Source organism: Ambystoma mexicanum, chromosome 6q (assembly GCF_040938575.1).
Source record: "Ambystoma mexicanum isolate Mex_15411 chromosome 6q, UKY_AmexF1_1, whole genome shotgun sequence".
Classification (NCBI taxonomy): domain Eukaryota; kingdom Metazoa; phylum Chordata; class Amphibia; order Caudata; family Ambystomatidae; genus Ambystoma; species Ambystoma mexicanum.
The window spans coordinates 977,383,670-978,537,102 of record NC_090937.1 but is presented as its reverse complement, the minus strand read 5'-3'; the positions used below and the strand labels follow the sequence as shown (position 1 = coordinate 978,537,102).

The following is a 1,153,433-nucleotide window of genomic DNA, read 5'->3' as shown; positions in this document are numbered from 1 at the left end:
ACCCTGTCATAATATACTATGCTTCTCCCAGGACCATTCTGTAACCAGGCCCTTCAAACCATACTGTAATGCACCATTCTCACTTACCTGTATGTGCAACATTCTGTAACCACTGATGTACTTAAGGATTAGCGCCCAGCTACCCGGGGGTTTCGGCAGCGCTCTACAAATAAACAAACTAAACTAAACTAAGTGCTCTGGCCGTGATCTGCTATTCGCCCCCGGGGAACTGCGGTTATCCAATCTGGTGACTGGAACAGCAGGGAGAACACACCTTCCCCAGGCGTCCCCATCTTGATTGAGGGGAGACAACACACTTCCACCCTCTACTCCACCCCAAAAACATATTACACCTGTCCCCCTCTCGCTCCCCACTTACCTGCTGGACTGCAGTTTTGTGTTCCGGTCTAGTCCTGGTGCTCTTCCCGTCCGCAGTGGCTGCCATGGACTAAGTCTCTTTTACTATGGTGGCAGCCATCTTGTTTTTTTATGGGCGATTGGGCTCTCGCAATAAGCGCCCCACCCATCTCTTGTAAAAACATTTTTTTTAACCATTCGCACTCTGGATGAACCCTGGGGTGCGAATGGCTACCAACCCCTTGTCGGGTGTGTACATGGCCGGTAACAACCCACAGCCCTTGCACGAGCCAGGATGTGTGGGCCTGGTGGAATTGCTCCATGCAGTATTATATAGGAATTCCATAAGAATACTTCATGCTGTCACGGCGCTGCCTTCTTATATTTGCCGCACTGTACCCTCATGGCAACTGACCTGGCAGCTCAGGGACAGGCAGGGGCACCTGCAGCACTCTCTGCAGCAGCAACATTGGTTCATGGGGCCGCCATCTTTCACCCTGTGCGCATGGGCACAGGTCCAGCAGCCGTTTCCGTGCATGCGCGTGTGAAGCTGGTATTAGCGGTTGCCCATGGCAACGGGCATACACACGTAGGCCTCAGAGAGTATAATAAATCCACCCCGGACCAGCTCACTATGCATCGCAACCTTTCCTGAAAGGGTCGCTAGTTGCTGCTAGTTCTGCCGGCTGCTGCTTTCCTTGCCTTGTGCCTTGTGCCTAGCCTGTTTCTTTGCTGCCTGCCCTGCCTGCTGCTGCTCCCCTTTGCATTACCTTGACAGCTCCTGCTGTTGCCTGCCTTCCTTGCCTTGATCCTGCCATCTTTATGCTCTCATTCCTCTGCACCCCTCTTGGGTGCCCCTTTTCCCTTTTTCTCCTGCCCTGTCTTTCTCTTCTGCTCCTTGGGCCAGAAGGGGCTCCCAGTCCTGCGCTGTTGATACTCATAAATGTTCAAAGACCTGGGTTCCGTGGGTTTGTTTCCGCATTGCCATATACTGGACCGGATTGGACATCGGGCTGAAGACCTACCCTGGACCGACTAACGGGCAAAACATCAGGTACGCGGGAGTCACAGGGGCACAGCTTGACAAATTCAGTAATTATTGGTGTGTTGTATGAGGTCAAATACCTCATCCAAGATATAAGGTAAACATTTTAAAACTATCCTAAAATTCTTTTTCCTGTATTGATGAGAAGCCCAAGTACTTTTCTTCAATATAGGGAAAAAGGGTTTTCGAATGGTGAGATTTAAAGAGGGGTAAAATGGGCCTCAATGACGCGGTCGTCCTTCGCAACCATGGTACTCTGTTGATCTCAGAGCAGCAAAACTTAGTGTTCATCAAGCTGAGCGCAAATGGCGCTTGTCGTATAATTTGACTGACAAAGCTATATTTTCCTCTCTATCCAGAAAATATCATCTACTGATTGACTACTAAACAGTTGTTTTTTACAAACAGTATAGAAGCTGCCCTAAATCAGTCCAGTGAACTCTTTTCGGTTGTAAAACCTTTTTCTTCAACTGCACGTTTTCTCCCCACAGCCCTGACATCCCAGTCTCATTGTGAGGCACTGGCGGATTTCTGCCATTCAAAAATCACTATAATTTGTGATGATATTGAATCCTCACAGTCTGGAACACCTCATTGACATCAGTGCTCCAGCCATCGTTAGCTGGCATACATTTCCGGTGTTCACTTGATGAGACGGTCCTGTCTGCCATCTTACGTGTTAAATCGTCAGCTCCATCGGACCCAGTGCCCTTATCTGTCTTGCAGGATCTCTTCTATAGGATCATTCCTTTAGTGACCCATGCAGTAAACCTCTTTTGCAGTAGTGGGTTTATCACGGCTGAGCTAAAACAAGCCACTGTAGTCCCTTTACTTAAAAACAAAATAATTGGATGCCTCCACCTTGTCTAATTTCCATCCTATTTCTTTACCTCCATTCTTCATGAAGCTTTTTGAAGCCATGATTTCTCCTCTCCTTTCTTCCTTTCTGGAGTTTCTGCAATTCTCGACCCTTTTCAGTCTGGTTTACGGCCGGGGAGGGGTACAGAAAGTGTTTTAGCATCAGTTATGCACTGATGACAGGATTTGAATCTCTAAATCCCTTGAATTGTGTCAACTTTTTTTTATTTTATTTTTTACATTTGTAAAGCGCACTGCAGCCCTAAGGCATAGAGGCGCTGATAAGCGGTGCGTAAGAAGGCTTGATTAAGGGTTACAAAAAAGCCACCCCAGAAGAGTTCTTAGAATATACATACAGTGTTACAGCTTTACTTGGTGATACCTCTCAAATAGTCTTGGCTTGTTACTAGTGAGATAAAGTATTCTCTCTCTATCTCTTTCAATCAAACAAAAAAGGATTTCTCAATAATTCCTCTCTGGGATATGATATTATCTCGCAATCCCTTAAAGAAGGTTTCTCAATGATTCTTATTTTGGTTCCCTCGACACGTGTTTCTCCATCTCATGTCTATAGATGGTTCATCAGGAGGATTCAGAATAAAGTACCAGTTTGGTTGACCTAAAATAAAACGGATACAGAATAATATGTGTACATTTAGCTACTACACCTAGGTTTCAGGTTCAACTCCAAATGATAAAAAATATTTGTACTCGCTATTGACAGGGATTATTGTGGTCTAGAGTGGATGCTTCAGTGCTCATCCCTCGCTTTAGAATCACTTTGTTATTTAGCTGTATAACTGGTACACCCCGCATTTACAACTGGCAACAACATAATATACTGGGGATGGTATATTGATGATATACTGATAATTTGGAATGGCAGCCAACAGCAACTCCAAGAATACCACAATTACCTCAATGTAAATTATTACAACCTTAGATTTATCTTACAAGAAAGCACTTCAGCAATAGATTTGTTTGGATCTGCACCTGTACATAGACAACAGTACCATTCATAGAACCCTTTTTGTAAAACCTACAGCTGTGAACAGTATTCTTCATGCTACAAGCAATCACGTGAATCATGTGATTTCAAATATTACATACAGTGAATTTTTAAGTCAAGAGAAATTACACAAACAATTCCGAATTTGAGAAACACGTAACAGACTCTATACGCAAATTCAAACTAAGAGGATATAATCAAAAACATCCTACCCAAATGTATAAGACCAAGCAATGCACAAGATCAGATCTACTCATCAATACACCCAAATCAAATGGATCAGCAGTCACAACTAAGAAAAGGTTTGTAACTACTTAGAGTAAACAATCAGAAAGATTTTGTCAACAAATTGTGACATTTTACAACTAGATGCAGATCTCATGATGAGTTTGGACAGTACACCCTGTTTGACTTTTCGCAAATCCAATAACTTGAAAGACATGTTGAGCCCATCGCACTTTATGGCCAAAAAACAAGCCAAGGGTCTACCACAAATGGGGACTCATCAACCACTACAAATTAAATATAAGTGTGGCAATTGCCACGTATGTCCGTTTTCAGAAAATGGCAAGAAAAACATCTGGATGCGCAATGGAACAACTCACAAAATTAGTCACTTCAAAAACTGTAATACACTGTAATACTATATATGTGGTGTATGGGATCCTATGTATCTGCGCCAAAATGTATATAGGTCCCTAAAAATCAGAATAGGTGAACATTTGAGATCCATCAGAAACAAGGACCTTTGTTTCCCTTTGGCTTACCACTTTCAGCAAGAACATAATGAAGAATCTATGGACAATATACGTTTTATTTTTTACTAGAGAAAATTCACATGCCTCCCAGAGGCTTAGATACAAAGAAGCGTCATGGATTTGCTTGATGCACACCTGTCTCACAGGGTTAAATGCAGATATGGAGATGCACCATTTCCTTTGATCATCTCAGCAAGAACTGTTACAGTCTATTTATTAACCTGGTCAATTTATCTCAACATTGATTGTTATCTCATTTTGTTTTTCTGTATCTTTTCATGTTCAGCCTTTTCATTGTCTTTTTGTTTATTTCAGAGTGCATTTAAAACCTGTTATCATATACAAGCATTGTATTAGACTGCAACAGCATGAAATTTATTCACACTATCTTTCATCACAACAACAGAGCAAGTGTTCTAATCAGATGCGCAATATTATCAACAATTTCTACTTTCAGGTTCGTGATTTAAAACATAAATTGCACATGTATTCAAGTTTCAGGTTTCAACCCTTATAAGCTTTTCAAGTTTATAGATAAAAACCGAACATAAACCAAAGAAAAGAAGCGTGGTTTCTAAACACATTAGAATACGCGCTTTGTAGGATAGTGCTCTTACGCATCCCAAAGCAAAATGGAGGCTAAGTGATGATGCAGTCACGTACAACTCAGGTGACCGCGTCAATACTTAAAGCGGTGTCATGATCTCTGCTTCCAAAAGGTCAGGGTTTTCCCAACTCCCTTGGAAGCAGATCCATAACCCAGGTTCCGAGTGCCAACCAGTCCCAATTGGGACCTTTTGGACCCAGTCCTGGCGCCAGTGGCACCAGGCTCATAAATATGCCCAGTCCCAGCGCTGGAAGCGCCAGGCTCATAATGCTTGGGTGGACTTACCTGCAGCAGACCATGCTGCTTACTTGCCTGCCAGTTGAGCCTCTGATCCTCTTCTGTTTGGAACTACTTTTCCTGTTGGGTGGGGCAGGAGCCACTCCCTAGATTCAGAACACTGGAACTCTTCTGGAAAGCAGGAACTCTTTTCTTACCTAGGCATGGCTGTGGAAGGAGACACCTAAGCACTACAGGAGGCTATTTAAACCACACCCGATGGATGAATCTTGCTTTGCGTTATTCTGCATCCTCTGCAGCAGAACGCTCATCGTGTCTTCTGCATCTGATCCTGGGCCTAAGGAAAAAGGCTTACCATCCTGAATCCAGTCTTCAGCAACACCTATAAAGACAAGAAAGAACAGGTTAGTATTACGGTCTTCAGTGACAGCTCTTCACTTACCTGGTCCATCGGCTGTCAACAACGCCTCGTGCTGCATTCCGGCATCTGAAAGACAAAGGCTTACCTACTCTTCGTGCGCTCCGGAGGCCTTCGGCGCTGCATCCCGCATCTGAAAGACAAAACAAGGTGCGTTTAAAGACATTGGGGAACTTTAATACTCACGTGCCATTACTCCTTTCCACATCTAACCCAGTGGGTATTCCGGCACCCTGCAGCCGCTCCGAACTTGTACCTGCAAAATAAAAAGACAGTCAGAGCGCATCGTGAAGCAGGCAACAAGCGCTTACTTACGTGCTTCCAGGTGCTTCTATTCATCACACGGGCTCCATCTTCAACTCACTTCAGCCCGTCATCCGCCATCGCCGGAACCCTGCAAAACAAGAAACATCATTACTAAAGACTTTAAAGACATTAGAATTACTCGAAACTTACCGTTCGTGCAGTAAACGACGGACAGCAGTCCTCTGAAGTCAAGAGGCCTGCTCCCCTTATCCAGTGAAGAAACTGGTTACAGCACCCTGCCCCGAGGCAGATGGAGAGCACAGCGTTCACTTACCTAAGGTGAGAGCGTTAACCTTTGGGGTTCTACAGGAGAAGAGAAAGGGAAGAAGAGAGAGACATTCAATAACCCAGTTCCTTAATCCCATATTTTTTATCTGCAGACATCTTACCCTTCGAGTCGGACATACAGTGCACAGAGGTCCAGCCCAAAGAGCCAGCCGTGTGTTACACATCACCTTTGAAGATACGGTATACGCCCAGTCAAGAGCGGCGCCTCTACGGGAATCAGGTGAGCGTTACAGAACGCAAAGCCTACCACAAAACTCCCGTCCAGGCGCTATGGAAACCTCGGATACCGACCAGCTAGCCCAGTTACTTGGGGAACTAAGGGCAGAAGTGCATGCAGCCCGTCAGGAAACGAACGCTCTAAGAAGGGAACTGATTATTTCCAAGGAGCGAACAGATGATCTCGCTAGACAATTGCTACAGTCACAAGCCGGACAGACCCCGTTACCCGCATCTGGGGGAAATCTTCCTTCTACATCCTCTATGAATCCAGTGCAGATCAACCTACCTGGGAATGTACCTCTAGCTCCGCCCGAACGATTTTCTGGTGACCCAAAGAGGTTTGCAGTATTTATCAATCAGTGCCGGTTGCATTTCTTATGCCGGCCAGCAGCCTTTCCAACTGATCAAGCTAAAGTAGCTTTCGTGCTTTCGTACCTTAGTGGCAATGCGGCAGACTGGTCGATCCCTCTAGTAAATCAAGATGATCCGGTCCTCCATGATTTTCAAGCTTTTCAGCTCAGTATGGAAAAACTGTTCGCAAGACATTCACAGGGGCAAGCCTTGGACAATGAGCTTCTTTCGTTGCGACAAGGTAATCAAGACCTTTTGGCTTATATTGCGTCTTTCAACAGACTGATAGTGGAAACTCAATGGCCTGAGGACAAAAGGATTACGCTGTTTTATAGAGGTCTACGTGGAGAGCTCAAAGATGTGTTAGCCCAAGTAGTGAATCCCCCACAAGATTGTTCGGACTATATAGACTTAGTCGTTCAAATAGATCACAGACTGCAGAACAGGAAGGCCGATCGTTCCAAATTTGATGCTCGAGTATTTTCCAAACCGCCAACTCCTTCCAAAGGAGTAGACTCCGGGGAACCCATGCAAATAGGGGGTCTGAAAGGTCCTCTAACACAAAAGGAGCGGGAAAGGAGAAAACAGTTGCAATTATGCCTCTATTGCGGAAACTCAGGGCACTTTCTTCGAGACTGTCCGGTGAAACCTGCCAAGAAGGCAGTAGGAGCTGCAGTTACCAAAGTTACAAACTCTGAGCAGGGAAACGACCTCGCCCGACAAGAATAGAGGTCCTCTTGCCGAGCGTGAAAACCAGTTCCGTGACCTCGCATTTCGTGAAACCTATGGTCCTCATTAGCCCTGATAATCCGGATCGATTACATGCAATTGAAGCTTACGTCGACAGCGGTGCCATCGGCAATTATGTGGATCATGAAATGGTTTTGAGGATGAATCTAACTCTTTGTCCCAAGGCTGTAAAGGACGTCATTACTACGGTGGATGGTACGGAGATAGCCTCCGGGCCAGTAACGCATACCACTCAAGAGGTGACGCTAGTAAGTCAAGATGGACACCATGAGAAGATCGTGTTCGATGTGATCAAGGCCCCTCGGTTTCAGATTATTCTAGGAATACCTTGGTTAGAGAAACACAATCCTCTGATCGATTGGCGAGCATGAACGGTCCAGTTTCCAGAATGTGTCTCTACTTGTCACCCTCCACCTGGTGTTGCACTGGCAGCAATTTCTTCAGAGACTCCCCAGTTACCTCCCGAATACCTAGAATACCAAGATGTTTTCCGGAAGGATCAGGCTAACTCTCTACCTCCTCATAGGTCTTATGACTGCCAGATAGACCTGATACCTGGATCTACTCCTCCTTGTAGTAGAATGTATGCCCTCACCGAGCCTGAGAACCTTCACCTTCGACAATACCTGGATCAATACCTGGCAAATGGGTATATTCATCCTTCCAAGTCCCCTGCTTCTTCAGCTTTGTTCTTCGTTCCAAAAAAGGAAGGAGACCTTAGAACTTGTATAGATTATCGCTCCCTGAACCAGATCACCGTTAAGAATAGATATCCGTTACCTTTGATCCCTGAACTCCTGGACCAAGTCAGAAAAGCATGCATATATACAAAGCTGGATCTTAGAGGAGCTTACCACTTGGTACGAGTAAAAGAGGGCGATGAATGGAAGACGGCCTTCCGCACCAAGTATGGGCTATTTGAATATCAGGTCATGCCCTTCGGACTTTGCAATGCCCCGGCCGCCTTTCAATATTTTATGAACGATGTCCTCAGAGAGCTCATAGATGTGTGTGTTGTTGTTTACATTGACGACATCCTCGTTTATTCTTCATCGGAATCTGAACATCAGAAACACGTGAAAATGGTCCTCGAAAGATTGCGTCAACACAAACTTTTCGCTAAGTTGGAAAAATGTGTTTTCAACGTGACTGAAGTTGAATTCTTGGGATTCATATTATCACCTGGCGGAGCGCGTATGGATTCAAAGAAGGTCGATGCAGTTCTCAAATGGCCATCACCATCCTCCGTAAAAGGTGTGCAAAGCATGTTAGGCTTCGCTAACTTTTACCGCAGGTTTATCCTCGAATTCTCTCGAATAGTCCAGCCCATCACTGCCTTGTTAAAGAAAAACAAACGTTTTGAATGGTCTACCGAGGCGGAACAAGCTTTCCAGGATTGGAAGACTAAATTTATCTCTGCACCAATCTTAAAACACCCTCGCCCCGAACTCCCCTACATCGTGGAAACTGATGCTTCAAGCCTTGCCATGGGGGCAGTTCTATCACAAAAGGACCCGGTAACCAATCAGTTGCATCCCGTGGCATTTTGGTCCCGCAAATTCTCGCCTCCTGAAATCAATTACACGATTACTGACAAGGAACTTCTGGCTATCAAGTCTGCCTTTAAGGCTTGGCGGCATTATCTGCTGGGGGCCCGACACACCGTTACTGTGACTACGGATCACCGAAACCTGCAATATTTGAAAACCGCAAAAGCCCAATCCTCTAGACAACTCCGTTGGGCATTATTCTTTGCCGAGTTTGACTTCATAATTACCTATCGACCTGGTACAAAGAACGGTAAAGCTGATGCCCTTTCTCGGATGGGAGTGGAAGAACACTTGATCAACCCTAAACCTGTACCAATCATTCCCGAACAAAGAATTCTGGGTGTAATCGCCACAGAATCCATAGAGGAAGTTAAGGATAAAGCCAGGCAACTTGTAACTCCAGCAGACATACAGAATTGGCATCTGCAGGGAAAGGACTTTGCAGTAAAGGACAACTTATTGTATTTCCAAGAACGAATATACCTACCCAGCACAGATTTACAGAAAAAAGTAATCTCTTGTTATCACGATTCTTTAATGGAAGGACATCCCGGTATGGCCAAGACCTCAGAAAAGATCAAGCGCTACTTCTGGTGGCCGTCTTGGAAAAAAGATATCAGAGACTTTATAATGTCCTGTGGAGTATGCGCCCAAAACAAGAGTCAAAAGGAAAGACCAGCAGGCCTTTTACGCCCTATTGACATCCCACCTCGCCCTTGGCATACGCTTTCTATGGACTTCATCACCGATCTACCTCCATGCTCCGGATACAATACGATTCTAGTAATCGTGGACTTATTCTCCAAGATGGCGCATTTCATTCCGCTCAAAGGCTTGCCAACAGCAGCAACTCTGGCCCGAGAATTTCTCGAAAACATCGTCCGACTGCACGGTTTTCCTTCGGTTCTAATTTCGGATCGAGGTAGTCAATTTATTTCTCATTTTTGGCGAAGTTGCTGTCGGTCGGCTCAAATTGATGTGAGACTATCGACCAGTCACCACCCTCAGACCGACGGACAAACCGAGAGGACCAATCAAACTCTGGAACAGTATTTACGCTGCATGCTGCAACAAACTGAAAAAACTTGGAAAGACATCCTTTGGATAGCCGAATATGCCTACAATAACTCTGTCCATTCGGGAACTGGGAAAACCCCGTTTTTTCTTTTGTACGGCAGTCACCCTCGAACCTCGGAGTTGGATCCCCTCCAAGATCTTGAAACACCAGCAGTAGACTACCTGCATTCTACAATCACCCAAGCCTTTAAGGAAGCTGTTTCTCACCTTCAAAGGGCTAAAGAACAATACAAGAAAGGAGCAGATCAACATCGGAAGGAAGCCCCTCAATATCAAGTAGGGGATCAAGTCTGGTTATCCACCAAATATCTACCTCTAAAAGGGCCACGCACATTCAACCCAAGATACCTTGGTCCCTATTCCATCACTACCATAGTAAACCCAGTAGCGGTCAAGTTGGACTTGCCCCCGCACATGAAGATACATCCGGTCTTCCACGTCTCTCTATTAAAACCTGTGCAACCTCAAACCCGACTAACTAAATCTCCAAAACCTATCCTAGTTGATGGAGAACTCGAGTTTGAAGTCAAAAGCATTCTGGACTCCAAGATCTCCAAATCTAAACTATTTTACCTAATTGACTGGAAAGGCTACGGCCCCCAAGAGAGATCCTGGGAACCTGCTGAATATGTCCATGCTCCTCGCCTAATCAAAAGATTTCACCGAACATTTCCTGACAAGCCAAAACCCCCGGAGAAGCCTGGTTTGGGAGGGGCCTTGAGGGGGGGTACTGTCATGATCTCTGCTTCCAAAAGGTCAGGGTTTTCCCAACTCCCTTGGAAGCAGATCCATAACCCAGGTTCCGAGTGCCAACCAGTCCCAATTGGGACCTTTTGGACCCAGTCCTGGCGCCAGTGGCACCAGGCTCATAAATATGCCCAGTCCCAGCGCTGGAAGCGCCGGGCTCATAATGCTTGGGTGGACTTACCTGCAGCAGACCATGCTGCTTACTTGCCTGCCAGTTGAGCCTCTGATCCTCTTCTGTTTGGAACTACTTTTCCTGTTGGGTGGGGCAGGAGCCACTCCCTAGATTCAGAACACTGGAACTCTTCTGGAAAGCAGGAACTCTTTTCTTACCTAGGCGTGGCTGTGGAAGGAGACACCTAAGCACTACAGGAGGCTATTTAAACCACACCCGATGGATGAATCTTGCTTTGCGTTATTCTGCATCCTCTGCAGCAGAACGCTCATCGTGTCTTCTGCATCTGATCCTGGGCCTAAGGAAAAAGGCTTACCATCCTGAATCCAGTCTTCAGCAACACCTATAAAGACAAGAAAGAACAGGTTAGCATTACGGTCTTCAGTGACAGCTCTTCACTTACCTGGTCCATCGGCTGTCAACAACGCCTCGTGCTGCATTCCGGCATCTGAAAGACAAAGGCTTACCTACTCTTCGTGCGCTCCGGAGGTCTTCACACTGCATTCCGGCATCTGAAAGACAAAAGCTTACCAACTCTTCGCACGCTCCGGAGGCCTTCGGCGCTGCATCCCGCATCTGAAAGACAAAACAAGGTGCGTTTAAAGACATTGGGGAACTTTAATACTCACGTGCCATTACTCCTTTCCACATCTAACCCAGTGGGTATTCCGGCACCCTGCAGCCGCTCCGAACTTGTACCTGCAAAATAAAAAGACAGTCAGAGCGCATCGTGAAGCAGGCAACAAGCGCTTACTTACGTGCTTCCAGGTGCTTCTATTCATCACACGGGCTCCATCTTCAACTCACTTCAGCCCGTCATCCGCCATCGCCGGAACCCTGCAAAACAAGAAACATCATTACTAAAGACTTTAAAGACATTAGAATTACTCGAAACTTACCGTTCGTGCAGTAAACGACGGACAGCAGTCCTCTGAAGTCAAGAGGCCTGCTCCCCTTATCCAGTGAAGAAACTGGTTACAGCACCCTGCCCCGAGGCAGATGGAGAGCACAGCGTTCACTTACCTAAGGTGAGAGCGTTAACCTTTGGGGTTCTACAGGAGAAGAGAAAGGGAAGAAGAGAGAGACATTCAATAACCCAGTTCCTTAATCCCATATTTTCTATCTGCAGACATCTTACCCTTCGAGTCAGACATACAGTGCACAGAGGTCCAGCCCAAAGAGCCAGCCGTGTGTTACACATCACCTTTGAAGATACGGTATACGCCCAGTCAAGACCGGCGCCTCTACGGGAATCAGGTGAGCGTTACAAGCGGCCATTTTAGTTTTCCAGCGAGAAAAACTTATCAGCTCAGGAACCTGTTTATGCCGAATTCAAGGTAAATGAGAATTAGATCAGATATATATTTTCTGACAACACAAGCTTTCATTTGTAACATAGCACTTAATTTATAGTGTGTATTATACAAAGTGATTCTAAAGAGAGGGATGAGTGCTTAAGCAGTCATTCTAGACCACAATACTCATCGTCAATAGTGAGTACAAATATTTTTTATTATTTGGAGTTGAACCTGAAACTTAGGTGTAGTAGCTAAACTTACACATATTATTCTGTATCCGTTTTATTTTAGGTCAACCAAACTGGTACTTTATTCTGAACCCTCCTGATGAACCATCTATAGGCATAAGATGGAGAAACACGTGTCGAGGGAACCAAAATAAGAATCATTGAGAAACCTTCTTTAAGGGATTGAGAGATAATATTACATCCCAGAGAGGAATCATTGAGAAATCCTTTTCTTGTTTGATTGAGGGATTGAGAGATAATATCATATCCCAGAGAGGAATTATTGAGAAATCCTTTTTTTGTTTGATTGAAAAAGATAGAGAGAGAATACTTTATCTCACTAGTAACAAGCCAAGACTATTTGAGAGGTATCACCAAATAAAGTTGGCACAATTCAAGGGATTTAGAGATTGAATCGAATCCTGTCATCAGTGTTTAACCAAAGAATTTCTGTATTCTGGAAATTGTATCTATAATTACTCATTAAAACAACCAATTTTGGTGCAACAAAACTGACCCTTTTCTTAATGTTCTTCAATTAGTGTACTAGGTACTGGAGGACAGCCTATGTACCACAAGGACCCATTATTGCTGCCGATTTCCACATCCATTTTCTCGGAATCTTAACAACTTACACAATTGGGACTTGCCAACAGCTGTTTAAGGCTGTGTTCATACACTATTTAACTAGTATCAGTTATGGAGAACCTTGTCAGGTTGGTTAATAGTGGTGGAGTGGGGGCCCTGATTTTACTCTGCCTTTCCGCGGCTTTTGATACTGTCAATCACCCCCTTCTCCTTTCCTGGCTTGCGGCTGTTAGGGAGAATTCTCAAGAATGTGCTAATTTCCCTTACCTTTTGAGACTCCCAGAAACTTTGCTGGATTTCTAGGATTTTAATTTTCACCTGGAAAGAGCATGAGCCTTTGTTCCCACTCTTTCATGTATTTTGATATGTGTTTTACTTTTGTGTTCTTTGGATATGGAGTTTTAGATAACTCCATAGGCATAATCTTTTTCTTGTGTGTCACACAGCACCCTCAGTGCAGTGGCACAGGGGTGTCTTTCAGACTCCCCAAGGTTTAAATACCTTCTCTGGGACTGACTAACGTCTCCCAGAGCATGTGAAGTTAAATTGACTTTACTAGTCCTTTTAAATTCATAGACCCAGCACACACTATCTTCCTATAGAGTGCTGGAGGGGTTGCTTAGCATTCCCTGTGTCTAAACACTCATGTAACAGTCAAATGTTATCCTTTCCTTTTGAAATGGCTGGTGGCAGTGGTTTTAGTACAAACTACCATGATTTTTCCCAACCGCGAACACCGGTAGCTAAAAATCGGGTCAGCCATGTTTTTTCAATATGGCGCCCATGACCCCTCTATAAAAACAGACTCTGGTGATCTTTTTTTGCCGTTCCTTTTAGGAAAGGTCCTTCCTGTGTTTAACTCTGCGTGCCAAACCAGCTTTGGTCCCTTTGTTCGATGCCCTTTGGTGGGCTTCACTGCTGAAGCCCTCCTCTGGCGCCTGAGTGTCTGGGGTGGACAGGATGTGAGGCAAGTGCCCGAAACACCCTGTGCTTAGTCTCCTAGGAAACCTGAATGCACTCTGGCGTGATTGGCTGGCTGACTGTCCAGCAAGGACAGCCACCCTGCTGGGTGAGTGACAGCTAGGCTGGGATGAATGGGAGAAAAACTGTTTAAAAGGCGAGTCTCCAGGACTGGAAGGCAGAGTCGACCACTGGAACGAAAGAACCAAAGATGAGCTGAAGGAAGACGACTGCTGCAACTCCTGGACTATTGGTTTGCCTGGTGAAGCCCTGCTGCAGGTCTGAATTGCCTGAAACTCCATCGACAGAGAAGCTCCTTCAAGGATGACTTCTTCCCTTGAGCTGGTGGGAACAACCAACTTGTAAGCCGCCTGGACACCGTCTCCATACTGGTTGAAATTTCTTCAGAGTGCTGTTGAAAACCAGATAGCCAGTGAGAAGGATACCAGTTTGTGGGCTTTAAGGCACTCACTCCTTAAACCGACGCTTAGCCAAGCTTATGGTCTCTTGCCTGGGCAGTGCAGGAACCTCCCAATGTCCTCCTTGTTCCCATGACTGAAGCTCAGGAACAGCAAGATCTGCAAGAACTGCTTCAGCTACAGCTTTTCTTCATCACTAAGGTACTGTGCAAACGCGGTGTGGAAATGGTTTCTGCCGCGGTGAAAGTTTGTGAAACTTTCCCAACTTTGGGACCTTGTTCGCTCCTAAACCGACATATAACTCTTTTTCTGGCAAACTACTTCCTCGAACATTGGCAAAGACTTTACCGTTTACTACCAGAACTGTGCTATCCTATCCAAGACTCTGAACCATTGACTTTGGGCCAGGCCTATTGAAATGAATTGCTGGTTGTAGTGAACTGAAACTATTTGCCCTGCCTATGAAAGTAATTGTGCTTCAACTTCTTTTAACCTTGTCTTTCTACCCCTTTTGAAAGTATCTGAAGTGCCATATTGCTCCCACTTCAGGGGAGATTTACTTGTTCAGAAACTTATTGGTTGTGTACTGTAGTATATTAGTGTGTGATATTGAGCTGCTTTCTCACTAGTGGAATGTTTTCCAAATAACTGTGTAAATAAATGTATATTCTTTTACCAAGAAACCTTGAATAGTGTTTGTTTGAACTACTGTGATTGTACATCCTTTGTGCAACATCTTGTACTGCTCACATTACTCTTGAGATATGTCTAGCTGCTCAGCCACTGCTACCACATAACTGTGTAGTACAGGCTTGTACCAAAGGTGAGATTGTGCTTACACCTGTAGTCTTAATTGTGTGTAGTGTTCCACAGCGGCTTTAGGAATATTGTGCCCTGTGTTGGCCTGTTTCACCTCCTTTCTGACTGGTTGAGGCCAGTCTGTTTCTCTTCCTCTTTTTCTGCCTTCTTTTCACTCTCTGTTCTGTGGGGTTCCCCAGGGTTCCGCCTTGTCCCTGATGTTATTTAACATCAATATGTGTTCCCTGATTGCACTTATCCGCGCCCATGGCTTTAGGTGCTATTCTTACGCAGATGACATGCAAATCCTCATCTGTTTAGCTCTTGACCGTGACAGTGTGTCATCTCGTTTATATGATTGCTTCTTGGACGTGGGGGATTGGATGGGCACCAGTTGGCTCAAGTTAAACTGGGACAAGACGGAGGTCCTGGTGGTAGGATCTTCAGTCACGTCTGATTTGTGGTCTTCTTCCTTCTGGTCTGCTTATTTGGGTGCTCTTCCCATTCCAGTGACAGTGGTGAAGAACCTGGGGGCTCTACCTGTCTACTTCACTTTCTATGGTGGCACAGGTTAGCGCAGTATGCCATTCAAGTTTTGTTGTGGGTTCTTAGTAAAATCCTGCCCTTTCTTCCTGCCTGACTTTTCCCGCCGGTGGTGGCCGCTTTGGTCTTGAGCAGTATTGATTATTTTAAGGCTCTTTCTTTGGCCCAGCCAGTTGGCCTGATCCGCTGCCTGCAACTGCTCTGAATTAAGCCACTCGAGTTGCTACTGCAACCCCTTATGGCGCCCACATTAGTCCAGTACTGTGCCATCTGCACTGGCTTCCAATGACAACAATGAAACGCTCAACTTGACGCTGTGGCAACCAAGGATCCCGGGGCCCACCAAGTGCAGATGGTGCGGTGGTGCACATCACGGAAGGAGAAACTGCCCAGCGCAAGGAACCACGTGTGGAGCATGCAGCCGCAAGGACCACTACGCGCATGTCTGCAGATCCTCAGGGCAGCCTTAACGCCAACAACCACAACCGCAACAGGCCAAATCTTTCTCCAAGAAAAAGAAGCAAGCGGATACGTGTTATGTAGCGGCCAAGGACAACTCGTCAACAGACGAATTCGATGACGACCATGGAGAAACAGCAACAGCTGTTGGGACTGGGAGAACGAGAAGGAGGAGCAAAATCCACCTGATCTCATCACTGGACCACGGAAACACTGAGCCAAAAAAGAAACAGAGAAGACCCAAATGCCTCATAAACATACAGGGTCAAGAGACACTCATGACAATAGACACAGGAGCATTGGTAGATGTAATGCCAGCCACCATGTTCCAGACGCTGCATCCTCAACCAGATCTCAAGTCGACCAAAACACTCCTATTTGCCTATGGCAGCACGACGCCACTCCCGGTACATGGGTGTTTCAGAATGGAACTAAGCAAAGGTGAGACTGCCATCAAATAAAAGATCTACGTTGTCAATGCTGGAATCGAATGCCTACTTGGCGGGGACGCAGCTGAAGACCTAGAACTGATCCATTGAATTTGTAATGTCGCAGATTCCACTGACCTCACTGACCTACTAGCCAAACACCATGGCATCCTTAAAGACATTGGATGCCTAAAATGGAAACTCATAAAATTACATATTGACCCCACAATACAACCCTGGGCTGTGCGCCACAGGGGAATTCCATTTCACATGAGACTTGGTGGCAAAGGAGCTACAAGAACTAGAAAAGGGTTGTATCGAACAAGTGACGGGACCAACACCCTGAGTATTGCCCATGGTGGTCATGAAAAAGCCAAAATAACCCAGGAAAGTAAGGATTTGCATAGGCATGCGCTTACCTAACGCAGCGATTAAAAGGGAGCGGCACATCACCCCCACGTTAGATGAGATAGTCACGGACCTCACAGTGTTGAGGATTCGCCCAGAAATGGTGGTCAGCAGGCTGGAAACTGCAGGCCTCACCATTCACTGAGACAAGTATGAGTTCCTAAAAGAAGAGATAACATTCTTTGGGTACGTCTTCAACAGTGAGGGGCTATCCGCTGACCCACAAAAGGTAGCAGACATAAAAGAGGCATCCCCCGACAACACCCACGGAAGAATGCAGTTTCATGGGGATGGAAACATATTGCAGCAGTTTCATTCCTAACCTGGCGACCATGTCAGAACCGCTCAGGGAGCTCACCAGATTAAACGTCAAATGGGACTTGAGCCTTGAATGCCAGGAAGTGTTTGAGTGAATCAAGACTTCTCTCTCTTCGGACACAATGATGGCCTATTACGACCCAACCCTAGCAACAGAACTGTATGTCGACGTGAGCCCTGTTCGCCTCGGGGTCATCCTTGTCCAACAGTCACGGACAGGGGAAACCAAGCCCATCGCATACGCTTCCTGAGCCTTCACACCTACCGAACAGTGGTATTCACACATCGAGAAGGAGGCTATAGCGGTACTCTGGGGTGTCGACACTTCCATATCTACCTCTATGGGTGAAAGTTGAGGGTTTACACAGACCACAAACCACTCATCCCGATCTTCACAGGGTCAGCAGCACACCCTTCGGCTCGAATTGGGAACTACAGGGACGCCCCGCAGCTCCACCAACATACCCCCGGCAGACCTCATGTATGAGACCATGGTGAAATCAACCATACCACATCACCCTAGCAGGAGGGTGGACGTTTTCGACAGCGACCGCACTCAAAGGAGAAGTGGCAGCAAACAGTCATATGAGCGACATAAGACACGTAAGAAGATCCAAGCACAAGGTCAGAGATCATGTACTGGTATTGCGAAACCCCACTAAGTCCAAGCTGGAAACATGCTATGACTACGCACTCTGGACAATGACCTGCACGGAAGGAACAATGGTGACAGCGGCATGAGGACGGGAGACAATCACCAGAAACGCATCCTGGTTCAAGAGGGTGCCCAAGCAAATGTGGGCAGACAGGGAGAGACAGTCACATGAAGACGATGAGCAGTCACAGCATACCCCGAGTCACAGATCCAACGAAGAAGCGACACAGAATGGAGTACCAGGGGAGCCGGAAGAAGAAGATGAGGAGGTGTATCCAGAAGATGGGGGTGGGCCACAGGGGGGAGATAACTCAGAGACAACACCCCGGCAGAGGCCCAATAGGTACAACCTAACGGCAGCCCCGAAGGCCCCAGAGAGAATAAGAGACTATGAATGGTGTGATAAAAGACAGAGAGTATGCACCTGTGCCAGACTAGATTTGCACAGGGGAGTTTCTGATGTTTCTTGAATACTGTTATAGAGTTGGGTTTAGTTTTTTTATTCGAAAAAAGGACGAATGTGTTATCCGCCTCGCGTCCCGCATGCACAGTGACGCGCGGCGCAATAAAGGGCCCTCCCGCCCTTCTGGAAGGGAGGCAGTTCCGGGCATGATACCAAACTGGTGTGACGCATGTTATATAGCTCCTGCGCCGTAATGGCGGCCTCCCCATCGCTCTCCGGGACAGCACCTGCAGGAGAGATACAACAGGGATCTTGTCATTTTATCTAGACACTGGGCCATAAACTGCTTGTTTAACAAGAAAGTGTGCTAGATTGGAGTCTGATTAAGAGGTTCTAAGCGCACGCCAAACACAAATGTGAATCTCTGATTACAGAGTTGAAACACATATATCATCAGTGCATCTTCAAATATCTTTCTTGTCAAAACATAAAATGTCTCAACTTACATAAACAATCCATTACTGCCACCTTGTGGACACATTAGAAAACGTAATTTCACAGCTCAGATACCACTCTATCCTAGCGATCTGTTTGTTTCTGTAACCATGTCAGTCTATCAAAAACTACTTGTTTCGTTTGCACAACTATCAATCTATCTTTGTCTATATCATTAGGAGGAGTGTGTTGTGGCACAGAGCTGCTACTCAGACTATACCAGCAAAAACAGCACCGAAACATGAGGTGCTTGCTGTACATTCAATATGACTCTGTGTGGGGCTCGCACCCCTAACAACAAGGATATATATGATGAGGCAAGGGGTGGGAACTTGAAATTGGCACAGTCTTGGTCCTACTCTCTGTGCTGTCGAGGTTCACATATTTACATGACACATTTATACTTTCAGGCAAATACAGTGGGTGTGTGTCTGGTCCTCAAAGCACCAGCCCCTCGCTCGCTCGTTGGGATGTTTAGGAAATGTTGCAACACTTGATATGCACATCGTGAAAAACTCGTCATTCTATTTATTGATATTTATAGAGCCCTTCCGCAAAGAGCTGAACATACAGTACATGTAACAGTGCAAACAAACATGAAAGAACATTTATTTTTTGTCGGATCCGGAAAAGTTGAAGGGAAAATATTCAAGTAATATAAAAACGTGCCATCAGTATCGCGCTGATTTAAGCCATAATCCCCACATATTAAAGTTTGCTGCTGCTTTGCCTGCTTTTAAAGCAGTGCTACCGAAACTCAGGATTATTGAAAGCACGGAAACACAATAGTAATGGCGCACAGCCAACGCTACTGGTGCAGCACACTTCCAGCTGAACATTCGCGTTAAGCCCCAGCAAAACGACTAGGGAATCACCACTGTAAAGAAAATACAGCGACTGCAATCGAGCAACAGCATTTGCAATCCAGAAAACGAGCGACTATGGTTGGTAGGCGCTCCCGCAGACACACCCAGCACACACTCGTGCAATATCCGCCTTGGCGAGGAGCACAAGACAAAATACATGGAGTAGTGGCGCCCGTGGCAGCCTAGGCAACAGGAACAGTTAGAATATTCTCCAAGGGCCGAGGCCTCTACGTCTGCCTGGTGTCTATCTAGTCAGACTCGGAACTGCTGGTGTCAGATAAGTCTGCAGGCATAGAATTGCTTTGGCTTTTAAACACAGAACACATGTAAGAGTCTGAGCGCCTTTGAGTAAAGCTCTTGAAAGGGTGCTAATGATTTGGTGATTGCAGCTACCACCTGAGCATCTGTTGTAAAAGGCCGCAGACAGCTCTGTTTAGCCGGCCTTGCTGTGAAGCGTTTCACCTTTAAAGCGAAATCACTGATGCAACCACCGTCTTTAAACGGCCTTGAACTTCAAGTGTTTTTCGCATTAAAAAAAACAAGCTTCGTGGCTGTATAGGCAGAAGGGGAAAGGCAGGCAATCCACAGATGAACATCTGCACAACTTTGTCTAAAACTGCATGGCACACTAACTGTGAGGAATTCGACCAGCTGCACGGTGGGTGTGCTCTCAACTGGGCTTTTTTTTAATTTTATTTGAAATTACGTGACGGTAGATCTACCTCTGGAAAATGTGTGGGTTAATCCGCTCGCATTTTCCTATGCTCACAGCATGACATACACATAGACCTGTGTACTCTGGGTGGACACAACCGATAGGCGCTGTCCCCCTGTCTATTTAATTGGGATCTGACACGTGGAGTACACAATGCATCTCAGAAGGGGGAGGGCCACGCCTTCCTCCTCCCATGGCCAGCATAATTAACTAACAAAGGCTCCATGGATCCACCCTTTCCTTTTGTGAGCCCTGCAGATGGTGGCAGCGATTAACATACTTAATGTACAAATAGAGTGTACTTCACACAGGCCCACACGGGGCATGGTTGCAGAGGCTAACAAAGGACACAGGAAACCCAACAACCTTTGATATGCACTGTGTCAACCTGAAGCCAGTTCCCGACCTTAGTATCAATGGACAATGGAATGTCATGTTGGAGATTGATTGTATTACAGTAGTCCCTGCAGGGTGACCCCTTTCAAAAGGAACGAGTATGTGGACTGACTGCGCCAGAAAGTCTGGTCCTACCACAGCTTCAAGGGAGACCTGCCGCTTTAATCAGGAACCACAGAGAACTCCATTGACCGAAGAGACCCTTTGATCCACAACAGACAGGAAGAAGAGTGGGTCTTAGTATTACATGTTTTCACCCCTTTACTTTTTCTGTTGCAAAGTACTCTGGTTATAAGCTCATGCATACAGGAGATTGTTGGTGGGGACCCAGGATTGGTTCATTAAGCCTACAAGCTTAGCCTACACCATTCACTGTGGCCCGTTTGGCTTTAAAAGTGGGCTGACTCCCTATTTTGGCAGATCATCTGAAGACTTTGCAAGGAGTAACAAGAAGGATGCAGCATTGGACCCTTTCTGAAGGTACAGTCTGCCTTACATCTTCCGCCAGTGAAGGAAGGCCAGGATATCCAAAGAGCAAGATCCCTCCCCTAAACTTCTCCCAGGGAACAGATGGAGAAACAGAACTCAAAGGACCCTCCCGCTGCTCCAGAACCGGTACCTAGCCAGCACACAGCGTGCCATGCTAGGCTCTGCAAGCAAGCTTCCTAGGTGGGAAGTGCCAGAGAGTCTCTGAACGAAACCAATGACAAGGCAGCTGCCTGCAACAATCTCCTTAGCTTTGGGCCGTCCGCCTTAAAAGACAACACAAGCCAAGTGAAGAAATTAGGGGGAGTGCATCGACAAACATCTAATGACATCTGCCTTAAAGGACATTCCCTAGCCAGTCGAACCCCTCGATCTGCAACTGCCTGCACCTCTGACTGTTGTTACGCTGCAGTCGCTAACGCTGTCCGGGACACCTTGACCAGTGCTTCAGAACCGCCGACCCGCACTGAGGTAATGATTCCTGACCCTGAGTCACCATGTAGGCCAGCCTGCAGCCATCCATCCAGCCTCGCTCACCGAAATAACTGCGCCTGATACCCATAGCTGTCTCCCATCTTGAACTCTGTCGCATAAGCTGCAAAGCACCCTGAAACCGACTCGACCCTGTCGAGCACCAAGAACATCTACAGCACAAGGTACATTGTGGTTCGGTCCCCCTGGCCCTTCTCCGAAGGCCCTTAGTGACATTTTACAACCCATTGCTCCCTTTGTGTTGAAACCAAGTATCCTGGAACTACTGTGATTAATTACTATACCGACTAGCCTCCTGTCAGTATCCAGAGTGTATCCCTTTTCATTCTTCGAAACTGTCTGTCCTCTGCATTCCTTTACAGGCTGGGCTGTATTTTGTAGTGAGCTAGAACTGTCTGTTGTGGTAATAATAAAGTAGATATTTGTATACAACCTTGACTGGACAGTCTTTTTATCACTGAGTAATAAATTGTATTTTAGCTGGGTTGCAACTAACCAATGATTCACGACCTTGCAGAGATAAGCCTGTCGTTCTGTCCACGTTACCAAAATTGGACAAGGAGGTATTATAATTGACTTGTGATTACAATCTGTTTGGATCCCTTTTGGTGTACTAGAGGTGTGGGTCTGATTGATGGTTTAGAAACCAATATTCACCCCTGGACCACTGGTGCCCCGGAAGTTGCTTCGTCGCACTAACCATGAGCAAGTTTACAATAGTGGCCTAGGGCTTGGGGGCAGAACAAGAACAAAAGAGGAAGGGAGGCTGTAGGTGTTTTGTTGACCAAAGAAAAAGAGCCTGGTGTGACCCTGACAATCCATAGAAAAGCAGACCTTTGTGTTGCTTTTTTCACCAACCATAGCCTCACTCACCAGCTTGGAAATGTCCTCCTAGCTTCCTTAATGCCGGTCTGGCTTAAAAGCAGTCATATGTCCGAGTCCACATTGGTCTAGAGGACAAACGTGTTGCTGAGAGCCACTTAAAGGGAGTGTCTTTCAGTCCTTGTCACGTAGGGCCCATCAGAAGCTTTTCACACCATTTGATCGTGTGGGTTGATGTCCAGCATCCGGGACGTGTACGGGATTTAGAGCCATTCTTGAGCATTTCCTCTTTCTTGCAGGTCATGACACAACAGGTGAGCAGGAGTCCCTATGTGTCACCTGTTGGCCTGGTCCCCAATGTGGTTCTTCTCGGATTGGCTGTCTAACATCTATTATTGATTGGGCACATGACCCGACCGGGTAATATCATGCAGAAGGGGGCATAGTCTGTAGGGCCGTCAGTATGCAGGTTAAAAAAATGCATGTATGCAGGGCTTTTAGTGGGCCAATGCCAGCCGGGGCCGAGTCCCGGCTATCTCCAAAAAGTGGGGCTCAGCTGGGGCCCATCGGTCCCTCAAAGCTGTGGTGGGACTTTTTACTGCGCGGCAGCCTGCCGTGCGGGAAACGCTGGACTGACAGTGGTGCCAACTAGTGTTGTGCAAACTGGAACTTCCTCTCATGACCTGCGAGCACCTCTAACTTCAACTTCCTCTGGTGACCCTTCATGAGGTCTATAAGCCTTGCGAGGGGTCGAAAGAGGAAGTTGTAGCCCCAAGTCCGGGGCGCCATTAGCCTTTCCACTAGCTGTGCTGTTGGCGTCATTTAGTTTTGTCACATGTTATATTTCTCCCAGGGTTAGCTCTGTCTACAGGTAAGGTGTTTTCCGTAAAGTACTGTCTGTTGTTTCTGTCAGGAGGAAGTGGTCTGGTCTGTATTGACCTGCGTGTACCGCGCTGGCTGTTCCTTTTGCCCTACCAGATGCCGCCATCTCGGCCGGGTGCTGAAGATGAGCGCTGCAGAGCATCCGGCTTCTGCTTTGCTTGCTCTTTCCTGCATCTCTTTCCTGCTTCTCTGGCTCATAGCGCTAGCGGGGCCTGGTGTTGCGCGCCTTTCCGATTGGCTGCCTGGGCCTTCCTTCAGCAAGAGCCTATGTTATATTATGTTATTTAAACTTATAGAGCGCACGTTCGCCCAAAGGCATCTTGTTGCTACATCAGCAGAGAAACAGCAATTTTATTCACAGCCTAGAACAATAAGGTTTTAAGAAAACGACGAAAGATAAGATAATCAGAAATAGCTTGGAGAGAGTGAGGCAGAGCATTCCAGGCCTTGGCAGCAGCTTGTGCTACTCATGTACCTTGAGGCTGTCAGTGCTGAGACTGCTCAGTGTTTTCGCAGTAAAACCAAAGTGTATCTGTGACTCCCATCCTTATTCTCCCCCATAGCGGGGCTCCAGCGACTGTCATTTCAGTTCCTGGTTGCGCTGCTCTTGCAGCCGGAAAGTTGGTGCCTGGAGCTAGGGTGGAGGAGGCATGCGAGGTTCAGCGCCCCTTGCAGTACTTCCTAGCCCACTGCTGCTTCCCGGGATGGACGACCCCAGGCTGCTTCTACTCGTTCAGGGCACAAACCCCCCGGGATGAAAGGCAATAGCACAGCACTTATATATGTAAGTTTGGTGGTATTTCTGCTTTACAGAACTGCAGGTAAGACACAGTGCAATTATATGATTTGCCCAGGATCACACACTTTGGTTGTAGCAAGCAGACGGTATTGCGATATGCACTTAAGTATGTGGGCAGGGTCCGCCTGGGCCATAAAACTATCTCGCACACCAATGAAAAAGTGGCCCACAGTTGCAAATGTCTACTCATTCCTTTTGTGACTCTGAATAGTAACCAAAGAGGAGTATTTTGATGAAATGTAATGCAAATTGTGAATTTTAAAGAACATGTATTCAGCAACACTGGCCAAAACTACTACCCTACAGAATAAATTAACTAATCAAATTGGCCTAAATTGGCCAAAAAAAAGTGGCCCACTTTGACCAAAAACACTAGCCCACACCAGCATTTTCGGTTTTTGGTGGCCATAGGCCTATTGCCCTATAGGCCCATCCGAGCCTGTATGTGGGGCAGACCACCCCTGTGCATTTGTACATGTTCTTCTTTAGTCCACGCCCATCAAGTCTTAGACCACGCCCATTAGGCAAGCCACGTCCCCAAATGAGGGCACCCACTCAATTTCTAACCCCACTTAAAGCACTGAATGCATGTCTCATACTGAGGCAGGGTTGAGGCGAATCTGGCATCCAGGGCGAAGTGTCTGACAAAGTGTCCCGTGAATGGAGATACATTAAATCCACACAAGACAGAATAATTCATGTAGGCTCTAAATGATCCCTTTCAGGAGCCCGGGGAATCATTGGCAGCGGCTCCTGTGTATGTTTATCTACGTTTCATACTATTATTATACTATAGGTATGTTCAGAGTGACATTTCTATTGTTTTTCTCTCCCGAGAAAAATTGGTGACAGTGCGTGGTACAAATACCTTTAACATTTAACTCATCCCTGATGCGGCTGATGGAGCTGCGTGGTTCGTTGCCTTGTCTTTCACCTCCAGATGTCTCATTCTCAGATTTGTTCAACAGGCCTCATCCTCACTGCGCGTGCACACACTGTCTACAGTGTGCACAGGCGTCATGGTTTGAATGTAGGTTCCTGCTCTCGGGCACGTGACCTTGCCAGAGCGCTTGTGGATCCGATGTTTAAACACCCAACTGCAAGATTAGCAGCCAAAGGAGATGTGAGCAGTAGTTGTCTGTTCAAACCTCCCCACCAAAGTTCTCATTATTAATTATAATAATGATTTGTGCAAAATAAAAGATGTTTGCACTTTTCAAACTGTTTAGCTTTTTTTGAGTTTTTACGAGATGATGGGGAAAGGTGGTTGAAAAGATCTTGGAGGCAGGTGAGGTTGTTGACATTCATTTACTGACAGTTCTTATCTTCGCCCACCGGCTCCTTCACACAGCTCATTACAAATCCATCAACAGCAAACCTAGTGCATCTTTCCATTCATATTCCATGCTCTACATTCCACACTCCATGCTTACCTCACATGGAGTGTTGAATGCATAGCTTGGAATGCTACACGTGCTCTCTTTTTTACTCTACAAAGTTGCCAATTTATTTACAAGATCACTTATTTATATTATAAAAAGGTGGATTGTACTTTCTTCTTTACAAACGGTTGAGAACGTATTGCACTCTAAAATGAGAGCAACGATAACTAAATTACAATGAAGCTTTAGCACATAAGAATATAGTTATAACACAATTCTAAAGGCTCTTATGAAGATTTGATATATTGGTGGACTGACACAATATCTAGCTCAACTATTCATATAGCAAAAAGTATGTAGTAAAGGTAGATCAAATGCGCAATTCCAAAAATTACACCGTCACATCAGAAAGTGAAAACAAGGTTGTCTGCTTATATGCAGGATTTATTATTCATGGACGGCCGACACGTGTTTCCACCTCTCCGGTCATTATCAAGGCTGTAATTTGAAAAACACAAGATATCAATATAGTATATGCATTTGAAAACAAAGGTAGGTGTTATTGAAGACAATTCATTCACAGGTATTATAACAAAATCATCAAATACAGAGTAAAAGGAACATACCAGAATGTCCAGAATGTTTGTAGAATGGAAGGGAAGGGGACAATTGGTAGTCCATGGTGAAATACAAAACACAAATTAATAATGAGAACCAAATTGGCTGCCCATAAAAATTGTGAGAAAAGTCATCAAGGTACATGAGTGTGCACGTGGGCTAGTAAAACATACCATGAGTCCACTGGGAAAATGAATAGATGCTCTGAGTAGTTAGAAAGTAGTAGATATGTAAGCAGGATAGATACCTGAAAGAAGTAATGAATAGATTTCTAAGTGAGGCTCTTACAATTAATAATTCTTAGACAAATTGTAGAAAAAGGCGGCCCAAATAAAGGCACTTACCACCAATGGTATAACCTTGGAAAAGTCAATTGGTAAGAAGATCTAAATAGAAAAGAGCAAAACCGGAGGGAAGTGTAAGGAATAATTCCCATTCATATTGCTGATTGCCAATAATTAAAAATAAGCAAAATGTCTGAGCATAAAGATACCTATATGGCATATATGCTAGGTGAAATCAAGGGGTCTAATCCCCATAATCCATAAATGTTGAACCCCGTTAGTGCGTGGACAAAGCCAGACAAGCCAACATTAAATGGCTGCTGACTTCGTCGCAGAGCGCATGTGACGTCACGCACATGTGTGGCGCGTGTGACGTCAGTCGCGTCATTACGGCCAAAATAATAAACAAAAGTCTGTGGGAGCAGTTGTATAAATGTGCAAGTTTAGTCAAGGCACCAGTGATAGAGAATGACTAGAGGAAAGTTCTTACAGAAAAGAAAGAATGCCAACAGCACATCATGTAACTTACGCGAAATTAATTTGCAATGTCTTATATATTTTTGTGGAATGACTAAGAAAGAAACATTTTTATATGTAGGATGACTAAGAAAGAAAAATTCCTGAGGCAGTATGGGAGTAATGCATTGCTGTGCCAACACATAATTCAAGAGTGAGAGCAGTGTGGCTCTCATTTCAAAACAGAGGTCCAACACTAAAGACAATCTATTCTATGTGGAATATCTAGGCAGAAAAATATATACAAAGATTCAAAGGGCAGTACAGGAGCTTGTAACAACACATAGTTCAAAAAGTGATACTCAGTTCAAAACATAAGTCAAGCATCATAAGGATTAATTTAACTTTGAAAAGTCAAAGTTAGTAACTGCATAGGGTACACTGTGGTCAGACATTATATTAGTATAAGACTTAAGCATCATTCAAGAGACACTGTATTAAGAGCAACAAAAAGATGTTCATGCGTCTATAACAGTATTAGTATGGGATCATGCCATGGTCAGACTTTGTGTTGGTATAAGAGCTAAGCATCATTCAAAAGGCACTGTGTGAAGAGCAGCAAAAGGGTGTTCATGTGTCTGTAATTGTATTAGCATCGGATCACTAATATAAAATAACTGATATGTATCATGGGCAAATAGCCTTAAAAGCATACAATAGCACCGGACTGGTGAGAAACGGGTTTTGGCAAGGTACTCTAAATACATGTTAGAGCAGAGATAAAATAATTACAGAAAAACATGCATTTCATGATCCGAGTTCAAGCCAACAGTAGTGCATCTGAAATAACAAATAAGCTTGCATTCCAATTGTCTCAACTTCATACACAAATTACCCCCTCGTTTACTAGGTCTCACTTTCGCTAAACCTATAAATCGTATGTCAGATTTACAACAAAGTATTTCATTCATGATTTCAAGAACTAAGAATTTTGAAATTATGAATTAAATACTTTGTGAATACCAGGATGAGATCAAGCTCAGAAAATGTTGTAAATATTTCCGAGATGACCAGGACTACAGGCAAGATAGGGTCTACACATTTCAAACTAAATATGACTCTGCCCCTTCCAGATCACGAAGTAGTACTGCTAACACTAGCCCCACTAGCTCTGATCCTGACTCGGATGGTGACACACAATCTCCCACTACTGAAACTTCTAGTTCCAATGTTGAATCTTCTAAATCTGACACAACTATTATTAGCGGAAAGGGTTTTTTAGAACAAATCAGACGCTACAAAAAGGGCAGCCAGCCATCTGGCAATTTCAAGCAAGTCAGATTCCGAGACCCTCTGTTAACAAATACGCCAACACCCATTTCCACACCAGGGGCAGTAGGGGAGGGAAACCCAAACCTAGAATCTGGCCGGACAGGAATTTTGACAAGGGCCAACGCCAGGAAACAACTGACCAAAAATCTAGTTAATCTTTCACATCAAATTTTGACAAGAGAGCAAGTTAGGGTTCTTAATAAAGGACTCTCTTATGCTCCTTCTACTGGTACTGACTATGTTCAATTTCAAATCAATCTTTTTAAATTCACTAGGAAACTGAAACTAAAAATGTTTTTTGCTGCTCAAGTCAAAACTTATGTTCCAAAAGCGCCAATTTCTCCTCTTAGTGAGCATACCATGCAAGATTTTGATCATATTGAGACATTGTTATCTCTTACAACAGATTCACCACCTGACAGACAGCTAGTTATGTCAGAATTAGATGTACAAACCAGACACTTGAACATTACTGAACTTAAACCTAAATCCAAATTTACACCAGTTTTTGGTCCTGACAATTTCATTGATACTTTTTATAAGGCTATGATTACAGACATACACAAACTGTTGGATAGACCACATAGAACATCATATCGTTCCAATTTGGATCAGCAAGAATTACTAGCTTTGAAACAATTAGAACAAGACCCAACCATTACAATCAAAGAAGCCGACAAAGATGGCAATATTGTAATACTCAATACAGAACATTACATTACAATGGCAAACAAGCATTTTGAAACCCCTGGTTGTTACATTCAACTTAGCCGTAATCCAACCAAACAAATTGTATCGGATCTGAAATCCCTTTTAGACCAATGGTATGCTTCTGGATATTTAACTGACAATGAAAAAGAATTTCTGTCCATCACTGAACCAACAATGCCCACTCTTTATTTTTTGCCAAAAATTCATAAACATTTTACTGATCTTCCGGAAGTCAGGCCTATAATGAGTGGCATCGGATGGGTTACAGAAGCCATATCGCAATATCTTGACCAAGTGTTTCAACCATTTGTCATCAAAATGAGCACCTACATTAGGGATAGCACTCAGATTCTACAATTTTTACAAACTATAACATGGCAACCCACCTTCCATTTGGCTACTTTAGATGTTACAGCGCTTTATTCCAACATCAGGCATGATCTAGCAATGCAGGCAATTGACTATATATTCCGGGATACATCTGTTTCATACTATAGTCATATCCAAATGATTAAATCATTTCTCAAGTTTGCTCTCATAAACAATGTTTGTCTTTTTAACAATATATATTATTTACAGTCCAAAGGCGTGGTCATGGGTGCCAAGTTTGCACCATCTTTGGCAAACCTCTTTATGTCTCACTTTGAGGAAACTCACATATTGGACAAACCGCAATTTCATGACCAACTGGTGTCTTGGAAAAGACACATAGATGATATTTTTATAATTTGGCAAGGGACTAGTATCTTCTTTGATGAATTTGTCACTTATGCCAATCAGAATACTTTTGGGATTACTTTATCAGGACAGTCCAGTTCCACTCAGGTCACCTTCTTAGATCTGGAAATTTTTGTTGAAAACAATGAATTGCAAACTAGAACTTTCCACAAACGCACAGCAGCTAATGCTATATTACACGCCAAAAGCTGTCATCAATGGGCCACAATAATGAACATCCCGAATGGTGAATTCTATAGAGTAAGGAGAAACTGCTCAAACGATTCTGACTTCACAACAGAATGTAAACGAGTGATCAATCGCTTTAAGCAACGGGGCTATGACGCCCGTGATTTACACAAAGAATCTCGTAAATATTCATCTACAAGCCAGGTTGATCTGTTGGGTGCAAAGCCTTCAATGACATGAAAACCAGCGAGTCTCTATTATCACACAATACACAAGAGACTCTTCCACCCATTACAAATTGGCTTCCAAGCATTGGCATCTCCTACACTTAGACTCAGATCTAACGCCTTTCATCTCTTCCAAACCCCAATTCACATTCACCAAAGCGAACACCCTTCACAATAGATTGAGCCCCTCATTTTTTGACCCACCTAATATTCGGAGACCAACAACTTGGTTGCAACAGCACAAGGGTTTTTTCAAATGTGGTAATTGTAACCAATGTCAATATGCTTATCCGAATTGTCAACAGTTTTCAGATCTTAATGGGATCAAGACTACAATCAGGGAATTTATCAATTGCAAAACCAAATTTGTACTTTATGCAATCATCTGTGTTTGCAATAAGATCTACATAGGAAGTACAATCAGGCAATTAAGGGTACGCATTCGAGAACATCTTTCTAGCCTCAGTAAAACTGACGACAACCTGCCAATTCTACACATTGGCAAACCAAGCACCAACTAGCCAATAAATCTGATGTACGATTTATAGGTTTAGCGAATGAGAGACCTAGTAAATGAGGTGGTAATTTTTGTATGAAGTTCAGACAATTGGAATGCAAGCTCATTTGTTATTTCAGATGCACTACTGTTGGCTTGAACTCGGATCATGAAATGCATGTTTTTCTGTAATTTTTCATCTCTGCTCTAACATGTATTTAGAGTACCTTGCCAATACCCGTTTTTCACCAGTCTGGTGCTATTGTATGGTTTTAAGGCTATTTGCCTATGATACATATCAGTTATTTTATATTAGTGATCTGATGCTAATACAATTACAGACACATGAACACCCTTTTGCTGCACTTCACACAGTGCCTTTTGAATGATGCTTAGCTCTTATACCAACACAAAGTCTGACCATGGCATGATCCCATACTAATACTGTTATAGACGCATGAACATCTTTTTGTTGCTCTTTATACAGTGTCTCTTGAATGATGCTTAAGGCTTATACTAATATAAAGTCTGACCACAGTGTACCCTATGCAGTTACTAACTTTGACTTTTCAAAGTTAAATTAATCCTTATGATGCTTGATTTATGTTTTGAACTGAGTATCACTTTTTGAATTATGTGTTGTTACAAGCTCCTATACTGCCCTTTGAATCTTTGTATATATTTTTCTGCCTAGATATTCCACATAGAATAGATTGACTTTAGTGTTGGACCTCTGTTTTGAAATGAGAGCCGCACTGCTCTCACTCTTGAATTATGTGTTGGCACAACAAAGCATTACTCCCATACTGCCCCGGGAATTTTTCTTTCTTAGTCATCCTACATTAAAAAAAATATCTTTCTTAGTCATTCCACAAAAATATATAAGAAATTGTAAATGAATTTCGCGTAAGTTACATGATGTGCTGTTGGCATTCTTTCTTTTCTGTACAAACTTTCCTCTAGTTATTCTCTATCACTGGAGCCCTGACTCAACTTGCACATTCATACAACTGCTCCCATGGACTTTTGTTTATTATTTTGGCCGTAATGACGCGACTGACGTCACACGTGTCACACGCGTGCGTGACATCACACGCAAAACGTGCGTGTGACGTCACGACCGCTCCGCAATGAAGTCAGCAGCCATTTAATGTTTGGCTTGTCTGGCTTTGTCCACGCACTAACGCGGTTCCACATTTATGGATTATGGGGATTGGACCTCTTGATTTAACCTAGCATCTATGCCATATAGGTATCTTTATGCTCAGACATTTTGCTTATTTTTAATTATTGGCAATCAGCAATATGAATGGGAATTATTCCTTACACTTCCCTGCGGTTTTTGCTCTTTTCTATTGAGATCTTCTTACCAATTGACTTTTCCAAGGTTATACCATTGGTGGTAAGTGCCTTTATTTGGGCCGCCTTTTTCTACAATTTGTCAAAGCATTATTAATTGTATGAGCCTCACTTAGAAATCTATTCATTACTTCTTTCAGGTATCTATCCTGCTTACATATCTACTACTTTCTAACTACTCAGAGCATCTATTCATTTTCCCAGTGGACTCATGGTATGTTTTACTAGCCCACGTGCACACTCATGTACCTTGATGACTTTTCTCACAATTTTTATAGCCATCCAATTTGGTTCTCATTATTAATTTGTGTTTTGTATTTCACCATGGACTACCATTCGTCCCCTTCCCCTCCATTCTACAAACATCCTGGACATTCTGGTATGTTCCTTTTACTCTGTATATGATGGTTTTGCTGTAATACTTGTGAATGAATTGTCTTTTCTTCAATAACACCTACCTTTGTTTTCAAATGCATATACTATATTGATATCTTGTGTTTTTCAAATTACAGCCTTGATAATGACCGGAGAGGTGGAAACACGTGTCGGCTGTCCATGAATAATAAATCCTGCATATAAGCAGACAACCTTGTTTTCACTTTCTGATGTGACGGTGTAATTTTTGGAATTGCGCATTGGATCTACCTTTACTACATACTTTTTGCTTCAAGTTTTCTGGTGCCTACAGGGGGGCGCCAGCATAAGGTTTCCAACGCAGCAGATCCACATACTTATATTAAATAGTGGCATTCACTGGCGCACTACTACTTCACGACCCCCAGGTTTTCCTTTGGCTGATCTATTCATTTAGTTGTTGCTTTCAATCCACATAATCTATCAAATAGGAGGGTCTCCCAGATATTCGTCTAGTGGGAGTCAAACTCGGAGCCTTTCTTGTATCGCTCTCATAACAGCATCTTCTTTCCTTATTCATCTCTTTGTTAAAAGAACTGGTGTCTTTCTGCTTACTATTCATACACTTGAAGACCCTATTAACATTCCACATTCTACCATTTGAAACTTTCACTGCTCTATGAAATCTTTGGATAACGTTCATGGGTTCTGACCAACTGGCACCTTTTTCCACTCTGACATGAGGGAACTTTATACATACCCAGTCACCCCTTTCCACCGGACATTTCTTTACAGCTTTCCTAGTATCAAAGTTAAATGTATTACATATTTGTCTCTTGGTGATATTCTTTTTGACAATGTAAAAATCATTACCTTTCTGATATGCTCTGACCAACCAAGGTGGACACACTCTAGTGTTGGGTTTCCTTCCCCTTAACATCTCAAAGGGAGAAATTCCTGTGGTAGAATGAGGAGTAAACCTATGTGCCACCACTGTCTATACTGCTGCCTTCCCCCAATCACCATTTTCAGAGATAGCACATTTGATGCTATTCTTAATGACCCCATTGAATCTCTCAACAATCCTGTTGGTCTTGGGATGATACATTTAACTAGTTATGTGCTCTATGCCATTCTTCCTAAGAAATACCTCCATCTCTTCAGACACAAGCTGTACTCCATTATCTGTCACTATAGTGGTGGGATAACCTTCTCTTTTAAATATGTCCTCCACAAATGTAATGATATCCTTGGAACAGATATTCTGCACCCACGAAATCTCTCCCTTCGGGATAACATATCCACTTAAACAATGCAATACCTTAGACTTACTTGATTCCTTACAGGCCCCACAATGTCTAAACCCACACGCTCCCAGGGTATGGATGGAATGGACATGACTGTCATCAGTTCGACTCTCGCAACACACCCTTTTGCGGAATCCTCACAAATGTGGCAATCTCTAATTAACCTCTCCACTTGCAAGTTCATGCCGTGCCACCAAGAATCTTGTCTTATGTTTGATCTTTGTCATTCATCAAGTAATTCATCAAATACATGTCTCACAGCATCGGGCGCATCGTTCTGTTCCTGATCTCACTACATTTGATACTGCTTTCATGACGCTCTTTGACATCACAAAGTACTTCATCTGCTAACATTGCTTCCTCCCTCTCCTTTTCTGATACAACTTCTTGACTAATATTTATTATTTGATCCTCTTCATCACCCTTGTTGTGCCCATCCTCTACCACATTTGTCAATCTGGAAAGACAATCTGCAACCTAATTCCTCACTCCTGGTAAATATTCAATTGCCCAATTATAGTCTTGTAAACATGCCACCCACTTGTGTATTCTCAAATAGAGTTTATCCAAACCCTTTGTCATTAAAATCTCTTTTAAAGGCTTGTGGTCGAACCACACTACCAAAGAAGGTCAGAACTTGTCATTTGCCCATTTGATCACTAGTAACTCCTTTTCAATCATTTAATAATTATGTTCCTCTGGATGCAAATGCAATGGGACATTCTTTTCCCTCACAACTTTGAGAAAGTACTGCACCCAACCCATGATTATTTGCATCTGTTGTGAGAATTATTTTCTTGTTAGGATCAAAACATTTCAAAATGGGAGCTTCACTCAATGCACATTTTATCTCATCAAATTCACATTCACATTCTTTATTTCATTGAAATCTTACTCTTTTCTTAACAAGTTTCCTCATGTTAAAGGTTTTACTCGCTAAATCAGGTAGACATTTAGCATAATACCCAGCCATACCTAAGAAAGAAATAATGTTTTCTTTGTTGGTGGGACTGGGAACATTTATAATGGTATTTACTAAATCTTCCTTTGGCCTGAACCCTTGCTCTGATATATCATGTCCTAAATATTGTATGGCTGACTTATAACATTTACACTTGTCCTTACTAAGTGTCAAACCTTCCTCTTTAAATGTGTCTAATACCATATTTAAGTGAGTATTGTGTTCTCGTAATGTTCCCCCATAAACTAACACATCATCTTGAAAACACAAAACGCCTTCCATGTGGTGAAACAGCTGATACATAATGCATTGGAACACGGCTCTGCAGACACAAGACCAAAAGGCATGTATTTACATTTGAATAACCCTTCTGGAGTAATAAAAACTGTCACATTTCTAGACGATTGGTGAAAAACAATTTAGTGATACGCAGACTTCAAGTCTAGGGTGCTCATTACTTTTGCCCCATTAAAGGTACCAAACATTTCCGTTATGTTAGGTAGTGGATGCCTATCTGGTATAACACATTTATTTACGGACGTCAAATCGATAGACAGCCTAAGTTTGTCATTGGGTTTGTGGACAACAACTAACAGGGAGAACCACTCAGATGATTCGATCCGTTCTATCACACCTTATTTTTCCATTTGATCAAGCACATTTTTCACAGCAGCCCTGATAGCTAAAGGTACTGGCCTCATTTTCTGTACTACTGGAACGGCATCAGCCTTCAAATGAATCCTGTGCGTAAATCCTTTCAAATTGCCCAATTGATCATGGAAAACCAAGTGTTGAGTAATTAACTCTTGTGATTTGTCACCATTAACAGCATAGACTGCCTCCTCAGCATTAGGGTCAAGTTTTATCTTAAGTCTCTTTTGATGTGACCAACTGAGAAGTGGGTATGCTCCTTTGCTTGACACATATTTCTTTCCTTTTGCTGATCTGTCTTTGAACCTAATGCTAGACCAGAACCAACCTTTCAAGTCAATGCGTTTTCCTACATAGGCCACAGGTTTAACATCTACTGCGTTCAGTGTGATCTTTTTTCCCATTTTTGCTTCAAGAATGACCCTGGGTAACAATGTATACTTGGCTCCCGAGTCAATTACCATGTCCATATTGGTGTCACCAATCTGTATGTCTGACATGGGCTTCTCTGCATCGGTAACTTCATCTTCTATGTTGTTTACTTCATTGCTTATGTTGTCGATGGTAAATGTACATTCTTCTAACTCTTCACACAACTCATCAACGCAGTTAATATTTTCAATCTTTGTCTTGCAACAGTTGAAGAAGTGTCCCCTTTTGTTGCACCTCTTGCACATCGCTTTAATGCCAAGTCATTTATCACTGCTAGCTAAATTATACAAACTGTAAGAGCAAAAGCACCTTCTCGTTTCGTTCTCATCTCTTGCTTCTTTGAACCTTCCTGTCTGTTTTCTCACCGCACTTTCTCTCCTTTGTTTTTTTTCTATATTGTATCCTAGTATAGCCACGACTTCCATTACTTGTGGGACTTCTTCTTTTCCTGTTTCCGGTTCATTTATTTTCTCTAATTCCTTTACGCACTTGTTGGTATGTACAACCTCCTTCACAACTTTGATCACTTCATCAATAGATGGGCTGCCTTTTGACCATAAAGCTTCTCTTACTTTCCCACCATTGTTTTCTAACATAAATTGATCTCATAACCTTTTATTAAGGGTAGTGCCAAACTCACACGCGGATGCTAAACCTCTCAGAGTCATAATATATTGTTCAACTGTCTCTCTATTCTGTTTTTTCCTTTTCCTAAAATGATGCCTCTCCAATATGATACTAACGGATTTGTCATAGTGTTCGTCAAGCATCTTGATAAATTTTTCATATTCTGTGAGATTGAATCTTCATCTGAGAGTTGTGGAAGGTTCTCTAATTTCTCCTGACCATAATGGACCAAACGGTGTGCAGTCATAATGTCGACATCAATAATGTCGACAGTCAAAATGTCGACAAATTAATGTCGAAAAACAATAATGTCGACAAACAAAAATGTCGACATTATTCGATATTTTTTCGACATTAATTTAGTGTATGCATAAATACATAAATAAATATATATATGATGTGTTGAGTATGAGGGGTGGTTGGGGGGGTGTGGGGGGGTGGCAAGGGGGTGTTGGGTGAGGGGGGGTTGGGGGGGGGACCCCCCCATAGTAAATACAATTTTTTATTTATTTAATTATTGAATAAATAAATAAATAAATAAATAAATAATTGGTATGTGTTGAGTATGAGGGGTGAAAGGGTGGTTGGGGGGGTGTGGGGGGGCGGCAGGGGGGTGTTGGGTGAGGGGGGTTGGGGGGGGACCCCCCCCCATAGTAAATGATCATTTTTAGGTTATTTATTTATTGAATAAATAAATAAATAAATAAATAAATAAATAAATAAATAATTGGTATGTGTTGAGTATGAGGGGTGAAAGGGTGGTTGGGGGGTGTGTGGGGGGGGTGGCAGGGGGGTGTTGGGTGAGGTGTTGATAGTTTTAAGGGTTTATAGTCATAATGTCAAAAAAAAAAATGTCGACATTTTTTTTTCGAAAAAATGACTTTTTCCATTATAAGTATAGGATGTCGACATTATTGTATGTCGACATTTTTTTGTCGACATTTTTGTCTGTCGACATTTTTTTTTCGACATTATGACTATAAACCGGACCAAACAGTGCATAAGGAGCCATTTTTTTTGTTCACTTGCAAAGTTTATGCCGTGTACTTTAAACACATAGGGGGTCATTACGACCCGGGCGCAAAGGGATACCGGGCACCAGTAATGACACCGGTGCTGGTAATCCCTTTATGCCCTATTCCGAGGTCCCTTTGCGGCCTGGTTTTAGCAGGCATTAAGGACGGGACCCGCAACGGGACTTCAGAGCTAATAACGGTACCATAATTTATGGTACCGTTATTAGCACCCTCCCCATTCCCATTGAGCCCTATCGGGGCTCAAATGGGAATGGGGATTGACATTTTCAGTGGGGACTTTCCGGTCCCGCAAAGCTCGGACTAGACCGGTAAGTCCCCATTGAACCAGGGCGGACACGGTACCGGTAATGGTGCTAGTCATGGCGCTAATAGCGCCATGACTAGCACCAACCTCTGAATGAGGCCCATAGTGATCAGAGCGCCTTTTCCAGCATTTCCATGGTATGTTTGGTTCACCTATGGTATCCAGAAAATAATTGGGAGGAGGTATGCCTTGCATGGTCTATTCTTTGCTTTAATGTTCTTTCCCTAGGAATTTATAGAAGTCCACTTTACTGTTGACCTTAATTATCTTATCTTCAAGTGACACATTTCATACCACATTCGTATGGTTGTTGAAGGTACCTTGCATTTTGTAATTCGTTATGGAAGCAATGTAGTTGTGAATTTGCACTTTAATAATGGCTTTTGGGATTTATTATTGTTCCATTTTAATTAAATCCTGTATTGCGGTTAAAGAAACACTGTGATTCCCTTGCTTTATGCGGATGCTGTATTGTTTGTATATCGGTTTCCACAGAAACCACAATGACGGCAACGGGCGTGGTGTAATTAAGGTCCTTTCCTTTAATGAGTGTGGACACTCGCTCTTGATTCTCACGCTTGCTACCTTCCTTAGGACTCGTTCGCGCGTACTGGGAAGCAATGGAGTTTGAGGTTGATTGCACCTGGGGTAAAGCTTTGCAGTTCTCGCGCCTTTTGGGGTTCAGCCTTATACGGCTGTTTCCCCCCTACTGATTGATTTGAGGCTTGTGGCAGGCGCAGGAAGAAGTGGAGCTTCTCACCTTCTCATTTGTGCCAGCTCGACTGCATTGCACTCTTTCGTCCTCAACTGTATCAGTCACACTGGAGCACAAGAGGTTCCTGTTGCATATGGCATCCTACTATTTGACGCGTCATTATATAGGAACTGGCGTTTGGCTGATCCTTCACTCTGTGCTTTTCCCAAAGTCGGATGAGAAAGCTGGGTCCACTTGCATGCGGCTACTCTGTGGGATGCCGCACAACTTCCTTGTCGCCACTGAAAAGTTCTTGGAGGCAGGAAAGGTTGTTGACATTCATTTATTGACCGTACTTATCTTCGCCCACCGGCTTCTTCACACAGCTCTTTACAAATCCTTCAACAGCAAACCTAGTGCATCTTTCCATTAGCATTCCATGCTCTACATTCCACACTCCATGCTTACCTCACATGGAGTGTTGAATGCTACAGTTTTTCCTTGCATTCTGTATTTTGTAGTCCTGCATTTATAATCAGAACCCACCAGCTTGAAAGGATTTTGCGATCGCAGAAAACAATTCACAATCTAATTTTAAAATCAAAAAAATCTGCCTTTTTTTTCCAAAATTGCAAAATCGTCTATTTATTTTTGTATCTTATAATTTTCTTTCTTTACCACACCACCCTTTCTCGGTTGGAGTAATGCAGTAGCATGTACATATACATATAATTAGAACATTTCTTTTTGTACAATAGGGATAAATGTGCAAGTCACCCAGGTCAGAAACCGTTAAGATAGGTGTTACACATTAATATAGTCCTTACAACTTGTGTCCCGGTCCAGGGGATTTTCGTTTTGCATTGAGGTGTAGTGGAGGCTCTGAATGGACTAACTGTGTCTGCCATGCATTCCTGCAGCGCATAAAGCAGCAGGTGGTTTAACTGCAGCATACATTGGCATGCTTGCATGAAACCAATGCACTCCTATTTAAATCACCTCTCTTTTACACCTGGTAAAAGCAGGCTGATTCCATCGAAATTCCGTGTAAGTGCCTCGCAGGATTTATGCCGTTTGAGCACTTATTTTAAGCTTAGAAAGGAGTAAAATGGCCTGGTGGGGACTTTTGTGTGGAAGAGCAAATGTAAGTAGTCCCCTCCGTGAAAGTTACTCTTCAAATTAAAATGACCCCCAATCACTTGTCACATAACATATAGTAATTACTGACATATCACGTTGTGTATTTCATCACCAAAACATTTTTGTTGCCATCGCCATATAATCTTAAATATCTTTTTTTTAATTTTAACACAATTCAACAGATTTTCATGGTAGATGCACACACTATTGTCCTTTTTTTCCATTTATCCATTAGTCTATGCACAAATTGTCTGCTGCTGTTTTTTACCCTACCTAGTGCAACCTGTCTCTATATCATCATGAAAAGGAAATAGCGAGCAAAGAGAGTAGTGCAGGATTCAGGGAGGGGAGTATTTTATAAGTTACTAGCAGAAGTACCCATTCTCCGAACGGGTTCTGTTGACACGCATGATAACATTAATCCTGTAGGTCGCTTTTCTGATTCGCTTATCGCTTGATGTGCTTTGCACCCTTAAGTAAACTGCACTGAGCATGGGTGTGTGTGGCTTGTTGACATACCCCGGAGAAGACATTGGGGGGAGGTAAGAGTTAGTTTACTGTTCCATAGTGTGACCGTCTGTGCTCTCTCCCCACCTGTCGCCTCACCCTGGCGTGGCGCATTTCGTTGCAGTGCATTGCGGTGCAAATATCTTGAACCGTGCAACCTAGGGCCTGGACCTCGAGTCTTGGTTCCTCGTGTCGGGACCAGTCCTTCGACAACCACATTGATGTTTTGCCAATTTCAGACAACCATCTCATGTGGGAAGGTGATGAGACCCAGGGGAATTTGGGGTGTCCAAATGCCATGTAGCCAGTTATGTCTACAGGGTCCTAACAGGTAACTATGCAAAATTTGGTGCATACGAAGAAGGTGTGGAATTGTATAAGGAACAATGCTTCGCCAAGCCACAAACTCAGACACTTTAGACTTGTACTAAAATATGGGGAACGGGGTGGGGTTTGCAAATGTCATATAGCCAGTAATGTCTACAGGGTCCTAACAGGTAACTATGCAAAATTTGGTGCAAATTGGTGAAATGATGTGGAATTGTATAAGGAACAACGCTTCGCCACATATTCCTCCACAAACTTTGACTGTTATATACATAGATTCGTTCTGAAAAATGGCCTTAGATTGGATAATAGGGAGAGTGAGATGACATTAATAAATGTCCTGCAACTTCTCCCTGTCACATAAGCATATCATCCCAGCAGTCTGTTTTACACTAGTCTAAATATGCATGCATACATTGGCTTAGTGCTTGTGACTATGTATTTAATTTGTAACGTTGGTCTGCCAGAGAGTGAGGATTGCTCCCCACCATGTCGTTCACTGTGCTAGAATCACTAATCCATGCTCTTGTGTTGAGGTGCCGGAATGCAGAAATGCCCTATTTGCAAACCTCCCCGTGCGGCTCCCACGGAAACCTCAGATGTGCACTGCTGCTACGCAAATGCTACAGTGCGATCCAAGCATATCCCCCCGCCCCGCCACTCTCTTGTGGTATCTACACTGGCCAGACTTTATTTTCTTTGGAACTGCAAACCGGCCATTAAGGTATTTAAAGCTTTATAGGGAAATGGTCCAAGTTCTCTGCGGTCTCGTGTGAGCTTGGGCAAGTATGCACAAGCTAAGGTCCTCAGGGCAGATGAGCCTGGGTGTTCCAAGGGTATTTTTCCCAATGCTGGGAGGGCAGGACATGTCGAGTGCAATGGCAGAGATTTCGAATGCTCTGCCCCAAGAGGTACCCAACGATGTGCCTCTTTTTGGCGTACGGTTATACATACTCATTCTATTCCATTGGACATTTCCATCTGGGTGTTAATGTTATTGATTTGTTTAATACTTTCTTTATACCCTAGTACAGTGTCTTCATGCCCCTTCAAGTTTTGATATTGTGCCCATCAGCACTGCCGTGATCTTACGCCACCAAGGCGTTTTTCCAGATAGTGGCGTATTGTGCTCTCGCCTGGGGAGAACCAGACTGTGGTCTATGGAAGGAAAAGAAATGGGAAAGGGGTGAGAAGGTGAGAGAAGCGGAAGTAGTCGAGAAACAAACCGCCAAATGGAAAGGTACATGGTGATTGAAGGGGAGGATGCACACTTATGATAGTATGATCAGGGATGTCATTTCACCAAAATGAAATATGTAGCGGAAGTGGCATCACACGACTGTTGACCTCTGATGACATCCCAGGAAGTGATGTCATTTGACCCCAAAGCGATGGAACACGAGCTTTCACTGCTTGACAAACCAGGAAGTGTTATCACATAGCATTGTTCCTAAGTACACTATGAAAAATATGGTTACGATATCACTATAATGTGATATATATTTCATACAGGAATGGATCACCATATGTTTCAATAATATCAGTGTGTATAGGCCCATATTACCAAATTACTGTGAATGTAAGCAGACATCCAAAGCCAAATGATAATGATGTGTTATTATATAACACTACGCTTAAGCGCTTTATATAGAAAAAAAATACATACAATATCACCCAGCCTATGTTGGTACTCATTTATCGACCGGTATCCACAAAACTAGAACCTGGATTGGGAATGAATACCTCAAATCTTCCCTGTCGTCGTATCATACTTTGATTCGAGTCAATTTTATTGAACTATTACTTCTTTTTTGGAGTTAATCCATAGTGTTAAGTTCCTGTATTTTGCATTCAGGGTTCCATACATTCTGGTTTATTTTTTGTGTTGTTTTCCAAATAAAGATTTATTTTTTTTAATTGCGTTTTTTGGAGTGCAACCAATTAAAAGAGGGATATTGGTCTACTGTCTCTCGATGGAGGAGGAGATTATATGAATCGAGAGACAGAGCTTGTGAATTTACTTCACAAAAATATTTAAAAAGCGAAAAACCTGTGTGTTTGGAATATTAGACCTGGATCAAAGATAGTCAAATACAACTGGTAGTCAAAGGTAACTCCTATTTCTTTGGGTTTGGAGGTCTGTTTTTGGTATGAACTCCGTTCCTAGGTTTATTAAGATCACAATCCCTTTTTGATACTGGGATCAGAATGCGGCCTGATGTAGGGATGTCCCTGATCCGTATTTGTCTACTCAGGTCGCAAAAAGATCCAACCGGTTTCAGTGGTATAAAGGTGATTGTCACCACTTTCTTTAGGGCTAGGGACACACACCGATTTTGTGTGCGGTCTGATGTATTCTTCTTATGCGCCTGAATCTCTACTATTCAGAAATAGGAGGTCGCCCTGCATAGTACAAGGAGCGGGGTATGGGAGGGAGATAAAACAGGGGGAGAGTGCCGTTGGGAACATATCCCACAATTTACCTCAAGGAGATAGAGAGACATGATGTCTACATCTTACCCAACAGAGCTGAAAAAAGTCCCATGTATCAGGGTCCTGGATTCGAGCAGGTACAATTTCTTACAATGCTTTGGGACGACCGTTGCGCGTTCATTACTCGGGTGGGGGTAAGCGAATTTCGAACACACTGTTGGTATCGCGCAGAGAGCACACTCTCCCCTTTTCCATCTACTTTGCCCTCTCCTCCTCCATCAAGAGACAGTAGACCAATATCCCTATTTTAATTGGTTGCACTCCAAAAAACTCAAATAAAAAAATGAATGTCTATTTGGAAAACAACACAATAAATAAACCAGAATGTGCCCTCACTTGTCTTCTGTAAAAAGACAAGTGAGGGCAAATAAAACCACAGGCATACTTGAGGTTAGCAAAAACAGCAGTGCTGATTGACAAGACCTTTTCCCACTCTCGCGAAGTATATTGTGTAGACATTGGGCCTCATTACGAGCCTGTATGGCCATGCTCGCTACCGGCACCGCCTCCTGCGATTGGGCAATAACCGGCCCATTACGAGATGTGTGGGCCGGTAATTGCCGATTCTCGGGTGGCGGTAATGCCCGGCTCCCGATCCCCATTCTACCCTATAGGGCAGAATGGGGTTGGGGAGCATGGTTGTTATCAACGGTGCCGATGCAATCACGAGTTCTCCTCGCGGGTGCCGTACAGCCCGCCAGGTAGACCTGGTGGGCTCTCGGGAACCCGCAAGCAGAATTCGTAATGCGGCAGCCCGGTATGAACGGTGCCGGTACCTTACCGGTACCTTTCATACCATGGCCGCCAGCCTTATAATGAGGCCCATTCTGCCCAAAAGTCATTCAACAATGGGCATAACAAGATATAATGGGACATGGTCTCGAAACCTCCACACATACATTTACAATCTGAGCCCCCCAAGCCAAGGCTGTGTAACTGCCCCCACAGGTAGTATGTACAATCTGGATTTCATAAGGAGGGCTTTTTGCAAAGACAGAGTCACCAGTCACAGATAATCTGCAGGCCCATTTAAAGGGGCAGGTAAACCCTTAGCTGTGTTCTAAGCATCAGTTCATCTTCCCTCCCTGATGGCAAACATGGAACAGCCCTGGCTTTTACCAGCATCTTGGAGGTTTCTTTATTTTCTCCTGGATCATCAAAGTATATTGTCCATGAACGCTTATGTAGCAGGGACTTGTGAGCTGACCAGCCTACTTTACTGCAACCATTTAGAGTGATTAGGTTCATAATTATATATTTTGTTAGAGGGCTGTGAGTGATGGTCCAAGTTAGAATAGGTCTCACGCATATAGTATCAGCAATGTATGCCATAGCTGTTTCCAAGTGCATAGAATACATTGGCCCTCATTACGACCCTGGCGGAAAGGGGTTTACGCCGGCGTAAACCATGGCGTACCTTTCCGCCTGACTACGAGTTCCCGTAGCGCCATGGTGATTTTTACGCCTGCTTTTTGCAGGCGGAAAAATCCATGGTGCTACGGGACTTGTCGTTAATTACGCCACCGTAATTTACGGTGGCGTAATTAACGCCTTCCCCACTCCCATTATACCCTATGGGGCAAAAATGGGAATGGGGAAGGGTAAATGGGGATTGGGGACTTACCGCCCCGCCAAGGTCGGAATGGGGCGGTAAGTCCGCCAACCCCCATGGCGGAGTTGGCAGCTTTGCGCCATGGACCATGGTGCAAATTGCACCATGGTTCTCCGCCAGGGTCGTAATGAGGCCCATTGTGTTGAAGGGGGTGGAGGTAGAAGCTGTCTTCTTAAAAATACATTCTCTACCTTTTGCAGAGAAGTAGCCCTTGTGTAGCCCCATTTTTGGGGATGGTCTTGCCATAAAGAACCTTAATCATGTGATCCGCAGCTGAATGTCTCCGGTTCTTCGCTAGTCTGAAGATGCCCGCTGTGGTCTGACTCATCCTAACGCTTAGCTTTGTAATATTGTCATCCCACTTCAACCTGTTATTAAATCCTACTCCTAACTAGTAAAAAGAAGAGCCGCATTCCAGTTGTTTTCCCTCTAAAAACATCAGCAGGCACCGTTTGGGCTTCCTCGAAACACACATTGTAAAACACTTCCAACTATTAACCCATAGACCCCTATCCCTCATGTATTTACCATATTCTGTAATCAATTCCAGTAATGATCTAGGGCTCTTTGCCAGGAGAACAGCGTCATCAGCGTGGCTGAGCACTGGCAGTCTCTTGGAGCCACACTAAGGGGCAAGGGTTTTAACATATAAATTAATATAAATTAAAAAGGATGGGTGCAAGGAAGCATCCTTGGCGGACCCCCTTCCTTACCACTAGAAAATCCGAAAATTCTCCATCTAGGCCATAGTGCACACAGAGTAATCTCCTGCACACATGCTCAAAAGTCAAACTAAGGTACATGAAGGCCACGTAGATAGGAGAGCCCAAAACCTGTACATGTTTTGCCGAAATAAGGTAAAAATGTAGGCAATGATGTGTCCTAGCAGTGACTGGACGAAAGGCTGATTGCGTGTCTTATAAAATACTGTGGTCGGTCAGTCAGACCTGCAGGCTCTTCAAAATGATGCCAGAGAACAATTTAGATTTCCTGTTTAATAAAGTAACAGATCTGTATAAAAAGGATAAGGATTTACTGCTTGTTCCAAAAAGTGGAACGATAATCCCAGTTTTTCAGCTATCAGGTATTTGTTCTTTCCTAATAATAGTATTGAACACCTCTAGCAAGAATGGTCTACACATATTCAGCAAAGAGCAGAATATGTAATTTGGGATACCATCAATTCCCAGAGACTTAAACAGTTTCCATCTTTGAAGGACAGAAACCACCCCCTCTGAATCACCGGGTCTAAGTGCCCCTCAGTGCCTAACCACCCCAGAATGAGGTTGCCGGTGGCGTTCCTAACTGTGTTCTCACTACAGAACAGCTCCTTATAATGTCTTAGCCAGGTCACTTCCACCATATGGAGTCCGGAGATACCTCATGTCCAAACCTCCCATATTTCTGGCCTCAATACTCCATAATGTTTTGGAGTCTGATCTCTCTGCTGCCTCGCACAGATATTCCCAGTTTGAGATAGCAATTTCCCTACTGCTATCTGATAGGGCGGACTTGTTTTCCTGGCGCTGTTGGGAAGGAGAGAGGATCTTCCCACGCCCCCCACCCCCTAGCTGATTTTGAATGAGAAACAAATGATAAACCATGCTGCGAGAGATCACGTGAGAAGGGGCGCTGGATGCAGGAGAGTGCACGATCACGTAGCGCATGCATTAGGAACTATATAGTAAAGGCAAGTGTAAATGCCATTATAGTTATTGGCAAACATTTTGGAATGAAGGCCCAAGCGCAGCGAAAGCACAAAATGTTTTAGTATTAGGCTTGCATTATTAGCACGGACATAACCCACACCACGACAGAGCATCAGGGAATTATATGCCTTTCATTGTCTCAGAGGCTGTAGGCCTTTGCGCCCAGGACGTATGTGCTCTGCAAGGCCACGAGAAGGGAGCAAAGAGCCTCTTGGCAGTTACCATCCCATTATACAGACAGCATGGCCCGTCTGCCCCAACACCCCTTGCGTCAGAGCTGCAGCCCTCCTATGCTTTGATACCAGACCCCCACATATCACGGTGCCAGCCAGGCCTAGACCACCAAACATAAAGCGGTAAGACTCCTGATCAAAAAGCTAGGCTATCTTGCTTTCACATTTGGGTCACGTGATTTGTGCTGCAAGGTGCCAGGGAGGGATGAAATTATAGCCCAAAATACGGGTGGAAGACCTTGTAAGGTCGCTGCTGCATCTGGGATTCAGTAAAGTATGCAAGGTAATATGACCTCGGCCCTCCCCCTGGGCCCATATCTGTGTCTGCCAGGTGCACATTTACAGTGATAGAGTAGCATTGTTTGCAAAGTAACGAATTGCTTATTAGGCCCTGTTCTACTGCGGATAGTGAGCCCAGCAGCTCCCATGTGGACAGAGACTGACAAGAAGGCTGGGGCCAATGGCCTAGTATCCCCTATGGAGTGGGCTACCCATGTATAGGGCCTTGCCAACCAGCCTTGCCACTTTTCACTGTATGTAATGATGACAAAGATGACGCCAGATGCCTTTTTTGCTTGCTGCTCACCGTTAATTTGGCAGCAGGTTCGGCGGCAGCAGAATTCTTTATTGGTGCACTTCCTTTTGTAGAAATAAAAACTTGTTATCCTTGCAAGCAGTGTCCCTTCCACATGTCTGAGAACAGGCCTCTAAAATGTCCATACACGCCCTGCTAAAGTATCCAATTACCCTGGTGATAGCATCCGCCTTGGACTCACTGTGCAAGCATATCATCAGTTCTGTCCTAGCATCCTTGATAATTCTAACTCCCAATTCACTGTCTTTTTCTGCAGTTCCAGCATCTCAACCTGGACCTAATCCCCAATTTAATAGCTGCAGAATGGGAATTATCCTTCCCATTTGTATCCTCATGTATTGCCTATTTGAGGGTTAGAGGGTTGTGGTCACATTTGGGTCTTTTGTGAATTTCCAGACCAAGTTTGCAACCCCACCACCTCATTGGTACGAGTACGTAATCAATAATGCTGTGAGATCGACCATTATCAAATGTATAGTATCCAGTTGTACATGAAGTGAACCCATCATTTACAGCCCTGCAGCCTTACTCGTCCAAAATTTCCCATAAATACAGTTCTTTATTGAGAGTAGTTGAGTCAGCCAGAGGGGTGGTGGGTAGAGAATAGGCTCTCTTTTTCTCTGGGAGTGTGAATATATCCTCTCCCGTCCTGGGATGCACGTTGAAATCTCCCTTTTCCCCCCAATATTTGGGAAATTAACCTGAGGATCAGCTGGGTCACTTAACATACATTCCCTGAGTGATGCCAACAGTTCTATAGATCCCTTCCCTATTTTATTATTGTAAAACCTAACCAGCCCTAGCTCTGACACTCTTTTCCCCAGAGAATCAGAAACTGCATATTGCCATTTGTTCGAGTGTCTGGCTTCCCATGTTCTATTCACCGAAACCTAGATTGAAAGTCCTCCCGATGAGCGCCCTCTCAGACTACTTTTCATGGCTAGAATAAATAAATTATGAATATCCTTGCAAATGGATTGATTCCAGTAGCCATGTCGCTTGGAAAAGCAGTATATGGTCGCTCATAATGAAGAAGATCCAATCTGTATCCATAATTCTCAATCCCAACCCCGGAACATTCCAAACCAGAATATTACTGTGTTGCACCCCCATATTGTCTGGGGCCAGCCCCCCGCTTTCCCCATAGCCACCACATTTTCGGCATTTTTTATGTCACTGTAACATCCATGGAGGATGTTCAAACCATGTTCGGTATCAGTGTGTCAATCTATATTTTCCAGAGGCTCAGAGCATGTAAACCTATTACTCAGGGAAATGGAGCTTTGAACTAATCCTGTTTGGGAACAACTGGGCTCATGATATGATGTTTCCAAGGTTCTCCCCATAGAGGGTGCGGATGTGTACCAAGTATTATTGTTGTGTTTTGCCATAGGCCTCGGGATAACACCCTGATCGGGTTGATAGAAAAATACCAAAGGGTAAAACCCATCCTCGGATTGTGCAATACGACCATGAGTGCCTTTCCATAAGAAGTCTGCCGCATTAGTAGGATTGTTGAGGGTAATAGAAACATAGTCCCCACTTAGGCACTTGGTCCCCTGCAAACTCCAGATAGATCCTGGAGACATCCCTTCCCAAAAGGAGCTCAACATTTCCGATCCTTTTTTATAGAATGGGTTACTTTGTTTATGCAGCCAATTGTGTGCTCTGTTTGGTGACTATCCAGCATAGGGACATTTGTCAGAATCACAACCATAGGTGCAGCCCGTGGATGAAGGTTAAGTCTAAAGCCAGGCACATCCAGTGCATTCTTCCCAATCTCTAATGGCCTTAGGGGCATAGATTCCTTGCTGGCCCTCATGTCATCTCTCGTCACGCTGGGTTTAGCCTTAGTAAGATTTATAACCTAAGTATCCTTAGTTCCCGTTATCTAACTCGGGCAAACCTTTGATTACTCCATTAGGTTTTCCGGCTTTCTCAGACCCTTTAATAGTAAGAGGATTTGGATCCTCTTTTCCTGTTAAGGGCCTTTCACCTGAGACTGTTCAAACCCCAAGCAATTGAATACAATCCTCCTCCCTTATACTGTTAACTGGGGTCCCTTTTTGGAGGCCCTGGATATCCTGTTTGCCTACCTGAATAGAAGACTCTAATTTACACAAAATATTATTCATTTTATTATCCAGCTTCAGCAAACGTTCAGGTATATTCCATATCTGACTCTTCATCAGTTCTAACCTTTTACTCTATGTGTACTCTGGGCATGTCTGCTTCTAACCTAAGAGATTCCTAAGGCTACCCTCTGAGCCATGTCCTTCCACAGGGCCCATTTTCAACCTTGTTACAACCGGGAACCTGGGCAAACTCTTCTGGGCTCACTTCTGGATTTGCCGTTTTATTAGATAGTCAGTACCAATGCACTATGTGGAAACTAAGATCCTGAATATCATTTACACCAGCTTCTGTTTTCCCATTCCTTCTGACTGTTTTCTCACCCAATTGAATGTTGGCACCCAGGGCACCCACACTGTTCCAGGTATTATTCCTTATGTAGCGCTCAATTTGTTTACTTCAAGGTGTTCTTGGGATCCACCCCACCCCCTATAACTGGCCAGAGAATTTAGATTTTCTATCAGATAACCCTGCATTTTGATTCCACATATCCGGTGGCTTCCTTTTGCTCATCCTGTTTAGTCAATATGGTGAGACAAATGTAAACCTCTGACCACAAGTATCCTAGAAGGTTTCTTTCCCAAAGTGCAAGTGCTTATGGGAATGTCCCTGAGGATTGCTTGTAAAGTGCAGAAATATGGTCTATTTCCAAGGCTGAAAACTGTCAACTTGCACTTATTAGTTATTACTTGTTAAAATATAAATTCGTAAAACCACTTTGTCCCTGAGAGTTACTTTCAAAGTGCTAAGTCCCGAGGTACGGTCTGTTTCCAAAAGCGAAAACTGCAAATTACAAACTGTAAAACAAAGTACGGATGCTTATCTGGTCACAGCTCCGATAGACCTGCAATATAATACAAAACAGATACATAATTAAAAAAAAGAATCCAGTTTAAAATATGTTCACACTTATTAATAAAAAGTGAGTGTATAAAAAAAGATCAGAAAAAATACAATATCATTAATAAAATGTAGCAATCACACTGTATCAGATTAAAAGGAACATTAAAAGAGTCTCATATCTGCCCAGTTTGTGTTTTTCGAAAAGAGGACCCGGGTATAAACACTTAGAAGGGGCACAGGGGGAACCTGAGAGGCCTCCTCTGGACTAGCTCTAGGCCAACGCTACCCCCTCAATTGCTACACAAAGTAAATTCTCCAAGAGAGGGGAATGCCTGATTGGTGTGGGAGGCTTTGTCTATTCTGCCCCCCTGGCCCCGACCCTCTTTTATAGTTCCTTTAGGTCCAACGGGCGAACAAAGAAAACTGGGCGACTGGGAAACAGGGTTATCAGCGGTACCCACATAAACTGTGTCAGAGTTGATTGTCTAGCGGAAGCCCAAAGAACGACGCAATCACATCTGCTGGGGTCACAGACTATGCAGCTTTTCAACTATTGACTAGGGGAGGTACAAGGTGAGTACGTGAGTAGCCTCGTAACCATCTGCTTCCTGCTTAAGTCACTGACCCAGTAATCTTAAAACACCCTTACTGCGAAGCAGCCACTCTGGCTTCTGACCCCAGCCTCTTCAAATAGATCACATGTGTCTCTACTTTAATTTTCCCTTAGTTTCCTTTTATTTCCTTACCCGTTAAACTTGCCATTTCACTTGCAATGCCCATTATCCACTGTTTCACAATTCCAGAACAAGGTTCCAGAACAGGTTCACTGTTAACTTGGATTCAAAAAACACTTTTGATTCACTGAGCTCTTCCATTCTACATGGTATTTTAAACATTGTTGTATTAATTGCTGCCTTTGCAATGATAGTTATTTTTCTGTCATGCTATACTAAACTAAACAGGTGTCTCACATGCCCTCCGGGGCCAGATTGCTGCCACTTGAAATAGCGGCATCTCTAATTAAGGAGGATGCCTTCAATGAACAGGAAATGGTAGGTGTGCTCTGACAAATGTCCAATGCCTATTTGTTTGAATTTTTTAATTTGAAACTTAGAGGCCGACGATCTATATCTCTGAAGCAACATCCTTTCTGTGACAATCCCTGTGCCTATCCATGCTATATCTATGTCCCCAGTGTACCTGGGCATCTTTGATTGATGATATGCCCCTGTCTCAGGGACGACCAAACGTGGGGGCGGGTTGATGTGGCAGGATTGTTATGCTATGCTATTGCATGCTATGATATGTTATTATATGCTATGCAATCTTGTGGTATGCTACCTTATGCTCTCTCATACATGTAGGCCTCATATCGTCCATTTTGCCTTTCACCCTGTTTCCCTCTGCCTCCCTCTGTCTCTCTCTGCACTCTGCTCCTCTGACATGCCCAAACCCCTCCTGGAACAGATTAGACCAAGACTCTGTAACAAGGCAAAGGGACACATAAAACCTTCTCTTCTGCTTGCTCTCTACAAGTACAGCATTAGCACCATATATGGTAGATAACAGTAGTGTGCCTGCGAATGCCGCTTACCCATAGTACAACATGATGTACCCAGCCGATATGCCCGAAAAGCTTTGTCACATGGTCACAAGTGGGATGCTGACAGCTATTGCCAGATGTCTGCAATTTCATGCCAAGTACCTCCCACCATTGTGCAAATGCTATAATATATTAGTGATTGCATAAAATATGCTATATAATCTGCACTTTAAGGGCTGTCTGCCACTTGCCCTGTTGTATTTTTCTGCTTATCAGCTGTTCACTCTGTATGTTGTGTATTTTCTATCTAAAACAAAAAGCTTGGTTTACCCATCAGTCTGTGTCTAATCTCCTTATTTGCTGCATGCCAAGGGAGAAGCCAAAGTGATTCTTGGGGAGAAGCCGCTTTAGCTACCACACCAACAAAACTGAATTGGTCTCAGTAGGCTTTCTGAATGTTTTGGACATGATTGTATCCTCCTTCACATGAAGATTTATGTCAAGGAAGTCAATTTCAGCAGGATGGACAGCACCAGTGAATTGGATGCCAAAATCATTATCATTCAAGTAGCATACAAACCCCATACATTTTTCTTCATTGAATTCCCAGATTAGGAAAACATTGTCAATGTACCGGGCCCAAAGTTCAATACCTGATGTAAATGGATTATCAGAATATACACGTGTGTCCTCAAAGAATCCTATAAAGAGATTAGCCAAAGTTGGTGCATAATTTGGCTCCATGACCACACCTCTAGTTGGCCTACACACGTTGTCGTTGAATAGGAATATGTTGTTACGTATGGTGAATTCCACCAGTTCTTGAAGCATTTCAATATGTAAAAGATATGATATAGATCTATTAACAAATGTATATTCTATGGTCTTCAATACCATTTTGTGCTCAGTGGGCGTGTATAAGGCCTTCACATCCAATGTTGCAAGGCAGAAGTCTTCTGCCCAATCAACATTTTCCAATAGCTGTAATAGATGCATTGTGTCCCTCAGAAACGCTAGTAATTTAGGGACTTCTTTGTATATGTTGACATCAATATATTTTGAGTATTTCTCAGTTATCCAGCCCATTACACTCACCATGGGCTGCCCTTCTGGTATGGAGTCAGAAATGTTATGTACCTTAGGTAAGAAGTATAATATTGGTAATTTCTGACTTTCTAATGTTAGGTATCTTTTGTCTTCATCAGTAAGTAATCCTCTTCTTCCCCATTTTCCAACCAAGTTATCTGCCTCTGTCAAAATATCCTTGTTTGGATTTTTCTTTAATTTCTCATAACAACTGGGTATATTTAGATGAGACTCTGCCATCACTATATGATCCCTTCTCTCCATCACTACTAGATTGCCCCTCTTGCCTGCTTGTTTGATCACAATTTGGTCGTCATTCTTGGGAGAGACAAAAGCTTGTCTCTCAGCCTTGGTCAAATTATCAAATCTCATTATACATTTGTCATTATCAGGCCAGTCACCCCTGTCTTTTCCTGCCCTCATTCGTTAAGCGCTGCTGGGACTAGCAACATCTTTGTCGCAGCAAGTGCCTCACAGCAACCCACTGAGCCGTTAGACACCACAAGTCCTTTGAAGATGCCGCCATGGAGCGCGAAGCCGAGATCAGGCTCCATCAGTGTCCAGGAGGGCCTTCCCCCATTCTGCATCCTGATTGGAGCATGGATGCTGGAAAGGAAGCAGCCCGATCGAGCCGGAATGTGAAACCGGCCCAGCTCGAAGGGCCGGCTATAAGGCCAGTCATCCCTGTCTTTTCCTGTCTTGTGTACTAACTATCACACAAATATTTTAGCACGGCTTGAACAAAAAATAGGAAACACCTACCTGAATCTTTTCCTTGAGACTAGGACGAGAATGGGGAAATACCTAGAAGTCCCTCCGCTGACCGGAACTACAAGGTCCAGCCAGGGGTGAGCCCTCCAGGGAAAACCCCCGTAGGGGAAAAAACCCTGTGCCGAGAAGAGCTGCTGGGGTTCGAGGTGTCCAGATAACAGCTCCCCAGGGATGATCTGGATGATATGGATGTTACTTCTCAATGTAATAAATGATCTTCATGCAGTCAGTAAGGACTACTGGAAACGGGTAACAATATAAGAGAACATTAAAGTTTAACCCACAAACACATTCATCTAAACAATAAATGGAGTATAAGAAAGAGGAACTGGGAGGCTTACCCAGAACTAGCAAAAGATAAGCACTGAAAGAGGAAAGGTGTGGCCCCCGATCTTAGACAAGGGATGTTAGTAGGAACTGACCAAGAGGTTGTAAAACAAGCAGAAAAGTATGAACCAGGTAGAAGAGGGAACTGAACTAAATTCCTAGAGAAACTCTTGGAGAATCTTACCCTCAGAGAAGGATGGTGAGAAGAGCTCCGCTCCGAACGTGGGTCGGAGAAAATAGCTACGAGAGTCGCATCCCTTGTGGACGAATTGAAGCTTTTGCCTGAAGAAAAACAGTGAATGAGACCTACGTATGAAGCCACAAGATCTCTCACCGCTATATGATGAGAGAGCAGATTGGGAGAATACGAAGAGACGTACCCGCTCAGCGAGCGTTTGTTGTCAAAGGAGACGTCTCCGCCACGCCGTGCTGGCGGAAGTATTCTGGAGCGGAGAAGGGATTCCTTTCCAGATAGCTAGGAGAAAAGGTTGGGACGAAAGCCAGAACAAGGGTTAAAGTGCCTATCAGGATGGATGAGCTAGAGAGATAATTCTAGGTATGGCAAGGAGAAGTAGTAAGTAGTTAGTAAACGAACTCACGAAGCGTAGCTGGGCTCTGTGGAGAGTAGCAACGCACTGAACTGCCGTCGCCATCTCATGATAAGCACTGCGTGCTAGGGGGGCGTGGCCATGGATAGGTCAGTCACTGCTTGCAACACTAGTCCGCCGCCTGCAGTACTGAAATCCACGATGTTACAGGAAGGAGACTGGTAAAGCGCTGCCAGATCGCTGCGCCGTGTCCACATCCGGACGGTGTTTATTACAGTATGCCCCCTCCTAAGGGTACCGCCCCCTGGCTTGTTAGGATGCTTTAAATGAAAAGTACGTACAACTTTGGGGGCATGAACAGCCTTTTCTGATTCCCAAGTTCGGTCCGAAGTGGGGTACCCCTTCCAATCAACCAGATACTGTAATCTCCCATGGTGAAATCTGCAGTCACAAATTCCTGATACCTCATATTCTGAACCTGCTTACCCTCGTAAAGGGGGAGGACGTACCGAAATATTAGGATGAAATGTGCTCCGGAGATCCGGTTTTAATTGGGAGACATGGAACACAGGATGAATTCTGGACCAGGTCCTTGGGAGTTTTAGTTTGAAGGCGGCTGGACCCATAGCTGCCACCACACGAAATGGACCCAGAAATCTCGGTGAAAGTTTTGAGGGCCGAAGATGTCTGGGGAGAAAACGAGAGGACGACCAAACCCAGTCACCAGCTTTGATAACCGGAGATGGGGTCCGGAGGCGATCAGCGAACTTCTTCACTTTTTCTTGAGACTCCGTGAGGGCTTTTGAGGCAGCGAGATGACCATCATGAATCTGTACCATCAGCTGTTCAACGTCAGGGAACTTGACATCCGAGTGTTTGTTCTTGGGGAATGCGGTCGGATGGAATCCATATGAACAGAAAAATGGTGAGGTTTTGAGTGAGGAATGGTAAGAATTATTGTATGCAAATTCTGCTAGTGGTAATAACTCCGACCAATTATCATGAGCAGCTGAGATGTAGTTTCTCAAATAACCTTCCAAGATCTGGTTGAGCATTTCAGTCTGGCCATTGGTTTGGGGATGATACCCCGAACTTAAAGCTCGTGAGATTCCTAAGATCTTACAAATCTGCTTCCAATATTTTGATGTGTACTGTGACCCTCGATCAGAGATGATGACTTCCGGTAATCCATGCCTGGTAAATATTTTGTCAATAAACTTCCAGGCCATTTGAGCTGCAGACGGAAGTCCCTTTAGTGGCTCGAAATGTGCCATCTTAGTAAAAGTGTCAATGGTTACCATAATGGCCAAATGACCTCCCGAGGGAGGTAGATCTACCACAAAATCAGTGGAGATAATTTGCCATGGTCTTGTGGGTAAAGGCATCTTTACTAATGTCCCTACAGGATGTTGACGGGGACTCTTAGTCTGAAGACACGTAGGACAAGAATCGACATATTGTTGCACATCCCTTCTTATCGTCGGCCACCAGAAATAACGGGAGATCAATTCTCGGGTGGTAATGCGTCCTCGGTGACCCGAAGTTTTGGAATCATGACACCATTTCAACACTTCCTTCCGTAGAATCTTGGTTGGTATGTAAACCTGAAGACCATGGAAATAGCAACCCTCCTTTCTGGTCAGCGTCTTCTGGTGGGCCGGGGAAAGTTTCTTCAACACTGTCGGTCCAGACTGTTGTTTCAGACGTGTCACAAACTCGAAGGGTTTGCTTACCTTCAACGTGGAGCAAGAAAAGATGGGTTCTGATCGGAAGAGGCTCGAGGGAGTAGGGTCCTTTCTAGACAGGGCATCCGCTTGCAAATTGTACTTCCCAGGAATAAATGAGAAGGAGATCCGGAAAGGGGAGAAAAAGTGAGCCCATCGAGCCTGTCTGCTGTTGCATGTTTAAGCATATTGTAAAATACGCAGGTTGTGGTGGTCTGTTCTAACCTCCACTGGAATGACGGCCCCTAATAATAAATGTCTCCATTCTTCGAACGCTCTTTTGATAGCCAGAAGTTCTTTTTCCAAGACAGTATAGTTCCATTCGGAAGGGGATAGTGTCTTAGACAAATATGCGATAGGTCGTTCTTGGCCCTGATCGTCTTGTTGTAGCAAGACTGCTCCTAAAGCATGTTGGGAGGCATCAGTCTCGATGATAAAACCCTGAATTTGATCAGGAGTCTTCAGTATAGGAGCGGTGGTAAACCGATTCTTTAATTCCTCAAAAGATTCTTGAATAGACTTGGTCCAGACAAATTGAACTCCTTTCTTTAGTAGATTAGTCATGGGTTGTGTAAGGGAGGAGAAATTTGGAATAAACTGCCTGTAGAAATTAGAAAATTAGAAAATCCCACAAATCTCTGGATCTCCTTACAGCTTGTGGGTACAGGCCAATCTTTGACGGCAGAGACCTTCTCCAGATCCATCGAAATACCTTAAGCAGACAATAGGTACCCCAGATAAGTCACCTGTGGTTGATGGAACATGCATTTCTCCATATTGCAGTATAAATGGTTCTGGTATAGTCTGCTAAGGACTTCCTGGACCTGGGATTTGTGATCTAGAAGATTGTCTGAGAAAACCAAAATATCGTCAAGATAGACGATAACGGAATGAAGGAGAAGGTCGGAGAAGAGATGGTCCATGAACCTCTGGAAAACTGCCGCGGCGTTCGAAAGACCAAAGGGCATCACCTGGTATTGCTAGTGTCCAAATGGAGTCCTGAAAGCAGTTTTCCATTCGTCCACTTGTCTAATTCGTATTAAATGATATGCCCCTTTCAAATCAAGTTTGGTGTATATCTTGGCCCCTTGGACGGCTTCTAATATATCAGGAATTAGGGGCATTAGATATTTGTCCGGAAAGGTGATCTTGTTAAGGCCCCTGTAGTCAATACAGGGTCTGAGCTCTGAAGAATTCTTCTTTGGAATAAAGAATAATGAAGCCGCCGCCGGGGATGTGGACTCAGTAATCAACCCGTTCTTTAAATGAGTGTTTAAATATTCTCGAAGTACTTCTTTCTCGGTGTTAGAGAGAATATACATTCTTCCAAATGGGAGAGGCTGTGCTAGAACCAGCTCAATGGCGCAATCATCGGGATGATGAGGTGGTAGTTGTGTATATTCTGAGGTAGAAAAGACGTCAGCGTAATTCTGATAGTCCTTCGGTAAACCCGAAATGTAGCTGACAATCTTAGTCCTTGGACTCTCTAGGACTGAGAATTTTGGAGCTTCTTTGTTCTTCCCTGGGTCTCCAATACAATGACCCACACAAAACTCTGACCCTAAGAAAAGGGATCCTGCCGTCCAATTAATGAAAGGGCTGCGTTTTCTTAACCAAGGCAACCCTAATATAATGGGATAGTGGGTGGCACGGATTATGTCCAGAGTTATGATTTCATGATGAGTGGATATTGACATAGACAAAGGATTCGTCTGGCTCATAATTGGGCCAGAAATTAGAGGACTCCTGTCCACACTCTCGACAGGAATAGCTTCGGGTTTTGCCGAACGAGGTATGTTCTTTTGCCTAGCCCATTGGTCGTCAATGAAATTACCAGCGGCTCCACTGTCCACCAATGCTGAGATCTCGGGAAGGAAATGTTCTCCGAATCTTAAAGTTACTCTTAGAACCAACATATAGGTCAGAGAGGAATCGAGACAAAGTGAATATTGCAAATTATGTGAGGAACCTGAAACTAGAGAGGGTTCCCGAACCGTGGTTCCTCCTACGGCCGGGCGCTGGCGTTTCCCGATTTTCTAGGGGGAGCGACGGGACAATCTTGGACCACATGAGTATGTGCTCCGCAATACATGCACAAGTTATTGGTTCTCCTCCGGGTACGCTCCTCTGTGGACAAAGGACCTCGAGGGGTAGTGGTTCCCAATTGCATAGGTTCTTCGGTACTGGGTTTGTTAGTGGCCGATGAGGACTGAGAAGGAAACGGGCGCAAGACTCTGCCTCTTCGTCTTTCATTGTTCCGTTCTCGAATTCTATAATCCAACTGCATAACCAACGCCACTAATTCTGCCAAGGATGATGGGCGAGGTACCCTGGAGACCTCATCTTTTAGCTCCTCGGACAGACCTCTACGGAAACCTGAGCATCGTCTGACCATGTTGTCTCGCTAGCCATCTATTTAAACCGGGTGATAAAGGTTAGTATGTCTTGGTTCCCTTGCTTGAGATCTAGCAAATGTTCTTGAGAGGCCACCCTAATTTCCTGCCTAGCGAACATGGTTCGGATGCTGTCACTGAATGCCGTGTAGGAGTCAAGAATTTGATTATTGGAAGTTACCAATGGGGTGGCCCAAGCTAAGGCTGGTCCCGACATTTGAGAAATCATATAACCAACCCTGTCCCTATCATTATGAAAAAAGGCATGTTTGAAAGCAAACTGTACCGTACAAGCATCGAGAAATTCCTTTACCCGATGAGGGTTCCCATCAAACTGTCCCCCTGGTAGAGCCCCAGGAGGAACCTCCGAACACTGAGGGATCCTCCCGCTTGCAGCCTGATGTGCCGCCTGCTGTTGTGTAACTTGTTGCTGGGCAGCCTGTTGGGCTGCCTGCTGCTGATTCTGTAATAGTGCAGCATTTTCCTGCTTGAGGGTCTGAACTTCTGAAGTTAATGCTTGTACCGCAGCTATTAGCTGCTGGATTTGCTGATCTATCCTACTCAAGGTGTCACCTAGATATGTCCAAGCCGTGTCAAAATACTTCTTTTTCTTTTTAGGCGTTGCTAACTGTAATAACTATCACACAAATATTTTAGCACGGCTTGAACAAAAAATAGGAAACACCTACCTGAATCTTTTCCTTGAGACTAGGACGAGAATGGGGAAATACCTAGAAGTCCCTTGCTGACTGGAACTACAAGGTCCAGCCAGGGGTGAGCCCTCCAGGGAAAACCCCCGTAGGGGAAAAAACCCTGTGCCGAGAAGAGCTGCTGGGGTTCGAGGTGTCCAGATAACAGCTCCCCAGGGATGATCCGGATGATATGGATGTTACTTCTCAATGTAATAAATGATCTTCATGCAGTCAGTAAGGACTACTGGAAACGGGTAACAATATAAGAGGACATTAATGTTTAACCCACAAACACATTCATCTAAACAATAAATGGAGTATAAGAAAGAGGAACTGGGAGGCTTACCCAGAACTAGCAAAAGATAAGCACTGAAAGAGGAAAGGTGTGGCCCCCGATCTTAGACCCGGGATGTTAGTAGGAACTGACCAAGAGGCTGTGAAAAAAGCAGAAAAGTATGAACCAGGTAGAAGAGGGAACTGAACTAAATTCCTAGAGAAACTTTTGGGGAATCTTACCCTCAGAGAAGGATGGTGAGAAGAGCTCCGCTCCGAACGTGGGTCGGAGAAAATAGCTACAAGAGTCGCATCCCTTGTGGACGAATTGAAGCTTTTGCCTGAAGAAAAACAGTGAATGAGATCTACGTATGAAGCCACAAGATCTCTCACCGCTATATGATGAGAGAGCAGATTGGGAGAATACGAAGAGACGTACCCGCTCAGCGAGCGCTTGTTGTCAAAGGAGACGTCTCCGCCACGCCGTGCTGGCGGAAGCATTCTGGAGCGGAGAAGGGATTCCTTTCCAGATAGCGAGGAGAAAAGGTTGGGACGAAAGCCAGAACAAGGGTTAAAGTGCCTATCAGGACGGATGAGCTAGAGAGATAATTCTAGGTATGTCAAGGAGAAGTAGTAAGTAGTTAGTAAACGAACTCACGAAGCGTAGCTGGGCTCTGTGGAGAGTAGCAACGCGCTGAACTGCCGTCGCCGTCTCATGATAAGCGCTGCGTGCGTAGGGGGGTGTGGCCATGGATAGGTCAGTCACTGATTGCAAAACTAGTCCGCTGCCTGCAGTACTGAAATCCATCATGTTACAGGAAGGAGACCGGTAAAGCTCTGCCAGATCGCTGCGCCGTGTCTACATCCGGACGGTGTTTATTACATCTTGCCAGGATTGCAATATGAAATGCAGCTCTTCAACTCCTATTTCTCCACGTTCCGTTACTGGCATTCCCTCTGCCCCCCTGCTACCTAAGTTTGCATACCAGGTAAGAGGGGCCTGATGACCCCCTCGTAGCCTTCCGACTCCTCCTCTATCTCGCCATATGCGCCATTGAACTATCCTTACCATCACTGACCCCCGCACCGAGCCCTACTTGCACTCCATCACCCTCAAACCAATATACAAGCATATCCTGCGTCACTTCGGCCTTGACCCACTCGCATACATTATCACTTGCGCAATCAGCACTCACTGCCACCTTCCTCGGTATACGAGCAACACTGCTTGCACGCCTATGTGTCGGATCTAGAAAAGGTACAGCAGCCTTCTATACCTCTCTCATTTTTCCCGGTAGTAGCCCCTCGCTCGATGATCTGAGGTCGCTCATGACTTGTGCACACCGTCAGACTGTAATCTTACCCAACCACCAATGTGCATCATCCCTCCTATATTTGCATGCCTGTAGGAACCCGCTCCAGGAGGACTAGATCTGCCTGTCTACCCTCAGCCTCAACTCTACACATAACAACTGGAATGACTCTTTAAACTTGCGCTGTTTCTCAAACTTAACCCACATGGTTAGTCTGGATTATCACCTCCATTGTACTGGTACTCCGATGTATCCCCTTACCTTCAGCTGCAGCCTTTCCAGTCTGCATATGTAGTTCATCCTGACCTATTTGTACTTGCTTTTCTGTATAGCTACCCCGTAACATGAGGTGTGGCCTACCAGTTGCACATGTACCTTTATCTTGTCCCATTTGCACTTGATTTTCTGTTTAGCTACCCCGTAACATGAGGTGTAGCCTACCAGTGGCACATGTACCTTTATCTTGTCCCATTTGTATTTGCTTTTCTGTATAGCTACCCCGTAACATGAGGTGTGGCCTACCAGTTGCACATGTACCTTTATCTTGTCCCATTTGCACTTGATTTTCTGTTTAGCTACCCCGTAACATGAGGTGTAGCCTATCAGTGGCACATGTACCTTTATCTTGTCCCATTTGTATTTGCATTTCTGTTTAGCTACCCCTTAACATGAGGTGTGGCCTACCAGTTGCACATGTACCTTTATACTGTCCCATTTGTCCTTGCTTTTCTGTTTAGCTACCCCGTAACATGAGGTGTGGGCTATCAGTTGCACATGTACCTTTATCTTGTCCCATTTGTACTTGCTTGTCTTTATGGCTACCCCGTACAATAAGGTGTTGCCTACCAGTCTGCACATGTGCCTTTATCTTGTCCCATTTGTACTTGCTTATCTTCACAGCTACCCTGTACCATGAGGTGTGGCCTACCAGTGGCATATGTACCTGTATCCTGTCCAATTTGTACTTGCTTGTCTTTATGGCTACCCCGTACAATGAGGTGTTGCCTATCAGTCTGCATATGTACCTTCATACTGTCCCATTTGTCCTTGATTTTCTGTTTAGCTACCACGTACCATGAGGTGTGGGCTACCAGTTGCACATGTACCTTTATCTTGTCCCATTTGTACTTGTTTATCTTCACAGCTACCCTGTACCATGAGGTGTGGGCTACCAGTTGCACATAGACCATTATCTTGACCCATTTGTACTTGCTTATCTGTATAGTTACCCTGTACCATGAGGTGTAGCCTACCAGTTGCACATGTACTTAAGCTAAGTTTACTTCTACGCACTCTGTAACTATCGCCCTTATACCTGAAAGTTTGGTACTGCTATAAATGTAAAAATAAATAAATAAATACAAATCTGTTCATCTATGTCTAGAGTAACAGCTTTGTGGAACAGCTCAATTGCATTTTCAGTTAAAAAAAAAGGGTGTGAACCTTGATTTGTCTTTCATTTCTACATTAGTGAGGTGCTTAGGGCCTATATCCAATTTTTTCAGGGTATCCAACTCCTGAACATTCTCAGTGTCCTCAAGGGACATCAATAGCTCTGTATTTGTAATGTCTGTAACCGCAGGTCACTATCTGGTCCCCTCCCCTGTTCTCTGAATGTTTCCGATGGTCTCTGATGAAAATAAAAATGTAATTTAAGTTTTCTAATGATTTTTGTAGAGATCTACTTGTGTGTTGATCCAATCATTTTGTACATACAGTCAGAGTGAAAGATAACCCTTTATTGAGAACTGATATTTCTACATTTTATAATGTCCTTTTTGACAAATTCATCACGGGATTCACTGTCTTCTCGTCGTTGCTGTCTCTGTGTCCATTATCTTGTCACTATGTCCTTACATTCTGATCTCCTTCCTCGTCCTCTTCTCCCACCTCTGGTTCAACGTCTTGTCCTGAATCGGTTAAAATATTTGTGACAGGTGGGTCTTCAAATTGTACCCTCTTGTTTGTTTCCTTGAAATTGCCTTTCCTGATTCTTTTTAGTTGTTCTAAAACACGTTTTTTGCTTGGTGCATCTTGCACAGACGTTCTGATGTTCTGACGTCATTGTCAATATAAATACATGCTGAAAACAAATTGGCAGCACCCGCTGCCATGCGGAACACCGCAAACATTTGCCACTGGGATGATGGGCGTAACAAACCCATCCTAAATAGGTGATTGGATCTCAAAAATTATTTTTATTGATGAGAGGTGCTGATTGATATAGAGTAAGCAGATTGAATGATGAATCTTGAACTAAAGGATTGATGTAAATATTTTATTTCAGACAATTGAATTGCCGCTTTCCTGACATGTTCCTATCTGCAAAGTATTATAGATGCATAGTGATTAGAAACTTTGAATAGAAGGTAAGAAGAACATCAATTATTTTGGGTGGTTTGGTGACGGCTGTTGCATGATGCATAGTGTTGACTGCAATTAAGATTAAAATCTTTTTATTATGGTTGAATTGGGGTTGTTTGTTCATGTGAAAATTGTTCGTGGTAAACGGACCGCAATAAATGTGCTTGCATCAGCAATTTGTTTGTAAATGTATGCATATCATCGCCACCCTAATCCCCCTCCCCTACTTACCTACTTGCTCGCCTCCGCTTCCCCCATGGTGTCAGATCCGTCCCTCTAACGCGGGTCAGATCCAACGCTGCAGGGTCCCTTTTTCTTTTTTCCCCTTTTTTTTGGGTCCCCCGCCTCCAATGTTCAGGAAGCAGGTGACATCCCTGCAAGGTCAAGAATACCAAACTTGTGGATCGGGGGACACCCCCGCAACTCCTGCTCCACATGTTCAGTATTTTTTTATTTTTTTATTTATTTTTTTTTTTTTATTGTAAAACTTCAACTTGATATGATATATCAAGTTTTTGTTACATATCGGTAAGTCGTGGAGAAGGACAAAATGCTCAACTCAATCGCACACTTCATCTTTTCATTAGATGTTACCAAAGTTCTGGTAAATAATTCCACATTGTAGTCATTTCGTTTATCCGAATTGCCTAAGCCATCTGATGTGTGGGCACTGAGATTAGGATTTCATCGAAGAAATTAATTAAGTTGCAGGACAACTTGATGTTGTGTCCTGCCACAGCATAGTCCCACCAATCGTCTTCCTCATTAGTTAGTGATTTAAAGTCCTTTAGATGTTTTTCGCGTAAGTTGGTTAGCGAAGGACATACTACTGCGAGATGTTTTGAGGACTCGATTGCTGATGTACTACAAAAGCGACATTTGTTGTCGGTTGCGTCTTTGTTCTTACGCAACCAGAGCATCTCATTGGTATTTAGAGCGTTTAGGCGTAGCTTCAAAAATTGTGCCCTATGATGCCGCGAAGGACAGTGTGTGAGAAATTTTGGTTGGCAATGAAGCTTGACTATGCTTCTCGAAGGAGGTAGCGTGGATTTAAGAGCTGAGCGGTTGTTATAAGTTGTAATCCAATCCCAAAAGGCTAATTTTTTTTTGGCATGTTGGGGACGTTGGATTAGCTCTTCCTCGGATATGCCTGCTTCAATTATGATCCTATTTAGCTTACTCCTCCATACATTGATCAGCACATTTGTCGTCGCATCTTTGCTTGATTGAAGAATGTTATAAGCAGAAGTAGAGGAGCCAAGTTGTATCTTACGCAGCAGTGATAAAGATTTCCAAACTACTGACATATAGATTGAGTTTAAGGCTAACTCATATCTTAATGCTGATATTGAGATGTAGTTTGGAAGATTCAGAGCCCATCTCCAAAACTTTCCTTCTAGTCGACTCCAGACATCATGGTTGATATTCAGCGCAGCTTCGCTCCCGAAAGTGATTGTTGGGACGACTTTTTGTAAATAAAACATTATGACGGGGGTGATGGAAAATTTCCCGTAATCAGAGTTAATTTTAGCCGCTTGAAGGCTTAGGATCTTTGTTTTAGCTGTCAGCTCTTTAATCCAAGCAGTTTCTGAAAGTGAGTCATTGATCATGACGCCTAAATAGCGGATCGACTGGACGACCTCAAGTACTTTTTCGTCTATATGCCATCTAAATGCTTTATCTTTTCTTGACATAGATCGACCAATACACAAGATCTTTGTTTTCTCAGTGTTTATGGTCAGCTCGTTTGCGGATAGGAACTCTTTCAAACGGGAAAGAAGGTGCTGAAGGCCAATTTGTGTTTGATCTACCAGCACTATGTCATCAGCATATACCAGATGGTTAATGACCCGGCCATTGAGTTTCGGAGGAAAGCAGTGAGTAGATTTCAGCCAAACTGGTAGATCAGCACTAAAGAGTTTGAAGAGGTCTGCTGCAAGCGGGCATCCTTGTTTAACGCCTCTATACGTTCTTATTGGTTCTGTGAGGTCTCCTTGTGAGTTAATTCTGATTTGAATTGAAGTATTCGAATGTAGGGCAATGATTGGTTCTAGCAGATGGTTCGGACAATCCCACAGATGTAATTTTGCCCACAACTTGGTCCGATTGATAACATCGAAGGCTTGACGAAGGTCAATAAATGCAAAGAAGATTTTTTTCTTCGCCTCCATTGCTGACAATTTCAGGAACGATAGCAGTGTGAGGTTTGCGTCAGTTCCCACATTCTTCGTGAAACCTGTTTGTCGAGGATCGAATTTTCCAGATGAGATAGCCCAATTTACCAATTGTTGCCGCAAAAATGATCCGAAGATCTTACTAATTGTATCCAGAAGGGCGATTGGGCGATAGTTCACAGGATCAGCCCGACAGCCTTTCTTGTAGATTGGAACCACTATGGCTTTGGACCATGAAGAGGGAATCATCTTGCGGAGTGTAATCTGAGAAAAGAGTTCGTAAATGAATACGGCCCAGAGTACTCTATGCTTTTTCAGCGTCAGATTTGAGATTTGATCGGGACCCGCAGCTCTGGAGTTGTTGAGTTTAGAGATTGCGAGCTCAATCTCATCGCATGAAGGTGTAATGTTCCACCTAGAGCTTGATAAGGTGGAAGGCGTGAAGACTTCGGACTCAGAGTTTCCATATATTGAGGTAAAATGGTCGTGCCATTTTTCACTTGATATTTCATTGAAGATTGCTGGATTAGATTTCGAGCGACCTTTGTTTAAGATAGCCCAAATGTCACGAATATTTCTATGAACCAGTAGTTTTAACATAGTTTCTGCTCGTCCTTGATCGATTATTACAGAATGTGATCTTAACCAATTGCGATAGACTTGCCTGCGCCTCTTTATCTCCATAACCTTGGAATTTTGATCACGATGTGTTCTTTTAATCGACTTGATGTCTCTTCTCAATTTTTTTTTTGCTTCTGCAATTTCCAGACTGTATAGATGTTTCGGAGTTGTTCCAACAACTCTTGAGTTAAGATTTATCTGGGTGAAATCTGACAAGAGTGGAGTGTATTCCACGGTCTGAAGAGTATGCAGGCTCCGGCTTATGTGGTTGATCTTTGGACCACTTACTCTCAATCTGTTTCCTGCAGCAGTTGATTGGAGTGGAGCTGGATGTTTTTTTGGAGAGTTACCGAGGTCCTCACACCAGGCTAGTCGCAACAAGTCATGATCACTCGATGTCGTTTGCAGCACATTTAGAGAGGTTGCTTTTTCAAGCACATCAGACGAGGCCCAGATGTAATCCAACGTGTTTTTCCGATTCATACTGTGCCATGTTGTATTTGCAGGAGAATCGCCTCGGATTGTTCCATTTAGCATGTAGCAATTGCGATCTAGAAGATCTTTCGCCCAAAGCTGTCCCCTCGAGATGACATCGGAATCTGGGAGCCGAGTATTTGATTTAGAAGCAGGATCAAATTTAAACCAGCTGCAATTTAGATCCCCGCATATTATTACTGAAACATTTTCGTGCTTCAGAAAAGCATGATCAATTTCAGTCATAACAGATTGGATGAAGGCTGTAGATGAAATCATGGCGGGATTCCAATAGCCATTTACGATCAAAATATTAGAAACCACGGTTTTTGATGAAAGTTTGATTAGGGTACTTTGCACGAACGGATTAGGGTTCGTGGATTTGACCAATGACCACTGATTCCCAATTTTTAGAAGAGTTATTAGACATGCAAATGGTCTTCCTTTAGAGTTCTTTTCAGCTGGATTGATTAGGATAGCAAATCCGTCGCAGATAGGTGGATCGCGTAACCACGTTTCTTGTAGGCATATGATGGAGACTTTTTCTAAGGGTTCCTGAAATGTATTAAATAGATGTTTGAATCCTCTGGTGTTCCATGACAATAAGATTAGCTCCTGCTTGGTCGTTTGTTGTTTGTCGTTGTTATTTGCGTGGGCCTTGTGGATATCTTTTGAAGATGTTGGCTCTTCTTTCAAAAGATTGGTGCATGGCAGCGTCTAAGATGTCCGGGGAGGAGACTAGAGACTGACGTAGGGCTGCACGCACAGCAGCTCTGCGATTTGCCTCGAGGGCCATCTTAGGAGCTGATGAAAGAGTTGGTCCTAGAGCAGATGGTTCAAGAGTGAGATCGAAGCCGTACACCAAAAGATCTTCATTTGCTTGGAGTAACATGTTTTTTACTGCTGTAGAGGCAATGTGCATTATCACATGATCAAAAGCTAATTCGGATACGTATTCCACGATTTTGATGTCGTCAGATGATATGGCTCGCAGCGGTGGAATACATGCGAGCAGTTTCAAGATGTTTCTTCGATTTAGATTGACTTCATTTCCGTCTGAGTGAACATTTTGGAGACGAAGTTTCCACTTACAATTTCTGGCTTCAGGATTTCCAAGGTGTGACGTTCTTTTGGTTGGAAGTACGTGCGTTTTTAATTGATTTGATGTTTGTTTGGGATTTAACCTTGCACTTAGCGATTTTTGCTGTGCTTTATTTAGAGCAGAGGTAAGATGGTTAACAACTGAGTTTTCTTGTGGTAGCTTTGTGCGTTTGCCTGCCTCTTCAATTGTCCTTAAGCGATCATCAAGTGGTTTGACAATTTGAGATACTACAGAAGTAGGAGTGGAATTTCCAAGGTCGTCCGAATAGGTTGATAAGTTGCATAAGTCAATTGCAGAAGCTGAGGAGCCATGAGCAGAGGATGACAGACTCGAATCGATCCGCCTGCGTTTTGCCGCTAACTTTGGCTGGTTCACATTGGTACGCGGTGAAGTTTGTTGCTTATTGCCTACAGTACTTTTGACAGATACAGTAAGAGATGGTCTTAAAAATAAGCTTGACTTCTTTGGAGTAGTAAGATTTCTTACAAACTTGTTCGTCATTTGTTGTGATTGTTTCGGTAAAGTACTTTTTAGTGGATTTGGTGTGTGTACTTGTTTGCTACGTGGCTTTTTCAGTTTGTTTTTTGTCGTGATAGTAATAGATTTTGCTGAACCCTTGAAAATGTTAAATGAATTTACTGCCATAGCAGTTGGTTTTGTTTCTATGTTACCTGTTGAAGATGCTTGAGATTCGAGATTATTCATATGTAGGCTTGTGTCCTGAATGATTGGGACTGTTTTTAAAGCATCATGAGTTGAGATTGGCAAGCTCGGAGCAGAGTCAGATTGTATAGGTTTAAGTGAGGCTGTCACTGAAGCTCTGGTTGGAATAGAGTCAGCAATTTCAGGTGACGTGTCTCGAATCGCCGAGTGATCAAGAGCTCGGGTGGATGCATTCTTCCGCATCCACTTCACTGAGTCTAAGAGACCCTCCATTAGAGCATCGTTTTGGCAATGATGCCTTGCAGCAAGATCGCTCAGCCTGTCCTGCCATCTCGTGGCAGTCTCGGCATTGATTGACATTTGGTCTTGAAGAAAACTCGAGAAGTGTTCTAGCTTGTCAATTTTAGACATTAGATTGGATATTGCAGTGCCTTGATCGCTGATTGTTCCAATGAGCGATTCAAGAATTTTTGTGAATGGAGCCAAGGCAATCGCCGAAGCAGCCAGTACATTATTATGGATTTGAGTGAGGGCTTCAGTTGGGATCCCAGGAGGTTGTGATTCGAATTCGTGGAAGGACGAAGAACAGTTAGAGTTATCTAAATTATATTGTAATTTAGCTGATCCATATTTCTGCGCAGGATTCGAAGAATGAGCTTCCTCGCCCAAATGGATGTTTATGGCATGCGGAGTGCTTGCGTTCTGAGTGGGGTGTCCCAATAGAGGAAGTTTGATGTGAATGCTTTTCTTCTTGAGCTCAGCTACTCTTTGTAGGCGGCTGGCACGCGCAGCTACACTCCGCTCCAAGTGTGTAGACAGTGGGTTAAGAGACGGTACTAACGGATGAATAATGTTTTCAATGTTATTACCATGTTGCTGATTGCTGATGATTGAAGGAGGGGAGTCCTACCTCCGGTGCTTGACATGCTAGACCACTGTTGTTCTCATGGTCTGAGAAATCAGGAATAATTCCTGAGGACTGAGGACAGTTTGAATTGACTTTCAGATTGCAACGGATATTTTCCTGGTGTGGAGGAGGTGCGACAGATACTTTCGAAGTTTGTGCCTCCAAGGGTGTTAGTGGTGATTTGTTACTCACGGCATCGTTAGAAGACGAAATCTTAGTCACTGGATAGTCCAAGTCTGAATTGGAAATTCTTAGCAGTTCCTCATCGGATACCAGATTTGAGGGGGAGCCTTTGTCTTTCCAAGAGTCGGCTTCATTCGTTGGTTTGCCAAAGTTGAGAGATGGAAGAGTCGCCGGAATCCGTGTCGTTGGTTGAAAGGGAGGTGTAGAACTTGTGTCTGACAAAGGAGCTGCAGTGACAGATACAATATGAGCCGATTGTGGTTGATCGACTTTTGTTATTTTAGGTACAACAGAAGCAAAGGTGCTGACGTGCTCACAGTCACAAGAGGCATCAGTAGGGGGTGAGTTGTTAATAGATTTGAGAGCACAGGAGCAAGATGGCACTAAATTAACTTGTGGGGTTTGGAGGACACCTGAATGAATATTAGACAGTTCTGATAGACTCGGTGCGTCTTCAGGTGTAAATGCCTTATCAGGGCACACAAGTGTCGGAAGTGACAATAGTTGACTGGCCCCAGTAATTATTGGGCTTGATAATGTTTGTGATTTATTTACAGCCAGTAACACACGTCCTGTTGATTTGCTTACCTTGGATCCAGCCGTACCTTTCATCATCGACCAAGGATTTATCGAATGACGATGTTGTGTGGTTTTCTTTCCTGTTTGCGGGCCTTCTGCTCGTAAAGTCATTGTTAATGTCACTCGAACAGGAACAGCAGTAAAGCAGCAAACAGCCAAACAGTAATGTTCTTGCAGTCGCCCTTAACGCAGCCGGGCTTCACTTATAATCTATCGAATGGTACTGGACGAATTCAGCCAAATGTTCCATTTGATTGATTATATTCGAACAAATTGGCTAATTCCGAATTACAGGGTTTCTATTTGTCAAAATGGACTTGTTAAGTTAATGAATTCTGAAGAACTGCCTAGTCATATTTTGAGAAACTCCTTAGACACTGAAGTTCAGGTAACCTTCTCACAATTACTGTAGCATCACAAGGGTGCTCTGATAAACAAGAATGGGGCAGGCTAGCAATATTACTGTTGTCTGTAAATATGCTAACAGGGTGTATTGGCGAGTAGAAACCCAAAATTGGCTCTTGCATATTGGTGATGGTACACAATTGTGAACGGAGGAGCAGATAGTACATAACAAAATCCAACAACTTTGTATCTATCAGTTAGTTAGATCTTGATTCAATCCTCTTTTGGACACAGTGAGGGGGCACCAGTGACATTGTAAGTGAAACACTTTAACCATTGGACACCATGGGTGCTACCAATTTTAGTTGAATACACATGACTCTGTTTAAGGGGTGATCAGAAAGATTTTATATGTGACATTCTCCACGTGAGATGCAAATCAGGCCCATTGGTGGTAGTAGCATGATCATAATGGTGGATGAGGATATCTCAGAGATATAATGACACATGGTTGAGCACTGGATATGCAAGTGCTATTTACTTGGCTAATGAACCAGTTAGATCAAGTAAACTAATTGAATGTATCAATGTATCTTTCACCCTTTTTCCCATAATTTATGATGGTTACCTCCTGTGGATTACACTGACATGGCATAAGGATATATCCTTTTCTATGGAATGTGAGTGCAAAGTTATTGCTAATGTATAAAATTGAAATTATTTGACGTTTTCTTTTCATGTATTTGCTTGTAACAATTTTGATTGATTTGTTGGGATGTAAAGTCCTGAGGAAACCTGTTTAGGTCGAAACACGTGTTGGCTACCCAGTAAAGAAAAATGCACAGAAAATTGATGAGTCTTTTGTGATTTGGAACACTGTTGCTTGTGAATGGACAATTCTTAGGGTGCAGCGCAATTGGTCAGGCATACTATTATATGTCCCTTCAGGGAAACCCCCAATGTTTGGTCTATTGCTCAAAATACTTTTTGCCAGAATAAGGAAGCTAAAGGGCATTCCCAACAGCATATGTATAGGGACCGCTCATCCCACATCCCCTTCAGCAAGAACTATTGCTCTTTTTAGCTTGCGTCGGGTACCAGTATGATCTATGTCAAATATGGTGTAAAGTCTAGCGTGTATTCATGTCTTTTGACTTTGCCATTCAAACCGTCCACAATTTCTTACCATATTCAATTGTTGTAATTAACATGAATCTGTCCCCCTCCATTGCGTTTTGAGGCCCGGCAGCAGTTTTCCAGACTTGTCCAGTTCCAAATGTTAGACTCTTGAGACAGCTCTCTTTCCCTTGGTTTTTATTTCCAGGAATCCTTTAAAGGTCAAAGACAATAGGTCCTTCTTTAAGTAATAATAAGTGTGGTTCCTTCAACCAGCTTTGCAATTGTAAGTGCTTCCAAAAGTCCTGCCTTGGGAGACCAAACTTCGTCAACATGTTTTCAAATGAGCACAAAAAGCCCTCCACAAAACAGTGCATTAAAAGCAAAATGCACTTTTCATGCCATAAACGCCAATAGAAAGTTTTCTTGCCATAAACTATAACTCCAAATCCATGCTTTGGATGTGAGCCTTACTCTTATGCACCTTTTTGTATGAGTCGCCACCAAACCACTGCAGAATGCACCAATAGTACATTTGGATTTTGCAGAGGACTACCCAGATGAATACATTCGATTGTGTTATGTGGGTGCAATCGAAAGTCTATGTAAGAAGCCTAAGAGGGCATTCACTCCCCCATATACCAGCTTTTGCCAACTGCACTAATATAGTAGCCCACACTCACTATGTCTGGAAGGAAGAAGTTCCCTATCGCTTATACCTACATCAGTGCTCCCTCCAGACCGACTCTCACTGAAATCCTCTTTGTCGTTCCCTCACCAGACCTATAGACCCCTCATAGGATCTTGGTTCGCTCTCCTATCTCTTCCTCTCCCATTAATGGTGGCACTCAGTGGGAGGTCCTTTTGCCATCCTTTGACTCCTCCAATACCATTATTAATGTCTATATGGATGGCACATCTTGGTCGAGGGCCCTCTGCCCAATTGCCTCCTTTTCGATAGGTGTCTCCCATGTCTTATCACCTTCCTTCCTTCTCCTGCTACTCCTACTAGCACCTCTCTGGCTACTATCCCACTTCCTGCTACCTCCTCTGCCCACTCTCGGGCCCCTCAACCAATTCCGCCAGGTGCACTTCTAGCCTGTACCCCACCCCGGAAGACTTTCAAATGTGGCAACCTGCTCCACGCCGCTACTCTCCACTCTGCTGCCAAACACTCCTCTGACTTCTGCCACCTCCTACAAGAGCTTAACTGGATGTCCTCACTGTCACTGAGACATAGTTCAGGGCCAGCTCTGTCATGGGTTTTGACACTCTCCTCCCTGAGGGATACAAGATCCTCTCCGAGCCTATAGCCAACCAACCCGGAGGTGGAGTAGCAATGATATTTCTGCAGTGGGTCCCTGCCTTTGTCATCCCTACGCAGGGTTACTCCACCTTTAAATGCCTGATCTGCAGACTCTCTATCTCTCCTGGCCTCTCTCTGACTGTGCCCACCATATACAGGCCTCCCGGCCAGGATGCCCTCTTTCTCTCAGAGTGGGCTGACCTTTCCTCCTCTCTCCTTGCCTCTTTGCTTCTACCTCTCAACTTCTCCTCAGAGAACTCAACATCCATCTGAATGCTTCTAATACCTCCTCTGGGCTCTTCCGCAACCTCTGCGACACTCTACCTCTTTCCATTCTACCCTCTGGTCAGACACACTCTGCCGGACACACCTTGGATGTTCTCATCTCCTAAGACATCCCCCTCTGTAACCCTCTCTTGGACTGACCACTTTCTGCTCTCCTTTCACCTGAAACTATCTGTCCCTCAAGCAAAGCCCGCCAAGCACTGTCACCTACCTTCTCGGTCATTCGGCCCATGAAGCTTGTGTCAGTGGATGCATTTGCCTCTACTGCCTCTGCTCCTCCTACACCTGCGGCTGACTCTCTTCCTGACACAGACCTCTTTAACCTGCATCTTTCTATCTCCAACGATATGGACATCCTTGCTTCTGTCATGAGAATCCGTCTGAAGCCTACCTCCAAGGGCAACTCGTGGTATGTCTCTGACCACACCGCCCTGAAGTGCAGGGTGGCTGAGAGGAAGAAGAGGGCACTGGGCAGGTCCTGTGACAAACTGCCGCCTGCTCCAAAGGCAATACAGACTCCAGCAGAGAGTCCACATCCAAGCCTGCGCTTCTGCAGCCTCTAACAACAAGGCCAAACTCTTTAGAATCTGCAAGGCGCTTGCCAATCCTTCTGCAGTCGCCACCTCTCCTGTTCCCTCACAGGGCCTCTGTATGGCTCTGGCCTCTCACTTCACCACTAAAACTCAGGATATCCTGTCCTCTCTCTCCTCCTCTCTCCTACCTCTCTTGGCCCACCTCTGGCCGCTTCTCCCTCTCCTCCTTCTTTCTAATCTTTCTCTCTGACTACACCTGACAAGGTTTCTAGACAAGTCCGATCTATGAAAGTGAAGTCCAAACAAGTGCTCCCCCGCTCCTCTAGAAGCATCAAGGACCACATTGACAGCCTCTCTCCAGTCTTGGGCAATTTCTTCTGCAATCACTCTTTCGCCACTGGATCTTTCCCCTCTATCCTTGAGCACTCCCTTGTGCACCCTCTCCTTAAAAAGCCTTCTGTCAATCCTACCTTTCTGGCAAACTATTGCCTGATCTCTATCACTCATTTCCTGGGCAAACTCCTGGAAAAGCTGGCCATCTCCCAGCTTACTCTCCACACTGAATCTATTGGCTGTCTCTACGAACATCAGTCTGGCTTCAGAGCAGCCAGAGGCACAGAAACTGCAATTTTGAATACCTGTAAACATCTGCTCACTAATCTTGATTCCAGCCTTCCTACTGTCCTCATCCTCTTTGACCTTTCCTCTGCTTTTGACACAGTCAATCATGCCATTCATATCAATTGACTCAGTGAAAACTTGGGCATCACAGATCAGGCCCTGGAGTGATTGACTTCCTTCCTTCTGGACTGACCTCCCAGGTCCAACTTGGTGTCTTTCTCTCCATCACCTCTCTAACCACGTGTGGTGTTCCCCAGGGCTCTCACCTCTCACCCCAACTCTAGAATCTCTACATGGTCCCTTTGGCTCACCTTATCTCTACCTTCTCCTCTAACTTTCAGTCTTACTGTGGATGACACTCAGCTCTCTTTCAGGCTCCCCTCAGCCTCCTCTCCTCTCTCGCTCATTCCTGACTGTCTATCAGCGATTCAGGGTTGGTGCGCCTCCAATGATCTCTGCCTTAATGCCAGTAACACTGGGATCCTTCTCATTGGGAACCCTGCTCCTGCTTTTCCTCACTCACATTGTTCGCTCTCCTTGGGCCCTCTTCCTTCGCCCTCCTGTGAGGCAAAAAAACTTGATGAGACTCAACTATCTCCTTCTCTCCTCACATCAAGGGCCTGGCCAAGAAGGCCAACTACCAGCTGCACCTCCTCAGAAGTATTCTTCATTTTCTCATGTTCCCCCAGAAGCTTACTGTCTGAAGAGCCCTGGTTCTCTCTAGGCTGGACTAATGCAACAGCCACTTTCTCAATCTACCTTCCTGTACTCTTGGGCTCTCTGCAACTAATCCAGAACAGAACTGCAAGACTTGTACTTGGCCTCCAACTCAGGGACCATAACTCTACAGCCCTGAAATCTCTCTACTCCTCTCTACTCGCTCCCGGTGGCTGCAATGATCAAGTTCAAGACCCTCTGCATTGTCCGCAAGGCTTTCTTGGGCCGGGGCCTGCACTACATCCAACTCTCTATTTCAAACAACCTTCATTCTCGAGCCCTTTGCTCATCTACCTTTAACTCTCTGACAGTCAGACGCTTCTCCAGGCAGAGAATGAGGTGTAGATCTCTCTCCTCTGCAGGTGCATCCCTCGGGAATGGCCTCACGTCCCCTCTCAAAATTGAGCCGGACCATCTGAAGTTCATGAAGCAGCTCGAGACCTTCCCTTTCTCCTCTGCTTTCTCTCTCGCTCTCTCTCTCTGTCTCTCTCCCCTGCTGTCCTACCTGTCTGCTGTGCCGACTGGTTGCTTGGCTACCCTCAGATTCTCACTGGGTACCAGGCTCCTCCACGATTAGTGTCCTCTGCACTGCCTCCGGCCCACTGCGCAGTAAGAGGCTGTAACTGTAACTCTGCAGTACCCTGCCTCCTTGCATTTACCCAGAGCTGCGCTGCTCTGGCTGCACTTACTCAGAGCAATGCTGCCCTGATTGCACTTCCCCATTCCCTCTCGCTCGCACTTCCCCCTTCCATTCTCCCTGCACTTTGCACTGTCGCACTTGCACGATCTGAATGACACAAGGCCGAGATAGATCGTTTGTCTTGTCCTCCCTCTGTCTTCCCTTTCTTGTCTTGTCACACATAGAAACACTTGTGTACAGGCGCATTATAGATGACTTATCATATCATATCGCACATACATTTTAGCATTGGGAAAGTTTAAACCCTCCCACCCCCAAGTTATATTTCTGTACATCTTTTCCATTTTAAACCTCGGTATCCCTTTTTGACACAATAAGGAGCTGAGCATTGAGTGCATCTTCCTAAAATAAAATAATGTGATTGTGCATGGACGAATACTAAATAAATAGTTTAGAGAGAGAAATAATGTTATATAGAAATATGCTTCCCATCAGCAAAAGTGGTAGATTTCACCAATTCCTAAAATCTTCCATAATACAAGACCTGGTCGTGTCCAGTTTGACCATGGCAGAGATTGATCTGCACAGCATAAACCCCAAATAAGTCTGATTATCTGTCAGCTGGAGGTCAGGCATCACTGGGAAGAACAGTTGTGTAGCACTCCCTTTAAGAGGCAACACCTCTGCCTTTTTCCAGTGTATCTTGTAACCTGGTAGGTTACCATAGTCTAAAGTAATTTCTATAATTTTAGCTAAATCTTTCTCTGCTTCTGCTACTGTAAGGTGTTGTCTGCATGCATACAATACAAGACCTGGTCTTGTCCAGTTTGACCATGGCAGAGATTGATCTGCACAGCATAAACCCCAAATAAGTCTGATTATCTGTCAGCTGGAGGTCAGGCATCACTGGGAAGAACAGTTGTGTAGCACTCCCTCTAAGAGGCAACACCTCTGCCTTTTTCCAGTGTATCTTGTAACCTGGTAGGTTACTATAGACTAAAGTAATTTCTATAATTTTAGCTAAATCTTTCTCTGCTTCTGCTACTGTAAGATGTTGTCTGCATGCAAAAACGTTTTGGAAACCATCTCTCCCATCTTTAGACCTAAGATGTTGACCTTCTTTCTAAACTTATATGGCAGGGGTTCTAAAGTTCTAGCGAAAAGGAGGGGTGACCAGGGGAATCCCTATATTGTCCCCCTCGCCTATATAAAGTAAGAGGATGTTACACCACCAGTGGCAATCAACCCCTTCAGGTATTTGTATTATGCTCGTACCCAGCCAATAATTTTTCTATGGAAGCCGTACTCTGACAGAATGCACGCAGGAAAAGGGCACATCAGCCTATTAAGGGCATTTTCCACGTCCACAAAGACTAAAGTGGGTTTACCGGCAAAGGTTTGTGCTGATGCATTATATGTGTCAATCTGGGCATATGATCTGTTGAAGATCTCTTTGCGATGGAACCCCCTTAGTCTGGGTCTATGATGTCCCTGACGTGCTTGTGTGCTCTTTTAGGCCGTCTGCCCACATTTGTTGGACGTCTGCCCTCACTATAGCCATGTTGGAGACTCTCATGTCGATGCAGAGTCTGATCTTCTTTCCCTCTTTAGGTACCACTACAACTGGTGATATCCATGGTGTGGGACCAGTCACCCTTTCGATGCTCTCAGTGTCTGTTAATTGTTGTCATTCGTGAGACACTGCCTACTGTAGGTGAAACCCTCCTGTCCTGCAGTGCTGAGGGACAGGTCTCACGTTTTTGTTAATGTGGGCAATGGATTGGGTTCTAGGTGGCTCTGCACTGCACCAGACGACTTTGTTGTCTTGGTAGTGAATGTCTATCAGTCCCAGGGCCTTTGCTGTGCGATAGCTGAGCAGTCACTTCCCGTTGACTGGGCTTCTGAGTAAATGGATAACTGTCTCAGTTGTTTTCCTGTTGTGCGTGAGGGTCCTCCGGAATTGTCCTAGAGATGGCAGTGGGGTGCTGGCTCCCCACTGGAAGATGCATACTTTTGATTGGTTTAGCTCCCTTCTGTTTCCCATTTGCACGAATTCCAGTTCTCCAATTATGTTGACTGTAGCGCCAGTGTCTATCAGGAAGCACTGTGTCATTCCCCCCATGTTGACCATAACTTTCGGGGCCTCGGTGCCCCCTTGCTCACCATGTATCAGGTTTACAAATTCATCAGTGTAATCAGGGTATGGCTCTTGTGAGTAATCATCATAATCATAGTATGGCTCACCTGGTTCTCCATGTTGTCCCAGGTAGTAACCCATCTGCAGCAGGAGCGCCTCGCTGTGGGGTTCCCTGTAGTCCTCGCTTTGCTCCATAGCTCTAATTAATTGTCTCAGCATCTGTGTGTAGGACGGTGTCTGTCTCTTCTGGTGCTAAGGGTTCGACCTCACTTGCGAGCACCAGATTGTGAGCGTTGCTTGAGTTTGTCATCTAGGCGGGAAAAGTCTACCCTCCCGACAAATGTTGTAGAAATGGCTCTCTCTGCCACACCTCAAACACCGTTGGTTGATAACCGGGCATGTGCCGGGGTGTGGGAATAGCTAGCCACAGCGGTAGCATAGCCTCAGAGTTGGGGGCCCATGCAGGCTTGCATGAATCCATCCCTCTGCTGCCCTCTCACACTGGGTTGGTTTGTTCCTGACCCTCGCTCCGGGTTCCCGGGCATCGAGAATTCTGCAACCATCTCTTCCTTTCTCTTCTTCAGTGCTTCCATGGCATTCACCTGAACCTCAGCCCTTTTGTGCACCTGCACCATTTCTATGACCTCATCAATGGTCAGGGGCTTCTTCAGGAGCTGTTTCCTTAGCGTGGATGACACACAACCCTCAATGATACGATGGCGGACTGCTTCCTCAACGGAGAACTGCGAGAATTGGCAGTGGATCTGTTTCTGCCAGAAGGCGGGTGATAAACTCCTCAACCGTCTCGTGCAGTGACTGGTGACACTGATTGAACACATATCTTTCATCATCTCAGTTAGTTTGCAAAACCAGTGTTTTGTTCAAAGCCACGTGTTTGTCATAGGTAGTTGTTTCACTAGCTGGGGATCATAGTATGGATCACATGGGTCTCCATGTTGTCCCGGGTAGTAACCCATCTGCAGCAGGAGCGCCTCGCTGTGGGGTTCCCTGTTTTAAGTTCAGGACAGCCAGCTGCATGTCAGGACCCTCTGGAAAGATAGGGCAGGTGTCTGGTCACGCCACTCTCAAGGATGGCCTCCCGCTCTCCACCATAGAACCCAGTCAGCGTTTAGGCCTTTCTAGCAATAGATCTCCACCCAGATGCACTGTCAGCAATCTCTTCTGGTGTTTTCTTGCAGCTGTCAGGTTGTAAATTGCATCAGCACTCTTTTGATGGTAAATTGCAGCAGCTCTGTCTCTTCCTCCTAGTGCAGTCCCGCTTATAGCAGTGATGACACCACCAATTTTATAATCTTGGGGAGTGCCCTGCAAGAGGTCACACAAAATAGGATTGGACAGTTACCCTTCTCTCTTCTCCCAAACCCAGCCTCCTAGTCAGGGTTGGGTTAGGGGTCTGGAACAGACATATGTTGTTCTCATGTCAAATTGTTTTGCAAAAATGTAGTTTTGTGGCACAACATCATAATTTTATAGCAACTGCCATAACATATATATTTTCCTTTTCAGTTCATCATGGGGAATTAAAAAAGACGACAGCCAGGTCCGCACCATTTTGCACGGCCATTTGGAAATTTTCTGCCGTTTCCGTTGAAAGCATAATAGTTATGAATATGCAACGTATTACACATATTCCTAATTGTATCCTCCACCCATTCTCCAACTCTCACATTTGGAAAATGTTCAGATCAGCCAGGAATCTAGTTTAACTGGCCATTACAGTTCCCTAACTCGTAGGTGCATGCATTTTATATCTCCAAAATCGCCTGTAAATTACCTAAAAAATTGTACATAAATGAAGAAAATCTCCCTTATGGTTGCTGGGGAAAAGGCCTAAATAATACTAGTCCTTTTAAATTAATAGTACATTTTCATGTGGGACAAATGGCAATTCTCCCGCCTTCAGGGCATATGGGCTCACTGGGCTGCTTGTAACCAGAGTTTTTTTCTTTTCAGTCTCTTTGAAGTGGGTTACCTGTTTGAAGTTAGAGTTTCAGGCTCGCTTAATTGAATTGTCTTCACAGCTCCCCTCTTCACACCTACTGTCTACACTGTGGTCATACATCAGCCATGGTCCTGCAGAGACAGTCAGTCTAAAGAACACTTGGCTCTCCACAACTTCCAGAGCAAGCCATATTGTATTGCAGTTGTAAACACTAGGATGCTAGCCTTCCAGTGTTGAAGTTCCTTGTGACATGTGCCCAACAGCCAGCAAAAAGGTTTGCATCTGGCCTACAGAACTTTTCCAATTGAAAACAAAGTGGCTTTTCAAATGTCACTGGCATTTTGTATGCAAAATATAATAAACATTACTTTTTGTCAACACACACTATGCCTTTTTTCCTGACATGTCTCCTGTTAGTGGTACACTTTTCACATTTAGGGCCTCATGAATTTGGCAGTATCCTGCCTGGGCAAATAGCGCTACCGCCAACTGGTCCGATGGTAATACCGCCAGATCACAGGTTCGGCTTTAGCAGTAACTTCCCATTCCCCATTGGTGGTAATTCGGTAATTTTGCTTTCAGCATATTTAGCTCAGAGCTGACCATGGAAGCTTTTTTAGTGTGCTTGGCAATCTCTGCTTCTGACTTTGTTCATTTTCTACTAGACTATCATCTGCCTGGCCCTTATATGCATTTCATGCTACCTTTCCTGGAACTCGTGACTTGGTTTCACCTGAAATATGTAAATCTCAAAGTGCTAGGCGACTTTAATATCCGCTTTAACAACCCTCCTCTTTTCCCGACTCTAGATGCTTTTTTGAGGGTTTTGTGGATCTGGGTTTAGCCCAACATGTCACTGAACCCACCCATCTTCTTTGAGGATCCTGGATCTTAATTTATTTGCAGTCCCAGGTCTGGTCGGCATCTCCTTAGTGTCTGTCCCTTGGTCCAACCACTTTCTGATCCCTTTTTCAGTACCCCTTGGAGTTTCCCCTCCTACACCATATAGATGTACAGTTCTTAAGAGGAAATGGCATGACATTGATAAGCCTGTCTTGGCATCTGCTATGAAGAATACATGTCCTGGTGACTAGCCTGTGGATTTTATCAGCCTATCTCAGGTGCTGATAGCTATTGCCTATCAATTGGCACCCTTTAAAACAATGCAGCTGCATGGCCACCCGTCTGAGGGATGGTTCACGGAAGAACTGAGAGTGGCTAACTGGGGGTTCGCCAATCAGAGCGCATGTGCCGCTCTTCTTATAGTTCTTGTGATAAATTGGGCTTCGCCTCGCTCTCCAGAAACTATCATCTGGCTATTAAGTCAGCCAAACAGAAATGTTTTACTCTCAAGATTGAAACAGCACTCAATCAATCGAAGGAGCTATTTGCGGTCGTTAAATCATTTTCGTCCACAGAACGCTTTCTTTCCACAGCGCCAGCTTCCCAATCACACTGTGATGCACTTGCTGGGTTTTTCCATACCAAAATTGTTAAAATTCAAAACAATATTCATCTCACGCAGGTTAGCCCTGGTGTGACCGTCATGGGGCACAGCCAGCAGGTACCTCTGGGTGGGCTACTTTCCCTGTATTCTCTGATGAGCCATGCTGAAGGCCATTGCTCACCTGAAATCTGCAGACCCATCCAACCCTAATCCTCTATTTATTCTTAAAGATCTCTTGCCTGAGATTATTCCTCTGGTGACCCAGGCGGTAAACCATTTTTGTTGCTCTGGTGTGATCCCTAAAGAACTTAAACAGGCAATCGTGGTCCCTCTTTAAAAGAAGCCGTCACTGGATGCCTCTGTTCTGTCCAACTTCCACCCTATCTCTGTACTTCCCTTCTTTATGAAGCTTCTTGAGGCCTTGATATCTCCACTTCTTTCCAGTTTCTTGAGTCCTCCTCTGTGCTTGACCCCTTTCAGTCAGGTTTCTGCCCCGGGAGATGTACCAAAAGTGTCCTAGTTTCAGTAATGGATGATATGGCCAGGCTGGTCGATGGAGGTGGTGTGAGCGCCCTAATTCTGCTCGATCTATCAGCGGCTTTCGACACTGTCGACCACCCCATACTCCTATCCTGTCTGGTCTCTATCGGCATCTTGGATCCTGTCCGGGCGTGGTATACCTCTTTTATGACCAATCAGGGACAATCCGTATTTTACCTCCTTTTCTCTCTTCCCTCTATTCTCTTTCCTGTGGCATCCTTGATGGATCTGCCTTGTCCTCGATGTTGTTTAACATCTATGTGCAGCCTTTGGATGACCTCATCCGCTCTCACGGCTTCAGGTGCTACTCATACGCAGATGACATGCAGATCCTGGTCTCTTTAGATCAAGAACGAGAGGAGGTGTCACCCCGTCTGTGTGACTGCCTGGCGGCCGTGGGGTAGTGGATGGGTGCCAATTGGCTCAAACTCAATGGTGACCAGACTGAGGCCCTAGTGGTGGCCGCCTCCCCTGAATCCTGTTCTTGTTCCATGGCATTCTGGCCCTCCTCACTGGGTGACTTTCCTATTACACTGACAGTAGTTACAAATCTTGGAGTCTATCGTTCTGCTTCTCTGTTCATGTAATTACAGGTGAGTGCAGTGTGCCAGACTGGCCACTTCTTACTGAGGGTCCTTCGGAAGATCCTGCCTTTCTTCCTCCTTCTCTTCACCCTCCAGTTGTGGCTTCTCTTATTTCCAGCAGGCTGGAATATTGTAATGCTCTCTACCTGGCCCAGCCCTCGGGCCTAATCCATTGTTTGAACTGCTGCAGAACCTGGCTGCTGGGACAGCCACAGCCAACCCTTATGGTTCCGACATTAGCCCAGTGCTACGTTCTTTGCACTGGCTCCGGTGAAACAAAGAATAGTCTTTAAATCTCTCTGTCTTGTTCACCGGGCATACTACCAGGATGGTGCCGATTTCTTGTGGGATAAATTCACTCCTTATATTCCTGGCCGCCCTCTTCGGTCAAGCAGTGGCTGTCTTGTTGTTGTCCCCCGATTTCGTCTTCAAAGAGTGGGCTGGCAAGCCTTTTCAGTGGCTGCTAGTAAGCTATGGAATGGTCTCCCTCTAACTTTGAGGCTGACCACGAACCACCTGCACTTCCATCGCTTGTTAAAAACTCTGCTCTTTCATTAGTCCCCTAGATTGATGTTGTACTACTGTGACTATCCTCGCGCCAAGAAGCCTTCGGTGTACGTGTGCATTATAAATCTGAGTAACATAACATAACAGAGCTGGGGGTAATGCTGCCAGACTCGTGATAGGGCCAGCCCTTAAATACAACGGTAATACTGTTACTGCTGCATTTAAGCACTATCACCCAACTCATGATGAAACCCTTAAACTGCAAATACACATGCCTAGCCATTTATGTGACAGTGTTTAAAAATCCTGTTTTTCATGTGAAAGGGACCTTGATTTTTCTCTTTGCTTTGTAAATTAAAATGCTGCTTTTCCTTAGGTAATGACAGGTAGGTATTTTTCACATGGCCCTTCAGTTTTCATTTGCAATCACACATGTAAAGCCATTTTTCTGTCAGTATTGAACAATCCTGCTTTTCAGTTTGGGGCCTTTAAATGCAGCCCACAACTTTGAGAATTATTTAGGAGGGTGAACCCAGAACACAGGGGTCTTAAGAGTACATACAGTATTTCCTACAGGAATACCACATGCTGTATTTCCTGTTACTGCATGCAATATACTGAGAGATTCACACATATGATATGGCCGTACAAATAAAAAACACATTCCCCCGCCCCTGTTTCAGGGATGGAAATGCATAATGGTGAAGCAGCAATGCATATACTTCTTCTGTGCCGGGAATAAGATTGTGCAGATGCGTCACCAGTGGCCCTCCTGCTCATTGTACAAGGTGGACAGAGGGTATCAGAATGTATGCATCTCTGTGAACGTTCTGATGTACCTTGGGTGGTACATTTTTCCCTGAAGCAAAGAGATGCTTCAGTGCATTCCTTCATTTGTGGGGAAATATGTTTACCTCCATCACCAGCTTCTAGATGAAGGTACAACATGGGGTACTTTTGTTTATTCGTTTCTGACAGTGGCGTGGCTTAGTCCTGCCAGCCAATGAAAAGGATCAGAACAGGGACTTTACCACATGTTATAGCCCCCGCTCAAAGCCACCTCAGAGCTGGAGGCCACCATCTTCCCGTTCCGAATCACCGGTAAGTGCAAGCTCCCTCCATGGTCTGCTTCCCCCTTTTCCACATCACCGCTCGCCCCCACGCTGCACGTACCTGCGCTTCTCCATCCTTCTCCTGCGCCGGCATGTCACTGACCTGGTAATGACCGCCATGGACATGCCGTAGTGGCCATCTTGTTTGTTTATATTTCCCACTTTCGAATGGCCGCCATGGAAAGGGAGAAAGGACTATGAATCCCGTTCCATGACGGACATTTATTTTTCTTTTTACAGTTGCTAAACGGAGAAGCGTTTCACAATTTAAAAAGTATTAAGTACTCCATCTAACGGGTCAGGGTACTAATTAAGCAATAAACTCTGATTTGGGGGGGCATTACCGCTTCAGGTAATGCTCTGGGATCCATATTTATAGGCCAGAGCGAAACATTGTAGTGCCATCCATGCGTCAAAACCTATTTTGCAGCAAAGTGCTACCTATGAGCCAAAACTAAGTGTGGCACCAAAGCACTATTAGCTAACTAATTGTGGCACTACGGGGCCACCAATGTACCAAAACTAATTGTACCATTAAAGTGTTACCTGTGGGCTGAAAGTAACTGTGGCTCTTAAATGCTACACATAATCCAAAACAAATTTGTGTGCTAAAGTGCCATCCTTGAGCCAGAACTAATTTGACCATCGCTCACAATAATAGCCAGTGTTCAGGGATGGAAGACTATGGTTGCTGATAGCTGACCATGGTCAATTCTTATTGGTTATGGTCGACTATGGTTGGAGATGGAACCAGCCAGAGTGCATGCCTATGGCCTGACTATAGAATTCCTATGCTACTGTCCATCGAACAAAAATAAAAATGTAATTTAAGTTTTCTAATGATTTTTGTAGAGATCTACTTGTGTGTTGATCCAATCATTTTGTACATACAGTCAGAGTGAAAGATAACCCTTTATTGAGAACTGATATTTCTACATTTTATAATGTCCTTTTTGACAAATTCATCACGGGATTCACTGTCTTCTCGTTCGTTGCTGTCTCTGTGTCCATTATCTTGTCACAATGTCCTTACATTCTGATCTCCTTCCTCGTCCTCTTCTCCCACCTCTGGTTCAACGTCTTGTCCTGAATCGGTTAAAATATTTGTGACAGGTGAGTCTTCAAATTGTACCCTCTTGTTTGTTTCCTTGAAATTGCCTTTCCTGATTCTTTTTAGTTGTTCTAAAACACGTTTTTTGCTTGGTGCCTCTTGCACAGACGTTCTAATGTTCTGACGTCATTGTCAATATAAATACATGCTGAAAACAAATTGGCAGCACCCGCTGCCATGCGGAACACCGCAAACATTTGCCATTGGGATGATGGGCGTAACAAACCCATCCTAAATAGGTGATTGGATCTCAAAAATTATTTTTATTGATGAGAGGTGCTGATTGATATAGAGTAAGCAGATTGAATGATGAATCTTGAACTAAAGGATTGATGTAAATATTTCATTTCAGACAATTGAATTGCCGCTTTCCTGACATGTTCCTATCTGCAAAGTATTATAGATGCATAGTGATTAGAAACTTTGAATAGAAGGTAAGAAGAACATCAATTATTTTGGGTGGTTTGGTGACGGCTGTTGCATGATGCATAGTGTTGACTGCAATTAAGATTAAAATCTTTTTATTATGGTTGAATTACAGGATTGGGGTTGTTTGTTCATGTGAAAATTGTTCGAGGTAAACGGACCGCAATAAATGTGCTTGCATCAGCAATTTGTTTGTAAATGTATGCATATCATCGCCACCCTAATCCCCCTCCCCTACTTACCTACTTGCTCGCCTCCGCTTCCCCCATGGTGTCAGATCCGTCCCTCTAACGCGGTCAGATCCGACGCTGCAGGGTCCCTTTTTCTTTTTTCCCCTTTTTTTTGGGTCCCCCGCCTCCAATGTTCAGGAAGCAGGTGACATCCCTGCAAGGTCAAAAATACCAAACTTGTGGATCGGGGGACACCCCCGCAACCCCTGCTCCACATATTCAGTATTTTTTATAATCTATCGAATGGTACTGGACGAATTCGGCCAAATGTTCCATTTGATTGATTATATTCGAACAAATTGGCTAATATCGAATTACAGGGTTTCTATTTGTCGAAATGGACTTGTTAAGTTAATGAATTCTGAAGAACTGCCTAGTCATATTTTGAGAAACTCCTTAGACACTGAAGTTCAGGTAACCTTCTCACAATTACTGTAGCATCACAAGGGTGCTCTGATAAACAAGAATGGGGCAGGCTAGCAATATTACTGTTGTCTGTAAATATGCTAAGAGGGTGTATTGGCGAGTAGAAACCCAAAATTGGCTCTTGCATATTGGTGATGGTACACAATTGTGAACGGAGGAGCAGATAGTACATAACAAAATCCAACAACTTTGTATCTATCAGTAATTATAGTTAGATCTTGATTCAATCCTCTTTTGGACACAGTGAGGGGGCACCAGTGACATTGTAAGTGAAACACTTTAACCATTGGACACCATGGGTGCTACCAATTTTAGTTGAATACACATGACTCTGTTTAAGGGGTGATCAGAAAGATTTTATATGTGACATTCTCCACGTGAGATGCAAATCAGGCACATTGGTGGTAGTAGCATGATCATAATGGTGGATGAGGATATCTCAGAGATATAATGACACATGGTTGAGCACTGGATATGCAAGTGCTATTTACTTGGCTAATGAACCAGTTAGATCAAGTAAACTAATTGAATGTATCAATGTATCTTTCTCCCTTTTTCCCATAATTTATGATGGTTACCTCCTGTGGATTACACTGACATGGCATATGGATATATCCTTTTCTATGGAATGTGAGTGCAAAGTTATTGGTAATGCATAAAATAGAAATTATTTGACGTTTTCTTTTCATGTATTTACTTGTAACAATTTTGATTGATTTGTTGGGATGTAAAGTCCTGAGGAAACCTGAGTGTTTAGGTTGAAACACGTGTTGGCTACCCAGTAAAGAAAAATGCACAGAAAATTGATGAGTCTTTTGTGATTTGGAACACTGTTGCTTGTGAATGGACAGTTCTTAGGGTGCAGCGCAATTGGTCAGGCATACTATTATATGTTCCTTCAGGGAAACCCCCAATGTTTGGTCTATTGCTCAAAATACTTTTTGCCAGAATAAGGAAGCTAAAGGGCATTCCCAACAGCATATGTATAGGGACCGCTCATCCCACATCCCCTTCAGCAAGAACTATTGCTCTTCTTAGCTTGCGTCGGGTACCAGTATGATCTATGTCAAATATGGTGTAAAGTCTAGCGTGTATTCATGTCTTTTGACTTTGCCATTCAAACCGTCCACAATTTCTTACCATATTCAATTGTTGTAATTAACATGAATCTGTCCCCCTCCATTGCGTTTTGAGGCCCGGCAGCAGTTTTCCAGACTTGTCCAGTACCAAATGGTAGACTCTTGAGACAGCTCTCTTTCCCTTGGTTTTTATTTCCAGGAATCCTTTAAAGGGCAAAGACAATAGGTCCTTCTTTAAGTAATAATAAGTGTGGTTCCTTCAACCAGCTTTGCAATTGTAAGTGCTTCCAAAAGTCCTGCCTTGGGAGACCAAACTTCGTCAACATGTTTTCAAATGAGCACAAAAAGCCCTCCACAAAACAGTGCATTAAAAGCAAAATGCACTTTTCATGCCATAAACGCCAATAGAAAGTTTTCTTGCCATAAACTATAACTCCAAATCCATGCTTTGGATGTGAGCCTTACTCTTATGCACCTTTTTGTATGAGTCGCCACCAAACCACTGCAGAATGCACCAATAGTACATTTGGATTTTGCAGAGGACTACCCAGACGAATACATTCGATTGTGTTATGTGGGTGCAATCGAAAGTCTATGTAAGAAGCCTAAGAGGGCATTCACTCCCCCATATACCAGCTTTTGCCAACTGCGCTAATATAGTAGCCCACACTCACTATGTCTGGAAGGAAGAAGTTCCCTATCGCTTATACCTACATCAGTGCTCCCTCCAGACCGACTCTCACTGAAATCCTCTTTGTCGTTCCCTCACCAGACCTATAGACCCCTCATAGGATCTTGGTTCGCTCTCCTATCTCTTCCTCTCCCATTAATGGTGGCACTCAGTGGGAGGTCCTTTTGGCATCCTTTGACTCCTCCAATACCATTATTAATGTCTATATGGATGGCACATCTTGGTCGAGGGCCCTCTGCCCAATTGCCTCCTTTTCGATAGGCGTCTCCCATGTCTTATCACCTTCCTTCCTTCTCCTGCTACTCCTACTAGCACCTCTCTGGCTACTATCCCACTTCCTGCTACCTCCTCTGCCCACTCTCGGGCCCCTCAACCAATTCCGCCAGGTGCACTTCTAGCCTGTACCCCACCCCGGAAGACTTTCAAATGTGGCAACCTGCTCCACGCCGCTACTCTCCACTCTGCTGCCAAACACTCCTCTGACTTCTGCCACCTCCTACAAGAGCTTAACTGGATGTCCTCACTGTCACTGAGACATAGTTCAGGGCCAGCTCTGTCATGGGTTTTGACACTCTCCTCCCTGAGGGATACAAGATCCTCTCCGAGCCTATAGCCAACCAACCCGGAGGTGGAGTAGCAATGATATTTCTGCAGTGGGTCCCTGCCTTTGTCATCCCTACGCAGGGTTACTCCACCTTTAATTGCCTGATCTGCAGACTCTCTATCTCTCCTGGCCTCTCTCTGACTGTGCCCACCATATACAGGCCTCCCGGCCAGGATGCCCTCTTTCTCTCAGAGTGGGCTGACCTTTCCTCCTCTCTCCTTGCCTCTTTGCTTCTACCTCTCAACTTCTCCTCTGAGAACTCAACATCCATCTGAATGCTTCTAATACCTCCCCTGGGCTCTTCCGCAACCTCTGCGACACTCTACCTCTTTCTCCAGCATGGGGTCTGGCATGGATTCACATGCTCATGAATATTCCCCGTCGTCAGGCTGGGAATCCTCGGTAAAGAAAAAACCAGTATCAGTTTCGTTTCTGATCTGTCTTTCGTAGTAATAACCAATCACTGGTCTCTGCGTCATACTGACCACAGCCAATGACTGCCCTCTACCTAAGCACCGCCTCTGGCAGCCATCTTCAGATTTTTACCGCACGTTCATGTGTTGGGATCCTCGTGCTATTGCTCTCGAGCGTTAGTGCTATTTTTCGCGCTTTTTCACAAAAAACTTCGATTCTTTCGGTTAAAAGAGCCTCAAGCTCCACCGATCCTACATCCGATCAACGGGGACCCGTGTCGGATTCATCTGTGCCCCTCAAGGGTGAAGATTTCGTCGAGCTACGCTTCGGAGGACTCCAGAAGCTTCTCAGGCCCGGTCTCGGAGATGGCCCAGGAGAAGGGAAGCTCGACGCCCGGAAAGCTGTTCAGGGTCTGCCCTGGATGCCAGCTGCAGAACGTCTTCAAGGAGGACGAACACTCTTTCTGCCTTTACTGCCTTCATGAGGACAAGACGCACGTGGAGAAGGACTGTGCGTTTTGCGGCAACATGTCGGAACGGACCATGAAGGACCGCCATCAACGTCTCGCCAACTGGCTGGAGGGTAAGAGCCCGTCTGGCGAGAAGAAGAAGAAATCCGAGTGGTCTTCTAAGACCTTTGAGGGCGCCCCGGCGACGGGGGCCCAACATAAGGCCAAGCACCGCGAGTCCGCTGGCACCGGGAGCGCCGAACGGTCGGGCTCTACGGGCGCCAGGCAGGGCGCACCCTCCCCGGCACCATCAACCACGAGCCAACGCTCTGGGTCGGGTAAGAGGAAGGCCGAGCACCCGGCGAAGCTCCTGGAGAGGCCCCGGTCGAGCTCTAAGGCAGAGGAGGAGCGTGGCAGTGCCCCCTCCCTCAAGGATAAGGCGGTGAGCGCACCTAAGGTGGTGAAGGCCTTGATCCATCCGACCAAGCCCTCTATCGAAACGGTCGCGGCGGCCCTGGCTCAGCCTGTGGTGGCTACACCAGTGGTGGCGACCTCAGGGCCCAGAATCTCCCTGCCTCCGCGGAGGGAGTCTTCCTTTGTGCCCATCGATAGGACCCCCGTGAAACCCTCCGTGGGGAAGAAGAAGGGGGGGCAGGGCGTCGTCGTAGATTCGGCCTCAACCTCAGAAGAGGAGCTGATCGAGGTCTTAAGCCACGGCCTAGGCGTGGAAGAAGGCCAGCCCGTCGGAATGGACCCCGACGCAGGTGACGACGACGACATCGTCGAGGAGACCGACGGGGCCCCTGCTCGCCCGTCGGATTCCCCTCTGCCAGCGCCGCAAGACAACTCGGCGGCCATTTTGTTGGCCATACAGTCCTTATGCTCCGAGATAAGGACGAGGCTACCGTTACCGACGGAGGAACCTCTCCCGTCGGGGGATCCAGAACCGGGACCTTCTGGTGTTCCCCCCACCAAGAAAAGAAGGATCCATCCACCACCTCCTTTTCAACCGTCGCGCCCCGTCCAGCCCTCCTCCCCGTCCACCCGAGGGGATGATACGGGGACTGACACGGCAGCGACGGGTACGGACGACGAGGCATACGACGAGGATTTTCCGTCGTCGCCTCCCACCAGGGCTTCTCCGCCCGACGAGATCGGATCTTTCCACTCCATGATCTCCAGGGCTTCCGAGCTTTTCCAACTCTGCCCTGAGGAGAAGAAAAAGGAAGGCTTCCTTTATCAGCGGCGCGAGGCCAAGAGGAAGACGGTCCTCGCAGTGCCTCTGTTGGACGACATTTGGGATGAGGGCCTTTCCCTCCTCAAGAACCCTTCCACGACGCCAGCTAGAAGAGACCGGTACGAGAAAAAGTACCGGGTCCCGGACACGGCCCCCCTATGCCTCCGGGCGCAGCCTACCCCGGACTCCGTCGTCTCCGCGGCAGCCAGGAAGAAAGCGGGGGGGGGGTGCGGCCTCCACATCAACTTCCCCGCCGGACGGCGAGGGAAAGAAATTGGATGCTATGGGACGTAGAGTCATCTCGTCGGCAGCGACGACGATTAAAGCGGCCAACGCCTTGGCTATCGTGGCCCGCTACGACAGGGAGCTCTGGTACAAGATAGCTCCCCTGCTGGATTTTCTGCCGGACGACAAGAGGGCGGAGGCCCTTGAGATCCTGCAGGAAGGTGAGGTGGCGTCGGACCACGCCATCACCGTGGCGACGGACATCGCCGACACTGGGTTCCGCCAGCTGGGCAACGGCGTTTGCCTTCGACGTCGTGGATGGCTCAAAGCTACAGACTTTCGGCAGGACGTCCAGACCAGAGTCCTGGACATGCCCTTCGACGGGAACAACCTGTTTGGGAAGACAGTGGACGATTCCCTTCAGGCCATCAAGGCGGATACTGAGACGGCCAGGGCCCTTGGAGTCCTGCAGCAACGACGAACGCCCTTTCGGAGCGGCGGAGGCAAGGGCGCCTCCAAAGGTTCCGGCGGCGGTTTCGCTTCCTACCGTCAAGCGGCCCGCTCGTCGTCGCAAGAGGCCTACAGAGGACGAGGCAAGTCTAGCGGACCCCGCCGTCGTCGCCAAGGAGGTCAAGGCGGCAAGGCCGCGTCCAAGCAGGATTGAACCGGCCGTGGGGTCGGGCCCCCACCGAAGCACCCCGGTGGGAGGCCGGCTGGCGGGCTTCGTCAGCGTGTGGGAGTCCATCTCCACCGACCGTTGGATGCTGGACGCCCTGGCCCGGGGCCACGCGCTCGAGTTTCAAAGAAGGTGCCCGCGCGTCCCCCCCGTGGCCAGGAAAGAACTTCACGTCCCTCAACTTCTCCTGGAGGTAAAGGCGATGCTCAGAAAGGGCGCCATCGAACTCGTCCCAAAGAGGCTTCGGGGCTCCGGAGTCTACTCGCGATACTTCCTCGTGAAGAAGAAGACGGGAGGATGGCGCCCCATCCTAGACCTGCGACGTCTGAACAAGTTCATCAAGGCGCAGAAGTTCCGGATGGTCACCCTCCAGCACGTCCTGGGTCAGCTGGAGGAAGGAGACTTCCTATCGTCGTTGGATTTGGAGGATGCCTACTTCCACATTCCCATCCTAAAGGGGCACCGAAAATTCCTCAGATTCGTGGTCCAAGGGCGTCATTACCAGTTCAAAGCCCTCCCCTTCGGACTACGGTCGGCACCCAGGGTATTCACCAAGTGCCTCGCACCGGTGGCGGCGCAGCTGCGCCGCGAGGGGATTCACGTCTAGCCCTACCTGGACGACTGGCTCATCCGCGCCAAGACGAGGGAGCTCGCCGTGGTCCACACGGCAAGGACCGTCCAACTCCTCACGGACCTGGGATTCTCCGTGAACTACGCCAAATCCCACCTGGTGCCCGCGCAAGTTGCACTGTTTCTGGGAGCGAGGCTCGACACAGTGTCCCTTCTGGCCTCCCCGTCGGAGGAGAGGACCAGGACCATCTTGGGCAAGGTGCAACGGATGTTGGTGGCCGACGCGGCCAAGGTGAGGTCCATCAAGTCCCTCCTCGGGATGATGTCTTCCTGCATCTACCTCATTCCCATGTGCAGGCTCCGGATGCGCCCGTTGCAAGAATTCCTGGATGCGCGCTGGATCCAGACGACGGGCAGCTTCGAGGAAAGGATCAAGCTCGACGAGAGTTTCCGACGAGCGATACGGTGGTGGGGCACCCGCGCGCATCTGACGGCGGGCATGGACTTCCAGACCCCAGCCCACCAGGAGACTGTGACCACGGATGCCTCCCTGGAAGGGTGGGGAGCGCACACCGAAAATCTGCACGCAAGGGGACTCTGGCTCCCGACGGAGAAGTCCCTGCATATCAACGTCCTGGAGCTACGTGCAGTGTTTTGGGCCCTCAGGTCCTTCCTTCCGTCCCTCAAGGGCAAGGTGGTGAGGATCTTCACCGACAACACCACCACCATGTTTTACATCAGGAAACAGGGCGGAACCAGGTCCCCAGCGCTGTCCAAGGAGGCGCAGGACCTGTGGCATTGGGCCGTCGCCCAAGGGATTTTTCTGGTACCGTTTCATCTGGCAGGGATAATAAACACCATCGCCGACTCACTCAGCAGGGAGCTGCGCTCGTGCCACGAGTGGGAACTACGGCAGGATCTGGTGGATCGCCTCTTCCGACGGTGGGGCACACCCCAGATCGACCTGTTCGCGACGGCAACGAACACCAAGTGCCGGAGGTTCGCCAGCAGGTTTCCCCAGACGAGGAGCATGGGCGATGCTTTCTCGTTCCCCTGGGAGGGCCTGTTCCTCTACGCGTTCCCTCCCTTGCCTCTGCTAATCCGGCTCGTCAACCAGCTCAAGAGGTCACGGTGCAGGATGATCCTCGTCGCACCTGCGTGGCCGAGGCAGATATGGTTCCCGGACCTTCTGGACTTGTCAGCGTCCCCGCCGATCAAGCTGCCGGCGGACGCGGATCTACTCTCCAGGGAAGGAGGCGCCATCCTCCACCACGACCCGAAGTCGCTGAACTTGCAGGCCTGGCTCCTGCAGCGCTAGAGTTTGGAGGATACGACATACCGGCCGATTGCAGAGAGGTTCTTGCAAAGGCCAGGGCGTCCTCGACTCTTAAATGCTACGGACACAAATGGAAGAGGTTCTCTGTCTGGTGCCACGCACAGAAGATTAACCCTCTACGGATTACGGCTCCCCAAGTACTGCCGTACCTGCTGACGCTGGCCAAAGCTGGTCTGGCACACGCGTCCATCAAGATTCATCTTGCTGCGATCTCCCGATACACCAGAACCACGGGGCGGACGTCCTTGTGGTCTCATCGTCTGGTGAAGGAGTTCATGAAGGGACTGTTCAGATCGTTCCCGCCGGTGAAGGCTCCGGCCCCGGCGTGGGAGCTCAACGTGGTGCTGACCAAGCTCATGGGACCTCCGTTCGAGCCTCTGCACTCGGCCCCGTTGAAGTTTCTATCGTGGAAAACAGCTTTTCTTGTGGCCATCACCCCCGCACGACGAGTGGGAGAGATCCAGGCCCTTTCCTGCAAGGCCCCGTACTTGACTTTCCACGACACGAGGGTAGTGCTCAGGACGCACCCCTCCTTCATGCCCAAGGTGCCGTCGGACTTCCATCTCAACGAACCCTTGGTGTTGCCTGTGTTCTTCCCGTCGCCTTCGTCGCCGGCTGAGAGGACTTTGCACTCGCTGGATGTGGCTAGAGCGCTGAAGTTCTACGTAGACCGCACGAAGTGTTTTCGGAAGACGTCACAACTCTTTGTGAACTTTGGACCTGTCAATCAGGGGAAGGCTCTCTCGAAGGCTTCCATTTCCAGATGGCTCTCCGGCTGTATCATGTACTGTCATCGGTTGGCAAACCGACCGCTGCCTGGCCGTCCGAGAGCCCATTCCACCAGAGTGATCGCAGCTACCACGGCGTTCCTATCTGGTGTGCCCCTGCTGGACATATGCAGGGCTGCTACGTGGAGGTCGACGCACACCTTCACGAAATTCTACTGCGTCGACCGGGATTCCAGGGAGGAGTCCAGGGTCGGCCAAGCAGTGCTGCGCAACCTGTTCGCCTGAGGTGAGCCTGGTGAGGAGGTAAGATGCTTAATGTTGAGTTTATGTGATGCTTAATGTTGAGCCTTTGCCACCTCCCGTGGTTGTGCATGTGTGTACTGCTATGTATTCTTTATTCATGAGCATGTGAATCCATGCCAGACCCCATGCTGGAGAAGGAACAAGTTACTTACCTTTAACTGTTGTTCTCCAGCATGGGTCTGGCATGGATTCACATGCGAACCCTCCCGCCTACCCCTCTGCGGCTCTTCACTTGGTCATACTGCCACTTCACGTGCTTCCAAATCTGAAGATGGCTGCCAGAGGCGGTGCTTAGGTAGAGGGCAGTCATTGGCTGTGGTCAGTATGACGCAGAGACCAGTGATTGGTTATTACTACGAAAGACAGATCAGAAACGAAACTGATACTGGTTTTTTCTTTACCGAGGATTCCCAGCCTGACGACGGGGAATATTCATGAGCATGTGAATCCATGCCAGACCCATGCTGGAGAACAACAGTTACAGGCAAGTAACTTGTTCCTTCCATTCTACCCTCTGGTCAGACACACTCTGCCGGACACACCTTGGATGTTCTCATCTCCTAAGACATCCCCCTCTGTAACCCTCTCTTGGACTGACCACTTTCTGCTCTCCTTTCACCTTAAACTATCTGTCCCTCAAGCAAAGCCCGCCAAGCACTGTCACCTACCTTCTCGGTCATTCGGCCCATGAAGCTTGTGTCAGTGGATGCATTTGCCTCTACTGCCTCTGCTCCTCCTACACCTGCGGCTGACTCTCTTCCTGACACAGACCTCTTTAACCTGCATCTTTCTATCTCCAACGATATGGACATCCTTGCTTCTGTCATGAGAATCCGTCTGAAGCCTACCTCCAAGGGCAACTCGTGGTATGTCTCTGACCACACCGCCCTGAAGTGCAGGGTGGCTGAGAGGAAGAAGAGGGCACTGGGCAGGTCCTGTGACAAACTGCCGCCTGCTCCAAAGGCAATACAGACTCCAGCAGAGAGTCCACATCCAAGCCTGCGCCTCTGCAGCCTCTAACAACAAGGCCAAACTCTTTAGAATCTGCAAGGCGCTTGCCAATCCTTCTGCAGTCGCCACCTCTCCTGTTCCCTCACAGGCCCTCTGTATGGCTCTGGCCTCTCACTTCACCACTAAAACTCAGGATATCCTGTCCTCTCTCTCCTCCTCTCTCCTACCTCTCTTGGCCCACCTCTGGCCGCTTCTCCCTCTCCTCCTTCTTTCTAATCTTTCTCTCTGACTACACCTGACAAGGTTTCTAGACAAGTCCGATCTATGAAAGTGAAGTCCAAACAAGTGCTCCCCCGCTCCTCTAGAAGCATCAAGGACCACATTGACAGCCTCTCTCCAGTCTTGGGCAATTTCTTCTGCAATCACTCTTTCACCACTGGATCTTTCCCCTCTATCCTTGAGCACTCCCTTGTGCACCCTCTCCTTAAAAAGCCTTCTGTCAATCCTACCTTTCTGGCAAACTATTGCCCGATCTCTATCACTCATTTCCTGGGCAAACTCCTGGAAAAGCTGGCCATCTCCCAGCTTACTCTCCACACTGAATCTATTGGCTGTCTCTACGAACATCAGTCTGGCTTCAGAGCAGCCAGAGGCACAGAAACTGCAATTGTGAATACCTGTAAACATCTGCTCACTAATCTTGATTCCAGCCTTCCTACTGTCCTCATCCTCCTTGACCTTTCCTCTGCTTTTGACACAGTCAATCATGCCATTCATATCAATTGACTCAGTGAAAACTTGGGCATCACAGATCAGGCCCTGGAGTGATTGACTTCCTTCCTTCTGGACTGACCACCCAGGTCTAACTTGGTGTCTTTCTCTCCATCACCTCTCTAACCACGTGTGGTGTTCCCCAGGGCTCTCACCTCTCACCCCCACTCTTCAATCTCTACATGGCCCCTTTGGCTCACCTTATCTCTACCTTCTCCTCTAAATTTCAGTCTTACTGTGGATGACACTCAGCTCTCTTTCAGGCTCCCCTCAGCCTCCTCTCCTCTCTCGCTCATTCCTGACTGTCTATCAGCGATTCAGGGTTGGTGCGCCTCCAATGATCTCTGCCTTAATGCCAGTAACACTGGGATCCTTCTCATTGGGAAACCTGCTCCTGCTTTTCCTCACTCACATTGTTCGCTCTCCTTGGGCCCTCTTCCTTCGCCCTCCTGTGAGGCAAAAAAACTTGATGAGACTCAACTATCTCCTTCTCTCCTCACATCACGGGCCTGGCCAAGAAGGCCAACTACCAGCTGCACCTCCTCAGAAGTATTCTTCATTTTCTCATGTTCCCCCAGAAGCTTACTGTCTGAAGAGCCCTGGTTCTCTCTAGGCTGGACTAATGCAACAGCCACTTTCTCAATCTACCTTCCTGTACTCTTGGGCTCTCTGCAACTAATCCAGAACAGAACTGCAAGACTTGTACTTGGCCTCCAACTCAGGGACCATAACTCTACAGCCCTGAAATCTCTCTACTCGCTCCCGGTGGCTGCAAGGATCAAGTTCAAGACCCTCTGCATTGTCCGCAAGGCTTTCTTGGGCCGGGGCCTGCACTACATCCAACTCTCTATTTCAAACAACCTTCATTCTCGAGCCCTTTGCTCATCTACCTTTAACTCTCTGACAGTCAGACGCTTCTCCAGGCAGAGAATGAGGTGTAGATCTCTCTCCTCTGCAGGTGCATCCCTCGGGAATGGCCTCACGTCCCCTCTCAAAATTGAGCCGGACCATCTGAAGTTCATGAAGCAGCTCGAGACCTTCCCTTTCTCCTCTGCTTTCTCTCTCGCTCTCTCTCTCTGTCTCTCTCCCCTGCTGTCCTACCTGTCTGCTGTGCCGACTGGTTGCTTGGCTACCCTCAGATTCTCACTGGGTACCAGGCTCCTCCACGATTAGTGTCCTCTGCACTGCCTCCGGGCCACTGCGCAGTAAGAGGCTGTAACTGTAACTCTGCAGTACCCTGCCTCCTTGCATTTACCCAGAGCTGCGCTGCTCTGGCTGCACTTACTCAGAGCAATGCTGCCCTAATTGCACTTCCCCATTCCCTCTCGCTCGCACTTCCCCCTTCCATTCTCCCTGCACTTTGCACTGTCGCACTTGCACGATCTGAATGACACAAGGCCGAGATAGATCGTTTGTCTTGTCCTCCCTCTGTCTTCCCTTTCTTGTCTTGTCACACATAGAAACACTTGTGTAGAGGCGCATTATAGATGACTTATCATATCATATCGCACATACATTTTAGCATTGGGAAAGTTTAAACCCTCCCACCCCCAAGTTATATTTCTGTACATCTTTTCCATTTTAAACCTCGGTATCCCTTTTTGACACAATAAGGAGCTGAGCATTGAGTGCATCTTCCTAAAATAAAATAATGTGATTGTGCATGGACGAATACTAAATAAATAGTTTAGAGAGAGAAATAATGTTATATAGAAATACGCTTCCCATCAGCAAAAGTGGTAGATTTCACCAATTCCTAAAATCTTCCATAATACAAGACCTGGTCGTGTCCAGCTTGACCATGGCAGAGATTGATCTGCACAGCATAAACCCCAAATAAGTCTGAAGTCTGATTATCTGTCAGCTGGACGTCAGGCATCACTGGGAAGAACAGTTGTGTAGCACTCCCTCTAAGAGGCAACACCTCTGCCTTTTTCCAGTGTATCTTGTAACCTGGTAGGTTACCATAGTCTAAAGTAATTTCTATAATTTTAGCTAAATCTTTCTCTGCTTCTGCTACTGTAAGATGTTGTCTGCATGCAAAAACGTTTTGGAAACCATCTCTCCCATCTTTAGACCTAAGATGTTGACCTTCTTTCTAAACTTATATGGCGGGGGTTCTAAAGTTCTAGCGAAAAGGAGGGGTGACCAGGGGAATCCCTATATTGTCCCCCTCGCCTATATAAAGTAAGAGGATGTTACACCACCAGTGGCAATCAACCCCTTCAGGTATTTGTATTATGCTCGTACCCAGCCAATAATTTTTCTATGGAAGCCGTACTCTGACAGAATGCACGCAGGAAAAGGGCACATCAGCCTATTAAGGGCATTTTCCACGTCCACAAAGACTAAAGTGGGTTTACCGGCAAAGGTTTGTGCTGATGCATTATATGTGTCAATCTGGGCATATGATCTTTTGAAGATCTCTTTGCGATGGAACCCCCTTAGTCTGGGTCTATGATGTCCCTGACGTGCTTGTGTGCTCTTTTAGGCCGTCTGCCCATATTTGTTGGACGTCTGCCCTCACTATAGCCATGTTGGAGACTCTCATGTCGATGCAGAGTCTGATCTTCTTTCCCTCTTTAGGTACCACTACAACTGGTGATATCCATGGTGTGGGACCAGTCGCCCTTTCGATGCTCTCAGTGTCTGTTAATTGTTGTCATTCGTGAGACACTGCCTACTGTAGGTGAAACCCTCCTGTCCTGCAGTGCTGAGGGACAGGTCTCACGTTTTTGTTAATGTGGGCAATGGATTGGGTTCTAGGTGGCTCTGCACTGCACCAGACGACTTTGTTGTCTTGGTAGTGAATGTCTATCAGTCCCAGGGCCTTTGCTGTGCGATAGCTGAGCAGTCACTTCCCGTTGACTGGGCTTCTGAGTAAATGGATAACTGTCTCAGTTGTTTTCCTGTTGTGCGTGAGGGTCCTCCGGAATTGTCCTAGAGATGGCAGTGGGGTGCTGGCTCCCCACTGGAAGATGCATACTTTTGATTGGTTTAGCTCCCTTCTGTTTCCCATTTGCACGAATCCCAGTTCTCCAATTATGTTGACTGTAGCGCCAGTGTCTATCAGGAAGCACTGTGTCATTCCCCCCATGTTGACCATACCTTTCGGGGCCTCTGTGCCCCCTTGCTCACCATGTATCAGGTTTACAAATTCATCAGTGTAATCAGGGTATGGCTCTTGTGAGTAATCATCATAATCATAGTATGGCTCACCTGGTTCTCCATGTTGTCCCAGGTAGTAACCCATCTGCAGCAGGAGCGCCTCGCTGTGGGGTTCCCTGTAGTCCTCGCTTTGCTCCATAGTTCTAATTAATTGTCTCAGCATCTGTGTGTAGGACGGTGTCTGTCTCTTCTGGTGCTAAGGGTTCGACCTCACTTGCGAGCACCAGATTGTGAGCGTTGCTTGAGTTTGTCATCTAGGCGGGAAAAGTCTACCCTCCCGACAAATGTTGTAGAAATGGCTCTCTCTGCCACACCTCAAACACCGTTGGTTGATAACCGGGCATGTGCCGGGGTGTGGGAATAGCTAGCCACAGCGGTAGCATAGCCTCAGAGTTGGGGGCCATGCAGGCTTGCATGAATCCATCCCTCTGCTGCCCTCTCACACTGGGTTGGTTTGTTCCTGACCCTCGCTCCGGGGTCCCGGGCATCGAGAATTCGGCAACCATCTCTTCCTTTCTCTTCTTCAGTGCTTCCATGGCATTCACCTGAACCTCAGCCCTTTTGTGCACCTGCACCATTTCTATGACCTCATCAATGGTCAGGGGCTTCTTCAGGAGCTGTTTCCTTAGCGTGGATGACACACAACCCTCAATGATACGATGGCGGACTGCTTCCTCAACGGAGAACTGCGAGAATTGGCAGTGGATCTGTTTCTGCCAGAAGGCGGGTGATAAACTCCTCAACCGTCTCGTGCAGTGACTGGTGACACTGATTGAACACATATCTTTCATCATCTCAGTTAGTTTGCAAAACCAGTGTTTTGTTCAAAGCCACGTGTTTGTCATAGGTAGTTGTTTCACTAGCTGGGGATCATAGTATGGATCACATGGTTCTCCATGTTGTCCCGGGTAGTAACCCATCTGCAGCAGGAGCGCCTCGCTGTGGGGTTCCCTGTTTTAAGTTCAGGACAGCCAGCTGCATGTCAGGACCCTCTGGAAAGATAGGGCAGGTGTCTGGTCACGCCACTCTCAAGGATGGCCTCCCGCTCTCCACCATAGAACCCAGTCAGCGTTTAGGCCTTTCTAGCAATAGATCTCCACCCAGATGCACTGTCAGCAATCTCTTCTGGTGTTTTCTTGCAGCTGTCAGGTTGTAAATTGCATCAGCACTCTTTTGATGGTAAATTGCAGCAGCTCTGTCTCTTCCTCCTAGTGCAGTCCCCCTTATAGCAGTGATGACACCACCAATTTTATAATCTTGGGGAGTGCCCTGCAAGAGGTCACACAAAATAGGATTGGACAGTTACCCTTCTCTCTTCTCCCAAACCCAGCCTCCTAGTCAGGGTTGGGTTAGGGGTCTGGAGCAGACATATGTTGTTCTCATGTCAAATTGTTTTGCAAAAATGTAGTTTTGTGGCACAACATCATAATTTTATAGCAACTGCCATAACATATATATTTTCCTTTTCAGTTCATCATGGGGAATTAAAAAAGACGACAGCCAGGTCCGCACGATTTTGCACGGCCATGTGGAAATTTTCTGCCGTTTCCGTTGAAAGCATAATAGTTATGAATATTTAACGTATTACACATATTCCTAATTGTATCCTCCACCCATTCTCCAACTCTCACATTTGGAAAATGTTCAGATCAGCCAGGAATCTAGTTTAACTGGCCATTACAGTTCCCTAACTCGTAGGTGCATGCATTTTATATCTCCTAAATCGCCTGTAAATTACCTAAAAAATTGTACATAAATGAAGGAAATCTCCCTTATGGTTGCTGGGGAAAAGGCCTAAATAATAATAGTCCTTTTAAATTAATAGTACATTTTCATGTGGGACAAATGGCAATTCTCCCGCCTTCAGGGCATATGGGCTCACTGGGCTGCTTGTAACCAGAGTTTTTTTCTTTTCAGTCTCTTTGAAGTGGGTGACCTGTTTGAAGTTAGAGTTTCAGGCTCGCTTAATTGAATTGTCTTCACAGCTCCCCTCTTCACACCTACTGTCTACATTGTGGTCATACATCAGCCATGGTCCTGCAGAGACAGTCAGTCTAAAGAACACTTGGCTCTCCACAACTTCCAGAGCAAGCCATATTGTATTGCAGTTGTAAACACTAGGATGCTAGCCTTCCAGTGTTGAAGTTCCTTGTGACATGTGCCCAACAGCCAGCAAAAAGGTTTGCATCTGGCCTACAGAACTTTTCCAATTGAAAACAAAGTGGCTTTTCAAATGTCACTGGCATTTTGTATGCAAAATATAATAAACATTACTTTTTGTCAACACACACTATGCCTTTTTTCCTGACATGTCTCCTGTTAGTGGTACACTTTTCACATTTAGGGCCTCATGAATTTGGCAGTATCCTGCCTGGGCAAATAGCGCTACAGCCAACTGGTCCGATGGTAATACCGCCATATCACAGGTTCGGCTTTAGCAGTAACTTCCCATTCCCCATTGGTGGTAATTCGGTAATTTTGCTTTCAGCATATTTAGCTCAGAGCTGACCATGGAAGCTTTTTTAGTGTGCTTGGAAATCTCTGCTTCTGACTTTGTTCATTTTCTACTAGACTATCATCTGCCTGGCCCTTATATGCATTTCATGCTACCTTTCCTGGAACTCGTGACTTGGTTTCACCTGAAATATGTAAATCTCAAAGTGCTAGGCGACTTTAATATCCGCTTTAACAACCCTCCTCTTTTCCCGACTCTAGATGCTTTTTTGAGGGTTTTGTGGATCTGGGTTTAGCCCAACATGTCACTGAACCCACCCACCTTCTTTGAGGATCCTGGATCTTAATTTATTTGCAGTCCCAGGTCTGGTCGGCATCTCCTTAGTGTCTGTCCCTTGGTCCAACCACTTTCTGATCCCTTTTTCAGTACCCCTTGGAGTTTCCCCTCCTACACCATATAGATGTACAGTTCTTAAGAGGAAATGGCATGACATTGATAAGCCTGTCTTGGCATCTGCGATGAAGAATACATGTCCGGTGACTAGCCTGTGGATTTTGTCAGCCTATCTCAGGTGCTGATAGCTATTGCCTATCAATTGGCACCCTTTAAAACAATGCAGCTGCATGGCCACCCGTCTGAGGGATGGTTCACGGAAGAACTGAGAGTGGCTAACTGGGGGTTCGCCAATCAGAGCGCATGTGCCGCTCTTCTTATAGTTCTTGTGATAAATTGGGCTTCGCCTCGCTCTCCAGAAACTATCATCTGGCTATTAAGTCAGCCAAACAGAAATGTTTTACTCTCAAGATTGAAACAGCACTCAATCAATCGAAGGAGCTATTTGCGGTCGTTAAATCATTTTCGTCCACAGAACGCTTTCTTTCCACAGCGCCAGCTTCTCAATCACACTGTGATGCACTTGCTGGGTTTTTCCATACCAAATTGTTAAAATTCAAAACAATATTCATCTCACGCAGGTTAGCCCTGGTGTGAGCGTCATGGGGCACAGCCAGCAGGTACCTCTGGGTGGGCTACTTTCCCTGTATTCTCTGATGAGCCATGCTGAAGGCCATTGCTCACCTGAAATCTGCAGACCCATCCAACCCTAATCCTCTATTTATTCTTAAAGATCTCTTGCCTGAGATTATTCCTCTGGTGACCCAGGGCGGTAAACCATTTTTGTTGCTCTGGTGTGATCCCTAAAGAACTTAAACAGGCAATCGTGGTCCCTCTTTAAAAGAAGCCGTCACTGGATGCCTCTGTTCTGTCCAACTTCCACCCTATCTCTGTACTTCCCTTCTTTATGAAGCTTCTTGAGGCCTTGATATCTCCACTTCTTTCCAGTTTCTTGAGTCCTCCTCTGTGCTTGACCCCTTTCAGTCAGGTTTCTGCCCCGGGAGATGTACCAAAAGTGTCCTAGTTTCAGTAATGGATGATATGGCCAGGCTGGTCGATGGAGGTGGTGTGAGCGCCCTAATTCTGCTCGATCTATCAGCGGCTTTCGACACTGTCGACCACCCCATACTCCTATCCTGTCTGGTCTCTATCGGCATCTTGGATCCTGTCCGGGCGTGGTATACCTCTTTTATGACCAATCAGGGACAATCAGTATTTTACCTCCTTTTCTCTCTTCCCTCTATTCTCTTTCCTGTGGCATCCTTGATGGATCTGCCTTGTCCTCGATGTTGTTTAACATCTATGTGCAGCCTTTGGATGACCTCATCCGCTCTCACGGCTTCAGGTGCTACTCATACGCAGATGACATGCAGATCCTGGTCTCTTTAGATCGAGAACGAGAGGAGGTGTCACCCCGTCTGTGTGACTGCCTGGCGGCCGTGGGGTAGTGGATGGGTGCCAATTGGCTCAAACTCAATGGTGACCAGACTGAGGCCCTAGTGGTGGCCGCCTCCCCTGAATCCTGTTCTTGTTCCATGGCATTCTGGCCCTCCTCACTGGGTGACTTTCCTATTACACTGACAGTAGTTACAAATCTTGGAGTCTATCGTTCTGCTTCTCTGTTCATGTAATTACAGGTGAGTGCAGTGTGCCAGACTGGCCACTTCTTACTGAGGGTCCTTCGGAAGATCCTGCCTTTCTTCCTCCTTCTCTTCACCCTCCAGTTGTGGCTTCTCTTATTTCCAGCAGGCTGGAATATTGTAATGCTCTCTACCTGGCCCAGCCCTCGGGCCTAATCCATTGTTTGAACTGCTGCAGAACCTGGCTGCTGGGACAGCCACAGCCAACCCTTATGGTTCCGACATTAGCCCAGTGCTACGTTCTTTGCACTGGCTCCGGAGAAACAAAGAATAGTCTTTAAATCTCTCTGTCTTGTTCACCGGGCATACTACCAGGATGGTGCCGATTTCTTGTGGGATAAATTCACTCCTTATATTCCTGGCCGCCCTCTTCGGTCAAGCAGTGGCTGTCTTGTTGTTGTCCCCCGATTTCGTCTTCAAAGAGTGGGCTGGCAAGCCTTTTCAGTGGCTGCTAGTAAGCTATGGAATGGTCTCCCTCTAACTTTGAGGCTGACCACGAACCACCTGCACTTCCATCGCTTGTTAAAAACTCTGCTCTTTCATTAGTCCCCTAGATTGATGTTGTACTACTGTGACTATCCTCGCGCCAAGAAGCCTTCGGTGTACGTGTGCATTATAAATCTGAGTAACATAACATAACAGAGCTGGGGGTAATGCTGCCAGACTCGTGATAGGGCCAGCCCTTAAATACAACGGTAATACTGTTACTGCTGCATTTAAGCACTATCACCCAACTCATGATGAAACCCTTAAACTGCAAATACACATGCCTAGCCATTTATGTGACAGTGTTTAAAATCCTGTTTTTCATGTGAAAGGGACCTTGATTTTTCTCTTTGCTTTGTAAATTAAAATGCTGCTTTTCCTTAGGTAATGACAGGTAGGTATTTTTCACATGGCCCTTCAGTTTTCATTTGCAATCACACATGTAAAGCCATTTTTCTGTCAGTATTGAACAATCCTGCTTTTCAGTTTGGGGCCTTTAAATGCAGCCCACAACTTTGAGAATTATTTAGGAGGGTGAACCCAGAACACAGGGGTCTTAAGAGTACATACAGTATTTCCTACAGGAATACCACATGCTGTATTTCCTGTTACTGCATGCAATATACTGAGAGATTCACACATATGATATGGCCGTACAAATAAAAAACACATTCCCCCGCCCCTGTTTCAGGGATGGAAATGCATAATGGTGAAGCAGCAATGCATATACTTCTTCTGTCCCGGGAATAAGATTGTGCAGATGCGTCACTAGTGGCCCTCCTGCTCATTGTACAAGGTAGACAGAGGGTATCAGAATGTATGCATCTCTGTGAACGTTCTGATGTACCTTGGGTGGTACATTTTTCCCTGAAGCAAAGAGATGCTTCAGTGCATTCCTTCATTTGTGGGGAAATATGTTTACCTCCATCACCAGCTTCTAGATGAAGGTACAAAATGGGGTACTTTTGTTTATTCGTTTCTGACAGTGGCGTGGCTTAGGCCTGCCAGCCAATGAGAAGGATCAGAACAGGGACTTTACCACATGTTATAGCCCCCGCTCCAAGCCACCTCAGAGCTGGAGGCCACCATCTTCCCGTTCCGAATCACCGGTAAGTGCAAGCTCCCTCCATGGTCTGCTTCCCCCTTTTCCACATCACCGCTCGCCCCCACGCTGCACGTACCTGCGCTTCTCCATCCTTCTCCTGCGCCGGCATGTCACTGACCTGGTAATGACTGCCATGGACATGCCGTAGTGGCCATCTTGTTTGTTTATATTTCCCCACTTTCGAATGGCCGCCATGGAAAGGGAGAAAGGACTATGAATCCCGTTCCATGACGGACATTTATTTTTCTTTTTACAGTTGCTAAACGGAGAAGCGTTTCACAATTTAAAAAGTATTAAGTACTCCATCTAACGGGTCAGGGTACTAATTAAGCAATAAACTCTGATTTGGGGGGGCATTACCGCTTCAGGTAATGCTCTGGGATCCATATTTATAGGCCAGAGCGAAACATTGTAGTGCCATCCATGCGTCAAAACCTATTTTGCAGCAAAGTGCTACCTATGAGCCAAAACTAAGTGTGGCACCAAAGCACTATTAGCTAACTAATTGTGGCACTACGGGGCCACCAATGTACCAAAACTAATTGTACCATTAAAGTGTTACCTGTGGGCTGAAAGTAACTGTGGCTCTTAAATGCTACACATAATCCAAAACAAATTTGTGTGCTAAAGTGCCATCCTTGAGCCAGAACTAATTTGACCATCGCTCACAATAATAGCCAGTGTTCAGGGATGGAAGACTATGGTTGCTGATAGCTGACCATGGTCAATTCTTATTGGTTATGGTCGACTATGGTTGGAGATGGAACCAGCCAGAGTGCATGCCTATGGCCTGACTATAGAATTCCTATGCTACTGTCCATCGAACAAAAATAAAAATGTAATTTAAGTTTTCTAATGATTTTTGTAGAGATCTACTTGTGTGTTGATCCAATCATTTTGTACATACAGTCAGAGTGAAAGATAACCCTTTATTGAGAACTGATATTTCTACATTTTATAATGTCCTTTTTGACAAATTCATCACGGGATTCACTGTCTTCTCGTTCGTTGCTGTCTCTGTGTCCATTATCTTGTCACTATGTCCTTACATTCTGATCTCCTTCCTCGTCCTCTTCTCCCACCTCTGGTTCAACGTCTTGTCCTGAATAGGTTAAAATATTTGTGACAGGTGAGTCTTCAAATTGTACCCTCTTGTTTGTTTCCTTGAAATTGCCTTTCCTGATTCTTTTTAGTTGTTCTAAAACACGTTTTTTGCTTGGTGCCTCTTGCACAGACGTTCTAATGTTCTGACGTCATTGTCAATATAAATACATGCTGAAAACAAATTGGCAGCACCCGCTGCCATGCGGAACACCGCAAACATTTGCCATTGGGATGATGGGCGTAACAAACCCATCCTAAATAGGTGATTGGATCTCAAAAATTATTTTTATTGATGAGAGGTGCTGATTGATATAGAGTAAGCAGATTGAATGATGAATCTTGAACTAAAGGATTGATGTAAATATTTTATTTCAGACAATTGAATTGCCGCTTTCCTGACATGTTCCTATCTGCAAAGTATTATAGATGCATAGTGATTAGAAACTTTGAATAGAAGGTAAGAAGAACATCAATTATTTTGGGTGGTTTGGTGACGGCTGTTGCATGATGCATAGTGTTGACTGCAATTAAGATTAAAATCTTTTTATTATGGTTGAATTACAGGATTGGGGTTGTTTGTTCATGTGAAAATTGTTCGAGGTAAACGGACCGCAATAAATGTGCTTGCATCAGCAATTTGTTTGTAAATGTATGCATATCATCGCCACCCTAATCCCCCTCCCCTACTTACCTACTTGCTCGCCTCCGCTTCCCCCATGGTGTCAGATCCGTCCCTCTAACGCGGGTCAGATCCGACGCTGCAGGGTCCCTTTTTCTTTTTTCCCCTTTTTTTTGGGTCCCCCGCCTCCAATGTTCAGGAAGCAGGTGACATCCCTGCAAGGTCAAAAATACCAAACTTGTGGATCGGGGGACACCCCCGCAACCCCTGCTCCACATGTTCAGTATTTTTTATAATCTATCGAATGGTACTGGACGAATTCGGCCAAATGTTCCATTTGATTGATTATATTCGAACAAATTGGCTAATATCGAATTACAGGGTTTCTATTTGTCGGAATGGACTTGTTAAGTTAATGACTTCTGAAGAACTGCCTAGTCATATTTTGAGAAACTCCTTAGACACTGAAGTTCAGGTAACCTTCTCACAATTACTGTAGCATCACAAGGGTGCTCTGATAAACAAGAATGGGGCAGGCTAGCAATATTACTGTTGTCTGTAAATATGCTAAGAGGGTGTATTGGCGAGTAGAAACCCAAAATTGGCTCTTGCATATTGGTGATGGTACACAATTGTGAACGGAGGAGCAGATAGTACATAACAAAATCCAACAACTTTGTATCTATCAGTAATTATAGTTAGATCTTGATTCAATCCTCTTTTGGACACAGTGAGGGGGCACCAGTGACATTGTAAGTGAAACACTTTAACCATTGGACACCATGGGTGCTACCAATTTTAGTTGAATACACATGACTCTGTTTAAGGGGTGATCAGAAAGATTTTATATGTGACATTCTCCACGTGAGATGCAAATCAGGCGCATTGGTGGTGGAAGCATGATCATAATGGTGGACGAGGATATCTCAGAGATATAATGACACATGGTTGAGCACTGGATATGCAAGTGCTATTTACTTGGCTAATGAACCAGTTAGATCAAGTAAACTAATTGAATGTATCAATGTATCTTTCTCCCTTTTTCCCATAATTTATGATGGTTACCTCCTGTGGATTACACTGACATGGCATATGGATATATCCTTTTCTATGGAATGTGAGTGCAAAGTTATTGGTAATGTATAAAATAGAAATTATTTGACGTTTTCTTTTCATGTATTTACTTGTAACAATTTTGATTGATTTGTTGGGATGTAAAGTCCTGAGGAAACCTGAGTGTTTAGGTTGAAACACGTGTTGGCTACCCAGTAAAGAAAAATGCACAGAAAATTGATGAGTCTTTTGTGATTTGGAACACTGTTGCTTGTGAATGGACAGTTCTTAGGGTGCAGCGCAATTGGTCAGGCATACTATTATATGTCCCTTCAGGGAAACCCCCAATGTTTGGTCTATTGCTCAAAATACTTTTTGCCAGAATAAGGAAGCTAAAGGGCATTCCCAACAGCATATGTATAGGGACCGCTCATCCCACATCCCCTTCAGCAAGAACTATTGCTCTTCTTAGCTTGCGTCGGGTACCAGTATGATCTATGTCAAATATGGTGTAAAGTCTAGCGTGTATTCATGTCTTTTGACTTTGCCATTCAAACCGTCCACAATTTCTTACCATATTCAATTGTTGTAATTAACATGAATCTGTCCCCCTCCATTGCGTTTTGAGGCCCGGCAGCAGTTTTCCAGACTTGTCCAGTACCAAATGGTAGACTCTTGAGACAGCTCTCTTTCCCTTGGTTTTTATTTCCAGGAATCCTTTAAAGGGCAAAGACAATAGGTCCTTCTTTAAGTAATAATAAGTGTGGTTCCTTCAACCAGCTTTGCAATTGTAAGTGCTTCCAAAAGTCCTGCCTTGGGAGACCAAACTTCGTCAACATGTTTTCAAATGAGCACAAAAAGCCCTCCACAAAACAGTGCATTAAAAGCAAAATGCACTTTTCATGCCATAAACGCCAATAGAAAGTTTTCTTGCCATAAACTATAACTCCAAATCCATGCTTTGGATGTGAGCCTTACTCTTATGCACCTTTTTGTATGAGTCGCCACCAAACCACTGCAGAATGCACCAATAGTATATTTGGATTTTGCAGAGGACTACCCAGATGAATACATTCGATTGTGTTATGTGGGTGCAATCGAAAGTCTATGTAAGAAGCCTAAGAGGGCATTCACTCCCCCATATACCAGATTTTGCCAACTGCACTAATATAGTAGCCCACACTCACTATGTCTGGAAGGAAGAAGTTCCCTATCGCTTATAACTACATCAGTGCTCCCTCCAGACCGACTCTCACTGAAATCCTCTTTGTCGTTCCCTCACCAGACCTATAGACCCCTCATAGGATCTTGGTTCGCTCTCCTATCTCTTCCTCTCCCATTAATGGTGGCACTCAGTGGGAGGTCCTTTTGGCATCCTTTGACTCCTCCAATACCATTATTAATGTCTATATGGATGGCACATCTTGGTCGAGGGCCCTCTGCCCAATTGCCTCCTTTTCGATAGGCGTCTCCCATGTCTTATCACCTTCCTTCCTTCTCCTGCTACTCCTACTAGCACCTCTCTGGCTACTATCCCACTTCCTGCTACCTCCTCTGCCCACTCTCGGGCCCCTCAACCAATTCCGCCAGGTGCACTTCTAACCTGTACCCCACCCCGGAAGACTTTCAAATGTGGCAACCTGCTCCACGCCGCTACTCTCCACTCTGCTGCCAAACACTCCTCTGACTTCTGCCACCTCCTACAAGAGCTTAACTGGATGTCCTCACTGTCACTGAGACATAGTTCAGGGCCAGCTCTGTCATGGGTTTTGACACTCTCCTCCCTGAGGGATACAAGATCCTCTCCGAGCCTATAGCCAACCAACCCGGAGGTGGAGTAGCAATGATATTTCTGCAGTGGGTCCCTGCCTTTGTAATCCCTACGCAGGGTTACTCCACCTTTAAATGCCTGATCTGCAGACTCTCTATCTCTCCTGGCCTCTCTCTGACTGTGCCCACCATATACAGGCCTCCCGGCCAGGATGCCCTCTTTCTCTCAGAGTGGGCTGACCTTTCCTCCTCTCTCCTTGCCTCTTTGCTTCTACCTCTCAACTTCCATCTGAATGCTTCTAATACCTCCTCTGGGCTCTTCCGCAACCTCTGCAACACTCTACCTCTTTCCATTCTACTCTCTGGTCAGACACACCTTGGATGTTCTCATCTCCTAAGACATCCCCCTCTGTAACCCTCTCTTGGACTGACCACTTTCTGCTCTCCTTTCACCTGAAACTATCTGTCCCTCAAGCAAAGCCCGCCAAGCACTGTCACCTACCTTCTCGGTCATTCGGCCCATGAAGCTTGTGTCAGTGGATGCATTTGCCTCTACTGCCTCTGCTCCTCCTACACCTGCGGCTGACTCTCTTCCTGACACAGACCTCTTTAACCTGCATCTTTCTATCTCCAACGATATGGACATCCTTGCTTCTGTCATGAGAATCCGTCTGAAGCCTACCTCCAAGGGCAACTCGTGGTATGTCTCTGACCACACCGCCCTGAAGTGCAGGGTGGCTGAGAGGAAGAAGAGGGCACTGGGCAGGTCCTGTGACAAACTGACGCCTGCTCCAAAGGCAATACAGACTCCAGCAGAGAGTCCACATCCAAGCCTGCGCCTCTGCAGCCTCTAACAACAAGGCCAAACTTTTTAGAATCTGCAAGGCGCTTGCCAATCCTTCTGCAGTCGTCACCTCTCCTGTTCCCTCACAGGCCCTCTGTATGGCTCTGGCCTCTCACTTCACCACTAAAACTCAGGATATCCTGTCCTCTCTCTCCTCCTCTCTCCTACCTCTCTTGGCCCACCTCTGGCCGCTTCTCCCTCTCCTCCTTCTTTCTAATCTTTCTCTCTGACTACACCTGACAAGGTTTCTAGACAAGTCCGATCTATGAAAGTGAAGTCCAAACAAGTGCTCCCCCGCTCCTCTAGAAGCATCAAGGACCACATTGACAGCCTCTCTCCAGTCTTGGGCAATTTCTTCTGCAATCACTCTTTCGCCACTGGATCTTTCCCCTCTATCCTTGAGCACTCCCTTGTGCACCCTCTCCTTAAAAAGCCTTCTGTCAATCCTACCTTTCTGGCAAACTATTGCCCGATCTCTATCACTCATTTCCTGGGCAAACTCCTGGAAAAGCTGGCCATCTCCCAGCTTACTCTCCACACTGAATCTATTGGCTGTCTCTACAAACATCAGTCTGGCTTCAGAGCAGCCAGAGGCACAGAAACTGCAATTTTGAATACCTGTAAACATCTGCTCACTAATCTTGATTCCAGCCTTCCTACTGTCCTCATCCTCCTTGACCTTTCCTCTGCTTTTGACACAGTCAATCATGCCATTCATATCAATTGACTCAGTGAAAACTTGGGCATCACAGATCAGGCCCTGGAGTGATTGACTTCCTTCCTTCTGGACTGACCTCCCAGGTCCAACTTGGTGTCTTTCTCTCCATCACCTCTCTAACCACGTGTGGTGTTCCCCAGGGCTCTCACCTCTCACCCCCACTCTTCAATCTCTACATGGCCCCTTTGGCTCACCTTATCTCTACCTTCTCCTCTAACTTTCAGTCTTACTGTGGATGACACTCAGCTCTCTTTCAGGCTCCCCTCAGCCTCCTCTCCTCTCTCGCTCATTCCTGACTGTCTATCAGCGATTCAGGGTTGGTGCGCCTCCAATGATCTCTGCCTTAATGCCAGTAACACTGGGATCCTTCTCATTGGGAACCCTGCTCCTGCTTTTCCTCACTCACATTGTTCGCTCTCCTTGGGCCCTCTTCCTTCGCCCTCCTGTGAGGCAAAAAAACTTGATGAGACTCAACTATCTCCTTCTCTCCTCACATCACGGGCCTGGCCAAGAAGGCCAACTACCAGCTGCACCTCCTCAGAAGTATTCTTCATTTTCTCTTGTTCCCCCAGAAGCTTACTGTCTGAAGAGCCCAAGTTCTCTCTAGGCTGGACTAATGCAACAGCCACTTTCTCAATCTACCTTCCTGTACTCTTGGGCTCTCTGCAACTAATCCAGAACAGAACTGCAAGACTTGTACTTGGCCTCCAACTCAGGGACCATAACTCTACAGCCCTGAAATCTCTCTACTCGCTCCCGGTGGCTGCAAGGATCAAGTTCAAGACCCTCTGCATTGTCCGCAAGGCTTTCTTGGGCCGGGGCCTGCACTACATCCAACTCTCTATTTCAAACAACCTTCATTCTCGAGCCCTTTGCTCATCTACCTTTAACTCTCTGACAGTCAGACGCTTCTCCAGGCAGAGAATGAGGTGTAGATCTCTCTCCTCTGCAGGTGCATCCCTCGGGAATGGCCTCACGTCCCCTCTCAAAATTGAGCCGGACCATCTGATGTTCATGAAGCAGCTCGAGACCTTCCCTTTCTCCTCTGCTTTCTCTCTCGCTCTCTCTCTCTGTCTCTCTCCCCTGCTGTCCTACCTGTCTGCTGTGCCGACTGGTTGCTTGGCTACCCTCAGATTCTCACTGGGTACCAGGCTCCTCCACGATTAGTGTCCTCTGCACTGCCTCCGGCCCACTGCGCAGTAAGAGGCTGTAACTGTAACTCTGCAGTACCCTGCCTCCTTGCATTTACCCAGAGCTGCGCTGCTCTGGCTGCACTTACTCAGAGCAATGCTGCCCTGATTGCACTTCCCCATTCCCTCTCGCTCGCACTTCCCCCTTCCATTCTCCCTGCACTTTGCACTGTCGCACTTGCACGATCTGAATGACACAAGGCCGAGATAGATCGTTTGTCTTGTCCTCCCTCTGTCTTCCCTTTCTTGTCTTGTCACACATAGAAACACTTGTGTAGAGGCGCATTATAGATGACTTATCATATCATATCGCACATACATTTTAGCATTGGGAAAGTTTAAACCCTCCCACCCCCAAGTTATATTTCTGTACATCTTTTCCATTTTAAACCTCGGTATCCCTTTTTGACACAATAAGGAGCTGAGCATTGAGTGCATCTTCCTAAAATAAAATAATGTGATTGTGCATGGACGAATACTAAATAAATAGTTTAGAGAGAGAAATAATGTTATATAGAAATACGCTTCCCATCAGCAAAAGTGGTAGATTTCACCAATTCCTAAAATCTTCCATAATACAAGACCTGGTCGTGTCCAGTTTGACCATGGCAGAGATTGATCTGCACAGCATAAACCCCAAATAAGTCTGATTATCTGTCAGCTGGAGGTCAGGCATCACTGGGAAGAACAGTTGTGTAGCACTCCCTCTAAGAGGCAACACCTCTGCCTTTTTCCAGTGTATCTTGTAACCTGGAAGGTTACCATAGTCTAAAGTAATTTCTATAATTTTAGCTAAATCTTTCCCTGCTTCTGCTACTGTCAGATGTTGTCTGCATGCATACAATACAAGACCTGGTCTTGTCCAGTTTGACCATGGCAGAGATTGATCTGCACAGCATAAACCCCAAATAAGTCTGATTATCTGTCAGCTGGAGGTCAGGCATCACTGGGAAGAACAGTTGTGTAGCACTCCCTCTAAGAGGCAACACCTCTGCCTTTTTCCAGTGTATCTTGTAACCTGGTAGGTTACTATAGTCTAAAGTAATTTCTATAATTTTAGCTAAATCTTTCTCTGCTTCTGCTACTGTAAGATGTTGTCTGCATGCAAAAACGTTTTGGAAACCATCTCTCCCATCTTTAGACCTAAGATGTTGACCTTCTTTCTAAACTTATATGGCAGGGGTTCTAAAGTTCTAGCGAAAAGGAGGGGTGACCAGGGGAATCCCTATATTGTCCCCCTCGCCTATATAAAGTAAGAGGATGTTACACCACCAGTGGCAATCAACCCCTTCAGGTATTTGTATTATGCTCGTACCCAGCCAATAATTTTTCTATGGAAGCCGTACTCTGACAGAATGCACGCAGGAAAAGGGCACATCAGCCTATTAAGGGCATTTTCCACGTCCACAAAGACTAAAGTGGGTTTACCGGCAAAGGTTTGTGCTGATGCATTATATGTGTCAATCTGGGCATATGATCTGTTGAAGATCTCTTTGCGATGGAACCCCCTTAGTCTGGGTCTATGATGTCCCTGACGTGCTTGTGTGCTCTTTTAGGCCGTCTGCCCATATTTGTTGGACGTCTGCCCTCACTATAGCCATGTTGGAGACTCTCATGTCGATGCAGAGTCTGATCTTCTTTCCCTCTTTAGGTACCACTACAACTGGTGATATCCATGGTGTGGGACCAGTCGCCCTTTCGATGCTCTCAGTGTCTGTTAATTGTTGTCATTCGTGAGACACTGCCTACTGTAGGTGAAACCCTCCTGTCCTGCAGTGCTGAGGGACAGGTCTCACGTTTTTGTTAATGTGGGCAATGGATTGGGTTCTAGGTGGCTCTGCACTGCACCAGACGACTTTGTTGTCTTGGTAGTGAATGTCTATCAGTCCCAGGGCCTTTGCTGTGCGATAGCTGAGCAGTCACTTCCCGTTGACTGGGCTTCTGAGTAAATGGATAACTGTCTCAGTTGTTTTCCTGTTGTGCGTGAGGGTCCTCCGGAATTGTCCTAGAGATGGCAGTGGGGTGCTGGCTCCCCACTGGAAGATGCATACTTTTGATTGGTTTAGCTCCCTTCTGTTTCCCATTTGCACGAATCCCAGTTCTCCAATTATGTTGACTGTAGCGCCAGTGTCTATCAGGAAGCACTGTGTCATTCCCCCCATGTTGACCATAACTTTCGGGGCCTCGGTGCCCCCTTGCTCACCATGTATCAGGTTTACAAATTCATCAGTGTAATCAGGGTATGGCTCTTGTGAGTAATCATCATAATCATAGTATGGCTCACCTGGTTCTCCATGTTGTCCCAGGTAGTAACCCATCTGCAGCAGGAGCGCCTCGCTGTGGGGTTCCCTGTAGTCCTCGCTTTGCTCCATAGCTCTAATTAATTGTCTCAGCATCTGTGTGTAGGACGGTGTCTGTCTCTTCTGGTGCTAAGGGTTCGACCTCACTTGCGAGCACCAGATTGTGAGCGTTGCTTGAGTTTGTCATCTAGGCGGGAAAAGTCTACCCTCCCGACAAATGTTGTAGAAATGGCTCTCTCTGCCACACCTCAAACACCGTTGGTTGATAACCAGGCATGTGCCGGGGTGTGGGAATAGCTAGCCACAGCGGTAGCATAGCCTCAGAGTTGGGGGCCCATGCAGGCTTGCATGAATCCATCCCTCTGCTGCCCTCTCACACTGGGTTGGTTTGTTCCTGACCCTCGCTCCGGCTTCCCGGGCATCGAGAATTCTGCAACCATCTCTTCCTTTCTCTTCTTCAGTGCTTCCATGGCATTCACCTGAACCTCAGCCCTTTTGTGCACCTGCACCATTTCTATGACCTCATCAATGGTCAGGGGCTTCTTCAGGAGCTGTTTCCTTAGCGTGGATGACACACAACCCTCAATGATACGATGGCGGACTGCTTCCTCAACGGAGAACTGCGAGAATTGGCAGTGGATCTGTTTCTGCCAGAAGGCGGGTGATAAACTCCTCAACCGTCTCGTGCAGTGACTGGTGACACTGATTGAACACATATCTTTCATCATCTCAGTTAGTTTGCAAAACCAGTGTTTTGTTCAAAGCCACGTGTTTGTCATAGGTAGTTATTTCACTAGCTGGGGATCATAGTATGGATCACATGGTTCTCCATGTTGTCCCGGGTAGTAACCCATCTGCAGCAGGAGCGCCTCGCTGTGGGGTTCCCTGTTTTAAGTTCAGGACAGCCAGCTGCATGTCAGGACCCTCTGGAAAGATAGGGCAGGTGTCTGGTCACGCCACTCTCAAGGATGGCCTCCCGCTCTCCACCATAGAACCCAGTCAGCGTTTAGGCCTTTCTAGCAATAGATCTCCACCCAGATGCACTGTCAGCAATCTCTTCTGGTGTTTTCTTGCAGCTGTCAGGTTGTAAATTGCATCAGCACTCTTTTGATGGTAAATTGCAGCAGCTCTGTCTCTTCCTCCTAGTGCAGTCCCCCTTATAGCAGTGATGACACCACCAATTTTATAATCTTGGGGAGTGCCCTGCAAGAGGTCACACAAAATAGGATTGGACAGTTACCCTTCTCTCTTCTCCCAAACCCAGCCTCCTAGTCAGGATTGGGTTAGGGGTCTGGAGCAGACATATGTTGTTCTCATGTCAAATTGTTTTGCAAAAATGTAGTTTTGTGGCACAACATCATAATTTTATAGCAACTGCCATAACATATATATTTTCCTTTTCAGTTCATCATGGGGAATTAAAAAAGACGACAGCCAGGTCCGCACGATTTTGCACGGCCATGTGTAAATTTTCTGCCGTTTCCGTTGAAAGCATAATAGTTATGAATATGCAACGTATTACACATATTCCTAATTGTATCCTCCACCCATTCTCCAACTCTCACATTTGGAAAATGTTCAGATCAGCCAGGAATCTAGTTTAACTGGCCATTACAGTTCCCTAACTCGTAGGTGCATGCATTTTATATCTCCAAAATCGCCTGTAAATTACCTAAAAAATTGTACATAAATGAAGAAAATCTCCCTTATGGTTGCTGGGGAAAAGGCCTAAATAATAATAGTCCTTTTAAATTAATAGTACATTTTCATGTGGGACAAATGGCAATTCTCCCGCCTTCAGGGCATATGGGCTCACTGGGCTGCTTGTAACCAGAGTTTTTTTCTTTTCAGTCTCTTTGAAGTGGGTTACCTGTTTGAAGTTAGAGTTTCAGGCTCGCTTAATTGAATTGTCTTCACAGCTCCCCTCTTCACACCTACTGTCTACATTGTGGTCATACATCAGCCATGGTCCTGCAGAGACAGTCAGTCTAAAGAACACTTGGCTCTCCACAACTTCCAGAGCAAGCCATATTGTATTGCAGTTGTAAACACTAGGATGCTAGCCTTCCAGTGTTGAAGTTCCTTGTGACATGTGCCCAACAGCCAGCAAAAAGGTTTGCATCTGGCCTACAGAACTTTTCCAATTGAAAACAAAGTGGCTTTTCAAATGTCACTGGCATTTTGTGTGCAAAATATAATAAACATTACTTTTTGTCAACACACACTATGCCTTTTTTCCTGACATGTCTCCTGTTAGTGGTACACTTTTCACATTTAGGGCCTCATGAATTTGGCAGTATCCTGCCTGGGCAAATAGCGCTACCGCCAACTGGTCCGATGGTAATACCGCCAGATCACAGGTTCGGCTTTAGCAGTAACTTCCCATTCCCCATTGGTGGTAATTCGGTAATTTTGCTTTCAGCATATTTAGCTCAGAGCTGACCATGGAAGCTTTTTTAGTGTGCTTGGAAATCTCTGCTTCTGACTTTGTTCATTTTCTACTAGACTATCATCTGCCTGGCCCTTATATGCATTTCATGCTACCTTTCCTGGAACTCGTGACTTGGTTTCACCTGAAATATGTAAATCTCAAAGTGCTAGGCGACTTTAATATCCGCTTTAACAACCCTCCTCTTTTCCCGACTCTAGATGCTTTTTTGAGGGTTTTGTGGATCTGGGTTTAGCCCAACATGTCACTGAACCCACCCATCTTCTTTGAGGATCCTGGATCTTAATTTATTTGCAGTCCCAGGTCTGGTCGGCATCTCCTTAGTGTCTGTCCCTTGGTCCAACCACTTTCTGATCCCTTTTTCAGTACCCCTTGGAGTTTCCCCTCCTACACCATATAGATGTACAGTTCTTAAGAGGAAATGGCATGACATTGATAAGCCTGTCTTGGCATCTGCGATGAAGAATACATGTCCTGGTGACTAGCCTGTGGATTTTGTCAGCCTATCTCAGGTGCTGATAGCTATTGCCTATCAATTGGCACCCTTTAAAACAATGCAGCTGCATGGCCACCCGTCTGAGGGATGGTTCACGGAAGAACTGAGAGTGGCTAACTGGGGGTTCGCCAATCAGAGCGCATGTGCCGCTCTTCTTATAGTTCTTGTGATAAATTGGGCTTCGCCTCGCTCTCCATAAACTATCATCTGGCTATTAAGTCAGCGAAACAGAAATGTTTTACTCTCAAGATTGAAACAGCACTCAATCAATCGAAGGAGCTATTTGCGGTCGTTAAATCATTTTCGTCCACAGAACGCTTTCTTTCCACAGCGCCAGCTTCCCAATCACACTGTGATGCACTTGCTGGGTTTTTCCATACCAAAATTGTTAAAATTCAAAACAATATTCATCTCACGCAGGTTAGCCCTGGTGTGACCGTCATGGGGCACAGCCAGCAGGTACCTCTGGGTGGGCTACTTTCCCTGTATTCTCTGATGAGCCATGCTGAAGGCCATTGCTCACCTGAAATCTGCAGACCCATCCAACCCTAATCCTCTATTTATTCTTAAAGATCTCTTGCCTGAGATTATTCCTCTGGTGACCCAGGCGGTAAACCATTTTTGTTGCTCTGGTGTGATCCCTAAAGAACTTAAACAGGCAATCGTGGTCCCTCTTTAAAAGAAGCCGTCACTGGATGCCTCTGTTCTGTCCAACTTCCACCCTATCTCTGTACTTCCCTTCTTTATGAAGCTTCTTGAGGCCTTGATACCTCCACTTCTTTCCAGTTTCTTGAGTCCTCCTCTGTGCTTGACCCCTTTCAGTCAGGTTTCTGCCCCGGGAGATGTACCAAAAGTGTCCTAGTTTCAGTAATGGATGATATGGCCAGGCTGGTCGATGGAGGTGGTGTGAGCGCCCTAATTCTGCTCGATCTATCAGCGGCTTTCGACACTGTCGACCACCCCATACTCCTATCCTGTCTGGTCTCTATCGGCATCTTGGATCCTGTCCGGGCGTGGTATACCTCTTTTATGACCAATCAGGGACAATCAGTATTTTACCTCCTTTTCTCTCTTCCCTCTATTCTCTTTCCTGTGGCATCCTTGATGGATCTGCCTTGTCCTCGATGTTGTTTAACATCTATGTGCAGCCTTTGGATGACCTCATCCGCTCTCACGGCTTCAGGTGCTACTCATACGCAGATGACATGCAGATCCTGGTCTCTTTAGATCGAGAACGAGAGGAGGTGTCACCCCGTCTGTGTGACTGCCTGGCGGCCGTGGGGTAGTGGATGGGTGCCAATTGGCTCAAACTCAATGGTGACCAGACTGAGGCCCTAGTGGTGGCCGCCTCCCCTGAATCCTGTTCTTGTTCCATGGCATTCTGGCCCTCCTCACTGGGTGACTTTCCTATTACACTGTCAGTAGTTACAAATCTTGGAGTCTATCGTTCTGCTTCTCTGTTCATGTAATTACAGGTGAGTGCAGTGTGCCAGACTGGCCACTTCTTACTGAGGGTCCTTCGGAAGATCCTGCCTTTCTTCCTCCTTCTCTTCACCCTCCAGTTGTGGCTTCTCTTATTTCCAGCAGGCTGGAATATTGTAATGCTCTCTACCTGGCCCAGCCCTCGGGCCTAATCCATTGTTTGAACTGCTGCAGAACCTGGCTGCTGGGACAGCCACAGCCAACCCTTATGGTTCCGACATTAGCCCAGTGCTACGTTCTTTGCACTGGCTCCGGTGAAACAAAGAATAGTCTTTAAATCTCTCTGTCTTGTTCACCGGGCATACTACCAGGATGGTGCCGATTTCTTGTGGGATAAATTCACTCCTTATATTCCTGGCCGCCCTCTTCGGTCAAGCAGTGGCTGTCTTGTTGTTGTCCCCCGATTTCGTCTTCAAAGAGTGGGCTGGCAAGCCTTTTCAGTGGCTGCTAGTAAGCTATGGAATGGTCTCCCTCTAACTTTGAGGCTGACCACGAACCACCTGCACTTCCATCGCTTGTTAAAAACTCTGCTCTTTCATTAGTCCCCTAGATTGATGTTGTACTACTGTGACTATCCTCGCGCCAAGAAGCCTTCGGTGTACGTGTGCATTATAAATCTGAGTAACATAACATAACAGAGCTGGGGGTAATGCTGCCAGACTCGTGATAGGGCCAGCCCTTAAATACAACGGTAATACTGTTACTGCTGCATTTAAGCACTATCACCCAACTCATGATGAAACCCTTAAACTGCAAATACACATGCCTAGCCATTTATGTGACAGTGTTTAAAAATCCTGTTTTTCATGTGAAAGGGACCTTGATTTTTCTCTTTGCTTTGTAAATTAAAATGCTGCTTTTCCTTAGGTAATGACAGGTAGGTATTTTTCACATGGCCCTTCAGTTTTCATTTGCAATCACACATGTAAAGCCATTTTTCTGTCAGTATTGAACAATCCTGCTTTTCAGTTTGGGGCCTTTAAATGCAGCCCACAACTTTGAGAATTATTTAGGAGGGTGAACCCAGAACACAGGGGTCTTAAGAGTACATACAGTATTTCCTACAGGAATACCACATGCTGTATTTCCTGTTACTGCATGCAATATACTGAGAGATTCACACATATGATATGGCCGTACAAATAAAAAACACATTCCCCCGCCCCTGTTTCAGGGATGGAAATGCATAATGGTGAAGCAGCAATGCATATACTTCTTCTGTCCCGGGAATAAGATTGTGCAGATGCGTCACTAGTGGCCCTCCTGCTCATTGTACAAGGTAGACAGAGGGTATCAGAATGTATGCATCTCTGTGAACGTTCTGATGTACCTTGGGTGGTACATTTTTCCCTGAAGCAAAGAGATGCTTCAGTGCATTCCTTCATTTGTGGGGAAATATGTTTACCTCCATCACCAGCTTCTAGATGAAGGTACAACATGGGGTACTTTTGTTTATTCGTTTCTGACAGTGGCGTGGCTTAGGCCTGCCAGCCAATGAGAAGGATCAGAACAGGGACTTTACCACATGTTATAGCCCCCGCTCCAAGCCACCTCAGAGCTGGAGGCCACCATCTTCCCATTCCGAATCACCGGTAAGTGCAAGCTCCCTCCATGGTCTGCTTCCCCCTTTTCCACATCACCGCTCGCCCCCACGCTGCACGTACCTGCGCTTCTCCATCCTTCTCCTGCGCCGGCATGTCACTGACCTGGTAATGACCGCCATGGACATGCCGTAGTGGCCATCTTGTTTGTTTATATTTCCCCACTTTCGAATGGCCGCCATGGAAAGGGAGAAAGGACTATGAATCCCGTTCCATGACGGACATTTATTTTTCTTTTTACAGTTGCTAAACGGAGAAGCGTTACACAATTTAAAAAGTATTAAGTACTCCATCTAATGGGTCAGGGTACTAATTAAGCAATAAACTCTGATTTGGGGGGGCATTACCGCTTCAGGTAATGCTCTGGGATCCATATTTATAGGCCAGAGCGAAACATTGTAGTGCCATCCATAAGTCAAAACCTATTTTGCAGCAAAGTGCTACCTATGAGCCAAAACTAAGTGTGGCACCAAAGCACTATTAGCTAACTAATTGTGGCACTACGGGGCCACCAATGTACCAAAACTAATTGTACCATTAAAGTGTTACCTGTGGGCTGAAAGTAACTGTGGCTCTTAAATGCTACACATAATCCAAAACAAATTTGTGTGCTAAAGTGCCATCCTTGAGCCAGAACTAATTTGACCATCGCTCACAATAATAGCCAGTGTTCAGGGATGGAAGACTATGGTTGCTGATAGCTGACCATGGTCAATTCTTATTGGTTATGGTCGACTATGGTTGGAGATGAAACCAGCCAGAGTGCATGCCTATGGCCTGACTATAGAATTCCTATGCTACTGTCCATCGAACAAAAATGATACTTTTTTTTATTTCTTTATTATTTTCTTAACAATACAACAGACATGTCATTACAGGATGATTGTCGCATCACAAATAACTCCGCCCCCATCCCTCCCTCCCAACTTTCCAAGACCATACGGTACAGCACCGCAAACTGTGCGCCCCAAAGGTTCTCATGGGCTATTTGTGTCCTTGTAGGAGGAACTATCCACCTTCGGGCAGAACTGTGAGTGCCACCCATTGGAGAAGGTTGTTAGAAGTGTCTGTTTTTTGTTGACGTTGGGCAGTCTCCCAAGCCCCTGTTTCGGCAGCCAACCATCTCCGAAGGTCCTCCCACCATAGTGTTACGCTTGGGGCTTTGGGGCTTTTCCAGCCCATGGCGATGCGTCTTTTCGCAAGGATGTACATTAGGTCCTTGAGTTTATTTAAAGGCTTGTTCTTTTTGTTTCTAAGGTATCTCCCCAGGATGCATGCTTTAGGTGTCTGTACCTCTAAGGTGACGTCTGCCTCGGCCATCTTGGCTTTGATTTGTGTCGAAAAGGTTTGTATTGCAGAGCATCCCCAGAACATGTGGGTCATCCCAGCCCGGGGTTCATTGCATTTGGGGCACACCTTGGTTCTGGCTCCACTGAACCTGGAGATGATGTCTGGGGTGAGATATGCTCTATTGGTCATGTAGAATTGTATAAGCTGGTTATTTGTTTATGGTAGTGCATTATGGCTTCCCATTCTGTGTCTTCAAACTGCAGGTTGAGTTCCTTTTCCCAATTCTCCTTGCACTTAAGATCATGCTGGGTGATGCAGTCGAGCAGTGTTCCATAGATTCTGGAGGTTTCGTGGCCCCCCTCTATTGTGCTCAGCAAGCTCTTGATGCACTCATGACCTGTGTCGAGATTCTTTGTTGTGGGCCAGCGGCCTGCTAGTTTCTTTACTACGGCGTTGTGTAGTAGGAACTGTCCTATTGGTATCCCCGAGGACTCCTGTAGCTCGGTGAACGTTCGGATACCCTGGTCATCCACCAGATCTCCTAGGGTAGAGACGCCAAATGACTCCCATATGTCTCTGATCGTCTTTTGGTCTCCTGGTCTGGTTGACATGATTGTCGCGATCAGGATCTGTGGAGAGATGGGGTAGGACAATTTGCAGTTTTGCAGGCTCGTTTCCACATCTGGGTTCCAAGTTGAATTAGATGTGTGTATTGTTGTTTTGTTCCAGGTGTGCTCCAAAGCAGATCCCTAAGTAGCATTTGGGGGATTGCGGGCTGCAGTAGGTGAGTGTCAGATGAGGCATCATCAGCCATCCACTGGATCACATGTTTCAATTGGCCAGCCAAATAGTAGAGTTCGAAATTGGGGACCTTGAGGCCACCTTTGTCGTAAGGTCTTTTCAGTGTTTCCAAGGCGACTCTGTGTCTTCCATCTAGCCACAGGAATTTCCTGCAGAGCTTATTCAGGTCCTTAAAGAAATGTTGCGGGATATTGTATGGGACATTAGTGAAAAAATATAGAAGTCTAGGTAGCGCAACCATTTTGAGGAGACTTGCTCTGCCTGCGACCGAGAGCGATAGTTTGCTCCAAAAGTCCATTGATTTCTCCAAGCCTTCTTTTGCTCTTACTGTATTCAATGTGTGTTCCGTCTTGGGGTCTCAGTGAATCGTGATGCCTAGGTATTTGAAAGAGATGGGTTCCCATTTAAGATCTAGAGTTGGGAGGGTTTCAGCGCTGGACTTGCTGAGGGGAGCCAGGGGGTACAGGCAAGATTTATTGTGGTTGATCTGAATCCTAGTATATCTATAAAATCCCTCCAAAGTCTCCAATATGTAGGGTAATATGTGTACGGGGTCATTAAGGTATAGAAGCATGTCATCAGCATACATAGAGACTAAGTGAGTTACCCCGTCTATTACTATGCCTCCATCTCCGTATTCCTGTCTGAGGTATGCTGCTACTAGTTCGATAGCTATGATGTATAGCATGGGGGATAAGGGGCATCCTTGCCGAGTGCCCCGGAATAGACTCCATTTGTCAGAGTAAGTGTTGTTGGTGCGCACTCTGGCAGCGGGGTTGGTGTAGGTGAGCATAACCCATTTAATGAAGCCTGGCCCTATTCCCATCTTGATCAGAGAGGCATGAAGCTATTTCCACCGGACCGAATCAAATGCTTTAGAGGCATCTAAGGACACCACTGCACTCTCTTCCGGTCTGCTTTCTGTACTATATATGACATGGTGCAGCTTACATAAATTTGCAGTGATGGATCGACCAGGCACGTATCCGGTCTGGTCATGGTGGATTAGGAGAGGGATGGCTTTACGCAGCCTCATTGCCAACAGCGCTGTCAGGATCTTGTTATCCACATTTAGCAAGGGCAAAGGCCTGTATGAGCCGCACTCCGTGCTGTCTTTGTTGGGTTTTAGTAATGGGATGATGACGGCTTCCCTCATGGTGTCCGGGAGGTGGCCTAATTCATATGCCTCATTAAATGCTTGGGTTAATGGTGGGGCGAGTATGTCTTCGTAAGTCTTATAGAACTCTCCTGGAAGTCCATCTGGTCCTGGTGCTTTCCCGGAGGGCAGTGATCTAATGACGGCCATGACCTCCTTAGGGGTGATAGGTCCCTCAAGGGTCTCTGCTATTTGTGCGTCCAGGTGCGGTAGTCTGATAATGTCTAAAACATGATCGATATCGGTGTCAGTTGGAGGTGAGGGGTCGGTGTAGAGTGCCTGGTAGTACTCTGTGAATGCCAAGTTAATTCCAGCTTGCGTATGTGCGTCCTGGCCGCCTGCGCCTTGGACTAGGAAGATAGGTTTTCTGGGGGTTTTGCGCTTGTAAAGCCACGCTAGTAGCTTTCCCGGCTTATCGCCTAGGGCATGGGTCCTTTCTGTGTGTTTCACTAGTGACTCCCAGTGTGTCAGGCAAGCCTGTTTTAGTTCTACTGTTCTATTTATGTGGCATGGGTCCGAAGAGGCTAAGGTTTCCAATTCCTTCAGCTCTTCTTTGGCGCGCGCTAGCAATGCCGTGATTGATCTTTGGGCCCCCCCTTTAGCAGCAATCATTTCCCCTCTTATCACCACTTTGTATGCCTCCAATACTGTGTTGATGTTTTAGACACTATCTATATTTGTCTGCCAATAATCTATTGTGCCTTGACTTATTTGATTGCAAAAAGCTTTGTCTAACAGTGCCTCCCCTCTAAGTCTCCACGTGGGTATAGGGGGTCTGGGCGCAGTAATTGTCCACATGGATGTCAGGGGGGAGTGGTCCGAGAGCACTCTGGCCAGGTATTGTGTGCCTTTGAACGCGTCTAGGTGTTCCTCTCTCACAAAAATGCTATCAATTCTAGTGTGTACGGCGTGAGGGGGTGAGAAAAAAGGAGTAGGTTCTATTTTCTGGGTTCTGGTTACGCCATAGGTCTTTCAATGCGTATTGCTGTATGAGGGCGTTTAGTATTTTGGTGGGGGGGATGGCCGGACGTGCTTACTGTCAGATCTGTCTATACGGGGATCTAGGGTACAATTGTGGTCGCCCCCCATATTAATATGCCATCTCTGCATGGGCTCTGCCGGGTGTACAACGAGCCGAGGAAGACTGTGGCGTCGTAGTTAGGGGCTTAAGTGTTCACCAAGCAAAGTTCCCTGCCTTCGATGGTGCCTTGTTTCAAGGTCATTCTACCTTCGTTATCTGTTTTGGTGTGGATCAGATTAATGGGGATGGAAGGGGCAATCCAGATTAGGACTCCTTGGGCGTAATTGGAGTATGTGGTACCTATTAAGGTTCCTCTCCATACTTTAGCCAGCGCTAACAACTTTTGTGCGTTTAGGTGGGTCTCTTGCAGAAGGGCGATTCCTATTTTGTGGCGTTTCAGGAAGGTTTGGATTCGGCGTTGCTTAACATAGCTGTTCAAGCCTCTAACGTTCCATGATATAATTTTAATTTTGTTTGCCATGAGCGTAGTGTGGCTGTGAACAGGTGGGTGGCCTACTAGGTGGCTCGATCTTCTGGACTAGTGGTTTATGGTGCAGTGAATGGTCTTGGTGTTCCCTTTGTGCAACTCTGAACGGGATCCTAACGTGTGGGTTCCATTCCCCATTAACTTTGAACTTTGAACTCCCTAACAACAGAAAAACTAGTCTAATGGGGTTTCTCCCAATCTGACTATCCGGTTTCCGCTCCATTCGACCTAGGTCTACTGGTGCCCTACGGGCGGGTTAACTACCCAAACTAATTCAGGGGGCACGAGAAAGGCTTCTTCAGTGGGTGTCGTTATCTGAGCAGGTCGTGTTCAGTATAGCTCCAATGAACTCAATGTTGCCGTATTATATGCGTGGTGCAGTGTTTTCCTTGCACTCTGGTTAGGGCGTTGTGGGTGGTAGCTAGGGCGCTGCTTGCCGCTGTCCCCATTGCCTCACCTCGACGTTGGGGATCTGTTCCTTGTCCATCTACTCGCAGACTTCAGCAGGTGTGTCGAATAAGTAAGCTTTGTTGTTGGTGAGGACTTTTTTAACCTAGCCGGGTATAGAAGCATGTACCACAGGCCTGCATTTTTCAATCTGACTTTGGTGTGGATAAATTGGGCTCTGCTCCTTTGGACCTGGAGGGTTTAGTCTGGGTAGATGGCGATTTTCGCAGAGTCCCTTTGTATGCAGCCGCCCAATCTTGAAAAGGCTAGGATCGTTTCTCTGTCTCTGTAATTTAGCACTTTGGCTATTATCGGTCTGGGCGGGTTCCCCGGGGGCGGCCTTTTTATGAGGGATCGGTGGGTCCTCTCGATAGTGAAGCCTTGCGATAGTTTCCCGGCTCCTATTTCTTGGAGTAGGAGGTCTTCCACGTAATTAGTGGGGTCATTTCCCTCGATTCCCTCTGGCAGGCCTATGATTCTGATGTTGTTTCGGCGCGCGCACCCCTCTGCCTCATCTGCCCTGTCTTCGAGGCTTTTTACCTTTTGAACTAGAATGTCCACCTCCTTCAGAAGCTGCGTTTTTGCTTCCGAGTTCGCCTTCACCTGGGTCTCCAGAACCTCTGTTCTGCCTGCTATGGATCGTACATCTTGGCGTAGCAAATTTAAGTCAATAGCAACGGCGTCGATTTTGCTTTCCATTGTCTTTTGTAGTGTTGTGGTGGCCTCCAAAAGCTGAGAGTTGGCTGGTTTGGGAGGCACGGCACCCAAAGTGGTCGTGGAGGTGGAAGTAGCCTCTGGCCTTGCGGCACCCGTGGCCGCATAGGTCTCCATGGTTGTTTGCTTGTGTTTATTTCTGGCCCCTTTAGTAGTCATCCCTTCGCTTGCAGGTGGGCCTGCGGGATCTTCCCACCAGCTGCCCATGTAGCATTCGTGGTGGTCGACTTAGCAGTGGTGTTGCTTTGGCTCATAGTATTGCTTCTCTGTGGCCCCGGCGTGTATGCTCCTCCTATCTGGATGAGCTCAGGGTGAGGCGCCTTAGCTGCGACTGCTCCACCGTGTCCAAGCCCCAGTCTAGCGCTGGGCCCGCGAGGATCCCAGGGGGGTAGAGGCAGGTCCTTAAAGGAGGCCACCCAGATCTTGTGCGTTGCTGTGCTCGTTTTAGGTTCGGCGGGCCCTCGGTTATCTGGCGCTGTTGTGCCGGGGTCAGGCGAGCTGCATTTCCTGGGTTGTGGGTATCGGGCAGAAGTTGTCCAGTGCTTGGTGGCCCCGGTGGATCGTGGTCGCCAGCAAGGGAATGCCAAGCGTCACCGTGTGCTGTGCAGAGGAGCCAAGGGTGGCGGTCAGGGAGCGCCGCTTTAGCGCCAAGCTGGGGGTGTTATGGCGACCCAGCCTTCCTTCCGCGCACCCAGCCGATGTGGATTGCAGCGGGTCAAGCTCCACGTGTGGGCCCAGGAGACTGAGTTCTCTGTGCGGGGGTTAATGGAGGAACGGGCGGGGGGCGCCGCTCCTGTACAGTGCTATGATGACTAGGCGCTCTGGCCCCCTCGCCTCCCGCTCCATAACTCGCGTCCCCAGGTTATCTTGGCTGGGATCTTGGTGCGCCGGTGTCAGTCAGTGGCCGCTCTCCGACTCCCTGGTGTACTTATGCAAGGCAAGCCGCTTCCACTCCTCTGCTGGTTCAGCGGCACTCGACCCTCCCTCTCGCTCCTATCTTACGGGTCCTCGCTTGTGGAGAGCTCTGGCCCACGGATCCGGGTGCTGCTGTGCAGTTCGCCGGGTCTCTCTTCTTCCCGCTGTTTGGTGTGTGCCGCCCTGACGCTCGCTGCCCCACAGCAGCGGCTCTTAAGTCACGGCGGGTTATGCCGGGCTTGCGCCTCCGTTGATCCTTGCTGCAGGGCCTGGCTGGCAGTGTGTTTATATGGTGGGCGCCGTTTTCCCCGAGTTCGCCGTGCCTCGATCCTCGATGTGCCGCCTCAGCAAGGGTTTGCAGCCATCTGAAACGTCAGGCGAAGGTGTAGCCAGCTATCATCTACACGTGGGGTGATTTCCAGGAGAATTTAGTAGAGCAAAGTTATAGATTTACGGCAGAATGTTGGGCGCATCGACAGAGCTGTCTGAAACACGTCTTTCTCATATGGCGGTTAGCCACGCCCCCGAACACAAATGATACTTGATGCCTGTTCCTACAATGCCATCTAACTTGGAAGCAAGGCAATGCAACCAGACATCATCCAGGATCTAGAGCTACTTCTGGCATTCACTACACATCTATGTTCTTCATCTTTCAAAGCCCAATTTAATGTGCCAAGTCCAAAAAGCCAGTGAACTACTAACCTAAGCCTTCATACTCATTGCTTTAGTAGTAGTAGTCATTTATATAGCGCCTTTTCACATTTGTATGGTCTCACCGCGCTTGTAGTGGTAACACCCTCTGGGACCAAGGTCCAGGTATGGAAACATTCTCATAAAAGGCTTAGAATGCAGGTGTGCATTTGGCCAAGATTAGGAGTTAGGTGGGTTGGCTAGTCTCCAGTACGCAACCCAAGAGGTCAGGCATGTGGATGGATGCTGAGGGAGGTCACAAGAGCGCGCTAGTATAAGAAACTCGATATATGTGTCCAGATAGACCGAATATTGTTGTGGGTTTTCACTGTATTCTAATGGCAGAGACAAGTCTGGTGTAAGGAGGCGAAAATTGTACGTGTCTAGTTTGACCGAATTTGTTGTAGTCATAGCTGCGTTCTAATGTGCGTGGATGAATAGCCGTGCCTGCAGCAGATGTCCACCAAAGTGGTGCGTTTTTACATAAGTTAAGGTAAGATGAAGCTTACCTTGGATCTCGCTGTGTGTTCAGATCGTCTGTGTGGGAAGACAAGCTACCCCCATTGGTGCTTCTAGGCACTAAAGACAGGCTACCCTCAAAGCCTTCTAAGAGCAAATAGACCGGCTATCATAAACCGTCTTCTAAACGTGGATGACTTATAAGTTCCATGATAGGTTGCCATCAGGCATCTACTAAGTGCAATATAAAGGATACCTGTATATATCTTTCAAAGCATGCTAGTAGCCGCTACACTGTTTTCTATCTGTGGTTCTACTTGTTTTAGCTGCAGGTGTGAAGGTCAGAAAGGCTATCAGGATTTCAAACTTTCTCTGTGGAAAGACTCCCAACATAGCTCAGAACCTACCTTATAAACGAGTCAGGGAAAGGTGCACTTTTCCCATTTTCTGAAAAAGGCCCCAAATGTACCTGTGCCCAGGACCCAAAAATCCTTCGAATGGCTGTGGTGATCGCTTTTCATACTGTGATATTTGTGTTTTTTTATTTCGTATTGTGTAGCTTGATGTCCAGTGTTTGTGGCAGCAAAGAGATTGTGATGTTTATTTAGGTTGATGTTTTTTATCAAGTTGTAACTTGATGACCTTTCACCTGAGAAAACCAGCATGGCCCCACATTTATAATTACAAATAGTTGTGAGGCTATCAGATACCAATTTGCAGTTTGCAGCATATTACTAGCCTGGAAATGGCTACTTAGTATTATTTAATTACATGGTAAACCCATTCAACTTTCCCTTTGGACTTCCATCCTAAGCCTTTCCTAAATGTTACTTCGTTGTAATTTATTGCCTTCCCTCCCTGTGGCCAAGAAAAAGTTTTCTCTTAAATCTCGTGCTCCCATGCCGTGGCATGTTGCTGGCATGTCACGTGCCCTGGGGCATCCCTGCGGAGGCAAGGCCGACTCTAATTACTGTACACAAAGAATAGTTTATGAGCATTTAAAACGCATGAATTGTTGCTGCTATAGTTAAACCAATATCCTGAACCGCCAGAATACTTCAGCGGGATAATCTTCCTTTACTCTTTTTCTCTCAAAAGCACTACATTCTTTTTTTTGCAAGAAACCATAATGACACGTTTCAGGTTCTGAAGCCAAATGTCTAAACTTAGCGCACGCATTTTTGGAGTTTATAACTTGGGACATTTTGCTGCGCCACAGGAAAGAGGCCCGGAGCCACCAGCACAGCTGCGCGCCAGTCCAGCTTCGTTATTTGGACGAGGTAACCTCGATGTTAGGCGTGAGAATTATGGACAGGCGCTTCAGGCTGTTGGCAGGCTGCCCACAACGGCAAACACAGGCCCGAGGCCCCACTTCCACTGCGAAAAGCAGCAAAATGAAGGCAGCGGTGGAGCCAGCGTCAAGTTTTGGCTGCAGGACGCTTTTTAAAAAGCGTGTCACGAGTGAGCAGCAGAAACACCCAATGCCACTCCAAGTACCTGCATGACCACTTTCAATTCTGCCTTTGTTCGCTATGTCTTTGGTAATCTAACCCCTGGCATACTTAAATTGTCTCTCTGCTTACAAATGTATCGAGCAAAACAGGGAAAAAAGGGAAGCACGGGGTTACTGTTGGTAAGTTACTTGTGTTGTGAATCCAACAGGGCGCATTCTCAAGGTGGTGTGAGGTGAATACAGGCTCCAGCATAGCAAGCGAAAACACATGTGCATCTCACCAGGAAGTATATATGTGGTCTGTCGGTCTCACACACACACACATTTTTCTGAGACACAGAGACCAGGGTCAGACTAGGACAAGAAATAGGACCGGAGTCCCAAAAAAAAGTGGGCCAACCTTCGCCTCAAAAAAGTGGGCCAACACTTGCCTAAAAAAAGGAGCCCTCAACCCATCATCTGTGAATCACGTCAATTCACGACTTTTCAGAAAATGCTATCCCAAAAACACACCTGGATAAATTGCCCTTTTCAATAGGGTGGTCAACTTTTCAAAATGGCTTTCCAGGACACGAGGAGGCTCAAAAATGGTTTGTAGCGTGCAAGATTTTATACAGCTCCATTTGTTCGTGCCAACATATGGATACTTTTGTTTACATATGACTTTTGTGATGTTTAAATGTCCTGTCCTCTCTGGGTGCAGAGCAGTCGACCATTGACTGATGACTGCACACCTAGTGCACATTATTTTATAGGCTTAGCCATTCTTGTATGTCACATATGTTTTAGGCCTGGCCGTTTCAGGTCTGTTTTTGGTCTAGTTTTGCCATAATGTGTCCATGGGTGTGTAATACATGGAAGGGGACCTTAATGCCTGTGCCCTCCGGGCTCGGGCCACACCACAACTCCAGGGGGAACCTGAGGCAAAATGGTGTTGCCCAGCACCCTGATCCGCCAGAGAGAGATTGTGGTTGGGTGTGCATGGCAGAGAGGGGGTTGGCCTTATGATTTGAGTACTTAGCATAGCATGCGCTGTCCTTATCTCTTGTGCTGTGAGCACCTGGGCATTTGATGACAATTCCTAGAAAGAAAGAAAACAATTTCTCTATGCATAAGATGTTTTATCAAAATTGTTTACTAAAAGTTTAGCAGAAGTTAATAAACCAAACTACTCAATAATGCTCCTTTTATTGCATCCAGTCAAACTGCTTGGCTAACATTATTTGTATTGTCAGAACTTAAAACATCCAGCAATCAGTGGTCAAAGTGTACGAAAAGAAGTAGTGGAACTATGTTCCCTACTGGCCTGCACCACTCCCCACAAATCCCATCGCCCCCCCTCCTCCCACGCACAATACAAACCCCAAAACACATGCCCCTGCTGTTTAGGGAAATATTCAGTGCACTGCACTGAAAGCACAAGTTTCAACTTCTTTGTACACTTTTATTTTAAAACTAAACCATTCTGGAGAGATTTCTTTTTAAATTAAAACCACAGGAACAGAACAGTAAAACTGAATTTAAAGAAAAGTGCTTACCACTTACCAGTAGTGACGGTGACAGTGCTCGAATGATAAAATGCGGTGCTTCCTATGTCCGTGTGCGTGCTGAGTCCGATGCATTGTGTGCCCCTTGCAGTGTCCCCGGACTTGGGCAGGAATCAGGTGGACGCTTCATTTGATTCTAGTGACTCTTGCTCAGAAGGTTCTAAAGCGGCTCATGCGGTGAAGGCACTATTCACGCTGTTCTCGAGAATGACACTGGCACACAGTCACACAACTCGTTTGCAGGTGCTGGGAACATCTATGTGCAGTGCTCTGGAGGTCAGGGGGTTCAGGAATTAGCCAACAGCAGGAAATAATATCCACTGGGGGACAAACCAAAAGGAGAATTTGGGTGCAAGGAACTCTGTGATAACTGTTTGTGCGTGTATGCCTGATACGAGCACTGTCATAGGACACGTGGAAGAGAGAACCCGAGGGTGAAGGGAAATAAGAGAAGGCCAAAGGGGTGATTCCACTGCTGAACCCCTCTGCTGGCACTGTGCCTGGCGCTCAGCATAAGGAAGTAAGGCCAATAAGGCAGAGTGTGGCAGGAGTGTGTTGCCTGTGAGGAGTCCTATGCTGTGAGGACTGAGAAGCAGTATTTTTTCCAGCTTTACCAAAAGGTGGAGTCACCACCATAAAACATCCGGCTCCACGCGGAGCGTCGCGGAGTGTGGCAGGAGTGTGTTGCCTGTGAGGAGTCCTGTGCTGTGAGGACTGAGATCCAGTATTTTTTCCAGCTTTACCAAAAGGTGAAGTCACCACCATAAAACACCCAGCTCCACGCAGAGCGTTGCGGAGTGTGACAGGAGTGTGTTGCCTGTGAGGAGTCCTGTGCTGTGAGGACTGAGAAGCAGTATTTTTTCCAGCTTTACCAAAAGGTGAAGTCACCACCATAAAACACCCAGCTCCACGCAGAGCGTTGCGGAGTGTGGCAGGAGTGTGTTGCCTGTGTTCCCTGGTGGGCCACAGGGGGCCACATGAATATTGGGAAGTCAACATGAGTCTAAGGACAGGAATCCCCGCCACCCGCACCCAGGCAAAATGTTCCTTAAAGTAAACAATGTCCCTCCTGAATTATGGCTTGAAGCAGAGAATACAGGACGCTGAACTAGCTGAGAAAATACCTATAAATATGGTGGCTAGCGCTGTGGATATACCCGTAAACTTTGACCAACAAGTAAGTGGCAAGGGGGTTGGAGGGAAAGGAGGAGGAGGAGCAGGTGTACCATTGGCCTCTAATTCACAAGAGACTGAGACTATGCAAGACATTACATCAAACATTGTTAACTCCATCAGAGAGTCCTTACAGCAATCTCTGGCGGCGCCGCATGCCCTGCACATCCCCTCGGACTCTGTCTTCAGGCTCAGTGCCGTCTCCCTTCTGGGTTGCGGCGATGATGATGGCGGTGGCCCTGGCGGTCTCATGCCGCTGGTGGGAGGAGTGGGAGGAGTGCAGCCGTTCGTGCATGGCGGCGAGTGCTCTTACACCACAGCATGCGAAAAGGAGGTGCACAGACCTTGCTTGAGAACGTAGCTGCGGGAAGAAAGCGAAAGTGAACATTACGCGCAAGCCTGCGCCGCACCCAGAATCACTAACAACTGCAGGCAATCCTCGGTGGTGATCACCAACAAGGCGAAAGGGTGGCTGGACAAAAGGAAATCTGATGTCTTTACCAGTATGTATGGGGAGGATGCTTGGAGTGAAAGTACCCAGACAACATCCCGAATACAGCCATCAACGAAAAGCCGAAATAGAGCAACTATCCCACCATTAAAAATAATGGCCTGGAAGATAGTTGCAAATTCATACCCCCAAAAAAAGACTGCTGTTATTCAAAAATCCAGCCAGCTTACACCTAACAGGGGGTTGTGTGCATTACAAGCCCAGATGCATGCAATACCTATGGTAGCCTCGAATAATTTGCCCGAGGAAGAGGGACCTGAGGAAGTATGGGAACCTCTTTAAATCCAAGCGAGCATACTTAGCGTGGGCATCCCAGTGCCTTGTCCTCCCCCTCTCCTCTATGCCCTGGCCGCCCCTCACTCCCCCCCCTCAGGCCACCCGGCATATGTCATACATCACATGTTGGAAGAAAAACTCAGACACGTTGTAAAGTTGGAAGATTAAAATGCCTCAGCAGCTTTATTTTGCATAAAGTCTTGGAGTTATCTTACAGGTGATCTGTAATTCACCACCACAGGTATACTACTCTGTGTGCGGCTACCTAGGTATCCCTTGCCCTCCCCCCCCTCTCCCTTACCGTCCTCGTCCGGTGGACGCCTCAGGTTGAGCCCGGCCCTTGCTAATACCCTCTCTCTACCCCCGGCCGTGTGTAGATTTCCCATGACCGTATTTCCATATGCCCCCAGTTTGATCTAGGTCTTTGTTGGGAATGCCCTGCCCCCCCCTCCAACCCTGACACTTATGCCATGTCCTGGGTCTGGGTCTAGGTAAAACCGGCAGCCACGCAGTGCCTCGCTAGTGTTCAGGTTCCTATACCGGCACCACCACAAGTGCCCCACCGCTACACATTTTTCACATTCGTTGTTGAGGCCGACACCGCCCTCCGGTGCCGGCACACACCTTTCTGCCTGCCTATATGGTCATCGCTTTGCGATGTCCGTCTATTTCGAGTCCTTTCTACTCTACTCTGCCCCCCCCTTCGTCCCCCAATAGCCGCTTGCCCTGGAAGCCCAATCCTAACCATGCTACGCTGCCCCCCATGTTTCCCTTCCATCTTGCCGCGCCCCTAAGAACTTCCTCACCCCCAAGGCCTCTCGGTGAAGTCTGACCCCGTGCCCCCCTGCCAGAGTAATGTCTTTTCCGGGTACCCTATCCCTTCTCCTTCCTCCCTTTCCCAAGCTTGCTCCTCCACTCCCCAGGTCCCCCATTTTTGTGTCCCGCCAAGCCCCTCGTCCGTCGTTTCTGCCCCTCCATATCCTGGCTCCATTTCCCCCCAGAGGCAGCCTTCCCGGCCCTGTTCTTCCGTACCCCGTCTCCTGGCCCCCCAGCTTTTGGTCCTTGCCCCTCTCCCTTTTCTTGGGACTGGCTTCCTCCCCCCTGTTCCCTCGATTCGCCTTGCCGCCCTGTCTTGGATCCCCCATACCTTCCCCCTCATGCCCCCCTCCTTCCGTGAAGACTTCCCCTTGCTGTTATTTTGTCACCGTTACCTGACCCCCCCGTAGTCTCCTCTTGTTCCCCCCCCGGCCGTCTTCCCTTGATGGCCTTGTTTGTGAGTTTGTTATTCGTCCCCCCTCCCGCAGATTTTGGGCTTGCAATTGGCTCCCAAGTCCCCTATATCCCTCCCCTTTTTTCCCAGGGCCTCCCCCGAGCCTATTACTCCTGGGGCGCCGTGAATCTAATCTGTTGGCTGCTCACTCCCCTATGGGTCTGCCAGTGCTTTGTTAAAGGGATCGCAATGTAACTCCGCTGGGCGACCTGTAAAACAAAAGACAATTCATTACAAACATTTTGTTTTTTGGGAGGGCGGGTGGGAAACAGAACCACGATACGGCGGGGCAGGAAACCGAGGGAGAATGTGCTATTTTCTTGAAAACCTGTGCCTTTATGGGGCCTGCTTCTCCCTCGGGTTCCTGTCCCGCCCCTCGCGTTTTCGAGCGCCCCCGTCCGCTTCCGGTGGCGGGGCTGACGTGTTCCTCCCCCGTCCCTGCCCCCTGACCTGTGGGAGTCGTGGGGGAAGAGGTCGGCTGGGCAACCCCCACTAAGAGGCGGCGCCCGCCATGCCATCTTCGCTGGCGCGTTCACCCGCCATAGCGTGGGCATCCCAGTGCCTTGTCCTCCCCCTCTCCTCTATGCCCTGGCCGCCCCTCACTCCCCCCCCTCTCCGCCCCTCATGCCACCCGGCATATGTCATACATCACATGTTGGAAGAAAAACTCAGACACGTTGTAAAGTTGGAAGATTAAAATGCCTCAGCAGCTTTATTTTGCATAAAGTGTTGGAGTTATCTTACAGGCGATCCGTAATTCACCACCACAGGTATACTACTCTGTGTGCGGCTACCTAGGTATCCCTTGCCCTCCCCCCCTCTCCCTTACCGTCCTCGTCCGGTGGACGCCTCAGGTTGAGCCCGGCCCTTGCTAATACCCTCTCTCTACCCCCGGCCGTGTGTAGATTTCCCATGACCCTATTTCCATATGCCCCCAGTTTGATCCAGGTCTTTGTTGGGAATGCCCTGCCCCCCCCTCCAACCCTGACACTTATGCCATGTCCTGGGTCTGGGTCTAGGTAAAACCGGCAGCCACGCGGTGCCTCGCTAGTGTTCAGGTTCCTATACCGGCACCACCACAAGTGCCCCAACGCTACACATTTTTCACATTCGTTGTTGCGGCCGACACCGCCCTCCGGTGCCGGCCCACACCTTTCTGCCTGCCTATATGGTCATCGCTTTGCGATGTCCGTCTATTTCGAGTCCTTTCTACTCTACTCTGGGCCCCCTCTTTCATCCCCCAATAGCCGCTTGTCCTGGAAGCCCAATCCTAACTATGCTACGCTGCCCCCCATGTTTCCCTTCCGTCTTGCCGCGCCCCTAAGAACTTCCTCTCCCCCAAGGCCTCTCGGTGAAGTCTGACCCCGTGCCCCCCTGCCAGAGTAATGTCTTTTCCGGGTACCCTATCCCTTCTCCTTCCTCCCTTTCCCAAGCTTGCTCCTCCACTCCCCAGGTCCCCCATTTTTGTGTCCCGCCAAGCCCCCCCTCCGTCGTTTCTGCCCCTCCATATCCTGGCTCCATTTCCCCCCAGAGGCAGCCTTCCCGGCCCTGTTCTTCCGTACCCCGTCTCCTGGCCCCCCAGCTTTTGGTCCTTGACCCTCTCCCTTTTATTGGGACTGGCTTCCTCCCCCCTGTTCCCTCCATTCGCCTTGCCGCCCTGTCTTGGATCCCCCACACCCTCCCACTCATGCCCCCCTCCTTCCGTGAAGACTTCCCCTTGCTGTTATTTTGTCACCGTTACCTGACCCCCCCCGTAGTCTCCTCTTGTTCCCCCCCCGGGCCGTCTTCCCTTGATGGCCTTGTTTGTGAGTTTGTTATTCGTCCCCCCCCCCTCCCGCAGATTTTGGGCTTGGAATTGGCTCCCAAGTCCCCTATATCCCTCCCCTTTTTTCCCAGGGCCTCCCCTGAGCCTATTACTCCTGGGGCGCCGTGAATCTAATCTGTTGGCTGCTCATTCCCCTATGGGTCTGCCAGTGCTTTGTTAAAGGGATTGGCCTGTGACACCTCCAAGACTCTCTGCTGGCTGCCGGCGGCGGAGAGTTCCCCCCAGCCTGCACAGGGCGATCCCCTCTGTATTCTTTGCGCATACGTTCTGATATAGCGTGAGCCCCCATTTCCCCCCGCCTGCCACCACTTCTGTTTGCTGTTCGTTCGTTACGATGTTTGGGCGATGGGGGGGTTGTAGGGGGTGGCATAGGGGGAGAAGTTGACTCCCCCCGTGACCCCTCCTCCCCCCCGCCCCCCAGTCTGTGCCCCATCATGTGCATCCTGCATTTGTGAGTGCCGTCCTCCACTCTAAAGACATTATTGCTGTGCCCACATCGGACAGGTGAGTTTTGTCTTTTTCAAAATAACCTGGTACCTTTAAGGACCATTATAACTCGTGTGGTAAATTTCCCCCCCCCCACATGTATTGCCATGCGTTAATGGCGGCACCCTAGTAGTACTATGGGCCACTCCACAATGAAGTGAGGGCGTATTTATCTAGTATTCGGATTGCCTATTGACACCCATGCTCAACCATACTTCGGAAACCACGTGATGCCTTTGATTTATTCATTGAAAAAGGCACCCCCCCCCACGGTTTACACCCAATTGTGTGTCAGAATGCTAACCGCCTCCTGTGAAGTCGTGATGCAGGCCCAGAGCATCATTATTGTATTCAGTAGCCTTATTCGACGCCCTCCCGCCAACTTCAATTCGTACCCAGCAACAATACATGCATTAATGTCCCCCGCTCCTGTAGCACCAGGCGTACGACGGCCACCACCCATCGCCCCGCCGATGGTACTACCACAAAGAGGAGATTAACTTGTTCTCGTAGGTGGTACGATCCCAAACACCCCCCACCCAAGGATGAGCGGAATTTTGCATCGCCCTTACATCTCTACCCCGTCCCGAGAGAGATGAAGTGCGCCGAACTCCAACCCCTCTTTGCTGCGGTTTAAAACCATCCCTATCACATTGTCCACGCCACGCACCCGCACGACCTTGCTAAATGTTAAACATTGTGGCTGCTTTGTACCCCTTAACTTATCCGGTGCATCTCCTTGGCCCAACGACCCGGCCCCTTCACTTGCTGGCCTTTCTGTCCCTTCCTCGCCCCTGCAGTGCAATTGAGCCGCCGCCCCTCTAACCCTGTCCCTTAATCTGAAGGCCCCGGTCTTGCGTACTCTTACTACCGCCGCGCTCCTTCCCCCTGCTCCATTGCCGCCCTTGGCACATGCGCCATGTTTTGCTTACCCGAAATGCAACATAGCGCTAACCGTGAGGTTTCGTGGCGCTATGTCTAACCTGCAATTGTTATTGTTTCCCGAGGTGCCAACTAACCACCGCATACCACCTTCCTGTTACCACCCCTAGTGACCTGAAGCTTAGCTTCATCGCGGTGGCTTTGTGACTTACATCTTTCACATTTGGCAACATTTCACATTGATAACCTCTGGCCCCGAGGCTGACTACCACCAACCCTTCCCCCACCAAACGGACCATTGAAGGCTGCGCTCCGGGTATGTGACCGTCTCCGCACCCCTTGGCGTGCACGTATCATGCAATATAACTAACCCGCCGGTTGCCCATTTGTAGTGGTTGAAGTGCACGAAAAGGAATGGTGGAACAATGTTCCCTATTGGCTCCCACTGCTTCCACCCCCTACCCCCTTGACGCAACCCCTCCCGTGCACAATACCAGGCCCAAAACACGTGCGTCTGATGTCTAAGGGAGCAACCTGTGCCGTGTATTGCAAGTGCCAATTTTCCCTCCCTCCTACACCCCTATTTTAAAACGAAACCATTCCCGAAAGGAACGGCAGAACCGAATTAAAAGAAGTGGTGATGCGCCGCTCTCACCCCACTTCGACCACTGCATATTGAAAACTCCTCCCCCCGCCAAAAGCCTAGAAGCGCGAGACACACATACCTCATGCTACTGTTCTGACACCCTTGTCTTCCGGCACCGTGGCCCTGTTTGATGAAACATTGGTGCTAGTGTCGCTACGGGGCTGTGGCCATCACGTAGCGAAATATTGCAACATCTCTCCCCCATTAACGCTTCTCCTCACACCCCCTGTGCTGAGCAAGTATTGGGCCAAACTATACGCCCCTAATTCGACGTGCATTCTAGGTAAAACAATTATGCATTTTTTCTCCCAATACTAACCATCCCCCTCAGTACCTTGCCGTGTAGTTCAATCCGCTAAAAGTAAATCACCATGGTCACGTTTCAGCATGGGTATTTGCTCATTGCCCTGTGCATCTTTCCCCCGCACCCTGGAAAACCAGCAGTCCGTCTAGCACCACGAACAAATTGAGGATTTACTCGTTTACCCCCGAAATAAACAAAAGCTCCGTCCGTCCCGCCGACACCCCACGCGGCCATTGTTCTTCGCATGCGGCCTTCGCAGCCCCCCCTCTACCTCTCTCCTAGTCCAGCTGCTAGGTAACGATCCCCGGGGCCCAAAACCCGCCCCCCTACTGGACCGCAGCCATATCCCAAGCACCCCCCTGTCCCCCGCCCCCACCCCTGGCCGCATACCCGCACCCCGTCCGAATCTTGTCCCATCAACCCTGTGACCTTGGGCATCTGCTTGAATGCTCCCTCGCCGAGCCCCTTGCGCGACTCGCCTTGGCCACCAGTAATGAACCCCTAACGTTGCATAACAACGAGCAGCCCCACTAGACCGCCTTGCGACCGTGCCCATGGAGTGCTGCCGCCATTGCCACGTGCGCGTTAACTGATACGAGGATACAGCCCCAAAGGCGGCGGTGGCAACATGATGCTCATTATCAGCGCGGCGAACCTCCCGTCCTCTTTGCCCGCGCTCTCTTGGCTTCCCCCCCCCCATCGATCGGATTCCGGCATCCCTCTCTTTTCCTAGCCCCGGTGCACTGTTGGCTTTTTGCATGCGAGCCAGAAGGGCCCCCTTATAGATGGCCCCGCCGTCACGTTACCCCCTCCCTTTGCGCACTCCCCTGCCCCCTTGCCTGGCCAAATGCAGTTTCATTCGGAGCAACGGCCCTACCCTGCCTGTCCCACACAGCCGCCCCATTATGGAGTCCCTGCGCTCCCCACCCCTCCACCTGCATCTATCAGGCCATGATCCATTTTGAAACGCTAGGACACGTTTGTAACTCCGGGCTCTGTTTGCATTCCCATGCGCCAACTACATTTCCTCCGCCTCGCATAAACCTATTCCCCCCATGTTCTGCTTGCCGCCCCCAAGGCTGTTCCCCAACACGGCATAGTGCTCTCTCCGACCCTGGTACCCGAACCACTGCCCACTCCTGTAAAATGCCCGGCGTCCAGCCTCACTGCACATTCCCTCCCAGCAACTACTTGTCTCTGACTAGGCCGTACCTTTGCTTCCGCTGTGCTGCGACACGAACGCTCCGACTTGAACCTATCCCTCCTTCTGGAACGAAGCGCCTTCCTCTGCACACTGGAAAAACTCGTCTGGACTTCTTGCAGCAACAAAACACGAACTCCAAAGATCTCTTCTTGAGCAGGATATGCCGTGAGGGAAACAGAACCACGATACGGCGGGGCAGGAAACCGAGGGAGAATGTGCTATTGTCATGAAAACCTGTGCCTTTATGGGGCCTGCTTCTCCCTCGGGTTCCTGTCACGCCCCGCGCGTTTTCGCGCGCCCCCGTCCGCTTCCGGTGGCGGGGCTGACGTGTTCCTCCCCCGTCCCCGCCCCCTGACCTGTGGGAGTCGTGGGGGAGGAGGTCAGCTGGGCAACCCCCACTAAGGGGCGGCGCCCGCCATGCCATCTTCGCTGGCGCGTTCGCCCGCCAATCCGACGCCATTCACTTATAATCGCTGACCAGCTCACATTGAGAATTGTAAAATGGTGAAAGAGGGTCATTCTTGGGCCTGGTACCCCGTGCGGGCTGGGAGATATTGAAGGGAAGGGCGTTAAACATGTTACCCTCATGTCCTGGATACTAGTGGCTTCCCCTCCTTCATGGAAACACAGGATTGTCAGGACCACAGACTAAGTGGCTGCCACTGATGGAGAGGAATCTGAGGCCAGAGCTGGCCACAGTGATGGCCTTCTGACGTGTTGAACACAGAGCTGAAGGAGAGGAAGGAGGAGCAGACGACGACGTGGCGGGCGGCTCCGGCTCCTGAAGATGGCGATGGCATGGGTTAATGCAGGCCAGCCACCCAAAAAGGCCTGCTGTCCTGCTGTGTAAACATAGGGCGGCGGAACCGGAAGAGCGCTCATGGCGGCAATGAGCTGCTCCGCTCCCCCCTACTCCATGCCGTTGCAGGTGGGGTTTTTTTGTTTGTTTTATTTCTCTTCTTGCTCAAACCAGCCCAGGCGTGGGCGGAATGAAACCGGCCCCAGAGACTGATTTCGGCCCGGCCGATGGACCAATCCGACCCTGCAGGAGACATACACCCACACACCTTCCTACGAGCCCAGGAAACAGACAGAGAGACAGAGACACACACACTTTCTCAAAGACCAGTAGACAGACACACACACACATGCATGCTTGGAGAAAGCTCCAAGTCCAGGAGAAAGATACACCCACACACACACCTTTCTCTGAGACCAGGACACACAGACACACCTTTCTCTAAGACCTGGAGACACCCTAGCACACGCACACACACCTTTTTTCTGAAACCAGGAGGCTGAATATTGTTTTTTTCAGGTCTGTTTTCTTTGAGGATATATTTCGTTTCAGGAAGAGATGCTGGGAGGTGTGAGCCATGTAAAAGAAAGCAGCTCACAGGCTCGCATCGGCAAACAGGGCAATGTCGCAGTGTCGGCGCAAAAGATCAGCAAAGGCCATTTTTCGGGTTCATTGGAATCTCTTAGTGCACTGTATCTTTGCTAGTTTTGACCTATTTTAATTGCCTCATGTGCTTTAACTGTCAGATTTCACACACACGTTGCCTGAAAAGGTGCTCCAAATGACCATTCAAGTGTTTCTTCATGACAAGTCATCCATTGTCATTTTTAAATGTGGCCCACTTTTTTTATGTCCATGATATTTGATAACCCAGTCAGACCCTGGCAGAGTGGTTAAGGCTTTAACAGGCATCATTGTCGAGCACACGTTCACCCCCAGAGGGGCATCTTGGCGCTATTGACAGACAACAGATGTTTATTGTTACCCAACTTAATGGTACCCGTTTTATTGACCTCAGAATGACCCAACTTAATGGTACTCATGTTTCGACATCGTCAGGATGAAGGGCTGAGTGGACCTGCCAGGATTCAAACCTGTGACCATGAGGTAGTGGTAGTGGATGCACTTGTCCACTGAGCCACAGATCCGTCAAGATTCAGCTTCATCATGGGGCTATATTGATATGGTCAGGGCGGGCTTCTGTCCTGTACCACTGCACATGTGTCGCTGCTGTCTGTTAATGACTGTTTAAACACTCTCTGCCCTCACTGGTGATAGATCTGACGGGCTCTTCCTAGAGTGTCCCTTGCCCCATTGACACCCCGGGCTGAGCCTCATTGCAGAGTGCTGCCTTCTGCATTCAAGCTCTTAATTTTGGGAGGGCTTTAGGCCTGCAAGCCAGTGTCTGGTCCGCCACTGAGTGAAGGGCAAAATCGTACCCGCTGTCGCATCGCCTGGCGAGCAGTCTAGAAAGTCAGTTACTCTACCTTCCTTAATAGTGAGCATCGGAGAACTCTCAGCCAGTGCAAAGAGCTGGACACAGACAGGCGTGGATAGAAAACTCCACCAAGCCAATGTAAAAGGAGAGATACCTTGTGGATGCTCTGAAAAAAAGTGAGACGCTGGGCAGTGAGAATGGCGGGAAAGTCTGCTTGCACGCCAGCGAAGCATTGCGCCTTAGTGGCGTTCTGCATATGAATATATGTGAGGGCACCGATGTTGCACATCTAACAAAAATACCTGAAGGAGATTTACATAGTATGACGTACAACTGGAGTGTATGTGCACCTTGAACTGGGACAGAAGTCAATTACTAATCGTTCTTGGGCAAGAGGGAGGCGGGCAGGCAGTGAATCCTTGGCACTCCGGTGCACCAACTCTATTAGAGCCCCTTTTCCCCGCTACACATTTGCTGCACTGCCTCCCTACACCCTCACCTCTGTGTTGCCCCCACGGTGCCTTTCTCTGACCTGCCCAATCCCCTCAAGTCTGCAGTGCACCAGTGCACCTCAAGTCATGGCTTTGGGACTCAGACTTCCTCCACCGGGCCCAGAGCTTCACACCATACCCGGATGCTGCACCCGACCTTGGGAAACCTGTCTGATAATCTGGCCTTCCTAACCCTGGCCCAGAACTTATTTCTGGTCCATTGCATGGTTCAGTTGAGTAAGGTTTGTTCCGTCACAGTGGTGGCAAGGTTATTTGAGAGGTCACATAGCCCGCAAAATCACCCGCAGTGACACAACTGGAAGCACCTTTCAAAGCCTGAAATGTGTGTTTTTCTCTTCTCCCACCCACCCTGCACAGTCCAATCATATCCCGAAGTGGGTTTTCCCTCGGCTCATGTCTCAGCCATAGGGACTATCTTTGCTCTGATTCCACCCCTCATTGTACTCCTCCAGGCATATTATTATCATCCATTCCCGCACATCGACTATTTTTGACACACAGAGTTAAGTGGACTTTTTTTTACTCAAAGGAGGTCCCTTAACTTGAATGGGGAGCGCCAAACACAAATAATCCTAAAGAAAACAACACGTTATTGTAGGACTTCCCTCCCTCCTTCCTTGCCCCTCCTGCTTTTTTGTATTTTCTATATGCATTTGATTTATACAGTGCAAACCTAACTAGGCAGACCCTCCAGGATATTGCGGCATGAAATGGAAAATTTTACGGCACAAAAAAGAAAAAATTGCGGCACACAACTGCATTTTTTGCGGCATTATTTATTGTCGAAAAATACATCATTTAACATCTTTTTTATCCAAAAACAGAGAACCTGAACAGTACAGAGTGTTGCACATTGAAACAGGAATGTTTGAGGTGATGTGGAGAACTTTTAACAAACCTTTGGGCTAACTTTATCCAAACTGTGAGCCTGAAATGCCCGTCATTGTTTTTTCAAAGCAGTCTTCTGAGTTAATGCCTTCTGCCACTTGATTTATAAGCACTATAATGGCACTGATTGCATAGCTTTCTGAGCACCCCCGTCCATTCCTGAGCTACATCAGTTTCAGTACTTGGTCTCAATCCCATCTCCCCTAATCACATCAGTCCTGACTTGCAGCTCCTCTTTTATTCTGTGGGTTCCTAAATATAGCTCTACCAGTCGACCTCAGTCCTGACTTTCAGCACTCTACGCAACTCCTGCTTTGGTACCTTCATAATGCTGCCCAGCTATAACCCCTGCATTTTCAGTACTGGGATGTAGACACATACAGGCACACACGCACACAGCTCTGCTGATCTACCTAAATTCTAAAATGCGCCCCTTCTGCTATCCCCCTACTGAGATCCTCTCACACAGGTGCGTCCAGGCACACCTGTCCCTAGTTAAGGTAACCTTTATGGTCCATTTCTGGAAGCCCATCACTGCTTCACTACCACTCTTTAGTCATGGCATGTGAACCCAATGTGTACGGGCAGTCCTCCGGGGTTAGGTCCACACATTTCAAAACAATGACATTGAAGTGGAGCTAAACACCCTCAAAGCTTAAATTGGCAGATAAGTACCAAAATCGAAAATTTTAAAAGATTGGGGAGTGAAGCGTTGGGTATAGATAGTGGGTGAGTGCAGTGAAGAAAGAGGAAATCCAAAGATGGCATGGGGGTGGTGGGATCCCTATAAAAGTAAATGGAAGGTGTATCTTAATTAAAGATGACAACGTCGATACGATAATCTCAAAAAGACTCAGTCTCCCATCCAAATGAGCCATGAGAATCCTCCCTTCAGCGGAGGACAGGAGCATCCTCTGCAGGCCATCTGGTTTGCCTCCAAGGCTGAAGGCACTTCCCTCGCCAGCATTCGTCCCCCAGATCTATACTCCCAGTCAGTTGCTGCGCACTACTAGAATTGTTTTGCATAAATCAGGGCATTTATGTAATTCCTTTAGCTCTTAGTCTTCACTGTGGGTCACCTGCGTCTGAAAATCACCTCCTTCCCAGTTCCTATTCCAGCTTTCTACCAGATTCACTGCCTGCTCCTCTGGAAGCACTCTCGAAACCGCATAACACTCTGAGGTGCTCCCACAGTCGGTCCATCGCTACTAGTGTTCTGTGAGTTGCTCCCAAAGCCTTAATCCTCCACAGCAACACTGTGTTATTTGGGGAAGGGGTCCCTCAAGATGCTTCTTAAGCTCAAGGGATCCAGTAAGCGCTCTTGCCAGTAATCCTGCCAGGTTTCCTGGCACCTTAAATCCTTTAAATCATTTAGTGCGGTGGACAGGCCACATCACTAGTGAGGGTGACAGCACAGCTGTGGCAGCAATGCGCTTTACAGGAGCTTGCTGCCATGTGAAGAGGATATGGGATACTGCTGTTGCCGAAGCTTGGTCTCGGCAAGCTTGGTGTCAGTGCAGACCCTCCCTAGAATAACTCTGTTACACTTAATCAGGTCCAGTACCTCTGCCAAACACAAAACGTGGGTTCCTTCCCCAAGATAGTTTCTATGAGTGTCCTTCACTGAAGTCCTGCTAAAAACAAGCATTTGCAAATCCAACAGTATTGACTTGATTTTAACATAACTGTGTATAGGAATTGCCAGCTGCTGCTATGGTAATTAATTGCAAGGCCTTTGTCATTTGTGTCCCGTTCTGTCTGGCCACGCTCTTTAGGACAGCCAGGCTGAGTCACCACAGCCTAACATTTTGGGGTGTGGAGGGGGGAGAGGGCTACAGCTTGATCAGCTCCATGGAGGGGCTTGAATTCAAAGGTGTCAACCCTGGTTCACACCTTTGAACTGAAGCCCCTCGGTTTATTTGCTTTTTGCTCAGTGGAGTTGTTAACCTTTGAGCTGCTGCAATTGGCAACCCCTCTGTGGATGCTATAAATCATTAAATGAGCGTGAAAAAGATACATAAAGCTAATGTGTCTTTTTGCGCTCATTTAATGATTTATAGCGGCCATAGCGGGAAAAGGCAAATTTTGCGTTTTTTTTGCAAATCGCAAAATCGCCATAAGCTGGGTGGTCTGACTAGGAAGCACCAGAGCGCTCTACAAGTAATTTGAAGTTAACAGAAGTTGGTGGAAGGGGGGCTTACAGGATAAGTCACCTTGGGTTGTCTCGGGAGGATAGCTCAGGGCAACATGCTCGCCTTGGAAGCAAGATGACACGGAGCAACACAGATTTGATCGCCGGGTCCGCTAAGCACGTTATAAATAACCTACATATCATACTTCTAGGGTGGTATATAACTAGGAGTAGCAAGTCCTAAGAGACCCCTAGGTATTTCCTGAACTGCAGGAGCATTAGAGTGGTCCAGATCACGACCAGGATGGTGTTCTAGTCAGTGAGGTGTAGCAAGCAAAGGCCCTTTTGTCTTTGTGTACCTTTTTAGTCTGAAGCCTCATAATGGTCCGGCTCCTAGAGGAGCATGTCCCCTCTGAACCCATGTGATGTGTGGCTAGGTAGGCTTGTGATCAGATAGTGGTTGCCATGCATGGCATGGGCGTGGGGCAGTGGCGTGGTTTGACAGAGTTGGAGGTTGTGTGAAAGTTGAATATAGAAGAGTGGATGTGTATGAAGTTGGAAAGTTTGTATCAGGCATAGTTATTGGTGTCCGGTGAACTGTGGATGGATTGTGGAATGGATTGTATGGACAGGAATCCAGGATGGCCGTTGTGGTCCGATATGGTGCAGTGTTGGGGGGTTTCGACATTGAATAATAATGTGAATTGTGTTGATTCTGTGATAGTTGGTGTGATGAGTTGTGAACGCATGGAACTGATTATTGCTTTTGTGGTCAAGGCTCTGGTTGCAAGAAGCATACTTGCAAGCGCAAGAATGTGGAGTTTGTGTCCAAGACGGCATTGGATTCCTTTATGCCCCCCACTCCTGGCCCAGGGATGGAAGAAAAGGAGGCATGGAAAAAAGGGTCATATTCCACCCGGCATCCACTCTGTGCAGGAGCCATCCTCAGCAGAAGAACCCCCTAGTGAGTTTTCAGGGAGTTGTTCCTGTGCACAGTCCTTTGACTCAAACGCTCCGGCATTTACTTTTGGGTTCTTTTCCGTCGTCTCCCCCTAGTCCGCCATCCATTACTCCCCATTGGCAACCCACCAGCCCTGTGATTGGACTGGGAATTGGGTCATCTGACCCAGGACAACAACTACTCGTTTCTGCACTGCAGGATTTCTCCCTCTTCTGTCCGGCATCCACTCGGTGCAGCAGCCATCCTCAGCAGAAGAATTCCCTGGTGAGCTTTCAGGGAATTGTCCCTGTGCACAGCCATTTGACTCGAACGCTCTGGCGATCATTTTTGGGTTCTTTTCCATCACCTCCCCCTAACCCTCTCTCCAGCACTGCCCTTGGCCGGGCCTCAACCCTGTGATTGGCCTTCGGATTAGGTCAGCTGACCCAGAAAAGCACTGACTTAAGCAGTTCCCCTAGCGCAGCTCGCAAAGGGCTAAGGTAAAGGGCACCTTCCTTGGGAACCTTCTACACCTGTTTGTATTTTAGTAGTGTTGTAGGCTTGCATTTTGATTCTCGCTGTTTGTATTGTGCCACTCCCCTGAATCTTTTTCCACAGGGATAGTGATTCTCTGGTACTCCTTCTCAATGGAACATAGCTGTTTCCCTCCCGGGACACAGCTACACACTCACAAACATCTGCAATAATTCACTACTCAAATTCATATCGCACATCACCTCTGCCATTAGAATGCAGCTGAGTTCCACGAAAACAATTTGGTTCAGCTGGGCACATAATCAGTCTCCTTGACTCGCTTACCCTCCTGACAGCCTATAACAACACCCATCCACTAACTTGATCTCGATGGGTCGCTAGCAGGGACCTAGTCCCCCCTCCCTACCTTCAATTTGGCTAAAAGGCACACAAGCATTCTAAAAATCCTCCTTTCAATTCTCATACCTCGGACTTCAGTCCTCCAAGGGTGTTCCCTCCACAGTGCTTTGCGGCCATACCAATGGACCAGTGCACAGTCCTTTAACTCAAATGCTGCAGCATTCATTTTTTGGTTAATTTCTGTTGCCACCCACTAGCTTTCCCTCAATCCCTCCCCTTGGCCGCCCCTAAACCCCATGATTGGTCTACGGATTGGGTCAGCTGACCCAAGACAACAATACTAGCTTCTGTACCGATCGATCTATCCCTCTTCTGTCCGGCATCCACTACGTGCAGGAGCCATCCTCAGCAGAAGAATCAGTTCATTATTTTGTTCTTTTCCATCGCCTGCTCCTAGCCCTCACTCAAACCCTCCCCTTGACTCCCCCCAGACCTGTGATTTTCTGATGGATTGAGTCAGCTGACACAGGACAACAACTACTTGCTTCTGTACCGATGGATCTATCCCTCTTCTGTCCAGCATCCACTACGTGCAGGAGCCATCCTCAGCAGAAGAATCCCGTGGTGAGCTTTCAGGGAATTTTCCCTCTGCACAGTCCTTTGACTCGAACACTCAGGCATTCATTTTTGTGTTCTTTTAAGTTGCCTCCCCCTAACCCTCCCTTCAAACCTCCTCTTGGCCGCCTCCCAGCCCCATGTCTGGTCTATGGATTGGGTCAGCCGACCCAGAATAACGCCAATTTAAGCAGTTCCCCTAGGGCAGCCCGCAAAGGGCTAAGGCAAAAGGGACCTTACTTGGGCACCTTCCACACCTGTTTGCCTGTTTGCCCTGGACAACCCATCCCCTGCCAAGCCTTGAACCCCTGCCTGCTGCGACAATCAGGTTGGAGACAATGTTTCTGTATTTTAGTAGTGTTGTAAGCTTACATTTTGAATCTTGCTGTTGTTTTGTGCCACTCCCCTGCATCTTTCTCCACAGAGATAGTGATTCTCTGGTACGTACAGCACTCCACCTCAATGGCACATAGCCGTTTCCCTCCTTGGGCACAGCCACCCACCCGCAAACATATGCAACAATTCACTACTCGACTTCATATCTCACATCACCTCTGCCATTAGAATGCAGCTGAGTTCTACGAAAACAATTCAGTCCAGCTGGGCACTTAAACATTCTCCTTGACTTACCTACTCTCCTGACAGTCTGTCACAGGACCCACCCACTAACCGGATCTCCATGGGTCGCTAGGAGGGACTTAGTCCCCCCTCCCTACCTTTGTTTAGCTAAAATGCACACACGCGTTCTAAAAATCCTCCCTTCAATTCTCATACCTCAGACTTCAGACCTCCAAGGGCATTCACCCCACAGCGCTTTGAGGGTATACCAATGGACCAGTGCACAGTCCTTTGACTGGAATGCTCCAGCGTTCATTTCTGGGTTCTTTTCCCTCACCTCCCTATAGCTTTCCCTCTATCCCTCCCCTTGGCTGCCCCAACCACTGTGATTGGCCTACGGATTGGGTCAGCTGACCCTGGATGACAACTACTCGCTTCTGCACCGGGAGATTTCTCCCTCTTCCGTCCGACATCCACTCTGTGCAGCAGCCATCCTCAGCAGAAGAATCCTCTGGTGAGTTTTCAGGGAATTGTCCCTGAGCACAGTCCTTTCACTCGAATGCTGCAGCGTTCTTTTTTGGCTTTCTTCCATCACTGTCCCCCTAGCCCTCCCTCAATTCCTCCCCTTGGCCGTCCCCAGACCCGTGATTTGTCTACGGATTGGGTTAGCTCACAAAGGACAACTACTCGCTTCTGCACAGAGGGATTTCTGCTTCTTCTGTCCGGCATCCACTACGTGCTGGAGCCATCCTCAGCAGAAGAATCCCCTGGAGAGTTTTCAGGGAATTGTGCCTTTGCACAGTCCTTTAAATCGAACACTGCGGCATTCATTTTTGGGTTCTTTTCCGTTGCCTCCTCCTAGCCCTTCCTTCATCCCGCCTCATGACTGCCTCCCAGCCCCGTGATTGGTCTACGGATTGGGCCAGCTCATCCAGAACAACACTTATTTAAGCAGTTCCCCTAAGGCAGCCCGCAAAGGGCTAAGGCAAAGGGCACCTTCCACACCTGTTTGCCTGTTCACCCTGGATGAAACCGCCCCTGCCAAGCCTAGAACCCAGTCTGCTGCGACAATCCGGTAGAAGACGACATTATTGTATTTTAGAAGTGCTGTAGGCTTGCATTTTGAATCCCGTTGTTGTTTTGTGCCACTACTCTGCATCTTTTTCCACAGGGATAGTATTATAGGCTTGAATTTTGAATCACACTGTTGTTTTGTGCCGCAACTCTGCATCTTTTTGCACAGGGGTAGTGTTGTAGGCTTGCATTTTAAATCTCGCTAATTGTCTTGTGAGAATCGCCTGCATCTTTTTCCTCAGGGATAATGATTCTCTGGTACGTATAGTACTCCATCTCAATGAAACATATCCTTATCCCTCCTGGGGCACAGCCCCCCTCCCTACCTTTGTTTTGGCTACAATGCACACACGCATTCTAATAATCCTCCTTCCAATTCTCATATGTCGGACTTCACTCCTCCATTGGCGTTCACCCCACAGCGCTTTACAAATGCCATATAACATAACATAATATACATCTGATGCAGGCAGGTTTAAGGAGTATTTTGGCAGGTATGGGTAGCCAGTGCAATTCTCTTAGCATGGGGGATATGTGGTCACATTTCTTAGTTCCCGTCATGAGGTATGTAGCAGCATTTCTAAGGGCCCTAAGGGAAGGCCAAGTATATGGCCTGAACGCAATGAGAAGGACGTTTCATCCATCGAGTTACCAGGGCCTGGACCATACTTTTGAATTCCGGCGGATTGGTGAAAGCGATTTATCTTCTGGTGAAGTGTTATTGGATACATAGAGGTTTGAGCTATTTTGTTGATATGTTCCTGCAAGGAAAGATTGCTGCCGATAATGAAGCCTAGTGATTTTGCACATGATCCCAACTGAGGTGTGCATGTCATTCACCCATCCTTTAATGACCTCCTTTTTAAATTTTTTTATAACGTATATTTTATTGAAATTCCGATGAGCAAAGTACAAGGTAACTTCATATGAAGTTCAAAGAAAACAGCATCACATCAGAATTTCGGTTTTGCAAGTGAATAACTTGTGCTTCATACAGTCATACAATCATTGGGAGGAAATGGAGGGACAGAGGTGAAGAACAGAGACAATAGGAGAGGTGAGCAAGAGGGATGAAGGGAAGGAGAAAAAAAATAAAATACAGAAAGTAACGCATTGCCGACAGTACGGTCTTTCACTTGAGCATGATGAAGGACTCAGTCCTTGGGTTCACCCTCATGGAGTCATAGTTTCGTGAGGTGCTTCCAAAGCAATGGCTCAAAGAACATCTGCTCTTGGTCCACCACATTTTCCAGAAAGGGCCCCCATATACGTGGGAATTTGGGCAACCTTCCTTCCGCTAATACTGTGAGTTTCTCCATTCCCAGCAGTTCCCACACCTTCACCCACCAATAATGACCGCCTTTTTAGATGGAAGGCTTAGTAGGACCAATTCGATGTTGATGGGATTGAGTTTCAGGTCAGTGATTTTCATCTAAGCTTGAATCGATGTTAGGCATGCCTTAGAAGTGAAATCCCTTCAGTATAATTCACTTTAATTTGTAACTGAATATCTATGAACAGGTGAAGGTATAAATTAGGATTGTTGAGAAGTGACCTGAGTGGTTCCATAGAGGAGCATGTTGATACCTGTGGGACCCCGCCGGTATCTGGTTGATGATCAGATCTGAAGTTAACCCTCAAATGGCTTGGTATTCGTCCAAGAGGTAAGAGGCCTACAGAGTTGGGGTCTGTGAAATCCATTCTATATGCGAGTAGGCTTATTTTCTTCTTTTTTTTATTTGTGATCTGGTTTAATAAATTAAAACTTTCCATAGATGTAAAAAGACAATATTGCTTAAAATTCATTGCATACAAATTCAACAAAATCACAATTTAAGAAATTCATTAAGTCACTGTAAAAATCGATAAAGTGCTAATAACATTGAAATATTATGTCCTCCGATGAGGCGAGCCTACCGGGATCCCTGTTTTTGGGCAATAGATCACCAAATGTTTAATAGTTTCAAGAGTAGCCTCTGATCCACACAGTCTATATGTTCTATCTCCCAAACTCAATCCTGCCCTAGGGCCAATGCATTCAAGGGTGGATAGTTAATTTAGTTTACATTTGATGTATTGGGCTCTCACATAGTTACATGGAAATAAGTAAATATATTTGGATACATTAGTTCTCATCCTTCTAAATCTAGAGTATTCAAAACAGAGCAGATACTGACCCAATTTATCAACGGTTTGCATCCAGTCTGCCTCATAAAGTCTCATTTTTGTCTTATGAGGGTTAGAATCAATCTCTATAAGGGGATCATCTAGATCAAGACTGCATTTATTGAGAAACGGAAAGATCTCTTGGTTAAAATTTTATGAAAGCCTTGAAAAAGGGAATTGGACGAAGGATCGATCATTTTAGCACAAGGCACAATTTTTTCCGCCTGACTATAGAGTCTCATGAAATCAGCCCTAACTCATGTCTAATGACACATTTGGGTATGGAAAGTGAGAGCCTTATGCTCTTTTTCCATATAATACCCTGTGATGTGTTGAGATATGACCCCAGATCTGCAAGAATGATGTATAAGCCGTAGGTCAGGGCAGGCGCAATTTTGGCTGTGTAGAATTACGGGCAGATGGAAGTGAGTATTTACAAAGACTGAAATAAACTTTCTTAAGTTGTGCAACCAATGGAAGCATTCTGGTTCTTAAACTTTATTTCTTGTATTGATGTAGAATTAGATATAATATATCCCTAATATCTAATAGATGTTAATATTTCCAATATCCTTAATACGGTCCTGGTGCTGTCACTGGACTACGATTTTGAAACCTTAATACCGGGGGAAGATATCCTGTTGGACGATCTGCCTTGTTCTGAGAAGAAGTGGTTATTAAGAGCGGCTTTGATGGCTAAGAAGCTAATGCTGTGAGTCTGGAAGTCCACCACCCGTCTGTCTGTGGATGTGTGGATAGAAAAGATGCGCAAGCTATCACTCATGGAGAAGGTTATATACAGGAGAAGGGGTTGGGAAGAAGGAATGCAGGTGGGAGAAGGTTGGGATTTCTGGTTTTGGTTTTAATCTTGCTATATATTGTGCTTCCTGATCTATATTCAAAATCTGTTTTAACCTGAACTAAAAAAAGACTATCGGATATGTACAAGTTAAAGAGCATTGGTGTCATGATTCCTGCCCCTCATGTCCCCAGCCCTCCAAGATGTCAGGCTGGAGCCAGGCCACGATCACCTACATGGCCCTCAAGGGCCTCTCCATCCCTCCAAAGACCCACTTGGAGTCAGACTTGGCGCTTGTGGCACCAGACTCACTCACTCCCATAAGATAACATTGGGGATTGGACTTGTAGTGCTTTGATGGGGACAAGATGGATGCCCCCACATATTTTGGTTCCCAGAACTGCATGTGCAGTCTAGTCTTTTGGGTGTGGTTCAGCCCAGAGACACCTGGGATATCCAGAGACTATTTAAGCCACGCCCAGGCTGAGAAACGTGCTTTGTGTTTTCTGCACCTGCAGCATGACAATCACCGTGTTTGATCAGTCTCCAGTAGGCCTGCATCTTTCTTCTGCGCTCAGCTCCTGCAAGAACAAGAACACTGTTAGGCACAGCCTTACCTTGCGGTGCTTCTGCCCATCATTCATCGCTTCTTCTGTTCTGTGGGCATCTTTGACGGTGTCATTCCCATCCCGGCACGCCGCTTCCTAAGGAAAAGGGAAAAGAACAGAAAAAAGGCATTAGTAAGCATTCAGCAAATCTTTGCTTATTTTTAAAGACTGTACGAGCTTCAAACGCTTACCTGAATCCCAGCCGCTCTGGGGGAACTCTGTCTCTGGAACTTCTCATCCATCTGCAAGAGGGAAAAGACACTCCAGGTTAGCGTGGAAACATCTAGAGGTGCTGCATACCGCGCTTACTCACCGAATTTCTTCTTCATAACTGGCATCCACGCTGAAAACGTTGCGGCACCTAAAAGACACAGAAAAGGAACTCTGTTCAATACAAATACGAAAGGGTCGCATCGCGCATCGTGCTCTCACTCACCTTCAGCGCTAGTCATCTCAGCAGCACGTTGCCATCCCCGGACACCGGCCATCATCTAAGGAAGGAAAGGAACGAAGTTAGAGAACTGTTCAAAAGACTCATTATACTTACCTGTCGGACTCTTGCCAGTGAAGTAACTAGGCAGCAATGAGCCTGGCTCAATCAATGCGCTCCTGTGCTGAAAGCAGGACAGAGAGCACACTTTCCAAGAAAACAAGGTCAGCTGTGGATCAAAGGGAAGGGTTGGACCCCGGGGAAGAAGGGGTTCAAGCACACAGAGACAATAGGGAGTTAAACTCTACCAATCCTGTGTTTCAGGCCCAGTCTCCAGTCGAGTAGACTCCAGGGTAGGGTTTGAGGTCGTAAGACGTCAGAACAGGCTGAGTGACGTCCCCGGGGATACCAGGTAAGCGTTACAATTGGAGCCAGAATGCACCCTTGCCTTAGTCTGAGGTAAGTATCAATAGGTCTACTAAGAAGACCATCATTCCCAAATTCTCACCTGGGCATTCTCATGCAGCACAGAAATAAGAGTAAATAGTGCATCTGGAATACCACATGTTCTAATTTTAGCACAACGTTGTATGTGTATAACGCAATCAATTCAAAGGATTACACAGACTCACTCATGATGACTACACAGCTGAGCCTAGACAATTCTTCACTGTATCCTCTATTGTCTTTGTTATGTGTGCTTGTTATGTGTGCGCACTGAGGCCCATGGGCGTGATGCACTTTATAAAAACGTAATGATAATAATATTGCGTTAGATACTTCCATACTGCTAATATATATTGAATGGGCGGCTTTCCTTTTTCCCAGTGCCTGAAAATGGGCCATAATCATGCCATTTAAGAAGTTCCACTTTTTTGTGAAAATCTACCTAAAACATTCAAAGAATATTCAATTTGTCAACCCATGATTACAGTTCCCCAAGCAGAAGAGATGCAAAATTCTCACTACAGGCATCTAAAATGGGAATAGGGTGATAATTCTCAGGTTTATGTCTATCCCCATGTGCCCCCTTTTTAAAAATAGGTATAATATACAAAGTATGCCAAGATCGTGGAATAACTAGGTTCTTCACTATTATGTGAAAGAATTGTAACAAAATATCCATCCATAGCTCTGGATCCTGCTTAATTGCGATAGGGGCAATATGATCAAGGCCAGACGCCCTCAAGGATTTCATTTTACCAATTGCTGGACCAATATCCTTAGCAGAAGAGGAGATCACCTGAGATTTCCCTGCATCTTTGGCCTTAAAGTGACTTGTCGTAAGGTTATGTATTTAGGCATAACTTTTTTTCATAATAGGCTACCCAAACAGATTCTTCTATAATATTAATATGAGGAATCAAAGTGGTAGTCACCAATTTGTTTGTGAGTTCCCAAAACAGTCATGTTATTGCCCTGAATAAGATGTAGCATTTTTTGGCTAACATTCATGGACAGTTGTATTTTTAGTCATTTAGTTAGATATTTCTGCTCTTGGGAAATCTTCATTTTTGCCTGTGTATAGGCATATATGTCCATAGCCAGAAGTGGCTTAAGTTCTCCAAGTAATCCTCTCTTTTTTTTGTTGCTTCCACGATCCTAGCATCATATACATGTGTAATCAAATTCAGAGACGGACAGTTCTCTTCTTAGCCTATGCAAACAATGTTGTTCAGTTTAGTTAATTGAACTTTAAAATAGTAATCATGATTATGTATCAAATGATCATAAAATAACCTACCAAGATCACCTGAAAATGTATCTAAAAGGGCCATATTCCATTTGATCATTGGTCTCTCTCAAAGAGGAACCACAAGGACTAACAAAGGCATAACATAGTCGCTATCACCAACAATGTTTATCGATAGCAGAGAACAAAGAGGAAAAAGATGTTTAGAAACAAAGACATGGTCTAGCCAGGAGGACGAAGTCCCTCTTTTCCAAGTAATGGTATTAACATTGGAGGAACTTACAGGAGGCAGTACTAGTTGTAAATCCCATGATTTCAGTATAGACACTCAGTGAACCATTCTAGAGTTAGAATCAAAGGATGACCCATCAATTAGATTAAAAGTAAAATAATTCAATTCATGGTATTCTGCAACACATCTCAAGTTAGAATCACCACGTATTGTCAAACGGAAAATCATATCGTGCCTCTTATACAGTATGCATATATGTATATTGGCCTAAGCCAAGCCGCTTCGCGAAGGAATCCGCGTTACAAGGTCTTGATCTTAGATCAGTGTAAGCTGCCATTTTAAGTTCACCCGCCATTTTAGATTCTCTCTTTAAAGTCACCCTGTGTTCCAAAATGGTGGACAGTGTCATTCCAAATTTAACATGGCCGTCTTGACCTCTGTGTACAAACTAATATGTAACTTGCCTGCAGGTCACATGTTGGGGTCATGAACTGAGACCTTGTCCTTCGTTGACCTGTGTATAGAGGATTACCAATGCCAACGAAACTAATCTGCGAGCATATGTTAAACATAATATATTCAAATATTGAAATGTGAACACTTGTTTAACTGCATTGTATAAAGATGTTGAGAAAGGCTAAACGAGAAATCCGAAGACACACCGTTGTCATTGTAACTTGTTGGTGAATGTATTAATGGTAAACCCTAAATGTATAGATGCATGAACTCGACATGAACCCTAGATCCGTGATGTATTAACTTGCAGGTGGGCTGGACATCATGTTTTGGACTGTATAAAAGGTGCGACTATTACAGTCCCACTCACTGAGCACACCGAACAGGGCTGGAGTTTGCTGTGTTGTACTGAGGGCCGATAGGTATCTGTTGCTTTGTCCTTTGAAACTGTTCAGTATAGAATAAAGATCTCTGTATCTTTCTTTGTAACCCGCATTTGGTTTATTTCCTTTTGGGGTACTCAGCCTCGATATCTTCTTTTTGATTTCATAGATGGCGCCCGAATAGGGACCCTCAAGATTGATTCCAGCTCGTTGAAGGTTGAAGCAAGCTATCGGACCGGGATCGGACGGTGTCGAAAAAAGGGAGCCCCTTTCTGAATGAGGCGCGACACCTCAACAACGCTGCACGGCCCGATCCCTGGACGATGAGCTCGCGGTCCGAGTCGGCATCTTGACGTAGGTCCATTTATCGAGGCGGGCAGATTTGCCGAAATCACCAAGCACGAGGTAATATTCATTAGAAGAACTTTGTAATCTGATCGGACCTCCTTACGATTGATCAGGTGAGTTGTGACCCGATTCTTAAGTATCCTGATAATTTGTTTTGGCGCATTGTATTTGCAAATACAATTATTGACCAGGTAACACCAGTATTCTGATATGCCTGGGAAATTGTCTACCTGCTTCAGGGCGTTATTCCGCAGCGATAGACAAACTTTGCAATTTAGTCGTCCGGCACCACAAGAGGGGTCACCGGATTGTTCTATGTACTGTAAGCATGGCATAGGTAGTATAGTGTTTAATGATATTTGGCACAGACAAACTAGACATGCTTCCGAACTTCAGTAGCCGGTCAATGGTAGTTTTGAAATCCCTCGCATTGAGTATTTATAGTCAATTTTATTAAAGAAAAAGGCTAGACCTGCAGCATTCGATGTATTACAGAATTGGAAAAAAGAAGCTTTACAGCAGCTTAAGAGTTCAGAAAAACAAGCACGCTGTCATAAGCCGAATGCCGAAAAAGCGTTGTTATAAGACCAAGATAAACAGTCTGAGTCAGCTAGGAATATGGATAGGGCTTTCTCACTTGGCATTCAGAAAATCTATCCTTCTAAAGATTTTCATGTTTCCGACAAATTTATCGACAAATTGTTAAATGAACAAAGGCCTGGTGCCACTGCGCCACCTTCGTATGTTCCTCTTCCTGCTGGTTTACCTCCTCCTGCTGTTCCTCCCATCCCTCCTGTTGTTCCTCTTCCTCCAGTCATTGTTCCTCCTTTTGTTGCTGCTCCTCCGCCTGCTTCTACGTTCTTTCCTGTTGTACCAGTGATAACACCTCTGTTGAATTTGCCTGCTCTCCCTCTTCCAAGTGGTCCTGCACCGCTTGTAGTAGATCAGGGAGCGGGATCGAGGGTTGTCACTCGCAATACTGTACCTCCAGAAAAGAAACGTGAGTTAATTGCGTGGGCTAAGCATTGTATGGAGGGGGTGATCGAGCTAATGTTTTCGCCACACTTTCTAATATGGACAATTTTTTCCTGAGAAAAATGTTTTTCTTGAGGGGTTAGGTCGCCACTTGTGTGTAATGTGGGACAGATTAGACAATACAGATCTCCCACAAGGGTTGAGGGATCTGAACACTTTAGCGTTTTCTAGAGACACTGTGGAGAAAGTACAAGAGCATGTTGAGAAGGTATTTGAGTATAGAAAGGAGTTGGAAAGATTACAGAATGAGGATGAAGATGAAGATAGTTTGGGCATTATGTGTGTGCAGAAGCGATTCCTCCCTTGTCGTAAATCGATATCTCAGGAAATGCGAATTTGTACGAAAGACGCGATTAGATGGATCTCAGACTCGTCAATAACTCCAGTTGAAGTATATGACACGTATAGTCAGTATACATCAGAAATGCAGAGGAAAGTGATACAGGTAATGGTAGAATACCTACAGAATGAGTGTGTAAAAGGAAAGACTAGTTGTCCCACAGAGTTATTAAGTATTTATAAGAGAGCTTTTTCACTTGACACATCTTCGGCTGCTTTAGGGCTCGATTTGGCTCTGTTGCTTAGTAAGCGTTCGGAGTTGCCTACTTCTCAGTTGCCAATGAGAGAGGTTCCTCCGACATTTTTCCCAAAGGTTGAGATCCCCGCTAATGTTGCAGCGGGTACAGCTGCCGAGGAAATACCTGCACATTATGTGTCTCAGTTTGTTCACGTCCTGTTCTCAAGACAAGAGGTGAACACTATTAGACAATCTATTCCCGACATTAGGAAAAATCCGACAGGGTTCTATAAAGAAATAGAGTCTGTTTTGCAATCCTCAATATTCACTTTAAGTGATATTGATTTGTTATTTCCCGTACTCCTGCCTATGGATTTGTGGAAACAGGTCACGACTATAGATGATGTAGCAGGGTTAGGAGATACATGGGCTAACATAATTAGACTCGATGGAGAAAGGCCAGCTGGTGAAAGACCGCCGCAGGTGATATTAACTTTACCTGACAGAATTGTTGCGAACTTTGATTCCCGAAAAAAGAATTATTTGGGACAAGCCTACCGCCTGTGTCCAAGGGAAGTCTGAGGGTGCTACCGAGTTCTTCAATCGGTTCGAACAAGTGTTCTCGGATTTCAGTGGACAAGATTTGAGCACAGAGTCTGGGAAAAGATTATTTGTAGACAAATTTGTGCGTGGATTGTTGCCTGACATCCAGTCGCAAATTATGTCTTCTGAGAGCGCTTGGCAAGCAAAGTCTCAATCAGAAGTACTGCACATGGCTCAGTACTATGAGAATCGTGTCAATAATGAAAAAGAAAGAATCGAAAAGAGAAAAGGTGATTTGAAGACAAACGTATTATTACAGAAAATTGTTAGAGGCCCTAGAGGGGGTAATTCGCAGTTTAGAGGTCAGTATGTTCCACAAGGAAATGTGCCCTTGGGTCCTGTAAATATTAATCAGTGTGCCTATTGTAGGAAAGAAGGTCATTGGCGTGCACAATGTCCGGTTCTTAGACAGAGGTCAAATAATACATTTGGAAATATGGGTAGACGACCCAGAGGTCGCCCGGGTGTAGGGGGCCCTGATAGAGGTCAGTTTTCACAAGATTCACAGCAACCTTTTTCACAGGATAATCAGGCACCAAGTATGGATACTAGAAACATATTTGATCATCCTTCTGCTGCTTACCTCTCTGAAGAACTTCCTTTCGATGATATTCTGTTTCGCTAGGATTGCCCGAAGCAGGGTTTGGAAACTACGCCTATTCCCGTTGATCAGAAAGGCCCCTATGTTGAAATGATAGTGGGAAGTAGGAACCATCTATTCTTGATAGATACAGGGGCACAAAAGTGTTCCATTGATCATTCTCGGGTTCCAAACATTCCACTGTCAGGGCAAACCAATGTTTCTGTAGGGTTTTCTGGCACACCAGTTGTCTGTCCGGTTTCTTCATCGGTGCCTATCTCTTTGGGTCCGTTTGCGGACCACTGTCCATTCCTTTTGTCGAATTGTGGAGAGAATTTGCTGGGGTTGAATCTGTTGAAGGAATTAAATGCGGTAATTCATTGTTTTTCTGATGGAGTGCGTTTGACGATTTGACCACAGCAACTTTCTGTCTCTCAATTCCTGACTAGACCTTTGCTGCCGGAATTTGGTACTGTTCCAGAGTGTTTATGGGCAATTGACGACAATGATGTCGGTGTTTTACAGATTGAGCCTGTTAAAATAGTCTTGAAACATGGAGTGAAGCTGCCATGTATTCCACAATATAAGATTTCCGTCGAGGTTGAGCAAGCTTTGAAATGCATCATCTCCAATTTTGTGCATCGAGGGGTGATTGAGGAAATTGCAGGTAGTTTGTGCAATAGTCCGATTTTGCTGTGCACAAAAAAGGCGATAATGCAATTCCATTTAATTTCATAATTGATTTACGTGCCATCAACAAGATCGTCGCTCCACAATTTCCAATTGTGCCTGATGTGACGACAATATTAACCATGATCCCGGCTTCAGCTACTTACTTTAGTGTTGTGGATCTGAAGAATGCTTTCTTTAATATCCCTATACACAAGGACAGTAGATACCTGTTCGCGTTCACCTTAGGGGGACGCTCGTTCACCTTTACCCGTGCACCGCAAGGTTACACGGAAAGTCCTAGCATTTATAGTAGGGCTTTGAAAGAACAGCTTGATACTCTTGAATTGCCCTCCACTTGTACACTGCTTCAATACGTTGATGACCTGCTTTTAGCTGCTGACTCAGAGAGCGCTTGTAAGGAGGGCACTGTGTTGTTGCTTATTCATCTGGATAAACATGGTCACAAAGCTTTGCTTAAAAGGTTTCAATATTGTTGTCAGGAGGTCGCCTATTTAGGCTACCTCCTGTCAAAGGAGGGAAGAAGATTGACACCTGAATGGATAAAACTCATTTCTGGCATGTCTGTCCCAAATACACAGAAGGAAGTTAGAGCCTTTATAGGAATGACTTCTTACTATAGGCAGTGGATCCCCAATTTCTCCTTAACGATTAAGCCGATGTTAGCTCTGACAAAGAAGGGCATTTCTTCGCCATTGCCGTGGAACATGGAGCACCAGCGTGCATTTGATTTGCTCAAGACTGCATTGTGCTTGGCACCGGTTTTGGGCACACCAAACTATGAAAAGGCTTTTGTGTTGTTTGTGCATGAATGTGATGGATGTGCTTTGGCTGTATTAACGCAGGAACATGGAGGGAAGAATAGGCCTTGCGGTTACTTTTCTTCTGCCCTTGATCCTGTAGCATGCGCTTTACCAAGATGTTTGCGAGCTGTCGCTGCTACTTCTGCGTCTGTAAAACAGAGTGAGGGAATGGTCCTAGGCCATGATCTAGCCCTGATGGTGCCTCACTCTGTAGATGTTCTACTAAATAGAACTCAAACGCAACACCTCACTTCCGCACGGTTGACACGATATGAATTGATCTTGTTTGCACCCCACATACAAATTAAGAGGTGTTGTGTTCTTAATCCGGCTGAACTCTTACCTTTCCCGCAAGGTACTGCTTGCAGTGAAGAAGAGTCACATGACTGTCTTTACACTACCAAACAAGAGACAAAGGGTAGAATTGATCTAAAAGATACTCCTTTGAACAATCCACAAGGGGAGTTCTTTTGCGATGGCTCCTGCTTCAAACTTCCGGATGGTACATCCACAGCCGCTTACGCAATCACTACGTTGAGCACGGTCGTGGAGACCAAGAGAATCACACATAACTCCGCGCAGGCCGCAGTGATTATAGCATTGACCAGAGCTTATGAACTTTCTGAAGGGCATTCCGTAAATATATACACTGACAGTCAGTAGGCCTTTGGGGTGGTTCACAACTTTGGAAGACTTTGGTCAGAAAGAGGGTTCTTAACTTCACACGGTACAAAGATCCACCATGGCTCCTTGATAGTACGGCTACTCTAAGCGCTTGCACTCCCTACTCAGTTAGCTATTGTGAAATGCGCAGCGCATCAAAAGATTGTAGATGATATATGAAAAGGGAACGCTTTCGCTGATCAGATAGCAAAACAGACTGCCACCGATCTCTCTGCAGACATGTACACTTCAAGGGAGACCGTAAATGCCTATGCAATGGATGAGGGTGTCGATTCTGTGAGGGATATCCAAGCCGATGCCACGTTGGAAGAGTCTAAAAAGTGGGCTCAGGGCTTGGGGAAACTTGATGATGATGGGTGTTGGGTGGACAGAGTTGATTGGAAAATGGCTACTTCCTGATGCGTACATTATGATGATGGTCGTTATGGCTCATGGCCTTACACATATATGTGCCCGCAAGATTACAAAAATGCTGAAAAATGTATGGGTAAATGACAAAATCTCTAAAATAGCTGAACGTTTTGTTGAGAACTGCATGATCTGTCTACAGCATAATGTGGGAAAGGGAACATCAACTCCCAGGGGAAGTTTTGGCCCACCTTCTGTCCCCTTCGAGGTCATACACTTTGATTTTATCGAAATGGAACGATGTAAAAACTTGAAATATGTGCTAGTTGTCATTTGTGCTTTTAGCAAATGGGTTGAGGCTTTTCCTATTAAAGACGCTACAGCCATGACTACTGCAAAGACAATGTTAAAAGAATATTTTCCTAGGTTCGGGCTACCAAGATTCATCTGGTCGGATTATGGTCCCCATTTTATCGATGCTGTAATTCTGCAGATATGCGCAGGATTACAGATCGATAAACGGTTCCATTCAGCCAGACACGCTCAGAGTGCTGGATTAGTGGAAAGACACAAAGGAATCATCAAAAACAAGCTCGCTAAGATGTGTGCCGGCACCAAATTAAAATAGCCGGACGCCTTAGCGATCGTGTTGTTGTCTATGCGCACAACTCCTCAAACTAAGACTGGGCTCTCTCCCTTTGAGGTGGTAATGGGGAGACCTGCTAATATCTGGAACCTTCCAAAATATTGTTCTTTGAGAAATATTGAAAATGTACTTCTTTCAGATTACTGTAGCCAGTTGACTAAAAACCTGTATTTAATTTATCACCAGGTGCAAGAGGCTTTACCTGTACGATACGAGGGCCCCGTTCACAGCATTCGGCCTGGTGACTGGGTTTTGACAAAGGCATTTGAGCGATCCTCTTGCCTTGCACCTCGGTGGCGGGGACCCTTCCAAGTCCTGCTGGTCACACAGACTGCGGTGCGGGTTGCAGGATGGAAAAACTGGATCCACGCGACCCACGTCAAGAGGATTTCAACACCAGTGCCATACGATACAGAAGAAACAGAACCCCTCACCAGTACTGCAACCAACAATCCCGAAACAGTAAACAGCGTTGAGAGTGTGTCAGAGACTCTCTCTGAGCCCGTGAGGCCTGGGGAAACAGCCATTTTGTCTCCACACTCTCCAAAGGTTTTGTTTCCAGAAGCTGTTGTTCTGGATCTTTCATCTTCACATGCTCTTGATACGTTGCTTCCAACGGGAAGTGCCGACACGTTGTTCTCGGATCAATCAGTACCAGGGACATCGAGGTATAATCTGCGTCCAAGGAAATAGACTTATGGCACGGTTCAGCTGGGCATTCGGAGAAGAGGGAAAACAAATCATCAAGGGCTTGCTTTCGGCCCAAGTAATTGTTTGAAAAAGGGGATTCTGTTGGCTAGGGTTTGTGGAAGGACTAAGAAGTCACTCGGCCAGGAGGTCGCCAGCAAATAACATTGACGTGATTGTTTGAAGATTACAATGCCTGCAACCGCTACCGCTCGTACAGGACTGATAAATGAACATGTGACCAGCTGTAAAAATTGACAAACTGTTTGGGCCCCGAGAAGGTACTGCTGTCTTTTTATAATGTTAATTGGTTTTATAATAGTCATTGTTTTAGGCTTTTGGTATCTAGAAGAAGTACATCCGTTAGAAAATGTGTTACCGACTGAAAATGTACCTACTGTTTCTACTCCTTTCATGCATCTGCACACTCTGTCTCCTAGGGGTTCTCAGCACAGACAGAGATACCACAATAATACATTATTACTTATCATGAATGCTACACATGCTATTTTTAATAAATCCAACTGTTGGGTCTGTTCACATTTACCGCAACATGGGGATAAGGGGCTAGGTTGGTATATTCATCCTTTACCTTTGACAACTGCTTGTCATGCTTCTCTTAGAGAACTGTTCTTTGGTCGCTGGAACGACAGCATCTCAGGGAACTTTGATGGGACTAATTTGAATCAGTTCGAGAAACGTGTTTTGGCTCCCTTAGGATGCTCGCTTTTTGCAAATAGGAGTAAGCTCAACGTTGCTTCTATTAGGCCTTCTGATAGACTGTCTCGTCCCTACCAATCTTTGATTTCTTTTAAAATGGCTCCTATAGACAATAAGGATGCCACGCCTCCTTCTTACACTGTTAACCATAGCCCGACTCAGTTTCTTTCTGCATACAGAGGAATGGTACTCAGTCAATGGGAGATTTTAAAGGTTGCGCCAACGTTGCGAATTTGACTGGGGAAGACAGACCTTTGTATGTAGGCGAACCTGTCTACTTTGTTTGCAGTAATGTAGCATTTCCATGGTCACCCAGGGACTGGCAGGGAACTTGTTATTTAGGGATCCTGTTACCTGGGGTATTCATAGCCAGTACTATAGAGGTTGCAAAGGCTCGTCCACGGCAGGACGAGGACGGTGACACTTCAGCACAAGTTCTGGGAGACGTAGCGAAATCCTTTGTGCCATTTTTGGGACAAATAATGAACTCTGAAGATATCAGGAAACTAGCAAGATTACTGGAGAGAACTATCAACTGGACCACGGAAATACTCTATAATATGACATTTTAACAGAAAGCAATAAGATTAGTAGCACTTCAGAACAGGATGGCATTAGATGTCATTCTGGCTGAACGTGGTGGAGTGTGTAAATTAGTGGGGTCCGCTTGCTGTGTTTTCGTGCCAGATTCCTCCCCAACTATCTTCAAGGCAATACAAAATCTGCACGTCCTAAGTTCAGAAGTGCACGTTCCCGAGGGAAACTGGGATTTTAGCGCTTGGTTCTGGGACTTCTTGCGATCTTGGGGTTGGAAGGTAATTTCGGTCTTGCTGACCATTTTGGGAATTTTGTTGTTTCTTTGTTGCTGTATACAGTGTCTTCCTAGTATATGTTCAATGTTAGGGGGATGTTGCGCACAGGCGATGGGTACATTAAGACGCAAGGTACACGCCCCATACAAGAACTCCAATGAAAGTGAGTAGTTTGGAATGCCTCACTATCTGCGCTGCCAACCTAGATCAATGTGAATGGTATATTACAGAGCTCCTAGTAATTCCAGGTAATGCAATTAAATATGAACTTAAAATCCTTGAGAGTTACCCAATTAGTGAATATAAGGTAAAATAAATTGAGACTATCATACATTCAAAAAAGGTTCACAATGATCTTATTGGAAAAGCATTTAGTCTACTTAGATTTTCCAAGAAGTGATTTTTAATGTTCCATAAGCTTATTCAGCAGAAACGTTAAACTTAAACATCAAAGAGTGCCGCTAATTAAGCAATAATGCCAAAGTTAAACAACAAAAAACGCCAACACGTGTTTCAACCCTAAACTGGGCCATCTTCAGGGCGTAAGAAATATATGGCTACCAACAGAAATAACAGTTTGTACATGTTTAAACACATAAATCATTGACATTATTGTAGGTCAAAAACCAGCAGTTGTGGAATTTCAGTGAAGATGTAGAGGCATGAATACAGAAGAGGGGTAAGGGAAGGGGAAGGGAAAACAAAAACAAAAGAAATAGTCAGCGAAAAAATGCACTGTCTTAACTGTATTATTTCATTAATGTGATATTGCAGTCAAAAAAAATTAATAATAGGTGGGCATATCCACATCACAAAGAGAATAACAGTCTAAACAAAAGGGGGTACCTGATAAGTGGAGCACTTGGTGCTGGCGTGTGCCAAGAAATGTGTATGGTTGGGTGAGCTGATCAGCTAATCTCTGCGAAACATCCATGCGGTTTATTGGATCTGTGAAGGCAGACATGGCTGCTATTATAGTACTGAGTCAGTAGTCCAATTTCCCAATGCTAAGTAAAAATGAATAGTGATCTCCAGCTTACCTGTGAAACACAGGATTTATGCAATAAATAGCACAAAGTCATTGCAATGCATTTGGATGTCCAATTTTAAACTTTGCCAAGTCATGTCGTGTGGTCCAGTTGCCAACTCGTGTACTAAATAATAGAATAAAACAAGAAATGAGGAGGGGAAAAGGCCCGTAAAGTTGTGTCAGTCCGTGTAGCTTGAACATCAGGCAGGAAACGCCATGTAAAATGCAGTTTACAGACAACGTTTCGTAGGCTTACCAATTAACTGCTTGAATGCGTGCGTGACTGAGGATTACTGCCGTCTGGCCGGTAGCAGCCTTGTGGAATGTGGGTGTTGTCTGGGCTGTCCTATAACAGCTAAGCATGTAGATATGGTCACTGGTCATGTGACCGGGTTGAGCACTGGCTGACTAGCAACCCTGTGCTGTGCTCCCACAAAGACGCCCTTTTTAGAACTTCACTCGTCTTCTATTTACTGATTAGCAAAGAAAGTTTTTCTTCCCAAAACAAAATAATTATCCTAAAAAGCAGAGCATTTTTCACACACGTCTATTTTCAAGACGCATGGTTCGTAAAGCTGAGTAAAGAGTCGAACTGTGATTGCAAACCTCTGTAATATGTTAAGTAAATGCCTGAACTTTCATTAGGCGAACAAAGTACATAAACGAGCCGTGTTTTGCCACCATTTGTCTATGTTGGATTGGCGCCGAACAAGTTATGAAGCAAGCAGGCAGTGCATATTTTTCCATTTTCTGTTTCGCCCACAGTGCCCCGATCGTGACCCCGCGACAAGGGCTCTACCCCCTAGCTGCTTCTCCACTACCAGCAGTGTGGGTGCCCCCACACTCTACCCTCGACACTTCTGAAGGCTACAAGTGCAAATCATTTTGGCCCCCACCAGCGTAGCATCACTACCTGAAGGATCCCTCCACCAATATAGGGCTTTCAGGTAAGCAACCCAGCAACTCCATTTGCTTTTGTTTTTGTTTTTACTTTGCATACCAAACCAAAGCATGTCGCACTCCCATTACTTACACAGGGTTTGACTACCTTTCTACTATTTTAAAGATGGTCCCTCTTGGATTTGTTTTTAGCCCTGCATTCTAGACCTACGGGGTGTCTCCTGCTGTTTGAACATGGCTCTAGCAGAATAAACTATAAGAAGATAAGCAAAAACACAGGGCACACCTATGATTTAACAAAAGAGTATTAGGGTATTTTAGAGTAACCTTTATAGAGTTAGAGATAATTTGAGGTGCGGGGGAGAAAAGGCTCAACCTTGGCAACTAAGTTGGGAAAATGGAGGACAAACAATGGTTGTTCCTAAAGAATCTAGGAACTCCCGTCCCCTGCACACTGTCTGATATCTGCAAAGCAGATCAATAACGTTCGTGTTTTTTTGTTTTACTAAATTTCATAACACACAGTTCAATAGACAATAAGATAGGTGGAGCAGTCAAAATGAATAACAAGCTCACAAAATTTATATAGACAACAAACATGATATTTATTGTACAATATCTCTGGGCCCGACGCGTTTCGAGTATAAACTCTTCTTCAGGGGCAAAAACATATTTCACAATTTACAATTCAATTTCTAGAAAAAAGTAGAGAAGGGTACAATTTAGTATTTTGCATATAATTCAATTATTCATACAAACTTTCAAAACATTAAATCATAGATGTAGTTTGAATCATTGTCAAGAGATGTCTGGGATAGTACCTAGTAGCTCAGTTTAGTATAAATCCAGTCAGTTAAGTAGTATCTCTAACCAACACGAAAAGGATTTATAATTTGTGGGATAATGACAAGCTAATCTATTTTAAAAAAACAAAAATTAAAAAACTAAAAAACGTATATACAATTATGGCATAATCCATGCATATAGGTAGTGTGCCACTTACCAACTATGGAGTAGGCATAGTTGAAAAAACATATACGATGTCCATGGATAGCGGGTGCTTTAGAGAGGTAGCGTGTGCATCCACACTAAGTAAGAAATGTGAAAAGTCAATAGTATACTTAAGGTGCAAGTATAGGTAAAGGTAACGGTAACGGAGTTCCATCAACACTTACATTAGTTTCCCAAAAGGATTCCTGCAAGCGGTACGTGGACTGAGTCAAAAGGGACAAGCAGTTTGCGCTAGTACATAAATCTGTATAGAAGTAAAGGAAAAGGTAGGAGGAGGTGAATAATAGTAAAAAAGTTCCAGGTCTCAAGAGTGTCAAAAGAAGCAATCTCCTTTAACTTTTCATGGTAATAAGATATCCTTTCCCCCAGATTTCTCAAAAAGTACTCAGAACAAAAGGAAAAGGTTTTTGGAGTTGAAATCAACACTGAAAAACCGGGACATTAAATATGCCCTTCTGGAGCCAGTAAGAATGATCATCACTCCTCCTCATGGCATCCAATGCTTCTCCTTCAACGACGTGCTCTAACTTGCAACAACCTCTACACACACACCCAGCTCTGTTAACTATAATAAGTTAAAAACAGGCAAATTTCATCATTCTAAGAATAAATTTGATCTCAAATCTTCATCAACTCTCACTGTGCCCCTGATAAGCAGAGAGACAATTCATATCCCTTATAAAACAAATAGATCCTTATGCTGCAGCCTCAAAAAAATATCTGTTTATTTTGTTTTACTGATTTTATTGCTACTTTTTCTTTTTAAGTAAGGTTAAATATTTGCTAATGTGGTCATAATGTCTTGTTATAACTTTTGTCCACATTACTTGGTCGGGTACCTGTGGGTTCACAATATCTCATCTTGTTCTCGTCTATTACTGCTCCAACAAAATATTTATTTCTCTATATTATCGTTTCATGTTTTCCTACCTATCACACTGTTCTCATTCATCAATATTTGATTCTCGTCCTTTTTTCTGTTTTCGTCCTTTCTCTGAAATGTTCCCTATCCTTATTTTTTCCCTCCCTTAACATTTTACTTATACATTATACAAGCTTTCATTTATTTTAATTCATGATATGATATGATATGGCATTTGTAACGCGCCTATACACAAGTGTTTCAAGGCGCGACGAGGCAAGGGGGGAAACAAAGGGAGACAGACAACGATCCTACTAGGCCAGGTGTCATTCAGATCGCGCAAGTGCAAGGGTAGAGGGGAAAGGGAGAAATGCAAGGGGGAAAGGGAGAGGGGAAAGTGCATTACAGGGTCAATCGCATACAGGAAATAACAAGGGCCAACTAGTGGCAGTGCAAGTAAGTGCAGATAAGTGCTGGGAAGGGGGACTGTGGGATACAGACACAGTCCTGTAGTGCAGGGGGTGCCAGGGAGGCAGTGCAGGGGAGAGTGGCTGGGCCAAGGACCGAGAACGGCGAGTGGCCCAGTTGCAGATTCAGTGCAGTTTCAGTAACTTTAGCAGGGGAGAGGAGGAGAGAAAGCGGAGGCGAAGAAGAAGGTTTTGAGGTGCTTCCGGAACCGGAGATGGTTCTCCTCAAGTTTCAGGGAGGCAGGAAGGCTGTTCCAGAGGGAGGCCCCTGCAGCGGAGAGAGATCTGCCATCAACTCAATGTTTTGAGAAACGGCTGACCCTGAGGGAGTTGGAGGCGGATGAGCGAAGAGCTCGAGAAGGAAGATATTTAGGAAGAGAGAGTTGAATGTATTTTGGCCCAAGGCCCCAGAAGGCCTTATGGAAAATGCAGAGGGTTTTGAACTTGATCCTCACAGTCACTGGGAGCCAGTGTAGTGATTTCAGTCCTGGAGAGATTCATTCATGCCATTGCATATTAAATGAGCTTCAAATGCACTTGTTGGTGGTCAAGTTATATTCATATAGTTTGCTTACTGAGTACACAATTATAGTTATGCTAGAATTAGTATTAAAATTGTCTCTTGGAATTTAAAGGGGTTACATCTTCCTATAAAGTGCCAAAGAATTCTGAGTTATTTGGACAAAAACTAAGTTAATATTGTTTGTATTCAATAATCCTACCTAGATTAAATTAGACTTTGGGTCAGTCATACTCGTTTTGCTCCTGCCGTAGGGAAAAAAGTCAGGGTTAGCATACTTATGAAGAAATGAACCAATTTTCAACTGGTTAAGGAAGAACATGAATTCACGGGTCGTTGGCCGTTTATTGAAGCAAGTGTTAATAAACTAGAGGTCACTATGGGCAATATTTATGGACCTAATACCCCGATCTGCAATTTTGGATGAACCTGAAATTGAAAATTGCTGAATTAAAATATGAATGCATTATTATTTGTGGTGATTTCAATCACTTCTGTGAATTTGTTCTTCACCGAAAATCTGATATCAAATATATTAATTATATATCACATAAACAATTTATTAACTTTAAAGCCAATTTAAACCTCATTGATACGTGGAGTTTCTATCACCCTCATTTAAAAGATTATTCCTTCTACTCTCCTCCACACAAATCTTTATCTAGGCTAGACCACGTCTTCATTAATACATTTTTGTTGCTACCACTATTCTCCACTCAGAAATTGGCCCAACTGTCATATCTGACCATACCCCAGTTTTCACTGTCCTCGAGTGGGATCTTCAACCTAGCTTCTCTTCCAGATAGAGATTTAATTTGTTCTTATTAAATGATCCCACTTTTCTTCAACAAATCCAAACATTTTGTACTGAGTTTTTTATTAATGGCAAACCACAAGACACTTCTGTACAGAACAATTGGGATGCATTCAAAGCAACTTTGCGTGGCTTTACAGTACAATATGTTGTTTCTAAAAAGAAAATGATAAAATCTCAAACGAATTACTTAGATCAATTACATTATTGGAATCATTATACTTTAATAACCCCAGATACTACATTTAAATCCCTTTTAGCTAAACACGTTGCATTTAATAAATTATGCTCCAGCAGAGCCTGTTCCTCTTGATTGAGAACTGAAGCCAAATATTATGGAGGATCTAATAAAGCCAGTAAATTATTAGCTTCATACCTTAAAAAGAAGAAATACAAAACTATTATTACCTCTATTATTAATCAACAAGGCATTAGTCACTAATGCTAATCAAATTAATAGCTATTTTTATGATTTTTACTCTGATCTTTCTAAGTCCACTTATGCCATTGATAATGACAACTTTCTCCAAACAAATAAGAAAATTATATACAATCCAGTAGATCTATCCTTTTTGGACCCTTCCATTTCTTAACAAGAAATCAAAAGCTATTCTTAATTTTAGGATTGTCAAGGCTCTTGGCCCAGGTGGGTATTCTATTATTTTTTTATCATTCTTTTTCAGAGCTCTTTCCCCCAAACTTCTTCAATTATTTGATTATTCCTCTTCTCAGGGTCATAGTTTGGGTTTTCTTTTAATTCTGTGTCTGGGATTTTTTTTTTATTCTGTGTCTGAAACAGGATAAACATCCCTCCTATGTCAAGAATGATCACCCCATTTCCCTTATTAATTGTGAATCTAAACTTTTCACGTAAGTAATTGCCAACAGATTTGAACAGGTAATGCCCAAACTAATCAATTTAGATCAATCAGGCTTCATTAAAGGCGGATTTGCTTATTCAAACCTCTTTTTAATGTCCTCTCTTATGTTCAAAAGTCTTCAGATCCTCTTATCCTTCTTACACTTGATGACGAGAAAGATGTTGATCGTGTCTCATGAACTTTTATGTTGGAATCTTTGAAATGGCATGGTTTTAGCTCTAGCTTTGCTAAATTTATTAAACTTCTCTATTCTTCACCCTCTATTCAAGTTTTTATTAATAGTAATTTCTCTCAATCATTCCCTATTACACGTTGTACCAGACAAGGATGTCCATTTTCCCCATTATTATTTATTCTGATTTTGGAGCCCTTTTTTCAAAGCATTAATTATAATGATCATATTAAAGGAATTGCTATAAAAGATATTTCGATCAAATATTCTGCCTATGCTGATGATATATTTTTTTATATATTTCTGAACCCTCATCATCCATTCCTTTATTTATGAATATTATCGATAAATTCTCCACATTTTCTGGATATAAATTACATTTTGATCAATCTGAAATCTTCCCTCTGATCCCTATATATGGTATGAAATGGTGCACATCTTTCATTTAATATTTAGGCCTCCTTATATCAAAATATATTTCTTTCACTTTTTCTCTTTTTTTTAAACTTTGTTTATTAAAATCAGATTCACGTCACATATACACAGCTTTTACCAACAGATACATGGGTCAGTGCAAGTTCTCATTGTAGTATACTAATACAGGAATGGTGTTGAGATGACAAGCATTATTATTTATGCAGCCCTATTAGGTGAATGATATCTCAGCATCCGGTTTCGGACACTGTGCCAGTGAGATATCAGGGGGACCCATGTGTCTTTGGGTCTCAACCCGGGGCCACCAAGCAGTCCGTAGTCCTTATCAAGTTCACTTGCCTTGGTCAGACTATCGAGGCATGTACGAGCATTCAGGGGAGAGTAGCTGGTCCACCGTGTCAATATACATTTCTTAGCCACTATCATGCTTGTAGCCAACAGTTTCCTGCTTGAGGCCGGGACCTCCAGCAGCCACCCAAACACGTAGCATAACAAATTGCATGGTACATTGTTGTTCAATACCTTGGTAACAGTACTCGTCACCTCCCTAAAGAACTCGCCCAGTTGAGGATAGCACCACAATATGTGAAGAAAGTCTGTGGCCAGCCTCTGACATCTTGGGCACTCATCACTTTTACATGTGTCAAACAAAGCATGATGAGCTGGCGCCAGGTACACCCCATGAGGAGTGTTCGATTGAATTAGTTGTAAGCCAGTATTGAACGCTCCATTGTGAGACATCAAGCACAGCATAGCCCAATGTTTATCTGTAAATAGGGCAACAGCATCCCCCTCCCACTGCCCTCTACACTTCAACATCCCTTTGCAGGAGTCCTGTTGAATAATTTTGTAAATGGTGGATACCACACGCTTGGCAGATGCTGAATGAAGAAGATACTTCAAAAGTGGGAGGGGTGGGGGAGAGCCGGGAAAGTAGTGGACCATGCTTTAAAAGTGGTCCTAATGCGGAAGTACTGCAGCTGTCTAATTAAGCCCCCCTTATTTTAGCAACAAACTGCTCCACGGACACAAACTCCCCATTTGGATATAAATCCCTCATTGTGCCTATCACCTGCCCCATGCATTCGCTCTCCAACACCTCATCACAAGTGGGGCCAAGCCACTCAATCCTCCAGAGATGAAGCCCTGGGTCAAATGGGATCTCAACCCCCAGTCTCCAAAGAGCCCTGTTCCATGCATGTGACTGGTAAAATGTTCAGTTATCTGCTACCTTCCTTGAAACCATAACCCCCTGGATGGCATGCGGTCGCACAGAACATTTTTCAATATGGGCATGGGGGTACAGTGGCAAACCCGGCATCCAAAATGAAGCAAAATGTAATTGGGCTGCAACAAAATGTAACTCCATTTCTTGTGCTCCTATGCCACCTTGGTTGCATGGGAGAACAAGTTTATTCCACCCAATCCTAGGGGGCCTGCGGTGCCATGCTAGTCTAACCATTAGGGACCTCAGATTACTGAAGAAGGACACTCCAGGACACACTGTGATTTTCTGGAACATATACAATATTTTAGGGACCACCAACATTTTAGCAATAGCGACCCTCCCCAACAGCGATAAGGGTAGTGTGCACCATCGTCCACCTTCTTCCTCAGGACCTCCAAGTACGCTAGGTGATTCTTTGCCAGGAGAGACTGAGGCTCCCTACTAACCTTCACACGCAAGTATTTGACAGAGACTTGTTCCCATTTAAAACCTTCCAGCTTCTCAGGTTTCTCTGTTACCGCAGTTAAAGGGAATATTATTGATTTAGACCAGTTCACCCAGAGGCCCGAATACCTCCCAAACTCTACCACTTTGTGTGCCAAATAGTGCAAGTTCGTCCAGGGGTCTTTAAAATAAAGTATTGTGTCATCAGCATATAGAGACACCAAGTCCCTCGTAACCACTAGTGCTAACTCACGGTTAATATGAAACTTCCACAGTCTGGACGCCAGTGGATCTATTGCTAAAGCAAAAAGGAGTGGGGAGAGCGGGCAGCCCTGCTTTGTACCCCTACCCAGGGAAAATGGCTCCAAGAGCTTCCCGAACAGACCTATCCTCGCTGACATGCCTGAATATAGTAGCTTCACTGCTGAGAGAAAGTATGTCAGGATACCTACAACCCTCAATATCTAGAAGAGAAGCCCCATTCAACAGAGTTGAAGGCCTTTTCCATATCCAGAAGAGCCGCAACAGCGCGTACCTTAGGATCAATCTGAGCCAATAGGGAAAAGAATCTGTGAAGATGTAATGTCGTTCACCTCACCGGATTAATACCGGATTGATCCACATGCACCAGACCTGAGACAAATGGGAGCAGCCTATCCGCCAGGACTTTCGCAAAATTCTTTGTATCCAAATTTAAATTTAAAAGAGAAATCGGACGGTACGATGCACACTCTAGGGGGTCTTTCCCATTCTTCAAAAGCAGGATTATCACTACTTCACATAGCGAGGGGGTCAGCCGACTCACTCCCATTGCCTCCTCCCAAACCGCCACCATATGTTTAGCCACCTCTGGCCCCATCTCCTTGTAATACTCCATGACTATCCCATCCGACCCGGGTGCTTTAGCCGAGGGCAGAACCTGCACAGCTGCCAAAATATCATCTACAGTGATTGGCTTTGTCAGAGTTTGTCTTGCCTCTGGGCCAAGTCTAGGCAACTCTGCATAAACTAGATATTCGGCAAGATCCCCGGCCTCCATGTCTCCCCTAGACACGTAAATATCTTTAAAATAAGGCCCAAAGGCATCCAATATATCCCACGATGCCATTATCATTACCCCACCCGGCCTGGGTATCGCCACTATATCCGGGGCCCCTGTCTCCATACGTAAGATGGCAGCTAGCAGTTTCCCGGTCTACACCCCTCGCCATACCTCCTGGCCATTACCAGCCATGTCAGATATTTAACCTCCTGTTCGGCAAGGTCTTTGAACCTGGCCAGTTTTATCTTCATGTCATCCCTGGTCTTGGCATCGTCGTCAACAGCCAGCGTAGCTTCAATTAACTGAAGCTCCCCTTCCAGGCTCGATAGTTGACTCCTAATTGTTTTCAGCATACCAATTTCCAGGGACATACACCTCCCACGCAAGACAACTTTAAATGCCTCCCAGACGGATGACATTGAATTAACAGAGCCCACATTCTTGTCAGTCCAGAAAAACCAAACACCCCTTGAGGGTCGGAAATGAATGATAATTGATTGGCCGAAGACCAACCGCCTCATTTACAGTGTAAGAATATATATTCATTAGTCATTAGTTATTACGTAGCTATTAGTTCAACTAGAGTGGAGCCATTTTAAGATGCCCAGAATCGCCATTTTGTTTTCTCGCTCTGCTCTCTTTAACGTTGCCACTTTGCCTCATGTAAAACTGCTTTGCTGTAGATATTATTTCGCTTCAATGGTCCAAGGCTAAGAAACATATTGAAACATTACACTGGAGAGCCAGACAGAAATGCCTGATTCCCTCCCTCACGTATCCTTGAAGGCAGGGAGCAAGGCATTTAATCAGTACACGAATGCCAGCGAGTCTCCTGAAAGAATAGCAATGTACAAAACTAGCATTTAAAGAGTTGAATTATGATCTTCTTTACAGCCCCCCTTTCTGAGCCCAGTGAGGCCCCGGAGAGGGGGCTGACTTCTAGAGCGAGAATCGAAACTTAGAGATAGTGAGGCCTGATATGTGCCAGTCTCCTTTGCACAGCTTGCCCATGAAAAACAGAAACGCTGTGTTCTCGCAAACAAAGAATGGTGTCTGTAAAACTGGAGATTGCAAACTGTTACTAAATATGGCGGTCTAAGGTGTCATATTTGTCACGATGGTCAATCATCGCCTCTAATTCAAAGGGAAATGAATTGAGGGCGGCATTGAATGTGTCATACTGTGTCATTGCTGATTGTAAGGTGATCCGTTTGTATATATGTAACTGATGTACGTCTCGCACTCTCTTGCGTCCCCCCGTCCCCCGAGGTCTGTTAGACACACGTCGCGGGGTGTGGGACCACTTGGCCAACTGGGACTATTTTGTATTGCAATAAACCCTAGATTTTGGGAACAGAACCTCGTGTTTGGCGTATCTATTCGTGTGTGGTGACTGTGCCTTGTTTCCACATCCGAGGGGCCCTCAGGGGCCCTTCATTCTCTTTCAAATATACTTGCACCACCTCGGCCAGATCACTGCGAAACTCTATGTCTGCCAGGGCTACTGCTTCACATCTCCACTCAGGTCTGGATACCATCTTCCTCCCCAGTTCCAAAGACCACAGGACCGGGGAATGATCTAAAAGCGTTCTTGGGAGTAATGTACAATCCTTCGCCATCCTCATTAAGTACGGAGCTCCACAAATATAGTCCAGCCTGGATGAGGTACCGTGGGCAGACAAGTATAAAGAGAACTCCCACAGCCCTGGGTGCAAAACCCGCCACTCATCCACCAGGCCCAGCTCTACCAGACTCCCCCCTACTTGGACTGCATCTTGAGAGGCCGGGCGGGCACTCCCAGCTGGTCTGTCCAACGACGTCTCCAAAATAACATTCAAATCCCCTTCCCAGACAATATGTATGCACATACTTGTAGCAGCTAGAGAGTAGGGATGCAAAGAAGCCGTGATTGTCTACATTAGGCCCATAAATATTCAAAAATGTCACCAAAACATGAGCCCAACTTCCAGACACAATAACACATCTACCCCCTGGGTCAACCACCAGCAGGTGAAACCGTATTGCCTTTTGAATCAATGTCATAACCCCAGCCGAGTAATTAGAATACGAGGTGTAGTATTTGATGGAACCCCAGGATTTAGCAACCCCATCGTTAGCTCTCCCCATCAAGTGGGTTTCCTGCAACATGATCACCCTGGCCCCATGTCTCTCACAGTAATTAATCACCTTCCTAGATTTCCTCTGGTTATTTAACCCTGTACATTCCATCTTAAGATGGTACAATCTGCCATTCCTCTTGAGAACTCTAGCATTTCGGTTTGTGCCAGCAGTTCATGAGATTATGTGAATCTTTTTGTTAATCAAACCACTCCCTCAACATCCCTCCCGTCTCTCACAACCCCATTTGAACACCCATCGTTCTTCGGCACTCTATGCCCAAAACCACCCTCTCCCACACTGCCCAACAACCCCTAGCAGTGTTGACCCCCCCTCCCAACCCTAACACCAACAACATTTAACTAACGGACAACTACCCGGGGGTGCCTGAAACTACAACCTAGCCCGCCCAAAACCCCATCAGCTCCACCCTGCGAGGGAGATGACCTATTTCAACATTATACGGAGCAAATGGGCCATTTAGTTACAGTAACTGGCTGTTTCAAGCCACAAAAGAACCCGATCCAGTGGGGATCATAAAGCAGTACACCTCCTGTTAACGGCACAGAACAAATAACAGTTAGAGGGCCCAGTCCAGAGACCCCCCAGACCATCGCAGGGTGTTGTCAGAGGGTCTGCAAAAGCAACAACTTCAGCGGGATGCATAAAAAAAGGGTTTTATTGTTGTGCACAATTCTCAGTTTTGATGGGTACAACTTTGCATACTGTATCTGCTTTTCACGTAGCCTACGCTTGGCACCAGAAAGGAGAGCCTAGCCTTTTGTATAGATGGAGTAAAGTCTTGGAAGAAGGATGGTCACAGGCTTTTCGCAGGATGGTGTCTCAGTCACGGTAGTTAAGCACTGTCATAATGACCGGGCGAGGGCTCGGGACTGGTCTCGGCACCTGACCTGATATCCGCTGGGCTCTCTCCACCATAAACTGGGAGGAAAGTAGGAGATTTTGCAACACCTCCTTGACAAATGATTCCATGTGTTACTCCATATTGCCCGACAGCACCATCTCCGGTATTACCATGGCACAAAAATTGCTGTGCAAGATTTGGTTGTAAGAAGCAAGAGTAAGCACAGCTTACAACCAAAAATAGCCATCTAAATTCATAGATCTATTAATGCACTCCCCATCCACCAAAGCATCTAAACTATACTCAATTCTCAAGCAACCCAAAGGAGATGATCCATTTAATTATAACATTTGTAAACAATAGGAATTAGACTGGAATCTACAACCTTCACCAGACATTTGGGTAACATTTTGGAATCAATCTATTGCTTCATCAGTGACAGCTAATCTCATGCAGTCACACTATTTTATCTTGCATAGAGTCTATCTAACACCAGGCAGAATATCAAAAATGTCTATAACTACTCCTAATTTATACTGGTCTTGTCAATCCCCACTTGCAGATTTAATTGATTCCATTTTCAAATGTAAATATGTTTACATTTACTCTGAAGAAATGTGGAAATGTATGCAGCACATATTTCCTTTTCAGCAACCATTAACTATGGGTAATTTATTTATTTATTTATATTTATATAGCGCGCAAGCAGCCCAGTGGCATTGAGGCGCTGTTACTTGCAATAGCTTAGTTACATGGTACACATGATAGTGATTGTTGACACATTATGAATACTACAGGAAATCATACTGTTGTTACAAATATTGCATTTGGTCGTATATTACAACATATATGATAAGTATTCGTGCTGATGTGTCAGGTCTTATGTGAAGAGGGTAGTTTTCAAAGTTTTGCGGAAGGTGGTGAGGGAGTCCTCACCACGGATAGTGGGAGGTAGGGCATTCCAATGAGTGGGCGTGAGATAGGGGAAGCTGGATCCGCCCGCTTTTACTCTTTTTACTAGTGGCACAGAGAGCATGTTGGTGTACGGTGATCTGGTTGGCCTGGTAGTGGAGACAGGGTGGATCCTTTGAGAGAGGTATGCTGGAGCAGTGAAGTGAATGCACTTGTGGGTCAGTGTTAGGGCTTTGAATACGATCCTTTCCTTTATTGGGAGCCAGTGGGCTAGTTTTCTGGCTTCAGAGATGTGTTCTCTTTTAGCAATGCCTTGGGCTGCACGGAGAGCATTGTTCTGTATTACTTGTAGTCTCTCTAAGTTTTTGTTGGAGGTTCCTAGAAAGAGTACGTTGCAGTAGTCTAGCCTAGAGCCGGTGATGGCTCTGGCTATGTTGGTGCAATTCTCTTTGGAGAGAAAGGGTCTGATTGCGTTGATAAGTTTGGCATGATATGCAGCTGCGGATGCTATTGCGTTGACTTGTCTATCCATGGATAGGCTGGAGTCCAGGTAGACTCCCAGAGTTTTGACAGAATCGGAGACCGGGATTTTAATGGAGTCAATGGTGAAGTGGCTGAATTGGGCATCTAGATTTTTTAGCGTGTCGGGGGAACCTACCAGGAGGAGTTCCGTCTTGTCAGAGTTGAGGCATAGTCCGTTGTCTGCCATCCAGGCTTGGATGGTGTTGTAGAGGTTGTTGAGGGTCAGGGAGTCGGTGTCATAGTTACCTGTGAGAGTGAGGAGGATCTGAGTGTCGTCGGCGTAGTCGAGGATGAGGAAGAGGGGTTGTGTGAAGATGTTGTACAGGGTGGGGAAGAGACAATCTTATGGTTGGTGTTTTGATTAACTATTATATGATCTCTATACAATCTCCAGATTTGTTCTGCTTTTTTATCTATGTTGCTTTTCACTTTATTGCTTCAAACTGGAAAACTGCTCAGAAACTGTATTATAATCTTTGGTGGAACTCTATCTGCTCTTTTCACAGAATTGAGAAAATGTATGCATTATACTGCAGGGATTTACACATTTTTAACAACAAATGGAGTATTTGTACTGCATATTTAACGTAGAATTATACTTGACTTTTGGTTACATTGCATTCTCCCTCCTCTTATTTCCTATTGCTTCCCTTAGTTTGTCCAGTGTGTCTCCCCCGGTGAGTCATATCTCCCATACTTAACATTATCAATTTAAATCATTTTATATTCTCAATCGAATAATTTATTCTAAACTATACACAGTTTTGATATTTATTCTGTAGTATTATATTACATTTGATAAAATCTTCCATGTTATTGATTATCTGTTATCAATATGTATATTCATCAATTTATATATCTGATCATGAAATTATCAATACAAATAATTCAACAAAAAAGAACAGTGTTTCACTGACACAAAGTGGGGTTTAATTCTGTTAGTGACTATCCTAATCCTTGTGGAGTTAGATTCAGCTTCAGATTAAGTGGTATATGTCTGACGAGTACTGTAAAACAACTTTAAGGTGTGGAGATCTTTGCGCGTCTGTTTTGACCAGAGTTAAACTTGTGTTCAGATGTGTTTATTGTCATAGAAGTCTTGGGCATACCATGGGGTGAAGTGTTTAACCCTGGTGTGATTTTGTTTCAGGGCAGCATGTCTACCAGTTCCTTCATGTTTTCTTTTGAAGATTGACAATAAGGGATCAATGTTGGGGTTGGTTGGGATACTAGCATTGCAAGACTTTGTTCTAGTGGTTCCAAGGGAAAGTTCCTAAAGGAGTGACAGGAAGGAATAGTGGGCTTACCCTTTCTGTTATCATTTCTGCTAAAGAAGGATAGAGTGGCAGCATGGTTTGCCAGTCAATTGCGATCAGCATGAGGCACTCTAGCTTCTGGCCAGTCATAAGGAGTGCAACCACCCCCAGCCACATCTTCAATCACCTTCTAACAGTCAGAGACATCTGAATACCTAGAACCTTTATCCTTCTGGACCTCTCTGTGGTACTCTAAATCGTTGGTCATCGTAACCTGCTATCAGGCTTTCCTCAATCAGCAACATCAAGAATGAAAACTTGCTTGGGTTCAGTTATTTTCTTTTGGAACACTTGTACACCACTAAATTAGCTATTGCACTTCATTCAACTGCACTTTTTACTGTGGTGTCTCCTCACTCCTCCATGATTCTTTTCAACATCCAAGTCAGACCTCTTGCCAACCTACTATAAATCTACCTCAGTTTCCATCTCTATGCAGATGGAACAAAATGTACCTCAAGTTATACACAGCTCATGAAGAATGTCATTCAGTTCCTGAATGCCTTAACACGATCAGTTCCGCATGAAAAGTAACTGGCCATGCCTCAATCTCACCCTCTAAAGCTGCCTCTGCAAAGGAATATAGGAGATATCCCCAAACCTAGCTATGGTTTACCTCATAACCTGCATGTCAGACCCTCCACCACAAAGATGGTCTAAATGTCCACCTGCGGCTGTGGCAGGTCTTGTGGCATAGGATAGTGATGTACCCAATGCAAGGCTCTGGAGAGATTTGAATCTCTGCACTTAGTGCAAGGGAATCCACTACCCCTCAGCACCTGACAGGCTTACTATTGGATGCAATGTTCTTGCAAGTATACCTCTAAAGTATCAAAGAACCATTATCCGTGTGTTAGAGATAAACATTAGACGTTATCGATATCTTCCCTGCACAGTTTTATCATTAAACCAAAAAGTATTTACACTTGCAGTATAGAGTCTCGTGTATAGTGGGACTCATAAAAGGAAGCACGCTAAGAATTCTCTCACTCTCCTGTTTAGCATGTATGTACATTTATTCTCTTGCAGGGATGATATACACACATACAAACAGCACAGTCAAACAATAAGCCGTTCCCAGAATTAGCAATAAGGTAGCTGAATAGAGTACTAGCAGCCTACTCTTCTATTCACTTCTTAAATATTAAAGCACCTTACTACCAATCAGCAATGTGATGTAGCCATTGCAGCACAGCAACACTAAAAATGATACTCACAGTAGTGCTATCAGTATTGGCAATCCAGAGGACAGGTGCAAAGGGTTACAATAATCTGTCAAAGGTCCAGAGTAGTCCAAAGTAGTTAATTAAGAACAACCTATAAGTAATCTAAGCCATGGGTTAAACATGTTATACGCAAAGCATTTAAATCCCCCTGCAACTATTCTATTTTCCGTCCTCTGTGCTGACCAAATAAATACAAAGTGCAGCAGAGGGTGGTACTGTGTGCAGCAACAAAACTCAGTATCACGTTAAACACAGTTTGCCACCTGCACATGGATGCTTTTCTAAACGGTGTAAGGCTGGAAAAGAAAAATGTGTTTCAAAAATGAGAAAAAAAGCTTATTTCAGTCCCCAAAATATTTAAACAGTCAAAGAATTACAGTTTACCTTTTGGACTTTTGCCAAAGTGCAGAGTTGTAGGCCAATGAGCACATTTTGTGAAGGCAGTTGAAAGCTCCCTGCTTTTTCTCATCAAAGCAGCTCTGTAATTTAGTTTAGCTATCCAAATATTGAAACAAGTACAAACATATGGAATAATTGTCCAAGTGCCAATTCTAGGTCAATAGACAGTACTATTGTCATGACCCATATTTTAAAATAGCTGCCTCCTTTCTCTTCACCAGGCACTCCAACTTGTAAATAATCTAGGCTTCCAGCCCTGCCCTATCTAGCATTTTCAGGAAGGCGGCCCGTGGCTCTCTCTGGGATCTGTGTGTCACTGATGCCTTTGCAGCTAGTTATATAGAGTGTAAGCCCACCCCTTGTGCTCAACTGAACCACCCTCTGTTGCTGGACAGCAAATCCTTACTAGTGCTGGTTATTCATTAAATCACACATTTTGATCAGCTGCCCTTAGGGATACGTTTTTCTGTCCATTGGATAACATGTGTTTTTGCAATATAGTTTATATTTCAAGTGTCCATCTTATCAACACGTCCAAGAGGCAGTGTGCATATCATGTTGATGGCATCCCACGTCCCATAATATTGTGATCAGAGCTCTTTGAACTTCGATCATATGATCTTGGACACAGGATACATTTGTCAACAGCTTCAGTGGTGATTGAAGAAGGGTTATCTGGGGAAGGCACTGATGTGGGAACCACCTGTCTATTATAACCCCACTGATGCCAGTGGAAAGGGGTTGAGAGTGACCTAGGGTCACCTTGCAGCTCATGGTAAGTGTGCAGCCAATCAGGTTCCTCATCCTTCCACTTGGAAAGAGCTTTACATTGTGGTAACAGCTCTGCTTTCAGCCCCTTGGGTCAGGTTGGCCATTGTTGGTCCTATCGAACAACATGGTCCCCGAGGTCTACATCAATAGGTGGGGTGTGGACCAGATCCCACTTGTTTGGTTTACTTTCAGCTCAATTGGTGCGGTGGGATGTGGATCACATTTTGTCCCTTCCAGCTGTCCGCTTCAGCAGTAGATCACATAAGTCAGGTGCTATCCTTCTGCTTGGGCTATTGCCTTTGGAGCAAGGTATGCAAGGAGATATGCTGAAGATATGGGATCCCCTTGATGAATCTTTTTGCGTGCTTCTTGAATCACCAGGTCTCACTATATTGTTCGAGATTCAACTATCCTATGGCCGGGAGGGTGGGGTGGATGCCCTGTCCTGAGGTTGCAGAATGCTCTTTTGTATATTTTCCCACTCATTCTGGGGAAAAGCTGGAAGGAAAATGAACTAAGGTTCCTTCTCAGCCCTTTAAGATGGGTTAGCAACACCTTAGAGATGGACAGTGGACTTAGAGTTTACTCAAACATCAATAATAGAAGCAACTCAGGTAGTTGGCAAAGATACTGTTATAATATCAATTATCTAAAACAGGGAGTACAACTGATATCAACAGACATCCCTCATCATGATCTCTCTCAAGACTTCTCAAAGCATTTCATAACAAATTACATTTTTATAGTAAATAATCATCATAGATGACTTTAACCTGCGTATTACTAACGTCATCCTACATGGCAAACTACAAAAACCTAATGGTGAGTGTGATAGATTCTACAAGGATCATCTAGGTATACAATCCATAATTGTGTAGGGCAGTGGAAGAAAATGATTTGTTTCTTAACATCAGGTGGGGCAACTAAGCCCTTCCCCTAAAATATGTCACTATGAACGTCATTAAATATATGACGTCTAATTGGCTACCCAACTATAGGATTCTTGATCATGCAGTCCTCTATCATTGGTTACTTTCCAACCTCCGTCAGTACCCTCCCAACCTACGTTGGCGGTGTTAGGGAGAATTCTCTGTTAAGGCTAATTTCCCAAACCTAGTGAGTCCCCCAGCAGCTTTGCTGGATTTTTGTGGTTTATTTTTTTCTCCTGCTAAGAGTGAGACTCTTTTTCTCCCACTCTTACACATGATTTGAGATATCCTTTGACTTTGAAATGTGTTTAATGGGCTATGGGGTCTTTTACTCCATAGGGTTTCATGTGGTTTTTGGTAAGTGTGTTACACAGCACCCTCAGTGCAGTAACACAGGGGTGTCATAGTGACCCCCCAAACACAGACTCCATACCCTGGGACTGACTACTGTCTCCCAGGGCATGTAAAGTCACCATTAACTTTACTAGTCTTAAATTGAGAACAGAACCAGTACAAACCATCGTAGTGTGGAAGTACTGGTAGGCGTAATTAGATTGCCCCTGGGTCTGTTTTTCGAGGGGGCACTGTGCAGTCCCCCCTCGTCGAGTTTCTGGCCAGTGGCAGTGGTTATTTTCCCATTCATTTTAAACGCACCACTTTTTGGTGCAATGTTAAAGATACCGCCGGGTTATTTATTTAATATTTATTCCCCGGTTGGGTCTTTTTGCCAGGACTCGGTTTTAAAATGGCGTTTGTGTTCGCCTCTGTAACTCCAACCCAAGTCGAGCCCTCTGTTCCACTTTTTGGCGGGCTTCTCCACAGAAGCCTCCAAAAGTGGTGCCACTCTGTCTGGGTCTACAGGATGTGTGGGAGGGGGGTTTAGGCACCCTGGACTGAGTTGCCCCAGCAACTCAAGTCGCACTCTTGTGTGATTGGCCCAGTGGTGAGCCGCCCGGCTCACCACATAGCATGTTTGAGTGACAGCTAGGACTGATGAATGGGGGTTTTCTGCATAAAAGCAGGGCTTTGGGGACTGGAACTTCAGAAGTCGCCACAGGACCAAAGAATCCGAAGAGGGAGAAGCTGAGCCGACCTGCAATGACGACACCACCGGTGGAGCCCTGCTGAACCTCCTCACCACTTCTTCCAATGACAGAGGAGATCTTCATCCTGAAGAGTCTTCTTCCTTTGACTGGTGGGGATAACCAGTTTGCCCGCCTCTTCGCCTTCCCGGATCATCTCGTGGCCGCCTTGCCTGTGCCAAGCACCCCGGCAACCGGGATACCATGTTTTACCACTACCGCAAATAAAAGGGTAGTACCTTTTAACCGGAGAACTCCGCGGCTGGTTTCTTCCCTGGCAGTGCAACGACCTTCAGCTTTCCTCCACGTCGAGATCATCTCTTCCTCTGGATGACGCCGTGGCTTGCACCCGCTGCCAGGAACAACTGCCCCCGCTGGAGGATCCTCTCCACTTTCAAGGTACTGTGTCCACCTGGCCTCCCTCGCAACGGTCTGTGTGGGGTGTCTCTTAAATCCTCAATTTACCACTTGGGTTGGACCTAGGCTGGCTAACTGAACTTTTCTGAGCTGAACTAATTTCTTTCTGAACTCTCTGCAAGACTTTTCAAGCCTCTTAAACTGTGTGATCTTAGGCGCATTGGTGCTCTGTTCTCTCTGAGAGGGAACCTGGCCTCTTAACCCTTTGCTCACAAGTAGACTTTGACTTTCCTGCCTTGCTGGGTGCTTCTAAAGTATTAGTGTTGTGTGCTTTTCTAATTTCTGCCTTTTCCCTCCCTTTTTTGATAACTTATTAGAGTGCCACCTTTAGTTAAGCGCTCACCTCTGTCTGAAAATAAGTGGTGTTAACTAAGACTTGTCTAATAAGGAATAAGGGATGTATATATATTAATAGTGACTGTGTTTTGAACTTGCTTACAATAATAGTGCTGGAGTGTTTCTATAAGTGTGTCTTTAAATAAATAATTATATACTTTGATACCAAAGCTCTGGTCAGTGTTTGCTTGTGCTACTGTATTTGGTACCTCCCTTGTTTACTCTACATACTGTCTAACTCTTCTTGAGAGAAGTCTGGCTGCTCAGCCACAGCTACCAGGTAAATCTGGGTGGTACAGACTGCTACCAATTGGGTTTACTGCCAACACCTGTAGTCTTAAGCCGTTTGCAGTGGTCCCTAAGGGAACTGCACAGGTTTCTGCCTAACAAGGTGGTACGCAGGCTGAAAGTCCAGGTGCAGATGAGCTTGTCAGAGCTTCCCACCAATTAGCATATCCATCCATCATAACCTCAGTCGTCCACTGTCAATTAAGTCTTTGAACTCAGTCTTGAACATGTTCTTTGCTCCAGGGAATCCAGGGGAGTGAAAGCACACTCTGCCCTCGTGCGTAGGTGTGACCATCATGCTCATTCAACTTCTCCTCCCAACGTGACTAGAGACCACGAATTTGAGCTTTCAGTGTATTAAAACACTATTCCTTAATAGACCTCTGACATCTTCTTGTTTTTGTCCATGCCTTCTGAACAGGAGTTTCGTTCTTTCACATAATTTGTATCTAATGTCTATTCATCCCAGTTTGATACGACCATGGCTTCTTGGCTCATCCAACCTTGCCTTTCTGAGTTTCACCCTTGTTGATTCACTTGTTTTCTAATTGCACCACACTTGGAAACTGGAAAAAGCGGCCTTCCTTCATTTCATCAGCACTGCTATTGTATGTGGTGGAAACATCCATCTTCTACTGACTTATATATATATATATATATAAATATATATATATATATGTTCATGTTGGCGCATGCCACAATCTATTCACTACCGAGGTAGCCTTTAAGAATACTTCATCTGTTTGTGTTTCCTTGGATGTGTAAACATGTGAAATAGCTTGATCTCTTCATTATGTCTGCAGCATAGGTTTCTTCATCTTGATACTTTCTTGATGCCCTGTAGAATTGTCTACATTCTCTATTCTCTGCATCTCTTCCCTATACGTCAGATTTGCTCTGTATGACGGTGATGGTGATGACGTCAGCATTCTTCTTCATGATTCAACTGTCCTGCTTCTTCTGGAATTTCATTCAGATGACCATCGTATTGTCTCGTATGAAAATATGGTTTCCTCAATGGAACCTTGCTTCCCAGATTCTCCTTGGTATCAGTATTTTCACTGGTACTGCACGTGTTTCACACTCCGGCATCCAACTTACAGGTGCCGTGGGCGAGATGGTTGAGGTGGGGGTACTTAGCTCCTCTACACTCCCCCCTCTGGGCGATTCATCAACCACTCTCCCCTCAGTCTTCATCTCTAGATATCCTTTGCTGAAGAATTGTTTATTTGGGACCCATATCTTTATGACTCTTTCAGGCATCCAGCTGATTTCACATGCTCATCTTTATTCCAATTCATGAGCATGCACTGTCCACTTGGACTGCAATAGATCCATCTTCCCACCTACCTCTTATGGTTCTTTGGATACAGAAACTTCGTTCCCTCAGGTGCATGGATACTGGCCTCCACAAAGTCTCTGATCTCTTCATCTGTTAGATCTCTGGCCTTCCATCCTTATTCAACATCGATCATGATCTTCATCCCTATGGCTTTCTTTGCTGTCTTCTTGCATTGTGTGATTATTATCTTGATCACACAGATCCCGAAAATATTAAAACGATCATGGCTTCAAGGAACTTGAACATGTCTGCCAGCCACTGTGGAACCCAAGAAAAAAGTGTTCCAAACCAGATGTCATCAGCAATATCTTCTACTTCGTCTGTCATCTGGACATGTAGCTTCGTTAGCATTTCCATGGCCTCAGTCAATGTGCCATTCTCATTGTCGTGAGAAGGTTTGAATGTGCACCATGATTCTCCGATTTTTGCACAAACACCTCCATCCATAGCTGTGATAATGTCTAGGACGTATCTGTTCTGAAGAGTCATCAGGGGTATGGCTCTCAGTTCTTCCTTTATAGCATTGAATCCCTTTATGGTAGTGTTGATTGTCTGCAGCAATTCCCATCTGGGTATCTGTAACCATTTAGTATTTGTTCCAACCTGGATACACGGCAGGAAAATTATTGTGAACACTGATGACGTCTGGCTGAACAGTCTGTGCTCATACAGGATAGAGTCAAAAGCTTCTATTGACTTGGCAGATAAATAGTTCTCCTTCTTTATTCGATGAACCAGTTCTAAAGATCTCTTCTTCCTTAGATGAGCATCTTCGTTTGGGAAACTGTCAATATTCAGGTCACTTTTAGGAATCACCAATGCAGGAACATGAACATTCACCAGTGTGCATATTCTTCCCAGTCTTTGGGCAATTTCATATATGCTTTGAATCCACAAGCCCAATGATGATCCATAATTATGACTGTTTCATTCCTGGAACACTAAAGATTTGACCACAGTTCTTATTCTCTCCAACTTTTCTTGTGCTATTGTTTCTGAAGCACAACTTTGATTTTTCCAACGGCACTATCTGCAAGGGTCCGCCTTTGGAAGGGATCAGGATATTGCTCTCTTTTCCAATTGTCGAACAAGAATTCCAAATCTGGCATACTCTTCTGTTTACTCAAGGCTTAAATGTGCCTCAGTCCAATGTCAACAATCTCTTGTGGCTCAGGAACCAATATCTTCCCTATTTTTAGTAACTAAAAGAGTGTCTTGAAATAAGCCACAGTTCAATGAACTCTTTGCCTTTGCTCGACTGCTTCTGCTTCCTTCTTCTTCACCATGGATTTATCCTTCATGTGCTGTGGTTCTTCCCCGATGCTTGCTTCCAATGCTTGCTTCCGATGGGTGTGGGTGTGCTGTGGGTTCTTCAACCTGGATCTTTACATTATAGCAAGGAATTGCCAAGCACGTCTGCCTTACACCGTGACTGCAGACGGTATACTGTCCTTCACTATAAAGGGGCTACTTGAGCAATCATGCCACTTTTTCAACAAAGTTTGTGAGTCTATGATCGGATTTCCGGGAAAAAGTTTGGAAATACGAAACTCTGCATCTTCAGTTGTTGCAACATCTCCTTCTGTGTTCTGCACTGCCCCACACCCTTGTCACTTGAGTGAAGCTGAAATGACAGAAATACTTGAAGTAATACACATAAAAAGACACACATATCTCCTTTCCTAGCAATTATATTGTTTGCTGGGCATCACTCCTAATCCTATATAGAGGTGTGAGAAATATCCTTATTCGCCTCTTTGTCACTCTTGCATGAAACGAGATGGTTTCCCTAAACCCATTCAATTTCTTAAAGCATATAATGCCGGTGATAGGCAATGCTACCTTTCTTCAGGGTCTTTTTAATTTCTCTATTCTCTTCCTTAAGCAAGCTATTAAGTCCTCTTACAGACCTTATTCGCCCGCTGGTGACCTTGTCCATTGAAAATGTGTGCCTTTCCTGAGCAACAATCTTAAGTAGCCACAGACTTTTGCACTCGCTGCAGTGAGTTTATTTGCTTTTTTCTAATGACCTACACAGGTAGTGTAGCTCATTCCAACGCCACCCTTAATAAGGCTTCAGGCATCACTGGTTTACCAGTACTGTCTTGTCGCCGCAATACTTTAGAGGGGTTTAAAGAACACGTCCACAAGTCTTTCTTATCTTGAGGCACTTCTCCTTAAGTCTTTATTCATTTAAAATGTAAACATTTATCACAATAATTCAACATACTCAACATTATCATACTTCCATCCACTTCTAAACATTTCAACTAACATACCTACTTCAATACATACAACACATTCCCTTTCTTTTCTGCTTTTCTAATTTCCATATAAACTAAAATCTACCTGTTTAATGTAAACTGTGCATGTTACAACTGCAATTACTATTGGCAGTTGTAGTGCTCTAAGGAGTCTGTCCAATAAGAATACGTGCCGCAGCTCAGAGCTGCCCTCTTAGAGGTGGCCCTTCCCTTTTTCCAATGTGCTAACCCTACATGCACCGTCGACATCACAAAGGCGGAGACACTGTACACCATTACTTCCTGGTCTGCATACTTGTCGAGCGTGACAATCAGCGCCACCAATTCTGCAGTTTGTGCTGAAAAGTGAGACGTAGTCATACACTGGATACTCCTTCAAACTCTCAGTTGGCAATGTGCTTTACCCAAGTTGATCCCCTATATCCTTACCCATTCATCAATTCTAAACGACTCTTCAAATAAAAGGACATTCCTCGGCTATCAATGCATTTCCCTTCACCTTTGGGATAAAGTTCCCAACTCAATCATATGAGTGGTCACCCTCTGCTGGTGATTTAAATACAAACAAGACAGGGTTCATTACTCTACACTCAATCTTTTTAATCACTACACGCAATATAACCACCCCATAAGCAGAGCCTTCTGAGATGTCAACGCACCTTTAGGCTTTTCCTTCATGGCGAATAATACATATTCAATAACTAACGTCATAAAGACATCTCATTAATACACTGACAATCCTCCTAATGGCGAAGGCGGCGATCGTCAACATTTTGTTCATACTGAACATCATACTGAACATGACCCCATACTTCTGGATCGAAAATCCTTTCAAAAATATACAAAAACAATATAAATCCTTTATAATAACCCTTTTTGATTTTATCAATGCTCCTCATATAGCCATCCTTATTAAACATACCATAATACATTAATTCTCATTTAATCAATACATTCTTAATAAAAATGTTGTGCCTTTATCTAATAACAAAAAATAAAAATCATCATACTTTATTTTGTCATTTAATTTTACCCCAATATATAAACCTTTATCTGTCTTAAATACAACAGAAAAATAACTCAAACATGTCTCAATCCTATACATGGGCATGTTAAATCCGTATTTATGCTCTTTCATGTCTTCATAAGTGACTTACTGGATTCCAAGAGGGTCGCCGTCATGGGAACTGAAATGACTGCTGAAGCAGGATTCCCGTCAGGAATAGCCGTTGCAGCGATGTGAAAGCAGCGGGTGCAGCTGCGGGAATTGAGCTTGGCCTGCAGCCCTGGTGGCGCCGCCTCGTGCGCGAAGATAGCAATTCGCTCGGGGGAGCCCTCTGGCCCCCCTTTAGAGGATTGGGGTGAGGCGTCGGGTGTCTGCAGACCGAGAGGACGCACCCGCTGTGCAAACGTCTGGAGCAGCGGAGGGCTCGGGGAGCCACTGACGCAGCGTGAAAGACAGCAAACGAGGGCGAGTGATCTGCGGGTGTGCTTCCCTCACGCCACTCATCGGAGCGGTAACTGGCCAGAGCTCTTGGGACATCGACATCGATGGGCCCGGATTTGAATCCCTGAGGTCCGGGGTGGCCACGTTTGGGGCCCAGGGAGCCGGCTGAGTGGTGTCGGGCCGGCCCTCCCCCATTTTCATCATTGAGCCGCAACAGCTTAACAGGGCCTCACGGCGAGATGAGCTCAGCACAGCCGGGTAAGAAGAGGGGACGGCGGGTGATCCATCCAGGCCGGGGTCGGGAGAGGGGGTGTATCCCCCACCATTCTTCTGCAATAGACTTGATAGACTGGGGGGCTGGCATCTTGGTGCGCCTGGTGACGCAAAGGGGCCCAGCATAAAAGGAGGAGATGGCGCCCTGGGGCCAGCAGACAACAGGGAAGGTCATCACATCAGAGCCAAGGGCAATCCCTGCAGGGGGCCGCTCAACAGGAGCTCGGGAAGTCATTTGGGGGGGTGAAACAAAGAGGACAGAAGGAGGGCAGTCGGGGATACCGTTGGAGGGCGGCCATCCATGATGAACATAGCCTAATGTAGGCATCCCAAATCAGCTGATAGGAGGAGTGGTGACCTGCACCCAAGTAAGGATTCAGGGCCCCTTGGTGGGCAAAGCTATCGGGCCCCCTTCGAAGACCCAGTTGGGTCATACAGAGTCAGCTAATCGGGCTGGCACACCTGGTGCTGGTGGGCATTTGAGGTAGAGGAGAGATTCCTGCCAGTAAGTCATCGCTAAAGGCAAGTGGAGAAGGGGGAATCCTGAGCTTCTACTGGTGGGGTCTGGTGACGAGTTCAGTTACGGAGTTAACCTACCTGCGGCCAGGGCCACCAAGGAATGTCACGTAAGAGGCCCAAGGAACCTAGGGAAGGCACAATAGTCTCCAAAGGCACGAAGAAGCAAGAGGGGACGCTACCTGGCATGTGGAGGAGACAGGGGAACAACCCTGTTGAAAAGGGGCTGAAAGAGATGGAAAATCAGATGCCGGAGATGCCCCCCCCAGTGGCTCCAGGCCAACAAATCACAAGTGAGATACCCCAACAATGCTTTAAAACCTTCAGCAATCAGATGACTGCCACTCTGCAAAGCCAGTTCGGCCGAATCTGCGCCAAACTTGCCCAGTCAGTCCAAGAAGTCAAGAAAGAAGTGGCAGAGCTGGGGGGCAGAGTGTCCACGAATAAGGACCAGATACAGGAACTGTCAGAGGACACCAAGAAAATTGATGCGCTAGCGGAGCAACTGGCAGTGGCAATGCACAACCTCGAGCTACAAGCCGAAGATGTAGAGAACCGCTCGAGGGGATCGAATATTAGGGTGAAAGGGCTGCCTGAGAGTGTTCCTGACTTTGAGCTGCGGGAAACTATGCAACTGGTGTTCAAGGATCTGTTGGACCTGGAAGAAACAGGGGGAGTAATAATCGATAGAATCCATCGGGTGGGACCGCCGCAGGTAGAGCCAGGTGCCAGGCCCAGAGAGGTGGTGATGGCCGCGCAACGTTACGACCAGAAAGAAAGAATTCTGCAGGCGGCAAGGAAAGCGCTGCCAATAAAGGTAAATGGTTGCCCCATTGAACTTTATCAGGAGCTCGACAAAGTTATGCCCGACCAAAAGGAGAAGCATAGGGAAGCTCAGACGAGGTACAGGTGTGCCTATCCCTTTGGGTTGGTCTTCAGGTGGGAGGACCGGCAACACTGCATCTCCACATTGGTGGAGGGACTTAGGATCCTCAAAATCGAGGGGTAGGAAGACACTAACACAGGGCAGGATTGTCAAGCGAAGGGGGAAAACCACAGGGCGAGGCCTGGGGCGTGGGAGAAAGTAAAGGGCTCCAACATGAGGCAGACTACTCTACGGGGACCCGAGGGGTTCAGATCTAAGGCACCAACCTAAAAAGGTAACCCTGGCCATGTCGGCCAATGTATGAACTAAGCTCCCAATTAGAGAGTTCATATGTACAACTCAAAAGGGGAGGTCTACCGGGAGGCAGGGAGGATGGTATTGTCAATTGGAATCGGGAGAGTGGCAGAGGTGCCCTTCCTGCTTAGTTAATCTCCGGAGTTGGAAGGAGACTCGGCAACCCGAGATGGAGTGCCGTCAAGGGGAGGGAGAGCCGAATCTATCCAGAGGGGGAAGAAGGGGAGGGGAGTAGGGCATGAGGGGGGCTCACAGGTACAGGCCATATTCACGGGAATCGACAGCTATGGGTAATCTCAGGGGGGTCCACATCCTTTCACTCAACATAAGAGGGCTAAACACACCCATCAAGAGGCTGAAACTTGAGAATTTCCTCCACGTGACAAACCAGAAGTAGTGGCACTTCAAGAAACGCATATTTGCCTGCAAGGCGGATCTACGTGATCCGACCGCGGCTGATTTTGCCGCGGCCGGATGGTTTGCATGAGAAAGGTGCAAACTACGAAACGTTTGCACCTTTCTCGTGCGAACACATGTACATACCCACACCCCCACCCACACCCATAACACACCCACAACACACCCATGACACCCCCTCACCCACACCCCCAACATAAACAAACCCCACTTACCTTCTTCTTCACGCTGGGTCCCTGCGGCACCAGTTCCCTTTCACTTCCATGATCGGGAACTGGCACCGCAGGGTCCTTTCCTTCTTTTATTTTCATTTTATTTTTTACGCAAGGCTGCAGGGGTTCCCCTTGCAACCCTCACTCACTGTACAGTAAAGTATAGTGAGCGGGGCGATGCGGGGGTCACCCCACAGCCCCTGTTTCTTTTTTTTACAATGCTACAACCAAAGGATCGAACCTTTGGTGTCGAACCTTTGGTGGTAGCATTTTTAGATCTAATGGTTCATGCGAACCATTAGATTTGGTAAAAAAGTACAAACCCTGCAAGACAGACAAAGATTCAAACTTAGGCGGCATCCACATATCATCCAGGCTAACAATAGGGCCAAAAGGAGAGGGGCCATAATTGCGTTCAGACATAGTCCGGGGGTTTTGATTAAGGAGGTTAAGGAAGACAAAGAGGGGAGATTCCTATTCATGTACCCGCTTTGGGGGGTTAGGCCCATTACGGTAGCTATGAAATACATGCCCAATGTGGGCCAGGATGGGTTTTTAAGAGGGGTAATGGAGAGGTTAGATGGCTTTGTGAGGGGCCCCTTAATAGTGACTGGGGATTTCAACTTGGCCTAGCGTACCCTCACGGACAGAAGTGGGCGTGTCGCAAGCGAGGGGCACTCCGTCTGGTGGGTTGGAGGACCATGTGGAGAAACTCGCTATAGTGGACGTGTGGTATAAGCTCAAAGGGGAATCCAGGGAGTACACTTTCTACTCCCACGTCCATAGAACATTCTCTCAGATCAACTATATGTGGGCGTCAGTTACCCTCCTAGGGCACATCCGAGATGGAGAGGTGGGGCCGATTACGCTATCCGATCATGCTCCACTGCAAACGGAGCTGGACTCGGATAGAGGGGATTCGGGGCTGTGGTGATGGCAGTTCCCCTGCCACCTCCTAAAGGACGTGGTAATTTGTGACGAATTAAGCAAAGAGATGCACGATTTTTTTGCGGACAATAGGCAAGCAGAGATCCAGGAAGCGGTGGTGTGGGACGCCTTCATGGCAACCTTGCGGGCCTTTTTGATAGCAAAGCAAGCCCTACAAGCCAAACAAGAGAGAGCCCTTCTAAGCGGCCTAGAGGATCGCCTGAGGAAGGTGATGGAGAAGATGGAGACGGATAAGGGGGCCCAGACAATGAGAGAGTACAGACACATCAAAGGGCAGTTGAGTATGTTACACATGAAGCCCAGCAGGTTAGAAGGAGGGAGGCGGCAGGCGTGATCCGGCGCATACAAGTTCAGGGGGGGGTAAGAAACTATGCAAACATAAGAAATCATACATGCGTTCTCGCGATTCTTCACCACCCTGTACACATCCGAACACCCAGATGGCGAGCTCCATAGGGCGTTTCTGAAATCCTGCCTGTTAAAGCGCTTAACTCAGAGCCAACAAGAGGCCCTGGAAAGGGCAAGTGCAGAAGAGAAGGTGAGAGCGACAATCAAATCATTGCCCCTCAGCAAAGCCCCTGGGTCAGACGGGTATCCAGCCATATTTTACAACACATTTCAAGGGGTTCTCGCCCCTCGGCTAACATCCCTGTTCAACACATTTGTTGACAATGGCTCCATATCTCAGGCAATGGAGGAGGCCAAAGTGGTCCTCTTCCCCAAGCCCAATAAAAATCCCACCCTTTGTAGCTCCAACCGCCCCATTGCATTAATAAATATGGACGCCAAACTATTCACTAAGGTCCTGACAACGAGATTGGAAGACATAATCCCGGAAGTAGTGCAACCGGACCAGGTGGGGTTTGTCAAACGGAGGCAAATGTTCGATAACACTCGGCGCATCGGCCATATTATTGAGAAAACCAATCGAATGGGCTTGAGGGTGGGGGTACTAACTCTCGATGCCGAAAAGGCGTTCGACCGGGTCGAATGGTCTTTTCTGTTTGCGACAATGGAGGAGATGGGATTCGGCCTGGTCTTCCTTCGCTTAGTGCAAACCAATTACAAGTTCCCGAAAATTAGGCTAGCCATCAACGGGTCCCTATCCCGGCTGATAGGGATAAGCAGGGGAACTAAACAAGGCTGCCCCATGTCCCCAGTTCTCTACACCCTGTTCCTGGAGACTTTCATAGTTAAAATAACACAGGAGAAGTGGATAAGGGGCGTCACTTTTGGAGTGGAAGAACACAGGGTGATGGTGTTTTTTGATGACCTACTAGTGGTGCTCACTGAGTGGGAGAACTCTGTCAAGGAGTTTACGGTTCTCCTAGAAGAATTTGGCAGGGTAGCAGGGTTAAAAATCAATATCCAAAAATCGTAAGTGCTGCAGCTAAAGGGGGGCGCGGCCGACCTCCTGTTCGAGATGGGGCAATTCACTAGAGCGAAGGGTGTTACTCTCCCTAACAGCAGAATTAGAGGGCCTATACCTGGATAATTACCCCCACCTCCTGGCCACAATCAAAACATGGCTAGCAGAGAGGAGGCTCCTCAGTTTGTCGTGGCAGGACGCATTAGCGTTGTTAAGATGGTGATCCTTCCAAGGGCGCTCTATTTCTTTCAGGCTCTCCCAATCGCAATTCCCGGTAGCTTCTTCAATAAGCTAGATGGGCTGCTTCGTGATTATATTTGGCAAGGGAAGAGACTGATGATGCTGTGGGCGGTCATGACGGCACTGGTGGAGGCGGGAAAAATGGGAGTACCCAATTTTAGAATGTACTACCGGGCTGCCCAGCTGAGGGTAATCAGAGAATGTTCGCAGGGAACCCCAATTCGATATGGTGCAAGATGGACAGGGCGGTGGTGGGGGCCCCACTGGGGGAGGTTCTATGGTGACCCAAAGGAGATAGGCCACCCAATATGTACAGGAGCGACATAACAGCCCTGGTGGGGGAGACTTGAGACACTATGGTGGAGGAGGGAGAGATCTCTTAGTTTCCATCTACATTTACCCCACTTTTCCGAAACCCCCAATTTACTCGGGGGCTTGAAAAAGGGGCCTTCGTTAGTTGGGAGGAGTCGGGAGCTACTCGGGTAAGGGACATGATGGGGGGGCAAGAAGTGAAGTATTTTCAGGAGTGCAAGGACACCATGGGATTGAAGGAGGAAGACAGGATCCAGTACCTTCAGTTACGGCACTGGCTAATGTCCCATGACATTAAGGAAGCGGCTGTCAGGGACTTTACCCCTTTTGAAAAGTACCTCCTAACAAGCTCTGGGTATAGGCAGGTGATTAGCAATCTATATAGAATATTCACAAAACGGTCGACCTTGCCCCAGTGGCCCTATATGAAAAAATGGACGGACACGTTACCCCTCCCGCTGACCGTGGAACAGTGGTGGGAGGTGTGGCAGTGAATCCTGAAGCTCATGAGAAGTATGCAAATTAGAGAAATGTGGACAAGAATCATGGTTCAATGGCATTTAACACCCGAAAGGATGCACAAAATATTCCCTAAGGTAACTCGGAATTGCTAGCGGGGGTTGTGGGATGTTCTTACCCATGCATCCAAGCCCTACCTCAAAAACTGTGCAGTACTGACATGGAAAACATCATGATGGCCAGAGCTTCCCAGAAAATGCACAGGGAAATGCATGAAGAATAGGCTGCCACTCATTTTTGTCGATGTTATGGGCACAGAAGGGCACTGCCTAAAACCACCATTGGACTACCCACACAGTAGTCTGAAACCATTGGGAAAGGCAATGCTGATTGCCAAAAGCAACCTAGAATTGTGGGGATTGCATTTTCTTAAATCCCAAAAATGGGTGCATTACCAGTACTCACCACTATCAGAAAGCCGGCGTTTTAAAACCACCAGATTTTTTTGTTTTGTTTAAAACTGAATAGATGAACCCAAAGCAGGCCAAAGAAAGACTTACTGAGAGGTAGATACAATCTAAAGTTATATTCTGAAGTGACTTGAAGGTTTATAACAAGACTGGCTGAGCTGTGGATTTCAGCAGTTTAAGTAAATTTGGACTGAAAGACACTAAAAATCTAAATGTTTAAAAGAAATGAGTGACCTACTTTGAGTGTCACATAGGTTGCAATTGTTTAAATGTCATAGTTTAAATTTAGAATCAGCATCCTAGCTGCATATGTAAAAAATTGTCTTGACTTAAACTGGGGAACAAAAGTGACATTTTATCTGAAACCTGGCTTAAGGAACTGAATTCTGCCCACCAGCTACCCCTGACAGGAGTTGAGACTTGCCCAACAGCTGTGTTCCCAGGCCGACCTGCATTTTGCTGCTCCCACCAAAAGGGATATGACACTTCTCTGATTGAATTACCTGGGCTCTGCAGGAAATTGAACAAAGCCCTGTCCTGACTCAGGCAAATGTTTTAATATGGGGGCCATAAATGGCTTCCTCTTGAACAATGGGCCTTGCAGGGCCCAGGCAGATGGTTTATTGCAGGGGTAATAAAAATGGCTTCCTCTTGGCAGAAACTGGGAGGGGGAGAAACTGGAGACAGAGGCTGAGCTTGAAGAAAGTGGAAAGACTGGTTTCTGTACCATGTGACCTGAAAAGACACACCCCTGTAGCCAGAATATGGTTTTAGAAAAAGATGAATAACTCATAGTACGGACTTGTCATAATTATTTAAATGATACCATAATTCTTGTGATTTTTCTGCCCACATTTTAAGAGGTTTTTAGAACCGGTGGCATGATCTGGGGGCAAACTAGCAGTTAAGAGGGTATTACTTAAAATGTATGCATGTTAAAAATCTGACACTTCATCAAGTAATGTCCATACTCCTTGTGCACATGTGTATAAATTTGAGTAATAATCTGATATTGGTAAACTGACCAAAAAGTGAAATATGTTGCCATTTCTGAATGCAAGCTCCCAGGAAGAGCAGATTTGGACAGGGTATACCTCCTGTGATATGTGATGGGTGCATGTAATTTTAAACAAATGTGTACCTGTGCCAATATGTCTTTTGGGTCAAAATATAGATTGTGTGTAATTTTACAGGGATGGGTTCTCTGTACCATAAACAGACCTCATCATGATGACACTTTATTTCATTCCCCCAATCAAGGGGAAGAGGATGAAGTGGCCAATGACAAGTGGAGAGGGGTAGAGCCTAGTGATGCTGCACACACACCCATTTTCAAAACACATAAAAGCAGACAGACAGGACAGATAGGGACATTCAATTCCATTTGCTGCAACGCGCTCTGCCGGACCATACAACATCCAGAGATCCAGACTTCAAATCCATCAATCTCCAGAATCCAGAGAGGCTAGACCAGCAGAGCAGAGCTGACCCAGATCACTGTGAAGTACAGAGACCAGACCAGAGTCCAGTCTAAAACCTGACCAGATCCGTGGCGAGGCCCATTCTATTTCTAAATATATTGTGAGTACATAGCAAGACTGTGCCGAACCAATCTCTTAGTTAAAATAATATAATTCAATCTATTTTAATCTAACCAGAACTGCCTCCTAGAAGTTGTCACCTGTCATTTGCAAAGCTGTCACTTGTCATTTTTAGCTGCAAGTTTTTCAAATCCGAAAAACAACCTTCACAAAATCGTTCATAACTCCGTAACCGTTTGTGAAAGCTTAGAATCTCAGCTTTTCAACGAACTTAGAACCGCATTCCTATTCCATACACTTTCGCCGCAATCGCGAACAACGCACTCGCGAATTTGCCGCGATTTGCAAAATTCTCCACGTGTGAAAACAGCAGTTTTCTTGCTTTCATTTGCCAAAAATTATTTTAACCTGCTAGTTACTCCTAGATCCTTGCTAAAGTGAGCCTGAACTCATCCCAAGTATATTTCACTCACCCTGAACCTCCTAGAGGGAATTAAAAGCATTTTAGCATATTTTTCACTTCATTGCCAGCACATATAAAAGCATTTTGGGCCTGTGTTTCTAAACTTCTGTAGTCTAAGCTTGCTGGGGTGAACGGGATTACATTTGATTGCATTTCTGAGAACTGTGTGATTTCCTTCCATTTCCTTGCATTGCATAAAGGGGGGGAGGGGATTGCCAGAGAAAAGTGATTACATTGTTTTGTTAAAATCATATTGAGTATTTTCTGTATTGCATTTTTCATTCAACATTACATCCATCTGAACTTATATAAAGTATTCTCTACCACCTTATTCTTCTGTTCCTATTTACAAGTGTGCTAGTGCCAGACTATCCATTATTGATTACTGATCAGAATAAGTGTGATATCCAATTATTAATTTATTATAAAGTGTGATATATATCTATATTGTTTAAATTCTCAAATAAACCTTTTAAATTGCAAAACAGAACTACTTCTTGGCTCAGTGGGATCAGGGGGATTCCTAGAGAGGGGTGTTATATAGGGGTAGTCATCCAGAACGCATGAACTGGACATAAAGATATATCAATAAGGGTTTCCATTCAGTATCCCAGACTAGGCATTGACTTAGCTGTAGTGTTGAATTGAATCCTCTTACAAATTGGGGGCTCGTGCCGGACGTTTGGGTTAGATCTACCATTTGTGCAGATTAATACAGTGTGCCAGCTGACCAGATACACATATCCGGTCGGATCACCACGCTGTGTTACGCTGTGAAGCACTCCTCAAAGGAACGCTCTAAGGAAAAGTTCTGTTTTGCAAAAATAAAATACAAACTTCTGTAAGTCAGGAAGGAACTCAAATTCCAGAATGACGACCTTAGTAGACATGAAAATAGCCAGAGAGCACTTCTTACATAAGTTATTTGTGAGAGGTGAGTGGACTCACCAGGACCAGACGGTCTGGTTGCAAGCAATCGCACCCCAGATCACGGAAACAGGGTCAGATATATGGAGAGATCAGGGTCCCTTACATGTGGCCCTGAGTGAACTATACATGGCTCCTAAAGCTAAGGATGAACAAGACAAGATGGTTAGGATAGCGGCATAACTGTACCTATATATGGGAGACATGCAGGATAAATGTACTGAAAGCCAAGATCTGGCGAATAAGCGACAGATGGCGTTAGAGAAGGTCCAATCTGACCTGGTCTCTTCTGAGCAGAGGCTGCAGGGGAGCCAGGAGTCAGAAAATGATAGTAGGCAGTATATCATTAAAATAAAAGAGGACATGGATATACTGCAACAGGAAAAGACAGACCAGGATACCAGATTTCTGGCTTTGCAGAAGGAACGCCAAGACAGTTTGGACTCCCTACTGCAGAGCCAGAAAAAGCTGGAGCAACAGATCAATTTCAACAGGGCATGCACAGAGCAGGTAGCCACCCTGCAAATCCAACTAGACAGAGAGAAAGAGGAGAGCAATAAACTGATCCTGAAAGACCTGGATACCCAGGCAGAGTTTGATCAGGAGCGCCAGAAAGCTGGTGCCTTCCAAAGGCAAAGGGACGACCTGGCGTCACAAATTCAAGCTCTTGGTCAGGAAAGGGACACCTTAGGCCAGGAAGTCTGCCACTTAAGGAGAAAAATGGAAGAAAATCACCTGGCCCACCAGGGACTGGGTGACCTCCAAAAAGAACACCAGGACTTGCTAGAGCACACCAGGAGGGTGGAGGAGGCTCTGGCAAGACAGGAGCAGGCCAATAGGGACACAGCTCAGGAGGTAACCCTCCTGCAGCAAAGACTGGCCCAGTGCTCCAGGACCAATCAGGAAACGCAGAGAGAGAATGAGGCTCTCTGCCAGCACAATGATAGACTCCAACAACAGGTAGCGATGCAGGAGAGACTGATAGAGTCTAGTAAGGCCTTAACTGAGGAACTGAAGGCGCAGGCTCTTGCATTGCAACAGGGAGCAGGGGCGGATATAGATGAGGTTCGCTGGGAAAGAGAAACTCCTGAGCATAACCCCAGGAGCCCTAGTACCAGAGGCCTTTATTTCTCTCAGTCCCTGGACTCTGCCACCCCCATGTCCCCTGGCGCACATGAGCACAGGGCCACAGGGATGGCAGATTACTATCCAGCCAGAGGCATGGGGCTCATAGGCCAGTACCACCCAGGAATGGAGGGGCGGGCATCCGGGTATGGGCACCCAAGCACAGTGCAATTTGATGGGGAACCCCAGGTGAGTAGGCCCATTAGGGGCATCCTGAAAACCTCTGCCCAGTTAGGTCAGTGGGGGGGTACCCATCAAATCCTGGCAGCAAGGAGGGATCTGAAGACTCCTCTGAGCGGTACAGGACACAGGAGACCAGGTCCCCACATTCTGCCAGCCATTCCCAGGCTCGCAGAATTCGGGAAAACCTGGAAGAACACACGGGAACCTCTGGGAGCAGTGCCTCTGAGTCAGAAGATGAATGGACCAGGGTTACCCGGACCAAAAGGGCCAATAAGACAAAAAGGGCCTTTCTTAAGGACCCCTTAAAGCAGATTAATGCAATAAGGAGTGTTATCACGCCTTATCATAAGAACGCCAAGTATTCCGTATGGGAACACTTGGAGCTCTATGAGCAAATGATGGAGACTTTTCATTTGAAGGACAGCCAAAGCTGTATCCAATATGTAAAGTGGACATTCTCCCCAGAGTACTCCAGTTTCTTTGCAGGGCTGGAGGACCAAAATCATTCCAGGTGGTCCACCTATAGGGCGGCCATATTAAAACATTTTTCTGTTCACAGAAATCCCCAAGAGGCTCGCAAGGCAGCCTACAATTTGCAGTGTGGGGAGGATCAGGCCCCACAAGAGTTTGTGCAAGAACTGAAACGTGCCTTTTCGCAGACCACCAGAAGGGTGCGCACGGATAGCAGAGAATTTATTAATACGTTTTTCCATGCCTTGCCCAAATACATAATGACCCAGCTCGTGAGGGATTTTCAAGAGAAAAGATCTTTAGACTGGGTCATTGAACAGGCGACCCGGATCTATGAGGTGCAGAAGCCAATAGAAAATAAAAATAATGCGCCCAAAAACCTCAAAGCCAACAACACCCCTGCTGCTGCCAAGGTGGCAGAGGTAAAGGTCACCCCCGTTTTAGAGTTGGAGATGGGGGGGCCTAAAAACCTACCTGCACCTAATAATGCTAGGCCCAGAAGGTCCTCGGGCCAGTCACAGACAGGGAGCCAGATAGGCAGCCCCACAAATGGGGTCCCTCGCTCTCCTGATTATGTAAGCCCCCGTTACAAGGGAAACAGACCCATCCTGGGTTATGTGTGGACTCCTCCAGCCCAAGGGGGGGATCCAGCCAAGCACCTAACCCAGGGAACTTCCCTCCTAACTTCCCACAGGAGGGCAGAAATTCTCCAAATCCTGGGCAGAACTTTTTCCCCAGGTATCCACCCAATTTCCAGCCCCAAAATCCTCCACCCTTCTTTCCCCAATTCCCTGAGCCCAGACAACCGAATCCGGGAGAGGGGAGGCCAAGGGTGGAGGGGTATCAAAATCTTCCCAACCAGGGGTACTACCAGAGAAGGGATAGCTACCCTTCCCGGGATCAGCCCAGGGGAGAAAACAGGGCCCCGTATCAGCCTGAGCGGGTTTCCCAGTTAGAGCGCCAGGTTCAAAACATGGCGCGGGATCTGAGTCACATACTGAGGGCTCAGCAGAACCCTCAGATCGGCATGCCGGCACAGAACGCACCCAACTCTGGACCTGGTGCTCCAGAACAATGACGGGGGCAGCACCCCGATAACTCACCGGTTCCCAGGGAGGAGGCACAAAGGGAAGGGGGGTGTAAAGCCTTGGAGGAAGCTTCCTTCCTCACTTGTAAACAGCCCCTGGAAACCCAGGAACCGGAAACAAAATCTCTTGCCCCTGAAAGTCTGCCTCCTAAGGAGCAGAGGGGGGGTAGGAGAAACAAAAGATCCAAACAGACTCAGTTTGAGGAGGAGGTACAGATCTTCCAATTTGAGGGAGAGGGATCCTCAGAGGATCCTGGGAAAAGGATCTTCTCCTTCAGAGAGGGGGGAACTCCTCCCAAAGAAAAATGGGTCCCTAGGGATGCAAATCCAGACTGGGGAGATATGGAGACTGAGCTACCGCCGCCCATCATCTCATCCCAGAACCCACAATACCAAAATCCCCTGGTTCAAACCCATCCTGATGACTGCCTCCAAAAAGGGGGGGGCGGCCCAGAACCGGAGCCAGGGGAACCCACAATGGCTCTGATCTCCAGTTGCCAACTTTTTTCTTTCAGATTCCCAAGGCTCTCCACAGAATTCTGCCCAAATCTCTTCGCTAGCAAACCAGAAAGTTAGCCCACCAGTTGTCCAAAAATGTACATTATCTGTGCCCCCTTGAGGAGAAGGAGGGAAGATACTATGCCCCGGTACAAGTACAGGGGCAGGGTACAATTTTGGCACTGGTGGACACGGGATCTCAAGCTACCCTTCTGTCCAGAAGGGCCTTTGATGAACTGAATGCAGGAAGGGGAGGGAATTACCAAATTCCTCTCACCTCACTTCCTGGACAACTCCAGAACTTTGACGGGAAGGAAATTCCCGTCGAGGGGACGGCAGACTTGGACATTAAAATTGGGCGACACAAGTTGAAACACCCAGTCATAGTTGTGACTCCAGAGGGCACCCCTTGTTTACTGGGGAATGACCTCCTGAGGAGGTTGTCACCCTTAATAGATTGCGTAAACAAGGTGCTCTGGACCCGGACTAGCCGGCCAATAAAATTAAAACAGAGTGTCAACCATGTTAGTTTAAACGGCACCTGCCACATGGTTGAACAAAAATCTGACCAAGTAGAATTTCACTTCCAGAATAGCCAAATTCCAGACGTGACAGTAATAGCAGTAGGACAACAGACTGGTGATGGAGGGTCCTCTCTATTTCTGAAAATCAACCTTCCTTCCAGTCTAAAGTGGTACTCCACGCTGGAAGGAAACACTCTGAGATTCTATACTAATCCACAATCAGAAACTCCCACTCCTATAGTCCAGAAAGATGTGAAATCAGCTCAGAGCCTGGCTGATATTCAGCAAATTGGAGAGCAGTTGTTCATCCCTGTCCAATTAAATGATGGGAAGGACTCTGTTCTCGCTCGAGTGTGTGTGAACAACGGTAAGAGCTTCATCAGCGAAGCCATGTTCCGCCAACTCCCAAAAGATCCAGCCATTCCCACATTCAAACTGATAGACAAATGGGAAATGGACCTGGAAGCGCCTAATTCCAAACATCTCCTGCCAAGCAGGTGTATGCTCGAAATTTCCATTGGCAACAAGAGCATAGTCCATAATTGTTGGGTCGTGCGAGACGTCACTGCCGCCTTTTACTTAGGCAGTGACATTCTCAATCGCTTTGCCATTAGTTTGGACCTCATAAACTTCAAAGCTTGGTCCCGATTAGCGGATAATCCCATGGGCTTTGATGATCCAGAAAAAGCATTTAGGTCAGCTCAATTGCTACCTTATGCAGTTGAAATTCAGATCAAAGAGGAGGTCACCATCCCAGAAAGGACCCGACAATTCTCCCTGGAAGTGAAAGCTAAAAGAGGACAATATTTGCAAAACCCTGATGCTTACATACATCTAAATGCTTCTCTCCAACAGCAAGGGTTGGGGGTAAACCCAACTCCATTAGTCAACATCGAACATGACACCATTCCAATAGAGGTGGATAACAGCGACTCAAAGAGTATTACTCTAGCCGCAGGCACCATTATTGGAATGGCGGTTGATGACCGACATTTTTCCATAGATTTAGGTAATGAACTGTTAGGGCCAATCCCCAAGGACTGCTTTGACAGTGACAGTGATGACAACACAACACCAGACAGGATTTTTACCCGGCATGGGGGGAACTTCCTGGTGTACACTTCTTGCCCTTATGGTAAGGAAGATGTGACTTGTGACTTCAGGAGGGATGAGGTGATTTTCCAGGTCCATGAGGGCTGCCTTTCCCACCTGAAGCCTCCAGTCCAAATCAGCACTCTGACCAGGGACTTCTCCACCCAGCTGGAGGAGGCCGCTGAAATAGCCAAACCAGAAGTCTTTCCAGGCTTCAGGCAGATGGTGGAAGAGAGAGTCAACCTAGCTGATGCCTGTGTGACTCTGGAACAAAAGCAAAAGTTGAAACAAGTTTTCGTGGATTTCCAAGATCTCTTTGCGGTAGACTCATATGACTGTGGTCGCACTGACATCCACACAACAACAATCCCCACGGACCCTGGCATGACTCCTGTGTTTGTGAAGCAATATCGCTTGCCTCTCGCATCAATGAAGTCCCTTACTGAAATAATTAAGAACCTTGAGTCCCGGGGAATAATCCATCCAGTCCACAGCACCTTCAATAATCCGGTGCTGGGAATATTAAAGCCAAACGGCCAGTGGAGACTCTGCGCCGACCTCAGGGAGCTCAACAAACGGGTCCATACTTCCCGATGGCCTCTGCCCTACATTGACCAAGGGCTGGCCCAGATCCAGGGGTCACAGGTATTCACTGCAATAGACCTGACCAATGGATACTGGACCGTGCCGGTCAGTAGGGAGGACCAATACAAGCTGGCTTTTACCTTTGGGGGCCAGCAGTATACATGGACCCGGACTCCCTTCGGATACCTCAACTCCGGCAATGAATTCAACATTTTCCTACATAAGGCCATGCCCGACCTGGGTGCGAGGGGTAACCTGGCTTATGTAGATGATGTCCTCATCAAAGGTTCATCTGTGGAGGAACACATAGCGGGGATCCGTTATGTTCTGACGCAGTTGAGGGCCACCGGAGCAAAACTTTCCTTTCAGAAAGCACAGTGGTGTAGAACCCGTGTTAATTTCTTGGGGCATGAGATTACTCCTCAGGGTCTCTGTCCCCAGGAAAAGAAAGTGGAAGCACTTCAGAAACTGAAAGACCCCACAACTCTGCGGGAACTAAGGAGCCTCCTTGGACTGACTAATTACAGCAGAAAGTTCATTGAGGGCTACGCAGAGATCACAAGACCCCTGATTCATCTCCTGAAGGGGGGGGTCAAGTGGGAATGGGGTCCAGAACAAGCCGAGGCAGTAAAACAACTCAAAAGAATCCTCTCACAAGCGCCTTGCCTAGCTTACCCTGTCAGAAACAAGGAGTTCTTCCTGGAGACAGGGTTCTCGAATACATGCTTGACGGCAGTAGTATACCAAAAGCATGACAAGGTCAATAAAGTAATCTCCTATGCGAGCAAAGCTTTATCCTCTGTGGAGGAAAAATTCAACGATTGTGAGAAGGCACTCCTGGCAACGGTGTGGGCATTGAAGAATAACCGCCCGTTTATCCAGGGGGAACACATCATAGTGGAGACTCCACACCAGCCTCTGCAATATCTCCAAAGTGACAGAATCCGGGCCGGAAATGTGAGTAATTCCCGAATTACTTCCTGGATTCTGTCAATGCAAGGCTTTCCTGTGGAGGTCAGATATGGCCAAAACAAGAAGAGTCCCCTCGCGCAAGGTCTGGCTGACTTGCATGATTGTGCCAGAGAAAACTGTCTCAAGGACGAATGTCTAAAGATAAAGGACAACATAGAGGCATACCTTAATTCCCCACACAAAGTCTTTGAAGAGGACAAGTGTGAGGGAATGCCCACTGTCTATGTGGATGGATGCTCTTACCATGTTGACAACGACGGGGAGAAAGAACTGGTGGCTGGCGTAGGGAATGCATGGGTGAAGGAGTTCCCAGAACCCTCTGCTGGATACAAAATTGGTCCCCGAAGTAGTCAGGTGGCAGAATTGATGGCGGTGCATCAGGCCATCCTCACTGCTGTCCAGCATCAACTCCACGAACTGGTCATAATCACAGATTCGGATTATGTACGGAATGGGTTCGTGGAGCACCTGGTTAATTGGAAAGCCAGAGGCATTTTATGTGCTAACAACAAACCCTTGAAACATGGGAAGTTGATCCAAAACATTGATGATCGGTCACCTCGAATGAGATGACCATCTATTGGAAAAAGATCAAGGGTCATTCCAAAGTAGAGGGACCAGACAAAACTGGAAATGACTTAGCTGATCAGCTGGCCAAAACCGGGGCCATCCAAGGGGATCTAATTGAGATTGAGTCCCTGTTGGGGGAAATCCGGGTCACTGCTATCACTAGGTCCCAGACAAATGCTCACGACGACCTTTCAATTGCACAATGGAGTAAGGATACCCCTGATGCTGATTTGATTACAGCTCAGAAGGGGGATCCAATTATTGGTAAGTTTTACCAACACCTTGAGGACCCTGAGAACTTTCCCCTGACGGAGACCGATTACATTGGGAAGGAGGACCTAAGAGTGTTGATGAAATGTCCAAAAATGTTCCGAATCCAAGACGGTTTGCTGGTAAGGAAATCCAAAACTGGCCACGATCAGTGGGTGGTTCCTACCTCATTCCGAAGCCTGATGTTAAGTCACGCCCATGATGCGGCCACCGCCGGTCATAGGGGGTTTCACACAACATTGGAAATCTTAAGAGAGGTTGCATACTGGCCACACATGGGGCAGGACCTCGACCAATATTTGAAGGGGTGTCTTGTGTGTGCACAATTTCAGCCATCATCCCTCACGCACCGTGCACCTCTCCAAAAGAGGGGGATGACACTGCCATGGTCAGATTTACAAATCGACTTTGTAGGCCCCGTGATTCGCTCTGCTAGGGGGAATAAGTACATGTTGACTGTGACATGCTTGTTTACCAAGTGGGTGGAATGTCTCCCAGCCCCAAATTGCAAGGCAGAAACTGCTGCTGCCCTGATGATTAACCACATCTTTTCCCGTTTTTGTCTACCTCAAAGGATTGAGTCAGACAGGGGTAGCCACTTCACCAGTGAAGTAATGACAAAGATGTGGGAGATACTGGGGGTCAAAAGGAAGTTGCATATTGCTTACCGGCCAGCTTCTTCTGGGGCAGTAGAGAGATATAACCGAACCATTGTGAGCATATTAAAGAAGTTTGTGGCAGATTCTGGGCCAAGTTGGGACATCCGATTACCTCTGGTCCTAATGGCCATCAGATCTACCCCTTCATCTGCAACCAAAATGTCACCATTTGAGTTGATGAATGGGCGCAAGATGGTGCTTCTTCAGCATTTGCTCTACAGGACCCAAGAGCAGACACTGATAAATGCCTCCACAACTCATGAGTATGTGGAGAATTTAAGGAAACACCTTCAACATGCTTTTGCTTATGCTCAGCGGAATCTAGAAAGATCAGCTGATAGCATGAAGACCCACTATGACCTGAAGACTTCCAGGAAGGAATATCAGGTGGGGGACCGGGTCTATCTATACAATTTCCAAAGGAACCAGGCCAAACAGCGAAGATTTTTGCCTACATGGAAGGGACCCTTTGAGATTATAGACAAAATCTCCCCTTGGCCTACAAGATCCGCATCCCCAAAGGCGGTTTGGCAGAGGGGGAAGACAAGTGGGTCCACATAAACCAGTTGAAGTGTTGCCATCCCAGGCACACTCTGCAACAACTGGAGGAATCCTCTGGAATCCTAGAGGGTACTGTCTTAGATTAATTCAGTTCTAACTTAAAATATCCTACATATCACCAATCAAATTCTGAGTTTCTCAATGTGGGTGTTTTTGTTTTTTAATGCAAAAAGAAATGTGCATGTGCATATCTGTTGAGTTCTAAAATTCATATGCCACCCCACTATATCAATGGTGGGGGAAAAATGTCTATGAATAGGTATTGCCGCTCTTCCTTTGTCGTCCTAGGAGAAAGAAAACCCGGAGACGGGCCAAGGAGGACGATCCGGAGACCGGGAGCAGAGACGCAAGGGGCCCGGGGTACCGCCCAATCTTCCCATCAGGACCGGAGAGGAGAACCGATCGATCCGACCGGATGGAGAAAAAGATGATGAACTGTGCCATCTATTGGAAGAAGATGAGGAAACATCCCAGGTCTTGCGAGTTCCATCATTGAAACAGAATGGCCATCGCAAGAGGGGGGCTTGTGGGATGTTCTTACCCATGCATCCAAGCCCTACCTCAAAAACTGTGCAGTACTGACATGGAAAACATCATGATGGCCAGAGCTTCCCAGAAAATGCACAGGGAAATGCATGAAGAATAGGCTGCCACTCATTTTTGCCGATGTTATGGGCACAGAAGGGCACTGCCTAAAACCACCATTGGACTACCCACACAGTAGTCTGAAACCATTGGGAATGGCAATGCTGATTGCCAAAAGCAACCTAGAATTGTGGGGAATTCATTTTCTTAAATCCCAAAAATGGGTGCATTACCAGTACTCACCACTATCAGAAAGCCGGCGTTTTAAAACCACCAGATTTTTTTGTTTTGTTTAAAACTGAATAGATGAACCCAAAGCAGGCCAAAGAAAGACTTACTGAGAGGTGGATACAATCTAAAGTTATATTCTGAAGTGACTTGAAGGTTTATAACAAGACTGGCTGAGCTGTGGATCTCAGCAGTTTAAGTAAATTTGGACTGAAAGACACTAAAAATCTAAATGTTTAAAAGAAATGAGTGACCTACTTTGAGTGTCACATAGGTTGCAATTGTTTAAATGTCATAGTTTAAATTTAGAATCAGCATCCTAGCTGCATATGTAAAAAATTGTCTTGACTTAAACTGGGGAACAAAAGTGACATTTTATCTGAAACCTGGCTTAAGGAACTGAATTCTGCCCACCAGCTACCCCTGACAGGAGTTGAGACTTGCCCAACAGCTGTGTTCCCAGGCCGACCTGCATTTTGCTGCTCCCACCAAAAGGGATATGACACTTCTCTGATTGAATTACCTGGGCTCTGCAGGAAATTGAACAAAGCCCTGTCCTGACTCAGGCAAATGTTTTAATATGGGGGCCATAAATGGCTTCCTCTTGAACAATGGGCCTTCCAGGGCCCAGGCAGATGGTTTATTGCAGGGGTAATAAAAATGGCTTCCTCTTGGCAGAAACTGGGAGGGGGAGAAACTGGAGACAGAGGCTGAGCTTGAAGAAAGCGGAAAGACTGGTTTCTGTACCATGTGACCTGAAAAGACACACCCCTGTAGCCAGAATATGGTTTTAGAAAAAGATGAATAACTCATAGTACGGACTTGTCATAATTATTTAAATGATACCATAATTCTTGTGATTTTTCTGCCCACATTTTAAGAGGTTTTTAGAACCGGTGGCATGATCTGGGGGCAAACTAGCAGTTAAGAGGGTATTACTTAAAATGTATGCATGTTAAAAATCTGACACTTCATCAAGTAATGTCCATACTCCTTGCGCACATGTGTATAAATTTGAGTAATAATCTGATATTGGTAAACTGACCAAAAAGTGAAATATGTTGCCATTTCTGAATGCAAGCTCCCAGGAAGAGCAGATTTGGACAGGGTATACCTCCTGTGATATGTGATGGGTGCATGTAATTTTAAACAAATGTGTACCTGTGCCAATATGTCTTTTGGGTCAAAATATAGATTGTGTGTAATTTGACAGGGATGGGTTCTCTGTACCATAAACAGACCTCATCATGATGACACTTCATTTCATTCCCCCAATCAAGGGGAAGAGGATGAAGTGGCCAATGACAAGTGGAGAGGGGTAGAGCCTAGTGATGCTGCACACACACCCATTTTCAAAACACATAAAAGCAGACAGACAGGACAGATAGGGACATTCAATTCCATTTGCTGCAACGCGCTCTGCCGGACCATACAACATCCAGAGATCCAGACTTCAAATCCATCAATCTCCAGAATCCAGAGAGGCTAGACCAGCAGAGCAGAGCTGACCCAGATCACTGTGAAGTGCAGAGACCAGACCAGAGTCCAGTCTAAAACCTGACCAGATCCGTGGCGAGGCCCATTCTATTTCTAAATATATTGTGAGTACATAGCAAGACTGTGCAGAACCAATCTCTTAGTTAAAATAATATAATTCAATCTATTTTAATCTAACCAGAACTGCCTCCTAGAAGTTGTCACCTGTCATTTGCAAAGCTGTCACTTGTCATTTTTAGCTGCAAGTTTTTCAAATCCGAAAAACAACCTTCACAAAATCGTTCATAACTCTGTAACCGTTTGTGCTAGGAACTTGGTTCAACTTTCCTCTGAAAGCTTAGAATCTCAGCTTTCCAACGAACTTAGAACCGCATTCCTATTCCATACGCTTTCGCCGCAATCGTGAAAAACGCACTCGCGAATTTGCCGCGATTTGCAAATTTCTCCACGTGTGAAAACAGCAGTTTTCTTGCTTTCATTTGCCAAAAATTCGTTTAACCTGCTAGTTACTCCTAGATCCTTGCTAAAGTGAGCCTGAACTCATCCCAAGTATATTTCACTCACCCTGAACCTCCTAGAGGGAATTAAAAGCATTTTAGCATATTTTTCACTTCATTGCCAGCACATATAAAAGCATTTTGGGCCTGTGTTTCTAAACTTCTGTAGTCTAAGCTGGCTGGGGTGAACGGGATTACATTTGCTTGCATTTCTGAGAACTGTGTGATTTCCTTCCATTTCCTTGCATTGCATAAAGGGGGGGAGGGGATTGCCAGAGAAAAGTGATTACATTGTTTTGTTGAAATCATATTGAGTATTTTCTGTATTGCATTTTTCATTCAACATTACATCCATCTGAACTTATATAAAGTATTCTCTACCACCTTATTCTTCTGTTCCTATTTACAAGTGTGCTAGTGCCAGACTATCCATTATTGATTACTGATCAGATTAAGTGTGATATCCAATTATTAATTTATTATAAAGTGTGATATATATCTATATTGTTTAAATTCTCAAATAAACCTTTTAAATTGCAAAACAGAACTACTTCTTGGCTCAGTGGGGTCAGGGGGATTCCTAGAGAGGGGTGTTATATAGGGGTAGTCATCCAGAATGCATGAACTGGACATAAAGATATATCAATAAGGGTTTCCATTCAGTATCCCAGACTAGGCATTGACTTAGCTATAGTGTTGAATTGAATCCTCTTACAGGGTGCAACGAAACTGGCACCTGGACCCATATCTGGTGGCATTGTCCTGTCCTGAAGCCTTTCTGGGAGGTGGTCATCAAAGAAATGAGGGGTGTCTTTGGACCTCAAGTGATGAAGGATATTGGGGAGGCTATGTTGTGCATGGGTGTGGTGCTGGATCCCTTGTTACCAAAGCCACAAAGGAAGGCCTACATTATACTCCGCTTAGCAGCGCTATCCCTAATAGCACAAAAATGGAGGCAACCCTCAATACCCAGTGAGTAAGACTGGCTAACCAAAAGTTGGCACTTCGCCGCTCTAGAGTGGGCTACCTACTCGGTCCAAGGGGACTATCTAAAGTTCAGAGTGGAATGGGACCTGGTGTTAAACTGTTTACACAAAGACTATCGGGAACAATGGTGCCCCCAGAAACTGAGACTATTGGACATCCTCTGAATAATAATTGCAGATGCATTGAGCTGTTCCCTCATAAAGCTCTTGGCTTGCCGATCCTAGGGCGGGGAGGAGGGGATCTGGGAGGGGGGAGGAGCGGAGAAGGGGGCTGTTTTTTGTTATAGTTGGAAAGTTGAAATGCCAATAAAAATAAATAAATAAATAAGTGGATTACTGTGTCTGAAAGTTTTACTGCACGCTCGACGCTTGTCTACTGCACCTTCTGATTCTGGACAAACTCAGCTTCATTTTACTGCTACTATACAGGCGGGTTTTACAGGCGGGTTTTCCAGTCCCTCCTCTGACCGTGGGACTGCTATTTTAAGGTTGATTTAGCCATGTCACTAAGTTTGACGCCCTAAATATTGGGATCTAAATCCGACCGTCTTACTTTCTTACTCCTTGAGTGCTTTCCACAAGGCTACATATATTACCTATCTCTTCATAAATATGCTCTCTCTCCCCTTTTGCCATATTCCATTCTCATCATGTATAACCCTTCGTTTCATCATCTCTTAGTCAGAGTAAGTCTGTTTTAAAAGACAGCTGCTCAGGTTTTACGCTGTGTGAGGCTTTCTTCATGCCATATTACAGCGTACTATTGAATCGATCATCTTTACCCTTCCCCTACGGGACTTTCTTAGCTCTCGTGTAATGATAAACTTTGTTGGGAAGGAGCCTAGTGCTTCCCTTCATTTCCAAACTTTCCAAGCGCTTTAGAATTAGGCAAGATTTCTGGTAACTGTTTTCTAAGCACTACAAGAGTCCAGGGGGGAGGAGGGTCACTAAATAAAGATAGTTAGAATGAAAACAGAAGTGCAAACAACTATTCAGATGGATATATATATGGAAAACAGTTAAATTGTAAGTTAGCTTTGCTCAAAGCACAAGGTAAAGTCAGGCTGTGCTAAATATAGACTACAGGCAGGCTGGCAGAAAGCACCAGGTAACTCGGCAGCTGTTTCTGTCAATCACAAGCCAATGGAGAATAAAAAAGATTTGAGGCACGACAGAGTACTATGGGAAAACAGGTTTTATTGTCGGAATTACTGGACCACATCAAATATAATTATGTTGAGTAATTGTTGAAATAATGGCGGGAGATGTGTTTATGTATGAATGTTTATAACATAGTAAATTATGCTAAACAAGAGCAACAAAGTATTCCTGCATATGCAGCATAATGTTATGTAGCTTGTTCCAAACGGAACCTGGCCATGCACACTGGCGACTCTGCAGCATCCCTTGTATGGCAAGAAAGACAATTTTGGAGGAGCTCTGCTGCTATCCAGTGACCAAGTGAAGAGTAGTTAAGCCCCAGGTCCAGCATCAGTCTTCAAGACCTGGGAGCCAGCGCAGGACGACAGAATGCTGGTCTGAAAAGGCCGAGTCCTCTGTCATTTCCCCAATCCTCATGATCTGTAAAGATTAAAGTTTTGTTATCACCTGCAAGATAGACTCATAGCTTTTAATTCCCTAGAGGGGTGCATTTACTCTGATTTGAGGGTAATGAGGGGATAAGCCAAAATATTCAAGGGGCGCCCCTGTAAATTGGAGTTTGCTTCAACTTTGTTAGTCTCGTCCCCAATGCTTTTCAAGTCTGTCTCATCCTCCAAATTCGTTTTGGACAGATCTACTTATGAACTTGTGTGTCAGGAAGAGCTCTTCTAAGCCTTCCCTTGTCACTGCCGGGTTTAGGATTCATTACTTCCTTTTCCATAATTTCAGTGCCGTGTGCTCTCATGTCTTCAATGCTCTTATCACTGAGTCTGTGCAAACTCTGACCACCCATTCATTCGTTCTGTATATTCACTAGCCCATCAGGTTTGTCTTTTTCCTTCTTAATATCCCTTTTATATCTAAAGATATTCTCAGCTATTGCTCCTTTGTCGTTGCTTCTCTCCTTATCTTTTGGGACCTTAGAGATCACATCTTTCTTCCAGTATGTTTCTCCATGTCCTCATAGCTGCTTTGCGCAAACGACTCATTACCCCAGTCTTCTATTACTGCCTTGAGCTCCCTTAATGGGTACAAGCCCATCCTTCTATTCATTATCGCCATCTGTTTCACCCCGGAAGTCTCCTCACCCCCTTCTGTGCATATATTAACTATTTGATCACTAGGAGGCGACTCATCTTTTACCTCCTGATCTATATTTTAAAAGCGCTAGCTCGCCAGTCGCTTGTCTAACTTTTTTCATGCAAATACGTCGGCATGCACTGCAGAACTGCCTTTAAATGGCGATCTTTCTTGCGGTTATGACATGCATCTTTCGTCTGTAGTTCCTCTACCTTATTCCTCGGTGTACTTTTTTTCTTGCATATGCATCATGCAAAAACGTTGGCATGCACTGCAGAACTGCCTTTAAATTACTATCTATGCCCAAATGTGTGTGTTTTCAGCAGTGTATAAGCAGAGTAATATCCTCCATATTTGACACGCCACTCCTTGACTGTCCATACTCACTGCTTACTCTTTGCAAAATTCAACGTTACTTATTCAATGGAAAACAACATAATATGAGCATGCACCATCGTTGCATGCTCTAAACCCTCTCTTTATCACATGTTTTACTTTAATCTGCTAAAAAACATCATCAATACAAATTCATGTTTTTAGATACACGCTTAGTTAATAATAATAATAATTTTGCATTTATATAGCGATATGAACCCTCAGGCATCTGAGCGCTGCTTATTATTACCCACGGTGTGTGGTGCTCATTTATCGACCTCAGAAGGATGAAAGGCTGAGTTTGGCCTTGCCGGGATTCAAACCTGCGTTAGCAAGCTCTGCATGGATGTCAAAGTGAGCGCTCTACTCGCTGTGCCACTTGAATGGCGAACTCTCTCGTTTCTCTTCTTTATTTTTATCGACTTCATATACTATTTCATCATCATTACACATCACATTAAACAAACAAACAGACATACTCGGCCGGTCACATACCTTTTGTCTTCTCTCATAAGACTAATTTTACCCCAAAAAATACTCCATACGGAGTGTGAACAGACCTCATTAGGTTCGCCTTTAATCAAACCCGTCTCCTACGGCTTCCTCTATGGGATTTTAGGTGCTGTTCCTTCTGTTACGCTCTATAAAGCGCAGGCACTGGGTATACGCTTAACTGTGGCACCTCCTCATGATACTTCTTAACTTGCTTGGCCTCCCCTCAAATCAATTTCTACTCATTTTTAACGCTCATCGTTCTTCAAGTTACATCATCCCTACCTCCCTCTGTTACATATTTTCCCCTTATCGGTCTCTTTACTCACTGCCCATTCACTCTTTTGCCACCTCGCTCAATTTTTACTCACCATTCGTGTTTTTTCAACTTGCGATTCTCGGGATCGCACACCACTTCAATAGCCTCTTCCAACCTTCCGTTCATTCAGCTTCCTGTAGACGTCGGGAAGGGTTTTCGGGGAAACCGGGGAGCCCGTCGTACCCTAGCTTGTACAAGTCTTACTTTACTCTAAAACCGCTATCAACGGGGAGCTTCACATCGTTCCAACCGAATGGCAGCGGTCATGTGATATTGCCGGGACCCCAAAGCTTACTTTTCTTGATGGGTATATCTAACCATCCAATTTCTGCTACCACGTGAACTGAGGTTCCTTCTCAGCCCTTTAAGATGGGTTAGCAATACCTTAGAGATGGACGGTGGATGCAGAGTTTACTCAAACATCAATAATAGAAACAACTCAGGTAGTTGGCAAAAGATACTGTTTTAATATCAATTATCTAAAACAGGGAGTACAAAGGATATCAACAGCCATCTCTCATCATGATCTCTCTCGAGACTTCCCAAAGCATTTCATAAAAAATTAAATTTTATAGTAAAAAATCGGCATTGGTGACATTTAACCTGCATATTACTAACGTCATCCTACGTGGCAAACTAAAAAAACCTTATGGTGAGTGTGATAGGTTCTACAAGGATCGTATAGGTATACGATCTATACTTGTTTAGGGCAGTGGAAGAAAATGATTTGTTTCTTAACATCAGGTGGTGCAACTAAATAAGTCACTATTAACATCACTAAATATACGACATCTAATTGGCTACACAACTATAGGACCATTGATCATGCGGTCTTCTATCATTGGTTACTTTCAAACCTCCGTCAGTACCCTCCCAACCTACGTTGGCAGTACGCAGGCAGAACGTCTAGGTGCAGATGAGCTTGTCTTAACCATAGCTTCCCACCAATTAGCATATCCATCCATCATAACCTCAGTGGTCCACTGTCAATTAGGTCTTTGAACTCGGCCTTGAACATGTTCTTTGCTCCGGGGAATTCAGGGGAGTGAAGGCCTGCTCTCCCCTCGTGCGTAGGTGTGACCATCATGCTCGTCCAACTTCACCTCCTCACGTGACTAGAGAACACGAATTTGAGCTTTCAGTATACCAAAAAACTATTCTTTAATAGACCTATGGCGTCTTCTAGTTTTTGTCCATGCCTTCTGAACAGGAGTTTCGTTCTTTCACACAATTAATATCTAATGTCAGTTCAGCCCAGTCTGATACGACCTTGGCTTCTTTGCTCATCCAACCTCGCCTTTCTGAGTTCACCCTTGTTGATTCACTTGTTTTCTAACTGCGCCACACTTGGAAACTGGAAAAAGCGGCCTTCCTTCTTTTGCTCAGCACTGCTATTGTATGTGGTGGAAACATCCATTTTCTACTGACTTCAATATTATATATATATATATATATATACAATGTTTTTTTGTAGTGATATATATATATATATATCACTACAAAAAAACATTGTTGAAGGGACGTTATGGTTAAGTTGCCCTATTAAAAACCTATGCCATTCTGTACAAATACTTTGTAAAAAGGATGTTATCATTACAAGTAAAATCTAAAAAACCCTGAAATTTGGGAGTTATGGTAGGCTAATCACCCATTTTTACATTTTTACCATCAGCACTCTCCACTGCTACCACTACCACCCCGAACATAAAAGATGCCACCACACATGTCATTGATGCCATCACTGACGCCATCACATCTTTAGCCCCTTTCTTTTATGTCAGCTAAGCAACCATAACTTGCGCCACCACCGTGCACTGCTAAGACTAACACCCAGGATATCAAAGATGACATGACAGCAACTTAACCATAACTACCGTGGCCATGTAGTTATGGTAAAGTTGCTGTTTCCATAGGAAGAGCACTTTTTGGGCGGCTTATAACTCGGCTCCCCCTGGAGAATCCTTACCAAAGTTTGCAAAAAAAGTATATGGGCCACTCTGAATTTATATATAATCTGTTCATGTTGGCGCATGCCGCAATCTATTCACTATTTAGCTAGCCTTTAAGAATACTTCATCTACTTGCGTTTCCTTGCATGTGTATACTTGTGAAATAGCTTGATCTCTTCATTATGTCTGCAGCATAAGTTTCTTCATCTTGATCCCAAGATGTCATTCATCTCGATACTTTCTTGATGCCTTATAGAATTCTCTGCATTCTCTATTCTCTACATCTCTTCCCTATACGTCAGCTTTGCTCTGTATGACGATGATGGTGAGGACGTCACCATTCTTCGTCATTCAACCATTCTGTTTCTTCCGGAATTTCATTCAGATAACCATCGTATTTTCTTGTATGCGAATATGGTTTCTTCAATGGGAACCTTGCTTCCCAGATTCTCCTTGGTATCAGTATTGGTACTGCACGTGTTTCACACTCTGGCATCCAACATACAGGTGCTGTGGGCGAGATGGTTGAGGTGGGGGTACTTAGCTCCTTCTCTACACAAAGGAGGGGTTTCTGATATTCACCCCCTGTTGGATCAGGGGCACCTGGTATTCAGTTCAAATGGATTGAAAAATAGATACAGTTTGGATTCTGGCAGTGTCCACTTCACAGCCCATATTTGACACTCAAGACCCTGAGGTAGCTCAGGTTGAGGTCTGGAATTTGAAAGGCATGGCCTGATAGAATGGGATTATTGAACAAAGTAAATGAGACCATTCAGAGATCTAGCAGGCTGTCAGTTGGGCATTCTTACAATCACCACTGCATGCCCTTATGTGATTGGAAGAATTGAAACATCACTCCCTTCTCTAGCATCCCTGCATCAATCACTGAGCTTCCAAGTGTGGCATTTGGCCAAATAGATAAATCCTCTGTTCTGTTCTTCTTCCCTTTGATCATCCTGGACTTCCTCCTTGAGGGGTCTGGCATTAGCCACAAAACTGGGCCAATAGAGTTACCTTCAATGACCTGGAGACAGTTAATTTGGTATCTCTGCCTATCCTGAAAACCTACTCCCTTCATCATCCTTGTTTCCCTAAGTGTTTATTTCAGGTGGTACAAAAGTATCAAAAGAAAGGTTTACCTATGCATAATTTGGAACATAAGGGAAATTACTACCCGGCAAGGGGGGGTGGCAATAGACGCAGTACGGGGTCTATACCACACGGTAAAGACGCTGCTCCGAACCTCCTCAGAGCAGGAGGCCGCCATATCCACTCGCCAGGAATCAGGTAAGTGTGCTCCCCCTCATGCCCCGTACCCCTTCCCCATCCCCCTTTTCCACATCTCCAACATCCCCCCACCCCAATTACTTTGCGCTGTCGTGTCACTCGTAGGTGCCGGGAACACTGGTGTTCCTGGCACATCCCCAATCCGGAAAATGGCCACCATGGAAATTGAGAAGGGATTACATGTAGTTCCCGTCTCCCCGATCCATGGTGGCCATCTTGATTTGTAGTTTTTATCTCAAGCTGAGAAACAGCAAACACGTTGTTTCTCAACTTGAAATAAAAACACTATTAGTACGCCGGTACAATGTGTCGGAGTACTGATAGCAATATAACCCTTGCAGTGGGGCATTACCAGTCAAGTAATGGCCTGGGGCTAACGTTAAAGCCCTCACTTTGCTCAGGCTTGTAACTGATGCCCCGTGGCATTTCCTGACTTTTAATACCCCCATGCTCGGGTTGTATTGCTTAAATGGGTATTTGCAAGACGGCGGAAGACATGAGTGAGGAAACACGTTCAGTTTTATAATCCTAAATCAAGTGTTATACTGGAAATATATCACTTTGGCATGAATGCGACAGGGTGAGGGGGAGTTTGTTAGGGCTCTTAAGTGTAGTGATGGTGAGTAGTACGATGAACCTGTAAGTGACTAATTTATGCTGATGTCCTCTATTATCAAGTTATGGGAAAAATGTTGGATAGCATAGATCCAAGGTTAGAAGCGGTTATAGCAATAGCTAAATGTATGGAACACACATTTTTAAGCATGATGGGAATATTGATGTTGGAGATGCTATGTTCCCAAAATAAGAACTAAGTCAGACCATAAAAATACATATAATAAAGTTAGGATGAAAAAAGATAAAGTTGTAAAAAAAAGTGGCAACAGCAGCAAGTGTATTTTAAGTGTGGTAATCCACAACATTTATCTAGTCCCAAAAAAAGACTCTACCTCGAGTGTTATGTCACAGTTGCAATAAGAGAAGAGACACTTTTTCCTAATGTCATGCATTTAAAGGCAAAGATAATAAAGTGAGAAGCACAGGTAATGCAGATTAGAATGTTTCAATGATCTATGCTGATTGTTGCTGCCCATATGCCTTAGCTAGTGTGGATGATTTTGGCATATGTCCGTTAGCAGAAGCACAGGTTCAGTGCACACTTATTTGTAAAGATGTATCAGAGGATTACTGGCTGAGAAAGATTAACAAGAATCCATCTTTCAACATAAATCTGGGAGGATATAACTGAGATAAAAATAATCAAATCCTAGGTTTATGTTACAAAGAAGGGAGCAGCCCTACATGTTTGGAATGTTGTGTTATGTTGATTTATACCGTGCACTGCTACTACCCAGGGGCAGTCTCCAGGCGCTCGTGTGCGTCTGCAAGAGAGGGGTTTTGGGAGGTTATTGGGGATAGGATGAGATGATAGGTTCAGAACCAGGGGGAACTGGCATCTGTGAGTGTTGTTTTGCATGTGGGAGTTTGTGAGAGAGGCTTTGTGCATTTTAACCGTATGGGTAAGATTCAGTGCCTCTGGTGTGTGGTAGTATTTTGTGTTGGTGTCAGTGTGTTGTGTGGGGTTGTGGTGGGTTTGATTGTGCATACTGATTGGATAGTGTTCATAAGGGATCAAAGGTCACGGGTGGCCGCAACTGTAGGATAGTATCTTAGTGTGTAGTTGCGTTGTTGAAGGTTTTATGGACTGTGTGGGTGGTTCACTCAAGGTGTGCTTCGGCATCTAGAGGTGCTGGGTGTGAACATAGTATTGATTCTCTGAATTGTTTATGTGTAGTCTGGATAGTCCAAGAGCTGGTGTAGTGGCGTCAGTTTTGTTGGAGGAGCAGGAAGGAGAAAGTGGGTTAATAAGTCAGTCAATTTGTTGGCACCTCTGGCATGGATTTTTGGTGGCAGCTTGATGGTATCTAGCCAGGCTCTTGTTTGCTTTTCTTTGGCCCATCTTGTCTTCTCTCTAGTTGTATGTCTGTGGTGTTTTTTTGCTGGTGTCCCTTCGAGGTTGTCATTGCCTAGTGAATAGCCAGGTTTTGAGCAGTTTCCAGAAGGTGATGTGGCCTTCTTTGGTTCTAATTTCTTTAGGCATGTTGTTCGAGATATTAGCAATTAGACGTGGGAATGCTGTTCTGCTGAATTTCCTTTTTTCGTAGTGTTTTGCCTTTATTTGTAGGTTGTTGCTGGATCTTAGTTCCTGTCAGGGCGATACCAGCTAATCTTGTCTTGGAGGAATTCCGCTCCTTGTCTGTTCAAGGCTTTGTGGTCGATGCAGAGTGCTTTGAATTTGATGCGCTTTTTTACTGGTAACCACTGTAGGCTTTTCAGTGCTGGGGTGATGTGGTCTCTTCTGTTTAGTCTTAATAGGATCCTGGCTGCTGTATTTTGCACCCTTTGGAGTTTCTTAGTAAGTCTTTCCAGCATTCCTAGGTATAGGCTGTTTGTGTAGTCAATTCTTGTTAGTATCAGGGATATGATTTTGAGGTTTCTGTGGGGGAAGGAGAGGTAGGGGAGTAATCCTCTGAGTAGTCGTAGGAGGAAGAAGCATTTTTTGCCAATTGCATTGACTTGCGGTTCCAGTGATAATCCATTGTCCATGAGTATACCTAGGTTATTTGCTACATCAGTAGTCTCTGGTTGCGTTCCCGTGCCGATCGGCCAATCCAGTTGTGGGTTCCCTCCATTGATTCCTACTGGTGAGAGCAGTATTTCCATTTTTTGCCGGGTTCAGTTTAAGGTTGTTCTTAATCATCCAATTGTAGATGTCTTTGAGGCAGTTGTTGAGGCTGTTCTTTTGTTCCTAGGTTCCGTTTGTTTTCACAATCAGTTGTATGTCGTCTATGTAGTTGTAGGCGGTAAGTCCGTGGGTTCAAATGATTTTCATCAGTGGGCACATGTAGAGGTTGAAAAGCAGAGGAGAGAGGCTGGATCTCTATGAGACTATATTTTTTGTTCTTGAGGTGAACGGTGGTAGGTAGGTTCTGTCGGTTCGGTTTGTTAGGAATGAAGGAAGCCACTTTAGTGCAGATTCCTGTATGCCACATTCCATCAATCTTTTTATTTGTGTTGCTTGGCGGATTTTGTCAAATAGCGCTGATTTGTCCAATAATATGAGGCTGATTGGGCATTGCAAATGAAGGATAAAAACACTGTTGCCAGGCGCTCCAAACATACATTTATTTAGTAGTAACTGTTATCTTCACAGCTTAGTTGTATTTCTTTCTCAACTTCTGAAGGTTTACATTAATGCCCTCAACACCTGTTTCCCCACTTTACATTAGTGGTTCATCAGGAGGGAAAGTAAATTTGTATAGTCATGTTTTAGTGATTGTCCTCTTGTTATGGAAATAGTTACATTGTCATATTTGTCTTGAATTGAATTAGTTCATTTGTCTTGCATTGTAATTCTTAAATGTATCCTTTTGAGGGAAAGAATCCTGTGAGCTCCTTATAGTGGTATACAGTTCCTGGATTTCGTAGAGGACTGTTGATTTGTATAGTTTGAGTTGTCTTTGGTTTTTCATTTTGTCTCATCAGATGTAATGTTCTCTCCATTTATTTTCCATTTTGTGGTTGTCTTTTTTTAGTTCTTTCAGTTCTCCCGTGAACCATTTTGCCGCCAGTTATTTTGGTGTTGCTTTGAATGTTTTTGCTTGTGCCAGATGGTCAAGTGTCTTGGTGATCCATTTTTTGAGTGTGTCTTCTGCTGTGTCTATGGTTGTTTCAACGGATCCTGTTTTTCTTGGGATGGTTGACTCCAGAAGGTTTGTAAGGGCCTCTAGGTCTAGGTTTTTCCAGTTTATGTACTTGCTGGTATGGAGAAATTCCTTTCCGGCTGGTAGGCAGGTTTGGGATGTGATATAGAATGGCATTAAGTAGTGGTCACCCCATCACATTGGTGTAGGTGGCACGGATGTGCATGGACCTTCCTTGCCAAAAACTTCATCCAGGGTGTGTCTGGCATCATGGTGGATCCATTTACTATTTGCTTGAAATGCAAAGTTTCCAGGAGTGTGCACCGTGAGTGTGCTGTGGACTCGTTTTCTTTTTCGAACCATATGTTGAAGTCTCCCATTCTGACTAGGTTGTCATGGTGGGTTGATAGAATGACGGCCGTGTACACTCGTTTCATTGCAAAGTTGGGATTGTAAGAAAGTGGTCTGTAGATCAGGAGGAATACTATGTTGGTTTGGTCATTGAGATCCATCTTGATGAGGATGGATTCATAGTCTTCTGCATTGGTTGTGATTCTCAGATGTGTTCTTTGTGTATGATTGCGATTCCGTCTACCCTTTGGTTTTCTCTGTTGGTGTGTACTAATTTACAATTGTCTGGTATTGCTTTGTTCGCAATGGCTTTATAGTTGTCTGATAACCAGGTTTGGTCATGGATTTCTAGTGAGCGTTTTGCCATGGATCTAACATTGAGAAGTCTGCAGTGTACATTCTTTGATTTTCCCATCGGGTTGATGTTTGTATTGTTTGTTCTGCCCGATGTGATGTTGGTTGGGTTTCCGTTGCGGGTGGATTTTTCCTGGTTGAACCTGTTGGGCTGTGTGGTTCTTTGGTTATCAATCTCTTTGTCGAGTAGACTGGTAAGGTTTATAGCAGGGTGTGTTGGTTTTGGTTCATTCGGGGTGGTAAAGTGTAGGTACCTGTCCATTGTTCCAGTCTTTGGTGATGTAGTACGTCTAAAGGGTGATGGATTGCAGCTTGTCCCTGATTCTGGTTGGGGTATTGTACATGGTGTACACCAGGTTGGAGTGGTTTATTAATTGTCGTGTTGCGTATGGTGTCCTGGTGGGGTCTGTATTTGTAATGCTTGTTGGTTGTCGGTACGTTGTTGCTGGGCCGTTTTTGCTTACCACACAGTCATATGTGAAGAGGTAGCGAGCGATGTATTCTGTCTTTGTTCTGTTCTTTGTATGTCTCCTCAGGCCATCTGGCATGTTTTTTGTCCATTTTCTCAGAGTTGTTGGATCAGGCTTCTCAATACCTTTCCAAGGGTTTTGGGTTTTCTTATTATTTCTGTGGTCTTTTCTGGCATCTTTGTCTTTCTTGTGGTGAGGCATGATATTTGGGTTCTGGATTGTATTCCTTTGAGTGGCCGTCCTCTTTGCATTGGTGTGTTTCCTGGTCCTTGGGGTTTAGGCTTTGCTGACTGTGGTTAGTTGTTGCTTGTAGTTGGTGAGGTTGCATGGGCATAATTCGACTATACCTGAATGCTGACAGGCAGGTTATGTTGTCCACAGAATTGGGGGCAAAAGATGAATTTGTCAAGATTATTTCTTTTATTTTTTTTATTTCTGATAATATAAGCTGATTGAAGGGAGATGCTCATCACATTCTCAAGATAAAATGCAATCTTCACTGATTCCAAAATTAGAAATGTTCTTGTGGACCTAAAGAATTTATTTACCAAAGTGTTTAATATATTGGGTGTCTAGGGCATAATTGAACATGTGGTTTTCTACCTTGGAGGACGCATGCAAAGAAAGTGGTGACATTAGACTTTGTGCAGATTCTGGGTAGACATGAGGAATTCAAACAAGACTCTTGTGGTGAAAACATAGAGACGTGTCTTTTTTCAGTGCCCATTTATCGTGATGCATGTTTAACGCGAGACACTTCAAAGCAAGAAAAACACACACAAGCAAAACAGATAGGAAAGGGGGACAGGGGACAGGTGCCACTAAAAATGAGAGTTACAGGGCTCTTTCCCTGTCTATACAAAAAAACAAAAATCAAAATAATGTACACGTTCACAGAGAAAAAGTGGACCAAGAAAAAAGAACCCGGGTCAAAAGACTATGAACAGGGAAAACCCGTCTACCCAGCATAAAGGGGATGATTGACCTGACAGAGAAGGTTAAACAATGTCCATTATTTGCCCAGTATATGCATGCAAGTAAGTGAAGTTATAATACACTGTAAACCAGAATTGTGTCTGCTTTTGTGATACAAAAGGGGTTCTTTCAGTTTCACTATATGCGATTTTGGCCACTGCTGTTTTTGAAAAATGAATGCAAAACAATCTGTTTTGGAGGCTGTGCGGGGTGCACTGTTCCAGGATGATAATTTTGTTGGAAATAAATATGATTACTTGGTTGGAATGAAAAACTGCGTTTTACAGACGTAACAGCACATAGAGTTATGAAGAAAGTTTAACAGTTGGTTTGCTCAGAATTACATGTAACATAATTTAGTGAAAGGAAAAAAGATGAATAGTTGGCAAATTAACAGGGTGAAGAGAAAATCGTTTCTTATTCTTTCAGATAATTCAAAGGTTCTTAGATTTGCTATTTGGGGAAATCATTGTGTTGCATGTGAGCTATAGAAAATGTGGAGGGGAGGTTTTCTCGTGGGAGGGGGCAGAATTTGTCTACATAACCACCACAAACCACTGACGCTTGGCATGAACAACACTTCTAGTTCCATATGCATCACTAATCAGGTAGCATGAAGGCACAGGAGCAACATTGAATGAAGTAAACCAGGCTCCAGGGTGACAACATTGAGAACCCTACAGTGTGTCCCATCTACGTCAGGAAGAGGCACATAACAAATTGAACAGTTTTTCCTCCCCACTGATGGCATCGTCCCAACGAAAGATTGTACCCTGGAAGGTTCCCCATACACATGATTCAAGAGGTAACAGAGATCAACCGAGGCAGGCCAAACATTCAGACATGTGTGCAATGGAACATTCCAAGATGTTACCTGGTGAGAGATGGGCAGGGCTGCCAGAGCTTTCACCCCGCACATGACAGCCGTGCGCAACTGCGACATGGAAGCCATATAGGTACAACTAAAACTAAAGGCCATTTAAGGGATAATTGGTCGGAAAGATTTAATGTTGATGGCTAAAAAATTATCTGTGTATAACTGGTTAAGGATTAAGGGGGTAATTCATAGAATTCAGCGCACAAGTGGCGCACGCGGCTGGCGCACAGTGTGCGCGTGCGAATCCCTGCGCCAGCCGCGTGCGCTAAAATACATTTCCGCGCACAGCGTATTCATGGATTCCAGCCGCCAAAACCAGCCGTGGCGCACAGTGGCGCAGCGACCCTGCAGCAGCGGCAGTTACGCCCCCAAGAACGCCCCTTGCGCAGTGAAAAGCCATCAAAATCCCCAATCCAGCGCAAAGGGCTGCGCTAACCCTGTACCAGCACGGCAAGCGGGGTACGTGTATCACTGGGGTGTGCGGGAAGTTCCTCACGTGATTTCAGCTGGGTACGTGTATTTCAGGGGTGCGCGGGAAGTTCCACACGCGATTCCATCAGGGTATGTGTATATCAGGGGTGCGCGGGAAGTTTCACACGTGATTTCAGCTGGGTACGTGTATTCCAGGGGTGCGCTGGAAGTTCCACACGCGAATGTCCTGGGTACGTGTATTTCGGGGTGCGCGGGAAGTAACACACGTGAATTCAGCAGGGTACGTGTATTACTGGGGTGCGCGGGAAGTTTCACACGCGATTGGCCCTGTGCGAGCGTGGTACGTGTATTACTGGGGTGCGCGGGAAGCTTCACACGCGAATTCTGCAGGATACATGTATTTCAGGGGTGCGCGGGAAGTTTCACACGCGATTCTATCAGGGTACGTGTATATCAGGGGTGCGCGGGAAGTTTCACACGCGATTTCAGCTGGGTACGTGTATTCCAGGGGTGCGCTGGAAGTTCCACACGCGAATGTCCTGGGTACGTGTATTTTGGGGTGCGCGGGAAGTTTCACACGCGATATCAGCAGGGTACGTGTATTTCAGGGGTTCCGTGGTGTAATTCACGTGAATTGGCTGTGTGGGTCCTCCCAGGTGTTCGCTCTACAACCTCCACGGCCCCTGCAGGCAGCCCACACCACGGGGGACTACCCTGCACCCCCACTCATGTCCCCCAGCACCCCCACCCCCCAGCAGTGCAAGGCACCCTCCACCAGGCCCCCAACTCATGTCCCCCTGCACCCCCACCCCCCAGCACTGTGGGGCACCTGCCAGCAGGCCCCAACTCATGTCCAACTCATGTCGCTCTGCACCCCCACCCCCAGAACTGTGGGGCACCCTCCACCAGGCCCCCACACATGTTGCCCTGCACCCCCACCCCCCAGCAGTGCAGGGCACCCTCCACCAGGCCCCCAACTCATGTCCCCCTGCACCCCCACCCCCCAGCATCCAGGGTCACCCTCCACCAGACCCCCACCCATGTCCCCCTGAACCCCCACCCCCCAGCACTGTGGGGCACCCTCCACCAGGCCCCCACTCATGTCCAACTCATGTCCCCCTGCACCCCCACTCCCCAGCACTGTGGGGCACCCTCCACCAGGCCCCCACACATGTCATGGGTACGTGTATTTCGGGGTGCGTGTGAAGTTACACACGTGAATTCAGCAGGGTACGTGTATTTCAGGGGTGCGCGGAAAGTTCCACACGCGATTCCATCAGGGTATGTGTATATCAGGGTGCGCTGGAAGTTCCACATGCGAATGTCCTGGGTACGTGTATTTTGGGGTGCGCGGAAAGTTACACACGTGAATTCAGCAGGGTACGTGTCTTTCAGGGGTGTGTGTGAAGTTTCACACGCGATTTCAGCTGGGTACGTGTATATCAGGGGTGCGCTGGAAGTTCCACACGCGAATGTCCTGGGTACGTGTATTTCGGGGTGCGCGGGAAGTTACACACGTGAATTCAGCAGGGTACGTGTATTTCAGGGATGCGCGGGAAGTTTCACACGCGATTCCATCAGGGTACTTGTATATCAGGGGTGCGTGGGAAGTTTCACACGCGTTTTCAGCTGGGTACGTGTATTCCAGGGGTGCGCTGGAAGTTCCACACGCGAATGTCCTGGGTACGTGTATTTCGGGGTGCGCAGGAAGTTTCACACGCAATATCAGCAGGGTACGTGTATTTCAGGGGTTCCGTGGAGTACTACACGTGAATTGGCCGTGTGGGTCCTCCCAGGTGTTCGCTCTACAACCTCCACGGCCCCTGCAGGCAGCCCACACCACGGGGGACTACCCTGCACCCCCACTCATGTCCCCCAGCACCCCCACCCCCCAGCAGTGCAGGGCACCCTCCACCAGGCCCCCAACTCATGTCCCCCTGCACCCCCACCCCCCAGCACTGTGGGGCACCTGCCAGCAGGCCCCCACTCATGTCCAACTCATGTCCCCCTGCACCCCCACCCCCCAGCACTGTGGGAAACCCTCCACCAGGCCCCCACACATGTCCCCCTGCACCCCCACCCCCCAGCATCCAGGGGCACCCTCCACCAGGCCCCCACCCATGTCCCCCTGCACCCCCACCCCCCAGCACTGTGGGGCACCCTCCATCAGGCCCCCACTCATGTCCGACTCATGTCCCCCTGCACCTCCACCCCCCAGCACTGTGGGGCACCCTCCACCAGGCCCCCACACATGTCCCCCTGCACCCCCACCCCCCAGCAGTGCAGGGCACCCTCCACCAGGCCCCCAACTCATGTCCCCCTGCACCCCCACCCCCCAGCATCCAGGGGCACCCTCCACCAGAACCCCCACTCATGTGCCCCTGCACCCCCACCCCCCAGCACTGTGGGGCACCCTCCACCAGGCCCCCACTCATGTCTCCCAGCACCCCCACCCCCCAGCACTGTGGGGCACCTGCCAGCAGGCCCCCACTCATGTCCAACTCATGTCCCCCTGCACCCCCAACCCCCAGCACTGTGGGGCACCCTCCACCAGGCCCCCAACTCATGTCCTCCTGCACCCCCACCCCCCAGCACTGTGGGGCACCCTCCACTAGGCCCCACTCATGTCCCCCTGCACCCCCACCCGCCAGCAGTGCAGGGCACCCTCCACCAGGCCCCCAACTCATGTCCCCCTGCACCCCCACCCCCCAGCATCCAGGGGCACCCTCCACCAGGCCCCCACTCATGTGCCCCTGCACCCCCACCCCCCAGCACTGTGGGGCACCCTCCACCAGGCCCCCACTCATGTCTCCCAGCACCCCCACCCCCCAGCACTGTGGGGCACCTGCCAGCAGGCCCCCACTCATGTCCAACTCATGTCCCCCTGCACCCCCAACCCCCAGCACTGTGGGGCACCCTCCACCAGGCCCCCAACTCATGTCCCCCTGCACCCCCACCCCCCAGCACTGTGGGGCACCCTCCACTAGGCCCCACTCATGTCCCCCTGCACCCCCACCCGCCAGCAGTGCAGGGCACCCTCCACCAGGCCCCCAACTCATGTCCCCCTGCACCCCCAACCCCCAGCACTGTGGGGCACCCTCCACCAGGCCCCCAACTCAATTCCCCCTGCACCCCCACCCCCCAGCACTGTGGGGCTCCTGCCAGCAGGCCCCCACTCATGTCCAACTCATGTCCCCCTGCACCCCCACCCCCCAGCACTGTGGGGCACCCTCCACCAGGCCCCCACACATGTCCCCATGCACCCCCAACCCTGAGCACTGTGGGGCACCCTCCACCAGGCCCCCGCTCATGTCTCCCAGCACCCCCACCCCCCAGCACTGTGGGGCACCTGCCAGCAGGCCCCCACTCATGTCCAACTCATGTCCCCCTGCACCCCCACCCCCCAGAACTGTGGGGCACCCTCCACCAGGCCCCCACACATGTCCCCCTGCAGCCCCACCCCCCCAGTGCAGGGCACCCTCCACCAGGCCCCCAACTCATGTCCCCCTGCACCCCCACCCCCCAGCATCCAGGGGCACCCTCCAACAGGCCCCCACTCATGTCCTCCTGCACCCCCACTCCCCAGCACTGTGGGGCACCCTCCACCAGGCCCCCACTCATGTCTCCCAGCACCCCCACCCGCCAGCAGTGCAGGGCACCCTCCACCAGGCCCCCAACTCATGTCCCCCTGCACCCCCACCCCCCAGCACTGTGGGGCACCTGCCAGCAGGCCCCCACTCATGTCCAACTCATGTCCCCCTGCACCCCCACCCTCCAGCACTGTGGGGCACCCTCCACCAGGCCCCCACACATGTCCCCCTGCACCCCCACCCCCCAGCAGTGCAGGGCACCCTCCAGCAGGCCCCCAACTCATGTCCCCCTGCACCCCCACCCCCAGCATCCAGGGGCACCCTCCACCAGGCCCACACTCATGTCCCCCTGCACCCCCACCCCCCAGCACTGTGGGGCACCCTCCACCAGGTCCCCACTCATGTCTCCCAGCACCCCCACCCCCCTGCACTGTGGGGCACCTGCCAGCAGGCCCCCACTCATGTCCAACTCATGTCCCCCTGCACCCTCACCCCCAGCACTGTGGGGCACCCTCCACCAGGCCCCCAACTCATGTCCCCCTGCACCCCCACCCCCCAGCACTGTGGGGCACCTGCCAGCAGACCCCCACTCATGTCCAACTCATGTCCCCCTGCACCCCCACCCCCCAGCACTGTGGGGCACCCTCCACCAGGCCCCCACACATGTCCCCCCGCACCCCCACCCCCAGCAGTGCAGGGCACCCTCCACCAGGCCCCCAACTCATGTCCCCCTGCACCCCCACCCCCAGCACTGTGGGGCACCTGCCAGCAGGCACCCACTCATGTCCAACTCATGTCCCCCTGCACCCCCACCCCCCAGCAATGTGGGGCACCCTCCACCAGGCCCCCACACATGTCCCCATGCAGCCGCACCCCCCAGCAGTGCAGGGCACCCTCCACCAGGCCCCCAACTCATGTCCCCCTGCACCCCCACCCCCCAGCATCCTAGGGCACCCTCCACCAGGCCCCCACTCATGTCCCCCTGCACCCCCACCCCCCAGCACTGTGGGGCACCCTCCACCAGGCCCCCACTCATGTCTCCCAGCACCCCCACCCGCCAGCAGCGCAGAGCACCCTCCGCCAGGCCCCCGCTCATGTCCCCCTGCACCCCCACCCCCCAGCAGTGCAGGGCACCCTCCACCAGGCCCCCAACTCATGTCCCCCTGCACCCCCACCCCCCAGCACTGTGTGGCACCCTCCACCAGGCCCCCAACTCATGTCCCCCTGCGCCCCCACCCCCCAGCATCCAGGGGCACCCTCCACCAGGCCCCCACTCATGTCCCCCTGCACCCCCACCCCCCAGCACTGTGTGGCACCCTCCACCAGACCCCCAACTCATGTCCCCCTGCGCCCCCACCCCCAGCATCCAGGGGCACCCTCCACCAGGCCCCCACTCATGTCTTCCAGCACCCCCACCCCCCAGCAGTGCAGGGCACCCTCCACCAGGCCCCCACTCATGTCCCCCTGCACCCCCACCCCCCAGCAGTGCAGGGCACCCTCCACCAGGCCCCCAACTCATGTCCCCCTGCACCCCCACCCCCCAGCACTGTGGGGCACCCTCCACCAGGCCCCCACACATGTCCCCCTGCACCCCCACCCCCCACCAGTGCAGGGCACCCTCCACCAGGCCCCCAACTCATGTCCCCCTGCACCCCCACCCCCCAGCATCCAGGGGCACCCTCCACCAGGCCCCCACTCATGTCCCCCTGCACCCCCACCCCCCAGCACTGTGGGGCACCCTCCACCAGGCCCCCACTCATGTCTCCCAGCACCCCCACCCCCCAGCACTGTGGGGCACCTGCCAGCAGGCCCCCACTCATGTCCAACTCATGTCCCCCTGCACCCCCACCCCCCGGTACTGTGGGGCACCCTACACCAGGCCCCCAACTCATGTCCCCCTGCACCCCCTCCCCCCAGCACTGTGGGGCACCTGCCAGCAGGCCCCCACTCATGTCCAACTCATGTCCCCCTGCACCCCCACCCCCCAGCACTGTGGGGCACCCTCCACCAGGCCCCCACACATGTCCCCCTGCACCCCCACCCCCCAGCAGTGCAGGGCACCCTCCACCAGGCCCCCAACTCATGTCCCCCTGCACCCCCACCCCCCAGCACTGTGGGGCACCTGCCAGCAGGCCCCCACTCATGTCCAACCCATGTCCCCCTGCACCCCCACCCCCCAGCACTGTGGGGCACCCTCCACCAGGCCCCCACACATGTCCCCCTGCAGCCCCACCCCCCAGCAGTGCAGGGCACCCTCCACCAGGCCCCCAACTCATGTCCCCCTGCACCCCTACCCCCCAGCATCCTGGGGCACCCTCCACCAGGCCCCCACTCATGTCCCCCTGCACCCCCACCCCCCAGCATCCAGGGGCACACTCCACCAGGCCCCCACTCATGTCCCCCTGCACCCCCACCCCCCAGCACTGTGTGGCACCCTCCACCAGGCCCCCAACTCATGTCCCCCTGCGCCCCCACCCCCCAGCATCCAGGGGCACCCTCCACCAGGCCCTCACTCATGTCCCCCTGCACCCCCACCACCCAGCAGTGTGTGGCACCCTCCACCAGGCCCCCAACTCATGTCTCCCTGCGCCCCCACCCCCCAGCATCCAGGGGCACCCTCCACCAGGCCCCCACTCATGTCTTCCAGCACCCCCACCCCCCAGCAGTGCAGGGCACCCTCAACCAGGCCCCTACTCATGTCCCCCTGCACCCCCAACCCCCAGCAGTGCAGGGCACCCTCCACCAGGCCCCCAACTCATGTCCCCCTGCACCCCCACCCCCCAGCACTGTGGGGCACCCTCCACCAGGCCCCCACATATGTCCCCCTGCACCCCCACCCCCCAGCAGTGCAGGGCACCCTCCACCAGGCCCCCAACTCATGTCCCCCAGCGCCCCCACCCCCCAGCATCCAGGGGCACCCTCCACCAGGCCCCCACTCATGTCCCCCTGCACCCGCACCCCCCAGCACTGTGTGGCACCCTCCACCAGGCCCCCAACTCATGTCCCCCTGCGCCACCACCCCCCAGCATCCAGTGGCACCCTCCACCAGGCCCCGACTCATGTCTTCCAGCACCCCCACCCCCCAGCAGTGCAGGGCACCCTCCACCAGGCCCCCACTCATGTCCCCCTGCACCCCCATCCCCCAGCAGTGCAGGGCACCCTCCACCAGGCCCCCAACTCATGTCCCCCTGCACCCCACCCCCCAGCACTGTGGGGCACCCTCCACCAGGCCCCCACTCATGTCCCCCTGCACCCCCACCCCCCAGCAATGTGGGGCACCCTCCACCAGGCCCCCACTCATGTCTCCCAGCACCCCCACCCCCCAGCAGTGCAGAGCACCCTCCACCAGACCCCCACTCATGTTCCCCTGCACCCCCACCCCCCAGCATCCAGGGGCACCCTCCACCAGGCCCCCACTCATGTCCCCCTGCACCCCCACCCCCCAGCACTGTGTGGCACCCTCCACCAGGCCCCCAACTCATGTCCCCCTGCGCCCCCACCCCCCAGCATCCAGGGGCACCCTCCACCAGGCCCCCACTCATGTCCCCCTGCACCCCCACCCCCCAGCACTGTGTGGCACCCTCCACCAGACTCCCAACTCATGTCCCCCTGCGCCCCCACCCCCAGCATCCAGGGGCACCCTCCACCAGGCCCCCACACATGTCTTCCAGCACCCCCACCCCCCAGCAGTGCAGGGCACCCTCCACCAGGCCCCCACTCATGTCCCCCTGCACCCCCACCCCCCAGCAGTGCAGGGCACCCTCCACCAGGCCCCCAACTCATGTCCCCCTGTACCCCCTCCCCCCAGCACTGTGGGGCACCCTCCACCAGGCCCCCACACATGTCCCCCTGCACCCCACCCGCCAGCAGTGCAGGGCACCCTCCACCAGGCCCCCAACTCATGTCCCCCTGCACCCCCACCCCCCAGCACTGTGGGGCACCTGCCAGCAGGCCCCCACTCATGTCCAACTCATGTCCCCCTGCACCCCCACCCCCCAGCACTGTGGGGCACCCTCCACCAGGCCCCCACACATCCCACACATGTCCCCCTGCACCCCCACCCCCCACCAGTGCAGGGCACCCTCCACCAGGCCCCCAACTCATGTCCCCCTGCACCCCCACCCCCCAGCATCCAGGGGCACCCTCCACCAGGCCCCCACTCATGTCCCCCTGCACCCCCGCCCCCCAGCACCGTGGGGCACCCTCCACCAGGCCCCCACTCATGTCTCCCAGCACCCCCACCCCCCAGCACTGTGGGGCACCTGCCAGCAGGCCCCCACTCATGTCCAACTCATGTCCCCCTGCACCCCCACCCCCCAGCACTGTGGGGCACCCTCCATCAGGCCCCCAACTCATGTCCCCCTGCACCCCCACCCCCCAGCACTGTGGGGCACCTGCCAGCAGGCCCCCACTCATGTCCAACTCATGTCCCCCTGCACCCCCACCCCCCAGCACTTTGGGGCACCCTCCACCAGGCCCCCACACATGTCCCCCTGCAACCCCACCCCCCAGCAGTGCAGGGCACCCTCCACCAGGCCCCCAACTCATGTCCCCCTGCACCCCCACCCCCCAGCACTGTGGGGCACCTGCCAGCAGGCCCCCACTCATGTCCAACTCATGTCCCCCTGCACCCCCACCCCCCAGCACTGTGGGGCACCCTCCACCAGGCCTCCACACATGTCCCCCTGCAGCCCCACCCCAGCAGTGCAGGGCACCCTCCACCAGGCCCCCAACTCATGTCCCCCTGCACCCCTACCCCCCAGCATCCTGGGGCACCCTCCACCAGGCCCCCACTCATGTCCCCCTGCACCCCCACCCCCATGCACTGTGGGGCACCCTCCACCAGGCCCCCACTCATGTCTCCCAGCACCCCCACCCCCCAGCAGTGCAGAGCACCCTCCGCCAGGCCCCCACTCATGTCCCCCTGCACCCCCACCCCCCAGCATCCAGGGGCACCCTCCACCAGGCCCCCACTCATGTCCCCCTGCACCCCCACCCCCCAGCACTGTGTGGCACCCTCCACCAGGCCCCCAACTCATGTCCCCCTGCGCCCCCACCCCCCAGCATCCAGGGGCACCCTCCACCAGGCCCTCACTCATGTCCCCCTGCACCCCCACCCCCCAGCACTGTGTGGCACCCTCCACCAGGCCCCCAACTCATGTCTCCCTGCGCCCCCACCCCCCAGGATCCAGGGGCACCCTCCACCAGGCCCCCACTCATGTCTTCCAGCACCCCCATCCCCCAGCAGTGCAGGGCACCCTCCACCAGGCCCCTACTCATGTCCCCCTGCACCCCCACCCCCCAGCAGTGCAGAGCACCCTCCACCAGGCCCCCAACTCATGTCCCCCTGCACCCCCACCCCCCAGCACTGTGGGGCACCCTCCACCAGGCCCCCACATATGTCCCCCTGCACCCCCACCCCCCAGCAGTGCAGGGCACCCTCCACCAGGCCCCCAACTCATGTCCCCCAGCGCCCCCACCCCCCAGCATCCAGGGGCACCCTCCACCAGGCCCCCACTCATGTCCCCCTGCACCCGCACCCCCCAGCCCTGTGTGGCACCCTCCACCAGGCCCCCAACTCATGTCACCCTGCGCCCCCACCCCCCAGCATCCAGTGGCACCCTCCACCAGGCCCCCACTCATGTCTTCCAGCACCCCCACCCCCAGCAGTGCAGGGCACCCTCCACCAGGCCCCCACTCATGTCCCCCTGCACCCCCATCCCCCAGCAGTGCAGGGCACCCTCCACCAGGCCCCCAACTCATGTCCCCCTGCACCCCCACCCCCCAGCACTGTGGGGCACCCTCCACCAGGCCCCCACACATGTCCCCCTGCACCCCCACCCCCCAGCAGTGCAGGGCACCCTCCACCAGGCCCCCAACTCATGTCCCCCTGCACCCCCACCCCCCATCACTGTGTGGCACCTGCCAGCAGGCCCCCACTCATGTCCAACTCATGTCCCCCTGCACCCCACAACCCAGCACTGTGGGGCACCCTCCACCAGGCCCCGACACATGTCCCCCTGCAGCCCCACCCCCCAGCAGTGCAGGGCCCCCTCCACCAGGCCCCCAACTCATGTCCCCCTGCACCCCCACCCCCCAGCATCCAGGGGCACCCTCCACCAGGCCCCCACTCATGTCCCCCTCCACCCCCACCCCCCAGCACTGTGGGGCACCCTCCACCAGGCCCCCACTCATGTCTCCCAGCACCCCCACCCCCCAGCAGTGCGGAGCACCCTCCCCCAGGCCCCCACTCATGTCCCCCTGCACCCCCACACCCCAGCAGTGCAGGGCACCCTCCACCAGGCCCCCACTCATGTCCCCCTGCACCCCCACCCCCCCAGCACTGTGTGGCACCCTCCACCAGGCCCCCAACTCATGTCCCCCTGCACCCCCACCCCCCAGCATCCAGGGGCACCCTCCACCAGGCCCCCACTCATGTCTCCCAGGACCCCCACCCCCCAGCAGTGCAGGGCACCCTCCACCAGGCCCCCACTCGTGTCCCCCTGCACCCCACCCCCCAGCAGTGCAGGGCACCCTCCACCAGGCCCCCAACTCATGTCCCCCTGCACCCCCACCCCCCAGCACTGTGGGGCACCCTCCACCAGGCCCCCACACATGTCCCCCTACACCCCCACCCCCCAGCAGTGCAGGGCACCCTCCACCAGGCCCCCAACTCATGTCCCCCTGCGCCCCCACCCCCCAGCATCCAGGGGCACCCTCCACCAGGCCCCCACTCATGTCCCCCTGCACCCCCACCCCCCAGCACTGTGGGGCACCCTCCACCAGGCCCCCACACATGTCCCCAAGCCAACATGTCATCACAATCTAGATCCCTGGCCCTTATGGTCAGCCTCCAAATGCCAAACACCCACCCGAGTATTGCATCCACCCACTTAGAAATGGCAATAACATGATAGAACCCCAATTGCAAGTTTGGAAATTAACACATGTCCCTCACATACACCCAATGGGTGTCAGTGAATCTCAAAACCCATATCATGATATGCATGAAACCAATGAGATGATACTACACATTAAAGTTTGAACAAAAAATATGTATTAAAAGCAACATAAATTGAATAAAAAATAAACAAACAAAAATGGGAATTTAAAAAAATTAAAACCAGCATGTCCGTGAAATAATGCAAAACCACAAATCATAATCCAAAGGAAAGGTGTCCAAAGTCACAGTCCACAAAAGTAAATCCAATGGAAAATTAAAATCGAAAACCATTGCTCCATGGGTAAATCATAAAAAAAAAATGACTATCCAACAGTCAACTATATACAGATAAACAATCCAGGGTCCATGATCCCAACAGAAGAAATGAAACTATCTAATAACACTACCTAATAAAAAAAAACTATATACAAAAATGTGGCCCATTGTCCAAAAGGTCCACAATAAATGCAAAACCAAAGGAAACCTAACACTAACTACAGAACTATTTACAATGGCAGCGGGCTAGTCCGACGGCTCACTTTTGGATGTCCCGCGCCAGGGCATCATCGAACTCCTGCTCAATGTCCCGGAGGCGGTCCTCCTCCATGGTCCCGAGGGTCCGCAGGGCTGTCGACGTGTCCACCTCCAACCCCCTGCGGATTGCCTCGAGGCACTCGGCCCGCCTCAGGGCCCTCGGCATGGAGTTCTCCGCCCTGACCATCGTGAGCCGTGCCTCTTCCGCCCGCTGCCGCTCTGCATCTATGGCGTGGCCCAACCGCTGCCAAACGGAAGACACTTCCCGTCCTGGGTCCTCCTGCCCTCCGGCCGATGCCTGCCCCTCCGATGTCGAAGGCCCCGAGCCATCATGGCTCCCACCACGTTGCTGCTGCTGCTGTGCCTCTGCCCGTGCACTGCCTCCTGCTGCCTGCACATCCTCCGCTGGCTGGGGTGCAGTCGTTGATGTGGCCACCCCTGCTGGACGTCCGACTCCCGACTGTGGCAGGGATGCCTCTTCCACCAGCCTGGCCGCACCGTCAGAGGCAGCTCCACAGGGCACCCAGGTGACTAATGGGTGGGAAGATGGTACGGAGGAGGACTGGCGCATAGGGGGTTCAGTTGAGGAGGGGGTCGTAGCAAGCCCCATCAAACGGAGGAATCCGGCCTGGGTGACCTGTCCCAGTCGGCCGACGTGGTCAACGAGCCATTCGAGATGACGTGCAGTCTCCTCATGAAAAGACTGCAGGTCACCTCGCATGGCCTGTTGACGCAACGCCACACCAGTCAGGACAGGCTCAACCCGGACCCGGATAGCCACGTCCGCAGGCAGAGGAAGGCCAGTTGTCGTGAGCTCATCCCCTGCCTGAAAACGGGTCTGGACGTAGGCATCCCTGCTGGTGCAAGATGATGCAGTGACAAGATCAGGGACAGGATTGCACACAGGCACCTCCGCGGCGGCCTGTGCTGCCTCCTGTCCCTGGTCCTGCACTGCACCACTAGCACCAGTGGAATCCCCACCTCCAGACCCCGTCTCTGTTGCTTGCACGGCCTCCTCCTCCACCAACCCCCCACCAACCTGGATGACTCCGTGCCATCTTCCCCCGTTGGGCCCTGTGGGGTCCCAGCTGCCCCTTCTGCTGCCGAGGAGTCCAACTCCAACCTCCACCTCTTGGACCTCCCCCCGGCAGGTGCAGCCTGGGACGCGGCACCGGACTCCTCACTCCCTGACGCGATCACAACCTGGGAGGGGAGCCGGGCCATGCGTCTCTGGCTGGCGGTGCGATCCCCTCCGCTGTGCTCCACAGCACCTTCTCCGCCCTCTTCATCAGTTGACGCTGCAGACAGGAAGAAATAAAACACAGGCATCAGGGTACTGTACAATGGACACATACACACATGACAGTTGTACATGAGTAGCATTGGCAAACCTCAGACATGCCATCACAATCCCCAACACACATGTCATTTCAACTTCCACACATGAGCCATACCACAGCCATACCACAGCCATATCGCAACTGCCAGCACCATCCATACACATACAAAAGCATGACCAGGCAAAGGTGAGACAGACATCACATGCAACACAGGGAGTGCACTACACATGCACGCACACCACAACACTTGCATGCATGTGTACACCTCTGCCAACTGTCGCAGTGTTCAGATGGGCATCCATGTCACATCTGCCAATCAGGCTTCCACATCCCGCTGTCACATGCATCCATGTTGCATCACTGTAGCACCCTTGTCAAATACACACACATGCACATGTACACAGTGCTGATACATGCAGCTGAAAACAACATACATGCGTGACATCACGAACATGCCTACTTACATACACATTCATCCAAACATGTGTGCCCACACAACTGCTTTTGCCATGCAAGCCTACACACACAAGCACCATCCATGTCTCACACATGACAGCCCTCGCATGTGTTAGCCTCACGGCCCTGTACACCCCCACCCATACTCGGCCCCATACAAACAGATGTGCAACCTGCACACTACTGGCACATCACCACACGCACAGCTTACAATCATGATGCATGTACACTTACCGCTCGACTCCAGACGGGTCTGCCTCTCAAGGACCTGGACGTGGAGCGCTGGGGATATGCGTTCCAGGACCCTCATCTGATCTTCCGACAAGTGGCCCCGGCGCCCCTTAGCATCCGCTGCCTTCAAGAGGCGCCGGGCCTTGTTGAGGGTCCTGGACCTGAAGTCCTCCCAGCGCTTCTTGACATGTTGGAAGTCGCGGACTGCCACCCCCTCCGCGTTGATGGCAGTCACGATGTCCGTCCAGATCCGAGTCCGTCCTTCCTTGTCGGCGCGGGAACTTCCGAAGAGGGCATCATACTGCCCCAGGACTTGCTCCGCCAGGACACCAACTTCGGTGGCAGTGAAGCTGGTGCCCCTCTGCCTCTCTGGCCGGGGGTTGTCAGTGGTGCCAGATGTTGCAGTGCCCGACATGACAACCCCAGAGGCAGGAGTGGGTGGGCAACTGGGTCCTGGGGCTGGGCTGTGGAGCGATGGAATCCCAGTCGGGAGTCTTCGGTTCCAGCAGGGGTGGTCACAGCAACAGCACCCCTGGCTGATGTGCAGGCAGCAAATGGCAGGGCACGTGTGCAGCAGGCAGTCAGGCAGCAGCAGATGGCAGGTGGGAGCGTGCTCGGGGATCTGGGGGGCAGTAATTCGGCCTCCTGGGCAGGAGCGTGGTCTTCCGTGTGCTTACGTGTGGCCAGCTTGATACGGAGTGATTTTGCACGTGAAAATTCTGCACGTCAGAGTGTAATTCGAGGAAAGGCCCTTAGCGCGTAAGCGCGTCTGCACGCATACGCAATTTCATTGGGCAGAAGGCCCTTCAAGCGCAAGCGCCTCTGTGACGTGACGCGCGGAGGCGTGCATGGGCGTTTCAGCGCACGTGAAAAACTGCACGTCCGCGTGTAATCCGAGGAAAGGGCCCATGGGCGTAAGTGACGTGACGCGCGCAGGCGTTTCCCTCAGCACGGGTTAAAGGTGAGCGGGGCCAGCAGTTCGCTGTACGTGCCTTTCGTGGAGACCGACGTGTGTTGCTGCTTCCTGTTGTTTCGCGCGCCATCACAACTTCACAGCTATCAAGGACGTATCTCTTCTTTTGGTGGGGGTATTGGCTACGCGTGTTTTTCTGCATCGCGCTAGTCAGACGGTGAGTCGCACACAATATTTTTCCCACTGCGGGTGCCCCTGTGTATCGCACCGATTTTCGATGTCATAATAGCCTGCGTGTCCCACGCGTACGCGTTATTCGTGTTACTGGGTGCCACCGCGTACTGCGGGAGGTTGAATCCACGCACGTAGGCTGCAGGGTTGCGTGCACGGTTTTACTGCAGTTTTGGGGTGCCTGAGCGTTGCGTGACCCGTCACTACATCACCAGGGTCATATACAGCCTTGCAAGTGCAGGGGGGCTGTTAACATCTTGCTTCCCACCCCCTTCACCCCAATTGCCCAGGTCAATTGTGGTGTACACCTCCCATTGGCACTACACCATCTGTGCCGGCACTACTACATCTGTGCCATGGTTGGGAGGACACCAAAGATGAGGGGCGCCTCAGCTGGGCGTACTCCTCGTGGCGGGCGTGGTCGGGGACGTGGCCGTGGTGACCAGGGAGTAGGGGGACTCCAGGGTGTCCAGGGCGGCCACAGAGGGGGAAGAGGCAGGGGTGCGCCACTTGAGCACAATGTTGTGCCATGTGTCGGTGCAGTCATGCCACCACCCCCTGTGGTTCTGGGGGATGCAGCTTCTGCATCTGGCACTGGCACCCGTGTGACCCGGCAGTCCGTTCCATCGACTGCCACGGGCCCCAGGGTAGTGGTAGCTGCAGGTGCAGCTGTGGACACCGCCACCCAGGCTCAGGGTCTGCCACCGCAGGCTGCGTTGGCACTTGAGGAGCCCTTGGTAGATTTCCAACAGGCCAGGAGGGAAACCATAAGGGTAGGCCGGGCTGCTCAGACCAAGACACGTGTCCCTGGGGCAGTTATGTCATCTGCTGCCCCGAACAGCCGGGTGTTGGCAAGTGCAGGGGCAGATGCACCAAACAACACCACGGTTGTGAGTCTGCCAACCAGGACCGTTGCGGTCAATGACCCTGCCACAGCTGATGTTGCTGCGCAGGGTCCATTAGAGGGCACCCAGATGTCACTGACACAAGTCAGGCCTTTGGTCGTCCCTCCACCTGCCACTCCCTTGGCTCAATCTACCGAACCCACTGGCCATACTGGTCAGGGCGGCATTAGCCAGCCAGGGTCTGCGCCACAGTCCAAGAGGAGGAAGGTTGCACCTGCAACACAAGCTGGGACCCCACACACAGCCACGACCTCCTGCACGTCGAGGAAGAAGCCTTTCTGCAAGCAGGAACTGGACTTCCTCGTGGGCTACGTGCGGGGCCACAGCCGTGACATGCTAGTGGGTGCCAATAGTCAGACTACGGCTGCCCAACGTGACACCCACTGGAAGCATGTTGCGGAACATGTCAGTTCATTCGGCCATGAGATGCGCATGGCGCAAGATTGCAAAAAGTGTTGGAATGACATCAAACGCAGCACTAAGGCTAAGCGTGCCTCTAATTACAACTTGACTCTGGTGACTGGCGGTGGGCCTGCACCAGAGGAGGAAGAGCTCACTCCGCATGAGGCACTCGTTGCGGAGTTCATACCACCTGAATTGGTCGAAGGAGTGGGAGAGATGCTTGACTTTGATGCCCAGTCCAGTGAGTGTTGATGTGTGTTTGTTGAGGACGTGTGTGTTTCACTTGTGGGATGTGTTGTGCATGATTGCCACTACATGTGACGTGTACATGGTTCTGATGTGTAAGTAATGCAATGCTTCCGTGATGCATGTCTGCTCTGCTGGATGGTGGATATGTGGAGCAGACGGGGACTGTCCACATCACCACTATTGCACCCTACTGACATGCTGGTTACAAGTATGCCCCTCCGGTCCATGTTCCAGCTCACTGGCCCTTCTGCATGTGGCATGGGGTGACCTTCCTCTCAGCCCAGGAACAATGTCATTGCATGACTGACGTGCATGTCTCCTCTGCCTGCATGCGGGGACTCCATGTAGGCATGCTCCCTTGCCCCTCCTCCGCCACTCTGCACCCCAGTTTCACCTTTGCACTGGTCTGCTTCAATCTTGCCAATGTGTACTTTCCTGTTCATGCGTCCTGTGTAGATGCTAACTTCCAGCGTACAATCTGCCAGACATATGCCGTGTGGTACAGCCTTAGTACTTGATGCAGGGTATCTCACTTGTACTGTGCATAGGTCAGATGTCCCGCAGGGACAAGAGTGCCCATTCATGCTCCATGTGCATTGCACGCATGCCCCTATGTGTCCTTGACTGGATGATCACTGTAATTCAAGTCCTGGGTGACATACATTGCATGGCATCTCATCAGCCTTCCCAATACAACTTTGGCTCAGTACTGCGTTGCACACATGTTTAGGGTCTGACAATCTGTGTGGCTCACAGGCCTCAGCCTGTTCAATGGCCAATGACTCTGTCCAACTGTTGTTGTGTCTTCTTCACATGTGGGCGGCCTCCAGAGTTTTCATCATGTCTCCTGCTTACTGTCCCATCATCATTTGCAGTGTTGTCACTTGAATCACATTAAGCTGTTGATGCCAGTCAACACTGCCTGTCAATACACAGGTGTATGGTCAGCCTTTTGATACCATGCTAGGCATCCCTGCTTTTGTACTGGGGTCGAGGGGTGCTTGGCTTCTAGATATGGTACACATTGAATGCACAATGCACGTGATGCCTGAATTTGACCTTGCACTGCCTTCACATTTCCTGGCACACACCATGGAGTCCTTGTACATGTAGGTAGTGAGTGGCGTACACATTTTCTGCACTGCATAGACCCACTTCCATGGAAACTGCCACCTTTCAACAGGTCTGATCACAGAAGCAATTCAAAGTTGACCCAGCATGCATGCCAGGTTATATGTTGTGTGTCACATGTCTGCCTGATGCGTTTGTTGTCGGTGTGTGTGTGTGTTGTGTGCTTCTGACATGTGTAGTGACCTTTTTTCTCTCTATTTTTCAGGTGATGACGCAATGGAGACGGAGGATGGTGTTGTCATGCCAGATACAGGGTTGTTACCACTACATCAACCCGGCACAAGTGGGGGTCGTGGGGTGGTAGGCCACGAAAACCCCCAAGTGCTACAGTCCATCTTGTCTCTGGCTGCCTATGAGTCCAGCCTTGATGACGACTCTGACGTCCATGTTGAGTTGGATGAGCATCAAGTCCATGTGTCAGGGGTGAGTGATTCTGATGTGGACACTCCTCTGTCTGCGACACCTGCACTGAGGGATCAGACAGTCTTGGTTCCTCCGCCCGTGGTGGATCGGGACGCAGGGTCACCCTCCACACCAGTCACTGATGTGCCTGGGACATCACGTCGACGGGGGCATGTAGTCGTGCAGCCGCGGGCGGTGCCAACACAGCGAGGACCCCCGGTCCTTGGGTCCCGCAGGGGTCAAGCCCGGCAACGCGGTCGCCGCGCGCAACCGCAGTATACTGAGTGGGAGCAAGACATGACTGCCAATTCAGAACGGCAGGAGGAGCAATGGAGAACATCTCTGAGAGCATGGAGCGTGTGGCCCGATCTGTGCTACCCCCTGCTAGGCAGGTGCTTCTCCAGCACAGGCGGCACGGTCCATGGCCCGCTTGCTCAGGCTGGGCATGGCGGCCTCAGACAGGGCACGCCAGGCTGAAATGTCGTCTCTGCGTCAAGCAATTGCTGCTCACGCAGAGGCGCACATGGATGCCCTGAGGGAGGAGTATGCTTCCCTCAAATCCACTCTGGGTGTCCTTATGATGTCCGAGAGGCAGCGGGTAGAGGAGAGGTTTGTACAGCTTGAGCGTACCATCTCGGCTGAGCTACAGGCTTGCCGGGAGGTGCAGCGGTTGTCCAGCCAGGCCTTGCAGGAGGTACTCCGTGTTACACGTGCTACCTTGCAAGAGGAAGCACGTGTATCACGTGAGGTTCTGCATGCAGACCTACGTCACATCGCCACACAGAACCAGGCTCACCCGTCCGGCAGACTTGCTGCCGACAAGGGGCAAGCTGCGGTTAGGCGTGGCCAGGCTACTGTGCCACGTCCTCCTTTCCAGGATGAGCCAGACTCGGACGACCATCTATCTCCCACATAGGTCAGTCTGTGCAGGCGTTGAGTCCATGGAGGTTTTTTTTTTGGCTCAGCATCATCACATGTGGGTGTTCAGCAGCACCCTGTACCTCCCCCCTCCTGGGTGCCTCCCCCCCCCCCCCCCCGGGTCGTATGTGGCCATTTTTTATTTTTATTTTAGTTTAGTTAGTTAAGTTTCTGTTTAATAGTTAGTTTAATTAGGTAATGTAGGTTTTTCATAGTTAGTGTAATTAGTTAATATAGTTTAAAATTGCTTGTCTATTGTGCTTTCATGTGACGGTGCGGTGCTTTGTGGCTTTTGAAGGCATCCACTGTCTGTTCCAGATGGGCCCTTCAGGCTTGTCTTGTGTATGTGTTTGCTGCTTGGGGTCCTTTACTCACATATGCCACTCCTGCCTCCCTTATCCATGGGCTCGCAAGGATGGTTTGGTGTGACAACCTATTACACAAGGGCTTTGGACTGTCATATCTGTGGCATGTCTGGTGCTGTGTGACTTGTGTTGACACCCCTAGTGGGGATGATTGCGGTGTTATTGTCCACTGTTCAGCTTTTGCTAGATGGGGTGTTTCAGGATTAATGTGTGCATTCATTGCTATGCATTGTGTAGCATGTTTCTTATCTTTACTGTACACGTGCTTGTTGCAATTCATGCCATAGATAGTGTGTTCCACACTTTGGATGTGAAAGACGGACTGATGGTGTGATTTCTGATGTAAGTCTCTGACATGGTCCAGTAATGAGATGCCTGAAGAGACACACACAGATGACTTTAGAGCATTAATCATGTGTCTCATGCCCTTTCTGCAGGGGGATGAGCCTCCAGAGCACCTTTGCCAGCAGACATGGCCCATTGGATGTCTGAATTCTGGACACGTTTGTTGGTGCCCACATGCACATGTGTGCACAAGCAGAGGCACAGGGATTGCAGACCTATATCCTAGAACTGCTGACGTGTTCCAAGGAACTCCAGGCAAGGTGAGCAGCACAGGGGGGCCACAACACAGCAAAGCTTGCACCAGGCGAGTTGCACATGCAGGCTTAGTCACAGCACTGAGGGTGAGCTTGGACGAATATTGGTGTTGAAGCACACAATGCAGCTCAGATGTGTTGGTGGACTGATGGCTGTTGATTGTAAGGTTGTCTGGGACACCTGCAGGGGCAGTGGCACATACCCTCTGGTACACCAAGGTCCATTGAGGCACTTGTATCAACCATGTAGCCTTCCGAGACATGGAAAGGGGCAGCTCACAGGGACATACAGCAAGGGACATACTCGGGTGCAGTGCATTTCATTTCCATGTACATTTTGATACATGCACTGCCAACTTTGTTTCGGTCATGGTGGAACACGACTTGTTCTGAAGTCATGCCTTGCTATATGGGTCTGTCTGCTTACCCAGGGAACATTGCATGTTGTGTGAATTGTGACACATTGGTGTTCCATTTGCCACGCACCCACCGGCGGCTGACTTACTGCATTGACTGTGTATGACCCATCACAGGGGTAATGTTATATATGGGTACGAAGCATCTACACCAGATTGTCTGTTTGTAGAGTAGTTTGTTGCTATGGGGCATGTTTGATGGTGTGTTTTTGTGTAATGGGCACATACAGATTATTAACTGTGGCTCTCTTTGCAGCATTGCAGTGCTCCTGCAACCGGACCTGAGAGTGCGCAGGCAGGAGGCCAGCACTCAAAACCAGAGCTAAGTGTCTTGTTGTTTTTCTTTCAAACTGCTCTGCATAGGCTTGCTGGGGGGTGCACTAATGCATGGATGAATGTGTAATTCAATTTGGTATGCTTGTTTTCCCCTAATCACCCGGAGTCCTATCCAATTTTAAACCCTGTACCCTCTACCCGGTGTTCCTGCTTCCCGTACCTATCCAAGCAACATTCCCTAACCCTCTTTCCCCGCTGGGGTTGCGGATGCCTGTGTAAGCCCCAAACATGCAGGCACCAAAACCCTAGAGGGGGTGGTTGGTTCGTGCCACTCCTATGCCTGGACTACAGAAGGCCATGACAATGATGTCCAAGTTTGTTCGGATTGTGTATGTGTTCATGCAGGTAATACATTTTCGTGCATTCCCTACTTTCATGTGTCATTCCTCCTCCCCTCTCCTGCCACTCATTCCAGTTATCCAGTGTGCCAACACCTGTCCCGACTGCATATCCCTGACCCTCCTTCCCCACCAGGGTCTCAGAGGCCTGTGTGAGTTTGACCTTGCAGGCACCCGGGACACGGTGGGGGTGGTTGTTTCGTGACACTCCCGCGCCTGTACACGGGACCTGTGAGAGTACACATCCGTTCATGGTGCATCATTCTATGTTATGTACCACACACGGTTCCCATCCTGTTGTGACATTGTTTTACTGTGCTACCTTGGTTGTTACATCATTGTGGTAGTACTTGGCCTTTGTGAGGTACTGCTACGTCAAGTCATCTACTGGAGGGTGTTCTGGCTCGTTTTTCTGGCTTGGATTTTGTGATTTTACAAATGAGGGTGGACTCTGAGGGTGCAGGCACCTTTTTACACACAAGGTGGGAGATGGTGACGAAGGGGAAGGGTGATCCTGTGGCCATGAAATTGAGGGTTGAAGGTTCCATGACCCAGGTGCGGTTGTTCAGTGGGTCATGGTCATTTGTGAGGGAGGGGGGGAGGGATGTTGTTGATAGTTGCCTTGCCCTGCAGTGTGATGGGAACCCCGACAATGTAATGGTGGTATCCTATGTACATGTTGTGTTCTGCTGATCAATGCCTGTTCATGTGTTGTGTTTACCTTTCAGGTGTGAGGGGATAGTTGTGGTTTGATATGCTGGGGTGTACACATGGTGAATGTTCACATGTGATGTGTAGAGGACACTGATGGTCACTTGATTGCACATGCATATGTTGAGTGCATGTCCTTACTGACCCACACACTTGCACTATGATGCACTACATGTACAACCACCCTTGCATATCCACGTGTACACTCTGTTTGCCTTCTGGTGCCCTCTGTGTCCCTGCAGCACATGTTCTGTGACCAATTATGGATCCTGTACATGCCTAATTTGCTTTTTGATGTGGTCTGTCGCTTAGATGTGATGCTCAGGGTGTGCATCACACACAATGGCTGTTCACTGTGCTGTGCGCTGAGCAGTGTGTTGCAGGAGTTGGACACAGCACACAGAAGCTGCAGTGTTGATTTTGCAATGCACAATGTGCATGTAGACAGGCATTCATTGTTATGTTACGTCTACAACTCTTGTAATGCATTTGGAAATGACTTATTTTGGGTGGGAGGTTGTCGGTCAGTCATTTCATCTGATTCCATGTCAGGCATCATTGTCTGATGCCACTGTACATTTTTGACATGGCAATGTGTACCTTATTGGTACTGTGTTGGTGTATGGGTATTGCTTGCCATGTCATGTTGTGGTTTGGGAGGGTTTGAGTGACATAACAGTGATGGCCATGGCCTTTTTTGCAGGTGTGTGTGATTCACACCTTGCATGTCAGGGTCATCCGCTTCTCAAAGCAACCAGCTGGGGGTAGATCTCTCTCCGCGGCAGGGGCCTCCCTCTGGAACAGCCTTCCTGCCTCACTGGAACTTGAGGAGAACCATCTCCGGTTCCGGAAGCACCTCAAGACCTTCCTCTTTGCTTCTGCTTTCTCTCTGCCTCTCCCTTGCAAAATTCTTCACTGGAACTGCACTGGATCTGCAACTGGGCCACTCTCACCGACCTCGGTCCCTGGTCCAGCCACTCTCCGCTTGCACTGCCTCCCTGACAACCCCTGCACTGCGGGACTGTCTCTCTATCCCTACAGCCCCCCCTTCCCAGCACTTGTCTGCACTTACCTTTGCAGTTGCCACCAGCTGGCCTATTTATTTGTTTTTTTAGTCTACTTACCCTGTGCTGCACTCCCCCCCTCCCCTACCCCTTGCACTTTTCCCTTCCCCCTACCCCTGCACTTGCACAATCTAAATGACACCTGGCCTAGTAGTATCGTTCTCTGTCTTCCCTTGTTCCCTCCCTCCCTGCCTCATCGCACCTTGAAATACTTGTGTATAGGCACGTTACAAATGCCATATCATGTCATGTCATATGTTTGCCTTTTGGTCACACAGGATAGCTTGTGTTTAAGTAGCTAGGGATGCAGACAATGTGGCACTTCCATGGCAACTATCTCAGGGTGGTAGGGTTGTGACAGTTGACTGTCTCTTTGTCATCATCGATTGTCACCTGGTATGTGCCAGGCCTGTGTGCACTCCGCAGGGGTGGGAGTTTAGGTGAAAAATGTGGCCACAAGCTGGGTCCGGGCTTCCTCCCCACGTGCCCTGTCCCCTCCCATGGGCAGCGCCTGTGCCTGTGGTTGGGGATGTGGGGGCACCACCATGTCCACCGGTACGCCCTGCCGTGTTGCAACATTGTGCAGGACACATGCTGCCACAATGATCCTGCACACTACTGGGGGTGCATAGAGTAGCTGCCCGCCAGAGCAGTCAAGGGAGCGGAAACGTGACTTGAGCACTGCAAATGTGCGCTCCTCTATGGCCCTGGTTGCAATATGGGCGGTGTTGTATCTTACCTGGGGTGGTGTGGTGGGGTTCCGGATTGGCGTCATCATGTGGTTGCTCAGAGGGTAGGCACTGTCCCCTGGGGAGGTGTAAATGGTTGTGATTATTGGGGTTTGTGTATTTGTGTGTGTGTGTGTGACATGCATGCATGTGCAAGGGCATTTGTACTCACCTAGGAGCCATGTGTCGCTATGCTGCCCAGCTTCCAGGGCACGGCTCAGGGCGGACATTCTGTATATGAAACTGTCATGGGTGGAGCCAGGGTAGTTTGCATAGATAGAGGTGATGATTCCCTTTGCATCGCATACCACCTGTACATTGATGGAATGCCAGTGCTTGCGGTTTCGGTAGATGTGCTCAGTGGCCCTAGGTGGACGTAGGGCCACATGGGTGCAATCTATGGCACCGAGCACTTTGGGGAAGTGTGCCACCCTGAAAAAATCCAGGACAACGGCCTGCCTTTCTGCGGGTGTTCTGGGCATGTATATGTGCCTGCGGACTGATGGGCGCGCTGTCATGATTGCCAGTACCTGGTGTAGGCAGCGTGACTGCGTGGCCTGTGAGACCCCCCCACTATGGCAGTAGTCCGCTGAAATGACCCAGTGGCCAAAAAATGCAGGACATTGAGCACCTTCTCCAAGGGGCTCAATGCTTGGGAGCAAAGGGTGGGGGATGTAAGGTCATCTTCCCACTCCCTGACCAGGTCTAGGATGATATGGGGTGGAAACCTATACCTGCCCTAGACCTGGTCGTCAGGCATCCCAAAAAGGCTTGTCCATGGTGCGCAAATGCGTGCCCTGGCTATTCTCCTCCTCCTGCGGTGTCCCGTGATCTGTGCTGCGACAAATGGGGCATTCATCGTTGCTGTATATACGTGTTTGTTGTTTGCGCGCACTTTTATACTGTGCGCGGGAATGCTTCCGCCTGCGTTCGTGTGGCGGACGCGTTGACGCCTGTGTGCGTCTTTTGCCGTGCGCGGGTTTCCCGTATTCAAATCCATGAATACGGGTTGTTCGCGTGCTTGTGGGCATTCCGTGTAGTTCCCTGCAGTACTTCCCCAGTTACGCCTTCTTTTTCACGCGTTATTCCCCATTCCGCGTGTTACGCCCACTGTTCCGCACACTTTGGTTGTGTGCGCCGCGCTATGTGCGCTTTTGCTGTGCGCGTAGCACACGCCGTGTGTGCCCGCGTGCGCCATGGCAGGATTTGGCGCACGGACAGCGGGAAACACGCGCAGCGTCTTCCTTGAATTGCACGCGTGCGCGTGCGCTGGTTTGCTCACGCTTGCGCCACCTAGCGCCTGCTTGCGCTGGGATTTTCGGCGCACGTTTGCTCCATGAATCGACCCCTAAGTGTTTACGTCTTTCAGTCATCCCATGGGCTTAGGAATGTATTCAACTTACCTTGGGAGGACAATGGCCCAACTATGAGTATCCTTGGTACATTTAAAATCCTAGGTGGTGAACAACAGTATCTCATTGGTCTCTTGGTTATGTTTTCAAAGTGGGTTGATATTAAGGTGACAACCCCAATACAGTAATTGCCTTCCTTAAGGAAATCTTTCCTAGAAAAATGGTCTCCTTGCTACCTTCTCACTAACCATAGCGTGCAGTTTGTCAATAGGTAGATGGCAATTATTTGGAACCTAATGGTGTCAGGAATAAAATGGACCTTGTCACTGCACTCGGAGCCCACCGATTTCATTGAAGAAGGTAGTCATTGGATTATGGAAGGATTCAGATTATCAATGGCAAACGGGGAAGGATGTTGACGGAAGGATCGTAGCATTGTGGTTTTCCTGCCATGACACCACAAGCACTGTCCCCTCTGAAGTGTTAAGAGGGTGTAATGCCAAAACCATGGCATTGCCTGTGTGGATGGAGGGAGTATGCATGGTACCATTTGAAGTGGTCGAAATTGAGAGAGTGGGGAAAAAAGAAAGACAAGAAGATTTTAACATTACAGGACAACTGTCCACACAGCCAATGTTCATGCTGGTGTCACTGCCTGGTAAAGATCCATAGTTTTGCTCTTAAAGGTAAATTTATGGACTCTTTGTATATTCATCGCCTGTTTTTTTCTGCAGAGTTGTTTGGTGAAAAAATCATAGAAAAATATGGGGGGGGGGGGATAAAGGGATATAAGGGGTAGGGTGGTGTGGGGAATAGGTTGTAAATTGCTCGAAAGAGGGTGTGTGGGGGGAACGTCCGAATGAAACGGTGGCAAAAAACTCCCCCCAAAAAACGGGCTATGGAATGACATAGAATCGATTCTTTATAAGCAATGAAATACATAATGGAGAATTATCTCTAAAACAGTCATGGAAATGTATGGGATTTGTATAAAGAACTCACTGAGACCCTGATTCTGAACTCTGTGTGAAATAAGAAAAGTGTAATCCCATGATGGAACAACACTTTTCTGATTTGTGCCATATTCTGTAACTATGTAAATATAAGCACATAATAGGGAGCAAATGAGGAAAGTGTTGTTCCATCACAAACTACGCTTGTCTTATTTTACATAAGTACTATTCAAGAACTGTATTCTCTCTATTTTTTCTTTTCCCCTTGTACTGTGTGTGCTCACGCATAGGTGCACGTGTGTGGGTCTTTAGCCATCTTCAAGACCACTTGTGAATGTGGCTCGGGGCTGGCACTGCAGAAAACCAGATAGACACACACATAAAGACAGAGCAAAAGTAAACTTTTTATATCTCACGTGTTGGTGTTAGGGTAGCTTCCAGTTAAAAGAAGGTGATCCACCGTAGTTTAAAAAGGCGCTGAATGTTTAGTACTTGGGCCTTGCTGTCGCCCACTATTACACTGAAAGTTGTGCTGGTGTATAGCTCACAGGTTAAGTACTCACCTCTGGCATGGGGCAAGTCTGTACTTCGCAATTCTGAATCACGTTAGACCTTTATCAATCTGATGTGAACTAATTAAGTACCATTAAATGAGGATATGATAACATTATTACATCACTTAGAAGTGACGGGGGGGGGGGGTGTGGGCGGGTTGTCCATGAAGTTCTATTTAGAAAACTGATATTATCTGTTGAGGTGTTTAGAATGTTCCAGGAGGTTTGCGCTTAAATGATAGATTTTCTTTCACATGAGAAAAATAATGTTACACTTTAAGATGTGCCAAGGCTTGACAGCTAACAAGGCTCACGCCTTTCGATACATATGCAGTGTAAACGAGTCATACTTCAGCCCTAAATAGATGTGTATGGGATTAGGACTCTACACTATTCAGGGGCAGCTTCCTAGCAGTGTTAAGAAAATGGGCGCTGGTAAGCAAAGCAACAGACAGGCACACAAACAAGACAAAACCGGGGTGGGTGAGCATTCCTTGAGTAACATGGCATGATTACATGTATGCTTCTTGCAGAATTCATGGCTACCCGGATCAATGTCAGGTTTTCAGGATACCCCTCATTAATATTAATGAGATAAATGGCCATAAAATGATTCTAAATGTATGCACATTTTTCCTCATGAATATTAATGAGAGCTATCCTGAAAACCCTCGAGGCCTGGAGTTGGACAACCTAGCATATATTTATAACTTCACCAGCCAATCTCCATGACATCCTCTGCAAAACGTCATGTTGTTCTCTGCAAATTTCCCCGATGTGCCCTGATGATCACCACAATGGACTCACCAAATCTCCATGACATTCCACACAAATATGTCTTCTGATCCCTATAACCTTTCCTGATGATCTCTTCAAATTTCCTGGTGTTCCCTCCAAATCTCACTGATCGTCCATGCATAGCTACATAATGTCTGCTGCAATGTATGCAGTCTGCCCTACAAATCTTATCACTCATCTCTGCAAATCTCTCTCTCATGCAAATCTCCCTTATGTGTAACCACTTATATACTCAGTCCTGCTGCTCTGCAACTAAGTCTCGAATGAACATTACTGATCAAAGGCCACAGGGAGGGAGTGTAGGCTGGTGGCGCTGTGTTTGCACTAATTGATGCTGCCTGATGATGGGGAGTGTGGGCATGTGTCACGAGGCCGAAAAGTGGAGATTCCAGGTCCAGGTTTTGCAGTTGACTAGTATTGAGCATTCTGGGAGATGTAGTGTTTGACTGCATTGTATCCACTATTACAGTATGGGAAAGGTTTATAAGTCCAGGTTCATGTTCAAGCTCTTCCATTAGACCAGCACAGTGCGTTGTGGTGGATGCAGTTCTTAAAATCACATATTCTGGATCCAGGTCTTGTGAGAGATATCAGCGCTCATGTTCCTCGTGGCATAACATGACATTAATGTGTAAAAGTCATGCGTACAAATGTCATGCGTTCGCTTTACGTTACTCCTCATTTTCATAAATTGGTATGGCGGAGAGGGCGGACAGATAGCAATGTACGATTCCCTTCCCCCATTCCCTCTGCCATACAGATGCGATCAGATTCATGCCAGCATGCCCGGGAGGGCCAGGGGGATATCTTAGGGGCACTGAGTTTGTCTTGGACGCAAGACAACACAGAGCAACACAGGTTCGATTTCCAGTCCCATGCTTAGAGCCTGGTCTACGGTATACAGCACTTTATAAAATATTAATGAATGTGTGCCTTTTTCATGCTGGCATAACTGCTTTGGATAGGATTCCTATGGAATCTATGTGTTTTTACACCAGCAAAAATCTGTCAGATTCCAGAGGAATCTACTCTAAATCCTTCCTGTCATGCATCAATGGCGGGCACGTTTACGCACTTAGGTCTGCAGACCGCAGAAGGCAGGTGTGAAGGCGACTTCACCTCCACTTTACGTCTCCCTTTTGCACTCCGATGTGCGAATATTGAAAATGTACCAGGGCCCCTGCGCGTAATGTACAGAGATTTTGAAAGTGAGTTCTCTTACCTTGGGTGTGCCAAATGGCAGCAGTTAATGATGAACTCTTCTTGGGAGCAATCCTTTTGAATTTGCATTCCCGAACTACGAAACTATCCCAACTCTTGCTGGTGACAGACCCAGATCCTAAAACCCGTCTACTTATCCCAGAATTGACTCTGCTTCGCTCAGTACACATATCCTAGGTCCCACATTGTACGTGGTATGGAAGATGGTGAACAGCAGACGGAAGAGTGGAATCCACATGATTCCTCACTGTAACACATGAGTTTGCCCACCAAGATCCCCATTGGTTGAGCCTAGAGTGAGGCATGTCATTGCCACAGCCAATGGTTGTCATTTATAGGAGGTGACCAGCCAATAGAGATAAAAATGACAGGCTTCCTCCTTCTGCCTTACCACATGTACTCTTTCATGGATTGAGACAGAGTGACCAACCATTACAACTCATGCACCTTCTGCTTGCAACAGTTGACTCCTTTCTGGCACTCTAAACCCCTTTTCTGATCAGTTGTCTTACTTTTTTAGATACATTGGTTCTGGCTGCCTTATGCCAGGTCTACAAACTGCTTCTGGAGCTCTCTCCTGGAATTTCTCCCTTTAAGTGCTAAGGGCGTGTATGCTCGTCCTGAATTCCCATAGGGAATCACTGTAGGCTCCGTCCCCTCCGGCAGTCAAGTGAAAACCATTTGGCCATCATATCTTCGATTCTCCATCACATTCCTGCAGCAGCAGTGCTCATTCGCTCTGTTTGTATTTACACAGTTTGTCAATGGTATGATCATCTGAGCTGTATAAAGGATTATAAAGAATCGCATGTCTCAGGATCTCATATGTTAACGCATTCATCTTTAAACTATTTGTCTTGTAAAATGTACAGCCTCCGTTCATTTTTCTACACTTTCTATATTCCTGTTCTTTTTCAGAATCCTTTTTCATTAAGGTTTAGTTTTGTGTGACTTCATTTCTCGTAATCCAATGATTTGGTAAAAGGTATTCAATGGATCGCAATGGAAGACAAGACTGTGGGCCTCACTACGACCCTGGAGGTAATCATGCTGCTTTTTTGCGGCATGGCGACCCCCATTCCGGGTACCGAGTCCAGGTTCTCTGAATGGGGAAATACCGGCCCATTCCGACCTTGGAGGGCCTGGTATTTCCATTCGAGGAACCCAGACCCAGTACATCCCCATTCCCAGTTCAGCCCACATAGGGCTCAATGGGAATGGGGATGATGCTAAAAACGGGCCCGTTAATGACGGGCCCGTTGTTAGCATCCTGGTCTGCTCGTGGGACCCACTAAGGACACCTGGTTTTAGCCCAATCTCTTTCATCAACATCATGGATTCCACAAGCCATCTCAAATGCTTCAATCCATTGGAGGATATCAGAACCCTCAGCATACACACCAACCAAATCTTTCACAAACGTGTTGGCAGGGGACCTGACACTCTCAACTGGTTTGGCTCAAGTCTCCACTCTAGCTTTCTCTAGTTGGATTTTCTGACATTCAGTGTCCTTGTCTTTGAGTTCAAGATCCCTATTCTTGATTATCACTTGTTGTGCCAACTCCTCCTTCTTAAGTTCAGCTTCTGTTTGCAACTTCATATATTCAAAGGCCAATTTCATCCTCAATAATTCAAGTTCCAAGGGATTCGCTGAAGAAACACTGCTGGGGTTCAGAATAGAGGCAGCAAGAGTGGTGGAACTCCCAGAAACAGATTCAGTAACAATCCCAGGGGCAGGGAGCTCAATGGTTTCATCCCCCCTTCATCAGGAGCTTCACAATCAGTCTGGTAGTCCACCAGGGCAGCTAACAGCTCCGCCATAGACTTATCTTCCAAGCCTAACTCCCTGGCTTCACAAGCACTCTGGAGCGCCTCTAAGCTCATCCTAGTCAATTTACCATTTGCAATAGATTCCATTGCTTGTAATGTAGTTATCTAGTACACCACCAAACCTCAGTTTAACAAAGTGTAGATATTTTGTAAGTGGCAAGGTTACATACTGATTCTTAAAACCATTAGCATCCCACCGCTGCCATCAGTGTAAAGGACCGGTGGGGGGTATCTGTACTCCTAATCCCTATATGGCAGAGTCGAGGCACAGAGTACCCCAGCCAAGATTCTCTATTGTTGGTAAAAATGGATGAGCAATCAAGGCTTAGCTCTCAGGAGGTGATGCAGGCTGGTTCTTAAGTACAGTGTAGTCCCCAAGCCCCCACAAAGGAATATCCACACACTAGGTTAGTGATAACACAGTCTTAATATGAATAAGGTTCAAGGTTATGTACACAATCACAATAACACACTTTGTACTCTGCAATACTATAATGGCAAATATATACAAATGTACGAATCTTATACATCGACTCCTTTGAAATGCATCAACTGCTAACAGTTCAAATGACATACGAATCAGATTGTAACATGAATCAACAATAGACAACAGAAAGAAGGCAAGATAAATCAAGCAGTGGCAGAACAGTCTATCCCACTACCATCAGACCATTCTGTGCGAGGATCCCCCCACCCGGGCAACCTGCAAATATAGTGTATTGACAAGACCAGTCCAGTGATACTTAATGTAGTCTTGATTCCTTCTAAAGGTTCTACAACCCCAATGTACCTGGTTTCGTAGAGTTCTTCGATGAGTCATCGACAGGCCCTTCTTGAGTGAACTCCCTTTAAGGGTGGAGCCACGGGCCGTCGAGATTCCTTGATGAATGAATCAAGTTATATTTCCGGCATGCCCGGAAATATAACTGTTAGCAGAGAGGAGGACAAGAAAAGATAGAAAAAACATAGGGCGGAAGAAAACATATTCGATTAGAATAAGACCTTTTCTTTATTATTAGCAGTGTGTATGTAAAAATTCCCCGAACACGACCCGGCCTTGTGGAAATATAGGGACACAATTGTTAATGAGCGGTCGAAATATGGCTCTACATGTTGTGTTGATTATAAGAGACATTTTAGATCTAAGATTGCCTTGGTTCCCTCAATGACTTGGGACCAAAAGAACATGGAGGGTTGGGTCTCCTTCATGGGTGATAGGGAAAGTGCCAGTCGGGTGTCAGGTGATGTGCCAAAGGGTTTGCGGAAGCCATGGTATGGTAAGTATGAGCACAATCACAAGTCGAACGGGCAGCCCTTTCACCAAGGCCCCCAGAGACAAGGGGGACAAGATCATGGGCACAATAATGCAAGCTCGGGCCAAGGGCTTCAGAAGGGCCAAAAGCAGGGGGCTACCCATGCCGTTCTTTTAACAAGGGCAACTTCAGCTGGGGACCCCGGTACAGATATGCCCATGAGTGCGCAAAATGCGGGAGGCTCACCCGGTGGCAAGGTGCATCAAAAGCAAAGACGCCACTAAGGGCAGGGGCCAGCGCAAAGAAGCTCAGTAGTGGTGAATGGACCAAAGGTCTGTCTCCTGTAGACCCACATGTGTTGCAGGAGTACTTGAACGAGTATCCTAAGCAGCGTGAGAGAGATTAATGCTTGGGGGATTTATGGTAAAGTTCGGCATCCTGTACGAGGGCCCACTGACGGTCCGGGTGGCTAAAAAATCTACTTTCTGCACTAGAGCAGCCCATGGTTGTGCACGAGAAAATATTGAAAAAACTGGAGCCCGGTAGGCCCCTTCTCCCACCACCCCCTACCCAACTTTATAGTATCTCCACTGGGCATTGTGCCCAAAAAAGAACCAGGCAAATTCAGGTTGATTCATCACTTGTCATATCCCAGAGGGGACTCTCTAAACAGCTTGTTCAACCCAGAGCACTGCCGGTGCACTATGCTTCCTTCGACCAGGACATGGTCTTGGTGGCTGCAGGGCAGTTTTTATGTGGATAAATGCATGCCGATAGGTTGCTCGGTGTCATGTACACTATTTGTGGCTTTCAGCACTTTTCTGGAATGGGCAGCCCATAGGGAGGAGCAGAGGGGTGCCATCATCCATTACTTGGATGATTTTCTGTTCATGGGGACAGAAGGGTCTGCCGACTGCAACCACATGCTGTCTTCTTTTCAGGATTTAGTGGGCAGGCTGGACATAACATTGGCACCCGAGAAGACTCAGGGCCCCTCTGACGTGTTAACATTCCTGGGCATAGAATTCAATTCCAGGGAGGGCAGTTGTAGGTTGCCACAAGACAAAATTGAGTGGCTGCTTGCCGAGATTGAGAACAATTTATCTAAAGAAAGGACCACCTTGGAAAAAATCTAGCAACTATTGCGCAAGCTGAATTCTGCTCCAAAAGTAATCCCTGCAGGCAGGGTGTGTGCACGCAGGTTGGCAATGGCAACTGCAGGGGTTCAACAAAAACCCCACATCCGCCTCAGCTCTGGCCTGAAAGATTTAATGGGGTTGAGCTTTGGAGGACACCCTGGGAGACAAGTGGGGAGTTGCAGATGTATTCAGATGCATCAGACAGTGAAGACTTTGGGGTTATCTTGGGGCAGAGGGGTGTGCTTAGAGGTGGCCCAGCAACGGCATAAAAAGTGCAGGACAATATCATTGTATTGGAACTCTTTCCCATAGTGGTAGCTCTCATGTTATGGACAATGGAATTTGGTAACAAAAGGGTGCGTTTCTGGTCAAACAACAAGCCATAATTTACATTCTGCCTCTTGCGTGGCTGTGCTGAGCTTGTTGAGAAAATTGGTTGAGATTTGCTTATACAGAAATAGTGAGTTTAGGGTCTGGCATGTTCAGGGTGTTGTGAATATTGCTGCTGATGCTTTTTTCGATTTCAGTGGCCAGGTTTCAGAATGCCCATCCTGCAGCCAAACTGAGAGGGGCACAGTACCGGAGCAAGTGGTGGCAGCTAGTAGCGTGTATAGGGTGCTCTGTGAATTGGGGAGCGATCAGTAAGTTCCTGAGTGTAACTATGGCATTGGAATGCGTGGAATGCACTTTGGAGGAGCAGGTGCGCGGATTTGTGGTGGGGGCACATAGGGAAGGAAAATCCAAGAGCTGGGCAACAGCCTATCTGGCAGCAGTGGCATTTTATAGAAAGTTGGGGGATTGGGTGGAAGCGGACCCCACAAAGGGATTTTTGGTGCGCGCAGCATTGAAGGGTCGGGGCAGGATGGAGGGCCCCAAACAAGACAGGTGCAAATCCATTGATTTTGATTTACTTCAGAAATATTGACTGGCTTGGTGGGAGTGTGCTTCAATGCTTACAAGCTGTCTCTATTTAGGCTGGCCTTTGCATTGGCATTTTTTGGTGCTTTCAGGATCAGCGAGCTGGTCGCGGCTGGAAAAAGTGACAGCTCAGGGAGGCCCATCGCAGTTGCTGAGGTTTAATTCTTTAACAAGAATTGGAGTAAGAGGATGAGGATTAAGCTGAGGAGATGTAAAAGTGATCAGTCAGGAAGGGGTAAATGGGTGGAGATGCATGTGTCCCCACTGTAAGACAGCTGCCCGGTCCACCTCTTAAGGTTCTTCGTACCCAATAGACTTGTGGGCAGTGGCCCACTACTAGGACATGTGGGTACAACCCCCCCTCACCGTGTTCCAATTTAGGAAAGTTTTGTCAGCATCCTTGAGGGCACTTGTCATCCACGGTAAAGGTTGGTCTCCACACATTTTCAGGATCGGGCCGCCACCACAGCATTCCTGTAGGGGATGTCATCACCAGCCATCGTGAGAATTGGCAGAAGGGAATCTGGCCACTGCAAACTTCACGTGAGGCCCCAGGGGTACCCTACTCTCGGGACTAAGTCAGAGGGGGACCATGTTTGGGAGCACCCCATTTGATGTATGTATGCAGGAAATTTTGCACGTCGGGTAGTGTCATAAAAACATATTGCATTGACCCCATTATTTGTACCACCAGATGATGCGGTTTTGGATGACTGGTCATTCTTTTATAGCACGAGCAGACAAGAAGGCCCGGCAGTGAAAAGTAGGCCCCAACTTTGAATTTTGGGAGTATGCCTGGGTACCCGAGGGATGAGGTGCCATCTCCTTGTTACCCACAATTCTTTTTTTTTAAATATGTTTATTTTTGAACAAGGCAGGAAAGCATTACAATCATTTGTATGCATTATTACACGAGAATATTATGTCCCCCTCCTCCCCGAGTTCATCCCGCAGTCAAGTCTCCTTCTTCTTGTTCCTGTCCCTGTGGGGCGGGCCAGCTCTCTAGGACCCTTCTGGCCAGCTGGGGTTTGTATGTTAATGCTGGGAAGTCTCGATCAAATTCGAGGACTGGGTTCCAAATGTTATGGAAGCGGTGGAGAAGACCTGCTCTGGCCGCGGTCACCTTCTCTGTGATGAGCACATCCCACAGTTTCACCCACCACAAGGGCAGGAGTGGTCCCTCTGCCAATTTCCATGTGCGGGTCACCACTATTCTACCCGCCAACAGGCAGTGGGACAACAGTTTAGCTTTGGGGCCTGTGCGCGGATAAATCCCCAGGACCGGGGCACCCAAGAGAATAGGTTCGGGCTCTAATGGGAGCATAATATGTGTGAGTTCTGCAATGACCGCCAGGCATTCTTTCCAAAAGTTCTGGACCTTGGGATAGGTCCACCACATGGTGAAGAAGGATCCCACCTGGCCGCATCGTCTCCAGCAGGCCGGGTCCACCGAATGATTCATGTGGTGCAGTCTTAAGGGGGGGTAGTACCAGCGTAGTAACATTTTGTGGGCGCATTCTCTATTCGTAACACAGGTGGATGCTGATTGGGTGCGAGTCCAGATATCTACCCAGGCTTGGTCCTTTATATGGTGTCCCAAGTCTGCCTCCCATTGTGCCATGGCCCAGGATTTGGAGGTGAGAAAGTCCTTTTGGAGGAGCTTATATAATGTGGAGATCTTACCTCGGAGTGGAAGGTCTTTGAGCTTAAGTTCTATGGGTATGGGAAGGCGGATTGCCGCTTGGCGTGTCTGTGAGTGGGAGCACCAGTGCCGTAATTGGAGGTAAGTGAACCTGTCCATCTCTTGCAGGTGGAACCTTTCTTTACATTGTTCATAAGAGAGTGGTTGTCCTCACTCGAAGAGTTTCCCTATAGACTCTAATCCGCCCGCAATCCTGTTTTTGACGTTTTTGAGAGCTGTCCCCGGGGTAAAAGCCGGGTTCAGAAAGACCGGAGATGAGGGGTTAAGTCCCCTTGGGATCTTCTTCAGCTTCAGTGTTTTGCCCCATATGGCGATAGTATGCTTGGTGGTCAATAATAGCTCCTGCCATGGTCATCTGGTTGCTGGTGGGATGTGGGGAAGAAAGCGTAGGGGAAGAACTAGGCGCGATTGTTCCATGTCCACCCATCTAGGACGATTGTTGATTATTTGCCATGCTTGGGTGCACGCTAGTTGGGCTGCTTTCTGGTACTTCTGGAGGCCTGGGACCCCCAGGCCGCCAAGTTTTGCGTTCCCCATCATCGAGTCTCTTGGTATTCTGGCTTTTTTCCCCCTCCAGATGAATTGCAGCATTTTCCTCTGTAAATTCCGAAGTGCAGGGGTCGGGATCATCACCGGGAGGGCGGAACATGCATACAAAAATCTTGGGAGCAGGTTCATCTTGCATGCTGTGATCCTGCCCATCAGGAAGATCTCCTGGGATGCCCAGCGTTTCAGGTCTGTCTCCAGTTCTTGGAAGAACGGAGGGAAGTTCCTGCTGTATACATCGGTCGGTTTGGCTGGAATCTGGACCCCCAGGTAGTTGATAGCCTTCGTTTTCCACTGGATCGGGCACATTGAGATGAGGTCTTCTCACTCTCTCAGTGAAATCTTTATTCCCAGCGCTGCTGATTTATTGAAGTTAATAGTGAAGCCTGTAACCTTACCGTAGTTGCTTAGTTCGGTTAAGACATGTGCCAATGAACTGCGGGGGTCAGTGATGGTCAGAAGACATCGTCCGCGTAGAGGGCCAGTTTATGGTGTGTGGGGCCTACCTGGAGCCCCTTAATGGAATGGTTTCAGTCTGATCCGTTGGGCGAAGGGCTCCATGATCAAGGCAAATATGAGTGGGGACAGTGGACTTCCCCGTCTTGTTCTGCAAGTCAGCGTGATAGGGGCTGAGAGATTGCCCTTTATTCTCAGTAGGGTTCTGGGCGCTTTTTAGTTGGCTAGGATCATCTTGCGGAATTCCAGCCCAAATCCAAGGACTCCAGGGTAAGCCTCATAAATGTCCAATCAACCTTGTCAAACGCCTTGGTTGCGTCCAATGCCATAAGCACCATCCCTCTTTCTCCACGTGTGGCTAGATCCACTAAGTTCAAAGCTCTGCGAATATTGTCCGCCGCAGATTGGTTCTTCAGAAAGCCGCACTGGTCGGGCTGGATGATATCTGGGAGGGTGTGGGCTAGCCGAGTCGCCAGAACCTTAGAGTAGATATTGGCGTCAATGTTGAGGAGGGCGATAGGTCTATAGGAGGCTGGACATCTCGGGTTGCCTCCAGTTTTGGGGAGCAAGACGGTGATCGACTCTTGCATGGAAGGGGTTATCACGCCAGTCTCTCTAAAGGAGTTGAACAGCTGGGCCAGTGGGGCGAGTAGTTGGTACTTGAAAACCCTGTAGAACCTGGTCCTACAGCCTTCCAGACCTAGCGCATGAGATTTAAGTGCTTTTATGGCTTCATCTACCTCATCAGTGGAGATTGGTGCGTCCAGGAGTTCTCATGTAGAGCCTGGGATTCAAGGGAGGGCTACTTTGCAAAGGTATTCCCTTTGTTCGCCCACATCCTGTGGTGGAGCAGTCATTATCTGCTTCAGATGTTCAGCTGCCAGGCATTGTTTGTGCTGTTCTGCGTATTGGATTCGACCATGCGTGTCCCGGAGCCCAATAATTGTGTTGTTTCGTTTTGCTTTGGCTAGTTTGGCCACCAGTAGTTTATTTGCTTTATTGTTTTTGCATTAGTAAAATTGCGTGGCCTTTGCCATTTGGTATGCTGTATGATCGGCGTAGTGGGCCTCAACCTTTTTCTGTGCCGTGCGAATGGCTCGGTGAGTTCTTGGGGACCATCCTTTTTCTTTATGAATTTGCTCTGCTTTCCGGAGGTCTTTTCGAGGGCCAAGCGGGTTTGATGTCTGGCTTTGTGGAAGGCAACTCCCCGCGCTATTAATTCCCCCCTCACTACCGCTTTCATGGCGTCCCAAGTGGTGGCAGGTGATGTGTCCGTTACAGGGTTTTCCAGAAAGAAATGTTTGATCGTGGTGGCAATCGAGTCCCTAAGCGGCATTTCATTTAGAATTGGATCATAGAGTGTCCATCTACGTCGGGCTGGGTGAGGAGGGTCCTGGGTTCGGATTTCCAAGGACACTGGGCCATGGTCCAATAGAATCCGTGGGCCTATGGAGACCTCGTTGGTGAATGAGAGAATTCGAGGGGAGACCAAAAGGAGATCAATCCTAGAGAATGTTCTGTGGACGTGGGAGTAGAAAGAAAAATCTTTTTCGGCGGGGTGAAGAAGCCTCCACACGTCCACCACTTCCAGGGTCCTGAATAGTCGTAGAAGTGCTAAAGCTAGGGTGAAGTCCCCGGATGATGGGGGGTGGGATTTGTCTATCGTAGGGTCCGGTACTCCATTGAAGTCGCTGCCGATGATAACTTGGCCTTCTAGAAAAGAGGGGAGAGTGGCGCATAGGGAGTCGTAGAAGGCGGCTTGAGCCGAATTGGGAGCATATATCGACACAAAGGAGTATAGTTCCCCAAGTAGTAGGCATTTCACCGCAACAAACCGGCCCTCTGGGCAAAGCTTTGTGTTGAGGATCTGGGGGTTCAACCCCTTCCCGAAGAGAATGGCCGTGCCCCCTTTTTTGGAGTTTCCAGATGCAATAAATTGTTTCGGGAAAAAACGGGAGCGTAGATGTCCAAAATTAGCTGGTAGTAAGTGTGTTTCCTGCAGCATGGCTACCGTGGCCCCTTCGTTTTGAAGTTTTTGCAATATTGACTTGCGTTTGGCTGGGGAGTTTAGACCTCGAACATTCAGTGAGGCGAAATTCAGGATGGAGTGATCTGGGGAGCTAGGCGTGGGAGTCGCTATGTCTGGAGTGGGCACGGGGAACGGGGTTGGGTCAGCCAGCATCTCGCGGGTATTGCGGATGCGTGCTTCCCTGCCATTGAGATTTTTGCTCCGGCCTCCAACAGGGAGGTGGAGATTTAACTGAAGGGGGGGCAGGTTTGTGTGTCCAGCACCCCCCCTTGGCCAACATGGCCACATAACTGTTCATAGCCAACATGGCCAAATGTAGGTATCGCCTTCCAAGGACTTAGATGGTTTGTTGCATGAGCCGTGGGTGAGGCCCGCCGCCACGACTGTCGGCGACCTCTTTCGTTTCTTAAGGACGATGGGGTTCCTTTAGGTATGGCTATTTCTTCCTTCTGAACCTCGGGACTCTGGACCAGGAGTTTGCCTTAGCGATGGGCGATTTTGGAAGGTCAGAGTCCGAGGCCCTCTCAGAGTTCATGGGTGACCGCGCTTCAGAGGGTGTCGGGTTCATGATCTTTTTGGCGTCTTCCAGGTGGCTGATTCTTCTTTGGGTGCCTTTGTAGGAGAATTGAAGGGCCGTGGGGAAGAGCCAGCGATAACGAATTTGTTGGTCTTGTAAAAAGAGAGCCAGGGGTCGAAGGGCTCATCTTTTCTGAAGGGTGAGGACGGATAAATCTTGGTAGATTTAGATGGGGATGCTCTGGAAAGTTATTATATCATGAGAGTGACTGATTGCAGAAATGGCTTCCTTTGTCGTGAAGAAGTGCACTCTGGTGATGACATCTGGTGGGGAGTCCGCTTGCACTCCCCGGCTAGGGCGCATCCTATGAGTGTGGTCCAGGAGGAGTTGTGACTTTTCGAAATCTGGTAGGAGAGCTTGGAACAGGTCCCCCACGTATTCCGCCAGGTTTCTGTCCAGAACTGAGGTTGGGACCCCTCGGATGCGCAGGTTGTTGCGTCGGGCCCTGTTTTCTAGATCTTCTTGTTTGAATTCTAATATTTCACATTTATCTTGGAGGAGTTTGACTGAGCGCTGAACCTCCGCCAGGGTAGATGTTTGGTCCTGTGTCCGATCCTCTATTTCTCCCAGCCTCTGTTCGGCATCTGTTACCCTCTGGTCGGTGTTTTCCAATTTGGTAGATAGTTCCAACATGCATGATCTGAATTCTGATTTAATGTCCGCCATGAAGGCCTTGATATCATTTTTCGTGGCGAGGGCACCTTTGTCTTCCGGGGCTTCTAGAGAGGTGGAACCATGGGGTTCCTGTTTTTTAGCTTTATCTGTCGACATCAGCATTGTTGCAATGTCTGTGGTTTTGCCGGATTTGGTTTGTTTAGACATCACGTTCCCCCAGGGGACGTGGAGCTCCTGGCTCCTGTATACCTCGGAGTCGAGGGGAGAATTGCTGCGATGATGAGGGCCAGAAAGACACAGTGGGTAGATAGGGGGTTGCAGAAGGTGGGCCGGGGCGCCCCAGTAAGATGGAGGATCACTGCGTGTGACCGGTAGGTAAGGGAGGCAGTCGTGTCCTCCTGCTTGCCGGCGGGAGCTCACCAGGCCCGTTCAGGAATCGATGTGTAACTCCTAGCTTGTTTTCAAACTGTGCCTTGTCTCTCTCGGAAGCTGATCGGATGAGCAGCAGGGGGAGAGCGGGGGAATCAGATTTTACCCCCTTCCCCCGGCTCACCTTCTCTCCAGGCCGGGGCTTCTTCGTTTGTTCTCGGCCCGGCAAGACGCGTCTGAAATGGGGTCTTCCCGGTCACTTTCTGTCCGTCCAGAAGGGCGGACCGCCGTCGGTACCCTGCAGCCAGAGCCAGGGGGAGGGCCCATGTGCTTCGGCCAGGCCACACTGCTGCATTGAGATGCTGAGTCATGGCCCACAAGCCGGGCAAGGGGAGGAAAGGGAGGCAATCACTGGCGAGGGAAGTTGTATGTGCGGGCCGCTGTAGTGGGGGGGATCGCAGTGGAGATCTGTCGGGAGCAGGAGCTCCTCCCCCTTTCTATGCCGCTCCCCGGCTTCTGCGATCCTCTGGGCCCCTGTCCGCCATCTTGAAGGAAGGTGCGGGCGGAGAGATTTAAGCCTCGTATCTCCGCGGCAGGACTTCGGAAGCCTCCCGGAGCACGGCCACCGCTGCAGCAGGCTTTCAGCAAGCCTCAGTCATGTTATGGTCCATCTTGCAAGCCTAATATTGGCCCCAATTCGTCGCGGCAGCGGGCACCCCATGGAGGCCATCAAAGGAGCAACCGCATCGACGGCGCTCCAGGCCACGCCCCCCGTTACCCACAATTCTTTGGAAGCTGCAGTGGAGGCCAACACCTAGAATGTTGGTCATCCATCTGGGCAATAATTACCTCACCAAGTTGGGGAGGGGCCGTTTTTTGGCCCAGGTACAAGTATCTTGGCTCAGGAGCTGCCGGGCACTGACATATTTTGGTCCGAGATTGCTCTGGGGCAGCTATGGCATGGGGCCTCGTCACATGAGGGGATGGAAAGATCTAGGAGACGCCTGAACAGGAGCGTAGAAAAATGCTCTATAGCCGAGGGACTTGGTTTCATTAGGCATTGCTATCTGAATTCACTTACGTCACATTCTGCAGCAGACGGAGTACATTAGTCAGACAAAGGAATGGATGTCTTCCTCACAGCAATCCAGGTGGCATTAAGAAAGGCTGGCTGCAGACAGGAGTATTGGTGAGTATGTCCTGGAAGTGTGGGTGCATTGGGGGCAGTGGGGAAGCCACCCCCAAAGCGTGGCGGAGTGTCGGGCGGTCCTAGCTAGGGATGAGTTTTGACAACACTGCGGCTTCAGCCGTGAGCGATTCAGGAATGGCCACCTCGAGCCAAATCCTAGCGACAGGCACTGACTCCCCCTCAGGGACAGTTGAGACTCCATCATCTGATGTCAATGGCCCTGATAATGATTTTCTGACTGGCAGTGCAGAACCAGAAGTGTATGTCCGCTTTGTTGCCAAGGGCAAACAGGGAATGACACAGGTCATCCTGGAAATGTATTTTACTTTTACAGAAGTGGCTGAGACTACCCCAATTCATTTGCTCCAAATAAACTGCGATCTTTGTGTTTCCATAAACGTTACAACCGTTTCTGTGGTTTTTTAATGAATAAAATTAACATGTTTCTCATGCTGTGATCACATAAGGAGGGTGGGGTTGGTCAATAAGGGAGCGCCGCGCTAAGAGGCTGACCGGTCCCCGGAGGGGGAAATAGAGGGACAGCCTACATAGCGGGCTGCCCCTCTGGCTACCCCACCGCAGGGTTGGTCAAACTCCTCTCCTTGGAGGCAGAATGGGCGTCCCCCAGGAACTGACACATTCGGTCTCGGGCACCTGGGGTTGCTCATAAGGCGGGGCTGCAATGGTGCAGTCACTTTGTTGGCAGCCCCCGCCCGTAATTCCCACCATCCCTCTACCTACATTAATGTAATAGTGACATGTTGTGGGATTGTTATGTCATATGATTAAGAAAATGTCCCTGTGTATAGGAAGTTGTGTTAAGCTTTATTTTTCAGATGATGCAGTACGGTGGTTATGTGTTTTGTAAGGAACACATGGTGGCAACTGTAAAGACAGACACAAGTATGCACAGTTCAAGGGTGTTTATTAAACTGTATAGGTAGGTTGGAAAAACACCTAATCTAAACCTAAATCTAAGATGGGAGCAAGCTATGACCATTAAATAATAATAATAAGGCAGTCCTAGTGGCATCTTATCAAATAAAAGGGCCTATACAAAAAAAAACTGATATGGTTCACAAGAAAGAAAGAAGTGTTCACAAATGCTAAGTCAGGATGTGGAAGCAAGGGGTCTCCCTTCCGCATGTTTTTGAGCATGGTACAAAGTGGGATTCCGGAGCACAGCACATGCTAGAGCTTCCCCTGCACGAGACGACAGTTCCGCTCTCAGATACCCGGACCTTCGGTAGTTAAATCTCTTTTCTGCAAAAATTCTCTTGCCTCCGAGGATCTGATGTGTTTAAAATCATAAAAAAAAGTTCATTTCTGATTGCAATTGGGTGATGATTCTTCATCCCTGGGTCCCCCTCTTCCGGGCTCAGACCCCTCTCGAATATCGACCTCCATCTGTCAAGTTCACTCGGGCTTGTAATCAAAACATTCTCGTCTGTGGCATTCACACGTCTTAATGTCTTTTTAAAAAGTTCACTGTGGACATCCCTCTGTCGGGTACACTTTTGTTAACACACTGTTCATTGGGACTTTAGGATTCGCTCCTTTCCATCGACATACCTCCGTCAGGTTCACTCTTGCCAACTCTTGGCAATCAAACAGTTCTTTCTCTTGAACTCACTATGTGGGATTCATCTCCCTTATCTTTTCAATTACGTGCCGGTCAAATACTTTCGACTTTACAGGTGGATTTGCTAGTCACCTGTATGACCATTTTGACCTTTTCCTTGTGGCTCACCTATGGCCTTCTGGTATCGGTAGTTTCAACAAACGTGGGATCAACCAGAGTCTCTCGAATTAGCACCCATGTGGTCCCAGACCCCTCTGCAGCTGGTTTTCCGTTAATGTCAACAGTTCTTTGAACTTCCCATAATTAGCCATTTGTGACTTTTGCTCAAAACAGTTCGGTTTCTTATCAGCTCGCCCCTTAACCCACCGGCTGTGATGAACTGCTTGGCTTTCCTTGTCTGTAGAGTCAAGGCCGGTACCATGGTAGCAAGCATCTCTCCCTGTTCTGATTATCAGTGTAGGCGCGCTCCGTGTACTGTTGACATCTGCTGTAACACATGCTGGCTACTGTTCGCAGTCTTAAGATTCCTTCCACGGAGGCTTCGCGGGCCTGGGTCGGAAAGGGCAAGGTTGCTTCTCTCCTTGTCACCCTATCGGTTCTCGCCACCTTTCTTCTCCTCTTGAAGTGCTGTGCTTGGATAGCTGTCTCATCATGAGATCTGTGTGCTCCACCTTTTTTTTTTTATTTTTTTTTATTTTGAAAACAAATAAACAATACAAACCAAACTTGCAGCATTATTTACAACAGACTTGTGAACATCAATTACCTCATGTTACTGCTCCCCAAATCCCCCCTCCCTCAAGAGCTTATTTGCGTTTCTCGTTCTGTATCCGCTGCGTGTGGCTGGGTATCGCCTCCTTCCAAAGCTGCAGAATCCACTACTGCGCCAAACAGTCCTGTTATTAACATTCTCCAAGCCATCAGGTTACCCACTTCTTCTTCCCCGCACTTGCTATATGCCTCCTGCCACACCACCGTTTCAGCCTCTGCCCATTTTTGCAAGTCCCGCCACCATACCTCAACCCGTGGCTTGTGGCTCTGCTTCCAGCCCATGGCAATCCTTCTTTTAGCAAGCACATATGCCAGGTCCCTCTGTTTCCCAAGATGTTTAGTATTCCGTGGTCTGGGAAACCCTCCCAATAGGCAGGCCCAGGCCGTATCTATGTTGAACGTGACCCCTTTATCCACTAGTTTCCGTGCCACTTCCCCCAAAAGGCTTCAATCACTGGGCAAGACCAGAACATGTGTGTCATATCAGCATCTTCCTCATCACATTTTGGGCATGCTTGTCTTCCTGCGTTTACAAACTTGGATATTCTCTTCGGGGTCATAAAGGCTCTATGCGTTATGTATAACTGTATCTGCTGCAATCTGGCGTTTCTGGACACCTTCTTATGGTATCCTATAGCACGTTCCCACATTCCATCGGTCATCAGTGCCCCCACCTCCGCTTCCCAGTCCAGCCTCAAATGAGTCAAATCCTTCCCCACCCGGCTCATCACCATCTCGTACAGTCAAGAGATCTCGTGCCCTCCTTCTGATATGTCATATATTGTTCCCATTAGGACGTCTGGCTCCTCCGCCAGTACAGTCTCTGGCCAGGTTTTACGAATAGTCTGCACTAGCCTAAGATACGTGACATATTGGCCTCTATGCAAACCTGTCTCTTCTCCCAGTTCTTCGAAATCTTTGATAATCCCTTCTTGCCATACATCTCCCAATGTGACCAGCCCAACCGATTCCCAATAGGTCCTAATTATCATTCTGAGTTGGTTGTCTCCCCCAGCTAAGGCGACTAGCGGCACCTGTGGGGAACACGGGCACGGGTTCTCCATCAGTTGGCATACTCTGTGCCACATCTTCCACCCAAGCAACAGCATACCCGGGCGTTCTTTCATTTCGAGTCTAGGCACCCAGATAATCTCATTTAGGTAAAACGGGGTGCAGTCCTGCCCAAACAGCCTAGATTCAGGAGTTACTTCATCAGAGAGCCATTTGGTTACATATTGCAACTGACTAGCTACATAATAGGCCTCAAAATTCGGCAGCTTAATGCCCCCTCTATCATGGAAGTTCTGTAGCTTCCATAGCGCCATTCTATTGCGAGTGCCATGCCATAGGAAGTCCCTGCACATGCTGTTCAGTTTGACAAAAAACTTTCTGGGTATCAAGTATGGTATATTACTAAAGAAATGTAACAGCCTGGGCAGGACCACCATTTTCAGCATCGCCCCCCGTCCCATCATCGCCAGCGGCAGCTTCTCCCAAAACTTCATATTTGTTCGGATTTTTTTCACAGCCACCTCAGTGTTATGCAAGTGTTCCACCTCCACCGTATGATACACATCTATTCCGAGGTAGCGGAAGGAATCAGCCGCCCAACGTACGGACAACACTGGCAACCGTTCCTGAGTGGCTCCTATGTAGCTCCCCAATGGGAACATGCTCGATTTTTGGGGGTTTACCGCTATGCTGGACAGTTCTGCATACTTTTCCATAACCTCTAGAATATACTGAAGATTTTCTTCTGGATATTTCAAATATAGTAGTAAAGTGTCAGCATACAAGGATATTAGGTGTTTCTCTCCCCCTACCTCAATACCGACCATGTCATATTGTTGTCTGAGGTACACTGCCAGGGGCTCCAGGGCTAGAATGTATAACATCGGGGACCAGGGGCACCCTTGTCTGGTGCCTCTACTGAGTTGCTACCTCTCAGATATCACCGATCCTGTGAGTACTCTGGCGAGTGGTTCACTGTATAGTAATTTTGCCCACCTAACATAACCCGGCCCCATCCCGTATTCTTCCAGGGCCGCCAGCAACCATGGCCACCTCACTGAGTCAAAAGCTTTGACTGCATCTAGGGACACCACCGCCATTTGCCCCTCGCTCCTGTTTCCCTCTTCAATCACCCGGTGGAGTCGCCTGTGGTTGTGGGTTATATTTCTGTTGGGGACATAACCTGTCTGGTCCGGGTGTATCAGTTTGCTAATAACCCTTCGCAGCCTATTGGCCAGGACCGCCGTCAAGATCTTGCTATCCTGGTTCAACATTGACAACGGCCTATAGGAGCCGCAGCTATGCCCTGGCTTGTTGGGCTTAGGGAGCGTCACAATTAATGCTTCTCTGAGCGATTCCGGTAGCCGACCCATCTCAAAAGACTCATTGAGCATCTCTAGCATAGGGAGGCGCAATTCCACTTTATATGTTTTGTAAAACTCGCCAGGGAATCCGTCCGTGCCCGGGGTCTTGCAGGTGGGCAGCTGCTTCACCACCTCCTCTAATTCCTCTAAGGTAACCGGTGCATCCGGCTCCTCCCTTTCTTCATCACTAATCTTAGGTAACTCCATGTCTTTTAGAGTTTCTCTAATCTCCTCCCGATTGTCCCCTCCTCTGTCCTCATATAATGTTCTATAATAGTCCAAGAATGCCTCGTTGACTCCCTCCTGGGTGTCAACCACCTCCCCGTCTTCTCTAGTTATTGTCCTAATCGGGGGCCTGGGGGTTTCGCTCTTATATAACCACGCCAACAAGCGGCCAGTTTTATCCCCACCTGCATGTTGCCTCTCGACATACTTCTTGTAGTTAAGGTTGCAGAGCCTTTCCCAAAGCTCTGCGCACCTCTGCTGCAACTCGAGTACAAGTTCCTCATCCCCTCCCGCCCTGTTGCTTTCGCGCTCCAGTTTCTCTTCCGCTTCCTCTAGTTCCGTTAGGACACCACCCTGTAGGCCTTTTGACTTAGCAATTGCAGCACCCCGCAATACGAATTTGTTGGTCTTGTAAAAAGAGAGCCAGGGGTCGAAGGGCTCATCTTTTCTGAAGGGTGAGGACGGATAAATCTTGGTAGATTTAGATGGGGATGCTCTGGAAAGTTATTATATCATGAGAGTGACTGATTGCAGAAATGGCTTCCTTTGTCGTGAAGAAGTGCACTCTGGTGATGACATCTGGTGGGGAGTCCGCTTGCACTCCCCGGCTAGGGCGCATCCTATGAGTGTGGTCCAGGAGGAGTTGTGACTTTTCGAAATCTGGTAGGAGAGCTTGGAACAGGTCCCCCACGTATTCCGCCAGGTTTCTGTCCAGAACTGAGGTTGGGACCCCTCGGATGCGCAGGTTGTTGCGTCGGGCCCTGTTTTCTAGATCTTCTTGTTTGAATTCTAATATTTCACATTTATCTTGGAGGAGTTTGACTGAGCGCTGAACCTCCGCCAGGGTAGATGTTTGGTCCTGTGTCCGATCCTCTATTTCTCCCAGCCTCTGTTCGGCATCTGTTACCCTCTGGTCGGTGTTTTCCAATTTGGTAGATAGTTCCAACATGCATGATCTGAATTCTGATTTAATGTCCGCCATGAAGGCCTTGATATCATTTTTCGTGGCGAGGGCACCTTTGTCTTCCGGGGCTTCTAGAGAGGTGGAACCATGGGGTTCCTGTTTTTTAGCTTTATCTGTCGACATCAGCATTGTTGCAATGTCTGTGGTTTTGCCGGATTTGGTTTGTTTAGACATCACGTTCCCCCAGGGGACGTGGAGCTCCTGGCTCCTGTATACCTCGGAGTCGAGGGGAGAATTGCTGCGATGATGAGGGCCAGAAAGACACAGTGGGTAGATAGGGGGTTGCAGAAGGTGGGCCGGGGCGCCCCAGTAAGATGGAGGATCACTGCGTGTGACCGGTAGGTAAGGGAGGCAGTCGTGTCCTCCTGCTTGCCGGCGGGAGCTCACCAGGCCCGTTCAGGAATCGATGTGTAACTCCTAGCTTGTTTTCAAACTGTGCCTTGTCTCTCTCGGAAGCTGATCGGATGAGCAGCAGGGGGAGAGCGGGGGAATCAGATTTTACCCCCTTCCCCCGGCTCACCTTCTCTCCAGGCCGGGGCTTCTTCGTTTGTTCTCGGCCCGGCAAGACGCGTCTGAAATGGGGTCTTCCCGGTCACTTTCTGTCCGTCCAGAAGGGCGGACCGCCGTCGGTACCCTGCAGCCAGAGCCAGGGGGAGGGCCCATGTGCTTCGGCCAGGCCACACTGCTGCATTGAGATGCTGAGTCATGGCCCACAAGCCGGGCAAGGGGAGGAAAGGGAGGCAATCACTGGCGAGGGAAGTTGTATGTGCGGGCCGCTGTAGTGGGGGGGATCGCAGTGGAGATCTGTCGGGAGCAGGAGCTCCTCCCCCTTTCTATGCCGCTCCCCGGCTTCTGCGATCCTCTGGGCCCCTGTCCGCCATCTTGAAGGAAGGTGCGGGCGGAGAGATTTAAGCCTCGTATCTCCGCGGCAGGACTTCGGAAGCCTCCCGGAGCACGGCCACCGCTGCAGCAGGCTTTCAGCAAGCCTCAGTCATGTTATGGTCCATCTTGCAAGCCTAATATTGGCCCCAATTCGTCGCGGCAGCGGGCACCCCATGGAGGCCATCAAAGGAGCAACCGCATCGACGGCGCTCCAGGCCACGCCCCCCGTTACCCACAATTCTTTGGAAGCTGCAGTGGAGGCCAACACCTAGAATGTTGGTCATCCATCTGGGCAATAATTACCTCACCAAGTTGGGGAGGGGCCGTTTTTTGGCCCAGGTACAAGTATCTTGGCTCAGGAGCTGCCGGGCACTGACATATTTTGGTCCGAGATTGCTCTGGGGCAGCTATGGCATGGGGCCTCGTCACATGAGGGGATGGAAAGATCTAGGAGACGCCTGAACAGGAGCGTAGAAAAATGCTCTATAGCCGAGGGACTTGGTTTCATTAGGCATTGCTATCTGAATTCACTTACGTCACATTCTGCAGCAGACGGAGTACATTAGTCAGACAAAGGAATGGATGTCTTCCTCACAGCAATCCAGGTGGCATTAAGAAAGGCTGGCTGCAGACAGGAGTATTGGTGAGTATGTCCTGGAAGTGTGGGTGCATTGGGGGCAGTGGGGAAGCCACCCCCAAAGCGTGGCGGAGTGTCGGGCGGTCCTAGCTAGGGATGAGTTTTGACAACACTGCGGCTTCAGCCGTGAGCGATTCAGGAATGGCCACCTCGAGCCAAATCCTAGCGACAGGCACTGACTCCCCCTCAGGGACAGTTGAGACTCCATCATCTGATGTCAATGGCCCTGATAATGATTTTCTGACTGGCAGTGCAGAACCAGAAGTGTATGTCCGCTTTGTTGCCAAGGGCAAACAGGGAATGACACAGGTCATCCTGGAAATGTATTTTACTTTTACAGAAGTGGCTGAGACTACCCCAATTCATTTGCTCCAAATAAACTGCGATCTTTGTGTTTCCATAAACGTTACAACCGTTTCTGTGGTTTTTTAATGAATAAAATTAACATGTTTCTCATGCTGTGATCACATAAGGAGGGTGGGGTTGGTCAATAAGGGAGCGCCGCGCTAAGAGGCTGACCGGTCCCCGGAGGGGGAAATAGAGGGACAGCCTACATAGCGGGCTGCCCCTCTGGCTACCCCACCGCAGGGTTGGTCAAACTCCTCTCCTTGGAGGCAGAATGGGCGTCCCCCAGGAACTGACACATTCGGTCTCGGGCACCTGGGGTTGCTCATAAGGCGGGGCTGCAATGGTGCAGTCACTTTGTTGGCAGCCCCCGCCCGTAATTCCCACCATCCCTCTACCTACATTAATGTAATAGTGACATGTTGTGGGATTGTTATGTCATATGATTAAGAAAATGTCCCTGTGTATAGGAAGTTGTGTTAAGCTTTATTTTTCAGATGATGCAGTACGGTGGTTATGTGTTTTGTAAGGAACACATGGTGGCAACTGTAAAGACAGACACAAGTATGCACAGTTCAAGGGTGTTTATTAAACTGTATAGGTAGGTTGGAAAAACACCTAATCTAAACCTAAATCTAAGATGGGAGCAAGCTATGACCATTAAATAATAATAATAAGGCAGTCCTAGTGGCATCTTATCAAATAAAAGGGCCTATACAAAAAAAAACTGATATGGTTCACAAGAAAGAAAGAAGTGTTCACAAATGCTAAGTCAGGATGTGGAAGCAAGGGGTCTCCCTTCCGCATGTTTTTGAGCATGGTACAAAGTGGGATTCCGGAGCACAGCACATGCTAGAGCTTCCCCTGCACGAGACGACAGTTCCGCTCTCAGATACCCGGACCTTCGGTAGTTAAATCTCTTTTCTGCAAAAATTCTCTTGCCTCCGAGGATCTGATGTGTTTAAAATCATAAAAAAAAGTTCATTTCTGATTGCAATTGGGTGATGATTCTTCATCCCTGGGTCCCCCTCTTCCGGGCTCAGACCCCTCTCGAATATCGACCTCCATCTGTCAAGTTCACTCGGGCTTGTAATCAAAACATTCTCGTCTGTGGCATTCACACGTCTTAATGTCTTTTTAAAAAGTTCACTGTGGACATCCCTCTGTCGGGTACACTTTTGTTAACACACTGTTCATTGGGACTTTAGGATTCGCTCCTTTCCATCGACATACCTCCGTCAGGTTCACTCTTGCCAACTCTTGGCAATCAAACAGTTCTTTCTCTTGAACTCACTATGTGGGATTCATCTCCCTTATCTTTTCAATTACGTGCCGGTCAAATACTTTCGACTTTACAGGTGGATTTGCTAGTCACCTGTATGACCATTTTGACCTTTTCCTTGTGGCTCACCTATGGCCTTCTGGTATCGGTAGTTTCAACAAACGTGGGATCAACCAGAGTCTCTCGAATTAGCACCCATGTGGTCCCAGACCCCTCTGCAGCTGGTTTTCCGTTAATGTCAACAGTTCTTTGAACTTCCCATAATTAGCCATTTGTGACTTTTGCTCAAAACAGTTCGGTTTCTTATCAGCTCGCCCCTTAACCCACCGGCTGTGATGAACTGCTTGGCTTTCCTTGTCTGTAGAGTCAAGGCCGGTACCATGGTAGCAAGCATCTCTCCCTGTTCTGATTATCAGTGTAGGCGCGCTCCGTGTACTGTTGACATCTGCTGTAACACATGCTGGCTACTGTTCGCAGTCTTAAGATTCCTTCCACGGAGGCTTCGCGGGCCTGGGTCGGAAAGGGCAAGGTTGCTTCTCTCCTTGTCACCCTATCGGTTCTCGCCACCTTTCTTCTCCTCTTGAAGTGCTGTGCTTGGATAGCTGTCTCATCATGAGATCTGTGTGCTCCACCTTTTTTTTTTTATTTTTTTTTATTTTGAAAACAAATAAACAATACAAACCAAACTTGCAGCATTATTTACAACAGACTTGTGAACATCAATTACCTCATGTTACTGCTCCCCAAATCCCCCCTCCCTCAAGAGCTTATTTGCGTTTCTCGTTCTGTATCCGCTGCGTGTGGCTGGGTATCGCCTCCTTCCAAAGCTGCAGAATCCACTACTGCGCCAAACAGTCCTGTTATTAACATTCTCCAAGCCATCAGGTTACCCACTTCTTCTTCCCCGCACTTGCTATATGCCTCCTGCCACACCACCGTTTCAGCCTCTGCCCATTTTTGCAAGTCCCGCCACCATACCTCAACCCGTGGCTTGTGGCTCTGCTTCCAGCCCATGGCAATCCTTCTTTTAGCAAGCACATATGCCAGGTCCCTCTGTTTCCCAAGATGTTTAGTATTCCGTGGTCTGGGAAACCCTCCCAATAGGCAGGCCCAGGCCGTATCTATGTTGAACGTGACCCCTTTATCCACTAGTTTCCGTGCCACTTCCCCCAAAAGGCTTCAATCACTGGGCAAGACCAGAACATGTGTGTCATATCAGCATCTTCCTCATCACATTTTGGGCATGCTTGTCTTCCTGCGTTTACAAACTTGGATATTCTCTTCGGGGTCATAAAGGCTCTATGCGTTATGTATAACTGTATCTGCTGCAATCTGGCGTTTCTGGACACCTTCTTATGGTATCCTATAGCACGTTCCCACATTCCATCGGTCATCAGTGCCCCCACCTCCGCTTCCCAGTCCAGCCTCAAATGAGTCAAATCCTTCCCCACCCGGCTCATCACCATCTCGTACAGTCAAGAGATCTCGTGCCCTCCTTCTGATATGTCATATATTGTTCCCATTAGGACGTCTGGCTCCTCCGCCAGTACAGTCTCTGGCCAGGTTTTACGAATAGTCTGCACTAGCCTAAGATACGTGACATATTGGCCTCTATGCAAACCTGTCTCTTCTCCCAGTTCTTCGAAATCTTTGATAATCCCTTCTTGCCATACATCTCCCAATGTGACCAGCCCAACCGATTCCCAATAGGTCCTAATTATCATTCTGAGTTGGTTGTCTCCCCCAGCTAAGGCGACTAGCGGCACCTGTGGGGAACACGGGCACGGGTTCTCCATCAGTTGGCATACTCTGTGCCACATCTTCCACCCAAGCAACAGCATACCCGGGCGTTCTTTCATTTCGAGTCTAGGCACCCAGATAATCTCATTTAGGTAAAACGGGGTGCAGTCCTGCCCAAACAGCCTAGATTCAGGAGTTACTTCATCAGAGAGCCATTTGGTTACATATTGCAACTGACTAGCTACATAATAGGCCTCAAAATTCGGCAGCTTAATGCCCCCTCTATCATGGAAGTTCTGTAGCTTCCATAGCGCCATTCTATTGCGAGTGCCATGCCATAGGAAGTCCCTGCACATGCTGTTCAGTTTGACAAAAAACTTTCTGGGTATCAAGTATGGTATATTACTAAAGAAATGTAACAGCCTGGGCAGGACCACCATTTTCAGCATCGCCCCCCGTCCCATCATCGCCAGCGGCAGCTTCTCCCAAAACTTCATATTTGTTCGGATTTTTTTCACAGCCACCTCAGTGTTATGCAAGTGTTCCACCTCCACCGTATGATACACATCTATTCCGAGGTAGCGGAAGGAATCAGCCGCCCAACGTACGGACAACACTGGCAACCGTTCCTGAGTGGCTCCTATGTAGCTCCCCAATGGGAACATGCTCGATTTTTGGGGGTTTACCGCTATGCTGGACAGTTCTGCATACTTTTCCATAACCTCTAGAATATACTGAAGATTTTCTTCTGGATATTTCAAATATAGTAGTAAAGTGTCAGCATACAAGGATATTAGGTGTTTCTCTCCCCCTACCTCAATACCGACCATGTCATATTGTTGTCTGAGGTACACTGCCAGGGGCTCCAGGGCTAGAATGTATAACATCGGGGACCAGGGGCACCCTTGTCTGGTGCCTCTACTGAGTTGCTACCTCTCAGATATCACCGATCCTGTGAGTACTCTGGCGAGTGGTTCACTGTATAGTAATTTTGCCCACCTAACATAACCCGGCCCCATCCCGTATTCTTCCAGGGCCGCCAGCAACCATGGCCACCTCACTGAGGCAAAAGCTTTGACTGCATCTAGGGACACCACCGCCATTTGCCCCTCGCTCCTGTTTCCCTCTTCAATCACCCGGTGGAGTCGCCTGTGGTTGTGGGTTATATTTCTGTTGGGGACATAACCTGTCTGGTCCGGGTGTATCAGTTTGCTAATAACCCTTCGCAGCCTATTGGCCAGGACCGCCGTCAAGATCTTGCTATCCTGGTTCAACATTGACAACGGCCTATAGGAGCCGCAGCTATGCCCTGGCTTGTTGGGCTTAGGGAGCGTCACAATTAATGCTTCTCTGAGCGATTCCGGTAGCCGACCCATCTCAAAAGACTCATTGAGCATCTCTAGCATAGGGAGGCGCAATTCCACTTTATATGTTTTGTAAAACTCGCCAGGGAATCCGTCCGTGCCCGGGGTCTTGCAGGTGGGCAGCTGCTTCACCACCTCCTCTAATTCCTCTAAGGTAACCGGTGCATCCGGCTCCTCCCTTTCTTCATCACTAATCTTAGGTAACTCCATGTCTTTTAGAGTTTCTCTAATCTCCTCCCGATTGTCCCCTCCTCTGTCCTCATATAATGTTCTATAATAGTCCAAGAATGCCTCGTTGACTCCCTCCTGGGTGTCAACCACCTCCCCGTCTTCTCTAGTTATTGTCCTAATCGGGGGCCTGGGGGTTTCGCTCTTATATAACCACGCCAACAAGCGGCCAGTTTTATCCCCACCTGCATGTTGCCTCTCGACATACTTCTTGTAGTTAAGGTTGCAGAGCCTTTCCCAAAGCTCTGCGCACCTCTGCTGCAACTCGAGTACAAGTTCCTCATCCCCTCCCGCCCTGTTGCTTTCGCGCTCCAGTTTCTCTTCCGCTTCCTCTAGTTCCGTTAGGACACCACCCTGTAGGCCTTTTGACTTAGCAATTGCAGCACCCCGCAATACCACCTTAAAGGCTTCCCAGAGCGTGCACGCTGAATCTAGGCTGCCTGTGTTTACCTCAAAGTACTGTGTGATCGCATCCCTGATATCTTCCCTGAAGACTGGGTCTCGGAGCGCCTCCGCTCGGAGGCGCCATGTCGGTATCCGCGCCCTGGGGCGGCAGTACTGCCAGCTCAGCACCGGAGGCGAGTGGTCCGACAGGACCCTCGCTCTATAGTCTATTTGGGTGGTCTCTATCACCACATCTGGCATGGCAAAAAAGTAATCCAGCCTGGTGTGCAGGTGCTGCGGAGCTGAGTAGTGCGAGTACTGTGTTTCATTAGGGTGTTTCAGTCTCCAAACATCCGCCAGCCCAAAGTCATCTAGTAATGTCTGCAATACCCTGGCCGCTGGGGTGGGCCTATCAATCTTCCCATCAGATCTGTCTGCCTTTGGGTTGAGCGCGCAGTTGAAATCCCCTCCCCAGATAACTGCTCCTCCCATACACGCGCCCAGATGAGTACACAGGGTTCTAAAATACGTTGCAGTGTTTTGGTTGGGGGCATACGTGTTTATAATGCACACCTCTCTATTCTCTACCAAAGCCTTTAATATGACCAACCTCCCCTCCGTGTCCACCACCTCTTGGGTAAGTTGAAGCGGCACGTGTGGTGCTACCCAGACCAGCACTCCCCTAGCGTAGGCAGAATACGAAGAGCCTACTACAGTACCTCTCCACTTCTTCCCCACCAGTTCCAATTTTTGCTGGGTCAAATGTGTTTCCTGCAACAACGCAATATCAATCTTCTGTCTTTTTAAGTACATCATGACTTTGTTTCTCTTTAAGTAACTGTTCAGTCCCCTGACATTCCATGTTACGATCTTAAGGTCCCCCATGGCTCATGAGTGTCTTCTTGCCTTTCCGTGTAGCGACTCCCCTTTGCCCACGTGATACAGATACAGCTCTCCATCTTTGCTTGTAGCTTTTCGTACCAGCTCAAACTCCCCATAACTATGTACACGGCAAATTCCCAACTTCCCTCCCCTCCCCCCACACGTCCCTTCCCCAACATCACATCCCAACTGCTGCCCAGCTCCATTCTCGGAACTCAGGCACCCCCACATCTAGCCCTGCAAGCACCAAACAATGCACAGAGCTCAGTAGGGTGAAGTCGCCCTAATGGCCACTTAACTAAAGTTGTTGTGGGGTAAAGAGAACCGCTCTGTAAGGCTCCCGTTAATTCAATAATAACTACAGTGCTTGTAACATTTAATGCAATAGTCTGACCTTCTCTACTGAAGGCTGCGCAAACGACTATATTCAGGTCCCACGTGCCGCGCCATCTTGTGGCACCTTCTTTGTGCATTACTTATCTCTTCCGTGCTCTTTCTCCGTCCGAACTTCGGACTCCTGGGGACATCCTTGCGCATCGAGCCAACTCATGGCATCCTCCGGGGTCTCAAAAAACAAAGTTTTGTGTTTATGAATGACTTTCAATTTTGCCGGATACAGTAACATATATTTGTGGCCCGCCTCTCTCAATCTCCGCTTTACCGTCCCAAAGTTCATGCGGCTACGCTGCACAGACAGGGTATAGTCCGGGTAAGCCGTGATGTTTGCCGCTCCTCGTGTAATCGGTCCTCCGTTACGAAAGTGTTCCAATATCCTCTCCCGATCTCGGTAATTAAGAATTTTGGCTATCACCGGCCTAGGCGGGTTCCCCGGCGGTGGCCTCCTTGTTAGAGCTCTATGTGCCCTTTCCACTGCAAATCCTTGGGATAGGGCTCCTCCGGGTATCTCTTGCAGTAGCATGGATTCAATGAATTTCGTGGGTTTGTGGCCCTCCAATCCCTCCAGCAGGCCCACGATGTGGATGTTGTTTCGTCGGGCTCGTCCTTCCGCCTCCTCCGCTCTGCTCTCCAAGTTGCCCACTCTTTGTATCAGGGGAGGCAATTCGGCCTTATGGGAGGCGCAATCCGCAGTATTCGGGCTAACTTCCTTCTCAAGGGACTCTGTGCGCTCCGCCAAGGCCTTGACATCCTGTCGGAGTAGGTTAACATCCTCCTGCACCTCTCCGACCTTGAGGTCCAGTGCCGTTTTCAGTTCAGTGACGGCTAGTTCGAGTTTAGATTCCCAGGCCGCCCTTAGGTCCGCAATCGCAGCTAGGACTTCTTGGTTAGCGCCCGAAGTCGTCATGCCGCTTGCAGACGGCTTGTCCCTGCTCTTGGTATTGTCTTGACCCGGGGACGTCTTAGCGAAGTCGTTTAAGGTGGGCTGTTTCGCCTTCGGCCTCACCGTTCTATTCGACATGACCCAGAGGACCTGTATTTCGCACAAATGACAAATGTGCACTCAGTACGCCCCTTTCGCTCGGTCACCGTGCGGCCTGCTCCTTCCTTTGTTCCAGACATTGGTCGGCCATTTTGTGTCTTTCGTCTCCGGCGCTCCTTATCTTTTCCGCACAGATCTCTGCCGTCGTTCTTCCTGCACCATCCAGGAGTTCACCACACGTGGCCCAGTCATTCACACACCGACATGTGTATTTTCAGCGGTCGTCGGCCCATCATTACGCACTTTTTCACCCGGATCATTACAGGTTCTCGGGAGCTCCTCGAGATCGCGTCCTCCTACATGGCTCACGTAGCTACACCCCTGTGCTCCACCTTTTATCCCTGTGGGGAAGGGAAAAGGCAGTTGGGTGTGTGCGGTTCTGGTCAATTACCTGACCCTTATATTGGGACATGTCAGGTAAACGGCTCTAGTTTTAGTCCGTTGTCTTTCGTGGTGTAAGAAAGTGTTTGTTACAGAAAGGGCGGGGGGGGTAGTGTCTGAGTATCCTAGATGGTACAATGTGGAAAAGGTGTAACAAGAAGGGGGATACTGCGTCTCACCCGTCGGTGTCCCACTTCTACTCCCCAAGGAGCCCTCATCCAGGAGATCCACCCTCACTGGTCCACTCCCAGGAACAGGATCCAATAGCGAATGCCTTGTCCTGGCCACCTGGATTACAGATACCTGGGGACTAGTCAGGGAGACACCTTCAGGTTTCTCACAGTTTGCATGATCAAATTCGAACTACCTTTGTTTTCAAGTTGTCAAGTCTCTATTCATATCAACAGGGTTGTGTCACAAGATGTTTTACTTTGGTTATGTTTTCGCGTAACAGGTTCAAATTGTCTTTTTCTGTCACAGGCGGAGTGTCGGGCGGTCCTAGCCAGGGATGAGTTTTGACGCTGCAGCTTCGGCTGTGAGCAGTTCAGGAATGGCCGGACTCTATACAAATGCAAGTGACGGGCACTGACTCTCCTTCAGGGACAGTTGAGACTCTGTCATCTGACGGCAGTGGTCCCGATAATGATTTACTGACTGGCAGCACAGAAGAACAAGTTACTTTCTTACCTGGTAACGTTCGTTCGATGGGATGGTCCGACGACGTATTCCATATCTATGACATGTAATCACCACAGCTGTGCTGCTTCGGAAACTTTTTTCGGCGTCTGCGTCCTGCGTCGATGATGTCGATGCGCCGTCGTTGAGGACCTCCTCTGACGTCTGACGTCATCCGATGTGATAAGTAGGACGCACGACGCCCGTAGGCTCAGTTGTAGTTTTTTCCCCAGAACGTGTGACACTAGCCAACTGCCAGTCAGACACAAAGCCTTGCGGAACGTAAGCTGCAATCGCAAAGAAATTCTGCAGCGGGGAAGGCAGGGCGGGAGCGATATGGAATACGTCGTCGGACCATCCCATCAAAAGAACGTTACCAGGTAAGAAAGTAACTTGTTCTTCGAGGGGATTGGGTCCTCCGACGTATTCCATATCTATGACAGACTCCCAAAGCAGTACCAGAGCAAGGACGAGGGAAAGAATTTAGAATCAAAATTTAGAATAGCCAATCAAATAGCAGAGCAAAGGACCGCCTTGCCAAAGGCCAGATCCTGTGCTCGGATGGAATCGAGGGAATAGTGACGTACAAATGTATGAACTGAAGCCCAGGTGGCTGCATCACAGATGTTGCGAATAGGAACACCCCGCTGCAGGGCAGTAGATGCAGCCATACCCCTGGTAGAATGGGCCCGCAAGCCTGCCGGTGGGTCCTTACCCGCCAAGCGGTAGCACTCCGAGATGGCCAAAATAATCCAGCGAGACAAAGTCTGTTTCGTCACAGCTTGCCCTAAACACTTTCCAGCGTAACCAATAAAGAGTTGATCGTCCACTCTGACCCGGGACATGCGTGAAACATAAAAGCTTAAAGCTCTCCTAGGATCAAGCCTATGGAGCCTCTCCTCTTCCTTACCAGGATGCGGAGGAGGATAGAATGCCGGAAGAACAACCTTCTGGGCCAAATGAAATTCTGTCACTACCTTCGGAAGAAAAGAAGGACGAACTCTAAGGACAACCCTGTCCTTGTGAAATACAGTGAAGGGTGGCTTAACTGAAAGTGCCTGTAACTCACTCACTCTGCGAGCGGAAGTAACCGCAACTGAAAACACAGTTTTCAGAGTTAACAGCCTCAAAGGGCAAGAATGTAAAGGCTCAAACGGAGCACCCATAAGAAACTTAAGAACAAGGTTTAAATCCCAAACGGGCACCAGGAAAGGTGACGGAGGGAACACATTAGTGAGCCCTTTCAGAAACTGTGAAATTAAAGGGATTTTAAAGTAAGAACACTCTCCAGACGAGCGCTTAAAGATGGACAGCGCCGCCAGGTAACCTTTAATCGTACCCACTTGCAAGCCCCTGTGGGCCAAAGAAAGTAAAAAGGACAGAACCATGGGGATGTCACATGCAAAAGGGTCCACATTCTGAACTCGGCACCAGTCGCAGAACTTACGCCAATGGCAACGGTACAGAGACTTTGTTGCTGGCCTTCGGGCCGAAAGCAACACCTCCATCATGTCTTCAGGGAGGTCCCAATCCTTATACCTCAACCTTTCAGAAGCCAAGCGTGAAGGTTGAGGGATCTGACCTCTGGATGGAGAACCTGACCCCCCTCCCGTGAGAGCAGATCGTCTCGGTAGGGAAGACGATGCGGAGGGCAGATGGACAAGTCGAGAAGGTCCGGGTACCACGTCCTCCAAGCCCACACCGGAGCAATGAGGATCATCCGGGAACCGAACTTCCGTAACCTCCGCAGCACTTGCGGGATGACGGGGACTGGAGGAAACGCGTACAGCAGCGGGAACGACCACTCCACCACGAACGCGTCTCCTAAGGCTCCTTTTGGAGGAAATTCCCGCGAGCAAAACCTTTCGCACTTCCGGTTGACACTGGAGGCGAAGAGATCCACTTGAGGGGTCCCCCAAAGGGCGAAGATCTCCAGGAGAATCTCCTGAGCCAACTCCCACTCGTGAGAGATCGTGCTCTGCCTGCTCAGAGCGTCCGCCGTCACGTTTTCGTCTCCGGCCAGATGAACTGCCGAGATCGAAACTTCCTGCTGGATGGCCCAGAACTCGAGCTGCATCGCCTCCCTGCACAGAGGAAGTGACCCTGCCCCCCCCTTTTTGTTGAGGTAGTGCATGGCCACTGTGTTGTCCTTCAGGATCAGGACACTCTTTCCTCGCACAGTCGGCAGAAAAGCCTTCAGGGCTAGCCTGACGGCCCTCAGCTCCAACAGATTGATATGGAGTCTGGACTCCGACGGAGACCAACGACCACTGACTGTCAGCCCGTTGGCATGAGCTCCCCAACCCGTGAGGGATGCATCCGTCACGATCGTCACCTCCGGCCAGGGAAGCCAAAATGGAGCCCCCTTCATCAAGTTGCCTTCGACGGCCCACCACAGAAGGTCCCGGGCGACCGAGGGCGGCACCTGAACCGGGTCCGACATCCTGCCGGAGGACTGCAACCATTGCGTCTTGAGCGCCCACTGCAAAGATCTCATCCGCAGGCGAGCCTCTGGCACCAGAAGAATGCAGGATGTCATGAGGCCGAGCAACCTCAAGAACTCGAAAGCTGGGAGCGTCTGGGCCTGCTGAAACTTGTGCACCATCTGCTGAATGTGAAGAGCCCTCACCTGGGGAGGAAAACACTGCCCCAGGGAAGTGTCGAGCACTGCTCCGATGTACTGGAGCCGCTGTGTCGGCGTCAAATGGGACTTCTTTAAATTGAGGGAGAAGCCCAGCCTGTGAAGGGAGTGGCAGGTGACGGACAGATGATCCAGGACTTGCTCGGGAGAGCTCCCCCTGATCAACCAATCGTCCAGATAGGGGTAGACGTGAATCCCCCCTTGCCTGAGATGCGCTGCCACCACCACCATGAGCTTGGTGAAAACCCTCGGGGCGGAGGTCAATCCGAACGGCAGGACCCGAAACTGAAAGTGCGAGTCGCCAACCGCGAACCTCAGGTACTTCTTGTGCTTGGGATCGATCGGCACATGGAAGTAAGCATCCTTGAGGTCGAGTGACACCAACCAGTCCTGAAGCTGAAGGGGCTGGAGGACTTGAGTGAGAGTAACCATCTTGAACTTGTCCTTCCTGAGGAGTTTGTTCAAACCGCGCAAGTCCATGATGGGTCTCAATCCCCCGTCTTTCTTCGAAATCAAAAAATAAGGGGAATACCAACCCTTGTTCCTCTCCGCTACAGGCACCAGTTCTATGGCGCCTTTCTCCAGCAGGGCTTGAATTTCCTGCGCAAGGAGCGGATCTGGACTCTGCAAAGAGAGGTTCCCCGGTGGATTGTCGCGAGGCCTGTGCCGAAAGGGAAGACAGTAGCCGTGGGTTATGATCTCCAGAACCCACACATCTGAAGTAATGGCTTGCCACTCTACGAGATGCTGCGCCAGCCTTCCCCCAACCGGCGAACCATGGGACATGGCCTCATGACTGAGTGGGAGCGGCCGCGGCATTACCTGAGGGCAAAGAGGCAACTGCCCGAGCGGCCTTGGCACCACGGGTACCCTGTCGTCCACCTCTGGTACCCCTGCGTTGGCCTCTTTGACTGCCAGCTCCTCTCGCTTTACTGAAGGACGAGTAATAGCGAAAGGAACCACCCCTCCACTGCTGTCCCCTAGGACGAAAAGGCGGAGGTTGGCGAACCGCAGCGCCCAACGACTTCGCTGCAGCTTTCGAGGTCTGCAACCTCTCAAGGCTCTCGTCAGCCTTGTTGCCAAAAAGGTGTTCACCGTCAAAGGGCATTTTGAGGAGCCGAGACTGCACATCAGGAGCAAACCCCGACTTCCGCAACCATGCAAACCTTCTCTGTAAAGCCATATGGAACCCTAGTACCGGATCAGTTGGGGGACCAACATCAAGGATGTCCGTCAGATCATCCTGCACAAACTCCCCTGAGGGAGCAGACCATCCCAAGTACTCAGAAACCCTAGCCATAAGGCGCCGGTACGAGGAATCGGCATGAGAGCCAGGCTCAGGCCTACAAAACTCCACCTCCGGAGAGGTGTCCAGTCCACTGGCATCATGCAGTGACTGTCTGAAATCGTCAAACTGACTATGGCCCGAGACAATTTCATCTGGAACCTGACTAGGAACCAGGCCATCAGAATCCTCATCCGCCTCTGAAATATAGTCCAGGTGGCGAAAAGAAGGCACCCGAGAGTGCTTGCTCTTAACCAGAGCCTTCCTAGGGGGTTCTCCCGTGCCACGGGGTACCTCCGACACGAAAGGCGTCGATGGCGTCGAGCGAATCGGCGCCGGCGTCGAGAGAACCGGCATCGGCGCCGAGAGGGTCGACGTCGAGGAAATCGGCGTCGACGTCAGATGCAGGGACTCCAGCATCGGCGGCGTCGACACAGCCCTCGAGGCCGGAGCCCCGAGCGTGTCCCTCGACGACCTGAGCGTCGACGGCTTCGACGACTTCCTCGGAGCCGGAGCCTCGAGAAAGCCTGTCGACGCCCTCGACGCCTCAGACGTCGATGTCTTCCTCGAAGACCTCACAGGTGCACACGGTCTCCAACGCGTCGAGGACCGGGACCTGGAACGGGTACGTCGAGAACGAGTCTCCTTGTCCGAACGGGACCTCTCCCGTGACTCGTGCCGACCACTCTTGCGAGCGGTGTCTCTCGACCACTCACGACCGATCCCACTCGGGGGCGCGGACGGCTTAGTACCCTGCGACTCAAGAATCGCCAGCATTTTCTTCCCGAAGGAAGCCCATTCCTCCGGCGTCGCACGGCTGGTGGGGTAAGCGACGTGCCGGGCAGAGTCCTCCGAAGAGGACCTGGAAGACGACCGGTGTCGGCGCTTCCGAGAATGCCTCGAAGAGGCTGAGGAGTGGCGAGACTGACTCCTAGAAGGAGACCCACGAGACTTCCGGCGATGACGCGGAGAGTCACCCCTCGAATCATCCGTCGAAAGCCCCGCAGACTTCGACTTCCTGGGCTTGGACACCCGACCTACCGACAACAACTTCTTACGTTCGCGTAAGGCTTTGGACGTGAGCGACTGGCAGTCGATACAGTCATCCGTGTCGTGGGCCTCCCTGAGGCACCAGAGGCAGGCGTCGTGCGAGTCCGTCACCGACATCTTGGACCCACACTCCCCGCACTTCTTGAAACCCGGACGCGGGGTCGAAGACGAAGTAGAAGACATCTTCACACAAAGGATTTTCACAAAACGAACAGGTTCGAAGAACCGAGAAGAACAGAACTCTAAAGAGTCGAGGCGTGAACCGAGAATCACGAAGCAACACGTTCGCAGAAAAAACGGAACTGAGGCTACGGGCGTCGTGCGTCCTACTTATCACATCGGATGACGTCGGACGTCGGAGGAGGTCCTCGACGACGGCGCATCGACGTCATCGACACAGGACGCAGACGCCGAAAAAAGTTTCCGAAGCAGCACAGCTGTGGTGATTACATGTCATAGATATGGAATACGTCGGAGGACCCAATCCCCTCGAACAAGAAGCGTATACACGCTTTGTTGCCAAGGGCAACCAGGGAATGAGACGGGTCACCCTGGAATTGAATTTTATCTTTACTGATGTGGCTGGGACCGCCCCAATTTGTTTGCTCCAAATAAACAGTGATCATTGTGTTTGCAAAAACTTTACAACCGTTTCTGTATTTTTTTTATAAATAAAATGAACATGTTTCTCATGCTGTACTCACATAAGGGGGGGGCGCGGTCAATAGGGGATTGCCCCGCTTTGCGGGTAGGGTCATTGAACTACCAGCAGTCCTGACCTGCCGGTGGTTTAGGCCCCTAACGGCAGATAACTCACTGAAGCACTTACACCGTTAACAACTATGCCGGTGCTTCAGTGGTTCGCATCCCATCGGAAGGGGAACTTACTGTTACTCCTCTGCCTGTAATACCCCGGTAATACTGGGATATCGGGCGGCAGAAACAGTAAGCTGAGATTGCTGGTGAGCCGCCGGTACTACTGGCGGCTTACCAGCAATCTTGTAATGACCCACAATGTGCGCTTTTCGCAGACGTTTATTTCCGAAATTGGGTGAGATTAATGGGTTGTTCAACCTTGTTAGCAGATCGGCAATGGAGAAGGGTTATATCAAACACATTTCTCTAAATAGGTTTATTGACTTGATATGATCCAGGCATAATGTGAAATTTCTCTAGTGTAGTCAGACTATCTTGTTATAATGTCTGCTTACACGCAGCCAACAGCTTGTGTTCAGTGATCTATGTGATGTTTGGATAACGTATTTTCAACAAATGCTCTAGCCAGAACTCAAAATGGTTTGATAATGGGTAAACAGTAACTAGCAGAATCTCATTGTTCTTACCCTTGTAATGCTGTTACATTGCTTGAAATAGTTTTATATCAAGCAGGAAACGTATACCCTTATATAGTGTCATCTTGAATATATACATATTGGTAAGATGTGTTGTGGATGTTCTGTGGTGTCGCACAACGTGCATTTTGTATGGGGCATGGTGCAATGTGTTATTGGGGAATATCTGGTCTTTTTCACAGCAATTTCTTAGGTATTTCACACATGCTTTCTACGAAAGAACTGCTCTAGGTGGCTAACACAGAATAGATCGATTGCTTCATTGTCCGCCTTTACCACTCTTGGTGAGTTATCTTGGTGAATGCACACACCTTTGCATGCGCAAGCACTTTCAATCAGTTTACTAGTTGTGAAGTTGTCATTATCTCAATTAAACGTTCTTCAAATTGAATTTTTCAATCTCTTTTGTATTGTGTCCATCCCCTGCATATTGTAATTATTATACTTTTTAATTTTCTCCCATGTCCTCTCTTCTTCACTTTATCTTTGTCCACTTTTGGCAACATTGGCATACATGGTACGCTTGTTTTCATTTATGTGTTCTTGCTCACGTCAAATTATGCTTGTCTATTATGATTTCCTGTATGCTTCACAATAATTGTGATTTAAATTACATTGAAATAACTATTTTCTGTTGATGCATTATACCAATGGTTATCTCCTTGTCGACATATACTATTACAACTCATTCATGTGCATATTTGTATCGTGTATGTTGTCAATGTGGGTTTATTTACCCTTGGTCTCATATCATGTTGTCTGTATGTACCATATCACTTATTTCCATCAACAATACAATAGCCCTGAGGAGGACCTTATTGGTTGAAACACATGTAGGCAGTTGTATGAATCTCATTGATTAAATACATATGGCACCATTTGGAGAGATTGTATTGATTATTGCTAAGCACAGTGAACTATTTCAGTAAAACATATAACACAAAGGAATTCATTTAATGAATCAAAGTGAGTACAGGTAACAGGAGACTGAACTTCACTGTCAGTTACCCTATTGAATGAAATTCAGTTTTAGTACCGATGCCGGGAGTATGAAAAATTGAAGGTTGACAGGTGACGCCTCTGAGGCTATAAATAGGCTGGAAAAAGGTACAGATTGGACCATCTTCGTGGCCAGATGCAATTGAACAGTGATTCATTAGTAATATTACTCAACAGCCTGCTGCCACAGTCGCTTTGCTTTTAAATCGTTGGCTTTTGATGTTTTTGGATTATGTGCAATTTTGATTTATATTTTATTTTTGTATTTACTCACTTTGCTCTTGGACTGCACGACAAGATGGAGCCGGATGTCTTTTGCCGTTAACGGCTACTTTCCAATGCTTAGGTCTGCGAGGTGCAGACTCACGCTGATCCCTGTTGTTAGTCATCTGGCACCAGGAGGGATGCAGAAGGTAATGCAGTCCTGCCGATGCTCTGCCCTGACCGGACGGCTGCTGTGCCTGCCGGATATTGCAGGGGTGGTCATAGAGGGATCTTTCCTTTTTTGGGCAGAAAGACTGACCCAACTGCGTGCGCGTGCACACGCTCGCGTGGCTGCTTTACTGAAGTGCACCCAGCTCGGACGTGCCTTCCCTACGTTTTATGGATATGATCTGCATGGCATCTTGACATCCATGGATGATCTGATCTGCATGGCATCTTGACATCCATGGATGATCTGATCTGCATGACATCTTGACATCCATGGATGATCTGATCTGCATGGCATCTTGACATCCATGGTTGATCTGATCTGCATGACATCTTGACATCCATGGATGATCTGATCTGCATGACATCTTGACATCCACGCCGACTCCTAATAAGGCTGCAGGTGAAAATGGCTTGGATGTCATGTAGTTAGTCGGCTGGAAGGCCCCGTTTTATATACTTGTGAGGTCTACATTTCTATCGGTTCAGGGCAAATTGATGCAGTCCCTGCATCTTGGTTGGTAGTGTGGAGCAGCAATTCAGCCTTATGTCTGGCTTGGGCCGCATATGATTTTGTGAATGGAGAGTGCCTTGACTTGTCTGGCACTGCACGCAGTATCTCCTGGGAACTGGAAGCAGAGCTGGAATACAGGGGAAAGCAGAACTCCTGTCGCGAGACCTGTCATGTACACAATCCTGGAGTATATGAGAGTGCTGTCAGTCCCCTCTATATCAGGCCGGGACGCCTATGGGTACAACTCATCATATGGCGATCACCTTTATTCATGTGCGGAGGTTTCCTGACTTACTTTGTGCTCCACCAGGGGCGTCCTGTGGAGTCCTTAGCTTTGATAAATGGGGGTGCGCTTATCATGATGAACTTTCTTCATTTCTTTTTAACCCAGTTAGTTTTTGGGGAGGAACAGCTTACAATCGCACCTCACGAGCACTGGACTTGTAAACCAGCCGTTGGATTGCTGTTTTTCGCACCATGTTCAATGTCATGCTTTTTTGGTTTTGGTTGGCACTGGGGATTCAGAATGTGCATTTATGTGATACATTGGTACTAGGGACGGTTAATATGGAGAGGCACTGGGGGAATGGCTGTGTATGCTGAGGCTTCTCTATGGCAGCGGCAATGTAATACCTATCCATTTATGTACGCTAATTCGGTCAATTGCTGCTTTAGTGCTTGGACTTTCTGCACGTGTTGCACAGGTCACATGTAAAATGGTCCTATGGGGCGGGGTTTGACATTGGTTGTTGCGTAGTATTACCCTCATTATGAGGTAAGCAAGTTCTGAGGATATATTCAACTTACCAAACAGGAGTTTATATTCTCTTAAGTGTTGTTATGGTGCAGAATGTTGTGGGGTGGGCTCCTCTTGTGTTGCATTGTGTGCTTATGTGTTGCGATGTTGGCTTGTTAGATCCTTCTATTTAGCACAGTCCAGGAGCCATGTACCTTGGATATGTGGGGGGTGATGGCTATTGTTGTTGAGGATTCAGATCCTCCGTACAAGGGTTTAAGCATTGCTGTGGTGCATGGATTGCGCTTAGTGGACAGGGTGAAACTGGTGTTCTCTATTGTAGACCTTAGCCGTGTATATGACCGCTCTATTGTAGACCTTAGCCGTGTATATGACCGCGAGATTAAGTCGGTATATAGGGGCTGTGGCATATTGCTGCCGATTGCTATTTCTTTGGCCAATGTGTTAGTAGGGGTTATTACTGAGGTGTCTACTCTTGACTCTTATTATAGGCTGATGGGGTGTTACCGTATGCTTGCCCTGCAATTGGTGCTTGCATCTGCCTTTGATCAGGGGTGTGGGGGGTGCATTTTATTGGGTGACTACTTTTACACCTTTTTGTAAGGATGGGGCAACATTGGCGCTTGTTTAATTTGCACTACTGTTTGGAGTCTATCGATATCTTGGATGCCACTCCCCCGATGCGGTTTACTTTATCTGAAAAGGGTAGAGGGGGCCTTCAGTTTGGGAGGAGGGGGAGATAAAAATCTGGTTGTGCGTGGTTAGCAGTGGGCAATGCAGGTGTTGAAGTTATTGTTGAATTCCATTTTTGTTTTGGTATTCATCTACAAAGGGGGCAGAGTTTATTTGTAATGTTTTACATTCACAGGTTGGGTCTACAGACTGGTGTTGTCTTAAGGGGGTGTTGGGTGGTTCTTCTTTTCAGTGTTTTAATTTTAGATAGTACCTACAGATAGGTTGTTCGGCCAAGACACAGAGGAGATGTTTGCCTCTGGGGGAGAATTGCAAGTTATATCCTGGAATGTCAAGGGGGTTAACCATCCCTTGAAAAGGAAGCAGATTCTTAATCACTTCAATAGCCTGATGTATGATGTAGCCTTTTTACAGGAGACTCATCTTACTGACGTAGAGACCGATAAACTACAGCGTAGTTGGGTAGGACAGGTGTATAGGTCCTCGTTCAACTCACGCTCGAGCGGTATGGCTATACAGATTCACAATAATCTACTAATACAGCTGCTCTATGAAAGGAAGGACAGGTAAGGCACGATGATAGCTCTCTCGGTGTGCATGCAGGGGTTAACATTTATGCTATGTGACATTTACGCCCCGACGGTGGATGAATGGTCATTCTTTAGAGAGGTTGCCCAGGTTTTGCAGGACCAGAGGTGTAACAGTTTTATTCTGGGTGGAGACTTCAATGAAGTGCTGGATCCATTGCTGGATAGAAGCAACAAACGTGTGTTGGGGTCTAAAGGCCATCAGGCAGTTGCCTCGCAGGAATTGATCTCTGAACATAAACTGATGGATACCTGGAGACTTGAGCACCCATCTGAGAGGGACTCTAGTTTCTATTCTAATGCCCATGACACATACTCACTGATTGACCTGATATTGACATCCGGTTTTGGCTACTACGAACTATGTGGAAGGAGAAATTAAGAGTACTCACATATCTGACTACACTCCTGTTGAGGTGGTTATTGCACTCCGATTTTCTACACATAGGAGTTCACTCTGGAAACTGAAAACTTCAATTCTGGAGGAAGATGAGATTGTGGAGAAGGTAGTCAAGGAGGCAAGTTACTTTGTGGAGGAGAATCATGCGGGGGATATGGACCTGGGTAGTCTGGGAGGAATTCAAATGCACAATGAGAGGCCTCCTGATCGGTTTGTCTAGCAGGCGGAAGACACACAAGGAAGAGGTGATTAAGAAATTGGACATGAGGATTAAGGATATGGAGGAGGCAATGCTGAATCTAGATAGTGTGGGCGGAAGCACGAGCTGCGCCAGCTTAAATGCAAGTTTAATAAGATGGTGTCCGAAAGGGCCGATTACATGCTATTTCACACTAAATTAAAGTACTATGAGAAAGGGGAGAAGTGTGATCGTTGTTTGGCACATAGATTTTCGGATTCAAAAGGTCAGAGCCATTCCTTCCATTGAAAGGCCTGATGGTTCAGTGACGTTTGACCCGAAAGAGTTTAACGGTGTGTTTAATGACTTCAATAAGAAGCTCTACACTGTGGGGGTGAGTGCTAAGGGAGATTTGCCTGACCATAGGCCAGTCGCAACACTTCCAGAACTATTTTATGAGAGGGCAGATTTGGATGAGGATTTTTCGGTTGATTTGCGGAAATCAGCTTTGAGTATTAATTACATAAGGTGTCCAGGCCCAGACGGGTTACCCATGGAATTCTATAGGATAATGCTGAATTCTGTCTATGAACTTCTGAGAGACATGTACATGACATGTACATAACCTCAAGAGACATTGGGATCCTTACAGCAACAACTCGCCACACGTCCAGTTTGTTGATCCTGAAGAAGGATAAGGTTCCAACATCTCCAACAAACTACCGCCCTATTAGTCTCATTAATACTGATAATAAGATTTTGGCTAAGTCTCTGGCGAGGAGCCTGGAGGCGGTCTTGCTATGGTCGATACACTCAGACAATTTTGGCTTTGTAAAAGGGAAACATGCCATGACCAACAAGCGGCGGCTGCTTCCAATAATCACACAGGCGAATGACATGGATCAGGAAGCAGCAGTCTTCTCCTTGGACGCAGAGAACGCGTTTCATTGGGTTTGATCGGGTTAGCTGTAACTACCTGTTTGCTGTGTTGAGGAACATGTGCTTTGGTGAGTCCTTTATGAGCTGGGTTAAGATTTTGTACGCAGGCCCCACTGCTGACCTGTCAATTAACGGGGTTCGCTCTGAACCCTTTGGTCTGGAACGGGGTACGTGCAGGGTTGCCCTCTGTCACCTTTGTTATGGGGGTTTGCGATAGAGCCCCCGGCCTCGGATAGCAGGCTGAATGTGAAAGTAAGAGGGGTTAATTATGGTGGGGTACCCCAAAAGCTCTGCTTGTATGCAGATGATTTACTCTTGTTGCAGAGACACTTGGATAGCTCATTGCTGGCATTATTAGAACTGATTACTGAGTTTAACGTTTTAAACATCATGCAGTCTCCCGAATTCACCGCTGCCAAGAATGTCTTCTTTGCCATAATTAAAAAATTACAGCAAAACGGAAAGGATCAAGCACAACACAAAGCACCAATCACCTCCAGTGATCTTTCACAGCTACTTTTAATGTACACTTTCCAATACAAAGTATGGTTTGACATACAAATCAATTTTGCACGGCGCAGACGTGAAGATCTTCGATTACCACCACGCAATGCATTCCACACTGTTACAGATGAAAATGGGAAACAATAGGCAACCCTGACATACAATGAATTAACTAAAAACCATCACAAACTATATGACCAACAACGCAGCCACCTTCGCGGAAGAATGTACGCCATTGCCACTGATCCCAATTGCCCAGTTAACTCCCTACTTCTCTACATGTCAAAATTACCTGTTGACGTCTCATGTTTTTTTTAAATGCATCGACGCTTTCTGCACAACCAATGCAAAGATGAAGACATTTGGTACACGAATCACCCTTTGGAAAAAACACTCTTGGATCTTTGATATGATATGGCATTTACAACGCGCCTATACACAAGTGTTTCAAGGTGCGACGAGGCCAGGGAGGGGAACAAAGGGAGGACGGACAGCGATCCTACTAGGCCAGGTGTCATTCAGATCGTGCAAGTGCGAGGGAAGGGTCAGTGCAGTACATGGGAATAGGTAATAATAATAAGTAAAGTAACGACCAGCAAGTGGCAAGTGCAAGGGTAAGTGCAGACATCAGGTGTCAAGGTCTGGGAGGGGGACTGTAGGGATACAGAATATGTCCCCAAGTGCAGGGGTTGCCAGGTGGGCAGTGCAGGTGTGACGCTGGTGGTGAAGGTACCAGGGCCTAAGATCAGAGGGTGTCCAGGTAGCCAGCACAGTTCCGGTTACAGCCAGGAGGTGAGCGGAGGAGAGGAGGAGAAAAAGCAGAAGCAAATAGAAAGGTTTTGAGGTGCTTTCGGAACCGGAGATGGTTCTCCTAAAGTTTAAGGGAGGCAGGGAAGCTGTTCCAGAGGGAGGCACCAGCCGAAGAAATCTAGCACCAACTCGCTGCTTGGTGAAGCGACTGACCCTGAGGGAGTTGGAGGCGGATGAGCAAATAGCTTGAGAAGGAAGATATTTAGGAAGAAAGAGTTGAAGGTATTGAGGCCCCAGTCCCCAGAAGGCATGGTGGACGATGCAGAGGGTTTTAAACTTAATCCTTGCAGCCACTGGGAGCCAGCGCAGAGATCTCAGTCCTGGAGAGATACGAACCCGGGGCTTGAGGCCAAGGACAAGTCTCGCAGTCATGTTTTGGATGAGTTGCAGAGGGCGGAGAGTAGAAGCAGGCAGATTTAGAAAGAGGCTGTTGCAATAGTCCAGCCTAGAGTGAACCAGAGCTCTGGAGACAGCGAGCTTCTAGGGGACGGAGAGGAAAGGAAGAATACCTCTGAGGAGATGCAGTTGGTAGTTTGACTTCTTAGAGATGTCAGAGATGTGAGGAGAGAAGGAGACTGTGGAGTCGAAGATGACTTCGAGGTTTTTAGCCTCGCAGGTGGGAGCAGGAAGAGGACCAACAGAGGTGGCCAGAGAGCTACAGGAAAGGAGGGAACGGGTGTGCCGATGAGGAGAATCTCAGTCTTAATGGCATTAAGGCAGAGGTCGTTGGCGGCACACCACTCCTGGATAGCAGACAGGCAGTCAGAGATGAGGGAAAGAGAGGAGGAGGCCGAGGGTAGCCTGAAAATTAGCTGGGTGTCCTCCGCATAGCACTGAAAGTTGGTGCAGAGAGCGGCGATGCGGAGGGCAAAGAATGCCAGGCATTGGTTGAACAGCCAGGGAGAGAGGTTAGACCCCTGGGGGACACCACAGGTAAAGAAAAAGATAGAGGAGAGGAAGGACCCAAGTTGGACCTGGGAGGGTCGGTCGGAGAGGAAAGAAGTCAGCCACACCAGAGCCTGACCAGTGATACCCAGGTTATCATGGAGACGGTTGAGCAGGATGGCATGATTGACAGTATCAAAGGCAGAAGAGAGATCAAGCAGGATGAGGACACAGGGGGTGTTAGAGTCAATGTTGTAGAGCAGGTCTTCACGGATGTTCAGGAGCGCAGTTTCCGTGCGTCTGGCAGCTCTGAAGCCAGACTGATGATCATAAAGACAACCAACAGATTCAGTGTGGAGATTTCATGCAACGTATTAGCGAACGCGCACATCTAAGTAAAATATATACCAACCACTGCATTCGTGCAACCGCAATTTAACTTCTTTCAAATGCTGGCCTAGACTGTAAATAAATTATGTCAGTGTCTGGACACAAGAATGCTTTTTTCACTTTCCAATTACTGGCAACCACAAGAAACACAACGTAATGCCTAGTCATCAATACTCCACCAAGGACAATACACAAAAAATGTCCACACCACTTTCCCTCATAGTCTTCCAGTACACAATACTGCAATCTGTCCATCTCCTCCCACCTCCTCTACTTTCATTAACAATGCCATGTCCAAGATCTCCTCAAATAAAACGAACCCCCAGTTTGACAATTGCTCTTTCCTTTTTCATGGGAATGTCCACTTTAACAGTGAATGATACCTATGCACCACTTATTTACCGAAGTACTGTTCTTGCCAGGAATTGAGAGTGCCATATTTGCATCTGTTCTCTTGCACCAGTTTACTTGCACCTTTAACTCTTTTACTTTTGTCACACTAAATCAAATGATCCACATTCTGACATTGAAATGTCACCTCTACGCCCTTTTCCCTTTCCCCTTGTTATTGCTAATGCCTCCTTGTACCATTTTCTTAAAAATGCATTTGAACTCATTAAAAGTACGATAAAGATCATTGTAATTCTCTTTTTTCTTTCAAAAGTGCTTCGCATTTATTGCATCCAGAACACACATTAATGTTGATGGCAACTTATTTTTCTTCCTGTACAAAATACAGCAGATAGTGTGCATTCTGCACATGTAACGCAATACATGAAATGTTGATTACAACACTTCACGTATTGTCATACACGTGCAGACTGCATGAGTAAAAACATTTTTCCCATTCATTAGCACGGAGCAACTAGGCTTAAAATGGCGACCTGTTGCTCGGTGCTTATAAAGCAGTATGCACGTTCTAGTGTTCCTAGAACCAATACATACTGCGACAAAACCTTTTAAAACGGCAAAATAAATGCCGCCTGAAAAGGTTTCATCAGACATTAGTGTTCCGGGGCTACAAACTCTGAAAAAATAGTATCCTGAGCCTGCAGACCCCAGAATACTAATGGCATAACCGCCTCGCCGGCGGGCCATTACTGCCTAAAAGTAATGTAACTTCAGGCCCCGGGGCACTACCTTAGGCGGTAATGGCCCGCCGGCTCGGCGGTTATTGCCACAATATTTTATACATTTCTTTGAGTAATGTCCATGCCTGTATCACAGGCAGAGCAGCTATGTAGCCATAACTAGTTGACAAGCCCATAGAGCTATGCGCCTGTGACATTAGACACTGCCCAGAATTTGGGAACACCTACTGACGTGCAATACATGACCAATGAAGGTATGGCATATTCACGTGAGAACTGGAATAATGGGTCACATTGGTTCTAGTCACACAACCAGGGTCTGTTAAGTTTGATGGAAGTTTCCTCCACGTGGGTAGGCCAAGCTGAATTGTACAGAACAAAAATGGTGCTGATAAGAGGATGTTCTGGCAGAAAGCTCATTGTTAATGTAACCGACTAAATATATCATGCCGTTTTATGTATGAACGTCATAAAAAAATAATAATAAAAAAATAAAAAACAAACATACGAAACCCCAGAGATTTTGCTGCTTGGGGCCTCAATTGTGGGGTAAGGGTACTCTGCCAGTTGCTCTATTCATTTCTGCACAGCTATATGCATATCAACCTTACTCTGCTCCTGCAGACTGGTTTCCTCTGTTGGACTTATTGGCAGGTTTCTACAAAGGGAATGATATGACATCCCATGGTTTTGCGCTATCACACCATTAGATGACGTCAGGCAGCAGGGGCTGGACCATATAGAACACCCCTTTCCGTAAGCAAACCATAATTTGGAAAAACTATGCATTATAGACAACTAATAGTAAATTAAGCATCAACCATATTTTTGTGCAGTTTTTAAGGCGGTTCCTCAGGCAATGCCCAACTCTGGAAACATTTGCAGAGATCAGCCTGCTAAATTTTTCCTGAGATCACATCTCTTTTATAAACTCATGGACCACTCCTCATCACAATCTAAAAACAGACTGCTCTTGCCCTCCACTACTACTCTTCCCATAGGTCGGCATGCAATTGCAATCTATATAGGCTCCCTTTTCGTAACCTCATCCCCACATGCATCGTCACACTTTTTGAAACCACATATTTGCAGTCACGGTAAACCTGTAACTTTTGACTTTACGCAAGACCTTTTCCATGGTGAATTAAGTCTGCTAATGAACTTCAGGTATCTCATTAGAACAAACAGATCCACACCTGTGCTGGAGTGAGGCAAGAAACAGTAAGCAGCCAGTACCTCCTGCCAATTGTGCACACATACAACTGCAAGCGGCATACATTTCTTCACAAGCCTGCTCATCCTTTCTACTTAGCCACTGGCAGATGGTATAGAATTCTTCACCAATGGTCCACATTTGTGTTCTAATGATAAGCTCTAATTTCTGTGGATAGTAAAAATAGACATTTATCTGTGATGTCACCAGGTATACATTCCCTTCCAGAAATCCCCTTTAAAATGTGTTTAAATACCTGTTACTCCCGAGTACTCCACTCCGCACATTTGCTTGTATAATCAATGAGGATGCACACTTAGGTTTTCACCAGTACCATCAAACGTTCCACAATATCGATCGCTACCGTCTGCCAGAATTTGTCAGAAACAGGCAGGTGTATAAATGATGGGCACTGGGCTGTTTAAATGTGTCAATACGTTTTCAAAGTCTGCAATTACAGGCTGCCTTCTCAACATCCCCTTACACCCAGGCTACCAGTATTTCTGCCTTTGTTGTCTTTTCATCAGGCTTCTTTGCAGGTGGTCCTCATGCACTGGCTCAATATATTCTCTTCATTCTATTGGTGGGATACTCCTAACTCTGAGCTTATCCCCAAACTCCCTCTCAGATAACCTCAGGAAAACGACGTTGCATTCATGGATTGCATCCTTTATCTTTCCCAGTCCTTTCATAAGTCCTGTGCGAATGGGCGTGTGTTGCATCCCATACAATAGGTTTTTTGAACCATGTTCATTCTCAGTAGAGGCCCCCATACTTTTGTAAACCTTTGCGAGTGTAGTTGGCTTCCAAATTCACACAATTGTACTCCATTCACTCATCCCACTTATCAAAGGGTTAACCATCCATTCATTAATGGGTGGTCTCTCCAATAAGTTTGCACCTTGCCTTGATGTCGCCAGTAGTAATGAGTGTGAAGGCGATCGGAAATCATCTTATGTTCCCCCAGCACAAAGTCAATCTTCACTTTGTGTTTTACCGACCCAGGCAAATAAGCATGGGTGGGGTTGCTAATCCCTTTCAGGAAAATGTGTGCACCAGGATTTTGTTGTCAGTCCATATTGCATTTTGCAATCCCCAGACCAGATACTTGAAATGTGTACGAGTCCAAAAAACTACTTGTGCCTTACTCTCCATTGTTGAACAGCTGATCTCTGGTCCCTCCAGAGTGCAAGAGGCGCCTGTGATTGTCACCCCACTGCTATCATGACTGTGTCAGGCCTTCATGGCTTTGGTCTTGCCCACAAATCCTGGAATAAATTTGCTACAGTATTCCACCAGCCCAAAAAGGTCTGAAGCTCATTTTTCATGGGGCTGGATACATCCAGCATAGGTTTGAACTTCTTTTTTAGCCTGATCGCTTCCGCATGCATGGCAAATGTTACTTCTTCCCCCTCTTAAGGCAAATCTCATTCTTTAATTGGAGTCCTTTGGTCGTTATTCCATTGCATATCCTGTGAATCCATGCATCCTGTTCTCTCATCCATGCTGGTTACTAGGATGTTCTCTGTGAAGAAATACTTGACAGACATTTCACAAATAAATTCAGCATTTCTTGTTGCAATACCGATGTTACAGCTGACACCAGACAAAAGGGCATGCATCAGCACTGTAGTCTCTTAATGGTTTTAATAATAAAGTCAGGTGTCAGGACCTAATGGTTTTACTAATCAATTTGGTAGGGGTACTCCACCTTGAGATCCACTATGCTCTCGCTTTCTGTCACAGACTGGTGAAATTGGGCACTGTCCCCCTGGATGAAACACGATCTCAAGTGCCACTTATATACATTTTGTTTCTATTTGGTTTGTCTCTGGTATGTGTCCTAATTTTTTGCAGCCTCAAACTGGGTCACTACTAGTTATTATCTTTATGCTGTTGTACAGGCACCCTTCATGGGAATGCTTCTGCCATCTGTAAATGTCTTACTTTAACTCATTTTGGATCGAAATTAACCTCCCTATTCTTCAAATAAATACAAATACTTGGTAATACCAGTCTACACCTGGCGGCCTTTGCTTATCAACATACAATCTGCAGACAGCTTCTACTTTCCTTGAAACGTAGCAATGCCCCTTGTCTTGCCATTGTGCATATTGGGCTTTGCTCATACTCGGTGGGTTTGATCAAGGGCATCCATAAGGTGAATGAACATCTTGGCCAATACTGGTGATCCAGAATCTGAGCATGCTAACGTACACACCATCTACTCTGATCAAGTCCACGGTCCCTCCTTCCCAAAAGTCACTTCCCTGAGGGAATCCGATTACTTGCTTCCTGAACCTTCTGCCCCCTGTATAATCCTAATGGTGTTTCTGCAGGATCCTCTGAACATGCACACAAAGTGCCCCTTCACTCCAAACCAGAGGTATTACACGTGTGGTGCTGGGCATTCGTTCTATATACATACATACATACATACATATATATATATCATATCAGCAGCTACACATATCTTGGTTAGCAGAGCCACACCCCCCTCATGATGTATTCCTGTTGTCACACCGAGGTCAGTTATGAACAGGTGCAACCTTGCTCATTCACATAATCTTCTATATGGACAGACCTTAGAATTTGTATTGCTCGTTCCCTGTTGGCTCCATGAACGACGGGGCCATTGTTGGCCATTTCAACAGACATTGCAATGTTTATTCCTCCTGTGAGGTGGGGGGGGGAAGCAGCTCTTGGCTCACTGCACTTTCTGTTGTGTGATGGGGTCCCAGGTGTGTTGGTATACTTACCTGGAGTATCTGTGAATCCACACAAGTCCTATATGCCCTAGTTGCATTGGACAGGGGAACATGTTAGCATGCATCGTGTGGCAAAAACAGGGGGGGGTCATATTAACATTTCACAAACAGATTGCAATTCTTCCCCTTGAATAGGGAGGGATACCATTGTGGCAACCCAAATGTTAAAACAGGAATTAATGAACAAGCAACCCGTCACACTGTGCAAATAGCTGCCTGCACAGCATCTTGGTGATAAAGCAGCATGGCAACTTGCTATAGGCTCCTGTGGGTTTCGAAAACTGAGGCATCGAGTGAGAAAATATAGTTGGAATGTAGTTATCTGTAGGAGCCACCTGCCATTTTGTGAAGGCAAACACTTAAAAAGTGGGTAGCACAATTTACTAGGTCCTCTATAGGATTCATGACTTATTCAGTTACTCGAAAGTGTGTTTTTATGAAGTTTCCTTTAGTGACTATGCCCCATCTCAGTACAAGTATAAACCTTTGTTTTTCTTTTATAAACTCAAAAAGGCTGTACAGAGTTTCTTTTACATGCTTGGTACTAACCGTGGAATGCTTCTTTGATCATAAGGACACAAAGAATCTGCTCATTATGTAAGATGAATTGCTCATGAAAGTCAACTTTCTGAAAACTCAGTTAAGCATTGCGCTTTGCTGCCAACCACTCCTAGTAACCCTGACTTCCACACTGAGGCCATTGGTACTACAAAAGGAAGACTGGCCAGAAGAACTGAAATAAAAGCATGAGCTAGTAGTTCATTTCTAAAAGGTATCGTAGCCGCAATGTTCCCTTTAATTACTTAAGCGCAGAAATGTTTGGCTTGCGTGCGCAAATTACTTTCTACGTGTGCTACTGACTAAGGAGGTAAACCACTGTGTATGCATATAGCGAGCTCTCATCTCAGAAGAGCGTTGGGGAGGGAATTTCCCCTTCCCAACCACTGCAATTATTTGCAAATCTGTGTAAAAGGTGAGTCTTACAGTACTTTTACCAAAGACAAAATAAAAAGTATTTGTGGTTATAAAGAGAGCTAGTCCAAGACTTTAAGATCTGCCACAATGCCTAGCAAAGGTAGCCCCAGGGCTTTAAGTGGACCGGGGCCTGCCGGGGCTGAGCCCCGGCAGTCTCCGAAATTTCGTTTTGAGGCGGGGCCCTGCCGGGCCCAGTCGGGCCCAGTAATCTCCCCTGACAGCCCCGGCCACTACACGAAAAGGCATTTTTTTCTACAGCCTGAAGCTCTCGCTCGTGTGCGAGAGCTTCAGGCTACAGAAAAAAATGCCTTTCAGCCATAATGGTGGCGCCGCACCTGCGAGGCATCCCTTTAATCAAGAGATTCCCGTCGGCCGGCGCCACCATTATGGAGGAACGTGAGGCCGCTGGAAGCAGAGGCCTTGCTTTCTAAATACTGGAGCTCCCGCGGATTCGCGGGAGTTTCAGTATTTAGGAAAAAGGCCTCTGCTTCCAGTGGCCTCACCCTTTCAGCCTTAATGGTGGTGCTGCCCCTCCCCAGCTGGCGAGGGGCAGCACCACCATTAAGGCTGAATAGGCAGGCGCTGTCCCCTGCCAGGCAAGCCTATACAAAATACATGCAGAGATCAGCACCCTCTCCCCCATAGGGGAGAGGGTGCTAATGTCTACAAAAGGCTGCCTGGCAGGGCTGCCAGTAGCCCATTTAGCCGGGGCTCGTCAAGGGGGCGTGGCCTAGCTGCCCATCAAGACCCCCGCTGTTAGGCCACGCCCCCTCAATGAGCCCCGGCTCGATTTGTAGTGCCACTTAAGGCACTGGGTAGCCCTGCGCAGAGAATAATATGTACATGCAGCACAAAAAAGAATTGTATGTCTACTATAAACAGCAGGTTTAGTTCAATTACTAATTTGTCGGCACTGCTCAGAGACAATGCAGAAAGTGTTTTATGCTATTGGAAAAAACACTAAAGTGTTTAGAATAAACAAATATCGCTCAACATAAATGAAGTGGCTGTCAAAAAATTCAGATAGGATACAATATTTGCAGATGAAATCGCAACTCCAAGGAATGGGTCACAAAACATGCCAATCAGAGTTAATATAACACTTAAATGAAGGAATACAAGGGTCAGGAGAACATGCCTCTCTAAGGATGATAATTGCATAGGAGTAAGTGCACCACAGAATATGGTTACCAGAATTCCTGGGCCTATGCTTACTACCCACATTACATTGTCCTGTGAACAGAGCTGTGACAACTTACTCAAAACCAGCCTTTACACCAAGAGGCAAACACACCACCCATTCTTACTCCCTAAAAACAGGACAATGTGACCATCAAAAATGAAAAACAATTAGCATATAGGAGAGCCTATCCACAAAGCTCCACTGATATTTCCTAATTAGTGACCAGCAGAGCAGCGGGATAGGAAGTACCCCTAATAATTACTGCCCGCTCTCAGGGGAAATTTGAAGGTGAAAGAACAACTTAAGTATCCCTATTGGCAAAGCTAATTACTTGTTTACTCCCTGAATAAGGAATATGTTACTCACCTGTAACTCCAGTTCTCCAGCATTGGTATCTTTCATAGATTCACAAGCTGTGAATATTCCCCGTCGGGTTGGGAATCCACAGTAACAGAACAGTTTCAAATTAAACTGAAATTCTCAGTCACTTTTGTGCTCTATTACAGTTATTTTAGGTCTTACGACCCACAGACAAAAGGAACACCTCCCCGAGCTCCGCCCCTGTCAGCCATATTCAGATCTGGCAAGTGCACATGAGTGGAACTAAGATCCAAAAGTTGAGCCATGCAGGGTAGGTGGGAGGGTTGCATGTGAATCTATGGAAGATACCAATGCTGGGAAACCCAAGTTAAAGGGAATTAATGTATTCCTTCTCCAGCATTGGATCTTTCATAGATTCACATGCTGTGAATAGATTACAAAGCAGTATTACAACAATACATATAGGTGGAGGTAAACTTCCAGTATAATTTACCACCGGAGACTTCCTAACCTCACGCGAAACGGTGCCGCAGAACCAACTGGCCAAATTTAGACTCTTCTGCGGAATCTCTGTCGACACAGTAGAACCTGGTGAATGTATGCACCAATCTTCAGGTGGCAGCACGGCAGATATCAGGCAGCAGGATTCTAGAGAGAAAGCAGTAGTTGCAGCCACTGCTCTGGTGGATTGTGCTGGGTCCTGCCAGGAAGAGGCCTGTTGGCTTGTTGGTGGCAGAATGCAATGCGAGCTGCAATCCACCTAGAAATGGAGGATTTGGAGAGAGCCCGCCCAGCCCCAGACAGTTCAAATGCAACAAACAGTTGACCCATAGTACGGAATGATGTAGTGCGTGCCAAATAGTACATGAGGGTGCGTGCCACATAGTACTTGAGTGTGCGCACCACATCCGGCATGTGCAGGGTTAGTTCCACTGGAGATGTTGTTGTGCCAAAGAATACTGGTAAAACCACCCGCTGATTGAGGTGGAAAGAGGATGGTACCTTTGGAATAAAGGTTGGGTTAATACACAGAAAGGCCTTGTCCTTGTGAAAAGTCGAGTAGGGTGGTTTCAAAGAAGGAGCCTGGATCTCACCAACTCAACCCGATGTTACGGCCACCAAGAACGCTGTTTTGCATGAAAGATGTTTGTTGGAGGCCTGGCCTCAAAAGGCGGCCTCATGAGCCTCGCGAGTAGCACATTTAGCTCCCACGTTCGTGCTGCATGACGAACAGGTGGAAAGGACTGACAAACTTCTTCACCAGTCGGTGCGACCATAGGGACAGCCCCCCTGTGGAGCGATTGTAGCTGGAGATCATCACCAGGAGTACTTTAATCGAGTAATGTGTCAAGTCTGATTCAGCCAGGAACAACAGATAAGGCAACAACTCCTAAGGCTGGATGGTGAGGATGCAGATGACGGGTCCTGCACCACACCTGAAAATACTTCCACTTGCTCTTGTAGCACTTCCAAGTGGACATATCTCTTTCCCTGGCCAGGACCACCTGGCAAGGTTGTGGGAGGGACAGAGCGATAAAATCTAAGAACACAGGAGCCAAGCCGTCAGATTGAGAGGCTGGGTCGTGGTGCAGAACTGCCCCGCGATTCCTGGAGAGGAGCGAGTGGTGTTGGGGCAGCTTGATCAGTGCCACTGACAAGAGGGCAAGGAGGTCAGAGTACCAAAACTGTCTCGGCCACGAAGGGGCCACTAATATCAGTTTTCACCGATACAGTCTGCAAGTGCGTAGGACATGAGGTACCAGTGGAATTGGGGGAAATGCCTACAGAAACTTCCCCTCCCACAGAAACGCAAAGGTGTCTCCCAAGCTCTCCGGTGGGGAAGCAGCTGACAAAGGTCTTGTAGCACCCATTGTTGTAGGTGGCAAAAAGGTTGATCTCCGGAGGGCCCCATTTCTGAAACAACAGTTGAAGCTGGTCGTCATGCAACCCCCACCTGTGACAAGAGCGCAACTGCTGAGGGAGTCTGCCAGAGTGTTCTGAATCCCTGGCAGGTGGAGGGAGGATCAGAAACAAGATCTGCCGCAGAGCCTAATGCCACAGGGCTCGAGATGCCTTAGAAAGGTGTGGAGACCTTGTCCATCCCTGCTTGCAGACATAAAACATATCTGTTGCGTTGTTGGTGAAAATCCAAACTACTTCCCCTGTCAGGAGTGGGAGGAAGGATTTCTGGGCCCAAAATATCACCCGTAGCTCCAGCAGGTTGATGTTCTGGATCTTCTCCTCCTCCGACCAAAGGCCTCTGGTATGCAGGTCTTGACAATTCGTGCCCCAGCCCTCCAGTGAAGCATCCATCGTGACAGTAGTCTGGTAACCAGAAGGGGGTGCCCTGCAGTAGATGCTCACTCACCGACCAACAGCAAAAGTGTGTTCTGAAAACTGGAGTCAGAGCAATGCAGTCCTCCCAGGACCCTGAGGCTTGGATCCAGGAATTCTGCACTGGTCTCATGTGTAACCAGCAGTTGGTGACCAATGCGATTCATGATGACAACATCCCCAGCAGGGACTTGTAGTTGCGAACAGTTGTTGTCTTGGCGCCGTTGAGATAGTGCACCTTGTGCAGAAGGGCTGCTATCCTCTCGTCGGAGGGTCTGGCCCTGCACGTCTCAGTGTCTAGCCTCACTCTGAGGTAGAGTGCCTGATGGGAAGGGACCAGGCCCGACTTCGGGAAGTTGATGGAGAACCCCAGTTGCTGCAGATACTGGATGGTGTTGGTTTCTGCCAGTAGATAGAAGGGGTTCTTACCAACCATTCGTCTAGATAGGGGTAGATGTAAACACTGCTCTGCCGCAGATGAGCCATCACTGGCATGAAGCATTTGGTGAATGCCCGCGGAGCAGACCTTGAACTGATAATGCACCCCTGCCAACATGAAGCTTAGGTAGTGCTGGTGTGAGGCGAATAGGGATGTGAAAGTATGCATCTTCGAAGTATGCTAGGAAATCTCCTTGCTGAAGCTGGGAGAACACCTGTTGTAGCATGACCATGTGGAACATTTGTGCCTTGGAACTTGTTGCATACCCGGAGATCTAATATGGGTCTCCAACCCTGTGACTTGTTGTGCAATGATTTTTTTCCTTAACAGGAAGTAGCGGGAGTATAGTCCCCTGCCCAGCTCATCCTTTGGAACCTTCTCCACTGCGCCATTCTGCAGCAGTGCTCACACTTCGTGAATCAAGAGGTATCGTAACTTCCCCGGTTTGTGCACCGGAGGAATGTCCAGTGGAAAGTCTCAACTCCAGCAAGTGGCCCTGCTGGGGGAGAAAACCCATTTGTTGGTGGTGATGTGTGACCATTCTACGATGAATGTTGACAGTCATCCTCCCACTGGGGTGTTGAAGTGGAAGGACCTGGACCCGGGCTGGACCTTAGATTGGGAAGAGACACAGCGTTGCTGAAAATCCCTGTAAAGGAGGTGTGAGGGGGATAGAGGAAGAGTGTGTGTGAGTGTGCGAGTGTGTGTGTGTGTGTGTATATATATATATATATATATCCCATCATAGGGATCTGTGTCTGTTCCAGTATCTGCTAGCCTCTCCAGCTCTCCGGTACTGAATGGTCTTTTTCCTTCCCAGTGGTGCAAGGGATTTCATCCATTCCTCTGGAAGGCCCGGGGACATCTGTGCGAGGTCACCCGATGGGTTCAGTTGCCGGGGCTGGTAAAGGTAGCTGTTGCTGCAAGGTTGCCAACAGAGTGGTCCAGGTTGACAAAATGTCCAGCGACAGGTTTCTTTGTGGAGGCAGTGATGGCTCTGGGTGGATGGTTTGTGCTGAATGCAGAGGGGTCAAAGGTGGTAACCTGATCAGACTTGCTAAACCGCGTGAACTTCTGGGAGGCGATGTTCTGGCCAGAGACAACGATATACAGATAATGGCCTCCTCCTCCACTTCATCCACGTCCAACTGGGATAGACGTGTCTCTTGTACCACAATACCACCTGGTAGCAAGGCCACCCAAAGGTTAGAGAATGTTGCCCGTGGACAGGTTACTATTGCAGACACTTGGCTGGTGTGGGTGTCAGAGACGCCAGTGGCAATGGCAGTGGTAACAATTCCATGGCAGGAATCACTTTTGCCCGTCGATGAGGGTATGACAGTCATCAATGTTTTTGCTGATGACGTGGTAGTCGTGGTCGATGACTAGGTAGTCATGGCCGTTGGCAGGTTCGCCGAGGAGGTAGTCGATAGTGCCCTATTGGATGGTGTAGATGGTCTCGGAGTAGACGACCTGGAGTGAGACTTGGTCATCGAAGATGACAGCTTCATTGCCGATTTAGCCAATAAGCTTGTTTTCGACCTTGAAGGAGAATTGTGCGCACCCGACTTAGAAGTGAACTTAGAAGACATTGCCTCCTTGGGGCAGTGGAAAAGGCTTTGGCTTCCCCACCCCGGGCGACCTCCCTTGGGCACTGACCTTCGGTGAACATCGGCCTTTGTGCGATAATCTGGGCTCGTCGCCAGAGGTTTCCTTATGCCTCCTCTTGCTGGTGGCCTGGACCTCATAGGATCTTGACCTCTTATTAGAGGTGGCTGTCCTGCCCCGCCCTAACAAGGCATGACTTTGTACTGATGCAGAATCAGAGGCCCCACTGGCGTCATCAAGCCACACAACGAGACAATGGCGACAATCCCTCAGCCTCTTGCTGGAGAACAAATGGCAGATTTCAGAGTCCTAGATAACGTGGTGAAGGCAGTAGAGACAGTCATCGTTGTGATCCTCCACGTAGACATTCTTCAGATCACAATGGGGACAGGCCTTGAACAGGCTCTTCCTCGTGGATTCAGACACCATGAGGTAGGCCCAACTAGGCATACAAAACTTCGAGGATTACCAGTGGGAGGAACGGTCCACGGAAGTAGCGCTGTCACCGCTGACGTCGGTTGTCGAGTAGATGTCAAAAAATATGTATTTTTCATAGAAAAAAAGGTTATTTTTTAAATATATTCATAGAAAATTCAAAGAGATGCTTTTTGAGGACTCCCAACATTAACGTGTGGTAAGAAATCTGAAGATGGACAATAGGGTAGGAGCTAAAGGAGGTGTTCTTATTGGCTGTGGGCAGTAGGTCCCACAATGACTGTAAGAGAGCACTAAAGTGACAGAGCATTTCAATTTAATTTGAAATGCAGGATTCCCAGTCTGACGACAGGGAATATTCACAGCATGTGAATCTATGAAAGATCCAATGCTGGAAAATCATTTGATTCCAAGCAGGACGCAAAATCTTATCAGAGCCCTGCTTGTAACCCTGACATAGGAAGTGAAATGACAGGTGACATAATACAGCTCATAATTTTACCCACTCTTCCTCACCACATAGTAGACCACATTCAACAAGCACCTTTCTGAGTTTCTTATGGAGCACTGTGGAAAAAAAATCACCTATAATTGCGTTTTAAGTTAATAGCAGAAATGCTCAACAGTACAACACATTGAGTGCCTTCTCCTGTAACAAGGGCATCCTCTTCTGCAATTCACTTGAATAGTTTAAACAAGATGCATAGGTATGCTAGAAGGCAATAAACACAGAACACGTTGAAAAGCCCTCAGCAGGTGAGCATAGAAAAGCCCTCAGCAGGTGAGCATAGAAACAGGAGGTGCAGTTTCAACAACACATTTTCTTCACTGTGGTTTTTGAAAATTGCTGTTTTGTTCTTCACCCCAAGTAGTGTTATCCTGCGCCCTTCCCCTGGACCTCCTTTCCTGCCTCTTTTGCTTGCCTCCAAAACTAGTTGTCAAGGCATTGTAAAAGGTGAGGGATTGTAGCAGTAACACACTGGCTAGGATATTTGCATACCTACAATACTTTGAAAGCAAAACGTATTTAAAGCCTCACATTGAAATTAAGGGTCGTTTAAGAAAATTTATGAATCTGCATGTACACAAATATTTTATAGAGTGCACTCAACATTATTTGCAACACACCACGCCCTTACATTCCTGGGTAGGAGTATACAAGTGCTCAGTATAACTGGTTTTTGTATAGCAGAGTCACAATATAATTTGTTAAGGTCTACCACCAATGGAACTTTAAAAGATTGGAAAGGATGCAGATTGTGAAACAAGTATTCTAGTTGTCTGAATATCAGTTGCCCTAATACTATGTATGTGTAAAACCAGGCATAATACATACCCATCATCCCTTGCAGGCAAAGACAATGATATTGCAATATTGCTCTCCACTTATAGGGTAGTTTCTGTATTAGTAGGAGTAGCAGAACATGACATTTGATTAAAGTCCTTAGAGGACAAATTAATATTTGAGTTTTATAATGCATTAATTTGCAAGCCCTTGAGCGACATATGTACAAAGAGAAGGATGCGGCTACACATCTAAGTAGCCTGCTTACTTACAGTCACTGGCTGATATTTCAGCAGACTTTTGAGTTACATAGTGTGGGTGACGGGTTTGCGGAGGTACCACGAGTAACAGAAATTCTGGAGTTTGAATGTTATTCATATTACAGCAAAAATAAAACAAGTGCGTGTAGGTACACTTCTGGTAACCTTTTGCAGACCCCACATAAGCAGATTCAAGGTTGTCCGGTAATGTCTTAAGGTAGCCTGGGGCTGAAGTTAGAGTCGAGTCATAAGGTATAAGTGTCAGAGTCACGTATAGGAGACATTGGCATGGTGGGATAGTTATGTGGTTAATGTGTGCAGGCATATCTTAGTTAAATATTATGTCTGTGGAGACCCTTATTCTTACTTGTTCCTAACCTCTTGAGGGAGGGTGTATTGTTTGTAGAGTTTTTAAAGTCACACTTGCATAGTAGGGTAATGTATATAGCCTAGATGAGAATATCAAAACTAGTTGGTATAAATGAACTTAATTAAGAGAGAAAAGAAATGGCAGTTAACCGCTGCAGCTTGTACCTTATTCATCTTCCGCTACGTGTCTGTAGTCACTCCACTTGTGGACTTGCATTTTAATCTTATTTTGTGCTCCGAAATTGCCACGTGCGGTGTTGCTCAGCTACCCGGACCCCAACCCTAGCCCCTTCCTCTGCCCACCTTCCTCCCCACCTCCCATCACTCCAACAACCCGGGATTGGCCCAGTGCCTTCCTTAAGCCACTATCGCTAGGGCAGCCTCACTGCCCATCGCAGCCCCCTTTAGCTAAGGGACGCAAAGCCAAAGGGCAGCTCCAGATGGTGTCTTCCAGTGTCAGCCAGGGAAGCAAGAAGCCAGCAGCCATCCACCTGCTACGACTGCTAAAGTATGTGCGGTGGGCCGGGGGGGGAGACAGCAATCACTGCACCCCACTTAACTGACCCACCCCTCTAATGACTTTCTTTTTCGATCCAATCATAAGCACCTCTGTGCATGGGTTTGCCTGGACATCTCTAGCATCTCCCTAAGGTTTTCTTTTTTTCTTTTGCATTACTGTTTGTGTTGAAACTAAGCCTTTTACCCCTTTTTAGGAAAGTCGAAACTAGGCGTTTTGCAGTGCGTTGTCCCACCCGGTCTTCCATCCACACTGCTTTGTGCCTCCTTCTGTGTGAACCTTCCCCCCCTGGGGCATCCTGTGTTGCTCAGCTGTTGGCTGTGCTTCTTTTCTCCCTCATTCTCCCTTCTTGCCTCCTTGCACCCTCTATGGTGCTCTCAATCTCTCCCATCTTCTCAAACTGCTCCTCCATCTCCTATCCCTCTCACCAAGTCTGGAAGGAAAAGGTTCAAGAGGTATTTCCTGGTCTCCAACCCAGGCCTCCCTATTCTTGATACCCACATCAGCACTTCATCCAGAGTCTCACCGATATCCTCTGTCGTTCCCACTCCAGACCTATGGACACCCCATATAGTCTCTATTCTCCTACTAATGGTGGCACCCGGTGGGAGGTCCTTGTGGCCCCCATGCATTCCTCCAAGACCATCATTAACGCCCATCTAAATGGTACCGTCATGGTCCAGGGCTCCCAGCCCAATTTCCTCCTTCTTGATAGGCATCTCATCAATTTCCTCCCTTCTCCTTCCACTCCTCCGCCACTTCTCTGGCACCCTCCACTGCTCAGGACCCTATGCCACTTCTGTTTACTAACTCTGCCCACTCTGAGCCCTCGAACGCCTCCACTGGGTTTACCCCACTCCTGCAACCCCCCCCCCGGAAGTCTTTCAAATGTGGCAACCTGCTCCACCTCGCTCTGCTGTCAAACACGCCTCTGATATCTACCACCTCCTCAAAGACCTTGACCTGGATGTCCTCGCTCTCACCGAGACATGGTTCACAGCCAGCTTGGTCACAGGTTTTGACACTCCTTCCCTGAGGGATACAAGATCCTCTAAGCCCAGAACCAAATGGCCCAGAGGTGGAGTGGCCCTGATCTTTCCGGCTTTCCATCTCTACTGGCTTCTCTCGGGCTGTGCCCACCATCTACAGTCCAGCTGGCCAGGTCTCCCTCTTCTCAGAACAGGCCGAACTCGCTTCTTGCCTCAACCTTTCTACTTCTGCTCAGAGACCCCAACATCCACCTGGATGCTTCCAATCCCTCCAATGGTCACATGCACAACCTATGCAACTCTCTCTTTCTTCTTGTTCTACCCTCTGGTCCACCACATTCTGCTGGACACAACTTGGATGTTCTCATCTCCTCAGACATTGCCCTCTCTGACCTGCTGACCACTTCTCTCTCCTGGACTGACCACTGTATGTTCTCCTCTCACCTGAAACTTCTTGCCCCTCAAGTAAAGCTTACCCCAGCACTGCCACCTTCCTTCTTGGTCATTTGACCCATGAAGCGAGTATCAGTGGACGCCTTTGCCTCTACTTTCTCTGCTCGTCTTACTCCTGTGGCTGACTTTCACTCTGACACAGCCCTCTCTAATCTTCATCTTTCCATCTCCAACACTCTGGACATCCTTACCCCAGCCATGAAAATCCACCTGAAGCCTATCTCCAAGTGCATCTCTTGGTATGACCCAGACCTCCTCGTCCTGAAATGGAAGTGCAGGGTGGCTGAGAGGAAGTGGAGTGCTTCGGTTGCATCCTCTGACAAACTGGCCTACCACCTTCTCCAAAAGCAATATAGACTGCCCTTTCCAGGAAGAGGGTCTATATCCAAGCCCCCATCTCTGCAGCCTTTAACACGCCCAAACTTTTTAAAATCTGCAAGGAGCTTGCCAATCCTACTGCAGTCTCCACCTCTCCTGTTCCATCCCTGTCCCTACGCACGGCTATGGCCTCTCATTTGACCACTAGAACTCCGGACATCCTGTCCTCACTTTCCTCCTCCTCTCCCAGGCCCCCTGTCCGCCTCTTCCTTTCTCCGTCTTCACTCCGACATAACCTGATGAGGTCTCTAGACAAGTCCAATCTATGGACGTATCATCCAAAAAGGCGCTCCCTTGCTCCTCCAGAACCATCAAGGACCACATTGCCACCCTCGCCCCAACCTTGGCCGATTTATGCAAACACTCTTGCCACTGGACCCTCCCCATAAACACTCCTTTGTGCACCCCCTACTAAAAAAGCCTTCTACCGATCCAACTTGTCCGGCAAACTATCACCTGATCTATATCACTCCTTTCCTGGGCAAACTCCTGGGAAAACTAGCCATCTCCCAGCTTACCCACCACACTGATTCTGTTGGTTGCCTCCATGACCATCAGTCTGGCTTCAGAGCAGACAGAGGCACGGAACCTGCACTCCTGCAAATATCTGCTCTCCAACTTTGACGCCAGCTCTCCCTCTGTCCTCATCCTCCTGGACCTTTCCTCTGATTTTTGACACAGTCAATCATGCCACCCTGATCAACAGACTGTGTGAACCTGGGCATCACAGATCAGGCCCTGACGTGGCGGGCCTCCTTCCTCCTGCTCCGTCCCTCCCAAGTCCAACTTGGGTCCTTTCTCTCCACCACCTCTCTCAACATGTGCTGTCCCCCAGGACTCTAGCCTCTCACCCTGACTCTTCAATATCTATCTGGCTCCTTTGTCCCACCTGCTCTCCACCTTCCCTTCTAACTTTGTGTTATGCGGATGACACTCTGCTTTCTTTCAGGATTCCCTCAGCTTCCTCGTCTCCACTGCCCATTCCTGACAGTCAATCTGCGATTCAGGATTTGTGCACCACCAATGATCTTTGCCTTAATGCCAGTAAGACTGAGATCGTTCGCACTGGGACCCCTGCTCCCGCTTTACCCCTCTCACTCTGTCCTTCCTCCTTGGCCCACTTACCCTCACCTTCCTGTGAGGCAAAAAGCCATGGCATCATCTTCAGCTCCACCCTCTCCTTCTCACCTCACGGACATTGGCAAAAGGCCCCCTTCCAGCTGTACCTCCTCAGAGGTATTCTACCTTTCCTCACCTTGCCCCAGAAGCTCACTGTCTCCAGAGCCCTGCTTCTCTCCAGGCTGGACTACTGCAACAGCCTCTTCCTCAATCTGCCTTCCTCTACTCTTCGCCCCCTGCAACTAATCCAGAACAGGACTGCAAGACTTATCCTTGGCCTCAAGCCCAGGGACCATATTTCTCCAGCCCTGAAATCACTCCACTGGCTCCCGGTGGCTGCAAGTACCAAGTTCAAGACCCTCTGCATCGTCCACAAGGCTTTCTGGGGCTGGGGCCAGGGCCCGCACTAGATTCCAGTCTCTTCCGAAATACCTTCCTTCTAGAGCCCATCGCTCAGCTACCTCCAACTCTCTGATGGTCAGACGCTTCTCCCGGCAGACAATGGGGGGTAGATTTCTCTCCTCCACGGGTGCCTCCCTCTGGAACGGCCTTCCTCCCCCCCTCACACTTGAGCTGGACCGCCTGAAGTTACAAAAGCAGCTCAAGACCCACCTTTTCTCCTCTGCCTTCTCTCGATCACTCCCCATTCTGTGCCGACTAGTTGCTTGGTTCCCTCAGAGACTCACTGGGCACCAGGCTCCTCCACTACCAGTTTTCATTGCACTGGCTCCTGGCCTACCACACACTTAGGGCCTGTAACTGTAAGCCCTACAGCCCCCTTGACTCCTGCACTACTTAGAGCCGCGCTGTCCTGGCTGCACTTAGAGCCCAGCTGCCCCGTTCACACTCCCTCCAACCCCCATCCACCCTTTCCTCTCCCTTCCACTTCTATTGTAGCACTTGCTCAATCCGAATGGCAAGGCCTAGTAGGATCGTTTGTCTTGTACTCCCTATGTTTTCCCTCCCTTGTCTTGTGGTGCCTAGAAACACTTGTGTACAGGCCCGTTCTAAATGCCATATCATATCTTTTAGAATGTGGGCAGCGTCTGTGTTCGTTGCTAAAACTCTTCTGAGCAGCACCCAGAAGTAAGCTAGGCAGGCGCACATGCACATGGCTTAGAGGGAACATTGTTCAAAGGTGATCCTGGATGCTCTAAAATACTTCAATACAGATGTCATACAGCTGAGCCGAAGTTTTCATTCTGGAACACTGCAAAGCTGGCAGAACCTCAACGAAAGTTATTTGTGGAAGATTTTGGGGACCTTGTTTTAATAAGTATTTAATAGCAGGTTATTGCATTAAACCACTATGCCATTAGCAAGCCACTGCCGAAATGCCGTCTTGGTTACCTCCATACCCTTAGGATGCACCAAATTCCATCATCATCACACTGATTTTAATTAGAGCAATGGCTCTCATTAATGGGCAGCACGCAGAAATAATTTAATGTATCGAAGTCAGACATGGACATCATGGTGAGCAAATGCTCACCAATGTCAAAACAGCGTCCAAAACCCTTAATTGCAAACAATTCCAATACTTTTAGTTTCACAGTGGAAATAAATGTATTGAGGGACTGTCACCACTGGTATTATACAGCAAAAGAGTCTGCAACATTGCCCGCCGAAGCACACTTGACCAGTTGAGGTTGCAATCCCCTCCTCCACTACAGAAAAGTAGGAGTTTTCAACCAAGTGTCATAAATCTGGGTCCATGCGGAAGAAGCAGGAATGTGTAGCAAGGGCAGCAGAACCCCTGGGGAAATACACACTGCAAGAGAAGAATGCATGTTCATTATTTCCCAAACGCAGAATTTAGCTTTATTGTCCAAATAGGCAGGCAGTGATTAGACTGGGATTCGAACCAGTGTTGTCTTACTTCCAAGACAAAAGCATTGTCCCTGAGCTATCCTCCTGGTCCTTTTGCTACTTCCCAAGATGTCAAAGCATAGTATGCACTTCTGGAGGAGGCCTGCCACAAATTGCAAAACCTTTAGGGTATACTGAACTTCATATCATTGCTTGCCAACGAACAGAGGTATCTAGGTATTTCTAATGTTTAGTAGTCTGACATTATACAGCAGATTTCTACAGTGATAATGAAGATTACACGGATTGCTGCAGACAAATTAGTTTTTCTCTGATGTTATTTAACACAGAGCTATGACTTAGGGCAAAATGAACCTTCAAGGAAGATGGGTATTCTTTCATTAGCACCCTTGGAATATGTATTAATTTCTCAGTAAGTGGGTTTTATTTTACAGTACAAGCCTGTGCTCCATGTATAGCATTCTCTCCTCGCTGTCATGCTATCTCTCTCTCCTCATGCCTACCTTCAGACAACCCTTCACCTCACACATGCGCTGTCTTCCACATCCATGCTGCCACCCTGCCCCAGAACTTGAGCACACAATCCACCTCAGTGAGTGTGTGCAGTGAATAACTTGCCGGCACACCATGGCAAACTTTCTGTTTCAGCCTCTGCTTCCACTTACACCGGCACCCCAGATATGCCAATTGTGATCATGCCCTTGGGGAGGGAGATACTGGCGCAAAACAAAAGGTTGATGGCTGGAAGGTTTTGAATAAATCATAACCACAGGCACAGCTCTGGGCAACCCTCCAGACAATAGTTCTGTAATGGTGTAGGAGGCTGAAAAACTGCTAGGTCATATCCCCCTGTATGAGACCACAAGCACCCCACAGACATGTTTCGGCCTTGGTGGGTGCAATCAGTGATGAGTGGCTTGGTTCTCTAGGCCCAGCGGGTTTGGGACCCACGTCAGGGCATACCCGTACAAGAGCCTCCACAAAAGCAGCAGGGATCTTTCATGCAGTTGTGTTGATTGTTTGGGCAAAAGGTTTCTGAGGGGTATACAGTCAGATGATTTAGATTATATAAAATAAAAAAAAGATTTTGCAGGTGTGAAACTAAAAAATTAGATCTTAAGAGTCTAGAAAGGTGAAAATGAGCCCTGGAAGGCATGTTTACACTCCCCCCCCCCCCAAACCAAGAGTCTACATAACTGCACCCAGTGAGAAATTAATTGGATTATCAAAATCAGATAGTACTATGCAAAAATCTTTGATTCATCCTCAGTTGCCCTGGGTAGGGATTGTGAAATAGCAGCAGAATCCAGGATATCAAAGTAGGGGCATGAAGGAATGGGTAAGTGCCATCATTTTTTTATTGTGCTGGTGCTGCCCTTCAGAAAATTCGACATTTGGATAACTATCGAGAAACCAGACATTGAAGAAAGAAGGCAGACATTTGGTATGGGGAAAACAATGCACAATCAATATAAAGCACGAGAATTATCTGTGTAAAGTACAGCCATGCAGACCCGCACCAAAGAGGGAATGTTGGCCTACCTTCTCTTCTTGGGATAATCAGAGGGGGCTTTTGAGAGAACTATCCTCTATTCGAGATTTTAATATACAATCTGATACAAAGAATATTCTAAGGCGAAGGCGAGTGTGACGATCCTGTGTCACTAACTCGAAAGAATCACACTACAAACATATTATTTTGCTTCTTAGACGTGTAAACTGACGTATACTTCAGTAGCACCCTCATCAGGTTGCACTTACTCAACTATTCTTAAACACTGAAGAAGAACAAGTCTATTGTCTGCCGATGGATCTGACTTTTAGCTTACATCCACTGAAAGGGTGTCAACAGGACTCTCTAGTAAGGTTTGCAACAAGCAGCCAATGTGAACTTTCCATTATCTATTTAGACAGGAAAATTGATGGCGGGGAGAAACTTTTTGTAATGCACACTATATATACGAAGCACTGAAATAAGATGCGAGCCACAGGGTGGGGATGATCAGAAGTAAAGAGATCCTGAGAAGTGAGATAGAAGATGATGAAAGTGCCTGGAAGGGGTCAGGGGGCATGTCTTCTATGACACCGGTAGGAAGAAAGGAAAATTTCAGGGTTGCAGGGGAAGCACCAAAAAAAGTACTGTAAAATTTGGTAAATATAGGGATCTCAAACAAGTTCGGAATGCGAAGTATCGAGCTGTAAATCGCACATTAGGTCACGATGGACGATGTGTGGAGGAGACCCAGGTATGTCCCGGTGCACAAAAAGTCTGCTTACTTAAAGCAAATAACCAAATGTTATTTAATATTTTAAAAATTAACACAATCCAAAATGGATATTTCACAAAACACTACAGAAACAACATGAACACAATATTATCATATGGAGGGACTTTCAAATATAGGCTTACAAAAATCCCTGTTATTTTATCCTTTTTAAGTTATTATGCTAAGCATGACAAGTAAACATCCTTTACAATATGGTACACCAACACAATAAAAACCATGTTACAAATGTGCTGTTATAAATCAGTAACATTAGGGAAGACATTTCATGGACTGTAATTATTTCATATGAAATACTATACAATATAAACAAAACATCCATCTTGGATGACCTTTACAGCAACCAGAGACCAAGTATTTTTAATAGTTTTTCAGTGCAAACACATTTATACAAGGCAGTCTTGGCTGCAAAACTCCCTCCTAGCATACAGTAAAATCCTGCTTGCATTTATTAAGCTATTATGCCTAATGTCACATTCAGTCACTCACAGGTTACCTGCCAGAGTTACGACCCTTTTAGCTTTTATTACCTTGAGGAAAGTAACATCTGCGTCAGCTAATCTAACTTATTTGAAAGTAGGCAATTCAAATATTTGACAAGCCTTCTGTTGTACAAAAGTCAACCTGCCAATCATGCTTAGAGCAAGCCTATGCGTTCTGATGCAACACAATTACCAGTTGACTTCAGGAAGAAAATTAAAGCAGGGATGCGGGAGATGATTTCCATGTCTCATCTCCCTTTCACTATTGACAATGGACTCCCACTAGCCCCCTGGAGAAAAAAAAACGTTTTGTAATACAAAAGGAAACCATGGTAATGAAAACATGACTTCATACATGAGCAGGGACATAGGTAAGAGAATAGCTAACCTAGCAAAGTTTCAAAACATACTTTTTTTACAATACATTTTTACATTGCTTCAGTTTTTTTTATCATCAAATTCATGGAGGTAGTTATATGTAAAAAGTTTTTTTAAAAAAATCCATAAAAGAAACATGTTGTATTATAGAAATAATACATATCAAGTGTGCAAACTGCCAATAGTTTGTGTTGACTCTTTAACATTGAATGCAACGCAGAGATTCAGAGTCACCTAAATCTGTAAACACTTCGATTGATAGACAGCAGAGGTTTTAGGTAGATTCTATTTGTATTTCATTCCAATGTCCGCCTTCTCTACAAGCTGTATGGGGTGTTTGCGCTGAAGGCTGCAAAAGTATTTCCAATTTGTCTCAATTTCCAAATGTGGCAGCGTGCCTGTATTCTTCAAACCATGATTTGTGAGTTAATACTGCGTATGGTGCGTCTCTGCTTCTTCTCGGCGCAGGCTTCTGTTGTCTCCAGCACTACAGATGAAAAAATATTTTCACAGAGTACACGAACTTGCACATTCGTTTAAGCGAAAAATCACATTCAGCCACCACTTGCAGAATTGAGAGCAGGCCCGTCAATCGAAGTGGAAACGTGGGATTTCAGGTTCAATGTCTCTTCTCCGAATTGTAAGTAACAATACAATGAATTGCAAATACTCTAAATCCAACTAAAAGTCCAAAACGCAACCCCCCCCCCCCCACCCCAGCACGGTTTATTTTAATTGCCATAAAAAAATGTCATTTTCAAAAGCCTAATTTAGGCATCATAATCAAAAGCTAAATAAAATAGAATAATATCCTTCCATTAGAAAGAAATCAAGTCATCAGGCCACACTTGTTTTTGTAGCAGAAAGAGAACTCCCTTTTTGTACATACAAAGTATTAACTCTTTTCATGTTACAGTGGATTAGAAATATCAGCAGCACCACAAAGATTAAATGGATTTATTTTTAATACTGGAGCCATAACCATAAAGAAATATTGTTTCCTTCCGTGAGTTATTTAATGCTGCACCCATGCCAATGTTGGCATGTGACACTTGCTTCGTGTGTAGGCCAGGATCCTGTGTGGCATTAGGTAGGACTAAGGGCTACATTTCTGACAAACGTAAGATTCGAACCGGTCAAGCGTTTGTTCCTTTCATTCCTTCACGCTATAGCAAGAAGCACACAGGGTGGCAAGCACTAGCATAGAAATAACGCGCGCCGTGACAATCCTATGTGATCTAGTTTGGCACTTTTCTCTCACGGTAACTCTGGCATGTGCTTTCGAAAGCAGCGTGCCGTTTGTTTCGCCAATATGTTTAGGGTCAGAGCTCTGCGGTATACTGAACCACTGCACGAGTGGACTTCCGTTATGGGAGGCCTTGGGTGTGGGGGTGGGCAGTTCAAAATGGAGCTGGCAACTACAATACTCTGAATATGCAGATGACACGGTCAGTGTCATGACTTTCATGTGTACGTGCTCATGGTAGGAGTACCGTGCAAAAGGAAAACGTGTACAGATTTCTCTGGCTGCTGTTCCCTCATTCGAAAACTGCAAATGAAAAGAAAAAAAAAAAGCACATCATACAAAAATGAATTTGTTTCCGCTGGCGGTGGTATTGGTTTTGTTGCCCTTCGGCTACGCAAGAGCACAGTTGTTTTTAGCAAGACCCACAAAATGTGGTCATGGTGACTGTTCTGTGAGGATGTAAACATCGGTCAGTGTCCGTAAACTTGGATGAGAGGAGAAGCTCTGAGGTCGCGTGGATATCAAACACTAGTCACAGAAGCTTGCAGGCAGTTAGCAGGTTTTTGGAGTTTTTCGGCGTCAGTTGTTGAGGGGTCTGCGGTTGTGGGGCGGAAGTTGAACGGCGGAATAATCCCCCCATGAGCAGGACTGAGAGCTGGGTTCTGACGCCTGTTACTTTCCACGATACTCGAAGTATTAGAAGCCAGACTTTCGCGAGTCCTGCAGTAAAATGTACAACAAAAAGAGAAACGCATTACTTAACGCATAATAAACGACCTTCCTTCGTTTACATGTAATGTCATATCCACAAAGCATTTAAGCAGGATTATTCGCATACACTCTGGCGAAACACGTTCCAGAAGTGCTGAGCGATCACCACCTCAGGGACCTGGCGAAGAACTCAACACACAACAACGAGAGACACAATCTAGGCTAGACATAAGTGTCCTTCAATACAACGGTAACACTTCTGACAGCTTTCATTAGAAACGTTTCATCTGTGTACGATTGGATTCAAGTGCTTCGTGTCAGGGTTTTATTTAGGAAATGCGCAGCTCTCGTTTCATAAAGCCACACAAATGGTAGGCAGTCTGTCCCTGACCCACGAGCTTCCGACGCCCCTTAGCCTTCCCTCTGCTCCAAAAGCATCCCCGTAAAATATCTCCTACTAGGGGTCTGTGCACAGGGGCAGAGATTAAACGGAACCGAATGAATGCTTGGGCTGCCCCCATCAAGCGCCACAACTTCGGCCCCTTTTCATATTCAAATCACTTTGCCTCACTCTCCTTTAATGAGGAAATGGTCTCACTTGCATAGAAAGCCAACACCAGGCACCACTGGGCTAGACTAATCTGCTCACTTTGCTCTATAGCTACTTGATCTCAGTCCTGTTACCTCGTGCATACATCCCAGCTTTACTTCGCGTCAAGAAACCAGAAATGCAGAGTACAGTACACGCGCTCCACAAAGTATGTATCATAACTTGTGCATGCTAAAATAAGGTGCAAACAGGTTATACAAGAATAGGAACAAGATATAGAGGAATAAGGCGCTATAAAACATTTGAGGGGATACGAGGTAGTAGAATTGGAATGGAGCACCAACAGACAATAGAATTCAGTACCAAGAGACATATGCCAGGGCGATCGTACTACACAAGGCAAGTAAGTACCATGAAGATCTAATTGCACTATATGAGCCAGCCCTGTTGATAAAATGGCTGCTAAACATTGCAAAATAGGATGGGCCGCAGGGGTGGACTGAGAACCAAAAGAGGCCCTGGAAATAATGTTCATAGTGGCCCCATATTACACATTCTTAGCAAGCCCCACACTTTTCCTATGGAAAAATGTGGCAAGGCCCCACAAAAGGCCCAGGGTGCAGAGGCCTACCGGGAAATCTCCCGAGTTCCCTTTAGGCCAGTCCATCCCTGGGATGGAGACAATAGGGACAGTAAACGGACTTCAGTGTTTGCAGGATGAGGTGATGGAGCAGAATACAAACAGCAGGCGGAAGAGCGCACAGTGTGTGCAAGACGAAAGGCAAAGAAGTACCCATTTCCATGCACAGGTTTCTTAATTGTATTGCTCGACTGATTTCGTTGAACTAACGTTATGGGTGTGTGTATTACTTTCCTCCAATATCATTTCATCTGAGTCGCAGGGTAAGTGTGAACATTAACAATACCCTCAATTAAAAGCAAATTAAATTTTTCACATGTATTGCTAGGTATACTAAACAGTTGCAGTGACAATTAAGAATTACTTGCCAGTACCCTCAGTTTGCCTGATTTGAAGCCTAACAGCGTTCTTATAATCCGGGTTTACAGCCATGCAGATTTTTAGAGCCCAAATTGAGAATATGTGTAACAGAGGAAGAGCTTGTGGACGTCTCCTTGTGTGACCGCCAGTATAAACTAGCATACTATATCCTTAATCTAGTTCAGTATAGTGAGCAGCGGGTGTTAGTTTAATATTATAGGCCAAGTTACAATCCCAAAAGTCAAGGAATAGTGCCTATATATCATGCGTTTGCAACCTTTGGCTCTCCAGATGTTTTAGACTACAACATCTCCCATGATGCTTTACCACTGGGTACTAGCTAGGGCTGATAGGTGTAGTCCAAAACATACGGAGAGCTAAACATTGAAGACACCTGGGCTATATTTGTGTTCACACACTACTGACATGTCTCTAACAATCTTATTACAACAACACTGGTGTGCAGGAAAAAGCTCTGAAGCAGCAAGTTAAGACCGTAGACTGGATCACAAATAGAAAATCGGTGGTATTCTTAAGTTAAATAATTGTGTATTAATAATCAAAACCACTGGCATTACTCTGGGCAGCTTCCATTTAATAGTGCTCAGCTTGCCCGTGGTATTACAGAAGGTGGCCATGGATCTGAAAAGGAGTATTGGCCTTGCCACCAAGAATGATTTGCCTAGGTCTAAGTTCTCTATTGTAATGGCATAACGATTAAACAGAAGCCACCCAGAGCAATGCCAGTGGTTACAATTAAATGCTTTCCACTGACCACTATTTGTTTAGTCTATTCATATAATCACATAACATATTTCAACCAAACACAAATAACTTTTCCTAATTTAAATTAGGGGACTATACCTAGGCTGCAAACGTAAGCAGTTCCTACGTGCATTCAAAATTGCAAGTTTGAAATTTGAATGGAGCGGGTCATAGTGGAGAACAAGAAAACTCTAAAGGTCAAGGAACAATGTAAAATAAAAGGTCTCTCCGTGGACAAACTATGCAACTAGTGCAAGTCAAACCTAAAGATAAATATCTTCAAATACATTGTTATAATGTAGTACAACAAAGTGTATTGTTTGCCTGCAGCATTAAGTTCAATAGACTAAAAACACTGGGTAGACACTACTTAGAATGTCGACATGTTTTTGACAACTGATGCTTAGAAACCTGCTACCTTGCTGGAAAACAATTTCAGACTAACTATTGGCTTGATCACAGTGCTTCCCTCTGTTGTGTGGTAGGGATTCCAGTTGGTAGCTCAGCTCTCTACCTATGGCAAGGCCAAAAGCATGACTGAGCATTAACCACTTGGCTGCCATCCCCAAACTTTCGATTACTTATATCTGTTTTTGAGTTCCTGGGTGTCTGGTCCCCCGTTGCCCCAGATTTTCTATTAGGTCTCAAGAGAATGTGGTAGATTTAGTATAAACCTATGTTAGCTGTCAATTCCCAACCTCTCAGAAATGTACAGCAAGCTGTGAATCATGGTTTCACAAAGAATGTGGGGCAGCCAAATCAGAGCTGTTGCTTAAAGTCCTCAGCTAACGTGGTCAAATCTTTGATCTGCGTCACAAGGAGCTCCTATGAAACAGTTACACCTAGTAATTCAACAATTATGTATAATAATGGTTACAACAAAGGTACTGCAAACAGTGCTAGACGAGCAATAGCTCAATCATTCCGATAATCTCTAGAAAAACAACCAAAATCCGACTTGTGATGAAAGTTCCAGCACCCCCTAGTTTTTATAGCCCTCCTCGAGTCTCAAAAAGCTGCATTACTTAATTGTGAAAGCTCTGGCTTCCCAAACGTTAGTCAAAGCATCCGGACCATATAGGCTACAGTGAAACATTTTAAAAATACGAGCAACAAATCTCCGTTTCTTTTCTTTCCTTATGACATTGTTCAACACCACGTCCAAGCACCATTGGATCCCCGATCCATGGTATATATAATGCAGACAGTCCTCATTCATAACAAAAAAGAACCAAGACTGGTAATTTAAATTATCGTCCACTATCCCTTCTGGGCAGTTTAGGTAAAGTCTATGGTAAAGTTCTTTTGCATCATTGAGACGAGTGGTGCAGGGATAATGATACACCATCATATCGCCAGGTAGGCTCTCGTCTGAGCGTTCGCACAGGCAATCAGGTACTTAAGGCTCCATCTACTCATGTGAACGTTTGCAGTGACAAAGGGGAAAAGGGAGAAGCTCAAAATGCTGCCTTTGACTGCAAGACAGCATTCTATTGTGTAGAGCCTTCTCTCCTATGGCCTACATTGTTCAATCTCAAAATATCTGAGTTATTTGTTTATAAACCATGATTTTCCTTCAATAATAACTATGCAACAGTTGAAAGGGTGTAGAGAGCAATACAACCCAATTGTTCCAGAGGGTGTGCAACAGTCATGCACACGCATATGCGCCAGACCCATACCTTTTTTTCCCCAATATTCATGAATGAGTCCACAAGAATGTTATTGAACGCCAATGGACCTATATTGAATGACAATACCTTATTACCCAATTAATGTATTCCAATATTGAAAACTCCCACTGGCCGCCAAAAGAAATGCTCATGCAATTTGTGTGTAATGCACGAAAATCCCTGAAATTACATTTATCAGGAGAGTATCATTACAATGAAGGCATTTGATTATCTGGGAGTTAGCGTAAATAAAGGCCCATGGCCTCATCAAGTTCTGAAAAGTGAACTTACATTGGAAAGGCGGGAAGGGTCATTCTAGGGATTCCAAGGTGTCTGGGGGCAGAGTCATGAAGTCCTGCCCTAGAACTTTGTAGAACTTTTATTGCTCCTCAGCATTTTATAGTGCTGATGTTTGGGGTCAAATCAGAAATTGTGCTAGCGAAAATAAGCTCCTAAAATCTGCTGGCCCTGCCAATAAGAACCCCAATGATCACAGGGAATGTATAACTGGGCCCATTGTGAATGGACCAGTAGCTGCTTGTAAAACCATACTGTATTGATTCAGGCGCGAGTAGAGTTTGCCAGATCTTTTGGCGACTAGGAAAGCACTACAATATGTCATGGCTTTAACTGGGACCTCCGCATGGCCCAGTTAAACAATGTAAAGTTTATGGTCAATGCTCTCAGTCTCGGCTATTTATAGAATACTCTCACCTTAATTACAAGCAACTCCAATTTGAGCTACAGTTTTATATTTTAACAGAAGATTGTTTGCATTCCACTTAACTTTCTCATCACGAAGGAGACACTCTGGGGTATTGACTTATGGCAATATTTTCCCACGAAAACTACATATGGAATGTTATGTTAATTACACTTATAAGGCGCCAAAGCCCTTAGGCATCCAGGCGCCGAAAGATAGAGGTAGAAGACTAGCTAAGCTGGAATTAATCTATTTAAACAGTATTGTCTTCAACTGTTTACGAAACACAAGGTGGTTCTCTGTCGTGTGCATCTGTGTCGGAAGAGAGTTCCAGGCTTGCGCGCCTCAGACACAAAAGGCCTGACCTAAGCCACGAGACATTTTTATCTGGGGCAAAACTAACATAGATCCAACTGAGGAGCGTGAACTTCTTGTTGGTTGGTAGACATTGATTTTCTCCTTCAAATATGCGGGAGCATTTCCAAAAATACATTTATGACACATGGTAAGTATTTTAAATTGGATCCTAGCTGCCACTGGAAGCCAGTGCAGTTTTTTCCTGGCTGCACTGGTGGGTTCTGAAACTTTTCACCTGAAAGATGATTCTGACAGCTGCATTTTGTATCCTCTGCAGCTGTTGGATGTCAGTTTTATTAGCTCCCCCCAGCAGTGCATTGCAATAGTCAACACAAGGCAATATTACTGCTCTCACAAGTTTTATGCGATTTTCTACTGAAATCAATGGGGCTACTTGTCTCCAAACCTTTAGGTGATAGTTTGTATTAGTAGAGATGGCAGTGACATGTGCCTCGCTATCCAAGTTTTCCTCCATATAGGTACCCAAGGTCTTAACTTTCTTTACGGTTTTAATTTTAGCACCTTCTATCATGAAACAATTGTAGTCTTGGCTTAGTTTGGATTGGGCATGCTGAGAGCCGAAAAGCATCAGCTTGGTTTTAGCAGCATTCAAACAGAGCCAATTAGTTGACATCCATTGCTTTATGACTTTGTATGCTTTGGCTACCGTTTGCTGATCAGCCTCATAATTCCCAGTTATGTTCAATACTAATTGGAAGTCAGCTGCATAGTTACAGAAAAATATTCCTAAGGATTCCAGCTCGATACATAAGGGAAGAATGTAAATATTGAACAACAGGGGAGGGAGACATGCTCCCTGGGGGACTCCACATGTAATGACCTGTGGCTCAGAAGTACAGTCACCCCAGTGGACACGAGGTTGACGACCCTCCAAAAAAGATCTAAGCCAGGACATGGCATTTTTAGAGAGTCCACCGACCGACGCCATTCTGTTGAGCAGGATCTTATGGTCTAGCAAGTCGAAGGCTGCCGATAGATCTAATAACGTCACCAGCCCCGACTTGCTATGTTCCAATTTATCCAACATATGTGTTTGAAGATCCAATAAAGCTGTTTCCATTCCATGGAAGCTTCGAAACCCTGATTGCTTCACATGTAGTATGCCAGAGTTGAACACATGGGATTGTAGCTGGATGGTCGCTGCCTTATCTATAAGTTTAAGGAAAAATAGTGTGTTTGTGATTGATAAAAAACAATGTCTGGATCCATCAGACACAACTAATTTAAGACCAAAGGGGTGACGGCCACATTTTTAATAGAGTGAGGGATAGAACCTGTACAGAAAGAGGACTTTATAAAACTGCAAAGAAAAGGCGCAAACAGTTCTTGATGTTCCAGTATATATTTTGATGGAAAAAGTTCACCTGGGCAATTTGTGGGATGCATATCTTTCAATAACAACAATGTTTCAGCTAGATTTGGTTCTGCAAAATTATGATTACCTAAGGTACTAATAGGGATACCTAATTTAGATATTTTTGGTGCTAACAGAGGATTGGGCAAAGGAGAAATTAGTAATTCTTGCTCAATTTTCTTTTGTGCCTTCAAGAGTTTGTCTGCAAAAGCCTTCTGGACTCTACTACAGTCATTTGTAGTGGGTTTGATCAAGGGATTACAAACAGTAGGTTTTTCCCATAACCTAAAGAGACGAAAGAGCTCTTTAGTTTTATCTCAGGCTTGGTTTATTTGCACATCATAGAAGGATTTCTTAGCTTCTATAGTCATCACTCTATAACGCTTTTCAATGTTTCCAAGCTTGCAGATTATCATCCGTTTTGTTTTTATGCCAAGTATGTTCAGCTTGCCTTTTAGCGATTTTAAGTTCAGCTAATGCGGGCGAAAACCACTTATGACGATTAGGCCGATCTTTAACTGTTGAATGGGAACATATTTCAACCAAACACAAATAACTTTTCCTAATTGAAATTAGGGGACTAGGCTGCAAGTGTAAGCAGTTCCTACGTGCATTCAAAATTGCAAGATTGAGATTTGAATGGAGCGGGTCATAGTGGAAAACAAAAAAACTCTAAAGATCAAGGAACAATGTAAAATAACAGGTCTCTCCGTGGACAAACTATGCAACTAGTGCAAGTCAAACTTAAAGATAAATATCTTCAAATATATTGTTTAATTTAGTACAACAAAGTGTATTGTTTGCCTGCAGCATTAAGTTCAATAGACTAAAAACAGTGGGTATTCTAATAGAGACCACTTAGAATGTTGACATGTTTTTTTTGTGCTTTTATACACTGGACAGAAGCAGTAATAGTTCTACAGTATATGGAAGGTCTATTTCTGTCTTGTATGTTGAAAGCAGATCAATCTTTGGGTTTGGACAGTATGCATATTTAATGGAGTATTTTCATATGAAATTGCTTTACCTAAACCTTGGCTGGGCATTCTACCATTATCCACAACATCATGCTATCAGAACAAATAATGCAGTTGATGCGTGCCCATGCTGTTCTATTCATACTGCTTTATATGAAAATTAGAAAGTATGGCTTTTACCAACCAGTTTTGACTTCTAGTTGGTTTAGATTATTTTGAGATGCACTGGCACTTTCAATCCACAGATTAGAAGCGAGCACATTATTTCTGCTGTGGACAACTTTTTAAAACTAGCATGGATATTACAAAGAAGGATAGTAGTACTGCACATTAATTTTTTATAGTTTAATGTATAAATGCTACTGCTCTTAATATTTGTAAATTCCCTGAGCGATTGACTGTGTGCATTTTTTAACCAATGATTACTTTTTACTGTATATATGATGTGCGTCTGGATTATTGTTTGCATTTCTATGGTGCACCAGGCAAGTTCTTGGCTGTGCAGGCTGTGGCCATCAAGGTCGTGTGCCAGACCAATCTGCTGCACAGAACCTAGATGGACATGTCCTTGTGGCACCATACTTTAACTGGAGGAGGTGGTGCATTTCAGTGCTTTTTTTTAATGTTTGGCAAGTAAACCAGTTAGGAAGTTATTTATAATTCATGTGTGGACAACCTCTACTTAATTAAAGCTAAAATTAAAAAGGTGAATATTCAGACAGCCATAGAGTATCTTGCCATCTACTGCTCAGATACCCCATTATTAACCCCCAAATATACCACCCAAAAAAGAATTATTGGAAAAGGATCATGTCTCGTACAGGTGATGTCTTCATGTTGACTGTGATAGGTTAAAATTTCCAACTGGATGCATGCAAACAACCTCCATATCACTTGTACGGTTTGATGCGAAAATGATTAGAGTACTATAGAGGTAAAGAGTCAAAACCTCTGTTCACGTCCATCATATGTAAAGAAAAAACATTTTGAGTATGATTGGCCGTGTACGATTGAGACAATCGGTGGATACAGTTCCTACAAGGATTATGCACGCTTTGTGAAAAAGAAAACCGCGTTCACTGCATCTACTGTGTTTTCCCTGCGACAAGGCTTGATTTTTTAAAATAAGATTGAAATTGTATCAACTTCGTATGAATGATAGACACTGGCACCCTAAAAATGTCTAACACTAATACGTCCCGCTTTTGCCTTTGCAGCAATTAACCTTAAAACACCTTGTCATTCTCTACCCTAACTTTGAAACTGCTAGACTAGCAGTCTTTGGCAAATTTACTATTGGTGTAAATAGCTAATCAAGGGACTTTTTAATGGACACACTGTATGGGGGTGAGAATCTCTTACTGGTCTTATCACTTACTCGTCTTTTGGACATAATTGAGGATCAACTGTCCCCATTTGGAATTGTGTAGTGAATTTAATTTTAACATTGTATATAAATGACTCTTTTAGTCAATATTATGGTGATTATCATTGAGCTCACATATAGGTTTACATATAAGTTTTAATTCGCAATACTATTGTGTTTTTTAATGATGTAACTGCAGGAACATCTCAATTACTAATTTCTCTTTACAAATCAGACTTTATCTGAATGGGCGTGATGCTAAATATCAGTTTTTGCACATTGTCCTTTTTGCACAAATGGACTAGACCATTTTAACATGACCTAAAATGTATCCTTAATTGAATGCTTGTTTGTTGCTCTGAGTAGGCTTTGCACTTTAGCAATTTTGCACGTGTATTGGATATTAATCTGAGTGAATATATGTTTTAGGCTTTAAGTTATAATAAAGTGGTATGGGAGACATTACTCACCGTAATCATATTTCTGATGCTTGTATCTGCTTAGATTCACATGCTGTGCATAGGCCGACATCTAGTGGAAGCTGCGGAGTATTACAGTTCGTTTTTTGAAACTCGAAAAGGGGCGTCGAACTGGGCGTGCCAGTGCGACGTCCACTGTACCCATGATCCCTCACGTGTGTAGGACCCTCAGATTTTATTTTTTCTGACATGTGGTAGCATAAAGAGTAGCGTGAGTAGAGTATCCAAGCAAATAAGAGATAAGACTACAAGCATCCATGCGCCTTCTCTCAGAGGGGAGGAAGGGCGGGCGCATGTGAATCTAAGCTGATACAAGCATCAGAAATACAATTACGGTGAGTAATGTATCGCTTCTGAGGCTTGTGGAATCTGCTTAGATCACATGCTGTGCATAGATTAGAGAGTAGTGTTAGAAGGAGGTGGGATGTGAGAAGGGTCATGAGCGAACAAATGTCTTAGAACTGCTTGTCCCACTTGAGTATCTGTCTTGGAATGAGTGTCAATGCAGTAATGCTGAGTAAAGGTGTGAATAGAGCTCCATGTAGCTGTTTTGCAAATGTTGTCAAGGGGTACATTTGCAATGAAAGTCAGAGTGGCTCCAGTACCTCTTGTGGAGTGGGCCCTCAGCGTAGAAGGCAGGGTTTTGTCTGAAAGGGAGTAGCACAATTGGATACATCCGACGATCCATTTAGAGATGGCACCTTTAGAGAAGCAATCTCCTTCTCTGCCTAGAGCTACAGAGACGAACAGTTGATCTGTCTTTCTTAGCGGCCTGGTCTTGTCCACATAGTAGAGGACCGCACTCCTCACATCTAATGTGTGGAGTTTCACCTCAGCAGAGCTTTTGGGTTCTTGGAAGAAGGCCGGTAGCTCAATGGATTGGTTAACATGGAATTTTGAAATGAACTTAGATGAAAACCTAGGGTGAGTGCGTAAAACCAGTTTATCCTTATGAACAGTAAAGAAAGGATCCTGCACTGACAGAGCCTGAATTTCACTGACCCTTCTTATGGATGTAATGGCTACTAAGAAGGCAGTTTTATAAGTCAGGTGTTTGAGACTAGCTTTATGCATGGGTTCGAATGGAGGACCCATGAGTTTAGCAAGCACCACATTAAGGTCCGGACCTGGTGGTGGGTTAGAAATTGGAGGGTGGAGTCTCTTTACCCCTTCCATGAAGGCTTTCACCACTGGCACTTTCCACCATGACATTTTTATGGGAAGTGTAAGCTGACAACGCCGCCAGGTGTACCTTGAGTGAATTAAATACCAACCCTGCATCCATTAAGTGGAGCATATAGGTGACAATATTGGAAGGAGTGCAATCAATAGGCTTCATTTGCTTATTCTGGCACCAAATAACTAATCATTTACACTGATCAAAGTAACAGTGTCTTGTGTTAGGTTTTCTAGACTCTTTCAAGATGTCCATGCATCTGTAGGGTAAATTGAGATGGCCAAACTCTAGGACTTCAGGAGCCATGCTGCCAAGTTCGTTGGGTTGGGGATGCACGGTTTGTCCTCTGTGCTGTGAGAGTAGATTGTACCAGCACAGGCGTTTGATGGGGGTCGCACCCTGCCAGTTTGCATAAGTGTGGAAACCACGGTTGTCTCACTCAGATAAGAGCAACTAGGATGAGCGTCGTCGATTCCCTGTGTATCTTGTTGACCACCTTCCTTATCAGAGGGATTGGTGGAAAAGCATAGGCAAACATCCCTGACCAATTCATCCATAGAGCGTTCCCCTTGGAGCCTGGCTGGAGGAACCTGGATGCGAAATATGGGCATTGTGTGTTTTCGCTTGTGGCGAACAGGTCTACAGTTGGGAAACCCCACTGAGAGAAGAGATCTTCTACAACTTCTTTGTGTAGTCACCATTCGTGTTCCTCTGGGAGGGGATCTCTGCACAAAGCGTCGCTAGTGAATTGAGATCCCCTGGAACATGATGGGATGACAGGTAAATGTTCTGTCTGAGTGCCCATCTCCAGATTTTCTGGGTAAGCTTGGATAGATCTGGCAAACGAGTGCCCCCTTGTTTGTTTATGTAAAACATCGCCATCATGCTGTCTGTTAGGACCTGCACTGAGAGGTTGGATAGGTGGGGCTTGAACGCCCAAAGCGCTCTGAAGACTGACAGAATTTCTTGCAGGTTGATGTGATTCTGAGCCACTGTGCGAGACCAGAGACCCTGAACTGTGTGGTGAAGGAGGTGAGCTCCCCACCCTGACAGGGATGCGTCTGTTGTGACGACGGCTTGTATTTCTGGATCATAAAAGGGTTTCCCCCCTTTGTAAGATTCTCTCTTGTCCACCAGCGAAGACTCCGTACTAGTGTTGGTGAAACAACCACTAGACCATCCCACTGACCACTTGCTGAGACCACTGTTTCGTCAACCATTCCTGCATGGGTCGCATGCGCAGGCGGGCGTGGGGAACCAGGTAAATGCATGATGCCATCATGCCTAGTAAACACATCGCTTTGCGCACCCTTATCTGGCGACCGGACTGATAGAGGAAAGAATTCGGAATCTGTTGCTGCAAATTCCTCCGATGGAAAGGCTAACCCCTCTTGGGCGTCTAGGTCAGCTCCTAGGAACTGTTTCGAGGTGCTTGGCACCAGGCTTGATTTCTTTTCTCATTGATTGAGAAGCCCAATTGGAAGAGGAGGTCGATTGTTCTTTGAATGCTGGATCTGCAAATTGCGGGGGTTTCCCCTGTGATGAGCCAGTCCTCCAGGTAAGGGTACACTGGGATTGCCTCCTTGCGTAGGTGCGCCACCACCACCACCAGTACCTTGGTGAATACCCTTGGAGCCGAGGCTATCCCGAAGGGCAGCACCTCGAACTGGTAGTGCTGGTTGTCTGGGAACATGGAATTATGAAAACAGTTATCTTTCATATCTAACGTTGCCATGTCATCTCCTTCTTTTAATAGGGGGATTACTTCCTGTAGTGTAGTCATGCAGAATTTTTGTGGCTTGACATACTTGTTTGCAGGACGCAACTCTAATACTGGGCGCATCGTTCGATCTTTTTTTGGAACAAGGAAGTAAGTTGAATAAATACCCTCGTTTACCTGGTTGCCCGGGACAAGTTCTATTGTGTCCTTTGCAAGAAGAATGATCTCCTCGAGGAGGATTCTTTGGTGCTCCAAGGAGTGTATCTTCTGTCTTGGAGGATGGTTGCGGGGGTGTTCCAGTAGCTCTATATAGTATCCCGCGGACACTGTGTACAGCACCCATCTGTCCGAAGTGATCCCTTCCCATGCGTGGGTGAAGATGGAAATGCACACCGCCTACTCGGGATGCATGGGAAGGGACCCGGAGCGGAACGTCACTGCTGTTTATTTGGAGGTGTAGCGCCTCTACCTGGGCTGCCTCCCCCCCTAACGCGGCCCCTCTTTTGACCTCTGGAGAAACTTTGGGTAGCCTGTTGGTTGCCGCCCCATGAGGTTCCTTGGTTCTGATAGCAACTGGACCCTATCTGGGAGTTTTGGCCACGAAAGTGACAATTGTTATTTCCCTGTTGGCCTGGGGGCTTATTTGTTAGTTGGCCGAGGGACTTTAAGGTGTCATATTCGTCCTTAGCCGTCTTCAGTGATTCCTCCACTGTTTTCCCAAACAGGACATTTGGTTCTAGGGCGGCTTGGGTGTCGGGTTTAAACCCTGATTGCCTTAGCCAAGGGTGTCATTTAATCACTGTGCCTTCTGCCATCAGCCTCCCTGCATTGTCTGCAGCATCGAAGTTTGCCTTGAGAATGCATCCAGACACTGATCTTCCGTCTGACGCAATTTGGGCCAACTGGCTCTTTAGAGGTTCTGGTGCAGAGACAATGAGGGCAGCTACCTGTTCCCATTGGTGACATTTGCAGCTTGCTAACAGAGTGATGGTATTGGCAATGCGTGCTTGGTAAGCCGATGTGGATGCCACTTTCCTCCCTAGAGCATATATTCTCTTGCTCTCTTTGTCCGGAGGTTGCTAGTGGTGTTCCTGCTCTCTTTCTGGTGGTTGTATCCACTAATGAGTTGGGTTTTAGCTGACCCCTTATGTACAGTGGGTCAGAGGGAGTGGCCCTAAATAGTTTTTCTACTCGTGGGTTAACTGCCCTAGTAAGATTATGGGTCACCAGAGAAGGATCGATTCTGCGTTGAATTGATTCTAAAATGGGGATAGTTTGGGCAATGTATTTTTTTTGTCCCCTAGAATTTCCTCTGCAAAATCTCTCTCCTCTTGGGCACCCCGAGTGTCAATTTGGAAATGGGCTGCAGCCTTGGCTAAAACCTCATTAAGTAAAGGCCGATTGTCAACCAGTGAGTCATTCACAGGAGGGTCCTTGGGAATAGGGGAGTCGAGACAATAGGCCTCCACCTCGTCTTCCTCCTCCTCCTCTTCCTGGTCCTCATCGTCTCCATAGTAATCGACCCCAGTCTTGTCGTCCAGCATTTGTACTTCCGACTCTTCACCATAATGTTGGTAAGGCTCAACACTAAAAGGGTCTGAAATCAACCCCTGAACTGGAGTCTATGTACGGAGTCTCTTAGTAGGAGGTTGAGGGTCTTTGGATCCCGAAGGGGCAGAGGTAGCTGCAGTACTATGATAGCTATGGAAGAAATGTGGGTCTTTTTCGTATAAATCTACAAAAAAGGACATCCTCCTCCTCATTCTATCAATGTCCTCCGGGTCCCATTGTCTTGAACTGGGGATAACCCTCTCCTGATAAGGTTCCTCACTTATCTCTGTTCCGCGAGTAGGAGGAGGGACAGACTTTCCCTTGGTGACAGGCTCAGGACCCTTGGATTTTTCTCTGTGTTTCCCCTTCTGAACCCGATGTTCAGAGGCTTTCTTATGTTGTTTTTTCCCCCCTTTCCCCATGTGTTGAGGAATGTTTACCTGTGTTACGCTCACCTGGCTCCCACAGGGGAGTCGGTCGGACCCGGACAGCTGCGGTCTCCACCCACGTGATGCGTAGTGCAGCGATGACTGACTGGATCTGCCCTCCTAATCTTGTCTGCTTAAGCCGTAGAAATATTCTCCTGCAAGTGGAGAGATGGATTTAGCCACTTGTGGATTCAAGTGATGGCACCCCCACAGTCCTCCCCAACTAATCACCTCCGAAATGCCCTCACAGCAATCTCACCTTATATTCTTGAAAGATGAGCTCTCCATCCTGCGTGGATTTGCAGGGGCGCGACGATTCCAGTTACTTCACTGGTTTGAAGGCTCGGGAGAGTTCTGGAGAGTATTGACTCAGAGGTTCCTGGTGAGGAACAGTAAGTATTAAGTTCATAGAGTTCAATATGTCGATGTTCACCCTTGTTCCCCTCCCTTCCTTTCTTGTCTTGCAGCTGGCTCGTGAAAAGATGCTCTTGTGGCAGCTGGTGGCGCTCAGGTAAGAGTCTGTATTACCCGGCGCTGTCGGTAAATGTTGCACGAGGAAAACATGTTGTTTTGTCTCTCTTTACAGATGCGGCACGTGAAAATATGGAGAGTCACAAAAGGATGTCTCCGGTGGTAAATCAGCTAAGTCTATGGTGGTAAGAATTATATTTGTTGGTTCCCTCGGCTCACCTTGTGGTTTTCTTTTGTCTCCTAGGTGCCGAAGTTCGGCGAAGAAATGATGGAGGCAGTGCCGACCCGAAGGATGCTGTGGAGACTGGCGATTATGGCGCTGCAGCTGGAGGTGCTGCGCGTGCAGAAATGATGTTCTTTAGAGGTCCGGAGACAAGATGGATGCAGAATCAGGTGTGGAATAGAAATAAGTTTGTTTTCTAACCTTGTCCCTTTCTTTTCCCTTTGTTTTAGGAGCTCCGGATTCGAGGCGGGCGTGGCAGAAGACTGGATGCAGGCTGCAGGCATGGTGAGTGTTACGCTGCTGGATGCAGAATAACGCGAAGCGTGCGTTGCTAGTCGGGCGTGGTTTAAATAGCCTCAAAAGTAGTCCCAGGTAAGAAGTCCCTAGAACCACACCCGAGTAAAAAATAGTCCCTGTAGAAAAATAGTCCCTTTCAGGCTTCATGTTGGATTGGAGTCATTTGCAGCATGGTTGGCCTGAGGTAAGTAATGACTATGAGCCTGGCGCCTCAGGCGCCAGGAATGAACCCAGATAGCCCCTAGCCGGGACTGCTGAGGTTTTACTAAATGTCTAGATGCCTGCTCTCGGGGCTGATGGGCTTGGTCCGGATGCCTCGGGGTAGGCATCATGACAACCTGACCCTTTGGGGTTTCCTGAATCTTTTGACATCTGGCATCGAGAATTGGAGGTGGAATCATGAGGAAGGGGCGTTGAATCTCGGAAGCAGACCTGGAACGTACTACAGGAGTAGCCGTTGAACGTGCTACCTGGGGGAAGAGGTCAGATTCGTTTTCTGACGACAATACCTCTGACTTTTGGTAATGTGGCACTTTTAGCAATCGTGGTCGGTTGCTGTGTGTCATGAGGCGACTGACCTGGAACATCCAAAGGACACCGAATTGGCGGACCGCTCTCTATGTGCCTTCTTATGCCGATCACTCAACACACGTGTCGAATCTCGGACGGGGTTAGTATGTTTGGTGGAAGAGGAGTGTGTTGCGCTCTTGCCGCCGGGTGATGTCCCCATAACTGAACCGCCGGTCAGTCCTCCGAGGTCGGGGGCTAGCGCGTGGGAGGCTAGCGCGTGGGGGGCTAGCGCGTGGGGGGCTAGCGCGTGGGGGGCTAGCGCGTGGGGGGCTAGCGCGTGGGTGCCAACAACACCCATGTGCCCTCGCCGTCCGATAGGGCGGCGTTGCTGCCATCGCTGAAGGAACCCACTGCGTCCATGGCCTCGAGCTGCCTGCCGTAGTGGGCCCAACGCCTGGTCGAGCGGTCCTTGAGTGTCTTGGCTTTGAAGAGCTTAAAAGCTCTACAATTCGCCTGGGGATGGTCCGTTGGAAGACACAGGTTACAGGTATTAGGTTTGTCTACCCAGGGAAACTTACGTTTACACTTCGGGCAGAATTTAAAGGGAGTACTCTCCATATGTCACTATTTGGCAGCGGGCGGGTCTATGTAAGAAACGAGTGTGTGTGTGTATATCCACCCCCCACTATGCCTACTTGCACAGGGCCGAGGCCAGAGGCCTTCCAAAGCCCAAATTCTGTTGTGTAGTCCCGACGGCTGTTCTTCCTCGGTCTTGAGTACCGACGGCGATCTTCGACATAGGGTCGGAGAACGGGTATTTTTTTGTCAAATATAAGATAAATGGCTATTAGCCAGGGAATTCCGCAATTATGCTTCCAACAAGTATTGCGGAAAAAAACAATCTGATGGTCTTACACGCGTGAGGGATCATGGGTACAGTGGACGTCACACTAGGGATAGTATTACTGGCACACCCTAGTTTGACACCCCTTTGAGTTTTGAAAAACAAACAGTAATATTCCGCAGCTTCCACTAGATGTCGGCCTATGCACAGCATGTGATCCAAGTAGATTCCACAAGCCTCAGAAATATATATAACCATATACGAATAAAAACAAAGCCTCGATTGTCACGTGGGATTATTAGACAAAAAAAACACCTATGTAGAACACTTCTTGAATGTGGGTAGGATATTGTTTGTCAAGCAGATGCATTTACATTGACAATAAGTGCATATACAGACCCATGCATCTCTGTTGCCAGGCTAATGCGTCAAACAGTGAGGTCATAAGTGATGTCATTGGAAATGTTATAGTTCGGGACAAAGTTAAAATTCTGTGACTACATCCTAGCCTCATTTGTTTACTTTACTATATTTTCATAGAGAAAACCTAAAACTGTTCTTGAAGCTATTTCACTCAATTTTCTTCATCCTTAGTGAACAAAGTGTAATTAAACTATTTATGAATTGGCAGTTAATGAAAGATAATTGCACTATGGGGTATATGCACATGCGTCTTCAGTTTAGGTATTGAATCAATCTTTTCTGCATTTGTTGAAAATTCAGGCAAACTAAAGGCATACTTTTAGTCTGAAAGCAGAAGCACCACTCCCAGACATGTTATTGGCAAGGGAAGCATGGGCAAAAAACCTGAAATAAATGGTATCGGCGTGGGACAGCAACTAAAGGAAAGAAAACATATTGTGACAAGCAGAAAGAAATTGTTAGTGGACAAATGACCCCACATCTGGAGGTAATTCCTTGGGACGAAAAAGGGAAAGACTACAACATAAACACACCCCATCACTTAAATGAGTTTACGCAAGGAAATACTTACAGTGAAATAGCTGGTCAAGGAATGGGACTGGCCAAAAAGCCCTTACCCCTTGTCGTTCTTGATCAGAAGGGGTCAGTGGATTGCCTAAATTATCCAAAGGACACAGAAATGGGGTTATAAGGTAAGGAACACATCCTTATGTCTTTAACACAGTGATCATTAATTCAATGTTAGGCTTGGAACAGCATCCATCTATCCAGGAGTATAAAAGCAGGAAGCAAGGAATCTGTAGAGAGGCTTGATCAAAACACATTTCTGGTCCAATCTCCTGAAGAAGGATAAGCATCCACTGCAAGCTTTTTAAAGAACATCTCTTACGGGCAGACCTCCAGGATTCATGCACCTAAGAAATACCCCCGCTTTAAAACAGATTTTGACAATAAGATGTCAAGAGGAAAGCCTTCTTTCTTGGCAATATAAAATGCAGACTTCAACTGGCCACTTGCACTTAAGAAGCAAAAAGGACTGCCTTGGGTCAGTTATAAAACAGGAGATTATAGGACTGTCAGAAGGACGGAGTACTCTTCTAGCCTGAACCATACAACAATGATCCCTTTTGAATTTCCTTTGAAGTGAAGAGTTAGTTCAGCCCACTTCCACATAACAATGTGGAATGGACCAGGACTCACCAAAAAGGAAGTTGAGAAATATTTGCAATAATAGGGACATACTGTCACCAAACAAAAGCAGGACAGAACCATTACTATCGATGAGCACACAGTCCTTCGTTGGAACTCCAAAATCACTGCCTCAACCTAGACTCAACATCCAGAAAAAATATTTTCTGTTTCAGAATAATGAAGAAATGTCATGCGCTTCAAGCAAAGAGACATGAGTGGCTGTGGACTGGTTAGGGGTTGTAGTTATGAATTAACTTTCAGCTCTCAGGAAGAGTGCAGAAAGGATCAATACTTTTGGGAAATACCTTTAATCTTCCTTTTTCCTGCTCCCAAAGCCACCACGTGGACTCTGCGAGAGCTGGGGCAAGGCACTTATCCAGGCCTTCTTGAAGGAATTCCAAAACCTGAGGGATGGAACACACAAGTAGAGGGATTACTCATCACCTCCGCACACCAATAAAGAACACGAGCCCCTCCTGCATTAGTAGGCAGAGAGAAAGTATGAATGATTATTTTATACAAGGCACAGTCTCTGGGTACACCAATTCATTAGCACTTGCTGGTAAGCTTAACATGCAGTGATGGCTGCCATGGAATAGAAGACAATGCAATAGAAGCGTATGGGAAGAAAAACTGCAAGAGAATAGAAGGGAAATGAATGCTGATAAACAAAGCAAAAACAGGGAGAATTTATAACCATGGGGAACATATGCAGAAAAACGTTAAGTGATTAGATGTAGAGTATGAGGCAGAGTTTAAAGCAGACATGTGAACAGGGGAAGCGATGATCAGGGACGGCAGCCAGCAAATAAACACACCCCACCCCCCCCCCCCGACACCCATGTTGAAAATGATAAAGAAAAAGCACACAGAAGAAGAAAAGACAAAGAAGGTGAAAAACAAAATAGAAATGGAAGCAACATGCCCAAAAAACAAGTGAACGCAAGAACAAAAGAAGGCACATGGCATTTTTAAGAAAGTAAAGGCTCTTGCAGGTACAGTGCGTGGTAATCGGTGAACATGGAGGGAAAGTTAAATTAAAAAAAACACCTTTAATTAATAAAATTCACTGCATGGAAATAGCCTCATTCCAACAGGGGAAGAGGAGGGAATCCAGTACAGCAGGAAACACTCACTCAGTCCTTCCTTCCTGCAAGTTTAATGGAACACATCGATTCTTTTTTATTAAGTGGCTCATTTGGTGTTGTAAATCGAGCTTGGTACCCTGCTGAGGAGAAAGCTAGCAAAACCCATGAGGAGAGGCAAATGCCACTGAGCTTAACAGGCCACCAACCTCCCACTTCGTGAAGGGTCAGCATTGCAACAGCAAGTCAAATCTGTGTCTCCTTCCCTCCAACTACCTTTCTGATCGTTCACCACCCTTTTGTATCGAATGAAATTCTGTAAATCTAGTAGGGGGCACGGGAACGGTTGCTCTTCTGGAATATGGTGAAGACATCAAGGGCTGAACTATTAATTCTTGCATCCGCAAAACATGGCCATTACAATAAAAGCCTGCATCCAGCCTTCAGCTGCTTCTTTAACAGCACTTCAGGATAGCATACAGATGTTGAGTGCAACATTGTAATGGTATGATAACTTAGTACAGCAAGGTGCAAACGAAGAAAAACAGATAACATGTATTTCTACAAGTGGCTAGAGTTTGGTATGATTATTATTGGTTTGCTCGTCATCGGGCAAGCTCAATTTCAGTGGAATTAAGTAATCCAATGCTTTTCCGATTTTAGCAGAAACTGGGAGACCTTTTGAGTCAACAAGTGGAACCCTGCAAATTTAAATGTTTCAAGCAAATAATCAAAGGTGGCCAAAAAGGGAATATTGGAAATACTCTGGTGAGAACCTTCAGTAAAAACACATCTGTGCCCTTCAAGAGGGAGCATAGAACCTCGAAGACTAACATTTTGGAATGTCAAGAACACAACAATGTGCTGAGCCTAGAATCTACGGTCTTCATAGTTAACCTGTTAATGAGTAGCATTCCCGACCCAAAAAGATCGTCATGTCCTAGGCGTCACTAGACCTATTTTTCAATACAGAGAAGCAGACCATCTCAACTGGTTTTTACATTCTGGTTAAACACGCTTACTAATACCCACAGAAGGCTGATGGCTCACAGGACTGGCAGGAAATCCAAAGAAATGGCGGGGAGTAAAACGTACAGAGGTACGTGAACAGACATGAATAAGAAGTCCAATATATAGCCTGCTACTCAGAAGAAGCAAACCAGAGTTTATATTTCATATTCACCCAACTGGAAGGGCCTTTCCACAGGTCGGCTTGGTCAGTGGCTAATGTGTCCACAGAGAGCATTTGCCCTTAGTCACTTATAAACTATGGAACATGCTAATACATTTAGTGACGTATTGGGCAATAGCTCAGTTACTTTAAAAAAAAAACATTCATTTGATGAGATAACGGGTATGGACATTTTGTTAGCCACATTTCAATGGATTCAGACAGACCCTTTATTTGATCAGAGTCAGACACCTTGGTCAAGATGTGATAAGGGCCGATATTCTCCTCTAACTGCCCTGTGCCAAAGACACCTTTATGTTGGGAAATCAGTGCAGCAAAAAACACTTAAATGGTTGCGTTTTCCTCACGTTTTAAACAGTTGCTCAAATGTAGTGAGCACGTTATGAGGTTAAGAGAAACCAATACCATTTCAAGGAACATTTCCTGTGTAAAAAAAATAAAAATAAAAAGATTGTACCAGCTCAGAGGTAATGCAAGGCAATGCGTTTGTCTTGGAAGAAAGACAACGCAGTGCAACACAGGTTCGAATCCCGATTCCGCGCTTAGAACCCAAACACTGGTATTAAGCCCGTTATAAAAATAAAAGAAAGCACATGTTACACCCCAACCACACACAAGGCTGGCTAACAAAGGAAAGATTTGCCCATAAAAACCCATGAAATACTGAGGTGGCAAACAAAAAACCCGTGGAATCTATAAGCCTTGAGGGGAATAATACAGTTGGAACCAAAAGTCACAAACAAGACTACCTAAATTGAATCGGACAAACTGAAAACTATCCAATTCCTACATGACTTTCCTGAACAAGCAATGCCAACCATCGCTAGAGCCTCTCACAAGTTTACCTTAATTCAGACGTGTGAATGGGTCCCTGGTATGCAACCAGTTTCTTTTCACCGTGTTGCCTCCCTTTTCCCCTACTTTCTGCCTCACAATCACAACTCCTTACTCCCTTAAGCCTCTTCACACTCAGGAGCACAGAAGCTGCTTTCAGCTTCGTATGAAACACCAATACATTAATGAAGGCAGAGTTTCATTTCAGAATTAGCTATCGGGGAAAGATGCTACGAATCAAAGTGTCTAATCACAAACATTTGAATATCACATAATCAGGCAAAGTTGCACAAATCCCAAAATATGCACCATCAAGTGATGCAGTGATAATGTCCCTGCACCGAAAAACATTTTGAACAGTGCAATACACTTTTCCACTACACATCTCAAAACACCCATATTAGGCGTAGGCAGTCGACTGCCGACTCTATAATGCTAATTTTAATAAACATTTCACCCACGGAAGTTGTGGAACTAGTAAACGAAACAATGACTTGGTCAAATGTCCTCCAGGGGTGGAGCTAAAGGAGAGGGAGCCTATTGGATATTGGGGAAATGGCCCAAAATATATGTCTAACAGAAGACTAAAAGTGAGGAAAGTTTCTTGCTCTGTACAGTTGGAACTGCTTTAGTAGTGTACTGAGGATCCCCAACCTGATGATGGGGAGCATTCAACAGCATGTGAATCTATGAACGATACACTGCCGGAGAATGGATGACATTGATGAGACATTGAAAAGAAAGAAAATCAGGTCCTAATCCAAACGAAAGCCCTTTATCAACCATGAGAGAACCTGTGACCCCTTTGTGAACACAGGATCAGGTGCTGGAAACATGCTCACTCAACCCGGTTGAACGTAGACGCGGGAACACTGGTCAGGCAACCCAGTTGCCAGAGTCCCACACATGCATCAAACTTCCTTCAACCAATAAACATCCTGCCTCTGCATGCCAATGCCATCACAAGTCCCATCCGAAGAGAGCTGCTTAGCAGTGTCATGGATTTACTCATAGGAATCACAGGCCCCTCTCCTTCTCATAGTGTCCATTAATGGCCAATGCCAAGACTGGTTTAGGTTCGGTGCTCCCCACGTCCATGTGACTATCCAGCGTGCTGGCAAAGTGCATCTGGGCTTCCAAGAAGGCATTTGCCAGGAAATAATATTATGATGAAGGAGTTTCTAACTCAGATAACAGTTTGTTTTTATTCCAATTAAACACAAGGATATTTAAAAAGCTTTGTGTATTGCATTCATGTGTGTGTAAACAGATAAGGATGTCTATTCTTTATTATTGCCATAAGGAATACAATCTCAATCTGCTACAGAATTCAACCACAAAAGCTAATCCAATCTAAAAAGCAAATGGTTTGCCATCTAAATACATTTCAATTACGTAAACACACACCTAGCTTACCTTTGACTCTCTGACCTACATTGAAAAAAAAATCTAAAGGTTGGATTTTCAAAGGGTGTTTTTTTAAGTCTGCTGTGCTCCGTTATGCATGCTTGCTATGGGACCTTTAGCAGGATGCATCAACACCACACAGGACAAACGGCCCTAACCCAGAGGAAGTCCCTACCATCATTAAAAACTTATTTCTCTGGTTCGTTACAAAATTAAGTATGCTTATTTCTACCATGTCCCTAGTCAAACATAATCCTATGCACAGGTTTCAATTTGTGAAGTGAATGCAGCAAACTATTAAATGTGTAAAAATGCCATTTGAAATGTGTGTACACATCCATAGGTCTGAAAACGTGGTGGTTAGGACCACAAGAATACAGTTGTGAGGCGGATTAGGAGCTCCCCCCTCCGCTCACATCCACTGCTTGAAGATAAAGGAATACGTGGAAAGCATAACAATACACGAATGCATGACTTTATCAAGTCGTGAATAAGCTTTAAAAAAATAAAAACAAGCACCTAGAAAACCACATCTTAATTTCTTGGCATTACTTTCTGCATGTCAGAGGCATGGCCTAGTTGCCAATCTAGACTGTCTTTACCCCTTGTCCTGTTGACTTCCTAAGTCTTTGTGTATTTTTGTAAGCACCCTGATGCCTAGGGGCTTTGGCGCTCAATAAATAAATATAACTATCTAAAAGGTAGAAGTGGTCTCATTGGCAAAGGTTTGGTGTGCAAGAAGAACCGGAATGCATTGCACAATGTGCATGAAGTGCCTAGAGCTACATATGTATAAATAGGTGCTACATATGGATACAAATGAATGATTAGTATATTCAGTATTAGTGGCCACAAAACAATTAAATCCAGACGAGAAGTTAGAATTTCCAAAGCTATTCATTATTAATTTCCGAAAAAGAACTTCTGCTCCAAAGTCTTAAACGGAGATACACTAGAACGTGTGTGCCTTGCAGACCACTCAATGTGTAAGGGTCTCTCTGTTGCTTACACTTGGACCTCTCATGGGAAGCAGCATCTCAACATTGCTGGAGCAGATTGATTTGAAACAAGAGGACCGATTAAATTTTTTCAGGTTATGTGATTTCTGTGTTGGTTTTTATACTAATTTTCAGTCGAAACACATACAAGTTTCAAACAATAATGGGAGCGCAGGATTTCTTTAGACGGAGTGCATGACCGCGTCACGTTCTCCTTCGTGGCATTATATCATGCCATGCAAAATCGACTGAAGTATTGCTCTTACACAGTAAACAGAGGTCAGTCTCAGGCTGTGCATCTGTTGCAGACTTTGTAGAATAGGAAGGTTTACCATATCCAGTGGCACGTGGTTCAGCTGTCTCGCTGTTGACGTGGATATGCAGTACTCTGGCTGCTCTTGCGGCTCCTGCAGCATGATCCCATCTGCTGGGTTCTTAAACATTGTACGCGCCTCGTCAGTATCCATGAAGTGGCAAAAGGAAACGTACAGAAGCAACATTTGTATGGTGCAGTATTGGTGCTCTCCTAGGCTCCTTCTAGTGCGCATCACCAGGCTCGAACTAATCATTTTGTACAAATAGCTGGAGCCTGATGCTCAACAGTTCACTGCAAGTTCTGGGTATAGAGTTACTGGGTGCAAACAGCCTGGATTAATCAACTACAGAAGGTGTGATTATGGAGCTGTGCAGCCGCACCACTAAAGGTCTTAAACAATGGCATCCACACATAACCCATAGTTGGGAACCATACTCAAGTGTCCAGTAGTGAACGAGGTGAAAAAGGTAATGAGACTCAACCATACCACAATGCAGTACACAACCAATATATTGCATGGAACAGTTTTACAATGTTTGTCCAAAAGAAACCTTTTTGGCTTTTGTAAACACAGAGGCTTTCCGCTTCGAAATGGACAAAGTCTCATTACTTTCTAGAACCGATGCGTTGTTGCATATTCTGGGCCTTAATGGACTTCATCATTTTTTAAATTTCCATCTCCTGTTCTTTGGGCTCCTCAATTGGAAGTGGACGGTTGCTCAGAAACACTGCCGTAACCATCTGGAGCAAAAAACCTCTTGGTCAGATTACTTGAACTGCTGGTCTGCAGGAAGAGCCAAATTGAGTCTTGCCATGAAAAAAGTGGCCCCCGCAGCACCCAACTGTAAGGCATTTCATTAGCACTGTTGTTGCAAGCAGCTGGTCTTCTCTAGATAGGAGAGTGTGCCCAACTCAGGCATGAACATTTGTTTCCCAATAATAGCTAAAATTGTATTTTACTGATGCAGCAGTTTGGGGTGGTACATTATTCAGACCCATCAGCAGCTACACACAGTTCACCCAGTTACCCTCATTGACAGGATACATATAATCAGGCTTAACCTTTTGAGTGGTTTGCTCTCTTTAGGATTCCATTGGCTGGCGGGCTAAAAGCATTAGAACTGCAGTGCACATCCCCAGCTTCCCAATGTCTTTGTCAGTGCAGTGCCTGAAGAAGCTAGACAATTGTCAGTGAAACGTGCAAACTGCTGTCAAAGCCACTACACCCTGCAGCATGACCGATTTGCAATCTGCTGTTCATGTGAAGTTATTCGGGTAAGCCTTGTGCATGAATCTACTATTACTAAGCAATATCTATTCACTACTTGCAAGGGACCTGCATGATCGAAGTACTGAACTTTAATAGGTGTGTGCACACTTCTTAAAGCAAAGTCCTTTGTGTTTTTAGTGTGATGCAGTTTTCTTTAGACATGTGTCATAATTTGCTTCAGGGTTTAACCTCAGTTTTCAAACCTGCCAACTAATAGTGATCGAGCAGCAGTCGTGTTGTTGCAATCATCCCAAAGTGTGTGGATGCATGTCCTGCAGGGGTAGTAGCTATCTGCTTCTCTCCATCTGCTACATTGGGGTTAACTCGTTGCATCGGATTGCTACCTTTTATAGGAATTAAAACTAGTACTTTGTTATTCTTCATGCTATGAATGTAGTTGCACGGATAACCTTTTCATCTGGGTTTTAATGGCTAAACACGTTTCCTTAAACTCTTCGTAGCTCCCCAATACCTAGGTAAAATGTCAGAATGCACACATTTATGCTCATGTGTAAAGGTTCCTGTAATACCTGCACAGACTGCTGCATGCCTAGAGGATGTGCCTATGGCTAGTACAGACGTCACAGTACATTATGTGACTAAAATCAAACAATGGAATGTCAGGTAATGTGGTGTCCGGCTCAGTTTTCATGGTCCACACCAAGTCACTTATTCAAATCAGCCTTATAGCAGTATTTTACATCAGGCACTTTTTGCGTCACTGCCCACTCTATCCACCTAGTGGGCAGCACTTTTACAGTTGCAATACTAGTCCTGTGTAAGCCTCAAGCTGAACTAGAGGCATGTATGTACATGATATTATTCACAAAAGGTGCTCCTTAGGCACTTTCTTTCACTGCCTTCAATAGGTTTTCTTTTGGTACAAGTCTTAATTCTGGAGTAGAATATGCATGTGATCAAAGTGAAATTAGTTTGGCAGCTCCACGTTCCACACTCTAAATGAAAGATTTCTGACCTGGCAACAATGTAACGACTGCGTCTTTGTTGTACATCTGGCAATGGACCTGTAGGTGTCATGAATGAACAGACTGGTCGTAGAATGTGATTGTGCACAGTCAACCAATGAGTACCCCTGAAGCTTGGTTTGACAAAGTATATAGCTGTTTGACTAACTCAGCTAAATTACGCACTTGTTTCTTTTTTTCCTTCTTTTTCTGTCTTTTCTTATTGTGCATTAGCCAAATATATGACCTTTTACACACATGATCATCATTTCATATACACATTTCTTAAAACCTTCATAACTTAAACAAAATTCACCATTTATTAAAATAGGCAAGTGATCATAAAATATAACAGTACAATGAAGCCTAAATCATTAGGATATTGATAATTTCAATCGATAAGGCTCTCTCGTGACCCACTATCCGATGTTCCCAGAAGTGAACTGTGGTCAGCCATTCAATATGGGCCACACATTTCCCCAACCGTATTTTACAAAGTTAGTTTGTGTCTTTGCATTCATCAAATAGATTATACTTCCCAAGAGCTGAAAGCCCCTCCTGAACAGACTGAACCTCGCCTATTTTTACAAGGTTTGATCTTAACCTTAAAAACGCTCTCATTAATTTGAAATCAGAGAACGGAGACAAATAATTTGGAAGATAGTGTGTCGCTTTATCAAAAATTTATAGCGATCTATATATTCTGTAACTTCTCATTTGTGTTATAGTCTTGATCCAGTCTGCTTGAGACATGGCCAACTTTACACCTTTTGGATTCTCCAGTAAATTAGCTATAGTACGATCACAACCGTCCAAAACGTACACGACATGTTTTTCCAATTGAACCAAAAAGCTATTATGACCATAGTTCAATTCACATAGAATTTTCTTATACAACAAGTCTTCTATTGAGATCTGCATACATCTAAATGAGGTTAACATTTTCCAATCAAGACTTATTTTTAGAGATGCCAGCCCCAACTCATGCTAATCATAGGATAACTCCTGGGTAGATGTAAAGCTTGCTTCCATATTTTTCCCTCAATTCGCTCCCAGATTATCTACGAATTAGGAATCTTATCAAAACCACAAAGCAGAGATGGAACAACCTTTGCTTTATAATAGTTTAACAACTGACTTATTGAAAACGTGCAGTAAATCAAGTTTTTTTTTCTTCATCTGAGCTACTAGGGGGAGGGGCTTATGTTCTATATCTTCTTCTCTGCAGCTTTTGACTGAGCCGATTTAATCTCAATACCCAATATAACAATTCTTTCACCTGCAGTATTGCTCGGATCTGCAGCAACAATTTGTAGCTGCGTTTATGTACAGTGTGGTTTTTCATTATTTGAATTTGGGATTTGACTGGGTTAACCAGTACATAATTTTCTTCTGTGTAGGTTTCAAACACATTCAGTAATTACTGCAATCCTTTGTGAGTGTAATCCAGCAAGACGATGTCTGCATATGCAATCCACTGGAGCGGCTGAGTACCAATCTTTCCATTGAGATCAGCTAGATAGAGGTTAAAGAGGAAGGCGGCTAAAATACACCCCTGCATCACACCTCGTTCCATAGCCATTTCATCAGTTAAGTCACTGGAGCATTTAATTTTATACAAACAGTAGTGTCCAGATATAGGCTCATTATAATTGCCAAGACTCTTGGGAATTCCCCAATTGTCAAGTTTAGCCCAAAGCTGATTTGTGTTGATAGTGTCGAATGCTCTGGACAGATCCAGCCACGCTCCATATGACCGGCATCGTAGGTTTTTATATGATTGGCTAGAAATCACTGACCTAGCTAACCCTTAAGGGGGGGTGGATAGCCCTTTATAAAACCCGGTTTGGAATGTACTTAATATCTTTGCATTGCTAATCCACTCCTCCAGATTTCTCAGCACAACAAGGCAAATATCTTTCCACCTACATCTAGGAGGGCGATTGGGCAATAGCTGGATCTTCCCAATAGTCTTTCTTGTATATATGACCAACCATTTAACTCTTCCAGGAGTCTGGGAATTTCTTACTTTTCAGAGATTCCTCAAAGACCACTGTTAAAATGGTTGGCCATAATTTGGTATTTGCTTTGCGGGTCAAATTTCGTAAGAACATTTGGGCAAGGAGCTCTTGATGCAGACGAATTCTTGATCATTTCTAGAACCATAAGGATAAGTTCCACTCTACTGTAGGTTCTGTATTGTAAAAGCAAGGTTCATAATTGATGCTTAAAAATTTCCCTGCAGTAACTGCACCAGCTGTTATTACTGATGACATTTTGAATGCGAGATGAGTTTGATTCAAATTATTCATGAGTTTCCAGAAGCTGCACAAGTTTTTCGAAACCAGTGTTTAACATAGCTTCCCCATCTCTTTGGAGATGCAAATGACTATGAGCCCTCAAGCAGTTTCTGTAATTATTTTGGAGAACTTCTTCCTCTGTCGCCCTACTTATATGGGACGTTGTAATATATTTAACACTGAGAATAGTTTTTCTCACATCTTTCTTTTTACGCCATGAGATTTCATCAAAAACATGAGCAAGTTTTTTGGAGACACATGGACCACCGCTGATCTATTTCCCACAAGACGTTCATAAAAGTATCTGGCTTACAGAGTTTATTCATGAACCCCTCTGGGTTTATCATCAAATCTTTTCCCAATTTATTATTTAAAATGTTACCATTTTGTTTACATTTCTTATTCAACACTAAATCTGTCTTATAAGTCATGCTGTTCAATTGACTATTTAATTTCAAGGTCGCAGATAGTCTTTTATGGTCACTGGAACCTTCACTTAGAATGTTAAAGTGTGCACAACACTCAAACAGGTCAGCCGACAAAAACAAAATAGTCAAGAATAGAATGACGTTTGCAGCATGACCGTGTTGAGACTGCTGGCACATCACCTCTGACGTTGCCGTTAATTTTCACGTCCCAACTTTGTAGAAACTTAGTCCACTTTTCCATTTGATATTGGTTTTTTACAGGCAAAAATCACCATTTCCGTGTAAAGCTATGCATTGAGCATTTAAGTCACCCAAAATCAAAATGCCTGATCAACCATATTGATCTTTTACCCTAGACAGCAGAGTGGCTAGTAATTCGAAGAATTCATTTGAGTTTGAATTCACAGGGTTCCGGTATACATTTATGATAATGTCTACAAAGCAATTCAAGGACACAGTTGCGAGCCTGGCTGTGAGAATGCCTATTCACCCCATAAGGATGGATTCTAATGACAACCAGGCCTGTTCTTACTGATATCATTAAACCACTGGCAGGTCTACCCAGGTCTCCTCTTCTAGCTGGTTGCTCTATGGTATTAAAGCCGTCCAATTTCAGACGTTCTACCAGCCATGTTTCTTGGAAAATTATGAAATCCTAATTACCAAAGATTTCTTCTTTCATAGCTTTTAACTTAAAGGAACCAGAACCCTGTGTATTGCAACCCAAAATCTTCAATTCACTCACTACTAAAGTAATTCTCCATTTTCTTTCATTTTCTCATATACAAAGCTCTGTATTGCAGGTACCATTTCCCACATAACTGATTTTGTATGCATCAAGTTCTCATGTTTCTCTGCACAAGTGGGACTTGATTTCTGTTCTAGTCTCAATGAAGCTTCATCTTTGGTTAATTTGACTGATCTTTCTCGTCTTTTTTCAACCTGCGAACATTCTTGATCAATAATAGGGGTACTAGAAACATCAAGACCTAACTCTCAAATCCTCCACCTGAGAAAACAAAGCCTTGTCTCCCATTTTAGTTTTGAGGACCAATTCCACAGTATAGAAACATTAGAAATGTGGAAAGTGAACCCATTTGATATCATTTGAGGACGAGAGGTATACGCCAGGGACCTTTTTTGTAATTGACAATCTGCTGCTCCTGTTAAGAGCTTTGAACTCCTTCACGTTCTGAAATGGCATAACCATAATCTTGGAATGTTGGGAGATCAGAAAATAAGTGTGCTTTTCTCGGCACATAAAAGGTCTGGATCTTGAAAGGAAAAGTCACCTCCTCTTCTCATTTGGCGATTCACTGGGCTCAGTGACTCTTGTGAAGTCGAGGGAATGTTTTGATCTTTAATCATTATTGCTGTCTTGATCTGTTCTAGGGGGTGATGCTTTCTTGGTGCAAGGTTCCTGTGGGTCGTTAGCGATTTTGCACTTATTAAAAAGATTGGTTTCCAAGTCTTTTGCTCATCAGAACACTCTTGCTGTTCATGGTCATCGGCAGAGTCTACAAAGTCAGACCTATTTTGCCTCACACTCCATGACTCTACGGTCAAATTCTCAGGTTCAATTAGAGGTTGATACTTTTTACATTTATAAAAATATTGGTTCAAGTGATTTTACCTTTGTCAAGGGGGTAGTCTGAGAGCCAATGGAGACCTTAGTCACATGACAAAGCACGAGTTCTCTATCCTCGAGGTGATTACTTTCTTTGGCTTTTTTAGTCAAGAGAGTCATCAGAGGTTTTGGTCAGGCTCTGTTATTCCTAGTTTATGTATTTTCTGGGGCTTTTTTATAGGAGTATTATTATTGTCATGTCGGATGCTTAGAGATCGAACAAAGGACGCTTTTACACAGTTCTTTATTTTGTGTCTCTTGTTCTTTAAATTTTAGTTCGGACTTATGGTGGCTAGAACTATTCTCACCCAAGTCTGTTATATTTCCTTTGTTTCTTCTTCGCTTTGCTTCAGGTTTTGCACGGGAATTAACCTATCCTTCACTGGTCTTGGTTCTACGGGCAGCATCTTGTGTTCAGTCATAGTAACCACATCATCTGCCATGTTCGACATCTCAAATTCCTTTAATACAGAGTTGGAGAGCGGAGTGTCGTCAAAGGGATCTTCTACTTTGTATACACAGGCATTATAGGTCATGTTTCGCTCTGAGGGAAGGAGTAGTATTCACATGGGAACCTTCTCTAATTAGGATACTTTCCACATGTGCAAAAGAATTAGTAATTGATTCCTGGATTTTATCCATTTTAGAGTCTTGATTTTGGATTCTCATTTCATTTGAGTACTGTATTGAAGCCTGATCTCAGACCCACCACTTTGGCCTCACAGTTCTCCATCCCTTTTGTTAATTCTAATAGGGTTCCCAAGAGAGATTGGACCTCCGTTCTAAATAGCTGGAACACATTCACTAAAAAGATGTCAAGACATAAATGAGGGCTGACAGAGTAGCGTCTGACGGATTTGTTTTTATTCGTCCATATCAATTGTGCCGGGTGTATTGCTGGATAGGATTCCTTGTAAGGGAGATTTTACTGTCACTAGTTCAGTGCTCACTTTAACGGACTCACTTGAGAGTGGTGCATTCATAATTCCACATAACTGGCATGCCTTGGAAAGCTTTCCGTTTTTCTTCCATATTATGAAAGTAAAAAGCACATATCTGTATAGATGTTTTTATAAAGTTGTGAAGAATTATTTCAAGGTTTTGAAAAAATATGTTGGTCTCTGACCTTTTTTACCCAGGAGAGAAAGCCTCAAGGACTCCTCAGTATGAGGTATGGTTAGAATCTGAAGGCAACCTCCTGAGTGGGGTTTGTCACTCAATGTCTATTGGCGGAGGCAGAATACACCCAAAAGGACATGGGTGGGCTACTAAAGTGAGCTTAAAAGCTCTACACTCCTACGTCCCGTACCCCCATCATCCAAACCTGTGGGACATACCATGCATCGGGACAGGGCCGGGGCACTTTGAAGCATCAAAACATTTTATTTTTATGTGCATCGCCCTTCAGTCCTTTTCTCAGCACGATTGGGGTCAGACACACTTGCATCTCAGGGAATTTCTCTTATTGTTCCTTTGTCCTTCATTTTCATACTCAGGCTCCACAGTCGTCTTTCTTCCGTCTATGCCGGAGCATCTGGGATTTGTATCTTGTTCATCGTGTGAACGTTGTTTCGCGAGGGTGGATCCCCGCTCTCTTTGCCTGGAGTGCTTCGGCCCAAAACACTGGTGGGACTCGTCCTTCTACTGTGACTCCCTCTCCATCCGGGCACTCCAGCGTCGCCTTGACAGTTGGGAGGAGGTGTTCCAGCGGATTCCTCCACCACATTTACAGCAGTTCATTGTAGAAAAAAGGAAACAGCTGGTAAGTTTGTTCCTTTTAAGGGCACCCCGGCCAGGAGATTCCTTCCCGGGGTCTTAAGGGTCTGGAAGGGGCTCAAGTGGCTCTGTTACCAGGTACCTTCCTGAGCTGTACTGAAAGGGATCTAATCGGCACTCCAGACTTTCCTCCGAGGTCCCATGCAAAGGACCGGATCTTCATCCGAGGTTCCCCTTTTGGAGGCTAAAGTTAGGCACAGTACTTCTGGGGCCTTTCTTTCACTGGGGTCAGTCCCGAGGTTTCCACATCTGGAACTGGGTGTTCCGAGTCTTGGCTCGAGGTTCCTATTAAAGTGACTAAACGTACCAGGGCTATATGCAAGAACGGCAAGATTCAGGGGGCCCCCTTTCAAGGGCTATGGCTTCAGGGGGTGACTAAGCCTTCCCCCACACAGGCTTCTGGTCGAACAGATCTTGCCGAGGGGGGCAAAGGAGACAGTTAAACACCCTTAGTCTTTGAGTACTAGGTCCGCCACGGTTCCCTCACTGGGGGCTAAATTAATAGACTCTAAGGGGTTGCAGAAACACTTTAGGTCTGATAGCAATGGCTCTGCTGAGGTTCCTTGTCAAAAGGCTAAAATGGAAAATGCGTCCCCCGATTGCCCTGCTGTGGTGACCAAGGCCTAACTGGCACCTGTGACACAGTTCACCTCACGCATTAACAAAATGGCAGTCCAACCCCACAGTCCACGGCGGCCATTTTACCTCTCACACAACAACGTTCACAACAGCTGGTACCGAGCGGCCCGTCTTTGGGGCTGAGCAGCCTTTTCCACGATTTGTGGATAACAAGAACCTGTTCTGCCCTCCAATGGATTGGCATGCTCGGACTCCACAGTCTTGCTCTCTCTTACGTCCGCTCCTTTGGTTTACGTAGATTCAGTTGGTGGAGGACCACCATGGCAACCATCCTCTTTACAATCCTGGGGGTATGCCCCTTCCGAACGGCCTCTATCCACTCCAGTTCCTCGATCCTCGGAGGATGCATTTTCTAGCAAGTTTCAGACGCTTATGCATTCTGATCCCATGAAGGCGTACTTTAAGGATTTATTTAAGGAAATGCATCCTAAGCCGCCTGAATCGGCCCCTGCTCCGGAAATCTCTCTGGAGGTGCTGTTAGTGCCACCTCCTCCACCACTTCCTGTAGGGCCACCTCCTCCAAAGCCTCCACTTTCTCCTGTGGAAAAGACACCCATTGCACAGTTAACCCTGACTTCGGGGCCTGAGGCGCCATGTGCAGCCGATCAGTTTTCTGCTTCCGCCACACTGGATGAGGATCAAGCAGACCAGGTCAGCGACAACCCGCCCTGTTCTATTAGAGCCTTTCACGACCGGGCTGTGGATATGATGGCGTTGCTAGACATCCCAATACCCGAGCCTCCGGTTCCACAAGAAGGGGTACTTTCTGGAGCCTTTACTCCGCAACACAGCAGCATACTGGCCTGTTCCTTCAAAAGGATGTCCTGGCCGAAGCCTGCAAGGTCTGGGGGAAAACCTAATTCCGGGCAACACCTAAACAAGAAAATTGACACTCGCTACACACGTCTGAAGACATATCCTTGTCTGTATGTCCACTCCTCTCATTGATGGTGGTGGCAGCAGCTACGCTGCAGTCACAGCCGGATTCTTACATTCTCCACTTTCCAAGGAGGACAAGCTTCTTGACGCAATTGGGAAAAAGGTATTTTCCAATACGGCTCTTCAGCTGCGCCAGGCTAATACCAAGCTTATCCTGGTAGCTTCTAATGTCAAGCTGTGGAAGGAGCTTGCTGAGTTCCAGGAATGTATTCCTCCTGATAGGCTTGAAGACTTCACGGGCGGCTTATCTGATGCCAGAGTTCTGTTGCAGGTTCTACTGGAGGCCGCAGCCCATCATGTAGACACTTCTGCTCAAGGCCTTGTGGTCGGAGTAGACATCTCGCGCGAAGCGTGGCTCCATGCTACAAAGTTTTTTAAGGAAGTTCAGGACAAGGGGATTGATCTCCCCTTCGAGGGTAAGGAACTGTTCCACTCCTCCACGGACGAGGAACTCACAAAAACCAAGGCAAGCATGCAAACTGCCAAGTCATTGTCGGTCCTTGCCAAAACTCCAGCAAAGGCACTTTATACTCTGAGGTTTGGGTCTCAAACAAGGTCCTTCTCTGGTTTCAGAGGCTTTCAGGACCGCTGTGCATGTCAGGCAGATGCTCCAGCTGATGGCCTATGCCGTAAACAGCAAAGGCAAGGTGGCAGGTTTTTCTCTCAGTGAACAGCCTCCTCTTCAGCTACAGGTGGTCTCCCTGCCGATAAACCATCTAAATGATGTTTTTCCATCGGTCGCATGAGACACCGGTGGGGAGGACAAATTTTGCCTCATCTGAAGGCATGACAGCCCATCACAGAAGACCGATTGGTTTTGTCCATTGCCCGGGCTTGCTTCTGATTGCCATACCCCACCTTCTCACCATCATCTGCAGCAGACTGCCCAGATAAAGTTCTCTCGCAATTGGCTCAGCGTGGCAGACCTTCAGTATGCTTACATGCATATTCTGATCTGAACCCCTCATCGAAATGATCTGCGGTTCTCCCCATGTGCTTCCATTGTGGGATGTATTGACCCACTTTTGCTTTGCTATGCTATGCTGCATCACTGTTATGATGGTGCCAGAAAACAGAAAAAATGGCTGCAAAACCCTTGTGCGCGCCAAAACCTCTGAAAATCGCACTTTGAAAAGCACAAAAAGATGGCTGCCCAATCTACCATGCATGTTGTCAGTGGTGGAACAGAGATCTCACTCCTGCAATGTGTCATTGGGCTCCACAACAAGTGAAAATGGAGTACAGAAGGAAAAGGCAGTGCTCTTTGCTAATGAAACCCCAAAATCTTGCTTTAAATCCCTTTTTCTTTGGTGCTGAAACTGCAGAATGCCGGTACAGAACACCCTCAAACATCCCTAATTCTTGCTGGGTGCTACAATTCACTTAGTCTAAGAAATCATTGTGAACTTGCAAGGTCCTGAAAAGCTGAAAGCATAAAGGGATTTCCACAGCAAAAGTGGCCTGTCTGTGGATGTCAAAAATCTCTGTGCAGCAGAGGACTGCAGGAATGACAGCTGTCAGGAGCCTGCCTGATGAAACTTTATGGATAAACTGAAATCAAATGTTTGCAATCTAAGAGGCATGTTACTGAGAGTAACCATCTTGTAATTGTTTTGATCCCATGGTTTAAAATTTTGAATCAGAATTCTAGCTGCTATTTCGAAATCACAAGTTTGTTTTAAGCCAAGGGAAAACGCAACAGAATTAACAATTAAATCAAGCCTGGCTAAAAGCTACCAAACTGGAATATCAGGTTTCCTCACAGAAGGAAGGCCTTTCCTTCCAGCAGGAAATCACACCAAAGCGATAATTATAGTGTTTGGAAAGAACTTGGTCTACAGAGGCAAAAGGGAACAATGAACAGCTGCTACTCAGGAAATGTGAGGTGCGAGGACAGTCGTAAATGGCCTCTGCAAGGAGCAAACATGGGGGATGGCTCGTGGGCCTCCAGGGAGAGACCAAGGGGTGGAGCTAAAACAACCATTTGTTGCTTAACAAGGACAAAGAACACATTTTAAAAAGACGGATAACTTACCGTTTAAAATTGTGAAAAATATGAAAAATATGAAAATAACAGATTTGTGAATCTAAATTTTGGGTGCACGTTTCAGAGGCGGCACAATCGTGTGACATGTTCTGGAAAGAAATGGCAGGAAATGTGATTTTACACAAAATGCATTTCCGTTAGAAGTATGAAACTAAATACACTTTTGCCCATAATTTGCTTATAAATCTGACATTGTGTTCCTGATGAAAAGGGCACAATTCTGTGAAAAGCAGAGACAAGATCCCACAGCTACGGGGTTTTGAGGAATAGCTGCCATATAAAATATGTAATCTGTATATGTGATTCTTATAGAGGTTGCACATGTGTAAATATGTATGGTGCCAAAAGTAGATTTTGTGTTCAAGGGGCTAGGGGTGGATTCCCTGCCTCATAAAAATCACACCATAAAGGGGACACGCTGTTTCTCTCCTCCTATCAAGGCAGAGAGGAGACTCTGACCCAATCACCTGTCAAAGGGGCGAGCTTAGGCTAAACCAGCCCACACCCCCCCTTTATCATAGCATAAATAGAGACACCTTTCAGAAGACAGGATAGTGAGTGACTGATACTGGCAGAGCACCCTGCTGCTTAACTCTACATCTTCCTTGCTCCAGACTCCAGAAACTTGGCAAAGCACAAACCCATTGCATAGCTGAACCATTTTCAGCTAGGCCTCAAATTCCAGAACCAGAACCCCATAAACCTAAGGGGAAGCATCATACTACAGCCGGGCTGCGCTGTACTGCTTGCCTGCTGAAGATCAAATTCATACGTTTCTCCAGTTATCGTGATTATCACGCAGTGAAAGGTTTGCCACAAATTTTGTTTTAGGGAAATTCTGATACGTTTGATTGCCTCCGACTTGCATTTTAAGATTTCAAATGGTTTTAAATCATTGCTTGCGTTTGTGTGCAACTATCCAATTCTCTCCTCCCATCTCTTTACATTGCCTATTGTGGGATTGAGGGGTGTGCAGGGGGAACCTCTAACCACATTGCTAGTTGATCTGAACACACACAAAAGTATTATTTCTGTGCTGAATTGTTTTGCACACTACTACTCCTTGTGCATTAGAGAGACTATTTTGTGTTACATCACACCATTGGTGATTATTGTATACCCATTAAGTATAGTATGATTAAATTGTAAATACATAAATATTTTAACTTTGCAAACCAGCCCGATTCCTGGTTCAGTGTGACCACAGGGGTTCCAGGAAAGGGGCGTGATAGGAGTGGTATATCGTTCAGAATAAAGAACATTTAGACAAAAATAAATGAGGATTTCAGTTGTGCATTATGCGCTAGGCGTTGACTTGGTTGTGTGCCGGATTGAAATCACTTACACCATTTGGTCTCAGCTAGGCAATGCGTCGAAGATGGCAATCATCGCAGCATTCCTCAAACTGCAGGGAGTTCATGTATGTCCATACTTGCACGACTGGCTCCTGGGCAGGCCTTGCCCGCAGGCTGCTACAGCCAATCTTCAGTCACTCCTTCAGCTCCTGTTCCATCTTAGGCTGTCAGGAAAGTGGCAGAAATCGCTGATGGCGGTTGCGCAAGACCGGATCTTTCTGGGTTTCCGTTGCAGAGTGTTCCTGGCGGAGGACAGTATTGTGGACCTTTCGACCATGTTCCGGCTCTTCCTGCCGTCCTCCCACATGTCGGCCTGGTGTTTCCAGAGACTTCTGGGCCGCATGGCCTCTGTGCGTTAGCTCTACCTCTTGCACGCCTAAACATGAGGCACACTCACCTTGCTATTCGTGGCTGCTGTTCCCATGCTACGATCCGGACTCCAAGATTATACCAGTCCCATCCTGCATGACTGCGGATCTTCAATGGTGGTCATCCGCCAGCAAACTTTCATTGGGGACCACCTTCCAGGAGCCCTGCCCACAAGTAATGGTTACTACAGACTCCTCCCTTCTGGGGTGGAGAGCGACACTGCGTCACCTCGAGGTGTATGATTTGTGGACACCCCATGACAGGTGCTTCCATATCAATTACCTAGAGCTCCTGGCAGTTTTTCTGGCGCTCAAGGCTTTTTAACCCTCTATCACCAAAAGTGTGGTTCGAATTTGCACAGACAATTCCGTAGCGATGTTCTACACCAACAAACAGGGGGGGGGCACCCAGTCTCCTCCTCTGTTGGACCTTGCTATTCAAATTTGGAATTGTGCTAGCCAACACAATGTCTGGCTCCAAACTGTGCACATTCCAGGTCACATCAATGTGGCTGCAGACTCCCTCAGCCACCAATCTACGGCTAGTTACTAGTGGGAGATGAACACTGATTTTCTCACCAAGATCTTCCAGAAACGGGGTTCTCCAGCTGTGTACCTCTTTGCGACCTCATCGAATTGGAAATGTTCTCTTTATGCTCCAGGGACGGAATCCGAGTGTCTTCCTTTGGGGACGCTCTCGAGAGCCTGTGGGGCAACAAGAAAGCTTACGCTTTTCCTCCTTTGTCGCCGATTCATTGGTCGCTCTAGAAACTCAGGCGTGCCTCCAACTGCACTCGCCTCTTCATAGCTCCTTGGTGGCTGGCCAGGTTCTGGTTTTGGGAACTACAACACCTGTCGGCGTGCTCCATGATCAGGTTGCCACAGATTCCCGACCTCCTTCACCAGAGCAATCACCAGTTGTGGCATCCCTCCTCACAATCCTCCAGCTTGGCGGCCTGGTGCCACAGTTCTGATCATTAGCAAAGTTCAACCTCTCCCAGGATAACATGCTTATAATTCAGGTGGCACAAAAGCGCTCTAGCTCATTACAGGAGGTGGCTCCATTTTTGCCACTGGCATCTAGCCAAAGAGCTTGATCCCACACAGGCTTCTATTGACCGTCTTGTCTTTTGTATCTTACCTGGCAGCCTCTGGCATCCATGTCTTATCATGCAGGACATATATATCTGCCATTGCGGCTTATCGGTCAACAGACAGTTGCTCTTTTTCACTGGCAAATCCAGTCATAAAGAGACACTTTGTAAGTCTTGTCAATCTTTTTCCACCGGTTCGGGTCCCTCAACCCAAATGGGATTTGAACCTATGGCCACTACCGAACTCGAGTAACTTTCTTGGAAGGTGACTTTTTATTGCGGTAACACCTGCAAGATGAATAAGTAAGCTTGAAGCTCTCTGTCGAACATCGGTTCCTAACTTTCCACAAGGATAAGGTTTGGTTTCGCACTCAGCCTTCTGGTTTCTGAATTCCATTTAAACCAATAAATATCCCTACATCCCTACCGGTCTTCTTCCCAGACCCGGTCTTCGATGCCGAGAGGGTTTTACACAACCTAGACATCTGACGCGCTCATACGTTTTACCTTGACAGAACAAGCGAACTTAGAAGTCACAACTCTGTTACGTTTGGTGACTCAAAAGTAAACCAGACTCAAAAGCATCCTTCTCTCGCTGGATAGGTTTATGCCTTTCCGAGGCCTACAAAATTCAAGACCTTCAGCCTCCAAAGGGTATTCATGCACATCTGGTCTGTGGTAAAGCGGCTGCTATGGTCTTCCAGAAATACATCCCTTGGGAGTCCATTGCCAAGGCGGCTACGTGGGCCTCCCCATCTGCTTTTTGCAGACATTGTCTTGACCTGAGCTCCCAGGCTGATGCCCAACTTGGCCAGACAGTTTGAAGAATTTGTTCGAATAAGGGAATTTCTATCCACCCGTAAAAATATTTTGATGCTTTAAAGTGCCCTGGTCCTGTACCGATGGACGCAATGCCCCACAGGTATGGAGGAAAGAGGCCTATGGACTAGAAGTACGATAGTCACTATGGTGAGTAACTGTCATTGCAAGCAATAAATATTTTACCGAGGATTCTCAGCCTGCCGGCGGGGAATATTCAAAGCATGTGAAACAATGAAGATCCAATGCAGGAGAAAAGTCAATTTAAACTGAGCTGTCTGACATAAAAAGCCATTCTACTAGACCAACAAACTTAAAACCACTTTGTGATTAATGACTAGAAAATCACCAGGTACTCAGTTTAGAGACCTCACTTGCTTTAACAAAAGCAGAACCTTGATGTAGTCTTCTACTAGGTCAGAAAAGCAATGAAAAATCCCTTCTAACATTCAAACCTGCCAGACCAACCTGCCTTCGGAAAGAGTCAGAGGGTTCATTCTTCACTTAGTTTCTAAATGTATAACATTGCCATTTTATTATCCCCCGCCCCCTGTTAAATTATTTAAAGTATTTTTTTTTTCATTTTGCATTATAATTTTTTTATTCAGGGCATATGCCTACTCAATGGATTGTGCTACAAAATGAAAACCAAAAGAACGAACTCTGGTAAAATAAGCTTGGCCATTAAATTAAATTGGGGCTCTCAAAAATAAAATAAAGAACCAGTAAATGGGAGTAAAGCAGCACCCATTTCAGTTTAGTGGGTGGTTGTAACATGTTTTGCCCCATATACAGTTGTTTTTAAATCCTGGTTCGATAGTTAAACCAAATGGAATCGATTGATAAATTGTTAAAGTTTTGGTCGTGGTTTACTGAAACCCTAACCGTTTGTCCGAGCAGTCCTCGTTTTATGTCCAAGCTGAAATTAAAGTATCACATTAACTGTAAACCTGGTATGATAGGTTCTCAGCTTGCGTGCTTTAAAGGCTGCACATCATGTTCCAACTCTACCTAGCCCCATTACTAGGAGCACAAATCAAGTGATTTTCGGCAAGATTAGGTGGGGGAATAAACACATGGCATGGTCAGATTAAGATAGGAAGTTATCTACAAATTGTTCAACTTAATGTTTAACAAGATTCAGCAGAGTCCAATTCAGTTGGAAGATTCCATTTTGAGGTTACAATGCAACCTTAATATAGTCTTGTGATGCACCTGGTGCAGGAAGTGTGCTTTGCGAATCGAAACTCAGGGAGGAATAAAAGCAATTGTGAGCAGACAGTTGTGCTCGCTGCCCCATAAAAATGTAGTTTGAGCACACAAGATGGAGAGGAAGAGCACCCACAAACTAGTCTAGTCGGATATCGACGGGATCATAAAAAAGGAACAGTGTTCTTTTGAAGAGTTGCATGCACCAGTGACATATGTATACAGCAATCGTGGCTGAGAACGACTCCAATGTGCGAGGGCTATGAGGTCTACATTAACCCTGCACGAAAGGGACCAAAGGGAAGACCATTTGCAGGCCTACTAACTCTAGACAGCAATTTGCAGGTCCTGCAACATCAAATCCCTAATCCATTTGTCCAGATCCTGAAAATAAAAATCACAACGAACCCAAAGGAAGGGCCAACTAAGATGCTCCTAATGAACACCTACTGGCGCAAAAATATGACAAAAACTGAGATATATCTAAGAGACATCATGGATGCGATTGATAAGTCCATGCTGGAGGACAAAGAGCAACTCATTATAGTTTGCTGTGATCTCAACATCAAACTATTGAATAAGGAAGGAAAGCAAAAAGTCGGCGAATGCCTTGCAGGCTAAGAAAAGAGATGGATGGAGGAGATGGGAGTTTGCGACAGGAAAATGCTGAATAGCCAGACCAGAGGTGACTTGCAGGGGGCAAACACATGGTCTTCTGGAAAGAGCAGAGCTTGCTTAGACTGTTTCGTAGCAGGAAACAAGTGGATACATTCCATAAGGATCAGGAAGCAAACACTTAGTTATCATAACCTACTGGAAACTGAATTGTCATGGAAAATAAGAAAAGCCTACATAAAGAAAATCAGCCATGCAGAAGTATCATGGGGAGAAAGACTAAGAATTAAAAAACAATGTATAACGAAATTTGCAGGGCAATATGACAGCTATGCACTGGAAAACCAGAATGCAGTACAATATAGATGGCTGCTGAAGGATTTTGCGGTTAAACACGATCTAAACAGGATGAAAATGATCACAAGAAAGCAGGCATACGACGAGACTCTAGTCGCTAAAAGAAAAAAATATAGAACAATTCTGAGAAAGAGGAACTAAGGAAATGTCGACAAACAAAAATTGGCTCTGCTCTACAAGACTACAAAGAGCCCAGGGAAATGCAGAGAAATTGCTAACCGCTGTTGAAATAGGCAACGCAAGAAGCCTGTGGGATATAATAAATAACAGGGACCATTACCAATCAGCAATTGCCGTAAACCAAGTCTCGGAAGAGCAATGGGTAAAAAATTATACATCACTGTATCAGGCGAACAAAGACGATCCACGAGAGAAAAAAAAAATAAATAATAAAATTAAAAAAGGGGAACTCAAAGCCATGGTCAATTGAATTTGATCGTGAAGATATCTCAGGGGTGATCAAAAAACGGAGTTCCTCAAGGGTGGCTAGGCCCGACGTCATTTCAAACCAGATTCTTAAGGCAAATTGTGAAGAATGGACCGACTTAATACTACAACTGTTCCAACAAATAAGGAAAACCAGAATCATCCCAGCATGATGGAAGGAGGCATTCATTGTGCCAATTTATAAAAAGGGTGATTGAGGCGACCCAAGAAACTAAAGGCCAATCGCCCTATTGGACTCAATTGGCAAATTATTTGCCTCCATCCTGTTACGAGATCTGAAAATATGGGCTTCAAAGACAGGTATTCTGGACAAACGGCAAGCAGCCTTTATTAGTGGTGTAGGCACATCCTTGAACCTGTTCCTGCTCAACCTAGGACTTTAGAGGCCAAAAGAAACATATATTTGGGCTTCATAGATCTTGAACAGGTGTTCGACAGGATAAAACGTGACAACCTGGTCTAAGATGAAAAGCTCGGGCTGCCTGAAGATCTGTTAGAAGCCATCCAAGCCCTATTCACGAATACCACTATATAGGTCTAAACAACAACCATGGGCACGGTAACAGAAAAGATACATTTCAAGGGATCAAGCAGGGTTGTGCACTGGCACCCTTTCTGTTTGTCCTATACATGGCTGACATGACGGTCTCACAAGGCACGGTACGTGCCTTCGCTCCAAAGATCGATGGAACAGAAGTGCCATGGGTACTATACACTGACGATGTAGTATTCGTCGATAAGACGGCCATAGATCTTCAGCGACGGATAACTTAATTAAAAAAATATCTAGCAGAAAACCGTATGAAGCTCACAATGACACTGATAATGAAATCAGGACGTGGAAAGAAGGGGGAAAAGAAAAACTACACCTGGACTATTGATAAAGAAAAGTTGGAAATGGTTGAAACAATAATATACCTAGGAGTGAGGATAAATAAGAACAGCAAGGAAAAGGGTGAATATGCCCTGATCCGTGAGACACTAGTGACCTTAACACATCAGGGGTAAGTATTAAATCGAAGGTACAGGAAATATTCCCTGACCCCCCATCCGAACCTTTGACAAGCAAAAGGTGGTAGCAGTGCTTACTTATGGGTCTGAGGCTCTTTTCTACGTTGAGAAACATGGGGAGTTTGTGAGGCGTATTTCTGGCGTATGATCCTGAAATTGCCAAACTCTTTCAGTGGACATAAGACACAAATTAAGGCTGCAATCACTTTCTTCCTCAGTAATGTGGAAAACACTATCGGAAATGTACACTTGATCGACCTCCAGCGCCATTTGAAATCCTAGCGCACCGGCGGCCTGTAGAGAGAGATAAAACACTGCAATCCTAGAAGATAAACTGTACAAACTTTCTTGATCATCAGAATATCATGTGGGACCTTTTGAAATTCAACCCAAATAAGGTGAAAAGAAAGCTTCAGGAAAAAGATTGGGACGAAACTCAGGAAGCGAAAAGGGAAAAAGACGGTTGCCATAACATTATATGGGAACGGAAACCCTTGAACGACCCATCTCCTTATCTGAAGACATTTCCATCGTGTCATTATAGGGACAGGAGAAAACGGATCTCAAAGAAGGAAACTTATTGCAGGTTCTGTAAATGTGATGTTAAACTGCCCCTCATTGAGGATACAACGATCGATGATTATGGGGGGCTATGCGATAGGGCTCCTCCCAGAGATGGAGGAAGAATACTGGGAGACACTATTGACAGCGGATAAAGTGGGGTGGACCATTGACACCCTTAAATTTGTGGAATATCTGAAAATTATGGGGATGGTGGTTGTAGGTGAGCCCTGAATAGATGAAATGAATGGGTATTGAGAATCGACACTACTCATGATCTATAGGAAGATGGACAGTAGGCATTAGTAAAAGATAAACAAATAAGGAATCTGAATGTGAAAATGTTAAAGGTTAAAAAATAAAAAGTAGAAAAATAAAAAAAGGACCACTGTGTGGCAGAAAGATCACTTGAGAAAGTAGTGATTGAAAACCTGTTTCAGAAGTCCAAACAATCCCACAGAAGAGACAATGTTGCCCTTGCTTTCCATTACATCCTGTAGAGGTCGTTACAAACTATTCTACCCGGAAAAACATTGGTTAACACCATCCAGTTTTCTAAGAGTGAATACAAAAAAACCTGATTACATTAAGATTTTGAACACGTCACTTAACACAAAGTACGAACACCACGAACCTATGTTTCTTCCATGCAGAAATATCATTTGCTACCTTGTGCCCATAAACCAATACAAACATGTTAAAGCCTGATGCTGCAATGCTCAATTAAGGGACACCAATTAAATACTATCTTTCCCCCCTAAGTTCATGAATGTGCATATTGTCATGCTGGTACTGCTCCCTTGCGAGGGACTTTTTATATACAATTACTAATTTCTTAGGTGATTTTTCAAAACACCTGTGGTTCAATATTCTGTGATGAGGAGGTATTTGAAGGGGGCAATCGCGTCACAGAAATTGACACACTCGAATGTCAAACTTTTTTTTTTAAATGCCAAGTGGTCACACTCAGAAATCTCAAGAGTAACCTTTAGCTTTTTAACAGATTTTGCAAAGCCACCAGTTCTTGTTTTTGTGTTCGGATACATTACATGACTGTCAGAATGTATGTAATGCAGCACTATGCCACCATAAAACTGCACCCCAGCATTCAGACACGAAGCACATACAAATGCAAAACCATTGCAGAATTCAGAAAATGGAGACAGAAGGCTACCCTCACATATCAAATGATGTGAGATCTGGGGTCATGCATATGGTGTGGTGGCCCATTTCCCCATCAGTTGCAAAACTCTGGGGGGGTCTCCTTGAAGAGGCAGAGAGCGTGGTAAACAATCAGGAGACGTAGAGACAAGGGATACTGGAGGCAGGAACTCATGGCACCCATTGACATGAATAAAACGGAAGCAGCATGCGGTTTAAAATTGAGTAGCAAGTCGGGTGCACCTCAAACAGTTCAAAGGGCCAGCAGCACACAAAGGGCTCATCAGATGGGGAGTCCACTTTCACCTTTAAAGGCCCTGAGGGTTTCGCACCCCGTTGATCCAAACTGTATACCCTCAGTCAGCGTACTGCATGAGCGTGTCAAACTTAACCTTAGTCTGAAAACCTGCCTTTGTATACATTCTATATGAATTGGGCAAAGAGCTAATCGATATGGAGACACACCCTGAGGACATTCCTCTCTGTTTAACCGCATAAGAAGGGCATGTAATTAGCGTATGTCCCAATGAATACATAAAAAATAAATAGCTATGTTGTGCTTTTCATACGTGTTGGCACAGGCAGAAGAAATGGGTTGAAATCCACCCATTCACATTACCATCGAATGTGAAAAGTGGCCTAAAACTAAAATGTGGTGCGTATGCCACAATAAACAGGAACTGATGCTTCATAAACTGCAGCTAGTCCAACACGAGAGCGTGGATACTTCTCGAGAACTGTTCACTTTATTTTCTACACTACTCTAAACACGCACATGCGCGCACACACACATCCCACAGGGAGGGGGAAAGGAAAAGTGTAAACTATTTTACTGACAATTTTTTCCCCGGTGGCGCACTTTCTTCATCATTAATTTACTGGCACATGTATCGGGTGCAGTAAAATGCCATTTGTTTCATGAAGGCTTACAGCCAATGTACACTATTTTACTTTAAGTTAAACAGATCTATTGTAGGTTAAAAAAAAATGTAAATTGATCAATTTTCAATTTTACCCAGGAACAGTACTGTGATTCAAAACCAGCGACTTCTTGTAAATGAAGCATTGCATGTATTTGAATGCCCCTCCACCCCCCTATCAATGGGCCAGTCGGAGGCATTTGGTCAGCACAAACCGGGAGGTAAAGAACAATGGGGAAACTAGGTTTCAGTCAATTTAAAAGAACCTACCCCAAGGGTTTATTTATAATCAACCATCCAAAATTACTCATGCTGGATTGTTCAAAGCAGGATAAACTAATATTTTTGTAAGATACAACTATTCGGATACCTTTGTATCAAAAACGATACATTTCTCGCGTAGGTAATTTGTCATTGCGCAGTCTGAAGTTGGGAAGCAAAAAGGGAAGACTGTTTTTTACTTTAAAAGCATGAGAATGCGTGGCATATGTGATCGCACACAAGTAAGCCAATCTTTGCACATTCACCAGATGCACAAGTAACCTCCACCAACAAAAGGATCTCGGACAGTTCTGCTCACTTGAAGTGGCGAGCTACAGCAAACGTTTCTCATATCAGTGGTGGGGAGTTCGCACAGTAAAAGCAGCCAAGTAACACAAGGGCTCCCAACAAGACACGTGCTCAGCTCAAAGAAATCCTGTTTGAAAACACAGCAGCGACATAAATCAACATACTTCTAAAACAGTGACAACTAATAAGCACATTCCACAGAATAACCATGTTCGTTTCAGTAATGTGAAGTGGGGCAAATTAATCTAATCTTACCGTGGCGAGTTGAATCCGCTGTCTACAGTAATACTGCTGCTGTCCATACTATCTAGTCTAGCTGAATGAGTGGCCCTCTGGATGGTGCTGTTTTCGGTCTCCTTAGGGTTGAGAAGTGTGAGGTTCTTCTCAAACTTCCTTTGCAGGTCCCGCTCTTTCTCCCGCTCCAGCAGCCACTGCATCGTTCCCACATCGTCCCGGTTCTTCTCCTCCTCCACATTCTTTTGCGTCCCTTCCTCGGATTCATCATCTTCAGAGACATTGTAATAGTCAAATGAAGCTTCCTGGTTTCCAGAGGTCTCTTGCTGTCGCTGCGAAACTGGCAAGGTTGGCGTGGCTGAGGTGATGACTGGTTGCTCAAAGTTTTCGCAGCTGGTTGGCAGTGTGTCAGTGGGCGACTTTGGGTGGGATTTAAGCAAGGGCACAACAGGCTTGTGGAAATTGTTCACAGACAAAGTGGTGTGAAGAGGTTTGAACAGGGTATCTTTACTAAATAATTCTTTCCTTTTGTCAAGGCTACTAGATTCTGAATTATGGTGTGGGACTAGTCTACCATTTGAAACTAACTCTGGGGCCTGACCTGGGATGGTAGACGTTGGACCACAATTTGGCCCCTTGGGCGCTTCCTCTTTATAATCTCCAGTTTCCCTAGATATATGTTGAGGCTCCCTGGCTATGTGTTGGGATTCCCTGGCTGTATGTTGAGGTTCTCTTGCTATGTGTTGGGGTTCCCTAGCGAGGAGTTGGAGGTCCCGGGGTGAGTGTGGTGATTCTCGAGCTAAATGTTGGGGCTCTCTGGCTATATGTGGTGTATCCCTGGATATGTGTGGGGTTTCTCTGGCTACATGTTGTGGCTGCCTATCAGAAGGCGACAGTCTCTTTATCCCATCACACAACGTCAATGTATCATACTCATCCTTTTTCTTCCCCAGTGGGGAAGGAGCAGTAAGAACAGTTTCACTGGAAGTATTACACTGAAAATAGTCATCAGTCACCGCTTTCGTAGCACATGAAGTGAGATCACTGTACGATGGTACACTTTCAGTAGGTTTGTCCTGCTCGTCTGGCTTACAAGAACTAGGAGTTTCTATAATGCCATCACCTAGATCCAGAGTGCATGCCTCTTTATATATTAATGCTCTTTCATGTGTAAGTGTTTGTGATGGCCTTAAGGTATTGTCATCAATATAGGAAAGGCTAGGTGTCCTATCATCAGGGCTAAATCCTTCAGCTAGATCTTCAGGTGTACCCAAAGAAGCACTTCCCAAAGGTCCTTTGGAGTTATCCATGGATCTAGATCTCTCCTTCGCTTTGTTTGACCTCTCATTCCTTGACCTTCTGTCTTGTGTATGGCTATGGCTTCGATGGACCTTCGAGTGTGAGCTTCCACGAGAAGGCTCTGGAAAAGGCATCTCAGTTCTCCTTTTGGCCAACTCACCAGATACATCCCATTCTGGGGTCACTGGAAAATGTGACTCAATCATGTTAGGGTTACTGTGCATGATAAAGTGATCTCCTCCTTTGCGCTCCATGATGAAACAGCCTTCCCGGGGGGAACGTATTCGAGGGTTGTAGAACTCGTACTCTCTTTCCCCAGGAACATCCAGGTGTGATCCATCCGATGCTTTGGAAGCCCTAGTTTTGCTGTGTGACCGTGATTTTCCATGAGATTTCCTGTGATTTCTACTCCTTTTACTTCGGCTGCTATGATGAGCTGAAGATCCCGCTTTGCTTCGCTGTGCCTTTTCTTCTTCAAGTCTTTTCATTAGTGCAGTGTGCCTCACAACATTCTCTACAGTCAAGTCTGGGTTAATGCGCCTAATTATTTCTACCTCAACCTCGCGAGGTATGGTCGATGGGTTGTCCTCGTCCCTTAAGGGCCATTCCTCAGGTGGAAACTGAGCTGAAAACGTTGCCAATTGTTTCGTCTTGTCCTTTTTAAAGCTTAGTCTAAACAATTTCAGTCCAAATTTCTTAGTGGGCTTGTCCCCGTCTTTTGACTTGCTCAGTGTCTCTGCTTTATATGAATAGTTTACAGTACTTTTACTTTTTTCAGTGGGAGGTACCTGGCACATAGATGGGGGACAATACGAATCCTTGCAGTCTTTTGGTGATTTTCTCTGTAGAGTAGATGCATGCATGCTGTGCATATCTTCTCTGCAACAATGGCAAGAGTCGCAGTGGTTTTTCGGTAAAGTTCTGTCCCTGATGCATCCTGATGGGGAAGGGGTTATAGTTCCTGGTTGTGGAGAGGTACACTGAGACCGGTCAGGTATCCTCTCATCCAAATGATACCATTTACTGTTAGTTCTTATAAGAGTGGGGGTTATAAAATATGTCTGTGGGGTCACAATGAAATAACCATCCGGTGTAGGATAGATTTTCCTCTCTCGCACAAGCATGTTGAGTGTATGCCGAAGAATTTCAGGACTTGGCGTAGGGACACCTGCATAAATGAAAAACAAATATATAAGATAATGCAAATTTGGACATTCACACCTCCAACTATAATTCATTCTCTCAACAGCAATATTTCATTATGCATTTACCATTAGGTAAATCCATGCTTCTTCTGAGCATTTTAGGAAGCAACTTGTTTTAAAGGGTTTATTGTAGAATTCAGTATTTCCAGACAATCTTCAAAAACCTATTTGAACACATTTCATCTGTATTATCTGTTAGTGAGTTTAAAAAGAAACCTTGCCTCTTAATCTGCATTCTTGATGTTCAATAAGACGGACAAGTGATCAAACTGATTATTGCGCAAATACCCAAATCACCTGCTCCACACAAAGCATTTACCCAAAAAAGAAAAGCAGATACCCTAATTCGGCTAACAGTCACTTTTGCAAGCTTTCATGACCTTATGATCACTTCTTCTGTCCATTCATGCCTTAAAAAGTAGTCAGATCACAAAAGCTTGCAAATAAATGACTGTTCACCCATTTGTCGTCTTTTTATTATCAGTGGTATATATTTATTTTGGTGAAAACAAACTGTAGTTGGTATGTAGTTAAGGTGAACATTTCTCTACAAAATCCATGAAATTCAGTGGGTGTTGGAAGTGATGACAAACTTCTGAGTCCCGCATGTTGATGTCATTCATGTCAATGCTGATGCCCTCTGCAATACCAGTCTATGTGCTAATGTGCTGGGCAACAGGGTGAGTTAAGGTTATTGTCACATTTAACCCCTGCCGAATTAAGTTTTTTTGCAAGACATTTTGACTTAATTGGTCTCTTGATCGGACCCCACCTGTAGTAGCACATGGCTATGGTATACGGACTTGTTGCATCAATTATGCTAAACAATCACAGCATGAACGGAGTTGTGCGGTAGAAGTGTATGAAAGATGGATGTGCAAATACGCAAGCACCACCACTAACCCAGTTCTTCAGTCAGACAAGAGATGAGGACAGTCATGTACAATTTCACATACAAGTATAAGCACCAACCAGCCATGAGACACACACCACAACCAAACAACTGGATTTGTACAGCCATGCTCAAGTATAGGACTAATGCATGCCCACAAAGACAAACACGCATTTGACCACCAACCGCACAGGGTATGCCCCACACACAGAATGAGGCCATTTCAACAGCTGCCAACATTTACAGTATATGACTTGAAGTCATCTTGAACTTATGTACACACGCTTCACAATGGTGTACTGCAACTGAGGATATTCAAGCATTTGAGGATAATATGAAATTGGGACATGGGCTATCCAATGACGAACATTACTGGGAATGAGTTCCAATTGCTCTATGTTGGTAGGGTAATATCCCAGTTGATGGACCTAAGACGTGACGGAAGGAAATTGTTAAAACAAATGGAACTCTGTAAATAACTGTGATTGAGGCCTTCAAGCCTGATCAACATGATCTGGGTGGCATGATATAGGTCCTTAACAATTCCAAAGAGAGGAGAAACCCACTCATAAATAGCAGTGGAGGGGAGATCTACAAAATCACCATGTACAGTACTGCCTTTTACAGCACTAACATTAACCACTGACCAACAGAACAAGATTTCAGTTGTTCCACTCAGACAGTTGCATTTTCACTTAATATAGCCACATTTTACTCCCAGACACGCATTCAGGGTGACTTTGTGAATTTTATGTTAACATATGCGGTACTCTCACATGGACATATTCTTGGTCCAAAATATATGTTGGTCCAAAATATATGTTAGAATATATCGCTAACAACATTCACACTGTACTATTGAACATAAATTAACCACTCATGATATCGATACATTATTTAATCTTTGGAGGATCTCAATCATTGGACTCCTGCTAACTTTGAACTAATGCTCCCTGAATGCCTGTGATGTATGTTATTTAATATAGTGTGGTCTTATACAGTTCAATTTCAGCTATTGTCTCAGCATCTTTGTGCAAGAATTTTACATAACAGCAAGGCGAGTGGCGGGTTAGTGGAAGAACAGGAGGAAGGTGTTCCTTGGGTGTTGATATTGTGGGGTGAAATCTAGAATCAAAATGTACTCTAGCATACTGCTGCATTATAATATGAAGTAGGTACTGCAAACTGCTATGTTTAAACAACTGTGCCTGTGCAAGGCGAAGGTCTAGGCTTTACTGTGCATGTCCTTGCAATGAAGACTCTTACCTAGTGTATAGCCATGCTTGCCTCCAAATCTATCGCTTATGGCACGTTTCCCTTTTGGCATATGTAAGCGTGTTTTAGGCTCCCGCTTTAAGAAAAGTGGCTTTAGTATATGGAAATCACCCTGTGCTGGCCTGCCTCCGACAGTTTGTGAAACTCTGAGGAGTATATTCAATTCCACTAACTGTATCACTTTATGCTGTGCTTTCTGATAACACGGTCTTGCATGTAAGAACGCAGCTGGTATAAAAGATTTGTGTAGAGGGGCTTTGTTCCCTGCTTGTAACTTTGTTTCAGTAGGATTACTTGTCCTGTCTGGACCTACACTTCCATGGAAATGCCTGTGTTCCTTTGGGTATAAGAACGATACTTGGAGGGAGGGGGGGGGGGGGTCACTTGTGTCAAAGTCTCGTACTGTTGCTTGCTTTTTACAAATACATTTTTCACCAATCCAACAGAATATTCAGTGGCAATTATTTCCACGACAATGGGTTGAGGCCGAAAGCACCTAAGACCTGTGTGCCGATATTTCAGAGGAGATTTGAGCTGGTAGAACATTGACACCCACCTATCCAGAGGTGAGAATCCAGTATCAATTGGTTACCAGCACTCGAATACTGGGGAGAACTGCTGGTCTGGAAGCAGGGGTTATGTGACAGGGGTAGAGTTGCTGCAGAGCCTTAAAAAGTGCTCTAAATGGCTCTGCAGTAGTTAATGCATTGCTAGATATACAAGCTGGCATTATCCTGCAGCAGGACTTGGGATTTGTTTATGTAGTCGAAGGTGGGAAGAGATTGCAAAGGAGTAGGTTGGCGTGGGGTGGGAGAGTAGATGCACTGGATTGATGGAATTGATCGGGAGTGCAAGGTTCTTGCTGTACTTGTTAGTTTGGGCTATTAGGTTGCAGATCCACCTATATGCCAAAGCCATTGCATTAGAGTACAGACAGAAATTGCATACAAGGATGGACACAAAGCGTGAAGGTGTCGTTTGGTAATTTGCCCACCCATTAACTGCCTATGGCCATGCAAATCTCTATGCCAAGTCCCACCCAGTTCCTGCCCCTCCCGTCTTAAAAACGTCCTCCTTGGAACTCTTTCAGCTGGCTTCTTTTATTCAAGCATTACCATCAAACGTTGCACTGTATAGGTCTGCCAGACTTTTTTCAAAGCAGTCTTCTGAGAGTTAAAGACTGGTGTAATAAAGATGGCTAAAACAGGTCTGCCTTCAGCCACTTAATTTAGAAGCCTTCTGCCTGCAGGTTCTTCACTAAAGTCCTGTTAAAAACAAGCATTGGCAAAGCCAGCATTGCCAGGACAGCAATTGGATGCCAAGGTACTCACGCCATTTTGCACCTGCTACCATTAATGATAAGTTAATGCCAGTACGGCAATACCTGACAAGTGCCTTTCCCATGCTTACATAAAAGCCCAAACTGTGGACTATGCCAATGCTCATTTTTGTTTTTATGATTGTTTGGTGGTGGCGTTAGTAGTTCAATTATTCGAGCTTCCCTGCTGCCACCTGTTGTGGGCTTTAAGGAGGAGTATTGCAAGTCCTGTGTCCATGGTTAATGGACTACACTGACTCTGTAGGGTTTTTGCCAGAAATGTTGCAATAGAAGCGAGTACTTCAACCTCTGCGTTCAATGTAGCAGGCCTTTTCAGGGGACCAAGCACATTGTGGGGGTCTCCATGCTACGGTCATGTCATAAAAATCAAGAACTGGTCCTGCATTTGCCGAGATGAGTGTTGGGGTGAAATAGGATGTTGATGTCTCATCTGTTAACGACACGTGGGCGAGACTGATCCAACCGAATATGGTCACAAGTGCCCTCATGTTTGCGCTGCACTTGGGGGGGGGGGGGGGGAGCAGGAAGCTTGGTAGTCCCTGGTCTAAGGGTTAGAGTGCAGTGCACTGGTTGGTAGCCAGGTATGAGAAAGAGCCCCTCCTTGACATTTAGCGTAGGTCTGTTACTAGAGTTTGGTTGCTGCATCACGCCATTTCAAAAGACTCCTACTGGGTGAATTTCCTTGTGGTGAACTCTGGCCTACTGCCATGAAAGGCACAGTGGGCATGGCCCAGAGTTTTGAATTGGATTCTGTGATTGACTGGGAGCCAACGGAGGATCCAAAAATCCAGGTTCATGAGTTTGCATCCTTCCAGCGTTCGGGGGGACTTTTTATTAAATTTGCATTCTTTGTAGAAGGCTTAGCAGGTATGTAGCAAAGCTGGCAATGAAAAAGTCTGGTTCAAGAACAAAACGTGTTGCTGGCTACATGACATTTTACACAGTAAAACGTGAACATTTCTCCTTAACTTTTCACATCATCCATAAATTATTACCGAATTGGATCTACCCTTTCTGGGTTATTTTGCACTGGGCAATAATCCTGTCTGTTGTTTGAAGGCGTTGTCCTTAGTGTGTGCCACTTACCCACTGTTTGCTCTGTAATTGCCTACTACAACCAATGGCAATGTAATGTAAAGTGGTCTTATTTAGTAAGCTTATGCCAATACTGTTGGTCTCGCCTTGCATGCCTCTGCAAGAAAGGATGGCAGGGTGTGTTAATCTGATAGCATGAAGGCAGATGCAGAACCCGCTGGTGTTGATGGATGTAGGTCAGAGGTTTGTTACCTGTACCTGTGTATCGATATTAAAATCTCCAAGAGGTTTGTGGTTGGTACCGACTGGGCAGATTAGCCATATGGGCAATCCCTGGATTGTGGAGTGCAAACATTAACAGCAGAAGCAGAGGATTAGACCAAGTAGACAGCCTACTTCTAGAGAGGCAAATTCTGTCAGAAGTATTCTGTGATAAAGTACAAACTCTCCGCTTCGGCCATCCCAAGCACCTTTAACTAGATTTACAGATCCACCAACAACGGACAGATTTTTCGTACCTATTTTGTTCATATAAGGATGGAAGCCTCCACAAACTTCAAAAGCTGTCTTTCTGGGCCAAAACTACATTTTTAACAGGCATTGTTTAATTTGCCTTTTACATTTATTTTCTGTAACCAAAGTCCCTTGTACTGCACTCGTTCTAATTGTGTAACGCCACACTTTTCTGCTGTTCTCATACGTCCCCACGCTGTGCTGAATTCGCCAGATGGGTGCCAGATTTCTACGCCAACTACCCACATGCCAGGCACCACAAACCGAAAGCACTAAAGGCCTCCTCCAGACATCCCACTCTTCAACTGCACCAGACACTATATGAATTAAGCCAGCTGGCCTGCTGGCCACTCCCCAGCACTGCAAATACCACATGATTTTAACAAACCACCTACGTGGACCCAAATGCATGATTTTGTCTAGCAACACCACCAACAAGCAGAGGACAGGATAGGTGATTGCAATATGTCCTGCTTGGAGTTGCTACTGCCGTCACCTTATTCAACACACAAATGCAGGCTTCCCCACTTCTGGATCCCCCTCTGAAACTGCATCTGCAGCTTGAATGGGGGGAAAAAAGCTCTGGATATCCCACTGACCACATGATGTGCAGGTTTCCTTATTGAATGTCAATTGCACAGTCGCAAAGTGGGATACGAGCCACCAGTAATCCATGGTTGCAATGAAAAGCAGGAGCTGATCTTTGTCAGAAGATTTTCCTGTTAAGATCCAAACCGTGGCAATTGCACTGTAACTGACATACTTGATATAATAAAGCATTTATAACGCGCCTATACACAAGTGTTTCAAGGCGCAATGATGCAAGGGAGGGGGAAGAGAGTGAAGACAGATACAATGATCTTACTAGGTCGGGTGACATGGAGATCGCGCAAGTGCAGGTTAGGGGGAGGGGTGAATGGGACAAGTTCAGGGGGAGGGTGCATTGCTTAGGATAAACGGTAAAGTGAATAAAGATAATAGGTACAAGTGCAGTCAGCTAGTGGCAAGTTCAAGGGTAAGTGCAGACATGAGTCAAGTGCAATTAGGGGGCTGTAGGGATACAGACAGTCCCTGGGTGCAAGGGATGCCAGGGGGCAGTGCAGGTGTGCAACTGGCAGGGAGGGGACCTTGGCCAGAGATCAGAGGGTAGCCAGTGCAGTTTCAGCCAGGAGATCAACAGGGGAGAGGAGGTGAGAAGGCAGAAGAAAAGGAAGGTCTTGAAGTGCTTCCGGAACCAGAGATGGTTTTCCTCAAGTTTCAGAGAGGCAGGGAGGCTGTTCCAGAGAGAGGCCCCAGCAGAAGAAAGATCTACCACCAACTCGTTGCTTGGAGAAGCGACTGACCCTGAGGGAGTTGGAGGCGGATGAGCGAAGAGCTCGAGAAGGAAGATGATATTTAGGAAGAGAGAGTTGAAGGTATTGAGGCCCACAGACCCCGGAAGGCTTTGTGGACAATGCAGAGGGTTTTGAACTTCATCCTCGCCGCAACTGGGAACCAGTGCAGAGATTTCAGTCCGGGAGAGATGCAATCCCTGGGCTTGAGGCCAAGGACAAGTCTCGCAGTCCTTTTTTGGCGGAGAGCAGGGGCAAGCAGATATAGAAAGAGGCTGTTGCAGTAGTCCAGCCTAGAGAGAACCAGAGCTCTGGAGACTGAGCTTCTGGGGAAGGAGAGAAAAGGAAGAATACCTCTGAGGAAGTGCAGCTGGTAGTGTGACTTCGTGAGGAGAGAAGGAGAGTGTGGCGTCAAAGATGACCCAGAGGTTTTTAGCCTCAAAGGTGGGAGCAGGAAGAGGGCCAAGAGAGGCAGGTCAAAGAGTGACAGGAAAGGAGGGAGCAGGTGTGCCAATGATGAGAATCTCGGTCTTACTGGCATCAAGGAAGAGATCATTGGTGGCACACCACTCCCGGATAGCAGACAGACAGTCAGAGATGAGAGAAGGAGAAGAGGTGGCTGAAGGGAGCCCGAGTGTCATCCGCATAGCACTGAATGTTGGGGCAGAGAGCAGCAATGCGGTGGACAAGAAGGGCCAGGTATTCGTTGAACAGGCAGGCAGAGAGGTTGGACCCATGGGGAACACCACAGATAGAGGAGAGGAAGGACCCAAGTTCGACCTGGGAGTGTCGATCAGAGAGGAAAGAAGTTAGCCAAGCCAGGGACTGATCAGTGATACCCAGGTTATCACAGACGGTTGAGCAGGATGGCATGGTTGACCGTGTCAAAGGCAGAGGAGAGATCAAGTAAGATGAGGACACAGGGGATGTTGGAATAAAGGTTGGAGAGCAGGTCTTCACAGATGTTCAGGAGAGCAGTTTCCGTGCTTCTGGCAGCTCTGAAGCCAGAGTGATGGTCATGGAGACAACCAACAGATTCAGTGTGAAGATTAAGCTGGGGGTTGGCCAGAATTGGGTGAAATTCAGTGGTGAAACTTTGAAACGTGTTAGTATTTACAGTTGGCCTTTTGAGACTACGCTAAACTGTCTTTTCCCCATAACCATTTGGAAAACAAGGCCCATAATGCAAAACACAGGACTGAAGGAGCATTTCCTGATGAAATGGAAGCATATTGGAATGTGGAAAGGCTCACTCCAGTGAAGGAGTGGGGACAAAACGAGAAGGGCACACTGTAAGGTTGTTTGTTCTGGGTCTCATGCCAGCTCCGGTTCCTCCACTTCACAGACTACCTGATCTGCCCATGAAGCAGGGCATGGTACCTGAAGTTGGCCCCAATAAGAGGGAATGACGAAGCACAGCAGAAGTGTGTATACAATTCCCCTTTCTCCCCAATCTACAAAAATAAAATAAAAAATGAAGTTTTTATTTGTGCGATTTTGCCTTACCATCCCATTCGGCACGAGTTATTGGACAATAAATCATCTTCCATCCAAGGTTCACTGTAATCACATAACCCATCAATGAATAACAACTTTTTAAATACACCAGCTAAATCATAGGTAGAAGTAGTGCACGCCAAACAGAACCAAAAAAAAAAAAAAAAAAAAAAGGTTATATCGATCAGACAAATTAGAATAGTACAGAATAAGCACAAACAGGTATGTGTGCGCGTATACATGACAACCCGATTTATTCAGAAATGAGCACAGGCGTCACTAACTGAATTTCTTCAATCATACCATCAGACCAGATGGGTCAGTCTCCTAAATGTTGTTCCAATTAGAAACATAGGACATCCAACACACTTCACCTGCAATCATAAAAAGGAAGCAAGAACACATCATTCCGTTGATACACTCATAAGACCTCCACTGTCTACCCGACGGCCGACGAGAACTCAGGTTCAGCCTAGCCTCGAGTCCAATAAACAGGACTCCACAAGTGCACCAAAACTAGCTCTCCCTCGCCCAACTAACATACTCGCCTTCCAGTCTATCACTTCTACACCACAATCACAGAATCCTGTGTACACAGAATTCCAACACCCGCTAGCACCACCATCACCACCGTAAATAAACCATCATACATCCTTTTAAACTTCACTGCATGGCCAGCAACACCTTAGAACTATCAAACCCGCAGTCTAGCAGCTCCCTGAGTGGCCCAATATCAGCAGCTAAGAGATTGGGGGGCGTGGAGGGGGAGGACTCCGCTCAGGATAAAACAGACATCTAAAGGTTACTATCGGAAATAACAGGTTGTGAGCGCATCAACAGCTACGGTTTCACACCCCTCTCCATATCCCTATCTCACCACATTTCCAGAATCGTGCTCCAGGAGACGACCACTAAACGGGCTGAATTGTGCTACACAAGATGACTTTAGATCTAACATGTATAGTCTTTTGCCGATCGCAAATTGTGGATCCATAAAAGGGCTGGAAGGTTAATGGTTTGATTCACATAATAAACGTTTCTAAATAAAATCAAGGATGCATTCAAACTTCCTTATTCTTTTGTAGGTTCATAAAAGGTTCTTCCAAAGACAAGACTTGTAGTGCAAGGCGATTATTTCAGAAATGGCGATGCTAGAATGCTGCAGCCTCTACGCGCAGTAATACAGTTGTTATTAATACTGCATACTATCATAACCCGTAAATAAAAGTCTTTATAACTGGCACCTTCCACCAAGACATCTTGTGCTGTGATACGATGTATACTGTGCATGCGGCTAAGACACTTGCAGAATTGAATGAAACCCCGATATGATAAATGCATGCCTTTCAAAGAACACTAATGGACTGATGCACTTGCACCAAATAACAATCCTTTTATTTATTACCATAACTACCATAAACAAATACTTGTTTTTTTAGCTTCTCTAAGAACCACTATGAATGTATGCGTTAACTGCAGTATCCCAAAGTCTAGGACTTCGGCAAACTGGTCGCTAAATTCAGTTGTCGATGTTCGAAGTGTAATCGTTCCTCGAGTGTATGTTAATTTTACTACTGGTGCCCTCTGTATATTTGGAGCACTGACAGTTTCATTAAAGTGCCAGGATTGTCTCGCCTACATTGGGGCAATGTGAATATTCATGTAAGAGTACATCACTTTTGTTTGACCATCTAAAACTGTGGATTTGGAGGAGCCATAAGCAACATTCGGAGTTCTGTACTGAGGCCAACCATGCATGGTCCAGTGACCCTACTTATGTGTATCTGGAGTTGAAGCAGTGGCATTGTGTACTCTCCACTGTTGCAAAGGGATCAAAGTCTGAAATGGCCACCACGGAAAGGTTGGTGTAATGCGTTCCTTGTTCATCACCCATTTCCTTCCACCAGTTGTAGGTTTGTCACTGCCCCAGTTGTATACTCTGACTCCTCCGCACAATCCCACCACAGTCCCCACTTGTAGTGAAGTGCATCGCTGAACTGTATTCTATCTTGATTAGCAGAAGTCTGTATGCAATCTGTTACTGAAAAGATTTCAGTGCTAATTTCACCATTAACAATTCCAGCACAGTGATGTGTAACATTGTATGGAGCATTGACAAACTTCCTTTGTAAAGCATAGTAGTAAGTGCACCTCCACGCCCCTGCAGGGTTGCATCCGTTAGGACTGTCACCTGGCTAAAATTATGTTTACTAGTAATTCTACATTTAGGTTTTGTGCATTCTACCATTGTAACGATACATCATTCCTATCAATTTTATTATATTTAAACACTTGTGTACAGGCGCATTATAAATGACATATCATGTTTGTCAGACCCATTACGAAGACTTCTGTTAAAGAGGACTGACTGGGATGGCTGAACGTCACTTTACTTTTGAGATGTCATGATAGTGCTTTGATATATACTTGAGTCACTAGTTGGTGGACAGAAACCGCTAATTTGCATAACAGGTTGATCGTCTGTTGTGTTCCACTTTATTAGTCAACTTCTAAAACATACTACTACTGTAGTAGTCAAACAGCCCAGGGTTATGTCTGGCAATGACATATGCCCTCAGCAGGGGTGTGCAAACCTACAGAAGAAGAATGGAAAAGGGCAGAGGAGAGGAAGTGCGATAGGGAGGATAGTTAACTGTGAAAGATCTGAAAAGGTAAGAAAGAGGGTGAAGAAAGCGATAGTGTTTGTGATAGTTTGAATGCCTGCCGCGTCCTTAAAGAGTGATTAGAGCATACTGCTGATCAGAAAAAGAGAATGCATAATGCTCCTGATAACTTGTATGCATATACTGCGTTTCTGTGTGGATGCAGAGCCACCACCTGAAAGCATTTTGTGAATTGAAGAATGTATTATGTGCATAAACCAAAAAAAGTACCAAGTAGTATACATTGCATCTGTGTGCAGATGAAATAGTAAAAAACACAGAGGGCTAAATCGAGCAGAAGATGGGTTTTCAGAGTTAGCCATACAGAGAACAAGGTTAACATTTTTCCACAGACTAGATTCAAGTACAGAGAATGTCAGTCTCCTCTGGACTTAGAGTAACAGGGGATGCTCAGCAACAGAGTGTGAAGACCAGAGCGATCAGTGACATGCTCGTCGAATTGAAAAAGCGAAAATCTAGTACGTTTCAAGATCAGCCGAAGAGTAGCGTTTTGGAGCTGCTTTGACATATATTCTGAAAGGCCAGCATACATGACGTTGGCATAATAAAATCGATAATTTGCCAAATACCATACCATGATCTTCATGAGCTACATAGGAAGTATATGTTGGAGCATATGAAGATAGAAGAAATCTTACAGCTTCATTCACATGGTGAACTAGGCTCAGGTTGGCATACCAGAAGGCACAAGTTCTTACCCCCAGAAGAACAAATTACTTACCTCTGGTATTGTTCTTTCAACTGGATGTCCCTCCTACGTATTCCTCGTCTTTGATATACTCAAATATCCTGCTTGCAACTCGGAAACTTTTCACAGCAGAGGGCGCTCATCACCAAACTCGTGTACATTGATGGCCTGCGTCTGTCTATAGTACGACGTCGGCGTCCGATGTAAATGGCACATACCATGCCCATTTCCTCAGTTCATGTTTTTCCTCTCACCAGCAGAGCAGTCACGAAGATGAGAAAGATGTGATAATTAACAGAAAGGATAGTGTAAATCACAGAAATGTTCTCCCGACAGAGGGGTAGGATGGGAGCGTCAATAAGCAATAGGTGGGGGAACACCCAGTCAAAAGAACATTACCAGGGATAAGCAAGTGTGTCCTCACACGTATTCCTCATCTTTGGTAGACTCCCATAACAGTACTTTGTAGGAGGTGGGCAAGGGAGAATTTATTTTAGATTTACACTGTGTAACACAGCTTTCCCAAATCTGGTTTCCTGGCCCGATAGGGAATCCAAGCAATAATGCTATGTAAAGGTATGCAACAAAGTCCAGGTGGCAGCATTGTAAGTGGCTACTCCTCTAGTCGAGTGAGTTCCTAAGCCATCAGGAATTTCTTTTCCAGCCAGGTTGCAGCACTTGGAAATGCACACGATTACCCAACAAGAGTGCATTTGTTTTGTAACTGCCTGCCCCATCTTATGGGCTGAATAGCCAACAAACAGTTGATCATCCCGTCTCAGTTTAGAGATCCTATTGATATAAAAGTCCAGTCTGTGGAGTATTTCCTCTTTAGATGCAAGAGGGTAGAAAGCAGGCAGAAAAAACTGTGCCAAATGAAATTCTGACACCACCTTAAGTAGAAACGAGGGACCGACCCTCAAAACTACCTTGTCTATCTAAAAGAGTGTAAATGATGGTTTAGAAGACAAAGCTTGAAGCTCACTAACACTGCAAGCAAAAGGTAATGACTGTCGAGAACATATTTAAAGAAAGCATCCCGCAAGGATAGGAATGCAGTGGCTCAAAAGGAGCGCTCATCAGGAAGCTCAAGACTAGATTGAGGTCCAAGACCGGAACAATAAACGGAACCGGCGGAAAGATATTAGTCAACCCTTTCAGAAACTGGATGACAATAGGGATTTTGAAATAAGAGCCCTGCTCTAGTGAACGCTTGAAAATGGGCAGCACAGCCAGATATCGCTTCGCCGTAGAAACTTGAAGCCCCCAATGGAATAGATGCAGAAGAAAGGACAACACAGAAGGCGTTTCAAAAGAGAATGGGTAAATTTCTTTATCTACACCAGCTGCAAAACGTGTTCCAATGGCAGCAGTCTCGAGATTTTGTCGCTGGCCTTCTGGCTGAAAGCTACACCTCCATTACATCTTCGGAAAGGTCCCAATCCTTGTACCTTAACCTCTCAGAAACCAAATGTGTAGATTGAGGGTCCCGATTTCTGGGTGAAATAAATAAATAAATCAGACCTCCCTATTGCGAGAGCAGATCCCATCTATATTGAAGACAAATTGGAAGGCAGATGGACATTTCCCGAAGTTCTGGGTACCACGTCCTCCAGGCCCAATATGGAGCAATCAGGATCATGGATTTCCAGAGCTTTCTCAACCTCCTGAGAAGATGAGGAATAACAGGGACCGGTGAAACTCGAACAGAACTAGAAATTCCCAGTCCACTATGAACGCGTCCCCTAGAGCTCCTCTTTTCAGAAATTCCCTGGAGCAGAATAGGTTGCGCTTCCTGTTGACACTGGACGCAAACAGATCAACTTGAGAGGTTCCCCAAGGGGCGAATATCTCTTGAAGGACTTCCTGAGCTAGTTCCCACTCGTGGGAGACTGCTCTGCCTGCTCAGAGCAGCTGCCACCGTATTCTCCTCTCCGGCTAAATGACCTGGCGATAGAGAAATTCCTTCTTGCATGCCCAGAACCAGAGCTGCATTGCCGCTTTGCACAGTGTTAGTAACCATATACCTCCTCTCTTGTTGAGGTAATGCATTGTCACTGTGTTGTCCATCATTATCAAGACATAAATCCCCGTACAGAGGGCAGAAAGGACATCAGCACTCGTCTGACTGCCATCAGCTCCATGTGGTTGATGTTCAGTTTGGACTCCGATGGAGATCAGCGTCTGCTGATCGTCAGCCCATTGGTTTGTCCCCCCCAACCTAAGAGGGAAGCATCCGTAATCACCGGCCATGGATGCCAAAACGGTTAACACATTCTCCTTGAAGGCCCACGACAAAATATCTTGCGCGACCTTGCTCAGAATCTGGAGCAGATCCTTCATTTTGCCAGAGAACTGCGACCACTGGGCTCTTAGGGCCCACTGAAGGGATCTCCTCTCTAGAAAGGCTTCTGGCGCCAGAAAAATGCAGGATGCCATCAGGCCCAGCAACCTCAGAAAATCGAAGGCTGGAAGACTTGGGGCACTCCGAAATTTGTTTACCATCTGCGACATGTGAATAGCCCTTACTCGGGTAGCAAAGCCTTGCCTGAGGAAGAGTCCAGGACTGCTCCAATAAATTGCAGCTTTTGTAAAGGCATCATATGGGACTTCCTGAAATGGAGCGAGAAGCCCAGCTTGTGGAGACAGTGGCAGGTGTCGTCTAGATGTTCCAGAGCCTGCCCGGGAGAGCGGGCTGTGATCAGCCAGTCATCCAAGCTGGGGTAGATGTGAATCCCTCCCCTCCTTTGATTAGCTGCCACCACCACCATCAGCTTCATGAAGACCCTTGGGCGGAGGTCAGCCCGAAAGGCAGTATTTGAAACTGATAATGAGAACTGCCTTTGGTGAATCTCTGGTACTTCCTGTGCTTGTGATGTATCGGCACATGGAAATAAGCATCTGGAAGATTCAATAACACCATCCAATGCTGGAGCTGAAGATCCTCCAGGCCCTGCAAGAGAGTGACTGTTTTGAACTTGTCCTTCCTGAGGAACTTGTTCAAGCATTTCAAGTCCAAGATGGGTTGCAACCCTCCATCCTTTTTTGGAATTAGAAAATAAGGCGAGTACTAGCCTTGATCTCTTTCCGCTGCAGGTATTGGCTTGACTGCACCTTTCTCCAACATGGTCAGAACTTCCTGTAGGAGAAGCGGATCTGGAACTTTCAAGAACTGGCCTCTAGGGGTCAGTCTGAAGGTCTTCTCAGGCAAGGAAGGCAGTACTTGTGGGCAACTGTTTGCAGTGTACTAGCATCAGAAGTAATACTTTGTCACTCTTCCGACGCCAGGTTAACATGTCCCCTAACACAGTTGTGTAGCTTTTGAAACCGCTGAGGATGCAGGTGGCAAAGAGGTGGAGGGTGTAGTGGTAACTCTGCCTCCACATTCTCGGGAGCCAACTGTCTCCTTTGTCTCCTGTGGGAAAACTGACCACCTCATTCTTCCAACAGAGGAGTAGAAGAGATTTAGCGGATGCCTTAGAGGACTGCATTTTCTCTAGGCTTTCATTCACTTTGGGTCCAAAAAAGTTGTGTTCCCTCGAATGGCACTTCCAAAAGCCTGGACTGCACATCGAGTGCAAAACCACTATAAGCCAAGCAAATCGTCAGAGAATTGTAACAGCCGCCACACATCTACTTTCACAGTCCGCTGTGTCTAAACCAGATTGTAGTGACTGACAGTGTGTATTCCATCTCGAATGATATTCAGAAAGCCCCCTCTCTCTTCACCCCTGGGACACGTGCCGCCATAGCAACCACCTCCCATAAGATATACGTGAACCTGGCCAAGGAACAAGTGATGTGGAATGCCTTTAAAGCCCTGCGCCCAGCCGAGAAGACTTCTCCAGGGTGTCCACCCTCTTGTCATCCCAGTCTGGTGGAATTGTGGGGTATGCCACCCAGACGCTGAAGTGGCTGTCTGTACCAGCAAGCTTTTGGAGCTTAGGCATTTAGAAACAAACTCTGGGTCAATGGAAGGAGTCTGGTTTTTCTCCAATTTTCCAAGACTCTACTGTTAACTGAAGTTTACAATGGAAGTATAGGGTCCTTAGGCGGCCCCTTATCCAAAATGTCAAGTCAGCCTGCTCATACTCCACTGTAGACTTCTCCCAGCCCAAACAGTACATAGCCTTAGACATGACTGATATGTATGATGCATCTGCATCCCCAGATTCTTCAGGTTTGCCAAAATCAATTTCAGGGTGGGCAGGGGGGGAAGGAAACCCCTTTTCTGTCAAAGAAAATAAATTATATATATATATATATATTACAAGCATCAGAAATACGATTACCGTGAGTAATGTATCTGCTTAGATTCACATGCTGTGCATAGGCCGACATCTAGTGGAAGCTGCAGAGTATTAGTTTGTTTTTCAAAATTCGAAAAGGGCGTCGACACAGGGCGTGCCAGTAACACCATCCCTAGTGGGTTGATTTGTTTATTCCGGAACCAGATAACAAATCTCTTCCATTTGCCAAAGTAGCAGTGCCTCGCGTTAGGTTTTCTAGATTCCTTTAGGATGTCCATACACCTCTGTGGTAAATTGAGATGTCTGAACTCTATGACCTCAGGAGCCATGCTGCCGGGTTCATTGAGTTGGGTTGAGGATGCACCGTTTGACCTTGGTGCTGGGACAGTAGGTTGTACCAGGCCGGAAGTTTGATGGGTTCACACACAGCCAATCTGCGTAAGTGTGGGAACCACGGTTGTCTTGCCCACATGGGAGCAACTAGGACGAGCGTCATCGATTCACTGTTCATCTTGTTGACCACCTTCCTGATTAGAGGAGTTGGTGGAAAAGCGTTCGCAAACATCCCTGACTAGTTCATCCACTGGGCGTTCCCCTGTGAGTCTGGTTGGTGGAACCTGGATGCAAATCCTGGGCATTGTCTGTTTTCGCTTGTGGCGAATAGGACTATAGTGGGGAAACCCCACTGAGAGAAGATATCTTCTACGACTTCTCTGTGTAGACACCATTCGTTTTCCTCTGGGAGGGGGTCTCTGCTCAGAGCATCCGCTAGGGAATTGAGATCCCCTGGAACATGTTGCGATGACAGGAAGATGTTCCGTGTGAGTGCCCATATCCAGATTTTCTGGGCAAGCTTGGACAGATTTGGCGACCGAGTTCCTCCTTGCTTGTTCAGGTAGAACATGGCTGTAGTGCTGTCCGTCCGGATTTCCACTGACAGATTTAACAGGTAGGGCTCGAACGCTTGAAGTGCTCTGAATGCTGCCAGAAGCTCTAACAGGTTGATGTGATTCTTGGCCACCGAGTGCGACCAGAGACCCTGAGCTGTGTGGTGGAGAAGGTGAGCTCCTCACCCCGTCAGGCATGCATCGGTTGTGACTACCGCCTGTATCTCGGGATCGTAAAAGGGGTTCCCCTTGGACAGATTCTCTCTTGTCCACCAGTGAAGGCTTTGTACAAGTGTTGGCGAAACGACCACTAGATCGTCCCATTGACCACTTGCCTGAGACCACTGTTTCGCCAACCATTCCTGCATGGGACGCATGCAGAGGCGCGCGTGGGGGGACCAGGTAAATACATGACGCCATCATGCCCAGCAAAAGCATTGCTTTGCGTACCGTTATCTGGCGACCGGACTGATATTGCGGAATTTGCAGCAGTATATTCCGAATTCTTTCCTCGGAAGGAAAGGTCAACCCCTCTTGAGTGGCTAGGATAGCTCCTAGGAACTGTTTGGATGTGCTTGGCACCAGACTTGGCTTTTTCTCGTTTATTGAGAAGCCCAATTTGAAGAGGAGGTCGATAGTCCTTTGAATGTTTGCTCTGCAAATTACTGGGGTCTCCCCCGTAACTAGCCAGTCGTCCAGGTAAGGGTACACCGGGATTGCCTCCCTGCGTAGGTGTGCTGCCGCCACCGCCAGTACCTTGGTGAATACCCTTGGAGCCGAAGCTATCCCGAAGGGCAGTACCTTGAACTGGTAGTGTCGACTGTCCACCTTGAAGCGCAAGTACTTTCTGTGCGCCGAGAACATGGAAATATGAAAATAGGCATCTTTCATGTCCAATGTTGCCATGTAATCCCCCCTTTTAAGGAGGGGGGGGGATTACCTCCTGGAGAGTAGTCATGCGAAACCTTTGGGGCTTGACATACTGGTTTACAGGCCGTAAATCCAATACTGGGCGAATTGTCAAATCTTTTTTTGGCACAAGGAAGTAAGTTGAATAAATACCCTTGTTTACCTGGTGTCCTGGGACGAGTTCCATCGCGTCCTTTGCTAGCAAATTGACGATCTCCTCGAGGAGGATCTTCTGGTGGTCCAAAGAATGTATTTTTTGTCGTGGAGGATGGTTTCTGGGACGCTCTAACAGTTCTATGCAGTACCCTGCGGATACTGTGGACAGCACCCATCTGTCTGATGTGATCCCTTCCCAAGCTTGGGTGAAGTTGGAAATGCGTCCCCCTACTGGGGTTGCGTGAGAAGGGACCCTAAACTGAGCATCACTGTTTTGGTGGATGCATTCCGCCTCCTCTACTGTGGCTGCCTCTACCTTTTCCACATCCTCTTTTATTACCCCTGCCGTAACCCTGGGTAGACTGTTGGTTATTATTGCTCCACGGTGTACCCTGCCCCTGGGAATAGTTAGATCCTCTCTGGGAATTTTGGCCAGGTGGGTGATGAAAATGGCCATTCCCTCTCTGATTAGGGGGTTTATTGGTTAGTTGGCCTAGGGATTTGAGTGTTTCATACTCGTCCTTGGCATTTTTCAGCGCGTCCTCGACCGCCTTACCAAACAGATCCGGCTCCACCGGTTTATCTAACAATGATGCTTGGGTTTCAGCTTTGAATCCAGACTGCCGTAACCAAGCGTGTCTCTTGATAACAGTTCTTTCTGCTATCAATCTGCCGGCGTTATCCGCGGCATCAAAGGTTGCTTTTAAAATGCAACCGGACACGGCTCTTCCCTCTGCCGAAACCCGTGCCAACTGGCTCTTTAAGGGTTCTGGGGCGGAGTCTATGAGTGCCGCGACTTCTTCCCACTGATGGCAGTTGTAGCTGGCCAACAGGGTTGTGGAGTTGGCAATCCTTGCCTGGTAGGCGGAAGTGGAGGCTACTTTCCTGCCCAAACCATACAGTTTCTTGCTCTCCTTGTCGGGAGGAGCTTCGGACGATGACAAGGGTGTTCCAGCCCTCTTACGAGTGTTTGTAACAACCAGGGAGTCCGGCTTCAGATGCCCCATTATATACAGTGGGTCTGATTGGGCTGCCCTGAAAAGTTTTTCAATCCTGGGGTTCACTGCTCTGGTGAGGTTAGGATTTACGAGTGAAGGGTCTATTCTCCTCTGAATAGACTTCAGGGAAGGGATGGCATGAGCAACAGGCCTCCTTTCTCCCACTAACTCCCCGGCGAAGTCCCTCTTCTCTTGAGCACCCTGGTTGTCAATGTGGAAATGTTCAGCTGCTCGAAACAGAACTTCATTCAGGAGAGGTTGGTTGTCGACAGGGGAAGTCGGTAACCGGGGGTTCCTTCTCTACCGGGGAATCTACTCTGTAGGTTTCCGGGTCGTCCTCATCCTCTTCTTGGTCCTCATCATCCCCATAGTAGCTCGTACCAGTTTGTTCTTCCAACATGCCCAAATCTGGATCCTCACAAAAGGATGTCTCTCCTTGATACCGAGAGTAGGGCTGTACATAGAAGGGGTCCGAAGACCGTGTTGGTGTTTCAAACCGGGACTTTTACTTGGAGGTATAGGATCCTTAGAGCCTGAGGGTGCTGACCCGTCGGGAGTATAAGAGAGAAAGTGTTCAGGGTTTTTTCCGTAAAAATCTGCCAATGACGACATCCTTGACATGACCCTGTCTATGTCATCGCTAGACCATTCTCTAGAACTGGTAATGACTCTTTCTGGAAGTTTCTCTGACTTATCCTGACTAGACTTGGTGGTCTGAGCAGGGGTCTTTGTGATAGCAGAAGACTTGGACTCGTCTGTCTGTTTATGAGGAGTGGAGTGTTTTAAAGGTGTGGAAGTAGGCAGAGGCTGCTTCCTTTGTTGTTTTTCCCCCTCCCCGTGAGGGGAAGAGTGTTTTCCCTGTTTTTTCGCCCCTTCGGAGCCTTTCGACGACTGGCGTCGAGGTTGGGGGTAGAGTCCCTATCCTTCGAGTGTGGAGGTAGGGGCTCGGGAGCCGCCATAACGCGGGCACCGACTCCTGCAGTGCAGTCTGGGGATGGAAGTCGGCTTTGTCCTCTGACGATCGAACTTCCGTTACCTTGGGGAGCGAGGCACTCTTGGAAACAGTGGATGATTGCCTGGAGTCATGTGGCGATCTTGATCGAGAACGCCCAGAGGACGCCGATTCGGACCGTTCTCTATGTGCCTCTTTCCAAGAACTCGACGTGCGTGTCGAGTCCCGGTTGGACTTCATGTGTTTTGTGGAAGTGCTGTGGGAAGCGCTTGTGTCGCCAGGGGTCTTCCCCATAGCTGCCCTGCCGGACGACCTTCCGAGGTCGGGGACTTGTGCTCGGCTGTCTTTCGTTGCCATAATGCCCTCGCCGTCCGAAAGCACGGCGTCGCTGCCATCGCTGAAGGCGCCCTCCGCTGCCATGGCCTCCTGACGTGGTGGGCCCAACGCTTGATCGAACAGTCCTTAAGTGTTTTGGGTTTAAACCTACTACACGCTCTGCAGTTCGCCTCGGGGTGGTCCCTCGGCAAGCAGAGATTGCACGTGGCATGCCCATCGACCCAAGGGTACTTGCGGTTGCACTTGGGGCAGAATTGGAAAGGGGTACCCTCCATACGCACCTGGTGGCAGCGGGCTTATAAGAATGTACCTATATACCAAAAGAGTGTAGAGTATGTCCACCCCCCACTCTCCCTACTTGCAGGGCCGAGGCCAGCGGCCTTCCAAAGCCCCGCACGAGGCCAGAGGCCTTCGGAGGCCCAAATCCGTCGTGCAGCTGTCGACGGTCGAATTCTTCTCCAGGCCGGCGTCGAGTGTGGAAGTTCGGGGACTCGACGTTGGGGTGGAGAAATGGGTAAATTTAACAATATTTAGCATAAGTATGGCTAAGGCCAGGGAACTCTGCAAAATGCTTCTGACCAGTATGGCAGAAAAAAACAATCTGAGGGTCCAAAACGCGTGAGGGATCATGGGTACAGTGGACGTCACACTAGGGATAGTATTACTGGCACGCCCTGTGTCGACGCCCTTGAAGTTTCGAAAAATAAACTGTAATACTCCGCAGCTTCCACCAGATGCATGTGATCTAAGCAGATTCCACAAGCCTCAGAAGAACAAGTTACTTTCTTACCTGGTAACGTTCTTTCGATGGGATGGTCCGACGACGTATTCCATATCTATGACATGTAATCACAGCTGTGCTGCTTCGGAAACTTTTTTCGGCGTCTGCGTCCTGCGTCGACGTCGATGCGCCGTCGAGGACCTCCTCCGACGTCCGACGTCATCCGATGTGATAAGTAGGACGCACGACGCCCGTAGCCTCAGTTGTAGTTTTTTCCCCCAGAACGTGTGACATAAGTCAACTGCCAGTCAGACACAAAGCCTTGCGGAACGTAAGCTGCAATCGCAAAAGAAATTCTGCAGCAGGGAAGGCAGGGCGGGAGCGATATGGAATACGTCGTCGGACCATCCCATCGAAAGAATGTTACCAGGTAAGAAAGTAACTTGTTCTTCGAGGGGATTGGGTCCTCCGACGTATTCCATATCTATGACAGACTCCCAAAGCAGTACCAGAGCAAGGAGGAGGGAAAGAATTTAGAATCAAAATTTAGAATAGCCAATCAAATAGCAGAGCAAAGGACCGCCTTGCCAAAGGCCAGATCCTGCCCTCGGATGGAATCGAGGGAATAGTGACGTACAAATGTATGTACTGAAGCCCAGGTGGCTGCATCACAGATGTTGCGAATAGGAACACCCCTCTGCAGTGCAGTAGATGCAGCCACACCCCTGGTAGAATGGGCCCGCAAGCCAGCCGGTGGGTCCTTACCCGCCAAACGGTAACACTCCGAGATGGCTAAAATAATCCAGCGAGACAAAGTCTGTTTCGTCACAGCTTGCCCCAAACGCTTCCCAGCGTAACCAATAAAGAGTTGATCGTCCACTCTGACCCGGGACATGCGTGAAACATAAAAGCTTAAAGCTCTCCTAGGATCAAGCCTATGGAGCCTCTCCTCTTCCTTACCAGGATGCGGAGGAGGATAGAATGCCGGAAGAACAACCTTCTGGGCCAAATGAAATTCCGACACCACCTTCGGAAGAAAAGAAGGACGAACACGAAGGACAACCCTGTCCTTGTGAAATACAGTGAAGGGAGGCTTAACTGAAAGTGCCTGTAACTCACTCACTCTGCAAGCGGAAGTAACCGCAACTAAAAACACAGTTTTCAGAGTTAACAGCCTCAAAGGGCAAGAATGTAAAGGCTCAAACGGAGCACCCATAAGAAACCTAAGAACAAGGTTTAAATCCCAACCAGGCACCAGGAAAGGTGACGGAGGGAACACATTAGTGAGCCCTTTCAGAAACTGTGAAATTAAAGGGATTTTAAAGTAAGAACACTCTTCAGACGAGCGCTTAAAGATGGACAGCGCCGCCAGGTAACCTTTAATGGTACCCACTTGCAAGCCCCTGTGGGCCAAAGAAAGCAAAAAGGACAGAACCATGGGGATGTCACATGCAAAAGGATCCACATTCTGAACTCTGCACCAGTCGTAGAACTTACGCCATCGGCAACGGTACAGAGACTTTGTTGCTGGCCTTCGGGCATAAAGCAACACCCCCCCATCACGTCTTCAGGGAGGTCCCAATCCTTATACCTCAACCTCTCAGAAGCCAAGCGTGAAGGTTGAGGGATCGGACCTCTGGATGGAGAACCTGACCCCCCCTCCCGTGAGAGCAGATCGTCTCGGTAGGGAAGACGACATGGAGGGCAGATGGACAAGTCGAGAAGGTCCGGGTACCACGTCCTCCGAGCCCACGCCGGAGCAATGAGGATCATCCGGGAACCGAACTTCCGTAACCTCTGCAGCACTTGCGGGATGACGGGGACTGGAGGAAACGCGTACAGCAGCGGGAATGACCACTCCACCACGAACGCGTCTCCTAAGGCTCCTTTTGGAGGAAATTCCCGCGAGCAAAACCTTTCGCACTTCCAGTTGACACTGGAGGCGAAGAGATCCACTTGAGGGGTCCCCCAAAGGGCGAAGATCTCCAGGAGAATCTCCTGAGCCAACTCCCACTCGTGAGAGATCGCGCTCTACCTGCTCAGAGCGTCCGCCGTCACGTTTTCGGCTCCGGCCAGATGAACTGCCGAGATCGAAACTTCCTGCTGGATGGCCCAGAACTCGAGCTGCATCGCCTCCCTGCACAGAGGAAGTGACCCTGCCCCCCCCCCCTTTTTGTTGAGGTAGTGCATGGCCACTGTGTTGTCCGTCAGGATCAGGACATTCTTCCCTCGCACAGACGGCAGAAAAGCCTTCAGGGCTAGCCTGACGGCCCTCAGCTCCAACAGATTGATATGGAGTCTGGACTCCGATGGAGACCAACGACCGCTGACTGTCAGCCCGTTGGCATGAGCTCCCCATCCCGTGAGGGATGCATCCGTCACGATCGTCACCTCCGGCCAGGGAAGCCAAAAAGGAGCCCCCTTCATCAAGTTGCCTTCGACGGCCCACCACAGAAGGTCCCGGGCGACCGAGGACGGCACCTGAATCGAGTCCGACATCCTGCCGGAGGACTGCGACCATTGCGTCTTGAGTGCCCACTGCAAAGATCTCATCCGCAGGCGAGCCTCTGGCACCAGAAGAACGCAGGAAGCCATGAGGCCGAGCAACCTCAAGAACTCGAACGCTGGGAGCGTCTGGGCATGCTGAAACTTGTGCACCATCTGCTGAATGTGAAGAGCCCTCACCTGGGGAGGAAAACACTGCCCCAGGGAAGTGTCGAGCACTGCTCCGATGTACTGGAGCCGCTGTGTTGGCGTCAAATGGGACTTCTTTAAATTGAGGGAGAAGCCCAGCCTGTGAAGGGAGCGACAGGTGACCGATAGATGATCCAGGACTTGCTCGGGAGAGCTCCCCCTGATCAACCAATCGTCCAGGTAGGGGTAGACGTGAATCCCCCCTTGCCTGAGATGCGCTGCCACCACCACCATGAGCTTGGTGAAAACCCTCGGGGCGGAGGTCAATCCGAACGGCAGGACCCGAAACTGAAAGTGCGAGTCACCAACCGCGAACCTCAGGTACTTCTTGTGCTTGGGATGGATCGGCACATGGAAGTAAGCATCCTTGAGGTCGAGTGACACCAACCAGTCCTGAAGCTGAAGGGCCTGGAGGACTTGAGAGAGAGTAACCATCTTGAACTTGTCCTTCCTGAGGAGTTTGTTCAAACCGCGCAAGTCCATGATGGGTCTCAATCCCCAGTCTTTCTTGGAAATCAAAAAATAAGGGGAATACCATGCCTTGTTCCTCTCCGCTACAGGCACCAGTTCTATGGCGCCTTTCTCCAGCAGGGCTTGAATTTCCTGCGCAAAGAGCGGATCCGGACACCGCAAAGAGAGGTTCCCCGGTGGATTGTCGTGAGGCCTGTGCCGAAAGGGAAGACAGTAGCCGTGGGTTATGATCTCCAGAATCCACACATCTGAAGTAATGGCTTGCCACTCTACAAGATGCTGCGCCAGCCTTCCCCCAACCGGCGAACCATTGGACATGGCCTCATGACTGAGTGGGAGCGGCTGCGGCGTTACCTGAGGGCAAAGAGGCAACTGCCCGAGCGGCCTTGGCACCACGGGTACCCTGTCGTCCACCTCTGGTACCCCTGCGTTGGCCTCTGACTGCCAGCTCCTCTCGCTTTACTGAAGGACGAGTAATAGCGAAAGGAACCACCCCTCCACTGCTGTCCCCTAGGACGAAAAGGCAGAGGTTGGCGAACTGCAGCGCCCAACGACTTCGCTGCAGCTTTCGAGGTCTGCAACCTGTCAAGGCTCTCGTCAGCCTTGCTGCCAAAAAGGTGCTCACCGTCAAAGGGCATGTTGAGGAGCCGGGACTGCACATCCGGAGCAAACCCAGACTTCCGCAACCACGCAAACCTGCGTATCACGGTGCTCACCGACATGGACCTACTGACGCATTCAGCTAAGTCCAAACCCGACTGAACGAACTCACACATGGCATCCTTACCATCCTGGACCATAGCAAGGAAACCATCCCGTTCGTCCCCTTCGGGAATATGTTCAGCCGCTAACGCAACACAGTTCCACAGAGTGTGCGTGAAACGCGACAAGGCACAAATGGAGTTGGCCGCCTGAAGCGCCATACCACCAGAAGAAAACACTTTCTTCGCCCAGCCATCAAAACGTTTGTCGTCCCTATCAGGAGGGAAGGTAGGGTACGACCCCTGCTTCGCCGGGGCCGTGGCCGCCTGCACCACCAAACTCTCCGGAGTGGGGTGCCTGGTCAAGTAGCAGGGGTCGCCACTGGCTGGATGGTATTTTCGCAACAAGGATCTGCCCACCGCCGGGAGACTCTCCGGAGCAGTCCAAGCCGCCGCCACCCTTCTCTGTAAAGCCATATGGAATGGCAGAACCGGGTCAGTTGGGGGACCAACATCAAGGATGTCCGTCAGATCATCCTGCACAAACTCCCCTGGGGGAGCAGACCATCCCAAGTACTCAGAAACCCTAGCCATAAGGCGCCGGTACGAGGAATCAGCATGAGAGCCAGGCTCAGGCCTACAAAACTCCACCTCCGGAGAGGTGTCCAGTCCACTGGCATCATGCAGTGACTGTCTCAACTCGTCAAACTGACTATGGCCCGAGACAATTTCATCCGGAACCTGACTAGGAACCAGGCCATCAGAATCCTCATCCGCCTCTGAAATATAGTCCAGGTGGCGAAAAGAAGGCACCCTAGAGTGCTTGCTCTTAACCAGAGCCTTCCTAGGGGGTCCACCCGTGCCACGGGGTACCTCCGACACGAAAGGCGTCGATGGCGTCGAGCGAATCGGCGCCAGCGTCGAGAGAACCGGCATCGGCGTCGAGAGGATCGGCGTCGAGGAAATGGGCGTCGACATCGAGGAAATGGGCGTCGACGTCGAGGAAATGGGCGTCGAGGAAATCGACGTCAGATGCAGCGCCTCCAGTATCGGCGGTGTCGACACAGCCCTCGAGGCCGGAGCCCCGAGCGTGTCCCTCGACGACCCGAGCGTCGACGGCATCGACGACTTCCTCGGAGCCAGAGCCTCGAGAAAGCCTGTCGACGCCCTCGACGCCACAGACGTCGATGCCTTCTTCGAAGACCTCACAGGTGCACACGGTCTCGAACGCGTCGAGGACCGGGACCTGGAACGGGTACGTCGAGAACGAGTCCCCTTGTCCGAACGGGACCTCTCCCGTGACTCGTGCCGACCACTCTTGCGAGCGGTGTCTCTCGACCTCACACGACCGACCCCACTCGGGGGCGCGGACGGCTGAGTACCCTGCGATTCAAGAATCGCCAGCATCTTCTTCCCGAAGGAAGCCCATTCCTCCGGCGTCGCACGGCTAGAGGGGTAAGCGACGTGCCGGGCAGAGTCCTCCGAAGAGGACCTGGAAGACGACCGGTGTCGGCACTTCCCAGAATGCCTCGAAGAGGCTGAGGAGTGGCGAGACCGACTCCTAGAAGGAGACCCACGAGACTTCCGACGATGACGCGGAGAGTCACCCCTCGAATCATCCGTCGAAAGCCCCGCAGACTTCGACTTCCGGGGCTTGGACACCCGACCTACCGACAACAACTTCTTACGTTCGCATGAGGCTTTGGACGTGAGCGACTGGCAGTCGACACAATCATCCGTGTCGTGGGCCTCCCCGAGGCACCAGAGGCAGGCGTCGTGCGAGTCCGTCACCGACATCTTGGACCCACACTCCCCGCATTTCTTGAAACACGGACGCGGGGTCGACGGACGCGGGGTCGAAGACGAAGTAGAAGACCATCTTCTGAAGGATTTGCACAAAACGAACAGGTTCGAAGAACCGAAAAGAACAGAACTCCAAAGAGTCGAGGCGTTTAAACCGAGAAACACGAAGCAACACGTTCGCGGAAAAAACGGAACTGAGGCTACGGGCGTCGTGCGTCCTACTTATCACATCGGATGACGTCGGAGGAGGTCCTCGACGACGGCGCATCGACGTCATCGACGCAGGACGCAGATGCCGAAAAAAGTTTCCGAAGCAGCACAGCTGTGGTGATTACATGTCATAGATATGGAATACGTCGGAGGACCCAATCCCCTCGAAATATATATACATACACACACACAATCAGTAACACTTTGCGCTTTGGCAAATATGTACAATGTCCATGTGATAACCACAGGTCACTCTTGACTCCTTTAAAATGCACCAACTGCTCACAGTTTCAATGGTATATAAATCAAATAGTAATGTGAATCAACATCAGACATATGAAGGAAGACAAGTTAGGTTAAACAATGGCAGAATACTTTGTCCCACTACCATGACAGTTCAGTGTGAGGATCACCCCACCTGGGCAACCTGTAAATAAAGTGCATCAACAAGCCTAGTCCATATAGGGTTAAAATAGTCAATTTCCTGCTAAAATGTTCTACTGCCCAATGTATTCGAGTTTACCAGAGTGTTTTTTGACGGTTTGTCGACTGATCCTTTGAGGGTGGACTCCCTTTAAAGCAAGAGCCACAGGGCGTCGAGTCCGCTAAGAAATGTGAACCTCAGCGTCGAAGTAGAGAGTTCAATGCCGCAAAGAAGACTTGATGAAGAAGGTAGGGCTGCAGTGGGGTGCGTGGATCGGCGTCGGATGCCGACTATCAGGACTCTACCACGGCTGGACTTTGGCTCTTCACTCGTCAGTGTCTTTGTGGACTTCAGGTGGCGAAAAACCCATTGGTGGATTCTCGTTGGTCGGGGTTGTCAACGACAGACGAGAATCCACCAACGACCGACGAGAATCCACCAGGTTGTCAACCTCGAGTTTCTCCGGCGGGACAAAGCGGTCAACGGTGATGGCAAGGGAGCCCTTTCTTAAGTGTTCTTCAGCAAAGGTAAGAGTGTTGCGGCTCCGGTCATCAAGCAGCACAGCGTCAAGCGGTCCCCGCTTCTGGGCAACACGACCAGACTGGCTTCCAGCGGTTACAGAAATCCTCTGAATCCTGGGCGACAGCAATGGGTGCTTTACTACAGATATCTCAGTGGACCCAGTCGCCAGCCTTTCGGGACTGGCTTGCAGGGTGCATTGATGAAGATCATCTACCTGGACGATGTTCGCCCCTCATAGCTCGATGATAGGTCTTCTAGCAAGGTCCTCTCACGGATCAGTCCTCAATAGACTGAACAGCTTTGGGATTTCGTCGAAGGAAAGCAGCAGCAATTCTTCTTCTAGCTGGGCTTTAAGTTTCAACTTCAGCTTCAGCTTCTGAACAATTTGGTAAGTGAGAGGTCACCAGATATACACATCTGTCCCTCATTCACACTGCCGAGCCAGGCTCCGTCAGCCAATCAGTCAGAAGGGCAGGCAGGCAATCAGGCTCACAGTGCATTCAGGCAATTCACTTTCACCCAGAACACCCATAACAAGAAATGTGGATTTGGGAAAGCACCCAGCCTTTCAGCACACCACACTGCATTCATGTCAGTTTCGGGCAGGGCTGTGTGTCACGCAGATATCAAAGAATGAGACATACATAACATGAAATGCACATTGGTCACACTCCATTCACCCAGGTCTCACCCCCAGGGTGTACCCACAACATACAGTCACTGGGAAGGCTCCAGCCAGTCTGGCCTGGACTTCCCCCACAATACCATATTTGGGTCTTCCACTCAACAGCCAGTCAGGGAAAGGGACAGAGTCGGGTCTTCTGAGGACTTTGGGAAAACAGGGGCCATCTTGTCTCCTATTAGGAATCCATCGATTCCTATGGCAGGGCCTGGGAATCCCTAAAACGGAGGATACTCAGAGCACCTGTCAAATTCAGCATGGAGCTGCCACCAGCCCATACCCTGCTCTGAGGTGCCCAAAAACATACACCAGGAGTTCAGGGTTGTGCCCCCACCCATGTGTGCCATAAGGGTATCCCATGGGTCTCTTCATCACAACCAAAAAGAGGAAGAGCTCCCATGGGTCTCTTCATCACAACCAAAAAGAGGAAGAGCTGCACTGCCAGAAATCTCACATGGACTCTTGTGCAGAAACACAGAATACACACAAGGGAGCACAGGACAAGGACATGGAGGCCCTGTCCCCCAATGGATTTCCAGAATCACAGGGCGTTAGTCCCACTTTTCCTGTTGTCTGTTCTGGCAACCAAGCCACTTCAAGGCTTGCCTTAATTATCTCATTAGTATGCACTGCCACCATCCAGATTAGACAAAGGGAAAGCAGATCCATGGAGCCTTTGGTATTTAAATTAGGTTGCCCATGGCTGAAGGTGTTCCTTTGTCCGTCACATTCCTGCTGGATATGACAGGGGATGACGGTGCCATTAGGCTGTCTCCACCCGGAGTACGCAAGACTGTTCTATGCGGTGAGCAAATAAAATGGGTGCGGAATGGCCACACATTTTTGGAGGCTAATCTCCCATCATTCATTTTCATTATCAAAAAAGCCCAGGCAAGCGCACACTCCCTGTGCGGATGGTCGATTTCCTTGCAGTACCATTTCTTGAATCTCTGCTGTTCCGGCAACTCATCTCTCAGCAGAGGCTCCATCAAATGGTTCAAAAGAAATGGCCATGTTGTAAGCCCCACCCCCCCCAATCATCCCATTATTTTGTCTCCAAATATACCACAATCCCTAATCCGCTGGGAATATTTCCCATAACCACTGACCCAGGGTGGCCAACCTTAACCTGACATTTTCTAGAGGTGCCCAATTGCTTCTGTGAGACCATCTGCAAATGGGGGACCAAGATCCACAACTGAGCTGCTTTATAATATGTGCTCAGGTCCAGGATGCCAACCTCACCCATCTCTTTGGGTATTGTAGGCCACCCTCTGTTTCTTGCTATGCCATAAGTAGTGCAGCATCCTTCCCCCGCCTCCTCTAATATCTGCTCCGGTATTCTAATAGGCAACATCTAGAATAAATGGAGAAGCTTTGGAAGAAAATGATCTTCAAGGAATTAAGCCGCCCCATCCAGGAGATGATTAACTGACCCCAGAGATCCATTTTCCAATACGACACAAACAGGCAAGGAAAGTTCGCTTCCAATAACTGTTCTAGAGAGCGGGTCATCTAACCTCTAAGAGATGTAATGTTTCTACTCCGGATCTCCATCCCCAGAGACTCCATAACCTCCTCATCCCTTTCCGAGGCCTCACCAAATGGCAAGAGTGCTGACTTTATCTTATTAATTTTAAATCCTGGAGATTACCTATATTCCTCAATTATTTAAATCACCACTGGGACTGACCTGCATGGATTCCGCAGGTGTAAAAGATCATCATCTGCCTACATTCCTAATTTGTACCTCATCTACCACCCATAGACTCCTCCGTCCAGTGATCCAGTCTGATCCTCTCTGTTAAAGTATATATATCAGTTATCCTGTAAAATCCTACTCTCAAACCCACACTTCTCCAAAACTACAAATTCCCACCCTATCCAACACCTTTGTATTATCCCCATTCCCTCTTTCTAGATCCGTAAGATTCAACATCTTGTGCGTTTTATCTCCCCCCCCCCCCCCGTCTCCCTGGGATGAATCCCAACTGGTACAGGCGTATCAAGTGCGACATGATCCCTTGAATCTATAAACTATCGATCTTGTGAACATTTTAGCGTCAACATTGAGCAGTCCCGCACGGCCGCCGAGACAGGTAATTGCAGCTGGCACACCTTCACTCCCCCCGGCAGCTCTGCCTGTATGTCCAGCCTCTCCCGAGGCCAGTTCGTCCCACTGCTCTAGCTCAGTGCTAATCGTGGCTAATCACGCCACAATACCGCTGAAATTGGGAGAATCAGCAGTGCTGAGCAACCATCTTCAGGCACACCCCGTAGCGGTCTCACTGACCAAGTGGATTTTAGTATTTGCTATAGAGGCTGGACCACCTCCACAAATGTGCTTGAAGGCAAAAGCAGCTTGATGGTTCATTTTGTTTCACCAAGGAATCAATCATAGGTATAGATGTCTAGACGGCATTCAATGCCATCTAGACATCTCTACCTATGATGGATTTTCTTGCTTACCCTTGCACTGTATAAGTCTTTGGTAAGAATCTGGCTCCTCTAATAGGGAGTTTTTCCTTCGTTATACAATGAAGCATCCCGTGGGAGCTTACTGAATTATTTTATATTCGAGGTCACTTTTCCACTCACTACACTCCATTTGTTGTTTTTAGATATAGATCCTGAGACTGCCATTGGTTCCATCACACGTCCTGATGAAGGCCTGTCCACCAAGCTGCACTTCACAGCTCCTTTAGGCCGAAACACTGTTGTGTCGACGGTAAACACCACCTGAACAGTGGACAATACTAGCATTGTTGTTTTTCTTTATGATTTACTGTATACATGTTCATGAAATTTAGTTTATGTTCGTTCCTGTGACCGCACAAGTGTTATAATCGAACAAGAGTAACATTTTGCTGTTGCGGTTTATTGCATGGAGATCTAGTTCTGTCCACTGGAGCATACTTATTTGTATTGTGTTCTCAAACACTCCTGGGTGCTCTATCCCTATCGGTTTTATACAGATGTTATTAAAACACATTGATGTGAAAAAAATGTATTTCCAGTGACTGATATATGTTCAGAATGCTGGAGTGGTGTGACCTCTCACCCTGAAAATTTGTTTTCGTTTACTCTGTGTAAGAAAGAGGGCGGGATAAGAGCGAGGCTGTGCTCTTCTGTTGCAGAACAGGAGAAACTGGCACCTGTGCGTGTTGCCTTTCTAGTGTGCTTTGTTTGTGTGCACTGGCTTGTTGTGTCTGGAGTGGTAAAGCCCAGTGTCTGAGTTGCTGGTTTGTGGATGTTTTTGTAGTGGATGTGTGGTTTGTGTGTTTAGGGTGTGGTCGGGCTGGTCCAATTAGGGCCTCTGTGGTACTTGGAGGTATGTGGGAGCAGGGGTGGTTAGTACAGTGGTAAACCTCAGAGTATAGTATGCTTTAAACACAGACGCAGGATTCAAAGGGCCGCAGTACCCTTTTCAATCTGGTGTCTATTCTCAGAAATACACATGGTGGCTATGCTCAAGGGTGCACCTGGATTCAATACAGTGGATACCCTCAGATTTTGCTAGATCAACAGTGTCAAAGCTTCAAATTCAGCTAAATGCAACACAGTCAGCTAGATGCGGTACAGTGTCCACACTCAAAATTCAGCTACATACAATACAGTTTCTGAACTCAAAATTCAGCCACATCCCATACAGTGGCTGTACTCAAACTTCTGCTGAATGCAGTAGTGTCTATGCTCAAAAATCTGCTAAATGCAATCCAATCTAGTGGATACCCTAAGAAATTGAGCTAAATGTGATAGTGTCTTCACTAAAAAATGCAAGTACAACACATTGGCTAACGTCAAAATTCATCAAAGTGCAGCACAATTGAAACGCAGGTTCAAGTTTCTGGGGCATTTAACAGGGAGTTGGCAAATGTTTTTAATAATCAAGAAAGGTCTAGTAGGCTTGTTATTGGCTGAATGAAAGCGATAATCAATAAATGAGGCTTTGGACTTCACTATTGCCTTTTTGTTAAAGGTATTGGTACTGCGCACTGTCACCAATGGAATTGGTACCCAGGCGCTCAGGCGGATCAGCAAACAAGAAGGCGGGAATGGGTTAGTCGGGTGAAGAGGGAGTAGGAAAGTGAGAAAGTGGTGTGCCTGTTGACAGCTTCAGTATGGTTTACACTGTGCGCTGAGCTTTGGTGTGAATATTGAACCGATGCAAGACCTTGTGTGCTGTTGGTGCGGTGAAGTGTGTGCTGTTTGTCGAGCGAGAAGATTGTTGTGTTGATTACCGTGCGAGTTAGGTATGCAGAGATTTGAGCATATGGTTAGTGGGTTATGTGTCTTAGTCCTTTTTGTACAAAAGACAAGCCTTTCGGACTTGTGTGAGTTGATAAACCTTCCTTGATTGCCGCCACAATTTCTTTTTTTGCAAATTGCCTCTTTAGGCCACTGAAGATCATTGGAATATCATGGGATATATTTTTATTCCCCCAGCTTGAATGTGGTGGGGAGGGGGGGTGATTAGGGGCAAGACGATAGGCTGTCTGAAAGTTAACTCAACATGGATTTAAAAAGCACATGCAAGGGGAGTCTTGATTACAGGGAGGTTCTTCCGAGAGGATATTAACCAGGGCATTCATGGAATTATGCATTTTCCAGAAGAGTATGCTAAAATTTGCAGTAACATTAGAAATGTTAATAACATTCCTAGCAAAATGATCACTCCAACAAAATGGAGTAACTGAGGGAATAGGCAGGTCTCTGGAGAAAATCACATCAACACAGTAGCTGCCACGATGGGAGGCAGATGGGCCATGATCCAAGGAATACGAACACATTAAGTCAGCTAGTTGGAGTCCAAGATAACAGGTCAAGCATGCTAAATCTCAAAATCATGCAGTATTAGATGTTTGTCATTAAGTGAATTAACAGGATAAATAGTTTTTTAAATCTGGTAAGAAACTGTTAGCATGGATGGGGGTCACAGAGAATGGTGCTAAGGGAAACTGGTTGAGTTTCCAGTTGAAATGGCGGATTTGGAAAATGTCATCCCACATAAGGGATTCAAAGTTAAGAATAGACTTTGACATAAATTCAAGTCTGAGCATATTGTATAAAGCACCTTGAAATGATAATGTAGCGGACCAACCTGAAACTGTAAGTCTCTTCTATGGCTTGGGTGCACTGAGATATGAAAATCGACCTCAAAATATATTGTGGTCATGTAATCTATCCACATTAATGGAATTGCTTGTGCAGACTTGCCAGCTTGAAGTTGTGATTTTCTTAACCCCCATTCCCCTCGCCCCAACAGTCAATGGTGTTAAATCCAGGGTGGGATGTAGGGTTCTGTATATCTTTGCAATTTACCTTTCCTTATTTCCATATGAGGGAATCTTTCTATAGCTCACTTTCTTTGGAGAAATTCTACCTCTACATGTATAAGGTTTGGATGTTTTGAACAGGATCTTGTGTTCTGTGGAGATAGGTCAAGTAAATTTGGTAGTAGCCATGTTCAACTGTTCTTCACACGCATTGGTGGTTTCGTTTGTAATTTTATTTCAATGCGAATAGAAGAATGAGGCTGTCCTACCAGGATGCTCTTGTAGGACATGCTAAATGTCATAATTTAGATGAAGTAACTCCTTTTCCCCTACGAGCCTCCTCTTCTCTGCGCCTTGAAATGTGTCTAAATGAAGGTATGTTAATGCGCTTACTGCCACCCAGAGTGCACCTGAAATGAATGATTAAAAGATGGAACACAACTGTGGTGAAGAGGATGCTCTTTATACTTTTATTTGGGTTGATATTCTTTGCTTCTGAAAATATGGGTTTTGCTCTCCACTGCCTTCCCAGTTTTTACATTTTCATTTGATTCAGTTTCTTATCCGCTGCCTAATCAAAACTACAAAATGGATTAACTATTTGGCCTTTGATTTTACTTTGACTCCCGAAACCCTTAGCCAGGAATGTTTCTTTATAACCAACCCAGTCAGTGACAGTACCAGCTGTTTCAGTCACATCACTATGTCCATTAATTATAGTAGATCGCTTAGTTCATCTACTTGCACAATGGTTTCTACTCAAAATCTTAAGAGTCACAATTCATTTATCAACGATGAAGTACTACTATGTCAGGGTCCTATGAAGCAAGTTCATACTTTTTAATGCTTGAGCTAACCGAATTTACTGTTGACACCATAACAATGTTCACCTGCTTTTCCATTGGTCTCATCATAGACATCTGAATATCGAACCGGTTTGCAGGTCTTTTTTTTTTAAGATGATAAAATCGTTTAGCTGTGACTACATGGGAGGCCTCTACTCCTAGTGCTCATGTGTTCCCCTCATGGAACTAAATACTTAGCATCATTATCCTGAGAAGAGCTTCCAATCTTAAAAGACATTTGTATTTGGTATGTCCTAATTCACTTTAATTTCCTAGTTACAGGACCTTTGCATCATGTACTGAATGAGGTTATGCATGGTCTTCCGATACAGTAGAAATTACCTTTCAGAAGCTGTAGTTGATAACCTATATTTGCTGACAAAGATTCTCTTATACACCAACTTCTTCCTCTTCATCCTCAATGCCATTTGTGTTTGTATTTTAGATGAAACAAATTAGCAGAAACTGCTTTACTTGAAGTAAATATTTTCAACTCAAGAAGTGAGACAGTGACCCTTTCAACATCTAAACCTGCTTCCGTGGCGATACCATAGACGTCTTCTCTTTTGATGCTAAAGTCACCTAGAGATGTATTACGGACTAATCTTTTGCAGACTGTTATTGGTTCAAGCCTTGCAGCTAGTCTGGTCCTCCTTTCAGTCCCAAAGGATACAAAACATGTTAAGCCTAAGGGCTAAAAAAAAAAAAAAAAAAAAAAAAAAAGAGAGAGATCGGTAACTATTTGTATCATGTTACTACCCGATGTCTAATCTACTGTGGGCCTTTAGGGGGTAACCAGTGTAGGGTTGGTGGTCTTCTGAGTGTCTTAACATCAAGGTTTCCGTTTCTTTTTTAGGAGTTACCAAAAACTCATGTTTTCTGTAGTCCATGTTGGGTTGGACATATATTGCAGAAAGTATTCAATCTCCCCATGTAGTTCACAAGTTGTAGATTTATTTGGAATGGCACATGATAAACAGATTACAGTTCAAACAAGCTCCAAGAGCAGCCGTCAGTCATCTCTCCAGCCCTCAGCCTCCAACTGTCCTCACGGGAATGCCATTCCTTTTGACCCGCCAGTACCCATCCACTTCACAAGAGTTCAGCCTGAGACTATGTAGAACACATTCAAAAACATAACTATATAACAGACCAACTCCAATGTCTCTGCTGGTACTTCAGCACTTGGTGCATCTATCCACAGGAAATTAGGAGTACACAACAGACACTTAAAAGGGTGCCTTGTTTGTAAGCCCAACACTTCATTTGAAGTAGACACTTGAAGACAACTCCTTTTGAAGACAACTCCTTTCAAAGTCGCACTCCTTTCACTTCCATTAGCAAACTACTTAATGGACAATGGACGAAGGTGAGAGAAGCGTGGAGGTCATACTCGCATCTAGATCATTGCATACGCATTTCGACACCCACATTAACATTTTAACAGGTTATAATATCACTAGATGGCGGGATAGGCACAGCAAGTGACTCCAGATTCATGTTACAAACAGATGCCTATCACCAGTTATAGAGCAAGAGTCCCAGCGTTTGGTTCAAAATGTTCCATTTAATCACACCATGCATCACAATTTCACATATGTCGAAAATGTAATTACGTCCATTTGGAAGATAAATAACCTTCTCCTGTTATTCAAAGGGTTAAACGCACCTAACTTTTACAATATCACAGCCTGTACGGTATCGCCCATCCCTTTACTGCCCACTCTGTCCCAGAGGTAGCGTCTACAGATTATTGGATAGGTTTGGGTTTACAAAAAGACACTAGCGTGGTCTCAGACTGCTTTCTCGTATGGGTTTGACAGTTGTATACCTTGCCATTCTATCTTCATGTGATGCCTGCTTTTGAACGTATATTGTACTACTGCTATTGAGTTTTTGTAGACCACTAGCAGATGTTTAAATACAGAAGGCAATATTATGCTTGTATCTTTCTCAATGGGCAAGTCATTTTGCATATTACTATTACTTCACATTATCTAGAAACCCTTTCGAGTTTTGAATATTAAGTGGCACTTAAGCATCATCTATAAACCAAAACTATTGCATTAGAATACAGATAAGAGGGAGCTGGTACGTGAGGAAGGACACAAAGATTGTGGGCATTTGATTATTTACCCACTGTGAAGTCGCCTGCCTAATCACGGTGGATTGTGGTGTTGCTAAGGGGTCCGGCTGCAGCCACAAGCGATGCGCTGCTGGGCTTGACATGGGGAGGATCCCCCCCACCCCCCGATTACCCCACTGTGTCAAGCCTTGAGGGGCATGGGTGTCCTGCCCCCTTAAGAGATGCAGCAGTCCGACTGAGGCTGTGTCACATGCATGCTTGGCTTCCTTTACATGGGAGCAGAAACCCTCCTAAGTCTACCCACAGAGGGGGGGTCCTGTCGGACGGTACCTTTGCCACAAATGAGGAGGAGTTTGCAGAACCACCAAAGCTGAGAGAAATGAAAAATAGAGGTTTACAGGAGAGAGCCTGCAGTTCCCTGACCCGAGCCCGACTGAGGTGATCGCCACCAGGAAGGCAGTCATCCATGACCCACTTAAAAGAGGCCCGAGGGATAGGTTCAAGCAGAGGCCCCATCAGATTAGACAGTACAACTTTTAGCTCCCAAGCTGGGGCAGGAGCCTTCACTGGAGGGAGTGCTCTGAAGAGGCCATTGAGGAACTCCTTAACGAGTCTGTGCGACCACAGTGAGAGCTTGCCTGGGTGTACAGAGATTATGGCGGCCAGGTGATCCTAGTTCGAGGCATGAGCAAGGCCAGCGATAGCAGGTACGTGAGAAGCTGCAGCATGGTCATGTTCTGTGGAGAAATCTGCATTGGCCGTCACCACACTGTAAAGCGCTTCACTTGGCAGAGAGTAGTGTCCAAATTCTAGGGCTGCAGGAGCCAGGTCGTGAGGCTCACAGACACAGTCGTGGAGCAGGATTGACCCTCCTTCTCTGTAGAGGAGGTCTGGAATTGGAGCCAGTTTGATGGATGTAAGCACTGACAGATGGAGAAGGTCTGGGTAGCAAATCTGCATGGGCCACGCCGATGCCATGAGGATCATCTTGCAGTGGCAACGTCTAAGTGGGCTGATCACTCATAGCAACAATGGAATCGTCAGGAAAGCCTATACGAAGAGGCTCTCCAAATGGAGCGGGAATGTGTCCCCCAGATTCATAATAGCTGGCAATCCTTTGACACTTGGAGTTGGTAGCAGTCGCAAAGAGGTTGATTTGAGGGAGACCCCTCTCGACGAAGAGGACACCTCTGCTTGATGAAGCCCCCTTTCGTCAAACGAAAAAGAACCCGGAGCATTGCCGCTGGTTGGTGTCTCCTGCGTGTGGAGTGAGTGCAGGGAGTGCTTCCGCTCAACACCAGTCAGATTTTTTAGAACATGTACAGGTTAGATTCCTGTACCCAGAGATTCAACATAGATTGGTATTAACGTTTTAGAAGTTTGGATGTATGTTTAAGTAACATTGTGTTAGTTTGTTTTTTGGACAGTGGTATCATTGGAAATGAGAAATTAATATTCTGTCCATCAGCAATGCTTTTGCGTCCCCCCTGAAGAAGGCCTGGCGTTTAAAAGAAAATAACCCACACTATTAGGCCGAAACTCGAGTTGGCAGTATCAATCCAATGAAGATGTTCTTGTGATCTCTGTGGTTAAATTATGTTTTTGGCGGTAGGCCACTGAAACGCCATATTGTATAGAATAGTGCCACACAAGTTCGAAAAATGGCACTAGATGGGATGTACATGCCGGCACGATGTTTATTTATATGCCATATAGTACTTTGTTTTTTTATGTTAATTGTCTTTGTAGTACGATTGATGTGTGCACAAGGATGCATGTCTGGGGTTGAAAGTCTGGTGGACGGACCTCCAGGTACAGGTTATGTACCTTGCAGTTTTTTTTATGAACATCAATTTGCCATATATATTAATGGTGTTAACTGTTTGCGTTCTTCTGCACATTTTGCATTTTAATGCACTTGTTAAACACACTGTCATGTCTAATTTATTTGAATTTCGTTTGAACATGCCATTAAAACAATAAATTACGTATAATTGGGTCATGTTTGTGAGCGTCACATATATGCTCTCAAAACATTCCCTCATAGTGGCGCTCATGTCTGCTGAAGCTTGTGCTCATGTGCCGATTAGGGAAAAACTGTTATTAAGTACACACAATGCGGTGTTGTGAATGTGTAACTAAAGTCACGGCACACTCCTGTCACAGCCCAAAAACATGAACGTGGCACATAATCACTTTAAAACTAAATAAAAGGACACTAGTCAGTAAATCGTAGGTGCGGCTGAAGATGCTCACTCGCATGCTGCTACTGTTGTATCGAGTGTACTGCAGTAATATGAATGACATGAGAAACTATTTTATATTTATTCAATGAGACAAAATATGACTGCTGCCTTTTATCTCTTGGCCTCATTAGGTTGCAGGATTCACTGTAATGATAACTGAATTCAATAGAGGATATTTTAATTCAATGGTTAAAGTAATAATGGAAATTGAGTAATGAATAAGGGAACTTAGTTTCATAAATGCGTGTTTATAATGAATGTTCAAGATGATTTAAAAAAAGGTTAACTGTGCATTAAAAGGCCAGAACATTCTAGACCAAGACGGCCGCCCTGTTTTAGCTGTATCTCATGGTGTTTTTAGTGAGAGTCACATGACCGGAGATAGGAATTCCCGGGTTTAGAAATAAAAGGTAGCTCGTCAGCTTGAGGCTGTAAAAAAAAGCCTGAGGAAGTCCGAGGGTGGGATGGAACACGTGGCACAACAACAGCCGTTGTAATACCTAGCAACCACTTTGTAAGTCTGTGCCGACTTTAAATGTTTTACATGATATAATTTTGTAATTTTATCAATAAAACAATAAAAAAAGTTATGTTTTAGCACTACTAATTTGGGATTGAGAGTTTGTGTTTTTTGGCTGTGACAGGAGTGTGCCCCGACTTTTAGTCACACATTCACAACACTGTGCATTCATGTGTGTTTTCCCAAAGAAAATCATACATTGTGTGTTTTTCAAAGCTCTGATTTGTGCCAGGACCGCAGCTCCCTGCTGAGAGAGTCCGCTATGGTTTTCTGGATACCTGCCAGGTGAAATGGGACGAGAAACATGCATTAAGTAATGTCCCAGCGCCACAGAGTCTGTGCCTCCAGGGAGAGCGCGGGGGAGCATGTCCTGCCTTGCTTCCTGATGTAAAACATGGTGGTGGTGTTCGAGAAGATCCGCACCACCTTCCCCCTGGAGCCGAGGTTGAAAAGACTTGAGGGCCCAGAAGACTGCCTACAACTCCAGGACGTTGATGTGCAACTCCGCTTCCAGGGGTCAGCGTCCTCTGGTGTGAGAATGCCCTGTGTGGGCCCCCCCAACCCTCTAGGGAGGAGTTGGTTGTGACTGTTGCCTGATGCAAAAGGATTTGAAAGGGAGAGCCTCGCGAGAGATGCGGGCTAACAGACCACCCTTGCAGGGCCCTGCGGAATGCCAGAATGAGGGTGATCTTGTCGGTCCATGTGCCGATTACTTGTTGCCATCTGGCAACCAGAAACTCTTCAAGGGGCCTCATTTGCAGTCTGCAAAAGCAAACCAGAAGGATGCAAGAGGCCATCATCCACAGCAGGGACTTGATGGACTGGACTGTTGCAACGGAAGCAGTTGATAGCTGTTGGACCTTTCCCAAGATGGCCTTCACCCTCTCCTCAGATGGGATTGCTAACCATGACAGTGTGTTGAGGCGGGCCCCCATGAATAGAGCGTAATGAGATAGCACTATGCAGGACTTGAAATAGGAGAAGCCAGGGTGTGGATGGTCTCTGCGGTGTGCTGGATTTCCAGTGTGTGAGTGGGATCGGATGAGCCAGTCATTCAGGTTAGGATAGACGTGGATTCCCTTGCGACGCGGATGCGCTGCCATCGGGGGCCAAGCATTTGGTGAACAGCCGTGGGGCCTATTTGAGGATAAAGGTCAGGGCCTTGAACTGGTAATGGTGCCCCTGAACTACAAAACACAGGAACCTATGGTGTTTGTGATGAATGGGGATGTGGCAGTATGCATCCTCCAAGCCGAAGAACTTGTTAGCGTCGCAAATATAGACTGGGTCGCCACCATACTGACTTCTTCCTTACCAGGAATTATCTGGATTACACTCCGGAGCCACTGAGCGACTGGTTCCATTGCCCCCTTTGCTTAGCATGGCTTTAACCTCCTTTAGTAGCTGTGCCACGTGTAGTTCTCGTCACGGAACAGGAGGAATGTGAGGGCATGTGTCATGGAATTCCAGAGCATGCCCCTGTTCAAGGACATCGAGCACCCATTTGTCTGTGGAGATCTTTCACCAGTGATCGACAAATTGATATATCCGGCCTCCCACTGGGGTGCAAAAGTGGGTTACAGGACCTGGGCCAGTTCAGACCTGCTTCAGCATTTGCGTTCTGGCTGGAGGGCGACAACGCTGGCTGCCACTTCAATAGGTCTGGGAGCGTCCACTATAAGCCTCCTGAGTGGTTGAAAGGGAGGGGGAGGTAATACCTTTGGATGACGTCGATACTCTCCCTTTTGAGGAACAAAAGGACAGCCTCCTCTGCTGGATAGCGTCTAAAGAATGCACCGTCTCAGTCTTTATGGCTTGTAGAGTCTCGTTGACTGCCTTTCCAAAGAGGTTGTCGCCATTGAACAGCATAATCGACTACCTTCGTCTACACATCCGTGCAGAAGCTGGTGGTTTTGAGCCAACCCTGGCAGCATAGAGCCACACCATTGCAATTTGGTGAAAGCCAGAACCCACAATGTCGAGAGCAACAGTGATAGCGTGTTGGAGGCCACATCACCTTATTCCTGTAACATAGCCAGGGCCTCTGCTTTCTTATCTGGGTGGAAGTCGAGGAGGGGCCCCAACTGAACACTCTGTCGTACCTCGAGAGAATGGAGAGGGCATTGGCAGCCTTGATTGTCGATGCTGCAGTCATGATGCGCTTCCCTGCTACATCCAGCTTTTGACCCTCTTGGTCCGGAGGAACCATAGACAAGGAAGAGGGGGGTTGGGAGACTTAAAAACATTCTGACAAGTGCTCCTCTGAACTGCTGTAGCATGCTGGCGACCTCCTGGGGGATCCCAGAGGGATGAAGGTGAAAAGTGGTGTGGCCTTGGTGAGTCGAGGAAGAAAATACTTAGCTGGAGGCATGTCCTTCACCAAATCAGAGCCTTTAGGGAAAGAGGCAATAACTGGCGCCTGCAGAGCAGTAAACTGTGCTGTCGTTGAAGCGACTGGCATCGGAACCGCTGATGGGGGCAACGGTATTGATGGATGAAGTAGTCAACTAGGCTTGTGTTGATGACAGGCCCTTGAATGACTTGCCCTTTGATGAGGCCTTACGTTTAGCTCATGGCGCGAGCCATTTTCTCATAGAAGGAATCAGTACGCCTGCCGGTAGGCTATCCGGTAATGACGACCGTCCTCTCTCCAATCTGGGTTCCGCAGGAATTGTTGACAGGTGGCGATTTTGCTTTCTTTTGGTTCTTCACCAGGGAAGTATCCTCAAAAGGACCGCAAACTCTTTATCAGAGGGAGCACACTCTTTGGGCCTGCCGGCTCTGGATAAGGCAGGACTACACCCCAGAGGCCTTCCCTTCCTCAATCCACGCCACTAACCCCTGATGGCGGTGCTTGCGTGTCATGGAGTAGAAAGCCTGGCAAGTCGAACATCTGTCAGCATTGTGGTTGAGATGTAGGCAGTAGATGCGCCAGAGGTGCCGATTTTCGATGGCTGTATTCTTCAGGCTGCAGTTCTCACAGGCCCTGGAGAGCGTTTTCTTTGTGGCATCCGCCATGGTGTTGAAGCAAAGGCCCAAGCATGGGCCTAAAGGCAACCACGAGTTGGAGATAGGATGGACTAAGGACCTCCTCTGGCAACGGGTCCCTGCTACCGGTAGTCACAACATGACTGTAGGCAAAAACCAGAAAATGACAGATTTTGAGGAGCGAAAAACAAGGCCTCGCAACACAGGAAACGTGCGCTAAAAATCTGAAGATGGCCACCAGGGTTGGAGCTTATGAGGAAGAGTGTCATTGACTGTGACAGTATGAGACAATGCGACACCTATCGGCTATAGAAGCGACAAGCAGTTTTCAGCTAAAAGCAAAGCTGCTTTAATTTTACCAAGGACTGCCCGACAGGGAATATTCATGATGAGCATGTGAAACCATGCAAGACCCCCATGCTGGAGAATATAAGCAATGGGAAGGATTCTTTGAAAATTATAGGTTTTGTTTCAACATTATAACTGGCAGTAGAAGTTATGCATTAGGGACACAATCTATAAACGTGGATACACTCTATAAACGTATGTGAACATAAAAGCTCTGCATGCAAATAAGGTATCCAATGTCAGGAGACAGTGTTCCATCCAATTCTGCATTTCTACTTTGTAGTCCGATTCCGTTTTCTGTAATTAGTGTCAGACTACAAATGCAGGAACGCAAAGAAAAAGAAAAACTGACAAGGTGCAGCCTCAGATCTCGGCCCGATTGTGCCTTGAATCCAATGCAACATTCCTGGATAAAGGGCTTTGAAGGTGCGATTGATACTGTGAGGTGATTAGATTACAAAGGAGAAAAGATTTCCTAACACAGGGGAACTCTTAATTACCACTTAAGAAAAGCCTTTTTTATTAGAGTCCCCATGACGTTGGGGTCCAATTTAAAATAAAGATTGAAACGTCTTGACGCCGAACCTGTCCCAGCAACAATTGAAAAGAATACCTACAATCCTCTGTGAGATAATGCGGGCACTGCCATTTGGAAGCCAGGCTGTAGGTGCCTAGCTTTTCAAGAGCGCGGAGGATGCCAGAGGCCGAAGCAAGCTAATTCTCAACTACCAGATCACGAGCGCGTCAGGGAAGTCGACTTGAATTTAAACGTGGTGATGCCCATGGGATTTTCAAGGTCGTTTTTTAAAAGCCACCACATGCTTAAAATATAAATCTTCGGGAGGTCACGTGAAAAAGCTATTTAAAAATAAAAATGGTCTTAAATAAATCAAAAGCTGAAGCCGCCTGGACACGTAATCATCAGACATGTACATTCCATGCATCTCAAGAGAGTCTGCCGTGCCCTCCACGCAGCTTCCAGACAGGAGATTATGTCTTGTTTGTTGCTCACTGCGAGCAACGACCCGGATTGAACCGAGTTAATGCAAGATGCATTTTTCGAAAGGCTGTATAAATTTTCAATTATGCGAGCCTAGGGTATTTCTACACCATCGGTTTGGTTGACATGGCTGCGTGTGGGCTACATCGTCGTCGTAGTATTTGTACTATTAACAGTGCATTCCGCGCTAGCAGAGCATTTTCATTAAGCACGTCATACAGACTACAAGCAACCTTAGACGGGAACTGAGTAGCTATCGACACAAACTGCAAAATATGCATCACTGTGTGCAACTGCGGTTTCCTCTGTGGTCCAGCCAATCGCCCTTGTAAAAAAGGGCATCAACTACAATTACTAGGTTAATATCAGCCTTTAATAAATGCGCAGAAACATCCCAACATTAGTGACGGGGATTTCTGTTAGCAAAACCTGCTGTTTACATTGGTAGGGGTTTGTCATTGTTTTCCTGAGCCCTACAAAGGCTTAACGGGATCAAAGACGCATTCTTATTGGCTTCTAAACGAATAGAGCACGTGGAGCTTTTGCTACGTGAAGCTACACACAATTCGCTGCTGCTACAGAGAGGATAGTCCTGTCCCAGACACCTACTCACTGCCACAGCCAAGCACTAAGCTGGCAAGTTAGCAGTAAGTGAGCTCACTGAGGAATCCCGATCCTCGCAAACTTAACAGCAGTCATACAAAACGTACTAGCTGCCATGAGGCAGCATCAAAAACAGGCCACCTGTTGCCTACCCTAGCATCAGCCTTTCGGCTGACCTCTGATGCTCATTGCTCTACAGTTGCTTTTGGGATGCACTTAAGTGTCCCAGCCTGGAAAATAGGTTTAAGCGGAGAAAAACCTATTTGTATGTGCAATAGTGTGAGCAGTTGGAGTTGTACACTGCAGAAAGCGAACATAACCAACTACGGTGATTTCACATATAATAGATGCATCAGATAGCAACACAGAATGAGCAACAACCATGTTAATGTTGCAAAGGTTATAGATAGGGCAAAGCTATAGGCCCCATGTTTAGAAGTAGTACACAAAGTATGTTTTTCAGTGGGGTGTGGGGAGAGGGCTGAAGTAGGTGGAGTCAGAAAGGTAATGTCTTAAGAGCAAGGTCAGCATTGCAGGAGTGGCACCATATTGGATTTTAAGGCCCAGTACACAAATAACAGAATGAAGGCCCTGATGTCGAGCTGCGTCTCAGTGTAGCTCAGTCTCAAGACCAATCCCTTTTCCATCCCCCAAGAGGGAAGCCGAGGTCAGAGGCACCCGCGTTGCACAGATAAAACACTAATTGTATCCAGCTGCATCAGTTTTCCAAATTTCATACAACTGTACAATCAATTCCTCCCTGCTCTTATCAGGGACAAACCCAGAGACTAGCTGTGTCCCATTTAGCCATCACAACGGCCATCATTATGAACAACTTCTCATAACAGTAGCAGATTAAGTCTCACTCATTTATTTATTTGGCATGCTTCTAAAACAGACGAGTTTAGATTCCATATCTAAAGGCCAACCCCAAAATATCCCCAAGTTCCTCCAAAATTTCTCTCCAATAGACATGTCAAAAGCACATGAAAGTATGTACCTACATACATTTTTGCATTTGGAGCATAAGTCATCCACTCATGCCCATGTTGTACAGTCTGTCAAAGCAGTAATACAATCTGTGAAGCCTCTATCGGACATGAATGGCAACTTCCCTACCTGTACATAGGGTCGCTGTTCAGTCGACCTAATATGATATGATACAATAGGTTATTAATAACGCGCTTAATACCGAGAGGTTTCTAAGCGCGGACCCGGGGGATGGAACCTGTGATGCTTCGTGTTGTCTTGCTTCCAAGGCAAGCACGTTGCCGCTGAGCTATTCCCCACCCGCCCCCGAGACAATACCCAAAGATTCTCCCATTAGCTCTCAAGCCAGTCAGCATGTTTGTTGTATTAATGATTTTGTACATTGTGGGTTGTGTTGTTCACAATTTTGTATATGGGTGTCAATTCAGTAAAAATCGTAGTGACACTCGGGCGAATGACTGTCGGAGCTGTAGGTATTGAAAAAAAAAACCCTGTAACCTGCAATCCCAGATTTTAATTTTTATATCACAAACATCCATAGGGACCCAGGAGGAAGGTATGCAATTATCAATGGTAGTGTCAGGGCGAAAGAAATCACTTTGTGCTCGGCGTACGCATCGAACACCTAGCAGTTAGCATTTGGTAGAGATCTCTATGCAGTGCTGGAGAGGGAGAGAACGGGGCACCGATTTGCGGAGGAGATTTTAACATGGTGATAGACTCGGCAATGGACTGGGCATCATTCAGAAAGGGAGCCATTCCTCCTCGTAAGAAGGGGTTCAGTTGCAGTCTGATACTGTAACACTGGTGGACGCATGAAGATCCCAAAACCCGCTAGAAAAAAAAATAACCTACTCACCCCCCACAATACATTTCCACGCATAGAGTACATCTTACTAGAGGCGGCGCTCGAACAAGAAATTAAAAGCGCGTAGTAGGTTGGTCAGACCACAACATGGTCGTGGTAGAGGTACGCTTTGGCCCAGGCATGTTCACCGATAAGAGGTGGATCTGCAATAATGCACTCTTGAAGGACAAAGCTTTCAGGGAATCTATCGATACCGAGACACAGGAGTTTTTTAAAAAACAAAATGATATTGGGGAACCCTCCCCCCCCCCCCCAACGAGTGACAGTGTGGGAGGCGGCAAAGGCCACAATAAAGGGACTCTTGATAGCGCGAGGGACGTTCATTAGAAGAGCGAGACAACTGCGCGAAGCCCAACTTAAAAAAGAAATAAGGCAAAAAGAAGCAGACCTAAAGGGAGGAGGGGCGATACAACAAGAACAGAAATCAGGGATCTTAGGCAAGTGCTGAAGGAAGTGTGGCAAGACAAAGGGTTAACTCACCTCTGGTATGTTAAGCAGAGATTCTATGAAAAAGGGGACAAAGCCCACACACTGCTCACAGCCAGACTGAGGGGGCAAAGAGCTGAAAGAGTGGTATAAAAAATAAAGTTGCAAACGGGTGAAACACTGGACAACCCAGCAAACATAACTTCACGCTTTGCCCAGTTTGATGGGGGAACTGTACACCTCAGAAAGTAGTTCAACCCAGGACGAAGTCACAAAATTCCTAGAACCACTGGCATTGCCCTCACTACAGCCCCCAGACTCAAACTGAGCGCGCCCATCACTGCGAAGTAGGTGGATGCCGCCATTTCTAAACTAAAAGCGGATGAGCACCAGGCCAAGATGGTGTCACCCCCCGCATATTACAAGACTTCTAGGGGAGCATCGACACCCTTTCTGACCCTGTTCAACATCATGGACAAGGGGGCAGGCACCGCCTTCCTTCACAGATGCTAGAATCATTGTGTTGCCAAAAGAAGGTAGGGACATGCTTGAATGTGGCTCATATAGGCCAATTTCAGTGCTAAACGTGGATGCCAAGGTTTACGCCAGCATACTTGCCAACAGACTCAGCAAAGTCCTGCCCACGCTGGTGCATAACGACCATGTAGGATATGTGAGGGGGCGGCAGGGCTCCAACAATGTCCACAAAACCCTAGATTTAATAGCATCAATCAATGTTGGAGACGCACACCCTACCATGACCTTGACGGATGCTGAAAAAGAATTTGACTGGGTTTGAGTGGCAGTTCATGCACCAAAATTAAGGAAAGCCAACCTGGGACCGCGCTGGATATCGGGGGCACAAGGGCTATACCGCAATACCAGGGCAAAGGTGGTAGTCAGCGGAGTGGCATCTCCCTCCTTCGCTTTGACCAGGGGTACCAGGCAGGCATGGCCCCCCCCCCCCCCATGCCCGCTGGTTTTTGCTCTAGTGATGGAAACCCTGGCGCAATTCATCTGGGACGACCCCTCCATCGTGGGCATAAGTTTGGCATATAAACTAGCATGGTTTGTTGATGACGTCCTAGCCAATTTGACGCATCTGCAGCAAACTGTCCCAAAGCTCCTGTCTAGAATGAGGATTACAGAACCCATTCGGGCTTCCGTGTGAACAAGAGGAAAACAGTGGCGCTAGTCCTGGGAGAAAATAGTACTCGCACAGGCCCAAACCTTACAGCATGGGGCATTAAGGAAGCTGGCGGCAGCATCCAATATCTAGGGATAACCATAACGAAGAAGCTAGCGACCTGTACCAGGTATATTACACGCCGCTTTGGAAAGCAATTAAGGGTGACACTCTGAAATGGCAAAGCGAAACCTTTATCCCCCTCCCGCCCCCCCGAATCCTTCCACGCTGAAACCAAGCGTTCTCTGCTAGCTTTATATGGGAGGGCAAAACGCATTGCATAGAAGACCATGATTCACCCAAACAAAAAGCGGCATGGCCTATCCAGACTTTTAGGAATACAGAGCAGCACAGTTGAGTGTGTTACTGGACCACCTTAAAGAATCCACAAGCAAACAATGGGTACATTTAGAGAACGGTTATTTTGCCCCGGTAAAGCTCAGAATGGCTTTGGGGCCCTTTTAACACGTTTACGCGAAGGGCACGAGGTCACCCGATCCTAGGGGTCATGTGGGCATTATGGAGGAAAAAAAATTGATATGCGTGGTGTTCCCACCTGGCCCTCCCCCCTCAACTGTATCTGGGCCCCTCCGATTAGAGACTTCATTATAGACCCGATCGCTTCCACCCTCAACATGAGCAAGGGCTGATTACAGCAGGACAGATGTGGAAGGAGGGGACGTTCTTGACGAGGGAGAAATCAGAGGAACAAAGGGCCTGAAGATTCAAACCCTCTAATATTTACAACTAAAGGGGACTCTCACAGACCGTAGATGGTAGGACCGGTAGTCGGTCATAATTTTGACAACAAAAGGTAGGATGACAATGTCGAAACAATGTCGAAAAATAAAAAATTGAATTTCTTTTTTTATTTATATATTTTTTGGGGGGTTTCGTGAGTAAAAAAAGATTTAAAAAAAGGGGGGGTTGGAAGGAACCCCCCCATTTCGAATAAAAAAAGTAGTTAAAAAGAAATTCGATTTTTTATTTTTCGACATTTTTTCGCAAAAACAATTTTTGCTTTCGAGATTATCACTATAAACCGGTAGGACCAGCTCCGGAGAGGCCTCTCCCCTTTCAAATCTATCTTGAGCACATATACACAGACTCCAAAAGGGCTGATTGCAAACCTCGACTAAGCACTTGTAGGACACCTTCCGACTCCCCCTACCTTAGCGAAGTGGGAGAACCAACACATGGGGTGGGCAGAGAATAAGGAGGGATGGGCAGCAATACTTGGTGTTCTGGAGCTCCACCATATCAATTCAACAATAGCAGACTTCTTATGCAATGGCACATAACCCCACAGCATCTTGCAAAAATGTACACAGGCATAAGCCCCTATTGTTGGCGTGGCTGCGTGTCGATCAGCACCGACTGGCACCAGTGGTGGGACTGCCCCTATATGGTCAGGTCTACCAGAAGGAAATCCTGGGATGGGTACATGATGTTGAAGGAATAGAAAGGGCATTCACTCCCCTCCTGGTGCCGTTTGGAGTTGAATTTGTGGATGACCAGTATTTAGTAACCCCCCCCCCCCTCCACTTGCCCAGGAACCTGCTCCTTGCAGCGCAAGTGTGTTTGACCATAAAATGGAAAGAGGGTGCTCCCATCAAAACTCGAATGGTTGCTCAAAGTCAAAGAAATCTATGAAATGGAGCTTACAGCGGCATTACTGGAATCACACTCACACGGACATGCAATGGCTTCCCTTCCTAGAGTACTGGAAGCAGCACAAAGCGTCTCCTTAGGACCCGAGACAGAAAAGTGCACTGTAATGCAAAGATGACACTCGATTCCTGAGCCCTTGGGTTTCCTCTAAAGTTAGAAATACCTCACCATGCTGTAGTGCTGAACAATCAGAAGATTGTTTAACGAAGCAAGAGGCTACGCAGTCTGTGAAACAAGGTTTCCTGAAATGTGAGTTTTTCTAAGGACGTTGTAATTGTGGCTATAAGTGTCTTCTGACCCACACCAACCCCCCACCATGGCTGCTAAATGAGGGGGTCAGGGGGGAAGGTGGAAGGGGAGAGGGAGGAGGAAGGGGGGGTGGAACGAGCAATACTTTTGGAAAACTAGTCACCCATTTGTTCTGTTCAGATTTAGTAAAGCAATGTAACCTTTGCGCAAATGTTGATCTAAATAAAAACATTTAAAAAAAAGTTATTGCAACACATTAACAGTTAATCCACTCATCCACAAACACTCTTTCAACCCACCTAACCTCATCCAACTCCAAACACGCCCAATTACCCTGTCAGAAAAATGCAACTCAAAGAATCCCTCCCCCTCAATCACCCTCTTGATTTACCCATCAAAGTGCACTCACGTAAAATGTTCCCTGAAGAGCTGCACCTTCAACTCGTCCTGCACAGCTGGGCCACGGCACCAGGCTTTAGAGCGCAGACATGCCTTTAACCAATTTGGACCTGTACACCTCTCCTTTTATCGTGCATGAAACACGGGCCCCCGCAGAAAAACGATGTAGCCGATTTGTGCAGACAGGAAGCTCCCAGTGTCTCGGAAAGCCTGGAGATCACGTCAAAGTCAACAAACGTAGGGTTGGACCACCGATCTCCTTACTCAAAATAGTGAGTGCACGTTGTACGTAAAGCTAGTTTATTGTATAAAAACAGCCTGGAGGCGCTAGTCGACTCCTTGGAGATCGAACTAACCAGATTCACCTCGAACCACACACACACCGCAGGAGGTGAGCTCAGGTGCAAATCCCTCAGAGTTCATGGTTGAAAGCCAGGTCTATGTGTTTGGGTGTTCGGTTTTGTTGGCGAGGAGTAGGAATCTAGTCTTGGAGGGGTTGAGCTCCAACGCGAGGTAAAGACTTTATTCTTGAACCTCGGGTTGTGCAGATTAACACCGTTTAGATATTAAGCATTCGATTGGCTTACATCTTGCTTTTACTTTTTACCAACAGCACTTCCATGTCAAAAACGCACTTGTGGGCGCTTTTTAAAGATGTTCTTAGATTAAATCACAAAGGCCAAGTGATTGAGAAATTCTCCTGAAGAAAGTTCAAGACAAAAGATAGAGAACTGAAACATGTCGGGTGATAATACTAGTAATTTGAGAACTGAAACATGTCGGGTGATAATACTAGTAATTTGATATACTAGATGCGCATTGAGATCTTTATTGATCACACTTCATCTCTACAAGTCAAATGAATCATAAGGATGAAGTAAACGGATGCCACTATTACATTAGGAATGAACTGCTGCTATTAAATTGCTAGCTTTTTTCCTATGTCACTAGCACCATGTTTTTACAAATGTTTGATTTTTATTGTTTTTATGGATTATTAATAAAATGTATGTTTTGTAAGTATTCACTGACTGTTTGGAAGTGCTGTTGTGGATAATTCTACCTTGTTGCTCTATATATGGTCTCAAGAAATTATCTCCACAAATTCAAGCATACATATTTGTTTTTTCAAAATGGGATGCAGCTATTTTTGATAAAATAAATCAAGCTGTATCATAAAAATATTTTAAAAAGCCAGCGAACTAGACCACACCTCCTTTACAACAGTCACATGACTTTAAATCCCCGGCATTCAGAACGAAATATATTCGACTAGACTGCTGTACCTGCTTCCGATCTTAGGGATTTTGGGACATAGTCATCATGATTGGCCAGTAATGCCAGTGTCTTTGTAAAGTCTTGTATTCCTCTTGTTTACCCACACACTGCCATCACCAACATGGAAAACGTCGGAAATACGACCATTTTCAAATGGCAAATGTGTGCAATGGAGACATTCAGGCCACTTCTGCACATTTTGTTTTTTTACAGTTTGTGGTAGTTTTCATTGACTCAAGTCTGTATGCAATTGATCCAACATTTTGGAAACCTCTTCACTACATAGACGGTCATTGGAACTTCGCTGCTTTCGGCGTTTAGTCAAAGAATTATCTGTATTACCCTCTTCAAAATGAAGCAAGACTGCCGTGATCTGAATTTGGACGAGAGGATCTTATCAAGTGTTTCTGCACATCTGCAGTTCTATGCCAGATAACGGAGCCCATTTTTCAAAGGGAATGTTCTTGCTGGAAATGCATACGGAGATGTGGTAATATTGACTGAAATTATTGGAAAGCACTGAACACTTATTTTAGAAATATAAAAGCCGGTCTTCTGCACGGCTTGATGGTACACTGCAACTCAACTTGAATAGCAACACTATAAAAGTTTACTATATTGGGCTTGAGGTCTATCCAATATATTTTTACCAACTTTATGGCCTTTTCCGTTATAAATTAGAAAATTACAAAATACAAATTCAATGTATACTTTTTGTGCTTCTGACCAGACGATTAATGGTGAAAAACGATTCGGTTACATCAATATGTGACAAACAAGGAACCCTTGTATTGTATTAACACGGGTAAAATATTGTCCTACCACAGGACTTGCTTGCAATAGTATTAAGTTTCTCCTATTGTTTACTGCAGCAACTATAGACGAATATACAAGCTGCCACAACCAGCCAAAATCATCATACAAACAAACCCTAGAACGTGTGAAATCAAATGAAGCTCCGGACCAATCGCAGGTACTTTTCACACCAAAGAAGCACAGAAACCACATTCCTTTCCATCTGGGACAATCTTAAAGTGAACGTCAACAACAGCAGCTCATCTTGACATTTCAGTTTTCAAAACCATCGCCACACCACCCTAGCCAGGACACTAAAATAATTGAAAATTCACAGCTGCACTGCAGTGGCTAAAATCCTTCCTCAGAGGCAGACTAGAAACCACCTTTCACCACAACTAGCAAGTAAAAATATGTTTTAACTAGAAAACAGAAATGTTTAATGAAGAATTCTTTTTTTGTCCCCAGTTATTCATGCACTTTAAAAGATACAGGTTTACTTATTCCGATCAGGCAATTATAATAGTAGTTTCTTCCTGTGGTAATACCAGCACTACTGGTTCAAAAATATACATGGAGTTTTGTGAGTGAAAGCAGGGGCACACGGTAACACCCAACTAATTGTCAAGATGCCAACCAAGACGGATTCAAACAACCAGCTCAAGAACTGTCAACGAAATAAAATATCTGGATGGCTAACAGCATAAAATTAAATCCAAACAAAACATAAGTCATGGTCACACCATACAACAATGCACCCTAGGCATCACTTCTTTGGTCCATAGAAATGAGAGCGAGAGCAAGATCAGATTGTATATCAACAGTTAATAAACAAATCTAAAAATTCTCTTGGACAGCAGGTTCACACTAGAACCACAAGTCACTGCTATAGTACGAACATTTCTCTACGACCTATGATCCATTAAATGCATTTTCCAATAGGTCACCTTCCAAAACAGGAACTTCTCAATCCCACCAATGTCGGACTACCTCATCCAAAAAATTACAACACATCCAAAACAAGGCGACAAGACTTCTTTGTAGAATAAATAGGAGGGAAAACATAACCCCCAGCATTGAGAAGCCTCGGCTGGTTACCGGAAAAGTAAATCAAAGTACTCTGCATTGCTCATGGAGTGCTGCATGGACAGAGAAATTCCTTCAATCAAAAATCACTCCCTACCATCCCCAACAACCCTTCGATCAAGTAACTACATACTTATTTAAACCATCTGCTACAAAAAAAAAATAGAAGCTCAACCTTCTCCATCCTCATTGCAAAACTATGAAACTCCGTCCCAAAACAAATCCAGCCATTAGACCATTTAATATTTTAAGAAACTCTCAAAAAGTCGAGCTTTCAACATACCAGGATAAGAATTATTCACAACTAAGGGAAAAGAAACAACCTGTAACAGAACCCAGCAACAATCCTCCTTCGCATGGACCCGGCACCCTTTCAAATAACAGCACACATGAACGCATGGGCCAAACAAACATTCACAAGGAACAGGATATTTCTTCATAGCACAGTGACCCAACCAAATTCACTCTAGCAAGCCCACCACTGCAGCCACCACAACAACCACTAGAACAATCTGAAAATCAGCTGTGAACCAGGTATATAAACAAGAAACAAATCACAATGGCATCCACCCAAAAACCTCAGCCTAGCTGGTCTCTCCGCAAAGAACCTATAGAACTAACAGCCTCACTTTCTACCACCTTGTTCTCATCACAGGGTCACAAGCTCACAGGCACAAAACAGACAGAATCCCTCAACCAATACCAATTATAGTCCCAACTCCACAATCCAACTGCTATAACCCGCAGGCTGAGACACCGAGACAGACACACACCCTTGATATGTTATGTTAATAGATTTATAATGGGCCCAAACGGATGAAGGCGTAGGTCAGGGATAAAAAGAGACTGACAACACAACGTATCGCAGGTAGGCAGGTAAGAGACTGGAGGTGCTTTGTACCCAAAGTCTGGGTCCAGAAAATCATCTAAAACAAAAAGGTTGAGTTTTTTTTCTGAATTGCTCATGTGAAGTTGTTTCACGCGGGTAAAATGGGATGGAGTTCCAGGCCCTTGGTGCGGTTGAGTGAAAAGCACTGTTTCTGAACAGTGTGAGTTTTAGAGTTGGGAATGGTCAGGAGGTTCTGGTCATTGGACCTGTGTGTTCTCCGCACTGGTTTTCTTTCTAGGGTTTCACTCAGACATTCAGGGCCGAGCCCTGTCAAACATGTATGTTATTACCAGCAAGCAGAACTCAATTCTCGCTTCGATTGGCAACCAGTGCAGGTTTTTTTAGGGCTTGTGAGATGTGGTCTCTTCTCTCCAGTCCTTCAATGGTTCTTTTGGCACTATTTTGGATCACCTGGAGTCTAGCACATTCTCCTTTGCTGAAGCCCACAAGGACACTGCAGCAATAATAGATTTTAGTATTTATGATCACCCAAGATACTGTTTCGCAACTCTTTAGAGAGAAACGGTCAGATTTGAGTTAACAATTCAAGGTAATATGGGGATGAGACGAGGTCATTTACCTGGGCTTCAGCGGTTGGACTAAGTAGACTGTGTTGCAGTCTGCAAACTGTAGGTATTGGGAGTCTACGCTCAGTTTATTAACTTTGTAATCATTCTCAGTTTTTCTGTTTAAGGTAAGTCAATTTTTAGCCATCCAAGCTTGGATCAATCCATATACTGAACTGATGGTCACATCTTTTTCGTAGATACCAGATAAGGGGATCATGCACGGAGTGCCACTGGTGTAGTTAGTAAAGTGCACCCCTCACTAGTCTAACATCTGAAAGAGTGTTACTGTGAAGATGTTATAGAAGGAGGGGGCGAGACACGCCCTTTGCGGCAATCCATAGTACATTTCCAGAGGGGTGGTCTCTGCACTATTGGTGCATACTCTGGTAAGCCAATTTTCCAAGAATGACTTCACCCATTCTGCTGCTTCCCTAGAAAAGGCAGCAACAGTCTGTAACCTTTCAATTAGTATAGGATGTTCCACTAAATCAAAAGCTGCGTACAATGCCAGCAGCATCAAGAGTACCATCTGTCCAGGACTAAAACTTGATTGCCATTTATTGAGGATATTATTTTTGAGGTATCCTGAAATCTGTTTGTAGGCCACCATTGAGAATTTTCAAAAGGAACATTGGGTGTTCATAATTGGGTGTAATTCACAGGAGTGAAGGGATCCACGCCATTTTATTTTAATAGAGGTGTAACCCAGGCATTTGTGAATACCCCAGGGACATAGGTTTCTTTAAAAGATAAGTTCACACATTTTGCAACTAGCAAATAAGGAACGCAGGCTTTGACTGGCTGGATATGTGCCTCCCTTGAAGCTCCTAGGTTTAAGTTTTTCTTGGGGCAAAGTGCGCTTGTTGCAGTTTCTTCCCCTAGGTTCATACTATTCGTCTTGGCTTTTATGTTTGGTTTGAGGTAGTGCAATTTGCTAAGCATTACTTCCTGGATTGCCGTACACCTCGCTTCGTCTTTAGTGGGGGCCCTTGGATTTTTTGTGAAGGGATTCTCCAATTCTTTCAGGATCTTGAATAGTTCTCTGCATTAATTATCCTATTATCATACATGGCTTTTTTAGCCTCAAGAATAGCTAATGTATAGGTCTTGGCAGCTCTATAATAGTCAACTTTATTGTTCTCTGATCTGGTATGTTCCAGATATCGGAGCATTTATTTTTACATGCTTTGAGTTTTTGTAATTCAAAAGGTGTACCATGTGTTGAATTCTAGTTTGGTCCGAACTGGAGCAACAGTATTTACTGCCTTGGTTGGGGTTTCTTGATAGGGACTGGCTGTATCGTCAGCAGATTCCATATCGACAACGTTGTTTGCTAAGGGGATGAGCTAGTTATCCATTACATCTGGGATAGTGCGTGTGCATTTCCAGATTCTATCCAGTTTTTGGGCTCGAGTTATCTGGAAACTATTTTAGGAAATAATAGGTCAAGAAGTACAAAGAAATTATCAGACCATGGCCAAGGTGATGTAATAATCTTACTTGCTGATAGATTATGGATGGCCACCCAAACTATGATGGTGCCTTTTGTGGGATATTTTGACACACTCAACTATGCTTACTACATCATGTTGCTGCAATGGGGCAAGAAACAGCACCAAATGGCCGCACTGACTCTGGTGCGCGCCAACATCTTGAAACTGCGTTTTGTAATAACCAGAAAATGGCTGCACCCCCTATCAATCCCATTTTAGGTGGGGTAAAACAGGGGACTCACTGCAGGAATGTGCCAGTGTGCTCTGCAACATTTTACATGGAGCAAAGGAAAGAAGCAGCATTACTTTGCTGTAAACCCAAAATGCCTCTTCTGAACCACTATGATCAAAAAGGCCCTGCAGTGCCCAGGATCAGTCTTGAGTCTCAGAGGAACCGGGCCTCATTTGAATGACAGCTACTGACAAATGTATCCTTGAGAAATCAATCAGGGACTGCGTTTCATTTTTCACAGGAAACACAGCTATTTCTTTGCAACAAGTATCAAGAATCAGCTGTCCAGAGAAAGAATCTAAACAGATGCATGTTGCATGTATTCATGCTGCAAACAACTCCAGCATTCGAGGAAATAGGAGCTGCCCAAAGGTGTGTATTTGCTGCAGATGAAAACCGAGTTTAAAAGAAATAAGTTAAATGTCCTTTTTCCTGAATGAAGAGCAAGCTCGTCCATTTAAAAAGTACATTGTGGCATAAAGGTATGCTCATTTACAAATGTAAAACTATTTCTTACTGGTAAAAGTACTCCTATAAACTGTTTTGATTCCTAGGTTTCAGGCAAGATTTAAAATGAGAAAATAAAAGCTATGCCCAGGATAAATTGGTAAACTATATATAAGAAAAACACCGGTTCTGCCAGTGCTAGCCCTGAGAAAGGGTGACACCTCAAACTGCTGGCACTGGAAAGGCTAATTGCTAGCTTGGAGGCTTTGAATGCCCAGGACAATGGAGCTTTCCAAGTTACATTAGACATTTGTTTTTGCCCCAGGCTCAGACCATAGCAGGCTAAGACTCGCCTTTCAAGTGGGAGGGGCAGGAAACTTCAGTAAAGGGAGAGGCCCCTCATTCTGCTTCAAAGGGATTGACATTTGCTTACACATGGAAAAGAAAAAAAAAAAAACTGACAAGTGACATTTGGTGTTTAAAAAGCCTATTTTCCAACTGAACTTTCAAGACATTTAACTTTGCCACAAGAATGAAGAAAAATCTGAAAGTTGATAGCTTTAAATCAAATTTTATGATACTTATTTGAAGACTTGGTAGGACTCAGTACTGCATAAGGAAGAGAAGTTATAAAGAATGAGCGATTGCGCGGAAAGTCTTAATGTTACAAACATCACATTGTGTACACATATCCCAGGGGTAATTGCGCATCTATGTCCAAAATTGGGAAATGTTAGATCAAATCTTTCATGGTTAAAATTGCCAAAATGTAGCAGAAAGTCAAAACCAAGACCCATAGACTTGGGATTAGGATTGAAATGTGACCCTCAAAATATGGAACCCGTGTATCTGATTTTTTCAGAGGTTCTAAATGCATAAATATATATTTGTGAGAAAGTTAGATTTTGCTTCCAGTAGCTAGGGGAGGTTTCTAGACATTGTAAAAGTGACACCATAAACATGACATGCTTTTCGGTTATCCAATTAGCGGAGAGCAAGGGGGAAACTGTGCTCCTGCCCAATCCTAGCATTAGGGGTGTGGACCGTAAACCTGCCCCTGCCATATAATTTGGCATGATAAATAAGGGAACCTGACAACACAAAGACACACTGATTCCTGAAGACCTGTTATTGATTTCTTCATCTTTGTTCATGATTCTTTACAAAGCCAAGGCCTATGCATTGCTGAACTCCTTTTTCAGCTAGGCCTCAAATTCTAAACAAATCCCCAACACCACAAGGGAAGCATTCTGATCCAGTCTGGCTTTCTGCTACTAAATGCACGCCGGCTGCAAACGTGCCGTCCCACTGATCTCCAGTCTCCAGTAACCAGAAGGGCCAATCCAGTCGAGTGCCGTCCCGGTGACCAGAACCACCCAGCTGACCCTATCCCGTCAGATGTGCCTCGATGTCCTTGGTTAGACCCGATCCGTGTGATGATCAGAACCCTTGATGGTCCAAAATCCTAAATTAAAGTGGACTTTAAGTATTAATAGGAAGCATGGAAAGTCATTGCATACCTTGCCTGGTTTTGTTCCATCCCAATCTCTAAATCATCCAATCCTTATCCCGATCATTGTAATATTGTCACAACCATTCTTGAAACCTTGCCTCCGATTCTTTGCGCTAGAGCTAACGTCTTTAAATAATTTTGTCTTGTGAAATCCTAAACCCTTAATCCTCCTTCGGGTAATTGGACTGGGTCCGCCAGGCCGGCCGCGGAGGTGCTAGGGTTGGTTCGTCTGATCAACTCTAGAGCATACTGTGTTTCAATCTGGTAACCTAGCCTGAATGCCCTAGTGTAGAGCATAACTATCCTTGTAAAAACCGATTTCTTTTTCGCAACTTTATTTTCCAAAAACGCCTCTCATTCAACATTGTATAACTCACTCAAGCCTTGCAATTTCTGCAACGTTTTACACGTGTGATTTTTGTTTTTAAATTATTTTCAAACTTCCATTTGGATTCAAAGTGTTTACTGTTGCTCAAACTATAGATCAGGATTGTAAGCATCTTTTCAATGTTGCTCCCATTGAAATTTGTATTGATTTAAGGATTTTTGCACACATTCATTGTTTTACACAGTCATTTTCGAATGTCATTTCAAAAGTGTAATATTTCCAACCCGTTTCTCTCTTGTTTGGGGAGGGAAGGTTGTATTCAAATTCTGTTTATCATTCCTTATTCCTGATTACCTGCTGCTTCCTCATCTCTGTTTAGAATGGTTTAGTTGTGGGTTGAGGAATTCTGCAGGGGGAAATTCTAACTTAAGTGCTACCTTTTCAAACAAACCAAAAGTGTTCTTTTCTCAGAGTTTTCCTTCTGTGTTGCTAAAGAGTGAATTTAACTGCTTAATATACCTTGTTTATTATTTTCACCACATTGGGGATTGCTGCTCCCCATTAAAAAGTATATGTTTCATTTGAATTTTAAATAAATAAACATTACCTTTACCAACCAGCCTAATTCCTGGTCCATTGTGACCCGGGGGTATTTTGAGGAGGGGTGTGATATGAGTGGTATATCACTCAGAACATTGAACCTATAGGCATAATAAAATAAGCATTTCAGCTGTGCGCTGCATAGTATTTATTTTATTTATTTATATTGCGCCGATAGCTCGCAAGCTTCGGGGCGCAGAGACAGGAACACGATAGACAAGTGACGGATAACCTACACGAAGCACAAGACAGATATAGAAGATATGGAACTGGGCCAGAAAACTTTATATGTTTTACTTAAAGATGTAAGTTTTCAATTGTTTACGGAAGCGTTGGTAGTTGGCTTCTATCCTCATCTGGCCCGGAAGGTTGTTCCAGAGGCCTGCTACGGTGACAGGGAAGGATTTGCCCGCTCCGTTTTTGAGTCTGAAAGGAGCTGTCGTGATCAGTCCTTGTTCGGCTGATCTTAGCTCTCTGGAGGGCTTATATGGGATGATTTTACTTCTCATGTACGCTGGAGCTTTGCCATATATACATCTGTGTGTGAGCGACTTAAATTGGACTCTTTCTTCGATTTTTAACCAATGTAGTTCTTTCATGGCTTCGCTAATGTGCTAGTTCCTAGGTATTTGTTTGATGATTCTTACTGCATTATTTTGCAGGACTTGGTAGCTGTGGTAACAGTTTTTGTTAGAACCCAGTATTAACGCGTTGCCGTAATCGAGGCGAGATAGAATTGTGGCTCTTGCGATCGTGGCGCTGTTTTCCTCCGATAGATAGGGTCTGATGGCTTTCAATAAGCGGAGGTGATAGGAGCAGGTTTTTTTCACAGAGGGTTTGAGCCTCGGATCCCAGGGATGCTTCTAACATCATCCCCAAGGATTTAACCTTGTTAAGGACTTTTATTGGAGTGTTTTTGATGGTAAAGGTGTTATATGCGGGGTGGAGCTTGGATCTGACCAAATTGGAACCAAAGACCATGAGCTCGGTTTTATTGCCATTTAGACACATCCAATTTTGGTCCATCCATTTCTCCACTGCTTTATACACTGTGTCAAGTTTTTTGTTGTCCTTTTGATGGTCTCCACTTAGTTCTATTACCAACTGAGTGTCATCAGCATAGTTGGTAAAGAACGTGTTGATGTTATCAAGGACTATACATAGAAATCTAAGGTATATGTTGAACAGGAGTGGGGACATGCTAGCGTCCTGGGGGACTCTGCATGTAATTTCTTTTTCTATTGAAAATAGATTTCCCCATTGTACTCTAGATGTTCTATTTTGTAAGAAGGACATGATCCAGCTTATTGCTTCGTCTGAGCAGTTTGCTGTTTCTTTTAGAGCCGACTGTAGTAGGCTGAGACCAGGGTGCATCGCCTGACTGAAATACTTAATATGGGTTACATTAGCAATCAATTGTTTAAGTTCCAAATGCTCAAATAATTATTTTAATGCTGTCGCTTAGCATCAGATTACAGATCTGTGTTTCATAAGAATTGTTAAATAGCACCCTTATAACCTGGCTACTGGACTTCTCTGAAACCTTCAGACAACATTGATCATTCCACAGCCAGGACATTCACGCCATCATCGGCCAACCTGGTCAGTTCTTTCCTGAAGCAACCTTTGCTCTTGCACTGCGACTGAACAGCCCAGGGAACTACTCAACTTGTAGAGGCAATACGCACCTACTTGCAATATTTAAGCACACACTATTAATAGGAATCCCAAATCCCTGCTGCATGCCCAGGACTCACAGCCAGACTACTTCCGGATGTTCTCACATGCACAGTTGCAGCAATTCACTCGGAGTACCAAGGTCAGGGCAAGTCTTCAGCCATCATGCATGCATTATATTCGTGTCTTAAACCAAATTACAATGCTGACAAAAGGTAACCCATGGGAAATGGGTGGTTGCGCCCACTCCATGAGGCAATGCCAAAAGTGGTTGGGGACGATTCTCCCCTGGTCACCCTCAGCTCTTCGGTCAGAAGTGGAGGCTTTTCACATTGGTCATACCAATATGGAACCCTTTAAACCTAGAGTCGCATAATAAGCAGTATTGGTGATAGGTTCTGTAGGCCCTTTAGTCCAGTCCCAGAGGTCAGAGAATGGATGTTGTACTATATCCCCGTTTTGCTGTGGAGCCGCTGCAGGAGTGGCACTATCTGTGCCTGATCCTCATGTACTATTGGCACTTCTGTGCATGCGCAGGACTCTGAGATTGCAATGTGGCAGACAAGCCTTTAGAAGCCACAGTCCAGAGGACTCGCAAAACCCATGTTCCTCAAATAGGAACACCTACAATTGAAACATATACTTGAAGTCAGCCAATCCCTTCGCCAGTAAGGCAAAGTACCAAATGTGTGAACCTTCACAGAGAGCCAGACCCAGGTGAAGGGAATATATTAGAATGCCCTCCAAGAGCAGAGGTGAGGGAGGTTTGGAAAAGGAAAGAGTTTGGCAACAGTTGGAGAATGGAGAAGTGGCTTGAGAAGTGGAGGCTGGAGGTGAAATCAGAAGCAGAAGTGGTAGTGAGAGGAGCAGGATGAGGGTTATGGCCTGAGAAGGATATAGCGAAACGAGGGGCAGGAGGAGAAAGAGGAATCAGACGAGTTCCAAGAAGGTTGGTAGAATAGAGAGGGAGAGATGCACAAGTCAACAGGGTAAGGAGTGGGAGGAGGTAAGAACATGTGGAAGTGACTCAAGGAGGTCACCAAGGAGCCAGTGATTAGCACTAGGAACCGAGGAGGTTAAGGGCGTAGGTGAGAGGGTACAAGTTGGCTCCTTGGGTACAGGCTTACTTCTAGGGGCTGAGGAGGAGAGTGAGCTGGGAAGTAATACAGCCAGGACCTGTTGGCAGGCAGGTGGCTAAAGTCCTGAACAGTCAGACTACCCCCTAAGCCTGCCTTACCTCTGTGAGAAGCTGTGCTACATTTGGTCTGGCTAACATGTATGTGAAGAGGAACTGGGAGAGGAGACTGCAGGTCAACAACTTTGCCAGTGAACACACAACCGACGAGAACTTCCCACTGGAGAGAGAACCAGACCAGAGACCGAGTGATGCTGGAGAGACAGACATTTTTTGGGTATGGATAGAACCGAGATGAACCCAGGGCCTGTCATTCTGACATACCAAATGAGTTTTAACTTCTCCCAATTTTGTGTCGACTCCCCAATAAAACCCTTTATATTAAACTTGATAGTGCTGTGAATCTGTGGAGACCGCTCAACTTCCTGCCACGAGACAATCACTGAGGGACCCTCCTTTCTTGAATGGCAGAGCACTAATGCCTGCATAAAATGCATGCCTGCTTAGGTAAAGCGCATGATGGAGCACAACCCAGGCCCTCAAAAGACACCAAATTGGTCTACAAAAGGACGTGCCAACACCATCAGGCTATTGCATATAAGCAACTCGGATACAAGATCACACCGATATCAGAGGAGCGCTATACACATCCTTAAGACCATGACATACCAAAGAAGGTGGAACTTCATTAGATGTTGGTTAATGGGCTGGTTCTCCATTTTTAACTATTTAGGTATTGCTTCCCTTCTCTTATTTTCAATACGGCTGCCGTACTATCCCAGAGAGTTGCTTCTGGTACTTAGAACTTTGCTGATGGATCTATCACTGCCTGTCTCCCCAAAACACAAACAATAGTTAATAGGCTTGAACTGCAGTTCATTTAATCTATTCCACAAAATACATTAAACCATGATTACGACACAGGAACCTCAAATAATAACGGTTCTGACGATCCCAATATCTTATACTGTTTGTACATAGTTAATACCTACTGTCGTATAGCAAATTTTCATTCTTTTAACAAATACTAAAAAACTGCAAAATCCCTCTCAACTGTACACAAAGTCTCAATAAAGATCCCAAACTGCGTCTTTTAAAGCCAGTTTTGTAGCAGATGACATGGTTTCTCTAAACTTTTACTTCAATCCCTTTCACTCTCTGCCTATTTGACTGCAGATCAGATTCAAAAGAGGAGCAATTTATACCCTAATATTTGAAGCTCTGAGAAAAAAAAATGTGTACAAAGAAATAGTAATTGTTAACTAGGTTATTTTTAGGCAAGTAAAATACATTTTAAGAGAAATATTAGTTTTAACATACTGGCCACAAAAAGTAATTAGATTAAATCAAAAGATATTTAGTAGTTTTTATAGGGTCTTTTCAGTTCAGATAAGACAATCGAGTGCTACTACGAGGCCTGCACAGCTGATGCCGCAAGACTAAAAAGTGCCTTTTGTATGGCAGGCACCGCTGATCCCACTGGGCTCCAAACATGAACACAGCAGTGCAGGCAGCAAGTGGAAGACACTTGGTTCTCAGTTGTTTTGTTGTTGTGAGTATTTGCCCAATTTTAGGCAACAAGAACTATGAATGTTATCTGGAGACGCTGGACATCATGTATAATTTCAAAGGTTCCTTTTGCGTATAAAGCCTTCAGGTTTCAGACACCAAATATATTGACCCGAGAGACTTTTAGGGAAAGAATAAACATGTAGTTGGGTCAGTGCTCGTTACATTTACAATAAACTTCTAGAAGCAGTGAAAGCTGGAGTTCTACCTGGAAAGCAGGTAGTGAGGTGCTCCATGAGTGCTTCATGGGTGACTGGCTTCCTTGCAGAATTCATAGCCGAGATGGCCAGACAGAGGATTTCCCCGAGTGGAATGAACTGGGACTGACTGATGGGAGACATGCTGATTGGCGATACATCACCTGCAGAAAAAAAAAAAGAAGAGAAAAACATGCAGGGTTAATACGGAAGAGGAATCACCTTTAGAATGTACCATAGCCTCCACCTAGTTGGACAAAATATACAAGAACATGCCCTCTCGACAGCCCCACAGCCCTACCAGTAACAGTGGATTTCGAAGCCCATGCTCCCAATGCTGCAAGTATCTGCAATGCCATTTAATGGAGTCCTTCAATGCAGACATTGGATCACCAAGCAACAGCACTACAATTGAAAAGCATGAATGGAAAACTGCTAACATTGTGTTCATCTGGATAAATGAGACATATAAGCAATATGTATACCATAAAATTGGCAGCTCCTTCATCCTATAGTCAAAATAAAGCTGTCCATCTTGTCCAAAAGACTGCTTCGCAGCAAACGAGTTGTGTGTGCAAGTGGAGGCACATTCCAAGTAGTGCCTTACTTGGAACAACAACTTTTTGGCCCTCTGCATTAAGGCATTTAAGACAAATCAACCGACAAGAACAAGGAATAGGCAAAAATAATTTACCTTTACGTCCGGGATAATCACATTTCACTTAATTCAGTCTATCCCACTCCTTTGCCTTTTATTACCCACAACATTCTCAGACGTCATCTTTTGACTAGGCCATCTTCTGAAGCCAGCATCATAATGCCAGCATTAGTAATCGGGAATTCACCTGTTGTACCATATTGCATTTCATTGAGATTTATAAAGGCTTTCGCCAAAGTGCTGTATAATGATAACAGTAATACAGTACAATTCAAATGATGGAAAGCAGATAAATCCAGGTCACGGGGACTTTAGGAGTTAGTGGGAGACTAAAGAAGATGAGCGTTTAAGGCTGCTATAAAAACCTTATTTAATACTTAGTCCGCCTGTCTCTTCTTGGTTTGTGATTGCTGCTCGTACAATTGCTCATTTGTGTTTATTGTAGTCTGTTTTAGTTATGGTTGGTGCTTTTAAGGCCCATGGGTGTGCTGCGCGTTGTACTAAATAAATAATGATAATATGCTTTTAGACGAGTACGGAAGATGTCAGAGGAAGGAGCGGACAGGCAAGGGGAGAGTGATCTAGAGTTTTGGAGAAAGAAGACAAAAGAATCAAAACCAGGATTTAGCATAGGTTTTTTTGGGACAGTCAGTAAGAAGAACTCAGCGCAGTGTGCAAGAAAGAAAGTAAAATAGAAGTAATCATGAAAGAGACGGAAGACTGTAAAGGCATTTCAGAAAGTGAAAGAGGAGACTAGTCAAAAGGAAGTTAAGAAATTGAAAGCAGAGTGAAATAGAGAAGCAAAGGGGAAGTTGGAAAAGGAGACAAACAGCTAAGTTATAGATCGGACAAAGGGGGACAAGGTGGAAGACCAACTAGAAAAGAGGAACAGTAATCAAGGAGAGAGAAAAAGAAAGAGGATGTGAGAAGCTTGGTCACATGAAAGGAGAGGAAAAGGTTGAAAAGATAAGTGACAACCGTGGTTAGTGCTGGAAATGAAGAGGGAGAAAAAGGAGTCGAAGATTGCACTGAAATTACAGGCTGAGGAAAAGAAGGGAATAAAAACAGGGAAATATGACAGAGGGAGAAGGCGGGGGATGAAGAGGGGAAGAAGACCATCTCTGTTTCGGAGGGATTGAGGTAACAAAATTGGAGTTAATCCAGGAATGTATAGCAGTGAGGTAGGGAAAGAGTAGCGTGGAGGGAATCCGAAAATAAAATGGAAAAAGAAAAGATTTGTGAATCACGAGCTTAGAGGTGGTACAAGAGATTAAAAGGAGTCAATTAGAGAGGGAGAGTGTAGAGAAAGAAAAGGGACTAAGAACACTGCTTTGAGGAACACCACATAGTAAAGGGCGAGAAGAGGAGTGTCACTAGCCCAGGAAACAGTCGGAACAGTTAGTTGGGAACCACTGAAGCAGAGACCTCGAGAGGCCAAAGACAAAGAAGGATAGGATAGTCCATTGTGTGGAAAGCAGCTAGGATATTCAAAAGCAGGAGTATAGTTTGTTGTGGTGTGCAGCAAAGTGTTTGAGACGCGGGATTGAGCGGTTTCTGAGGAGTGACAAGGGCGAAAACTAGATGGATGGGTGATTGCAGAGTAAGAAATGCAGACGCTTAGTTATAAAGGAGTCTTTCAAGAAGTTTAGAAAGAAGTTAAATGGGTCTGAAGTTAGAGGGAAGCAAAAGATCAAGAAAGGGTTTCTTAAGAATATGGATGATAGTTGCACATCTGAAAGAATTATGAAAGGTAGAAGAGACAGATTGAACTGGTATTTAAGAGGTAAGAGCGAAGGGTAGGTGATCTCTATCAACAAGGGAAAGGGGTTAAAGTGTGAGGCAGTTGGGTGAGCTCACGAGAGAAGGGAGGCAGTGTCCCTCAGTTAAAGGGAGCGAGGAGGAGAGGTGGGTGGGAGTGAGGGTTGTTCAGAGTGGGTAGGAGGTGAGGACAAAGCACAAAGGTGATGAAAAAGGAAAACACTGCAGGTACTTTAAGCCTACATAATACATTCCAGGATTGCCAAGCACACACTCGAGCCTCTCATGCACCCAATACTACTCTACCTCCACCGAACAATTTTCCAAAAACTGCCTTGATTATATACTGCACCAAATTAACACTGTAGCAGTTTCAGAGCGCTAGGCTTGTCCGTGGAATGGCGTACGGCGCTCACACCACGGGTATCCAGATCTTAGTCTGCTCGAAGAAAGAAAATGAGCAAGGAGAACATAAGATGAGAAAGCAGGAAATATATGCTACAAAACACAGGGAGCAAGGCATGCAGTGAGGTAAGAATGGTTCGCGATAGCGTGGGCGTGTGTCAGCCATGCTAGGAGGACCAGGGTTCTGCTAAAGAGAGGAGGCGGATATGTCAAAGTGTTGATAATGAAGTTATGTTTCCAAGGCAGATTTGAAGAATTGTAAGTCCCTACACAATGTACTGCTAGATGCATGAAGGTCTCGTGTGTGTACTACAGCAATCCTGAAGTTGTTGGCTTATTTTCCTGGATTTCTCTTCTCTACCTTAGTTTTGCAGTCACTAAATTAACATTCATAATTTTGGGGTTCTGAGCTAAAAGTGGCATAAAGGGGAATGTTGTTTGTAAAAGAAGGTAAGGGAATCGGCAGTCAAATTAAAAAGGCCAGGCACCTGGGGGGCATGGCCAGCGCACGAACGATGCGGACGTGAGCCGAGTGAGCTCCCGTAAGCGCCGAAACAATCCTGCATTTTCATCCTGATTCCTGGGGTTTTCGTGCGGTATAAACACTGCGACCGAGCCCGTGAAGCTGTGGGCTGGGGTTGACGGAGGTTCTGGCACCTATCAACCCAGACGACGGAGACAAATCCACATTTGCCGAGGCCCGGCAGCGGAGCTACGTGACCAAGATGGCCGCCGGTGTCTGAGGGCAGACTTCCTCCGACCAAGTGAGAGGCCCGAGACGACCTGACACGGTGGGGCACGGAGTAGAAAGTGAGACGGACGCCCGTGACCATCCTCTCTTCTTCCCCCGCGGGCGGGAGGCTGCGCGCTGGGACCGCGGGACCCGAGACTATCCACTGGCCGAGTCCCGCTGACACCCGGAAGGCGCCCGGACGGACCTGATCTGCGAGAGAGGTGGGGGAAGAAATAGCGGCCCTCCTGGGATCCCGGTGGTGTGCGCCTTCTACCTCCTGATTCGTATCTACTTGGGGCACCACGCCGCAAACACACACCCCCCCCCCGGACGGCGGAAGACAGCAGCGACTGGGCCGCGTCAGAAGTGAGGCCCCCCCCTTCCCCCTCCGATCGAACCTTGCTAACGGGTGCCTGCTGAGGCCCGTATCGCACCAGAAGCGAAAGGGGGACCACCACCTGCCTGGGTGGACAGCTGGAAGCGCCGGAGGTCCGCGCGTATTGTGAAGGCCCAGTAAAGGGCCCTAGGCCTCAAAGTACTCTCGCCATATAAACCCCAGGCCTTAGTGGAGGAGGCTCTTGGAACTCACAGCCCTCCACCTGACCCGCTGCGCGGCCACCACTCCGCACACCTGGGGGGTACGACCACTCCTGCTGCGTATATACAACAATACCTGCCCCATCGTAGCAGACACTCCACGACTCCCGAAAATATGCGGAAGGACAGACAGAAGAAACCATCTACACAGAGCAGCATGGATCAGTTTGCCGTCGCTACCACCCCGGCCCCGGCGGACCCAACAGCACGACCAAACTCCCCTGTGGGAGATGACTCCCTCTCCTTACGGGACGTAATGGCGGCCATCGCCAACTCTCGCTCCTCCATGGAGACCAAAATAGGCAGTATGGCGGCGGATGTCTCCTTCCTGCGCCACGATCTACAGAAGTTGACTTCCAGAATAGGAGAGGCAGAACACCGCATCTCCGAAACGGAGGACAGCATCGCCGGGATCAATCGTCAGCTGTCACAAGCCTTAAACAGCCTGAAAGCCCTGGAATCGAGAGTGGATGATGGGGAGGGAAGGTCCCGCCGCAACAACGTTCGCATCCTGGGCCTGCCGGAGGGGGAAGAGGGGCAATGCATGGAACAGTGGCTCGTGGACATCTTCGAGCCCCAATCCTTTTCAAAATTCTTCTCAGTGGAGAGGGCTCATAGGATACCTTCGGGCAAACCACTCCTGGGCGCTCCGCCCCGGACTATCATTGCTCGCTTGCTTAACTACCGCGACAGGGATGCCCTCCTGCAACTGTCACGCTCACAAGGAACGATCACCCATAACGGCTCCCGAATCGCCTTCTTCCCGGACTATACCTAAGAAGTGCAGCAGGCACGACAATCCTTTGAACCACTCAGGAAACAACTTTCCCCAAATGGGTGTAAAATACGGCCTGCTCTTCCCGGCCCAACTTAAGATTTACCATAAGGTTACTACTGTCCACTTCAACGACCCACAGGAGGCCTGGAGGTGGGCAGAGGCTCACATAGAAGGCGATTGGACTGCAAGACCAAGGAGACCGAGAGGACGACCCCAACCCGGACCTGGGCGGGCCTCCCCGAGGAGACAACCAGAACGGGGGGGACAGGAGATCCTGGAGCCAGCGGCACAACAAGAAGAGGAATGAACAAACTATAGTCCCCTACTAAAGGACCCAAGAACTCTGTCGGGACACACGCGCATGCACTGCCCGCGCCTCCGATCTTGACGCATTATCTACCCACCATGGAAGATGTCGACAATGGGCGCAAACGTGGGAACTCTGGGGAAAAATCTGATCTCTCCCCCATGGTCAGACCTCTCTTCCCCCCCCCCCCTCTCTTTCTTGCTTGTTTCAACCCTATCCAAGGGTCTGAAGTTGAAGGATCAGCATGTTTGGGTGACAGGTACTTCGTGTTTGGGTGGAGTATAGGGTGGGGGTGAGTTGGGAAAGTTCAAAATTGTGTTGGTCATTTCAGGACTGCCACTTGCTCATGGGCCGAACTAATCACTGTCCCTTATTAGGGACGTCTTACACTACTCCACAAGGCAACTCTGCTTCCTTAGTACAGGCGAGAAGTATACCGCCATCTCTTATGGATCGCTATACCCTGAAAATCCCCATCATACGTAGTAAATGTCCTGTACACAAACTCGCACCTCCCTCATGCAGCACACTAAATCCTTGAAACTCCTCACTTGGAATGTGAATGGGATGGGGTCAGGAATCAAACGGCGCCTTATCATGCAATTCCTAAATAGACATTCCCCTGATGTGGCCCTCCTGACAGAAACCCACTTGGCTGGGGTAAACTGTGCCTTTTTTCAGAGAACCAACTATCGCCTTGCCTTTCATGCGGGGTACACAATGGGCTCCAGGGGCACCCTCATTCTGATACACAAACGTATACCATTTATTCAACAAACCGTAGAACAAGATCCCAGGGGCCGATACGTGTTCATCTTGGGAATGATCTGGGGTCAGAGGGTGGCAATTGCCGCGATATATTCTCCACCGGGTCTGGGACAGGAATTACTGGATGACCTCACCACCCTTATAGGGAAACATCACCCTGACACGTACATCCTAGGGGGGGGATTTCAACGACACCATGAACAACAACACTGACCGATCCCACCTCCGGAATCGTAACCCAGACACCCCTACCAGATTAGCCAACTTTACATCTGCTCTTGGGCTCCGAGATGTGTGGAGGGAGCTACACCCTGATGTTAGGGAATATTCGTTCCACTCTGGTGCCCACGGTTCTATGTCTAGACTGGATTATTTCCTTCTACCACACACCGACCTCCACAGGGCAATGTCCGCAGAACTGCTCCCTAGGAGCATCTCGGACCACTCACCGCTTTCAATGGAAATATGTATGCAGGGCGCCCTCCCCCCTAGAACGTCGAGACTTAATAGCTACTACCTAGGGTTCCCAGAGCTGATAGATCGCCTAGAGGAAGTATCCACCGAATACTTCGAAATTAATGAGGAATCATTAGACAACCCCGTGACATTATGGGAGGCATATAAAACAGTGCTCAGGGGTGAGATTCTCTCCTGGATGACACATAGAAGGAACGCCCGGCTCCAAAGATACTGGAGGCCGAGAAGGAGGTGAGCGACTGGGAGGCTAAACACATTTCTGATCCCACGTCTGAAACTCATCGATCCCTCCAACGCGCCCAAGAGCGCCTTCGGAACAGAGCGATGGATGACGCAAAGCAGGCCCATTGGCAGGCTAAAGCGAGGGTATATGAGCTGGGGGACAAGGCAGGCAAACTGCTCGCTTGGCTGCAGAACAGAGACGAAGGACAACGCCATGTCCGGGAAATAGTTACACCACAGGGCGACAGCTATCACTCAGACGCTGAGATTGCTGAGGCCTTCTCGATGTTCTATGCAGACCTCTACCGAGCCCCAGCCTCTCCGCTAGACCCCTCCCTCTTAGATGGGGTAACGCTGCCGACGCTCTCTGTGCAGCAGAGGGAACATTTGGATTCCGCCTTATCAGAGGCCGAGATTACAGAGGCGCTATCTCAGCACCAACCGGTGAAGACGCCGGGCCCGAACGGATTCCCTGTTGAAACCTGGCAAAAGCTAGCGGCAGACAAAATGGCGGCCCCCCTGCACAGAATGTTTGTTGCCGCCCGGGAACAAGGGACTCTCCCACCAAACCTGTGTAAGGCGACCATCGTGGTCATACCTAAACCTGACAAACCTCCACACAAATGTGCTTCCTATAGACCTATATCACTGATTAACGGGGAGGCCAAGGCCCTCGCAAAGCTCCTAGCGAACCGATTACAACTGGTTGCATCCACCCTGATTCACCCGGACCAATGTGGATTTATGCCCCACAAATCGACCCGGATGAATCTACGCTGTCTCCATCTGGCAATGGAGAGATCTCCGATTATAGTCGGACCTTTGGCCCTGCTGGCAATCGATTTCGAAAAGGCATTCGATTCAATGGGACAGCCTTTGGGAGATCATGCGCCGTATGGGATTCGGAGAAGCCTTTCTGGGATGGGTACAATTACTCTATACCAACATCCAGGCGGAGGTAAAAGTAAATGGATTGTCCTCTCGATCCTTCCCTTTGGGCCGAGGTACGCGGCAGGGATGCCCGCTCTCCCCCCTTCTGTTTGCCCTTGCAATCGAACCACTTGCTATTTGGCTTTGCCAAAATACTGCCTGGACAGGGTTTAGTTGGCCAGAGGGCTATGAGGATCATACATCTCTCTATGCAGACGATCTCCTTATATACCTGGGAGACCCGCCTCGGTCCTGCCCCATCGTAACACAGCTGCTCGTCCGCTTTGGTAAATTTTGCGGACTCAGAATCAACTGGGATAAATCAGTCTTTTTTCCTGTAAAGGGCGGAGAGCAGGCCATCCCCCAGGGGTGCCCGTACCATGTTGAACGACAAGGCTTTCGATACCTGGGAATCTGGATATCCGAGGATTTGACAAGCTATGTAGAACACAATCTCCGACCGATCACAGACCGGTTCATTATCGATGTCCAACACTGGAAACTTCTCCCCCTGACTCTTATGGGTAGAGCGGCACTCTTTAAAATGATGACCCTTCCCAGATTCCTTTACATCCTTCAGAATGCCCCACACAGAATTCCAGATTCAGAGTTTCACCAAGTAGAGACACTTCTTAGAGACCTTATATGGGGGGGGGGGGGGGGGGGGAGAGGGTCAACCACGAATAGCGCTAACCACACTCCAGAGATCGATCTGGGAGGGAGGAGTGGGAGTCCCCGTCTCCAAACTTACTATTGGGCATCACAACTGGCTGTGATTAATGATCTTCTCCACGGAAATCGAGACCTACCTCACATTCACGCTGAGATAGCTACTATACAAAACGCAGATCCACTGACCCTCCTTTATCAACCCCTTCCGAGAACTCCCCCACCCACAACCACAACCACACCTCACTATGGTCTGGAGACAAGCACACCAGTTCATTGGGTGGGACAGTAAAGTTACCATCGCACAACCTCTTTGGCAAAATAATAACCTAGCTGCATCACGGAATCTTGAGCCATGGCCCAACTGGGTGAAAGCAGGGGTCACGAGAGTGGGGGATATGCTCACAGATGGGACACTGACCTCATTTGAAGATTTGCAGTTACAATCCCAGATCCCGAATACGGAACGGTATCATTACATACAACTGGCCCATGCCTTAAGAACCCACTTAACAGGAGACATAAGGGTACCGGACTACAACCCCATAGAGCGTAACATCCTACCAGCGTATATTCCAACCAAATGCACTTCCATCCTATACAATGCCATATCCTCCTTTGCTACCCCCGAACTGAACGAGCTCAAGGCGAAATGGGAAGCGGATGTGGGGGAAATAGATCCAGAGGACTGGATACAAGTCCTCATGCATCCCCGAGAAATTGCTATCTTCTCTAGGCTCCGATTGGTGCAGCTGAAAATACTGCACCGGGTATATTACCCTAGGACGCGCCTATACGGCTGGAAACGGGCCCCAAACCCAAACTGTCTCTGATGCGGGGAGGAGGAGGGAACCTTCTTTCACATCTTGTGGGCATGTCCCGGATACAAACCTTTTGGAATGCATGCTGTGGGGAGCTCACCAGAGTCCTGGCCCGGACCAGACCACTGGACCCAAAGGCCCTACTCCTGGGAGCACCCAATGAAATGGAGGCTAACAAGTGGGAGAGATTGCTCCTACACATGGCAACAGGACTGATTAAGCGTAATATAGCGCAGAAATGGGGAGCCCCTGACTCCCCGACAATAGATCAATGGAAACTGGATATGGACGTGTGCGCCATGATGGAGCATAGGATCTACTTAGCAAGGGGCTGTCCCGACAAAGCCTCGAAAATTTGGGATAGATGGGAAGAAGAGGCGATTTAAGGCTCCCTCCTACATGCTTGGGAGCGTACAATGGTTACTATGTACTACACACCAATATATGTACTAAGGAAGACTTTTGACCACTGCTGACATGTGTATTGCCTTTGTTGATTAAGAATGACCATGATAATCCTTATGTTGATTTGTTTTTGTTCTTTGTGATTGTTATAATACAATAACAATAAAAAATACTGTATAAAAAAAATTTTTAAAAAAAGACAAGGCACCTCGATATCAAAAAGGTTAAACATTTGAACAGACGGGGGAGTGGAGGTGGATGAAAAAGATCAAAGGAAAGAGGAGGATTTGAAACACCTAGAGAGAGGAAAGCAAGGAGGAGGAAAGGAAGGGGCAGGGAGAGTGAAGACAGCCAGTGGAGGGCAGAAAAGACGAGAAGAAAATAAGGGGACTTAGTACTGGAGGGAAAGAAAAGGGACTGTAGCACTTTACGACCTGGGCAAGGAAGATCTTCCTCCACTGGAGGAGATGGGACAGATCAATGGACAGAGCTAAAATGGAGAGAAAAGACTAGGGGAGGCAGTTCCTAGTCCAAAGTGGAGTTGAAAGGGTGTAGTTCAGTGACCGGGCAGGAGGGGAAAGAATGAGGTACCCTGGGGGGTACAGCAGTTCACCCACTAACACCCGACACCCATCGGGTGACATAATGTAATGGGATAGTCAGACATGTTATTAGAATCTGGGAGGAAAAACAAGACCCTGATGACCCTTGCACCAGACGAGAAAGACAGAGCAGTTTAAGACACTAAATGTTTGCCTTGCCTAGTGTGGCACTCTTAAACTAAGGGAGAGGAGAAAGGACTGAAGACCACAAGTACGATTCCAACCCGAATCCCTTTGCTAATGAGAATAAAAAACCCTCTGCCGTCACATTAGGCACTTGCACCATTTGATAAATATGAACATGAGGCGATTTAAAACATTTTTCTTTTTAACTATTATGTTACAGTTGAAAAACGTTATACAAACTCCCATTTTATAAATTAAATATCGGTCAAAAAAAAATATCAATAGAAATGCAGCATCAAGATCGATTAGCCCACCACATAACTTTCTGTGTCTCATCTCTCTAGAAGATAGCATAATGAATTCCCCTTGCCAGACACCCTAGTTGCGTCTGCAAGCTCCTTCCCTCCTTCCTACTTCACTGTTGCTCACCTTCCCAGCAAACTATGGTCTGTTTTTGCAAAGTAGGGGGTACAAAGGTGAACGCTTTGAAACTCCTGTGATATGGCGTAGGAGGAAAAACATAGTAACATAACATGTTCCAAAAAAAATTAAAACATTTTTTTTGAAAGTATGCAATGCTGGGAGGCCACGTACATGCTGGTCGCATAATAAGCGTGCTCCCAAACCAAGGATCGAACGGGACCTGAGCCCCCATTTCGATCCCCCTGCCCTTCCCCTGTTATGTTAGGATATTTGGCATTTATATAGCGCTCTATATATCACGGGTGTGATGTCAAAGCGTTGGTAGGTTGAACGCCCTCGGTGACCGCAGTCCAGGTCAGTAGAGAGAGAAAGTGTCGTAGGGTGCGTGGGTGCACCAGTTATGTGTGCAGCTGATGTAATTGCCTGATGGTAGCTGCATCCTAGTGTTAGGTGTGGTGAAGATATCAGTTGAATGTGTGCAGTCTGGTGGGTGGACACCCAGACTGAGTTCTGGCCGAGTTAGGCTTGTAGGACACTTTATGTGAGCAGCTAGGCCGGTTTGTCATGGGATATAGCTGCGTTTTATTAGAGTGATGAGGTGTTCATGGGGTAGTGTTCGTATGTGAACAGCTAGGCCAAATTTATCGAGGGGTATAGCAATTGTGTGATGGTGTAGAGTAGAGTGTAAGCGTAGTGATACAATATGATAGTTCATCCACAAAGCGCCTATGCACAGTGCACTTGGAATGCGCTAAGTGACAAGGGGGAACTGGGGAAAACGCAAAGAAACTCCCGCAGGCCAAGCGCAGCATAAATGTGAAGACTGGCTACAGTACTTGATCTGGAGAACCCAAGCCGTGCATGTGTTAAGGCACGGACTTGAGTGCATGCCTGGGAATGGTACATGTGACTGGATGGTTGTGTACAAAGAGACATTGCGAGCGGTCAGGTATGGCAAACAGCAGGCACGAAGGGGCAAGAGAGACATCACAGGACCAGAGGGGCTGCGGGTATACAGCGACATTAGTAGACCAGAGGCACAGGGCACATCGTCTACGTGAGACACTAAGGGTGGCATGGGTACACTGCTGGATCGTAGGGGACCGGGTGTGATATAGCTGCAGTATATTAGAGTGATGAGGTGTTAATGGGGTAGTGTTTGTATGTGAGAAGCTAGGCTGAATTTTATTGAGGGGTATAGCTATACTCTAGTTGAGTGATGGTGTATAGTAGAGAGTAAGCGTAGTGATAGGATATGATGGTTCATCCTTAAAATGGTGTCAAATGATTTAGGGATGGATCCGAGGCAGGGGGGACCATCTGGGAGAAGTCTGGTCACCAGGGAGGCTTCCAAGGAGTGCTGCAGTGCTGTGGTGTGACGGGTGGTTGCCTTTGGAGGCCAGTGCTCGCTCTCCGGCTATGGCCCGGGCTGCGCTGCGGCCCCCACCCCGTGCTCTTTGTGAATTGGGCTTGCCTGGCACTGGAGTGCTGCTTTGGCCCGGGGGAAGACAGAGGTGAGTGGGGTCCTGGGAGTGATCTGCACCCCACCATCCCGCCAACATCCTTGGTCGCAGGGATTATTCCAACCGTTCTCTCTGCCCTTCGGGGCTGCCAGTGCTTTTACCTCGTCAGCTACTCCCATCATCGACATGGTCTTACTGTTTATGCTGGTAATCATTAATGGACTACGCCCGACCATCCACCCTCCTGCTTTGCAGATCTGGATCCCCTGCTGTAGGAGTCTATTACCGTTTCCCTGGCTTGGTCCAGCACCCATTTGGTCTCAGGACATCTCCCTGTGATCACCCCAAGGAAGGGGGACGGGTGAAGCACCTCAGAAACACTGTTGCACCCCACTAGGTGCCCAGTTTTGTCCCACGTGCCTTGGCCAAAAACAGATTCAATCAAGGGAGGTATGGGACAAGCCATGCGAATAGTCCCAAACAGTAAAGTGCCGAACAAGGTAGGAGTAGGATTGTATAGTGTCGCAGGAGCATGTCTTGGCCTAGAGCTATTATTGTGTAGGTCCCTTCTGTCCAAGCAGAGATCGGGTGGAAAGAAGCTAGGGGTCATCGACCGGAGGGACATAAAGTGATCTACTTGAGAGGGCACCCTCCATGGGCGATATGGGGACATATACCCAGATGACCTGGAGAGAATCCCTTCAAAAATGTGCATATGCTATGGCGACATCCACGGACCAGAACACACTGGGAATGCAGTCGGACATGAATGGGGACAGGATGTCCACCAAACAAGATATTGCAGCACTTTTGGAAGAAATACGTGGCATCTGCATTGATATAGGACACAGTCTGGACGGTCTCCACAAGAAGGTTGAAGCCATGGTGACCCCTGACCTTCACTTACTATTCCCACATACATGATTCCTTTTCTAGGATAGACCTTATCCTGATTGACAGTGGTCTGAAGGTTCTGTGGTGGAAACTAGGGTGGTGCCTATACCGTGGTCGGCCCATGACATGGTTTTGGGGATTGGGCCGGCAAGACATCCGAGGCAAAGGCAGGTGGATATGTAACTACATCTTGCTCAAGAACAGGGAGACTGCCCAGGGAATGCTCGTTTGCATTATTATGAGTTTAATGACAAGGGAACAGTGGGCACTCAAACCCTTTGGGAAAGTTTTAAAGCCACGATTCAGGGAGAGCCAATACAGAGTGGGTTCCGAAAAAAGAAAAAAACAGAGAAAATGGTCCTTTGAGGATAAGATGGATGCGATTCAACCAGCAGGTCCCACGAGCAGGTATATTTCACTGTCATCTGCCAAGAAACAGAGGCTTTACAAATCCAACTTCAGGCCCTTTTGGTGCAAAATACACAGAAGAAGCTTCTCTTCTTAAAACAAAAATATCACGAGAAAGGGGAGAAGGCCGAGAAGATCCTGGCCTGGAAGCTAAGAGAAGAGCAAATCTAAAAGGAGTAGCAGTGGTGATCCATCCCATAGATGGCCAATTGACATTTGATAATGGGGACGTATAGAATTTCATAATTGCTACGAGAGATTATACAGATCTGAATACAAGATCGATGGCTCGCATATTACACAACTATAATATTTCACGTATCTCGCCAGAGACATCTGCTGCCATGGAATCCCTGATAACTGACAAAGATAGTTCAGACCATACGGCATATAAAAGGTGGTTTGGGGGGGGGATCTAGTCCTGGGGATCATGGTTCTGTGTCAGTTCATGGTTCTGTGTCAGTTTTTATCAAAATGTACCATTCCACTCCGGCACCTTACCTGACCCGAGTGTTCAATGCAGTCCTGCAGGGGGGAGATCTCCATGCTTCAATGCTGGGTGCCATTATTGTGGTAATTCCGAAGGAAGAGAAAGACAACACACCATGTTCCTCGTGCAGACAGATTTCTCTTCTTAACACAGATGTAAGAATTTTGGAAAAACTGTTGGGAAAGAGACTGGAAGGGATTCTACCCTTGTTAATTCATGGGGACCAGGTTGGTTTTTACCAAGGTAGACAGGGCTCCAACAAGATAAGGAAGACAATAGATCCCATACATAATTAGCAGAATCAGGACATAGATGCTTACTTTCTATCGTTGGATTCTGAAACGGCATTCAACAGGGCAAAATTACAATGCATGGGCAGAGTAGTCGAGAAGATGGGTCTTGGCCATAACTTTCAAAAATGGATTGCAGCATTGTATAAATCCCTGACCGCTCCAGGTCCAGGTTAATGGCCGATTGTCCGCTCCCTTATGGATTGTCCAGAGGTACGAGGCAGTGTTGTCCTTTGTCGCCATTGTTGTATGCAATGTCACTGGAACCAATGCCGATTGCAGTAAGGAGAAAACTCAAAGATAAAGGGTATAGGCTGTGGAGAGCTGGACTTCAAATTGTCCTCCTTTGCAGGTGGCATCTTGGCATATTTGGCAGAGCTCCAAGCACCCTCTACCAGAGCTGCTGTTTGGCTACTTATCAGGGTTGAAGAATAACATTGCTAAATCAATGCTAATGCCACTTTGCATCCAAGCCTCTAGTTTAGAGCATAGATATTTGATATGCGGGTGGAGAAAACAGCCATCACATCTGGGCATTCAGATACCTAGATATATGACCAAAACAATTGGACTGTATTATGACCCTCTCTTTCATGCGTTGAGATCCGATATGAACAGATGGGAGGCGCTCATCCTTTCATGGTATGGGAGGATGATATTGGTAAAGATTAATATCCTTCTACGTTGGCTTTATTTGTTCTCAGCTATCCCAATGAGACTTACTGACAGTTATTTTAGAGATCAGAACTCGAGGACTAGTACATTTGTGTGGTGGGGAAAACGTCCGATAGTCAAGAAAACAACACTCACCCTTCCTAGGGAACGTGGGGGTTTTGGCATCCCAGATTTTCAACTGTACCATAAGGCAGCCCAACTGAGGCAACTCCTAGAGCATATGAGGGATGACTTGGAAGGTATGGTGATGTACCCCAAAAAGGTTAGGGACTTTCTTTGGGCTCTGATGAGATCTATCCCAAACTCTGTTGGGAGACATCCGACATTAGGGGTGCAATGGTCGCTGTGGCTAAAAAGTGGTTTTGAATCATCAATTATCCTCCTGCCTGTCGTCTATGTATTAACTCTGTGGAGGGCCCTTTGACATTTCCGAACAAAGGTTTTGTGACACTCAAAAATGGTCTGATAGGGGTCTTCAACGAGTGGGGCAATGGTTTGCTGCGGGGGGATTCAAGGACTTTGAGGGACTAGGTGAAATCTTGGGCCGGTAGGTTTTGTCAATCCCCTTCAGCCTTAGGTAGTCAAAGATTATTACTTAACCAAAGTGGAACACCAACCTGGGGCAGCATCTCAAACCATTTAAGAAAGTCATTGATTTAGCTGTAACAAGGAAAGGGATCCTCTCAAAGTTATATAAAACTCGTTTGAGCAGACCTCTTGGGTAGAGTGCAGTTAATTGCATTGGTCGGACCTGTTCGGGAAGGAGGTGTCGGACGATACCTGGGATAGGGTCTATAAGATCATGTTACATGGTAATCTTTTTACAGCTGCGATGGAACACAATTTAAAGATGTTTCATGGGTAGCATTGGGAGCCCCTAAAACATTCAAGGATGTATGCTGGTGTTACGCCACTCTGTTCTCGTCAGTATGGGCAGTTAAGATTTCTGTCACACATGTGGTGGTTCTGCACCAGGATTAAAATTTTTGGGCCCGAATTAGTGAGTTGGATGAAAGATAATTGGCACGCAATTTACGTTAGACCGAAAGGCCCTAGATGGGAAACTTGGGGACAGGTGCCTTTTCTTGCAGTGGAGTGGTCATGTTACCATCACCAGGACCTGATCTCTCATTAGTTTTATTCAGGAGCAGGTATCTGTGCTTGAGATGTGAGGTGGGAATAGGGAAACCACGGAAGATTCGTACAGGGCATCAGTGGTCCTCTTGTATAGATTGAAGTGTTGGAGATGTATTTGTCACCTTAATGGAGGATCCGGCAAACTGTACCTGTAACTGCTGTTTTGTTAGGGGGCGGGGGGAGCAGACAACATCCTGTATTTTGGTTTCTGTAATGGATTCGTCGTTTTTAAAATGTTGGATATTTTGAAAAAGTTATTTAAAAAAAAATGAAAGTGTGTTCTGCCAACAATTATTTTTACAATTCTTATTCAACCTCAATTTGTAGACGATCACTATTGCACATTGACCACATCCTGCCACAAGCAGGAGTGGCTGGACAATCGTCTCGATCGCCATATCCTCACATGAAGCCACATGTTCTCCTTTACCACTAAGTGCATGTCTATGGGCACTTAAGATGCACAAGCATGGGATTTCGGGTACTAACTAATACAATCAGACATCTGAATCATGTGTTGAGATCCTGCCCTTTAAAAATCATTTTTTTTTTTACAAGTGTTCATGAGTATCATGCTTTTTTCACAGCTCTTGAAGTTACTGTGGTTGCTTGCTCCAAAAGAAATGGGCTACGTAAGTGTAACTCTACATAAGTGTAACTCTCCGTTTGTCTTGCAGAAGACCTAACCAGACATCATGCATTGAACTTCAGTTTTGTGCAAAGATGACTGAAGAATCTTATCACTATATAGCTAATTTTCAATGAGCCTCACCGTTAACGATATATGTGTAAAAGTCCTGTGAATGACTTAAGCATTCAATTAACGGTGCTGCTCATTTTCAGTAATTTGTATGCCGGAGTGGAAGACCAGATCGTACGTTACGATTCCGACGCCCCTTTCCTCTCCGCCACAAAAATACACCACACATTTGCACAGGCATGCATTTTCAAGCACGTACATGCCCTCTACACTCACCTTTTGCACTCCGCCGTGCAAATGAGGAAAATTACACAGCAGGGACAGCTCCCCGTGTGTATTTACGCTGGAACTCGAAAATGAGTGCCTATGAAAGAAACCATTTGAACTGAGAATTGTGTTCGATGGATGCCAATGGAAAGTTTATGCAGCACAGGTTTAATTTTTTGAGTATCTTCAGAGGTCTATGGCGTGGTGCTGCAATTTTTCCACTTCACTTTGTTTGACTTGGTCATCATAGTTACATCTGCAGCAGCACTGCTCTCGCGTAATATTTTCAAAGTTATTTATTTCCTACAATACCAATGGTTTCAGCCTATCCATCGCAAACGTTTCTTGCAAGGCACCTCTTACCAAATTCTAGACTACAAAAAAAGATACTAGCCACTGGTAAACCACACACCGGAAGAAAAGATCCTTGCACACACCCTAAGAGCAGCGTATTTAAAAGTGCTATTGGAGCAACTGCTGACAACCTAAAACACGCTTTCTGGCTTGTAGCACCTAACTCGATTATACCTTCCTGTTTACCCTTCCAGCCACACAGATCAAGATGAATTATGCAACTGTGCTTAGTTTTATTTGAGTGATGAAGTCTTTATCTCTTTGTGAGGTATTCAAGCGAAATAAAATGGGTTTGCAGCAATACATTTTGATGAATTCGTGTAAAGCACACACGAGGATGTATTTCAAAAGTGAACGTCTACGTACTATCACAAATGCAATCAACAGGTCCTGGTAGTGCCACCTCCTCCACTACTTCCTGTGGGGCCGCCTCCTCCTCCTCCTCCTCGTCCTCCTCCTCCTCCACTGCCTTATCTGCCTCCACACTTTCCCCTGTAGAAAAGACTCCTATTGCGCAGTGAACCATGCCTTCAGTGCCTGAGGCGCCACTTGCAGTGGATCAGACTTCTACTCCCGCTGCTGTGGATGAGGACCAGGACAGCGATGACCTGCCCTACTTCATTAGAGCCTTTCACTGCCAGGTTGTGGATATGATGGCATTGGTAGACATCACAATACCCGATGCCCCAGCTCCACAAGAAGGGGTACTTTCTGGAGCCTTCACTCTGTTGACACAGGAGCGCACCGACCTGTTCCTTCAGAAAGACGCCCTGGTCAAAGGTCTGGGGGCGGGGGACCTCATTCTGGGCAACGTCTAAACAAACAAAACTGACACTCGCTACAAGCTACACGCGTCCGAGGACACATCCTTGTCTGCATGTCCACTCCCCTCAGACGGTGGTGGCAGCAGCTACGCTCCAGTCGAAGCCGGACTCCACTGCAGCGTCTCAGATCCTTTCCAAAGAGGAACAGCTTCTTGACGCCATTGGGTAAAACGTTTTTTCCAATTCGGCTCTTCAGCTGGGTCAGGCTAATACAGAGCTTATCCTGCCGGCTGCTAATGTTAAAATGTGGAAGGAGCTCACCGAGTTTCAGGAATTTATTCCTCCCGATAGGCCACATGACTTTAAGGGCGGCTTATCCGTTGGCAGGATTATGGCGCAGGATCTACTCGAGGCAGCGGCCCATCATGTAGACACTTCTGCTCAAGGCCTTATGGTCGGAGTAGACACCTCCCGCCAAGTGCGGCTGCATGCTACAAAGTTTTCGAAGGATGTTCAGGACAAGGTGCTTCATCTCCCCTTCGAGGGTAAAGAACTGTTACACTCCTCCACAGATGAGGAACTCACAAAGACCAAGGGAAGCACTCATTATCGGTCCTTGCAAAAACCCCAGCAAAGGCACATTTTACACCAAGTTCAGGGTCTCAAACGAGGTCCTTCTTTGGTTTCAGAGGTTTTCAGGACCAATGTGCGTGCCGCGCAGAGGCTTCAGCTGGTGGCCCCGAACGTAATCATCAACAGCAAGTTGGCCGTTTTTCTCTCTCAGCCAACAGCCTCCTCTTCAGCAACAGGTTGTCTCGCTGATAAAACATCTAAATTAGATTTTCGATCTGTCGCACGAGACTCCGGTGGGAGGGCGAAAGTCATCTCATCTGGTGGCATGGCAGACCATCACAGAAGACCAATGGGTTTTGTCCACCCGTCGCCATGGCGGGCTTCTGCTTGCCCCTCTCCTCTACCCTCATCTTCCCCTCCAGCAGACTGGTTCCCCTTGCCTCAGAGCCGAGGTACAGAAACTTCTAGACCTCAGAGCAGTGGAACCTGTTCCCTTGCAGGAGCAAGGGGAGGGCTATTACTCCCATCTGTTGTGCCCAAACCCAACCAGGCTGGCCTGCCTACTATCCTCGACCTCTCCAAGTTCAATCTTTTTCTACCCCAAGAGAAATTCAAGAGGATTACGCCCTGCCAGATAAAGTCCTCTCTCCGGAAGGGCGATTAGTTCAGTGTGGTAGACCTTCAGGGTGCAAACATGCATATTCTGATCTGGAGGCTGTATCGAGGATACCAGCGGTTCTCCGTGTGAACGGAACACTTCCAGTATAGTGTGCTTCCGTTTGGTCTCAGCTCGGCACTGCGTGTCTTTATGAAGATGATCGCGGTCATCAAAGCATTCCTCAGACTGCTGGGGGTTCATGCATATCCATACTTGGACGATTGGATCCTGCGCAGTCCTTGCCCACATGCCACTATGGCCAATCTTCAGTCACTCCTTCAGCTCCTGTTCCATCTTGGGCTGTCAGTGAACTTGTGGAAATTGTCGATGATGGTCGCTCAAAACCTGATCTTTCTGGGTTTACACTGGGATACCGTCAGTACCAGAGTGTTCCTGACGGGAGACAGGATTGCGGACCTTTCAACCATGTGTCAGCTCTTCCATGAGTCCTCCCTCATGTCGGCTTGGTGGTTCCAGAGACTCCTGGGCCTCATGGCCTCTTCCGTGTAAGCTCTACCTCTTGCACGCCTGAAAACAAGCAAGGCGCACTCAACTTGCTCTTTGGAGATGCAGGCGCCGGGCTACGGATCCAGATTCCAAGAGGATTCTAGTCCTATCCTGCATGATGGCGGATCTTCAATGGTGCTCATCCGCCAGCAACCTTTCAGTGGGGACCTCCTTCCAGAAGCCCTGCCCACAAGCAACAGTTACTACAGACTCCTCCCTTCTGGGGTGGGGAGCGACACCGAGTCAGCTCGAGGTGTATGATTTGTGGATGCCTCAGGACAGGCAGTTCCATATCAATTACCTGGAGCTCCTGGCAGTTTTCCTGGCACTCAAGGCTTTTCAACCCTCTATCACCAACAGTGTGGTTCAAATTCTTGCAGACAATTCCGTAGCAATGCTCTACATCAACAAACAAGGGGGCACAAAGTCTCCCCTCCTGCTATCCAAATTTGGAATGGAGCTATCCAACACAATGTCTTGCTTCAAGCTGTGCACATTACGGGTCACATCAATGTGATTGCAGACTCCCTCAGCCGACAATCTCCAGCGTTATGAGTGGGAGATGAACACTGATGTTCTCACCAAGATCTTCCAGCAATGGGGTACTCTAGCAGTGGACCTCTTTGCAACATCAAACAAGAAACTTCCTCTTTATACTTCCAGGGACGGGCTCAGAGTGCCTTCCTTGGGGGATGCCCTCGAGATCCTGTGGGACAACATGAAAGCTTACGCTTTCCCTCCTTTGCCAAAGATTCGTTGTCACTCTGGAAACTCAGGAGTGCATCGAACTGCACTCTCCTCTTCATAGCTCCTTGGTGGCCAGCCAGGTTCTGATTTTCAGAACTGCAGCACCTGGGGGTGTCCTCTCCGATCAGGTTGCCACAGACTCCCGACCTCCTTCACAAGAGCAATTACCAGTTATGGCACCCCTCCCCACAATCGTTCATCTTATCGGCCCGAGTTCTGATCATTAGCACAGTTCAACCTCTACAAGGACAACATGCATATAATTCAAGCGGCATGAAAGCCCTCTACACAAGCGCAATAAAAGGAACAAGTGGCTCAGTTTTTGTCATTGGTGTCTAGCCAAAGAGTGAGTCCTTCCTTCCTTCCTTCCTTCCTTCCTTCCTTCCTTCCTTCCTTCCTTCCTTCCTTCCTTCCTTCCTTCCTTCCTTCCTTCCTTCCTTCCTTCCTTCCTTCCTTCCTTCCTTCCTTCCTTCCTTCCTTCCTTCCTTCCTTCCTTCCTTCCTTCCTTCCTTCCTTCCTTCCTTCCTTCCTTCCTTCCTTCCTTCCTTCCTTCCTTCCTTCCTTCCTTCCTTCCTTCCTTCCTTCCTTCCTTCCTTCCTTCCTTCCTTCCTTCCTTCCTTCCTTCCTTCCTTCCTTCCTTCCTTCCTTCCTTCCTTCCTTCCTTCCTTCCTTCCTTCCTTCCTTCCTTCCTTCCTTCCTTCCTTCCTTCCTTCCTTCCTTCCTTCCTTCCTTCCTTCCTTCCTTCCTTCCTTCCTTCCTTCCTTCCTTCCTTCCTTCCTTCCTTCCTTCCTTCCTTCCTTCCTTCCTTCCTTCCTTCCTTCCTTCCTTCCTTCCTTCCTTCCTTCCTTCCTTCCTTCCTTCCTTCCTTCCTTCCTTCCTTCCTTCCTTCCTTCCTTCCTTCCTTCCTTCCTTCCTTCCTTCCTTCCTTCCTTCCTTCCTTCCTTCCTTCCTTCCTTCCTTCCTTCCTTCCTTCCTTCCTTCCTTCCTTCCTTCCTTCCTTCCTTCCTTCCTTCCTTCCTTCCTTCCTTCCTTCCTTCCTTCCTTCCTTCCTTCCTTCCTTCCTTCCTTCCTTCCTTCCTTCCTTCCTTCCCTGATGCATAAAGGGTTCTACACAACCTAGACGCCAGGCAAGCTCCGACGTTTCACCTCGACAGAACAAGCAAACTCAGAAGCTCTTCACAACTCTTTGTTACATTTGGTGACCCAAAAGGGAAACCAGCCTCAAAAGCATCCATCTTCCCTTGGATAGTTTCATGTATTTACGAGGATTCAAGGCCGTCAACCACTTAAGGGCATTTGTGCACATCTGATCCGTGGCAAAGCGGCTGCTGTTGCCTTTCAAAAATACATCCCATGGGAGTCCATAGCCACTTGGCAATGTGGGCCTCCACATCAGTCTTTGCAGACATTACTGTCTTGACCTGAGCTCCCGGGCTGATTCCCAATTTAGCCAGGCAATTCTTAAGAATTTGTTCCAATAAGGGAAATTTCCGTCCACCCGTAATACCTATGGTCAGTGCTTGGGAATCTCCCACAAGTATGGAGGAACGGGGACAGGACGTAGGAGCATGACAAAGTTTCTCCCCGTAGTGACTACCTTACTCCTAAGTCCATAGTCCCCTTTCCTTCATACGCCTGTCCATCGTCCCCTCTAGTAGGTATCCTCTATTACTGCTTAATGGCTCTGGACCTGGTGATAAAAAAATGACTGAAGAGTGATGCGCAGGGCAGAGCTTAGGAAGGTGGGGCTACGGTAACTTGCAGTGGCCCCACCTAAAAATAAAAAAAAAAGTTTCCTTTTTGATGCTTTAAAGTGCTCTGGTGCCACCCCGAAGGACGGAATGTCCCAAAAGTATGGAGGAAAGGGTACTATGGACTAGGAGTAAGGTAGTCACTATGGTGAGTAACTTTGTCAAAATCTTCAATGCTGAAATTGAACACCTCCCATTAAGGGGATTGATGGAAGGGATTCAAAGAAGCAAAATGCATCAATTTAAAGTAAAGTTACTTTCAAAATTAAATGAATGAAAAATGGTCATTGAGTGCTGTTTTATTATAACGGAGTATGAAGATACAACCCGGAGGTGTTTTGCCTGTGGTTGTGTGACATTTACTCAAGAGGGAATGAAGATTGCAGAAAGAGCAAATAAAGGTCATAATAAAAGAGGTCTCCGAAATATTGGTTGGACTCGCAAGGCATGAAACTCACCGACTGTTTTGCGTTTTCAAAACTAATCTATACCCGACACGGTTAATATATACGGTCTTGCCATCATGTTTGTTGAAGCATGTACAATTAAGTGCACATACCAACGTATTTTTATGTTGAAAACAAATTTAAGTAGTGTAAACCTTGGAATCAAAGTATATTGTGGAAGCGAGTGAGTAGTTCACATGTTACTGGGCCCATTAAGTCTAAAGCTCAAACTGAAGGTAGGAGTGAAAGGGTTTTGAACTGTTTTGCTGCAACATGAATATATCAGGAAATCCCCAAAAAGGGGTTCTTTTATATGCAATATTTGGTAGTAATGTCCTTTGATCCAGATAACAGACAATGGCCATGTATGGATGGATAGCTGTAGTGTGGAGTGGAGTATGCTCCTAGATGGAAAATTGAATTTCAAGCAAACACGTTTGAAGGAAGCATTATCTGAAAGTAAAGAGAAAATAAAACACTTTCTTCAAATGTAATAAAATCTTAATATATTGATAAAGCATAACAGTCGATCACTGTTTTTGAAACATGTGAGCGCCTCAATTGGAATGCATTCTTCCTATAAAATAAATGGTAAGCATATCCTGGGCACGGATAAAGGGGCACACCCACAAACAAAAATGGATGCAGTCTTCATCCCTTCCGTTATACTAAGCAACGGAGATGATCGTGGAATGAAAAAATAAGGGAGCATAAATGTGAAATTTTGGGAGGGTGTGGGCGGGCAATCTATGCTCCTTCCCTCATTTAGTAGCCTTATGGTGGATGTTAGGAAAAGGTATTGGTCAGAGACCTCCTAGAACATAGAGGATTTTAAATTGGTTCCAAATAGGAAATATCTCTCTTAATGAGCACCATGCCAAAAATAAATATGTGTTTTAACTTTGCTAGATCAGCATTTCCATATAGATCTTTAAAAATATGGTCTACGTTTTTTGGACTGTTTCTGTTGACATCGAATCAGCAGTGTTGCAGATAAACTGGATGAATGACCCAAGGATCAAGCTACAGTATCCTCAATGGGCCATGGGATTTCTCATTGCCGAGCCATCTCCCATGCAAATTTTTACAGGAACCCATTATAGGTCTTTGACAGATTGATAAAACATGTTTCTGCATCAACCATTTTCCTTTTGTAAGAGCCCTCAACAGGCTAGAACATAAAAGTCCCAATCGCTCATCAGCCTTCCAGTATGCACACCCCATTGTATAGAGTACCGTGTAAAATGTTTACATCGGTTTTATTTACGCACATCACAAGGCAGATGGTTTAGCCCTCTCACAAAGATCCAAGCACAGTGAACAAACCGTTAGTCAATGCACCTATTGCAGCCCATACAAGGTCACACCGTAGCAGTACACAAGGATTCTCTTTTGTCAACTCTGCGGGCCAGCTGCAACTTGTCAAGTACCAGGGAATTAAATCATGGTCTAATACGGGACACACAATGGATACTCAGGACATGCCTTGGCACGCCTTGCGCTCAAGTCCTCCTGCATCACATTTCTTCATAGGATACTCACTCCCAGGAGTGCATTTTATCACCGTTTAGATATGTCCCACTGCGAGTTCAAACCTGAAAGTCTGATAATTTTGAATATAAAATATGGAGCTAAAATGTTTAAGAGAAAACCCAGCATGCTTAATAGCAGCAACACAATGGCATTTAGACAACAAGTACATCGAGTAGTGGATTCCCATCTGTACCATAGTAGATATGTTCAACAGTCTTTGCCAGTTTGGATGTTTGCAGAGTATGCAGAGTATTCCTAAATCCTAGTCAACTGCATGGCTTAAAGGTTGCACACTTCAGCAGAAGGACAACTATAAACAAGCATTGCCAGAGCCAATAGTATTTGATAGGCACTATATCAGAATTTGTCAGGCATTACAATATACGCCCAATTACCAACACCTTTTGCCAGTGTTGCCATCTTATGTCAAGGTACATGTATCACCTCCAGTATGTACCGTCAAATGTCCAAGTACACATGCAACTGCTATCTACTGTCATTTAAGACAGGTGCTCATGCTACTTGCCAGAGATTGTCATACATTGGGCAGGCACGGTCGCCATGGATAGGGATTGCAATAAATTGCCCGCATAATCACAGCATTGTCGGGTATTGCCATCAAAGGTGAACATGCTCCAGACCATCGGCATGGATTGCAATCATATTTTGGCACGGGTGGTATAGCTCAGTGGCAACGTGCTTGTCTTGGAAGCAAGACTCTGGATGCAGAGCCACACCGGTTCAAATCCTGTGTCGTTTTAAACGCATTAGAAAAAAAAAACAATGATAAGGTCTAGGTTCTCACCGTCTTGCTACAGATGGTTATTTTACTTTATTGGTCATTTAGCTAATCTAATAACTTTTGACCATAAAAGAAAAAAACAAAAATAATAATTCACAACACAATTAATTTAGCATATACAATCCAAACACCACTCAATCTCATACCATACAACATGGTTATACAATGATCAGATTGTCTGCCTGCATGTGTGCAAAGTATGAGAGGCTTCTTTCAAACTGGTTATAGAGGATCCAGCTGATATCACCCTTTCCTTTAAGATGTGGCACAACACTAAGCTCTAGGAACACGAGTGAGACAACGAAACGGTATTAATATAGTGCCCTTTGTGTAGAGATGATCAAGGAGAGAAAACCTTTTCATCACAGCCCAAAATGGGAAAGGGCAGCAGCATTAACGTAGAGATGGATAGAGATAATCTACAGCATGCGTTTTTTTTAAAACTTTGTTTTAGATTGTTTAGGCCTGTATGAATTAGTATTTTGGTACTTGAAGACTTCCATTTACCATGGGGAAATAAAGCTCCAATCATTCTCCTTTTGCACAACATTTCTCTAAGGAATTTAAACATGGTTTTATCGTGTGACATTTGCACTTTCCAAATCTGGTCCACAAAACGGTATTATTTTAGATCCTTATAGTTCATTTACAAATTGCACCTTGCTGTACAAAAAGAACTGAGAAAAATGTGATCAAGTGCCTAGATTGATGACTGGGCTCACATCCCAGATTCATCAGTTAACCAAAGTGTGTGATTCCGGGCAACTCTTGTGCTTAACCTGTCAAAATTACCAGTTCCTAAATATTTCAAAATTGTTAACCCCTACGAGTGTTTTAGATCTCAAGGTATGCTCTTCAAAAAGCCTCCTTCATCTATAATTATAGAACATGGACATCATTATGGACCTCCTCTGAGCCAATCAGTAACAGACGTTATTGGCCGATTTCAGAAGCAGGCAGGGAAACCGCAGAAAGCATGTCTTTGCATTAAAGACTATTCCTAGCAAAATCTTTCAAAAAGATACAGCCTCTGTGCAAGTATCTTTGTTCAGTAAACCTTCAACATGACAAATAAGACACTCTGTTCAGTGATAAAGTGTAAGCTAAGAAGTGGAAATGCACGTTTACTTTCATACAAAGAAACAATGCCCTTCTACATTAGACCCAAGGCCAGCGTGTGTAAAAACACTTAAAATATAAAAATAAAAAAACAAGCTTGCAATTAAAATGCTTACAATAAAGACTTCACAACTTAAATAATACAAACAGATTTAATTTACCAATACATTGTGTTCATTGTCTTTGCCCACTATTAAACTAGTGTCTTTAACTACTCTGTTGCATCTTGAAAACATGTGTTGCTAATACCACTTTAGACTAACAGCCTTATACCTCAGAATGTTATTTTAGCTTGGGATCATGATGCTTCCCCAATTTACGGCCCTACTGATTTCCATCAAAAGACTAGAACCATGAAGATCCCTTCTGAAAGCCACACTTTGTCCCCCAAGGAGTCTCCAAGCACAGTATTTAAAGCAGATAAACATGCAGACACGCTTCAGAAGAATAGGCCAGTCATAAGCCAGATTAAATCAACCACAGGAGGGCAAAGATTCCAGGGATCAGGTTATACCACACAGACACCGTGGGGGTGGAAAACCTAGATTGGCTCCAAGAAAGAAGAAGTGCACAATTCCCACAGAAATCCTGATCCCCAGGTCGGTAGGGCCCAGCCAGAGATTGTTTTTGATGAAAATGGTTCCAGATGTCCAACGATGCCTGGGTCAACAGGATTGTGAGATGGGGTAATAAATGCAATTCAATTAAATTCCGAGCCCCTTGGGGACAACTCAAACCCATTTGCCCAGGAACAAGCCTGTACCCAGAGTATATACAAAAGGTCTTTGTTCCAGTGGTGGAATTTCTTTGAAAAATCAGATACTTCTAGATCTGAAGTCCAAATAAGCTACAAAGATGATGCTGCACGGAATGAACTTAAATTATTTTAATACAATAGATGCTCAAGGAGGGATCGAGGGTTGTGGCAGGCAAGCGCTCAACAACAATTCATTTATTCATGTATTTTTTATTTAAAAGGTTTTTTAAACAAACCACAATTCATATATAATCATCAACAATGTATACAAAATAACCAACAATATGTGCAAACCCACATATATTAGCATTATGCGCAAATGTGCAATAGAAATTGTGCAAATTTGCACATATAATGCGCAAATTATATATGCCACCCCCATCTTCAATATGTGAAGGCTAAAAGGCATAAATAGCACTGCACCAATATACATATGCTATTTTAACCAACACTAGAGAACTATTCATCTAAAGCGCAACGCAAACAGAACCTAGTCTTAACATTCGCTCAGCAAGTCCTCCACATATGACAGTCCTGCAGGACCTTGCAGAGAAGGGGTTCCTTATCAACTGAGACAAATCCAAATTGGGCTCCTTCTCAAGAGTTCCAATTCATAAGGGCATGGTGCTGCACTCAGGAAGGGAGGGGTTTGCTGTCTGAAGCCAGAGCAACCAGGTTGCAGGAATATCTTCGGCCACTTGTGTCCTCTCAGGGGTTAAGGGAGTTCTGCCGAGCACAAGGATACATGGCCTCTTGTGGCCTCCTAGCCATGTGGGCCCCATCTACATAGGAGGCTGCTTCTGTGTCATCTCCACATGTTTTACAACGACATGGATCAATCTCTCGAAATCCGGGTCCAAGTGACATTATCCCTGAGATTAGAGCAAGAGTGGAGACTTCAGATCTTGCTGACCTTTCTTACCACAGATGCTAGCATAGTGGGTTGGGGAGCAGTGGTAGGAAACCAGTCTCACCAGGAAGAAAGATCGGTACAGGAGGCATCCATTTCCTCCAGAGGGAGGGGACAGTGACAGATCGAGCCTTGCGGGTCTCCTCCCCAATTCTACGAGCAAAGGCGGTTTTGCTTCAGATGGACAATACAACAGCTGTCTCATACATCAATAGGTAAGGGGATATGGCTCCAGGTCTCTGGATCTTGTAGAAAAAAGCCTGTGAATTTGAGTGAAGGAGAACCTCCTTTCCCTCTGGGCAGTTCACATCAGGGGGCCTTGGCAACATTGCGGAAGACGAGCTGGGTAATCCCATCTGTGGAGTGGGAACTTCGGGAGATGTGGTTCCTAAGTAAATGCAGCAGGTTTGAGACCCCCAGTCTAGACCCATTTGCCTCACCCCAGAAGGCAAAGACTCCCAGCTTGTGTACACAGTTTCCTAGCCAGGGGCAATGGGGGTGAAATGCTATGGTCACCCTTTGACAGAAGGGCTTCCTGTATGCATTTCCTCCACTTACTCTCCTTCTGAAGGTCCTCTTGAAGGTCAGGGAGTCAAAGACAATTGTCATCTTGGTGGTCCCTTTCTGGCTCTGCAGGGGTTGGTTTCCCCTTCTGATGGAGCTCACAGTGGCACCGGTCTTCTGATGGAGCTCACAGTGGCACCGGTCTTCCTCCTACTGAAACATCCAGTTCCTGTCCGTCAGGCTCAGGGCAGATTTATTCTAGTGTGGACATTGAGAGGGAAAGGCTTCAGTGACAGTCTCTCACTGGAGAAATAGCCAACTCCATTCAGATGGATAAGAGGCCTTCTACCTTGAAAGCATATGCAGGCGCAGGGGTTGTTCCAGGATTGGCGTTTGAAAAAAGGTGCTTGAGTCGACATACAGCCAGACTTCTATCTTTTGGGAATTCCTACAGGAAGGTTTTGCTTTATGACTTGCTGTCCCCATTCGGAAGGCCCAGTGGATTGTAAAAAGGGCTTTAAGAGCCGGATGGGTTGGGCTCTGACTGCAGCACCATAGTCAATTGACTTTTGAAGAACTTTTCCCCGACTAGAAATGTGTCCACTTCATGGTGGTCTTCGTGTGACCTTCCCTTAGTATTGAAGGTGCTTCGGTCTCCTCCAGTTTAGCCTTTTTAGGAAATTCCCCTGAAATCTCTTAAAACAGCCTTTTTGATTGCCAGAACTACGTCAAGGAGGCTAGGGGAAAAGTGCACGTTGACTTGCAGACCCCCAGATCCGGTGATTCCAGAGGACACATTCTTCATTAGATGTGACCCTGCTTTCCTTCCGAAAGCAGTATCTAAATGCCATGTTTCTCAGGAGGTAGGGATGGAATACCTACCTCCTGAGAAACATGGCATTCATGCAATTCTTCCTCTCTGGAGGGGTTTGAGTGGAGTCATCTAGAGGTCAGGAGGGTGGTCCTGATCGATCTGGAGTGTTCACAGGCCTTAAGGAAGTAGGTTAGATTTTGTAACTTTTAGAGGGCGCAGGCTGATATAAGTAAACAGTGGCTTAGGAAAGCTATCTGCATTGCCTACCAATCCTTGGGTATGTCCTTTTCAATAGGAATCCAATGTCAGCACATTAGAACAATGGCTGCTTACTGGGAGGAGGCGCATGTGCAGAGAACGGACACTTGGACAAACCCGAACACTGTAATAAAGCACTACTACTTAAACTTACACAGGCAGGTTGCAGGGGGCTTTTCCGGGGGGCGGGCAGTACTGAGGGTGGGTATCCTCTGAACCCCATGTCATCCGTGAACTTGTATTCAATAAAGTGACGATGCAGGTACGCATGATATCAATTGTTTGTGTTTCTTTCAAATCCAATCAGCAGCGCCAGTTGGTATACATCACAAGTAAGCAGTGGAATGAGTAAAAGGGGATGTCGAGTTCATGTGGGGATTCCTTACTGGTAATCTTCATTACTCCTAGTCAATTTCTTCCATGTCACAGTTCTTGCGTCCTGCCCTCCCTCCGGAAATGGCTGAACAGGGGATGGCTTAGTTATACTAAAATGAAGGCAGTTGGCCTTGGGGGAGGTTATATCCTCCAGCAGGCGCAGGACAAAGGAAAATTAACACAAATAAAAAAAAAGCTTCCTGGGTAGATGGGTCATTTCACAATTATGTTTTAGGAGGAAGAGTTGGACTAGGAATAATGAAGATTACCAGAAAATAATCCTCAAATTGAGGAAGTATTCTTTTTATCGGAATGCATCTGACACAAAAGAAGCTATGAAGTGAAACAGTGTATATGCAACTATTCAACAAAAAGGAACCATACTGAATTTGTAAAAACATTTCATACAAATATCATCCAGCGGAAATAATGGGGATTCTGAAAATGTACTCTTTAAATTTGCTTTTATTGTCCTTTAAAATGATCATCAATTATTTTGGAAGTTGCCCGGCCTAGAGCCTACACACGACACAGCCCTGGCTCAGCACTGGGAAATGCTGGGCTACCTGGCACTAACAGACTTCGTTCCCAAGGGTAGGTTTATAGACCCACATGCATGGAAGCTGGGACATTGGGTCTGTGCTTGATATGCTGCAATATTATAGACTCCGAGCTGCATTCCGTGCCAAGTGGCCCACCTTTCCTGGCGAGCCCCCTGACACTCTAGAGATCGCATTCATTGCCAACTCGAGAGGCGTCCGTGGTGTCGTCTCCTCGTTATACAAAATGTTACTGGTGAGTACCCCAGTCCGACCCTCCAGGGCACACGTCGAATGGGCAGACGAGCAGGGCCTTGAGGTCTCCGACCAGTTATGGGAAAAGATGAGCTCGCACATTAATAAAGTGTTACTCAATTTCCGCTACCGCGCTATGCAGTACAAATTACTAAACATATTGTATTACAACCCTTTCAAAATATCTAAGTTTGCCCAAACCACCAAACATCTCTGCACCCGCTGAAAGGCAGAGGGGGCAGATCATTTGCACATGTTCTGGACATGCCATAAATTGGGTGAATTCTGGGAGAGAATCCTGGGGACACTCGCTGACATCACAGGTGTGTAGTCAAGCCTGATCCACTAGGAGCTTTGTTTGGGGTTTGGAAATCTGACGATACTAGGCGCATGGTAAAATTTCTCAATCTAAGCTGCATGATAGCTAAGAAATGTGTACTTCAAAGCTGGAAGAGCCCCTCTCCCCCGACCTTTCAGAAGTGGCTTAACCTGCTCACGTGGTCCTGGAATTGCGAGGACGAGTACCTTACTATGCTCCCTGCTCACTCTCGCCCCAGAAACATATGGTCCACATTCAACAGATACCTTAGCAGACAAGGAGACCACATCTGAGAGCGGTTCGTCCCCGGCCTCACAGCGAGATCCTTGAATGTCATGGTCCATCGAAATTCAAGAGTCCCTACTTGCTGTTGTACTATTCTGCAAATGTTGCATTACCTCCTTTATGTATACTGGTTCTCTTTTTTTCCCCTTTTTTCTTCTTCTGCTCTGACATGTGTATGTTGTGAACCTCTGCCAACAAAAATAAAAGTTTTAAAAAAAGATCAATTCTCTCTGGACCAAATCTCCAACTACAGGTATATTAATAATGAATGTAGCGTCATCCCAAACATGGCCTCTGTATTTACAAGCGAGAGTGTCCTGGATGGGTAGCCTATCATGTTAGTTTGATTTCTATCAATATACGAGGCACTCCAGATATAATAGAATATGTCTAGTTTTATATGGCGCAACAAACCCACAGGTATCTAGGTGTTCAAATAACAGATGATATTATCCCACTGCGTGGCACTCAATTTATCAACCGTGGAAGGATGAAAGGCTGACTTGGCCCTGCCGGGATTCAAACCTGCATCAGCAGGCTGCGCACAAATGTCAGAACGAGCACTCAACTCGCTGCGATATCTGATCGGCTGAGATAGCAGCATGCTGTGGCTTCTACCTAGTTAATGCTACAGAGCGTGTTTATTTCACTTTGTTCCTGTGTTTAGAGGACCTCGGAAAAGATTGTATTTCCTTTTTTTTTTATATTTGATTAAGTGCTTGCTAAGAATTCTCTGGGGTGGTGTTTTGAGCAAAGAAGGGTTAGAATGGGAGTGCATTCCCAGAGGTTTTTAAAAGCAATGGATATTAAATGGGTGAGTAGATACCATAGGACATCTGCAGGCCGTGCGTCCCACCACAAATGCCGTTTTCACTTTTCTTTATTCCTATGCCAATAATTTACATTTATAGGTGGCTAGCGCCACCAATCAGCAAAACTAAAAAAGACCAACAAAACCAAATAGCCATAAAACAGGCAAACCGAGATCGTCAGAAAAATATTTAATTACAGGGGGCCAAAACGTAGTACAGCAACTTTCCCATTGGTAGTAGCGCAATCATAAATTAACTCCATGCAAATTCACACGAGATTTGCGTGGCTCCGCCATGACAAAACGACCTTCATTCATCTTCGCTGTGATCTCTGCAGATGCAAAAAAGTCATTTGTTTCAAGAGCTTTCCATTCCTCACACCAGGGAGGTGGGGAGTCGACATGGGCACATCTGTAACCCTTTCATGAGGTTTTCCGTACAAGCGCCAAAAACCCACGTTTTAATCTGAAATACCCTTGGGCACCAGGAAAATACAAAACTCCATGGTTCTATTTAAAATGAAAACATTCTTTGAAGTCGATATTTTTTTAAAAATGAAGAAAAATACAAAAAATGATATTTACATTTTTAAAATACTGCATACACTTCTATCGTAAAACACTGGTAAAGTCCAAACAGCCTTGCAGAAAATAATTATATGTGGCTTGGTAGAAGGTTGCAGTACAGCAATAACTTTGGGGTCATCTTTCAATAATAAACATACAAGCCCAGGTTACACACATTCACGTGTTACGGTGAAGGCTCAAGAAGGTATTGGTGAATGCATGCGCGACTCGCCCATAAAGTACCATCACCCATTAGGGAGGAGTTGTGCCATCCGAGTGTAAACACTGCGAACTCCCTTGGCGCTACTGGCTGGTTTAACGGCTTCACTTTGACAGTTTTGTTGGCCCGTGTGCATGTCCAATGGACCATTAAAGGCCAGGGCGTTTTGCTTCCCCAGATTTCAATAGCCCATTGGGAACTGAACCTCAAAGTGCTTAGAAGGGTGCTCCTTCACGCACACCCCCCCCCCACACACACACACACACACACACACACACTGCCCGGGGCGCTGAATTTTCAGCACCTTTGGCTCCTGCATGCATGTGCAGGAACAAGGAGGTGCTTTTTGCTTCCTGTCTACAGGAGTCAAGAGTGCTTTAGGGGAGGGTGGGGGGGGGGGGGGGGGGAGGGGGGTGGCCAACGAGCTCGCAATGGAGACGTAAATCCTAGGTGCTCCCGCGGCCGCCCGTAACATCCTGCCAATATCCTTAGATTTGGCGAAAAGATCTGCTTAAAATAGACAATTTCGGGCGTCGGAGTTCCCCGGCGGTGTCCAGCGGCAGGGGGGACCGTAAACACTCAACACGAAGCGAGATATCGGCGTTGGAAACCTCAGAGAGAAATCCCAACAGTAATTAAGATGGCCGCCATCCGTGATACGAGCTAGAAGACAGCGGAGGACGCGAGACCGCTGACCCACTGTGCCCGCCCCCGGAGAAGCCGACGGGGTGACAATGTAGCAGCCCACCGCTACATCTGGAGGTGGCGACCCCCGGCGCGAGCAGGGAGGCGGCGAGGCTGAGGCGTGCTGTGGTAGAGCCCAGCCAGGGCTCTCAATCGAGATAACCCGCGATCGGGCAGTCGAGCCGGGGATCAAAGGAACGACGCTGCTCTGACCGCAGCGCCGGCCTGAACAAAGCGGTAAGCCGCCAGCACAGCGTCCACGTGGAGGGCACCCAAGAAGATACATCTCGGCTGTTACGCGCACCAACAACCATAGTTTGGACCACGCCATTGTGCCACCGGTACTGGCGGCGCGGGGGCCCCTGGAGTGAACGGTGGTGGAGGGACCCGGGGAAGGGGACCAGGCTCTCTGATCCGGGTACACCGGTGCAGGAACAGGTCTGCACAGGCAGGACCCAAGGCTGGGCACCCAACCTGCGAACGCTGCGACACCGCTCAGGCGCGGGAAGCCCGCAACGGAGGGTGACCCTCTGGTGGTCCTGCACATCGACCCCCCTTCTCTCCCGACCCCCTGTCTCAATGAAGAAACACCAATCCCGGCGAACCGGCAGCCTTGACAGAAACAACGCGAGACAACCCGCGGGGCTCCCCCGGCACGAACAATATACCTCCCGGGCTTCAGGAGGTAGAGGTGAGAGACACAACGGGCTAGTGGTGCCCTGACACGCCACCCTGCATTAGCCGCTAACGTAAAACGCCCTACCACGCCTTCCGGGGGAGCGCCCGCCGCCAGACCGGTGATACGGAGATACCACAACTTGGGCACAGTAAGCCCCGAGATAAAATACGAGAACCGGCACGGATTGCCAAGTGCAAGCTGCACTATGGGAAAAGAGAGAAGCAAAAAGACCTCAACACAAAGCACCATGGACCAATACGCTACAAACACATCCACTGCACAGAGCTCTGAGGACCAGGGGGTACCCCCCCCTACGCCAGACGAGACCTTGTCACTTAAAGATGTTATGGCTGCCATCGCAAGCTCACGCTCCTCGGTGGAGCAAAACGTGGACGCTATCTCTATGGAAGTTTCCTTCCTTCGCCATGACCTTCAGAAACTGGCATCCCGAACAGGGGAAGCGGAACAACGTATCTCTGGGGTGGAGGATGACCTTGGCGGCGTACACCAACAGTTGGCACACGCACTGAAGAGATTGAAAACCCTGGAGGCCCGAGTGGATGAGGGAGAAGGCAGGTCCCGCAGCAATAACATCCGCATCCTGGGACTGCCGGAACGAGAAGAGGGACCCAGCACCGAGCTCTTCCTGGAGGAGTGGCTGGCAGATCTATATGCGCCAAAGAGTCTATCGAATTTCTTCTCGGTGGAACGAGCACACCGCATACCCGCAGGCCGCCCGACCCCGGGCGCACCCCCAAGAACAATCATTGCGAGGCTCCTCAACTATCGCGACAGGGATGCTATCCTACAAATGGCCCGAACTAAAGGGTCAATGACATATAATGGAGCCAGAATCGCATTCCACCCAGACTATACTCGTGAGGTCCAAAAGGCCAGACAATCCTTTGAGCACCTTAAAAGGAAACTCCACTCCATGAATGTTAGATAGGGGTTGCTATTCCCAGCTCAGCTAAAAATCCAGCACGAAGGCAAAACCGTCCACTTCACTGATCCCCACGAAGCCTGGAAATGGGCCGAGACCCACATAGCAGGTGACTGGACTGAATCCGCGCATAACCGCAGGGGTAGACCAAGACCCCGACCACGGAGAGACGGACCCGCCCAACGACCCATACCGGAGATCCCAGCGGCTCCAGACGAAGACCGCAATGCCGGATAAGGCTCCTACAAAACACACTGGCCAGTGGTAGGAATTTAAAGCACCGCCTAAGTGGACAACGATCATTCCTCTCCTTGGTAACCACCTGCAACGCAGTGCTCCTCCTGGCGCGGCGCCGGCGGGAGAACTCCGTCGCCCCAGTATAATTGATCTGAGATTCATACGCTACCATCGCTAACATACCAAGCCATCGGCGGCCGCCACGCCCCTGACCCGTGACACCAGACCCACACACGAGCAGTAAGTTGGTGGGAAGGTAATTACAGTTTACACTAAAGTTAACCTGGCGACAGTTTTTTTTTTTGCGCCAGTAAAGTTTGGGCGACAGATACTTCATGTTGGGGAGGAGTATGGGGAGGGGGGTTGGGAAACTGTTTCATGTTAGTTACTTTCCGGGGAACCAGATCACACTTACACTGATCGAGATGCCACCGAATACACAACACCTGCCGCCCATGTCTGCACCTCTCACGTGCAAGATATATCCACGGCCATACGCATTATGTACCCACCAGGTGCAATATTTAGACCCCTAGATAACCATGACCACTCAACGCCATGATGACCCCACTGACGGACCTGCACCGGCCCCAATGACACATAACGAACGTCACAAATCTCTCAAGATCATTACTTGGAACGTAAATGGCATGGGCTCAAGCATCAAAAGCCGATTAGTCACGCAATTCCTTAACAGACGCTCGCCAGACATAGCCCTCCTCACTGAGACCCACCTAGCGGGGTCAACCTGCCAATTCTTCCGTAGAACCAATTACCGATTGGCTTACCACGCAGGGTACACAATGGGATCTCGGGGCGCCCTGATCCTTTTACATAAGCAACTCCCCTTTGATCTGTCTGAGGTGATACAGGACCCCTCAGGCCGTTTTGTGACGATCCGGGGCACTCTCGGGAGAGCATCAGTGGCCATCCTAGCGATATATTCCCCACCGGGTTTGGGGGAGGCTCTCTTGAGGGAGGTGACTGCCCTGATCGCACATCAGCAGGCAGAGGTGTGGATCGTCGGGGGGGACTTTAACAGTGTTGTGTAACATACTTGATCGGACCCATATCCGCAGTCGGAACCCGGAGAGACCCACGAGGTTGGCGACCTTCACCTCAGCGCTTGGCCTGAGTGACGTGTGGAGGGAACTCCACCCCACAGACCAAGGATTCTCCTTCCACTCGGGGGTCCATGCATCCCTATCCAGATTGGACTACCTTTTCCTCCCGACCCCAGAGGCATATAGGGTCATAGCGGCAGATTTCCTTCCCTGGGGTATATCAGATCACTCTCCCTTGGAGGTGACACTCCGTACGGATCGCCCCCTACCGCCCAAAACCTGGCGATTAAACAGTTACTACTTGGGCCTCCCTGAGTTCGTGGAGCACATCACGGAAAAATCTGACGAATTCTTTGAGATCAAAATGGGCTCGGTGGAGGACCCGGTGATATTGTGGGAGGCACACAAGACAGTGCTCAGGGGGGAAATGACAGCCTGGATCTGTAATAACAAGAGAGAACATTACAGGAAGGTGACAGAGGCGGAGGAGGATGTAAAGAAATGGGAAACCAAATATAGCTCAACTGTTAACCCAGAAACACTGCTCCCTCCTGAAGGCTAGAGCTTCCCTCCACAACACGGCGCTCGATAACGCGCGGCAGGCGCACTGGGAATCAAAGACCAGAATTTACGAGCAAGGGGAAAAAGCCGGCAAACTACTGGCATGGCTAGAAAGACGGGAGGAGGGGCACAGACACGTCAGACAGATCACTGATGACCAAAATAGGCCCACCCGAACAGACCCAGAAATTGTGGAAGCTTTTGCCAAATTCTATTCCACGCTTTATGCTGCCCCCACGGGCCCCATAGACACATCCCTTCTAGAAGGGATTGCGCTCCCGCAACTATCGGAGTCGCAAAGTACCCACTTAGACAGGGAATTAGATGAGACCGAAATAGCAGAGGCCATGGCCCAGCTACAATCTGGGAAGACACCCGGCCCGAACGGCTTCCCGGTAGAGACCTGGAAGAAACTGGGCAGTAATAAGATGGCCGGCCCCCTCCTGGACCTCTTCCTTGCGGCTAAGGAACAAGGCACCCTCCCAACAGACCTTCGAACGGCCAACATAGTGGTCATCCCAAAAAAAGGCAAAGCCCCCGATCGGTGCACGTCATACCGACCAATATCGCTTCTTAATAGCGAAAATAAAATCCTCGCTAAAGTTCTGGCCAACAGGCTCCAAGGGGTAATATCCGCACTGGTCCATCAAGATCAATGCGGCTTCATGCCGCAAAGATCGATCAGAATGAGTTTACGCCGATTACACCTGCTGCTGGAAGAAGCACCAACCTTGAACACCCCACTTGCGCTCCTTGCAATTGACTTCGAGAAAGCGTTCGACTCAGTGGTGTGGGCAAGCCTCTGGGCAATAATGAGACGCATGGGCATCGGTAAAGTCTTTCTCAGCTGGATCCAGCTCCTGTATGACACCCCATTGGCTACAGTTAGGGTGAACGGTTGGACCTCTGGGACCTTCCTGCTGGGCAGAGGCACCCGACAGGGCTGCCCTCCATCTCCTTTCCTTTTTGCCCTGGCAATTGAGCCACTGGCACAATGGCTCTGACAAGTCACCACATGGTCCGGATTCCAGTGGCCAAACGGACGGGAGGACAAGCTCTCCCTTTATGCGGACAACCTATTACTATACCTGAGTAACCCAGACCACGCATGCCCGATCATAACCCAAATGTTAAAGACCTATGGGGACTTCAGCGGCCTTAGGGTAAGCTGGGGGAAATCGGTTCTCTTCCCAGTAAAGGGATACGGTCTGGCAATCCCTCGGGATTTCCCATACCGAATAGAGAAAGAAGGCTTCCGTTACCTGGGTATATGGGTCTCCGGGGTTCTCTCGGAATACGTGCATCACAACCTGCACCCACTAATGAACCGACTCACAGGGGATGTGCGACATTGGATGAACCTCCCCCTTACACTCATGGGAAGAGCGGCCCTCTTCAAGATGATGGCTCTTCTGCGTTTTCTTTACATACTGCAGAACGCTCCTCTGGCCATACCAGACTCGGAATTCGTCCGGGTAGATAGTCTCCTCAGGGAACTGATATGGAAGCGGGGGGCAATCCCGCATAGCACTAACCACGCTGCAGCGATCGATCTGGGAGGGGGGCATTGGAATCCCACATCTCAAGTCATACTACTGGACCAGTCAACTCAACGTGGTCAATGACCTCCTCCATGGGCCCCGTGACTTAACACATATTAGAGCAGAAGCACCCGTCAGGCAGGACACCCCACCCCTTGCAACACTGTATCAAAGCGTACGCAGACCCCCCGCACAGACGATGTCCTCCCACACCACGACTGTCTGGAGGTAGGCACATAAGCATATCGGCTGGGGGAACAAGATCACCACGGCACAACCACTATGGAACAACTACATGTTAACGGAGATGCGGAAGCTGCCCGCATGGCCCCGGTGGGTGAGGGCTGGAATAACCACGATAGGAGATATCTTAACAGATGGTTCCATTCTCTCGTTTGAAACGCTTCAACGGGAACACGGTTTTCCGGTGGCAGAGCATTACCACTACACACAACTATCACATGCACTCACCGGTCATAGGCAAGCACTCGCCGACGCCCCAGACTACACACCCCTGGAACGCAACCTACTGCCACAACACATTCCCACTAAGGTGACAACCATTCTATATAAGGCTATTAATGCATTTGCCACCCCAGAGCTGACCGGCCTTAAAGCCAGATGGGAACGGGATGTCGGGAACATCGAGCCTGAGGACTGGATCCAGGTTCTCATGCACCCACGCAAAATCTCAATAGACTCTAGAATAAGACTGGTACAGCTCAAAATACTCCACAGGGTATATAACCCTCGAGAGGCCCTATTTGGCTGGGGAAGGGCAACGGATCCCAACTGTCTGAAATGCAGGGGGTGGAAGAGGGCACCTTCATCCATCTCCTCTGGGAGTGCCCCAAAATTAAGACCTTCTGGACACAATGCTCACAAATTCTGGCAAGAGTACTGGGTCGCACGATAGCCTTACGACCCACAATAATGCTACTGGGGTCCCCAGATGAGAACACATCAAACAAGTGGGAGGGTATTCTTCTCTCCGTAGCAATGGGCCTGATAAAAGGTGACATTGCACAGAAATGGGGAGCCCCGGAGTGCCCGAAAGTGGCCCAATGGTCCAACGAAATGGATATCTGCGCGGTGAAAGAACTCAGAATATATACAGCCCGGAGATGCCCGGCAAAGGCCAGAAGAATATGGGGTAGATGGGAAGAACGTGACACATGAGATCGGTCAAGGAGGGGGAGAATAAGAGGTGCACGAACATAACCTGGAACACGGCCCAAAATACACTACTGGACAAGTGATGCAGAGTGGCAAGAGATGAGCAGACCGACGACTGACCCGGCAAAGAAGGAGGGAGGGTGGGGGGGGGGGGGGGGGAACTGTTGATGTGTTGTATGTTTGTTCAAAAACCATCAATAAATAAAAAAATAAAAAAGTGCTTTAGGGAGGTGCCACTAGCCAGGAGCAGAGTCCGGACCAGGCTGAAGTTAAGAAACGTATGTGTTGTGGGTGCTTGTATGTGTGAATGCGCTAGTGAATGCGGTGTGTGAATGTTGGGTTAATGTACGTAGGGCGTGCTCGTGTTTGTGAAAGGATGGGCTCTGATGGGGGTAGAGTGTGGGGGTACAGCATGGCATTATATGTAAGCAAGTTCTATTACGTGGCTAGACTGACATTTTAGTGCAGTCAGTTTGGCCAAGTTTTCGTATTGTGGCACGCCATTTTTAATGACAAAGCCAATAAGATTATATTCATAGGTGGGGACCATAATTTGCCAGAACAGGTGTGGGCATGTTGTGTTACAGAATCATTACTAGCATTATATACAAAGCAAGCAGGAGTATGTTCTTATATGCAAATATTGGCACCTATTGGCGCAGCCAGCATGCAAATCTTTTTATCCTTGCATATATTGTGGGCAAAAGCATCAGGAAAAAAAGTGTTGGGAAATGCTCCTGTGCACCGTTGTTGACTTGCATCTATGACTTGTGACCTTCAAAAATCAAATGCAAACTATCTGGCTTTTACCCAATTTTTCCAAGAAAGTGGTTTGTTAAATGCAGCATTTTAACCTATTCAAAATATTTCTCAAGGGAATTGAGCGGGGGCTAAGAGGGTTTGGAACAATCGCCCCACACCCCTAATGTCGCTCATGCCCTCCTTGGTCGGTTCAGGCTGACGCGCTACGTTAAATCGCTCTGGAATGTATGAGGAAATATATGCGCACCTCAGATTGAAAAATTCACCAGCCGCCACTAGGTGAATGCTTTCCTTCATTACATACTGGCACCGTCATAATCACATATCGTAAGAGAATAGGCTAAAACACACTAGGAGCAACAATATTGAAAACTACATTTAGACCGCAGTAACAGAGTGGAAGCAAACATCAAGAGATAAGGGGCTACTGTAGCTGTGGAAAAAGAAGAATACTAAAAAAAATAGGATTTTATGAGACCACAGAGAATTATCTGGGTGGGCACCCTTGTATCAACAGCACTACAAGTAAGATTAAGCAGTGTGACGATTCACAGGATCTGGTCACTTCTCCCCAGGGGGGAACCCTTCCCTGTGATGCTAGGTGGGTGAGGCTGCTACCCAAATGTCCTCCCAGTGGTAGTGGAAAGTGGGACCTTGCAAGGAGAGACTCCTTCAAGGGTGTAAGGACTCCTGTTCTGTGAAGGAACTCCCTAACCCCCTTTGCCTTGGTATCAAGTTCTTATCAGAAGTCCATGAGAACAGTACTGTCCGTTATGGTAATGTCTCTTCCGCCTTTATTTCACAAGAGACGAAGAAGAACCAAAGAAACTTGCTGAGTAATAACAGGATGCCTTACCATAGTACTGAGAAGAGTTGACCCGAAAGAGGCTGTGATTCCCGGTGGCGACGTCCTCATGTGGCCCGGGGATTGCAGCTGCTACCTGATCCTGGGGGCGGTTTTATGAGGGAGGATCACATGGGAAAGAACTACCAGGAAGATGTCATTACTTAATGGATGAGGCACAGTATTCCCCCTTTTCCGTGAGGAAGCCCCTCTAATACCAGAGTGTGGAATAGCCCATTGTCATTCTTCTTTCTAGTGTGCCTATATGTGAAACTTCTAAGAACAACCCTCTAAAAGTTAACTGTCCAATGACATATGGACTCCAACTCCCATAACCACTCAGGTACTGAGTGACACCCAGGGAAGAGTCAAGAGAGCCTCAGGAGTAATCTCCCTCGTCACACTAGTTTTACCAAAAGAACCAAGAGTCTAGAGAGCCTCAGGAGTACTCACCCTTGTCTCAGTGAGATCTGAAGATATAAGAGTCAAGAGCGCATCAGGGGGAATCTCCCTCGTCACGCTGGTAATCCAGTAAGAGTAAAGAGGATAATAGACAACAAGAGCTGCCTGGAAATTATCTTCTTAACGTCGTAAGAGAAGGATGAATTGCTGGAACTGTAAAGCAAGCTTTCAAAAGCTCTTGGGAAGAAGTGAAGAGACTTTTAAGGACTATTGCAAAAGACTATCCGAACACAGCCCTCAAGGCTGTGCAAGGTGGGTCATGCTTCTCCTGACATACAGCCTTTGTTGAATCAGAAACTGAAGCAAAGGATTTTTGGAAAAGAGATACAGACTGAGCCCATTCACAAGGAGAAGGGAGTCATTCTCCTAGTACTATTTTCTTTTGGATGCTGAAACCTTTTGTAGATTAGTGGTGGGGCTAGAGTAGGTTTTTGGACAGAGGACCGCCACTTTTCATTTGAACAAACATCCTGACGACGAGCACCCAAACTGACGATTTATTTAGGTTGGGAAAACGTTTTAGAGGTCGGGAGAGGTAGGTTATTTTCTTTATTAAATAAACCCTTATTGAAACTTGCCACCCCTTTGTTCGACTCCTTACTCCACCACACTACAGAAGGCAATGTGTTGTGCACATCGTTAGTGAAGGGGGCTACCTAGCCAAGTCACTGCAGTTAGAAATCTAGGGAAGCTACAGAAAATCCCTCTTAAGAACAAGATTTTGATGTGTGGTACTGTGTGCTGTGCTATGCATCTGTGCACTCCAAGGGTGGACAGATGCACCCTCATAGCACCAATCCTACACGGGTTTGCAGCGGTACATGGCATGAGAATGAGTTGAATGTGATGCAGAGGTAATAAACACAAAATATGAAATGGAGGAGACATTGTCAATATAAACAGAAATATTTCCGTCTGGTAAGCTTTTGAGGAGTAGTGACTTGGGATGTGTGGCAGAGACTGCAGTAAAGCCAAGCAAAACGTCCAATGAGGACGAGTTGAACATATTTTTCAGTAGTATCAATTTTTCCCCCATGTCAAAGATCTGATACCCTGCAAAAAATATAGAATGCATAATTGTTTTAACTGCCGAATAGCTTACGGTTCAACACATTGCAAAGTAAGATTACAATTAAATGTTCTAAATTATGAATGAAATAGCACAATATTGACAAAAATAATTGGATGTACTTTTACTCACCATTTCTGTTTAGACAACATAACTAGTGTACAACTGGAAATATACCCATTTTCTCTAGGAAGCTAGAACACCAATTTCAAAGATACTCTGCATAATTGCACTGGTCAGTGATATACAAAGAAGGAAAACATTGAATTTACCCATGAACACTTGCATCACCTACCAGAATAAGACTTTTGTTTTCATACAATGGCTTACCATAGAACCAAACAGAAATATAAAAGAAACTAATTACAAGCAGATGTGAAGGCCAACTTCCTGGTGCCCAAACGAGTGTCTAGTGATCTAACCATCTTCCCTTCCCCATCCAAAACATTTAAAGCCTTTCTTTCAAGAGGTTAGGAGAATTACATTTTCCAGGGTTTTAGTGATTAGCAGCGATGGAAAAACGTGGATGTCAAAAGACCACTTGTTCTAAAACAGACAGCAAAATTATCAGCAGACGACAAGTCTGGAGGTGGTCTGTGGGCAGTGCAATGTCGAAGTCAGACGACTTGGGGCAAAAAATGGCTCAGCCATTTTGAGGTCAGGCAGAGAATTCAGAATATAAGCATAATTCCAGTAGGTCAACTTGACTGGATACGTCAGGAAGCATGAAGTTGACCACCACATATTTGTACTACTGAAAGCTGCCAAGCAGATATTCAAGATAGTGAATTGGGTATGGCAGCGTTTACTTACCCAGTAATAGTCTTTCAGTGACTTATCTGTTTAGTTACATGTTTTGCATAGGCTGCAATCTAGTAATTGGTGCAGTGTTACACATTTTTCGCTTCCAAAATAAAAGGCGTCGACATGGCTAGTGTTGTCACACCATCACTTCCCATCGAGTGGGGTTTATAGAGCACTACAGCCACCTTAAATTGCCTGTCCACCCTGGAGATGGTGCTAAAGTGGAACTTCTGATGATAGGTTGATAACCGCAGACATTGCAGGACTGGCCAATGGGTTACTTTGTAGTACAGCTGCCAAAAGAGTGTACCTCGTCTGGTTTGTCGGAGCCAACAACTAAGCGCATAGTGGCTCCTGGTCAGGCCCGCTATGGGGAAACATTTAGGTTTTCGTTGACTTGCATGCAAAACATTTAAGATGGTTGCCAGTCCAAGCGGAGGGATGGAAAGGTGGAACCGAACCTTACCTTGGCATGCATTCCCATAACCCTCACACTAGCTGTGGTGGAATAAAAAGTGCAAGTGAGCTTTGCCTATGCCCAGGCGAGAGTCCAGAAAATACCAAAAATGGCCAAGTTCTACGGTAAGAGAAGGTCAAGGAAAAAATAAATATACATTTAAAAAAACAAGTTCTCTCAAAGGGAGAGTTGGCTTTGGTCTGTTTCGCTCCTGTGTGCAGTGCCTTGGCTGCGGATGCATAGAGTGGATTGCTGCCAACTAGAATTGAGAGGTTCTTACTTACTGAAAGTCACCCAAGAATTTTGATAGCTGTGCCCGAGGGTTTGTGGGTTCGGGGCGAAATCTGCAGATAAACAGTCATGAGTGAAAGCCCAGTTTCCAAGTGACCATAGTTGTGCATCTAAGAAAGTAAAGTTACAAGGAGATACGGTAGTTGGTCTAGAACACACAACGTGGTTAAATGGGAAAACCACCTTTTCAACTTGGGTGCTTTGTTTCTGCATGACAACACAATAAGACTCTTGGCCGCCACTTCCAACACATTCAAAATATATCAACTAAACATCTATTGTTGTCAAACGTAACTTTCCAATTCTGGGCTGAACAACAGTAATGTGGTCTTTGTCGAAGCTACATGCAATAACGTTGGTATAGGAAGACCACTCGCACCAGGATTAGTTTAATATCACTTCACATAATAAAAGTGATGAGTGGTTTGACAGGAATTGTGGGTTCTTTCTCTTTCGTCAAGTCCCGATTGACAGTCATCGTGAAAATTAAACATGCCTGTCCATGTGTTCATATAATGGAAATGTAAGTTGTCAAACATATCCCCTTTATGATATGAGAAGTCAATTTCAGTTCAACATACTAATTGATTACAGTCATATTTGGAAACCTATTGTCAGGGGGTAGTTCAAATGTGCCCTGATATTTACAAGGCTGAGTCAATACATTATTGCACAGCGCATGGCGCGAAGCCTTGCACTTAAGATTTGGAAGTGGTGGGAACAGGCTGAAAGGTAAGTGGTAGGACTATTTTTCAGAGGGCACGATGATTATTAATACAAGACCGTGTTAAGTGCTGAATGTCGATTACAAATTTGAGAGATTAAAAAAAACTGTCAGAATCATGCATTATAGTGAAAAACAGAAATTGTCATTTTAAAACAACTGTGTGGAAATACACAACACCCATCAACGCAAACACTCAGCAGGTGTTGTATCAGGAGCACTATTTCACTCTAATCCTCATTAGAAATGCAGGTATTCGAGGGTGGATTACAAAAACGTTGGTAGCTTCCCAGTGAAAGGCTTGCCCACCTTTACCTTTTACTCAAATCAAATGTTTATGTAACCATAAGAGAAACATTCCATTTGCACTGGGCCTATCTATTGAGGTAGGGTTGAGGAAACCCCCAAGATGCATGACAAACATATCGGATTTGTCTAGAGTATGTTGTAGACATCTCTCGAGAGCTCGTACTCTTATTGCAGTCCAAGAACATTGGAAGCCAGAGGTTCTAGGATTTGATGATTTTAGAAACGATTGGACTAGATTTCAGATACAAGGGAGTTCTATACAAAGCACGTGAAGGAGTGCTGTACAGTGCATAATAGAAAATGCAGTGTGCTACCCAGTTTCATTGCGGGAGAAGTAGGTTCAGAGATTGACGACACGGGTCATGTTTAAGGAGGGCAGGGACTGAGGTTCTGTGGGTAGGAGAGCTCAAGCATCCAGAAAAAAGAAAAACACTTATCGGGCGCAGCACAAGTGTTCTTAGGAACTCTGTTAGAGGTTTTCTGAAGAGGTGGGTCTGAAATGCCTATATCCTGGAGGGAAATTGAACGAAAGTCTTGAATTTCCATAGTTTGGCTGTAAGTAGTTCAGACGTGACTCTGGAATATTTATAGATTGGCAATCCGCCCCTCGTTTCTCGCCCGAGACATCATTTGCAAGTTGGGGATGCGTGGCTGCAGCTCGGATTAGTCCAGTTGGGCCGACAGAGCACAGGGAAGTTATATAAAAATATTTTTTTTTAAAAGCTAGTGTGTACAGGCATTCGAGTTGTTGTGTAAGGGAGACAGTGGGAACGAGATAGCAGGTAGGAGTGCGAGAGGTGACTCCCTGCGCTCGAGACTTAATACTGTGGCTACATGGGTACTAGTGTGGGGATAGGGGGGAATTGTGCGAAGAATCAGCAGGTCTTGACAATGTGTCAGAGAAGTGAGGCTATGTTATGAGGCAATTAATTGGCACAATATTATGAATGTGTTCTTAGGAAGGAATAGCGAACAAGGGTCGTTTTTAAAAGTGGCAATACTGGATTTCTAGACCATAGATGAGCGTCCTTACAGTGGCAATGTTGGCACAGTTAGAATGAAAATGCTTTTTTAGTGTTAACACTGGGATTTTTGGTCATAAACAGGAGTTTGTGGCAATGGCGCCATATTTAGTGGACAAAGACAGAAATCTGCTGAAAAAGGCAACATTTTAAGCCATTATTTTAAAACATTACTCAGGGGTGACACCCCTGCCCCCAACAAATGCTCCCTGAATCCCCATAGCGGAGCTTGGGCTCCCTCACTACATTTGGAAAAATGCAATTTTTTGTTGTGAAAAAGTAGCAACCCTAGTTCAAGAGCACAAAAGAATTCCAGAAACAAGGGGTTGAAAGAGCAGATTTACGAGTCATTTCGCTCATCTAAAACTTCCGACTACCCAGGTATCCAACAGATAACTGGATGGTGCAGGTTCTGCCTGCGAATGATTATTTCTTTTTCCAAGTACGGGAGAGTGTTTTTGTTTAGTCAGCCACATTTAGTAGACACTGCTTCAAGATTTACACATTGGAACCAGGGTAGTGTACACTGAATTGGTGGGATGTGGTCGTGCTCTCCTTGCCAAAAAGGGGGACACTTCTGTTTTGATGTGTGCAAGGACCAAATATAATATGCTGATGAATCTTGCATTGGCACAACCAGATGGGATATGTAAAGGGTCGCATGCGGGCCTGAAAGTTAGTCTTGAGCAAAAACAGTTTGTAGTGACAGATCTATGTTTACGACGGGTGAATAGGATGTGGGAATGAAGGCTTTGCTGCAAGTGGTCAGGAGCAAGGAGCAGCATTCTAGATTCTGGCTGGTCCTCATGATTGGAATTAGTTATTTTTAGTGTTGGCTATTTGCCAGCTATAAGCTGCTACTATTGCATTAAAGGACAGCTGGGGAGAAATGGCATGAGGGGAGAGGCAATGCTTTCAGGTGTTTGGTTATTTACCCACCCGTAGACAGCAAATAACCATGCTAATCCCTATGGCCATTCCCACCCACTTCTGGCCCCTCCCCGTCCAAAACATCCTCCTGTGATCTCTGAGCTAGCTTTACCAATACTTACCATCGAACTCTGTGCTCCAAGTGCCTGTAAGTGTTCAATGTAGTCTTCTGAGAGTTATGACTTGATTGGAGCTGTAAACGGGCTCCTAGTGTAATCAAAATGCCTTGGACAGGTCTGCCTTTTGCCACTATGTGGGTCCTTCACTGAAGCCCCGTTGGATACAAGCACTGGCAAAACCAACAGTTTTTGGTTTGTGTATCATTATTATGCATTTGCCAGGCACTGATATTATATGCCCATGTACTGACACACCATTTTGAAGCTGCTACCATTGATGGCCAGTTAATAGACTATGGCAGTGCCTGGCAAATGCCTTTCCGAATACCTATACAAAAAGCCAAAGCTGTTGTCATTGCCAATGCTGGTTACTATGGCATTTGCCGCGGGCCCTTTAAATCCAAGCTTGGGTGAGGCAAGGTCAGGAATTCGGAGAGGCTGTGAGCTTACCATATGATTTGAATATTGACAAGAGTATTTGTGGTCATCATTGCATTGTTTTGACTGCAGTACTCATGGGCAGTGCAACTGAAGCAGCGATTGGTTTTATTTTTTGGTTTGCACTCATGACGATTTTTATTGGTTTCCGAAAGTAATACAATTTATTGCATTCTAGAATTCTGTGCTTCATTTATAGTGCTGCAAATACCGGAATGCAAAGGGAGAATAAAAAATATATGCATCTCAAACCATGGAAGCCTAGTTCCAAGACCCAGTTCCGCAGAAAACATTTCACTTTAACAGTGTGCAGAAACCAGCTTCTGATATAGGTAGCAATGGGACTATGGCATTGCAACTGTTTCACGGCTACACAGTACCCAACACAAATGTTCGATTTAGGTACACGGAAGTAAATCCAGAATGGATCTAGGATACACCACAATGTGCCTTTACCTCGAGTTCACTTTAACTGAATGAAAATGTTGCACAACATTGCACGTGCGCACACGCACAAAACAAAACAAAACTCAGTGAGATACCTAAAATTTCCTTTGTAGAAAAATTTGATTCATTGAATAGTTTGTCACCAATTTAGAACTGCAATAGTAAGAAGTGACAACATCATGCATTTTTTGTGCTTTTTTTCAATTATATGGTGGTTGCTTGTAGCATGCTAATGCATAACCGATATGCTTTGAAGGACCAAAACGGATAAGAGGTAAGAAGGCATGAGAAACATTAAAGATTAAGATCATCATTAACAGCATTTGAGCAGATTTTATTCTACATGAAAGATTTGTGGTTGATAAATCGGGGAAAAAACACGGTCTGTGATCCGAGTAAAGGCTCTGTGGAAATGGGAAACAGTCTTTATTCCATTTTGTACAACACATGAGCAGTGCCTTTAAAACCAAAGCTTTGATTTCTCCAGATTACCGTTTGCATGGCTTCCCGAAAACAATCAGAGCATAAAAAAGGACGGCCTAGAAAACGGACCGGATGCATCACCCACCTACATACCTGGACAGCGTTCACAAAGTCAAAAAACATAGCCAATCCCGACACTAGCCTCCGTGAATCGAACTTTTAATGTACATTTATTGGGGGTTGATTTCGAATAGTGCAACGCAATATCCGTTCACGTTTCAGTACACTGCAATGCATACACAATGAGCATGAATAAAGACCCAGATTGTTCTACAACTGGGACACGCAAGATGTGCTCTATGCCCCTAAATAACACATTAAACATATACACAATTCTGTGACAAAACTTTAGTTGAAGTGTCTTAAGGTTCTGATTGAACAAAGCCACTGCAATTTGGCAAGTGTTGGTAGCTTCGCCACCTTAACGCTGAGCCCCCATTCCCCATTGTGCAGCTTCTAGGCACATTTAAGACACCATAAATTACAGCCCATTATACAATTTATGACATCACTGGTAACTAGACACCTCAGATGACAGCACAAACCAAATCTGTTAAAATATCACTTCGGACCTCCACTGGTAACTACCAGTGATGGTGAAACATTTCTAACTGTACTTCAAGACAGAGAGCATTCTAACTCAGATGTAATTTATGCTATAATTATTTCTGCCCCAAAACGCTTCCAAGCATTGTAAATAATGGTAGAATAACTTCAGAAAGTATTTCATGCTCATTGGAATCTACAACTCTACAATTCAGCTGGGCTCAGCATCCTTTAGTTCTCCAGAGGTTTTCCATTACAACCTCCACCATCCTTTGGCAGCATCGTCAACGGTGAGAGATCATAGGAGCCAGCCTAAAACAACTAGCAAAAATGAAGGTTTCAAACCCATGCACAAGAAACATTACAATTTCCGTCAGTCCAGTACATCATGTACTCATCCCGACAACCCTGTATCATTACAGAACGGGTTTCCACGCAGTTTAGATTTACAGACCTCCTGCCATAACCTTTAACATTCAACATGGTCAAGGCCTACCTTTTGCTTCATTCTACGGACAGTACGTTTGATGCGATATGCAGGATAAAAGTGATTTGGAAAAACTGCTCCTTCTAATGCGAGTAATCTTTGATGGACTGGTGCGATGTCATAATTATATGACTACAAACGTCTACTTTCCATAGCGGACTGTTTTAGGAACAGAGTGCAATGGTTAGTTGAGTATCACTTTCTGCTAAGTAGTAGTTCATTCATTACCAAGTGACTCAGGTACTGTATGAGTACTTACCATGATTGTACATTGACAGTACTTTTAAAATGTATCTTAACTGTTGCAATTTAGATGCAGAAATAAGCATTTTAAATAATGCATCTCTTGCTTTCACGCGGTCTGCTGAACAAGTGAGATCTGCACTTGCCTAGGGGATGCATAATTGGGGGGGGCTCATAGCTATGGTGGTGTAGTTTCCAACATCTGCTACATTTCAGGGGTTTTGTTGCACTATATTGGCACCTTAACATCACTTCAACAAGAGGTTTCCACTGAATATCAACAGTTATATTAAGCTATACCTTGCCACCATCTGCAATTCTACTTTTTTTTCTTCCAATAATATAACCGAGGTCATATCCTTCTCATCAATATTCTTAAGCTATGCAACATGGGCCCGCTCGTCCCACCACCACCACCCCCCCATTATTAGGTCACCATACTGGCAGACATGGACCCAATCAGGCCAGTTTTCACACATAGAAAGACGCCTGCACTAATGTCTGGCAGATATTCATGAACAATCAAACTGGCTTCACCTTCATATCCGCAAAATGGGGAAAATTACAAGCAGCAGGCACAACGCCATGCAAGAGCAGGCATAGATGGTCCCCTGCACAAAATGCCAAATAAAGTGGCTCAGTCAACTTCCCCGTAAATTACACGTATGGAGCCATTACATCTCAACCTCTGTACAAACAGATTCCCTCCAGTTAATTTTCATCATTTGCATGGCGCGGTACAAAAGGGAGATGTAAAGTGGAGGCGAAAAAGCCCAAACTGCTTCCTTTTGCCCTCCAACATGCAAATTGAGTAAACACCACAAATCCATTACCTCGTTTTTTAAAAACGGGGCTTGCTTCCTAAATTCACTTACAATACTCTTTCCCAAATCACCATGCTTGCCACATCATATTAACATTTCTCAAGTATTCATTCCACTGTGACTTCGTCAGCTTGAGAAGAATCTACAGCACAAACTAAGTCATAACTTCATTGTATATTCAAATTCACCTACGATGTTTCCCTAACCCAAACTAGCATATTGTGTTTTTGACACATTATATTAAGTACCTGGTGTATATACCCTTTTCTTTTCGGAATCACCAATCCCATTGTAGTGGAAAAATAACCACTGCCTATTCCGGTGGACTGGTGAACAATTTATTAGTAAAATCAAAAGCTAGACAAAAACAAACCAACAACCATATGAAGCTTGAACCCCACCTCCCCAAGAGCACCATTCTCTTATACCCAAAGGAACACATGCATTTCAATGGAAGGGGTGTTCAAGACAGAGCAGGGAATCATAATGAAACAATGTTGCAAGCAGGGACCAAACCCCACCCACTATACAGGTCCTTGACACCAGCTGCGTTCTTACATGTTAAGACCGTGTTACCAGTGATGACTGCATCGCGGGACACGTTTAGTGAGATTGAATATACCTCAAAGACTCTCAGAGGCAGGCGAGAATGCTTGAAGTAGGACCATTTAGTCTGTTAATGCTGCTTTTCTTAAAGTGGAAGCCTAAAACATTCTTACATATGCCAAAAGGGAAACACGTCAGAAGCGAGATATGTGAAGTCGCACAACCAAGAAACAGTTTATCCATAGCCGTTTTCATCATCTCCTCACTATTATAAAGCAGTAATGTGCAAGGGGAGTACATAAAACATTAAATTCCAAACTTTTCCCCACAGTCCCCTCCTATGAGACCTTCACTCCAGTCTAATTACATACATCTCCAGGGGAACAAACATCACATCCCAACATCGCATAACAGATTTCTTCTTTAGTATCACAACAGTAAACCACTTAGGCAGTTTGAGACTTCAGAACAGGTGTTGTATAGCTGATAATAAAGACACTGAAACCAATGACAGACCAGGACAAAATTAGTAGTGCTATAAATAATATCTGTGAAGAGACACGCCCAGAGGTCCCAATACACCTTCAATCTAAAACACAAGGCGGAAAGGTCCAGGAAGCATTTGTGATGATGTCGATAATATTGCTCGAGTATCTTGGTGTGAAAGTACAGCACTCGCTTCTCACAATGGTGTAGACGCCTCCTTGTGAAGCCAGAACGATGCCTAGGGCCATACGATTCTGAAGCACCATGGTTCGGATGGCTAATGGTTCTCAGGATAATAGAGTCTAAGAGGATGCAGCAGCATTTGCAATATCCTCCACTAACCACGGTCCGACGGTCTCCATTTATCTTAATCCCAAGGAATGGTAGAAGGTATCCTGCCACTGCAACACAGTTTTCCCAAGAGGTACTTCTCCTGAGACAGGATCGAGTGGCAAATGTTGGAGTATGATGCACTGTGGGCAGAATATACCCCATATAACAACTCCCTCTCCAATTAATGGGTAGCCAGGGATAAGCTTTATCCCCACAGATTAAATAGGTTAGCGTAACAAGACTGGGAAAATGGAAAATTACGATCAAAAGCAAGTGCAACATTGATCACCACATTGGAATCAGTAAACAGATAATGGCATTTGCTAGTTTCCATGAACAGAGGACGGGGGTTGGTGTAGCATGGAAGACCAATTGCTGGGGAGGAAAAGTTGAGTGTTGCTGGCTTAGTGCGTACTTGATTGGGGGGTGGGGGAGGTAGGACAATTTGGAGGACCGGTAAAGCACAAGTGGGCATGAGCTTCCCAACAGGGTCCTGGGCCTTGGGACTGGGTAACCAACTTGAGATCCAAACAAACATGCCCTCCCAGAATGGCAATGGGTTCAATAGGGAACCTGGAGGATAGGTCATGTGGCAAAAGACTACAGAGATGTACAGAGGGACCATCATTTTCATGGCAGTTGGTGTGAAAAGTAGCAGTAAAGCAATAATATATAAATATTCTGACAATCACTACGATTACAGAAATATATTCTGCCATAGTGCACGCTAGGTCCAATCCTCGAATGTCTGAGTTCAGGAATTAGGTCGTACCACAAGCACAACATTTGTGGCTTGAAGACAAAGTGGAGGCAGCTAACGTGTACACACAAACAAAATAATTCTGCCACACCAAAACTTCCAGTTCAAAGTTTATAGGCTCTGTGAAGGTGCAGCAAAGTACACATCAACATTCAAACGTTCCACCAAGAAATCAGGTACCGAGCAAAATAATTGTGGGCCACAGTTTCTGATCGAAGGTTGCAGCTAAAACTCCAAATTACAAATATCTCATGTACCACAGCCACGCGCATAAAAGGGTCAATATAACAAAAAGAATGACAAACATGATACCAGCAAGGACTATAACTTGCAGGTATCAGTGATTCAACAGTAGTGGCCTCTACTCTGCCAGTCCACGGCAACCTCAGAAGGATTGGCCAGTTGCCACTTTCTTCAGAGCCATCGACTCTCAGGAGCTCTTCCAGACAATCGCAAAGCATACATTTTGGAGGTTACTTCTGAGGGACAATCAGTACTCTTAGAGTAGGTCAATTTGTTAATCGTCTCTCCCTCATATGAGGCTTGTAAAGAAGATACTGAAGTCCTGCTAACAGCACTGGCAGAGAAAGGGCTAAAGGCGTCAAAACAGAAGTTAGTTATGCCCCCTTCGGGTGCACTATTTGGTACCTGATATTATGAAGGGATGTCCAACGATACCCGCTTCCCAGATAGAGAGCTTACAACACACCAAAGTTGTAGGGCATAATGCAAATGCAATCTTTCCTCAGGTCCGTGGGTTACTGCTGGCAATGGATCTCCGAATTCACGGAGATAGCTAAGCCATTACAAAATTATAGTCTATTAAATACTGTTGACTCATTGAAATGGACACCAGAGGTGGAGAGGTTTTCACAAGAATAAAACGTTAAGCCCCTGCATTAAGTGCACCAGATTACAAAAATTGATTTACCTTGCATTGCCATGAAAGAAGAGTATTTGCTTAAGCAGCCCTTACCCTGAAATACAGGATTCATCACAGAGCTGTAAGCATACTATACTAAAGAATTGGATCCAGTCACGACAGGAATGCCGCCATGTCTCTGATCAGTAGCTGCAACAGCACTCTGGTAGAAGAACAAAATGAAAATATTGTATTGGAATCACTGTTATAGGTGACCATCCCACATGCTGTAATAGCAATATTATTGAAAACACAGCACATGTCAGTTTCAAGGGCCAGCAAATATGAAATGCAGTTAAATTCTTTGAATATCACTTTGGCTCGATGTTCGGTCTTAAACCCAGCATCAGTGTTACCAACTCCATTAGAAGGGGAGCCACACAATTGCACCCCACAAAATTGTGCGTCAGTCTGGTAATGCCTCGGGTAGATCTCTAGCCATCGCTAGACCCAGAGAGTATTTCATGGATGGGTCGTGTTTCACAAATCAGAATAGCCAAGTGGTTCAAGTTACACAGTATGTTCACCTGGAGAAGTAGTGGTGAGTGGGAAACTGCTGCAAGTATCATCCGCGCAAATTAGTGGCCCTTACAAAAGCCAGTCGAGCGGTAGCTGAGCAATCTGTTAACATTTATACCGATTCGAGATACGCCTTTGGCAGAGCCCACGGCTTTGGTCAACTCTGGAAGCAGAGAGGATTCATGACTTCAACCGGTCCACCCATTAAAAAACAGTCATTATGTTGTTAGACGCCATCATCCAATGTGCTGCCCACCAGGCACTTTATGTTCCTAATAGATGCAGAAATTATTTTGCTGATCAAACTGCCCACGTCTGCCACTTTAGAGGGCAATGAGGTGTACATCTTGCTGGTGCAAGTTGTACAGGAGGGGACCTACAGAATGTTAGAGGACATTGTGCAAATGCAAGAGAATGTGCCTACAGACTGAAAAGACAAATGAGTAAGAAGGGGGTGCCGGTTGCACAGGGACTCTGTATGGAAGAACAGGGTTGGTTAGTGGCTCCAAATATATTGTCACATCTAATAAGAATGCATCATGGGCAGGTACATGTAGGTAGAGATGTAATGACAATGCGAGTGGGACAATCCTGGTTTGCACCAGAGCTTACAACTATAGCTGAAGAATACTATCAAAGATGTGCAATGTGTTTACAAAATAACATGGGGAAGATGGTGCTTATCAGACCTGGGGCACACCCTCCACCGTATGGCCCGTTTGTGGGCTACACAAACTGCCAAAATGTTAATCAGTGGCCTAATAGTGGACGTTTTGTTTAGGATGGGTGGAGGCACATCCTCGTAGATAGGCAGATGCAGGGACTGTCGCAAATATTTTGCTTCAGGAATTTGTGCCACTGGTATGTATCAATAGTGATCAGGGAGCTCATTTTGTTAATATAATCTAAACTTTGAAGGGACACCACTATTAGCATTGTCCTCGCCATCCTCAATCAGCTGGGGTAATTGCGAGACTGAATGGCGTATTGAAAAATAAATTGGCCAAATGACGTCAAGAAATAGAACTAGTGGGAGGGCTTCTGTCCATTTTAACCCTGTTTAGCATGAGAAGCACACCCTCCAGGAAAACTGGGTTGAGTGTGTATGAAATCCTCCATGGAAGACCTATGAGATTACCTGTATCACTACCTGTGAAAAGTGCACCAGATACTTTGCAATTATCAGATGACTGTTGGAATATCTTAAGACACTAATGTCATCTTTCAGTCTCATTCACAATCGGGTACAAGCTGCTCTGCCAAGGGAACCAGACTCTCCAGATCATTCCTTACAACCAAGTGAGTGTGTCAACCAGAGAAAGACTGCTCTAGCCCCAAGGTGGAAGGGGCCCTATCGGATTCTGACATACCAGCTGTGAAGTTTCAGGGACAGCCACCATGGGTGCATATTAGCCACTGCAAACTGGCAGTAGCCACCAGTGTAGCTGCAATGTTCTGGCTGATTTGTTTTTCCTGTATTGGCTTATGTTAACGTAGGTTTTAGGAAATTCCAATTGTATTGTACAAAGCATATTAGCAATGAAAATCACGTGCTATGGGCAAATGTCAAGGACTGGCCATGGTATAAGAAATGATGGATAGTGCAGTGGAAAGGAGGAACTCATGATGTAAACGGATCATGGGAATGCAGAGTAGATCTTTGGTTGGGATTTTTACCACAGCCAGCCGAGTGTCCAGAGGGGGTAGTACCACCTCCCCGTGAGGCTTTACCTTATTGGATAAGTGATGAAGACTATTCGAAAGTTTTGAACATCATAATAAAGGAAACCACAACCCAACCTTAAAGTTATAGATACACGTGCAGGTATCTTGAACAACTGCACAAACGGAAATGATTTAAACAGTGTGTACCACTTCCTTTGTTATAAAAAGGTTCCTGCATTGTGCAGCTACAAGGAAGGCTGTTGCTTCCCACACATGAAAGTTAAGGGTCGCTTATCCATTACTCCAATGTGAGAATGCACAGTCAAAGACTCCAAGAACCTTCTCCAACTGTCTTTACTCTGCTGCGGTGTCCATGCCCAGGCAGAGTTTGCAAACTTCACCATATTTTAATGGCGTCCCAGACCAAGGGATTGGAGGTACATCGGCTGCAGCAGATAGCTTGCCTTGAATCCATTTCGCCCGCTAACACCAGAGCTGTAACCATGAGAAGGGAGTGGAGTTCATTTTATCCACCATTTATATAAGATGTGCCTGTACCACATGCATATATTTCATACGTAAACTTTAACTTTTGACAAGATCAAATGTAGAAATGTAGTTATGCTATGTTAATATTACAGGCCAGTGTAGGTGCTTCTCAGAGTGACAGCAGGCAATTTGTGAGAGAAACGAGACATCATTTAAACCAAAATATCTTGTTCCAGCCTTCTTTCACTCGTGTCCAGTTGGCAGGCAGCTTATGTTCTTATCGCTTCTACTAAAAGGTAGTTTTCGACCTAACTGAAAGTATACAATTAGCCATGACAATTATTTCTAGTGCACACAACTGTAGAACGCTCTACCCTCTTCAAATCATGGGCAGTAGAGATCTGAAAACACTCTTTCAACTAACATACCATAGAAGATGACAACTTGAATTAACAGAGAGAAAGCAATAACTTTCTAAATCCTGCAACCTTAAAAACGTCCTTATATTATGGAGCCAAAACAGAGGACAAAAACAGGGGTGAAGGAGCGTATGGACAACAAGGACAGAGTTTGTTGATGGGGTGAAATATGGTGAAGGTGCAGAGTCTGGCAGAGGTGGAGTAAAGTTGGGGGGCATGCACCTATTTGGGCCTAGGGCAGCATTAAGCCTAAATATGCCATTGCCACACAGTGCACAATATTGATGAATTACCTATAGTTGTTTAGGCAGTCTTGCCTGCAAAAGTTGGAAGATCGGGATGCTGAAAGCTCCAGTCTTCCATGCCAGCCTAAAGCATCCAACAGGGTCTCTTTAAGCCACAATCCGCTTTGATCTATAGTTGACAGGACAAACTGAAAAGCCCACATTTAAACAAAGGGGTGCCCTATAGTAAACGAAAATACCAGAGAATTGGAGATTTCAGTAATAACACAGTTTACTGTGTTACAAGAACACCAACACCTCATAATTTAAGGTATTGTGGGGAGAGAGTGGAAGGGATGAAGAGATTAACTCATTGGGGTCATTTTATCCTCCGTCTTGCGCATATGGAAGGAGTGGGCGACATAGGAAGAGAGAAAGAGGTGGTAAGCTCCCTTTTTGACTTATTATCAAATGATTCAAACGTAAGGCTTCCGATCAAGATACAATATCTGTGCTAAAGATTAGGTTACACAGCTCGGTGTGTGCTAAACCACCAACATAGTGGTCACAGAGCACCGAGGCTGGCCTGGAAATAGTATTATGCCCCCTCCAAAGATAACCAAACCATAGTTTGCGAAGGGAAAGGAATATGGGTGTAAGGGAAGAGGATAAGGAGAAAACGTCAATGATTCATGCTGAGGTAGGTCAAAGGAAGAGGGATGAGTTTTGTGATCGTTTGGGTGTGTATTGTTCAATCCCAACTGGATTGTGGTTCCAGAAGACAGAAATATTTAGATGGTAAAGTTAGTGATGGCTGTAGGAGCAGGGAGTATTTATGCACAGACACTTTTAAGAGCTTTGCGATGGACTGGAAATGCGCTCTAGCAAACCCCTTAAAGCATGGAGGGTTTTTGTTAAGAAAGATCTTTTGAGAAGCAAAACAAACGAGCATAGAAATAGATTCTGCCAAGCTTAGAGGCCAAGAGTTTAAGTCGGAAATAAACTGATATGTGAAGGGCAATGGAAACAGAGGGAAAAGAGAGGGATAAGATAGTAATCTATCCTATATGTAACGGACAACTGCAAGCTAACTGTAGGTTATGTGGCACCCTACTCTGTGTAAAGCGAGTGGGTAGTGGTTTGATGGTCTACCCCAAGCTGGTGGTATCCAGTGATTATGCCACCAAGTGGCGAGGCTTCCTAGAGAATCCAACACTCCCCCCTTCCCCCCACAAACATTCTAGGATCAGAGGTAATTATATATATATATATATATATACATATATATATACATATAAAAATTCTACCCATTCCAGACCTTTTGGTTAAAGATTTTTAAGGGGTCAGGAAATGAATGTCACCTTCCTGGTCACATTTCCATGGTGGCAATCACATGGAACAAAGCTGGTATGGTTCATCCAGTACTGTTCTTACTAGAATTAATACCCAACTGAAAAATAGTAAAGTCGGATGGGGTTATGTAGAGCATTAGTATCAACAATCTCCATAGTTATTAGCACGAATGACAAAAGAAATTGCCTCCAGATTTAAACAGTGTAGAGATTCTAAACCATACAAAAAGGGAACAATTTGAAGGTATTGTCCACATCCTTACAGTATAGTACCCCCACACAAAGCATGTTATAACATGGAATAAGAAGGCATTAAAAGGCCTACCAAGGCAAAACAACCTGGTCCCCTCCCTGCACTCTTGACAAAACCTGTGGAAACCGTTCCCATTTCCCTTTCTCATGTCGCCACTGTCAAACCTTCTGCTCTCAAATGGTCACATTTTACACTGTGTACAACAAGGGTCTAAGAATTGGTAGAGGGGGCACAGTATGGAGACACCACTCAGTACTAAAAGAAAAGAAACTAAGGATTAAGTGAGGTATGACATGTTGGCTCAGAGAAAGGGTATGACAACCCAGGTGCTAATTTCACAATTCTTAGTATATCAAATAAGGTTGAGGGCAGTCTAAAAGGTCACTCTCAATTGCTTGGGTGGTGTGCGCAGTGAGCCTGCTGGGACAATTACCTGTTGAGAAATTAACAGAGTTTGTCTATCAATGGAGGGGCCAGAATACCTGGTGTGAGGAAGGCATGCTGTCGAGCTGTAGACACAGACACAATGGATACAGGTTTAGAAAACCTTTACTTATACTTTTGATTGGGATGGTAGGATTGCTAATTGGCCCAAACTTATGGGAGTAATCTCGACCATTAAACAATAACAAACACGTCCAAGTCAGTCTGGTCAAAATAAAAATGCCTATACTAATAAAACCCAACCTTGCCCTGCTTCTTAGAATTGCAAATGTGTTAAGGGAATATGAAATGAAAATAGTGTCCCAAAAGGAAATGTCAGAATGGTTTCAGCACTAACTCCCTCCCCCAGCTTCAACCCCATGGGGTCTAGAGAGTCTCTCAAAAAAAATAATGGGTGGATGGCACAGTTACATCAGTCTTGCACACTTTGGCTTACTGGTAAAATTCAACAGTTCAGTCTTAGGCTTTCACCTTCTGGTAGTTCAAACACTTACTTAGCTTTGGCCCACCTTGCCATCCAATACTCAGTTCATATATTCTCAATTTCTCACAGTTCTGCACAGGCTTTGCACTGCCAGGCTTCAGCCTGTTGTTGGAGTTCCCTTCCCCAGGTTTTATCTCATATCTTTTCACTGTCAAAGACTTTCGAGACTGCAAGGAATTTTCCTAGGCCTCCGCAGGACCACTTTGACACTCAACAATCATTCAATTCACAATCTTTTCTTGTAGCAACAATGCCTCTTGCTACTTGTAGTTAAGTTCTTTTTTTAATTTTTAACCCCCTTTTGGCATATTTCAAAGTTCACAAATGTCACTTTTCTCTTATTCAACTTCCCTTATCGCAGTTTCCTTTGATCTCTGCTTGGAATATCTTTCACATTTCTCAGAAACTTTCGAATGTGCGACGTCATCTCGCAGGACCACTCTGCTACTTGATATCCTCTTTCCACAATTGGCCTCTTCACTCGCATTTCATCGGCACACCCGCAACCTTCAACTTTCACTTTACAGTCACCTTCCCTTTAACGCCAACCAGACTTGTTTCCCTCTATAACTCATCGGCTATGTTAATTGGATTTATTTCATCTTTTTTCTGCAGTTCAAGGCAGTTACCAACGCCTCTTCTGCTCCTCTCCAACTCTGCTGTTCACCCAGCAGGGTCACAAGCAGCTTTCTCGAACGCTCACAGCCTCCAGAAAACATGGAAATCTTGCCTGGCTCTCGTGATCCTCTCGATTGTGGATCAGCCCGTTGGCCTAGCACAGCCTGGTTCGCATCAGCCTTGGAAGAGCTGTTCTTTCTCAAACTCAGCCTTGCTCAAAGTGTGCCTGCGTGCACCACCTATCTTCGCAGGGAGTGTTGTGGCAGGTATACATGGTTCGAGCTACGTACCCGACTCTGCCTGGCCGTATTACAGGGACAGGGCCAATGCAAGTCAGGAGAAGTAATCCTCCTAACCTCAGTCATCTTCCTTGGTGCAGTACTTTTGTCAAGGTAAAGTGGGGAGGAATTATGGGAGTTGTAGTTTCCCATAAAGGAAAACAGGATAGGGGTTAGACACATTGTGGAAGAAAGGGGATACCATGTCTCACCATTGGGTACTTCTCCCCCGCTCCCTGTGGACCCCTTACCAAGGTGCTCCTCCCTCACTGGTCTACCCCCAGGGCCGGGATCCAAAAGCAATGGCCTTTCCCTGACCACCCAAGTACGGGATCCCCAGGGACTACTGGAGAGCATTGTGCGGATTTGCTCGCTGTTGTCTAGTTGCTGGACTGCCAGTTTTCGCTCTCCTCATTGATCCTTTCTTTCAAAGGTGGTATGTAAACAGCACTGGATGCTGGAGGGTAGATTTTACTTCTTTGAGCCAAGGCCTCTGAAGCTGCTGGACGGCTTCTCCCTCTTCGGTGATGCTGCTGCATCTCAGGTTTGTTGACTCAACAAGAAACGAAGCATGGCCAACATTTTGTGAATGAGTCATGGGGCGAAAAACGGGTACTGCATAAACGCATGCTGGCACAAGTGGCAGTGGGGGAAGGAAATGGGACCCATTAACTGTAGCCGCCCTCAGGGGAAGAAGTGGTTCTGTTTCCCTCCCACCCCCCAGCCCAGTAGATTCCATTCCCCTCTTAACTAGGCCTTAGTACTGGCCTTGTGACACTTGAGGATATTGGTCTAGGAGATCAACTTCAATCTGGCTACCATAGTAAACCCTCCTCAAAGACTGCACTTCTAAATGTCTCCAACTCTCTTCTATACTCATCTTTTTGGACCTCTGACACTGTCGGCCACTCCTTCTTACTCTTCAGGACCATGCGTTTCAACAATCTACTTTTACCTGGATCATCTCCTACCTGGAAGGTCGAGACTTTAAAATCTCTTGGAACTCGCAAACCTCTGACCCCATTCCTCTCCATGGGACCAGGGCGGTGCACGTCCACAGTAAGAGTCCCCCTGGGTGTGGTGCACCCAGGGAGGATCACATGGGGAGGAACCCCTCTATGGGATTGTGGATGACTGTTCTCAAATAACGCTGTATGCTCCTGCTCAATACACGCAACCGCTTCCCCATTACTGAATCTTCCTCCCTCTCTCTAGAAAACGACTAGGTTTTGTTGTCAAGTCAGTCAACCTAATCTACTTGACAGGGCTAAAATACCCAAGTATGTTCCATCTGGTTTTGAAATATGTACTGTGAAGATGACCGAGAGTCTGAGGATCACGCTGGTGAACCAGAGCAAGCAATCTGGCTTCTCACTAGAGTTGGTTGTCCCGAACGAATACTGAGGCCCAAGGAGGGAGAGTTGCGCGTTCTAAGCAGTATAAATAACAATCCAGCAGGGGAGTTCAAAAGGAACTCAGCTGGGACGATGCCGAGCACAGTTCTCAGAGGAGGAATTATGGCCGCTGTGCACCAGGCAAGCAGAGGAGAGCTGAAAGGGAAGCCATGAGCAGAGGAGGTGAACCCGAACGTGGTCCAGAACGGAAGGACTATTCTGGCAACGGTCGAGACGAATCTCTGGGTGCCTTAGGCCCCAACAAAGGATCAGAGCAAGAGGACGCACACCCGGGAAGTCACAAGTCTGCAGATCTGCTGCAGACCCCAACGACAACTGGAACGTTACTGGCTTGAGAAGCAAGGCAGCTGCTCAGGAAACACTGGTAGCTGCAAGACAGAAACAAACAGGTATAGGGGTTACCAGAGAGGCACTGGAGGTCCGAGGAAGCAAGAGGGTCAAAGTAAAAACTGGCACAAGAGGGTCTGGGACCCAGAGATGAGATTGCAAGTCTGGGATCCGCACCCCTATGAAAGGCAAAGTATAAGAGGGTCTGGGATCCAAAGAACAGCCAAGATCGGGAAAGAAGAATGGTATCTTTGGCAGGATATTGAACCGAATAGATAGCGAGTCTGTGACCTGCACCCTTATGGGAAACCGAGAATAAGAGCGACTACCACCCCTATTGTAAAAGCAGCAAACAAAGTTTTATGCTTGGCAGTGGAGTAAACCAAGCACTACATTGAGATCTGCACCCATGTGAAAGGTAAAAGCCTAAAGAAACATGGAATAAGAGGGTCTGGGACCCTGTGAGAGAAAGAGAGGACAACTGCTTGGCAGGAGAGTAAACCAAGCCATTGAAAATATTGCGATTCTGGGACCCACACCCACATGAGAGTTTGGGAACAAGTTTTTGTATTGTTATAGTAGATCTTATCCGTTAATATACGTGGTGTCCATTAGTCGGCCGTATGCCTTCTTCACAGCCGGACATAAATTACTTGTTTACACCGATTTAGTTTCAAATTTGCATAATCACACCTTCAAATTAGTCTCCAGTATGACTACATTTTAAACATAGCATCATCCGTTACATTAGATTTAATTGTGTGAACCATTAATGTTCCCATCATAGACAGGATTGTAGGGGATTGGTATGGGTGAGATATGTTGGGTTCAGAAAAAGAGAAAAAGAAGAAGATCATAAAGGATGCCAAATAGTACACAAGGAAAGAAAACAAAAAAACAGTAACAAAAAACAAACAATTATTAGAATCAGCGTTCATTGTAACTGATGACATAAATAAATTGCAATATTGTATAAACCTCATTATGAATGGTCTCACGCATCGCATGAAGATTTAGGAGTGTCATAAAAGCATGGGGAGCAGCCAAAGTACGTCAGAACAGCATGCATTTCAATGCGGATTCCGACCTGGCAGCAGTATAGCAAAAGGGGACATTCCCTCAAGAACACGATTGGAACGCAGGTCAGACAATGTCTTTTAGCCCACAAGATTTTTTAAACGCAGAACAGGATTACTAAAGTATGGTATACAACTATTTAATGAGATTAACCCAATACACCCTGACGCACGTTCTGCCTAAACATGTAGCAATTCGTTATTGAATCCCAATATGGGACATCCATATTTGTTATTATACAATAACGTCAGATTTGCAAGCCATTAACTTACTAACCAATTGTGACATGAGGGAGATGAAACTGTGAATTCACCAGGTAGACATCAATATAGTTAATAATTGAAAAAGAAAACGAGAAACAAGCCATTTTAGAAATTCACAACGTTTAAACCCTTGACAGATATTGGTCACAAAGATATTTTTCTTGCAAATAATCTTAGGTTCGGGGATCAACCCATTTGACTGATTCAAGATAGTGATATGGTGATATGTGATGTTATATCAACAATTCGGTAACACCATACACAATGAGGTTTATACAATATTGCAAATTATTTATGTCATCAGTTACAATGAACGCTGATTCTAATCATTGTTACTTTTTTTTTTCTTTCCTTGTGTACTATTTGGCATCCTTTATGATCTTTTTCTGAACCCAACATATCTCACCCATACCAATCCCCTACAATCCTCTGCTGGGAATATTAATGGTTCACACAATCAAATCGAATGTAACGAATGGTGCCGCGTTACATGTTTTGTAAAACCCATATATGTATTAACAATGTGTTTAAAATGTAGACATACTTGAGACTATTTTGAAGGTGTGATTATGCAAATTCGAGACTAAAATCGGTGTAAACAAGCCATTTATGTGCGGCTGTGAAGAAGGCCAACTGCCGAAACACGTGTCACGCTAACGGACACCGCATATATTAAAGGATAAGATGTATAACAATAAAAATGTCGGTCTCACACTGGCGCAAGGTATGCTGTGGCATTACTTTTACTACCATTTAGTTTAAAGCACTTGACCCCTTAGGTTAAGGTTACCTTTGGAAGGCACCGATTTTCGAATATACATTTTTTGTTCCTGGTACATCACACTTCCTTACATACTCCTAACTGGTTCACCACTTGTTATCATTTTTGTGCTATTGTACAAGCAACCCTTCGTGGGAATGCCTCCATTGGTAAATGGATTATTCGAAGTCTTTTCTGATCAAAATCGACATCCATGTTCTTCTATTATAAAGGTGGTTTGTATTCGTATATATTTGGTCATTTACACCTCCTTTTACATGTTTCTGGTATTGTGATTTGCTGAAAGGCGACCTTTGTGTGTGCCTTTGTTGCCAATGTAATGCCAGAGGTCCATATGTACCAAATAGGTTCCTATTTTGTGCCAAGTACTTCCATAATGGTTATCACGTATGATCCTATGAACTTTATTGCTGGCATGCGTGACGTTTATTGAGGCTGCTGCAGTTAAAACCTTTTAACCTGGTCAATGCACGTTTCTATTAAACTTTTAAAACAAGTACTAGGTGACAGGCAGTTTGAAGGTTTAGCCCCACCCCGAGGCAGGCAAGCGTTAAGAGTGTAAAGACGAATTATACAATGTCCAGCGCACTGAACATTAGCAGAGAGGAATTAATAAATAAAAGATGGGGTATACTTCACATCTTCAGAAAAAAAAAAAGCATGCGTTTAGTTGTTTGAGAAAGGGACAACTGAATTTTTACAAGCGGCTAATCACTTGACAGTGCATTGGTTTCTGCCAGAACACCAATCGAGAGCCAATCATCCTGCTGTTTTACTGCCCAAGACAGCATAATTAACACAAGACAGTTCAAGAGGTCACAATGCATGTGCATTATGTTAGAAGGAGCGAGTGTAATGAGCCAGACTTGTGTCTGGGTGGCCGCTACTCAGCTACTCGATCGTGTAACCCACAGAAGCGGGCACTGCAAACTTATGCATCATATCATATAGTGCAATGAGTGCTATCCCATTCATAGTTAATCACATTCTTATTATGCATTTTCCATTGGCCATGTGAATGTCAGAGGCTCTGCTCGAATAGGGCGCATGACCAGCTACCAATTCCATGCAGCGCAATAGAGAAACACCATTAAAACATTTCTGCAGAAGGGCAAACAAAATCTGGTGTTGTAACGTCCAGCAGAGACAAGAAAGTGAATTCGTTCATGTAAACCAGGCGTGCAGAACAAAGACCCATTTGCTTACCAAACTTTCACATTCACACAAACACGGACTACGTAAATGTTTCCCTATGTAAATCAATTGTTTATAAATTAAACTTGAAGTTCCTTTTGGTAATCATGAACACTTGTCCCCTCTTGGCATAGTTGTCCGGCCTGCTGTAAACCATGGAAGTGATAAAAATTCATCCAAGAGATCTCCCGGAGCTCACCAGCAGTAACGTGAGTAACCGCCCTGTTCCCGATTCTTCAGGATACCGCAAACATGTTTGGTTCTCAAGCCTGGTCTTAGAAAAGATCTGTATTCAGAAACATATCAACCAGAAAATGCACAGAGGGCTCTAGCTCCCAATTCGCTCACCGATGGACTCTAGAAGGAGCGCAAGCGTGACTAATCTTCCCCCACAACAGCCAACACTCACAGTTCTAGATCAGCAGGGCAGCTGTTTCCCAGGGGGGTGGGGTCTTACTTCCCACTGCTTCAGCGTCAGTTTCATCCCATTTCCATAATGAAATGGTTCTGGCTCGGTCATGAGAATGTATTTTTGAAGAATGGTGGGTCTTCAGTAGAACCCAAACGTGTGCCTCTCTCCAGTCGCCAATACAAAGTGCTGCCACACCCCCAGTTTCCCACATAGATGTGGACTGTCCAAGAAGGGTACCATGAAGCATTAAGCCCGTTCTAGTAAAACTCTAATCTTGTTTTTAAATTGTTTACAATGGTATACGCCTTCTAGCCCTCAATGAGCTACATCTCAGGGCAAAGTCATATCCCACTTTTGCCACATTAGGGCATTCGGCAGGTCTTCAACTGGAACACGCAGCTATAGTAGCTCTGTCTCATGGAGGAGCGCCATGCTTTCAGGAAAGAGCCGAAGGCCCTCTTTTTCTAGTGGGCTCACCCTATCCCAGTCTACTTATCATTAATCTCCAGAGGGCCTTGCATTACCTCTCAATTCCATGCACTGGTTGTTGCCTCTTTAGTTATGAGCGGGGTTGACTATTGCAATTCCCCATTTCTAGCTCAGCCTGCATATTTGATTCACCTGCTCCAACTCTTACAGAATACCGCCGGAAGAGTTGTGGCGCACACTCCCCTTGCTACACACATTTCTTCCATTTTTCATAAGTTGCATTGGCTCCCAAATGGGTTCAATTTAAGTCCTTGTGCATTGTGCACAGTGCCTTCTATATGACCAGGGCGGAGTAGCTTCAACTTAAATTCTGTCCCCATGTACTGTGCTGTCATTTGTGCTCTCAGACTACTTATACTATTCAAGTTCCTTGCATAAGACAGCCCTGTGTAGGTAGTTGTGCCTTCTCTGTGGCGGCTGCAAAGTTATGAACTCTCTCCCTGTGACTCAACACACTACCGAAAATCATCTCTTGTTCCATCGCTCTTTGAAGACTGTTTTTTAGCTTTTGTCTTCCTCAGCTACCCAACTGGGGTTTATCGCCAAGATGCCTTTTTAGGATAAGGTGCGCTTAATATGCTTAGTTATGTTAACTAAATTTAACACTTCTGCCCTCTAATGAATAACCTGCAACTACTCTTACACTGAGTGCAAGTGTCTATTCTGGCTGCTATGTTCTATACCACCTGCAGGCGCTGAAGCACAAATTGATCAGATCCTATGTAAAGATAAAAACAATTGTCAAGTTTAGCTACAATAATGGCTCAAGTGAGAGGTCTTCATCGTCTTTGAAGCAGCAAATCATTTACAGACCTAGTAATATAAAAATCCACAGAAAGTTTGAAATCAAGCGCTGCATCCAAAGTTGTATACTTTTTCACTAGATCTACGTGGGAGTCTCCTTATATTTAGTGTTGAAATGTTTTAATATGAGAACAGTAAAATCTCTTCATGTCGGATTTCCTCCCGCTTCCAACTGCTGTAATAATAGCAGTTAACCAATTTAATGTATCCACCTTGAAAAGATGAGGCGTCGAGTCCGCCTTGCCAGGTTTGAAACCTTTGACATTCTGAATGTCAAAATGTGCAAACCTGGCAAGGCGAACTCTGCCCCTCACGTTTGCAAGGTGGAAACATTAAATTGGATAACAGCCATTATATGCATTCATTTGTACAAGGACCAAATGGGGTTTCAAAGATTTGTCCACTTAACCGAATGCTGGTTTTTCCATCATTTTATGTAGTGTGCCACAATTCTACAATGCGTACACTGCTTGAGAATTTAACTCTTAACTGCACAATTGACTTTTTTGCTCAATTCAAAATGTACATAAACGTAGTTCGAGAATTCTATGCAAAGCATTGGGTGAGATTCTTTCGAAACATGCAGAAATATTTTTCGAAAATCCACTGCCAGATCATAACTTCACAGCGAAGCTCCTTTCCACACTACATTAATTGTACATAGATGCTATATTGTGCACACTGACATTCTACCTTATTTGCTGACCTGCTCCACTCAACATAATGCAACAATGAAACAAGAAAGGCAGGCTAACAAAAGTACATAGCAGTCACTGACTGGACACATGGAGGGTGTCCAGGGCTTAGGTCTAGAAAGCACAGAGTAAGGCTGGGAAAGATACAGGAGACACTAAACTCATCCTTTCGTGTGGCACTTACCCCCTCTGTCCCATTTATGGCCTTAACCCTGCACCTTTCCCTTCTGCAAACTAAGGTCTGGATACCCTGGTGTGGGCACACAATGTCACCTCTCTGACATGCCGAGGGGCTCAGTGGCGATTTGGAGCAGTATAAAAACATTTTTCATCGAGGTTTTATTAAACAGGGACGGATGTCAAAACAATATATCACTCAAACACTGGATATGTTTTCGGGCGGGTTGTCTTTTGGGCCAAGTTCCCCTTAGCACTCATTAGTATTTTACACCAATGGGTGAGAATTGGGTTTTCTAGGTTGTGCGACCCAGAGACACCCCATTCCTTGCTACCAAAATGTGATGTCTGTGACAACTAAACCCCAGTTAGAACAGCAGCACAGGAAATCTACACCACATTAAAGATATGCTTAGTGGTGGTAGGGAAGCATCCGTTAACATTTGAAAGTTGCAATAGAAGAGTAAAATCGAACCTCCCTCTTCTCTGCACCATATGCAAATGTCCTGGGAGAACGGAGGACTGAATTGGAAACTCCACTGCAGGTCAAAGTGGCACCAAGGGTGGTCTGCCTTTTCCCACAAATGAGAAATCGCACAAGTAGTGCAATGGTCGATGTGAAATTTTTCGGACCTACGACTGACACACAAGGACCATCCCTCCTTGGAGCAAGCACATCTGATCAAGATGTCAGGCCATGGTGTACCTTCTTCCATTGCTCCACAAGTTGCAGCTTTGAGAAGAGGGGGGGTTCCATTTTCTCTGACTGCAATAAGTGCTCAGGGATGCACCCCTTCCACTGCTGAGCACATCTTGGATTTACAAGCGGGACCTTGTTGTTGCCTTGGCTGGGTCATGTGTCTCCAAGGTCTGATAACTCTGCTGGTTCGTCCCAGCCTCCATAACTTGAACAAACGACAAAGGACCAGTGTCAAATTTCAGTGGGACCTTGCGTTTGGTTTGGCCGGGTCAGGGCTCCGCGAGGTTGGATACTTTTTCTGGTTGGTCTGCAACTAGAGAAAAGAAACAAAAAAAAATAAAAAAAAAGACCAACATTTTAAACAAGGCAATTTTTAGGTCTGAATTCCAAGGTCCTACCAACTAGTGTATGGGAAATGTGCAAAGGTTTGGAGTGCTGAGGCACCACACTTTCCACATAATTTTTCAAAAGCTAAAAACTACTGGACGAATTTCCTCCAGACGAGCAAAGAAACACTGATGATTCTTGTTGCTTTTGAAACAAACTTGGTGAAAGTATATCCGACGGTGCAGGCATGTATCTTACAATGTCACTTTTTCCATACGGGAATACCAATGCAAAGTGCAAACTTTTTTGAAACGCCAATCTTTTCAACTACTGAACACATTTACCCAAGATTTTCCAGTTTCGCATTGGCTCACAGATTTAACATTAACTAAATAGCGACAACCATCGCCCTGTAACACATTCGTCGGTACACACTGAATAAAAGGTCCATGTCAATATACTTTCTAGAACTAAAGAAAAAATAGCGTTCTAAAAATGTACATGCTTTAGGAGGGTTGTGTGGTTAATCCGTTTTTATTGTGATGCACTTACTAGTATGGTGGGGGTGATCGATGTGGGCCCTTTTGAAGAATAGTTTGATGATGCTAAAGCAGGTGTGAAAAAATTAGGCGATAGGAAGCAGCCATTTGTGTACCCACTCCACACACTAGGCTAACTCATGGGAGCAGAAGTGACAAGAACTTGGACGATTGAGAAAATATGACGCAATGTTAACTTCCAATAAATAGCTGGCAGAGAAAGAGCGCGCTTAGGACCAAATTACAGCACTTGGAATGATTCGGAGGCTCATTTTAGGATGATGTAAGGGGTCCTCTTGAGGCCTAGCCATCTCTCACAAGGTTAAAACCCAGACGGGACTGCCAAAATAATATGCATTATCGTTTGGTTATTACATTAACGAACCGAGAAGAAATGAAAGCACAGTGACATCATCCAATTCGACGTCGTTTTATGAGCGTGTTCAGCTGGGAAAGTCTGCCTCGGCTGTACAAATGCGGTCTAAGGATGAGACCAATCAGTGTGTGATGCAGAAAAGTATCACCCCAAATATGTAGTAACCAAATGAAATGGGGTCTACTTCCAGCACAGCTTGTTCAGCCATTTTTATTCAGCGAACGCAGAAACGACAGTATTATTAAATGCCATGTGCGTCAGGCTCATCCATGTACATGTCTCTATAAAGAGAAACTATGGTTTGGAAATACTTCGGTGTATCCCAGTGCAACCTACATGCAACACAAAGCAGGTAGCACCCATTTCAGAGAACCCACCCAACCCCACCTTATAACTGCTAATCATCGCACATGGGAAAAATATGCATTCATGGCACCATTCATACAGACAAGGCTGTAGTAGCTGTGCAGCGAATGCCCTTTCAGACAAGGATACAGCGCTGCGAAGTCAGACCAATGGCACCTGTGAGCTATCCGGCAAGTTGCATTTCAGGTGCGTTTGTTACACTGGTTGAACCACAGATGGTGAGATAGTTCAGTAAGATAAGGATATCTTGCAACATTCTCTGGGATTTATAGGTCTCAAGTTGAAATTCTAACCACGAAAGAGCACCCAGTTATAGGTCACTAAAAGTACCACCAATTTTGGTTAATGCGGTCTTCGAAAGATTTGAGAATGAATAACCGTGTATCATTCTTATTAGTGCCTATAGACGATTCATTTTTTTATGGGGCACAGCACAAGCAGTGTCGGCTATTCTTACTTACAGCCTAGAACTCGGCCAATCAATCCTTTCCCGGCATTGTTTAATAGTCTCACTGCAGTAAGATGATGTCATGTGCAGTGTATCAGTACATAAAAGTCACGCCGCTGCGTACTACGACTCTCACGCACGCACGCACGCTCACTCACTCAGGTCCTGATATCGGGCAGTCTCATCTGCCTGTTTTTAATGACAGCCCAGTCAAGTCACAACTAATACTCCAATGCCCCCGCACCGAAAAGCAAGCTGTTAGAACGTGGTGTCACCATATAAAATATTCCGTCTCCTGGCCATGAGTTGAACACTCGCGCACATTGTTCCGGGTCTGCAGCCGTACTACTTACTGTAAAATGTGCACCTCCCTCGTCCGTCCAACTGCCTGATCTATTGCCTGCGCAACATGCTAAAATAATGCTAGAGGTGGGGCTTTACTCCTGAAGAGAAACGGCAACAGTGCCACACTGCAGCCTTTCACAGCTCGCAGCCCGCAATGTCCCCCCCACCCCGGAACCAGCAGCATTACCTCACTGCAGCCTTGAGACACTCCGAGCATTCAGCCCGGCTCTTACCCAGCGTGCCCCACGCCACACAAAGACAACAGAGGTGTGACCAATCAGGGCGCGCCGGGACGGCCCCGTGCAGGCTACCGCCTCCCTGCCTCTCCCCGCCGCCCATTGACAGGCTCGGCCCGCTCCGCCTGTCGTCATGGCAACACCTCCCGGCCCTGTTCCGCCGGGGCCCGTTCGAGTACTCCCCTCTTCCGCCACTCACAAGCTTCACTAATTATAAAATGGAACATGTTTTTTTTTTGGTTGCGAACAGACACAATACGTCCCCTTTAGCAAGCAGAAAAAAAAATAGATCCATTAAAGAATTATTTTTCCAACCAATCAAGCATGCGCTTGGACAGATGGGATTAGTCGACAAAATCCAAACAAAAATACAATAGTTCCGCGTGGTACTGGGCTGCCATGTTGCGCTATATTCAGTTTGTTCGCGGGCAGGTGCTCTAGTGTGGTCGTAGAAGTGGAGAACGTCAGTGCAGTGCATGGGGCGGTGACAACACAGCGGAGAGACCGCCGGGCTCATGATATTCGAGCACCATGTGAGGCGGCGGAGCAGGTGGCCAGGCAGCCACCTTGCAAAACACGCGGCACTTACATACTTGCCAACCCTACAGATTTAGACAGTAGGCTACTGCTTCTGAAGCAGCCCTACCGCCTACAGATTTCTGTGACAGATCCTACTGCTTTTTACAGTGACAAGTAATTTATGTGATTGTAAGGCAGGCTCCAGGACAGAGCATGGAACACATTGATCAGTTTGTCTATACAGTGGACTGTTAGGTCAGTGGATTGGTCTGAGCCCAATCAAAGTAATCACCTGACAACTACGTGACTCTCCTGCTCTCTTGCCAGTACAACCCTTAGGACGGTGAACCACGAGTGAAGGCAAGTGGCAGAGCGTACCACCATCACACAGCATGACAATTTGGTGTTAGCATTCACAATTATACATTTATAACATTTCATCAACTTTCCATGTTGTGCTGTTTGTATGTTGTGTATCTTCCTGTGATGTCATTGTTATGGGAATTATTATTTTTCAAACTTGAAAAATCCTACATCTTTTTGGTCACAAAATGCACGTAATGCAAGTATTCACTTACTGCGGTGAAAATGCAACTTTCCCTTGCTACCTCATTATTTACTAGAAGTCCAAAGTAACTTGCAGCGTCAGGATAAACGAGCATGCCTATTTAAATGGAACAAAACGATGACCCCATCAAGACTAATATACATAGCATGGCGCAAAGTAAGCTTGCGAAGTAGCACGAGGTGTGCCTATAGAGTACCACTGCAGCACCTTTTGATCCAACTCGCTCTAAAATGCACATTAACAGTGCATTTTTGTACAGTAGACATCCAGTGCACATGCATCACACCAAGAGTTCTCGCAAATCCACCCTCCTCGTCACCTTCATTGCATCTGTAATCGGGGCATTATTTCCTTCCTGCACCAACCGAGGAACTGATTCTGATCGCCACGTAAAATAAGAAAAGACATTCCGGGATGAAACGAGGCTTTTCATATTTGCTTTCTGTGTGTTTAAAGGTATAGGCAAGAAAAAGGCACATCATTCTCTACCTTTGATGACACCCTCCACATTTTACTCGTCAGTAAAGACAAAAGACTGCCTCAAAAGATGAGGAGAAACCTAGTGGCAAATACCAAGATAGAGAGGAGGTGGAGCTGGTCTGGAAACGCATGGGGTTTCAGAGCCTACAGCCCTGGGAAATTCCTCAGATCCCAAAAAGATTCAAATAAACATACTCTGATCTTCAAAGAAAAGATTTTGAAAGAATGGAAATACCCGTAAAACAGAATGCATCGGTTGTTATCTAAACTATACCCATTAAAAGTTAAAGACACCTTTGTCCCTGAAGCTGTTTTAGTAGAATGCATCTTAACCAGCTAGTGAGCAGGCCCTTCGTGGCACCCGAAGAAGCAGCAGTCAGGAACTCTGTAGAGTAGACAAACACAGTCCTGAAGAAATCGTATGCAGGCGTGCATCTGGAATCGAGGGCACATTTGTATGATTACTATAAAGCTGAAAAAGTTATTTTCACGTTAAAAAGGTACAAAAGACCAGGAAAGGAGCAACCGATTGTGCGCCTATCCCGAGGGATATGCAGGAGCAGGTTGAGCTCCCTGACATGGCATATGATAGCGTCGGAGCCACAGCTATGGGATAGGAGCAGGATTTTTTTTGCCAGGCGTTACATCCCTTTAAGAGACTGGCAGCCAGAGGGGTTCTCAAAAGCCCCATAATTCTGAAAAGCATATTTGAAGGAAATAAACTATTTGTTGACTCTTAAGAGGACACGGTTCGTAAGGTATTACGAGTTGATCAACATGTAGACACATTAAGGAAAGAGTGTGGTTCCTGGATCCTGATGGCCTGTCTGGTGAATGAGGAAGGCACTCTGTCATCCGGATGCAAGCCAAGGTTGACCTGCAAGGCCCAGATGTTTCCCGGACAGACAGTAAAGGCCCACGTCCCCCACTGGAAGCTAAAATACCAACTACAGAGGGCCGGTGAGTGAAAGACTCCAGCACTTTTTCAGGACATGGGCAATGTGGTCTGCAGACGCCTTGGCCAATCAGACGGTACAATGGGGCTTAAACGATGGAATTCTAAGCCCCACCTGCACAGTCAGGCACTATCTTGACACCTACTCCAAGATTCAAGATCAAGACAGCAGCCACGGAGAGGACCATCACAGAACTGCTAGAGAAGGCCTTTGCGAGCCCTCAACCCCCACAGAGCAGGCAGATCAGGGGCCCTATTCCATAATCTTCCTAATCCGATTGGGCAAGTACAGATTGATATTTAAAATCAAGGCTTGTAAAAGGGCTGAAAATTCAAAATGAAGATGCTAAAAAAAAAAATCCTCCTCGTGTCAAGAGGACAATGCTCGGCATTGGTAGATCTGCACAATGCTTACCATCACATCGCGATTATGCCCACTCAGCACAAGTTCCTCAGATATACTCGGGGGTGGGGCTATTATCAGTTTCAGGTATTGATAATTGGGCTGACACCAGCTCCCAGGCTCTTTACAAAGTTGGCGCCCCCCACTAGCTGACACGGCTCCATCTTGAGGGCATAATTTTTCCATATCTAGCCAATTGGCTGGTCAAGGCTTCCAGAGTGGTATGACAGGACTCACTTGCAGAGGATGTGTCAGGCTTTGGAGGAACGGGGCTTTCTGGTAATTTGGTAGAAATCTCAGTTGTCTCCATCCCAAGTGCTGACAATTATAGGAGCTCAGTATTGTACCGGGCAGGGGAAAGTGTTTTTTCCAGTAGAATGAGCAGAACACCTACTCCCAGTATTGCCCAAGGCCTTTGTGAAGAACCAGGTATCAGCAAGGGAGCTCCCGACAGTACAGAGGAAAATGTCTCCAGCATGTTTCTGGTTCCATGGACAAGGACACACCTCAGACCCCTGGTCTCTCAAGTTCACAGACATGATCTTCCAGAATCCCAGGAGTACGAGGCTCTGATCCCCATATTCACAAGTTCTGGGGTGGTGGCTACATATCGGGAATCTAAAGAAGGGGATCCGTTTAGAAACCCTTTGAGATCACTCTTTCTGCCAATGCCAACACTCTAGGATGGGATGCCACCCTGGGAGAAAGTTCCTATCAGGAGATAGAACTAGGAGGAAATGGGCCAAATCCTCAAATTGGAGTCGAGCTGGAAGGAATTGGCAAAAACCAACAGTGATTTGTCAGGAACTGAAGGGTCAATCGGTCCTAGTCTTTACAGACAATTCCAAGTAAATCGCATAGGTGAACCGTCAGTGGAGGATGAGATCAAGGGCATTGGATTCCTAGAGATGCAGCCCCCACAAGGGGAGTGGAGAATGGGGTGGTTGACAGACACTGCAGTGTCTTCCTGAGTTCGGTGGGGTGGGAGTGGTCTTGCCAACGGGAACCTTTTCAGTTCATCTATTGGATGTTCTGGATGCTCTTATCTCCCCAAGGTAGACCTGTTCGTCTCACAAGATCAGCGAAGTTGGATCTATTTTGCACAAGGTTTCAGACAGACCAGCTATCTGGGATGGATGCAATGTGATTGGAGTGGCCTCAGGAGTTGATATTAACTCCAATTCCCTTGATGCCCAAAGTAGCCCAGAAGATAGGGCAGCAAGTCCCCATATTGTGTTGGTACCATATTGGCAAGGAGGGGTTGGTTTCCCACGTTGTTAGTACTACAGAGAGGAGTAATGGAAAATCTCAAATTGACCCAGGTCTCTAGTCAGTATTTCTGGACGTGCATGATTCAAATGTCGGTCTGGAAAATTAAAGGGGCCTTATCATTGGGTTGTCTGATCAGGTGGCAGAGAGGATTCTTCATTCTAAACATACAGCGACACTCATATGGTAAAACAGGACCAACTACAATAGGTATGGAATTCCCCCCTTTATGTTGTTTTATAGCAGCTATGTTGCAGTTCTTGCAGGATGGGAACCATGGTTTAACCGAGTCATCCTTTAGAGCACAGTGGGCTGCTCTTAAAGCTCTGAAGAGTGATCAGGACTGGATTCATTTTTAAAAAACATTTTTTAAACTTTTTTGTTTATTGGCAAACCTGTCAGAGTACAACAGGTTACATGCGGGTTCCAAAGCAATCAGGAAGACAGGCAAGAAACTTTTACAACAGATTTAGTTTGTGGGGATTCCAGCATACATACATTACTTTCATATTGGAAAGTTTTGGTTAATGATATTACCTTACATCAATTGTACGGTTACACTCACTGGGGAAGGTTAGACAGGTATGTTTGAAACTCACATATGTTCCTGGGGCGGGATGTGGGAGGCAGCGAGTAAACATACTATTGCTCACATCCCTGGGCCCAGGTTAGTGCGGCCATCCATACTTTGTTGCTCGGTGGGGAGGAAGGTTTCCATTTCTGTAGCAGTCATCTCTTAGCGATCATACAGCCCACGTTTACGAATGCACACATTTTTATGTTCAGGATATTGTTCCAGACACGGAACAGGACTCCCAGAGGGGTGAGATTGAGAGGGATGTTCACTACAATGGAGAGAGTTTGTAATATATTGTCCAAGAAGGACTCTAGTTGAACACAAAGTCAATAAATGTGCATATGGTCAGCCGAGTTGGACTGGCCTCTGGGGCAGAGGTGTTCTGTGCCATGGGAGATTCTGGTGAGCTTTTGGGGGATGTAATACATTCTATTCAACAATTCATATGGAATGCATCAGAACCTAAATCACAAAGAGACCTGTTCAGTATGTGGTGTTGGATTACTCCACCCATAGATTGTCGGACCAACTATAAGGTGCTTTAGATGCAGAGTCAGATTGTCTGCCCAGGAGCACTTTGTATAATGTTAACATTATTCTGCGGGTGCCGCTAGAATTAGCTATGTACATCACTGCTTCCATTTCTGGGGGCTCCGATGGAAAACAGGGCCACTGTGATTGTGCCGCCGCTCGCATCCTCTAGTATTGCAGCAATTCTAGGCCTGAGCCAGTGTGTCTCTCCTGCCATGATTATGGTGCAATAAATTCCCCATCTGGGAACAGATCAGTAAGAGCGCTGTAGTCTAGCCCCTCCCAATGCGTTGCCAAGGTGGTGTCCCAAGTGGGGCCCAATCCAGGGAATCTCCATATCGGGAGCCATTTGTAGTATGGATGTACCTCAGTATTTACTGCTAGTATGTAGTGCCAGTCCAGTAGAGTGGAGGAGACTGGATCGTACAGGCAGTCATCTTTGTATGTGTGATTCATGATTAGTGTTCCAAGATCTGATTCGCCGGTTGCTAGGCGCTCAAGTTTGACATGTGGTGGTTGTTAATTTTCAACATTCCAGCAAGAGGCGTATTTGGCCTTTGCCACTACCCACTATAGTTCACGGTTGGGGGCCGCAACCCCCCCCCCCTGTCGTATGACAGAGCCATGTCCGACCATTTCTTACGGACCGCCCCAGGATGACAGGAATTGCGCACAGCGCGAGTGTAGTTTGGAGAAGGGTTTTCCCGGCAGACCGGGACATTGGCAAATATATATCAGAGTTTTGGTACTAGCACCATCTTCACCAAGGATAATTTACCAGCTATCCTGATTGGAAGTGCTCGCCACCTAGTCAGTCAGTTTGCTCTCCACATAGGTCATCATTGCTGCATAGTTATCTATCAAGAGGGATGGCTTTGCCCCAAATACTTCACCCCTAGGTATTTAATTGCATTGGGGGACCGGTGGGGGGGTATAGGCCCCTTGGTTGCTTGGTGTTGCTAGTGAGTGGGAATATTTCTGATTTGGTATAATTTATTGTGAACCAAGAAAAGCTTCCCAAGTGAATCACATTCCAAAGGATAGGATCAAGATTTTCTTGTGGGTCCCTTGCATATAGCAGGACATCGTATGCGTATAGTTATACTATGTCAGGCTGACCCTCGAGGTGGATTCCTCGGTGACCGTGACGGGAACAAATCATGTCGGCCATTGGTTCAATGGCCAGAGTGAAGAGGATCAGGGAGAATGCCCGTCATGTGCCCCTGCTTAAATTGAAGGGTGACGATTTATAAGAGTTTACTAAGACACTGGCTGTGGGGCCTGTGTTTAGAAGTTTGATATAGCAAAGCATTTTCTGGGGCAATTTCCATTTTCCTGAGGACCACTCTGAGCATCACTGCCTCCGCGTCTATTCTTGCCATGATGCCAAATAGGCACCTGATATTCAGCGATGTTGACCTGCCCGGGATAAAGCCCCCCTGGTCATTGTGTATAATGTGGGGCATCAAAGAGAGAAGTATATTTGCGAGATCTTTGGCGAAAAATGTTAGTGTCCACATTTATCAGAGAGAGGGGTCTGTAAGACCTGCATTAATTACTTAGCTTGTCAGGTTTAAGGAGGATGGTTATGGTAGCATCTTGCAAGGACTTGAGGAGAATGGCCTCATGAAGTGACTCCGCCTATACCTCAAGAAGGCGCAGAGCGAGTAGGGTTACCTGCTCTTGGTAGAATTCGGAAGTGAGGCCATCTGGGCCCGGGGCTTTCCGCTTTGGCAGGTTGGCTATCACTGCTAGGAGGGGGCTTCAAGATATTCACTGGCTTGGGCGCTCAGGTACGATAGGGGGATCCCTTCGAGGAGGGAATGTATGGCTTGTGTTTTGTGGTGTTGCTCAGAAGTATACAGGGAGCTATAAAAGTCAGAGAGCACTTTTAGGATTTCCTGGTCTGACCATTGGGGGTTTCCCAGTGGATCTGTGATACAGTCCACCTGAGTGCGCCCACTCTCTCAGATTTGGTTAGTCTGGCTAGGGTTCTGCCCGGTCTTTCCCCCTCCCCGTATTTTCTAGCTGCTTGTTGGCGTGAGAAGTAGCGCACCTCCATAAGGGTATGCACCTTGAATTGCTCTAATTCAAAGCGTATCTGTGCTAGAACCTGTGGTTTTGAGTGGTCGGGGTATTCTTGATCTAGGGATTTAAGCTTGGATTCGGAGCACTGGAGATCGCTCCTTATGGTTTTTACGACACCTGCTTCTCTAGAAATTGACATTCCATGGATGTAAACCTTGAAGGCCTCCCACCGTACACCAGCAGTGGTTGCACCTGCTTCATTAGAGCAAAATAAGTCTATATCTGAGCGGATCTCCACCTTAAATACTAGGTCATTGATTACTTCCGATTTGAACCGCCAGGTGACACCCAACCGAGGGGGCCTACCCGTGCTTAGGGTCAGTACGACGGAGGAGTGATCAGAAGTACAGCAACGTTCCCCACTCTGTTCATTAATGAGCCAGGGGTCAGGTATAAGTCTATACGCGATGAGCTGTCATGCACTGATGAGTAGAACGTGTATTGTCGCTCTCATCGGTGTAGTGCTCGTCAGGTGTCCCTTAGTTCCAAGTATTCCATGTGTGCTCAGAGTTGCCGAGCCGCCCTCGAATGGGGTCTGGGGCCCATGCCGGTCCCGTCCATAGTTTGATCTAGGATTAAATTCATATCGCCCACCAACAGGATCATAATCCCAATGTAAATAGTGAAGTGATACTACTACATCAAAGAATTCAGGGGGCGGGGGGTCAATATAGGGGTAGTATGTGTTGATAATATAGCGCCCACCGGGGTCTAAGTATTTCTTTTTTAAGGCAAAGTTTACAGATTTGTTAATTAGTGATATGACCCCCCCCCACCTAGATTGGGTGAAGTACGATGTGAAAAACCTATTTGCCCTAGATGTTTGTGCAATGCCCATGGATGCCCCCTCCTTGGTGTGTCTCCTGTAGGAGAAGAATCTTTACCCCATGCCTATTCGCATTAGCCATAACTTTGCGTGATTTAGTGAAGTTTCCCTATGCCCCTAACATTCCAGCTCATCACTTTCAATTCCACTGCATTAGATCTGTAATTTTTAGTGGGTGTCCCTCCGACCTCTGATCATTCGTTCAGTCTTTACAAATTTGACCATTTCCGACCTTGTATTCTGCTGCCAAATAATGTTCCCCGTTTTCCTCCTACCCATTGCAGTAGCGCAACTGGCGCGTAACATTTTGGATGGATCCGGTACGAACATAGATCCAACCTCCCTCACTGCCCCCCTCAACCTAGCAGTGTGAATCCTTATACCTTTTCCTCACCCCACCCGTGGCCTGCCCCAACATGGCCACCTTTCCAAATCTTGGCCCAACATTAACTTAGCAGCTGCTACGGGGCTGACTGCTGCCTGCGCCACAACTTAGTTGCAGGATCACATATTTAAATGTACATGTGTCGGCGGTAGGTTACACAACGGGTGCTATGTGCTCATTGTAGAATTAAGGATAGCTGATGATGTGGTGATAGCCAGATCCCTCAAACCGGCAGTGGATTGTCCCTGTCATTTTCCCAGTGGTCCGGGTTCGGTATCTGAGCCTCTATGAATTTAACCACTTCGTCTGGGACTGCAAAAAAGTAAATTTTGCCTCGGAATTGGAATCACAGACAGGCTGGGAACAGCATTGCGCACTGAATTGCGGTCTAAGAGCAATTGCTTGACTCTGGTGAACTGGCGCCCCTCATGTTGGACCCAAAGTGAAAAATATGGGAAGATTCGTACTGTCTGGGAGCCCAGTAATAGAGATAATATTCTGCACCTAGCCAGAGAGAAAAAGGAACTGTCGTGGAAACTTAGGTTCTTCACAATGATGGGTCACGGGTTTAGGTTTGGGGGCGAGCCGGGTGGGCCCGCTCCGCTGACAATTCAAATGTTATTTCTCCTGGAGTGCTATTCAAGATAGTCGCATTTAGACTTCACGGTTTTCATGTCCTTCACCAGGGTTGCCCCTGTGTTATGAAGCCTTGTACGGTATCTTCGGTCGCCCCAATCCGCGTCGCCACCTCTGTGATGCACCCAGATTCCCTAGCAAGCTGTGACCTCATGGATGCCACGTTGGCCGTTATATCGTCCAGCTTCTCATGGACTGCTGCAAAGCCCTTGGCCATAGCTTCCATCATGTCAGTGAGGTCAAGGGGTGGATTCATAGTTGGTTGTGTTTGCTCAGAGTGCGAGCTAGCTCTGGGGTCTTGCGGGGAACAATTTTTGCAAATTTGTCCATGACCCCCGATTTCTTTCCACTTCCTGCACCTCTGGTCATGGTGGGTGGGTCAGCCTGGGGGTGGCACCAGGCTCCCATGCCAGGAGACCCTAAAGACAGTTACTACTCTAGTGTGTGCCAGGCCATGTTGGTCTGGGGCCAGCAAGGAGGGCTAGTAATAGCAGGGTGCTTCAATATGCGGCCATGAGTCCCAGTTCCCTGCACCTGCCTAGTCACTCCATAGCCCTCCGCGTATCTGGATAGGCGCGTGAGCCAGGCCGAGGGTCATGGGACCGTAGGTCTGGTGCGGCTAGTGGCCTCACATCATCCCTATATTTGCTGGTGGTTGGGCATAATTGTTGGGCCCGGTTCCAGTGGACAGTCAGTGTGGTGGTAGTGGGCCGACCACGGTTTGGCGCCCAGTCCTCCCTCCGCCCACTGAAATGAACCTTTAGGTTTGTTTTGAAGAGAGTAACTTGGGCTGTTACTTGCTGGCTTTGCCCCCTGCCTTGTGGCCCCAGGTCGGGTTTAGGGTGGAGTGCAAGGCAGTCCTATGGCCTGGGGTCTGGGCCCCCCTCCGCAGTGTGCTGTCTCGAGCCGCTGATGTGTCGCGTCACAGGATCGTGGCCGGGCCCGACAGGTCACAGTTCCTCACCAATTTCTCGCTGGGTTGAGAATTCAGCAGCTCCTTCCCCTCCTGAGAGGTCGGATCTAAAGTGGACCGCAGCAGGCTGCACGGTCTCCGGTTTCTTCCGTCGTTGGGGTCAGTTGGTCCCCTCAATGGTGGGCACCGATGCTCCAAGTTAGAGTTCACAAGCTTAGTTATTGCTGCTACCACTTGAGCTATTCGTTGCGCCGTTAGCGGAGCTCCGGCACTAGGCAGCCATCTTGGGACAGGAATATTAAAGGGTAGGGCATGGTGGGAAGGTACAAAAGAGTCTGGCATCACCCAGACCCCTGGTGCACAAGGGTGCTCCCCCATGATCTCCAATTAGCACTTCAGCCCCTCCAGGTTGCCCCTTTTGAGCCCATTAATATTAAGTTCCTGTCCTTAAAAACAGCATTCTGAGTTACAATCACATCAGCTTGCAGGTTGGAACACGTTATGCAATACCCTTTACCTTATAAATACAGGCTGTAAATGTTTTGAGGTGGGATCCTAAGTTTGTGCCTAAAATGGTGTCAACATTCGTAAGATGCGATTCTTCCTGCTTTTTTTCAGAACCCCCGGACTCCAGGTATGTGTATTGACGCTTGAATAACAGTGCTCGAGTATGTGCAGAGGACAGAAAGTTCCAGGAAAATTAAGTCATTGGTGACTTTCAGGGCAACAGGGCTGGCAGTAAGGGTTTCTGTGGTATCAAACAATGGATAAAGTTGGTGTTGTCCATGGCATATGCAACATCTGGGCTATTCTTGCACGTACAGGTGGAGAGCAGATCAACCAGGGGATTGGCAGCATCTAGGGCAGATGCTCAGAGGATGTTACAGGACGTTTGCAGGGCTGCAGCAAATACATGTACTAAACATTGCAGGTTACATTTGGACAACCCTGTGGATGGATCCTTTGAGCTGGGGGTCCTTGCGGCTGCTGCACAGAGTTCTGGTGTTAATCCTGGTGCAGTATTGACTGTAATAAAGTGGTGATGGGGAGCAGCAGCACATGGTGTTTGAGATGTGCATCAATGGTTACCCCTGCCCCCCACTTATGATTGGGTATAACTCATAGGTAGGTACTGGGACAAGGAAGAGGGACATGAAGGTAATTTTTGGATTAGTTACTGACAATCTTTATCAGTCTTACTCTTCCTCGTCACAGCACTGTCGTCCCTTCCCGCCAACCCTGGGTGTGGAAGGGCCCATCTGGCTTGGGAAATGAGACAAAATATTATGTGTAGGTATTATAGAGTGGCGGAGTCAGAAGGAAAATGTGAAAATAATTGTTCCTTTTAGGAAGGTGGGGATTCCTAGGTAAGTACTGTGATGAGAAAGTGTAAGACTACAAGTAATTAATATTTACCAATAAGTAATCCAGACAATATGGCACCTATGGTCAAACACTAGAATGCACCTCCACCATTATAAAATCATGGCAATGTAAACAAAATCTATTAACTTTAGTTAATATCTACTGGTTCTATTAACTTGTAATTAAAGTACTTAACTCTAATGAGTAGTGTGATGAATCCGGTGAAGTCAGCACTGATTTCCCGGCAGTGACATCCCCCCCCATGTGGTCAGAGGACGGCAGCCACTACCTGATCCTGACCCAGGTGGCAGCTATATGAGGGATGGTCACATGGGAGGAGCCAGCCGGAAGATGTCACGGCTCCATCGGAAGAGACAAGGTATCCCCCATTTTTCCTTGAAAATAAGATCCCCATGTCTGAAACCCTCATGGCCTATCGTCACATATTCACTCATTTTCCTAGGAGGAGCAGGAAAAACCCTTTTACCAAATCTACAAACCAACCTTTCAACCGTGGTCAACCTTGCCAATGTGATGACATCACCTTCTTCAACTCCACTCGTCAATCAGACCTGACTTGTCATCAAAACTTTTTTTAAATGCTTATGCAACTTCCATACATCAATCATTCACAATAGACTTCTATTCCCAGAATTCCCGAAATGCTGGGACGAAGAAGCAGCATCGAGCAATGGGAGCAAAAGAGACTGCAAATGCAGCAAGAGCTCTGGTGTTTTCTGGCACACACCTGTGCCCGGGAAATGTAAGCAGCCCAAACAGAGAATGGAGGACAGCTGCTGTGGTGAATGGCGAAAGAGGGCTGCACTTCTCCACGATGAGGAGAACAGAGTAGTGGAGAGCCGAGTAGCCAGGACCGGCATGGTGGAGTCACGTGGCTCATCCCCAGAGGAAGAAGGAACTGCTGAACCAGGCGCTGTGGGAACACGAGGATCTGTTGAAGAACTCCTGGGCGTTCGCTGACCGAGGAAAACAGCATTTTGCTTACCGGAGAACAGCAGGCGTGTTGAGTGGAAGCTGTGCAGGACCGTCGAACCAAGAAAAGAAGGCCGCAAGAAGAAAGCACATGGGAATCCTTCCCCGGCTGACCACGAGAGAAGATACCAACACCTACAGAAATCAGCGAGTCCTCCCAAAAGCAACGGGGACACTGGGGCGTTCTCAGCGAATACGCAAGTGTGAACATTTGAAAGTAACTTTACAGAGCGAGAAAAGAAATGGACATATTGAAAGAAAGGAAAAGTCCCAAACAAACCCTTTTCTAATATGTAAAAGTACACCGTGCCAATACAAAGAAAGCAGAAAGAAGATTATATTTCAGGAAGATACATTATCTAATACAAACAACTTCGGGAACGGGCAAAAACCCAAAGCGTGTGAATCAGAAGTCATGGCAGGAGCGTACACCAGGCAATCTCAAGTGTGCGGATCAGACGTCCTGGCAGGGGAGTATACCAGGCAAATGAAAGGGATTGAGTTAAACAAGAAATAAGTCAAACAGTATTGCATACAAGTTTATTTGGCCATGGGGCCAATAAATGTTATTGTGAAGTCAAACAGTTGCTGTGCAAATATACTTGGAAAAAGAGGCCCAAAGAACTGGGGTGAATAAAAACTTGGGTAAGGAAGAGAACTACCCTCTGGAACAAGGATATTTATCCCCAAGTAATGTATTCTTCCTTTATGAACCCTTTTTCCAAATCACTGAAGATTAAAGACAAATTCCCCTTTTCATCTTAGAGTTAAGTTTGTCAGAATAGAACTTTGAACACATGACAGTTTTTTATTTTTGACATCCTGACACGGACAGAGCCTTCGTTTTTGTTTAGGTAGGGAAATTCCTCTTCGAGCAGTGTCTGAGAGGCCTTGTCCCAACCCCTTTTCTTTTCAATGAAAGTCTTTAACCAAAAACATGGCAAACTTGTGTCCGACTCATTTCTGACTCCTAACAGTAGACCGAGGATGTAACTACAACAATAGTTCTAAAAAGTACCCTCTTTCACTATTTCATTTATATGTTAATTATCTAACACCAAGGAAATTGTGGTGTGTTTAAAAAAGGTTTGAAAAAAAAACCCTTTCACCTGAAATGTGAAAGAAGGAAAGTCCATTTGAACTAATAGCCATCGCTGGAAGTTCACCTCAAGTTGTGAGCCACAACAGCAAGGCATTGCTGGTATGCAAATTAGCTCAAATGCAAACCTTTTTCTCCATAAATTGTCTTTGTCTAAGAGGGCAGTGCTACTTTATACATAGCTTAATCAACCCAAGACAGACATTTGCAAGGCTCTCAGGACTATACTGCACTGATGATCCCTAATAAGGGTGAAACCAGGTATGTAATATAAAATATCAAACTTAACAGAAACATGGCAAAGTACACAGTGAACATTTGCCCTATTCCATTTCCTATGTACTGTGGACCAAGAACTGCTCAGGTTTGATTGATGCTAGCATTACTTGGTGCTGTACCATCGATAATTGTCTACAGCAGTGATAATCCACAGGCGCCCTCTGACCAGAAGATAATCAGTGCTCAAAGTGTGTGAGGTTAGGGCTTTCACACCGAAACCTTGTTATTGCCCTGTAAGCCTTCCGCAATAGTTTCATTCTAGATGTTTTGGACTACAACTTCCAACCGCCGTAGTCAGCATAGTCCATCCAAAACGCCTCAAGAGCCACAGGTTGCAGACTCCTGCCTTATGGGGTTTGGCATACAATTCACAAGCAACAGCCAGCAACATATCAACCTTTTTTCGTCAATCCCATTATTAAAGCAAATACAAAAATTGAAAAAAATATCGATTCCTGTGTACATTTTATCCCTCTATGCACTGAGAGAAAACACTGCCACTATTTTAAGGACAGCAGGACCAGGCAGCCAAGGACAACTGCCTGCTAGATGTGCTGTTTTGCCTCAGGTACTAGGACACCCCCGCCCCATACAGCAGAAGTGGCATGACTGACAATAGCTTAAAGCTACTGCAACCATTACTCAGCCCAGCCACAGATCACCAACATAGCAAACGCTACGCTAAACATTCTTGCATCCCCTGAGAAAAAAGCGAAGTAGGCATTTAGGACCACCTGGTAACGAAGAACACCTGGTTATGCTAAAGTGATTAATCATTCTCTATACATTATGTAGCTTAATTGTTGCCAGGTACTTTGAAGACCTTCGTAATCGTAAAATCGGCACACATGTCATTTTAAAACATCTTCTGGCCACTATGTGTACAATCGCTTAACTTTAGGACTTTATTGTAAAAGGGAGAACAGAAACAAATACGATTTTAAAGTAACCATTGAAAAAAGGCAATATACAAAAAATATCAACATTTACCACCAGTCTGTAAACACTAAAATCTCACCTGCACAATTTCATCCACACTGATTGAAGGTTTTTACCCGAACTACGTGCATGTCTGGTATGCAGGATAGTTAGGCCAAACCAGATTAGGCTTTAAAATAGCCCATTACCTCCTTGTCAGCCTACTTAGTCACAGTCGTTAATCTATGAGGCGAGCTCTTAACCAGGAAACAGGTGCTTCACAAGCCCCTAAAAATGTTTCCAATAATTTGAACTCTTTCCGCTCAGGGACATCTGAATGCAATTGTATTTTGGCCGCATTTTCTGCAGCGTTTATGGATGTAGCCCTTCACATACTCCTCTACCACACCCTACAAGTTCATTTTTGAACAGCCGAAAACCCGGCCCACTCGCCTCCCCCCAGACTTCTGCCCCACAATAATGCAGCAAAATACACAAATTGCGATGAAGTCTGATCAGATGTACCTGCTCGACTCCTTCCCTAAACTGCGTATAAAAGCACCACTATACTGAGACATCCTGTTTGATTAGACAAAAGTGTGGTTGTTCCCAAAACACTTTGGGAACTCCCGTCCCCTGCACACTATCGAATATCTGAAAAAATCAGAACAATAACTCAAGAGAGTTTCTGGATTTCGTTCACATATAATCTTTTAGGTAGAATTTTTGAAAAAACGAGAATTATGACAGAAACACGTTTCATGATACATAAATAATTTTCCTTAAACAAGTAAGCAAATATGCAAATATTTTCTGGAGACCAGAGATTTTCGTAAAATTATCCTTTTCTTTATTGTACAAAGCATATGGTGGTGCCCAACGCGTTTCGAGTACAACTCTTCTTCAGGGGCAATGGCACAATTGTTTCATTTTTGTATCTTAAGAAAAAATGATCGGTAAAAGTAAGGTGATTGCAAAGTGCATCTAGTGGTTGTCATCCAACACGGAAGGTTTGCGGCAGAAAGGTTCAAAGTCTGTCGACTACTATTTTTTAAATTAAATATTTTGGAGGGAGGCGCATCTCCAATCCGGCAGATGCGACAATCCTTGTAGCGCCTCCCTCCAAAATATTTAATTTAAAAAATAGTAGTCGACAGACTTTGAACCTTTCTGCCGCAAACCTTCCGTGTTGGATGACAACCACTAGATGCACTTTGCAATCACCTTACTTTTACCGATCATTTTTTCTTAAGATACAAAAATGAAACAATTGTGCCATTGCCCCTGAAGAAGAGTTGTACTCGAAACGCGTTGGGCACCACCATATGCTTTGTACAATAAAGAAAAGGATAATTTTACGAAAATCTCTGGTCTCCAGAAAATATTTGCATATTTGCTTACTTGTTTAAGGAAAATTATTTATGTATCATGAAACGTGTTTCTGTCATAATTCTCGTTTTTTCAAAAATTCTACCTAAAAGATTATATGTGAACGAAATCCAGAAACTCTCTTGAGTTATTGTTCTGATTTTTTCAGATATTCGATAGTGTGCAGGGGACGGGAGTTCCCAAAGTGTTTTGGGAACAACCACACTTTTGTCTATTTTTGTCCAACCTAGATGCCAAGGTTGAGCTTTTCTCCCCCTGCACCTCAAATTTATCTTTAATCCCATTTATCTAACTTAGCTTGATGAGATAAAAATTTCATAAACAGGTGTGCCTCCTGGTTCTCTATATATCTTACATCCTGTTTGATTATCATGCAGTTTAAACCACAATAGATCTTGGGAAGGGTAACAAGGACTGTGACAAGGAAGAGCTGGACTTGGAGGAATGAAGATTACTTAATAGTAATTGAGCCATCTCCCATTATTTGGTTCAGTAAAATATAGCTGCCCTGTGACTTCCGGCCAATGGTACACAACACAATTTCATCATGAATCAAATAAACTACTACTAATTACTTTTGGAGAACTTTTCAAAATAAGACAATGGTCTGAAAAGGATTTGAGAGTGAGTGGAATGGCACATCCCACTTCATGCACTGAGCGGTTATGTATTCATAGACTTCCGTTTTAAGTACTGGTTCGAGGTTGAAGCACCATAGACCAGTGTGGCTTGTCTGTCACATGTAAAGCAAATTAGTTCGATTTGTGTGCTAGCAAGTCATTGAATATTGACAAGAAATCGGCATATATCAATTTAGCCTTCAAATAATTATGTTTTTAGATAAAAAAAATAGTCTGAATTACAAATATTACCAGCCTTGCTAAAGTGGCTACATGATCTCTTGGGCCCAGCAGCTCGTAATGACATGTTGGCGGTTCGCCCTTCATATATGAGTGACTGGGAGGATGACCTGGGCCGTTCATTGGAGGACAAATCTTGGTTGGACATCTGGGCTAGAAACTACTCCTCTTCCAGATGTATTACTAGTAACGAATGTGCTCTGTACCTTTTATTCCAATGGTATTACTCCCCGTCTCAGCTACACCATTTTTGAACTACACTACAGTCTACATGTTGGCAGAAAATCAGAGCACAAGGGACTTTTTCCATGTGTGGTGGGATTGTCCTCTTATTAACTTAATAGAAACCATTACCCATGTTAAACCTCCAATGGATCCCTAGGTCATTTTCCTAGGCGCGTCAGTTGCAGGAATCCATCCTAAATGTGGGAATGCTGCTAAACTAATAACCCAATTACGAGCTATTGTGGCAGCTAGCAGAAGTTGAAAGTCTCCTGAAGGCCCATTGTTAACCCTTTGGTGGATTAAGGTATGGGACATTGTAGTGGCTGAGAAAATTACCACAGCCAAGGAAGGTATGTTACACCAATTCACAAAAATGTGGTCCCAATTTCTGGAGTTTGACCAAACATCTCCAGCTTTAACCTCTAAACCCAAACATGTCAGTCAATTTCTGCGTATCTGTTGAAATTTAAAGGATCAAACTTTTTAGAGAGGGTCAGAAGGAAAAGTCTGATTATAATTGTTATACAATATATCAGTAATAATGCTTCTTATGTGAAACGCTATTCTTGTAATGCTTTCCATGTGTACAACCTAACAAATATAGTTAAAAAAGTGTTTTAAAAAAGAACCCAGCAGCTATGCTTTGTGCCCGCCTGTGTTCTGCTAGTAAAAAGTATTTAGCCTTTAATTGAGGTCATCCAAGTAAAAACCGACGAGACCATTTGAGCAGTAATCTTTGTGGAAGTGTCTCCTCCCCTAAACTTTTCGCTGGCTTCCATGGTTTTTTGATTTTTCGTTTGTAGCTGGAGGATTTTCTACTAAAAATGTCCCCTGCCACTACAACCCCTTTTCGCATACGCTGCTCTTAGTAGCCCATGCAGGCACCAAGGCAGGGTGCCTTTTTAACAAACTAATTTGGTCCCCAAACCAAGATCAACCAGAAAGTGTTTTGTGGAATTAGTTTTGGTGACATCAGGTTTTCTGACACATTTACTACATTAGTATCAGAGTACAAATATATTTGTTTCAGCCCTGCTCCTGGCCATTTTGTTTTGTGCCAATGCTTTAGTGGACTGCAAGGCACGGCCAAAATGGCAATTTTGCAAAAAGGGGCTCTTCCTGAGCCAATAAAAGCATTTTCAGCTGTGGTTTAAAGTCTTCCAGACTTCCCAATCTGCATCTAGTGAGGGAGCGCCTATGTGGTCTTCCCACCTGGAGTGCGATTGGTGGGCTGGATGAGTCAGTTGGTGACCCTGTGCTTTTCTCAGATGAGGTCCCCATTTCTTACCTAAAGACTTCCTGTAAAGATCTTGATTCAGCGATACCGGGTTTAGCTAGTGCGCAACTCATATGCTTTTGCATCCAGAGCCTTCTGTGCTGGTGGAATACCATCCAGGGATCTACCTTCAGTTCTTGCTGTTCTCGCTGCCTGGGCTGACTGTCCTTGCTAGACTTTTGCTCTCCTGCAGTAGCCTGGGTTGGGCCTCTCAGCAACCCAGAAGTCAAGGAACATCTCTGTGTCACATTGAACTGCTTGTGAGCTACACCAACCTGGACATCACCTGCCCGTCACAAGCATCTTCATGCCGCTTGTCACTGCTGCTTGAACCGCAGGATGGACCTAGTCGACCAGCTTACCAACAAGACCCTGAATCACCCCTTCAGGAAGCGCCTAGAACTCCATGTGCGGGGAGGTGCAGGAATTTAGTTCTGGAGTTCCCCAGCCTGCAGCCCCAATGGACTATGCCAGGCTGGGGAAGCAAAACGCCCCCTGATGCACTGAAGCTGTCAAGGGGAAACCTTGTATTGACAGTTAAAGCAAGCCAAGGAGTGCACCATCAGCTGCTTACAGCAGCGGGGGGGGGGGGGGGGGGAGCCCGCAGTGTTGTTTCTAGGCTGGCTTGGCCATAACGGGTGGAAGTTGCTGTGCCATTGCCCATTATGATTTAGTCGCCCCAAGGAAGATCGGGATATGCTAAAGAGGATAGCGGGGCGGGAGGGGTCTGGCTGAATTAGAATAAACCTGTCTCAGCCACTTGAGCAAACCTACTTTTTGCAATCCTTACATCCTTTCTCGGCACCTTTACTAGATGTATACTATTACTTGTGAGAGGATCTTCATTGCTTCCTATAATTATCTCGCTTTATGCAGTCAAATTCCCCTTTAGTCATGACATTGTGAGGTCATGCATCTTCTCTAGTACTTTGCTGTCTATGGTACCTGAAAGCAAGTGGAAAGAACAGATGTGGACTCAAATTCAAACTATTACCATGGCCAGATGACCTGCATTCCAGGTATTTAACAGGTCCTTATTGCAGAACGTGCATTGTGTATACAGTGTTCCTTCTCCGCCGCCTAGCCCTTCATAGCCAAAACCCTGGGTCTCCTTTGTGATGGCACGCAGGTCACATACTATTAAGCTTGGAAGCCAACCCCTCTTTCTTTTGTTGGTATCCACGACTTAAAATATTTACGCATGTCTTCAGTATGTTAACAAGGTACTGCTTAGGAGCTTGCTGCCCTGGTGTTCACATACCTTTTTATGTACAATTGTAAAAAGTAATACTGTTTAATAGTTTAATCCCATTTTCCCTTTTGATCAGCTATGTTACGTTGGTTTCATGCATAAAGTTGTAATCTGGGCGGCTCTTGGGGGAGGATTAGGGGGTGAAAGGGGTGTGGGAAGGGGAGGTGGGGTCGGGGTGTCTCGTTGGTTTTCTGTATTTTGATTAAAACTGTTAATAAAAATGTATTTTAAAATGTAAGGGCTTTTTTAAAATCAGACCGGGTTGAGCAGTTGTGATATTTTTTTCTGCTATCTCTTGTCTAAGCAGAGAGAAGTAAGCGCTGAGCAAGATATTTAGTCTGGCCTGGGTAAAGAAGTAAAAAAGCAAATGTTTCAGGTCAGGCGAGGAGATTTGCAGAATCTGGGATGAGGGCACCAATTTTCAAACTCGCACATCCTACGGTCGGAACTACAAATCCTCAAAAGGTAAGAAAAACATGCACCGTCAGTTACACAATTCTTGATGCTGGCCAAGGAATCCCAGCATTCAGGTGCGCAGCAGCACATCGTTTGTAGGTGCGGAACAATGGCATCACCTTGATGCCACAACAACAAAACCTTTGATATTGGCACCCCAGGCCACATGGGGGCAGAACCCTTCCTATATAAGGATAGAATGGCGGCATTTCCCAAAGAAAGTGCAAGGAAATGGAGCTCCAGAACGTTTCACCATCCAGCCTTACCATCCAGAATACTCTGCTATTCAGACATTAAAAACGTGCCAGTAATAAACTCATTCCAGATAACGATAGAGAATGCCTGATAAAGCTATTACTATACCACATTTTTTCAAAGTTGCTAAGTGGGTGGTGATGTTTGAGCTAAGGGCTCTTATGAATATGCCACTTAATGTGTTTGGTGTTGTGAAAAACCAGAGGGTGTTTCGCAACCTAGTCTCTGGGGATCCTGTACTCATGTGGCCAGGGAAAGGCCATCGCTTTTGGATCTCGACCCTGGGGGTGAACACGCGAGAGAGAATCACCTGAATAAGGGGTCCATGGGATTTACTATTTCATAAACATCTGCCACTACATCAGACCACCCTTCTTCAAGAAGTTGGAAGCACTAATCAGGGACTTCCTATGGGGACCATCTAGGCACAAACTGTCCTTGTCCGTTCTGACGCTACCATGCAGGGAAGGCGGAATACAGCTCTCTGACCTACAAATGTACTATCTGGCGGCACAACTCAGCCACGTGACGAGGTGGCTCTCAGATGATCCAACCGCTGAATTGGGGCTACTACGACAATCGCCTTCCAAGTTATTCCCTAAAGAGACACTCTGGAACCCACTAAAGCAGACGCGAGATGCTCCCATGATCACCGAACTTGGCAGGCAGATATGGTCCAGAACCTGCTTCGTCAAGCAACTGAAACACCCCTACTCCCCCAATACCCCTCTCCTGGCAGACGCATGCAAAACCCAGGCGGATCTTATCACAGCGAGATGATGGGAAAGCGCTGGAATCTACACATGGGGTGACATGTTCGAAGATGGCGTGTTCAGGGAGTTTGAATCACTCCAGAATAACGAGGGGCTCTCATGTGGCCAGTTCCTGTGGTACCACCGGATCAAACAAATTGCCAAGAAGAATTGGTACAGTTGGCCGGAGGAGCCTACCCTGGCCCCCCTATTGCAAGAGATGCACGACCTCACAAATGGCTGGGAACCAGTTTCTCGACTCTAAAGTCGGCTGATGGACAAGCCCAACCCTAAAGGTGCGACACTGAAGGAGAAGTGGGAAACAGACTTGGAAACCACACTGACGGATAAGGAATGGGAAAGAGTACTACTCTACCCCAAGGAGGTCTCGAGAAAAGCCAGATTCAGACAGATTCAACTGAATGTCCTATATAGGACTTACATGACCCCACACAGGGTGGCCAGTTTCAATAGACAGACATCGCCAAAATGTCCATGGTGTGGAAACGACAAAGCAGACCTGATCCACATGTTCTGGACTTGCACCAAGACGATGACATGATGGTCCAAGATAAAACAGACTTGCACAGACGCTGGAATAACCAGATATGAATGGGCCCCAAAAGAATGCTTACTAGGCGCTCACCCCAGAGCGAGCAAATACAAGCACGTGGTCAAGTTGATGGACATTGCATGCATACTTGCTAAAAGAACCATAGCCATGGCATGGAAGACACCAGGGGGCCCGAGGTATGAACGCTGGATCAAGGAACTGGAAAGATGCACTGAAGCTGAAACCAGAGCCTGGCAAGAAGGAGTCAACACAGGTGGAGATAGTAAAAATGATACTCAACTCTGGGAAGGCCCTTCGGAGCGACATCCACTTCGCTGCAGATCACAAGCCCCCCTGAGGAAATCACCCTATCACAGCTGAACTCAAGAGCCACCCAAATAATGGGAGCGCTCCGGCTCGAGTCCCCTCCAATAACAAAGCTGTTGCCCCACTACATCCCCAGCTCTAATTGAGTCCTGAGAACATTATCGCGCGACACGAAAACTGTTGTTGTTACACCGTTTATCATGTTTCTTTGTTTTGTTAACTTTTTATACCTGTATGCAAATAACTAAATGCCAATAAAATCTGTTAGAGAAAAAAAAAATAAGTGGTCCACGGGAGAGAAGCACCCGATGGGGAGACATTGTAACCGCCTTTTCCCACAACACTGCTATCCCTGCTTATTTTATGGGAAACTACAGCTCCCATAATTCCTCCCCACTTTACATTGACAACACTACTGAGCTTAGGAGGAGGAATGAAGCCGGAAACATTACCTCTACTGACCCGCAATGGCTCTGTCTCTGTAATGAGGTAAGGCATGTAATCCTGACTACACATGCCTGCCACTTGTTAACAATCCCAGTCAGGATAAAAGGTGGCGCCCACAGCACACTCTGAGCCAGGCTGGGTACAAGAAGGAACAGCTCTTTCGGGGCTGATGCGAACCAAGCGGCTGATCGGTAGTTGCACAGAGCGAGAGAGAGCCAGTCAAGAATTCCACACTTTCAGGAAGCCGTAAGCATTTCAAGACTGAAACTGTGCCAGCAAGCGGAACAGAGAAAGCTTCAAGGTACTTGGAAGTGGCCCGCGACCCTCCCGGGTGAACGGCAGAGTTGGGGAGGAGCAGAAGAGGTGTTGGTAACAGCCTCAACTGCTGCATGAAAGACGTTGATGAAAGATCAATTAATATGACCTGTGAGTTATCAAAGGCAACAAAAATCTGGTTTGTATTAAAAGCTAAAGTAACTAACTCAAAAGTGGAAGGTTACACACGTGCTGATTAAATGTGAAAAATTAAAGGAGAATTAATTGTAAAAGGAAAGGATATAAAGTAACAGAGTGGTCCTGCGAGGGGGGATGGCACATTGGAAAGACTGAGTTGAAGTGCATTACGACGGGAATCAAAGGCAAGAAAGTAACTGTGATCCTGAAAGAAAGTTGAATAAACAAAAAAGCAAAGTATGTGAACTCTGAATATGACAAGAAGATAAAGTATATGAACTTTGAACGAGGCCAAGAGGGCAAACTAAAGAGAATAAGAAACTACAAGTACCAAGAGGCGTTGGTGTTGCAAGATGAGGAATATTGTTGATTGTAGAATTGTGTAAAGAGAGATTGAAGTTGTCATGCAGAGGTCTACGAAAAATCCTTGCAATTTCGAAAGTCTTCGACAGTGAAAAAAAAATACACATAAGACAAAACGTGGGTAAGGGAACCCTCATGAAATGAAAGACGGGCTTGAGCCCAGTAAAGGGAAGCCTGTGCAGAACTGTGGGAAAGTAAACGTCAGAAGTAAAACTGGGTATTTATGACAAGGCGGAGGAAGACTATGGAAGTGATTGAACTATCAGTAGCTTGAAGCCCAAGCCTGAACGGTTGAATTGTACCAGTAAGCCAAAGTGTGAAAGACTGATAGAGCTGTGCCATCCACCTATCCTTTTTAAGAAACTCTCAAGACCCTGTGGTGCTGAACGTGGGGAAGGGAGTTGCTATTTCAGCCATTCTGACATTTCTTTTGAGACAATATTTTCCTTTTGTACTACTTTAACAGTATTAGTATAGGCCTTTTTATTTTGACTAGATGGACTTGGACTGGTTTTGATTTTTGGTTAATGGTCGGGACTACTCCCATTTTAGAGTTGGGGCCAGTTAGGAATTCTACCAACCCAATCAAAATACCAAATAAAGGTTTTCGAAACTTGTATCCATTGTGTCTGTGTCTACTACTTGATACCATGCCTTCCTTACAGTGTGCATAGCATTGTTTTGCATTGGCGCCTTAAAAGGTCCACCAGGATGAAAAAATTTAAAATTACAAAATAAATGCAAACAGAAATATGGACACATTGGGGGTCATTACGAGGTTGACGGTCCAGAAACAAATGGTACCGGTAAGCTTGCCGGAACCGTTGTTTCCGGACCGGCAAACTACTAGTGCTGTAAGCGGGTGTCTTTTAGTACGCCAGGACTGACCTGGTGGGTGGAAAGGCACCCGCTCGCAGACCTTGGCGGATGCACCGGCACCATTCATAAATCGTGCCGGTGCATCCGACCTCCCCATTCCCATTGAGTCCAATGGGACTCAAATGGGAATGGGGAGCAATATTTTCCAGTGCCCGGCAATAAGGAGTTACCGGGACCGCTGGGGTTGTAATGCCCCGGTAAGTCCCCAATGGTGGGCGGTGGAAAAAAAATTGACTCCGGCGGCAGCCGTGCCGTTTTTTACTGGTACGGCAACTACCGGACTCACAATGAGGCCCATTGTGTATTTACTGAAGGTTGTAGTGTCATTTCGAACAGAAATTACGTATGTAGCCAAGAGTACAGGAGATGGAGGCAGTCCAGGCATGGTTTGCCTTTGCGATCTATTGAGGGTATCTCAACTAGTAGCCGGTTGTTGAAAAGGTCAGGTAATGGGCCACAGAAACCTGGTACATGAACAATGTAACAGACATAGCTAGTACATTTCAAGGCCTAGTGCCAGAATGTGTCAGTTAGACAATCCCATATTTACATATGAAAATAGGAATGACATTGTGGCTGAGGTGCACTGTAATCCGTTTAGAAGGGTGGTGCAGCTGAACACTGGATTGAGATGTAATAGCATTGATATCTTGGGAGGCGGTGCATTCGAGTAAAGTGTAGCAAGTAAGGAGAAGGAATGGAAGCACGAGGCGGCAAGGGTGCGGTAGGGTACTGAGGTTAATTAGGAAGGACAATTTTCTAGGGTTCACGACAGGGAGATGCAGATAGGAAGGTGGGGGGAGGCAAGATCGTGCATGCATTTGAAGACCAGAAGGTGTAATTTAAAGATCTCGTTTTTGCATTGAGATCAAGCTGGCGTGGTGGCGGTGTGCTGAGGTGGGGCAGGAATGGAGTCGTTTGTAAAGGGGGCAAGAACAAAACGTTCAGGACTAAGTGGAGAGAAGGAGTGAGATGGGAGTCTGAGGAATATGCTTGGGCAGTAATCAAGTTGTCTGAATTCAAGAAAAGAGATTCGTTTTTTGGCAGAGCGTGGAGGACATTTGTCTGATGTTAAGAGATTGACTCTTGTAGCTGTAAGGCACTGTGGATGTTTAAAGTCGCTAGCCTTTGATAAAGGGGTGAGAACGTATAGGAGATACTCATCACAGAGTCCCAGAGAAATGCAATTTTTGTTTTGAAAGAGTTCAGCATTAGGCTCTCTAATGCCATCCATCAACGGACGGCTGTGAGACAGATGGTGATGTTTTGAGAGATGAAAGGGGTGAATGATGGAAAGAATGGTTTATCAAAGTAAATTACTTCATAATAATAATAATTTGGCATTTATATAGCGCTACGAACCCTCAGGTATCTGAGCGCTGCTTATATTATTACCCACTGTGTGGTGCTCATTTATCGACCTCGGAAGGATGAAAGGCTGAGTGTGGCCCCGCCGGGATTCGTTAGCAAGCTCTGCATGGATGTCAAAGCGAGCGCTCTACTCGCTGTGCCACTTTTCCAGCATATTATTTTTATTATTATTATACATGCCCTCTTAGCAGACATCACGTCAGAATTACGGACCTGCATGGCATAGGTGGCGGCTAAAATAGAAGGGCTAGATAATAGAAAGGAGGGAGTGGAGCACAGGGTCAGCGAAACGGAGGACCAGGTTGTGGAGCACTCGACGCAGCTCACGAATCTGCAGTGGAAACTCCATTCTATTCATGGTAAATTACCATGGAGTAATGTACTTGGATAAAATAACAGGATACAAGGAGAAGAAAATCTGGGGGTCATCAGTAAAGAGGTGCTAGTGAAAGCTGAAGGAGGAGGCAAGCTTACCTAGTTAGGGGGTGTACAGCATGAATGGGAGTGGGCCAAGAACAGATCCTTGGGGACGCCCACCGGAAGTGGAGTAGGTGTTAGAGTTCTAGATGATTGAAGGTGAGAGGTGCCATTATATGAGAATAATGGTGCAGCCAACATGGGCATGTATGGGCGTAGCCAGCATTGAAATGTTTTTATTTGGATATATATTGTGGGCAAAGGCAGCATGAAAATGGTCTAGAAAAATTCTCCTGTGCACTGTCAGCGACTTGCATCTTTTGTTTGTTTTGCGTTATCCTACAAAACTGATCGCAAACTTTGTGTGGCTTTTTACCCACTTTTCTCTGAGAAAGTGTGCTGTAAAATGCACCATTTCAACCCATTCTTTTAATGTTCTCAGGGGAGAACTCACTAGCTTCTGAACAGTCTTAGGTTTGGGCTCCCTTGCTGCACTCAATCACTCCCACGTGTTTGTGGGAAACATGTACGATCCTCCAATTCAATTCAACAGCCGCCACAGGATCTTCACATCTCTTTCTGAAAAGGCTTTACTTCTTTTTCACTTCCTGCCTTTGAACTTTTTAAAGCGCTACGATAGCCTATGGGTAGAGCATAAACGTTTTAAATAATAAAGACATAAGGAATAGCCTCAGGCTGGGGTGAAAGGAATGAATACAGATGTAGTTTGCTGGTCAGTGGCTGTGTTTTTGGAGTTGGGTTGGGAAGTAAGAGAGCAAGAGGACAGTGGCTCTTGGTTACCAGAGTGGAAGGAACATAAATGAAATGCACAGAATACATTTTGAGAGGCGATTCAAAAGATAAAGTGGATACTCCAGTACCTGGATTGTCCATTGGTGAAGACCTGGCGATCAGTGAGACGAGGTAGGATTGAAAATCAGCAGCGGCCCCTATTTCACAGCAGGCACTGAATACAATCCTAAAAGTTTTTGGGAGTCAAAGCACTCCAACTGAAGCTCATAATCATATTTTAAATGAACCATGCTTTGGTCCTGAGCTGTCCAGTAATTCAGTAACAGTGTGATGAAATGACTACTGCTCTGTAGTAAAGAGTACACAGAAGAGCAGTGTTTTCTAAACTCCTACTCAGTCCCACATTACTACTGTACCAGCAGGGAGTCCAATCAAATGTGAAACACGCACAGCATGATTGGTCCACCTCCTTTGCCTCATTTTTTTATTTCTGTTTTATTAAAAGTTGTTTATTAGTTTGATTAACAAACTTTTACAACATATAATCAGTTTCATTTTCATTATATACAATTAAAAGAAAACAAACACAAATTTGCAAGTATTTGTTCTAGAATTTTCTATGACCATACAATTTCACCTTGATATCTTCCATTTAATTTCCTTTACCAATATATAATAAAACAATATAACATTTATACTAGACATTTTTGCATGTGTTCCCGATGAAGTTCTTGGGTGGGCGTTATTGTAATTTCAAAGCATCTTTTTTTCCAGGTCATTCACCAACATAGAAAGAAATTTAGTTAATGTCACAATGCTTTTAACAGATGTTCCCCACATCATATTCGTCCAGCACCATTCTCTGGCGCTGAGTGTATTACCCATGTTTAACACTCCTATGATATCATACCGTGCAAGTTCAAAATGGTTACAGTAAATGACCAAGTGTTCCAATGACTCAGTTTGTGATGCTACATTGCAAAACCGACCACCTTGAGGTATTCTCCCGAGTATGTATCTGGTTTAACTTAAACCTCATATATAGGTCTCTCAGCTTGCAGCATGGAAATTGCCTTAAAGTCATTTCCTTTGCCTCATTAAGTAAGGATGGGTTTAGGGCAGAGTATATCCAAAAGGAATGAGAGCCAGCAAGGAAGCATCCAAAACTGTAAAACTGTAGTACTGTGGTAACAAAATAAGAGAGTCCAATCAAAGGTGTATAAAAAGTAGGAGTATTTAACTAAACTCAAGATACAAACACCAAAACACCAACAACCACTCCTGCAAAGAAATACACAGTATATGCAAACCTTTGGATGAAAGCAGCATTCTGGGTCAGAAGACAAGAGTACATAGGCAATTGTCTTCGTAGCAAAGGTATGGTCCTTGAAGTGTATGGAGGATTGTGGTTTAATTGTCACTAGGTCCTTTAAAGCCAATTCATGATGGACAGAATCACTCTGGTATAACTTGTAGCTCGACTGTATTGAGCAGTGCTTCTGGGAATTTTCCGTAGGGATTAGTCAGTACGAAACCGTTTGATGGGACACACTGTGCACTTCGACAAGCAGCAATCAGGTCGAGACTCATAGGAACCTTGCAAACGTGATGTGTTGATCCTCTCCGTTTGACGGCTCAAGGGTGTTTCTATGCATTGATTCAACTGTAGTAATGGGCCAGTTCGACTGAGTCCAACATTGTGAGGCAGTTTCACAGTGGTGGTCAGATCAAAGATACGAAGTAGACAGGCATGGTAGAAATGGTGGCTCAAAGCGGATTGAAGCAGTTGGGAAAGCATAGATGCATAGACGTATTTACAATGCTGACTAGGCACAGGCCTAGGGCGGCAGATTGCCAGAGTAGCAGCATTTTATTGCAGTCAATTTTCAATTTACTAGTGGTCATTTCTTAAATATAAAGCCAATTAGGTTTCTCCAAGTCTGGCTGATCTACAAGAGTCATTTTGAGCTGTTAGCAGTCATTCCATTGACAGCTAAAGTTTTTGATGACCAAACTTGTATATATGCTTGATATTTATGAAAGCTTTGTTAGGGTGAGTTTTGTTAAAAAAAAAAAAAAACGTATAATATACCCAGTGTGCTTTGGGGATTTAGTGATTCAGTTATACCAGCTCTTTGGTAATTCTTATCTTCCCAAAATGCTCTTTAATATGCGAAACAGTCACATCTTCATTGGTTTTATTGGTGCCACTTCACTTTATCTTTGGAGTTCTTTCTTATCAATACACACATACACAGTTATTAAACTATCACTTTTATATTCAAATACATGACATGCAATTTTTGAACCGTTGCAAAAATTAGGGTTTTCCCCTTATGAAATATAAAGGTTAAAAATGATGCATCATTTTACAATATTAAACACATTCCATTCTTAAGTCAAGCACAGAGTTTCCACAGGTGGCACTAAAATGATGTTCAGAAGCAAGCACTAAATTCCCTCCCCGGCCTGACATTTCAGAGGCCTGTGGCCGCCAAAATGTGCAAGCATGAAATAGATTATAGAGAAGTTAAAATGGAATTGGAAATCTGAATGTACAAGTGCATCAAGAAACCTGTGAAAGGATACCCGAAGCCATAGTAGGGTGAGAACAAAAACTCTGCACCAAAGGTACACGCTGTTCCACAGCTGTAAAGGTGTCCCATAGAGATTTCCGTTCAGCCATCTTTACAGAAGTTGCTCAGTGCTAAGCAGGCAAATGGCATCCCTGCTGGGTTTATCATGCATCTTTGATGACATTCTGCTGCACACTCAGTACTACCAAGAGAACTAACTACAAAGTATGTCACACAATGCATAACTGTGATGTTTATAAGTAATTTTTACATTAATTATATTTTAAATACATGATAGGACTTTTCCTGAGAAACAGTACTTATAACAGGAACATTGAGATTTGTGGGTATATAGATGTCCTGCTATGTATTGTACAGTCCAACCAACTCTATGGAGTTACACATTTTAAATTGTGTAAACGCAAGCTGGCAAGACCCATTGCCTAAACCACACCCACAAAGGTAATATTGTGCTGGAACACCCGATCCATTGCTCAGTTTTGCTCTTGGAGTGTTGGGTATTTTCAACAATTGCACAAACAGCAACAATGCAAATAGTATGTACCACTTCATTTGTCATAAAAGGTGCCTGCATTGCGCAGCTACGAGGAATGCTGTTGCTTCCCACACATGAATGTTCAGGGTCGCCCTCATGCACAACGCCACTGTGAGAATGCACAGCCTTAGATTCCAAGAACCTTCTCCAACTATCTTTAAGGTGTTTATGCCCAGGCAGAGTTTACAAATTTCACTTGTGATTTTGCCATATGTTAATGGCTTTCCAGCCCACTGTATTCAAGGTACATCAGCTGCAGCAGGTAACTTGCCTTGTTTCCATTTTTCCCCCTGTTAACACCAGTGCTGTAACCACGAGAAGGTGGTTGAGTTCTATAAGAAGTGCCTGTACCACTTGCATATATCTCATATGTAAACTTAACCATTGGACAAGAGCAGATGTAGAAATGTAGTTATGTGCATTAATACAACAGACCGGTCTAGGTGCTTCTAAGAGTGTCTCGGGAGGTTAGTTCAGGGGTAACGTGCTCGCCTTGGAAGCAAGACGGCAAAGAGCAACACAGGTTCGATCCCCGGGTCTGCGCTTAGAAACCTCTGGGTATTAAGCGTGTTATAAATAACAAAACATATAGTGACAGCAGACAATTTGTGAGAGAAACCACCTTCTCGCACTAGTGTCCAGCGACCTTCTCGCACTAGTGTCCAGTTGCCAGGCAGCTTATGTTCTTATGACTTCCTCTAAAAGATCGTTTTTGGACCTAACTGAAAGCAGACAATTAGCCGTAACAATTACCTCGAGTGCATTCAACTGTACAACGCACAGCCTTCTCCAAATCTTGGCCAGCAGAGATCTAAAAACACTTTTTCAACTAACATACCATAGAAGATGACAAGCTTGAAATAATAGAGAGGAAGCAATAACTTTCTAATCCATGCAACCTGAAAAATATCCTTATAATGTTATGGAGCCAAAATGGGGGACAACATGGGGGTGGAGGGTGTAGTTTGGTCCAAATGGACAGAGTTTGTTGAAGGAACAGAATCTGGTGATGGTGCAGAGTCTGGCAGAGGTGGAGTGAAGTTGGGGCGGGCGTATGCACTTATTTGGGCCTAGGTCTGCAGAAAGCCTAAATATGCCACTGCATAGATGCCATATTTCAGATCTTTGTATATACATTTGTTAATAAATGTGTACAGTTTACATATAATTACTTCAGTTTTATATGGAATTCGATTTGGCGACACCCTTCTCTTTTATTCCATTGGTTAGTGTCTGGGCACACTATGTCTGTGTCTGGCAAATGCCTCTACAAAGAGCCAAAACTATGGGCTTTGCTAATGACTTGTTTCTAACAGGTATTCAGTGCAAGGACACACTGCTTACAAAATAACACCTTACACCAGGAGAGGATTTACAGTTGCAATAAAGCCATTACACCCTTCTTAGAAATAACATTGGTATCCCCTTAAAGCTGCAGCACTATTTCGAAGAGATGCTGTTGGAAGGTGGGGAGTTTTGTGCTGGGCAGGTAGTTGGTGGGTAGGTCTATAGGGACTAGTACAGCCACGTGGAGTCAATGGGTGGATTAAGGCCAAAACACCCACAGGCTGTGCCCCTCGCCTCACATCTAATTTCTGCCCCATCTTGACTTTTTGTGCCACTGGTTCCAGGTTATAGGCAGCGCTTGCAGCACCACCCAAGAGCCTAAACCAATCACTTGTACACCCTATGCCGTAGCAGGGCTGCACGGTGTTTTATGGACCCATGGAGAGCAAGCACTACTGTACCCATGAGTAGAACTATGGACATCAAACCCATGTAATCGACTCCAGTCTGCCCCAGGGGTGGACTGGCCCATAGGGAACCCTGGAGATTTCCCGGTGGGCCTCTGCACCCTGGGCTTATTTTGTGTTGTATTTCCAAATTTTCTCATAGGAAAAGCATTGGGCTTGCTGAAAATGTGTCATATGGGGCCACTTTGAACATTATTTCCAGGGCCTCTTTTGGTCACCAGTAATTATTTCCAGGGCCTCTTTTAGTTACCAGTCCACCCCTGGTCTGCCCTAAAATTCAACCAACGAAGGTGAAGACCATTCTTCATGGGTGCGGCCTAAAAGTCCCCTGGAAGGCTGCAGAAATCACTCGGCCAGCTCTCCAGAAAATGTCTCGTCCTGGCTGGCAATCTGCGCGCGCACTCAGCAGCCATACTCAAGTTTTGCTCCCCATGTTGTATCTCATTACTCTTCACTCAGTGGAGTAACTTTGCCGAACATGTTGGGGGGGGGGGATGCCATCTAAAGGAAAGGGATTCCTGCCCAATGCGGTGTCCAAAATGACGTGCCATGAAAGATGGGGGGGGGGAGGAGGCAAGCACTCTTGTCCCCCACTAAAATTACGCCCATGTACTTCTTTTTTGGAAAGGGATTCCCAAGGAAGACAAAGAATACATCTGCTTTACACGTCTATGTAATGGGTTGACTCGTGTCATTTAATTGCACAACCTTATTTAAAATAAATACTTGCTCAAGGTAGGGTTTTGCTCTCACATGGCCAGAATTCCGCCCGACAACTTTCCCCCCACGTTTCTTTCAAGCGGCTTTCTTTGCGGTGAGCTGTAGCTGTTAAATGTTTTGTTAGGACCGCTCTGGAAAAACAATTTGAATCCTGCCAAGTTACCTCAAACAAACAACGGCAAACTGAGGGCTTATTTTGCGAGAGAGATAAAAATGCTGCGCGTGTTTTCTCTAGGACTCTGCGGCACGAGACACCATCTCCACTCGCTGCTAGATAACCAGGGAGATTGTTTTGTCAAGAAAATATTTAATGCAATTATAGTCAAACAAATTGGTAAGACAGATGGGAACCCGAGAACGTGCCAAGAATGGTCAAATGTTGGCAAGCGCCCCTTCCTCATGCTCATGTGGTGGCACTGAAGAGCGCACGTGGGTAAGGGCAACGATTTGTTTCGTAACAATGAGGCAATGCATATGCAAAGTGTTTGTAGGGAGGCAGATGATTTGAAAGAAATGCAAAGGAAGATTGCAAAAAATGCATTCAAACATCAAAAATAACGGTCAATATTATGCAGAGTAGGCCGCGCGCAAGAAGCCATCCAGGCGAACGCACCCTATACTTTCACCTGCCCCCACCACCTGGGCAGACTTTTCTCGTGCGATTGCCATTGTCCAATTAAGGCTCCAGCAGAAGGCGCAAGTGCGAGACTTCACACTGATCAACCATCTTCATGATCAGGAGAAATAGTTCAGGACTATGTCATTCTCCTAAAACCAGCACCACAGATTTGATTCCGTCAACCATAGAGATCTCGTGCGCATATGGAACAATTCTGGAACCCTCGGCATAGGGCCTGGCCAAAGGCCAGGATTTTTGCGCAATCTATTATTTTTTTTATACCACTTCGTTCTGGGGATAACCAAATTCTAGGTGTTCCCATCTTTCACCCACTTGTGTGAACTCTGCTTCAGCTGCTGTATAAAGTGGACAAATCGGGACAACGATCCCAGACTCCTGGTCAGGCCCGAAGAAAAGTGGCATATCAGCCCCCATCCCCTGCTAAAAACCTTGACATTTGCTGCTGAAACCGATTGCCTGTTCACCACAGTCTTCCATCCTAAACTGACCCCTTTATTCCCAAGTCTGCATTTTCCCTTACAGGACCTAGTCATTAGTGTTTTTATTGCGTGTATTTTCTAGTTTAAAATATTCTATTTTGATAAAACTTTGGTTGGGCATTATATTAGTTTGGCTCCCCAGTACACTAGGCATTTGGTTTGTGTGGAGGGTGCCACCCCCTAAAGACACACAAAGACTTGCGGGAACAGTGAGAGAGTTTATTGATTCACATGCCACGACCCCCCCTTATTTAATAACGTAACAACAAAACATAACTTTCTGAATTTGAAGAAAATGTAACATCAAATTTAAGAACAGATTTAATCTTTGAATTCTGCTGGGAAACGTCTGTCTCTACTTGATGACCTTAACCTGCTTCCCTTGCATGCTTCTGCTGCGAGGGGTGTATCCCCTTGCTGCCTCTGTCCCGATACCTTTTCTAAACCCACAACCCGTCAGCGGTTGTCGACTCTGCATTCATTCTGGTGTTGTTGGGACACCCAGTTTCCCCTTCACTGCACACACTGACTTTCCCCTTGACCCTCCACCCACGGCTCCTAAAGAATCTTGGACAGAAATCTTTTTGCTCCATTTAGTACCTCCACTCAACTTTACATACCCTGCTCCCGACTCCCACTGCCAACAAAAGGTGTAAGAAAAACAGGTAAACCTTTCCACACTAATCTAGAACTCCTCCCTTAAACACATCCACAATCTTAACCGGAGATTCCTCCATACATGTGCTGTTATGTCTTTTAGCACCAGGTTTATATTTCTTCCCAGCCTTTTGTACCAGCCCCCGGAATTCAACGTCAGACCGCACCCCCACCCCAGCAAAATGGGCCTCATTTGACATCCTGCCTTCCTTTACCTCATGTTCGAAAGGCAAACACTCAGCAAGACTGTTGGGGGGCTGCCTACGGGCCTTTATAGCCTCCGTCAACACCAACCGCCACTTGTGAGTACCAGCTGTATACTTTTTAATAAACCGGTTAACACGCTCCACCAGACCATTAGCACTGGGACTGTATAAAAGCAATCCTGTGACCAGGATCTAAATCAAGGTTAGATAAGCAGGAGCTAAAATCAGCTCCTGGGTATCAGTGACAGAAGCTATCAATGTGGGACCAGGACCTTGTAAATGGCACAAATCTAACTTCAACATAAAATGCAAATATTACATTTTGCTTATTTTTTATAACCCCTTATGCTTTAAATATCATATAGATGTGTCCAAATGCTGAATTATACAGTGTCGCAAATGCACAGATTTAAATTCCCATAGGTGTGTTTGTTTAGCATCATTTGGGCTGGGAAGCCAAACGTAGCTCCTGGTAGCTGTTTATGTCAAGCTAACCAGGTTCTTCTGGGCGACAAGCAGGAGCTAAATAGCTCCCAGCTCCCCGCAATTCTGAACCCTGCAGTTATGCTCCATTCCCCTCTCTCTCAAAAACTGCACAATCTGATGTGAAACAAATTGGACCCCATTGTCCGTTAATATACTCCCGGAACCCCTTCCCTATCAAAAACCCTTTCCCAAAAAAATCTATTACCGTACCCCGTGGTCACTGAACCCATCGGGTCAACTTTTATCCATCTCGAAGTGTAATCCCCCAAAACCAAAAGGCGACTGGCACCCTCACCTAAAACCTCAAAAAGACTGATTTATATCCATGGCCATCTTGCTCCAAACCTCACCCGGAACTAGAACAGGATGTATAGGCAGCGCCTTCACCACTTGATTCATCGCTGACTGCACAGGGTACACAATCTCTGACCACACTCTCCACGTCATTGTCCATAGTTGGCCACCAATACGATTATCTTAGCCTTTTCTTTGAAAGCGTCCTTCCCAGATGCCCCTCATGGCTATGTCAACCAAACTCCCCATCCTCATAGGAGGGACCAACCTGTCACCTTTAGTAATGTCCCAGGGGCTCCCGGCCAACTGATCTAAAACCAAAGCATACTTTCTACTTTGTCCATCCTTCTTTCAATCCCTTATGAATCCATATTATTTCAAGATCCTTTCTGCTCACCATTTCCCGTTGTCTACAGCTAGTATGATACATGCAACATATTCTCCTTGTGTTGTTTCACCAGACGATACTGGTAACTTGATTAAACAATCAGCAACAGCAATTCCCTGATCTGGAACACATTCCTCCACAAAATTATATCTGTGACGAATCAAGGGTATTTGTCTCTTCTCCCCAGGTGGGAGCCACCCCCTGTGATGCTAGGGAGGTGAGCCCGCTTCGCAAGACCTTCCCTAGGGATCTGGGCAAGTGGGACCTCACTGGAATTGACTCCCCTTTAGGGGACAAGGACTCCCGCTCCCTCAAGGAACTTCCTAGGCAAACCAAACTGTCTGCATATATGGGACTGCCTGTAAACAGTAAAGTGGTTTCCCTTCTGTTGGCTTCACATAATGCTGGACTGGCTACAACATCTGAAGGGAAACTAAATGCTATGTGGAATGCAAATCGGCCTATAAATGGAACGAGCGAAACATGGCAAAGGAGAGAGAGACGCATGCTCAGGGGAAGCCCTCCTACATAGATCTGCATTTGAGGGGCAGAGCTGTGAAGCTTAACAGCCAGCGAGAACTTGCGAGCAGGAGAACGCCGAACCAGGATGCCAAAGGCTCGGCAAAATAAGCAGTGGGAAAACCACTGACCGGATGGAGATCAGAAGACTGCCCCAAGAGATGGCGTGACCACAAACAGGTCATGGTGATCCAGACAACGCTGATACCCCAATCAGCTGGAGGAACGAAACCTTCAACTGCCAAAGCTGTGCCGAATACCAAGGATTAACAGAGCTAGACAGGCGAGCCTCTGTTAGAAGTGAGAAATGTGAGACCGACAACACGGAAGTCAGATGGATCCCAGTGCTGAGCCCGCAGAATCAGCCCATGCTATCTGAAGGTACATGGGTGAATCAACAGGGGCTTGCAATGGAGACTGTCTAAATGCTGATATCCAAAACAGCTGGAAGAACAAGGCTTCCTACTGGAAAAGCTGTGCCGAATACCGAGTATTAACGAAGCGCGAAAGACGAGCCTCCGTGAGAAGAAAGAAATGCGAGGCAGACAAGGAAGGCACATACTTCCCAGCAAGAGCTTGCAGAATCACCGCTGACGGTACCCGGGTGATTCTAAACAGGCAAAGGTCACGGGGGCTGTATGAACTATACATAAGGAAATGTAATATTGAGGGGGAAAACTGGAGAATAGAGGAAGCTCTATATGAAAAGACACAGAAGGAATGGTATACAAGTAACGTGTGAGGAGAACTGGCACTTCTTGATTGATTAAGGACTTTGACAAAGTTGTGAAGTTAAGTTCAAACCCTAGTCATAAAACTCAGGGACTTGAAAGTAAAATCTAAGGACAGTCCCGAGGAGGAGACTATCACAACCAGCAAAAGGTTGAAAGAAACTCCAACCTAGTGGAAAGAAACACCAGAAGGATACAAATTGAGGAGTGGCAAGGAAAGAGACAACCACTATAACAGGAACTTGAGAGAAACTAGAGAGACTCAGGAGCTCCCAGAGTCTGTGTGCCATTACCTATCAAGAAGTCCAGAAGCACATCTGGGAGAGTGGTAAAACCTGGATATATAAGAAATATTTACTGGATAATACATTTTTTAACTAAAGTGTTTGTTAAAACCCTGAGAGAAAGGGAAGATACAGCATCTAGCTCTTATTTCTAAGTGGTGCGGCCAGATTGGTTTAGAGTCTTGGACAGCGAATGTTTGGACATCTGGATGACCACTTTATCTTTTTTCGTTAGGCAGGGAAAACCCCATATTGATTGGTTCAAGTTAGGCATTACATTCTTTGGTTTAATAAAAGAACAGACAAATGTCCAATATGTGTCCAGCTCCTCCTCCTGGTTCGCCACATAACCCAAAACAGTAATTGGGACCTGGCCATAGGCGCTGGGGTTTATGTCAGCTGGAATGAGCATGCTCGCGGGTTTGCCAAAGTAACTCACAATTCCAGGGAAATCACAGGATAAGGAGAATCGGAGTCCACCATCATCTCTATGTCAACAGCAGTAACTTGCATGGTGTGCCAGTGCACATCATTTTTTTGCACCTTGATTTGAAGCAATACTTTCTCCTTCATGACTGAATGGTGGTTTCCGCTTCTTCCACCATGCTCATGACTTGCTTGTACGTGCTAGGTCCATCTCACACCCACTCCCTGCTTTGAGGCACCAGTGCATGTTGTGCATTGCCACATAAAATCACTGCCGTGCAGTGACTGCTCCATCCGCACTGCCTGCACACTGGTTTCCCCCTAGCAGGTTGATTCAATTATTTCTCTGCCCTATACTCCCAGGATCCGTTTTTCTGTTGGGGTATCCTGCTTATACGTCATCATTCACTATTGCCTGTATTTCCTTCTGTGCTACCACTTGTAAACTTTTAGTTGATTCTTCAATGGCCCTTGCCAATTCCAACGCCTTTTCAAGGGTGGGATCTCGATCTATCCACAGTCTCTCACGGACCTTGTTATTACAAGTCAAACTACCCAGACACTGGATGTTGCACCTGCGGACACAATAACCCCAGTGCACACAATCCAAGCACACTCAGAAAGCAGATAAGTACAGACGCCAGTTTCTCCTGGTTCTCCAAGCACCAACAGAAGAGCACAACCTTTAGCCTATCCCTCTTTCTTCAACCTACCCCACCCACTCTCTTGCAGAGCCACATGAGCACCTGGAGACCATGCAGATGGTAATGGTGCGTGGTGTAAATCAACATAACTTATGATGCGATCATTTTGGTGCTGGACTGCCCATGTGGGAGGGACAAAGACTGTTATGCAAATGGCTATAGTACCCACTCGAGAGTCCGCAGCCACACTTTAGCTCACTGTACCTTTCACAGATAGGAAATATCCATTTGCATATCAGTCTCACATGGGCAGTCCAGCACCGAAATGCTATAGCAATTCCCTTCTGAACAAGAGTACCAACAGCAACCCCATACATGTGTTTCAGCCTTGTTGGGCCTCATCAGTGAGGTGGAGCTGTGCCTCTCTGTGCACAGTGAGCAAGTGGTCCACATCGGATCAACCTAGGAAATTTAGGGTGACTAAACCCAAGTCCCTCAAATAATCAAAAATTAGTCCATAGGCGCCCCTCTGCACGAACGAACACGGCCCTTAAACATCTCACGTACAAAGTTACTTTTCTAGTTGTGGTCTTTTCCATATGAAGGGCCAATGAACTTCAGGCTCCGTCAGTAGGTGAGCCCTCCATAGCAATAGGGAAGAGAAAATGTGGTATTCCACGCTCTCCCAAGATTATCTCCAAAATGAATTCCGGAATTTCATGTAAACCAATCAACTGCCTTCCTTCATACAATATAAATCTGGCCGGGCAGAAAGGGCCTTACATATGATAGACGATCTATGGGCAGCCTGGTGAAACGCAGAACCAAAATGCTGCACAAAACAAGCCTATTTTCATGACATTTGCCATGGGACAAGAGGTTTGTCCCATAAACAAGTCAAGCATTACAAGACCGACTGCATGATTTGTACAAGAAAAACACAACAGGGTTCAAAATGACTGGGAGCTAGTGAGCTCCCGTTTCTACCCTCGGAGAGCCTCGGTAGCTTAAAACCAAAAGTCACCAGGAGCTACAAACATGCATATGTGACAAAAACGCAGTGTTTGAGAATGTATAAAATTTAATTTGGAAGCATCTGGGACACATTTCAATATAATGGTTCATACAAAATGGGCAAAATGTTGACGAGTGTGCATCTCATGTGGAAGTTGGATTTGTAGTGCGCCGTGAAGTCGCTGCTTGTCCCCAGCGGTAGCTCCTGCCTTCTGGGTGATGCCCAACACCCAGGAGCTCATTTTATTCTTAATTTTGAACCCGGTCCATGGGCCTTACCTTGGCCTCAGTACATACAGAACGGGTGGCAGTGGATGCCAGGGTTGCTTCAGCCTTGGCCAGAACTTACTTGATCTATGTTCCAAAGGGAGACCGTGATTACTGGGAGACTTGGTTCTGATATCTAGGGGGCCCCCCCGAGATCGCCAGGTAGTGCATCAGCAGTGGTCTCAGGAACTCGGCTATCGGCAGTGGTTGGGCAAAGAAGCATCGCAGGCCGCTTGCAGAAAGTTAGCAAGAGACCATTGGGGTGGCACCGCCAATGGCATTGCTAGCCGCATCGACCACACAACCAAAAGGAACAGGCAAAAACCGAGGATGGTGGGTCTAAGGCAGACGAGGGAAAGGGGGTGAGAAGGCTAGTATGTCTGCCTCTAGCGGGCGCAAGGGGAGGGCAGAAGATTGATGTCTCGGCATACAGCACCAGAGGTGAAGAGGAAGGGTGTGAATTTGGCTCTGTGCTGGAAAAAAAGTGCGACTAAGAAAAGTCAAAAAGAGGTGGCGACAGTTCAAGCAGGGGGATCAAAAGGACAAGAGGCCTCTGTTAGAGGGGGCACCTGAACTGCTCTATGGGTTTTTCAGTTTTTGTGCCAGTAATGTTGGAAAAACAGCAGAGTTTGCTCCCAGGACCGTGGCTTACCAAAACTTGATGCGATCAATTTATAGAGAATGTCTGCATGGTGCTTGGATTGTTCAGGAGGATTTTCGAAGTGCAAAAGCTGGGCAACAGTTGTTAGATTGGGGGTCGGGGGTCAGTGGACGTATGGTTTAATAACACAGGCATAAAACGGAGCCTGGTGAAAGCACTGGGGCAGATCTAATGCCACTTCTCACAAATGGGCTGGTTTAAGGTAAGTCACCAAGTGCATTGTGAATTGCCTGCGTCTATACTCTGAGCAATCCCGAGTGGGCGGGCATGAAACGCAGTAAACTTTAAAGGAATCGGGTGACTGCACGGATTCCTGTACCCTTCTTTTATCCAGTGACAGTGAAAGATGGATATTTTGAGTGATCAATGGATCCAAATTAAGGCCAGACTGCCTTATTCGCTCAGGTTAATAGAAAGCCTAGCACATTAGAGGAGCTCAATGCACCTATTCTGCAGGCAGGGATTCCCCGGACCCGCTCTCTGGACGAAGCATGTTTTGGTGGCCTAGCCCCACCACTTGGATTTCGGCCCTCGGCTGGTGTGCACCGTCATCAGTGTTAACCATGCTGGCCAGCCCCAAGGACTAAACTAGGAACTGTAGGCTAAAATACAAAATGGAATACAAAAAGTGGGTGGTGGGTAACTGGGATAGTCACCTTGGACTAAAGGGGGAGTGCGGATGAGCGAGTTTCAGTGCGTGTTGGTGTTTTATTTTTGCCAGACAACTCTGAGCTGTGAAAAGTACTCCTCTGGGTTCAGTGCTGGAGGCGTAACATTGTACCCTACAGCACTTGCGGCAGCTGCTCGCTGCACTGAAGGCCTTGTCTGCCCTATGGCCGTGTAGAGTCTTCCTGCGGGACTGGGTTACAGAAGTCCTTCCTTTATGTTCCTGGTTATGCAAAAGTTACCTTTTCGCTCACAGTTGGTGAAAAACCAGTGTGCAAAAGGTAACCTGTATGCCTCTGATGCGTCCCCAGGGCACAATGTGGCCGTGTGACTGCTTTAGAGAAGACACAGTGAGCACAATCTTAATCCCAGGAAGCGCAAGAGCCCCATACCTAAGAGATTAACACGGATTACTGCAGCTGCTGTCTGGAACGCACAGGTTTACTTCTGGCCCACACACTTCTGCCCCAAAGGTGAAGGACACCGTAGGGGACAGAGCGTGGATGTCTTCCTTCAGTTGAAAAGCCTACGGTGCTGGTCTTCTAGTTTCATTAACAATGTCCCGCTAACCTGGAATTCAGGCTAGTTGGGGAGAAGAGTGGCACCTCTAGCCAATGGTGGATGATGTCCTTCAATAGAACGGGCACACCTGCAGAAGATCATTAGTAGATGATTCTGATCCTTCAAGAGAAATGGCTGCCACTGACCATGTGACAAACATATCTCCGGCAGCGCGAACCACGCCAAAGCCGTCAAGACACTCAAGGCTGGGGGGAAGAAAATCCCAGGTGCTTTCGAGCTTTTTGCTAACAACCTCGCCCTAGACGAAATGGCACCGCATCTGGAACGCCTGAGAATCGTGCACTGCTTGTGGACACACAATACCCCCAGCCCACCACTGCACTCGCCTGTGCAGAGTGAGCCATTGCCACAGGACTGCAATTTAACAAAACAATCCTCTTGAGTTTTCCACCCGTGCCGACTTGGAAACGCACGACTTAACGCTCCGAAAGAACAAGTAGCACAGAATGTGACAACACGTCTGCAGAAGGTTAAGCACCACGCGCATCTCAGACACATTCTGTTGGAGCGGCGCAGGCTGCCTGTGAAATTTCAAGATCTTTTTCAGGTGTTATAAACCAACACTTCCAGATCCAGATTTAGAAGTGTGTAATGCATTTTCTGTGCATTATCAACCAGGATATGGGCACGTTTAAGCATTGGCTACTTAATGAAGCATAGACCGAAGGAATATCCTGATAAAAAGGCCCCCGGTTCCCTCCCCTTATAGCCCAGGCCAACTCAATAACCCTTTCCCGTTTTGGAGGGGTGAAAGTGCACATATGCATCAAAGACACCATTCAAAGTGCTGTCTGCTCACTTAAGAAATCTCAAATGGTGGTATATATTAAAGACTTAAGTATGTCCTTCTACTCGGAGGTGCTGACTCGTACACAAAGGGAAAAGTAAACAAACTCCTCATTGAAAAACACACTCGATACACCTTGGAATTCGCCTGAACCCTAAAGCAAATTCCACTAAATTGGAGATGGGCCAATGCGCTTCCCCCATCCTGCCTCCAGAAACTAATTTTGCTGAGCATTTTTGATGGTTAAAACTAGCTTTTCTGTTTCTCCTTTGATATGACTGAGTCCACCTGTAAAACTTTTCTGTAGATCACAATAATTTAAACATTAACACATGAACATTCTTTATCACAAGTTGGCTGGACGGACAGCAGCAGGTTGGCCTACATGGCGGCTCAGGGTCAGGAATCTTTGTCTCAATGCTGGTCGGCGGGACTGAAATACTGGTTGAGGAGTCTCGGACGACGTTGGTGACTGCGGCGGGACAACAGTCAGTGGTGCAGTCTGTTGCTCAACTGGCTCGAAGATTTCCTTTCAGGCAGACGCTGGCTGATGCTTGTCGATGCACTCCTCCTAGCCTCTTTGTTGGGCTCATGCCTTAATGAACGAATCCTCTGTCCCCACCAACAATCTCCTGTATGCCTGAGGTCATAACTAGAGTGCTTTGCAACAGTAAAGGAGTGAAAACATGCAATACTATGTCCGACCCATTGTCCGGTCTGTTGTGGATCAAAGGGTCGCTCTGGTTAATTGAGCGCTCTGTGGTTCCTGATTAAAGCAGCAGGTCTTCCTTGAAGCTGCGGCGAGAACCGACTTTCTCCTTCTAGCCACATACTCGTACCTGAATAGGGTCCCCCTGCGAGGTTTGCCTACTGTAAACACAGTCCCACGCACGACAGGTCACTACCCTTGATACCGAGAGGCAGGAGCTGGCTTCAGGTTGACACAGTGCATATCAAAGGTTGTTGAGGGTTCCTGTTTCTTTTGTTTTAACCTCTGCAGCCAGGCCCCTGTGGGCCTGTTTGAAGTATACTCTATTAGTGTGTTAATTGCTGCCACCATCTGCACAGGGTAAACAAACAGATGGGGCGGATTCATGGAGTTTGATAGTTAATTAGGCTGGCTATGGCAGGAGGAAGGTTTTAGCCCTGCCTCTTCTGAAATGCATTGTGTACTCCACCTGTTAGATCCCTACTAAACGACAGAGAGGACTGTGCCTCTAGGCTGTGTCCACGCAGAGTACACAGGTCTATGTGTATGTTGCGGAGAGCAAAGGAAAATGTGTGCAGATTAGCCCCACCCATTTTCCAGCGTTTGATCTACCATCATTCAATAGCATATAACATTTCAAAAAAGCCCAGGTGAGTGCACACCCACCATGCAGATGGTTGAATTCCTCACAAGCCTCTGATGGCCAGCCAGTCATGCTTTTCACCAGCATCCCGCGATCTCTAAACCATCCCACCACTACCTCCGTCTCTTGCTGTCCCCTCCTATGGCTTTGAAGCAGCCTGAAGGTGGCATTCAGTAGCATACAAGATACATAGGGTCTAATTTCCTATCCACCATCCAGTTCTGTTGCCAGTCCTCCTGAATGGGCAAAGGCATGTAGCTTTGATAGGCAATATTACAAGTCACAGATGGTCGAGACTGGGCAAACGCAATGGGCATGCACATGGACCTCAATGGCAATGCAAGCTCCTAGACTGATGGGCAGTGATTAGGAAATATCCTCAGAGACAAGGCTGAAAACGTACTGATCGTGGAACCAATTATGCTGACTGCGGGGGAAACCAGTAAAGAATGATGCGGCATTCCAGTTGCAGTTATAATTTTGGAGTACTAACCTCACCTACTGATTAAATCAAACCGGTTTTGAACAATAACACAAATAAGTTTTCCAAAGACAAATTTTATACCAAGTTTGAAGTTTTTTACCCGGATTCCACATAACAAATTGAATATTATGATCCAACTAAATGAACTGTGATTTGAAGAGACCACTCCAAGTTTACCCAACACTGCAGCTACTCAAGAGCTCCCATACCACTCCTGCCTCACACGCCACACATCTGCACAAACACATACAGCAGATTTCATACGAGCTTTATCCACAATGCTCACTTGGGCGGTGGCACCATCAGGGTACAAAGCGGCACGTGACCAGGAAATCTCATCGAATGAAGCCACATACTCCACTGCAGCCACCAGTCCCCCATCCCAAGGGTGCTTTGTCATGGTTTTGTAAAGAGCTGGGATTACTTACAGGCCAGCGTCGTGCATTATTTAGATCCCATGTGCAGGGCAAGGCTTCACTTGAGAGACCCATTCACCAAAACCGGTAAGACAACTTCGCGAGGAGGCTCTTCTCAGCAGCTTGGTCTATTACAATGGATAGAATCTACAGCCGCGCGGGGCAGTCTGCCAGAAGAACCTGCACACACAGGTGCGCGCTGCAGTGCAACGGGCTCCTAGGTAACAACGCCCCTTCCGTTTCCACTCCACCTTGCATATCTCCCACTAAGGCCCAGGGATGCTGGGGAGGCGTTTGAGGGCTAAAACCCCTGGAAGACGGGAATCCGGGGAGGCATGGCCGCTTACTGACCGAGTAGGACAACGAGCCACGTGCTGCTCCCACCACTGCACGGCCTGGAGGCAGGGGGTCTTAGTGCAGTTACAGCTATTGTTAGTAGCTTCCTTTGTCATCCAAGGGAATTGGATAGAGAGGAAAAGGAGGAATACAGGCCAGAACGAAACACCCATGAACCCCGCTAATGAATTCAGCTGAGGTGGGCTATGGAGAGCGACTGTGGGGCAGTAGTGGGGCCTGGGGGTGTAGCGCCATCACACAGCGTGGCAGTCTGCAGCTCGGCCACAGGCAGAGGTGCCCGGGTCGGCTTCCTCGGGAGCATAATGTTGAAGACATAACTGAGAGCTATTCCCAACCAATCGCTTGCGAAATCGCTTAAGCGGAGACAGATGCGGTGTGAACCGAGCACCACGTGAACGTGCACAGACGAGGGTACATTTTAACACCCCACAGTACTTGTTAAAATAACGCGTCTCAAAAGCGCAACATCACATTAGCTACAACAGAAAAATCGTGCTCGAGTCCGACAAATGAAATCACCAAATGCTCGAGTTCACGTGCCAATTTTTAAAGGACTGGGAGGGGGCGTGGGAGAAGCAGAAACATCAGTAACACCCTCGGACAAGCAGGGAAGTACCATCGCACAACACTGGCCCGCGGAAGTGTTTTCTGAATAATCTAGAGTAACTGTAACCTTGAGGCGGCAACATTTTTCATGGCGTTCATGGATGGTACAAAAGTAGCTCCCAGAACCAGTACATGCTACAGGAACACTTGCTTTAAAGATCAATGGATTGGTTAAACCGCAACGGATGTCCAAAACCCCTAAGGGTTGAAAGCAGCGACATAGAAACACAGCCCCCCGAATGACGCCCACACCAAATGGCGCGTGCCAAATGAATTGTAGTGAACTTCATCGCATTGTACTGTGCGCCAACACGTCACCATAAGGCCCCCTTCGCAGCCCAAAACAGCGTGCATAGTGGCAACTGCCAGCTGGCCCCGTGGCACACGCCGCCTGTGCCCACCCTGCACGAGGCAGGTCCCAGCAAGGCCGACTTCATTCTTCAGAAGTCTCTACGCTGGAAACCATTACACTGCGGTAAAATGACACCCATCACCACAGTGCTTAGAAACACGCCATCTGCGGCGCAGGCGCAGCGGAACCTCTTGGCGGGATCCGGGGGGTACACGAAGACTCTGCCCGCCAGTCATGGTAAGCTGAGTGGAGACCAAATTCCCCCCATAAGAGAGTGGGCCATGGTCCCAACATTGCCAAGTATGAACGCCGCAAGCACACACAGAGAAAACAAAACTCCCCGTGCACGCTCAATGCGACCCAAAGGGTTGACATGTACAAACGTCTTGCTTTCACAACTTCACAAAAACAATAAGCCGTTCGTTCCCATGCCTGATCTGTAAAAGCAGACGCTAACTCCCCCTCGAGCATCGCACGTGTGACAGTTCACTACTCCAAGTTCAGGAGAAACATCTGCGGATCAGATCTGCTTGCACCACTGGCTGACAAACATGCCAAGCAACTGGAACATATAAACTGCTCCGGTCAACACCGGAGATCTGTACCTGCGATAGGAGGCACACAGATGTTAAACCTAAAAGCCCTGCTCAGCTCATAAACGCGCAGGTTTATGTTCCGGACCCTTATGCAGTCCAAGTAGAAGGTTAGAATTGTGGGGACCTCTTGGCTTGCCCTCAGTTGGAGTGCATGCACAGCAAGTCTCCTCACCATCCTACTCTTGTCTGTAGGTGCACTCGGATTAAACCAGCCTTGCCGATCGGACGAGTGTCGGAAGAGCCTTCTGAAAAGAGCAAATCTCTTGCTGTTCGCCACTGGCAGAGGTGTGCATTCCCCTTCTACCATGGTTTAGGAGAGTGCTCCAACATGCCCCTCACCCCCTCAGGCAGGGCGACACCACCAGGTGTCCTTGTCCTGCCAGCTGTTCCATCTTTCTAGGGAAATGACGCGTCTCTCACCATGTCTGGGCAACAAGGTAAAAACATTGGAACAGGCCTCTCACTGTTTCATGGCAGAATTGGGTTGTGTATGCTCCACAGATCTTGGGAACCATGAGCGATCCAGCCAGGGGAGCTACGCCACGCCAGGCAACTTAACATGTGTGCATGTTCTCTCTTGCAGTGAAGCCAGATAGTCTGGTAGTGATTGAGCAAGCATTGCACGGGATTCAACCACGAAGATCTCGATCTTCATTTAGGAGCAATGTATTTAAATACAAAGATAAAGCAGTAATTAGTGATTTAATGGATCAAGGGAGCACGCAAACACCATTAAGGAGAAGCAGGGGCTGAATCACTGAAAATTGATAGTGAGAAACATATGCACTATTTTTTCAAATATCTCGATTTTCAATATGATCTATTGAGTGGCAAAAGAAAAGATGAAATACTTCACAAGTATAAAATAATAAGGTGTGGCATGCGCAGTACGTGCTAGTTGTAGGTAGAGACTAATTTTAGGTGCACAAGAATAAACAATGAAGAGCTCCATTTTAGACAGTCAGTGCTAAGAATCTCGATTCTTATCAAGAGGTCAGTACAGACATTGAAAGATAGGACATCAGTTAGGATAGAATTTTTAAAAAGAAGAATTACAGGAGCAAGTTATATTATAACAAAATCCTTGAAATTCAGTTAACAAACTTGAGTTGAAATGACATTAAGGTGCCGATTTAATGCAACAAACCCCCTGAAACGCGACGGGTGTTGGGAGCTAACTGTAAGAACCCCATTGCGCACCCCTAAGCACACTGACAACACCGATATCAATATCATCACAATTAACTAGAACACACCGCCGAGACCTTAGTGATGACGTGCAGGGTTTGAAATTGAGGGCAGCAGGGAACTATTTAGCTCCTGATTGTAGCGTAAAAGAGACTGGTTAGCTTGACAACAGCAGCTGCCGGGAGCTACTTTTGGCTCCCCAGGCCAACTGAAACCGAACAAACACACCTTTGAGAATTGAACTCTGTATTTGGGAACACAAAGTCTATAATTACACATTAGGACAATTCTACATGTGGCGTCCTAAATAACGGACAAAAGGATATGTTTAGACCTTATGTGGAAGTTACATTTTCGGATCAGTGGTAGCTCCTGGTGAATGCTGGATACCCAGCAGCTGCTTTTAGCTCGTTATCCAATCTTAATTTCGATCCCTGGACATCACGCTAAATCTCTTAAAACGTCACTTATGACATCCTCAATAACGCAACTGGTAACTACCAGGGATGGAAAAAGCTTTCACACTGTATTTGGAGACAGAGGGCATTCAAGCTCAGATGTAAGGTACCAAAACATTTTGGGATGTCCCAAAAATATTCCTAGCACATTAAGTGAATGCTCATAAGAATCTTCAATTTCAGATACAATCCTGAAGGGTTCTGCAACCTTTGCTTCTCCAGATGTTTGCCATTACAAACTCTGCCTGCCCTAGGCAGCACAGGGAAAAGGACGGGAGCATGGGCGATCCAGTCTCAAACATCTGCCAAAACGTACGTTGAAACCCATGTGCAAGAAAGATTACAGCTTCAGTCAGTCCCGTGTATTATCTACTCTAGTCCTGATAATCCCAGGTCATTGCAACAGGAAACTGCTCTTCTCATGGTTGACATTTACGGGCCACTTCCCATAACCGTTGCCATTTGACATTTTGCTTTGTTCTACTGACCGCAAGTTTCATGTGTTATGAAGAATAAAGGGATTTGGGAAACTCTTGCTTCTCATTCATGCAAGTAGCTTTTGAGGGACTGGTGCAAAGTCATAATTATACAACTCCAAGCGTCTACTTTGCACAGGGAACTGTTTTAAGAACAGTGAGATAGAGGTAGTAGAGTATCACTTCCTGGTAAGTACTCGTTAAGTACCGAGTGACTCCGGTGCGTAGGTAGGATGGTAACTTGAGGCATGTCGTAGTAAAACTGAAAACAACAGCAGAGCCCCAAGATGGCACCCACGAGTAAATGACAAGCACATATCTCTGTGCAGCACAGACTAGGTTGCAAACTCCAGACCTCTACTGCACAAGTTCAACAGACTCCTGGACCAAACGCCATGCTATGCAGAACCAATTCTTTACTGAAATCCTAAACTCGCCTGGTATTTGTATAGGATCCCAATTTTTTTTAAAAAAGAGACTCTTTGGTTTACAAAGGTCTGGGGGTAGAGTGGGGGATGGGGGTGAGAATTAGCAGTTGGACAGATTAGTGGGGAGTAAGCATAAACAAGTCGGTAGGGAAGTCGTGATGGTGCTTTACTCTTCTTGGGTAGTATGCACCGCCCCCCTGGATTGTAGACCTCGTCATCCTTCCTAACAGTATATAGCACAAGTTGATGGCTTCAGCTTCTGAGTTAAGCACTCCATTAGCCAGTATGGAACTGGATCCACCAGAAAGCTCAGAACAACATCCGGGCCTATGGATCATTCATGGAGTTACAGAGAACTACTGCACATTTACGAATCATTTTAGTAACCCTTTGCGCTCATATTTTACACATTTATAAGCGATATACATGCCGTAGTCTATATCATGTGACCTCTACATAGTAATGACCCCCTTCCCAGCTTTACTGAGAAGATCTCTAGCGCTACATCAAAGTTTTGCATTTGTACTAAAACATATCCACCAGCTTCTCATAGCCAACAGGAACAAATCCAGCTAACTCTTAATCAGAAATAAGCAAGTAGACCTTATAATGACTAGTGAAGTAGCCCAACCTCAATCGATGCACCAGAACAATAGCCCTCTACCCAAAAAACAGCATACTATCGAGCCACACCACATTTAAAGGAAATCTAGCAAGAATAAGTAAGAATGGCCTCAAATCAATCAAAGCAACCAAGACGCGGGAGTAAGCATGGGATGGATTGTACATGGAATTGAAGAACCCATCACCCACAGGCAAGGGATTTAATAAAACACAGACAGTAGCAGCATTCCATATGGGACAATGCCCTTGCCACGCATCAGTTCGACTCGCATCCCACCAACCCACATCCCATCGCATTAGCACGTCTGGGGCTTCCTATGGCAACACAAACCCACGCATCTTAACCCGCTACAAGTAGAATCACAATAGAAGAGAGAGTTAGTGGGTACTTCCGATGCGGAAGCAGGCATCAGCATGCTAGCATGTTGCATTTTGCCTTCCTTTCTAATCCTAATAACCAACCCCTGTGACAGAAAGGACCACCAAGAGCCTCAAATACCAGAAATCGAGCTATAGAACACCCGGTTATATTGTAATCCTACATTTAGAGTATATTCTGCTTTCAAGCATCTAAACTTATCATGCATGGTAGAGTCATCTCCCAGGCAGACAATGCGAACATACTGTGCTTCCAGAAAAGATTTGCATGCATGACCAAAACGTGTAAAATAAGGGACTTTGATTCAAGAAATTACTGGCTCAAAATATTGTTCACCTATTGTGAACATTGGCAGTCTGGCAGGGAAGTCCATGATGCATCATTTCGTCGGACCGATAATTAGGACTTTTAGTCAGCAGCAGGCACTCTTAAATCTTTTTCTATATTAGCTTGTTGGAAGAATTTTTTTGGGTTTCAAAAGAAAGCGTGTGAATTGGTTTCTCGCCTATTAGGGGTACTGGTAAGGTCCAGGACTGGCAACGCCACCTGGAGTACCCAAGGAAAGCTTCAGGACTGTCCCGTAGACCAATGGCGCGTGGTTTGATCACACCACAATGCTTTTCCAAATTGCATCTTCATCTTCCATCACTAGATATCATATTTCGGCCTACATGGACCTCTGCCCTTCCTTCAAAGGGGCTTTGAACAGTGGATTTCTTTCAGTCATGCCAAACCATACCTGACCCACTTTAATAATCCAGGAAAACGTTGCGTTGGTGCTTTTTCTTTTAAGCACATGGAAACTATTATCTGTTGAATTCTTGAAAGCTGGGCTGCCGCCAGCCGCGTAACCCCTAATCGTTTTCACAATTCCTTCAATTTATCTGCATAATGGAACAGACATTCTTCAAGGAAGCCACAGAAAAGTGCACCAGCTGAACGTGCGCCCATTCCACCGAACAGACAAACCACTCCCCCCCCCCCCCAATCCTCTGTGCAAGTACATTTGCTTGCATTTCCTTTACAGCATTTCGTGGATTTGCCTTTACAGAAGGAAGGAAGAGCAGATACTTCTGTTGGACTGGCTCCCAGTCTGCTCTTGTGAATCCTGCTGTAAACTGAGCACGCGCATCAAGTTTTGGAGAAGCAAAAAATATGGTGATCCATATCCGTTAGCTTGTCTTTGCAATTCTCCCCCAAATCTGGTACGCAACCGCTAGGTAATGGCTACCGACCCAGTGTAGACAAACATTTGGGAGGACAGTTTGGGTATTAGTTGCCAGTGTATAGATGCCACATCTCTAGCAACCCGCCACCACTGCCTTAAAAAAAAAAAAAAAACACATCAGTAGCATGTTAGTTTTAAACAGTTGAATTAAGTAGTCTGCTATATTATGGCTGAATATCCGAGATATTTCTTGGTGTCTCTAAGGAAACTAAAGTAAGACTATTGGAAACGGCCTTTGGATTGTGGTTCCGTTGCTTGGAAAGGAAATGGGCACCACAGTCTTGTGTTTTGCAGAAGCTTATCAAGGATTGGCACAGTCATGAGGCATCACCAGTACAGCTGCCTGTGCTGGGCGGCCAGGACCAAGTACTGAGGGAGAGCGTAATGTGGTGATGCTCAGGAGAAAGCCCCCTTGGAGAAGGTATGCAGAAGTGCCATCAAGGGTATCCAGTAAAGAGCAGTGAAGACGGGTAGCCAAGGGTGGAGACAGTGCTCCAGAGCCAACTAGAAGGTGGAACACCAGTGCACCGCAGCCCACAGAGAGAGCGTTCAACGGGTGCCGGAAGATGGTGTGGTTCGCCCTGCTCCACTTTCATTGTGTAACCAGTGGCGGCCAGAGCATGTGCCAGCCAAAACGGGCTAGAGTTCTTTGTCCTGTAGCGAGTTCCCTGCCTGAAGAGGACTTTGAATCCATTTAGTGTTGGCTAACGCACCGCGACAGTTCAGTACTACCCCTAATCTTGCCCAAACCTAGCCAGAGGAATACCTGGCTCTTCGTCATCTTTTATCGAGGGCCGATTCATGTTTTCGTAGCACCATGGTCCACATTTGCTGTGCTTCACATCAGAGAGCCCACAATGTACCTCATGCTGTAAATAGACCACTGTGCCCGCTCCCCCGATCTCTCTCTCTCCTTTTCACCTTGATATTGGAGAAAACTACCAGAAGTGTCTGTGGCCCTGCTCAAGACACCTGAAGTCTGCCACAGAAGTTGGTTTGTCTGAGAAACTGCATGCTTCTTGTTATTGGAGGCTGACCAAGGGTTACAAGTATTCACTGTCTCCCCTCTTCATTATTACATGCATAAGCACACAAACTGCTCCCATTCACCTCTAACCAGAAGGGGTGGAGGAGGGGGGGGGGGCTAGTACCAGACACTCACCCATTTGTGCTACACACCTCCATTTTACAAATGTTATGAATACTGGCAAATTTCCTATACATGCCAATGGCCCCTACTAAGGTCACTGATCGGCTTTAGGGACAAAAGTACATGAGTGGGACCACTTTGGGTTTAGGGCAAACAGACAATTTGGAATAAATCAAGTATCGCCCATCTTTGAAAACATCAGCCACACCCCCTCAAGAAAGGTGCCAACTCCTCAGAGGCTCTTCCAAGCAAACCTTTGGCATCTTTAAAACATTGGAGTCAGGTGCCAACACATTAAGACCCTGTTCCCTTCAACTAAGCCATTGCATTCTGTTCGGCGCCCGGTCTCTGAAAGCCGTGCAACTACAACAGACAGACAGTGGGCTTTAGTTAAAGACACCCACTTACTCAATCCACTACATGTACCTACCGAATCCGAGGGAATGGCCTTATCCCTTAGAATGCACCAGGAGGCAAGCTTCATGAGGTACATGTAGCACCTGGATTGTTTTCATTTTTGAAAAAAATTAAAAAACACCTTCTTTAAAGCAACACATTGACACGGATTCATATACAGTGCTGCTTACGCTTTATGATGGGCATCGGATTGTGCAAGTAGCCCTCACAATAAAAGCTCCTGCATGCAAAAAAAAAAAAAAAGTTACCAGCAGGCTTGAGGGTGGTGGGTGGATTCGTAAGGCTGGTCTGCTAGGCCTTTATAAAGGGACCTTCTTGGCAGGCACGTCATTTAGAGGTCTCCAGGGGTCGCAAATGTGACCTCTGAGGTCTCCCTTGCGACCTTTGTGGTCTCCCTTGAGACCTCTAAAAAAAAAAGTAACAAAAAAATAGTTAAACATTTTTTTTTTTAATGCAAGCTCCTGGGCTGTGGCCAGCACCATGTGGCTCTTTGCTTCTAGAGTGGCTGGCTTTCTTGTTCAGGCCCCTTAATAAAAATAAGAAAAATAAGAACGGGAGTGCCACAAAACTAACACTTTCAGCACTGACCCTAGGCGCACTTCAGGGGGTGAGTCACTGATTTAGTCTGTTCTTAAATGCCTCAATTCAGCCTTTCATCCTTCTGTGGACGATATGTGAGTACCAACACAGGTTGGGTGATATTGAGTGTATATTTTTTCTATATAAAGCGCTTAAGCGTAAGTGCTATATAATAACACATCATTCTCATTTGGCCTTGGACGTCTGCTTGCATTCACAGTAATATGGTAATATGGGCCTATACACACTGATCTTAACAATACATAAGGCGATCCATTCTTGCATGAAATGTACATCACATATTTTTCGTAGTGTACAATGCTATGTGATGCCACTTCCTGTTTTGTCAACGGTTGAAAGGTCGTGTTCCATCGCTTTCTGCGTACCACTTTGGGTTGGGGTCAAATGGCATCACTTCCTGTGATGTCACTAGGGGTTCAAGGGTCGTGTAATGTCACTTACGCTACCCCTGGCATTTTAGTGAAATGACGTCCCTGCTTCTGGGTACTTACTTACATGGTTCATGCACCCATATAGGCTGATGGGCACGGCGCTTCTCGGATCTGCAGACCAAACCCTCGGACCTCAGTGGTGCAGGAAAAGTATTCCACAGGTCGTTCTTTTAGAGGTGCAATCTATAATATATGCAAACAGGAGAAGAGGACCAGTTGGTGGATTGCATCCCAAGTGAGATGCAGCAATCACGCCAATGGCGTCCTATGTTGCCCGCTCGCTCACATGCAAAGTCTTTAAGGATGGATTAATAAAACACTATCCAGGCCAAGCGAGAAAATGCCGAACCAGAAAATGGCGAACCCCTTTACCATTCCAAGCACAGTATTACAGCCTTTGGGTTCGTAAAATACCACCAACGCCAACCTATGTGCTACTCTCCTGCCTGGAAAAGCCATACTCCACTCCCCTCCCCTCCCCTGCCCCCCAACTCCATCTGAGCTCTAATGAGAGCGAAACACGTGCCAGGGGTTGCTTTTACTTAGTCCAAGTTGCCTTGGGTGGTATTTACCCATGCAAAAGCTGCAATACTGTGCCTGTAACAATAAAGGGCTGTCATTTTCTGGCTCCGCATGGAGAGTATGTTACTATTCCAATGCTTACAGATTTTGACAGAAGGTAGGCATGTCAGTGAGCAAAACAGGGTGCCATTGATGTGACTGATGAATGGACTGCTTTCTGACTAAAATGGGAACTTACCCAGAATTCCTGCCTGTTTTGCATATTGTATGCGTCATGCTACGCTCCCAAGCATTTGCATATTTTATGAGTCACCCTATGCTTCCAAGCATCTTGTTTACATCTATGATGATGCGTTTACAGTTCGCCCTTTAATAGAGGGATTGAAAACTTCTATGGTAACGCTTGCGTTATGTTAGGTGGCATGTGTCAAGGATACAACTGCCATCCATATAGCCTAGAAGCACTGCACCTCAAGGAGTTTGGTGTCGCGAAAGAAACCAGACAGGGGCCACAAGTGAATCAGGTTATATTGCTCTCTTGCCAATGACAAGTCTGTCAGGTATGGAAAAAGCAAACATATTTAAGCACATTCCTACATGAATTACAGATGTGTATACATGAGATCTATCGTTGGCCCCGCCTCTAAATGCATTAACTGTGCATGGCCAGTGTTTTAAAAAAGGATATGTGATTAAGACTCCCAGACACAGGCCAGCTGCGAGCCTCTTCAAAAGTCCACGTTGCTTTATTACATACACAAGCTCCAGTTACTCTCAAACTATTTACACAGACTACCCGACCTCATCCTCGCCAGTTTAAGCCCCCACCCGACACTAGAGCATTCGTTTGAGGTCACCCGGTCGAATGAGGCAGAGGATGACGGCAGTGAAGTCTTGGCTATTCAGAAGGCCCGGCGTAACGAGTGGTCTCGGCTCACGTGCAAGTTAGAAAGCAACGGCTTTAGTGTTTGTGGCGTCTGTGCGGAAGAAAAGCGCCTAGGCGTTCAGTTGCTTTTATCCCCGTTTTTGATAGGTGCTCACATTGCAATTCACGTGCCAATAACTTAAGGGCGTCAGTTTTCAGGGGTTTCCCGGATTCAGAAGGGAAGTGGCTGCGCAACAAAAGAGTTCTGCCGTGTGGCCTACCCCGATGCTGGCGATGTTGGTCATGGCTGGTGGGGTGGGAGGATTAAAACCCAATTATAAACTGGAAATGCATTTTTTGAGGTGTACAGTGTGCAAGGGTGTGGCAGCAGGAAACTGACACAGGTGACACGATCGTTAATCAAAGACTTTTTAAATATATGAGAGTTGGGCAAATTTCTTCCTGTCCCGAATACTAAGAGCGGCTTCACTGCCTAGAAAGAATACTCTAAGGAGACTTGTCAGGATAGTCTATAGAAAAGTCCACTGTTGTGTCAAAAATACTATTTCCAGTGCTCACAATAAGAACTCAGACTAATGTGAAAAAGGGGATCTTTTGTCTCAAAGTTCTTTTCCAGCTTCCAAAATGGTGAAACAAGTCAACTTCAAAAGAAAGGACAATCTTACTCCCCAGGTTGCATCACCCTCTGAATGTCCAATGAGTGTCTTCCTTTCTTCAGTGTTCCAGAAATGTCAGCAAAACAACAATGGGGCTTGGCTTCCCTTCCCCTAGTTTCTTCCAAGTAGATTTCACAGTCAACCTGGCTCTTGTTTCTCCCAGACACTGGGACTATGAAGATTTCGCTAGTCTTCGCCTCGGTTTCACAGTCAACCTGGTACACCGTCCTGTCAGGTACTGTGACTAGGAAGAGTGCTCTGGCTCTCTCCATATTAGTTAATCAATTTTGTCAATTGTATAGCGTCTTTCACCATTATTATGGTCCCAACGTGCTGTTGGTTGAATCCTCTCGGAGGGACCAGCGTTTAAAATTTGGGAGGTGCTATTATGCATGTGTGCATTTCCGCCTTTAAAGTTATGAGAGTGTGGACAAGACCCTGCTAGTCACCCATGTCTGAATGTCATGTGCATGTGCGCAGCCGAGGTATACTATGAGCTAAAGTGGGTGGGTGGTGTTTAAGGAGATAGTTATGTGGGAAGCTACAGTTTGATTATTTGTTGTTAAAAGGTAGCTTCTTTCTTATGGCAGACGTGTGCAAGAGTGTTTGTGTTATATGTGAGTGCAGGGTGTGTGGAGTGAGCCTGTGCTTTCCAATAAGTTGCGATGGTGCAGTGTGCGAGAAGAGAAAAAGTGTTAGCTGTACAAACAACAATGTCTAAATTCTGGGTTCCAGATATGTACAAGGAACAGTGCTATGTTTCCCAGACAATCAAAGTGCTAAAGGAATTCATCATACTCACTCTGAAAGGATCTTCGAGTGAATACATTTCCATCCCTAGTTCCTTCTAGCGTGAACAAGGCTGTTTCATATTTGCATGCAGAAGCATGGCCCACCTTCACGTGCATTAGACCTTTGAGCGAGTCCTAGGCTTTTGCCATTTCTGCTCTTTTAATTGTGGTTTTCTCGTTTTACTACTACTTTGTTGGTCACAGCCAACCTGGTATACTATCCTACCAGGTACTACGACTATATATATTGCTTTGGCACTCTCTTCACATGGGTGCTAATCACAGACTCGCCTGTTTTTAATTGTTCTTCTTCCCACTTTACTACTAATACTTTGTTGGTCACAGCCAGTCTGATACACAACCCTGCCAGGTACTGTGATTATGAAAATTGCCTTTGGAGGCCTCGATTAGGATTTTGGGTGCAGGTCCCAGACTAGCCTTTTTGATTCTCCTTTCTTTTAGCCGTCCCACCAACCGTCCTTGTTTCCCAACTCTCTGGAGAGCTTACCGGTAGTCGGTTGTTTGCATGTGCTTCGGGCCTTCTCGGCTTCCCTTCGCGGCTCCCAGGGATTGTGCGCAGACTCTGAGCTGCGAGTCTCAGCTTCTCTGCGCGCTCCAGGCTTTTCCATCTGGATGGATGCTGAGGCTTCTGCTCCTCTCGGGTGCTCATCTGCGACAGATGCCTTGAGAATGCCTCTACCAGTAGGTAAGCATCCCGCTCCTGGTACCGTTGGCATCCTGTCTCCTCTACTGCTGCCAGAATTCGAATCTCCCTCTACCTGCTGAAAGGATTTCTATCATCAGCAAGTCCTTCTTCCCTTTTTATGTTCCGATTTACTTGACACAAATGGACTAGTGCGTTTGTAGTTGTTCAGTTGATTATTCCACATTACTCTGCACTTCTTCCTCGTCCCAGTCCTATAGTCATCCCTGCACTCAATGTTCTTACTTGTCTCAGTGTTTCTTGGGGAAGTGTAATGGTCTATTCCGATTGGGTTGTAAGAGAATTATAGAGTGTTTCTCCCAAGGTGTCGTCCCTCATCCCATAGGGGGACTCCCTCCCCATTAGATCCACCTGCTGAGTACCACACCCAGCGAGACTATCGGGTAGCAGCTTCACATCCCTGGCCTCATGGGAAGGGGCTTCCCCCATGGAAGCAGTGACGACATCCTGGGATCCGTCACAAGTGCCTCATACCACCAAAGGGCCACCACTTAACAAAAATGAGCCTAAAAGAAAGGTTATGTTAAATTAGGTTAGTGGAACCTATACATGCACCGCTGCCAATTACATAGTCACCATGCTCTCTGGGCGATCTAAAAGGGAGGGGTAGGCTGAATTAGTGGGAAGAGCGAGAAACCCAATGATAGCTTTGTAGATGCGGGCAGACTGTACATACCCACAGCATTGCCTTCGGATAGGTTTCCATGGCATTTGTGTTCAGAGGTGAGGAAGGGGGAGCCCATGGAGCCTGGATGCACGCCCCCTAACTAGAGCACCCCCCTCCCTCGATTCTGCCTCCCACTTAAAGCACTGAGTAAGATTGGCACACACTTCGAGATACAATCTGGGAGCAAAATAGTAGTATAGCACACTGCAGAGGGAGAGAGGGTCCCAAAATGGCAGTACAGAAAAAAATGCAGTGGTACACCAAGGAGCAAATTTCGTTATAGCCTACACTGCGCAGGGACTCCAGACAGCTAAAATACAGTACAGCACGTACGAGTTATAATTGGAAAAACAAGGGGTCAAAATAACATTCTAGCATACATTGAAGAGAGCTGCTATGGAGCTAGATCACAGAGCACAAGTTTCAACTAGGGGAAAAACGCCACTTTACTGCATATTGCAGAGGGATGCCAGGTAGCAAAAGACCGCAAGTCCAAATTACAGGGGAATGGTACAGTAGGGCAACAAGTAAACTAATGTGGCCCATGAAGAAGCAAATCACAGATATGGACATGTGCAATAGAAGGTAGCAAGCAGGGTTAGTGTAATCTCATGGTCTCTATGCCAAGTATAATCACTCGTCGCAGGACTGAAATAATGGTAAACCGGGGCGTCAAACAGAAGGGTTGCATACTGCAGGTTTGGTACCACTAGGTTTTTTCTGTCCTATTCTGCCTGTAGAGCATGGAAATAACTCACGGGTGCATGGTGTTTCAATTTTACAAGCATGGATCTAGAGCTGGGTGAGTCCGGCGGGGCTCTGGCCTGACCCTCGCTCTTAGGCCAGTGCCTGCCCAAAGCAGGGGCCGGCCTCAAACCCCACTGGGTGCTCGCCCACACATTAGATTAAACTGGAAGAATAAAAAAATAAAATAAAGGATGTGCTCCAATAAATGTGCCAACAGCACTTACAGGAGCGTATCTGCCTGTATTCCGGTCCAGGCCAGGCCACCAGACTGCCGACCGCACCCCAGGTTAAGTGTGAGGAATTGGCGTGCGCTCACCTGGGCTTTTTTGAAAATTTTAAATTAAATTGAATGATGGTAGATCAACTTCCCAAAAATGTGTGGTGATAATCAGTACACATTTTCCTATGCTCACTACACGACGTATGCATAGACCTGTGTACTCTGGGTGGACACAGCCTACAAGCGCAGTCCCCCCTGCCATATTTGGTTTGGGTATGACAGGTGGAGTACACAATGCATCTCCAGAAGGGGAGGACCAAACCTTCCCCCCTGCCATGGCCAGCCTAATTAACTATCAAAGGCACCATCGATCCACTATCTATGGACAGCAAACTGTCATGTCTGGAACCGCGTGTTTACAGTAGTCAACACGAGCCAGAAAGTCTGGTCTCGCCACAGCTTCAAGGGAGACCTGCCCCTTTAATCAGGAACAACAGAGAGCTCCATTAACCAGAGAGACCCTGTGATCCACAACAGACAGAAGATGGGTGGGACTTAGTTTTACATGTAAACCCCTTTACCCTTTCTGTACCAGAGCACTCTGGTTATTACCTCACGCATACAGGAGATTGTTGGTGGGGATCAAGGTAGGCTTAGCGTGCACCAATCCCTGAGATCCATTTGGCTTTAACAGAGAGCCGAGCCTCTCTTTTGGCAGATCTGAAGACTTTTCAAGGAGTAGCAAGAAGAAATCATCATTGGACTCTGGCTGAAGGTGCAGTCTGCCTTACATCTTCCACCAGTGAAGGAAGGCCAGGACCTCCAAGAGGGAAGCAAGATCCCTCCCTTAAACATATCCTAGCCAGTCGAGTCCCTCAAGCTGCAACACTGACCGTTGTTATGCTGCAGGCACTTAAGACTTCTGATACGCCTCGATAAGTCCTTCAGAACTGCTGCCCAGCACGGAGACAAAGATTCCGGACCCCGAGCCACCATGTAGGCCAGGCTGCAACCATCCAATCCATTCAGCTTCGCTCGCCAAACTGCTTGCCGCCCGATACCCAAAGCTATCCCCGTCTTGAACTCTGTCACAGAAGCTGACAAGCACCCTGAAACCGACTCAATCCTGTTGAGCATCAAGAACACCTACAGCACAAGGTATATTTTAAGACCCATTGCTCCCTTTGTGCTGAAGCCATGTATCCTTGAACTGTTGCAATTAATTACCATATCGACTACCCTCCTGTCTGTATCCAGAGTGCATCTCTTTTCCTTCTTTGAAGCGGTCTGTCCTCTGCATTCCTTAACAGGGTGGGTTGTATTTCATAGTATTGCTAGAACTGTCTGTGGTGATAATAATAACATATATTTGTATGCAACCTTGTCTGGACAGTCCCTTTTATCATTAGGTAGCAAATGTATTTTCGCTGTGTTGCAAATAACCAACAACCAACGACTTTTCAGAGATAAGCCTCCTGTTCCATTCACGTCACCAAAATTGGACAAAGAGGCTTATAATTTGCTTGCGTTTCCAATCCGTTAGGATCCTTTCGGGGTACTAGAGGTGTGGGGCTGATAGTATAGAAACAGATATTCATCTGTGGACTGGTGTCCCGAAAGTTGATTTGTCACAGTAAGTGAGCCCCTTTGTTTCTCCTCCTAGTACCCGGTTTCCACTTTGGTTGCCCAACAAATTCTAATCCTACTCCGTGATCTCCAACACTGGACTTCGGTCCCCGACTGCGTTCCCACCACATTGAGACTATAGTACTGGTAAAAGGCATATATAAATGACAATATAAATGGCAACTGAAATACAATACAATCCCTTTACCTAGCCCAGAACTATTTTGCTCCTTTCTTGATTGCCCAGTCCCATTTAGCCCCCTCTGTTGCCCCATAACCCTTTTAGCTGCCCCAGACCAGTCCCCCCCCATTTCTTTTTTCTTCTTTTTTTAAATAAAATGGTTTACTGGCATTTTCATGAATAAACAACAAAACAAAGCAATACTAACGTACACAATTTCGACCCACGCTACACTTCCCTCTTGTAACCTACCCGGCCCACCTCCCTCCCAAATTCAGGCCTGCACTCCTGTGTTGGTCCTTTATCATAGGATCCGGTGTTGGTCCTTTATCATAGGATCCGGTGTTGGTCCTTTATCATAGGATCCGGTGTTGGTCCTTTATCATAGGATCTTGATTCCCCATGACCGCCTCCCACTTCCCCCAGATTTTCAGGTACTTCCCCGGCAACCCTCTGTTGCGACATGTTATTTCTTCCATATTGCAACAATGTTCCAAGCCCATCTTGCAGGACTTCTTGGGCATTTCTCTGGATCCCCACTTTACCGCTAAATCTCTTAACCACCATTACCGCTATTGAGATCAGTTTGCAATCCCATCTGCTCCAGTCATATTCCCCACTGGTGTGCAATAATAGCATTTTGGGATCTTTGGGGACTAAGCTGCCTAGCACTCAACATTTTATCGAGGACCTTGTCCCATAATTCTGAGATCAATCGGCACTCCCAGTGCAGGTGATAAAAGGTGCCGGAGCACCCCTGCACTTAAGGCACATCACTCTCAGCATCCTGTACAGTGGTTTGCCCCTCTTGTAGGCCCTTAGCTGCCCCCAGGCCCGTTTTGCCCCTTTTGTTGCCCCTTGAACCTTTTAGCTGCCCAATCCCATTTAGTCACTTTTGTTGCCCCTTAACTCAGTTGCGCCAGACCCTTTGGTGCCTTTTAACCCCTTTTAGCTGCCCCAGCCCATTTTGTCACTTTTCTTGACTCGATCAGTCCCATTTAGCCCCTTGTGTTGACCATTAACCCTTTTAGCTGATCCCCAGACCTGGTTTACCCCTTTTCTATATCCCAGTCGCATTTATGCCATTTTGTTGCCCCAGGCCCCCTTGTTGCCCAGTCATCCTTTAGCCCCTGTTCATGTCCCTTTTGTAGCCCCCAACCCTTGATCCAAATGAGGCCCACTACCTCTGTTTAGCTCCTTTTTGTTGCCCTTGGCACCTGTCCTGGCCCCTTTCTGCCGTCGTTCTTGTCTCTTGTTGCCCCCAGACCCTTTAGCCAACTGTGTTGCCCCAGTACAGTTTATCCCCTTGTCTTGCTCCCTTTAGCCCCTTTTCTCATGCCACTCCTTTTTTTTGCCACAATGCCTTTCCTTCCCGACAGCCCCTTTTGTTGACCCGGACACAGACGCATGCCCTGGTTTTGCGCAGCCATTTCCTAGGCTAGGCTCGTGTTGGGCCCCAAAAGCCAGGCCAGATGCCCAGGCTCGGTCGGCCCTTCCCATGAAATCTCAGGCTCCCCAGGTCTACATGGATCTCCTCTCGGAAAAACTGGAACAGCCATTGAAATATTGGAAACAAGCTACTCCTTCTCCGGGGATTAATTAGAAGCAAAGGAATTTGTCCATAATTTTCATAACTTTTTGGGGGCAGACTGCCAGCTATTGTAGAAGCCTTGTTGGGAACACCTTGACAACATGCTAAACCTGCACACGTCTAGATACGGGGGGGGGGGCTTAAAAAAGGTCAAGAAAAGGAGAAAAAAAAACAGGAACATTGTGACATCTATTAACTTTTCCAACTATTAAAACCAGGGAAGGCTAATCACATATGCAATGGGTGGCACCGTGGCAGGGGGGTGTGGGAACACACGGGGCTTCAGTTCCCAGGCCAGGGGAGGGGGCGATTCACGCATCAGTGGGACTTTGCCGCCCATCACCAGCGGATCAGTGAAGCAGAGAAGGCGCAGCTCCCCAAGAAAGGTTCTTGGGTGTTACTGGACTGCCCTGGCAGAGAATTCCTTGTGGAAGGGGCAGGAGGGGAGAATGGCTGCTTTGCATTTCATGAGCTCTGCCTTCTAAAGAGGAAAAACAAGGAACGCCACCTCGGCTTTATAACACTGCCAAAAGCAGGAAAGGCCAAGCAAGCTCCCCTAAAACGGCATGCTAATTAAATGCAAGGAAAGAACGTACGCCGTTTAGAGAAATGCCTATGCCGTTTCAGCTCAACTACGTGCTCTTTTCAACGATTTGCTCCCGGACATCTACGGCGTCATCCAAACCGGAACTAAAAAGGACTTTTCAATAGAGCACTGCAGTGTATGTGTGCCTCGTGGACATTCTGCCTTCTACGCAAATATCTCGAGTGCCAGTTTATTTTCTGTATTCCGAGTTGCCTTGCTAGCCTCCCTTCCCCCAATCATATCCACTTACTGGGAATCAATGGGCATGTCAGTTGGCCTTTGAACCTCAGGTTGCTAGGAGACCGGAAGAAGCTCCGAGAAAGGGCAGACTTGGTAGCATCAAGGGCGACATAAAAGAGCGGGCTCTACGGTGGCGACTAGCCAAGTGCAGGAGTTTAATCTGTCCGTATATGCACGATTTCTAGAGTGCCAGGCGTGCCCGTTGACTTATTTTCAGTGTCAAATCCCCAAATCCTAAACTGAAATCGTGGGCCAGCTCGGCCCAGGTCACCCAGATTTTTGAGAAATAAATCCTGAAACGTAGGCCTGCAATGCATTAAACGCAGGACAAACACACGACGCTAGATTTGAGCTGGGGAGAATGCGCTCATGAAGGGCATTGCATTTCAGGTGAAATTATTATTATTACGATTTGTAGACTGAACCAGCTCACCACTGTAGTAGTGTCGCAGCACGACAACCTTGTACGAGTTAAGATGCATTAACAGGGACAGCAGGCCCTTAGTCTGCATAGACCGCAAATTGATTTAGTAGAAGTAAAAGCTGTTGCAATTATGACAAGGTGTGTAAGCAGGTGATCGATGGGTGGAGACTTCTGCACAGTAAATGTATATGTAAAGTCTGGGTGCACCAGGGCCTGGAGATGTGCTCCGGCAATCCTAAAATATATTATAGGCATGCTTGACCAGGGTCCTCTCAATGGATGATCTGGGTGTCTTGGAAAGGGCCTAGAGAAACAGGATCAGCCAGCTCGTCCTCGTGCTGCCTGATCCTTTGCACCACTCGGCTCAGCCACCACTGGCGCTTTCAGAAGGCTGGCAGCTTCGATTTACCACTTTGAGCGTTTACACGAAAAGCTCTTAACATTTAGTGCTATGCTTTTGCCTCACAACAAGAGTTGTGCATTAAAGGAGACAAATAGAACTCCATGTGTTGTGAAGAGAAAAATGTAAATAAGGCCATTTGGCTAATGTGATATCACTTTCATACAGTGCTTCATAGGATCCCCCCACTTTCTAAGCAAAGTAATAGTATAAAAAAATACATCACCAAAATCAGATGAGGGGCAAATTAGCATTGCTGGGATTTGAACATGGGACTGCTGAATGCACTCAGATGTCAGAGGCAAGGAATTATCTGGCTGAGCTTCCTGACGCCTTGGACGGTTTAAGCCAGAGTTGGGCAGATAGACTGGCAGTACCTCTTTCTGATTCTAAACAGGTGTGGATTGGGGAAAGCATTAATTGGATGGATACAATGGTTGTACGCCAAGCCAACAGCAGCACAGATAACTAATGGATACATTTCAGAACCTTTTGTACTGCAGAGAGTTACCAGGCAAGGATATCCTCGTTCTTTATTTTTTTATTTTTTTATTTATTTATTTACAGCATTTACAATATTATACAGCAAGGACATCAAAACAACAGGCCAAAATTACAAAAGAAAAGCATCAGACAAAAATCAAAAGAAACCATTAAACACATTCCAGATCTTCTCATATGAAGACAACTTACATTTCAATTTGTAAATCAACTTTTCAGTCCTAGACAGACCATGCATTTCCTGGACCCACTCCTCAAACGAAGGAGGAAACAGACTCTTCCACCCACGAAGAATCAGTCGCTTAGCCACAATGAAAGCTCTAAAAATCCACTTTTTAAGGGATGAACTGACATCAGCCAATTTGGAGTCATCACCCAAAATCACCGTTCTAAAATCTAGGTCAGACCCTCCACCCGTAATCCTGTCACACACATCACAGACCCTATTCCAAAAATCCCTGACACGCACACAACTCCATAGCATATGTTCCAATGACCCAACTTCTTGGATGCAACCCCAACAATCATCAGTATCAGTCATACCTCTTCTATGTAGTGTTTCTGGGCACCAATACACGCGATTTAAAATCTTAATCTGTCGAGACCGTTCACTCAGATTCAGCGAACACAATGAGACATTACCACACATTCTGCCAGGCCTCAACCTCAATTTCAGACCCAATTCTCTCACTCCAAACTCGCCGCAAATTGTCATTACTCTTATAATGTGATACAATTAACTTGTAAAGTTTACTGGCCAAACCATCCCCTTTTCCATTAGAATCTGTCAGAAAAATGTTCACATCTAAAGAGTCCGACCAATCCACCTCCCCCACAGACCTCTTCAGGCGTCTATAGGATGAATCGGACAATCCATCAAAACTCCACTTCTCTCTCAATTGAACAGCCGTCAACCACCTAACATCATTACCCAAATCGGAGATCTGTTTAATACCTACCATTCAGGCCAAAAAACAGTCCTGAAATCATCCCTAATCCCAGGATTCAGCCAGATAGAGGCACCCCTGCATTTAAAGGCATCATGACCCAGCAATGACCAAATTTCCACCCATGAGGTGCGCAGAAATGACGTTGTCAACAAACTACCCCCTGGAATTTTAGTATTCGTGGTCAGCAAGGCGCCGGGGCCCAAGGGCCCATAGGCATTCGATTCCGCAACCGCCCAGCTGTTCAATTCATCCTTCAAAAAAGGAACAAAAGAGTGTGCAGAAAAGGCAAAATGATAGGCCTCAAAATTCGGTACTCCCAAACCACCCAAATGGACTGGAAGCTGTAGCTTCCAAAGACTAAGTCTCGGTGGTTTCCGGTCCCATAAAAATTTCTGAACAAGACGGTCCAGATCTCTCCAGCAACTATTCTAAATTTTCAATGGCAGCATGCTAGATACAAGGTTAATTCTAGGCGTCAAATTCATTTTCAGGGCATTGACTTTATCCCAGAGGGAAAGATTAAGCAACGACCATCTTTCCAATTCCATTTTACAATCCCGAATAACCACACATGTTTTCATCCACCATATGGGAGACAGGATACGTCAGCCATACCCCCAAATAGCGCAAGCACACATCACACCAAGTAAACCCCAGCCCAGTAACCAGAGCCTTATCACACCTGTTGGACATAGGCAACACTTCTGACTTCAAGCGGTTAATTTTGTAACCTGAACAATCGTGATAGATGGTCAAAATCCTCATCAGACATGGCAGGGACACTTCCAAATTCTGCAGCACCAATAAGAGATCGTCTGCATACAGCCAAGCCTTTTTTGAACAACACCACAACAATTAACACCTTGTAAATCCGGTTTATTTTTGATGCAAACGGCCAGAGGCTCAATTGCCAGAATGAATAACAGAGGAGAAAAAGGACAACCTTGATGCATGCCCCGATTCAAACAAAAAGGCGCAGATACCGCCCCATTAGTCTTAACGTCAGCCGTGGGATTGGCATATAGAAGAGCAACCCAAGAGACAAATTCCTCACCCAGGTTCATCCTCCTCAATACCGAATACAAGTAATCCCAACTGACCCTGTCGAACGCTTTCTCCGCGTCGAGGGAAAAACAGTAGCATCACAGCCCAACCTATCCGCCATTTCCATCGTAATGAACAATCTCCTGATATTGCTGGACGTACGCAGATTTTTCATAAATCCAGATTGTTCCTCATCAAAGTGGGCAAGAATCGAACCAGGCGCATAGCAAGAACCTTGGCAAGAATCTTATTATCGGTATTGATAAGACTGATTGGACGATAACTAGCAGGATTATTACAGTCCTTACCCTTCTTCAAAAAGACCGAAATAGACGCATGGTTAGTACTTTTAGGCAACGTCCCGTCCAGCTTGCTAGAAACAAACATATCTCTCAAGAGCTCTAAGGCCGAGTTCGGAAGGATCTTCTAAAACTCACAAGGGAGGCCGTCCGGGCCCGGGGGGGGGGAGGAGGTTTACCCACATTCAGCCACGAAATCGCACTTCTGATCTCATCAACCGTTATCAAATCAACAAGTGAACCATGTTCAGAATCCTGAATCCTAGGCAAATTCAAATTTCCAAAGAAGTCCTCACCCGTTATACCAGCCTCATTGCTATATAAATTCTCGTAAAAATCACGAAAAATTGAGTTCATTTTCTTGGGGTCAAATGTAAGCCTACCCTCCCGGTCAATCATAGAAGCAATTGCTGACTCCGAGATCCTTTTCTTCAACCGGTATGCCAGCCATCTGTCACAACGTTCTCCCTTTTCGAAATAAGTACATTTACAATAGAACAGACTACGTTCCGCCCTCATTGACAAAAAGTCACCCATCTCTTTTTTAAGTTTTTTCAAAGTGACCAATTTAACTGAGTCAGTTGGATCAAGCATCAGATTCCGAGAGACCTCACCAATACGTAGATCAAGATCACACCTCTTAGCCTCTTCTTGTTTCAGTTTACCACTGGACAGCCCTAAACACACACCACGCATGCAGCATTTAAAGGCTTCCCACGTATTTGCCACACTAATCTCCTCAGTGCGATTCTCCTTAACAAAATAGTTTGCCTCCGAAACAACCCGCTCCAAAATATCATCATCCAATAAGATAGAGGTGTTCAGCTTCCATGAGAAACTTCTGTTACACTGAAATTTAAGTCTTAAATGCATCTACACAGGTGCATGATCAGTCAACAAAATATTTCCAATATCATTAGAAACAATACTCTCCGACACATTCCCACCAGTAAAAATCATGTCCAGCCTAGAAAACACACCATGCCTAGAAAACACACCATGCGCATTAGAAAAGAAACTGTATTGACGCTTGCCCGAATTCTCCAGACGCCATGCATCTTTCAAATTGTGCTCTTCCAGGAGTGATCCAAGTGCCTGATGATGATGATCACAATGCAACACACGCCTGACCTGACTTCTATCCAACGTAGGATCAACTACCGTATTAAAGTCTCCACCAAGGATAATATTAGAATTATTTAAATCTAAAAGTGTCTGCGCCACCATTCTAAAAAAGGAACAGTCATCCACTGTAGGAGCATACACATTGCAGAAAGTCAACAATTCCCCCTGAATCTCAACCAACAAGGCAACCATTCTACCATCCTTGTCCGCACACTCCTTTAAAATTTTAACTGGCAGTTTCTTCCGAAACAAAACGGCCACATCCCTTGATCTTGAAGAAAAGGAAGAGCCATATGCAGTACCAACCCACTCCTTTTCCAACCTAGAGATCTCATACGTCAAAATATGAGTCTCCTGCAAGAAACAGATGTCAGCATGCATGTCCTGTAACATTTGAAATACCTTCTTTTTCTTAAGCGAATTATTGACCCCATTCACATTCCAGGAGACAATACACAGGTCATTGACTGCCCCACCTGTGCAAGAAGTTTCCATTAGATCATCAAGGTCTAGAACCTCAAAAGCAGAAAAAATATCAAATAAACTAGATAAATGGAATACACACAAATATGAACACAAAACAAAAAGTAAAAAACAAAAAGAACAGATAAGACTGCGAAGTCTATTCAGCTCAAAAAGTAAATGAAACAACATTCAGAACCATCCCCAGGACCCCTCCCAAGGTACATTAAAAAAACATCAATGCATCAAAAGAAAATGGAACAAATTAAACCCAAAAAACCAATAAAGATAACTCAAGAACCCCAAAGTTCCCCATCCCCCAATAAAACCGTAAAAAATACTGCCAACTTGAACAACACTGCACCCATCACCTATAGAAAGCCCAAAGTGAGCCTCCGTTACACAACTAAAATGAGAGCTCATAAAGCTGATTTGAAAACCTGCAAAAACAAGTAGATTAAAGCTATGACATTGCGAATCCCCGGCACCATCCTTTTAGCATTGCCAGCATGGGAGAGTCCGATATCCTCCAGTTGTAAAAGAAAAGTCGTTTCCAGATCCACCCAGCTAATTCAACACCCACTCTGGCCACAGATAGTCTCCAGTCAAGATCGAATTCAATATGGAATCATCAACAAGAAATATTCCATTCCATTCCAAGGGCAACAAGACCACAGAAACCAAATGCAGAAGTTGCTTAGGGTTTCGTTACAATTAATCAATACACGCAGTATCCGCATCGCCTGTCATGTCCCCAGTCGGCTCCATGCTCTCCCCCATCAGCCACAGAAACATACCGCACAACGCTGGTGCCTGACAGCGATGGCCTCACTCCGTTGTGGCCCATCCACGAACAAAGCCGAACGAAAGCCATCTACAGCTGTCCCTGTACTACGGCAGCGCACCAACAGAGACGCGGCTAGCGTCCGAAACGAAACCTGGCATGATCAGCTGACCACAGTGATCCGTGCATACGTTCCACGTCACAGCAAAAGGTTCTTTCCTCAACCAAAGCAGAGGAAACAAGGAGCGCGGACTGAGGCCGTGACACAGATTCCACGTAAGTCACAAAGACACGGCAATGTGAAGTTCCAAAGTATCTTTTAAGCAACGTTAACTGACATCTGCAAACGGCGCCATTTTAAATGCCCAAAATACAGCAAACTATTGGCAAAAAACAAAAAGATATAATTAAAAAATTCAAGAGTCATGAAGGAGGATGTGGGGGACAGATGGGGGGGGCAAATGGGGGGGGGGGTAAATCCAAAGTTACTCAGTAGCAGGAACAAGCACAGCAAGGCTCCTCTTATATGTGTCCAACCAATCCAGTGCTTGCACAGAATCAGATGTGCTCCTTTCACCGTCAGGAAGTACAATGGTAAAAACATTATTCCTATGGAGAAAGGCCCTTAGAGTAAGCTTCCTGGCCACTTCTTTAGCACCCCGAAATGATCTCCTCAGGTGCAAGATTTCTTTAGGATAGTCAGGGTAAACAAAAACAGCTTTATCTTTAAAAGAGGCATTTCCAACCAGTCTGGCAGCTTTCATCAGGCGTTCTTTTGACCGTAGATTCAGAAAAGAAACCAAAATGTGCCTTGCTTTGTTCCCCAGGCGCTTCCCAATCCTATAAATATTATCAATGTCCTCCATATTGACTGTAGCACATTGAAAACATTCCCTAAACACTTGAAAAACCAAAGAAGGCAAGTCATCCTCTTCACCAGCTGAATCCTCCACTCCAACCAATCTGATGTTTCTCGCCCTGATCCTTAACTCCAAATCCAGGCGTAGTTCTCTTTCTTTCTGTAAATCAGACTTCAGATTATTGTAAGCCTGAAAGCTGTCTGCTATTTCAGAGCTCATAGTTGAAGAAGATGTTTCCAATTCAGTGGCCCTGCCATCCAGTTGACCAGTTTTTAAATTGAGCTCAGCCATAGTTAGTTTAATATCACTAACATCCTGGGCCACCTGAAGAATGACTTGTAGACATCCCGTAGGCTTGAAGTTTCTTCCATCTCAGGAATCTGCTTAGGTTTCTTTGAGGCAGGGTTTTCTGCTTCACCAATCTTTTTCTTTGATCTCATTACAATTTATTTACAAATATCTTCAGGGAGAGGTCCAGAGCAGTTGAGTTAAGCTGCTACTCCGCTGCCAGACATTCTAGAATCCTCTTTCACAGTTGTGGTTTATCCTTGCAATAGAACCCCTGGCTTCAATCCTGAGAGAAGATGGGAGAATCAGAGGTGTGAACTGTTGAGGGGTAGAACAGAAAGACCTGATGGTGGTGCAAAATCTAACGATTTCGCTACAAGCAGCAATGGGAAGACTGGAGGAGTTGGGAAGAGCTTCGGGCTACAAAAGTAATTGGAAGTCAGAGGCGATGCCGGTTATGTTGTTCTGTATCAAGGCAACTGCAGTCGAAGAAGGTTTCCAGTGGTGCCCGACGAGAAATGAAATACAGATCACCAGAGAACTGGGCCAATTGATGGAGGTGAACATGTCACTTGCATTGGAGAATTTTGAGTAAGATAGAAGACGGTCTAAACTTAACTTGACATTGTGGGGTAAGGTGAACACGATCAAGATGACTGCTGCTCCAAGAATTAATAATATTTTGCAAATGCTACCATTGCTGGTGAGAAGGTGGATGTGGTGTAGGCTGGATAAGTTGTTGCAGAATTACATTTTGGAAAATAAACCAAGGATGAAATAGTGGAAACTACAGTTGCCAATGACGTTTTCAGATGCAGCAAGAAATGGCTTCGGGACCTGATGGAGGATGATACGTGGCTCACTTTGAGAAGGCTGAAGACGAAATACAATTTTGACGGGGATTTGTATAGGAACCTCTGCAAAAAGAAGAAAGCATTGGGTGACATTCTTTTAATTGGGGGCGACCTAGGTGACATCACTGTACAAATTGCGAGACAGGAGCACTTCTCCTCGACGGTTTACAACCTCCTGAAGGGGGCTAGGAAAGGGATCTCTGTTTTAATAGAAAAGTGGTCACAAAATCTTACATCTGGTATGGATGAGACGAAGTGGGAGCGCATTTGCAGAAACATACCTCGTGTCTTTCAAAAGTGGTGAACGTGCAAGGCAGATTCAACTTTTGAATAGAACCTTCTGAACACCTGGGAGGATGTATGAATTGAACATGTGTGATTCAAGTCTGCGCTGGGGGTGTAAGCATACTGAAGGGACATTCTGGAGTGAGGTGTGCGCATTGATCAACCGAGTGTTGAGACTGGATATTGCATTTGATTTTGAAACCAGGATACTGGGGGATCACATTCTCATAGAAACGGTATACAGTACGTAGAAGAAGTGGATGTTCAGAGTCATTGCAAGCCGAAAAGATTGGCCCTAGTCATGTTTCTGCAAAGCTGATTAGGCAATCTGTGGGCTACACGAACTGGTATAGCCCGCAGATGTATTATAGCCCAAAAACATCGCAGCCGCTTACCGGCGATGTTATGCTCATTTGTCTTTATTTTTATGAAATACTGAGGGTGTTCGAATAGCTTTATAAACTCACAGCTCAGGCCGTACCGGGTGCTATCGGTCCTCAGACCTCGTTGAAGGCCCAAGCATATCTTTAGGGCCCATAAAGCCAGGTACCGCACTTGCTGCAGGGCAATAAAGCTATAGTATGGCGAGGTTCCTTTTTAGTATTGTTTTCTGTAAATATACAATTTAAAAATGTAATAAAAATGTTTTTAAAAAAAGAGTTTGGTAGAAACATTGAAGCCTTGCTGAACTGAAATGCACTGGAGACAAGAGTGGTGAGGCAAGACTAAAAAATACTTTTTAAAAAATAAATAAACTAACTACAAAAGTGAGCTGGCAAATAATCAGATACTAGCGGGCCTAACTTGGCAGGAGGAATTTAACAGATCTGTCTATGAAAGCAATATTGTAGGCAAATGTTGAAGACAATGCATTACATGATCGAAGGCGGCAGGACTTCAAACAGCACACGGTCATGCCAGCAAATCTACATGACTTTAAGGACCCACATAAAAAAGGTACAATTGTGGAGGAAATCTACTTTGGTTTTTGCCAGGAATCATCAAGATTGTTGCGGCTGCACACAGAAATAATTACAGTCAAGCAAGTAAATAATGCAAGTAGCAGGTCAGAGTACCAATATAGGGACTGGGGTTAGTCATAGGAGACAGGAGCTGGTAAGTGGAGTTACCATATTGGACACCCCAAGTTAAGGGATTAGGAAAACAAATGGGAGGTATTCCAGAGAGAGGCAGCAAGCAAGTTTCAATGCAGCCAAGCACAGACTTGAGATGGAGAAAGCAACAGGAGCATTCCAAGATAAGAGTCAATGTAAAAGCTCTGCATTCGGCAGCTCCAGATGCGCATAACCATGTGCCATTAGAACTTTACTTAACACGAGTTGTGATCACCATGCAACTTTGATCATAAAGACGAACAGGGGTCCTGCCTACCCACCAGTGCCCACCCGCCCAACATCAGACCATATATCACGGCAGCAGTTATTTCACAAGACCTTGACTCACACATCTTTACCAGTTCAAGGATCAACTTCAGAATTTGTTTTGAATGACATGTTTTGAATGACATCATTTTAATGACAAACAGCCCTGAAGAAGCGCGTAGGCTCGAAACACGGGTCGGCTGGGATTATATCCATGACAGCAACCTATGTTTTCTCTAGTTGTGCAATCTCAGTCTTAAGTAAATCTGCGGTTATATCTTATTTGTCTCCAAAGCATTATTATTAATGTTCAAAGTTTATCACAGGTTCAACACCAATAATGAATGCTAGTACCCCTATTTTTGATCAGTGAGGTGTCCGGTGTGACAGGGTGCTTGCACTTTAGTTAATCTTTTCCAACAGCCTCAACATTCTAAAGGGAGGTCATGCCACTGTGGGCAATTTTACCTGGAGAATTGTCTCCAGCTCTAAGGGGCCTAACTGTAAAGAAGTGAAGACACATCAGAGTCTGTAAAGAGGCGAGAAAGCCTTGTGAAAACAAAGCATGCCCAGAAAATATCATGATGGAAACACTGGGATAGAGTGGATAGTGTGGGCATCCAAGAACTGTAGTACATTTAAAATCAGATAAGATGCTGTAAAAGTAGAACTTCTGATTCTAGGACAAAGGGTAATGTAAAAGGAGATTTTGGAAGACTATTCGAATAAAAGGATGTTCTCAGCAGAAGATGCAATGCACGCACTGATCCGGTAGTAGCGAAGTGGCAGCATAGGAAAAAGCCAGGGGGAAGCAGCACAGGAAGAGAAGGAATGGAGCAGGACCGAGAGCTGGAGGCAATGCATAGGCCCAGCTTGCTGTCCGCATCTGCCACTGGGGTGGCCGTTCCGCTGCTGCCATTTTTATTGCGCCACAACAGCCTCCGTTTCATTACCCATTTCTCTTGGAGTTGGAATTAAAATCAGCCAGTCACTTTAAAATGTTGAGGAGACTGTACAGTGAGCATGAACAGGCCCCATCTATTACTCATGTAAATATATATATATATATTTAACAGCTGGCATAGCCTCTCCAATTCACCTCATCTTACTGACGCAGGAGACCTCCGTCTGGTTACAGCAGCCCAATAATGAGCTCAAACGCGACCAACATGAGAAAGTTTCGGGAATCACAGTATTACAAGAAATGCATTGGGGGGAAAAAAAATAACAAAAAAAAAAAACAAAACACACTTAGAATTAGTAAAATTACTAAAATAAGCCACATCACTGATCTGGTGCAGATCTGTGAAGCAGCAACGCCCAATCCATCACCCCAAAATAATTATTTACCTTTGAAACAGCCCCGCTACACCACTAAGGAGCCATGGCTCCATGCTTATTAAAAAGCTTCATCAGCCGGCCCTCGGAGCGAGGACCACCCATTCAGAACAATAGCTGTACATCCAGTCCCTAAACATCCAGGCGCTCAATTATAATAAAGCCCTGCAACAATACCAACTGCATTTAATGGAAGCGCAGTGCAAACAGAACACAGGCGCCTGAAGAGCCAGATACGCCAAGACACTCCGTTGTGTGTAGGAGCATTTGAATAACAACTTGAGCCATGTTGAGGCAGACCAACTTTCTTCAAAGGCCGCAAAGAGAGATTTATCTGGAGGAAGGTGCCGCCCTTAAACACCAAATAGTGTTTACAGGAGGGGTGATGAGCACACGATGGCGAATTCTACCAAGAAGGAATAAAGACACAACCCAATTAAAATGGATATAAATGTCACACCCAATGTTACCATTTGTGCAGCTTTCGTTACAAACGTGGGGCAGAGTGTAGACTGGAGCAGGTTCATCACGTCCTCCTAGCAGCGCTCCTTTAGGTTCCCCAGAAGCAAGGGCCCACCTGCGCCTTGGTGCCCGTTGCCTTGACCCCATTTTGTTCCTCTCAGGCTCCTCTCTCCGCTCCCATTTCCATGTGGGCGTTGGTACTCTCCTCAGGAGAGTTGTTCTGGGCGAAGTGCGGTCGAACTTCAGGAGGAGTGAGAATGGATGGGGTCGAGGAGACAACCATGCAATGAAAACCCAGTTGAAGGGCAACCAAAGCAACAACCCATTTCATTATATGCATAGAGTTCATCACAAAGTCTGCAAATCATGCTGGCTCAACCGCCGGCCGAACTTGAGATTGGAGCATTTCCTAGGAATCAGGTTCCACCAAAAATCGAGCAGTCCATAACAAAAAAAGTGTGTACTGTCACCAAGCCATGGGCATGGCACTGCCCTTGCAGTCGAGCCATGCATGCAAACGCTCCCGGTTCTAGCCTCCTGCCGGATGCACATGTTCACCTCCCAAGATGCACCAGGAGACTGCGGTGGATCACACCACAGCCCTGCGGGAAAACTAAAAACAGACCTGACTGTTTACCATTGCTACTAACTAACCAATATAACTAATCAAAAGCTGCCACTTTGTGACAAAGCATTGTCCTCCCGCAACGTGCATGGGGACTGAAATGGAGTCCAAACACTGCCTGGTGAAAAAAGAAAAAAGTTCCTCGAATCCCAAATTGTGTAATCAAAATATGAATAATCCAGGGGACCAAAAGGAGGCCTGCTACACAGCTGTAAGGTGCACAGCAGAAAGCAATCACTGCACCTCTAACGAATGCACAAGTTTGCAGAGAGCATTTCAAACGCCCGCATTTTTTATTTTTTGGTTTTACAAATACATGCTCCAGAGCAGTGAGCGTTATGAAGCAGACACGACCCCAGTTCAACCAGGATTTTCAGAGGCACCTCAGGACACGCTCACATTGGTGCGCGGTGTCAAGACACGTTAATATTGTAACCTAAAAAGGCCCTTCTCAACCCCAGGAAGGGCATAACATTCGGCTTCATTCGCCACACCGATATAAGCACTCCTCAGCCACTCCTGCCCACTGCACGTGTTCCGCCTGGGAGCGCAAACGCGTGCATGGCTGCTCTCCGGGGTCAGGGCGCTATTTTCCCAGCCACCAGCGGTTCATTCGACTATTGGCCTTTAAACAGATTAGGAGCAGGACTGGAACTCTTGGTCTAGAACTTTTTGTTAAATTCTTCACCGTGGCCACTGATTAATCAGCATTGCGTGCTGGAGAAGGGGGTGCGGAGCCAGCTTTACCATGATAGCCAGTACTGGAAATGGACATTTTTAACTGAGGGATCCCGCCAGCAACCCGGGAAGGTGGGCTGGGGAGGCACACTGGCAACGTGGGAGAATTTTCTAAGCCTGACCTGCCTCAACCCCCCTCCCCCCCACACAATAAATAAACATTTCCATTTCAGGAGATCAATTAGTAACACCTGAAAAATTAACCCAAAAGACGAATGTTTCCCATCATGCTGCAACGTGCGCATCTTTGAAGCCTGCGAAGTTTGCTTAAATATGTTCTGCAGCGCGCTCTACTAACAGAAACATTCACGTGTACCCTGACCAAGACGTCCAAAAGTTCTAGTGGGGACGTCTCTCGACTTTCATCCTGAGGACCGGTGCGAGTCCTGGCTTCAGTAACAACAAAAGCAAACAAAAATGATTAAAAGCCTTGACGGGCATACACGGATTTCCCAGATCCAACTTCCGGGGAGAGGAATTTTGCTGGCTCTCGGATCCGGGAAAATCCGGCCCAATGACCAGCGCTGCCGATAGCAGAACAATGTATACTTTTTTGGCAAGAATGAGCACGTGCCTAGGCTTGATGCCTCTTCCCAAAGCAGATTAACTACTAGGCTGTGAATAAGGCCCTGAAACAACAAAGCTGCCAAGAACCACTGTTCATTTTCGTAGTAGCCACTGGAGGCGTTGCACCACTAGGACGTACCTGGGCAGAACCGCTCTGTCCATGTTGCCACTGTTTTCCCATTCATCCCAAAGATGCAAACCACCAGTGTAGATCCCCCTTAACAGGAGGCAAGCAATGCTGCGGTCAATGCACCTTAAATGATCTGTAAAGGGCAAGATGAAACGCAGGCATCGCAGGAGGAGCCGGCCCATTGGTCTGGACAGCCGAGGGGCAATCACCGAGGTTCACAGTCCGGTAGCCATACAGGGCTATTTGACTCAAGGATTACATGTTGGTTAATCAGGTACCCCGAATTGAGGCGGAGAAAGACTCCTGGAAATGTACATCTCTCATGACTCCACACTGTGACCACTGTGCCGACTGCGACATGGTGCAGATGTTCATAGCGTGGATGATCCTCCTCCTCCTCCTCCTCAGGCCTGGTGCTCTGCCAATGATCTGTGCCTGAATGCCAGTAAGACCAATATCCTACTCATTGGGATGCCTGCTCCTTGTTCCCCTTCCCCTCTATGGCCTGACTCCTTGGGTCCCATCCCTTCACCCACCTGGGAGGCAAAAAACCGTGGGGTCATCCTTGACGCCTCTCTCTATACATCACTGACCTTACCAAGAAGTCAAAATGGCAGCTGCACCTTCTCAGGGGCATTCTACCTTTCCTCACCTTCCCCCAGAAGCTCAATGTCTCCAGAGTCCTGGTTCTTGACTATTACAACAGCCTCTTCCTCCCTCTGCCCTTTTCCTCCCTTTGCCCCTCCAACTAATCCAGAATAGGGCTGCAAGACTTATCCTTAGCCTTCAGCCCCGGTACCGCCTCCCATCTGCCCTAAAATCACTCCACTGGCTCCAGGTGACCGCAAGGATCACATTCAAAACTCTTTGCATCAACCACAAGGACGTCTGGGGCCTGGTGCCTCTGTACATCCAGCTTTCCATCCCTACATACCTCCTGCCTAGAGTTCTTCAGTCCCCTGGTTCCAACTCTCTGCTAGTCAAATTCTTCTCCAAGCGGAGAATGGGAGGTAGATCCCTCTCCTCAGCTGGTTCCTCCCTCTGGAATGGCCTTCTCTTCCCCCGCCCCCCCGACTTGAGCCAGACCTTTTAAAATTCTCAATACTTTCCTTTTCTTCTCTTCCTTCCCTCTTCCCCTCCCATGCCAACTCCCCCTCTGCCAACTCCCCCTCTGCCGCTACAACTGGGGACTGGTCCCTTCAGAGTCATACAGGTGTCAGCCCAACCCCCACCACAGTCCCTGCAACCTTCTTCCAGCACTTGCCCTCTGGCTTCCTTCCCCGGACCAGCCCACCCTGGTCCTCCATTCCCACAGCACTCCTTTTACCCTGGCACTTACCTTCCGCCTCCCCAACCTCCAAGCACTACCCTGTGCCCTTCTTGTGACACTCCTACTGCAGGAGGGGGGTGCCCCCAAGACCAATATAATAGTTGGTTTCCTCTATGCTCAGGATTCCCTTGTCCCCTCCCCCCCCCAATCCCACCTTCTTGTCTTGTGGAGCCTGGACACACTTGCCTGATCCAGTAGCTGGTTGTTTTCGATGTGTTCCAGTACGGGTTTGTAAACATAGTTCTGTATTAATTTTGCTGGGTATGGAATGTTTGAAATAGGTTTGTAGTTTAACTGGTCTTCCAAATCGCCCGCCCGTCATATCTTTGAGGAGCAGTTTAATGTAGTCTGATTTGAAGGCTCAGGTGTTCCCTGTGCCAAGGTCGATTGTGTATTTCTGGTGGCCAGGGGTCAGCTGGGGAGCCTGCCTTGTTGCTTTTGTTCACCAGACTGATGAATTTTTCTCTTGCTACTTGGGGAAAGGGGGTCAGCCTGGTCTATGGGCCAGGCGCTGGTTGAGGTAAACGGTTGGGTGGGTCTGTCTACTTTGCATGATTGGTTGTATGTTGGCGAGTGATCTGTGAAATCTTTGCATAGGTTTTTGCGCCACTGTACTTATTCCCCCAGTAGGGACAAGGTTTTTGTGTTGCACATCCCTAAGTTTACATTTCTCAGCTGGTTTAGCATGAGAGGTCAGGGTAAGGTACCAATGCTTTTGTGGGCACACACCGCAGCTGCCCAGTTTAGGAGCGAGTGTGGGGTACTTCTGCCCTCCGACATAGCTACACCTCTGCCTTTTACGCATTCTATAAACTCAGCCTGCAGGGCTAGCTCAGCTGTATTTTCCCTATGGATGGCTATGTATTGCTGCCGTTACAAAAGTTGGCTTTTTTTCCCCGCATTCCTCTCTGCAACAGTATTTGTATCCAATATATGTGTACTGCAAAACCGGATGGTCCAGACAAGAGGTCCTGCATTGAATATTATCTTAATTCCGCAGGTGACTGAATTTTATTCCGTGTGCGTGTGTTATGCATGTAAAGTACAGCAGAGCCCTCAATTGTAGACAGTTGCCCTGGAGGCTGATTAACTTTTGTTTAGTACCCCCCCCATTTGGGCTGCAACCCATAGAATACAGAAAAAGTCCCGCAAAAATAATCAATCACTGATATAGCAGTCATCTTTACGCATGAACACTCTGCTGCTGACTTTATATAATGTTATAAACGAGTCATCTCTGCTAGCAAAAAAACTCAAAGAGGACAACCTGCGCCCATACCTCAACACCCCCAAACTAGCACACCCTTTCACTAATGACCCCAATATTCTGGCAGACATCTACAAAGATGTCGTCACTAAAGCTATCAATGAAATAGCACCACTCGAATGGAAAAAAGAAATCACTACACACCAACACCTGGTTCACTGAAGAACTGCACTCAATGCGATCCCACAAAAGAGCAGCACTAAAAAACTAGCAATCCAACCCATGCAACAGCACCAAAAATGAGTTCAACTTAATCTCCAAGCAATACAAAATAGCCATCACTGCAGCTAAAGCCAACGCATTCAACACACGAATCTCCAATGCCAAATCGCACACTAAAGAGATCTTCGTCATCTTCAACGAGCTCATCTCCCCCCTCCCCAATACTCCAGATGAAATAATCAAAGATGAAGCGTGGTGTGCCAGCATTCAAACGGCCATGCTACACAAAATTGACCTTCTCCAAAAGAAAATCAAAGACCATTGCAAAGCACTACCTGAACAGACAGGTACCAAGCTTTCTAACGCCTCACCCTCCTCGTCCAAGCCCACCATACCTGACTTCTTTGATAACTTCTGTTTCAGTGACGTCCCTAACAATCTACAAAGAAATCTCAAACCCTCCCCCTGCAAAGGCGATATCTGCCCACCAAAACTCGTCAAAGGCTGCGCAGATTGCTTTGCGCCGCTTTTTACGGCTTTCATCAATGCGTCTTTTAAAACAGGCATTATCCCTGCTAGCCTCAAAGAGGAATGGGTCTGGCCCCTCCTAGAAAAACCTACCCTCACCCCCTGCAACCCAACAACTACAGACCAATAACCGCAGTGCCATTCCTCCTGAAACTATTGGACAAAGCCGCACATTGCCAAATCCAGCACTTTCTGGAAACCCACTCCATCCTTGGAACGAGGCAATCGGGCATCCGGAAAGGACACGGCACAGAAACAGCCCTGGTGGACCTAAAGAATCAGATCACCCAAATCATGGACAAGGGCAAGCCAGCTCTCTTGCTCCTTCTAGATCTCTCGGCCGCTTTTGATCTAGTTGATCACAAGACCCTCACCTCACACCTCACACACTCAGCCAACTTTTCTAAAGAATCAGATCTATGGGTCACCTCCTTCCTAGAAGGAAGAGCCATGAAAGTCTTTTCGGACATCGCCAACGCCACTCCCACGACAATCCACTGCGGAGTCCCTCAAGGCTCTTGCACTGCACCCACACTCTACAACCTGTTCACTAAACCTCTTTTTGACAAACTCGACTCCTACGGCATCACATACACGAACTACACGGACGACACACAAGTACTTCTACCCCTCTCAGGCTCATACCACGACGACGCAAAGGCACTCCACTCGATATACGCCATCATCCAGGCCTGGATGGCAGTAAATGGCCTATGCCTAAAATTGAGACAAGACGGAAATCATGATATTGGGTCAACAGAGCACCCTAGACAAACTGGACATACTGTACGCTAACTTCTCCATTGACAACTCCATCATCCCCACCTCCACAGCGGTAAAGACACTGGGAGTATACATAGACTCCTCTCTATCTATGAACAGACAAGTCAGCGCTATCACCTCATCATCTGCCCTACCACTAAACTCAAACGCCACCAAGCCTTACCTCTCCAAACCAAACTACCTCTCCATTGCCAGAGCAACCATTGGAGCCAAACTGGACTATTGCAATGCCCTCCCAGCGGGCACATCAGCAAAAAACCTAAACAGACTCCAAGACACACAGAACAATGCGCTCCGGGCCGCTCTCAGCATCCCAAGAAGAGAGCCTATCTCCCATGCCAGACATTCAGCCCAATGGCTCCCGGTTAAAGAACGGATCGCACTCAAAATCCTCACCCTCACTCACAAATGCCTCTCTCTCTCCCCGTCCTATCTATCAGAGACCATCTCCAAACCCTCCTCCGCCCGTCCCACTAGGACGCAATACACCAACCTACTCCACATCCCACGCATCAAAAAAGCCAAAGCCGGTGGCCTAAGCTTCCCCTACATTGCCGCCAAGACCTGGAACGCTCTTCCTGCAGACATTAGAGCGGAAAACTCGCTCCCGATTTTTCGTAGGAAACTGAAGACCTCTTTCCTTGCACAATAATGTGACCCCTGCGAATCCATGTCAATATACTGCACTGCTATTTGTACAAATACCATATTTCCAACTGTAAATAATGTATTCCTTGTTAATATTGTATTACTTGTATTGTATTATTCGTAACCAAGATATGTCTGTAACAAGCGCCACGATGCCCCCGGGCTAACGTGCGCTCTACAAATCTGAATAAATAACAAATAAATAGTAATTGATTAGCATTTTCACGTTTGCCCGGGCTACGGTCTTCACAGCGCTTTGAGGCCAAGGCAATGCAAGTAGGGGATATACAAAAAATCAAAACCATAAAAAACAAGATATAAGAAATCAAGCCTTTCAACAGCTTCTAAAAAAAACACAAAATGGCACGACTTGCCTGGGGAATTACAAGCTACACTGACCACATTTAAGCAGCAAGTGTAAGAAAACCGGGCAGGAAAAATAGGGTACACAGAAATCAGATGCGATGCATTTGGACGCAAAACCAAAGGAAGGCATTCCTCTGCTGACCCGAAGGCCTACTTAGCAATTAGTGGCATGTTTTTATTTTACATTTTGAATAAGCAACAGGATTTTGGGCCCGTCTCAGTTTCACTCAACCATCATTTTACAGTAAAAACGCGCTAGAGGCCCAGACAACCTGATACCGGAGGGGAAGACCACACATTCATCAAACACGTACCGGGAGCCAGACGGGCGAACCCTAGAACCGCCGAGTGACTTCAAATGCGCGCGGTCCTTCAGTATTCCGAGCAATCGCCCATGTGTTTGTGGGCAGAGTGAAAGGGCTGGAAAGTTGGGGAGCCTGGAAAACAGCTCGCGGATGACGGGCGACCCCGAAGCCTGCGCCTGGTTCCTAAAATAATGCCAGGCTCTCTCCGTTGCCTTTACCCAGCGCGGATTGCTCGTAGACAGCTGGCGTTCCTACACTAGAAGAGCAACAGGGTGGTCCAGTGGCCTTGCTTGGGGCTGGGCTTCCCAAGCACCCATTCCACCACTCCACGGAGCAAGTGCATGCCAATCGGTGCACCATGACCCCCCCCCAGCCCCCAACCCCCAAGGGCAAGGCGGCCAGAACTGCTAGCCGCAGCCCATCTACATGTCCAGCCATGCCAGCCTATTCTGATGTCCTCCCCCGAAGCCAGGGTCAAGGGTGTGGTGTATTACAGGGGGGACAACCGCTTCAAGAACCCCCCCCCCCCCACACTAAGGCAAACAGCACACCCCATAGAGTAACTCTGCTAAACATGTTGGGGGAATCGTGATCTCATTAAAGGGGGCCCCGCCAAAGGAGTGGGACAAAATGGTGTGCCACAAAGGTTGAGGGGCCAAACACCATTGTCACCCCTAAAATGACGGGCATGAGCACACAAACACTGCGATGGGTGTGCTCAAGACTGTACGAGTGCTGCTTGCAGGGTGCACCCCCCTCTGCCCCCCCACACCGCGCAGCTAAAAGCTTAGTATGGAAGAAGTACTTTACAGTAAAAGTATTTGAACATATGCACAGGATGCATCAGGCACAAGCCTGGCTGGGGAGCAACGAAGCACTGCATAAAGGGGACTCGCCCAGGGGTTACAAGTAGGATGCAGGGGTAGCAGAGATGGGAGGGGGAAGCAGCGGAGGGAGGGGTCGTTTCATACAATATACACATTTAAGACAAACGCCAACATGTGCAGAGACAGTGGGCCTCATTACACGGATGGCGGTGGACCAAGGTGCTAATAGCACCTTGGTCCATGCTGGTAAAATACCGGCACCGCCTTGGTGGAAAGGGGAATTACCGCCCTATTCCAAGGTTGGTGGGGCGGTAATTCCCCCTTCCCCCATTGCCCTTCCCCATTCCCATTTTTGCCCCATAGGGCATAACGGGAATGGGGAAGGTGCTAATTACGGCACTGCAAATTGCGGTACCGTAATTAGCTCCCTGGTTCCTTTGCAGGTTGGTTTTTAACGCCTGCAAAAAGCAGGCGTTAAATTCCCCATCCCGCAAAGGGACCTTGTAGTAAGGCGGTAAGGGTTTACCGGTAAAATACCGGTACCGGTAAACCCTTACCGCCTACCGTGTAATGAGGCCCAGTGTCTGACGCGGTATGAGAGAAGGGGCATGCACAATGAAACAACCACCCCGAGGGAGGCTTCAGCGACGATGGCACAGCCCCCCCCCCCCACCCAAACCCCCCAAAGCAAATCGAGTTTCCATCTGCAGCTGAAAGGGAGGAATGAGGATGTAGGACTCGGGTGGAGGAATTCAGACTAACAGGTGCACCCTTCGCCTTTAGTAACAAGAGAAGCTATACTTCACACACCCAAAGAAATGGCAGCTGACTGCAGACACTGAGCATGCAAGAAAGAGTGACAGCATCATCAGGGGGGTTGGGGGGGGCTTGTGCGTCACCAGCTGAACCAACACAAACACCCTCATCCCTCCACCCCACACTTTCCCAGCTGAGTTTCAATGCAGCATCAGAACAGAAAATGCCGTGCACAAAGTTTTGAAAGGGCCCCGTGTTCCCTCCACACAGGGAGACGGGCATTGGCACTATTTACGGGCCCCTGGACAATGGACCCCCGTAAAGCGGGTAGCCATCTCCCGTCCCCCTGCGCCCAGCGAGCCCTCGACTATCCCTGGATCAGAGTACCACGCAGCATCTGCGGCGCGGCAGCCAATGCCACGGTTAGCAATGATGGAAGGAGGTAACGGCACAGCACAGCCATTTTGTTTCCTTGAGGGGTTTAAAAACAAGCACCAACTCAAGGGGTCTCGATTGCACCCCATCTGGAGGCACTTCAAAAGGAAACCATGTACAGCTCCCGGCCATCCGCTTAACTACCCAGAGGTTTCTAAGCGCGGACCAGGGTATCGAACCTGTGTTGCTTCATGTGGTCTTGCTTCCAAGGCGAGCACGTTGCCACTGAGCTATCCTCCCAGACCACACCATGTGTATCCAGGAGTAGTGTTGGAAATTTTGTGGGATCCTATGGGGGTCTGGGGCGGTTTGAGGGAGAGCGGCTAGTCCTTTTATGTTGTTGGCCGTCCCGGCTTTTCGCCTTGATAATCTCTGATCACCCCACCAAGTGTGGGGCTTCCCCTTCCCAGGCCATGAGTAGGCAGCCTCCCGAGTTGCTCTGAGACCTGTCCCGACAGCCGCTTGCCTTCCTCCTCCAGCTCGCGTGGGGGGGGGGGGGGGGGGGGTAAGCGAAGGACATATTGCATTCACATCGCGTATTTGTTGAATTCCCAAACCTAGAGTTTTCCGTCAGGCCTACTACTACCGCAACGCCCGCTGGCTCGCAGCGGTAGCACCGGGACACCCCTGCCCTGGAGCCATACGGGCAGACAGGGCCTCTGACGGGCAGGAATGAAGGCAGGCAGCCTGTCTCTTACGAGCCGAGAAGACGGCTACTGATCCCGTCCGGATTTGGGTTATTTTCCTTCTAAACGCACACACATGGCCCGCGGCGAGTCTCGCCTCAATTATTGGCCCTAGTCCCAGACTAGGAGCAGATCTCTTGTTTACCCGACACGCTTTACATTTTCACGAGAGCCCAACCCTCCACGAGATAAGCAAAGCCCTTGCTTTTGTAAGCACCGTTTCAAAACACTACAAGACCTGGCGCCTTCGCAACGAGGGTGTAGCGCAGCGCGGGAAGCCCCCAGCCACGGGCAGATTCCAGGCGGGGTATTGCCCTGGTACTTCCCCCTCTTGCTGTCGGTCGGGCACTGTACTGGCGAGAGTCCTAGCATGGCAAGGCAGACTGTGGGGAGCCATGCACTTGCACACACTCGGAACACAGCTCTCAAGTTGTCCAATATGATCAAACGTGACCGAGTGACCCCCACGCATGGATTTGTTTAATGCAGGTCTGCTGTTGTCGTTTCCAATTGCCAGATAATTCAGATACAGCCAACAATGTGTATAGGAAACTGGCAAAGTGTGCACGGGGGCAGGAGCACTTTCGGACCCCCTCCTCGAGGAAGCCTCTGGGGCAGAATTTGTGATGGCAATCCTCACTGTGCCCTCTCCCGAACCTCCACTCTTGATATGATATTTTATTTGTATTGCGCTCATGCACAGGTGTCTCAGAGTGCGACGAGGCAAGGGAGGGGAGCAAGGGAGGACAAAACAACGATATAGGCCCAGTGACATTGAGCATGCACAAGTGCAAGTGCAGGGGACAGGGAGGGGGGAAAGTGCGAGGGAGAGGGGGGCGAAATGGAAAGTGCTGAGCAAGGGATACAAAAAAAACTGCTGGTAGTGCAGCCAGCAAGGTGGCAAGTGCAGGTTTAGCGCGCAGACAAGGGCTGTCTGCTAAGTGCAGGTAAGGGGACTGTAGGGTTACAAATACAGACCCAAGTGCAAGGGTTGCCAGGAGGCAGTGCGGGTATGTGGCTGGGTGGACATGGACCTGGGGCCGAAATCAGGTGGTGTACTGTGCCAAAGCAGACAGATCAGCAGGGGAGAGGGAGAACGAAGGCAGAAGCAAAGAAGAAGGTCTTGAGGTGCTTCCAGAACCGGAGATGGTTCTCCTCAAGTTTCAAGGTGGCAGGGAGACTGTTCCAGAGGTAGGCCCCAGCTGAGGAAAGAGATCTACCCCAACTCGTTGCTTGGAGAAGCGACTGACCCTAAGGGAGTTGGAGGTGGAGGAGCGAAGAGCTCGAGTGGGAAGGTATTTACAGAGCGAGAGTTGAAGGTATTTTGGACCCAGGCCCCAGAAAGCCCTGTGGACAATGCAAATGGTCTTGAATTTATTCCTTGCAGTCACTGGGAGCCAATGAAGAGATTTTGGGGCTGGAGAGATCCGATCCCAGGGCTTACGGCCAAGGACAAGTCTCCCAGTCCTGTTCTGGATGAGTTGCAGAGGGCAGAGTATAGAGGCAGACAGATTTAGAAAGAGGCTGTTGCAGTAGTCAAGCCTAGAGAGAACCAGAGCTCTAGAGACAATAAGCTTCTGGGAGGGGAAGGAGAGGAAAGGAAGAATACCTCTGAGGAGGTGCAGTTCGTAGTGTGACTTCTTATATCAGAGATGTGAGGAGACAAGGAGAGTGCGGAGTCGAAGATGACCCCTAGGGTCTTAGCCTCACAGGTGGGAGCAGGAAGAGGGCCAAGGGAGACTGGCCAGAGAGTGACAGGAAAAGAGGGTGCAGGTGTGCCGATGAGGCGAATCTTCATCTTACTGGCGTTAAGGCAGAGATAATTGGCAGCACACCATTCCTGGATAGCAGACAGACAGTCAGAGATGAGAGAAGGAGAAGTGGTGAGAGAGGGAAGCCTGAAAACATGCCGAGTGTCATCCGCAAAGCACTGAAAGTCGGAGCAGAGAGCAGCAATGAGGTGGGCAAGGGGTGCCAGGTATTGGTTGAACAGCCAGGGAAAGAGGTTAGACCCCTGGAGAACACAGCAGGTACAGAATGAGCAACAGGAAAGGAAGGACCCAAGTTACAAAGACCCTCTTACATAGCCGGCTTATGGAAAGGCTTGTGTATGCTGTTATGCATAGTTTATGGCAGTGGCCTTCAAACTGAGGGGCGGGCGGCCCCCCTAGGGGGCCCGAAGGTGGTCCATGGGGCGCGAGACTCTTCCAAAAGGGAGTACAGCGACTGCATTTCATAGAAAATATAAGCAGATATGCAATGCTTTAAGTGAGTTGGGGCCAGGCCCGTCAATCTTCAAAAAGTGGGGCTGAGACGGGGCCTTGCTGGGCCCCCTGGTCCAAGCACGGCACGGCAGGACACGTTATCCCAGCAGCTACAACGGGAGATGTGCCCGCCATGACAGAACCTGGGGGGGTTTGGTGATCTGCATCACACAGAGCAGATTAGATCACCGAGCTTTGCCGACGGACAAAGACGCCTCGAGGTCGGTGATCTGCAGATTAGGTCACTGAGCTTCGCTGACGGACAAAGACGCCTCGAGGTCGGTGATCTGCAGATTAGATCACCGAGCGGTCTTTGTCCGATGTATTTTTCAGGCAGCCCTGCCACTCTAAAAAGGCAAAGCAACACAACAGAGGTTGTGCTGGCAACATAAGTACAAGGCAATCCAGTGATGTATGCCATTTAAAACCTGTGTAAACTCATACAGCTCCAGCGCCCTTTGTGTTCTGGGACTTGTAGTTTGGCTTTTCCCATAAGGTTACATTTTCTCCATTTACAAAGCTCCAGTGGCTAAACAAGCAAAATACAGTGACTTGGCAGCTACTGTCCTGCCAGCACCCAGTCCATACTACATGGAAAGGAGACGCGGCTGAATGTGCTACCTGCACACATGCATGTGGCAACTAGGGATTTTCTGTAAATTGTTCAGTGTGCATTATCAAAATAAAGCCACATGCTTTCATCATTGTTTGAAACTGGCATTCAGCTGGTTGCTGCACATTTTGAGAATAAAGTGTGCTGTTCCACATTAAAAGAACACGTTTTTATTTTACAGGCTGAAAGCTATGTGAAGTTTGCAGTTATTTACATTTTGTTCTGCAAATTAATCAACAGCATTGAAATTGTATTTGCACTTCCCAGGGAGGTCTGGAATCTAACATTTAAAAGGGTCACTGAAGATGACCTTGTCCTTGCCAGCATTTCACATGTTTGCTGCCTCCTGGGCAGCCCTTGACAAACAAAAGAACAGAAGATGGAACTTTATCATGGGCAAACCTCGGTGGGTGAGGCAGCTATCAGCTCACACTCGGCCCAACGAAGCCACATTAGACATCCGACGGCAGGTTGCACAGGACCTTTCCGAGGACTTCCAGAGAACGCAGCACCCTGGCAGGGTGAGCGGCTGCAGAGCAGGGCCTGGAGGCTGCAGGGTTGGGGGGACAGGAGGATCCTGCTGAAGAGGCACAGTCAGAGCAAACTAGGGGAGCCCTGCCAGCAGCACCCAGGGGAGGTGTGCCAAGCACCCACTGCTCTGAGCTAAGGCTAGCTCTGCCAGCGGTTCACCCTGAGATCCCTGCCAGGAAGGAGACTTGCGCACAGGCACGGCCAAGACACACTCAGGAGAGTAGCCCCTCACCACCCCCCGGAGCAGGGGATTCTCCTGAGAGAAGCTCTTCCAGTGGGCAGAATCAAGTCTGGCACAAGGGAGCCGGCTACAATCCACACACAGGGCAGATCTTTACTCGGATCCCTGCCAGGGTGAGAGCCTGGCACACATCCACGGAGGAGCCTGGCCGACAGATGCTGCCAGGAAACAGTCGGAGCAGCCCTGCCAGGTGGCAGTGGTCCACTCATGAAAGCAGTTTCCTACAACTGAGCGCATCACTTTCGGAGATTAGAGCCAGTTGCGCAAAGGAACGGCCAGCATACAGTGGGGGACATCCTGCCAGGAGGTAGTCTAGCGCACAGTACCTGCTAGATGAACACATTCACAGCACAGCTGCAGGGACAGCTCAGGACAATCTTTCAACTGTTCTTCTTTAACATATTTTGCAACAGATTTATTTCTCACCCCCTCGTCTGGTTTCACCGTCTGCCTTCAACTGCCAGCTCTGCCCCCTCTGAACTCCGCCTCCTTCTTTAAGCCACGCCCATCAAGTCTTACACCACGCTCATCATGCAGGCCACGCCCCTAAACGAGCCCACCTCAATTTCTTACCCCACTTAAAGCACTGCAGATATGGCATTTGGGGGCACGCCAACAATATATTTACTCAAGGAGGGGCTCAGCATGAAAAGTTTGACTAACACTGGTTTACAACTGTTATATGTGGGAACTGTAAAGAGCACATCTGCCATTTACACAATCTTGTGGCGCAAATGCTCTTCTTGTGCCATCACTGCATTAATGAGGTGGGAGTCATGAGTGGTGCCTGAAAGGGAGTGGTGAGGGTTGGAGGGGGTTCAAAAAGTGTATGCCCCCTCCACCCAATCACCTTCCCGTCTGAGTTTGTTGGTGTGTGCATTTTGGTTTGTGAAATTCTGGTCTTGTGGCGTCAGACACTGGGTATCCCATGGCAGTCAACCTAGCCCCATCTCGCCATAGGAGCAAACAGTGTGCCAGTGGCCTCAGACATGAGATTAGGGTACCTTTAGAATCTTCCAACACCTTGTAAGAGTATGTGTAAGGGACGGGGGCACAGGATGCATCTTGATGAAGTGGGTTGTTTGCGGACCATCTCACGACTGCACGTCATGGTGTATTCCAGAGGGGTCGGTGAATTGAGGAGTTTAGCAGCGTGTCCTACATGTGGTGAATATCTAAGGAGTAGGTTAGGGAATGGTTTTGTCATGGGGGACCGGGACCCTAGCTCACCTCCCCGGTACGCGAGGGCTTGTAGTATCCACCTGTCTCCATCTAGAAGTGTGATGAGTATCAGTATTACTGGGTGGCTGGGATAACCTTTGTCGCGGTCGAACTTGGGGACAGCTAGTTGACGTGTATGTCTACGCAGTCAGTGAGTTGAGGAGTCGACGCAGGGATCTTAGCCATTGTATCAGAGAGTTTAGCGGAAGATCTCAGTGGTTGGGGAAGAAACAAATGGTTCTCCAAGGGTCTTCCAGTTTGTTGGTTAGTGAAGCGCCAGTCCAGGGTGGAGAGATGGCGAGGCAGAGGGAGCGGTTGAGAAACGATTAAGAGTTAAGTAATGTATGTGATATTCTGCCATTTTGGTGAATTCTTGGTACATACAAAGAGGAGGATGGAGGTTAAGAAAAAGGGAGGAAGAATGTGGAAAGGATCAAGAGTTGAGGAAAGCGGGGAAGACAGTTTCCAGTGTATGCTTATTTGTGTGGCCCAAATAAAACAAGCAAAAAAAAAAAATCAACATAAAGCACACGCCTTAGAAAGAACTTGCAAAGGACGATAAATGAGAACAAAACATGGGTAGATGTAAGGAACACATGTTGTGAATGCTCCTATATGGCTAGGTAAACCTTGCATTTCACAAGGCTAGTGCGAGCTTAGATCAGGTGGGTCTTGAGTTTTGCACCGAGTTACATTACCTCAATAAAGACCTCATGCCGGAAACTCATACACCTCACATCGCTGAACATTAAGGAACACACACAGAATACGGAGGTGGTGGTGATAGAGCCTCTGTAGCGATGGTTCAGGTCATGTGAACGGGGCAATGTTGGGAGGCTTAGAATGTTGGCATCACTGAAATGAAGTGCATGAAACTTTCCTACAAAAGAGTTCAGATCAATGAATTCGTCTTGAAGTTTCCAAGGGGTGGGGATTTCCCCAACAAAAAAATACACATTGATTCATGGAACGTTTTCCTATGGGATTGCGCCATTATAAAACACTTCCATGAATCAAGCCCTTAAACTCGCATAGGATATTTGTGGTCACACATTGCACAGAAAAGCTAGTTGGATATAGGCCACGTAGTAGGCATCTCGCACAACTTAGAAACGATAGATGGTGTTTTTTTTAAACTGCAGAAAAAACTAAAGCTATAATACAGTGCTTTTTTTGAAATCTCTTCCCAATCAGAATCCAGGGCTGCAATTAGTGGATAGAGACGGAATATTTTATGTCTGGCAACCATGTTTGGTTTATTTCAATTCGCAAACTGTGTGCCAATAAATATTTTGTAAGCCTCCCAGGTAAGGCCCTAACCCAAGGGAGAGTGTGCCAGGGATGGCACGGAGGGGTCGGCTATGCCTCTTAAGAGGACAAAAGGCTGAATTTGGCTGCAGTGTGTTAAGTTAAGGCAGGTGATAAGTCACCAGCATATGTTTTTGGCCCATTTGGAAGGCACTGCATGAATCAAGAATATTCACCCCACATTTAACAATTTGTAAGAGGATCCTAAAAACATTCCCCATTTATCTTTAGCGCTGTGGACCAGACCGTTTGAAACCTTCTAAAAATAAGTTATTGCTTACTAGGTTTCATCAATTTCTGTTTGGGCCGAGGGGGCACTGAAGAAATATATAGCGAAGAGGCCCAAAACATACATTCATTTCTCATTTAAATTCCCAAGGGAAAATGTGCCAAAAAGTCGAAATTGAAAACCCTGGACGGATTAAAATCAAACATGGACAAGAAGTTGTCGGGAAGCGTCACTGAGCCCTGGGCAAGGGTTAAAGGCCCTACCCATAGTGCCATGTAGTTCTAGTCACGCTACCAGTGGCATGAAAAGCGCTCAGTTACTGCTGGGAATTGCTTCAGGTAAACTTGGAAGGGGCACTGTGCCCAAGCATCATTGTCCACTGGGCCTGGCAGTAGGGGCAATGCCCGCCCGCCTAGTGCCCCTACCACCAAATCTTGATTGTGTACTGTAGTTCAACTTTAAAAACAATCAGAAGCAGCACAGAGGGAAGCAGTCAGATCCCATTCCACTCAAGACCAATACAATCCTTGTTGAAACCACGCCCGTCAAATATCACCTTTACCAGGGTGCAAAAATTCAAGTTACATCACTCACCACCTCAATTCTAGACATGCACACATCAGATCTTGCTAAACAAGAGTCAAACGTCACTAGCCAATGGCAAGGGCAAATGTTGCACCCTTCCTTTACAGTGGACATTGCGTGTTGGTTATAGGATTCAGGCTGAATCTCTCGTTTCTTGTATTACATATGCTATTTTTGGTAATGTTTGTTACAGGAGGATAGCTCAGGGGTAACGCGCTCGCCTTGGAATAAAGACACACGGAGCAACACAGGTTTGATCCCTAGGTCTCGATGCAGAGCAGCACAGGTTCGATCCCTTGGTCTGTGCTAAGAAACCTCTGGATATTAAGCGGGTTATAAATGACCGATTATAATTACATACATTGTTGCTGTTTTTTGTATTACTAAAAACGGGGTTGATAGCCAAACCTTCAATGGCCCCACGTGTTATTTCAAATTTGAAATTGCAATAGAACATTCATTTTTCAGGTCACTCCTCAGTTTATGGTCATCGGGGGTCTTCTGTTCCCACATTAGGGATTTAAGCTTGGTTGCAAGGCTATTTCCCCATCAACTGCTTGCTTTGGGTCTTAGCATGGGAAGCGTTGAGCTCTTTTTGGCATAGAATTTACAAAACATTTCTTATTGCCGTTAAGTAAAATGCTTTAATACACTGTCTGACCAAATGTGATTTTTCCATAACAGTTTCCCGACCGTGGATTTTGAATGACATAGAAGGCAGTTGTCTGAGGTTTGCTTGAAAAGCACGTGCATATCTACAGCAAGGAAGACGCTGCTCTTGAAGAACCCCAGTGAGTAAAATCAGGCTTCTGGTGAGTAGGAAGGTGTGAGAAGCAACAACAGATTAGGAAATTAACCCAAAAATCGACGATATTTTTATATTATGCATGCGGCCATATTTGAAGACTTTCCATAAGGCCACGAAAAAGCTTTTACTATTATGGTAGCAGCGATCGCTGCCAAGGCAACGTCAGTCATCAGTGGATGAAGGCCCATCCAGCAGCCTGCTAAGAAAAATCAAAGTAACTAATCAGAAGTGTGGAATTCTGGAGAAAACTCAGTGATCACAGGTTTGCCTTGTAAAGCTGGTGGAAACTGGCATAGGGGAAAACACATAATCAGGGACTACATCAGAGGACTTTCTGCCTTTGCAGCTTCTGATTAAACAGGGTCACACATGGCTTCCTCCATTATAGAGTAAGAAGGCAAGGGAAACCTCGCTTGTGCAGGTGCCAGGACTCAGAGTCCCAGAAGCACAGCACCTACAAGTCTGGGCGCACCTTTCTATTCCTAACCTGTATACTCTACCTAGCACCCTCTGCACCCCCTCTCTCCACGCCCTACCAGCTGGACCCTTATTAGTCCATTCTAATTGTAGCCATATATTATAACTATATGCCATTGTTGTACAGCGCTACATTGCCCTACAGCTAATTTGCACTATATGAAACCCAGCAGATAAGAGCACAATGCGCCCTAGCCGCAAGGGCACAGGAGACTCCAGTCTGGACACCAACGCCTGTGTGTTCTCGAAGCAGAACACAGCATGCAGGGATCAGGCTACTTATGATCTGCACGCATCAAAGCGACAGCAAAGTTATCTTGCTTTTTCTCCCTCTACCTATTAACCAATTCCAGTCAGACCTCCCTTTCAGATCCGCCGGCGCACTGAGAGACCATGCAAATGGCAGTGGAGCACAGTATAAAACCCAGGAACATATGCAAGATGCACACCTAGAAATGCAGGAGTTGCCACCACATACATGGCAGGCTACACTTGCATGCCGCAGTGAAAGCACCTATTGCAATGCTTCAAATGCAAGGTACTGGATCATTATGAATAGAACTGTTGAAGGTCTTGGGGAGGATAGCTCAGGGGCAACGATCCACGGGTCCGCATTTAGAAACCTCAGGGAATTAAGCGCGTTATAAATAACCCATCCTATCAATGGTGCAGTATACAAGCGGAGTAACGACAAACAGCGCATAACGCACAAAACAATTTAGAGGCAAAAAGAGTGGTTACTCGCCATCAGTGAAGCATGTTGAGCAATGAATGACACCTCAAAGCTGTGATTTGGAGAAGTTTGGAATTTGCATAAAAGTGGAGTAACAACATTTATGGTATATTGACATCTTAGACGTCAAAAAAGGAGTTGCTAGGAGTGAAGTATGTTGACGAGGAATGCACCTTCAAAAAGGGCGATTCTTAGAAGTTTTGCATTTGCCAGAATTGAGAAGGAGAACAAGTTCTAAATAATATCAACTTCCTACAAACAGGTCAGTTAAAAATTCTTCTACAGAATTGACTATTTCCACTTCACATGTCAGGGCAAGGGTTACACATTGGATAAATGGCGTTCGTTCGATATTGAGGGAGAGGGGTCCACAATACCAATCGAAGGTCCAGATGTCAAAGCCGACATATGCCAAATCAAGGAGAATGCAAGCAGAGATGTTTCAAGTTTCGACAATCTTCCTGGACAGGATTTTAAGCCGGTTAGGAGCACGCGTGGCCAACACACCATTTTGTAGCTGTAGGAAATAGCATCAAAACAAGTACAAAGAAATCCTACTAAATCTTGTAAAAGTGTCGGTACTTGCGTAAAAATCAGCCCAACCCACCTTCCTCCAGACATGTAGCCCCTCCCCATTCTTCCCCTTTAATAGTAATTTGAGAGCGATACCCGCCTCTTCGCAAGTAAGAAATGGTGTCCCATGTGGACACGGCAGGGGGAAGGGGGGTTCGAGTGGCTCTTTATACCAGTCTAGTAGTGTGCATTTTGACAGGTGTGGCAGGGGGGGAACATTTCACCACATTAGCGATCAATTACCAATGGGGACCGTTTGTCTTTACAAAAGGGTCGAGCGCCGCTTTTGGGCAGATCTGAAGACTTTGCAAGGAGTAAAGGGAATAACTCATTTGAACTGTGGTTGAAGGTACAGTCTGCCTTACAGCTTACGCCAGTGAAGGAGGATGTTCCATTGCGGCTCCAGGACACCACCTGTGGGGACCGCATTATACACCTTGTGCCAATGATACGTCCCAACAGCCCCAGCCAGCCTCCTGCAGGGCAGCCCCACAACAGGCTCCATGTGAACTGGCCACATTTCAGCTCGTACTGCGTTTGCTTTTACTGAATTCTGTATCTGCAAAATGTAGTAGGGGAGTGGGGGGGTAGTTTGGACCCACTGATTCTCGTGTCCTTAATGGAGGCTCCTCCTGAGTGTTCCTCTGCTGGATCACACTACAATCCACCTAAATGACCAACATCTCTAAAAGGGAATGTGTCTCCAGCTATGCCCCTTCATGAGTACAATGACGTCATCCCACAGTAATGTACCACCACTGCTTACCAGTTTCTGACACTGGAACAAGTCTGCGGGGCCAGTTCCTATTGATGGAGCATCACTCATTCTTGCTTACGTTGCATTAATGTACCCGAGAGACCAAAGGTCATAAGATGCACCTCTCAGGAAAAGTCTCTGCTTTTATTTGTTTTTTAACTACTCTTTCTCTGTCTGATGCACAAACATTGGTCTATGAAGACTTTGTTAAAAGCCTCATCATGGATGTACATTCTTAAAGTGCCCATGTCAGGTCTTATGCCTTGCAGGGTTAAGATGCCCAAAAGGGGTTTGGTTCCCATCAACCTTCGGGGAACCAGTAGTCCAGGGATGAATATCGGTTTATAAACAAATTAAAACAGCCCCACACCTCTAGTACACCCTAGCAGATCCAAACAGATTGTAAACACAAGTAAATCATAAACCTTGTCCAATTTTGGTAACATGGACAAAATGGCAAGCTCATCTTGTGGGTTAGTTGCAACACAGCGAAAATGCAATTATTACTCAATAATAAAAGGGACTGTCCAGTCAAGGTTGTATAAAACTAGCTACTTTATTATTATTCAACAGATTGTTCTAACACTACAAAATACAACCAACCCTGTAGAGGAATGCAGAGGACAGACAGTTTCAAGAAGGAAAAGGGATGCCCTCTAGATACTACCAGGAGGGTAGCCAGTAAAGTAATGAATCACAATAGTTCAAGGATACTTGGTTTCAGCACAAAGGAAGCAATGGGTCGTAAAATGTCACTAGAGGCCTTCGGAGAAGGACCAGGGGGACAGAACCACAATGACTTTGTGCTTGTAAACGTTCTTGCTGCTCGACAGGATCGAATCAGTTTCAAGGTGCTTTGCAGCTTTTGCGACAATTGAAGATGGGAGACAGCTGTGGGTATCCGGCAGAAGGCTGTTCGGCAAGCAAGACTGGATGGACGGCTGCAGGCTGGCCTACACAGCAGCTGGGGGTCAGGAGTCGTAGTGCTGGTTGGCATGTCTGAAGCACGGGTCGAGGCGTCTCGAACGACATTAGCGACTGCAGCGTGACGGCAGTCAGCAGTGCAGTAAGTGGCAGCACGAGGGGCTCGACTGGCTTGAAAATGTCCTTTAAAGCAGACATTGGGTAATGCTTGTCAACTCCATCCTCCTAGCTTCTTCACTGGGCTCATGTCGTCCTTTAAGGTGGACAGCCCAAAGCAGAGTAGAGTGATGCAGGCACCGGCCTTGTCCTTGGTTTGGTCTAGAGACTCTCTGGTACTTGCCATCTAGGAAGCTTGGTTACAGAGCCTAGCAGGCCACGCCGTGTGCTGGCTGGGTAACGGTTCTGGAGCTGCTGGAGGGTCCTTTGGATTCAGTATTTCCATCTGATCCCTTGAAGATGTTTAGGAGAGGGATCTTGCTTCCCTCTTTGGAAATCCTGTTCTTCCTTCAGTGGCGTAAGCTGTAAGGCAGACTGTACCTTCAACCACAGTTCAAATGAGTTATTCCCTTTACTCTTTGCAAAGTCTTCAGATCTTCCCAAAAGAGGGGTTCGGCCCTTTTGTAAAGACAAACGGCCCCATTGGTAATGAACCAATCCTGGGTCCCCACCAACAATCTCCTGTATGCATGAGGTCATAACCAAAGTGCTTTGCAACACAAAAGGTAAAGAGGTGAAAACATGTAATACTAAGTTCCACCCATCCTCCTGTCTGTTGTGGATCAAAGGATCTCTCTGGTTAATTGAGCTCTCTGTAGTTCCTGAATAAAGCGGAAGGTCTCCCCTGAAGCTGCAGCGTGACAAGACTTTTGGTCGATGCCAAACCACATACTTGTACCTTCGGAATGGGGTCCCCATGTGAGGATGACTACTGTAAACACATAGTCCCAAACATCACTGCCCTTGATACTGAGAGGCGGGAGCTGGCACAGTGCATAACATAGGTTGTTGGGGTTTTCCTGTCCTTTGTTAGTAATGCAACCAGGCCTCCCATAGGACTGTTTGAATTAACTCAGATTAGTATGCGAGGCTGCCACCAGCAGCTAACAAAGGAAAGAGTGGATCCATGGAGCCTTTGTTAGTTAATTGGGCTGGCCATGGCAGGAGGAAGGTGTTGGCTTCCCCTTCTGAGATGCCTTGATGTATTCTTGGCTGTCATATTTCAACTAAATATGAAAGGGGGGGGGGGGTGGTGCCAGTAGGTTGTGTCCACCCAGAGTACACGGGTCTAAGTTTATGTTGTGTGGGGAGCACAAGAAAATGTATGCAGATTAGCCCCACACATTTCCCAAAGGTTGATCTACTATCATTCAAAAAAACAGGCGAGCACACACCCAGCATGCGGATGGTCAAATTCCTCACAGTACGTCTTCTAGCAAAGGCAGCTTTGTGGGTTCTACTAGCTGCAGCCAGCTTGGTGTAGGAACAGAGTGGGGGCATAGCCTGCTGGACCATCACATGTCTCCATTGGGAATCCTGTGTAAATCAAGCACCTAACCGAATGTTATATCCTGCAACTGTGAGCGGGCTATATGGATTTGGCCAATTGTGGACAGAGTAGCTGCCTAACTCAGAAAGCAAGGTCTAGGACTGCCAGAACCATATATGGCCAAATTCCTGAATGGGGTCTGGATTCAGGGCTGAACCAACATTGGAGAAAAAGCCAGAGAACATTTGAAAGTGGCAACAACCAACACAAGTTGGAATGACTGCAACCTTATGATTATGAGATGCGACTCCTCACAGACCACGATTTCCTTTATGATCCGAGGGTCTGTATCCATACCTTGCTGAACCATGTGAAACCAGATGAACCTTCAAACGAGTCCTGAGAAACTGAAGAAGTCACTCAAAGAAAATTGTGCAGATGCTCTGCCAAACTGCATCCTTCCCAGGCTGCTTCTGACAGCGAAGCTCAACTAGTGTTTGACAACGGCATCCTTCAACCGACACCTCTCTTCCATTGATGCGACTGACATAGCGGAGTTGCCAGCTCAATAACCCTTTCCTCCTAAAAGTGCCTTGCTGTTCGTCCCTGCATGGGTAGCCCCAAAGAGGGAGATGTGTTGTACCTAAGAGAGCTGATAACCACCCAAGCATGGGGCCTATGCTTACAAAAGAACCAAAGTGAGTAATCTTGTACCTTGTGCTATCTGCAAGATTTGCTTACTTTGGATCATAAGATGGCGACAGAGGCAAGCACACCTAGAAAGACACGTGGAAATGGTTGTCTTTGCAAGGGAGTTGCATGCACATCCAAATTATAGTAACTGAGTGCACTGCGCAGTATACTCCACTAGCTCAACTCTTGAAGAGAGATATTTGGGTCAAAGCTATTTCCCCACTATTGCCATGTGGAGAGTTTTTTAACCAGTTGGTTCTTATGCAAAAAAACATCCGAAGACATTTCATGTAGCTCTTGTATCCATTCCACTCTTTGGCCATGTAGATAAAGGATATATATTGTATAATCTCTGTGTGGTTCTTCAATTGTTCGAAGTAATATTGTGTTACCCTGCACTTGTGTTAGCCCCGCACTCCTTGTAAGAGTGGACATTGACTACACAACTGCAGTTACCACTTAGCGAGCAACGGAAAGCTTGCAAGAGGCCCATCAGTCATGGCTGACTTACACTGGTTTGGGGGATGTTCAAGTCGACTGATTAGTCAGTCAGTGGTGTCCATCAGGCCAGTAAATCAACCAACCTGCCAAGATCCGGCCAATGTAGACGAGCCACCTGTCCTAATCCTTTAGCGCTGCTCATGGCCCCTTCTTGCACAAGAGCCCTCTGTAACACCTGTCTGGAGGGGTTAGTTAGTTTAGTTTATTATTTTTTAGTTTAGTTTATTATTTGTTATGCGCTCCAGACCCGAGGGTATTCAGGCGCAAGGCATAAGGCTATTCAAAGCTTGGTTACAACATGTAAAATACATTTGTGTGCAGGTGCCGATTGGTTACATATGGGCACAATAAGGTTACGATACATACAGGCAGGTACATTGAAGGCATGCAAAGTTTTACAAAGTAGTTGGTGCGGTTGGTGCATGCAGTGTAGAGAGAGGTGCCGGGGTAAGTTAGCAAGGTATATGCCTAGATGTCGGCATCTTTGAGCCAACTAGTGATACTCTGGCGGAACTTGTGATAGGTTTGATCGATTCTTAGAGGGGATGGTAGTGAGTTCCATAGGAGTGCTGCCTTGACCTGGAAGCTGCTGCCTCCGATTTTGGCATGTTTGTAACTGGGGACCCAGAGGTAGTTGGTGTTGGCGAGTCTGGTGATTCTTGTGGTGGGCTTCAAAGTGAATCTGTAGGATAGGTAACGGGGTGCTGCATTGTTCAAGCATTTGTGGGTGAGGGAGGCAGTTTTTAGTTTTATTTTATCATGAGTGGAAAGCCAGTTGTTGGCTCTTCTGGTATTAGAGATGTGTTCTCTCTTGGGGATTCCTAGGGCTGCTCTCAGCGCATTATTTTGTAGGAGTTGGATTTTCTTGATGGTTTGTTTATTGGCTATGTAAAGAGCGTTGCAGTAGTCCAGCCTGGATAAGATGAGGGCTCTGGCTAGGGTGATGCAACTGTCCTGTGACAGTAAGGCCTTGCCAGCTCTAATCAACTTGCATGTATATGCTGTGGCCGAGGCCAAGGCATTGACCTGCTTGCTGAATGAGAGAGTGGAGTCCAGATAGAAACCCAGGGTTTTAACCTCCTTGGCGACAGTAATAATATTATTGTCTATGGTGAATGCTGAGTATTCGGGGCTGAGTTTTTTTAGGGTTGAGGGAGTGCCCAGGATGATGATCTCTGTTTTGTCATCATTCAGGCATTGACCGTGGGTGGCCATCCATGCCTGGATGAGGAGATATATCCTGTTCACCAAGGCCAAATCCTTGTCGTAATCACCGGTAAGCGGTAGGAGAATCTGTGTGTCATCTGCATAGTTAGTGTAGGTGACACCCAGAAGGTCCAGATCACCGAAAAGGGGCTTGGTAAAGATATTATAGAGGGTGGGTGAGACGCAAGATCCCTGGGGCACTCCGCAGGTTATGGGGATGGGGGTGGCTGCTGCCATAGGAGAGAAGACTCTCATAGTTCTGTTGGTTAGGAAAGATTGTATCCATGCTATGGCTTCTTTGGAGAAGTGAGCTGCCGAGTCCAGGTGGCTGCATAGGACTGTGTGGTCGACCAGGTCGAAGGCAGCTGATAAGTCCAGGAGTAGAAGGAGGGCCGATTTCCCTTCATCCCGGAGTTCATCTATCTGTGACTTGAGGTCTAGGAGGGCTGTTTCTGTCCCATGTTGGGGCCGGAAGCCTGATTGCCTAGTTCCTAGTAGAGAGTTGGTTTCCAAGTATTTTTGTATCTGGGAGAATGCCATTTTATCTAAGATCTTTAAGAGAAAGGGCACTGTAGTAATCGGGCGGTAATTGGTGGGTACTAGTGGGTCAAAGGACTGCTTTTTCAGTAGAGGAAGCACCCATGATTCTTTGAGGTTGGATGGGATGGTATTGGTGGAGAAGGATGAGTTGATAAGTTTTGTGATAAAGGGGGCCAGATCTCTGGCTGCATCCTTTAGAAGTTGAGCAGGGCATAGGTCACCTTGACAGTTGGTGGGTTTGAGAGATAGTATGGTATTTTCTGTTTCTTTTATGGTGACTTTGGAAAACTTAAATCTGGGGTGATTGGTAGAGTTACTTGTTTGCTCTAGGCTGACGCTAATGGGTTTGTTGCCGGCGAGTGTGGCTTTTTTCTTGGCAATTTTAGTTTGAAGGGTAGTGACTTTGTTGGCTAGCGCTTGCTGTATGTTGGAGCACCAGAGTTGGTCTTTGATGCAGTTGTCTGGCACCGGGATGGGTGCTTCTAGGTCTTTGAGGATGACAAAGAGTTCTTTCGCGCTAGAGTTGGCTTGGGCAATTCTAGCGTTGTAAGTTTTGCATTTAGCTAGGTTGATTTCTTTTTTGTATAGGGCTGTGATGGAGCTGAGGTTGGCTTTGTTTTTGTCAGAAGGTTGTGCTCGCCAGGATGTTTCACAATGCCTTTTTTGTTTGCGCAATGATTTTAGGTATGGGGTGTACCATGAATTGAGATGGGCTTTGGGTTTACTTTGTCTAAGTTGGGGGTTAACATTGCCACCCCCAAGACACAAATCCGTTTAAGCCGTTCCAAATGCTGTTAGGTATGAACAGCCAAGAGCTGCCACCATATGCCACACCAGGAGCAGTAACTTCTCCACCGTTGGTGGTTCGCTTGCTTGGGCTGTGGACTTGCCATTGCCGTTGGACCGCCAGTGCCGCTTCCTGGTCCCTGAGCAAGGCTCTTCCTCCAACACTCCCCCCCCATCCCACCCTCACACAAGGATTGGCTGCATGTGGGTCAGCCGACCCGGCTACCCGCCTCATCAGTAGCTCCCTTAGGGCAGCTAAGGTCCTAGAGGAAGGGCACCTCCCTGAGGAACCACCATCGCCAGATTCCCTGTTCACTGTGGGAGCCCAAACCAACACCTCAATTCCTGTCTGCTGCAACAACCAGGTAAGGGACAACAATTGAGTACACAGCCAGTGTTGCGTTTCAGAAATCTTGCCACAGTTTTGAATTAAGTTGCGCTTTAAATGTTGCCACCAACTTGAATCTAGCTATGGTTTGAATATTGCCACAGTTTGATTCTAGCTGCCCCCTCAATATTGCAGCTGCCCGAATCTAGCTGCCCCTCAATACTGCCATTGTTTTGAATCTAGCAGCTTTTAAAATGTAGCCACTGTCTGAATCTAGCTGCATTCTTTGAATTTAGCCACGCTTTTGAATCCACCTACGTTTCAGAATTTAAATTTAACAAAATAAGATACCACCCGGGGCTCACAGGTACGTATCACAACTCGATGTCTATGGAAAATAGCTGCAGGCACGCCCACCAGCCTGCAATCATACGCCACATCGCACGACACACGTCGCTAGAATACAGCTAAGTCCCACGATACATATCCAGTATAGCTGGACATAATCTGTCTCCTTGGCTCGCATACTCTCCCGACAGCCTTTACAGCACCCATCCACAAGCCAGCTCAACATGAGTCGCTAGCAGGAACCTAGCCAGCCCTGCCTATCGGACCACTGGCTTAAATGCAGACAACCATTGTGAATTCCTCTGACTTCGATCTTCCAAGGGCGTTCACCTGCAGCGCTTTGAGGCCACATCAATGGGAAACGGGGTTATACAAATGCCATATTACATTACTTCCATCCAGCTGAGCCGTTTTTATTCATAGCGCTTCCCTGCTTTTACATACAACAATGGTTAAGGAGAAAGGACTCGGTCTCTGCTCACTTTGTGAGGCATGGCAGGTTGGACAGTGGACCAAAACTGGGGTGGGACTGGCAAGTAGAGGTAGTCTGCGGAAGCAGGGCAAGACTGGGAAATGCAGCAACAAGCAAACAGACATTCATGGTGTGCTGCAGCTTCTGGGGAAACTAGGCGTCTAATGCCAGCTCCCTGAGCGTGTGATCTCATAGAGGCTAGGCATCCATAACGGGAGTTCTAATGTGACCGAGGTGGCAGAGCGATCCCAGCCTGGAATAACTCATGGCTGGAGATGGCTCTGCAGCTCCAGGCAGTCTGGGGTGTGAGACACCCTACGCCAGCCTCGACATAGGTAGTCTGCGTGACTCATGGAATCACATTTGCCCCAAAGTATGAGCTTGGTAGTTTCCCTGTGTGTAGATGTTTCCCAGATGTGGCGGATACCGGGTGTGCGCGTTGTGTCGCCGACAGCTATGGCCTTTTGATGTGTGCTTGTCAAGCATTTGACTGCAATTCTTCATCCTTCTGAAAGGCTAGGCGACATACATATTGTTTGGCATGGGAAAGAATCGTTCATCTATTAGCACCCTTTCCAAAACGTTTAAGACGGCTCGGCCAATCAAAAGCAAGGAATTTGGGGAACCCTTCTCGGTTAGCGTGCTAAGAAATGGTCTGATCCCGGCCAGCGGGGGTAATGCCAAACCCTCCGTGCCTTCCCGCACTCTACTTAACCTTCCCCGGGTGCCTCCATCTTACCCACCTGCATCCCCTCAAGTAAAATACCCTCAGATCTGCGTTTTCTCCCCTTGAGGAGGACAAGTAAAGACTTGATGAGCAGAAGCTAAATGCAATTGTCGGGCATCAACCAGCGAGCAGGAGCTACCTCTGTGCAGTGTTGCACATCAAACTCCCACATGACACGCACACTAGAACTGTAGCTATTAAAAGCATAATTGCTCATCTATAAAGGTCCCCCAGATAGGTCCTAATGATCCTTTATACACATTTCCAAACGCCGAGTTGGCATCTCATAGGTAATGTGGGCCTGCTGAGACCAAAAGGAACTGTTGGCGTCAAGCTAACCAGGCCTTTAGGCTTCTCAAGCAGGAGCTCAATAGCTCCCAGCCATTTTGACCCCCTGATGAATATATTTTTAAAAGAAAACACACAATATTTCAGAGGGCAGGCATTCCAGAAGGAAGGAACAAAGCACAGTGGGGTGAGAAAGGTGCGAGAAGCACATCAAGAAAATTGGATGTGAGGGAGCTGCGTATCTCCAACACCACTCCCAAGAGGGTTACACCCTGTGGCGGGTTAACACCGTTGGTAGGTATAGGCATTTTTTCTCCGCACCGTCACTCCAGCAACTAAGTCTATGGCACACCTATTAACCTCCCTACAAACCACTGAATGCCATCGTGCCCAAATGCCTTGAATTGCATGCAAATGGTTAAAAGGCAACCAATGCCGATCATGCAAGATGGCGGTTCTACACCCAAGTCATAAAAGTGCCAAAACGGCCGCATCCTGCACCAGTGCGAGCCTTGCCTATGAGGCATTCTTCCAAGCACTGATCTTGCATAAGAAAGGAAATGTCCGAATATTCAGAGCTAAATATAGGAGACTCATACCATAATTTGTCCTCCAATAAAAAAAAAAATGGACCACTGCGGCTAATTAGGCACACGTGTCAAGCACCGAGTTCGCACACCGGTGTCGCGGGTGCAGTTCAGCAGAGCACTCTACCTATGGACTCAGCAGCAGGCACGTTACAGGACGTAGGATCATCAGTTCCAGCTTTTTCTCAGTTACGTTTGGGGCAACTGCTGTATAAAGCATTTGTTTTGTGGTTAAGACTTGTCTTCTGAGGTTCAGGTAATCAGACTACGTGGGGCAGAGCATAATATGTCAGCGAGGGGGAAGAGTCGCTGGCCTAACAGGGGCCCCAGCAACGCTGCAGTGCGAGGGGCCCCGCCACCACATGTCCTGGGATGCGGACCCCCTTGGACAGAAAAAAATATATATTTTTTTTTGTAATCACTATGCCTTCATCAAGAAATTTCCATTATGGTTCAGTCCTTAAGGGAAATAACTTATTCATGAAGTTGGAGTGACTTCAAAAAGAAACCATTTCTTTTTAATATGATGTGGCATTTATAATGTGCATGTACACAAGTGTTTCTAGCCACTATTTCTGCAGTAAAAGGGCTCCCCTCAACCCCATGACACGTACTTGTGTGAGTGTATGGTAAAAGGGTGCACAATTAAATGTATCAGTGGATGGGTGTGCCTGTCGAGTGTATGGTGAAAGGATGCACATTTAATTCATCAGTGGCTGCCTGGGTGTGCCTGTATGGTGAAAGGGTACACACTTAAATGTATGGGTGGCTGGGTGTGCATGTGTGTATATGGTGAATGGTGTGTGTGCTTGTGTTCAGGGGTGCAAGAAAACCTACATTTCTGGGGGTGTGCTAACCCTCAAATGTTGGGAGAGGTGTTTATCGTCACGGGCGGTGTGGGAGGGGCAAACTCATTTGTGTGGGGCATCCAACTTCTTTATGCAATCTAATGAGACTATTCTAGGGCAGCTTCAATGTTACAAGCAGGTAATTCTCTTCTTTTAAGTCTGAAAGCACCCATTTATGGACTGCTGTGAGAATAAGCATTCTCCTGCCCCATCTCTACCCTTCCAATTACTTCCCTGGCATGCAAGTTATAAACCCACATCAAGATGTCAATTGCCTAAAGAATTATAAAGCATTTAACGGTTAGTACCTGCATTCAAATGCATGTTAGTAACTGCTGGGCCTTTGTTAACAGCGAAACCCTGGCGCCGTTTCACATCTGTGCCGTGTTCTGTCTGCAACGGCTCTGTAGGTCAACCTGGTCTAGTCAACATAGCCCTAAAAGTCAAGTGAGGCTGGGTTGCAGGGGGGGGCTGGAGCCCAGTCAGCTCAACTGTGTTTTGTGCCACTACTTGGGTTTAATCCCTTGGTTACTTATTGGTAATCTTCATTATTCATAGCTCTATTCTTCCTTGTCCCAGTACTTGTCTATGAGGCACTTTGACTCAAATATGTACTGAGATGAGGTAGAGGGACATGGAGGTAATGCGTGGCTAAATTACCTGTAATCCTCATTACTCTAGTCCTACTCGTCCTCATCCCAGTACTTACCTATGAGGCAAGGAGCTTCATACGTAAGCAATGGGACAAGGAAAAGGGATGTGGAGGTGATTCTGGGTCGAGAAGCTGATTTTGAGGGTTGGAGCAGGGGGTGGAAGGGAGAGGGGATCTGTGGTGGGATGGGGTGGAACAGGATTGTGCGATAAATCCTAATGGTCATCCATGTCTAGGCTAAGCAGGCAGGATATGTGGTATTAGTGGCTAGAGAGGCATTTTGGTGCAACTTAGCCTAGACATTTCTTAGTTTGGCTTGACTTTAAAAAAAAAATGTAAACTGGCATCTTTGATAAAGTACATCCTGCGAAGTGTAATTACCTGGCTAGACTGGCATTTTGGTGCTGCCAGTCTAGACATTTCTTACTGCAGCATTGTATAGGATTCCGGGCATCTGTGATAACCATGACAAGTGTTATTGCTTTGACTGGCATGTTGGTGCAACCAGTCTAGGTAGGTCTAAATGTGGCTTGGTATGCTTTACTGTAATATGTTATTAAGGATCTAGACTGGTCTACATTGTGCAGCCAGTTGGACATATTTTTGTGGTGGCATGGCGTTTTTAATAGCAATGCAATAATGTTGCTGTGCACTGTCGGTGACGTGCATGTATTGGATTTTTGGATTGGTGCTACCCTACAATTGCAAATGCTGTGGCCATTTAGCAAATTCTGAGATAGCATGCTGTAGAATGCATTAAAAGACATATTTATATATCTTGCTCCTAGAGTAGTGTGTGGCATACCCCCGCAGGATCACGTTTGTGAGTTTTGCACAAGCGTGGTAATCTAAGCCGGCCCAGAGTGTGGCGCAACCTGTTATCTGTTGCAGAGTTGGGGAAAAGGGCCTTCAGCATTGCTCGCAGGGGGGCCACCAAATTTTGTGTTACGCCACTGGGCAGAGCCCTTCTCTGCACCAGACTGTAGGCAAAGCAGGGCGGACATCATTAACTAGCTAGTGTCTCTTTGGATAACGTCCTCTGAGCCTCTGAAAACGACCATGGTAAATCCAGAAATCTATAGTTACTGCGTCACATTTTGAGATGGTGTTGGACACAAAAAAGTCTGTTGTTGAAACATTTATTTTGGGGGTACAGCACAGGAGTTTGCTTCATGGAGAACTGGGTAGTCAGGATAATAAACCAGGCGGGGTTCAGAGCACGGCCTATAGCCAAGCTGTTAAACGCTAGTGGCAATTTATGAAATGTTAATTTGTGGTGTGAAAACCTTCCCCAGGCTGCAGGAATCAAACACGTTTAATGTCGGGGGAGTTCAGAAAAGTATTTTTGGTGCTGCAGGACACCAGCCATCTGCCATAAGACCTTTGCATAGCCTGGTAAGTCTTGCATGGTAGGAGGCTGGCTAAAATGGCTCAATAACTCCTTCCTACGCCCAACATCGTTGACAAGGTCTGTAGATTTGTACTGCGCCATAAGGGGCTGTCACACTTCATTAAGTTTGGATTGTTGTTGGGTCCTCCTTCTCAAAAGCATAAAGCTAACCTTTAGAATTCCGCCCCAAAACACATTTGAAGTCATAAAAAGCGGATTCTTTCCTTCGCCTCTTTTGTAGCAACCAAAAGCTGAAACCAGTGTTGTTTTCTCCCTTTGCTGTGGTCTAAGCCCCCTCTTTCTCTGGTGCACAATTATTTTTATTAATTAAGGGCGGAAGCCTTTAGAGAGGATCACCTGCTCTCAAACGCACAAAGTCTTTTATTTTTAAATGTGGGAGAGGGCCTTCAATGGGGAATCACCTGATGCCAAAAGTAGAGGATTTTTGGCGATGTGGTGTGAAGGAGGGGTAGCGGTGGGGCAGGGAATGAATGCCCGCAATGGTCGGATCAGGTGGGGCAGGGGTAAAGAGGCTGCTACTATAAAAAATACCCACCCTCAATTCCACTGGTGGGGGCATAGGGCTCCTGCTCAAGACCGCTTATACCCCTGCACAGAGGTTGTTAGGGTTCTGGATGGGGTTGAACAGTGGGATTAGGTGAAAGAAGGAAGGCGGGGGCAAAGAGCAGAGATGACAGCATTTACCTTGTCCGGGGTGCTCCTGCAAATGACGTGACACAGCAGGGAAACAAATGCAGCCTGGAAGTCCGTTTGTGTTACAAACAGAAGAAAACAAGAGCCTTTGTTTTGCCTGGTCTTACACCGGAATGAACAGCACTAGTATCATTCCCTCAAGTTCAATTCCCATGCATAGAAAACACAGGGAGCCATGGTATGCATGAACCTTCTCTTTAATCCCCTCTCCAATTCTGTTCCCGGGCCCTGGTGGATCCTCCTCTTCCTCCCTCCCTCATCCCATGTCCTTCCTCTCCTCCTTGAGGTAGTACCTGGTTTTAAGGAGGACTGTCCCTCTTCACTTCACAACATCTCTCCCTGCTTATCATCGTTGGAGGGTCTATGTCCTCTTCTTTCTGGTGGGCGTCTTGACCTCGTTGGCTGTTCTCCCATCTTCGATTCCGCCTTGATGTCTGTGTCCCCCCTCAGGGTCTCTCTCTGGAGCGACCTCCTTCAGGGTCTCTTCAGTCGACATTCTAGCCACTTGGGCCACTCACTGTGTCCCCTGGTCACCTTGTCACTGTCAGTTATCTCCTACTGGTGAGGTCTCCTTGCCGACGTCTCCCCTTTCCTGGTGATGCCTTTCCCTTTCCTTACCCTCCATTTCCTTGGGTTCTTCGACTCATTCTTCAGTTCGCACACTTGTGTGATTTCCTTTCCTTCCTCTTCCTCTGTCCTCCATCTTCTGTCTCCTCATCTTCCTCTTTTTATTTCCATCTTTTGGCCCTTGTGGTCTGCCCTGTTCTTGTATGATCAGCCAGTCTTCCTTTTGTTATCTCCCATTCCCTCTCCCCTCTGACACTTTGCGTTTGCTCTCCCTCTTATTCTGTCAACTTTCTTCAAGTCTATCACCATCTTCTTTTTGTTGCGTGACTTTCATTTACCAGAATATCTTCTCTTGATGTCTTGGACATCTTTCTCCTTTACTGTCAGAAAGTCCTGTGTGTCACCTGTTGGACGGCAAAGGTGACATCTGTCCTGCCCTCTCATTTTTAGTACATACGACCACTAACGCAGGAGGCGCTCCTTCATGCTGCCTTCCTTATTTCCTTTCCCTTTGCCTATACAACTTGCACTCTCTTCCCTCAGCATGTCTGGGGTCTCCCTTTGACGAGTCCCCCTTTGTTACTTCAGACGAGTATGTTCTGTCTCTCTTGCGGCCTCAGCCCACGTCGTCCTTTGTGCAGTGCTGTCATCGTGCTTTGTGGTGCGGGTGGTGGTGGTGGTGGCTTATGTGTCCTGTGTGTAGGAGGGCAGCAGATGTGACTTGTTTACAAGAGGCAGGCGGACGTTCCTTATGCTTTTTTTAAAGACTTTCCAGGCTGGATCCAACTTGCTGAGTTGTGCAAGTCTACTGCAGTCGGTGGGGGTACCTCGGATGTGGACCCTTGGGGCGTATGTCCTCTTTCTTGTTAAATTCAACCGGTCCGTTATCACCAGCCAGCGTCTCCCCCCGGTGTTTGCCAGAGCTGTCCGGGCAGGCGATGGATGTCCCATTGATCTAGGCGGCGGATGCGACCTTGATAGATCCAGAATGGTGCATTTGCCAATTGGATGCAGCCCTATTATTGCAGTGGCGCATGCGGCCCCGATATTGCCAGAGTGGCGTCTTTGGCAAGGGATGCGTGTCGGTACATAGCCAGTTCCCGAGGGCAGGAACGGCTGATGTGCCAGTTAGATGGCAGCCAGCATATTGCCTTTTGCAACGGCAGAGTGGCGGAGTGCAGTCTTCAAATGTATAGCGGTCAGAGTGCCCTCAGCTGCGGTGGACTGCCACTTTGTATCTGGGGCTTCTTCTTCTGGCAGACACTGCGCAATACTGTGTTGCCCGGTTGCGGCGGACTGCTGTCTATTGAGCAGGTACTTTCTTCTTCCTTCAAACACGACTACTGTGCTGCTCAGGTGCGGCAGACTGCTGTCTAATTTGCAGGTCTTCTGCATCCTTCAGGCAGGGCAGACTGCCGTGGTACCTGGGTGCGGAGTCCTGCCCCTTATAATATGGGCGGACTGCCCTCTTCCTTTGGGCAGACTGACCTGTCTCCTCTTGATGTGGCTGGGATCGGCAGACCCTGGGCGCGCTGCCCTTCTACCAATGGGCAGATTGCCCTTTCTCCCCTTGACGAGGCCATGAGCAGCACACCTTACTGGGCAGACTGCCCTCTTTCTTCCGGGCCGGGATATGCCGGTAACATGGGCGGGTACACCCTTCTCTGGCCTTCGCACACATAGACTCTTTGTCGCTGTTTTGACTGGTCTAACACCGGAACGAACAGCAGTCTTATGCTCTCATGTTACATTCCCATGCATAGAAATCACCAGGAGCCTAGGTATGTATGAACCTCTTTCATCCCCCTCTCCAATTCTGTTGACGTTTTTCTGGTGGCCCCTCCTCTTCCTCCCTCATCCCTGTGCCCATGTCCTTCCTCTTCTCCTTAAGGTAGTCCCTGGTTTTAAGGAGGACCGTCCCTTTTCACTCCACACCAGCCTTCAAGACTGTATGATCCCAGAGCATTGAAAATGCACGAATGCACACTGTCCGAACCCCTCCTCCTAAGGCCCCACCCCCCACTGCACTGAGCATGTGCAGCAGGGACCATACTGGATTGAGCTGCCTCACACTCACTGCAAGCTGAAGCAGTAGGCGGACTCTTTTTTTCTTGTTTTCAGATTGCCTGTATGAAGCCATGAACCACAGTTTGAATAATGCTGCTTTAGGGGTATGTAAATTATATACATCCAAGTACAAACCCCTCAGATAAATGGCCTTGCCATTGCCCGACAACAGATTCACATGTATAAACAGACATGCATGATAACTATATCTGGTTTCTCATGGGACTCTACTTCATGCCTGGAGGACGCAACATTCGTCTTAAATATATGTGCACGCATACCCAAGTGTCACTGCCAAACCACACAACCATACCGACACTCAGGGCTCTGGAACTTCTGGTCGACTATCCTTAAGTCCTGCACCAACCTCCCCCCTAGCCCACCAATAGCCCTTATCCCGACACTTTCTCTTAGAGCCACGCACAATGTAGCTATCAAAATGGCAGAGGTGTGCAAATGGAAAACCACTTTATATGGAGGCAGTCCAGGGAGCATTGCACACCATCACTCTGGACACACATTATATTCTAGGCTATGACACATTGGCACTATCACCCTTACAACCCTGCCCCTCGTCCATCCACGCGGCCACCTAAACAGTTTTTCAAACACTCAAAAGCAGCTGTTGGGCTGAATTTATATGAGAAATCAGACAACCATTGGCACAGCCAATCATGCGTGTGGATTCTATTGCTGCCCAGTGGCATAACTTTCATTTACCAAATGGGGCAATGGGGTTGACCCTTCTGTGATACTAAAGGAACAGATTCTACAGCAGAAGTTTGCAACCTTTGGCTCTCCAGATGCTTTGGACTACGAATCCTAGAATTTCTCTCCATTGATTATGCTAACTGGTGCTGATGTAGTTCAAAACATCTGGAGGCCACGTTGCCCATCAGAAAAGGCCGATACCTCTGAACCGGAGGATTTCATCCCATAAGACTCTCGGGTACGGTGCACCCCTGAAGCCAGCAGCCTCCCTAGGGTCCACAGTGGGCAGTAAGAGTGAAGCAGATGCAGCCGCAGGGCAGATAAACGGAGGGCGATTCAACAATGCCTCTATAAAAAACTCATTTGCTGGGGTGCTTACTTAGGCGATATGCGGGAGAAGATGTACACACCCAATAGATGTGTAAAGACTAAAAGGTGCCCCAATGGGAGGCATATTTTAAATCTTAGGTGGTAATAACGTTATTGTCCCATGTAAATGACTGATCAGAAAGGGATCTCTCTCTGCAGCGAAGACTGCATCTCTCCCTCACTGGGCAAGAACACCAGTCTCTACCTTTTTACAGAGCAACGTTGCTATCTCTGGTTCGGCCGAATATATAGGCAACCTTCCAACTTCTATCCCACCCCATTTGTTTTACACACACAGTTCTGATCATTACTAGACAATGTGGCAAGCCAAGATCCAAGGACTGTCGTTTAGCCAATCTTCAGGCCGGGAACCGCAGCAAAAGCATGGCTCAAATGGGATTGCTTTGCTCTTAAAATCTCTACTGCTATATCCACTTTAATCCACTGTCTGTAAGATAGCTCAGTGGGTGGGGCACTCGCAGCTGCGATCTGTAGTTCGCAGGTTTGAATCCCGGCAAAGGCCCACTCAGCTTTTCATTCTTCCGTGGTCGATAAAGTACCAACTTCGATTGGGTGATTTTGTATGTAAATAAGCTCCATGTAAAGGGCTTTGACTGAAGCACTATATGAATGACACATTATTTAATGGGCAGGTGGATCCTATCCCACTTTAGAAATCCAATTGGACTTATTAGCTTCCTGATATTGCAGCTTGGTGTTTTTGGCTCCTGTTTTATAGGGATCTCCTTCTTGTGCAGTAATTGAACGGAACGTTAATGTAAAAGGATAGAGCGGGCTAAAAGAGTTCTGTTTCAGCTGAACAACTTCTACCAGGATAGGATGCCGTTTGGATCTGGAAAGCTATCAGCCAAAGTATGAAGTAATTTTAAAAGTTATTAACTTTTCAAGATCATGTATTTTTTGCTTTCTTTATTAAAAAAAAAAAACACAAAAAAAGCGCTCCCACACAAAGTGCTCTACTCAATTAGTTAACATGGTATTCCCACCTGGAAAGTTGGGAGGCTATTATACAGAGCAGAAGCCAAGCAGCTTTCGGAGAAGCAGAAAATGTCCCTGGTACTGCAGGAAGCACCGTAAGAGACAGCCAGGGGCAGAGGCGTGGACAGGGCAAGGCCCACCCAAAACCTGCCCACTCGGCAGCAGTGTGGACATCCACAGATGCTAGTGTCACTGCGGGGGGGCCCACTTGTTAGACAATCCGGACTACGCCTCTAGCCGGGGGGGGGGGGAGGGAGGGAGAAGCAGCTGGCATCATAGAGAACAGGTATACATAACCGTAGAAAGCATCAAGTGACTGAGACAGGACAATAAACCAAAAAGTGCACTCTAATGGGCATAGTCACAGCAAAGATGAAGAAACAGAAGAGGGAAGGGATGTTCCCTTGGCGCTGCACCTAAAATGGTTAGTGTGTGCTGCAAAATAAATAAATAAATAAATAAATGTCGCACCTGTGGGTGCCATCCCTCACAGTTTTGCATTTTGGTTGCCGAGCGCTCTTCTGTGAGAATTTCCATTGTTTTATAGAACTATTGCCCCAAAAACTGTCCATACGTTGGAGGAATACTTTGTATCTCAGTAGCGCGGTTGACCCTGCAGGTCAGGGTCTACTACCAGCCACTCTACGGATGTTTTAGGCCACAACTCCCATGATCCCTCCCCATTGACTATGTTACCTACCATGGGAGTTGTAGTCTAAAATCTTTGGTGTGGCAAAGAGAGTGGAAATCACAGACTGGAGCCAATTTGGCAAAAAGCAAGGTAGAATCACAAACACCGGCGGTTGGGGGGGATTGGCAAGGGCACCGAGGGGTCTCGTCTGGGATTGGGACTGGAAGGCCAGGTGCACGGCCACAATGGGGCCACAGCAGAATCAGATCCAAGCAGCTGCTACCGGACCTCTCTCAGACCAGCGGATGCACTGGTGTCCAACAACCTCCAGTGCACGACCCAAACACTAGCAGACCCCCATAGGCGAAGGATAACGTTTTACCAAGTCAGACACTGCAGCAGAAAACAAAATCCAACAGCTGAGCAACACCTGGAACCCGGGTTGGCACTGGCCCTTTCCTACCAGGGAAAGGGCCAGAGGCCTCTCTCATGGAAATACCCTCTACTACGTCCACGCTGTTAGACCATGGACCCCAAGGAAGGTCTCCATGCTTACATACCTTTACGCAACCCCATACAATACCACACACCTCTCTGCGTCTACTGCCACAACTTACTCGTCATTTCTTGGAGGCCATCCACCTGCACCAGTCGTCCATGAAACGGAAAATAATACTGTTGGGGGGGGGGTGGGGGCACAATTAGGGGAGGTCTGGCATTTAAGCCGTGACACCCTTTTAATGCGCATGCTGATGGCAACACGCCATACCCTTTAAAAATCACAAAATAACAACCACCCCAGCATCTTTGCCAAATGCTGATTTTGCGGTAAACACAAGCAGTAGGGAAATGCTAAGCGGCTGACAGGTTTTGGGGCAGGCTTCGCTCCCATTGCAGCGTCGTCTTGAAACAAGAATGTGCTTAGCACAGCTAAGAAAAAGCCTTCGAGGAGAGACGTGCTTTTTTAGTGATAACCTGATAGCAGGCGACGAGCCAAGGCAGTAATTAAACACCCTATCTGATCTTCACACCCGCCAACAACAGCGGCACAATCGCCAGGGAGCCTCCCGTGCAGGCTGCCCTTTAGCGCCACGGTAACGAGCAGCAGCAGCCGCCTCGGGGAGGACGCTGGAAACCGCTTTGGCCGGTGTAAGGCCTACTCGTAGCGCAGAGATTTTTACGAGCGTATTTGCAGCCTGGGCAAATATTTTAAAACGATACGGCGCTCGCCTCCTCGACTTTATCAATTAATCTAGGCTTTTCGATCAGCGCTTCTCTGCGTGAAAAGCTCGACTCAAACAGCAGCACCGCTATCAAAACACGGGTACAGACGTGTGCAGCAACACTGGGAGAACCCCGGCATTGTTCCAGGCTGCCCTGGGGATTAAATGTGGGTTCACTGCAGACGTGCACGCTTGTGCACTGCAAAACGTTCAGCCTGGCAGCAGTGCATCGTAAGTAGAGGACAACCCAGCAAATAAATCAACCCCCCCCCCAAGGCTCGTGTGTGTGTGTGTGCGCGCAGGAGCTATGGGGGGCGGGGGTCGTTTATGCGCAGAGACCGGAGCACCTTTCACCTTCAGACACCCTGCCCGTCAAGCGATAAGACACATCCCACATCACCCAAACAATTGACAGCAGAAACAGAGCACGCCACAAACTGGACATGGGCAGGAGGGGCTCGTGCGTCACCGGCTGAGCCCACGCGTGCATCCTCCCGCACAGCGCAGGCCTGGTCCAGCGGGCTTTAAATACACCATATTGAGCGGCCTTGGTGACAAGTATTTCTGAGGTGGTACAAAATGGAGGCGGTGCGCTCATTCTTTATTGAAAATAAAAAGGTGATGCATGCAGCATAGCCCCTCTTCCCGCCCAAGCACCTGCACATGCGTGCGTGCATGCATGGCCCCGAGGTACCCACCTGAAGTCATGTAGCCCCGCGACGCCTGCGAGAGGAAGGCGGGTGGGAAGTGCTTGTGCAGCCGGTAGTCCTTTTCGCTGCGGGACCTCAGGCGGTCCGAGGGGGGCCGGTCCGAGAAGTCGGCGCTGGGCCAGGCCCGGCGCAGGGTGGTGCTCCGGGTCTTCTTCATGTCCAGAGGCGGGGAGAGCGGGGTGCGCTCCTCCGGGAGCTGCTGCTGCTGCCGCCGGGGTGTGGGTGCAGGCCTCAGCGCCGTGCCGCTCCCGCGGTCCTCCTCGGCGGCGGGGAGAGAACGCTGCTGCCGCCGCCGCTGCCGCAGCCAGGCCCGGTGCTGCTAGCTGCCGCCCCCGGGGCCCGCCGCGCAGGGACGGCCCCGTGCCACCGGGGCATCGCGCTGCATGTGCGGCGGGGCTCCTTGCACCGTCAGGCCGCGGGCAGCCCCGCACCCATGAGGGGGCGCAAAAATACGGGAGAAAAATAAATCCAAGTGCTGCCTGCCTGGACGGGGTGGGGGGGGGGAGAGGCGGCGGGGGTGCCCGCTCCTCGCCGGAGCCGTGCCCGCGGATTGATGGAGGATAAAGGCAGCCCCGGTGCGGGGCGGGGGAGGCGGCGCCGGCTGCTGATGACGGCGGCGCAGGGCGAGGGGGCCTTGGCTTCGTCCTATCAGGAGGCACAGCGGAGGGAATCAATGGAGCGGGCCCCGCCGCGCACGGTGCGGATCATGGCAAAGGAGGCAGGGCTGCCGTGGCATCAGCAGGCGGCGAGAAGCCCTGCAGGGCCGGCAGCCTCTCCCGGGGTCACGGCAGCCGGCCGAGCTCGCACGCCTCCCCGACAGCCGCCTCTCGCCCCATGCCAGGCTTGCATTGCACTCCCGAGTGGTCAGCCCCCTCTCTTCACGATGCCCTGCTTTATTTCTACAGGTCTGCGGTGTGCTGCAAAAGCCGGGGCTTAAAATCCACCTTGCCGCGCCATTTCTCAGCTCTGGCCATTGATAGCCCCCTCTAAATTGGGAGCAGGCACTCGCTCCTCCCGGCTTGTTTGCAGAGCTTGCATCGCGAAGGGAAATCCCACCGTGCAAGAGGCAACCCACATTGGCCCTGTCTGCAGCCGAACACACTCCCTCCCCCCCCGCAGGCTTCCGGAGCAGTGAATGGCTACTTGGGGCAGGAGGCGAGGCAGCCCGTGCGAATGACGGAGCTGGCTGCATTAAAAGGGGCACGTCACGGTTCCACATGTGCATGGGAGCAGAAGGTGCACTGCTAGAATGTGCTGTTGCAGCTTCCTCCCAAAAAGAAATTGTACACACATATGTTATTTATACAAAATAAGTTCACCTTGCTCATGCTTTAGCTAGCTGAGAAAACAAAACAACGCCTCTCAGCACTCTAATGTCCACACTTAGTTCTCAGCATGTCAAAGCCTTTTCGCCACACCCGCTCTCCTCCCACAAACTGGGTGTGTGGCAGCTCTTAAGAAACACAGGGTCCGTTCATCACACAGCAGCTAGCAGGTTCTCGGTGGTGTTGGGGCACGCTGTGCGGCTGGTGATGGCTTGACACCCGAGGGGACGTGAGCATCTCGCTGTAATGTGTGAATGAGCGTGACACCTACCAGTGTAAGGTTGAAAATAAAAACAGGCCAGCTGACAGCCATTCACCCAGAGAACACCGTGCACTCGCACTGACAGGGGGCAGGTAGATGTTCACCTTACCCTCTCAAGCCCTAACCAAGGCCTGCCTACACATGCAAGCACCAAACATCTGTCGAGCTGACTCCAGGCCACATCAACATCCATACCTCGGGGATAAAGACATGGGAGTATTATCATGCATAATATTCCATTTAAAACCCACCTCGACCTGCACGCCACTACCATCCGGGCCGTGCAGGTGAGTGGGTGAGCACCCCAGCCCCCTTAGGCCTCGAGTCCTTGCCTGCTTCCACTTAGAGCCCCCCAACCCCTGCGTGTCCCCAGCGCAGGCAGCGTCCTTCCCTTCCTCCACTAGTGCCCGCCCTCGCTCCCTCCCACCAGCCCTGATAGGCCGCCTTTCCCCCTTGTATCATTCCCACCTCGACCTGCACGCCACTACCATCCGGACCGTGCAGGTGAATGGGTGAGCCCCCAGCCCCCTTAGGCCTCGAGTCCTTGCCCGCTTCCACTTAGAGCCCCCCAGGCCCCTGCGTGTCCCCAGCGCAGGCCACATTCTTCCCTGCCTCCCCTAGTGCCCGCCCTCGCTCCCTCACACCAGCCCTGATAGGCCACCTTTCCCCCGTGTATCATTCCCACCTCGACCTGCACGCCACTACCATCCGGACCGTGCAGGTGAGTGGGTGAGCCCCCAGTCCCCTTAGGCCTTGAGTCCTTGCCCGCTTCCACTTAGAGCCCCCCAGGCCCCTGCGTGTCCCCAGCGCAGGCCACATTCTTCCCTGCCTCCCCTAGTGCCCGCCCTCGCTCCCTCACACCAGCCCTGATAGGCCACCTTTCCCCCGTGTATCATTCCCACCTCGACCTGCACGCCACTACCATCCGGGCCGGGCAAGTGAGTGGGTGAGCCCCCTTAGGCCTCGAGTCCTTGCCCGCTTCCAATTAGAGCCCCCTAGCCCCCCGCGTGTCCCCAGCGCAGGCGCAGGCCGCATCCTTCCCTGCCTCCCCTAGTGCCCGCCCTCCCTCCCACCAGCCCAGATAGGCTGCTCTGAGCCCATGTGCTGCCCCCACCTCGACCTGCATGCCACTGCCATCCGGGCCATGCAGGTGAGTGGGTGAGCCCCCAGCCTCTCCAGGCTCTCCATCTATCGGAGCATGGTTAGCCTTGCCCCTGGCTGCTGCTAGTGGCTTTTGGGATCATTGTGTGCCCGTGCAGCCCGTGGCCAGGGGCCTAAGACAGAAGCGGCTCCGTGAAGCGGCAGCAGGTGTCTGCAGGGGAAGCAGTGGCCAGCCGTCAACCATCGACTACAAGGACCAGTAAGGTAGGAGTGGCCTGGGTCGGGAGTAGAGCAACCACTCTACCCCAGATTCCGAGCCACTGCTCTGTATAGACCTATAGAGGTCTCTCATCTAGCTGGGGTTTCTGTCTCCAAACTGCAGTGTAGGATACTCAGATTGCATTGATAGGCCTTTCTCCCACTATACAGGTCTCTCAAGCTTCAGCTGGGGTCCTGTCTCCAAATTGCACTGTATGATACTCAGATTGCATTGATAGGCCCCTCTCTGACTAAACAGGTCTCACAAAGTTTAGCTGGGGTCCTGTCTCCAAATTGCACTGTATAATACTCAGATTGCATTGATAGGCCTCTCTCCCACTATACAGGTCCCTCAAGTTTAGCTGGGGTTCTGGCACCAAATTGCACTATGTGATACTCAGATTGCATTGTTGGGTCTCTCTCCCACTATACAGGTCTCTCAAGTTTAGCTGGGGTCCTGTCTCCAAATTGCACTGTATGATACTCAGATTGCATTGATAGGCCCCTCTCTGACTATACAGGTCTCTCAAGTTTAGCTGGGGTCCTGTCTCCAAATTGCACTGTATGATACTCAGATTGCATTGATAGGCCCCTCTCTGACTATACAGGTCTCTCAAGTTTAGCTGGGGTCCTGTCTCCAAATTGCACTGTATGATACTCAGATTGCATTGATAGGCCCCTCTCTGACTATACAGGTCTCGCAAAGTTTAGCTGGGGTCCTGTCTCCAAATTGCATTGTATGACACTCAGATTGCATTGATAGACCTCTCTCCCACTATACAGGTCTCAAGTCCAGTAGGGTTCTCTCTCCAAACTGCATTGTATGATACCAGACTACATTGATAGGCCTCTCTCCAACGATACTGGTCTCTCAAGTCTAGTAGGGTTCTGTCTCCAAATTACACTGTATGATACTCAGATTGCATTAATAAACCTGTCTCTCAAATTTAGCAGAGCGGTGATGCCCAGACTACATCAAGGGAGTAAAAACTAGCTGCGCCCCTCAAAGTCACTCCACATCCAGTGCATGTCCTTCCTAAACACGCATGGCTAACTCACCACAGTGAACCACGTTCAGGGAGATAAAGACTAAAGAGAGCCACCGTTAACACCCAACTATACAACCCTTAACCACCTCCCTTACCCCCACCAAGGCAGCGACTGAACAAATAGGCAACATCAGCTGGAAATACCACCTACAGACAAAGACTAAAACCGGTAGAGGACAGCATCCACACCAAGTACTACACCACAACACCACAAGACAATCAGACCAAAACATAACCAACCGGACAAAAAAAAAAAACAAAGACTAAACAACTCGGAATCGTACAATGCTGCGCAAACAACCCACCCCGAGGGAAAGAAGAGAAGAAAGAACAAACACTCCGGAACTGCAACTAAGAACCGCAACAACCGAACACACCCCCACAGACAGGATCAAAAAATCGAACAAACTCTGAGGGAAGAGACAAATCCCTCTACCTAACTCCTTACCTCGCTGAGAACTGCTCACCAGACCGAACCAATGCAATGCCAGAAGCAGCAACATTAAACAACCTAACAAAATCACGAAGAAGAAGAATGAACACCACCAGAAACAACAAACACACAACCGAAGCGATAACACCTTACATCCCCAAAGCTAGAAGAACCTCCAATCGACAACCGCAACCCCTGGGAGACGAACCCGATGAAAACAAAAACCCAAGACAAAACCTAAAAGAACTTTTTGAGAACGCCGACAACCCGAAACCTACACCTCAGCAAGATCAGAAGACGACCCTAACAAGAAAAGCCAAACTAAACTACACCTCCAAACTCCACTGCAATCTAATAAACGCAAGATCCATGTCAAAACACTCTACAGGGATCTTCGACTGACTCAATGACAATGGTATTGACATCCTATTCATCACAGAAACTTGGCTAGACGACAACTACAAAATCACACTTCAAAGCGGCCTTCCAGCAACCTTCAAATGCCTTCAAATAAACAGGAAAAATAAGAACAGGCGGCATCACAATAGCATTCAAAGAACACCTAAAAATAAGAACAGACGAACCACTCAACATCCTCAACTGCGAATCCATGGTCATACACCTAACGGCAAGCCCAAAAACCAACATCACATTCATCCTGGTGTACAGACCTCCAATTTATGACGCATCCTTCCTCGACAACTTCATAGAAGCCATCACCAACATAGCCATCAACCACAAACAACTTATCATCCTGGGGGACTTCAACATCTGGTTTGAAGATAATCACACCAACTCCCAAAACTCACTGACTGAACAACTCACCACCATGAAACTACGACAACTAGTAAAAGGGGCAACACACTCGGCAGGACACACTCTGGACGCAATTTTCACAGAGGAAAAACTCATCACCATGGCACCGCCAATACAAATAATGTGGAGCGACCATCTCATCATCACATTCATCATCCCTCTGCCGACGCAAGTTTGCATCCAACCCCTCTCAGCCACCACAAATAGAAACTGGAAAAACGTCAAAGAAAGCAACCGTTTCGAACAACTGTAGTTAACCAAGCCCTCAACAACAGAACTAGAGCTAGCTGGCCTAGACAGGAAAGCAGAGATATTACACAAATGGATTGCAGATACAATGGACAAGATAGCCCCAGAAAAACCATTTACGCCATCAAAAAAGAGAGCAATAGAAAAATGGTTTACCCCACTATTAAGCACCAAGAAAAAGGAAAACAAAAATATGGAACTGGAATGGAGGAAATATTACAACCAAGAAAAAAAAAACACTGTACCAGAAGTAAATCCGTGCATACAAGAAGGAAATTCAAAAGGCAAAGAGAAGGCATTATGATGACAGAATCACAAAGGCTGCCAACCCACAAAAAGAAATGTTTCACATCATTAAAGAAATGAGAAACCCACCAGGCTGTGACAACACCCCAACCCCCTCAGAGAAACTCTGCAATGACCTTGCAGACAACTTAAAAAAAAAAATCATTGACATCCGACAAACCATCCAACAGAGCCCAACCAACCGCAACATACAACCAAACGAACCTATCTCAAAACCACAGCACAAACTCAATAACTTCCCCGAAATATCAGCAGAGGCATTCCAAATGCTGGTAAAACACAACAAGAAAGCAGGTTCACCGATGGATCCCTGCCCCCCGAACATCTAGAAATCAATCCTTGCACAAGGAACGCCAGCAGAATACTACAGAAACCTTCTAAATCTATCACTAGCAACAGGAACCGTACCAAGGATCTTCAAATCAGCTTACATCAAACCACTTCTGAAAAACACAAGCAGCGACGTAAATGACCTCTCCAACTACAGACCAATCCCTAACATCCCCTACCCGGCAAAACTCCTCGAAACCTACGTATACAAACTAACCCAAGAATACAGTGAAAAACACCACCTGCTAGTCCAAGCTCAAGTCGGCTTCAGACCCACAAGAGGTACAGAAACGGCACTACTATCCAACTGGGACAACCTAAAAACAAACGTAGACTCCAACACAACATCAGCCCTTATTCTTCTCGGCCTCTCTGCAGCCTTCGACACAGCCATGACACCATAACCAAAAGACTAGAAGACATAGGCATAACAGACACAGCACTACACTGCACCAAATCATTCCTATCAGACCAAACAGAAACCGTTTGGATTAAACCCTACAAATCCACCCCAGGAGTTAACGACTGGAGTGCCACAAGGATCCTCACTATCACCACTGTACTTCAACATCTATAAAACCCCAGTTATCAGAATCTTCAAGAAACACAACATCGCATGCTACAAATACGCAGCTACATCTACAAAATCAAAGACACCCAAGCCGATCATTCAAACCTAACCGACTGTCTAAAAGAAGTCTTCAACGGGATGAATGCCAACAATCTGAAAATCAACCCAGGAAAAACAGAAATCATGATCATATGCATAGATCAAGAGGAGGAAACCGCCATCCCGTGACCAACGGAAATGGGAACCGCACCATCACCGTCTAAGGTAGTAAAAAATCTGGGAGTCTTGATGGACAACACCCTAACCTTAGAACCACAAATAAATGCAACAGTCAATAAATGCTTCTTCCTCCTCCACACAGCAAGAAAAATACTACCTTTCCTCTCCTTCACATACAAAACACTCACTATCGTCGCCCTCATCATGTCAAGAATTGACTATGCAAACAGCCTCTACCTCAGAATACCGGAATACCTACTGAAGAAGCTACAACGGATCCAAAACACAGCAGCCAGACTACTCCTCAAACTATCCAGAAGAGACCACATCACCCCAGCCCTAAAAACACTAAACTGGCTCCCAGTAAAACACTATCACCTTCAAAACAATGTGCATAACGCACAGGGCAATTGGCGGACAAGGAGCAGAATTCCTACAAAAGAAAATAACAATCTACAAGCCAACGAGACCCCTCAGGTCAACCAACGAAATCCGCCTGGAACGAAAACCGTACATCAAGAAAAAACTCTGAGGAACCGCCTTCTACCACTTAGCCGCAAAAACCATGGAACATCATCCCAAAAGAAATAAGAAACACTGAAGATCACCTAAAATTCAGAAAATTACTAAAAACCTTTCTCTTCAATACCAGAGACTAAAACCGAAACAACAGTAATATAAAATGACTAAACAGGAAAGGACATTGACAAGCTCCCAGAACCGACTGAGAAGCACCCACGGCACCTGGACGGGTGACGCCGGACAGAGTGGTTCACATGCGAGACCCATGGAGATGGAGGCAACAACCCCAGCCAACCCTTATCAACATCCCCAACCGCCCGTTTAGTTGCTACTAGGTACCACAGGGTTGTGGAACTGTAGAGATACCACCAATCACCACACCAACTGAGGTGTGGACACTGACAGGTGCACTAGCCATGTAAGTGAGAGTGAGGAACATGCAGGGTTGTTGACGGAGCGGGCGGAGGAGGCAGCGAGATGTTCAAGGGGCCTCGAATGTAAAACGGGCACAGACCATCCAAAGGCACAGGGTGCCCAAGCACCCCATCAGGTGAGATTACGCAAGCCCAACTCCTCAACTCAGGATAGAGATGCCAACTAACCAATACCACTAACAATTTCCTCCTCTGCATACACCTCTCAAACTCCAAACCAAACACAACCACAAACCTCCAGCACAACAAACTGCACAAACTTCACTACACTGCAACAACAACACAGTAAACACACATAGACTCGCACATCAGTGGACGACGACTACCAGCCGCAAACACCCCAGGCCCAGCCGACGGACCCACCGGGCTGATCCTGCCAACAGCACATCTCTGCACTCTTGCACTTTTCCAGCCTCCTCCCACTAACTCACCTTCCCTCCCTCTTTCAGAGCCGCCAGAGCGCCAGGGGACTACTCCGGTGGTGTTGGTGCACGGTACAAATATCCTTTAACATTAACATTAAAACCTTGAAATCCTCATCAGTGGCATCTTACTGATTAGTCCAGATGTAATTTGGCCCAAAAATACCCACTCAAATAGACTCCCACAGACACAATGTTTTAGAAAGAATATTTGCCACTCTGCAGTCATTGTTACAAAGTAACAGGAATAGATTGACTACTTAAAGTACTAGATGGTTCTGCTTAGGCTATATTCTCCCTGAAAGCTAAACCCCATGGCGGCCTCGTTGTATCATTGTACTATGCAGTAGACAGTATAGGCCTCATTACAGATCGAGCAGTGATCATGGCGAATAACGTTACCACAGCAGAGTCCGGTGGAATTACCGCCGTATAAGAAGGTGACGGGAACACGCACAGACCATCAGCAGTAACAGTAATTCCGTCCAGTGGAATGAATGCCGAAAAGCAACTTCGGACGGTAACCCTGCCGACTCATGGCGCCATTACCATTCCCACCAGGCGGAAATAACAGGAAGCGTGGCGGTGGCCATCTTTAAAAATCCAATCCACTCTAAATCCATTTCCTGTTGTCACTCAAACATTGGAGTACCTGAAAAGATGTCACAGGAGAAAGGCAAGGTGCTGTACATGAGGCTGCGAAAGCAGTAGTTTAGTGGGGTTGAGTTGGAGGTCCTCATAGATGAGGTCGTGGCTCATGCTGATGAGCTATATGGGTCAAGGCAGAGGAGGACATCTGGGTAGAGGATGCCTGGCATCTTGACCAGCATTAGGGACAAGGTTGCTGCAGTGGGTGTGGTCCAACAGGACCTCAAGGCTAGGGTTTACAGCCTTCTTGCGAAAAACACTTGAATGAGACATCTGCCTCCAGAGGCGGCACAGTGGAGCTCCTTGTCCTGACCACATGGGAGAAGAAAGCTAGCATATGGAAGGGATTGTGGGTGTTGAGAATGCCAAAATCAGAGCCAGCAGTCAAGGCAAAGCTGGTGAGTATGACTGCTCCCTGTCCAATGATAATGCACTTGCCAAATACCCATCCCATACTGTGTCCCTCAGCATGGGTGGGCCTAACGAATAAGGGAATGAGCAACGACATGGCAATGTGTACAAATGCAATGCCACCACATGCGTGTGCAAGCGAAGATGGGAGAATACACATACACTTTAGGGGAAATGTGCATGTGAGTACATGCAATCACGAGAAGCACCCAGGCGTACTGTTAAAGGTCAAGTGGCAGTTAACACCCAGTGCTACCAAATGTACATGCCACATCACCAGCCCAACAGGCAATGAGCCCATGCATATGCTGTGTAGATACCCAGTAGACCCGACTCCTGTGTGGTGTAACCAAAGGCCCCAAATCAAAGGAATTGAACGGCCCACTGGGAAACTGTCCTGCCAGCATTCAGAAACATGCACATGGAAAAATGTGGCCTATTTAGGGAGACTATGCAGGTGTCTTTCTGCAGGGGAAATCCAGAGAAGTCTAAAACAAAAATATAATCAGAGTGCAGATTTCAAAAGCACGTCACCTTGCGGGCTGAAAAATAAATGCTGCAATTCTTTCACTGAAACTGTCACCCATCAAAAGGGGGCACACTGCGACAATTCAGACTCATTTTTCAGCAGACAAAATGAACAGCAAGTAATTAAAAGTGTATTTCGTTAATGACTGAAAGAAACAGCACAGCACTTTCAGCGCAAAAACATAGTGAACTCGGATCAGTAATATAAAGCGGAGGTAAAATAATAAAGGCTGATGTTAGACATTCCAATATGTGAGTACCTTTCAGCCAAGGACACATGGTAGGCCTCTGGGCAAACTTCACAGAGGACCTCCCCCACTGAAAGCCTGGTTTGTGAATCCTAACTTTTTAAAACTGCAATAAAATGTGGCCTGCCTGAAAGGTGTTAAAAGGCTGGTGCATGCCCGGAATGTAGGGGGGAGGTGTTAAATCAGGGGCTACAATCAAGGGAAGCTGAACATTTGAAAGAAATACAAGAACTAGAAGCCTTTCAGATCGAAACAATGGTCCCCTTCAGATAAGAGGACAGGCCTTGTAACATCACAGGGCCGCATGGCTCATTATCTGCAATGGGAGAACTCTGTGTAGCAAATGCATCCCCCATTTACGATCTGCATTTACGAGCAACAGACGAATAAAAAACCTATGACAGGCTGGCCGAGAGAGACAAATTGCCTGGAGGAAGCAGAGCTCCCATTTGCTCAACATAAAGATTTACAATAAATTTAAAATGACTATTATAACTTAGGCCTTTTTCCCAGCAACCGCAAGTCGTACTGCATTGATTTATGTGTCATTTTGTTGATAATATCCAGGCGATTTTGTTGAATTAAAAATCATCCACCTGCGATTTGGGGAACTACAATGACCAGCTAAAATGGGTTTCTGGCTGATCTGAAAATTACCAGAATTTAAGAGTTGGCAAACTGGTCGAGTCTAAAATTAGTAATATGCGGAGTAAGTTGTGTGTTCATAATTGTTATGCGTTTTGTGTAAACGATGGAAAATTGCCACAAGGCCCTGCAACATGATGCAGAAATGGCTATAGTTTTATTAAATTCCCCATTCGTAGGATATCGTGGCAGTTACTAGTAAAATTATGAAGTTTTTCTCAAAACTAAATTTTACCCGAAAGCGGACATAGAAACAGAAGGGGATTTCAAAGGAAAGTTGCGATATGTCTGTTCCATGTGTGGGGTAAGGCAAAACTAAGCAGATCCTTAGCCAATTTAACTAAAAAAAAACAATTTAATGAATTCCCCTTGGCGAAACACCCAACACTTATTTGTGTAACAAGAAGTTAATTGTGAGAGTGTGTAGTTTAGTGTGATTTCTACTACTACTAATAGAAAAAATACAAATATATTCCCTGTACAATGGCCTGGTTATTGGCTCTTTGGTAGCTCAGGGAGAGGGATCCAACGGGCATGATATGAGGCTGAGATACAGCTGAATAAAAGAACTTCCATTAACTGTTTATTGTGCGACACTTGGCTTGGGAAGGGAAGGAACTCCCTTTGTTTAGGGTGGTCTCCCAATAAACAGTTACACTCCCACCTTGCATTAGTCATTTTCAATGGCCTGCATAGTCATTTTCAATGGCCTGCAATCGACCAAGCCTTATAAGACCACATTAGTGTAGGATGAACATCCATCATGTTGCATGAGTGACTTGCAAGCCCACGTAGAAGTGTGCAGGATGACTGGCAGCTAGTCATTGTACACCCAACATGTTCACAGTCTACTCAGGGTGATGATGCGGGACCATCTACATCCCAGGGCAGGGATGTCCACAGCCGGAACAGCCTGGTGAGGGCAAGAGGCCACCGAAATAGCATTGATACTACTTAACAGTATATCACTACGCACAAGGTAGGTTGGTGGATATAGGTGTTGTGGAAGGACGAGATTCGAGGGCATGAGTCTTGGGGATTGGGGGAGGTGGGAGGGCATGGGTGCTTTGGATGGGTGCACACAGTTCATTAGAAGAAATGAAGGGCAATACTTTTTGTGTGGAGGTGGTAAATTCAAAATTTGTGTGTATACAAAAGTGTCATGCGTGTTAAAAGTAATGTCTTGAAAACAATTTTTCAATTAGTTATTGCCGCACCACACACCTGTACCTGGCTTCCTCATTCTCAATTACTGTATCGCCACTTTTACAGCATACCACCCAAATTGTAATGAGACCATATATCTGAACATAATGATCTTCTGCACTTTTTCAAAGGTATCTTGCCCATAATACAAAATAAGTGCTTCTCCAATGATGGTAAAATAAGAATTTCAGTACAAATCATATGTGGGCAGGATAATTGTTTTTTCTTGTGTTCTTTTCGAAATATTTTTATCTTGTCCATATACATATTTCTCACAGAAAATATTAAATCAGCATTACAATTGTATAACCTAATTTGTACTATAAATTAGACAGCCGCGAAAAAGTGCTGGAAATGCAAAACGCGTATCTAGTCTTGTTTTATGGAAAATGAATCTGTACCAAAATAACATATTGCAATAAGCACATGAAGATATGATAATTTACTGAGCAGAAAGATTATACGATTTAATACAAATATTCATATTTAACATTTACAGGCAAGCCCAGATTTGTAGACATGCATCACAATACAATCACACACCAAGAAGAACAGAATGTATATGTACATATTTGAAACGTATGACTCAATCACTTGTTAATTTTTTTTAACACAAATGATTGAGTTCTAAGTGTCAAATATGTACACATACAATGTTGTCTGTTAGGTAGATTTTTGTATTCTAGCTTTTTTGCAATCGTTTTTTGTATTAATTCACTTTATGCATTATGGACAACTCATGATATTTAACTATGAATACATAATATGTTTTTTGGTCTGAACCTTTGAATACAAACTCTTTGGTACACAATGTTAAAAATATGTCATACAAAAAGTAAATGTATTTTCAGGATCGCCATTTAATTAACATATCTATGCTGTAACAAATGTGCCGTTTCTCTCTTAAGGTATTATTGCATCAAACCAGGTGTAGGGAGGTACCAGTTAATGCCTGGGGTTCTTACTTTAGATGCATTTCATGCATCACAATAGAATATTTATTAAAATTACAATGGTGTGTTGCTCACCTAAAAGTCCCCATTAAACTGAAAGTTTAATCCTTTAGGCCAAGGAGAGACCCTACGCTTGGTTGAGACCATAGCCTCACTGTTCACGTTTTAAATGAAATTAGAACGTTCCAGGAGTAGCACAAACAATTCTTAAACTTCTCTTCCCAACACCCCAGGCTGTTTCACTAGGACATTTTGTGATCTGTGACGAGTCAATGGTATTCGTCCCTTCTCCACCAGGAGGGAGTCGCACCCTTTGAGGCTAGTGCAGTGAGTTTGCTGCGCAAAACTCCCCATAGGGGTCTGGGCAAGTGGGACCACGCTGGGAGTGACTCTCCCTTTGGGCAAAAGGACTCCTGCTCCTGTGAGGAACTCCCTTGATCGGGCACTTTATCAGCATATATGGAACTGCCTACTGGGAAGAAGAATGCAATATCATTATATGTGGCTGTAGGCAGTGCTCAAGCAAAACCACCAGAGAACGTAAAATATGTCTCTTTTAGAATTTTGCACTTAACCGAGTCGAGTAGGGGAAAGAGCACATTGGACGCAGGGGAAGTCCCCTGACGTGATTGCACCAAGGAGGTGTGGAGTTCAGACAAGCCACAGATCTTTCGACTTTTGAATGAGAAGACCGGCGAGTAAGGCAGGGAAACTGCTGATCAAGAGAGAAGAGGTGTCCAGGACCTGGTAGTGACCTGACCACAAGCGAATCATGGTGGGCAATGTGCCCACACAACTACGGCGAGACCATCTGTGACAAATCAAATTCTAGGGTACCAGTGGTCCAGGGGTGAATATCTGTTTCTAAACCATCAATCAGTCCCCCACCTCTAGTACACCAGAATGGATCAGAACAGATTGGATTAAACAAGCATACACTTAAAATTGTTAACTTCCTTGTCCAATTTTGGTAACGTGGATGGAATAGCAGGCTTATCTCCTCTAAAGATTGTGGATCGTTGGTTATTTGCAACAAAGCGAAAATACAATTATTATCCAATGATAAAAGGAGTAGCCTGTTCAGTCAAGGTTGTATACAAATATCAACTTTATTATCATCACAACAGACAATCTAATAACACAATTATATATAACCCACCCTGTATAGGAATGCAGAGACCAGGCAGTTTCTAAGAAGGAAAAGGGATGTACTCTGGATATTGACAGGAGGGGAGTTGGCATGGTTAATAACCACAATTGTTTATTTAAAGGTTTCTTGGCTTCAGCAAAAAAGGACAAAGGGTCTTACAATGTCTCTAGGGGCCTTCTGGGAAGGACTGTGGGTACAGAACCACAATGTACCTCTTTCTGAAGTTGTTCTTGCATCAGGGTGTTTTTCAGGCTTCTGCAACAGAGTTTGAGACAGGAATCAGTGGCGGGTATCAGGCAGAAAGACGGTTCAGCAAGCAAAACGTGGGGAATGGCTGCAGGCTGGCCATCACAGCGACAAAGGGGCAGGATTCGTCTCTGTGCTGATCGGTTGCTCTGAAATGCTGGTCGGGACGTCGCTGGTTCATTTAGTGACTGTGGCTTGACGGCAGTAGCTCGATGTTTAATGGCAGTCAGCGTTGCAGGCGGTTGCGGATCGAGGAACTTGACATGCTCAAGAAGGTCTTTTAAGGAGGACGGTGGCAGGTGGTTGTTGTTGCACTTCTCCCCGCCTCTTCAATGGGCTTGCTTTGTCCTTTAAGGTGGATGGCTAGGGAGTGTGTTGCAGACAGCTGCTTTGTCCTTGGTTCCGTGTTCAGATACCTTCTGGCACTTCCTGTCCAGGGAGCTTGCTGCAGAGCCTAGCAGGGCACGCTGTGTTCTGGCTGGGTACCAGTTGTGAAGCGGCTGGGGGGTCTTGTGATTATTGTTCTCCCTCTGTTCTATGGCAGAAGTTAAGGAGAGGGATCTTGCTTCCCTCTTTGGATGTTCCTGGACTTCCCTCAATGGGTCCAAAGACGAGTTCTTCGTGCTTCAAGTGAAGTCTTTAGATGATCTGCCTGAAAGAGTGGCTCCAGCACTCTCTTAAAACCAAATGGGCCACAGTGATTAGTGTAGACTGAGCCTACCTTAGTGAACCAGTCCTGGGGTCCCTACCAACAATTATCTATATGTGTGAGGTCATAACCAGAGTGCTTTGTAACAGGACACGTTAAGGCAGTCCTACAAGAACAAGGGGTGTCCCTTGGCTGAACCCGCCTCTCAGAGTTCTGGGCTCACTCCACTGTGATACTAGGTCTTACCCACCTTCTTGTCTCTCTGGTTAAATGTTCTCCCTGTGTGGTTCTTTCTTAAAGCAACAGTTCTCTCTTGAAGATGCTGAGTGACCAGAGTCTCTGGCTTCTGGAAACCACATTCATGTATTTTATGAATGGGATCCCCCTGGCGGGGGTTGTCTACCTCACAAGTAGACATGTCAGATCACTGTCGTTGATACTGAGAGGCAGGAGCTGGCTTTAGGTTAATACAGTTACTTATGAAAGGTTTGTTGGGTTTCCTGTTTCTTTTGTTATCCTCTGCAGCCAGGCCCCATTGTGGCCTGTTTGAAGTACTCTCTTTTTGTATGTTAATCAATGCCACTAGCTGCAGGGTTAATAAAGGAGCAGTGCGGTTCCACAGAGCCTTTGTCAGTTAATCAGGCTGTCCATGGCAGGGGTAAGCTCCTCCCCCACCCTCTTGGGATGACATCATGCGCTCCTTTCCTGTCATATTCCAACTAAATATGACAGGAGCGGACTGCACCTGTAGGCTGTGTTCATGCCGGAGTACACAGGTCTATGCTTTTGTCGTGGTGTGAGCATAGGAAAATGTGTGTGGATTAGCCCCTCCCACATTTCCTGAGGCAGGTCTAACATCATCCATTTACTTAAAGTTTGTAAAAAAGTTCAGGCGAGCCCACCAAGCGGATGGTTGAATTCCTCAAACCATCACTGCTGGGAGCAAGCAGAGCTTCCGGTCGTCTGCCGAATAAGGCAGCCGCCTGAGGGGAAACAGAGATAGGGATGCTGACAAAAGCCAAGCGGGAGAAAGCAGAGTACCGAGAAAAATACACGAGTGAGTGGGGAGCCCGGCAATGTTTCCATAATCATCTGAAAGTGCCGGGTAACACAGGAAAAGTGGGAGGCAGCCGGGGAAGGATCACATGAAGAGTACAACTCATCCCAGTCATAAAGATGAGTCAAGAGGAATGTAATTGTTCAATTACCAATGCAGAAGGTTTCTAGCGTCAATAACCAGCAACCCCGTAAGGGGGAATAACATGCAGGAAGGGCGTAATTCATCCGAGTCCCAAAGAAGAGAGATAATGTCAGGATCGTACGACAATTTACAGCTTCTGTGAATCCATCTGCCAATGAAACGATCTTACAACAAGCATTTTCTAATTACTACAACATGTTTACTGTGCTCCATGGCGCTTGGTCAACCAACGTGGCTGTTGGTGAATTCTGGAGATTCTGGTCAGAGGAAGATTGGCTCTGACGTGGTATGTCATCAGGTACCAGTGTCCTTTATTATAATGGGCTTTTACAAGATGCATATCTTCATAGGGTTTAAAAGCATGGAGAAAGCTTTGTATCAGTGTTCTTGTAAACGGTAATACTTATTGCTCCAGACACGTGCATCTTGTTTTTCTACATTTTTCTTGAATCAAGTCGGTATTTAGTTAGTTGCATGTCATATTTCCACTTTTTTAAAGCCTGAACACAAAAGATTTATTTTGTCCGTTTTTGTGTTGGCTTTGAAAAGCGGAAATATGACATACTGCCCCCCTCCTTCTCTACATCCACCCTCCCCCACTGATTCTATAGTTACTCAGGGGGAGTTTCCCCAGACCCCATATATATATATATATATATTCTCTCTCTCTCTCTCTCTCTCTCTCTCTCTCTCTCTCTCTCTCTCTCTCTCTCTCTCTCTCTCTCTCTCTCTCTCTCTCTCTCTCTCTCTCTCTCTCTCTCTCTCTCTCTCTCTCTCTCTCTCTCTCTCTCTCTCTCTCTCTCTCTCTCTCTCTCTCTCTCTCTCTCTCTCTCTCTCTCTCTCTCTCTCTCTCTCTCTCTCTCTCTCTCTCTCTCTCTCTCTCTGATATGTAAGAGTGGGGACGGTAACGTGTTGTTCATTCTTCTGAATAAAGCTCCTGTTCCTCTTCCCTGCATTTTTCCATAGGGTGTGTGTCCAGTAGCACTCCAGCCTAGGGGGAATTTGCTACAGAGGCTGAGAGGAAGGGGAGGTGTAGAGTCCAGGATTTCTGAGAGAACCAGAGATCTCCAAGCTATGTTTGACAGATTGCAAGAACGCTTTCATTCTCTCCTGAGTCATGGACACTGTGCTTAAAGATTTGGCTTCTGCTGCTCAAGAACTACAGGTAGAAGTAGCCACTCTCCACCAGGAGAACATCATATTGTTCCAGCCCATGACTACATTACAGTGCACAGTGGAACAATTTGTAAAACATAAATAAACTGTTCCTCAGGGACCCCCCTGGAGATCTGGGTTAGGGACTTCTGCCCCTCGGCTCAGACACTAGACTGATCATTGCGCCTGCTACTTTTCCAGGACCAGGAAGCCCTTGGGGTATTCCTTCTCCACCCAGGCCCCCCAAATACGAGGGGGACACCCAAGGAGTTTAAATGCTTTATGACATTTTGTCGGAGTCACTATTTGAACTGACCCCAGTTGTATGCTTCAGATTAAGCCAGAGTTTCATTCATATTGTTAAGTCTGGAAAAGACTACACTAGCCTGGGTCATCCCATATGTGGATGGAAATAGTCCCCTCTCAAATGATTATTACGACTTCTTAGAAGTGTTTCGTACTATGTTTGGCCACCAATACACTGCTCAGGCGGCCCGTAATGAATTATTGGACATCAGGCAAGGAGCTAGAGATTTACTCTCCTTTAGGTCTAATTTTCTGGGATTGGTGAACCAAACATTTTGGGCCGAATATGCACGAATAACCACTTTTTGTAAAGGTCTCAATGAGGACCTAAAGGATGCACTTAGTGAGGTGATGGGCCTTCCAAACACACTCTCCAACTCCCTCACCTTAGTAATTCATATTGATCAGAGGGCCATGGAAAGAAGGGGAGAACGATGTCTAGAATATCGCACTACGCCCCCCAAATGGGAGACGATCCCTCGCCCTTGGACCCCTTACCCATGCAATAAGGAAGAACTAGAGGAGACGTTTAAATCTATGTTTCTATTGTGGGGATCCCAACCATACATTCAGAGAATGTCCTTGTAAGATATCATCCTCTCAGCGAAACCCCATAGATTGTCCCTAACTGGGAATCTGAGGCCGAGCCCATCACTTCCTGATTCCCCCCCATAGTGTTTGTCCAACCATGCCCAGCCAATCTACCCATTTGTTCATATTGGTAAAATGTATATCTTAATTTGCGTAAGTGGGAGGGGGTGTTAGCTCTCAGGCAGCGGGCTGGGAATTTCATAGATCTAACATTTGCACACAAATACGAGTTTCCTTTACTCCCCAAGGCCAAGACTTAACCTATATTATCAGTGGATAATTCACCTCTTGTTTCTGGTCCCATATCTTGCCAAACCTAAAGCCTGACCATGGTTTGTGCTCAGTTCCATCAAGAGATATTAGAATTTGATGCTATAACCACACCTCATTTTCAACTCAATCTGGGTACACCATGGCTGAAATTCCATAACCCTGCTATTGACAGGAGAAACCCTTACTTTTGAGGGGTTGCAATGTTCTGATTCCTGTTAAAAAAACCTTTAGAACAACTCCCCCTTGATACTTCTATAAGTATACTTGTGGTTCTGTCTTCTTCGCCACAGCAGGCCATGGTCACTTTACAACAACTACCTCTAGAGTACCTTGATTACCAAGACGTATTTTATCCTAAAGAGGCAGACAAGCTCCCTCCACATTGTGAATACGATTGTCGGATTGATCTGAAACCCATTGCCAAGATCCTTATGGCAGAATATATGCATTGTCCCAAAAAGAAAATGTGATCCTCAAAGAGTACATTGAAGAGAACCTGGGGAAAGGATTCCTTGCACATTCTACTTCCCGTGCAGGAGCCCCCATCTTCCTCATTCCTAAAAAGGAGGATGACGAACTAAGACCACATGTAGACTATAGTCAGCTGAACACAAGAACCATAAATAACTGTTACTATCTTCCTCTCTTCCAGGATCAAGCCACGGACAGCCGCATATATACAAAATTGTATCTTAAAGGGGACTACAACCTGATACGAGTCGCAGAAGAATGTATTTGTGCATTACACAGAGGAGGAGTCAGGGCATCTTCCTGTATACACACAATCGGACCCACTATCAAATCTATTATTTCAGAAGAAGAACAAGTGAGTGCCTCAGTGAGTCTACGGGTTTACATTTTTATAGAGCATAATCCACTCCCTTTAGTGGTGGGTATCATTTCTGTAATCTAATTGGTCAATGTATGTGACGGCACAGTGTTCCAAAAGTGACATCACACTAATCCAACCCCTCCATACTTATTGCGCATATTAATGAAGTGGGCAGTCTGATGGGAGTAACTTCCAAAAAACAGTTCTTCCCCATTGGATGTGAGATCTTCTTGAAGTTTTCTACATTAAACAATTGTTACTTCCTAAAACACCATGTTCCTCAAATGTGATCATGTTACTAATTAGTTTATCAGATTACTCTCACTTAGGTGAATCAAATAATGTGATTTTCATCTCAGCACAACATATGGTGGGTGTGCTATACATTTTCGCTTTTTTACTCACTTCTATCTTAACACAAAAATAATGTTCCCATCTCAAAAGAACAGGCTCGCCTGCACGGATGCTAGGATATTATATATAATCATTGGCGCGTGCCGTTTACTCATGTAGATTTCCACATTTGTCTAATTAAAATATTGAACAGAACAACGCATGAATATCATTTTACATCCAGCTGATAAAGCTTTTCACCCTGCACATTCTTTTTGAAAACCTTCCTTTCAATAGTTACAAGTGTGTATATGGTAATGGCCCAAAATGTCACCCTTTACACCAGATAGATATGTGCGGGGTATGGGATATTATAGTACTATGGAGGTACTCCTGGGGGGTCTCCCCCACATATCTATGTGGTGTAAAGGGGGCTTAATAAAGGGTGTTTAATAAAATTTTTAAAAAATTTAAAAGTCCCAATTGTGTGTGGTCCCACTGATCACATAGATCTATATAGATGATTCCATATGTAGATTTCACATAGTGCATTATTTTATATAAAAGGATGAATCACAATCTGAAATAGCACAAATGGTACAGCCAAATGGTGTCCTTTCCTCTTGGAGTTGAGGGCCGGGGCATTTATGAATCCTGTGAATGCTGTTGTGGTTGCATAATATTTTCTTGGTTATTAAACTCCTTAAACAACTTATTTTTGACTAGCTGTCCCCGGCCACGTGTTGCTGTGGCTCAGTCAGGTTAAATGGAAAAGAAATAAAAGAGGAAGTGCACGTTTCTAATATGTTTAATTTCACAATGCTTGTCGGTAGTTTTTAATGGCTCTGGCGGTTCTCCAAGTGGAGGCAGTTTAATTTTCCCGGTGGCGCAGCACATTCCTTTAGTTTCTCCATTAAATTTCAGAGCCTTGCAATAAGGACACACTTCAGTCATGGTGCCGATGAGAACATGCTGGCTCAAACTATAATCATCAGCTGGTTTGTACCGGAATGCAAGGCGATTGTAATTGTATGAATGCTGAGCACGGAGTTGTGTTTGACGCTGATCTGTTGTTTCTCTTTGACGTCTTTCAACCACTCTCATCCTGTCATTGATTCGGTTGAGAACGAAGCATATCTGAAGCTGCATAACGCAAATGCTGTGCTCGCAACCGTGCATCCTGAAGTCTGGCTGCACGTCGCTCTGCCGTATTTCAGCCATTCTAAATCGGAAATATTGAAATGGAATCGTATAATATTTAGGGCCTCATTATACAGGCGCTATTAGCACCTTGGTCCATGCCGGTAAAATACCGGCACCGCCTTGGAGGAAAGGGGAATTACCGCCCTGTTCCAAGGTTGGTGGGCCGGTAATTCCCCCTTCCCACATTGCCCTTCCCCATTCCCATTTTTGCCCCAGAGGGCATAATGGGAATGGGGAAGGTGCTAATTACGGCACCGCAAATTGCGGTACCGTAATTAGCTCCCTGGTCCCTTTGCGAGTTGGTTTTTAACGCCTGCAAAAAGCAGGCATTAAAGTCTCCAACCTGCAAAGAGACCTCGTAGTGAGGTGGTAAGGGTTAACGGTCACAGGTACCATTAACGGTGACCGTAAACCCTTACCGCCGTCCGTGTAATGAGGCCCTTAGTATAGCGTGTGTTGTTTTACGTCCAACAGATGGCGCTGTTTTTCAGAAAAAGCATATTTTTACCTGTCACAGGTGTGACATATATGTATAGTAGGTATATTAAAACACGCGCCAATTCGAATGCAACGTTGTGTCAAAATTTCAAAGCAATCAGTGAAGAACTTTCAGAGATTTAAGATTTTGAACAAACAAACATTTACATTCTTATTTATATAGCTATCGACATACGTTTCTTGGTATAAAGCTGATTTCCAATCCATTAAAAAGGAAAATATACACAATGCCAGGCCCAAATTCGTTTTTTTGTCTCTCCTGTGATATGCTGTGCTTTCCATCTCAGGTTGGATAGTTATCAATTTTAATAAAAGTTTGCTGGATACTTCCATGTAGCACAACAATTTCTTTTTTGTGTCTTGTTAAATAATGTTGGACATATACCTTTATTGTAGATGGGCTGCGAACATTGCACATTTTCCTCTCAAGTGTCATTTTTCTAGAAGCTGTACACAGGCTGCAGCTCACATGTTCGTTTTCACTGAGTATATGAAAAGGAACATTTATCATTTAAACAGATTAGTAAAGCACTACAGCAGTCAAAATCACCCTTTCAAGTAATAAATGTTGTGAAGTACAGTGGGAAGGACTCGCGTAGAAGAATGGAGAGAGAAAATTGACACAACAGCCCAACATCTTTCCTCTATGTCCCTACAGGAGGCCCAGCATATCCACAGTTGAGAGAAAAGGCTCCAAGAGGAGAGTGGAGTGTGGCTAGAGAAGTCTGGCCGAAGTGAGGGGCATAGCTAAAGAACATGAGTCGGGAAACAGGTAGCCAGCAGACCCCATTGTGAGGCTTTGGAGAAGGCACACGAATGGTAGCGACTAGCCAATGTTGGACACAATTGCTATCTGAGTGTGTGGGCAAGAGAGCAAGTGAGCCAACAATGAGGCTCCACAAAAGCTAAGGACAGAAGTTGTGAGAGTACCACAGAATATTTTTTTATCAAAACATGCACAGTACAATAATTTTAAGAGATCTATTTGAAGGCATAAACCCATCACATTGGTGCTCATGAGCCATCAAAAAATAGCTCTTCTTGCTGTGTTTTTGAAAGTTATTTCCATAGGTTTTGGAATGATTTGATTAATGAATGGTATGAGTTTAGCATTGGTCCCAGGTAAACCACAGTCTGCATAAATACACTATTCCCATTTCCTACATGGGTTATGTGAAACCTTCCATTCTGTGTAAATGTGTTGAATTAGATCAGGACTTCGCTCTCAAACCATAGATTGGGGCACTGACTATCTGTTTTTCTTTGCTCAAAACTCTGATACATCTAAGCTCAGTAAGAGGGACATTAAGTATCTCTGTGTGCGCTCCCATCTTTGCATATTTGGACAATGGAAATTCACTTTAAATGGGGTAACCTAATTATCTGAATCAGTACCTCCAGAGAGTTCAAAAAGCAGTGGCAACTGTGGTAGGTCAGAAGGAGGAGACAGGCAATTGTGTGCCATGTTCACAATGATTTTATTTAAATAAAGAAAATGCCTCACTGCCCTTATGCTAATGGTTTCCCTACCTAACAGAACTAAACTAAGGTGCTAGTCATAAGTTGTAAAGTCCAAAGTAAACAGTCTGTACTCCATCCAAAAAGCTAAGCTACTCTAGCGCTTCAATTAAGACAAAAACTACAAAAGACCAGGATAATGACTCCCTCCTCCTGGGATGCTTTTCAGCAAAGCTCCTTTTAATAAGGTAGCTTCAAATAGTCTCTGGCTATTCCTTTTACTAGCTTCTTCACTTCCTTCAAAGAATCTTCCCAGGCTTTTTGTAGACTTGTTCTCTGTACTCTTTATATTGAGAAATGTAGATAAATTCTCTTTTTGACTCTTGCTTATTCTGTACTCTTGTTCTTCTCCAAGAAAAATATGATGAGCTCCTGTATGACTCCCACACTTTTGGTACTCTTTCCAACTACTGGGACGAGTATGCAAGGTTCCGGAGTGATTTTCACTCGTCTTATATCTTTGTTACTCACTGGGACGAGCATGCAAGGTCCCTGAGGGATCTACTCGCTTCTTATGTCTTTGACCCTCACAGGGACGAGTATGCAGGGTCTCAGTGATTCTCTACACCTCGCTGCCCGAGTCTCCACTCTACCCTTTACCTGTAGTGTGAGGGGTTTGCATCACCGGATCAGTGTTCTTTTCTTCTATTCCGTACTCAGTCCGGATGGTTCTCTCGTCTCTTTCTCATGGTTTCCGACACGCTTCTCTGTGTTTGTCTGTGGTATCAGCGACAAAAGGGGATTCTCCTGGTTTCGCATCTATGCCACCACCTCGTTCCTTTGGCTGTCTGATTGCGATTGTCTTACATATACAGATCACCTTGGTCTGTTCCTGGCATGTGGCTTCTCTGGCACGCTGACAGGAGGGCTCTCCTTCGGCCCTGCTTGGATGTCCCTCCAGGTACTATTACCAACTCAGTCCTTTCAGTTTATCCGGCAGTGTACCGCTGTCACTTCTTCTCCGTAGCTGCTTGCAAGTGCATAGAGCAGTGTATCTCTGGGTTTCCCAGCCTTCTCCCAGGCTTCACTTCCTGCTTCGCTGAGTCCACCCCTTTCTATGATGCATTGCTGAACCTTCCCCAGCTTCTGAAAGTCCTTCCTTTTGTGATTGAGACACATACATCCTCTTGTTAGCTTCTTCATCTCAGTGTTTAATAGACAAGCACTCATTATTCCTCCTATGTTCTTGCTCGTCACAGTACCAGGTTTTTCTTCTGGTAGAACATTACAGTAGTATATGTAAGAGGAGTCTGGATATTTGTTAGTCAGTAGTGCAGTGTTGGACTGTGGGGGATAATATGAAGAAAGGGAGTCCTCATCTCCAAGAGGGGAGTCTCTCCCTGTGCGGTCCCACTAATCGCCACCCCTAGGGGGATTATTGTATAGCGGACTGACCTCCCTATCCTCACAGACAGGGGCTTCCCCTTATGGAAAGTGACTGAATCCCTCGGTTTGTCAAGCTACCATCACGGAATACAAACACAGGACTCTCTCTCAGATGAGATTGGTTCATCAAATTTTTAACAGCAGTGCTGCGGGATGAACCCACCTCATACTCTGCACCAGCTTTTACTTCTACACATCTTTCTCTTCTTGTATTAACCCATTTCCTGGCAGTGCATCCAACATAGAGTTAGATCCTTCTGTCCATGAGAGGGACTTAATGCACCTTAACTAGGGCATGGTTTAGGTGCTTTGAGAACACTATGGTTGTGAGCTGGTTCAGTACTACAAATCCAATAATAATGAACAAAGATAAGAAGAAACATGCATGCTCCCTATGCAGTTCCATACTGTGTTTTCCCCGCTCCCAAAATCAACTACCATTTGTACACTTTTCAATACATTGGACTCAATGGAACAGGTGGAAGATTGTGTGACCCTCACTAGGGAGGGTTTCAGGCTTCCCCAGCAAACACAATATCTGTAAAGACAGGCAAACCTAGACACTAAAGGTCATTTCCGGTTATACATGAGCTAACCCTTAAAGATGTGCACTTTGAATACTATGAAACCATAATATTCTTCAAACAACATTGGTTTGAATTAACTATCACAGTGCTCCAATATGTTTGGCAGTGTTAGTGTGACTCTAAATAATTTGCTTGGGCAGCCGATTATAAATGTTTGAGCAAATGCATTGCTAGTTGCCAAGCTACATTTTCCCATTCTGCCTGCATGCACACACTTTTTGAAATGGTTTCTCTTCAGCTGCACTGGGCTTAGTACTAATACTGAGTTCTAGCCTTTTCCAAATCCGCATACTTTTTAAAGTTGCATTACATTTTCTTAATTACATTTTCCATCAGCAGGTCGGCTAAATACTCTCCTTAATTGATAGGTAACAGCCCTAAAACTACTAGTCACTGCTAGTGCCTCTTCTTTCAATGTAGACTCTGTCTTTCTCTGTGGGGTCTGCCCCTCACATTCTCTCTGGCTGTGACCCCACCCTTCAGAAGTTTCATTCCCTTCTATTATATTGCCCCCTCTCATTCTCCCTCCTTCATCATGATCAACAATTTGATTTTTTAAAAGCAACACATCTCTCCTCTGTTAGTTTTTCATTTTGTGTGGAACCTTTAGCACCCTGGTGATGTTTCTCTATCACTCTGTTAAAGCACTCCACCATACCATTTCTTTGTGGGTGATATACTGGGTTTGCCACTTCATTCTCTATTTAGCACAATACATTTCGATTTCTTTGCATGTGCGCTGTTGGCCTTTAACGCTGACTATGAAAGAGGATCGCCTTTCCTCCGGAATAATACCTCTAGCAGCAGAATGGCTCGCCCTCCTGCGATATGCTCAGCGTTCACAACCATATGGCTAGACATTTACAGACTCTCCATCATGGTCATGGTACACTTCTTCCTCTTCCCCAAATTACTATATGGACCAAGGATGCCAATACCTAATAGTTGCCATGCCACATTGTGGAAGGGTAATGGGCTATTGACTGCTTTTGTACCTTGCCAATTTGGTTCAAACTGAGACACAACCAGCAGTCCCTAACTTCCCTTTAAATTGTTGTGTACATTGCTGCCCACCAATATCTCTTGCAAAACGTTCTACTTAGTGATTGTTATCCCAGAGAACCCTTTGTGACCCTTCTTTACAAGTCTCATGGGGAATGAACACATGCCCTCCCACTAACAACCCACCCACTACAGAGATTTGGTTTCAGCATTACCAGTTCTCACACATCTTCTCTTCTACTACTTTCTTGTTGTGCCAGTCTTCCACAGATCACCTTTTTACGGTACCTAAATCATGAAACTCTTGTCTTGTTTCCTCCTATTGCTCTTGTGTTTACCTGTCCTCGTGCACATTCACACCAGCAACAACATAGTCCTCCTCTAGTGCTTCTTCTTCATCTATCCCCCCATAGACAATCTGACCCTTGTAGCAGGCATACATCACCCTGGTGTGGCCTTGGACTGTCACCTCACTGTAACCACTTCAATGAATGCCTTATGATGGGTGGTTACTTTCTGGCCTCAAGCATATTTATGGAAATACTGTGCACCCCAGCAACATTGTAAACATTCTGTTTCTATTACAAAGTACACAGGCTCTGTATTAATTATGGATCATGAAAAATAACACTCATCTTGTGCTCCCCCTCTCTTTGTGAGTGCAGCCCCCAACCCCTTTATGTTCACATCCATGCAGAGTGTTGCTAACCAATTTACATCATACCCTCCCAGGTTGGGCGCATTACAAATACCTTTTTTATTTTATTGACATCTCCTTTGCAATTCTTTCTGCACCTAAATTCTCTATATTTCCCCGGGAGCGACTGGAAACTACTCTGGCAGCTAAATACTCATGTTCTGCATTATGGATACCAGTCACTTGGCAAGGATTACATTGTGAAATGTATACACAGTGTGGGGGACAAGGGATACATTCACTTTCCGGCTTTGAGTATGCAACTAGCTGCAGGGCCTTCACAGAACTGTCCCTTGCATCAAATCACCTCTACAATAGAGCATTCCCAATGAGGGGCATTGGAACCAGTGGCTCTGGGTTTGAAAGCATGTAACTTGTGTTGTTCTGCAAGATAATGTTCTCACACTCGATTAGCATAATGCACTATTACATCCTGAACAGAAGGCACAATGGAGTCTCTGTGTGACTCACTTGTTTTGCAAGGGAATGTTCCCACATTTGGCGTTTATTTTTTCTTCCTTTTCTCTAGCACTACACACAATGTATTCTATGTGACATTACAATGGAGTTTCTTTAAGACGCGCTTCATTTACAGGGGTAGCAAGGGACTCGGGATTGTCTATTGTTTTACCTCCCAATTGAGGCTTCTTGTGATTCAGTTTGTCACCAGCAGGCGGTGTATGCATGGGTTTTTGTGCATGCTCACTTTTCTCATTGGGTGAGCCTTGATGTGTGTGTATGTGTGCATACTGCCTCACAGGATAGGAGAAGACATGCAGCTCACTTTGCTAGCTGGTCAGTCATGGTGCATGCGTGCCATCCCTCACTGAGTCTGGGAATCTGCTCGTCCCAACATATGAAAAATGCTATCTCCAACAACCTGATGCTCACTGATTCTTCAGCCGTACTTTGCAATGTCACAGGGGGGTTAGAGTCAAATAATGCCCACGCCTCAATGAACCATGAAGTCCTAAAACTCTAAAATGCTTGTATCCATCCCAAGAAACAGTGGCCCTTGTGTTCATTCGGGCGAAGACAGCCAAGATCTATCCAGACTGATTAAAGGAAGATTATAGCCTGAAATTGAGCAAGCACTAAACACTTGTGGTAGAGTTTAACATTTCTGGTAGCTATTTTGCTCCTGGTTACAGTCTAGAAAAGCCTGGTTGGTTTGACACTAAGGAGCTTCTTTTGGCTCCCCAAGAGGGCTGGCGACATACACACATGCCTAACTGACATTAATGCTTTGCGCTTGGAAATTGGTAGAAAGAAGCACTGTGACCCATTGAGAAGACATTTAAAGCATAATGGTTCATATGTAAATGACAAAAGGTAACAATTTGCACCGCAAACACTAGCTTCCCGTTCTCTGAAGATAGTTGCCGCTTACTGGGCAATGTCCAATATCCAGGAGCTGCTTTCAGCACATGTTCATCAAATCTTTATTTCGGTGCCTGCTCTTGTGTTGGAGGCATGCAGAATGGTCCATGTTACGGCTGTGGGAGTAATCCACGTTACGTGCAATCCACCCCATGTCCCCGGCTTTATTCATCTCCAACGGGCAAGAAGAGTGACAGAGTTGTTGCAGTTTTGACTTCTCTGAAAAACTAGAGGGTGTTTCACAACCTAGTCCCTGGGATCCCCTAGTCAGGTGGCCAGGGATGGGCCATCGCTTTTGGATCCCGACCCTGGGGGTGGACAAGCAAGGGAGGATCACCTGGGTAGGGGCTCCTCACGGATTGGGGGAGAAGCACCCGATGGTGAGACACGGTATCCCCTTTTTTCCACATCCCCTTTAACCTGTTTAGGTCCTGTTAAGGAATTAAAATGTATGTTGCTCAACACTAGATCCCTTATCAAACACTCTTCTGAGGAAGCGGATTATATGGTCTCGCACGAAATAGACCTGGGTGCTATTACTGAGACCTGGCTGCATGATGCAGCAGGTCCTGCTCTCACACTGGCTGTTCCAAGTGACTAACATTTTAAGGGCTGACTGTCTGATGGTGAAATGGTGGAGTTGCTATTATTTACCGCTCATCCCTGTAGATTAAGAAATTACAAAATGTCTCTGTAACAGAGTGCGAAATACTATGGGCCAAACTGGAAATTAATCCCATCACCACAGTGAACATCTTTCTCCTTTATAGACCCCCCCCAGAACATGCCAGCCATTTTGCCGAATCTAGGTGATCAACTCTCACCCAACCCTAAGCCAAATTCGAGGATTCTCATCATGGGTGATTTCAATCTCCTTATGGAGCCCCTCTTCCGGTTCCATGGCGGCCGTTGGGAGCAGAGCGGAAAGTGCGGCGGTGCGTGCCGCTGCAGCCGGAATAAGGTAAGTTGGGGGAGAATAAAAAAAATATCAAATAAACATTGACAGAGAGTGGGGGGAAGATGGCGGCGGAAGGAGCCAGCTGTCAGGCAGCATGGAACATAGGCTTGCACCAGCAGTTTAAACCCGCAATCCTAGCCACCTGAATGGCTGACACCTCCGCCAGGGTGCTAATGTGGGTTCTACCCCTCCCGTTCTCTCTGCCTGTGACCGCATCCCTCGGGAGTTCCATTCCCTTCCTTTCTACTGTTCTCTAAGCATCAACAAACCCTTGATCAAGATTTCACAGTTTTCATGACATCTTCCATGGCTAATGCAACTCGCGCTCGCCCAGCCATGCCAGCTTTTCAGAAACATCCTTTATGACGAGGGTGCAGTTATGTGCAGTGCTGAGTAACTGGGCATTGGTCTAGCTCCTTTATAAAACACAGGATTCGAAATGGAGAGGAGCTATTTAACTCCTGTTTGTAGCCTAGTCGAGCCTGGTTAGCTTGGCACCAACAGCTACCGTTGGCTCCCCAAAGCAACTGATGCTGAACAAACACAACTATGTGCATTTAACTCTGATTGTGGCAATCTATAAACTTTAGGACTCCTCTTTTAAACTTTTAAAGCTTTATGGCTAATAAATATATATTTGCAACGTATGTGGAAGTTAGGTTTGGGGAATGCTATGTTCTGGCTCCTCGTTGGCCACTGACTGAGTAGGGATACCCAGCAGCCACGTTTAACTCTTGCTTATCCAATCTGAATTTCAAACCCTGTAAACATATCCATACCTGAAGTTGGACGAGTAAATGGATGCATGGAATGGGTGGGTAACAGAGTGGGTAAATAAGTGAGTGGATGCAAGGATAGATGGAAGAAGCAGCATTCCATGTGTTCCTTCGCTGCCTCGAGTCTCTCACTGCTGCACTATCAAGGATATGATGTCAGAGCAAACTCCCTGCCTGCTGTGTCCGAGAACTGCACACCCACAAGGTATACCACCATTGCAAGACTTAGCATGGTACCCTGGGGCACCAGTCACATTTAAAAAGCAAGCACATTTTTTGACACTTTGGGCCAGATTTTCAAATTAGCATCAATAAAACACGGTGCGTCCTCTGCACTAAGGCCAAGGAAAGAATTGGGAAGGAACAAGACGGAACTGTGGTCCAGCAAAAAGTGTCTGGCCTCTGAAAGTCATCCTTCGCTGACCAGGACAGCCCAAGCGCATGAACCCCCAAAGCTGTATATATGCCTCGTGCTTTGCACACGTTACTGTCATTGTGACTATTCTGACAGAGGAAATGAGCGCCATAACAGATGTGCATTGCATGCGCAGAAGGAATGCACTTTTGAATTCCTATTACAGACATGTTTGATACATTGGTGGCCATTCTTATGTTCGCAAAATGCACTTTATTTTTATGCAAAGCAGCCAGCTTCCCATATTTAGGGTACCCACATTATTCAACACCTAGATCCGCCCCTCAGTCCCGTCCACATCACTACTCAGCCGCCCCTCCCACCTCACTCACGCGCTTAGGTGGGTGGGGGAGCGTGGGGGAGTTCCCCTAGTGATGCAGCACTAAGGGCATCTGAATATGCACAACATGAGGGTGTTTTTCTGCGCATGTCCGGGGGCATTCCGGACTGAAACCTGTTTATGAATGTGACATTTACAAATCAGTATATTTTATACAGAAAACATGTTAAAGCGCTCTTTCATTAGTGCGTCAAGGGGCGTGCATATGCTGCTGTGTACACACACACCTTTCAAAAACGTCCTCTAGGAAGATCCCTGAAATGCAAAATAACCATATATACGGAGGTTGTAGATTCTCTCTGCAAATGGCCGCCAGTACAATCTAAGATGCATGTAAATGGCACTAAAAGGAGACGTGGGGGTGATGGGGCCCCATCCATCAGAAACTTGCACTGTGTAAAGGGCAGCACACCTTACTTACAGAGATGTTGTCTTTCGCGGACCCAGGAGTGTTCGTCGGTGCCGGTTTTCAGGATTGAGCGAAACTCGGATGTGTTACAAAGAAAATATCCTGCAGGTTAGGTAGCAGGCGGGTAAAACGAAGTCAAAGATCGCTCTGTCGGGGATAACGCCACAGAATAATCAATCTTGAAAGTGTTCCTCTTTCTTCTGTGTTTGCAGGTCACCAGAACTGCTTTCCTTGCCGCCCCCCCCCCAACCCAAACCCCTGACATCCACGGGCCATCCATTCTCGTCCCAGAAGTCTCACTGCTGTGGCCAGATTGATTCTCTCCTCCCTCCCCCACCCCATCAACATGTGTCTGTCCTCAATGTTGGGGAGTGACAGATGGAAGACAAATGTACATCCTGTGTCAAGGATAAGGCACGACCTTTCACGCGATGGAATCGTTTTCTATTTAGTCATAAAAAGAGTTTATGGCTACAATAAATAAAGTCGAGTTTAAGGATTTCCAGACGTGTTTTACATATAAAACGTGGTCGACTATTTACTATGGCGGCCATTACTGTGGTGTCACGTGCCCTGACGTAGAAGGTCACGTGACACAGGAAGGGGAGGAGAAAAATAAAGCAATCACCGGAACTGGCGGGCTCACGCCAGTCCGGGTTTATGCAACCCAACGTGGAGTCGCGTGTCTGATTGCAGCGCCGCGCCTGCGTACCGCGCACCCGAGCAGGCCTCCGCCGAGGCCCACCTCACCTTCCAGCTGCCGCCCGCACCACCGGCGGCAGTAGACATCACAATTACAGTACGTTGTTTATATTTGCACTATTCCCTGCTCTAGCTGGAAAAGTGAGTGAGTGGGGGGTGTGGCCCAGGCTCGAGGTTAGGAGTACACGGGCCAGCCCATGCCCCACACTAATAGGCCTCAAGTGAGTATACCTCCCCTTCCCTCTGCCTCAATGAAACTTGGCGGTGCCTGCCAGTGTGGCTTCCAGACAGCACGTGAGAAATCGCAAGCGTTCTGGTTCTGCGCATATTAAAGCTTCCTTTGTACTTTGCTACTCTGCAATTTGTCAAATGCCACCATGATTGCTTGCGCGAATCCATTTTCTTTGGGGTGCACCTCTATAGGCACTAGTTAGCATCTCCTGTTGGGAAAAGGAGCCTCAGTGAGAACCATGGACGATTGTGTACTCTAATAAAACAGCGCAAGCCTAACATTAACCAATCCCTCAGGTCCAGCCTGACCAACCTAGTTGTTAAAACTTGGTTAGCTAACAATAGGACTCAACCCCGGCATCTGGCAGCTTTTGCCTAAAAGAATATTGTTCTTGATATATACGTAGCTCTCAAGTCCTCTGGGCCGGTGAAAAGAGCCAATTTCGGGTTTGGTGTGTGAGAGACCTTGAAACTATATGGGTGTGCAAGGGGCTTGGCGGGTGAGAGAAACGATTGCATGGCGGGTGACACCCACCAAAAGCGTGTGAGTTGAGAGGTATGCATACAGAAGGAAGCAGTCAGAATCCCCACTACTTAAGAAAAAACTATTCTTAACTCTGACGCCCCATGTGATGAAGCTGCCCAGTTTGAAGGGACACCCAAATAAGGAGTCTTTCTTCCCTTTTAATCATCACCTGATCGCAAGAGCCGCAAGTGAAAGAAATGGAGAACAAACTGCAGTCAGGGGGTGTTGAAAACACAGCTGGTGTTAAGCAGTGAGGATGCGAGTATGTCCCCAACAGTCTACATACAGAGTGAAGATATGTGCTAACAGCTGTTGCAGGGATCTGGTTTGGAGGTGACGGCAGATCTAAGACACAGAGGGTTCCACATGCCAATCTAGCATCAGTAGAGTCCACGGCTCATGAGATGCCAGTGGACACATGTACGACTGAGACATTGAATCTACTAAGGGTTAACAAAAGGTACCACGGGGTATGAACAGGTATGTACAGGTGCTTAGGTTAGGAATTATGCGCTTGTTTTCTTGAGGGTAGGTGGAACAACTGCAGATTCTGGCACTAATAGGTTGACCCCTTCCTAGAAAAGTAACAACAAAACACAACGGCTCTATAACCATTTGGCAAACAAGCAAACGGTTCTAGAGGCGAAAGCACAAACTATTTGTTCAATAACACAACCAATAAAAACCTTACATGTATATCTAATCTATGGTGAATTTATGAAATCATATGGATACCACTATCTGTTGACACAACTTAATTTATGGACAAGCGCACTGCTACTGGCACACAGTGTTGTGTTTGAGTCTAGTAAGGGGTCTGCAAGAACCTACAAGAGACAAGCCCAGGCTTACAAACAAACTTGGGGTAGCAGAAGGTGAAGAGAGTTGGTGAACCTGGACTAAAACCTGTTCTCAGGTAAGGGTGGGTATTGAACCTGTGTCAAAATGGCGCTAGGTTGGTAGTTTTACCTTTGATTACAGGGACCTATGATGTAGAAAAAGATTCAGACGCTCGAAGTTTGTGATGTTATAGGAAACTGTGATAAGTAAAAATGAAAAATGTTGTACTATATATTGGTGATTTTTAATTGCACAGTTTAGCTGACACGTTTTTCGAACCAACAAGGGTCTTTTGCAAGGCTGTGGCAGACATACAGAGAATGCAATGTGAATCATGTAGTTGACCCTGTGGGGTTTAATATGGTTTAAGACCAGATAGTGTGAACAGGTGAGTAAATACAAAACATTGTGTATAGTGTAGTGCCACGTAAGATAAGTGACATAAAGCATTGTGATGTAACATGGTGTCAATTGTCTATAATCAGTTACAAGATTTCAAAAAACATGTAAGATTGTTTACAGTCTGAGCATTGTGGTGTTGTTCATGGACCAGGTGAGCACTGTAGTGGCATTGTGTAGATCACATAACCACGTTTGTAGAAGATTGACATTGAGCATTTGGGATACTTCATGTAGTTGGGGTATCATTAGTTAAATGCCATGTTTGATAAAATGTGGATTTAAATACAATTATAGTTAGTGGTGAATAATATCCATCAGCAATTTGTATGATGGGGATTACATTTCATTATGTGGTGGTTCGTTTAGCACAAGAGTAATCTAATTAATCGTCATGCGCATTCAAATGACTTTAGGTGAAAAGGACCAAAGGATCAAGGCTGCCATTACATTCATGATCAAGAAACAGAAAACACCAAGGAAAGAAAAAGGTCAGGGAAGGAAAAGAAAGACTGGTAAGAAGCTGGCAAGGAGGAAGTTGATCAAAATATATGAAAAGGGTATAGTACGTCCTTACTGTAGGTGTGGGTGTAGGTAAGGTAGACTTTAAAGAATAATGTTCTTAATTTGAGCTTCAGAATGCGATAGCCTCTGGGGTACACATTAATTGGACCTTAATTGTATCATGTTCCCAGGGGTTGATAAATGCGATTGGCACTTGTTAGATTCTGCTATAGGGTTCAGGCAAGGGCCAGAACAGTGTTAGATTCAAAGTAAGTGGGTTGGTTTGTGACTCAGTGAGATCGTGCGGTCATGCATAAATGCTTATTGGGCCTTAGCAGCTGTGTAAGTGTGCATGTTCTAATTACAGGAAGATAATCATTCAGCAAATGTGGATTGGGTATGACCCAGTGGGACGCATGTGTTACTCAGTGACAGTTTTGTCATGCTAATGTATATTTAGTGCTTTAGCATCTGCAAGAGGGTGCACATTTTTAATTACTGAAGGCAAATCCTTCTGTAGCAGAAACCTTTGATTTGGAGGGTGAGTGAAGGAGCCTGAGCTGTAATGTTGATGCGGCTGGCTTGTCTGTGCATAGTCAGTCATTTAGTGTGTGATAAGGCAAGTAGTTACCAAAAAGTAGTAGGGGCAAAAAGACAACTTTGGTGAAAAATTTGGAAAAATACGTTATCAGTTTCTTTTGGGTGAACTACGCCTCGCAGGATGATAATCATTTCACTGTTTTTTGGCACGATTTGTGACGCATCGGGAACCCCTCGGTGAGGAGTCCTGGGTCCATCACTAATCGCGCCAACCCCCCTATAATGCCTATCAAGAACAAATATCAGCTGAACAATGTAACAGGGTCCCCTGCTGTTCTTGTAAAGTGAGTTTAAGGGCCACACCCGGCACAGTGTGGTCCTTTAATAGGCACTGGCGCCGCACCTCTTGACCGATACTTATGTTTACATGACACTGAGCTGGAGGTTAAGGCGCCCTTTATTTGCTGCCCGGGGGGCACTCTTGTGCGGCCGCACCCCTGAGCACAGCTTGAGCGGGCTCTGCACGAGAGATCAAACTGGGAGAAGGAGAGGAGACATCTGAAGACGAGAGAGAGGTTTCTGGATGCCCACAGGTGTGGAGAGGGAGAAACCGAGAAGGCGACCACATGGGGCAGAAGGGAAAAATTCAAAGAAAACTGCAGTAGATCTAAGTGAGAAAATATTTGCGAATAAGGTTCAAATACTGCAAACTGGAACCCGGAAAGAATGTTCCTTTGGTCAGTTAAGAAATGATTTAAAGGGAGGATGGCTGCACCATGGAACACTGAGAGAACGTCAGTAGAGCCAATATGGAGAAAGTGATTTGTTGGGAAGGGGAGACTATCATACCGGACCCCCGAGCTCTTTAGTATGAAACAGAGGTCCAGAAAGGTGCGGTAGGGGCTAAGGGAGGTTACAGGGGGAAGATGGGTGTTGCTAGGAGCCACAATGCAGGAATGGGGTGTGCGTCTTGCTCTAGTAATGGATGGGGAACCAAAACACCATCTTAATTAATATCAGCCATATTGGAATCAAGGCCTAGGTTTGCAATGAAGCCAGGGCCGCAGGCAAGAGTCACGTGCATAGAAATTGAGTGTCTGCAGGTGGGAATAGGTTGTAGTTTGGCACCAGTGAAGAAGACCAGAACTGGAGAGATTCATAGACCATTCATTGTCTCATGTTGCCAACATTTCGTATCCCAGAAAGAATGCTCCCTGAGAAAAGCGATCCCATGAGTGGGAGGGCACAAGCCTCCGACCTTGCCTGTCCAGGTCTAAGTAATAACACTCGAAAGACCCAGCTCCAAGACACACAGCATTCCAAGATAAAAGCTAGTAACAGACCACTAAGCATAAAACGGTTAGACCCCCAATCGATCAGAAAAGATCTGAAAACAGGGATCAGTTGCCTTCACTATAGGTCGCGTGATTCGTGCTGCGGTCTGCCAGGAGGGATAAAACAACATAGCTAAAATGAGGGTGGGGAACTTTGGTTTAGCGCCAAAGTGTCTGGAATTGAGCTATAATTTGTTAGAAGCGATGGCCTCGAAGTATCCTCTTGGCCCATGTCTGCAGTACCAGATGCACATCAGGTTAGAGATAGAGCCTGTATTGTTTTTCTTCACATAATTGCCAACATGTGCGTAATTTTAGGGGGGGGGACAAGGGTGTTAGTCCCCCCCCAACTTTCGTGGCACACCATTTTGTCCCCATTCATTTGACAGGGGCACCTTTTCCTTTAGATGTCATGCCCCCCCCAACATTTTCAGCAAATTACTTCACTGATTGCCAATCAGTTGTAGCTTCATGCCCGATGACGCAAAAGGAGGAACCCACGTGGAAGAAGATGGACGGAAGGGGCTGAAACCAATGACTTGGCATCCCTTATGGAGCAGGTGGCCTATGTATAGGATATCAACCAACCAGCCACACAGGTTTTCACATTATGTAATTTACATCGCGGATGACGCTGTCTGCCTTTATAAAGTGTTGCCCGTGCTAATTTGCCCAGAACGTTCCATGGCAGCAGAGTTCTTTGCTGGTGCATTTCTATTTTTGTGGAAATAAAACCTTGGTTTACTTGCAAGAGGTGTGCTGGGCTTTTTTCCCTAGTGTGTTGTATTTTTTCTGGTGTGAGCGTTGAGGGGTTTCTCTACAGATTCTAGGGCAAACTTCCGGATGTTTGGACTTGAGAGCAAAGTTCCCAGAGCAAAGTGACTGAACATGAAAGCACTGCATGTTGGAATATGCAGGCTAAGGTGCGAAATCCAACCGAGAAAGTGATTATACAAAGAAGTACTGCACGCTGAGACTGGAAGGCAACGTTCCTATCGCCAAGGAGCAAATGACTGAAAGATGCACATGGCAAGCAGGAACCTGAAAGCAATGTCCTCCAGAGCAATGGAAAAAGCGACTAACCATACAAACAATGCATTTTGGACCATGCAGGCTAAATTGCTAACACTACCAGACAGTGCGATTGCAAGTAGAAAACCTGCATTCTGGAACTTGAAGGCAGCGTTCCCAGAGCCATTAAGAAAGGCATAGAACATAACATCATTGATAACACAAAGACGAATTGCACACTGGGGCTTGTAAGCAAAGTTCCTAGGGGCCAATAAGAAAATAACACATAGTAGACACATGACATTCTGGAACGTGCATGCCATCTCCCTAGTATCAACAGGAAAGAGTGATTGGGAGGATGCATGCAGCACTCTGGAACTTGAAGACTAAGTTCTTAGGATCAGTACGAGATAAACTGCACGCTGGAGCGTGAAGGCTCAGTTTTCATGATCAGTAAAAAGGAGATGCATGCTGTGATGTGAACGCTTTTTTTCTAATGTGTATTAGTCAATTACAGCATCAATCAATACAAATGTACCCATAGTAAAAAGAGAAGAAAAATAAACAACAAAAAAATATTAAAATCAGAAAAGAATTGTCCATAAAATAGTACTTCTCTTTAAATTGGCTGCAACTGTCTTGGCCATTCTGCCCAAAATAAGGGCTTGTGCAAGCTAAGTTCTCAGGAGCAGTAAGAAGGAGACTGCTCGCTGGAATGTGAAGCCTAAGCTCTCAGGAGTAGTAAGAAGGAGATTGCTCGCTGGAATGTGAAGCCTAAGCTCTCAGGAGCAGTAAGAAGGAGACTGCTCGCTGGAATGTGAAGCCTAAGCTCTCAGGAGCAGTAAGAAGGAGATTGCTCGCTGGAATGTGAAGCCTAAGCTCTCAGGAGCAGTAAGAAGGAGACTGCTTGCTGGAATGTGAATACTAAGTTCTCAGGAGCAGTAAGAAGGAGACTGCTCGCTGGAATGTGAAGCCTAAGCTCTCAGGAGCAGTAAGAAGGAGATTGCTCGCTGGAATGTGAAGCCTAAGCTCCCAGGAGCAGTAAGAAGGAGATTGCTCGCTGGAATGTGAAGCCTAAGCTCTCAGGAGTAGTAAGAAGGAGATTGCTCGTTGGAATGTGAAGCCTAAGCTCTCAGGAGCAGTAAGAAGGAGACTGCTTGCTGGAATGTGAATACTAAGTTCTCAGGAGCAGTAAGAAGGAGACTGCTTGTTGGTATGTGATGCCTAAGCTCACAGGACGAGTAAGAAAGAGAATGCATGTTGGGATGTGAAGACTAAGCTCCTAAACGCATCTTGAAAGTCACTACAAAATCACTACAAGGAGAAACATTTCCAACGGAAGACGTTACTGTGTTTTCAGCAAATTATTGGGGGACTTGTGTCATTCTTTCAGGGAACCACCTCTGTCCTTTGAAAACGCTAAATAGAAGGACAATTGTTTTGGGCCGTTATCCAGCAATGACATTCACAGTAAAAAATATTATTGGATAAGCAATATCTTTTTCCTCCCACTATGCTGCACTTTCCCCACATGTTCTAGGACTGGAATTTGTTTATATTATTATACTGGTCCTATAATATGTTGAACATATTGATAAGTAGGAGGAAAAAAACATTGCCATCCCCAACAATGTCTTTTCCGCTGATATAAATGGCATAGAATAGTATAAGGCATTGCATCTCGGTGGGAAGAGTGTTTATCTCTGGGCCCCCCGATTGAGGAAGTCATCTGAGCTTGCCATTGGCTAAAGAGTGTAAAGTTACAGATCATCTTTAGCAAACTGGCATCCAACTCTGGGCTGTGTAACTCGTGGGGGGTGTGGGGGGGGCGGGTCTTCTCTGTGGACCGTTATCCATGCCTCCCGCCATCCTCCCAATGCAACCCGTGCACCCACTCCTTTCACTAATGCACTGCGGTTAAGGTGCTGATGCTCTATGGTGCCAAGATGTGTCCATTTTCTTTCCACTTCTAACGTAATGTAAAAGGGTCCTCTATGGTGTGGCTTCTGCCATCTTGGCAGCCCTTTGGCGCTACTTCTGCAGCTGTACATTTACAAAAAGAACTCCTGCTATGATTGGCCGTGCCTTACAGTGTAATGGTGGCCAGTAATATCGCACACCTTACAGTCCCATGCGGTACACTAATGTCGCCTACGATAGAAATCAGAAAGGCATCTTACATAATCCCTCTCCAAGGCCCTGCCACAGTGGCTCCTTGCTTGTATCTGAAGCTTCTATCCGGACTAGAAGCACGATGTGTAGTGTCCTCTCTACATTGGTTATCATTTCTGTACGACTACATTATATCATTACCAGAATGTTGTGTGGGCCATGCAGTGTGAAGAATGTACACATTTCAGGTGTGTCAGTTAAAGTGGAACTTCAGGATGGGAGCTAGACCTGGGAAGATAACGATATACCGCTCTCCTGTTTCCCACCTGCTATGAGCCCTGTAACCAAATACAGCTAATTCGCTTTTGTACCCGCTGCCTCCCGCCGCATCCTCCTTGACTGAAGCCTGACTTACCTGGAGAGTAATGAACCTTCATTTTGGAGACGAGGATGGAATGAGGCGGGAAGCAGTAGGTGCAAAAGGAAATTAGCTTTATTTGGTTACAGGGTAACGGTAAGGTGGGAAACGGGAGAGCAGTAGATCGGTATCAGGTAATATTATCCCCATATATATGGTCGCCGGGAAAAGGTTGTGGCAATATTATATGGGTGACCATATATATGGGGACAGGGGCAGCAAAAAAAAAAAAGAAAAAGACAAAAAAAAGGGCTTGGGGGTTGCGGGGGTGTCCCTGCATGTTCCATGCAATTTAATGTCCCCACAAAAAACGTCCATTTATCGGCAATATTATTGCATGGCGATATTTTTGAGGGGACATTATTACATGGAACCAGTAGATCAGCATCTTCCCAGGTCTAGCTCCCCGATAGGATTTTACGAATGGGCATGTTCTCCACAAATATTACATATCGTACCATATGCAGAATCCATTTTACCTCAAGATTGTTCCGCAATTATTACGTTTACATGCGTATTCCATTCTTTTCTTTGCGCGTAAAATTCAGCAAGTTTGACAAACTGCTATTCAACAGTGTTAAGGCAGCTGGACCCGAGATCTGCATGTCTGCAGGGCTGCTTCAAGCTCCTTGGCACGTGACAAGCAGAACACACAGTGTCTATGTTGCACTAATCCACACTCTGTGCAGTGGCGTAACACTAAATTTGGGGCGCCGCTGTGAGCCATGTTGAGGCCCCCTGCCCCCAAAAACTGGGCAACAAAGCACGGGCCGCGCCACGCTCCGGCCCAGCCTAGACCACCGCACATTTGCAATGCGCATGATGATCAAGCTGCTGCAGGGACATGCCGCGCACTGCTCTAGGTGAAAGATGCAAGTATGTGTTTTAATCATACCATAATCAAACCATATATGTTTCACCAAGTGTAGAAACAAGAGAGCTTTTCCTGGCATCCAAATATACCAGAAATATGAGTTAGTTCCTCGCTGAGAATCGAGGAAATACCTGGGCACTCCTATCGGAAAATCCCAAATGTGACTCAATCAAATTTCTCAATGTCAGGGGTGCTTTTAATATTTATTTTGCATTCATAAACAACAATGATTTCACTACATGAGAAGTCAATCAGTATCAGTCAAAATGTATAATCACATTCAAATTTTGATGTTTGCACTGTACATACAAAACCATACATTAACAATTTAAATTAACCAATTGGGTCAGAATGATGTTTTGCAGGAATTTTCTTTAGCATGTCACCAGGATGTGCTGTAAATGGTGTTCCTGCTGTCCCTACGCGTTTCGGGAGAAAAGGGCTCCCTTCTTCAGGTGAAAACATTCTGTCCTCCTGAGGAAAATAACAATGTGTCGGTACTGTAAATCAATGAACTCATGGGAACTCATATGAACATCTACAGAATGTCTCATTGTGATGTACTAACCTTTTCGGGATATATGCTTCTTGGGGAAACCTCTGTTAGAGGTTGTTAAAACCACTGCCAGAAACAATCATCAAGTGTGGTTTTTGAGAAAAAACACAAGAAATAACATTTGTCTGTTTTTCAGTCTGCATTATGGAGAACATTAATATTGTAAACACTAGATAATGGACCTCTGTTTGTTAAAAGAAATACTCACTGATACGTGATCAAAGGGTCTCATGGATGCGGCAATTGTCTGTGTGCAAATAAAACCATGTGCTGGATTAAATTAGACTTGTGAGCAGAGCGATGGGGCCTGGACCAACCAGGAAACATTTCCCCGAGAAAAACGTTTGAATAATGGTGCATTATACAGCACACTTTCTGTGGAAAATGAGAAAAAAAGCCAGACGGTGTGCAATTGGGTTTCTAGGTTAACTCCAATCCAAAAATCCAATAGATACAAGTCACCAACAGTGCACAGAAGCATTTCTCAATGCATTTTCATGATGAATTTGCCCACAATATATGCCAGTTTAAAAACATTTTCACCCAGACATTTCAATCCTGGCTGCACCAATATATGTCAGTATTCCCATAGAAGAACATACTCATGTTTGCTATGCACATAATGCCAGTAATATTCCTATAAAAACACATGTCCACACTGGCTCTGACAATATCTGGAAGTATCCCCACATAAGGACATACTCCTTTTGGCTTTGCTAATAAAATTGCCACGCTACAATAAGAAAACATGTCCAAACTGCCTGCACAATGTAGGACACTTAAAACATATCATGTTTGCTTTACCCTTGATGCCCAGAACAAAATGCCATGCCAGTTAGAAAGAGCTCGACTGGATGCACCAAAATTCCAGTCTAGCCATGTAATAGCAATTATCATGCTTACTTTATCAGAGACCCAGTATAAAATGTCATGCCACAGGAAGAGATAGCTGGACTGGCTGCACCAAAATGCCAGCCTAGGCACGTAAAAACAATTGTCATACTTGCTTTGCTGTAGATGCCAGTAAAAATGCCATGCCACAGTAGGAAATAGCTAGACTGGCTGCATTAAAAGGGCAGTCTAGTCATAACACACATCATGCTTGCTTATCATAGATGCGCATAAATATGTCATGCCACATTAGGAAATGCCTAGACACACTGCACCAAAATGCCAATATAGCCGCGTAATAACACATATCCTTGCTTTATCATTGATGCCCATTAAAAATGCTATATGAGTGCATGTCATTTACTTGCACTATCAATTGCTTCCTTCCAAACCAAACGAGCTGGAAACTCTTTGGTTTGAATACTCCAAGGTCAAATTATATGCCCTGTATTCTTCATTCAGTTATGAAATTTTGTTCTTGTTGCATTGGTTCATGGCTGGTGCCAGGGTTTTACCGGGGGGTGCCGGCGCCCGAAAAAAAAAAGTTAAAATTTAACATTTAAAGTATAGGGACTTTTACGCAGATGGCCTTTCCCGGGGGTGCCCGAGCCCCAGAGCACCCGTGTACTCGGCGCACCTGGCTGGTGCGTTAGCGAGGATAATGTTTATGTCGAGTGTGCAGCGCAAAGGGAATCGCAGCGATTCACATTCGGCTACATTGTCTGGATTCACTGGTGGTGTTTTAATTCCACGGTTAGTTGTGGCTCCTGGGTGGCACTGCAGGACCACACAGAGGAAGCCAATCGCATGTTTATCAAGGCCGGACATTCTGGTGCCAGCCGTTTCGGCACAGGTCCCATTTAGGTTTGCCATGTTGGCTCCGACCAACAGGGCGCAGGGACATATTCAGGCCGGGATATTGTTGCAAATAGTAATATCTCGGTGGAGGGGCCATACGTGCCGGGATGCTAATGTTTGCCTTAATATATAGTAATTCTTAGCACTAGTATGCAGTGCTTAGGGTGGGTGACTATATGTAAGTAAAGTAACATCCCCGCGCGGATAGGTCCCTCTGCCGGGATATTATGGTTTGCAGTAATACGGCTAATAGGACATGCCCTAATTGGACCTGCAAGCTCCGCCGAAACAGCCGGCACCAAAACGGCTGTGCCCAAAGCCAGCATACGGTAGATACAGAGTTGTAGTACATACTTAAAGGCACTAAGACATGTGAGGGAGCGGAAAGTGAGGTTGGGACAGTGCGGGAACGCTGCACTCGACCCTTGTGGCATGGTGGTCCACTGTAGAGTTGGGTAACCTCCTGGGACTCTCTGAAGGAGTTCCCATTAGCAAATGTTATGTCATTGGGATTCTTAAAGCGCACTGCCTCCAGGCGCTGTGGTGGACCTTAAAAACAGGGATGAGTTAGGTCAAAGGGGGGAGAGAGAAACTGCAAAGCAGCTTTGCTGCTGTTTTGAGGCAGGTGGTTCGAAACACAAAACTTTTTGCTTTTTCCATGCGTGCTTTTTGCTGGTTCAAAATATCTTCCCTTACAAACAGTGATTATTGAATACCCCATGGAAGGTTCTTGAAAACACTGGCGAAATAGTGCCTACATAAAATCTTACACCATATGTAGAATAAAAAATATATAGTAAAAACTTACAGAAGATCCGCCCATGTCTTCCTCTCTAACCTTATTGCACGTGTGGTAACGTGTCTTCTGTGTGTAAAACTCATTTTGGGCCCGATTCATGGAACGTTTTCCTATGGGACTGCGCCATTACAAAACACTTCCATGAATCAGGGCCTTTGGGCTTTGACTCTAGAAGCAGGAGAGGTGGGGCACGTTTCCCGAGGTCTGTGTGGGGTGTGCGGCCACTCGGCGGATGCGGTCGACGGTGTCGGTGCGTGCGTGGTGTGCATGAAATAACAGGCTGTTATTTTCATCCTGGAGGTTACAGGATTCAGTCCAACAGGGGTTGTAGGACGGAAATTAATGTGGTGAGCGACCGTGTGGGAGCATCAAAACTAGCCAGCCAGGACACAATGTAATGTGTGTGGAATCGCTCTGCGCCCCCTCCCTCCAGTTTGGCTAAATTGTGTCTATCAATCATAAAAGTATAGTAGGGAGCGCCACTGGATCTCAAGTTCCCAAGCAGAGGCCTCCCCGCAGAAACAGTGCGCCTGCTCCATGACAGTCCAAGAGGAAATGAAACCAGCTCAGATATACAATCATTGATTTCAATGGTTGACATTCACTACCCACATTCAAGTGTAGTGATCAGCAGGGCCGGCCTAAGGGCAGGATCACCCAGGCGACCGCACCGGGCGCCATTAGCTCCCACCCCCTACCACGCAAGCTCAGGGGAGACTTTCAAGGTCTCCCCCAAGCTATTGTAAATAAATGCGCCCCGCTCTTGCACTGGTGCCAAGTCTGCCAGCGCATGCGCAGGGCGCTTTTAATAACAATAAAAGCGCTGATGCTTCAGCAGCAGCACCCATTGAAAAATGTGGCACCTCCCTCACCCCGGCATAACCTTGGGCGCGCGGGGGCCACATTTCTGTTTTGCAACCGCCGCTAAGGCCAACCCAGGTGATCAGATCATAGTAAGTGAAGCCTGCAGACACGAACACACACAGACTCCAGGATTAACTGAGAACGACTGGGCCCATCTGGCAATGGTGCCTATTTTTTTATTAAGCCACCAGGATGATGCACTCTGCAACATTGCGGCAGGTGATCACTCTGGAACATGCAGCGCACATATCCCAACCCCAGAAACAAGATTATTTAAACCAAACACACAGAATGACCCCGGGACTTTCTCTTGATCGAGCGCGCCTTTCTTTACACATGCATTACGCAGGATGGAGCTTTTGAGGGACCCATTTTGCAAGTCTGCCAACCCACTTCATTTTTACTGGTGGGCACCTGTAATCTTCACCTGGTTAGGTTCTTGGACCCTACGCTTGGGCGAAGGGTTCCCTCTGCCAGATGACAAATATATTCTGGGCTCCTGGGATGAGGAGACGGGCAGTTGGCACTCTGCATCATCGTAATCCCCGTCTTCCAGAGTTGGCTCATTACCTTGTCCATTCTCCCTCTATCCCATGAAACCAGCTCACATTTCTTATGATATGGCTCCTTCCATTGCTTGCCATGTTCATGGACTTCTCTTTTTCTCTATTGTACACGGATGCGGCTCTACAAGGGGGCTCAGCTTGAGGCGTGGATGCCTGGTCCTTATTAACACCGGGTCTGCCACTGAGACGCAGATCGACAAGTTTCCTCTTTGCCGTTTCCCTCATCACACCTCATTACTAGCTTCAGGTGTATTTCATCCCCATCAACCATTGGGCTTGGCCTAGAGAAGTGCGCCAGGGTTGTGGTCTGTAGCTTCCGCCTCAGGAATTTGAAAGATCGAGTGGGCGTTGAGGAGGCATCTTGTTCAGACTTCACATTTGAGGATCTTTTGTGTAGCGGGAGATTGCCTGGGTTGTCCATTTGTTGCGCAGGAGGTTTCAGGAGTCCCCGAGTTGTTTCATTCGTCCTCAAACAAGCTGAGGAGGTTCTTAGTGGGGTCTGGTTGGTTGTCCAGGGTCCTTTGAGGATTGACAGTAGGGCACTGCTTTGTGATGAAAGATGTAATCTGTGTCAATTCTTGGCGTGAGAGGCTTATTGTGGTTGGTCTGTTCTGGGCTGTCGGTCTTCTGTGGGAGCACTACATAGCTTGTGGTGATGAATTGCCATCTGCTGCCAGGGCAGGAAGCTGTTTGATGAGGTATCTAGCGATGAAGGCTTTTAGCGGTCGTTTAAGTGACTTGCCAGGACCTGGGTTCATGTTTCACTTTGCTTGATTGATGGTGTTGGGAAATATAATTCTTTACCTTTTGTGGCTCTTTCTTCTGCTTGAATCATGCTGTATGTGTGTCCTTTGGGTAGTGATGAGGAAATGATGTGGGGTGGGTGGCGTAGTCACTGCTGCTCATTAGGCAAAAGCCGTTGTGAGGGTCCCAGGGCTAGGGCTATTTCTCTGATCAGCCAGACCAATCTCTCAATGGCCAGTAATCTATAGGTGCAATCCATCTAGTGATGCAACAGCTACCTAGGTAAGACTAAATAACCCATTTGAGGGAACAATTACTCCAAGCAAAAGGAAAGAGTCCACCAGTGGTGCAATAAATCGGATAAGGCAACATTTACCCTCAGCAAGATTAAGTTAGTGAGGCAACAGTTCCTCTAGGTGATATGAAACAATGACTGAAACGGTGGGGCCATGAACACAGGAATGCAACTATTCTGGTACACACCATGCATTACGGAAGGGGGGAGGGGGCTGTTCAGGAGTGCCCCTGGGATTAGGTGAGCAGGATTTCGTGGGTGTTCCCCGGAGGAGCAGGCAGTTGAGTGGGGAAAATGGCACAAAGATTGATCTATTTTGTAACTCACATTGCACGAGAGTCCTGGTTCAATGAGAGGTGCCAAAACGCTGAATTTTGCAAAGGTAACAGGACCGCAACTACCGTAAGCGTGATAAAAACCATTAATCTGATAGAGGCATCAATCACTCGAGGCAAGATTAAATGAATCTATTGCAGCAATAGTTACTTAAAGCTGTAGGAAACAATGACTCCAACAGTTGTGCAGTAACTCTGGGGAGTAATTCTCTAGGCGAAATGAAAAGAATCTACCAAGGCTAAGGTCATTTTAGTGAGACGATAGTTAAACTAACATTGGTCTGAGAAAACGGGTGGTGTCTAGTGGAGAAACATGCGGTCAAGCTTGGCGTCTCTTAACTTATGGTGGATTGGTTGTGAGAGTCCGGGAGAGTGGTAGGCACGGGGCATCACGGCGACCAGGCAAATAGGATCTTTGCCGGCTTTCTGGCAAGCCTGCTCTTTGGGCGGTTTCTGATTTGATGGGGAATTGCCTCCAAGAACACCAATGAGGGTCCGGGTAGGGCAGTAGCAGTAGGGAGGGAAGATGGAGGAGGGTTGCAGGCAGCAACGGGAGGGATGAATCAAAGGCCAAAAAGAAAGCAGCTATGCGCAAGAGACTGGGCACTCAACAAGCATCCTTGTGAGGGGCTTTTACCAGGAACAGCAATGGGGTAATGTGCGTGCCATGTCACCACAGGCCGTGTAACGGGCGGATGGTAATACAACGTCCCTTCCGTTCAAGTAACTGGGGGTCCATTAGTCAGGTGATGTCACTTCCACTGCCCCTGTGATTGTGGTGAAATGAAGCCACTGCTATATATGGTAGCAGTATTACTATACCAGATGTTGCGCCTAGTATGAACCAACACTGCGGGTGAGTGAGATGACTTCACCATGGCAGTAAATATGGTACCAAGCTGTGCCAACCCATGCAAATACACACTTTGTATAACCAGGGCCCATTTTAATGTCATACGCTTTAAAACTATTACATGTAAATGGCTGGGGGTTCCCAATCTGGGCGACTGCCAAAGTATGTGTGGGGAGTTGGAAGCATTGTCACATTTTGTGTTATTTGGGCCATTCTATAGCGACATACGTAAAAGATCATTACTAAATGTGCTCAGGTCCAGCGGCTTACAGCAATGGAGACTGGCCCTTTTCCTTTTATCGTCCCTGCCCACTGTCGGAATTGCTTTTGCCTGTCCCTATTTTTATAAAGCTGCAGGGCTTTAAAGAACTATTCTTTATCATGAGGCTGCTAAATTATGATGTAATGGATTTCATTTTATATACTGTTGCCCTCACTTTTAATTAAACAATTATTCAAATTTTTTGTGTGATGTGACAATTAATTTTACTTTTAGCTCTTTAGTGTCATATATTGGGTTTTATTTTTGTGAGTCAAGGTGCGACTCATTGGGCCTCATTCCGAGTAAGGGGGTAAGGGATACCGGGCACCGGTAAGGAGACCGGTGTTGGTAATCCCTTACCGCCCTACTACAAGGTCCCTTAGCGGGTCCCTCCAGTAACGCCTGGTCTGACCGGGCGTTATGGACGGGACTCGCAAAGGGACCAGGGCGTAAATAACGAGCTTGACATGCGCAAGCCCGTTATTGGCACCCTCCCCATTCCCATTGAGCCCTATAGGGGCTCAAAAGGAATGGGGAATGGTATTTTCAATAGGGACTTACCGGTCCCGCAAAGGTCGGACTACACCGGTAAGTCCCCATTGAACTATACCCTTGCCGGACACATTATTGGTGGCGGTCATGGCGCAAATAGCGCCATGACAACCACCAATCTTGGAATGAGGCCCACTGTTTTATTAGTATGGATCTTTTGAATATGAATAAATAGTTTTGACTTGACTATTACAACAGACAACAGCAAGCTCTGGCACCATGCCGGGGCGATGTCTTGGGAGGCGTGGTGGTGGGCAGAGGAGTGAGTTGCTTATAAAGGGCGGTGGGTCATTTGGGCACACAGCGGCGTGATGGCGCTAGTCTCGTGCGCCACCGCTTGGTACGGGAAGCACAGAACCGAAGGTCTTGGGAGGCGTATAGAGAGAGGAAAGCAAGAGCTCCCAACCCAAGACCTGTGGAGCACGAGACTTGTGGAACTTCAGAGGCAGCAACGGGTCCACAGACACAGTAGGTGGGCTCTGGGCTGCGGTGCAGGTGGGCCGGACGCTGGTGCAGTTGGCACAGAAGTTGGGGGCTCGGGTCAGGGCTTTCTTTGGTTTTCCAACTGTGGAGGTCCAGTTGTTGGTGCTAGCTGGAGGTCGCGGGTGCCTGTTTTGTTTACCATGCTGGATCTTCCTGTGAGCCCGCACACCTGTTAGAGGGTGCTGGGGGCGGGAGTGCGGGTGGAAAGCACACTGGTGCCATTAGCATGGAAGTTGAAGGGTCCTGTCAGTTTAGCGTTTTGGTTTTATGCATATAGGCGCAACCGGTGTATACATAAAGCTGGCTGTGCCCGGAGGGTGGATGTCGCTTCAGCTACGGGAGGGCTGTAAGTGTGTGGTAGTCCCACTGGTGTAGTGTTTTCAGCTTGGGTTTTACCAATATTAATTTTGCAGCCCTCTTGTTGGCGTGAGAATATGCAAAATGAGAGGTTGGCCAGTGTGTTGGGAGGTAATAGGCAACATTTTAACATTCCCATGCTAGTGGACTGCTCAGGGAATGGGGGAGTGGTTTCCCGCCGAGCGAGGACCTCCAAGAGTTCAGTGCTGGTTAGATCAGGTATGAGCGGGAATATACCGGGTATGGCTGGGGGGTATGCACTAACGTGTCTGTCTTTACCTCTACATGACCTTTGGCAGGGGTAGTGAAATCCCCTCTCATGATGATGGGTCACAGTGCACGTGGGGAGCCAGGAAGAGGGGAGAAGTAACATCTAGGGCTACACAAGACAACCCAAGAGGAGTGTGGTCTGCGTCCCAGTTGGAAAGGAGGCAGAATGCAAATGGCGGCTGCAACGGGCAATGTTTGGGATTCGGCTGTAAATATATTTGTATGGATGTTTGGAATGGGTTGTGACATTTCATTCATTGGCATAGCACATGCAGGGGATATGTGGCATTAGGGTGCAGTATGACAGGCGGGCTGCACAACGATGGAGGTAAGCATGGCCATGGTCATCCCGGTGCTAAGGAGTGTCCAGAGAGTGTCTGCTGCTGCCGCAGGCATATTTTTGAGTCAATTAGGAGCCTATTGGGTACAGATGTTTAAGGGTTAGAAAATGTGATGAATGTCAAGGTGACGGGTCCATAGACTGCCTCATCCTAAGTCCTGTTTGGGAGACGGGGGAGTGCCCCTGACCGGTAGGTCAGTGTTGCTGTGGCTCTATGCTGGGTCGCATTGCAATAAAGTTAGTTATGGGCTCAACTACTGGGGTCACTTTAAGGGAGATTTTTTGCGGATTTATGTTGGACGGTGAGGTGTCATTCCAAGAGCTTATTGGGCGGTCCTCACCAGTAAGTTAAAAGGGGGAACGAAACTGGGGGTTTGGTCAGTTTACATGGTTCACCTTTTTCCTTAGGTCCATCCATACCTTGGGTGTGGGGGGTGATGGCCACAGCCACCCCCCATTGCTGAAGTTTATAACTAAAGACGTCACCGGTTTTCTATGAAGTCATCCAGTGTAACGCTCACCTGATTCTCGCAGAGGCGCCGGTCTTGACTGGGCGACTACCGTATCTTCAAAGGTGATGTGTAGCACCCGGTTGGCTCTTTGGGCTGGACCTCTGTGCACTGTATGCCTGACGTGTAGAGTAAGATGTCCGCAGATAGAAAATATGGGGTTAATGAACTGGGGTTATTGGGGTGTCCCTATCTCTTTCCTCTTCTCCTCTCCTGTAGACCCACAAAGGTTAACGCTCTCACCTTAGGTAAGTGAATGCCGAGCTCTCCATCTGCCTCGGGGCAGGGTGCTGTAGCCAGTTTCTTCACTGGATAGGTAGCGCAGGCCTCTTGACTTCAGAGGACTGCTGTCCGTCGTTTACTGCACGAACGGTAAGTTTCGAGTCATTCAAATGTCTTTAAAGTCTTTAGTAATGATGTCTCTTGTTTTGCAGGGTTCCGGCGATGGCGGATGACAGGCTGAAGTGAGTTGAAGATGGAGCCTGTGTGATGAATAGAAGCGCCTGGAAGCACGTAAGTAAGCGCTTGTTGCCTGCTTCACGATGCGCTCTAACTGTCTTTTTATTTTGCAGGTACGAGTTCGGAGCGGCTGCAGGGTGCCGGAATACCCACTGGATTAGATGTGGAAAGGAGTAATGGCACGTGAGTATTAAAGTTCCCCAATGTCTTTAAACGCACCTTGTTTTGTCTTTCAGATGCGGGATGCAGCGCCGAAGGCCTCCGGAGCGTGCGAAGAGTTGGTAAGATTTTGCCTTTCAGATGCCGGAATGCTAACCTGTTCTTTCTTGTCTTTATAGGTGTTGCTGAAGACTGGATTCAGGATGGTAAGCCTTTGCCTTTCAGATGCCGGAATGCTAACCTGTTCTTTCTTGTCTTTATAGGTGTTGCTGAAGACTGGATTCAGGATGGTAAGCCTTTTTCCTTAGGCCCAGGACCGGATGCAGAAGACACGATGAGCGTTCTGCTGCAGAGGTTGCAGAATAACGCAAAGCAAGATTCATCCACCGGGTGTGGTTTAAATAGCCTCCTGTAGTGCTTAGGTGTCTCCTTCCACAGCCACGCCTAAGTAAGAAAAGAGTTCCTGGTAAGAAAAGAGTTCCTGCCTTCCAGAAGAGTTCCAGTGTTCTGAATCTAGGGAGTGGCTCCAGCCCCACCCAACAGGAAAAGTAGTTCCAAACAGAAGAGGATCAGAGGCTCAACTGGCAGGCAAGTAAGCAGCATGGTCTGCTGAAGGTAAGTCCACCCAAGCATTATGAGCCCGGCGCTTCCAGCGCTGGGACTGGGCATATTTATGAGCCTGGTGCCACTGGCGCCAGGACTGGGTCCAAAAGGTCCCAATTGGGACTGGTTGGCACTTGGAACCTGGGTTATGGATCTGCTTCCAAGGGAGTTGGGAAAACCCTGACCTTTTGGAAGCAGAGATCATGACATCCAGGTACTGCTTTTTGCCACACTTTGTGATGTGATAAATGCCTTCCAAAGAATATTGGTGTCTGGTGTCACTAATTGGCCCTGCTGCCCGAGTCGCCCACTAGGCAGGCCTACAATGCAGGCAGGCTGGGCTTTCCGACTACATTGTGGCTTCCTGCTTTTCATTAGGTACTGTTTGTCAGTTTACAGACGCCTCCATTAACTACTCCAATGGGGGTGGGCATATGTAATTGTTTATTGAAACCCCTCTCCATTCAGATTCAGGCAGACTCGGTGTGTGTCGAGCCTTGCCCACCCTCCCAATTAAAGCGCGATTGTCATGCAGAATTGGAACCCCAAACAGAGAGAGAGGGGGAGGGGGTCCTCACTGGGACTTTACGGCTCCATCATAAAGCTAGCACACCACATGCAGTGGCAGCTGTTACACATTAGAGAGTACAGTAGTGAGCCCCTGTAAATTACTACGTTACACAATAGCCCTTAAACTGCCAAAGACTTTACTTTTTTGCATTTCCATCCCGAGTCATTTGGTTTTTGACCCGTTAGGTCAGGATGGAAGCCACGCATGGTCCCTAGTAAACGAAATCGGCACACTGGGGATATCAAGTCTCTGGCAACGGCTAACATCCTTTGGCAGGCCGATGATGCCTTTCAAAATGGCGGCCCCTCTGGTCCTGCCTCGCCGCTTTCCTGAGAGCAGCAATATCCACCCGCTCACAGCACGTTCTCGTCTGCAATGTTTGACTATGCTGACCTGCTGTGTTGTTTCTGTTGGCTGAAATGTGTAAACGATTAATTTTAAGAAGGTTAGTATCAAGTTCGCCTCAAGTCCCATGCGTGTGATTTTTTTTTTTTTTTTTTTGCTTTTTCCATAGATTTAGTTTATGCACATTGTCCAACTATATTAATTGTGCTGGGCTATGCTGGGAAACACGGCTGAGTTGCAGTCAGAAAACCGGGAACAGGTGTTGGGCCCACATTTTAAGGAGCCAAATAGGACGCCATTGTGCATTCCTTAAGCGTATGTCTCCCTTTCACCACCAAATAAAGAGCAGATTAAGGAAGCACCGAGGTCACAGTGTAGGGCCACAGTGTAGGGCTGTTCATTCCATCCTCAAGCGGGGCTCGACTACTGCAGTTTTAAAGATGTCAAACCATCGGTGGGGTCCCTGTAAATGTAAATGAAAGCGACGTGTCGCTCTATTTCATATTCAGGCTATTCACTTTGAATTCCCAAAAGAAAATGACAAACCCTGCACGCCCACACATCAATATTATTCACGTAATACACCCCCCCCCCCACACCCCCTAAATGCTTTTCTTCTCGATTAGTTCCTTAAATTCATTTTGAAATACATTTGCAGTGAACTCCAAGTTTTGGTGCCTTGGTTCAGCAGTCAGGTTTTCAGGAAGGACACAAAAAAATAAAATGAATGAATTTCCGTGGGGATGTTTCACATTATTTTATTGGTGATTCTGAAACACAACCAGAATGACTATTCCACCGCCGTTCCAAAAGCTGCACCTCACGGGTAAGGTAACCAAAGAAGATGTACAGCATTAATGGCCATTAAACTGTCCGCTAGGCCATGCACATTCCATCCTATAGCAATAATCACCCCCTCCCCCCATCCCGTAGGCTTCATGGGCCAGTAACGGCCTGGGACCCAAGTCTTGCTCAGGCCTTCACGCTGGCCTGTGAAGTCTGCACTAGAGGGGCAGGGTGATTAGGGCTATTAGCACCCGGGATTTATAAACCGGGTGATGATATCAATGTATTTGTTTGAAAGAATGGGATGCCCGCTGTTAGGGAGAATTCTCTGTAAAGGCTAATTTCCCAAACCTAGTGAGTCCCCCGAGCAGCTTTGCTGGATTTTTGGGGTTTATTTTTTTCTCCTGCTAAGAGTGAGACTCTTTTCCTCCCACTCTTAGACATGATTTGAGAATGTCCTTTGACTTTGTAATGTGTTATATGGGCTATGGGGTCTTTTACTCCATAGGGCTTCATGTGTTTTTGGTAAGTGTGTTACACAGCACCCTCAGTGCAGTAACACAGGGGTGTCATAGTGACCCCCAAACAGACTCCATACCCTGGGACTGACTACTGTCTCCCAGGGCATGTAAAGTCACCATTGGCTTTACTAGTCTTAAATTGTGAACAGAACCACTACAAACCATCATATTGTGGAAGTACTGGTAGGGGTAATTCAATTGCCCATGGGTCTGTTTTCCAAGGGGGCACTGTCCAGTCCCCCCTTGTCGAGTTTCTGGCTGGTGGCAGTGTATACCACGCGAAATATTCCACCGGAATATTTCCTATGGGATTTTCCCATTCATTTTAAACGCACCACTTTTTGGTGCAATGCTAAAGATACCGCTGGGTTAGTTATTTAATATTTATTCCCCGGTCAGGTCTTTTTTCCATGACTCAGTTTTAAAATGGCGTTTGCGTTAGCCTCTGAAACCCTAACCCAAGTCGAGCCCTTTGTTTCACTTTTGGCAGGCTTCTGCCCAGAAGCCTCCAAAAGTGGTGCCACTCTGTCTGGGTCTACAGGATGTGTGGGAGGGGGGTTTAGACACCCTGGACTGAGTTGCCTTGGCAACTCAAGTCGCACTCTTGTGTGATTGGCCCAGTGGTGAGCCGCCCGGCTCACCACTTAGCATGTTTGATTGACAGCCAGACTAATGAATGGGGGTTTTCTGCTTAAAAGCAGGGCTTTGGGGACTAGAACTTCAGAAGTCGCCACAGGACCTAAAGAATCCGAAGAGGGGAGAAGCTGAGCCATATACGATGACGACACCACCGGTGGAGCCCTGCTGTACGAAACTCACCGCTTTTCTGACGACAGAGAAGATCTTCTTCCAGGAGAGTCTTCTTCCCTTTGAGCTGGTGGGACCAAACAGTTCGCCTTTTTTTCGCCTCCCAGATTGTCTCATAGTCGAATCGCCCGTGCCAAGCACCCTGGCGGCCGGATAGCCACGCTTCACCACTACCACGAATAAAAGCGTAGTACCTTTTAACCGGGAAACTCCGCGGCTGGTTTCTTCCCTGGCAGTGCAATGACCTCCAGCTTTCCTCCACGTCGAGATCTTCTCTTCCCCTGGATGAAGCCCTGACTTGCACCCACCGCCAGGAACAACTGCCCCCGCTGGAGCTTTCTCACCATTTCAGGTACTGTGTTCCGCCTGGTCTCCCTTGCAACAGACTGTCCAAGGTATCCCATAAATCCTTGACTCTCTATCCTGGGGTGACCTCGGACCTGTCAACATTACCTTTCTAACTTGATCCATCCTCTTTTTGACCTTCCTGCAAAGACTTTGAGTGCATTTCCACTGTGTGATCTTGGGCACATTCCGCCTTGCTCTCTCCAAGAGTGGGCCTGGCCTATGAACTTTTTGCTCTACAGTAGACCCTGCCTTTGTTGATTTGCTGTGGTTTCTTAAAAGTGTTGGTACTGTGTGATTTTCCTATTTTGCCTTTTCTCTCCCTTTTGTAACAAATTCTTGGAGTGCCATCTATGGTTACGCGCTCACCTCTGTTTTGCTAAATAAGTGGTGTCTTAACCTAAACTTGTCAAATAATTAATTAGGGAGGTGTATATATTTCTAGTGACTGTGTTTGAACTTCCTTGACATATTAGTGCCAGTGTGTTTTTACAAGTGTGTTTTTAAATAAATAATTATATACTTTTATACCAAAGCTCTGGTCAGTGTCTGCTTGTGCTACTGTATTTTTAGCCCTATTGTGTATACAATATATACTGCCTAACTCTTCTTGAGAGAGGTCTGACTGCTTAGCCACAACTACCAGGTAAATCTGGGTGGTGCAGACTGCTACCAATTGGGTTTACTGCGAACACCTGTAGTCTTAAACTTTTTGCAGTGGTCCCTAAGGGAACTGCACAGGTTTCTGCCTAACACCCGCTCACCGCAACCGTTTCTTCAACTACTCACGCAACATGGCAGAAATGAAGGCTAGTGAGCCGCCAAGAGGTATTTACGGATACACGAGTTGCGGGTAAGTGGAATGTGGTAGAGTGTGATCTGAGTGATCATTGCGCGCCTTCTTTTTTTCGTATTCGTCATTTTCGTTTGTAAAATATAGGGACGCGCAGTGATCACATAGATCAACTCACAGTTGCCCATTTGATGCTAAAGGTTATGTGACGGGAGCCATGTATCAATGATAACGCCCCCCTTCTGGGATACTCTGTGCATAAACTGGCATGTTTTTTCAGCACATTGCTGAACCACTCATGGCTCTGCTGACAAATCTAGCTTCGGACGTCCTCTAACTTTCACACACTCGTCTGTCCTCCCCAGAGCACATTTCTAGGAACGATCTTGTTAAGATGTACTCTTGTGCTGAAAGAAGTACTCCAGACTCGCAGGTAAGGAACAATCTTCTTTACTAGGTTCCGGGTTACAAGATGACACAAGAGTAAGTTTATGGGTAGGTAAGTAGAAGGTACAAGAAAGATACATAAGAAGACATCCACCGGCCTCCACTGTCACAAACAGCTCACTCTAACTGAATCTCATGGAACACACAGGGCACTCGCACCACAACATTCCACAGCTAACATTCCACCAGGCATTCCATCAGGCAAGCATCCACACAGGGCCAAAGCAAAGAGACACAGGACAAAACCTATCTCACCCCCTTAACATAAACCAGAGAACAGGCACGGAAAGGAGCACATAGGGAAACCACAAGGGAATACGACCAAAGATACTATAACCAACTCTGGCCACAACCATCAACCTCCAACCATCAAAATCCACTCACTCCATTCTGCAGAACAATGAGCCAAGATGCTCTCACCCGACTCGTCCGTTCAACGGCCTACAGGGAAGCCAAACAGCCACACAGTACACTCAAAATCTGTTGCAGGCCCACAACAGACACTCCAGTGAGGGGGCCAGCCCTGGCACACAGCACCCGACAATGCCACCAAAACTCACAAACCAACACCAACCATCATCCAACCACTAACCACTAAGGTGCACTGAGACAGAGTGCACCCTTCCACATTGAATATCTCTGAGACCAAAATAACCAAATAACCACTGATGCACAGGGCACGGGAACCCACGACATCACACTAACTGGCAGAAGAGAAAACCCTTGTAATTCCACTCTCCAGAGTGTGGGCAGGAAACCGACCACCCTCCCCACCCCCCAAGTGCGGGTGTCCACATCCCGGGCAGCCTGTGGCCAGGTCGGGCTCTGACAGCGGACACTGCACCACACTAACACACAGACGGGTCAAGCACCGTAGGCAGACACTGTACCATAAACACATCCACACAGGGTTGGGCCACCACAAACCCAAACCAGTTGTTCGCTACGCCAGCTGGTCGAGTTTACAACACAAGACATACAACAGTCCTCACTCCACACAAGTATAAGCAAAATGAGCATTAAAAGGCATGGCAAACAAGAGAAATGTTCTCTAACAGAGTCCAAGTCCTAGAGCTACACAGCCCTTTAACATTGTTGGTGCTGTGGAGGTAAAAATGTAGTAATACAAAAAAAAAGACACATTCTCAGAGGTCATAGCTAATATCTAATGACAAAGGCCACGTCAGATGTTCTCTAGACACACATTCTAGGGATAGTTGACTTCAACCCCAACAAAGCACATCCACTTCAAGCCAAGTCCCCACATACACACAACTGCAGCACCTTGGGAATAGGTGAACTAACTAATTTACAGGCCTCACATCACTACAGAATCAAGTACTGACAGGGTAAACCTTCTCTGCAGTAGATGGAACAAATTACGTTTGGCACTGTGCGAAAAAAAAAAAACCCAATGAAACATGTTGCGGGATGCTCTCTGACAAACTGCGTGCATATTTAAACAAAATAAATGCTCCTCGACGTTGCTTTCCGTCACACCAAACATTGTGGGTAACAGAACGCATGTTACTTCACTATGCAGCTAGTAGTTTTGCCAATTGTTGCTGAATAAATATTCTTTAAATATCACAATTTGCTTACATTGTAACAAAAAGAAACCCTTGGGTACTATTCAAACAGTATGTGACTAAAGGAATGAATATCCATTTGCAACTGCAGGCCACGTTTTCAATGGTGCCTGAGGCAGGTATATGGTCCAGTCCAACCATGTGAGCCTCCCCCGCCCATTTCCTCCAATTTAAAAAAAAAAAGAAAAAGTTTCCTTTTTTTACATTTCATGCTGGCCTCTCCCACCCTCCTGGCATGCGGCCGCGCCCCCCCTGCGGGTCGTGCCCGACAGTTTGAAGACCCCTCCCTTAGAAACAAAAGATTTGCGGTGCTGGCATATAAGAGTAAAAACTGGTACAGTCCCAGCTAAATCTGGATGAATTCCTTTTTTTCCAAAGGGAACATGTGGGGCTGGACTTCCTCTTGGGGGGGGAAGGGAAGGGAAGGGAAGGGAAGGGAAGGGAAGAGAGAGACCCACCCCTCTGGGGGCCTCTGCATGCTCCATTTTATGGAAGCGCCATTTGAGGCTGTTTCAAGCATATATGACGGTATGAAGTCCCCACGGCTGTGCCTGGGCACATGGTAGCTGCAGATTGACATACATGTCTGCATCTGCCATATGATGGCAGTATTTCAGAATGCACTTGCAACATGATCCCCATTCTTGGCCATATAAGGCTGTACCCTAGTCATGCACGTCTCTACCATAGGCATGCAACTGTAACCTAGGCATGCAAGGCTGTACCCTAGGCATGCAGGGCTGTACCATGGGCATGCAACTGTAACCTAGGCATGCACAGATGTACCCTTGGCATGCACGGTTGTACCCTAGGCATACAAGGCTGTACCGTAGGCATGCAAGGCCAGACACTAGGCATGCAGGGCTGTACCCTAATCATGCATGCCTCTACCATAGGCATGTAACTGTAACCTAGGCATGCACATCTGTACCCTAGGCATGCACGGTTGTACCCTAGGCATGCAGGGCTATACCATTGCCATGCAAGGCTGTGGGCTTCATTACGAGTTTGGAAGTACTTCCAAATGGAATGTCAGTTACCACCGGTTTTTGTTAGTCCCCAGTCTGAAGTCCTGTTGGACTTCATTGGGAAGCGGAAGTACTAGCTCAACTTTTTGGGAGGCAAAAGCTCCATGCATATGCTCGAGGGGATACCGCTTTATGGGTTTCCTTACTCGTAATCGGGAGGACTGCAATGGTTACCACCTGTTTTTTCAGTTTCTTCCAAACTTGCAATGAGGCCCTGTGCCATTATGAGTGCAGCTTGCCACATAATGCTAGGCCTAGCCACATGCCAGTGAAAGGTCCATGGCATATAATGACCGTACCAGCCATTTGTGGCTTGCCCAGGTCCGTTATAGCCTTAAGTGGGCATATAATAGAGCCGGCCTAGTGGCTTTTCAATGCATGTTTCTCTTGGAAGAAGAAGCAAGACCTTGTCTATTTTTCCCTAATCTGTTTGGGTCATGTCAGACTGCACAACGGCTCTGACTTGCCCTCCAGTTCACCTCCGCCAGGGCCTGCGGTAAACTCAGCTTAGTGTGTAAACATCCGGGAACCTGAAAAACAAGAGTCATGGCTGCTGTTTCCATTGGCTGCTGACCGAAGGATTTGTAGTCAAGGTTATGCCGGAGAGGTGGAGCTCACATGTCTTCTGCGCCACTGGTGTCCGCTTCCCCTTACCCGGTGGTAAGGGGATGTCGGCTGTATTCTGCGTTTGCCACATTTGCATGTCCCGACTGACCGTCGACTAGGACGAGACCTGCCCATGATGCTACAGGCGGGATTAATACAGTGTGCGCTTTGAGCAGGAACTCGGCTTTAGCTGCTTCCACTTAAAGTCACCGGCCGTCCAGTGTTCACCTCTGGCAGCATACTTTGTGAGTGTGTTTGCCAGGGCCCATCCCAGGCACTTATTTCTGGGCCCCAGCACTTATTGTCTCAGACTATGATATGATTAAGTAATGACAGCCAGAGCATCCATCAACCCCAATGAGCAGGTGCAAGCTGTAGAGTTGTGTTGACACTGTGGGGAGCAGCTGTGCGTGGTGGCAGCAATGTGGGGAGCTGCCCGCCCGCAGTGTCCCAAGCGTGCTAGAAAATATTTGGGCCCTGGCACTTGTTTTCTTACAAATTAAGCACTGCTTCTGCCTATGCATGGTTTGGATAGAAGCTTTCTGGTGCCCTGTTTATTTTAATAATTTAAGAAAAGCGATAAATAAGTCATAGATGCCAACTTTTCAGTGGGCTCAAAGGTCACTTGTGCATAGCTCAGAATCCCATGCTGCACTCTCCAAAAATGTGCATAATTTGTATAGATCTGCCCATCTCACAAAAAGGACAAAGCACGCCGTTAACCCACCACATTGAGGACAATTTTTTTTTTTTTTTAAACTTTTGTTTATTCATTCAGCTTGGTAACACAGATACAGGTGAATAACAATAGAGCCTTCAGAAGCAAAACAGGGCAATCGGCACATTACATGCAATACATATCAATGGAGTACATAAAGGAAAGGGTATCGGCATATGCACCTGGGGGGCCCATAGAAGGTCGAAACGAAGGTAAATGAAAGATAGCTCAGGGGCCACCTGAGGTTGGGTTAGGAGAGGGAGCTGGGGATACGGAATCTGAGTCGGTGTCAGTGGAGGACATGAACGAGCGGAACTTCTGCCATATATCTCTAGGTCTGGAGCAGGCGGGTTGTTGAACCGCCCAGGATTCTTCAGTGTCGGAGGCCCATGTAACTGCTCTGAGCCACTGCGCGTGGGTGGGGGGGATAGGCCGCAACCAGCAAAGTAGAATTGTACGCACCGCTAGTAGCATACAGAGACCAGCCAGTTTCCTGGAGTCGCGGTGGAGTTCAGGGAAATCATGAAATAGGCATTTCATTGGAGATGGAAGGAAGGGGGATTCGAGGATGGTCGATGTAGTGGAGCACACTGAGGTCCAGAATTGGGTGAGTCGAGGACATGACCAGATCATGTGGATGTAATCAGCATCCTCATAGCTGCATCTAGGGCACCTGGGGGAGGAGTCGCTAGAGATGCGATGTAGCCTGGTCGGGGTGTAGTGGTACCTGTGGATCACCTTAAATTGGATCAATTTAAACCGGGAGTTGAAGGACACCCCGTGGATCCGTGCACACATGTGGGACCAACGTTCATCGGTTATCTCGAGGCCGAGATCTGTCTCCCAGGAGCGCCTTAGTTTGGGGAATGTAGGGGGTGTCCTGGTTTGAAGTAAGGTGTATAGTCTGGAGATTTTGCCCCTCATTGGGTCAGGTGAGGAAAGTTCGGTGATTGCAGGTTCATCAGGTGGTAGTGTTGGGAAGTCTGTGTACTTGTGCTTGAGTACTCTACGTAGGGATGAATACTGAAGCCAGACGGAAGGTTTCCGTCTAAGGGGGGCTGGGAGGTCAGGCCATTCTATAAAATTACCTTGTTCAAATATATCGCGCAGCAGTTCATAACCCGCCTCGGCCCATGTGCGAACCACGGAGGGAGGGACTCGTGGGACCCCAGGGAGAAAATTCCAAATTGGAAAGTTACCGTGAAAAGGATGGGTGATGCCCAATATTTGCCAAGATTTGGATAAGGCCAAGGATGTGCATGTCGCTGGGTCCAGTGAGTCTGATACCGCCGGGATTGGCATGATCACCAGAGATCGGATGTCGCGATCGCTGACTGACAGCCTTTCCAGTCTAACGTGGGGTGGGGGGTCCGATATGTTGAACCAGTGTGCAGTATGTTGGAGTTGAGCAGCCAGCCAGTACTTGAGGAAGTCTGGTGCCCCAAAGCCACCAGCTTCCATTGGGGTAGAGAGGGTCTTAAGCTTAAGGCGGACCGCACCGGAATGCCAGAGGAAGGAATTAAGAGAGCGTGTCAATGTCTGAAAGAACTCAGCTCCCGGCCACAGCGGAATATTAGCAAATCTGTACAGGAGTTGGGGAAGTACCACCATCTTCAGTACCCCTATCCGGCCTGCAAGTGAGATCGGAAGTTTGTTCCAGCCCTGTATTTTTATCATAAGGTTCGTGAGGTATGACTGAAAATTATCTTCCAAGACCCGTTCACTATGACGTGACACTACTACGCCCAGGTAAGTGAATCTAGATTGGGCCCATGCGAATCCCATGGCATCGGGAGGGGGGAGCGTGCTGGGTGTGAGCGGAAAAAGGGTTGATTTAGAGCAGTTCACTGTAAGACCGGAGATCCGTCCGAAGAGAGCGACGTCTGCAAGTATTGGGGCTAGATTAGTTTCGGGGGAGCGGATATAGAGAAGAGCATCATCGGCATATAGAGAGACTATATCTGAGCAACCGGCAGTACGTAGACCCCTATGCGCATGGTTCTGGCGAAGCATGTCCGCAAACGGCTCCATTGCTACAGCGAAGATTAAGGGCGAGAAGGGGCAGCCTTGTCTGGTGCCCCTAGCTATTTGGAATAGGGGGGAGCAGCGGTCCTCAGTGCGAACTCTGGCGACGGGGTTGGAGTAAAGTAGCCTGATCCAGGATACAAAGGTGGGACCAAATTTGCATTTATCGAGTACCCGCCAAAGGTAGTTCCACGAGACGGAATCAAAAGCTTTTTGCATGTCTAGGGTCGCGGCCACCGCGTGTACGCCAGGGTTCACTCTGCTTATAATGTTGAAAAGACGTCTCAGATTTAAGGAGGTGGAGCGGCCCGGGATGAACCCCGCTTGGTCAGGGTGGATGATATGTGGCATGTAAGGGACCAGTCGTAGAGCGAGTAATTTTGCGAAAATTTTAACGTCACAATTGATCAGTGAGAGCGGGCGGTAAGAGCCGCATTGAGTGGGGGATTTATTAGGTTTTAGTAGGACTGTTATGGTGGCTTCGCGGAGTGAAGGGGGGAACTGGCCCGCCTCCAATGATTCCTCCCAAAGAGCCACCAGGCGGGGGAGCAGGAGTGATTTGAAATGTTTATAAAACTCGACAGGGATACCATCTGAACCTGGGGCCTTACCCGAGGATAGAGAGTCTATAGCATCCGAGAACTCCTCAGGGGTGAATGGATTCTCGAGGGATCCGATGGTGTCGGGAGAGAGGACCGAGAGTGGGAGTCTATTCAGGTAAGCATCGATCTCTGCATCGGTGGCACTGTCAGAGTGTGCATATAGGGATTGGTAGAAGGAAAGGAATTCCGCATTGATATCTCCAGGGGAGGTGGCCATGGATCCATCGGGTCTCTGGATTCCGGGAATGGGTGGGGAGCCAAACTCATGGCGGAGGAGTCTAGCTAGGAGACGGCCAGGGCGCTCGCCCTCACCATACCTCCTCGCCCGCCCGGGATTATCAAGAAACTTCAGCTCGCGGTCCGCGAGGGCGCGAAAGGTGTCCAATTCAGTGCCGATTAACGCGAGGGTTACAGGGGTTGGATCGAGGGAATACTGAGCTTCCAGTGAAGATAACGTGGCCTCGCTCTCGGCGATCTCCCTGCGAATAGATTTGAGGATACCATTTTCCTTGGAGAGGGCAATGCCTCTGATGTAGACCTTAAAGGATTCCCAGAGGGTGGCCTGCGAGGACACGGAGTTGGTATTGATCTCAAAAAACTCCTCGATCGCCGACTCCATCTCAGAGCTAAATACCGAATCGAGTAGAGAATGCGGCTTCATTTTCCAGTATCTGGATCGATCCCGATCCGGGCCCCAGCATAGTGTAACGGTTACAGGGGAGTGATCGGATAGGGTCCTGGGGAGGATTGTCATGCCAGATACACTCCTTATTAGCCCATCAGACACCAGCCATCTGTCAATCCGAGAGAAGGAGTCGTGAACCGTAGAGTAGAAGGAATAAGAGCGGGAATCAGGGTAGAGAAGCCTCCATGCGTCAAATAAGGACAAGCGGGGAAGAGAGGAGAGTGTAGTGTAAGCCGCTCTGGAGAGTTGACGGGGTCTGGAACCAGATCTGTCCAGATCCACGTCGAATATTGTGTTGAAATCGCCTCCCCAGAGAATCGGTATCAGAGGGAAGCCATCTAAGAGAGTTATAAGATCAGAATAGAATCCGGGATCATCAATATTGGGGCCGTATATATTCAACAGGACTACTTCCTTATTCTGTAGGATACCATGGAGTAGAACGTATCTGCCCAGGGGGTCGATAATCGTGGCGATGGGGTTGTATCTAAGACTTCTGTGAATAAGGGTCATAACCCCGCGGCTCTGGGTAGAATAGGTGGTAAAGTACCTTTGGGGACCCCATGTTTTAGCAAATTTTTCACAGTATTCTGTGCATGCATGTGTCTCCTGAAGGAAGAGGATTTTAGTCCCATGTCGCTCGGCTTGAAGTTGTAGTAACCTCATTTTCTTATAATTACCCAATCCCCGTACGTTCCAGCTCATAAATGTCAGGGTTTCCTCACTCGACCCTCCAGGGATAGTCATAGAGAAATACGGGTGGGTGGAAATGTGCTCCCCATTGACGGTGCTCAATGTGGATCAATTTAAAACGCCGACGGGGCCATGATGCTTCGGGCTCTGCCCTTTCTGCGAACACCAAGCTGTTTTTAACATTTAACCCCGATCCCCCCTCCCCCTCCCACATCCCTCCCCCCCCAAACGAAGGGATGAACAACCCACACCCAAACAACCAAAACAAGCACGATGGCATCAACGCCTGGGGGGCCTGTGTACCGGCCTGGCGGCGATGCTCCGAACCATAAGGCAATTTTAGGATAAACATAGTGCCCACTAATATTCCCCGTTCCCACCCAGGGGAGGGACCATGGGTGACGGTGGAGGGAATGGACAGCAGGTGGTGAAACAAGAGAACTGGAATGAGATAGTATGTATAACCGATCCGCTGGACCGAGAATCGTATTAGCTCAACTACGAGAACTGAGAGAAAATCCTAAGGAGAGATGAACAAGGGGGAGAAAAGCATTTGACGGGCATCCAGAGCCTATCAGGGAGGGGGGTGGGCCGAGCAGGAGATTGCCCAGCAACCCGGCTATATTGTGACAGGCCAGTGAAACTGGAGGCAACAATCACAGTGAGAAACAACAACAGTGATACCAACATTTTTGTCAAAAATGTGAACGAGGCAGTACACGGGAGACACATCAGGTAATAGCGGAGTGACAAAAAAACAGCCAAGAATTAAGGCAGGATTAAACGGTGTCAATTCAACAATTAGGGCGATCCGTTGCGGGTCAGTGTCAGTGACTGTCACAGGAACATTTCAGCCGGGAAAGCGTTCATCAATGAACCTGGATGCTTCCTCGGGCAGCGTGAAAAAGTAGACCCGGTTTGTGTGTTCGATACGCAGTTTAGCGGGGTATAACATTGCATATTTAACCTGGAGATCGCGCAGCCTCTTCTTCACTGCCAGGAAGGTTTTTCGCTCACGTTGAACTGCCACAGAGAAGTCTGGATATAGGTGGATCCTGGCTGCGCCTAGACCAAGGTCCCCCTTGGCCCTCGCCGCCCTGAGGAGTGCATCGCGGTCGCGAAAGTTTAAGACCCTGGCTATGATCGGGCGTGGGGGTGCTCCAGGTTTGGGTTTTGCCATAAGTGAGCGGTGGGCCCTCTCGATCGCGAACTGCGGGGAAAGTTTAGGGGAGTCAAGGAGTTGGAGTAGCATGCCTTCCACGTAGTCTTCCATGGGTTCATGTATATCATCCTCTGGCACCCCGATTATGCGGAGGTTGTTGCGCCTCGAGCGGGATTCGAGGTCCTCGTTCTTCTTCTCTACCTCCGTAACGCGGGCAGATAGCGTGGAGACCTCCGCACGGAGGGAACCCAGACCGTCCTCGGCGGTGCCCACTCGTGTCTCGATCTCGGCAACACGACTATCAGTCCTCTCCATGTGTGCTTTGATGGATGAAATCGTGCCGTTCATGTCATCGAGTTTACTATGAATTGTGGTGAACCCCTCTCGGATAAACTCCATCATCTTCTGGGAGTCGGATGGTTCCAGTGCAACTAGGGACCAGGAGCAATGGCACTTGGAACGTTGGTGGTTGGTGACCACAACGCACTCCGAAGCGGGAGGAAAAGCAGCCGAAAGGGGCTTGGCTAGGGTAAACTCCACGGAGTGTCTCAGAGATGGGTTATCAGGTCGGCGAAATCTGCCTCCGCAGGCCACGGATCCGGGAAGAAATGTTTATGGTGCGGCACAGTTGAAATGGAGCGGGCCCGGGGTGCACTCACCTCGCGCCAGGGGGCCCGAGAGGTACCCGTGGCCCCTGAGGTATAAGAGATGTGGGGCTGGGGTCCGGGGGAAGGGGGCAACTCACCGCCCGGAGCACCAGAGTCCCAATGGTGTGCAGCACGCCCCCCAGGATGGGGCAGCGGAGCGAAGCGCTCTGGAATCCGGAGTAAGGGGGCCTTGGTGTAGAGGATGAGGCCAGCGGTGCCCGTAGCCGGTGGGGGGGAGCGACCGCACAGATCAATCAGAGCGCCCAACCCCCACAGTAGGCCGCAAGCCGCTTGTCACTGGTGCGGTCCCCCGAAGTCAGGAGCGGGGCCCAGCCCACGATGGAAGTTCGGCAGCACGCCGCCCAGGATGGGGCAGCGGAGCGGAGCGCTCTGGAGTCCGGACAAGGTGTCCACAGGAATCAGAAAACGGGGCCAGCCGCCCTCGTAGCAAGTGGGGGAGGGCGAGCGCGCAACCGAGTGAAGCGCCCCTCCCCCTCGGCAGGCCTCAAGCCGCGGGACTCCAGCGCGATCCCATGGATCGGAGTGCGGGGTCAGGGAGGCACCCGCTCCCGCTCAGCCCGCGGCGGGTCGTATCTCCGCAGCAGGAGCGGCACCGTGGGCGGCGGTTGGACTGTGGGTGCTCGGACTCCTCAGCAGCCCCTCTGGAGTGTCGGATGGTCGTGGTGCGGGGGCAGACAGGATAATTCCGACGAGAAGGTGCCTCACAGAACGGAGCCGAAAATCAGGCGGCCATCTTCGCTGAGCGCAACAGCGCCCCCATTGAGGACAATTAAATCAGAATTAGAAACAAACACAGTTCCCTCCCTTATATGTACATTTTTGTAATAGTGTTTAGTAGCATTGATAAGTGTATTTTCTCCCCAATAGAGCTGTCCATTAGATGCGATGTGTGATTAGCTTGAAAGACAAGCATGTCATCTTATTTGCATCACTTGGCTAAAGTGTGCACTGCATTGTCCTTTTGAGTTACTCTTTAATAGGCAATTAGAAGTGATGGGATTGCACTGGAGAGCCTTGTGATCTTGGGAAAACAGTTCAGAGAAAGTGTCTTCACTAGCAGGGACTTTCTTGCCAAATTGAAACCTCAGTAATTGACATACACAGTGATGGGGCAAACGGAAACATCTGGACTTCCAGTTAACCCAATTGTAAGCACTTGTATAACAGAGCATGACTTATTTGCAGAAATCAGAAATGAGGCTTTTTTGTGAGCCCAGCCCAAGCAATAACTTGTGTGCCCGACTCCAAAGCTCTTAAATCCTTTTTTTGGGGATTTGTCAGCAAGGCTTTACAATTCTGGGAAGCGGAAACTGCAAACTTTAGGAGGTCGCATGAGGTCAAAGTGTTGTCACTGGCAGAAGCAGAGCTCTGGAAAGTCACTGTACAGCAGTGAAAGGCTCGCCTTGGATGTAAATGGATCATCACTGTAGGAAGCGAGTATTGTTTTTCGCAGCCTGCCCTGCATGCGGGTTCCCCAACATGTTTGCGGCCTCGAGAGTTTGTTGTGTTTTGCGGGCCAAACCCGCGAGTAGCGGGTCAGTGGACAGCTCTGATAAGTCAAGGGATGCCAGTTCTGCCCCTTTGCACTACACAGAGGTCAATATAATGAACCCCAGAGACTACCCAAAAACCAAATGTGCATTCCACAAGAGATGGACAAACTACTGCACATTAGAGTCACACAGAGTACAGAGTTTCTGTGTGCCTTTATCCTTGATATGGTTTTTATAACAATTGGTTTCCTAGGCGAAAAACATTTCTGCAAAATGATTACATAATAATATTATCATAAGGTTTTTATGAAGTGCTTTAAGTCAGATTCCTCCCACTTCCAAGAGCTCTAATAATTGCTGTCAGGAAGATGAAGAGCTGGGTTGGAACTGCCGGGATTCAAAGATGCCTTATGCATACCTCTCAACTCACCCGGTACTGACGGGTGTTGCCCGCCATATAATCAACTCCTCCACCCGCCAAGCCACGCCAATAAAAGTCAATGGGCTCCCACCCAGCAAAAACTAAATTCAGTGTTTTCACCTGCACTGGGGCCACAAAAGGTCAAGAAATATGCCCTGTGACTGGTGCAAGCGCTTAGCCTGTGTGCTATCCGACCCAAAGAGCATGGAGCTGTGCTGGGGAGACCTTTTTGCTGGGCGTTCGCACTAGGGTGGCCAACCGCCCCATGTTTGCAGGATGTCACTGTAATTTCCCTTTCACGGTGGGAAAAGTAGATCTGTAAACATATTCTTTTCGAGGGCATGTTTCCATAACAATGTATGTATTGTCTGGTTTGTTACTTATGCCACTTGTGTGCTTTTTGAGGCATTGCTTTAAAACAAATTCTTATTTAAGCTCCTGAAACCCAAACCTTAACACATGCTTACATCAACTATAGCTGGAAAGACATCATGTCCTGTGCGACAGTCGAAGCCTGAGCCCAAATGCAGGTTTCACAACTTACCCAAACTGTGTGATCTGTGCAAATTATTGACCGTACTGTGCCTTATCTGTCAAATATGAGTCTCTAGAAGTGATGCAGTTTGCAGCTTTTGCTATTTAAAATAAAATCCCATCATGGCTTAATAGACGATCGCAATCCTACATATATAATGATATAGACTGACCATTCATGTATTTTACAGCACAGATGTATTTGTCTCTGAAATCGCCCGCCCAGAATTCCTTACTGGGTTCCAAACTGTAAGCACCTCTCCATGCTTTCCTGGAGTCTCTTCCGAGGCTTTGGATTTCTTTGCAAGCTGCACGTAGGCCCTCTATCTCCTGCAGAACCCGCGAGTGTAGCATCAGAAGTAGGACAGCATGTGGAGCCCCCTGCCCCGTGTCAGTTTCGGCAGGAGCGATACTGCGAGCCACATGTGTACGTATGAGATTTATAAAGCACAAGCCTAGCTGGGAAGACATGGTGCGCTGCACATTGCTCGTGACCCACCAAGGGGGTCACAAGCAGAGTGCGGGCCATGCATGTGGTCAGGAAGTTGCAGAAGATCTGCGCGACTGCGAACGCCAGACTTCACCCGACGGGGCTGTGATAGGGGGCACTTACAAAGGGTGCGCAGATTTGAGGGGACATAGTACCGGTACTCAAGTACTGATAAGACACCAAGAAAGCAAAAATATCCATGCTCGTATTGTAATGAGAAGCTGCACACTTGTAGCATAGTTCTGCTGTGACATGCACAAGGGGCTTCTGCGTGCACTGCCTATTCCAAGAAATAGAAGCGTGCCAAACATCCACCTATCCGGCTCGGGAGCAGGGGCAACGGGCTCGCCTTGGAAGCAAGACGACACGGAGCAGCACAGGTTCGATCCCCGGGTCCACGCTTAAAAACCTCTGGGTATTAAGCGCATTATAAATAAGCTATCACATCATAACTGAAGTAAATGAAAGACAAAAGGGACTTCTCTCAAGAGAGCAAACCAGGATCCACAACCTCAACAGCAAAACCGGCAACGAATACCATTACTCACAAAGCTCTTATTTGTCACTTTCTTGCATAGCGTCAGGACGGTGTTTTGGCTCATGACACGTCCTCATCAGATTCCTTGAGAAACTCTTACTTTCCCAAATGCAAGGTCTAAGAGTGAACAAATCTATCCCTTTTGGAAAGTCTTGTGATAGTGAGAGGGGTAGGAAATGAAATATGTATCTATATTGTTACTTTTAAACTGTTGTGATTTTATTGTGTTTTAATAGATGCATTGGAAAAAAACAACTATCACGAGTACCAGTGATTTGTAGGGCAGCAACAGGTTTATTATAGAAATATATTCTATATGATGCACATTATGGCAGTACCTGGGTATATGATGTCAGGCACATAGTTAATGACAGGAAAAGCCTATGCAAAACCCTGCGCTATTGTCATTATCTGTGCCGCCTCCAAAAAGAAAACGTTTATAAAGTAAAGACTTATTTGAACAATTAAAATGGTGAGCGGGAAGCCTATAGGCTCTGGGGATGGTGAGGGAAGGGGTTCAGAGAGACATTGAAGGGACCTTGAAGCAGGGAGTACAGCTGTGTTTGTTACATTGGTACAGTATGCCAAACACTAATAATGAACATAGAGACAATAAGTATGCATATTCAGCAGCATTATCAACCAATCAGTGGCCAACACACAAATGTTTGCTTGCAGAAAAAACAGATATTTCGTTTTAATTTGTACACATCTCTTTTCGAGAAGGAGGGATATTTTGATGGACAAAATTATGTGTATGCTCCTCAGCAGGAGAAGCAATTTAAACTAAAAGGTAAAATTGTCTTTGCTGGTTCCTTACTCAGCTTGCAGGTTGATGAAGAATACAGGTAGGTTTGACAATTAGCATCAATTTCAGGACACAGTGATCATCAACACTTCAAAACACACTTTGCGGCCCCAGCTTTCTCCCAGGGCTAACCCTGTCCGAGAGCCACCTACTTTAGCAGCTTGCAATTTCCTCCCCAGGTTAGGTCATCTCTAGGTCCTCTGGTTAGTGTCTGCCGACAATACCCCAATTATGGATTCCACCCCCATTGGTATTCAGTGTTGTTTATATGACGCAGAAACATACGCAGGTGTACATCATTTAAAGATCAATACAGAGAAATCCAAAATAATGAGGTTCACCAAACAAAACTGATAACTGAAATTGACTTGGAAATGAAGTAAATACAAATTGGAAGGAGCAACCTATTTGGGCTTCTGCCTTTTGGCATCATCTGTTGCAAATGTTATGTTCAGGAAACGTAAGTGGAAAGTTTTTGTTATGATGAGTAAAATGAACAAATGTAACATGACATATTGTACATGTTCGTGTATTCAGCTGATCAGTTTATATAATCAAAAACCTGTCCCTTTGGTTTAGAAATATATCTGGAATGGGGTGGGTCCTGGTTAATGGTTCTTGAGGGTATAATATGGAAATTGTGGTGGGGAACACCAAGATATCCTTGGAAGTTTGACTAAATAGAAAACAATTGAGGACATTATGGGAGTTAGCGTTATATGAATATCGACCATTTACGAAAGTGCTCCTTATGGTCTGAATTTGAATTTTTCCTTGTAAATATGGAATGTAACAACCTTACATAAACATTCCCATCCAAGGACCTGCAAAAAATGTACATGCAATTTAGACTTAATGTTATAGATATCCTGGTTGAAGAAGACCAAAGGAAAGGGCAACGTTCAAAATAGTTTTTTTTTACAATTTTTTCCTTTTTTGTATGTATTGTGAAGGGATTAGAAAGGAATTGTTTAGTAATTGTGTGCATGATATGAGGTTTTTATCTAATGAAATGTTTTAGGAGAGATGAATGTTCGGAGCTCAAGTTTCGTTGACTATGGCTTTAATGAATTTATTCAAACCAGTGTTCGAAATAGTTGAGTCTTTTAAGGTATTTAAGATATAGAAGTGTAATATATTGTATAAAGGCTGAATGGTTGAAATGATGAATGATGATGTATGGTTTCTTTTATTTATATGTGTTTTGATAGATGTTAATTTGTGAAAGGCGTATTACTAAACTAATAACAATACAAAATTGTCCTTTTGAAAATTGCACAAAGTTCCTTTCCAATGATCTTTTCCAGTATACATTGTAGTCATAATCTGAATGGTACACTAGTCTTACTGAACAAAACACATTATCAAAACCTACAATACACATAATTTCTGATAGATTTGTTCCTCCCCGCCCCCCCAAAAATGTGTTACAAACAAGGAAGATTGTCATTCCAAGATGGACAGTGTCGTACACTCCTATTGTAGGAAGGGGTAAATATCACCAATGGGGGTTCCTGGGTTAAAATCACAGAGCATCATTTTAACAATGCAAGAATGACAACTGATCTTTAGATTGACAAATATGTCTGTGCTTAAAGGGTTGTATCCTTGAATCACAAGATACGTAATGTACTGTGAGACGTGCATGCTATCAAGGAGACACAGACTCAAAAGTAACAGTTTCAAAACCTTTTTTTAATAAAGTTCCGGGCTTGGTGTAATAACTAACTGGCCTGAACTCTAAAGGGATTGTTCCCTCAAATGAGGTTTCTAAGGGCTGTCGATGTCTGAAAGTCCAAACCCAAAATCTGTCTCTGCCTATACATATGCTTGCCCTCACTCTTAAACCAAATGTGATGGGGGATTTTCTTAAAGGAAAAATGGTTACTAAAAAAAAAAAAGGAAATGTAAACCACAGCTGGTTTCAGGTAGTCTTACCAATAGGTGTAGTTCTGCCAGTTCAAAAAAAAGTTCAACTCAAAAGGGCTGCCCTTGGAACCTTCCACGTAGGGCTCTTGCAGCAAGTCAATAAGGTTCACAATGTCTCTGGGTCTCTAGGGGTTCCCTTCCCGAAGCTCGGACTCCTCTGGTTCCAAACACAAATACACAGTTCTTGTCATGCCTCTCAGGGTTCCCTTCCCCAAGTCTAGGCCTCTCTTTACAAAGTTCCACAATGCCTATTGTCCATTTCTTTTTAGGCCTCTCAGGGTTCCCTTCCCCAGGTTTAGGCCTCTCTTTACAAAGTTCCACAATGCCTATTGTCCATTTCTTTTTAGGCCTCTCAGGGTTCCCTTCCGCAGGTTTAGGCCCCTTTTGTCTTCAAAGAGAGTTCTCCTTGTCAGGATGTACCTTTCACTGTACAGTTCTTACATAGGGGTAGTATCAGAGACTTTTGAAAATGCTGGGTTCTTGCTCCTCCTAGGCGCAACCATTCTGACCTCTAACCCCTCTCCTCCTTCTCTGCACCTTTCTTCTGGCACCTTTTCCCTTCTGTGCCTCTTTCACTTGTTTTTTTTCCACTTCACTGTGCCTCTTGCATGCCTTATTTTCTATTGTGCACACTTGCACCCTCTTTACACCTTGCTGTGCCTCTTGCACACTCCTCTTGTCTTTATTGTGCCACTGGCACACCGTCCTTTTATCGTGCACCCTTGCACCTTCCTTTCTCTTTGTGGTGCATCTTGTGCTTTCCATTTTCAGCCTTTGGGTCGTTCGTACCCTCTTTGCCGGCTTTTGGGTCGCTTGAACCCACTTGTCGCTTTCTCTAGCTTTTACGTTCACTTTTCCAGTCTGTTGGTCACTCGCACCCTCTTACCTGTTTCGGGTCGTTTGCACCCTCTCTTCGCTTTCTCTCGCTTTCTCACTTTCAGTCTGTTGGGTCGCTCAAACCCATTTCCCTTATATTCTTTAAAATGTACTTTCCTCTTATCTCTTTACTTCCACCCCGCCAGCGCATCTTGCTTTCTGCTCTCTTTACTTTCTCTCTTGATTTCTGCTTTCTTTACCTTTGTGCTGCTTGTAAATCTTGACTGTTTCCACTCCCGCTGTAGCCACCTGCACGCTCCTGAGTTTCTCTCTTCACTCTAACGAAACTCACCGGGGAGCACAGTGCTGGCGAGCGGTCTCCTCAGGATACACTGCGTCAAGGTCAGGGTCGCACCACCTGCCCCCTCAGGTACCCTTGGGACCGGCACACGTCAAAAGAGAACGAGTATATCTCTGGATTAGACCAGCAGGTTGCAGTCTGCCTCACTCCGGCTCCCTGGAGACATGGCTTCCTAGCCACGTTGCAGCCCCTCACAAACACTGAGCTAGCGTCTCGGCACGCCGTTTCCCTGCAGATTCTTCAGGCTTCACTTCCTGCAGCTCCCTGCTCCTTGGCTCTTGTGGTCCAGTCAGCATCCCCAGCTCACTCTCTGATTCTGGCAGAACCACCCTTTTTATACTGCAGGTGAGAGTCAATTGGAGTCAGGTGTGCACAGTTGGGGAAAAGTGCCTGACCTTGCCTGACTCTATTAGTGGGACAATTCAAAGGTGTTAGATGGTAATCCTCACTTTGTATCTTTACGTTGTATCTATGGGTAATCTTCATTGCTCCTAATTGCCTCTTCTTCATCCCAGTACTTACTGGAAATGGGGAGGGGTAGATGGGGTGTGACTGGAAATACCCCATCAAGACAGAGGGAGAGTGGGTTGTTGTATAATTGTGAAAGGGGGAAATACCATTTCTCGCCCTTGGGTATTCTCCTACCAATCCCCTGTGACCCTCAACTCAGGTGATCCTCCCTCGCTTGTCCACCCCTAAGGTCAGGATCCAAAAGTGATGTCCCTTCCCTGGCCACCTGAATGAAAGATCCCGGGGGAGTAGGTGTGAGAATACCGGCAGGTTTCTCACAGTACACTTGAAAGATGATAATTTCATTTTTACAACACTCACCCGGACAGTAAAAGCCTATGGGAATATATGCTCGTTCAGACACCCTCAGGATTTGGAGGTGAGGATACAATGACTACATCCGTCACCCTATTTGTTTGCTGTCCTGCGTCTCACTTCCCAGGATATAGATCCCAGAGGTTAGTCATGTATATTGCAGGCTACAAAAAGCATGAGCTTGCCCACCACGTTTAACTCCAGTACTGTCACCCGACAAAGTCTCATGAGACTGACATCTGGTCACCCTGTCACACCCACTCTTATTTCTAGGCTCTCTTGTTGTCTCCTTTATCTACCCATCCCATACAGCCAGTCTCCCTACCCCTAACCACTCTTCCTATCAAACTCCTTTTTGTTCTCCTCCTCTCCCCACCAGTGCCCATTCCCATCAAGCACCTCTTCACACTCTTATTCCATTGCCTGCACCCCACTTCTCCACCCTCTACACTGCCTTTTCCCTTCCCCACATGCATCATCCTCTAAAACCCCCACCTACTCCACCACACCTCCCTCCTCTACCAGCCTCTCCACTGCCCACAATCTCTTCCCTTTCTTCTTCTCCTCCCCTCGCAGACCCAACCCCTTCCTACCCACTCTGCTACCCTCCCTCTCCACCATCCTTTCACTTGTCCAACCTCTTAGACACGCCCTGGTCTGCTTATGGTGTGCAGTGCGCCTGCATAGCATTCTACTAAGCACATTTTAAGGATATGGCCTGGCAATTAATACATTGTTGTTCGACAACTGATTTCCCTTAGTGACATATGTTTTGTGTGTGCAATTTATTGAATGCTAGAGCTCTGGTGACCTGTTGTGTGACGCAAAATCAAGTTCAGAGTTGCTGCCAATATGTTGCCCTGCCTCTTGCCAGGCTCGGACTGGTTTATAGGGCAATAGGGCAATGCCCGAACCAAACACTCAAAATACTAGTGTGGGCCAGTTTTTTGGTCAAAGTGGGCCAGTTTGATAAGTTACTTCACCATGCGGCTAGTAGTTTTGACTAGTGTTACTAAATTAATATTCTTTGAAATGCACCATTTCCATCACATTTTATCAAAAACCTCCCCCTTGGGTACTACTCAAACAGTCCGTCACAAAAGCAATGAATTGCCCGTTGCAACGGTGGCCCACTTTTTAATTGGTGCCTGAGACAATGTCATGCCCCTGTCCAATCCTGCCTCTTGCTACCAGCTGCCATCCCTCTTTTCCTCCCCTCTTGATCAAGTAATAAACAAGTTTAAACAAAAACACTTAACGCCCCTGAACAGGAAACCAAGGGGCAACTGCCTGTCTATTGGCCCTACAATGGTCACATGATCACCTTTCAAGGATGGTTAGTACTCTCTCGGCATCCTCATCTGTGGGTATTCTCAAACAGCGGAAGAGAACAAAGGCAACATCAGCAGGCAACCCCACCAGATATCACGTGGCCTTTGCACCCACGCCTAGCTAGGGAGAGGGGTAATGTATGCCATTGCTACACCACAGCTAGAGATTGCCATGCAGCTGACTTCTTCTGCTGGTTCCCAGGTCCCCTGTAGCTACGCCACACTTTACACCTAGCCTCACATAGATAGTCCTCTTTTATCTTGCACGCCTTGTTATCTCTACAGTTAGAACACACTTGGCACAACGTAACACTTAGAATAAGTGCCACTGTTTTACACTCAGAGTTCTCTTTTACCACACACCCTTTATGCCATCCATCAAAACTGACAGCCCATGCCTCTACGCCACCGCCGACGCGCTCAATGCCAATGCACCGTAGGACACAATATGCGCATGCGCGAACCTGGAGGAGTCACCACAAGAACTGGCCCTAGACAACAAACAAGCCCACGCCAGGGAGTGCCCATTCTAGATCTCATAGACCCAGCACCAAAAAAACACCCAGAAGCTGTCCAACACACAGGCCCGGTTACACGTTAACCTACTTCTAGTAACTTCCTACCAAAACAACTCCAATCCAGCCCATCTCCCGAGTCTGCACGTGCCAAGAGGACCGAAAAATGGCAGACGTTGCACCAGTGACTTACCACCCGCTATGCTCTCATACCGAGAGGCAGAAATGCAATAATAGCTACAATCCTGTTATATTCAGGGTTGGAACGTTGGCAGTTGAATATATCAAATGGCAATCGTGCGTAATAAATGAAACAGGGAGGCTCGGATGAGCCGCCTTCTCTTTAATCATTCGGTGCGAACTGGTGCACAGGCGGGTGCTCCGCCTACAACAACGCGTGGGTTACAACCCACAACATAGTAACAGAAAGGGGGCAGGGCTAACCCGTTCGTAAACATGGACAATGAAAGAGGACGTTAGAAATCCTTTGACAAACTGCCTTATCTTCTTCATGCCATAACAAACTTAAAGTGACTCCTTTTCCGGATATACAACCGCCTTTATCCTACTTCGAAAAACACAGGCTGGAAATAAATGCGGAGCCCCAACACCCATTCCCTGCCCACCCCTCCCTTCCTTCCCCCACACCCAGGAGTAGTCGCATCTGTAACACATCAAGATGTTCATTAGTTAACATTCCTGGGAAAGCCATTTTCTGTGATATTTCTTACTGTAAAAACAAGCCCCAACGCCAGGCGGAAGGCAAATATATACCCCATAAAAAGCCCCAGAGCACATCTGTGAGCCAGCAGCCCAGCGAGGCCGGCTCAGGGTGACGGGCAAGAGAACGCTCAGCCAACACGTCGGGGGCAGTAAATCCCTACAGCTGCTAAAACTCCACCAAGCGTTCACCGCGAGACACCCAGTGAAAGGAAGTCCTTAATCTGATATTGATTAAAATCTTGGCTTTGCTGCACACAAGCAGAAAGAGTTACTCGGGCGTGTAGGCCCGAGCAGAGTTCGTCGAGAGCTTTCCTGGACTTTTGAACTGTCCAGCGGGAGAACATTCCTTCTGGAGGGGATTGGGTAAACGTTCTTGCTCTCGAGACTCGCTGAAATGCCGGGTATGTTTGCTTCTTTGGCTTTAGGAGATTACCGGGAATACAGGCTTGCTCTAGGGACCGATTTAGGGAAACGCGCATTGACCAAGCCAAGCGTTTTGGCTTTAGTATAAGCATTTGCCAGGTCATGCCATAGAGGTAGTACCTGACTATAAGATGCCAAAATGGTACCTAGGAATACGATGTCAGAGACGGGAGAATGCCCATCTAATACTAATACACAAGCTAAAACTGCTGGCTTTGCCAATGCTGGTTATTGTGTGCAGTCCCAGCATAGCATGCGAGACCAAGAAGGCACCCTGGCCTTATGACGCATCGGGCTGAGAAGCAGCAGGGTGGTACCATGAAACAGAATACATAGGTGACCATCTTGAGCCCAGATGAGACATGTCCATCAGACATGTTCCGCATATCCCACACACAGCTGAGCACCCATGGGCCCTTGGCAAACATTAATTAGGAGATCAGTGGGTGTAACAAGGGTCCAAAGAGGACTGAGAGTGTTGGAGTTCAGAGTTGGCGGAGAGGCTTCCAGAGCAAGGTTATATGTGGATGAGGAGGGACAACGAGAGAGCGAGGGAAAGATCGGGGAGCAATAGAGAAAAGCAGACGAGTGAGAAAGGAAAGCAGAGAAAGTGCTCACAGTGGAGGAGGGAGAAGAAAATAGAAAGGAGAGAGAGAGAAGAGGAGAAAAAAAGTGCAGCACTTGCGAGGAGTGCAGAAGGAGATGAAAGAGGATATGAGGTGGGAATAAGAAGGGGGAAGTGGCGAAAAGTCCACAGAGGGAAAGAGAAGGAGTTGAGGATTGGATCAAAGGAACAGAACGGAAGGAAGGAACGAACGATGAGAGTTTGAGGAGAAGAGTTAAAAAAAAGACGGGGGTGAAGGCAAGACCCCAGGGAGAAAAGAAATGAAGAGGCGGAGGAAAGAGCAAAAGGGGGAGAAATAAGACCTGGAGGTGGGAAAAAATAGAGCAGAGGCAAAAGCATTCAGAGCACAGACAGAGGTACAACCGAGGAGGTGAAAGAGGGAGAAACTGAGGCAGAGAAAGGGGAAAAAGTCCAAACTAGAGGCAGTAAGAGGGAGAATATGGAAGGTGGTGCCACAGACAGACAGTGTGTAAGATAAAAAGCACAGAGCGAGAGAACCGAGGCAGAGGAGGTCAGAAAGGAGAACCGAATACAGGTGGGGAAGGTCAAGAGTAGGAAGACGGGAATTGAAGTTATCACTTTGAGGAACAGTTAATGCCATCAAAATGTCATCTGCACCACGCATCAATTACGTGATGGGTATGCTACCACTACATGTTAAGAAGAAAAGCTTTAAAGCAATCGACGGCTTGCTGCAAAATGTGGACATTACAACTCCCTTGTGAAAGTGGTAGTCTAGGGATTCCCAATTTTGCATTATGCCATCTTTCGTTCTCTGGCATCCACTTGTTAATGGTCCTGGAGGAAACCCCAGACATGCCGGACAAGGGCGGAGTCTGCTCTGAGCACGCCACTGTCTCCGGAGGCCCTCTTGGCATCCATAAACATTAAAGGTTATACAGCGTTGGCAGCGATGGATTTTTTAGGAAAACATGATGGAAGTTGGAACAATTGACTGTAGAGGAAGACACAGTTATGGCCAGGTGATCTTTTTGGATGACCACAAGGGTACGATTCGATGCAAAACCGCTTTTCTGAACATATTGGTTCTTAGGTGGGGTACAATGGATCGGGGACCTGATCAAGGACAATAAATGGACCCTCTTCCACACTTTGGCTGCAACAAAAGACCTCAGAGGTTACACTTATGGTGAATACCGCAAATTAAGATGGCATTTAGCAAAAATGTAGCAAAAATGATTGTGCATTAGTGGTAAAGCAAACATAAGTGTTATTGCATGATTGCAATAACATTTAGGTTTGCTTTATCCTTGATGCACAGAGTGCATCAAGGTAAAGCAAACATGATAAGTGTTGTCACTGGCCTACATTTTATGTACGCCAGTCTAGTCCGGTAGTAACACCCATCATGTTGTCTTTGCATTGATGAACATTTAGGGTGTATCAAGGGTAAAGCCAAAATGATGCATTATTACCTGGCTAGACTGTCCTACATTGAATGTAGGCAGTCTAGACAGGTAATAACACTTATGTTGCTTTTACCCTAGATGCACAGTTACTGTTAATCAAGGGTAAAGCCAACATGATAAGTGTTATTCCATGGCTAGACTGTGCTATATTAGTGGTGCCATTCGGGATATAGTTTCCTGTTGTCACATGGCATTTTATACTTGAAATCAAGGGTAATGCAAACATGAAAAGTGTTATTACCTGGCTAGACCAGCCTACTTTAAATGTCACATAACACTTATGTTTGCTTTTCCCTTGATGAAAGGTAGGGGTGGGCACCACATTTCCGTTTCAAATTTTCTTAATCTCAAAATTCCTTCAAAACTTAAGTATTGCTTTCGGTTGGTTTAGCCTGGAGCTGCCAGAACAGGGATGGTCCTATGACACATTTTTGAACACTCGTTTTGGAACCATTAGGGAAGTACATAGATTTCTTTCTGCAGACTTTAATTTAAAAAAAAACTAGCACTTACATAAAAGATTCGACTCATTTTCTACAATACTTAAACAGGATACAATACAATCCTAACCATATCATGTTCACAATAGACGTCAAAAGTCTCTATACATCGATTCCCCACAACCTGGCAAGAGAAGCAGTGAAATGGGTATTGTTACAAGAAGAAGAGATACCAGCCCAAAAGGAATCCATTGTGGCACTGCTAGAATTCATAGGAAATAATTCATATTTCCGCTATGAAGAACAATACTATCTGCAGATTGCAGGTACCGCCATGGGGGCAACCATGGCCCCACCCTACGCGAATGCTTTTATTCATAAATTTGGAACAGAACATGTACTTCAACATCCTCTTTGGAAACAAGACCTGGCCATTTGGATTAGGTACATTGATATCATATTTGGTGTGTGGACTAATACAGAAACAAAATTACTGGAATTCCTTAATTATCTTAATTATCTTAATAGTATAGACCCAAGGATCCAATTTACACACGAATATTCACAAAATACCATACATTTCTTGGACGTCAAGATCATCACGACCGATACAAAATACAAAACAAGTGTATTTCGAAAAAGCACAGATCGGACTAATCTACTCCAGACTTTCATCAACCAAGTCTCATCAAAAACTTATCATACAGCCAAATGTTACGGGTGAAAAGGATAGTTAGTGATCCAGTCAATTATCAAAATGAGGTTGCAGAAATGGGCAAAATATTCATGGACCGGTGATACTCAACAGAAGAAGTAAAAACTGCAGAGGCACGAGCAGCAACTCAAAAAGGAGAGGATTTACTTAAGCCGAAAGAGAAAACAGACACAACGCCACCCCTGGTATATGTATCAAGATATTCGAGACAAAGTCATCGAATAAAAGAAATAATTAAAAAAGAACTGGAACACAGTTACATGCGACCAGAGAGTGGAACACTTGTTCAAAGATTTTCCTACCTTCGCTTACCAACGGACTCAGAACCTCAAAGACAGGCTCGTGAACACAAGACCTCCACAAAAAAAGAAAAACACAGATCGAATTGGAACTTACCCTTGCCTTAATTGCAGTAACTGTGGATACATTCAGAAGGTAGAATCAGTTAGTCTTCCATATACAGGGGAAAAGATCAAACTCAAAAGCATTGCGACCTGTTATTCACAAAGTATCATATATGCAATCAAATGTCCATGCGGCCTGTATTATATAGGTCAATCCCAAAGGGAGGCCAAAATGAGGTGGAACGAACACAGATCATGCATACGAAATCATAATGTTAATTCAGCGGTAGCCAGACATTGGCAAGAGAAAAAGCACAATTTGGCACAAATTAAGTTTATGGTTTTGGAAGTTGTGAGAAGAAGAAATCCATATGAAAACCTTCAAAAAAGACTAGATCAAAGGGAACATTTTGGATAGACAGAATGACCTCACTGGTGCACAAAGGGTTAAATCAAGAGATTAATTACATGCGTTATCTATAATTTAATCAGGTCGGGATTTCCACTTCTTGACTGTTAACAAACCAAGCGAAAAAGATATAGTGTGGGTTGCATGATCGACTTATGGTTACCAAAAGCATTATGTTTCAGCATAATATTATTTTTTCCCCATTTTTTAGAGATTCAAAAGAGATATGTAGAGATCGTAGTTAGTTAATTGTTACATACAGAAAACCATAGGACCATTCTCTTCCCACACAACACTCACATAAAGTAGGAATGTCACTTTACACGTTGTTAGAATAGGTTCCTGGTAAGCTACAATGATGAATTTATATGCAATATAGCATTTCACTTAAATAGTACGTTGAACTGCTATTACACGTGACTTGAACAGAGACGTAATCCTGTCCAGACACACCCACAGATTTGTATTCATGTAGATCAGCATTCATTAAGCTTACACGCAATATAGCATTTCACTGACATTGAAGGTTGAGCTGCTTTCACACACGACATGAGCAGAGACGCATCCCTGTGCAGACACGCCCAGAGGTTGTATACATACTGATCAGCATACAATACACGACACTACAAATTTATACAGAAGACTCACATTTCCGTGAATAGACACACGTAGTCATGGTGACAGTCCAGCCCCCCCGTGACCACGGGGGGTGGGGCACGAGGCGTACATGCTCCTGCAGCCTTGCAGAAGTGCGACGCCTCGCATAGTCACCATGGCAACATTTAAATAGCAAGTGGAGCCGCGCGCACTCACGGCTTCACTCGTAGATGGACGGCTACTGATACAAGAGGTGAGTTTACACAATGCACCCGATCATTACGAATAACTTAGCACTGATACAGCATTAGAAGACACGTATTACACGTGAGTGAAATGAGTAGAGAGAGGTAGGATTCTGCCAAACATGCACTAGTTGTCATGTTTTAACTAGATTTACAGCTGAAGTTCAATTTTAATTGACACATTTTCTCTTTTTTTCCAACCAGCTATTGTTGATGACATCTATTTTTTAACGCTATTGGCACGCATTGGTATGTTACTTTTGATTATGTTTCTGTTTGAATATTTGAACTACATTTTGAATCTCACTGGGAATGATGACTATGTTTTGTTAGTACACACATATTGAAATCATGTTTGGAATAACAACTTGTTATATAAATATAAATGTAGCAAATAGTACAGCCCGGAAGATGGTGTCTTGTTACACCAACATGCATTGGCATATTTACACACAATAGACCTTTGGTATTTTATTTTCGTCTCACTACTCGCCACGAGAAAAAGATTGTTGACACAGGAATGTGCATTAAACAGTTCCTGGAGTTTTTCGTGAGTTTCATTTTATTGTGTTCATATGGAGACAGACATCTCCCTGAAGAATAACAAATCAAATGAATCACTGCACCTTCTATTGGAGCCAACGCCAGTTCTACTGAGGTGGTGTCACCTCGTTGTTTTGCTACCATGCTTTTCCCTTGATGGCAAGTGAACAATTCCATGCCACATTAAGAAAGTATATGCAGATTGGCACTGCTCCTGACAGTCTGCATATCATTTCTTAATGTGGCATGACATTATTTTTACTTGACATCAAGGGAAAAGCAAACGCAAGTATTATGTGGATAAACTGACCTACATTAGTAGTACCAGTCTGCATTTACTTTCTTAATGTGATATTACATGTTTTACTTGGCATTAAGTGTAAAGCAAACATAATAAATGTTATTACGTGGCTAACTTGCCTATGTGTATGGTGTCCATGTGCATTTACATTCTTTCTGTGGCCAGGCATTTTTTAAAACTTTTTAATTGATATCAAAGGTAAAACAAGCATGATGAGTGTTATTACCTGGCTAGATTGGCTTACGATGGTGGCTCCAGTCTAGCCATTTACGATTTGTGTGTCATGGTATTTTTGTACTTTGCATCAATGGTAAAAGCAAATATAAGTGTGATTAATTGGGACAGTTGTATCTTGGTATAGCCAGTCTGACTATACTTTATTTGTGTGGCATGGCATTTTTTAGCAGCTGTGAGTCCTCATATGATAATACTGGCATATATTTGTGCAGCAAGCATGAAAATGTTTTATATACTGGCCAATGTTATGGACAAAGGCATAAGCAGGCAAGTGGTTGTCGCATCTCTAATAGGTTGAGTCAGCTCGAAGAGGGCCAACGATGTAATGCATTTCTTCACTGCTGATCTACTCGAAAACAGGCATGGAATGGGTCAAGTTAGCCTCTCACTCAGCTCCTGGTGTTTTCAGCAGCTTGAAAAGCATCTAAAAGCAGTATAGCCAGCCCCCAAATGGACCAATGAGGGAAAACAGTGCCCAGAGCTGGTTCTTGACGTCTGGCTGCTGGACAACCTCTTCCAGGGCCTCCAAGACCGAGGTGAATCCATGTTCTGCACTTCCCATCCAGGAGGTTTGTCAGCTCCACCCATCTGCAGGGTCTGTCACCTCCAGTGACTTGGGTATCAGTGGTCTCAGTTTGTAGAAAGCCTTATCCATCCAGCGGATCACCCCACATGTCTTCTGGCGCCATCCACACCAGAGAAGCGGCTTGTCAACTCCTCTAGAAGACAGAAAATCCCCCCAAAAAATTAGCAGGACACCACTGCTTCTAAAGGCAGGCCCTGTCAGGGCAATGTAGAGCTCACGCCAAGGCGGTAAGTAATAGAGGCTATTTCATGCAGTGTCGACAGGAGAGAAAGTAGAGTTAGAGCAGTCGGGTTCACAGAAGTGTCCCACCATCTTTAATTTTCAAACTTCCTGTGCACTCTCCCCACTTCCTGCAGACATCACGCACGCTGGGACTCACATCACCAGGTAAAAGACTCTGAACACAGCAGCAGCTATAGTAAAGTGAAACTACTTGTGTACACTATGGAAATAAGCCCTGAGACGGCAGGCCATTACCGCATAAGGTAATGCCCCCGAGGCCCGAGTGTATTGAGGGCCTTAATAAAGGCCCTGGGGGCATTACCTGCTGCAGTAATAGCGCGCCATCTCGGAGCTTATTGCCATTAGTACCCCGGCCTGTTAGACCGGGATACTAATGGTGTTTTTTGTTCCTGGCTGCGAGAAGCGTTGCGTTTCTTAGCCGGAAAACAAATACGTTTAAAAAAAGAGCCACCGTGGACAGAAAATATCGTTTGTTTTCTCTTTCTGTTGTGGCCATAGTAAACAAAGAAATTGGCCGCCATGGAAGGAGAGAAAGGACTACATGTCTAGCTAGCACAGCAGAAACCATTTGCCTTTAATCCTTTCTATCCCTTGCCAAGGACCCTGCTTTATTTGTCCAGGTGAGACTTTCCCCTAAGGGTGACATCACAATAGCTTGAAAGCCAAACCCCAAAATTTGACAACAAAGCAGCTTCTGTCTGAAGCCAGAAAGGACTCTGAAATCCTCTCAATCATTTTGAATAACTCACTAGCCAGTCCCCAGCAACCACTTCAGACAGACTGACCTTTTTTTTGGTGACCCCCCCACCCCCAAAAATCAATCAGAAAACAATGAAGCCAAAAAGATTGAGTTTTTTGGGTTGAATTTTGCAGGGATTTTTGTACCCTTATTTTAATAAATAGATGGAGTGGTTGGGTAAGGGTAAAAATAAAGGTAGGGGGTATATGGGAGATGGTCTCCCCCATATATTATAAAAAATAAAATATCGAAAAACCCCAAAAACATTTTTCAGATTCGACCAAAGAAATCTCAGTCTTCTGGGCCATGTTGTTTTTGTGTGTTTTTTTAAACAAAGAACCCTTTTTTTCTTTTTTCGCCGTTACCTCCCTTCACCCCAGGCAGGTAATAGCTTTATAGAGTACATCTGAGGGCCTTTAACTTGGTCGTCAGAGCCCATAACTTCCGGTAGGACCTCGGGCCAGGTCTATAAAAGCGTAAGCAAAGACACATGTGGAGAAATGTTTGCAGTGGTTTTAACTTGTTTCTCCATTTGCACACCCCATATGTGCCTTTATGAGCCTGAGCTAGAGAGCCGCCCCCCTTACCTTGCCATAAGGACATACATGTGGATGGAGGCCTGTTGAGCACAGGCTGCTGCTGCTGTGCAAGTGGCTGAGTGAAATGGGCGAAGGGCGCTGCTCAACACCACCAATGTACTCTTGGAGAGAAATGAAGCCCCTGCCTACCATGTTTAAACAGGTGCCTGCGCTCGCCCACTTGGAATTCAACCCAACTTCCCCTGCGCATGCTCCAGACTGGAGCGAAGCCACAGGGGAGGCTTCCTCAGGCTTGGACAGCCGAGGCAGGCATACTCGACCTCCCACGGGGGAGGCTTCCACGGGCTTGGACAGCCAAGGCAGGCATACTCGACCTCCCACGGGGGAGGCTTCCACGGGCTTGGACACCCGAGGCATGCAGATACTCGACCTCCCACGGGGGAGGCTTCCACGGGCTTGGACACCCAAGGCATGCAGATACTCGACCTCCCACGGGGGAGGCTTCCACGGGCTTGGACACCCGAGGCAGGCATACTCGACCTCCCACGGGGGAGGCTTCCACGGGCTTGGACACCCGAAGCATGCAGATACTCGACCTCCCACGGGGGAGGCTTTCACGGGCTTGGACACCCGAGGCATGCAGTTACTCGACCTCCCACGGGGGAGACTTCCACAGGCTTGGCCACCCGAGGCATGCAGATACTCGACCTCTAACTGGGGAGACTTCCACGGGCTTGGCCACCCGTGGCATGCAGATACTCGGCCTCCCACAGGGGAGGCTTCCACGGGCTTGGACACCCGAGGCATGCAGATACTCGACCTCCCACGGGGGAGACTTCCACGGGCTTGGCTACCCGAGGCATGCAGATACTCGAACTCCCACGAGGGAGGCTTCCACAGGCTTGGACCGTGGCAGGCTTCCACAGGCTATAACAGGCTTCCAAAGGCTTGGCCACCTGAGGTATGCAGATACCCGACCTCTGCATTGGCTCCTTGCCGAGCTTGTCTTTTGGATGTAGGATTGCGCAAAGTAGGGGTCACCCCGACAACGCCATGCCCCTCTTGCCCAGCTACAATACAACAACCATTCCGAGACTGATAAGGAAACCCAACAGCAAAATATGTGCAGTCCCACTTATCCAGCAACAAAGCTGGACACTTTAATGGCACATTCAAGTAGCAAGTTCATGTTAAAAAAACGCTTTCGGAGAGTGGGCCTTTTTTTTGCCAGTCCATAAATACACCAAACTTTTCTGCCAAAGAATAAAAGGAAACAAATGGAGTGGGAAGAGGAAGGCAAAGGGAATGAATGGAGATGGCGAGCAGAAAGTAAGAGGACAGTGTGACCAGGAAGATTTTAGCAGATGGATTTCAGTAACAGTGTAGGGGGGACAGCGGCATCTTGCTACTTGCTGCGGTTCCAGGGACTATTTTGTTGTTGTTTACACTTAGAAGCTGGATACTTGTGAGATCTATTGCAAGGCGTGACGTCCTGCGCTCCTCCAGGTGTTTTGGCCTACTACTTTCACTAGTCCCAGCCAATAAAGCCAGTAATGAGGTATCATGGGAGTCGCAGTCCACAACATCTGGATGGCCACTGATCCACTAGCCTGGTTTGATATGATGTATGTTCTCATCAAAAGTATGGTCTCTCCAGTTCCATCTGTCATCTTTCCTGGCTTGGGGGTCAATACTCTTAGGGTTACTTTGGCCATTTGTTAAGAGAAAGGTTTGGCTTTCGGGTTTAGTGAAACGACGTGTCCTTTGCTTGTCATGTCTTCTTCCTGGATTCTTGAGTCTGCAGGTTGCCATTCCTGTATGAAGCTGTATTTCTACCGCCCGGCTTTCCTTTGCCCCCATCCTCGGTTGGGATCTTTGGTTTGACTCCAAAGTGCAAGAAGTCCTCTTTGCATCAGGGTTTATCCTGGGTGACTTTTTCTGCGATGAATGAAATAAAAGAATTCAAGCACCTACGAAATAGCACAGTGCTGCATTTCTTTTGTTTCATTCAATAGACTGACACATAAAGCCCATAAGGGGTTTTATGTATCAAGCACTCTTTTGTATAAAACAAAAGAAATTGTGCACCTATGAAATAGCAAAGTGTGCTGAAACACCAGCGGGGCTCGGGCTGGAAACCCTGGTTTGGGACAGTTAAAATATATATATCTAAATTGATATACATATTTATTTTCCCATGCTGGTGATGCGAACAGTGTCACATCGCACTGTGCTATTTTTTTTAGGTGCTAGAGTCCTTTGGTTCATTCAACAGACTGCTTGACATAGTCTATTTAATTAAACAAAGAAATTGAGCACCAATGAAACAGCACAGTGCAATTCGACACTGGTTTGTCACCGGCAGAGCTCGGGTGAATCCCCATTGCGGGACAATAAAAAAATAAAAAAGTACCCCAACAACTTTTCTTTATCGTGCCAAGCTGGGGTCACTTCAGGCCACGCCATAATTTGGCCACACCCCCTCGTTGCAGCATCCCCTCGATTCCTCACCCCACTTGCACTGGTAAAAAACAAGTGCAGGCCACCCGTGCGTCCTAACGGGAGGTGGGGGAGAGGGGTGCACTGACATGTTCAGAGTGTCCCACCATGTAATGCAGCAGTATTCAAACTGTGGAGCGCGGCCCCGTGGGGGGTCGCGGCCGCACCCCTGGGGGGCTGTGAGAGCCCAGCATGAAATGTAAAAAACAAAAATCTTTTTTTTTTTAGATTGGAATAAATGGGCAGGGCGGCTGGCATGGTCGGGCTGAAGCATGACACTGTCTCAGGCACCAATGAAAAAGTGGCCCCCAGTTGTAAATGGATATTCATTAACAGACTGTTTGAATAGTACCCAAGGGGGTGCGAGGAACTTTGTGTTAAAATGTAAGTGCATTGTGATATTTATAGAATATTTATTCAGCAACAATGGTCAAAATTACTAATTGCGTAGGGAAGTAACTCATAAAACTGGCCCACATTGGCCGAAAAGGTGGCCATTTTGACTGGCCCACACTAGCATTTAGTATTTTTGGTACAGGCATTGCCCTATGATATGATATTTTATTTGTATTGTGCTCGTACACAGCTGTTTCAGAGCGCAACCAGGCAAAGGGAAGGGGGACAGGCCAGCAGGCCAGTCCGAGCCTGGCGGATCATCCATAATAGTGAGGGGGTGCCCACCCAGTGGCCCCCTCACCCATTATGGAGTAGCTAAGGAGCCAGCCCAGTGAAACAATGAGCACTCCCTCAGCTGCTTTTCCAGCTGAGGGAGTGCTCCTGGGCTGGCTGACCTGTCAAGGGGGAAACCCTATTTCCCAGCCGCACATGCAAGGCTGGGGCATTTTGCTTCGCCAGCATTGCATAGCTCATTGGAAATGCTGACTGGGGACTACATGTCTATGTGTGAAGGGGAGCTCCTGTGCCTCCAAGTACATACGGACAGGGCAGCCTGGAACAGGGCGTTTCAGCACTTGCATGCAAGCCAATGCAGAAGGTATGTTTGTTAATTTATTTTATTGAATCATGGCCTAGTGGGGGCCACTGATGGTATATTTTTTGCTAGACATCTATCATAAATGTCCAGTAAAATGCCTGCCCCCTGGGCCCCCCCGCAGAGATTGCAAACTGTTTGGATATTTACCCATTTTCTTTTAAAGAATGCTCTACAATGCACCATTTTAACCCATTATTTTATTTTAAAAATTCACGGGGGAAACCCCCAACCCCCTTTTGAATGGTTCATACTTCAGACTCCCTCACTGCGCTCGGTCGCTATGGCATTTAAGTTATGTCCCTCCACTTAAAAAATTCACCAGCTGCCACTGGCTCTCGGACTGTGTTGGGAATGGGATGGGGGAGCCCAGGGACTGTGGTGGGAGCAGGATGGGGGGGAACCATGGGATAGTGGTGGGAGCAGGGTGGGGAGGGCCCAGGCTGTGTGATGGTTTGGGGAGAGCCTAGGGACTGGGTAGGAGTGGGATGAGGGAGCCCAGACACCGTGATGGGAGCAGGTGTGGGAGCCCAGGGACTATACTGGGAGTAGGGTGCAGTGACGGTGCGCAATACATACTGTCCATTTGGCATTTTCTTTGGGGCCGGGGTGCCCATATTTTGCTCGGGGGGGGCTCAGGCTAAACATTTTTGAAGACCACTGACCTAGTGTATTTATAATGTGAGGCATCTTCTTTGATTTGTATATGAGACTCTGACGAGCATGCCAAACAATCCAGTGTGCTCGTGTATGGCTATCACGCATTTCGCAGCTATCTCTATAAAAAAAGAACATCAACACAGAGGGGTGTGGCAGGGGGCCCCGAACAATTTATTGTTTGCTCAGGGGGGCCTTGGCATAAAAAGTTTGAAGACCACTGGTGTAACGGAATGCTGCGCGCACACTTATTTATTTATTAGACATTTGTACGGAACCTATACACACGTGTTTCGACCAAACTCCACCAGAGTTCCAGGCTTTCAGGCTTCAAGGGCTTTGAGTGCCCTGCTTATTGTAAATACAGCCAGAAAAGCATACAGGAATTGACTGACTGAAATCCAGAACGGGGCGGGCCGTTTTGGCGTCACAAAGCGACTGCTGGAGTCTAGGAGCGCTTGGGAGCCCTGAGCGTCGGCATTGTTCTGACACGTCTTTTGCATGAGCACGCCTGATCACCTTCTCATGTGTTCTTAATAGAGAGCGCCCATTCATGCCACTCTGGTGTGGTTCTCCTCGGCATGCTCCTGGGTTACAAGGGTCCCCATGCCTGGGGTTCTGGACGAGTAATCAAGGAGCTACTCAGCTGTGGGTCTGCGTGCTTGCAGTCACTGGCGCTGGCACACAATTATGAATGAACGACTGAGGACCGTGAACGTACGTGTTGTGGGGCTTGGCCTGACCCAAGCAGAGAGCGGTGGGGGGATGTACGAAGGGTTGGCCCAATCTACCTTTATTGGGCCATGCGGGTGAGTTACTGCACAGTGGTGGTTTTGGCAAATATGGTTTAAACCGCGCTACTTGCAAGACATGTTACCAAAAGCGCCACTTGAAAAGAACTCAGTTTCTTATTACAAATATAACGAACTGCGGTTTATGATTGTGGGTCACTTTTTTTTTTTAATTTGGCGCCCAGCATTTTTTACGTCCAAGTCCAACCCTTTAGGTTAGCCTTGTTAGGTGGAACTGGGTCAAGGGTTAGATTCTGCCTGAATGAGAGAGCGGGGCCATTTTGTGTGCGTCCGGGGTGAGGTCTGCGTGAGTCTTCACAGCCATCCCGGGGTTTGCTCTGTAAAGGGGAGCGGGGGAGCCGACAGCAGCACGTGGGATGTTTCTGTTACTCGGAGACACTTGCTGGAGAGGGCAGCTGTATTGTTAACATCTTGAAACACACGCCTGGGCCCCAGACAGTCGTCCTTTCCACCTGTTCAATGCAAGCATTCACTCATAGCCTATCTGTTGTATATTCTAGCAGCCCAACATTTCTTGCCTGTGCCGGTGGGCGGTCTATCTCCCAGTACTCCACCAACATGCAGGTTTGGCATCTGTGTTACTTTCTACCTTAAAATGTACGCACCAGCTACTCTAATGTCACAATGGCCTGTGTGCTTACTAAAACATGTACTCCATGGTATCACTGTTAGTTGCTCATATTGACCTTTTATGGGTCACGGATAGCTGCCATGCTTTAAGTCTCTGAGGTCACCCCTTCAAAATGTCCCTGCAGCAAAGATGCTAGAATGCCAGATTTCGTTCGGGAGATGTTCGTTCAGGTCTACGTTTTTCTTTGCATTCTGGGACTTGTAGTCCCGGATTTATGAAGGGGAAAATGCAGAACTGCGAGCCCCAGAATGCAACAAATTAACAGGGCTGGGCTGCCATCTCCCGAATATATTGGGGAGGGTTGGCATGTGTGCTTGGAACAGGCCTCTTGGGAAGATTTCTCACAGTGATAAAGATTGTGTTAATGTTGATACCCAAGAATCGAAAATATTACATTTTGAATACAACACAAAAAAGCGCAAGGACGATAAGTTTGCATTAATCATCACATTCTTGGATTGTTATAAAAATACATCTGAGTAGTGGGTTAATTCCGTCCAGGTTTATGCTTTAATTTCTGGAATTGTGTTTTTTTTTGTCCATATGGTAGATCCACTTCTGGTTCAAAGTGCAACAAGGTCCACCTAGGTGGCTGTCTCAGTAGTTGTCTATAGATGGCCCATTGTCAACCCAGACTGAGCTGCTCATTGGGTAGTCGGGCCTGCACCTGGATAAACTGGATCGCTGGCTGTATTCTTCATGTTGTATCGTCTGTAAAAAAACCTTGAGAGTAGACTCCCATCTTGCAATGAAAAAGCATATTATTATACCATCAAATTGCTGAAGCAGATTAGTCCATAGTTATCTGTGAAAAATCCGACTTTTCTGGCTTGAGCTTTGGTCAATTCTAAAATGGACTATTGCAATAGCTTATTGCTAGATACCAATCTCAGAACTCGTCAGGTCATTCAAAACGATGCTGTAAGGGCAGTTCTAGGGTTGGGTGAGATGGATCATGTCACCAAGAATCACACATAAAATACTTATACTCGCATGCAAATGTCGAGCAGGAATTGCCCCACACTACCTTGTCGAGCGTTTGCATAATGCCCCTACGTCAAGAACGCCGCGGTCTAAGGGAGGTAATAAGCTTCTGCAGCCTCGTTTCAAACTAAAAGACTTTGGTGGAACGAGTTTTGATGTATGTGCTCCGGGCTTTGGAACTAATTGCCGCCAGCTCTTTGCACAGTCCCATGTGTTAGATTCAAGAAAGCTATACAGATTTTTCTTTCTAACGCCAATGATTGAGTATTGGTATTTTGTTCGGCCTTTACATGGACATGATGGAACTTTGCTTGCCCTTGGACCTGTGTCTGGACTATACTTTGGCTTACGTGTTTGTCATTTTTGTGTGCGCACTGAGGCCTATTTGCGCATTCAAAGTAATAAATAATAACCACCCTCGGGTGGAGTGACCTCACCACAATGATGGGTGGGGCTAAGCCTGATTTTACATATGGTCTTTCCACTTCTGTATTGGCAGTGCAGGCAGAAAAACAATGGTCTTCTGGGTTGCCAAGAGCAAAGCCAGTGACCTATATATTTACGGCCTTTCAGCCCTCACTTTTCTTTTTAGGCCACCCTGAGTGGGTCCAGAGACTATTGGGCCTAGAGACCGGAGCTACATCTCGATGATGACACCCAATGAGACTCAAACATGTCTGGGATTGCTTGTGATTTTGTGCTGTGGGATGCGACGTCACTGTTCGAGTTGGACTGCTCCTTTGTGCTTGGACCAAGCTGATTTGCATATGCTCTTTCCTCTTCTGTAATGGCCTGGCAGGCTGAAGAGCGATGGTCTTCAGGATTGCCCAGAGCTATGCTAGTGGTTTAGATTTATTCAAACCCTTCCCGCCACCACTCGTCAACTTTGTGAAGTGTTGAATGAATAATTTGTGTGCCACTCAAAAAGTAATCAATTATGATAGGTCTGAAATATATTAAAGTAGATTCATGGCTGCAGATACCCAACTTTGACTGATATTAGTCAGTCCAAGAGAATATATCTAAATGCAGAGTAGCTACGCAGTGTTCCATGCCACGGAACGCTACCTAGCTACTCTCCATTGATATCTCTGATATTCTCAAAGACCATGGTTATGTCTCCCGGATATTACACAGCAGCCACATTGTGGTAGCTGCTGCTTCTAGGATTAGGATGCCCATGTGACTCCTTAAAGCATCTATGTTGGCTTTCTGTGCCCCATGGGGAGGCCACCAGTGCCATGGATGTCCTAGGTCAATAGCCAGCCTTTGTGGGCGGTGCAGGCGGCAGGGCCAGTGAGTGACACCAGACACAGATATTCTTAGGCAGGTATTAGGCCGCATTTATTACATTTACTACATCACAAAATGAGACAAATACCATATATGAATGACATCATAACAACTGTTATGTCATTAATTACATCCAAGGCCATCACCCCCCCCATACTCTAGGCACGGGCCAGAGGGAATGGTCTGACCCCATAAACTGACCAGACCCCCAGTCCCATTCGCCCATTGCATGGACCAGTGAGGACCGCTCAATGAGCCCCTGAAATGACACCTCACCGATCTGCGCCAAACCATGTACCATAACATAAATAAATAATGCAACTACCTTCCACTGACCCAAATTGTTGAGCCCATAACTCAATTCAGTGCCATGTGCCCCAACCTACTGCCACAGGGCCATTGGCCTACCGGTCATGGTCACTCCCCTGTTCTGAATTGTACTTGGGCTCGTACCACGGGACTGTCTATAGCCTATCACCAAGACCTCTCTCCCATAGCACAATCGGTTGACATCCGTTCCCCATCGTCCCCGTGCACATGCCCAAACGTTCAGCCCTCGGCAGCAGCCGGCGGAGGCCTTCACACCTGTTCTGTAACCTTTGGATACCCCCTGCTCTGCTTACCCCCTTGATCGTCCATACATAATCCATAACCCCCATGAGTTCCAACTGGGATTTACCTGCTCGCTCCAGTCCGATTGGGACAAACACCAAACTGCTCTTTGGTCTCTGTGCGGCCCGCAGATATGACCTCTCCCTGATGCCCCTCGAACCCACCTTTATACATAGTCCCTCGCGTTTACTGTGGCGAACTCATTCCCTTGTCACAGGGCGTCATCTGGAGGTAAAAGACGAGAAGTTAAAACACTGCCACCCCCACCAGACCAGTTAAACTCCCACTACACCCTGACATAACCACCAGTGAAACCGGGAACCCCTATCACTCTGCCATTGCCTGACCATTCAACAATATTGGGGCCACGCCCCCGCCCTGCCAACACTACTGACGTGGCCGGACTATGGCATAGCACCACGGCCCCCATACAGAACCTTCCCAGAAAACAAACATCCACAAGATACCACCAATTTGCACTAAAGCGACTCAACTAACCACCATCACTCGCTTGACCTTTAGCATGAGGGAGAGGCCCCTTACTCGGCACACCCCTTGAGAACGATAAACCAAGAAGGCCCAAGACCCATGGCCTACATCCAGTGCCCCTGGATCCCGATCTGCCAGCCCCTGCCAACCCTACTGGCCCGAAACCCTCCTGATGAGCTCAAATTGTGACCACACACCTGGCTGGTGATGGCCACTGGGGTTGCCTCAGGGTGGGGCTGGGGGGCAAGCATTCTTAAAATAGTCCACTCCCGAAACCCCCTACTGGGAAAATACCATCTAATAGCATGGGGCAATAGCCCCCATTGACCGGACCGATGTCCCCTCCCAATGCCATGCCTGGCAAGGGCCTAACCCCACAGCACCCTCGAAGACAAACATCCACAAAACACCCCCAAACTTGTAACCCTTCGTCACCTTAACACTACATGGGCCCGACTGCTAAACATTGCCCGAACCGCCAGCAACAACCAGCCGGCACCTCCTTAACACAACACTGTGTTCTCCCGCGCATTTACGAGTCGCCACCCCAGCTAGGCACTGGTGCTGCCATTGTTTTGAGTTGTCCTCTAGAGATGACCACTCCTATACATGCCTCTGATAGCTAGAGGTCATCTGATTCCACAGTGTCTCTTCGGTCCAACCGAGCCTGATGAAGCAGTTACCCAGGTTCTTCGACTATGCTGGGACCAAGTACGGCCGAAGCTTTAATCTTACCACTACTGCTTTATGACCATTGCCGCGATTGGACTTCTTCGTGTTGGGCAAATGAGCTATGCAGTCATCCAAGCCATTACGACGTCACTTAAAATGTGGGACATCTGTCTTAATGCCAAAAACCACCATTTTGAAACGTTCTTATTAAACTGCAGTGGGCTTGCTGATTTTAGGTGGTGGTGCTGCTGGATGTCTGCCAAAAGTGTTTCACCTACCCTTGCACCCCCATTAGACTAGTGCACCTAAATGTGTTCACCCAGCCGTTGAACCCTATACATATGCAAGACGCTATATTGCAGGATTGCACGATAAAATCGCATCTAAAATGTCTTATTGGAGTCAGCGCAGAGAAGACAGGGGAAAGCGCTCTAATCCCATAGATTACAGTTGGATGGAAAACACACAAAGGCGTTCTCACATAAACCCTTATAGCGAGCATTCATTAAATAAATGCCATACTACTCTTAACTTAGAGCTCCTGTGCAGCACTCACATTTAACTATTGAATCATGCTTGGGGCATCTGATAGTCACGTGCATATTGAACACCGTCTTCTGACCCAGAGCACCTATGGGGCATTAACGAGGAGACATCCAAAAGAAAAAAACAGTGGTCTGGGAAAGAGAGAGAGACATCCCACCAAGTACCCACAACAAGCACCTTCTAAGGCACCTATCGGCCATGTACAAAGGTCATGAAAAGGTCCAGTGACCGCCAACCCTACTGACTTGAAGGCCGCGTCACACGGCCATTGATGTTGGAGCCTGGTAGGACATCCCTGCAGATTGCCAGGTGCAAAAGTACAACTAGTGGCGGCCTAGGAATAAATGGGAGGGACTCTCTCCTCACAACCATCCATTCCCAAAACATTACATCTAGTCCCCTCACCACTTATCTCAGGGGCTTTGCCCAGGCTACTGTTGGGCATTCTTCCTCTTGGAGGGTCAACCTGCTTATCAGTAGGCCATGCTATTTCAGACCTTTAAATGATCTGCCTTTCTATGTTATGAAGGAGCCGCAGGAGTGTAGGAACGAAAACTCCTAGTCCAATCAGAACCAGGCGGCATTGCCCCGTACCAGAAGAATGGTCACTGACCTGCTGTCATTGCTTGGACAGGAAGGGGTACACAGATTAGCCCACAACCTGCCAGCAACTGCTGCATGAAAGAAAAAGAAAGCCAGAAAACAAACACACATGCTTCTCCGAGCCACAATGTAAGCAGGAGATAGGTTTGCTCTACCCAGGGTCATGACCACCCTTGCGGGCAGGTGGCATCTGCCCCTTCAAAATGAATAGAGGTCATAGCATGACTCGATCCTGATTCCTCAAAAGCAGATTAACCCATAAAAGTAGTGTGACAAATCAACTTCCAGGACACCAGTGATCCAGGGATGAATATCGGTTTCTAAACCATCAATTAGCCCCACACCTCTAGTACACCAGAAGGGATCCGAATAGATTGGAAACACAAGTCAATTATAAACCTCCTTGTCCAATTTTGGTAACGTAGACAGAACGCAGGCTTATCTCCACAAGATCGTGGATAATTGGTTAGTTGCAACACAGCGAAAATACAATTATTACCCAATGATAAAAGGGACTGTCCCGTCAAGGTTGTATAAAAATATCTACTTTATTGTTATCACAACATACCGTTCTAGCACACTACAAAATACAACCCACCCAGTAAATCAATGCAGAGGACCGACAGTTTCAAAAAGGAAAAGGGATGCACTCTGGACACTGACAGGAGGGTAAAGTGATGAATCTCAAAGGTTGATATCCCATCATTCAATTTCTTAAAAAATATCAAAACAGCCCAGGCGAGTGCACACCCACCGTGCGGATGATCGGATTCCTCACAAGTAGCAGCACAAATAAACCTGCAGAGCGGGACATTACACAGGCCAACTTTTCCATGGAGATTTGCGCCATCGCGCTGGAGGAGCAGATGAGGCCGTCTCAGGGCTGGTGTGAGGAACTCATGGAATCAAAAAGACGAACACAACAGAAAGATCAAGTTCAAGGGTTATTGAACAGCTTTAAAGAGGGTTGGAACAATTCCATACCTGTCCTAATGCTAGAATGGGAGTAATCTCGACGATTGAAATAAGGAAAGAAACAGTCCTAGACAGTCTATGTCAAATCACGATGGCCTATACTAAAGAAAATGAATGCCTGCCCTATCTCTTATACATAAAGTGTAGAGGGGAATGTGTATGCAAAGGAAAGTCAGTGTTATAATATTAAGGATCAAGATAGCTGAGTCAGCCTCCTCTCCATGTTGGACAGCACAGAGTAAGATGGTCCCTGTAGACAGGATGACACACTCTGGCTCAGGTTAGCCAAAAAAAGGCATTTCAAAACATGGATCGAGGCCCACCTGGCCTTCCACGTTAAAGTCCCTTATTCCAGCGTTCCAAAAGTTCTTTCACACTTCAACAAAAAGTTCACGTAGGTCTCCCTCCAGTGACCTCTCAAAACTTTAACAGTACTTGTAGGTCTCCCTCAGCCGGGCTCGGCCCTCTCAATCAACAAGTACCTGATTCAACACAGATCTCCCTCACCGGCTCGGACCTCACAATCACAGCACTTGCAGGGGTTCCCTTCCCCAAGCTTTATTCACAATCATTAGGAGTTCCCTTCCCCTAACTTATCACACTTCTGGTTTCCTTAATAACGGCTCACACCTTTTACTGATGTCAAAGACTTTCGAACGTGTGAGGCTTATCCACAAACCTCTGCAGGACCACTTTAACTTTCACTTCAAACAAATCACAGTTCACTGTAGGCTGCCCTCAGCTGGACTCAAGCCTTCTTCCTTGCTTTGGTTTGCCTGTCAGTCTTTCGAATGTGCGAGGTTTTGACATGTACCTCAACATGATCACCTCGACCTATTCAGTTTGCAGAGACTTTTGAAAAGGCACTCTCAATTCAGCTGGACCACTCTGCTACTCAATTTCAGGGTTGTAATCTTTTGCTGAAAAAACTACCATCCCCCATAATGCACTTGTACTCAGTTCATTAATCTCTGTTATGCTTCAGCCACACACATGCCACTGGGTTCCTCTCTTTCTTAGACTCGCCCAGGTGGCACAGCACTGACATGCAGGGTCTGGTGCTTTCTTGGGCTGAGGTCAGGTTCTCACCACCTGCCCACCAATCCTTCCTCCCCAACTCCTTTGTTCACCCGGGAGGGAAGCGGATACTTCTTTGTGGTTCTTTCCTTCTCAACTCTCGTTCACCCGGGAGGCAGTGCACCAGTTTTCCCAGAATGCACTTCTTTCTCTGTTTGTCAATGCTGTAGAGGAATGGGCAATGGCCTGGTGAACATGTCCCGCTATGAGCAGCTCCCTCTGCTCCCTCTGCTTTGGCACCCAGGCACAATCCAGCATCGCCAGCTCGCTCTGTGAGTGCTTGGTACTTGGGTAGGGATCCTCTGCCAGACTCAGCCTTGCAGTCTCCCTCCTGGCTTCCCAAGAGCAACTGCCTTCTCTTCCCCTGCAGGCTCCTTTTATGCACCTGTGAGATGTTAATTGTCTGTGCAGGTGTTTGGTCAGGATTGTGTCTGTCAGCAGGCTTCCATTCTGACAGCATGCTGTCAGAATGGAAGAGTCGGTCCTCTGTGTCTTAGCGTGTTTTCCTTTTGTAATCTTAATACTCTTAGTCCCTCTCTTACTCATCTCAGTCTTTTGGTATTCTATTAGACAAATGGGATTATGGGGGTTGTAGTGTCCTTTGAAAAGGAAACAAAACTAGGGTAGATTTTTGTCAGAAAAGGGGGGTTGGATGTAAAGTTGCTGAGAAGTGGGTTTCACAGAAGGAGAGGTCAAATTCACATTGGGGTTTAGGGATGGTCTTAGTTATTCCTGATGGTGCCGTCTTCTTTTCCGTAAGGGAAAAGTTTGGGATAGGACGGGACTCTGATGACTATATCCCATAAGGACAGAGGGGTTGTCAGATAGGGATGTATGCAGAAAAATAGGATACTGCGTCTCGCCCAAGGGCACTCCTCCCGCAGTCCCAAAGGACCCCCTTCTCATGTGATCCTCCCTCACTTGTCTGCCCCAAGGGTTGGGATCCAAGAGCGATGGCCCTCCCCTGGCCACCTGAATTAGGGATCCATGGGAATAGCATGGGAGAAACACCTCAGGTTTCTCACGCTTGTTAGTAGTGCACTTCTTGCTTTGGTTTTGAACTTGGTTTGATTCCATATTGAGGTGCTTTGGAAACCCCAAAGCGGGGCAGATTTACCAGTGATTTCTTTATGGAGTGCTTTTTCGGTTCTGTGTGACATTTTATTCATCGAGGGTTGAATTGATCGAATTTGTTTTTCTTTGCGGATGTTTTACTGCAAATGTATGTGGGGGGATCCTCTGCAACCCCCCAAAACCCACTCTACTTTTATTATTATTACCCTAATCCCCCCCACATACATTTGCGGTAAAATGTGGCAGAAACGAGGCTACCAATTCTCCCTCGATGAAACCTACTGCTGCCAAACCTCCCGTTACCGCTTTTTTTCCATGCACACCTGCAGAAACACTATGCTGCATGAATCGGAGTAACAGCATAGATTTATAGTGTGTTGGCGGCTATAAGGCTTATGCAAAACGGAGTGCCACTGGTTCAGATCCCAGCTGGCCAGTTGAGCCTTGCTTTCTGGACTGACTTAACAGGAAATGCAAACAACGGGTGTGGGCAAGAAGGCTTTCGAATCCTTTGGGGGTGCCTATCCAGCTCAGAGCGCTAGGTGACCCGCCCAGGTGTATGCTGCGTTTACAGGAGCGAGCAAATCCCTAGTACACCCTGCATCGCCTAAGCACAGCATTAAACGTATCTGCACAAATGCTGCGTCACTGGTCAGCCCACCTCACAGTTCAACGCTGATGTCATCAAAAAAGGGCCATAAACACCTAGTTCTGTTTGATACATCAAAAGGTAAAAGTGAAGACTTTTTTTGCTTCAATACTACTTTTGTAATGATTTATTCACAATAAAATGTACATGTTTCTCCATTAAGAACTTGACATACAGTCGTACATGGGATCGGGCCATGTAGGTGCCTGAAATGGCTTTGTGGATCTCCTTCCATAACCATCACACCGCCATACTAAAATGTAAGTTTACACTGCCTCTACAATGCCATTTCAGCGACTGTGCAGTACTTTGTATGAGTGGGTGACGTGGTGGGAACAGGATTCAAAGCCACGCCTCCTGGTATCACTGGCCAGAGCACCGCTCCACCTCAGGTGGGACTCCAACCAGCAGAGGCCCCACTATGACACTGGGTCAAGTTCCAGCAAGATACCCAATAGCCAGTGTATCAAATGCAGAGGTCTAAGTAGGCGGGAGCAGTTGGGAGCACAGCTCCTCTACTTTTAAAAAAAAAAAAATGTCTACTGTTACTTTCATTTTTGTTTAAACTGCTCTGGAATGGTTTAGTTTTGAAATAAGTGTAGGAAGAAGTCGAAACTTGCACTACACTGAACCTTCCCTTAAACAGCAGGTGTGTTTGGGGGTTTACATTGTGCGTCGGAGTGGGCGTGGTGATGGGGTTTGTGGGTGCGGGGGCAGGCCAGCAGGGAACATGGTTCCACACTTCGTTTCGTTCACTTCGACCAGTGATCAAATGGCGGACATATGCAACGAGTTACAGAAGGAAACCCATTGCATACAGTAGTGTGTGTTTTTCGTGTAGAATTGACATATTATGTTATTATATGTTTTATGTCATAATGTGCAAAATGGTGAAAGCAGGAGGCAGAAGAAAAGCAGAAGGGAGGACGGGGAAGTAGAGGAGAAAAGTAATGCAGCAAAGATGAGGGCGGATAAACGACAGGGAAGGATAAGCAGGGAAAGAAGGGTAAATAGCAGGGGCGTAAAGTAGGGAACCAGGAGAAACCAGAAAGAGTACCCAGGGGAGACATAGAACAGGAACAAGTCTAGAGGAAGGAGAACAGCAGGCAAAAGAGAGGGGGAAGAGGAGCAGGGCAAAAGGGAGGAGATTCGAAATTGGTGCATGGCGACCAGTGAAGGGTAAAGATAAGGAAGGGAAGATGAACCAGACAAGAATGGCTGGAAACTGGTGAGGAATAGAGAAGGGTGTGCTCAAGAGGAGCAGGTGAGAGAGGAGGGGTGAGCAGCGTAGAAGGCTGTGGAGGGACAGGACAGTGAAGCAGGCTGGGCCACAGGAGACGCCAGGGTCAATGATGGGCAGACAAGGAAGAAGGATGAAGAAAAAAAAAAAGACTAAAAGGGACAGAGTGGAGGAGACGGGAAGAAAGAAAAGCTGGCATCGGAGCAAGCTGTGTGCGCCTTTGGGATTTCTATGCTGGTACAGAGACAGTGCCATTGTGATCATGAAGAGGGAGACAAAGAAGCTTGGCACAGAAAGAGCAGTATATCAATATCTGGCAGGGTGACGTAATCCAGCCGGCGCAGTCCTGCGTGGCGCGCGGACAGCTGGCGCGCGGCCTCCTCAGAAAGAGGGCGGTGGCAGCTCCTGATCCTGCTGAAATGCAGGGCATTGCGAGGGCACACACACCCCAGCAGAGGGAAGACCTATGCGACTGGACATCACTTCCTGTAGCAGGAACAGGACCGGAAGCCTTTGCTCATTTTCTTTCCACCAGCAGACTGAGGTCTGGATACTTCCCGCAGAGGCACAGAATGCCACTTCACTGGCAAGCCTCGATGCTCAAACTACTAGGTGGTCATTTGGCGCAGTACAGAGCACATTAATAATTTAACATGATCTCATAAGGCAGGGGATGAGAGAGACATGCGGACAGCAGCTCAGCAGGTACATTTCATTTATAATGCTGGTGGGAGGGGGGGACTAAAATGAACAACCGTGCCTGCGAGCCCGCATCATTTTTAGCAGCAGCACCTCATGGCCTGAGGAAAAGGACAGCCATTAGCAAGGCATCTCGCACGAACGCAAACACGTCTGCGGATCATCTCGCAGCCTCATCGTGCACTCGCAGAGGGAGTGTGGGCTTCACTGCTGAAGCAGTGTCCAGCCATTTATCATTACAATATGACCCATTCCAGTGAACGTCCTCCAATGCATAAATACCTAATAGGGGTCGAGTTCTGGGCGTACCCAGTGCTGGACATGGGAAAAATTCACTGGGGAAACCCTCTCATCCTTGGAGGGGTGGGGAGGTCACACAGTACAGTAACTCCTCATAGAACCCAATCCTGGTGATTTGCATAAAAGCAAAGAGCATTATGGGAACATAAGTATGTCCAGAATTATAAAATGGAAACATGTCTTAGTGTCATTTAGTAATAACCCCCTTTGAGAGAATAATAGAAGTTGGACTCTGCAGTTTTAATTGGTCACACTATTCACCCTAAGAAAAAAAAAGTCTCTACATTGCAGGACATATATAAGGACAGCTGCAACAAGTATATGAGGCTTTGGCTGTTTCTGTATTCTGTTGCCCATACGAGTCTACTGAAAGTGTCGGTTTCAGGACAGATCTCGCTGGGAGCATCCTGTTCTGAAGCACAGTTGTCACACACAAGCCCCCCACGCTTCGCTTTGGCATTGCTGGAGAGTCTTCTGTAAGCAGCCTGCTCGTTGAAGTGCAGTTGTGAGTGTCGTGGGCAAGCCTCTTGAGTTTGGGGACATGGCAGCAAGACCTGTCTTGATGGAGTCGCGTCCTGGCCCATTTCCTGTGCACGGTGTACCCACCCTATCTCCTAGGTCTCATCCATCAAATGAACAGCCTGAAGTGAGCAGTGACTGGTAGATTCAGACCACTAGAAACTATTGCATTTTTTAAACTTGCCTCCTATAGGTGTAATGTGGCAGTACCACCCCGATAGTTTTGATGACACAGTACCACAGTGGGACACATACACACTTTATGTGACAGTACCAACACTTCCCAGCTTTGGGCTTAATAGGACTGAACCAGCACTTCCTAGCAAGGCCACTATGTGTTTAACTGGACAGTACTGCCAGTGGCACTCCTCAGTAGGGAGTGCAAGTCACGTTACTGCCATGCAAGGCTTTCTGGGGCCTGGGTCCAAAATACCTTCAGTTAGCCCTCCACAAATACCTCCCCTCTCGAGCTATTCGCTCCTCTACCTCTAACTCCCTCAGGGTCAGTCGTTTTTCAAAGAAAGGAGCTGTCTTCGGCTGGGGCCTCTCTCTGGAACAGCCTCCCTGCCACTCTAAAACTTGAGGAGAACCATCTCCGGTTCCGGAAGCACCTCAAGACCTTCCTCTTTTCTTCTGCCTTCGCTCCCCCCCACCCACTGCTGATCTGTTCTCTCTTGGCACCGTGCACGTGGCCACCCTCTGTCCTCTAGGCCCAGGTACATGCTCACCATGCCACCCTCCCGCACTGCCTCCGGGCCACCTCTTGCACTGGGGTCTGTATTTGTACCCATACAGCCCCCCCTTTTCTTCCTGCACTTATCAGACCTACCCTGCCTGCTGCCTTAAACCTAGCACTTGCAAATTGCTGGTTGCACTACCACTGTTTGTTGCCTTTATTATTTATTTATTGTTATTTATCTGTTTCTCCTCTGCTTCGCATTTTCCACTTCTCCCCCTTCCATGCACTTTTCCCCTCCCCCTCTCCCATGCACTTGCACGTTCTCAATGTCACTGGGACTAGTAAGATCACTGTTTTGTTCTCCCATGTTCCCCTCCCTTGCCTTGTCTCGCTTTGAAACACTTGTATACGAGTGCAATAGAAATAAAATATCAATGTCAATGCATTACACATGATGACAGTCCAGGACATCCACGTTTCACCCGTCAAAGAAATGCTCCTTTTGGTTACTTTTGAGGTAGGCTTTTAGTCTTGTCGCTTTTTGGTGGCTTTAGATTGGAAGCAGTGAAGAATCCTCGAGCTTTCGTTGTTGTCTAAAGCAGGAGAAGGGGGTCCTTAGAAAGAGCAAGCAATTATGAAAATGCCTGCTCCTCCTTGGGAAGGCAACATAAATGGGACGCAGTGCGGAACCACATCCTCGCCCTGGCCGAATGCAACCCACTGACCATGCGCATCCTTCTTCACCTCTGTTGCCATGGAAACCGTCTCACGACGCATCATCATTGAGAGGTGACGGAGAACTCTAGGACCAACACTCGCCCAGTTTAAGCCATTGTTTTGGTGATCAAGAAGATTGGCCCAACCTCTTCAGCATGTGTTTCTCTTCTGCTCGGCTACCCATCTGCACCGCACATGTAGACGGGGGAGGCTGGGGGGGCCAGTGACAGACTGGTTGCTGCGCAAGCTTCCACACTCTGACACAGCCTAGAGCTATCCCAACCCTCACCTACTCCAGAAAGCACCCAAAGTCTTCCTCTTCTCATACATAATGGCCCAGCGATGGTGTCCAAGGCCAAAGGCAGTAGGCGTGGGGTGCACATGGGATCAAGCAGGCTTGACAACTGGCTGCAGTGTTAACAACCAGGTGTGCCGTAGTTGGGCTTGATGTTTGTCAGTCACACGTTACAACCTGCGGGCCATGAGAATGTGCCTTGAGATTTAGTATGCAGACGAGTGTGCACACTGGAAGCAACTCCAATTATGCTATCTAGGAGGGAAGGTGGATCATTGGTTGCAGGAGGAGTTAAGCTCTTGTGGAACGCGTCCTTGTTGGTCCTGCTCCTTCATGCACCTGCGATTGCTGCAAGCGGCGGGTGGAGTCCAGGCTAATTCAACTCTGCAAAAGAAACATTTGAAGCAGAGCTATTAAGTTTCTCTGTGCCTTGTGTTCCCAAAGTACATTTGGATCAGCTTTCTGCAAAGCTGGGCCTCCAAGCAAGTGAGCTCAGAGCCTGTGTCAATCACCTGCACAGGGTCCTACTGCCAGCATGGGCTCTGAAGACTCCCACGCCAACGGCGCCTGAGCCTAAAATGCGGCTTCTACTGCGCGACTGCCAGGGAGGGACGCTTGAAAAAGAGGGGCTAGGGGTACCGTTTAGGGCATAAATAGTTGAGCTTATGCAGCACAATGTTCTAGAAACAGAGCACTTGTCATGTGCAGAGAGAACCCGGAATAGCCTAATGACCGTGGCAAAGCATGGCCACCACCCTCATTCTGTACTAACCTGGTGAACATTGAAAATGGTGGCATCGCGCCCCGCAGCAATGCGCACAGGGGGCACAGCTATGGGAATTGCTGGCATCTGTGGCCTTTACAAGTCTCATTCAAACACTAATGCTCGCCCCAATGATTGTATGACCCTTAAACTATTTTTATATATTCGATTTGCAAAAAGTAATAAGGCGCTCTTTCTCCAAGGTGAGGAATAAAGGGACTGCAGAAAAACAGAGCAATAAAAGAAGCTGCAATCCGGTCCTAGCTAAAATAAAATTAATATACACATACAAATAAAAATAGGGAGAAATACAAAGACAATATTACAATAGTAAAAAAAATAATATATATATATTATAATTGAAAGTGGAAGAAGTGTATCATCAGAAATGAAAGCAGCGCAGCAGGAAATGAAAGAGGATTTGGAGCATTCGGAGGTCACGATGGGAAACAGAAGGGAAAGCGAGGGTAAAGAAAAAGGTGTATAGGTTTTTCTAGAAAGGATGGAGGGTGGCGACGTACCCGATGAGGCTGAGAATAAATGCCACAGTCAAGGGGCAGCTGATGACAATGCCCATCTAGAAAGTGCAGTACAGCGGGACCTGGGGCTTCCCAGGCAAAGGGCGGGCTAGAGGGTACTGCGCCCGGGAACACGGCAATCCTGAGGGTAAGCGTCTGGAACGTGGTGTAGCGCAGACCAAAGTGGGTCTGGAGGTGAAGGGGGAACCAGTGCAGATGATAAAGAAAGGGGGTGATGGGCTCACCCTTGCCGCGCCCAGAGATCAGAAGAGCAGCAGCGTGAAGGACTGCTTTGGGAGGAGAGCCCTAGAAGACAGGAAGACCCGACCGAATACAGCCGCCGCATCTACCCTGGAGCGCACAGGGATTTCACAGCGCTATGGAACTTGGGCGAGGTACTAAATGCGTGGACTTTGCATGCTGAGAGGAAGTTCACTCCACCACGATTTCCTACATATTAGACAAAAGAGCTCAGGCTAGGAAAAGTATCACTCGTGGATATAGAGCAAGCTGGCGGGGGAGAAGAGGGTCACTCCCGGGAGGAATAGGCTTAGCATTTGAAGGATTGAGTCTTAAAGAGAACAGAGACACCTGTCTTTGCGGGCAGGGAGACTTATTTCTTTACGATATTACGAGCCAATGAGGCAAAATAATGATGACTATGTGAAAGAAAGCAAAGGGAAATGCATGAAGTGGGTAAACGAGGTGTGAGGGGGCAATGGTGTGTGCTGCCATCTCTGCACTTGGTTTTGTGAAGGCTACCGCAATATCATCACTAGACTTCCTAGTGGGACATTATGAAAATAAACTGATCCCACATACGAGGACACAAGTCTGCAACCTTTGGCTCTCCACATGTTTCGGACTACAAATCCCATCGGTCCTATCCAGCATAGCCAATGGTGAGCGATCATGAGAGTTGTAGTCCAAAACATCTCAAGAGCCACAGGCTTCAGACCCCTGCACTAGTGCATGCTTGCCTCTATCTCATTTGGTAAGAAGGCATTGATAATAATGGATCCAGCTCACATGCGTAGTGCCAGTTCCTACAATTAATTTTATTCTTATGGGCCGATGCGTGTCGGTCACAAAAGGAGGTGATTGCGCAGTCACTGCTGAAATAGAAAAGGGCAGAAAGAAAGACAGAGAAAATAAAGTACGATCTAGAGCCAAACTCAGTGTAGCATCTGTCATGACAAATCGTGATAGCACACCTTTTTTGATATTTTTTTTTAACTCCGGGGCTTGAATGCTTTTGGTTACCTAGTGAACCAACAGTTTCCCCTGCTTAATGCAGAAACTAATGGCTGACCTGACAGGGGAAAATAATGTGAATTATAAAAGAATAAACCTAGCGCGATTAGCAAACAAAAGTAAATAAAGTTTAAGAGGGAGTAATAGACAAATTACTCACATGATGCCCTAAATACATGGCAAGCACATAGGGACCCATGGATAACATGAGCCAGAGACTCCACTCCCACGCAAAGAGGTTTGTGAAGAATTGTTCTCTTCTTGTGGATATGGAGGGGCAGTTAGCCTAGACACAGAGTACATGGGGGGCAAATGGGGCAACTGCTCCCTTCTGTAGGAACTGGGGCAGGGACCCCACTTTGCCCTTGTGCAGATGTTTACACTTTTCTTCTGCTGACTGTACTTCTCAGATGAGACTGAACACCTTGGCAATGCTGCGGGCGATAAAACACGATAAGCCTTTAAGCCACGTAGAAGAACCACACTGCTGCCAATGCAGACTTCAAGCCGAAAACATGTGCTCCTAAAGGCACAGTTTCCGGTTGCCTTCTCATTCATACGCACTGCGGCGTGGGCCGGGGATTTTTATCCCCGTACTGAAAATAAATCAAAAGTAGGATGAAGATCAGGTGGTATTGGCCCGGGTCCCAAGTTAAACGAGATGCCACCAGATCCAGCCCACCAGAGAGGGTAGTAACGCTGTTAGCACCCCCGGTTGCCAAAGCGGTCACCTGGGGTGCAGATAGCGGCATCCCGTTCTTTCATAGAAAAGACTGTTCCAACATGGCTACCGCAGAGATGGAAGGCGGGGCACCTTATAGAGCCCCTCTTCCATTTCCGTTACGGCAGGCAAAGGGAGATGAGAGAGGCGGCCCACATTCTGGTAAGTTGGGCTGGAGATGAAAAAAAAGGGAAAGGAAGTTGGTGGCGGGGTAAGCAACGACCAGGTTGCCCTGAATGCCAGTTTGGATCGTAGGATTCAGCCCGCAATCTGAGCAACTTCATTGGCTCTGCACCCCACTTCGGGGGCTAATGGTGAGTATGAAAAACCCTGGACCTTCTGAACTTTATATAGGATAGTGACAACAGTGGACCTTTCCTGCTCCCCTTTGACCTGTATTATGAAATAATCAACCATAGGCAAATGCGAGCATTCAGATCCATGTCCACGCAAGGGGCCTTTGCAAATCTTAAACCGCACTGGTCTTATTTACAGACTCTCGGAAGAGGCAATAGCAAGCATTGTGCCTGTGCCATATAGAAGCGCCTGTAACCAGCATGGCTGCCAAAAACCTTGAGGAGAGCACCCCCCCCTTCGCCTCTTCTCTGTGTTAAGACCTGGGAAGGATGAATGAATCGATGGTCGTATGTAGGCCCACAATCGCTGAAAAAGGATATTGGGGCACTTGGATAAGGTTGAAGTGGAAATGTGAATATGATATGATGTGGCATTTATAACGCGCCTGTACACAAGTGTTTCTAGGCGTGACAAAAGAAGGAGAGGGAAACAAAGGGAGGACAAATTAGCAATCTTACTAGGCCTTGTGTCGTTCAGCTTGTGCAAGTGCAGGGAAGTGCCGGGGGTGGGGGGATGAGGGTGGGGAAGTGCAGTCATCTCACAAGTGCAGCCAGCGGGTGGCTCATAAGTGCAAAGAGAAGGGACTGTAGGGTTGCAGATACAGACCCTTAAGTGTTGGGGAGCACAGAGGCAGTGCAAGAGCAACTGAACATGCAGGAACCTAGGCCCAAGTTAGGCGGGTGACCAGTATGCGCAGCAGTCGGGTGCATCAGCAGGGGAGAGAAAGCGGAAGCGAAAGGGAATGTCTTGAGTTGCTTCCGGAACCGGAGGTGCTTCTGCTCAACTTTGAGAGAGGCAGGGAGGCTGCTCCAGAGGGAGGCCCCAGCAGAGGAGATCCATCTGCCCCGAACTCTCTGCTTGGAGAAGCATCCGACCCTCAGAGAGTTGGAGGTGGATGAGCGGAGAGCTCGAGAAGGAAGATGTTTTGGAAGAGAAAGTTGGAGGTAGAGCGGTTCAAGGCCCCAGAAAGACTTTTGGGCGATGCATGGGGTCTTGAACTTGATCCTTGCGCCATGTGTAACCAGTGAAGAGATTTCAGAGCTGGATAGAATACACCTTCACACACTCCATATAGACCCCCAAGATAAATTAAATGATATACCTACAATCAGAGCTATTGGCTTCGGCATTGGACGAATCTGAGCTTTCGGGGGCCTTTTGGCAATTTTGCTAGTTTCCATGTGATCAAGGGAAAATGGTTCCAGATGTTTGAACCAGCAGAGGAATGCGACCTCTGACCCTGGCCCTCATTTGCATGACCATTTTGGCAGACGGTACTCTTGTAGATGCGCACCATGTGCAGGACAGGTTGCACACTTTTGAAAGTGCTTCATATACGGTTTTAGGTGTGCACTGTATACAACACGGAGTGTAGGCGACTAGTAGTTAGCGAAGAGGACTCCATGTACTTGAGGGTTCAAGGCCACGCCATCGGATACCAGCCATGGTTATAGCTGCTGAACTTTGCATAACCTGTAACTTGCACTCAATGTTGCTTGATAAACTTGTGCACAAGGCATTGCAATCGTGTGAGCACCGCTTGAGTTGCTGCGCAATGTACCAATTTAGCTAGAATTTCAGGAGCCTTTACTCTAGCCCCCTGCTGTGTCTAGTATCACTGTGGTTTGCAAACTACCAGCGCCATTTCCATAGGCTTTCACCGACAGCAAGAAGGCCATCTCCAGAGGAGATTAATCCCACAACATGGCGGCTCCGCCCTTCCCAGCACTGACCACGTATGGCACACTGTGCTGCTCCAGCCCTACGGACACCCCGCAACTCATGTGGTGTGTTGCGCTCCCAGGGCACGAGCACGCTGGAAACCCCCAACGTATTTAGCAAACTCTTCCAGACAGCTGAGCCGTCAGATATAATTAGATGTGAGATTGATGTCCGGCCAAACCAGAGCCGCCTGTTTGGGCTCGGCACGCGCCTTTATTGGATAAAACACCCTCTGGGGCAGTGGCGCCCACAAACATGTTTCACAGAACTGATAAGGTGACTCCAAATCTTAGGATGCCACTGCATTTATTGACTCCAAGTTGCAGGTGGGCCGAAGGGGGCGGGAGGGGGGGGCTATGTTTTTATAAGGGTGGCCGTGCCAAAGCCCCGTGGCCACCCCTTGGTGGCTCCTCCGTTCTGGGGACCTGGTGGCCTCGTGACCATGGGAAGAAAACACAATTTAGGCGCCATTTGCCACATCACTTTAGTGTGGAAAATAATTCGCGTCGCTGTAGTGGTCCGAAACTAAAAGCCACGTGGTTCGCTGCCTTCGCGTGGGTTTGATGGACAGCCTTGGGTGAGAGGGCCGATTACGTTGCAGTTAAGCGCAGGTAGAGCGAGGGTGTCTTGCACTTCCAGGTGTCGCGTGGCACGTGTGCAGGCTGCCCAGGGGTGAACGAGTGCAATGCACGGGTTATCTCTTTTCTGAAAAATGACGCAACTGGCGCCGTTCGTCCCAGTAGTTTAACAACAAAAATGAAATTGAGCAAAATGATGTTTTTTGACTATCACAAACACGCATTGTACTTATTGAAAGCCAATAACGCACACTGCGTATTACTGTTTTACCATAACTTTTAAACTTTGATGAAGGGACGCTGTCTTTTGAGCTTGGCTTTCGGCGTGTGGTTTTATGCATCTGTGTTATTTCGGAAATTTCCTACATATGCTCCCAAAACGGTACTTGTAACTGAAATATGACGCATGTGCTTCAATAAATGCTGATTGAGACGATTCTATCAGGGAGGGCGGGTTTCATACGCGCTTAACTTTGATAGCACTTTTTAGAGAATGTAAGGTGTTTGCAATGTAAAGTTCTAACCTGCGCTGTTTCCTGGAACACCCCGAGTATTCACGCTAAATAAGCTGTATTTAAACGTCAATATGCAAAGGCAATCATCGCAGCCGCGAGCGCCGTCCTATTCACGTAGGGCCTGATTCACAGAAGGGTTTCATAATGGCAAACCCCCATTGGAAAACGCTCTACGAATCATGCATGCCCTTAATATCTCCCTCACACGAGGCGGTCAGTATACATAAACCGAAGATACGCGTAGGTCACGTTAGAAGGTGTTCTACTGCCATCCAGTGGTACATTAAACATTTGCACAGTGTTACTATTCTGCTACCATGGACACTTTTTGCTTACTACTTAAGAGCATTCCCCCATCCATACAGAAAAATGTTAACATTTTACTGATTTCCTTTGAGAAAACAGTATTTTTTGTTCTGGTGAATGACGACTGTTGCTCTTATAACTCTAATTTAAAAGCGGAAAATACACTGATTTCCGTGGCACGATGCCAGCCACCAGTCAATGGTTCTCTGTCAAGTTTGAATATGTCCACTCCATTTTGGGGGTAGGACTGAACCTGTAGACGTGGAATAAACGGTGTGCATTCCAAAGGGGGGTAAGATTTAGGGGCCAGCAAGGTAACACAAGAGGCTAATTCATGTCTTAGAAATTCTGCTCTATAATACAGGGTGCTAGTGTTAGTTAATGCTACCCCTCTTTATGCATCTGTAACTATTTCCCCAAATAGACTTCGATATTCTTGTATTTTTTTTTTCTTTTTTATTTTATTTTGCACATAGTTTATTTAAACTTTGTTTGCATATTTACAAAAATAAACAAGAGAAAGAATACATCAACTTTACAGGATAAACAATACAAATCAGTTCATCAGAAAAACAATAAAATAATTAGAACAGAATAATACCAAATAAACTGAATCATTAAAATAACAATTAAACGAGATTATCACTTCTCTTGAAATGTATTTATCAAGAACATAAAAACCTATCTATTAGAAAGCACAAGGTTCTGCTACGTCTCTCATAGCTCGCTTCCATATATAGAAAGTCACTGCATTCATAACTGATTCTGCCCCATCAAACTAGACCAAAATTCTTATTTTACATGGCTCACTGCAACCACAGCCGGTCCCGCCTGTGTACAGCGAGGAGTGGTGCAGATACAGATCTCCTCGCGAGGAGGCCCTACACTGCTCACGCAGCAGCAATCAAGTTCTGGACAGAGTGCCAGAGTGGTGCCCCAGCAAAGGGATGAGAAGGAGAACAGGGATGCAAACATCAGGGAGCACAGGCAGTTAGGGTAGGTAGTTTTTAAGTCTGGCTAGAGAGAGACTTATCTCTCTGCCAGAGCATTTTCAGCAGCATGCAGATGGGACCGTGGTGTCAATTAGCTGATTCGTGACACCTGAAGAGTGCTTTATGACGCAAGCTCTGTTCTAGTGTCACGCATTTTGTACTGGCTAGTCAGTGCAACTTTGTATGTTGGCACAAAAGATTCCCCTCCGCTATGTTCTGCTCACCTTAATTGTACAGTGTCCCATTGCTTTTTAGCTAGCTTTGCTCTCTAAACATCACCTACAAACAGGCCGCCAAATGTTGCTTTAATAGATTCTTCTGTTTCCATGCTGCTTGGTACATTGATTGTTTTTCCACCCTTGTGCTGCTTTTCAGTGTGGTTAAAGTCTATAATCACAAGACTCCCAGTCAATAACAATCAGCTGCTTTGTGAGGCAAAGAGTGCCTTTCATTGGGCCAGTGAATCGCAGGCACCATCATGGAATGTTGGCACATAATCGATTGAGTGAAGTAATTTGCCAACACATTACCATAAAAAGAGTATACTTATTTTGTTATCTAAAGCTTAAAATTGTAAGGGTGGTCTCCAATTACGCTCACACCAGAATAAATACACCCCTCTAGGGAAATAAGGCCAAAAGTCTATCTTGTAAGTGATAACAAGTTTAATCTTACAAACGCTCCATACCAATCCATCCTTCTTCCATACAAGGGATGCTCCAAAGCCTTCATTTAATCATTGTCAGCAGTTCCTGTCAGAACATGCTGCTCTACATTTTGCTAGCTTATGCAAAAATGCACTTTAGCTCATGCATGCCTTCATTTTGCTACCTATGAATATTTTATATATAAAAACATGTTCCTGTCATTCTCCCCATATTCCACTCATGTTGATCTGGGCCCTGTACGTTCCCCCCACCCTTAATACTCATAATATGTCCTATTTCTGCATTTTGAGCACTGAGCATGTAAATCCCACTTTTTTGCTTGCATGGATCCTTAACAGAGAGTAGACAGCTGGTCAGTCACTTTGTGTGCTGCGAATACCGCAGAGCCGATAGTCCATTTTTAGCACAGGCTGCATTCTTTCCAGGAAGGAGTTTGCCTCTTCTATAGCATTTAAGATTTTTACACTGCCTGGGATCTGACATTACAAATGTATCCAATTAATAGTTAATTGTGCCGTATATTTAAACAATAACTGCCTTCTTCAGTGCCTGCCCATGTCCTCCTTTAGTGCATGGCCATGTCTGTGTATGTGATTATATCTACATCAGAGAGCCTTCCCAGTGCCCCCCTCCCCCTACTCCATTAAAGCACCTAAAAGAAGTCTTGCCTAACTCTAAAGCGCTTGGGTGTGTGGGAGCACCCTGGTTCCTTCCCAACAAAATGCACACTTCAAAGGGTAATTTGAATATGCAGCTACCCTTCTTTGTGTGGCTCATTCAATCTTGAGGATCTATTTTCTGTAAAGACACGTGTAGTGAATATCGTTTTTAATGTGCATTAAAGTACAATGTTTTTCCAGAGTTCCCCCCTGCCACACCAGTGACATTTTTGGGGATACCCCACACCACTGCCCCTGGTTCAAGCTCCATTAGCATCAAAGCACATGAAGGATAAATCACATTGCCATGGCCGAAAACATGGTGCAATGAGTGGGAGATTGATGAGAATCTACAACAGGTGTCAGTTTCAAAAAGTGTCTGCCTTTAGATTGTCACATTTCACAAGCGTTTACCCATTTCCAGCACAGCCTGTCTGAAAGCAACATCTTTCTTTCCATTGGCTGAACGGGTTCAGCAGCAATGTCACCCAATCAGTGGCCAGCAAGCAATATTTACAATTGCATTGGTGCTAACAGAAGAAACAGGTACATGTTTTTCATCTGAATGCAACCCGTGGTCATGAAGAGCAAACCTTTCCAGAGACTAAATGGTTTTTTCAGAAAAAGAAGCCATGTTAAAAAAAGAAAATATTTAATTGGGCTAACAATGTTCATTGGGTTTTGGTCAATTTAAGAAAGTTCATTTCTCATGATCACTTGCAGTATACATCGTGTATTAATAATAATAATATTGTTATACATTGTATAAGAATATTACTCTTGACTTACTGACAAAAGCATATGATCAAAACCTAAAATAGCCATATACATTCTTTTCTGATTGAGTTTAACATTGCTTTTATTTGATTTTCCTCAGGAGCTTTAACAAACAAGGAAGGTTGCCATTCTAAGCTGGACAATGTGGGGAACGTGTATTGGACTCTTCCGAAAAAAACCCTACGAGAAAGTGGAGGAAGGGCAAACTGCTACAATCACCGTTCCTGGCTGCTTTGCACAACAAGGAAGACCATTGTGGCACCATAAGAATTAACAGAGATCTTTAGATTTGACAAATATGTCTGTGATACAAAGGATGCAGGATTGCATCACTAGGTACATAATGCACACTGGGCTTGCTGCTCATTTCATTTTTCACAAATCCGCCTAACAGAAAAGCATAACCATGAAGTACGTACACGTATTCGGACAGCCTCGGCATTCGGATGGGAAGGTTAAATGGCTGCCACGCAGAGCTCAAGGCGAGGGTACACACAGGTGAACGGAGTCCACCTGCTTTTTTCAGAGGTGGACTCAGCCCCCCCCCCCCTAGATCCACCCCCTGCTAAAATGAAAAAAATTGACTGTCTTCTTTGACTACATGAAGTAAAGGGGCTTGCAGGCCGGACTCTTCACCACTGCACTATATAACCTGATGAAAAATAACAACTAAAGGTGAAATGTCCCATTTCGGTACTGCAAGTTCCAGGGAAAACATTTGTATTGGTTCTTGGAGTTTAAAACATGCACACCTTATAACGTTTTCAAAAACACTATTGGAAGAGAATATCCTATCTTGGTTTTGTGTGTGTGTCGATTTTATGAAAGGCAAATGCCATTCGTCCTGTGCAATGTGGGTGCTTATGCAAAGCCAATTTAATGAAATGTGCATATTTCACCTTGATATGTGAATTTCTGGCGACGTCACATTCCGTTGCGTTGTTGACGAGTCCCCACACTTTAATTTGTAGGACTTGACCCCTGCTGCAACGTCTGTCACCCCATTGGGTTCCTGATACCATCCCGCTTGAGCAGAGGAGCTTTTTCTTTCCAGGAAGATCCTCTTTGCCGGATTCAGGATCCTGGGGATTCTGACCCATTTCCTCCTAGACTGATAATCATCCATTCTAGTCAAAGCCTTTCTGCATTATACGTTTGGGGGGGGAGGGCGGGGGACTGCATTTTCAAGTACAGGCTTCTGTTGTGGGACGATAGTGTCATATTTTCAGCAAGGTTTTTGAAGCTGCTGGGTGGAGGGTGGATTTTGGGGTGACGTTTATGTCCCTTCGTTTAGCAGTTTCTGGTACTTTTTCAGTCACTTGTACTAAGCAAGCTTTTGGAAAGTGGAATTCATTTTTATGTACAGCACTATTTCCGGAAAGGTTTCTCGTTTTACTGGCCAATTTGTCATGTATTCTGTGTGAAAATGGATCATGATTTGTAGGCAGAAGGCAGCAGTGTCTAATCCAAGCTCGAGGGCGTCATGGGTACGCAAAGGATGCTTGGCTGGTTTAAGGCTGGAGTGTGCCCGATTACTGCAAATGGAGCTTGGTGACCTGACGGACATTATGAAGTGGAAGCATTGGGGATTCTCTTTACTGACGAATCGAGATTAGACAGCACGGCCCCAGCCAACAGGTATTGCTTCGCGACTGTAGCGGGCAAGTCCTGCTTGTCATGTGGTGCTTGCACAAAGAAAATACAGTCGACATTTAGAAAGCAAGGCCTGTTGGCTTGGACAATCCATATTTAGTCTCGTGCAGGGCCATGTGAGGGACTGCACGGCACTTCGCAGAGTCCTTATGGTAGGCCGCGGGAGAGCTGTGAGCAAATCCCTGAGAACCAGTCAGTCTCCCCAAATCTGTGCTTTGAGCACGTGGCCGTGCAGAGGTTTGCACGAGCAGATTGGGGGGTTGGGGAGAGAGCCTTACAGGCTGCATCTATTCAACTGCGTTCAGAGGTGGGCAGGGTTCAGCCCACCAAAGCACGCGAGAACAGGGCAAAGGATTGCAGAATGGGCCCTTGCCCAAACTGGCGGCCATTGGAAACTTCCAAGAAGGGCGTTCGCGGGTTGCTGTTTCTTAAGCTAACATTTGGCCATTCCTTTTGGATCTGTTGGAGTCTCTGAATTTGGACAGTGATACACCCAGTGTAGCGAGCATTGATGCAATCAATGCGTGAGTGGAGTACGGCTGAGACTGCTGAGGGAAGGGTGCCTTGCGGTACATACCATAGGATGTGCTTCAAGAATTTACGCTGGAGGAATGAGGTCTGGACCTCCTTTCTTTCTTGTGGGAGTTGGGTCTTGAAAAGTGGCTCTGCTCACTGGGAAAGGAGGTGGGTGGCACTGAGCATATCCAGAAGATGTGATGTCTATACGCTGGCGAGCCGGGGACAAAGCAGGACCACTGAGGGACTCTGGAGGCAATTGCTTGCGTGGTGTGAAGATTAGGTCTCACGGCCACTGTCCCCCATGTGCTAGAAAGAAGGCCAATCTTGGCAGCATGGGCTGGCTCTCCATCAATAACCTCTGTTATTAGTGAATCAATTAGCAATGGATCCGCACTGATGTGAGTGCCTGGTATCAGTGCACGACAACTTTCCTTAGGTCTAAGCACTCATCACTGCTGCAGTAATCGCACACAAACAGCTTGAATGTATTAAATGGGTTTTCAATAGTTACTCATTCTGTGAACTGGTGGCCATTTTTGTCACAGCGCTCTTATTTGTTGAGAGCAGCTTGACAAATCTTTCCACAACGTTTCAGAATAAATGCCCTTCTTCAGGTGTGCTAAGCCCAATTCAAAATGAGAAACAGAACAGCACAGTAAATCGCCAAACCTTTTAAATCCCGCTACCGTGCCTACCACGTCTGGCAGAGTGCTGCGCTCTATCGTGTAAAATGCAGCGCATGGGTCCAGCAGAATGGGCACGCAGAGACGGCCATTGTCTGTAATTCCTGCCATACCTTGACTAGAGTGGCTTCAGCAAACCGGAGTGGAACTGGTCGAGGCCTGAGTAGTCTTCCAAACTTCTTTATTTGACTGACCAGGTCCTAGTTTAGTTGATTATAATTAAAGGTATTGGTTGGCAAACGTGCCGCTTTCAGGCAGTTACTACATGTCATGAGAAATCCCTATTTGATCACCAGGGTTACATTTGAAAAATTTAAAAGTGTTAACAATTTCACTAATACAATCAATAACAATGGGAGGCCAGTGATTACGGAATTTGCCACATATCACTATCTTATCATCTTTCTCCTGGATATAAGTGTTCTAATCACACCGAATGGAAGAGCTGGCCGGGGAGGAAATGTCAAGGAGGGCGGAAGTGTTGAGCCGGGCGGAAGTGTTGAGACGATGCGAGGTGTAGCATGTGGAAGAATAATGATCTGTGTGTTGAGTCTCGGTGGGACATAGTGACAGTCAATGAAGGGGAGGGGCAGAGGGCTAAAAAAAAGGGCTGCAGTAACCCTACTGGCATCCTGCTGTCATGCATTCAGTGCTGCAAATTAGACCTGCACGCCCACACCTTTTGTTTGGGTCCACAATTCCAGGGGGGCAATTAACAGGTGTTAATGCATGCTGTGAGGAATTTGACCATTTGCACAGTAGGTTTGCGCTCGCCTGGGCTTTTTTGAATTTTTAAATGAAAATGAATGATGGTAGTTCAACCTCTGGAAAATGTGTGCGGCTAAACAACCACAAACATTTTCAGATGCTCACTGCATGACATACGCATAGACCCGTGTACACTGGGTGTCCCCCTGTCATATTGAGTTGGGATCTGACAGGTTGAGTACACAAGGCCTCACCAGAAGAGGGAGGGACAAACCATCCCCCTACCATGGCCAGCCTGATTAACTGACAAAGGCCCCATGGATCCACCCTGTTCTTTTGTTGTGCCCTGCAGCGGGTGGCAGCGATTAACATAATCAACATACTAATAGAGTGTGCTTTATCGATTGACAGTGAGTGTCATGTCTGGGACTGTGTGAATTACAGCAGTCGTCCCTGCAGGGGTACCCCATTCAGAAGGTACGAGTATGTGGGTTGACGGCGCCAGAAAGTCTGGTCTTGCCGCAGTTTCATGGGAGACCTGCCGCTTTAATCAGAAACCACAGAGAGAGCTCTACTGACCAGAGGAGACCCTTTGATCCACAGACAGGAAGATGGGTGGGACTTAGTATTACATGTATTAGTATTACATGTTTTCACCCCTTTACCTTTTCTGTTGCAAAGCACTCTGGTTATGACCTCATACAGTTTGTTGGTGGGGACCCAGGATTGGTTCATTAATGTAGGCATAGCCTACACCAATCCCTGTGGTTCATTTGGCTTTAAAAGAGGGCCAAGCCCCTCTTTTGGGCAGATCATCTGAAGGATTTACCTGAAGCAGAAGGAAGAACTCATCATTAGACCCTGGCTGAAGGTACATTCTGCCTTGCATTTTCCACCATTGAAGGAAGGCCAGGATATCAATGAGAAAAGCAAGATCCCTCCCCTAAACCACTCTCAGGGAACAGAGGGAGATGCCGAATCTAGAAGGACCCTTCAGCAGCTCAGGAACTGGTACCCAGCCAGCACATAGCGTGCCCTGATAGGCTCTGCAAGCAAGCTTCCTAGGTGGGAAGTGCCAGAGAGTGTCTGAACCAAACCAAGGACAAAGCAGCTGCTTGCAACACTCTCCTCAGCTTTGGGCAATCCGCCGTAAACGGTGACACAAGCCCAGAGAAGAAGCTAGGAGGAGTGCATCGACAAGCATCTACCGTCATCCCCCTTAAAGGGCATTTTGAGCCAGTCAAGCCACTTGATCTGTAACTGACTGCACTGCTGACTGTTGTTACACTGCAGACGCTAAAGCTGTCCGAGACACCTCGATCAGTGCTTCAGAACCACTGACCAGCACTGAGGCAACGATTCCTGACCCCAAGCCGGCATGTAGGCCAGCCTGCTGCCATCTGTCCAGCTCCGCTCGCCGAACTGCCTGCCGCCTGATACCCGCAGTTGTCTCCCATCTTGAACTCAAAGTGCCCTGAAACCGACTCAACCCTGCCGAGCACCAAGAACTCCTACATCACAAGGTACATTGTGGTTCTGTCCTTCTGGGAAGGTCCCTAGTGACATTTTACGACCCACTGCTCCGTCTGTGTTGAAACCAAGAATCCTTGAACTATTGTGATTAATTACTTTACTGACTACCCTCCTGTCAGTATCCAGAGTGCATCCGTTTTCCTTCTTTGAAACTGTCTGTCCTCTGCATTCCTTTACAGGGTGGGTTGTATTTTGTAGTGTTCTAGAACAGTCTGTTGTGATAATAAAGTAGATATTTGTGTACAACCATGACTGGACAGTCCCTTTTTATCATTGGGTGGTAATTTTATTTTTGCTATATTGCAACTAACCAATGATGCACAACCTTTCCGAGATAAGCCTGCCGCTCTGCCCACGTTACCAAAATTGGACCAGGAGGTTTATAAATGACTTGTGTTTCCATCTGTTCGGATTCCTTCTGGTGTACTAAAGGTGTACAGCTGATTGATGGTTTAGAAACCGACATTCATCCCTGGACCACTGGTGCCCCGGAAGTCGATTCGTCACACATGCAGTGATGATCAATCCGATTTAATGATTTGTTTAATCTTCCTGAACAGCGATGATTGAATCCTACCCCTGCTCCGCCTTCCCCAAGGCACATGGCCCAGGAAGAAGAAGAACCGCACATATCACGATCGCCCACACCATTTTGGACTGATTCCTATTGCTCCCATTGCAGACAAGTATGCAGAAAGGTACCCACTCCGCAAGCCATACAATCCAGGAGCAGCACAAACATTACCTAGTGTGGACGATGAACCTCAGGATGCAACTAAGGAGACGGCAATTGACAATCTCGACAAGAAGCTGTGCTATTGGCTTCTTTAGAGACAGCTCTCAGGGGGATAGCTCAGGGGCAACGTGCTCGCCTTGCAAGCAAGATGACACAGAGCAACACAGGTTTGATCCCCCCGTCCACACTTAGAAACCTCTGGGTATTAATATCATATCATATCACCATGACATAGCAGCATTACACACGAAGCACACATGCTATCCACATATCGGGACACACACACACCCAAATACATGAACACATACATGCAGTTCTATAAGCTAGAGAACGGAGACATACACAAACTGCCTTTGCTTTATTATTTTATCATTAGCTTGACCACAGCAATGCAGAAACCGCAAGAAGCAAGAGATCCTGAACCCACTTGCAGATGCTTACATGCAAATAGCCCACTGGGACTGCAGGAGCACCTATGGGACCTGACATAACCACGGCACTACAGACTTATGGAGAGCTATAGAATAGCACGAACCGGTAGAAGCCATGCCATGGATTAGGAAAATCACCACAGACTAAGCTGAATTCAGGCTGCATAGAGGAACAAACGCGTGAGCCAGGACAGCTGCCAAGGCCGCCGAGATACAAGTGACATTCCATTCCCTGACCTACAGTAACTCCAGCCACAGCAAATGCAAATCATTCTCAATAACTTCAAGCTAATTCAGAGCTGCAGAGCTCGAACACACAGTCTCTGGACACGTGACCGGCCGAGTCGATGATGAACCGAAACTAGCAGCTGGGAACGAAGAGCGCTCTCACGCAGCCAGACAAAGGCTTGCAACAAAGAAGTTACATCGGGAGACGAGTGTTGCATGATGAGAACAAGCACTCTCATAGTCTTTGGTGGTGCACACATGTTACAATGCAGACACATAGTTATACTTATTACCTTGAGAAGGCACATCACGAGCTGAGAACCTTTTGAATCCCGGGCCTGGGGACCGTCACCTCTAGCCAATCACAGCTCAGGACCCTAGGGGTGGGTAGCAACGGGCAAGAACCAATGACAAGACCCTCACACTGCAACATTGTACAGTTTTAGGTAATTGGGGATGGACCAGGCCAGCCACCTTACATGTATAAGCTAGTGAACTAATATGTATAAGAACCTCTATAGGTAGATTACCACTCAACACCCAATCTTTAGCAGAGATAGGTTTTCTGGAGAAAGACCCAGGGTGCAGACTCACTCTGATTTAATTTGGGTACAAAACTGGTCTGCGAGCCAGGAGAAGTTGAGTTGGTCCTGGATTTGTGTTATCCATGTACCTGTTGGTTTTGGCTGTAATAAACCGCAGTTTGAACTTGCTGTCTGTCTGGTCTGCGTTCTTTTTGGGAAAGGAAGGTGTTGGGCCTTCCACGAGTTCTGAATCTGCAAACTCCTAGTTGCCATGAACCTACCTGGGAGTCCTTACCCAACAAGGTGGTCGGCAGAGGATGGTTCCTGACACCAGCCCGGCACAAAGCTGACTCCTTCGCCGCCGAACCTGGGCGGCTCTGGGACCCTTGCGTGTATTTCGAGAAAAACAGGGATGCATACCGGTTTCTAAAGGCCGTCAGGAGCCGTTTTGAAAATCATCCCACCCGAGATCGGCGAGTTGTCCAGGCAGACCAGGACGGGGAGCCAGCAGCCGAGCAGTGTCAGCGAACACGGCACGTAAGTATTGGTCCAGGCAAAAAGCAATTGTGGGTCTAAGGGAGGGTGTTAAGTGTTGTGGGGTACTGAGGGGTATTGTCAAAAGCTGGTGAAGTGTGGTCTAGTAGTGTCACAGTATTGTCTAGTATTAATGTAGTGAGGGGGGATGAGGAGTGGAGGTAGAAGTCCTTGTCTATGTTTCTTGTTAAGGCATATTCGGTCTTTGAGGCAAAAGTTTGATGAGCAGCATGAACTAAGTAGCTGAGAGGATTCGGATGACAACAGTTTTCTAACAAAGTATTCCTGTGGGTTGGGGCGTTTTAGCTCAGGTCATAGAGGATGGTATTCCTGTGAGGGTTAGCTGGAGCTTACCTAGATTGCGGAAGGTGAGTCGACTGGTTAAGTCTCCTGGAGAGAGGCGTTTCACACGTTAGGCGATGCAACGGGTGCAGTTCGATCACAAGAGAATAGAGATATACTCTGCCGTGGAGAGGCAGGAAGACCGCTCTGGGGGTTTGTGGGGGGTTGGAGTAACAGGCAATTGTTGTGTGTGCAAGATAGTCCATCTACCTGTATTGTGACTTTAGCTTGGTGACTTCACCCTTAGGTTGGTGCATAGGACGGAGAATTGTGACGGTGAGCAGCAGGTGTTGTGAACTTGGGATTGGCAGACTAGGTGAACCAGTGGTGATGCGCGGAAGGTGCATTCACAGGATTGTGGTTGTGTGCCTGAAGAGGCAGTGATTGTAAAGGCGGGGTGGTGCGTGGAGCATGCCTGATACAGTTCATGACCGGAGAGGCTCGTAGCAATTGAAGAGTGTTCTTATTGTGACTTAACCTTTACTCCCAAACAGCGGACTGTCGAAATCCTCAACTCGGAGTCAGGTAAAGGTACCATTATGTATCAAGGGAACAGTCGGGGGGCGTTACTCCCCTTCAACATTTGTGTAAAACGTTACCACCTTATAATTGTGCAAATATAGTATAGAATAGTCCAAAGGTACTGAAGGGAAACTGACAAAGCCATGGCCACCATGTGGGAGTTTCTCGAATGACGTGCAGCAATTGCTGTCGACACATGTTCAAGGTGCTTACAAGGGGAAGAAACTGGCAAAATGTATGGCTATATTTGAGTTGTGGCATATGATTCGGGAGGGAGAGAGGGAAACGGCGAGGTGTCAATGGATGCTAAGCCAGCTGGAGGTGAAGGAAGAGGGATCTCACCCTTCCGCACCTCCATCTGCCCCTCCAAGTGTAATATCTGATGACACAGACAATGAACGGGGGATGTATCCAATTAGAGAACTGAGAGCAGCAGAGGGGTATTCCAATCCGACCTACAAACCACCACCATACACGAGAGGACAAGCAGAAAGGTGCGGAACAGCCAGCTAGTGGTACAGGAGTGAGCGAGGAGGGGCTGCAGCGCGCGAAGGAAGAATTTGAGGGCATAGGCACAGACAAATGGATAGCAGCACAGATACTCCTGAAACTCAAAGAGAATACCACGGGGGGGGCAGAAGGGGCTACTAAAGCGATTGAGAGCCTGGAAAAGGGTCGCTACACATTTTACTAGGCAGACCAAATGGAAGAGGAGGATAGAAGGGAGAAGGAAAGGGAGAGGGAAGTGAGGTTAGAACGTGAGGACAGATGGAGAAGGAGAGAGGAGAAATTGTAATGGGAAGACACAGCAAAGGAGGTAAGAGGAAAGAGAGTAAATGGAAAGGGAGAGCGAAGAGAGAATATAGAGGGAGCAGAAGGAGAGTAAGAGTGAAAAGGGAGAAGAGGGAGAAAAAGGAGAGAAATATGAAAGGCAGAGAGACTAAGGGAGATAGCAGAGCAAGAAAAATGCAAGTTAGCCAAAAGGGAAAAGAGGAAGTTGCAACTGGATAGACTAGCCAGAGAACGAGCACGTAAGGAAGAAGATAAGCGAGCAATAAGAGCGGTAAAGACACAGGTAGCAATGGACTGGGAATGGAATAAACGTGAGGAGGAGAGGCGGGCAGAGCCGGATAGCACAGATTTGTGTGGCAGGAGGCAGCAGGGCAAGCCTGGGAGGCTGGACAGGAGGCAGCAGGTATAACTTAGTGGACATTGATCCTAGCACGAGGCATAGCGCTGACTCGGCAACAAAGAGATTAAGCTCCGCAGATGACTTCTGCGGCATTGTGGACACGCGTTCTGACCATAATGACAAACACAGTGGTAACGAGAGAGGGGAGCCAGGCAAGGCCCAATCCCTGGAGAGAAAAAAGGGGTATCCTGGGAGTGTAGGTCCCATGAACGGGGAGAAGGAGAGGCCAAGACAGAAGAGCGAGTGCAGAAAGCAAACGACAGGTGTACACCACACAACACATATGTTAACAGACTTTGAGATCACTCAGGGCACTGGCGAGGGGAGACAGCACTATGGGAAAGGGAGTAGGAAGGGAGAACCAGGAAGTCACAGGTATAAATAGTCATCAGACATGAAACAGAATGAAAGATGTTCAGGTGAGTTAAGTAGGCGTAGTGGGGGACCAGGCAGAAGAATGACGGTGGAGCAGAGTGTTGAGAAGTCTGTGGCGGTGTTGGGATATGAGCGCAGGGAAGGTATTGAAAGTCAGAGAGAGTGGTACTAAGAGCAAAAGGGTAAAACTGTGGTTGTGAGAGTGTGTGATAGTGTGTCTGAGAAAGGAGGGCAGGGATAGAGAGTCAGAATAGAGGGGAGCGGTGGAGGTTTGGATGGCGTGACAGAGTGAAAGAGGGTGAAATAGAGAGTGAAAGGGAGAGGTGATAGGTTCAGAGAGGGGATATTGGAGGGAGTACTAGGAGCAGGAGGAAGGGGAGTGGAGGGGGAGAAGGCAGAGTGGATATGAGAGTAAGAAGGTGGAATAGGGAGAAAAAGTCCAGAAGCAGGTGCAAAGAGAGAGGGGGTGAGGAGAAGCAAAGGGAGTAAAATAACAGGGAGAGAGAGCGAAAGGTACTGAGAGATGGGTAGAGTGTGAGGGGACAGGCACCATATCAAACCCAAATTGATCACTTTGTGGGGGACCAAGAGAGTAGGAAAACCTTAGAAAGGTAGATAAGGCTACGGCCTTTAGGCCCTCAACACAAGAGTAGGTTAGTGTCACGATGATCCCCACCTGCCATCCAGCACTGCTACATGTGTACATGCAGATACTCTGTTTATGGCATCATTGCACAGTTAAAACCTACAAACTGCCTAAGCATTCATTTAATTGTTTTATCGCTGCAGTTTTGGACTAATCTAATTTCATGTTCCATTCCGGGTTTTGGGTTAAACCAGCAGATGCATTCTGGTAGATATATGCTGTCCAAGAGGCAGCTTGCTGGAGGAGCCATACTGAGCACATTTGTTTGCAGCAAACTTCTAAGAGCTGTAGAGGCCCCGATTGCCTTCACCTGTTCCAAGCCACTGCAGGCTATGCTTCAGAGAGCTAAAGAACATTAATTACAATTCACTGCTACAGGCTACTGAAGCAGGGGCTCTGCTTAATTGCACACAGCTGCCTGAGACTGCAATCAGCTCCACCCTATTGGGCTGTTGGCTGGGAGGGCCTTTATAAGCTCACTTTGAACCAACTGCTTCCGCTGGGAGTTTGTTCTGTGCTCCTGTGACCAGTTTTTGGAACCTTTCCTGAATACACTGATTTTGGCTTTTGAACCGTTTGTTGTTGCTGCCTTGCAGCACCCTTTCCAGTCTGCTTTTGCAATCTGCCTGTTTTTGAACCTTTCCTTGATTTTTCAGCTTTTGACTTCTGAAACCCTGCCTGCCTTTGCTGCTATGTTACAGCTCATGGCCAGTTTTGCTATTTAAGGCCATGCAATTCTGTTCTGATATCTCTGCTGTATTTTTTACTTTCTGCAAACACCCTGTTTTCTGTCAGAATTTCTGCTTCACAGACTTGTCCTTTTTCTACCTAGCTTTTCTCTCCTTGTCGCTGCAATTCGAGTCGCTTGCAGTTTTCTTGTTTGTTTCATGCCTGTGATATTACCAGACTTCAGTCCATTGTTCTAGTGCCTGTTCTTAAGTAATCTTGCATTTCTTGAACCCCTCATATTCGCTGCGTTGGCAACAACCTATCTTGTATGAGTCATTTGCCTTCTGTGTCCTTATATACCAGTCTCTGCTTTGTACTTTGTTTCTCGACCTGTCCTGTACCTGGTTATTTATTTCTACGCTGCTTGCTGTCTGTATTACATCTTGGTCCACTGTTGTGCCTCCGCTCTATATCCGTTTACAGTATGACCCCTGGGTTGGTCTCCATTCAGATCAGATAAGTGAAAGACTTCTGTTGCCTTCGCTTAGTCCATTAAAGTATTATCTGCCTCAGTATATGGTCTCCAGTTTCACCCTTGCACCGAGTACAGCAGTCTCTTCAGTATGCCTAATTCATGACGCTGCTGTACGACAGAAGAGTAATCTGTTGGTACTGATCCCAAGGGCTTTCCCTAATCCTGGAGACCTCATATCCCATTCCAGTACACATTTCATTGTTATCAATCCGTGCTGCCCAGTATATTTGCTTGTCTTTGCTTTCTCTGTGTCTCTTTATTTACAGCCAGCTCCTGCCCCCGCAGTTCCTGTGAATACCTGTCTCAACTCAGATCATCTTGGTATGGACCCTGTTTTTGTTATATGCTCACATGGCCTCAGGAACCAACCCTAATCTACAGTGCATACTGTGATATATAGCTTTTGCCCTGTGCTCTCTGGCCAGACTCCTGACAGTTAGGTTAGATAGTAGGGAGTCCCGTGGGGTCCCGCTTTGCCGCGTTACTCTGCTCCCGAGTCCTGAACTATTGTGGAGCTTGAATTACTGTGGACTACTGTGGACTTTTGTACTGCATTTACCAGCAGGCCATTGGTAACCTTGTTGGAGGCGGGCCCATAAAAGAACGAGGTCGCGCGCACCGCGCGCGCGCACCCAAGCGAGTCCCGTGGAGTCCCGCTTTGCCGCGTTACTCTGCTCCCGAGTCCTGAACTATTGTGGAGCTTGAATTACTGTGGACTACTGTGGACTTTTGTACTGCATTTACCAGCAGGCCATTGGTAACCTTGTTGGAGGCGGGCCCATAAAAGAACGAGGTCGCGCGCACCGCGCGCGCGCACCCAAGCGAGTCCCGTGGAGTCCCGCTTTGCCGCGTTACTCTGCTCCCGAGTCCTGAACTATTGTGGAGCTTGAATTACTGTGGACTACTGTGGACTTTTGTACTGCATTTACCAGCAGGTGACTTTGAACCCGCTAAGTATACTTGCTATTGATCCTGCCTTCAAGACCCAAGTTTACACTGTATTTATTTCTATTTTGTCTAGGCCATTGGTAACCTTGTTGGAGGCGGGCCCATAAAAGAACGAGGTCGCGCGCACCGCGCGCGCGCACCCAAGCGAGTCCCGTGGAGTCCCGCTTTGCCGCGTTACTCTGCTCCCGAGTCCTGAACTATTGTGGAGCTTGAATTACTGTGGACTACTGTGGACTTTTGTACTGCATTTACCAGCAGGTGACTTTGAACCCGCTAAGTATACTTGCTATTGATCCTGCCTTCAAGACCCAAGTTTACACTGTATTTATTTCTATTTTGTCTAGGCCATTGGTAACCTTGTTGGAGGCGGGCCCATAAAAGAACGAGGTCGCGCGCACCGCGCGCGCGCGCACCCAAGCGAGTCCCGTGGAGTCCCGCTTTGCCGCTTCGCCGCGGCGTCCGGGGCTCCGCGGTACCGAGCCTCACACTCACACAGGGATTACCGACAGGGCCGAGTGCTCACTTCGTTATACTGCTCCCTGTCTAAAACTAAGATTTGAGCAACTACGATTTTACGTTGCAATTCACTGAGTTTTACTTGTGACCATGTCCATTTGCCCTAACGGCTTTCCCCGGTTGACATCGGGCATGCCGGTCAATACAAGACAAAGAATTATGTCTGAGATCCATCCTGACCGCGAAAGCCCCACTTCAAACGCTGTTCCATCCACCTTGTGTTCTACGCCAGTTCAACAAAATTCTCGACAAAAATCTAAAATACTATATCACAAAAAGGATCGGAAGGACCGTAACACAGACATACGGAAATATGGGTTTGGAGCTTTGAGACATGCTGAAGTGGCAAGTATTGCTGTGCGTACAGAATCTCCGATAACCCCCACTACCAATGAGGTACAAATTCTTTGTAACAATCAAACAGCTGATCCTAATGTTCAGATTGTATGTAATGCATCTCTAATGACTGATAATGAAAAGCTGTCCGCATCAATGTCTGATAGCATGTTGTTAAGAAATGCCCTGTCTGGAGCACCGTACACAGGTCCTCCCGTGAATGAAATTGTGGAAGCAGCCATAATTGATTTAGATTCGATCAACTCTTCCTTTTCAGCCAGTCTAGAAAGGTCGAACCTCTCACAATCCCCTGACATGTTCCAGCGATCCAGTGGCAGCACTGCAGTTGAGATCTCATTTATCCCTCCAACTCCTCGCAGAGTTCAAGATGGTCAACAAGCCTCATCTCCTAACTTGACGGACATATCTAAACCCGCTAATCTAACCCTAGAGGTTATGAATATAGCACTTATGTCTCTTGCCAAGTTATTTGAATCCACCGATGGCACACTCAGAGTGCTCACAGAAAAGTTTGATCTGCTTAACTCTGAAATATTTAAACTTAGATCTGAATTGGCATCCCTTCGAAAGGACTCTGCTAAAAAACACACTCAAGAACTTGAGTTCCAAAAAAAGATGTCTATATTCCTTAATAAAAAGCTCCCAGAAACAGTAAGCAAAACCTTAGCTCTTACAGATGCGCCCACACAGACAAAGAAAGATCCAAACATTCAGAATGTAGGAATTAAGGCCAAGAAGGGACACACACAACAAGAATTACAGACCACTCCACCCGCTGAAACGTATGTTCAGCTACCGTTTGTAAACGGTATCATTACAGATAACTCTATCCCAGCCCAGTCTCATGATCTAACTCAAGCTTCCTCTATGATAACCTTACCTGAGGAAGTGAATAGAGCGGCAGCACCTGAGAAGTCTATATACCCTGTTTTCGATGTCAGAGTCAATAAAAATATAGTAGGAAAAAATGTCAAACTCAAAAAACTGCCATCTCAAAAAAAATCCAAAAATGTCAAAATGGCAAAAATGACAGTCTCATCATCAACGAGACATTTTATTAACAATCTATCACGTGCCAACACCACCACCCAAATGGTCTCCGGGATTATAACAAAAAAATATGATGCACTAACCAAATTGAGGAAATCTAAATATTTAGAGTCCTGTCAGTCCCCTCGAGTAATTATAGATCATCCTCCTCTTGATGAGTTAATAAAACTTGCAGAAGGTCATCACTCCCCTCACCTCTTGACATCTCAAGACAATGGTGGAAAGGCTAGTCAAACTCCATTACATTCAGTAATAAATAGCAAGAGCGAAACAACTGACGACACGCTTGTATCAAGGCAAAACTTGAGACGAGAGATTGACCTCTACTTAGAGAATCGAAATTTTGAACCCCCCAGGTTCCCCATCATAGTCAATGGACCTGCGAAAAGCTCCGTTGCTAACTTCATGATAACGACAACGGAAGCGCAGAGCATAGAATCGAATAAGATTACTCCCAAACGAGTATCTTTTGCTGACTCAGAACTCCCAGGTCAGCACAATTCAGCACAGGACTCAGTAAATAACAATACTAACAGACAAAAAGATATTGATGAAATAAAAGAGTCCATTGCGCGACTATGGATGATAAATTCGAAATCGCAGCGCATGTTGCCACAAAAAAAAATGATGACAATAATAAAAAACAAATAATGCCATCACAGGTTGATACAGACAAAGCCTGCGATGTTAGCAGCAGTAAACTAGACAAGCACATGAACATGACATTAAAAAAGGCACAAGGCAAAATTGTAACAAGACATGCCTTGCTACTAGGGTGTCGTCAGGCTCATCAATATATTTTGAACCGCCAGAGTGTGCTCAATTTGTTCTCTGATATATCAACACTCAGAGACATTCAATCGCAAGATATTGATCAAATCGAATTCCAAAACGAAAATGACTTAGGTGTGGTACTTGTGTGGACGACTTCTCTGATTGTACATAATGTGATATGGGCAGCGCGAGAAGCTCTATTTGAAATGGGCTTTAAGCTTTCTCGATCTGATGTTGCAAAACATCCTCTGAAGTCCTGTCTCAAAACACTGCAAAAATCACAATACCCCATCTCAATTTATGACATCGGGGAGCGAAAAGAGTATCCACAAGAACAAACCAAGATCACGAGAGTATAGCTAGATACAACCAATAAACAAGTATGTTTATCCCTAGTCAGCTGGAATACTCGAGGCCATAGCCATTTGATTAATAACTCTAAGAGTATACTCCAAGACTTTGACATCATCCTGCTACAGGAAACCTGGCTCACCACCATCCCAAGCTGGAATAATTTTGAAATGCTTCTGGAGCCGGCCATACGAGCAGACAAAGGCCGACCTATGTCGGGATTACTTACTGCTATTAACACACGAGCAAATTTACATCTAACTGCATTACCGGTGATAAACCCATTTATACAATGTGCCCTCGTCGATGTTAAATCTTGCAAGATTGCATGCTTAAATGTGTATTGGAATCCCTTGAGTATCACAGTTGCCATGTTTTTTAAAAATCTTACAACTGCTCTTGAATACATTATGTTGAACAATGGCATTATACACATCATTCTTGCAGGTGATTTGAATCTACATCTATTACGAGGGGACTCTGCTAAAAAAAATGAACGGGCTGATCTCTGGACTAAGTTTGCGAAAGCATGGAACTTAATTATGCTAAATGGTACCAGTACAGCTGATTCTCCACCTCTTCCGACGTGGCGGAGCAGAAACTATACTGCTATTATTGATTACATATTTGTCACTAGATGTCTTTTTGACCATATAACTGACTTTGCAGTTAAAACCTCTGAGTATAGTGATCATCAGCCACTTACATGCAATCTCATGTTAAATTCTGATATAAGTGCGCCAAGACAAACTTACAGTGGGTCAGCTAATATTAACAACTCCTTAAATCGGCTGAAATGGACTAAGCAATCCTTAACACGTTATCGTGATCACTTACAAATGTTTGAGAATGATCAGTCCCAACATATTAGCATAAATGAACCAGAACCGTTTCAACTGATGCAGTTATATGCAACGCACCACAAATCCTATGGGAAAAGAACTCAGGTATGCGATAATGTAGTTCGCCTAAGGAAAGCACTGTTTCGCAAACAAAAGAGACAAATCCAACATCTAGCAGAATTAGATAAAGCCTCAAAATTGAGAACCATTAAAACCGCATATAGAAACTGGATGCGGGAACATAAGATCACCAACTATCAAAAAAATGGCGAGTTAATGCTAAATCAAGTGCTAAGAAAGAACTCAGCACAAAGCTGGAAATTAATTAATTCAGTCACGTCAGCACCACAGCTTGCCTCTCAGATAAATGGGGTATTAGAAAATGACTGGGTATCTCATTTCTCAGGGATATATGCAGCTCCTCTTGGGTCCGGATCACTAGACATGCCTTGTTCCAACTTTAAGCTTGATTTTGATGAAGATGATATTCGAAATCTTATCAAAAATGCCAGCATGTCACGTGCCCCAGGCCCGGACGGACTTTCGAACGCAGTAATAAAAGAAAATGTGGACGTGTGGACTTCCATACTTTACACGTTATTTCGATTAATCATACAACATCAAAACATTCCAAGATCTTGGTCCCATTCAATCATTGTTCCGATCTTCAAAAAGGGCAACAGACAAAATCCGATGAGCTATCGCCCAATAGCCTTGCTGGACGTCTCCGGCAAAATCTTCTGCAGATTAGTGCTACGCGATTTGAATGCCTGGACTCTCGCAACTCACCGTAGAGACCCTTTTCAATCTGGGTTTGTCTCAGGATTAGGAACCTCAATAAATCTTACAATCCTGAATGCACTTAAGATGTCTTATGCCCAACGAAAACAACCTCTCTATATTGCATTCATTGATTTTCGTATGGCCTTCGATTCAGTAGACAGAAATCTACTAATCAGAAAACTGATAAAATATAACTGTCCTGAATCCCTAGTTAAGATCGTGGGTCTTCTTCACTCTAACACCTCTATACAAATCAAGCTGAGTATGGAAGGTACCTTATCCAAACGGATAATGACAGCTAGAGGTCTAAAACAAGGGTGCATTTTGGCATCCACCTTATTCAATTTATTTCTGCTAGATTTAGCTGATGAATTTGCCGCAGTTCACTCAGACTCACCTAAACTAGGCAAACAAGTGATAGCATGGCTCCTCTATGCTGATGACTTAGTTCTTATCTCCCAGACGCCTTTTGGCTTACAAATTTTGTTGGATGTACTTGATCAGTATACCTTTAGAAACAATCTCATTGTGAACCAAAAAAAGACTCAAGTCATCATTTTGGGTAAACCGAAAGCGACCTTGTATAACAAATTTTGCTGGACAATCTCTAATCATAAACTTGAAGTGGTCTCGGAGTATAAATACTTGGGGACCAACTTCAATAATTCAACTCTCGATAATCCCTTTGAATTGTCGTTGCGAGCTAAATTATTAATGCTCACCTCGCAAGCAAGAATCATCCATGCAAAATTCGGGAAATTCTCTTGTGCCCCTCTCATGTCATTCTACCAGCAGAAAATTATACCAGTCATCACATATGGACTTGAATCTATGTTACCCAAATCTGTTATATTCTGGGATCGCATAGAAGCAAAATTTTGGAAAACAGTCTTAAATCTACCGAAAAGTACACCTAACATGCTTCTGAGATTTGAACTGGGGCTTATATCAATCCAAGCCCAAATAACCTGGAAAATGTGCAGTTTGCTCAGAAAATGTATTATGGGAATTTCGATGAGAAATAGCCTTGCAGTATTAGCTGATTATCTAATATCTTCTGACCACATTTTTCCACAGCAATGGAGAAATCATGCTATAAACGCGTTGGCTAAAGCGGATATCTCACTTGACATCTTGGTAACAAATCCAAATAGAGCTAAAACTAAATTCTTTCAGATGGATTGGGTGATAACCCAGGAGAAATGTCTCAATCTCAAAGACTTTGATAGACTCCTCTTTGGTCATAAACACTTCCGAACATTGGCTGATTACCTGACGAAATGTCCTTCTCCTCAACTAAGATCGAAAATTTTAAGATTCCGCTTTAACCAATGGCCAGTCAATGAAATACTAATGAGACGAGGCATGATCAAAAAAGAAGCGAGTCACTGCCGATTTTGCAATGACATCACCACCACAGAAACAATACAACATATAATTATGAAATGTAGAGCCTTTGATTTCCATCGTGGCAAGCTAATCAAATGTATGAATATGAAATATCATGCGCGCTCAGATACTGAAATATGGGCAGCCATCTTTAACTCTTCGAAAACATCTGTGCGAATAGCAACCATTGCAATCCTAGATGCAGCATTCCCAGAAGAGCAAAAAAAAGGTCATATTAGCCACTAACGGAACTAATCTTGCACAAGGGATCAGTGAAAGTGTGCTTGACATTCTTTCAGTGTCGTAGACATGGACACAAAAAAATTTAAAAAAAAAAACAGATAAACAATAATAATTTGACACATGTATAGTTTAAAAATATGTGGCTTTTAAATTCCCAGGACTTATTCTCCTCCCTATCTCTTTGGTTTTTATAATGTATTACTTATTTACTGCCAAAATGTGTTTACTATTCTTCTAATTTCTTAATATGTTACCATTTTGTACTGTTTATATGGAAGGAAAAAAAAAATATTTGTAAAGTTGTTGTTTCAACTAAATCAAATAAAAAAAAAAAAAAAAAAAAAAATAGTAGGGAATACTGATCTCCTGTTGCACCCAGGAAAAGAGACAACTGGGTTAGGGTGGTGGGAGCCCACAAGAGGCCAAGGGACGAGGCAGGAATACCTCTTAGTTCAACCTCTTGCACTCTTAAAAATAAAACCCATTGAGTTGCTCTTCCTAAGCTTGTGCAATTATTCAAGCCATTCTGGGACTTGTCTCTCTCGATTTGTGGATCTGATTTTATAACGGGAAATCTAGGACTACAAGTACCAGAGTGTAAAGAAAAAAACAGGAGTGGACAAGCACCTCCAGTGGGAGATGTTGCTCGGCATGCACCGGACAGGAACCAAGTGTGTATCCATCTAGAAAGTTTGAGAATCTCCCAACCATCCAACATGCAAAGTAAGCAATGCCATAAAGCATAACCTTCTTAGAGTAATATTCAAACCGACCATTAGAGACCAGGTAGCAGCCAGCAATGCAAGCTTAACCTTCCACCAAACAGTACTGTACACCCCAGCAGAGTGTCCATTAAGACTGCAAGCCGAAGCCCACCACTGCCAGATTGCCCCAATGCTTTAGGCCACTATATTGACTACAAGGCATGGCACGCAGCACATACCAGATGGTGCATTTCATCTGGCACTCTCATCCCACACGTGCCAAACTCGCTCAAATACTGACACAGATTGACCTATTTTAATGCGTTCCCTATGTTATCTTCTTCCTGCGCAGACGTGGGCTAGTGGTAAAGGAAACAGAACGCAGGGAGAGGTGGAAATCCCTACAGTGCCTGGCGTCAGCCTCGTGGACATGCACGCCTGCAGGTGATGGCCTACCCATGCCTTCACTGGCAAAGCATGTACATATACAAGCCTTTGCATGCACTAGTAGTGAGGCAGCAGTCTCTCTCTGGCTTTCTATTGCCTGTCAGCACGTGCAGCATCAATGAGTAGATGCATAGAGCATGTGGCCATGTGTTGCCGGTTGAACATTGGACACTGCCCCACATGAGCATGCGTGAGATGTTTCTATGTACAGAGAAAGATTGTCTGGCCCTAGCACCGGAGAGCAGGCTGTACAGCCCTCTCTGTGCTCTGGCTGTTGGGAGGCCGAGCAGCCTGCTCTGCTCTCCTCCCCCACAGCTGGTAGGTGGATGCCACATGACCGCCCATTATGGTCGAGCTGCCCCTGCGTTACTGCCAAGTAAAGACAAATGCACCGTGCTCGGTTTCCTCAAATTGAGGGTTGAAGAAAGTAGGGATCATGGCCCTTGTGGGGAGCTCAGAAAAGGCAAATAAGAGGCTCTGAAGGCTGATGAACTCACCAATATATACACAAGATTATATATGGCCCTGCTGATTATACCAGTAAGTATTTTGCACTTTGTATTTTATGGTTTACAAAGAAACCTTAAATACAGATTAGTTTTTACACTTGCGTTCAGTACAATGACTCCTCATAAAATCCAATTTTATAAATTGGCATGAATAAAACTAACGTTTCCTTCTCCCGTGGTAATTTTATGTCAAGTCATTTTTTTTTTAATTCCGCCCTTTTCTCTGTACTGGATCACCTCACCCATTATACACCATCTGCATGCTGTGATATTCCAAAGGCACTCCACCACCTCACCTATCGTAGTCAGCAGATGTTCTGTCCACTGTGTTCCTTCCAGTTCACACTAGATTTCCCATAATCCTTGCATTCCACCCAAATGCAGGCAGGTTTTAAATTCCCACCTAGCCCAGAATCTTCTCGTCTGGCATCCTTTGCTCGGCCAGGATCCTCTGTGGATGGTAGAAGTCTTCCGTCCTTAAGTGCTGTGCATGTTATCACATGGCGCAGGATCTCCCCTAAGCTAACCCTCCCTCCTGCACAGGAGACATGGGCTCGTCATACTTCACATCGGCCAATACTGCCTTCTGCTTGGAGATGATTAAAGGCGAATTTCATGAAATTCATCCTCCGATTTCTGTTGGGGTCATTGATGAGAAACCAATGACTTCCAATATGTCGGAATAGACTTTCACATTTTCAATCATTGTAGCCATAAATATCTGTAGCTGGGGGTCTGGCTAGTCTGAACCCCACTTAATAATTGCCACTTCTACCACTTCATCTATCGTAGTATATGGTTCAAAATTCAGCTGAAGTGTTTTAAATAACCTGCCAAACATTGTACCAACTTTGCCTATCTTTTTGGTGCCAAAAGGTTCCATATGCAGCATTGCTAGCAGGGTACTACCATATGCCCTGTGTGAGAAACCAGAGGGTATCCTCACTTCTAAACCCCCTTGATTCTCTTCTCGATTCTCTTCTCAGGTGGCCAGGGAAAGGCCATCGCTTTTGGATCCCGACCCTGTGAGGAGAGTCCTTGGCGATTGTGAGCGGGGTGCAACCAGGCGACACATGGTATCCCTCTTTTCCTATTGACTACCAACCTAACCTTTCTCCGACCTTATGAGTTATTTTAATTCAGCTCCTCTTATTTCCCCTCATGTGACACTTGACAGTACTGAGACGAGGAAGAGGCAACTGAGAGTAATGAACACTATACCATTTCACCACTTTAGTACTGGGACGAAGAAGATGACTACAAAGTGTTGTGAAAGTCAGGCATGCTCCTTTAATCATGGTCAGGCAAGCCTAATTGAGAAAGCACACCTGAAACCTGTTAAGGTGTTGCTGGTGTATAAAATGAGGAGGAGAAAGCAACACAGAGAGAAGCAGCAGGGAGGCCTGTGTGATCAGCAGGGAACCTTGTTGGAGAAGGGGCAAGCCACTGGAGGGAACTGCTGTGGAACGGTCCGTTGCGTGCAGCATGCCAAGCCGCTGAGGACTGCAAAGAGAAGTGGTCTTAGGAAGCGTGGCGTAGGAGCAGGGACTCCGTGGAGGGGACTAACGACAGAAGGGAGCCGTGTGGTGAGGCTGTCCCTTTCATCTGAAGTGCTCGTTCCCATGTTAAGAAGCTGACACAGGAGTGTCTAAGGGGCAGGAGTTGGACCCCTGAGAGCCGGGGCTGCTATTTGTGTGCTCTGCGCTGTGGGGAAAGCTACTAAAAAGAGACCAGTGAGTTTCTAATAGATGAGAAACCCAGTACGCAAATGACAGAACATTTCCATCATTGAGAAATACTTTGTATCGGAGTGGTTGCGTGTCTCAGAAGAGAATGTTTTCGAAGGTCTCCAATCTCAGATCAATTCCATTGTTGAATGTTAAAGTGCAAGAATAGTTTGTTCCAGAGTGGTTACGTATCTCAAAGAAGTTTTCAAAAGTCTTTGAGTACTGGGAAGTTCATTTAAATTAAAACGCATGAATATTACATATCTGGCTGAATGAAAACAAAACCTTAAGCCAAACCAATGCCCACTGAATACCAAACTGAATATAAACTTAACAATTAAGCAAAGCTACTGCATGCAGAACTTAGAAGTGAATGGAACTTGATAAATATACAAAATTACTGCATTTTGAATTTCAAAGTGAATTGAACTTTCAAGTTAAACCAAGCCACTGCATGTTGAATTCTGAATTAACAGAAAATTACAAATGGTATGAATATACAGAGGAAATGAGAATCAAATTAAATCTTGAAGTTAACCCTATTATATTAAGAGAGGAAATAAAACTTTATGGGCCAAAAGAGAATAGCTAAGATGCCTACCTGTTTGTGATGATGAAATAGGTGTCTTGGGGAATGGAACCCTGAGACTTGATGAACTACCCTTGTCTTGAGGACGGAGCCTCTAGACCCTATTTGTGTTCCTTGGAAATTTGGGAAGGGAACCCAGAGAATAGTTTAAGGCTGCCTTAGCTTGAGACCTTTTGTAGAACTGTTTTGCACTTGGGGAAGGGAGATGAAAGAAAGCTGGGAGCTGAAAGAAGCTCACAACTTTATTTTCAACACTGTTTCTTTGGTTACTGACACCCCTTCACATTGTATTATTTCGTTCTGAGGGCAAGTATAGGTTTTTGGACACAGATTTTTAATTTGTACTCTTTGACTCAGACTTTCCGTAATTTCATTTAGGTAGGGGAATCCCACCTCAGCACAGGGCAAGTTAGGCGTTTTTCCATCCTGACATTTAAGTTAATACTGTATTGTATGTTGAACTTTGAATCTGTTGTCTGTGTCTTACTACATGATGCCTTCACACCAGGGATAATATTTACTCCAGGGAGGTCAAATTCCCCAACGAGATTAAGCTGAATTAATTTCTGAAAATTGGAAAGGCAAACCCATAGCTAATCCCAGTGGTCTCTACACTGCATATTGCCCTTTAAGTTGCCTTTTAGTATGCTAGTATATACAAACCATTATACATATAAGAAAAACAAAGTAATCCCAAAATAAATCTTACAAACACTATATTACAATATTTCGTTTTAGAACAAAATAAAATTGCAATCACGATTGATCATGACAGTTATTCAAATCCAATCAGGCATACATCTCCCATTAATTTGCAAGTCACATTTGATCAGAGTTTCCATGTATTTCAGGAACCGCATCCCACCGAAAATCCTCCTAACGTAGTCTTCCATCGTCAGTTTGGTCCACATGCCTTATGACTCCTTCAGTTTGAAAGCCCAGTCCCCACTACACGGATCTCTCTGGACTGAAGACAGCACAGTCTACTGTATGATGATAGAGATTATCAAGAACACTATCTTTTCTACATAATCAACAGTTTCCAAATTCTCTGGTTACCTGAAAGGCTTCATGTAAGGGGCCTTCTTGACTCAGAGGCGAGCTGGAGATGCAGACATTCCAAAGGAACGTTTGAACATATGATTTGGGAATGTTATGAACTGAGGCACTTTTGGAGGAAGGTTTCACTGAAAATGAATGAGGTTCTCATGCTTGATGTGGAATTTGACTACGTAAGTGTGGTTCTGGGCAAGGATGAATTGGTGTTTGCGCTCACATATCCTCAAAGATGTTGGTTTACAGGGCATTTAACTCTGACAAAAAGGTTATTCTAAGTAAGTGGAAAGATGTGGGAAGACCTACGTTTGCAGAATGGATTTCAGGTCTAAGACTGGTGTCCAGAATGGAGAGAATTATCCTCTTCAGAGACAAAAAGATGAACTTATTTGACCAGGTTTGCAGAAGATTTTTAGAAATTATTACCCGAGAATGTTGTTCTTTCCTCAAATCTTTTAATTAATGAGGATTTAACCTAGTGTGATGAATCTTATGATATTTGTATGCATTTCTTTTGGCTTGTTGAATTATTTTCATGACATGTTTTTCACTTAACTGTTATAATTGTAAATCTAATAAGAAAGGTGAATACAAATTCTCTGGATATGTTCAGGTAGACTCCAATGTTGTCAAGTGTGTTTAGATTATTGAATTGCATTAACATATAGATGATGCTTTTTATGGCAAGGGAACGACCTATCCTATTTAGAGATGTTGTCAATCACATAGCAATATTTAAAGTCGTCTGTAGTTAGCTTCACATTCCTTAATTGAGCAACGTGCTTGGCGTGGTCCTGCTCCGCTTGTTTGTAATGGCCAATTTTGCAGCCTTTAGATCCATTTCCCACACTCCTGGGATGTCAAAACTACTAATCAATTTCAGGCAATTCTGTCTGAATCCGCCATCCCCCGAAATGTGGTAAATACCAACTACTGTTTTAACATAGACCAGAGGCCACTTCCATCTTAATGCCAAATGATTAAAAACATATTAGCCACTCCTCCTTTAGCCAGTGCTGCCATAGGGATAAGCCCTGAATTAATCCACACAAATTCCAGTGCAGTACTTCTTAAGAGGAATAACCCCATCCACCAGAAAGCTCGCTCTGCTTCGTAGTTCATGTGGGTGCTGCACATGTGACGGATAGCAATCATGGGAGCCTGAGGCAAGGAGATTCTAGAGCAGGACTGAGGGTAAGGGGGAAAAAGTATGCACGTGTGCATTGCTGCGTGTGAAAGAATGAGTTTATGTTGGGTAGGTACGTGAAGGAGGGAGTAGGAAGTGTGTGTGTGTATGAATGTGTATGTTTGTGTGTGTGCTGGGGAGCAGGCCCCTGATTTGGGGGTTAGGAGTGGGTATACATTTGTGCAGCTGCTGGTAGTATGAACTTATTTTCTTACAGTGGCATGGCATTTTGTTCTGGTATCAGGAGTAAAGCCAGCATTATGAGTGTTCGTACAGGGATAGACTTATTTACTTTGGTGTAGCAGGGCATGTTGTGTGGTGTATCTGTGGCATGGCATTATTTACTGAGGCGTAAAACAAACATGATATGTTATTGAGTAGATAGAAGGCCCTACATTAGTGCAATCAGTCCAGATGTATTTTCTTACTGTGACGTGTTATTTTGTTTTAGCATCAAGGGTAAATCAAAGATAAGTGTTATTATATAGTTAGACTGGCCTGGTGACACCAGTCTGTATGTATTTTTATACTGCGCCATGACATTTCATACTCGCATTAAGGGTAAAGCCAACATGATGAGTTTTCATGGGAAAACTGGCCTACGTTGGTGCAGCCAGTCTGGACATGTTTTCGTATTGTGGCATGGCATTTTTTTACTAGCGAAGCCAACCAGAGTGTGTTCTTATATGGTAATAATTAAATATATTGAAGCAGCTTGAATGGATATGTATGGTACAGCCAGCATGTGTGGGTTTTTTAATTTTTCTTTTTTTTATACTGGCATACAAAGTGGGCAAAGACATTGTGAAAATGAGTTGGAAAATGCTTCTGACACTGTTGGTGACTCATGCGATACCCTACAAAACTGATTGCAAACTGTAGCTTTTTATCCAATTTTTCCCAAAGTGTGCTGTAAAATGCACCATTTTTACCGATTTCGAAAATGTTCTTGGGGAGCGTTTAATATAATGGTTATTGTAGACACTTATATCATTTAAGTTTATTTCCAAAATATTTCGGTAAACATCAAAAGTCCAAGGGGATAGCTCAGGGGCAATGAGTTTGTCTTGGAATAAAAGGCAACACAGAGCAACAGAAAATGGAATCCCGGTCGCCCCGCACTCGAGGACTGGTCTCCGGTGTTAAGCATTTTGTAAAAGATTAATTTTAAGAATTCCTTGGGAGAGACAGTACGCGCTCCAAATCATCCTCGGTGACTCCTGCATATGTATGGGAAAAATGTACACCCCTTCGTTTAAAATAAATAAATAAATAAATCACCAGCCGCCACAGTTTCTATCTGGTGTAAGCTTGACATGCTCCCCGTGTACATGCGAAGAAAGCCCTGTGTATTATTTTTGAACGGAGAATACGTTTATTTTGGTTTTGAAAAAGAAACCACTGAATCTATAATAATGAACATAAGACTGCACTAATCATCCATGCACTGAATGCAACTAGCTCCAGATTACATTATTTTCCTTAAATCCTTGTTCACAGGCCTGGTGGGCGAGGCACCACCCTCGGCCAAAGAGCTTTAGTTTCTGTGTAACCAGTTCACATTCATGATCAAAATAGCATTACATGTAACTATACAGGCGTAATGTCTTTTTTTTCTACCTGTATGATTCGGCTCCAAAAGATGTGCTAATACTGCTTGAGAAGCAACCCGTTTGACAATGGCCGAGAAAAAAAGTAGAGGGAACTCAGCCTGGCATTTTCAAAATGCCCACGAGGGGGCGGGGTAGCACCACCAAATGATAAATGATGCAGAGTGAAAACGGCGCAGATCCGAAAAGCCAAAGCGTTCCTGATCAATAATGATAATGATGTGTTATTTATATCCAGAGCGCTTTACAGGGCACATATTTACATAGAGTACTTGGGTTACCAAGATTGATTTGCAGTAAATATTTTATAAGGACAGTTTAAGCTAATAGAGTAGCTGGTTTTCGTTGATGTCATGACGGCGGAAACACACAACTATGAACCGAATCAAATAGTAAAATCTCAGTCAGAGTTTCCGAACATTCACAATGAATGTGTAGAACATAAAACCCATTTTCATATCACAGGAGATCATTTTCGCCCCCTCCTCTGCTTGAGGGCTCCATCGGCACCTTGTTTTGACTTCTGCATGTAAAAAAAATAGTGAGGGTTCATTCGCTTGCTGTTACACGCCTGGGGTGGACGTTTACACACAGCAGAGCGTGGCAGTTGTGGACACGCTCCTTGCGATATTGTCAACGCCAATGTGACTGTATCATGTAGCACAATGGTGTGCGTTTTACTGAAGTATTGCTGCTCAAGAATTGCAAGCGCTGACTGGAATATGGAAAGTTCAACTTTTTAGGAAAGTGCCCACCTACCTCGCCACAGGCCGCTCGGCCAGGTTCGTCTACTTTAGGTCCCGGCTTGCGGCCTGTGCTGGAGATGGGAGGCATTTGACTGAATCTAACGGCTTCTGACCGGCAGTGTTGGGCTGTTGGGCCCTGCATGTGTATAGCTCAGGGATGAATGAAGAGATAAGGAAAGGAAGATGCGGGAACAGTGACTGGCCACTCCACCAGACTGGAGGAGTTTTGCGTGCGAACGATGAATGATACATTAAAGCAGCCTGCCAATGTAGACCAGCAAGTCTTTCCTCTTTCCCTCATTAGAGCGAAGATTCTGTGGGTAACCTTAGCCCCTCATAGCGCTAAGCGAGAACAAGCTGTTAAGCGTGCTCTATGGGCGGGAATACTGCATGTCTCCACGTGACCCCCACGCGTTGGGTCCTACTTTTCACCTGGACCTTGGATGCCGGTTTCATTCATTTTCAAGTTGCCCCCGTGCCTGCACTTTTGCCACCTTTCTCCCTGGTGGTGCGTCGTTGCTACCTGCTGTGAGAGCATGGGAATGGGACGGCCTCTGCTATAGATGGGACTTAGAATTGGCTGGGCCAAGCAGTTTTTCCCTTCGCTTTAGGACCCAACATATTTTTCAGTTTTGTTTTATTTTACACATCGATTTTCACAGAGAATAACCTTGTAGAAAACCTGGGAATATGCTTCCTTCGCAGAATGGATCCTTAAAATAAAGGACACGAGCAATGACGAAACATTTTTTTTTTTCACCCTTTCTTTTTCCCCACAGAAATCAATGACATTTTATAGGACTGTAAAGCAAAAACATCAACTGAAAACAGCCCATCTCTTGGTTTTGGCTCACAGGCTTTGCTTTAGCGACACCCAGTGCCGCAACAACTATTGGCATGGGGGAAGTGTACAAGTACAATTCCGCATTGGTAATATGACATTCTCTTTATTTTTTTTAGTATGCATTGTGATTCTCTGAAAGTTTAACTTTCTAGGCGTGTCTAAGTAGCAAAGGGGGGGTCTGGGAAACTCTCTACCAGCACGAACACAGCCCATTGACCTGTTCTTGGGTGGATGGCCCCTGGGTGAATCTCAACCAAGTCTTTAGCTCACTGTTCTCTCCTCTCCTGGTTCACGCACGATGGGGAAACAATACGCCACTATCCAGACAAGCCACTGCCCCCCTAACACCACTACAGTGGGGTGTGGGAGCAGTATAACATCTTGATAACATAACATATGCCAAAAAGGAAAACGAAGAGTTGTGTTCTGTAACAGACGCTTGTGTGTGTCCTTCTGGGTAGGGTGCATTTGAGTTGTTTAGTTGTATGCCTGGTTGTGTCACTGGATTTTACACTGGGTAGTAGGGTTCTATTTTAGGGTTAGGGTTTTCCTGTTGTATGTGATTGCTATGAGCCAGAGGTTCGTCAATGGCAGTCAGCAAAGATTTTCAGGTGCTTTTGGGGTGTGCATCTAAAGGGAAGGGGGCGAGTGCTGGACCGTATAAATGGTGGGTGAAATACTTCAGTGTAGGAGTTGATGCTGTTGGTCGGGTAGGCATGATGAATCATTCTTCAAGCGCAAGAAGAAGAGAAGGTGTGAAATGCAGTTGAGTCTTTTATGGCTGTGCTGGTCAAACCAGAGGGGTTGACTGAATGGGGTGCAAAGGGAAGCAAGCCATTGAGGAAGAGGCGAGTCATCAGCTGTTTTCCGACAGGTAGGAGTAGCACACGTGGGTGTCATTGAGTATGATTACGATATGATAGGTAATTTATAACGCGCTTAATACCCAGGAGGTTTCTAAGCGCGGCCCCGGGTTCGAACCTGTGTTGCTCCGTGTCGTCTTGCTTCCAAGGTGAGCACATTGCCCCTGAGCTATCCTCCCAAGACAGGTATTTGTAGGGGCGGGCCGGGCAACGAGGGGTTTGGGGAGAGATCCTGGCACTTTAATGGGACATGTGTGAAACAAGACTTCTGTTGGACATCACAGTATCCTCAAGTAAACCTACTTCTGTTTAAAGTTACGCCAGGTCGGAGAGTGATGCAGCGTTCTAGCCAGAAAAAGATCTCACTCCTGTTAGCTACAATGCCAGCATCTTAATGGTATTCCTGTATTCCTCTGAATCCAGATCTAACATTCTAAAGCCCACACTTCATGTTCAACCATTAAAATAATGTTCAGTATGTCTGAAATAAAGATAGGACTGCTTGCTGGCCAACGGGGGCGGGACTGGCAACGGCGATCCTTGGCAGGATAGGTTCTGAAAACATCTGTCCCATTGAGAATGTGCACCTCCTCAAATTGCTCGCCTCTCAACATCTGCTTCTTGGTGTTTTGGGTTTCATGGACAAGCTTCAGAGAGCAGCACCCACCCATGTCCGATGTATTTGACATCCTTTGCCGCGCGGCTGACTGGTGAAATGTCTGACTCCCCGCGACATGAGCAGTGAATGCCAGGTATGAAGAGATTAGCCATATCACGTTTCTCATCTGGCCGTGGAATGGCTCGCACGGAGGATTTTTAGTCAGGCAATCAGCCATTTGTCGTCGATTGCGGCCATGTTGGAGTTCCACAGTTTGATTTCGTGCAGTTGGTCGCAAGGTGCTTCCTGGCAGCAGTCGAAAGGACACACAGAAGTAGCGCAGTCAAGGCTGGATCTAGTCCCTTCCAAGTAAAACCAGAAGACTGAACCAACACTAGGTACGTTCCCGCCACTTTATTGATCACTTTTCTCCTGCTTTGCTAGGCAGCGATACTGTGCAGAAATTAGTAGAAATTAGATATAAACTCCAGAATATAAATTCAGAACAAATTGAAAAGTTGCTGGAAACCGTCGCTTCCTCTATTCAAAAACTGTTCATACATTAGGAATCCAAGACCCCTCAGGGATGTGCCAACTGCATATAAAACGTAAAAATATATAGATAAATACATCATTCTAAAAAGTACTCAGTAAATATTGGGCATGAAAGTCAATGTCTCCTCAAATTGTTAATAGCCCAAGAATCGGGCCCTGTGGGAGGCTTACAAGGCGCTATACTACAGAATGAATCCCGTAGGCTCACCATGCACATACTTGGTTTGCATTGTGCAGTCTGCAGCTGGTGCTTAGTGAGTGCACAGAAAATGGCTGAAGTGCAAACAAGGAGTGGTGCATTGACCTCAGTGTTTGCCTTAAACCCGAGCGGCCAACTGTATCAATTTTTACAAGATTACTTATTAGCGTGTGGTGTAGTTTAGCAACAAGTACTACTGGCAGAGTTGTTTAGGATTTATTTTTCAGAAACTCGTGTGCGTACCAATTTACTAAGTTATATCTTTCCAATTTGGTTTGTCTTATTTCTCTTGTTAGCACTTCAACTAGCTCTTTCGCTCCTCACGGACTCGGGGGAGTAGTTTCAGCCCCCCACCCCTTTTACCGTTGTTAAGTATTGCAGCGCATTCCCAAAAACTAGCTGCTAGTGGCTGTAGCACAGGCTACAGTTAATCGGATATTTGTTTGTATCGTATCGGGTCCGTCTCCTTTGTGGGAACCAAACTCTGGAACAGAACAGCTCTCATTTTGAAGTCACAATTTTCAACCCAGCTTCCTTCAATGTGGCGCTTGTGTTCGCTCTTCTCTGGCCAGGCTTTCTGAAGCCTCTAACCCATGGCATGCAGCGCTGCTTCCAAACGGGGGCCACACTATAGCGCTGGACATAGCACTTGCTACTTTTCAGACTCCTGGATACGTGGCTTGTGGCTCCAAGTCTCTTGTACACTTTGAGGCCTACAGGCGAGTAGCGCTATATAAGAACTATAAATAAATAAATAAGTGCAACCCCAAATGGATTTTTTTAGAAGACCCTTTCGAAATCTTCTCCCTGGGCCCCACAAAGTTAAAATCCGTCTTTGCCATTCCCAACGTATTCGTTGAGTAGTTGATGCAATGACATATGACTTATCATTTTAGGGCTTTCCCGTCACAAGAATTAAAGAGCTAAAAACACACTGTGTATGTTTTAAATATATTACCTATTGTGTTGCAACCAAAGGTCAAAGTGAGCGGAAACTAAAGTGAACGGGGACACATTTGTTGTTTTTTTTGTTGTATTTTAAACTTCTTCCCAACTGGGGATTCAAAGCTGAGCCCCACCAAGAAAAAGTTAGTGTAACATCTTGCTGTGCTATCTCGCAGGTGTTAGATTTCCATTTCTTATTTCGATAGACTGCTTGCAACATGAAACTCATTCCCAAGCAGCCAAAAAGCCCAGCTCGGCATCTGCATGTGAATTGCTGTAGGCCCAGCATTGTCTGCAGGTAATGGGTAGCGAGCAGTGCATGTGCATGGCTATAGTCCTAGGCATCATGCCCCTTCAATGTGGTGCGAATGGTGGGTGATTGGAAGGGGAGGCAGCATAATGCTGTATGCCATGGGGACAATGTCACACTAATGGGGGTCATTTAAATACATTTTCATTAATAATAATAATAATAATTATGGTATTTATTGAGCACGGACCAAGCTTTGAGAATCAAGGGTTGCGCTTTACAGAGGTTTACAACAGTACAGATGCATAACAGAGCGCTTTTCAGAGGTGAAAGAACCGATATGCCGCGGGGATTAGGAAACAGAGGTGGGGTACAGCTGTCCTTGGTGGCGGGGAGAACAGAGGTGGGTGGCGTCTAGTGAGCCAGGGGGTGCAAGGGGCGACGTGATGGCCTGTTTTTCTCAGTTTTGCTACAACTGTTGTAGAGCATAGCATTGGTTGTGGGGTGGAGTGGAGGAAAGAAAGGGCCCAGATATGGGGTTTGAATTCAGGAGGGGTGACAGTGAGTTTGGGGGTGTTGGGGCAGAAAAGGAGGTAGGGCAACATTGTTTCACTACTTTTATTTTTACTCTTGGACCACAGGTCCCCACACGTCGATCACCCTCACACATTCCAATATGTAACGATACGGCCCATTATTGCAAAGTATGAGCTAAAAAAATACTTTGTGTTAGAATAAGATGTTCACTTTATCCACAATCAAAAACCTTAGAATAATTAAACTCATCAAGCAAGACAGCACCTGGGAGTTACGGAAACACATGCTTTAAGCTTCTTCTAGTCCAGTCAAGCCCCATAGTTCAGAAACTTAGTTCTAGCAGCCCGGAGGAGAAGTCCAACAGGCCCTGTAACTCGGGCCACAGCCTGGAACATCTGTGCAGCTGTGCAATCCCAAAGCTCACAGGTGAACAAACCTGCTTAGCTGATGTGACACGCCCTCCGCTTCAGCACCTGTTCAAACTGCAGTGAGGGTAGAACTGGAAGAGGGAAGTTAATTGCGGAGCGATGGACCGTGATTTGGGCTTAGGAGGGTTACTGACTTCATTTTAATATATGTTGTGACTAAGCCTGCTGCTTCTTAAGCATTGAGTAGAAGATGCAGAACCTTCTGGTTTCCATCCCATTCTGGCCATCATAGGCCTCCACATTGGGGTGTCCAACTTTTTGAGATCCTTTTGCGGGAGACTTGCCCACAAGGTGGTGATGACGTCACAGCGTCATTCACGTTTCGCCCGCCCCATTTGTAATTTTTGTTAATGGCTCTTAACACCTGTCTTAATTGCAATGCAAATGGTTTGTCCTTGGGAGGTGATGGTCACGTTTTTTTTAACTGCAAACATGACCATCACGACCCCAGGAACAAAGCTTTAGCATTGGAAGGAGGACAGGTGTCGGAGCGTGAGCAGCAAGCCTGGAACAGCAGCAACAGCAGCTCGACCTGCAGGCTCAAAAAAGGTGCCGGGGCCGCGGAGCCGCAGAGAGAAAGAAAACTGCAGGCAACAGCAGGTGGCAGCGCTGTGGTGTGTAGATAGACACTTCAGTTTGCAAATTGGCTCTGCTGGACGCAGCATGTCCCGACTTGCTGTCTCCCGAGAGTTACACTTCAGGGAACAAAGCAAGTCGGGACAACCTGCGTCCCGCACAGTCACTGTGCAAACTGCGGGACAGAGTCCCCAAATACGGGACGATCCTGCAAAATGCAGGACAATTGGGCACCCTACTCCACATGAGGGGTCCCCACTAAGGGGCATTGGGGTCTGATGGGGAGAACAAGAGGCCAGGGGCGGCTCAACCAGTCCCTTCCAAACTGGGCCATGAAACAGAACCATGACCCCACTGAATCCTGCCTCTGCTACACAGGCATGAGGAACCTCGTAGTACCGCCTAGAATGCACGGGCGACTGGCCTGGCGGCCATTCCAGGGTATTTCATTCTTGGCTCCGACAGCATTAACTTGTGGCATGGTCAAATCTCATCCTTTGTGGGATGAACCTGTCGTTATAAATGCTTAAAAACAAAAAGATAACCAATTCCAATATTCTTTGTATTTGACAACCAATCCCACCTTCCTGTGTTTCCTGTTTTGCCCATCCTCGTATCTTTCCCCTTCTCATTTCCTTTCCTTCAGCGGACTAAGTTCTGGCTACCCACTGCGGGGCATAGTGCTGCGTTACTCCACGGTTAAGGTTCTTTTAAACTACCAGTGCTGATTTTGGTGGCGTGCATGTGATGTGAAATAGCCTGTAAGATATCTTGTGCTCAGAGGGATTTGCAGAAGGCAGACTGCTGCCAATGTAGCCTTCGAAGGGCAGAGACCGTAAGTAGCCTGGCGCTGTGCCTGCTTTCAGGGATAGCAGCCATCGTTTCTAGGATTCCCCAGCACGCCACCTGGGTAAGAGGGTGGCCATGGCGCCATAGCCGAGGAATCCACAATGGCCCCTCTCTTTAAATGAACCATATGCCCCCGTCAAAACGAAAAGCTTGCCAAGGGGCAGACTCTGCTATGAAGTGGGCAGGCTAAGCCTGCCCACACTATTTCTTAAATATTAATTTAAAGTGAAACGCAACCGAGGATTCCTCGGCTCGCCTTACCCTTTTTACCTGTATACCGATTCCCTGAATTTCTGCACTTTGACAGCTGGGAGACAGCACACCCCTTGCGCCAAATCTATTTCAATCCCAAGGAATGCAAGAGGTTACCGGGCCCACCGTTTTCTCATCAACCAACAGCACACCTAACCTTTTGGTCACCACTAGACACGCCGGTAGCGCCTTTTTCAATTGGTTCGGTTTTTCTATGAACAAAAAAATCTAAATAGTGAAGCACCTGGGCTGCTCCGCAGTGGCGTTTGGGAGCCCATTCCAGGAAGGTGCTGAATGACACCAAACACCATGCCTTGGCACTTACCGGTCTTCGCCACTGTAGGCCTGCACTTACCCAGTTATTTTTATTTCTTAAAGAGGATAGTTCCCTAGCACGTCCTACTCTGGGCACCTACACCAGCTGCTCACTCACGAGCACAGGCACCCCAGCACTTACCCCTCTCTGCCCCCTTTCCCCCCTCCGCTCTCTGCACACTCTGAATGCCGACGAGGCCTAGTACGTGTGTCTTTATCCTCCAGTGGGTTTCCAGGTGCCACAAGACAAACTGGAGTGGGGGAGATAAGAGAATCAAAAAGTAGAACAGAAAACGGTTATATTGGTCTTGTGACAATCCTACCGTGCAAGTGCATGGCAAGACGGTAAGTGCAGGGGGAGGGGTAGAGGGAGAAGTGCCCAGTGGGGTACCCCTAGTGGGTGGGGGGCAAGTGCTGGGCGGGCCAAAGGTTCAAGTGCCATGGGACGGGGGGGGGCAAGTGCGGTGGACAGGGAGGCCCAGGATGGGCTAGTCCCGGAAAGGTAGCCTGATGGCAAGTACTGGTAAGGGCTGCTGGGGGCACTGGTAGGGGATTTGGCTTGGTCCTGTATGACTCTGAGGGGCCCAGATCCCTGTTGCAGCGGCGGATGGGGAGTTTAGAATAGGAGGGGAGAGGGAAGGAAGAGGAGAAAAGGAAGGTCTTGAGATGTTTCCGGAACTTAAGACGATCTGGCTCAAGTCTGAGGGGGCAGGGAGGCTGTTCAGAGGGAGGAGCCAGTCGAGGAAAGGGATCTACCGCCCATTCCCTGCTTGGAGAACGGTTTGACCTGCAGAGAGTTGGAGCCAGAAGACTGAAGGACTCTGGTGGGGAGGTATTTTGGGAGGGAAATCTGGATGTAAAGAGGTCCCAGGCCCCAGACAGCATTATGGTTGATGCAAAGGGTCTTGAATGTAATCCTTGCGGTCACCGGCAGCCAGTGGAGAGATTATAGGGCTGGAGAGATGCAGTCCCTGGGCTTGAGGCCAAGGATAAGTTTTGCAGTTCTATTCTGGATTAGTTGAAGGGGGCAAAGAAAGGAAAGAGGCAGGTTGAGGAAGAGGCTATTGCAGTAGTCAAGCCTAGAGAGAACCAGGGCTCTGGAGACATTGAGCTTCTGGGGGGAAGGTGAGTAAAGGTAGACTGCCCCTGAGGAGATGAAGCTGAAAATTGGACTTCTTGGCGAGGTCCATGATGTGAGGAGAGAAAGCGAAAGGAGTCGAAGATGATCCCAAGGTTTTTTGCCTCACAAGTGGGTGAGGGGAGAGGACCCAGGTAGTCTGGTCAGAGAGTGGGGTGAGGAGCATCCCAATGAGCAGGATCTCTGTCTTACTGGCATTCAGGCAGTGATCATTGGCAGAGCCCCATGCCCGAATAGCAGTCAGGTCTGAAGGAGGAGGTAGGAGACGGTAGCTTGAAAGAGAGCTGTGTGTTGTCTGCATAACACAGGTAGATGTTAAAGAGCCATGGTCCCTGAGGGATGCCATAGGTAGAGAGTGAGGAAGAGGAGAAAAAATGACCCATTTGAACTTGGGAAGGTCTATTAGGGAGGACGTAGGTCAGCCACACCACACCAGTGCCCTGTCCATGATGCCCAGGGTATCTTGAAGACAGTTTGAGGATGGATTGGTTGACCGTGTCAAAAGCAGAAGAAAGATCAAGGAGGATCAGGACAGAGGGATTATTAGAGTTCAGGTTAGAGTGTAGGTCTTCATGGGTGTTCAGGAGGGTAGTTTTTGTGCCTCTGGTATGCCTGAAACCGGACTGGTGGTCATGGAGGCAACAAGCCATTTCAGTGTGGAGGGTCAGTTGGGAGATGACCAGTTCTCCATGAGTTTTCCCAAGAAAGGGGAGAAAGTGAAAGGGTGATAGTTAGCCGGGCAGGAATGGTCATCAGACATCTTTTTTAGGGGAGGGTGCACAAGAGTGCTTAAGGGGTTGAGCGAAGGAGCCAGTGGCAAATGAGTGGTTGCAGACGTCAGACAAGGCTGGAGCAAGAGAGGAGATGTTGTCCTTGTTGGTTCTGGAGGAGCAGGGGAGCACTTGTTTAGAGGCGACTTTCATAGAGTGGACAACTCTAGAGATCTCATCAGGTGCAAAGGGAGAAAGAGGAGAGTATGGGGGGGCAAGGGAGGCATGAGAAGGGGGGCTAGGAGGGGGGATTTAACAAAGTAGAATCCACCCCCAGCCTGGAATCCGAACAGGTGATAATCGTCCGGGTGAACCGGTAACAGCCTGAACGCTGACTCGATATCAAATCTTTCCAGCAACAATGCTCTTTTACCCTGCCTGCACAACTGCATAAGTGCCTCATCAAAGGAGACAACTGACTGAGCATTCCCTTTCATCAATGTCATTGTTTACTGAGCCAGCTCCTTTCATCACCTCTTTCATAAACGCCTCCTTTGCCTCCTGCACCGTCCCGAAAAATTGTGGGTCATGCCGCTCATCAAAAAGCCAAACCTTGACCCTAATATCCCAACTAACTTTAGAACAATTACCACCATGCCCTTCCTCCTAAAAATCTTAGACAAGGCGGCATATATTCAAATTCAAAACCACCTTCAACCAAACAACCTCTTTGGCCTCAGACAATCTGGCTTCAGACCAAGACATGGGACAGAAACAGCCCTCTTGGACCTGAAAATCCAAATGGATGAGGCAAGGGACAATGGTAAGCCTGCTTTACTCCTCCTTCTGGACTTGTCGGCAGCGTTCAATTTAGTCGACCACAACATCCTAACCAACCATCTAACCACAGCCGCTTCATTCTCTAGCCACGCTGCAGCCTGGGTCAACTCCTTCCTGGCGGACAGATCCATTAGGGTCTTCTCCCCCATCGCCTCAGCCAATCCATCCCCCATAACTTGTGCGTATCACCCACCCACTACAATACATACACAAAGCTTCTGTTTGACCATCTAGATGACTTAGGCGTATCATACACGAATTACACAGATGATACGCAAATACTCATCACTCTATCAGGTAACTACCAATCTGACACCGCAGTCCTCAAAGAAATCTACAGTAAAACACAGGGATGGATGGCCAATCATGGCCTCTGTCTCAACAACGATAAAACGGAGATCCTCCTCATCGGCTCCAAGCTAAGTTCAGCAAACTTGGCCCTAAATAATCTTCCTTCAATATAGATGATAACCGCATCAAAGTAGACAAGGTAGCAAAAACCCTAGGTTTCTACCTAGATTCTGCCTTAAACCTTCAAAGACAGATTAATACCACTGCCTCTTCTACGCATACACATCAAAATTGATAAATGCCTGTCGGTCATTCCTGAATTCCAACAGCTGTCTCACCCTTGCTAGAGCCCTTATAATGTCCATATTGGACTATTGTAATACTTTATACCTGGGCACCAGTCAAAGCAATTTGCATAAGATACAAGTCTTAATAATGCTCTCAGGGCTGCACTCAACATCCCTCGAAGGATCACCTTCAGAATGCTCATGATAACGCACAAGTGCCTCAACAACTCGGCGCCTAAGTACCTAAGGATCAAATTCTCTAGGAAAGAGTCCACTGGGCCTACCAGATCTACATACACCCACTGTCTAAACATTCCGACTTTGAAATTAAACAAAGCAGGAGGCTTCAGTTTCCCAGCTATGAATTGGAATAAGCTTCCACCTGCACTAAGAATCAATCCTGTGTTCCTCTCATTTCGGAACAAAATCTCACAATCTAACTAAATAACCACTTTGCCCTACCGTGACCTCTAGACCTCAGCAACCCATCGACCATGCCAGCACTAGGGTAGGACGCACTCTCAGGCCATCTACGGCCATTTGTACTCTTACCTAAGCGCTAACTATGAACCTGCTCTTCTGTACATCTTGTATAAATTCCATGTTCATGTATATACTTGTAAATGGCAATATTTTTTCCACTAATGTATAACTTACTATATTTTGCACTGTATTGTATATAAATCTGTAACCATGTACTTTCAGAAAAGCACCCAGATACCTTTGGCCTTGGTGTGCTATACAAGCAAATAAAATAAACGAACAAACCTTCGGGAAAGAAAGATTATGGATCAACCAGAATTTTTCCGGCTCCTTCTTGGGTACTATACCTAATGGTGAGCACACACAAGATGCGAAGGGAGGGGGGGTCGCTGAAATGGAACCCCAATCCTCCCTAGCTTCCTCTGCATCTCAACTTTGTCCATCAGGACCCTGGGCTGGCTTATCGCCGAAACTTGATCGTTAGGTATTGGAGGTATGTCCAACACCTGAACCGGAATACGAACACCATAGGAAAACCCATCGACCAAGAGCATAGCATCGTCATACCCAGGTTAATCATTTGCCCATACCCATATCACATCTTCCCGTAGTGGTGTGGGCAGGTCCTTGTCCCCATATGAGGAGGCTCTGACCACCTTATTTTTGCTCCCTTCCCTTTGCTCACGTAATCCACTTAAGCTCTGGGGGGGGGGCAGATATCCCACAAAAGGCACATGTATGTTTAAATCTACAGACTGGTCTGTTGCATGTTTTGTCTTAAATGCCCAGCAAGTCCCCTTCTTGTCGCTGGGCTGAGTGCCAGGCTGAAATGATGACTATACAGCCACAAACCTATGCTCTTGGTGGTGCCAGGTCGCACCACCGTGCAACTGGCCCACAGGTCTATAGCCCTTTGCCCCGCAATCTAGCTGCACACTGCCAGCCTTGGGCTCCTGAACCTCTCATCATAGTTTAACCATGCCCCAAATACGCATTCCTGATGGATGGAAAGAATTAAGTGCCTATATGACCACAAACTTCTGATGTCATTCCGGGAACTTGCCCACCTTTTTTGTGTAAAGAAAATCGTAAACCCATGGCCCAATTTAAAATGGTTCTCTTGACCTGTACCTTCCTGTCTTTCCCCTCTGCCTTAGGTCTTTAACCTCCTTCGATGTTGTATAATTTAACATTGAAAATACATCAACAAACCTGTCCTTTTTTCCTTAACCTCAGATGAGATGTCACGTGGCATGTAAGCACACCTGATGCACTATGGTCGGGGCGGTTTGCTCTCGCATCCCCTGGATACGGGCCCACCTACGATGTGATCCCCGCACTCCAAGCCACCTGATTTCCTGTTGTTCCTACCCGTCCCACCCCGGTATGGCCCATGCCCACAGTCGTTTGGGATTGCCACCCTCCTACCACCCCACACCCCCCCCCCCCGAGGACCCTTGTAGCAGCGCCGCTGAACTGACCAGTGGGTCCCTGTACACAGCCTCCCTGCTGAATGCATTGCAGCGTCCCCCCCTTCCCCACCGGGAGCCCACTTGGCTTTGAACCCCAAGGAGACCACGTGAGTGCCCGCTGTTTTCCCCCCCGACCCCTTGTGTTCCCTCCTGGGAAGTTTCAGCTCCCCAGGGGCTCAGGGGAGTTGCTCGGTCTGGAAAAGACCCGGGGCTGCGCTAATGTCGGGTCTGTCGGGACTGGGGGCTAGCTAGCCTTTTGGCTGTAGCTCCTGAGATTCTATCCGAGGCTACAACCAAAAGACCAGGGGCTATAGCCCCCTTAAACCCCCTAGCAACGCCTCTGCAGGGGCTAGTTCCTGACAGCGGCACCCCTACCCTGCTAAGCGAGGGGTGATCAACACTGGCCGGCCCGCCACCTTCCATCCTATATACAGAGCCACACCCAATTGGACTGTTGGCTATGCGACCTGGGTGCAGATTGGTTGATCCCCCTCCCTTGTTGCCCCTGTGGCCTTAAAGCAGTGGGCCCCGTCACCAGAGTAAATGCCACCCTCCCTGCTTGGGGATTGGTAAGTAGGCGCACTTTGGGTGACTAGCAACTTAGCACTGCATGCGACCGGTGGCGGGGTCCCCCAGCAATTGGAGACTGCCCATGCAGAGCCTCTGGCCCTCCTCCCTGGCCCAACCCCCCCCCGTGGTCTGTGTAATAAAACTGATAGGTTCCGAGGGGTGAAAACTCACAAGTGTGGCACTCGCTGATGCCGTGGGGGTCTCCCGCATTCCCAATTCTGCTCTTGAGCAGAGGGTACCTCCCTTTTCTTCTCGCCTTCCTCTTCTTATCCAGAGGAAATGCCGACTTGGCGGGACATTTTTTCTTCTTTTGGCTGCTTTTTCCTGCTCAGGGGCGGCCATACCTGCCTAACCTCCGGAATTTTTCCGGATACTCCGAAATTTCAAGCATTTCTCCGGGTCTCCGGAAAAGTTACTTGAATCTCAGGAATTTTGAGATTCTCTGCCGGTAGCCAATCAGGTGGAGAATATGACGGGACCAGAAACGGCGCAAAATGTTCGTGCCCACTGCCTGCACCACTGTAATAATAGTGCTTTCAATCCATATCATTGGATTGAAAGCCCTATTATTACGGCGGCGGTGCCACGTTCATTTTGCTTACCATAGGACTGAAAATCATTAATTCAATGCTATAGTAAGCAAAATGAAGTCGGCGCAGCAGCCGAAGTAATGCTGCTTTCAATGCATGTCATTGGATTGAAAGCAGCATTATTTCTGCTGCGGCGCCGCCTTAATTTTGCTTACAATAGCACTGAAAATCATTCATTCAATGCTCTAGTAAGCACTCTGAGGGCGCCGCTGCAGCAATAATAGTGCTTTCAAAGTTTGGATGACATGGATTGAAAGCACTGTTATTTCGGCATTAGCGCCGCATTCATTTGGCTTACTATAGCATTGAATGAATTATTTTCAATTCTATAGTAAGCAAACTGAAGGCAACAACAACCGAGTTGACCGTTTTGACAGGTGGGCGGGGCGTGTGGGCGGAGCCGTGGGCAAATGGGCGGAGTCTTGTGTGGCTGTGGGCGGGGCATAAATCTCAGGAATTTTGATTTTCAAATGTAGGCAGGTATGGGGACCACTAGTGCCGGGCCTTGCCAGGCCTGGTCTCCTTCTCCAGTAATCCCCTCGAGCTGGGCTAATACAGAATCCATTCCCCTGTTCTGTAGCAATTAAAACAAGGCCGCCATTTTTGTTGGGTCGATCCCCGACTTCGTACTCTGACAGACGGCTTTTAGAAAACACAATTCGACCCTCCTCTCTCCACTACCCACGGCGCTAAAGTCCTTCAGGCGAGACAGCAAAATGAGGAACCAGATATGCTTGCGTCGGCGGCACGCCCCCGAGCCCCTGCTTTCCCTGTGCTGTGTGAGCTACCCTATGGCCCCAAAAAATGGCAAAACAAAGCTGCCTAAGCTGCAACACGTTCTACTGCTACGATGAACAGACAGTAAGACGAATTCCAAAGCCCAATCCCTAACACACAAATTCCCAACACCCCTACTCCCGGCACCAGGGCAATTTCTAGCCAACTTGGTGACCAGGGCGAAACATCAGAATGCGCCCCATCCTCGAAGCTGGCACACGTCACTCCCAAACTACACCTCTGTCTTGCAACAAAACCCCTCCTCAATATGAATAAATAATTGCTATATAAATGAAGCTGGTTTCATTTCATTGTTATTCAAGTACTTTACAGAAGAATTCTGATGTGAAAACACAGCTGTTGCTGCCCAAGTAAATGGTTTTTCTGTCACCTGCTCTTAGGGAAGGTCTTGCCTGAAACAGTTTCAAAATGTCTTTACTGGCACACTGTGGTGTGAACAGCCTACCGGGGTCCAGGGCCCACTGACCTGGCCCTGTGTTGCAGGTGTACCACCTCACTTGTATTTCGCAAGGGGCAATACTAGACTAACCATATGAATAATTTTTTGATAGAAGTTATCGTTCCATGATGGAGAGTCTGGAACACTCTTATTGTACTGTATCAAAATACCTCTCTGAGAGTAGGAAAGGGGACAAATAGCACCAATGAGGATTCCTGTATACTTTGCATTAAATCACAGATCATTTCAGGACTAAAACAGTGATCAGAGATCTCTACATTTGATAAACAAGTCTCTGATAAAAGGATTGTGTGAATCTCTAAATGCATAACCGATACATGGCTTGGGGCTCACATCACGGTTCGCAATACTCACCCTAACATTAAAATTGCTATAATCATGAACCATAAATGCTCATTTGGACAGCTTACATTTTTGGATGAGAGTATTAAATGGCTGCATTATCAGCCACTCAAATGGGGTACAAGGGCTCTTTTGCTTCTTGTTTCTGAAGAATTTTAGAGGAGGAAGGGCGGGCCCCAGTGTTGTCTTGCCCAACCCCAATACAGAAACATCTTTAGGGAACTAGATCTACAGACAGGGCAGGATATCGCACAAGAGGGACCCAATAAACAATGCACAGAAAGGCTACACAAAAATGAATGTACCACTTTCAAACTTTAGCCTGACCAGTAATAAGCTGATGAAGCGTTTTAAACGAAACCGGCTTTTAATGCATGGGAACGGGTCCACAGTTCCTCAGCCACTACCTCCTCACTATTACGCAGGCATCTGGGGTTATTTCGGCAATAAAAGAGCAGGACCATGCTTTATTTAACAGAGCTGGCATTGGCATCTCTTAGTGCTGGCCTGCAGCTAGTGAAAATCATGGTGTGGCAATGTAGAAAGGGCGTTTGGCCTAGTGAATTTACAATTTTAGGCAACTTCTTTGATTGCTATATGTGTTTAAGTGGGGGCACAGTATGGCATGCTCGTCAGAGTCACATACACAAAATATTCCAGTGTGCTCTTGTATGGACATTGGGCACATCAGACAAAAACAAGGTATATGTGTGGTTACATAAGGGAGCACCACATAGGTGCCATTGACCAACAGGGTGGTGACTTGTGCAGCGCACAAATCATTGCCACACACATATCACTGCATTGATTTCCCATGGACTACTGTCTGCATGGTGACACACAATGAACTCTACTTTCCTAATCAAGGTGCCAAGTGACAATGAGTTGCCATCTTGTGTGCGTGCTAGTCAGTGGCTTGCTTGTTTAGACAATTAAAAGACCTTTGTTGCCTTGCAGCTGCATTTAATCCATGTCCCAAAGCAGCCACTAGAATACTTCCCAGGGATGCACCATATCCAACTAAAAAGTAATATACAAAAAAAATGTTGGGATGTCAAATAAAGAGACATAGAAATAAAGAAAATAGTTTAAAGCTTTTTCTGTGTGGCACGTTAATTATCTTTGAAGAATGCATAGGTTTGGTCACTGATACTTGTGCTGGTCTGCTGAATATAAATGCCCCATGTTCAGTTCTTAACACTAAATGTTAAACCCATGCTGTGTAAAAACAATGGCTTGTTAAGTGAGCCACACTCATAAATTGCCCCACTTGACAGACTGTCGGCACAAAGAATGAGGGGCACTGGGTGTGTGATTCCAGAGCATATCACATGCTGTGTTTGGAACATGCATTCATTTGTTTGCATATTCCTAACTGATCACAGTCATCCACAAGTCCGCAGAGAGCAGCCAGACGCAATGGTATAACGTGCTTTCATCGCGGGATGTTTTTTTCACAGGGTTTTTGCCACAGATTTTTTATGAAAAAAACTCATCACATTTTTAGGGGGGGTTAGAAAAAAAAAAAATATATATATATATATATTATATATGGGATACATTACTCACCGTAATCGTATTTCTGATGCTTGTATCTGCTTAGATTCACATGCTGTGCATAGGCCGACATCTAGTGGAAGCTGCGGAGTATTACAGTTTGTTTTTCGAAACTCGAAAATGGGCGTCGACACAGGGCGTGCCAGTAATACTATCCCTAGTGTGACGTCCACTGTACCCAAGATCCCTCACGCGTCTAGGATCCTCAGATTGTATTTTTTCTGACATGAGGTAGCATGAGGAGTAGCGTGAGTACTGATAATCCAAGCAGATAGACAGAAAGGTAGGACTACAAGCAATCATGCGCCTTCTCTCGGAGGGGAGGAAGGGAGGGTCGCATGTGAATCTAAGCAGATACAAGCATCAGAAATACGATTACGGTGAGTAATGTATCCCTTCTGAGGCTTGTGGAATCTGCTTAGATCACATGCAGTGCATAGATTAGCGAGCAGTACCAGAAGAAGGAGGTGGGATGTGAGAAGGGTCATGAGCAAATAAGTGTCTTAGAACCGCTTGTCCCACTTGTGTATCTGCCTTGGAATGGGTGTCAATGCAGTAATGCTGAGTAAAAGTGTGAATAGAGCTCCAAGTAGCTGCTTTGCAAATGGTGTCAAGGGGTACATTTGCAATGAAAGCCAGAGTGGCCCCAATGCCTCTAGTAGAGTGGGCCCTTGGCGTAAAAGGCAGAGTCTTTTCAGAGAGTGAGTAACACAGCTGGATACAGTTAATAATCCACTTCGAGATGGCACCTTTAGAATCGCGATCCCCCTCTCTGCCTGTATCTACGGAGACAAACAGTTGATCTGTTTTCCTTAGCGGTCTTGTTTTATTTACATAGTAGAGGACCGCCCTACGCACATCTAGGGTGTGTAGTTTCACCTCAGCCGAGCTTTGCGGGTTCTGGAAGAAAGCCGGAAGCTCGATGGACTGGTTTACATGGAATTTTGATATAAATTTAGGTGAGAGCCTAGGGTGTGTGCGTAAAACCAGTTTGTCTTTATGGATAGTAAAGAAGGGATCCTGCACTGACAGAGCCTGAATTTCACTGACCCTTCTTATAGAAGTAATAGCTACTAGGAAGGCCGTTTTATAAGTCAGGTGTTTGAGACTGCTTTTATGCATGGGTTCGAAAGGGGGGCCCATGAGCTTGGCTAGCACCACATTAAGGTCCCACCCTGGTGGTGGGTTTGAAATAGGAGGGTGAAGTCTCTTTACTCCTTCCATGAAGGCTTTAACTACTGGTACTTTCCACCACGAAACCTTGCTATGAGAAGTGGTGTAAGCCGAGAGGGCTGCCAGGTGTACTTTCAGTGAGTTAAAAACCAATCCTGCATCTAGCAGGTGGAGCATGTATGTAACAGTAGTGGAAGGAGTGCAATCAACTGGGTTGATTTGTCTACTCTGGCACCAGATAACGAACCTCTTCCACTTGTCAAAGTAACAGTGCCTTGTGTTTGGTTTCCTAGATTCCTTTAGGATGTCCATACACCTCTGTGGCAAATTGAGGTGTCCAAACTCTATGACCTCAGGAGCCATGCTGCCAGGTTCATTGAGTTGGGTTGCTGGTGCACTGTTTGACCTTGGTGCTGGGACAGTAGGTTGTACCAGGCTGGAAGTTTGATGGGCTCGCACACCGCCATCCTGCGTAGGTGTGGGAACCACAGTTGTCTTGCCCACATGGGAGCAACTAGGACGAGCGTCATCGATTCCCTGTTCATCTTGTTCACCACTTTCCTGATGAGAGGAGTTGGTGGAAAAGCGTACGCAAACATCCCTGACCAGTCCATCGACAGGGCGTTCCCCTGGGAGTCTGGTTGGGGGAACCTGGATGCAAATCCTGGGCATTGTCTGTTTTCGCTTGTGGCAAATAAGTCTATAGTGGGGAAACCCCACTGAGAGAAGAGATCTTCTAAGACCTCTCTGTGAAGAACCCATTCCTGTTCCTCTGGGAGGGAGTCTCTGCTCAGAGCATCCGCTAGGGAATTGAGCTCCCCTGGAACATGTTGTGATGACAGGAAGATGTTCCGTCTGAGTGCCCATATCCAGATTTTCTGGGCAAGCTTGGACAGATTTGGCGAGCGAGTCCCTCCTTGCTTGTTCAGGTAGAACATGGCTGTAGTGCTGTCCGTCCGGATTTGCACTGACAGGTTTAGTAGATGGGGCTCGAACGCCAGAAGCGCTCTGAATACTGCCAGAAGCTCTAGCAGGTTGATGTGGTTCTTGGCCACTGAGTGAGACCAGAGACCCTGAGCTGTGTGGTGGAGATGGTGAGCACCCCACCCCGTCAGACATGCATCTGTAGTGACTACTGCCTGTACTTCGGGATCGTAAAAGGGTTTCCCTGTGCGAGATTCTCTCTTGTCCACCAGTGAAGGCTTTGTACCAGTGTTGGTGAAATGACCACTAGATCGTCCCACTGACCACTTGCCTGAGACCACTGTTTCGCCAACCATACCTGCATGGGACGCAGGCGCAGGCGCGCATGGGGGACCAGGTAAATGCATGACGCCATCATGCCCAGTAAACGCATTGCTTTGCGTACCGTTATTTGTTGACCGGACTGATAATGCAGAATTTGCAGTAGTATAGTCTGAATTCTTTCTTCTGAAGGAAAGGTCAACCCCTCCTGGGTATCTAGGATTGCCCCTAGGAATTGTTTTGAGGTGCTTGGCACCAGGCTTGACTTCTTCTCTTTGATTGAGAAGCCTAACTCGTGTAGGAGGTCGATAGTTCTTTGAATGTTTGTCCTCCAAATTCCTGGGGTTTCCCCCGTTATGAGCTAGTCGTCCAGATAAGGGTACACTGGGATTGCCTCCCTGCGTAGGTGTGCAGCCGCCACCGCCAGTACCTTGGTGAATAGCCTTGGTGCTGAAGCTATCCTGAAGGGCAGTACCTTGAATTGGTAGTGGCGACTGTCCACCTTGAAGCGCAAGTACTTTCTGTGCGCTGGGAACATGGAAATATGAAAATAAGCATCTTTCATATCCAAGGTTGCCATGTAATCCCCCTTTTTTAGGAGGGGGATTACCTCTTGTAGCGTGGTCATACGAAATTTTTGGGGCTTGACATACCGTAAGTCCAATACTGGGCGCATTGTCAAGTCTTTCTTTGGCACAAGGAAGTAAGTTGAATAAATACCCTTGTTTACCTAGTGTCCCGGGACGAGTTCTATCGCGTCCTTTTGTAGAAGAATGGCGATCTCCTCGAGGAGAATCTTCTGATGTTCTAAGGAGTGTACTCTTTGTCGTGGAGGATGGTTCCGGGGACGCTGCAGTAGCTCTATGCAATATCCTGTGGATACTGTTGACAGCACCCATCTGTCTGATGTGATCCCTTCCCAAGCCTGGGTGAAGTTTGAAATGCGTCCCCCTACTGGGATTGTGTGAGAAGGGACCCTGAACTAAGTGTCACTGCTTTGGTGGAGGCGTGCCGCCTCCTTTGCTGGGTCTGCCTCTGCCTTTACCAGGACCTCTCCTATTACCTCTGCCGTAACCCTGGGTAGACTGTTGGTTGTTGTTCCACTGTGTACCCTGCCCCTGGGAATAGTTAGATCCTCTCTGGGAATTTTGGCCGCGTGGGCGACGAAAATTACTATTCCCTCTCTGGTTAGGGGGTTTATTGGTTAACTGGCCAAGGGACTTGAGTGTCTCGTATTCGTCCTTGGCATTTTTCAGTGCGTCTTTGACCGCCATAACCAAACAACAGATCGGCTTCCACCGGTTTGTCCAACAATGATGCCTGTGTTTCTGCCTTAAAACCAGACTGCCGTAACCACGCATGTCTCTTGATAACAGTACCTTCTGCTATCAATCTGCCTGCGTTGTCCGCGGCGTCAAAGGTTTCTTTCAAAATGCAACCAGACACGGCTCTACCCTCTGCGGAAATCCGAGCTAATTGGCCCTTTAATGGTTCAGGAGCAGAGGCTATGAGAGACGCGACTTCTTCCCACTGATGGCAGTTGTAGCTGGCCAACAGGGTGGTGGAGTTAGCAATCCTTGCTTGATAGGCGGACGTTGAGGCTACCTTCCTGCCAAAACCATATAGTTTTTTGCTCTCCTTGTTGGGAGGAGCTTCTGACGAAGACAAGGGTGTCCCAGCCCTCTTACGAGTGTTGGTGACAACTAGGGTGTCTGGCTTCAGATGTCCTCTTATATAGAGAGGGTCAGAATGTGCCGCCCTGAAAAGTTTTTCAACCCTGGGATTGACTGCTCTGGTGAGGTTTGGGTTCACCAGGTACAGACCTATTCTCCGCTGAATGGATTGAAGGATAGGGATGGTCTGGGCAACAGGCCTCCTTTTTCCCACTAACTCTTCTGCGAAGTCCCTTTCCTCCTGTACACCGTGGGTGTCAATGTGGAAATGTTCTGCTGCGCGAGCGAGAACCTCATTTAGGAGGGGTTGGGTATCGACCGGGGAGTCGGTAACCGGGGCTTCGTTCTCTACCCGGGAATCTACTCTGTATGTTTCTGGGTCATCCTCTTCTTCTTCCTGGTCCTCATCATCCCCATAGTAGCCCGTCCCGGTTTGCTTTTTTATCATACCAAATTCTTGGTCTTCACAAAAGGAAGCCTCTCCTTGACACCGTGAGTATGGAGTTGCGTAAGGTTGTACCTCGAAGGGTTCAGACCTCATCGGGGTTTCAAACCGGGCCTTCTTACTCGGTGGGATAGGATCAGTAGAGCCTGAGGGTGTGGCCCCTTGTGGATCATACGAGAGGAAATGTTCTGGATTTTTATCATAAAAAATCAGCCAAAGAAGACATTCTTGACATGACCCTATCTATGTCTTCACTGGACCATTTTTTGGAACTGGGAATGACTCTCTCAGCAAGTCTATGGGATTTATCTTGAGTAGCTTTGCTGGTTGTGGACCTATCAGCAGACCTGGGCTTGTCTGTCTGTTTAGGGGGGTGGAGTGTTTCACAGGTGTGGAAGAATGTACAGGTAATTTCTTCTGCTGTTTTCCCCCCTCCCCGTGCGTAAATAAATGTTTTCCCTGTCCCTTAGTGGCTCCGGAGTTTTTCGACGCCTGGCGTCGAGGATCGGGAGAGGTGTCCCTGTCCTTCGAGCGTGGGGCCTCGCTGGCTTTAATTGCGGGCTCTGACTCCTGGAGCGCGGCCTGGGGGTGGAAGTCGTCATCGTCTTCCGACGATCGAACTTCTGTTAGCCTAGGGAGCGAGGCACTCTTGGCAAGAGTGGATGATTGCCTGGAGTCATGCGGCGATCTTGATCGAGAGCGCCCAGAGGACACCGAATCGGACCGTTCTGTCTGTGCCTCTTTCTGAGAACTCGACGTCGTCGAGTCTCGGTTGGACTTAGTGTGTTTAGTGTGTGTAGTATGTGAAGCGCTTGTGTCGCCGGGGATCTTCCCCATAGCCGCCCTGCCGGACGACCTTCCGAGGTCGGGGACCTGCGCTCGGCTGTCTTTCGATGCCGTAATGCCCTCGCCGTCCGAAAGTACGGCGTCGCTGCCATCGCTGAAGGCGCCCTCCGCTGCCATGGCCACCTGCCTGGCGTGGTGGGCCCAACGCTTCGTCGAACGGTCCTTAAGTGTCTTAGGTTTAAACCTACTACACGCTCTGCAGTTCGCTTCGGGGTGGTCCCTCGGCAAGCAAAGATTGCACGTGGCGTGCCTGTCGACCCAAGATTATTTGCGATTGCACTTGGGGCAGAATTGAAAAGGGGTACCCTCCATACGCACCTTGAGGCAGCGGGCTGTTAAGTGTAGGAAATGTATAAGGTCTACCTATATACCAAGAGTGTAGAGTATGTACCACCCCCCACTCTCCCTACTTGCAGGGCCGAGGCCAGCGGCCTACCAGGTCCGGGCCGAGGCCAGCGGCCTTCCGAGGCCCAAATCCATCATGCAGCAGCCGACGGTCGATTTCTTCTCCAGCCGGCGTCGAGTGTCAAAGTTCGACATTGGGGTGGGGAAGGATGTCAATAGATTATTATTTTATATTTTAGCAAAAGTATGGCTAAGGTCAGGGGACTCCGCAAAATGCTTCCGACCAGTATGGCGGAAAAAAACAATCTGAGGATCCTAGACGCGTGAGGGATCTTGGGTACAGTGGACGTCACACTAGGGATAGTATTACTGGCACGCCCTGTGTCGACGCCCATTTTCGAGTTTCGAAAAACAAACTGTAATACTCCGCAGCTTCCACTAGATGTCGGCCCAAGCACAGCATGTGATCTAAGCAGATTCCACAAGCCTCAGAAATATATGTATATATATGCACAGCAGGCTGCTCAATCTGTTGTCCTGCAAACTCAGAAGCAGCTTTCAGAGTGGACCCCTTACTGCGCCCACCCCCTAAGCTATTTCGCCCACTCTGCCCGAGCCAAGAAACGGGTCTGCCCAGCACACCCTGTCCCCGAAATAATCTACTGTGCCACCGGAACACCTCACCCTACCCTGCCAAGCAGAACCAACTCGCAGCCCCTCCTATCCTCGCCCGAACAACCCCGGGACCGAGTCCGACAGCAGATCGGTCTTCTGATCAAGGCAGCTCAAGACGGAGAAGGCCACAGCAGCGAGTAGTGGACAGGAGGCAGATTGTGGGGTGAAAATAAAGTTTCTCCCCATCGGCGGGCGGCAAAGGGATCTCACGGCGGTGCCCAGCGGCAGTGATGTCCTTTAGGGTCAGGGAAGCCGATGACCATCCTGCTCGGTGTTCCCCTCTTTAGGCACCCTGTTCCAGCCTCACCCCCAGTTTACGAAAAAGAAGACTGGCACCAGCAGTCATAATCTGCCTGCAACCAGGTGCAGGCTGCCACCTCTGGTGGCGGCCCACTGCTCCTGCTGTTGGTCACCCCCCCGACCAAACCAGCAGCCCTCCCATTTTGCGCCTGAAACATGGTCTGTTCCCAAACAAATGGCACCTAGAAACAGATCTTGCAGAGCTCAGTGTACCTTTGGTCTGTGTCATCAATACAACATCAAAGCTATCATGCATGCTCCCTCTCCTTCCTCTAGCTAACACCCTGCCCCGGGTTCAGATCCGCCAGAGTACCTCGAGACCATGCAAATGAAAGCAGTGTGTGGTATACATTCCAGTAATATAACATCATTAACCATTGGTGGCGCTGTATAGTATAGATGCCAGTAACATAACATCATTAACTATTGGTTAGTGAGGAGGGGATTTAGGTAAGACGTAAGGTATGCATGGTCAGGCAATTGGACACGGAGATGGTAAAGGCTGATCAGGTGGTTAGAGGTAGTCAAGGTTTGCCATGCTCAACCGCTGAGAGTTGCTCTTTGGCACACTGATTTTTCAGATATCTAATCGCATTTGAAATTTGAGATTCGGGAACTTACTATTTAGGAAAAGAAGATAACGGCATAGCACCATCTCAGAGTAGCACAACGTGGCGCAATGTGCGCGGAACAACCATCCTGCAAGAAAGATACAATGCTAATGTAGGATGTTAACGCCCAATATTAAGACGCAGAGTCTGGCCGTCTCTCCTACTAATGTTCTAAGGGAAGGGGAGTCTCGGAAGGATAGCTCAGTGGCAACGCACTCGCCTTGGAAGCAAGACGACATGGATCAACACAGGTTCAAACCCTGTGTCCGCGCTTAGAAACTACTGGGTATTAAGCGCATTATAAATAACTCATTACAATGACAAATTACCATGTCGAGCCGGCCTGGAAATCTCTACACCGGCTCCTCCATGGATCGCTTTTAAATGTCTACATAATAGACATGCAGGTGTAACCGTGATGCTTCCTACCATACTAAGGGTGGTCCCAAATCACTTGCTGTTCAGAAAAAGACTTCATAGATATACACATAACATTTTAGATGTGAGCCAGTAAGCTGGACTCAGTCTTATTGGTGAAGGTTTAATGAACTCCTAAACTCGTACCTGCCTGCACTTAACTGTTCTGGCTCTGCCTGCACTTGTTCATTTTTTTTTTAACTCATGCAGCATGTACTTGCCTGCCTTTCTCCTCTAACACTTCCCCCCCATACTCCTGCTCCATGCACTTAACTTATCAGAATATTTCACAATGCCCACTCAACTCGTGCCCCTCTTTACCACGTGGGCTTCTCCAAGAAAATTCGCTCATATTTGTCGCCTATAAATTGCCCAAAAAAAAAAATGAAACCTAATCAAATTCAACAAGAGAATGAAAATACGCGTTGGCCCCTACTCACAGCCTCGAACTGTGGGGAATTTCACCCAATCGGAAAGGCTGAATAGTCTGGCCTATCATGTGCTCTAAAAGTTCTCCCAATGAAACGATCAGAGCACTCTGCACAACCGGATTGGTTGAAATGACATGTGTTCCAGCTAATCTGAAGCCCAGAAAGATCTCCTTGGACACTCTAATAGGCGGAAATGCAATGGATTCCAGCCAATGACCGCCCATCTTGGGTCAGCGTCAGGCTGTCCAGAACAACGGGTTTGAATCTGCGGTTTATGATCTAGAAGCGATGCAGAAGTGGGGAGCAGAATCAATGGATCACGTTTTGCCTGCAGAATTTACACTCACCACTGCATTGGATTCCATTTCAAGCCTTTGGGAAAGTCTTTATGGCGAACGGGACATGCGACTGGCCAGCATTCACCCCCTTTTTTCCGAGTGCGGAAGCCACCCCCCCTGGTTGCTTGACGACTTGAAAAAAAGCTTGCTCTGTTCAATTAGTTTGATTTTTTTGGCCTGCTCGGCTGCTCCAACCCGTGCCCAAGCCGGATTCAACCCAAGATTGGCAGGATGATGGGCGAGACACTTACCCACAAGGCCACATGAAGATTTGTTCCCGACACCTGTGAAAAATCTCATTGGGATGTTGCCAGTGTTTCTGGTTCAAGATGTTTGCACCTCTTATTTGTTGGCTGCAAGATTACAGGAAACTCCTTTCGGGTGTTCATAATTAATCGGGAGAGGCAAATACAGATTTGTCATGTGCACTTTCTTTGATATTAAAAGACCAATTGATTGAAATTTGCATATTTCACTTTAACATCTGGTGACTTCCTACGACTTCACTTGTCATTACATATGTTAATGAGATCCCCCACCACCTCCGACCCCCACTTTTTATTTTTTTAGTTCGGAAACGTTGATGCAAAGCATGCCCGAGATGGACAACTCTTTGACTTGGAAGTGAGGTCATTCTTAGGCATGTGTAGCCAGCAACCTGGAAACCTCTACAGAAACATTCATGCAACTGCAACAAAAGATCAAACAAAAGGATGCAAGCACTTGTACAGGCAACTGTTTGAGCTGTGGGCCAATATCAAAATGCAAATACAGGCTCAGTGACCTGTAAAGACATGGGTTAACCAGAAGACATTGATGTAAAAGTGAACCCAGGAAAAGAAATTAGGAAATGGGACATTGCGGCAGTACACTGTGCCAAGCTACTCCGCAAAATACTGTGGTGTAAAACTCCACCAAAATGTCTTACTATAAAACTGACGAAATGTATTATGTATGATCATGGCTAGGCATAGGGGCCGCAGGTAACCAAGCAATGGATGTGATGCGCGATGCCCTCACTGGCTGCGAAGAATTGCAAAGGGAGCCTCTCACACCTGAGGCCAAGAGGAAATATGAGTGCATTCCTTTCGTCCAGCCAAGGTGCTCCGCTTGCAGTCACTCAAGACCTGATGATGAATGACAGAGAAAACGTGCTCCTCCACAACCCGCTTTACTTTCCTGCTTCACTGCTATAGAACTATAGTCCTCTTTTTATGGCACTGCAGTCTATTGCCATAGAAATAGTCGGTGTCAAAATGTGAGCGTTATAACTGCAGAGTAACGCCAGCTAAGCGCAGATATGATGGAGGAGGGAAAGGAGTCCTTGGGCACCCTTTGCCCTTTCTATGACCTCAACGTAGTTTGGCATGTTTCTCCAAGCTCTGTCCAACCCCCCACCCCCTTGCATACCTTTCATTTGTCCTATCTAGGCTTCATCTGTGGTGGAAACAGGTTCCCTAGAGTGTGTGCCTAAACCTTTCTATGGAAGAAGGGCAGGTGTAGGTTGGTAGGTATAGCATGACATTTGGAGGTGCCCAGCACTTTCTGTCCTGGCTCACCTACATGACACACTGTGCAATCATACCTGCTTAGTCTCCGGGTTTACCCCGGAGACTCTGGGTTTTTACTCTCTTCTCTGGGTCTCTAGGGAAGAGCGTGGAGTCTCCTGGATTTCTGGGGTCAGCGGCTTGTATGCTTGGCACCCGTTCTGTGGCCAGTGGGGAGCCCTGCAGGCCGGGGCAGGGAAGAAGGACCTGTGTCTTATTTCTACCTCCCCGCCAACACTTGATCCGACCCAGAAGCCCAGCTGCGGGTGATGCTGCACAGGTCAGGCTGTATGGCAAGGCCCACCTAGTAGTGCGCGCGGTCCGCGCAAAGGATATGAATCATGGCATGATGGGCACGGACAATACAAGCTGCCACGCTCAGTGCACAGTGCGACACAGCAGAGTAAAGCGCAACACAGCAGCTTCCTTCCTAACTGTTGCCTGCGAAGTGACATCTCGCAGACTGAGTTTTCCAAAAACATCTGAACACCACGGACAGGAGAATAAATGGACATCTAAATGGCTCGGCATTGTGTTTCTGGTATAAATAAAAATGCAGCCCCTCCCGCCCCTAAATTATAGATACATTTAGCTTCTACTATGGCAGGCAAATGTTAAGTGTATTTTTGGTGAAGATGTAGATTTTTGTTTTTAAAAATAACGTGGGTGGCGTGAGTGGGCGGAGTCTGAGAAAAGGGGCGGGCGTCCAGTGACATCGCTGTCCGTGTTTTTCTTTTGCAAATGTAGGCAGGTATGTGTGCGATCCTAGATTACAGAGATTCGAAGGTTGAAGTGCCCTGAAGGTAGGGTGACCAGACGCTCCGGTTTTGCCGGGACTGTCCCGGAATTGGGTGCTCTGTCTCCATAGTTCAGGATTATGTTCCCATTGGAAGCTGCAGTGGTCCTGGTGTTTTTGTAGTAGGTGTTCATAGCTGGCACGCAGGAATGCACAATCTCGCAGAGAAATGCTGCATTTTACAACTTAAGATAGTGTTTGTGATAAATTAATTCTAATATTTTTTTAGGTGTTAGTATGTGGATCGTTTTATGTATTTGGTTGTCTCTTTATAGGCGATCTTTTGGGCAGGCAGCCTTGGAAATGTGTAGTATTAAAAGTTGTAATTTTCATTAACTATATAATAGTGTTGAATTAAGTAAAATTTTACTAAAAATGATTGTGTTTTTTTAACAGTAACACTTAAACCCCTTCTCCTCCACACGCTACTTATTTGTAGTGCCTGGACAGACACTTCCAAGAGTTAGTCCTACTTTTATGTTAGTTGCCCCGTCTCGGGATTTTCCTTATTGAATCTGGCCACCCTACCTGAAGATGATGGCGGAAGACACTATGCACACGCGGATTCGTTCATATTTCATGTGTGAAACGACACAGGGAAGGAATGCAAGCTGAAAGGAAAAGACTTTTGTCTCCACAAAACAAATGTCAAATGGCAGCCATATAAAAAAGGGCTGCTGAGAAATGACACAGGTTTACATAAGAAAACACGACTCTCGCCGACCTCGCATGTTTAATCATTAATCTCAGTGCCTTTGTACATGCATGAGGTGCGTAAACTGCAAGTCACAATATAATCCAGTAGCAATGCCCCAGCAAAATTCGGGCATCCTTCAGCGCTGATTGTGGCGCTGGCAGCGCCCCCCCCCCCCCCCCAAAGGACGACATTTAGTGACAGGCGGCGAGAAGGGCCCTGCCGCACGAGGGCGCCCCTTGCCGTGTCCCAGGCAGCTCCTGCAAGGCGCCCTGCGTGTGAACGCCGGCTCCCTCCGTGTACTCGTCTGCATGTGGTGGACGCCTGCCAGCAGGGCAGAAATGCGGACGGACTGGTTGCGCCTCTCCATTGGCAGGGCGGCATACCGACCTGCCGGGCCCCTTTCAGCAGCCTGTCTGCGCCGCATTTGCATGACAATGAGATCGGCAGGATCTCCAGACTCGACAGCCAGGGCTTGTATAGCAATTTGCTCACCGTTTTTCTTTTGGAAGTGCAAATTCGAGCCACTTGGGCGTCTTTGAAGTGAGATGCAGGACAGGTGTTTCAAGTTGCCACATCAGCAGCAGCGGGCATTTTCCCACTGGCGCTTTCGTCTTCCGGCTTAGTAGGTGTGCCAATATTTTGCACACATTGCACACATTTCGACCCTAACATACCTCACCCCATACTACAAAGCAACGAGAAACGGCCTTGGGCAAATAACACGCTGGCTTGGGAGGGGACTACAACCTGCCCAGGGGCCAGCAGTCTCCTAGGGAGCGCCATCTCTCCTGCCCAATGCTCGTGATGCTCCAAGGGAACCATGGTGCTCCCAGAAGCAGATAGCGCTGCACGGGGCATGAGGGGCAAGGGAGGTCTTTAGGCGTGAACATATTTCACCAATGGAAGCATCCACCAGACAAGAGAACACGCCATTTGGGGGCCAGTGAGAACCCCCAGACATACAAACTGATTAAGAGAAACACACCCATGGTAACACATGGGGGCTGGGGCAGCCAGCACCTAAGTGACTTCAATGGCTTCGAGGCCACTAAGCAGCTACTCTACACACCTGAAATGAGTCATTAAAAGGCTAACCCCCCCACACCCCTGACAAACATGAGATGATGCAAAATAAAATCAAGGATGCTGGGGAGACGGGGGAGGGGTATTTTTTGGCGTGTCTGATGGCGTGATCAAGATGGACAGATGTGGCTTCTGGGGTGTCTCAAGTTCCCCACCAGCACCTGGTGGATCAGGAGGCTCCACTGGCACCAGCCGGGCAACGACTCTGTGCACGGTAGAGAATAGCGATTGGGTTCCACGGGGTGCCATCCCCAGATGACTGCAGCCTTCCAGCCGCCTGGACTTGCGCCCGATGCGGCTGCACTCGACGTATGTTCTATGTGCAACACCTTAGAATCTACTTTTGCAACTATGCCCTTGCTGCTCGTTTATTGGTCTAGAAAAGTCCCATGGCAACGACTAGCCATCCGTCAATGGAAGCCATCTTGCCTGCTTCCCTACAACAAAGCCCATCCTCAAGGGTGCCCGTGAGACTGGATGAACCTGCTAGCATGCGCTTGCCAAGAAGGGCATTAAAACCTCGACCCATAATGCATTTAATTCAAGGCATTGTACAATGGACGTCCGACCCAAGCCCCTTCTATCTCTTCGGGAGCCTGTGGACCTACTTGCCTAGCTCACGAGACAAGCGCTTCCCTCCAATGTGGGGCAAGACGGCATTTGGCAAGATTGAGTCCGGACGAGCCGACTCGGGTCTGCATCCTTCCAGGAAACCTACACTGGAGTGCCATTATATTTGGTAATATTGAGACATATTATTGGAATTCTTGAAGCGGGAGGGATCCACCAGGAAACTATGTACAAATCCTACATTATTATTGTGTACATCTGAGAGCAGCAAGAGCTATGGTGTCCACCAAGCAGTAGACCTTTACTTGGAGAAAGTAAACAAAGTATACAATGAGTAATGTTTGGAGCCAGCGCAAAATATTGCGGCCAACGTTATGGTTGCATTTCCGTTCCTCCGCTCTACCCGAGTTGTGGTTGAAAATTGAGTAGTGATTGCGCTGCATCCCCCGCGACTAGGCGCACTCCGCTGGCTTAGTGCATTTGCCCTCCATGAAAAGCGATCCCACCCCATGCATGTCAGGCCTATCGGTTGACATGCTCGCCAGTCACTGATTTGCAAAGACACCCAACACTTCCTTCGGATTACAGCCAAAGCACCATTCACTAGACAAGCAATATACAAAAGAAAGGTAACGAGAGACGCACAGAGTTTATACTGAGAGCCCGGCAAAGTCACGAGGGAGAGAAACCTATTAGCACATGGATTATATCATACACTGCCTCTGGGCCAATTAGAAGGCTCAGAATCCAGTCTATAATCTCTGCTTTCGGCCTCAATCCAAACATTCTGATTGGAGCAGTATCCGTTTAGGTGCACGTCACATGCTGATGGCCCCAGGAGGGGTAATGAGGACTTGCGCTACTGACGCTTCCCCAACAGATCACTTCACGCAAGAACGTTTTTGCCAGTAAAATGGATGCATTTGCATAGGTTTCTTCATGTTTCAGCATTTGATTTCTTGCATCATTGCGGTTATTCAGTGCCTTTGCCAGCCTTACAAGCCTTCCATGTTGTGCATTGGCACCCATTAGCATTTGCTTTTTTTTCACAGTCTCTTTAAATGATGCATGTCCGCCGTACTGGTTTCTTTTGCAGCTATGCCATCTGTGTACACACAGACCATATTCATTGGTCCATCCGCAATGTTTATTTGAATTTGTTTAGGCCTTCATGTCTGTTAACATGAAAAAAAACGTTTTTTAAAATTAATTTTGGACATATACATTAATCTGTCTATACTTATTTTGTACATCTATTATGGTCATTACGTTTGTACCATTTTGGTACTGATATCAGGCTGTGTTGGGCCCCATCCCAACATGTCCGCCTGCATTGCATATGTGTCAGGTACTTTTTGCATAGCTGCCAAAAGGGAGAAGGGACTATTCTATATTTCTGTGCCACTTGAACCTGTGTGTGAACAAGCACCTCTGGTGCGAAACGCATTGCCTGGATATTCTTTCCTGTTGAACCGTGCATATTTTGATTTTTTAAACAATAACATATTGCAGTGTCATTATATCACGTTTTTTGGTCATTTTTCAAGCCTCTCCTACCGTTAAAGTGCGGTCCACCCCCGTTTTCGCAGCATTTTTGTGTATATATCTATATCGACTCTCACATTCTAGCATGTTAAATGTTTCTGACATTGTAACTCCATAAAGGGGAGGAGGCGGTGCAGGGACGCCATTTAGGGGTCGCCATAGGTCGCAACTGAACATTTTTTTTTTAATGCAAGCTCCTGCCCATCTTCTGGAGGGGCTGGCTTTCTTGTTCAGGCCCCTTAAAAAAAATAAGAAAAATAAGAACAGGAGTGCCACAAGTCTAATACTTTCAGCACTGACCTTAATTAAGAAAGAATAGGAAACCAAATAATGTGTCTTTTTGGAATTCTATACAATAATTGATAGACTCATTAAAAGTTTATTTCAGGCACACTTCAGGGGGTGAGTCACTGATTTAGTCTGTTCTTCAACGCCTCACTTAGCCTTTCATCCTTCTGAAGTCGATAAATGAGTACCAACACAGGTTGGGTGATATTGGGTGTATATTTTGTCTATATAAAGTGCTTAAGCGTAAGGGCTATATAATAACACATCGTTATCATTTGGTCATGGACGTCTGCTTGCATACACAGTAATTTGGTAATATGGGCCTATACACACTGATCTTAATGATACATATGGCGATGCATTCTTGTATGAAATGTACATCACATAGTGATATCTTAACTATATTGTTCGTAGTGTACAATGCTATGTGATGCCACTTCCTGTTTTGTCAATGGGTGAAATGTCGTGTTCCAGCTCTACCTGCGATATCACTTTGGGGCGGGGTCAAATTATATCACTTCCTGTGATGTCATCAGGGGGGTCAATGGTTGTGTGATGTCACTTCCGCTACCCCTGGCCTTTTGGTGAAATGACGTCCCTGAGGCGGTGGTGGAGCGGAGCAGGCTCTGTCCAAACGGAGTGTTTATCAGCCCTCAAACTCTGTGAGCCTTCCATATAGGCGGATGCTATTGGCCGCCATTACAGGCCCAGAGCTGTCAAACGGCAACTGAGAGAAAGAAGCAACTCGCCCATGTTTCATGTGCTGTCAGCACAATAAGAAGTCCTCTCCATCTGTCAACACGGTCTTCCAGATGAACACCGAAGACCCATCTAGGTTTTTCAGTGACAAATGGAAGAATGACAGGTCGCAACATACCCCCAAGCCAGCGAGAGCAGGGTGCAGTTCAACTAGGCGTGCCTCGGAGCCAAAGAAGCTCAAACCTGTCTTGCTGGCAAAGCCATCCTCCCTCGCCCAGCAGACACACCAGGCTAGCACTGACGGGCAGAAACAAAGCAACACACATTATATGACACTTTAATGCCGAACCTCAACCATCGCTCAAAGTGACTGCCACTACCAGGAGTTATCTCCAAGCAATGCTAAAAGTTAACACCTATCCTGCCTGCTGCTAACACACCGAAGTCCAGTCGTACCCAACCTGAGCAACTGCAAAGTGCTCTATGACCAGCTTACAGACAAATAACTACAAATAAGGCAAGTCATCTAAAACCGCACACTAGACCGCATCTGCTTTGCACTCGAATCTCTGCACCAGTTAGTCTGCCTATTCCTCAAGCCCATGGGGGGAGGGGAGGTTACACGCCTGCCCAAATAGCTCCCCGGCCGAGACGAGCGCGCTGAAGTTCCTTTGATGTCAGTTTATTTTGTCATCTACATTCTGATGGATCACAATGCGTCATGCGGAGCCGCACGGCGTCATGCGGAGCACAACGGCGGCATGGAGAGTAGAGTGGGCCTCCACCCTTCGGACATGCTGCTCCCTTCTTACAGATCCTATTATACACATCTTCGATGAGCGTTATAAGCATTTTCCACTTTTTAATGTTTCATGACCTTTGTCACCGGCCTTTCTCCAAGAAACGTAGTTTGACAGATTTTGAGCCTCACTCACGTCAGACCAGCAATATTCTAATAAATCTTTTTTTTTTAAATTACCAACACGGCCCCAAAATAGGAACAACGGAGCTCGAAGGATGGCTCTGCCATTCAACACACCAGGGAACGGCACCAGGATTTATTTGGCACACTCTGGTTTAATACACCTAATCAAAACACAGGGTAGACTAAAGTAACCCGCGGGAGTGGGAGCATTGCTACAAACGGAAAAACATGAGCAATAAATCACCAAGCCCCACATGTCTGGAGAGCCCTGAAAACATCCACTACAAAAATGTCTGTATAAAAACGTTTTGTATTTTAATTAGAATGTCCCTTGACAATCACATGTATAAATATAAATTTGATTTGCCACTGTCCCCCATATGTTTTAACATATACGACACATAATTAGTAAAACACGTTGTTATAAATCTGCGAAAAATATATAAGCTTACATAAGAAACCCCAACATGTTTTGGCACTGGCGGTCACAGCAGACCTTCTTCAGGAGCGATGTTGAGTAATCTTAGGGTAGGGTTGGCTGGACCTTCATAATTAAGGTGTGTGATATAACAGTTTGCTGGTTGCCCACTCTTTTCTTGTCTCTCTCTCTCTAGAGGGGGGGTGGGGTCCTCATTGGCAAGTTACGGCCTCGTGGGTTGGAAAACTGCGGTGGCGGCACTACATGTATCGAGCCAGTGCATCTGCATGTGGTGCCACGAACAGGATACCTACACTGCAGGCGTCAGAACCTTCCTTTGCTGGAGATGCTGCAGAAGAAACTTGAGCACAGGCTTGCCTATGAAACCAGGTCAGAGGTTGAAGTGAACGAAAAGACGTAGTGGAACTCACATGACTCTGGATGATAGCTCAGCGGCAACGTGCTCGCCTTAGAAGCAAAACGACGCGGAGCAACACAGGTTCGATCCCGGGGTCTGCAGTTAGAAACCTCTGGGTATTAAGCGCATTATAAATAACCTATCATATCATGTTCCATGCTGGCCTGCCCCACCCCCCACAAGCCCCCATCTCCACGTCCCCTCCCGCATGCAATCCAAACCCCCAAACAAACACTCCTGCTGTTTAAGGGAATGTTCAGTGCACTGCACTGAAGTGCAGGTTTCAACTTCTTCCTACACTTTTATTTTCAAACTGAACCATTACAGAACGGCCGCTTTTAAAAATAAAAGTATAGGAACTGTAAAACTTTTATTTTTTTTTAAAGTAGACCCAAGCACCTCCCAAACGATCCCGGCCGCCTTCGACCACTGAATCAGGTCAAGGCCAGGAAAACAGCAACCATTGCATCACTGGCTTTTGGCTATGGCTGTTTCATTGAAAAATAAATGGGCCCAGAGGGTGAGCCAACAGAAATACACCTTATAAATATGTACTTTTCCACGTGGGTCAATGTTCTGTGCAGTGAACACCGTGAACAATGGGGCCGCCTTCTACAGGGCAATGTGTTACTTTGGCATACAGCTTTCCTTGGCAGCATGGGAAATATTGCATCATTATAAAACTATTCACCATTGTTTACGAAATCAGTCTACCTTTTAAAAATGGAATGCAAAAGTGAAAATCTAGCATCTCTACTGTGTTACGTTGAATCAGAAAAGGAGGGCGGCCGGAACGAGTCACAAAACCGGGTCTGGGGAAGGGACCTGCCTGTGGCGTAACCAAAGATGCAGAGGTAAGTGGGGATTTTTTTACAAAAGAGGTGGCCTGTGTAATAAAAGGAGCAGCCCCCCCAGACTTGGTTGAGTTTTCAATCTTTTACAAAATAACCTGGCAGTTATTATCTCTTCTTCCCGTCTTGCACTGCCCGGACCAGCAACACGTTCTCATGTCCCTGTAACCCGCGGCAGCCTCTGAAGCAGGGTGCATGCTTGCCCATAGCTAGGCAGGCCAGGAAGGGAAGGAGAGGCCGATACAAGCAGATACCATCCTGCTTGCCCTTATCTGACATGTCACCCAACGGGCAAGCACAGAGCCTTCTGCCTGCAAGGCGGGCAGGGGGGTCATGGTCAACCACCAGGCAGTAGCGGAGGCAGCTTTTGGCACCAGCGGGAGGCTGGGGGCACACTGGGCACCAGGGGGGAGCCATGGGTGGCGGCTGCCCACCGCCCTGGTTATGCCACTGCTGCCAAGCAGCTCTCTCTGTTCGGTAACTATTACAATATTGGTTGAAAGTCACACCCAATCAACACCTGCTACTGATTAGCACACAGCATCCTTGTGTCTCCATTATCATAAATTCGATTACAGTCCTGGGTAGAATATAAAAAGTGGCAACCAGAAAGGTGGCATTTGGTAGTTGGAACACTGTTGCAGAACCTGGAGCGACGCGAGTGGAGAGAATGGTTAATGAGAGGAATGAGAGATTGGAGCAGAGGAAGGCAGACATGTGGCGAGGAGGAGGAATATAGAGAGAGGAAAGAGAGGTAGAGGTGGTTAAACATCTGGACAGATGGGGAGGAGAAGAATAAGCAGTGGAAAGAGGAGGTTCAGAAACATCTATGGGCAGGAAGGAGAATAGAAGCAAAGGAGGGAGCAAGACCGAGAGGAGGCAGAAGGACAACAGTGGAGGGCAGCGAAGGCTTGGAGAAGGAAATAAAGGGAGCAAGTGCTGGGAGGAAGGAATAGGAGGTGGAGCTCTTTAAGACCCGGGCCAGAAAGGATCTGCAACAATGGTGAAGTGGGCCCAGAAGCTGGATAAGCAACTATGTGAGTTGATACTAGCACCACCTCCACGAGGATGCAGCTCCCCCCCCCATGACAATTCGGCCTAGCTGGGCACATACCACTTGCATCACGTATCTTGCACCCTACTTAAAGAATTAGAATGCAGCTATCCACCACCGAGAGAAATAAGGTCTTGCTGTACAGATACAGACCGCACACACACACGCACCATTTACTGCTCTGACTATCTCCACTGACCTGTACTCCGGTCCCCGAGGGCGTTCAACCTACAGCGCGTTGAGATCACACCAGTGGTGAAAGGCACTGTACAAATTCCCATTAACATAAACTAACGTAACAATAATATCCGTAGAATAACACGAATGATATTGCTTCTAATTTCCAGTAATTATGATCCCACTTCATGCCATTTCCTCTAAATGATAAACTATCCCCTTTCAACCTTTGGGGCTTTAGAAACAGCGGTATGATGAGGACTTCCTTCCAAGCTGAAGGCCTGCAATCACCATCGTAGGCAGTGCACGTTCTGACTATGACTTTTACATTTTCATTTTTGTTTTGGCTCATTTGATGGCAGTGTAGCACCGCCTACATGTGAACAAAAATAAATGCTATAGATGTGTAGAAAGCAGGATTGGCCTATCTGAATCCAGGGATGCAACTAGACCGGAAGTCCGGGGGAAGGCGGTGGGTGCATCGCTTCAAATAATGGGTGAGAAGATCCTTTGCTCGGGCAGGGCAAACTTACCTGGTTTGGACCCCTGTCCCCCTTCTTGCAGACCCTGAAGCACGAAGAAACCATGAACATTTCAGGAACTGTGCTGGACAAAACTCAGAAACCTAGCATAACTGGAAACCGCAACGTTTCACGCATTCTCCTGCTGTCTCAAGCAACGCGGGTGGCTGCTAGTAACGGGGGAGACCATTAATGTAGGTTCTGCTGCAATCAGTCATACTACACTAGACTCCATGGTGCAGCGACTGACTCGTGATAATGGGTATGGATAAGTCAAATCAAGTGATATGGGACTGAAGGAGCGCCAGTGCTAAAATAACAATTCTATGAATGGCTCCAGGGACCACCAACGTAGGCACTGGGGGATACCATTGTGTCCCTAAAAGCATTGCATCTGACCCATTGTAATTTCAAACATAAAAAAATGCCATTAAGTGCAAGATCCATAGCATACAGAAGCAATATACAATCTACAGAAGCAGTGTCATGATGTGATGACCCAGTCCGCATGTAATATAGTTCAATCTATGGAATCAGAAATGTTTCAACATTAGTTAATTTACTGAGAAATGTTCTTAAGCAACCACCGACCACAACAATCCCATCCTAAAATCTGAGACAAGAAACAGGCGGTTTTTAATCTGAGTATTCAGTTTTATTTAGAATAACAAGTTAAAAAATTAAACGCGGTCCATTGACTTAAGTGCTGGGGAAGACGGGACGCCCACAAAATTCCACATAAATACTGACAGCTTGTCTACAAAAAATGAACCCACCCTGTCTGCTATTATCTCGCTAATGCTTACAATCACAATGCACACAAACACGCATTCATGTAAAACAAGTCTGAAGAACTATTCTAGACTGAAGAGTAACATCCTCTCCAATATGAATGTAAAAATGGCCATTGAGTATCAATTTCAAAAAGGCAAACCCATTCTTAGGATACATTTTACACACTACAATTCACTTTGGTTTTTTAAACCATCATCACACGTTGGCTTCAGAGAACAACATTGGGTTCACATTTGACTTTCTCATTCTAAGAAAGATGCAAATCTAAAACTTTCAGCTTGGACATAGATGCAAGAATGTCTGGTTGAGGTAATGTGGCTTCATTACCTACCAGCTTCAGTTTAGGGTGGAAGCTTTTATTTTAGAGAGCTCTAAATATTTTTATGTATGGTCATACAAGCATGATACAAAATGAAACTAGAAAAGGAATCAGCAAGTTAACTAAGCTTGGAATTAGGAGTCCACGTAAGGCAGAATCATTTTATTCCTACACAATATTAATCAGCAAGATAATGTTGGTTATTTAAATTTACATTCATTTCTCGGAACATAAGGGGGCAGAACAACTATATTCAGGGTCTTTCTTTTAAGTAAACTATCAATGAACCCCTGAACATCTGTGAGGAAGTTGCACACAATGCTCACACATCCAGATATAATTTGCTCATGTGAAAACTCAGGGAATTAATTAAGCATTGGTTACTGTCAGATACTTACATGCCCTGCATAATATTAGACTTTAAGGCATTCCATTCAAGTGTACTTACACACAATTAAATGTGCAGGCCCTGTCCCCATTTAGTGGCATTGCTTGTGAACAAGGTTCCCCCAAAATGCATTTAATTGCTCTCTGGGGTGAAATTAGTTCTAGGGGCATGTATCTAAATACACCAAGGTCATTGTGCTCATTTTTGGCTTGTGTTGTGAAGGGACCGGACAGGGACATCAACTGCTCCAGGCAACTCCGCCAGATAAGCACTTCCTTTCAGTCTGTACTCCTGGTCCCAAAGCCCTCTCAGGTAACCTGGCTCTGTCTTGGGAAAGGCATCTGGCATTTAGCACCCTCTGGAAAAGGTCTTCTTAAGGAGGATTTCCATCAGCTATTTACAGGTGGAAGCCCGATGAGCTCTTCATCTGGCAAACGGGCTCTCTTACACTGCTGCTTCCCCAAGGATCCCCTCAACTCCCTATGCGTCTATCTTTAAATACCCAACAAAACTCCACCCATACACCACCACTTCACACTAGATGGCGCTTGTGATAGGCTCTCTCCACATACTCAAACACACCAGAATCCTCCTCTTGGTTGTATTGGTGCAATGTGTTTTGTCATGCCATGCAACGCAGTAATCTTTTTTTCGAATTGCAGTGAAATCTGTCTTTTGCTTATCATTTCTTGCATGGTCCTGTTCGGTTGCTGAGGCCTATATACTTAGAATTGCAATGAAATTCTGAATTCGTAGACATCCTTCGTTAGCTTCAGGTATTACAGTTATTAGAATATATCCTTTTTATTTGTATGTTATCTGGGCTGATTTGCTGAATTAAAATCTAGTCTTGGTTTTTGAATCAAGCAAAAGCTAGAAAAAAAAGGTATTTATTTGTTATGCGACATTAATCAGCTATTGTAAATAGATGCAGGCACATCTTTTAATCATGAGAATTACTTGCTTACTCCCTGAAAAATCATTTTACTCCAATCTTCCAAAATTAGGCAGCAAAAAACTCCCATTTCAAACATTTAACATTTAAACATGCAACACTTATTATCAAAAAAGCTTTAATTGCCCATAGTGCAACAATTACAAGTCAATCCATTTCATTCCTACACAATCGCAGAAAAAGTAACCTCTAAACCCGCCATGAGGGCACTAAACGGTGACCATTTGGGGCCTATAATTCCACTAGGACCTTGCAAAGCGCATCACTCTGCCAAGTGCAAAAGGAGTACATGAGAAACAGCCAACCTTTCTCAAAAGCCAATGTTCCTGCAGCTGAATGCACAGTGTGCTAGGTGAGTGCCCTCTGGAAGAGGTGTCCTGCACCGGATGAAGAAAAGCTCTTGCAGATGACGATCAAATACAAGCAAGGTGAAGGAAGGCGAGAGTGACTTGCTGACATGGGCGACTGCACGCTGCACTTTCTTGAGTCAAGGGTAGGACAGCAGACGAATGGGATGAAAGAGTGAAGAGTAAAGAGCTGAAGCTGGACAGGGTACTAGGGAACTTCAAATGACAGCAAGAATGAGGAAGAAGTAATGTAGCATGAGGCTTGGGAAGAATCAAGCCAGAGGTTCAGAAGGATGCTGAAAGACTGGACACACTACAGTCAGGTGTGCTGCAAATGATCTGCCAGGCCAGGTATGTCTCCTCTGACACAGCAGCAGATCTGCCATCTTGGATAGGGAGTTACCAAATGGATGTTCAATGGTCTGACACTCACCTGAACCAAAAGGCTAGACTGCATCGAGGAGTACAAAGTGCCCAGACATACAGTCTCCAGAGTAGGATTCTCTCTGCCATCAAAGGCGCACTAAAGAATTCAAGGAGAACATGTTCACTTGTATAAATCCATTGCATGTTCTTATGCTCACAATGAAACACTGTGAAGGCAAACACAGCCCATACTCCCAATCAGTGGTCTTTAGATCAAATAAAAGGACAGCTTAAAGGGCCGGCTCAAACCAGACATAGGTGTCTTTCACCCATATGCTATTCCATTCTTGAAAATTGGCAACTTCCTGGTATGCAGTGAGGCAGTGTAGTAAAAGTGCACTCAGTACTTTGGCCCACTCAGAGGAGCTCGGCCTTCACTGCAAGGGTAACGTCTTATTCATAGAAGTGAAAGCTTAGTGGTAATATGTATTTCTGTCTCAAGGCCTCAATGTAGACTAAATGCGGTGCATCAGGAAGATGAAGAGGAGCTGCAGGGACAAAGGATGTAAGGACAGAAGCACAGAATTGTGCGCTTGCCCTTGGAGATACAAGGGAGGTGACAAGGAACACAACCAACTTCCTTAGCAGAAAGCGAAGAAGACACACAAAGGCACAGTCTTTCCTCCTGACAGAAGCTAAACCGAATCAAGCACTTTCTTTTCACAGCGAACATAAAATCAGACTCCACCTCGGATTATTAATTTAGAATTTTATTTCTATTGATAAAGCATGCATTTCCTGAACATTATTGTATCACAAGCATTGGCAAAGACAGCAGGTTTGGCTTTGCGTAGGCATGGGATTGGCATTTGCCAAGCAATGATATGATAGGTTATTTATAACTCGCTTAATACCCATAAGTTTCTAAGCGCGGACCCGGGGATCGAACCTGTGTTGCTCTGCGTCATCTTGCTTCCAAGGCGAGCACGTTGTCCCTAAGCTATCCTCCCGAGTCAATGCCACAACGGTACTACTACCTGGCCATAAGATGGCAACAGATGGAAAATGGAGAGATTACCTGGGCATTGATGGAAGTGCCTAGCAAATACCCATCCCAGGCCTACATGAAACCCCCAAATTGTTACCTCTTTGCTTGTTTTTAACAGACCTTCAATGCAAAGAACTTAAATAAATAGAGTCCCTGAAGGCACAATTGCTTAAGATTTGTTTAGTACACCAGTAGTGCATTTATAATTGCAATTAAGCCATTAACCCCCAGGAGAATGCTAAGAAATAACACTGGCAGGCCAATGTTTAATGTTACTGCTTGTTTGAACTAGCTTAAAGGCATCCCAGCAAGATGTGCTTTGGGTGGGAAGGGGCAGGTGGTGGGTGGTAATTACAGTAGGCCTCAGAATAGCCATGGGCATTCAATGGGTGGGTGAGTAACCAAACACCAACAAGCTATATGTCCCTCCTCACACGCCATCTCCCCACTAGCTGTACTCCAATGCAATCGTTTCTTCTTATAGGTGGCGCATAAGCACTACATAATAGCCAAAACTAAAAAAGAACTAAAATCTTTGCAACAAACCTTGGTGCTCTATGCTCATGTCAGTTATACGGGATCAGGACTAGATTCCACGTAGACATTTCAGGAGGAGAGAGAAGAGCTTCACAGTACGGTGGGTGCAATCAAGGTTTCATTCAGCCTGGGAATTAACTGTGCCAGCTGCTGCAGGAAGACTGGCAGGTGGTGTGGGGCCCTACTCCTTTGGCAGCAGTACCTAGAATTGGGGGTGGGAGGGCATGTGAATCTCAGATCGCAATCCCTTGGGGATAAACTGAATCAAAAATGTTGGGGACACACACTAAATATTTTCAGATGTTTGCTACTCTGACCTCACAGTCTGTATGTACTATTTTACCCCCCCCCCCCGCCCCCTTCAAACCACAACACTTTTTTGGAAAAGTGCTCTTTTGCCCTCATCCTCCTCCTGAACAGGCACAGTTTCCCTTGACGGGTACCGTTAAATTCTTGCCATGTTGGCAGTCCTTGGGATCCATGTGCAAATCATGTGGTTCACTGTTATAGGCTCTTCCTGGAAGAGTGGCACTTTGTTTTATCTTGCCGGGACAATGCCATGTGAAAACCCACCTGAGGGGCTACCGGGCATACAATGGCACTCAAGGAGCAACACAGGTGCCTACAGCACAAGAGGTCTTCGTTGCTGCTTGAAGGATGATCTTTGCCTTTAGTGTTCCAATCCTGTCTTTTTCTTCAGCCTCCTCTTCATCGAGATTCCACCAGGTAGAGCGGTTACATGCACGAGATGTGCAATCCCACTTTCCAATGAGCCCCCTCTTGTCTGTCTGTTTTCGTACTGCATATTTGTATACTCTGCTGTGCTTATGGCCGCTGGTGAATGTAGTGAAGCACTGAAAAAACAAATCTTGAGTTTGAAGCTTCAATCCATGTACCAGGGAGGGTGACGGGAGTGCCCTTCAGACTAACCCAGTCCATGTACCAGGGAGGGTGACAGGAGTGCCCTTCAGACTAACCCAGTGCATGTACCAGGGAGGGTGACAGGAGTGCCCTTCAGACTAACCCAGTCCATGTACCAGGGAGCAGTGACAGGAGTGCCCTTCAGACTAACCCAGTCCATGTACCAGGGAGCGGTGACAGGAGTGCCCTTCAGACTAACTCAGTCCATGTACCAGGGAGCGGTGACAGGAGTGCCCTTCAGACTAACTCAGTCCATGTACCAGGGAGCGGTGACAGGAGTGCCCTTCAGACTAACTCAGTCCATGTACCAGGGAGGGTGACAGGAGTGTCCATCAGACTAACCTAGTTCTTGTACCAGGGGGCGGTGACAGGAGTGTCCATCAGACTAACCCTCTCCATGTACCAGGGAGCGGTTGCAGGAGTGCCCTTCAGACTAACTCAGTCCATGTACCAGGGAGGGTGACAGGAGTGTCCATCAGACTAACCTAGTTCATGTACCAGGGGGCGGTGACAGGAGTGTCCATCAGACTTACCCAGTCCATGTACCAGGGAGCAGTGACAGGAGTGTCCATCAGACTAACCCAGTCCATGTACCAGGGGGCGATGACAGGAGTGTCCATCAGACTAACCCAGTCCATGTACCAGGGAGCTGTGACAGGAGTGTCCTTCCGACTAACCCTCTCCATGTACCAGGGAGCAGTGACAGGAGTGCCCTTCAGACTAACCCTCTCCATGTACCAGGGGGCGGTGACAGGAGTGCCCTTCAGACTAACCCTCTCCATGTACCAGGGAGCTGTGACAGGAGTGTCCTTCCGACTAACCCTCTCCATGTACCAGGGAGCAGTGACAGGAGCACCTTTAAGACTAACCCCCTCCATGTACCAGGGGGCGGTGACAGGAGTGTCCTTCCGACTAACCCCCTCCATGTACCAGGGAGCTGTGACAGGAGTTACCTTCAGATAATCGCCCTCCATGTACCAGGGAAGGTGACAGGAGTGTCCATCAGACTAACCTAGTTCATGTACCAGGGGGCGGTGACAGGAGTGTCCATCAGACTAACCCTCTCCATGTACCAGGGAGCGGTGACAGGAGTGCCCTTCAGATAATCGCCCTCCATGTATCAGGGGCGGTGACAGGAGTGCCCTTCAGACTTAACCCCTCCATGTACCAGGGAAGGTGACAGGAGTGTCCATCAGACTAACCCCTTCCACCTCAAGTTCACCATGCTGATTACAAAGTGTCCACCATCACATGGCACTAGCATTGAACTGCATCTTTTCTTAGTGTTTTTTTATTGGGCACATGCCCTTCTAAACCTGCCCACAAGCAGTTCAATGGATGGTCGGCTTTGCCACTGGAGCCTGGCAGCCACATCTCCATTCCCGGGGAAGAGCCGAGGGCCGGTAAGCCTTCAGATAAGATATAGTAGCACAGCATTTTTGATTAAGCAGCCTTCCACGAGGAGGCTCAGGCCACCAGCCCCGCAGGACCGTCAGGTCTCCCACCAAACTGCTCCGTGAAGTGCGTTCCTTCCCCTGGCTTGGTACTCATTTATCAGATGGCTATTGTGATGAACTGACTTCTGCCCAGTAGACTTACAACGATGAGTAGAGGCTAAAACACCCACTCAGTCCTCACCTTTTTTACAAACTACGAGTCAACACAATCATAAAGGTAAAACAGGCAGAGTTAAGAGATACACCTCCTTCCCTTTTGTGGGAACGTGGGCTGAAGAAAGGCTATACTCTCAAGAAGGGATTGAACGTGGCTCAGTAGCAACTCAAACAATGGAGTAGATCTGCCCAATAAGGTTCTATACAAATATATATATACTTTAACTAAAAACACACCATGTACAATAATAACTAGCTAGAAAATCACTACAGAAAAGCCACCCCTTAGGAAAGAACACAGCATAGGCAAAGATAGCTAGATGTAGCACTCTGATAATGAATTTGGGATGTAAGGCACGTAATAACCACAATGTTCTTCAAAAGGATATATTCTTGGGTGCAAAAGGGATCAAAGAGACCTAACCAGTCTCTAAGGCCGCGAAATGGACCCAGGAGGCATGTTAGCAGTCAGTAGTACCTTTTTACAGTGCTTGGTGGTCCGGCAGCACCGAACCAGACTTCTTGCATCTTTGTGAGCAATTCAAAATTTGGGAGAGTGCAAAAGGCAGCACCAAAGGTCCCACCTTTGTGGCACTGGGATTCCCCAAAGTCCTGTGGCTCTTTGGTAGGATTATTGGTTCTCAGTCCAATTACTCTCATACATTTGTTGGCTTCCCCCGCATTTAAGGGTTACCGCCAAACTCGTGATGAGGCAGCATGTGTCCAATCAGCACAATTCTGTGCATCTGCAGAAAGCTGAGAGGCTGACTCGTGCTTCATAGGAAGGCCTAGAGCACTTGGAAGCCATTTGATACTGAAATAAAACAGAAGGCATGGCATGACATGCCATGCCATGCCATGACAGGGCTTGGCAGGCCCTTTGAAGGTGTCCTACAACGCATACGTGGAAAGGGCCGGCTACCATTTGTACATCTCAGATGGTCGCCGTTTTAAAGCGAGATATTTTGAGTCAGAGAAGAGACTATCCTGCCCAGTGTTTTATTCCTCGCCCAGAAAATGGATACAGTGCTAGAAGCCAGGGACGTCATTTGGGGGTCGCCAGAGGTCGCAAGAGCGACCTCTGCTGATTGGCCAGCGACCGCTGTCAATCTCTTGCGACCTCTGGCATTTCCTCCAATCGGAGGAGGGGGCGTGGCAGCAGCACGTGGGGTTTCTCCGGCGCTCCTGTCCTCTGCACAGCGTGAAAGGCTGAAAGCCTGAAAAACACGGTAAGAGTGAAGTCGGGGGTGTGTACTCTGTGCTGCTGGGGTGGGTCAGGGTCCTCGCGTCGTGGGTGCTGCTCATAAAGCTTGGCAGGCCATTTTCTGAGAGGAAAAGAAAGGGCCTCCAACATCGTACTGCTTACGAAGGCGGCATAGCCGTGCCTTGATTTCTGATCAACCAAGCTTAATGCGGAATGCTGAATGCGTGAGGCCGAACAAAGCGTCTTATCCCAGCACAGCACACTGCGGGCCGAAGCAGGGGCCTGCCTGTTCCAAAGGTAATCTTAAACAGACACTGATTGCAACTTCATAAAAGTGAAAAGTTGCTCTCTTGTGCCATAGTTTTGGGATGGCACTGATTGGATGACTGTGTGGCAAATAATGGAAAGCTACCGAGAGTACAGAGTGGATAGTAATGCTATCCAACAGATGAACATGCCAATGATATATAGAATTTGTGAATTCCCGAATGCCAATGCAAGTACCGCCTCCCAGCATGTCAGCTGCTGCATTGTAACAATGGCAACCGCGCGCGTCAGACTGTCCCTTTTCCATGTATTTTGCTTTGGTGTTTCGTAAAGCAGCACGAGCAAACAAGAAGCGTCAGAGCGCTGAGCCTTTTATCCTCAGTACCCAGATTGCCCAGCCCATCGCCGTTTTTCTTGCAATTATTCAACTTCAAAACCATTTCTCTGCCTTTACACCTTATTAACGGTAATACCCATCGCCTTCCACAAAGCTATGAATTTAAGTAAACGCTATGTCTCAGATTAAAGCTCATATCCATTCATTTTTCGATGCCAGGGGAAGGAACCTCTGTATTCTGAACATTGGATAGTTTACTATAAATAAGACAACGTAATTATATGTATTCTTGTGTAGCGCTTTCATCCCTAGTTCGAAGTTTTGATGTGCTGTAAATAACAGGCATTGCTATCATTATACAAAATGGCACTGATATTGGAAGACGATAAGGCTTAGCGTGTTGAGGATGGTGGGTTTCAAGCTCAACCCTGTGACCTGTGACAGAGATTGCCGCGGCAAATGCATTAACCTGCTTCGCTGTATTTCCAGCTAACTAACCAATGATAAAAGAGGCCGATCTGGTTATCGTACGGGAGGAAGCACAAAATGCAATGATTAGAGTTAACAATCTTCCTTTATTATATGTATATCAGCATGTGTACTTAAATATAGGTAGTCTAGAAGCGTCGAGGGGGTGCCAGGCGTCACAAAGCTGTGGACTTTTAAGAAAACGCTTGTGTGTGAGGGGAGGGCTATGAGCCAGGGATGAGCCGAGATAACAACTATATTGGAGGTCACCTAATTTGTTTTCTCTACATTCAGCCACTTCTAGTTTCGTTTCTCCATTTTAAGAGCAGGACCACATGCACCAGAATGCAAAGTGAAAAATAGACCTCAATGAATTAATCACTCTTAACATGAACCGACTTGAGATCTCGGCCGTAAATAAAAACTGAGATGCTGTGTAGGGAACCGGCTATCTCCTACAAGAAACCAAATGGGCCCCAATGGGACGGCTGTTTTATGCTCCAAGCAATAATCTTGTGGGTGGGCCTGCTGCCCGCTCCCTTTAGCAATGCAAACGGGATCCGCTTTCCCTTATGTAAATGCAGGTTTCCCGGGAAAGGGAGCGGAAACTTTCCCAGAGGTGAGGAATGGATCTGTGAGTGTGACGTGCCAAATGGAGGAGCTATATGGCGCCATGCTGTGATAATGAATTTGAGGGGGGCTGAGTCACCCGTGTTTGCTATCACCTTTGATAAGGAGACAAGCATTTCCTTGAAATTATTTGGAACAAGAGTTTTTCTTTTGCTTTAATTTGAGAAACACGTGGCAACGGGTAATTTACTCGTTGTGTGCTGCGATCCGAAACGCGTAACTTTGAAAGTCAGAACAAATGTATAGGGTAGTTCCGCATGCACGGCTCATTGTCCGTAATGAAAGGTCAATAGGGAGGCAACGCTGCGTGAGGAGCGCAGTGCAGACAGTGGGTTTTAGGGACAGTGGGCATCTCCAGCGCTCCAAGTTGTCCAAATTGCGCACAATTTGAGGGACAGCCGGTGTGCGTAGGTAATTCACATGTATCTATTGTAGTTTTGATAAATTCCTGTGGTTCATACACTTCCCATGGCAACATGGGCCTTGACACACTGTACATATGATGACCCATTCTTGTATGAAATGTCACAATACAGTGATATCGCAACCATATTTTTCTTAGTGTACTGAGGGATAATGCTTTATGATGCCACTTCCTGTGATGTCATGTGGGGGTGTGGTCAAATGACATCACTTCCTTTGATGTCACACGGGTGCGGACTCAAATGACATCACTTCCTGTGATGACACTCTTGGAGGTGTGGCATTGTGATGTCACTTCCGCTACCCCTGGCATTTTGGTGAAATGACGTCCCTGCTAGAAGCCAATTCCTAAGAAGAAATTTAAGTCAGAAAAAAACACCCCTTCGTACGGACACAGAAATATTCGTAACCACTTGACTTCTTGTAGCATACGTTGTGGATTGCTTTTGGCTGTACTAAACTACACACATATCGACTGGAATAAAGATTACTTGCGGCCGAATGCGAAATAGGCAAAATGAACACAATACAACGGAACAAACTAGCAATAGGCTTCCGTGCATTCGTTCAAAAAAATATTTAATGTTGGTGTTTTTTCAATTTATCCTAAATAATTTAGGTGGGGGCGCTGAGTGAACCAATCTCAAATTTCCAATAACAAGGTGTCGACGGGTACAAAAGGCCAGGTCAGGTTGATGCTTTGTTTTAAAGTGGTCTGTGTCCTGTACACCTTGCAAAAGGGGGGCCCTGTGTCGAGCAGTGATTTTCAGGCGACCTGGTAAAAAGTGGTAGATCCTGGCTGGTAAAAAGTGATAGATCCTGGCTGGATTACAGGTTAATGAACACGCGCAGAGACCCAGACACGCCACACTGTCCGTCTCTAGGCCCTCCCACTTTGTGCGAATGCGGAATCGCAATACAGCCCACGCCACTTTCCAATGAATTAACCCGGATATAGTTCTGACAAGCGGATGTCCGTTAACACACAACAGGACCTGGTTCTCTCGCAAAAACGATGATTTCTCTTATTTTTCAGTCAAACTCACACACTGAAATAGGCACATGTGAACAGACACATTTATCTCCACGTCACTATATCATAGTGGCCACTAGTTCCTCAAACCACAATGTGGCGCTCCTCTGCTTGCGGAGCTGGTGAATAGCCAGGTCAGGCGTCTGCAGAACCAGCGGTCCCAAAGTGCTACATGGCCGATGGCCTGACACATTTGCTTGCGTTTCTTAATTAAGCGTCATTGCCAATGACAAGGTCACCATCGTTCACTCACCTGCTTGCCAAATGAACCTTAAATTACCGGTTTTTCCAGCCCAAATTAACTGTGGCGTCATGTTTTCTGAAGGAAATGTGCATGCTTCTGTCTGAGCTGTAGAAGCAGCTGAGTCGGCGCCCCCAAATCCACGCGCCTGGCGTGGGTTTATGCATAGTGTGGCAGTTATGACTGACTGCCATTAAGCAGGGCATGATCCTTGTGGCAGGAGAAATGTCTCTGGGCACAGTTTGAATACATTCCCCCATTACCTCCACGTCCACTCTTCCTCGTCACAGTACTTACTTCATGAGGCCCCTGCCTCCGACACAGGACCTTCTTCTATTTCTTTAAATTCCTATAACTCTTCCCCCACATCCACGTCACTCAGTTTAATTTTTCCTGCCTCCGGCAGGTTGGACTTTTTCTTCCCCGTGCGGGGCACTGGGGAGCACCGATTGCTGGCCCCCTGGGGGGGGGCTGTGTGGCGGGGCCCTCGGCTCCCTCAGGTGCGGCGCTGCTCCTGGGCCACCTGCGGGGCTTGGGGTCACAGTTGAGCGGGATTGCCTCGCTCGGTTCTTTGCTGGGCTCCGGACCGCAGCGTGAGCATTGTGTCCCGGGTCCTGCATGGCCCGGGGGAAGGTAAGGAGAGGGGAGGACTGAGCTTGATGTTTTTCCCCTCTCCTCCTGTTTTGGCCATCTTGATTCGACAGGCCTTTTCCTCGTGCTCTGTGTACACATCTTTATTGGAAATGATGGCAAGCACTTGGCAATATGGGCTAGCCTTCCCTTTTGTTGTGTGGCCTCTCTGCTTCTTGTCGTGGGGTGACAGTGGCAGAGAGTCTTTGAAAGTGCGGGGGCTCTGTTCTGTCGCAGGCATGTCACATACCACCCACTCCTCAGACACACACAGCACAGGATGCACCGGATGTTAGCTGCATTCTCTGGGGGAAGGTAAGGAGAGGGGAGGACTGTGCTTGATATTTTTCCCCTCTCCGGCTGGTATGGCCATCTTGACTCCTTCAACATGCCGTTTCCTCGTGCTTTGTGTACACATCTTTGTTGGAAATGATGGCAAGCACTTGGCAGTATGGGCTAGCCTTCCCTTTTGTTGTGTGGCCTCTCTGCTTCTTGTCGTGGGGTGACAGTGGTAGAGAGTCTTTGAAAGTGCGGGGGCTCTGTTCTGTCGCAGGCATGTCACATACCACCCGCTCCTCAGACACACACAGCACAGGATGCACCGGATGTTAGCTGCATTCTCTGGGGGAAGGTAAGGAGAGGGGAGGACTGTGCTTGATATTTTTCCCCTCTCCTGCTGGTATGGCCATCTTGACTCCTTCAACATGCCGTTTCCTCGTGCTTTGTGTACACATCTTTGTTGGAAATGATGGCAAGCACTTGGCAGTATGGGCTAGCCTTCCCTTTTGTTGTGTGGCCTCTCTGCTTCTTGTCGTGGGGTGACAGTGGCAAAGAGTCTTTGAAAGTGCGGGGGCTCTGTTCTGTCGCAGGCATGTCACATACCACCCGCTCCTCAGACACACACAGCACAGGATGCACCGGATGTTAGCTGCATTCTCTGGGGGAAGGTAAGGAGAGGGGAGGACTGTGCTTGATATTTTTCCCCTCTCCTGCTGGTATGGCCATCTTAACTCCTTCAACATGCCGTTTCCTCGTGCTCTGTATACACATCTTTATTGGAAATAATGGCAAGCACTTGGCAGTATGGCCTAGCCTTCCCTTTTTGTTGTGAGGCCTCTCTGCTTCTTGTCGTGGGGTGACAGTGGCAGAGAGTTTTTGAAAGTGCTGGGGCTCTGTTCTGTCACAGGCATGTCACATACTACCCGCTCCTCAGACACACGCAGCCCAGGATGCACCGGATGTTGGCTGCATTCTTTGCATGCAGCCTGTGAAAACGGCGCAGATTTGGACGCGTCTGCAAGCGGTCTGAAGGGTACCGGCCTGGCATAGTCTACACTTTGGGTTTGAGTCTCTGCGGTGCTGACTCGGCATTTCATCCTTCCTAGACCGACGCATTGGAACGATTTAGAGCTTGGGGCTACCAGCTACTGGATACAGGGCTCAAGCCACCTCTCAGTAATTTGGCGAGTTAGTGGTGTGTTTGGGTCTGTGCTAGCTATGGACGCAGACTCCTTGTCCTGTCCTCTTCCTCTGAACTGCACGAGGGAAGGTCAAAGGAGATGATTTTCTTTTCCCTTGTCCGGCATGGAATTATAGAAAATGCATCATGGAAGTAATAGCCATTCAGAGGGTTCCCAGTGTCTCTTCTTTTAGGGCCTAGGTCCTCCGGTGCTGACGTGTTGCTTTCACGCCTCCTCTCAGACTTGTGGGAAGTGATATAGCACATGGTGGCACATGTCTGTGCTTAGAGGGGTTCTCAGAGCCCCTGGTGCCGGTGGAGGGGGATGTCACTTCAGTGGGTTTTTCCAGTGTAGGAATACCCCAGGTGGGGGGTTGCCTTTGATGTCTGCTATCCGGGATGGATTGCTTTGCCCTGCTTTGTGACAGTACTCTGCCCTTTTGACACCAGCCTGGTGGCTCCTCTGTCGGCTGGGGGGGCCCTGGTCTGCTGGACTTCTGGGCTGTCCTGTATCTTCCTTTTGATAAGTCGATCTTTTTGTGGGCTGACAAGCATGCTGTTATATTGTGGCGCAGGCATGCTTCAAAGTCCTGTGATTTTCCTCTGGTGCAAGTGCAGTGACTGGCGGTTTTCCCTGGCTCCTCGTCTCTATCTTCTCTGAGGTGTATGGGACCGGTGGGGTTCGGCTTCCTGGGTAATGGGCTCCTTCCGGAGGGGGGTATCGGTTGCAGTTCTTGTCTCCTCCTGTCCAGGTTTGCATGGTTAGGACTTTGGTACCCAGCTCAGGGTCCAAGTAGTTACCTTCTTGCCCGTTCCTCTCCCTGTTCAGGGTCAAGTTTTCTACTTGCGGGTGCTCCTGGTCCCTATGCCTTCTAGGATGTGTCAACTGCTTATGGGTCTCAAGACCCTGCACTGCTTGTCCGGACGTCCGGGGAGAGTGTACTCTGGATGTTGTGCAGGGGGGGCGCTTGCTGGCTGGTCTGCGCTGGGTTCTCAGAAGGCAGTGTGTCTCGGCTCGCCTGTTGCTGAAGTTACGGGGCACGTGGCGTCTTGTGTTTTTTCGGTTCCTTGAGCCTGTCTTCGGTTATGTCCCCTGGTGTCTTATACTCTCTCCCACTGGTTTCCGACGTCTCGGCTTTCGTAGTTGTGTTTTTGGTGTCCCCAGCGCTGCGAGTCTCCCCGCTGTGGTGGCGGGGGGTTTCAGGTCTACAGGCTGAGGTGTGCATGATCCATCCTCCTGTGGCCTCTCTTACTACCAACGCCAGCAGAAAGGGTCTACATTGGGGGTCCTCTCAGCTCAAGGGTTGTGAGATCTGGGGAGAGCCGGCGATCATCCAATTGGCAAGAGTTGTGCCACTGTCCAAGCTCTGGTGTACTACAAGGAGTTGCTGGACGGTCGGCGGTTTTGATCTGATCGGACAATACGACGGCCTTGGCATATGTCAACTGCAAAAGGGGTTCCAGCTGTTCCTTGAATGCTCTGGCAGCGCTGATAGGCACCTGGGAGAAATCTCATCTGGTGTCCCTGGTGGCCTCACGTATCAGAAGGGTGGACAATGTTCAAGCGGATCTTCTCAGATGCTGGTTTTCACTCCTCGGCGGAACTGGTCCTGTTGGCCCAGGTCTTTGCAGTGACTTGTGTCAGATTAGGGTCCCCGGTTCTAGACCTGTTTGCATCCCCGGCCTCAGCAGAAGTTTGCCTCTTCTGCTCTCGGTTTCAGGCCGGGGGGATTGGGGAATGGACGCCCTCTCTGTACAGTGGCCTTGGGGTTTTCCTTTATGCCTTTCCGCCTATTCCCCTTCTGCCCCGCGTGGTTTGGCGCATCAGAGTGTCCAGGGTGACTGTGTTGTCGTTAGCTCAGTTCTGGTCCCGCCGGAGTTGGCTCCCCTCTCTGTTGGAGCTTCGGTCCTAGGAACCTTGGCTGATTCTGAGGTGGCCGTGTCCCCTTCAAGGGGATCTGCGGTTGGAATTCCACTGGATGCAATGGGCAGTGTGGCTATTGCTCAGTCTAGGTTGATATCCCAGGGGTTCTCAGATCCTGTAGTTGAGTACATAATGGATGCTCTTAGACCCTCCACTCTGAAGGTGTTCTGATAAAGGGCTTCCCCCTTGGGATCTCCCTCTTGTATTACGGTTCCTTCAAGGGCCTCCTTTTGAGCCCTTTTTTCCGAGATTGATATCAAACATCTTACACTGAAATCTGCTTTTCTTATTGCCTTTGCTTCTGCCGGTAGGCTTGGGGAGATTGGGGCTCTCTTATGTCACCCTCCTTTCCTGAGGGTGCTGCCAGACTCGGTGCTGCTGAGGTGTGGCCCGAAGTTCCTTGGATCTCGGTTTTCATACCTCTCAGGATCTGGTTCTCCCTGACTTCTTTCATGATCCGAGAATGCATGAGGAGGTGGCTTGGCTTAACATTATGTCCGGCGGGACGTGTTGGAGTATTTGGCTAGGTTTGCTTTTTCCCACCAATCTGATAGTCTTCTGATTGCTTGTGGTCTGGCTGGGGCTGGGCAAAACGCATCTGTGGTTTCCATTTTCCGATGGTTCCGGGTTGTGATCCCAGTGCCTATATGGCTTTTGGCCTACCTGTGCCTGCGCACGATCAGGGGCGGTCCGCCAGGGGTTTGGCGGCTTCCTGGGCCGATGCAAGGAGGGTTTTTCTCTGCAAGAGATTTGTATGGCTGCCGCCTTGGCTGGTCTAGGGATTTCCATCAACCGCTATGGGTTGAGTTTCTCCCACTCGGGGGGGTTGGTTCCTTCGTGGTTGGAGTTTTATCTGTGGGGATGTGAATTAAGAGTTATTCTGGGTGTGTTTGCTGCACTGTTTTTAGCTCTGTTTCTCATTGGGACCTTTTCCCCGTTGCTGCTTTGGTATACCTCATGAAGTAAGTACTGGGACGAGGAAGAGTGGACGTGGAGGTAATGCTCTGATTACTTACCGGTAATCTCCATTACTCCTAGTCCTACTCTTCCTCGTCACAGTACTGACGACCCTCCTCACCCTCCCTGCGGGGAAGGTCCCATGCTCTGGCTTGGTAATATGAAACTGAGTGACGTGGATGTGGGGGAGGAGTTATAGGAATTTAAAGAAATAGAAAAAGGTCCTGTGTCGGAGGCAGGGGCCTCATGAAGTAAGTATGGTGACGAGGAAGAGTAGGACTAGGAGTAATGAAGATTACCGGTAAGTAATCAGAGCAATGACGTACGCAGTTTAAATAAATGTTCCGCCCAAAGGCGTTTAACAGTTATGGACGGGCCTCTCCTCACTTTTCAGCAATTCTGTATTGCGGTCTTGCCAAAGCTAGCCAATGGAAGAAGCCCAATAGCAAACTCGCTGAAGCAAGAGCAGGGAACGATCTGTTCACTCTACAGGCCCTATAATGTGGGAGGCAGTAGAAGTAACGAACAGGTGGTATTTTATAATACTGATTTTTGTTTTTCTTTACCGTTGACAGATTATGGGATGGACGGGATGCGGGGAATATTGCATGCACCAAATACCATTTATAATGAGGCCAAATGCTTCAAACATTTTTTTATTTTCACACAAAAGGTGGAGGTATAATTAGTAAAACAGTCTCCTAATCAAATGATTTACAGAAATAAATTTCCATGAAATTGAAAAGATATTCTAGCGCATCCATCCGTTCAACCTCTTGGAAAATAATCTTTAGGAGACCCTTACGAGGGTGAACATCTTGGCACCAGTGATGCCAATCTTCTACCACCCCCACTTGAATTGTAATGCGGAGAAGAGTCAACATTAATCCTTCTGTGCATTAATAAAACAAATGTACATTAGCAGTGTGATCCCCAACTGTGCAGAATCTGTTTCCACCCCAAAAACGAGGGTGGAAACGGATTGAATGGAAACACCCAATTCATGCAGATTTTCAGATATAAGGCATGGAATATTTGTGAGGACCCATGTGCTTTACAGTCGTGCCAGCAGTATTCTCAGAATTGGGTAGAGAATCAATATTACAGAATCTAGTAATGAAGCTTCATAGAGCGGATCAGAGGGCCATACCTGGGGGTATTGTCTCCGAATACCAAGCGTTGTATAAAATAGCATTTCCATATGTGATGACTTAGTAATGATACCCCCTAGAATCCTGGTTTGGAACCCTTCTCATGTGGTGAGGGAAAGGCAGACGCTTTCCGATCCCGACCCTGGGGCTGGTGTTCTGCGCGAGGATCACATCGGGGGGAAGGGGTTTGGGGGTGAACAAGCCAGAAAGACTGGGAAACCCGCCTGTTTAACTTTGCCGATAAACCCACACTTTTATGACTGTCAGCAAAATTAGACTTTCTGACTTCTTCTGTTTGGCAAACAAAGACTGTGAGTCCCATAATCCTATGAGTACTGGAACGAGGAAGAGGGCCGAAGAGGCATGTTGGTGCAGTAGTCTGGCAATTAAGCATGATGGCCCACACCTGAGGGGAGCAGAGAGGCTTAAGAGGCCCCCTCAGGTGCAGGCAAAAGGAAGGAGCTGGAACTGTGGCTGGAGTGTCTGAGGCAGAAGGAAGAACGCACAGTGTTGACAATCGAGGCAGAAGTGGGAGAACCAAAGAGATGCAGAGACTTTGACACAGCAGATTTCACCTGCTTGTCGTATGAGGGCCTTGTTCCACCAGACTCTGATATGCAGACGCTGCACAGTGGAATGCATGAAGGAAGACGGTCTACCTACATGTGAGCCTAAATGCATTGTTTGCACAGTAGAAAGCGTGTCTGTGACCATGGCCCGAAGTTCCTTTTAAATCCGAGAATCTCAGGAGTGAGATGGCCTCTGTATTTACATGGCTGGACCGAAGACGCTTTCAGCAAGGAAGGGTGTGGGTCCAGAGTGAAGCCAGAAGTTGTAGAAGTTGTGCAGCCCATGGAGAAAGGAACACAGAAGCCAGTGAGTTTAACCAGGAGTTCTGTTTCCTTGCTTGAACACTGCCGGCAACTGTATCCAGCTAAATATGCACTTGTGTAAGAGTAGAAGCGATGCAAAGGAGTAGTGGGCCTTTAACAATGGAACACTTGAAATTGTAGCACTCGCATGTGAACAGGTATTCTCTCTACACTCGCGTAAAGCGAAAGCACAGTGAAATATGTTTGTGGAACTTAACCTTGTAAAAAAAAATTAGAAAAACTCAAAGGAGTGGTTTCATGTGCCTAGTAAAGATTCTAGAGGGACAAATGACCTCTGAATCTTTCTCTAAAGCAGTCGACAATTATACCAAGAGATGCCATGTTTTTAACATTGTTATTAGAAGTTGGAGAGCAAGCATTGCCCAAGCCGAGAGTGAAGAAGGTATTTCCCCCAATTAAGACTGAAAGCAGCCTTTCCCACTGACGAAGAACAGTCGAAACATTACTGTGAGCCAGATAGAACATCAGCATTGCCTAAGACCAAGGTGTGCAAACATTACCTGAAGCCAAGAGAGTGGGAACAAAGCTTCTAGGTAATTATTCTGGCTAACAGTAGACAGAGGGATAAAGGCAAGGTTGGAGGAGGGAAACATGCTACCATTAATTGTTCTTCAAAGTTAACACAACTTATATTGCCAAAGCCAATAGGAAGAGGAGATAAGTGTGTCCTGAAGGCAATTCTAGGTTGGTATTTGTTGCAGACAGACTAGAGGCAAAGAGGCTGCCTCTCTGAAAAGGAAGGTTCAGAGAAAGAGTGCCTTGCTTACTTGAAGGTGTGGAAGTACCCAAAAGTAAATCTTGTCAAAACTGAAAACTGTTTAGAGTCAGAAAGTACTGAAGCTGTGGTGGTGTATTTGGTTGCCAGTAGATGTGAGACTTTTAGTAGCACAATTAATGGTGAAATACTATGAGGCAGAGGAGTAGACTCTCATGGTGCACTCTTGTAGAAGTTGCTCAAAGTTGAAAGTTGCTGAAGTGGAAGTGCTGTGAAGCTATCCTGACAATGATACCTACAGTGACTCCTAACCTTGTAAAGAGAGATGTACTAAGTGTTAACCAAAAACTGTGATTCATTAACATTAGCAGAAGTTATATTTACTTTAATCTAACAAATAACTGTGGCATTTCTTCTTGGGCAACAAGAAGTTATGACAAAGCATTGTGGCTGGAAGCAACATTGTTGCTATTTTGAAGAAGTGGAAAGTATTTCAAAAAGAGAAGCTTTTCTGTTTGAACTTTAATTAACAGAACTTTACTTTGACACTGAAGTAGCCAAGAGCTGTACTGGGACTGTATTACAAACACGGATGTCCTTGTTTCTTTTTTGTTGAAAATTGAACTGAATTACCTTGAAACCTGGGGAAGAGGTGTCCACCCAGGTTACCAAGAGAGAAGGTGAATATCATTGTTGATGTTACTATAAATTGCCACCATAAGTATTTGATGTTTATGTGTAAGGGCCAGTGTAAGGGCCAGATATCCTATCTTGGACTTTTTTCTTTTAGTTTCGATAGGCAAGGAAATCCTCGTCAGATTTGGGATAGTGAGGTGCTTGATAACATTTATGATTGAATAAAATGGCGTATTTTGACCAATCATCCAAAAGTTGTCCGCCTCACATTTCTGACCCCTTCCATATATAATATATTTATATCAATAGGATAAAGTATACCCTATCGTAAGTTTTATGTGGTAACTTGAAATACCCTTTTATATACTGTAGGGGGATTTTATTTCTTTTAATTAATAGCTACACGCTCTCATCCCCTTTAATTCCTGGCCTCTTGCTTAATCAGATGTAAGAGATTTTGCAGTTGCTCATACATATAAATATCGGTTTGGATAAAAACAAGTTAATGCAGTTTATGCAGTTTATTAAACTGCATCCAACAACTGTTTTGTGGTTTAAAATAAATTCTAGCATGCAGATTCTTGCTCTTAGTTTATTTAGTTCACTGCTGGAGTTTACATCCTACCATGAATGGCTGTAAAGTGTCCCAGAAGAATATTTAAGAGGGCAGGGGGCCTCATCAGGAGTTGGGTGGAGCGGTAAAAATGCAGCAGTAACTATTAACGCCGCATTATCGCTCTGCCCAATACCGAGTTTGGGGGAACCTCTGAGCATTCACCTCCAGCTCTCAGCTAGAGGTGAATGCCCCGACTCCCCCCCCCCCCATTTTCGTCACAATTACCGCTGCAGTAATTGCATCAAAAATGACCAACTGAGTCCTTTGGGAACATACCCCGCCACCGCAATTTGTGATCCGGCGCTATTATCGCTGGACCAAGTTGCAGTAACGCTAATTGCGTTGGCCAGTATCCTGGCAGATTTACTGCTGGGATACCACCCACTCATGATGAGGCCCAGGAACCTGAATAGCTAGCCATGCATTTAGAGCTGCAGTGACAGCTGGAATGCTGCTCTGTGCGGACTCGAGCTGCAGGCATTGTGAGTTCACAACTCAACTGGACGTCATTATTACTACTGTTGCATTAGCAATGGCATTTTCTAATTACAGGTGACTGTCATGATTAACCTGGAATAAGACAACAATGTACAGGCTTCCATGCAAATATTGCAGTCTGCCATGTATTATGCAGATTATACATATACATATTAAAAATTAAGATGGCGGTGCCATCTCTGTAGTTATGGTTCAGATAGATTTCCTATAGGAAAATCACTTTTTGGCTGGCTTATTCCTTGGCAGTCGTTGGACAAATCTGGTCAAAACTCTGCAAAACAATATAGAACTCTCCATTTGTTTGGAAAATTTCAAGCGATGGTGGGGACAAAGTTATGATACGAGTCATTTATAACGCGCCTGTCCACAAGTGTTTCTAGATGCAACAAGACAAGGGAGTGAAGACAGAGGAAGGACAAGAAAAACGATCTTACTAGGCCTTGTGTCATTCAGATCGCGCAAGTACAAGAACGAGAAGTGCAGAGGGGAGGAGAAAACAGGGCAGCAATGCTCCAAGTAAGTGCAGCCAGGGAAGCGCAGCTCTGGGTAGTGCAAGGAGATCAAGGGATGGTAGGCAGGGTCAGACTGGGCCAGAAAATTGTCTCGGCCACCAATGAAAAAGTGGCCCACAGTTGCAAATGGCTATTCATTCCTTTTGTGACACTCTTTGAATAGTAACCAAGGAGGAGTATTTTGATAACGTGTAACGCAAATTGTGCATTTTAAAGAATATGTATTCAGCAACACTGGCCAAAACTACTAGCCACAGAGTGAATTAACCCATCACATTGGCTCAAATTGGCCAAAAAAGTGGCCCCGCACCAGCATTTTATGTTTTTGGTTCGGCCATGGGCCTATTGCCCTATCGGCCAGTCCGAGCCTGCTTCTGTTCCATACACATGCCAACAGAAGTATGGAATTATATGGCCATGCTCTTGGCCGGACAGTTATCGGATTACATCGCCTCTCGACTACTACTGAATAATCCTTATTGGCTGAAGATATCCTGTGCATAGAGATGGCGCTGCTCTTATGCATGGGGAAAAGGTCCTGCCGTCCGGGTCTGATGCACATGCCCCCTAGGGCAAGGCCATGCATACAGCTCCCGGGTCCTGGTCCTTTGATGGGCACATCACACACTGGGCGCATTTCTTCTTGTAGATAAGGCAAGGCAGTCTCTGCTGCGCTTGGGAGAAGAGGCCCTGTGACAGTCACCTGTGGTGCCACACACACCAGCACTGCTTCGGGGGGGGGGGCACCCCCACCTCACGTCCCCACCTCCGCTACAGCCCACATAAATGGGGGACCCATTCTTCTTCTTATAGTGAAGGCTGCATGAAACGTGCAGCATAGTGCACTACACATCTTAATCCTTTACAATATAGCATTTTCCGTAACTTGGCCTAGCTCCAAGGTTAATCCTGCAACCGGTGTTAGGTTAGACAAGAACAATGCAAAACAATTAAATGATAAAAGAACATAAGCTCCAGGAAAAGATTTATTATAGAGTGAATGTACTTCCAGCCCCAAAGTGTCCACAGTTGGCTTGGACCGATTACAAGCTATCTAAGCCTCCCACAGAGTCCATTAACACTCCTCGAACCCGGGCTCCACGCTCCATTACTCTGTTTGATTAATAGGTGCATAGCCATGCCCCATTTCATTAAGTGGAGGCATAGCCCAACACAAGATGGCTGCCATGAAACACGAGAGGGGTCCCTGGTATGGAGGGGCTGGGTCAAAACCTGGGTACTGGCCTGACCCTCATCTCAGGTCAGTGACTACCCACAGCAGACGCCGTCCACGAGCTTCCCACCCAGTAAAAATTGACACAAAAAAACAAAAACACACATTAAGTGCCACACGGTCACAACAACAGGAGCGTTCTTGTCCGACTTCCTATCTTGAGCCGCCTGACTTCCTGTCCTGTCCTGCAAACAGCCACTCATTGATTGGCTGGGACTGAACAGGAAGTCAGGCGAGCCTGCTCCTATTGTGCAGCAGCAAATTTAAAGGTAAGTCCCACCCCACTTTTCATCATGCTCCTTTCCTTGCCCCCAGTCCCTCTACCTGCACCAACTCCCAGACCGCCCCCGAGCCCAACATCACTCTTTTTCTCACCCCTAGCCCCCTCACACTCTTTGTTTCCACGCAAGCCCTATCATACCCCTTTACTCTGCCCCTTAGCTCCCTCACACCCCTTTACTCAGCCCCTCACACCCTTTTCTCACCCCAAGCCCCTAATATCTCTTTTCCTATCCCCCAGATTCCCTCAACCCCTTTACTGAGCCCCCACACCTCTTTTCTCGCCCCAGCATCTTTTCACCCCTTTTCCACACCCCCAGCCCCTGAACCCAAACCCGTTCCACGCACCCATTCCCCTAGCTCAGATCATGTGTACCCTAAGAGCCAGGCCAGAGCCCTTGGCTCGGCCCTTGCCAAGGGAGCCCTGGCTCTCTCAGCTCGACAGGAGAGCCCCTTTTTGCTTTCCAAAGTGGTGCCAGCGGAATGAGAGTCGGCATGGAAAGGTTGGAGAAGTAGATGTGGCTGGAGGAGGCTCTACAGAGCAGTGGGTGATGGGACAGAGCAAGGAGGGGCAGGGCTGCAGTGCACGCATGTGCACTAGAAAGCCTTGAACTCCCTCTCAATACAGGCCTTCGCTTTCAGTTTCGACCTGTCATCTGAGGGCGCAGATTTCCTGACTCCAGGCTGCTGGGTGCTAATTAAATACAATAAACCCATGTTAACTAGATACCATAAAAAGATAAAGACGGAAAACAGGAATTAGTGGGATTAAACAAAACGAACTGTCCAATAGGAAGTTCTGGTAGGACTTTAGAATAAAGCTTTATTATAAGCCTTATCAGAGATTGCACCATAGGAAAAAAGATGAAGAGAATTGGGTTGCGTGCACTGGCTCTTGACTGGACTCAAGGGCCAGGTGCGGTCATACCTGCCCAGATTTGCTAAAGAAACACCTGGAGGATGGCGTCATCGGACGCCTGCCCCCTTTTCCCTGAGACTCTGCACAAATTTGTTTAGAAACAAAAATCAACGTCAAACGACGCCAATCTGAGCGAGATTTACGCTCATCTGCCCATACCTCGATGTGATTGGCTACTGTCGTTCTGTTTGTAGCCAATCACATCGAGGTGTGAGCAGAGTTAATGGAAGGGCCGGAAACCCCAGAGACTCCACGCTCTTCCCCACAGACCCGTAGAAGAGCGTAGGAACCCGCAGTCTCCGGAATAAACCCAGAGACCGGGCAGGTATGGACCTGGCCAAGGGAGAACTAGGCAATCATACGGTGCGGCTTGGAAACTGGGGAAAGTTACCACCACAAGCAGTCATTTTCCAAAAAGCAATTCACACAAACAAGAGCCGATCACTGGCGATGTCAGAAGAGGGTCCCTGGGCCTTCGCTGAGCATGGGTGCGCATACTGAAGAAGTCTGGAGTTGAAGAAAACGTTCTGGTGGAAGAAGGAGCTGTCGGAGGATAAAGTAGCATTCGAGATTCGTGTATCAAAGCAGTAGCCTCTCTCAGCTGCTTCTCTGAAGGATAGTAGTTGCTGCTGAGAACAGGTAGGTGGTGAGGATGGCTCAACTTTTATTTTAATTTTATTTTTTACATTTATATAGCGTACAGACAGCCCAGGGGCATTGTGGCGCGGTTACTTGTAGCAGGCTTAGTTACATTATGCATAAGTTACAACATTGGGCGCAGAGATGTAATGCGTGTTATAGAAACGCTCATCATTAGGAGTTCTGGGGTAGATGCTTATTTTTTGTAGTAAGCCCTTTCAAGAAAGAGTTAGTGCCAGACTTCCCCAGAAGGTTACATAGCCCAATCCAAGAAGCATCGTGCTATAGAAAAGCACGCAAGCCCTGCTAATGTGATCTCTTGGCGCGGAGTGCAGGGCAAGAGGAGGTGTTGGCACTGGTCTGATGGGTTATATATAGTGGAGTTGTAGGGAAGAGCCATTTCGTCACCCATTATTTGGAACCACTTGCCACTTCAAATCCAAAACAGAATTAATCTAGACTTATCTAGTGGCATTTGGCAAGGCCCTGACATTTAAACCCCCATCGCAAACAAAAGAATTCGCTGCCTGAATCCCTCCCCCCCTTTACTCCCTCGTCCCGCAGCCCCGAATCCACCCCAACCCCCCCCCCCCCCCTCCACACCCCCACACCTCGCCCCCTCCCTCCGCCTCCCCGCCACTGGCCACCTGGGGTTAGGAATTTACCCGTGTGGAAGAAAGTAACGTGCAGCAGTTTTGAAGAATAGGCCTCTGGAAAGCAGCTCTTTTCTTCCTCATCCCATTTCACGCGCTCTGTTTACGAGCCTCGTCCATGGAAACAGTGGCCGTGCATTCAGAGGACGCCCCGATGCAGCGCGTTCTTCTTTAGAAACGGGTGCAACTCGAGCTCCCAATGTTTGCTGTCCTGACCCATAAACAACCGGGGCTTTGCGGAGTGCGACTGTGACCTCCCAGGCGGTTAGCTCGGCGCAGCAATTGCCACCAGCGACGACTTCATGCACCCCCGGCACCTTGATTCTCCCCCCTGCTTAAAACCCCACGGGGGTCCGGATAAAACTGTGCTCAGGTCCTTGGCGCAACATTGGACTGCCTGTGCGGCAGTTTTCCTGGTGAAACAAAGCAAGGCACGCAGGGCACAGTTCACTAACTGTTCTTTTAGCCCGCACACCCTTTGTCCCCCCAACACAATGCACACAATGTGTACGGCGCTGTGCTGTTTCCAGTGAAGGATGCGAACAAAGCACATGCTGTTCCTATGCTCAACAAGCAACAGTAAGATTGTGCGTGTCAAATGACCCTGCAACCCCCCCCCCCCCCCCCTCTACCCCCCACCCCCGTTCACTGCCTGGAATTCAAGCGCATTCTTTCGGGAATTAAAGGATACTTGTGGTGTTTAATGACAATTGAAAGGGTATGAGGAACTTCTTGAGGGAAACCAACCTATGGGCCCTCAGTGCCCCGGTAGTACAACACCGGTGTCGCATGTATAAAATATGAAATTGTAACGGAGAAAAAAGTCCCTCCACTCCGTTTACCATAAAGCGGTTTATGTTTGTTTCATATTTCTCCTGCGTCACAAAACGTTTCACAAGATTTTTATTTTGTAGTAATTAATATTGAAAAAACGTGGCCCTTGGTGATAACACGTGTTTCGGCAACAAAGCGCCTTTCTCAAACCCGAGCCATTTCCAACAACAGCAACATTTAATTTCACTTGTCTATTATCCATATCTGATTTCAAGAGTATTTGAATGAAGATTAGTCATGGGTTAGATCCCTCCTACTAGTACTTTCATTGTGTGGCTCCATCTACAACGCATGCGCACAGAAAGCAAAGTGCCATTTTGGTAAAACCGTTGACCATTTGCATTTATGACAAGGCCCAAACCCTGGGGTATCGCAGCGTTAGTACATTGTTAGTAGCACATTACAGTAGAGTGAGTACATGTGAGGAACTGCTCAGAGATGACAATTGAGTACAGTGCATAAGTCAGTTTGTTCCTCCCGAGACAGTTTGTTACTGTCTTGGGAGGACAGCTTAGGGCCAACGTGCTCGCCTTGGAAACAAGACGACACGGAGCAACACGGGTTCAATCCCCGGGTCCTCGCTTAGAAACCTCTGGGTATTAAGCACGTTATAAATAACTTATCATATCATAACTCATACTTATCAAAGAGCCACATGTTGGCACATTTTTTAAAGACAGGGAATGACTGGTCGTTGCGAATGTGTGCTCGTAGTGCAAGTGTGGGAGGTATGACACGGAAGCTAGCACCGCCTGCACTTTTTCTCTTAAAGCAGGGGTTGACCAGTGAAATACTGGAGCTGGACCCGAGAAGGCGTGTGGGGAACAATTGGGAGATACAATCATTTAGATACTGGGAGGCATCTCTGTGCACACAATGGTGAATGATCTTTAGTGTTTTCAAGTCCAACTTCCTTTGATAGGGAGCCTGTGTGCTTCGCGTCTAGTGGCCGAGATGTGGTCGGATCTTTTGAGACCGAGGGCGGCGCGCAGCGCTTTATTTTGTATAGGAGTTGGAGTTTCAAAAGATTTGTTTTAGATGTTGCCATGAGTAGCACATTGCAGTAGGCTAATTTCGACAGTATCATTGCTCTAGCGAGAATGATGCAGTTAGCTGGTGAGAGGAATGGTCTATTCAGGGCAATGAGCTCCGATGTATAGGCTATGGATGATGATAGGGCATTGATTTGTCTATTCATGGAGAGACCGGATTCCAGGTAGACTCCTACGGCCTCATCACCAGTTAGGCGGTATCTCTTGTTACCGTCTAAACCCCCGGCGCTATTAGCGCCGCATCACGGGTTTGGCGGAACAGTAATTCCCCATGGGGCCCAATGGGGAATTTTCGGCGCAATTACCGTCGGCGGTATTACCGAGTGGTAAATGCACTGAAAATTGGCAAATTCCCAGCACATTTACCCCAGCTCAGAGCTAGGGGTAAATGCTGCCAAACCCGTGATGTGGCGGTCCCTTAAATGCAGCGGTAATAAAGTTACCACCGCATTTAAGGGTTACCGCCTAATTCGTGATCAGGCCGCTAGTATCTTTACATGCTTGGAAACAGGGACAGGTGTGCCGTCAATGCAGAATGAGGAGCAATTGGGGTTGAGATGTTTGATCTGGTGTGGTGGGCCAATGATGAGGAGCTCAGTTTTCTCATCATTTAGGCAAGAGGTTGTGGGTGGCCATGCAGTTTTGGATGGTGCTATAAACTTCATTGATTTGGGTAGTATCAGCAACATAGTCACCAAAGAGCGGGACAGGAATTCAAGTGTCATCCGTGAAGTTAGTGTAAATGATGCCACTAGCATCCAGTGTGTCGAAGAGAGGTTTTCTATAGGTGTTGTACAGGATGGGCGAGAGGCAGGACCCTTGAGGGGCACCTAACGTAGCTGGGATTGCGTCAGCCACCGAGTTCCGTATGGCCACTTGAGTGGTCCTACCACTGAGAAAAGATTTAATACAGTCTGTGGCTTCACGTGAGAATCTGAGGTGCTGGAAGAGGATGTTATGATCAACCAGGTCGAAGGTGGCGGAGAGATCGAACAGTAGGAAGAGGGTTAGGTTCCCGGGTCCCTGATAATAGCCATCTGAATTTTCAAGTCTAATAGAGCGGTTTCTGTGCTGAGTTTACGGCGGAAACCTGATTGTCTTATTATGCCTAGCAGGTGATTATATTTTAGCAATTTCGGAGCTTGGACATAGGCTAGACAGTCCAGGATTTTTTATAAAAATGGGACGGATGTGATGGGGCGGTAGTTGATATTGCAGGGTAGAGGGTCGGTTTTTTTTTAGCAGTGGTGTGATCCAGGCTGTTTTATTTGAGGAGGGAAGTGTGCTGGTTACGAATGACACATTGGCGAATTCAGTGATCATGAGCGCAAATGAGGGCACAATTTGGGCTGGGTGGTTGTTGTTACTTGCTCAGGTGTAACTGGAGTGAAAGTGAACACAGGGATGTCTGCGGGAATTAAGTTTGGCAGCAGAGGTTTGTTGGCAAGAATTGTCTTTGTCATTCAATTTAATCATAAGGGAGTCAATTTTGTGAGTGAGTGCACCCTGAATCGTGGTGCACCAAGCTTTGTCGTCACAAGTATTGAGGGCAATCAGTGTTTCCAGCTTACGGAGGATAGCAAAGTGTTCTTTACTATTGGAGCTGGCGTTAGCAATCCTTTCGTTAAGGCTGTTCGCTTTGGCCTCGACAACCTCTTTCTTGTATTTGAGGGTTAGGGTGGCGAGGGCCCTGCAATTCAAGAGTGATTTTTCTTTTGCAATGGTGTTCAAGGGCTCTTTTTTCCCTCCACAGGTTTATTAGCATTTTAGCGAACTAGATTATGTTAGTTTTGTGGGGTTTGGGCTTTTTGAGTTTGAGTGGTGCATATATGTCCATGGCTTGCAAGAGACATGCATCATATTTTGAAGCCAAGTCCTACACTGAATAGTTTGTGGGCAGTATATCAGAATCAAACACTGATGTCCTCGTGCATCCGTTTCCGAGTATTGCGGACTAGTCTGAGGCTTAGTGACTTTGGTATCGTTTTGTGAGGTTTGGTAAGAGGCAGGATAAAGTAGATAATGTGGTGATCAGACCAAGGTACTGGTTCAATGGCTGAGATTTTGATGACCGCATTAGTGGAGAGTATCCAGTCCAGCATATGGCCTTTGGAATGGGTCGGGGTGGTGACAGATGGGGTGGAGCACATGTCACTCACGGCATTGATTAAGGCCGTTGCCTGGGAGTCAGAGGCATCAGTAAATCCTAGGTTGATATTTCCCGAAGAATGTATTTGGTTGCATGTTTCAAGAGAGGGGTAGCCAGAAGTGGGATTTCCAGCTCTGGGTGGCCAGGCCCATTGAATTGCCTGTGGTGAGCTTGAAGAATAGTGTTTCATATCCTGTAGTGGTGGGCAAGGGACAAGTCCTAAATTGTAATGCAGTTTTAGCTATGAGGGCCAATCCGCCTCCGGCTGCCTCTAGACAATCTGCTCTATAAATCATGGAGTTAGTGGGTATAGCTAGGGATAGAAGTGGTCCTGAGGCCCCGTGGAGCCTTGATTCAGTGATATCCAATACATTGAGTTTCTCTTCCACAATGAGGTCGTGGATTTCAACTGCATGGCTCCCTAGAGATCTGGCATTAATGAGGAAGCAATTAAGCGAGTCTGCTGCATGATTATTGTCAGGGGTACTTGTGTGTGTCGGTGGTTGTATCTTGGATGTGGTGGAAGGTCATGGGGGTGTTGGCCTGGTGTTAGGTAGAAAGTTGGGGCTCCCATTGGTAGCTGAGGCCGGAGAAGTCTGCATTCTCGATCGCAATCTGTGGAGGTGCAGTTTGCCAAGGCATGGGTTATGTTTGCCTCTAGTTGGTGTGTTGTTGGGTGGTGACACCTGCTGATGTGTGTCCTGCCGTTTCATGGTGAAAGGAGGGTGGTTGAAGGTGGTCATTATGCACTGGAGTGTGAGTAGAACTTTTGGGTAGGTGAGCGTATGCTGTCCAGGGGCATTGGGCGAGAGCATTATGAGCTCTGTTTTAGAGGTGGAATGTTAGCTCTGTCCCTTTGAGTTGGTGGGTTGCATATCCATTTGAGCCTGGGTAGAAAAGGTGACGACGCGGGGGAGGGGGCAAGAGCAGGGTCTTGGGTTGTCTCCTGTGGTGTGGTGCAGGTTGACTATGATGGGGTCCCCAAGAGTATATTTTTGAGATGTATGTAGGGGGTTGAATGCTGCACAATATGTTGGTGCATCAAGGAGACCTTCACTCGGTCTTGCAGGCACATGGTTAACGTCCTTCCCGGAGAAGCAGACACAGGGGTGAACCTCACTCCTCAATTACGGCAGGCTACGGCTTTGTGTGGACTGTAAACCGCTAAATAACCGGGGCCTTATTGAGGAAGGAGTGCTATGAATACCGCCAGATGATATCCCCACCCTACCTGAGACTCAGTATTCTGCTAGCCACGCCCCTGGTTGCTTGTAGATCCCTGGATGCCAATTGCCTCTGCTCACTCCCTCCCCCCGCCCCCCACCGCCCGTAGATTCTCGCTCCCGGGATCACAACCAGTGCTAAAGTAATGGCCATTGGCGAAAGGAAAAATACAGGCATTGTCAAGCGTATTACAGCCGGCAGAAGTTATGGTACAGGTGGTAACTCCCATTGCGGGAAAAAATACCACCCTAAAACTGCAGTAATCACCACCTACAATTGCATAAGCCGTGGGCTGGTTTTTAAGAGTTCCAAAACCAGAATCTACCTCCACCGCCTGAAAGGTATGCATTGTGTTGACACCAAAGACTCAGATATAGTTTCAGAACCTCACTGCCCAGATTCGGCTTGTTGGAGAAGTATTCCTGGTAGGCCACTGTGCCTTTGGTCATTTCTCTTTGGCCATTTGCGAGTCCTCACCAGAGTTTGCAATGCCCTACAACGCCCTACAACCAGTGCAGGGAATGGGCCGGAAAAAGACGGAGCGGTGCTCTGGGAAAAAATGGCTTGCCAGAACACCGCTCCGTCCCCCAGACCCAGGGTCCGGCAAACAACTCTCTCAGGTCTTGCTGCCTCAAGTTGCAGGCCAATTTCAGAAGACTCCGTACAGCGCTTCTGAAAGCAGCCTGCTGGTTAGATTGCATGCACGGGTAACCCGTTTCTCAACAAGGCTTCAGAAGACTCAGCACTCCAGGCAGAAACTGCCAAAGCCTAACATACAGTTCTACAGCTGTTCAAACTAGTATACATGTCCTGCAACTTACAGACCTCTTCATTGGAGTGAATTTTTTGACCAATCAAAACAGAAGAGCCCATTATTAACTTAAAAGGGCTTCTTACTAAATCACTATAAAACATGTTTAACATTAAAAATTGGGGAAATTATGATGTTCCCATAATGCTCTTTGCTTTCATGCAAAACGCTAGGATTGGGTTCTATGAAGAGATACTGTGTTGCGCAACCTAGCCCGCGTCCACACCCATTTGCCCTGCCCCCTCCTTCCCACAGGCCCGCCCCTCCAAAAAGGTGACAGTTCCCTTAATACATGTTTTCCATTTTCTGCATTACCTACAACCATATCAGGGAGGTTATTTTAAGGACAAGCTACAGGACCTCCCCGTCATATGGTTAATATGAATGGCCAAGCCCATAGTCTTGCCCATGAATCCATTCTGATAGAATAGCAGATCGAGTCCTTCTTTCAGATATTTTTAAAGCTGATCAACACTAAGGTCAGCATATTTCTAGCAGTGGGGCAAGACCATTGTGGCACATGTCGGAAGACAACACGCTAAGCTAGTTTACTTAACATTCCTTGTTTTTCTCCTGACGGGCACATATGAGCAGTGGAATAAACCATGTATTGACTCGCACTGTTTTGGCAGCTTGCTCATGCCAAAAGTTGCTTATTTAAATATGCAAAGAGGGGGAGAGATCTCGAAAAACTTGGCAAACACACTACATTTGTTTAAATGTGTGTGAATGGTTATATGATTATGCAAGTATATGTATTTGTGGTTCTTTGTGTGAATGCGTGTGTTATGTTCTGTAATAGATTCTATGCTACACCAGTCACCACCGATCTTCACTTCTGGTGAAATGAAAAAGAGCATCTGACTAGAGGAAGGATGAAGAGGGAGCAGGGTTAAAGCAGTGGTATTATTGTGCATTATTTTCTTATAAAAATATTCCCAGTGGCACTGTGAAAGAATTCTCTCTGGTAAGGGTGGGATAGCCTGAACATTTTTATTTTAAGAAATAAAAATGATGGTGGCAATTCCTTTTCTGAAAGGGAGGCCCGATAATCAGACCCCCCCTTCCGTAATGCTACATGCAACAACAAAAAAAGTGCACTTAAGTGCCTTTGCTGGGGCTGTCTCCTGACCTCTCCCAGCAACTGCCCTGCAGTGGCAACGGGACAGGGGCAAAGGTCACGTGGGCATGCCTGGCAGCTTTTGAACACAAAATTCCAAAAGGGAGAGGTGGCTTTTTCGTCTGCACCTCTAGTGAAGATGATAATTGTGTGGCCTAGTCAGCCTGGTGGCATGTTAAACTGTTTATGGCATGGTGGCTACTGGGTTAACACATTTATACGGCCACAGCATTTGGATGTCATATGCTTGGAGAGGTCAGTAGTCATGGCAGGGCTAGAGTGTATTAGCAGTCTGGCCTGGGTGTCTCCATAACAACCACATGGGACCCGGCCCAGGAATGTAGTTCTTTTGATCCCCTTGAAGAAGGCTAACATCTTCCTCCATGGCACAGGAAACCTCCCCGGATGCCCCCATGGGAACTGGTGTTTCAAAGACCGTCATGACGTTACAAAGAAACTCTCACATCAGAGCGTTGATCAACGGAGTTTGTTTAAAGTAGGCAGACATGGGAAGAGGTTGGAATTGGAGCAGTTCAGAGGAAAGGTTGAGGCCAAGAGAGGGGTTACACTATCTTGGATTCTTCTAGGGATACCTACACTTTCTGCCAGATCACCACTTCCTGATGACAAAGCAGTTTGGTTATGACATCAGAAGGCAAGCAGCCCTCGTTACAGCAGCCTGGATTGGACCCCTAACAACAGCCTTGCTTTGGACAAATCTGCTGTAGCAGTGTGCCTTTATAAAGGAGCAGGGGCTGCCATTAGTTGATTTATATTTAGACTTAACAGACAAGAAGGATTCACATGGTACTCTGATTGAAATACAGCCAATTCCAAAGTCCTCTGTCATGGAGTTGAAGAGAGAATCTTCCAAGGACGAGGAACGTTTTTCTCCCTTCCCTGTGGAAGCTGTGGACCAAGATCTCTCTGTTCACTGTGCCCTGGAACCAGCATCCTACTTGCCGAGGTGAAGAACCCCCTGCAGGTGCAAGTTAATCTTCCTGGGGTGGAAGCACTAAACCAAGGACTCACCTTGTACCTGGTGACTCTGCATTGAGGCGCTCAGCATCCCCAGAAATAGATGAGGACCCTGTAACACATCAAGACCTTTTCGAGACGGCTCAACCATGCTGTACTTACTTCGAGCAACTACAGGACCTGCGGTGCTGCTTTTGGCACTCTATGAACTTCAAGCCACTTACCTGATTTTCAAGCTATCTCAATGCCGACTTGACCCAGTGGAGCACATCGCCACCACAACTCAGCCACCAGCTCGCCACCGTGGAAGCACCCGAATCGCCACATCCGAGAGGTGACTTGAGCCAAGAGAAGCATTGCCTTGATCAGAATCCAAAGCTGACTTCACCCAGCAGCGACATTGTTTAATTACACCAGTAGCTCATTCGTTTAAAATGGCAATTAAGCCATTAACTCTAAGCAGAGTGCTTAGAAACAACACTGGCAGGCCAAAGTTTGATGATACTGTTTGAAAAAGCTAGATTAAAGAGACCCCCGGGAGGATGGGTTTTGGGTGGGTAGGGGCAGGTAGTGGGATGGGTATTGCCATAGGGGTTAGCAGGACCATGGGCAGTCAATGGGTAGGCAGGTCACCAAACAACACCCAAAAGCTGTGTGCCCCACCTTGCATGCCATCTCCCTCCAAGATGTACTCTGATTCAATAGTTTTGGTTTAAAGGTGGTGCTATGCACCATCTAATAGTCAAAACTTACAAACACACTCACAGAGGGTCTATCGCCAGCTTATCCCTAGGAGTGATGAACTGCAAGTGTCTCTTACAGGCAGGCTGAAACAACCCATGCTTTCTTCAAGACAAATGGATTATGATACGAGCAATGAGACTGGTTGACTGCTTTGTCGGGAACTGAAAGACCAATCCAATTAAAAATAATATTGCCGAACCGAGGGAATTGACAGAGTAAGGGCCTGATTCATGGAACATTTTCCTATGGGATTGCGCCATTATAAAACACTTCCATGAATCGGGCCCTAAATCTATTTACTGATGTTGACAAAAATAGGAGAGTGAAATATTTCTAAGTGGTACTCTATGCCGCCAAAGATTTAGACGCCTGAGAAGAGGCCGAGTACCTGTTTGCGAGAACAATGTCTAACTTAAATTGTCTACACATATAAATCACTGCATAACGGGTATCTCAAAAATCATGTACTTTCTGTCTAATAAAGCCCAGGGGCCAGACTGGTTTTTCATTGATTGTTATAACAAGTATAACAGAGTACTAGAGGATCCATTACGAGACAGCTGACAGATCCATTGGTGAAACTGTGTCGGGGGCTTTTAAGAACAGCGACAGCAAGGCTACCAGGGGTGGAACTGGTGGTTACTTTGATCCATAGATCCATAAGTTGGCTGTGGACCCCCAGGTACGCTGTTCCTGTTGCCGAATATCCAAACTGTATGCCCCGGCCAGCAGACTGTTGGAGGTACTTTTAAGATGGATACACACAGACCAGGCAGGATTTGTGAAGGGGAGAAAAACATTTGACAACATCAGAGAGGTCATGGACCTTAAAGACATATCTACCACAGATAAATAATCACTGGACCTGCCGGTGCTAAATGCAGAACAGATGTTTGACCAGTTTAATTGGAATTACATGAAACTGGTTCTTGATTCACACAGATACGGCCTGGATCGTGGCAAATTACAAATTGGCCAGAGTGAGTAAATGCTGGGATACCAGCGGAAATCCATGCGAGTAGAGGGCCCAGGCAGGGATGCCCTCTTTGCCCGCAAAAGAGACTAGAGCGTTGGAGCCATTTGCCTGCAAGGCCTGGAATAGTGAGCAAAAGAAAGGGAGGAGAGGAACATGGAAAAGCTCTGTTCACATAGAATGCTATTCTCACTTTTAGCGTTACCCCGGGCACTTTATCAATTCTATTGGAGAAGCTCTCTATTTCTGGTAGTGCAGTGGGATTCAGGATTAATCACTCAAAGTCTGTTGGCCTCAATATAATAGAAAAGCCAGAAGGCATACACTTCATGCAAAAGGTGACGCCCATTAAATCTGAGACAAGGTATATTGAATCCATGGCTCCTACCTGCAATATCTGGAGACCTCAGTAGATGTGCTGCATAGGACATTTCCTGGCCGGCTAGAATCTCCTCACTTAAAATGAAAGCCAAGCCATAACTGGCTTTTGTTCTCCAGTGCCAAAGGGCTGGAAAGATAAGGCAAGGAGGTCATGGTTTCGGCCTTGACACTGAGATGGAGGAGAATGAAAAGAACAAGAGAGGATAGGAATAGAGCAGATCACAGGAAAGAAGAGAATTGGATGAAACAGAAACAGCAGATAAATATGAGACGTGGAGGCCACAACTCACATACAAATCACAATCATCAGATATAAACTGGGGCCGGGAGGAGACAACGCAGAGCAACACAGATTTCAATCCCAGTCCCACGCTTAGAGCCTGGTCTTGGGTGTTCAGCGATTAATTAATTATTAAACCATGTACAAGCAGAGAGTCCTCTTCAACCAAGCTTGTTGCTCCCAAAGGGACGTCTGGGCAGAGAATCCGAGAGACGGTGGGCTGATGGGAGTCACTGGCAAAGGCAGGCGCAAAATGCTAGAGGAGCCTCAGATACTAACAGAGGTGAGATGGTGATGCCATCCAATGATGACGCAGTCCAAAGGCCCAGATTTACCCAAGTGGAGGCACTTCAACCAAAAGCACAGACAGATGATGGATAAGACAGTGCGGGGCAGAACAGTCAAGATAAGTCAGGGCTAGCAAAGCAAGTCCAGGATGTAGATGCTATGGCCCTACAGAACACGGTCATGCAGGCGATGAATGATGCAGTGTGATGATGGCAACACGCGAGCAGGCAAATAACACACAGATAAGCCACGATAATGATGTAGCTTGAGCAGGCAGCTCAATGTCCATCCTCCCTTGACTATTGCGCAGCCCTACTTGTGGGCCTTCCTTCCTATCATCTTGCCCCTCTTCGCTCTACCGTCTGTTCTGCAGTTCGTCTTCTCTTTTAGCTGCCTCTTTGCTCCCCTCATAAGCACTCTTCTTTCCATCTCCTTCCTTCCATTTGACTCCTGACTTCCTTTTCATTTTCTTTGCATAATCTTCAAATGCCATCATGGCCTTGATCTTTATCTAAAAGAGAAGGTTGGTAGTAACACAAATTCAATTCTGGAGGGGAGAGTGTAGTAAAATCAAAAAGGGATAGATGCAATGCTTTGAATTAAACATTACCACTACCGTTGCTCTGCGCAACATTCCATGCCATAATTCTGTAGTATGTCTGTGCAATTAGAGAAGGGGACAAGCCATTAGCAAATGACTTTTGGTGCTGCCACCAAAAGGTGCAGTTGAATCTCAATTGCTAGGCTGTGTTCCACCTGCACTGTAACCACATGGATTTGTAGGCTCTGTGGTCTAGCAGTTTTGGAAGGGCTTTTGTCATTAGTGACAGGGCCAAGACTGATATGCAAACAATGGTATGGAAGCCTGGCCAGAGCAATGACGGTGGTTCTAATTGATTCAGAGATGTTTTACCTATTAGGTACAACCAGAACGCATGCTGTGGAACACAGATAGGATGGCAATAAAATGTGAGGAGAAACACACATCCTATGAGTGTGTCTGGTCATTTACCCACCTAATGATGAGCCATGTCTATGTCAATGCCTCACTACCCAAACCTGACCTTTCTAGAACTCTTTGAGCAAGCTCTATCACAAAGTAACACCAAACGTGTTGCTGTATAGGGCCTGCCAATGTTATATCTAGGCATTCTCATGAGGAGTATTTAATTACTTAATTGCCTCTGTAAATGAGCTCCTGGTATAGTAAAATTATCTTAATGTGTGTCTTCAGCCAATTGATTTTAAAGCAATATATTTGTCAATGCCTCTGTGACTTGTACTGAAGTCCTGTCTTAGACAAGCAATCACAAAGCCTGCAGTTTTGGCTTGCGTATAAGTATTATCAGACATTTGCCATCATATGCCCAGTTACTGACACCATTTTCCAGCTTTTCCCACCTTATGGCCAGGTGGTACCCTTATGGCAGTGCCTGGAAAATGCCTATCCATACCTAATCAAAAGCCCACGCTGTTGGTTAGGCCAATGCATGTTGCCTTGCGTTTGTCCCCCTAAGTGAATGTGTATACGCCCAGATGTGGGTGTCTTGCTTGCTATGGTAGGGAATCAAGCTGCACCTCACTGAGCTGGTCCAACAAGGCCCTACCTGAAAATGATAAAGCTAGGTTGGCAAGTATTGACCAATTTCAAATCTTCTCATGCTTACTTAATAGTGGAATGTATCTTTGTTTGGAAGCCTAGTCTACTCTGCCAGAACGATTCATGATTCAAACTGATAAGTACTGACTTGATAACATCATTCTGTTTGAGTAACTTTACAGAGTTTGCATGCAAACAGAATATGTCATGTGTGTTGTGGGATTTGTTTGGAAAGTATGATGTAAATCCTGGGTGCTGGGTGTTTAGGCAGTGCCGTAAATGAAACATGAACAACCGTAAAATAACAAAAAAGAAGAGTGTTTTCTGTAATGTTACGGGCAAAGAATAAAAAGGTGTACATCTTTTATAACTAAAGCAGAATTTAAATATTTTCTAGAGAGTGCAATCAGAAGTGCATTTAACATTTGGCCAAGGGACAAATGCCAATGCCCCCTCCCTACCCCCGCTCTACTCTCTCCCCTCAAATACAAAGAACCAGGCCTTCCATTGAGGTCTTATCTTTTTAACGTGTCTCAGAGGCAGATTATTTGCAACAGGAAGTGATTAGAGATGAGAAAAGGTAAAAAGGCAGTGACCATTGCTGTGTCACTTAAAAAAAATTATATAAGGTTTTAAGAAGTTATCTAAGTGTGATTCTTGGGTGATTGGTAATTAAGGTGATTCAGAACCAGCTGTGTGAAACAATAACCTTGTCATGCATTTCATTTGACTTTGTGTCTGTATGAGATTTTTTGTAAGTTATCATTAATTGCTGTGCTGGAGCTCGTAAACTTAAAAATAAAGAAAATAAAGCTACAGTCATAGGGGATCATTTTCCAGGTCAAGCAGAGAGGAAGAAGTGGCGCTAAATGCATTTAGCGCCACTTTTTATGAGCTGCAGGATTTTGTATGATTTGACAGGCAAAGTTGGAGAGCAGATCGGACTTAACACTGTTCCCCTGCCAAATCCAATTGGTATTCGAACAGCATGTATTTTTACGTTGGTGGAAAAGCAATGGATTCCTATGGGATCTGCCTGACTTTAACACCTGGTAAAAGTGGGCAGAGTCCAAAGGAATCCATTGTGGATGGCTCCCACAATCGTTAATTGTGGAAGTGATTTACACTTTTTCAGACACGTATTGGTAAAATAAAGAGCACAGGCAATTTTCACTTGTGTTTTACTTTTCTAGTACTTGGTGGAAACAATTAAAATTCATGAATGGCCCCTTTGAAAAAAAGTGCAAACAGGAGAATTCCGCTCTGTGCAATTTAGGATTCAAAACAAAACGCCCCCCCCCCTTAATCTTTTCATCAACATGGTTCTACAATGATGAATACCTTGGCAGGTTGGTTTACCGTGTGACTTGTGCACTTTTTAAGTAATCTGTATAACATTTAGTATTGTATTAGGTATTCAAAGCCAAACTTGGACACATATTTGTACCAATTTGAGCTCGGAATATGTGTGGTCAAGTATCTACATTTCAGGCTAGGATCAAATGATGGCTTTACTTCTTGACCAAAGTGTGTGATCCTGGGCATATTTTTTAATTTCACTAAGCCTTGCCTGTTAAAATTAGGTGCCCCTAGAAGTGATACAGTTCACATTATAAGCTATTCCAAAAAGCCTCACTCTTGGTTTAATAGATGGGCAGCCGAGGCATTGGGACACACACACACACACATCTAACTTTGAAAATATCCAGGCCACATTTATTGAACAAAATTGTGTCATTCAATAGCAAATCAAAGTAAACACATCAAACAAAGAATCATCATGGACCATTGCATATTATTACCAGTATGTACCAGACAATGATGTACAGGGGCACGCCCCACCAGGAGCGATACCAGGAGGGCAAACCCCCCCCACCAGCACCGTCTGCCCACTGATGCAGCCATTACAGCCCTAGCACTCTCTTGCACTCTCAACTCAATTAAAATGTGCTGCAAAAATGCAACAAAAAATAACATTTTGGGCCTCATTACACGGATGGCGGAGAACCATGGCGCTATTAGCGCCATGGTTCATGCCGGTAAAATACTGGCACCGCCTTGGCGGAAAGGGGAATTACCGCCCCATTCCAAGGTTGGCGGGGCGGTAATTCCCCCTTCCACCATTGCCCTTCCCCATTCACATTTTTGCCCCATAGGGCTCGATGGGAATGGGGAAGGCACTAATTACGGTACAGCAAATTGCAGTACCGTAATTAGCTCCCTGGGTTCCTTTGCGGGTTGGTTTTTAACACCTGCAAAAAGCAGGCGTTAAATCCCCCAACCCGCAAAGGGACCTCGTAGTAAGGCGGTAAGGATTTACCGGTACCGGTAAATCCTTACGCCATCCATGTAATGAGGCCCTTTGTGTTTAAAATGTAATTTTGGACGTGAACCATTGATGGCAGACATTCAGAATGGGACTAATCTAGGGGTTCAGTTGGAAAGGAGGGGGAAGGAGTTTGTGGAATGGGTGGGTGAAAGGTGGATTGTATACATGTGTATGTTATTGGAGGATATGTTGTTGTGCTCAAAATATAGTTAAGATCTACAAGGCTACTTGTATTGATTGAACATGGTATGTTCTGTTCTTGAAATTTAAGTTTGAAAAAAATGTAATTTTGTAGAAAACCAAATCTCCTATTCCTTGCTTCAGTATTCTGGGTGGGGGGGCGGGGGGTTCTATCTTTCACAACAAGATGGAGAGAGCACAAGCATCTCCTCTGTGGCCTGCTGGGAGTAGCCACAGTGCTCAGGAAGGTATTGTTGGGCGGACACCATCTAAGATGGTACGAAGACTGGGGGGCTCACTGCTCAGCCCTCTCAGAAGAGGAGGAGGCATCACCCTCAATTCTCCCAAGCCAGTCCAGGAAAGGCATGCTGGGTGCCAGTGAGAATAGGTGGGAGGGGAGGTAAATGGGAACGGTGGTTGGGGCATCTGAAGGAAGGTGACTGGACGGTGAAAGGTGAAGGAGGATCAGATATAACAGAAAGGGGAGCGCAGATGGAAAGGGAAGACAGGTAGATCGATGTTGCAACACTATTTTCCTTGCTTCTCTTTTGCTATGTACAGTTTTTTTATAGAGGGATGCAAATGTATTTTTGCACATCTGGGAAGAAATGTTTTGCTGAATGATGGATCTGGGAGATCTGGATCAACGCCAGCACTTTGTTTAGGGTACTCCTAGACCCACACCCAATGGAATGTGGGCCCCCCTGATCGCAACCCTTGCCTACCCAGATGAAAATTCCACGAGCCGGCCTGCATTAAAGTCACACTGTACCTCCTCTGCTTTTGCTGTAGCTGTGCACAGTTTTCATTGTACGCTTGCAGTTTTATTTTTTGGTTGTCCTGCAATTTATAATGCGTGCTACCTGGGAAAGGCCTCTACTTCAGCTCCCAATAAATAAGCAATTAAACAGACACAAAAGACTAAGACAGACATGTGTGCAAGTGCCCCAAATAACATTTAAACCTGGGATTTGCAAAGAAGCCCCAAGACATACTTATTAAAAACTACAGTGACCTTTGACCTCGGCTTCCAGTCAGCGTATTCATCAAGCTGCAGAGCAGAGCCCAAGGCAGACGTAAAGTAATACTGTACGGTCAGAAAGAAATGCACGTCACTGGGAAAAATGCCTTTGATCTTGAAATCGGATCCAATCCCCAGGACGGGAGGGCGAACCCTGCGAACCTTCGGCGTGTGGCTACATGGCTAGTCCAGCCCTGGATGGGCCCCTCAAGCACAGCTGCTCTCCTTCCATCCAGGGGGTGGCCAAGGTTGGGCTGGGTCTTTGCACACGTGAGGATGACTTACTCCATGGCCTCATGGAGGGGTCTCGGCTCCTGCTACTTGGACATGGAGCAAAGGCCCTCCTATTTCTTCCGAGTTAGTTTGGTGTAACTACTGACCAAAAAACTGGCATGAAAGGGCCATTTACAGCTCTATGGCTTTCTGCCATGAGGTGGCTTTCCTTAGCAGGGTGTCCTTCAAGAATAGACTAATGCCTTCAAACTGCTCGCCAAGAGAGGCACAATCTATAGGCTCCTAAATATGTGTTGAGGGTCACACATGGCTTACGGGTCGCCCTGTATACATTTCTTTATACCCAAGCAGACAGCACCATCTGGTCAACTTCACTCAAATGCATACATCTTGAAATTCCTCCGATAGAAATCAAGAAAATGCTCTGTTTAGTATAAAAGACCAACTAATGAATGCGTTTGTAATGTTCCTGCGATTCTTTGTGTAGCACCAGGAGCTCAGTACCGCAGGTAGGACCCCCCCCCTCGCTTGCCCATGGCAGCCAGGTAGCATGCCTTCCCTTTATCCACACCACTACCAGGAGAGGGGTGCTCACTCCCGCCTGCTTACAACTACACCAAGGCAAAATAATTGAAGAAAAACTTGACTCCTCCTCACTAAAATGCCACATCCTGGAACGGCCCTGAGATGACTAAACCGAAGTAAAGCCACAGCGCGTGATGGACTCTTGCTATCTATGAAGATGCCGGAAATTGCGGTCATGGTCCCTTTGAGTCTTTCAGATTTAAGACCAGGGCATCCATCTCAGAAACCTAAAAGAAAAAAATGGCATGAGGAGAACGGATACTCCAAATCCACTCTTTCATAATGAATTATAAAAGGTATTTTCCCCCCTAAATTGCTTTGGAGAAGACCGCTCAGAAACCACCAGCATTGCTCTAGACACACCCACCATAGCACACACTAGGAGCCAATCCCCAACCACCACGCCCAGCCCTACCCACCAACTAGGACATCGTTCTCCATGTTCTTGTAAGATGAACTCTCCTCCTTCCAATGAAAAGCTACTACAGTGGATCCTTCAAAAGTACCCACCACCTTATCCCCCACCCGACCCTACAAAGAGACCAGCCAAACCCTGCAGTAATAGTGTGAGGAAAACTTATTAGCACTTCACTGAACTCAGGAAAAAGCTCAACTAACCAAAAAACACCAGCCGGAAACTGCATCAACAATAACAACTCTTGATCCAGCAGAAATCAGCAGGAAATGCACCATTGCCACTCTCTTTTATTTGAATAATTACTTAAACCGACAGTCGGAGATCACGGTAACACCTTTGTAGAAGGCCACAAGCTCTTTAGCCCATTTCAAGTTGGCTTTCGGGAAGTCTGCGGCACCAAATTATTCTATTTGGTAAATGACCGCTGCACATTAACAAAAAATGGCTACGCCAGTCCACCCGCGCCTATTGGACACACTTAACATTATCACTGCCTTACAATGCCTACCTTCAGAACTCTGGCTGCAGAGGCCTCACTCCCAATGGGCATGCAGTCTTCCTTCCTGACCACTTGGAAACTATACCCCTCCCACCTATGGGGTCCCCATAGGGCTCGTCCCCATCTCCAATTGGTTTAAACCTCTACGGTAATCCACCTACCATAGCCGTACCTTCGACCCCCAAGTTAGCCTTTCCTTTCCTTTTTAATGTTAAGGGTCTTATTTAATTGAGATACAGAAAGTAACCATGTCTAGAGGGCTTTAAAACATGTGTAAAGGAGACAACATCTCTTTTTGCAAATGTTCACCTAGAATCTAGGACTTCTCCAATGTAATCCTTTTATTGTCTGTTTTTCTGTTGACCGACACTCGCGTGATCTCTCACTCGGCAACAGATTAGATGCTTCTCTGGATTATTTCCTCAGAGAGACCCCGCGGGGCCCGGCCGAATATCCATTGCTATGGCAGGGTCCGCAAGATACGGGGTGGTTGGCCACCCTACCTGCACCTTAGCTGCAGCAGTTGTATGGTGCCTGCGAGAGTTTTTGGGGTGCTATCAGTTTGATCAGAGTTGACCAGCCCGCCCACCCTCAACCTATACGACTATGCTGGGTTACATTCTGCCACGGCCTAAGAAGACCCAACTGAAATCATATCTCGCTTTTATTTGAAAGTTAAGCTGCTCCGCCTTATTTTTTATTTATTTATTTATTTTACACATCCTTGTGGCAGGTGTGATTGCACCGCCACCCCAAGGCTGAATCCTCAACTACAAAACATTGCATTCATGTTCCCACAGCAAACTCTGGCGCTGCGAGTCTGTGCAACGCAGGCTCTGCATGCTCCTGCATTCAAGATAGAATACTGAATGCTTATAGGTCAGAATCTCAAGGGATATATATCTATATTAAAAACAAAAATATGAAACTATGCTTTTAACCATATTGCACTAGGGTAAACAAAAGTTTACTACTGAAGAATGAAGGTGGAAGTAGCTTAAGGCAGCTTCCTTCACAAAAGCGTGAAGCACGCTACATGAACCGTAGCGGTAATAGTTCAAATCAAGCAGACAAGCTACCCGGCAAGTCCTGGGTGTACCAAGGTCTTGCCGCCTCGTTCGCAATTGATGAAGAGCATGAAACCGAATATTGCAATATTGTTGCTTGGCTAAAATTGCAGTAGTGCTGTAAGACTTTCCTCTTTTCCTCCTCCTTCTCTCTGCTAATCTCACAGGTGCTGTATTAGTGTCCTTGGCACTTATGCATCTTCGGGGCCTTCACCGCCCACACCAATTCTCCCCACCTCCTGTTTATCCACAGCACTTTGCATCTGCACACCGTGCGCCCTGGAGACTCGCACTTGCACCTCCCGCGGCCCAGGCCGTGTAGCACTCAACATTCCTAGCACTTCATCCATGGCTGACCCTCGAGCTCGGACTCCCCAGTGCGTACCCCCTCCTCCTTCTTCCTTTCTGCACTTGCACGTTCTGAATGCTCACAAGGCATAGTAGGTTTGTCCCTCCCCCTCTCTGCTCTTAATATTGTGTTGTAATTTGTATTTACCACCCTCCCTCCCTTGCAGGCGCTTTGAAACAGTATATTCTTACTGTATAAGCGCCTAACAAGCAAACCATAAATAAAATACAGCTGCAGTGGCCTGGGCCCCATTTTCTACTTACGGGTCCCAGTTACTGATGCCCTTATGATACCCTGGCAGGACCCAGTTGCACCGAGAGTTCGGCGACCATGAATCCAGACAACGGCCTACTCTGGCACTAAATTGTCTCGGGGGCGCCAGGTGTACCGTAGTGTGGTTATGGTGCCTCAACGGTAAAGCAGGACGGATGTGATGGAATTCACGAAAACACAGAGAGGAATGGGGGATGTGTGCACGCAGTGTTTAGACCTGTGACATAAATCGGGAATCACAGTCATTTTATTGGAGTCGTTTTGTGTCTAAGTTACCACCTCTGGAAGCAGAAGACCCAAAATGCAATTCTTACTATCGGCCATGGGCACATTCTTCGATAGTGGGTAAATCTTGTAATCGCCCTTCGCACAATTTGCCTTATATGCCAAAATGTGGAGTACTTAAATAAAATGCGCTATAAAAATACTGCACAGGTAGATTTATCAACTGGGAAAGCCTAAAAAATGAGAACAGCCTTATAATGGTTGAACTATTGAACAGCACCCTTTTAAAGGGGCTAGCTAAAGAAAAGAAATGACTCCCGTTCTCTCCCATAGCAGGACCATCAATGATAACCCATTATAGGACTCTGGTCAGTGCATGCAGCCAATCAGGGGGCTTGGTGTTAAGAAAGATTTTTTTGTTGCACCTTTCACTCCATAGATTACTGTGGGGCGCCAGTCTTTTTCTTTGTTTTGAACCCTGTCTTGACTTTTTGGAGGTCAGTAAAGTCTTCTTTACTTTCCTTGCCTTTCCTTGCTGGTTTTGCTCCTTCTTATGGGGAAACCGGTTATCCCGTAAGACTGTCGATACTGAGAGACTATGTCTCACTTTATGGATTCTTGTATTTTTACAATTGCTCACATCACCTTACAGTGAAGTGCAGGTAGGATACTTTGTCTTATAACTTGTTATATAATGGCTTTTTGGTTATTTTGACAATGTGCCTAAGACAAGCTGGTGGCAGCTGTGTGAGTTTGCACTTTTGAATTTACTGCAAATGGCTACTACTGCCTTATATGGACATTTCTTTCTCAGTGAAAGCTGCTGCTTTCGTGGGCAGCGTGGCTTTGTGTGTGAGCCTGGGACCGGGAGTGGGGGCTGGGACTGTCTGGGTCCAGTCCACATACTCTGGTACCTGGAAGTCTGTTCGTGGACAGATGTGGTGACCAATGGTTACCCAGGTTTGGGCAACCCCTGGCTGTTTCAATGGTGCACATCCTTACCACTGGTGGGCTTGGCCTTGCTCCCAGCCTGAATCTTGGATAAAAGGGGGGCTCCTGCAACTGTTTGGCAGATCATTGCTAGAACAAAGACTTCTATAAAGAAGAGCAGCCTATTGATGCTCTCAAGACGACCCCTGCAGCTGACCAGCATCTACTCCAGTGATTGGCATGGTTAAGCCCTGCTCCTCTGTTTGATCTCAGAAGATCCTCGTTGGTGCTTCGACACCTTGACTGGTGGGAATAACCAGTCTCAACCCTTGCTCAAGCATCCATGGCTTCTGAGCCTTCGGAAATGTCCCTGGATCATCCAGTGGACTGATCAGCTCTCTCCTGGACTACCTCACTGCAGCCGTAGTCATTCAGAGCAGAGCCTCAGAATGTTGCAGGTCTTCAGCTTATGCTACATGTTGCTTGCGCCAGCATTCTCAGTCATCTCACTTCAAGGGATGCTGTGCTGGGGCAGCTTTTGTGTTCGCCACTCTACAATCCCCTGCCACCGCCTGACCGTGGTGACCTTCTTTGGAACACTCCTCCTTCAGTCACTTGAGGTGTCCTAAGGAGGTCGGCTCTGCAGAAGTCGTTACCTTTCTTTGTTTTTGTTCTTCTTCTGGAAACAAACTGAACCGTTTACTGTACAACGTGACCGACTACCGACACAGAAAGTGACCTATGATCCCGGAACCCCTGGGCCTTCCTCACCCGAACCAAGTGTAGAAGATTGCATCTTCAATGGATTCCAAAAGACTGACAGTGGTATCTGCAAGAATCAGATTCAGGAGGGTAAGTTAACATACCCGTCTCTTTCCCCCCCATGTGCTCCTTCAGGTAACAATGTGCGTGAAGTCCTGACCGTAACTCACTCTGACCTGGCCAGTTCTTGTGGGACCCGGGTTAAGGATCCTTTCCTAGGCCTACCCTAGTGAACTGGATTACGTTCAGTACTTACCTGAACTCTCGTAAAATACTTTTTGAACTTTGAAAGTGTTCCAAAAGCACCACCTCAGACAATGCATCATTTTGAAATACTCACCCAAGGAACTTGTTACTTTTGGGCACAAGGCCCCATACCATCTTAGGGTTGGACTTATTTAAGATTGTGGGGAAGTGTTCTTGTATTGCTTCTGCCTATTTTTCCTGGCATCTGCCTACTCGCCTCTATTACATGGATAATTGATTCATGTGCAATTCTATTTTCCTAATGGTGAATGTGTATATATGTTTACAGGGTTTTGTGTGCCAATGCTTACCCATGATTTGTATATGCTTAGCGTGTATGTATTTTTACAGACTTGCCTGTCTCACTTGAATTACTGGTGTTGCTCTGTGTGGACTCATTGTAGCCCTAGGCAACCCTCGCACTTTTCCTGAGACCAAGCCTTGACTGCGCAGCTACCTTACCTCGATTGGGTTTTAGCTAACCTCGCAGTGCCTTTCCCATTTACCATAAAGAGAGGAGCCTCCCAAAATCCTCCCATCAAAGGCTGACTTTGGAAAGCCATCTTAACACTTGGATCATAGGCTCGTAAGCTGTTGGCTGGGTCTTCCCCATCTCTCCATCGCCTTCGGCCTCTGGCCGGCAGTTCCCTAGATAGCATCTTTTAACTGCAGATACCCCTTTAAGAAGCACGTTTGACGAGTGCCGACAAGTCGTCATTAGCGCCCCCTACAGTAGTCAACAAAGGTGTGCAGGGGCTGTGCAAAGCGCCTCCTGGTATGGGACTCTCAGCTCCTGCTGGAAAGTATTCAGAGAATGTGCGCATGGAAGGGTTGCTGCACACGAACAATGCAGGTTGGGCAGCTGTCTGTTCGCCCACAGCCTATTAAATCTTTTCAGCCAAATTGTGCTCCCATTCCTCCATGGAAGCCCTGGGAATCATTGTGAAAAAGGGTTTCCCTTATCTACAAAAAAGCGCGTTCAAATAGCGACTGCGGAGTGTTACGCGTGGACGCATCGAAACAATGCAAAAAGCCACCGCCGGGGGCTCTGCCAGGCCCCGGCCTGTACAGCCACATTTCACCATTCCAAATGACCTGGTCTTGCTATTTCCATGAAAAAAATCACAAGATGGGGGCACATCCTCTGCAGACAGAGTATTTAATACTACTTACTTTAGCATTTATATAGCGCTACGAACCCTCAAGTATCTGAGCGCGGCTTCATACCCAAAGTGTGTGGTGCTAATTTATCGACCTCGGAAGGATGAAAGGCCGAGTTTGGCCCTGTCGGATTCAAACTTGCGGTAGCAGGCTCTGCACAGATGTCAAAGCGAGCGCTCTACTTGCTGTGCTATCGGACCGGCTTAACATTTCAGTGCTGTATTACGTATAGATGATTTGTTGAATTTGTTTTAGGATTTATAAAGCACGCTCCTGACCCAAAGGAACATATACTGGGTAAAACGTTTCTAGACTGAATAAAATACAATATATTAAGAGTCAAAATACCAGCAATAAAACCTAATCTTAATCCAGGGGGAATATCTGAAGTTCAGGCAGGATTAGGGGTTGGTGTTATCTACGCAGGGAATATCCGTATCCTTTGTGTCCACAAAATCTTAAATTGTTGGATATTTTGTAAACATTCTAGCCCCAATATGTACGATCCCAAAATTGATTACTGGATGTTCTTTCCCATGTTCTTTTCCTACCATGGGGGGCAGAGGGGTGCGGGAGGGTGAGGTTAGGGAGGGTAAAGGGTTGTTGTTGGGGCCTGTTGCTCTGTTGTATATGGAAAAATACCAATAAACACAACAACAACAAAAATCATTCAGGTAAAAGGTCACCCAGGATAAGCTATATAAAATAGATGTGTTCTCACAACTTTCGTGAATTCAAGTTAGGTAGAGGGAGCAGAAATATACACAAGAATAGAATTCCAGCCTCAAGCAGCAGCTGAAGCCTTCAACGAGTACAGAGAAAGTTTAAACAGCGGAAAAATTCAGATGCAAAACCTCGGCACCCCTAGTCAGCCTCGAACCACCAGATATACGGAGCATCTCTGCCAGAAAAGATGGCTGGCCCAGCATCCCACCTTTATAAGAGGTGCAGCAAATCTTACAAAGAGACCGGTACTGAATAAGAGGCCAATGGAAAGAGGCCAAAAAAGCAGTCCTATATTCCAGACTAAGGCGTGTCTGGAATTAAACGAGCAGCATAGGGTAAATACAAGCAAACCTAACAGCACAGCATTTCCACAATCCAAGTGAGGAACAGCCCACGCTTGCACAGCGGAGTGCAAGTCTAAAGAAGGAATGAAAGATTGAATTCTACCAAGTAAAGATAACTGAAAAAAACAAAGACAGGATACATGAGCCTTAAAATTCAGTTTAGAATCTAAAGTTAGAATGCATATCCATACGTCACAGACGAGAAGAGTTTCCGAAACTAATCAATCTTCAATATTTTTGGCCACAATGTTTTATGACAATTGTGTAACAATTACACATTGCATTTAAATCCATACATGCATTGATTATAAATGTTTCATTACATACAGAACATAGGTTCTGATAACAAGCTGACAGTTGACATTTGTGCTCGTGCTTGGGTTTCTCCTTTAAACAAGGCTTTATGAAGGCTAAATTATTGAACTGATCCAAGTACAGGCATTGTATTATCCCTTTGTCTACACTGTAGTATAATCCATGTGGTAATAGTTTGTAATGAATTGGTTATCTCTATTGATATGTCAATGACTCTCCTGGTGATTCTATTTCTTAAACGAGAAGGCTGGATCTCGTCTTATCCGTCGTATCCCTCTTAAAAAGTTAGTTGTCCTCAGTTTGATTTGAAGCATTACTTTTTTAATTCTAAACAGGCCAGTTTATTGATGTGGCCCAGAAGAAATTAGTTTGTCTTTATTTCATTCTTGCATTGTTTGGAGACAATCTTTCGTTTCATTTTTGTCGAAAAGGTCATATTCACCCACAATCGGGAATAAATAGGTCCTGGTGGCTTATTCACTGTAGCCCTCTTTGAGATTCTTCACACCAGCGGATTCCCCCACCACACCACCCAAGGGAAGGTCTGTCTACAAAACAGGATCAGTGGAAACCTACGATCTATAAAGAGTTCTGCATTTCTTACCATCCCAGAAACTAAGGTGAGAAACAAATTAATCCATTCAATTGGACGACCCTAAAGGGATTCTAGGGTCTTTTCAAAGGCCACCTAACAAATGATTGCAAAAGCGATAGCAATACTTTCTGGCTCCAGTTGCCCAAGGAACGATGATGAAAGAAGAGGGTTTCTAAGGCACGGGTCGGCCCTGTGTATCCAGAAATGTCCATCCCACTAGGTACAGGAAGTCCTAAAGGACTACCTGATGAAGATTCACTCTCTATCATTTGGGAGGGGAGGAGCAATTAGACAGGTATTTGTTGAATCTGTTGACATTTGTACAAGGTTTGGTTAACTGCCTTGGAAAGGCCACGTATGGGTATCAACCTTCGGGGTGATTTAGATGCATTTTTGAAAGATAAGGGGTTATCGACCAGGTCTTATTTCTTTGTGGTGCTTGCTTTATTGATGAGGCAGTCAACGCTAGGGTCTCTGAATCTGTTTCCAGCTGAGCCTCAAAGTTGGTGGGGCACGGCAAGTATATCCACACCCCCGCCGCCAGAGGACCAACAAAGTTGTGAGAATAGACACAGTCCAGTACACCTTTCAGCCATTGAAGGTCTTGTGGCGGCTGAGGTTTGTTGGAAAGTTAGTAAAGTGCAAGGGTGCCAGCTCCGGCCAAGTTAGAAATGTGTGAGGGCTGCAGTTCAGAGCAGAACCCTGATGCTGCACTGCCAAAAGCAGAACACATGTAAGTTACCTCCTGCCTAATAAAGCAGCTGCGGCCTACCCACCCACAATGAGAGTCTGATTGTTATTTCATGGGGGGGGGCATGGGGACATGGAATGGGGGCCAAAGCAGGGGAGAGATCAGGGGTGAGGGAGAAAGTGAACATGCTACAAACAGGGTCGAGGTACCTGGGGTGGGCTGTTCCGGCTATGCTAGGGGATGCGCCGAGCAAAGGGAAGCCTTGGTGGACGCTAGCGTAGCCGCATCGCCCAGCAGGCCATGGGAGGACCCCGCTTCCTCAACCTTTTTTTCAAGCAGATGATGGTCTGATCGTGGATAGGAAAATGTCTTGACTTTTCCTTTATCACTTTACAGAAGGGATCATTAAAATGCTTTAAATGATCACCAGATATAGGCAAAATATGTCCCTATTAATGCCTTAAACTTGGTGGCAGAGCGAGGGGTTTGAGGCGGGGGGACTAACACCTTTTTGGTTATAAGCCATGACACTGCATAATGAACAGTAATACAGTAAGCGCAAGTAGAATGTTTCCAGGTTAAATTTAGATGGTCATCGACAATTCAATAAATATTTCCTTTACGCATTTTATTTTATTTTTAGATACTTGATGTGGTGCAGGTCTAGACGCAAGGAGTAGCAGATTGCTCTACATGGAAAACATGTTTACTGTGGCAACGGAATCATGGAGTACAACCGAATGGTAGACTGCACACTATAGGATTAGTTTATATGAATGAGAAATATCTAAATAGCGAAGCACTAACAGAAAATCAATACATGTCAAATTTAGGATAAAAGAGAAATACAGCATAAAGTGTACATTTGCAATGGTGCCAGATAGCAATACTAAGGATTGTCCTCCACATTCCTGCAAGGAACAGTTGTATATGCCACACTGGGCTTTCCAGACCAATGTATCCATTTGACGGGGAGCCAGGGGACAGGGTGGGGCTTTCTGAAGACACAGGGAGAAGGGGGAGAGAGCTGCATGTATGCCCCTCTTTTCCTAATCACATCTCCCTCTGTATCCTAACCTCTAGATATTTTCAACCCCCTTTTGTTCCACTGTCCCCTCCATTTCCAGCCTCCTCCGTCATCTTCCCCTTACGCCCGGTACTAACCCGCCTCCTTCCACTACTCCCCCGCTGAGATTTGAAATAGCCTAAAGGCAATATTGCAAGCCAAAACAGAAACCTACTTGCATGGGGGTAGGAGGGAGTAAGTACCAGTTGTTTGCCTTCAGCAGCTCATTAAAGGAGAGTAATTAAAGCTGCAAAACTAAAGCCCTATCGGATGGCAAAAGAGCTGAGCCGTGCATTTAGAACAGTCAATGCACCAGGCATTGTTACACCAGGCTGCTTTAATAGAAATGTGCATTTTGGCATGCGCTAATGTTTTTGCCTCATTGGGTGGCACGTTATGAACAAAAAATAAAAGTACTGTCAAATTGGTCCACTGCCAGGGGACGTGCCGAGCAAACGAGGGGCATTGGTGGACGCTGCCATAGCCGCAATGCCCAGCAGGCCACAGGAGGACCCTGCTCCCCCTAGCTCCCTTTTCGAGCAGATGGGGAGCATACCCAGACAGGTGCTAGGTAACAGGAAATGGGCGGGGAGAGGGACCCAAGGTGAGAAAAGGGCATGGAGGGGAAGGAAGGCTGGCCCAACCCACAAAGGTGCTTTATAAGCACAGCACCCGCAGGCAAACACCCTCTTATCTCCAGGGCAGGAAGTTAAGGTCAACAGATTACTGCCCACCCACCCAATGCCAATGTGAAGAAATGTGAATTGTTTAATGTGTCTGATTTTCTAATCTACAGCAGAACCGTCGCAGTGGAGGTACATGGTGCATCCAGGCTGGAAGGACTGTCAGAAACCACAAGGGACTGTGCAGTCATCGATGTTGTAGGCGACGGAGGCATTAACTCTGTAGGCCACGGAGGAATTGGGTGGGGGTAGGGGGTGAAGGAAATGTATAAGGTTCAAAATGGCGTGAATAGGGCAACAGGAGGAAGCAGCAAGGTAACAGGGTGCTGGGGAAACTAGTTAGTCGGGGAAAGGAGCAGGGGGCCAAAGGTACGGAGAAGTGGCGCAGCAACTTGGGGAGTTAAAGGAGGAGATAGTGGTCAGAGTGGTCGGTTACCATGGGTCGAGCAAAGGGTGAGGAGAGAGGGGGAGAGCAGGGGAACCAAGGGAGGCAGAAGACGACCAAGAAATAAAGGAACTCAAGGAGCGGGTGAAAGGTCCAGACACACGGGAACGCAAGGAAAGCATAGGAGAGGATAACGGGCCTGGGGAACAAGGGAGATGAATGCAACAACACCAGGGGGTAGGGGGGAGCAAGAAACCTAGTGGGAAGAGTACAAATCAACGGGGGAAACAGGAAGGTGGCCAGGGCAACTGGGAAATGAGGACAGGTAACTGGGGAAATTGGCATATAAGAAGGTAAATCACCAAAGCAACGGGGAACGGTGTAAACGGCCAAGAGACCGGGGAAAAAGAGTCAGAGGGTAAGGCACCAGGGGATTGGGTTAGAGGCAAGAGAGTTCAAGACCTCTGGGGCAAGGAATCAGCTAGAGACCTGGAAACTGGGGAGATGAGGAAGAGGTTGGGCTACCGAGGGGTTGGGTGAATTAAGAGGCAAAGAGCGCACGGCACCTCGGCACCAGGGGTGACAAAGCAAAAACAAAGAGGTGATGACTGGAAGGTTTAGAATGAATCTTAACCACTGGCAATGCTCTGGGCAACCCTCCAGACCACCGTTCTTCGCCTGCCAAGCCATTACAGAAGGGGAAAGACCATATGCAAATCAGGCTTGGCTCCACCCCAAAAGGGGCAGTCCAGTCCGAACTGCTAGGCCACATCCCTTCTGCACGAGACCACAAGCATCCCCAAACATGTTTCGCCCTTGTTGGGGCTCACCATTGAGGAGTAGCTTGGGTCTCTAGGCCCAGCAGGCACGGGACCCACGTCTGGGCATACCCGTCCCACTCGGGGTGACAAAGCAAAAACAAAGAGGTGATGACTGGAAGGTTTAGAATGAATCTTAACCACTGGCAATGCTCTGGGCAACCCTCCAGACCACCGTTCTTCGCCTGCCAAGCCATTACAGAAGGGGAAAGACCATATGCAAATCAGGCTTGGCCCCACCCCAAAAGGGGCAGTCCAGCCCGAACTGCTAGGCCACATCCCTTCTGCACGAGACCACAAGCATCCCCAAACATGTTTCGCCCTTGTTGGGGCTCATCAGTGAGGAGTAGCTTGGGTCTCTAGGCCCAGCAGGCACGGGACCCACATCTGGGCATACCCGTCCCACTCGGGGTGACAAAGCAAAAACAAAGAGGTGATGACTGGAAGGTTTAGAATGAATCTTAACCACTGGAAATGCTCTGGGCAATCCTCGGCACCAGGGAAACATGGGAGGGGGTCAGGCGACAGGGGAAAAGAACTGCATAACGATCCTGCACATGGGAAACCTCGAAATGTTGAATGTTTGCTACATGAAAAGCCATTAATCAAACTGGGGTTTGTTGGAAAGCTGTACAAACCCATACGAAGTTGGATGGGAGAGACGTTTCTCTAGTTGTACGGTACACATGTAAAGCAGGTGGGGGGGCGACCAAGGTGTGACGGTCAATATTCTTTAATACAGCTGTGCACAACCAGGCACAAATGTAGAGCACAGAAGGCATACTAAAGAAGCCCAGGGAAAGAAAAAGAAAAAAAAAACAATGTGCTTTTCTTTCTCTAAAGAGCCTGAGAAGCGTGCCTGAGATTTAAAAACAAGCCAAGCATCCCGTCCTTTCTCTCATTCGTTCCAGAAAGGGTGAATGTGTCAGGTTTCCATGCTGATGACTGAAAAGGAAAGCGAAGTGGACTCATGCGGGATAGTCTCTCAAAAACAGCATTAGAACACACTAAACCAGTTTCTTGCTCAGGGCTCCGCTGGTTCCAGTAGGGCAGAGTGCACGTCTCGCAGAGGCTGTGGTTTCCAGCCGCTTGCCGCCTGCTGGGCCCACTCATTGTCCCCTCTGCGCTCTCTGGCGCCATTTGCAGCTGGACACGTGACTCGCGAGGAGGTAATGATATGAATAGGATGCGTCAGCACCCCATTTTCATTGAATGAGCCCGCTGCCGCGGGTGCATTTAATGACAATGAGGCGCCTGCCCAGCCTTCTGCCACCATGCCAGCTCGGGGGAGCCTTTGAAAGACTCCCCCGAGCTGGCGTGGTAGGGGCTAATGGCACCCTGAGGGGCGTGGCGCCCCGGCAGTCGCCCGGCTGGCCCCCACCCTAAGGCCGGCTCTGTCCACGTCCACAGGTCTACATGCAGCAAGGCCAATGAGACTGCTAAAAGCCCGCCTTCCTCAGTTTTCCATTGTTCTATTTTTTATAATTGGTTAACATGCTTAATACCGTAGAGGATTCTAAGCGCGACCCGGATCCAAACCTGTGTTGCTCTGCGTTGTCTTGCTGCCAAGACGCGCGCATTGCCACAGAGCTATACTACCAGTGCCAAGTTTAAATGTTGACTCTCCGTTTTATCATTTTTACAAGTTTTATTTTTAATTAGACTCCAAAGCCCCCTTTCTCTTTTCCTTATTGCACCTTTCTTTTCGCCATCTTTTTTTTTTTAAGTGTGCACTTTTTCAGTCTGTTTCTTTTGCCCTTTTATGTCCGACTTCGGATGCTAGGGTTTGACGGGGCGAACTTTCCACCTGGCCGAACTATAGGGGTCTAATTTCAGGTGTCTCACTTTTTCATGTCGACCTTTGAACCCACGTAAACCAGATGGCCACTGCATTGCCCGACAAAAACGTCTGCAAAAAGCAAAAACACAGAAGAGGGGAATTGTAAAGGTGCCTCACTTTTTGTCAGTCGAAAAGGACCCCAGCAGCACATGCAGGGGCGGTAGTGACCTCTGTTACACAAAATGTGTTCACAGTTTAGAAGTGTCAACATATTTCAATACGGACCCTTCTCCTCGAGATACCTCCTGGATGCCGTAATGATTAAGAACACCACAAAGGTACGTTATAAATTGAACATGTATTTTTTTGGGGGAACGAGACCCCAACGCAGGTCCATCCACATGGATGTCGCGGACCCAACTGAACCAGTCGTCGTTAACGGCCGCCCAAATGTCATTTCATTAAGCTCACGCGCGCTGGCATTCTAGAAGGAACGTTGCGCGTGCGCAGCAGACACCACAACACTGGAGCTGTCGGAAAAACAACTGCTTGCTTAGTAAAACAGTTTCAGCCTCCATGAATCTGCTGAGAATCATATTTTAATAGATGAAAAATGTTATTTTACAACTTTTTGGGTTTGTACTCTGTGAGAAGGCGAACATTAACAACTGCCCACGGAAATCATTCAGATGTGAAACGCAGGCGCACATGTTGCGCGTGCAATTAGTATGAAATGTACAATGCGGGCCATCCATTAATATTACAGTTCTCTGTACACAATGGGCCTCGGCACCTGGCTCCCTTTCTGTTTCAACTCCCCCCACGCACTGTAGGCAGAGCCGCTTTCAGTGCTTTCAGAAAATGGCTGCAGTTAATCTGGAGGTGAAAATCCTCCGGCGCACCCTTTCTGTTTGCGCTGGCAGTTTAATGAGGCCAAATTCATCGCGGCTCACTGTTCTGGGGCAGTCACTGTGCAAGGGAGTTTCGGGCGCTGCTTTATTAGCCTTTTCACACAGGAATTTCCGTGAGTGCATAAATGCGCAAGGCCTCGCGCCTGTCAGAGGCGCAGATGCCAGGCCCAGGGCATGATTTGTGGCTTTGCTCGCCTGCCGCTCGGGTAGCATGCCTACTATGCAGCACACACAAGCCATAGCTCTCAATCTTTCATGGCCCTTGGGCGGGTGAAAACACCCGATTTTCCATTTGGCGTGTGAAAGCCCATTGATTCCTTTGGGCGTGTAGGGAGCTTGGCGGGTCAGAGAGCTGCCTAAGTGGCTGGTGACATCCGCCAATGTGAGTTGAGAGTGACACAAGCGCAACTGGGATGGCATGCTAATTTAGGAGCTCAGGGAAGGCAAAGCACAACACAACCACCAGATACAGGCTGTGTCAATTGCTAAGTGCAGGGACGTCATTTCATCAAAATGCCAGTGGTAGCCGAAGTGACATCATAGGAAGTGAAGTCATTTGACTCCACCCCGAAGTGACATCACAGGAAGCGATGGAACACAATCTTTCACCCCATGACAAAACAGGCAGTGGCATCACATAGCATTGTTTCTGAGTACACTACAAAAGATATGGTTACAATATCACTGTAAAGTGATATACATTTCATACAAGAATGGATCACCATATGTATCATTAATATCAGTGCGTATAGGCCCATATTACAAAATCACTGTGAATGCAAGCAGACGTCCAAGACCAGACGATAATTATGTGCTATTGTATAGCACTTACGCTTAAGCGCTTCATATAGAACAAATATACCTACACTCACCCAACCTGTGTTGGTACTCATTTATCAACCTCAGCAGGATGAAAGGTTGAGTTGATCTTGCTGGGAGTCGAACTTGCAACCTGCAGATTTATTTATTCTTTACATTTATAAAGCGCACAAAACGGCCCTTAGGCGTTGTGGCACTGTTACAGTAGGGTAATATTAGGAGGTAGGGTGGGCACTGCTGAATTTCAAAGTTTCGCTAGTTCTTTCACAATTATTTATGGGGGCTCATCCTTTAGCCTAGGCACCAGGTTTAAGCAATATCCACAAAGTAGGGATGGACAATGTCCATCCTTGGATGAGCTCACTCTCACTTCCCTTGTTGGGTTCCAATTAACTCTCAAAATGATTTCAGACACTTTGTTCAGTGGTTATGTTCCAAATTATCAATCCACAGTTCTTTATACAGTTTTTTCAAGTATTCTTATTTATTCCTGACCAGTCAGTGTCACAATGTATTGCCAATGCATTTCGGACCTCCGTCCATCATCAGGGTGATTAACACTACTATTTGTAAATCAGTGACATATCCACCATTGTAATCCATTCCCAATTATTCACCATGAAGTGAAATCCGTGAAAGAATTTGTAAAGAAAATTACACATACCAGGTTATAATTATGATCCGCAGTGGGGTTCAAACAATGCAAAAATACAAGAAACACAAAGAAATTCATTGTAGACCATTTTAAGACGCTATTTTCTTATATTTATTCAAAATATGCACTTAAAGCTCTCTACCTGTTTGGCTTTTTATCCCCCAGAGTGTATGTTCATCTCTCTTGAAAGTATTTCTATGCAGCACGTGTTCTGTAAATTAAATGTTTGGTAGTAATGAATACACACATTTAACTTAAAGAACATGTGCTGCACTTACAGAACACGTGCTGCATAGAAAAAGCCAAAAAGCCAGGTGTGCATGAACAGTTCTATACCCAGTGCAGGGTAATTTCATATAATCCCGGATCAACTTTAAAATGATCCGGCAGCTATCTTCACGAAAGTCCCTATTTTTAGAATGAGAATGGGAAAAGTCGCCCCCCCCCCAAGCAGCATTAGAAGGAAATGTGCAGGGAAGGTACTCTGCTATGTCAGAGATAAACTGCAAAGATATCCCAAACAGAGAACATTTCAAAACGCAGAATGAAAGAGGGAAATCATGTAAAGTGGACTATCTGAACAATGTCCTTATATTTGTCAGGATGAGTAACACATCAGGCTTAAAGATTAAAGCCCAGGTAGAAAGTGCTTTGGTTTTAGTGGAAAGGTAAAGGAAGCTGCATTAAGAGCCTGTAAGGCAATACTCACTTTATTTATTTATTGTGATTTGTTTACTTACAATCACAATCTTACACAACATTGTTATCATAAAGCCATAATTAATCAAATTAGTTCAAATTCTATAAAAATCATTTAGTAATCAATCATAAGACGGTTATACAAGATAATAAAACTGTCAATAAATACCTCGAAATCAAAAATTCCATATCACATAATTTCCCTCCTTTCATTTTGTAAAGTTCATGCACAAATTTAGTCAGTACAATAATAAATGAGAGAGCCTGACTTAATACTTCTATCCCAAAATCCTCTTAAGAAATAAGACATTGACTGTGCACAAAACGTCTGCATTTTCCTTTGTAATACTTGCTAGTGCACTACAATATATCACAAGATGCTTTAGCCTCTCCATTTGCTCAAGGGATTTGCAGCGACAGTCTTCACAGGGCCCTTCATCCACATTATGCCGAGCGCTCATGGTTTCCATAGTGCCTTACAGATTGGATCGGAATCTCATGTAATGATGTTTATGTTCATTACATGGACATCTTCGTAAATACATTGGCAGGGAAGTCTGCTTCCTTGGCATATTCCTTCAAAATGAACCAACCCTGCTTCCGAAACTTTTTCTTAAGCAACACAGTTTGCACAATTTGCGATTTCCCTCTCCAAGTAAGTAGCTCTAATAACACCACTTCACAGCGTTCCATAAATGATCTTGCAGAACATTAACTTTTCCATAGGGAAAATCAAAAGAAAGCCGAAAAATACATAGATTGGAGCCGCCTTCATAATCTTAAAATAAAGAGACAGCTTTGTCCACAAAGTAAGAGCCTTCAGGAGGTCAAGCCGTGTTCCTACCTAATTGCAGCAGTGGAAAATGAGGATGGTAACTTTAGCAAGGTTTTCCAAAGTAGACCTTCTAAAACATACAACCAATACCGATTCCTTTTATCACAGACGTCTAAACCATATGTAATACTGGAGACGGCCTTAAGGTAAAACAGAAAAATGATCAAATCTCAGATTTTCTTTTTGCACCTGGGCTTGAAGAGGATATACTTAAACCTCATTCTTTTTTGTTTTAAAGTATAATTCGCTTTTCTCACTGTCCATTGGAAAAGCTAAGCACAGCCGCTCAGCGACCTCCTGCAGAGATACACCTAAGATGACCCACATAAAGTTAATACTTAACGCCCTATTGGAATCCTGTGGACACATTTGTGAAATGAAGTAACTGTAAATGTCGTATTGCATCTAATTGGTCTCTTGTTAAAATGAGGATACTGAATTTTGTTACATTAAAATAAAAAGTTGATTATATGCGCGGATAAAATGTTTTCGCTAGATAATGTTGCAGATGCCATGATCACAACTATTATTTAAAATAAGAGTACCAAACAAAATAAATGTGAGCAGGTTATAGTCTGAGAGATTACCCATTTTGAAAATATATCGGCCGGGAAAAATCATTTTGAAAATATCTTGGTCAAGACTGGGGTCTACATGCAGCAATTATTCCCAATGTGATAGGTGAGCCGATGAGTCACGCGAACTGTTATCACCGGAGAGGGTGAAGAACCGGGGCCTAGAAAGCTATCAATCTGAGTCAAATCACCACCGTGTGGGTTTCAAAAAGTCAAGCCTGGTCTGGAAGTTGGCGTATTGGACCCCTGCCTGGGATATCCAGACCATACTCTGCAGAGGAAAAGAAAAGGGATGGGATGAAGTGGTGGCGGTGAATGACATGCCATACATGAACTCTACTGTCTACATCTCTACGGTCTGAGGGGTAACTAAGCATGACACAAACGAACACGACCGTCCCTGGCAGATGCATGCCAATGACCCCCAGATTTGGTTGAGTTTACACGAGGGGCAGGGCCTTTGACTGCATCCAAAGATGTACCCTGCTAACATGCACTTCCTAAATGGAAGTAAGATGGAAGACCTTCTAGCCCTGCCCGCTGTAGGTCTCTTCTCAGTTCCATGGCTGGCGCTACTCAAAGAAGCCTCGCAATCCATTGGGAAGATTAGGAATTTGGACTTAATATTCAACGAGTGTCCCTCCCTCAAGAACGCAAGTGAGACTGTCTTAATGCATGCTCTTGTTTACTCTTACGTTCTAGAGGCGTAGAACATCTCTCTTCCAGCCTACAGAGACATTGAACCTAATGCCCTAAAACTCTCTCCGACATACCTTAGAGGCTAAGAGGATAATTCACCTGCAAAAAGCACAAAAAAGTGAGACATTTGAAAAGTATACAGGCTAAGGCATCGGAGTGACATAGGCTGCAAGGGCGGAGCAAGCGATTGAATTTATATTTTGCAACAGTCTTTAAGAATAGTAATGACCTGACACACGGTTAGGTTCCGACCGACCACAGCACTCAACACTTACCCCGGCCGCACACCTCGCCCCGGGCGACAAAATGCTGCACGAGCTGCAGGCCGGTGTAACATTCCTCTTCTCAAACGCTAAAAGGCACTATTTCTTTGAATGTGCTATTTTGGCATTCAAATACTCTTTACTTTGGAATGGTTGATCTGTGTAGCTCCATAGAGTGTAGTGGCCCAAACACAATTTACTCCGAGATGCAGACTTTAAACACTTCTCCATCTTATTAGAAGTGCAATGCCCCGCAATCACAAACGAGAACGAGGCAAAGTAAATCTAAGGTTTGTGACAATTTACCAACGCACACTCGCTTAAAATATTTCGAAAATTACTTCAAAAGGCCGAAGAAATAAATTAAAACCTTATCATCGTTTTGTTCTTTTAACTCCAAGACAATCAATCAAACTGCTTCTGGGCAGAAAAATAATTCAATGTCAAGCCAATGTCAGAATTAAATCCAACCTTAGGAGCACATCAATGTAACAATGCAATGCAGTCACTTGTATTTCCAAAACTCGCTTTCACAATGTGTGCAAAACTCCCAAGAATAATTCATATCACAACCTAACATCGAACATGACATCACCAGCCACTGTATCATACAACAATCCCCATCTGCCAAGAAGTCCCTGCACAGAGAGCAGCAAAAAGTCTATTGCAACATTAAAAAAAAAGCCTGTCATTTGTCACATAGTAAGGTAACATGACACGGGTCACAAAATGATATTGCGGTAATGTGGTAAAACTGAACTAATACAAAGACAGACGTTATGATTTAATAATCACAAAGAAGCTTAGGCTACATAGTAACCTGACTTAACGTCATGATCACGTGATTTATTTTGACAAACTGAAAAAAGAACGTGCATGCGCCATAACCTAAAATGATGCCGGCACAATTCTAAAAATGTTGCGTCAGCTCATGCAGGCTAGTGTGTAGAATCGGAAGCGCCCTACATTCCTTTGGTGAGTGGGCCAGTTGTCGCATGCGAGTGGGGTGCATTCCCTTATTGCACATGTGCATACTGGAGAGCTGTTCAGTATCGAGCACATCATGCACACGCATGATGCCACAGCACAAACTCAGAACTCCCGCTAGGGTGGTCATTAACGGGCGCCATTTTGGAAACTGAACAAGGCCATTGTACCCATGTGCTCATTTCTAAATGAGCTCATTAGCATTCACTACACCATTACCAATGAGGTCAGACGAGTTTGGAAATATGCAACACACAACTGTTGCGGTGTGCATTAGTTCAGCAACTCAACGGCACAAAATGCATTGCAATCTATCAAATCTGAAAGTGTGCTTATATATCAGCACAGTAGTGTATTGTGCAAACATGTGGGACGGCATTTTGTGCACACAACAGGACCCTTGGGTTCATTGAATCACAGGTTGCAGGGATACACGCGGAAGCATAGACCACCATAGTAATGCAACCCAGTAGGCTTGAAGCTGCTGATGTCTGGTTGTGCGTCCACCGATAGAGCAGGGACTTTCCCAAGAGACTGCAGATCAGCCAACTGCTCTTCCATTGGATCACTAGTAGAGACACCTACAGGACATAGCACTTGCTCTTCCATTGGATCACTAGTCCGATCACTAGTAGACACACCTACAGGACATTGCACTTGCTCTTCCATTGGATCACGAGTCCGATCACTAGTAGACACACCTACAGGACATTGCACTTGCTCTTCCATTGGATCACGAGTCCGATCACTAGTAGACACACCTACAGAACATTGCACTTGCTCTTCCATTGGATCACTAGTCCGATCACTAGTAGACACACCTACAGGACATTGCACTTGCTCTTCCATTGGATCACTAGTCCGATCACTAGTAGACACACCTACAGGACATTGCACTTGCTCTTCCATTGGATCACTAGTCCGATCACTAGTAGACACACCTACAGGACATTGCACTTGCTCTTCCATTGGATCACTAGTCCGATCACTAGTAGACACACCTACAGGACATTGCACTTGCTCTTCCATTGGATCACTAGTCCGATCACTAGTAGAGGCACCTACAGGACATTGCACTTGCATCAGTTCATTTCATACCATCCGACCAGATTCAACGTCTGGTCTCTCCAAATCCCTGAGATGTTCTGACCAACAACTCCCTCAGCCAGCATAGTCAGTAATGTGCGTTCACAGGCTCCGTAGGCCACACACCTGGAAGGTGACCGGTTGGCAAACCCTGGCGTAGATTGTTTTGCTGTTCTCCCGTCTTCTGTGAGCATTAGTGTTCTTCAATTCTGTATAATGACCATATTTAAAAATCTACCTTGCCGTTTCTAGACAGTAGTGTACGCTTGCTTCGGAGATGGCTTCGTCTACTGGATCTGTAAAGGTTACGCAGTTTAAAAGGAACATTGTCATGTACCATCACTGGCCCCTCTTCTATTGGTCATCTGTTGTTGGTATCAGGTGTTATGAAGAAAGGCTAAACAGGTCCCTCTTGCTGATGATCTTTATGCCATAAGAACCCCAGATATCCATGAGAGTAGAAGGGCAGCAGAGAAGTGGTCTTTGGCTGTTTGGCCAATGTAATAACTGGGTGGAGGTGGGGGGATTCTGCCAAGAAACGACAGGCGGCAGCCATGGGCTAGTCCCTTAACCATACCCAATGATGGCTCGGCTATCTCTTCACCGGTCAACATCCCTGGATTCAACTTTGACCATGGCAGCATTATTCTCCCGCTATATACCAGTTTTTTCATACTCTGAGTTCTAACTGGGAACAGTGCCATGAAATATAAACCCAATTATTAAGCTGCATTAGTTTCCAGAAAACCAAATAAAAGGATGTCTAAAAAACGGTAGCTTGATTTAAATGCACCCAAACGTTACAAAACATGGTCTGGCTTCCTCTATCCTGACCGATTCTGTAGTATATATGTTTGACAGATCTGCACCCCCTTTCTCCTTCCTTTTTTCCCTTACTCCCTAGACTACGTTCTGGATACCCTGGCCTCCGAGGCCGCTAAGAGTGTGATTTGTTTCAGTATAAACAAAATCACACTTTGGAATCATTGTCTCGAGAGGATAGCTCAGGGGCAACTGCTCACTTTGGAAGCAAGACGACACTGAGCACCACAGGTTCGATCCCCGGGTCCAAAGCACGTTATAAATAACCTATCATATAAAGGTTGTGCAAGAAAACAAAGTGCTGGACACTTTGAGCAATTGAACAATGGAAGGTGGGAGGACGTGCCATTTTGTGGCAGAGTGAATAACGTTAGAGGCTGGAAGATCAAGGTTCTAATCTCAGTTCCAGAAAACATGTTGTATGAAAATCAGACTGCCTAAAATTGCACACATGGTAAAAATCCCTGTGCAGTGTGCTGTCCCAATAACACGTTCCTTTCTCCTTCCCCATCACATCCTGGTTTATGTCAAATGGTCTCAACCAGACCCCATACATCTACTATGCACAGCACCTCCTGACTGAGAGGCTCCTGTTGCATTCAAAGGGTTCTCTGCATAGTGTTCTTGAGCCCCTCCAAGCGAGATGTGCCTTTTATCAAATACCTTCAAAAATGTGGTTGGCGGCCCAGCTGAGCCGGGAAGTATTGTTCTGAGCAGAGTAAGGTTACATTTTGCACTTTAGTAAGTAAGTGGAACAAGGCGTGGTGGCATTTTGCCAGTTGCGGGTCTGAACTGCAAAACTGCACTACACAAAAGATGATCAAGCAATTTCTGAAAACTTGCCACACCTGAGGCAGACGGTAAAGTGGTTAGGATGCTGGGTTCAGACTCAAAGATGAAAGCCATGGTTACCTGTAGGGAAACTGTGAAATAACTTGCAGGTTGCCGATCCTCAACTCATCGCGGGTGTGTGTTTGTGTGCAAGTGCTCTGAGTGGTCGGGGCACCAGTACCATGAATGTGGGGGCCCACATCATGAATAAGATTTACATTGGCATATATTCTAGGCACCACCATTTCATTGTTACAGTGGTAATACTTGCATATAAGTTGCCACAGGGAGCATGAGAAAGTGTTTTACATGGCACTGCTGGCATGTATAGTAGACACAAGCATCATAAACCTGTGATTTGCTTTGACAATACTAGCATATATTACTAGCCGGTCAGCATCATGAAAGTGTTTTACAATAGCAATATCGGCATATATTTGGTCAGACAGCATGGGAAAGTATTTTACAAATCAATGTTGGCTTATATCACAGGCATAAGCACCAACAGCACTTGCATCACAGAGGCAATGCTAGCATATATTGTGGCCACTGACATTTTTGAAGGTCCTACAATGCTGCTGGGTACTGTTTGTGTCCTGGACTTCTTATATTGGGGTTTTTCACATAACCATGTGTATGGCTTTTAACCCAGTCTGTATAAAAATGTTGCTGTAAAATGCACCATTTCAAGCTATTAGATAAAACAACAATTTAAGTTAAGAACCATCACCTAACCCATTCCCCCGGCAGCCCCCCAAACCCACTGAAATATGGTCAGGCCCCTCGCTACCCTTTTGATATCGATATTGATATTGATATTTTATTTCTATCGCGCTCATACACAAGTGTTTCAGAGCGCGACAAGGCAAGGGAAGGGGAACAGGGGAGAACAAAAACAACAATCTTACTAGGGCCAGTGACATAGAGAACGCGCATATGCAGGGTAGAGGGGGAGGGAGAGAAGTGCATGGAAGGGGGAACAAAAGGAGAGTGCGGAGCGAGGAGGAAAAAAAAACAAAATAATAATAAAATAATAAATAAAAAGGCAACAACAATGGGAGTGCAGCCAGCAAGTGGCAAGTGCTGGGTTTATGGCAGCAGGCCGGGTAGGTCTGAAAGTGCAGGAAGAAAAGGGGAGGGCTGTATGGGTACAGATACAGACCCAAGTGCAAGGGGTGGTCCAGAGGCAGTGCATGAGGGTGGCAAGATGAGCAGGAACCTGGGCCCGGAGGACAGAAGGTGGCCAGGTGCATGGTGCCGAGGGAGAGTAGAATCAGCAGGGGAGAGGAGGGGAGAAGGCAGAAGCAAAGAGGAAGGTTTTGAGGTGCTTCCGGAACCGGAGATGGTTCTTCTCAGGTTTTAGTGTGGCAGGGAGGCTGTTCCTGAGGAAGGCCCCAGCCGAAGACAGAGATCTACGCCCAGCTCGTTTCTTTGAGAAACGACTGACCCTGAGGGAGTTAGAGGTAGAGGAGCGGAGTGCTCGAGATGGGAGGTATTTGCGGAGGGATAGCTGAAGGTATGTTGGACCCTGGCCCCAGAAAGCCTTGTGGACAAGGCAGAGGGTTTTGAATTTAATCCTTGCATCCACTGGGAGCCAATGGAGAGATTTCAGAGCTGGAGAGATACGATCCCAGGGCTTGAGGCCAAGGACAAGTCTTGCAGTCCTGTTCTGGATAAGTTGTAAAGGGCGGAGAGTAGAGGCTGGTAGATCAAGAAAGAGGCTGTTGCAATAGTCCAACTTAGAGAGAACCAGAGCTTGGGAGACAGTGAGCTTCTGGGGGAATGAGAGGGAAGGAAGAATACCTCTGAAGAGGTGCAGTAGGAAGTTTGACTTTTTTGATACATCAGCGATGTGGGCGGAGAAGGAGAGTGTGGAATCAAAGGTGACTCAAAGGTTCTTGGCCTCGCAGGTGGGGATAGGAGGAGGGCCAAGGTAGGCCGGCCAAAGAGTGAGGGGAAAGGAAGGTGATGGTGTGCCAATGAGGAGGATCTCCGTCTTGCTGGCATTAAGACAAAGATCGTTGGCGGCACACCAATCTTGAATGGCAGTTAGGCTATCAGTGATGAGAGAGGTGGAGGAGGTGGCCGAGGCAGCCTGAAAATGAGTTGAGTGTCGTTCGCGTAGCACTGGAAGTTTGAGCAGAATATGGCAATCCAGCGGGCGAGAGTTGCCAGGTACTGGTTGAAAAGCCAGGGCGAGAGGTTATACCCCTGGGGAACACCACAGGCGGAGAGGAAGATAGATGATAGGAAGGACGCTCACACACATTATTCACACTCCACCAATGAAGAGATCTACAGCAAATACCGATCTAGTACCAATTATAATAGAAGGCCTTCATCCAGATCCCCCCCCCTCCACCCTCCTGCACCAAAAACAGTCTCAACCACGGTGGAGGAGCGGCACTCCTCACCAAATAAGGACTAGGACAAGGATCAGTGGCCATGAGGGTTGGGACTGCTGCGGACCATGTTTATTGTAAGAAAAGAAGCACATACAGGAAAACTCAATTTGCAAGCATTAACGTGCTTAACCTTTGAAAAATACTGATCTGAATAGAAATGGAGAGTAGCAGTATAAAAACGTTCCTACATTCTTCATCTCTTCTTGTGTTTTTCTCCTCGCTCTCATTTTGCCAATACAGCTTAGTTTTTTAAATTAGTTTGCGAGTGAAAAGTGTGCCCACATGTTGTGTTACATTCAACTTCAACATTACTATTAAACACATGAATAGAGGATTTTTCATTTTCATTGGGATTGTTTTTCACACACCCAGGGTACATATCATACTCACACCTTAGTCACACGTCAGTGATCCCAGCTGAACACAGACCATTATCATCAAATCATCAAACAAACTGAGAAGTCTCCCCTGGCCTCTTGTGTTTAAGTAACAAACAAACGCCCCTACTACAATTGCCAACATGCACTATGTAAAACCAGGATTGTTTGAAAGTGGGAGGCAGTGGGCAGCTTTGTCCTCTTTTTTACGGGATATACTTTCTTTTTTTCCATCACAAAAACTTGAAAACATTCCACAGGGTATGCACGAGCACGGTCAAGGGTTTAGGTTTTACAAACCTTGGACAAGACCTCTCACGTTCAAGAGGCACTGATGGTGCTCCAGGTGCAGCGCTATGCAAATGGAGCAAGCACAGTCCTTCTCCAGCAGCCACTCTATGCAAATGCAGCAAGCACAGTCCTTCTCCAGCAGCCACTCTATGCAGATGCAGCAAGCACAGGCCTTCTCCAGCAGCCACTCTATGCAAATGCAGCATGCACAGTCCTTCGCCAGCAGCCACTCTATGCAAATGCAGCATGCACAGTCCTTCGCCAGCAGCCACTCTATGCAAATGCAGCAAGCACAGTCCTTCTCCACAGTCCTTCTCCAGCAGTCACTCTATGCAAATGCAGCATGCACAGTCCTTCTCCAGCAGTCACTCTCTATGCAAATGCAACATGCACAGTCCTTCTCCAGCATCCAATCTCTATGCAGATGCAGCAAGCACAGGCCTTCTCCAGCAGCCACTCTATGCAAATGCAGCATGCACAGTCCTTCTCCAGCAGCCACTCTATGCAAATGCAGCATGTACAGTCCTTCTCCACCAGCCACTCTATGCAAATGCAGCATGCACAGTCCTTCTCCAGCAGTCACTCTATGCAAATGCAGCAAGCACAGTTCTTCTCCAGCAGCCACTCTATGCAGATGCAGCAAGCACAGGCCTTCTCCAGCAGCCACTCTATGCAAATGCAGCATGCACAGTCCTTCTCCAGCAGCCACTCTATGCAAATGCAGCATGTACAGTCCTTCTCCACCAGCCACTCTATGCAAATGCAGCATGCACAGTCCTTCTCCAGCAGTCACTCTATGCAAATGCAGCATGCACAGTCCTTCTCCAGCAGTCACTCTCTATGCAAATGCAACATGCACAGTCCTTCTCCAGCATCCAATCTCTATGCAAATGCTGCCAGCACAGTCCTTCTCCAGCAGCCACTCCCTGTGCAAATGCAGCATGAACAGTCCTTCTCCCGCAGCCACTATGCAAATGCAGCATGCACAGTCCTTCTCCAGCAGCCACACACTCTCCATCCCCTGAACATTCTCTTTGCAGCATGAATATATTGTACAGTGGCAATGCACACATCTTTTGTGATGGTCACTACAATTGTTGCAGGGTATCCAGTTATAACTAGAGTATTCTTTATGGCAGAAGTGGAAATGTGACGTAACAATTTTCTAAATATACCGGTCAACGATATTAAACGTCACTCTCAGTTCACGTCTGTGAAGCAGTTGGGCCTGGTAGGTCCCTTTTTAGGGATTACTTATGCACCAACACTTTTTGTTAAATGGACATACATGCGTGGCTAACAAAATTGCCCTTAAAAATGATTTCATATTCAGATTATGACAGACGAGCCAATTGATCCCGAAGAAAGCTGGGAGCTGTGGAACAAGACCCCTGGGAGCTGAAACTTGAGTCGAGTTTATCTGGAGATTTGCACAAATGTATTTTCAAACAGCTTTGTACAAACAGGGAATGCTGACAAAGGAATATTGTCTTTGCCGTCAGTTTTGATGTTCACATTGTTATTTACTGTTTTATGGGATTGTATCTCATAGGGAACAAATTATTTTCCATTAAATATCTTAACAGTTACTGTTACATGTGTTTAGTTTGGGCTATTAGGTGTCGATTGCGACACCTTTAAACCGAAACTATTGCATTAGAGTGCAAATAGGGAGGAATAGCATATGAGGAGGGACACACAGCCTGTAGGTGTTTGTTTGGGTATTTGCCCACCCATTGACTGCCCATGGTCATGCTAATCCCTTGGCCATTCCCACCCCGTTCCTGCCCCCACCCAAAACTCGTCCTCATGGGAACTCTTTGAGCTCACTTTAATCAAGCCCTACCATCAAATTTTGAACTCAAAAGTGCCTGCCAGTGTTTTTTCATAGTAGTCTTCTGAGAGTTAATGACTTAATTGGAGTTGTAAATCCACTACTGGTGTAATGCAATAGCTTACCAGGTCTGCCTCCAGCCACTCAATTTATAAGTGCTCTGCGTGTCCTTCACTGACGTCCTGTTAAAACAAGCATTGGCAAAGCCGACAGTTTTGGCTTGTGTATAAGAATTGGACATTAGCCAGGCACTGCTATTAGATGCCCGGGTACTCACAGCTTCTTGCACCCATTACCATCAATGGGTAGTTAATACTATCACAGCTGTGCCTGGCAAGTGCCTTGGCAATGCTTCACAAAAAGCCCAAACTGTTGGCATTGGAAATTATGGTTTTTCCTTGTGTTTGGTTTCTGTCACACACGTTCCAAAACATTTGAGTTTGTCACTTGATTTTATCCAACATTTATCTACTTGAACGCGAATTCTCATTTTTTATATTAAAGTTAGCTTTTTAAGGTTATGTGCGGAAGAATATTTTAATTTACTTTTGCATATATCCTTTGGACAGGAGTACGAACTTATCTTTCGGCACACCTAACTTAAAAGAGGGACAGCATTGGCAAACACTGCTGATGAAAATTACAGCATTTGGAAACTTTCTAAGACATGGAGACTGCTTGATGATAGACAGATGTTCTAACAACCAGAACTAAATGCACTAAGTGTAGGTAAATGCACAATTAGGAAGGGTACTGCGGGCGTGCTCATATCATGCATAGTTGCCAACATGACCCATTCCAATCAGCAGGTGCTTATCCAGTCCTGTGTTTTTTCTTTGCATTTTGGGACTTGTAGTTCCACTTTTCGCATCATAAAACTCTGCATACAAGTCCCAGAATGGAAAGGGAAAAAAAACAGGAATGGATAAGCACCTACAGATCGGAATGGGTCATGTTGGCAGCTATGTATCATGTACAGAATGTGTTTTTTTAATTGGATTAAATATTAGCCTTTTGATTCCAGGAAACTAGCTGGCCTTTGTATGCTACTAGCAGTGCGTACAATTCTACTTTGTTGGCTTCGGCCTACCACCCCTACTCACGCACAGTGGCTTAGGGCAGTTACGTGGGCTTCCGACACCGAAGAGTCCTGGGCGATACAGCAGCCCGCCTGCTCCAGACCTAGAGATATTTGGTTGAAGTTTCACTCATTTATGTTCCCCATTGACACCAATTCGGATCCTACATCCCCAGCTCTTTCTCCTCGCTCATCCCCAGTCGGTCCTTGATTTATCTTCCACCTGCCCTTGTACTGACCTCCTATGTATCCCCCATGTGCATATGAGGATTCGTTTTCCTTTATTTATTTATTTTGTATTTACCATTTGAATCTGTGACGTCTGCATTGTTTTGATTTTATATGCTTTGTTGTTACTCACCTGTATCTGTGTTACCAAGCTAAATAAATAAAAGTTTAAAAAATATATATATATTAGCCTTTAAAATAATGCATGGAGCACAATTTAGCCAACCCCGAGTGCCGCACCAAAGGGTTTTAGGACACCCCCGCTCCCCCAATTTCACAAGCCCACCTTGGTGTTGCAACTTTTCAAGTTGCCGAGAGCCGCCAGGGTCAGCGCCCATCTATCCCAACCAGAGGCGTTGCTGGGGGAGGGTTGAGGGGGCTGTAGCCCCGGGTCTTTTGGTTGTAGCTCCGGATAGAAGCTCATGGACTATAACCAAAAGGCTATAGCTAGCCCCGAATCCTGCCAGTCCCGACATTAGCTTAGCCCCTGATCTTTTCCAGACCTAGCAACACCCCTGATCCCACCCGTAAATAAACGCACGCGTTCCTTTGGTATAACTTCCACATATAGAGCGTTGTCTTCCCCTAGCTTTGCACAGAGTTTATGTCAGACCCCCAAGAGTTACATCAACACAAAAGCGTTGTGGGGGAGAGTGCATCAGGGCCTCTGAAAGGATTATTGACGCCACAGGCAACGAGACATGCTGAAGTATTCCCTTTTCCAATAGGGCCAGATCAGCTGATTGTGGGGCCAATCAGATACCCCGATAGTCACCAACAATTGCCTTGCTGTGGGAACGGCCATAACTGATGTTATTGTTACTAGCCAGTGTCAAGCATATTGCGCCAGGGCAGAGCTAGCCTTAGGGGGAGCGAGCCGGGCGACCGCCCGGGGGGTCCACGCCCCCCAGGGTGCCATTAGCCCAGACAAGCCAGCTTGGGGGAGTCTTTCAAGGGATTACCCGAGCTGGAGTTGTGGGAGAAGGCGTGGCAGGCGGCCTTTTACTGTAAAATATGTCCACGGCGGCAGGTGCATTTAAAGGTGCCCCTCCGCTGCGGGCACTTTTCATAGGAAAAGGCGCCATTAGCCCCCCACCACGCCAGCTCGGGAGAGCCTTTCAAGGGGTCGCCCGAGCTGGCGTAGTGGCAGGCGCCTCATTGCCATTGAATGCACCCGCAGCGGCAAGCTCATTCAATGACAACGGGGTGCCAACGCGCCCTATATAACCTCCTCGGCGAGGTTAAAAAAAATAATAATAAAATTTAAAAAGTTGCCCATCCTGGCCCCGCCTCCTTCTGCCCCGCCCCCTGTTAACCAGGGGCATGCAGTGGGAGAGGGGGGGCCGCTATTTCGCCCAAGGCACTGCTGTCCTTAAGGCCGGCCCTGCTCCAGGGTGTAGTCGAAGTCAGCAATTGCTTAGACAAGTGGAAATAGTCACGGCACCGGGTTCTCGCTCAGCTCATCTTTGAGTGGGGGGAAGGGCGAGGCAGGTTATCATTTCATACCATAGAAGGCAGATCACTGGTTCCCAGCGCGAACGTGCCTGGAACGCTGCAGATCTGCCGCAGAAACTACAGCGAGTGGACTGTAAAAGGAAACCAACCCAGCAGATCGGAGGTGCACAATGGCAGATTTAAGGCACAGGGCCCCATGGGTAAACATGTCAGAGGGCCCCAGGAGGGCGGGTCTTGGAGGCGGAGTCTAGAGTGGGCAGAGTTACACAATGGTGACCTTTAGGGACAAATGCTATATGTTTTTTAAGTTGTGTTTTTTAGTTTTCTGTGTTTGGGGGTCTGACTCGAGCTAGAGATAGCTGGGCCTCCTCACCAGGTTTTGCTGTCAATGGTGGCAAATATTAAATGATGAAGCCTGATCCCAATGTTGGCAATTATAGGTTTCAGGGAAACGGAAAGGGACATTACAGGAGGTGATATCACAGGAAAATGTTCTAAAGCATGCAGAACCATTTTGTGCATGTCCGTCCCCGGTCTTCTTACCCCACACAATTGAAATGTCATTGAACATCACAGACTTGGGGGGGCGCTGTTGCGCCGAACGAAGATGGCCGCCTGATGTCAGAGCTCTGAGCCGGGAGAGCTGAACATTTCGCCTACCACCCGCCCAGTGCTCTTGTGAGAACTCCCGCTTGCAGTGTGGACGTGGGAAGCCTTCTGCAACCCCCGGTTTGAGTCTGGTCCCCCGGCGTCGCCGGATTACCCTGACGCGGCGCCCAGCGGTGAGGCCGGTCGGCGGCGCTCAGCATCCCCGGCCCGGGGCTCCGTAGCCCTCGACCCGCCCACGGAACTTTTGGGCGCGGCGCGGCGGGCCTCGGCGGGGGGAGGGGCGCTGGGCCTCCGTCGATCCTCCTCTGAAGAGGGGCCCTATGCGGCTGAGGACGGTGCCTCTGGGTCTTCTCCGGCGCTTCGCCCTGCGGCTTTCATCACGCCAGCGACCTGCGGGACTTCGGAACGCCGTGAGGCGGCGGCGCCTCAGATAGCAGCTCCGGGGGAGATCCGGCCGTCGCTGCGGTCCCGGCCCCGCGGCTGCGTTGGTTCCCTTCCTCCGCTGCCCCCCCTCCTGGCGCTGGTGAGGCCGCTTCGGGGACCAGGTAGGGGGGTGCAGGGGGAGGCTCTGGGCTGCGGCCGGCTGGCGGGTGCCTGATCCCCCGGGTCTGCCCTTCCGCGCCGGCTGAGGACGCGGGGCGCCGGACCGCTCATCGCCCGGATCCGTGGGGCCCGCTGACCCGCGCCCTGTTTGCCCATCCTTGAGCTGCTGCAGCCCCGTGGATCTGGCCCGCCCGGGTCCCCCCCGATTTGTTCCTCTGACTCTGGTGGTGCCCGGCGGCGGGGCGAGGAGACATAGCCTGACCTCTTCCAACGGCGGCCCGGGTGGCCTTGAATTTTTTTTTTTTTTTTTTTTTTTTTGTCGTCTTGGATTTCAACACTTGGAGCTACACAAGGTGCCAAATGCACCCATGAACTAGAGGGGGACAAGTCTAAACAAGTTCATCCCCCCCCGGGGGCACCTGCCTTGGCCAAAGACTTAGGGACTAAACCTGTGGTGATCAGACTGCTCTACCCTGACTTGCACCACACCTTGGAACTTGGGAATCTTCTTGTATGCAGCGCCTCCTTTGTCGCGGGGAGCGGTGGGCTCTTGCTTGACGTCCCCCCCCCCTCCCTTGGCCCCGCGTCGCCGGCTGGGCGCGGACGGCCCCTTGCCCCCGAGCTCCCCTCCCAGTTGCATCGATTCAGCTATCCCGGGGACTGGCACTGGTCTTGTGGGCGCGGACGCCTGGGGCTGTTGTATGCAGTGTCATTGCTCATGCGGGCCCTGACGGGTTCGACATCACCATACTAGCAATCGCTCTCCGCCTGTAGCTAAAGTCTGGTGGTGGTGGTCCCTGCTCATATACTACAGCCCTGCTGTATATCCTTTCTACACAGAGGCCTCCCCTGTCCTCGCGAGGGCGGACGTGCGCTCCCCTGGCGGTGACACACGCGGGACCGTCACCAACATGACCAAAGGGGCTGGAGCTGGCAAGAAACAAAGTTCGCTCAACATGTTCGCAAAAACTCCGTCCAAGGCACCCCCCGACCCGCCCGAGGAGACACCCACGGTCTTGACACCCTCTTCATCGGAGGACTCACGGAGGATGCTTGAATACATGAAGGAGGGATTTACCGCACTGCACACCAAATTGGACGACATGAGTGGAACCATATCATCCATTAAAGCTCATATAGAAAGAACGGACGGCCGGGTCACCGAGGTTGAGACCAGGGTGGGTGCCGCGGAGGATGATCTGCTGTCGCTGCGAGCTGCAGTATCTACACTCACTAATCGTGTCTCAGCGGTGGAGAGGAAGAATGATGACCTGGAGTCTCGCTCCAGGCGTAACAACCTGCGAATCATTGGCGTTCCGGAGGATAGTGTCAAAGAGCCCATGGAGGACTATGTTGAGCGTATCCTTTTAACTGCACTTGATGCCCCGCAACTCTCCTCACACTTTGCGGTCGAAAGGGCACATCGATCTCTCACTGCTAAGCCTAAGCCGGGAGCGCCTCCCCGACCTATCATCGCCAGGATCCTAAATTTTCGGGATCGGGACGCATTGCTTCGTGCAGCCAGAGCCAAGGGTGAGCTGCGCTTCGACTCGGCAAGAATACATCTGTACCCCGACTTCTCGGTCACGGTTCAACAGGAGCGCAGAACCTTTCTTGCTGTCAAAAAGAGACTCCGCGACCTGGGGGTTAAATACTCTATGCTTTTCCCGGCGAAATTAAGGATTCAACACTTGAATCAGACCTTCTTCTTCACCATCCCAGAGGAGGCGTCGAAATTCATTGACGAACACTTTCCCGGCTGATGTCTGTTTCCGCACTCATAGTATGGGATGCCTTGTGATGGCCCCCCAGCACGGAATGTTGGCGGTAAAGGTCCCACCACCGCCGGGTCCCCTATGACATTTGAGACTTCAGCAGACTTTTGATCACCGGTTCCCCCTTTCTTCTTTTTTCAATCTCGCTGTCTCTGGTACCCCCCCTCGGGGGTTCATCAGTTGCTTATAAAAGATTTCATTAAGCTGGTGCGACTTGGTCTCTGTGGGGCCCTGGCGCGCAGGCTGTGGCACAGTCGACCTCACGCAGCCGGACCCTGTCTGCTCGAGCCCAGGCCCCTCTTTGGGCGTGAGACATTTTCGGCTCGATTCGGTCTGGCTGCCGGGGCCCCCTTGTCCGTTACATTTACATTGATGTGTTGATTGATTTGCCTGCTTATACATCACCTTAGATCTTGGCCCGCTCCGATCCTGATATTCTATACCAATATGGCTCCGACGCACTACCACTATGCTCTGTTACTTACTACTATTGCACTGTATAACATTCTTAAACTCTCCCCGGTTTCAGCATGACATCGCTAGGCTGACTTGCAGCCCCCCAGGCGCAGACGCCTAGTATTATGTTCCTATTGTTGTTAATGGGTTTGGGTTTCTTCCCTCGAGTTTTGGGAGGGAGGTGGGTGGGGGGAATGGGGGGAGGGGTAGTTAATGTTGAAAATGACTCGGCAACAACTAGGGGCACCACATGCTACACAGCACTACATCACACACCCACGACTGGAGATCCCTCCACATCGGGGTCCATAGAGTTTCTTCTTTTTGTCCAATATACTACAGCTATTGCATCAATATCTCCAACTAAATGGCGAATAAAGCCCTGACGTTCATGAGCTGGAACGTTCGAGGTTTGGGCAATCATAAAAAAATGCGCCAGATACAATTATATGCAGAACGCCACGGGGTCAAAATTCTCTGCTTACAAGAAACCCATGCCCGCTCCGAGCAATGTGATCGGTTCGCAAAACAATGGGGTTCCCAAAGATATTATACTAACTATTCTACCCAGAGCCGCGGCACACTCACTCTAATACACAGAAGTTTGAAATTTGTGTGCAATCACTCACGTATAGACCCCCTTGGCAGATATGTCCTGCTTGTTGGTACACTACAGTGTCAGGAGGTGGCCATCCTAAACATCTACGGTCCCAATGTTGATGATCCAGACTTTTATTTACACCTGGTCTCGCTCTTGGAGGGATTCCCCCTGATCCCGATCATGTGGGGAGGAGATTTTAATACTATACTCGATGTAACCCTAGACAGATCGGGCACACGGCCCCGCCAACTCTCCAGAGCGGCCCACACCATACTCACTGCTCTTCCACATCTGTCACTGGCTGACCCCTGGCGGTTGGCAAACCCTGATGTCCGTGAATACTCATATTATTCCACAGTCCACGACTCCCACTCCAGAATAGATAGATGGCTCATCACTGATAGCTTAGTCAGGTCTGTGTCTCACCAGGGTATCCTTCCCAGAACACTATCTGACCACTCGCCTATCGTCATCTCGCTAGAATGGGGCCCTGACGCCAACAGACCTAGGCTGTGGAGGTTAAGCTCACGTACGCTCCTTGACCAGGCCTTTACGGCAGAACTCGAAGTGGCCATTGAAGAGTTCTTTGAACTCAACACTGGTTCGGTGACATCTTACTCCATCCTCTGGGAATCATTCAAGGCATACACGAGAGGGGTGGCTATCTCCAAGGGAGGCGGCATTCTCAAAAGGATCCGCGCAGATATTTCCGTCAGTGAATCTACCCTCGCCGGCCTTGAGGCTCAATACGCTCTTAACCAATCCCCAAGCACTCTTTCGGCCCTGGGGTCGGAATTAGATAACTTTCGTGCCCTGGCAGAGCGTGAGGTCAAATTCCTGGAGTCTCCTGGCTTGGCGAGGAAATATGGCGAAGGTGAACGCCCTGGCCATATGCTGGCCAGGATGCTCCGTCGTGAACTCGGACCCCCCAATATTCCGCCTATAACAAGATCGGACGGCTCCATGGCTCAGTCCCCACAGGACATCAACTCCGAATTTCTTGCATTTTATACATCCTTATACTCCGGGACCAATGACCCCCCTATTTCCGAAATAGATTCCTTTCTGGACTCTATCCCTCTCTCCGTTTTGTCTGCCGAGGCTGGTGCTTCCCTGGAGAGTCCGATAACGTCTGAGGAGATCGCCGAAGCCATCGAATCACTGGCATCTGGCAAGGCTCCTGGCCCGGATGGACTACCCATTGAATTGTATAAACAATACAAGACACTGCTGGTCCCGCACTTGTTGGGTCTATGGGAGGAATCTTGCGAAAAGGGTATACTCCCCCCCTCTCTTCGAGAGGCAGCGATAATGGTTCTCCCCAAACCGGGCAAGCCCCCCTCCCAGTGTAGCTCATACCGCCCCCTCTCGCTGATTAACAGTGATGTAAAAATCTACGCTAAACTACTAGCCAACCGTTTAGCCCCTATTCTGCCCCACATTATTCATCCTGAGCAGGCAGGGTTTGTCCCTGGAAGGTCCACATCCTTAAATTTAAGAAGACTCTTTAATGTGATCAGTAGGGTTAGCCCCACCACGCAGGCGGTAGCGGCCACACTGGACATGCAGAAGGCCTTCGACTCGGTGTCCTGGAAATACTTGTGGCGGGTCCTTGTGAAGTGTAAGTTTGGCCACAATTTCCAAACCTGGGTTAAGCTGCTTTATACCTCCCCTTCAGCTAGAGTCCGCACTGAGGACAGATGCTCCGCTCCTTTCCTAATAGCCAGAGGCACACGCCAGGGATGTCCTTTTTCCCCACTAATATTTGCCGTAGCCATTGAACCATTTGCTGACCTGATGCGCCAGGCACATGCCCATAGGGGATTACGCACGGCCGGTCAGGCTGACATAATCTCTCTGTACGCAGACGATGCCCTGCTGTTTATTCGTTCACCTGACATTAACCTTGCTCCTATCCTCGCCGACGTCACTAGATTTGGAGACATATCAGGATTAAAAGTGAATTGCTCCAAATCCACGTTGTTCCCGCTTACTGAGAGTACGTATCCTCCCCCGGATATGTTGGGCTTCTCCTGGTCTCAATCTAGTTTCACATACTTGGGGGTGGAGGTATCTCGTTCTATAACAAAGCTCCGCGAGGACAACTACTCGAACTATCTAACGGCCCTATCTGGTAAGACGTCTAATTGGAACAAGCTCCCCATTTCCTTGGCAGGTAGGATCAGCATCCTTAAAATGGTGGTATTACCCCAACTTTTATACCGTTTCACCAATCTACCTGTATGGCCGGGCGATGCATTTTTTAAGGCACTACGGCACATTACAAATACATTCCTTTGGCACTCAGGTGCGGTCAGGCTTAAACTTTCTACGCTCACCACCCCGAAAGAATTTGGGGGGTTTGGCGCACCGGATTTCTTGAGGTATTGGGTGGTGGCTCAATCGCAATTTGCTTCCCATTGGTTTAATACCATCGATCCCCCCCCACATGTTCGGCTCGAGAGGCTGTCTGCTGCTGACCGAGTGCTAGGTTCCCTCATTCTTAAACCTACTCCAGCTGACCCTGACTCGGCGGACCCAGTGACTTGCACCTCCTTAGCGCTCACCAAACTTTGGGCCCTTGTTACCACACCTCGGCCATTCCATGGAGACCTACCGCTTTGGAACTTTCTCCCTGATGTATTACCCATCCCGCCTCCAACTGCAACCCGTTGGGCTGAAGCCGGCTTCCAGTCGCTCCGCAATATTTACGAACAGGGTAACTTCTTAGAGTGGGTGGATCTCCCCCCATCCCTTAAGCGCCGCCCCACTGCTTGGCTACAATTCTCTTCCCTTCGCAGGAATCTCAAACTCAGATACCCTGAGTTCCCCACAATACCGCCTGATGACTCCATAGTTGCGGAACTCTGCTCATACCTATCCTTTAAGGGTAAAGTGTCGAGACTATACACACTGGTGCAATCTAGAGCTGTCCCGGCCTTCACTAAGCTGAAGCATAGTTGGGAGGTCGACCTTGAGGTGGAGCTCAACGACGAGAGGTGGTCTCGAATGTGTGCTCGCACTCAAGATGTCTCCTATAACTCAAAATTTAAGCTTATACAGTTTAAGATTCTCCATAGATATCATCACACACCCAAGAGACTGCACCGCATGTTCCCGGACTCCCCCTCCAGCTGCCCCAGATGCGGCATGGAACAAGCAACCTACATCCATATGCTATGGCACTGCCCACTCCTATCGCAATTCTGGATCGAGATTTGCTCCACACTATCAGACATCCTGGGTATCCCCATTGCCCCCACCCCGCTACACTGTCTCTTCCACGAATTCCCCCGGCTGGGCCGGAAAGCCAGGAGACTTGCGGGTCTCTGTATGCTGCTGGCGGTCCGCTGCATTCTGTTATGCTGGCTCCGTGCCAGACCACCTATATACTCACAATGGCTTAGATCAGTTACATGGGCTCACGACACGGAGGAAACCTGGAGTGCAATGCAACATCCGCACTGTCGGCCAATAGATGTCTGGCAAAGCTTCCGGGATTACATGGCCTCCTTGCCCTCACCTTCATGCACAGCTGGTGTCTCTCCTAAAAATACATAATGAAGTGTATATTATGTTCAACTGTACAATTGATTGCCCCATATGCCGATATCTAGTTGAATCTATGAGCTCATGCTTCACTGCCCCAAATATTTGAACAGTCGTATGTTGTTGTGGATACGTATTTATGTATATTTACTCTTGATGTATTAGCTGCCATGTGGCCGGCCTAGGCCCTGTCTCCTAAGTTGTGTTGTCTAGTCAACAATAAAAACAAGTTTAAAAAAAAAGAACATCACAGACTTTAAGGAGTTCACATTTTAATCTCAAAACATACCAGGGGGTTACCTTTTTTGTGGGTGCTGCTTGTGCCGCTTGAAAGGCCCCTTAACACCAACCCACCCTCTCCATATCTCCCCCAGCTCCACAGGGCCCTCCACAGGGAAGTGAATGGACATTGAGAGGCAATAAGGCAGGATAGTGAGGGAGAAAAGGAAAGAAAGAAGAGGTAACATGAACACTGATGGGACAGGAGAATGGAGAGGGAAGGAGGGCAGAAGCGTGAGGGAGAGAGTGAGGGAAGGTAGGAGATAAAGTCAGGGTCGGATTGGCCCCTCTGCCTTTTGGCCCTTGGCCGGGCCGAAAATGTCCCTGGGGAGTGGGGGCTGGTTTCTGGCTATGCCTGGGCCTGTTTGGAAGAAAAGAAAATTAGAAAACAAATAATTTTCTTTCCAATTTTTTTTAAATTTTTTTTTTCAAAAAGCCTTTCATCCTTATTAGGTCGATACATGTGTACCAACACAGGTTGGGTGATATTGTATGCATATTTGTTCTATAAAAAAAGAGCTTAAGAGTAAGTGCTATACCATAACATATTACCATTTGGCCTTGGACGTCTGCTTGCATTCACAGTAATTTAGTGCACTCAGGAACAATGCTATTTGATGCCACTTCCTGTTTTGATAAGGGGCAAAAGGTTGTGTTTCATCACTTCCCGGGATGTCACTTGAGGTGGGGTCAAATGACATCACTTCCGGTGATGTCATCAGAGGTCATGGATCGTGAGGTGTTGGGTGGGCCACTTTTTTGAGGCGAGGGGTGGGCCACTTTTTTTGGGTTACCGGGCCTATTTCTTGTCCCAGTCCGACCCTGGATAAGGTGATTGAACAGAGACATGTGAGGGTACAAGGGTGAACAGGTATAGAGAATGAATGAGGGCAGTAGAATGGGGCAATGATTAATGAGGGACATGAGTCAGAGGAAATGCAGGGTTAAGAGGATTAAAGGGAAGGGAAATAGGGAGCAGGAGTGTAGGGAGAAAGGGAAATAATGGAGGTCTAAAGAGTGAGGGAGAAATGAAGAGTGAGGGAGGGCAGGAGAAAGGGAGAGAAGGGAGGCAAGTGAGTGGGGAATGGGAAGTAAAGGGGCAGCAATGTAAAGGCAAATGGTGTAATGTGGGTAAACGAGGGAGGGAAAAATTGAGTGAAGGAAGGCCGGTGAGTATGCAAATAGCAACAAAATGAGAAAGGGAGTGGGATCTTTATAACAAAGAACCTTTGGCAGAACTGGAGAAAGAAAAAGGTACAGCGCCTTTCCTACTGCTCCCCAGGTTCAACTTTGTGTCAACCTCATTTCAATAAACCGATTAGAGGTGGATGAGTAAGGACTGTTGTCCCTTAAAAGGTGACATTGGTGGGTGATACTAAATGGGAGGGGAATACAATGCTGCACGCTGTGTAAAGTAACGGCCCAAGCAGATTACTTTATATTGAATTCTCTTTCACTGTGAATACCTTTTTTAAAACCAAATGATATTGTTTTTATGCCCACATTTCATTGCAGGCTGCTACTGCAATTGTGCATTCAGGGTGGCAAAAATAAAGTTAAACATGTCTTTTTTCTTGACCTATTTCTATAATAACATATACAATAAGGATGGTTTATGTGATTTGTATACTTTTGAAGGCATTGATAGAAAAACTAATTATTTTGTTTTTGGAAACGCAAACCTTAAAAAATATTTGTGACCCATCACTGGGAAGATATGTAGTCAAGTGCTTAAGTCACAGCCTGGGTCCAAATACCGATTTCACCACTTTAGCGAAACGTGTGATCCTGGGCAAATCATTTCATCTCACTGTGCCTGATCTGCTGACATTGGGTGTCACTAGAAGTGATTTAGCTTGCAATTTTTCCTCAGAAGTAAATCCCTCGTGGGTTACTAACTATTGAGTTGTTGCATATTAATAATAGTCAATATTTATAAATTGCACAGCACATTATTCTCTTGGCTTATGTGTGAAAACGTCTTTTAATGCGTTTACCAATGATGCCCTAGAATATTGAAGACTGATGCCACTGCCTGTAATGCTATTTAATGTGATGTCACTTCTGATCAGGTCAATCCATATCTTGCAAATTAGGGTTCTGCATATCTTTTGCTGGACAGGTCCAGAAGACACAATCGAAAATATCAGTGCCTTGTATGCCTAACAGTCCCACAGTGTTGTGATTCTGTTCTGTGTGTGTTCAAGAGCCTCGGGCGGGCAATCAGCTGCCCCTGTTTTGGCAGTCTTACTACACATCAACATATTTCTTTCCATCATGGCATAAAATGTGCACTTTGCCTTGTGCGCATGTTATAGGTTGCCCTTTGCTGGCTGCTGTCACCTTAACTGAAGACTTTGAATGTGTGCTTTGCAGCAGGTTGCAGTCTGTGTTTGATAGCACACGGCATCCAGCAGTGTTATCACCTTTTTGCCTTTTACTCTGGTTCCATCTGCGGTAGCACCTTGCTGACAGAGCAATTACTAACTTTTCAGTGGCAGATTTTTGTTTCAGCGCCCCTCTGGCTGCCTGGCCCTAAAGAGCAGTCCTGTATATCCATTCTTATTTAAGCAACCCAATGGTGCCACAGACTGTGTCCAACCACGTAACTGTAGGTAACGGGGGGCCCAATCAAATTGAAAGGGGCCCCCAGAAGCCCAGACAAATGTTTAGCGGGGCCCTGTGAGCGAGCGCTCAGATGCTCTTTGTTATTCCAACGTGCTTGACTGCCAGTAAGCAAGGATAAGGGCGTGTGCGTTTTCACTGATGCGAGGAGATGGGGAAAGTGGCGGACCAGGGCATGGCAGGGCCCGCTCGCCGTTTGTCCGTCATCCGAGTGCAAAACCCACCTCTGCTGGGGTATCCCCATCCCTCCCAATGTACACATTAATCTTCACTCACCAACCCACGCGCCATTTACCACTGATCTCTTACTGTCATGGTTTGATGATACAAGGCTAAACCTCTGGGGGGGTGGGCAGCTGCCGAGGGTGCGAATGATGGCCTGGGAAGATGCAAGTATGGGGAGGTTGGTAATGTATCGTGTACGTGTACACTCCTTTAGCTTGGAGAACAACCGACCCTCAACACAGCCAGAAATTAGAAGTGCAGGTACTGAAGGCCGGGTAGTGCCCGCCAATTTAAAGCACTGTCACAGGGCAAACTCAGCTTTTCATCCTTCTGAGGTCGATAAATGAGTACCACGTTCGCTTGGGTGAGATTGTATACAAATAGCGAAAGCACTAAATAAATAACACGCATCATTCTCATTTTCGCATTTGTTGACCTTTTTGAGTCAACCTTTATCTCACAGTTGCTGGGAGCATGTTCACTAGGGCTGCAAGACTTTTTAATCCAGGCATTTTATATTTTAACCTAAAAACACACTTTGCAGACAGCTCACGACACTACAAATCAAAAACATCATCGAGGATACGCTAGGCGGCTTCGAGACCCTAAGCTTCTTCATAGTGGAACAGTTCAAATACATCTAGATAGCTTTTGATGGGAAAGTGAATGCAAAGTATTTCTTTTAAATGTCCTCCTTCCCTGCGGTATGTGCGGTATTAACGTGCCGGTATTAATTATCACGTTACTCCACCAATCTACTACAGGTTTTCCGGTGGGGTGGAGGAATTACTTTCAGCTAAGAGCTGGAGGTGATTCCGACACCATACCCGCAAAAAAACACCAGTATTATAAGTGCCGGCCTTCCCGGCACCTGTAATAGCGGCAAGTCCCCCATGGAGTCCTATGGGACTCTGTGAATGGGCATTTACTCCGTCAACCCAGCACTCGTGATCTGGCGGTAACACCACCGGACCGGGTGCCAGAAACGGTATTCCATTTAGACAGGATCCTGGCGGTATTGTCGTTAGGATACCGGCAAAGTTGTAAGGAGTCCCTGTGTCTCAAAACCACAACATTTGAATGGCTGTGCATGACTTGTGGCGCAGAACGTAGAAACTGACATCCGAGAACGCTTGCGGAAGGGAGCATCTCTTGGATACATTTCCTTCCTGGCCACAGGAGGGGCAGCCTACCATGGACCTTTTCACATGCCTCCAGACGCGCCTCCTGCGCATGCGTACATTCATCCAGATTTCAGCGGATAACTATAGATTACGTGACGAAGTGAGCCTGCTCTGTGAGGTTCCAGGTAGGAATGATGCTATCCTCCAATCACACGGGCTCCTCCCCGTCTCGCCTCATCCTTTTCTTCCCAGCCCCTGCCGCCAACAAGCATTTATCAGAAAACTGCATCCAAGACTTCAAAATATTGCCATTACCATATTTTATGTGGCACAACACAGTCGGCCACGTACTGAGGATCAGTTTGTAAACCCAAGAATATGTGAAGGCAACACTTTAGAAAACATTAAAGCAGATATATATATATATATAAAAGAGTCAATTTCAATGTTTTTGTAATGTTTGCTATGCTGAACAATGGTTGTGGTGTGTGGCTTGACACGTCTTTGTAAAATGGTGCAATGGTAACTATAACATAACCTAGGCAACCCGTATTTCCGCCCTGCGCTAAACCCCTCGATTTATGGAAACGATGTAAGCTTGAAAGTAAAAAAAAAAAAAGCTGCAGCACTAAAAATGGCTCCTTGCAGAGTCGCCGATCTTGTAAGGGCTAATCAATATGGACTCCAAGACATAGTGGTAGGCCTAAAATGGCGCGTGGGTTGGTTGAGTGAAGATTAATGTGTACATTGGGAGGAATGGGGATGCCCCAGCAGAGGTGGGTTTTGCACTCGGATGACGGACAAACGGCGAGCGGGCCCTGCCATGCCCTGGTCCGCCACTTTCCCCATCTCCTCGCATCAGCGAAAACGCACACGCCCTTATCCTTGCTTACTGGCAGTCAAGCACGTTGGAATAACAAAGAGCATCTGAGCGCTCGCTCACGGGGCGGGCTTCTGGGGGGCCCTTTCAATTTGATAGGCCCCCCCCATTACCTACAGGTACGTGGTTGGACACAGTCTGTAGGTAATGGGGGCCCATTACCGGGGTCCCAGGGGAAAGACTACTGTCCTTTCATAGGCGTGACAATAAATGGGAGGGGGGGCAGGACATTGCATGCTGTGTGAAATAAAGACTAGCAGGTGACAATACAGTGCCTTGCGTTTCACTTCACTGTGAATACAGTTTTGAGAAGTCACACACTTTTGAGGTTTTTACTGTCATCTACTCTGGATGAATAAAAATAAAGCTATAGTCCTATTTTTGCTCGACAGATTTCTAAAACGATTTATAGAATGAGATTGTATCAGTCATTAACAATGTGTAACGGATAGTTCACCTTGATCATGGTTATACCAAAGCCTACCAACTTTTATACATCACACTATTGGTGGCAAAACAGGGCAACGCCGGTCTGTGATTGATGGACATCTTTGAGAGATGACTGCCTAAGGCTGACAGAATCAAATTTCAAGTGCATGTCTTAAAGGTGCATTATAATACTAAGTTTTTTGTTGGAAGCACTAATTGTAATGTCTCAGTGTGCTAGAGTCCCTAGGCCCAAGCTCTTGCACAGAGTGAAAGAGGGGGCTAAAATATGATTGGAGTGGGGAGAAGTGGGGAGAGAAACAAACAGAAAGTGCTACAAATAGATAATGAGACACGCATAGAAAGTGAGAGAAATGGAGAACTACGTGACCGGACAGGGAGACAGGCTAAACTTAAATGAAATGGACTAGCTAGACCTGCCAGGGCCCCAGTGCACAAGAACAATTTTTGGACATTACCGGGTCCGAGTCCCGGCGCACTTAAAGCCTAGATTAACGAGTACCTGGACTTCTTTTTTTCCATTTAAAGCGCTGCCCTGTGGGGATTCGAGCCTGCAGATCACACACAGATCACAGCAGCGAGCGCTCAACATGCTGAGCTATTTTACCGGCAAACTAATAAACCCAATACAATCAGCGAGCGTACTTTTAGTTGCAGCTCCTAGATGGTGCTTTAGCATCCCCTAAAACGAGCCAACCGTAAGAAGACAATAAGAGTAAGGAGGCGGTATGACAAAGGAGACAACTCACCCAACATGTATGTCTAGTGTGTGCCTGCTGCATCCCACAGCCCGCAATGATGGGATATGACTAAGCACGTATGGCAACACCTGGCATTTGGTGGGAGTATGCCGGCATACAATAGGGTGCTCACACTATCGCCGGGTCACCAGGCACTGGTCACAGAGTGCCATGAGTACATGAAGGCTATACGTGGCACATGGTGGGGATACTGGCAATGTGAGGGGGAGGGCCCGAACCTTTTAAATCTAAGCCTGGGCATATGATGGAAATATCTGGCGAATTGTCCGAGTAACCTGGCATATCTCAAGGCCCTCCACTCATTTCCCCAGCCAATCACAGCCATGGGACCACTGTGACAGACAAAACAGAAGGACCTTTTCAGATCCTCTGCAGGCAGCCCAGAGTGAACAACCCTGTGGCGTTCCGCTTAAATGGATTTAATTCCAGAATCTACATCTAGGTAATCTAAAGCCAAGGAGATTTAATTCTAGACCTAGTTTCTATAAAGCAAGGCAAGCTTCTGTGCGTTAAACTGAAACAAGCCCTTCCCGCCTGCAATGGGTTTCAGGCCCTGTAAATAATTAGCCGGTGTCCTTGCAAAAGAGAACAAAACGCGTTCAGGGCGTCACTGGGGCTTCTTCGGGAGCTGCTGTGTAAGGAGTGTTTACACTGCCCCTGCTCTCGCTTGCACACCAGATCCACGGGTCAGATTGCACGACATTAAAGCAGCTTATCAGCAAAAGCCAGCAAATGGGCTTTAAGTGCACGCAAAGTAGCCTGCACGCCTTTCAACTCATCCTGCATCCTGGGGCCCATCAGCAAAGCTTTGCACTGGTGCAAACAAGTGGAGCAAATGAATTTAGCACTGATGTTACTGCTTAGATAATTGGGAACTGAGCAAACAGGTTGAGCTCCAATTTGCATTGTCTAAAAAAAAAAAAAATCTAAAAAAAAAACCCAAAATTATCGCAAGGGCAAAAGGGAAACAAGCTGTTTTATTTACTATGTTCAGGGGCGTTGCTAGGGGGGGGGGGCTAAGGGGACTATAGCCCCTGATCTTTTGGTTATAGCCCCGGAAAGAATCTCAGGAGCTACAGCCAAAAGACTAGCTAGCCCCCAGTCCCAACAGTTCCGACATCAGCGTAGCCCCGGGTCTTTTCCAGACCTAGCAACTCCCCTGACTATGTTTAATGAGTAACATGAAAAGAATTGTAGCAAACAGATTCCTTTCAATGTTAAGCAGCAAACAGTACAAAAAAAACTAAGATTTATTTTTGCCCCAGTGCAAATGTTTTTAGATAATACGGATTGCGACAAATCCTGTTTACTCCATTCTCTATTATCAAAGCATTTGCTCAATTTTTAGAAATCGTGCAAATGTTGGATAATCCGACCCCTCAGGAATTAATTTCCATGAAATCAGCCATTTCCTCACGACTCCCCTGCCCCTCCCCCCCACAAACAGTTCTGGAATATCTAGGATTACTTGACGAGGGTCTGATCTCGCCTTCATACTACTGAAGAGCCGGCAAACTTCATTCTCCAGTCAGCTGCGCTGCACGAAATCGACTAAAAGGGTTAGCGGTAGCGCCAGTTACGGCCGCGCTAAAGTTGCGCCATTTCAGAAGGGAGCTGAAAAGCTGCTATTAGAGGCCTGAATCACACAGAGTTTTTCTTTGGGATTGCACCATCATAAAAGGCTTCTGTGAAACAGGCCCCATAACGCTAGAGAGCAAATACCACCAGCGCAACCACAAACAGCGCTGTGCTGGAGTAGGAAACAGCTCTTAAAAGTAGCAAATGCTCAGATGATGAAACAGTGCAAGAGATGGCACAGCACTAGCGTTCTTAATGTGCAAATTAAAAGTATTGAACACCCACATGGGGATAATACTTTGTCATCTCTTGCCCGCATGAAGGGATTTTCTGCCTTCATTGGTGTGAATGCCATTCCATAGGAAGGTCGGGAGTGATCTTCAGTGGGCATTAGGCCCAGCCGGCTGCTGTTTGGGAGTTATATCTTCAATGTTCATTTAGGAGCGATTACAAACATTCTTGGGTTGTTTTTTCGTTGCATTTGGTTTCTAGGAGGTACTAGCTCCAGTTTTGTACCAAAATACAGTTCGCACTTCCAACGGGCAGTCGCAAAACGCACTATGCAGCGCCGTTTGCTCTTCCACCCACGGTCAAAATATTACTCAACCAGGCAGCACTATCACTTAATTTTTGAATGAAACTCTCATTGACCTGCTGAATATGCCACCAAGGAGTAACAAGAACTCATTTGGACCCTGGCTGAGGGTACAGTCGGCCTTACAGCTTCTACCAGTGAAGGAAGGCCAGGAGTTCCAAGAGGGAAGAAAGAACCCTTCCCTAAACATCTCCCAGGGAACAGAAGGAGATACTGAATACAGAGGACCCTCCAAGCAGCTCCAGAACCGGTACCCAGCCAGCACACAGCGTGCCCTGCTAAGCTCTGCAGCAAGCTTCCCAGGTGGGAAGTGCCAGAGAGTCTCTGAACCAAACCAAGGACAAGGCAGTTGCCTGCAACACTCCCCTCAGCTTTGGCCCATCTACATTAAAGGAGACATGAGCCCAGTGAAGAAGCTGGGAGGAGTGCATCGACAAGCATCAACCAGCGTCCTCCTTTAAGGACATATTTTTGAGCCAGTCGAGCCCCTTGGGCTGCAACCTACTGCACCACTGACTGTTGTCACGCTACAGTCGCTCACCTCATCCGAGATGCCTCGACCAGTGCTTCAGCCCCACCAACCAGCACTGAGACGAGGACTCCAGACCCAGAGCCGCCGTGTAGTCCAACCTGCAGCCGTCCGTCCAGCCTCACTCGCTGAACTGCCTGCCACCCGATACCCACAGCTGTCTCCCATCTTGAGCGCTGTCCCAGAAGCTGCAAAGCACCCTGACACAGACGCTTCACTGTCGAGCACAAAAAACTTCTACAAGCACAAGGTATATTTTGGTTCTGTCCCCCTGGTCCTTCTCCGAAGGCCCTTAGAGACATTTCTTTATGACCCATTGCTCCCTTTGTGCTGAAACCAAGTATCCTTGAGCTACCCTACTGTCAGTATCCTAAATGCATTGACTTTCCTTCTTGAAACTGTCTGTCCTCTGCATTGCTTTACAGGGTGGGTTGTATTTTGTAGTGTGCTAGCACTGTCTCTTGTGGTGATAATAATAAAGTAGATATTTGTATAGAACCATGACTTGACAGTTCCTTTTATCATTGGATAATAATTGCATTTTCGCTGTGTTGCAACTAACCAACAATCCACGACTTGCGGAGATAAGCCTGCCATTCCATCCACGTTACCAAAATTGGACAAGGAGATTCAAATTGATTTGCATTTAAAATCTGTTCGGATCCCTTCTGGTATGCTAGAGGTGTGGGGCAGATTGATGGTTTAGAAACCGATATTCATCCCATAACCACTGGTGTCCTGGAAGTTGATTAGTCACAGGGAGCTGACATCAGAAGGCAAAATCCTTGTAACAGCTGGCATTGGCCCCTCACTGAAAGCATGGAATGGAAGAATCCACTCTGTAAAATGTACCATATAAGGGTACGAGGCCCTCTTCCCCCCTTAACAGAATCATCTTCATGAAACCTCTTACAAGATTTTCACAAAACCTTGTTCGGATAAAGAGTGCCCTAAATCCCCAGCCATTGGGGTGAAGATAAGGATTTTTAAAAATTATGCAGACCTTCTCCCTAACCTCTTCAGGGGAACATTTGCAGGGACCTGCAGTTGAAAAGACCTGACTGCTGCTTGGTCACTAGGTCCAAGCCTCAGCCTGCTGAAGTGACACACCTGCAAGTGTCTCTGACAACCTTCCTGGCTGGGAAGGGCAGGAGATGGACTCACCTGTCCCGAGAGACCCAGTGGAAGGTGTCACAGCACCCAAAGGATCAGAAGAAGCTGTGTTTAGCACTAGATGCAATTTCTAACCATTTAGACCTGGTTGGAACGTCTCCAAACCCATTCATTTCACTGCAAAGACCCAACAATGCCGCCTTCGACAAGAAATGCTTCAAATGGCTTCGAGGGCTGTGAGCCAGTCGAACCGCACATTGCGGTCTTTCTCAAGCTTCTTTGACGCTGCTTGTCGAACTGCTCAGTGCTGTCAGACCCAGACGAGCCAGCACACCCCTGAAATGAATCGCCGCCTCAAAACCCTGAACCTTCGAGCGGCATGGATCCCAGCACTGCCATGTGTACCAAGATTCTTTGAGCCGAGCAGTTGCCGCTGTTGAATTTTACCATGTTGCTAAAACATTTTGAAGCATCTCGACCGCCTCTGACCTAATTCGATGCACTGGACAGGGTCCAGGAACCCGGCTCGACGCGGTCGAGCTCCCTCCTGAAAGAAAACAATAAGGTATTTAAAAGGTGGTTGCGCCCTCCTGGCCTTGTCCTATGGGCCCTTGTGACGTTTAAGACCCCACTTCATACCTTAAAAGACATAGGTGTTCATAACAACTTTGCGGGTCTGGAAGGAATGCTGGAAAAATTGCCGGTAACCAGCATTATTTCCAGACCAGCAAACCACAAGTCTGGCGGTAGGGGCACTGATCTACCGGCAGGCCTGACCTGCCGGTAGTTCAGGGCCCTACTGGCAGAAAAATGCCAGAATCCCATCCCACGTTGTCCTATAGAACTCCATGGAAACGTACTGCAAGCCCAACACCGGTAATATCCTGGTAATACTGGGCAGTGGAGACGGTAAGGCGGGGTTGCCGGTAACCCGCTGGGAATTACCGGACGGTTACAGGCACACCCGTAATGAGGCCCATATACCTGAACTTGTTGACTTTTCTCAAGACCGTTACACGCAGCGCCCTAATCTTCATAGCCAAGGTGCCCTTGACACCTAAACTCTGCATTCACTGTGCTTCTCATTAGAGGGGTGGGCTATTAGTGTTTTTAATAGTTTGCTTGTACTAATAGAACCACGATTGGGCAGTTTGGTACTTACTGTACTATAGTTGTCTGGATGCTCCCTTGCTGGCTCACACTCTTTGGAAGATTATAGTCTGCCCTCGGCCCATGAATGAGACCCCTGCTGGGGAGGAGTATAGAACCCAAAACTCCTCCAGGACGATTCACACGGTGTCCCACCTCTCCCTTTGGATACGCGTCACCTGCACAGACTTGCAATGGTGCTGTTGTTCGAAGTGCCCGAGCGACACCAGGTCACCTTCAACTTGCAGCGGAAGAGCATTCCTGAAAGCGCTAAACATGCCCAATGCACCCTTGAGGTGTATGTTTGCATGTCTGATCTGACAATTTCTTCTAAATAAAAATGTGTTCACCCTTCTGCCGTTTCAAAATAGTTTCCAAAATACACTTACTTTGTTACTTGATCCTACTGTAAATTCCATTAGAATAAAGAAGTGAGAACCAAAGCACACAGGAGAATGTCAACATGCCAGTCAAAGAATGGAAAGCAGCCCAGGATCACCACGCTGGAATCCATGCTCGGGAGGATAGCTCAGGGGCAACGTGCTCACCTTGGAAGCAAGACAACACGGAGCACCACAGGTTCGATCCCCGGGTCTGGCTTAGAAACCTCTGGGTATTAAGCGAGTTATAAATAACCTATCATATCATATCATGCTGGGTGAACTCCTGAGATCAAGGACAAGGCCATCAACTTCAATCAAACAATTATAAATCCAAAATCGATATGCATGCATACAAACGAATTCTAAGCCTTACTAATCCATGCAAAGCACTAGAACAATTGTGTTTTAAATAAAACACACCAGTGGCACGAGCATATGCAGCCGTCTACCTGGTCGGCGGCCCCCCATTATATGCCCACGAGCCCCGCCAGCCATCAAAACCCCTATGCCTCTACAACATCAGTAGCTGCAAAACTAGGGTTCTCAAACTTAAATCTAAATAGTATTTGTATATGGTTACTATTCAAGGAGCAGCTTGAACATTTAAAGCCCCCTCTGCCAAAGTTCAGATATGTTGATAAATGATGGCTGACAGTGGTCTGAATGCCACCTTCTAATATTTCGAAATCTCTCTGCTTCTCTTATGCCGGACCACCTGGGGCTGAAAGTGAACACCCTATCATGGAGTGTGCACTAAAAGCACGCAGGCTATCTTCGCTGGGCAGCAGACTCAGAGCGCACTGTGTGCTAGTGAGCAACATGTTGGGAACTACAGGGAACTCTTCTATCGAAGGGTGGGCAATCGATGGGCCATTGTTACACTCCACCTCCTGGCATGGACCATCGTGGCATAGCTCATCAGGGAGACTGATCTGTAAGTAAGGGCTCTTGCCCACTTTGGGAAACAGAGTCAAGTGTGTAAGGATTCAAACAAAGCCGGGAAAGATGGTTTATGAATATTTTGATTAGAGACTGCGACTAGCGGAGCATAGTCGACTGGTCAAGTTTGAAAGTGGTGGGGCAAAAATGTTTCTAGGCATTTGGCACAAGTGAGTACAGCGAGCGACCCTGCAGCAAACCAGGGAGGTTCTCCCACTGGAAATTATTAGAAATGTTTAAAAATTGGTGACAAGGAAGGCGCTCTGTTGCCAGTCAAGTTTTCCTGCATTCGCTTCTCCTCCAAACGCACGTTTTCATGACTCCATCAATCTTCAGGGAGGCTGTTTCTTTGCTTTTTCAGGCGTGTCTTCATTTCCTTTTCAGGTGTGGCAAGTTAATTGACTCTAAGGATTCTGGTACTTGTATTTTTCACACTTAATTTTTCTTGCAGGTGGCTGGAAACAACTCCCTCCATAGCACACATCTTCCCAGGGGCAGGGGGAAAGCCATGGTTGTGGCTCTCCATTGAAGGCATGATGGCCCTGCTGCTGCTGCCTTTTGAGCCCTTATTAGAAATGGATCGGAGCATTTTTCTGGCATTTTATAGCAAAAATGCCAGAAGAATTGGGTGTAAAGTCATAGAGCCTCATTACGAGTTTTGAGGTAAGAGGAAAAAAACCTGGCAATAAAATATTTACCACCTTTTTTTCCCAGTATTCCTGATTGAGAGTGGAAACCCCATCAGGAGACAATGCCTCCACCGCGTAGGCAAGGTGGTATTACTTCCACATAAAGGGTGGAACTTCCCCATATGCCATTGCTCCATTCCCTATAGGACGTAAGAATGTGTCTAACCACAAATCATAACCGAGTGGAAATTCCACAGTAACCGGTGATGGCAACTGCAATTTGGTTTAGAAGAATCAGCACTCGAACCAAACCCACAATGAGGCTCGTGGAACGTTGGATCGGTGTTGTGGGGGAGGGGGGAACAAATGAAATAGTCAAGTAGATGCCAGGCCGCGGACAGTACATAGAAGTATTTTGCAATGTATTTTCATGCTGGCCACAGCCAAAGAAAATCCCGGGCCCCTGTCTCACAATTTACACCACGAATTACCTGTCACTTGTGGCTAAAACTATCATGAGGCCTTTCTCAAAGGCACTGCCCAGCTTTCAAGTTGGTTTTGCCCAAAGCAGATCATGAAGCCCGTCCACAATATATGCCAGTGATGCCCCTTTTTCATGCTGGTTTTGTCAGAACAAAGTCTCTAAAAGATATGCCAGCATTGCCGCAGTGAAATAATGGGAATGCAGCCTGTGGCCAAAACAGATCATGCAGCACGTCAGCAATACGTCAGTCCCCCTCACAAACCTTTCATGGTAGCTGTGTCCACATTAAGTCATGTGACTGGTCTGAAAAGCAGCTTGTGTGGCCCGTGACCTCAATAAATGAATTATTATATAAGGTACGGGTGCCGCTTGTTCTATCGGAAGGTGCCCACTCGAGAGTCTGCAGCCACATTTTAGCTAAATCAGTGTCACAACAATATATTGCAATGATGCCACCTTTATAGCTGGCTGATCTCAAAGCAAATAATTAGGCTGGTCCCTACAATACATGCCAGCACTGCCCCTTCCATGCAAGTTGTGCCCAAAGGAAATCATACGACTTGCCACAACAATATATGCCAGAGCTGGCCCGTTTCATGCTGGCTATGCCAAAGCAAATCATAGGCTTGCCACAAATATATTTGCCAAAACAGTAATGCCCCCCTTCATACTGATAGTGCCCAACGAAAATCAGGAGGCCTGCCACCACCATATATGCCGGCCCTACCCCCTTTCACGCTTGCCAGAACAACATATGCATACTAACCCTTGCACACCACCAAGAAGTGAATCAGACAGACGAGTGTCTTTACACTTGCAAATAAATATACAAAACACATTAATCTAAAACATTCAAACACAGTTTGAAAACATGTTTACGATTCAATTGCAGTTCTAAATTCATTAATCTTTACAATTCTTGAAAATGTCCTAAAATCAATAACTACAAAGTTATAGTAAATGTTGGGCCACAGTCAGCCAGACTCTATAAAGTGCGAGGTGAAGACTATTACTATTAGAGTTTAGGCAAAAGTTCTAAAAAACATTGTCTTTAATGTTGTCGAAAAGATGAACAAATCCTCCCAGAAGTACCTATGTACTTGGAAATTCTTTGCAAATGCCATTAATGCACGCTGCATCGGTTGCATTATAGAGTGAGGGTCAGAAATACACTCCCACTCTGATGCAACTAGAGTTGAAACCTCTCAAATGCCACAGGCTCCAGAACTGTGGGTGTGGAGGGTGGCAGGCACCCTGTTGCGCCTATGCACCAAATTTCCCAGTTAACCAACCCACCATGGCCATGAGCCTTCCCAGAACTTGATGCAGATAATGTAGCAGCTTAGCTAAAGCATGTCCATAGAATTCCCCAGGAAACCCGCCATGGCCATGAGCCTTCCCAGAACTTGATGCAGATAATGTGGCAGCTTAGCTAAAGCATGTCCATAGAATTCCCCAGGAACCCCGCTATGGCCATGAGCCTTCCCAGAACTTGATGCAGATAATGTGGCAGCTTAGCTAAAGCATGTCCATAGAATTCCCCAGGATCCCCGCCATGGCCATGAGTCTTCCCAGAACTTGATGCAGATAATGTGGCAGAAGTGGCAGCTTAGCTAAAGCATGTCCATAGAATTCCCCAGGAAACCCGCCATGGCCATGAGCCTTCCCAGAACTTGATGCAGATAATGTGGCAGCTTAGCTAAAGCATGTCCATAGAATTCCCCAGGAAACCCGCCATGGCCATGAGCCTTCCCAGAACTTGATGCAGATAATGTGGCAGCTTAGCTAAAGCATGTCCATAGAATTCCCCAGGAAACCCGCCATGGCCATGAGTCTTCCCAGAACTTGATGCAGATAATGTGGCAGAAGTGGCAGCTCATCTAAAGCATATCCACAGAATTCCCCAGGAACCCCGCCATGGCCATGAGCCTTCCCAGAACTTGATGCAGATAATGTGGCAGCTTAGCTAAAGCATGTCCATAGAATTCCCCAGGAACCCCGCCATGGCCATGAGCCTTCCCAGAACTTGATGCAGATAATGTGGCAGCTTAGCTAAAGCATGTCCATAGAATTCCCCAGGATCCCCGCCATGGCCATGAGTCTTCCCAGAACTTGATGCAGATAATGTGGCAGAAGTGGCAGCTTAGCTAAAGCATGTCCATAGAATTCCCCAGGAAACCCGCCATGGCCATGAGTCTTCCCAGAACTTGATGCAGATAATGTGGCAGAAGTGGCAGCTCATCTAAAGCATATCCACAGAATTCCCCAGGAACCCCGCCATGGCCATGAGCCTTCCCAGAACTTGATGCAGATAATGTGGCAGCTTAGCTAAAGCATGTCCATAGAATTCCCCAGGATCCCCGCCATGGCCATGAGTCTTCCCAGAACTTGATGCAGATAATGTGGCAGAAGTGGCAGCTCATCTAAAGCATATCCACAGAATTCCCCAGGAACCCCGCCATGGCCATGAGCCTTCCCAGATCTTGATGCAGATAATGTGGCAGCTTAGCTAAAGCATGTCCATAGAATTCCCCAGGATCCCCGCCATGGCCATGAGTCTTCCCAGAACTTGATGCAGATAATGTGGCAGAAGTGGCAGCTCATCTAAAGCATATCCACAGAATTCCCCAGGAACCCCGCCATGGCCATGAGCCTTCCCAGATCTTGATGCAGATAATGTGGCAGCTTAGCTAAAGCATGTCCATAGAATTCCCCAGGATCCCCGCCATGGCCATGAGTCTTCCCAGAACTTGATGCAGATAATGTGGCAGAAGTGGCAGCTTAGCTAAAGCATGTCCATAGAATTCCCCAGGAAACCCGCCATGGCCATGAGCCTTCCCAGAACTTGATGCAGATAATGTGGCAGAAGTGGCAGCTCATTTAAAGCATATCCACAGAATTCCCCAGGAACCCCGCCATGGCCATGACCCTATCCAGAACTTGATGCAGATAATGTGGCAGAAGTGGCAGCTCATCTAAAGCATATCCACAGAATTCCCCAGGAACCCCGCCATGGCCATGAGCCTTCCCAGAACTTGATGCAGATAATGTGGCAGCAGTGGCAGCTTAGCTAAAGCATATCCACAGAATTCCCCATGAACCCCGCAATGGCCATAAGCCTTCCCAGAACTTGATGCAGATAATGTGGCAGAAGTGGCAGCTTAGCTAAAGCATGTCCATAGAATTCCCCAGGAACCCCGCCATTGGGCATTGAGCCTTCCCAGAACTTGATGCAGATAATGTGGCAGAAGTGGCAGCTTAGCTAAAGCATATCCACAGATTTCCCCAGGAACCCCGCCATGGCCATGAGCCTTCCCAGAACTTGATGCAGATAATGTGGCAGAAGTGGCAGCTTAGCTAAAGCATATCCACAGAATTCCCCAGGAACCCCGCCATGGCCATGAGCCTTCCCAGAACTTGATGCAGATAATGTGGCAGCTTAGCTAAAGCATGTCCATAGAATTCCCCAGGAAACCCGCCATGGCCATGAGTCTTCCCAGAACTTGATGCAGATAATGTGGCAGAAGTGGCAGCTCATCTAAAGCATATCCACAGAATTCCCCAGGAACCCCGCCATGGCCATGAGCCTTCCCAGATCTTGATGCAGATAATGTGGCAGCTTAGCTAAAGCATGTCCATAGAATTCCCCAGGATCCCCGCCATGGCCATGAGTCTTCCCAGAACTTGATGCAGATAATGTGGCAGAAGTGGCAGCTCATCTAAAGCATATCCACAGAATTCCCCAGGAACCCCGCCATGGCCATGAGCCTTCCCAGATCTTGATGCAGATAATGTGGCAGCTTAGCTAAAGCATGTCCATAGAATTCCCCAGGATCCCCGCCATGGCCATGAGTCTTCCCAGAACTTGATGCAGATAATGTGGCAGAAGTGGCAGCTTAGCTAAAGCATGTCCATAGAATTCCCCAGGAAACCCGCCATGAGCCTTCCCAGAACTTGATGCAGATAATGTGGCAGAAGTGGCAGCTCATTTAAAGCATATCCACAGAATTCCCCAGGAACCCCGCCATGGCCATGACCCTATCCAGAACTTGATGCAGATAATGTGGCAGAAGTGGCAGCTCATCTAAAGCATATCCACAGAATTCCCCAGGAACCCCGCCATGGCCATGAGCCTTCCCAGAACTTGATGCAGATAATGTGGCAGCAGTGGCAGCTTAGCTAAAGCATATCCACAGAATTCCCCAGGAACCCCGCAATGGCCATAAGCCTTCCCAGAACTTGATGCAGATAATGTGGCAGAAGTGGCAGCTTAGCTAAAGCATGTCCATAGAATTCCCCAGGAACCCCGCCATTGGGCATTGAGCCTTCCCAGAACTTGATGCAGATAATGTGGCAGAAGTGGCAGCTTAGCTAAAGCATATCCACAGATTTCCCCAGGAACCCCGCCATGGCCATGAGCCTTCCCAGAACTTGATGCAGATAATGTGGCAGAAGTGGCAGCTTAGCTAAAGCATATCCACAGAATTCCCCAGGAACCCCGCCATGGCCATGAGCCTTCCCAGAACTCGATGCAGATAATGTGGCAGAAGTGGCAGCTTAGCTAAAGCATATCCACAGAATTCCCCAGGAACCCCGCCATGGCCATGAGCCTTCCCAGAACTTGATGCAGATAATGTGGCAGCTTAGCTAAAGCATGTCCATAGAATTCCCCAGGAAACCCGCCATGGCCATGAGTCTTCCCAGAACTTGATGCAGATAATGTGGCAGAAGTGGCAGCTCATCTAAAGCATATCCACAGAATTTCCCAGGAACCCCGCCATGGCCATAAGCCTTCCCAGAACTTGATGCAGATAATGTGGCAGAAGTGGCAGCTTAGCTAAAGCATATCCACAGAATTCCCCAGGAACCCCGCCATGGCCATGAGCCTTCCCAGAACTTGATGCAGATAATGTGGCAGAAGTGGCAGCTTAGCTAAAGCATATCCACAGAATTCCCGAGGAACCCCGCCATGGCCATGAGCCTTCCCAGAACTTGATGCAGATAATGTGGCAGAAGTGGCAGCTTAGCTAAAGCATATCCACAGATTTCCCCAGGAACCCCGCCATGGCCATGAGCCTTCCCAGAACTTGATGCAGATAATGTGGCAGAAGTGGCAGCTTAGCTAAAGCATATCCACAGAATTCCCCAGGAACCCCGCCATGGCCATGAGCCTTCCCAGAACTTGATGCAGATAATGTGGCAGAAGTGGCAGCTTAGCTAAAGCATATCCACAGAATTCCCCAGGAACCCCGCCATGGCCATGAGCCTTCCCAGAACTTGATGCAACCGAGCGGCCTGCTGACGTCAGGCACTTATAAGTAGTTCCCAAGTCCCCCTGCGAGTTCTACTTGCCAAACTGCTGATATGTTATTTATTTCAAATTCAACACCCAAAATACAAACTTGGAGAAATGAAACGCAAGAGAGAAATGTGTAAATTATATTTCCAGAAACACGCGCACTTTCAACGCAGGCACGAGGCTCCTTTTCTAGATAATCTGACTGAGGTTTCAGTGGTTTTTTAAAAAATGTTTTTTTACAGAAACGACCCCTATTGTGTTTTGAAATGACAAAAGAGATAGGAACGACACACAACAATCCAAAATCAAGGACACCTTCATTGCCTGGTTACCGCCACGTTTCGCGCTGTAAGTGATTTTTGAAGACGTGGCGGGAAACGCTGTGGTCACGAAATGAAAGGGCACTTGCGTTTGGATTGCTGTGTACAGGTCTGATCCATTGTCTGGACTGTACCATGTCTAAACCCTTTCGTGGGGTGTGTGAGGGCAGTGGGCAGTCTCGGGAGGACTCTCCTTGCTTTTACTTGGGTTGTTAGTACAATTTTCATTTTCAATCATTTGATATTGTGCTGTGACTGATGCAGAGGAAGATTAGACCATGTCTCAGAGTTCGATTGAAACCCAACCCAATACTCCTCTTCATATCGATTAGAAAGGGTGATTAGGGTATTTGGGTTAGCAAGAAAGGACTGGAGCAGTATGGACCCTATACGCTGCTTCAAAACGCATCAGGGCGCTACAAAACGCAAGTCGTGCATCATTGAGCACAGCTGCATTCATTTCCTCTTCTTGAGTCTTTGCGCTCACAATCTGTCAATAGCAGATCAGGTGTGCACCTAGGCTAGGTTAGAAGGGTGTCTCAATAGATAAGTAGTTGTTTAGCCAATGATAATGCAAAGCTTGGGGGCTCTAATACCAATTAGAGCACCCCTCCTCTGAGAACGCTCTCGGCAAATGTTAGGACACCCCCAATTAGTGAGGGCAGGAGTGAGCACTAGATGCAAATCTTCTATTGAAATGAACTGTAAACAGGCATTAACCAGGCCCACGGTAAACACACAGGCTTAAGCTTAGGGTAGCGGCTCAATTAGTCAAAGCAGTGACCCCCTTTGATCGTGAAGCCATTTTGTCATGCCCTGAGATCAAAGGACACAGCGCGTTCCAGGGTGAGGGCTCTGCCAGAGAGAATCTACGGCTCCTGGCGCTGTGAAGCTGCGCACACAAGGCACTGCACTCTGCGAGGCCCCCCATGGAAAAAAACAGAGTAACTTAAGTGCAGACGAGCACCGAAACCTCTCCAAAGTGAAGCAGAATAGCCGAGCATGTGGCACTTCAAAGTGACAAAGTGCCCACCACGCCGGACCGCACCTCAAAGATACCCTAGGCTCAAACTGGCTTTAGCATTGGCAGCCCCCGGGGGGAAACTAAATTTGCCGCCCCCACCTGGGACCAGGCCTAATTTGCGGTTGCACTGCCACACTGGCATGGCGGGTGTAGCAGCCATGCCCTTCTGAAATGAAAAGTGCCCCGCTCCCATGCTGAAGCGCTCCTATCACTTAAAAGGATGCCACTGCCACACCAGCATGGGGCAGCCTTTGAAAGTCTGCCCCATGCTGGTGTACCAACTGTGCTCTATTGAAATGAAAAGCGCCCCGCTCCCATTATGGTGCGGGGCGCCTATCCCTTAAATGGATGCCGCTGCCACACTGCCCCACGCGGGTCAGCAGCAGCGCTCTATTGAAATTAAAAGCGCCCTGCTCCAATGCTCGAGGGGGGCGCCTATCACTTAAATAGAGCGCCACTGCCACACCAGCATGGGCGCTCTATTGAAATGAAAAGTGCCCCACTCCCATGCTGGAGCGCCCGGCGCTAGCACGGGAGCAGGGCGCTTTTCATTTCAATAGGGCGCCTTCCCCGCGCCAGCTCGGAGGAGCCCTTGAAAGACTCTCCCAAGCTGGCATAGCAGCGTCGCTAATGTGGTGCCCCAGACGATCACCCAGGTCGCCCATGTCTTGTGCCGGCTCTGCCCAGGGTGCCTACAAAGCATGGTGGGACCTCAAAGCGACCAAGGGTCTCCACCGAGCATTGGGCCCCTCAGAGGGACCCAGAGTACCCACCAATTATGGGGGCACCTCAAAGTGACGCAGAGTGCCCACTGAGTCTGGTGCCACCTCAAAGATACCCAGCACATTTGAAGTGCTAGGTCTGCAAGTCCCCTGGAATCTGTTTACCTGATTTACAGATCTTTGGGGTTTTTAGAAGAATAGGTTTGTGGTACGCACCAGAGGGTTGCGTTGCTACGTGCCCCTTTCTGCAAAGTCTGCTGATCCAGACAGCGGGCAGCTGTAACATGTTCAGTCTGTCTCTAACCAATCAGATTTGCTTTCTTTCAAGTAACTAAGCAACTTGCTCTTGCTCATAGACACGGGAATGTCCGTGGATCGAAATGGACCAATCAGGTTCCGAAATCTAGGCATGCAGGCCTGAACTCAAACTGGCTGTAACGCAATGCTGGACATGTTTTCGGGTACCTTGTAGAAACATCTAAATGGAACCAAACCAAACGCAGGTTACGAGATTGTGGGATCAAGGAGCAGGCTCTGGCGTAGGTTTGGTGTAAGCTGTTTCTGCAATAAGGGAGAGGAGGACCAATTTGCCTAGGAAGTTTGCGCTGCAAATGTACGTTTTGAAATCCTTACCCATAACAATTTGCCCCCTGCCCCCACCCGAGGGAACTGCACAAACTTTCCAGTTGGATTTTTGAGAAATGTTAGAGCGTTTTTGTAAAATGGCTCCAAAGTTACAAGCATCTGAAAATGTGGTCTTCCTATGGTAACCCACCTGCAACAAAACTAGGGTCACTATTGCCGACTCAGCAATACATTCCCAGATAATGGAGGCAAATGGCCGGAGGCAGACCCTCTAGCCCAGGGGTCTCCAACCTTTACGTTGGCAAGAGCTACTTGTAGTTAAGGGCTACTGGCGAGAGCTACTGGGGTGTTGATGTCCACGAGTATGAAAACTTGTATCAAGATTATTTTGTTCCATGTATTTGCTCTTTATATAAAACAAGGAATAACGTGCATTTCTCACATTAACAACTTCAAAAACATCTTTACTACATTCTTTTCTTTATTAGTAGCTAATTGTCCAAAAGTATCAGAATGTAGGAAACTAATCGGGACATTCGATGTGAGGGCTGACACTGCTTGCTCTCCACTAGCATTCAGTCATTTGGTGTGCAGCTTGAAACAGCACAGCACTCAGATGCTGATAGATGGGATCAAAGTTTTGATTTCAGGAAGTCCATCTGAAAAGGGCATATTTGCAGAGCCCGCCAATCGCACACCTGACATGGCAGACATTAATTCAGGACGTTTTTAAAATCTTTAACAACAAGCTGTCACTGGAGTTGCTGCATCCTGCACAACTGCACCATTTGCAAAAGTACATTTGTTTTTCATCAAATAATGAGCAACTTTGAAGGATGACTCTGTAACAGAATTTGCGCTGCAGCATTAAGTTTACCAACGTTTTAGGATCGCAGGCAGCTTCCCTTGGGGACATTATTTTCATAGTTTGTGTGTATTATTGCAAAATGTCTATCAGGTTATGCTTTTTCCCCACCGTAAATTGTGCACTGTAGATGAAAGATGCACATTTTCTTTTTATGCTGGAAGACAAACCATGGTTTCCCACTCTGGATGGAAATGGGCACCTTTTGCCTTTTTGTTGGATGGTGCATCCAAATCCGTCTTCAGGATTTCAACAAGGGTAGTTTGGGTCTTTTTTGGGGCTGCATGAGCAAAATAAATCTGAAGAGTATTTCAATCAATGTATCAGCATTTAGCACATTTTGCTTTGCCAAAATAAAATCCTCTGCTAGTTTAACAAATCCCCAATTCATGCAATTTGCTCGCATGTTAAGTCAGAGAATTCAGCCGAGGCGGCAGGGGAAGAGGCCCCGGGATTTCAGGCACCAAAATAAACTCAGTGCTCATTTTGGTGTCTGATGCAAAGAGCTACTGGGAAGCCCCAGGAGAGCTACCAGTAGCTCACGGTCTACTGGTTGGAGACCCTGGCTCTAGCCCAATCACCAGGGCCGGCTAAAGATTTGTGGGGGGCCATTTCAGTATGAAATACACGGGGCATGCTAATCGCCGGAGATTATCATGGGCAGGGCAACCAGCTGGTAGCTGAAAGGTTGACTGTCCACTGCAGAGCTAGTAATTGCTCTTTGTTAGGAAGCTGCTAATGTGGAGATAAAGACCCTGCTGGATGATGCAAAGGCAGTCTGTAACCTATGCTCACCAAAGCGCACATTTTAAAGCCTTGAATTAAGTTGACCACAGTCAGCAAAAAATAGCTGCTCCTGTGTGCGTTCAAAGCGCACATTAAATGACAGGATTGTCAACAGCTTAAAAAAAAGTTGAAAGGCCCTGACGCCGTCCCTGTTGATCATTCCCACCATATTTTAGACACTAACGGTAGTACCCAGTCTCCAGCTCTATATTGGCTTCACCGACGCTAACCGCCCGTTTAGAATCGCAGCCCTTTTGAAATTATGCTGTGGACATGCGCAGTTGCGGTTCTGCTGCATGCCAGATCAGTCTGTTTGGCGTTTCGTATATATATTTTGTGCGTTTGGGTTATGAAAACCTGTACCACATAAAAGAAAAGGAAAACCATTAACAAGTCAGTAAACTTCATATTTAACAATTGCTAAAACAAGAGTTAAATATTATAACATTCATTGGCGTTTTATACCATGCTAATAATTTTTTTTAACACATACAGAAACTCTCGGGTAAAAAAACAGCAAAATAGTGCTTAAATGCACCCCCTCCGTAGACAGGCACCTGCCACCCCCGCTGAGGCCCGTGCCGGTGCCTGCTCGCTGCCTTCCTGGGTGCGGGGAAACGGCATCCCAATCTCTCCCGATGCAGATTCCTGCCTGCAGGGGGCGCCAGTGCATAACACAACGATGCAGTTTCAGCTTACAGAGTAAGTGCAGCCGTCGCTGCTGCAGATCGGTTACAGGTGAGGCCGCGCTCCCGCGCTCCCTCGCTCAGCTGCCGGGCCGTGGGGCAGGTTCGGGCGCTGCTCCACCGCCGGCTCGGCCGCGGGGGCAGGAAGGCTACGGTTACACGGCGCTCCATGGGCGTGCAAGGGGAGAAGAGGGCAGCGTTTCCTGCGAATCTAGCACGAGGAGTTTGGGTTTCTGCAGCCAAGCGAAGGGCGGCCACCTACCGGCACCCAGGCACACAGGGATCCGTTTCTAGAGCCTACCCGGCTAATAAGGATACAGTCTCCACCGTCTGCCAGGCACTCTAATGCATCTATGCAGCACTCACTTTCTACACAGGCACCCCGCCATTAAAAAGAGGTTCCATATAGAAAGTCCCCTTTGGCTCTGCTGCCAGTCGGGGCAGCCACAACCGGGGTCTGCTGCACCCAGTGTGCCACCCAAACAAAAGGCGACCCATGGCTCGTTCGTATGATTTTGTACATTCGCAGTAACCCACATAATACAACAAGAGGCCACCGCCTCTGCACGGTGCGGCCGTGCAGGACTGGCACCTGTCACGAAGTTCCACACGGCCCTCGCCGCTCTGCGATGCACTATTAAGCAGAGAGCGGGGGGCACAGCACAGGGCATGCGTGTGGTGGTGGTGGAAGTGGCCCACTGTGGAACCAGGAGACGACTGATTGTGAAACTGGATTCACCATTTGATTAAGCCGTATGGTCCTGGGCGTTTGTCGACTCGTGTGCAAAAATGGGAGCAGATTAGAAATAGGACGAATCCCAAACACAAATGAAAATATTAGTTTAGCACACCCGGAAAAGCGCATAAGGCAGAGGCGCGAGCCCCGCCACCCAATTAGAGAATGCCCAAGGCGCAGAAACGGGCAAACGTGGACGGCTCAGTAGCAGTTAAGAGGGAAGTCTCAAGCGATTACACCAAACAGGAGCCACTCGGCACCTAAAGGGGGGACAGCAAACTTCATAGACGATGAAACATGTGTGTGCAGCGCGCCACACGTGCCAGCCTGCACTTGGCAAGTCCAGATCCCGGCAGTGCGGCAACCGCCCGTCCTTCCGAGGTCTCGGGCGCTTAGCAATCGGAGGCCGTGGCGAGAAGGGCTGCGTACACACGTGGGATCAGCTATTCTCCGTGGACACAGGAAAACCTACGCTATAGTAACAGCAACACCTGGAATATTTTGACATGCACAAAAAGTAATATGCCACACCTGTAGACAAACTCAGGCCCATCCAGAGTGGCCCTAGGCCCACAAAGCCTACCCTTGAGAATATATACAGCACGCCAGTCCGCACCAGACTGGGTCCCCCGGGTGGCGCTGCAGCTTACATCCACTGCCTGGCATGTGCACGCATTTCAGCTGCATATGCCTGGCATGTGCACGCATTTCAGCTGCAGGGCGTGTGCACAGCACCATGGGGTGTTTCCTCACCGTCCCTGCATGCCTCACGTTCCCAGTGCTGGGGCTGCACACTATACCTAGGTGTTGCCCCCCCCCCCTCCCCCTCCTCCTGAGACTCAAATTATCCTCCCGTAGAGTATGCCTGCTGCTGACGTGGAGCAGTAACTGTGGGCCAGACATTAATGAAAAGAGGGGGGGGGGGACAGCCTACCCCCTTGCCACCCTTTGCAAGAGCAGCAGAATTTGAGGCGGGCGTCCTGTCGCTCACCCACCAGTGGGCACAGCGACTCGGTGTGGGTGGCTGTCACACCAATACCGAGAAGCCAACACACATTGACCGTGAGCACACACTGCAAATGCGACACGGACTATTCAAATACTTTGCCCTACAAAACACAGCACGGGCCGTACCCCCCGCCTAGTTAATGCCACACTCGGGCATTCAGCGGACCCACTGCCCAATACCGGCCAAACGGCTGACACAAACAGTGCACAGCTTTCACAAGAGTTTCATGTTGCATCCACTGTGTTTAGGGGAAAAAATGACACTTCGAAACATTCATTTTCCTCAGCGCACAACTTTTATAACTGGATATGCAAAAAAAACTGGAATCATGGGAAACAATAATAATGCGTTAAAAGTTGAATTTTGACTATGGCACAATACATAAAAAATAATAAATAATAATAAAACCAACGAAGGCAAAACCGGCCACCATTTGGCACCATGTATTCGTTGGTGTAACAGCAATGATAAAAGCTGCCCTGGCAGCATGAGCCGCGCGGGGCAGGGGGCTAACTACCACCTTACCTAGGTACTTGATGGCGAAGCCCTGCGGGGGCCGCAGCGCCCTCCGCACCCAGCCCTCGCGCAGCACCCCCAGGTGCTCCTCCTTGCCCTGCAGCAGCAGGACGCGCTCGTCGATCCAGCCCAGGAAGAAGGTCTCGGCCATGGCCTCGGTGACCCGCTTGTTCCAGAAGTGCTGCATGTTCTCCGCCTTGAAGTTGGCGAAGATCTCGTAGCCCAGGCGGTGCTCCTGCAGCCGCTCGCCCACCACCAGCAGGCGGGCCTGCGCGTCCTCGGGGTGGCTCAGCACCACCGCCAGGGAGTGCGGCGCGATCTGCAGGCACTTCTCCATCGGCCCGGGGTGCCCGGTCACCTCAAACCTCCAGGGAACTCACAGAGACTGAGGTATGGCATGGAGCTCCCTCCCAGGGCGGTCAGTCCAGTCCCAAGAGCCAAACAGCCAAGGTCTTCATTTCCTGTCCAAAGGGGCACATTAAATAAAAAAATAAATAAACTGTTTAAAGTCCCTTTAAAACTACGTTGGCACAGCCGCCCGGGGCAATGCATGCACTGGCGGCTGGGTCCCGCCGCGGTGCCCCCTCTGTGGCAAGCAGGGGCGTCAGCACTCAGCAGCAGCAGCAGTCCGGCCGGGGCCCCTCTCGTCACAGCAGCTGCAGGTGTCCAGGGAGGAGGCAGCCCCGGGGGCAGCAGGCACATGCTGCCCTCGCAGGCTGCGGCTTTCTCTGGGGGTGGGGGGCCCGCGGGCTGGCACACCTGAAGCTTCAGTGCATGCTGCTTCCTGGGCACCCGCAGCCCGGCTCCTCCCAGGCCCGGCGGGCGTGTGCGTCCAATTAATTACTATAACAACCGAAGCCCTCTAGCGGCCGTCTCTGGCGTGACAGGCAGTGCCGACTTGCAGGTATATCCGTGGGACTTTTTTTGGACGCCGCTTGTAAAGCTATTGAAATAACAATATTTAAAAAAAACAACGATGGCAACCTGCTGCGCCTTGTCCGAACTTGCTGCACATTCCTTAATTAGAAAGGGAGCTTTAGACGAAGAATTAAACAGCAGCAGGGCGCTTGCCTGTTACACAGTGCCCGCTGCTGATTCTGCTATAATGCTTCTACAATGTTGAAAATCATCTTTAGGCGGCAACAGCAGAGCTACTGTAGCGTTACCACAGAAGATGCCAAGTACTTGGCCTGCCCATCCTTATCATGTTTTTTGTTGAAAATGAAGTGCTTAGCCAAGAAGCACTTTACAAAGGCCATGCCAATGGCTGGGGCAGCCCTATTGCCGGGCTCTTTCCCAAGCATGGAAAAATCATCAGAGAGCAGTGTATGCACTAAACTGGCTGGTGGTGGCGAAGGACTGAAGTGTTGCGTACTGCGCCACAAGCATGTTTCCCCCCAACACAAACTTTGTCCACAAACAGCAGCCATGGGAGGCGCGCTAGACCTTAAGGGCACTTTTTTGGTAAGTTTTTGGCAGCGTAGGCCATGAAAAGCACCTCTGCCGAGAACAGCAACCTCGTTCGACTCATTTCTAATGAGTTGCATCCTGAAATTTCGGTCCATCATTCCAAATACTGTCTATTGCTGAAGGACCCTGATCAGTGTGGTGGTTGTTCCCGCCTCGTAGCGGGTGTCCGTGAGCCCCCTCCCTCCACAGACTTCACTCGTACAGGTACATGTGGTTCGGGCTCCCCGGTCGCTGTAAGCGGCCGGGAACACCCCCTTTATTTATACTGCACGCGGCAGAGTGCACCATCACTTCGCCGCGTGCGTGCAGCCCTTAAAGGGGCAACATCACACTCCTCCTTTTTCATAACAAAAGCAAAACAAAGGATAACTAACTATCACTCAATAAACAACAATCAACACCACGGCACACAAAGCCCAGGAGCCCCTGTACTCTGAGACCCCCGGCCAGCCCATAGAGCCAGGGCTTGCTCAGAAGTACTTTAAGACGAGATAGCTGCACCCTTGAGATGGATGGGGGTGCAAATTCATTACTCCAACACCAATCAACAAGGACAACTCGATGGTTTGGCAAAGGGAGTCTGTTTAATGACAAGTACAGAAAACAGGGAGTCATGGATATCAGCAGTGATGTGATTGTCCTTCTCGCTTCAAACTCCAACGAACTTCATACAAGTTATAACATTTATACTCAAAAATCGTCATCATTGATGTGTAACACTCAAAAGTTAATATGCATTTCCATTGGTTAGGAAAAGGTAACTTTACTATAGGTACTATATCTGTATATGGTAACGGAGTGAGGGGATTGGGTAAACACTGTCAGGTGGGCGTCTGAGTCCTTCCTTCAAAAATGACTACTGTAGATGTCACTAAAAGTACGACGTCTCATTGGTTCTACTAACTATAGGACCATAGATTATTTGGTTCATTGTGTTTGGGTTGGCACCAACCCCATGCATACTTTTCCACTTCGCTTAGCAGCACGCAGAATGGTCGGCCAGGTGCAGGGTGCCCCTTAGTTACCCGGCCTTCATCCAATCCTTGTTACAATCAATCATAACTTTATTAGCCATGTGTCAATTAGTTCTCTGCGGTTGGCCTCGAAACTGCATCTTCTGTCTGGAAAAGGTTCTGATATCTTCATCTGGCCTGGTGCCATGCGTAGGTGTGAACCCTCGCTTCTTCTTGCTAGGCTGGTCACGTGATTCAGACACCGTGAATTTGCTTCTTTTCCCTCAATTCGTGTATTTGATTTTCGTTTCACTCGCCACCTGCCTTCGCCTTCTTATCTCAACCTTTCAGAGGCAGGATATTCTGTTCTTAGTTTCAATTAAATGAAGCTACTGTTCGCCTCTTCTATTGGTATGACCTTGGCTCTCCTGGAACGAGTTGCCTCGGCTGAGTTTCGATTCAGCCGTCTCTTCTCATTTTGCTAAGCTTTTCTCGTGTGGCCTTTAGGAACCTGGGTTGATTCTGCTTTTTGTGCAAAGTAGAAATATACTTATAATACTGTGCTTCGTTTGAGGTAGTGTCATGCCCGCGCCGCTGGCGCACGCATTGGCAACCATCATGGACTACTTGGTACTCATTTATCCTCCTAATACTCCTTGAACAACTGCTTTTCACGCCTTGGTCTTTTATTTCCATTTGCTCAACTTTGGTTCTTTCTTATTTTATTCAATTAACTACATTTACCATAATGCACCTGGCTGCAGTCCTCAATTCCTGGCTATTCTCATTCATCGTTATTGGGACCACAATCCCCAGAAGCCCTAGCAGCCAATGCTGCTTCCACCTACTCAGTACCAGAGAGGGAGGAGGCAGATTGTCTTCAGGTGTGCTACTACAGGTGCTGTCAATTAGCCTGCCTCAGAACAGGGCAGGGCTGTATATAAGCAGCTGCCTGCAGGAGCACAGGGTCTTGCATCTTGAGTTCTCCCCGCTCCTGTTTGCCTTGACCCTTTACTTTGTATGCTGTTCCTGTTGCTGCTTTCTCCTGTTTTGTTCTAGTGCCCTTTCCGGACTCCCTGCCTTGCAGCCGATCTCGCTCTGCTGCCTTCTACCTACAGCCCTTGTCCTCTGGGCTCCCTGCCCTGCAGCCTGCCTCACTCCGGCTGCCTACGGTCCTTGTCCTCTGGGCTCCCTGCCCTGCAGCCTGCCTCACTCTGGCTGCCTACGGTCCTTGTCCTCTGGGCTCCCTGCCCTGCAGCCTGCCTCACTCCGGCAACTTACAGTCCTTGTCCTCTGGGCTCCCTGCCTACAGCCTGCCTTACTCCGTCTGCCTACAGCCCTTGTCCTCTGGGCTCCGTACCTTGCAGCCTGCACCTCTTCGCTGCCTACAGCCCTTGTCCTCTGGGCTCCTTTCTTGCAGCCTGCTCCCTCCGCTGCCTACAGCCTGTGTCCTCTGGACTCCTTCCTTGCAGCCTGTCTCCCTCCGCTGCCTATAGCCCTTGTCCTCTGGACTCCCTGCCTTGCGGCTTGCTACACTCCTCTGCCTTACAGCCTGTATTACACTTAGCTACCTACGGCCCTGCTCCTCTGGCTCCCTACCTCGCGGCCCTATTCTTTTGGGCTCTCTGTCTGTCGCCTACTACCAATCTCTCTCTGTCCTGTTCTTCTGGACTCCCTGCCTTGCAGCCTTCTACAGTCCTCCGCAGTCCACTACAGATTGCCTGAACCTAGTGCCACTCTTGACTGCAGACCTGCTTCCTACTTTGCAGCCCTTCTATTTTCCTGACTGCTGCTCCCTTGTGCTCTTCCTTGAGTCCTCTGTACTCCACCTTAGGTTATCTACTTCAGTCTAACTGCCTTTCCTTCATTTCTTCTGCTAGATTGCTCATTGACTTCCTTTTTCGCTGGATATATCTGTTCTTGTCTTCTCATGTATCTTATGTAATCCCTTTGTACAGAGCTTGCCTGTTGGTTTCCGGCAGGCAACCTCTGCCCCTTCCCTTGTCCCGTTTTCAGTGTTACAGACACCCACTGCTGTTGTTCCCAGCCATGAGCATACAGCGTGGGCCTCTGTTATAGCAATCTGTGCAGAAGGCTGGAGTTTCCTAAGGTTCGTGGAACACTCTTTCCCATTTCAGCATACACCCCAAGAGGGTATCCAGTTTGTTTGTACCTTTGTATCTTTTGCCCCTTTTGGCACACAGCTACAGTTTCCTACTCTTCTTTCTTGTTGAACTTACTGCTGTGTGTGCTTATCTGCTACCCTACTTCAGCACAGCCACCCAAAATCTACCTGGGTACCCTGTGCCACTCTTGACATAGTGCCATTCTTGACAGAATGCAAGACCAAAAAGATTCTTGTTCCATAGACAGGAAGGGCACACACAGACCAAAGATGCTTTCTTTTCGGTACAAGAAACCTCTGCAAAAATCTAAAGTTTTCTTAAGGACTGCAAACAAAAACCATAGTTTAAAAGACAGACTCGCCCTAGTAAACAAAGGTTTACAAGCACAGTACTACACTCACTGGCTCTCTGACCCTTCTATGTATAACTACTATGACATTTGCAACTATGATCCGCAGTCTCTATCTGTAGAAGAGCTACAGCAAGAAAATTAATTCCTGCAGATTTTGTTAGCCCAACCAGTGGAAAACACTCATGCGGTTTCTGCCATTTCCTCTGACACTACATTCGACATTCAGCCAGTACACAAACCTTGTATTCCTTTATCCCAGGCTACCCTGTCTCAGGACCAATGTCGTAACACTGCTACAGCCAAGGATATTGCACTCATTGTGGCAGACTCTCAACTAGAGTACGCTGTTGCCAAAATGATATGCTCAAGATCAGCTTGGCAAGCTACACAACCTCCCCTGACTGCTGTAAACACTTCTTTAACCATACAAGACATTCAGTATCCTGAGGTTAGTGCAGCTGGTCCTGGGTACAAAAGACCAATACTGACCATCGGTTGTCTTAATGCTTCCCCAGTGACTACTAACCATGATAACTCTAAGGTCAGTCTTCCTATTCCAACACCCAAATTTTCTGCTGCACCAGATTCTGAAGCTGTAGAACAGGCTAATGGAACATACCTGTTACAAGAACAACTCTTAAGGCTTAAAAGACAAACCGAAGACCTCTATGATGAATTTGTCTATCTGCATTATAAGAATCTGGCTAAGGGACAAAATTTACCAGACCATCTGACACTATGTCCAACACCCGACATTCTGTCTTTAGAGTTTAACAGATTAAGGCCTGTACTGGTAACACAGAAGAGGATACAGACTTATACAGAGCAGTTGGAAGACCTGAACTTGGCATATACATACCAGTTAAAGCTTGACACCGTTCATTCACTTACTAGCCACAGTAACACAGGCTGTCATTCAGATAGTGAAGAATGGACTCCTCCAGTGGGCCAGATCTCTCACACGGCCATTACACCAAAGATCAAGTGTAATCATCTGACTGGACATTCCGCTGAGTCAAATGATTGTTCCATTCTTGCCCTTGATGTCAGTCCTTTACTCTCACTTACAGCCTCTACTGAAGAGACCAGATCTGAGATGTATTCTGCTTCTATGAACATTGGCACCCCTGACAAGGAGTCAGATCCTGAAACATACCCAGTACCTGTCTGGAATCCAACTTTGCCTACTGTCAATGCCCCAGATCCATGTATCAATTTGGGCACCCAAGACTTTGCAGGCCAGCCTTCGGAAGGCTTACCCTTTCCTGGTCCTATATCCACCATGCTACTTGTTACAAGATCTGCTAGCCCAATCTCTGCTGCTCCCCCTGCTAGTACTCCTGTATCTGCCACTGATGACTCATCTCAGATCACTCCTACTGCAGTCAAAGCACCCCCTTCCTCTCTGCCTGCAAGGACAGTACCTGTTGCAAAGCCAGTTAAAAGTTCTACTATTAAGGCTACAGCTCCGGTAGATCCTGTTGGCGCCTCTGCAGCACCTAAACTACCAGTCACGACACCATCAGTCTCAGTTGCGTCCCTGTCGGCTGGGTCTCCTGTGGCTCCTATACTTCCAGCTGTTACAGCATCTGAACTTCCTACTGCCATTCCTGATCTTCCTGCAACTCATGGTGTTCCTGCAACATTTGTTACTCCTGAAGTCTCTGTCGCAAATCTGCATGTTGACATTGCTGCTTCTAACTATTTGGACGACTGTCCTAGAACAACCAATTCAGCTGAATCTCTGGTTCCACCTTTCAGCACTGTACCATTGCCAGTCCTAAGGAAGACCACTTCTGTCAAAGCAATATATGCCATGGAGTCTGCAGCACATCTCCACAGTTCCTCAGTTCATGAACGCACTGTTGGGTTTTTGGTCCCTAAGAAGTTGTCTTTTCTGAATTATACCTCAAAGGTTCGAAACATTGGTAATGTCTCCTCCCTTCAAGACTCTCACCTTGCAACATTAAACAGTTTTTGGTGCTTTATGATGTGCCTTTTTGGTATAAGACTCTCTCGCGGTGTGACAGGCCTTGGACGTGCTCTTCTTGTTGGTCAGTCTTCAGGGGGCCTGGAGAGGGGCATGGAGAGGGGCATACTGTCATGCCCGCGCCGCTGGCGCACGCATTGGCAACCATCATGGACTACTTGGTACTCATTTATCCTCCTAATACTCCTTGAACAACTGCTTTTCACGCCTTGGTCTTTTATTTCCATTTGCTCAGCTTTGGTTCTTTCTTATTTTATTCAATTAACTACATTTACCATAACGCACCTGGCTGCAGTCCTCAATTCCTGGCTATTCTCATTCATCGTTATTGGGACCACAATCCCCAGAAGCCCTAGCAGCCAGTGCTGCTTCCACCTACTCAGGACCAGAGAGGGAGGAGGCAGATTGTCTTCAGGTGTGCTGCTACAGGTGCTGTCAATTAGCCTGCCTCAGAACAGGGCAGGGCTGTATATAAGCAGCTGTCTGCAGGAGCACAGGGTCTTGCATCTTGAGTTCTCCCCGCTCCTGTTTGCCTTGACCCTTTACTTTGTATGCTGTTCCTGTTGCTCCTTTCTCCTGTTTTGTTCCAGTGCCCTTTCCGGACTCCCTGCCTTGCAGCCGATCTCGCTCTGCTGCCTTCTACCTACAGCCCTTGTCCTCTGGGCTCCCTGCCCTGCAGCCTGCCTCACTCCGGCTGCCTACGGTCCTTGTCCTCTGGGCTCCCTGCCCTGCAGCCTGCTTCACTCTGGCTGCCTACGGTCCTTGTCCTCTGGGCTCCCTGCCCTGCAGCCTGCCTCACTTCAGCTGCTTACAATCCTTGTCCTCTGGGCTCCCTGCCTACAGCCTGCCTTACTCCGGCTGCCTACAGCCCTTGTCCTCTGGGCTCCCTACCTTGCATCCTGCACCTCTTCGCTGCCTACAGCGCTTGTCCTCTGGGCTCCTTTCTGGCAGCCTGCTCCCTCCGCTGCCTACAGCCTGTGTCCTCTGGACTCCTTCCTTGCAGCCTGTCTCCCTCCGCTGCCTATAGCCCTTGTCCTCTGGACTCCCTGCCTTGCAGCTTGCTACACTCCTCTGCCTTACAGCCTGTATTACACTTAGCTACCTACGGCCCTGCTCCTCTGGCAAAACGAAAAGTTGATGGCTGGAAGGTTTTGAATAAATCATAACCACGGGCAAAACTCTGGGCAACCCTCCAGACCATCGTTTTTCAGTCTGCCAAGCCATTACAGAAGGGGAAAAACCATATGCAAATCAGGCATGGTCCTACCCCAAAAGGGGCAGTCCAGCCCGAACTGCTAGGTCACATCCCTTCTGCACGAGACCACAAGCATCCCCAGACATGTTTCAGCCTTGTTGGGCGTCATCAGTGAGGAGTAGCTTGGGTCTCTAGGCCCGGCAGACTCGGGACCCACGTCTGGGCATACCCGTCCCACTCGGGGTGACTTTAGCAAAACGAAAAGTTGATGGCTGGAAGGTTTTGAATAAATCATAACCACGGGCAAAACTCTGGGCAACCCTCCAGACCATCGTTTTTCAGTCTGCCAAGCCATTACAGAAGGGGAAAAACCATATGCAAATCAGGCATGGTCCTACCCCAAAAGGGGCAGTCCAGCCCGAACTGCTAGGTCACATCCCTTCTGCACGAGACCACAAGCATCCCCAGACATGTTTCAGCCTTGTTGGGCGTCATCAGTGAGGAGTAGCTTGGGTCTCTAGGCCCGGCAGACTCGGGACCCACGTCTGGGCATACCCGTCCCACTCGGGGTGACTTTAGCAAAACGAAAAGTTGATGGCTGGAAGGTTTTGAATAAATCATAACCACGGGCAAAACTCTGGGCAACCCTCCAGACCATCGTTTTTCAGTCTGCCAAGCCATTACAGAAGGGGAAAAACCATATGCAAATCAGGCATGGTCCTACCCCAAAAGGGGCAGTCCAGCCCGAACTGCTAGGTCACATCCCTTCTGCACGAGACCACAAGCATCCCCAGACATGTTTCAGCCTTGTTGGGCGTCATCAGTGAGGAGTAGCTTGGGTCTCTAGGCCCGGCAGACTCGGGACCCACGTCTGGGCATACCCGTCCCACTCGGGGTGACTTTAGCAAAACGAAAAGTTGATGGCTGGAAGGTTTTGAATAAATCATAACCACGGGCAAAACTCTGGGCAACCCTCCAGACCATCGTTTTTCAGTCTGCCAAGCCATTACAGAAGGGGAAAAACCATATGCAAATCAGGCATGGTCCTACCCCAAAAGGGGCAGTCCAGCCCGAACTGCTAGGTCACATCCCTTCTGCACGAGACCACAAGCATCCCCAGACATGTTTCAGCCTTGTTGGGCGTCATCAGTGAGGAGTAGCTTGGGTCTCTAGGCCCGGCAGACTCGGGACCCACGTCTGGGCATACCCGTCCCACTCGGGGTGACTTTAGCAAAACGAAAAGTTGATGGCTGGAAGGTTTTGAATAAATCATAACCACGGGCAAAACTCTGGGCAACCCTCCAGACCATCGTTTTTCAGTCTGCCAAGCCATTACAGAAGGGGGAAAAACCATATGCAAATCAGGCATGGTCCTACCCCAAAAGGGGCAGTCCAGCCCGAACTGCTAGGTCACATCCCTTCTGCACGAGACCACAAGCATCCCCAGACATGTTTCAGCCTTGTTGGGCGTCATCAGTGAGGAGTAGCTTGGGTCTCTAGGCCCGGCAGACTCGGGACCCACGTCTGGGCATACCCGTCCCACTCGGGGTGACTTTAGCAAAACGAAAAGTTGATGGCTGGAAGGTTTTGAATAAATCATAACCACGGGCAAAACTCTGGGCAACCCTCCAGACCATCGTTTTTCAGTCTGCCAAGCCATTACAGAAGGGGAAAAACCATATGCAAATCAGGCATGGTCCTACCCCAAAAGGGGCAGTCCAGCCCGAACTGCTAGGTCACATCCCTTCTGCACGAGACCACAAGCATCCCCAGACATGTTTCAGCCTTGTTGGGCGTCATCAGTGAGGAGTAGCTTGGGTCTCTAGGCCCGGCAGACTCGGGACCCACGTCTGGGCATACCCGTCCCACTCGGGGTGACTTTAGCAAAACGAAAAGTTGATGGCTGGAAGATTTTGAATAAATCATAACCACGGGCAAAACTCTGGGCAACCCTCCAGACCATCGTTTTTCAGTCTGCCAAGCCATTACAGAAGGGGAAAAACCATATGCAAATCAGGCATGGTCCTACCCCAAAAGGGGCAGTCCAGCCCGAACTGCTAGGTCACATCCCTTCTGCACGAGACCACAAGCATCCCCAGACATGTTTCAGCCTTGTTGGGCGTCATCAGTGAGGAGTAGCTTGGGTCTCTAGGCCCGGCAGACTCGGGACCCACGTCTGGGCATACCCGTCCCACTCGGGGTGACTTTAGCAAAACGAAAAGTTGATGGCTGGAAGGTTTTGAATAAATCATAACCACGGGCAAAACTCTGGGCAACCCTCCAGACCATCGTTTTTCAGTCTGCCAAGCCATTACAGAAGGGGAAAAACCATATGCAAATCAGGCATGGTCCTACCCCAAAAGGGGCAGTCCAGCCCGAACTGCTAGGTCACATCCCTTCTGCACGAGACCACAAGCATCCCCAGACATGTTTCAGCCTTGTTGGGCGTCATCAGTGAGGAGTAGCTTGGGTCTCTAGGCCCGGCAGACTCGGGACCCACGTCTGGGCATACCCGTCCCACTCGGGGTGACTTTAGCAAAACGAAAAGTTGATGGCTGGAAGGTTTTGAATAAATCATAACCACGGGCAAAACTCTGGGCAACCCTCCAGACCATCGTTTTTCAGTCTGCCAAGCCATTACAGAAGGGGAAAAACCATATGCAAATCAGGCATGGTCCTACCCCAAAAGGGGCAGTCCAGCCCGAACTGCTAGGTCACATCCCTTCTGCACGAGACCACAAGCATCCCCAGACATGTTTCAGCCTTGTTGGGCGTCATCAGTGAGGAGTAGCTTGGGTCTCTAGGCCCGGCAGACTCGGGACCCACGTCTGGGCATACCCGTCCCACTCGGGGTGACTTTAGCAAAACGAAAAGTTGATGGCTGGAAGGTTTTGAATAAATCATAACCACGGGCAAAACTCTGGGCAACCCTCCAGACCATCGTTTTTCAGTCTGCCAAGCCATTACAGAAGGGGAAAAACCATATGCAAATCAGGCATGGTCCTACCCCAAAAGGGGCAGTCCAGCCCGAACTGCTAGGTCACATCCCTTCTGCACGAGACCACAAGCATCCCCAGACATGTTTCAGCCTTGTTGGGCGTCATCAGTGAGGAGTAGCTTGGGTCTCTAGGCCCGGCAGACTCGGGACCCACGTCTGGGCATACCCGTCCCACTCGGGGTGACTTTAGCAAAACGAAAAGTTGATGGCTGGAAGGTTTTGAATAAATCATAACCACGGGCAAAACTCTGGGCAACCCTCCAGACCATCGTTTTTCAGTCTGCCAAGCCATTACAGAAGGGGAAAAACCATATGCAAATCAGGCATGGTCCTCCCTACCTCACGGCCCTATTCTTTTGGGCTCTCTGTCTGTCGCCTACTACTAATCTCTCTCTGTCCTGTTTTTCTGGACTCCCTGCCTTGCAGCCTACTACAGTCCTCCGCAGTCCACTACAGTTTGCCTGCACCTAGTGCCACTCTTGACTGCAAACCTGCTTCCTACTTTGCAGCCCTTCTGTTTTCCTGACTGCTGCTCCCTTGTGCTCTTCCTTGAGTCCTCTGTACTCCACCTTAGGTTATCTACTTCAGTCTAACTGCCTTTCCTTCATTTCCTTCTGCTAGATTGCTCATTGACTTCCTTTTCGCTGGATATATCTGTTCTTGTCTTCTCATGTATCTTATGTAATCCCTTTGTACAGAGCTTGCCTGTTGGTTTCCGGCAGGCAACCTCTGCCCCTTCCCTTGTCCCGTTTTCAGTGTTACAGACACCCACTGCTGTTGTTCCCAGCCATGAGCATACAGCGTGGGCCTCTGTTGTAGCAATCTGTGCAGAAGGCTGGAGTTTCCTAAGGTTCGTGGAACACTCTTTCCCATTTCAGCATACACCCCAAGAGGGAATCCAGTTTGTTTGTACCTTTGTATCTTTTGCCCCTTTTGGCACACAGCTACAGTTTCCTACTCTTCTTTCTTGTTGAACTTACTGCTGTGTGTGCTTATCTGCTACGTTACTTCAGCACAGCCACCCAAAATCTGCCTGGGTACCCTGTGCCACTCTTGACAGAGTGCCATTCTTGACAGGTAGACTATGTATAATGGTGCTTGCCGCACTATTCTTCTGCTAAGCATAGCAAGCCGCACTGTTTTCTTAGCTTTCTTGCGGTTCCAAGCATATTTACAGGTGTAAACTGGTCGACTATCTTCATCTTGCTTACAGCTTTAAACTTCTTTGCATTTCGACATTGTCCTTTCACTTTATGTTCACGATATCCTCCTTCATGGCGTTTCATCTCTGTGTGTCATTCTCTGGTTGTCATTTCTTCTATCTGCAAGTCAGTCCAGGTCCTTGTGACGTCACCATTCATCTTCCATTGAGACCTTTTTGGTTTCTTCCGGGACTGTACTTAGGCAATCTTCATTTAGTTTAATTTGTTGGTAGGGTTTTCTTAATGGATACCTTACTGTCCATGGTTTTCTTGGTATTGGTACTTCAATGGGTGCTGCTCTTCTGATAGGCACTGGGCAGAGCCCTACTGCGGCTCCCTGCTGGTTTATTTGCTCATCATACATCACATATCCTGGAACTTCAGAATGGATGACTGGCGTGCAGGCTTTATTTGGGACATCCTGTACACTCCCCCCTTTGGGCAATTCATCGACCACTTTCACTTCTGTCTTTGGATTCATCTTACTCAGTTCTTCTGTATTCACCTTTACTCCATTGCCTGGGTTCATTCCTTCTTCATCTTCTGGATCTATACATGATGGTTTGAAGAAGTGTCTCTTTGGAGTCCATATCTTTATTACTCCATTCAGGCTTCCTGCTGTCCTTACATGTCTGTCTTTGTTCCATGTCATCAATTGACATTGTCCATTTCGGCTGCAGTAAACCCATCTTCCCACATAGTTTCGATGTTTCCAGGGTTAGAGAAACTTTGTTTGTTCTGGTGCATGAATACTGGCCTTCACAACGTCTCTTAGTTCTTCATCAGTCAAGTCTTTGGGCTTCCATCCTGGCTTGACATCAATCATGATCTTCATCCCTATGGCTTTTTTCGCATTCTTCTGGCATTGAGATATTATTATCTTGATAACACAAAAGCCTAGTAATATCATCACTAGCAGGGCTCCCAGGAACTTGAATTAATCTGCCATCCATTGTGGGACCCATGAGAACAGTGATCCAAACTAACTGTTATCATCAACTTCGTCCATCTCATCAATCATCTGGTTCTGCAGTTTTGTCAGCATACCTATGGCTTCGGTTTGGGTTCCATTTTCCCCATCGTGAGAAGGTATAAATGTGCAGCTGTCACGATCCATGCCCCTGACCCCCTCAGGTATAACAGCCCCCTGGCAGCAGTGGGGCTAAATCCCTTCACACTTGCCCCAAGGACCTTAAAACTCCATTAAAAACATACATGCAGTCAGTCCTGGCGCCTTTGGCGCCAGGCTCATTATCAGGAATGAAGTAATACCAGTTTTGGACCTTAATCCAACGTGGAGGCCTATTACACAGCTCAGTTCTTTAGAACCAAGCCATGCAGTCTAGTGTTTTGGGTGTGGCTGGGCCTGGAACGACTTGGCCTGGAACTACTTTACCTGGGCTATTTAAACCACACCCAAACAGCAGAATACGCTTTGCGTTATTCTTCACTCCTGCAAAGTAACGCTCACTGTGTCCAGCTCCTGCTCATCTGCTTCTCCGGCAGCCCAATCCTGAAGCCCTAGATCCAGATTCCATAAATAACCTGGAAGAATAACAGCATTAGCGAGCAAGAGAACACTTACCTGTGAAGTAACCGGCCTTGAATCCATCCTGCGCTTCGCCTACCTCGCCCATCTCTGGAGTTCGCCGCAACCGGCAAAGGTAATGAAACAAGGACAGCATTAATAACAATTCTTACCTGGGCAAGCAGCGAGTCCTGGCAGCACCCTGCGCTTCTCTTACCTCGCCCATCTCCGGGTTTCACTGCAACCTGCAAGGGAGAAGGCACAAGGTCAGCCTTAACAAAGCACTTAGCTGGGCAAGCAGCGCTTTGATCGCTCATCACTCCGGAACATCACTGCAACCTGTACAAAGAAGAGAAGAGAAGACAAGTTAGCAATTAACACCAATAAACAGCGCAGGGCTCTGCGCATCAATAACTCTCCGTGGTCTTCGCCATCGGCGTAGCAACTCCGAGATCGCAACCATCCCTGTGAAAACAAGAGACATTGTTAGGTAACAGCTTAGTGGAGCAAGACGCCGAGAAGACAGAGAAAACAGAGGGAAAGATAGAGAAAGAATAAAGACGGAAAAGACATTATAACTCACCTGGAAGACAGCAAGCAGAGTCGGAGTCACAGCAGGTCTGGACCCGACATAAGGGCACACGGACCAGTGAAGCAACTAGGTCCACGGAACGCCCACACAACCACGCACCCCTGCACAGAGACGCAGGACGGAGAGTTCAACGCACAAAAACCTAAGGTGAGCAATAACCCCAAGGGAGGGGATTTGGACCAGAGGGAGTTGGGAGTCCACCCATCACAGAGTACCAGTATCCTAACCCTCCATTCTCCTGTTATAGGTGCTACCCAACTCTGGCACATAACCAAGCAGAGAGGGGTCCGGGATAGCGCTTAGACCTCCATCCAGTATCGTGTGGTGCCCCCGTGGACACCAGGTGAGCGTAACAGCAACATGATTCTCTGATTTCTGCACAAACTCCTCCATCCATAACTGTGATCATGTCAAGCACATATCTGTTCTGGAGAGTCATCAGTCAGATGGCTCTTAACTCTTCCTTGATTGCATTGAATCCTTTTATTGTCATGTTGATGGTTTGCAGTAACTCCCATCTGGTTATCTGCAACCATTTAGTATTTGCTCCAACTTGGAATCTTGGCATGAGGATTGTCGCGAACACTGATGAGGTGAGGCTGAACAGCCTATGTTCATATGGGATTGCATGAAAGGCTTCTTCTGATTTGGCAGAGAAGTAGTTTTCCCTTTTCAATCGAGTCATCAGTTCCATAGATCTCTTTTTCCTCAGGTGAGCATCTGCTTTCGGGAAACTGTCAATATTCAAGTCGCTTTTTGGGATTACCAAAGCTGGAACATGGACATTCACTATTGTGCATATACCTCCCCAGTTTCTCGGCAGTCTGATGTATGCTTTGGATCCACATGCCCAATAGTGATCCATAAATACTGCAGTTCCGTGCTCCATGCCTTGGGCATCAAAGATGTGTCTACAATTTTGATTCTCTCCCATTTTTCTTGTGTTATTATTCCTAAAGCACAATTTTGAGCTTTCTAGTGTCACTATCTCCAAAGGTCCTCCTCTGTCTTCGACCCATGTCAGTAGTTTTGTGAGCTTTTGCCACAATGGCTTGCATAGCCTTTGTGAATTTTCAATTGCTTCTTTGCAAGTTCCGAGGACCATCCATGCTCTGAAAATCACTACTCCCTTTTCCCATCCATCTGGTGAAAGCACTGTTCCCCAAATCTGCATTTGGCCTCTGTTCTTCCAACTTTCAGCCTTTTCTGGAGTTTTTCCTTGGACATTTAGCTTCTTATTTACTTCCCATCTGATTTCTGCTACTTTATTCTTCTCGTACCAGATTACATGGTTCCTTGTATGAGCTCTGTTTCTTGTCTTTATGTCTTGAACATAATCCTCTTCATCGGGATAAGCTGTTTCAGTTGCCCATATCAGTGAAGTATCACTACCCATGAACTGGCCTCTGGTCTTGCACATGGCTACGTGCAAAAGAGAGTGTGCTGTCTATAGACATCAATTTCTACAGCTATGAAGATCTTGGACTTCCCCATGTTGTACAGTAGGAGTGCACAAACGAAGCATTCCCCTTCTGAATTTTGTCTTCCAACTTCTTTCATGAGCTGGTACCAAATGTTGTTTCCCAAATGTGCTGTGCTGTCCAAGTAATCGTTTAGTTCGCTGTCGTCTCCATGCATGCTTCTCTTGATTCTTAAGGTTTTCATGTAGTTTGCTATCACTACATCCCTGAATGCATCTGTATGGCTCTTTCTTGCTGGAGGATTGGCAGGTATCCTGGTCCATGGTGCAGGCCTCCTCATCTGTGCCATTTGAGTGGAGGAAAGTCTGGCAATTCTTTCTATTTCCTCTTGCCTCTTCCTGGCTCTGGCTAATAACGGCCAGATGGATTCTGTTATCAGCTGTGCTCGTGAGATCTTCTTTGAGTTTGTCTTGGTCTCCATCAGTGTCGTCTCAGGGGTGTTCATTACTGTCATTCCTGTTGATTTCTTCTCCAACTCCTCTTGTCTCTTCAGGAGTGATCTTTTTCCGATTGTCTTTTCACCTCACTTGTAGTGGAACCTTTCATGGTAATCTCTCTCTTTTTCACCCATGCTCTTGATTGTGGTTCTGTAGTCATTGACACTAGGCCTGTGGTGTGTGCATTCTGTGTTTGCATGTGTGTGGTTGTCTGAAATCTCGTCACATTCATGCTTTGCCGACCCTGTCTCCGGCTTTTCTTTTTGCTTGTTACCACAAGTGTGTGTGTGTCATTGCAAATCACATCCATTTCAAGTTCATTCATTCCACCATCAGATCTTCTAGGGACGGGAATGACTGTGTAAGGTCTGCGTATTTTCGTGGGTTTCATGCGTACATCATCAGGTGGGTGCACTGGAATTGGAACGCTTTGTGCACAAATGAAAAATGCAGTTATGTTCGTTAATGACAGTAAAACAATGATTAATATAATACACAAATACATTCTGCCCCTATATGTCAGGCGGCAGCATTTACTTCCAGAGAAACATGGCCTTCTTTCCCCTTGCGGGAGGACAAGGTTGCTGCTCTGGATCCTCATATCGATAATTCACCAAATGTTAATTTTTACTATACTCCTTTAAGCAATATTGTCTTTCGGATTCTTTGTTGTGAGTTTCAGGTGTTACACAATTGTCCCCCCTCTTGTGAATAATGAATAGTCTATTATCTCAGGATACAGTTCCTTTACTAAAATATGGTAAGTGTCAAAATTAAGTGATAATTCAGCTAGTCTCTTTACTGTGCATGCTCAAAGTATGTCAGCTCCCAGTCTGTGCCCCTGATCTGCTTCAGTCCCAAAGACATGCTGTGCCCTGGTCAATATGAGAAATGGAGAAAAAATAACAACAAATAGAATAAAATAAAATCCGTGGCACTGCTCCCTCGATCTGTCCCTCGGCAGAAGGCTTTTAGAATCTTCTCAAATAGTTCTGCTGATGGTTAGAGAGTTCCACTTGCAGTGCTATTCCATGTAAGAGCATGCTCATTTGTGCAATATTTGCTGGATCTCTGATGAATGTGAGGACGTCAACATCGATCGGTCTCTCCACTAGCTCTGGAAAATCAGTGACTAAACGAAAGAGAACGTTGTGGGCCAATCTACTGTCTTCTGGTGACAGGGACATTTGTCCTGTTCTGCTGATGGTCAGGACTGTATGCTTTCTTCTTCAATGTAAACAATGTCTGCACTGTCCATTTGCGTGGAGTGCAACTAAGATCACAATTTTATTTAGGAGTTGGCTTAGATGTTCTGTATTTGCTGGGCCTCGAAGAAACGTGAGTGTGTCTATTGTTCTCCTGACAAGATTTGGACAGTCTTCAATTATTCGAAAGAACAATGTATTGACAAGCTCATTTACTTCCTTCTCTGCTTGGGACATTTGTCTTTTCCTCGCTGTATTCAGGAAGTAAGAGAAATTGTTTGGCAATTACAGTAAGCAATCTTTTTATTGTCTTTTCATTTTCAGGATCTTGAAGAAAGTCAGTGACACTGGTGAGCCTTCCCACCAATGAAGGGTATGATCTTAGCACTAGATTAAAATAGGTTACCACATCTTTGGTGATGTCACTACTGTGGGACACCATAAGTGATTCCGAATAGGGTCTCGGTGTGAAATGAGTCTGGATACTGTATTTTCTTCCAATTTATCTGTCCTCGATCAAAATTGAAGCAAAAAATGTTCAATAGGAGCACACCTAGGTACAATACTTTGTTAGATTCTTAGTATGAACATAAATATATTTAGGGTGCTGGGGAGGAATACAGGCCCTGACACGGAGCTTGTGCACAACATGAACAAGAAAAAAGTGTATATTTCTAAAGACACCCCCGTCCCCTGCACACCAATTAAGCTGATACACAATCAGTCAAGACACTCTTTGAGTATGTACAATGTTGTAATTAAGTTTTAAACGAACAAAACTAAGCGCTTAATATTCAGTAACTTCTGTTTGACATTTGAATATAGATATCAAGAGGAAAATAAACAATGGCCATCATGAAAAAGAAATGTATGTATATACAGAATTCGTGTGATGAGATGCAAATTCAGGCTCTACGCGTTTCGGGGAACACCCCCTTCCTCAGGAGCGAACATATTTATAGAGAATATCCATCAGCTCATATTTCAAACAATTTTTTAAAACCGTTTTTACAAAGAAAAAGAGAATCTCTAAACTGTTATTTACAAAACGTATTGATAAATTGACATGCCGCAGCTAACACTGTGCTCTTGCATGAGTACGATTCATGTTAAACCGAACAATGTCATAATGCGCAATGTGACCATGTATGCATATGGTGTGACTCCAAAAAGTAAAACTAGAAGTGAAACATATGTTAAAACTCAGAAAAGTAACAAATACACATAGACAAAGTGTAAACCTAAATAGCACCTGTCTTGCTCAAACACAATTTAAGGATTTGGTTTCACAGAAGATGCTGGTTTCCAAAATGTAATCTGTACACTGGCACCGACTAAAAGGAGTCCCGTGTGTCATATCTAATCTGGTGTGGTCCGTGCTCAAGTGAATTCCGAACGAAGCTGTGCAGAAAAGTTGATCAATTTAAAGTACCTGAGCACAAGGTTAACCGATCAATCCACTATGGTCTAAATAAAAAGCTTACCTAAGTGGCTTACACGCGCTGCTGATAGACGAACATACACCGAAAACAACTTTAGGAAAGACACTTGCACCTTGGTAGTATGTCACCAATCTCTTCATAGACCTATACAGATATAAGCATGCCTCTCAAGTGCAGAGTATAACATCTACTGTGCACAGACGTGTGGGATGCTACATTAAACATTAAACGAAGACACCGTCAATGTTGATTGCCCAAGATTAGTTAAAAAGCGAAAATTTAGCCGTTTCCTAAACCACATAAGAAACTGCTTATATGCCTGATCTTAGGCTTGGTGGAGTATAATGGTAATCATGGAAATACACGGACCCTGAAGCAAGTGTAATAGCCACAAGAATCCACTATGGTAACATAGTAACCCGTGTCAACCATAACTACAGAAACGTTCATTCCCATTAAATTAGTGAGTTAAACCTGCTAGTTAAAGTGACCATCACATAACGTAAATTACACAGCGACGTCCCCTTCTAGAACATATGTTGAAATATCTTAATCCAAAAGCGTGCAGAACAGTGTGTTCAATGCATGGTTCTTACCTCGACTGGTTCACAAATATTCAGTGAGAAGTGGCTGCTAGCTGATGTATCCGCGTGCTCATCAGCGACATACGAAAAGAGCTGTCTAGATAGCTGATATGTATGAAGTGGACCAACACTTTCCGTCATATGACCCGGGCACGTGACGAGACAACGTCCAAGCGCGCGAAAGTCAAATACAGCTAGACCGATACATCTAGGAGATAGATGTATCGGTAACTCGGAGTCCACTATAAACTACATCTCGTGTTAGGTGCAGAAGGAGGCATCGACCTCCCAAATGATGTGATGGGGAGCATACACACGTTCCAGAACAGAGTTAATGAACAAATATGGTCTAAAAAAAAAAAAACCTGACGCAAGAACTCAAGAAAAGGGTCCATAGGAATGAGAGTGGAAATATAATTAAAACATAAATAGAATGTGGTGCAATTCAAAAATGGACTCCAAGTAATGTGAAAACCAATAAAATTCAAAGTAGAAAAGTTGGAGCGATTAAAAACAACTAACTAATAAAAATACACAAAAACAGTGGAGGCGGAGTCAATCCATTCATAACATATATGGACCCGCATATCATCGTCCAGAACTCATGGCGCCTCAGTGCGCCAATTTCAAAGTGGATTTATCGTAATAACCAAACAAAGAAGGGCGCTTTAAATAAAGCAGTTAAGAGAAAACTCTTCGTTGAGTCCCTTTGGTGATACTGCATCTAGGAAATCAATCCAAAACATCTCCCTTTGAGCAAGGATCCTCATATAGTCCCCTCCCCTATAGGGTCTCTTTACTACTTCCAAGATGGTAAATCTAATCTGTGCAATGGTGCGGCGGCCCTCTGTAAAGTGTCTAGCAACCAGAGATTTCTCATTTTTACAGTGAATGTTCGATTTGTTCTCTGTCCATCTCTCCCTGGCAGATCTAACTGTTTGGCCAACGTACATAAGGCCACATGGGAATTTAATGCTGTAAATAACTCCAATTGACCGGCAGGTTGCAAAATCTCTCAGTTTGATCTTTTTCCCTGTGTGAGGATGTGTAATGTACTCTCCTTTGACCACATTGTTGCAGTGACTACACGTTAAGCAAGGGAATGTACCTTTTTTCTTGGTTGTAAATGTCAATTGAGTTTGTTTAGGGCCCCGTCCAGCTTTCACTACCTTGTCTCTCAGGTTGGTACCTCTTTTGTATACCATCATTGGAGGTCGTGGAAACAATTCCAACAAAGTAGGGTCGTGATGTAAGATCGACCAATGTTTTTGCACAATTCTTTTAATGTGAAAACTCTGTCTGGAGTATTTGGAGATATGCAGAATTGAAGCATTTTCTTTCTTTGGTTTCGGAGTGAGCAGTTGTTCTCTCGTTATAGGTAATGATCTAACATGAGCATCCTCAACGATTTCCTTAGGGTACCCTCTGGAGGTAAACTTATTGGTCAATGCGCTGCATTCATTCTGTAAGACCTCAGTGTCTGTGATTATTCTTTTTAGGCGTAAGATCTGACTGTATGGTAGACTGGCCATCATTCACTTCGGGTGGAAACTCGCATAGTGTAGTAGACTATTGACGTCTGTGGGTTTATGATACAGTGATGTTTTAATTTGATTGTTAATAATCTCCAACTGTACGTCGAGAAAATGTAGTGTCGGATTGCCTATTTCTAGGGTGAATTTAATGAGTGAATGTACGGTGTTAAGGTAAGTGAAGAACACTTCCAGTTCACTTTTGGAGCCACACCAGATCCCAAAAATGTCTTCAATGTACCTTTCCCACACTAGGATCTTTGAAGACCATTCAAATCTGTCTAGTACATGTAGTTTCTCAAACAATACATATAGATGTTAGCATATGCTGGGGCCATTGCTGACCCCATGGATGTACCAGATACTTGTGCGAAGTACTCTTCATGATACCTGAAGAAACTATTGTGTAGAATTATGGTGATGAATTCAATAACCAACTGTGGGTCACATTTCACATTGTTAGTTTGCAATAATATCCACTCAACAGCCTCAAGCCCCTCCTGGTGCGGGATTGAGGTGTATGGGCTACAAACATCCATAGGAAATTAAATACAGCCTGCTGCTAAACAAGAAATCTCATTCACATTTAAGAGGAAATCTGTCGTATCCCTCAGATATCTCGGTATTGATTGTACCAAGGGTTGTAGGATTCTATCAACATATTTGGATAAAGGGTCTAGGATGCTGTAAGTGCCTGCTACAATAGGCCTTAATGGGGGATGATGTTTGTCTTTATGAATTTTAGGTAACCCATATAGAACAGGAATTATAGGATACTTTTTCAATAGGAAGGAATTTGTTTTCACATTGATCCAGTCATTGTCAAAAGCTTTGTTCACACAGTCTTCAATTGTCGACCTAATTTGTGGGGTGGGGTCTCTATCTAACCGTAGTTATGTGGTATTGTCATCAAGCATGGACCTGCATTGAGAATGATAAAAGGTGGAGTCCATCATAACAACGGCTCCACCCTTATCAGCTGGTTTAATCGTTAGCTCTAGATCTTTAGCCAACGACTCCAATTCTTTCAATTGAAAATCCTTAAGGTTAAATTGAACTCTTGAATGGAAATTAATCTTCTTCAAATCAGTTTCAACTTTAAACTTAAACATATTTATTACAGGATTATCGATTGGAGGGTCAAATGAACTCTTAGGTTTCATCTCCAGCTGATCATCCACATCTTCACCCACAGTATCTTCTGTTTGTGTTGCAAAAAACAGTTTAAGCTTAATTTTACATAACAATAAGTGGAGATTAACCTTTTCATCAAATAGTGTGGAGTTGGAGGTTGGAACAAATGAGAGACCTTTGTTTAAGATATCCAAATGATTCTCGGTTAAAGGTTTGCTAGAAATGTTTACCACAATGGATTCCATCATTTGTTTTTCTTTTTGGATCTTGTGCCCAGGTCAGGTCTTTTTTCTATAAAAGGAGGTGCTATTGGAGATCCTGTGGTGTTAGGTACGGATCCTCCAACCTCTCCTGTCTGGTTACTCTCTGGTGGTTGTCATGCAGGTACCTTTTTACCTGGTATGGGATCACCTATACTGCCTTCACTGGTATTATCTGAACCAGATGAGTTTGGTCGAGGATTAGGAAATCTATTCTTGTTCCTCTGTGCATAGAATTCCTGCCAGGAATATACCATGTCGTTATGATAATCGAAGGTATCCCTTCTGAATTTACGTAATTTACGCTGTTCAATATCCTGTTTGTAAGCCTAAAGCTTTTGATTAATATCTTCTAGGATTCCGTTCAAATCCTGTTCAGTTTTATATTTGCTCAGTTGGTTGGTTAGATCAGCAATTTCCTTATCTATCACGTCTAGGTATTTAGCTAGTTCTTGGATGTTCAGAAGGATGAGATCTAACAAGCATTTATTAAGTATCTGATCCCATTTGATGATAAAATCTTTATTTTCTTTACATAAAGTCGGCCTCAGATAAACCCTTAGTCCTCTCGGTATGCGTTGAGACTTATAGTACTCAACAAGAGTTGATGCATGTAATTTTTGCGAAATCTCGCGTCTAATAATTCTCTCAAGTTTGGAAATAAGGCGCTCTGGATTCTCTTGTGTATCTGTAAGTTTTTCAGTCTGGCATATCAAGGCTAGAATCTGTTGAGCTTCCTCAGTGGTAAATGCCAGCGTAGTGGCATGTTTATCAGTAATTTCATTGATTTTCGAAAAGGACATGTTCTAGAAGGTGGGTGCTACCTATGTATAGTGTCTCACACAAAGGGACCAAGACATAAGCAAAACATTTTCAATAGGAGCACACCTAGGTACAATACTTTGTTAGATTCTGAGTATGAACATAAATATATTTAGGGTGCTGGGGAGGAATACAAGACCTGACACGGAGCTTGTGCACAACATGAACAAGAAAAAAGTGTCTATTTCTAAAGAGACTCCTGTCCCCTGCACACCAATTAAGCTGATACACAATCAGTCAAGACACTCTTTGAGTAAGTACAATGTTGTAATTAAGTTTTAAACAAACAAAACTCTTAATATTCAGTAACTTCTGTTTGACATTTGAATATAGATATCAAGAGGAAAATAAACAATGGCCATCATGAAAAAGAAATGTATGTGGATACATGATTCTTGTGATGAGATGCAAATTCAGGCTCTACGCGTTTCGGGGAACACCCCCTTCCTCAGGAGCGATGAAATCTGTAATCGTACATATTTATAGAGAATATCCATCAGCTCATATTTCAAACAATTTTTTCAAACCGTTTTTACAAAGAAAAAGAGAATCTCTAAACTGTTATTTACAAAACATATTGATAAATTGACATGCCGCAGCTAACACTGTGCTCTTGCATGAGTACGATTCACGTTAAACCGAACAATGTCATAATGCGCAATCTGACCATGTATGCATATGGTGTGATTCCAAAAAGTAAAACTAGAAGTGAAACATATGTTAAAACTCAGAAAAGTAACAAATACACATAGACACATTGTAACACTAAATAGTACCTGTCTTGCTCAAACACAATTTAAGGATTTGGTTTCTCAGAAGATGCTGGTTTCCCAGACTTAATCTGTACAGGGTATATATATACACTGGCACCCACGAAAACGAGTCCCGTGTGTCATATCTAATCTGGTGTGGTCCGTGCTCAACTGGATTCCGAAAGAAGCTGTGCAGAAAAGTTGATCAATTTAAAGTACCTGAGCATAAGGTTAAACGATCAATCCACTATGGTCTAAATAAAAAGCTTACCTAAGTGGCTTACACGTGCTGCTGATAGACGAACATCCACCGAAAACAACTTTAGGAAAGACACTTGCACCTTGGTAGTATGTCACCAATCTCTTCATAGACCTATACAGATATAAGCATGCCTCTCAAGTGCAGCGTATAACATCTACTGTGCACAGACGTGTGGAATGCTACATTAAACACTAAACGAAGACACCGTAAATGTTGATCACCCAAGATTAGTTAAAAAGACAAAATTCAGCCGTTTCCTAAACCATATAAGAAACTGCTTATACGCCTGATCTTAGGCTTGGTGGAATATAATGGTAACCATGTAAATACACGGACCCTGAAGCAAGTGTAATAGCCACAAGAATCCACTATGGTTACATAGTAACCCGTGTCAACCATAACTACAGAACTGTTCATTCCCATTCAACTAGTGAGTTAAACCTGCTAGTTAAAGTGACCATCACATAACGTAAATTACACGGCAGCGTCCTCTTCTAGAACATATGTCATAATATCTTGATCCAAAAGTGTGCAGAACAGTGTGTTCAATGCATGGTTCTTACCTCAGCTGGTTCACAAATATTCCGTGAGAAGTGGCTGCTAGCTGATGTATTCGCGTGCTCATCAGCGACATCCGAAAATGTTAGAGCTGTCTAGATAGCTGATATGTATGAAATGGACCAACACTTCCCGTCACGTGACCCGGGCACGTGACGAGACAACGTCCAAGCGTGCAAAAGTCAAATACAGCTAGACCGATACATCTAGGAGGTAGATGTATCGGTAACTCGGAGTCCACTATAAACTACATCTCGTGTTAGGTGCAGAAGTAGGCATCGACCTCCCAAATGATGTGATGGGGAGCGTACACACGTTCCAGAACAGAGTTAATGAACAAATATTGTCTAAAAAAAGCAAACCTGACGCGAGAACTCAAGAAAAGTGTCTAAAGGAATGAGACCCTAAGATTTCTCCTGTTGACTGAGCATCACATCTAGCTCTATCTCGGGGTGTTAGGGGAGTACGCATTCTTCTTCCTTTGGCGTAAGCTGATGGTCGGAACCAGGTTGGTTAAGGAGTGCATACAATGCCAAAGGAAGCCAGTGCAACCATCCCTTTCTTACAGTAAGCTTCAACTTGGCTATCCTTTCCTTTAATAAGCCATTGAGCTTCTCACAGAACCCGTTACCTTGTGGATGATACGCCAATGAAAACTTGTGCTTTATACCAAGCAGCAAGCTAATCTGTTTGAATGTCTCATTTACAAAGTGAGCTCCATTATCTGATCTCATGACTTCCCACACACCCCACTTGGGGAACACTTCTCTCACTAAAAATGTGGCCGCACAGTCTGGGTGTGTACATGGACCTGCTTCTATCCATCTAGAGAATGGACACACCACAAAAATTAAGCATCTGTACCCGTTACATACTTGAATCATGTCGATGTAATCGACATGAAAGTCCTGAAAAGGCCCATTTGGCCTTGAGATGACTCCTCCCATTACTTTTAATGTGTGCCCAGCTGTGAATTGTTGGCAGATTATACAGTTCACTATAGAAAATGCAACGTGCTCGGTTAAATTCGGTATGATCCAGTCTTCTGCGAGCGTTGCCGCTAGATTTTCCTTTGTCATGTGTGCTGGATAATGTAACTGCTCCAGTACTATTTTTAACAGGGCTATAGGCATTACTGGTTTACCAGTGTTGTCTTGTCACTGCAAACTGTCAGAGGGGTTTAAAGAACACCCTTGTTGTTTCCAAAGATTTTTCTCTTCATGTGGTGCCTCCCCATGGAGTTCAATCAACTGTGTTTGCCCTAGACTGTTATAGATTTCAGTTGTAGTTCGTGCAACCATCATTCTCTCATTGGAATGGGTGACTTCCACTTCCATGATCGTCTCACTTTTGGATACCATATGTTTGGCCTCCGTGTCTGCTGCCTGATTTCTGCGTGAGATAAAAACTGTCCCTTTCATGTGCGCGGCACATTTCACGACCGCTATGCCCACTGGGAGCTGTAGTGCCTCGATCAGCCTATCCAACAAGGCTTTGTGCTGCACTGGCGTACCGTCTGCTCAGAAGTAGCCCCTCCTTTTCCAGCGCGCTAATGCTGCGTTCACTTTGGATGTCACATAGGCGGAGTCACTGTACTCGTTACTTCCTGGTCTGCGTGATTCTCAATGGCGAGTATCAACGCCAATAATTCTGCAGCCTGTGCTGAATAGTGAGTTGGTATTCACGCACTAATAAGTACTCGAAATTCTCCATTTGCTGTGTGCTTCATCACAGCGACGCCTGTATATCTTTGCCAATCGTTTTGATCGATTCTCAAAGAACCGTCAATAAAGACACTTTCTCCTTCTGCCAAAGCATTTTCTTTCACCCTGGGAATTTCTTCATAGAATTCTTCATAGTTTGCGGAGTCATGTATTGGCTCTCCTTCAGTGACTGGCTCTGCTATAAACATAGCTGGGTTGACTATCTTACATCGGACTACTTTAATTGATGGATTCAATATGATCACTTCATAAGCAGAAGCTCTCCGAGATGTCAATGTGCCCTTTGGTTTCTCTAGAATAGCAAATAGTGAGTGCTCGACGTACAATGTCATTGAGCAACCCATCACAATAGTTGTAGCCTTCTCTATGGCGAACGCTGCAGCAGCTAAACTTTGTTCGCACGGGAAATGGCCTCTCATTACTGGGTCCAAATTTCCATTGTAGTATGCCAGGGGCTTGTACCCCAATGTGGTTTGCTGTGTGAGCACTGCCGTCATAACTCTGCCATTCGTGTGTGAGAACAGGTAAAATTCCTCTGCATAATTGGGAATCCCTAGAACTGGTGCTGTGCAAATAGCTTTTTTGAGTTCAGCAAATCCTCCTCCATGGTCTCAGACCATTCAATCTTTTCTTTCTTCACGTGGGCCTTTTTTAGGGCCTGAAGTAAAGGCTTAGTGTAATAGGTATAGTCAAAGACCCATGCCCTGACATAGTTGCACAGGCCTAAAAAGCTCTGCATCTGTTTTATCGTGTGTGACTTAGCCGTGTTCAGTATGGCTTCAGCCCTTTCTGGGGTAACTCTTTTTCCCTCATGTGAGATCAGCTGGCCTACGTACAGCACTTCTTGTTGACAATATTGCAGCTTTTCCTTGTCAACCTTATATCCTTTCTCAGCCAGTATAGTCAATAGTTGAACAGAATCGTGTCTGCATTGTTCTTCTGTCGTGCTGCAAATTAAGACATCATCCACATATTGCAGGACAACACTTTCCAATGCAATATTGCTTAGGTCCATCTGCAGGATTCTATTAAAAATAGAAGGAGACTCACAGTACCCCTGGGGCAGCTTCGTTCTTTTCAGACGCATCTGTCTGAACGTGAATGACATCAGATCTTGTAAGTTACGGTGCAACGGGATTGAGAAAAATGCATTTTTCAGGTCCATCACTGTGAAATATTTTGCCTCAACAGGTATATTACATAGAATTGTAACCGGGTTCAGGACTAGCGGGAACTCGGCCTCAACAATATCATTTATTGGCCTCAGATCTTGAATTAGCCTCCAAGACCCTCCCTGTGATTTCTTGATCGGATAAACCGCAGTATTGCATGACGACTCTGATGTCACTAAGATGCCTTGCTCCATCATAGCCGAAGTTGTCTTAAAAATCCCTCCATCGATCGGCCACCAGGGGGCGCACAGATGAGCAGCACCTCCGTGTGAGCTCCAACACACGGACCCCAAAAGTGACCTGAGCCCCCACCTTTGACCCCCCCCGTGCAGACTTGATACCCCATGTAACGTGAACCAGTTCTCCACCAGGGGATTGAAATTCTGGCGGAAAACGGTGGCCCCATTGAGGAGAAAAGACCCACGGCGTGAGCCTCCCCTCTCTGATCACAAACGCAGCAGATGAAGATACGGCAGCGCCGGAGCAGGCCCTCGAGTGCCCGGCCCCTCCCACAGCCCGCTCGTGTAGAGCGCGGACCTCGCCGAGATCCTCCTGGGCGGCCGGTGTCTCCCTGCCTGCACCAAGGATTCTGCTTCTGTTGGCGGGTGCGCGACAAGGAGGCCCGTGCACAACGCCTGTCTGCCCGCCTGAGCGGTTTCGGGACCCGGTGCCGCAGTGGAGAGACCATCGCAGCGGAGCAGGTAGGTGCCCCCCCGGAACACTTTCCGGGCCTGAGCACAGGACGGGGCCTCGCATCCACTTGGAGTGCCTTCCACGGCCCCGTTCACAGAGGAGGAGCCCCTCCTGCTTCTCGCCCCCACCCCCGACTGAAGACGTAGCCGCGAGCGGGACGCGGGCCGATCCGGGCCTCTTCGCCTGTCTCCCGCTGCAGACAGCGGCACGCGCCACTCACCCCCTCCGGGAGAGGTGCCCCTGCGGAGACCTCCCCCAACATCCCCTACCTTAAAAGGCCCAGAGGGCCCACATGAACAGAGTCTGTGAGGGGTGACCCCAGCCCCCAACAAGTGACCTGGGCACTCCTAGTTAGCCCTGACACAGGGTATAGAAATATGCAGCTCGCCATAAAACACCTCTCAGCACACCCAGTGCTGTGCCTCAAGTGGAAGACTCGCATTCCCCCACAATCCCTATAGGGGAGTTCGTAGCCGCATCCCTTACCCAGGAGGCAACGAGAGCTCAGCTGCTGGAATCCTCCCAGCCCTCACATGTAGTGTTCTTAGAACAAGACCCCCCTACGTTGAGACCTGCCCCCCTCCAATTGTGCTTATCGCCCCAATCTATAGGCAGTGCCCCAATGTGCATCCCCAGGAGAACGTCTCTTGAACATACCCCTATGAGCTACACCACATGATGCAAGGGGTTAGCCTCTGAACAGAGGGCAACGCTGAGGGTTGGGCCCCCACCAGTGGGGCGTGTGGCCTCCTCTGCGTAGCATACATCAAGCTGCCCCCACTGAGAGCCGCACAGGCGGATCACCAGGAAGCACAAACGGGATATCCATAAGGGGACACTCCGAACCTTGCTAAGGCCTGAGCCCTCTGCTGCAAGACCCACTCATTACAAACCCTCTGGAGCCTACCAACAAGATCGGCCCATGCACTAGACCCCCCTGGCATTACAGTGGTCTCAGAGCCGGAGAGTGACGCAAGTGGAGGGTAAGGCCCCTGGTCCCAGGGCGTGTGCCTCCTCCGATCATCGCGACCCCACCATCCTGGACTCCCTGAATGACATTCCACTATGTACTTTGAGAACTCCACATCACGCCAGTGCAGAGGGTAAGGCCCCCACTCCAGGGGCGTGTGCCTCCTCACATACAGATATCATATGAACATCCAAAGCAAGCTGGCCAGGTTCGCCTACACCCCACCACACCTGGAACCCGAAACAAACCCTACAATGTCAGTGGAAACTACGGAGACAGGAGCAGCAGCCACGAAGGGAGACATTGCCGCCCTCTTGAGCGAAATTCGAAACATGGGAGCGAACCTTGGCGGCAAAATTGATAGGATGATACAAAGAGTGGACAAAATTGAAGAGAGATTGGAGGGTGTCGAAAACAATAAAGCGTCAATAGATACATTAGAAACCCAACTAGACCTCAGAATGCGCAACATTGAGAGGAGAGATGACGAAATTCGTCTGAAAATCAACGATTTAGAAAATAGAGAAAGGAGAAATAACCTGCGATTTTTCAGAATGCCGGAACGTGAAGGAGAAACAGAGGAAGACCTCAAGCAAACTGTACATGACATCATCAGAATCCTGGCGGCAGACGAAAACATCGACAAACCGACAATAGAGAGGATACACAGAGCCGGAGGCCCCCCAGGCAGCCCGAGATCCGTCCTTGTCAGATTTCACAAATACCAAGACAGAGCCAGAATACTCACGAAGGCCAGGTCCTGCGACGCGCTAACCCTAGGGGGAGCCCAGATAACCATTTTTCAAGACTTATCCTCGCTCACCCTGGCCCTGCGGCATCTCTGTAGCCCCCTAACGAAATGGCTCAAAGAGCAAGGGACTAGATACAGGTGGGGATACCCCTTCTCCCTCACGTTTGAGCATGGAAGTAGGAAGATAATCCTCCACTTCCTAGAAGAAATCCGGGAGTGCATCGCAGACCTTCTCGGAACTGCCCCAAGTGAAGGAATGCAAGAGGAACCTCTACAAAACAGAGCGAGATGGGGGCCTCAGGGCCCGAGGAGGAAAAGAGTCAAGGGATCCAGGAAGTATAGATGGCCCAATGACACCCCAGACAGTTACAAGTGAAACGACATAAGTGGGTCTCTCACCGTGGTGACGCACGATTCGACACCATTGTTCAACGACCACCAGCATTTCAGAATTCAGATCAGCGGCCCGGCCTGATAAGTCACACGACAAGACCATCATCCGAGGCGCGGAGACGAATGCCTGGTGGAGATGAACCCTAAAACTGCATGTATCATTTCATTTACTAGTTCGCAATAGCAGTTACTGTTGTTTAATAATCTGTTGTTAAGACCAAAGCACAAAGGGAGAAAAGGGGGGGGGGCTCAGAATGTTAATGAGATGTTCGTTGTGGTCGGGGTCGTGTGGTTACGACCCGCAATGGTGATCCGACAGTAGACCGGCAGTAGGCACCTGGTCCACCTCGGACGGCATTCAACTGGGACATAGACCCCCATGAGAAACATGAGGGGCGGACACCAGAAACTGGGGGTAATGGGTATGATGCTTAATACCAAAAAGAGCAAGGGGGGAGGGATACACCAAATTGCAAAGCCCCCGTTAATTAGGGGCAGCTATCACATTACTTCCATCGTGGCAATTTCTCGCAAAGGTTAGCACAACGTAATGATTGAGTTCAACGAAAATAACACTGACCGACAGTCATGACGTATCCGGTGACAGGCATGACATGCTCAAGATTGGCACACTAAATGTCAAGGGACTTAATTCCCCTACCAAAAGGTCCCTGGTGTCTAGAGAGTTCAAGAGGATGAAACTAGATATACTTTTTTTTACAAGAAACCCGATATAGCAAGGGGGATGAAAGGAAGGTTCTATACACCAAGTTGGGCACAGAATACTGGGGCACTGGCCCACTAAAGAAAGCGGGAGTCTGCATTTTAGTCAACAAAACGATCGGATTTGAGCTCTTAAAGTCCTGGGCGGATGTCAGCGGCAGAGCGCTAGTACTAGTTGACAAGATACAAGGTACACTCATCACCCTAGCATCAGTGTAGGCACCCAACACTGGACAGTCTAGATTCCTACAACAAACAATCCCGAAGGTCATGAATGAAGCAGAAGGTGAAGTAATATTGGGAGGTGATCTCAACACATGGATGGACCCAAACCAGGACAGGCAGGCAGGCAACCCTCCCACGACCCCTGCATCCTGTCCGGGACCCCCACCGGCTGTGGGTATGATGGAAACCTACAAGCTTACTGATGCATGGAGACACATGCATCCAAACCAAACAGGCTTTACCTTTTTTTCGGCACCGCATGCGACATTCTCAAGAATCGACTACATATACCTGACATCAGATCTCACCACCGCGATGTCTGAAGCCACCATATCGCCTGTCACGTGGTCGGACCATGACATGGTCACGGTCAGTAATGACCAGATGGCCCTCCCCCGGAGGAGCTCCAAATGGCGATGCAACGAGACTCTTCTCAAAGACCCAGTCTTCCGGGAACAACTCAAACTAGACATTACCTAATATTTTGAGCTGAACAAAGTAGGCGAAATTTCCATGAACACAGTATGGGAAGCTGGCAAGGCTACCTGGATGGGAATACTCATTAAAGAGGGGGCAGCGAAGAAAAGAGAACACCTACTCATAGAAAATAGGCTCCGAAACGAAAACACCCAGCTCGATCTCGCGGCACAATCTGCAGATCACGATAGACTACAAAAGATTAAGCTGGCCAACGACAAAAGGGGAGAACTACGACAAATGGAGACAGGTAACATCGCTCGCAAGCTACAAAGTCTGAAGCAAAAGCATTACGAACACGGGGATAAAGCAGGCGCTCTACTTGCCGCGAGACTCCGTGGGCAACGCCAGGAGCGATGGGTGCCCACGATCCAAAACAAAGGTGATTCACACGACCCACACCCTCCCAATATCCCCAAAGCCTTTGCCAACTTCTACGAGACATTATATAAGTCACAAGCTGCCCCGCATCCGGAATTGATAACAGATCACATGGATAAAATATCCTTGCCAACTCTCCCGCCAGACATAGCACAAACCTTGGAAGCTCCCATCACTGGAGAAGAAATTGAAGAGGCGATCAAGAGACTTCCCGCAGGGAAAGCCCCCGGAAATGATGGCTACACAGCAGGGTTTATAAGACCTTCAAAGATGCCCTTCTCCTCTCCATGGTCGATCTCTTCAATAACATCCTTCAATTCCGGAGTGGCCCCGTAATCGTTTTCGGAAGCACTAATAACAGTCATTCCCAAAGAGGGCAAAGACCGCAAGCTGTGCGCCTCCTACCGTCCAATATCCCGTCTAAACATTGATGCCAAAATCTACACGGGAGTCCTCACGGCAAGGCTGGAGACACACATACTGTCAATAATACACAACAATCAAGTAGGTTTCATCTTAGGTAGACAAGGCGCAGACTCCACCCGGAAAACTCTACATTTAATTCACGAGGCCCATAAATCACCACACACATCAGCCTTACTTTCAATCAAAGCTGAGAAGGCGTTCGATAGAGTCGAATGGCAGTTCCTGGAGGCCACGTTACAGAAAATAGGCTTGGGTCCCACACTCCGTTGAGGAATCAAAGCTGTCTATACTGCCCCAAGAGCATCAGTGGCAGTAAACTCCCAATTCTCACGTTGGTTTCCTCTCCGGTAGGGGAACGAGACAAGGTTGCCCCCTCTCAGCAATACTCTTTGCGCTCTCCCTGGAACCGCTCGCTCACTCGCTTCGAGCAGATCCCACTGTCGAGGGGATGCAGGTGAACGGCAGAGAATATAAACTAGCGTTGTACGCAGACGACATCCTCCTCCATGTGATAAACCCAGCATCCTCAATCCCACGAGCAATCCAATGAATAGAGGAATATGGCAGACTCTCAGGCTTTAAAATGAATCAAAATAAATCCACTCGCTTCCCACTCCAAGAACCATCCCCAGAACAGCAAACTGTCCTCGAACGCCTTGGGCTGATCATTGGAGGCCCAACACTGAGATACCTGGGGATCAACCTAACAAGACACCTCGATGACCTGTATGAAGCAAACTTTCCTCAACTTCTCGAAACCCTTAAGGCTGATCTTAGAAAATGGAAACCGCTTACTATCTCCTGGATGGGGCGCCTAAACGCAATCAAAATTGTGAGCCTCCCACGTTTCCTGTATCCTTTCCAGGTTCTGCCCATCACAATCCCCAAACACTACTTCAGACAAGTCAAGAAGGCCATACTAGAATTCCTGTGGAATGGAAAGAAACCCAGGATCCCCTATGACATCTTAATACTACCAAAGGAGCTAGGAGGAGTCTGCCTTCCGGACATAGAACGCTATTACCAGGCCACACAACTCAGAGTCCTGATCCCGCACCTGCAAGATAGAAAGGACCTTCAATGGGTCCAGCTAGAAAACAACAATTTAACCCCCGCAACATTAGCAGAATGGTTATGGGTCCCCAGACCGAAGCTCATAAGAAGGCTGCGTGAACACCCTATCCTGGGAACGATGTGGAACATATGGAAGAAAGGGAAAGCAATGCCTGGGGTTACCACGTGGCCCTCACCTTTGAGCCATCTCGGGTCCCCCGGGATCAGAGAGGAAATCCCTGAACACGCCAGATACCAGACCTGGTTTGATGCCGGCTTGGAGGAAGTCGGTCAACTTTGGAGAGATGGGAAATTCATCTCGATCACGGAACTAGAAGAAGCTCTCCAGCTACACCCGATCCCGGTCTTCTTGTATTTACTGCTGAAAGGCGTACTATCCAGGAAAGAATGGAAAACCACCACACAAAGGGAACTAACACCCTTTGAGACGATTCTGGACAAGACCAGCACTTCTAAGGGCCTAATAGCACGAATGTACAGAGCCCTAATCACTAAAGATGAAACCCCAAGTCTCCGTCTCAAGGGCAGATGGGAGAGAGATTTCGGCAGAGAATTTGAGGAGCAGGCATGGGACAAAATATGTGAAGCACCCTCCAAAATATCAATTGCAGCCCAGTACAAACTACAAGCAATATGATTGCTCCATAGGTGGCAGTACGACCCACACAGGCTGTCTAAAATGTTTCAAAGCTCCAGCCCGAAATGCTGGCGACAATGCGGTAGTGACGCCGACTACTGGCACATGTGGTGGTCCTGCCCCAAAGTTTGCATCTACTGGCAAGAAGTCCTGGGATGGATTAAACAAGTGGACGGCATAGATAGAGAATTATCCCCTCTCCTGATCCTTTTCGGCCTCGAAGAAGAGGATGACGAACGGAATAGAGTAAGAGGTCTATTCTCCCCCCTGCTACTGGCGGCAAGGGCGGGACTGGTTATAAAATGGAAATCCCTGCGCCTGCCAGATAAAAAGGACTGGACACAGATTGCCACAAACATCTACACTGTGGGGAAAATAACGGCAGCACTTCACGACAAGGCTGCACGACACGAAGAAGCTTGGTGTGACTTTGCCGAGCAGTACATCACAAGCACAGTCACAAATGTCTTGATGCAGCAAAGAGGATAGCACCCACGCGGCGCATTCAGGAGTTGGGCACCATATGATCCATCGCCAATCATCCATGCCTGTCACAGACTTCATTAGAACCTCACAATCGAAAGATGACCAGCGATAAACGTTGCGCGACCCACCGCGGTTCACCATAAAAATACCACAGACAAGGAAGACTCATGAGCTGGGGAAAGGGGAGGGGGGAAGGGAACAAGACATTAAATTTCCATTCATTGGAATGGAACACGTTGATGTTGTAAAGTAGTGCTGGAGTATGTCGAAGAAGTATTCTGATGTAACCATGAATGCACAGTATATATCCATTTATATGTTCATTTCTAATGTTAAAATCAATAAAATTCAAGTTTAAAAAAAATAAATCCCTCCATCTGCTTCTCTGGACATGGGATATTGTCGGGCTCTCAGTAGAATTGCTCCTGGCTTCAGTTTGATTTTCACTTCCCCAACCCCTTTCAATAGGCCTACGTCATAGGGTCCTGTGGTCCACACTGAGACAGGCACCTGAGCCGTGTCGTCAAAATATTCAGGACGGTTTTGTGCCAACATCATTCTCTGAGGCACTTCTCTTTTGATCATTCTTACCCAAAAAGTGGGACTCACCTCCACCATTGTCTCTCCCATATCTGCTTGTTCTTCAAACAGATTGTCATCAGTGATGTCAGTCAATCGGTATCCTTCTTCAATGGCGATTACTGCGCACCATTGTCGGCCTTCGTCATCATAACCATCTATCGAATGCCCTAATCATTTCTCATACAATTGAATAGTGCATTCCTGGAGTTGAAAATACTATGCCCTCCTCCGTGAACAAGATTGTCAGATTTAACTTTGTCATTAGATCTCGACCCAAAATGTTTACTTGGGACTGTCATGAATATAATAACGGCACATTCTTTTCACATTCTCCCATAGAGACTGGAAGTGCGTTTGTGAAGGGAACACGAATTGTAGCTCATGTGAAACTGAGTATTTATGGCCTCACCGGACAAGGAAAACCTGCCTTCACGTATACATGAGCATGTTGCACCCGTGTCAACTAAGAAGGAATATTCTTTATCCCTTATAACAACATCCACCTTAGGTTCCCGGTGAGGGTCTGGTGTCACTGATAGGATAGAACACATCAGGGTTCCCAGTGAGCTGTCCTAGTCCATATACAATTTTGGCCCACTGCGTACTCGTGGATTTTCCCCATTCCCATTGTTACTTCCCATTCCAGGGTTCATTACCTGTCCTGTGTTTACTGTCTGTGACAGTTGGATCGGTGCCTGTTGGGATTGTCCTTGTGGAAAACTCACTATATCCTGAGGTTGCAAGCCTTGTTGCGCTCCTGGTGCTTGTTGTTGCACTCTGTGATTTTGTGCAACTCCCTGCTGTAAAAATGCAGGTGGATTGGCCGTGCGTGCTCATGTCCCTTGGCCATTCTGCACCATGCCTTGGTTTCTGCATGTGCGCGCTAAATGCCCTGTCATCCCACACAACCAAAATATTGGCGGTGGTCGGATCATTTGCCCATTTGACATATATTGATTGCCATTTTGCATTTTTTGGAAACCTCCTTGATTATTCTGGAAACCTCCCTGATTGCTTTGCCATCCTCTTCCTCTAAATCCTCTTCCCCTTGGGTAAAACCCTGTATTGCCCTGATTATTCTGTTGTGGAGTATTGACCTGCTGCATGCTTGATTCAGCTGTGCTAGTTATCATGGCTCCCTCAAGAGGATATTTTGACAATTTCTTCTGCACCAATTTTGCTTCCTCACCCTTTCGTGCAGCTTCCTTTTTGCAATTCTTTTCTTGCAGTAGTCTGAAATAGTGTGCGATGGTCAGCTGTATTTCTGACCATGGCTTGGCTTCGATTCCTACCAATTTCTTGAGCTGTTTCTGTACCGGCTCTGGCAGCCCTTTGCACAATACATGGTAGAACACAGGTATAGATTTCCCCTAAGATTCATGAGTCTCGAGTACCCATGCATCTTGAAAATTCTGTATGTAAATCAACGGATCCTCGGACTCCTTCATTTTACGTGTCATTATAACTCCCATATCGGAAGTGTCTGGGTAAAGCACTTGTAGTGCTTTCCATACCGCGGCTCTGCAATTGTTAAATGGAGCACCATCATGTGCAGTGTTAACTGTGGTCACACCTGGGTAGCCTGCCCATGACCACACATCATCTGCTCTCTCAACAAGTATGGCGGTTAGGAGACCGTTGATATCCCCTATAGCTAACGTGTTCCCTCCTGTCATTTTTTCTAACTCATGTATCCACTTTCCGGCTCCCAATGTCAGCATTGGAAGTTTGTTTTTCAAATGTTCTCGATCCATGTGTGGCCATGGAATATATTGTGGTCTTGCTCCCCCTTTCTCGAGTAACAGAAATTGGGATGTATAGCTCTCTCTCTCTTCTCTCATTGTTCTCCTGTCTATTGCAAGAATAATATTCCCGCATCGCCGCCTGCCTGGCAATGACCTAAGCCTGCTCACATAGGGTGGTGGAGACACCCCCCTCTGACCGTAAGATACTTCTTCATGTTGGTCTGACTGTGTGGCTGACTCTGATGCCCTTGGTGCAGACTCGCTAGTGTCTGACCACCATATCCCTCTTTCCCTTGTGAGTCGTCTTTCGCGCCTTCTCTCTTCCTCTTTATCCTCGCACTCCTCCCTTTCTGAGTCGGACATTGTCTGTGCCCAACACGTGCCACTTCTTGTATCATCTTTGTTCCTACTTATTTGTAGTCTATCCAGGGATAGTTCTCTATTCCCACTACTTTGGGAGACATCCTCTGTATCGTAAAGTGGAGTGCTCTCCATACGCTAGTCCTTCCCCTCCCCTTGGGGTGTTTGTCCTAGCCCCATTTCATCATATATTCTATTGATTGTTTCTCCGATGTTTCTGGTGTCGAAGTCATCCTTGATATTCGCCCTAGACGTGCCTGGTATTGAATCATACGCAGGGAAGAATTCTTCGATGTCTTCCCAATCTACCACTGGAGCAGGTTTTTTAACCCCGCTCTCCAGATATTCAAGATCGCGTGCTCTCTGTCTTCGCTTGCGTTCTACATCGTCATCAAATTCTCTGCGCTTCCTCGCCTCTTCTCTGACCCTTCTTCTTCCTTTTTCTTTTCATTTCTACATTCATCTGCCCTTTGGATTTCCTCATCCCTTCATCTCTTTATTCTCTTTTCTCATATTCGTTGCTCTTCCTCTGAATTTGGCTGCTCTTTGTTTGTGATCGAGCTGTCTTTCTTGCTCTTCGCGACATAGCTGTTCTTGCCTTTGTCTATCTTTCTTTCTTATTCTTTCGTCTCTCAATTCTTTCTCTTTCTCCTTTCTTTGTACATCATCTAGCATTTCCTGTTGTTTCGCATCATCTATGCCTTTGCCATCGAGTTTCAATCGAATTTGCCTTCACAACCATTTGTCTTTTGCAAATGCTATCTCATCAGTTCTATCTTTGCTTCCTTTCCATCTTTTGCATTCTCCCTCCTTGTTGAGAGATGCACTTGTCTGTGTCTGGTCCCTTCTTTCCTCCTCGCGTCTCTCCTTGTCCCTTGGGACTGTGTAGGTGATATCCTTATCTTTACCTTGATTTTCGTCACTACTTTGCGTAGGTGACTCATATGCTGGGTTGCTCTACCCTGTGGCTGCTTTAAGTTCTCTCAGCGGGTATAGTCCCTCAACTGTATTTTCTTATTTTCTTCAACCTTCGTTTTGGATGGAGCGAGTGGCGCAGTAGGCGCCTCACCCCCTCTGAACATACATTAAGTATCCAATCTATAGGCGCATCACCCCTGTTCATACATTTTACAAAGCTCTAGAACAGCTAGGCGTTTGTCTAACTTCTTGCCCGTGTGTGTGGCGTGCAATTATGTCGTCATGTGTTGCAAAACAACTTTAGATAAGGACCCGCCCTGTGGCCATAGCATAAACATTTTGTGGGCGGTCCCCTTAACCCACTCTGTACTGTATTTTTTCAGTTTAGGTGCCTGTTTCGGCAACTGTTTGCATAGGTGTGCCAATTGAGTTATGTCTTCCTTGCTTAAATCTGTTCCTTTTCTCCTTATATAACATTTGTCAAAGCTTCACGTGACTTAAACAGTTCCAACAATATGAGCGAGCACAATCACCGCAAGCTCCAATCCCGATTTTTTTCACAAAATTTGATATCTTCTATTTTACTCAAAAAACATGAATTCGTATACTATATTATCTCAGCTATTCAATCGCGTAAAATTTAAAACCGTTTTCCTAAGGAAAATGTTCAACTTATGACGTCACAACAAACAACATGTAAGACAGGCCTTTAACAGACTAGATGAACACCAGCTGGTCACATGTATCTCTGCCTCTAAAAATTATCCAGACATGGAGTTTAAACGTATCCCTTTCACGGCCTCTTTCATCGCCGTGGTAGTCTATTTGTTTCCCTTTATTTGGAACTCTGGATACAGGTTTCTTCTAGCCGCTATATTAGCGTAGGAATAAGGTGAATCCTCTCACTTCTCGAGTGTCCTCCCCGGTAACCTTTCTCTTCTCGGGTGTCCTCCCCGGTATCTTTCCTCTATTCATTTAATTATTCTCGAGTCATTATTCCTTTCCCCTTATATATGTATATATATACATTCTTCTCTACGTCTAGCTATATTTTGTTTTTCCGCCTCCCTCCGTTACCTTTTCCCTTTACTTGTTCTAAAGCGTGCACTTTTGCCAAAACACTCAGTCTTTTTCACTCACCGTTCGTATTTTTCCTCTCTGGACCCTCGGGATCACCGCCTTTGTTACCGCCTTCTTCGGCTTTTCTCCCGTTCAGCTGCCCGTAGGAATGGGAAGGGTTTACGTGGGGAAACACAGGTCCCTTCAGACCGTGTCCTGCAGGTTTTGTTTCTTAAACTACCACTGCCTATGGGGAGCTTCACAGTCTACTCGGCCGAATGGCAAAGGACTTGTGATATTGCCGAAGACCTAGAGTTACTTTATGTCGACGGCAATGGGTGTCTTATTCTAATCGATAATCGATAACCATCAATCTCTGCTACCAAGTGTACTCCGAGACCCCCGGCCGGCCCATAGAGCCGAGGCTTGCTCAAGAGTACTTTAAGATGAGATAGCTGCACCCAGGAGATGGTTGGGGGTGCAGATTCATTACTCCAACACCAATCAATAAGGACAACTCAATGGTTTGGCAAAGGGAGTTCGTTTGATGACAAGTCCAGAAAATGGGGAGTCATGGATATCAGCAGTGATGCGATCATCCTTCTCGCTTCAAACTCCAATGAACTTCATGCAAGTTATAACATTTATACTCCAAAATCATCATCATTGACGTGTAACACTCAAAAGTTAATATGCATTTCTATTGGTTAGGAAAAGGTAACTTTACTATAGGTACTATATCTGTATATGGTAACGGAGTGAGGGGATTGGGTAAACACTGTCAGGTGGGCGTCTAAGCCCTTCCTTCAAAAATGACTACTGTAGACGTCACTAAAAGTACGACGTCTCATTGGTTCTACTAACTATAGGACCTTATATTATTTGTTCCATTGTGATTGAGTTGGCACCAACCCCATGCATACTTTTTCCACTTCGCTTAGCAGCACGCAGAATGGTCGGCCAGGTGCCCCTTATTTAGCCAGCCTTCATCCAGTCCTTGTTACAATCAATCATAACTTTATTAGCCATATGTCAATTAGTTCTCTGCGGTTGGCCTCAAAACTGCATCTTCTGTCTGGAAAATGTTCTGATATCTTCATCTGGCCTGGTGCCATGCGTAGGTGTGAATTCTGTTCTTAGTTTCAATGAGATGTAGCTACTGCTCGCCTCTTCTATTGGTATGACCTTGGCTCTCCTGGCACGAGTTGCCTCTGCTGAGTTTTGATTCAGCCATCTCTTCTCGTTTTGCTAAATATGAATCTTTCTCATTTGGCCTTTAGTAACCTGGGTTGATTCTGCTTTTTGTGCAAAGTAGAAATATACTTATAATACTGTGCTTTGTTTGAGGTAGATTATGTTTAATGGCGCTTGCCGCACTATTCTTCTACTAAGCATAGCAAGCCGCACTGTTTTCTTAGCTTTTCTGCGGTTCCAAGCATATTTACAGGTGTAAACTGGTCGACTATCTTCATCTTGCTTACAGCTTTAAACTTCTTTGCGTTTCGACATTGTCTTTTCATTTTAGGTTCACGATATCCTCCTTCATGGCGTTTCGTCTCTGTGTGTCATTCTCTGATTGTCATTTCTTCTACCTGCAAGTCAGTCCGGGTCTTTGTGACGTCACCATTCGTCTTCCATTAAGACCTTTTTGGTTTCTTCCGGGACTGTACTTAGGCAATCTTCATTTTGTTTCATTTGTTGCTAGGGTTTCCTTAATGGATACCTTACTGTCCATGGTTTTCTTGGTATTGGTACTTCAATTGGTGCTGCTCTTCTGATAGGCACTGGGCATAGCCCTACTGTTGCTCTCTGCTGGTTTATTTGCTCATCATAGGTCACATATCTCGGTATGAACATTCCTGGAACTTCAAAATGGACGATTGGCGTGCAGGTTTTATTTGGGACCTCCTCTACACCCCTTTAATAGCAGCCACCCGGGTCCCTGGGACATTCAGGACTCCCATTCACAGTTTTATTCCAACACATAATCGGTGAGACGGGCAGGTTTCCCTCACCCAGTCTTCTGGGGGTACCTCCTGCCAGCGTCTCTGTTCGGAGTGCCTTCGCCAGCCAGCTCGCGGGATGGGGAGCCTGGTAGGCACATGGGGCCACCGCCCTCGTCCGGTACCTCCGCAACTTGCCCACTGGGCCCCGGCTCAGTCCTTGATTCTCCCAGCCGCTTGAAGAAGCTAGTAATTTTAGTCACTGAGGTGTTTCCATCAGAGGCAGTCACCATCGACCCTTTTACCGCCACCGCGTCCAAGGGTTCCGGCTCATAAGTCAAAGACAACTTCCCCTGACGGTGTCGGTTTCTCACCAGCACTTCGTCCCCGGGTGCCAGTTTCTGTGGCCTCTGTCCTCTCCGTAGGTTTTCGTGCTCTGTTCTCTGTAGGCGCTCCCGCTCCACTTCTTCATTGTCAATCACCACGGGGTCCCGCTCACCAATTTTGGGCAGCAGATCTCGTGGGCACCGTTGGAACATTGCCTCCGCCGAGGCCACCCCTGTGGATGTGTGGGGGGGGGTGCGATATCCTCTCAAGAACTTGTACAGCGCCCTTTCCAGGCACTTGCCTTCCCCTTGGGCAATTTGAAATACCTTGTAGAGCGTTCGCATCATTCTCTCCGCCTCACCATTGGCTCTTGGCCAAAGTGGTGTTACTTTGCGGTGGTGCATGCCATACTCCTCTATCAGCCCAGCCAAACTTTCGCCCTAGAATGGTGGTCCGTTATCAGAGCATAGCATTCTGGGCAGTCCATGAGTGGCAAAGATCTTTTCAATTGCTACCACCACCTTGTTGAAAACCACCAACTCAATGAACTCCACCTCCGGGTAGCGGGACCACTCATCTACCACCACCAGGAAGTGGGTGCCCCTTGATGTGGACCCAAAGTCTGCCTGGACCACCTCCCACGGTTTGGTCCCTCTGTGCATTGTCTCAATTTCAGGCTCCCTCTGGGCGGGGGACGCTGCCTGGCACTATACGCAGGACGCCACAAACTCTTCCACCCTCCGCTCAAGGTCTGGGAACCAGGCCTTCTGGCGTAGGCGTGCCTTGGTCTTGGCCACAACCTGGTGTCCTGATGGTCCAGCACGATCATCTGCTGGGTCCGACTCTGGTGGATGACTATGCAGTCTCCTCTTAGCAGCAGGCCATTCTCAGAAAAGGTCAGCTCCCCCCTCACTCTCCACAGTTGTTCTAGTGTGGACTTGGCCTCCTGGGTTCTGGCTGCCAGGGAATCTATGACCATCCACCATGAGTCCTGCTGAATGGCCGCCTTAAGTATCTGGAAATAGTCGTCCTCCCCCGATGCCCGTTCGAGCTCCTTCACCCGCACAGAGTTGGATGTTGCAGCCTCCACCTCGAGCTGCATTTGTTTGTCAGCTTCCTCGGCAAAGGTGGATGGCGTCTTGCCAGTGCCCTCTCGTGGGTGCCTTGAGAGATAGACCGCCGCATTGTTGCTACTTGGCCTGTACACCAGCGACATCCCATATTCTAGCAGGACCAGCATCCAGCGTTCTATTCTGGCCAGAGTTTTGGACGATGATCCCGCCAGTATGGGTAACAGCAGTTTATGATCTGTAACCACTGTCCCAGGACATAGAGTCGAAAATGGCGGCAGCCCCACAGCACGGCCAGAGCCTCCTGCTCGATTTGGGAGAACCGTTGTTCAGTCTCTGACAGCGCTTTTCTGGCATATGCGATGGGGCGGACTTCTAGGTTGGTGTCAATTTGCGTCAAAACTGCCCCTAGGCCAAACAGACTCGCGTCCACCACTATCTCGGACTCCAGGGCGGGATCGAAAATTGCCATTATGTCCTCCGCTGTGATGTCATCAAAGGCTGCTTGCTTGAGTGGTCCCCACTGTCAGGCCATGCCCTTTTTAGTGAGGGCCCTGAGGGGCTCCGATCTTGATGCTAGGTTCCTGATGAAACGGCCACAGTATGTTATAATTCTGAGGAAACGCCTCACCTCCGAGACGTTCTCAGGGGCCCGGCCTCCACTATTTCCTTGACCTTGCACGGATCAGGGGACACCCCATCCACCTTGAAGACAAACCCAAAGAACTCGATGGTAGTCCTCAGGAACACGCCCTTGTCTCGGTGCAGGGTTAAGCCCAACGACTGGAGGCATTCGAAAGTCTTAGCCAGCCTAGCAAGGTGTTCCGACTCCGATTTAGTAAACACAAGAATGTCATCACTAATATTTAGTATGCCGTCTAGGTCTACCAGCACCCCACGGATGATATTCTGAAATACTTTGGCTGTGGATGACACCCCGAAGCTAAGCCTTTTGTATCTGTAGAGGCCCCTGGGTGGTGAAAGTTGTTATATACCTCGATTCGGGGTGTAGTACCACCTGATGGAACCCTGCCCGGTGGTCCAGCTTCGAGAAGAACCGGGCACCCTTTAGTTCTGTAATGATGTTATCAATTGTGGGCATCAGGTGTCTTTCCCTTTTAATGGCATTGTTGGGCAAGCGCATATCCACGCAGATGCGAACAGAGTCAGGTTGTTTCGGCTTCCGAGCTACCACAATCAGAGACACCCATGGGGTTGGGCCTTCCACCTTTTCAATTATGTCCAACCTGACCAAATTGTCCAGCTCCTTGTCCACGAGTTCTCTTAGGTGAAATGGGACACATCTGTGTTTAAGGGCAATGGGTTGAACCGAGTCATCTATGTGCAACTTCACCGGCTCGCCAGCCATTCGCCCAATCCCTTCAAAGAGAGCTGCATATTTCTCCAGGAGTACCTGAGTGTCATCAACGTATACAGAATACGCAAAGGTGACAATGCCCAATGCCTCTGCCTCTGCACAACTCAGCAAGGTGTTGCTGCTGACTGGAGTCATGTAGAACCGGGCCCTGATTGCTGACCCACCGTGTTTCACGTCTGCAATGAACGCTCCATCAAGCGGGATAGGATCTGAGCCTCCAAAAGTGAATATACAAGCCTTGGGTGTTGTCAGGCTGGGCGGACATGCCATGGCGTCGTAGTGTTCTCAGGCCATGACATTCACTGATGCACCAGTGTCCACCAGAACGGGAACAGAGGAGTCATTCACCAACACCTGGCATCAAGGTTGTCTCTTTGTCTTCACTTTCAACACTCCCACACTGGAGACAAAGAAGACATTTTCCCCCTCCTCCTCCTCCTGGGTTGGATTGTCTTCCACCTGATCAACTTGAATGACATTGGATGGGCGCTGCTGCCGGAAAAACCCAGCCCTCACTGGCCCTTGAGGGACCACCACGAGGGTAGTGGCCCTGCACATCCTTGCATAGTGGTCGGCACCCCCACACCTGCCACACGTTTTCCCCACCACTGCGCACTCCGCAGGATGGTGTAGGTCATACCCACACTTGGAGCAAGGGTTGACTGTGGCTGACCCCTTCTCTCGTTGACTCACTCCCCAGAGTCTGGCTCCTCTGCCACGTCCCATTGCACAGATATCTTCTGTTTTACTGGGGCGCACCCCAGCCTCCATGTGGGACGCACGAAGATCAGAAACCTCCTGGCACTGCCCCAGCTCCAGAATGCGTGGAAGGGTGATGCCGGGTTCCTTCAGGACTTGTCGTCTCAATTTGCCAGACGTGCACCCCTGGATCAACTGGTTCCTGATCATAGTCTCTGGGTCAACCCATGCACATGGCACCGCCAGCCTTCTCAACCTCCTGTAGAAAGTGTCTAATGTCTCATCATCTTTTCTGACGTGCCGCCCCCATTAGAAATCTCTCATAATCTGCGTTTGCAAGGTGGGGAAAGTAGTCATGGAGCGCATCTTTGGCTGCAGCATAGGACACATCACGTGGTTGAAGAGACAAAAATACCTTGTGCACCGCGGGCCCGGCACAGTACAGCAGGGTGGCCAGCTTGCTGTCATCATTAGTCTCCATCGTGGCCCTGAAATACATTTCCAGTCTATCCATCCACATCTTCCAGCATGGCCCCAGGCTTGAAGGCGCAACTGAGATATAAAACTCAGGCATTGGTGGTAGAGTACCTGGGGGTCTTGCACCTGGTTGTTGTGGTGCAGCCATTGCCGCACTGGAGGTTGGACTGGTGGCTGTGCTTGAGATAGAGCAGGTAAAGCAGGAGGCTGCACTGGAGGTTGAACAGCCACTCCAGGGGGTTGTACTTGAGGTTGAGCCTGCAACAGAGGAGGTTGCGCTGGGGGTTGTACCAGTGCTTGGTTGGCTTGTGCCTGAGACCGACCTTGATCTACTTGCTGTTGAGGCACTGCCTGTCCATCACCATCCATGGCACTGAGCGCACTGGTACCTTTGTCTTGGCACATAAAGGCTGCAACTCATGCCCCTTCTCTTGCAGGCTTGGTGGCAGTCACCAACCTCTCGACCAGCTGGATCTCATGATGTTCCTTCTATGGTGCCAGGAGACGTTACCAGCACGTGCACAGTGTTAATTTCACACCCATGTGGGTGAGCGTCCCAAAAATTGAGCCAGGTGGGCCCAGAGTCTATCCCAGAAACTTAGCAGGCTTCCCCTGGATCCACCATTCACTCGGTGAAAACACGACAAAAATTTGCAAAATCTTCATCAAAACCACATTATGGGCCTCATTACACGTTGTCCGGTAAAAATCGGAATTTAACGGCATGGCACTATCAGAGTGTCCGCCCTCGCAAGAGGCCGCTAATAACGTCCCATCACGAGTACGCGGACACAAGCATAGCGCCATGCCGTAAAAGGCCGTACCGCCCTGCCGCTAAAATCCCCAAAACGCCCCTTACCGGCGTCGTCCAAACCGTCGATAGCGCCTCCGCCCTCCCGCCACCTGTAAATAGCGGTCACCGCTATTACCGGTCACCGTTAAGAAGCGGAACCGGAAATTACGCCATCGCACAGGAACGGGAAAGAGCACGGCAGCCATCTTTAAAAACACAATCCATTGCCATCCTCTGTATCCAGGACATATATCCAGGGAACTCCGACCAGGAACCATACCGGATAGCCCGAAGATGCCGAAGGCCCTAAAGAAAACAGCTGATCACCAGCGCAAAGAAAAATGTTCCAATGAGGAGCTTGTGATGCTGACCACCACACTTGCTGCCAATGCAGAAGTAGTGTTTGTGAATGACATGCGGAGGGAGGCCCTCCTTAAGAAAAAGGCCATCTGGGCCGAAGTCGCACAAAAAGTCAGTGCGGTGGGCACTACCACCCGGAGTGTCAAGGACTGCCGCAAGAGGTGGGACGACCTCCGGGTCCGTGTGCGGATATATTATCAGTGAACCGCAACATGGCAATGGGCACAGGAGGTGGCGCAGAGTCCCCATTGAAGTTGAAGGAGTGGGAGGAGATATGTGCCTCCACGATTGGAGTTGAATCGATCGAAGGAGTCGGAGATATGGAGCTTGGCGTGGCCATTTCATCCGATGTAGGTGAGTGTATACACCAAACAATGCGCAGTGAAGGGTGAGGGGTCCCCCAATCATGTGTCCATATGAATGCCGTGGATCCAGCCACAAACAGACATGCATGCATCACCACATACCCGTCCAAAACAGGGCCAATCATGCATGAGCCAGCCAACATCCCCATTACCTGCCTCCACACTGAAGAGCCCCAAATGCATTGGACGGCATGACGTATGCATCCTGCATAAGGCAGGTCGGCCCATAGATGATGATTTACCCCTTTTCTCACCCCTGCAGGATCATACACGGAAACTGAGGAGCCACACACTTCAACACCTGCTCCCGCACCCAGGAAAAAAGCCAGGAGGGATGCCACGGAGGACACATCCTCTAGGGGACCCAGGAGGAGGGACCATGATGACAGGGACAAAGGCAGCAGGAGCAGCAGTTCGACGCAGCCAGAGGCCATGCCTGCTGCCGTTGTGGCACCCACGGGAGCGTGTCTCCCAGCAAGTGAAGGCAGCATTGAGGGAGTGCACTCTGCTGCCACTAGCTCAACGGGTGAGGCAGCAGCCACTGCCCCACTTTCGGATGCGGAGGTAGCACCTGGCATTGAGGATCTGAGTCAGACCCCCATACCGACATGCCCCTTACTGTCAAGCCCGATGTTCTCACCACGTCCGTTTAGCCAAGGCGGATCACCCACCCACAACCAAGATGTGTCATGGAGCCCCCAGGTATCCTCACCTGATGCCAGTGCAATGGATCCAGGCGCATCACCCATCCCACCGGCAGCCACCATGCAACATGACCTCCCAGCCATCTTTCAGCGGCAGACCGAAATCACTGGTCTAGTAGGGCAACATGTGGCTGAGACAGGGCGCCTGAGGGAGGACATTGGTGCATTTGCACAGCAGACAAGGGAGTGCATGGAGGCATGCACCACCCGGATCTGCGATGAAATGGCCCAACTAAGGCAGGCCATGAACCGCATTGCAGATGCAATTGAGCGCAGATGCCCACTCCCAACCCAGGAAGAACAGGGCCCCGCCTCCTCAGGGAGTTCACGGCAAACTAGCCCCCTACGCCGGTCTATGTGCAACCTGAGGCCCACCACATCACAACCACCCGAAGACGGAGCAGGCACTGACAAATAGGGCCATCAAGGACTATCTGCCACATGTGGAGAGGGACACGTTCACGCCTTGAGGCTCATGTGGGAGTGTTATGGGGGGAGGGGGCTAAGGGTGTATTCGGGGGTGTTGTGGGGGGAGGGGGGTAAGGGTGTATTCGGGGGTGTTGTGGGGGGAGGGGGGTAAGGGTGTATTCGGGGGTGTTGTGGGGGGAGGAGGGTAAGGGTGTATTCGGGGGTGTTGTGGGGGGAGGAGGGTAAGGGCGTTTGCACAGTTGGGGTCATGCACTTTCTGGTCACATTATGTTCAAAATACACTGTTCTGAGGTTGAAACATAGGCATGGTCTCCATCATTGTGTATGTGTGATTTTCTTTGGGACAGGGGCCTTTGTGGGCCTCAAAATGGGCACAAGGGCAACAATGCACATCTCTCCATCCATGATATCCCACCTTTGTACATGATGCTATTCCTGATTCAGATGCTGACGCAGATCCTGTCCAGCCGTGCCATCGCCTCTTGCATGTCCTGGTGGAGCATTTCACCCATACTCATCCACATCCACATCATGCTCATCTGGTGGTTGCATAGTGGCATCGGCACATTCTATCAGATGCACATTTAGGTGTGCCTTACACATGCCATGGTCATCTTCGCCTTGAATCCGGGGGTTTCTTGGCTGCCCTTGTGGTATTTCTGGGTGCCCTGGTGGTGCTTGCTGCGCCAGTCTTGCCCTCCTCCTCCTCCTTCGTCTCATCTGTGCTGCCTGTTGTTGTTGGTGCTGCACTGCAATCATGTACACAGGCCCATGTCATGCTGCTGGTATTGGAACCATCTTGCTGTGGTAAGGCGTGTGGGAAGGGGTGTGGTGTGCTCTTTAATGCTGCCTGTCTCCATTGCCTCCACCTGTGCTGATTGTGTCCACCTGTGGCAGATGGGAACACTGCTCAGGTCTGTTAACGTGTGGTTTTCGTTGCTGTTATTAGCGCCATGCCGGTAACTGCTTTTTGGGTCTTTAGGATGCCGGTATTGCCATGTACGCATGGGTTGTGATTGCGTGCTATTAGCGCCATGGCGCTATTTACGGTGTGGGTGTCGCGCGCACGCGGCCCCGCCGCTATTAGTGGCACTGTACTTTACGGGTCCACTAATAGCAGTGGGTCCGGGTCGTGATTGGCTTGGTAGAATTACGTTGCCGGTATTTCGTTACCGGTAACGGTATTCCCTTAACGGACAACGTGTAATGAGGCCCTATATGGTAAAAGCATCCTCCTGCTGCTAAGTGTTCCAAAAATTGGCCCTGGATGGCCTCTAATTACTTCAGAATTGAAGCCGCAGCCTTCCTAGGCCTGGTCACAAAATGGCTGCCGAACGCATGGTCTGCACCCTCCCCTTCGGCATCTTCGAACGGTGAATATGTTATAAAAATAATTTAAAAAATTCACTGCCGATATCACCACCCGCCCCGGGATGCAGTCCCACTCCATCGCCACTGTTGTGGTTGTTGTCCGTGAGCCCCCTCCCTCCACAGACTTCACTCCGACACGTCCATGTGGTTCGGGCTCCCCAGTCGCTCTAAGCGGCCGGGAACGCCCCCTTTATTCATACTGCATGTGGTGGAGTGCAACGTCACTCGGCAGCGTGCGTGCAGCCCTTAAAGGGGCAACATCACAATCAGTTCAGTGCCCTGTTCAGTGGCGACAAGATCTGGCCTCCGCACCCTTGTGCCGGTCTCGCATAAGGATTCTGCCAGAAGCTTCTCTCTTGGCAGTCAAACCATTGTTGATGAGTCTGGATGCTGACTGGCACGTCTGCATTGTTCCACACCATGCAAGTTGTAACACCAGTGCCGTTCTGCCCGAGGCATCTTTTGAGACCAGCGGGTGGGGCACGTAGCTCTTGAATGTTAAATGTTAAAGGTATTTGTACCGCTCACCAGGCGCTCTTGCCGATCTGTAAATGAAAAGGTGGGATGGGTTAGTAAGGTGAAGAAGGGGTAGGATAGTGGGAGGAGTGGTGTTCTGTTGGCAGCTTCAACTCGGTATATACTGCGGGTGCTGTGCTTTGGTGCGAGTATTGGATCAATGTCAGTCTGCGTGTGCTGTTGGTGCGGCTTATGTGTTGTTGCGGTGTGATGAAGTGTGTGCGGCTTGTTGTGCGAGAGATGGTTGTTTGAGTTTTTTGAGTGAGATAAGTATGCAGAGAGTTTGAGTTTATATTGGTTAGTGGGTTATATGACATTTTAACATGCTAACATTCACAGTTCTGTTCTACTGTGGCACTTGCCAAACTTCACAATCCTATCTAGATGCAGCACAGGTAGTGTTCACAATTCTATCTAGGTGTGGGACATGCTAACATTCCCAATTCCTTTTAAGTGTTGCACTTGGTAACCTTCATAATTCCATATAAGGGTGCGAATGGACACCAAGATTACTGAACGATTCATGGGTAAGCACTTGTGGGGGTGGTGAAAGTTTTCAGTGGAGGGTACTATATTTTTTCACAAATTAGCGTGATCGAGCAAATGTAGTGACGGATCCCAAAAGAAATCAAGGAGGTGTGGGGGGGGCATGGTGGGTACACCCCCCTCCCCCAAGGCATTTTTAAAACTAAGCTGCTGAAATTATGGATTTTGCAGTAACATTTTGATAAAAATGAGATACAAAAATGATATCATGTACATTTGTTTTTCTAGGTTAACACATGAAAAATTCCAGTAAATGCCATGTCACCAATAGTGCACTACATATATGTACTGTATATCATTTTCATAAGATTGCAACCACAACCTATCTATGGCAGCAATGGTCAGTGTACATTGCATGCGTGACACTATCGTCACAATCTTTCTACAGCAGTAATGGTCACTTTACGTTATATCAGTAGTGGAAGTGTACTGAAAAAAGTAGAGTAACTGGGGTCTCGGCAGGGGAGAGGTGGAAGCACAGTGCAACATGTGACACAGTGTTGAAGACAGGGCATTGCAATAGTATAAGTGACTAGGTACTAAGGCTCCTGATACAACTTTACACTTGCACAGGGACATGAATGGACAAATCCTCTATATAGAATGGTGAATATGGTTGTAAAAAGTAGAGTGATTGTCAAAAGAAAAAAAAGTAGTGTAACACGGCTCCCAACAGTTCCCGCTCACTCCGATCAATGAATTACATGCATGAAACACCTCAGCCTTTAAGTGACCCTTACTGGCATGGATAGGTTGTGGTAGAAGTTTCATGAATGTCATTTAAAGTGACCATTACTGGTAGAGCTAGGATGACCTATCTGCCAGTTATGGCCCTGTTGAATCCAGTGGTGACTGGTGAATGTTTCAATTGGAGGGGTTGAGCATAGCAAGGGAGCCTGAACAAACCAAGGGGGATTTGATGGTTCCCCTCCTCCCCAGAGAATTGTTTTGTAAATATTGGGTTAAAATGGTACTTTATGATTGATTGAGGAATTTATTTAGGGCACACAACAAACCTAATCGAATTCCGGCGCAGTTGACATACATCATCATCATGAAAATACCATCACCAATCCCATATCAACAGTAGCCTACAGTTATTAAGAGGTCTATTTAAAAAGGTGAGTTTTTAACTTTTTTCAAAATGTTGACAGATATTCCGCTTTCCTTAATTCCACTGGAAGGCTGTTACACAATCTGGGCCCGAAAACCAAAAAACTACAATCTCCCCTGAAAACACATCTTGTCATGGGAATAGTAAGCAGTTGCTTGTCCTCTGATCTTCAGGACCAAGTTGGTTAATATTGTATTAACTTGTCCCTCAGCTATCCCGGTGCCAGGCCATTCAGACACTGAAATATAAGACAGCCAATTTTAAACTTAATGAGATCCTCCACTGCTAACCACTGAAGGGAACTATGAAGGCCAGAAATTGGGGGACATTTTGATACCACAAAGGCTAGTCTAACTGCTGCATTCTGTGCCTTTTGTAACCAATGGATTTGTTTAGCACGAGCCCCAGCGAGTAAGCCATTGCAATAGTCCAGCTTTGAATTCACTAGGGCTCCTACCACTATGGCACGGTCCTTCTCAGGCACGTAGGGAAGAGCCTGTCGCAGCAGCTGTAGGTTATAAAATGCTGCCTGGACTTTGACTGAACCCTGCCCGTCGCAGCCCATGTCACTTTCCCAAATGCACCCCAGGGTTTTTACTTTGGACACATACTTCAATTCTCAGCCCAGAAATGAAGGACAGGGGGGGCTGCTGTTCGCCTCCAATAGGTGTTTTGGTCCGAAAAGGATCACCTCGATCGTGCTTCGGTTGAGTTGTAGCCAATTAGATGCTATCCATTATACAGCACTCTTTCTGTGAAAAACTGGGTAAAAAGCCAGACAGTTTGCAGTTGGTTTTGTAGGGTAGCTTCAATCAAAAATGTAACAGATGCAAGTCACCAACAGTGCACTGGGGCATTTCCCAAAACATTTTCATGATGCCTTAGCCCGCAAGTTATGCCAGTATAAAAACCTTTTCAGACTGGCTGTGCCCACACATTTCCATGTTGGCTGCACAAATATATGTCAGAATCCCTAGATAAGAAAGTATTCATGTTTGCTTTGCACAGAATGCCAGTAATCATACTATAAGAAAACGGATCCAAACTGGTTCTGCAATGCATGGCAGCATCCCCACATAAGAACATACTCCTCTTGGCTTTGCCTTTAAAAATTAAATACACACATTAAGAAAATATGTCTAAACTGGCTGCACATATGTAGTCCATTGTGGACACATAATAACACATATCAAGTTTGCTTAATCATAGATGCTCAGAATAAAATGGCATCCCACAGTAAAAATAGCTAGACTGGCAGCACCAAAATGCTAGTCTAGCAAAGGAATAACACATACCATGCTTGGTTTATCATAGACGCCCAGTAAAATATGTGAGGCCACAGTAAGAAAAGGCTAGATTGGCTACCCAGAAATGCCAGTCTAGCCAAGTACTAACACAAATCATGCTTGGTTTATCGTACCTGCCCAGTAAAAAAACACCATGCCACAGTAAGAAAGGGATAGACTGTCTGCCCACAAAATGCCAGTGTAGCCACGTGCTAAAGGATGATTCTTTATTACTGGGCATCTATGATAGGTGCACTGTAAAACATGCATTGTTGCAGCATCTCCGCCCGCTCCCCGACGAATCACAAACACACACGCACGCATATATTCACACAACATGCTGCGTTCTCCTAAGGCCATGCCGACTCTACACCTGCTCTAAGAAATTGACCTTGTAACGGTTTATTGATAGGCCACCCTCAACACAAGGATTTCCTTCCCTCCCCAATCTAGGTGTCACACAATAAACAGTTTCATATTCTTTTATTCAGCCCTATCGCCAATTCATCTAATACCCCTTGTATCCCTCTCGCTGAGCTACCGATGATCCAAGAACCAAGATAAATAAGCACACAAATGGGTTGGGAAGCAGAAATCACAATACTTTACTTTGTACAGAGTTCACTTAAAAAAATAATCAGCACTGGTCAATGACCAAATTTAATTTACCTATGGAATACTGTGCAATTACGATTTCACAGCACACATAAAAGGCTAGCAGTTTAGTTTCACAAATTTGTGCAAATGCATAAGGCAATTATTATTTCACCCACACTTTTGCTTTAAAATAAACACAGGGTGATTTAGAAGTTTGTTATACAGACCACCCTACTTTGGTCGGTAATGGGAAAGTAGGACAGAAAAATTGGAATGCTTTGGGAATTTTGGATTTCAGACCCCGCTCCACTTAAAGACCTGTGTTGGGGAAGCTGGACAGAAAAAATGGGGATGATGAAATAATATTGGATTTCAGACCCCCCCCCCCCCTTCCACTTAAAGGCCTGTGTTGGGGAAGCTGGATGGTAAAATGGGGAGGATTTGTTTAGTTTTGGTTTAAGAACAAAGACATCCCTCTTCCTAAAAGAAGTCGGGGTTAGCAGGCAAAATAGGATTACCCAATTACATTACAGTCTATAGTTTTCAGCGCACACTGGGGTTGAGCTTTGTTCATTTCGAATTTTAACAGAAATCACCCTGTGGTGTTCCGCCAAGGGGAATTAATTAAATTCATATTTTTAGTTAATTAGTCTAAGGATCTACACAGTCCCCCCACCACCACACTATAAAAGGAAAGTAATTAAGGCAAGCAGATTCCCACACGTTTTGGTCTCAAAGGGCTCAATTCTACTTACATAGAACACCTCTGTTTAAAGTTCAAGAAAGCCAGCTGCATGTCAGGACCCCCTGGAAGGGGAGGGCATGGGTCTGGTCACTCCACTTTCAAGGATGGTCTCCAGCTCTGCACCATAGGACCAAGTCAGCTTTTAGGCCTTCCCAAAAATAGACAGCTCCACCAGAGGCAATCGCTGCAAAATCTCCTTTTAGTGTTTCCTGGTGGCTGTCAGATGGTACATTTCGGCAGCTCTGTCCCTTCCTCATGGTGCATCCGCTTTATATAGCAGTGATGACACCATCAAGTTTACAATCTTGGGGAGTACCCTGCAAGAGTTCTGGCAAATAGGATTGGCCAGTTACCCTTCCAAATCCAGCCCATCTCTAAGGATTGGGTTAGGAGTCTGGAGCAGACATGTGGCAATTCCCATTTGTAATCCCCATTTGTTCTCATGTCAAATCTTTGGCAAAAACTAGTTATATATCAAAATGTAGTGATGTACTAGTAACTGCCATAATATACATATTTTCAGATTCAGCTAATCAGGGGGAATTTAATAAAACAGTCATGTCTGCACCATGTTGCATGGACATTTGGCAATTTCCCACTGTTTTTACAAAAAGCATAATAGTTAGGAACATGTAATTTATTACCCATACTCCTAATTTTACCCTCCACCCATTCGCAACTCTCAAATTTTGAAAATTTTAAGATCGTCCAGAAACCCATTTTAGATGGCCAATACTGTTCCCTGAGTTGAAGGTGGATGAATCTTATATCACCAAAATTGTCAGATAATTATCTAAAAAATGAAACATACTCGTAATTAGTGTGACTTGTGGTTGCAGAGAAACAGGACTAAATTATAATAGTCAAGGCCATTTGTCGGCTCGCATTCGAATTGAGAGGCGGGTAAAGCAAGGTTGTTTATCTCTATTTAGCTGATCTTGGGAAATATTTGTTGCCCCATGCCTTAGGCAGTCCTAAGATTGGGCCATGTCTATTGACCATGGATGGCTTGTCACAACGATATAGTCCTTTTGGACTATAACGCGGTGGGGCTTCAAAGACTATTGACCGCAATGAGTGAATATGCGTGAGAAAACAAACTCCAATCAAATCCGTTAATGGGGAATGCATTTGCTATACAGAGATCCCCCACTGCTGACATCTGGCATCCTGTACTCTTATCTGAAAAGCTTCTATTTTCCTGTATTCTTTTTCTTCAGTGTTCAGCCTTAGTTATAGCCCTTGTATTCACACCTCCCCCCTACTTTGGTCATGCACCAGCCGGAGCATTTGGCCTGCTCAGAACTGCCCTCAGAGACATTAGGTCTAGGGAAAGTCTGTTTTCAATACCTCTTAGCAGCCACACTTTATTGCAGTTATAAACAGCTGGGATGTACAAACCAGGCTGGCAGTGGGGGAGTTCTTTGTGAAGTTTGCCCACCAACAAGCCAAAAGGGTTTGCCTAGGCCCTAAATGAAATCTACATGTGACGCATTGAACAATGTACCATGGCTACCCATTTACCGCATACCGGGTCCGGGTTCCCTGAATGGGGTATTACCGGGCCATTCCAACCTTGGAGGACCTGGTAATTCCCCATTCAGGGAACCCATCCCCACTCCCATTCGAGCCCCGATAGGGCTCAATGGGAATGGGGACCATGCTAACAACAAGCCCGTTAATAATGGGCCCGTTGTTAGCATGCTGGTCCTTTAGCGGCTCCCACTAAGGGCGCCTGGAAAAACCAGCCGCCATTAGCGGGACCCGCTAAAGGACCTCGTAATGCGGCGGTAAGGGGTTAATGGCACTGGCACCTTTATCGGCGCCGTTAACCCCTTACCGCCAACCTCAGAATGAGGCCCCATGTTTTTTCCCTGACATCCCTATGTTGGCAGGGGAACATTTTTCTCTTATCTTGCTTTAAACTGCAAACACACATGCAAAGCCTTTTTGTTGTCAGTGTTTAAAAATCCTGTTTTTCACGTGAAAGGGACCTTTGAATTCCTTCTGCCTTTGTGATTAAAAAATGCTGCTTTTCCTTTGGTAATGACAGGTAGGCCTTTTTCAAATGGCCCTTCTGTTCTGTTAGTTTGGGGCCTTTGATTACACAGCCCATATCAAATCCTGCATCTCGGGGGCCTCTAACAACACGGCTGAACTTTTAAAAATCGGTAAGGAACTTGCCAATCCTACCGCTGTCTCCACCTCTCCTCTTCCTTCTCAGGCCCTCTGCACGGCGTTGGCCTCCCACTTCACAACCAGAACTCAGGACATCCTGTCCTCTCTCTCCTCATACCCCCCTATGCCCACCTGCATGCAGACCTTCATTGACACCCCTCTCACTTCCCCCCCACTCTCCTCTTTCTCACCCCTGATGTGAACCCGACAGAAGGATGTGCCCCAGACCATTGTGGCTACCTTTCTGCAGCCTGCCATCATCTACCTCGTGGCTTGGGACCTTTTCATAAATGGCTGCCACCTTTTTCATCTAAATCCAGCCTCCATGATGCGGAGAGAAGGAGAGGCACATCGCCGCTTGCAGCCACCTGATTGGTTCTTCTTGCCAGCAAATACTGTGACCCGGCTGAGCCATGAGGCAAAGCCGGGCCCAGTACTAAAGCCTGGTGTTATCAAAGCCCTATCTTTCCTCTGATGTGTGCCCTGCAGAAGGATGTGCCTCAGACCATTGTGGCTACCTTTTTGCAGCCTGCCACCATCTACTTCATGGCTTGGAACCTTTTCAGAAATGGCTGCCACCCTTTTCATCTAAATCCAGCCTCCGTGATGCGGAGAGAAGGAGAGGCACATCGCCGCTTGCAGCCACCTGATTGGGTCTTCTTGCCAGCAAATACTGTGACCCGGCTGAGCCATGAGGTAAAGCCGGGCCCAGTACTAAAGCCTGGTGTTATCAAAGCCCTATCTTTCCTCTGATGTGTGCCCTGCAGAAGGATGTGCCTCAGACCATTGTGGCTACCTTTTTGCAGCCTGCCACCATCTACTTCATGGCTTGGAACCTTTTCAGAAATGGCTGCCACCCTTTTCATCTAAATCCAGCTTCTGTGATGCAGAGAGAAGGGGAGGCACGACGCCACTTGCAGCCACTTGATTGGGTCTTCTTGCCAGCAAATACCGTGACCTGGCCGAGCCATGAGGCGAAGCCGGGCCTGGTACTAAAGCCCACCTTATCTGTTACACTCATCTAAATCCAGCCTCCGTGATGCAGAGAGAAGGAGAGGTCTATGCGGAGGCGTTGGGGCACGGTTGCAGCCTTTCCTGAACTTGAATCACCCCCTTTAGGCCTCTGCCTCAGCAGAAAAGCTGTGAGCGGTGTTCCATGGTGATACTGCTCCTATGTGGAGATAAGAGTGTGTGAGTGTGCCAATCTGTGATTGTTGTACCTCTCGAACCCTTCACCCCAAAGTACAGTTTCTGTGAGCATTTGCCAGCCATAAAGCTCACATGTGAGTTATGGAAGATAAGCTCTCCGTCCTGCTACTTCGGGCAGGGGCACGTCGAATGGGATCTAGTTCCTTCACTGATCCCTGATAAGGATTAGTCCATTCCAGCTGCGACTATGCTTCTCCTTATGATTGGTAAGTCTTTCTTGAGCTCTTGTGATGCTGGTCGTTCTGTTTAATGTCTTTATATGTTGCTCCTATTTATGCCCACAATAATGTCTCTCTTCTGTTTTCTTCCCTTAGATGGAAATTTGGCCTCAATCAAGCTGTGAGATGCGAGATGGCAGATGGATACTACCGCAATGTATGACAGTTGGTAAGTGATGGTTTGAGAAAAGCGCGAAGTATGGAGAAGTGCAACCTTAAACTGACTGTTTTTTTGATGTCTAACCTTGTCTTCTGTTTTTCCTTGCAGGCGCTGCAGTCGACGATGGAGCGTGTCGTGCTGCGGTGCCAAGATGAAGATTTCGGCGTTCCGGAAAGTGTAAAGATAAATACTTGGTTTGCCGAAGAGATGTAGAGGTAAGAACAGCTCCCCCCAGTTGGTAAGCAGGCTGGCAGGAAGCATGATGTCCAGGAAGCAGGATCTTCAAAGGTAAGTCTGACCTCAGGCAATGGTGAGCGTTACGCTGCTTGCAAGTGCAGAATAACGCGAAGCGTCTGTCTTGAGGATCGAGGCATCTTATATAGCTAAGATCGTGGGCACGCCCATTAGGGCAGGTTTACCAGCCACACCATGCCACTCCTAGAGAGTGAGCACGTGCAAAGGCAATCCATTAGCAGCCACACCCAAGAATACACTTGGGGCTGCTTAATGGATGGAATGTTCAAGGTTAATGCATCCTGCTTAATGGATGGAATGTTCAAGGTTAATGCATCTGAAGTGCTATGTCCATAATAAAAGCTTTTTGGTGGTAAATGGATGTTCCTGTTTACTTTTGTTCATGAGCCTGGTGCCAAAGGCACCAGGAAAGTGTCCACCCAGGTCTCCTGTGCATGCGACCCCTGCATGCCTGTGCCCCTGACTTCATGACCATGACAGCACTCTCCCTCAAGGCCCCTCTCTAGGGTGGTTCTCCTCCCGGTCCTGCGATGGAACGGTCTGATTAAACACGGAGCATGGACGTGTTCACTGGGTTCCCAAGTTCGGTCTTGGGCTCTGTAACCTTTCCAGTCAATTAAGTAATACAATTTTGATCGAACCACCTTGGAGTCCAGGATGGATTTGACTTCATATTCTGGTTCTCCATCTATTACTTCGGGCTCTGGCGGAGAACTAAGCCGTGCATTGGACTTTATTGGTTTGAGGAGAGAGGCATGAAATAAGGGGTGAATTTTCATGTGAGATGGTAACTCCAGTTTCATGGTGAGAGGATTGATTATGGACTTTATAGTATATGGATCCAGGTATCTTGGGCGGAAAGCTCTTGGCCCCTTCAGGGGAATATATTTGGATGCTAACCACACCTTTTCTCTAATCTGGTAGGCGGGAGCTTCCTTCCGATGTCGATCAGCAAACAGCTTTTGTCTTTCCTTGGCCTTGGTCAGATGCTCTGTCGCCTCCTTAAGAACCTGAGTGATGGTTGTATGCAAGTTTTTTTATGGCTGGTATTTCCAGGGTATCGGGGGGATCAAATACTGATGTCCTCAGATGTTTTCTGTGCACAGTGTAGAATGGAGTTTGCCCTGTGCTTGTGTGAACTGAGTTGTTGTATGCATACGCAGCTATCCAGAGTATATTGTTCCAAGAATCCTTGGACTGTTGCAACATACACCTGAGACCAACCAACTTGCTCTAAAGTTTGGTTGGTTCATTCAGTTTGCCCATCAGTTTGAAGGTGATGGCTTGTGGACAACCGGAGATCGATTTTGGAAATCGTACAACACTTTCTCCAAAAGGCAGAAACAAATTGCGTTCTGCGATCAGATACTAATATTGATGGAAATCCATGCAATTGAACAATTTGCTCTAGGAACACAGAAGTGAGAGTTGACGCAGTTGGGAGTCCCTTCAGAGGGATGAAATGGGCCGATTTGGAGAATAAATCCACAACGACTAATATGGTGTTGTATCCATTGCAGGGTGGAAGATCTGTGATGAAGTCCATCGACAGGGTATGCCAAGGTGCTGGCGGTACTGTTAGAGGATGTAGTAAGCCAGCGGGGTTCTGTTTCTGAGACTTGTGTTGTGCACAGACAACGCAGGTTTCAATAAATTGGGCAATGTCTTTTCACCAGGTTGGCCACCACTAGTTTTGTTTTACCTTAGCCTGAGTTTTGGCTATTCCTGGGTGTCCTCCCACTAATGAATCGTGGTAATTTGTGATGATTTGCTTTTGCAGTTCTTTGTCTTGGACATATAATCGCCCTTGGAAATACGGTAGATTGTCTTCGATGGTATACTGGTCACCTTTTAACAGCCATTCCTGTTGTGTTGATTGATCCATCGGGGATTGCAAACTGGTTCTTTGGTCATCCACACACGTGGTGGCAGCTATTCTGGTTTGAATCCTTTCCTCAGGAATTATGGCCACGGGGTCGGATGCTGTAAAAGCCTCTTTTTCTTCACTCATGCGTGATAGAGCGTCTGCTTTCCCATTGCATACTCCAGGTCTATAAGTGATAATAAAATCGTATTCTGTGAAAAAGAGAGTCCAACGAAGTTGACGCGAGGATTGTGCTTTGGCGGTTTTAAAGTATTGCAAGTTACGGTGGTCCATGATGACAGTGACCGCATGTTTCGCCCCAAGTAGGTAATGTCTCCAGGCCTTGAATGCTGCTTTAATCGCCAGTAATTCCTTATCAGTGATTGTGTAGTTCGACTCGGGGGCTGAAAATTAGCGGGACCAGAATGCAACGGGGTGTAGTTGTCCTGTTTTAGGGTCTCGTTGTGACAATACTGCTCCCATGGCTATTTTTTAAGCATCTGTCTCAACTATGTAAGGTAGGTCTGGTCGTGGGTGTCGAAGGACTGGTGCTGTAGTGAATGCTAGTTTCAACTTCTGGAAGGCTTCTTCAGCCTCTGTCGACCAATGGAACTTTTGATTTTTCTTTAACAAGGAGGTAATTGGATGTACAATTTGTGAAAACCCAGAATAAACCGACGGTAAAAGTGGCGAATCAGAGCACTCCTTTTGTGGATGTTGGTGAGGGCCATTGGAGGATTGCATCCACCTTTCGTGTATCCATATGTACGCCTAGTAGTGTGAGCATGAAACCGAGAAACTCGACCTCGGTTACATGGAAAAAACATTTTTCCAACTTGGCATACAATTGGTGTTGTCGAAGCTTCTCTAAGACTGGCCGGACATGGCCTACATGTTCTTCCATGGAATTTGAGTAGATAAGAATGTCGTCAATGTAAACAAGAGCGCAAAGGTCCAGTAGTTCAAGGAGTACATCATTCATAAAGGATTGGAACGCCGTGGGGGCATTACATAGTCCGAAGGGCATGACCTGATATTCAAAGAGGCCGTACTTCGTGTGGAAGGCCGTTTTCCACTCGTCTCCCTCTTCTACTCTTACTAGATGGTATGCTCCTCTTAAATCCAGTTTTGTGTAGATTTGAGCATTTTTCACTTGGTCCAGGAGCTCTGGTATAAGTGGTAAAGGATATCGATTTTTTACTGTGATCTGATTGATGGCTGTATAGTCGATGCAAGTTCTTAAGTCCCCCTCCTTTTTAGGCACGAAGAATTAGGGCGAGGAGGCAGATGACTTGGATGGGTGAATGAAACCGTTCGCCAGGTACTGATCCAGGTAAGTTCTAAGATGCTGATTTTCCTGTTCTGTCAGAGCATAAATTCGGCTGCAAGGGATCTGGGCTCCGGGTACAAGGTCTATTTGACAATCATAGGGTCTGTGCGGGGGCAGAACGTTGGCTTGCTCTTTTTTAAGACATCATGGTAATCTTGGTATTCAAGTGGTAAGGAGCTGATGAGGCCCAACATGATTCCTTTCTTCGGTTTCAGATTGGTGTCATCTTTTTTGTAACATGTGTCGGCACAATCATGAGGAAATGTCAGAACTCGTTTTTGCCAGTTGATCCTAGGATTGTGGGTCTGCAGCCAGGGCATTTCCCAAAATCATCTGGAACTGAGGAGCACCGATGAGATTGAAAGTAATGTCCTCTTGATGCCCGTCCTGACACAGAAGCTTGACTTTCTTGGTGTATTGTGTTATCGGGCCGGATGATAGCTGAGAACCATCCACAGCAGAGACTTTTTCCGATTTCTGCTTCTGTCGGAGAGGAAGGCCTATTCGGAGAGCCAAATCTTGGTCAATGTAGTTACCCACAGCTCCACAATCAATATATGCCTCTAAGGCATGTATTTTTGATGGTTGCTTGTGATTCACCAAAAGCACTGGAAGGACTGGATGTAAGGTCTGTATAGATTCCTTTTTTATGCTCGACAAGCGGCACCCAAGAATACACTTGGGGCTGCTTAATGGATGGAATGTTCAAGGTTAATGCATCTGAAGTGCTATGTCCATAATAAAAGCTTTTTGGTGTTAAATGGATGTTCTTGTTTACTTTTGTTCATGAACCTGGTGCCAAAGGCACCGCCAGGACAGTGTCCACCCAGGTCTCCTGTGCATGCAACCCCTGCATGCCTGTGCCCCTGACTTCATGACCATGACATTATCAAGGCCCTGTCTTTCCCCTCGCTATCCCATGGCTACTTGGCACACCACTATCGTCCAGTTCCGTATACGCATATGTGGTGCCCCAGGCATCTGTTCTGTTATCTATCACAATCCTGTGCATCCTTTAGGCAAGAGGTACAACTTTGCAATTCACGTACCAGTAAAGTAGCCCATGCCTTGTACCTAAGTCTGACAAGCCCTCGTTCAAATTCCTCCGATCTTTCATCCCACCTATCTTGATCGCTCTTACCCCGTGTGTGATCTTGTTAAATCCAATGTATGAATCATAATCAGTTCGCCCGTCATTTCTCAAGACTTCCTTTTACTTATAATGAGTTCCACTACATACAATCATTATTGAGCCTTCGTGCCATGCAAGACTCGACAAACTTCTCACCCGCAACACAAACTCATGTGCTTCCCCACAGCACATCTTAGACTATTTCTGACTATCGTCTTCAAGCCTGCAATGCTTCCCGGTCACTATGTCCATAAGCATGCTAAGTATGTTGTTATCGACTTTTTACTTTGTCATGAGACCACCCTGCCAGCCTCGCCTGAACTAATCCTTTTGCCTCATATATGCTATGCCTCTGTTTCTCTGTTTACTAAGCTACATAAATGCCTACTGCAGATAATCGAGGTGTACCTAGTATGAATTACCTCGCCCATCACATTAGACAAGTTTGCTCCACGTAAATACATTACTTTACAATCTTTCCTCTTTATTCCCACTGTTCGTTTGGTTGCCTATTGCTGCATTCCATGCAGAGATTGACTCCTTTATATGCACTTTACCACCCTCTACGTTATTTCTTGACTGCTTATTAACCGCAACTCTCTGAAACAATTGATATGCCTCCCAAGCATGCACTGAAAGTACCTACCATATCCTTCTCACATGCACCTTTGTAAGATGTGAACTTTCTCATGTATGTATTTCTGCACCTTGTGTCCCCATATGTACCTGATGTAGCTCGCTGCAACAAGGGGCTCTCTCTCTCTAGTATATATATATTGCATACCCTAGTATATATATTGCGTCCCCATATGTACCTGATGTAGCTCCCTGCATGAGCCTTACCTAGTATATATTCTGTGTACCTATTATGCCCCCATATGTACCTGATGTAGCTCCCCGTAACAAGAAGAAAGCTTTCCGTAGTATATATATATTTCATACCTATTATGTCCCCATATGTACCTGATGTAGCTCCCCGCAACTAGAGGCAAGCTTTCCCTAGTATATATACTGCATACCTATAATGTCCCCATATGTACCTGATGTAGCTCCCGCAACAAGAGGTGAGCTTTCCCTAGTATATATTCTATGTCCCTATTATGTCCCCTTATGTTCCTGATGTAGCTCCCTGCAACTAGAGGCGAGCGTTCCCTAGTATATATATTGCATACCCTAGTATATATATTGCGTCCCCATATGTACCTGATGTAGCTCCCTGCACAAGCCTTACCTAGTATATATTCTGTGTACCTATTATGTCCCCATATGTTCCTGATGTAGCTCCCCGCAACTAGAGGCAAGCTTTCCCTAGTATATATACTGCATACCTATAATGTCCCCATATGTACCTGATGTAGCTCCTGCAACAAGAGGCAAGCTCTCCCTAGTATATATTTTCTGTACCTATTATGAACTCTTATGTACCTTGACATAGCTCCCTGCAACAAGAGGTGAGCTTTTCCATATATGAATTCTCCTGCACTACCCATGCCCATCCAGGCCCGACTTGTAATTATTGTAACCGGTCTGCCTATAGCACTTACTGTAACCATATTCTTAAGCTAGAGCGCCTCGATGCCCCTGGGCTTTGTGCGCTATATAAATAAAAACCAAACCCATAGCACCTGATGAGGTTACTAAGCTTGTCTGCACTATAAAAGTCTCCTCCAAACAGGTGCTACCCATCTCTTCTAGAACTATCAAGGACAACAATTCCGCTCTCGCTCCCTCCCTGGATGAGCACTATAATAATGCTTTTGCAAGTGGCTCCTTCCCTTCAACTCTCAACCACTCCCTTGTGCACCCCCTCCTACAAAAAGTCACATGCAAACCTTTCCTGCCCGGCTAACTACTGCCCTATTTCCACGACCCTTTTCTTGGGCAGACTCCTAGAGAAGTTGGTCATCTCCCAACTTGTCCATCACACTGAATCGGCCGGCTGCCTCCATGACCATCAGTCTGGCTTCAGAGCAACCAGAGGAATGGAAACTACTCTCCTAAACAAAGAACACCTGTGATGACTAGCTCTGAAACCTCAATTCCAACACTCCTTCTGCCCTTATCCTCCTAAATCTGTCCTCTGCTTTTAACACGGTCAATCACTTGATACTCATAAATCATCTCTGTGATACCCTTGGCATCATGGACCGGGCACCGGATTGGTTGACCTATTTCCTCTCAAATCAGCCTTCTCAAGTTCAACAATTCACTTACCAAATTGTGTAACCTTAACACCGTATGGGTATTTGTGAACTGTTGGGTGAGGAGGCACATGTTTTAAATGCTTCTTATAATACTCTTCCTGTTCCTATTATTTATCCTGTTGCTCTGCTCCCGGGTGATCTATCCACTTGGGTTTGATAATAGGTTTTTCCTGTTCTCCCTTACCCTGGCCGGGTTTGGGTTCTATGTTTTCTTGTTTTTTTTTTCCTTTAAGTTTTTTGTTGTTATCTTATTGTCTTTGTAAACATGTATTTTTTGGACTCTACAAAAGTGGACCACTTAAAGCTAATCTCATGGAATGTTAATGGGTTGAACAACCCTGCTAAACGTACTAAGGTGTTTTCATATTTGAAAACAATGTCCTGTAACATAGCCATGCTACAAGAAACCCACCTTGATGATGCAGAAGCTAGTAAACTCAAACGGGGGTGGGTGGGGCAAACATACTTTTCCACATTTACAGCAAGTAAAAGGGGAGTCTCCATATTGTTTAAGAGAAACTTGTCTCTTCAAATACTCACTAGCAATGCAGATACAGAGGGTTGGATTATATCTTTGAAGGTCAAAATCCCGGACACTTTAACACTGCTTTGCTGCATCTATGCTCCTACCATCATAGACTGTAGTTTTTTTCATAAAATGGCACAACACATCCAAAACAGCCAAGTGGGCTCTGTCATTCTGGGGGGTGATTTTAATTTTGTGATGGATCCAATGCTGGACCGCTCGAATGGGGCAAGGAGAAGACTGCCAAGGCAGAGTCGTCTGGCACTAGACAACTTGGTTGAGGAATTCCGCTTGTCGGACATATGGCGACTGGAGCATCCAACAGATAGACTATAGTTTTCATTCCGCAAGTCACAATGTTTATTCTAGAACTGATTTCTTCCTAACCTCCGAATCTGTGACACTGAGTTGCTGTGATACAGATATCAGAGTTATCGGGATCACTGATCATGCGCCAGTGTCGATGCGCCTGGCGTTGCACTACCATTTGACTAAAGCTGTGTTGTGGCGAGTGCACACCTCTGTAATACACAGTGATAAACTGAAAGAGGTGGTTGCAAAAGAAATTGATAACTTCATTGAAATAAATAAAACAGAAGATGTTTCTATTTTCTTTGTCTGGGAAGCCCTGAAGTGTTACATGCGAGGATACCTGATGGCAAAGACTGGTCAATTTAGGAGAGATATAGAAAAGGAGATGAAATGGCTCACAAAGGAAGCAAAACATCTTTAGCAAGGCTATGCCAACAGTAATAACCAGGCATTACTTGTGGAACTGAGGAAGAAGAAATTTGAATTGAACAAGATAATTTCTGATAAAAACAGAATACACACTGTTCCGAAATAAGATCAATTACTTTGAGAACGGAAAGAAGGCCGGGAGGCTACTAGCATACAGATTGAAAATTGCAGAGTGGGAGGACGATTGCGGCAGTGAGAGATAACACTGACAACCTGCTACTAGGACACAAGAATATTAACAATAGATTCAAAGAATTCTATGATCACTTATATGAATCAGAATCAAGCAATGTGTCAGAGTCTCGCTTCTTTTTTTAGCCAAATTCAAATTCCAAGATTACCAGAGAAATTTGCTGCATCCTTGGAGGCTACTATCACTGTGGATGATATCCAAGATGCAATCCTTGGTCTACGAACTAACAAATCACCTGGAACAGATGGTCTCCCCACGGAATACTTTTGGATATTGCCGGAAAGTGCTCTTGAACTTCTACGCGATGTGTTCGTACATCATTTGAGAAAAGACTGCTGCCCACTACCATGAAGCATGCACTAGTGACCGTGCTACTAAAAAAGGACAAATCTCCAATGAGATGTTAAAGCTCAGACCCATTAGTCTAATAAATACGGATTGCAAACTTGTTAGCCAAGATATTAGAAAGAAGACTGGAGAAGGTTGTACATAAGCTGATACATGAAAATCAAGTTGGCTTCGTCAATGGAAGATCTGTGGTGGACAATATGTGAAAATTACTCTTAACCATCGAAGAAAATGAAATAAAATGATATTTTATTTATATCGCGCTCGTACACAAGTGTTTCAGAGCACGGGCAGGCAAAGGGAGGGGACCAGGGGAGAAAGTAAAAAACAAAACAGCGATTTTACTAGGCCCAGTGACATTAAGAAAGCACAAGTGCATGGAAAAGGGGTGAAGTGCATAGATGGGGGGAGAGTGGAAAGTGCAGAACAGAGTAGAGAGCAGAATAAATACTAAATATAATAAATAAATAACGGTGATAAGCCATGGTAGTGCAACCAGCAAGTGGGGGGGGGATAGATTAGTCAGATAGAGTATATCTGATAAGTGCAGAAGAGAAGTGGGAGGGGGACTGTATGGGTACAGGTACAGAACACCAGTGCAAAGAGTGGCCCGGAGGCAGTGCAGGAGGGCGGCAGGGTGAGCAGGTACCTGGGCCCGAATGACAGAGGGTGGCCAGGTCACGATGCCAAGAGAGAAAACAGATCAGCAGGGGAGAAGGGGGGCAAAGGCAGAGGCAAAGAGGAAGGTCTTGAGGTGCTTCCGGAACTGGAGGTGGTTCTCCTCAAGTTTCAAGGTGGCCGGGAGGTTGTTCCAAAGGGATGCCCCGGCCGAAGACAGAGATCTGCCCCAAGCTCGTTTCTTTGCAAAATGACTAACCCGGAGGGAGTTAATATTAATTGTGAATACTGAACTGAGGTAAAGAATTTCAAGTGGCAGAATAAGAACTTTGGCAACAGACAACAAGGTTATAATTGTATTTATAAAGATCAAAGTCATTGCCAAAGCCCGGAGAGGGCAATACTAAATGGAGTTAACAATCACCAGTATTACCAAAGCCAAAAGAGGGCAGTACTAAATGGGGTTAACAATCACCAACATTCCCAAATCCAAGAGAGGGCAATCCTAAACGAACTTAACACTTACCAACATTGTCAAAGCCAAAAGAGGGTGATACTGAAGCATGCTAATTACAACCCTTATTGCCAGAGAGATGAAGAGGCAATAGTTGAACAGGATCTCAACAAGCATTGTCTAAACCAAAGAAGAGCAAGTGTGATAGAAAAATATTGGGCCTCATAACATCTGTGACGGTATGGAAACACCGGTGGCGGTAAGCCTACCGGCACTAGTGTTTCCGGACCGGCACAGTACGACTCTGTGGGCGGGTGCTGTCCCATCCGCCAGGGTCCAACCTGGCGGGTCCAACCTGGTGGGTGGAACGGCACCCGCATGCAAAGTTTCACGTAAACACCAGCACCGTTGTTAATGGTGCCGGTGCTTCCGTGGTCCCCATTCCCATGGGGTCCTGTTGGACACCATGGGAATGGGGACTTAAAAAATTACTGGCGCCTGACTTCCCGGCCTCTGGGTTTGGAATACCCTGGTGTTACTGGGAATTCACGCGCCAGTAATTCATTACGGGTCTGGCAACAACCTGACGGTTTTACTGGCACGATTACCACCAGACCTGTAATGAGGCCCATTATCAGCATTTGTTTGATGTAAAAGTGGGACAACAACTGAACATATAGGGCCTCATTACGAGCTCGCCGGTCCGGATACAACGGTACCAGTAAGCATGCAGTTACCATTGTATCCGGACCGGCATACTCCGAGTTGTGCTTGCGGGTGCCTTTCATTCTGCCAAGTCAGACCTGGCGGAATGAAAGCACCCACGAGCACAGCATGTTGGATGCACCGGCACCGTTATAAACGGTGCCGGTGCATCCAGCCTCCCCATTGGGGCTCAAATGGGAATGGGGAAGAACTTTTTCCAGCACCCAGGAATTGGCAAATACTGGGTCCGGCACGGCCGCAATTACCCGGTAATTGCCCATTTCTGGGCACCGGAAAAAAATGAATACCGGCGGCAGCCGTCCCTGTATTACAGGCACGGCTACCGCCAGCCTCGTAATGAGGCCATAGTCCTTAATTCAGTAACATATCATGCATGGATGGGATGAGGAGTAAATCTTACATCAAATAATCAGACCGACTCAGGAAGTTGGCAAAAGTCTCATCCGACTGTTTTAATATCAGTTGTCTAAAACAGGGAGTAGCAATGGCATCTGCTCCAAGTCCCTCCCCACGAGCATCCGCAATGTACGGCTATGCTCCCGTATCACGCAACCCACTCCACCTGCCTACATGGCCAGACTCATGCGCCCAACCACTAAGCCAACAGCAATAGTAACTACCTCCAACATAGCTGCCAATGATGCTCTCTACCCCACCTCAAACTGTACTGCCTTTATACGCAATATGTTCACACATGTGTCCACCACCACTGAAAATGTGCTCCCCAGTGCAAAATGTGTGATAGGCAATTCTTCTACCCCCATTTTGAATGCTATAGTGCCAAATGTGATCCTACCTGTGTCCACCACCACTGAAAATGTGCTCCCCAGTGCAAAATGTGTGATAGGCAATTCTTCTACCCCCATTTCGAATGCTATTATGCCAAATGTGATCCTACCTGTGTCCACCACTGAAAATGTGCTCCCCAGTGCAAAATGTGTGATAGGCAATTCTTCTACTCCCATTTCGAATGCTATTATGCCAAATGTGATCCTACCTGTGTCCACCACCACTGAAAATGTGCTCCCCAGTGCAAAATGTGTGATAGGCAATTCTTCTACCCCCATTTCGAATGCTATTGTGCCAAATGTGATCCTACCTGCGTCCACCACCACTAAAAAAAAGGGGTTCCCAGTGCAAAATGTGTGATAGGCATTCTTCTACCCCCATTTCGAATGCTATTGTGCCAAATGTGACCCTACCTGTGTCCACCACCACAGAAAATGTGCTCCCCAGTGCAAAATGTGTGATAGGCAATTCTTCTACCCCCATTTCAAATGCTATTGTGCCAAATGTGACCCTACCTGTGTCCACCACCACTGAAAATGTGCTCCCCAGTGCAAAATGTGTGATAGGCAATTCTTCTACCCCCATTTCGAATGCTATTGTGCCAAATGTGATCCTACCTGTGTCCACCACCACTGAAAATGTGCTCCCCAGTGCAAAATGTGTGATAGGCAATTCTTCTAACCCCATTTCGAATGCTATTGTGCCAAATGTGATTCTACCTGTGTCCACCACCACTGAAAATGTGCTCCCCAGTGCAAAATGTGTGATAGGCAATTACTCTACCGCCCCCCACCACAACACCACCCAAGCCCCCTGCTCAACACCACCCTTGCCCACCACCTCACCCACTCCTCCAACGGACCCCGCCCTATCCGCCACAGAACCCCACCTTAAATGCGCCATGATCAACGCTAGATCCATAAATGCCCACGCTCTGGACATCCATGACCTCATAACCACCCATGACCTAGACCTGCTCATGATATCAGAAACCTGGCTACATGTGGCCTCTGGCCCTGAACTCTCCCTTGCACTGCCCCCTGGCTATTCCATCACCAGACCAGATCGGCCCTCTAAAGGTGGAGGTGTAGCAATCATCGCCAAAGACTGCCTCACCATTAGAAAGGTAGAAAAATTCGTACACAACAACGACTACCTCCAAGTCAAAATCAACCTCTCCCCCCACTGTACCATTGCTGTTCATATTGTCTATCGCCCTCCAGGCCCAACAGGAGACTTCCAAGCCTCCCTCATCCACCTCCTATCTGACAACCTCAAAAAACACTCGAAAGCCATTCTCCTTGGGGACGTCAACCTAGGCCTCCTGGACAGGAAAGACACAGCAGCCAAATCCCTTGACTCAGCCCTCAAAACACTAGGCTACAAGAACACCATCTTTAGCCCAACTCACACCCAGGGCAGAACACTTGACTGGATCGCTCAGCACAACTGCCCACTCATCATCACTGGAAACACTCCCACCCCATGGTCTGACCACCATATCATCACCTTTAGCATCCTCACCACCAGCTCCTCAACTCCGCCACCCCAACCCTTACCACCCTGCTTCGCAAGAAGTTCCCGTCAGCTCACTAAGGAAAGGCTAATGCCCTTCCTCCAAGGCCCAGCCTTCAGACCGCCTTTCTCCTCCGACCCAGAAACTCTCGCATCAACCTATGATGTTGCCATCAAAGCAGCTATCAATTCCATTGTCCCGCTTAAACCTCGTAAATCCAAACCCACCACCCACTCTAACTCCTGGTTCACCCCAGACTTGCTCACACTCCGGAATGAAAAAAGGAAGCTCTTACACAGTGGCAAACATCCCACACTGACAAAGACAAGTTGATCTTTAAAGCCCGCTCTACGGTTTACAAAAAATCAATCACCCAAGCAAAAGCCAAATCTTTTGAATCCAGAATCTCGGAAGCCCAATCTAGCACAAAAGAAATCTTCGCCATTTTCAGGGAGCTAGAGACTCCCACGCCCACCCCCCAGGACTTCACCAAAGACAAAGCCTGGTGCGACGAAATTCAAACAGCCATGCAAACCAAAATGAGCCGCTTCCAAAGCAAAATACTAGCTAATAAACAAGCCCTGCCTAATACGCATATCCCTGTCCCACCACCAACCTCGGATCCCCCTCAACCCTTCTCCTTCAAACCCATACAGGAAAAAGACATCATTAATATAATGAGGAATATCAAACCCTCTAACTGTAAAGGTGATGCCTGCCCAGCCACTCTCATCAAGGACTGCACAGAAGCGCTTGCTCCCTTCCTGACAGCCTTTGTCAATGCCTCCTTTGCAACAGGGAAAGTCCCCGCCTCCCTTAAGGAAGCATGGGGCCACCCCCTCTTAAAAAAAACAACTCTCAATCCCACCTCCCCCAACAACTATAGACCCATTACCACTGTCCCTTCCCTCCTCAAAATACTGGACAAAGCAGCCTACCTGCAGGTTCAGCACTTCATCGAAGAGAACAAACTCCTGGGACTCCGCCAATCTGGCTTCTGCCCCAGACATGGGACGGAAACCGCCCTACTTGATCTGAAAAACCAGATGGACGATGCTAGAGACATGGGCAAACCAGCACTTCTCCTACTTCTTGATTTATCTGCGGCGTTCGATCTCGTTGATCATGACGTCCTATGCCATCACCTCTCCTCCACTGCCAAGTTCTCCCCTGACGCCACAGCATGGATCACCTCCTTCCTACAAGACAGAACCATGTAAGTATTCTCTGACTTAGCTTCTGCCTCACCCACCATCATACTATGTGGTGTGACCCAAGGCTCATGCCTCTCCCCCACCCTCTACAACATCTTCACATGACCCCTCTTCCTCATCCTCGACGATATGGATATCTCTTACACTAACTACACGGACGATACCCAGATCCTCCTCACCCTCACCGGCAACTATGACACTGACTCTTTGACCCTTAACAATCTCTACAACACCATCCAAGCCTGGATGGCAGACAATGGACTATGCCTCAACTCTGACAAGACTGAACTCCTACTGGTAGGTTCCCCCGACACGCTAAAAAATCTTGACTCCCAATTCAGTCACTTCACCATCGACACCATCAAAATACCTGTCTCAGACTCAGTCAAAACTCTTGGAGTCTATTTGGACTCCAACCTATCCATGGACAGACAAGTCAACGCAATTGCCTCCTCAGATGCAAATCACGCTAAACTTATCAACGCAGTCAGGCCTTTTCTCTCCAGAGAGAACTGCACAAACATAGCCAGAGCCATCACCGGCTCCAGGCTAGACTATTGCAATGTACTATTTCTAGGAACATCAAAAAAAAACCTGGAGCGGCTACAAGTCATCCAGAATAGTGCTCTCCGTGCAGCCCAAGGCATTGCTAAAAGAGACCACATCTCGGAGGCCAGAAAACTGGCCCACTGGCTCCCAATAAAAGAGAGAATTGTGTTCAAAGCGCTGACACTGACACACAAGTGCATCCATCTCACTGCTCCCGACTACCTCTCACAAAGAATCCACCCCGTCGTCTCTACAAGACCAACCAGATCACCCTATACCAACATGCTCTGTGTGCCACTAGTAAAAAGAGCTAGAGCGGATGGATCCAGCTTCCCATATCTCGCACCTACTCACTGGAATGCCTTACCTCCCACCATCCGAAGTGAGGCCTCCCTCCTCGCTTTCCATAAAGCAATGAAAACCATCCTCTTCTCATAAGGTCCTTCGTAGCGGCATGAATACCAACCATAGGACCCACTGCTTAATCTGTATTGACCAATCAAATAAGCTGTAATGATACCTATGTCTGTGTTTGTATGCAATGTGCCATTTACTGCTACCACGTCTGTACCTCTGTAACTAAGCTCATGCAAGTAACAGCGCCTCAATGCCCTTGGGCTGCTTACGCGCTATATAAATATAAATAAATAGAAAAATGGACATCAACGGACGTTCGATCGAGCTCTCAATGCAAATCACATTAAAATACACTAAAGTACTAAAAATGTGTCATAAGTGACATCATACTACGCGGCAATAAGAGAAACCCATGGGGGATTGTGGTTGGCTCAAGGGGAAAATCTAAGTATACTTTCTATGAGGGATCGGGTTGTGATAGGACATCTACTGTCAGGTGGACAACTTAAGCCTGCCTCTAATGCAAGTCATCCTCAACACTTATTAAGTACGCAGAATACTATTGGTTCTTAACCTATAAGGCCCTTAATTATACGGCCATCTATAACTGGTTGGCACGCTCGTGCCATGTCTGAAACATTTGGCTCCTTAACAGCATGTCAACTCATACCCAGGTGCTGGGAGGTGGACATGACTTTTGCTTCGCACCCAATAAGCCTCTCATCTCTTATCGCCCATGCCTTCTGCCATGTAGACTGTCTTTGAACTTGGCCTGGCAGTAGATTCTCTTCTCTTGGGAATAAAAGGGAGTACAAGCACACGCTTATCACAGTTCTGGTCTGCACGCCCAACTCCTATTTCCATCCTTGGCTCACGTGAGCTAATTCTTTGCTGCGACACACACAGCTCTCGCTCCTTCTTTCCTTGTGGGTTTGAACTTACTAAAATTGTGACACCGATGTCCAGACACTATATAATGGCATCTGTACAATTATTAAACAACTTGTATTTTCTGCAGTGCTTTTCACAAGTGCAAACTTCATTTCTGCATAAGGATGTTCACTCAACTCCTTGTTTTGTCATCAGTTTCGATAAGGTCCATACATCCTTTCATTCAGCCACTGTTCTCAGTGCATCCCGCTCATCTATTGTGACGCCATCAGCTTCTCTTTCTTTTGTCTTTATATTCCTACAGGGATCTCTTCCAAGAGATTGTCATCTCTACAGGGATACATCAGGTATGGCTTTCTTAATGGAAACCTTTTCTCGAATACTCGTCGCGGTATGGTCACAACTACTGGTGTCAAGCATGGTGCAGTTTCAGGCTTCCTACATACAGGCATTAGGGGTGGGACTTCCTGCAGAAGCATTTGCTGCTCCTCTACACAAGAGTGGCAGGAAAGAAGCCCTCTTGATAGAAAGTATTCAGGAGGAGAACAGCATAGTCTGCATTGCATATGGCAATCACAACAGTGTAACAAACAGCACCAACATGTATCATGTCTTCCCAGAAGAAGTAGTAAATACTGATGATGTTGAAAGTCAACAGACTTGACCAAACTGTTTGAAGTAAACTTTACCACAGAAGTACTTGTAGTTTTAGGAGCTTTTTGTCCTGGCAGGTAATTATGCCAGGGCAGGGACTTTGTAGTCTTAGTCTTTGCAGTTTAGTGGAACAGGAAGAAATCATTCAAGTAATGTGTTGTCGTTAAAAGTTGCAAAAAAGAAGTGGCAACCGCTAAAGTGTCTCATGAACAATTGTGAAATCATCCTGACAGAACATTATTGTTGATACAAATGAATTGGGGAAGTATTTTGTTCGCTAAGAAGTTGTGTTGCACACTTTCACTATAAGTGGAGAGATAAAGACGTGTCATCTAGTTGAACTGCTGGTTAAAGTTCAAGGGAAAGACTTTTGGAGTAAGAGGAACTTCATAATCAGAACTTGGTTACAAACTGGACGTTTCCTATTTGGATTTTTGGATTGAAAATCCTGCTTTGAATCTGGGGAAGGGAATTCAACTCACGTTACAAGGATATACAGCTATTAGGTTTATGTTGAACATAACTGTTATTTCTGTTATATTTGAACTGCCATATTTTACCTTCAAGGGTTCGATGTATGTATAGGTGTGAGAGACAGATTCCTTGTGTTAGAGTGTTTCCTTTAGTTAATTTTCATAGGCAGGGAAATCCTCTGCGGGTTAGGTATAGTGAGGCGTTAATCAAGCCTTCTAAGTTAATAAAATGACATCTTATGAAAAACCTTTACCAAGTTGTCCACCTCACATTTCCAACCCTTCACAGTACCTAGAAGTTTTGAAGAGATAGAAAGTGTTGAGTGAGAGGTTAAAGAGATAATTAATATACAGAAAAGTATGCATGTTTAATGAACATGAGTTCCTTTGAGATAGCTCATTGTATAGCCACTCTGTGCACTCCAGGGAATATTATTTAAGCAGTTAATCAAGTAGTATCTGATCAACATTACATTACTATCCCAGTGTGCACGACTGTCTTCCTTTTAACTTTGGCAGACATTGTCTCCTGCTATCATCGATGCTGTAATAGAAGGGATTCAATGATAATCAACATGGCGTGCCCCAGGATGGCTCTCCTTGACTCAAACCCTAAATTGTTGGTTTCCTTTGCCCTCTTGGGACTGCACAGGGAAGCACATGCATTACAGCATGAGTTGGACTCATTACTGAGAACCTTGTTAAACAAAGAATGAAAAAGAAAATGTTTGGTGATGAAAAGTATGCTTCAGTGAAAACAGAGGTAAAAATAAAGGTTGCACGCTGCTGGCTATTTGAGAAGAAAAAGAAACACATACACACCTTTCTGTAAGAAAAATTACAAATGGGGATGATTCTATTTCCAGTTTAGTGATAGGTTAGATGTGCAAGAAGTGCAAAAGGAGGTCTGTAAACTCGTGAATACCACTTTAGACACTATAAGGAAGTAGAATAACTTCATTTGATGGGAGATGCCTGGATGCGGGGAGGGGGATGAAGGTGTGGGTAGTAGTCATGAGCTTGTTCCTATACATGGAGGTCTTTCTTCATTTCCTGATGCCCTTGCCACGCCTATCTATGTTCACACTAGTATTTATTACTTTTCGTTAAATCACAGCTGACATTGTTGTTTGTTTTCCTAGGGACCATTAACGTGTGGCAATGACTGTGATCAGCTTTATAGACTGAGCATGCGTCCCGGAACATGCTGAGCTTGCACCTTTCAGTGGGCCCGGGGTGAGGGAAGGTCACCTGCACGCCATTTCTGTCAAAAAATAGCTTTAGCTGGCTCTCACAGTAAATTAATAAAGAGGTGGAGGACCAACTCCCCTGCCCAAGGAGGATGGGACCAGATGTCGCTGAAATACGCCATCATTCTCTGGAAGCTGGTTGCCACATGATGCGTCGGAATAATGAAAAGGGAAGACGGGCTGTTGCTGCAATACAATGCTTGGTTTTTTGTAGGAAGCGGGAGGAAGGAAGATATTGTGTCAAACGTCTTGAGAGGTATAAAGGGAGCAGAGTTGAGGGTGGAGTGGGTTAGTTGATATATGATAGGTTATTTATAAAGCGCCCAGAGGTTTCTAAGTGTGTACCCGGCCGGGTCGTCTTGCTTCCAAGGTGAGCACGTTGCCCCTGAGCTATCCTCCCGAGACAGTTGGGTGTGTGGGGTTAGACTGGGATGCTGTTAGTTTTCTTGCAAGAATTGATTGACAATAAACCTTTTGCCTGGTCGTTTCTCTGGAAGCTAATATATACGTTTTTTGAATCATGCTAATATGCTAACATATAATGCATACACCAACATGACAAATCGCTGTAAAAACATGCAGTCACCCAGACGCAGATGTACATGACTATATATTAACAGAACACTCATAAATACAGATGTACACAGACATATTAGCATATTGCTCGCTGTATGAAACACGCACAATTTTATGCACACATAGATGCTTCTCGGATAGACCACATTTTTGCCGTACTAAAGACAGATCACAAACACACATACATACACACACACACATAGAATACATACTTCAACATAACTAATTTTGGTACACTATAGCCAAACACTGCAGTAGGTATAATTTATGTTTACAAACCTTTCCCATATACAGTGAAGTGCACAACAGTGTTTACAAACTGAAATATTTCACATACAAAACCCACCAATTTATTTCTTATGAAACATTTTCTAATGCTTCAATTATATTTGGAAGAAATATAGCATTTCCAACATTATTTGAATGAAATGCATCAGGACGAAATATGTTGGCATTGTTACTATAAATGTTGTATTGAGATCCAGAAGACACACCATGTTCTAACATGGCATCGGGAGGAAAGCTCAGGGGCAACGCGCGCGCCTTGGAAGCAAGACAACGGCGGAGCAACGCAGGTTCCATCCCCGGGTCCGCGCTTAGAAACCTCTGGGTATTAAGCGCGTTATAAATAACCAATTACAATTACAATATACATTTAAAAATACATCTGTTCACTGTGAATCATGCACAATTAATTTTCTGGTGAACTGCGGTTCTACGCATTCACCTTTTACGCACAGACAAGCCTGAAAAGATAATGTGGCACTTTAGGAACAGAATATAGCCTTATAGACCAGGAAGGGGTCATTAACGTGGGATAATGACCTGCCCACAAATTATGGCCTGACGCGTACCCGAGCACCATAAGTTGGGAAGGGTCACTCTCCCAAGTGATAATGGCCCCTTCCTAGGTCTATAAAGCTATTAGCACATACTGGTAATTGCAATATGTTTCGGAGTTGTGGTTGTAAAGTAAAAAATGTTTAATTGTGAGTAAAATAAATACTCAAACCGTGTTAGTAAGTTAACTGTGCTTTCATTTTGTAATATTTAAAAAACAAAAGGTTGCTTTTAAAAGCTAAGCATTTTAATTGGAAACTTGGTTCAACTGGAAAAGTTTTAACATGACCATGGATTAGGTATAATGTAAACAAATAAAAAAATCTCTATAAGAAAGTGATATCTTTTCACATGTTTCAGCTTTCTCTTATGTGTGGCAAGTTGGTTGTTACTGTGGGGAAAAAAGATCCTCTCAGAGAGGGAGTGTTTTGCTCAACAAAATAATATCTGGAAGTTGCATTGCTGTTTCCCTGTCTACTTTTGAAGTTAGAATATTCAGAGTTATTGACTGCACTCTAAACATTATGATTGGCTGAGAGGAGGTCAATAACGGGATCCATGCGCTAGTAAACAAACTTGATAACTCACACTTTGTTTGGCAGACATGTTTCATTCCTTTTGTATATCTAAGGTTATTGTTACCACCATGTAGTAAAATGTCAGAAATACATCTGCTTGTGTGTCATCCTTCCAAATGCTCTATTAGGTATTTCCACTTTTCTCCAATGGACTGTAACATTAGCTAATGCTACCATCATAATCACTTGTGTGGCATCGTTTTCTCCAACCAAAATTAATTGTAGGTGCTCAGGGGAAAGCCTGTGCAGGTGTTTAAGGAAAAATCATTATTTTAGCACTTGCAGCTATTTGAGTGCAGGGTGTATTGCACGTACCAAAATGCAATAATGCAAGTACAGTTTAAAGAAACTGCACCCTGATGTACTTTTTTAATCACATTAAGTATGCACAGTAAGAACAGACATTTTGTAAGCAAAATATTTTGGAACCAAATACTTGGTTTAATTACACAAAACACCTTATTTCAACAGTAATATGTTATCACAACTGGAACACAAATCCTTCTTTCTCACGTCTCACTATACATGCACATTGTTATTCAAATTATTCTATTTAACACGTTTCAAAAAAAGAAAACAGCACTCAGTCCTAATTAATACACACATTATAAAGTCTTCAATCTAACATATTTAAAAAAGAAGATGAGCACTATGTCCTGGTTAATACACAAATGATAAAATCTTCAATCAAATATACATCCTGCAATTTTCTGTGTTTGTATCATAAAATCTTCAATCAAATGTACATCCTTCAGTTAAAGTGTTTCTTATTATTCATGCTAGTTGGGGTCATCTTCTCGCCATCTCTCTTTGCCCTTTCCTTGCCCAACACGTTTCACACTATGCGGACAGCGACAGGCACGGACCTCCGTGGTAAGCATGCCACCTACACGCACCCACCCATATCTGCGTCCCACACAAACATGCAGCACGTGAACAATCCATGCAAACAGGCTAAAAGGCAACACACCACAACATGTATGCACACAGGCCACGACCCTTGTCCATGGTAATAACATCACAACACCTTACGGCACGAATGACATATCATAGCGCAACCACCCCAAATGGACCCAGTCGCACACGTCCACAGAACACACATACAAATCAAACACACAAGTCGCCACACCACATGGTACACAACACCACCACTGGTACATGCATCCCAGACTCCACAGAAAACACACACACCCTAGTCACATGGACGTGTCTGTGACCACCAAAGGGAAAATACCACTGTGCCACATCTGCTACCTGTGCACTGTCACCAAGCAACATGTCCCACGCCACCACTGCGCATGCAACAACACCCCCAACAACTATTGGACGGACAGCCACATGTACCACAGGGGACACAACTACCACATGCAATACACCATTACCCACATGCATGGACATGCAATGAATCATGGGGTAGTCACCAAACCAACACACACCGAATTTACACATCGCCACCTTGCACATACATGCACCATTAATCGTCAATGTCCGCAAAAATCCATCTACGAGTTCATCCAATCATGGGTGCCAACAGTGGGTCAAAGCCGCAATGGAAAGATGCATCAGGGCCATGTGCATGCCAACTCAGAGACACATGTTGCATCACAAATGACACATATCATTACACATCATATCAATGCCATTGACTGACATGTCTCCTTTTCCTTCCACATCACATCCATGATGATGGAGGAAGAGGCCCCTGCAGAACAGGTGGACAACACCTGGGTGACCGGAGCGCACCCACCAAGGAGGCCCAGGAGGAGAAGGACTGGTGGGAACACATCTCCCCCACACAGGAAGAGCTCCATGCAGATTCACCAGCAGCACACAGATGTGTGGTTCTCCAACTAGCTCTGCAAGCAGAGGAGGATATGCCAGGTGCTGGTGGAAGACAGCCTGGTCCTTGGGCAAGTGGAGGTATACGAGGGTGACACCAGCAGCAGAGACTCCACACACATCACCAACCACAACCATCATTCCTGACAAGGTGCCTCGCCTGTGCCATGCCCAAGAGCCTGGGCCAGAGACGTTTCATCCCTCAGAACCCACCCTCAGTCTGCACAACCACCACCACTGCACCCTGCAGGACCATCGGGGGGGAGCAACCCTAGTGGCTGCACAAGTTCCTACATACAGGTCATGGCACTGCCCTGCCTGCCCAATATGTACAACACCAACTACTGCCACGTACTGGAGGTGTAACCTACAGCTGTGCGAGGATTGAGAAATGAGAGGCAGACAACTTTGTAAAGAGTTTTCAACTTTTGCCATTTTCTTAAATAAACAGGTTGAATAAGCACCTCACTATCCCTACCCTTACAAGGATTTCCCTTCCTAAAATAAACTAAAGAGAACACTCTAACCAAGGGACATTTAACCCTCCTCACACTTATACACAATGCCTTAAGTGGCACTACAAATCGAGCCGGGGCTCATTGAGGGGGCGTGGCCTAACAGCGGGGGGCCTTGATGGCCCGTCAGGCCACGCCCCTTTGACGAGCTCCGGCTCAATGGGCGACAGGCACCCCTGCAAGGCAACCTTTTGTAGAGATTAGCACCCTCTCCCCCCAAGGGGAGAGGGTGCTGATCTCTGTATTTATTTTGTATAGACTTGCCTGGCAGGGGACAGCGCCTCGCCTATTCAGCCTTAATGGTGATGCTGCCCCTCACCAGCTGGGGAGGGGCAGCGTCACCATTAAGGCTGAAAGGGTGAGGCCACTGGAAGCAGAGGCCTTTTTCCTAAAGACTGAAACTCCCGCGAATCCGCGGGAGCTTCAGTATTTAGAAAGCAAGGCCTCTACTTCCAGCGGCCTCACGTTTTCTCCATAATGGTGGCGCCGGCCCACGTGCATCACTTCATTAAAGGGATGCCTCGCAGGTGCGGCGCCACCATTGTGGCTGAAAGGCATTTTTTTCTGAAGCCTGAAGCTCTTGCACACGAGCGAGAGCTTCAGGCTGTAGAAAAAAATGCCTTTTCATGTAGTGGCCGGGGCTGCCAGGGGAGATTAGTGGGCTCCGGCAGGGCCCCGCCTCAAAACGAAATTTTGGAGCCTGCTGGGGCCCAGCCCCGGCAGGCCCCGGCCCACTTAAGGCCCTGCTTATACAACAATTAATGCAAAAAGGAATTGTATGGCAATTCAATTCAACAACAATATATAATATATGACTTGCTTCACAATGTGATTAATGTCTCTTGATGTAGTCTGGGTGAACTTTCCTTCCCCAGATACAAACAAGGGTTTTCTCCACACTTCAAAGGAAAAACAAGGAAATCCATTTTAACATAAAGTTCCAAAATAGTTCTTGTACTCAAATCCATAAAGTTCTGTGGCTTCAATAAAGTACCTTGAAAAAGGCATAGGCTCTCATACCTCCTAGGATAAGAACTGTCTCCTGCTTGTGGCAACAACAAATAGTTTGATCAGGGTGGTTCACCACAATTCTGACTGCAGAAAGAATTGTAACTTTGCTTTAACCAGCTTTCACAATTCTTCCCCAAATGTCACAACTCAACGTGTTGTTTTCTATTAGTACTACTCTTCAGCACCTGCACCTTCTGCTACCTGGTTTATCCTTTCACTAGGTTTCTTCTGGGTAATCACTTCTTACCCTGCGGTTATACCCGCCTGCCAGTGAACCTCTTCATCACCAAAACAGGAAAGTGCTTCAACGGTAACATTCAGATTAGAATAACAACTTTACCAGTCTCTTCTTTGGTATCACAATGTTAGCAGCTTTCAGGAAACAGAACATTCACATTGATCTATACTATGACCTGTCTACAAACGATGCTAGTCTCCCTCTGGATAGCTTCTCTCAGAAGGGCAGCCTGTTTGCCACCTTTCTCTCCCTTCTGCATCAATACCAAAATAGGGGTCAGGATAAAGACAATACTGTGCTGCATCGACTCTGCAAATGCTGAAATCCCCTCAGTAAGCTCCCTGACTCGCTGGCCAAAGACCGTCAGCGTGGCAGTACTAACAGCCGCCTGTACCTGGTTTCTCTCCATATCATCCAGTTTCTGGAGGATAGATTGGCTCAGTGGTGTGTGGTGAATGGGATGGGGGCTCTGCAGAGGGTCAAGGCTGAAGGCCGGTGAACCATATGAGGGGGTGTCCACATCAGGCTCGGGTATCTGGGCATACTGGTGGCAGGGAATCCTCTCAGGGGTGTGTGTCTCTACATCAACCTGTGGAACTTGGCTTGATTCCTCCTGGGTGTTAACGGAAGCAGGTATGGTCTAGGTGTCAGCTACTGTAGCTGGCAGTGTGGGTGCAGTGGGTGTGGAGGGGGTCCTGGTGGCACGTGGGGTTGGTGCAGGGCCTGCGCTGCCACCAGCAGGCTTGTACTTGCCGGGTCCAGGAGTGGCATGGTGGTCCTTGCGGCATGATGTTGCATGTGTCTGCCCTTGAAGGGTGGTGGTGGACTTTGAGGTACAGGAGGCGCCGCTTCCCAGTGGGCCTGCCCTCTCATCCTCCTCATATTCTTCCGGAGATGCGTGACTTCTGTAGGGGACATATGAAATGTTGTCAGGTATGGTGCCTTCACATTTGTTGGCATGCAAGGCACATATGCTGTGGTACAGAGTGGCACCCCACACATTTGGGAAAATGGGCATGGTTGTTCAGGGGACAGTGCATGTGGGCACAGCATTATGGGATGGTTTCAGCCATGTGTGTATGACACATGGCCATGTGGCCTTGGGCCTGTGTGCGGTGAAGGCAGGATATCCATGCAGGGGCAACTGATGTAGTTCATGCATGCTTGTGGTCCTGCAGGGTTACGCATGTTGTGACATGCTCTAATGGTCAAGTACTGGCATACAGGTTCATCATTAGTTATGGCAGCACATGGGAAGGTTGTATTTGTTCATGCCCCCACATTCCCTGCCCTCATGATGCACGCCTTGTGGGAGTGGGTGTGGTGGCTTCATCAATGGCATTGCCATGGCTCTATGTTACGCTGCTGTGCAGCCAGCAGTGTTGCTCTGGGTTATGTATTTGGCTTTCTGCACCCATGTCAGTAGAAGGGGACATGTTCTTCCATGGGGCTTGTCTGCCATGCCAGCATGAGTCAGGCCAACTGGGCCCGCAACACGTTGGTGTGACTGCAGCGCAGTGTTGTGGTAACTTATGCACAACAATCCTGCTGGCACAGGGTGCACCAGCAGGGGTGTGGGGTGCATTGCACTTGTATTGGTCGCTTTCCACGACTTAACACTGCAGTACCGCTCAGGGGTGCACTTGGTGCCCTAGCCCCTGGGTGCTGTGTAGGGTGGCTGATGTGGCACCCTGTCACATTACCCTGATTGGCTGGCCCAGCTGCTGGGTCTGCTGGCATGTGTCTCTGTTCACTATGGCATCTTGTGCTAGGATGACATTTGTGCTTGGTCAATTGCTGTGTGGAGGGGTGGGGGTCGACTCACCTCCTGCCTCCTGGCTGCTGGCACCCACCTCCACTCCACCGACTCCCTCCATGCCGAGGATGCTGCTGCACGTCTCCTCCCATGGTGTCAGGACGAGGGGCTCTGTGGTACCGCCTCCAATTGCCATGACCTCCTGCTGGTGTTGGGAGAGGTGTCCGAACACACTGACCCTGAGGTCGTTCCACCTCTTGCAGCAGTCCTCTGCATCACAGGGGACACTGTCCACCGCAGTCACCTTCTGGCTTATTGCCAGCCAGATGCCAGTTTTGCGCTGGCCTGTTGTTTTGCACTGTCTGCTGCCACACAGGTCCTCAAAGTGGGCTTATCTGTGAGGACTACCAGTTCTCCCACACTGAATTTTGGCTTTCTCAGGCTTTACTCCGGCACCCTCCCTCGGGTCGGCTCCCGAGACATGTTGCCAGTGTTTGTCAGGTTAGGATGGCTGCAGGAAGTGGGTGATTCAGGTTGGATTCTGTTTTTAAAGATGATCGCCGCCATACTTCCTCTTATGTCGATTACGATATTTCCGCCAGCGCTGATTGCACTGATGCTAATAGCGCCTGAGGCTGCAAACGGTAGCACTAATAGCACTGAGATTTTGTCAGAGTGCCTTGTTTCGGCGCTGATTCCGCAAGACAGTATTAGTGTTACCACTGGAGTGGGATGCACGTTCATGCCAGGTTGTGATTCAGCGTTAATACTGCCGCTCCTCCCGGTGGTAACGCTAATTCTGCTCAGCGGAAATTCCACCAGAATACCGCCCAATTCGTGATAAAGCCCAAAGTCTTGGGGAAGGGAATCCTGAGATTTGAGGAACTACACTTGTTGTCTTGAGAACGGAGCCTCAAGACATGTTTTGTGTTTGAATTATGTTGCTTGGAACTTGGAGAAGGGAACCCCAAGGATTGTTTGGAACTGTATTACCTTGAAGTTGAGAAAGGTAATCTTGAGACTTTTGTGGAACTAGCTTACCCTTGGGGAAAGGGATCAGAAAGAGAGCTGAGAGCTGGAAGACGCTCAGAACTGTGAATTAAACGCTGTTTCTTTTATTATTGAAATCCTTTCACAATGTTTAGCTTTAGTTGTGAGGGCAAATATAGGCTTTAGACACAGACAGACCTTTAAGTTAAACTCTTCGACTCAGACTTTCCTTAGTTCCAATCATGTAGGGAAATCCCACCTTAGCATAGGGCAAGTTAGGCCTTCTACCATCATGACATTTGATTTAATAAAGTATTTTATTTTTAACTTTCAGTCTGTTGTCTGTGTCTTGCTTCATGATGCCTTCACACTACACATATTGAATTCTGAACTGATTGAAAACTTGAAGAAGAGTTAAATCATACACATTGAATACCGAACTGAATGAAACCTTTAAAGAAAAGGAAACTACACATGTAGAATATTGAATTGACATAGAATATTGAATTGAATGAAACCTTTTGGGCAAAGCTAATAGTTGATGAAAGCTAAAAGGGAAAGTGCCCTTTTCAAAGTAACCTACGGAAAAGAGCGCACATATTAAAAAGTGAGACAGAAAGGTGGGAAATACATGAGACCCCCTTAAAGGGAACTTTTATGAATGGACACAGTGCGACAAGGCCAAAGACTGGAAAGAGGTGTGTGACACATAATGGCAAAGCCAAGAGGCTAGCCAGGAGAGTGTGAACCTGCACATAAAGCCAAGAGGCCGACAAACAGAAGCAAAGTGAAGGTGAATTGGGACACAGGGGCAAATACAGAGAACATGTGTGGGTTGAAGAGCCTAGGTTCCTGATTGTCCAACCTGTGATGTGTGGACCGTTGGGTATGACAACTGCGCCTAGACCTGAGAGCTCTGAATTATGAAAGCCAAAGTCATTGTGAAATATAACCAGAAGGAGCATTGTAAGTGAGCTGGTGATGCAAACCAGAAGGAGGGTGAAGGTGACCTGGAGTTGTGTGGAACCTTGAAAGACTGAAACAAATATCAGTTGCTACATTGAAGTCTTGGAGAAGGGAACCCTGAGACTTGATGAACTGCAAAGTTTGCCTTGAAGATGAAGCCTCTAGACCCCTTTTCTTTTGAACTGTGCTGCTTGGAACTTTGGGAAGGGAATCCCAAGGATTGTGTAGAAATGTGTTGCCGTAAACTTGGGAGAGGGAACCCCCAAGGATTTGCGGGACTGCCTTGAACTTGAGAAAGGTAATCTTGAGACTGTTGTGGAACTTTCTCAAACTTGGGGAAGTGGAGCGGAAAAGGAAGATAAGAGCTGGAAGGAGCTCATAACTTTGTGTTGATCACAATTTCTTTGATTGTTGACATCCTGTAAGTCCCAAACGTAATTACTGCAGATAAATGAAGAACACCAGTCACGAAAACAAATATATAACAAGAGTTTATTATCACTTCAAGCAGTCTCAGGTTCAGCTATGGCTGAAAGCAGTCATAGAGAAATTGAGCAATTTACATGGCGATCAGTTAGCCTCTTTATACAGTTCAGAGCGGCATCGGTTGTTGTAATTACAAATGCTTTACAACCTGTGTAACGTGGGCATTATCCATGGTAACACATGCGTACTCACTCTACGTCACATCTGTACAATTTACTGTCTTAGAGCAGTGAGGTTCACCCAGTTTCCGGTGTATTTTATCTATGCTTTCCTTCTACCAAAAGGGTACTTCACATTTTGTCTTGGTAGGTTAATTATCCCTACCCAGAATGTTCGTGGTACATCATGTTTCCTAAACATTGGTCACTGAATTAACTCCAAAAAGCAAGAGACAGAAAGACATATAGACTACCCTTTATCTCCGTTCATGCCGGCATGTTCAAGGCTTAAAGCTGGTAAATTCCATTAGCTAATTCAATTAGCTAAGCATTCCTTGCAGGAACACGTTCATCAGCCCTTCGGGGCTGCAATCATTTTCTGCATGGGACATGAAAACCCAGCAATTGAGCAAAGACACCAAAATGAAGTCAGAAGGTTGCACTTCAATGTGGGTGCTTATGCTAACACAGAATAACACAAAACGGTTGCATTTTCACAATCCCTGCACGTTGTTTAGCTTTAGTTGTGAGGAGGGCAAGGATAGGTTTTGGACACAGGCAGACTTTTAAGTTGAACTCTTTGACTCAGACTTTCCTTAGTTTCGTTCAGGTAGGGAAATCCCACCTTAGCATAGGGCAAGTTAGGCCTTCCACCATCCTGACCTTTTATATAATAAACCATTTTGTTTTGAACTTTGAATCTGTTGTCTGTGTCTTGCTTCATGATGCCTTCCGTCCCTGGGGTGACACCCTTATGACTGGACTACTTAGGATTCCAGGAGAAGCAGCCTTTGCCAGTTCAAGGATCCCTTATGCTTCCCCTCCCTATCTCCTGTGCCACCCCTTACCCTTCTGTGGGTTTTGGCATGTCCCTGGGGCTTCCAGACACATCAAATGATCAGCTGGTCTTCCCTGGTGTATGCTTTCTTCAGCGCGGTTGGGACAGCATTCCTCAATGTAGCCTGCATCTGCTCTCCTCTTCGCTGACCCTCTGCGCCTGTCCACTCCTCAGAACCCTCCAGTACCGATTTGCGCCCGACTGCCAGCGTCTTCTGAGCTCCTCTCCTTCTGGTCATCAACATGAGTTAGGAACTTCTACGTTTGGGGCACCGCACACCTGCAGTCATTTGCAGCTGCCTCTCTCTATGTTGGTAGTCCATTATTGGTTTTCATATATTATTACAAGCCACATCTGGTTTGGCTGTGCAAATCCTTTGACAGTTTCCTATGTTCTTCCTCCAGGACTCTGCCGGGTCAACTCGTCCCAGTGCCTTCTCCTTGGCGATAATACATAGAGGTAGAAGAAGGAGAGAGGTGAGAAGGGAAATACGGGGCTTAAGACTGCAGAGATGTAATGGGGTATACATGGTATGGGGAGGCAAGAGGTGTTGGGCTGGAGTGGTCGTACTGTGTTCTCCTGAGATGTTCTCCCTGATCACCAGAGAGGGAGTCTCGCCCCATGAGATCCTCCAGCTGAGTACCACCCCCAGTGGGACTATTGGGCATCGGCCTCCCTGACCTCATGGGAAGGGGCTCCTGGGGAGAAGTGACGACATCTCAGGATTTGTCACAAAGCGTAGTCTTCAGAAAAGCAAAACCAGACATAAACACATGCGTATATTTAACACAGAATATGCATTTTATGTCCATTTCCAATAAATGTTTTGCTGCAACAGCTAAAGTACAATATATCTCAGTGCATGTATATTCACAACACCTTTTAGCGTGTCTCATACAATTTATACATATGCGACATTTCATATGCAACATTGCATACTTTTTACATATATACTTAGAAAACATATAAAAGGGCCACTGAACATAAAGGGCAGCCAGCATTGTTACATAGTTACTTATTCCAGAACAGATTATAAAAAACAATAAAAATGCATATTAAGGTACAAACTAGCACATGTACAATAGGTGAAGTATGAATGAGACACACAATAACATGCGTACATTGTACACTTTCTATATATTTCATGTTTGGATTGCAAAAGCAACATTTCACAGAAATAACAAATGTTCTATGTGCAACACTGTGTGTACGTTAACAACACACTTTCTAAGAAATTCCATAAAACAGAGTATTTGACCCATGTTCCTTCTCAGTAGAGGGGCTCCCACACTACTTTGTAACATAATATTAAAGTATATAACATATATTTAGCACCCAATAAAGAAATATATATATATATACTTTATTGTGTTACAGTTTATAATAAACTTTACACAACAGGTTAAAACACCAAACTAAATACATACATATGATAAAACAATATGTTTAAACAATGTATACATTGGATAAATACATTTAGTACACCAGTAATGCTGACGCCATTCCGATTTCAGCATGTCACAGGGTACATTCTGGTTCCCCAATGCTTTGATACTTAAAGCACAGAAAGATATTTGAGTTTGGATGCAATACATAGACATACACGAAATAGCACCAGATGGGTTGAGACAGTATTCGTATTCAGACAATAGGTCCAAAACTCTACTGTTTTAATTGATTCAAGATTGGGAACTAAGTTGCCATAAACAATTACATACAACGCCCGTAACTTGGGACAACCCGTGAATACATGTCTCACTGTTTCCGCATTGGACTGACAATTGCAATTTCTACAATGCCTCGCATTTAGTCGTAACTTCCATATGGAACCCCAAATTGTACATAACGGAAGATGGTTAATCCTCATCAGTAAACGCAATCTGCGTACTGCCGGATTAGTGAATTGAATAAGATACTTTTGGGGTTTGTGAAATGCATGTGTCACCATAGAAACTGCTGTATAGTTTTTTTAATGCGGCCAGGTAGTCCAGATTTTTAATCCAATCCCACTTACATAACTTTCCCAAAATGGCCTTTTTAAGAATCTCAAAATGTTGACATTGCAAGGATTCGGGGGACCAATCAATCTTTCCAAAGAGGTCAGCCTTGCATAGTTGTGTTCTTCTTTACTTGATTCTATCAACATGCTCATCCAAATTGCTTCTAATAGATGTGAGGTTGAATTAACTCTGGCTTTGATATATATAAGGCCCCAGGGGCTCATCAAAGCAAGCAACCCTAAAGATATGAGGCCTAACTCGAGGCGAAGATACTCTATTGAAGGGGAGGGCGGCATAACCAATATTTCCCACCAAAAAAGAGCCTCAATTTTGTTAAGTCAACCATAGTCCTTCATCTCCAGGGCTTCGAGAACATACAATATGTTTGTTTGTGTATCTGTTTATTAATTTGTAGGGCGCACCGAACCCTTAGGTAACTGGGCGCAACAGAATACAAAGGATACTTAAAGCTTGGTTACAAAGAGTACAGAAAACAAAGGATACTTATAGCTTAGTTGCAAGAGTAAGGATAGATAAAGACAGGGGTACATACATGAATAATTATATATTCAGAGTAAGGTACAATAAATAGCTGAGTACATGGGTACAAAGGACATACGTTTCGGGCTAATGCAAGTCTGTTAATCATCATGGTTGTTGGATCGTATCCATTTAAGGGTGTTGCCTCTGAAGCTGTAGTGGGACTGTACTATTTTGAGATCAAGTGGGAGTGCGTTCCAGTATTGGGCAGCTTTAACTGGAAAGCGATTACAGCCTATTTTATTTAACCTGAATCTGGGAATTTTTAGGCAGTGGGAGTTGACCGCTCTAGGAGGGCGGGTTGAAGGTCTTTTGGTTATTGTTTCCAAGAGGTAAGGTGGGGCAGCATTGTTTAGACATTATTTGAAAGTTAATAACACTGTTTTAAGGACGATCCTGTCACTGATTTTAACCCAGTGGTGGTCTCTTCTCTTATTAGAGATGTGTTCTCTGGTCGGGAGGTTTAAGGCTGTTCTTAGGGCGTCGTTTTGCAGTATCTGGATTTTATTTATGATGTATTTGTTGGCTCCCAGGTATAGGACATTGCAATAGTCGAGTTTGAATAATATTAGTGCATTGGCTAACATAATACAGCTAGCTTGTGTAAGGAATGGCCTGCAAGATCTAATACGTTTGCAGGTATATGCGGTTGATGAGGCCAGAGAATTTACCTGTTTTTTAACATTAAGGTAGAGTCCAGGTAGAAATCTAGCGTCTTCACTTCTTTGGCTACTGTAATTATGTTGCCATCGATGCAGAAGGCGGAATAATTAGTGTCAAGTTTCTTTTAGGTTGCTGGCAGAACCCAGGATCAGGATCTCTGTTTTATCGTCATTCAGGCAGAGGCCATGGGTTGCCATCCATGACTGAATGATGATATATATTTCATTTACCACGGCCGTATCAGAGGTGAAATTGCCCAAAAGGGGAATGAGGAACTGGGTGTCATCTGCGTAATTCGTGTAGGTGACACCCAGTCTGTCCAATTTGTCAAATAGGGGCTTGGTAAAAATATTATACATGGTACGCGAGACACAAGAACCTTGTGGGACGCCACATGTTGTTTGAATAGGGTCTGCCGATGCCGAGGTGGAGAAGACTCGCATAGTTCTGTTGTCTAGGAATGACTGGATCCAGGCTATGGCTTCACTTGAGAAGTGGGTGGCCGATGCTAGGTGATTACATAAAACTGCATGGTCCACCAAGTCAAAGGCCGCCGGCAGATCAAGGAGGAGCAGCATGGCAGTTTTTCCTTTAACGTTGAGGTCATCAATTTGTGCCTTGAGGTCAATTAAGGCTGTCTCCGTACCAGGTTGAGGTCTGAATCTGGATTGACGGGAGCACAAGTGCTGGTTAGTCTCAAGATAGTTCTGAATTTGAAGATAGGCTACTCTATTTATTATCTTGAGGAGGAAGGGGACCGTGGTTATGGGCCTGTAGTTGGCAGGGATGGAAGGGTCTAGCGTTTGTTTCTTAAGAAGAGGTAAAACCCAGGACTCTTAAGTTACTTGGGACAGTATTAGATGAGAAGGAAGCATTAATTAATTTTGAAATGAAAGGGCCTAAATCTGTAGCAGCATCCTTGATTATTTGGGCAGGACAGTTGTCTTCTTTGCAATTGGAAGGTTTTAGAGAAGCAATGATTTTTTCAGTTTCCAGAATGGATACTTTTGTGAATTTAAATGCTATTAGGCTCGCCTTGTCTTCAGGTGTGGTGGTAGACGTCTCAGTAGGAGGTAAGGAGGCTTTTTGTATGGCAATTTTAGTTTGCAGTGTTGTAATTTTATTAGCTAGGACATTCTGGATGCTAGTGCACCATTGTTTGTCTTTGGGTAAGTTGTCCGGAGGAGGCACGGGTGATTCTAATTCCCGAAGGATCACAAACAGTTCCTTAGTATTAGTGCTGGCATTTGAGATTCTTTCGTTGAAGAGGTCTTTTTTTGTGCAGATAATTTCTTTCTTATATTCGTTAGCCAGAAGTTTTAATTGCAATTTATTTTCATCTGTTGGGGAATGTCGCCAGAGAATTTCAAATTTTCTCTTCTGCAGTCTTAGTTCTTTATGGTGGTGTGTAAACCAGGCGTCGAGGTGTGCCTGCTGTTTACTCTAGCATAGCTTAAGAGATGCAATAGTGTCAAGGGCCTTGGTCATGGTGTTATTGTAAGTATCCACTAAAATATCGGGATCAGAGTTATTTGCGAGAGCATTAATGGCAGGGAGGAGGGGTAGGAGTTTGTCAGGTGTGATATTTTTCTTGGATCTAGTGGGGAGGGAGGGTGCCATAATTTTATTGTTAGCTATTTGCTTGTCTAAAGTTAGGCAGAAGTCAATAAGGTGATGGTCAGTCCATGGTTGGGGGGTCATTTTAGTAATATTAGTGGGACAATTCAAGGTGGTTACCCAGTCTAGGGTCCTTCCTTTGTCATGAGTTGGGGAGAGGACTTTTTGGTTTAGGCCATGTTCAGCAAGCATGGGTGCTATTGCTTGGGCTTGTTTATCCTCTGGATCATTGAATCCTAGGTTAAAGTCACCCAGCAAGAGTAATTGAGAAGAGTCTTTGGTGTTATTAGCTATAAGACTAGAGACGTCCTCTTCGAATGTGCCAATCGGTCCTGGTGGGCTATATATTAGGTAGATAGTTAAGATGCGACAGGGGGATATGGGCAATTTCGCCGTGAGTATTTCACGTGAATTTAGTGGAGGTATAGTTGAGAGTCTTAGGTCGAAGTTAGCTTTAGCTATCATGGCTAAGCCGCCTCCTCTCGCATTTGGTCTGTCCATTCGGATTAAATGATAATTCTCTAGAATCGCTAAAGAAAGGGCAGGGCCTGCTGCCTCGTGCAACCAAGTTTCAGTAACAGCTGTAAAGTCTAGATTATTATATGCAAGGAAAAAACTCTGTTTGTTTAAGTTTAATATGCCAATCAACGAATATCCTGCATATTGGTCTGAGAATTTATAAATCAATAATATTAATTGTTTTGCTCTCCTGGTTTTTGATTCAATAATCTCTGCATGGAGATTGTTGCTGGTTATTTCCAAGCCCAGGTATTTTTTTTGGTCTGTATATTCAAGCATTCCAACCCTGAGTACAGGGCCACTCTAGTCACTTTTGTATGGGAGAACAACATTAACCTAGTTTTCACTATATTGACTTTTAATTCATTTTCCGCAATATAGTTCTTCAATTCATTAATAAAGCTATTCATGTGTCAGAATCCATCTCCACTTGCCCTCGTAGCGTAGAAGACGGATTCTTCCCAACAATATAACCTACTGTCTCTGTTACAAATAACAAGACACCAGGATCTATTCTTTGAAAGAATGGATAACAGGAGCGCAGTTTGAAGAGAGGAGCAGGAACCGGCAGACCCTGAGAGATAATGAACAATGGTTAATACTTAGAACTGAAAGACAATGGCCCTCATTACGACCCTGGCGGAAAGTGACTGACCGGACCGCCACAGCGTAAATAGCGTTTCCGCCATTGCACGATGGAGCAAAGTGCGGCCCATTCCGACCCATCGGGCACGAGCACCACGGCATGGCGGAAGTGCAAAGTCCGCGATGGCGGAAATGACCCCAAAACGGCCCACACCGCCGCCGTACGGCGCCCTAGGTGCAATACCGCCACCCATCATAGCGGACACCGCAGTGAGCGCCAACCGGAAAGTACGGTGACCGTAAATATACGGAAACGGAAGTAAAAACATGGGCCCGGAACGGGAAACAACACGCCGTACACCTATAAAACCACTAAATACACACAACCACTAAAAACACCACCCTGAGACACATCCCAACCCGTCATCCACCCCAGTGAAACCAAGAAAAATGGGAAAAGTAGCGAAGAAAGCGTGCGACCGCAAGCGGCAGGTCCACTTCTCCCGTGAGGAACTCACCGTGCTAACAGAGACCCTCCAGGAGAATGCCGCCGCCGTCTTCTCCACGCAAATGACCAGGACGGCACTTGCGAACAAGAAGGCCATATGGGCCCTGGTGGCACAGCGGGTAAGTGCGGTGGGGACCGCACCCCGCAACCCACAGCAATGCAGGAAGCGGTGGGACGACCTGCGGATACGCGTCCGTAGCATACTTTCTGCCAACCGCAACATTGCCACAGCCACCGGGGGAGGATCGGAATCACCCATCAAGTTGACCCCCTGGGAATAAATCTGTGCCTCCACCATTGGAATGGAGAGCATAGAGGGAGTCGGAGGGATGGAGAAAGGAGTGCAGACATCCAGAGAATCAGGTAGGTGGCCCAAATAAAACCATGCCAATTCCACAATGTCCAATCATGTGATCCACATGTGTCCACATAGCGCAACAGCAACACATGGCCAGGAGAACGTCCACACACATTGGCCTGATAGCACACTTTAAAACCACAATAAATACATAAATAAGTAAAAACCCCAATAACACCCACTACACGTGCAGCAGGCACACCCTAACTGCAGGCTGCCAAACAACTGCACCCTCACTCCACACACAAATGAAAGCACCTCCAAGGCCCCGACCCAAATCACCCACAGGTACCACCCCAATGCATGTGATACATTGCCATTCCAATTCCCACAGACCCATCAATAACGCTCGCCCTCCTTTACTCCACCACAGGGTCCGATCCAAACGACGAGCTCCAGGACACCCCTACCAGCACACCTGCAAAGAGGGCCAAGACCGACGGCCAAAGACCCTCCACCTCAGCTGCACGCATCAAGACACGGCAGCAGCACATATCAAGTGGCAGCACACAGGAGGGAACATCAACAGGCACCCCAGCAGCCAGCATGCCCACAACAGCACCACCACAGGTCCCCCCAATGGATGCCACAGAAGGTACTGCCTCTGGTGGCAGCAGCACCATAGGTGACACCCCATTAATGGCAGCATGCTCCGACACAGAAGACGGGGATGTCGAAGTCAGATCCATCCATGACCTGTCCCAATCCCCCTGTCTGTTCCATCCCGTACACCATGAGGATACCACGCAGGGGCACCCACAAGACGACGACTGGCCATCCCCCACAAGCCCTGTGGCAGGGCAACATGAGGCGAACAGCCCCTCTGTGACACCACCGCAAATGGCCATGGCACAGCACAGGCAACAGTCCCTCGACCAGTTAATCGTGCAACAGCAGCAACTGGCCACGCTCCTCAAGGACCATGCCGATGGATGTGGGGGCACTAAGGCAGACATAGAAACATCAACTGAGACACTTAGGGCACAAATGGAGAGTAGCACCGAGAGCCTGAGAGTCCAAATGGAGAGTAGCACCCAGAGCCTGAGAGTCCAAATGGAGAGTAGCACCGAGAGCCTGAGAGTCCAAATGGAGAGAAGCACCGAGAGCCTCAGGGGGGAACTGCATGCGACGTCCAAAGACGTATGTGCCGAACTTGCCGCAGTGCGCCGTGTGCTCACTGAGCTCTCACAAACCCTTAGGGACATGCATGGACGTGAGCAGGCAGAGACATCATCCGTTGCAAGTTCCGTCCAGGGCAGCCCCCAACGTAGATCTGGGAGGAACCTGCGCTCCACAGGCAGGGGTGCCCCTGATACCCGCAGAGGGGGCTTGCAATAGCGACTGCCCACTGACAATGAGCATCTTTGGACACTGGTGTTCGGGGGGGAGGTAGGAGGGTGGAGGGGGTGTGTTGGGCTCACTTGGGTGGCGGGTCGATAGGGTGTTCAACATGATATCACATATGCCATAAACAATGCACGATCAACCAATGAGATGTGTGGACAATGATCTTTGTGTACTAGGCCATCATAGGCGTACAGTCCATATTGTGCATGTACCAGACACACACAGTGCCACGAGTCCCGTGTCCATGTATCAGCCACCAGGCGTGAGTGCTAGAAGCATGCATCTATGAGATGCTGACGAATTTCACGGCCCTCCTGTGCCTCGCAGACTCCTTGAGGTGCTGCCACATCCCCACCCTCATCATGACCATCTTCAGGTGCTTGCAGTTCTGCGTCAGGGGGCATGGGCACATTTCTACGTACGCACATGTTGTGTAGCATGACACATGCCATCACCATCTTTGCAACCTTCTCATGGCGGTACAGGAGTGCCCCGCCAGACCTGCTAAGGCACCGGAAACGGGTCTTCAGTAGGCCGAATGCCTGTTCAATGACTACACGGGTACGTGAGTTGGCATGGTTGTAGTCCTCCTCATGCTGGTCCCGTGGGTTCCGGACTGGTGTGAGGAGCCATCTCTTCAGTGGATATCCGGCATCACCTGTATGTGGACGATAAACGAATTATGTGGAATGCCATTGCTACGTACGCACCCCCCCCCTTCCTGCCAGGTCATTGCCGCATCACATACCCCACATCATCATGCATGAAATGAGACTCACCGAGTAGCCAGGATCTGTTCCCTGCGTGTCGCTCCATGTAGCGTGGTATTGTAGAGTTCCTCAAGATCATAGAATCATGGGTTGATCCAGGGAATCGGGCACAACAATGTGTAATGATCCTGTTGGAGTCACACACCATTTGTACATTCAGAGAATGAAATTGTTTTCGGTTGCGGTACTGGGCCTCCATGGCATGTGGGACGACCAATTCCACATGGGTGCAGTCGATGGCACCAAGGCAACCCGGTATGCCGCCAAGTGCATGGAATCCCACTTTTGTGTTGGTAATTTCCTGCTCCGAGCGTGGTAGAGAGATGTAGTCGTCTGCGTGCTGCAGGAGGGCATCGAGCACTTGCAATAGTGTCCGTGAGAACAGTGGCTGAGAAATGCCATGCAACTGTCCGACTGTGTGCTGGTAGGTGCCTGTGGCCAGGAAGTGTAGTACAGACACCACCTTCAGTAGGGGTGGGATGGCGGTTGGGCTATCTATCATGCTGACAAGGTCAGCCTGTGTCATGTCCACAATGGCGGCTATGGTGTCCCGGTCCAAACGGTAGAGGGTGTGGATCTGCTCATCAGTGAGGTTGAACGGATGTGCTCGGAGGCGTGGGATTGCGGGCTGCCTGGGTGGTGGTAGTGGCTGTGCTGGCGGCCCTTGCTGGCCCTGCCTTGCCCTCCTCCTCCTCCTGCGTCTCCTCCGTGCGGCCGGTTGTAGTTGGTGTTCGTCTTCTTCTTGGAGTTGGAGTACTTGCAGTGCTATCAGGTCCCCCAGGGCCAACATCGCGAGTCCTGCCGGTAGCATTTCGGAGTGGTTGTGGGAGGAGACTGGGCGTGCAATTTATGTGTTTTCAGGCTGTATGGCCTCCACCTGTGGTGATTCATTCCACCTGTGCAAGCTGCTCTCCCCTTTGGGCGAGCACGTCCCGCACACAACGCTGCAATTCGAGGAATGGCATCTTGCTATTACAATCATGTATTAGTACCCGATGGCCGTGTAACATTGGTTGATATGTACATTCGGCTATGGTCCCATTGTTTCACATACATTCTTTGCAGTCGCGAACAGACTTGTGAAGGGTCAGTGGAACGTAGTACTGGAGTAACGGTGGACCCTCATGCATCACTGCACCGGGGTTCACCGACGGGCGGGGCGTCCCATTTGTGAGTGAAGGCAGTTGCCATTTTCACACACAGCCGCACTAGATGGATTAATTTGTGATTACAAGCGGCCACAGATGCCTTTTCAACGTGATGTTGCAAATGAGGAATTCGAAGGGCGGCGCTTTCGGTTTTCAGCTAGCGGCGAGGAGATGCCCACAGGTCTGACTGCAAATATAACGTTCTATTGTTCAATGTCCTTGGGACAGGGCCCATGGCGAGGATGCAATGATTGATATGAATAGTTTGGGATGCGCAATAGCGACGTGGGCGATGAGGCCGGACGTTCCCAGATACATGTTACTTCACAACACTGGAATTACGGGCTGGGGCACAGTGGATTTTGCAGGCTGCATGACGCACAGACTCAATGGAAATTTCACATGTCATGTGAGTATGGAAACAGGCGTTTTCATTCCGGGATGAGGGAATGATGTATGGATGCATGGACAGATGATTTGATACAGAGTTTGCCATGTACAGGGATTCTTGGAATCTATCCGCCTCCCCTGCGCTATGTGATGCAGGGCTGCCATAGTGGGACCATCGTCTATCTGGCCTTGTTGAGCCCTCCCTGTCTCGACGCGCCTTCAGACACTTGTGTCTATACACGTTACCAATCCCATCAGATGGATTCTGTTTTAACAGACGCATGCACAGGTACACTCGTTTGTGATAGTGTTTTCACCTCGATATAGATAGTTATGATTCGCAAGTGGTTTTTGGGTGGTGATGATCCTTTGGAGTGGGCTAGCATGCATATGGCTGTGGATTTAGTATGATCATTGAAGTGAGTTGTTCGAATGTAGTTCTGATGGCCATTCTATTCTTTTACTTTTCTTTTGGTTGACAGGTATCTCCTCCCCTTTTGCCACTGCCATCTGTATGCCACTCCTGCAGATGGGTTTTACTCCCGACACCTGCTGCTTCGTGTTAATCAGTGGAGCAGCATTACGATCTTATGGGACGATCGCCAATGGGCCACATGCCCTTACGCAGTACTAGTGGCTCGGAGCAACATTTCGGCCTTCCAGCTGGACTAGTGCCTCCCTATTGGGACGGCCCTGCGGTTCTAGGCGCTTCCATGTTGCCTTTTCGTACGAGAATGTAGCCCCTGTGTACCATGAAGGAACAGGGCGTCACACAAGAAGTAGCTGGTCATTTATTGCCGATGCAGCCCACAATGGTGAAATGTGTTTTGGAGTTCATGGCCTAATGGCTGTATGGGCTTGTTGTATTTGTTGTGCATTAAATTTCTATTCTGATATGGGCCGTGTAGCGTTCTTCTTTGCAAGTGATGTGGCATATTCCGATTTGGGGGGCGATGTATTGTGAGGAGATCTGCATTGGGTTCCAGCTTCGGAGTATAGTTGCGTGGTACTGTGCTGGGCGCGATTGCCTACGAAGCCCAGTGAGGTCAGGGGTGAGGGCTGCCAATATGACTGTTTGATTGATGTCATGCTCAGGGGCGGGGATTAGGTTTTGTGTAACAGATGCCGGTCAGCCAGGTGGATTGGTGGAATGATGTGATTATCGGAATATTGCTGGTCACAGGTGCCTGTGTTTGCGTGCGTTTCTTGGTGGGAGTCTGAGGTCATGTCCATTGGAATAGCTTCTGTGTTCGTGCCATCTGTGCCCTGCAGCTCCCATTGGCCCCTCTTGTGATTCTTTTGTACGTTGGCATGCATGGGTGACTTGTACATTTCACTGGTTGCATTGTGACTTCGTTGCACCTACGGGGAGTTGTACTATGTGGCCAGGGAGTGGTGTACAGGCACTCAGTGGGGCCGTTTACGGTTGATTCGCGATGCCGTACTTCTCACCATGGCGGAATGGTACTTTCCGCCGTGCTTGATGGCGTTAAGTACATGTCCGCTAGGGTCGGAATTCGCGTACCCTTGCGCCATGGTGCTAATTACGGTTTGGCATGGCGCGCGCGCGCGTACTTGGTGCAGTTAGCGTTGGCGTTCACTACGGTGTCGCTAATGGCATCGTACTTTACGGTGACGGGTCATAATCGCACCGAGCGCTATTCGATGGCGGTATTGCATTTCCGCCATCGTTTTTCGATTTCCGCCAGGGTCGTAATGAGGCCCAATATCTATTAAAGAAAAGAATCTTGAAACCTAACCTTTAGCTGAGAAGGACTGGACTGCTAATATGTAAGTCTGCCAAGTATATTAATCTCCTAATGGTGCAAGACCCTGCAAAACAATACCCAAAAGTACTTCTAACCCTGTATTCAGGTATGCGTGGGTAAGCAATAGGCACTAAGTAACAGCTTACCGTGGGGTCCGATTTCTGCAAGATGAATGTTGACCAGTAGCTGTGGCAAAAGCAGAGCAACCCCGTCGGCTATTCCCGATGAAACAATGACGCCTAGGCAGAACGTCTCAAGTCCGGACACTGTCCCTACGGAACGAGGACGCCTGACGAGGAATACGGCACAAGTAACATCCACTCGCTAGGCGTGCGGTATTCCGTGGGGTGCTCGGATTCAGTGCAGTGATGATTCCACTGGGAAAAGTACAAGAACCCCGAAGGCGAAGAAACCAGATGAACGTAGGAGTTTCCAAGGTGAATTTTGATGTCCAACGAGGAATACGTAAGTACAAAGAACAATGCAGATGAGGGGTAACCAAGGCAATTCCAGTTAGCGTTCTGGGTAGTGGCGTAGAAGACAGATGAAAGCAGCAAACAAACAGACAAGGGCAAGACAAGGCCAGATCCAGAAACCTTCTGAGTCAAAACGAGGAGAAGTCAAGCAGGAGTCATTACACAATACCAGAGCAGGAACAGGCAAGCGAAATCCAGATGAAAGCAGGGTTCGGTAAACCAGGAAAATCCAAGAAATACAAAAATACGTAAACAAAGTACTTCAGCAAATTCAGAAGCACTGCGGAATGGGGGTAGGTGCTTATATGTCACGGAAACACATCACGTGACTCCCGAACGGCGAACGTTGTCTAGCAGGCAGGCGCTGTGTTGACAATTTCCATGGTAACCTCCATTCTGTACCGTAGCGTCCTTTCCTACGGATACGCACTGGAGTATGGGATTTGTAGTGCGTATGCCACAGGAAAGATGTTACATGCTTAAACCTGGGTAGTGGTGCTTGGAGTTGATGTAAGGCATTACTCCAAGGATGTTTGGATGATGAACTGGGTATATGAGAGAGGCGTGATGTATGCTTAGTGTTAGAACGTGGATTCCTGACTGTATCATCCCTCAAAGAACGCCTCACTCTACGTGTGGACCAAAAATCAGCTAAAGGAGAGGGTGCATGGACGTTTCCTGTAGGTTCCCATGTGCGATCCTCAGGACCATATCCCTTCCAGTCTACTAGATACATCCGTACCCCATTCCTGACCTTGGTATCTAGGATAGCATTTACTTCAAACTCATCCGTTCCCGATACGGTCGGAGGGTGTGACAGCCTGGAGATATGCAGGTTTTCATGGCATGGTTTCAACAAAGACACGTGAAACACCAGATGGATTTTCCTATCCGCAGGCAAGGCCAATTTCATGGCTATAGGATTGACAACCTTCGATATCGAAAACGGTCTGTAATACCGAGGTCGAAGTCCTTTCCCATGGTAGACGCAGATGTTTGGTGGATAACCAGACCTTCATACCTGGGATATACAGAGGGGCGGCAGAACGGTGTGCATCAGCATACTCCTTGTTACGGGCTTGAGATGATAGAAGATGTCGCTTAATAGCCGCATGGAGCACGACAAGATCCTGGGCACAAGAGCGAGCGGCTGGATTGTGCGGGGAGAACATGGTTGGGAAAGGAAGAGCTCGGGGATGGCGTCCAAACATGGCATAGAATGGGGAAACACTTGTGGCTGAGTGCAAGGAATTGTTGTAGGCGAATTCCGCCATAACTAAAGCAGATTACCAGGATCCCTGATACTGTATTGTGAGACAACATAGATACTGCTCTGAGGTGGTGTTTACTCGCTCCGTCTGTCCACCTGTCTGGGGATGGTAAGCACTTGAGTATCTGCCGTCAACTCCAAAAGAAGCTGTGAGAGCCCTCCAAAACCGAGAGGAAACTGGGAACCCCGGTCTGTAATAATGATACGAGGTAACCCAAAACTTCTAAAGACGTGTCTCGGGAACAAATCTGCTAGTACAGGTGCACTTGGAAGCCCCCTACAGGGAATGAACAAGGCCATCGTGGTAAAATAGTCTATTACCACCCATATAGTGTCGTAATCATCAACAACCGGGAGTTCAACAATAAAATCCATAGAGATCAAGGACCATGGATGCTCAGGAATAGGCAATGGTTGTAAAAGGCCAACAGGCTTGGCATCTGTCTCTTTTCCCTGTGCACAGACCGCACAGGACGCCACATACAAGGCGATATCCTTGTTCATGTCTGGCCATCAACACCATCGATGCAGCAAATCCAGCATTTTTCTGTTACCAGGATGGACAGTGATCTTAGAGTTATGGCACCATTTCAGGGCCAATTGTCGAGATGGGGTGTCCGGAAGGAACACCCTCCCTTTGGCGTAGGGCAAGGATTGGATCATGTCAAGGTTCATGTCGGTAACAAGATTGGGATTCTGACTAACCCAAGTTTGCAAAACCTGTTTCAAAGACATATGAGGGGTGCAAGCGCAAATGACCTGGTTGGAAAGCAACAGATTTTCGTTGTTAAATCTCTTAGTGGTAGCATTGTCAAGACAGGACAAGGCATCAGCCTTCGAGTGTTTAGTACCTGGACGATAAGTAATTGTGAAGTTGTATTGCGAGAAAAACTCATTCCAACGAGCATGGCGTGCAGTGGTAAACTTCACAGATTGCAAGGCCAGTCAATTTTGATGGTCAGTATAGACCAGTACAGGAGCAGAAGTACCTAACAAATGTTGCCTCCAGACCAAAAAGGCATCCTGGATGGCAAGAAGCTCCTCTGTAACTGTGTAGTTTGCTTCATAAGTCGTCAGCTTCCTGGAATGATAGGCCACGGGATGAAGGGCCTGGTGTCCTTGCATTTCTGAGAAAAGATGGTCCTTAAGGCGTGATCCGAGGTATCTGCCTTCCCAATATAGGGCAGAGTCAGATCTGGATGTTGTAACATCGGCGCTGACGTAAAAGCAGCCTTCAAGACCCCAAAAGCTTTCTCTGCTGCAGGATTCCACCGAAAAGGAATCTTACTACTAGTAAACCGGGTCAAAGGCGCTGCTATATCAGAAAATGACTTTATAAAGTGCCTATAAAAGTTGGCAAAGCCAAGAAAAGATTGCAATGTTTTTAAACAGGTAGGTACAGGCCAATCCAGAACAGCCTGCACCTTAGAGGTACTCATTCTAATGCCGTTGTTGGTAATGAGATAACCTAGGAATTCAACACTCTGGATATGGAAAATGCATTTCTGAAACTTGGCATACAATGACTGCTCGTGTAGTCATTGCAATACTTGGGTAACATGTTCAATATGCTTTTCAATAGAGTCAGAATACACTAGGATGTCATCAAGATAGACAATAACAAATCTATCCATCATGTCCCGGAAGACATTGTTGATAAAATGTCGAAACATTGCCGGGGCATTGCACAGGCCAAAGGGCATAACGCAGTACTCAAAAAGACCGTACTTGGTTTTAAATGCCGTCTTCCATTCATCTCCGCTCCTAATCCTGACCAGATTGTAAGCACCTCTAAAATTCAGTTTCGTAAAGATCACAGAAGAACCTAACAGGTCAAGAAGAACAGAAACCAAAGGTGTAGGATATTGATTTCAAATAGTGATGGAATTCAATGCACGGCCGGAGATCTCCCTCTTTTTTAGGTACAAAAAACAAAGGGGCAGAGGTAGGAGAAAGAGAGATCCAAATGAAACCTGTGCTTAAAGACTTCTCAATGTATTCCTTAAGAACCTGGTCCTCTTTCTGGGTTAAGGAATATATTCTACCAGATGGGAGTTGAGCCCCTGGTACTAAATCAATAGGACAATCGTAAGGTCTGTGTGTAGGTAGCTTTTCTGCTGCTTTAGCGTCAAAGACATCTCGGTAGTTTTCATATTCCTTCGGTAAACTGGTAGACGTGGTAGCCCCGATAGTTGAGGAGTGTAACAAAAGAGAACGACAGCGATTAAGGGTGGATCCTGTTTCCCCTAAGCACTTTTTCTCACAATACTTAGAGTCAAAGACCACCTCACCGGCTTCCCAATCCACAACGGAGTTGTGTAATATCAACCAGAGGAGTCCTATGATTAGACTGCAATGGGGTGCAGAGATGAGATCAAACCAGATGGTCTCATTATGGCTGTTACCAATAGTCATAGTTAGATCTACTGTTCGCTCAGTGAATAATCCTGAAGGCAACGTGGTCCCATCCACCACGCTTACCAACTCAGGATGTGTTTTTTTTATGACAGGAATACCTAGATCCTTAGCGTAATCTTTGTCAATATAATTACCGGTTGCCCCAGAGTCAAGTACTGCATTGATGCACCATTCAAAACCTTGAACTGTACAATGAGTCGAGATCATGAAAGGAGGTGACCTTATGGAGTCGGAATCATGAACACTCAGTAGTATGACTCCATCTACTACCGAGCTTGGGCGTTTCCCGACTTCTTGTTTTTCTTGTTACATGAACATGATAAATGCTTGGAGCAGCCACAATAAAAGCATAGATTGTTCCTTGTCCGCAACTCCCTTTCTTCAGGTGTCAAAGGGACTCGAATCACCTGATTTACATAGGTTCCCCATTACCTGTGGGGGAAACAGTGGAGGTGAGTGAGGCGGGTATCAACGGTCACTTCTCACCCTTTCGTTCGGCTCTACGGGCGTCGATCTGTAGAACTAAATCAAGAAGTTCTGGGAAGGCCGTGGGGACCACCGGAACCATTGCTACGGTGTCCTTTAAGGAGTCGGACAAACCCTTGTGGAAAAGGGCAACCTTATTATCATCCGGCCAGCCCGTCTCCGTGACCAACTGGTTAAAATGAGCCAGATAAGATAGCAAGGCAGTGTCGCTTTGTTGCAACCCCAAGAGTTCCAGGTCAGTGGCTTGGGTCTTGTATCTGGTATTAAAGACCCATCCCATAGCATTGATCAATGCATCACAATCAAACAGCAATGGACTCTCAGACTCAAGCAACGGGTTAGCCCATGATGCGGCAGTACCACCTAGATGGGACAGCGCAAAAGCTGCCTTGGTGGGTGAGTCAGGAAAAGACCTTGGTCGACATAAGAAGTGCAACCTACATTTATTCAGAAAGGTGCAATACTGCTTAGGATCTCCATTAAATCGCTCAGGTGGCGCTAAGGGAAACTGTGCTGTTAGATACACCGGACAAGCCTCTTGGCGGGATTCTGCCGCCTCAGCAATTGAGGCCTCAGCAGAACCACTCGCAGGGGCTGCTTCGGATTGCAAACCGGCCTGCAACGCATCTATGTGTGTCTGGGTAGAAGCATGCGCAGTTGCCATGTTGTTTCGTAATTCAACAACGACTTGCATGATCTGAGCCAAAGTCTCATTGGGATCCATTGGGAAGGCTTCTGAATATGTCAGAATCTGTCTCCACTGCCCTCGTAGTGTAGAAGACGGATTCTACCCTACAATATAACCTACTGTCTGCGTTACAAATAAAAAGACAGCAGGATCTATTATTTGAAAGAATGGATCCCAGGAGTGCAGTTTGAAGAAAGGAGCAGGAACCGGCAGACCCTGAGAGATGGTGAACAATGGTTAACAGAACTGAAAGACAATATCTATTAAAGAATAGAATCTTGAAAACTAACCTTTAACTGTGAGGGCTGGACTGCTAATATGTAAGTCTGCCAAGTATATTAATCTCCTAATGGTGCAAGACCCTGCAAAACAATACCCAAAATTACTTCTAACCCTGTATTCAGGTATGCGTGGGTAAACAATAGGCACTAAGTAACAGTTTACCGTGGCGGTCCGATTTCTGGAAGATGAATGTTGACCAGTAGCTGTGGCAGAAGCGGAGCAACCCAGTCGGCTATTCCTGATGAAACGAGGACACCTTGGCGGAATGTCTTAAGTCCGGGCCCTGTCCCGACGGAACGAGGACACCTGAAAAGGAATATGGCGCAAGTAACATCCACTCGCTTGGTGCACGGTATTCCGTGGGGTGCTCAGATTCAGTGCACTGATGATTCCACTAGGAAAAGTACAAGAACCCCGAAGGCGAAGAAACCAGATGAAAGTAGGAGTTTCCAAGGTGAATTTTGATGTCCAACGAGGAATACGTAAGTACAAAGAACAATGCAGATGAGGGGTAACCAAGTCAGTTCCTGTTAGCGTTCCGGGCAGTAGCGTTGAAGATAGATGAAAGCAGCAAACAAACAGACAAGGGCAAGACAAGGCCAGGTCCAGAAACTTTCCGAGTCAAAACGAGAAGTCAAGCAGGAGTCGTTACACGGTACCAGAGCAGGAGCAGGCAAGCGAAATCCACATGAAAGCAGGGTTCGGTAAACCAGGAAAATCCAACAGATACAAAAATACGTAAACAAAGTACTTCAGCAAATTCAGAAGCACCGCAGAACTGGGGGGAGGTGCTTATATGTCACAAGAACACATCACGTGACTCCCGAACGGCGAACGTTGCCTAGCAGGCAGGCGCCATGTTGACAATTTCCATGGTAACCTCCACTACGTACAGTAGCGTACCGTAGCTTGGAGCTGATGTAAGGCATTACTCCCTGGATGTTTGGATGATGAACTGAGTATATGAGAGAGACGTGATGTATGCTTAGTATTAGAATGTGGATTCCTGACATCATGCCCATAAATGTGTGACTAAACATAATCAAATCATCTGCATATAATATAGATGTGGCTCGAATATTCCGCTTTTGGGAGAGTGTTTGGAATTTTTATCTAATCAGGTTGGCAGATTGGCAATAAAGAGGTGAAAAAGCAGGAGAGCCAACACGCGCCCCTACTTCCCCCACCCCCTCATTTACCCACAGCTCTTCCGACAGCACTCGACCGCTCCCCAATCGTATCCGGGCAGAATTATCACTATGGAGTGCTACAATGATTTCAAGTAGCCAGCCTGGACAGCTCATCTTCTCCAGCTTTTTCCACACAACTGACCGGTTTATCAAACTAAAAGCAGAGTGAAAGTCAATGTAAGCCACACATAATGGAGGGCTTCCTCTGGCACAATCACGTAAAATTAATGCATCCAACATCCTAATGTTACAAATTGCACCAGCACCTGGGCGGAATCTCGTTTGGAATAGATGGAGTAAATTATTAGAAGATGCACAAGATTGTAATTCAGCAAGCAAATAAAATGCAAAACAAAATTCTGTGACATCTAACATCGATAGGCTCTCACCTGGGAAGTATAGCTTACTATCTCTAGCCTTGAAAACAGGTATTGACATTGATGCTCTCTGGGGAATTTCTCTTTCTTCGCAAACCTTCATGAAGAGATGGAGAAGTATCTTGGTCTAGCCCTTGGGATCTTGCTTCAAAACTACTGAACTACTTCGCGCATCCGAAGTGCTCCGGAAGTGTGGCTGTTGGGCTGGGTGGACTGTGTCTTCTGCTTCTGCTTCGTGTGGAATTCGTGTGCCTTTTGCTTTCTGCTACGGCGTCGGCAAGGTGAAGCCGCTAATGCCGTTCATCTGCGCGTAACGCGCTGTCTCCGGACCCTGGACTATTTCCTAACCATCTTTGTCACTCACTCCAGCCCCGCCCTCTCTGCCCCGCCTCCCGCCGGCTCCCCACCCCCAGCCTCTTCCATTTTAGCACTGGTGCACGCTCATCTCGCGCGCGCATCCGAAGTGCTCCGGAAGTGTGGCTGTTGGGCTGGGTGGACTGTGTCTTCTGCTTCTGCTTCGTGTGGAATTCGTGTGCCTTTTGCTTTCTGCTACGGCGTCGGCAAGGTGAAGCCGCTACTGCCGTTCATCTGCGCGTAACGCGCTGTCTCCGGACCCTGGACTATTTCCTAACCATCTTTGTCACTCACTCCAGGTGAACTCTTGACTCTTGACTCCTGTCCTGCGGCTCTTGCCGCATATTTAGTTTCCCTGCTGGGCGGAGAGTTCAACTCACTCTCTGATTCTTTCTTTTCAGCCCCGCCCTCTTTGCCCCGCCTCCCGCCGGCTCCCCACCCACAGCCTCTTCCATTTTAGCACTGGTGCACGCGCATCTCGCGCGCGCATCCGAAGTGCTCCGGAAGTGTGGCTGTTGGGCTGTTCGGCTGGCGGTGGTCGGGGGTCGGCTTACTAAATATTATGTGGTATTGACATTGTTATTGTTTTTGTACCCTTTGAATCTAAATATACCTTTACTTCTATTTTTTTTACGCTGATTATTTTCTTTTGCACATCTATAAGATGAGGAAAAACAAAATGTTGGCCATGAAAAATGATGCTAGAGCTGATTTTTTTGCTGCTGTCAGCACTAGACGGGCGAGCTTAGCCAGAGCTGCTGCCCTCCCTCTACCTGATATCAACGATGATGAGGAAGCACTGTTGCAATGTGCACAAGACTGCTCTATTGTAGGTAAAAATATTGAGGATCCAATAGACCCATCCCAACCTCTCTTTTTGGAACCGAACTCTCCTGATGATACCCTAATTACAAAGAAAATAGCCCTGCACAAAGATAAGGTTACTAATGTACAGGGCCCTTGCATAGCTAGTGATTTTGATTATGATAATTTCAATGAACCCCTATCCTCTTTACTCTTAGGATCTGAGGATTTTGCTTCCTCGGGTACGGTGAATTTTGCTTGGGAGTTGGTTCAATCTAGTCACTCTGCCAACACGGATTTTATGGCAATGATGGGGATTTTCAATCGCCTGATTCTGTCTGAACTGAGAAAACAAACGGCTGTTATAACCAATTTGGCATCTGAAGTAGTTAACCTACCTAAGAATCTGGGCGAGTCCCTTGCTACGGTACTTCCGCCTATTTTGGGGAAGAGTTGAGGGAGGTTTTTGGTGCCATAATTCCGAATGTTAAGACCATTCCTTTACCTGCAGATGAAATAATTATACTACCTCCCACTCAGGAAGAAGGTAGTGTCGACCTGCCCCTCGGTGAAGGGACCACAGGTAACAAGTCTTCAACTGAAAAAGAATTACCTGACACATTTGAGGATTTTGAAGTCAAAATATCTAAACGGCAGGGGAAAAAACTGGCTAAAATTAAGAAAAAAAACTGCAACGAAACCGTCAAAAAATCTTCTCGCAAATTTATGAGGGCGTCTGAACTCAAACATGCCCTGCTTGATGATGTGGATGCAATCTCTGTCCCTGAGAAAAAATGTGAAAATCAAAACAAAAACTTAAACATACAACACAATCACAATGTCATACTAGTAGAGAATGCTCATGACTCTCAAGGCTTTTTTTTCTGAGGGGGATTTGGCTTTGTGTGATGTTTTAAAAAAGAAAAGGGAAGCCATGTATGAGATCTTTAAAGCGATTCCTTCTCTTGATAATCTTATTGAGCGTTGGAACCATAATCTGGCCTGGGGTCGGAATGCTCAAGCTGATCCGATTGATAACAATGTTACGCTAGACTTGAAACATGATGATTATGTTCCCAATCCTGGTCTGATGATAAAACCCGGAAAAAAGTGTGTTACCACTGAAAACACCGGTACGACCACCACTGGCTCGACTGTATCTACAGTTCCTATTCTACCTATTTTGTCTAGTGAACACAATCCTGTCAATACTGTGGGGATTACCCAGGAGCCAACAATGACTCCTAATGCTGTGGGGAAAGGGCCGGTGGGGCCCACCTACAACAAAAAGGAGGATGAAATTTAACATATTATTTTGAAGATACTTAGAGACAATATGTTACTCCAACCAGAGTCTAAACTGCCCGTTCCTACTGTTCCAATCAAGACCATAGAATCTTCATATGTTAGCAATATAGGGAGTGATCCTGGTAGGACTAGGGGCCTTGAAGAGCAATGGTATTCGAACGAACCCTTTGAAGAATATGAACACACTCTATCTTTTGCTGTGCTACCTGACCCTGATTTAAGACAACCAGCCAGGCCGGAACTTCCTGGCTTAATCCTTAAAATGCTTTTTAAGGACAATGGTGATGCCCCTTTAAATAGATCTTATATTCTATCCTTGTTTGCCGCCATCCCTGAACTCAATCTCATATCATCTGCGGATATCTATTTGGTTGATTTCATACACAAACACAGGTATGATTATGTTCTTCTGACTATCCCCTCACCTTTGGTGAGATCGTTACTTTTGAAGGAGGCTGAACAACTGCAATCTGGAGGTTTCGATATATATGAACATAAGGCCATCTCACCTAAGGATCCTAATTTTCTACCTAGGCAGGTGAAATATGAAACTGGCCAGTCACGGCCAAATCTTGATAGGGTGAACTCTAAACCCGATTCGGATTTGAACAAGCAAGAATGGAGGTGGTTAGTCCTGTCCCTGCGTGAGTCGATTGACTCGCTAAAGCGGCTGGGTAAACCACTCTAGCTCTGATCGTGTTCTAAATTTTGTGAGTTGGAATATGAGAGGCAGTTTTAACCTCCTGCAGAATGAGGACCTTATGTGTTTCTTTGCTAAGTTTGACTTTATTTTACTTCAAGAAACCTGGTGTAGAACCGAATTATGCTGGGATGGTTTTATGGTGACCTCTAACTGTGCTCATGGCGGGAATAAGGGCCGTCCCAAAGGGGGACTCATTATAGCAGCCAAGATAACTATAGACTTAGTAAAAACTGGGGAATGGCGTTGTTCACATCACTTTCTCATTGTCTCCTTTTTGTTGGGGACAACCCATGATTGTTTAGCCATTCTTATGGTTAATGTGTACTGGAACCCAAACGAATTATCTGATCTGCAACTTGCCAATAAACTCACCAAGTTGGGATCCATCATTGAACAGTGGTTGGTTAATAATAAAGGGGGTCAACTGGTTATTGCTGGTGATCTTAATGCGGACTTTTATAGTGAATGCATGTCTGGTGATATCTTTTTAGCCAACACTTGTGATTCAGTCAGAATTGGTGGTAATCCCAAGCTGAGGGGTAGAATGTGGTCTCACTTTGCGGAATTGTGGGCTGTGGATTTACTGTACAATGACCACTTTACATGGAAAGCTCGGGGTCTTACCTCTATTATTGACTATGTCTTTCTTTCCAGCTACTTGTCAACTGCTATGAGCAAATTCGAGGTCAGGGAAAACAGTTGTAGTGACCATTGTTTCTTGATATTTGAAATTACTGTAAATGTCTAAAGTACGAGTGTACTTGAGTACAAACATGAGTTAACTTCCAGTCCGAAAGGCAATAAAATTAAGTGGACCTTTAGGAAAAATGCAAAGTTTACCTCGACTATGGTGACCGATTTTGAGGGCATGACTCTGCACCAACGGGTGGATTGCTATTCTGCGGTTAATTTCAGTGCATACATTCACTACACGATCAATAGCTTAGAGAAACAATCATTGAAATACCCTAAAGTAAATAACTAACATAAGCATTGCACTGATAGCAAAATTTACGAACGTAGAATTATCTATAGGAAACAATTAAGAAGTCTACGTAAATCCGATCTTACTCTACCTGATGTTGTGCATAAGATAAAATCAATCAAACAAAGCTATAAAAATTGGTTGATCCATCAGAAAGGCCAACTTTTGCAACAGGATGGTGAAGCCATGCTACGAGCACTAAGAGGGACCAATTGTTCCAACTTTTGGTCTCTTATTAATGAATCTGAAAGACCTCAAAAGTTAGCTAACTTGCATTCTATTAGCGAAGACTGTTGGTTGGGTCATTTTGCAAATTTGTACCCTCCGACCAACTGCACTGAATCGATAGAGTTAATTCAGAGTCCGAGTTGGACCCTTGAATTTACTAAAGATGACATCGCAAATCTTATAGTTAAATCTAAGAATTCGGCTGCTCCTGGTCCTAACAATCTTACTAACAAATTGCTTAAAGTTGATCCTGATCATTGGGCCCTCATTCTGCATTTGCTGTTTGTAAATGTTCTAAGAAGCAAACACATTCCTGTATCTTGGAGGGTTTCTATTGTAATTCCGGTATTTAAAAAGGGCTCTAGGATGGATCCTGCTAGTTAGAGACCAATAGCAATAGCTGATCCGGAATCCAAGCTTTTTGCCTCGTTGGTCCTATGGGATCTGGAAAAATGGATTACAGATAACCATATTCTTGACCCCAAACAGATTGGCTTTAAAAAAAAATATTGGTACCGATTGTGGAGGCCTAATACTCAAATCCCTCACGTCTAGATCCATTAAGGCTGCCAAATCATCCATCTTTGTGGCATCCATGGATCTAAGCTCGTCTTTCGATCTTGTAGATAGGTCAATACTATGGCTAATACTAAAAGATCTTGACATTCCTAGCCACCTGCTCGCAATTATTATGGCTCTCTATTCTGACACTAGGATCAGAGTAAGACTTAATTCGGATGGCCTACTTTCTAAGGAATTGATTATTCCAAAAGGCCTTCGGCAAGGCTGTATGCTAGCCCCCACTATTTTTAATCTTTATGTTAGTGGTGCCAATAAAGATTTGGATACCAAGGGTTTGGTCTGTCCCAAATTGAATAATATTTCCCTGGCATGGTTGGCATATGCTGATGACTTTCTTCTTATTGACTCTACAAAGATTGGCCTACAGCGACTGCTTATGGCCTTTGAGAGGTTCATGTTGGACCTACGGCTCAAGATCAATCCTTCTAAGACCGTTATTGTGCGCTTTGGCAGATCCAATAAAAAGGAAAACGCTTTCACCTGGCTTTGTGGTAATAAAATCATCAAGGCCCAACCGGCCTTTAAATATTTGGGCTTTTATTTCTCCGGAACAGGAACAACTAATCTAATCAAAAGCCAGTTGAAACTAAAAGCTGAGATTGCAATTAGGCAATTACGGGCCATTGAAATAAAATTTGGGAAATTTTCGGCAACCCCGCTTAGAGAGTTCTACATTAAAAAAGTCATACCTCGTCTCACGTACGGCCTGGACCTGTTTTCAGATGACTTACATGCATATTTGACATACATTGAAGGCTATATTTGGAGGTCTGTACTTTTCTTTCTACCCAAATGTCTGTCACTGGCATTGATCAAATATGAATTCGGTTTAACATCTCTAGCCACTATTGCTACTTGGAAACGTATGCATCTGTGGCGTAAATGCGACAGATCAGGGGAGGATACACTATATGCTTGTGCTGCAAGGGATTCTGCTAATCCTTTTTTCAATATATTACATAATGAGACGATGCAATGTCTAGCAAGAATTGGTATGTCCACAGTCTCACTTCGTAACAAACCCAAGAAAGTTAAAATGAGTCTCGAGGGTTTTGACTGGCAAACAACCAAAAGTAAAATTACTGAAACCAAATTGTATAAACATGCATGTTCCATCTGGAAATGGGCCTCGGCTATGGAATGCTATCTTAAGAAATATCCAAGTAAGCAAACACGGAATGACTTTATGCGCTTCAGATTCAATGCCATTCAAACTAATCAAATTAACTGTATTAGAAACTGTATATTGGGGACTGGAAATGGTGTCGTTTCTGTAACAAGGAAGGAGTGGTTGAAACACTACAACATATTCTGCTGGTGTGTCCTGGACTTTTATCTTATAGGATACTTTATTTCGCACAATTTGTACACTCAACCCACGATGTAAATAGAGAATGTATATGGCACATAATGTTACATGAGAATTCACCAACTCTGATCATTCGGATCACTTCCTTTCTAAGAAATGTATGTGAACTTTGCTAGCCTGATGCTAAATTTGCTGTCTTTCCTTATTTTCTGACAGAAAGCACTTTGACGTTAGGGAATAAGTTCCTCTTGCAACTTCAATCCAATATTGTGGTGTTTTGTTATATCTTCCGTGCTGATTTGATTCATAATGAATTCTCTTTTTGTTTCTAGGTAAACAAACTATTGTTTTATTGTTTGCTTTTTAAACAAAATCAATTATGTATTTAATGTATTGTTTTGGATTCTCTCGCTTTTATATTTCGTAAAAATGTTGTAATCAACCGATACTGTAATTCGTTAACCTGGTGATTCTGTTCATTGTTTCTTGCTTTTCTCGTAAATTTTGTAAAGGTTTATTATAAACCAAAACAAATAAAAAAATAAAACAATAAATAAATAAACTACTGCTGCCAAACCATTAGGCTCTGGGGCACTTGAACTCTTTAAATTCTTGATACTGTCGCAGTTAAATGGTAATGTCCACACATGGTTATCAACCTTCACTGGTTTCCACACACTCAGAACCACATGTTCCCTACACATGTTTTCACTAATGAAGATCTTCCACACCTACTCTGATATGGGATTAACAACATGAGATTCTTTACTACCCCTCACCAAAGTGAGAATCTGCCAGATAGAACGAGTGTTCTTTTTACACAAGGCACCCACCATGTGTTACCAATTCAGATTTCGCTTCTCTAATTTGTGTCTTTTAACCCAGCTTCGATTTTGATTTTTACATTTCTTAATCTCCACTGCCGTATATTTCGGCAAATTCCCACTCTTTTTTAGATGACTAATTTCTCTCCGGAGATTATGCTTCAAAGCTTGGATGTGTCATAGCATACAGTGAATCTTCTATTTCAGTAGCAGTAGAATTAGTGAAGTTGAGGTGTGCGGCTGGGGGAGGCGCATATCGAACAGCTGCACAGGCTTTATGAATATTTTCAGATGACCAAATAATATGTTTTTTTGCATGGTTTGTACCCGTCTCACCAATCCTCAGATCCTTCAACCATACAACAATTTAAATGCAAACTAAGCAAAGCCTGGTTACTATATTGGTTTGACACGACCTCAAAATCATTCACACATTCAAAAAGGGCATTATTAGCACAACAGTAATCCAATGTGGCAGATTTGAAACCCATTCGCCAAGTTGCCTTTCCAGGACAATCACTACGGGACCTGTCATTTAGGAATGATAACTCCCAATCCACATGAAATGTACCCACTTAGACCCTTGTCCATTATGACTCTTAAAGGTCATTGTACTGATGGAAGACAAGTCAGTGAAGGATGCTGTAGGTGGTGTCACACCACACCGGGCATTCAGGTCGCCCCCAATCAGGATTAAATCTTAACTATCATACGGGCCCCAACTCACATGGATCTCGTCTATAGAGTCGTGGACAACACTCGTGCAGGCATCGCGGGAGGGGGGTCATAAACATTAATAAGCAGCATAGACAGCGGTGACTACATGGACAATGGGTTTCGTCTGTGCAGCCCAACGTTGTAACGTTGTAACTCCGCTGTTCCTTTCGCGTAGGATAGGTTAGCAGAGAAGCCAGCAGGGAATCTGTTGGCACCTGTAGACTGTTAGAATGTTCTAGTTTCTGAGAGTTGATCACTATAGGTGCCTGATCCAACCGCACCACTAATAGATTTCGTTTCACAAAGCACCTCATTGCCAGTTCTAGATCGATCTTGTTGAGAGAAAACTTGAAGTGAAGAGCTCACTTTGTTTGAGCAGATCCTCGTGGATCCTCCCACATAGTTTTAGCATAATCTTTACCACAAATTGCAGTACGTGGTATTTGGCGAAGATTCAAGTCATTCACACTCAAAGTCATTATCTCACCATTACTAGTTACTAGCATTGCGTTTCACATCAGAATCCCGGGGAGAATTTACACATAGATTGGGAGAAGCCGATCGGCATTGCTGATGTATTTGGGCAGAGGCTGTGATAACACTGCTATTTGTTGGCTCTGCTTCAGCATGTTCACTGCTCTGCTGAGCCTCCTGACTATTCTTCTGAAGGGCTCAAGCATTGCTAAGACTGTAACACAAGTTCAAAAGCAAATTGTTGTCGCTATCCCCATATGAATTCTTTGAGACTTCCTGGTGATTGTCCAAGGAAGGAACACAGGTTTCGTGGATGGCCGATTCGCCCCCAGACACCACCTTAGATGGCCCTTTATCAGGATGATAAAACGCAGTTATATTGTTTTTAAGGGGTACACTCACAGGGGGCTTAGGGCTTAACTGCGATGCATCACAGCGGACACATCGTGCACATCGTGTTTAGATCCACGTAACTTGGCTTGTTATTTCACAAATTGTATTTCTTAGTTTTAACTGTGACTTTGCCCATCATTCTCACGAAAATACACAAGTAACCGACTAAATATCGGGAAACTCAGCCGCCACAATCCACAGCTACTGGCCAAGACTACCAAACAATTGGCGTATATTTCTGGGATTTAAATGTCAATTTGAAGTGATGAGGAGCAAGTAGGACTGCTGGCTCACCTTCCACCGTCCTCAGAGGACCACAGCAGACCACTTCTGCTCCACTTCTCCGCTCCGCGTTCCACAGGTTTTGAGGATTAAAAGTCCTTTGACAGGCAGTAGCATTTAGTAGCCACACCTCCAGTCCACCACCACTGAAAATATACTCCTGGCTCAGCACAGCTCGCACTCGCAGCAGACCACTTCTGCTCCACGTCTCCACTATAAAATGAATGTTTGGGAATGTTCAGGAAATGAACATGTAACATAGCTACATATAAAAAAGCACTACATACAATTTAATATACTTGAAATTGTAAATGTAGCATTTCAAATCAAACATTAAAGCAAAAGTACAGCTCGAATGTTACAAATAGTTCCTTAGTTCTTTTACTCAATATTTTACCATGTCAAACTTTTTAATGTGTGTCAATAAAGCCTAACGCTTCTCAAACAAATACATTAAAATGTTAAACACATTCCACGTGCAATGCAGAGCAATAAGAGAAAAACAATTACCCCGTAGCCTGTCACACAACAGCTTTTCTTTACACAACAATACAAAACAATGTATTGGCTAAAACACAATACTTCACATTCTGCTATAACATTTTAGAACAATCCAGTCACGTGAAAGTAAACGTTTATCCAATAGAAAGTAATGTAATATAAACACCTTAAAAAGCACTTCTAAATCAAACATAACCATTGGTTAAGGATATAACAAATATATTTTCTACTGTAGAAATCACATTTCTTTTCCTCTTTCTGTAACACTCATGATGAAGTAAAGATCATCAGATACAGCAATTTATATTACAGAACAAAAGTGGATCGTCTAATATAGGATTTATTTGTTGAAGTTAACATTTTGATAAGTGTAATATTAAGATTATTTAAAAAATATAAAGTAGAGAAAGTTAAATGTACCTTTTTTTAATAAATACTTTAATATTTTATAGGTGCACCTTAACATCAACATTCACAGTTTCTTGATAACCTCTCAATAACCTCGGCGAGTTTCCTTCCTCAGGATTCAAAGTGAATTCGACTCAAGTCTTTAACAAAACAAAGAAACAAGAAAATACCTGTAGGTAAGAATAGTCTCAGATCAGTTCTTGAAGTTTCAACATCAAGGTAATGTTTTCTTAACCAACGTTCAAACAATAGCAAATCTTTTCTTCTTGGTGAAATCCGGACTATCCACTTCATTAGAACAGCACCAATGGTATTCCCAGCATGATGTTCTGCCACCACTTGCAGTAATCCAAGAAGACTTTCCACAGTTCAAAAGAAATGCAACTTCTACAACTGTCCATGAAACACAGTTCTTGGTTAAAAGTTAGTATATCATTAGTTATAGAATTAGGATTCACAGTAGGTATGTTTGTCAGGATGACTTCACGGTGCTGCTGTCTCTACTTCAACAACTACAGTTCTACTAAAGTTTACCATGAGAACATTCTCGTTTGTCTCATAGTGCTCCATTTTGCTTGAGCTACCGAAATGTTGCATCTAGTGACAACCGGATATACCAGCACAGCTTCGTTACTTTGCGATTCAAAACAGGTTTTAGTTCTGACAAGATTTAGGTTAAGGCACTTCAACAACTTCCAACAGGCACGGCACTTTTCCTCTGAATACCTCTATTCACAAGAGGCAGCCTCTTTGACTCTTTGGTCTGTCTGCCACAACAACAACCTAAGTTTGCCTCTATGACACACTTCTCTCTGTTGCTTAAAGGCTTTGGCAATTTGGATTGTGTCAACTTCAAATAACATTCAGGAGCAGCCAGCTTCCCTTCCCCAACTTTGCCTTCATCTCTCTGCCAACTGTTATCCGAAATAATTACCCAAAAACCTTTATGCGACTCTCTTAGCTCCAGGCAAGGCTTGCACGCTTGTATCTTAGGCAAGGTTAAACTTCAATTGGGCTCACAGTCTGGGTTTTTTGTTTTCTGGTTTTAAGGAAGGCTGCTTCGGATTCCAAAATGGTCACTATCCAAGGGAATGTAAAGCAGTGGCTCCAGCCCTCCCTTCCCCCCACAGTTTCCAGGAGCAGTGGTGCCACCCCACAGAGACAGCATTGTGGGCACTGCTTGGATCAGGAGGAAGCCCGCGCCGGCACAGAAGATGTCCGGAGGACCGGAGTTGGAGAAGAGCGTGGCTGCTGTGGCCCAGAGCGACTGAAATCGAAAAGCCGATTTCATCGGCACCAGAGCTTTTCAAGTGGTGCCTGGAGGATGGTATAGTGGTGAAAAGCAGGTGCATGGCAGAGAGCGGACTACAACACTAGAAGTGAATGGAGCTCCTCATTTAATATGGGCCTCATTCCGAGGTTGGCGGTAAGTATTGGTTTTTACCGGCATGGCGGAAAGAGCGAGTCCGATCTGGTACCACGCCGCTATTTACAGGCTATTCCGACCTCGCGGGCACGAGCTTTCCGCCATGCCGGTAAATTCCCTAGCGGCATACCGCTAAAGGGCCCGTTAAACCCCTTAGCGGCATGAAGCGAGACGTTCTTTACAACACCGCCATCGAAGCTTCGCCGTCTGTAATTAGCGGTGACCGAAATTTACGGATACCGTAAATTACGATCACCGCTAATTAACGGATACGGAAATTACGTCATCGCACAGGAACGGGAAGAAGCGCGGCGGCCATCTTTAAAAACACAATCCATTGCCATCCTCTTCATACAGGACCAGGAGGCATATTTGGATCGGGAAAATAGCCATTAGAGACCAGCATCATGCCGAAAGCACTGAAAAAGGGTGCCGCCCGCATAAGGAAGGAGCGCTTTACACAGGACGAGCTCCAGGTCCTGGTGGACACTCTGCACGAACATGCAGAGATAGTATTCAGCAGTGACATGCGTAGGCCCACCGTCGTCAGGAAGAAGGAGATCTGGGACTTGGTTGCACAGAGGGTGAGCGCCGTAGGAAACACCCCCCGCACCACGAAGGACTGCAGGAAACGGTGGGATGACCTCCGTCTCAGGGTGCGGGCCATCCTATCGGCCAACCGAAGTCAGGCCCTGGAGACAGGAGGAGGCCCAGCTTCTCCCATCAAGATGAGGCCCTGGGAGCAAACGTGTGCGGTCATGATGGGCACAGAAGCCATAGAAGGGGTTGGCGAAATGGAGTGCGGTGCTCCGTCATCCGCTGATGGAGGTGAGTGTCATGAGTCAAGACAGTAAATGCATTCCTAATGTAAGGCACCGGCAAGGGCTGGGCAAGCTGTCACATCATGTATGGGAAACCCCCCCCCCCAATGAAATCATGCCATAACAAGTGGGGCCCAGGCTGATGTCAGGTGCAAGGCTGCAACCCATATTGGCCATACCACACAAAGAGGCTGTCAATGTGAGTCACCACAGTACTCCGCCAACATGAGTGACCCAGACATCTGCATGCATTTTCCATCCAAGCCAAGATCACTGTCCCACTCACCACCCAAATGTCAACAAAACGCTGCAATCCCATTGTTATACCATAGGCTTGAAGAAATGCTGACCCCCAAATCATTGCTCATGCCGTCTCTCTCTTCCCCCCCACAGGCAGCGGGCATGAAAGTGAGGACCAGGAAGCCACCCAGCCCAGTACCCCCAGGGGCAGAGCCAGGGGACACTGTATAACTGCAAGCAGGAAGAAAACACATGCAACACCAGCTGCTCCAGCAACCCCCATGGAGGGTGCACAACCCCCACCCGCACCCCTACCCATGCCTGCAGTGCCGCCGGAGACATGCCCCACGGTGCACTCTGAGGAGTCCAGTGTGGCAGGGGAGAATGCTGCCATGTGCCTCCTCGATGTGCCAGATAGCCCAACATTAATTTCCGTGGCCAACGTGGAGGACCCCAATGACATTGGACATAGCCCAGACACTCCATCATACAGCCAGGTGGCACACAGTGACTCCGGGGAGAGTGACACCCCAGGGCTAACAGGCCAAGGAGTACCACCTGCCTGTCCTGGATCCACTTCCCCTGCAGAAAGTCCCGAAAGGGCTGCAGGCTCAATACCAAGCCTGCCAGGCACATCAGCCACACCGGCCATGGATGCAGTGCGCTCCCAGCACCTCACGGGCCTGATTGAGGAGTTTATCCGGGACAACCGCGAATCAAGGTTGGAGTGGCACAATGACCTTCAGGCTCTGGGCGAGGTGATCACTACGAGCACAAACCGGCTCTGTGAGGTGCTGGGCCGGATCGCAGATGCCCTGGAGGCAGCACCCCCCAGACCACAGCCCCAGTGGGAGTACCCACCCTCCCAAAGCTCCTCCACGCAGACCAGCCCTGTCCGTCGGTCACTGCGTACATTGCGCCGCCAAGACATGGATCCCCCTGGCTCTGGAAGTGCACATTGACCATACTGCCACACACATGTGGCCTATGTTGCACTGATGGGACTATTGTGGGGTTGTTGTGGGGGGGGTAAAGGGGGGTGAGGGTGTGTGTGGGAGTTGGGGGGAGGCAGAGAGGGGTGAGGGTGGAGGTTTTGTTGTACACGTTTCTACATTATTATTCAATACACTGGTTGATCATCCCTAAAAAACAGAGTGGACATTGATCATTGTGCATGTGTCTTTTAATGTCGCAGAGTGCATTGTGTACATGTATCCCCACACCCAGTGCCCAATGTCCTGTCATCCTCACACCCTCAGCTGACTTGTGAGTCAGAAATATTGTCAGATCAATGATTGCCGCATGGAACGTTCCTCCTGTGCATCGGCACCGTGATGCTGTCCTGCCATTCCTTCCTCCTCCCCCTCATCATCATCTGGTGGTAGCAGTTCCACGTCAGGGGGCAGTGGCACGTTCCGACGGATGCACATGTTGTGCAGCATTACACATGCCATGGTGATCTTGGACACCTTCTCGTGGCTGTAGATGAGTGCCCCACCCGACCGGCTGAGGCAACGAAATCGTGCCTTCAACAGGCCGAAGGTCTGCTCTATCACCACCTGTGTACGGGTATGGGATCTATTGTAGTCCTCCTCGTGCCTGTTCTGTGGGTTGCGGACCGGGGTCATGAGCCACGGCTTCAAAGGGTAGCCTGCATCACCTGCATGAGAGTGGAATGAAGGTAAGTGTTTGTGCATTCATGGTGGAGAATTGTACGAGTCTTACATGGCCGCAGGTGATTACTGGCCATACACACATGTCCCAGGATACAGTCACCCCATTACTGGCCCGGCTATGTGTCATGTGCAATGAAATGATGGAGGGGTAGCTTCTCCCTGATGGGTCATGGCGTGCACTCACGTCTTGTTGCATGTGCATCGTACATGCACGCAGCAGTGTTGGACTGCATTCATTGATGTCTTGCGCGAGACTTGGTGAAAGGAGGTGTTGGCTGTAGTTGGTAGCATACTCGTCATTCTGCACGGATCACTACCATGGTGACTTGCAGCAATCCTATGGGGGTGCAGGACCAGTGACACGCTGTAGGATCCCTGTTAGACTCACTTCTATGCACTCCCAGGGATGACTGTCCTGTGTGTTGAGATGCAGGAGTAAGCGACATGGTGCTATTGCACTGCATGGTGCAGGATGCCGCTACGGTGTGTAAGGTCCGCTGATGAGTGGTGCATGTGTTGTGGTATCTGGCTAGGTTTCCTGTTAGTCATGTAGTGTTAGGTGTCGGCTCAAATTCATCACTGTGTGGTTATGTGGTCATGTGCCGTGTCACTTGCCTTGGGGCACAGTGTGCTGTGAGGTGAACATCGTGCACTGGCGTGGACATTCCCACCCAGGTGGAGTATGCATCCCCCCCCCTTTCCCACCCAGGTGGAGTATGCATCCTCCCTCCCCTTTCCCACCCAGGTGGAGTATGCAGACAACCTACTCACAGCCCCAATGCACTGCCATGGCCCATTCAGGTTACTCACCAAGCAGCCAGGCACGTCGTCCAGCATGTCGCTCCATGTAGCGTGGTAGTTGAGTTCCGCAGGACCAAGGAGTCATGAGCTGATCCGGGGTATCGGGCATTGCAATGTGTGATGGCTTTCATTACACACCATCTGGACGTTGAGGAAGTGGTATTGTTTGCGGTCGCGATACCGCACCTCCATGGCATGCGGGACCACCAATTCAACGTGGGTGCAGTCGAGGGCACCTATGCAATTTGGCATGCCTGCCAGTGCATGGAAGGCAACTTTGGTGTCATATATCTCCTGGGGAGTCTGGGGTAGGGATATGTAGTCCCTTGTGTGGTTGAGGAGGGCATCCAGCACTTGGTTGAGTATCCGGGAAAATATGGGCTGTGAAATGCCATGCATGTGCCCCACTGTATGCTCGTAGGTGCCTGTGGCAAGGAAGTGGAGCACAGACACTACCTTCAGTAGAGGGAGGATGGCAGTACTGATTTCTATGCGGCTCACTATATCGTCATGTATCAGGTCCACTATGGTGGTAATGGTGTCCCGGTCAAGCCGGTACAGGGTGTGGATCTGCTCTCGTGTGAGGTTGAAGGGGGTGGCTCTGATGCGGGGGATTGGGGGCTGCCAGCGTGGTAATGGTGGCTGCACCGGTAGGGCATGCTGGGCCTGTCTCGCCCTCCTTCTCCTCCTGTGTATCCTCTGTGGTGGGGGCTGTGGTTGTTGTTGTTGCTGTTGTTGTAGTTGCTGCCTTGCAAGCAGGGCCTCCAGCTCCAGGAATGCTGCTACAATTGGTATCATCTTGGTGTGGGAGGGGGTGTGGTGTGTGGGTGTGCTCCTTTTGTGCTGTGCCAGACTCCATTGCCTCCACCTGTGCTGATTGAGTGCACCTGTTCCTCTTGGAAACACTGCTCAGGGTTCTTTACACCTTCTCGGCGATGCCGGTATTTACTCCATGGCGGTAAGGTACTTTGCGGTCTTGTGGAGGCCGTTTTTTCCATGTCCGCTTTACTTGGGATCAGCTCCGGTTTACGCCATGGCGTGTCGGGCGTGCGCCACTAAACCGCTATTTACGGCCTCGTACTTTACGGCGCCGTAAATAACGGTCTGGTGGGTCAGAATGGGCCGTAACGGGAAACGATGCCGGTAGTCCTTTACCGGCATCGTTTTTCCCTTACCACCCAACTCGAAATGACCCCCTATCTGTGCTTAAGAGCGTCAATAGAGACAAGCATACAGACTGGTGTGGCGGGAAGAGGGCCTATTTAAGTGATATTGAGAACAGCTGAGACCCCACTAACGGAATCTGGAGTGGGGTGGGTCCGCTGCTTTCCCGAGGAATTGTGTATGGGTGCCCTGTGGGAGCTGTTTTCATCTACATCAACACTTGTGGATTTGGACAGGGGGAATGCCTCCCCTCTACCCCTCAGGACTTAACAAAGCAACTGACAGCCATTAATATTGCTGGGGAAGGTGGAAGTCGAATGGTATGAGGCTCTGCCGTGTATTGGGAAAGCGCTTCTCTGGGGATCCCACAAAGTGCAATTGTAGGTGAGAAAGAGAGTGGGGATCCTTGTTGATTAGACTGCTCTGGTGACTAACTTTGCTGGGTGAAATGTGGAAGGGGGTAATGCATTACCGAAACCCTGATTTTGCCTAGGTGAGTTCCCACTGGTGCAATATGTGGTTGTTGTGGCAGGTTGGAGTGACACAATAGAAAAAAAGGGGGTACCTGGTTATAATCCCTGGTCCTCCAGGCAAAATACTCTAAACGTATACACAAATGGACCAGTAGGATAGGGGATGACACATCATATGCATTTATCTTTTTATCTATACCAATAAATGCTACAGTTTAAATTTGATTTAATATTTATTATAATCATACACAATTTGATAACATAAAAAAATGATCAACAATTAATCAGAAATTCGATTCACACTCACTCATTACGATCATCCACTCACTCTCACTCTATCTTAAAAGTAATACATTTCACATCTATATCCATGACATCTGTGGATACTTTTTTCGCGCATTTGTGTTTCATGTAAGAATTTTCTGTATTGTTTTTTTTTTTTCTGTCTGTTTGCGCCCTTAAGCCTACGGGTACCTGGAGCGCAATATAAATAATAAACATAAACATAAACACATCTTGTTCATCAACCACAATCTGTATGTTTCACACTGTCAATTTTCTTCTGTTTATTGCCACATGACAAGATCACCAAGGAGGAATTGATGCAATGTTTAGCAGTTGTGAAAAACAATGGAGAGATCCCAAATACTGCTCAATGCGGCGTCCTGCCTTGATTTGGGAAAAACAAGGCTAATCAGTACATAGAAAGGCAGGGCACTGGTTATTTGTCAACGGCTATTAACTCATCAAACACTACATATGTTTAGAAAAAATTGTGAAATTTAATATAATCTTGTGAAAATCAAGAACCATTATACATATAAATTTACATGCATATACATTTCTAAATTGGGAACTCTTCCCAATTTAGAAATAATACTAAATTGTATGGTAGTATTTAATATCCCACTTAGGGGGTGTCCAATCTAAATTAAGCATAAGCTTGAGTAAGAAAATTCGAGTGATCCACAGGATCACAACCCCTATTTTGAAAAGGAATCATAGCACAGGTTTGAATATAGATTGATATGATTGATATCTCAATTATTTTAGAAATTGTTATATGTTCTGTGTTTTGTTACATATGTGTTCCATTTTAGAGTGTCTGACGATGTATTTTATATGTATAATGGTTCTTGATTTTCACAAGATTATATTAAAATTCACAATTTTTTCTAAACATATGTAGTGTTTGATGAGTTAATAGCCGGTGACAAATAACCAGTGCCCTGCCTTTCTATGTACTGATTAGCAATGTTTAGCAGGCCATCATCAGTACCTTAAGGACTCTCTTCAAGAATATGTTCAGGAACAAATCTCCTCTTTGAAAATGGACATTATAACTGCAGTAACGGAAATAAAAGGTGACATTTCAAAGTTAGGGGAAGGAGTAAATATGAACAAGCGAGCCTTACAGGAGTTATCAGAGGACTCCCGGAAAAATGATGAAGCAATAGAACGAATGGCACTTATGCTGCACAATTTAGAGCTTCAGTGTGAAGACCTCGAGAACAGGTGAAGGCGCTCAAACATCCTTATAAAGAATGTTCCAGAAGAAATAGCGGATAAAGAGCTTAAATAATCGATACAAGCCCTTTGTGCTGAGTTGCTTCTGGGGATCCCTTTGGAAGAAATTCATTTGGATAGGATCCACAGAGTGGGACGGATGAGAAAAAAGCTGGGGGCCCGACCGAGGGATGTTCTGGCAGCTTTTTATCCTATGGGCAGAAGGAAGAGATTCTGAGGGCAGCACAAGAGGCACATCCTTGACAATTAATGGCTCTGAGGTACAGCTTTTCCAGGACCTGGATTTTTCTACTCTATTGAAAAGGAGGCCGATGGGACCAGTCACCAGTATTCTCAATCAGGAAAAGGTTCGATATTGATGGACATTCTTGTTTGGTTTGCCCTTGTCTTGGAAAGGCAGGTAGATTTGTGTGACAATGTGTGAAAAAGGCCTCAACGTGGTGGCACTGGAAAGCAGCGAGCAGACCAGGTCTTAAGAGGAGGGGAGTCATACTACTCAGAGGAGGGTCCGCGGTGAAACGAGACAGTGGAAAAACACATCCCCCGAGAGACTGGGAGAAATCAAAGGACACGCCTGCGGAGGGGCTATGGAGGGGGGTTCAGGTCTCTGAATTTGCAGGGGGGAGCTTGGATAATTGCTGAGTTGGGGGGCAGGGTGAGGAGGGAGGTTGGTGTTGGGGACCTGCTTGGGATCTAAGGGAGAGGGTTAGTTTATCTCTCCACTATTGGTAGGATCCAGGCTAGTTTACTGGTACATGGTCGGGGCTAGTCCCGTTGTTGTCACTAGGACCATGATCTGGCCTGGGTCAATGCATGGGGGATAGGGAGGGATAGGGAAGCAGATCTGCAGGGTATGGGATGAGAGGTGGGTAGTGGCAGTGGTTAAGAGGGCAGGCGATACAGGGTCCCGAATATGGAGCTTTCATTCTGATAGAGGTAAAAGTCAAGAGACCAGTGGGACTTCCCAAGGGAAGTTAGTGACAAGGAATCAAAGGAAAATAAAGGATTATCTAAAGTCGGATGGGTTTTAAAGTCACCACATACAATATCAGAGGGCTGAATTCACTGGCAAAGCAAAGTAAGTTGAAGTAGTTTTTGAGGCGTGAGAAACCAGATTTTCTCATGCTCCAAGAAACCCACAAATGTAAAAAGGATAGATTGTGATTTTGGATTAAGGGGTACCCACAAATCTTCCAGGCTAATGCGAAGGATAATAAAGCTGGAGTTTTAATTGCATTTAGAACTTCTGATGATATGGTGATTTTGGGCTACAGGGTGGATAAGCTAGGAAGATATCTATTTGTCAAGTTTCGTATTGGGACAGAGATATATACAGTAGCAATGAAGTATGCACCTATTTCCGGACAGAAGGGTTTCCTCAGGGCCACACGGGCGACGTTAGAAACATTCCTGGAAGGATATGTCATATTAACAGTGGATTGTAATATAGCTTGGGATGCAGTGATGGATAAAATTCGGGTAAGGTATGCACCTCCAATTGTTCAGAAAATTAGTCATTAGTTGGCTTCTGGAGAAGGCAACCCACAGATAGACTAAGCCTATTACTAACTGTATATATTGTACATACCCTGAAATGTTTAACCGTGAAATCTAACTACCTGCTTGTACATACTGCATATGGCATATTACCGCCACAATTGTATAATTGCAATCATTTTCTACATATACTGTAATACTGTAACCATGTAACCTGTCCTTAAGCGCCCATTTACCCCTGGGTCTGGAGCGCTATACTAAATAAAATAAACAAACAAAACAAACAAAACCTTGGGCTCTCTCTCTCAACAACTTAAAGAAAAACTCAAACACTTGGTAGATTTGTGGTGTGCTTGTAAGGGTAAGGAAGCGGGATTCACATTTAATTCACATGTTCATAGACCCCAATTGCATATCAATTATATTTGAGTTTCCTCCCAATTGGTGGGACGAGTCCGTGTAAGTATCTCTGGGGGAGATCGCACTATCTGATCATCCCCCCTTGGGGTCAACGTTAGAAATGACATTTTGGTGAAAGGGCTTATGCCAGTGGGTATTACCAAAATGGATTCTGACCGATATGGTATCCTCAGCCAAGACAGGGGAGAAGATTCAAAGCTATTTTAGAAAAAATGTGATGGAGGATGCCTCCCCGGTTATATGGTGGGATGCCTTCAAAGTGGTGATAAGGGGGGAATTGATTGCATGTAAAGCCCTGAGAGAAAAATTAAGTTGGCAGTTTGAGGGGGGGGGGGGGCGCTGTTGCGCTTGGAGGAGCATGGCTGCTTACTGAGTGAGCTCCATCCCGAGGACCACATCCTCATAAATAACTGCAGCCACACGACGTTTGCTGAGAGATTGAGGCTGGTGGTTTCTTGCTGGGACCCCCCTGTACCTATCATCCAACTTTGAGACCATAACTCCGTCTGGAGCCAGAGATTTTGCTGCCTTCGTCAGGACCGTGAAGCGGCGCCGTTCCATCCCAGTCCCTGGCTCCAGAGACGCCGCCCCTCTGCGTGCAGAAACTCTGCGGCCGAGGGGCCTGCAGAGGGGAGGGGCACTACAGCAACGGACATCCTTCTTCCCCTGTGTACTACTACGGGGTAATCTTCTGTGCCCTTGCGCAGTCACTGGTGGGTGGCCAGTACATTCATTGCCCGGTTGCTGCCCACCTTGCCAAACCACCATCCGGAGCTCACCTGGAGCTGCTACGGACCCTACCCACCGCTGGAGAACATAGCTGGTTGCCTAGGGCCACCTGCGTGACTATCCGCACAACTCCTGGTGTCCTGCCCGCCCAAGCGGCCGCCGACTCCGCTACCTGCCCGCCCTGCCCCGCTGGCGTTCACCTGGCGGCTGCTTCTGCAGACCCGTTGGAGCTTGGGGCACGACCCTATGTCCTTCCCTGAGGCTGGAGCCTCCATCGAGTCTTCATGGTGAGTCCGTGGGTAGCGGCTGACTGCGACGCCACTCCGAGGGGTTGCTTGCCGCTTCACCCGGCGGGATTCCGGATAGGCGCACTGCCCCCCGGGTTGCCCCACCGCTTTCGGTGTCTGTGGAGGCCATCTACCCTCGGCGATACGAGGGAGGACACAAGCATAGGAAGGCCCACAAGGCTAGCTGAGACAAGCGCCGCTGTGCTTGAGGTTTCCACCAGCCCGTTGCTCCATTAACTGACACATACCCCCATTGAGCTCCCTATGGCTCCTACACGGGTGGGATAAATGTTTGGCCATTTGCCTCGCCTACCACACAGTGTAACTGGGGTCCTACTTGCGCTCTGTGACTCTGCCAAATCCTACTATAGTCCTTCCTAGTGCACACCTACTGCAATTACTGCACAGCTCACTGTTTTTCGCTCTGCAAGTTCTTTATACAATATTTGATATACATGATATGTGAACTGGTGCGTGCTCATAAGAAGTGCTGATTTATACATCCTACAGCATTCACTCGATTGGTTTCACTGCGGTCTGCTCCCCAAGCGGGCCCGGGAGGCGCCCAACACCTTCCTCCCTATACCCCCCCTTTTTGGGGTTTTCGTTCTGGACCGTGTGTGAGACTACTAGATACCACACCTCTGACCAGTCACTTGCGTCACACCAAGCAGTGAAACTGTGCCCACAGCTACCTATCACTGGCACACTGACATTTCACATGCTCTGCTGCATCCAATGTCCACCTACCACCTGGGTTAAACTGCTCTACTCACCACTATCACTTAGCCCGGACGCGGAGCCTGATCAGTGTGGGTGGCTGTGCCCTGCTCAGTCTGTTTGGCCATCAACGTTGGTCTCCCCTAAAATCATGACAAAAGGAGCAGGCAAAAAAAAGAGCTCCATCAAAATGTTCACTAAAGCACCAACCAAACCTAATGTCGACACCTCAGAACTAGAACCGACCCCATCGGATCCTCCTGAGTCCACTGATTCTCAATCGATGATGGAATGTATGCACGAAGGGTTCAACACTTTACATTCCAAACTGGACGACATGAATGGTACCATCTCCTCAATTAAAGCCCACATTGAAAAGACTGACATCCGAGTCACAGAGGTCGAAACAAGAGTGGGCGCAACGGAGGACGACTTGGCTATATTTCAGGCAGAGGTCTCCACGCTTTCCAGACAGATCTCTGAGGTTGCCAAAAAGAACAAGGACCTTGAATTGTGCTCCAGTCGCAGCAATATTCGTATCATCGGAGTCCCCAAGGACAGGATCGAGGGGACCATGGAAGACTTTGTTGAACGAACCTTGCAGATGCTCCTTGACTCTCCAAAGTTCTCCCCACAATTTGCGATTGAGAGGGCTCACCGCGCTGTTACGGCCAAACCGAAGCCTGGTGCACCACTGCGCCCTATTATAGCATGAGTTTTAAACTACTGTGACCGTGATGCCCCGCTCAAGGCTGCAAGGGCGAAGGGAGACCTCTTCCTGGGATCCTCCAGGATCCACCTGTACCCGGATTTCTCAGTGGCGGTCCAGCAGGAGCGTAAATCCTTTCTTGAAGCCAAGAGGCGGCTGCGTGATCTTGGGGTCAAATACTCGATGCTGTATCCAGCCAAGTTCCGATGCGAGCACTCCAACCAAGTTTTCTTCTTTAGCATCCCTGAGGAAGCCTCCAAATTCATCAACGAACACTTCCCGGGCTGATTCTATCTATGCGAACAACCAAGCTCCGTATCACGAAGATTGTCATGTGTAGCACGCCGGTCCTTTGCAACCCTCCCTTCCCCCGAGCCCCCGTGCTGATTAGTTATTCCTACCCTGTTACATTTATATTACATTGTTTCGCCTCTCGACTTATTTGTTTCACCACTAATGTTGTATATTACATTGTTCCATCCATTCACATTTGGTTGCACCATCATACACACGTGGAGTAACTTGCCTAGGATCGTATACTGGGCCCAATAGTTTTCTGGTCCCCGAGTACGCAGATGCTGGGAATTCTGTGTACTGACTCTCATGTCGTCTGTGCACTACTATTTGCCTCTGGCTTGTCTGCATTATTGTACTTGGACCGCTTATCTTTGGTTATCACTAGTACAAAGTGCCACTTTGATCTTTATTTTGTTCCCCGGCGCGGGTGCATCGCCGCCCAACTTGTGCACAACTCCCCAGGCACTGATGCCGTTGTTTTTGTTCTTATTTGTCGGGAGTTGTGTTTTAACTCCTCTAATTCAGAGATGGATGTGGGTGGGGAGGGGTGGGGGCGGTTAGCTATAACAAGAAATGCTTGACATGCAGGGAGGGGTGGGATTATGTGATCATAATACGGTGTACGCATCCCATTCATAGATGTCTGACTCAATATCTATTATTTCTCATGACTCTTGGCTTCCCTGATGGCTAATCATGATTTGGTCTGCATGAGCTAGAATGTGAGGGGGCTCAGGACTTACAAGAAGATGCAGAATTTATAGTTATATGTGGAACGCCACAGGGTCAAAATCATTTTTCTTCAGGAGACGCACGCTAGATCTGAGGGGTGCATCAGGTTCGCCAAGAATTGGGGTCCCCAGAGGTACCACACGAGTTTCTCCACACAGAACAGCGGGGTCATGATTATGATTCATAGGAGCGTTAAGTTCCAACACATCATATCTCACATAGACCCATTGGGACGGTACGTCTTGCTCTACGGTAGACTACAGAACAAAGAGGTTGTTTTTCTCAATGTGTATGGGCCCAATACTGATGATCCTGAATTTTACACACCCCTAATTTCCCTACTGGCTGGATTCCCTGTTGTTCCAATCCTCTGGGGTGGGGATCTCAATACGATTCTTGATGTTGACTGGGATAGATCAGAGTCTCGGCCCCGCCAACTTTCCATTGCAGCTAAAGTGATTTTGGTTGGTCTATATCAGCTATCACTATTGGATGCATGGAGACTCATACACTCCGATTCCCATATGTATTCATTCTATTCCTCGGTGCATGATTTGCATTCCAGGATAGATAGATGGCTCACTTCTGACATACTCATTAGGAACATCACACACATGTCAATCCTACCCCGGACATACTCAGACCACTCTCCAGTGATAATTTCCCTTGATTGGGACTTTGCCCGAGGTAAAACCTATTCATGTAGGATTATACCATAGTCCTTATCGGACCTAGCATTCAACTTGGACCTGCAATCAGATATAGATGATTATTTTACACTTAATACCGGGTCGGCCCGCACGCAGGCTACCCTCTGGGAATCCTCAAAAGCCTACATTAGGGGCATTGCCATCTCCAAAGAATCCGGGATCCTTAGGGTGATCCGGATAGACATATTGAAGAGTGAAACTGCGTTCTCCTCCCTTGAGACCCAATATGCTCAGACACAGTCACCTGGGTTTCTTTCCAATATTGGTACAGAATTAGATACATTCCGTATGCATGCTGAGCGAGAGAGGAAATTCATAGACGTTCCTGGTCTCGCTAGGAGGTATGGAGAAGATGAACGGCCTGGCTTTGTTTTAGCCAGACTGCTCAGCCAGAAAACTGGCTCCCCTAGTATCCTGACTATAGAGAAATCTGATGGTTCCTTGGCCCTTCTTCCACAAGACATCAATGGTGAGTTTTTGGCTTTTTACGAATACTTATACTCCAATGTAGATGTTGCCCCTATTTCTGAAGTGGACGCTTTCTTTGATAGTCTCCCCCTATTTGTCCTTTCCACCGAAACTCGTAACGATCTTGGCGCACCAGTCACAGTTGAGGAAATATCCAAAGCCATTGATTCCCTGGCCTCCGGTAAAGCCTCTGGTTCTGACAGCCTCCTGATTGAATTTTATAAGCAATACAAATCGCGACTAATCCCCCAACTTCTGGCACTCTGGGAGGAGTCCTGCGAAGCGTGTATACTACCACCTCCATTCGTGAGGCCATTATAACGGTCGACTTAAACCGAGCAAACTCCCTACCCAGTGCGGGTCTTATCGCCCTCTTTCCCTCATAAACTGCGACATTAAGATTTATGCTAAGATCTTAGCCCTGCGCCTGACCCCCTACATGTCCCACATTATTCATTCAGATCAGTCAGGATTTATCCCTGGTAGATCTACGTGTCTCAACCTACGTCGACTATTTAACATCATTGGCAGAATTAACCCCAACAGTCAGGCAGTAGCGGTGGCCCTTGGCATGCAGAAAGCTTTCGATTCTGTTTCATGGGATTATCTTAGGTGGGTGCTCGTTAAATGTAATTTCGGACCCCGTTTTCTGTCATGGGTTAAATTATTATACTCAGATCCAATTGCCAGGGTCCTCACCGAGGACAGATGTTCACTACCCTTTCCCATCGCCAGAGGCACAAGGCAGGGGTGCCCTTTCTCCCCCCTGATTTTCGCAATTGCCATTGAGCCTCTACCAGACAGGATACGTCAGTTTCATTTGCAGCGGGGTCTGAGATTGCTGGATACACCGGACATTATCTCCTTATGCGTGGATGATTCCTTATTATTTATTCGCTCACCGGAACGCAATCTCGCCCCAATCTTGGAAGACGTCCACTTTGGATGGTATCTGGACTCAAGGTAAACTGCTCCAAATCCACACTTTTTCCCCTTGCCGACACCACCCTCCCTCCACCCAACCTCATGGGGTTCGCCTGGGCACAATCTGAACTTACTTACCTTGGGGCAGTCATTGCCCGGCAATCCGAGTTAGTATTTGAATCCAACTTTCAGAACTACTTGACTTCACTCACTAAGAAATGTTCGGGATGGGCAAAACTTCCAATCTCTCTAGCTGGCAGGGTTGGTATCTTAAAAATGATTGTGCTTCCTCAACTCCTCTACCGCTTTCTCAACCTCCCTCTTTGGCCCGGTAGAGAATTTTTCGAATCTCTGAACCACACTATTAACACGTTCCTATGGCACTCCGGGGCAGTTCGCCTCAAACTAGACACACTAGCTACCCCAGTGGATAGTGGCGGCATTGGAGCTCCCAACTTTGAGAAATATTGGCTGGTCGCCCAGGCGCAATTCATGTCACACTAGTTTAATACTTCGAATCCTCCTCCACATGTTAGGCTAGAACAGGGGGCAGTTAGTGGACCGGACATTCGCTCCCTGGTTCTCTCTCCCCCCAAATCTTGGTTGCAGTCCCTTAGATCCGGTAGGCACCACGTTCCTGGCTCCATCTAAAATGTGGGCGCTGACTAATGTGTCTCATCCTTTTCATGGCTGTCTACCTCTCTGGAATTTCCTCTTGGGTGCCCCCTCCATTCTACCCCCTATAGCGCACCTCTGGGCTGAATCAGGGTTCAAAGCCATCCGTGATGTTTTTGATCAAGGCAACTCTTGGAGTGTGTGGATTTACCTGAGGCCTTGCGGCTGAGGTCATATATCTGGCTTCAATACTCAGGCCTCCGTCAGTTCCTTAAGAAGTGCTGCCCGAATTTTCCCGCTATACCCCCTGATGATCCTATTCTTGCTGAACTCATGAACACTAGTACCTCTAGGGGGAAGGTTTCCAAGCTGTATGCTCTACTACAATCTAAGTCCACTCCACCATTTGACAAACTCAAACACTCTTGGGCAGAGGACCTGTAGATCGACATCACTGATCAATGCTGGAAACATATGTGTGCTCGTACCCATAAGGTGTCCTTTAATTCCCACTTCAAACTTATTCAATTCAAAATCTTACACAGGTTCCACTACACTCCAATCAGGTTACACCTCATATCTTAACATACCTAGGCGCGCTCACATCTCAGCCGCCAGACGTAACATACACTGGCTTCCCATCTCACGGCGCATTGCCCTCAAAACACTTGTCTTAAGCTACAAAGCTCAGAATAATGCGGCACCGGCCTACCTGTCAGCGCGCTTCACGCAACACACAGCATCCAGACCTTTAAGATCGGCACAAGCGCACACACTCATCGTTCCCGATTTCAAGCTTCAGACTGCTAGAGGCTCGAGCTTCCCAGTCCTGGCGGCGAAGCTCTGGAACTCCCTACCTAAGTGCTCTTAGGAACGTCCCATCCCTCCAATCCTTCATAAAAAGAACTAAACAATGGCTCCTTGAGCAAGATGATGTGCCGGACACCCGTCTGTAACTCTTGCTGCCCGTTGCACCCTTTCGATTACCTTTGTAGATACTGTAGCTGACTGACTTCCACATGTAAAATGTATGTATATATTTGATGTACTCTGTATATATAATCCGCAATACTTGTATATAATCTATAATCTGCAACTGCCCTGTAACACTTTCCTGTAACTACCTTTCCAAACATGCGCCCTGATGCCCGTGGGCAGGCTGCGCAATATAAATAAATAAATACAAATACAAATCACCAGATCCCTCCCCCAGGTGCCCCAGGTGTGGCTTCGATGAGGCAACCTACATCCACATGCTCTGGTCCTGCCCATCCCTTGCCCAATTTTGGGGGGAAATATGGTCCACAATGTCTGATATCCTAGATCATGATATCACCCCGTCCCCACTAGGATGTCTATTTCATGACTTTCCCGGCCTTGGTCGAGACTCTAGGAGATTGGGGGGACTCTACATGCTTCTCGCAACTCGTTGTATCCTACTATGCTGGCTCAGGCCCTGTGCCCCCACGCATTCACAATGGCTTGCTGCAGTGACCTGGGCCTCAGATACAGAGGAGGCCTGGGTGACCCAGCTGACCCCAATGTCTAAACCCAAAAATGTCTGGTCCCCGTTCTGCTTCTACATCTCCTCTACTTCCGCCAATGATGGCGATGGTTCATCAGGGTCCGCTTCTCCCATCAACAGCTCTACCTGAATTATGCACTAATTGCTGTTTACTTGAATGATCTTTGTGTGACCAAACAAATGTCTATTCTACATGATCGTCGAAGCTGTGCACCAAATGTCTTTATTATTACTGTGATTGCAGAGTGCGCGGCTTCATGCTCGCCCTTCTTTGTAATGTCAAGTGCTATAAATAAAGTTTAAAAAAAAAAGTTGGCAGTTGGAGGAGAATTTAGAGGGTCAACTTAAAGACATTATGCCGAAAATGGGTAACTACCAAACGAGGGAAACGTTGAAAGCATATAGAGCAGGTCGCTGGCAATTGGAGATATTAAGAGCTAAAAAAGCAGAGAGGAACCTTTTCAGACCCAAACAGCACTATTATATTATGGGGAATATGGGGGGAGGCTATTAGCATGACAACTGAGACAAAGGAGGGTTGCCCAAACGATCTTGAAAATTAAGGAAGGGGAAGGGAAGGGAAGTGGCTGATACAGATGGAATTATTGTATGTTTTGAATGCTTGTATGGAGCTCTATACTCCTCTGAAAATCCGAAGATGAATAGCAATCTTCTTATTTGGCAGATGTAACTCTCCTGAAGTTGTCGAAAGAGGACAAGGAAGAACTAGAGAAAGATATCATGGAGGAGGAGGTCAATATAGCCATTGGTAAGCTGCCCCTAAATAAGGCACCGGGTCCTGATGCCTTTACAGCCTTTTTTAATAAGAAAGACCACATAGTTTTTGCCCTGTATTAAGCGAAATTATACAATTCCTTTGAAAAAAGTAGCCACATTACATCTATGGATCAGGCTAAATTGGTAATATTCCCGAAACCGGGTAAAGACCCGACAAGGTGTGGGTCTTACCTCTCGATAGCGTTAATTAATATTGACGCTAAGATATGCACTAAGATTTCAGCTTCGAGACTAGAGGATAGACTCCATGACTTAATAGGACCTGATCAGGTGGATTTTATTAGGCAACGTCAAACCTTTGACAATATTAGAAGGATTTGTCATCTAACAGAAAAGGTAGAGAGGCGTGAGATTCTGGCTGTTCTTCTTGCATTGGATGCTGAAAAGGCATTTGACCGTTTGGAATGTCATTTTTGTTTCAAACAATGACGAGCATGGGGTTTGGGGAACGTTACCTATGAAGGATACAAGCTAACTATTAGACCCCAACCCTGCGTTTGTCTATCAGTGGACAGCTGTCTGGCTTGATCCAATTGGAAAGAGGGACTAAAAAGGGATGCTCATTGTCTCCATTGATTTATGCAATTTACCTGGAATCCTTTTGCAGCATCTCCGAGAAGCTTCAGGAGTAAATGGTATCCAATTTGGGGCAAGGGAACACAAGATATTGGCATTTGCGGATGACATGTTATTGGCATTAGGGGATCCAGTAGAATCTTTAAAGGTGATAGCTTCGGAGCTGGCTCTCTTTGGGGAAGTCTCGGGATAGAAAATTAATGCAAACAAATCAGAGATTTTAAACCTCTGACTGTGAAGGGAAAAAGAAAGGGAAATATGGGGGTGCACTCAATTTCAATGGGCGGTGGACGAAATCAAATATTTAGGGATTCATCATACAAAATCAATGGCTACATTATATGAGGAGAATTATTCCCAATTACCTAGCACACTCAAAACTGACTTGCAACAGTGGAATCAGTTAGATATCTCATGGATGGTGCAGGTGGCCTCGATTAAAATGGTGACCCTTCCACACTTTATTCCCTCCCCGGAAAATGTTTTAAGTCACTCAATTGTCTATTATCTACATTTATTTGGCGAAACAAGAGACCGTGGGTGGCCCTGCAAACATCAATGGCTCCAAGGAATAAGGGAGGAATGGCGGTCCCCGATTTTAGACTTTACTACTGGGCGGCCCAATTGCGAGTGTTGAAATCTTGGTTGTTAGGGGACTAAAGTAAACTCTGGGTTTCCATGGATAAAGCAGTGGTGGGGGCTCAACTTGATGTGGTTTTATGGTTACCTAAAGAAGACCGACCTCCAAGCATGAAGGCATTGCAGATCACCGCACTAGTGGGGGAAGTGTGGGATGAGGTGACAAAGCAGAGGCATATCTCAAAAATTCCTGGCCTTTTCACACCATTATTTGGGAATCCCCAGTTCACACCAGGGAGGGATGCTCAAGCATTTGGGAAATGGAGGGAGGCGGGATGATTAAGGTTAAGGGACATGATGGAGGGCAAGGAAGTAAAAACTGTTGATCAATGTAAGCAATCTTTTGGCCTTGAAGAGGACAGTTTTAGCTATTACTCAACCACGGCATTGGGTTGTACATCCCCTTAATAAATCAGTGGTGTGTACGCAACTTACTGCATTTGAAAAGGATATAACGACTGAAGCGGGAGATTCACATCTAATCTCTGCATTTTATGCGTTAATAGCTGAAGGTGATCCACGGGAAAGGTGGTTGTATATGGAAAAGTGGGAATGAACTCTAGATTGACATATATTAGAGGAGGAGTGGGAGGTATTGTGGGGCAATATCCCAAGGCTTACACGATCCATCCATTTTAGGGAGATGTGGTATAAAGCCCTCACTCAATGGCATTACACCGCAGAGCGACTTAGATTTATGTATCTGGGACATCCCAGGAATGCTGGTGGAAATGTAAAGGGAAGGGGGATTGGCACCCTATTTGGTTGTCTTGTTCGGCCTTGAAAGCTTACTGACGTCAAGTATGCGCGACAATGCAAGATGTGGTAGGGACAGATACGCTCTTGGGGATAGAAGAATGCCTTTTGGGTCAATGGTCAAAGGATAAGGCACCAAGAGGGAGGGCACATTTAAAAGCATGCATGGGTCTGAGTTTGGCAGCCTTATTGGTGTTAGCTCAGAATTGGAGCCAGGAGGCCACTCCCATACATCATGAATGGTTATTTAAAATGTGGCACATTTTGGCTATGTAATGGGTTACTTACACAATCCAAGGAGACATCCAACAATTTCGTACAGATTGGGGGGTATTGTTGGAATATTTGAGAGATGAATATCGGATTCAAAAGTGCCTGCAGAACATTCAACTTTTGAACATTGTGTGAATGACTTTTATTCAAACAATAAAAATGAAAATCTCATTGTATCATATGTATGATAAGGGTGAGCAGCTCTGGCATGGGAGGCTGAAGGGGAAGGGGAGGGAAAAAGGAGTGGCGGGCGTTAATATTTTCTTGTTTAAAAAAGCAAAATGGCAATAATTTTTTTTTTAAAGAAAGGCTGCTTCCAGTCTTAATAGGGGAATAATCTTTGCTTCAGCAATGTTTGCTCTCTATCTCTTCAACTGTAGATACAATGTTTAAATGCTTTACTTCTTTTATGAGCATTAAAGGTTCACGTGAATAAAGATATAATGGTCACTCGTTCCTTGAAAAATTAAATTAGGCACACACAACCACTTCTTCACATAGTTTACAATGTTTACAGTATTCAACAATGGCTTTCTGCAACGTTTGCTCTTCATGCGAGTGAAAAGAAAAATTATCGATATCACATGACTGCTACTTTCTCCTTGTCCCATTGTTAAGAGTTCAACAAGCAGCTTCAGCTTGCTTCTGCTTATACGCGAGTGAAGATAAGACTGGATACTGTTGCCGGCAGTGCTCGTGCAGGGAATCAGAATACCAGGTTTGACTCAACGCCTTCTGTGACCCAGGTTCTACAGGTTGTACAACTTCCACAACTTCAGGCACAACTTCTACGGCCTCTGCCTTCACAGGGACCCACACCCTTCCTCGCTGAAGGTGTCTCCGGTCTGGCCACTCAACTAAGGAGTCCCTCTTGCTCCGGAACCCTGCGGCTTGCTCGCAGCTCCTCGTCTCGTTCCAGTCACAGTTCTGGTTCCTCCCAATTGGCTGCACCTGAGGGGGCCTTTTATGCCTCCTAGGTTCCTTTAGGTGTGGGCTGCTAGGCTTAATTACCTGACTACTGCTACAGCATGCCTCTTCATTCCTCTTCGTTTTCCTCGTCGCAGCACTCATGGGATTATGGGGCTCTTAGTCAGTTCTTTTAAGCAACGTCTTGATTTTAAGGGGAGTTTCATTTTCCTTAAAATCATTAAAAGATGAACCTTTAGAATTAGCCATTAGGAATTAGGAAGATAGTTTACTTAAGGCAATATTTCTAGATCCTTTTACATGACACCTTAGGGAGTAAAGAGGATTACTATCCTGAAATACCTTAAAGGGTCTTACTGTTATGAAGGCTTGTTCCGGTTTGACAGTATTTGCACCCAAAGCCCCAGACTGTACGTGGGGTTCAGCTACATCATAATGGCAATACGCCACTATCTGTTTTGGCAATCTTGAAAGGTGTTCCCTTTCAAAGGGCACATACTGTGTCTCATCCCATGGGATCTCATCACCACCCTGGACCTTGTACTTGTCTCCTCCCAGGTGATCCTCCCGCAGTACCCCACACCCAAGGCCAGGATCAGGAGACTTTAGGTATGGGTTCAGTGACAGTACTGTAGGATTCTTCACAGTAAGGAGTAAAAGAAAATATACTTACAGAAAACAAGGGGCACAATTTGTACAAATATGTGTCCACTAATGTGTTTTTTGTGTGAAATAAAGTAAAAACATTTGTTTTACAATAATTACAAGTGTTCAAATGTACAATGATCCCTGATTTCCCCTTTTAAGTTTATAAGGTGTATATGCAGTTGTATATAGCAGGGTCCAGTGTAAACTTTAAACACATAGGTGCATATATGTACATTTGCTACATTGTAAACATGGAAAAAAATACCTATCTTTATCACAACTTATAATTTAACTAAGAACAATATTACATTCCTAATATATGTTACTGTTTTATTTGGACTCATAGCAAAATGGCTTTGTACCAATGGGTCAAAAGGCAGTAACAGTGCATAGGGAGCACTATATGTGTGCAGGATTTCCTTAACCTTTCCTCAACAAATGTTTTCCTATGCATCTGTGTTACCACCCCTGAGTCCGGATAGAAGGATATTTTGTTGCTTTCATGGTTGCTGTCCCCTTGATTCTGCTCAGCTGATAATATATAGCGTGTCTTGATACCTTAACATGCAAATCATTACCATCCTGGGGAGTGATACACATGATTGTTGGTGTGATGGTGTGCCCAGTCTACTTGTATATCCAGAGGAGACTCTTATTAAAAAAACAATGTGAGGATGAATCTTTCTAGAAAACATTCCACAGGGCCCTTTTCTGTACCCTCTGGTAGCCCCATCAGACACACATTGCTCCATCCTGATCAAACCTCCAAACCTCAAGGCTCGGCTGTATGTAATCTGACCACTGGGCTATTATGGCTGCAAGGCCCTCCACCATATCCTCCACCACCACAGGATGCTGCTCTACCTCTGCAGTACATTCCCTGAGTTTCTCCATGTCTTGATCAATCTGTGCTACAGAACTATTTCCCCTGCAATCCAGTCTTTGTCATCCATAATTACACTATTGAACTCAGTGCTTGTTAGGTTCCTCTTATCTAGCCACATAAGCATCATTTGGACTTCTCTAGCTAGGATTCATGTCCGGTGAGTTAAGCATTACCTTGGTGAAGCTCTCCGCAATCGACACTGTAAGATTCCTGCAGGCATTACCACTAGCTCTCTTCTTATTCATCACCTGTGCTCATGGGACCAAAATACTCAGCATACAACTTATATACGGCACCTACAAGTTCCACTCACTCGAGTCACTGTGCAATGGTCAAACACACGTTTTACACACTAACCAAGTGCTCAGCTGTGTTGAAGTATCAATATGGGACAGTCAGGTCCTATTCACAATACGACTGCCATGTCTGAAGCCCTAAGCTCACCTCATGGTGTATCTCCAACGCCGAGGGATGCTGCAGCGATGATGCTTCCCACTGGGCTGTGTCTCCACCAGCACTCCATCGCACACTGCTGGTCAACAAGTGGTCATCTGCTTTGGATTTACTGCCACGATGATATTAGCAATTGCACCCCAGGGGATACTGGGTGCCCTTCAACACTTAGAGGTGAGGAAGGCGGGTGGGCAACTGATTCTCCAGCTGGGGTGCGGCAGAGCTACTGAGGATCAGTGTTGCTAGTCCACCATCTTCCCCTGAATCCAGAAGATTATCTTTTTCTTTTTTTAATAAAATACAATGCACATGGTGCAAAACGAAATACTTACATTACTAAATACACCAATTTGCAAGTGTCTATTTAGTTAATTCATCTTTAATAATGCACTCAATACCAAAAGCGTGGGATCAGTATTTGAACCTGTGTTGCTCTTCATTGTCTTGCTTTCAAGACAAAGGAGTTGCCCCTGAGCTAGCATCGCAGCCTATTTCTAGTATAGAATATAAAACCTTAAGTAATATTTGTTGCAATGGAACATCGACAAACAGTGGACAACACACAGAATATGTAAGACACATTTCTTTGTGATTTGAGTCTAATGAGCAAATTACCATAACAGAAAGAGTACCATTGAATTAGAAAGATCCATACACGATATTATTAAAAAGAGCTACAGAAGATTAACAGTTACAAATTATAATACAAATAATTCACACAAATGCAAAGATACCAAAGCAATCATTTTATTTTATTGGCCATTTGTAAGGCGATTTATAGACCAGAATTGTGTTTCAAAGCACCAAAATATGCTTTGAAAAAAGCAAAAGTAACTTTTAAAATTCATCAACACTTGAATATTTTTAACATACATTTTTAAAGGTAAAATACAATATGTATAAAAAACCGCCATAGATGATAAAAAAAATAAAAGCACAGTAAATTGTAATATATCACTTTTCTTTTGCATACTTCATCTATTTCTGGTGAATTTCAATATGATACCCAGAGAATCTTGTGCAAGTTCAAACAACAACACATATTATTGCATTTACATTTTTGGCAAATGCAATGTATGTCACATACAAAAGTTGGTATCTTTTCATTGTAAATTAATTGAATTTTTAAATTTGGCTTTTGGACTTCAAGTTCTTACTAAAACTGTTATGGGATGGCTATAAGGGTAAATGTGGAGGCCATCAAAAAAATATAATTGACTATTTCAAAGTAGAATTATTTTCAAATATATATTTGTAAAATATACTTAGTATGTTAACATTTTTGAACAATAATGACATATAAAAACATAAAGAGCAGATCGGTTTGATATTGAAAAAAACAGTATGATACATCAGTAAAGAGGGGTAGATTTTGGAGATAAGAGAGGAAGGAATAGGATCAGAGGGGGCTGAGGTGGGGTGTGCCCTCGACATAAGGAGGATGGTGTCTGTGTTGGAAAGTGGGTGAAATGTAGACAAAGGCAGAATGAGAGGGGGAGAAGAGGTAGGAGTAGAAGAGGAATAAGTAATAGCAAAGCACAAGAGGGTGACCCTAGAAGAGAAGTATGAGACCAGATCAGCAGCCGAAAGTGAAGAAGTGAGAGCAGGGTCAAGAGAAGGCAGAGAAGGAATGCGAGTTAGTGTTTGAAAAAAGCGGTGGCGCTAAGAGGAGTAGGAATTAGGAGATCATAATAGTAAGATTGCTGGCGCAAAGAAGAGTAGAAGCAAAACAAAAGTGAAGGGAGGACAGAAGAGAAGTGTCATATTCGGAATGGGACTTGCGCCAACAGCGCTCAGCGCCATAAAGAGTATGTCACAAGGAGCGGAGCTGTAGCGTAAGACATTGTTGAGGAGGCTTGCGGGTAGGAGAGAAGGTAGAGGCAGGATAAAGTGAGTCAAGAGTAGAAGATTCAGTGAGGCAAAGAGAGGAGGCGGCATCATCAGCGCAGAGAGACGCAACAGCAGGGTGAGAGGGAAGATGGGGGTACAGGAAGAGAAGAAGGAGGAAGTATTAACGGAACTGAAATCCTGATGATAACATGTACAAGGAGAGAAGGGAGGAGAAGGAACAGGAGAAAGTCTAAAAGAAGAGGGGATGGTGTAAACTCTTTATAAGATGTTCAATATTATTTTTCACCATCGTGATCAACAAATATAGGACACTAAATAGCATGTGTAATACTAATATCTTTATGGTTTCAATACAATAATAGGCAGATTACCATCAAATAAATAGTATCATGAAATTTAAAAAAGGCCTACACCTGGCCTTCTGCCATCGGCACTCCTGCTGCCTCCTTGGCGCATCCTGCATCGAGAGTGAGGCTAGAAGGTGGAGGGTAGACCCCAGTAGTCCTGATGCCCAGCACCCGCATGACCACTGCAGAAATCTCTAAATGTAAGGGCGGTGAGGGTGGCAGCAAAGGGGAAGGCAGTGAAGCTTCTGTTTGTGCCTATAGGGATTATACAAGGTGTATGAGGCATTTGGGGGCATACAGTGGTACTAGAAGGGCAAGAGAGGCTGCACAATGCATATTATGACAGCACCTAGACATGGGAGGCAGCCCTTTATATATGGTGATCAATCAGGACTATGAGGCTTTACCTGGCATAGGATGTCAGGATAGTGGCAAAGGATGATGCATTTAGCATAATGTAGTAGCACCAGGAAACGGAAGGCGTTGCCTTACATTGGCTAACTATACCAGGTACATTTGGGGAAGTTGTACCTTGCAAATGATTACTATACCAGAAATGTGACAGATCAACAAGCCTAAGATGGCAGCACCGGGGCCTCATATCAGGCAATTCGCTCCTCAAGCAGACTTCTCTGCCAAGGTCAGAAATCTAGTAGCGATCTGGGTGGGTGATCCAGGAATGCAAGCGCACATCAATGCAGTTGCTGGCTGTTATTTTTCAGGCTATGGCGTATGCACCAGATTCAACTTTGTGTTCCTCAAGAAGACCTTCAGACCATTGAGGGGGCCTAAAGCTACTCAAAGCTTGATTATGCTGGTGCGCCTGCACATGGCATAAAATGGGAGCACCTGGACATTTGAGACTGTATCTTACATTTGAAGACTTTGCCTGTGAGACTTTACCTCGTATAAAATGGCAGTATTTGGATGTTTGAGGCTGCAGTTGGCTTGTCCGCAGTGAGCATGGACCATGTCCCTTGCATGTGATGCATTCACTTGGCATGTGAGAATACATCTGGCATAAGATAGCAGTAACTGGCCATGCAAGGCTGTGGTGGCAATGCAAAGGCTGTAGATCTAGCCTATGATGATTCTGCTGGGAGTGCCCCTGGCATATCTATACATCACGTTAGTTAATACATGGTCGTTAACTAAAATAGCATTTGTCTCTCTTAACTATTTAAAATAGACTTTTGTTTGCATTAGTACCTATTATTTTATACTTGATGTGTTTCTTTTACATCAGCTATGTTATGTTTCTTCCTGTGATGTCATGCAGGTCAAAACCCAAGGGGTTGTAGTACACCACAAACCACCGCCATCATATTCAAAAAAGAGATAAAGACCCTTCTCTTAAAGTAGCACCTTCATCACACCCCTTAAGATAGATCACCTTGCCCAACATCCCTCCTGATACCTACCCCAGATTTACAGCGTACCTCCCTGTTCCATCTCAACTCCCCCGTTCAGCACTGTTGTTACATGTCCCCCGCTAAGTGTGAATGTTAAGTATTCCTTTCTATCCCGAATGGTATGCTGGTATAAAAACTAATTGGTGAGTATCATTGCATTGCAACCATCTAATGTGCGCCTGTGACCTAGCACTGCTTTGCTTCCCAAACCTAGGTTCACGCTCAATAACTACCCAAAGTAAATTAAAATGAATACATTTTTTTTTAATGTCATGTGTTGCCGTCAGGTGTGTGGTGCCACTTCTGCTACTCCTGGCATTTTGCTGATTGGACGTGCCTACTCGTTGGTTTGGTTTCTATAGAGATACAAATACAAAGTTTGTTAATTTTAATTAGTCAATAATGAACATTACTTCCCACAGCATTCAAATTGATTACCTACCATAGAGTTGTGTGTTCTGCTCCCTGCCAACGAACAACTTGCAAGCTGTACTTCATTGTTTAAATCTTCATTATGTTATCAGCACATAGAATGGGGGGTGTTTTACTTTAACTTCTTAAATGTTTACTATTTTTAGTTGAAACTAGTCAACGGAGGCCTAATTCCTTACTTTTCTCTAATTGCAACATGGCATTCCCAGAATTCTCCTGCTTTAAAACAAATATTCGTTTAACAGCATTCTGAATAAACCTGGTCATTTTACATGGGACAAATCTAACTGGTTCCTAGAAAAAAACGAAAATTGAAAGAGTAAAGAGCTTCAAATACCTTGGCGTAATTCTGGACAATTCAGCAAAAGAAACGTCTATGCAAGAATCCCTACTCGACAAAATTCGAAGCCTGGCAACAAAAGGCAAAGCAATAGACAGAAAATTTGGTAAATTCTCCACCATTCCACTACTGAACTTTTACAAACAAAAGGTGGTTCCCATTGTCACATATGGAACAGAAGATTTGCCGTGCTTACCAAAGACTCTCTGGCCTAAACTGGAAGCCTACTTCTGGAGGACGACCCTCGCTCTACTGGATTCAACTCCAATTAAACTGATTCGTCGAGAACTCAGTCTGCTTTCCCTCCAAGGCAATGTAGATTGCAACAATCTGATGCTATACAGGAAATGTATTCTTCCAAATTGCTCCTTCCTCCACGACTTGGTATCCAAAGAAATCTTAGGGGGAAGCTGCACTATGCTAATCCAATGGAAAAATGAAAACCAAGCTCTACTAAAAACCATGCACAGAGGAGGATCTGATTAACAACCCTACAAGAATAACAAAAAAAACAAAAGATATGGACTGGATCCGCACTTTAGATGCAGCCTCAGAATACAAACTTGTCTCTCACTTACCCTCGCTATGGAAAAAAAGAGATGATCTACACAACTACATCAAAAAATTTCCCAGCCGAGCGGCACGTAATCTCATAATGAGAGCAAGACTGAATCTTGTGGACACCAATGAAATCCGCCACATAAGGAACCAATCGCTGACTAACATCTGCAGATTTTGTGTCAACGAGAAAGAGACCATTCGACACCTTATACTGTCTTGCCCAAGTTTGACAGACATCCGTCACCCCTATATGAAATATATCTGCCAACATTCTGCGGTAACTGATGAAGAAACATGGTGGAAAAGGATGATAAGCGGTGATCGCACATCGTGGCAACTAGCGACATTTAAAATCCTTCACGCCTTAACAGAAAAACTCACTGTGATACGAAATGAAAACTAAGACTCTCTTCTTAAAGTGACCAGAAATACGAACACAAATCCCAAACCAAAGAGTCAAATGATGACTATACTCGAGTAAAAGAAAGAGAAAAATAACGATGTTGTAAAAATCAAATTTTTGATTAAATACTCCAAAAAAAAATCAATAAATAAACCTGGTCATTTTTTGTTTCTTCCAAAAAAAAGAACCAACACCACCTACTGAATTATTATCTAAAATCAGAACCGTCTTGGGACAGTCAGTAACTCATGACACAATGATCTTCTTGCTTCCTCAAAGAATTATAATGCTAAGACCGCTGATAGAGGGCATCCTGAAAACAGACCGCAAAACCAGAACTACAGCACAGCTCCTTTGCAGGAAATCACGTCACACTCTCACCAAAGCACGGGGGAGCCCATGTGTGCAGAAGGAAAGAAAAAAAAGCCCCTAATCCAACCACACCGCCAGAGACCAGTTTCCCCAAAGCAAACCACTTAGTGAACTTTTTTGGGCACATAATCAAACACGCATCTAGATAAAAAATCAAACTGCTCCTGACGTAATGTTTCTCCCTAAATGGTCAGATTTGTTGAAACTAATTTACTGTTATACCTTATGGTAGGGACATGAGGCCCAGTCTCCTCACACCCTGTCCCCTTCGTAGCCACACTTCTAACAGATACACAGAGCCATGGATAGGTGCAACCTGCTTTATTTCCCTCTACATGGTTCTGACCTCCCAGGCTCTAGTAGCCACTTCTCTTCCTCCACATTCCCCGTGACGTCTCCTTCCTCCTTGCTCTTAAGGTCGCCCCTCATTTAAGGTGGATCTTTCCACTCTACAACATCTCCCCCTGCTTATCATCTTTGCAGGTATCGGGTTTCTTCTGTTGTTTTCTGGTGGTGGGCGAGGTATTCGCTTTAATCTTTTCCCTGTCAACTGTTCTCCATCTTTCAGTTCACCCCAAGGTTTACGAGCCAACTCAGGAGTACTGTCTGCGGCAGAGTCTTTCTACAGGGGCCCTTCTCTCAGCTTATCACGCTGTTGCAGCCACTCGCCCTCTTCCTCTTCCACCTGGTCAGCCTTTATTACTTCCTTTTGCCACCATTTCCCTTCATTATTTTTGCGTCGTTATTACTCACCCTCCATCGTTTCCTGTCCTTTCCCGCACATTTCACTTCACCCTGCAACTGACTTGTCTCTTTCCCATTCCTGGTTGTTTCGTTGGGTGGTTCTTCAGTTCTGTTGTGATTGTTGTAAAAGTCCTTTGCACTTTCTGCTTTGCTCCTTTCCGTCTTCGTCCCAGCTCCTATCACAGTCTTCTCCATCATACCGGACCCTTTCATCGAAGTCTCGTCCTCGTTCTTTCTTCTGTTCACTTGTGCGAGCCTCACTTCTCCTCTGCCATCTTCTCTTTCCCATTTATCTCTTGCAACCTCATGCTCCTATGCAGCATTCCTGTTTGCCTTGTCCACTTCCATAGTCTTGGCGAGGCCGGTCGAGCACCTTCTCTCCTTACTTCCAGCTCTTCTGTTTCCTTGTCTTTGGCATGGAGACTTGTTTGCCTGTGCTCCCTTCCATTTCCGGCAGCATACTGTTCTTCCCTACTATCTCTATATGTTTCTTCTTGCGCATTCCGTGAGTGCCCCCCTGACTGCTCTGGTGATGTTTGGGCAGTAGCAGTCCATTTTCGATGCCTGTTTTCCACTGCACACTCCTGTCCCATCGGAGTAGGCTGTATTGCTGCCTTTGCTTGGTAGGCCCCATGTGAGCCTCCCCCCTTGATGGGTGACTGGTGCGCCCTTTCCATTTCTTGTCCTCACCTGGGTGTTTAGGGTGGGTGTGGTGCCGGCCTCTCGTGCGCCTGTGTCAGTATATTTCAGCTCTGAGTGCTCTTTCTCTCCCTTTCGTCTTCTAGGAGCCGGATCGGCAGCTTAACTGCCCTACCTGCCGTTCTCATTTCTCCAGCAGTCTTCCCAGGCGGATTGCCCTGCCAGGGCTTTTGATATCGTCGTCCTTTATTTATTAAAATGTTATTTTTGAATTTCCACTTGCACTGGATCGTTAGAGGAGCAGAGCGGAGTTCCGCTGTGCTTCTTTGTTACTGGGACAACGATCTGCGGGCAGACTACCCGATTGCACTCCTTCCTCCTACTCAACGAGGCTCATGGCACCCGCAGTGTACGGGCTAGGATCTACTACCCACCTGGGCGGATTGCCCCTTTGCTCTCCAACATCACTAGAGGGTGGATTGTCTCCTCCTTCTGGTGCGGCGGACAGCTATCTTTGTAGCGGTCTTCTTGATTGAGCGTAACGCCCACCTTTCCCTGGGGCTGAGATCAGTTTGCGTAATTGGGAAGATTGCCCCCCTATTCTTGGAGATGGATCGGCTGTTCCACTGGGCAGATTGCCCTCCTTTTAATTATCCTGGAGCTGGGATCAACGTCTTGACGGGGCGGAACGTCCTCCTTTTCTTCTTTTTTCTGAAGCCATTGTGATATACTTCCATCCGACCTCCGGTGCAATCTGGGAGGTCAGATTGCATGCACGCACTCACACACACACTCGGTAGGGAACATACAATAAACATGTCCGAGCCTTGTGGATGTATACCAAGCTTAGCCCTTTCGGGGTAAAGCCGTCTTTATTTCCGCCCTGTCACTGGCGCAGGTCTCCTTTTGCTCACGTGCCCAGGGCCACACTGTATACACCACATTTTTCCCAAACGTGGAACATTTGAAACACCACATTCTTATTGTCTCTTACTGGTTCTTTTCCGCTTCTCCCCTGTCACCTGGGCTTCTCTCACCACAGGTCTCCAGTGGTAGATTCCTTGTAGGACGTATCCTTGTAGCTGGGTCGAGGGTTGTGGTTTCTCCTGGAGATGGTACCTCGTGTGTGATCTCTCTGGTAGTCCTGTCACATTGAAGTCTGCAACGGGATCTTCTGCTCGGTCGTGGGGTGGCACCATATCTGTTTGCTGGGATATGTTGTCGCTCGTCCTTGGCTGTAGATCAGGGTCCACTGGGGGATCTTCGCCTGGTGCTTCAGGGTTTGGTTGTTCTCTCCACAGTGTTGTTGGTAGCTTGTGGAAATGGGTACGTTCCGCGTCACCACTTCTTGTCCTCGGGTGGCGGTCACCATATTGTGATTGAAGTCCCATACTGTCCATGGGCATGATTCGTATGCCAGTGTCATCTTTTTCGAGGGGGCTCTGGTTTTCACTAGTATTGTGTCACCCGCCTGTAGTTCTCTGTGTTGTGGGTGGCGGGCTTGACTCTCCTTCTCGTTTCGTCTGTCTCGTCTATCTTCCATGAGTGGTATGCTTTGTTCTGGGGTTACCCAGCTTGAGTGTAGCGGTAGTTAGGCTTGGATAGGCATCTCTAACATTAGTGCCGCTGGGCTGACTCCTGGCGACGTGTGGGGAGTTTGTCTGTGTGTCTGGAGGAACCGATACACTGCTGCCAGGGTGGATAGTGGTCCTTTGCGATACTTATGACTTTGTTTTAGGGATGCCATCAATCGTTCTGCATCTTCGTTTGCCTGTGGCCAGCATAGGGTGATCTTTCAGTGTTTGACAATAAGGCTGGTGAGAAACTGCTTGAGCTTGTGACTGGCGAACAGTGGGCCATTGTCACTTTTCACTTTTCTTGGTATTGCATGTGTGGTAAACACCTTCTCAAGGGTGGTTATAACTGACATGGCACCCGTGGACTTGACATGCTCCACCTCTGTGTATCTACTGAATTCGTCAATTAGAACAACCAAGTGCTCTTCCCCCACGATAGTGCAAAAGTCCACACTCAATGACTCCCACCTTGCTTTTCTCCTGGGTGCACTTATGGGTTTGGGGGCTTCTAGTCTCCTTGATGACTGGCATGCCGTGCAGGTTTCTACCAGTTCTGTTACGTGGTTCTGTATCCTTGGTATCCATATTCTTGACTTCAGATAGGCCCGGGTCTTCACGATGCCTTGATGGCCTCGATGCGCTAACTTTAGTGCTCTTTCGTCTAGTGTTTCTGGTAGGACCATTCGGTGCCGTTTCAGTATAATGCCTTCTTCTAATATTGTTAGTTCATGGCGGATTCCGAATTGAGCCTGTAGCTTCTCCTGAGCTGCCGCAATGTGGTGACCCACAGCGGACAGATAGTTTCTCCAATCCCCTTACTGGATGGTCTGTTTAGTGCATTGCAGGTAGGCATCTGTCATTGTTCTTGCAACGTTAGTGCTTGTGGACATGCACAGGCTATCACATGGCACACGTGTTCCTCTGTCTCGATGGCATGTTCTTCTTCTAGTTTGGTGGCGGGTCGGGAGTGGCGAGACAGGTAGTCGGCAGGGTTTTCCACCCCAGCCCTGTAGGATATGTCGATGTTGAATGGCTGAAATTGGAGCATCCACATTTCCAGCCGTGCTGGGGGGGTGGGGCTGATCCCTTGAAAATAGGTACCAGTGGTTTATGGTCCGTGAATACTTTTGCTGGTTGTCCTAGAAAATATACCCGGAAGTGAAGGCAGCCCCATAGTATCTCCAGTGCCTCCTTTTCTATGTGGGCATAGTTCTGATCGGTTTTGGTTAATGCCCGACTGGCAAAAGCAACTGGGTACACAGTACCCTCTCTGTCAACTTGGGGGGGGTATATTCAGTATCGAAGAATGCCATCTTGGTAGTGCTTGATAACAAGTCTTTCATGCATTGGAATGCGCGTTGGTGTTTTTCAGACCATTCCCATTGTTTCTCTTTCTTGGTAAGTTCTCTCAGTGGTGCTGCAATGGTGGCTAGGTAGGTGGCCATGCCCATGAAGCTTCTTACTTCTGATGCTGATGTGGGGGCTTTTGCTTCTTTGATATCGGAAACCTTGGCTGGGTTGGCCGATACACCATCTGAGTTGAACATGTATCCCCAAAAATGTAGTTCACGTTTTTTAAATTCACATTTCTCTGCGTGTATTATGAAGAAGACTCTTCTAGGCGCTGCAGGAGTGTGGCCAGTCGCTCATGGTATTCTTCTGTCGTGGTTCCGTACACTAGGATGTCATCACTGATGGTGGTGGTTCCGGTGAGGCCATTGAGTACTCTCCTGATTTCGTTCTGATAGACCTGCGCAGCAGAGAATATTCCAAAATGTAGTCTTTTGTATCTTCGGAGTCCCAGATGCAACGAAAATGTTGTTATATATCAAGATTCTAGGCAGAGTCATAGTTGATGATAGCCTGAGCATAGGTCAATTTTGTTGAAAACATTCGCTCCCGTTAGGTCCACGATCAGCTCATCGATTGTAGGAGTGACATGGCGCTCTCGAACAATGGCTACATTTGGTAGCCGCATATCAATGCATATCCTCACTGTGTTGGGTTGCCATGGTTTTTGGCCGACGACCATGGGGGATACCCATGGTTTTGGGACAGACATTTTCTCTATTATCCCTTGCTTCTCTAGTTTCTCCAACTCTTTCTCAATGGCCTCCCACATGTAAGAAGGGACTCGGCGGTGCCGCACTGCCTTGGGCTCAATCGTTGGGTCGATGTGCAGTTTGATTGTTCTTCCACTGAGACATCTTATTCCCTGGAATACATTTTGGTGCTTTGTCAGGAGATTGGCTATCTCTGGTGGGTTGACGCTAAATGCGAAGTGCACTAGGTGTAGTTTCTCAGTGGTGTGAGATTTAGCAGTGTCTCTAGTCCTGCAACCACTATATATATCCTGGCCTGGCATGTGGTTCTGTTGTGCACCAGGTCAAATCGGAATGACCCTGCTATGGGTAGTGGCTTCCTGCACCCATACACAAAAAGCTGTACTTGTTTGTTCTTGAGCTTCGGCTTCGGGGTCTAGTTTGTTGAAGGTATGGATAACCACTTTGGTGGGAGTTCCATCGGACAGTATGGTGCAGGATGGTCGCATAGGTTTTTCCCTTTTCGAGTGTTCCTTGTCGGTTGTATGGCAGGAATCATGTGGACCCGATGCACTCGTCCCTTGCTCTTTTTTTTCTGCTTTTCACGTCCAGCTGGAGAGGTTTCTTCATCGGAGGAGTCTTCTGTGTCCCTACTGCTGGGCGATCTCTGCGTGGTGGCGACCACTCTCGCTTTTTCTCTTCCTCTTTGTTGCCTGCTCGAGGTGTCTTGCCATCCCGAATCCCTCGGCTCAGGCATAAGGCTTTAAAGTGATTCAACCTCTTACACTTCTGACAGGTCATTCCTACAGCTGGACATGGTTCTCCCCTGTGCCAGCGTCCTCCACAACATTTGCATGTGTCTCTCCATCTTGACGGCCGTCCTGGCCCTGTGTTGGTGGGTCGCCCCTCCTCTTGTCGACCCCAACTGCCACTACTTCTTCTTCCTTCTGCGCATTGTAGATGGGTAGTCGCTGCATTGCTCCCGGAGTCTCCCCATGGCTAGGATGCGGTCCAATGAGATGTTTCTCTCAGACAACACCTCCCTGCACAGTTTGTCTGATGACAAACTACTGATGATCTGTAGATGGACAGCAAACTCTTCTTCTGGAAATTAGCATCCTAGCGCTAACTCCCTGAGCCGTGCATGGAAGTAATCAATGGGTTTCTTTTCTCGCTGGCACGTCATGCAAAATTGCAATAGCTCATAGTCTGGGTTCAATTCAGGCTTGAACTTGTTGTTTAGCGCCACTTTTGCTGTGTTATACTCATCTGCTGTCCCTCTGTTTGGAAGCGCGTTGAACAGACGGAGAGCAGAGGCGCCAATATTCAGCAGTGATAGGGTGCGTTTCCTTCTCCCTTCGATGATGTCTCTGGCCTGTAGGTGCAGTTCAAATTGTTGCAGCCATATCCCAATCGGGCTGCCCCAGTGGTGTATGGATTAAAGGGTCTCATAAAGGTTGCATGCGTAGTGTCGTGACTTTCCAGTCTCAACATATTGTCCCTTAGGTGTTCGCGGCGGCTGCCTGTTCTAGTTGGGCTGGCTTGGGGGCTGGCCATTCTTGCGTGGGCTTGCCATTCTCACTTGCGCGCGTTTATTTGTTTTTGTGGGCTGCACACTTATTTCACACTTTTGCCTCAGTCTTCAGGCCGCTTACTTGGTCTCTGGGTTAGCAATCAGTGCTCCCCTTCATCCTGTCGTCTCCCCACCTGGTCACTGGGGGCAGTTTCTGTGTTCCAGTTGCATTGTTTGGTGGTTTAATGTATCCTTTCTCTCAGCCTCTCATATGCCTTTTCTAGCCACTGTATGTGGGGCCTGGTGTTCAGGTTTACAGTTGCGTTGCGTTTTTTTTTCTCCAGCCCCTCAGGTGCCTTGTAAGGCAGCTGTGCGTGCGTTTGGCACGGCGTTTGATTTTCTCACATGGCAGGGCACACGTGGTCTCCGAATAGATCCTCATCGCCAGTGTGATATACTTCCATCTGACCTCAGGTGCAGCCTGGGAGGTGGGATCGCATGCGTGCGTTCACAAAAAGCACGTCCGAGCCTTGTGGCTGTGTACTCAGCTTAGCCCTTCTGGGGCAAAGCCGTCTTTATTTCCGCCCTATCACGTGGCATGGGTCTCCCCTCGCTGATGTGACCAGGGCCACACTGTATACACCACAGTTTTTTGGCTATGTAGCTGGGCAGATTGCCCTGAAGCTCCTCAAGTGGGGGACTGCTGTCTCAACACCAGGCAGAGTGCCCTTTACACCACGGGTGGATTGCCCGTTACACCACGGGCGGATTGCCATTTCCACCATGAGCAAATTGCCCTTTTTACCAGAGGCGGATTGCCCTTCACACCACGGGGGGATTGCCCTTAACCCCACGGGCGGCTTGCCCTCAATAACATGGGCGGATTGTCCCTTTACACCATGGGCGGATTGCCTTTTATACCATGGGTGGATTGCCCTTCTTACTGCAGGCGGATTGCTGCTCTTTGTACCGCAGGCGGATTGTCCTTTTAGGTTTCTAGGAGCTGGGATCGGCCGTGCTTTGTTGCCAGTGTGGACATTTCCCTTTGTCGCCAGATGTTATGCCATGTGGTAGGGATAAGAGGAAGTGGTCGTTTTCCTCACTAGTACCATCAGCAGAGATCCCAAAACTCAAGTCTATGGGCAACCGGGCATCTCTCCCAAACATCAGCTGATAGGGGGTGAAACCAGTGATGTCATTCTTTGTACAGACTCGGGACCCACGTCTGGGCATACCCGTCCCACTCGGGTCCCATGCCTGCTGGGCCTAGAGACTCGTGCAAAAGGGATGTGACCTAGCAGTTCGGGCTGGACTGCCCCCTTTCGGGTGGGATCAAGCCTGATTTGCATATGGTCTTTCCCCTTCTGTAAAGGCGAAGAACGATGGTCTGGAAGTTTGCCCAGAGCAATGCCAGTGGTTAAGATTCAGTCTAAACCTTCCAGCCATCACCTCTTTGTTTTTGCTTTGTCACCCCGAGTGGGACGGGTATGCCCAGACGTGGGTCCCGTGCCTGCTGGGCCTAGAGACCCAAGCTACTTCTCACTGCTGAGGCCCAACAAGGCCGAAACATGTTTGGGGATGCTTGTGGTCTCGTGCAGAGGGATGTGACCTAGCAGTTCGGGCTGGACTGCCCCCTTTGGGGTGGGACCAAGCCTGATTTGCATATGGTCTTTCCCCTTCTGTAATGGCTTGGCAGGCGAAGAACGATGGTCTGGAAGTTTGCCCAGAGCAATGCTAGTGGTTAAGATTCAGTCAAAACCTTTCAGCCATCACCTCTGTTTTTGCTCTGTCACCCTGAGTGGGACAGGTATGCCCAGACGTGGGTCCCGTGCCTGCTGGGCCTAGAGACCCAAGCTACTCCTCACTGATGAGGCCCAACAAGGCCGAAACATGTTTGGGGGTGCTTGTGGTCTCGTGCAGAAGGGATGTGACCTAGCAGTTCGGGCTGGACTGCCCCCTTTGGGGTGGGACCAAGCCTGATTTGCATATGGTCTTTCCCCTTTTGTAATGGCTTGGCAGGCGAAGAACGATGGTCTGGAAGTTTGCCCAGAGCAATACCAGTGGTTAAGATTCAGTCTAAACCTTCCAGCCATCACCTCTTTGTTTTTGCTTCATCATTTCTGATTACAATATTCTTTGTCTTGACATTGTTTCTTGTCTTTATGTCTTGAACATAGTCATCTTCATTTGGATCTGTTCCTTCAGTTGCCCATTTGAGAGAGGCTGTTCGACCCATGAACTGGCCTCTGGTACTACATAAAGCTAGGTGCACTATGCAGTGTGCAGTTAGGATATCTATTGCAATAGCTATGAAGATCTTTGACTTCCCCATGCTGCATGGCAGGTGTGCACATACAAAACATTCTTCATCTGACGTCCTCATCTTACGTCCTTCCAACTTCTTTCATGTGTTGGTACCATATGTTATTTCCCAAGTGTGCTGTGCTGTCCAGATAATCATTCAGTTGATAATTATCTTCTTGAGTGCTTCTTTTGGTCCTCAAAGTCTTCATGTAGTTACTTATAACTACATCTTTGAATGCATCAGTATAGCTTCTTCTGACTGGTCGATTTGCAGGATCATCCATCCGGGTTCCCTGCGTAGAGGAAAGTTAATCAAGTCTTTCTTTATCCATCTGTCTTTTTCTGGCAATAGCTAAAAAAGGCCATATAGATTCTGCTATAATCTCTGCCCGTGATCTTTCTGTGGGTCTTGGGCTTGGGCCTTTCGTTGCTGGACCAGGTGTGTCTGTATGCATTATTTGTGTAGGCCCAACCTTTGTCAAACCTTATTTTGCCTAATCCGCGACCCTGTCTCCGGCGTTCAAAAGCAATGTTTGGAGCAAGTGCTGTGTGTGATTTATTACCGACAACATCCATCTCAAGCTCAGATATCTTCCCATTTTGTCTTGGAACACGAATACCTATGTAGGGTCTAGGCTGCTTTTTAGTTGCCACGCTCACTGTTTCCTTCTGCTCAGAAATATATACAGGAATCTTTGCATCATGTGCTCCTATATAGAAAGCAGTTCTCACTGTCAGTGAAAGCAATATGAGTATGAATATAATGCATGTGTAGATGATGCAGTGGTAAGTAAGCCTGCAGCATATGCTTCTGGGACAATTTGCACTTCTGTCCTCATTAGGCAACACAAAATTGCTGCTTTGGTTCCCCATCTCGATCATTTGATGGAAGGAAAAACAATTTTTTAATGACTCAGCATGTGTTTGTCTTTATTCAGCGTTTGTCCTTTATCAATTGTCTGCTTTCCAGATGTTTTTAAGAAATAACTTTATCCTTTCCTCTGGAACCAGTTTTTTCACCATGGGATGCAAACGTTCCTTTATCGTGAAGAAAAATGTCCTTGGTGAGCCTCTATGAAATCTGCTTCATTTATTAGTTCCCGATCAATGCTGCTTCAGTCCAGATGACATGTTGCTTTCCTGTCAGCATGAACAAAGAGTTTTGTACTTCATTCAATTCCTCTATCTGTCCGTCGGAAGAAAGTTTCTACACAGCTCTGTGATTTCTTTCAGAATAGATTGCCACCTGGATGATAATTCCTTCCAGGATCACATTCAAGTTTGCAGTATTTCTTGGATCTCGTAAGAAAGTTACTATGTCCGTGTGTCTTCCAACGAGATGCGGGTATTCTTCAATTAGATGAAAGAACACCACGCTGACCAGTCTATGTGCTGCGTCGGTTGATAGGGGCATTTGTGGTTTCCTCACTGAACTCAGGCAACTTCAAAAGCTCTTCAGTGATGATTATGAGCAATCTTCTGATGATCATTTCATTGTCAGGATTACCAATAAAAGCTTCAATGTGGTACACTCTCGCCTCTGCAACTGTCCTGAAATTACAGAAAAACTAGATGTTAAACAGCTTAAGTAGTTTTGCAATTCAAGTCCTAACATTTCTGACGTTGGCTGAGCATCACTTCTAACTCAGGATGGAGGCATTAAAGGTGTCCTCATTTGCCTGCCTGTCACAATCTCATGCGGTGTAAGATGGTGATCAGAACCTGGTTGGTTCCTCAATGCATACAATGCCACTGGTAGACAGTGCAACCACCCTTTTTTTAAAGTAAGCTTCAATTTAGCTATTCTTTCTTTTAACAAGCCGTTGAGCTTTTCACAGATACCATTTCCTTGCGGATGATAAGCCGAAGAAAACTTGCGTTTTATACCAAGTAGCGAGGTGATCTGCTCAAAAACTGTATTAACAAAGTGAGGTCCATTATCTGATCTCATTACTTCGCACACTCCCCATCTAGGAGTCACTTCATGCACCAAGAACTTGGCTGCACAGGTAGAGTCTGGGTGCGTGCATGGCCTGCCTCTTTCCATCTAGAGAAAGGACATATTACAACTAGTAGGTATCTATATCCATTACAAACTTGTATCATGTCGACATAGTCGATATGCAAGTGCTGAAAAGGGCCATTAGGTCTTGGGATGACTCCCCTCACTATGCGCAGTGTATGTCCAGCCGTGAATTGTTGGCAAATAATACAATTTACCATAAAAAATGCAACATGGTCCATTAGCCAATCCTCAGCAATTGTTACAGCAAGATGTTCCCTAGTTGTATGCGCTGGGTGGGTGATTGTAGAATGCAGGTAGTCTACTGCTGGTGTTTCAAGATCTTGGAGGGGATCCAACTCCGAGGTTCGAGGGTGACTGCCGTACAAAAGAAAAAACGGGGTTTTCCCAGTTCCCGAATGGACAGAGTTATTGTAGGCATACTCGGCTATCCAAAGGATATCTTTCCAAGTTTTTTCAGTTTGTTGCAGCATGCAGCGTAAATACTGTTCCAGAGTTTGATTGGTCCTCTCGGTTTGTCCGTCGGTCTGAGGGTGGTGACTGGTCGATAGTCTCACATCAATTTGAGCCGACCGACAGCAACTTCGCCAAAAATGAGAAATAAATTGACTACCTCGATCCGAAATTAGAACCGAAGGAAAACCGTGCAGTCGGACGATGTTTTCGAGAAATTCTCGGGCCAGAGTTGCTGCTGTTGGCAAGCCTTTGAGCGGAATGAAATGCGCCATCTTGGAGAATAAGTCCACGATTACTAGAATCGTATTGTATCCGGAGCATGGAGGTAGATCGGTGATGAAGTCCATAGAAAGCGTATGCCAAGGGCGAGGTGGGATGTCAATAGGGCGTAAGAGGCCTGCTGGTCTTTCCTTTTGACTCTTGTTTTGGGCGCATACTCCACAGGACATTATAAAGTCTCTGATATCTTTTTTCCAAGACGGCCACCAGAAGTAGTGCTTGATCTTTTCTGAGGTCTTGGCTATACCGGGATGACCTTCCATTAAAGAGTCGTGATAACAAGAGATTACTTTTTTCTGAAAATCTGTGCTGGGTAGGTATAATCGTTCTTGGAAATACAATAAGTTGTCCTTTACTGCAAAGTCCTTTCCCTGCAGATGCCAATTCTGTATGTCTGCTGGAGTTACAAGTTGCCTGGCTTTATCCTTAACTTCCTCTATGGATTCTGTGGCGATTACACCCAGAATTCTTTGTTCGGGAATGATTGGTACAGGTTTAGGGTTGACCAAGTGTTCTTCCACTCCCATCCGAGAAAGGGCATCGGCTTTACCGTTCTTTGTACCAGGTCGATAGGTAATTATGAAGTCAAACTCGGCAAAGAATAATGCCCAACGGAGTTGTCTAGAGGATTGGGCTTTTGCGGTCTTCAAATATTGCAGGTTTCGGTGATCCGTAATCACAATAACGGTGTGTCGGGCCCCCAGCAGATAATGCCGCCAAGCCTTAAAGGCAGACTTGATAGCCAGAAGTTCCTTGTCAATAATCGTGTAATTGATTTCAGGAGGCGAGAATTTGCGGGACCAAAATGCCACGGGATGCAACTGATTGGTTACCGGGTCCTTTTGTGATAGAACTGCCCCCATGGCAAGGCTTGAAGCATCAGTTTCCACGATGTAGGGGAGTTCGGGGCGAGGGTGTTTTAAGATTGGTGCAGAGATAAATTTAGTCTTCAAATCCTGGAAAGCTTGTTCCGCCTCGGTAGACCATTCAAAACGTTTGTTTTTCTTTAACAAGGCAGTGATGGGCTGGACTATTCGAGAGAATTCGGGGATAAACCTGCGGTAAAAGTTAGCGAAGCCTAACATGCTTTGCACACCTTTTACGGAGGATGGTGATGGCCATTTGAGAACTGCATCGACCTTCTTTGAATCCATACGCACTCCGCCAGGTGATAATATGAATCCCAAGAATTCAACTTCAGTCACGTTGAAAACACATTTTTCCAACTTAGCGAAAAGTTTGTGTTGACGCAATCTTTCGAGGACCATTTTCACGTGTTTCCGATGTTCAGATTCCGATGAAGAATAAACGAGGATGTCGTCAATGTAAACAACAACACATACATCTATGAGCTCTCTGAGGACATCGTTCATAAAATATTGAAAGGCGGCCGGGGCATTGCAAAGTCCGAAGGGCATGACCTGATATTCAAATAGCCCATACTTGGTGCGGAAGGCCGTCTTCCATTCATGCCCTCTTTTACTCGTACCAAGTGGTAAGCTCCTCTAAGATCCAGCTTTGTATATATGCATGCTTTTCTGACTTGGTCCAGGAGTTCAGGGATCAAAGGTAACGGATATCTATTCTTAACGGTGATCTGGTTCAGGGAGCGATAATCGATACAAGTTCTAAGGTCTCCTTACTTTTTTGGAACGAAGAACAAAGCTGAAGAAGCAGGGGACTTGGAAGGACGAATAAACCCATTTGCCAGGTATTGATCCAGATATTGTCGAAGGTGAAGGTTCTCAGGCTCGGTGAGGGCATAAATTCTACTACAAGGAGGAGTAGATCCAGGTATCAGGTCTATCTGGCAGTCATAAGACCTATGAGGAGGTAGAGAGTTAGCCTGATCCTTCCGGAAAACATCTTGGTATTCTAGGTATTCGGGAGGTAACTGGGGAGTCTCTGAAGAAATTGCGGCCAGTGCAACACCAGGTGGAGGGTGACAAGTAGAGACACATTCTGGAAACTGGACCGTTCTTGCTCGCCAATCGATCAGAGGATTGTGTTTCTCTAACCAAGGTATTCCTAGAATGATCTGAAACTGAGGGGCCTTGATCACATCGAACACGATCTTCTCATGGTGTCCATCTTGACTTACTAGCGTCACCTCTTGAGTGGTATGCGTTACTGGCCCGGAGGCTATCTCCGTACTATCCACCGTAGTAATGACGTCCTTTACAGCCTTGGGACAAAGAGTTAGATTCATCCTCAAAACCATTTCATGATCCACATAATTGCCGATGGCACCGCTGTCGACGTAAGCTTCAATTGCATGTAATCGATCCGGATTATCAGGGCTAATGAGGACCATAGGTATCACGAAATGCGAGGTCACGGAACTGGTTTTCACGCTCGGCAAGAGGACCTCTATTCTTGTCGGGCGAGGTCGTTTCCCTGCTCAGAGTTTGTAACTTTGGTAACTGCAGCTCCTACTGCCTTCTTGGCAGGTTTCACCGGACAGTCTCAAAGAAAGTGCCCTGAGTTTCCGCAATATAGGCATAATTGCAACTGTTTCCTCCTTTCCCGCTCCCTTTGTGTTAGAGGACCTTTCAGACCCCCTATTTGCATGGGTTCCCCGGAGTCTACTCCTTTGGAAGGAGTTGGCGGTTTGGAAAATACTCGAGCATCAAACTTGGAACGATCGGCCTTCCTGTTCTGCAGCCTGTGATCTATTTGAACGACCAAGTCTATATAATCCGAACAGTCTTGTGGGGGATTCACTACTTGGGCTAAAACGTCTTTGAGCTCTCCACGTAGACCTCTATAAAACAGCGTAATCCTTTTGTCCTCAGGCCATTGAGTTTCCACTATTAGTCTATTGAAAGATGCAATATAAGCCAAAAGGTCTTGATTACCCTGTCGCAACGAAAGAAGCTCATTGTCCAAGGCCTGCCCCTGTGAATGTCTTGCGAACAGTTTTTCCATACTAAGCTGAAAGGCTTGAAAATCATGGAGAACCGGATCATCTTGAATAACTAGAGGGATCGACCAGTCTGCCGCATTGCCACTAAGGTACAAAAGTACAAAAGCTACTTTTGCTTGATCAGTTGGAAAGGCTGCTGGCCGGCATAAGAAGTGCAACCGGCACTGATTGATAAATACTGCAAACCTCTTTGGGTCACCAGAAAATCGTTCGGGCGGAGCCAGAGGTACATTCCCAGGTAGGTTGATCTGCACTGGATTCATAGAGGATGTTGAAGGAAGATTTGCCCCTGATGCGGGTAACGGGGTCTGTCCGGCTTGTGACTGTAGCACTTGTCTAACAAGATTGTCTGTTCTCTCCTTGGAAATAATTAGTTCCCTTCTTAGAGCATTCGTTTCCTGACGAGCTGCATGCACTTCTGCCGTTAGTTCCCCAAGTAACCGGGCTAGGGGGTCAGTATCCGAGGTTTCCATAGCGCCTGGGCGAGAGTTTTGCGGTAGGCTTTGCGTTCTGTAACGCTCACCTGATTCTCGCAGAGGCGCCGGTCTTGACTGGGCGACTACCGTATCTTCAAAGGTGATGTGTAGCACCCGGTTGGCTCTTTGGGCTGGACCTCTGTGCACTGTATGCCTGACGTGTAGAGTAAGATGTCTGCAGATAGAAAATATGGGGTTAATGAACTGGGGTTATTGGGGTGTCCCTATCTCTTTCCTCTTCTCCTCTCCTGTAGACCCCCAAAGGTTAACGCTCTCACCTTAGGTAAGTGAATGCCGAGCTCTCCATCTGCCTCGGGGCAGGGTGCTGTAACCAGTTTCTTCACTGGATAGGTAGCGCAGGCCTCTTGACTTCAGAGGACTGCTGTCCGTCGTTTACTGCACGAACGGTAAGTTTCGAGTCATTCAAATGTCTTTAAAGTCTTTAGTAATGATGTCTCTTGTTTTGCAGGGTTCCGGCGATGGCGGATGACGGGCTGAAGTGAGTTGAAGATGGAGCCCGTGTGATGAATAGAAGCACCTGGAAGCACGTAAGTAAGCGCTTGTTGCCTGCTTCACTATGCGCTCTAACTGTCTTTTTATTTTGCAGGTACGAGTTCGGAGCGGCTGCAGGGTGCCGGAATACCCACTGGATTAGATGTGGAAAGGAGTAATGGCACGTGAGTATTAAAGTTCCCCAATGTCTTTAAACGCACCTTGTTTTGTCTTTCAGATGCGGGATGCAGCGCCGAAGGCCTCCGGAGCGTGCGAAGAGTTGGTAAACTTTTGTCTTTCAGATGCCGGAATGCTATCCTGTTCTTTCTTGTCTTTATAGGTGTTGCTGAAGACTGGATTCAGGATGGTAAGCCTTTTTCCTTAGGCCCAGGACCGGATGCAGAAGACACGATGAGCGTTCGACTGCAGAGGTTGCAGAATAACGCAAAGCAAGATTCATCCACCGGGTGTGGTTTAAATAGCCTTCTGTAGTGCTTAGGTGTCTCCTTCCACAGCCACGCCTAAGTAAGAAAAGAGTTCCTGGTAAGAAAAGAGTTCCTGCCTTCCAGAAGAGTTCCAGTGTTCTGAATCTAGGGAGTGGCTCCAGCCCCACCCAACAGGAAAAGTAGTTCCAAACAGAAGAGGATCAGAGGCTCAACTGGCAGGCAAGTAAGCAGCATGGTCTGCTGAAGGTAAGTCCACCCAAGCATTATGAGCCCGGCGCTTCCAGCGCTGGGACTGGGCATATTTATGAGCCTGGTGCCACTGGCGCCAGGACTGGGTCCAAAAGGACCCAATTGGGACTGGTTGGCACTCGGAACCTGGGTTATGGATCTGCTTCCAAGGGAGTTGGGAAAACCCTGACCTTTTGGAAGCAGAATTCATGACAGGTGCATTAGGCATTGGTATTTCTGAATCTGACCATCTTACTCCCTTATCCATAGGTGAAAATCCCTCTGGACCACATATGTCACTTCTTCATCTGATACTGCTTGTGCCCAACTCATGCAACTTCTCTCCTCATCATCTCTATTTAACGTTAGTCTGTCTAAAGACAACTTCTTATGTCTCAAACTACTGGAGGCTTCCTCACTGTCCTACAACCGAGTGCTCTCGAGACGATCATTTTTTCCCTTTCCTTGTGATCCTTTCTGGGCTTGCATTTCATGGTATACCTTATCAATCGTGTCCCCAATTCGTGAGTCAAACTCGTCTTCTAGATTTGCTCTACACGTGCCTGGTAATGAGTCGGACTAGGGGAAGAATTCCTCTATGTCTTTGCATGCTACTTGTGGATTGGGATTTCTTACTTCCCTTTCCAAATACTTGAGATCTCGTGTTCTCTGTCTTCTTTTACGTTTCATGTCGTCATCGACTTCCCTGCGCTTTCTCGCTTCTTCTCTAACTCTATCTTCCTCTTTTTTTTCATATCCCTTTGTTCATATGCCCTTCGTATTTCCTCATCCCTTAGTATGTGTATTATTTTCTCTCTTATCCTTTCCTGTTCATCATCTTCTATTCTTTTTCCTTATAGCCTTTCCTGTTCATCGGCTGTTCTCCTTTTATTATCGTGTTTTCTTTGCTCTCCTGCTCTCTCTTGTTTTTTAGCTTGCTTATCTTGCTATAACTGTTCTTGTCTTTGTCTATCTTTGCTTTTCGCTCCTTCATCTTTCAATCATTCTTCCCTCTCTTTGTCTTTTCAGTCTTGTTCGTCTTGATCTCCACTTTGTCTTACTTCTTCAATACTTTTGCCATCAAGTTTAAGTAGACTCTGACCTCCAAACCATTTGTTCTGTAAGAGCGCTATCTCATCAGTGTTATCCTTATCTCCTTTCCATCTCTTTATTTCTCTCCGTATGTCTAGAGATGTACTTGCTCGATCGCTTCTCTCCTTATCGCATCTCTCCTTGTCCCTCGGTACCTTGGAGGTTATATCTTTCTCTGTGTCTTTTTCTGGGCCCTGTCACTACTTTGCATAGGTGACTCATATGACGGATTGCGATATCCCGTCGCTGCTTTAAGTTCTCTTAATGGGTATAATCCTTTGTCTTTCTTAATCTCGTCTTTCATTTCAGACGGGACGGGACGGGCGGAGCAGAAGGCTCTTCACCCCCTCTTTGCATATATTGAGTATCCAATCTAAAGGAGGCTCCTCCTCCTTCTCGTGTTCATACATTTTCCATAGACTCGCTAGGTGCTTTTCTAACTTTTTTCCTGTGTACGCAGCATGCAAATATGTCGTCATATGCTGCAGAACTGCTCTCGATAATGACCCGCCTTGTGGCCATGGCATCCACATTTTATCTGCGGTTCCTTTAACCTATTCTGCACTGTACTGTTTAAGTTTAAGCGTGTGCTTTGATAGCTGTTTGCAAAGATGCACTAATGGCATAACCTCTTCCATTTCTTAACCTCTACTTTTCTCTTTGCTACCACTTGCTTATGCTTTAGTTACAGTTTTTCAATTTTACGTCTTAATCAACATACACTTATGAGCAAGCACCAAGCGTCGCAAGCTCCAATCCCGTCACAATGTAATTTTTACTTCCATCTTGCTAAAAAACAACCATCAAAGTTTAATCTTAAAAAATCACTTTTCGCATCTCAACTTCACATTTTTTAATCACTTAAAACATTTATTTTTTCAACTCTGACGTCATCACACCTTACAACCACATAAAGCAAAACAGACAGACTTGACCGGCCACATATACGTACTACTCACAATCCTCTCTTAGGACTCGTCTTACCCTCTAAAATCTGCTCCGAATGGAACTTAAGCTAATTCCTTTAAGAAAGTCTTTAAACTAATCTCGTCTCCTATATGTACCACGTAAAGGGGCTCTGAACTAAAGCTTCTGCTAGCACTCTTTAAAGTCTCGGAACAGGGCGTATCCTCATAGCGTGGCCACACCTCACGACTATTTTTCCTCATATATTACTTGATCATACTCAAGTCAATAAATATCTTGTTTCCCATATACATATATATTCCACACTTACTCTTGCATTATATTTTATCCCACTTCCCTATGTTACTCTCCGTTATTTATTGCGCATGCATACCTTTGGAACACTCTTTGGTCTATTCACTCACCGTTCGCATTTTTTTCATCTTTGGACCCTCGGGATCACCGCCTTCGTTACTGCCTCTTGAAGCCGCTTTCAGATCCGCTTCTCGTAGATGTGGGAGGAGTTTCAATGTCAAAATAGGGGTCTCGTCAAACCTTTCCCTGCAGGGGTTTTTCCTATACTAACCACTATCCACGAGGAGCTTCACTTCCTGTCAGCTGAATGGCAAAGGTTGTGCGATATTGCTGACACTCTAAACTTACTTATGTCAACGGCCAATGGTATCTTATCTAACCATCAATCTCTGCTACCAAGTGAACTGGAGGCTTCCAGCCCTTTAAGATGAGTAGCAATACCCTGTAGATGGGTGGGGATGCAGATTCTACTCATACATCAATAATCAAGATGACACAAATAGTTTGGCAAAGTTCGTCTGTTTTAATGCAAGTCTTAAAACAGGGAGAACAACGAACATCCTCAATCGCTCAATACTCTGACTCTAACTACTTCATAAAAAAATGGGGTTCTTAGACCCATAATTGGTCATAGCTGACGTGTTGACCTGCGTCATTACCAATGTCATCCTACGTGGCACACTACAGAAACCTAACGGGAAGCGGGATTGGTTCTAAGTGAATAACTATGCATAGGTGCTATATCTGTATGGACCTATGGAAAAAGATAATAGGATAGCTAACATCATGTGGGGCAACTAAGCCCTCCCTCCAAAATGGCCACTATAAACATCACTAAATGTATGACGTCCCATTGGCTACACAAACTATAGGACCCCTAACTGCGTGGTCCCCTATAATTGGTTGGCTTCTAATCCCCGTCAGTAACTTTCCACCTACATGAGCAGCATGCAGACTGAACAACCAGGTGCGGACAAGCTCGTCTTTATACCGGCTTCCCACCAATTAAAATAGGATCCATCATCACCTCAATGGTCTAGTGTCAATTAGTACTTTTGAAGTTGGCCTTGAGTTTGTACTGTTCTCTGAGAAATTTTAAGGAGTATGGGTACTATCCGGCTTCCGTGCGTAGGTGTGACAATCTCGTCAGTCCAACTTTCTTCCATCCCGTGACTGGACACCATGAATTGAGCCTTTTAGTGTATTTGATTTTATTCTTCAATAGTCCTCTGACGTCTTTTGTTTTCGCCTGACCTTCTTGAACAAGAGCTTCTGTTCTTTCACGTTAGTTGTATCCAATGTCAGCCAACTCCTAGTTTGATAAGACCTTGGCTTTTCTTGGCCCAATGAACTCCTTAGCTGAAATGGATTCTGTTTAATTCAAATGCTTTTTGTAACTGTGACACTAAAAAGAGGCCTTTTCGCGTTGTTCAGTACTGCTTTATACGTAGTGGAAACATTCATTCTTCATTTAATCCATATGTATCTATGAGGTATATGGGTATATGTTGGCGCATGCCGCGGTCTAATCTATTTAAGCATGTGCCTAGCTTCATGACTGCTTTGCTGTTTTCATTTCATTGCATCTGTACGCGTTTAAACTAACTAAATATCTTCATCGCGTATATGGCATAAGTTTCTTCATCTGGTCCCAAGATGTCACTTATCCTGGGTACTTCTTTGTTATTTATAATCGTGTGCCTCTCTGGTCTGGTTATCTTTCTATCAGGGTGTCGATTCACTTTGTATGACGTCACCATTCATCCTGGTCATTCAGTTTCTTTGTTTCATCAGGAATCTTGTTCAAACGGCCATCATATTGTCTTGGATGCAAGTATGGTTTCCTCAATGGGTACTTTACTTCCCATATACTCTTAGGTATAGGTATTCTTATGGGTACTGCACAGAGCCCTCTATCATCTCTTTGATGGTTTAACTGTTCAGTATATGTCACATATTTTGGTTAATACGTTTCAGGTAATGTAGGCGGGGCAGATGGAGTGGGGTACTTGACTCCTCTTCTACAGGATGTAGTGTTGGGTGTAGGGATCCGGCCTTGTACTGAGGGACTCTACATAATGGTATCCCCAGTTTCCTCTTCTAGGGCCCTGATAGACCTTACCAGTTCTTCATAGGAGGAGGTTTCTCCAGTTTCTCCCTCAGTCTGAACTGCAGTAACGGGATAGCTGCTTCCTTAGCCCCTCTGAGTAGTTGTTTCAATTGACATCGGTTCAATCTTGAAGTCTAAACCCCTCCTCCCTGATGGGCCAGGCGTAAAATGTGTTCCATCCTTACTTAGTAGTCAGACAGCTTTTCTTCATGCTTTAAAGAGGTGGCATGGAATCACATCATTGGGTCTTCTCGTGACCAAAAGCCCCCTCTAAAGCTTTCATCACTTGCTGGGAAGTAGGGTCGAAGTGACTGTACTGTCTGTAATGCGGGTCCCCTTAGAGCCTCGACTACTCTTTTCCTGATCTGACACTTTCCAGTCTTACAGCATTAAATTGGTGAGTTCCGACCACAACTCATAGGCCTCCTCCCCTTTTGGAACAGGCTTTTCTCCCGAAAATGGTCATAGTCGGGTGTATGTTCCATGTTCTGGCATGAAAGAGGGTGCAGGCTGTCTCTCCTTTGCCACCCTAACAGCCTCAGCCACAGCGGAAGCAATGACTACTGCATCTTTGGTCAACGTAGTAGGTTCAGGGCACGTAGGTATTCCGGGCCAGGCATCCAAAGTCCAGACAGGGCAAACAATCAGAGGTTCCCCACCTCGGAGTTCAGATGGCAGGGTTTTACTTGTGAGAGAGTTACAACCATAACACAGCATATAGCGTTTGGATTCCTGACCAGGGATGCGCCCCACCCTCTTCACTTTCCCAGTGACGGATTCAAAAGAAACAGTCATGGCCACATTTTCATCAGTAGCAATATGTAAGGGTACTTCTCCCACTAAAAATACACACCTCCGAACTGAGCCCTTCAGCGTGCACCCAGTGTAACACACAGTCGGGCTCCATTATGCCCACTTTTAACAGTGTGGCCAATATATAACACTGTGCGGGTCCGATCCAGGTTAACAGGATATCCTACAAAGTCTCGAGAATGTCCCTGGATCCCAGCAGTGCCTCCAAAGTGTAAGGTGTGTGTGCCCTCAAGTGTTGAATGAAATACTGTGTGGAAGTTATGAGTGAACTCTAAATTAACAACCTGTAGGGATCCTGAGAATTGGACACACACCTTACCACACCCATGTGCGAATATGAGACTTCAGGGGACATAAAAAGGGGACAGTTTATCAAGGCCACCAGCATGGGTGCGCAACCCTATAACAGATCTCTATATGAGCTGGTCATACATGGAGGCGACTACACTTGAAATAAATCTCCAAACTCATGAGTTTGTCCGCATTCATAACATTAATCTTGGAAGGAGTTTTATTTACCAACTGGAAGAAGTTAAAGAAACAAATGACACCAAAAGAGCAGGAAAGAGTTATGGGGAAGTGGATATAGATTCTCTATTGACATCCAGGACTGCAAAACCCCAAACCCCGGATGAAGAGGTTGAGGTAATGTCCGACCTGGCCTTTGCTCAAAGGAATGACTCCCTTTTGGCAGAGGCTTTCCAACACAGAGTGTCAGAAGAAGAGGGATGATTAAAAAGGGGACAATTCTTCTTAAAACATGGGCTAATATATCAAGGCTATATTGGCCCTGATGGTATCCCTAAGACCCAAATCATGGTACCCAAAAGCCATAAAAAGATGGTACTTGAGATTGCTCACTCCCATTTAACAGGCGGTCACTTAGGAACAGCTAAGACCCAGCGGCAAATTATTAGCTGCTTTTATAGGCTAGGAATCTATGCTGTTGTAAAAAAACATTGTGCTCACCTGTGCTTTATGTAAAAAAAACTAGTACCCAAGTATCTCCTCCCGCTTCACTCCAACCTATATATATCATTGATATACCTTTTTCTTGTGAATACCCAAAGGGGAGAAAGTAATCCTTTTGGAACTTGATTATTCTTTTTGAATTGGTGAGATTAACACAAGGAAAGTGGGAAAGGAAGTTGTTCCCTGGAACTGGGATTATTAGTAATTGGAATCCTCTATGTTGTATTTGAAGTTGTGTGTTGAAAATGAACATTTCAGCACTTGTGGATAGCAAGAGACAGTGGGCCTCATTACACGATAGGCGGTACCATGGCGCTAATAGCACCATGGTTGCCGCCGGTATTTTACCATGTCCGCCTTGGTGGATGGCGGAATTACCGCCCTACTCCAAGGTGAGCGGGAGCGGTAATTCCCCATTCACCAAGGCTCTTCCCCATTCCCATTTTTGCCCCCATAGGGCATAATGGGAATGGGGAAGGTGCTAATTACGGTACCGCAAATTGCGGTACTGTAATTAGCTCCAAGGTTCCTTTGCGGCACCCTACTTTAACGGCTGGTAAAACCAGCCGTTAAAGTCGGGTCCCGCAAAGGGAACTCATAGTAAGGCGGTAGGGGTTTACCGATACCGGTGCCCTTACCGGTACCGGTAAACCCCTACCGCCTACCGTGTAATGAGGCCCAGTATCCTTTGCACTGTGGAGTTTATTTAGAGTGTGAGAGCCAGAATGGGATTACGGACACAAGACATACTTTTGTTTGGACATCTTGACACTGGACAGACCCATTCGTTTTTGGATGAGGTAGCGAAATTCCTCCTAAAATAGGGATAGTGGGGTATTTTCCAACCCTCATTTCTTTTAAATAAGAGTTTGTAACCACAAAAATGTCTCCTTTGTGAACGCATCTCATTCCTGGCTCCTCACACCCACTACAGATGTTGAGAGAAATTCTACCATCTCAAGATTGCAATACTCGCTCCCCCATTTCTCGGAGAGCTAGACTACTATAAAAGCTTGTATGCTGGTCTTACAAAAATATGTACCACGACCTGCAATTGAATTATTATAGGGCAGTCTGGCTGATCTTTAATTAAAAAGAACCACAGTGCTGAGGCACTGAAACTGGAATCCCCCCACTGGCTTCCCATTCAACAGAGGACATAAAAATGGTTGTGCAACACCTGGACAAACAGCTGGCTAAAGGGCTAAAACACATTGCTGCATGTCAACAATATAACCCACAAGGACATATTCATCAATAACAGCTGGCCTGCTGAATCAGGACACCTATAGCAGTCAATGTTATCAAGGCAGTGGGATCCCTCTGATTGGCTTGATACGGTGGAACAACTTACCTCAGACCCTTCTGTGATGCATCCTATGGACCCCTCACTAATTCCCTGCCTAAAGTCTCCTCCCAGGTGGCCAGAGAAAGGCAGACACTTTCTGATCCTGACCTTGGGGTGGTGTTCTGCGGGAGGATCACCTGGAAAGAGAAAAGGCCCAGGCGAAATGAGAGGAATCTGTGGGATCAGACACAGTATTTGCCCTCCTTTGTGGAGGATAACTCCATAATGCCAAAGTATGTAATAGCTTGTTGCAATAACCGTTTAGCTATTTCACAAGGTCCACCTGTAAACAGGAATTAGATAAATTATAAACTTGCAGGCCTCGGGAGGAATAAAACTCCTTATAAAGATCTTAAAATTTGGAAAGCTAGAGACCTCTCTGACCCCCAAAGGTGGAGTGAACGAAAGTCTAGAAAAAATAAGAGCTTAAAAGAATTGCCTATTCCTTGTCAATTAAGCTTGGTGTCTGATTCTTATGAAATTCCTTTAAAGAATATTGGGAGAAACAAACGTGTGTTTAAAAGTGACAATCAAGTCCAGAAAACTAACGTTGTTATTAGGGACTTCAAGTCCCATAATTCCCTATGTACTGGGGCAAGGAAGAGGGCTGAAGAGGTGCAAGGTGTAGGAGAGTAGTCTCATTAATCCCAATGACCCACACCTGAGGGAGACTGGGAGGCTTAAAAATGCCCCCTCAGGTGCAGGCCATGGGAGCAGGAGAGAAGCAGTAGCAGTTGGAAGCAGCACCGTGACACGTGCTTGCCAATGGGAGACCTGTGTTGTAGAGGCTGCGAAGTGGGAAGCGAAGGCAAGGGAAGCTTTCCTTCCCGAGAGGCCGTTTCAGGTGGCTGGCGTGCCTTCGACACCTCAGGTGCGATTTCTGGTGGCTGCCATTCATCAGAAGATCTCCGGCACAAGAGAAGCTCCAAATACCGGTGGCGCAGGCGAAGACATACTGAAGGAAGCAGGTTGCCGAGAAGCGAGAAGCCACCAAAACAGAAGTCCTTTGAGCGGCAAAGGGAATGGAGGCGCGTGTCCTATCCAGTGAGTTCACAGGTATGCAGTGACCCCGGAGCGCTCCATTTCCCTTTGCTCAGCCCAGGCAGGCCTTCAGCGAGTAAGCACTGCTCGCGTGAAAGTGAAAGAAGCTCAGAGTGCAATTTTGAATATCGAACTATTAAGCAGCAGCAGACACAGCACTCGTGTACAAGGGACCGTACTTCCTAAGGCGATTTTGAACATCTAAATACTGAAAAGCAACAGTTGATAACCCATGCAAATGACTGTAATGTTAAAGGTATCAGTCTGTGGAAAACCCAGCAAACCAAGGGGGCAATATTAAGAGCTAAAACCTACAAGTATGGCCCAAGCCAAGAGAGATTATTGATGAAAGATAAGACCTACATGCATTGCCCAAGCCAAAAATATTTGAAATTTAGGCAAGCACAATTTAGTCCAGATTTCCAACAGCAGAAGGTGGTTGATGAAAGGTCTATAGGCTGGGAGACCTTTTGTACATTTTTGTCCAACATTTGGTGAAAGCTGGTAGAAACTCACAAGGCCAAAGCCAAGGGAGAAGCAGAAGAAAATCCTGTCCTTGGCAGTCATTGGTCACTTTTGTGTTGGGGAAACAAGAGTGGGAAAAAGGCTGCCCTTCTGGGAAAGGGATATCCAGAGGGAGAACAGCATAATTTGTAAAAGAATAAGAAAGAGCATCAATGTGGATCTTGTTTCCTCTGAAGAGGCGTTTCAGTTGCTGAAGCTATCATTTGTTGAATACTTTGAAATGTAATGAAATAAATAAAGTAGGCCTGGCATGGGAGTAAACCAGGTAGGAGTTGAAGAAGTGCTACACAGTGGTTCTGGCAGGGACAATTTATGTTGTTTGTGGTACTAAAGAAAGGCTGAGGAAGAGCTGTTGCAAAGGAATTGTATTTCTTTGGAATTCATCTTTTTTTGTTGTGGCAAAAATCATCCTGATATTTCTGAACGGAGAACTAGTTCATTGAGGCGGAAGAGGAGCCTTGTACTTTTTGTGTTGAATCTTTCCACTGACCAGTTGAAGCGGCATAAGACGGTGTTTCCTTGTGTTCCTTTTTTGAACTATGACACAGAATCACGTTTAAACGCGGGGAAGAGGAATTTGCCCAGGTTATGAACAGAGACTGCGGTTACATTGTGAACTCAGTTGTGTGTTATTTTGAACTGCCATGCATTTCCTTATTCATTTGTTATGTGAGGGACAGATATCCTTTGTTAGAGTGTTTCCTTTAGTTTATTTTAGGCAGGAAAATCCTCATCAGGGTAGGGATAGTGGGGTATTCATCCAACCTTTAAATCAAATAAAATGGCATGTTTTGCAAAAAATGTACAACGTGGTCCGCCTCACATTTGTGACCCCTCACACTTTTAAAAATGTATTCATTGTCGCTCATTAACAGTCACGGTCTCACAGAGAAAACAAAGAAGAAACGTAGAATTTAGGAGAGATAACAGGAAGGTGGCTTTTGTCATAGGGTCTGTTTAGCCCTTCTCGTATCTCTTAATCACTGGCTAGTTTCAGAATGAAAGTGGAATCAACCCCATACATTAATCCCTCTGGTGCCTGTTCCTGTGAAGTAATTGTATTTCCCCTAGAACATTTTTTTAAACAATACAAATATAGATGCAAGCACTTTAATCAGCAAGTAAATCACCTTTACTCTGTAAATAAATTACCAAGGCCCAGTGTGCCTAAACAATCAATCCTTGGTGCCCCTTTAGGGCTTCAGCTCCCCTGATGTCTGCTTGTCCTGTGATCATCTGTAGCTATTAATTCACTGCAAGGAAAGGTTAAGCGTATAGACATATTTCCCAGGGAATCCTCAGTCTTTTCAAACTAAAGGCTGTGTCATTATAAAAGTGCTTTTGCTGCCCAAAGACAGGCCGTAAGGTGGTAACTTACCCATAACATCTTCAGCCACCACTAAAATCCCCCAGGAGAGCACCTGTGGGAAAGTGGACTGCAAATAGCACCAATGTAAGCTACTTGGTGCTTTGCATACAATCAAGTTTTATTTTGGAAACAGAAGAACGAACACACATGTGTATATATGACATTACTGTGACAGTGTCTCAAGCCTGAAATCCTTCTGAGCACATAATGCATGCTGGCCGTTCACCTTATTTCATTTATGATAACACCCTGCCAGTAAATGTACAGCAAACTATGAGTCCTAGATATACATTTGGAGAGAGTTGTCAGTTCGGAGTCAGGTGCAGGCTGTCCTGCTTTAGCAGGCGGACGGCTTCTCTACACGCATTTCTGTCACTGTTTCTCTACCACACACCACTAAAATTGAGCCAGTTGCTACAGAAACTGAAGGAGTCCCAGCTCAAGGGCAGATGTTGCAAATTGCAGTCTCGCCACCCGGGTTATCCCTGGCCTATGTAAAGCCCTGCTTGCCACTAGCAAGTGAGCAAAAACGTTTGTGAATCATGTCATACAGTGTCAAGCTACTTTGATGCAGGGACACAAGATACACATGGCAGACATATAAAGTAGTCTTTTGCCTTTTTCCACATAAACTGCCCCACTGGTATCAAAACAATCTGGTACCAAGGTAGGAACTAAACCTACAAGAACTATTATTGATTTCATCTGCCAGCCCATTCGCCAAGGGTGTCTTTCAAATAAAGCACAAAGGTGATTCAAGGTATGCCGGGTATTGAGAGCGCTTGGGAAAATTAAAGGTCTACTAGAGTAGCACAAGATTAGAGTGAGTATACTAGCTGCTGCACCCTTGTGGAACTAGTAGGTACCTCGCCCCTACTAAAACGTGCAATGAAGAAAAAGTGAATCCACATTGGAGATGCGCTGCTAGTTCAAAGAATTTAGATGAAAACTAGAATGGAACCATGTGTGAACAAGGACCAAAATACATGAGTAGCAACCAAGCAAAAGGTTGAAAAATTGAGATTTTAATGTTTTATCAGATCTGCCGACACGTGTTTTGACCGTCACCGGGTCCTTCTCAAGGCAAAACGTGTTGAAATGAAGCTGGCGAAAATAGAACTTCCAATAATTAGGTGCGGATAGATGTCTGAAGACACTATTGCGCAGCCATTTCTGGTGTGTTTTCCTGTTAATTAAACAGATAATGCTCTAACACCAAAAAACATTCTCCTGGATATTTATATTTCGTTCATCCAAATCTGCTCATTTCGGATTTGCGAACAGTGCGAACACGGATAGGAGGCTCAGTCAACGTTGTGGAATTGATTCCAGGACACAGGCACGCTTAGGCATCCCAATGTGGTCATTATTTGGATGAACGAAATATAACTATCCAGGAGAAGGTTTTTTGGTGTTACAGCATTATCTGCTTAATTAACAGGGCAAAACATCAGAAATGGCTGCACAATAGTGTCTTCAGACATCTATCCGCACCTAATTATTGGAAGTTCTATTTTCGCCGGCTTCATTTCAACACGTTTTACCTTGAGAAAGACCCGGTGAGGGTCGAAACACGTGTTGGCAGATCTGATAAAACATATTAAAATCTCAATATTTCAACCTTTTCCTTGGTTGCTACTCATGTATTTTGGTCCTTATCAGGGACGTCATTTGGGGGTCTCCAGAGGTCGTAAGTGTGACCTCTGAGGTCTCCCTTGCGACCTCTGTGGTCTCCCCTGCGACCTCTAAAAAAAAAAAAAGTTTCTTTCTTTTTTTTGCAATGCAAGCTCCTGGGCCGTGCCCAGCAGCATGTGGCTCTTTAATTCTGGAGTGGCTGGCTTTCTTGTTCAGGACCCTAAAAAAAGAAGAAAAATAAGAACATGAGGGCCACAAGTCTAACACTTTCAGCACTGAACCTAAATAAGAAAGAATAGGAATGCCAAAAAATGTGTCTTTCTGGAATTCTATACAATAATTGCTAGACTCATTAAAGGTTTATTTCAGGCACACTTCAGGGGGTGAGTCACTGATTTAGGGCCTCATCACGACTTTGGCGGTAACCCTTAAATCCGGCGGTAGCGCTATTACCGCCGGATTTAAGGGTCCGCCAAATCAGGACTTCGGCGGATTTCGCCCCAGCTCTTAGCTGGGGGGAAATCCGCCGATAATTCGCGCTCATACCGCCGGCGGGAAATCCGCCGGCGGTATTAGCGCGAAATTTCCCCATTGAGCCCAATGGGGAATGGGGTATTCCCGAATGGGCTCAATGGGGAATGGGGATTAACATTACCGCCAAGCTTGTGATCCGGGGCTATTAGCGCCGAGGAGTTCGGTGGTAGGGCTAATACCGCCGGCGGTAATACCGCCGGCGTTACCGCCCATGTCGTGATGAGGCCCTTAGTCTGTTCTCAAACGCCTCAACTCAGCTTTTCATCCTTCTGAGATCGATAAATGGGTACCAACACAGGTTGGGTGATATTGGGTTTATATTTCTTCTTTGTAAAGCGCTTAAGCTTAAAGTCTATATAATAACACATCATTATCATTTGGTCATGGACATCTGCTTGCAATCACAGTCATTTGGTAATATGGGCCTATACACACTGATCTTAACGATACATATGGCGATCCATTCAGATATGAAAGGTACATCACATTATAGTGATATTGTAACCATATTTTTCGTAGTTTACAATGCTATGTGATGCCACTTCCTGTTTTGTCAACGGGTGAAAGGTTGTGTTCCATCGCTTCCCGTGATATCACTTTGGGGTGGGGTCAAATGACATCACTTCCTGTGATGTCATCAGGGGGTCAAGGGTCGTGTGATGTCACTTTCGCTACCCCTGGCATTTTGGTGAAATGACGTCCCTGGTCCTTGTTCGCACATGGTTCCATTCTAGTTTTCATCTCAATTCTTTGAACTAGCAGCGCATCTCCTATGTGGATTCACTTTTTCTTCATTGCATGTCTTTCAAATATGAGCCCAGAAGCAAAAATATGGCCACCTACAAGGCCAATGCATGGATAAGATACACTATATATTCACCTTTTAACCGTGATAAATATTCTCTCCAGAGCACCCTGACAACCCAATGATTATCTGATGCATTTAACCACTGCATTAGACATCTTAGGCCTTCTGTTCCAGAGATAAAACATGTCAGAGTCTCACTGTGGGAGCTTATTTGGTGTCATACAAGAACAGGCAGCAGAGCTGATCAATGACCCACATGCTCACAGGCATGCAAATATGCTGGCACACAGGCAGCCACACACCACTAATACATGTAGGGCAGTGCCGAAGCCTGCATCCACTAGGATTGTTGTATTGACCAGGGAACAGTGAGGGAACATGTTTGTTTCTTGTTCCTCTGAGTGACTACGAGAGGAAGCTTTCTGAAGTAATTTTAAATTACTTGTAGTATAAGTAGTAGTTTGTCATTTGTAAGGTGCCTTAATCCCATTAGTATGGCCTCAACGTGCTTGTGTGTGTGGGGGTTGGTGGAGCCCTCAGAGAACCAAAGTCCATTGTATGGGAAAGTTGTCTGAAGGATTAGAATGAGTGTGTGCATTTTTGCCAGGAAAGGGATTTAGTTGGGCTGGCTATGCCACCGAAAAAAGCTACCCATGAAGGTCAGGCATGTGTATGGGTGCTAAAAGGTGGACAGAGGAATGCATGAGTGCAGGAGACTCATTGTGTATCCAGCTAGACCGAATTTTGGCGTAGGTCGTAGCTGCGTTCTGATGCAGTAAACAAGTTCGTTATGTGTCCAACTAGACTGAATGTTGTCATAGATCGTAACTGCGTTGCGCTTTGTGTTAAGTTTGGTGTATGGAGTGGATGCGTGCAGTAAATTTAAGCTTACATAATGTATACATGTAGGCTGGGAGAATTAATGTGTGTATGAATGGGCAGATTTCTGTCACAGCATTTGAACCCAGCTGCTGTTCTTTGTAGGTGACTCCCAGGGTCTCTTTCACGTCCTATCTCAATGAAGAACAAATCCTGAACACTGTTTAATTCACTTATTTTGGCTGCTATGAAAAACAAGCATTGACAAAGCCAACAGTTTTGGCTTTTATGTAGGCATGGGATCAGTGGTCGAAGTGGGCGGGAGCAATTGGGCGCGGTGCTTCGCTACTTTTTTAAATTAAGTTTTACTATTCCTATACTTATATTTTAAAAGGAAACCCTTCCGGAGTGCTTTTGTTTTAAAATAAAAGTGTGGGAAACAGTTGAAACTTGCACTTTCAGTGCACTGAAATGAACGTTCCCTTAAACAGCAGGCGCATTTGTTTGGGGGGTTTGTATTGTACATGGGAGGGGGCATGGCGATGCAGTTTGTGAGGAGCGGTGCAGGCCAGCAGGGAACATAGTCCACTACTTCTTTTCATCAGGGTTCAAGTCCTAAAAGAAAATTGGGGGGCGGGGGGCTTATTAACATATCAATTGAATGTGGCATCACCAGAAATTAGCATATCAGTGCCCTCTGAAAAAAATGAGGACACTTCTGAAAAAAAGCGGCCGACTCCGTCCACCTGTGTGTAGCCTCGACTTGAGCCATGCTTTTAATGCACTACGACCACTGCATGGGATACATATTTGCAAGGCACTGGCAAAATGATACTACCTAGCTATAAAGATGGAAACAGCTGGAAAATGGAGTGAGTACCTGAGCATATAATAGCAGTGCTGGTAAATGTCCAATGCCTGTACAAAAGTGAAAACTGTTGGCTTTGCCAGTGCTTGTGTTTGGCAGGACTTCAGTATATGGAAAAGATGTGACAGTACATCTATTGTTTATGAAATAAGTGGCTAAAAGCACACTTGGTTAAGATATTTTTATCACACCAGTAGAACATTTACAGCTTAAGCCATTCACTTTCGGAAGACTGTGAGAAACAAACTTTGGCAAAGCCAACAGTTTTGGCTTTTGTGCAGACGTGGAATAGGCATTTGCTAGGCACTTCCATAATCGTACCACCTGGCCATACGGTAGCAAATGCTGCAAAATGGTACGATTACCTGGACCTATGATAGCAGTACCTGGCAAACACCTATGTAATTCCTATACACAAGACAAAACTATTGAATTTGTCAATGACGTTTTAAGAAACTTCAATGCAAGGAACTAATAATAATCAAGTGTCTGAAGGTACACTACGTTTAGAGATTTGTATTATACCAGTAGCACATGATTTACTGTGATTTTCACGCAGCTGAAATGTTCGAAGGAGAAAAGAATGAAAGTTATTTTACCAAAAATAACTTTTGGTTTTCTCTCCCCCGAACATTTCAGACTATCCCCTTGACCCCACACCCTTCCTTACCTGTGGGCGGCACACCTCCTTGTGTGCCGCCCTCTCCAGCATCCCTCTGCAACGCCAGTTCTCTTCACTTACGTGTATGGTAACCGGCGCTGCAGGATCTGCTTTCCCTTATTTAAAATAACTTTTTTGAGACGGGAGCGGGGGACACCCCCCGCAACCCCTACTCACATTACAGTTATGAAGGGTGAAGTGGACACCCCCGCATCCCCTGCTGCCCTTCTTCACTGTAATGGTTTGTATGGCATATTTGTTAGAATTTTTGGCTATACAAGATTTTCGTACAGCCTGAATTCGGTCAAATATGCCATCCGTTTTTTTTTTCTTCAGTCTTTTTGGGTGTTTCTGTAGCACATATTCAGTTGCAGTTAAGCCATTAACTCTCAGGAGACTGCTTAGAAATAGCATTGGCATACTGATTGATGTTACGGCTTGATAGTCATAACTCAAAAAGATACCCACAAGAAGGTATTTTGGTTGGAGAGGGCAGGTCGTGGGTGGGAATGGGCATAAGGATTAGCATAGGCATGAACAATTCATGGGCAGGTAAATAACCAAACAACACCCACAAGCTGAGTGTCCCTCCTCACATATCATTCTTCTCCTAGCCCTACTCCATTGCAATACTTTTGGCTAATAAATAGTGCTTAAGTGCCAAATAATAGCCACCACTAAAAACACTTTCAGGCTTCATAAAGCACAACGTTTGATTGTACTGCAACAAAGAACTAGATCGAAGAGATTCCAGGCGCATGTGTTTGGGCAGGGAGGTGCATGTCGTGGGTGGGAAGGGCCATAGGGATTACCATGGCCATGGGCAGTCAATGGGTGGGTAAATAACCAAACAACACTATTAACCTCTATGTTCCCTCCTGACATCCCATCTCTCTTCTATCTGTACTCTAGTGGAATCCTGCACTTCAATGCTAAAGTAATTTCTTACCTTGCTTGTCTGTGATTTCTCACCTTGCTAATCCTCCACACGGCAGTTGTACTGTGACCTCTTCTGAACCCATCCAAAGGTAATTGCTAACACATTTCCTAGTGTAATTCCCTCTGTGCCTGCCTGTCAAGGTCTATCGTTCTACTGAGCATTATACCACATCCCACTGAATCTGCCAATGTACGCTCCCTACGCACGTTACAATGGCACGGTTTGTTTACGCAATGGCGGCAGTACGCATACATTGAAGTATTGTTTACCCGTGGAGTGTATAGCTTTCAGTCACGCGGGTGCCATGAAGTTTATTTTAGCTCTAGTTTCGCCATATCCGGAATCATTTACATCAACGTTTGCCAAGTCGTTTCTGTTGAAAAGATAACCCCTCTTTTGGCAGAATGTATATTTTAGAGGGCAGGTTTTCTTAAATCAAATGAAGTCAAAATACACGTAGGAAGAGCACTGGCTTTTAACAAACAGTAGGTTCGGCCAGTCAAGCAAAATCATATGACAATCTCTCAGCTGCATTCGACCTGGTCGAACATAAGTTCCTCTGTATGCACCTTGACACAGCAGCCCATTTCTCCGCAGGCGCTGTCAAGTGGATAGAATCATTTCTGAGTGATAGAACTAGTAGAGTATTCTCACCCTCTGCAGCTGCAGATCCCACACCTATCTAAAGCGGGGTCCCTCAGGGTTCCTGCGTGTCCCCCACTCTTTACAACATATTCACCAAGCCACTGTTCGACGATCTGGACCTTCTGGGTGTCACCTACACTAATTACACAGATGACAATCAGATTCTCCTCCCTCTTTCTGGGGATCATGGCAAGGACTTGGCGTTGGTGAATAGAATCTATCTCATCATTCAAGCATGGATAGCTACTCACGGCCTATGCCTGAATGATGACAAGACAGAGTTGATAATCCTCGGCTCCCCCTCCAACATGAATATGCAGCCTTTTTCATTGACGGCAACAACACCACTGTCACCAAAGTGGTAAAAACACTTGGTTTCTACCTCGATGCAACAATGTCCTTTAACAAACAAATACATTCTTTGGCCTCTACCACAGCTTACACTGTAAGTTGATTAGAGCAGGTAGGCCCTTCCTTTCTAATGACAGCTGCCTCATACTGGCCAGAGCACTAATCCTATCAAGACTAGACTACTGTAACGCCCTATAGAGTAGTGCCAATAAAACTATTATCCAAAAACTTCAAATATTACAGGACAATGCCATTAGAGCTGCACTAGGCATCAACAAAAGAGTGCACATCTCTGCAACTAGACATCACAAATGGTTATCTACCCATAACAAAATACAGCTACAAATTGCCTCCCTGACACACAAAGCACTACACAATGTCGCACCGAGTTACCTAATTGACAGAGTATCCAGAAGAACTTCTATCAGACCCTCTCGAACTGTCAACACCAATGGCCTGGTAGTACCCAGATTTAAAACCTCTAAGATTGGTGGCAATAGCTTCCCTGTGAAGGCTGCTAAACTTGGGAACTCCCTGCCTCATCAGCTGAGAGCTGACCTGCCCTACTCTTTCTTTAGACAAAACCTCATCACGCACCTTAATCTGACTGAGAATTAGTCTCTTCGGATTCCTAGGTAAATCAGCACGACCCGCTGATTGATTGTAAATCTGTATATCCCTGCATACCAAGATGTAAATAACTCTGCCTCTCTATATAATTTGACGTGTATACTGTATTTGTATTATCTGCCTGTGTAATGTGACTACTCACTACTGGTGTGCCTTATAAATGCAATAAACAAACAAACAAACAAGGAACACAATGGAATACTCAACGCACACCCAGATTAAAATGTCCACGGACAGAACAGACCCAAAAGAGGTGTTGTCATTTCATTCTGTTTTGCTGTTTATGCCCATGTACCCTGTCTCCATAGGTACTTCTGCGTGGAATGGCTTGCTCTTTCCTATTCTTCTCGCTGAAGGCGTCTGTTTTATTAACAATGGTCTCATTTCACCAGAGTCCTGGGGGATAAGTGACAAAGCACACCATTTGCCTTAACCTGATGGCATTCTATGAACTGACATAATATGACCTTTGACCTGTAAAATCAAAACGAGTTTCATCACGAGTTTGGTGGTATCTGGGTGGTAAATCCCGCCAGATACTACCAAGCTGTAGTACCATTACCACACTTGGTCGGGCAGAATTACCGCTGGATTACGAGGTCTAGCAATCGGGGTAAATCCCCATTCCATGGTATTTGTCAGTAATACCGGCTATTTTTGCCAGTAAGGTGTCTGATTTACCGATAAATCTAGTGCCCCACTAGCAAAGTTGGACTTTGCTGGTGCGGTAACGTGCCGGTAAATGGAATTACTGGAACATTATTACTGCACCGGCAACTCCTAATGAGGCTGAAAGACTCTTAGTAATCAGATGCAACAAATCCTACAAAATGTATTTCTCTATGGTCATTGCATGGAAAGCAATGCATTTTTGGCACACAAATGCCTACAGCATTTTTAACGTTGATTTACAGAGTGGAGGACCAGTGTCCTTAACAATGGTTGCGAGGATGCAGATGTAGGACCAGATCATGCAGGGGAGGTAGAAACATGAACCAGGGACGAGGACAGTAGAGCACAAAAAGTGCACTATTAATACTAAACGTGTTCCAAACCTCGTAGCAGCAGATAAACGTCAGGCATAGGAGTCACAGGAAGCAGCTGAGGGTGACAACAGCTGCAACTGGGTGTACATGGGCAGGTGTCCCCCTTCATGCGTTAGATAGATCTGTAGTATTTAAGGTGGACTACCAATAGATTCCCAATAGAAAGAGCACTGTTTAAGATGCTAATAATGTTGGTGCTATCCAATAAAAAAGAAATCCCCTTTGCATGTTTGGCTCAAGACAATTCTGGTCTTTCCGTGGCATTGACAGCTGAACAGCTGAACATAACACTCCCCTTTTTGGTCACAGAGCGAGAATAAAGGCACGATCACCTTTGGCGGAGAAGAAATATGCAGAGGCGAGCCTCCCACGTGAGCACATTACTGAGAGGCTTAGCTGCGCTGCACAGCAGAGTAAACTGTGGCACAGAGAAAAGCCGAAGAAGGAGAGAGATGTCGCCGACCCAGGACAGAGTCATGAGCAGTCGGCAAGGGTGAGCAGATCTGGCCTTATCTGAAGGTGTGACCACACAGAGGATGTGGTGGGCCCGGGGCCTGAGAAATCATGCAGAATCCAAACCACGAGGCAGGAATAAATCTTCTGCTCATAACGAGGCAGCTGAGGAGCAGAGAAACGTTGAGACGAGCGGACTGCAAAATGTGCTTGTATCCTGACAGGAAAGCTGTAGGGAATCCCACCGCTACCAATCAGGCACCACTTCACTGGAGCACACACTGCGACATAGAAGGTACCCAGATTGCTTGTAGTGGAAGGGGGTAGAGAAACCAGCGAGTGAAGGGGGAAGAAGGAAGGATTACTTTGACCCCCACACCAAGGCCAGAAAGACCCAGAGAAAGCAAAAGGAACACGTAACTACGGTTTACAGGAGACCGAGAAACCTGATTATTGCAATCAGCCAAATTGCTCACAGAAACGATCAAGAACCAAGAGACATATGGAAAGAAAAGTTTCAAATATCCTTGGAAGATAAGTGAGACATTGGGACAGAGAAACCCAAGGGAACCAGAGGGACCCAATAAGACAAGTGAAGAACCATCTCAAGGAAAACATAGAGGCAAACAATATAAGAACTTAGTGGGGAGAAACCGACCCAAGAGGTGGACAGGGATTAAGGAGTTATCCCGCCACCTATGACAACTTGCACATTTGATATTTTCAGGAGCTTTAGAGTTTATTTTGCAAACTTGAGAGACGTTTCTCACTTTGACAAATGGTGAAGAGCTATTAAACCAGGGAGCATTGTTTTCTACCGGGAGGGGTTCCTGGGAACCCTGATAGAGATATGGGTGAATGACTCTCATGACAGGACTCTCTGCCTAGTTCTTTCTTATTTATTTTTTCTAAGTGGTAGGGCCCGTTTAGAGGATAGGTTTTGACTATTGACAAGCACCTTAGTATAGTTTGTTAGGAAGGGAACTCCCATTTTAGCAATAGGGCTAGGCAGGCATTTTCTTTTAAGTTAAATAAACCCTTTGGTAATATGTCCTCTGGTTCGACTCCTTCTTCTGGCTTGCCACCGATAAAAATGGGGGATAAATATATGTGGTTCTGCAGACTACCCAGGCACCGAGCTGATGAGAATCTAGAAATGGAATTAGCTGAGGCCAGGCTGAAAAGTGTGTGCCTGACCACAACCTGATTCAAAATCCTGCAGAGAACAAATATTAGACATGGGCACATAGAAGCCAGGTTTGCAGTGGCCTTTAGGGCAATAGAGCAAGCCCGAAGTGCCAGCCGCTGATTCATAAGTTACTACTCTAGTTTTAACCAATGTTTCTAAGCAAATATGTTTTCAAATGCATTTGCAACGCATTTTACCAAAACAATCCCCTGCATAGTACGCAGTCTGTTCTGGATAGTAATACATTGTAATATTGATTGTGGGCCCCTTTTCTCTTGGTGCTTGAACAGATTTGATGCCCCAGTCTGACCCTGATAGCTGCCTCCTTGGGCATATCTTGACCCATGGCATGGCCAGGGCATGTCCCAGAAGGATGGATAAAGCTCTTTTGTGCAACGAGAATTGCCACATTTGATTGTGGATTTCATGGACATAGAATTGTGTCTGCACACCTAATTGGGGGGCGGGCGAGCTGTGTACATTTTGAATCCCCTTAAACTAAAAGAAACTAAAAGGGACATTGAACCATAGGAAAGGCAACAGTGGGAGGTTGGTGATTTGGGCCTCTAGGAATGGAACTGCATGAAACTTTCAGAAATGCCTATAGATCATGTTATCAAGGTCTGCATAATAGTTTGGGAGGTTCTGTGCAGGACGGGGCAAGGTTATCAGGAGCCACACAAAGCCTTTCCCTTCTAACTTTGCCCCATGATGATGGAACTGCCTGAAACGTTCCATTGATGGCGGAAAGTTTTGAAGGGTTCATCTAGGCGGCAGGGCATCCAAGTGCAGGGCATCAAAATATAACATTCCCAATTCAATTTTTGATAAAGACATTTGCTTGTAATGTAGCACATAAAACGTGGACTGGATTGATACTAAGCTCAAACTAGAAGGTAGCATGTAGGTTACCTGTGGCAGATGCAAGGCTAAAAGTCATGGGCCATACACAGAACGGGCTGGGCATGGTGCCTGGACATGCCCAATGAGCATTAAAAGCAGGGTTGACATTATGAGCAGTGCATGGTGGGTGTTATGTCATGTTTAATGCAGGAAGACAGGAGTTGCTGGTCTTGGGGAGAACTCGGCCGAAATGTCTTTATGGGAGGGCAAAAGGGGCTTGTGCCCCGCGCCCCAAAACTGGGCGGGGACCCAGCTGCCCGATTCAAAGAAGTTAGTGCCCATTCTTTGCAAAACATGCCAGGATGTTTTATGGGGCGCTGCTGAAGCTCTAAACCTGCTTCCTGGATATTGTTCACAAAGTACTTTCTGTTCTCATCATTTAAGGCTGTAAGCCGTTCTGTGTTCACAGTAGAACACAGTGGGCCAGATTCTCAAACCTTTCTTTGGCGCAATTGAGGAAATGTACTAGCTCATCTCATCGCTCATGCCAAAAAAAAAGGGGCACCCAAATCTACAAATGGCCTCTGAAAGTGTGCATTTTAGATACATTCAAATGTCGTTTTTCACTCGCTTTGCTCATTTGCACAAATGGGGAGGCATTTTGCTGCATTTCAATGCACATCCCAAGTACAAAAATGGGATTTGCTTTCAAGTGGGCAAAAATGAAAGACCTTTCCCATGCGCCTGTTTGGACCAGGTGGAGGTGCAGGCCCAATGAGCGATAGGGTGATTTCTGAACCTTTCGTAAATTTTCTTTGAAGTGGGAGAGCAGGGGGTTAACTGCTACTCTCCTGCGTGCATTTCTATCCTTCAAATACAGATAGAAATGCATTATTATTTTTTAACGCATTTCACAGTGGTAGGACCTTGATGGGCCTATCACTCTGAAATATGCTCCAAGCACCGACATGGGTGCCGGGAGCCTGTACTAAATTAGTGTCAGGAGCATGCTCATGACACCAATGCAAGTTGGCTGGCCGGCGCTTCTTTGCGCTACTGTTCAGCCACTCCTGAAATGTGCAGGTCACCTTTGAGAATAAGGTGATCTGCACCTTTCTGAAATTAGTGCAAATAAAGCAGAGCTTTTTTCACTTGCATAGATCTTTGAGAATCCGCCCTAGTTTGTCCGTTCACTATAGCACAACTCCAGTAGCAGTCTCATCCTTCTGTGCGGGAATATACTGATCACATGCAATCCTGAAAGTTGAAATGCATATTGATAAATTTGAATGACACGATTTGGCAGGAGATCGCTCAGTGTAACAAAAAACTCATTACAGAGATGTGCGATCATATGCCAGATCCCAGTACCAAATTCCAGCAAGACAAACTCAGCCTTTCCTAGGTCTGAGATTGATAAACTTGCGTGTGTACTGTGGTATGCCAGAAAAAGGAGTTGGGACACTTGACATGATTCAACAAAAAGAGGTTTATTAACTTAAATGAAAACCTGCCTAATGGGACCCTATTGCTACAACTGAAATCCTGAAATGCTCGTCAGGACGTCTTGTCAATATATAAAAGTCTGTCCTCGGTCCAAAACCTAATCTAACTAACTGGCCGTACCAGTAAACACAAATTATACCTTGAAAATAAATGCCTTTCAGGCTTAGGATCTTGTAGCTGACTCCCTCCTCACTCAACGGTTCTTAACAATACATGTTCAATACAGATATCTGTGTTTCACCTCTGCCAACAGTCCCTTGTACAGAAGTCACTCAGTTTTATGTCAGTTCTTGAAAACACAGTTTACTTCTCAAGTTATTTATTATGTGCTGGTTTTCCTTTCAGTTCTTTATAAACTTAAGTTTTACTGAAGCAGAAAGAAAGTTACTGTTCTCATTCTCTTCGAAATACTTGGGATATGGATGGACAGCTCCCTTTTCAAGGCAACTATGCCTCCTCTCAAGGTTGTAGTCAGTAATTTCACAAGGTTCAACTTTCTGTCTTGGACCATATAATAAAGACACCCTGATACAGTTCTGTTATGTCTTCTTTATTGAGATGTAATCTGGCACAGCTGCAGCACATCCTCTTCAATCAGCCTCGAATCTACAACTGGTCTCTCTTCCCTCATTCCATTCCTACTTAACATTCTAATGCTTAAGTATAAACAATTCCACGTGGAACACCAATGCAACATTCTACTGATGACCCTGAATACAAATGATTTACAGGGATGAACTATATAACACATCTCCTTCCTTCATAAATGTAAACCTAAGAAAACAGTAAACACATTTTATAAATTCCCGTTGACAGGATGAACAGTTCTTAATTAAAGAAAACTTCTATTGGAAGAGCGCTCCACTGGAGAAAGCATTGCTACTTCAAACGTGCTACCCTCTCTTTATTCCACACTTCACCTCCACTCACTCTCACCGTATTTCTATAATTCCTTTCCACAGTTTCTCCTGTGAATATTGTGACTCACACTTCCTTCCCTTCCTTGGCAACTTTATCTTTACTTTCTCTCCTGGAACAAATGTCTCCCTTCTACAACCAAACTTTTTATCACTCCACACTATTGCCACTGTCCCACTCCTGTTGATCTCATCCTTAATCCTGTCCACATCTGAGGTCACCATTTTAGATAAACACAGCCACCCTAGGCCTGATGGGAAGACGTACAACCACGGGATTGTACTCGATGTTCATCAAATCCAGGGGCATGGGAGCATCACACCTGTGGGAAAATGGGAGAGATCATTCGGAAGGGAGATCTCAGAGGATACATGGAAATACTGTTGTGAAGGAGTTCGGAAGGGAGCTATCAATGCCGGGTACAAACAGATACATTTTAAATATATTCACCAATGTTATTTCACGCCTGCTAGAATCAAGGAATTCTTCCCGGGTGCTACAGGGAGATGTAATAGGTGTCACTTAGAAATGGCTGATTTCTTCTACATAGCTTGGAGCTGTCCGAACATACAACAGCTCTGGGAGGGAGTGTTTGAAACGATTGGTGGGATTATAGGCCAAACAATGAGTCCTGAATCAATGATGGAATTGTTGGGCTACATTAAAGAGGTTCCTGGAGGAACACGGAAATTGGTGACCCTGCTCCTCATACTGGCTAAGCGGAGATTGGCCATGCTGTGGGGAAAGGGAAGAGCTCCCAAAATTTCACAATGGAAAGATGACATTATGCATTGTAACGACATGGAGAATAGATGTGGATTAATGAACAGGCAACAGTGTTGTGATACTGGTATGTGGGATGCGTATACACATTATTTGCTCCAACAACCCGCCACTGAAGCTACTGGGCCTCGGCAGGCGGCACCGGATGGGAGATTTAGGCGGCCAGACAAGGGGTCAAGCATGCACCCACGTGCAATGCCGTTTATAGGTCACTGGAGGATTGTGTGGACTGATATGCTGTAATAATGATAATAATGGCCCATGCAAACCATATTCACTGAACTGGTGGTCAATGTCAAGCTATGTTGTGTCAAAGGGAGAGGGGGGTTGGAGCTTGTTAGCACATTGTGCTGGTTGTATGCTGCTCATTTAAGAACATTAATAAAAACAATTTTTAAAAAAAACACAGCCACCCTGGTGTCAATAACATATTAGGTTTTCGTCCTCTAAACACCTAGAAAAGAGACACTTTCATTGTGCTGTGCAGGGTCAATATGGATTGAAATACCCTTCTCATCAACGCCCTCTGCAAATTCTCATTGACCTTCACTGACATTCTTATCCCATCCATAATCGTCCTGTTGAACGTTTCAACACAACCATCGTTCTGTAGATGATACAATGCAGTCCTCTTATGTTTGATTACCAAATCACTCAACCAACTCTGAAACACTCTCGACATCAACTGGGCACCATTATCATTCTGTACCTTTGAAGGAATACCTTACCTCTAAAAAACACTCTCCAACAACTTTATAAAATGTGCTCATTTCACTTCTTTCAAAACTCCTACCTACGGCCACTTGGACAACAGATCCATCACTACTATAACATAATTATCAGGCACCCCCGCTAAGTTCGAAGGACCTAATAGATCAACCACAATGGTTTCTCAAGGAACCTCCAGTGTCTGTGGTACTTTGTACGGAACTCATGGTGGCAACAGTAAAGATAGACACAAGTGATCACAGTTGAAGAGTGTTTATTAAACTGTTAATGCTGGGTGGAAAAACGTGTAACCTAAGTCTAAGATGGGAGCAAGCTTCGACTATCAAATGAAAAAAAGACAGTCCTTGTCATGTCTTGTCAAAGTAAATTACAGAAAGAGTGTGGGATAGGGTTTTCAATAAAGAAAGAAGTGTTCACAAATAATAAGTCAGGATGTGATTGCCAGGAGTTTCCCTTCCCCATGCTTTGAACATGGGACAACATGGATATCCTGAGCACAGCACACGCTCAAGCTTTCCCAGTATGAGCTGACAGTTCCTTTCCAGCTATCAGGTTCTTCAATGGTTAAGTCTCCTTTCAATGAAAAGTCTCTTGCCTTCGAGGGCCTGATGTGTTCAACAAAACAAACAAAAGGTTACTTTCCCTAATGGACTTTGGCTGATGTCTTTTCACCCATGAATCTCCCTAGGTCGGGCTTGGATCCAAATGCCAAGGGGGACAATCCACTTCCCCTGGTCTTACATAATCTTCTGGTCTGCTATGTGTCAAAGGGGACAATCCATTTCCACTGGTCTTTCTCTCCACACGACTCAGATCTTCCTTTCTATGATGTTTAGGGTGAGGTTTCTTCGCCCCTGGGTCCCCCTCTTCCAGGCGCAGACCCCTCTCAGATTTCAGTCTCCCTCTGCCAGGTTCACTGTGACTGATTCATTCAACTTTGTTTCTCTTCATGTGCCAGTGGGTGTTTAGCTTTTCACCCCTACCCCAGATCTCCCTCTGCTGGGATCAGACACTTCTCGGACCTCAGCCTCCCTCTGTCGGGTTCACTATGGCTTTACTCTCATTCACAAATCTTAATGTCTTTTTAAACTGCTCACTGTGAACTTCCCCTCTACCGTGTTCACTCGTGTCAACACAATGTTCATGGGACTTCAGCCTTTGTCCCGTCTTGTTATCATCCCTCCTCTGGGTTCACTCTTGCCAACTTGTCATTCGTATCTTTCCCATTCATTTCTTGTCATGCAGGACTCATTTCCCTTAACTTCACAATCCTTGGTCGGTCAAAGACTTTCGACTGTACGGAAGATTTTACAAGACCCCCGTATGACCACTTTGACCCCCTTTAGCATTTTCATAAGGCCTTCTGGTTACTTTAGTCTCTACCATTGGGTAATCGTCCAGAGTTTCCTACGTGAGCACCCACATGGTGCTGGACTCCTCTGTTTGCTGGTATTCCCCCTTTTCCATCAATAGCTCTTCAAGCCTTTCACAGTTCAAATTTGCCGTTTGCTACTTTTCCTTCAACACAGTTCGGTTTTTTATCGACTCTCCCCTCGACTCACCGGCTGTGATGAACCACTTGGTTTTCCTTCTTTTTGGAAGTAAGGTTGGTACCACCGAGACAAGAGTCTCACCTCGGCTTGGTAATCAGCAGAGCAGGGTCTCGTGTACCATTGACATCTCCTGCAACACATGATGGCTATTGTTCGCGCTCTTATGTTTTCGCCTGCAGAGGTTTCACAGGCCTTGATTGGAAAGGGCAAGGTTGCTTCTCTTCTTGTCACCCTCTCGGTATGCGCCGTCTTTCTCTTGAACTGCCGTGCTGAGTTACCCCTCACGTCGTGCGGTCTGCCTGGCTCGTCCTATGTTCTTGTGCTCCACCTTTTTTCCCTGTTGGGAAAGGAAAGGGCTGACAGGTGTGTGTGGTTTTAGTCAATTGCCTGACTTTGCCTGACCCTTTCATTGAAGCGTGTTAGGTTAACAGCTCAGATATTAGTCCGTTGTCAGTGGTGTGCGAAAGTGTTTGTGTCGGAAAAGGGGGGGTTGGTGTTTCTAAATGTCCTATTTGGTATGATGAAGAAGAGGTGTTATAGGGAATTATAACCCTCGCACTGAAAGGGTTGGTAAACTTAAAAGGATGGGTTTGGTAGGATTTTGTCTGAGCAGATTGGGAGTATGAGAAATAATAACCAGAGAGACGTGAAAAAGAATGACTGGGAGTATTCTGGTGGACAACATGAAAACCAGGATTCTGAGAGAGGTTGTTTCCTACTGTAATAGGGTTTAGGTTTCTAATTGGTTTACCAGGGGTGTACGGGTGGTTGGATTCTAATAAGGGAGCTTCATTAAGTAGCGCTGTTTGCTGGCCATCCACGCTGTCCCACGAGCTCAAGACCCGTTTGGACCCGCTTGGACTGCCTGACTTTGCCTGGACTTTGCTGGCCCCGCCCCCCGCTACCGGAAGTGCTCATAACCCTCTTCCGGCGCGCATCTGCGCGCGCGCATCAAGTACGCGCTCTAAGTAGCGCTGTTTGCTGGCCATCCACGCTGTCCCACGAGCTCAAGACCCGTTTGGACCCGCTTGGACTGCCTGACTTTGCCTGGACTTTGCTGGCCCCGCCCCCCGCTACCGGAAGTGCTCATAACCCTCTTCCGGCGCGCATCTGCGCGCGCGCATCAAGTACGCGCTCTAAGTAGCGCTGTTTGCTGGCCATCCACGCTGTCCCACGAGCTCAAGACCCGTTTGGACCCGCTTGGACTGTCTGACTTTGCCTGGACTTTGCTGGCCCCGCCCCCCGCTACCGGAAGTGCTCATAACCCTCTTCCGGCGCGCATCTGCGCGCGCACATCAAGTACGCGCTCTAAGTAGCGCTGTTTGCTGGCCATCCACGCTGTCCCACGAGCTCAAGACCCGTTTGGACCCGCTTGGACTGCCTGACTTTGCCTGGACTTTGCTGGCCCCTCCCCCCGCTACCGGAAGTGCTCATAACCCTCTTCCGGCGCGCATCTGCGCGCGCGCATCAAGTACGCGCTCTAAGTAGCGCTGTTTGCTGGCCATCCACGCTGTCCCACGAGCTCAAGACCCGTTTGGACCCGCTTGGACTGCCTGACTTTGCCTGGACTTTGCTGGCCCCGCCCCCCGCTACCGGAAGTGCTCATAACCCTCTTCCGGCGCGCATCTGCGCGCGCGCATCAAGTACGCGCTCTAAGTAGCGCTGTTTGCTGTTCGCTGCTCTGCTGCGGGGTGCGGTCTCCTCCTTAGATCTTCATCCTCTTATAGGTTTTCTATCAGCCTTACGGCTCATTTACGCAGTTCAATACCCTCTGACTCTCTAAAGCGCTAAATTATTTCGAGCGGACCTAGTCGATTTCACGACTGCTCTCGTCCAAAATAAAAGAGAAAGTCATCCCTTTCCTGTACATTCTTTTCACTCCCATCCTTTTCGAGGTTGCTTCTGCGAAAATGGCAAATGGCTTGAGAAGCGCCAAGGGCAAATTCATCGCCCCTCCCCCGCTCTCAGTAACAACCATTGACTCACTGGTATGTCCGGGCACTCCATCCTACATTGAATTACCTGCCCCGGATGTTCGAGCGTCTTTACCAATCCTAGACCTGCCGTGTATACCTTGCCCTGTAGTACATATTGTGCAAATAAATGCACAAAAAAACCCTCTACTTCCCCTTCTTTCCTCACCTCCGACTTCTCCGGTGCCTTCAATCTCCTCCCCCTCCATCAGTCCTGAAGTACGCAAGGCTATTGATGACTTCAAAAGTTGCTCTGAATCTCCGTTGGTCACTGATTCTGATCAATGCCAATTTGATTTAACCATGGCGAAAATGGAGGCATTGGACAAGGCGGTCTGCCGCTCGATAGGCACTTTGACACCCATAGTTTTTAATTCCGTATCAAACCGTATGGTTACCCAAGTTCACGCGTTGCACGATCCCAAAACTCTTCTGGATAAGAGCGACAGTTCAGCTAATGCCATCAATAAAAAACTCTCCTTTCCGCATTCACTGTTATCTCCTGAACCCATTTCCAAAGCTATTATTGTGGAACATTTGGTACCACCTTCTCATGAATGTCAAATCCAGCACCCTTGTGAGGGGTCTCAATCCCAATACTCCCCAAATTCGTTTCCAGTGATCATCCGTATTCTGGACCTCCTGGATAAAGGTCATGATCTGACCCATCTTGCACTGAGGGAGATCAAGTCAATGCAGTCACTGATCACTGCTAAGATGGATCGGATCGAGGGTTTCATTATAGCAGCTGAAATGCTAAAAAATTCCAAAAATGTAGGCCCTACGGTTCATCAATCTGCCCCCATCCGGCCCACGAAAAATAAAAGTATACAGTGCTGCTTGGACCTGACCCCAGAATTGCCTGCCATTCATGCAGTAAAGCCTATAGACTCTACCCCGTGCAAATATTACCATCCCGCTTGCGATCTGAAATCCGCCATTGAAAAAATGAACACATTACTAGCTTTATACCCCCCGGCAATTCCGACCCCTATGATTGGCCCCGATAGCCCTACTGTTCTTCTCACAGCTCTTGAACATATGCAATCTGCACCTCCGGTTCCTGATTCCGGTGGTAATTATACTGGCTTCATGTCGCGGAGGGCTAAGAAACTCCACCAAAGAGCTGCAAAAAGAAATGCTAAAAGAAAGAAGAATATCGTCTCAAAAGACTTCAATACCTCACCTGGCTCGATTATTAGGATCGATGACAACGTACCAATAGATGAGGATCATATTGACCTTAATCAACTTTCGAAAGAAAGCCAAGATGTCTTAACTCCATCCATAATACTGGATCTGCCTGAAAGTGATGCAGCAGTTCGCCCCTGTAAAATTACTGGGCCCCACGCAGCTATACTTCCAACTATTGACTCTAGTTTGACCATTTTGGATATCACTCGAGTCGAGAAACAGCAAGCTGATCTCACTGAAACACACACCTTAAAACGAAAAACAAAAAACACTAATGCAATACCAACCAACTGATCCTCAAACAGACAAGCACCATCACTTTTGACAGGAACTAAATCAAATCTGATTACCTATTTTCCGGTCTGTGGGAGAAACCGTACCACCCGGCTTGCCGAAATGGTAGGGCCTGATCCCCCAGCCAATTCCATCCCCAGAACCGGTACTGAAATATGTACCCCACCCCCTGGAAACAACTCAAATGCTAATACTAGCAATACAATGAACGCTGCCAGGGACCAAGCCAATGCACTGATACCACCTTGCTTGCCTTCTGTGCTTTTAGCACTTCCACGTTCGACTGACTTGCAATCCAGTAACATTATGGGCTCATCATGTGCACTTCCTCATCTGATCAATGATCCCAATTGTTGTACTGCCTTGCACAGCAATGCTGATTTTCCTAATTGTATTAGCTCTGTGAGGTCCGGTAACGGACTAGGAAAGGTAGCACTATGGGCCCCTGAATCCACCATGGTACCCTCCATTCCTCCTCCTAACATCATATCCCCCCCTCTTGCTCCGAATTGCACCTCTGACCAGAGCCTTCCAACGGGTGGCTGCATCCTTGATCCTCAAGCTACTACCATGCTATACCATCATGCAATTTTGGACATCCTTAGGAAGGAACTTGATGAAAGATCATCGAAATCGAACCTTCCTAATGTAATCTCCCATCATGCGGCTTCCACGATCTCCCACCAGGTTCCGTTCTGCGAAATCGCCTCTGATCCCCACTCAAAATCATTCGACCAACTATCTGTTACGAATGCACCAATTATTCCGGAAAAACACCATTTAATAGGATTTGAGGGGAAAAGTGATCTACTAGGCAGAAATCGGATTAATCGCGCCTTTCTTTTGGCACTATTTGGTCGCATCCCCCAACTACGGATGTTCAAATCGGCAGACATTCTAAGAGTGTCATTAGCTACGGACAATAACTACCGTGCCGCAATTTACTTAGCGTCAGAGACCGTAAAGAAATACTTATGGTCTAATAGGGATGGCATTTATGAAGAAGGCCTCATCCTAACCTCATTGGAAAATGAACAAGAGGCCAACAAATGTATCCAATTTAAGTGTCCCCAGGCTATGAGCCCCAAATTGCTTGTTCCACTACAAGCTATCAACCATCCGGCCGCTAATGATGCAATCTCTGAGCTTTTGCTCAAAATAGGCATTTCTCACAACTTGCCTTGGCTCGCCCCTATGCTTAATTCCCTCTCAAAAACTACGGACGGTGTCTCCTCTTCATAGCCATCTTTCAAAGACCTCCTTTCTTTCCAATCGTGGAACTCATGTGGATACCTTAATCTTATGAAATGGCACTCAACTCTCGACCGTTTGAGTCGTCCATCAATATTAATGTTCCAGGAGACCATGAAAACCTCCTCCTTTCTTTTGCCTGATTATGTAACGCACCACATTCCTGCTACACGTGCTCCGGTTGGTCGTCCTTCGGGCGGAATTATGATAGCCATAGACAATGCTCTTATGTTCAATTCAAAAATCGTGTGGCATGCTAATAACTTATTAGCAGTTCTACTGGAAACGAACATCCAGAATTATCCCCATTTAATTATTATGACTATGTATTGGAATCCGTCCACCCTTGAGATTGATGAGATGATTGAGATAGTTGAGAACTGTCTGGAATATGTCACTCACGAATATGAAAATACTGAAATCATTCTAGGCGGTGATTTTAACTGTGATTGCCGAACCATCAATGAAACCGGAGATCCCCCCAGAAACCTTCTCTCTAAAAATAGAGGCAACATATGGAGGTCCTTTCTGAAAGATTGGGACCTAGATCTTATTCCACCCGCCGACCTGTTGAATTGGACCACATGGTCAAGAGATGGTAAAATGTCAACTCTTGACTTTATATTTGTTAGTCATAACTTGCTCCTACGATCTTCTCCCCTAAGAATCTCCATGTTGCCTTTTAGTGACCATGCTGCGTTACTAGGTAATTTGAAACTTGATTTTTCTATTACTGGAGTTGACCATGCTACTGCATTATGTGAAGTAGATCGGCCTATGACCTCTATCAGATGGTCCACGGCTCTCTGCAAGCAATTTATTCAATTTATAAAGTCAGCCATTGCGCCTTGGCATAACTTGGATTGTATGCCTATGGATGCCCTTGAGCAGCGATATGTTGAAATAACGCACATAGCACTAACATACTTCAACAAAAAGAAAAATACAGATATCAAAGACTGTCATTCTTTTGATCCGCTGTGTAAAGTACAGAAGCGGGAAAAAAACAAGGCTCTTAGGGCCTTGAAAAAACTTCCAGACCTGTCACAGGAACAATATCTTTTGCGGCGCAAATCCATTCTGTCGAACTATAAACATAGCTTGAAGCAGTTAAGGCTTATAAGGCATAACGAAATAAATTGTAAACTCATCAGAGCCATCTCTGTTCATGACACCCGTATTATATGGCGAACGATTAAGAGCAATTCTTCGCAAGTATCACTTTCTATGCCGAATGTCATATCGGAATCTACTTGGTATAAGTATATCTGGCACAAATTCCGGATTCCGGTGCAATTTGCGAATATCTCGACACCGCTAATAAGATATCAAGATCTGCCGCGGTTGGGCTGGTCCATCGCTGACATTAAATGGGCGATTTCCAAACTCAGTTACTCTAAATCATCCGGTCCCGACGGCCTACCTCCATGCCTCTATAAAGAAGATCCGGACCTGTGGGCTTGTATTCTCAATACCAAGTTCCAGTCCATTTTTAACACAGGAATTATTCCAGCTTCATGGCTAACTGCCAACATCATTCCGATTTTTAAGAAAGGAGATGCTGCGCTGCCACAGAACTATCGTCCCATTGCCTTAATTGACACTGCGGCGAAATTATTCGCCTCTCTCCTTCTTCATGACTTGGAAAAGTACATTGGGGCACTTGGACTATATTCCAAATATCAAACTGGATTTAGAAAAGGCATGTCCACCGCGTTAAATGCTATGGTAATGGCATTTACGATCGCAGAAGCCAGAAAACCAACATCTAACCCGGTCTACATCGCTCTTATCGACATGTCCTCAGCTTTCGACACAGTGATCCGTAATATATTATGGACTAAGTTGACCAATATGGGAATTCCGTCTACTCTCATTTATTGGTTTAAAGCCTTACACACCAATACTTCTTACAGAATCAAGCTTACTTCAGAGGGACGCGTTACTAAAGATATCAGTACAGAGGTGGGCTTGAAGCAAGGTTGCAATCTTGCTGCTACCTTCTTTAACCTATACCTCTCTGATCTTGATAAAGGTTGGGATGAAAAAAATCTCTTCTCTGCTAAAATCGGCTTGATCCACCTTAAGTGGCTCGCCTTTGCAGATGATATCATCTTATTTGATCCCACCCCGTCAGGTCTCCAACTTAAACTACGTCTATTTGAAGAATTTGCACTAGCACACAATCTGATGCCTAATCCTGCTAAAACCGCAGTAATGCAATTTGGTTTACAGAAACGAACTGGCAAGTCACAGTGGCATCTCATGCAGATCCCCATCTCAGTCATTAGAGAAACGATTTATTTGGGATACTATTTAACAGAGAAAAATTCCATCTCAATGTGGCATGACGTTCTCAGTAAAAAGATCAGACCCTTGATATCACAATCCAAAGTAATCTATGCAAAATACTGCAAATTTTCATTAATTCCCCTCATCGAGTTTTTTACTTTGAAAATTGAAAGCGTAATCCTGTATTCTCTTGACATATGTATGGGTGAAATGGGCCCAATTCTGGACCAACTGCAGGGTACTGCCCTGAAACGTGCCATGTCGCTTCCGATGTCCCTCCCCAATGCGATCTTGAGGCATGAATTGGGTCTAGTAGCATTGTCTACTCGTTGGAAATGGCGACTCCTAACCAATTTTGCTAAGATCAGGCATCCCACAGCGAACTCCCTATATGCCGAGTTGAATCATACCATTACGCTGTCATCTACGTCTTCCATGGCTCTCTATGTGTCAAAAATGGCTGGTATACTCAAGACGGCTAACATTACCGTGGACGATGTCTATCATAGACCGGGCTATGCTAAAAAAAAACTTTTTGAACTTGATTGGTGCACAACCCTTGATAAAATGGGATCGTACTATCTTTACAAGGAATACCAATTATTCACACGTAAACGTATCCCTAGACACGACTACATTGTGCTTTTTCCTTGTAACTCCACGCGGAGGACGTATCTCTGGTTCAAACTCAATTTGTTTCATACTAAAGAAAGAGTAATAAAATGGATCGGTCACAAGCTGTATGCCTCCAGTCCGCACTGCAGATTTCCCATGTGTACCGAACCCACTGAAACATTAAAACATCTGGTTTTAAATTGTCCCCATTTTAGGAATCAAAGATCGTTATTATTGATGGAATTTGTAAACATTAATTTTATTGATTGCCTACCTTTTCTTTGGGACAGAATGATGCGAGGTAACCATAAACCGTTGATATATGCTGTAACGAAATTATGTAAAGTGATTGCAAGAGAATTGGAAAAAGACTGTTACATGAATATCTCTTGAATCACTTATTTTAACTCTCTTCTTCCTTGTAAATTAGTATGAAATTGAGGATGTATGTACATTTGAGCGTATAGATAACCCCATTGTGTATTCCTTTTGTTTTTTATGTGTTTTTCATTATGTTATAGGAATTAATGGGTTTTAAACTTTTACTTGTAAGATGTCTTTTTAGGTCTATGCATTGTAAGACTTCACGTTTGTAGGCATTTGCTGTAATGCCTTTTTTTATTATATCTTCTTTGTAAAGTCTCTCTTACTTGTTAAGAGAGTCAAACACAAATAAAATTTAAAAAAAAAAAAAAAAAAAATAAGGGAGCTTCATTGGGAGGAAGGGAAACTGACGTGGTACAATCTACAACTGTTTCAGGGATCTCATCATCCTCTCCTTCTTCCTCAGCATAATACCGCGCCGCACCTTGGATATTCCCCCAAGCATAACCCCGGGCTCCCCTAGCCAGGTGATCCTCCCTCACTCGTCCACCCCTAAGGTTGCGATCTGAGAGCGCCAGCCCATCCCTGGCCACATGAATAAGGGATTCTCGAGGTCTCCCTGGGAAAATACCCTCCAGTTTTTCACAACTTCCATGGGTGGTATTTTAGGCACCATTGCAGTTGATTTATTAGGTCCTTTGAACTTTGCGGGGGCACCTGATAATTATGTTATATAAGGTGTTATCACTGTCCTTGCATTCCTTACACTCCTTAATATGCAATTCTATGAACTCATCCATTTCAGGCCACCAAAAATCTGTCCTTGTGACAAAGCAACTTCCGGGGCACCAGTTTTCCAGGGATGAATATCGGTTTCTAAACCATAAATCAGCCCCCCACCTCTAGTACACCAGAAGGGATCTGAACAGATTGGAAACACAAGTAAATTATAAACCTCCTTGTCCAATTTTGGTAACGTGGACGGAAAGGCAGGCCTATCTCTGCAAGGTCGTGGATCGTTAGTTAGTTGAGACACAGCGATAATACAATTATTACCCAATGATAAAAGAGACTGTTCAGTCAAGGTTTTATACAAATATCTACTTTATTATTATTACAACAAACAGTTCTTGCACACTACAAAACAACCCGCCCTGTAAAGGAATACAGAAGACAGACAGTTTCACGAAGGAAAGGGATCCTCTCTAGATACTGACAGGAGGGTAGTTGGTAAAGCAATCAGTCTTAATTGTTCAAAGTTATTTGGTGTCAGCACCAAGGGAGGAAGGGGTTGTAAATGTCACTAGGGGCATTAGAAGAAGCACCACGGGGGCAGAACCACAATGTACCTGATGCTTGAGATGATCTCGATGCTCGACAGAGTCAAGTCGGTTCCAGGACACTTAGCAGCTCCTGCGGCATAGTTCAAGACAGGAGACAGCTGCGGGTATCAGGCGGCAGGCAGTTTGGCAAGCGAGGCTGGACAGACGGCTGCAGGCTGGCCTACATGGCGGCTCAGGGTCTAGAATCATTGTCTCTGTGCTGGTTGGTGGATCCGGAACACTGTTCGAGGTGTCTTGGAAGGCTTTAGTGACTGCAGCCTGACAACAGTCACTGGTGCAGCCGGTCACTGTTCGAGGGCTCGACTGCCTCGAAAGTGTCCTTAAAAGATGGACACTGGTTGACGCTTGCTGTGGCACTCCTCCTAGCTTCTTTGCTGGGCACGTGTCATCCTTTAAGGTGGACGACGCAAAGCTGAGGAGAGTGTTTGCAGGCAACAGCCTTGTCCTATGGTCAGAGACTCTCTGGCACTTCCCACCTAGGAAGCTTGCTGGCAGAACCTAGCAGGGCATGCTGTGTGCTGGTTGGGTACCGGTTCTGGAGCTGATGGACGGGTCCTCTGAGTTCAGTATCTCCCTCTGCTCCCTGGGAAATGTTTAGGGGAGGGATCTTTCTTCCCTCTTGGAAATCCTGGCCTTCCTTCACTGGCAGAAGCTGTAAGGCAAATTGTACCTCCAGCCAGGGTCCAAATGAGTCTTTGTTACTCCTTTCAAAGTTTTCGGATGATTATCCAAGAGAGGGGCTCAGCCCTCTATTAAAGCCAAATGGGCCCCATTGATTGGTGCAGGCTAAGCCTACCTTCATGAACCTATCCTGGGTCCCCACCAACAATCTTCTGTTATGCGTGAGGTCATAACCAGAGTGCTTTGCCACAGGAAAGGTAAGTGGTGACAACATGTACTACTAAGACCCACCCATCTGCCTGTTTGTTGTGGATCAAAGTGTCTCTCTGGTTAATTTAGCTCTCTGTGGCTCCTGATGAAACCGCAAGTCTCCCTTGAAGTTTGTTGCGACAACAGACTTTCCGTCTCCATCAAATCACATACTTTCTTCCCTCTGAAAGGGGCCCCCTTGCAGGGGATGCCTACTGTAAACAGTTGTCCCAGACATGCGATTCAATGCCCTTCATACATAGGGGTAGGAGCTAGCTTCAAGCTGACACAAGGCATCTCAAAGAGGTGTTGGGGTTTCCTGTCCCTTTTGTTAGTCTTGTGAGCAGGCCTCTCCGCAGGCTTGCTTTAATTTAACTCTCATCTGTATACGCTGCCACCACACAGAACTTTAACAATAGAACAGGGCAGATCCATGGAGCCTTTGATATTTAATTAGGCTGGCCATGGCAGTAGGAAGGTGTTGCCTTCCCCCTTCCTGAGATGCTTTGTTGTACCCGTGGCTGTCACATTCTAGCTGAACATGACAGGGGGACTGTACCTGTAGGCTGTGTCTACCCAGAGTACATGTGACTATGTGTTTGCTGTGCAGCGAGCATAGGAAAATGTGTGCGGTTTAGCCTCACACATTTTCTGAGGTTGATCTCCTATCATTCAATTTCCTTTAAAAAACATCAAAAAAGCCCAGGAGAGTTCACAGCCACCATGCGGATGGTCTAATTCCTGACAGTCCTTATCACCGATTTTGTTCTGGAAATTCCAAGGTGACCTTCATGACCTAAACCTACCACAACCTTTCTCTTTGCATCTGGAATTAATTATCTCTGACCCCTATGTACATACTCTCCTTGAATGCTTAACTCTTCTTTCACTCTCCTAAATGTTTTAATGTCTTGAATTCCATCCGCTGCCTCTTCCCTACCACTCTCACGCCACCTTCCTTTCACCTGCCTCTTCACTTCCTGATATACATTAACTATTTCATATGCCTTAACCCATTCTTCTTCTTTAAGGAAAAATATCATATCCTGAAATAACTCCCCACCATCATTATCATCTGTTATGTAATTTGGTACAGCTGCAGCACATTCGCTTCAATCAGCCTCCAATGTACAACTTGTTTCTCTTCCCTCATTCCATTCCTATTTAACCTTCTAATGCTTAAGTATAAACAATTCTATGTGGAACACTAACACAACAGTCTACTGATGACCCTGAATACAAATGCTTTACGGGAATAAAATATATAACACACCTCCTGGCCCACCTTGTTATCCATATCTTGGCTTGATCAGGTTGACCATTACTGGGCCTTCTAGCCCCTTCGTTTATACCCTGCTCCGTATTTTCCCAGGTTTACTCTCTGTCTCGTCTATATGTTTGCCTTGGTTTTTTATGGTGTCAGTTACTAGCACTCTCATAACCTTCACATTCATTGAATATCCCTGGGTCTTGTATTTCCAGAGATTTCATTGCAGAGCTTGACCCCCACCACCCTTTCTCATGTCCAAGCAGCGTACCCTATGGTCCATGGTATTCTCTCCAGGGAGGGTCGGTGGCTCCAGTGGCGGCTGATTGCCTTGCTTTGGGTCGCATTCTGTCATTTACCAGTGGCAGCCTTCTCCATGGCTCCTCACCTCCTTATTCTTTGGCTTCCTCTAGTGTCGGCCTTCTTGTGGGATCCCGGTTGGTTCCTTGGGCCTTATTCGGTGTCAACCGTCTCATGGGCTTGCCGGTCTCTCTTTTTCAGGTTTTCCTAGGTGGCAACCTACTCATGGGCTTCCTCTGGTAGACGCCTTCTTGTAGGCTTGCTGGTGTCTCTCTCTCATGCTTCCTCAGGCATAAGCCCCCTCGTGGGCTCGCCGCTATATCTTTCTCTTCCTCTATCGGCATCTTTCCAGATATGAGCGGAGATCCTTTTGTGGTTGGTGCTCCTTGACTCTGTGGCATTCCGTGGGTTTCTTGCCCACCCACGTACACTCTGTGGTCCTGCCTCCAGACAGCGCTGGTTAAGCGCAGTAGCAGCGACACCGGCTCTGCACGTTTCCAGCGCAGCTGATTGACTTTACGTCAGCTGGTCTCTCGTTCCTCCAGGTGATGATCGAAGGGTGTTTATATGGGTTTGTGAAAAGAGAAACAATGTTCCTTTGCTTGCAAGACTGCAGAATTGAGTTGGGGTCAGCATTAACGTTAGACAAAAAAACAGGTGTATCACTTTGACAAACTCTGGCAGTTTGACAAAATATGTGAAGATAGCTCAGGGGCAATGTGCTCATCTTGGAAGCAAGACAACTCAGAGCAATACAGGTACGAATCCCGGGTCCACGCTTAGAAACCTCCTCGGTATTAAGCGTGTTATAAAAAAACTAATTATAATTATAAAACCTCTTTAGTTCCGTTATAGGCAGAGAACATGGGATTTGGGTGAGATCTTGATGATTCCTTGTCCCTTAAAGGGGAGTCACTGGCACCAAGATGTTGTTTGCCCAACCCCCCAGAGAGGGTGTTGCATAGCAGGCTCCCCACTATAGTCTCAATGGGGGTGACTCCACCTTGGGGAGAAGGGACGAATACCCTTGATTCGTCACAGTTCTGTGATGAATCAAGGTTTTTCCTTGACTGACACAAATAGCATATCTCTAATCTGCCTCCCTCACAACTGAGTAGCAGCAGAGCTGTAATAGCTGTGAGGGGTCAGAAATGTGAGGCGGACAACTTTTTGATGATTTGTCAAAATATGCCATTTTATTACATCATGAATATTATCAAACGCCTCAATATCCCTATTATGATGAGGATTTCCCCGCCTATCAAAACTATAGGAAAACACTCTAACATAGGATATTTGGCCCTCACACCTAAACATTAAATACATAAAGAAATATATGTCAATTCATAGTAACGTTAAACATGATATTCACAGTTTCTCTTGGTAACCTGGGTGAACTCCCCTTCCTCAGGTTTTAAAGTAATTCAGTTCAGTGGAGTTGCTGCTCAGCTCGTGTATCTCCTGTGTTTGGAGACTGTTTATAGTGACCATTAACAAGGACAGAGCAAAGAGAACTTATACCCTGCACCCCAGCGGAGCGGCGAGGAGCCAGTGTAGAGTCTTGGGAGAAGTTGGAGTTGCTGCTCGGCTCGTGTGTATCCTGTGTTTGGAGTCTGTCTTTTTATAGTGACCATTAACAAGGGTGGAGCAAAGAGAACTTAAAGCTTGCACCCCAGCGCAGCGGCGCAGAGTTGGTGCAGAATCTTGGGAGAAGTTGGAGTTGCTGCTCGGCTCGTGTGTATTCTGTGTTGGAGTCTGTTTATAGTGACCATTAACAAGGTCGGAGCAAAGAGAACTTATACCCTAGATCCCCGCCGAGTCGGTGCAGAGCCTTGGGAATCTTTGGAGTCTCTGCAAAGCTCTGCGCCGCTTCTGTTGTTCTCCCCCACCAATTGTTAATTAGCGCTTCCCCGTTCCGAGATGGATTCTGCGAACAAACAAACATCAGCAGCCTCTCACTCGCCTGCAATTATGGCTTGGGGCGCTCGAGGCAGGAGGGGAAGGCCCGGTGGCTGCCCTTGTGAAACCGGACCAGAGATCGGATGTGAGGCATACAAGACCCAAACAAGTAAGAGACTCCACCAATACAATTGACAATTTGAATATGGCCTTGAATGACAATGTGCACCTAAATGTAAATAATATGCCATGTGATAATACGCCATGTGATAATAAGGCAGTCAGCGGAGTTCCATGTGTGATTACCTTCTCGGACCTTGCAGACCTTGCATATCCCTCCGACTCAGTGGTGCGATTGTCTGGCCTCCAACTGACAAGCGCGCTTTCTCAGTATTATCATCCACGCCTTGTTGCTCACGCGACTCCTTTAATGAATTGTAGAGTGAGTGACTACAAGGGTCCTAGTTGCAGTGGCGACAACTTTGCTGAGTGCTGCCAATTGTTTGACAACCAATGTGATTGCTATTTCTATTGCTGTGAGGGTGTTTGGATACCCTCGCTGTGCGTGCTGGCATGGCGAGCCAGTACAAAGGCAGAAATTGCATCCGTAAAATGTGTTACTGATGCCGTTAAAACTTGTTTGACTTCAGCAAATACTGGTTCATGGATAGCAACAGCAGCTGTATGTGGACTGAGTGATGAGTGGATAGACAGCCCGTAGAGGGCTGGTTGCCTCGACAGTAAAAGCCCACTAGGAACTAGCAGAGCTACATCAGATGTAGAGTTGGCTGTGAAGAATGCTGCTGCTCCCAGTGAGTCAGTAACTGTTACTCTCCCCTTGGGCAACAAAAAGCTGAGCCTCAAACTGAGCCGACTGGTCTGCTATTCTCCAATGAACCTGAGTTCAACAACGTTTTTCACATTGATTCTATTGTTAATCATGATCATGTCTCTCCTGAAACCATAAATCTAAGTGCAAACTTTTCAGGAAATGTACAAATATGTGAAACCTTCATTGAAAAGCCTGGATTAAATAACAGACGAAACTCATTAGCAGTAGTTAATAAACTACTGCAAGTCCTCACTCAGATAAACAATAGTAGGTGCAGTAATGTAGTCCATCACACAACGCTAAACAGCGCTGTAGAAGATGCCACAACAGAGATGAGTAAAGCAACCTTCGTGAGTCACCTGGGCACCAATGGGTTGCAGGTGCCCTTAAAAGAAGATGTGTAGATTCCAGCCAATCACCGCTGTTTATCACAACAAAGAAGTTACTAACTACAACAACAACCTTTAAGTTCCTGCTTTAATGCTGCCAGTTGTGATGGTTCATCCAACAATGCCTCAAAGAAGGGTGAACTTGCTAACCACCAAAGAGATCAAAGCCAGTCATGGGCATCCTCCTCTGATGAGTCCTTATATGATTCCTCGTTCATAGAACGAGAATTTCCAAAGATTAGGCGGGCCTCTGTAAAAGGGAACTGCCGCCCACGGTTTCAGGAACTAAAGATTGCTGAAATTGTCAAAGGAGTTTTTCAAGAGGTTCAACCAAGCTTGATGTCTTCCCTCACTATATCAATTGCTCCTCTTTTGAAAATGTATGAGCAGGTCAAAGACAATCTAAACGATTTTGCAACGCTTTCTGCCCTAATGAACTCTAAATTACTTAAGATCGAAACTGAAAGCGATACTTTTAAAATAATAACACGTGAGGAAAATAAACGTCTTGAACAAAGCCTCAAAGAACTAGCAGATCAAAAGAGAAATCATAGCGAAGATAAGAATCCCCTTGCAGAGGTGGCGAGAGAAGTTCTCAGCTTACTAAAACATAATCAGCTGCCCCCTCTTCAAGTGATGGCAAAAGAATTGAGACCTCATAAACCTAATGTTACAATCACTGGATCCCTAAGCGACAATGTGGAATCTGTAAAAAGGGATATTGTCGCTGCATTGACCAATGAGCAGCCTGCTCCTAGCTCAAAACCTTCAGCTACTTAAACCAGATCAGGTGTTATCAATGTGGATGAAATTGTTGAACTTGAAGAGGTAGAGACATGGGAATTGGAAGCGGTAGTGGTCGGTGCTCCCTCTGTACGATCAGTCAGAGGAGAGGTCTTTGGAGTAGGTGATCTCTCCCAAGCCTTTAACGTCAGCTAATGCTGAGGGCCTTCTTGACAAAAGGTTGTTGGATGAGCCAAGTGATGCTTCTGCAGTAAAGGCACATTTCTCCATCTTTCAAGCAAAAAAGAACGTAAGTGTTAAGCCAATTCAAACTAAAAAAACTAAAAATCTAACAGAAAGGAAAAATGGAGCTACGAAATAACTCGAGAAAATTCTTGGGAAACCTAAAAGCAGTAAACGTTTTTGTAAATACTGACAGACCAATGGACACAAAAACGAAAAAGAATGATGCGGAAGTCACGCAACCAGTAACAATTGAGTCAAACATGAAAGCGCTGACTCAGGAAGAAGTTGACTTAATGATTTATTGGACATGTCTACATATGAGGAAGAGGCTTCTGAAGAACCAGACGTGCAAGTGGTAGGCTTATCTCAAAGCGAGAAACTGGCACTTACCAATGAAAAGCAAAAAAGTGAAGTAGATGCAAAGGCTTTAATTAAGCCGATGCAGCTTAGAACATGCCAAATAATTCCACCACCAAGCAAAACTATGGTTATGGCGAGAGATCGAACCTCTCCTCTGTTTTGTACTCTCGATGAAAAACAACAGAGAATAATAGCAAATTTTGCAAAAGACGAAGAAATGAAAAATCAAACAGCTCCTCAGGTGGCTTTGAAGAGTGTCAATGTGTTCAGTGGGTTTGCATGTGAAGAACCAAACCCCCTTAAAAGATCCTGGACAGATCCTAGGAGATCTCCCAATGAACACATAAGAGACGATGATCTAAAAGAACAAAGACAGAATCTAAACAAAATCAACAAACAAACTAAGAATGAAGTCCCTAAATTGAAACCCTCAAAGTATCAATTAATTTTGGAGTGCCTTTTTTCAGGAAAAGATGGATTCACTTTAAATCGGTACAATGTACTTCGACTATTTCATCATGTGCCGTCCTTGAGATCAATTGAGTCGACTGACAACAAAACCGTTGAATTTGTAAAGGAATCTCAAAATGACTGTGTATGACTGCACTTCGATTCAAGAATTATATGTGACTTGATTATGAATGCTGCTCCCGTGCTCCTTTCTTTGGCATTTGACCTTGTACCAATCTCAGAAGCTGCTCATGACATTTATACAAAACAACATAGCCCCATAAAGGGCCCTCAAATAGGACAAAAACATATGCAGAAAGTAATACACTTTGAAAATAAAATTGGAGATTTGATGGAGCAGCCTTGTGCGGTCATAAAAGATAGCTTTGCTGATGACATTATTAACAATGAAGATATAAGGATTTAGCTTCGGGGGAGTGGCTTGCGCTCAAGGTCAATCGTCTCAATACAAAAATATTTCAATAAGACGTTGCAATAGTCCAAATCCTATGCGAAATAGGGTTGTTTATTGTCCAAAAGGAGCAACAGCCGACACGTGTTTCGACCCCTGGTCGTTGTCAAGGCTATACATATTATGTGTGAATTATAACACCATTGTTGATAATGTGCATAAAATAAAATTATTAACATTAAATCAAACAATTATAAATGTTACAAAAAATATATATGAAAAAAGATGGATCATACCATGTTGAACCATGCATCAGGTCAGGTTTTGAGGGTTGGAGTCAGACCAGGATGGGAATTCAGTGCCAAATGGTAAAAAACGGAAAAATAAAGTTGCAATAAGCAATTAGACAATTGTTGTTAAACCTCCCATTGAATTAAATTCCATAAATATGTGGTCTTCACCCTTATTACATAAACACCAAACTGTCGCGCAGATCTTGAGCTATTCCAGAATCAGTACCCGATATGACAAATATTACATGAGTTAAGAATCAAATATTATATATCCTGTATATGCCCAATTAATTGAATGAAACCTACTCACCCTGAAGTTTAATTCGATAACAATAGCGGTTAGTGATTGAGGTTTTCTCATAAGCCCTCTTTAACATCAAATGTGCTTCCAAAGTGAATGGATTATTATTACATCTACGGTAAAGGAGAGTATATTTAAAACTCTGTAGTGATCTAATTAAAGATATGTATTGTAAGGTGATCCTACATTAGATCTCTTACCTTATTGCGAAATAGTGGAATAGAAGAAACTGCATTTATTGTAGACCATTTCTGGTAAGATACAACCTTAAGGTTTAGATTAGTATCAATAAAGGTGATTTATTTGTTATAATGTGTTTGGTTCAATACCCCATTTTGTAGAAATAATTTGTGCCCTTATTTATGATACTAGAATTGAGAAATTTAGGTATAAAGAAGTATAGACTGACATTGAATCTGAATTGAATACTATAAGTCCCTTATTAGATCAAGTTGTTAAATAAAGTATTGGTGGCCGCATTATCCAATGGATAGCACCATGTTACCCCCCCAAAAAGGACTCATGTATTAGAAAAACCATATTGGAACAAGTAAAGCATATAAATATGTACCTGAATCATTTGGATAAATCCCATGCCAGTCTTTGTTGAAATGCCTTTCGGCTGCTACAGGAGTGTTTTTGCCGTGATTGCGGCTAAACCGCCATACAAAATGGCGGCCGTATCGTGAGGACGTCACGCGTATGCGTAGCGCGCAACGTCATCGATGTAAACAGCATGATACACGTATCGGCGTAATTTATCTAATATGACAGAATGTTCATTATATATGAATGAATCCTTCCTGAATTCAAGTATTTAAATGCACACAATGCACTAATGATTCATCTATTGATAGACTATCAAAGCGCCCAAGCCCCAGGTTGGAATGCCTCTTTATCCTTATATGTGTACCTAAGATACACTTTGTTATTCCTGTCAATATCGTTATCTTATGACAAAACCAAGATGAGCAACATCTCTAATGAATGGGCGGAAATGTTATTGAAAATTATATGTTTGAACATGTTTGAATGATGCATTGCCAATTATATATAATCATTAAATCCCTAAAATTGGTTATGATCCAATTAACGTTTTGTTTTAAGGAGCTTCCAGGTGAGTTGTGTGTTGAATAATATAATTCATAGTTGCCAATGCAGTATGAGATGCATATTTAAGAGGCTAATTCTCAACCTATTGATGGAAAACTAGAGAATATATACACCATTGTTGGTAAATGATAAAAGGGATTGCCTAGGTTGCTTCCACTGATATGGATAAGAGTATTTACGTGGTGTCTGAGAGAATGGGCTTATTCAAGAAAAATGGGATCCCACCATTTCATTGGTCTGTGTTATTGGGTTAAGAACAAATACCCTTACGTGTCTAATATCGGGTTACTGAGGAATAGCGTCACACGATCACTAAAAGATGGTTATAACCAACCTATTCTTGGTTAAAGAAACACATGCATTTCATGATCACAATTCAAACCCACTTCAGTGCACCTTAAGAAACATATTAATTTGCATTCCTGTTGCCTCAATTTGAGCATAACATTGCCTCCTCTTTTGCCTAACTTAGCCTTCATAAGTCCAATAAAACGACTATAATTGCTATTGTGCATTTGATGACAATCTCGCCAATGGTGATTTGGGATCATTATTTCTTAGGCTAGGTAAATGTTCCCTAAACCGAATTCTCAATTGTCTGATTGTGCTTCCTACATATAGTTTGCCACAGACACATATAATGGCGTATACAACATTAGTAGTACGACAATTGATAAATTGATTAATTCTGACCACATTGCCATTCATGTCAGTGAAAGATTGACAGTTACTATGGGCGTACTTGCAATAATTGCAGTTACCGCATCTGAAGAATCCCACATTTTTCTTCAACCAATTTGCACCCAAGTCCTGTGCTTTGGTTTCAAGAAAAGATGGACTGAGCCTTTGTTTTATTGTCTGAGCTCGTGTGTAAGTAAATTTGGGTTTATCAGAAAGATAGGGAGTCAGGTCACTGTCCAATTTCAAAATGTTCCAATGTTTTTCTACAAGACGATAGAGAGTGGATGAATCTTTTGAGAACTGTGTAATAATTGCAATATGTTTGGATTCTTGTTTAGCACTGGAATACTCCACAAGTAAATCTGCCTGTTTAAACTTTTGGTATTTTTGCTCCGCTTTATTGATACATGCTAATTTGTATCCTCTGTTCAAAAACCTGGATTTCAAAACTCTAGTTTCTTCCACATAGTCAATGTCCTTGCTACCATTCCTTCTGGCCCTGTAAAATTCACCAGATGGAATGTTAGCAATTGTGGAGCGCCGATGGCTACTTTGCGCTTGGAGTACAGAATTGACTTCCGTTGGTTTACGAAAGGTCCTAGTTTGGATACTACCATGTTCGATAAAGATATGCAAGTCTAAAAAATCAATTGTGTCTGCAACTGCAGAACCCACAAAATTAAGCCCAAAATCATTCTTGTTGACATATTGAACAAAATTGTCAAATGACTCCAAGTCTCCTTTCCAGACAATAAGGATATCGTCTATAAAATGTCGCCAAGCAATTAGATTAGTCTTGTATCCAACATTATTGTAAATATAGATATCTTCAAATTGTGCCATGAAAAGGTTTGCTAAGGAGGGTGCAAATTTTGCCCCCATAGCAACCCCTTTGGCTTGGACATAATACTGATCATTAAATATGAACACATTGTTGTCAAGTGTGAATTTCAAAAAACTTTTCAATAAATTGACATGGTCTAAGTAAGATGCGGAAAAATCACGAAAGATGTAGTCAATGGTACGAATTGCCAAATTGTGATCAATGCTGGTATATAGAGCTGTTACATCCAGTGTTGCTAGCAAATAATCAGATTCCCATTGTAATGATTTCAAAAATTGTAACACATGTGTGCTATTTCGTACATATGATTTCATCGTGATGACATGAGGTTTGAGCACTTTGTCCAAATAATGTGAAAGCCCTTCTGTGGCCCACCCTATACCACTGATTATTGGTCTTACGGGTGGAAGATCAATATAATTTTTATGAATCTTTGGTAGGAAATATAGGGTGGGCATCACAGGTTCTGTATTTGTCAAGAATTGTTTCTCATCATCTGTCAAGAAACCTTTTTCATACCAAAATTTGATAAATTCCAAGAGCTCAGCAACCACTTTCTTTGTTGGATTAGATTTAAGTGGGATGTAACATCCTGGTGTATTAAGGTGTAGCATAGCCATACTGATGAAATCTGAGGTGTTCATTACCACGATGTTACCCCCCTTGTCTGCTTCTTTTACAGTAATTGCTTTATCTCTTGCAAGGTCATCTAAGGCTTTGGACTCTTCTTGACTTAAATTGGACCTGATTTTCCTCCCTTTACGAAAATGTTTATCTAAATGTTCATGAATGTCTTTAGTAACGGTTTTATGAAAGGTCTCAATAACATTATCTGATCCAAGCTGAGGTGTAAATTTCGATTTTGGCTTGAATTCTTTATCTCTAAATGTCTGGTGTTGATTCCCAAATCCTGACAAATAGTGTAAATGTCTATATTACTTTCTGGATTAAGAGACATTAGAGTTTCAATGTTCTTAATATCTTTTATAGTGTAAGTGCTAAGAGGATCAAGTGAGGCTTTACGCTCAAGTGTGCGTACTTGTGTGGCAAATTTCTTTTTCAATTTGAGTTTTCTCAAAAATTAAAAAAGATCTATTTGAAAGTTAACAAAATTCGTACCCATACTGGGTGCAAAGGATAAACCTTTATTTAACACTGCAATATCAACTTTACTCAGCTGCCTGTTTGACACATTAATTACCAAGTCTGATTGTGTCATTTGATCGATCGCTTCTTGCTGCTTGAGCGGGTTAGAATCCCAGGACGTGAGATTTCCTCGTCTGAACTTCCGCTCCGGCTTCCGCTTCCCCCCTCTCCTGCCCCTGGTGTGATATTTGGTGTTTGAGTAGACTACTTTTTTTTGGTCGGAGGAACTGGATCGTTGTGAAACAACATTACAGGTGATCACTGATTCATCAAGGGATCACAGTACCTTAAAATTGTCTCTTGCAATTCAGGCCTCCTAGAGAAGGCATGCTTGGGAACAAAGTGTTGAAGTGGAACCAAACAGAAGGCGTCTGTGATTGAAAAAACAGGACATATGTACAATTACAGAAGCTTTTCTTATGGATTCAGCATCCAACCTACATAATAAAGTTGAATGTACTCATCTATTAAGTTACTACTCTGAAAAAAATAATGGTCTCAAACTTTGTGGTTTTGAAACAAAGCATGCCTATGACCTAGAGTTACTTAAAAAAAAGTGGCAATTACGGAAAGAACTAAGACAATGCCTTATCTTGAGTAACGAACAGCAATTTATAGCAACAAAAAAACTCCAAACAAAACTCCAAACAAAAAAATAAGAACTGGTTAATATCACACAGAGCAATCATGGATCAGAAAGATGCAGAAAGGATGATGGCATGCTTCAAGAACAAAACTACCCAGAAGTTTTGGAAAATAATTAATGACACATGTAGCTCACAACAAGCGGTTCAAGAAAGTATGGTGATCGAATCCCAGTGGGTTTTAAACTGCTGTAAGCTTTACGAAAAACGAGACAAATTCCAAGACCTGGAACTTCAACCCTTAAAGAAATGGGATCTTCATTTTGACAGATATGAAATATTTGATAACATCAAGCCATTAGCTCATCACGGGTCCTGGCCCTGATGGGCTTACAAATTTAATTTTAAAAAAAACCAAACACAATGGGCCGACTTTTGTGTGACTTTGTTTGCCAAGATAGCTTCTGAGGGTAAAAGACCATCTACATGGAAAAGCGCTATAGTAGTGCCCATCTTCAAGAAGGGCAATAGAGTAAATCCAAATGATTATAGGTCTATTGCCCTTCTTGATGTGTTGGCCAAAATGTACGCAACACAGCTCCAAAAACAAGTAAGCGCATGGATTATAAACTTCAACCGTTTGGACACAAGGAAATTGGGATTTGTCAGAGGTGTAGGATGCAGTCTGAACCATATGATGTTGAACACTTTGAAAATGGAAGCAATAAAAGCTGGACGCCCAATATACCTGGTGTTCATAGACCTTTCCCAGGTGTTTGACAGCATCGACCGGGAACTGTTATGGTCTAAAATGAAAAGATTGAGCTGTCCTGCAAGTCTACTGAGAGCAATTAAAGACCTTCATACGGACACAGAGATCAAAGTTAGATTAGACTGAAAGGGAACCTCATCCAGCGCAATAAAAACGTATCGTGGTCTCCAACAGGGCTGTCCACTCGCCTCAAATATCTTCAATCTTTTCATCTCAGGCATTGGGCACTATTTAGATGCCATTATTTTGTTTCCACCGAAAATCAATGGACACCACATGAATTGGATACTTTACGAAGACAGCCTAGTTCTTGTGGACTTGACACCTGTAGGTCTACAATATAAACTACATGCCATGGAGAATTACGTTGAAGTGAATGGCCTTTGCATCAATCCAAATAAATCTGAAATATTAATACTGCAAGATATCAGGAGAAATGGAGGCCTGTGAAGAAAGAACCTCAAATGGTGGCTGGAGAAAGAATCCATCAGGCTGGTAACTAACACATGCTACCTTGGCTTATGGATAAGTTCCACTCTAAACGATGCCCCATGGACTGAAAAAACAAAAGCTAAATGTAGCCAACTAGCCATGCAAGCTTCTGTATTGAATAACAAATTTGTAAAGTCCTCACTGCGTCCCGCATTGAACTTTTACAAACAAAAAGCGGTCCCTGCGATGATACACAGAGCTGAATGTGCATTAGGTTGTAACGCTGACCTTTGTTCCACCCTGGAGAATGTTTTTTGGACTAAGGTTTTATGGTTGCCAAGGGGAGTTCCCACAGCGTGTATTAGATACGAACTTGGGTTGGTATCCATAAACGCAAGAATAACCTGGAACATCCTAAATTTGTATCAGAAAATGATCTTAGAACCTGTGAGCGTTCAATTTGGAATTTCCCAAGATCCTGATGCCTGCTCTAAAGAGTCCATCCTGGCTGCATGAGTTGTGCATTGCGAAGAAATCTTGGCTGATCTTGAGACATCTAATCATGTCTTACAAATTAATCCGGACAGTGTTAAATTAAAACTATGGAGACTTGATTGGATAGACACCGGCACCAAGCAAAACAAGCATAAGGCTATGCAATCAGTCTCATGTGAAGTAAAAGGCATGAATACAATTCCACAGTATCTTGATAAGTTTCTGATAGACACAAAAGGCTGCTTTTTATGAAATTCAGTTTAAACTTATTCAAAACCAAAGAGGTTATGCACTTTTGGTCTAGTGATAAGAACAGAGATTTAAACTGTCGGCTGTGTAAAAAATATGACGAAAGCTTGAAGCATTCAATTCTGTTTTGTCTGGCTTCCTGCTGCGCAATCTCTGCAATTAGGCTCACATGGGGAAAGACTTCCTTCCTGCACTCCTTCTGCTGCTCAGCCTCTGCACATCGGAGTTTGGGGGAACAGGACCCTCATAGGGCAAGCAGGTGAAATCTGCTGCATTAGAGTCCTGGCGTCCCTTTGGTTCTCCCACTCCTGCCTGGATTGCCAACACTGTGCCTTCTTCCTTCTGCTTCTACTACTGCTGCATACACACACTCCAACTCCTTCTAATTGCCTGCACCCGAGGGGGTCTTTTAAGCATCTCAGCTTCCCTCAGGTGTGGGCTATCAGGTTTACTTGCCTGACTACTACTACAGCATGACTCTTCAGCCCTCTTCCTCGTCCCAGTACTTATGGGATTATGGGACTTGTAGTCCTCAAAAACAAAGTTAGTTCTTTTTGGTAACTTCTTGCCTTTAAGGGTAGATTTATTTCACTTAAAATTGTTTAGGGGTGAACCATCAGATTTGTTGTTGCAGAGGAAGACAGTTTATTTGAGGCAACATTTTTAAATTCCATTCCATTATACCTTTTTGGACTAAGGAGGACGTTTAGCCTTAAGTGCTTTAAATGGTCTTTCTGTTCTTCGGGGTTGTTCATGTTTTGTGCCATTTGTGCCCATAACCACATATTTGATATGTGGTTCAAATACATCATAATGACACTTAGCAATTACCTGTTTTGGCATCTTTAAAAGGATCTCCCTTTTAAATGACAAATACTGTGTCTCTCTCCCAGGTGATCCTCCCACAGTACACCACCCTCAAGGTTAGGATCAGGAAGTGTCTGCCTTTCCCTGGCCACCTGGCAGGAGACATTAGGCAGGGGTTTAGGGAGGGATCTGTAGAATTCATCACATAGCACAGTGGTGCAATTGTTGCACCTCACATGTGAAGAGACCCGGGTCCAATTCTCCATTAAAGACCTTGGGTAAATTGAATTTAAATGAATAAAATAACCCTCAAGGGCACAAAGACATGGCGAAATAAAATAAAAACGTATTTAACAGAGCAAGAGGAAATGGAAAACCATACCTACCACCTACCCAGAAGGAGCAAACCAGATAAACTGGAGAAAAACAATTATATAGGAAGGTTAATTGGAACTCTCAATTGACTTCACTCAAACTGATCAATACGGGAGTAGCACTCCGTTCACTAATGGAGAAGCCAGAGAGTTCAGCCAATCAGTAGTTGGCTAGTGGAGAAAGGACTGCATAAAAGGAGAGTCGGTTCTGTTGCAAGGTGTCACAGCTGGGGACTGGTTCCCTGGTTTGGGGGAAACAGTGAAGAAGCCTGAAGCAGGGAAAGGAAGGCTGCCTTATGCCTGGTAGCTACCCAGCTGAACACAGAGGGGAGGAGAGGCGTTTACCCCTGTGATCCAGGATCCCAGAGGAGCTGGAACAAAGGCAGCCCATGCTAGCCTTTGGAAGGGACGAGACAACCTAATGTTTCCCAGTGAAGAAGGGACTGTGGGTCCGCCTGACTGCTCCTGGCAGGGAAGAGGTGAGAAGGGGTGAGCCCAGTTCGAAGGAGTCACATAAGAGACTTACCCCCTTGCTCTGAGTGAAGATACCCCATGCAAGGTGGAGAGAGTGAAGATACCCCAAGAGAGCGGGCGAGAGTGAAGATACCGTAATAGAGGGTAACGAGAGTCAAGAGACCCTAGAAGAGAGGGAGAGAGTGAAGACATCCTGGAACAGGGATAAAAGAAAGAACCAGGCGAGAAATACCCAGAGTGGAGCGAAAGAGTGTGTGAAGCCAGGAGGGATAAGAAACACCCGAGAGAGGGGCAAACAAGTGAAAATGGCATCCAGAGATAAAAAGAGAGACTAAAATATCCCAAATAGGACTTTGTTTGGTACTACGCTTGGGACAATTAGCCATTATACTGACCCCTGGAGACGTTTCTAGCCATCGGAGCCAGAGTGACAGTAAACCTGGATCAGAAGCAGCCAATCCTCTTTTTAGTTGTTAAACCGTTTGGACCTACGTGTGTTAGTTTTTCTAGGAAAGTAGTAGACTAGTTTAGGATTTGGGTTAGGGACTTTATGTTTTGAGACATCCTGACAGTGGTACGTTTTCCTTGAACATTTGAGTTTAAGAATAGGGAGCATATCACTTAGAGTTCGTTTTTATTATTTTAGTTTGTTATTTTCTTTGAAGCTGGCCAGGATGTCAGACTAACTGAAAGAAAAGATAACAAATATCGGTGAACATTATGTGCCAGAGTCGGTATACATATACTTTTGTGATAGTAACACCTCTTGTGCTACAAAACAATGTACCTGCACCAGATAGCACTAGCTATAAAAAGTAACATAACATCATTATGATGCAGGTCTAGAGCCTGGCTCCTCCAAACGCGGATTGTAAAAATTAGCAGCCACCCTCAATAAAGAGCATAAAGCGTTTGTCAGGAGGGGTGATTATGTAGTCAAAGACTGTGGAACCAAAGTGTTGAGGATCGTGTCCTGGCTTTGTCAGCAGAAGATTCAGGAATCCTGGACAAATCATCTTCCCTTTTTATATAAAGTTCTCTGCCGCCTTTATTCATTTATTTTATTCATATAGCGCACAAAACTGAGCCCGTAGGCATGGGGGCACTAATCAGGATGTACACACAGAACAAAAAAAACCCAAAAAAAACACCTCCGTGTTCATTCTAAGGCAAGGGGCCTTAGCAAAATAGAGCTATTTCCAATCCCCTTTTAGAAACAGTGTAAGATGTGCATGCTCGTAACTTAAGAGGAAGCGCCTTCCATAAACTTGGGGCTGCATGCGGAAATGGCCCTCCTGCCACACAGGAACGTTTGGACCATCGCGTCCGTGAGAACGTTTGCCTTTTCACAGACTAGTGCCATTGTTTAGCCCATTGCCTGATCTTCCTTTTCATGTAGGCCATTTCAGTCAAGGGGTCATAGAAAGAAGAGAGACAACCAAATATTACAGACCTGCAATGAGATATTTTCAGGTGTGCATATTTGGCACAATAAATGGGTTGCTTTTTTATACAATTTGAAAGGTACTTCTGCACATCATGAATAACATTCAACAAGCCTGTGTGTTGGTGCATTTAAAGTTTAAAATACAATAGAAAAACCCAGATGAAAGCTTTTAAGCTCACATGAATTTATATTCTGGTACTTGTAAACTTGTCATGATGATGGATAACATGAAGCCAGGATCATTCTCCTTTTGCATAACATGCTTCTATCGAGTTTTATTTTTACAAATTGTCGAGTTGGGTTCTTTTGTGATTTGTGTGCTTTCCAAGTCGGTTGTACAAAACAGGATATTATTTTAGTTCAAGAAAGTCAAACATTCAAAAATAATTGCACCTTGTTCTAGATCTGGGAAACAATGTGTCAAGTGCAGAAATGTCAGATTAGCTCAAATTCCAGCTTCACCTCTCAACCAATGTGTGTAATCTTGGGCAATTTATTAAATTTTGTGGTGCCTAAACTGTCAAAATTGCAAGTCTCTAAAATTGTAAAAATTGCAAACCCCTAAGAGTGATTTAGTTCTCAGGATATGCTTTTCAAAGAAATTCCACTCATGGTTTAATTAGCTATGGGGTTTCTTTGTGTATAATAACAGTGGCCATGATATCTTATACACCACAAAGTTATTTGTTTCTTCGCTGACAAATATTAATGCAACTTGAAAACCAGAGCTCTCTTCTGATCTCAGTGTATGTTAGCATACATGCACCTTTTTGGTAGCTTCTAATGTATATCCACTCTCTGTTCTATGCAATGGTATGTATACCTTTTTCATTGCTTCCAATCTGTCTCCATGCTTGACCACTTTTACATTCTGCGAGAGTGTCAATATGAGTCCTCTGTCTATGCTCGTGTTTGTGCACCTTCTTCATATGTCTACTGCTCTGTGCCCTGCATCTAAGACTACACCCTCTTCATGACAGTTATTTTTCAAATGTGTCGGTACCCTCGTCGTGGACTGTTAATGTTGATTTTGGAATGCCACATGTTCATTATTCTGATTCCAGCAAGTCTGATGAGAGTAAAAGGACTGGAAGCGAGCACCCATGCATATTCTGATTGCTGCAGGCACAATATCATGATATGGGTTGTGATCGCCTTGAGGTCAGGCACGACCAGAGATTCTGGAACCCTTAATTTCTTTGGTTGAAGGTGGGCCGAAAGGCATCTGTGCTTCGGCTCCCAACAAGCCTTAAAATGGCCCTGAGATCTCCCCAAATGCAGCTATTGCTCATAGCATGAACCCCTCCCTGATCTGAGTAAAGCTCAGTCGGGTAAAAGCTGGGAAGTTGCAATGTTTGAAGGTATCTCTGTTAAATAGTTAACTCATGTGTTCAAACAAGATCTACAGTGGTACATGTCTGGCAGCGTATCCTGAAAGGAAGCAGAGTCTGTTTTGAGTGTGAATTGTAAAACATGTATTTCCAATGTTTTGGGTTCATGACTATATTATTTGTATGCATTGATGGACTATTCCAGATCCTCATCTATTGTTGTCTCTACCCCCTCAATCATCCTCCCCCCATGCCTACATGCTCAGTAGCCTATCTCCTGATAGTATGACCGGTCTGTGCCATCTATTGCTTACCACGTCACAGTGGCAAGCTACATATGGATTAGTTGCTAACCATAACTGGTGAATTTCAGTGGTTTGGAGAACAGAGTACCGTGAACACAGGAATAACAGAAGCTAGAACGCCATGAGGATAACAACATACAATACAGCAGCCGAGTGTTGAATTAGAAAATACGAGGAAAAACGAAATAAGTAAGTGGTGGAACTTCATCACAAATCAAACAAATGATCAATAATAAACAAATCCCACAAAGTCTGAGAAATCTCACCATTCAATTATACAAAGACCATGATCCACAAATATCGAAAGACTGGACCAACCACACCAACATATGCTAATGTCGCAGGCTGGGTACTATGGCCAAGTATGCCACTTGCAATAGGCTCTAGCACATGGGTGAAATAGAAACATTGGAAGTGAAGTGCTTTACTTCACATAAAGCTGATGACATGAAGAAGTGCATCATAAAAATAGAAGACAACTTGGATGGATAGGAAGATGAAATAAGATTGAGGCATCAATAGTGGCATTTGAGGAACAATAAGGACCAAGAACCAGGGAGGATTTACACATTTACAAAGTGGTTTGACAATGATTGCGCAAAAGCAGTGTGACAAAATCACTTCTGCTCCACAGGAGTATAAGGATGAGAAGTGGCTAAATCGCCTACTCAGCCCTCACACTTGTACAAAACAAGAGTGATCCCGATAACAAAGGTGAAACAAGCACAGTCACGCGATATACCTGCTTCACCTTTTGAGGTAATGTGTGCCGAGGACAGGCTATACTCTTAAGGAGGGGTTGAATATAAAACAGTAGCAAACCAAACAGGAAAGTACACGTCTAAAATAAAGGAAAGTCCAATCAAGGATCTATAAAATTATATAGACTTTAATCAAACACACCACACACCATGTGCAAAAAAAAAAAAAAAAATAGAATACACTACAAAACCCACCCCTGGGGAAAGAATACAGACTATGATGCTGCAGCAATCTGGGTAATGAAGCAGGGATGAAAGGCAATCAATAATCACAATGTTTGTAAAAGGATATGCTCAGATGTGGGAAATGGGATTAAAGGTGGCCTAACCAGTCTCTAGGGTCCAAAGTTGGACCTGGTGCACGTAGTTGTCAACAGTACCTTCATGCTGTTCTTAGTGGTTCCACAGCATTGAACCAAGCTCCTTGGCACTGTGTGAGTGGTTTGAACCATGCTCGAATACAGCAGTCACAGTTTCCAAATGGGGAGAAGTGTCAAGTCGGAGTCGAACTGAGGTTCGCTGCCGTTCAAAGCGGGGCTTGAAGAATGTAGATCATGAGGACCAACAAGATCAGTTGGTTCGGCAGTGGAGACGAAGATGACAATGTGAAGTTTGAGATGGTCCGGTTCGATGCAGCACTCTATGGTCGCGGGCCGATGAGGCCATCATCAGGATCAGTTCGACCATCGATGTAGATTGGTGATGAAAGGCAGTTTGAAGGAGGCGGTTGGAGCAAGGAGATTCTTATTCAAGCCCAGGCAACAATGCGCTCAAATGGTGCAGTGAAGTGGCAAAATGGTATGAGAGTGCAGTAAAGTGGCTTGAAGTTTGCGAGAGTGCCAAAAGCAGCTCTGGAGGGTATTGGTGATTCAAATGTGTCGAACAGTTCTCAAAACATGTCTTGAAGTGGTTCAATGGCAAAAACACAGGGTTCCTGGCTGTCCTGCCTGTCAGGGTGCTGTGGGTCCCAGTCCAGGTGTTCAAGGACATTCCCTGTTGAAGGTTAGGGAGCATAGATGGTACACCGTCCTTTCATCGTGGGATGAAAGAACGCTGGGTTTTTCACCGTTTTCATTTCAATGTGAAAACTCATCGAATTTTGTAGAGGGGGTTAAAAAAATATATAGATGGGGTGTGGGTGTTCAGGGATAGTTAAATAATTAAAGGGGATGGGGGTTGGAGGGGAAACCCACCAAAAACAAAACCAATTAATTTTCGCGTTGAAATACCAACCGAGAAAAACCCATTGTTTCATCCCACGTTGAAATGACATGGAACCGCATAGATTGCCTCTCCCTTGGACGACCTGTCTTCACCTTCCATCTGGAGGACTTTGGACAGGACTGCTGTCCCAACAGGGTCTAGTGAATTCTTCTTGAAATTAAGTCCAGAGATGAATCAAAAAAAAAGTGGGAGACCCCCTCTTTAATATGCAAATGTTCATAGGTGACTGGACAAAATCAAGCATTAAGGGGTCCAATCCCTATCCCTGAGACACGTGGTCTTTGCCTTCTGACATCATTCCCAAAGTGCTTTGTACTAAAGGAAGTAAAGGAGACAGGAAGGAACAAGAGGTACTGAGAGTAACAAGATGGTGGGTGAGTTCCATTTGTCTAGACTAACCCCGCCCCCTTCCCAGATCCATAGCATCAAAGGCCCTTTGGTATGCAACACCCTCGTGGGAGGCTAATCCTTTTGTGTCGGATGTGCCCGTTTATTCTTGTTTTCCTGGACAACCCCTGTTTAGGGCTTCGTGGGCAGTAGAGACTTCTTACCCAACCTCACGAAGGATCAAAGAGGAGACCTAACCATTCACTCTCTGGTCTTGCAGGGCTGGCAGACTTTCTCCCTGACCAGAATACACATAAACCATCCACAATTGAGCGGGCTCACAGTGCTGACACATGTATGATATAAATCAGATGTTGTTTCCTATATGTATGTGAATTACTATGCACCATACCATAAATGGGGCGTGGGCTGGGAACCAAGAGAGACCCTGGAAATCATTTTCAAAGTCGTCCCATATTACATATTTTGAGCAAGCCCAACCCTTTTCCTATGAGAACATTTGAATGTGGACCCCTTTTCAAGACTTTTGGCATCATTGCAAGTGTGCCGGTCTGGTAAAAATGTCAGTTAAAATGCTGGTAATTCCAGCACTGGAATTTTTACCGGACTGGCACACTTCAAATTTGCTGGTGGGGGCCTCGGATCTCCTGGGAGGTCTGACCTACCAGGAGTTCAGGCCCCTAACGGCAAACAAATGCCTGAATCAAAGGCACCGTACGTTGCCAGTGATTCAGTACCGTCACTCCACCGCCCGTAATACCAGGATAACGGGAGGCAGAGAGGGTAAGGCAGGGTTGCTGGTATGCCACCGGAATTACCGTCGGGACACCAGCAACCCTGTGATGTGCCCCCTTGTAAAGAATAGAGGGCAATGGCTCCAGAAACAATGTTCAAGAATGTTTCCTTACTCTGATTATACAGCTGTAAGAGGAAGGTATGCCTGAATAAATTGGAACAGATTGATGGGGAAGATTGGTGATTATTGTTTGGCTGGATAATAAAAAAGAATGGGGGCACTCTTAGAAATTCTTGACAATTATTGTTAATTGATTATTTGTGTTTTGGTATGTTACTATGATCCTTATGAGGTCTGGAATATTATTGTTGAGGACATGGGATTGTTGAAATGTTGTCAATTATCCCGGTTGTGTTTTTCCGATTTTTCCACACTAACGAAATAAATAAAGCTTCTAAAAAAAATCATTAGTGGCTTTGATGGAAACCTGATCATGCTAGGCACATACATTCTAATCTTCACAAATCCAATGCGTGTATAGCTAACAAAATCAATTAGCTATAAGACTGCCTCAACATTAAATTTAATTATACAACTCAACATTACAGTTCACAAATACAGTTTCACATATTGGAAGTGGTAAAAAAAGGCACAAAAAAAGGGGGAAGTTTCAGAAAGAAAACTGTTGCAAGGTCAACCATGCCATAGGTAAACTCTAGCCCGTGTACAGCATTTAGAGTTAAAAGAGCCTTTGGGTTTTCATTGTTTTTGCCAAACCGTGGCTCTCCACCGGAGCAGAACAGAACCCACAAAGCAGCCCCTTATCTCAAGGAGCTTGAGCAGCTCACCCTGCAGGAACGACACAAGGAACTAGAGAAGGCCCCATTGGTGGAAGGGGTTGTGGGGGGTGCGGGAGGGGTCAGGAGAGAGTGGCACCTACCTGTATACTGTTTGTTTGTTTATTTGATAATGTGCAACCAAGCCCTTGGGCAGCTGGGCGCAGCAATACAGGAAATCTCGAAACTTAGTTACAGTGCTTGTCAAGCTATAGTACATACATGTGAATACAGAAGTGGATTACAGTACAGGATAAATTACATTTGTGGTTGTAGCAATGAATAGGGGGTAGGGTACGTCACATGGTCTTAGACGGTAGTTATAGGGAGTGAAGAGATTATGAATCGTTAGAGCGGAGCCATTTGAGAGCATTGAGTCTGAATCTCGCATTGGCTAAAGGGCGTCGGAGGTCAGTAGGGAGTGTGTTCCATGCTTGGGCTGCTTTAACTGGGAAACTGGTTCCTCCAGCTGTGGTGAGTTTGAAACTAGGGATAACAAGTAGGAAGGTGTTGGCAGATCTCAAGGGTCAGGAGTTGAGTTTCCCAGTGATTTTTTCCGATAGGTATAGAGGTGCTAGAGTGTTGAGACATTTGGAAGTGAGGGATATAGTTTTAAGGAAGATTCTGTCCTTTATTTTTAGCCAGTGGGCATCCTTCCTAAATTTAGTCATGTGCTCTCTATGAGGGATGTTCCGAGTTGCTCTTAGAGCATTGTTTTGCAACTTTTGAAGTTTATCCGTAACATACTTGTTGGCTCCTGAGTACAGGGCGTTGCAGTAGTCTAATCTAGACATGATGAGAGCATTGGCCAGTGTAATGCAACTCGCCTTAGACAAAAAAGGTCTGGCAGCACGGATTAATCTGCATGTGTAGGCAGTTGAGGAGGCAAGAGAGTTCACTTGTTTTTTGAGGTTAGGCGAAGAGTCCAGGTAGAATCCTACTGTTTTTACCTCTGGCATAACTTTTATAATGTTATTATCGATATTAAAAGATGTATAGTTAGAGGTTAGTTTTTTTAGGTGAAGGTCAGATCCGAGGAGTAAGATCTCTGTTTTGTCATTGTTCAGGCAGAGGCCATGGGATGCCATCCATGCCTGAATGAGGATGTAAATTGTGTTGACTAAAGCCAGGTCCTCTTCGTAGTTGCCCTAAAGGGGTATGAGGATCTGGGTGTCATCAGCATAATTAGTGTAGGTGACACCCAGTCTGTCCAACTTGTCGAATAGTGGCTTAGTGAAGATATTATACATAGTGGGTGAGACACAGGATCCCTGTGGGACTCCACATGTTATTTGGATGGGATCGGCACAAGAGGAGGTAGAGAAAACTCTCATCGTCTGGTTGGCTAGGAATGATTGAACCCAAGCGATGGCTTCTTCTGTAAAGTTGGCAGCGAGACTTAGGTGGCTGCATAGTACTGTGTGGTCCACCAAGACAAATGCTGCTGACAAGTCTAACAGTAGTAGCAGGGCGGTTTTGCCATTATCCCTTAGCTCCTCAATTTTTGTTTTAAGGTCTAACAAGGCTGTTTAGACAGGTGCAAGGCTATGGTAGACAGGTGCAAGTTTTGCAATGATACCACTAGCTAGCACCCCTTCCCTCTCCTGCCGGCGACACCTTATCAATGGAAGACATAGCAGGTCTCAGAAAGGGTGTACCGTACCAGAAAATACAAATCATCTTTCCGGTAAAGGTGTTCACTGAGGCAGTAGCACCACGTTCCTTGTAGGTGCTTTGTCTGTATTGTGAACTAAAAGCAAATGCAAGTGCCTTCATGCAAGGGTGTAAGTGCAGGCGTTGAGTCTTCACATAAGACAGAGTCTTGCCGACTATTGAGTGCACGGAGGCCCAGTGGGCTGTTTCTGACTTGTCTACTCCCTGTCCCTGTGTGTGATGGGGAGGCTTAAGGGGTGTGTGAAGTCCTTCAGCTGTTCCTGGGCATCACTTGGAGGTTTTAGCTTTTACGATGTCTACAGTTACAGCATCTGGAAATCTCCTTGCAAACATCTGCACTGCTGCACCTGCCAACATTCCTCTACCATGTGTGTTCCCCTCCGCACTTGCGATATTCTTACAGCAAAGCATCCATGCTCGAGGACCTACAAAAGCCACATGGTGTCTGCACCTTTGCAGTCTTCGTGTGCCATGTCATCAGCTTAACCTTGCATTCGTGTGCCATCTCATCAGCTTAATCTTGCATTCCTGTGCCATGTCATCAGCTTAACCTTGCATTCCTGTGCCATCTCATCAGCTTAATCTTGCATTCGTGTGCCATCTCATCAGCTTAACCTTGCATGCGTCTGCGCCTTTAGAACAAGACAGCGCAAACTTGCATGGAAACGGAACCTTGATCATTGACATCTGCCCTCGGTTGCTAAGCATTCTCACCTGAATGCGAAGCTGCCGCCGCCCCCTAAGAACACCCAGCGCTCCTGCTCAATCCTCAGAATCATGTGTAGGGAGTTCCAGGCATGGATGCGGTTTGTGAGAGTAGCGGCAAAATGGCCGACAGCTAGGAATGATAGGACTTGTATTTTCATTCTGTGCTGCCCAAGGAGAGTGTATGCAGGTGTGACTCTGAGTGCTTGCTTGCTGTGTGTACCTGAAATGCGAGGCTGTGTAGGTGTAAGTGTTTTTTTGTGGAGGAACCACGCCTAGGAATCCCTGTAGTGTAATGTGTTTAACAACACTGCTGACAGCACCTCTATGCAAAGGTGTTTGCAACAGAAAAACACGAATCTCTTCTCGCAGTCATCATGATGCTGCAGCGATGGATGAAACTACATGCATGACAGTTTCAGTACAACATAGATAGGACTGTTATTTGTAACTTTTCACAAATATAGATGCTATCTGTGGATTATGTGTGTTTAGAAGTATTGACAAGATTGCACAGGGGTGACGTGACATGCATGCACTTTGGGACAACTGTGTGCTTGCCTCCTAGCCACCTTCTTATCTCAAAGCAACAACTTTTTGGAACTTTGTAGTTTGGTTAGCAAATTGTTGCAAGTTTGAACCCGGATGTCTTTTACAGCAGTCTGGGATTCGTGATTGAGAACTAAAATGGCTGGACATGTAATTATAATTGACATAAAAACGAAACAGTACCCTGTTTGAAATGTGAGGTTCTTCTCAGTTTGGGGGAAACTTTTCAAAATCTGTTCATTTATCAGAATTATGCGCTAAGGAAAACTTCCCATATGATGAAGAGTGTCTGATGTTTATGACGTAGACGTGACATGATGTGATGACGCTTTTAGACAGCACCCAGCTCCACCATAGTGCACTGGACCTTGCCTAAGAAATAAATAGCATATTGTGCCACTGCGTGGAGTTAACCAGATGCTGGTCGGTGGAGGAAAGGAAAAAAGAGAGAGGCACCAAAAAGCGGAAATGAGGATAACAAAATAGGAAATAAGACAATAGGCAGTCAAAAAACTGAAAGGATATGAAGTACATGTACAGTAATGTATAGTAACTGGCAATGGATGAAATGAAATGCTGATCAAAAAGAAGAAAATCGCTTGCGAGCAGATTCCAGTGATGGTAGTTCCTGGTATTATTTTTTTTATAATTTATTTGTATATATTTGAAGAACAGGTGTGTCAATTTCGATCAGAAATGACTTGCAATAACACATTTGCAGATGGTGGAGGCATTCTCCAGAAGGGTCTCTATGCAATAGCACAAAGCTGAGAACAAGTGGTGAGGCAGTTTATTATGGTCTAAATAAAAAAGGACATAGACCGGGTACAAAATAAAACAAAAAACAAAATATTAGAAAGCATTGCTACAAAGGTAATATCAACTTGGGGGCAAGTGCTTCAAACTAAAGGAGTAGTCTATAAATATACAATATTACATTTTACATTATTATGCAGCATTGGAGGGAGCGGTGGGTCAAGTAGGGAGGATGGGAGAGGGCCCAGGGGAAGTTCCCTCTTTGGCAAGTAAGTGAAGTTTAAGCCAAGCTTTAGAGTGATCCACTGTTGGGCTGAATTTGATTGTGATGAGCAGCAGGTTCCAATGGAGCCAAGTGAGTAAGCATAAAGAGCAAAGAGAGAGGAGGCACGGGTGGCACGCAACAGTGAAGTGGAGGGCATAGGAGGAGCAGAGGGGTCAAGATTGTTAGTAGACAGGGATACAGGAACACAGGTATTGGGGAGCAAGACCAATGATAGCCTGAACGTGAAAAGGAAAGTCTATACATCGAGACCCAAGCAGAATGGTGTCTGTAGGTAGAAGCAGGGGAGGATCTTAGTAGGTTGCAAAGAATTCAGGTAGTGCAGTTGAATCGTTTATCCAGATGGAGAAAGACGTAGAGAGGAAGGCCAAGGAGTAGGCACAAGCAATAATCCAGTGGTAATTGGTGGTATTAAAATGAGTAAATGGATTGTTGTGTGATGGACCCAAGATATGCTCAGGTTGAAGCATGGAGGCTTCATTGCCAGTTAACATTTTTAGGGGGTCCGGTTGACACCCCGGAAAAATTAATCTGGGACTGCCAAGCCAACGGAATTGTTGAAAGGTGAATGTGAAGGCCACAGTGGGGAAAAGGGAATAGGGTCGGAGAGGTGAAATCAGCTTTCTAATAGCCATACACTCATGGCCTCTCAGTGAGGGTGAGTTCACTATTGCAAGGCATGGGTGTGCTAGCATAAGGAGCATGGGCGATCCTATGGTCATGATGTAAGGGACCTTATATGTTTGAAAGGGAGGGATCTGCAATATCCCTTGGTATGCATGCAACATCAAGATAGTTAACTGGTTTTTACCTGGGAGATAAGGAATGGTAAACACTGCTTAAGTGCCATTACTGGGGCATCAGAATACATTGAAGGGGAACAACCCAATGCATCCAGTAACAACTATGGCATATTGCACTGAACAACCTAAAAACAGGATTGGTGTGATGTCCTAATAAAATCAAAGTGCACCCCATTCATTTTAGGCCAGGGGCAATTGTGCAGCACACTAAAAATAACAGCATGAGGAGGGGAGTCATTATGAACCATAACGTTCTAATGGGTTCATTGTGTAATCTAAGCAGAATGAACAACATTGGAATCATGCAAAATGGCTTGATGAACATAAAACTGATTTGGCGGTAACTTATCTGAAGTAGCATTTAGTTACTATATTACATCACAATAACATTCAAATATTTACAACAGAGAAACCCTGGAACCGCTATCCGGTCATTGGGCCTCATTACGAGTTTGGAGGTAGCCATGCCGTTTTTAGTGGCATGGCTACCCCCAAACTCGGGTCCGTGTCCCGCAAAAGGGGACTTACCGTGCCATTCCGACCTTGGAGGGCCCGGAGATTCCCTTTTGCGGGACCCGGACCCGGTACGCCCCCATTCCCATTTGAGCCCCCATAGCACTCAAGGGAAGGGGGAGGATGCTAACAACGGGCCCGTTAATGACGGGCCCGTTGTTAGCATCCTGATCTGCTAGCGGGTCCCACTCTGCACGTCTGGTCTGACCAGGCGTGAAGAGCGTGACCCGCTGCAGAACTCGTAATGTGGCGGCCCGGTATGAACGGTGCCGGTCCCTTACCGGCACCGTTCATTCCGTGGCCGCCACACTCCTAATGAGGCCCATTGCATGGAATCCAAAGCATCGACAGACCACACCATTGAAAAAAATGCATTGAAAAAAACCCATCAAATGCATTTTTTTAAATGGTAAAAGTTTAGTTTAGTAAAAATGTGTTTTAATGTTTTAAAAAAGGGGGTTTGGGAGGTAACCCACCCATTTAAACAAAAATAAATGTAATTCATTCAATGTTCTTTTTTTCGATGCTTTTCTGTCAATGGTATGGTTGTCGATGGTTTGGCTGTCGATGGAATCACTAGCAATCCAAGGAACCCAATAGGAAGAAGCAATGTCTGCAAATAAACCACCCCCAAATTAGTGAACAAAATACATCAGTGCCTAGAAAATGTTTCAAACGTCTAGAAAATTCATATAGCAAAATGAAAATGACTGGGATGTGCCCAAGTGACACGATAGGGGGCGGTAATCCTGCAATGTCTGCCCCCATTAAGCAGGAGATGCACCCAATGGCTAGATCTTCCAACACGGATACATTGGCAAAGTAATGGTGTAGAAATGAATGGAAAACGTGGCTCAGACAAAACAGTAGGCTTCATAGAGCGAAATGTTAGACTGCGAATTGAAAGCAGGAGAATTGATCAGATGACCCTATTGAATAATAGAGCTACGCGTTAAGCTGCAAGGTTAAACAGAAAACGATAAGCAGAGACTGAAGGGTGTTAATGAACCTGGAAGAGATAACACTGCCATCCAAGTCGTCAAATAAAAGGCAACTGAGTGGTGCATCCATTAAATTACCAGGTGAAATAGTTTGAGGGATCAGGAGGCCCAGCTGAGCACTTACATGGACAAATAGCGAATCCACTTGCAGCTGATGAAGATGTAATGTCCAGAACATTACCAAACTAATTTCATGACGGTCTGTGCAAGATTCAGATGAGTCTTTGGTTTGATTGGAGTGTGCACCGGTCCCTTTTAAGTATGAGGGAGACACGATTTGATAGCTCTTTTTAAAGCCTGCTTGGCTGGGGCGGCTCTAATGTCTGCATGGAGGGTGTTCCAGAGCAAAGTGGCTAGATGAGAGAAGGTGGATCCACCTAATTCCAAGTGATCCACCTTTCCCAGATTAAAGGACGGTTTGTGTATCTTTAGTTTCATTTGTAGAAATAGAGGGCCTTTCCCATAGAGGGCTTTGAAGGTGATCAGAGAGATTCTAAGGCAATTCTTACCTCTAGGTAGTCTGTGTAGAGAAATAAGAGTTGGGATATATGTTCCTTGAGACCAATACTAAGAACGGTGCGGGTAGTCACATTTTGGACTCTGAATTCTTGTCAGCAAGTAAGCTGAACCACCAAAACATAGGCTATTAGCATAGTTGTTTCTCGACAAGACAATAGCAATGATTGCTGTCTATTTCTGGAGAAACGACAGGAAATAAAAGTTTTCTAAGGCTTTTCAAGTGTTTGAAGGTCTGATTTTACAAAGTGATTTGGGGACCAATGGAAAGGCCCAAGACCATGATAATGCCAACAATCATTACTCAGGTTGAAGTGCTATGGGAGAGCGTGGGGTAATTGGTACCTGCAATGAAGGCGGGTTTACCGTATGTTAGGATTTCTATCTTTTTAGGATTCAACATAAGGTGATAGATAATAATCCATCCAGTAATTAGTTTTGTGGATGGATTTGGAAATGTTAAATAAGGGTGAGGAGTTGTGAGAGAGTTTTAGGATTAATTGGGCGTCAGCCACATAATTATGACAAGAGAAATGTAATGATCAAATGAAGGCAGGGCGAGGAGAGATATAAGGATTAAATAGAAAGAGAGATGTGTTGGGCCTGGGGAAACCCTGAACAGACATTTCTTGAACTCATATTGATATGTATCTATTATTCATTGGGCAGTATTTTAGACAGAATATCTTCCAATCCAGATTCCTAACAGCCAGTGGTGGAAATGAAAAACATGTGGTGGGGGATCCCACAAGGGCTGGGGTGGAGGAGGAGTTGGGGGAAGGGTGGTGCCCGAGGGGTGTGGTCTAGAGGGGGCGGGGCTGGTAGTGGACCTCTAATCAAATGAATCTTTGGGCCTAATTCACAGAGCGTTTCCTGCGGGGGTTTTGTCAATAAAAAACGCTTATGTGATTCGGGGCATTTATTTGGTTTATAACTTTTCTGATGAAGAATTGTTTAACAGCCATGGCTGGGATTCTAAAATAAATTACCTCTGACTGGAGGATTAAGCACCCAGCAGAAAAAAATCTAAATAGACAAAAACAGACCTCTATATGTAAAAACAGTTGCAGAGACCTAGCAAAGCTCACTGTGTTAGCCAGTGATGCAAAGAGCAAGAAGAGTTGTGATTAGTTTTGTTTTCTGCCAGTCACTTCTTTTGATCTGCTCTAAGATTTGGCACAGGACTCAGAATGATAGCTTAGAACCTGAAAAATGCCAAGCAGTGTAACAGAATAGTCTTTGCATCCAGCAATGCTGGAATACTTAAAAGAAAAAAAAGCGCCTGCGACGGCTGCATTGCCTTTTACCGCCGGCTTTGGTACTGGCGTGTAATGCACAATGCTCGCTACATGTACAACTAAATCCTTTCACGACGAGAGCCGGCCCAATGACCAGAACTGCTAACAGCAAGTTTGCAAAGTTTGTGGTACATTGTGAGTGACAAGGTCGAAGTCTGCTGACAGAAGAAATAAGGTCCAGGCCAAACATTGATACCTAATTAACTTAATGTCGTCCCATATTCGGAGTAACACTGATTGAGTTGTATGATGTGACTGAGGTTTGAGTAGTCAAGCCTTGTTTTTTTAAGAAATGGGATACAGTATGGATCAGGTGAAGGATGTACGCTTAGAATGTTAATCGAATGTCTACTTTTGCGATATGGAGCACTAAGGGCTCACACAAAAGACATAGGGCCTCATTACAAGTTAGCCGGTCCGGATTTAATGATGCAGGTAAAACCGTACCGGCACTGTTTCCGGACTGGCTAACTACGAGTTCTGCGGCTGGTGGTGTTACACCTGCCAGGTTTGACCTGGCGGGCGTAACGCCACCGGCCGCAGATGGACGTGGAAACACTGACACTATTACTGCATGGTGCCAGTGTTTCCACGATCCCCCATTCCTATGGGACTGCATGGGAATGGGAGTAACGGAATGCCGGCTCCCGAATTACCGGACCACCGGGGCTGTAATGCCCCGGTAATTCTGGCATATCCAGAGCCGTTAATTCATTTCAAGTCCGGCGGCAACCTGCTGGTTTTTCCAGCTCGGTTACCGCCGGACTTGGAATGAGGCCCATAGACCGCAATATTGAGAAGCCTGCAGGGCATAGGTAGTCATGCCCCACCGCCTCTTATTATGCACAGAGTGCAGAAGCAGCACATTGACATTAGAGGATTTTTCTACTGACAGGCAGCAGGCTCACAGGAGAGAAGTGCCTGCCATCCAGCAATGCGGTTTGTGTGGTAGCCATGTTTTGAGGGTGAAAAGCAGCAGGCAAATGTAGTAATTATGTTTGTACAGTATGTTTATGTGTTTGTATGTATGCATGCATGCATGCATGCATGTAAGGGGTTGTCTGATTGCGCTTCTATGAATGTGTCCTCTTGTGAATGTGTGCATGTATGCGTGCATACAAGGGGTTGTCTGAGTGTATGAATGTGTCCACATGTGAATGTGTGTTTATGATGCGTACTTTCTGTGTATGTGTGTAATGTGGCACTAGCAGGTGGGGGCTGGTGAAACGAGGGACAATGAATTTGGCAGGTGGGAGGGGTGTGGGAGTTTGGGGGGGCGCCCTAAATGCTCCACACAGAAGACAAAGACTGCAATACTGTGAGGTGGACAAAGCCTGGAAAGTCTGGCCTCTGACAGTGCATCAGTAGCACACTGATTGACATTAGAGGAGTTCTCTACTGTTAGTCAGCATGCTAAGAGGAGATGAGTGGCGGAAAACCGGCTCTACGCGTAGTGTGGCAGCGGTGTACTGAGGATGGAGCAAGGAGGTGAATGAAGTAATTATGTGTGTATATGTAATCATGCATGCATGCATGCATGCAAGTGGTTGTCTGTGTGCATGTGTACGTGTGTGTGTATGGTGTGCTTTTTGTGTTTGTGTGTAATGAGGCTCTGGCAGACGGGGGCTGGTTAGAAGATAGCAGGTGGAAGGGGTGCAGGAGTTCCGGGAGGGAGGGAGGAAGGACAAGAGGGAGCAAAGCACGGGTGCACTGAAATTTGCATTTTACTTCCATTTTAAGTCATAAGTCAGCAAGATGAGTGTTCTTGTATGGCCATATGACCTATATTGGTGCAGGCAGTTTGGACATGTTTTCTTAAGTGCCATTGCATTTTTTACTGGCATTATTAGCAAAGCCAAAAAGATGAGTGTTCTTATGTGGCCATATTGCCTACATTGTTGGAGCCAGTCAGGAAATGTTCTTTTACTGTGGTTTGGCATTTTTTACTGCATCAAGGAAAAAGACAACACAGTGAGTGTTCTTACGTGGCTGTACTGGTTTACATTGGTGCAGCCAGTCTGGACATGTTTTTCTTTCTGTGGCATGGTATATTTTACTGTAAATGTTGACAGAAGCACATTCTTAAGTGGGGAAACTTGCATATACTGGCATATATTGACATATATTGACAAAGCCAGGAATGTCATATTGTCTTACAGTTTCATTACTAGCATTATATACAAAGCAAACAGGAGTGTGTTATTACATAGGAACACGGACATATATTTGTGCAGCCAGCATGGACATGTATGGAGACATAGCAAAATATAAAAGCCAAAATATAAAAGAAGAGAAAAGACCACAGCAAATCAGGCTTGGTGTCAGGCTCACTCCTGGATTCCGTCAATTTCACCCCTCTTCCCTGAGTGCCCCTCACACCCTCCTGCTCACCTGTGGACTCCTCGTCCGATGTGAGTCCGAATCTCTTTAATCTCAAAGCCTCCTCTCTGGAATGTGGATGAGGTCTGCCTCGAGAGGAAGCCACCCGGCCCCTCTAACACGGGGCCGAGGGGGCCCCCGTACCGGGGCAGACCGTTTAAGGGGAAAAAGCCGATAGGCGTAAAAAAACCCTTCTTAGTTGAAGATGACAGCAGGATACAAGGTGGGACGGTGTAACTTGAAGGATCCAGCTGATAAGGAAACCCACAGGAAGTGGTGTATGGCGACAGCTCCGGGGGAGAAAATAACTGTACAAAGATGGCTAATGACTGAGCTGAGGGGGAAGGAACCAGGAGAACAGGGGAAAAAGGAAAGAGGGAGAGAGAGAGAGAGAGAGAGAGCCAAGGTGGAGCGGAGAAGAAGCTCCAACAGAGCGAGGCGTGCCCAGAGCAAACGAAAGCCGGCAAGCAAACGGGAGAAAAAGGAAAGGAAGCGGCGGCAGCCGCGGAGGAAAGGACTGAAGCGTACCAACCCGGAATCCTAACGCGAAAGGTTGCAATGCGCTGGCTTCCGGGTTGGCACTCGTTAAAAGGACGTCGCTGGTCGGAAGGGCTGGGAGAACTAGACCGCTCCCGAGGAAAGTGTGGGCGGCGTGACGGCTAAATCAATGGCCGCTCCACCGCCAGCGTCTCCACAGCTGCCAGCGACTGCCGCGCGTGACAGTATACCCCCCTCCAGAGCCGAACCCTCCGGACTTCCCTGGATGTGTCCCGTGAAAACGCCTGACAAGCCTAGGCGCATGTACATACGACCTGGGCTCCCAGGAGTCCTCTGAACTAGGATAGTTCTTCCATGACACCAGGTATTCCAACCTGCCCTTGCGATATCTGGAATCTAAGATGGCAGACACCTCATATTCTTCAGGTATAGACTTGGGATTACTCAATAGCCTTGTAGTCTTATTAACTGGGGTGTCTGGATCAACTGGGCAGAGAAGAGAGGAGTGAAAGACCGGGTGCACCCGAGACATGGACTTGGGAAGTTGCAATTTGAAAGCCTCTGGGTTAATCCTCTTGATTATCTTGAAGGGTCCTATAAATCGGGGGGTAAGTTTGGTCGAATGTACCCACCTAGGCAAGTATCTAGTAGATAACCAGACCCGATCACCCTCCTTCCAGTCAGGACAGGGTAAACGAGCTCGATCAGATAGGTCCTTATACCTCCGTCTAGCCGAAGCTAAACTCTGTTGAGCTGTAGTGTGGGCTGCATTTATTTGATCCAGGGTGGATTCGATGGTGGGTATATTAGTAGGTGAGGAAAAAACTGGGAGAATACTGCGAGGGTGATAGCCATAAGAACAGAAAAAAGGGCTAAGTCCCGTTGCCGAGTGCACAGCGTTATTATAAGCAAATTCGGCAGTGGGCAAAAGGTTCACCCAATTGTCCTGATTATTATGACATAACATCTGAGGTATTGCTCGAGAGTGGCATTGAGCCGCTCTGTCTGACCGTTGGTCTGAGGATGAAAGCCTGATGACAAAGCCCTCTCTATCCCTAACCGTTGACACAGGGCACCCCAAAATTGAGATGTATACTGACTACCCCGGTCCGAAATAATCTTGTCAGGAAGTCCGTGGAGCCTAAAAATGTCCCTGAGGAAAACTTCGGCCATCTCGGTGGCAGACGGAACTCCCCGTAGTGCGGAAAAATGGGCCAGCTTGGTGAATGTGTCAATTGTAACCATAAGACAAGTCAACCCCTGTGATTTGGGCAGGTCTACTATAAAGTCAGTGGAAATTTGGGACCATGGCCGGCTTAGCAAGTCCGGCTGCATAAGCAACCCATAGGGTTTGTGGGTGGAGTTCTTATTCTGGGCGCAAACCACACACGTTTTACAGCGTTGCCTTACATCATGGGAGAGTGAAGGCCAAAAAAAAGATTGAGAAATTAGCTCTAAGGTACCTCGGACTCCCCTGTGCCCTGCGGTAACATGGTTGTGACCCCATTCCAGAACCTTAAGTTGTAAGGACTTAGAGGGGACGTACAAACGCTGCCCCAACAGTAAGAGACCCTCAGACCAATGGATTTGAGAACGTAAGTTACCGGGTACGGTGGTTGCTAAATCAGGTTTAGATACTGTCTTAAGCTCTTGCAGGAACGAGGAGACTATCCCCACGATTCTGTTTCGAGGAAACATAGAGTGGCTAACGGAGGGAGAGTGGTAGTCTGCAGACCGACATCTAGACAGGGCGTCCGCCAAGCTGCTTTGGATGCCAGGAATGTAGGTTATGGTAAAGTCATACTGGCTGAAAAAATGCGCCCAGCGAGCCTGCCTTGAATTGACGCATTCCATATTACGGAGAATCTTCAGATTCTTATGGTCACTACGTAATGTAAACGGATGTGCTCCGCCTTGCAGCAAGTGTCTCCACTCTTCACAGGCCACCTTGAGAGCCAAGAGTTCTTTTTCAATAACAGAGTAGTTCTGTTGACTTGTGGAAAGAGTCTTGGAAAGATATGCTATAGGATGTTCCTTTCCATCCTTCAGTTGAAGGATTACCGCACCTAAGGCGCTTGCATAGGCGTCGGCCTCGACTATAAAAGGCTGGTCTTGATCTGGTTGAGATAGAATAGGAGCGGAGCAGAATCTTCTTTTGAGATCGATAAAAGTTTGATTAGCTGGTTCCGACCAGAGAAAAGGTTTGGCGTCTTTTTTAAGTAGAGAGGTAATGGGCAGCACAATCTGCGAAAATTGACTGATGAACTTCCTGTAGAAGTTGGCTAGACCCAGGAACCGTTGAACGTCTTTCAGAGAGGTGGGTGTGGGCCAGTCCAAGATGGCAGATACTTTCCTCGGATCCATGGTGATGCCTTCCTGGGAAAGAATGGATCCCAAATATGGAACGGAAGACATATTGAAGAGGCACTTCTCGGGTTTAACTAATAGATGTTGGAACTGTAAGCGATGCAGGACCGTCTGGAGATGTAATGTATGTTCAGAGGTGGACTTCGAAAAAACTAAAATGTCATCCAGGTATACTATGACACTGAGGTATAATAGATCAGAAAACAGGCGATCCATAAAACGCTGGAATATGGCAGGAGCGTTAACCAAGCCAAATGGCATCACTCGATACTCGAAAAGGCCAAACGGAGTCCGGAAAGCGGTCTTCCATTCGTCCCCATCCTTTATTCGGAGAAGATGGTAGGCACTTCGGAGGTCTAACTTAGAGAAGGTGGTGGAACCCTGAACTGCTTCCAATATGTCTGTTATCAAAGGCATTGGATAGCGGTCACGAATCGTGACCTTGTTCAAACCCCGATAGTCAATGCATGGCCTTAACTCAGAGGAATCTCTCTTAGGTATGAAGAATAGAGAGGCTCCAGCTGGAGATTTGGAGGGACGAATGAGGCCATTGGTCAGATGGGAGTCCAAATAATTGCGAAGAGTCCTCTTCTCCAGTAGAGACAAAGAAAACATGCGGCTAAACGGAACCAGGGCATCTGGCACCAGCTCGATGGCACAGTCTTCGGGCCTATGTGGGGGTAACTCTAAGACAAGATTGTCTTTGAAGACTTCTTTTAATTCGGCCAGCTCCGGGGGAACCTTACAAATCTCATTTACTCCTTCTTGTTGGGGAGTAAGGACTTGGACCAATTCTTCTGAGGAATGAAATAAACAATTCTGTTTACAGTATGGGGAGTTAAAGGCCAGGGTGTTCTGCGCCCAATCGATGAGCGGATTATGCCTCCTCAGCCAGGGAATCCCAAGGATTACTGGGAAATGGGCTGCTCGAATCAAGTCGAATTGTATCTGTTCCGAATGCTGGAAAATGCGGACCTTCAAGGATACTGTGGAATGGGTAATAGGCCCCGACGAAAGCGGGGAACCATCTACTCCCTCTACCTTCTGGAACTCTTCCCGTTTTAGCAGAGGGAGACCTTGTTGGTGTGCCCACATAGTATCCATAAATACCCCAGCGGCACCACAATCCAGCAAAGCCATGGTGGTAAGTACTTCTGTCGGGGTTTCCAACTGAATAGGAACGGCCATAAGGCGAGAGTCCAAGGTGGTTGGGTGTGAAGCTACCGTCACAGTGACATAGGGACTAGGGCTCTGACCTCGGTTACTCGTCCCCTTTAGTTCCGAGGTTGTTCGTTTCCCGACCGTCTAGGCGGGACTTCTGGACAGTTCCGAAGTAGGTGGGCGCTTGATCCACAATACATGCAGAGGCCAGCATCCCTCCGACGTCTTCTCTCTTCGGGTGTCAAGGGAGATCTAGTGGACCTCACTTGCATCGGTTCTTCCTTGTTACTGGAGTGAGGCAGGGAGGGTAATGAGTGGGCACTTGGTAGAAAGGGGCCAGGAGCTTTTTGCTTCTTCCTTTCCGCCTTGCGTTCACTGAGGCGATAGTCAATCTGAGTAACAATGGAGAATAAATCAGACAGGGTGGTGGGGCCGGCTATCCTTGCCAGTTCATCCTTTATCTCCTCTTTCAAACCTCTACGGAATATTGTGTACTGGGCCCGTTCTGGCCATCCAGCCTCTGAAGCCAAACGTTTAAAGGTGGAGATATATGTCAGCAAATCACTGGAACCTTGATGCACATCCAAGAGTTCTTCCGCAGCAACATGTATTATCTCAGGTTGTTCAAAAGTCTGGCGCAGTAAGATCAAAAAGCCCTCATAGTCTCTGATGATAGGATTATTGTTGGTCACTAGAGGGGCGGCCCAAGCTAAGGCATTCCCTGTCAAGTTGGATACCATAAATCCCACCTTGGTGTGATCATTGAGAAACAACTGAGGTCTAAAGGTAAAATAAATGGAGCAGGCTTCCAAAAATTCCCTGAGGCGCTTCAGAGTTCCGTCAAACTTGCCCGAGGATAGGGCCATAGGAGGTAAATCGGAATCCCTAGTTTCCCGAGTAGAGACCATCTGCCTCAAGACTGCGTTATCAGCCTTCACGTTCTGTAATTCTATGTTCATGGCCTGGACTGCGGCCACTAGTTCTTGTATTTGTTCTGGGGTGGCCATAATCCCTTTTTGGCGTTGCAAACTGTCAGGCTCACTCCTGGATTCCGTCAATTTCACCCCTCTTCCCTGAGTGCCCCTCACACCCTCCTGCTCACCTGTGTTCTCCTCGTCCGATGTGAGTCCGAATCTCTTTAATCTCAATGCCTCCTCTCTGGAATGTGGATGAGGTCTGCCTCGAGAGGAAGCCACCCTGCCCCTCTAACACGGGGCCGAGGGGGTCCCCGTACCGGGGCAGACCGGTTAAGGAGAAAAAGCCGATAGGCGTAAAAAAACACTTCTTAGTTGAAGATGACAGCAGGATACAAGGTGGGATGGTGTAACTTGAAGGATCCAGCTGATAAGGAAACCCACAGGAAATGGTGTATGGCGACAGCTCCGGGGGAGAAAACAACCGTACAAAGATGGCAAATGACTGAGCTGAGGGGGAAGGAACCAGGAGAACAGGGGAAAAAGGAAAGAGAGAGAGAGAGAGAGAGAGCCAAGGTGGAGCGGAGAAGAAGCTCCAACAGAGCGAGGCGTGCCCAGAGCAAACGAAAGCCGGCAAGCAAACGGGAGAAAAAGGAAAGGAAGCGGCGGCAGCCGCGGAGGAAAGGACTGAAGCGTACCAACCCGGAAGCCTAACGCGAAAGGTTGCAACGCGCTGGCTTCCGGGTTGGCGCTCGTTAAAAGGACGTCGCTGGTCGGAAGGGCTGGGAGAACTAGACCGCTCCCGAGGAAAGCGTGGGCGGCGTGACGGCTAAATCAATGGCCGCTCCACCGCCAGCGTCTCCACAGCTGCCAGCGACTGCCGCGCGTGACACTTGGTCCCACCCCCCAAAAGGGTCAGGCTAGCCCAAACTGCTAGGTCACATCCCTTCTGCGCAAGAGCACAAGCATCCTCAGATATGCTTCAGCCTTGTTGGACCTCATCAGTGAGGAGTAGTTGGGGTCTCTAGGCCCAGCAGGCATGGGACCCACATTTGGGCATACCCGTCCCACTCGGGGCGACTATAGCAAAACACAAAAGGTGATGGCTAAAAGGTTTAGAATTAATCTTAACCACTGGTATTGCTCTGGGCAACCCTCCAGACCATCCTTCTTTGCCTGCCAAGCCATTACAGAAGTAAAAAGACCATATGCAAATCAGGCTTGGTCGCACCTTGTGTTTTTGCAGAGGGGACCTGGCCTTGCAGTTCGGGCTAGGCTGCTCCTATTGGTGGCAGTACCTAGCCGATTTGCATATGGTTGGACCCCTTTTGCAAGGGTGCAGACAGGCTAAAAAACGGTGGTGTGGAAGGTTGCCCAGAGCAATGCCAGTGGTTCAGAATAATTCAAAACCTTCCACCCATCACTTTTTTGGTTATAGTTGGTCTCCATATGTGAGAGAAGGTATGCCCAGACGTGCGTCCAAGATGCACCTCACTGATGAGGCCCAACAAGGCTGAAACACATCTGGAGTTGCTTGTGTTTCCGTGCGGAGGGGACCTGGCCTAGCAGTTTGGGCTAGGCTGCTCCCATTGGTGGCAGTACCTGACTGATTTGCAAATGACTGGACCCCTTTTGTAATGGTGCAGACGGGCTAATAAACGGTGGTGGGGAAGGTTGCCCAGAGCAGTGCCAGGGGTTCAGATTAATTCAAAACCTTCGACCCATTACTTTTTGAGTTATGCCATGTAACCATGTATGGACACAGCCAGCATGAAATTATTTTTATACTCATATATATTCTGGGCAAAAGTATCATACAAATGTGTTGAAAAAGGCTCCTTGGCTTGTCATCTATCGGAATTGTTTGTGTGTTACCCAACACAACTAATTGCAAAAATCTTGCAGCCTTTTACCCCATAACGTGTGCTGTAAAGTCCACCATATAGAGTCCCACCTACAGTAGAAGTAACATCAATAACTGAAAAAGAAATTGCCTTTGGAGTTGGATTAGCAAGAGCTCATAAGAAAGGAAACCATGCCAAGAGATGATAGCAGAAATGACAGAGGCAGAGTGGTGAGTTAAACTGGGTGTTCTACTCACTTGTGAAGTCACAAACATTGGTGGAATGGAGATGACCGAGTAGTAATTCTATCTCTGTTTACTAAACTAGCCTTAGTTCTGCATTATAATGAATGACTACCAGTTTGTCTTCTAAAGTATTACTTAGTGAGTGTATTTTAATAATATTACTACTGACGTTTTAGGGAATTCTGTGCCCCTCTGGGCCGTGGGTCGCTTGAAGTGTTCAGTGCCTTCTGGGATGCATTTAACACTCCCGGTGTGGGTCAATGCAGGGTCCTACGGTAGGGAACAGGGTAGCAGATAGCAATCATAGTGCCTTGTGTAGGGAAGGATATGTAACAATGTGTGGTGGGCGCTTTCATTCATTACAGAGAAACAATAGTCTCTCCGCTGCCCCTTCCTTTTTCCTCCTCCAGCATTCTAGTTTTGACCCACAATGACCAAACCAGATATTCTGTGGTCCTCGGGTCAGCAGTTACAGAATGAATATTCTAGAGTTTAGCTTTCTGGAATATTTCAGCTACATCCTGGGGAGATTAGCTTTCTTACCTATGCAGTCTGATTGAGCACATCCTATGATCCACGCACAACCCCAACACACCATTTTCTCTTGGAATGTCTGCATTCATGCTTATTGTTAACACCTGAAACACAACTCAATTATCATGGTACAAAATGTACTCCGTATGAATGAGTGTGTGCGTGTGTGCGGCGGCCCAAGGCCCACGGTGCTACTAACATTGGCGACGAGGACGGCAGCTCGAGGGAGGATCACAATTGCGTTCGTGAGCCCAATTAACATCAGCACTTCCTCCGACGCTGCCCGAATCTGACGCTGGTGCGGTCGGCCATTTTGGATTCTGCTCGTGGTGCAGTTGCGGCCCACGAAGGTGCTTGTGCGCTGCCCACGGGCCGGAAACACTTCAATTTTTGGAACCTTTGCGGTTTTCCATAAAGGAGAGCCGCGGTCTTGGCCTGAGGGGCCTTTTTCTTCTAATTCATAACGAAGAGCCATCAATCCAATCCATGCCTGTAGGACAAGCTCAACAGGGTCCCTGAAAGGGAAGCCTGTACGCCACCCAGTCAAGACATCCAGGTCAGTGGGCAGCAGTAGAGAGGTGCTCCAGGGGAGCAGGTTTGCGGCCTCAGGCACGAGGGTGAGGTGCCTGTGTGACCTGCAAGTATGAGTGACCATGATGAGGAGACTGCGGCACCCGTGCGAGGGCCACGTCGGCAGCATGGCACTCTGGCGCCCATGCCGGAGTTCAACACGTCAGGCCCACCCTCCAAGCTAGAGCCCAAGTGGCTCACATGGATAAAGAAGCTGGACAAGTTCTTCAGAGCGACTGGGGAAGATGACGACGATGCAAAAGTCGCTACACTTCTGTACTCAGCAGGAACTGAGGTGCAACGCATCTATGAGTTGCTAAACATTCAAGTGGTAACGTATGCTGCCATTAAGATGGCTCTTCAAAACCACTTCATTCCTCTTTCTAATGTGGACTTTCATAGTTTTGTGATGTGTGGGGAAAAACAACATGACCATGAATCCCTGGATCAGTTCTGTGCACGACTGTGCCAACTATCGTGCATGTGCAGGTGGGACAATGAGGAGGTGATGATCAGGAACCAACTGATACAAGGCTGCAGCTCAAGTAAGTTGCAGAGGCAAATCCTGAGAGAACCGGGAATGACATTGGTTCAAATCTTGGACAGTGACAGAATATATGAACTAGCTGAGAGCAGGGGGGCTAAAAAGGATGCGGCGGTACGCCCCAGCAAGGGGGAGGAGGCTTTTGCCCTAGGGAAATCCACCCTGTCGAAGTCCAGATGGAGCCAAAAGCGCCAAGACAAGTCTACTACCCAAGGTCTCCAGCAGTATGCCAATATTGCGGGTATGATCTGCTGCACGCCGAGGACTGCCCCGCAAAGTCAAGGGTGTGTGGGAGGTGCAACACCCCAGGCCACTACGCAAGAATGTGCTGAGCGGCAGCTCCGGTGACGACACACAGGGGTCCGACGAGAGCAAGTGGGGGCAACTTCCGGAGGACACGGAGTATTGCTACACTGGAACAGGACACACAGAGACTGACATTGCTGCAGAGGAAGAATACAACGAAGACATTTTCTTCATATCCAATATTGGCATGGACCAAGAGAAGGAGGCAACCCACCTGTGTTGTGGACATAAAGGGCACCCCCACACCTGTCCTCATTGACACAGGAGCATCTGTGTGTGTTCTGGCCACAGAACACTATAAGGCCATCCCGGGCCCACTGCAGCTGGACCAGTCAAAAGCAAGAATCTACATGTTCGGAGGTGACACGCCCCTGCCGATACAAGGAGTATTTGTTGCACCGGTCACCCACGGCCCTAATGCAATCAAGGCTCGCTTTTATGTGACCAATGTCAGGCCACACTCCCTCCTGAGCTGCGCGGCGTCAGAGGCCCTCAACATCGTCCACTTCACGCCAGCAGTACACCAGGCGAACATTGAACAGCCCCTGAGCAGGTTTGAGAACATCTTCCATGGGGTAGGCAAGCTTAAAGCGGCAACGGTTCGCCTGCACATTGACAAAACCATAGGACCTACTGCTCTTAAACACAGGAGGATACCCTTCCACCTCAGACCGCAAGTGGAGAAAGAGTTACAGGCTCTAATCCAAATCGATATCATCGGGAAAGTTGAAGGGCCCACGCCCTGGGTATGGCCAATTGTTGTAGCACCCAAACCAAAGCAACCAGGTACGGTCCGCATCTGTGTGGACATGCAACTGCCCAATGCGGCTATAAAAAGGGAACACCACATTGCCCCAACACTGGACGATATAGTGTCATGATGCCTACCCCCGGGGATCCAGATCAAGTCCAGCAGCCCCGGAAGCAGGCATCAGGTTATTCCAAGCAAGCCAAACAACCCCTGCTAGGGGCCATTTGGGTGCAGTCCTGGCGTCTATGGAGCCAGGCTCATATTGAGAGTCAGTCCTGGCTCCATAGGCGCCAGGCTCATAGATTAAAACTTACCTGATGCAGACCATGCTGCAGAGGTCGAAGCCAAAAGAAGCTTGGAAGGGACTACTTTACCTAGGGACTATTTTTTACTCGGGTGGGGTCGGGGAGGAATACTTACCTGGGACTACTTTGGGGGCTATTTAAACCATGCCCGAAGAGCAGCACACGCTTCGCGTTATTCTGCATCCAGCAGAGTAACGCTCACCGTGCCTGCAAGTCTGCATCCAGTCTTCTGCCACGCCCGCCTCGAGTCTGGAGCTCCTAGAAAAAGGGAGAAAGAAGGAGAAAAGGTTAGAACAAGAGCAATACCTTTGATCCTTACCTGAATTCCCAATACACCGCGCCTTCGAGCTGGAAGAAAGAAGTTATTTTATGCGCGTCGCCTCGCCTGCTACAGCGCTGCACTGAACTCACCGGCCTTCGCAGCATCTTCACTATTCACTGCATCCTTCTGCATGTTCCCGCCGCACTGCGGCACCTAAGGGGAACACAAGAACAGCAAGGTGAGCCAAGGGAATAAACAGAGGCAATGTTAGTTACCCCCATAGACTTACCTGGTTTTACCATCGGGGGTACTATTCCTCTTCACGGGTCGGCACAGCCTCCACCGCATCTTCGCCGTACCCCAGCCCGTAAGGGGAAACAAAAGGACAGCAAGGTGAAACAAAGGGACAAACAAGGGGAATCCTCCTCACCACAATAGACTTACCTAATTTTACTGTCGGAGGCATTATTCCCCGAGACTTCATAATTTCTCTCAGCACCTGAATAAGGGCGAAAGCAACAGGTTACATACTAACATTATTTTATCGAACTGTGTTGGATAATACAAATCCCTTCATGAATGTTACCGGTTGCCACGAGGAACTTTTCGCTAGGGTCAAGCTGCAACCTGCAAGGAATCGGACAAGAGTGAAAGTCAGACATTTGAACTCTTACGAACTATATATACTTACGGCGTCTTGCCGGAAATCTCAGAGTCAATATTGTTCTGGAACTCACCTATTCCTTCGAACCAGTGAAGCAACTGGTTATCTACGCGCCCCTGCGCTCAATGCAGGATGGAGAGCTCATCTTTCCAAACCATCAGGTGAGACTATAAGAGGGGACATTAAAGGTGATCAGTGGGGAGAACAGCGGGGGAGGGGGTTAACGCTCAACTCCACGGGTGGTTAATTCCCTTTCTCCATTTGCAGAAGAATACTCCTACGGGCCAAGCAAACAAAGCTAGGTGGGCCAGTCCAGTCTGTCATCTCGGCACTACGCATCACATTGGTGGAGACCGCAGCTGTTCAGTTCAGATCGACGCCCCTGTGGGAGCCAGGTGAGCGTAACAGAACGCAAAGCCTACCCACAAATTCCCACCCGGGCGTTATGGATACCTCAGAAACTGACCAATTGGCCCATTTACTAGGGGAACTGAGGGCTGAAGTGCATTCCGCCCGTCAAGAAACCAATGCTCTTAGGAGAGAACTGATTTTGTCAAAGGAGCAAACTGATGACCTTGCTAGGCAACTACTGCAAAGCCAGGCTGGACAAACACCCCTACCAGGACTCGGCGGAAATCCAGCTCCTGTGTCATTGAGTAACCCTGTGCAAATAAACCTACCAGGAACTATTTCATTAGCTCCGCCCGAATGCTTTGCTGGGGACCCCAAAAGGTTTGCCGTTTTTATGAACCAATGCCGCTTGGACATTTTATGCAGACCTGGAGCCTTCCCAAACGATCAAGCCAAGGTAGCCTTTGTATTCTCATATCTCAGCGGCAGTGCAGCTGATTGATCAATTCCACTAGTTACTCAGGATGACCCAATTCTTCTGGATTTTCAGGGCTTTCAAATGAGCATGGAAAGACTATTTGCCCGGCACTCCCAAGTACAGGCCTTGGATAATGAACTTTTGTCCCTACGACAGGGTAACCAGGACCTGCTATCCTACATTGCAACCTTTAATAGGTTGATAGTGGAAACTGGATGGCCCGAGGTAAAACGAATCAGGTTATTTCATCGAGGGCTTCGAGGAGAACTCAAGGATGTCTTGGCTCAAGTTGTGAACCCACCTCAAGACTGCCCTGAATATATAGACTTAGTGGTCCAGTTAGATCACAGACTTCAGAACAGAAAGGCTGATTGAGCCAAGTTTGAGAATCGGGTGTTGGTCAAAACCCACGCTAACCCCAAAGGAGCAGATGCTTCAGAACCCATGCAAATCGGAGGGGTTAAAGAAACCTTAACCCAGAAGGAAGGAGAAAGAAGACGGCAAATGCAATTGTGTCTATATTGCGGAACATCTGGGCATTTTCTACGGGATCGCCCTGTAAAACCACCCAAGAAGGTGGTAGGAGCTGCTGATAAAAGCCATATGGAGTCTGGCTCGGGAAACGACCACGCCCGACAAGCGTAGAGGTCCGCTTGAAGAAGGATACTCAGACCTCGCATTTCATCATACCAATGGTCCTCATAGATCCAAGGCAGCCATCACGTATGCACGCAGTAAGGGCATACATTGATCTCGGGGCCATAGGAAACTATGTGGACTACGAATTGGCTTCCAGGATGAATCTACCTCTCTGCCGAAAGACCACCTCAGATGTCATCACCACAGTCGATGGAACTGAAATTGCCTCTGGGCCTGTAACTCATTCCACCGCAGAGATGACACTATTGGGTCAGGATGGGCATCGAGAGACTATTGTGTTTGATCTAATCAAAGCTCCACAGTTCCAAATAATACTGGGGATACCTTGGTTGGAAACACATAATCCTTGTATTGATTGGCGAGAGAAGAGAATAACCTTCCCGGATTGTGCACAAACCTGTTACCCAAAGAAAAACTTGAACGCAGGCCTGGCCACTGTCACCACATCAGTCGTGCAATTACCTCCAGAATATCAAGAATTACAGGATGTCTTCCAAAAAGAACAGGCAAACACCTTACCACCTCACAGATCGTACGATTGTCAAATCGATCTCATACCCGGTGCACAACCCCCTTGTAGCAGGATCTACGCCCTTACGGAACCGGAGAACCTTCACCTACGGCAATACCTAGACCAGTACCTTGCTAATGGCTTCATTCGCCCATCCAAGTCCCCTGCATCTTCAGCTTTGTTCTTCGTGCCCAAAAAGGAAGGTGACCTCAGAACGTGCATAGACTACCGCGCATTGAACCAGATCACTGTTAAGAACCGATACCCATTGCCTCTGATTCCCGAACTACTAGACCAAGTAAAGGACGCCTGCATATACACTAAGTTGGATCTTCGCGGGGCATACCATCTGGTACGTGTGAAAGAGGGCGACGAATGGAAGACTGCTTTTCACACTAAGTACGGGTTATTCGAATACCAGGTGATGCCCTTCGGGTTGTGCAATGCACCAGCAGCCTTACAATACTTCATGAACGATGTCCTTCGTGAACTCATTGACGTTTGTGTTGTCCTATATATCAATGATATTCTAGTGTACTCCTCTTTAGAATCTGACCATGTGAAGCACGTCCGAGCAGTCCTTGAGAAATTGCACCAGCACAAACTATATGCAAAACTGAAAAAATGCGTTTTTCATGCCACAGAAGTTGAATTCCTTGGGTTTATCCTGAGTCAAAAAGGAGTCTGAATGGACACACGAAAGGTGGACACAATTCTTAAGTGGCCATCACTGAGTTCAGTTAAAGGAGTACAAAGCATGCTCGGCTTTGCCAATTTCTACCGCAGATTCATCCCAGATTTCTCACATGTTGTACATCCCATCACAGCACTCTTGCAAAAAAACAAACGCTTTATGTGGACTGAAGAAGCTGAAAATGCCTTCCAAGAGCTGAAAGTGAAATTCACGTCTGCACCTGTACTAAAGCACCCACGCTCTGAACTTCCATACATAGTGGAAACTGATGCATCCAGTTTAGGCATGGGAGCTGTCCTGTCCCAAAAGGACCCTGAAACTGGCCAGCTTCACCCAGTAGCATTTTGGTCCAGAAAGTTCTCGGCATCCGAGTTAAACTAGCCTGTTACCGACAAGGAGTTATTAGCCATTAAGTCCGCCTTCAAGACTTGGCTGCACTATCTTCTTGGTGCCAGGCATACCATTACTGTGATCACTGATCACCGGAACTTGCAGTATTTAAAGACAGCCAAGGCCCAATCGTCACGCCAACTCCGATGGGCATTATTCTTTGCCGAGTTCGATTTCGTGATAACCTAATAACCTATCGACCAGGTTGCAAGAACGGTAAAGCAGACGCCTTATCCCGAATAGGGATGGGAGAGGCAGAAGTGAACCCAGAACCAGTACCTATAATTTCCGAACAAAGAATTCTTGGCATGACTACTCTACAGACACTAGAGGACATTCAGGTAAAGATCCAGCAACTCTTTGATTCCACAGCCATGCAGGACTGGGTAAAGAAAGGCCTGGACTACTCTGTCACCAATGACCTGCCTTATTACCAAGGGCGGCTATTTCTGCCACACAAGGAACTACAAGAGCTAGTCATTTCCCATTATCATGACACCCTAATGGAGGGGCACCCAGGTATCGCAAAGACTGAAGCTAAAATTAAGAAACAATTCTGGTGGCCCACCTGGCGAAAGGATATTAAATAATTTGTAATGTCTTGTGGCATTTGCGCCCAAAACAAAAGTCAGAAGAGAAAACCAGCTGGACTCTTTCAGCCTTTGGACATTCCGCCTACACCATGGCACACCTTATTGTTAGACTTTATTACTGATCTACCTCCATGCAATGGTTTTAACACCATTCTAGTTATTGTGGATCTTTTTTCCAAAATGGCCCACTTTATTCCTTTAAAGGGGTTACCTTCAGCTTCAATCCTGGCCAAGGAGTTCCTCGAAAACATTGTTTGCATACATGGATTTCCGTCCGTATTGGTCTCTGACCGGGGCAGTCAATTCATTTCACATTTTTGGAGGAAATGTTGTCAATTGGCGCAAATCGATGTGAGGTTATCGACCAGTCACCACCCCCAAACCGATGGTCAAACGGTGAGGACCAACCAGACTCTTGAACAATACCTGCGTTGTA

The 1,153,433-nt window shown here is 46.5% G+C and overlaps 1 protein-coding gene across 6 annotated transcripts; it reads right to left on the bottom strand.

Moving 5' to 3' along the window:
* Window positions 1-319,518: 319,518 nt before the first annotated feature.
* On the bottom strand, window positions 319,519-906,799 carry STOX2 (storkhead box 2). Of its 6 annotated transcripts, XM_069631479.1 has the most exons (6): window positions 906,015-906,799; window positions 434,962-435,114; window positions 368,989-371,434; window positions 340,729-340,827; window positions 339,804-339,887; window positions 322,221-322,352 (listed from the first exon to the last, which is right to left on the bottom strand). In XM_069631479.1, exons 1-4 carry the CDS (start codon window positions 906,340-906,342, stop codon window positions 340,731-340,733), a joined length of 3,024 nt encoding a protein of 1,007 aa, XP_069487580.1. In that variant the 5' UTR covers window positions 906,343-906,799; the 3' UTR covers window positions 322,221-322,352; window positions 339,804-339,887; window positions 340,729-340,730. The 6 variants fall into 6 exon arrangements, with proteins under 6 accessions (XP_069487582.1, XP_069487579.1, XP_069487581.1 ...); XM_069631481.1 differs by lacking the exons at window positions 339,804-339,887; window positions 340,729-340,827; window positions 906,015-906,799 and adding exons at window positions 504,100-504,406; window positions 506,503-506,640 and having other exon boundaries at window positions 319,519-322,352; XM_069631478.1 differs by lacking the exons at window positions 339,804-339,887; window positions 340,729-340,827 and having other exon boundaries at window positions 319,519-322,352; window positions 906,015-906,797.
* Window positions 906,800-1,153,433: the final 246,634 nt, after the last annotated feature.

Bases quoted from the DNA above. Each gene is read 5' to 3' on its own strand.
- STOX2 (XM_069631478.1), bottom strand. From the start codon at position 906,342: ATGGAGAAGTGCCTGCAGATCGCGCCGCACTCCCTGGCGGTGGTGCTG. The intron at 435,115-906,014 runs GTAAGGTGGTAG...TTTTTTCTGCAG, and splicing joins CTTCGCCATCAAGTACCTAG to GTGATGTATCGCCAATCAGC. The intron at 322,353-368,988 runs GTAAGATTAGAT...ATTTTACTGCAG, and splicing joins AGCGGATTCAACTCGCCACG to GACTCGCGAAAGTCTGGCTT.